Below are 1,153,433 nucleotides of genomic sequence, written 5' to 3' on the forward strand. Positions count from 1 at the left end.
AACCCCCACTATTATTTTGTTAACATATACCCCTGGGACCTATTTCCATTACCTACTGTACCCCCCTCTCAACATAACTGAAGCCCCAGGACTGCGGATGCCCAAGCGAGCCCCCGCTATTATTTTTATTATATTTTCCACTGACTTCTTCAACCTTGCTTCTACCGATGCACCAAATGGCTGCCAACACGTCCTAGTTTCGTATGTTGACAACCACTAGCCAGCCAATTAGCATTCAGCGCGTGACCAGGACAGTGCACTTACAGTGCGCGCAATATGCGCGGATCCACAGAGGCCATAGATATATTTGTACTTTTAATTGTAATTTTCTGAGGAAATACTGAACAGATTTACACCATTCAAGCAAAAGGCATGAGTCTGTAGCAAGGACAACTGGTTGAGCACGGTCGCTCCCTCCTGCCCTCGCTGACTCAGCTACCTGGTATCGTTTTCATTGTGCTGCTAGCCTTGCTAACGCTGCTCTCCTCACTTGAAACTCAGCCCACATAGCGCTGCTGCCCACGCTTAGCGCTCGAACGTGCCTGCCGGGTTGTGCGCAATTGTATCTGCCAAGACTCATGTTTTTTAACCCTGTGCATGAAAGCTGCTTTACTCACTGCTGAGATAGTGTTTTATTCTATTACGCTTCAAGTTGCCTGTAAGTCGGTCAGCTCGCCTGTTATTACCGCCGCCATTTGCTCTGTTGTTGTTGTTGCCCTGAGACCGCCCCCTCCACCACGCAACCGCCTCCCATAGGATCCTCCCTCGCCCCTCCCCCTCCCGCTACCCATATATGACAGCTGATTTTGCGCGCAGCGTTCACGCGCAGCGACCGCGCCCAATTCGCGCCGAAGGCGCGCCAAAGGTAAGCCCGTCTACGCCCGTCCGGGCCTGGACCGCGCCCAGCGCCAGAGCCCCTGGTCCTCACATTATCCACCCCTCCCGCATTACTTACGATGCCACCACCCTCCTAGCCCTTAACCCTGGCCGCTCCCCCATCTGCGTCCAAGCCGCTCCTGGACACACCCATGGACCCTTTTCCTGCTACTCCTGCAAGTTCGACGGCACCAAGAACAACTCCTCTTCTACGAACACAAAACAGATACCCGATCCCAACCACCTACACTGCATCCTGCTCAACACCCGCTCGGTCCACAGACACGCCATTGACCTATGGAATCTACTAGACACCTTCTCTCCGGACGTCGCCTTCCTAACAGAAACATGGATGAACGCCACATCAGCCCCAGACATCACCATTGCCATTCCGGAAGGCTATAAGATCATTCGCAAGGACCGTACAGGCCACACAGGAGGAGGCATTGCTATCGTCCATAAGAAATCCCTCCGTATCTCAACCAGCTCAGACGTCAATCTCGCCAACTCTGAACACCTACACTTCCAGATCCACATCGACCCCAAGACCACACTGAGAGGCACCCTCCTTTACAGGCCACCAGGACCCCGCGCACAATTTAGTGAAGACATCACAGACTTCATCACTCCACACGCGCTCCCCTCCGAGGACTACATCCTTTTGGGAGACCTCAACTTTCACCTTGAAAAGAACAACGACCGCAACACCACCACCCTTTTGGACAACCTCGCAAACCTCGGACTTAAACAACTTGTCACTACCTCCACCCACATCGCAGGTCACACACTCGACCCTATCTTCACCTCCAGCAAACATGTTTCCTTCAGCCACACCACAGCTCTCCTTTGGACTGACCACAGCTGCGTTCACTTCACCTACAACAAGCCCACATCCAACAACCACCCCCAACCCACTCTGCAAAGAAACTGGAACAAAATCACCATCGACCAGATCTCCTCATCGCTTCTTCAAAAGCCCCCCGCCCACTCCTCAAACCCAGACCAAGCAGCCACCACCCTCACCCAATGGTTATCCAACAGCGCCGACATCCTAGCACCACTGAAAAAACGACAAACCAAACTAGGCAGCAAGAAGGCCTCCTGGTTCAACGATGACCTTAAGAAATCCAAGAAGTTCTGTCGCTCCCTCGAGAAGGCCTGGAAAAAAGACCCAACCTCCAGCACCAAGGAGGCCTTCAAAAACGCCACCCGCATACACCACCAACTAATCCGAAACGCCAAGAAAGCAGCCTTCAAGGACCGTCTAGATAACAACGCCCACAACAGCAAGGAATTATTCAACATCGTCAAGGAATTTACCAACCCCTCAGCCAACTCCAACGACATCACCCCCTCTCAAGCTCTCTGCGACTCCCTAGCCTCATTCTTCCACAACAAAATTGCAGACATCCACAACAGCTTCGACAACCAACCCGGAGACCAACCCACCCAATCTCCTGCAGGACCCCCACCCCCCCTGAACATCCTCAATGACTGGAAGCCAATCTCCACTGAGGACACCATCCGTCTGATGAACTCTATCCACTCAGGATCCCCCACAGACCCTTGCCCTCACCACATCTTTAACAAAGCAGACTCCATTATAGCACCGCACCTCCGAGACGTCATCAACTGCTCCCTCAACTCCGCAACCTTCCCGGAAAGCTGGAAACATGCCGAACTCAGTGCCCTCCTGAAGAAACCCACAGCTGACCCCACCGAACTCAAAAACTATCGCCCTATCTCACTCCTTCCATTCCCGGCCAAAGTCATCGAGAAAGCTGTCAACAACCAGCTCGCCGCATTCCTCGAAACCAACAAATCCCTCGACTCCTCACAGTCCGGCTTCCGAGCCAAGCACAGCACCGAAACCGCCCTCATTGCAGCAACAGACGACATTCGGACTCTACTGGACAATGGAGACACAGTCGCCCTCATCCTCCTCGACCTCTCCGCAGCCTTCGACACAGTCTGCCATAGCACCCTTCTACAGCGCCTCAAAAACATCGGAATCCAAGGAAAAGCACTGGAATGGATCACCTCGTTCCTCTCCGGAAGAACCCAGAGAGTCCGCCTTCCACCATTCAAATCAGAGGCCACTGAAGTCATCTGCGGCGTACCTCAAGGGTCCTCACTGAGTCCCACCCTCTTCAACGTTTACATGAGCCCCCTCGCTGCCATCGCACGCCAACATAACCTCAACATCATCTCCTACGCCGACGACACTCAACTGATCCTATCACTCACCAGAGACCCTAACACGGCCAAAACCAACCTACACGAAGGAATGAAATAAGTAGCCGAATGGATGAAGCACAGCCGTCTGAAACTGAACTCAGACAAAACAGAAGTCCTCATCTTAGGTACCTCCCCCTCCGCCTGGGACGACTCTTGGTGGCCAGAGGCCCTTGGAAAAGCACCCATCCCGACGGACCACGCACGGAACCTGGGCGTCATCCTGGATTACTCACTCTCGATGAACAGACAAGCCAACGCCGTCTCTTCATCTTGCTTCAACATTCTTCGCATGCTCAAAAAAACATTTCGCTGGATCCCTACCGAAACTAGAAAAACAGTCACCCACGCTCTGGTCACGAGCCGACTGGACTACGGAAACACCCTCTACGCCGGCACCACCGCAAAACTCCAGAAAAACTACAACGCATCCAGAACGCCTCAGCCAGGCTCATATTAGACATCCCACGTAAAGAACACATCTCTGATCACCTGAAAAACCTCCACTGGCTCCCCGTCAATAAGAGGATCACTTTCCGTCTCCTAACCCACGCACACAAAGCACTCTATGAAATCGGACCCGAATGCCTCAACACACGACTATCCTTCTACACCCCCTCCCGCCAGCTACGATCCTCCAACCAAGCCCTTGCCACTGTACCTCGCATCAACAAAACCACCATGGGAGGTAGATCCTTCTCCTACCTAGCAGCTAAAACTTGGAACTCACTTCCCACTCACCTTCGCCTTACTCAGAACCACCTAGCATTCAGAAAGCAACTCAAAACGTGGATATTCGACAAGTAACTCCCCACCCTTCTTCAAGCGCCTTGAGACCCTCTGGGTATGTAGCGCGCTATATAAATCTTTTGACTTGACTTGACTTGACTTCGCCTAATTTGGTGTTCTTCTGTTCAGCCATTCGGACTGTAGCCGCGATGAACGATTCCTATGGAAAATTGCATGGTAAATAAACGTTTTGGAACCCCCTGTTTTCACAGCCCCCGCTTCAAATACAATATTTTACACCCCGGGATTTTTCCTTCCCAGGTAGCTAATTTTTAAACAAGCACAGGAGCTCGTGCTTCCTTTTTATTTTTTTTACGGCGAATCCATGCACCCAGCACATCTTTCTCAGTTTTCTCAAAAGAGAGAAAAATCTTTTTTTGGGCCCTAGGGGTTCTTGTGGGACCCTCTAAGCAGGTCTAGAGGGTCAAAATATTGCTTACCTTCCCCCTTTATACGTTTTGAGCACTTGTTCCACTAATTTCTAGATCCTTGCTTCTACCGAGGCACAAAATGGCTGACAACACTTCCTGGTTTTAAATGTTGACAACCACTTGACAGCCAATCAGCATTCTGGGCGTGATCGGGATGGAACGCTTACAATACGTGCTTCCACTGAGGCCATAGATATATATGTAATTTTAATTGTAATTTTCTCAGAAACAACTGAACAGATTTATACCATACAAGCAAAAGGCACGAGTCTGAACCAAGGACTAAAACTTGCATGGTAAATAAACGTTTTGGAACCCCCTGTTTTCACAGCCCCCGCTTCAAATACAATATTTTACACCCCGGGATTTTTCCTTCCCAGGTAGCTAATTTTTAAACAAGCACAGGAGCTCGTGCTTCCTTTTTATTTTTTTTACGGCGAATCCATGCACCCAGCACATCTTTCTCAGTTTTCTCAAAAGAGAGAAAAATCTTTTTTTGGGCCCTAGGGGTTCTTGTGGGACCCTCTAAGCAGGTCTAGAGGGTCAAAATATTGCTTACCTTCCCCCTTTATACGTTTTGAGCACTTGTTCCACTAATTACTAGATCCTTGCTTCTACCGAGGCACAAAATGGCTGACAACACTTCCTGGTTTTAAATGTTGACAACCACTTGACAGCCAATCAGCATTCTGGGCGTGATCGGGATGGAACGCTTACAATACGTGCTTCCACTGAGGCCATAGATATATATGTAATTTTAATTGTAATTTTCTCAGAAACAACTGAACAGATTTATACCATACAAGCAAAAGGCACGAGTCTGAACCAAGGACTAAAACTTTGCCAAATTTGGTGTAATTCCGTTCAGCCGTTCTGGCTGTAGCCGCGATGAACGGTACCTATGGAAAATTGCATGGGGAAAACACGTTTTGGGAACCCCTTTTTTCTCGGCCCCCACTTCACGAATCAACCCAAAACTGTCAGGATAGGAGCGGACTGGAGCACCCCACTAGTTTCGAAAATTTTGCAGAGATTCGTCTACCGGCGCCAAAGTTATTCCAAATAGAATGTTGCGGATTTCCTATGGAAAATAGGTCCTAACTATAACTACCTACTGGCAACTGTCAGTAGGTAATATATATACATATATATTCACTAAAAAAACTATAGATTTCACACATGTTATAGATTGCTGGACATTTCACTCATACAAAAAACATCACTCATGACATGGTCAGTGACATCACTGATGACATCTCAAATGACATCACTGATGACATCATCTGTGTGTACATTTCAAAAATAGACACTTAGAAACTTTTCTGGTGAAAACCACACAATAGATTCCTATGGAAGGAAATACAAGTTACTGGTAAATACGCTTATATTTACTTTTCAGGGTCCGTCCTGGGCTCAAAGATGCAGCTCTGACATCTCTCATGATAACAGGTGAGTAAATCGGAATTCGTACTTCGGTGTATTTTAGAGGAATTTATTGCTCAATAGTGAAGGAAGGGGGTGGGGCCTGAGGTGACATGTGTGCAAACATGCCCTGTGGTGCTTTTTAACTTGGGGAATTAATTCCTCTTCAGTCCTGAGGTCCCCTCTGGGCCAACTAGCCCACCAGGTATACCTCGAGTATGCACCAGGGAGCTGTGTTGTAGAGAGGTTTTCAGAGACCACGCCCCCTTTTTACAACACTCTGCAACGCAGCTTCGTGGCACATACTGGAAGTACCTGGTGGGCTAGTTGGCACAGAGGGGACCTCAGGATTGAAGAGGAATTAATTACCCGACTTAAAACGCGCCACGGTTGGGGACTGTTGGCGGGTACCCAAGCCCCCAACGGTCCCTGCCGGCTCTCCGCATCCTGCGGGAGCCAGCATTACTTTTCTGCATGGGGAGCAGCTAACATGCTGCTCCCCACGCAGAAAAGCAATCAGCTTTGGTTTTTGAAAGAGAGAGCAGGTTTCCAGAACCATAGCAAACAAACAGCAGTGTCCTGGGCGTGGGCACCCTGGGACACTGCTGGAGCTGGCCCTGGGGGGTGGCGGTCCCCAGGGCCACCACAAGGCTCCAGCAGGGGGGCTGCATGGCCCCCCTCGCAACAGTTAAAAGCCCCAATGGGTGGTGGTCCCCAGGGCTGGGGGGTCTAGCATGGACCCCTCTATTTTGAATACTAGAGCCCCGGGGAGGTGGCGGTCCCTGGAGCGTGTGGGGAGCTTAAGCCCCCACACAGGTTCTAAAACATTGTTTTTTAAAAGAAGCCTGGGGGTGGCAGTCCCTGGGGCTGCAGGGGGGCTTGAGCCCCCCACATACTTCATAATAAAGCCCCGGGGGTGGCAGTCCCCAAGGCTTTGGGGGGCTTAAGCCCCCACACAGGTTTTTTCTTTTTTTTAAAAAGAAGCCCGGGGGTGGCGGTCCCTGGGGCTGCGGGGGGGCCATGAGCCCCAACATACTTCATAATAAAGCCCTGGGGGGTGGCAGTCCCCAGGGCTTGGGGGGCCTTAGAGACCCCCATCATTATACAATTAAGCCCCAGTAGGGTGAAAGTCCCTGCGGCTACGGGGGGCTGTGAGCCCCCGGTATAATACATACTTTGCCCAGGGGGGTGGTGGTCCCCAGGGCAGTGTGGGGGGGATTGGGCCCCCCACATTTTATTTGTATAAAGCCCCTCTGATTTTCCCTGCCGAGGGGTAATTTACAATAAAGCATGGGAGCCGCGCTTCATTTTTTGGGAGGGATTGGCAGGGTCCGCGTACACTAGGCGTATCCCGTGATTGAAAAACAAAAATTGGGGCCTTTGGGGTCCTTGTGGGACCCCCTAACCAGGCCTAGGGAGTCAGGGTGTTTCTACCCTTCCCCCTTTTCGCATTTTTCACGTTTCTTTTTCTGTTTTCTTGTGCCTCGTTCTAACGAGGCACAAGATGGCTGCCAATACTTCCTGGTTTGGAATGTTGACAGCCAATTAGCATGCAGCTTGTGCTCATAATGGTAAGCGTATACACCTCAGATGGTACGCGTTCAGTATTTCGTCTGTAGCGATATCTATGATTTTACTTTTGATTTTCTCAGGAACTACTGAACGGATTTACACCATTTAACTAAAAGCGTAATCTGCGAAACAAACTCTACCTTTTTGCTAAATTTGGTGTAATTCCGTTCAGCAGTTCTGGCTGTAGCTGTGTCTAATGGTCCCTATGGAAAATTGTATATGGGAAAACACATTTTGGGACCCCCCTTTTTTCTCGGCCCCCGCTTGACGAATCACCATGAAACTTTCAGGGAAGGAGCGGGGTGGAGCAGGCCATGTTCTTGGAGAATTTTGCGATGCCACTGATGACATCATCCAGTGACTGTATGTTTCTGTAAAGTTTAAATATGTTTAATATATATAGGGAAAGGCATAATAAAGAATGAGTGGGTGTATAAATGTCTGAAGGAATGATTTAGTAGGTGTGCGACTGTTAGTGACTAAACTGTGTGAATGTCTGTCTGTTGGTGTGTAACCGGCTACATGGGTTTGTGAATAGCTACATGATTGTCTATATTAATTAATTAATTAATTGTGGGTTTGTAATGCGCTAGAATCGACTCCCGAAGGAGTATCTCTGCGCAGTAGACCGCAGGGGAACCCCTCCTGGATTTCCCTGTGAGATGGTCCCTACTGGGTATCTCCAAGGTGAAACCAGGCATCCCCGGCCTATGTGGGGGGCCGTTGTGGAGATGAGGCAAGCTAATGCCCAGAGTTGCCGAGTGTGATCCCTGGTTAGAGTAGACACCGAGATGAGAATTATCGAGTCCGCTCACCCTGGTCCACGACCCTGCCGCGTCGGGAATTGAACCCTGGTCCCGGGCCGTCCTCTGCTCTCGGGTCTGCCGGCTCTAACCAGTGAGCCACACCACTCCACTATATCTGTTATTGATTGGATGTCTTAATATCTGTATGGGTGCCTGAGTGTTTATGTTGGTGGGGTGTGTGTGACTCTGTACATAGATGTGAGCGGGTGATTCAGTGGGTGCATGGTTTCAAGAGTGCATCTCTGATGGACTGTATGTGTTTATGGCCACGTTAGTGACTGAATGTATATCTCAGTGGTACATGTGTGAGTAAATACATATGTGAAAGCCAGTATATATGTGTGTTGGAGTATGTAAATGGCTATAAGTGAGAGTGTGTGATTCTAAGAGTGGCTGTATGGATGGGTGTGTGCTTGTATCAGTGATTGTATAAGAGCGTGCACATTTGCTGGTATTTGTATGGGTATTTGAGCTGGTGTGTGTATAATTGTATAGGTGAGTAAATGGTAGTGTGATTAAATATTTTCATGACTGACTAGGTGTGTGAGTACCTCTATAGATGAGTGGTGGTGTGTGAGTGTTTATATAGGTGTATGAGTGCATATGATAGTCCTGTTCTGAGTGACCATAAGTACGAGTGACTGTACAGGTGAGTGAGTGGATGTGTGTGTAAACCTACAAATCAATGAGTGTGTATGTAGTTATTGCTGTTGGAGTGTATATGGTTTAGACAATGGCAGTCTGTAATTTAGAGTGGGTGTATCAAAGGTTATATCAGGGTTTGAGAAGATGCATCAATTTATCAGATGGATGATGTTATCAGTGATGTCATCATTGATGTCATTTGAGATGTCATCAGTGATGTCATTTGAGATATCATCAGTGATGTCATCGGGAATTTCCCTGACTACGTCATGAGTGATGTATTATGCGACGTCATCAGCAGTGCATTGCAGGGGCGCAAGGTATAGTTAGCAGATCTAACTATATATAATACGGAATTTCTATGGGTTTGTATGAAAGAAACACCTTATTGAATTACAGTAGTCACCACCTCCGTACCCTTAGAGACTCATTGCCCTACTCGCAGTTTTTACGGATCCGCAGAAACTGCTACATCAAACAAGACTACTTTACAGAAGCAAAAACACTGAGCTTAAAACTTAGACAAAGGGGGTATCCACGTAAATTGGTGCGCCGCTCGCTAAAGAGGGCATGGTATTGCCCTAGAGAGACGTTACTAGAACCTCGAACCAAGAATAACCAAGACAGAATTACCTGTGTGACCACATTTTCCCCGGCATCAAATGCTATTAAGAAAAGTCTCCTAAAACATTGGCCAGTATTAAATGCTGGTATCCTTAACCTAGAACGACCAATGTTTGCTTTTAAAAGAGCTAAAAATATAAAAGATCACTTGGTCTGTGCTTCACTCCCACAACCTGATACCAGAACTACTCTTAATGATGTGTGGAATTTACCTGCTCTCAAAGGTCACGTGAAATGCGGCCAGTGTGTCTCTTGTAACTCAACCATCAAAGGGAAGACCTTCTCCTTTGGCACAATCAAATATGACAGACATCACTTCACCAATTGTAACTCTTCTAATGTAATTTATGCAATCCTATGTCCATGTATGTTGATATATATAGGACAAACAAGCCAGAAGATTAAACTGCGGATAGGATAAACACAGAAGCAGGATTCGATGTCAAACTGCCAATGCGCCCCTTGTAGAACACTTCATGGAAAAAGGCCATACAGAAACTGACTTTACTTGGACTGTGATTACACAGATTAAAGCCCCTCCTCGGGGAGCAGACATTTCCCAAATTCTGAACAAAGAAGAGCTGCACTGGATCCTGAGAACGGACAGTATACGCAAAGGGCTAAAAAGGGTTGAGGATTGGACATCTTTGTTATAAACACCACCTACACAAGGGATTTCCCCTGAGTTCTAGCCTTTCTGATTAATTGTTTAATTAATTCACAATGTAAATATTGGTCAAATGTTTTTGTTGTACATAGACATATGTCACTAATTTTAATCATTCACTGGGCACTATTTCCTGACCTCTCGGTGGTCCATATCCCCACTCTAAGATGGCCGCTCCTACCACATGTTGCTTCCCTCGCCCGTCCGAGTCCTTTCTTTAGTGCAATGGCCTTAAGTACCTTGCCCCTCCCACTCCCCGGCAGCGATCACCGCCAGAACCCCATCCGCCCTGCCTTCGAGCAAGACGTTAATTAGTAAGTAACTGCTGGTGAAGGACCCCTCCCTTGCCAATGCGCTTGGGACCAAATCATGTCATCCCTTCTTTCTCCCCCCAGAACCTTGTAAACCGGAACTTTGAGCCACCGCGCTAACGACCCAGGAACCATTTTTCTGAAGTAAGTCCGGGCAGGTTCACAAGTGAATGGCTCAACCACCCTCAAACCCAGCTCATTATTTTCCTTATTTTCCCCAACAGTCAATTGAATCCTCCAACAAACCGTGCCATCGACCTTGGCCGGTGAATGTGAGTATATTATTTCCACCAACCACGGGCACAGACTCCCACTCAGTACGAGTAGTACGCCTAATGCCCCTATCTCTCCCGATTTTTTATAGACCCATTGCAATGTCCACACGGGCGAACTAAAAACATACCTCAAGGAAATCTGCATAATTACCACGCAGGTATACCAAATAAACCTCCCCCCTCCAACTCTCCATGCACTTAGTTCACTGTGCCGTTTTTTCACTGCGCCGTGTAATTCTTCCTTTTTAAATGACAAAATGTCACGGGTTCGAGCACGTGTATTATTTAGAAATGATTGCCTCACTGCACCGTATAATCCTTTTTAATGTGAATAACTGTCATGGCATGGAACTTCGGAGTTCCTCAATAATTCTATTCTGTTGACTAGCGTAAATTACAATCACAAAGGACACTTGGCTTCACTCAGCCGGTAATAAGCACTAAGTCACTTCTATTTTCCGCAATAGCACAACTTAGTGTGTCAGTCACTTGCGGGTTTGTGAATATGAAATGAATTCATGCCTAGTTTTCTCAAATTCTAATGGAACCTCTCTGTTTATGTTTTCTTTCCCCCCAAAAAATGTCTTTCTTCCCTTTTATATTTCTTTCGTCATTATGTAACGTACCATAGAGGCTACGTTATTTTAGAAATGCTCTCAAGACAAACATGAATTAATAGTTTTTGTCCTGATGATGATGCTTGTATTCCTAAGTTGCATCGAAACGTCGTCGACCTTAAAGCACCACATGTTGTTTATAAAGTCATAAAACGTCTTTAACAATGGTTTGCTAAGAAAATGAATCCAAGTCTGTAAAACTGAAAACTAGTACAGACCGCCTTGTGCGCTTTTACATAATTTGCTTTCACTTGTTTTGTCTTGTCCTTTGTGGGTCACAGGCTGTGCCCACTTGTGTATAAAATGTTTACTATATGAACCAGTGAAAAATATTTAATTATTAAATTCCTGTCCGGCTGGACAAAGGTCATACATACTATTTAGTATATGTCTATTATTTGCATGATCCTAATATACTAGGGTCCTCTGTCTTGTGTAATAGATCACTGCCCAAGGACCCTAGTGTTATTCCTTTTGGGTTTTCCCTTGTTTTGTTTGAACAGTATTATGCGACGTCATCAGCAGTGCATTACAGGGGCGCGAGTTATAGTTAGCAGATCTAACTATATATAATACGGAATTTCTATGGTTTTGTATGAGTGAAATGTCCAGCTAACTATAACACCCCTGAAACCTATGGTTTTTTCAGTAAATTTCTAAGGTTTTTTAAATGCTAATTTCTAACTATAAAGTGCCTGAAACCTATGTTTTTTCAGTGAATTTCAAAGGTTTTTTAAATGCTAAGCTCTAACTATAACATGCCTGAAACCTATGGTTTTTTCAGTGAATTTCAAAGGTTTTTCAAATGCTAGTTTCTAGCGATGCCTACAGAGGTAGGACATGAGAAGAAAGAAGAAAAAACGCACAGAAAGAAGCAAACGAAAGGCATAAAGAAGCAACAGAAGTCCACAGAGACGAAGAAAAGTGCAGGAAGAAGCAAGACATGTGCAGAAAGAACCGACAGAGAAGCAGAAAGAGGCCTTGTTACAAAATCATCCTGTGCCCACAAATTTTTCAGACGGGTACTGGTGGTAACTGACTCTGACTAACCATGCCTAGAGCCAGTGGTATGCTAAAATACACTTAGAATACAGTGAAAACCCCTTAATTATACTAGGGACACAATGAATTGGGGTACCCATGTGATTAGCATAGCCCTAATCTCCTCAAGGCTAGATTACTGTAACTCGTTGTACCTGGGAATCAACAAATCCCAGATACAGCGTTTGCAAACAGTTCAAAATGCAGCAGCTCAGTTTGTTACTGATGCCCCGATACTCGCCTCAGCCACCTCTATCAGGAAGGACCTTCATTGGCTTCCTATCCAGGCCAGAATAGAGTTCAAGGTTCTATGTCTCACCCGTCGTGCTTTGCACGGGCTAGGCTCTGAAGACATCAAACCCTTGGTGACCCCGTATGTCCCCGGCACGGCACTTCGTTCAGACAATAAACATCTTTTGTCTGTTCCTAAAACCAGCAAAGCCAGATGGGGCGACAGAGCTTTCCTCTCCTGTGCTCCTAAAATTTGGAATACTCTTCTGGCTGAGATTAAGGAACTCACCTCTCACCCCCTCTTCCGAAATGCTCTGAAGACCTGGCTCTTCAGGGAGGCTTACCTCTGACCTTCCCCCCGCCTCTCCACCACACAGCTTTTCATTCCACCTTTAGCGCCTTGACGCCCTTGGGCAAAGTAGCGCTATACAAATTCTCCCTCAACTCAACTCAACTCAACTCAACCTCCTCTGTAAGGCCCTAGTACATAATAGGGCAGGGGGATTAAAACTGCCTCTAAATACGCGCTACAGGGCGCGTTTGTACAGTGGTGAAGGGAAGGGGGGCTAAGGTGACGTGTGCAAACACGCCCTGTGTCCATTTTATGTTGGGCGATTGAATCCTGACAGTTCCTGGGGTTCCAACTAGCCAACCAGGTACCTCCAGTAAGCGCCACAGAGCTGCATCGCAGAGGTGTAAAAAGGGGCATGGTCTGGACCACCTCTATGCAAATGCAGGCCTCTGGCACTTACTGGAGGTACCTGGTGCGCTAGTTGGCCCCCAGGGGCCCTCAGGATTGATGGGGAATTAATTCCCGAACGTATAAGGCGCCACAGGGCATGTTTGCACATATCACCTTAGGCCTGCCCCTCCCTTCACCACTGTGGAAACACGCCGTGGCACATTTTAAGTTGAGTGATTAAGTCCCTTTGAATCCTGAAGGTCCCTGTGGTCCAACTAGCCCACCAGGTACTTTCAGTAAGCGCCACAGAGCTGCGTTGCATAGAGGTGTAAATAGGGCATTGGCTGGACCACCTCTCTGCAACAAAGGCCTCTGGTGCTTACTGGAGGTACTTGGTGGGCGAGTTGGCCCCCAGGGGCCCTCAGGATTGAAGGGGAATTAATTTCCCAACTTAAAAAGTGCCACAGGGCGTGTTTGCACACACGTCACTTCAGGCCCAGCCCCCTTCCTTCACCACTGTGCAAATGCGCCTGTGGCTCGTTTTAAGTTGGGGGATTAAGTCCCCTTGAATCTTCAGGGTCCCTGGGGTCCAACTAGCGCACCAGGTACCTCCAGTAAGTGCCACAGAGCTGCGTTGCAAAGAGGTGGTCCGAGGCCATGCCCCCTTTTATTCCTGCCTTACCGTTTAAGTGGCGAGCGATCTATCAGAGTTCACCTGTGCTACTGCTTAGCATGTTCTGAATAATTTCTACATTTGCACAAACTGCCTGCAGAAATATCTGTGACAAACATTTGAAAAAAGGACTGAGGCACTTACATAGGTCTGAATGGAGGGCTCAAGTATGTCACATCGCTCTAGTAAAATACTTTTCCTCAGTCTAGAGGCACGGAAACAAACTATGCTAAAATAGAAACAGTGAAACTGGAAATAGATATGTTTGTAAAGGAGGATACGAAACGAGGCACTGCATAAATTCCTCATCTTGTAGGGGGTCGTGCTGGGGTAGTGTTTTAGGGTTTAGGGTAGTGCAGTGGTATTTATGTAGTGTAGGGGGTCATGCTGGGGTAGTGTTTTAGGGTTTAGGGTAGCACAGTGGTGTTTGGTAGTGTAGGGGGTCGTGCTGGGGTAGTGTTTTAAGGTTTAGGGTAGCGCAGTGGTATTTGGGTAGTGTAGAGGGTCATGTTGGGGGTAGTGTTTTAGGGTTTAGGGTAGTACAGTGGTGTTTGTGTAGTGTAGGGGGTAGTGTTTTACGGTTTAGGGTAGTGCTGGCGTGTTTGGGTAGTACAAGGGGGTCATGCTGGGGTAGATTTAAGGTTTAGGGTGGTGCAATGGTGTTTGTGTAGTGTAGGGGGTCGTGCTGGGGGTAGAGTTTTAGGGTTTAGGGTAGTGCAGTGGTGTTTGTGTAGAGTAGAGGGTAGTGTTTTAGGGTTTAGGGTAGTGCAGTGGTGTTTATGTAGTATAGGGAGTCGTGCTAGGGTAGTGTTTCAGGGTTTAGGGTAGTGCAGCGGCGTTTGGGTAGTGTAGGGTTTCGTGCTGGGGGTAGTGTTTTGGGGTTTATGGTAGTGTAGTGGTGTTTGTGTAGTGAATGGGTCATGCTGGGGGTAGTGTTTTAGGGTTTAGGGTAGTGCAGTGTTGTATGTGTAGTGTAGGGGTTCTGCTGTGGGTAGATTTGGGGTTTAAGGTAGTGCAGTGGTGTTTGTGTAGATTAGGGGGTCATGTTGAAAGTGAGGCAGAAAATGATTTGGTGCAGACTTGCACCAGTGGTAATCTCCCAAAGCCTTCACCAGCATAAGAGCTGGATTTTTTAGCAGAGGAACGGAGACAGTCACTCCGCCCGAGAACTCAAAAGAAACAAATAGGAAGAGGAGAAACCACCGCGCCGGCTGAGGAGACAAGCCGGGCCCAACCAAAAAATGGGGCAGTGGCTGGTAGAACCGCAAATAATCAACGAAGATGCTATAGAAAGAACTGTGATAAATCTTACTGATGTTACTCTAAATATGGCAGAAAAACAGATTTTGGCCTTGGGCTTATAGTATTGACCTGAATCTAATTTTGATTACCCCAATACAAGAATGGACATATACAGATGTATTCACAAGCTCAAGTTAAAGAAACATTTTGCTTTATCACAAACTGCAGAATCCGGTAAAAACACCACAGCAGGGGCATATAACATGACGACAAAAGACAAAAGCACTGAATCTGCGCTCATTGAAACACTGGTTGGATTACATAATTAAATAGAGGGAACGGAAAGTACTAGTCCTACAATGGAAGCAAAACCAAGGGAAGAACTTTCACTCCAGTCATGATTAGAGATGGGATTCGACATTTTTTTAATGATCATGTGGTACAAAACATCAAGAAACTAAACATCAGGATACAAAATCAAAAAAACAAGATGAAGAATAAAAACACACAATATCGCCAACTGATTTCTAAATTACAACGACATGATAACATCATATTTCGTTATTCAGATAAAGGGGGAAATGTGGTCTTATGGAAAAGACATGACTACATGGATGAAGCATTGTCACAGCTAAATGACAGGGCATGTTATTGCCCCAGTAACATTTCAGCACTCAAGGGAATATATGGAGAATACTATGGTAAACGTGTGGCCTGGAAGAGTGCAGGGTTGATAACAACTGATGAATACAAGTTCATTAGGAATGACAACCCAAAGGTACCAAATATTTACTTCATCCCTAAAATACATAAGAGTGCAAACAAACCCCCAGGTAGGCCAACTATTTCAGCTCAGAACAGCTTGCTGGAAAATATCTCGATGTATGTTGACTATTTTTTACAAGACTATGTAAAAGAGTTACCATTCTATATAAGAGATACAAGTGATTTTATTCTAAAAATCAAAGATTTTAGATGGAAAAAGAATTATCTCTTAATGACTCTTGATGTAATATCATTATATACTTGTATCAATCACATTGATGGCTTGCGTGCACTGGAATATTATCTGAGGTCAAATGAGAATGTTTTAACCCCCCCTGACGTTATGTTGATAAATATGATTAGTTTTTGCCTAAATAATATGTATTCTTGTTTGACAAAACATATTATCAACAGATGCGTGGAGTCATAATGGGAGCCAGCTTCTCCCCCAGTTATGCCTGTTTGTTTATGGGCTGGTGGGAGAAGCTGGTTTTGGGAGTAAAACATAAGGACTACGTGATGAGCAATGCAAAAGCATATTTTTGGTATATTGATGACCTGTTTGTTGTTTGGGAAGGAATAAAGGAAGAGGCAAATGACTTTTTAGCGGCTATTAACATGAATATTATACATTTATGATTCACTGCAACTATAAGTGAAAGGAACATCAGTTTTTTGGATGTGGAAATTTATATAGCGAATAACACCTTGGAAACCAGAATGTTTAGAAAAGAGACAGCTGGCAACTCGGTGTTGCATTCCAGTAGTTTTCATCCACAACATTTAATCAAAAGTATACCCTACGGGGAAATGATTAGAATAAAAAGAATATGCAGTAACACTACAGATCTCCAACTTGCTCAACAGGAAAGTAAAAAGAGATCCCTTGAAATGGGATTTTCCAGACAAACAGTAGAGGCCACAATCATCAAATCCAATGATAAAGATAGATCCCTACTGTTACAAACCAAGAACGAAAGTCAATTGAAACAGGATCAATCACCTCCAGAGGTAAGATTAATTTTTACCTATAATGCCCAACAGTGAGAAATCCAAAAAATAATGCAACACAACTGGTCAATAGTTAAAAGCGACCCAATAATTGATGAGAGTATGCCAAAGAGGTAAGGAGTAACCAATAAAAGAGCCCCATCTATGCATAATAGTTTGGTAAGCATCAACCCAGACGTCAGTGAATCAAAAAAATGGTGGCTGCAAAATGGCTTTACTAAATGCAAAAGTTGTAACGCATACCAATATGGGGTTAGTACGAAATCTTTTCAGTCAGCTTTCAGCGAACAAGTCCAAATGATCAACAAGCATTTAAATTGCAAGACTGAGTATGTAATCTATGTCTTAGATTGTACTTGCAATCTGAAATATGTGGGCAGCACAAAGCTCCCTGCCCACAAAAAAAGTTTGCAACATATCAGAGCTGTTAATAATAATGATTATACTTACCCAGTTGCAAGGCAATTTAAGTAAAAACACAATAATAACCTCAATGATTTTTCATAATATTTAATTGACACCATCTCCCCAAACAGAAGAGGAGGTGATAGGGAGGGTCAGTTACGAAAACTGGAAACTAGATACATTCTGAACCTCGACAGCAAGATCTCAGGGGGTCTAAATACAGAGGATCTTTACACATGCCTATAATAGTAATATGAGAAGCAAAATAAACTTTGAATTTTTATTAAAACGAATTTGAAGGGTTAAACAAATCAAAATACTGAACAGGAAAAGGGCCGCTGGAGCAACCCCAACCACGGAGATAGTGGTTTTTTAAAAAAGTAACTGTAAAAAATAAAAGTTTATGACATGATAATATGAAATAAATACGTTTTTAATTGTAGTATTTGCACTATTTAGGATGTAGGAGTTGCACATTGTAACTTATCTATTTTTTTGTGATATGTATGCACTGGTGTTAGAGGATACAAACTTTAGACAAACAATGCAGTAGACTTTGGTAATTTTTGGTAAAAGAAAAAGGAGTTGTTATGGATTTTAATAAGTGAATGTTTACCTTTGGTGAAAACAATGCATTTATGATATTATTATGATTTTGAATAAAATCTTGCCTACGAAAATTTATGGACAGCATATATAAGTATGTGTCTAGAATTTTAAAACTGAATATTTATATATGTATATTTATTTATATATTTATACATGTATTTTTTTTCCAATGTTCTCGAACAATGAAGTGTTTTTTTAATATAAATTACCTTTATTAACATCAGGTTTTTAGACAAAAAACCAGCACAACTCATTTTAGGCTTTATTTATGGACTCATTATCTAGGTATAAAGTCTGTTTGTGTATTATATGTAAGGCAGCTATTGTAAACATAAAAACATACTTTATCCTATTTATTTGCCAAGATAGTATGAACTAATGAAAAAGTACTTCTTAGGGTATTTCTTTCAAATCTATATGCCGATTTCGAAGTAATTGTTGCACTTGTCACTTTAAAAGAGGTGTCAAAATGGTTGAGCATTGTCATGTGATCAAGGTCTTCGGACTGAAACGCGTTATGGCTGACTTCTGAAATAAAGAAGAAATTTGAGCACTTATTTTGTGGTCCGTTTCTGCTTTTCCCCGATAGAAGGGGCTTTGGAGGAGGCAGGTTCTTGGGATATATATATATATATATATATATATATATATATATATATATATATATATATATATATATATATATATATATATATATATATATATATTTATATTACCTACTGGCGGTCGCCAGTAGGTAGTTATAGTTAGGATTGTTTTCCATAGGAAATCCGCAACATTCTATTGGGAATAACTTTGGCGCTGATTTAGGGATCTGCCTGTAATTTACCTTAAATTTGCCTCCCTGCGCTCCGCTCCTTCCCTGAAAGTTTAGGGGGGATTCGTCAAGCGGGGGCTGAGATAAAAGGGGGGTCCCAGAATGTGTTTTCCCCATGTTAATTTCCCTAGGGCGGTTGGACTCACTTTTAGCCCGAACGGCTGAATGGATGTCCACCAAACTTGGCAAAATTGTAGGGACTGGTAGCCCAATTTGCCTTTGCTATGTCTCACGATATGTGCTCCAGTGGATTTTGAGTAATTTAGGTTCCAAAAAATATATATATCTATAAGCGCGCCCCGGTACGCGCACCGGGGCGCGCTCCAGCGCGCTACGCGAGTTCGCGAGCGGAAAGCTGATTGGCTCTTGGGTGTCTGTCAACATTCCAAACAGTCCGGAGCGGCTGCCATCTTGTGTCTCGGTATGATGGAGACACAAGAGGTGGCAAAAAAAAAGTGGGAAATTACCAAAAGGGGGCAGGATAGACCCCCCCTGGCCCCCTAGTTTTGATGTGGGGGCCATTGAAGGGCCACGCGGGGCAAACAATTTTTTTTTTCGATTTTTGCGGGGGGAGCGCCCGGTACGCGCATCGGGGAGCGTACCATGGGGAAAACCCAGTGAAAGAGAAAAATAATAATTTAAAGTGCTTAGAGGTAGGGTAGCTCTGAATAGAGTTGTTGTGTTGTGTGGGTGATTTAAGTACCAACATGTAGGTATCAATGCAGAGTCTTAAATTCAATGTACACCGTCTCCTCTGTAGATATCTTTCATGTTGTTACAGAAGTTATTGTGGTATATGGAATCCATACCATAGTCTGTCAGGAAAGCAGAAAAAGATCCTTTAAGCACTCCCTGAGAAGGCCTAGGGGATCATGGGTAGTCTACCCTGCTTCCTTATGATGTTTTCAAGTATTACATTTTACTTTCTTCTGAATCTACACAAAATTGGCGGTGATATGGTGCATTAGAGATAGACAGTGAGAGAAAGGAGGCAGGAGATGAAAAAAGAGATGTCAAATACACATTGGAGATAATATAGTGGGAGAAAGGAAGTAACTATGAGTTAACTTACTATGTAACACAAAAAAGTTGCACAGTATACTATAAGTCCCACTTTATATTATAATCATTTTGGTACTACTTCATGAATTACATATAAAAATGAATATTGTCTCAAACAATTTTTTATTATTAAATATAAATTTATTCTTCAGAATTTTCAAAATTTAATAGAACTTCCAACATCAGACTGTCTGGATTCTCCTCAAAATTTTCATTGCATGATTCTATGGTTTCCAAACAGTCAATTAATTCTTGATCCAGAGACTCATCCATGAAATCCAAGTCAACTATATTTTCTTCAGGATTGTTCTCAACCATAATTTCAAAAGAAATATTATTGGATTCTTCTTTCTCTTCCATTTTCTTGCTGTAAATTGCATAAAAAATAACTATATCAGTAGAGTTAGGGTACTGTCGTGTTTAAGTTCAGACAGGTACTTCTGAGTTTTTAACAGTGAAGTTATCTTTGGGCAGTGTATGGTTTCAGGCAGGAAGTAGAAATATAAAAAAGTGCATCTGATGAAGCCTAAGTAAATTCATAATTATACCAAGAAGCCTAACTCAATCCATAACTATAACAGAGAAGCCTATCTCAAGCTATAACTATAACAGAAGGACAGTAAATAACTATCAGAAAACGTTTTTCCAAATTAACTTAAAGTGCACAACATAGTTCCCCTTACAAATTAACAACTTACCTTTCAGAAAGCAGTTGATGTTTTGAGAGAAAATCCTTTACAAATTTATCTCAGGTAGTACTAGTCAAAATGGCTGTGTTTCCCTCTCATTTTTCATATATATTCATGTGCATAACCAATCAAATGTCAGCACATAAAAGTACAAAACGAAAGTAATATTTTAATTGATTGTAAATTCTAACACTTTCATATGTGTTTTTGTCATGTAATTTACCTCAGGATATTTAGACAGGGCTACAGCCCAGATGGCTCAATGGCATTCCACCAAATTTGGGAAAACGGTAGGGACTGGTATGTAGTAGGGCCTATTCTATATTTGGCGAAAGTGTCTCCAGTGGTTTTTATGTAAATTAACTTCCAAAATTTTTGGGGAGCGCTTACCGGTGCACGCACCGGTAGCGCTACGGGAGTCCGCCATTTTGTGTTTCTGTAGAATTGGGACACAAGATGGAGTGCAAACAACGCTGGGAATGGGTAAAAGGGGGCACGGTAGACACGCCCTGACCCTCTAGGTTTTCTGAGGGGGGTTTAGGAGGCCCATATAGGCCCCAAAAATTATATATTTTTTTAATTTAATTTTTATTGAACCCATTCCATAGTCTCTCATGTAAGCAGAAACAGATTTATTCACATGTTTCTGTGATTTCTCAAATTGTGGACAAAATTGGTTGGACCACTTCCATTTCTGTCTTTGACATATATATTGGAATATACCAATATATATTTCCAGACCTACCCCAGTCAAAATGCCCAAGTCATTTCCACCACAGTGCACAATTATGAGGCCAGGGTGTGGCAGATGCAAGAAGGTTTTCACCAATGGTATCAATTGGTGACATCTCAATCCTCTCTGGCCAATCCACTTGATGTCCACATTTGGTAAATCAAAGTTGTGAAAATTTCTGATAGCTGTGTACCTTTGAGCCCAGTGGATGTAGCTATGTCCAATAATCCAGACAGAATACATGGTGAGAGGAGGTTCTAGTGCAGTCAGATGAAGTGTGGGAATGAAATGGCAGTTGGAACAGTAGGAGTTTACAAAAAATAACTGTGGAGTTTCAGTGCTCTTGAATCACAAGCAATGATTGGGGGATTCAGATAGTTGAAAACTGAAAGTTAGGGTGCATGGTTCTGTTCTGTGAAAGAAGTAATTTGAATGGTTAAGAAAAATTCATTAAAGAAACATTGCACCGGATAAGCTGGTGTATTGAGAGGTCAAACATCCTTGCTGAGTTCATTTGCAACATTGTAGAATAAACTTTTAAACCTGAGAGTTCAGTGAGGAGGGAGTTGCTACGGTAACAGGTTGAAAGGGCTGAGGGGGAAGGGTGTTGGTTTGAAAATAGTGAGGGAAGAGTTTTAAGTGGTTGACATGAGGCATATGTGTGTAGAATTAGAGGTTTTCTGTGCCAGTCATCGTTCTAGTGTCTGGAGTGCATACCTTTTGCTCTGCTAAAGAAAAATTGGTGTGTGTGTCTGACACTGTTCTCAATCTCCCAAAGCATTTGTAAAGGTAAGTAATGATTCATTGAATATAGATATAGACTTGTATGCTCTATGGAGAAGATTTGGAAGCAGATTGTGGATTTTTAATGTTGCTTTGTGTCATGTTTTTTGATAATCCTTGGCAAAAATGTTTTGCTGCATAGAGGAATTGTATTTTGTAAAATTGAGAAGTTTCAGTAGTGACATGGAATGCTTGTACATAGGACCTGTGCTGTGTTTCTTAAATGTGATGTGAAAAACGATGTCGGAGAAAATGAATGGCTTTTACATTTTTGAGAAGGAATAAATAGTGTCTGCACTATTAAATAAATATATTTGAACCTTTCACAATGATGTCACCTGTGTTACCTCAGATTAGGAAGCAGATTGAGCTTCTTTCTTGTTGGTTTGTGTCATGTTTTTTGATAATGCTTGATATCAACATATGCAAGATAGAGGAATTGTATTTTGTGAAATAGTGAGGTTTCAGTAGTGAAAATGAATGCTTGTACATAGGACCTGCGCTCTGTTCCTAAAATGTTATTTAAAAAACGATTTTGGGGTAAATGAATGGCTTTTACATTTTTGAGAAGGAATAAATAGTGTCTGCATGATTAAGTAAATATATTTGAACCTTTCACAATGATGTCACCTGTGTTACCTCAGATTAGGAAGCAGATTGAGCTTCCTTCTTGTTAGTTTGTGTCATGTTTTTTGATAATACTTGATATCAATATATGCAAGATAGAAGAATTGTATTTTGTGAAATAGTGAGGTTTCAGTAGTGAAATTGAATGCTTGTACATAGAACCTGCGCTCTGTTCCTAAAATGTTATTTAAAAACGATTTTGGGGTAAATGAATGGCTTTTACATTTTTGAGAAGGAATAAATAGTGTCTGCATGATTAAATAAATATATTTGAACCTTTCACAATGATGTCACCTGCGTTACATCAGATTAGGAAGCAGATGGAGCTTCTTTCTTGTTGGTTTGTGTCATGTTTTTTGATAATGTTTGATATCAACATATGCAAGACAGACGAATTGTATTTTGTGAAATAGTGAGGTTTCAGTAGTGAAATGGAATGCTTGTACATAGGACCTGCGCTCTGTTCCTAAAATGTTATTTAAAAAACGATTTTGGGGTAAATGAATGGCTTTTACATTTTTGAGAAGGAATAAATAGTGTCTGAATGATTAAATAAATATATTTGAACCTTTCACAATGATGTCACCTGTGTTACCTCAGATTAGGAAGCAGATTGAGCTTCTTTCTTGTTGGTTTGTGTCATGTTTGTTGATAATGCTTGATATCAACATATGCAAGAAGAGGAATTGTATTTTGTGAAATAGTGAGGTTTCAGTAGTGAAATTGAATGCTTGTACATAGGACCTGCGCTCTGTTTCTAAAATGTTATTTAAAAAATGATTTTGGGGTAAATGAATGGCTTTTACATTTTGAGAAAGAATAAATAGTGTCTGCGTGATTAAATAAATATATTTGAACCTTTCACAATGATGTCACTTGCGCTACCTCAGATTAGGAAACAGATTAAGCTTCTTTCTTGTTGGTTTGTGTCATGTTTTTTGATAATGCTTGGTATCAATGTTTGCAAGAGAGAGGAATTGTATTTTGTGAAATAGTGAGGTTTCAGTAGTGAAAATGAATGCTTGTACATAGGACCTGTGCACTGTTTCTTAAATGTTATTTAAAAAACGATTTTGGGGTAAATGAATGGCTTTTACATTTTTGAGAAGGAATAAATAGTGTCTGCAAGATTAAATAAATATATTTGAACCTTTCACAATCATGTCGCCTGTGTTTCCTCAGATTAGGAAGTAAGGGCCCGATGTAGGTACCAAATACCGGTCGGAAATGGCCGATTTCGGCCGTTTCCGACCGGTATTTGGCCTACTGAGATGTAGGGGACCTTTTTTTGTCCAATTCGGTATTTTACCAATTCGGTAAAATTACCGAATCGCAAAAATACCGAATCGGTAATTTTACCGATTTTTTAAATTTGGGATGTTGGTGGGACTACTTTCAGTCCCACAGGCCCTTCAGATTCGGTATTTTAACACCTAATCCAATTGGGTGTTAAAATACCGAATCCAGGTGTGCATGCACATGTGTGCATGCACACCTATGCCATGTGACAGACAGACATGCCCTTAGGGCATGTCTGTGTGCCACATGGCTCACATGCCTTTTTTTGGGGTGCTGGAGGGTGTCAAAGTGACACCCCCTGCACCCTTGCACAAATCGGTAATTACCGAATCGGTAATTACCGATTCGGTAATGCCCATTGATTCCTATGGGCTTCAAGGCCCATAGGAAGCAATGGGGGATACCGAATCGGCATTTACAGAATCGGTAAATACCGAATCTTACAGATTCGGTATTTACCGAATCTGAAATACCTACATCTCCCCCCCTCTAATTTACCACTTCATAAATACCGATTCGGTATGATTCGGTATTTATGAAGTGGTAAATGTAGATTTACCTACATCGGGCCCTTGATTGTGCAGATGAGGTGAGGCCCGTCCAGGGGTGTAGATGAGGTGAGGCCTGTCCAGGGGTGCAGATGAGGTGAGGCCTGTTCAGGGTTGCAGATGAGGTGAGGCTTGTACAGGGGTGTAGAGGAGATGAGGCCTGTGTTCAAGAGTGTAGTGGGAGAGAGGCCTGTCCAGGGGTGCAAAGAAGGTGAGGCCTGTGTCTAAGAGTGCAGTGGCGGAGAGGCTTCATGAAATCCAGTCCACTGCACTCTTAGACACAGGCCTCACCACCTCTGCTCCCCAGGACAGGCCTCACCTCATCTGCAGCTCTGGTTAAGTCTCACCTCATCTGCTTCCTGTTACCATCTATTATATCCAATACTTTGAGGCTTGTCCAGGGTGCACGGAGGAGGTGAGGCTTGTCTAGGGGTCAGAGGAGGTGAGTCCTGTCCATTGCACTATTGGACACAGGCCTCACCTCCTCTGTACCCCTGGACAGGACTCACCTCATCTGCACAATCTACTTTCTTATCTGAGAAAACACAGGTGACATGATTGTGAAATGTGCTAATATATTTTTTAAATCATGCAGATACTATCTAATCCTTGTCCATAATGTAAAATCAATTCAGGTGCCCGAAATCTTTTTTTAAATGACATTTAAAAAACAGAGCACAGGTCATATGTACAAGCATTTCATTACACTACTGAAACCTCACTCATATGCAAAATACAATTCCTTTATGCACCAACATTTCTTTACCAAGCATAGTCTATTTTTCCACCTGTCCCCTTCTAACACCCTCTCTCTGACGTATTCCTTTTTACATCCTGACTCTGTGTTACAGTCTCTTACACTCTCTCTTTGACTTACTTTCTCTTACACCGTGTCTCTGATTTATTCCCTCTCTCTCTATTTTACAGCAATTTCTAAGTCATACTCTCTCTTACATCCTCTTCCTGATTTACTCCGTCTTACAACCTTTCTCTTTGTAACATTCTCTCCCTGACTTACTCCCTATTACACTTTTGTCTGTTTTACACCCTCTCTCCCTCTTTCTGACTTTTTTATTCTCTTCCTCTCTTCCTGTTACACCCTCTGTCTGATGTACTCCTTGTTACATCCTCTCTCTGATTTAGTTTCTCTTACACCCTCTCTCAAACTTACTCTCTCTCTCTCCCTTTTACAGGCTCTCTCTGTTTTAGTCTCTTTTACATCCTCTCCCCTTCTAACACCCTCTCTCTGTCTTACATCCTCTTACACCCTCTCTCTGTCTTACACCCTGTTACACCCTTTTTCTGACTTACTCCCTTTCTCCCTTTCTTTGACTTACTCCCTCTCCCTATTACATCCTTTCTCTGTCTTACAACATATTATACACTCTCTCTGTCTTACTTCTTCTCTATGTTTTACTCCCTCTACCTGTTTCTTTGTCTGACTCTCTCTGTCTCTTTGTGTTACTCCCTCTAGCTCTTTTTCTCTGTCTTACTCCTAGTTACATAGTTGCTGTGGTATAAACTTAGATATGTTGTAAACTAGTGTTTATATCATTTGCTTATTGTCATTGCTTTGTTGTTTGGTAATAGTGGTCTATAATGTGTTATTTTTTTCTTTACCACAGATTGAAATCAAGATTTCAATAGTAAGGAAATATCCCTCAAGGCAGAGGAGAAGGAAAGATGCCAAGCGGAAAAAATCAAAAACAGCAACGGAATTAAAGCACTCCCCTACAACAAATACTTCAAAAAACACAAAAAAAGCTTCTGGTAAGACAACTAAGTCTTTTTTTCGGAACATATGTAGATAAAAAAAAATGTTAATGGGAATGTGAATAAACAGAAGGAGAGAGCAAATTTGAAAAGGAAGGAGAGGCCCCCCAAAAATGTTACTACTGGAGCAGGAGAGAACAGTATGTATAGGAATAGAAGGCAATACCAATTTAGGGACATTCGTAGACGAATGTTTTGCAATAGGGTAGTTTTAAATTTGTTAAAAAATGTTAAGAAAGGTAAACAGAGCTGCTTTTTACAAGAAAAAGAAAAGTGTAGATAAGATTGTTGATCAGGCTTTTGAAGTTAAGAAAATGTTTTTTATTTTCGTAATCAATAGAATTAGGATACTTAACAAGGAAATTGATGTTTTCAAATTGAATAGTAGATGGAAAAGAATAATTAATCGGACTAATTTTTGTGAAGTTTTTTCTGGCGAATGGATTTATAGTTCAAGTTGTGAGCCATTTTTTAATGAGGAGAGTTACTTCCAGGAGAATGTTTTGGTGCATGCTGTTGACACCAGTGGTCAAGCATATGAGGTGAAAGATGGTTGTCCGATTGAAAAAGAGAAACTTGTGTCTAGAGATGCAGAAGAGGTGTTAGCTGATGAAGTTTTAGGGAGACGTACTAGTCTGTCAGGAAAGCAGAAAAAGATCCTTTAAGCACTCCCTGAGAAGGCCTAGGGGATCATGGGCAGTCTACCCTGCTTCCTTATGATGTTTTCAAGTATTACATTTTACTTTCTTCTGAATCTACACAAAATTGGCGGTGATATGGTGCATTAGAGATAGACAGTGAGAGAAAGGAGGCAGGAGATGAAAAAAGAGATGTCAAATACACATTGGAGATAATATAGTGGGAGAAAGGAAGTAACTATGAGTTAACTTACTATGTAACACAAAAAAGTTGCACAGTATACTATAAGTCCCACTTTATATTATAATCATTTTGGTACTACTTCATGAATTACATATAAAAATGAATATTGTCTCAAACAATTTTTTATTATTAAATATAAATTTATTCTTCAGAATTTTCAAAATTTAATAGAACTTCCAACATCAGACTGTCTGGATTCTCCTCAAAATTTTCATTGCATGATTCTATGGTTTCCAAACAGTCAATTAATTCTTGATCCAGAGACTCATCCATGAAATCCAAGTCAACTATATTTTCTTCAGGATTGTTCTCAACCATAATTTCAAAAGAAATATTATTGGATTCTTCTTTCTCTTCCATTTTCTTGCTGTAAATTGCATAAAAAATAACTATATCAGTAGAGTTAGGGTACTGTCGTGTTTAAGTTCAGACAGGTACTTCTGAGTTTTTAACAGTGAAGTTATCTTTGGGCAGTGTATGGTTTCAGGCAGGAAGTAGAAATATTAAAAAGTGCATCTGATGAAGCCTAAGTAAATTCATAATTATACCAAGAAGCCTAACTCAATCCATAACTATAACAGAGAAGCCTATCTCAAGCTATAACTATAACAGAAGGACAGTAAATAACTATCAGAAAACGTTTTTCCAAATTAACTTAAAGTGCACAACATAGTTCCCCTTACAAATTAACAACTTACCTTTCAGAAAGCAGTTGATGTTTTGAGAGAAAATCCTTTACAAATTTACCTCAGGTAGTACTAGTCAAAATGGCTGTGTTTCCCTCTCATTTTTCATATATATTCATGTGCATAACCAATCAAATGTCAGCACATAAAAGTACAAAACGAAAGTAATATTTTAATTGATTGTAAATTCTAACACTTTCATATGTGTTTTTGTCATGTAATTTACCTCAGGATATTTAGACAGGGCTACAGCCCAGATGGCTCAATGGCATTCCACCAAATTTGGGAAAACGGTAGGGACTGGTATGTAGTAGGGCCTATTCTATATTTGGCGAAAGTGTCTCCAGTGGTTTTTATGTAAATTAACTTCCAAAATTTTTGGGGAGCGCTTACCGGTGCACGCACCGGTAGCGCTACGGGAGTCCGCCATTTTGTGTTTCGGTAGAATTGGGACACAAGATGGAGTGCAAACAACGCTGGGAATGGATAAAAGGGGGCACGGTAGACACGCCCTGACCCTCTAGGTTTTCTGAGGGGGGTTTAGGAGGCCCATATAGGCCCCAAAAATTATATATTTTTTTAATTTAATTTTTATTGAACCCATTCCATAGTCTCTCATGTAAGCAGAAACAGATTTATTCACATGTTTCTGTGCTTTCTCAAATTGTGGACAAAATTGGTTGGACCACTTCCATTTCTGTCTTTGACATATATATTGGAATATACCAAGGCAGTTTGTGGAAAAAGTGCCATCAATTGCCCAAAGGTGTCCTTTAAAAGCATTTCCAGACCTACCCCAGTCAAAGTGCCCAAGTCATTTCCACCACAGTGCACAATTATGAGGCCAGGGTGTGGCAGATGCAAGAAGGTTTTCACCAATGGTATCAATTGGTGACATCTCAATCCTCTCTGGCCAATCCACTTGATGTCCACATTTGGTAAATCAAAGTTGTGAAAATTTCTGATAGCTGTGTACCTTTGAGCCCAGTGGATGTAGCTATGTCCAATAATCCAGACAGAATACATGGTGAGAGGAGGTTCTAGTGCAGTCAGATGAAGTGTGGGAATGAAATGGCAGTTGGAACAGTAGGAGTTTACAAAAAATAACTGTGGAGTTTCAGTGCTCTTGAATCACAAGCAATGATTGGGGGATTCAGATAGTTGAAAACTGAAAGTTAGGGTGCATGGTTCTGTTCTGTGAAAGAAGTAATTTGAATGGTTAAGAAAAATTCATTAAAGAAACATTGCACCGGATAAGCTGGTGTATTGAGAGGTCAAACATCCTTGCTGAGTTCATTTGCAACATTGTAGAATAAACTTTTAAACCTGAGAGTTCAGTGAGGAGGGAGTTGCTACGGTAACAGGTTGAAAGGGCTGAGGGGGAAGGGTGTTGGTTTGAAAATAGTGAGGGAAGAGTTTTAAGTGGTTGACATGAGGCATATGTGTGTAGAATTAGAGGTTTTCTGTGCCAGTCATCGTTCTAGTGTCTGGAGTGCATACCTTTTGCTCTGCTAAAGAAAAATTGGTGTGTGTGTCTGACACTGTTCTCAATCTCCCAAAGCATTTGTAAAGGTAAGTAATGATTCATTGAATATAGATATAGACTTGTATGCTCTATGGAGAAGATTTGGAAGCAGATTGTGGATTTTTAATGTTGCTTTGTGTCATGTTTTTTGATAATCCTTGGCAAAAATGTTTTGCTGCATAGAGGAATTGTATTTTGTAAAATTGAGAAGTTTCAGTAGTGACATGGAATGCTTGTACATAGGACCTGTGCTGTGTTTCTTAAATGTGATGTGAAAAACGATGTCGGAGAAAATGAATGGCTTTTACATTTTTGAGAAGGAATAAATAGTGTCTGCACTATTAAATAAATATATTTGAACCTTTCACAATGATGTCACCTGTGTTACCTCAGATTAGGAAGCAGATTGAGCTTCTTTCTTGTTGGTTTGTGTCATGTTTTTTGATAATGCTTGATATCAACATATGCAAGATAGAGGAATTGTATTTTGTGAAATAGTGAGGTTTCAGTAGTGAAAATGAATGCTTGTACATAGGACCTGCGCTCTGTTCCTAAAATGTTATTCAAAAAACGATTTTGGGGTAAATGAATGGCTTTTACATTTTTGAGAAGGAATAAATAGTGTCTGCATGATTAAGTAAATATATTTGAACCTTTCACAATGATGTCACCTGTGTTACCTCAGATTAGGAAGCAGATTGAGCTTCCTTCTTGTTAGTTTGTGTCATGTTTTTTGATAATACTTGATATCAATATATGCAAGATAGAAGAATTGTATTTTGTGAAATAGTGAGGTTTCAGTAGTGAAATTGAATGCTTGTACATAGAACCTGCGCTCTGTTCCTAAAATGTTATTTAAAAACGATTTTGGGGTAAATGAATGGCTTTTACATTTTTGAGAAGGAATAAATAGTGTCTGCATGACTAAATAAATATATTTGAACCTTTCACAATGATGTCACCTGCGTTACATCAGATTAGGAAGCAGATTGAGCTTCTTTCTTGTTGGTTTGTGTCATGTTTTTTGATAATGTTTGATATCAACATATGCAAGACAGACGAATTGTATTTTGTGAAATAGTGAGGTTTCAGTAGTGAAATGGAATGCTTGTACATAGGACCTGCGCTCTGTTCCTAAAATGTTATTTAAAAAACGATTTTGGGGTAAATGAATGGCTTTTACATTTTTGAGAAGGAATAAATAGTGTCTGAATGATTAAATAAATATATTTGAACCTTTCACAATGATGTCACCTGTGTTACCTCAGATTAGGAAGCAGATTGAGCTTCTTTCTTGTTGGTTTGTGTCATGTTTGTTGATAATGCTTGATATCAACATATGCAAGAAGAGGAATTGTATTTTGTGAAATAGTGAGGTTTCAGTAGTGAAATTGAATGCTTGTACATAGGACCTGCGCTCTGTTTCTAAAATGTTATTTAAAAAATGATTTTGGGGTAAATGAATGGCTTTTACATTTTGAGAAAGAATAAATAGTGTCTGCGTGATTAAATAAATATATTTGAACCTTTCACAATGATGTCACTTGCGCTACCTCAGATTAGGAAGCAGATTAAGCTTCTTTCTTGTTGGTTTGTGTCATGTTTTTTGATAATGCTTGGTATCAATGTTTGCAAGAGAGAGGAATTGTATTTTTTGAAATAGTGAGGTTTCAGTAGTGAAAATGAATGCTTGTACATAGGACCTGTGCACTGTTTCTTAAATGTTATTTAAAAAACGATTTTGGGGTAAATGAATGGCTTTTACATTTTTGAGAAGGAATAAATAGTGTCTGCAAGATTAAATAAATATATTTGAACCTTTCACAATCATGTCGCCTGTGTTTCCTCAGATTAGGAAGTAAGGGCCCGATGTAGGTACCAAATACCGGTCGGAAATGGCCGATTTCGGCCGTTTCCGACCGGTATTTGGCCTACTGAGATGTAGGGGACCTTTTTTTGTCCAATTCGGTATTTTACCAATTCGGTAAAATTACCGAATCGCAAAAATACCGAATCGGTAATTTTACCGATTTTTTAAATTTGGGATGTTGGTGGGACTACTTTCAGTCCCACAGGCCCTTCAGATTCGGTATTTTAACACCTAATCCAATTGGGTGTTAAAATACCGAATCCAGGTGTGCATGCACATGTGTGCATGCACACCTATGCCATGTGACAGACAGACATGCCCTTAGGGCATGTCTGTGTGCCACATGGCTCACATGCCTTTTTTTGGGGTGCTGGAGGGTGTCAAAGTGACACCCCCTGCACCCTTGCACAAATCGGTAATTACCGAATCGGTAATTACCGATTCGGTAATGCCCATTGATTCCTATGGGCTTCAAGGCCCATAGGAAGCAATGGGGGATACCGAATCGGCATTTACAGAATCGGTAAATACCGAATCTTACAGATTCGGTATTTACCGAATCTGAAATACCTACATCTCCCCCCCTCTAATTTACCACTTCATAAATACCGATACGGTATGATTCGGTATTTATGAAGTGGTAAATGTAGATTTACCTACATCGGGCCCTTGATTGTGCAGATGAGGTGAGGACCGTCCAGGGGTGTAGATGAGGTGAGGCCTGTCCAGGGGTGCAGATGAGGTGAGGCCTGTTCAGGGTTGCAGATGAGGTGAGGCTTGTACAGGGGTGTAGAGGAGATGAGGCCTGTGTTCAAGAGTGTAGTGGGAGAGAGGCCTGTCCAGGGGTGCAAAGAAGGTGAGGCCTGTGTCTAAGAGTGCAGTGGGGGAGAGGCTTCATGAAATCCAGTCCACTGCACTCTTAGACACAGGCCTCACCACCTCTGCTCCCCAGGACAGGCCTCACCTCATCTGCAGCTCTGGTTAAGTCTCACCTCATCTGCTTCCTGTTACGATCTATTATATCCAATACTTTGAGGCTTGTCCAGGGTGCACGGAGGAGGTGAGGCTTGTCTAGGGGTCAGAGGAGGTGAGTCCTGTCCATTGCACTATTGGACACAGGCCTCACCTCCTCTGTACCCCTGGACAGGACTCACCTCATCTGCACAATCTACTTTCTTATCTGAGAAAACACAGGTGACATGATTGTGAAATGTGCTAATATATTTTTTAAATCATGCAGATACTATCTAATCCTTGTCCATAATGTAAAATCAATTCAGGTGCCCGAAATCTTTTTTTAAATGACATTTAAAAAACAGAGCACAGGTCATATGTACAAGCATTTCATTACACTACTGAAACCTCACTCATATGCAAAATACAATTCCTTTATGCACCAACATTTCTTTACCAAGCATAGTCTATTTTTCCACCTGTCCCCTTCTGACACCCTCTCTCTGACGTATTCCTTTTTACATCCTGACTCTGTGTTACAGTCTCTTACACTCTCTCTTTGACTTACTTTCTCTTACACCGTGTCTCTGATTTATTCCCTCTCTCTCTATTTTACAGCAATTTCTAAGTCATACTCTCTCTTACATCCTCTTCCTGATTTACTCCGTCTTACAACCTTTCTCTTTGTAACATTCTCTCCCTGACTTACTCCCTATTACACTTTTGTCTGTTTTACACCCTCTCTCCCTCTTTCTGACTTTTTTATTCTCTTCCTCTCTTCCTGTTACACCCTCTGTCTGACGTACTCCTTGTTACATCCTCTCTCTGATTTAGTTTCTCTTACACCCTCTCTCAAACTTACTCTCTCTCTCTCCCTTTTACAGGCTCTCTCTGTTTTAGTCTCTTTTACAACCTCTCCCCTTCTAACACCCTCTCTCTGTCTTACATCCTCTTACACCCTCTCTCTGTCTTACACCCTGTTACACCCTTTTTCTGACTTACTCCCTTTCTCCCTTTCTTTGACTTACTCCCTCTCCCTATTACATCCTTTCTCTGTCTTACAACATATTATACACTCTCTCTGTCTTACTTCTTCTCTATGTTTTACTCCCTCTACCTGTTTCTTTGTCTGACTCTCTCTGTCTCTTTGTGTTACTCCCTCTAGCTCTTTTTCTCTGTCTTACTCCTAGTTACATAGTTGCTGTGGTATAAACTTAGATATGTTGTAAACTAGTGTTTATATCATTTGCTTATTGTCATTGCTTTGTTGTTTGGTAATAGTGGTCTATAATGTGTTATTTTTTTCTTTACCACAGATTGAAATCAAGATTTCAATAGTAAGGAAATATCCCTCAAGGCAGAGGAGAAGGAAAGATGCCAAGCGGAAAAAATCAAAAACAGCAACGGAATTAAAGCACTCCCCTACAACAAATACTTCAAAAAACACAAAAAAAGCTTCTGGTAAGACAACTAAGTCTTTTTTTCGGAACATATGTAGATAAAAAAAAATGTTAATGGGAATGTGAATAAACAGAATGAGAGAGCAAATTTGAAAAGGAAGGAGAGGCCCCCCAAAAATGTTACTACTGGAGCAGGAGAGAACAGTATGTATAGGAATAGAAGGCAATACCAATTTAGGGACATTCGTAGACGAATGTTTTGCAATAGGGTAGTTTTAAATTTGTTAAAAAATGTTAAGAAAGGTAAACAGAGCTGCTTTTTACAAGAAAAAGAAAAGTGTAGATAAGATTGTTGATCAGGCTTTTGAAGTTAAGAAAATGTTTTTTATTTTCGTAATCAATAGAATTAGGATACTTAACAAGGAAATTGATGTTTTCAAATTGAATAGTAGATGGTAAAGAATAATTAATCGGACTAATTTTTGTGAAGTTTTTTCTGTCGAATGGATTTATAGTTCAAGTTGTGAGCCATTTTTTAATGAGGAGAGTTACTTCCAGGAGAATGTTTTGGTGCATGCTGTTGACACCAGTGGTCAAGCATATGAGGTGAAAGATGGTTGTCCGATTGAAAAAGAGAAACTTGTGTCTAGAGATGCAGAAGAGGTGTTAGCTGATGAAGTTTTAGGGAGACGTACTAAGGGTCCAGTGTACACTTGGAAGTGTAGTAGTATTTGTAGTGTGCGACAGAATTCAATCGATTTGCTTCGTAATTTCTTATGTACATATAGTAAGAAAAGTCTAAAACAGAAAATGAAGATGTGGCAAGACTTAGATCCTTGCAGAGTGAGAGAAAACACAAGTTTGCATGGGCATTCACTGGCTTGTCTTTCTAGAAAAGTATGTCAGAGTGTTTTTCATCATTTTAGGATGTTAGCAGTGCATCATAATAAAATGAGGAAATTAGTGAGAAGGTTGTATTATGCAAAAAGTCCAGCACTTAAGCTTAAACAGTTAAACAGTGCTCGTTTGCATGGATCTGAATTAGATGTGAACATTTGTGAAGAAATTGAGTTTTGTTATTTTGGTGAAAAAGAGGACAGTGTAGAAATTGACACAGTAATAGAGGTAATGTGGAAGACAATGTACAGATTTCAAGTACAGAAAAGTTTGACCAGGAAATTACCAAGTTTAAGGTGAAATCAAGTGAAAGGCCTAATTTTACTTGTGTGCGTTGTCGACGAACTCATTATAAGATTCAGACTAGGTTAGTTGATTTATATGCAAAAAGTGAAATGGAAAATAATAGTGAATGGAAGGATTTTGCAACTTATTTGTTGGTGGAGAATTCTTTTGATTTGAGTTCTGATCAGCGTATTTGTAATTATTATTTAAAAAAATTAAATGAAAACAGAATGCCTGCTAGAGCTGTTCATAATGATATTGAGTTGGTAGACATTCCTTCTGAATTGATGGATTTAAATACCTATGAATCTATTTTGATTCAATGCGTCCATCCTTTTCAGGATATTGTTCGCATGGATCCTAAGATAGGGAAATTGCCTCCTTCAGATTTACAGAGAGGATTAAAGGGAAGAGTTGTTTATTTGCCTCTAGATTTCAAGAAAAACTATTGATACAATTGGTATAGAAAAAGTGGAAGAGGAACCTCTGGTTATTCTAGTTAATGGGGTTCTGACAAAGAGTAAGAAAATCTGGCAAGATTTAGTGGATGTTAGGAAAGTCGAAAAGGCAACGTTGTATTTGGTCAAAAACAATGAGTACTACAAACATGTATGTGTTGGAGCAGAGGAAACAGCTGCAGAAGAAGACAGTGATTGTTCAGCCGGCCAAATTGAAAAAGTCGATGTGTCTAGAAGTGAACAAATATATGAACATTATACTGTCCCTCCTTTGCATTCCAAAGAAGTAATGGGGAATGCAATTGACTTGTTTCAAATGAAAACAGCAAAAGGAAGTCCCATTAGTGTATGGGAAGAAAGTTTGGAAGCTCGTTGTTTTCCACAGTTATTTCCAAAAGGTCGAGGTGGACGATATGACGATCAACCAGTTCAAATTCCTGCATCTGAATACCGGACTCTAAGATTATATGCTGAAGATCCAAGGTTTCGTCAATGCATTCCGTATTTGTTTCATCTACTGTATGAAAGTGACTTGTCTGGGCTTTCTTATGCAGTGAACCATATACTGAAAAGTGGAGCACATCTGCAAAATGTTTCGGCGAGGGACTTCATGGAGAAAGTCAATCTGCAAAACAGTATTTTGTAATCTCAACTAATCAATCTCATGGCATGTCAGCGTGGTACAAACGAGTATTGGTTCTGTCGTCATGGGGAATTGAAATGCATGCTAAGAAACTTAGAAACTCCTACATGGTTCCTCACTCTTAGCTGTGCGGGGTATGCATGGGACGACTTACTTCTATTTCTACGAGAGGCAAATGCAAACATACAAAATATGTTGTTATGGATTAAAGATGCACCCACATTTGGAACTGATTTGGATGACACATTGATGAGTTTCATTGAAGAGTATTCAACATGTGCTGTTCCGAAAACTGTTGAATACTCTTCCGAAAACTACCGAAGAAAACAGTTTAAGGCAACAAGTTTTATGCTTTCAATCCCATCGTTGTGGAAAGTACTGTCGTCGAAAATTCAGAAACAAGGACAAGTTCTACACAAAATGTCGTTTCGGGTTTCCACGACCAGTGATTTCTAAAGGAAGAGTAAATAATTTGATGTCTTCTCTGCGACATACTGTGACGAGGGAATCACCAAAAAATACATACAATTTAAAAAGAAACGAAGAGTCCTAGTACATCAACGACTACAACCCAGTGATTTTGTCCATGTGGAATGCTAACATGGATATTCAGTTCGTTGCTGACAACTATTGCTGTGGCTCGATATGTGATGTCTTACATCACAAAAAAAGAAAAGACAGAACTGAAGGAAATGTGGGAGGACATTTCACATGAAAAGAGTATAAGTAAAAAATTATACAGTTTCAGTCTGAAGATGTTGTCGCATCGAGAAATTGGAGCATATGAATGTTCTGATCGGTTATCATCAGCAAGTCTCTATGCCAAATCTAGAACAATCATTTGGTCTTGCTGCAACAGGAAACCGAGTTTTGAAATCTGTACAAGAAATTGAGTATTTGGCGGAGAAAGAACCAAACAGTACAGATATTGTTGGATACATACTATCCAAATAGAAGTAGTCATCTTGAGAACACTTGCTTGTATGAAGTTCTGCAAAACTATAGTTATAAGAGGAACATCACAGAAGATATCAATAATAGAATATATGCTGTCATTGGGTGTGAAGGATGTCTAGTGAAGCAAAGAAAAGGCCATTTGATTAATCATCGAAAATTGAGTTGCGAATCTCCAGACAAAAGGGAATTTTACTATTTAGCTCTTTTGCAACTCTTTAAGCCATGGCGTACAGGAGGGACTACTTGGAGATTTTCTCTTTTACAAAGATTATTTTAATGCAACCAAGGATACCATAGAATGTCCTGTTTTCCCAAATTATCTGCAAATGTTGAATGAAGAAATAGAGCAAGAAGCCACAATTGCTTTAGAGATTGCTAGAGACAGTTCTCAAGACAGTCAGAGTTCTACTTCATTGAGTCAGGATCCACTGGGAGGACGAATTATCCAAAATGAAGCTGCCACTGCCATGGATGAGGTGGAAAGAGCTATGGAACAAGCTCAAGAGGATGTAGTTAACTTAGAAGATGTGGTGAAACAACTAAACGTTGAGCAGAAACAGATATATGACGAAGTCACAGAACCGATTGAACATGGATTCAGTCATGAGAAAAAAGAGTGCTCATGTACATCATTTAAGCCTGTCCGACTGTACGTGAGGGGAGAAGCGGGAACTGGAAAAAGTTTTCTGATTAAAGCAATTGCAACTTATCTGCAGAAAAGGACTGAATCACCGCTGTCTTGTGGTGTAACTGCTCCAAATAGGCTGGCAGCACATAACATTAAAGGGATTACTCTACATTGTTTACTGATGCTGCCAGTTGAGCATGATAATAAATTGCAATACCACAAGCTATCTGGAGATGCGTGTTCTGAAGTTTCCAGAGTCCTGAAGAAAATGAAACTTCTTATCATTGATGAAGTAAGCATGGTCTCAAATCTAATGCTTGCTTTTGTGCATTTGAGAATGCAAGAAATTCTTAGAACAGAGTATGATGTGTTATTTGGAGGGAAACACATTATTGTTTTTGGAGATCTACTGCAGTTGACTCCAGTTAAAGGAGAACCAGTGTTTAAAATGCTCACGCATGACGATACCAGGAAGTCCCTAGGAAGCATTGGAAACGTTAATATATGGTTAAATTTCAAATATGCAGAACTGCTTCAAAGATGCGACAGGCAAAGGATGAAGATTAAAAAAACATTCTACAAGATGTAAGAATCAGAAAAGTAAGTGAGCATGGGAAAGAAGCTTTACATGCACGATTAATTTCAAATTTGTATCCAAATGAAAACATTCTTTCAGAGAATATTTTTAAGAAAATTACTGAGAACAAATCTGGGATATGTTTGATGCCAACTCTGCAAGAATGTTCCATTTTCAACAACAAAATGTTAAAGTTAGAAAATGAAGAGATTGTGAAACTGGAAGTTATAGATAAAATAAAGCATATGGGAGCAACAATTATATTGTCAGAACATTTGAAATCAAAATTGGATTCATTAGAGAATAGTATATCTAAAACTGCTGGTTTTGAAAAGACTCTGAATGTGTGTTTAAATTGTCGTATCATTTTGAGAAGGAATTTAAATGTTGAAAGAGGTCTGGTAAATTGAGCAATGGGTCATGTTGTTGATTTTGTGAATTATAGAAATAAAGATGGAATAGAATTTTTAAAAATTAAATTTGATGGCATTAAGCAAGTACAACAAATCAGTCAGTGTTCTGCTAGATTTTTGCTTGTAAAAGACGTATATGTTCGCCGAAAACAGTTTCCTGTTTGTTTTGAATATGCGGTGACAATTCATAAATCTCAAGGTTTAAGTGTAGATAGTGCTTTGGTGAATATTGGAAGTTCTATGTTTAAAGAGGGTATGGCATATGTGGCATTATCACGAGTCAGAACTTTATCTGGATTGTACTTGATTAAGTGTGATGAGACAAAGATTTGTGCAGATCTAGATTGTGTTAAAGAATACAATAGGTTAAGAAGAGAGTATGCTCCACATTTGCCTCAATATCCTCTGTTTGAAAAAAGTGTGGTAGGCCGAAAAAGAAGAAATGAGAATAATTGCAGTGAGGTAATAGCAAAAAGACAAAAAGTAGATGAAACTGTAATTGTAAGCAGAAAGAAAAAGGATTCTGTTGAAGATATTGTTGGATTTCAGTTTGAAAACAGTTCTTGTGTCAACTGCTATGCTAATGTGGTGGTTAATGTTGTTTTTTTTCTTCAAACTTTACAAGAACAGATTGTTGAAAATCGGGATCAAAGATTCTGCTGTTTATTGAGTTCTGTGTTTGAGAAATGTAGCAGTGATAGAGCAAAAATAGAAAGTGTTTCAGAAATTCGAAATCTTTTAGACATATGTTATGGTCAAAAAAAAGTTTTCACAGAATATTCAGCAGGATTGTCAGGAATGTTTAATGTATATGTTTGGTGTATTGGAAGATGAAGGTGTAGATGTAGAAAATCTTTTTAGCCTTTCTTATCTATGGCAGCATGACTGCGACAATTGTAGTTTATCAAGTAGTACTAGAATAGACACTGAAAGATTTATATATTTGACTTTACCAGACTGCAAATCAGTGTCTTTTAATAATCTAGTTAAAGCAGCTGATCATAATATGGTGTGTACCCAATGTAAGTGTGCAATGCTGTCCACATTATTTATACAAACTTATGATCAGTATGTCATTTTAATGTTCCAACGATGTAGACCTGATGGACCTAAATTGACAACTTCTATTAAAAATTTCATGGCTTCTCAGTTATCAATTTCAAGAAGAACCTTTTGCAACTGTAGCTATTATTTATCATGACGGTCCTTCGACAACATCAGGGCATTATACAGCTTATTTAAAATGTCGAAAGGCTGGACTTACTGTAATGATACTCATTTGACTTTCAAACAACGTTTGCCTTTTGACTTAAAAAATTCTTACCTAGTGTTTTTAGAACCGAAATTTAAGTAAAGGTAATTGGCCTATGAAGATGGGAGCAGTTAATAAAAGTTAGTCTGCTGTTTAAAATTATATTGTGAGTAAAAGTGATCAAGATAATATAAAAATACTAGTTCTCATATAGGTACTGTAAGTGGATCTCATAGTAAGTGATATCAGTATTATAGGAAATGTTGAACATGAGTGATCCAGAGATGGAAATATGAATATTTAAACATTGTGAAAATGTTGTATGAGCTTTTCTTTCAGAACGTCGGGAAAACAGTAATTTCAGAGTTTGTTTTGAGTAATTTGAAAACGTACTGATACATCTGACACTATTTAGCCTTAAGGAAAGGTGAAGGAATGAGCAAAGAGTCATGACTGAACACAAGGAGGAAATGAAAACATTGAAACATATTTCAGATGTTCTTGGAGATTTTCTTATAGAAAGTTGATGAAATGGAAGCAGAGTGATGTCACTGACCATGTCATGAGTGATGTAATATGTGATGTCATCAGCAGTGCATTGCAGGCGCGCAAGTGATAGTGAGTTCCACTAACTATAACGTGGGAATTTCAATGGCTTTATGTCAGTAAAATTTCCAACTAACTATAACTGGTGTCAAACCTATGCTTTTATTAGTGAATATATATATATTTAGGATTTTTTCTCTATGGAACTTTTGAAAATTCTATGTCTAATAACTTTAGCGTTTGTGGACAGAATCGGCTGAAATTTTCAGGAAAATGGCACATTTCGTTTCTGAGCAGCCCCTGAAAATTTGGGGGGGTTTCGTCAAGGGGCGGCCGAGAAAAAAGGGGGGTCCCAAAACGCGTTTTTCCCATTCATTTTTCCATAGGGCGTTTGGCCTCACTTTTAGCTTGAACGGCTGAATGGATTTGCACGAAACTTGGCAAAATTGTAGGGACTGTTAGCTCGATGTGCCTTTGCTGGGTCTCAATATATGTGCTCCAGTGGATTTTGAGAAATTAACGTTTAAAAAAACAGATATATCTGTGACAGCGTCCCGGATAGCGAACCGGTTCACGTACTTTTCGCGTAACGGAGCTTTGCGAAGTGAAGCTGATTGGCTCTCCGGTGTCTGTCAACATTCTAAACAGTCCGGAGCGGCCGCCATCTTGTCTCTTGGTAGGATCAAGAGACAAGAGGAGGCCAAAACGAAGGGGGAAATGAAGGAAAGGGGGCAAGGTAGACCCCTTCTGACCCCCTAGGATTGATGAGGGGGATATTAAAGTGCCCCGCGGGGCCAAAAAAAAAAAAAAAAAAAATTGCAATTTTTTGTCGTAGAGGCGCAAATCGGTACGTGAACCGGGCAGCTAACCGGCAGCGTAACAGGAGTCTGAGGAGAAGCTGATTGGCTGTCAACATTGTAAACAGTCCAGAGCGGCCGCCATCTTGTCTCTCGGTAGGATCGAGAGACAAGAGGTGGTGAAAAACGAAGGGGGAAATGAAGGAAAGGGGGCAAGGTAGACCCCTCCTGACCCCCTAGGATTGATGAGGGGGATATTAAAGTGCCCCGCGGGGCAAAAAAAAAATAAAAAAAAAATATTGCGATTTTTCGCCGTAGAGGCGCGTCCCGGTACGCGAACCGGGCAGCTAACTGGGCAGCTAACCGGCAGCGTAACGGGAGTCTGAGGAGAAGCTGATTGGATGTCAACTTTGTAAACAGTCCGGAGCGGCCGCCATCTTGTCTCTCGGTAGGATCGAGAGACAAGAAGTGGTGAAAAACGAAGGGGGAAATGTAGGAAAGGGGGCAAGGTAGACCCCTCCTGACCCCCTAGGATTGATGAGGGGGATATTAAAGTGCCCCGCGGGGCAAAAAAAAAATAAAAAAAAAACATTGCGATTTTTCGCCGTAGAGGCGCGTCCCGGTACGCGAACCGGGCAGCTAACTGGGCAGCTAACCGGCAGCGTAACGGGAGTCTGAGGAGAAGCTGATTGGATGTCAACTTTGTAAACAGTCCGGAGCGGCCGCCATCTTGTCTCTCGGTAGGATCGAGAGACAAGAGGTGGTGAAAAACGAAGGGGGTAATGAAGGAAAGGGGGCAGGGTAGACCCCTCCTGACCCCCTAGGATTGATGAGGGGGATATTAAAGTGCCCCGCAGGGCAAAAGGAAAAAAGAAAAAAAAATGCAATTTTTCGCGGTAGAGGCGCTTCCCGGTTCGCGAACCGGGCAGCTAAACGGTAGCGTAACGGGAGTCCGACATCTTGTGTTTTTGGAGCGTCCGGTTTGCGTACCGGGTAGCGTTCCGGTAAGCGTCATTTAAGATGTCATCAGTGATGTCATTTGAGATGTCATCAGTGATGTCATCAGTGATGTCACTGACCGTGTCATGAATGATGTAATATGTGACATCATCAGCAGTGGATTGCGGGTGCGCGATATATAGTTATTGCAACTAACTATATATGCGAATTTCTATGGTTTTGTGCGAGTAAATTAAGGTTTTGAAAATGCTAATCCCTAACTATATATGGTCTATAACCAATGGTTTTTTCAGTGAATTTTCAAGGTTTTGTAAATGCAAATTCCTAACTATATATGGTCTATAACCTATGTTTTTTTCAGTGAATATATATATATATATATATATATATATATATATATATATATATATATATATATATATATATATATATATATATATATATATATATATATATATATATATATGGGTGCATGTATGTTCAAGATGTCTGCGCTCAACTGTACACTCCTTTGTATGGTGAAGGACTTCACAGCACCACGATGGAAAAAATCTGTTTCAAAAAGGGTTTTATTTTCACACCATAGTGCAATATCAAATGGTAGAGGATGGTCCATGTGTTTTGGCTCCCAGCCTTCTACTGGACCATGGAGTCCTCGTGTCTAGACTGTCAATAAAATGCTCAGTGCTTGATCCCTTGTTACTTTTTACTGCTGTTGGGTGACTAGACTTTTAATCCTCACATATGAACAATGGACATTTTTGTCAGCCATTTTGGCATTACATTTGTAAAGTACAATCATTTGCAGGGCATAAAGTACACATGCCTCATGAATCATCCCAGCTAAGGTTATTGCATGGAAGCAACCCGAATTTGACGGGGGAGCGCGGACACTTGCCTGCTGTTCCGTGACCCTGCTGGAGTTAGTATTTGGAGGCGGAGTGTCAGGGGACTTTAGGGAAACTGACTTTTAAAATTAGACATTATTTTGGCAGCACTGCTCACCTTCACAATGGCACTTACAGCGCGAACTTGACAATGAGCTCCACACAAGACAGCTTTACACCTGGTGTCTTGTGGGATTGGTAGTCCGTGATATCCGACTACGCAACCAAAACTTTGTTGTTAATTGGGGCCAGCTGCACTCCGATGTTTGGGGTGGAGCCAGGATGGTTTTAAATCGAAGGGCTGCCTCATTTTCATCTGCGAAGGCATCCGAAGAAGACTCACGTCGAAATGCATTATGCCGCAGTTTTGAGCAATAAAGCAACTTTCCCTACAATCCTCGCTGTGTCCTTCCTGGTTTCTTGTAAAGGAGTTACCTGTGGATATAATTTCAACGCACAAGCCAGTCATGCGTGGAAGGACCCGCTCACAAAAGTCCGAGGTATGCCTGGCAGCTTTGTGTTTTTTCAATGAACTTGGATTTAACCTCGGGCTGCCTCATGAATCATCCCAGCTAAGGTTATTGCATGGAAGCAACCCGAATTTGACGGGGGAGCGTGGACACTTACCTGCTGTTCCGTGACCCTGCTGGAGTTAGTATTTGGAGGCGGAGTGTCAGGGGACTTTAGGGAAACTGACTTTTAAAATTAGACATTATTTTGGCAGCACTGCTCACCTTCACAATGGCACTTACAGCGCGAACTTGACAATGAGCTCCACACAAGACAGCTTTACACCTGGTGTCTTGTGGGATTGGTAGTCCGTGATATCCGACTACGCAACCAAAACTTTGTTGTTAATTGGGGCCAGCTGCACTCCGATGTTTGGGGTGGAGCCAGGATGGTTTTAAATCGAAGGGCTGCCTCATTTTCATCTGAGAAGGCATCCGAAGAAGACTCACGTCGAAATGCATTATGCCGCAGTTTTGAGCAATAAAGCAACCTTCCCTACAATCCTCGCTGTGTCCTTCCTGGTTTCTTGTAAAGGAGTTACCTGTGGATATAATATATATATATATATATATATATATATATATATATATATATATATATATATATATATATATATATATATATATATATATATATATATATATAGGTGCATGTATGTTCAAGATGTCTGCGCTCAACTGTACACTCCTTTGTATGGTGAAGGACTTCACAGCACCACGACGGAAAAAATCTGTTTCAAAAAGGGTTTTATTTTCACACCATAGTGCAATATCAAATGGTAGAGGATGGTCCATGTGTTTTGGCTCCCAGCCTTCTACTGGACCATGGAGTCCTCGTGTCTAGACTGTCAATAAAATGCTCAGTGCTTGATCCCTTGTTACTTTTTACTGCTGTTGGGTGACTAGACTTTTAATCCTCACATATGAACAATGGACATTTTTGTCAGCCATTTTGGCATTACATTTGTAAAGTACAATCATTTGCAGGGCATAAAGTACACATGTAAGAAATAGATTTCTCATACGTTTAAAAACAGAGTTGATTCAACCACATAACTGGGAATGGTCTTTTCTTTTTACAGTTTTATTTATATAACGTATCACTGTAAAGTCCCTATAATTATGTCGTGATTTTAGCAAAACATCCTATTATCAAAACTACATGTACACATAAAGTGCTGTAGGAACTGGTAATTGGATAAAGTGACTAATGCATTTTGACAAATCTCAAGTAATTATTTATATTTGCATTTATATTATTGTAAAGTACATTTTAAATTAGTTCCAATGTTTTCCTACTCCTCAGATTACTTTTGTATCCACACGATATGTATGAAATCCTACATTTAATTATCAATACCAGCTACCTAATACACCTTTTTTTAATATTTCATGAGCGCACCTAAGATGGTTATCAATTGTTAAAGTGACTAGTGCATCTGTTAAGATATTGGTTAAAAAGTTCTTTAAAAATGATTCAATGTTGAGTACAAAATGAATTAAGTGAACCAATAAGTATGTTTTTCTAGCCTTTCATCAATTTTCAGATAAAGTGCATTCTATATGCATTTCACATATTTTAAGTAATTTATTAAGGTGTAATCATGCCCTGCTGCAAATAAAAATATTGATGAAATAGATATATGGAGGACTATTGAATACTTATACTCTATCCATAAAAATCACGTCCCAATCCCTTATATTCAGTTTGACTACTATTTTTAAGGATTTGGCGAGGTTTTTATCAAGTTAATGAAGAATCATGAAAACTTGGTTAAAAAGTCGTAAAAAAGTCAGCACAACATTGTTCTTATCTTAGCTTGTCCCATGTAGGTGACTTTTCCACTCTCTGATTTTGTGTATGTTATCCGTGCCATCTCTTATTAGGGATCATTAATGTCGGCAGGAATAAACTTTCAATCCTTGTCTGTAGTTCTTCTCACTGATTTCAATGTGACTTTTTACAGATAGGTGTGTAATTCTGAATCCAGATTATGTCCATATGGGTGTTCACTGTTCAGTGCCAATTGCTAAGATGAGTTGTGTCAAAGTCAAAGGGATCTTTATTTGGACATAAAAAACATCCATAAAAGTACATATTAATCATAACAATTCCATTATAAACAATTTAAAACATTTTAAAAGCAATTTAAAAACACAGCCGATCAGTACAATAGTAGCCTAACAGTCTATATTAGATGGGGGCAGTCCGTTAAAAAAACATGTATAAAAATACATTATTCTTTATAATCTAGGCTGGCGTTCATTAGATGTAGGCACAGAGTAAACTAATTAACTTTAGTGCAAACCTTATATAACGAAAACATTTATAATACGTATCATCAGATCAACAGTGGGAGCTGCTGCATAGTGTAAATATAAAAAAAAAAACGAGCAAGCTCTTATTTAAAACCGCAGTAATGTGCAAATGATCCAAATTTATCAGGGCATTTCCATAGTTGCTCGAGAACGTATGGCAGATTGGAGAAAGAAACTTACTCTAAAATGATTTCATCACAGTTCAACTACAGTAATTCATCAAATGCTAGATTAAAGTCCACCACAGCATGCTCTTTAAAGTAGGGAATTAGATAATGTTTTGTGTATCTAGCATAAAAACCGCAAAAGAACAAAAAGTGTAACACGGTTTGTTTACTCCCTAGGTTTACAGGGGCATTGCAAATTTCCCAGGTTTTTATTAAAGCCCAATGGGAATGATAAGGAATATTTAATACTCCCATCCGTAAGACGAAAGAGCAAACTTCGGTTCCACCTCCCCAGGTTTTTTTGGAGGTATCCCTGCGGCATGTTGTTATGCCTGCCACACTGTGCCAAAAGGGGGATATATCTTATAATGGACGGTTTTTGAAACTCAGACCTTTCTCTTTCTTTCTGGTATAAGTTATACAATGCCCCTCTTACTAACTTATGTTGTGATTGATCAGTATCTATGGCAGGGGAAAATAAATACTCCATGTCCACACTTGCCAGGCTTCTTTTTACTGCCCCTAGCCAAGGTATGTGGTTTGCCCTTTAGCACCTTAAACAATCCGTAATTGTTTCTTGGGTCAAATGAGCTGCCGGATTCCGCCATATTTTTAACCAAAAAAATGCCGGCCTTGACATAATGAAATCCTCCACGTAAAAAAGATTCAGCTACCTATGACAAACGTACGTGGGTGCTGAGATGCACGCCCCCAAGGTCTTTCTACAAAATCTATTCTCTTCAATCTGTATATTGGCGCTATTTGAATACCCCCACACCTCTGCGCCATAGGTTGCCGTAGGTAGGCATTAAGTTCTATAGATTTGTAGTAGCGGAATTACTACCTCAGCACGTTTAGGCTGTCGAAGGCTGATTATAGAATTTATTGCCTTACCCAGTTTATTCCTCCCATGCGCCACATGGGGCTGCCAAGATCCTGTATTTGAAAACATCAGGCCTAGGTAGGGGAAAGTGCTGGTGCTTTTTAGGTTATCGCTCCCTGACACAATGTGCTGGATGCTATGTTTCTTGGGCCCACACAACATTATGTATGATTTATTAAAATTGGTCCACAGGCCAAGATCCGCCATATGCGAGACAAAGCCCGTTATTTAAGTGCGCAGTGTATTGGGTGTGCGGCCCATAAGGACCGCGTCATCCGCGTATAAAAGGACGGGGAGTAGTGTACCATTGATGTTGGGGACATCACTTGTTAATTTGGACAGTGAGTTACTTAATTCATTTACATACAAGATAAAAAGCAGGGGGGCCAAGACACAACCCTGCCTAACCCCCCTGCCTATTAAAATGTCCCTGAAACCTCCCCTTCATTGCTTGTCCTAACGCGGGCTTTCAAGCCACTGTGCAAATGGGCCAGGAAATATATAAGTGCTTTATCCAATCCATAATTTAAAAGAATTACCCATAATCGAGAACGGTTAACAAAATCAAAAGCAGAACTTAAATCCATAAAACCCAGATACAATGGAACTTTTATAGCTATAGTGTATTTGCCGATTATTAGGTTTAAGTTCAAACAATGCTCCACAGTCCCAACATTGCTTCTAAAACCCAACTGACATGAATGTAAAATCTTATTGTCCTCCCCCCAAGCCCTAATCTTGTTAAAAATGACTCTTCCTAGAATCTTTAAGGTATTGTCAATTAAGGATATTGGACAATAGCAACTAGGACTGAGTCTGTCACCCTACTTAAAGATGGGGACAATGATGCTATTAGACCAGGTTTCCGGGGCAGGGGTGTGGGACAGGTTATTAAAAACGTTGCACAGTAGAGGTGACCAGAATGCAGGCTCTGATTTGATTTGATTGATGGATAGTCCTTCAGGACCGGGTGCTTTGTTGCCTGCGCTTTGATTTATGGCATCTTCTACCTCCGTTATCATAATATTGGGTGCCATGACTGGGTAAATGATGTTAGCTAATGCGCAAGGGGCAGTATAGATGTTTGTGAAATGATCTTCCCACATTTTGCCTGTTATGTTACAATTAATGGGGGTGATATTTGATCCTATGGACCTCAGAGATTTAACCTCACCCCAAAACCCGGCAACATCTTTCAGTGCAGCTGGCGGGCAAGGGATTCCCACTGGTCCTTCAATAGCTCTTCAGCCCGAGTTTTTGTGGCACGCTTATAGTGTATCCTCAGTAGTCTTACGGGCTGATCCCGTGGTTTTGCTGAGAGTGCTGCTTGTAATTCCCGGTTTGCTTCAGAGCAGGAGCTATCAAACCACCTAGGATCTTGTTTAGGACGTATAACTGGTTTGGAAATTTCCTTTTTGAAAGCTACACATAGCCGTGCAAAAGCCTCGATAATTTCAGGACCTTGGTGTTCACTGGATAAACAGATTTTAACTAATTGAGGGTACTTATTATTAATGCACGCTAAAAGCCCCTTATTGTCTATCCCCTTCCAGATTACCCTGAGTTTGCCAGTTGATGCCGCCAGGTTAGTTCCCCCTATTTCCAGATGCCTATCCGACCTTTTAATGGATTTGAAGGTGGTCAAAATGGGATTATGGTCGCTATATGCAGTACTAAGAACGTCAGCCTTTATTAAACAGTCCACAAGTAGGGAGGATATAAATGCATAATCAATTATGGAAAAACAGCCACGCCCTATATAAGTGGCCAAAGGGCCTTCGCCTGTAACGCGACTAGCTATCTCCATAACATTGATTAAATTACGAGTGGCTAGGTGATTAAGTAGTTCCTCCCCTCTTTCACAGGGTAACACCCGGCCAAGAGGAGCAACTGGGTTGGCGTAACCCTTGTGAATATGGGCATTACAGTCCCCTCCCAAGATTATTCCATCTAATTTACCGTAGCTTTGTCCAACCACTATATTGTCTATAAAATTGAACAGCCTTATAAAATTATTATTCGGTTGTGATATAAAATCATTTTTATAAAAATTAATTAGACACAACCTTATCCTGCTTGAATAGATTAAGTCCTGGACATTCTCATCATTAGTCTCCAGGATTTTAGTGTGACATCCTGCTGTGATCTTTACCCATATTGATAGACCTCCACTAGGTCGTCCCACAGCCGGACATGGTACAATGGAATTATGGCAAATGTAGTCTTCAAGAAGCAGACTACTGGTGCACCATCTTTCCTGGAGCATTAGGATGTCGAAATTATTAATCCATTCAGTCCAGTCTATAGATTCCATTTTTGCTTTTAGACCGGCAATGTTCCAGCTTATTATAGTTAGCCAATCGGTAGGGGTGGCCACAACAGTGACAGAATCAATTAAATGTAATTCCCGTAGTGATGCTGCCCCCGCACAGGCCATGGGAGCAATAGTAGTAGTGCTTGGTTTATTAATATTAAGTGGGCCATTGTCGTTGATCATACACGTTTCTATAGCATCAAGGACCCCCGTTGATGGTCAACTCTGACTCTCTAGGTCGGATAGGGCACTAAACCTGTTAGATAATGGGTAAATTGGTGTGACTGGGTTATATAATCTCTGTGGAGGTCTATAAAAATAACCCAAAGGTAATGGAGTCACGACAGTTGAAGGACTAAAGTGGGTATTGTTGCTATTTAATATATGTTTTACAGGTAAGGGTTTCCTAAAGTTCATGACTATACAGTCACCAATAATATTCTTAGGTGTGGGACCAACCCAACCTACCCTTCGTACTGTCAGAATTTCCAGAGAGATCTGCATCCCAACACCTTTGTGCCTGGACAGCCAATCAATGCACTTATTCTTTAGCTGAACCCAAGACTCACTTTGATCATCTTTCAGTGGGGGGAAACCTGCTAGGATTAGGACATACGGGCAAGCTTCGGAGGGCAAATGGAGGACTGGCCGTAGTTGTTTTTTGGGCTGTGTAGCGTCTGTAGAACCGTTTTTGGAAGCTACTTTTTCCGGTTTTCCCAGTCTCACAGAGGCCGATTGGGAGTCCCCCATTGGAGCTCCCATCACCCCACCATCTCTTACCTGCAACACAATCTGGGATGGTGTAGCTGCAGTAAGACCGTGTGAGGGCAGAAGCTGATTATTGCCTGTATCATTATCCCTGGTTGCACTCTTAGTGCCTAATGCGCCGCAGGTAGGCCTTCCCCCTTTAATGCCCCTATTGACAGCCTCCATGTCTTTCAGGAATCGATCTCCCCTTAGCTGATCAATACTAATGGACCTTTCCTTTTCACATCTTCCTTGTTTACCAGGATTTCTAATCTATCCAATCTTTTAAAAATCATATTAAACTGTTTGTCCATTTGACTTTTCATTTGCTTAAAAACTGAGTCAACTATGGTCTCAATAAAGTTCCCATTTCATTTGTCCTGTACAACACTCCCCAAAGTAGGCTCAGTCTGTGTACAGGCAAAGTTTATCTCTCTTCCTGTAGAGGCAGCGACAGTGTCGCTCTCACATGACTGTACAATCTCTATGTCAGGTCCCCCGCTGGATGTGGTTTTCCTTCGGGACCACATACTCTGTGGAGTTGGTTGCCCTTTGTTACAAGGTGGTTGTTTTCTTTTATTTAATTTTGGTTTAATGGGACCTCTCTTCCTTTTCCCTCCAGCAGTGTTATTACTAGGAGTCGGGGTGGGAATAACAGTTAGAGCTGTGAGGTCTTGCTGTGAGTCTATGATGGTGATTGTATTACAGTCCACTGATGAAACAGCGGATAGTATGGCCGGCAAAACTGTTTTTAAAATTGTAACCACTGGGGAGAGCGGCAAGACATCATTCGTACAAATAGACTGAGGTTCTGGTAGTTCTCGATGCGAGTTTGACAATCCCATAGACATTCTTCTTTCAGTGTTAGCTATCTCTGTAGAGACTAAGTTAAAGGCATCTTCCAGCATGCTTTCGAATGAGGCAGGTATAACAGAGGGGGCTTTAGTAGGCTGGGAAGTGGGATTAATGTTACGTTTTCCCATAATCAATGATAGGCTCACCTTTGCAGCAGCTTAGGGGGGTGGCCCTGCCCGGCCTCTTCTGGCCCCTAATGGCCACAGATGGCCACGCCCTTGTCCCGGGCTTCTACCGCGTGCGTCTTGCGGGCGAGAGGCGTTCCCCTCCTGGCGCGTGTGCTGTGTCAGTCCTGCCGCGTTGACCCCCGGGGCAGCTGGGTGATGTAGTTCCCCAGGTGCGTGTGGCACCGGGTGATTTGCGGCAGGTACTGGAGCCGTTTCCCTCACGGCAGGTGTCAGGAGGGAGGAGAGCTGATTTTCGAAGCCGTTTCACTCACGGCTGGCGTGTAAGTAGCTGGACGTGCCCCCGAGCGCTTCAGCGCTCCCTGAGGATAAGGCGCCTCCTGGTGCGTGCCCTGTGTCAGTCCTGCCGCGTGGACCCCCGGGGCAGCTGGGTGATGTTGTTCCCCAGCTGCGTGTGGCACCGGGTGATTTGCGGCAGGTACTGGAGCTGTTTCCCTCACGGCAGGTGTCAGGAGGGAGGAGAGCTGATTTTCGAAGCCGTTTCCCTCACGGCTGGCGTGAAGTAGCTGGACGTGCCCCCCTGTTGTACGTAAGTGTAGTGTTCTATCCCAGCCCTGTTCTATTGATTTCACAATTTTTATACCCAAATGTTTCAGTTATTGACAATCACTTAAGTGGAAATCATGGAAATGCTTGGCCATCGGATAAGTAAAATCCTTGTTCTTGATGGCTTGTAGATGTTGTAGAATTGTTAGTTTTAGCCTATTTATTGTGCTTCCTACATATTGTTTTCTACACGATCATTCCAGTATGTACACCGCATATTTTGATTTACGTCTGATGTGATCATGGATGTGTTATATTTTCCCATTTTGGAGTCAATAAGTCACAGATTTCTGTCCATGGTCGCAGGCCCTACATTTGGAGCATTTACAGAAGACCAGGGTATTTAGCCAGGAAGATGTTTTTTTTTTTTAGTTCCAGGTGACTTTGTGTTAGAAAATCCCCAAAGGAGGCTGTCTTCCTGTACGTGACGTTTGGATATGGCACCAAAGTTCTTTTCAAGGTTTTGTCCAGCATCATTATGTCCCAATTCTTCTGAACAATACGTTTTAGCTCTCTGCTCTGGTTATTTAAATCTAGAATGAGTTGAAACATATCTTCTTTGTTCCTTTCTTCTTAATTTTCTCTGCGTGGTCTTGTCAGGGACTGTCCGTGACTAAGGGGGGACACAGTCAGGGACTTGGGCAAGGACTGGGAACTGGGTAGAAAACTTACACAGGAAGAGAAGTACAGCGCTGCCCAGGATCATACAGGGAGTCATAGGAGAAAAAGGGATCCAAAGCCAAAGCCTGAACAAGTGAATAAGATGGGTAAGACTCAGAAAGGAAGTGCACTCAGAAGGCAATTTAGCATTCTGAATAACTACACCCAGGACGAATGCGCAAGACATATATATGAAATAACATTGATAATAAAAGGGGGTGTGGAGTAAAGCACTCAGGAGCTCCACACGGTAAGACTGAAGTTCAGTAAGTTTCTTACCCACAATTGCTGTTACAGATACTGACTGCAAATACCCACATGTAGGATGTGCATGCAAAGGCAGGGTCTGTGGAGCTTATACCTATGGTGATGTTATAAATGTAACTCAAAGACAATACACTGAACAAGAAACACCACCTAGGTAGTCAGCTGTGCCCACAGATCCTGGCAATCAAACAGGAACACACAAGGCAGTAACAGCAAGGGGGTAGAACTAAACACAAGCACAATAGACAATGAGCCAGCCAGGATGAGTGCTCAACAGGAAAGGAAGGAAATCACAGGGCACACGTGGCAGAAAGCAGGTAACAAACATACAAGGTAACAGAAGTAAGACAGCAGAATAGAAAGACAGCAAACTAGAACTAGCACCAAGGAAATGAGAAGAAAGGCAGGGACTGGAAAGGGATACACCGAAGGGGAGGCTACAAGGGTATACTAGAATAGTGCAGGTTAAGGAATCAAGAAAACAAAGTAGCATAGAAGGCAGTGCTGGGTCAGGAACAAGAATTGAGCTAAAGCTCAGGAGTCAAGGTAGCACTGCAGACAATGCTGGTTCAGGAACAGGGAATTACTAAAGCTTCAAGGAGTCAAGGAAGCACTGAGGACAGTGCTGGTTTAGGAACAGGGAATTCCTAAAGCTTCAAGGAGTCAAGGTAGCACTGCAGAGCACTCAGGCAGTACTGGTTCAATGAAACAGAACATAGCTACAGCTCAGGAAACAAGGAGTCAAGAGAGCACTGCAAGCAGTGCAAAGCAAGAACAAGAAAATATCTGAAGCCCAGGAACACAGAATAACTATAGCTCAGGAACTCAGGAAACAAGAGCACTGTAGGCAGTGCTAATTCAGGTACAGGGAATAGCTATAGCTTAGGAACTCAAGAAACAAGGTAGCACTGCAGGAAGAGATAATACAAGTAAAAGGAATAGCTATAGCTCAGGAACTCAGGAAACAAGGTAGCAGCTAATTCAGGTGAAGAGAAACTGCTGCAGTTCAGGAACAAGGAAAACAAAGCCTCGGGATCAAGGTAGCACTGCAGGCAGTGCTAATTCAGAGACAAGGAAAACAGCAGGAGGTCAGTAACAAGGCGTAACTAAAGCTCCGGAAACAAGAATAGCAAAAGTTCAGGGAGCACTAGAAACAAAGATTGTCTCACTGGTAAACAGCTACAATTACCAACTTTGGCCTGAAGGGAGCTGGGGCTTATAAGAGCTCACAGTACTTACATGCAGCAGGTGTGAGCAGGCTAGCAGCAGCCAGCTACAGGTGAGCTGAATTCCTTCACCCATCCTTGGCCTGCAGGGAGGGAGACAAAGCAGTGAGCAGGGAATTCTGGGTAATGGAGTTTCAGGCATGAGTAGGCTTTCTTCAAGTATAAGCAGGCTGGCTTTCATAAAAGCTGGCATGGATTGGGAATGGATGTCAGTTCTCAATAAGTGTCCAAATGGCTGGAAGTCAGGATATGCATACAGGGGAGTGTCTGGGAGCATATTAGAAGACTGGAAAGTCCCACTACGTGGCCCCCTGGTGGTGGGTACGAGAGCAGAGGGAGCGAATCGTGACAGGTCTTAAGAGGTCTCTTCTTATCTTCAATTTCACTCTAGCTTTTGCAGTTTCAATGACTCCCTATGGATAGCCTCTTTCTAAGAACCAACTGCTCATTTAATCTATTTGAGAGTTCATGTCAGAAACCTCTGAGCAGTTTCTTTTTTCCTGTAACATCTCTCCAAAAGGTATGCTCCATTTCAAGTTCTGTGGATGCCCACTGTTGGCATGCAGGATACTGTTGCATGAGGTGGGTTTTATATGCATTTTGGTGCATAACCTTTTGACTTTGATGAAAATTTCCACATCTAATAAAAAATGCTTGATTCACTTGAGGTAATATACATTTTTATGCTCAATTGTGTCCCCTACTACGTACCCCAACGGCTCCATGTACGTGCTTAAAGTGCATGTAAGTTCCCTCCACAACCCGCTATGAAGACGCAAATACATTTGCATCCAACGTTAACATGTCCTCTTTCAGATCCGCCATGAATGGATCAATAATTCAGTTCCTAAGTATGCCGTGCCACCGACTTTACATGGTGCACTTCCATGTTTTCATGGCTCTGGCGAAGGCCCTGATTTCTGCCATCGAGCCTTTTCCTGACTTCTGCCTCTGAAAGCTGCAGCCTGGACCTGCATCTGCATCCCTGAACTTTGACTTACTCCCTGCGCGGCAAGTGGTGCCCGGCTCTGCCTGACTGCCGGCCAAAACTGTATTCAGCCTTCAAGTTATCTGCTCCGCTCCTCGAAAATACATTCTTGTCCAGTAGTTTAGGTAAACATCCCCCCAGCTGCAGAGTAAAGGGCCCGGCCTTTCTGTCTCCATGTAAATAATTCATAGCTCCTGTTACCATGGTAGGCCCATGGCCCCTCGCATTACACGTAGACACATATGCACGCATTAGCAGTCAGTATAGAATAGCCTCTGCCCGAGAGACCTTTCCTTCTAGATAATACAGTTCTCCAAACACAAAATACCAGATATGATTTAGGAACAAGTCGATCTAACCCACCAGACTTCTGTCTCTAATCCTGGCGCTAAATGTCAAGTCCCCTTCACCCTCCAGTTCCACGTCAGTCACACGTCATGCTGCTGCGCGCACATCTCTGCCATATATTTCTGCTGACACTGCAGGATTCTTCTAGGGATCCACCCACTTGCGTCACTTCTATGACTGAAATGCTGAAATGTTTTTTCTTCTATGTGACGTTTCTGGCACCCACCTCCGTGTACACCCTTGTGCACGCCTTCTGATTACATATTGTTACGCACATGTTTCTTATCTTGTTTCTTTCAGCTGTTACGCCTTCTGAACCCATCACCACTGTAATGATACTATATATACTGTGTACTGTTAATAAATCATTGTACATGTCCATGATTCCCTTCCTGAACCCTCGTGGTGATGGATCATGCTACCTGGTTCGAACCAATTCCATTTTATGGAATAAAACCCCTTAAACCTCAGATGCCACTGTGTCTCTTATTTTGATTGAGCTATTTTATTGAACTTTACCACATAGAAATTAAGTACCAGGTAATTTTATTTACCACATAAATTGGCACCCCAGATGGGACCCTCCCCCACCTTACGCGCCGGCGGTGCGTTGCAGGCCTAGTCCCCTGCCGCAGCCGGACGGACACTCATGCGCATCCGCAGGATTTCCTGTATCTCCCTCAGGCCAACGGAGGTGACTGAGACTGCGATCGACACCCAGACGAGGTGGTGAGGAGTGCGGAGGATCCCGACCCGAGTCCAGCCGAGAGTGCAAGGTCCGAGGTGTCTTGAGGCCCACCAGTTCCGAAGTTCCGAAGTACCTACGTCACGAGTCGAGTCGAGTCCGGTCCAGGGTCCAGCCCAGTGTCGAGTTTTCCGAGGCCTTCTGTTCCGTGCTTCCCGGTGAGTACCGTTGCTGGGGACGCATCTAGACGGGTGCATTAGTTTGCCCCGGTCGAGACGGGTTTGGGTACACAGACCCGGTCTGCACTGTTTAGCAGTGTATCTGTGCTGTTTAGCAGTACATCAAGTAAATGTTACTAGTTAATATGTGGTTTTCTGTTCGAAATGTTTAAATGTGTTTTAATGTCGTGGTATGAGTGATTGTTTGATCTGCATTACTGTGTATATTGTATTTATGGTGTTCGAGTTCGAGTAAGTATCAAGTATCAAGGTTCAAAAATGCAGCTGTTCAGTAAGTTACGACAGATAGGAACTAGAAAGGGGATTCTAGAAGAAGCAGTGCCTGTTCCACCTAGGGACACTCCAGGGCACTTTATGTACCACAAGCATGGCTTAGATGCCATACTGTACTTAGACTTGTGGGTCGATTATACCAAACACTTAGAAGAGAAATATAGATGGCCTGTTTCAGGAACATGGGATGCCGAGTGCATCATGAGAGTAGAGGAAGCATTAGTGAAAAAGAAAGCCCGACAGTCACAGAAAGACGCCATAGAATTATTTGCAATCTCAGCCTGCAAACAGAAACCCGATGAAGACACTAGTGATTTTTATTCTAGATTTGAGAAATGTTTTATTATTAATAGTGGCCTGAAACCAAGTAGCGAGTCATACCCACATCTTTTTGTAACGAAACTAGTTGAGAATTCCTTGCCTCAAGTTAAGAATCGTGTATTAAAAGTCGAGAGCACATGGCAAGCAAACACGCCTTCCCAGATGTTACAAATGTTACAGTACCACCAGAACAGAATTAGGGAAGAACATGATCACGAACAAAGACGCATGAAAGACACGAAAATGAAAATGTTAGTTGCTCAGTCAGTTCCAGCTGACAGTCAGAAAAAGGGCATGACACAGTCCAATAATTCAGCAGTTCCCGTTAAAGGGACATGCAACTACTGCAAACAGCCAGGTCATTATATAAATGAATGCACTGTTTTAAAATACAATATAGCAACAGGTAAAACTAAGGAGAGACCGCGTCCTCCTAGACAGGATCAGGTCCAGCAACACGTACCACAGAATGTACAGCCTATGCATGCTCCACAACAGACAGTACAGACCGTAGCGGTACCCCAGCAACAGCCAATTGCCTCAACACAACATGCAACTCAGCAGATGTACCAGTATGCACAAACTGACAATCCCGAGTATCAGCGATACACATGAAACAGCCTAGAGGGGGAAGTTGGCTTGCCTCTCATTGAGATTCCTGTAGATCAAGAGGGTCCTTATGTACATAGTCAGGTATTAGGGAAAGATAGAAAGTTTTTGATTGATACAGGGGCAAGCAGAACAACGATAAGTCACCACGAGGGTTCAGGGGCACCCCTCTCAGGCTCACAGAATGTTTCCCTTGGTTTTTCAGGAAAACTTATTGTTAATGAAGTATCGAAACCAGTTCCTCTAGCAGTTGGTCCGTTATCACGAACTACAGACTTATTGCTTACGAAATCATGTCCAGAAAACTTGTTAGGTATCAAGACACTGAAGGCTCTAGGAGCAGTCATATGTTGTTCTCCGGAAGGAGTTAGATTATTTTTACGTGACTTTAAAGGTCACTATGTGTTGAGAGATATTGATCCCAGGTTACAGAATGTTCCTGCACAGTTATGGGCACAAGGCCCAACTGATGTAGGTTGTATGCACATTACACCATATCGAGTTACACTCAAGCCAGGAGTTGTTTTACCCCGAATTCGACAATACAAGTTACCCCCAGATGCTGTAGTGGCTTTACTGAAAATTATTGACGAGCTCATTGCCCAAGGAGTGGTTGTAGAGACCGACTCCAATATCTGTAACTCCCCTATCATTCCGATTCTTAAACGCACTGATCCGAGTGCACCTCCAGTTTATCGATTAGTTATCGATTTACGCGAATTGAATAAATGTATTGTACCACAGTATCCTGTGGTCCCAGACATATCGTCTTTATTGACTGCAATTGATTCTGAAGCCACGTTCTTTACTGTAATTGATCTGAAGAACGCCTTCTTTAGTGTCCCCATTGATCCGGATAGCCAATACCTTTTCGGATTCTGTTTAAATGGTCGAAGCTTCAAATTTGCACGCGCACCTCAAGGATTCACAGAAAGCCCCAGCATCTATAGCCAAGCATTGAAAAGACAACTTAACAGTATCCACATGCCTGACAACACTGCCCTACTCCAGTACGTCGATGATCTGTTGATCACCGCTCGAAGTGAACACGAATGTGAACATGCATCACTGACAGTCTTACATTTCCTGGCTGATAAGGGACACAAGGTGTCCCCTTCGAAGTTACAATTCTGTGTTCAGCAAGTGGTATACCTTGGGCACTTGCTGTCCAAATGGGGGAGACAGCTAACACCCGACCGTATCCAGTTAATTGTAAATATGTCACAGCCCAGAACACAAAAGGAGGTACGGGCCTTTATAGGCCTCACTTCTTATTGCAGACAATGGATCCCTCAGTATGCATTTCTAGCCAAGCCACTTATACAGTTGACAACACAGGAGGCAGCGTCATCGACTGTCCTCCCTTGGACTCAGGAACATACACAGGCTTTTGACGAATTAAAGAAAGCTTTATGTCAAGTACCTGTTTTAGCGACACCATGTTACAGCAAACCTTTTACACTTTTTGTCACAGAACGTGAAGGTACTGCATTGTCGGTCCTCACTCAAGACCAAGCAGGTTCACACAAACCGTGTGCCTATTTTTCTAGTATTTTAGATCCAGTAGCCCAGGCTTTGCCTGCGTGCTTGAAATCAGTAGCAGCAACAGCTCTAGCAATCAGACAAAGTGATTCTATAGTGTTAGGACACCAATTGACAGTACAAGTTCCACATTCCGTGGAAGTTCTTTTAAACCGAACACAAACTCAACATTTGACTATAGCATGACTGACAGGATATGAATTGACATTGTTTCAGCCACACATAGAAATCAGACGCTGTAACACATTGAATCCAGCTACACTTTTGCCATTAAATATGACAGACCCTTTGGCACATGATTGTGTTGAAGTTGTTACCATTACGACGAAACCCAGACAAGACTTGACAGACACCGCATTACCAGATCCAGACCTGACACTTTATGTGGATGGTTCATGTATGAGAACAAGTATAGGAGAGTTAGTGGCTGCATATGCAGTAACAACAGAAACTGATGTCATAGAAACACATCGTATTGACACCCTGTCAGCCCAAGCGGCAGAGCTCATTGCTCTGACCCAAGCCTGTATTCTAGCCAAGAATAAGAAAGTTAACATATACACAGATTCCCGTTATGCATTCGGAGTTGTACACGACTTCGGAGTCCTCTGGCAAGAACGAGGTTTTTTAACTTCACACGGTGCCAAGATCCAGCACGGTCCCCTCATTCAAGCTCTGTTAGAAGCAATACATTTGCCTACAGCAATAGCCATCATGAAGTGTAAAGCACATATTAAAGTCACTGACAACATTTCCCAGGGCAACGACCTGGCAGACCGAACAGCCAAGCTTACAGCACAGACTCACACACCTGACTTGACAAAGACAATAGTCCCAACGCCAACTCATTGCTTGACAGTTAAGGATCCCGCCCTAGATGTAATTGACATACAGACACATGCTACACCAGACGAAATCAGGAAATGGACTGAACTAGGAGGGATCCAGACAGAACAGGGATGGATGACGAAGGGAAAAGCCACATGGTTTCTCCCCGACTCTATGGTTCAAGTTATCATTAACACAGCACATAGTCCTGCACACCTAGGAGAAAAAGCCATGTTGGACAGCATTCAAAATCTCTGGTTCAATAAACATTTACGAGCAGCAGCAAAACAGAAAGTGCGTACTTGCATGATCTGTTGTCAGTTCAACCCAGGTAAAGGCATTCCCGTAGAGCAAGGTGGATTTCATCCTCCCGATCACCCTTTTGAAGTCCTCCAGATGGATTATATCCAGATGGAACGTTGTCGAGGATTTAAATATGTCCTCGTAGTTGTCTGTGCACTTTCCCGTTGGACAGAAGCATATCCAGTCCCAGATTACACTGCTCCGACCACTGCCAAGCAGCTGGTACGTGAATTTTTCCCACGGTACGGTTTGCCCCGTGTCGTGTACTCAGATAATGGACAGCCATTCTCGTCCGAGTTAATGAAACAGGTATCACTCCTGCTCGGCTATCAATGGAAGTTTCACTGTGTCCGACATCCCGAGGCAGCAGGTCTCGTGGAACGTCACAATCAGACTCTGAAAATTCGTCTCGCCAAGATTTGTAAAGAAAAGGGCGTAGACTGGATAGTTGCATTACCCGTTGCCCTCTTCTACATGAGGATGGTAGCGCACTGGAGAACAGGGCTATCCCCGTATGAGGTGGTCTTTGGCAGGCCACCGAATATGTGGGGGACGCCTCTGCCTAGAAAAATCACAGATGTTGACTGTAATATGCTGACAGATTACCTTGCCTCCTTGATGTCTGCACTACAATCATGTCGTTCACAGGTTGCTGCAGCCTTTCCCGACAACACCGATGTAAAGCCACATGGGATCATTCCGGGGGACCTTGTTCTCGTCAGGAACTTTGATCGGAGGAGTCCGCTGGAGCCCCGTTGGCAGGAGCCGAAACTTGTCCTGCTAACCACGAGGACTGCAATCAAGGTCGAGGGCCGCAAAGGGTGGCTCCACTCCAGCCACGTCAAGATATTTCATGGACTGCTTCCAGTTACAGACTCTCAGCCCTCCCCCTCTAAGGACTGCCCAGATTTCAGTGACTCTAAACTTCCCCTGATAGAGAAAACTCCGTCCGAGGAGTATAAATCCAAACTAAGGTCTAGCAAGTCAGACAGTTTAATTGTTTAAGTCCTCCCCTAGGTGAATCGGTTAAACCTGATTCTGACATGTACCCGTTAGACCCCGACAGAGAGAGAGATAGACAGAAACAGCTCAAGAAACATGAATATTGTAAAACTCTCCGCAGTCACTGTATAGTGGCATTATTGATTATGTTTTTTCTGAGCTTTATGATTATTACTGCAAGTATACTGTTAAACTTATACTACCCTATATTCAAGCGTACACATTCTTCTTCAAATGTCACTGTCGAGCACACTTTCAGTGAACTGCCCCCGCATGAATTGTCATACAGACTTGCGCTGCGCAACAATACATTCATTAGTATGTTACACCATTCCCATCAGACCAGCAATGCTACCAATTGTTGGATATGTGGCCGACTCCCCCCCTATCAGAAATACAAGGGAGTTCTGCCCCTCTTTCCGTACCCGTTCACACACAATGGTTCCTGTGGTGCATGGTTTAGTTTAATAAATTCCTTAGATTCTGATTCCGTAGTTTACCAAGGCAATTGGGTATGGGGAAATCTGAACACTGTTCTGCACAAAGTATGTTTCCCTGACAAGGAGGGTCTTCCCAAAAGGACAGGGACCGATCTAGAAAACGAAGTATATGGATTAGGTAACTTTACACTTAACCTCATGATTCTGAATGTCGAGTCCGAAACCAAGCCAGACTTACCTTCTATGTCAGTATTACCTGTTAAAGGTGAATTATGTGTCAGAAAGAATGGTTCAGTACACCTAGGTCATAGCGAATGTACTACTGTAGTCGAATTTAGTGATAAAGGCAAGTCTACATTCAAAGCTTCCCGTCATTCCTATTTTGTTTGTGGCCATACAGCATACATACGTTTACCTCTAGATTGGGATGGCACTTGTTACATTGCATTCCTTCAGCCACCTGTTTTTCTAGCCCCACCTGACTATCATAGGAACTCCCACCTAGTACATACTAGACACAAGAGAGATCTCCCGATTGTAGACTATACTGAAACAGCATGGGAGCAATATACAGATTTCAATAAAGGTTTCTTTCCCTACTTAGGTACTGTCTCGAATAGTAAACTGATACGTAGATTGACCAGAACCCTTGAAGCAGTAGTGAATGAAGCTACTTCCGCCCTAGGCAACTTAACAGAGGAACAGTCTGCTATGAGACTTGTTGTCCTTCAGAATCGTCTTGTTCTTGACGTCATCTTGGCCGATAGGGGCGGAGCTTGTAGAGTCATCGGATCGAGTTGCTGTATTTTCATTCCACAAAACGCACCATCAGTATATAAAGCCATTACCCGTCTTCACAAAATTGCTAGTCAGATACACCAGAATCCAGGCACCTGGACTTGGTCCGGTTGGTTCTGGAGCGTGTTATCCACCTGGGGATGGAAAGTCCTATCCTTCCTAGGAATAGCCCTTCTCATAGTATTCAGTTGTTGCCTATGTCTACAATGTGGGCCGGCGATATGCGGCTTGTGCGCCACATCATGTATTCCCCATTCAAGTTCAAGTTCAAATTCCCGTCAGAAAAAGGAAGAGCAAATGATGTTATATGAACAAATAGATGGATTAATGAAGATTGATATATCATGAAGGGTCCGTAGGGGACAAGGAGGGAATGAGGTAATATAAATTTTTATGCTCAATTGTGTCCCCTACTACGTACCCCAACGGCTCCATGTACGTGCTTAAAGTGCATGTAAGTTCCCTCCACAACCCGCTATGAAGACGCAAATACATTTGCGTCCAACGTTAACATGTCCTCTTTCAGATCCGCCATGAATGGATCAATAATTCAGTTCCTAAGTATGCCGTGCCACCGTCTTTACATGGTGCACTTCCATGTTTTCATGGCTCTGGCGAAGGCCCTGATTTCTGCCATCGAGCCTTTTCCTGACTTCTGCCTCTGAAAGCTGCAGCCTGGACCTGCATCTGCATCCCTGAACTTTGACTTACTCCCTGCGCGGCAAGTGGTGCCCGGCTCTGCCTGACTGCCTGCCAAAACTGTATTCAGCCTTCAAGTTATCTGCTCCGCTCCTCGAAAATACATTCTTGTCCAGTAGTTTAGGTAAACATCCCCCCAGCTGCAGAGTAAAGGGCCCGGCCTTTCTGTCTCCATGTAAATAATTCATAGCTCCTGTTACCATGGTAGGCCCATGGCCCCTCGCATTACACGTAGACACATATGCACGCATTAGCAGTCAGTATAGAATAGCCTCTGCCCGAGAGACCTTTCCTTCTAGATAATACAGTTCTCCAAACACAAAATACCAGATATGATTTAGGAACAAGTCGATCTAACCCACCAGACTTCTGTCTCTAATCCTGGCGCTAAATGTCAAGTCCCCTTCACCCTCCAGTTCCACGTCAGTCACACGTCATGCTGCTGCGCGCGCATCTCTGCCATATATTTCTGCTGACACTGCAGGATTCTTCTAGGGATCCACCCACTTGCGTCACTTCTATGACTGAAATGCTGAAATGTTTTTTCTTCTATGTGACGTTTCTGGCACCCACCTCCGTGTACACCCTTGTGCACGCCTTCTGATTACATATTGTTACGCACATGTTTCTTATCTTGTTTCTTTCAGCTGTTACACCTTCTGAACCCATCAACACTGTAATGATACTATATATACTGTGTACTGTTAATAAATCATTGTACATGTCCATGATTCCCTTCCTGAACCCTCGTGGTGATGGATCATGCTACCTGGTTCGAACCAATTCCATTTATGGAATAAAACCCCTTAAACCTCAGATGCCACGGACTCTGTGTCTCTTATTTTGATTGAGCTATTTTATTGAACTTTACCACATAGAAATTAAGTACCAGGTAATTTTATTTACCACACACTGATCGTAGATGTAATAGAGAAGTTGTATTTATTCTTGTTGAGTAAGTTGATGAAGTTTTGAAGGTTAGCACAATCCCCCTCCCTTATTATGAAGAGGTTGTCAAATAATCTAGTCCATATTTTGATGTTCCATTGTTTTTGAGTCTTCAGAACTTCAGCTTCCCATACTCCCATAAGCAGGTTGGCATAGTTGGGTACCAAAGATTTCCCCATTGCGGTTCCCTGTCTCTGCCGGAAGAGTTCACCTTTAAAGTGGAAGATGTTATGATGTAAACAGTACGTCAACATTTCTACTAACATCTCTGAATGTTCCAAATACCTTATAGGTCTCTTTTGTAAGAATTGTCTGACAGCGGCTATTCCATCAGTGTGGAGAATCGATGTATATAAAGATGAAACATCTATTGTTGCCATTATGAAGCCATCTTTCCATCACATTTTTTTTAATTCTGTTAAGAAAGTCCATTGTATCTCTCAGATATGATGGTAGAGATGTTACATATTTTATTGCCTTGACACCCTCACGGGTGAGGAGTACGCTTACAATTCCCTTCCTGATTGATTGATTAGAAAAATGTTGATGAATGTGTAGGAGAGTAGGATCTGCTTACTATGGTTACCCCCCACTTTTTGCTGGTGTTTCACTGTTTTTCGACTTTAGTCTGGCTAGGGCCCTGCTATCCAGGACCCTAACCTAGCTGCTTCCTCTCTAAATTGATTGCATGTACTTTAGGCACACTCGAATTTGGTTACTGGGGTACCCTTGTGAGTCTCTGGTATATGGTACACCAGGTACTCAGGGCATAGGTACCCCAGAAGCCGACCAGGGGCTGAAGCGTGTTTTATGCCACCCCTGGGAAGACTTCCAAAATTGCACTATAGGACTGCTACTGCAGCCTGGGTAAGGTGGTGCATGCACCACTTACTATGATATTAATTACCTATATCTACCTTTAATCACTGACACATGTAAGCCTATCAGTCACTCATTGTGTGAGAGGGTGCCCATGCATTAGCTGGGCCCTACTTCAGCTTTTGGGGCCTATTCTCTGAGGCTGTTCTGTGATGCAGCCAGACGATATACTCTTAATGCATTATAACCTCACAGTAAATGCTAACTTTGGAATGGCTGTATGGAAACATGTTCTGTTTGGTGTCAAACACTTCGGAATCCTACCCCCCGCCAGTCCTGGCGGTGGGTTAGAATTCCACCCTTCTAGAGGGAGAGACATGTACACACTGGTCTAACCGGTAATAGTTTAGAGGAGCACTGGCATCACAAAATGGATGCTACAGACACAAGTCTGGCCTCCTACTGCCGGACGAAACTCTGGCAGGGTAGGCATGGACAATATGGTTCCTGTCACAGGAACCATATTGTCATTTCCCAGACAGGCTTTTGTGTATTGGGGCTGGGGGGGGGGTGCACTCTGAGAGTGCTTTGAAGTCAGCACTGGGGGCACATTTGGTGTCCCTGTGCATAGTCCAGTACAGACTGGTTGCAGGGGCTACCAGCCCCTGCTCTGGCATGAAACTGGACAAAGGAAATGGGTGTAATAAATTGGTTTCCAGCTTAAACCAAATGGGCGTTTTCCAAAAGGTGGATGGTCCTACACACCTGGAAGGCCACACTCTGGACCTTATTTTCACCAACATGGAAGGTCTGAGCTACCTTTCCATTACTCCTCTCACCTGGACTGATCACTCTATGATTGTTTTCTCGGCCAAATCTCAGCCTGCCCCCTCCCCCCTGATTACTCACATCAGGAGAAGAAACGGCGAGGTAGACCATGGCATAAACTCACCCTGGAGCCATTCAACATGGCTATGTTGAATAACAAGGAAGAACACAATAATAAAAACAACGAAGACAGTATGCATGAAAGTGTAACAGACAATTTGCCCAACTTTAACGAAAAACTGACGACCTCATTTGACCTAGTGATCCCTCAATCAAATCTCAGCTCAACTCAGAAACGACTATCTGCCCCCTGGTATTCGGGTGAACTAAAAATAGATAAAGCCAGGTGCAAGCACCTTGAGAGAGGTTGGAGAAACACTAAAAATCACCAAGATCGATTAGTATACAAAGCTGTTTTTGCCAATTTTCATCAAAACATTAAGACAGCGAGACAGTCTTATATTTTAAATCAAATTGAACTTGCAACCAACTCCTCCAAAGCTCTATTCAACATAGTTAAAGACTTTTTGGCCCCTCAGGCATGTAAGGAGACACCAGTGGAGTCACAGACACTCTGCAATTCAACAGCAGATTTTTTTCATAATAACTTCGAATTAATCTATGCTAACTTCCCTCCCTTGCGGCTAGACCCTACAGTTACCATCTCCAGCCTAGAGGCTGAGAGGGCAACATCTCCCACTGTCTGTCTTGACCAGTTCAACCTCATCTCACCGGATGAGATAGAGAGGTAAGGTAAATTTTATTGCACAGTTAATTAAAACTCACAATTTAAAATACAGAGCATTAAAAGAGGCATTTGTCAAAGAAAAATATTAATTATTAAAGGTTAAAGTTTTTGTAGGTTCATGTTAATTATTAGAGGTTAAAATTTTGTAAGTTCGTGTTAACAGTTTAGTCTTTTGTTATTGTTCATTAGAGCTACGGACCCGAGATTATACTCAGAGGCACTGTCTTTCTGTTACTCAGTTTCTTCGTTTTGTATTTCTTTGATTCTCTCCATCACTGCGTCAAGGAAGTTTGTAAATCGGCAGTTTAGTTGGATCTCCTGCGGGTTGAAACAAAGTTTAACTGCCTGTCTGCAGGATCTAGTGCCTTTCTGGTTCCATATTGCATGTAGTAAGGATCTCCTTATGTCTGTTAAGCTTCAGGTCCTGCCCCGCAGTGGCGGCAAGTTTGATCTTCCTGATTCCTTTTCCATGGGGCCAGATGAGGGAGAATTGGTAGTATGTCGAGTCGCAGCTTTAGAAATTTTTCCTTGATCTTCTGTTTGAATCCGTGATCTAGGTATGCTTAAGGCTTTAGTGATTTGTAGTCGTTTAGGACTGTCCATCCGTGAGCCCTTTTTGATAGAGTTTCCTTATCTTCTAGTAGTGATATTATTTTTGTTACTTTCGTTACAAGCTTTTTCAAACTTTTATGATCTACCGGGGTGTCCCAGAGGTCAGTCAGTTCGAGTCTTTCTAGTGATTCCGTCAGATACATTCTCGCATGTGATCGTTCTTGACTCTGCAACTCAATCCAAAGGTGGGCATTTAAGGTACCTTGCTCTGCATTTCTAATCTTGTGGCAACATTTTATGAGGCTGCCCCTTCTTTCCATAGTCTGTTTTTGGAGATACATAGCTGCGTAGCTGGAAGATGGATCTATAGGTTTTACTGATCACTTTGTCAAGCGTCAGTGCGTCTTTTCCAAGAGTTGTTTCGCTCCCATATGTCAGCGTCGGTTGAAGATGAGCTCTCAGTACTTGTAGAAACGTTTCAAGCGTTCAGTCTGGCTGTATTTTCTTCAGAGTCTTCATCGCAAGATAATTCATGATGCCTTTTTGATGTAGCGACTCTAATTGGGGTTTGAACGAGCCTCTGCTGTATAATAAGACCCCCAGGTACTTGTAACACGTTACATGGTCCAGTTTGTGTCCGTCCAAGTACCAGTTATTTTTTCTGGCCTTCTTGTAGTTCACCGCCATAGTTCTTGTTTTCTTTAGGTTAATAATTAGTCCATTGCGCTGTGAAAATGAGCTGGTAGTGTTTAGAAGGTGCTGGATGCCAGTTGAAGTACAACTTATTAGGACAAGGTCATCGGCATAGACGAGATTGGACAGCGTGATGTCTCCAAGCCGCGGGGCAAGCGATTTAATGCTATCCAGTTCTCTTGGAAGGTCTGCGAGGAAAAGATTAAACAAGGTAGGGGATAGGACGCACCCCTGTTTCAGGCCTTTAAAGGTGTTAATTGGCCTGGAGAGGTGCCTCCCGTCGCCCACTCTATCTTGACCCATGTGTTGGTGTGGAGTTGAATCAGCTGTTTCAAGAGGGGTTGTGGAATCCCCCATTTTTCAAGCTTACGCTATAGCTTGCCCCGGTCCACATGGTCGAAGGCTGAGCTGTAATCTATAAAACATAAAAACAGCGAGTTCTTTCCTATTTTGGCCGCGCCAGTCAGCAAGGTTAGGGCCATGACGTTGGTGGTGGTTCCTTGTCCTCTGGAGAATCCTGTTTGATTTGCCGGGATTATATGGTTTCATGCTGCCCAAGATGTCAGTTTGTCTAATAAAATACCAGTGTAATACTTTGCCTCTATATTTAATAGGGCAATCAGCCGGTAATTGCAAGGGTTGCTCTTGTCTCCCTGCTTGTAAATTGGGCTTATAATCAATACTTTCCAGGATTCCAGACAGGTTTCTGATTCCTGTATGCACCTAAAGAGTGTTACTAACGTGTTGCTCCAGAAATCGGTATCATATTCAAATATTATCGGTGGTATCCGGTTTGTGACTGGAGCTCCTTCTGTTTTCCCCTTCTTTATTTGAGTTTTTATCCGATCCGCTGTTATGTTGATTTTATTTTCCTTGCTTGTTGTTATTTTGTTATTGGTCGTTGCCCCATCAGTCTTCCTTTGGTTGTGTTTTTCCATTGTGCTTTTCATGAGAATTCTGGAACCTTTTCCTTCTTTTCCTGTTTCGTTGTCCTTTTTGTTGTTCTCTGTATCCTGAGTTGTCTGGTCTGTGGGGACACTTTCGTCAGGTTAGTTAAAATGATTATGCAAGTAGTCAGCCCAAGCTGCCTCTGATATGTTTGAGCTTATTCGGTGGTGCCTGGCCGTTGTAAGCTGTGAAATGTTTGCCAAAATTTGGCACTGTTTTTTAATCTCAAATCATGCTTTATTTTTGCCCAGAGTTTGTCATTTGCGTGTCTTTTGGTTTCCCAGATTGCCTTTTTTAATCTTGCTTTTAAACCGCGTAGGGCATCTTGCTGAGGCTCTTTTTTAGGCTGTGTGCGGAGTTGGTTCAAGAGCTGCTTTATGTTCCGTTTAAGTCTTTTTATCTCCAGTGAGCTTGTCTTATTTGGTTTAGACTTCAGAAGTTTGCTTTAAACGCCCTTGGTTTTGTTGCGTGTTTGATCCCGAGGGTCTTTCTTTTACCACTCCCAAGCCTCTATAAGGTTTGCAGCCAAGTTGCCCTGATGAAATAACTCCTTCGCGTTTGTAGACAGTTCTTCGATCTTATCTTGTTTATATCTTATACGTTTGAAGTCTGTTGTATATTCTGACCCAACGCTAGCCCTGACTTCCGTGGGACTCTCTCTGGTTGTCCTTTAAACGATTTCTTGTGGCAGATGGTCACTTTGATCGCTAACACCCATTTTAAATGATTTGATTTGATGATGTCAAATAGTGGGAGGGTTGCAAATTTATAGTTTAGCTTATTGCAGAGTGGTAAGTTGATGCTGGGGGGGTGTCTTCTATAAACCGGCCATTCAGCACCCTTAGATTTAATTGCTCTAATTCTTTTAACAATTGTTTTGAGCACTTAGTTTGCTTAATTGGAAGTGCTTGTGCTTGGGTTGGGATTCCCCAGGCTCTGTTGAGGTCATGTGCTAGTTCGTCGTCTGTTGCGGTTCCAAAAAGAAAGAGGTTAAAGTCGCCTGCCAGGATTAAATTCTCAGCTTCCACTCTCATCCAAGATTCTTGCTGTCTCCTTTACCAATTCTCTTGCACCTTTCCGACTGTGCTTCGGGTGTATATAGGAGTTGATTATAATGAGGGTGTCGCCCTGCTTTCTAGTGTTAATTGTTATGGTAGACGCCTGTATGACGTTAGGGGCTACGGTATTAATCTTTATTACCTTCATTGATCCTATTGTAAGGATTGAGGCAAGAATCATCAGTCCACCTGATCTGTGGCCAAAGAGTGAGGTCCTGGTACCTGGGACGATTTGCGTCATAGGACTATCTTGGTTTCTTCCCAGGTTTCTTGTAGCAATATCAGGTCAAATGATCTTAAGTATTTTAATGTTTCATGATTGTCCAATTTGTCAGTCAAGCCATTTATGGTTCAGATGCATACTCTGAGGTTATTCAATGTTGTATGTGTTGAGGGCTGCGCAGGGGACCCTTGTCATTGCCCACCTCTGTTGGTTATTGTTCACTGTATTATGTCCGGATTAAGAGTTGAGGGTTTCGTTGTTACCGTTTTGATATATAAGGGCCTTCCTTGGTGGCCTGGAGACTGGCTGAGAGCTCCTTTTAAAATTGATGTAGCTTTATGCAGGTGTTCTTTTTCACTCTCCTCTAAAACGGTGTTGGGTAGGCTGGCCTTCTACCTGGTTCCAGCTTTATTCCCCACTGAGCGAATTTGTTGAGTTCTCCTAAGATACGATCGACCAGGTCGTTAGATGACCATGTTGTCTTTGTCGTTTCAGGCTTGTTCTGTTCGAGTGCGGTTTGGAATACAATTTCAAGTAAGTCAGTTGAAGTGATGCCTTCCAAACCCTGGATCGATTTAATCCATTTTAGTATGTTTCCTCTGTTCAAGGTGTTCATTCTGCCTCTAGATTTATACTCTGGAACAAATGTTAATATATCTGTCTTGTTTGATGGAATAGCTCTGGTTGCTTGGGGTGCGGTTTGGTCAAGAAAGTTGACCCAGTCGGAGAGTTGGTCATTATTATTGTCCGTTATGGCTAAAGTTGCCCTTGTTTTAGGTTGTTCCAATTCATGGTCCAGAGTCGGCTGTTTCACGTTTTGTAGCGTGGCCCTTGGCCGACTGTCGGTGTGGCTCCTTGCTGGGCTTCGTAGGTCAGTCTCTTGCTCGAATCTTTCCCGCTGTTTTAGGCATTGTGCCTTTGTGACCTCCTTGTGCCCAGAATATTCAATTGCTGACTCTAGTGCTTCCTTAGATCTTGAAATTTTAAAGTTGTTTGGGGTCCTTGTAGTTGCCATTTTTTTGCCCGGGGCGGGGACTGCTCGACCTGGATTGAAAGTGCCACCTTCACTTCTTGTTCTGCTTGATGTTGTGGTTCCGCCGGCTGCCCCTCTTGTTCTTGGGCAGCGACTGTCATTTTCCTGTTCCTACCCTTCTTTTTTTGTTTCCGACGAATTCGTGAGTTTATAGGCATCTCTGTTTTGGCTCTTTCTTGGGGGGAAAGGTTTGGAAGTGAGTTTATTGGTGATTGTCTGGCTTTAGGGGAACAGGTCTTCTCGTTTTGGGACAGTTTATTCTCTGCTTTTTTTGCAGTTCCATGTGTTTGGGAGTCCCTAGTGACGTTTCCCTTGTTGGCTGTGTCTTTCAAGTCCGATGATGCAGTTGGTCTCAAATTATCTAGGAGATTCTCCAGCATTGTTGGTAATGTTGATAGTTTGTTTATTATTGGAGAGCAATCACATTCTGTTCTAGCTAGGACAGAAAGTTCTGCTGCTTCCTGACCCCTTTTTATGAGACCGTTTAAGTCTCCTAGTTTCCTCTCGATCCCTGAAGTGAACTCAGCTAGTGTTTGCAGTACTGTTAGCTGCATGTCTAATTTCCCTGATTGATATAGTAAGGCTGTTGCTGATAGTTGAATTGTATTTAATAGGTTTGCCAAGAAGGTGATGAACAAGCTTTTGCTCTCGCTCTCTGGTCTGCTAGTGCTGGGAGTTGTGGTGGGTTTTAGATTGTAAGCCGCCTCTAGGTCTTGCCATTTCTGTTTTGCAAGGAAGGTCATATCACTATCTATAGTGTATGTGTTCATCCTTTGGTGATTTCTTGGTGTATTAAGACGTCCCGTATCACTCTGCTCTTTTGGGGCTGTTTGGGGACCGTCTTGTACGCTCTTCTGCGTCGGTGAAGGACTACTGTTTGATCAAGATGTTGCTGCCCTTTCATCCCATGCGTTCTGGAATTTTTGGCACGCGATCGGGTTAGTTGCGCGCCCCAGACCTGTGGGTCGTGATGTTCTAGAATGATGGAGGCGTCTAATGCTTCTAGTGCTCTGTCTGTGCTTGACCCCATAGGAAATTCCTTGTCTGGGGAGCTCACCGGATGAGATAGAGACTCTTCTGAAATCAGCAAAATCAGATTCGCCAGGGGACCTCTGCCCTCCTAAAATATGGCCCTCCTTTCCCCTTGCTGTGCCCAGGACATTACAGAAATATTTAACTGCTCAATTCAATCGGATTATATCCCCACTATCGGGAAAGAAGCATTTGTTTGCCCGATCCTAAAGAAAGCAACCGCAGACCCCCAGGTGCTCACTAACTACAGACCTATATCACTGCTTCCCCTTCTCAGTAAACTCCTAGACACCTCAGCAAATAGACAACTCAGTCTTTATCTGGAAACAAATGGGATTCTTCATCCATCTCAATCTGGGTTTCGCCCGGGGTTTACCACATAGACAGTAATCCTTGCTGTAACAGATTCTCTGAGATGGTCTCTTGATGCAGGTGGTTCTGTGGTCTTGATCCGCCTCGATCTCTCCGCAGCATTTGATACTTTTTCCCACAGTATGCTTGGGCAGAGATTATATGCCTGCGGGATACGAGGAAAGGCCTTAAAATGGCTCAACGACTTTCTGACTGACCTCTGGCTAACCATCATGTTAGGGCCCTACCAGTCAAAAAAATATCGGTTGGACAAGGGGGTACCCCAGGGCTCTTGCCTAAGCCCCACCTTGTTCAATTTTTATATGGCCCCACTGGCTTCCATCATCAAACCTTTCAGGTTTGAAATTATCTCATATGCTGATGACACGCAGCTACTGTTCCCAATCGGTTCCAAACCAGAAGAGGAGAAAATGCGGTTCTCAGAGGGTATGCTGGCCATCTCCCAATGGATGACCGAAAATCGCTTACAGCTGAACCCTGACAAAACGGAGCTAATGCTCATGGGCAAAGCAGCGTCCTTCTGGAATGAGAAATGGTGGCCAGACCTTTTAGGAAAGTCCTCTGTTCCTTCATCTTCAGTAAAAAACCTGGGCCTAAAATTAGACCAAGCCCTCACAATGAAGGACCACATCTCAGCCATAGTAAGCTCCTGTTACTACAGCTTACGTCTTCTGCGCAGAATTATTCCTTTTCTACCAGATAGCCATCGCAGAACGGTGGAACAGGCACTAATTATCAGCTGCCTTGACTACGCTAACGCCTTATTGGCGGAAGTGGGTGAGACCTCACTAGCTAGACTTCAAGTCATTCAGAACACGGCCGCCAGAATGACTTTAAACTGCCCCCCTGGCTCTCCATCACTACCCCAACTGAAGAAACTCCATTGGCTGCCAATAAAGAAACGCGCATTTTTTAAAATCTGCTGTTTGACGTTCAAAGCCTTGGAAGGCAGGGGTCCTAAATACCTTTAAAAGCTGCTTGTCCATCAGATCTCGGGTCGAAATCTGAGATCTAATTCCCTAGCACTACCAAAAATCCCACGTATTCGTCTGGCCCGCACTGGTGGCAGAGCTTTCTCTTATGTTGCTCCTAAATATTGGAATCAGCTCCCCTTACCCTTGCGAAAATGTACCTCCTATCTGATTTTCAGAAAACTCGTAAAACTTTCCTGTTTTAACTGCTCCCGACTCCATGACTTCATAATCGCTTTCCTGCCTCACTATACCTGCTAGGTTAAAGCGCCGAGATGCCCCGGGTGATTCATGCGCTATATAAGAACTCTTAACAATAACAATAACAATATTAATAATAATAATAATAATAATAATAATAATAAATAATAATAATAATAATAATACTAACAACAATATAATAATAATAATAATAATAATAATAATAATAATAATAATAATAATAATAATAATAATAATAATAATAATAATAATAATTATAATAATATACATTTGTAAAGCGCCCAATCACCCGTAAGGGTCTCTAGGCGCTGGGGGCCGTCGGGAAGATTAAGTAAGCTATTACCCAGAGTCACATGGTGCTGGGCTAATCTGTTGCCGGTGCCAGGGATTGAACCGTGATCCCCAGATTCTGGAGTCAGTCGCCCTAGCCGCGACGCAACACCTCTTCCAACAATAACCCCTCTTCCCAGACACTCCCATAGGTGGGTCACTAGAGTATGTCCAATCCATTTCCTTAGTATAAGTAAGGGAACCCTGGCAACAGGACTTTGGATTATACCTGGATGAAACTCTGAAACTAAATCCTGGAAATTCGATGCTCTACTAAAGACTAGTGGATGGAAGAATCTCCCTTGTGGTCAAGGAGTGACAACCCTGCTCAAGCAGGCACCAACAAAGCATTTGCCAGTCTGCATCTCTGAAGCTCCTGCCATACTCCAAAGTATTTGCAGCCCAGGAAGAGGATTTCCAGATTTCTTGAAGGTTGATCTTAGTCCCCAGCAAAGCTGAAACCCACAGCCGTCATGAGTGATGTAGAACCAGAACTCCTGGATACAGTGCACATTTGCTAGTGCATTGACTTCCTGAACTTTCCTGAAGTTGTGCTTTGGGTTACTTATAGCCCAAGCCCCGAGCACCCTCTGCACCAAAGATTGTGGGCCTACACTCCACGAGTGTTCCATGAGCCCGCTTCTTGCATTTCTGCTTGTGGCTCCTTTGTGATCCATTGTCCTTGGGATTTTCTGATTGCCCCTGAAGTGCCCTGACTTCCTACCAAGTGGTGAGTCCCTCATACCTTGCTGGTCTACACTGAAGCATTTCTTTGAATCCTGCAAGGGTTGCTGTTACCAAGGCATGATGGGTCCAATCCGGAAATCGACACTGCAGCGCTAGATATCCTTTGTAGGACAGTTCAACTCCAGAGCCTGGTCATCGTCGATGCCTCCTGTTCCTCATAGCTGAAGAGTCAAGCTTCACCTTCTTCACCTAAAATCACCTGACATCGGTGGGCATCCGATTATCGTGCCCCTGGTCACTGGCAAGTGACCCAGACTCTGTTCCTTTCACTTTCAGGTTCTTCTCATCTTTGATCCAGGCTTGGATCACACGGACACTTTTCTCTATGACGGCAGCAGCACTTTGCAGCATATCACCATTGAAAACGACAATGAAACCCGACACCAAAAGACACCCATGCACCCGGCTTCCCTGGGTGAGGTAACTCGAGTACTCCGGTGCTCCCGTGGGTGTTGCCTCTAGAACCCCTTAAGTCTAAAGGGGTTTTCTCAAAGTCCTCTTCTTAGAGTCCTTTATCGTTAAAATTCTAACTGCGACTTTCCCCATAGAAGTTAATGGTGATTCGCGGCTGTGTTCACACACTGCACGCGTCCCCCATGGGTCCCCTGTGTCACTACCTTGGGTGGTTCCTGGTGGCCCCAGCAGTTCTAAACGCTCTAGGCCTTGTGTCGTGGTTCTTATACCACTTTCTTAATATATGGTTTGGTACGCCCCTAGGGCCAGTTTTCAGATACATAAATGCCTTGAAATCGATTAGGCCATGTTTTTTCCATCTCTGTAACATTAGATGGTACTCTTTGGTCCAGGTTTCAATTGGGTTTTCCACAAGTTTTTCATAATGATCTTCATTTCCCAAATGTCTGTTTGCTTAATTTATATAATCATTAAGATTTTGGACCACAATGTTTCCACCTTTGTCTGAGGTTTTGATGACAATCTGGGAGTTATCTCTCAGTTCTTTAAGGCCTTTATACTCTCCAAATGTTAGCTTCCATGATTTTTATTATTGTTCTTTTTATTATTGGTTTTGGAGTTGTTCAATGCTGTTTTGTTGATTTCCTCATCCATGATTTCTTGGACTAAGTCGATCTAATTGCCCGGTAGGAGTTATGGGCAAAAAGTGGATTGAGTATATATATATATGCAGCTTTTCTCTATGTTTATATAGATATATTTTATGGATATACATTTATATGTTTATGGATATATGCTAAACTGTTACCTACCATCCTCTAGGTTAATTTCACCTATCTAGATATATTTAACTACAAAACTGCTTGCTATTCACCAGTTATAGTTATCTCTCGAGTCTATAACTCGCGCTCTCAGGATGCATAGTGTTGTCATCAACAATGTAATTTCAGATGTCATAAGTCATGTTATCAATGATGTCATAGAACATATCATGAGGGATGTAATTAGTTAGGTCATAAGTAGCCACCATTTCAAAACAATTTTAGACTTCACATGAATCTTGAGAAATGTAGTTTGTTTTTTGGGTGCAGATGCATAGTACTTTCTTCAAGTTGTTCACTGTGTCCTTACTAGGCAATTCATATATTATGTTGATGTAACATAGAAACTGACTCCAGTTCTTGTGAAATCTCAAAGACTGTATTTTTACCTTGAAATGTGTTTTTGGAAGCAAGTGGAACATTAGTACAGAGAAGTATTCTAAGGCCATTTTTGTACCTGGAAAATTAAACTTCCGAATCAGAACTCTCTATGAAGGAGTAGAGAACTATTTATTTGTTGAGTATTATTGGGTCCTGATACATGAAGCAATTGTAAAGGACTTTTCTATTTTTCAAAACATCCATTTCTTCATAATGCACGTAATTCTTGAAGGTAGTGATGATGGTGTTGTTAGGGAAGGGACTAGTTGCTATTTTATGACAACAACAAAATAGTGATGAATGTTTATTGCTTTGAGGATTGCCAAAAATATAAATAACAGCAAAATGAAGCATATCATCACAATAAGAAGGTAGATGACTTATCGTTATACAGAGAGTAAGGGTAGGGATAAGACTGTATGCCATTGTTTACATACATGTTATTTATGTTCCTTGTTTCTAAGGGTTACTTGTAACTCACATCATCATAGAGCCGCTGAAAACAAAAGATTCTGAGATTATACTACTTTTATAGAAAGAGAGATAGGTAATTTTCTGTAATACTCAGATATAGAAATTATTTTATGTCTTTAGACATCAAGTGTGACCAACAGATGTAAATGCCTAGCAATAGGATGAGTAAAAGTGATGATATCCAGTGTATCAGTTTTCTATATTTTTTTCCATTTCCATTACCCTTTCCCAGTGCTGCTGGATTTTGAACTACAAGGTGCATGATTTTTTACAGACATCTTATAAAAATAACTCTGACTATTTGGGACTATATGATGTTTTCAAGAATCTGTTATCACTGCTTCCTGCAGGTATGGGAATCATTTATACAGAGATCCTTTCCTATCTGCGAGCAAATAAATATACAAATACCCATTACGTAAGTCTATACAGAGGAGTATTTAAATTGAGGGGCAGATTTGCTAGCATTTTGTGTAATGGGTATACCATTTTTGTGGCGCAGCCACGATGCAAAATGCCAGTGGATATTTACAAAGCCATGCAAGGGACAATTTGCGTCACCTCGTGTAGCCTGGTAAAGAAATGTAACTCAACACATCAGCTTGTGCTGCCTTGCATTACATTTTGTTCTGGGAGGTGTTCTGTGAGTTGTGCACAAGCATTCATGTGCATGCACATGGATTTGACATAATCTCATATCTACAAAGGTTTGTAAACCTGGGATTTCAGGAAAACCTAGAACAGAGGATGTGGTAATGAAGAGAAAATTCGTTTTTTCTCCTTGTTATTTCCGTTTCCAGAGAATCACTCATAGAGGGAGAAAAACGCCTTCAGGGATTGTTTTTGTGCCAGAAGGTGTCTCTTACTGCATAAAAGCAAATCTCTTTGTAACTGCAGGTGCAAGGGATCCTGCACTGGTGCTAGTCTTCCTGAAGCGCACCAGAACTACAAGAGAGGTGAAGTGTGCCATATCATTATGGATATGGTACATTCGTGCTTTCTACTCACCTCAGCAAGTTGCCTTGTTGCCTTGCTGGTCTAAATCCATCGTTTTTATGCACTCCACACCACCCCAGTTCAGACATGGCCATATGCAAATCAGCCTTGACACTGTGCCTCATGGGAACAGTCAAGCTCCGGTCTAGGAAAGACATGGCTTGGCAGTTCGGGCTGGACTGTTCCCATGAGGCACAGGGTCAAGGCTGATTTGCATATGGCCATGTCTTAACTGGGGTGATGTGGAGTGCAAAAAAACAATGGATTTAGGCCCAGATCTCTGTACTGGGGTGAATGTATGACATTGTTCTGCAATCTGTCCATCAATTGTTGTTTTTGCATTTGTCACCCCGAGTGGGATGGGTAAGCTCAGACGTGAGCCCCATAGCTCTCCACACCACTGGAGTCAAGCTATCCTGGCTGAAGACGGCTGAAAGCCAGAAACCGGTCCTGGGATGCTTGATTCCGGTCCAGGAAAGACATGGCTTGCAGTTCGGGCTGGACTGTTCCCATGAGGCACAGGGTCAAGGCTGATTTGCATATGGCCATGTCTGAACTGGGGGGGGGTGTGGAGTGCAAAAAAATGATGGATTTAGGCCCAGATCTCTGTACTGGGGTGAAAGTATGACATTGTTCTGCATTCTGTCAATCAATTGTTGTTTTTGCATTTGTCACCACGAGTGGGATGGGTATGCTCAGACGTGAGTCCTATGCTCTCCACACCACTGGAGTCAAGCTATCCTGGCTGAAGACGGCTGATAGCCAGAAACCGGTTCTAGGATGCTTGATTCGGTCCAGGAAAGACATGGCTTGGCAGTTCGGGCTGGACTGTTCCCATGAGGCACAGGGTCAAGGCTGATTTGCATAGGGCCATGTCTGAACTGGGGTGGTGTGAAGTGCAAAAAAACGATGGATTCAGGCCCAGATCTCCGTACTGGGGTGAATGTATGACATTGTTCTGCATTCTGTTAATCAACTTTTGTTTTTGCGTTTGTCACCCCGAGTGGGATGGGTATGCTCAGACGTGAGTCCCATGCTCTCCACACCACTGGAGTCAAGCTATCCTGGCTGAAGACGGCTGATAGCCAGAAACCGGTCATAGGATGCTTGATTCCGGTCTAGTAAAGACATGGCTTGGCAGTTCGGGCTGGACTGTTCCCATGAGGCACAGGGTCAAGGCTGATTTGCATATGGCCATGTCTGAACTGGGGTATGTGGAGTGCAAAAAACCGATGCATTTAGGCCCATATCTCTGTACTGGGGTGAATGTATGACATTGTTCTGCATTCTGTCCATCAACTGTTGTTTTTGCATTTGTCACCCCGAGTGGGATGGGTATGCTCAGACGTGAGTCCCATGCTCTCCACACCACTGGAGTCAAGCTAGTATGGCTGAAAACGGCTTATAGCCAGAAACCGGTCCTAGGATGCTTGATTCCGGTCCAGAAAAGACATGGCTTGGCAGTTCGGGCTGGACTGTTCCCTTGAGGCACAGGGTCAAGGCTGATTTGAAATGGCCATGTCTGAATTGGGCTGGTGTGGAGTGCAAAAAAACGATGGATTTAGGCCCAGATCTCTGTACTGGGGTGAATGTATGACATTGTTCTGCATTCTGTCCATCAACTGTTGTTTTTGCATTTGTCACCCCAAGTGGGATGGGTATGCTCAGACGTGAGTCCCATGCTCTCCAAACCACTGGAGTCAAGCTATCCTGGCTGAAGAAGGCTGATAGCCAGAAACCGGTCCTAGGATGCTTGATTCCGGTCCAGGAAAGACATGGCTTGGCAGTTCGAGCTGGACTGTTCCCATGAGGCACAGGGCCAAGGCTGATTTGCCTATGGCCATGTCTGAACTGGGGTGGTGCGGAGTGCAAAACAACGATGGATTTAGGCCCAGATCTCTCGACTGGGGTGAATGTATGACATTGTTCTGCATTCTGTCCATCAAGGTGCTGAATAAAGATCCACAACCAGGAGGTGAGAGCCCCTATTGACACTGGGGCCCCGATTAAACTAATGGCTGCCAATGGATATAATAAACTAAGTCCACGCCCACCCCTACGCGAGGCAAGGATCAGAGTATTTGCGTAAGGCCAGAAGACACCCATCCCGCTCCTGGGATTCTTCAAGACTGAACTGCAACACCAGGACCTCAAGACGCGGGGTAGCGATGCAGTCTTCCCGCGTCGGAGATGTTATGTTAGCGCTGGGGCGTGACGACACATGCCACCTATAAATAAAGAAGGTGTGGCCCGGGAGGCAGTCGGGGGGGCTATGCATAAACCACACCAAAGTGGTTATTGAGGCCGCAGCGCTAGCAGCACGTGCGCGAGTGGGCCCTCCCCCACTACAAGATCCAGCAGCATGAGCAAGCAGGCACGTCCCCCATCAGCAACTCGGAGTACCTCGTCAACTGCTTACACAGTGTGATGTTGACCAAAGCCAGTCGAATACGATCTGAGCATTTTCAAGCATTTTTTGAGGAGTAAATTAACTTCAACAATGTTCTCTATGAAGCAGAGACCATTTTTCAACTGGGTATACTTCCTGAATGTTCTGCATGGTTTTATGCAAGGAAATTTTACTAAACAACAGAAGAGTGTCAAAAATGGAAAAAGGTGTGTATAAGCACTGGACACAGAGAAGGAAAAATCCACCTAGATAAGACACATTGGAAATCAGTAGGGATTTTTAAGAATTTCTCAGCCTCAGAGTACAAGGCTCTCGAGGATCTCAAAAATGACAAGGAAATCACCATTACACACAGGATTATGATAAGGTATACTGGGACCTCCTGAACAACAGGATCAATTACATTCCGCTTGCAATAGACCCTACCCCGGAACTGAAGGAAAGCATCCATAACCTAGTCAAGGATGCGGAAGAAAATGAACAGGTTTCCAGACACGAGCCAGCATTCCTCACGGCAGCTGGTAGCACCACTCCGTATTTTTATACCCCAAAACGCATAAGAACAACATCTCTCCTCCAGGCAGGCCTATTGTGTCAGGCATCGGTTCTTTCCTTGAACCCCTTTCAATTTTCTGTGACCACTACTTGAAACCACTCATACAAAATACGTCTACGTATCTTAAAGATACAAAAAATCTCTTGCAACTACTGGAACAAGTCACTTTCGAAGAACACTCTATTATCTTAGCCACTCTTGACATCGAGAGTCTTTACACCAGCATCCCGCAGGACGAAACTCTTAGAGTCCTGGGATCAGCTTTAGACTCCATTCCATGGGAATACCAGACCCCCAAAGAATTTATATTGCAATGTGCTACCATGGCCCTGAAAGAAAACTATTTTGAGTATCAAGGGCAGCTATATCTTCAATGCACTGGAACTTCCATGGGCAGCACTTTTGCTCCGAGCGTGGCAGGGCTCTATGTCTACGATTTTGAGACCAAATATATCCTACCTACCAGTAACCCTTTTGCCTCCTCCATAGGATTATGGAGGAGGTATATTTATGACATCCTCCTTATCTGGAAAGGGGGAGAGAATGATCTAGAAAAATTCTTCAGGTGGATTAACACTCTTGATCTTTACCTAAAATTCACACACTGCTCTAGTAAGCAGTCAGTAGTATTTTTGGACGTGGTCATTACCATACAAGGCACGCTCTTGACAACCAAAACCCACTACAAACCATCAGCAAAGAACAATCTGCTTGAATTCTCTAGCCACCATCCCAGACTGCTTAGGGAAAATCTACCCTATGGCCAGTACCTTCAGATACGCAGGAATTGTAGTGACATTAAAGACTACAAAACCCAAGCGGGTGAGCTCACAGACAGACTACCCGATCAATATTCTTGAGAAAAGGAACAAACGTGCGAGGAACCAACCACGTGAAGCCCTTCTTGAGGACACTGTTAGAGAACCCACAGAGATGCCTCTTACATGTGTTACTACCTACAGCTGCTTATCTGACGCCATGAAAAAATCCATTAATAAACATTGGAAAATTGTAACAAGTAACAAAAGGACCTGGGACAAACCTCTTTTCTCTTTTAAAAAAGCCTTAAAGACTCCTTGGTATACACGCGCCCGAAAGCAGTGATGTCCAACTCTCTTACCGAGAGGTCCATCACCAGCGCATGGGGTTTACCACCCATCATCGGGCATTATCCATGCTCGAATTGCAGTGTGTGAAATTTGACAACTCACACAAAAAAACTCTTTTTGGAACCTGGAAAAACCTGGTCACAGAGGACACACACCAACTGCAACTCCACCAATGTGGTCTACTTGATCACGTGTCCCTGCCAAAAAAGATATGTTGGAATGACCACTCGCAAAATCAAACAACGCATCTGTGAGCATCGCAGCAACATCAGATGTCGCAAGGTAACAACTAAGATGAGTGAACATTTCCTCCAGCATAATCACACCCCGAATGACCTTCGCTGGACCATCATAGAGGAAATCACCAATGGAAAAAACACTACTAACATCCTATTTGAGAAAGAACAACGCTGGGTCTATAGGTTGGGCACCCATCTCAATGGCCTTAATGACCAGATTCCTTGGGCCAACGTACTCAAGCGTTAACTATTCTTTAATTACTGTGAACCATCCGTGTCTGATCTGACCTCTGTTGCATTACTTTACCTTACCACTCTGTACCCCCAGACTCCATTTGCTTAAAAGCAGCCTGGATGTTGCAACCCTGATGTTTCAGGTATGAATTTATCAAGAGTCATCCCTGATGGAACAATCGTTTCTCTGTCCATTTCCCTCTGAACATTGGTCTATATAGTAACTAAAGAGGACTGTTCATAGACGTCTTGCCAAACTTTTGAAGACAACTTACATTCTGACTACTTGGTTGCGTGTACAAATATTTCTGTGGCTTCCTAATACTACCAATCAAGAGATCCATTGAAACGTACAGTTACAAAGAAACTACCTACCAATTACGACGACTATTTATATTCAAAAGAATTCGTCCTGAAGAAGTCCCTTGAGGACGAAATGTGTTGGCTGCAAACACCCGTGTTTTTTAGTGTACACCTTGTTTGGAATAAAGAAAATCACAACTAAGAAAACCTACGTCATTGTTTATTGGCATTATAGTACTGTAATTGTGTGGTGCACCTTTGCATTTATGTGTTGATTACTTGAGTTCTTGGATGAACTATCACCGTGACAGTGGGTGTTAACCAGTGTGCACACACTTCGCCCACATAAAGTACCAGGGGCGACTTAAAAATTTGGGGCTGATTTGGGTTAGGTGCTACTATTAGGAAGTTTCCACTGTCTCTTCTTTCTTTTGAAATAAGACCAGGAAATACCTGGTCCTAGACGGGCAATACGAGAATACATGTTTTATTTCTCCACCTATTGTGCTCTTTCCATGTGTGCTGCATTCTTCAGGCACACAAAGAAACAGCAAATCGATTACAAAGATTATTTATGTGCAGTGCAGGTACCCGTGCAACATTACAGTAGGGTGCCTGCGCTGGTGCTACACAGCTTCTTTAGTGCCAGGGCTAGGGAAAATGCAGGGGTGCGCCATGTTTTTGTAAATACAGAGAATTCCTGCATTAAACAAAATGTCATTGCATGATGTTATCAATTTTGTTGTAACGCCATGCTACAATATTTATTTGTAAATATCCCCCAACAGGGGGCACATAGACACACCTTGAGTGGCTCAATCAAATGCATTACTGCTGCATTACTAAACATATCAAGTTGGTATTTTGATGAAGAGATCCTCTTTGTGTGACAGGTTAAACTGGAATTGGAAGGGAATACATCTGAATGATTTGCTTCATGGAACGAGAAGCAGTTACATATTTTCTTTAAATGTACTTCGTTGCACACCTCTGGCCAGAGCATGTTACTTTACAAAACATAATAACAAACAAAAACATCCAGACCCACACGCAGCCGCTGATTGTAGCAACACTACCCTGCTGGAAAAATGAAAGCTGGTCCAAGTATGAAAGATAATCACTTTTAGGAATCAGCGGTGCTTGCACTTGAAAACATCAATAATTGCAACCGTACCTGGCACTGATGATAGCTACTCCTAGCAGTACTAATGCACTATGATGACTGCAGCCTCATGCATTAGAAGGTACTTTGCATGTCTGCTCGCTCTGTGTTAGACTAGGACATTTGCAGTGGTTTTGCCAGTAGACCGTTTGACCTTCTGTTTTTGACCTATTTGTAGTTGGTTTTAGGACTCTGGGAACAATGCCACTGCTATTCCGTGTTAAAGTGTAAATGTCTCCATGTAAATTGTGTTATAATTGACTCTCCTTGATTGGTATTTTCGATTTACTAGTAAGTCTCAAGTAAAGTGCACTGTGTTTTCCCTGGGCCTGTAAATCAAGTGCTACTGTTGGTCCTGCAGCACTGATTGCGCCACTCACACAAGTAACCTTTCAAATGTGTCTCAGACCTGCCACTGCAGTGTCTGCATGCAGTTTTAACTGCCATGTTGACCTGGCAAGTGCCCCCACTTACCAGGATCTAATTGTCCCTTTTTCTACATGTAAGGCACTCCTGAGGTATGGCAAAGTACTCCCATGCAATGTAAGTGGCCTCACCCCAAAATGGTGGTAGGGACTACAACCTGCACTACTTAATCAAATTTAAACACTGTACAAATTATTCATTTTCTTCAATTTGTAAAGTGTTTAAATTTGATTAAGTAGTGCAGGTTGTAGTCCCTACCACCATTTTGGGGTAAGGCCACTTACATTGTATTTGATCAATGCTTAGCAGGCATTAATACAACTGTGCACACACAGCGAGGTACACTGATTCGCTTGGGGTACAGAGTGCAACACCCACCCACACCATTTAAAGTACTCCCATGGGCAGGGTGCAGTGTATTTGAAAGGTAGGGCATGCACTGGTGAGTTTTACATGACCTGACAGTGAAATACTGCCAAATTTGTTTTTTTACCATTGCAATGACTAGCTGTCCCATAGTCTAACATTGGAGCTGCCTTGAAAACATTTTACAAGTGTAACTTTCAATTGAGAACAGTTAGAGGTTTGGAGTTTGGGAATCTCTGAACTCAGTATTTGATATCACACCTTTTAGTGACAGCGGTTGTTAAAATGAGTGTTTTAAAATGCCACATTTAGAAAGTGGGCATGTTAGACTTGGCTTTTACCGCAGGTTTATCCCCAGACTTTTTGCTTTTTGGCTCCTGTATTTGACCCTGTTTTTGTTGGTTTTAGGACTCTGGGCACTTTACCTCCTCTATTCAGTGCTAAAGTGTACATGATCTCCCCCTGTAAATTGTGTTTATGGATTGGTGATTCCATGATTGACAGATTTGATTTACTGGTAAGTCCCTAGTACCACGCACTGTGTGTGCCTGTAAATCAAATGCTGCTTGTGGGCTTGCAGCACTGATTGTGCCACCCACATTAGCAGCCTCTAAATGTAACTCAGACCAGCCACTGCAGTGTCTGTGCCATGTGGATCTGGCAAGTGCACCCACTTGCCTCTCCTTAAACTTCCATTTTCTCATCTATAAGTCACCCCTAAGGTAGGCCCAAGGTAGCCAAGTTGGCAGGTTGCTGTGCATTTTAAAGGAAGGAAATGCAATGGTGTGTGTGACATGTCCTCGTAGTGAATTACAGTGTATTTTTTTTTTCACGATTGAAAGGTTATCTGTCCCATAGGATAGATTGGGAGTTTATTTATAACATCCTATAAATATAACTTCAAATTAGGACAAGATGGTAAGTGGAGTTTTTCTGAATATAAAAATGCATCTTTTAGTCAAGTAAAGATTTTATATTGTGTGTTTGAAAATACCCCTTTAGGCAAGTGGGTATTTTCTTGCTTAGCCATTATGTGTGCCTCTGCTGGTTTGTGGACTGACTGTCTGTCTGTGGAGTGACAGGGGCTAGAGATGTCCAATCTCTCGGACAGCCACTGAAGGGGTTTGATGTGTGTCCTAACTCTCCTGAATGAGTCTGAGCTGGGCTGAAAAGACCTGGGCTGCATTCAGAGTAGTGGGAGGAGTTTTCACTAGCACCTGAATAGGCCTGAGTGGTGGGAGTCAATTTCCCTTGCAGCTTAATAGGCCTTGTCTGCCTTGGACAATGCTGTCTCCACCTACTGCCGGGAAGCTGGTCCAGAGAGGAGAGAACTGGTTTGGGACGACTACAGATACTCTCTGCCCAAAAGAGAAATGGAGTATAAATATTTGGGCCCAGACCCTCGAACTTTAGATTACTGCTGAACTAAGGAACCTGCCAGAAGAGCTAGAAGAGCTGTCAGGAGGAACTGCCACTTTGCTGCTTCCTCTGCTGTGCTTTCCTGCTGCTTGCAGCTTTTGTATTGGGCAGGGAAAGGACTGGAGTGTACTTTCATAATCCTGAGGTTACAGTTTTCTCCAAGCACTTGAAGTAGAGCTTGCCTCCTGTTGGAAGTCTCAGGGAGATAAGATACTTCAGAGAACTTGCTGAAATCAAGGAAACCTGCCAGGAAGAAGAGCTGGAAGAGCTGCCAGGAGGTGTACTGCTACTTTTCTGTAGTGTTGCTTTGTTTGGTTGGCCTGCAGTTGCAGTTTCTGCCTTGGGCAGTGAAAGGACTGGACTGAATTTTCTTAAACTTGTTGATGATTATCTCCAAGGGCTCGAAGTAAAGCTTACCTCCTGTTATGAAGTCCCAGGGAGCATAAAGACTTCACCGACCTCTAGGAACCCCTTCTGGAACCGTGGTTGCAGTTGCCACAGAAGGGGAAGAGCAACCAACTCCATCAGCGACTACGTCACTGGCTCTGTGTCCTGAAGGCACCACTGAGGGCACCACCGCATCTCACATCACAAACCTGGTTTCACAGACTATGACGACTGCCACCGCCACCACTAAGCCGCTCCTTGCACCATGACCTGTGGGCACCACACTCCACACTGCCTCGCTTCACTTCTCAGCCCTGGTCTCACCGACGTAATTGTTGCCTGCTGACTTCAACACCTGTGACCGCATCATGGGTGGGGGCACCACACTTAAGTCTCACTGCGCACCTCCTCGTCCCACACCGCAGTCCGTGCTGACCAAAGCCAGCTCCCACCAACTGGCTTTGTCACTTGCGCAGTGATCTGTCAGCACCACAACAAGCACCGCCCCAATCTGCATCACAGCCGCGGTCTCACCAATGCCGCTGGAAGACCATCACTGCAGCTGCTGCCTGCACTGTGCTTCAAGGGCACCACACGCTGCACCACTTAACTTCACATTGCAAACTACGATGGTTGCCATGACCAACCTGTCCCAACGTGATCAGTTGCAACAAAAAGGTACTTTTTACGAGTCTGCTGTCACCCCGACCGACAAGGTCAGACAGAAGTGTTGGATTCTGTTGTTTTCAGTATCGTGGTAGCACCGGACTGAGCTACCGACTTCAAGGAACTCCATTTCTAAGGTTATTCTTGCAAAGTGCATATTTTTAAGTTTTGTATATTGGATTCTTATCATATTGGTCTTGTTTTGAATATATACACTGGTGTGGTGTTGTTTTGTAGTGTTTTCACCATGTTACTGTTGGTTATGTGCAAATATTTTACCCACTGCCTCTGAGATAAGCCTGACTGCTCGTGCCAAGCTACCAAGGGGGTGAGCAGGGGTTATTTCAGTAGTGTATCCCCCTTATCCTGACTAGGAGGAGGGGTCCCCAATTGGATAAAGGTGCAAACCATTGCCAATTAGGGACCACCCCCATTTCCAACAAAGCATTTTCTTGCTTGACCATCCTGTGTGCCTCTGCCTGCTTGTGGATTCTCAGTCTGGTTTTAGACTGACAGGGGCTGCTTGTGCATTCACTCCAGAGACTCACACATAGGGAGCTGAGATGTGCCCTGAATATGGGATGTATGTCATTACTACCCATGGTTTTACAACGCATGCCTTTACCACGCAGGTTTTACAACACAAGTCGTTACAACGACTTACGTTGGGGGCGCTGGATAGTGAATAGTTTAATTTACTATTCCAACTCCAGTCCCCGTGGATAGTAGGGAAGGTTTTGGATAGTAAATTAAATTATTCCCTATCCTACAGTGCCCCCCGCGCAAGTCGTTGTAACGACTTGCGTTGTAAAAGTTGCGTGGTAAAGGTACTGCGTGGTAAAAGTTGCGTTGTAAACGCTGTTCCCCCTTAATATGCCATCCTGAGCTAGATGGTGGGAGGAGATTGTCTTGTAGATCCTAAGATCCCCCCCCCAGGTCCTGCAAGTTTTGGATGACCTAAACTGAGGGCTTGGCGTGCAGATAGACTCTGGACACCCCCACAGGATGAGTCAGTCCGTTAGACCTGTAGCTCTTCTGTGCCACTACCACCCCTCTGTACTATACATTGTGGTAGGTAGTTTTTTAGCAACCACTGAACCTGACAACCCTGATTCCTCAGGTATTGTGGGAACAATCCAGTATCTTTCATTCTGTCACTCATGCTTGATTTTCTCAGAATACATAGAATGACAATTGGAGCGGTTTCAATAATTATTTATTGGTCAAGCGTCAGTCTAGTGTGAAACATGATAGCTGCGACAATCAAAAGACAGGAGGAGACAAATGTACCAATATCGTAAAAAATAGATACATTTTTACCATAGTGCTAATAAGATGAATAAAAGCATATTACATAAAACAATATCATTGGCGTACTCCTATGTTACGTATAATACCTAACCGTGCCAGGCCTAGAGGTGTAGGTGTGGGTGAAGCATGTATGTGTAAGTGCTAGGATATATCCTAATGGAACCTAATGGAGCCAAGAATTCCCCGGTGAAGTGCTAACCCCTCACCTGAAGGTTCTGAATGAAGGACCCCATCTCTGCGTCTAAGATGGCACCCTGCAAGGGAGGTCGGATCTCTGCTTGTCAAAGGATCAGCAGGCAGAGCCTTGTCTAAGCTTGCAAGGAATTTCTCCTCTGTCTTTCTAACGGGGATTGAGGGTCTTTTATACTAAAGTGGTCACTTGGGGGTTTTCTAGAATCAATATGTTTTAAAAACATTACCTAAAATCCCCTGCTGATCCTTTTCTAAAAAAACATGATCATATACAGCTGGCTGGAGGCCATGAATGAAAAAAGTGGTGGCCATTGTACAAAATAAATCTACGGTGCCTGGGGACATGTTTGTGTATGTCAGGTGTAGGGTTTAAGATATGGTACCAAGAACCTGATGTCAGAGAGACAGAAGTAAGCTACTAGGTAAAAAGTCACCTGTGTAAGACTGTTATGTCGTGTGGATGGGACACATTGTATGTAATCGGTATGTTCATAAGGGCCTAACCTAAACGCCATGAAACCCAATAGTTCAAGATGGTTAGCTAGGTAATGATAGTAAACGCTAAAAAAGGCATACAAATCATTCATATTAAAAGCAGAAAAGCATATTTAAAAAGCGCTTAACCTGTCCATAAGAAGTAATAGACTATAGTGAAAGTATTATTCCCTACAAAGCGTTAAAAAAAAGTCCATTAATAATTTGGATATATTGTCATTAGTATTTCTGAGCACAGTGAAAGCCACTTCATTCAGAAGGAGCGGAGAAGAATAAAACAAAGTCTGTTCGACCTTCAATTTGGTACATGTTGAAAAATTGCCCAAATGGTTCCCAGCACAGGACAGGACAGATTGTTTAAGAATCCTGCGCTGAAGACTGAACATCACTGTGAAGACAAGCATGTCTAAGTCAGGCAGCGCAATTGATAGAAGTGTCAGACAGAGGTCCAACACGCGTGCAAATCCGAAAACGAGGCAGAGGAATACTGCTAGGATACAGTCAAGCCAGGCCTGTCTGAAAGACAGAAACTAATGCTCACTCAGCTCTTGAAGCCGAGGAAACTCCATTAAGAACACCAATCGCTCACACTAAAATTGCTCCAGCAGTACTCTCTCCATGTCTTGAGTGATACTGAAATCTATTGCGAAGCAATAGAAGTAAAATCAGGATCCCCCTGACCAAAAACAGGACCAAAGGAAGCCCTCCAAAAATGCTTCAAAGTACGGAGTGTATAAATAATGGAATAATTCAGAAAATGGTTGGAAATGTGGTTAACAGACCTGATCCAATGCTCTTAAATAAGTGTACAATACCACTTGTATCAGACATGTTAAAGGTACGATGGACCATTTCCCCGCAATGGAGAGGGAAGTTCATACGGACCAATGCCTGTATCTGTGCCAAAGACCTTGCCATAAGTCTCTCGGACTGAAGTTAATGCTGAAACAGTATGGCTTTCAGTCTGCTCATTAAATTAAACCCAATGTTGGATAAATTCAGTGAAGGCCACAGTGGTGCCTCACTAACTGTGCGAGAAGCAGGAACCAATACTTGCTTACAACAAACAACCCTGGAGTTGACGATCACTAGATAAGCAATACCGGGTAACAGCAGCCTTGGTCATTCAGCATCAAGTAACTCCCATTTGAATGTAACTAAAAAACCCGGAAGAATTACAGCAGTTGCAGAACCCTTAAGGTAGCAGGACAAGTTCATTATTGACGGATTACATGCACTGTGCAGCAATATTTCTTTACACACTAAATACCCACTTAAGGCCTTTTAGCAGTTTGTACCACTCAGAAAAAATTCCTTGTCTTTGTTCCTGCACCTATATGTGTATGGTAACTCCCAGGTTTCTCGTATGTGCCCTTTGCCCAATGCTTCATGCCTGCCTACTGGGTAATATTTCAGGCAGTGCTGGAATTGGAATGTTGTGATTGGCAGTGTGATATTGCCATGGATTACTCATTCCGAAAATGGCGATTCTGCTACAGTAAAAGGTAACCTCTCGAGTTTTTCAATGAGCAGCATGGTGTACTTCGCATCTCTGCGTGCCATGGTCAATTGTCTGTTGGTCAGGTTGTAAGCCAAAAACAGATTTGTGTCTTCAATGTATCGCCATGGAACGTGGCCAGAACGCAATAATTGAAGCATCCAGTTTAGGAGCATAATAGCGCACAGCTGTGATTGTCCACGTTGTAAAATAGACAAATCTTGTTCCATTATATTGATAGCTGAATACACAAAGCTGCCCAGTGAATAAATACGAGACAAGAGTGTGGTCATGCCATTGTCAACCATAGCTAGGGCCTTTTCTATTTTAATTCTATTGATTTAATGAATTCTCTCAGCAGTTTCCTGTTGGCAGATGTTCATAGTTCATTGGAGATGGTATACACAAAGCAAATACTTTGTTGTTACTAGGGACCTAACAAGAAATCCCTAAGATCCATATTGTCTGACAAAAGGGACAAGTGTTGTTTCACCTGTGATATTGTCGAGGTCTTTAGCAAATGTAGGCACAACTTCCCAACACTATATGAAGGTACTACCCCTGGGTCGTCTATGTATACATAGCATGGGTCAGGCCTATGGATACTAAACCCTTTGGTTGTACCCCGGAATCTTGAGTAAAACCTATTTGTGTCTACTGGCCAAACCAAGAAACCATTCCAATTGGGAAATGATGTTGAATTGTATGTACTTGTACCATGTGTCCCCTCATTTGTTAGTGTATTATTTGTGATACCTTTAATAGGAATGGGTGAAGGGCTACCTGCTTTTTTCAGGTCTTTAATTTTTGCAAACCCATAACATGTGGTCTGTTGCACTGTTCTGTTCAGGAAAATCATTTGTAATGGTATCTGGCATGCTCTAAATAATGCCTACGTTCCCTGAACCTGCCAGACTCTTGTCCCCCCAATTGATTTTGTGTCTATGGTGTCTCTCCAGTAGTCGAAACCCTGCATAGACAGTTGGAAGATAAAAGGTGCTGAATATATCAGCATAGTATTAGTCAGCATAATTTTTTTCATTGTTGTATTTGTCATTGCAAGTTTGTAATAAAACGATTCTGAGTCTGATGTGTTGAACCCTGAAAAGCATGCAAATTTCTGTGTGACTGTGAAAGAACTACCCTTTGGTGGTGTTGGGCAATGGTCACATTGATGGTACACATTAGCAGTGCGTGGTACACGTGCTCCATGCAAAAAATGATGACCATAATGCTGGTAACAAAACATGCTATTGTAGTTAGTTGTACCTTCATACAATTTCCTGTAAGAAAATGCAGCAGATTGTTCTAAATCTGTAAGCATGGTATTCACACCCTCAATTTCACAATCAGCAGATAGTGTACTGGGGGTAATTAAATCATTTAAAGATATTTTAAACAAATGTGGACTTTTCAAATGTTCAGCGGGGCCATATACATCATAAGAAACTTAATCCCAAACTATGCCATACAGTATTGGAATTGCTGTAATGTTCACCAGAGACAAGTGTCTTTGTTCACGGTGTGATGATGCATGTGCTTTCAGCACCAAGTTCATGGAATGTACTGCAGAGCGTTCTGGGAGATAATATCCGTTCAGAAGCAGAAAAAAGACTGTCACTTTACCAATCCAAATTGACAGATATACTACCCATATTGCGATCCAAATATGCAACGAAGGTGGCACTACGTAAGTCTTTTTGAGCAAAAAATAGAATTGGTTAAATGTTTCTCTCTTTAAAATGAGTGGCATTTGATCAGGGTCACTTGGATCTGAAGAGTAATCATCAAAGTTGATGAAGTAGACAGACGCAGTTCAATCTATCTTTGGTAGCTCCGCAGGTTTTGTAGAACTGGCAAATGTGTAATTTGAAGGCACATCCTTGTTAGGCTGGATTGCAACTTGCATTGTTGTTTCTTCTTCATTTTTTACAATTTCAACTGGTGTGATTTGTACTCCATTATGTGTTGCTCCATCACTCTGTGTTGCGGAGTCTTGAAAGGTTATCAGTCTTTCTATCTGAACTTCCTGTATAGTAGCAAGAGGAGATCTGTGGCTACTCAGGACCCCACGCGGCCTACTGTTGAGAATCGGCCACATGCTGCGGTTTGATCTGATCAATGGAGACAAATCTTTTTTCTTTTTTTCTGGCAAGAGGCGGAAGAAGTACTGCTCTTGTTCCCACTACCGCTAAGTCAGGTACAGCTGTTCTGTAAGATGGCCCAAACTCTCTTCTGTCCATGATCTTTTCTCTAACAAGGTCCCCAATCTGCGGGACCCAGGCAGGTCTTGCCTGAACTGGTTTCACTTTCATAGTGGTGGTGCGTTTCTCTTGCTCGTTGCTTTGTAGGGCTCAGAATTCATTGAGTTCCTGTAAAACAACCAAACGGCCATTCAGTTCAAATGGTTTTGCATCCACCACTGTGCTGGCACAATAAATATCAAGTACCCACATTCTTTTCCAAAACAGGATTTCATGAGGGGTACAGCCTCCAAAGAACTTTCTTGGCATGTTGTTAAGTGCCCTCTGGATCCCATTTAGGTGATTGACAATGTACCACCTGCGCCTAATACCCTTGCTGTTAAGGATTGCTTTAGGTCTGGGTTTTTCCTCTCCACCAGCTATTTTCCCTTGCGATGGTAGGGGTAGGAGTACCATAAGCCACACCCATACTTTCCATGGCTTCCTTGTAAGCCCTAGAGCTAAACGCAGGACCACGGTCAGAATGTAACGTTCCAATTGTGTATATCCCAAGGAAGACTTGCAAATCCTTTATAACAGGTCAAGTGTCAGCTGAGGATTGGGGACAATCCTATAGGAGTCTAGAGCATGACTCCACTGCCACCAAGATGTAATTGTAAGCCCCCTCTGAATTTAAGGGGCTGCAGTGGTCCAAAAAGGCACTTTCGTGGTCTGTCTGTAATCAGCAATGGTGTTTGTGGTGGCTTGTGAATGGTGAGTAATCATCAAAGTTGATGAAGTAGACAGACGCAGTTCAATCTATCTTTGGTAGCTCCGCAGGTTTTGTAGAACTGGCAAATGTGTAATTTGAAGGCACATCCTTGTTAGGCTGGATTGCAACTTGCATTGTTGTTTCTTCTTGATTTTTTACAATTTCAACTGGTGTGATTTGTACTCCATTATGTCTTGCTCCATCACTCTGTGTTGCGGAGTCTTGAAAGGTTATCAGTCTTTCTATTTGAACTTCCTGTATAGTAGCAAGAGGAGATCTGTGGCTACTCAGGACCCCACGCGGCCTACTGTTGAGAATCGGCCACATGCTGCGGTTTGATCTGATCAATGGAGACAAATCTTTTTTCTTTTTTTCTGGCAAGAGGCAGAAGAAGTACTGCTCTTGTTCCCACTACTGCTAAGTCAGGTACAGCTGTTCTGTAAGATGGCCCAAACTCTCTTCTGTCCATGATCTTTTCTCTAACAAGGTCCCCAATCTGCAGGACCCAGGCAGGTCTTGCCTGAACTGGTTTCACTTCCATAGTGGTGGTGCGTTTCTCTTGCTCGTTGCTTTGTAGGGCTCAGAATTCATTGAGTTCCTGTAAAACAACCAAACGGTCATTCAGTTCAAATGGTTTTGCATCCGCCACTGTGCTGGCACAATCAATATCAAGTACCCACATTCTTTTCCAAAACAGGATTTCATGAGGGGTACAGCCTCCAAAGAACTTTCTTGGCATGTTGTTAAGTGCCCTCTGGATCCCATTTAGGTGATTGACAATGTACCACCTGCACCTAATACCCTTGCTGTTAAGGATTGCTTTAGGTCTGGGTTTTTCCTCTCCACCAGCTAATTTCCCTTGCGATGGTAGGGGTAGGAGTACCACAAGCCACACCCATACTTTCCATGGCTTCCTTGTAAGCCCTAGAGCTAAACGCAGGACCACGGTCAGAATGTAACGTTCCAATTGTGTATATCCCAAGGAAGACTTGCAAATCCTTTATAACAGGTCAAGTGTCAGCTGAGGATTGGGGACAATCCTATAGGAGTCTAGAGCATGACTCCACTGCCACCAAGATGTAATTGTAAGCCCCCTCTGAATTTAAGGGGCTGCAGTGGTCCGAAAAGGCACTTGCGTGGTCTGTCTGAAATCAGCAATGGTGTTTGTGGTGGCTTGTGAATGGTGAAACTCTTCATCTGCTGGCAAATATCGCACCTCAGGACATAGTCCTTAGTGTGTTGTGTCAACACCGACCACCAGTAACGCTGCTACAATAGTTATATTGTTGCAGTGACTCCTACGTGTGCTCATTCCAGACCCTCGTGCGCAGCTAGGATTAAACCTAATCTGCGATCTTTGTTTGGTATTACTCTATCCTCCACTCCTGGAATTTAAGCATACGGTGTACTGTGCGCATCTAACTTGTAGGAGTACTTGAGTGGAAAGGCTTTTGGCAGGACGGGTGAGCTGTTCTTTGAGGCATTAATAGCTACTAGTATATATCTGTTTATTTTTTTGTGTGAACGAGTGATTGCGGCAATGGCAGCAGTTCGCACTGTTGCCTTGGCGGCTTCATCAGCCAGTGAATTCCTTTCAATGTGTACGCCAACTTGAGCCTGTAGCAGTGCTGCTTTCAGCTTAGCCTCTTATTCCCATAACAATTTGTGTTTTATCGTGCCACCCTCTGCGTCGTTAAACCCATTCTGGTCCAGTTGTGAAGATATTCATTGTAAGATTGCGCACATTAAAACAAATCACAGACACTCAGTGTGGGGAATTCCCGATCTGTACTCTGTTGTGCTAGTATCAGGGCTTTTAGTTCTGCCAGCTGCGCTGTACAATCTCCTAGAGATTGTGTAGTCCTACTGCCGGGGTGAAACTTACCATCCTGCATTTGATCTTTCACTATAGCGCATGCAGCGTTTTACTGCTGTTTACTGCCTATGACAGGTTGCGCTGAACCGTCAGTATAAATGAGTATTCGTACTGATCTAGAGGCAAGATTTCATTTGGGAGAGGATATTCTTGTTTGTATTGCAGGAATGCTTGTGTTCTAAGTCTTGGATTATATCTATATTCTACATCTGCGGCAGTGAGAGAATTAGCCCATTGTATCCATTGTGGATGCAGTGCTTTTGCATTTGGAATGCTTGTTTCAGTTACCGCTTCTAAGTTGGTATTGGAGTTACAACAATGATGTGTTTCCCCTGTACTAGTGCCCTTTCTCTCATTATAGCAGTCTGTACTGCTGGCAGATTTTTTTCTGTTGCTGCAAATTGATTTTCAGCATCTGTGTACAGATGAGATTTGTATGCGATTGGAACTGTCTCGCCTTCATTGAATGTGATATAAGTGTGCTCGGATAACCCTGGGACAACCCTTATTACCTGGATGGAGACGTTTACTGGTGTCTGCAAGTGTTTTGAAGCTATCATGTCAGTTTGAACTGAACGTAGAGTGTCTGTATGTCGTTGGGTCTACTTGTTTGCTGTGAAATCAGGTTTGATTAAGTTGTAGAAAGGTTTGACTCTTTATGTGCAGTCTGGAATGTATGTTCTGACAACATTTAGAAATCCTAATATGGATTGTAAACCTTTCAGAGTTTAAAGAGGCTGGATCAGCACTCACTTTTCTAGAAAGTTTGATGCAAGGCTTTTGCCTTCACTTGACAGCTCATATCCTAAAAATAGGATGATGAGAAGGGCAATTTTTGATTTTTTGAAGGTAAAATTGTAGCCCAAATTGGCAAAAACAACAATTATGTTGTTCACCCTGCACAGGTGACCAGGTAATTTATTGTCCATCAGATAAATGTCATCTGCTTAGGACACTGCCTCTTCATTGTTTGTAATAGCTCTGGCACTCTTGCCGAGAATAACCCAGGGCTGTTCCTATAGCCTTGGGGCAGGTGACAAAACTGACGCTTAGTGCCGATGCCAGAAAATCCTATCAAGTATCAGCTTTCAGGAGCTATATTTTGGTAGAAGAATCCATTTGAGATATCTAGTGTTGTTTTTTATTTTTTCCATACTGTGTTATTCATCAATGTGGCACTGTACGCATTCTGAACTGCAAATAATTTTGTGCATATGTTCAAGTGCCTGTAATCTAAAACTAAAGGATATGTGTTGTCTGGTTTCAATACGGGAACAAAGGGTTGTTCATTGAAAAGGTACAATTTTCAAACACACCTTGGTGTTCAAGTTGGTCTAATATCTCTTTGACATGTTTCTTCGCTTCATTTTTTTAAATTATCTTTTTATTGAACTTGACAATAATCATATACATTGTTCCTTTGTTTTCAATACAGTTGTCAGACACAGTATGCATAAGTAGAGGAAGAGGTGTGGCGCCGCGGCCAGGGCAACTGACTCCGGAATCTGGGGATCACTGTTCGATCCCAGGCTCTGGCCGCAGCCCAGCCCAGCACCATGCGACTCTGGGCAATAGCTTGCTTAATCTTCCCGACGGCCCCCAGCGCCTAGAGACCCTGACGGGTGATTGTGCGCTTTACAAATGTGGATTATTATTATATTATAAGTATGGGATAATAAATTGCAGTTACAATTGTGGCACATCTCTGAGTTCATTTCTTCGCATTTCTAATTCTACCATTGGCGATATACATACATTTTCCCGATATACATTCCATGCCTTGCATTTCTTATCCCACTTTTTGGAGCAGCCACGTGTTGTGAATACTTCCTTTTCGAGCTCTTTCACCATACCTGGATGGATGGTGCATCTGCAGCCCCCAATTTTGTGCTATTTCTCGCTTAACTAAGGTATGCCCTAGTGATGTCATCTGTTGCTCAATTTCTGTGAGGTCTGTGGCTACCCATATATTAAGTAAGCCCAGCTGTGGGGTAAGAACTAACTTCTTCCCCAGTGCAGTCTGAATTCTGGTTGTGGATCCCTCCCATATAGGCTTAACAGCAGTGCAGTCCCAGATCGTGTGATAAAATGTGGTCACCTGTTTGCACCCCCTAAGACAGAGCTCGTCCACCTAGCACCTTTTTTGGCCAGGACGACCTCCGTCACATAGGACTGATGTAGGATCTTGAGTTGAATCAGTCGGAAGCAGAGGGTGATAGCTGCCTCTCTAGGGGACATCAGGGCCTCTTGCCAGTCCTCTTCATCAATGGGTCCTGTGTCTCTAACTTTCTCGAAAGTGTTGGGCAAGTTATTACATACATTTTTTATAGGTAAGGTGTATGGCCTTTGAGGGCAGTGGCCCGTCTAACAACCGGTTCTCCAATAGTGACGAGTCTGGTATGGCTTTGATGTCTGTGAAAACCACCTGAAGAGCATGTCTGATCTGCAAATAGCGGAACAGTTCTCCTTGTGTCATGTGGTAACGCCCCTTAAGTTCCTCGAAACTAAGGATGGAACCCTTTTTGATCAAATCCCCCCACTACTGAGATTCCGATCATGTCCCACTTGTCGAACCCTGGTTGGTTGGTGGAGCTCTGGGCTTGCCACACTGGTGTCTCTTTTGTAAGTGTGTTTGTTATGTTATGTTATAGAAATCTTATATAGCGCACGGCTACTCCAAGGAGTGTCCCGGGGCTTTATTGTAAACGTGTAGTAGAAAACATAACAAAGCAAATAAACAGAAACGGAGAACAGAAGAAAAGAGCGTATCTAAAGAGCAAAGCCCAGATGGGAATTTGCTTGGTGCCAGATACTTATTGTGGGAAGTGGGCCCAATATATCTATGTTTCTTGACTTTGGAATACAGTGCACCCAAGTAGCCGGTTCGCCCAGTTTGGTAGCTGTCCAGCACATATGCCGGATTGTTAGGAGGCTGGTATATCCAGTGGTTCACCACTACCAGCTGCAATGCCCAGTAGTATAGTTTAAGGTCTGGAAGGGCTATGCCTCTATCATACCACCCTTTCATTAACTTTTCCAGTGACACACAAGGGGTCCTGCCGTCCCACAGCAATGTACAGACCTCACTCTCCACCGCTGCGAAATATGTATCTGGAACACGGTTCGGACATTTTTGAAGAGTATATAAAAACGGCAGGAGAGCCAGCATCTTAAAGAGGGCTGCACGGCCCACAAGAAATAGAGGTAGGGACTGTTGGTGCTTTACATCAGCTCGCAACCCGGCCAGTGGAGGGGCCAGGTTATGACTATGAAACAGAGCTGGATCTGACGTGACATAAATTCCTAAATATCGGAAACCATCCCTAGCCACCTCTATCATACAGTTTGCCGGAAGACGAGGAACCTGCCCCAGAAGCACAAACAGTACAGATTGGCTCCAGTTAAATGCATAGCTGTAATACTTCCCAAAATCTGTGAATATGTTCAGGACAGCATGGATGGATTTATAGGGGAGGCAAGATATAGCATTATATCTTTAGCTTATAATGATATTCTATCCTCCTGGTCCATTGTCCATTTCAGCCCTCTTACCATTACATCCCGTCGTATCCATGCCATGAGTGGTTCCATCATGAGGGAAAATATCAGTGGCGATACTGGACAGCCCTGTCGGGTACCCCTTCGCAGCGCAAAGGCATGGGACGTGTAATTGTTAACTCTAATTTGTCCCTGTATATCTTTATAGAGCAGTTGCACCCAGCCTAGAAACTTCCGATCAAATCTCAACCTCGCTAGTGCCGCAAATGGGTATGGCCATTCTATAGAATTGAATGCCATAGACCCATCCAATAAAAGGACCACTGCACCCTCCTCCAAATAATCTCTACGTGCAAGTACGTTATGGAGACGACCGACATTAAGTGCTGTATTTTTACCATGCATAAAGCCTGATAGGTCCGGGTGTACCAAGGAGGAGATAACTGCAACTAGCCTAGTGGTAAGAACCTTTGCCAATACCTTAGCCTCCATGTTAATAAATGAGATCGGTCTGTATGAGCCGCAATTATCCCCGGGCTTTCCCGGTTCATGGATTACTACTATGGTAGCAAGATGTAACGGCGAGTCACATTGTAGATATTAAAGGCACGCGGTGACGAAATGGGGAAGAGCTAGGGGCACTTACTTCCGGAAGTTTTCCGGTCGGTGAGTACGGGGTTTTCCCAGGGTGGGAGTTGGGGAGGGAACGGGGGGTAGGGGGGGGACAACCACACTTCTAAAAAAGAGCTCCAATCTTTTTGTGTAAATAACTTTTTCAACACAATGTTTTCTTTTCATCTTAAGCCAAATAGTAACAATCTGCTTGAATTGTCCAATTTCTTCTTTTTACAGTCAGCTCTAACGAATGACTTAATTTCACAACTTAATGAGTAAACTAAAAATATTATCCTGGAATGTTAATGGTCTCCGCACCAAACCACGTGCTAACAAAATCATGCAGTATCTTCCAGATATCGATGCGGGAATCATTATCCTCCAGGAGACTCACTTAATCGAGAGTGAGATACTCGAGTTGGTTCGAAGGAATAGATGGATAGAATCATCGATCTCAACAACACAAGGTTCTAATACACGGGGGGTCTCGATTTTTTTCAAAAAATCCGTCATATTTAAAATAAAACAGCAGAAAGTAGACTCTGGAGGGAGATGGGCTATCGCAGCAATAGAATTAGGAGACACCAAGTTAACACTCGTGGGATACTATGGCCCCAATATAGATGACCCCTTAATATTGGAAACCCTTTTTAGCCATTTGCTTAGCTTCCCAGACCCGGTGATTATAGCGGGAGATTTCAACATAACTTTGAATCCACTTCTGGATAAATCCCCTAATAGTAGGCAGAAAATCATCTCTAGATCCAGAAACTGTCTGCTAGGTTTAATGAACCAATACGATTACATGGATATTTGGCGGTTCAAAGAGGGTCAAAGGCAAGAATTCTCATTCAGGAATTGGAAATATAGACATAGATCCAGAATTGATTTCATTCTCACAAGTAGAGCTCTAGCTGAAAACATTACCTCAATACAATACACTCCAATGCATCTCTCCGACCATTCTGCAGTTGAGTTAGAACTAAAACTGGCTACGACACCTCTCACTAGAATATGGTCCTTTGACAGATCTCTTCTCTCTTCAACAGAGGATATTGAATTTTTACAATCAGAAACAAGATACTTCTTTAGTACCAATAAAGATACAGCCCCCATAGGAATAATTTGGGACGCGTTTAAGAGTACATTAAGAGGTCTTATTAAAAATAAAGTAGCCTACCGTAGTAGACAATATACAGACGAAGTTACCTCCATTGAAAGGAACATTTTGACAGTACAGAACGATATAGATAACACTGCTCCTATAGAAAATCACATCCTTGCCGCAAAACACGTAGAATTGAATAGGCTGAAGCTTTCATTGTCAGCAGGTCTGGAGAAGCGGGTCATACAGAGATGGGAGGCAAGTAAACTCTCGCATTTCCAATATGGGGAGGGGGCAGGAAAGTTACTTGCCTGGAAAACAAAATCTGATCGGGTCCGTAACAACATATCTTCAGTCACATCAGCGGAGGGCACCGTTTCCAGGGATGAGGAAATTAGAGCAGTTTTCAGAATTTTTTTTCAATCTATATATCAAGACGATCTTAAGCCCAATCAGAATGACATAATTAATTGGCTCGAGGGCATATCTCTTCCGTCCTTAACAACAGAACAGTCCTGCTCCTTGGACGGGGAAATAACCATATTAGAGGTTGAGGAGGCCATAAAGAAAGCAAAGAGTGGAAAGGCGGTAGGTACTGATGGTATGCCTTGCGAGATTTACAAAAAACGTATCTCAGAGGTTTCACCAGTACTGGCCACTTTGTTTAATCAAATTCTTAGAGAGGGCGAGTTACCACCGGAGTCATGGAATAATGCCTCTATAACCCTCATCCTGAAGCCTGGTAAACCCGCCTCTGACTGTGGCTCATATAGGCCCATTTCTATACTAAACGCCGATTATAAAATTTTTACATCTATATTAGCTAATCGGCTGGGTCGGGTAGCTCCTGATTCATAGCTCCGAACCAAAAGGGGTTTATAAAAGGGAGACAGCTTTGTGAGCTTACATATGAATTGATTGGTTCAATGGATATTGCTATAAAGGAGGAAATTCCACTGGTTGTTCTTACTCTGGACGCTACCAAGGCCTTCGATAGGGTGAATTGGTTGTACCTGTCGGAGGCCTTGAGGAGGTTCAACGTTGGGGACAGATTTCGGAGGACGATAGAGCTTCTATATCGTAATCCATTTGCTTCACTGCTAATTAATGGAGGCTTGACAGAGCCCTTCAATGTCATGAGAGGAACCAGACAGGGTTGTCCCCTGTCCCCCCTTCTTTTTGACGTATATATAGAACCATTCGCTCAGACTCTCAGGGACAACATACTCATTAAACCTTTTATTTATGGTAGCTGGGATAAGAAGGTGGCACTTTATGCAGACGATATTATGATTTTTTCCACAAGTTATGAAGAGGCATACCCAGAGATAATTGAACAGGCCCTTACATTTGGGAAAGTGTCAGGGTATGAAATTAATGCCCTCAAGACAATGTCCTGGAATTGTAATATAACTAATAACAATGGGACATCCAAAAGCCAAATTCGCTATCTGGGGGTGAACATAGTTAAGGACATCAACGCGATTGCTTCTCTTAACTTTAACAAAGTAGCTGCAGAGTGCCGGAAACTTATGAGAGATTGGTCTCATCTTCCGCTTTCTGTTCTGGGTAAGCTTAATTTGGTGAAGATGAGTATTTTACCGAAAGTTTCTTTTTTATTTAATTCAATACCACTTTATTTTGATCCAAAATTAATCTCTAAATTACAGAGTGCGATTACCAGCTTTATTTGGAATAGTAAAAGTGCCAGAATTTCGTGGAAAAAAATTAGGCGTCGTAGGGAGAAGGGTGGGTGGCTGGCCCAGACCTTCAAATATACGCATGGGCGTTCCAGCTATCGCACATGCGTATGTTGCTTAAAACCCCTATATCTACAGGGATGGGCCCTCTTTTTTCTATATTATTGGAATGCAAAGGAGTTAATCATGCCGGTTTCTTGTTTAAGTTTGGTGACCCCAAATTCTTTAAGAAGATAAAATTGAAAGTTCTAAAAGGGATTGTATCTACTTGGTACAAAGTTAGGCAAGCGATAAAGATTGGCTACTATTCAGCTAAGGCTCCGATATGGAACCTACCCGCTCCTCCCTTATGGACAATAGATGCCCTTAATAATCCGCTAATAGAAGCTGGTATTTATAGTTGGGATGACCTGTTTATGGACGGGGCCTTACTCCCATGGGATTATCTTATTAACAAAGTAGGCCCAGGGTTGTCGAGATTTAAATATATCCAGATTTCCAGCTGGGCTCAGTCATATAAAGATCAGCCCATGCGACGTAACAAGCAGCCTATAGGCGGCTTTAGTGACTTGGTAACTTGTTTATTAGACAGCCCATTGGCAAAAAAAGAAATCTCGCGTTGGTACAACAAAATAATAGATGAAATAGATGTCAGTTTTCAGTTACCGACTACATTGTGGGCAGAACTAATGCCAGGCTTAGATGTGGAAGAGCTTTGGACTGCTTCTTGTTCATTGCTTTGGGATTTAGTTAAACCTTCGTGGCTTCGTAGGAACCACCTTTTTACCATACATAGGGCATATTATTCTCCCTACAGGTTAACTAAATTCTCATTAACAGGTCCAGTTCTATGTCCTAGATGCGGGTTAATTGCAGCCACGGATACACATATGTTTTTAGAATGTCCAAGTCTAGTAGAATATTGGGAAGCTATTAAGAATAAGCTATCACAATCTTTGGGTGAACATGTCTCTATAGACTTCGCTCTTGTTATCTTTGGTCTGAGAAATAAAACCTGCAACGCAGCAACCAGATTGATATTTTATTCCATTCTTGCGGCACGTAGGGAGATATGCAGACATTGGAAAGATGTTCAACCACCTACAGTACATGAATGGCGAACATCACTCCTTCAAATTTCCAAACTTGATCTAGCCAGGGTAGGAAATCTGAATAGTAGAGCGTTCTGGGCAATGCTTGGATAGTCGTGATCACGCCTGGGGTTTTTTTTTTTTTTTTTTTCCCCAGGTCCTATGATTAATGTGCGCATTGCCTATCCTGGCAAACAAGACTAACAGTCTTGGTACCAAAGGGGTCTCGATAATTCGGGCACTATCAACTGAGGTACCACCCTAAGCGGGTTTAAGATTGGTCACTGTATATAGTGCTGATGGGAACTGGCCTCGCTTCTCGTCATATAAATTCGTCATATAAATTCCCCTACCAGCTATAAGCTGAGTTAGCACAGTACACGACCAGTCGGCTTATTGCTCTGTGGTGGTTTTCTTCTTGGTTTTGATAGATTGGAGCTATGCACACAAATGAGGACAAAAAAAAAAAAAAAAAAAAGAAATAGAGTTAGGGACTGTTGGTGCTTTACATCAGCTCGCAACCCGGCCAGTGGAGGGGCCAGGTTATGACTATGAAACAGAGCTGAATCTAACGTGACATAAATTCCTAAATATCGGAAACCATCCCTAGCCACCTCTATCATACAGTTTGCCGGAAGACGAGGAACCTGCCCCAGAAGCACAAACAGTACAGATTGGCTCCAGTTAATTGCATAGCTGGAATACTTCCCAAAATCCGTGAATATGTTCAGGACAGCATGGATGGATTTATAGGGGAGGCAAGATATAGCATTATATCTTTAGCTTATAATGATATTCTATCCTCCTGGTCCATTGTCCATTTCAGCCCTCTTACCATTACATCTCGTCGTATCCATGCCATGAGTGGTTCCATCATGAGGGAAAATATCAGTGGCGATACTGGACAGCCCTGTCGGGTACCCCTTCGCAGCGTAAAGGCATGGGACGTGTAATTGTTAACTCTAATTTGTCCCTGTATATCTTTATAGAGCAGTTGCACCCAGCCTAGAAACTTCGGATCAAATCTCAACCTCGCTAGTGCCGCAAATGGGCATGGCCATTCTATAGAATTGAATGCCATAGACGCATCCAATAAAAGGACCACTGCACCCTCCTCCAAATAATCTCTACGTGCAAGTACGTTATGGAGACGACCGACATTAAGTGCTGTATTTTTACCAGGCATAAAGCCTGATAGGTCCGGGTGTACCAAGGAGGAGATAACTGCAACTAGCCTAGTGGTAAGAACCTTTGCCAATACCTTAGCCTCCATGTTAATAAATGAGATCGGTCTGTATGAGCCGCAATTATACCCGGGCTTCCCCGGTTCATGGATTACTACTATGGTAGCAAGATGCTGGTCTTTTGGCAATTATCCAGTCTCATGACTCTCGTTATACATAGCCCGTAGATGTGGGGCTAACCTGGGAGGCCGTTACTTTCAAGAACTCGATAAGTGTGCTGTTAAGCCCCATCGCTTTTCCAGATCGGATTTGACAAATGGCTTTCTGAATTTCATCCTCTGATAAGTCACTATCAAGAGTGTCTCTCTCTGAGTCGGAGAGTGTAGGTAGGACAATGTCAGTGAGGAGTTGGCGGGAATCTTCTGCAGTGTAGGTGGTAGAGGGGGAATACATTTCCTCAAAGTGATCTGCGAATGCCTCAGCTATATCTCTGGGGTGTGTAATCGTAGCGCCATTAGGTAGTCTTAGCTTCGACAGCCATCGATCCCCTTGTTCTCTTTTCCCTAACCACACCAATGTTTTCCCGGCTCTATCACCCAATTCATATAGTCTGTGTTGTGTATTTAGATGCTTGGCCATCATATGCTCCCTAGCTTTAAGTTTGTATTCCTCCTGTTTGAGTGTGAGACGATGTTGCGTGGCTTCCGTTGGCCCATTTGTGTGATCTAATTCAAGTTTTTTTAGCTCATCTTCTAGCTGAAGTTGTAGGCGACATTTGTTCTGTATGTAGCCAGTTTTTAGAGACAGGGCCTGCCCCTTCAAAACCAATTTGAATGCCTCCCATATAGTGAGCGCCGAACTAACCGTCCCCAAATTGTCTTTGAAGTAGTTCCCGGTTTGTGTGCATAATTCCTATTTATTGTCAGGTATTTTCAGCAACCATGGGTTGAGAACAATAGTAGTACGCGGCTGCTGCTCCCAATGTGTGAATTCAATCCGGACCGGGAAATGAACCGAGATCCCTCTCGGCGGAACCTGGGGGGTGCCTAAAATTACCCATCAAAGCCGTATGTGTCAGGAAATAATCAATGCGGGATGAACTCTTATGTGCGTCGGAGAAGTAGGTGAAGTGCATGTCCTACATCCATTAGGCCCATAGCCATTATAAATTCCGCCATAAGAACATTTGGCCTCTCCCCAGGCCGTTGTGGGTCTCTATTAATTGTGTCATCTATGGTTAGGTTATAATCTCCCCCATGATTAATGTGCTCACAGGAAGGTCAGTTAATATTTTGCTGAAGTCTGCTAGGCCTTCTTTACAGAGTGCCGGTGGCAAGTATAGTGAGATTATGTTGAGCACTCTTCCCTCCCATTGGGCCTCCAAAACGACAAATCGTCTACCGGGGTCTGCTTAAGTAGATGAGCAATAAGGGCAAAGTTTTTCTTAACTGAAATACTGGTTCCCCCTGAGCCTGTGGTGTAGTCTGCATGCACTAGGAGTTTATATCCCCATCGTGTGAGGGCTTCACATGTGTTTCCAACTAGATGTGTGTCCTTTAGCAGCACTAGGTCTGGAGACTGGCGTTTCAAGTACTGCTTAACAATTCCATGTTTGATTTTATCTCCCACCCCATTCACATTCCAGGTAAGGATAGGGAGTGACACATCCCTTTCATCCCCCATCATCCAGCAAGCGGAGAAGCATAGCTTGACAGGTCAAAAGTGGTGCGTGAGATACAATTGGTACTAGCTGCTCTAATGCAATACTGCTCTTCACATCTCCCTCATAACTTAGGTCAGCAAAGAAATCGGTACATGACAATATACAATTATAACTGCGTAAATCAACCAAACTTTGCGGAAATGAACCAACATCCCTCCCCTCTTATCTGCCCCCTCCCTGCCCTCCTGCCCGTGGATTTAAAACTACCCACTCCCCAACTAGGCAGAGTGCCTCTCTCCCTCCCACAAATGTTGAAAGGTTTGGGTTTAGCACGGCCCCAGCCCTGCTGACTGCATTGTACGTCTTGTCTATCACAGTCATCCTGCCATTCCTAGAAAAAGTGACTAGGAGGGTGGCTAGGATGCACACCTCTCGGTTATGTGTGTTCATGGCTGGCAGTGATATAAGTAAAACCCAGGCAACCCACAGTTTAAAGCAGTTCATAGGAACAGTCTCACCATCGCTGTGATACTCGCATTGTCTCTGCACAGCATGCCATTTTGATCTTGGGTTTAAGCACTACTTGTGCGATACCTCTTTCCCCATCAGGGCAGCATGATTCTCTGCAAGCGGAGCCCCGGTGTCTTTTCTGTGTGGCCGGGGTCCACCATTGTTGTTGCGACGCTGGCTCCCCATTCTACACCATCCCTCCAGCAAGTCCTACACCTCCTCCGGCCAAGCATAGAACCACGTCTTGCCATCTGATTCCACTCTAAGCCTCGCCGGAAAGAGCAAGGCATATTTTACATCGCAGTTTTGAAGTTCTTTTTTCACCGCCTGATAGCTCCGTCGTTGGGCCTTTAAGTCTGGGAAGAAAGTGACGTCGCTATTTTCAACCTTAAGTGGAGGACTAGATCTTGCTGTCTGTAATATGATATCTCTGTCTCTATAATTGAAGACTCAGGCTATGATGGGTCTCGGGGGGCCCCAGGCTTTGGCCTACCCCCCTGGTACCCGATGTGCTCGTTCGATTGAAATATACCATGACAAACTCTTAATTTTCAGGTAGTTTGTTATTAAATCTTCAACATAGAGATAAGCCGCTGGCCCCTCAGCCCACTCCAGAACTCCCAATATTCGCATGTTATTGCGCTGGAGCCACCCCTCATACTCGTCCAGCTGTTGGGCCATCCTCTCCTGTCTGTTCTGCAACTCAGTCACCTGTGCTCGATGTTGGGACGTGTCAATTTGCAGCGACGTAGTAACAATTTTAAGTTCCTTCACCCTTCCATCCATTTTGCGAAAATCCGCTATAATAAGGGACACTTCCACAAGGACTGAATCGAGGGAGGTGCGTACTCTGCTTATGGCTTCCATGACGTCAAGAAGTGTGGGCTCTAGCCCCTGCTTGGGATCTCCCTGCGTTTCTAGCATCTCCGTGTGCTGTTCTTCACGGTCTTCCTCGGACTTGCCCCATGCATATTTAGCTAGTTTGTTCTGTGCATTTGCCTTCGGACCTCTTCCCGTTGCCATATTTGCGCCTTAGTGTGTGAACCATATATAGCAAACAATTTCCCACTAGGTAACAATAGCAAAGACAGTTAGAAAATTGCATACAATACGTATTACAAAGAAGGAATACAAGGAGTCTCAGTACATTTGTGAAAAGGTTATTAATCACCAGTTTTCATGGAAATGGGAAGCACAGTTAGATAGCAGCACTGTGCATGAAAGACATTCATGGAGCAACCCAAATGGCACTTGGTGACAACGTGATAACAAAGTGAAGGTGACGACGCAAGTGAACGTGGTGAACAGCGTGGTCGGCGCAAAGTGATAAAAAGCAATCACACATAGGCTTTACATTGAGTGTACAGAATTAAAATGTTCAAGTTCGGCACAGTTATGAGCCTATTGATAGTGCGCTGTAAAATCGCGCTGTGTTGGTCGACGGCGTTTTGATCCTCTATGATTCGGGATCCTCTTCAGGACAGGGTTGTCGTTGAATTGGAGTGCTGAAGTCAGGGAGCGCTGACAAGAAGGGGAAGTCAGTAGTCCAATGGTGGTGGGCCCAGGCAATCAGGGATGAAGCAGTGATCTTTGGCTGGGGGGTCCAGGTCTCGGCTAGTCGAGCCCGCAAGGCACCTGAGTCAATCTGGCGCTGGAGCCGAATAAATCCGTGGCGATGGTTTCCCGCGAAGGGTTGTGGGTTGAAATGGTGTGTTAGCCAGCAGTGAAGCAGGAGCAACCCCGGTAATTCCTGCCGCCTACCCAGCAAGCAACTCACTCTCGCTGTCGGCCTGTCAGATTTCCCTAGATCTCCTCTCCCACCACCAACCGTGTGCAGGTGAGTTCTCCAACTGAAGGCCCCTATATGATCCGAGCGTCTCTCGTCTTTCGGGGCCACACTCACTGCGCACTGGTGGCCCTGTGCCCTTATGCTCCTAGCTGATCAGAGATGAACCTGCAGAAGGACCAAGTCAGTCTGTGGGTGCCTTCCACTCCCTTTCAGAGGATATGATGGCTCTATTTGTATGTGGGGAGGTCTGTTTGCGCCGTCTTTACCACCCGTCCCCTTGGGTAGGTGCATCCTCCAGCCACAACCCTCAGGCAGTGTTGCAGTGAGTAGTCCCACTGTCCTACTTCAGGTGCAAGCTATGCACCCAAGGGGTTACTGAAAGCACGTTGAGGTGGGGGCACCGGTCTTCCCTAGTCGCATGTACTCCCGCCTAGGCCATCTCCAGCTGTGAGAATCGGATTTCCACCCCAATCAGCAGGAGGGGGCCCCAACAGGACAGTCCGGTTGTATTCCTCCTGTGCCCATTCCACCCCCAGGCTGTGCTATTTGTCTGGCCTTAGTGTCTTTGGTGGCAGGGTACACGCTTGAAATCAGGCCAGGGCATAGCAGGCCGCCGAAGACGGGGCCTAAATTTGTGAACTCTGCCCCACGGCACTCGCCCCATTACCTCCAGTCAGGCGCTCTTGACTCCACGATGCCCAACAGCTCTTCCACCGGAGCTACGGAGGTCTTCACCCAGCACTATTGAGCATTATTGATGTGTCACCTGTAGAGTCTCTGGTGTTCCGATCCTATGTGGATCGTGGTTCTGTGATCGAGCGTCTCCACGCCTCCATATGGATATATACACTGCAGTTTGGCTGCGTTTTGCTATCTACACGCCGCAGAGGAGTCCAGCCTTTCTGTTCTCAGTAGCAGTGGATCGCTGGGCTATTGGGTTGTCCTCAAAGTGAGTTTACTGTGTTGAATGACTAGGGATAATTTAGGATTCATGGCGGGGATGCGGGAGCCCCACTAACTTGCTGCCATTCTCCTTGGCTAATAGCAATGTCCCTTTCAGCTTCATTTTTAATAGTGTGCTCTCTCTGTAGAGTTAGAGTATTTCTTAATGGGATTTCATGGTGTTTGGCCTCCATGTCCAACCTACATGGTTGTGGTACATTGCCGGAGCTTGTGCTTGCGCCCACTCCTGTGCGTATGAGGTCGGAAAAAGCAAGCAAAATTACACTTTCCCCCTTTGGGCAATCCATTATAAATTCAGGCGGCCAATTTTTTTCTGATAATAGGATGTCATATCCAAATGTCAAATTTTCCCAAAAGAGACTAGTCCCCCTCTATTTGGAGATTAATTTCATGTAAACTGTGTGGGACACTCACTTTTGAATCAGGTGTTTCCACTGTGATGTTTTGATTCAATATTGCTGTCACCAGAAATTCCTTCAGGTTCTGGCGAGCCATTGTTACTTTTGCTGTGTTGTCTAGCATCGTCAAAGGCCATTCCCCTTTCAGAAGGTGAATACACAGTAAATTAAGCATGTCTTGTTTTTAAGCCACCTTCTTTCTTCTTTTTGAACTGAGTATTTGTTTTAGGTTGCTCTTCTTGTTTGATAATGAAATCTTAAGTGTGATGTGTCTCCCTTTTTCCCTTAGGTCGAACTTCACTTTTTTGTTCTGACCGCCCTTGCCTCTCTGAGCTTTTTGATGAACCCTGAAAGGAACATGTATCAGGATCCTCCTGATGCGTGTCAGGTTTCCTAATGTTATCACAATTCCTCAGGTTTACCTCTTTTCAGAGGATTCCCGTAGAGGAGACCGACGCCGTGGCCATGAAGTGTTTCTGTTATCATTATTTTTATATTGACTAATATCCCATTTCTTTTTAGAAGAGGTCGGTGTTTGCTTTGGGTTCTCTTTTTCAGAACTACTCACCACTAGTGGTTTCCGAAGTTTGGCTCCGAACCTATCTTTGCCTAGTGAAGCATAGGTGTCTTCTATAATTTTTGGTAATGCCCGCTCCTGATTTGAAGGAGTTTGTTTCCCTTAACCCCCTCCAGTGCTCCGGTGCTCATGACGAGCTGAGTTCGTCATGGACATTAGAACGCTCGCACGCTGGGATAATTCTTCTGCTGTGCTGAACGTTCCATTAAAACGGGTGTGGCCGTGATGAGCTTAGCTCGTCATGAGCACATGAGCACTGTAGCTCATGACGAGCTGAGCTCGTCATGAGCACCGGGGCGCTCTGCACCCCCCCTCCTATCCCCCAGCACAGCAGGAAAATTACCCCAGCAGCCAAGGGGTTCAGCGTTGGTGTATGGCCACTGCTTCTGCTTCCTCCTTGATGTTGCTCAGCATAATCACTAAGTCTTTGTCAAATGTACCCATCAGTTTCATCCCAAAGTCCGGGGCAGGTCCTGCCCCGTACTCATTCTGTATCTGTTTCAATACTTCAGGAATAACTGATATGGTTGGGGTTCTGTATATTCTAATGTATATTGCAGCAAAGATTGTTCCCTATATGGTACAATCCTCAATTGAGGGAACCATTCCCATTGACAAGCACATTGTTAACATTCTGTGTTTTTCCTGTGGACCCGTACGGCGTAATACTGTTTCCAGCTGTCCTATTTTATTTAGCAATCCAGAATGGTACTTGATCCTTTCTTGATTGGAACACACCCATTATTGCTTTCATTGTTTGTAGACTAATTATTGGTGTGTTTTGGAACTGGACTGTACCATGTGGAGCAGATCTTGCAGGTTGTAATGTGAGTGTTTGCATGATGAACTGGACAATATGTCTGTATAGCCTGACTACTTCCTTCTAAAGTGTACGTACTTCCTCTACTGGGAGTGTGTCTATCTCAGGATGAGGAGTGTAAGCCGCAAAGACCGGCCATCTCACTCCTCCTATGCTGAGTGGACCTAGTCTTACGACTGAAGTTGTGTGTTTTAGGGCACCTTTAAACCAGTTTTTATGTTGCTGGTAAGTTAATGGGACTTCTATGTCCTCGTATAGGTCGTATTCTTCGAGTGGATCGGCTTCAATGTATTCATGGAATATGTGTCTCTGTGGATCTGCTGGTGGTATTTTCACCTAGGAATTGAATACCTCTGATCTTCAGTGCCACTACCACCCCTCTGTACTATACATTATTGTAGGAAGTTTTCTGACAACCACTGAACATGACAACCCTGATTCCTCAGGTATTGTGTAAACAATATGGTATCTTTTGTTCTGTCACTCGTGCTTGCTTTTCTCAGAATACATAGAATGACGATTGGAACGGTTTCAATAAATATTTATTGGTCAAGCGTCAGTCTAGTATGAAACATGTTAGATGCGACAATCAAAAGACTGGAGCAGACAAATGTAATCGCTGCTCATTGAAGGATATCTGCTCCTTGAAGCCTCATCTCAGCTTGGAAGGAATTTGTCTATCTAACGGGGAGTGAGGGGCTTTTATACCAAAGTGGTCACTCTCCGGTTTTTCGAGAATCAACATGTTTTGAAAACATTCGCTAATCCTTTTCTAAACAAACATGATCATATACAGATGGCAGTTAGCCTTAAATACAAAAAAGTGGTGCCCTTGTACAGAATACAACTACAGTGCCTGGGGACATGTTTTTGTATGTCAGGTACAGGCATTAAGATATGATACCAAGAGCCTGATGTCGGAGAGACAGAAGTAAGCTACTAGGTAAAAGGTCACCTGTGTAAGACTGTTATGTCATGTGGATGGGACACAGTGTATGTAATCAGTATGTACATGATGGAACTAACCTAAAGGACATGGCAAGTTGTCACTGACACCTGAATAGGCTGTGGCTGCTGTGCACAATGCTGTCTCCACCTCCTGTAGTGAAGCTGGACAGGGAGGACATAACTGGTTTTACTGAGCTGAGAGACTTCCTCAACAAAGACGTCAAAGGGAAAAAAGGGTTATAAGTATTAGACCCAAAACCCCACAACTTTAGAACACCTTTGAACTAAGGACCTTGCCAAGAAGAAAAGCTGGAAGGGCTGCCAAGAGAAGTACTTCCGCTTTGCTGTTTGTCACTTTGTTGGGTTGGCCTGCAGTTGCTGTTGCTGTCTCGGGTAGTTGAAGGACTGGAATTAACTTTCCTAAATCCTGCTGTTAAAGTTTCTCCAAGGGCCTAAAGTAGAGCTTGCCTCCTGTAGGAAATCTAAGGTGCACCAAAGACTTACCCATCCTCTGGGTACCTGCACCTGGAACTGCAGGTTTCAGCTGCCACAAAGGGAAAAATCAACCCTATGCTGTCAAGGACACCATTGCCGACTCCGTGACCTGTTGGTACCGCTGCACTTTGCACCTTAACCCTGTTCTCAGACACACCATATGACACTGTCACTGAGCCGCTGCTTGCAACGTAACCTGTTTGCACGCCCACACTGCCTTGCTTCACATTGCTACCCTGTCTCACCACCCCTTCTACAACTGCACCCTTTGTCCACCAATGCCAGCGCCATCAATTCCAGATCGTCACCCAGTGCTGATGCCTGCACCACGTGCTGTGGAACCAGCACACCACATTAACCCACTTTGCACCACAGCCTTGGGTCTACTGATGACATTGCTTCAGAAACACTGACTTGTCAGCACAGCAACGAGCACTGCCCCACCTTGCACCGCAGCCGTGGTCTCACCAACACTACTGGATGCTTTCACTGAGCCACTGCCTGCACCGTGACCGGAGGGAACCGCAGGCTGAAACACTCCCCTTCGCATCACATCCCCGATTCCTGCTGATGTCAGCGCTCCAAACTTTAACCTCATGGAGTTCGATCTGCAATGCGTGTAACTTCGAGGGCCTGATGACTAATGCACTGAATCCTGGAACCGACACCTGCTGATGCTGGTGACATCTCCTCTTTGGAGCTCATTGCAAAGTTCACAACACCCAACATTTCCTAGGTACTGTTTGTAGATCTCCCCGACACCATAGCCTACCCATGACCTTGCAGTCGGCCTGAACTGTTTAATTTATTTGTTCATGACGCTGTGATAGCCAGAGACAGAGCTATTGACTTCAAGGAACTGTCTTTTACGTTTATTCTTGCAACATTCATACATTTTTACTTTATGTTGAATTTTTATCATTTTAGACTTATTTTGCACAGATACATATTGGTTTTTTTCTAAAATGTGTGTACTGTCCTTTTGTAGTGTTTTATTTTAATTTTATTTTTATTGAGATGGATCAGAATATGAAAAACATATTTACAGATATCAGCTGGATAAGAAAATGGTAAAATCAGACATTACTAATAAAATATACATATACATCTTCTACATCTTCCAGATCTTAGCAATCAACCAAAACTTGTCACATGACTAGCCTCATAGGAAAAAGTTACATTCCAAAACGGTAAAGGAGAATCAATCCGATCCTGATCGGCCCAAGGACTGTTCAGATTATTCATCTCATTTTTCTCCAATTACTAAGAGGAGCCCATATCTTTTTACCATAATCTTTCCTCCTTTTACCTTTAAAGCTATATAGGCATTCCTCAATATTATGAGTCCCCAGCAATCTCGTAAGCCACATCTGAAAAGTGGGAGCTATCGGATCTTTCCAGGCCGCCGCAATTAAGATTCTAAAAACAGCCACCGACAGAAAGATAAAAGCTTCGGCTTCTCGTTCGATTATAAGGTTTTCATCCCTGCCAATCAAAACAGTAGTAGGGGATAGAGGAATTTGACGCTCTAGCAGCCCCGATAAAAACTTTTCCATTTCTGTTAAAACTGGCGTAAGATTCTGACAAGAATAAAACATATGCAATAAATCCGCCGGGCCTTGATTACACCTTGGACACCTATCAGTATCTCTTTTACCCCATTGAAACAGCTTAGCGGGAGTATAGTAAAGGTTAAACACCATCGTGTAATGCTGCGCTTTTAAATTAGTTGCTCTTAGTACTTTTCTATTCAATGCAAGAGCGTAATCTACATCTATATCTGGGTCCCCAATTCTTTGCGCCCAGGCAGTTTCTATTTGTCCAATGTCATCTCCCAAGCCCTGTAGAAGATAGCTATACCCTATTTTAATCTTCTTGCCCCCATTCATTATGTATTTCATAATCGGGTTTAGCTCCTGAATAGAAACCCTAGGTCTAAGTGACTTCACTGTTTGTTCTAATTGTTTATATAAAAGCCAGTGGTTCGTAGGGATACCATATTTTTGTTGCAAAACATCAAACCCTAATAATTCATCCTTACACATGACATCCCCCAGACATCTAATGCCCAACCTCTTCCATGTGCCGCTATTTCTGTTCTGTCCTAGATGAGAGAATGGGCTTGAGCTCCAAAGATCTACTGTACCATTGATCTTAGGGATCTTGAGAAATTTCAGTATCGCCTTCCATGCACCCCACGCACTTAACATCACTTTGCTTTTGCTCCTTTTAAAATACAAGACATTGATTTCTCGTGTTAAAATCCCCATAGCCCTTTCTCCAATTAATAATTCATATATTGTGGGGATTCTGTGGGATCCAAGCGGCATCTCTAGAACATCATAATTCAATAAATAATTCATATGCAGCATTAAACAGACCCAGTGATATAACCTTAAATTAGGTGCAGATAACCCTCCTCCCTCCAGTGGTGCAGAAAGTCGAGCTAATGATCTCCGGATTTTTCCATATTGCCATAGAAATTGTGAAAACACTGCTTCCATTTTTTTCATCAAGCCCTCTTCAACAAGTAGCGGTATGGCACGGAATAAATACAGTAATTTTGGAAACATTGACATTTTCAATACATTCACCCTTCCGATCAAAGACAGATGTAGTACATCAATTCTTCTCAATTCTTTGTCTATTAAGGTAAGTAAGGGCAAGTAATTTTCCTGTACGATTTTACCTACATTTGCATTGATTTTCACTCCAAGATAGACCGCGGAATCCACATACCTTTGATCCCTTTTATGGATGTTCTTTGTACAAATTATTATTGTTTTTTCCGTGTTGAGCTTATAACCAGAGTACAACCCGAACTCCTGAGCCAACTGGATTAATTACAGTATTGCCGTTTGTGGATTAGTGGTAACAATTGCCAAATCATCCGCATACGCCAATAACTTGGTAGTATGTCCGTAAGTTATAACAGGGGTTATTTTATCAGAAGCAAGAATCTTCCTAATTAACGGGTCTATATAGAGTGAAAAGAGTATAGGGGAACAGGGGCATCCTTGACGGGTGCCTCTTCTAATCACCACCTCTTCCGATTGTAGACCCATTGAGGTGATTCTGGCTACAGGATCCATATACATAGCTTTAATTGCTTTCCTGCATTTCTCTCCAAAGCCCCTTCTGGCCAATACATCCCACATAAAATCCCAGACCACATGGTCGAAAGCCTTTTCGGCATCTAAAAGGATCATGGCCATATCTCCACCCGCAGCAGCCATTGCATCAAATAACGAGATTGCCCGCGCTGTGTGTTCTGTAGTACCTCTCCCTGGGACAAACCAATGCTGCCAGGGTGAAACAAGTTGACCAATAATCCTTCCTAGCCTTTTCGCCCATACTTTGGAATAAAGTTTGGCATCCGCATTTATCAGCGAATATTATGGAATATTACGATATTAGTCTGTTTCCATGTATCCGGGACCTTACCAGAACAGATTATTCCATTAAATAGATCTTCGAGCAAAGGAAGAATTTCCTCTCCTAAAACCCTATACACCTCTATTGGTAAGCCATCTGGGCCTGCCGCTTTACCCGCTGCCAGTTCATTCAGTGCAATCTTTATCTCCTCTGCTGTTATATCCAAATCCAATTGCTCCTTGTCCTCCTCCTCCACCCTTGGGCATGGGGGTCCCTGATCTTGCAAGGGTGGTACAACCCCTGGCTCCTGATCGTACAGTTTCTGATAAAATTTCTGAAATACATCCATTATTGCTTTTGGGTCTGTATATTCTACACCGTTATACTTGATCTTACCAATTTTATTACGATTTGTTTCTTGCCTAATGCGCAGCGTTAATGCTCTTCCAGCTTGTTCGCCTGTCTCATACCTCTTCGCTCTATGTGTTTGATATTCACAGATCTCCTTCTGCGTGATTATTTTTAAGATCTCGCCCTTAATCCGAGCCATGTTTCTAACAGTTTCCCTACTATCCTTGCCTGAGACTATTTCCTCTATATGACATCTCTCAACCTCTGCTAAGTCTGATATGAGTTTTTCCGCTTTACTTTTATCCTCTTTCCTTAATTTGGCTGCACAGCTAATCGTCTCACCCCTTAATGCAGCCTTAAAGGATTCCCAAACTCCATTTGTGGAAGCACTATATCTATTAAACTCAAAAAATTCCCTCGCCCACTTTTTAATATGATTTACGAACCTTTCATCATTTAATAGTTTCCTTTCAAAGGTCCATCTTGTTGTTTTCCTCTGCATATTAGGGACCTTATACGTCAATATCAAGGGGTTGTGGTCAGAGACTATTCTTGGTAATTTGACTATTTTAACCTTGCCAATTTCCCCCATTGTCACAAAAAAATAATCCAATTTAGAATATTTCTGTGCCGGGTGGGAAAAATATGTATACCCTAGATCCCCAGGCACTTTTTCTCCCCATACCTCCACCAAGCCATGAGACTGAATTAAGGAGCCGAGAGCTCTATTTACTTTACGTTTACGACCTGTATATCTACTTCCCTGTTGCCAGTCCGATGAAATATTCATATCCCCACACACTATCATCGGGGTGGTCCAATTAGCCAACTCTTCTTCCAGTTTATCATAAACCATTGGGTCGTCTTCATTTGGGCCATATATCACACACAATGTAAATCCCAAGTTCAATTCCACTAGGACCCACCTACCAGACCCATCAGTTTTACTACGTTTCACTCCACCCAGATTACTTTTTGCTAAAATAGCCACACCTCTAATCATAGATGATTGCGATGAACATCCAATCATGGTATACCCATGCATCTCCAGCAACTTCCTTTTAGCCCAGGGTATATGGGTTTCCTGAATGCACAATATGTCTATATTATTTGATTTGACCAAGTGACTCAATCTTTGCCGTTTCTTCCAGTCGTTTAGACCACCTACATTAATAGTGCAAATACTAATGTCTGACATTATTGACACGTTTACATTTCCTACATTGTCTGTTATCCATGACTCTAATACCAGCCCAAGTCATATTCATTTCCATCTCATAGTTTTTCTTTTTTTTAATCCACCCTTTTCCCCCCTTTTCCCCCTCCACCTCCCCCTGCTCCCTTTCCCTCCCCTTGCCAAGCTCACAGCCGGAGCTCCCCCTCACCCACCCCCCTTTTTCTGAGGCGCTCAGACCGATGGTCTGTGCACGTGATGGTTCGCAGCCCTGATTGAGGAGATTTAATCCTGTATCCCATCTTTAGTTCCTATGACCCCCCACCATATACAATACACTTCAACCCACACTCTGTGTTCCTGCTTTGTACTTTGCCTAAACTTAACAGGGCTTCACTTTTGTCTAGATACTGCCGATATGATAATCCCAATTATTATTACCAGACACTAATATCAATCATTGCTTAACAATTCAGGCCATTTTCTAGACCCCCTGCGACATCAAGAATTCTTTGGCCTTAACCTCGGAGGAAAAATATAATGTTCTTCCGTCTTTGATTATTTTCAGCTGGGCAGGGTTTATCAGGTATGCCTGCATACCCTTATCCTGAAACGGTTTAATCATCTGCCGTAATCTCCAGCGTCTCTCCACCGTGATATGACAAAAGTCAGGGCGAACAAAGAAAGAGTAACCATCAACCGTCTTTTTTTTGTCAGGTCTCGCCCTCTCAGAAATTGCTTGCCTCAGATTAAAGTTGCTCAGATAGTATCAAAAACGGTTATTCCTGGCTGATCGTCCATGTAAATCCATGTAAATCGTTGCGGAAAGGACCGTGAGGGGAGCAGGGAGGCCGGTTACAAGCAAAAAGGTTGGATTGAGGAACAACCGTTTTTGATACTATCTGACGCTGCGGGCAGAATTGAAGGCATCCAGTGGCGCGGAAATAAGGGACATAATATCCCATACATAGTGTTTTCTATACACAACACGGTGGCCCCCCTCCGGTATCCTCACCAACATAGAGCTCCTGATATAATAAGGGACTGCTAACTGGAATTTAAGATACCAGAAGCTCTACATGTCTGATTGAGTTCGACCCAAAACATTCCTCTAAATTGAATGAGAGAGGAATTCGAAAAAATAACACACAGAATTGTTTGTCCTGAAGAAGGTGGTATCACTTACTCACCGAAACGCTGCGTCGACAACAACAACAACTGTGATTCCTGGACTAATTGTTTTAATTAAATTGTGATTTTTTACTGTTTTCATATTACATGTGCTTTTGGGCACTATTACTGTATAAATTGTTTTAATTGATTTGCAATAAATTGTATATTTTTATAACAAACACACTATTTAGGGTTCTTGTTTTATTTAGCATTTGTTTTTTAAATGATCAACATGGTACATATTTTAAGTTAGGTCTGGCATTTTGAGGTATATGTGAAATACACCAAGGGTTCTCATGAGTTGAGTGGTCCTGGGACTTTCCTTGTTCTTTCTACTCTTCTTCAGAACCTTCACTCTAGCCTATAACTTGGTAGCCAATGAAGTCCATAAACGTACAATAACATTCTATACTTGTCCCTGTTTTCTTTCATTTCTCTCTCGCGAGCTGAGGCTTCCCTACCTCAAAAATGTCCATATTTTCCGGTTTCCAAGCTGGTGGCATGCACTAATAATAATAAGTCATATTAGCTGTCTGGCTGTCTGGCTATTTGGACCGATTTTTATTGTGCAGTCCTGAAGTTACTGACAAATGCGATTTGCACTTTTACATATATTTCCTGCAATTAATTAGCTAAAGCTAAGATAAAAAAAAAATGGTTTGACAAGTAACAGTTAGGCCTGCATTCTGACAAAGACGTTTATTGTGGAATTTGAAATCTGAATAAAGTAAAGCAACCGCGGCTATAAACATTTAAGATTGCTGGAAAAGATTATGCAGTTTAGCGACCGGTTTTGAGAACTCTGGGCCCTTTTATTGCTTCATTTCTCTTTAACCAACTTCAGTATTTTCTCCCTAATCGTAGCGGAGCAGATCTCGATGTTCTTTCTTGCATATCCCCTTAGTGCATCGATTTCTCCTTTCAAATACTGGGTACGCAAAATAAAATACTGGACCGTGAGTGCCTTAATACCACCTGCGAAAAGGAAATGAAATAAAAAGTTGTAAGTATCAACATACTCATATGTCCTGTACTCAAACAGCTGTGCCATGTCAAATTATATAAACGCCAGTACAAAAAAAACAGTGTTACCTGAATTGATGTTAATGAAATTGGTGAAAATTAGATGCTTGCAATGAAATCCCGGAGGTAGCTAGTACAGCCAGGTCAATTTATAGGAATATCATGTTTGAAGGGTGTTCCTTGTACAGAGTAAACCTCGATGCTATGCAATGCATGTCTCACGCCCTCTTCCTTCACTCCCTGCTCCAGTCTTAACCAATTGATGGGGATCTACATCCCATGTTGTAAATAAAACGGCGATAATGTTAAGCATTAGCTAAAGACATACTTCGTCATCCATTTGTTGCGTTTTCCCGCCCTAACTTTAGTGATGATTAGACTCCATTTTGTTTTCATGTCCTCCATCTTGTATGCTACATCTTACCATGTGCCCGCCATGTAACGAGTCCCACCTCTTCACTAGTCACCCTTGAAATCTGCCCGGCAACAGTCTATAAATAAACCTCTTTGTGCGTCTAGCGCATGCTCAGTAAGAGTCACCAGTGGCGTCACTAGGGCTGGTGTCACCCGGTGCGGGTAACTCATGGTGTCACCTCCTCACAACTTACCAGATGGACCATCTCACCCTCTGCCTGCACCATGTCCGCTCTGCCTGCACCATCTCCCGTCCGCCTGCCCCATCTCACCCCCTGCCTGCACCATCTCCCCTCTGCCTGCACTATCTCTCCCTTTGTCCGCACCATCTCTACCTTCGCCTGCACCATCTCTACCTTCGCCTGCACCATCTCTCCCTCTGCCTACACCATCTCCCCTCAACCTGCTCCATCTCTCCCTCCGCCTGCACCATCTCTCCATCTGCATCTGCCATCTCTCCCTCCGCCTGCACCATCTCCCCCTCTGCCTGCGCCATCTCCCCCTCTGCCTGCACCATCTCCCCTCTGCCTGCATCCTCTCCCCCTCTGCCTGCACCATCTCCCTTCTGCCTGCACCATTTCCCCTCCGCCTGCACCCTCTCTCCCCACTGCATCCATCATCTCTCCCTCTGCCTGCACCATCTCCCCTCTGCCTGCACCATCTCTCCCTCTGCCTGCACCATCTCTCCCTCTGCATCCGCCATCTCTCCCTCCGCCTGCGCCATCTCTCCCTCTGCCTGCACCATCCCCCCCTGCCTGCACCATCTCCCCTATGCCTGCATCATCTCACCCTCTGCCTGCACCATCTCCCCTCTGCCTGCATCTTCTCCCCCTCTGCCTGCACCATCTCCCTTCTGCCTGCACCATCTCCCCTCCGCCTGCACCATCTGATGTTATGACACTGGTGAATATAGTGGGCTTCGGACTATGTGTACAAATTTGGGACTCTATATGAGCCCATAGATCTATCCCACCTAGGCAGATCTCTCGTCTGTCTTAAGTGTTTTTTATTTCCCTGCTACTCTGCCTAGTTATAGTTTCCTCAGGGGTTCCCTTTTGCTTTATTAGTATGCTAGAGGTCTTCCCAGTACACCATCCTTTGTAGCAAGCATGAAGTGAACTGTCTCAACTGTGGGGGGGGGGGGGCTAAGAAAACATTGGGGGGGGTGGCTGATTCTTCAAGCAAAAAGCAGAGTGGAGCTGCAGGGGTCCTAAGCACCTGCCATGCTAGAGATCTTCCCGCTCGGAGGAGCAGGGTAGTGGTGAGGATCTCCCTGTAGTGCATCACTCTACTCTTTACCGTGGTAGTGCCTGTCTCTAAAGTAGTCAGTGAGGGCCTCAATAGCTACAGGAAAGGCCTGCTACTCCGTCCCAGACTTGCATCTGGATGGAAGCCCCCTGCACACTGCAGTGCAACAAGACAACCTTTGGTGGACACAAACTGCACCTTTACAGATAATCTGCCTACGACCCTGTTGCCCATTTCATACTGAACACCATGAGGCTCAGTTCTTCACTATTACTCACTTGCTCTGTACCAGCCATTCTGTGTAAAAGATGTTGGGTCACTTGTTCTAGTCTAATATGCAAGGAAACAATTGTGCCTAGTACTAGAAAAGGAATAGAAAACAAATCTATATATTTAAAGTTTTGACCATCACTTGCTACTACTAGTTAGAAGGAAAAGCACGAATATTGACCAATGACAAGGTTTCCACTTTTCATCAAACCCAGGATGAGCCAAACCACATTCCGAGACCCAGGGCCATACAATCTAGCACCCTGACAAAGAATCTTCTTCCACCTAGATGCACCAGGACTGAATGACAAGGGTCACGAATGGGCACAAATACCTGCTGCACACCTTGGTAAGGAGGGCACTCGGTTATCTGTCTGTGGGGCCATACCCCACAGAAGACATGGAGTCTCTGAGGCATCATTCTGAGAAGTGTGCTGGAAGGAGAAGGCGGCAGCAAGTCAGCTCCCACTGCACTATCGCTGGAAGCTGCACAAAGTGCAGTGAGGTTGTCATAGTGCAGGCTGTCACTGTTTTCAAGTAAACACCCACGACCATCAAGCAAGACCCCCTAAACGCATGGAAGGCTGTGTTGTAAGGTAATGGCCTTCACGTCTGATACAATGCACTGGGGGTCACGTACAAAAAGCACCAGTGTGACCCTGCCCAGTCCATTTTAAATCGTTTAACCCTCAACAGAAACATCCTGTCCCTGCCCAGTTGGTGCATGCTAACACCATATCTTTGCAACCCAGTCAGTCCAAGCCAATCTGGCCCCAGATACAGCAAGCAGAACCAGCCTATAGAGTTGGCACGTGGCTGTTTTTTAATCTGCTTGACTACTATTTTAAATGTCTCAGCACAAAAATCACCCAAAGCTGGCACTGTTTCCCTCTTATCAGCACACATTTAAAACAGCAAACATAAGAGCATATGCTCTTTAACAAGTGTGGAGGGGCTGCCTCGATGGTCCATGACTGATAACGTAATAAAAGTCTGAAAGTCGGTGTTAAAAAGGAATAAGGACTATTTGTATAAAGTCCTGTTTATCATGTCTCGGCTTTTGGAGAATCTTCAAACATGAGAAAGTGCCGGTATTATTCCCTGGGTAAGGTGACAGCCGCACTGGCCTATCCCTCACCATCTTATCTCATTCACATCACACCTCACCTGTGACAAGTGCTGCCTCAGTAACTCACTGCCAGAACGAGCGCCAGCGTGTCTTCATTGGGTTGGGCTTATGCTAATTGGAAAAAAGTATATGAACAGAGCGTGTAATAGTCAGTTTTCTGTTCCAAAGGTATGTTTTGAAAAGACTCTACTGCAGCTTTAAGCTAGCGACGCAGTTTTTGTCAACTCTCTTCCAACAAATTAAGCGCCACCCAAATGCATATATAACTCAGCCTAACCTGGACATGTGCAGGGGAGGTGGGTTGGAGCAGGGCGAAGGTCTCAGTTGTTGTGAAGACCTGTAGAGACCGCGCGTACGCTGCCCCCCAAACCGTGAATTAAAGGCATGTTTTTTTCTTAAATGTTACATGATGCGTGCTGGGCAATTGTGAAGAAAATCAGTGTGGCATAGTAAAAGAGACAATGAGAGTGTTTAGGCCAGCTGGGACCCAAACTGCTGCTGCTGGGGTCGTACTGACTGTTTAGAATAGCGGTAGCCGGCAGTGCGTGCAATAATTCACACTGCACTAAATTCAGTTCTTCTGCCCACTCCTTCTGCCAGACAGTGACTGCCAGTGCCAGCTTGTCCAGTGGGTATGCCACGCGCATCCGCAGGCATCGCACCACCACACCAGACACCAGTGATGACGATCATCACCCACGCATACACAGTATGATCGGGGAGGTGGTCTGGTGGTGCGGTGCGGTGCGGTGCGTGAGTGGCGCGCTGTCTAAAGCTGCTGCAGCAGGTAACTAAGATTGGTGTCACCCCCAGATGGGGTGACACCTGGTGCGGTCCGCACCCCCCGCACCCCCCTAGTGACGCCACTGAGAGTCACATCTGTCTTTGATCACTATAGATAGGAATGTGCTTTCTCGCGGGCCTCAAGAACCGTTAACTCCGCCCATGTATTGATCATGTTCAGAAATGTCCATATATGGTCGTAAATCATGCTTTCTGTTGTACCCGCCTACTTATGAACCCCTTCTTTGTGTATAAAAGGGGGCTATGTGCTGAGTTCGGTGTGCTACCTTGTGCAATGCTGTAGAGTGTTCTGTGGGCTGTAGTACCACCTTTAAAGGTTTATTAAACTATGTCTTAGTATTTTCAGTGTCCGTGCCAACTTCTTTCCTTAGTTTGAGAACCTCGTGCACAGAAGGGCGAACCCTGTGCACTAACGGGCCTTGCTAAGGCCTGTACTCATCAATTGGCGCCCGACACGTGGGGCTCATCGGCGACTCGGATGCTCGAAGGATTGGTCGTGACGAAGGATTGGAACCTTGCTGGGGACGTGATCACTGCCAGTGGCGTCTTTAGTCCTGGCATCCCGAGGTTTTCTTCCTTCCCTTCCGATCTGACCATCTGGGTGGCGCCGGTCCTCGACTGAGACCTCTTCTGTCGGTTTGCCGTGCAGTGGCCGTTTGGGCGAATTTGGAACTTGGCAGTTGGAATCTGGACGCTCTGGATTGGTAAGAACCGTTGTACGGTACTTGCTGTGAGCTTTTGGTAGTCTGGGTTGGCAAGGCAGTTTTAGGATACGCTTCCTGTGACTAATTTGTTTGGTGTGACTAGTCATATTTAGTTTTGGATTTGGGATATATGCGTTGCAACACATATAGGCAGGTAATGTGCAGATATTTCTCCTGAACTTTGGATTTGAGCGGCGCAACGTGTTAAGTGCTATTTTTGACTATAATATTGCATATTTTGCATTATTTCTGACATGCCTGCTTTTAGCGCACTCCGTAAGTGGTGCTGCTGTTTTGGAAGTGACCGGTTAAGACTTGAGGAATCGGAGCCGGCTCCCCCAGAAGGGACGCCTAGTAGGGACGTGTATGTGAAGTTTGTTCTTTCCCCTATAATGTACAGCACATTGTGGAGGAAAAACACGAAAAAGGATCCTGAGTTACATTGGCCTTTGTATGGATCGTTTGATTTGCGTAAAATTGAGTATGTGGAGCAGTGTACGTGTAAGGGACGAGCGAGGCCAGATATGTTTGAATGTGTGCGTTTGTGGGTGAAAGAAGTGCGTCAGTGCGAGAAACGAGAAAAAGCGCTGATTGAGAAGGAGCAACGAAAGAGTGAGCGTGAGAAAGCGCAAGAATCGAGAAAGCGTGAAGCAAAGGAATTGGAAGAAAAACTGGAAAAGGAATGCAGAATACAGATATCGGGCCAGTATGCTGTTCGACAGCCTCTTTATCCTGTCCTTAATAAACCTGACGATGATTTTTTGTTATTAGATCGTTCCCCACCTCCGTACGCTGGTCCGTCCGCTCCGAGAGGGGGAGGTAAGGATTCTGGATCGCCCCCAGGGAAGACGGATACACGGTCTATGTTGTCGACCGATCGTATGGCCGGCCTTCGAAAGATCGTTCATCGAGTACTCAAGGCTACGGTTTCTCTTTCTGAGTTAATGCAGTCTCTTGAAGGGTGGCAGGATAGGGAGAAAGTATATTTTACTGAATCTCTCTCTGATGAAGTGATTGCATCTTTTCGGAAATATTCTGATATTCTTGAATCTGATGATGTGGTGTAAGACTCTAAAGAATTGCGTAAAGGTCTTTTTCCTCCTTCCCAGGGGCCTGATGCGGTACGACAGCTGTTTGCGTTGCGGGACGAGATGTTTCAACTACGAGAAAAAGCGCGCCAAAAGAAAGCGGAGGAGGAACAAATGAATCCGAGTGGCGGCGGGAAGCAGTCGTCTATCTTTCATTCAGATAAGATTGAGCCAGTGCATGTTAAGCCTATGCGAGAGACAGCGCCTTTGTATGTTCCTCCTAAAGGAGCGGGTACTAGTTCGGTAAATCCTCCCCCCAATGCTAGATGGTATTTTATTTATAATTGGGTTTACACTCCTTGGAATAGAGCAGATGTGATGGCATTAAAAGCTGCATTACCCGATCCACGAAAGAATCCTGCTGCCTTTTATGAGGAAGTTGAGGGGGCTCTAAATTCTTGTACTATGACATTAGCCGATATTGATTTAATTTTTGGACTTATATTACCCCCTGATATGTGGAGATCTGTGCGAAAGGTAGATGATCTTACAACCTTTAAAGCAAAATGGGCGGATCTTGAGGATGAGAATAGAGAAAGGAAACCTGCGCAGAAGCCACCCCAGTTGATTTTAGAACTTCCTGCTGCCATTTTGACTAAATTAAAAACGGTTATCCCCCCTAAAAAGATTGATTGGACTATGTTATCCTCTTGCAAGCAAAAGGTAGATGAATCAGTTTCAGATTTCTTTACACGGTTTGAGGAAACCTTTCACGATTTTTGCGGCCAGTCGCTTACGGACGACACGGGCTGACATCTTTTTGTTCATAAGTATGTTTCGAATTTATTACCGGGAGTGGCAGCTTGGTTAAATGCGAGTGAAACCTCTTGGACGACTCCGTCTCCGGCATCCCTCCTGACGATGGCTCAGTATTATGAGCGTCAGGAATTAGAAGCTAAGGGTAATGAAGAAAAGAAGTCTAAAGATTTGAAAACGAAGGTTATGTTAGCACAAGTGTATGGACCGCCCCATAGAGGTACTGATAGGGGTGGTCAGGGATTTTCTTGTTCTTCCTTTGTTCGTTCGGACCTGGCTAGGGATAAATGTGCGTATTGTAAACAGATGGGCCACTGGGCTCGGGAGTGCCCCTTGTTGCGTGTGCAGCGGCAAGGACGTGGTCAAGGTCCAATGAGAAATCGTGGGGGCTCTTCAGGCCCTAGGGGAAATTTGAATGATCGTGCTAGGTTTGATTCCAATAGGCGACCACAAGATGGGTCTAATGTTTTTGATCAACTAAATCAATGCCAAATATCTGATTACGAACGCTCTGCATATCATGATTCGCAGTATGCATAGGATTGCGTAGGATGGGGTAATGAATCAGTTGAAGTGCCAGTAGATCAGAGGGGTCGTTATGTTACAGCACATGTTTTGGGTTCTACTGATCGGTTTTTGGTTGATACTGGAGCTACTCGTAGCACTGTGTCTAAACAATTGGTTCCGAGGGCTCCCCCGTCTGGCTTAACGATTACATCGATAGGGTTCGATGGAACACCTTCCCTTAGCCCATTGTCACAGTCTCTTGCACTTCATCTAGATAAGTTTGTTGCACCATGGTCATTTTTGCTCTCCCCAAACACGCCCGATAACATTGTGGGTTTGGATTTGCTCAAGCATTTCAGGGTTACCATACGTTGCTCCCCTGAAGGAGTATGCGTTATCCTGAATGATAACTATCCGACAAGGGAGAGAGTGCTTATGGTTTAAGAGGATACTGCATTGGCCTCTTTACCCTGTACCTTGTGGGCTACTTCAGATACTGATGTGGGACAGATGGTTATCCCCCCGGTGCACATTAGTGTAAAGGAGGGAGCTGTGTTGCCATGCCTACCTCAATATCGTATTCCACAGGAGGGGGAGGAGGCGCTTACACAGATTGTGCAGGATCTCATTAAAGTGGGGGTGGTGGAAGAGGTTCCATACAATGTCTGTAACAGTCCTTTTTGAAGAAAGACACTGACACTAGGATTTATCGATTTATTATCGATCTGAGGGAGGTGAATAAGATAGTGATACCTCAATACCCAGTTGTTTCTGATATTAGGACACTACTTACTCTGGTTCCACCAACTGCGACCACGTTCTCTGTTATAGACTTGAAGAACGCCTTCTTTTCGATCCCTATTCATCCTGATAGCCGATATCTTTTCGGCTTCACTTTGAATAATCAATCGTATAGATTTTGCAGAGTCCCTCAAGGCTATACTGAGAGTCCCAGCATTTATAGTCAAGCGTTAAAATGACAGTTGGATTCTTTTGTTTTGCCTGAAGGTGTGGTGCTTATACAATATGTCTATGACATCTTGTTAGCGAACGACACCCCTGAGCAATGTGAGAAGTGCACATTGTCTCTGCTTTCCTTTCTGGCATCACACAATCACAAAGTATCGACGAAGAAACTGCAATATTGTAGACCAAAGGTGACCTACTTAGGTCACCTTTTGTCTAAGGAGGGGCGTGCACTAACCAGATCGTATCCAAGCAATTTTGGACACACCAGCACCTTCTACACAGAAGGATGTTCGAGCATTTTTGGGTCTTACTTCTTTTTGTAGGCAGTGGATACTGGGTTTTTCACACATAGTTAAACCACTGTTGGCATTTTTGACGAAAGACACTCCAATTCCCCTTCCCTGGACAGATGAGTGTGAGAATGATTTCCAGCAATTACGACAGTCTCTTTTTTCAGCACCAGTGTTAGGCACCCCTAATTACACGAAGCCTTTTACATTGTACGTACTTGAAAGAGATGGATGCGCATTATCAGTGTTAGTGCAGATGCACGGTGATAGGCAGCGCCCTTGCGCATACTTCTCGCCAGTACTTGATCCTGTTGCTCGAGCGCTGCCTGGTTGTTTTTGCTCGGTTGCAGTGGCAGCTATATCAATACGCCAGAGTGAGGGGATCGTGTCATCTCATAAATTGTTGGTGTTGGTCCCCCATGCTGTTGATGCTCTTTTGAATCAGACAAAAAACGCAGCATTTAACTAGCGCTCGTCTAACAGGATATGAGCTGACGCTCTTGGCTCCTCATATTACATTGTAGAGATGTACAACACTAAACCCAGCCACGTTGTTGACATTTCTGGTGACTCAGCCTGAGGTGCAGGAAACATATGATTGCATTTTTGTGACTGAGGAACAGACAAAGGGTCGTATTGATTTGCAGGACACGCACTCTAAACGGATGTAGATGGAGAGCTGTGGGTGGATGGGTCTTGTCTAAAGTTACCAGATGGTACTTTGAAGCTTAAAATAGCAAAGATACAAGCTTCTACTACTCTGACTTGGCCAGATGACTTGCCTTTGGCATTATTGTCTATCAGATCAGTACCGCATTCTTGAACAGGCCTCACCCCCTATGAGGTCGTATTCGGGCGTCCTATGAATATATGGGGAGTGCCGAAGCCAAGCTCAGTGTATGATGTACCTTGTGTTTTAATGAATGACTATTTGGCACAATTGACTGACAGTTTGGTTTCTATTCCTCAACAGGTTCGAGAAGCACTCCCTGACCGGTCCACAGGTGAAGGCCATCATTTCCGGCCTGGAGATTTCGTCCTCATAAAATCAATCGAGAGGTCGAGCAGTCTGGAGCCGAGGTAGTGTGGTCCCGAGCATGTTCTTCTTACGACGAGAACAGCTGTCCTAGTCACCAACCGGAAGAACTGGATTCATTCCGTACATTGTCGGAAGGTGCAACCCGGACTGGTGGAGCCTGCTGTATTGACCGAGCAGCGAGAAATCCTGACTGCAGAGAGAGGCCGTGCTGTGGTACTTGACGAATCTGAGGAGTTCTTCCCGGACCCGACAGTGCCTGGAGCGAAAAGATATAATCTACGACCGAGAAAAGAGCCAGCAGTTGTGTGATAAGTTGTCAGAACAGCCCCTAGGTCAGTGAAACGGAGAGCCGATGAGGCAAGGGGGGGATCAGCCCTGCATTAGTGTAGTGACACCTGTCTTGGACCGCTGGTGAAGAAAACAACGGCTGCCTAGGGGGAAGAGTTCTGACAACCCTTTTAGTTTTAGAAAGATATTGCTTGTACATTTGTTTAAATGGAAAAGAAGATTTTTTGTGCTGTAGGGTTTATTGCTGCTGTAGCAGTTGTTGCTACAATCACGTGGTTTGTTGAGGATGTAATTCCTGCCCGTGAGTTGTATGTTGTTTCCACTCTGGTGCCAGACGAGCATTTCTTTTATACGCTTCCATATCAAGAGTTGAAGCATCGACAGTCATATTTGAATAACACTTTCATCCAGTTGCTACACCATACTCACGTAGCTACTAATGCCAAAAACTGTTGGATATGTGGTATGATGCCAGTACATCAGAAGAAAGGGGGAACACCGTTCATACCTCTCCCTTTCTCTCATAATGGCTCTTGTCGAGCATGGTACACTTTGCTTTTTGCAACAAGAAAGCCTACAGTGGGCAGACTGCTTTTCAGACTGAATAAAGAATGCCATCAGGATAAAGAAGGGTATCCACAAGCCAACTGAACTATATGGGAGTGGGAAGAGTATCGACCGGACAATGATTCAACGCCCTATATTTTCACGAACACTAGAGACATTGTTGGAAGCGAAAAGTTTGTAATTTCGGTGGCCCAAGCTCAAGCAGATTTATGTGTTCAAAGTGTAGGTTATATTCCTGTAGGTCACAGCATTCCAAACTGTGTGGCGCGACACATTACTGTGTCGCGCCCCATGCGTAGGTGTGTCGCGCTATCAGATTTATGAGGGCAGATTTATGAGGAGAATGAGCGATATTTGCACTGCAGACAGCCTCCCACATTCCTAGTCACCAACAGATACCTCTCTGCCCCCTCCCCGCTGCATTCGTAAAGAGATTCATTTGACAGGCAAGGGAAGCATTGCTCACCTCCCGAGAAGAGATTGCACAGACCTAATCGCAACTCAAGCCCATTGGCTGTGCTGGTGAGCCGGAGTGGAATGTGCGTCTGCCAGACAAGGCGCCGCTTCTGCAGCCCTGATCTGAGCCCCAGCTGAGCCATTCAGCCGGGCTCATTGGAATAATTGCCGGGTGCTCACACCACGCTGTGCTTGACAGAGGAGGGTCCTGCCAGGCCCTGTGGTGTCATCACAGTCACACTATCCTGCGCATTTGTGCCAACAAGTGTCAGATGACAGAGGTTTCCGAGGGAGTAGTCAAAAAAAGGGCATGATACGAGTCACAACTTTCATGTAGAACCTGATGAGGCAGTGAAAGTTGTATTGATAGTGTAAGTTATGGATGGATGAGTGAACAAGGGTGTATGGATGAATGAATAGATGGATGGATGAGTGAAAGCATGGATGGCTGGGTGAAAGGGGGTGGATGATTGGATAAAAGGGCTGATGATGGGTGGATAAGTGAAACATTGGATGGATGAATGAAAGGGAGGGAGGGTGGATGAAAGGGTGGATGATGGATGAGTGAAAAGGTGGATAGAATGAAAGGGTGGATGGAATAAAGGAGTGAAAGGGTTGATGGATAGATGAGCAAAAGAGTGGATAAAGAGATGGATGAGTGAAAGGATGAATGGATAGGTTTGGAGATGGATGGATGGTTTGGATATGAAGGATAGACAGACGGAATGGTGAAAACTGAATGATGGATGAAAGACTGAGCAGATGACACAATGTAAAGGTTAAATGGCGGCCATCAGCAGGTAAATGGTAGGATGAAAGAATGAATGGGTAGATCTATGGAAGACACAAGCTATCTTCTGGGTAGGGTCATGATGATTTGCTTAATTTACATTGCGCCATAAGAGCTTTGGGTCGAAGTGGGGGTATTTTCAGTGGGTGAGTGTGTGGATGGATGAGTGAGCAAGGGTGGATGTATAGATGGATGGATGGGTGAAAGCATGGATTGCTGGGTGAAAGAGGGTGGATGATTGGATAAAAGGGCGGATGATGGGTGGATACATGAAAGATTGGATGGATGAATAAAAGGAAGGGAGGATGAATGAAAGGGATGGAGGATGAATGAGTGAAAGGAGGGATTGAGTGAAAGGGTGATGTAATGAAAGGGCGGATGGAATAAAGGAGTGAAAGGGTTGATGAACAGATGAGCGAAAGGATTGATGAATGAGCAAAAGGGTGGATAAAGAGATGGATGAGTGAAAGGATAAATGGATAGGTTTTGAGTTGGATGGATAGGTCTGTATATGAAAGGTGGACAGACGGAATGGTGAAATACAGAATAGGCGACAGAATGTAAAGATTAAATGGTGGACATCAGCAGGTTAATGGTAGGATGAAAGGATGAATGGATAGATCTGTGGAAGAGACACGAGATATCTTCTAAGGAGGGTCATGGTGATTTGCTTCATTTGCTTGGTGCCATAAGAGTTTTGGTGTGACGTGGTTTTTTTTAAAGTTTCTTCCTACTCATGTGCTGAAAAATAAATGGTTTTGTGCCAAACAACAGCAATCTATCTTGATTGAATGCCATTGAAACAAGCATTGACAAACTCAGTAGGCTAGGCCTTTGCAAGCTCCTTGGGTGGTTCTGGCTCGCTCGCTCGCGTTACCGTTTCCCGAAATTTTATTTTCCAGAATGGGGTGTCACCAACATGAAAAGTTTGGAAAGCTGTGCTGTAGGTGTTAGTGATTGTATTATTGTGCTGAATATTGACGGTTTGAATAACAGCACATTCCTGGCTTCTCATAATACATATTTTGTGTGCGGCAATAGAGGTTATTACCGATTACCAGCCGGATGGTCTGGAGTATGTTATGTAGCGTTTTTACTGCTGCCTGTATTCCTAGCCCCTGCGTCATATCATAAAGATTTGAAATTATTGAATAATGTAACTGTAAATAGATACAAACGAACTTTGTCTATTGACGATGTAGACCAAACTGACACTAGTTTTCAACAATACATAGACTTTAATTTAGGTTTATTTTTCTTTGTTGGAGCTGCTCTGAATATTAGAAAAATACGGCGATTAACCAGAGTAGTGGAAGCCGTAACGAATCAAACTGCTGCAGCCCTTGGGAACCTTACTGAAGAGTTGCAAATTACTAGAATCGTAGCGTTACAAAACCGCATGGTTTTGGACATTATGTTAGCAGATAGAGGTGGTTCCTTGTAGAATTATCAGAAGTAGCTGCCGTGTATTTATTTCTGACCATACTCCTTCTGTGTTCAAAGCCATCAATAAATTACATAAGATCGCTGCTGATATACATGTTGAAAATGGAACCTGGACATTTTCAGGTTGGTTCTGGACTCTGATCTCCACATGGGGATGGAAAGTTCTTACTGGCCTTTGGATGATTGTTGCCATTATTTTTACGTGTTGCATATGTATCCAATGTAGTCCAATGATATGTTCCCTATGTGTGTCATTTTGCGTGCCTAATAAAAGAGCTGTGACTGAGGCTGTCCACCAGAAAAGTATGACTAGAGAGATAGCTGAAATGATGAGCATCGATATTAACGATGAGTACTTAGATTATCCTAGAAAACCGAATGTCTTCAGCTAATGCTGAAAGGATCGTCTGTTGTAAATAAAACAGCGATAATGTTAAGCATTAGATAAATACATACTTCTTCATCCATTTGTTGCGTTTTCCCGCCCTAACTTTCGTGATGATGAGACTCCATTTTGTTTTCATGTCCTCCATCTTGTATGCTACATCTTACCATGTGCCCGCCATGTGACGAGTCCTACCTCTTCACTAGTCACCCTTGAAATCTGCCCGGCAACAGTCTATAAATAAACCTCTTTGTGCGTCTGGCGCATGCTCAGTAAGAGTCACATCTGTCTTTGATCAGTATAGATAGGAATGTGCTTTCTCGCGGGCCTCAAGAACCGTTAACTCCGCCCATGTATTGATCATGTTCAGAAATGTCCATATATGGTCGTAAATCATGCTTTGTGTTGTACCCGCCTACTTATGAACCCCTTCTTTGTGTATAAAAGGGGGCTGTGTGCTGAGTTCGGTGTGCTACCTTGTACAATGCTGTAGAGTGTTGTGTGGGCTGTAGTACCACCTTTAAAGGTTTATTAAACTATGTCTTTGTATTTTCAGTTTCCGTGCCAACTTCTTTTCTTAGTTTGAGAACCTCGTGCACAGAAGGGCACACCCTTTGCACTAACCGGCCTTGCTGAGGCCTGTACTCATCACCCAGACTTGCCTCCATAACTTTAAACTCTCCCCTAAAGAATTTAAAATCCTCCCAAGCCTCACAGTTATCAACTTCCAGATGATATTCTTGGCAGACATTCCTGGTCCTGATAGTCAGGACTCGACTTCACCCATCTCTCTGTTCATACATTTATAATACATTTTGTGCTATTTTCGACCGAACCCAATATTCAGTGCATGTTCCATCATCAATGGTTACATCTCCTGGTTCCTCGGGTCATGGGTCTGGAGACCAGCTTTCAGAGGGTCATGTGGTACATAAAACAAGTCCCTGCATTTTATGTGGAGTTTGTGCCCCCTGGTCGTGATGCGGCAGTGGGACTAATGGTGCCAGACCACTGGCAGATTCAATGTCAGTAGCCGTGGACACATGTGCCAGGGTCAACAGGTGGCACGTGTGGATCTGTGGTCATGTGCAGTAAACTCACTCAGATGCAGGCAGTGAAGGAGACGCTTCAATATGAAAAGGTTCCCGATAACTGCAAACTGGTTAACCTACCAGAGAACCTCTGGTGAACATTGAATGGTTTCTCCTTTAGATGAAGGTGCACGTAGGTGAAAACCATTTAACAAAAAGGGAAGGCTAAAAAAAAAAGAAGTGAATAGAAGTAAGAACAATGGGCCAGATGAACGTAGCCTTTTTGTGGTTGCAAAGGGTCCGATTCGCACTATAGGGCCGGTAGAAAACACAAAAGTTCTTTTTTTATGTAGTATAGATTGCAATTTGGTAACACATTACCGAATCACAATTTTGGTTTGTAACCAAATACCAATCTGATGTTTGGAAGGGTCATCTTTAAGGCGTCCTGCCCAAACACCAGATGGGACTGGCATGTACTAATGTTTTGCATCTGACATCCAGTCATAAATCTTTAATACTTACCCAACTGCAAACATGTAGTGGTAAGCCATTTCCATCCCTTAGGAACCAATGCCTTACTCTTGTAAAATATTTTTAACATGCTTATTTTTCCATTTTTTTATGCAGACTGTTTTCCTTAAAGGAAAATGGCTGCATTTGAAAGCAAATTGTGTTATTTAAAAGCAATCACAGACAAGATGATTTGCTGATATAAGGAGGCCACCATCTCCCTGCTGGCGTCTATTCCAATTGGGTCGTAATTCATGTCCTACCTCATTAATTTTCATGGGTAAGATCAAAATGCAACCCACTAGGAATCGGTATTTTGCAAACTGGCTATTAGTACATAGGCTGGTTCACAAAATACCACACTAAACACACACTAAACAAAATAAATCAGCAAATTGTGACCGGTATTTTCCGACCAGTGCTTTGTTCAATTGGCTCAAGTCTCTTATTTTTGAGTAGATTAACCCCTCTTTTTTCTCATATTTATAAAATGTGATGACATTTAAGGTCTATTTACTTGAAGAGTCAATTTGTACCTTGATGAAAGGCAAACACACATCTAAGCAAAACATTTCCTCTCTGATTCTTTATTTGAGGAGGGAAGAGCAGGTAAGAGCAAATGTACCGTAAGTGCTTTGCTTTTCTAGCCCACCCCCCTGGAAATGTTTCTGGGCACAGGTGAAGTTGATAGGCTGTAGCTAAGGACCTGGCTTCTGTACTTTGGTATTCATGTAAAGTGCTCCAATGCTCTTGGGTCAAATGTGGGCTACGTAAACCTGCGAAAACAACACACTACTTGGGGGGGGGGGTAAGAGAAAGAGAACTCTCAACACTATGAAAGAAAAGTAAAAGAATCAAAGTACTCTTCTTCCATTTCCCTAGCCTCTAATGAAATAGGCCTTCAAAACAAGGCCAATATGTTTGACATGAGGATTGGGGACTATCCTGGAGCATCTACACGAGTACTTCATTTTCACCTTGACAGGATTCTTCTCAGGCCATTTTCACATGCCTTTTGGTTAGTCCTTTTATTCTTCAGGAATGGAGGGATTTGGATTTTCTCTTCATTCACAGGTTCTGTACAAAAATATACTTGATGAAAAATGAACAATGGTTCAACCTCTTGATTGAGCAATGTTGTCTTTGATTAACCCAGGGGATTGTACCACTACAGATGCTATACGCAACCACATAAAAGTGTTTAAAATCTCATCAAGGGAATAATTGGGCATTGAGACCTGAGTCATTGTCTTTGACTAAAGACTGATCAGAAGACAGCAGTAGAAACTTCCTAGTCTTTAGGCAAATACTTTGAATACCTGACATGAGCCATTAAGGGGGATTAGAATGCTCAGAGATGCTGGATCAGTTGGAACATCAGGCCATGTAGCTATCATATATCTCCTGTGACATGATGAGAGTGTCTTCGTTGGCATCAAGAGCTTCAATATTTGAATGGACTAGCGATTCAACAGATGAGGGTGTGAAGGTGAACTTACTGAAGATTTCTGTGCCGGGGGTTAAGCATTGCAGAGGTTATTGGGAAGAGATAAGAAGGGATATTAATCAGGTTTCGGTTGTGCTGCAGAACCACAGGCTCTTGATCAACTGGAAACACATCTGTGAGTTCTGGCTCAAGATATGGAGTTCATTGGGTGGTGTTTTTTCTTAGACTCATCTGTAGATATTGCTTCTCATAAACTGCAGAATCAGGAGCGGGAGGATCCTGTTTCTTCCTTACGAAAGAGACCTCTCAGAGCCTATGCGTAGTTATTGGTGCCAGGAGACATGGCATGGGCTTAGTTTTAGTATCATGAGCCAGGTTCCATCTGGGTTTGGTGCTATGTCATTTGCTTTCATAATAGAGACTGCCATCCAGGATTTCAAAATCAGGATTCCACTGCCTCAATCCATTAGACAAAAGTTTCTGTGGTCGGTGTACTTTCATCATCTTATTCAAGGAAATCAGTAAGGGTGCCCTGGAACCCAGTGCAAGTAATAAAATGCCCCCTAACTATAGGTTTGGTAGTAAAACAAAACATTATTCAGGGCTCAATGAGCCGATCAGGCCTCTAGACCCTGGTACCATACACTGGCCCGAGCACACCAGCGACTTGCTGAAAACCGTCCGCAACCTTTTCAGACTGATAACCACATGTGGCAACATCCCAGCTCCCCTGGTAACATCCCAGCTCCCCTCAAGGATATCCCAACTGCAACGGCCCACCCAAAAGCCAGCATACACAGAGGAACTCAGGTTGACAAAACACCACTGCAAACAAGTGGAGAGTAAATTGAAAAAAAATCAAGACACCATTAATAAAGACATCTTTAAATCAGCCTTAAGAAGACGCTATCACCAACACCAACCTCACAGATCTTGCAAAAATTAATTGGTGCCATCACTAATAAGAGGGAAAAAAAATTGTGAATCATCAAAGATTTCACTGTGACTCCTGTTGCCTCTATCAACATCAACCCATCATAAGTCCATTAGAACAAGCTCTCTGAATTCTTGTGTGACAAAATTACCTATATATGCAGCAACTTTGAGCCTCAACCGGAACCTGTCACTGTAACAATTCCACTTTACAGCAGAGCGGATGAATGAACGCTGACCTCTTCGACTGCCATCACCACCACTGATATCGCTCCTGCCACACAGTCTATCCTCTCAAGGTTCCATCTGACCATTGCTCGAAACACTCCTTCTCCAACGGACACCTATCAATAAGTGAACAACTAACACTCTTCCTCAATGCTTCCATCAACTCAGCCACATTCCTGGACACCTGGAAACATGCCACCTTCATGCCCCTGCTCAAGAAACCATCTGATGGCCCAGCCACGGTTTCCATATACAGATTCATCTAGCTCCTATCACACCCGGCAACGGTCTTAGAGAATGGAATCAACTGATACCTCACCAACCACTTCACCAACCACAAGCTCCTTAACGCAGCCCGGATTCAGGCCAAACCACAGTACAGAAACAGCACTCATCACCGCAGATAAAATCTGCATGATCCATGACAGAGACAGAGGAAACGTGGCAATTCTTATTCTCCTGGCCCTCTATGCAGCATTTGACACGGTCTCACACCCCATGCTCAACAGGTGCTTGCATGAGATTGGCATTCAGGGAGCCACTCTCTACTGGATCTAATATTTTGTAACAGAATACAAGCAGTAAGCCTGGCAACTTACTCCTCAGAACCACACAAACCTGTCTGTGGAGTGCCTCAAGGTTCATCGCTCAGGCCCATTCTCTTCAAGGCATTCATGATCCTCTGGCCAACGTCTTCTCTGCAAATGACATTAACATTCTCTCTTACACAGATGACACAAAACTCATACTCTCCCTTTCGTACAAGACCCTCAACATATGGAACATGTTCACCACATGCATGACTGAAGTCACTAACTAGATGAAAGCCAACTGTCCCAAGCGTAACAGCAACAAGACAGAAGTAGTGATCTTCAGCAACATCTCACCATGCGACTTCGACTGGTGGCCACCCGAACTCAGACTTACACCCACACCCAGAACTCATGCCAGGAACCTCATAATAATCAACAGCAAAAAGGACATGACCGCACAGGTCAACACCATGACTGCATACTACTTTCACATCCTGAAGATGCTGAGGTAGATCTTCAAAATGCTCCTGAGCAACAATAGAAAGAATATCTCTCACACCCTTGTTACTAGCAAATTGGCCTACTATGGAAACACCCTCTACAATGGGAATTCCAAGCAAATCACTAGAAGACTAGAAACAATCCCACTCATCACTCAATTAAGATTCCTCAAACACACATTCAGGGCACTACACAACTCAGGCCCCTGGTACCTGAACAGTTGTATCTCCTCCCAAAAACCACATAGACATGTCCACTCCACAGCACTCCACAGGACACCTACTCGCACACAACTCATACATATAAAAAATCAGATCAGGAGCACAGGTGTTCTCTTACATCACCCCTAAAGCATGGAACACCCTCCTACAACATATCAGAGTCTTGCTTTTCAAATCAGCAACCTACCATAGGCAAGGCCAGGCGCATGTACCTGATCAGTACCAGGATACCCTCACGGATGATTGTGCGCTTTACAAATCCGCATAATACAACACCTGCTGCACACCGGAAGCTACACCCCTGTATCGTTAATTCCCTATGTATCATTCCTCGAAGTGGAAAGACACATAAGCAGGTCGACTGGCCCTGTTTGGGTTTTCTTAAAGGGCATAAGGGACTGCAGTGTCTGTTCATATGGACACTATGACATTGAAGCTCTACATAAACCATTAAGGAGGACATTGGTTGAAGATATTTATGAAAATAGGTCACTCCATTTTTTAACTGGGGCTGTCTTTCAAGCAATGAACAACGTGGAAGCAGAAAGACTCAGTATATATATTATAGTAGGCTAACTGAGTCCAAATGTGTTCAGGACAAATAAATAGAGATGGGGTGATCCAGGTCTTTTTACAGAACAGGAGAATAAACAAGACCATCTTTTATGTGAAAGGGCGCAGTTAAAAGAAGCTAAAGCAAATCATTCCATATCCTGCCACTGGCCAAAGGATCTTCGTTGATGCCTTTCCCTTTACCTACTAACTTCAAATAGCTTATATTAGATAAGAGGAAAGGTACTTCAGACATACTGATTGTGCCAGGCTCTCACCTTGATCGCCTCTGGTATTACTTTATGATGATAACTTCCGAGTGATTAATTCCATCAAAGCCCTCTCCTCTAATGTTCCTTACTCTATCTTCAGTAGTTCTAAGTCATCTTCTCACTCACCCGCACCTAGAGATTGAGCGGATTAGCCTTCAAAAAAGGGGTTTGCCACAGGTTGTAGCCGTTGCAGGCTTTATACAGAGCTTTTACTTTGTGTTACTGTTTCCAACACTAGGCATCCTTGAGCAAGTTGTGTCTCTTGACAAGGGAAACATTATAGTCTCCTTTCTTCTCCTTATCTGCAAGACAGTGTTAAATACAAGACATTCTTCCTCTGCCCTCCATCTCCAATGGGCCACCATCAAAACCCTTTGAGAGCTATGGCAGGAGATTTATGTTTGAAACATTTGCTCTTAGAACAATATAGGGGACTATTGGGATCATAACCTCGAGTACCTCACTTTAGAGGTGATCTTTTTAGTAGCTATCATTTCTACAACATGGTTGATTGAGCTAGGAGTTTATCTCGTAAACATTTCCTTTGCATTTTGAATGATAGAATTTGTAAAATGGCTTTTCTGTTCCATTTTGAACAGGAATATTCCATCCGGAATTAACTTCAGAACCTTCTTCCCTTGGGAGTATCCTCCCTATACTTTGGGTGAGTAATCTGGGTTAGAAATTCTTTTGTCTTTGGTGATTGTAGATACTTTTCAACTGTCTGATTCTTTTTTTCTAAATTTTGCGTCTGCTCGACAGGGGTTATAAGTACCTCCCGTTCCTTCCCAGAGTCACTCAGGGGCATATTATCAAGGGGGTTTATCTCTGCTTTTTTGGCTTTAAAAGCCAAGAAAGCGGAGATAAAATTATCTCCCTATTACCTAGCTGTCGCTAACACCAGTTAGCGACAGCTAGTAGGAGATAGCGACCATCTTGGGCCCCACTTTGCATGTCAGTGATATTTATCACTAATGACATGCAAAGTGAGCGTGCCAAGATGTTAGTGACTGGAAATATTGGAGATATTCGCGCTAAGCGCAAATATCTCCAAAAGCTAACACCTGCCCTGAGCAGTTCTTAGCCATGTTATCCAATGGGAGGTGGATAACATGCCGCAGCTTAGCGGTAATTTTTTGTCTCTAACCAAGCAATAGCGATAATTATCGCTATTGCTTGGTAATATGCCCCAAAGTTCCTTCTCTAATTTCTCTTACTCATGATACTTGAGAGGCGCATGTCCTATGGGCGACAGGGAATGTGGATGTTGGTACTAGAGAACTACCAGATTCATAGCTGATTGAAAGAGTTAATAAAGATCTGTGCAACTGATGCATCTAGGTAGTTCAATGAAAACGGCTGAGTTGTGTGTTAGAATGTCATTGCAGAAAGCAGAACTATCGAGTCTGACTCAATCATCTTGTCCTAAATATTGTTGGAAAAATAAAATAGCCAACTGGGTGTAGAATGTCTACTATTAACTCTAATGGGGAGATATCTTGCCAACGCTACTTAGGACAAGTTATGTATTTCAAAAGACATTTTGACAACAATTAGTGTTCAATTCCCTTCCGTTTTTCCAGTGTGTCTCTGAGTCAAACCGTTGGGGATATCTGGGATGACACAGAATATCTTTTGGGTAGGTGAATGATGATATATGCCAACTTAGATGAGAGAGATGGGTTAAAAATAATGTGGGTAAGCAGATTAAACTTATTTATGCCTATCTGTGAGGTGTGTAAAAAGGTGGAGCTTTACGCAGTGAGACTAGTTAGGCATCACTATACAATACTCCCTCAATGCCCCAAAATAGGTCCTTTGAATTCACACTAATACATCCTTAGCTCAGTCCTGGTAGAGTGGCAGAGGGCAGTAAGGCTTTTCTAGAGGAATGTGTTAAGCATTTAAGGGTACAAAAAGGCTGATAGATAATTGACATGACTCAAAAGAAATACAACACCTATTTAGGGAAGTGTATTATTTTTAGGATAAATGTAGAGACCGAAATGAACACAATCAGATAAGTATAATATCAGTTATGGATTTTAGAAGGCAAAATAAATCAGTGCAATTCACTACTGTAAAACATCAACATTGTGGCCAAAAAGAACACACACTAGTGACAGGCCAGGACTATGTTTCCGAGAATGCAATGACCCTTTACGTTTGAGTGATCCCTCAGCTGGCTCGATAGCCAGTGATTCTTTGGTTCCAGGAGCGTGCTATACCTGCTTACTGCAGGGGAATATTGTCACTAGTCCAAAGACGGTTTGGAGTTCCCTTTGGTGGGGGTGTGGCCTGACGCCGATGGAGAGGGGAGCTAGACTCGGAGCTCCCGCTGGTGATCCCCTCTCCAGCATCATCCTGCCTGATAAAGGAGGCCCCAAGCCCAGAAACCGGCCCAGGGGGTGTCAGAAACACCGGGGCGCTGAGAAAACACGTTGCTGAGGGTTGAAAGCCCTATCCCGGAGATACACTGCGGACGGACTTGTGAAGCTGCGGGACCGACAAAATGGCGACGAGCTGCGGTAGTGTCCCCGGGGCAGACGTTGTGCAGAATGACCGCTGTCATTCTGAAGGCCATAGAAAGATTGCAGACGGCACTGGAGACCAAGATTGACACAATCCGGGAAGACCTGGTCCTCCTAAGAGCAGACCACAGGAAGCTGGCTGATCGGGTCACGGTCGCAGAAGAGGAGATAGAAAGACTGAGGCCACCGGTAGCTGCGACTGCACGCAAAGCCACGGACATAGAAAAAAGAGTCCTGATCCTTGAATATTACACAGAGGATGCAGAAAACAGGGCCTGCAGAAACAATATCAGGGTCAAGGGCCTACCTGAAAAAGTTGTGGGAAATGACATAGTGGCATACCTTGAGCCCTGGCTGCGCACAACTGTGGCAGAAGAGGGCTTGTCAACATTCTTGCTTTAGAACGGGCACACAGAGTCCACGCCCCGTCACAGCAGCCTGGCAGGCTACCATGGCCGGTGGTGACCCGCCTACTATTCTATAAAGATAAAGATCATGTGCTGAGCCAGGTGTGCCTCAAAGGGCAACTCAAGGTGGACAATAGCATTGTACGGATCTTCCCAGATTTCTCCAGGGAGGTGCACCAACATAGAGCCTCCTTCATCACGGTCAAAAGGAAAGTGCGCCAAATGGGGGTGTCCTTCTCTATGGTCTTCCGAGCCAAACTCTGTATAGTGCGCTCAGGGGGGACTACATTCTTTACTACCCCCCAGGACGTTTGGGACTGGATTGAGGAGCAGGATCCCCGAGGCCTGCAGCGGGAAGACAAAAACCCAGTTGAAAAAGACTAAGCACGCTCTCCTGACAGAGGGATGACCTCAAAGAACCACCCATCGACGGAGGAAGCGAACCAGGCAAGAGCCAGTGGGATTGCAGTGGTGGCCTTGTTGAGCACAATATGCACCTGGGACCCAATGTTGCATTCGGGGAGGAGCAGAGGGACTCAGACTCTAACCAGCTCGAGCTCACCAGATGTGCACACCCAACTACACAAAGCGGAATAACTTCACCGGAAAGGTGTCAGACCACAATCCTTTGTTAGCCCGACTACAATGGGGACACAAATTTCAGCCCATTCCCACCTGGTGCCTCAAGCCGGAGGCACTTGAGGACTAAGTGTTCCATCACGAGATTAAGGAGCAAATCATCACATACTTCATGGACAATGCACACTCTACGGACTCTAGGGTGACTGAATGGGAGGCCTTTAAGGCTGTGATTAGGGGGTGCTGCATGGCATTATCCATAGGGGTGCGATGTACATTACTGATGGACGTGGAAAGGGCAGATCGAGTGTTGAGGGAGGTGGAGTGCAGACGCCTGAATAGTCCAGACCTACGGCAGGAATTGCTCAAAGCGAAAGAGGAGGTGGTATACAGGAGGAGAGATTGAGGTGTTTCGATTACCGGGCATACATGGACAGAACACACGCGGAGAGAGATAAGGCGGGTAGATTGCTGGCGTGGCTCGCTAACCCTACTTGTAGGGAGCACGCAATACTAGAACTGGCGGAACTGGGAGGGCGACATCTGTAATGACAGTGTCCGTGGGTACTATGAGAAACTTTATACGAGCGCTGGGCCCTGTGGGGAGGGGGACGTGGAGGAATACCTGGCGGACCTTCCGATACACACCCTGATAGACGAAGAAGCGGAGCTTCTGGGAGAAGCAATCTTGGACCATGAAGTCCAAGTAGCTATTAAGACACTGGTGAGAGGGAAAACGGCGGGCACAGATGGGCTCCCTAAGGAAAGTTATGCTGCATATGCGGACGTACTGACCCCCAGGCTGGTTGAGATGTACGAGGAGGCATGGAGAAGGGCATTGCCGGGCACGACTAGGGAGGTGGAAGTAATTCTGCTTCTGAAGCCCGACAAATCTCCCCTAGAGTGCGAATCATACTAGTGAATTATCGATGCTCAATCTCGATTTTTAAATTCTAAGTAAAATACTGGCGATGCGCCTACTTCCCTATATGGTGCCTCTGGTACATCAGGACCAGGCAGGTGTCATACCTCGTCGGAACACAACCCTTAATATTCGCCGACTATTGTCCATTATTGAACTAGGAACAACGGCGAAGCAGAGAAGGGCAGTGTTCGCCATCCACATGGAGAAGGCATTTGATAGCCTGGAATGGGGGTTCTTATATGCAGTACTGAACACAATGAGCCTAGGAATGTACTTTAGAATTTGGGTACGGTTACTATATGCTGACCCGGTGGCGAGGGTTTGCACTGGTCGCACAATATTGGCACAATATCGGGTAGAGAGGGGGACATGCCAGGGGTGTCCACTGTCCCCACTGCTATTTGCCTTAGCAGTGGAGCCATTGGCCTGTATAGCGAGGTTCGGAAGGGCGTATTGGGGAATCCAGATGGTAGAGATACAACACTAAGTGGCGTTATATGCAGATGACCTCCTACTATTCCTAAATGATGCAGAGGGTGACCTGCCGGGGGCTAAGGCTATGATGGAGTGATATGGCTCCTTTTCAGGGTTACGAGTGAACTGGCTCACTGGTTAGAGTAGGCAGTCCCTGAAGCAGAGGTCAGACCCGGGACCAGGGTTCAAGTCCCGACGCGGCAGGGTCTTGAGCTCAAATGTCCACGGACTCGATAATTCTCACTTCGGTGCCTGACCTAATCATGGGTTCACACTCTGCAACTCTGGGCATTAAGCTTGCTTAATCTCCACAACGGCCCACCGTGGCGGGATGCCTGGCTTTCACCTTGGGGATGCCCTTTAGGGTCTATCTCACAGGGAAAAGCCAGGACGGGTTCCAAAGGCAAGCGCTTAGAGACCCCTGGGTGATAAGCGCTATACAAATCCAATATACAGTACAATACAATACAATACAATACAAACTCTTCTCCCTGCTGAGGGATGCGAGGCCCCATCTGAGCCTCAGGAACCTGAGATGGGAGCCCCGCTGCTTCCGTTACCTAAGGGTCCACATGTTCCACACTGTGGAGGACGTGTAGGAGGGCAATATAGGGAGGGTGCTCCGCTCGCTTAAAGACACTATGACTTTCTGGGGGAAATTTCCTCTTTCAGTGATGGGTCAAATCTTACTACTTAAAATGGTGGCACTTCCCCGGCTGCTCTACTTTTTTGTAACACTACCAATTTGGATATCAGCGGCCTGGTTCTGGGAGCTGAATTCCTGCATGTCGGCTTCTATATGGGGGTCGGGATGCAGAAGGGTAGCCCTTAATACATTAAAGTGGCCTATATTGGGGGGCTGCATGGCAATGCCGGACATGGAGGCTTACTATTTAGCAGGACAACTGCAGAGGTTAACACAATGGGTTGCAGGAAGCAGGGACACAGACAGGGGGGTGCCCTGTTTATGGAGGGGTCTGCTGTGTTCCGAACCCATTCTAAGGACGATTAGGCCCCAACAAATCAGCATTAACGAACACAAGGTGATACATCGTTGCTGGGGCAGATGCCTGCAGAAAGCCAAAACAAAGCGCCCATATTTCCCAGAGATGGCGCTGCAGCTACTAGAAGCCCTTCCCCATGGAGGACAGTGGTGAGGCCTGGACGAATGGGTGGGAGCAGGGGTGACAAAAGTCAGGGTTCTTTTCCGGGATGGGGAGCTCCTCTCCTTTGAGGACTTCAGGGCGGACTGAGACATACCACCAGGGCACTTTCTCCTACTGGGGCGGTCACAGGAGTGATAAGGCGACATTGGGGTACGGGGACGGTGGAATCCCCGCGACACTACACATGCGAATATATGAGCTTGGCGGGTGGAACCATCAAGCATGTGGCCTGCTTCTACAGAGCTATAGGACGGGACTTCACGCAACCACTAGATAGATTAGGCCACAAATTGGAGGACGACATTGGCAGGCCATGGGTGGACAAAGACTGGGAGAATGTCTTAGAGCGAATTGCCAAAGAATCTCAAAATGTCTGGTTTAGCCTGATCAGCTTTTATGTACTCCATCAAGCCTATTTAACCCGAGAACGTATCCACGGATATTTCGATTGCACTGATGCAAGATGCCCATGATTTCAGGAACAGGGGGCGACGTTAATACATATGATGTGGAGCTGTGGCTCCTTAACCCATTTTTGGCAGGAAGTGATACAAGTGACAACAAAAGTGACAGAAAGGGTGGTCCCCTGCACACCTGCCCACGTACTGCTCCATTTATTTCCACACTCTGCTAAAACCATGACCACATCCAGACTCCAGGACATGGCATTCATTCTAGCAAAGCGAGAAATCACTAGTAGCTGGAAGAAACCTGGGAGGCCCGACGTCCTCAGATGGAAACGCAAGATGGTGAAGTGGGTGGGTTGCGAGAGCAGGGTCCTACTTTGGAATGCACAGCAGGGAGTGGGCAAACCGGAGAGAGCCCAGGCATGAGGAGGACTGGTGGTGGACTTAATGAGAATGGGCAGGGACTTGGAGGCTTCCACACCAGAGAGACTCCAACACGTAGAGCATCCCTAGGGACCAGATTAAGGCGGAATACCCCAGTAGAGACACGAGAATGGGAGCGATTCATAGCATCGACACACACTGGTGCGGAAGAGGGTCACAACGGAAGGCTCTGGCGCGGCATCACTATCCATGCCTGGAGTACCAGAGAGCATATTAATCAAAGCGAACAATACTCAAGGGAAACAGCAGTGTGGGGAGGAAGGGTGGGGGCAGTTGTGGTTGATGCCTTACTGTTGGGGGTGAGGGAGGGTATATCCAATATACTTGGTACATAGCTAAGGGGAAATACTGTGCTCATCTAAGTTGTCATGAACAGATGGGGTACGGCGAGGATACAGACAGATTCAGTATGTTATTTGTGTCGTATTGCCCACTCCCGTCTATTATATACTGCTACCTTAAAGGAGTTTGATGTAAGCTAAATAAAAGGCAATACATTTTGTTCCCCCAAAAAAATTGGAGTTCCTTTTGGCTCTAAATGGGGATCCTCTGTCTGGAGGAACTAGTATTTGGTCCTAGACGAGTCGTAGTCGTGAAGTTGCAGGGTGATTACCACAGGTACAGAGTATTGCGCATTTGGTTAGTGCAGGTTTTGAAGTCGCAGACTCAGGTCTCTTCCTTGTCCTTTGTTGCAAGTCAAATCAGATCTGAGGCTCTGGTTTTAAGATTTAGGGTTTTAGGAGTGTGGGTGCAAGTAACCAATGGGCTACTAGCTCCAGCGGCTAATCTGCACCTAAGGAGACCACATCTGCCGATTTGTGTGTGCCACCTCTGTTACCCAAAACCCTCTATTTTGCTACTTTTAAAAATGACTGAAACCTACCATGTCTGTGCAGACAAGGTAGCCCTCCCTAGGGATGTGGCTGGCCTTCTGGGGTGTACTCCTCCTGAAGACCTAATTCTTCCACCTTCCTGGGTGCAAATAGGGGTTGGCAGTATTCTCCTTTAGGAGGCCGCCTGGATGTATATCAGAGATGGGGCAAGCTTTGAAGCTCATCGCCTTGATGTGCCACTTCACTAGCCATCCTGTCAGGGAAGGAGGTGTCACCTCCTTCCCAGGCCGGCCTTTATTTCTGACGCCTGGGAATTTTCACACCTCCTAGCAGCATATTAGATTCCTGTTTTGGCAGCAGCAGCTTCAAGCTGACATCCAGGACATAGGAAATGCAGGAACAACCAGATGGGCAATATCAAAGAGAGCCACCTCCCATCAAACCCAACATGGGCATCATGTCAGGGGTGATGAGCAATTTGTTTGATACCAAACATGACCATTTTCTGAACAGTACTAAATGAATAAATTCCCTAATTTGAATTCTACTTTTATATATGTGTGTTTGTTTGTATATTGTTTTGGCCTGCTCCCGAATTTGCTTTCCCTAATCATGTTCCTTGTGTGTACAATCTTCTTTTAAGGTCTGTATTCCGACCGATTTTGCTGCTTTGCAAAACTGATTTTATCACACACACATTCTTCATAACACCATATAACACACAATGCAATATACAGAAACATAAATGTACATTGATATATGGAAAGGGGCTTTTGGATAGTCCCTTTAGCTACTGGCGATTTTCTGCAAGCATTCTTCAGACATTGACTCTATGGGCTATGTGCCATGTTTGTTTTCAGCCCACGGTTCCAAGGATGACTCCATTGTTTCATGTAAGTTCACTTGCTAATAGTTATAGTGCAAAGAAACACTGCACCCGAAATCCCAATAACTCTTCCCAACTGCCTTTGTCATGTATTAGAACTGACCAGTATTTTTACTATTCACCGATCTTACTGCCATCCAATATGTTTCTTTCATAGTGGGTGGAAACCAAGGGTTCCAACATGATGACACTGGGAGAGCATCCATATTGTCTTTTCAAATGGCTCTATGGAAAGTTTAAACATGGTGCACATATACCTGTGCCAGGACTATTGTTATGTCTGGAAATCATGAAATGCAGTTGGTGAAGCAGCAGCTTCAAAGGCCTGTGTTTCCCCACAAAAGTGTCTGTGTTGTAATGGTAATGTCAACTGCATGGTAAACGGTTATGTCTCCTGCTTTGAGTGTCCAACAGTAAGTATCTTGTATCCTGAATTCAGTTTTTTTGACCCATTTTCATACTCATCTAGTATGTTCATGTAGGCCCAGGCCTTGTCCCTTGACACGAGTGCAGTGTTGGACCAGAAGGCTGCACCAAGCATGCTCTATTTGATTGACTGCTGACTACAGTACTAACATGAAGAGCACTGGTGGCATCTTACTGTATTTCAGTGATCATATAGTTGTGATCAGACCTTTTTAAACATGTGTTGGCATTGATGGCCTACTGGCTCAAGTGTAAAGCTAGACCCATATCCTTGCGCTCTAACATCTCAGTGCATGTGTACCTTTATGTTTGAGTAGAGCCCACGTGATACAAGTATAAAGTGTATCTAAGTGAACCTGTGGTTCTATTTTAGTGGCCTATGACCTGTTCACATGTCCAAGATGGGGGTGAGGTTACTTTCCCAGGCAGTGGAAGTGTATTGCTGATATTCTTGAAACTGAAGAGAAAAAATTTAGGGGCAGATGTATCAAGCCTTTTGCGACTCGCAAAGGCAGAAATTCGCAGAATTTCGGCCTTTGCGAATCGCAAACGGCCTGTTTGCATGTTTTGGAATGTATTAAAAAATCGCAGTTTAAGGAATCGCAAAAAATTGCGATTCCTTATTTTGCCATAGCATTTACGGAATCGCAATTTTTGAGATTCCTTAAATGCTATGTATGTAGCAATTTCAATTTGCGAATTTTGGTTAAGAAATCGCAAATTACAACCAACTTATTGTTGATGGTAATTTGCGAATTCTATTAAAAAAGCAAAACTTGTCATTTTTTAATGTGGCATGTGACGCACACACATGCCCATAGGGCATGTATGTGCGCCATATGCACACACATGTACATTTCAGGGGTGCAGCAGGGTGTCTTTGAGACACCCCTGCACCCTTGAAATAATTCTCAAATTGCGATTAGCAAATTGCGAATTCACAATTTGAGAATTACTTCACAATCATACCTATGGGCCTCCATTATTCCTTATTTGCGAATTCGCAAAATGTGAATTCGCAAATAAAGAATATTAAGGAATAGCTAAAAAATAGCGAATTTTTACATACATTCCATTTCCATTCGCAAAAAATCGCTATTTAGGATTCGCAAAATGAAATCTTGATACATCTGCCCCTTAGACACCAAAGTGACAAATGATTAGACAGGTTACTCCTCAGTAATTTATTGAGGTTAGTTTGCTGAAAAATGCTGTTACTAGACTTCCTGAAGACATGCATTTGGGGGAGAGTGGGACTTTAGTGTCTATTGCTTAGAGTATGAGGGGTCCTATAGAAGAAGCCATCCTTTCAACTTTCTTCCTGACAATTGTCAGTGTGGCTGTTAATAACAAGGTGCAAAATACTCACACATCTTTGTGCCTATGTTGTGGGCGCTCCAACCTGGAGATGGCCCTGATGTGTGAAGCATCACTATAGACAAACGCTGAGACTGGAGGTCAGCCTGATAAGGACACATGAAAAGAGAACATGCCCAAACCAGTTATAAATGTGCAGACTAAAAATACACATCTCTTGTCTGCTGTACCTGAGTGGAAGCTGTTGACCCACTTGTTGCTCCAGTTCCAAGTTCTCGCTAACATATTGAGGGGTGATTCACAAAGCACCCAGAGGATAACTGAGCAATCAGTGCTGGTGTCTACCTGGTAGTCATGTTTCTAGAGGTGAATGATCATCAAGGGGACGCTGATCTGAAGGGCAATATGCCTGCCTATACTGGAATGACTGTGTTTCGCTGGCCTCCCACCCGATGGCTACTCCCAAGTTGAGGAGGATGCATTGTTTTACAACAGTGTTTTGATCAGTTTGCTGCCAGGGGTTGCCTCACGTGGCTGTTAGACTTACCTCATGCAGGCAAACGTGCCTGTTTAATTTTCTGCACTCTCGCTTTTCTCCCTGGGAGTTATGGTGGAAGATGCCATTGCCGTCTCCATACTGTGTTACCTTCTCTTTCCAGAATCCTCTAGCGAGGTATTTCCTATCTTTTGGGTATAAAAGACAGATGATCTGTTTCGCCTTCCGTCCCAACACCTCCTCCTACATTTTGATGTGCTTTGTTGCTCCTAATCAGTTTTAGGATTTCCTGGTTCCTCACCAATATGGATTCCAGCCTACTGCTCTTGAGTTTCCACTGTTACCTAGAGCTTTGCCATCAACTGGGAGTTTTTTTTTTGCCTCTGGTGTTTTACCTCTATTCAGGACTTCTTCTGAAAGGCACCATCTACTTAGTCAAGCTCATATGTCATGACTGGAAGTTACTTGCTTGGGAGAAAAGAGACAGAATGGGTCAGCCCTGGTTGAGGGTCTCTTGTTCTCTTGCTTGGATATTCTAATGAATTGAAGAGCAGCTGCATTGATGCTGATATGTACTCATGGTACCCCCCTACTTTTTCATGCACAAGGTAGAAGGCACTGCGTGGTGCCTGACACTTTGTGCATTGAAATGCACATCGTGGCATTTTAACATGGCAAACGGTGCTGCAGCCAGCAGCACCGTCCAGAATGTTAAAAGGCCAGGATGCGCCCGCCAGTATGGCGGGTGCATCCTAATTGGGCTGGTAAGACTGCCGCACGTCTGGTGGGCGCTCCCAGCATGGCAATGATGGTGGCCGGACTGATGTCCACCCGCCATCATAATGAGCCCCAAAGTTTTTGTGAGAATGTACAAAAACTTGGGCAAGACGATCATCTTGAACATTGCTGTGCGGCCGAGCAGTGTCAAGGGAAGTCTACTCCATTGCTCTATATTGGGCTGAAGCTCTGGAATAATCCTTTGGTTATATATTGGGGGCGGTACATAGATGCCATTTTTATGATTTGGACCAGCGATGCCTTACAGAATAATCATTTTCTCTACCACTTGAATAACAATACGTACAACTTACATTTTACTCATCACATTAGTAACAAATCAATAGAATTTTCTGGATGTGACCATTTATACTGATGTCAATTAAATTGCCTCACAGCTGAATCACAAACCAACAGCATGTAACTCTATCTTACACGCCATGAGTGCTAACCCTAACACCTAGACAAACACCAACCACCTGGGCGATATGAAATGCTAAAGACGCACCTTTAATGATGATAAAATCAATTTACAAGATTTAGACTCACTAGAGGCCCACTTCATGATACGAGGATACACTTCTTAGCTCCTGGACCAGGCTGGGAACAAGATATTGAACAAAAGACTTCAGTCTCTTTTAGCAGGCAAAGGGAATAAGAGAAAGGGTGATCACAAACTAGCATCAAATGCAAGATGTGTACAAAATTATTCACAGACATTGGCATCTTCTCCCTCTTGACCTGGCATTGTCCAGGATTACACACAGTAGGGCCACCACCTTAAAAAACTTCTTGTGTCCTAGCTACAACAAACCCAGGCCATTACATCAAGGGAGATTATGGTTACCAGACAAACCAAGAGCTTTTTCAAATGCACACAATGCAATGTATGCCAAAATACTGCAAACAGAACCACTAACCTCGATATAACTCTAAATATGTGCATCATATAAGACGGTTCATTAACTGCAATACCAAATTTGCTGTATACTGTATTATATATCAATGTGGTCTAATATAGACAGGCAGCACCAGCAGACCACTTAAGGAGTGCGTACAAGAACATATAAGAGCTATAAGAAACAACAATCTCAATTATCATCTTGCTTTACACTAAAAATCTGCCCATTCCACTTCAGAACTTATCCATATTAAGTGTCAGGGCATAGCTCAGGCTGTGTGCAGCCCGTGAGGAGGTGGCAGAGCACTCATCCTTAGGAGGTTGTAAATCAAGTGAATTACCAAACTGGGGGCAGTAAATAGGGGACTGAATACAGACAGGGAATTACATGTGTTTATCACGGACTGATGTAAGGTGGTCAAACGTCTAGATGCTTGTTATGAAATACTTCTCATATACCTATACTGTATATTTGGTCTATATTACTGTATGAGATATATGTTTGTAACTGACATGTGATTGCATCAAGTTTCTGCCTCTAGAAAGATAGTACACTGTTAACAACACAGCACTGATTGGCTATGAACAACATATGCAATTTGTCACGAAGAATTTCTCTTACTTTTCATAGAAATTTTCTTACTAGATATATTGTTTGTAAAACCATATTACTGAACTTAATAAATATTTCTTGTGAGATTTCCTCTTTTTGCCCCTGGTAGATTATGGTCAGCTGATTTTTGTTGAATAATAATATTCCCAACAAGTCTTGGAGAATGCATCTATGATTACCAGTAACCTGTGATGATTTGATGACCACTGTCAGTTTTTCCAAGATTCAGAATTATCTATACATACTGATCGGCCTATGTAAATCATAACTACGCCACTTCTATATTCAGCTGTACTTATTCTAACTCACCTGCATGTATTAGCTATTTTGTTACAGGGTCTATTTCTTTACTTACTCATTTATTGCTTTTTACTACATAATTGTCTCTGTATTTACACTTACAGTTCATAGTAGGTACACGCTCTGTTTGACTTTTGTTGCATACTCAAGTTATCATTGTTTTTACTTTTTCTATCACTTATTTTCTTTTTTACTGTCATCTGTAATTTTATTTGGCACTCTGATCTCGCCTGTCTTCTCTCCTCTCTTTCTTTTTTTAGAATCAGTTCTTTTCTTTGACTGGCTCTATAGTACTATTAGAAATAGGGCTACTGAGACCGGTTCCAAAGGCCACCACCGTGGAAGTACTTCGACACTGACCAGCATCGTTTTCTTTACCATCCTTTTATTGCATTGGACACTGATTTAAGACACTCCTGCTGCCGCCACTCATACTCTGAGAATTGTAAAAGGAAGAGTCAAGCAGCACGGACACACGGCATTGCTCTTGTTTAGGTAAAACTTGTCAATTCCATGGTTTCATAGCATTGTAGGTCACACGGGTTCTGCTTCACTGAAGACTCCAGTCTGATTGTTTTTCTTTGTAATACAGGGTGTTTCCCAGCCCAACCATCCATTTTGTCACGTTTCTGGCCATGAATTGAAATTTACCATTATGCTCACATTGTCTGACATAGCATTGCTACCTTTGTATTAGTACAATATTGATACCGGGCACGGCTTACCATATCTATTAGGTTTCTGACTAGACAACAGGCCGGTGTCTTTTCATGAAATGTATGTTTTTGCTTAAACTTACTTTATCATCTTTCCATGTCCCAGATTGGAGCTTATCATGGACTCATGGCCTTACTAGATTTTCGTGCATCTTGTGATACCAGACCTGTCTCCATAGGTTATTGGTAAAATGTGTGGGCCTTATCTACATATACGTATACATATACTTCATACTTAGCCATTACTAAACCCAACACATGTTACATCTGTTACAGTCTGAAATTGTACACAATCTCGCTTGATATGTGATCTTGGAATCTGGCAACTTGTTTCCTTGATTGGAAAGACTTTATTAGGCAGCGTGCAACTGTAGGATTGTGCTGTTTAACAATAAAGTGGATTTCAACATAAACTTTTTCTCAAGGTGGGTTGTCGCTTACACCTTGAATCATGCTAGAAACCATTAATGGCTTGCTCTTTGTTGGGTCACATCTTTTCTTTGGTCTTTTTTTTTAAAAGCCTTAGACAATATATACCTACAAATGTTGGCACCGGATCTCTTTTTGGACATTTCCAAATCTCTTATCATGGATACACTTCCTAGATATGTTATCTTTTCACTAATTTCTCTCTCTCTTGTAACACTATGGTGCTGCTTTTTTATTTGGGGCCATCTTTTTCTTTGCTACTACTATTATAATTTTTGCCCCAGCTCTGTATTTTACAAACTTGTATTTAAATATTTTTTTCATTTATAAATGTTACACAGCCTAGAAAAAGTCACAAAACACCTGTTCATCTTTGAAGATTACAAGCCTGACTATTGTCTGTATCTAAAGAGTATTTTGTCTTTGCATTGTAAGACATCCTAATTTGGCGGTGGGTAAAATGCTCAGTGATGGCGGAAGGACCTGCCGCCATCCTAATGAGCCCCTAAGTTATTTATATTAGCGGGCCTTTAATATTGTTGATTTAATTGTTTGTCAGTTTTAATGTTGTTTATACATTGATTTTATTGGTTGGTGTTGGACTTGGCCCTTTTTGCAGGGTCATCCCTGAACTTTTTGCCTTCCTCCTATATTTTGTCTGACCTGCTGTTGGCTATTTTATGGCTCTGGGCACTTTACCACTGCTGATCAGTGCTAAAGTGCATATGCTCTCCCTACTGTAAATTGATGTTGATTAGTGGTTCTCTGAAAGGATATTTGGTTTACTTGTCAGGCCCTAGTACAGTTCACTGAGTGTGCCCAGGGTGTGTAAATCCAAATGCCGCTAGTGGGCTTGCAGCACTGGTTGTGTCACCCACAGAAGCGGCCTTGTAAAATGTGTTTAAGGTCTGCCATTGCAGAGCCTGCGTGCATTCTGGTACTGTCATGCTGACTGGGCAAATGCGCCCACTTGCCAGTCCCTAAACCTTCCCTTGTCTTCATATTAGTCACCCCTATGGTAGGCCCAAGGGCAGGGTGCATTGTAAGTATAAGGTAGGACAAGCCCTGATGTGTGTGGCATGTTCTAATAGTGAATTACAGCCATTTTCATTTTTCACTATTGCAAGGCTACCTGTTCTCCATAGGCCAGAATGGGCTGCTAGATTATTACATGTTTATAATCCTAGTAGTCTCAGAGAACATGGTAGAAATTCGAGTTTAGTATGCCTGGACTCAGAATAATAAAAATCTTTTAGTGAAGTTTATTTTAATATTCTGTGTTTGCAAATACCACTTTTAGAAAGTAGGTATTTGCTTGCCTAACCATTTAAGCCTGCCTCTGCGAGGTTGTGTATTCCTTCGTCTGGTTTTGTGAGTGACCGGGCTGGGGGATTCTAAGAGACAGGCTGGGGCAGCCCGGTAGTGAATAGGGAAATCTGCATCTAGATGGGAGGAAGGAGTTGCACCTGGGACCTGAATAGGGCTGGGCCTTCCCTCTACAATGCTGGCTCCACCTCCTGTGGTGCGTCTGATGTCTCTGCCCTGTACACTGAAAGAAGAGAAGAAAGACTGTCAACAAAGTGCTCCAGGACTGTACTTGCCTTCCACAATGCCGGCTCCAGCTCCTGTGGGGAGTCTGATGTGCCTGCCCTGCGCTGTGAAAGGAAAGGAGAAGTCTGGTAAACAGAGTGCTTCAGAACTGGCTTGAACTGAGCAAAGGCCCCTGTCCCCTCAGAGAACAAAGGTTTTAGGGGTATAAGTATTGGGACCCTGATCCTATGCAAATATCATTTCTGGACTTACAAGGCGAAACCTCTGCTGATGAGAAGGAACCTGAAGAAACTGAGGAGAGACTATTCCCAAGCTGAAGTGCTGCTTGGGGGATTGGTCTGCAGTGGTTGCCTGACTGCCAAAGAGAGGAGAAAGAACTTTGTGAACTTAACTTTCAACTTGTGCAAAAGATCTCCAAGGGCTTGGAAGAGAGCTTGCCCCCTGACCCAAAGTCCCAGGACCAGTGGACTTCACCAGCCTTTGTGGATTGCTGTTGGAAACGCTGTTTCAGTGGCTACAGAGGCAGGGAGCTGTGACCGACTCTCACGACCGGCCTGGTGTCCTGTAAGCACTGCATCAAGCAACGTTTCCCTTGAACAATGCAAACTCTGCGCTCACTGTCTCCATCCTGACGCCGTCACCGAGCCGTAGCCTGCACCACGACTGGTGGACACCGCAACGTGCAACGCCTCGCTACGCCGACTTGTACTGGTTTGAGTGACGCGGTCACTGCTGCTGACTTCGAGTCCTGTGAACGCACTGGAGTTGGGCACCGCCTCGCACACTTCGCTACGCACCGCCCGACTCACACCGCTGTCTGGACTGATCGACGCCAGCTCCTGAACGCCGGCTCTGTCGCCTCACCGCAAGCTGCAAGCACCATTTTGGATCCACCAACTCTGTCAACGTTCCGCTGCCTGCACCACATCGAGGGACAACGCGTCCTGCTACACTTCCTTTCTGCACCGCGACGAACACCGGAACCGGCTCGCACATCCTTGCCGACCGCCCCAAGTTCAAGGTACTGTGACTGAGTCTGTTGACATTTGAGTGGGCCCGTACCAACGCGGTCCGCTGAATTTGCTAAACTCTGTGTTATTTTCAAAGATGCTGTAGCCGGACCAGGCTACGGACTCACACAGAACTTTTATTTTATAATTTTTTTTATTTTCAAAAACTTTTATTGAAAGATTGGTATGGCATATGAGGTACATCAGTGCAATAAGACAGTCAGCAAAGCACACAATACGATATACATTGAGTGTATGGCACCTTCCCGCATCAAAGTGTCTCCTAAATTAGTAAACCCCCAACTATCCCACCCAGTCCATCCATGCCAATGGAAACACAAACGAAAACATCGAAGCTGCAGAGTCCAATTGACAGTCTATGCATTATGCCTGTAGGGCACATGGTTAGCAGTGACATCACACATTGCGCCCGGGCTTCAACGATACAAAGGGCATTGCTACACAGTCCCTCCCCTGAATTCCCACCCCGCGCCCCACACGAACCGAGCATAGAATAATGACAATTCCACCATATAGGGATTCAGCAGTTGCTGCAGCCGCTGTCTGCGAACCTCTCCAGCTAATTTCCAGCTCTGTCTGATATCTCAGTACCCACCCCCCTTTGAGGAGACGTGTTCTCTATGGTATTTGTAGTATTCCCTTCCTCCTCAATTTCGGGATCTGTTTCTCGCTGAGATCGATATGCAGTACGTGGGCCCCATGTATCCTTCGGACGCGACTTACTGGTTAGCGTCCCAGCATAGTTGTTTAATTTATCTTGCCATGTGGCCATTGTGTGTATCCAGCACTTAAATTTCGGGGCTCTACCCCAACCCCATCGGCATGCTACATGTCGCCTCGCCAGGAGCAGAGCCATGGCCAGGAATTTTTTTTGTGGCGTGTTAACAGTGCGCGTCAGTCCTAAGAGGGCCATTAATGGAGAGGGGTCTATTTGTAACCCGAGCATCTGTGACAGACCTTCAAAGACGTGCGCCCAAAAATCAGCTACTTGGGGACAAGTCCATGCTAAATGAAAAAAATCCGCCCCTATGCAGCCTCACCTGCTGCATCTATCATCTTCCCTAAGGTGCAGCCTATGGAGTTGCGCCGGGGTGTGGTATATCCTATGTAAAACTTAAGATGGATGAGGCGTAGCCTGCTGTTTCCAGTAATGGCTTCCGTGTTGGAGCAGCTTCTCTCCCATTGCTCCTCTGTTAGGAGTAGCCCAAGGTCCCGGTACCACTCCTGCCTGGCCGTTACCATGTGAGATGGCTCAGCAGCCTGTGAATGACGGTACAGAAGAGACACCGCATGACAAGGGGGGGTCTGTCTCAGAAATGCATGCAAGTGGGGGCCAGCATTTCCGGTTCTGCAGGAAACTCAGGGGTGGCAGCCCTCACACTCTGACGTAGTCGGGTGTAGAGGAAAACATCCATTGTTGACGGTTCACGTGGGGCGTAGAACTGTTCCAACGCTATAAACTTTCCTCCCTGGTACAGATCTCCCCAGGTTTGATACTTCAATTCTTTAAGCAGTTTACGGCATATTGCCTCACACGAGACCTTCAACAAGGGGTTATTCAGTACAGTCATGTTGGGAGAGAAAAAGCATCGGGGAACCTACCTTGTGGGCTATTTCTTGCCACGCCACGATCGTACAGTCCACTGTAGAGGGGTCCCTGCCACGCTCTGCCACAGGAGTGAACAAATAGGCCTCCGGAGGTGTCGGGGACATATAGCGGTCTTCAACTGCCAGATGAGGCATGAAGGGTGGCGGGTGGAACCAATACAGCGAGAAGTGCGCCTGTGCACATTAATAATAAAATTAGGCACCTCATATCCCCCTTGATGATAAGATAGCATCAACGTTCACAAACTAAGACGGGCTTGCTTTTCACCCCATATTAGTCTCGTGAGCTGTGATCGGAGAGTGCGAAAAAAAAAAACCTGCCAGGGTAATAGGGAATGTTAATAAAAAGATATAGCAGTTTGGGTAGTAGTACCATCTTGATCAGTGAGATCCGGCCTGCCATAGACAATGGCCGCCTCAATCATTTTGTGATATTATCCGTAATTTTAGTCATAGCAGTCCCATAGTTTCCTCGCATGAGAGCATCTTTATCCCGGGTAATGTGTATCCCTAAGTATGTGAGGTCTTCCATCTCCTAAACCAAAGGTAATTGAGTTGATGTGAGGGAGTGTTATCAGTTAGTGGGCAGACTTGGACCAGTTAATTTGGATACCTGAAATGGCTCCGAATTTAGTGATTTCCCACAGTATCGGGTTCAGATTTTCCCGCGGTTTATGAAATGATAAGGTCATATCATCCGCATATAGCGAGATGAGTAGTTGCCTTGTAGGGTATATTAAGGCCTTGTCATTATGGTGTTGGTGTAACTTAGCGGCAAGGGGCTCTATGGCAATAGCAAATAGGATAGGGGATAGGGGGCAGCCTTGGCGGGTGCCTCTAGAAATGGGGAAGGGGGTGGATCTGGCCCCATTAAGCAGGACGGACGCTGATGGCTGGCAAAAAAGCAATTGTATCCATTGAAGGAAGGATAACGGCATGTCCCAATACACCCATCAGGTAGTCCCATTCTAGGGAATCGAACGCCTTAGCGGCGTCTAGAAAGACGGCCACCGCAGCACAGTTAGGGTCCATATCCTGCGGGACCGCAGCAAGAGTGCGAAGATTATGCGCCGTGGCATGGCTAGGGACGAATCCAGCCTGGTCTTACCAAGCATTGTAGTAGGAGATTAAGCAGCGTTGCCAGGACATTAGCTAGTATTTTCATGTTGCAGTTTAGGAGCGACAAGCGCCGATATGAATCGATACTTTGTGGGGATTTCCCTGGCTTAAGGAAAGATGTAAGTAGGGCTTCTCGCATTGTCTCCGGTAATCATCCCTCCTCCTGCGCCGTGTAATAGACTTCCCTGAGAATGGGGGCTAGTATCGAGGCGTATGTCTTATAAAGTTCGATTGGCAGTCCGTCCGACCCCGGGGCTTGCCCCGATCGCATTTGCATGATTGTTTCCGTAATTTCATTGAGTTCCAAATTGTGATTTAAGAATTTTTGTTGGGTATCCCCTAACCAGTCTAGTGCCATATCGTCCAGATAGGTGGCAAGATCAAGATTCTCCCTTCTCTGGGAGCAGTAAAGGTTGCTAGAGAAATCTTTAAATATAGAGAGGTCAGGCAGGTTCCTATGGGCTACACCATGGCCGTCCTGTAGAACCGTCACATAATTAGCAAATTTGGGGGGTCTAGTTGCATTGGCTAGGGCCCTCCCCGGGCGGTCCCCTTCGCCATATACCCAAGCCAGATGTGGTTTACCGCGAAATCTACTCTCATCATCATCGGGGTTCGCAATGATGGCCATCTCCTGCAGTTTGAGTTTCTTTTCTTGCCTATTAAGATCTCCCCCTTTTGCAATGCTCCAGCCGCAGACTGTAACTTTAAAAGCTTTCCACACTGTGGTGATACTGGAAACTGAACCTATATTCTGCTCAAAGAAGGTAGTATTATCTTGCTCCAGCTCTGCCTGGAAGGCAGCATCCTGCAAATGTAGAGGATTAAGGCGCCAGCTCCTATAGAGAGAATGCTGTATTGGGTGTACCAGGGCTAGGTGAGTCACTTGGTGCAGCCAAGTAGACATTCCAGTAGAAATAAATATGTAATCAAGTCTCGCCCATGTAGTGTGGAAGGCAGAGTAGTGAGTGCCCTCCCTGTTTGTGGGATGCATATGCCGCTAGGAGTCTTTCAGAGAATTATCGGCTATAATGGACTGCAGTGTTCTACAAAAATTGGTGTAATGTGCTGGGAATGCGTTGGATCTATCATAGTGGGGTTGCATAGCAGTGTTAAAATCTCCCCCCCATATCACATATGTAGTGCCTAGGTCCTGAATTCTATCCCATAATAGTAGAAGATCGCGGGAGTCATCAGTGTTGGGTCCGTAATAATTAGCAAAGGTGATGTCATGGGAGTGTAATCTACCCCAGAGTATACAATACCGCCCTCCAGCATCCATTTCCATACCACCCGGTACAACTGCAACCCCTAGCTTGACCAAAATTGTAACTCCACGTGCGTATGTAGAGTAGGATGCGAAGCTTCGGTGCGAGGCCAAGCGTCAGGCAAAAAGGGGCATAGACGTGGGCATAACGGTGTCTCTTGTAGCATGGCCACCTCAATGTTTTGCCGTTCTAAGTATGCTACAACCTGCCTCTTTTTCCGAGGGTCATTGAGCCCGCGCACATTCCATGACAGTATTCTCAGCCCCTGCTGGTCACCCGTACCCTCCATTAGTTGTACAACAACAATGTATAACAATCCAGTACTCTGCTAAATGCAGTATACGATAACTTAGCGACCATCTGGCATCTACAGCAGCCCCTCCCCAACTCGCCGGGTACACAAGGCCCAACCCACCAAAAAAAACCAACATGAAACCAATATAAGGGGAATGCCCGTAAACGGGGACCGCTAGGGGGCTTCCACTGCACCGACTCAGACTCACTATCTCACCCATCCACAACCCCAATCATCCGGGGGGGGCGTTCTGACGGGGTGGAGGCGAGTGCCCGGGCGGCCTTGTGAGTTAAGCACAAAATAATGTTTGTAGAGATACATCACCAGTCTGCAGTGGGACCATATTCCACGGGGGGAAGTTCTGCCAATGTCCCCGACCCAGAATGCCCCATAGTGTTAGCCAGGCTCCAACAACGGCGAGTGGGAACGGGAATGCTGCCGGGCTGAGTCTTCCCGGGATGTTGATCTGCGGTCCTGCTTGAGGTACTCCTCGACCTACAGCGGAGAGTTAAAGAGGTATTGTTTCCCTCGGTGGTGAATTCAGAGCCTCGCAGGGTACAGCATTGCATACTTTATTTCCTGAGCTTGCAGCCTCTTCTTTACCGCCGTGAATTTTCGCTGTGCTTTCTGCACAGCTTATGTGAAATCGGGGTAAAAGGCCAAGACAGTATTTTCGTAGAGCACAGGGTTCCCGGCAGGGGGCGCACCAATAGTGACCTATGTGCTCTTTCAATTACTAAGCGCGCTGAGCCGGCGTCCTTGCCAAAAAGTTCCACTAACAGCCCCTCCATAAAGTCTTCTAGGCGCCCTGTGTTGGTTGTTTCCGCAAGGCCTAGCGTTAGTACGTTGTTCCTTTGGGAACACGCCTCCAACTCCTCATTCTTGTCTGCGATGATCTTTAGGAGTTTGTCCATTTGTAGCACATGTTGTTTAGAGGCCGCCGCTCCGTCTTCCAGCCCTGACACTCTTTGCTCTGCTTCTTTGATTCGCTCCTCGTGTTGATCCAGTTTTGCGGCGACTGACTCAAGTCTATAGCTCATCGCGTCCATTTTCGCGTCAATCGAGGTGAGGCTCTATAGCATCCTAACCAGAAGCGCCTTCCACCCCTCGTCTCTTGTCTCTGGCGGATCTCCTGCCTCACGTGGTCGTGAACTGGAGCTAGGGGCCATGCGTGCATCAAAAAATAGCTTTGCCTGTTTTGGTTCCCTTCTCCCCATCGCTATGCACCAGGGCTTGCCTTTTAAGGGCTGGGTGCAGACACGTAGTGGACCAGGGCAACTGGGAACTTCTCTTGACCCAAGGTGAAGCGAGAACAATCCTAGTGCATTAATGGCGGGCAGTAGGCACCGACATGGTCTATCAGCCCGAGGCGGTAGTATGGGGACAATCATGTGACGCCGGCAATATCCAGCAGAGGGTTGTAGTTTCCTAACACCACCTCAGTGTCGATCGGCCACCCTGGTGGCCTAAGCTACTGGTATGGGCACCCGAGGGCCTATATAATGTCCGGCCGCTCCGCCGGGTTGAGCAGGCCCCTGCGCTTAAGGGAATCAATAGCGCGGGGGGCTCAGTAAACACTGCCGCCACTGTCCAGTATAGATCCACCCGCCTTTGTAAGTAATGGCCGGCTGCCTCCGATAGCAGGTCTCCCGCGGCCAGGAGCAGCCCGTGCGCCTCACCTCCCCCCCCGGGCTTCAGGCCTTCAGGTGCTTCGGCAGTCTTCGCCTGCGCGGCTGTTATGAGGGGGTCCCCGGCCTTCTTTGCTCCCTCCAGGTCTTGCAGGCATTCTCTGTGCCAAGGCTGTATACCGTGTGGGGGGGGACGGGCCTCAAAGACCATTCTACTGCACCTCCGCCGCTATTCTAGGCCACAATCCACCTCGCGGTGCGGCCAATTCCGCCTCAGGCTCACGTAGTTGAGTCTGCCGGGTCACCGCTCCAGTTCGCCTGCCCTCTGTGCCGCCGCCAATCTTCACAGCTCCTCACGTCGTCACGGTGCGGTTCCACGGCTCCAGGTTCGGTACACAGCTGCCGGACCTCTTCAACGACGCAGTGGCGATGTCGGATGGCTATTTTGCTTAACCAGGATGAGGATTATGTTGAAAGAACCGCCCGTAGCAGCGGGAGCCTCACATTACAGTGCAGAACCACCTGGCTCCCTCTGACTCGCACAGAACCTTGATTTAAGCTTTTTAACAAGAACTCTTGAAATCCAATAGTACTGTGGATTATTTTTGTTGTTTATTGGTCTTTTGGTAATAAACAAAAGAATACTTATTTTTCATATAAAACCTGATGTGGTGTCCATTTGGCGTGTTGTCACTGGGTTACTGTATGTGGTCACAACTGCTTAACTTACAACGCCTCTGAGATAAAGCCTTGCTGCTTGTGCCAAGCTACCAAGGCGGTGAGCAGAGGTTATTTTAGGAGTGTAATCCCTAAATCCTGACTAGAGGAGAGGGTCCGTATTTGTCACAAGTACCTACCTGTGCCAACTAGAGACCCCCAATTCTAACAGTTTGTTTAGTTTTTGTTTGAATTTTGAAACTGCTAAGTTAGGTTTAATTTCTAATGTGTATATATAGTTTGAGTGTTTGTGATATAATTTTTTTTAATATAAATAAATGCATTCATATTTAGGTTGTTGTCTAAGCGTTTGGAGTTAATGCTAATTGGTTTGTGGGTTGTATTGTTATAATTTTAGTTATATCATTTCATGGGGTGAATGATACATATTTTAGTGATGTAATATATTTATATTTTACTCAAACATGTTTCAGGTTTAATTTGGCTAAATTATTTTCACAAACAGTGTTTGTTTCCTATTTATTAATGACAATGTAATTATTTTGGTAATATTGGAGTTAAGATTTTGTGGAAAGATATTTTTGACATATATGTTTATTTAAAGGTGACAATATAGTTGTGCTTTCAATATAAATACAAATCAATATTTTTAGCAGCAGGATGTGTGTTCTTGGGTATACACCTGTTACAACGCATTTGTTACAACGCACTACTGTTACAACGCGACTTTTACAACGCATACCATTACAACGCATTGCGCTGGGGGGCGCTCTAGGATAGGGAATAAGTATAATTTACTATCCAACACCTTCCCTAGGGTCCACGGGGACTGGAGTTAGAATAGTAAATTATACTTACCACTATCCAGCACCTCAAAGCGCTATGCGTTGTAATGGTATGCGTTGTAATGGTCGCGTTGTAACAGTAGGTAGTTGTAATGGTATGCGTTGTAACATGGTACATCCGTGTTCTTGCTGTTCGTTGTTTTACTAGTTAAGTTTAGGAAGTTGACATTTTTGTTATGATATTTATTTTCTGATATTTTTGTGTTTGGATATTGTATGCATTGATGTTATGTCAGTGATCTGTTTTAATGGCAGTACATATGTGCAACAATCCTACTTAAGGACAAGACTGGCTAAACTGATGTAATATTATCACTGTGTTTGGATACTACCCTGATAAACCATGTTAACAAATCATTCATATTCATTCATGTACTTTATTACTGGATTACATTTAATTAGATATTGGTTCTATATACAATAATTAGAAACAATATGTACCACCATTAACATTCTGGTTTTCGGATTTTAGCATGTGTGCATCATAACAATACTTTTGGTATGCTCCAGACAAATGTTCTTAGGGTCTAAAAGCAGGCTAGCGTTTGCGTGTTGACATCTGCAGGGGCCCTGACCCAGCAGGTCAGGCTGGACTGTTGCTATTGGAGTTTGACTCTCTCTGGAGGGGCATAGTTGGTAAAAAAACTTGAATGCCACCCAATCTATTGTCTGTGGCTGAGACTAATTTAAGCATTTCATCAGCTAGTTGTTTGATGTCCTTCATTCCTAATGTGCATTGATTAGTTCAAGACAGAAGTCCTGTTCTCACTGTGTCAAATGACTCAAGGTATAAACAAAACCTAAGTGAAAAATGATGGATTGGAATGCAGCTCTAAGCAATCACCATCATCTTTCTGTTTGTTGTGTTTTACAATAATGCTCACTACACACTGGTGACTGCTGTTATCAGGCAGATTATGGATATCTGTGTTGTAAAGCAGATGACATGAATTACAGAGATATCAAAATGTTCACACAATATTGGTGGGATATCTTATATACTGATTAGAATTTTTTTAAGTGACCTGCCACCAAATAGGGTAATCCAGGTCATAGAAATACCTGTAAATGGGATGGTAAAACTTTAGTTGGGAGAAACCAAGAGTAAAGGGATAGCTTATTGAAAAGCTATATAATTATCTATCAAACAGAGGTTATGGGGTAGGTCATTCCAGGCCCTGACTGCCAAAAAGTAAAGGAGTGACTATTTGAGCAAGGCTCTGTGGGGATAGCAAGAAACCCATGACAAGTTGATTGTAGAGAGTGCGGTGAAAGAATCTCTGGTGAAGATATATGGTATCTGTGTGAAGTAAGGCGTGATGAACCACGCATAGTACCTTACATTTTAAATAAAAAGAATGTGGAAGCCAATGGAGGGATGCAAAATAATTAGAGATATGTGTGGCAAATCACTCGAACCACAAGATTTGGGCGGGATAAAGTCAAGCATGTAAGAGGAAAGGTAGGCCCCATTTCAGTGAATTACAGTAGTCCAAGTGGGGCTGAGAGAGGCAAGTCAGATGCAACTGGAAAGGGAGAGGGATACAGACTAGTCTGTGGCCTATCATTTTGACATCCAAACATGTGAAGATTGTCTATTCTCAGGTACTCAGTTTTATCGGTATTATTTTACAAAAACTGAGACGCATCTAATAGACCAGAGCAGAGAGGCAAGAAACAGCAATTACTCTTTACTATATTTCAATAGGGTCAAGGCAAGCAAGATCTGTGTGTTCTCTGCACGTCCCATAAACATGAAGTGAAATGAATGCATAGGTTTAATGAAGCAAGCAACATAAATGTTAACTAGTGTGGTACTGAAAGAGGAACCCGGTATGTCTCAATAGAGATTGAGCATAAACACAAATATGAACATAGGGGTCTAGACAGTTTGAGACCTGCCAATAAACAGAAGGCAGCAAGAGTCAGCAAACAGCAGACAACAACCACATGGTAATGAACACCAAATAAAAAGAGACAAGTTAGCAACGTTTGCAGGAGTGTAACTTCAGGGAGGGGGTCTTGGGGGTGTACAGACCCCCAAATAAATGCATTCCAGGCTTGGTAGTTGGGTCTGGTCATGATGACACAAAATGACACAGAAATAGCAGAACCAACTAGGGGTTGGGTCTGCTATTTCGGTGTCATTTTGTGTCATCATGCACCAAGAATAAAATACAAAACAGTGACTTTTGATGTAAAGCAGGAGAGAGAGAGAGAGACATCTGTTGGCTGAATTTCATTTTGTAAACAGAAATACCTGAAAATCAATACTGGCTTTCTTGCTAGTCCAAACTAAGCGCTCCTAGGCAAATATTTTATTTTACAGAGGCTCCTTTTTCTTTATTATTACATATCAGAGCACGTTTAAATATTGTACTTCAGGATGTATGCTTACAAGCACCTCTTATGTTTGATTTATTATATTATATTGTTCTTTAATCGCTAAATTGAGCTCCTTCATCATCCGGTAGTATACCTGATGCACAAGATCCACAATAGTAGCACTAACCCACCAGGGAGACCTATTGTGCCGCCCTGTGGTAGTGATTTGGAAAATACATCCAGATATGTAGACTCTGTGTTCAGGGGTTCTGCGGTCAGGCTCCCTTTAAATGTACATGACACCAAGAACTGTTTAAGCACAATAGATTGCATTGAGTGGCCGGATGTGTACATTTTGATGATGTGAATTCCTTGTACACCAACACTGGGCATAAAGCAGGGCTTCAGGCCTGAAGAATTTTTTTTAGATCAAGACCAATATGGTATTTTGCACACACTGAGATGATCATGAAAATGATTGACTATTGTTTGAAGAATAATATATTTCTATTCAATTGTACACCATTTAGGCAACTGGTGGGGACTGTGATGGGCCTTTGTTTCAACCCTAGCTATGCAAACCTCCTTATGGGCAAGGAGTAGGAGCAGGTGTCTACCGCAGATGAAGCAGGCAGTTCTCTGTTTGTGTTACATTGATGATATTTTCAATATCTGGAAAGAAACTTAGAAGTGGATTCCGTAGAAAAGTTGCGGAACGATGGCCTCCATCTAGATTTTACGTGTACCATCAGCAATGATAGAATTGAGATTTGGGATGTGGAGTTTGTGATCAAGGAGAATAAGATCATGACAAGCCTATTTGAGAAACCAAATGCAGGTAACATTCCCTAAGGTGAGCTATTTCAGGCTTAGAGAAATTGTAATACTGTAGGGGATTATGGGAGCACTGGCTGCAGGGATTGCTTCCTCTGCTGCAGGTGAGGGCGGATCTAGAGTAACTTCCATCCTTTTACGGCAACATAGGAACATCAGTGGGGAAAGGAATTCTGTTGTACAAATAATAAACAAGGGCTCCTGCAAGAGCGGTTTTAATTGCTGCACAATGTGGATTCAAAAAAATTACAGATTCATACAGCCCTATGTATGGAAGACAGAACTCGTTTCAATGAGCTAAATGCGCTGAGGGTCTTGGAAGTGGTGTCAAAGAACCTTATAAAGTTTGGGTTGCAGGAAAGCACACAGCAACCTTAATGCTGGAGTACAAGCGTGAATTGCAGTTCATTTAAGCTTCTGGTGCGGCGTTGCCACCTGCTTTATCTTAAATACAAAACTTTTTGTTCTAGGCCCATGTCAAAGTTGGTGTGGATTTGGATTACCAGCCAATCTTTGGCAAAGTAGGTTGCCAGACAAGCAAAGAAGTGGCCTTTCGGAAATAAAATCAAGGGCTGAAAGCAGATGATGAGTTTTCTCTTAAAATAATTTGAGCCAGAAAAACCTTTACAAGAATCTCAAAGAGGAAAAGCAATCATGATTATACATGAAGGAAGTTGGTAGAAAATATACAATTTGGAAATATGTTTTTTACTGGCATCGGGGCTGAGGGGTTGAAACTCAAAACACTGTCTATGCTGAGCTGAAGAGGCAGTGAGTAGGTATTTGATCAACTGATGAAGGGGAAGCTTGGCATGCTGGCTACTTTGCCCTTGGACGGGGGACTACAAACCTCAGGCTGCTGCTGTTGGTCCTACAAGAGGGGCCACCAGAGAGGAAGCACTTATACACATGTTACTAATACGTCCCACTGGGTGCCCGAACTGCTGTCTACATTGCTGCTGGAGAGGGGACTACAACTCCCTGGCTGCTATTGGTCCTGTGGGAGGGGCCTTCACTCTAGTCCCTATTTGAAAGGGTACTGTTTCCATTGCAAATTGATGAACCCTTCACTTGGCGACAGCCCCTAAGCATTTGAGGTCTTAATTGCTTTGCCTCATGGGTCCGTTGAAACTATATTGGTCAAACCTTGTACCACAGTAGCATTCTTCCCATAGTTTGTTTTGAATAAATCAAATGATTTTGCTCCTGTTTGAGAACACAAGCACAAAGCCTTCAGCACACATTTTGAAACCCTTGATAATGGTTTGACCAGTAGGGTTTGCCTAGGGATCAATTGTCAAGTGTACACAAAGCCCCCACTGAAGTAAAATCTACACTATAATCTGTTTGGCTATCGAGTGATAGTCTGTTTGCTTTGTGTTCATTTCTAATATTTGTGTGAGGTGAACCAAGCACACCCATAAATGTTCTGTTATTTATTTAGAAGTCACTTGTGGTGCCTTCTCGAAACAAAGAGATAATGGGGAAACGTATGGCCGTGGACAAAGCTGGTGAAACTGGGAAAGCTCAACAACAAGCAAAGCATGCCATGGAAAATTGTACCCTTGATGACATCAAGGTTCTAATTGAGGAAGTTGTGGGCCTTGTTTCTGAGAAGGATTAAGGGGATCCATCACAAATTACTAAATCTAAGCGCACTGACATAACCTCTTATTTAACTAAGCCACGCTCAAAATCGAGTAAGACACCAGCACCTAGGTTGCATGTCCATAAATTGATTCTGGGGCAACATCAAGTGTTTGTTGGCAAGGTAGATGAGGGGTGGGGAGGGTCAAAATCAAACCAACCCCATTTATGGTGAATGTTGAGTGCACAAATAGATGTACAGCTCTACATCTACAAGAAGATCCCACCACCATAGGGGACCCAATTCTAAGTGCTCTGAGATCTTGTTCAAATCAGCCCCCAATGGGTATTACAAATGAGAACAAGTTCATATACCTGAGGGAAGAGATAGATGAGCTAAGGAAAGAGGTTACCTTCTTCACACAGACCCTAACAGAGAAGGTGGACAAACTGACAGCACTACTGGATATTTTAAACACGGAGGGGATGTCTGGTTTATTTAGGCACATCAATCCATTGGCATTCGACCCATATGTGCCTTATGTCTGGCATGTCCCATGTGGAACAAGCAGTGTTGACCACCCCTTGGCACCGTATACTAATCCCAATACCTCAAGGGTTTTCAATTTGAGTTGCAAAGCAATGCTTCATTACATGGGTCATGAACAGTACTCACCAAAACAGGCATTTACATACCACATGCTCCTGAGTCCCTTGTTTGATGACCCATTTAAACCAGACAAACTAGTCACTGGTTTTCAAATATTGAGGAGAAGGGGGGTAGCCTTGCATCACTATGTGCAGTAATGCTAGTGCAATTATTTTTGGGGAATAATGTACCTAAATTGGATCCAGGGTCTATAGCAATTGAAGACTCATTAATCAATAAGACCATTCACTGGCTGCACAATGTTTGTAACTGAAAATTAGGGCTGAGATTGCAGTAGGCTGGAATTACAGTAGCAAGCATGATAGCTTTGATGATATCGGCATAAGATTTGTTAATAGTAAAATGAATGAAGGTCTAATTGCCCTGGAACACAGAGCACCACTACTTAAAGCATCAAAGACACATATTAAAATGAAAGCACTTCAGACCACTTCCCTGAGAATAGCATGGGTCTCGCTCCTTTGTCAAAAATAGCATGTGAATTGAGTGTGGTTAGTACATGCTCCCTGGCATCGTCGGACATAGACTGACTCTCTCAGGAGTCCATCCAGATTAGCAATGGTACTTATGTTACATTGCCTGCCAATGATGAGAAGATTGGGCTAGGTTACCTCTGGCCCAAAATTCCGTTGATTAAAGGCCCAAGTGCTTGTGAATGACCAAGTAAAACCTGCTTCCCTTTCCCAGACAGTTCCATTGGACCCTCCTTCACCTTTAATTTCACTAGTTTCTGCTGATGGGCATTGTGCTGTTGTCAAGTTTGTGTCATGGAACGTGGTAGGTATACAAGCTAAACAAAATCACCTTGCATGGGGCAAATTTATAGACAGCTATAACATGATTTTATTGCAGGAAACAAAGCTAAGTTACAGGACGAGTTCTCTCATATTTTTTGTTAATGCTATTCTAGCTAGATCTGGGAGAGCTTCAGTTGGCTTATTAATTTGGCTAAAAAACTCTAATAACCTTGGAGTGAAAGCTCTAGACTAAGGATCCAAAGATATCCTCAAAATTGTTTGATATTTTATGGAACGTCTGCTATAAAGCATATTGCTGTAATAAACATCTATATATGGTCAGATCAGGACAACAGGGAATCTTCAATCATGCATGATATATAAGATGTATTAGAGGGTAGCTTGTACCATTCCTCACCTTTGATCATATCCAGTGAATGCACAACTAAATTTGAACCTCTCTCTGCCTTAATGGCTAAGGAGAATGAGGAGTGGAGTATTCCTGATCTTACAAGCAAACCATCCAGGAACTTGCCAAAATTGGCCAGTCAAATCTTTCACCTCTGCTTAGATCATGGATCATGGATTGAGAGCTACAAATAGATGCACTAGAAAAACTATCACCAACTCCATTCCACTTTCAAAGGAGGATTGTACACTGACCATATAGATCCATTTTACTCGACTTAAGGCTGTGGAGCTACAAGGCCAATATGAATGTTGTTATTCAAGCTGATAGCAAGCATAACATTCTTATTGCTGATTTTAGACTGCAGTTAATTTGTAAGTCCCCTGAGCAAATCAATGACACTTTTCTAACGGCGTTAGCCCTTGCAAATCATTGCAGGAATATAAAATGGGCCAATATCGAGAATGACATTCATGTCAACGTAAAAATCCATTAATCCTTGGTAGACCATTTTTTATCCTATGAAATTCAACCACTATCCAATTTAGCTGCAATAACTGAGCTCTTTGAAAACCTTTAATATTACTTTAGGAAGCAATGAAAGAAGACACAATTTAGCTCCAACAGGCTCCCTTGGTTTACTGAAGAGTGCAAGGATGTAAAAGGGGGTTTGATTAAAGCTATCAAAGATGGTATTAAATTAGATATAGTAGGGGCTAGGAAGTCCTATGAGACAATCTTGAATAAATCAAAGGGAAGCTGAGAGCAGCATGCCAAGTTGCTAGAGGCCCTTAGGAAATAAGATTTTAGAGTCTGTATTTGTATTTGTTTATTGTTTCAATTAATTAAAAATGTTACAAAATGAAACTGGTTGGGTTCAATCTTAAATAAGCATGGTCATTTCATTTAACAAGACTGTTAAACATAATAATTTCTAAGCCATTACCATAATTACAGGAGTAAGACGCGGGTTAAAAGTACTGTTTGTCTCTAGTCTTTGATTGAGTCATTGTGTAGTAGTTCTTTCACCTTGTGTGCAAATTACGCTACTCTTGCTAATTCCATTGGGATCTCCATCTTAAAGAGAAATTTCATAGCGTCTGGACAGGTGCATATCCCATATTTTAAAAAGAGCAGTTTCAGTAAAGTGCGACGTGCACAATTCAAATGATGGCATAGCAGACCATGTGGGTCATGGATTCCTCGTGCTGCTGGCACAATCTACAAGTAGTGACCGACTCTAGTGTTTTCCGACTGTTGATGTCTTTTGTCCGTACTACCATCAATCTCACAGACAGAATTTGCTTTAAAATAGACTTGTTCAGGGCAGAGTCAAGGTATGGCTGACTCAGTTTATCATGGAAGGAACTGGCTAGTAGACTGATGTTGCTACTAGAGGACTCTAGATCCTTCATGTCCTCTTCCTTGGATAGTAGTCTAACTTGTGTCTTTAAAATGTTTTTTTAAATTCCAGGTTAGTAAATAAAATCCTGCCAGTTGGACAAGTCAAGGTGCAATTCAGTGCAAGCAGTTGAAAGGTGTTGCCCAGGAGTTGTTACTTTTCATAAAAATTTCCTTCAAGATTGCCTTCATTGTGTTTGAGGGGGAAGCGCAGACCCCTCGATAATACCGAACAATCAACGCCCAGTGTTCATAGCGCTGTTTGTTTAGCCCAAATTCAAGCCGTACCAAGGTGTTACGAGCATGAGTGGTATATGGAAGATCTGTTTAAATGCCAGGCAGTTGGCACGTTCCATGATGTTGATGGATGCAGCGGGGAATGCTAGTTGGCCATATGTAATTGAAGGGAGAAACTTAGCTCTTAGAACCTTTCTAATGGGTCCAGTTGTAGGGCTACTTAGTTTGGAGTTCAATTTGCCAAGGACGTACGTCACTGCCTTAGCTTTTGATTCCATGAATGCAGTGTATGCTGCTGATTTCCCACTGCTCATAATCCAAACCCCTAAGTAGTTGTATTTGGTCGTTGCAAAGAGTGGACGCTGGTTTTCCTGAGTGGTCTGTTCTACCAGGTAGGCAAGGGCCATGATGTTATCTAGTGTCGAAACTGCTGGCCTGAAACCGGACTGGTATGCTGAAAGAATTTAATTCTCATTAGCCCAATTTTGCAGGTCTTGCAGGAGTAGGCTTGCTTATCCTTTTGCCTCAATATCCAAGAGGGCTATCAACCTATAATTAGTTGGGTCCCCAGTGTCACCCCTTTTGTGTATCGGCTGAAGCAGGGAGCCTTTCCAGGCTTCAGGCACCATTGAGTTATTCAGGCAGAACTGATAAAGTGGAGTAAGTAAAGTTCTCCAAAAATCTCTATCTTCTTTGAAGAGGCATCCAGGCAGACCATTGGGCCCCTGGGCCCCAATCATGTCTGATATTTTTGAATATTAGTATCACCCGAGGTCCTGCGTCAAGAGTTTCAGGTGATTCTTCTGGGTCATTTTACAAGGGTTAATTGAGCTGGTGTTAGTAGAAGCTCTTTGATGGATTGCTGGTCTGTTGTCCGGAACTTTACAGTACAGTGTAGTCAAATGGGAGATCCATGTTTGGCTGGCGACCCCATTACGCCGGTCGTGGCCAGACAACCTATTGATATATGACCAAAATTCAGCCTGTCTGTTTGGTATCAACAGGCTAAAATTATGCAACCATTGCGAGTCTTGCAATTGCCTTTTATGAACCCATAGGTTTTTCTTGTGGGCTTTTCTTGCTAACAACCGGTTTTGAAGTGTTTTATCGTTGCCCTCTCTCGTATGTTCACGGTTGCTATGTGCACTTTTTTCACATCTTGGCTGAATTTTGCAGCACTCCTTTTCTACACAGTCTTGCTGCTGGTGTGGTCTTTTGCCTGACAAAAGACAATACAGTGCTGGCGCCTAGATGGTCCAATTCTCACATATATTGCCAGCTGCAAAGTCTTTAGCGAGTGCGGGCCAATTGCTTTTCCACTTTGACAGGCTATTTGTATCTATTTTATTACATTTTAGCCTTCTCAGGAGTACATTTATTTCCTCTCCTTTAGAGTGGCCTAAGAGGGGAATATGCAAAAGACTGGCTGTTTGCAGCAAGATGGCTATGGCTAATGGAAAATGGTCACAGATCTGTAGCTCTGGATTTCGAAGTTCTGCAGCTTGATCATACAGGCAATTGCACATGAAGATATACTCAATTGAGGGTTTGGTCTTCCCCTGTGAAGCGTTATTCGTGGCATAGTTGGGAAGTTGTGGGTAATGCATTTACCTTAATCTGTACGGGTTTATAATGTGTTTAATAAGGTCCTAGCCCGATCCATGTGCAGTGATGCATCTTTTACTTTATCCAGGTTCTGGGTATTGAAGTCCCCGGCCAATATGATCCCACTATTTGAGTGGTTACTAAGTCTTCAAGTGTGTCTACCATGGCCCTCATCTCGGAATATCTTGGTTTATCTTTCCAATTAAAACAAACATTCAAAACGAGAATTGTAAGTAGACGGACTTCCAATTTTAATCTCTGAAGGTAGATAGCTTGAACATTGTGCGTGATTAGCTCCGTTTTAGCTTTCATATTACGGCCAATTCGTATGTATATGGATAAGCCCCCAGATGCCCTACCAAATATATTGTACTTTTTCGCTGGCTGTTGGATTTTTACAAAGCCTGGGATGACTACTGGAGAGTGTAACCAGGTTTCTTGAAGACACAACAGATCCCCATCCTGTGGGAATTTGAATGCAGCTCTGTTTTGCAACGTAGATTTTAATCCAGACACGTTCCATGAAATGACTTTCATAGTGGTGATCATTAGACTCCCCAAGCGATTGTTCCTTATTTTGCTAGGAACAATTCGGCTTTATGCATGTACGGGTCATTATAGTTCTATTTTGGGGCTTTCTAGATTGATAAATTTGTCATCTTTCTGTTTGGTTGAGGTTTGGTGAGAGATGTATTCTTAAGTTAAGAAACACTGACGTGCGGGGAACTGGTTTTGTCCCTCTTAAGATGATCTTTCTTGGGGTTATTGTCTTTTTGTCATTTAAACCGCCTCCTAACATGTGTGGGTACTTTTCCTCTTTTGGTATGTAGATACGGATCCCCCATTTCATAAATTGATCTCTTTCTTGCATGATTTTGTAGGCTGTTGAATTATTTCTCCATTTTTATATTGTTGACTTATATTGTTGTATTACTCCCTAGAACCTTGAATTGGACTTGAATGAGGTCTACAGTCTCAATAAAGGAGAGCTCTGGGATGTGTGGGAGGATTTGTAAAATATTAGATTTGTTTAATGTGTCGGAACTTCCACAGGATATATATTCATGTGTGAAAATTGTGATGTTATTCTCCGATTCCCTTTGCAATGGAACCCTTTGGCCGCCGGCGGGGGGTTGTATTTCCAAACTTTGAACCGTTGTTGTGGTTCTTCTGTTGTTGTCTAGTCCGGCCTTTTTCCCCCATAACCCGACGTTTTCAACTAAAGGAAAGGATGCCCCTAGCCTGTGGTGATGCAACCAGTTCTTGATTTTCTAAGCGCTGTTCTATAAGGTGACCCTCCCCGCTATCTATATTTAGTGAAGGTTCGGGCTGAATTGGGGCTCCAATAGGCTGCTCATTGTTCTCAAAAGTATGACCAGCATCGAAATTTGTGCTTGTGGTTAATTTGATTGCTAATAATTTATTTAGCTGATTATCGTCACAATTTGAATTTGTAATTGATTTGAATGGCGGTATTTTGTTTAGCTGATCTTTTCTTGGTTTATACTTTTGAAATATATAGGATAACATTTCTGAGACTCCGGAAGGTTTTCTGCGCGGGCCTTCTTTGGGTTCGTTTTTTTACTCTGGCTGCCGTGTAAAGTGGACAGGCCCAGCTGTAATTCCTTTGCACGCCCACGTTGTTTATTATTCGTTGCTTGCTTCTTCTAGCGTTTTATTGCTCTCCTTGATAATGCTTTGGCAGGTTCCGTGGCTTCTTGCGAGTTAACTGAATGATTAGTGTTGCTACGGAGGGTCTTGCTCATCACTGGTTCCTCATTATTGGATGTATTTTGGCATGTTACTGATGCCAACTGTGTCGATGTCGGAGGTGTGTCCGGCCCTAAAGTAGGTTTGCTATCTTGAATATTATTGTCCATAAAAGACTTGACTTCTGATCTTAGGATGTGGCTCACGCTTTTCATTGTTGTTTGATGTAACAAAATGAGGGGGCTGTCAGCCCCTGTTGTGGCGTTGATACCATTATGTTTTGCATGATTTGGTGCTCTTTCAGCTATGTTTTGATTTGGTTGGTCTGTAAACTTGTATTGTCTTTGCTTTAGCTCTGATATTATTGATGTTAAAACTTCTGGAAGAGAGCTAAGCTCCTCAACCATTGGCAAACAAGAACACCCAGCAGTTGTCTGCAGCTTCAACAACTCCAAATTTCCTGCTAATGTATCGATTCTACCTTCTGTGTTGATCATAGCTGTTGCAATTGCTTGCATTGTGTCCATTTGAATTTCAAGTCTTTGTGTTTGCTAGGTAAAAGCCTTGATGGCCGTCGTCAATGTGGAGTTTATTGAGAATACCAAATTCTTTTGTTGGTAAGAGCCGCTTTGGGTTGTGCTCTTTGTTTCTACAGTTAGTTGATGGAGATTTTGTTCCCCCAGGTAGCTATCCTCTCTCAGCTCAGTTCCCTGTGAAATTAAGCTTTGATTGAAGGTAAGGAGTTTGATCGCTGATAGATATGGTGACTGGGACAGTTCGTAATGAGATCCTCTTCCAGGAGCCTGTGGGGTCACCAGGCACTCCCTGTGCATCTTCTGTTTAACCTTGTTTGGGGACCCCAAAGCTGATGATATTTCCAGGACTTCTGGGTTTCCCGGCCACGGTGCATCTTGCTACCTATCAAATAGCTCAGATGCTGAAGATATTTCCAACATTTCCAGATGATCTTGCCCTAATACGTCTTGTCTCCTTTCCGGGGATTTACAGGGGTCTGCTCCATTACTCCGGGAGGAAGAATAGTTCCCATCGTCCAATATGTCAATGCTCTGTATTTTTGGTTCCTGTCGCATGGCGTCTTTGGCTTGTTCTTACTCCTGTTTTGGTATATTGCCGTTGGCCTCTCCATTCCCCAAGATTCTTTGTCCAGTCAGTTTTGGCATAAAGAATTGGCAGATTCCCTTGCTATTTAAGTTGGAATTTGAATTTGAGGTTAAATGCACAATACGGGTAGACTCTAATTGCGCTCAGGCCTCCTTAAGCGACTTTTTCTTGATGCTGGTGCCAGAACCATCCCTGGTTTTACTCATTTTGATGCCTGGTCTGTTCTTTGTCATTTCCCTCCCCTGTTGTGCATGAGCTTGTCTTTGATTTCCTCATGCGATCCTATCCCCAAGTTTATATGGTAATTTGTATATCGATTTCCAGCTGTATACCCCGTATCTATGTTCTTTAAATTGCAAGGTATTACACGCTTTGTGAATGGTAGCACTTTGCTTGATCACTCCTTCTTTTCTAATTTTCCAAATGTCCAGAGTTTTGTTTGATGTCATTTGGGATAGATGGGTCAATTTGTTTGCTGAGTTTTTTCGAGGCTGTGCTGGGCAGGAATCCAGTGTTCACCGCCTCCTGTGCCTTGCTCGCTGCTCACATGACTAGCGGTTAGGGTGAGCACAAAGCACAGATTAGACCGGCTAGTCAAGAGCAGTATTAGGAGCTGGAGCAGTGCCACTTTGTTTCAGTCAGAGCAAGCAGGGTGAGCGGGCGGGGGCAGGAGCAAGCCGGGCACACTGGTGAGCTGCGGGCTGCACCCAACCTAGTCGCACTCCCTGGCCACAGCTAATTGCATCAGCACTCGCTCCTTGGTGCACACTCCTTTGTGCACGGGACTCACCGTATGCTCTCTGTGCACCGTTGCACTCTATGCACCCGTACTGCTGTGGCAGGTCTGAGGTAAGCAATGAGGCCCCAGATCTCCCTGGTGGTGCCGCTGTTCCCGGCTCCTCTCTGCTCCCCTCTGTTCACTGCTGCATGCTGGCACTTGAGTGCGTGGCTTTGACCCCTGCTCCCCCTCGGCCACTCCGCTCTCCTCCGAGGCCAAAGGGAAGCTTTGGGGCTGTAACGGCTGTCAGGGGCCAAGAGCCAGGAATAGAGAGCAACAGTCTCTGCGTCCTCGCTCGGTTTCCTCCTTGTTCACTACAGGCTCAGTCGGACGGCTCAGTCGGGCGGCGTGAAAACACGGTGTGGATGCTCCAACAGACTGAGGAGTGAGATAGAATGTGCAGGAGAAGGCAGCCATTCTTCTGTCAGTCTTTTGGAAAATTACTGCTGCTGAAAATAATTGCAGACTCACTACCTCTGATGTACCTGTCCCTGTTGATCTATGAGTGGATCACTTTACAGATTTATACAGTGAGAGGTATAACTTTAGCCCAGGCCCCGGCCCCCTAGAGGTTGATATTATGGACAGTATTCTGGCTGCTTCCTATTCACTCAGTGCTTCCCCAATAGTATTCACACTGAAGGAAACTAAGGCCGTTCTCTTAAGCATAAAGAAAGAAAAACCCCTATGCCCAAAAAGCATACCAGTGTATTTATTCCACTCAGAGCAAGATATTTGGGCTCTTTACATGAATACATTAAGTAATGTCATAACAAACACGGGGGAAATTGCTGCATCATGGCGTGGTTCTGACATTCCAATCCATAAGAAGGGAGAAAACTGCAAGTTTTAACCCACCCCTAGAAGTGGATGGAGGAATGGCAGGTCCTGTCACATCAACAGACAGATTTCGGTGAGAATATAGAAATTATTAATCAGATATTTTGCTTCATGACCAACTGCTGGAATTACATTGTTATCAATAAGGATCATCTGTATGTAGCCTACATGGATATGTGGGCTGCATTTGATCTAGTGCTGAGACATATTCCATGGCAGATACTGGTCCAAATGGGAATCCCTAAAATCTCCTCAATCAGCTTCTCAGATTATACACAGACACATATGTTCAGTTCAGGTGAACTTATCAAGTGATGTGTGTCTTAAGATTCCTATTAAACAAGGAATGAGGCAGGGATGTATTTTGGCCCCCAAACTGTTCTTTCGGTTTATGGTGGTGGAATCACTGAAAATTTGTCATTAACACCCCTAATATAGCCTGTCAAACTGTATTGGTTTTTACTGATAAGACTCTCTCATACACCTATGGTTCTGAGGAATTGCTAAAGCATTTTGTGAGGTTTAGCAGGTGCAGGGCCCGGAGATCAACACAAGCAAATCAAAGGTTATAGCCATTAAACCCCATCACAAACTTAGGAACAAAATGACTGTGGATGGCTCATGCATTGATCAAGTCAGGAGTTTTGGTTACCTGTGTGTTAGGCGCATGAACAAGCTTTCTTTGGACCTACGGTTGTCAGAAAGTAATGCCATGCTATCCCATAGATCATTGCCATTGGGAGGAAATACAAAGCATCGACCATTAGGGCCGTATCTCCAGCCCTTGAGGTAAACAAAGGAGTGACCATAGGAGGTGCACTGTATGGAGCAGAAATCCAGAGTTTGGGAGACATTTTACAATTAAACATCATGGAAAATAAAGTTGCTAGATCAATTTTGAATGTCCCCAGTGAGCACACCACTCATACCATTAATCTCAAAAGGATCGACTATTTCCTGCCTCAAACTTTTGACCTATTGGTTAGAATTTGGACAACCCACGAGTTGCCCCCCTTATAAAACTGTGTTGCAGGAATTAATCCTGCAAGACAGGTGTTGCAATACACCCTGGCTTAAAGCTATGACAAATCCTTGCAGCAAGCTAAAACCTGAGGGCATATGGAAAGACCCCCGGTAAGTTGAGGTGTAACTCAGCCAGTTGGCTTAAAGAAATGTACTGGAAGTAGATCATTTGCAAGGTATGGCATGAGGTGAGGCCCAATGGCCTGATAAAGTCATATATGTACCCTGCGATTCAAATGATGTCTGGACAGAATCACCCCTTCTCTGACAAAGACCTTGTACATTTGTTTCCGAGTTGGTACACAGTCCCTTAGTTTTTTTTCTCCAAGTGTAACAATGAGGGGGGTGTCTGAAGGGACTGCACTTCTTGCAGTAAGCATGTATGAAAGTGAAGTATACTTTTTATAAATTTGCCACCAGTCTAAAATCCCGAGATCTAGGTGGATCCTTCCTTTATGTCATAATCTAGGTGTGAAGCAGTGTTTGGTGGCTTTGTGCCTTTTAAAATCTGACACATCAAAGCCTATTGTATTTGGACTTTGAAGATTTGGGTCTGGTCTGTTAGCATCGCTGTGTTGTAGAGACAGCATTGGTCATATAGTTCATTCTAGAACTCTTATCTCACCTAGCTTGTAATTGGTAATTATAATGGCCTGGTTTGGCAGTTCAGCTGTGATCCGGGCTGGGCATGAAATGACACTGTTAGTTGCAAAATTCAGTTAAGATCCATTGTTCATCCAGGTAAGTGTGGAGTTGAAATTATATTTGATCTTGTAAAATTTTCTGATCATCATATCAAGATATGGCTGTATTTGTAATTTCCACCCTTTGAATATTTTTTTTTCTAGATCTGCCATACTCTTTATTTGTATTTGTAATGGGAGTGTGTATTATATTTGTAAATTATGCATTTTTGCTGCCAATTGTTAGGCCTTTGCTTGGGATTCTATTTGGTAGAAATTGTACTCGCTGTCATGAAATATCTTGATTTCATGCATGATGCTATTATCATTGCTCTGTTCTTCCTAAAAATCATTACATACTTGACATTTGTTTTTATTGCTATTATACTCTATTTACTAGAAATTGCACCTGATACTATGACATTTCTTGATTTTATGCATGCTATTATCATTCCCCTGCACTTTCCTTCTAAAAATCACTGCCCATTGGAATTTGTTTTTATTATTATATTTATTCCTATAGTGTAAAATCCATTTTTATCTGATGTTATATGACTCTGTTTTTATCTATGTTGTACTGTACTTTTTAAGGTTGTTCATGACCCAAACAAAGTAATTCAGCGATGATGGTACATTGTAATACTGATGTTGCATTTCTAATTGAGCTGAAGAACATGATAAAGAGATTCAGCGAGAGAGGTTATCCCCAGTGTGTCCTTAACAGTGCTGGGGAGAAGGTTATGGTGACTGACAGAGATAAGATCCTCTTTCAGAATAAAGTTCTTGACTCCAATACTGTACCTGGGACACACATATCATAACAACATATAATGACGGCTTGAGAGAAGTACAGAAGGAGATCAATAGGAACTGAAATATTCTGAAGTGGGATCCTTGCATTGGTGAACTCCTAGGTGAGGCACCCAGTATTGAGTACAGGAGAGTATGTTCTTATTAAGACCTTCAAGTTCACAATGACTTCACAATGAATACCACTATCAGGTGTCAGGGTCTCAAAGGCTTTTTCACCTGGGGAAAGTAGAAAGCATGTAGATGCCATGGTACTAAGAACATTGTAGAGTTTCATACATGCAGCCCTCAATATATGATTAGCATTTTGGAAGGCCCCTGCTACAAATGCTACATGAGCACCACAATACATGATGTTAAGAAAAGAATCTTAGAGCACATGCAAGCCAGTGACAGAGGGAACCAAATTACCCAATGGCAAGACACTTCATTGAGGGACATTATTAGTACATATCCAAGTTGTCATTCTTTGCAGTAGAAAAGGTGCAACACTACAACAAGGATGGTAGTAAACAGAAACATTGAGAGGGAGAGCTCCTGGAACCTAACCATCTGGCCATAGAAATATTTTTGGTCCCTAGTTTCTCAAAAACTACTGAATGGATTTACGCCAAATCCCTTAAAGATACGCTTTCTTTACTAAGATGTAGTCCCTACCAATTTAAGTGTAATTCCGTTCAGCAGTTTTTGTGAAAGTGCTGTTTGAAAAAGACTACCGGAAATGTATTAGGAATTTGCGTTTTACCCAACCTTGCTTGATGGAGGATCAACCTGAAACTTTCCATGCACAAACTAGGTTAAACAAATCAGCATTTTGGAGATTTTTGTGAAGATTTGTTAAACTACTGCAAAGTGATTAGCAAAACAAAAAAGCTGTTTCCTACAGAATGCTGACCTAACTATAACTTCTCAGTAGTGGCCACCTCTGGGTAATCAACACACACACACACACACACCCCATGCATTCCAAAGAAGGGCACAACGTCATATGCTCTTAGAGCCATGCTTACAATGCCATGTATAAAATAATCCGCCACTAAATCGGGCACCCCTACAGTCTACACTATCTAATAATCTGCAATGCCTCAAAATCTTCAGTGAAATTCTTTAAATAATCACACACAGATTTTTGAATGTATCTATAGCACTGTATTACTACTATATGACACAGGCACATGGCCAGATATAAACTGGTAACTAATGTATTTGCAACAGCAGCTTTGTCTTTTTCTCAGATTTTTTAGAACAAATTCTGGATATAACTTTTAAACATGCCTCTGCAACTCACATCAGGTGCATTCAGCCTGTACCTTGTTTAACATGAAGGATTTCTTCAACTGTAAACTTAAGTGTTTTGTAAAAGGGGAACCATAATACTTGTGAAATGTACAATTACACTTGTCTACAGGGCTTAAATTTTTTCCATGCTATCGACCTACAAGTGCACACTCAGTATCTTCATGCCGTATGAGACTATGGTGTTATCACTGATGTCATCAATTATTTCATTTAAGATGCCATTGGTGAAGTCATCAGTGATGTCATATAACATGTCAGGAGTGATCTAATATGTGAGATTATATGCAGTGTACACACTGGGCGCAAGTTATAGTCCCTGTGCCCTGCAATGGTTGCCACAACATATTTTTCAGGTGGTAGCCAACCAATCGGGATTATCTAGTACCCATAAATAAGAGCATATATGGACACTAGCAACCCAGATATCACTAACGTTTTAACCCTTTGATGGCAATCCTGAGCTCCTCTTTAAATGAAAATTTCTCGAAAAGTCAAATTGGATTTACAGCAAATGAACAAAACGCATGCACTCTCAGATTAAATGTTTTACCAAAAGTGGTGTAATTCTGTTCAGCCATTTTTTATCTGCATTGCTGCCTAAAATTCCAAATGGGAATTAACATAGTAATACAGGGGCATATTATCAGGGGGGTTTATCTCCGCTTTTTTGGCTTTAAAAGCCAAGAAAGTGGAGATAAAATTATCTCCCTATTAGCTAGCTGTCGCTAACACCAGTTAGCGACAGCTAGTAGGAGATAGCGACCATCTTGGGCCCCGCTTTTCATGTCAGTGATATTTATCACTAATGACATGCAAAGTGGGCGTGCCAAGATGTTAGCGACTGGAAACAGTCACTAACATAATACGCTAGTTAACCAATCATTTTTTTTAAAAAAAACATCCATTTAGACACTTATTTAAACATTTATTCTTCCATTGACCTTTACATATACATATATAAAAAATATTTATTTATTTTTCAGAAAGGCACACATTCACTGGATGGTGTCATCAGTGATGTCATGAGTGATGTCACTGACCATGTCATGAGTGATGTAATATGTGATGTCATCAGCAGTGCATTACACGCGCAAGTTATAGTGAGTTCAACTAACTATAACGTGGGAATTTCAATGGTTTTATGTCAGTAAAATTTCGAGGTAACTATAACTGGTGTGAAACCTATGGTTTTTTCAGTGAATTTGATAGGTTTTTTAAATGCTAATTCCGAACTATAACTGGTGTGAAACCTATGTTTTTTTCAGTGAATTTCAAAGGTTTTTTAAATGCTAATTCCTTTCTATTTCGAGTTTCTAACCTTTTTATTTTTTTTACAATTTGCTGTTTTGTGTAAGTATTCTTTTTTTTTTTAATATAATTTTTTTCTTTTGCGCTCTGGGTACGCGCTCCGGTAAGCTCTCCGGTATGCTCTCCGGTAAGCTTTCCGGTAAGCTAACCAGTAAGCTCACCGGAAAGCGCACCAAGAGCACTACTTTCGTTCGTGAAAAAAAATATGATTGAAAAGTTAATAATAATGCAAAACATTTCGTACCATACAAATAAAATCAGTTTTTTTATATAAGGAAAATGATTATGCATTTCCGTAAAAGTTTGATGACGTCACTTCGGCGCGCAACGTAAGCGCCCTCGGAAGCGCCTACGTTCGCGCCGCGTAAACGCACCCAGAAGTGCTCCAGAGTGCGCAGCGTAAGCGCGTCGGGTCATGTGACCCTAAAATAACACTTTTCATTGGTTGCTAACAGTTTTTTTTACAAAGAATGAAATCCCCACCCATTTCCTTCACTTCTTCTTTCACTTTTGTGACTGAAAGACCTGCCTTTTTGCTCAAGGATTTTTCTTGGTTTTACAATGGCAGCCAGACAATCCAGCAGTGAGGATGACCCAGAATTCATTAATGAAGAGCCTCCTCAACGAAAAGTTAAGGAACATTTCATTTGGAAATTTTTTGAAATCCCACCTGGACAAAAAAAGGTAAATGCTCCAAAAGTGCAGTGCAGGATCTGCAAAGAAGAGCTGTCACGAGGTAACCCTTTGAAAAAGTACTCTTTTGGGCACTTCACAATGATCCACCATGTCCAGAGGAAGCACCCACAGAATTTTGCCCGGGAAAGTGTCAGGGCTCTGGCACAAGAGGTTCCCAGTGATGGGGCCTCTACATCCACCGGAGGAGCAACTTATTCTGGGAGTGGGCAATCACAGGAGCAGGTGCCAAATATTCAACCTGCATTTAACCATGGTATCGTCAGATGCAGATACTGCAATCAACTCCTCACCTATGGGGAGCAAAGTGTCCAGCTCATGGTTCGAGCATTGGAGAACCATCACTGCCCTTCCCACCCCGAATTTTTTTTGTTTTTTTTGCTCCTGTTGAGCAATTTCCATTCCCTGTTTTTGTTCCTGTTTTGAAAAAAGAAGAAAACCAAAAGTTCTTTTCAGAACTACCTCCAATTCTCATCAAAGAGCTATATTCTTAAAAAAATGAAAAAAGAGTAAGTGAAATAGAGTGCATTGATAATTGAAAGGAGAATGAGTAAGAAAGAACAGAAAGGTATGAGAGGAAAAAAGAAGTGAAGTAGGAGGATGGAAAGAAGGTGAGTGTTAGGAAAGAAAGTTATGAGAAGAAGAGTGAATATGGGGAATGTTGATATTCAATGAAAATGTTGAAAAAGAACAGGAGTGTTGAAGGATAAGAAAAGATGCATTGCTGGAGTTGAAGGTAGAAGGCCTCATTTATGAAGCCATGCGTCACTTTAACGCCACCAAAGCATCACTTTTTGTGACACAACATTCCAATAAAAAATGCACCTTATTTATTCATATTTACAAAGTGGCGTTTCTAGGTAAATACATCACTTTGTAAACCCCTGTGCCACATTATTCCTACGTCAGGTGTAATGTATGCAAAAGGGACATATTGACGCAAGAAAGGATCGTAGAGGTGACACAGTGAATAAACTGGAGGCCTCATTTCTGAAAAGTGACGCATCGCTACGTGAAAACAGCGATGCATCACTTTTCTGGGCGCACTCCTTATGACATTCCAGATATGTCATATTTAATTTATGACTAATCAATTCGCAAGGAGTTACAGATACGTCAGTATTTCTGACGTATCTGTAAACACAAAATTGACACATTACTGGAGTGCGTCACAAAAGTGACGCAACTCCAGTAATGCGTCCTTTCACATGGGAAAAGCACCATGTGAAAGGTCTTGCGTCAGTCTTACACCTGCTGTGAGGCAGGCGCAAGATTTTGACGCAACAGCATCCTAAAAGTGACGCAGTGAAATCTCATAGATTTCACTGCGTCACTATTACAAAGCTTTTTGCGGGGGAACACCCCCTCTGCATACATTATACCTGACGCAGATATAATGTGGCGCAGGGTTTTAAAAAGTGACCCATCTACCTAGATGCGTCACTTTTTAAATATAGCGCAACGAGGCGCATTTTTTCACACCGCTGGTGCGATGCGTCACTTTTCTGTGCGCACTCCTTACGACATTCCAGATGTGTCATATTTAATGTATGACCAATCATGTCGCAAGGAGTTACAGTACGTCAGTATTTCTGACGTATCTGTAAACACAAAAGTGACGCATTGCTGGAGTGCGTCACAAAAGTGACGCAACTCCAGTAATGCGTCCCTTCACATGGGGAAAGCACCATGTGAAAGGTCTTGCGTCAGTCTTACACCTGCTGTGAGGCAGGCGCAAGATTTTGACGCAACAGCATCCTAAAAGTGATGCAGTGAAATCTCATAGATTTTACTGCGTCGCTATTACCAAGCTACCAAGCTTTTTGCGGGGGAACGCCCCCTCTGCATACATTATACCTGACGCAGATATAATGTGGGGCAGGGTTTTAAAAAGTGACCCATCTACCTAGATTCGTCACTTTTTAAATATAGCGCAACGAGGCGCATTTTTTTACACCGCTGGTGCGATGGTGCTTTCCCCTTGTGAAAGGACGCATTACTGGAGTTGCGTCACTTTTGTGACGCACTCCAGCAATGCGTCACTTTTATGTTTACAGATATGTCATAAATACTGACGTATCTGTAACTCCTTGCGACATGATTCGTCATACATTAAATATGACACATCTGGAATGTCGTAAGGAGTGCGCACAGAAAAGTGACGCATCGCACCAGCGGTGTAAAAAAATGCGCCTCGTTGCGCTATATTTAAGAAGTGACGCATCTAGGTACATGGGTCACTTTTTAAAACCACATTATATCTGCGTCAGGTATAATGTATGCAGAGGGGATGTTCCCCCGCAAAAAGCTTGGTAATAACGACGCAGTGAAATCTATGAGATTTCACTGCGTCACTTTTAGGATGCTGTTGCGTCAAAATCTTGCGCCTGCCTCACAGCAGGTGTAAGACTGACGCAAGACCTTTCACATGGTGCTTTCCCCATGTGAAAGGACGCATTACTAAAGTTGCGTCACTTTTGTGACGCACTCCAGCAATGCGTCACTTTTATGTTTACAGATATGTCTGAAATACTGACGTATCTGTAACTCCTTGCGACATGATTAGTCATACATTAAATATGACACATCTGGAATGTCGTAAGGAGTGCACACAGAAAAGTGACGCATCGCACCAGCGGTGTAAAAAAATGCGCCTCGTTGCGCTATATTTAAAAAGTGACGCACAGGCGGCGCAAAACTGGCAGCGCAAGGCCTTCATAAATATGGTCCTGGATTTTCCCCGTGCTTCGCTCCCCGGTGCGTTTCCCGGTGCGCGTAGCGGGCGCTCCCCCCGCGCAAATAGAATTTATTTTTTTTATATGCCCCGCAGGACCCTATTTTAGCCCCCACATTAAACCTAGGGGGTCAGGAGGGGGTCTACCCTGCCCCCTTATGGTCAATTCCCCCCTTTGTTTTTGCCACCTCTTGTGTCTCGATTTTACCGAGACACAAGATGGCGACCGCTCCAGACTGTTTAGAATGTTTACAGACACCCAAGAGCCAATCAGCTTTCTGCGCGCAAGTCCCGTGGCGTGCCCGGAGCGCGTACCGGGGCGTGCCTATCGATATATATATTTTTTTTAACCTAAATTACTCAAAATCCACTGGAGCACATATCTTGAGACATAGCAAAGGCACATCGGGCTACTAGTCCCTACAATTTTGCCAAGTTTGGTGTAAATCCATTCAGCCGTTCGAGCTAAAAGTGAAATCGACCGCCCTATGGAAATTAACATGGGGAAAACGTGTTTTGGGACCCCCCTTTTATCTCGGCCCCCTCTTGACAAATCCCCCCCAAACTTTCAGGGAAAGACCGAAACTCTTTCAGGCAGATTCGTCAACTGGTGCCAAAGTTATTCCAAATAGAATTTTGAGATTTAACATTGAAAAAAATCCTAACTATAACTACCTACTGGCGACTGCTAGTAGGTAATATATATCTACACATTTATATATACATATATATGCACATATATAGCTATATATATATTTACTTGTAAATGTTTATATAATGTTAAAATTATAAAATAAACACACATTTATAGATTTTATTATGTATTTGTGTTTGACTTTTTTAATTAACTTTCTTTGTTATATTTGTCAAGATGTATGTTTAATCATTTTTTTATTAATTTGATTACTTAATATATGTATTATTTATTATTTTAATAAATATATATAAAAACTGAAATTTACTATATTTCTGACAACAATATTTTTTTCCAATATTTTTGTACTTAGCTGTTTAAGTACAGGGCTCAATATTTTTGCATTCTATATTTTTACCCCGATGTTATTTACATCTATATTTTTGAGGGCGATATTCTGTCATTAAATCGTTTTTGAAGATGAAAATCTCCTCAAATGTAGTTGGAAAGTGTTGACTGATGATGCTATTTTTTTTATCTCACCTTTCCTTTTGGGCAATCACTTTTTGAACTTACTTCCATGCTCACATTTTTTGCTAAGCTTAGTAGTCTGTAGAGCGTATGGAAACTCTACACAGCAGCCAGTATCATGGTTTGGTCACCTAAAGGTAATATTTTGGTAAAGTGGCATCCTTTCCAGGAAGTATAAATATTTCAGATTTGGTTCTCAAGCCCCCTGATCCAGAGCGCTCACATGTTGTCAGATTAGGGCATGAAGAGAGTGTTATTTGGCAATCGACGGACTGTCATGCCTTTGAAGAGAGAGAGTCAGGCCCAATGCCTTTTTTATTTTTCCATCCCTTTTGTCTAGTGCCTAGTGGGACTCTGTCTAACCATTTGAGAGGATGAGCACACAGCCTGATGCCAGTGCAGGTTGCAAGCACTCAATTTCCTTCTTTTTTGACTAATGGTCTTTCTGTTCCATGGAAGTCAGACTTCCCCCAGGAGGAGCATAAAGACTTAGGGTTGGCGATATATTTCGCCTTGCTTAAGTTAGCAGAGTTTTGCCATTCTGCATTATGCATGTAACAACGAGTTCTGGCCAAATTGTGCCAAACCCCACATAGCGGAGTTTTTTCTTGTACCCAGCTCCCCAACAATAGGTTGGCAAGCATGAGTGAGATTGGCGTCCCAAGCGTGATTTTCAGTTGCTAGGAGGGCACCCGGCAACCTTTCCCCAATGTTGGTGGTTGCTGCCGCTTCAGTAGAAAATATACTAATGCAGCAGCAAAATCAACTCTAGAATCAGTGTCCTCTGGCATGCCATGTGTTGCTATTCGCACTGATTTTTCAGTAAACAACGAGCTTCAGGTGGGGAAAATCTCTGTGACTAGCCTAATTCCGCCAGTCCACGGACTCTCGCCAGGTTTTCATGTAACTCCACAGAATTCTGGAGATACGCCCAACCCTAATAAAGACACTCAAGCGCTTAACGGAGGGGAGCAAGGGCCGGTGCCTAGTAGAGCACCCACACCCTTTCCTTTTTATTGTACTTTTCCCTGATATATAGTTGATTTTATGCCTTCTTGGGGGAGAGGTTCTCATCCCACTTTTCTTTTTATTGCCTTCTTTAACATCTTCTGTGCTTTCTGTCCCTTCAGGGGGCAGACTGGGGGAAGACATTCCTAATCTCTTTCTGGTATGCATGATGGAATCTGGACTGATGCTTGTGCTGGCCACCCACCCATCCTTTATGTATAAATATAGCTACTTAGGTGTTTCATGAGGTACTGTATAGCCCGTAGGGAGAGAGTGGACATGGGACATTGCCTGGGCAGGGCGCCTTCACCTCATTATAAAAAAAAGAGAAAGTGATTTTTTTTTATTTGTTTAGTTAGTTAAAACCAAAACAATGACCCAAAACACCAGATACATTGTACTGTTAAAAACACACAGACATATAAACATTTTAATACTTATAATTACATCTGTTTCTTTAAACATTCCACTTGAAAGTTGTGAATTGATATGAACGGGTGATACACCACCATACATTAAAATTAATTGATTATTTCTTTTGACAGTATTATTGTTTTTAAAAGGCAGACAGTGGCCACAAGCCACTCTGTGACCAATTACATTGTGTCATTACTTTCTTGTAACTGATTACAATTTTTATTAAGTGGCAAATGAGTTGGGGATCATTCGAGTCAAAGCATTTTAATATGGCAGTTCTGCAGGAGCAGATGGCTCTTTCGTTGAAAGTCTCCTCAGCAGATAACGGCACTGAAAACCTTGGGCTGGGCAAATGCATATTAGATGTATAAAATCCTGTGTAGGTGACCCGCAGTGAAAGCATGCTTTTGAGACCTGGTAATTCGAGCTGTGCAGGTCTGCATTGGAGGGAAACTTCCCCATAAGTAGCTCTAAAAACTTGGGGGCATATTATCAAGGGGGTTTATCTCCGCTTTTTTGGCTTTAAAAGCGGAGATACAATTATCTCCCTATTACCTAGCTGTCGCTAACACCAGTTAGCGACAGCAAGTAGGAGATAGCGACCATCTTGGGCCCCACTTTGCATGTCAGTGATATTTATCACTAATGACATGCAAAGTGGGCGTGCCAAGATGTTAGCTACTGGAAACAGTCCCTAACATCGCTATTTCCTATTATCAACTTTTGTAGATATTCGTACTAAGCGCAAATTTCTCCAAAAGCTAACACCTGCCCTGAGCAGTTCTTAGCCATGTTATCCAATGCTGTCCAGAATCACAGCATTATTTCCATGCTGAGCAACTCTTCTGTATGCAATTCTTGGTAGCAGTTTTGCTTTGATGAATGCTAGTAATAGGGTGAACAGTGGACCTTTTAGGGTGTTTGATAAACAACAGAACTCGAATATTAGGGTGTGACCCTTTTTTGTGTGGCCTTCTTCTGCTTTAAAAAGGAAAGCATTCAATCCAACTATGTCCCGAGATATTTATAACTGCTCACCACTTCCTTTTTTTTTTTTTTTTGAATATTTTTATTGAAAGCTTTTTCCCCTTTTCTCCCCAAAGACATGAGCAGGGCACAATAGCATTCAATATAGTACAGCACAGAATCATATATACATATATACACTAGAAATTTATACAAAGAAAAGTGGAAGGGAAAAGATATATATCATGTCAAGTCATACATAAATTAACCGAAAACGAATCATATATAAAATAGAAATATACACTTCAATGCGCTATGTACTCAATTACCCCCCCCCAGAAAAAGAAAAAAGATTAAGATCAATAATCAATCAATAATCAGGACCTTGCTTCCAACGAATGAGGGGCTCCCATATTTGCAGACCAAGTTTCTTGCCTTTTCTCCCCTTCCTCGCATAGATTGCTGATTCTAACTTTTGTGTAGATAATAACTTGCCCAGCCATTGATGGTATGTAGGAGGGTTAGGCTCTAACCACTCCGTGGCCACTAGTAATCTAAAAATGGCCATAGCTACAAATACGAAGTTTTCATTATTCACGTGGGCCTCAGGGTCGACTCCTAATAGTATCACCGCTGGATTTAATTCTATTGTGATTGACAATGCGTTCTGAAAAAATCTCTCAATCTCCCTTTTTGTACTATCTAAGTGTGGGCAAAGTGAAAAGATATGTATTAGGTCCGCCCCCGGGCTACCACATCTAAAGCAAGTGGTTCCCGAGATACCCCCCCATTGAGCAATTTTCCCAGGCGTGTAATACAGATGGAATAAGATCTTATAATGTTGAGCCTGTAAAGATGAAGCACACAATAATTTTCTTCCCATCTCTAATGACTCTGAAAAGATATCACTATTTATATCCAGATCTGCAGCCCACCTATTGACCCATTTCTCCATATCGTCTTTCTTTAATTTTGTCATCTCAGAATAGAATCTCTTTATAGTGCAGTCGGAGCCTATTTCTGTAATATCCATTAATACATTTCTATCGAACCCCGAAGTCCCTCCTCTCTTATTTATTAAACAACTCCTAATTTGGAGATATTTAAAGAAATGTTTTGTATCTAAGGCGTATCGAGCCTGTAGTTCTACAAATTGCAAAATACCTTGGGGACCCTGAATGTCTCCAATCTTTCTTATCCCCCGCCTCTCCCAATCTTGGAATACAGCTCCCGAAAAGACCACGCTAGATAGGGAGGGATTATTTTTGAGCCTAGTATAGAAGTTATATTTTCCAATTCCTATCTTTTTCGAAATTCCCTTCCAAACGTTATACGCAGCCATTATAGTCTTAAACCTTGTTCTCTTGTAATAACTTTCCTCATTAAATCTCAAAAAAATATTTTCCACGTTTTGACCCAAAACCAAACCATAAATAGCAAGTGAACCAACAGTATCCCATCCATCAACCTCAGCCCCCCCAACCAATCCCAACATGTTTTGGAATGCAGCAGCCCAGTAGTATACTTTTAAATCTGGCAAAGACCAACCCCTGCGCTCCCGCGGAAGCGACATATATCTCAGTGCCCTCCGAGTCTTTCCTTTAGCCCATATAAAGCGATTGATCATTTGTTCGATTATCTTAAACCACTTATTTTCAAATAAGAGTGGGATTGCCCTAAATATGTACAAAAATTTTGGCAGTATCATCATTTTAATAATATTAACCCGCCCTACTAATGATAGATGTAGATTTTCATAACGGTCCAAATCCTTCTTCGTTTTTCGTATTATTGGAGCAATATTATTTTCTACCAAATTATTTAAGTCGGCTGTTATATTTATTCCGAGATAGGTCCCTGCCTGAACCACACGATTATCGTCACATATAGTCACTGGATTTTTAATAATCTGGGTCTTGGATGCATTTAAAGCGTACCCCGATATCCGTCCAAATCTACGGGCCTCTTCTTCTATAAAGACAGTTGCCTCCGTGGGGTTTGGTGTTATCACCGCCACGTCATCAGCATAAGCCAATATTTTACAAGGTCCCAGCAATGTTGGCATCGGAACTATCTCTAGACAGAGATCTAACTTACGGATCAGGGGGTCCATATACATAGCAAATAATAGTGGGGAGCATGGGCACCCCTGCCGTGTACCCCTTTTAATTGAAAATTGCCCTGTAGTGCCCCCGTTGACTCTTAAAGCCGCAACCGGTTCATTATATAAAGTTTGTAATGCTTTTATAAACCCGCCCCTGAGTCCAGATCTTGCTAAAGTATACCACAGATAGTCCCAGGAGACCCGGTCGAACGCTTTCTCTGCGTCCAAGAGCATTACTGCCATTGGGTCTCCTGTGACCTCGGCGGCATCCAACAGTGTGACTACTTTCCTAGTATGGTGGGTCGTACCTCTACCGGGAATGAAGCCATGCTGATTAGGGCAAACTAAGGCACTTATTACCTCTGCGAATCTCATTGCCAGCGTTTTTGAGTATATTTTAGTGTCGTTATTCATTAGTGTAATGGGGCGGTATGACCCGGGCTCGTCGTGCGGCTTGCCTTTTTTCAAAATTAAAACAATGTCGGCCCCCCCCCACGATTTTGGTATAGAATGACCGGCCTGGGCAGATTGAATCACTCTTGTTAGTTCTTGAGACAGCACTCCCCAGAAAGTTTTATAGAATTCTAGAGGTATCAAAGTCATGATCCAGTCCCCTCGGAGGAGGAGGAAACGTCGGCAGATGGACTCGGAGCCTCAGCCTCCAGCTTGAGAGCAAAATCAAGGACTAAAGCACAGATGAGGCGTGAGGCAGCAAAAGAAGCAAAAGAAGCCAAAGCACGGAAGCTGCGGGAAAGGGCCACAACCAGAGCGGGAAAAGCGGAAAGCACACGAACCCGCAAAGGATATCCTGACTTAAAGCCGGTTGAGACGTGCGGAAAGGAAACGGTTTACCGGCAAACCACTATAGTGGAGTCTTTCATACCTGCGGGAGCCGTGGTGGGTGTGCAGACGGTGGAGGAGCATGCTGTCGTTCCCACGTTGGCTGCTCTATGCGGAAGGAGGCTGGGTCGTGTAGATGTGGAAATTGCCGGACCCGCCACTGTGGGTCCCGCCGCTGCCACTGGAGCCTTGGAGGTCGCTACTGATGGTGCAGGGAGCACCGGGATCACAGCCAGCTTCCTAGTGCCTCTCACTGGGCAAAATGATGTTACAGATCCCGTGGGAGAGGACGCCCTTTCAGCGGCAGTAGCAGGGGGCGTGGCCATAGATTTAAAGGGCCAGGAGCTCCGTGTGGATGTAACAGAAGGGGGAAATAGGCTTAAAGCTGTGCCTACAGACTCCACTACGATTGGGCAGTGCGATCCTGATGCTGTGAGTAATGATGTGATCAATCTTGTGGACAATCCTCCCTCTGGAGGCAACGGCGGGACGCAGGTTATGGAAATGGGGATGGGGATTATAACAGGGCGGCAGATACAGGTACAGGACACGATGGAAGTAAACAACCACAGCCCGGGGGACATAAGCATATGCAATGTGAAAGTTATGCAATGTGTTCCTGAACAAATGTTGGCATCACCTGGTGAAGAGATCTTTTTCACTGGGAATGATGAGGCAGATGATGAAGAGGATGAAGAAGGTAAGCTAGATGGAAGCGAAGTCAGCGGTTCGGGCCCTTCTTTGACGGATTCGGAATCAGGTACCTCAGATTCAGTGGTATATTCAGGCTCAGGCTCAGAAACTAACATATTTGGATCTGACAATGATTCAAGTAGCTCAGAAACTGATACAGAATCAATGGAGCATGAGACTGTACAAAAAGTGTTAAGACCAAAAGTAAAAAAAGACTTAAGAGAGGCGCCAAAGACCACAAAGACCACAAAAACCAGAAATTCCAAATATAAGGGCAAGGCGAAAAATGAGAACCAAAGACGTTTGAATCAATCTAAAGAACCTCATAGAAGGCAGGCGAAACCAGTTGTTAAAAGGCTAATCTGGGATAGCTCAGCTGAGTGTGGTACAACTCAGACTGGGGCAACTATAACTACGGAAACAGGTGTTCAGGAACCTACCTCTCAGGGAGCTGAGGGGGGCTTCGATAGAGGTGCCTCAAACTTTGAAGTTCTCTTCTCAACTTTAAAACAGATCCAAACTGAGGCGCGTGTTGAGAGTCAGCGAGCCAGCAGGAGGGCCAGACATGCAAATAAAAAGATACAATCCTCACTTCATAAAGTTAATAAATTGTATGAGGAAATGGTTGGGAGAGTATCTGAGATTGAGGCCAGAACAAGTAAATTGGAAGATGACTTTGTTAAATTGAAAGACGCTGGTGATGATAAGGACAAGACAACTGCTGACATGCTCTGGAAACTAGAGGATTTTGAAAACAGGCAACGACGGAACAATGTCAGACTTATTGGAATTCAAGAGGGAAAAGAGGGTGGGGATGTGCGAGCCTTCGTAATTGAATTGCTGAAAGGTGCGTTCCCCGACTTGGCTTCATGGGACTGGGAACACGAGATACAAAGAGCGCACCGATTCCCGTTGGTACGAAAGGAAAACCAGGGCAAGCCCCGCGCAATATTGATGTATGTCGGTAATTTTCTTCTGCGTGAGGAAATTATTAACAAGGCAAAACCTCATTCTAAACGTTCCCATAAGGAAATTGAGTTTTTTGCCCGCCCTGATTTCTGCCACGCCACCGTAAAAAGAAGGTGGCGGATGAGGCAGCTCATTACCCCATTCCAAAATATAGGCTATCAGGCTTTCCTTTTGTTCCCTGCACGTCTGAAAGTTGGCCTAGAGGGTAACTTTAGAGTGTTTCATTCAGAAATAATGGCGCAAGAATATCTTAGCTTCTTGAGAGAGAATAGAGGTCGTCAAAAATCCCAACGCAATGTTTTGGAGATCGAAGACACACAATCTGGATATGTCAGAACCATACCCCATAAAAAGTAAAGGAGGAAAAAAAGGGGGGGGGGAAAAAAAAAAAAAAAAAAAAAGGGGGGAAAAAAAAGGGAACGGAGAGGACAGGGTAAGAGCGGTATGGAAAAGGAAAGTAAGGTAGCAGTATAGCTAGCAATAACTAGATCTTCACCTTTGAAATGTTAAATGAAGATTATCTATACATGCTAATTGTTCTAGTTACCCTCTCCTTTTCCGTTTAAGGTATATTTTTTCTAAGTTGTATATCTATTTTCTGAGACTCTATGTTGGTGTTCTTTAACTCTGCTATGAATTTTCTAATACTGTCAAATCTGTGGAAATGTGGGTGTGTTGTCTGATGGTTTAAGCACAATGCTTAATGCAATGCTATCGCTTAAATGGGTAGTAGCTGTAGATGAAATCTTGAGAGATAGCATATATGATTAGTTCCTTTTTTCTTTTTTGTTTTGTGGGTGAGCTTTGGTGAGCATTCCGAATGATGTATATAATTAAGGAAAGTCAGGGAGGGGGGTGGGTGAGACAACCCGGTGGTATGCTCCGGCCACACATGGGTCTTATGGACCTATTTGCCCGTAGGGGGGGAGGGATTCTGAGGGAGGGCTCTCTGGGGGGTGGGAGGGTGAATACAAGGACAGGGCACAATGGTATCGAAATCTGTAGGGGATATGTAGGGCGCATGTTGGAAAAAGTGATAAAGCAGCATAGTTGTAAGGAAGGGAGTATTGAAACCAATATTCTTACATTGTATATATCAGACCTATTGAAGATGATTTTTGTTAAATTAATGAGTACAAGTGAACAGACAGTTGATGGTTCTGGAAAAATCAGAGATGACACTTAGGTTAGTAACCTGGAATGTGTGCGGCTTAAATGATGTCCATAAAAGGTGTAAGATAGGAATTCGATTACGCCAGATGAATGTGGATTTTATTTTTTTACAAGAGACACACATAATGAGTACGCAGGAGTATTGTCTGAATCAGCTGGGTTTTCATCTAATAGTCAGCTCTAAACAAGGTGCGAAAAATAGAGGAGTTGCTATCTTGTCAAGGAGTAAGAACTTGATAATAGGGAGAAAACTGGAGGACAAATGGGGAAGATGGGCCATGGTAGAGATAGAGATAGACGGTGTTTGGACAACAATGGTGTCAGTTTACGGATCTACGCAGGATGATCCGGAGGTATTACAGTTCCTAGACTCTGAGCTGGCTGCCTGGCCCCCGCAGGTTATTATAGGGGGAGATTTGAATATCAATGGGGCAGACGGCTTAGGAATTGGGCAAAATAGGGGTTATAAAGGCCGTAAGAAAAGAGTATATAAGGCCCTCGCAGATCTCATGCTTAATAATAACCTGAACGATGTTTGGGGGACACTTAGATCAGAACAGAAAGGATACACATACTACTCGGCGCCACATCAAGTCTGTGTTAGGCTCGATTACTTTTTGATTTCTAATAGCTTGATACCACTAGTCAATATCGATAGGCCCCCAAGAATTTTAAGTGACCACAACCCAGTAATTTTGACAATAAAGTTAAAGGGAAGAATAAGACCTAACCGGGTATGGACCTTTGAAAGAAGACTTCTTATAGAAGAGGACTATGTTTCACATATGTCAAAATGGATCACCGAGTTTTTTGAGCATAATAAAGGAAGTGCATCGGTGGGGGTTATTTGGGACGCCTTTAAGGCGGGTGTCCGGGGAGAAACATGTAGTTATGGTATCTACAAACGTAAAATGGAAGGGCTTCGGCAAAGAGAGTTAGAGAGAGCCGTCTTAGAATTAGAAGAACAACTTAATAACGGTGTTATTAGAGGGGAACCAGTTGAGCAGCATATATTAGATCTAATAAAAGCTAAAAGCGAAGCTGAGGATGATCTGGCAAAAAAAGCGGCAGTAATTTATACAACTCGAAGGGAGAAGTGCTATGAATATAATGAAAAAGTTGGGCATGTACTCGCTATGCGTACCAGGCAGATAGCGGCCGCAGGGACTGTTAGGGAGATTAGAGATGGAAATGGTAATTTGCAAAAAGACCCGGAAAAGATTAGGGAAGTATTTAGGAAATTCTATCAAACCCTTTATGATTTTCAATACCCCTGCAGTAAGGAAGAGATTAGGGATTATCTGGAGAATATACCAACCGAGAGGATCTCGGATGAGGAAGCAGATAGACTAGAAACTCAGATGGATGCGGAAGAGATCAAGGAAGCTATGGGTAAACTTCCTTCAGGAAAGGCTGCTGGTCCCGAACTGCTCACCACTTCCAACCTTGATTATTGATTGTTAGCATTGTTTGATTATAAGGACTCTGGGTTATGTTCATTACTTTTGTTTTTGTAGTATTTATTTTTATCAAGTTTGTTTTGGCAAAGTTAGCTAGCTTGTTGATTGCTCTTTGTAAGTCGATTTTGTGTGGCTTAGGATCACAACGTCATCAGTGTAGGACAGGTGTGTTAATGGCAGTGCACCCAGACACAGAGGATGTGAGTTAACCACGTCTTGCCTCAGTGTCAAGTCGGACATAAATAGGTTGAACAAGTGAGGGGCCAAGACACAACCTTGCTGTAATCCCTCACTAGTGTAGATCTTCCTGGTGAGCTTCTGGATATCTTCAATTTTTACCTGCATCCAGGTGTCGGTATATAGATCTATTATTGGTTTCAGGATTGATTCTGGTAGACTGTAATGCTTCAATTTGCCCCGCAAAATGCGTCTACTGACACGGTGGAATGCCGCCTTAAAATCCACAAAGCATAGATGTCGTTTTTTTGCTTCCATAGGCTTTTATCAGCAATTAGCCCTAATGCAAGGGCATTTGTGATTGTATCTGTGCCCCAGCAGAAGCCCGACTGGTTGATGGCAATTATTTTATTTGCGTCAGACTAACTTGTCAAGTCTTCTAAAATCAAGGATGGATAGTATTTGGCCTTGGCATCTATAAACTTGATCAGACGATAATTGGCGGGATCTGTGCACTCTCCTCATTTAAACACTGGATTAACTTTTGAGCCTTTCCAGCTTTCCAGGAGGCAGCTGGTTGTGCCTATCAAATGAAACAGGCGGTACATCTATGTTGCCCAAAAATTGGGATCTCGTTTATAAATTGCTTGGTGTACTTAATTCGGGCCAAGGGCCCATTGAGCCTACTTTTTACTATAACTATTGAGATTTTTTCTTCGGAATAGGGTAGGTATGGCTGTTGTGTTACCCCATTATACATTATACTCTTTTCTTTTCTTTTTGTGGTTTTGGTTGTCTTATCCACCTTATTACCAAAGCTGCGTGATCTACCTTTAAAATGGTTTCAAGGGAGTTTGCCCTGCCCTTTTTTAATAATGAGAACATGGTGATTAGATGTTGTACCCAAGCAAATTCTGTGACACAGGTCGCGTTTATGACTTTCGACGTTTTGGACAGAGAATTTACTTGGTTCCAGAATGCTCTGGCTTTGGATTACTTTGCATTAAATAGTAATTTCATCCAAAAGTTATGATGTTGTGTTTTTTTGTCTTTCCAAACTTGCTTATTATTTTTTTTTGTTAAATTGGCCTACTTGCTCCCATGTAATAGTGGATGCACTTTGTTGCCGTGTCAACCTAACTGCTCTACTTAATTGCTTCCTCAGGATTCTGGCAGTTTGACTTAGGTGTCTGTTGTAATTTGTCCTCTTTTTACTTGGCAGTTTTGTCGATGCCCCTGACTGTGAAAGGCTTGCCAGGAAGGTGATCCATGTTTCAATCACAAGGCTTTTTTGTGACTCAAGAGTCACCCTTTCACCCTCAAATCTATGTGCGGTAGTGAGCTATTTGTCATTATCAGTCATTTCAGGTTTATTGTAGATATGGACCCCTTCACCTTGGGGGCCTCTGTATATCTTAGAAATGTTGTTTATAATTCAAAATGCTGACCCTAGTGATCACTCTCAGTGGTGTATATGATCAAGAACCTTTCAGTGTGGGCTTCCACTGGAGCTGTCAGCCATGTTTCTTGGAGGGCTATGATTTTGTAAACATCCCAGTTCTTCGGCGGCCCATTGTCCTACAAGCATCTCTTTGCTCCTGCTATGTTCCATGACAAGATTTTAATTGGGGAGAACTCCGATGTACATTGCGTCATTGAGCATCATTCTCCATGCAGGTCTAGTCTTTGAAGACCTTGGTATGTTAATTTTTGCAACTTCTGTTGTTGAATTTTTTCCATCCACGTCTATTGCACCTCGTAGGACAGAGGGAACAAGGTTTGTACTTGGATTATTGTTTAAGGGTTTATTTGATAATAGTAGAGGTGATAGGTAACGCTGTTTCAAAGGAGTAGAACGAGATATACCCCACTCTTCAAAATTTAAGGCCTCTTTTAAGTTGACTGAGACCATTTCTTCCATCTTCCAAATTGCTAGGGTTTTTTCCCTTCCAGTGTTATTTGATGGCTGATGAATTCTATTGCCAACAAGTTTGTAGATGTCAAGTGTTTTAAAGTTGATATAACTGCCACGAGATGCAAGATGTTCCCTTTATTTAAGTAATCTTGTGAGGAATAGTTTGGTGTTAAAAGGATCCTATTGTTTAAGTTCAGTTTAAGCTCCTTTTTTTGTGACTGAATTGTTGGTGCCTGTATGAAACTTTGATTTCTTACCATTTCTTCTGGTTCATTGCAGTTCACTTTTTCGCATTGCAAGTTTATTTTTTATCAATGTCTGGTCTCTCTTCACTCTGCCGGATTGCTGGCCTTTCTTTGAGATGGCTTCCCTATTTCCTCTTTTTTACCCGGTGTGAATCTGTAAGGTAGGACCTAAGCTCCCATAGGAGTAGCATCTTTCCTGTGTGTGGTCGTGCTCGGTTGGGAGTTTATGAGTCTTTTAGGCTTTTTTGTTTTATTTGCATTGTCCCCTGGGCACACAGCTCCATGCATACTAGACTTGGTGTCTTCTATTTTATTACTTTTTGATGAAAGGCCGCTTTTTTCAAAGCTCAAGTTTGCCGAACCTAGACTGTTTAGCCCTGGCGACGCTCTTTGCAGTGAGACTAATTACTCTGTTGTCCAATTGATCTGTGCTGTGTGCATCCTCTTCCTCTTTGACTTTTGATTCTGCCCAGTGGTTGCTTATAACCAGACTTTGCCATCATTCAAATTGAACATTGTGTAATGTCCTTTACCTGCAATTTTATTACTTTACTTTTTTTTAGGGCGGTTTCACGCTTTCCTGGCACGTTTCTTCTGTCTTTTCGTCAAAAAGAGGGAGTGGTTAATTGTTTGGTTGTTGGGCCACTTGGGTTGGTGAGGCATTGATCTGGGTAACAGGATGTATGTGGGTGATTCTGCGGTCGTTAACTCGTCGTTTAATTCCTTAGCCTTCATCCTTTTTCCAGTTGCCAAAAGAGTTGTCTGTTGGGTATTTGTTAAAGCAATATGTTGTGAGCTTCTTTCCCCACTCTGTGGCTACTCTATTTGATTCTAGGAGATGATTTGCCTGCTTGCACTCGCAAAGAATGCTTGTTAGTATTGTGGGGAGGTTCCTTAATTTTTCCAGAAATGGGCAGCAAGCACAGATAGAAACTTGTGCCCGTGTATATGTAGTATTTGTATTAGTAAATAATAAGTGGCCCATCATGGAGTCAAGTTTGGTGTTCATACCAGAGATATATTCTGCTATGACATTCATTAGATTGATTTGGATGTCAAGTTTGTCTGACTGCATGTTGAGGGCACTAATTGAAGTTTGCAGTGCCTTCATTAGGGAAGTATGCAGATTTGAAGGGGCTTTCAGTTTTTTTTCCGACTCTTGGTTCTGCTCCATTAGGTGTTTAGTAAAGTTATGATTCTCCTGCTGGTTATGCTCCGGTATTTTACTGGGTAGGTAGTGCATACTATTTTCCGTGTAGGTGCGCTGTTCGCTGGTGGGTTTATTTTTGTCATGGACTTTGGTAGCTAAATGAAAGGCCTCTTTTGCTGACTGCTCAAGTAAGCTGGATATGTCGATTATTGTTTGCTGTTCGTCCATTAGTCGCTATGTCAGTTTTTTCCTTATTTGACTCTCGTCAATGTGTCCCATTTCTAGTGCTAAGTTGGTATGTTTGGACGCTGTGGACTGGGCCTTTCTGTCTTCCTCTAGTGTCCTCTTGTGGTTACTAGGCTTACTGTTGTTTGTTTGTACTGTAGCTTTTACCTGTTCCAGGGAGCTTAATATTTCTACTTTCATTATTGTACTTCCGGTTGGTGTGTTGGTGTCTTTCAAAGTTCTACTGGAGGTTTGGATGTGGTGCTTATTGCCTGCAATATGTCTTTATTGTTCTGTATTGATTGAGACTCCATCCAGGAGTCACTGAATTCGTCTGCATTATAGAAACCCTCATTCTTTTTGTTTTGCTTTAACTGTTGTCTCGGAGTGGAGTGATTTTGGGGGTTTTCTACGTCGCTGATACTGACCGATCTATTGTCAGACCGGACATTGGGTCCAGGTCTATGTGCGGGTAAACATGTGCCTGCGTAGGTTTCACCAAGCTACTCTGGTAGTTTGGTGCTATAACCTCTTGGGCAGCATCTGCTTTCCCCGGGATAGCATCTGTGATGTTACTATTCATAAAAACTTCATCCTTGAAATGCACTTCAGTTTCTGTGTGTACTTGCGCTTGAATAACTTGCACATTATTGCTACAACCGTACGATTTTTTAACCTCCTGTTCATGCCTTATGTCACTTGGAGGGCTTCTGTGCGCCCGCTAGTGTTTGGAGCTACATGCGTTGCAGTCACTGTCGCCTTATTCATTATCTTTTTTGTCCTAATTCTGTATCAAGGATAGTTTATATGGTATCAGTGGTTTAAGGAGGCCATTAACCTTTGCCAGCGTAGGAAATATGGCTGCAGTAGGATCTTTTAGGAAGGTAAATTTCCCAGTTGAATTCATTGAGCCAAAGATTGAATAGGTTGGTCATATTAGTGCTGCTCCTTGATTCCGCAATGACTTTGGTGAACCACCCAGGGCGGATGCTGCTCCCTTGAGGATTGGTTTTGACTTACATTTTTGCTTTTTTGGTTGTGGTGGTTGCTTCCTTGTCCTTCCTGATCTCATTGCTCTGTCTAGTTGGTGGTGTCAGGGCGGAGCTGGCCTAGACTAATAAACAGAGTGAACAAGATGATGAGATAATTATTTTTTTCTGATTGTGTGACCCGCTAGGTGCTTTACTGGCTGCAAAGTTTGATTTTATCGTTCAGTTAGCCTTTGCCGCGGTGAGTTTGCCACAGTGATTTATTTCTTCTTGTTCTGTAGCAGTTGCCTTCTGCCTTTTTATTTATATTTTGCCTCAGCAGATTTATTATACTTGTGGTATACTCTTGCTGCAGGTGCTGTTAGTGCACCAGTGTGGGCCGCCTATGCTCTGGAGGGGAGCAATAGGTGTTTTTACCCGTACTGCTTCATCCAGTTAAACAGTCTAAGCCTATGGCTCTCTCCTTCTTTGGGGGAGGGTTATCACATTGTAGCTGGGAGAGAGAGGTATGACTGGCTAAGGGTGCTCTGGGGAGTGGGGGGGAGACACTGTCAAACAGGGCACGCTCATCGAGGCAGCAAGCCGCACCCAGACCTAGCTGGGCCGCGTTTGCCACCCCGCCTGGGCACACTCTCAGCCACTGCCTGCTAATGGCAGCAGTGTTCACAGCCCTCTCCCAGCCAACCACCCACTGCTTCCTTTGTCACACCTTACCTCACTCCGGCCACTGCCACTGGGATGTTGATTGTAACCTCAGTGGATGCTGTAACCCCTGAAGGGAGGAAATGGGGGGGGGGGGGGTCTGACTTTAAACAGTGGATCTGAGAGGCCAAGTGAGCAGGGCACTCTGGGTGGAGCAGCAAGCTGCACCCAACTTAGTTGGGCTGCTTCTGCAGCTTCACCCTGGGCTCACTCTTAGCGGCCGCCAACTAATGGCGGCTGTGCTCAGTGCTCACAAGCCACACCAGCCACCTACTGCTGAGCTCACCATCCACCGCTGCCGCCAAGGTTTCCAGCTGGGCTCAAGGCTCACAGCTTCTCCTCCTGCACTGGTTGGATGCGTCTTCTCTCCAGCTGCAGCACGGTGTGGGATGGGAGAAGTGCAGCAATGTAAGGTGATGTAAGGCCAGCACTATGGGAGGGCCGAGGCTCGCCCACACTCAGTCGCGCTTAGCGCTTGGCTGCCTGCGGCCTGACGGCAGTTCATTCATTGAACCCCCGGTAGAGAAGCTGAAGTCAGAGGGGAGCCGAGAGCAGCGAGCCTTGACCGCCTCAACCAGAGCAGTTCAGCGTTCTCACTCGCTCGCACACGGATGTCGGTGTGAAGACATGGCAACTGGATTTCGCTGTTCAAAGGCAGGAAGAGTAAAAGGCTCCAGCGAGTAATGGCAAGTTGTTTTTTAGCTTTTGGGTTTAAAGAAACACTGATTTGCCTGTTATGAGGGTGGGGGCGTCATGCGATGCCAGAATGGGCCACCCACACCCCATTTTTTAAAATTTACCTCCCATGAGGACTAAGGTTTTCTTTCCCCTCCCCCCTGGAGAAAATTTGGAGTCAACATCCCCGGTCTACACTCAATGGGGGCTGAAAGACTCTTGTTCCCTTTCAGGGGGTGTTTGGACATTGCCCGATGCTTAGGTGAGCCACTTACATCCCTTCTTATTTTTTTTATGCAATTCTTGTATCTAGTGGACTTTTTGCCACGGGGATAGAAGGATTGTTGTGCCTTTGAAAGATTTGGGGGTGTTTCCCGATGACAGGCAGGGCCAACCCTATGCCATTTTTTCAGTTGACTATCCCTTGTGTGCAATGGGCTTTCTGCCCCTAGGGGGATATACAAACTACCATGTCCTATGGGGGTGTAGATGCACTGCCCAATGCCAGGGTGGGCAGCCAAACACCTTCATTTTTTCTATACACTTTTTGCGGTGTTTATTGGGTTTTCTGCCCCTAAAATGGCAGATTGGAATTAAACATCCCCGATCTACTTAAATCTACTTTCAGTGGAGCAGAAAAATTGTAGCGGCCTCAGGGGGAGGATGGTAGCGTGGCCCAATTCCATGGTAGACCACCCACACTCCATGTGTAAAAAAATAAACTTCCCTCTGGGCTGATTCCGAGTGGTCTTTTCGACCCCTAGGGAGGCAGTTGAAGCAAGCCCTGAAATTGCCACCCTTCAGGGGAGTAGAAACATTTTTTTTCTATGGGGAAACTAGCACGTGCTGGGGGCTAGTACCCCCTAAACGAATCTCTGGTATACAGGTGGTAGATGCTGTTTGGGTGATCCACTTTGAAGAGGTACAGCTGGAAAGAGGACACAGGTCCCCTTTCTAGTAGTTGCTGCCTCGCTTTTGATTGGTGGTTCGAGTAGGGTGAGTTATATTCCACCGAGCATCAATCCAACTGAAAATAGGTGAGCCTAATGGTGCCGACTGCTTTCAGTTTCAGTTGTGTGACATCACCAGGCTGACCCTCAAAGACCAAAAGAAAAAAAGTGGGCAATTCACAGAGTGTAAATAGCTTTCATTTTTATCCAGCTTTCCAACTGCCATGTTTAAAAATGTAGTTAAGCGACAGTTTAGTTTACAGTCTGTACCCTACAGACATTCAAAGAGTGCACCGTTGACTGTACAAACACCTTATCTGAGAAGACAAGAAAGTAAGAGGACTCTACGGTGCAGGAGCAAGCATGGGCATTAACATTTTAGGTGTTTCAGAGTCTCATTTGGGTAACCACAACCTCTACATCACTTACAAATCCAATTCTCTAAATTTGATTGGTTGTACTTCAGGGATGTCAGAGGAACCGTAAAATCCTCAGCCTCATATAATTAGTTCCTGTTACTTGTTTTAACCTAATACCCATGTAACTGTGGGGTGAGGGGTATAATGGAAGTAGCAGGTCACCAAATGAGAGCTTACTAACCTCGATTGCATTGCATTTGCAAGTGAGTTTCTATCGGTGCTGCTTGTTTTGCAATGATTTTAAACTCTCCTAAGTTCCCTCTTGACACAGTGTCCTCAGGTTCCAACTACTAAATATTCTTTGCACAATTAACAAGCCAATTTGAGGATGTTTTTTAGTATTAAATCTTTTATTGAGCAGTAAACAAGTGCAATGCACCTCATAAAGTCATCTACGCTGATCTAAATAGGAGGCGGCCTAAGATAGAGCCACCGTGTGCCCGTGACCCACGGACCCCACGGGCAGCATAGTTAACACATCAAGCCGCCTACAACCCATTCGGGCCGGCCGCGTCATAAGAGGTGCCTTAGAGGTGCAAGCAGAGCCAGTGATATTGCAAGAACAACAAGAAAACCCAACATAACCCAAACAACACCAGTGGCCCCTTTCCCGTCCCGCTCCCTCCCCTCTCCTTGTCCATTAGGCGCGCGTAAGGTAGCGGGCCATCGGTGACTCACCATGAGCCAGTCGGTTCCCTGTGTGCTGGGCCCCTGCGTCTGTGCGGGTGTGTTTTAGGTTCCGGGAGTGGGGTATCTGCAAGCCGTAGCAGCCGCAGATAACGGGGACAGCTCAGTTCCCTGAATTCCCCAGTTAGTAAGGTTAGGAAGGGCTGCCAGAGCGCTGCAAAATCTGCCCCTTTCCCCGCCGAGGCCAGTGACAGCTTCTCCATCCCCAAAATCGCCCAGAGACGGTGCAGCCATCCCAGTTGTTGTGGGGCCTGCACAGCTCTCCAGTGAGCCACAATGTTCTGAACTGCCCCCCCCAGGGCCAGTGCGATCAGTTTCCCTCTCCAGGATTTCAAGGGGTACATGAGAGTGTTAGGAAGGCCCAGTAAAATGTATGATGGGAATCGAGGTAGTTGCGTATCAAGGTGGTAGTCTATTAAATCAAGAATGAGGGTCCAGCAGGGACGGAGTCTATGGCAGCTCCATAGCAAATGCTCTAACGTCCCCAGTTCCCCACACCCCCTCCAGCAGCGATCGCTAACCCGGGGACCCCACCGGTGTAACCTCTCGGATGTATGATACCAATATGTGGCCACTTTGGTCATTGTCTCAATGAGTCCTGTATGGTGTGCTGAGTGTCTGGCCCTGTAGTAAACTCCCTCCCATTCCTTCAACGTGAGTTGGCGTCCCAGGTCCCGCTCTCATCTAGCCCTCCCTGCGTTGTAAGTGTGCGTATTAGTGAGGAGTGACTGTTGGTAGAGATCAGAGATTAGTTTTTTGTCCGATGTGCGGGTCAGCAGCCACCGTTCATAGGGCGTGAGATGCCGTCGGGCCCCAGGCTGTATCGAGGGGTGGAGAACCCAGTGTCGTACCTGTAGGTACTGCAGGCGGTCCGCCTCGGCAATGCTATAGTCCTCTTTCACTTTACGGAACGGGAGGATGCCCTTGAGGTCAAACATGTGTCCCACATCTCTGCAGGGAGTCGCCTTCCATGCTGCGTATGCCCTAGCGTCCAGGCCCGGCATGAAGTCTGGGTTGTCGAATATCGGGGTCATCTGCGAGGGGAAGGTGGTCAGTCCTCTCGTTACTGCTACTCTGTCCCACACCTCGAGGACCGTGCTCATGATCTTCGAGGCATACAGGTTGGGGGGTCTATGACACCGTGGTAGGAATGGGACACCCTGCAGAGGGTGGCCGGCCACTGCCTGATCTTGAAAGAGCCAGTGTTTGCCGGACTCTAGTTGATGCCATTCCACGAGCGTGCGCAGTTGAGTTGCCTGGAAGTAGAACGTGAGGTCGGGGACGCCATCACCACCATGATCCGGGGACAGAGTAGCAACCGTGTGCTTGAACCGCGGCGGCGGCCATTCCAGATATAACGCGTTAATTCCAATTGCGTTTTCTGAAGCCACCCGGTCGGCGGCCGCAGGGGAAGTGTCTGGAACAAGTATAGAATATTGGGTAACAGAGTCATTTTGACAGCCGCAATCCGGCCGAGCCAGGACAGGGTGAGGGGTTTCCACTGCCGTAATTGGTCTCGGAGTTTCTTGCTGAGTTTCGTGTAGTTGGCTTCCGCGGTGTCCTGCACCATCGGGGCCAAAAGTACACCCAGGTAGGGGATGGAGGTGTCGGACCACTGCACATTAAACTCTGCTTTGAACTCTTCCAGCGTCTCCGGCGGCAACAAAATGTTCAGGGCCTCCGATCTCGCCACGTTTATCTTAAAGCCCGACGCCATTGTGAAGGTGTGTAGTTCCGCAAAAAGCGCCCGCAGAGACTGCATCGGATTGGTGAGAGACAACAGGATATCGTCCGCATACAAACTAATCTTGTGCGTGTCCCCGCTAAAGGGAATGCCAGAGATGCGTTTGTGGTGTCGTACCCTCTGCGCCATCGGCTCCATATAGAGCGCGAACAGAAGGGGGGAGAGGGGACAGCCCTGCCGAGTTCCTCTGCTAATGTCAAATCGCGGGGAAGTGTGCCCATTAACTCGCACCGCCGCGTTGGGTCGGCGATAGCAATTAAATATGCGGTGGCGAAGGACTTCTCCAAACCCGAAGTGCCAAAGCACCTGGTCAAGGTATGGCCAGTGCACCCTATCGAATGCCTTTTCTGCATCGATAGTGAGGAGCATACAGCTCGGCCTCGTGCGTGATCCGGCCTCGATGAGATGGAGGACTCGCCGGGTATTGTCGCTAGTCTGCCTTTGTGGGATGAAGCCCGACTGGTCAGGCTCCACTAATTGCTGCATATAGGGTGCTAGGCGACTCGCAAGGATGCCCGTGTAGAGCTTCAGATCTACGTTAAGCAATGAGATAGGCCTGTATGAGCCGCATTTGGTTGGGTCGCGCTGAGGTTTGGGGATCACCGAGATGGCCGCTTCAAGCAAGTCAGGAGATATAGCGCTGGGCTGGTCAAACGTGTTGAAAAGGTCACGTAGTATAGGGGCAACCTGCGGCCTGAACGTCTTGTAAAAGGCTGCTGTAAAGGCATCCCGCCCCGGGGATTTCCCAATTTTAAGGCGGGATATCGCCGAGATGACCTCCTCAAGGCCAATAGGCCGATCCAGGAAGTCCGCTTGCGCTTGTGTCAGGGAAGGGAGTGCCGCGCCTCGCAGATAGTCCAGGCCGGTTTGTGGGTCGAGGTAGTCCGCATCATAAAGGGCGGCGTAGTAGTTACCGAAGGCCGCAGCTATGGCCGCGTCCTCTGTGACTAGGGTGCCTTGAGCGGATTGGAGGGCCCGTACTTGCTGCCTCTGAGTCTGTTCCCGTAGTCTGCTCGCTAAAAGTTTCCCGCAGCGGTCACCCCCTGTATAGTATGCTTGCTTGAGACGCATGGCAGCGTATTCGGCCACATCCTGATCTAGGGCCGCCAGCATCTTCCTTTCGGTGCACAGCTGGCGCCACGCCCGCGCGGCCCCGGTGCGCTGGTGCATCTGCTCCAGCTTGGCTACTCGCTGAGTGAGCTCAGCTCGTTTTAGCGCTCTCTCCCTGTTGTTAGCGGCGGCGATCAATATTATCTCCCCGCGAAGGACCGCCTTGAGAGCTGCCCATTGTGTGGTCCTAGTCGTGTCCCCATTTGCATTGTGTGTTAAAAATGGATCAATCGCAGCTCTGAGGCGTTCCTGCGTGGCTTGGGTCTGTAGCAGCCTGTCCCGCAACCTCCAGTGTCGTTGGGGTCTCGGCGCGGACCCCACTTGAAAGGTCGCCACTACCGGTAAATGGCCAGATAATGAGGCTGGGGGTATCTCTACGTCTGTAGCCTGCGCAGTCAGTTGGGAGGAGCACAAGAAATAGTCCAGTCTTGCGTATGTCTTGTGGGCCGCCGAATAGTAAGTGTAGGCCGTCCCCTGTGGGTGGGAATGTCTCCAAAGATCTGTAAGGCCTAGATCTGCAATGTGTGTATGTCCTGATGGCGAGAGCGCCCCCACTTGGCCTGACCTCTGGCCGGAGCGGTCCGCTACATTATGGAACACTAAATTGAGATCCCCACCTAGCAGCAGGTGTGGGTGTGTGGTGGCTGTGGCTGTCTCCAAGGCCGTGTGTAAGAATTTCTCCTGACCTTCGTTCGGTGCGTACACAGTGCCCACTAGTAACGTTTGGTCTGCGATCTGAAAGCTGTGGACAAGGAGCCGCCCCTTGATCTCAGCCTCCTTCCGCAGGACCCTCCCCACAAAGTATTTAGCTACCAATATCGCTACCCCTGCTACCTTCATGTGGGAGGATGAGAAGAACTGCCAAGGGAAGGAGCGAGACTTAAGTCTATGAAGGTCTTTGGATACCAGGTGTGTCTCCTGCAGGAGGCAAATGTCAGCCTTCGAGTGTTCCAGAAAAGATAGCATTGCCTTGCGCTTGACCGGGTTGTTAAGTCCCCACACATTAAGGGAAAGCACAGTCAGGCAGCGTGTCATGGTGGGCACGTTGCAGTGTCAGCTAAGGTCAGTACCTGTGCAATGGGCGTTAGTGGTGGGACACCCCTGTGCTCTGTGCGGGCCCGTCTGCAGAACCAAATTGTGAGACCAGAATCCCCTGGACTAGGAGAGCTCCCTCCCCCCTCCCTCCCCCTTCCCAACTCCCTCCCCACCCGAACACCCACAACACCCCCCTCCCCGCCCTCCCCCCATCCTAAAGCCCCAACCATGAAAAAGTCTTGGTCAAACATAGTCCCGGGTCCAGTAAGCAGTCCACCTGGACCCGTGGGGAAGTGTATCCCTGATGAGCAGGCAATGGCAACGGCAACCCGTCGGCTCCCTGCCCCCGCCCCCGCCCCCGCCCCCGCCATCTAGTGGCCATGCTCCACAAAGCTGTTATCATCAGGTCTCAAGGCCCGCTGGCTGTGTCTCTGGACACCTCTCGGATGGCGGCCGCATGTTCCAGGGGGTGTGTTACTCTTACAACGCAACTATTACAACGTAATGCTGTTACAACGCAGCTATTACAACGGAAATACCATTACAATGCATGCCATTACAACGCATGGCATTACATAGCAGATGCTATTACAACGCATACCATTACATCGTAAGTATTGGTAAGTATTTTTTTTATTTTTATTTTATTTAATATTTTATTCTTGATTTAATTATTATTAATTTAAAAAAAAAATTTATTTCGTTTTTAAATATTATAAATTAAATATATTAATTTAAGTAATTTTTTAAATAAGTATGAGTATAGGAGTATATGTTTTGGGGTACTGATGTATATGTTTTGGGGTGTTTGGGTATTTTTAGGTTTTAGGGCTGGGTTTGGGTTTTGGGGTACAGGGGTGTTTTTAGGTTTTAGGGCAGGGTTTGGGTTTTGGGGTACAGGGGTGTTTTTAGGTTTTAGGGCAGGGTTTGGGTTTTGGGGTACAGGGGTGTTTTTAGGTTTTAGGGCAGGGTTTGGGTTTTGGGGTACAGGGGTGTTTTTAGGTTTTAGGGCAGGGTTTGGGTTTTGGGGTACAGGGGTGTTTTTAGGTTTTAGGGCAGGGTTTGGGTTTTGGGGTACAGGGGTGTTTTTAGGTTTTATGGCAGGGTTTTGGGTTTTGGGGTACAGGGGTGTTTTTAGGTTTTAGGGCAGTGTTTTGGGTTTTGGGGTACAGGGGTGTTTTTAGGTTTCAGGGTAGGGTTTTGGGTTTTGGGGTACAGGGGTGTTTTTAGGTTTCAGGGTAGGGTTTGGGTTTTGGGGTACAGGGGTGTTTTTAGGTTTTAGGGCAGGGTTTGGGTTTTGGGGTACAGGGGTGTTTTTAGGTTTTAGGGCAGGGTTTTGGGTTTTGGGGTACAGGGGTGTTTTTAGGTTTTAGGGCAGTGTTTTGGGATTTGGGGTACAGGGGTGTTTTTAGGTTTTAGGGTAGGGTTTGGGTTTTGGGGTACAGGGGTGTTTTTAGGTTTTAGGGCAGGGTTTTGGGTTTTGGGGTACAGGGGTGTTTTTAGGTTTTAGGGAAGGGTTTTGGGTTTTGGGGTACAGGGGTGTTTTTAGATTTCAGGGTAGGGTTTGGGTTTTGGGGTACAGGGGTGTTTTTAGGTTTTAGGGCAGGGTTTGGGTTTTGGGGTACAGGGGTGTTTTTAGGTTTTAGGGCAGGGTGTTTTTAAGTTTTAGGGTAGGGTTTGGGTTTTGGGGTACCGGGGGGTTTTAGGTTTTAGGGCAGGGTTTGGGTTTAGGGATAATTAAATTATATTTACCATTTTAAAATTAATTAAAATATATTTAATAAATTAAATTAATTATTTTACATTAATTACATTTTTTAATTAAATTTATTAAATTAAATAAATTATTATTATTAATTTAATTTAATTTCATTATAAAAAATATGTACATTAAACTAATTATTTTTTTATTAAATTAAATTAATTACAATTTTTAATAAAATTACATTTATTAAATAGATATTATTTTATTAAATTAAATTAATGACAATTTTTAAATGTCTTTTAATTAAATTATTTAAAAAAAATTAATTACAATAAACTAAATAACATTTTTAAAAAAAGGTATACTTACCTATACTTACGATGTAATGCCATGCGTTGTAATAGCATCTGCGATGTAATGCCATGCATTGTAATGACATCCATTGTAAAGGATCCCGCGTTGTAAAATCTGCGTTGTAACGGAATGCGTTGTAACACAACGCGTTGTACTGACACCAATCCGTTCCAGGGCCACCGTCTCGGGGTCCGGCCTGTTGACCTTCTTTTTCTGGCGCCTATGACGCACTTTTTGCCAGCCGTGTCGGTCGCCCGGTAGAGGCAGTGACAATGAAGGGGCCTTCCCGGAGTCGTCCCCCGATTCCTCTTCCTCGTGCGGGATGCCCAGGAGATCGCAGGTGTCTCTCAGGGACCTAAGCTGCTGTAGGGATCCATTCCACTTAAAAATGATCCGGAAGGGGTGCCCCCAGGAATATGGGACTCCCTTCTCCCGCAAGAAGGTCGTGACTGTCTTAAAGGCTCGCCTCTTTTGAAGGGTGATGGCAGACAGGTCCTGGAAAAGTTCCACCGTCTGTCCACGGTAGACAATGGGCTGGTGTTGACGGGCCGCTTTCAGGATGCGTTCCTTGAGGGGGAAGTCTGGGAGGTAGGCGAGGATGTCCGGTGGGTGGTTGGGTGACCGTCGAGGGAGGCCCACTCTGTTAGCCCTGGCAATCCTGACCTCGAAGTCTTCTGACTCCCCCAGTATGTCTCTGAATAGGCCTTGTAGGTAGGCTGTCACATCCTCCCCCTCCACCTTCGAGGGGACGTTCCGGCCGTGGATGTTATTGCGTCTCGAGCGGTTCTCGAGGTCTTCAGTGTGGGACTGCAGGTCTTTTTGTTGCTCCTGAAGTCTGAGTATCTCCTGTTGCAGGATATGTACCTCCTCGACCCTGGCGGCGTCCGTTGCTTACACCCAGGCCACTCGTTCCCCGAGGTCATCCACGTCTTTCCTCAGCTCTTTGTACCCGCCCGCCATTTCTTGCTTCAGCGCTTGGATGTCATCTCGTAGCAAAGCGAAGAGTGATTCCATGAATGATTTCGTGGCCGGAGCCTCGCCGTCTCCCTGGTTGCCCAGCTTGGGTTGCGCGGGCTGCGCAGGTTTGTCAGGGCTCTTCTCCCCCTTGGTCGAACCCTTCGCTAGCATATCTGGGATGGTGCGGCCCGCGCGACGGTTGGCGGTGGACATGGCTAAGGCGCCGCTCAGGGTCCGGGGCCTCACGTTCTAGAGCGGTCCGGGCGTCCCCCCGGGATTAGCAGGGGTGTGGTCCGATCCCTATGTACCACCGCAGTGGGAGACAGGTTGGGTCTGTCTTGGCCGCCGCTGTGCCCGGGCGGGTCGGTGGGGTGGGCGGCTGCGCCAAGGTGGCCCAGGTGGTGCAGGACACAATCACTGCTCTTCTCTCTCTGTTCGGGGCTCAGCAGCTGCGGCACCGGGCTGCCCACGGTCCTATAGACCGGGCGCGGGAATGCTGTAGGGTGCTCTGCGTAGTATGGCGGGCCCTGTCAGGGCCTCGTGGTCAGTGCCTCCGTGTAGTGCCAGATGCCCCCTCTTGTGCCTTCAGACTCGGCAGTCTATTGGTCAAACCCCCCCAGCCTAATCACAGGGCTCCCGATGCAGTAGGCCGAAGAGCCGGGCCCTTGAGTTGTCAGTCTGGGGCTCCCACCCCTCCTCCCAGAGCACCCACGCGGTAGCTGCCTGAGCCGCTGAATGACTGTCTCCCAGCACACCGAGGGCTCGATGGTGCCCCCCGAGATCTCTGCCGCTCTCCCCCGACAAAACTCCTCACCTCTCTTACTCTGGGTCAGCCACCCGGTCCCCGCTGTCGCCGACCGCCGCTCCGCCGTGGGTGTCCACCCGGCAGAACCTCAGCTGAGCAGGTGGCATCCAAGGGGCCAAGGAGCTTCACTTATTTCCCGCCGTGTCTGGCGCCGCACTGCGCCGCGTCCAGCCCCCAGGGCTGTGGGTCCACCGCGTCGTAGGCCCGAGGAGCCGGGGCCTGGATTTGTTACCGCCGGGCTGGCAGCGGGCGGCGGGACAGGCTCGGCGCCCAGATCCTGGCCGGCAGGCGGGTGATCCGGGTCCCGGCACAGCTCTCAGCCCAGGGCGGGTCGCTCACTCCACAGGCCGATGTCTGCCACTGACCAGTCTGCCCAGGTCCAGGGTGCTCCGTGGGGTCGTCTCAGTGCAGCGCCGGGCCACGCGTGGGGCTGGCTCGGCGCCCAGGTCCTGGCCGGCAGGCGGGTGATCCGGGTCCCGGGCACAGCTCTCAGCCCAGGGCGGGTCGCTCACTCCACAGGCCGATGTCTGCCACTGACCAGTCTGCCCACGTCCAGGGTGCTCCGTGGGGTCGTCTCAGTGCAGCGCCGGGCCACGCGTCGCGGAGCCCGCCATTTCTTCGCGCCACAGTCTGGGTCCGCCGCTTCGCCGTCGCCGTGCCCTTGGTCGGATTGGCTCCGGACGTGCTCCGCAGGAAAGGGCTGCGCTCGCGGCCACCTGGAAGTTAGTGTCCTGTTGCAGGGTCCACGTCTGCCGCTAATTAAGGCCAATGGCCGGAGCCGGGGCAGGGAGCCTCAAAGACCTGCGTCTGGTCAGGTCGCCATCTTGGCCATGCCCCCTTGAGGATGTTTTTTGGGGTAATAACCACATGTAGCTCTTCAAGGTACCTATCTTTGAGACCTTCACTCTGTAATAATACTTCAAAAACAGCAGATCAGCTATTGCACTCAAGTTCACAACAATAAATTCTAAAAGGAGTTGTGAAGAGGGAGTTCTGCTTGGGAGACCAAAGATTACTCAAATAGCAGCAGACATGATCTTGTCTAAACCAAGATGTAGCTTCACCCCCCTAGCTTGGAGATACATACGTTATTGCGGTATGGATTTCACTCTGATAATCTCTAAAATCATAGTGTCCCAAGGGTTATAAAGGTTGGCATATAGTTTCCGCAAGTTTATTTGTAGGTGTCTTCCACAGTCTCTCATTGCGGCTAGAAGCAGTTTATTAATGAACTTCTTATCTTGCTAAACACCCAGATATTGCTAAGCTTTACACTAGTCCACCCTTCCTTCACCTATTCTCTGAGTAAATTCTCTCCGTTTTCCCTACTGAACTAACTTAGTTTTGCCAAGATTTAATGTGAAGTCATTGTTAATGTTATAGCCATGAACACAATATAGAACTCTTTAAAGACCATTGGAGGACGATCCTCTAGCACAGTAGCATTTGGATATTGCAATGCAGAAATAAATATGGAGTTTAACTTCGGGGGGAAATGATTTCTATAAATAGAGTTGAGACCATATCTGCTGTATGGAGATTTCATTATAGGGGGGAAGAACACATCCATGCCTTAGCCCCTGATTCGTATAAACTTTCTTCATCACTGTTCTTCCTGACTCTATCTTAATGCTCACCTATGAGTCAGCATGAAGCATTTCTATAGCCTTTAACAGCAGACTGGGAATTCCCCAGGATGATAACTTTTTTCATGCCATACCTGAATACAATTAGTTAGAGATAACGCAAGAACAAACAGCAAAAGAAAGCCGGAAACAACAGACAACGAGTGAATGTTGCAACTGTGAAAGGTGCTGTGGTGCAAGAGTGGATAAAGAATACACGGAGTGTGTTATCTGCATGCTCTTGTGATCAATGTAAAAGTAGAAGAGTTAGTAGAGAGCCGTGCCATAATTTGATGAAACCATGATTTTCATGGTGTAATGTTGATGGATTTACTGAGTATAATATTTTGACAGGAAGGCACTAATTATAGGATTAGGGTCGACTTGATTGTATCATTTACCAATGTCGATAAAGGACTTTATAGTGAGAAATTCTCACAGACATACAAGACGTACGACCTAGTGATATTGATACAAAAAGGTCTTTGTCCACTGTAAAAGTGCAAGGGATCTAAGTCACATGGTGTGTCACCAAAAAATGCAGAGCCTTAGATGCCAGGAGCAGGATGCAATAAAGGAGACTTTAAGTCCCTAAGGTGTTGTGCTTGTCAGCAGGGACAGTGGACACTAAGCCAACATAGGAAGACTGTCGGGCTTTTTTTCATACGAGCTCGCTAGACTAGCAAATTACATCAGATGGAGACGTCTGTGCGGCGGGGGCGAGGGAGTATCCAGAAGGACGGATCTGGAGATACCTAAATGAGAGGGTTCATTTAAGCAATTTTTGAGGCGCCCGTTGTTTGAATCAGGGTGTGTGTCTACATAGGTGGAAATACTTCATGACAGACTAAAGCAAACTTTCTTTTAATTCGTTACACAAATAGAATATCATAATGAGAAATATGACAGTTTCCACAAATTCGTTCCTGTGCTGGCCAAACCAGTTTGAATTTCCTTAAATAAATAGTCCAACTTCCTAATTTGCTATAACGCACTGTGCATGCAACAGAAAACTTTTGTTTACATTAAATCTTAGTATGGCAAAACTACAGTACAATTCTCTGAAAATCAAAAGGGTGCGGTAATTTGAGCTTTCGAGAGCTTGGTGAAAGTCTACTTGAGGGGATAAATGGGAAAACACTGGTCGACAGACCCCTATTAATGGCGAACTAATGACATATCTGTAACAAGTATACTGTATCCCTCTCTTTAGCTGGAACTATTCAGAAGGTTGTGTAGATGGTTCATACAGGAATGTTTAACTAACTGCGCCTTTGGCTTATGCAGATACATTGGTTTGATGTTTGTTATAGTATGTTTTATACCAAACTCAACTTGAAGAATGTTCTTTAAAAAACTGGCTTCAGTTCAATGGAAGAACTATCTATAACAAAACATGACTCCGCTCAATGCTGTAAGGAATTCTGGGGCATACTACCAAGCATAAGCGATAATTATCGCTATGCTTGGTTAGCGGCAATAATTTTATCACCGTGCTTCACCTATTTTTATCGCTTAGGAGCCTTGCTATTATCAAGGTTTATCTCCTAAGCGATAAAAATCGGCTGAAAAGCATGAATATCGCTGAAAAGTCAGCGATATTCATGCATTACCGAGCTAATGCTCTTAGCCATGTTATCCACCTACCATTGGATAACATGGCTAAGAACTGCTCAGGGCAGGCGTTAGCTTTTGGAGGTATTCGTGCTTAGCGAAAATATTTCCTAAAGTTGGTAATCGGAGATAGCGATGTTAGTGACTGTTTTCAGTCGCTAACATCTTGGCACGCCCACTTTGCATGTCATTAGCGATAATTATTGCTGAGATGCAAAGTGGGCCCCTAAATGCCCGCTATCACCTACAAGCTGTCGCTAACTGGTGTTAGCGACAGCTTGGTAATAGGGCGAAGAAATTATCGCTGCATTAGCGGGAAAAAATCCCGCTAATGCGGTGATAAAGGCCCTTGGTAATATGCCCCTCTGCTCCCCTTCTTTTAGTGTCGTCACACACGAGTAAACATCGGGAGTTGGTGGCACTTTATAGGTTATTTGACTGCACAGGTGTACGATTTAAGCATTGCTGTCAAACACTTACCGCCGCTATTCTGCTTGTTAAAAAGTGATACGTGAATCACTGTCGGAGTATCCACCCCCTCAAATACGTAGCAGGCTTGTGAAGGGTTAAATTCGTCTCCTGGTGGAATGACGATAGGGGGAAAGGAGATGTTGTTTGCAGAGCAATAGGCTGCAGCTCTGATGGATGACTAAATCAGAGAGAGAAAACAGCTGGTTAGCAATTTCTGTAACTCGGAAAAGCGAATATCTTGAAACGTTTCAGCTGTTTGGATACATGGGTAAAATTCAGTAGAACAAGTGAGGGTGCTCTTAGGAGTACCATAAGCGCTGGGTGAACTGACCTTTCCGTTCTTGCAATAAAATTCAAATATGAATCTAAACTGCATTTATTTTTGGAAAGATTTAAATGAACAGTTCAGTTAACAGTATCTTTTTCCCCAGGTCCTGTCTTGGTAAATATGTGGGTTTTTATTGTTTGTTTTTACAAAACTATCGATGTATAAGGTTTTATATTTTGTTACAGTTTTGTTTTTGGGAGAAAATATTTTATTTACAAATCGAAATATGATACTGTTTTATAACAGTAACATTCAATCGATTATTTTTGTGCGCGTTTATTGGGGATTGGGTGGGTAGTGTTTCATTTAAATACAGTATGTATTAATAATGTTTTTAAATCTTTATTTATTGTTAATAATTTAGAGATGTAATCAGTTTTTTTAGGTTTATTTATTGAGGGACAGGTTGGGTGTTTTGTTTCATTATTTATCTGTTTCACACTTATTTATTTTCTTTCATATTTTGTGTTTTAATTGAGGCTTCGTGAAAAGTGCTCGTGTAAAAATGTATCACAAGTAATAATTGATTATGTATTTTTTGTATTAATGAGTTCATTTATTTATTCATTATTTTAATGTGTGAGAATTTTCGATTATATTTTTTGGTTATTCTTTGTGGGGATTGTTTATTTTAAGTGGCTGCTTTTCAATTCTAACCTTTTATTTTACATCTAGTGGCCCTCATGTACAAACATTCCATTCAAGGAATCGTAAATGACAAATTGCGAATCACAATTTGCTATTCCTTAAATGGAATGCACAGCATTGGTTTGTTATACGTGGTCGCATTTTGAGCACCAACTTCTAATGATTTCAAAGTTATTTTCAGAACCCACCCATCTATTGATAGGTTGGTCCTCAAAATACTGATTAGTAGTTGGTCACAATTCATCCTACCTTATTAATCTGCATGAGGGAGGTCGTATATTGAGACCTACAATGATCGGCAGCAATGGCAGGTATGATGGCCTCCTGGGGTCAGCAGAGCGCCATGTCTGCGATTTTTCTTTTAAAAAGCAACTATTTTTTCCAATGTAGTCCATTTTCTTAATGGAAACCAAGATGCATTAAAAAAAATTATATAAACCCATTTTTATGAGCAGGCAGTAAACCACTGCCTGCTCATAAAAAAACGTGTCTGTGAACATTCACTGTCTCTTGAAGACTCTTGAAGACCCCTTTCCATTTAAGGATGACTTACCTGCTCCTTTAGGGAGGTGGTAAAGCATTAATGTTTTATGAGTGGATTCCGGTTGCAAAAACATGAATACATCCCTAAGGAACAGAGAATTTGGAAGGTATGGCCTTAATACGCCCCTTCCAAATACTGATTCTGTATCTATTCCCAAACCTAATAATCTCTTCAGTAATATTTGGTAACATATTACTGAATCGCTAATTGGGTTTGGTGAACCTAAAAATGACATTTTGTTGTCAGAACGACTCTAAATGTACGAATCGGACCCTTACATACCGTTAAATGGCATGATAAATGAGGACTTATATTTTGTTGGGAATATTTTGGTAGGAGATATTTTAGGAATCAATATTTTGGACATTTCCTTTTACCGTCTGTCATTAGCCAAGACCTTTGATTGTCCTAAATGTATATGAATAATATGTTTAAAGGGGTGGTCTGGCAGCTTCTCTTCATTCATTGGTTGTTATTGTGTCATTCACTTTTTTCTTCACCACACTGCAGCATGCAGCATAGGACAGTGGGTCAGCTCACTTCACCCCCTTGCTAACTTGACTGTGAGTGACATCATGTTGCCCTTTCACAAGGACCACGTCCCTACAAAAAGTACTCCCCTTAATTGCAGGGGCCAGAGCGGCAATGTGTGCTTTTTCAGACCAAATATATGTTTGCTCTTAACAAATATTTGTTTTCCTTCTGATTGGCGATGGTCAGGCAACTTCTACAAACAATGTTTTGCAAAACTTGACAAAGAAAACAAGCAAAGACAAAGCCAAAAGGCTGGCAGCCTTCTCCAGACACCTTGACTTTGAAAACCCTTGCTGTCTATTGAAACACGGTATTTTAGTTATGGATTTTTTGACCTCGATGTTATTGTAGTTTGCTGTTTTTGTGGTTGATTTAGGAATACACGGATTGTTTGATTGATGGTTTCAGCTAGGGTTCTAGATTGCCTACAACAAAGAAAGCTGCAAAATCCATTCTTCGACTGGGGGGGGGGGGGGGGAGCTGGATTACCAAAATAAAAGAAATAAGGGTGCGGGCTGGGGTAACCTGAGATTCTGGCACGTGTAGGGTGGACAAAGACACCACCCAGGCTCAAATTAAATAGCTTTTTTAACCTGTGCTGTGGTACATAGGTACTACCATTTAATGTCGCCGTAGTACTGCAGTTCCTCATAACCACCCAATGTGGAGTGCTTATATATATTCATTGCTCTTAACTGATTGTCAATATTCCTACACCCAGCATGGTTAATACTCAATGCTGTTGCATAGTCTTAAACTATGGCTTTAGTTATCATGCCCAAAAAATGTAAATTACAACACACAGAATAATACAAAGATGAGAAGTCAGAAGGGCTGTTAATTTTACCTCTCACTAGACCCCTCAATGTAAATAATAACCTTGCTACTACTTCTGAAGGCATGAACAAGTGGGAGAAAATGAAGGCTTTTTGAGCAGGTGGAATTGGGCTAAGGAAGCATACCAGATAAGCTGAAAAAACAAGACAAACTATATGTTAAATGCCAGATTAATCCTATTATAACATTCATATTTACCGCCAAAGGATCCAAGGGCATGTAATCAAAGTTGAGGATTAATTTTGTATTGCGTAGACTTCGTAATGCCAGTGGGAAAGGCGTTGCCATGCTTACTCCAGAGTCCATTAGGTGAATTTTTGAAGGCTCTTTAATTGCTTTGGAATGAGAACATCATAAAACAAGAAATCAACATATGACATTCATAATACTGGTAATACGTATCTATCAATCTGGGAATTCAGAACGTACAATAAAATATAGCCATTATTAACCCGTTCTGTGCTCCCGTCGGCCAACGACCGTCGCAGCCCCGCCCACCTTTTAGAACGCCCACATCGCTGCGGAATTACTGCCGCGGTTAAGGCGTTAAGGAGCATATTATAGGACACAAAATATGTAACTGGTATGTCATCTATTCTCATTTCTATGTATTTAAAACTGAAGAACAAGCTACTTACCTTTGCTAACTCTCTTTTTGATGGATACTTCATATAACTGATGATTCCTTATGTTAAGATTATTACATAGGCACTGGCTACAGACTTGATACAAAAAACCTTTCATAGAAATACTCCGGCAAGCCACTAGGTGGTGCAGTTCATCTTTCTGTTGGATTTTTTCCACCCCAGAAGTGACTGAGTGGAACAGCATATTAGCACCATACCTGCTCCTAAACGTTTCTTGCTTGAATTTCTCTACATCCACCAATTAGTGAAGGCAGGTAACTTGTTGTTCTGATTAATTCTTCGTACCATAGATTCCTCACCTTCAGAATCAATACTAAAGCAGTATCTCCCAAAGGGGGAGGGTCTGTGGAGTGGGCTCAGACCAAAATGTCCTGAAGAACAGAATAGGCAAAATCACCATCGGGAAAACCCGGTCTTAAAGAGTAGAAACAACGAGAAATGCTTTAATTCTCCTAGTTTTTGCGTTGTGCAGCACACATAGAAACAGCAAAAGGCCATTGATTGCTTATGTGCAGGAAGGGAGACTTTCCTGCACATAAACAATCTATGCCTCGACAAAGACACCCTTGCACCGTGGTGCAAGGGTGCCTGCATTTGGTGCTAGGCTGCTAAGTTTAGCACCAGTGCAGGGGAAAGCACAGAGCTGCACCATAGTGTTGTACATATGGTGCAGCCCTGCCTTTCTGAAGTGGTGGAGCTTTGCATTAAGCCAAGAAGGCTAACACTGCGCTACACCACTTCGTTGGAAATATACCCCACAGTATCATTTTTCACAGAAATATTTTATCATAAAAGCCCTGCGACACAGTACAGGCAGAGAGCTGCACCTTGGAATCCCCGAAGCTTGTTTCTCTACAACCAAGGAATCTAGTTGATAGCAAGCTGACTCTCCCTCATAGAGCCTAGCCTTGCAGGCACAGGGCAATCTCTCTGTACTAAACATGTATGTAATGATACACTGCATTTACCTTAAGTTAACGGAAGATGTTTATGTTCTAGTGTTTGTTTACAAAAACTTTACTGGAAGGGGAATTCTCTGGAATAGCATATTATATTAGTGCATATCATTTACATTCTGTTCAATCTTTAGCACCACAATTATTGTGATAGTTTCTATAGCTGTTTTGCTTTTATTCTGCACTAGTTTGGCTTCTCATAAAAACTCTGATGCTACTAATCTAGTCCTCTTTTGTGTGTGTTTAATTTTGGAAAGTGTGTGGAGCACTTTAGGAAATATCTGTAGCTTCTAGTATGCAATGTTTGTTTCATTTTTCAACTCCAGCTGCTATACCTGAGCTGCTTGGGGTCTAAGGGAAATCTATTTGTTATGACCAGGACCAGCCTGGTACACAACAAGGACCACCCAATCTGCCATTCCTACCTGGCACGGTCAATATCTATTCCACCATTTTTGCAGCTACACGACTTGAAACTAATTAGCCTACCTGACTTTTGACAGTCTCTTTTCCTCCGACGTCGCTGCTCTCGGGCTCGTGACCACCTGTTCGATGACTGTGTCTCTCACTGCAAATCCAACACTGACTGCCATTGTGCCACAGATCTCCTGGTTTTGTTCCTGAGCTCGAAACGTGGGTGCTTCTACTCCTCTGCACGGCCTGTGTACTCTTCAGAGAACTCTGCTGCACCAGGGATGCTGACCAACACCGCTGGTCCTCTGCTGGCTCACCGCTACTGCATCCAGCTCCCTTGGGGAGAGTGGAGTTAGGCGTGAGGTGGGGCAGGCCTGTCAGTGGTTGGGATTGACGGGGTGCACATTAGTTCATGGAGCTGAAGAGAGAATATTTTAGCCTGGTTAGGAGAAAGCTTCTCTGCTTCTACTTAAGTAAGGTGACCGCTCTTCTTGTGAGTGAGCATTCTCCTAGGGCCAGATGTAGAGGCCTATTTTGCATGTGCACCTAGTATGCAACCCGTTTGCGCATGCAATCTAATAGGGCCTTGTACAATCACTACTTCGCGAGTCACTTTTTTTTTCGACTCGCTAAATAGGAATTGCAAGTCGCTATTAGCGAGTCTGAGGCCTATGTAAGAATGTTTTGTGATTGCAATTGCGGTCACAAAACACTCACAATTTCCAGCCCTCTTCAGGAGGGTGGTAAAGCACTCACAAATGCAGGGGAAAATATTTTTTTAGGGGCAGGCAGTGGTCCTAGGGAACTCTACCTGCTCCTAAAAAATAAAACAAAAAAAACAAAATGTATTTAAAAGCAGTCCCAGGCATGGAGGTTTGCTGAGCCCAGCAGGGCACCATACCTGGAGAGCCAGCCTTTCCTAATGGGGTTGCAAATTCTGATTGCCTCATTAATATGCATGAAGCATGCAATTTGCGACCCCATTAGGAATCGCAAACATTGTCTCAGACACTGGTGTACATCCCAGTTTGCGACTCGCAAATAGTGAGTCGCAAATTGCTTGGTCATACATCCGGCCCGTAATCCATCTAGAGACACATGAAGGCTTCATGGTTTGTGGAGGAGGAGGTAGCAGCAGCGTGGAGGAGGTACATTTTGAGTGCTGTGAATCTTCTCAGCATTTTAATGAGCATTTCCAGTCTCATTGTACTTTTTGGTCTAACTTGGACTATTTTGGGACCATTTGGATTCGCACGGTGCACTTGAGACATCTTTATCATTCAATTCGAGAACTTTGCCTGGCAATATAGTGAGAAGCAGAAAAAGGAACAAAAAAAAGTATTAGGGGGGCATTAGTGGGCATGCAAGCAACGTAACCGCGCTGGCGTGAGGCTCCTGCGGCCCTGGACAAAAATCAGCAGTAATCTTGTCCACGCGGGCTGCATCGATTGCCTAAACTAAGGGGCAATGAATCGTACAACCGGCGGCGATCCCGAGAAACTCCTTAATCCCTGATGGCAGAGAATTAATGAGTGCAAAACCCTGAGGCAGCACTGCAGTTCAATAACCGACAAGATGGCAGTCTCTTGAGAAGCAGAACGCATAGGCAACGGTGCTCGCTGCGTAGGACTGCTTACCCCGAGACTGCTGCACCTGAGGGTCTCGCAGAGGCCGCCCCTCTCCCCATAAGGGGGGGGGGCCACGCCGAGCCCCAGTAGGAGAACCAGTTCTGGGTGCCCAAAAGCGGCCAGAAGCAGCAAGTGAAGCACACCACCCCTTGCAGGAGCACCATGGTGGCCCCCCCAGGCGGATGGGGGGCCCTGCTAGGTAGTAGGTACAAACCTCCCAATGGGGGTGCAGCACCTGAGTGGTGGGAAGAGCGAGGGGGAATATAAGCCTCCAGGTAGCTCCTAACTTCGTGGAGCGGGGGAGCGGGGGAGCGGGGGAGCAGGGGAACGGCGCACCGTTGATTTTCCGGAGGACTGTACCTTTGTTAGCACGAGGTGAAGCTCTGCCGGAGGAGACTGAAGAGAAGCCCGAATTTCTTGCCAAAGAAACTAAGCGGTGTATTACCCGTCTAGGGAGAAGGCGAAGTCCTACTAGTCTGGTTGGGGTCCAGGAAGACAACTAAAGCTATGCAGCTGCCCGAGGCCACCCGGTGGCCATCAAGAGGGCGGCACCTTAGTCGCCGGGGGGCTCCCCCCCGCCCCCTTGCATGCAGGTTCTCCCTCCTCCCTCGGGCAGGAGGGGTCCAGCAAGGAACGGGGCGGGCCCAGTGACGTGCTTCGGGGGGCGGCAGGCCGGGCGAGGGGTACTTAAGTCCCCCTCGCCAGATTCAGGCCTCTTTGCCGCCCCTCGCCGCCACGTACAGCATCCAACTTGGACGCACTTCACGAGCCAAGACCGTCGTGTGTGACGGTGAGTCAGGCCTAGCTGGCCGGTACCCCTCCTCCGCCCACTCCCTCCTAGCGGAGGTCGATCGGGGTCAGGCGGCCTGCTTAGGAAGCGGGCTGCTGAGGAGTGGGGGGTGCCACCTACTGAGCACAGCTCTGGGGGTTTAGCATGGGGGGTTGTGGTCGGGGGTTATGGTGGGTCCCGTGGCGACGCCTTCCTTGGGCGGACACGGGCACGATGTGGTGGACCGGCAGTGGCTTGCCCGCAAATTCGCGCCGCGTGGCGTGACCCGCATTTCTAGGTAAGCCCCCACCACGCGGGGGGCGGGGTGGCGGGCGCCACACCCGCTCTCCTCCACCACCCCATTTTCCCTCCCTCCTCGGGCCACTCACGGGGTCGAGCAACAGGCGCGGTGTCCCGGGCCCATATCGGTCGCCGTTTCAACGGACCGTTGGGTCCCGGTTGGGGTAACAAAAGGGCGGCCTCGTTACCTGTCCCGGCGTAAGGGGTCCCTCTATGTGCTGATTCCAATTGTACACTGGGCTTTGGGACTGGGGAAGCCCGACAGTGGGTCGCCCGCAAGCTCTCGCCCACGTGGCTTGGCCCGCGCATCCTGGTAGGCCCCCACCACGCGGAGGGCAGGGCGGTGGCCCTCCACACCGGCTCTCCACCACCACCCCAATATCCCCTCCCTCCACGGGGGGAGCGACCGGCGTTTTGCCCTGCCTCCCTCGCCGTCGATTTTGCACAGGATCACTGGTCCCGAAGGGGGTCCACAGGCCGCAGTGTCCGGCGAGTCCCAGGCCATGCGGGCGGCTGACCTCAGAGCACGCTAGGTGTATGCAACGGGCAGGGAGGGCGGCGGCCGCGGGATGCCTCGGCTGCCACACAGACACTAAGTGCGGTCTGACGGGCAGTGGGGGCGCGACTACGGGAGGGTCTGGGCCCCCCGATCCCGCCCCCCCCACCTCTAGTGCCGGTCAAAAAAGATAAGCAGGGCCTCCGGAGCAGCGCCCCTTTGCTGCATCTTCTGGTCGGGGGTCGCCGAGCCAGGGGCCCTGGTGCAGCCTCGTGCAAGACACAGGCGCATTAGTGGGGCATGGGGCAGTGGACACGCGCGGCGGCCATCTCTGTGAGGGGGGGCTTGGGTCACGGACCAGCCATAAAAGGCGGTAGGGTGGGCGGCACTGCACGGAGGAATAGATTAGTACTACATCAAAGGAAAAAATGTATTCCTTTTTCGTGTGCGGGAAGCTGTAATGACGTTGGGAATCCCTGTTCGGGTCCTACTCTACATAGCGCCGTGAGCCGACCTGGAGCTGAGCGCAGCGCATCGAAGCTGCCTTGAACCCGGAGCACGCCAGTATACATGGCCACAGGCATGTTTAGGATTTAATTCACATCTGGCAAAGCGTGCACATTTCCCCTCACAAAAGATTACGTTGGATGCTGTAATCTTTCATTACATACCAATGCTTCATGGGAAAGCATGCGAGCTGCTCAATACACTCTGGCTTTCTCTGATGCATGGAGGCGTTCCTGGCAGCAGGCAGGGCTCATTTTCGGTTGATTTTTGAAGCGCAGACTTTGCTATACTCGGCAGACACTCGAGCAAGGGCGCGGACGTGGCTTGGGCAGTGGTGGCTCTTGTGCAGGGGTCTGGTGAAAACAAGAAGGTGGTAGCTAACTGTGTGTTAACTAATGGTTTTACAAAGTCGGGCACTGAACTGGCCCGCAACCATGTTTCTCAATACTTTGATGTTCCCACCACAGCGCTACCTGGGGACCCTGCACTGCCTCACATGGTGCCCCACCTTCCCTTCCCTCGTTGGAACACGGTGATGCCCTTAAGGGTAGCTTGCTAAATCTTTGGGTAGTGCGGGTCATTACTGTTCCCTGTGCGACCGCAACCCCACCCCAGGCACCTATTCGGCGGCCTCCCCCTCCCCCGGGGGACTAGGCCTCGCTTGCTGGGCGGTGGAAGGAGACTCTCCGTTGAACGGCCCCCTCCCGCGGCGTTAGGACCGCATAATCTCCTAAACACCCTGCTACGCGGTGCGGTAGCTCATATGCCGGTGTTTCTGCCTCTGGGGTCACGTTCCTCTCGGAGGCAAAAGTCCAAGTCCTAGCGGTGGGGGCAAGGTTGTTTTCCACACACGCCCGAGGGGACAGGAGGTGCCTCATCACGCGAACATCATGGTTAGCATGTGCACTGCTCCGGAAGTCAGGTGACTGCTTCCCGCGCGGTTTGGAACTTCCCTCCCTCACAACGTTGGCACCAAGTTCATGGGGTTACATGTGGTTCACAATGGTAGGGAGATGTGCATGTCCTATCACAGTTAGGCGTTGGGCACCTCTACTGTTGATGGGAGTTTAAGGCAACATTGGAAATTGCGGTACCCACACACGGGAGGCGGGAACGCGGCGTAAGAAAGGTGCATTGCTGCATTCCGAAAAGAGGCACACGGTTTGGGCGTTAGCTCACACATTCAGTCTCTCCCCGTGGGCAGCACCCCTCACCTCAATAGGAGGCCGCTTGCACTTTCAGACCAACAATGATTATCGCTTGTGGGTGTTCCCTGCCTGCATTGAATGCCCTGCTACCACGCACAAGCCACGAAAATATAAAACATCGTTGAGGCCATTGCGGGTGCAAATTAACCTAATAAGGAGCAGTAAACGTCTGAGGAGCAGTGTGCGGTTTTGGCCCCCCCCCTTGCCGTTGTACTTGTGTATCCATCCCTGATAGGGTGACCAGGCGTCATCCCATTCACCAGCATCCATCAATGCCTAGTTGCGGTCGAGCAGGATTTGGGTGGTACGTGCATGCTCTTTCCACGTGCACGGACGAGCCGGGTTCGATCCCCGGGTGGGCCGTGAGCACACACAAGAGCATCTGAAAAATAATCCATGGATCAGTGGTAGTAGGGGTGGAATGTGGTCTGGTATGCTGCGTGTCTGCGCCCCTCACTCTCCCCTGGAGAGAGGCAGCCATGGCAAAGAATTGAAGCGGCAGACCGTTAATTTCCTCGATTTCCTCGATGCACGGAGCGTCTTATCAGTAGGGGCTTTGCTCGGCTTGGGTGCAGACCACTCCCGCCCTGGCATCGCCGGGCCCTTCCGTAAGGATCCCACCTTATCCTCGCGCCTGCCGATTTACGCAGGTATCCTTTCTTTTGCTGCGGTTTTCGCCCAAGCCAATCGGGTCGAGTTCGCGCCATGTAAACTGCTTACAGTGCTCGGGACCGCCCCCGCCCGCAATTCTGGTTCTAGGGCAATGCACGCTGGTGCCTCTTTCTGCCGATGCGCCGGCCGGGGGGGACAGGGAGGACAGTGCTTGGGCGAAGCACTGGGGAGCAACCATCCTTGGAGATTGCTCTTTACGCTCGGGCAGATTGCTTTATTTGGATTTATTCATTTATTTTATGGTGGCGCTCGGGTCGCGCGCTCTCGGCCCGCAGTTATAGATAACTTTGCCTGGTTACTGTTCCCATGGACCTGTGTTTTGGAAATGACAAGCAAGTTTAAAGAAAGGCACAATAAGATTTTGAATGAGGGATGACAGAGCACTACTGATCTCATCGGGAGGGTCCGCTGCGACGGTGCTAATCTTTATACCTGTTACTTCTTCAAAGTCTCACCCCATACGGTTGTGCCTCCCTTTCAAGGCTCCAGCAACAGGTGTGAGTGCGCAAGCCTTAAAAGGTTACCAGTATTGTTCATTGTGTAGGAGGCGTCGTTATGAATGTTATCGAAATTCATTCTTTCATGAACGCCAATTTGTTGCGGTGTTGGGAGCACGGCATAGTGGGATTTTGACGTTAATGTGCAACATCCTGTCCCACTGGTATCGTGCTATAAGTTGTCCAACCATTACACGGTAAGATCAGCCATTTAGGTAGCAAATGACATGCTCACGATCAACTAACCAAGATAAATATTGACTTCCTTCAGCATTATCAGGAGGTTTAGCAGAACAGTTACACTGTCTGTGATGGAGGGTGCGAGTGGTTCATTATAGACATATATATTGAAAGCGATCCTTTCTTCGATCCCTGCTTTTATTTCTAATTTATTTATTTATTTATTTAAATTCTTATATCGTGCCTGAATCAGCCCAGAAGGGGTATCTCCGCGCGTAGCTTCTGTAAGGGAGAAGAAACATGCTAGGGCATGACAGTGTAGGAGAGCTGGAGGGAATTAGCCTTGGGTGAAGAGATATGTTTTTAATTTCTTTCTGAAGGAAAGAAGATTTGGGATTTGTCTCAGCTGAGGAGGCAGAGAGTTCCATAGCATGGGGCCTTTGAGGGAGAGGGCCCGTCCTCCCTGTCTTGCTCTCATCACTCTGGGCACCTGCATCAGCATGGTGTTGCTGGAACGCAAGGTGCGTCTAGGTGAGTAAGGGACAAATATGTCTCTTAGGTATTTGGGGCCAGACCCATAAATACACTTATGCATTATACAGCATAATTTGAAGTTGACTCGTTGTCTCACCGGGAGCCAATGAAGATGAGAGAGGAGTGGGCGTGAGGGAGTTCGGGGGAGGGCATTCAAGATGAGTCTTGCTGCAGTATTCTGCACCACCTGCAATCTGCACAGTTGTTCTTGATTGGCAGAGATAAGTAGTCTATTACAATAATCTATCCGTCCTATGACCAGTGCTTGAACCAACGTCTTCCTGTGGATGTCGGGCAGGAAGGGGAAGATGCGACGTAGAAGTCCGATTACTCGGAAGCAAGTTCCTGTAACTTGATTGATATGATCTTTTAGTATCAATGCTTGGTCTAGGCGCACTCCCAGATTTTTGATGGTCTGTTTTGGCACGGGGACAGGTCCTAGCTCAAGTGGCCACCAGTCGGGGGACCAAAGCAGGGTGGCCCCTCCAAACAACATGACTTCGGTTTTGGTAACATTGCATTGGAGGAAGTTCTGGGCTAATCTAATACTTTAAGTCTCAATGACCTATCCTGTACCATGAATATTTGGTATACCCTCCAGTTTTACAGAGCATTACTTTGATCCTCTTATTCACGAGCCCTCGAGTTAAGGGGCGCACTAGCATGGCTCACTTGCAAACCATTGATAATAGTCTTCCAATTTTGTACCACATATAGGTTTGTCGATGGCATCATAATATTTCGGAAAGTATAAGCGGGAAGCCACCAAATCTTCTTGTACCCGCATAAGTAAGATTTTGCGCTTATCTTAAGCTTCTTGCTTGTCAGGGAATGAGCGTTCACTCTGGCTTTTGTCCTAACGTTCACCGGCCTCCGTGGCCACAGGCCCCATTCTTGCGCGGTGATTGTCGCGATCGGGACTATATTAATACCGGCCACGGAGAAGTTGTACGACCGCTGGGAAAGTGCCAGGTGTACAACAGATACAATTAAAAGCTAGTCGGGGGAATTCACTGTCATCAAAGACTACGTCTGCTCCATAGGTTGGGCTTGAAAGCTTAGCGGCCTAAGTACTGCAGGCAGGCGGCCTAAGCATCTGTAGTGCCTACATAGGAAATAGTTACATCACTATGGGGCCTACACAGTTTTACTTTCTGCCTTCAGCGCAACGAGCATCTAAGTTGGCCCATAGTAGAACTGTAACACTGGCATAAAGTGTTTGCATTAAATTCCGGGTAAACCTAAAGTCCCTAGCTGGTGTATAGTGCCACGAGGTGGTGATTAGTAGAAGTAGTCACAACCGTGGAGCCTACTTTTGCTTGGGCTCATGTTACATAACAGATCCAAATCGCACGATAGGGACCTCGACAGGGCCCAGGTAATTTCAGGCAATGTCTGGTGGTTAGGTCAAAGCCCCCTCCCCCGCAGCTAGTGTTGGTCGGCCCAGCTTTGTAGTCTAGACCGCTGTTGCCACCCCATTCATGTGTAAGCCTGAGAGTCGGCTGGCTGACGGATTACCGACGGTTACAGATTGTCATCTTGTAAAGTTTGCTTTGAGCTTGAGTACTAAAGTTCTCCGACAACATAAGTGTAAATAAAGCAGCAAAACCGTGGGATGCAAGTAGAGCGCTGGGACCTTTGGCCCTGGCAATTACAATGGAGATTAAGTCAATTTCTGTATGGAATGTGTTTACCAGGTTTTATGTGGTGCCATTCCGGTTGATCGCTTGTATAGGGTTCTAAGAGTCAATTTAGGTATGAAGGAATATTCAAATGACAAATCATAGGAATATGCAGAAGCAAAGTTGAGTGAATTTCATCTAAATCACCAAGGGGCAGATATACCATCCATTTGAGTGCCATGCGTAGAACTATTATCAGAACTGACACCACTATTTCATAGTAAGTGAGTGGTAAAGCAGCAATGGGATATTGGTATCATTCCCAAAAACAGGTTAGTTCGACTGTTTGAACAGAGGTAAATGGAACACAACAGTGCAATCAGTGTGCCAAAGGTGTTAATATTCAGTCACGTTTTACGCATTTGGCGTCTTTGAGGTCGGTCCTAATACGTGAGAACAGGCACCCCACAGAATGTCTCGGCCTTGTGTGCTAGGGGGGCCCAGAGCCGCGTTGTGACTCTATATGGCGGTGTGGAACTTTTCTTGGCCCCTGCAGTAGTAGTAGTAGGTCCGGTATGCAGTCGGCAGCGTTTCTCATTCCACATTTAGTGGAGTATATTTGCATCCACTGCCTGAGCCCGAACTGCCAATAATACCTATAGACGTGGGCCCCTAGTAGACTCTCAATAAAGAGTGCTCCAGAAGTGAAGGTACAGCTGCTTTGAAACTCGGAATGTCTCCGGCAAATGATACTAATTATATATTGCGCACTGAAATACCCCTCTGTACTTGGCCGAAGTCTAGTTGCACAAGCGTTCATAAGCGCAATTTAACAGTTGAAGTTGTTAACTGCGCTTCAGCAGGAGTTTGACTAGACTGGGTGTAGTCTGCTGAGGCTTTGTGTGTAAGTGTGTGGCTGATTTCAGTGGCTGCGCTGGTTCTCCCCTCCTATAGTTAGGAGCGCTAGCAGCAGGGGAGGTCGCTGTATCCCACGGCCTCTTCTCTGGGTATGATCCGCGTACCTGGTAGAGCCTGCACTATTGCTGTAGAGGGATTTGTCCTGGGGGTATATGCTGATTAGTGGCTAAGGGGCTTTAGTTTAGGCAGGCGTGCCTGCCTACAGATAAACTATCTTAGAGGTAGCATGGCCAAGCGTCATGATGCAGGGCGGGATCTTAAGGGTGCACTTAGTCTTAGTCCCAGCATTCCCTTGTTGGTGGTCCTAAGTTTTCCTCTCTGACCAAGCTATCTGGGAGGTAGCATGTCCGAGCTGCCTCCAGTCCTCATCTCAAGAGGGCAGGTGTGGCACGCCTTTAAGTCCTGTCAATCCTGTATTGACATATGTAGGTATCACCCAAGCTGTAGTATAATGTGTATTGTCCCCCTTGTCCCTGCGCTTTCTCGAAGTTTAGCAGCTCTAGCGTTCGCCGTGAGCGCACTTTCGCCATGTTGGGCGATGAACGGCGTTTCACCAGTAGTGGCAACTTAGCTGGGTATACCGGAGGGGGCCTGTGGTGAAGGACGGGGTTGAGTTTCAGGGCATGTGCTGTAATGCCTATGGTTCAGTAGCTTAAGTTGCCTTCAGTCTACAGCCCACGGTTGGGGTTGAGTTTCGGGGCATGGGCGGCAATGCCTATTGTTCTATAGCCTAAATTGCCTTCTGTCAACAACCCGTGTGGGCATGTGTTGCCAGCTGTTACGCCAATCCTGTATTGTCATAGGTATGACATCACCCGAGTTGTATAGGATACGTGGTACTGACCCCTTCATTGTCCCGGTGCTCTTGAGCATTGCAGCACAGGCGTTTATCGTAAGCACACTTTCTCCATGTTTGGAGGAGGATGGCATTTCACCAGTAGTGGTAACCTAGCGGGGTTTGCCTGCTGCGCTTGTTGTGAAGGGTTCGTTGGAGTTCGGGGCATATGCTGTTACGTCTAGGGTGCGATACGAAGCACCTTCAGCAGTCAGGGGCCCCTGCTCTTCTCGTCATTTCCTGTTAGTATGTCCTCCCGATCCGGGGATGGCTACACTATGGTTGTAAGGACTAAAAGACCTAGGGGTATCCGCAGATAGGGGCAGGAGGCCTGGGTGTCTCGTTAGGCATGTAGGGTTCATGCCAGCATCAGTTATCTGCGAGGTGGTAAGGGTCCACCGCTCTGCCGTTGTCCTGGTCTTGTACAGTTTGACTGACTAGATGCTCTGCAGAGCAAGGATTGCAGCTTTTGTGTTGACAGGTTCGAGATTTTGGGTTCTGGGCCATTCAACAGTCTCCAGGTTAGGTCGATGGGCAGCCACCAGGAACTGGATGCGGGGTTTCTCCAGCACGGAGTGTGTATGGTTAGGTTTCCCGGGCATGCGCTGGAGTGGCCTCTTGTCCAGACTCAGACACTCCCTGGTGACAGGGGGCGCTCCGTCGCATCACTTAGTCATTCACCTGGGGGGCAACGATATCACCAACATGGGAAGGTCCGCGTTGCTGCATAAAATGAAGGCGGACCTGGTGGAGGTTGCAGAATGGTGGGGAGCTGTGAGGTCTGGTGGTCCGAATTGCTCCTCACGCAGAGTCGGGCGAGGCGCAAAGTCATGCGAAGCCATCGAAAGGTCTCAACATAGTGGGCTTAGACCTTTTTCTCCTAGATTGGTACGATGCTTTGCAGGAGAGAGGCTGCAGGTAGGAAGGAGCATAGGGGATGGGGGGCCCGGGCGGCGGCGGTAGCCACCGGTCGGGCTGTGGCGGAGTTACAGGGTGATCCGGAAGCTGAGAGGTTCAGCGGTGTACCTCAGCAGGCACATAGGGGTGCCAGAGCCTAACACCTGGACTTCATGGGAGGTCCGGGTACACGTGTCGGCACCTCAGTAGTCCTTCGGGCGGTTGTGGGCCTGTACAACCGGGGGTTGCCTAGTTGCGCTCCGCCCCTCGGGCGTGAGTCTACTTAATTAAAATATGGGGCAGCACACAGGTGGTCACACACTGTGCTGCCCGGCTCATCAGGCGGGCAGGTGGCGAGAATGCGGCCTGCCCTTGGATTACCCATAAGATAACCCATCTATTACATATGTTGTATGTAATAAAATCCTGCAGCATTTTCTTTCCAAACAAACACTGTGTCCTGTGTATTATTCATGTTTGTAGGGTATCCATGTGTGGGGCGGGGGGTCCTGTTGCCATGAGGGGACTATGCAGCTGCCCGAGGCCACCCGGTGGCCATCAAGAGGGCGGCACCTTAGTCGCCGGGGGGCTCCCCCCCGCCCCCTTGCATGCAGGTTCTCCCTCCTCCCTCGGGCAGGAGGGGTCCAGCAAGGAACGGGGCGGGCCCAGTGACGTGCTTCGGGGGGCGGCAGGCCGGGCGAGGGGTACTTAAGTCCCCCTCGCCAGATTCAGGCCTCTTTGCCGCCCCTCGCCGCCACGTACAGCATCCAACTTGGACGCACTTCCCCTCCCTACCTCTTACCCGTGCGCCAACTGTGGGTGGGGTGGTGTGAACTTTATAATATTGTCATTTTTCGTTGCAGCGGAGTTACAGGGTGATCCGGAAGCTGAGAGGTTCAGCGGTGTACCTCAGCAGGCACATAGGGGTGCCAGAGCCTAACACCTGGACTTCATGGGAGGTCCGGGTACACGTGTCGGCACCTCAGTAGTCCTTCGGGCGGTTGTGGGCCTGTACAACCGGGGGTTGCCTAGTTGCGCTCCGCCCCTCGGGGCGTGAGTCTACTTAATTAAAATATGGGGCAGCACACAGGTGGTCACACACTGTGCTGCCCGGCTCATCAGGCGGGCAGGTGGCGAGAATGCGGCCTGCCCTTGGATTACCCATAAGATAACCCATCTATTACATATGTTGTATGTAATAAAATCCTGCAGCATTTTCTTTCCAAACAAACACTGTGTCCTGTGTATTATTCATGTTTGTAGGGTATCCATGTGTGGGGCGGGGGGTCCTGTTGCCATGAGGGGACTATGGAGGTGCACTGGCTCACAGCCCGTGCAATACATTTTTCCAGCGGGAACCCTCGAGACGCTGCTTGTGGCTGCAGCGAAAATATGATGCAGTAGCCCTTTCTGTCTGGTGGCGGCAAGGGGATGGGTGGCTAGAGCCCACTGAACGGCCCCGGGCGGGAGTTGGCGGAGGCCTCCACCCGCAAACAGGAGTTTGGTGGGCCAGGTAGATCATCTTGGGTCGCATACCGCATATGCGGCGCAGCCTTTGTTGTGGTCTGGCAGTCTGTTCGGGTCCATGTGGGCGCCAAGAGAGCATGAAGCAGAAGCTGCCTGGCTCCACCGTAGTTCGGCCTGCGGATGGAGCCCTCAAGACGCCTTTGGAGCCTCCAGCAAATCGGCTGAGTGTACTGGTCATACAGCAGCCCACCCCCTTTTTTTAGGTGGGGGGTAGGCTACAGTAGAACATTGCGGGAGTTCCACCTGGGAGCGGCGCAGAAATCTTCATTTTCCTCCTTCTGCAATCTTACCCAGCGGCTACCATGAAAGGTGACCAACTTCAAGAATTCAAGCAGCCAGCTAAAGGAATGGACGATGCCCGTGTCCACCGCCTGAGCAAAAGACTGCAGAGGGAAGAGGAGGCCTGGAATGAGTGATGCAGTTTAAGACCCCCCCTCGCAGCTCCCCTGGCAACGGGGAAAGAGGAAGCGCCGGGCGGTACAAGACACCAGCAGGGACAAGGTAAGGGCTTAAACAAAGAGGAGCGTGCAAGAGTTACCAAATGTAAATTATACCCTGTTTATTTTACCGGATGAAAGGTGCTTTCTGCAGTCGGCACACTGAGGTGGGGGTCGAGAATTCACTACAGCGGGGTGGTGACAGGGCTAATCCAGGTTATTGGTAATTTTCCCCCAATGTTCCGAAAGATCCATGAGCTCCGATGGTCTGCGAGGCAATTTCTCCCTTCCAAGACCTCAAGTTCAAATGGTTAGAGCTGATGTGGCGTAGGGAAATTACAATGGTTTCGGGCTAACCCATCAGCTCTAATATTCCGGGGTGCCAGGTCTGGTTTCCTGCTGCCCGCCCCCTTCTTTAACCCTCCAGCACCCCAGGGTAAATGAAATTGAAATGGCACATCACAGAGGATGTAGATTATGAGATCTCCATCTCTCGAGATCTGGGTTTCTGGCTCACAATCAAACGATTATTCCCACATTTAGTGGCTCTTTCTGAAGCACACCACAGTGCGAGCATAGGTGACCAGTGCATCCCTGCAGTGTTTTTAAACTTTATTAAAATTGGTTCCTATATGGTGTCATTGTCTGTCTAATTTAGAAATGAGCAACTGTAGTTTCCTATGCTTGGCACCAGCAGTTCATTGTCAATACAGACACTTAGGAAAGTCTGCCACATGTTGTCATTGTCTGTCTAAATTAGAAATGAGCAACACAACACTTGTTTATTAATTCAATATATAATAAAAATGACTAATACCTGCCACCAAGCATTCCTTGTAGTGTTGAGTGCCTGGAATAATCTGAATTATCACACTTGTAGGAGTGTGATTGTTATTAGTTGCGTTGATTCCGTCATTGTCAACACTAGCAGGGGCAATCGGTGGTGAAAGCTGCAGTGGCCCCCCGAAGAAGGCCCTGGCATCTATTATTTTATTTTATTGTTTACAAATTAAGCACTGGAAATTTACTGTACAATGGATGGGCCTATTTCACTCAAAATTTGGGTCGAAGCACATATGGTTGTCATTGGGTAATATTAAAGGTCAGCCTATTTTTTCAGCTGAAGGGAAAGGGTGAATGCCCTTGGCTATTGGGGTAGATCTAATTTGGCAGGCATCCTGACTTACACCACACATGTGGGGTTGTGCTTTTCAGGAACGACCAACATCTCTGTATGGAAGCTGCAGATTCATCAACAGCCTCCTCAGCCCCCACCCTGGCTTGCTGATAACATTTGATGACCAGTCACTAGTGCCAGAGCTCTGTGTGTTATTAGGGGTGTGAAGCAAGAGGTGAGGGATGGGGGAGGTCACTTCAGGTTCCCACCAAGAAGATCATTCTTGGCCTGTCAACAGAGAGCCACAATCAGTGCAGAATTTCATTAAGCAACGAAAGATGGAGGGAAGGGAAGTGACGGATTTAAAAATTAACTTACCAACTTCCCATCAATATTATGACAATTCCCCACATCAGTTCACCGACCTGACGCTCACACTGTCAGTATTAACATAACTTTGTCAGAGCGTCCGCTCCGCCGGCAGGCACTCGCACACCAGCGGCAGGCGACATTATGGGGAGATCAAGATGTCTCTCCGCCCCATTTACTGGGAGCCCTCCCACCCGGTGCCCACACAGCCCTGAGGCGCAGAGCCTAGGGAGACAGATCCAAGGGAGCAGCGAAGGGAGAGGTGAATATTGTTAATTTCTTCACAGTAGATTATTCTGGGCACAGTGAGTGCTTGTAGCCTGGATTCTACCTCGGGCACAATCTGACCCTGAGGCTTATATGGGATGTGGCTGGCAGTGGCACCACGTAACAGAACCTCAGGGGGCCCACCGCATCGTGTTATCCTGCCCACGGCCCCTGCAGGGGGACACCTCAGAGGGCGCCCCCCCCCCTTAGTTCCATTTGGGCACTTCCCCATCCCTACTCTCTACTTCGAGACTCCCCTTACAGGGCGCACCGGACACGTCATGTCCGGCGCGCCGCACATGGCAAACAGTTAGGAATGCGTTAGGAAAACTCTTTCTAATTCTGTAGCACGACAATAATACATACTTTATTTGGGGTGCTGTCAGCATGTGCACTCGAGAGACAAAGGAAATGAACACCAGGTCCAGGTTTTTTTTTAGGCAGAACCACACGAGGGCCCAGCAGCGAAGGCTGCACAACTTAATACGCCCAAGTCCTACCTAGAAATGCAGTCGGTTAGTATGCTTCACTTGAGCCTCTAAGCCAAGCCAAAGATCCTAAGGAAACCATGTAAGCAATAGGCCCTTGTTTATTTTCCGACACCGACAATGATTAAGTCTCATGCAGCCCGTCCGGCAAGCTGTGTCCTAACAAATTGATCTGAGTGAGTGGCCAACCCTACCATGTGAAATGGCTAGCATACAAACATGTATATATTCCACAGGGTATGGACCACAGCGTTAAGCAGCTTGATGTGTTAACTGAGACTATATCTCCTAAGAATGCTTCTGTATTAAATGTAACCCCATATTGCCTAGAGTGCTGGTGCACTAAATGTGACCTCATACAAGAAATATGCAGCAACAGTAATGAAGAGAGGGGGCATTTGTGCACTGGCTGACAGGGATGGGACACAAAGAGCAGTGGAGCAATTCACACAAGGGGCATTCACGTGCAAGAAGTCAAGGTCATGGGCACAGGCCCATTTGGCAGCCATAACCCATTTTACAAAAGTTCGCACAGGGGAAGATCCCACAGCATCCCTCTACATCAAGCACTGAAAGGGTGGAAAAGAGCAGGGGTGGCAAAGGTGGATGGTAATGTAGAAACTGTAAGAGAGGGCAAGGCGCACTGCGTTGGAGGTTCTTCAAAGGTTGGTATGTGGTTGTTTAAGTTTTTTTGGTGAGTTTTTGTGGGATTTTTGGGGTGCTCCAACAAGTGGCGTAACCGTCCCAATACGCCGTAGATTGATGGCTGGTTGAGTGCGTTACGCGGTGTGTAAACGCATCCTTGTGATTGGGCACACCGTCAGGTTCGTCGAAAATACGACAGACTCCTTTGAATTTCAAAATGAGTTGCTTTTATTTTGATTCAAGTTTTTTATAGTTCATTTGGTTGCGTTTTGCAAGTTCATTTTAACCATATTGATGCATATGGTGAAGTAGATTAAACACTGTTATGCTTCACATAAAACAAATGCTCCAATGCATTTCGGGCAAGAAAAGCCCTTTTTCGAGGAGCGCTGAAAACGTAATAGTAAACACTTTTAGAATGTAGAACTAACTCAAAAAACACACATGTATGCTTAAACGTTACAACAATATTCTTCTAATGTACAACCCATGCTAAGAGTCAAAGAATTGTATCAAATCCAGATGTGTGCATCAGCCAAAGGAGTCTGTCGTATTTTCGACGAACCTGACGGTGTGCCCAATCACAAGGATGCGTTCACACACCCCGTAACGCACTCAACCAGCCAAAGGTGGATGGTAGATGTCCTATTGATTTTCAAAAAGTTGGGCCAGCTAATGGAGGCGCTGGCGTTGTGTACAAAGGACATATGTGAGCTCCAACTTTGCCAAGCAGCACTTTCCACTGCATTCTTTGGAGCTTTCCACATCAGCGAGTTGGTGACACCTAGGAAGCAGGGACCGGGGGGCAGTGCCTACAAGCCACAGACATCAGACCCAGGGCAGAGTCAGTGGAGATAACTCTGGGAAGGTCAAAAAACAGAACAGGCAGGAAAAGGTGCAGTGATAAAACTGCATTGCATCAGAGGGAGCAAGTATTGCGCAGTGTGCTGCTTGTTCAGATACATGGGAGTACGCCCAGTGGGTGAAGGGCCATTTTGCAAACATCAAGATGGGGACAACCCAAACAAGTTCCAAGTGACAACTGTAATGCGCCAGGCCTTAGCAACAGCCGGGCTGCTCAAAAAGGCCATTGCACCCCCCCCACTCTTTCAGGATCGGTGCATCTACCTCGGCATCGCAGCACGACATGCCAGAGGAAAGAATCCAGGTGGTGGGCAGGATGTGGTCCCGGGCATACAAAACCTACATATGGCCACAGCTACTTTAGACCACACCGCCGAGGGTCAGGACCACTCCCTTTGGGACGCCGCATGGCAGGTTGAGTGGTGGAGCGTGTCACCTTGGGATGCCGCACGGCAAGGTGTCTTGAGCCCCCCCAAAGAAAAGGGGCGAAGTTTGAGAACTTGGGACGCTTTCAGTGCTGCAACCATCGCCTGACTTTGCAATTCTTTTCCAGCAAGCAAATGCCCACGGCTGGTGTGGGTAGTGGGCCATTCCTTTGTGTCCAGGATGCAGACATGGTGGCGCTGGCCGGCCCCGGGAGGGAAAGCAAACCCAGAGGCACGTGCATCCGCAGGTTGGGGCAGCCAGGAATGAGTTGGAGCCAGCTGCCGGTAACACTCGAAAACCTGCTGTCAGATGCAGCATGGCACCCGGACACTCCTATCATTCATGTAGGGGGCAATGACCTGTCCCTAATGGGGAGAAAGGCATTGGGGCAGGCCATTCAGGCTGACCTCACAAAGGCGTCTGCATGGTACGGCGGCAAGACCATCATATGGTCAGAGATGATCAGCAGGAGACAGTGGATGGGCGCCGAGTCGAACAAGGCAGTGGACAACGGCAGAAGGAAATTGAACAAAGCAGTGCTCAATTTCTGCAAGACCAATGGTATGGAATCCATCAAACAGGGTTTGATCCACCTCGGTCGCCTGGAACTGTATGACCAGGACAGAGTCCATCTGTCAGAAGAAGGGTTGAGAGTCTTTTTTGGAATAACCTAACAATGGTTCTTGAAGGTTGTAGATATATAAAAAAAAAAGGCAAAATCACAATAGCTGGGGGGATCCGCAGGAAGACGTTAGTCTCCCTGCGGCTTGGCGGAAATTGGTACAATGGTTGGCTAAGGAGACACACCAACAGGGCGGTGTGTAGGAAGTAGGCCACTCATTTTGGGATGCTGCACGGCAGGGTGAGGTGGCCGGGCCAAGGAGGGGAGTAGCAAAAGGAGACGACATTCGCGGCCCAGACTCGGCCGGACGGCAGGGCACAAAAAGGTAGTGAGTTGGGGGCCTAACTCCGTGGAGAAGCTACTCCTCCCTACACTCAGAGGGCGTGGGTGACCAACCAAATGGTGGTCCCAGAAGTAACACGACAAAGAGGACTACCAAGGACTAACAAAAGAACTGGTTTTGGCGTGCCATTTACAAACTGAATGTACCACAATATGATCTGCACAGTATTATGATGATATGTATGATTTATGACCCAGATATGGCAGTTCCCAAATGACACAATGTGACCAGGGTTCATGCTAACGATGACCGGATAACCAGTCTGTGTATAATCCTAATAAAACTGCTGCCAACAATGACCACAACAACTACAACTCCCTGTTGGCTAATTTTATTGGGATACCAGGGCGGTGGGTTTGGGGAAGATATTTCCCACGGTATGGGTGCAGTGCAGGGGTTATCGCAGAGGCCGCCGCCCCCCCCCCCCCCAAAGGGGGGAAGGCTCAGAGGCCAGCGCCATAACCCAGGCCAAGCCCCAGTGGGAGAACCAGTTCTGGGTGCCAAAAAGTGTCCTGAAGCAGCAAGCGAGGCACACCACCCCTCGCGGGAGCACCACGGTGGCGCCAAAAAAACTCTGGCCAATGGGGGGGGCCCCGCTAGGTACAAACCTCCAAATGGGGGTGCAGCACCTGAGTGGCAGGAAGAGCAAGGGGGATATAAGCCTCCGCTCCACCATGTAGCTCCTAACTTCGTTGAGCGGGGGAGCGGCGCACCGTTCATTTTCTGGACCCACCCACCCACACCTAGGGAACCAGCAAATGTCGCAGTACTGGACAGCAACACGAGCGTTGGCGGAAATTGGTACAAAGGTTAGCTAAGGAGACACACCAACAGGGGTGTGTGTAGGAAGTAGGCTACTCATTTTGGGATGCCGCATGGCAGGGTGTGGTGGCCGGGCCAAGGAGGGGAGTAGCAAACAGAGACGGCGCTCGGGGCCCAGACCCAGTCGGAAGGCAGGGCACAAAAAGGTAGGGAGTTGGGGCCTAACTCCATGGAGAAGCTACCCCTCCCTCCACGCAGAGGGCGTGGGTGACCAACCACATGGTGGTCCCAGAAGTAACACGACAAAGAAGACTATCAAGGACTAACAAAAGAACTGGTTTTGGCGTGCCATTTACGAACTGAATGTACCACAATATGATCTGCACAGTATGATGAGGACATGTATGATTTTTAATCCAGATATGGCAGTTCGCAAATGACACAATGTGACCAGGCTTCATGCTAACGATGACTGGATAACCAGTCTGTGTATAATCATAATAAAACTGTGGCCAACAACAACCACAACAACTACAACTCCCTGTTGGCTAATTTTATTGGGATACCAGGGCGGTGAGTTTGGGGAAGCTATTTCCCACAATATGGGCGCAGTGCGGGGTTATCCCTCGTTGCTGCCTCCAAGACGACTCCTGATCGCTGCGGCTGCAGTAAGTGAGGAGAACTACAACTGCAGACCTTGCCGCACATCCTTGGCTCCGTGAGAGTGATGCCCACCAGTGCGAGGGTAAACCAGAGCCAGAGCAGAGAGCGTGAACAGCCAAGCAGATACCCAAGAAGCGGTGGTGGGAGGCCGAAGGTGAGAGGCAACACAACGAGGGGGGGATTGGAAAGGACGCTTCATCTGCCAAGTGGGCACAGTGGTAATCCCCGACCTGCAAGACTGCCAGTGCCTGGGGGACGGAATGCTTCCCGACTCCATGCTGCTCCGCACGAGAGTGAGGGGCTCTGCCTAAGCGGGGAGGAGAAGCAGAATCTGTGGCTCACTACCCGGTTCCCAATATTGGTACTCTTCACTGCCTGAGGTCTTCATCTTTAGAAAGAGAGGTTGAACTTGTGGTCAAAGTTAGTGGAGTCAAGTGTCCTTGCAGTTGTCAATTTTAAAATGCTGCAATTCAAGATGTCATGCATGTGCTGTTCTTCAATCCAAGTCTATAAATTTTGAGAACTACATTTTTTTCTTGAGATATGGGAGAAATTGTCTTGTGAGACTTGTAATGAGGCATCATTTTTATGTTAGGCCCTCCATCTCGAAATTCTTTCGATAATTTAAAATACTTTTTTATGTAATTGTTTAGATTTTAAGTAGGCAATTTGATTAGTATAAGATGGTTTTAGAATATTGTACCTCACTTTAGGACACATCATGATAGGCTGTTGTTATGCTACTTGATGACTGTGTTTTACTTAATTGTAATTATGTTTTTAGAAACGTTTTTGAAGTATATTTAAAATATGTTTATGAGGTCTGTCTAGTTGTTCCCAAGCCTTTGTATTAATGTGGGGGACGGAAGCATCTCTGTGGATTCACTGCTGTATATGATGTTAAAAAATAACTTGTCCTACTTTAGCTCACTTAGCAAGAAGGTCATAGAGGAGTGCCCACGGTTTCACATTTTCCATTCAGCATTTCCATCCATTCCTCCTCCAACCTGATGTGGTTAATCATGGCTTTACTTATCCTTCCCCATATTGGAGGGACATTCAAGTAGGCCAGCTTGTGTTCCTTAGTCCACTAAGGAGCTCCCCAGACTACAACACACATTCACTGCTGCAATCCCTCACCATCTCCTGTCTGCCTCACACAATCACAGCCCGATGCTTTGACTCTCTATCCTTTACGTTTTTTGCTCTACATACCCACTGCTGAAGGTATACACTACTAATGCATGCATGCTTGGGCTCGATCAGCCCAGAAAAGACCAAGGGCAAAAATCCCTGTACACAAACACACACACACTCACAGACACTTTGCAACACTACAATTTGGGTTTGCCAAATAGGCATTTGGAAGAGGCACATTTAGAGTGTTTCTGCCGAATACAGAATCAGATTGGTATGTATTAATATTTTTAGACCAAATTCCTGTTCCAAAACATTTACCACTGCTTAAAGAAGGTGATAAGTCATTTACAAACGAAAGGGTGTTCAAAAGAGACCCCTCCCCCTTTGTAAACAATTTTATGTGTAAGCAGTCATCCCATGAACCACTGCCTACTCCTAAAAAATAAAATATTTGCACTTACTGACCAGGGCAAAACCGAATCAACCCACTTGCTCATTCCTACATCACAGAACAGTATTCTCTCTAAATGATGGCCTTATTTCCAACAAGTCATAATATGGGGTATCTTTTGATTGATGGCATATGACATTGAAAAAGACTTTTCGTATTCTCTTAAACTTCCGTTTTAAATTAACTACTGGGTTGAGAAATATGTATAAACAGTATGTCTAATATAAGCATGAATGCTCATGATAAGAAAAACACATTGCAATGGAATTACATTTGAATACATTAGGTTTTTGTTTCCTTGTGTCACTTAACCCTTTCGCTGCAGCGGCAATTTCGCCGCAGCGCTAAGGGGCGGGGGGGGCCGCGCGGCGCTCCGACGCTGGTGATGGAACCGCTCCGTCACGCCCCTCGGGTGGGCTGTGCTTGTGACAGAGCGGTTCCGTCACGGCCCCGCCCACTCAATAGAACGCGGCACGCAGGCGCAAAATCAGCGCCGCCTAGGCGAGGCGACCGGGCCGTAACGGAACCTCTCCGTCACCAGCACAGCCCACCCGAGGGGCGTGACGAAGCGGTTCCGTCATCAGCATGGGAGAGGTTAAAGCTTTCCACCTATTTCTCAACAGGAGACAACTAACAGTATATCGGCAAAATTAACACCTACTTCAATGCCTGAAATAAAAACCTTCAACAACTAAAATTGACCCGTTACCTATTGTAAAATGTCCGGCTTAGGGTTTGCAATAAATGTGCAGCATTTTAAAAACTTTTGATCATTTACAAGTGGAAAGATTTTTTTAAAATAAATTAGGAAAATTGTGCTGAATAAATGGGGCAAGGGAGACAAGTACATATATAGCAAACAATGATTATAATTCCACTGGTGCTGATTTCAGCAAGGCTCTAAAACTTAGTATATAATAAAGACATTTTTTTTTTAAGGAATAAGGTGAATTAAGGCAATCCTACCTAACTGTAGAAGTACTACTTCAGGAATGCTAAGCCAGTAGGAAGAACATGCTGTATTCACTTTGGAAGAACTAGGTGCTGCCAGTCACAAACTAAAGGCCTGGTTTAGATCTCGGTGGATGGGTACCTCCGTCACAAAGGTAATGGATATTTCATTCATCGAAATATAAAACCCATACGATATAATGGGATTTATATTCAGCAGATGGGACATCTACCACCATTGTGATGGAGTAACCAGCCCACCAAGATCTAACTCAGGCCCAATGTGTAGGAGGCTAAGCCTGATAATAATAGCAGTAGATACTGTAGGAAAATGGCATGCGACTTCTATCATGGGATCCAACTACCAACTGAGATACAGCAATGTGAAGCTAGCACCTCATAAGCACTGACACCATATGTCGGAAGGGACACCATTGCTATTACAATTAACCAAGGTCACCTCAAGCAAAGTAGTTTGGAACTGGTTTATAAGGCATGCTGGCACACAGCTGAACCCTCAGTCGTGATAGCATGCAATTGGTTTTGCATAATTAGTGGCATATAACAGATTAGGCATTGCACATAATACAGCCTTATGGGCTAGCAAATAATTGACGTCTCTTTTATGATGACATAAAGCTGCTGTCCCTAGGAATATCCAGTCAGTGAAGAGCAACTTTATTTCAGTTTGAAAGAACAATAAAAGTTTAAAGTAAAATTATCACAAAATCTAGGAGTATGCAAAGTAGCTTCCACCCAAAAGTGCTGACATTGCATGGTTGGAACACATCGGGGAGCAGGTTTACCAGCAAGTCACACAACAAAATGCAGGAAGACAACTTGCTGGCTGCGTGACAGGGCGAGAGCACGAGTGTCCCATATCTACTAAGATATGACACATTCTTCTTCTATCACTGTGCTGGCTCACTGAGTGCAGCCTAGTGCTAATGCAGGTCCTCTGGCATCATGTACAAGGGTGACTTCATTAATTGTTGGCAGAATTGTTTTTGTGCTGGAAGGGACGGCTTTCTGCACAAACACAATCTTCTGAGGCATGTTACTCTTTCTATGCATGTGTCGAAAGAGGGAAAAATTATGAGAAATATTCTCCTCGTTACACCTCAGCTGGAAAGTGTAGCATTTTGATTTATTCCCAGGTTTACGAGTGTTAATAAATCCGGGAATGTGCCAAAAACCATGGGTGGATGCATAGGAACACATTCGCCCCACTGAAGAAAAACACCTTCTCAGGGCACAGAAACACAAGGCAATGACGTATGCTATCTTGTGTTACTGCAGATTTGACAAGCCACACAGAGACACACAAGCTGCTTTGTGTTACTTAGTAAATCTGAGGGAAATGCTTGTGTTTCCCTAGGCCGCCTTGTTTGATTCAATGACAATGCAAAGGCTTCGTACATTTGGGCCTTGGTAATAAGGGAAAAATGGCAGCAACTGCTGCTCCAGGGTAACAACTATTTACGACTACAAGGGATGAGATTATGAGACTGTATTCTCAAAGAGGATGGAGTAGGACAACCGGTTGGATGATGAATTTAAAATGTTGACTCAGGGAGGGTGGCAATAAATATAGACATTGCGACTAGGGCTTTGGCCACAGGTTTGGAGCACTGCTTTACAAGGTGTTGCTGCCATGTGCACACATTGTTTACCACCATCCTAAAAGTGTTTCATTGAGCAAGAGCAGTGCTTAATTTGAGACAATGGTGGCAGGTGGTGCCTACCAGAACTGATAAAATAGAGGATGCCTTAATAAAATAATGAAAACTTACTCGAAACTTTTTTTAGGGGCAGGCAGTAATCTTATGGACCACTGGATGCTCCTAAAGACATTTAGGACATTCAGATGTATTACTTGCAAATGTATAGTTATCGCATTACTGCTTGCTTATAGAAGTTTTCAATTTGCAGTAGTTCTGAAATACAGTTAGACCTCATAATAAATGGCATCTTAAGTGTGCAAAGCATAAAGGGGAAGATTTACTAACAGCTGATGTAGCACAACACACCAAGACAACTTTCTGTTCTGTGCTGCATTGTTTCAAATAGAGATAACAGGAATGAGCTATATCCACTAAGTAATGGCTAATTTCTGCTCTCTATCTGCACTGGCGCACTGAGTGGAGCGTAGGGCCAGTAACTGAGTGTGTTACATGTAGGATTGCTTTTGTGCAAGAATGGACACAAAACAATCCCCTGATGCTTTTTCCTCTTTCAATGTGTGCTGCGCAATGCAGCACACTTAGAAAGAGGTAAAAACGAGGAGAAATATTTTCCTCATTTCCCCTCATTTCCCCATGGGAAGGTGTACCATTTTGACACATTCGTAGGTTTACTTGTCTTAGTATATTTGGGAATGCACCAAAAACCATATACGGATGTGGCGAAACACCCAAGCTCCATCCATGGAACATCTTTCCAGGAAAGACTTATGCTACCTAGCTCGGCATTGCACAGTAAATCTCACTTAAGGGCTTGCATTGCCTTTGCATCACCTTGCGTACGGCCCACAGTTTTTAGCAAATACTTTGGCAACCCACAACCGGTGAAAGGTAAAAGACCTGAATTAGTAAAGTTCTGTTGAACTTTTGTTTTATTCTTGGAGGGATAGGAAAGACACATTTCTGTGGGGAATGTGGAGGTGTGCCTACCAATGCTAAGAACGATAACGCAATGTTAAAGACAAATTACAAAAAAATTAAAATTTGAAATGACTCATATTTTACTTACTCATTTTATTTGCAAAGTTATTGGTTGTCCCCCATTCATAGGTCACCAGACATTTTATGATTTTCAGAAGCAACTTTACCACTTTTGGCAGAGGCAGAGGTACAGGAAGGGCTGTAAGGAGAAAACTATATTAGATACAGTGATAATGCTAATGTCCCTGCCAAACCTACCTAAAAATCTTTGCTGAAACATATTAGCAGATATTTACAAGCTCATAGCACTCATGCTCTTTTGGGAAAAAAATGTATTTCAATTTTTCAAAAGTAACAGTACCTCTTAGGACGTCAATCTATATGTTAGGTCAATTAAATTTGCAGGCTAAAGAAAGTTCCATCATTCTCAATATAGAAAATCTGGCACAGATTGGCATGAATATAAAGGCAACTGAACACATTACAATTATGCACCTTTCCAGTCACATGATGACCAGTACCCTTGATAGGAAAAAACATAAAAGGCATGATCATAAGAAATGATCCAAGTTGATAAAACAATTACAACAGAACCTGTATGTTCAGAGTTAACAGCTACCATTGGATTGGGTTACATTCACAGAGGACACTTCTGGATTACATTGAGGAGCAGGCGAACAAGGTCTACTCTGACTAAGTCTGGAAAAGGTAGAGGGCTTTCAGTCTGGGCTGACAGGAGTACCGTGGAAATCCCTCACAGAGATGTCCTACTAAGGGTCCCCATATATAGACAAAGTTCTTCCATGTATCGGCTACAATATCTGTCATACGTTGACTGCTATGGCCTGCCACAGCCTAGTATACCATTGAGAAAGTGTAGGGGGCTTTAGCTTCTTCAAGGCTGGGCCAGGGCTGTCTTGGTGGCTCCCAGACAGAGGCACATAATAGAGCAATCACCCATTGTTTGTCGTTTCAGAGCAGGGTCTCGTAGGCCTAGCAGCACGTGTTCCGGGCTCTCAGATGTCGGATAGCCCAAGATCCCCCTAATCCGCAAGCAAATCACCTTCAGAAAAGGTCGAATGGAGGGGCAAACCCATCAGATGTGCCAAAAACTTCCAAACAACACACAGCCTCTCCAGCATCTATCGGTGGGTACAGGGACTATTGTATAGAGTTTTAGGGATAGAGGTACCAATTGTTTAAAATATTACAATGCTTTGGTCATAGAGCGATTATACCTAGTGATATCTCTAAACATGTTCTAATGACTTGCGATGTAAAGGTATCGCGTTCTAACAACATGGTCGTTGTAACGACTGTGATGTAGTAGAACGCGAAGTAAAAGCATGCGTTGTAAAATGCTATATTCGTTAATAGATTGTAAGAGAGTCTTGCTCTGTGCCCCTGCCATATGAACCTTGTGATCAGTGTAAGCAATTCGATAAAAAATCCCCTACCTCCTTCGATGGGAAGACCCGAAACAGGTACAAGACACGGGTAAGTACTGTAATTTTAATCCCATTTATATGGCTCATCCAGGAAACGTAGACCACTATCCACTTTTTTAGATCTAGCTTAAGGTGTCGTAGTAGAAGAAAATTCGCTATGGTCTGGCTTAATCTTAATATCTAGGTAAATTATCTCCTTTTTGGCCTGTTTGAATGGTGAGGACTTCATTATCTCACCCAGTCCAGTCTGGTTGATGAAAAAAAGATTTTGAAAGATTGCACTTAAAGCCTGCCACTTGTTTATGAAGCTCTAATTGTAAGGTCAGTAGAGAGGTTCGTGGAGAGGTTATGGGGAAGAAGACATCGTCCATGAATAAAGATATTTTGAGTTCCTCTAGCCCAAATCGGATTACACCGATGTCACGATTAGCTTGTATTCTCACCGCCAGGGTTTCTATACAGAGGGCAAAAAGCAGAGGGGATAGAGGACAGCCCTGCCTAGTCCCTCTAGTCAAGTCAAAGGGATCAGAGATCGTACGATTGACTGGCACCTGACATCTGGTTCTTTGGTAATTAGCTGTACCATCCTCAGAAAGTGGTCCCTGAAGCCAAACAAGTGTAGTGTATGCATTCAAAAAGACCAGTCTAAGCAGTCAAAGGCCTTCTCGCCTTCTAGTGCCAAAAGACTAACAGGATTATTTTCCTATGTTTCTTTTCTATGAGGTGGATAACCCGGCATGAATTGTCATGGGTTTAGCATCCCTTAATGAACACTGATTTGTCAGGGGGGATCAGGACGGGTAATAGCTTTTCCAGTCTATTGGCTTGAATCTTAGAGTAAATGTTTGTCTCTAAGTTAAGTAGCACTATAGGTCTATATGAGGAGCGGATCACTGACACAATATCGATGTCAAAAATATTGATATACAAAAATATCGAGTAAAATATCGAGTAAAAAAGTATAGAATGACAAAATATCGACTTCCTATCTCCAAACAGGTAAGTACAAAAATATCGAATCAAAAATATCGATGTAAAAAATATAGATAGTCAAAATATCGACTTTTTTAAATAGTTAAAAGTAATTTTAAATTAATGAAATAATAAATGTAACTAACTTAAAAATACTTAAATAACATTAAAAATAATAGATAATTAATATAATTAAAAAATATATATATATATATTAATACATATATATATATATATATATATATAATTATATATATATATATATATATATATATATATATATATATATATATATATATATATATATATATATATATATATTCCGTTTCGTCTCCCTCCTTTTGAGAGCACACCCAATGACAAGGAAGGACCCGACCACTCTAGGAAGAGTCCTTTATTAAAGCAAAACAAACACGCATCATGGAATATTTCTTCTTGCCTTCCCAACGCGTTTCGCAGCTCTCTGCCGCTTGTTCACGGGACAGCATGCATGCGTGCAGATGCGAAGGTAACTAGTCCGATATTTAGCCATTTCCTCGCCGTCAGCTGGGCTTGATTTAACACCAGGGCATTCTGGGACCAGTAGTGCCTCCGCTGCCATATGAACCAAGGCTGGGTTCTGCCTCGCATACAGTCTTATAAAACTCAAAACGAGCCTCCCACAGTGCGGTTAGTCGATTTCCATGCCGCCTTGTCATTCCGTTAGACTCCATCGCTTTTTGAAATCCACAGCCCACATTTGTTAACGTGGTGGTGCAACTCTCCCGACCTGGGCAGGCCGGTAAATATGTTCCGTTTCGTCTCCCTCCTTTTGAGAGCACACCCAATGACAAGGAAGGACCCGACCACTCTAGGAAGAGTCCTTTATTAAAGCAAAACAAACACGCATCATGGAATATTTCTTCTTGCCTTCCCAACGCGTTTCGCAGCTCTCTGCCGCTTGTTCACGGGATAGCATGCATGCGTGCAGATGCGAAGGTAACTAGTCCGATATTTAGCCATTTCCTCGCCGTCAGCTGGGCTTGATTTAACACCAGGGCATTCTGGGACCAGTAGTGCCTCCGCTGCCATATGAACCAAGGCTGGGTTCTGCCTCGCATACAGTCTTATAAAACTCAAAACGAGCCTCCCACAGTGCGGTTAGTCATATTTCCATGCCGCCTTGTCATTCCGTTAGACTCCATCGCTTTTTGAAATCCACAGCCCACATTTGTTAACGTGGTGGTGCAACTCTCCCGACCTGGGCAGGCCGGTAAATATGTTCCGTTTCGTCTCCCTCCTTTTGAGAGCACACCCAATGACAAGGAAGGACCCGACCACTCTAGGAAGAGTCCTTTATTAAAGCAAAACAAACACGCATCATGGAATATTTCTTCTTGCCTTCCCAACGCGTTTCGCAGCTCTCTGCCGCTTGTTCACGGGACAGCATGCATGCGTGCAGATGCGAAGGTAACTAGTCCGATATTTAGCCATTTCCTCGCCGTCAGCTGGGCTTGATTTAACACCAGGGCATTCTGGGACCAGTAGTGCCTTCGCTGCCATATGACCCAAGGCTGGGTTCTGCCTCGCATACAGTCTTATAAAACTCAAAACGAGCCTCCCACAGTGCGGTTAGTCATATTTCCATGCCGCCTTGTCATTCCATTAGACTCCATCGCTTTTTGAAATCCACAGCCCACATTTGTTAACGTGGTGGTGCAACTCTCCCGACCTGGGCAGGCCGGTAAATATGTTCCGTTTCGTCTCCCTCCTTTTGAGAGCACACCCAATGACAAGGAAGGACCCGACCACTCTAGGAAGAGTCCTTTATTAAAGCAAAACAAACACGCATCATGGAATATTTCTTCTTGCCTTCCCAACGCGTTTCGCAGCTCTCTGCCGCTTGTTCACGGGACAGCATGCATGCGTGCAGATGCGAAGGTAACTAGTCCGATATTTAGCCATTTCCTCGCCGTCAGCTGGGCTTGATTTAACACCAGGGCATTCTGGGACCAGTAGTGCCTTCGCTGCCATATGACCCAAGGCTGGGTTCTGCCTCACATACAGTCTTATAAAACTCAAAACGAGCCTCCCACAGTGCGGTTAGTCATATTTCCATGCCGCCTTGTCATTCCGTTAGACTCCATCGCTTTTTGAAATCCACAGCCCACATTTGTTAACGTGGTGGTGCAACTCTCCCGACCTGGGCAGGCCGGTAAATATGTTCCGTTTCGTCTCCCTCCTTTTGAGAGCACACCCAATGACAAGGAAGGACCCGACCACTCTAGGAAGAGTCCTTTATTAAAGCAAAACAAACACGCATCATGGAATATTTCTTCTTGCCTTCCCAACGCGTTTCGCAGCTCTCTGCCGCTTGTTCACGGGACAGCATGCATGCGTGCAGATGCGAAGGTAACTAGTCCGATATTTAGCCATTTCCTCGCCGTCAGCTGGGCTTGATTTAACACCAGGGCATACTGGGACCAGTAGTGCCTTCGCTGCCATATGACCCAAGGCTGGGTTCTGCCTCGCATACAGTCTTATAAAACTCAAAATGAGCCTCCCACAGTGCGGTTAGTCATATTTCCATGCCGCCTTGTCATTCCGTTAGACTCCATCGCTTTTTGAAATCCACAGCCCACATTTGTTAACGTGGTGGTGCAACTCTCCCGACCTGGGCAGGCCGGTAAATATGTTCCGTTTCGTCTCCCTCCTTTTGAGAGCACACCCAATGACAAGGAAGGACCCGACCACTCTAGGAAGAGTCCTTTATTAAAGCAAAACAAACACGCATCATGGAATATTTCTTCTTGCCTTCCCAATGCGTTTCGCAGCTCTCTACCGCTTGTTCACGGGACAGCATGCATGCGTGCAGATGCGAAGGTAACTAGTCCGATATTTAGCCATTTCCTCGCCGTCAGCTGGGCTTGATTTAACACCAGGGCATTCTGGGACCAGTAGTGCCTTCGCTGCCATATGACCCAAGGCTGGGTTCTGCCTCGCATACAGTCTTATAAAACTCAAAACGAGCCTCCCACAGTGCGGTTAGTCATATTTCCATGCCGCCTTGTCATTCCGTTAGACTCCATCGCTTTTTGAAATCCACAGCCCACATTTGTTAACGTGGTGGTGCAACTCTCCCGACCTGGGCAGGCCGGTAAATATGTTCCGTTTCGTCTCCCTCCTTTTGAGAGCACACCCAATGACAAGGAAGGACCCGACCACTCTAGGAAGAGTCCTTTATTAAAGCAAAACAAACACGCATCATGGAATATTTCTTCTTGCCTTCCCAACGCATTTCGCAGCTCTCTGCCGCTTGTTCACGGGACAGCATGCATGCGTGCAGATGCGAAGGTAACTAGTCCGATATTTAGCCATTTCCTTGCCGTCAGCTGGGCTTGATTTAACACCAGGGCATTCTGGGACCAGTAGTGCCTTCGCTGCCATATGACCCAAGGCTGGGTTCTGCCTCGCATACAGTCTTATAAAACTCAAAACGAGCCTCCCACAGTGCGGTTAGTCATATTTCCATGCCGCCTTGTCATTCCGTTAGACTCCATCGCTTTTTGAAATCCACAGCCCACATTTGTTAACGTGGTGGTGCAACTCTCCCGACCTGGGCAGGCCGGTAAATATGTTCCGTTTCGTCTCCCTCCTTTTGAGAGCACACCCAATGACAAGGAAGGACCCGACCACTCTAGGAAGAGTCCTTTATTAAAGCAAAACAAACACGCATCATGGAATATTTCTTCTTGCCTTCCCAACGCGTTTCGCAGCTCTCTGCCGCTTGTTCACGGGACAGCATGCATGCGTGCAGATGCGAAGGTAACTAGTCCGATATTTAGCCATTTCCTCGCCGTCCGCTGGGCTTGATTTAACACCAGGGCATTCTGGGACCAGTAGTGCCTTCGCTGCCATATGACCCAAGGCTGGGTTCTGCCTCGCATACAGTCTTATAAAACTCAAAACGAGCCTCCCACAGTGCGGTTAGTCATATTTCCATGCCGCCTTGTCATTCCGTTAGACTCCATCGCTTTTTGAAATCCACAGCCCACATTTGTTAACGTGGTGGTGCAACTCTCCCGACCTGGGCAGGCCGGTAAATATGTTCCGTTTCGTCTCCCTCCTTTTGAGAGCACACCCAATGACAAGGAAGGACCCGACACCTCTAGGAAGAGTCCTTTATTAAAGCAAAACAAACACGCATCATGGAATATTTCTTCTTGCCTTCCCAACGCGTTTCGCAGCTCTCTGCCGCTTGTTCACGGGACAGCATGCATGCGTGCAGATGCGAAGGTAACTAGTCCGATATTTAGCCATTTCCTCGCCGTCAGCTGGGCTTGAAACGCGTTGGGTGTGCTCTCAAAAGGAGGGAGACGAAACGGAACATATTTACCGGCCTGCCCAGGTCGGGAGAGTTGCACCACCACGTTATCAAATGTGGGCTGTGGATTTCAAAAAACGATGGAGTCTAACGGAATGACAAGGCGGCATGGAAATATGACTAACCGCACTGTGGGAGGCTCGTTTTGAGTTTCATAAGACTGTATGCGAGGCAGAACCCAGCCTTGGGTCATATGGCAGCGAAGGCACTACTGGTCCCAGAATGCCCTGGTGTTAAATCAAGCCCAGCTGACGGCGAGGAAATGGCTAAATATCGGACTAGTTACCTTCGCATCTGCACGCATGCATGCTGTCCCGTGAACAAGCGGCAGAGATCTGCGAAACGCGTTGGGAAGGCAAGAAGAAATATTCCATGATGCGTGTTTGTTTTGCTTTAATAAAGGACTCTTCCTAGAGTGGTCGGGTCCTTCCTTGTCATTGGGTGTGCTCTCAAAAGGAGGGAGACGAAACGGAACATATTTACCGGCCTGCCCAGGTCGGGAGAGTTGCACCACCACGTTAACAAATGTGGGCTGTGGATTTCAAAAAGCAATGGAGTCTAACGGAATGACAAGGCGGCATGGAAATATGACTAACCGCACTGTGGGAGGCTCGTTTCGAGTTTTATAAGACTGTATGCGAGGCAGAACCCAGCCTTGGTTCATATGGCAGCGAAGGCACTACTGGTCCCAGAATGCCCTGGTGTTAAATCAAGCCCAGCTGACGGCGAGGAAATGGCTAAATATCGGACTAGTTACCTTCGCATCTGCACGCATGCATGCTGTCCCGTGAACAAGCGGCAGAGAGCTGCGAAACGCGTTGGGAAGGCAAGAAGAAATATTCCATGATGCGTGTTTGTTTTGCTTTAATAAAGGACTCTTCCTAGAGTGGTCGGGTCCTTCCTTGTCATTGGGTGTGCTCTCAAAAGGAGGGAGACGAAACGGAACATATTTACCGGCCTGCCCAGGTCGGGAGAGTTGCACCACCACGTTAACAAATGTGGGCTGTGGATTTCAAAAAGCGATGGAGTCTAACGGAATGACAAGGCGGCATGGAAATATGACTAACCGCACTGTGGGAGGCTCGTTTTGAGTTTTATAAGACTGTATGCGAGGCAGAACCCAGCCTTGGGTCATATGGCAGCGAAGGCACTACTGGTCCCAGAATGCCCTGGTGTTAAATCAAGCCCAGCTGACGGCGAGGAAATGGCTAAATATCGGACTAGTTACCTTCGCATCTGCACGCATGCATGCTGTCCCGTGAACAAGCGGCAGAGAGCTGCGAAACGCGTTGGGAAGGCAAGAAGAAATATTCCATGATGCGTGTTTGTTTTGCTTTAATAAAGGACTCTTCCTAGAGTGGTCGGGTCCTTCCTTGTCATTGGGTGTGCTCTCAAAAGGAGGGAGACGAAACGGAACATATTTACCGGCCTGCCCAGGTCGGGAGAGTTGCACCACCATGTTAACAAATGTGGGCTGTGGATTTCAAAAAGCGATGGAGTCTAACGGAATGACAAGGCGGCATGGAAATATGACTAACCACACTGTGGGAGGCTCGTTTTGAGTTTTATAAGACTGTATGCGAGGCAGAACCCAGCCTTGGGTCATATGGCAGCGAAGGCACTACTGGTCCCAGAATGCCCTGGTGTTAAATCAAGCCCAGCTGACGGCGAGGAAATGGCTAAATATCGGACTAGTTACCTTCGCATCTGCACGCATGCATGCTGTCCCGTGAACAAGCGGCAGAGAGCTGCGAAACGCGTTGGGAAGGCAAGAAGAAATATTCCATGATGCGTGTTTGTTTTGCTTTAATAAAGGACTCTTCCTAGAGTGGTCGGGTCCTTCCTTGTCATTGGGTGTGCTCTCAAAAGGAGGGAGACGAAACGGAATATATATATATATACATAATAATAATAAAATATACAATATATTTACCATAGGATAGCGAGAGGGTTAAATTTACTATTACCACTCCAGTGAGTGCAACAGTAGAAAAAACATTGGATAGCGTAGCAGTAAACATTACTATTCCCACTCCAGTGAGTGCAACAGTAGGTAAAGCGTTGGATAGCGGGAGGGTAAGAATTACTATTCCCACTCCAGAGAGTGCAACAGTAGGGAAAGCGTTGGATAGTGTAGGGGTAAAAATTACTATTCCTACTCCAGAGAGTGCAATAGTAGGGAAAGCATTGGATAGCGTATGGGTAAAATTTACTATTCCCACTCCAGAGAGTGCAACAGTAGGGAAAGCGTTGGATAGCGTAGGGATAACAATTACTATTCCCACTCCACAGAGTGCAACAGTAGGGAAAATGTTGGATAGCGTAGGCATAAAAATTAGTATTCCCACTCCAGTGAGTGCAACAGTAGGGAAAGCGTTGGATAGCAGCAGGGTAAAAATTACCATTCCCAATCCAGAGAGTACAACAGTAGGGAAAGGGTTGGATAGCGGGAGGATAAAAATTACTATTCCCACTCCAGTGAGTGCAACAGTAGAGAAAGCGTTGGATAGCGTAGAGGTTAAAATTACTATTCCCACTCCAGAGAGTGCAACAGTAGGGAAAGCGTTGGATAGCGTAGGGGTAAAAAATACTATTCCCACTCCAGAGAGTGCAACAGTAGGGAAAGCGTTGGATAGCGTAGGGGTAAAAAATAGTATTCCCACTCCAGAGAGTGCAACAGTAGGGAAAGCATTGGATAGCGTAGGGATAACAATTACTATTCCCACTCCACAGAGTGCAGCAGTAGGGAAAACATTGGATAGCGTAGGCATAAAAATTACTATTCCTATTCCAGTGAGTGCAACAGTAGGGAAACCGTTGGATAGCGGGAGGGTAAAATGTATTATTCCCACTCCAGAGAGTACAACAGTAGGGAAAGAGTTGGATAGGAGGAGGGTAAAAATTACTATTCCCACTCCAGTGAGTGCAACAGTAGGGAAAGCGTTGGATAGCGTAGAGGTTAAAATTACTATTTCCACTCCAGAGAGTGCAACAGTAGGGAAAGCGTTGGATAGCGGGAGGGTAACAATTACTATTCCTTTTCCAGTGAGTGCAACAGTAGTGAAAGCGTTGGATAGCATAGAGGTTAAAATTACTATTCCCACTCCAGAGAGTGCAACAGTAGGGAAAACGTTGTATAGCGTAGGGGTAAAAATTACTATTCCCACTCCAGTGAGTGCAACAGTAGGGAAAGCGCTGGATAGCGTAGGGGTTAAAATCACTATTCCCACTCCAGAGAGTGCAACAGTAGCGAAAGCATTAGATAGCGTAGGGGTAAAAATTACTATTCCCACTCCAATGAGTCCAACAGTAGGGAAAGGGTTGGATAGCATAGGGGTAAAAATTACTAGTAGAGAATATAAATACTTCATATATGAATGAAAATTAATTAAATATGAATACCAGTTATTTAAAAAAATATATATTATTAGTTTTTTTATAATGAATTGATTAATTTCAACAAAAATAACCAATAAATAAGTAAAAAAAATTAATTATTTATAATTAAAGTACTTCCCACCCTTTTCCCCTATAAACCCACAACCCACTACTGAAAAGAAAATAATACAAATAACATGATTAACATTAATCAATTAATTAAAAATAATTACCAATTATATTTTAATTACTTACCAATTATTATATATTTAACAATGATTTACCAATTTTATTTTACTTAATTACCAATTAATCAATTCATTAAAATTAATTACTAATTACATTAAAGAAATTACCAATCAATAATTAATTCAAAATTAATTCAAAATAAAAACCAATAAATAAATTAACCTATTTAATTAATTTTAATTAAATTACTTACCACCCTATTCCCCTATAAACTCACAACCATCGACAGAAAATAAATTAATATAATTAACATAATTATCAAGTAACTAATTAATTAAAATAATTACCAATTTAATTTTAATTATTTACCAAGTAATAATTAATTAACAATTAATTAAAAATTAATACCAATAAATAAATGAACATATTTAACTAATTATAATTAGGGCTCCCGGTTTTCCGTTTAAACGGATTTTTACATATAAATACAGACGCAAAACAATTTTTCCTTTGTCTGTATTTATATGTAAAAACGAGAAAATACTAGTAAATGTCCGTGCTTCAGCCCAGAGTTGCCATGCCCCTGTTCCTTTTGTTGCTGCCCGAGCCCTTCTTTTGAACTCCGCATCTGTTGACAAGTCTCTTTCTGTGGCCTCAGGGGACAGATTAATGGCACGCAGCGCCACGGGGCTCAAAGAGCTTCAGACCTGTGACCCCAGCTGCCCCCCCCCGTGTTTGTCAGCCCGGCTTCCCCAGGTCACACACAGCTACACAAGTACTTCAGAGGTCTTTAAAAGACCATTTATTTAATAACGAGGCTTTGTTGTGTTTTCTCCCCCCTTCACTTTATAGCGTCCTTGCATCTCTGCTCTGCAAATTGCTGGGAGAATCAGCCCCCCCTGTAATTTGGCTCTACATCCCAGCCCAGGTAGAAGGGAGCAGGGCATTAGCAAAACAAAGGATTCCTGGCAGGGCACATTAGCGAGCAATCACTGAGGTGTTACTCATGCAGCACCAAAGAAAGGCAACCTATGTCTTCAATCTCCATTAAACAGGGAATAGGCCACTCGAAAATCAAACACTGACACTCACACAGAAGCCTGCTTTATCTCACTGTTGTGGTTTATGCTCGCTATTTACAGAGCTATAAAACAATTTGCGTAAACTCAAGTGTAAAGGTTTAAAATGCCTTTCATACTTTACTGGGTGCTATTACGCTGGACGGTGTATTTAATGGCCAAGGGTTGTTTCATGAAAATAAAGGGCCTTCTTTGCCAATGTTCTTCTTCCTCACAGACACTGCTAGAGTGGACGGGTCTCGACTCCACCAACGAACGGCCCACAAGCACACATTGCACCGAGAGCACCTGGAAATCGCATTTCATGATTATTGATCATTGATGAGTCACAGAAATTCTGTCATGAAATGTGAGAGAATGTCACAAGCAGCGTTGTGCAAATTGTTACCTTTACTAAAATTAGGAGAAATTAGAAACGTTTTCAGAACCATTTACCGCCTCCATCTTGCAGTCCCATGAACCAAGTGTCTGCCAGCCCAGAGTGGCAGTGGGCAAACACACTAACTCATCAACTGAAAAGGCATCAGTTATTTCATGTCAGGATCCATTACATAGTCTATATCTGCACTTTAAATTCTGCAACCATGCTGTGATGACACTGAACAGCACTGTGTTTTTATAATGCCAAATAATACACTGCAAGATGAATAGGTTTTGGCTAAGCAGCATTTGTTTTACATCAAGAGCTGGTATTCTACATGTACACATTTCGTTAAAAAAAATGTTAATAAACGTTAGTGCGCAAACGCAGTTACACAGAGGAAAACAGAAATTCTCAAATTGAGAGTACTCGATAGTTAAGTAGACAGGTGCAGAGAGGTGATAGGGTTTGAATTGCCCCAGTCACTGTTTCCACTCCTATATTTGATGACAATATTCCCCAGCATAAAACTTTATTTCTCATTACCCCGAGATCACCTTTTACTGCAAATACTTAGAGTTCAGCGCAGCGATCTCTCAATAGGCCCTTTCTCTGCTGCATGTGCCTGTACAGTGTTCAGTGCTGAGGGCTGTCCGAAATAATGTGGTCAGAACCAGAATGTTGGGAAAACATTAGCCTATGTTATCTCATGTTTTCGATCTGCAACAACTAGTCCTAGATCCAACTTTTGTAGCTGGACGCACACTTAACCCCATGTCTGTCTGCAGCCTGGTGGCTTGTGGTGTCCCTTTTGCATTGTGGTCGTTGTGTGTTGAGTTTGTTGCCATGTAATTTGTTGTTCCCTCGGCTCTTGTGTCCGTGTTTTTTGGGGACTGAAATAAATGTGGAAAAATACTATCTGTAGCTTCATTTTTTGCTTGTGGCAAAAATAAATGCGGATAAATACAGAAAAAATGCCCAAAAAATAAATATGGATAAATACAGACGGAAATGGCAAAAAAATAAATACCATAAAACCGGGAGCCCTAATTATAATTAAATGACTTCCCACCCTATTCCCCTATAAACCCACAACCCGCTACAGAAAATAAATTAATATAATAAACATAATTATCAATTAATCAATTAATTAAATGGAATTACCAATTAAATGTTAAATAATTACCAATTAATAAATAATTAACAATTAATTCAAAATAAATACCAATAAATAAATTAACATATTTAATTAATTATAATTAAATTACTTCCCACCCTATTCCCCTATAAACCCCAAACCCACTACTGAATCATATTACGCAAAAATAAAATATCATACAATTAATTAATTAAAATAAATTATACATTAAATGTACACATTTAGTAACATAAAAAACACTTTAAAAAATTGATATTAACTTACCTCTAATTTGATATTTTTGTTGTCTATATTCCGTCCATTCGATATTTTGCCCATTCTATATTTTGGAATCGATATTATTGCTATTCTAGTCGATATTTTTGTAGTCTATATTCTGTCCAGTCGATATTCTGTCCATTCTATATTTTTGAATCGATATTAATGTAATTCGATATAAAAAACTCAATATTTTGACAGTACACCATGAGGAGCAAAGTTGGGGAGTTTTCCCTACTTTAGGGATGATCGTAATCAGTGCTTCCCTCACTGAGGGGACACTTCCTAGGCGGAGGCTATGACGTTGAAGAGGTCTGTTAAGTATGGAACTAGGTCTGTGCTAAACATTTTTAAAGAACTGCACATTAAGACCATCTTATACGGCAGACTTCTGGAGTTTCAGAGAGCCCAATGCCTTTTACACTTCTTCTCTGTCAATGGGGTGAATACGTTTTTCAGAAGTGTCAGGGGGGGTCCCCCTGTAGGTTCAGTAACACCAGTATTGGAGCTCTGCACTTGAATCTAGTGAGACAGTGGAATACAGTCTACTGTAGTAATTCCGGAATATACAGGCCTTCCCCTCCTCACTGTGATGACTGTGTCCTGTATCGTCCCTGATCTGCCTAACATACTTTTTCTCTTGTTTAACCCATAATTGTTTCACCAGTAGGGACCCAGTATTGTTCCCATGCTGATTGCCGAATGCGCTGAGGTGCAGAAGGGTTTTCTCCACCCTGTTAGTAAAGATTGCGTGTAGTTCCCCTTTTAATTCCACTATCTTCCTCTGTAGAAGAAGAGAAGGAGATGATTTATTTACCATCTCAGCTTGTGACAGCTCCTCTTCCAATTCTTGCCTCTCCTTTTTCCTTTGCTGTTGTAGTGTAGTGGCAAGCGAGATACATTTGCTTTGTATGACCACATTTATTGCATCCTATGCAGTCAGATATGAGGTCTCTTTGGGATCGTTCATTTGAAAAAATTCCCAGATCGTTCATCACGGAAGAGCCAGGCTCGGCTAAGCATGTTGGAAAAATACCATCTACAAGAGCCTGGCTGTGGAGTGGACCAATCGAAGATCTTTTCTAAAGAAGCATGGCCAGATATGACAATTGAGTGTATCTTCGCCTTTTGTACTGTGTGGTGTAATTGTTGGCTAAGGAAGGTGTAATCTATTTTGGAGTATGTCCTATGAGAAAGAGCGAACACTACTACTAAAACCATCTTGGAACCAAAGACGGATTCAAACATGAAGACAAGTATTAAAAGCCTGTTTTGAAGGAGGCGACATTCAATTAGCATGCAGACTGGTTTGCTTTATAAAAATAGCAAAAAATCATGCTAAACCTATCTACTAGTACATGAATCGATTACAAATGCTTCCACCCAAAACTTATATCCAGTTGCACAATCCTTACCTGCCAAGTATTCTGCAAATTTTAGAAACTTTTCATTACTAAGATTATTACACTAGCTTTCACTGTTAGATTGCTACGAACTTCAGGGTGAACAGAGTAGGAAAAAGTATAAGTCTAACCCTTGCTAATTTAAAATCAAAGGCCTTCTAAATGTATCTTAATATTTGCACAAGTTTAAGTGATTTTATTCTTTTACTCCTTTTATAACAGTATAAACATAATAGTTCAAACACGTTGTTAATTTTAAATGGTCTTAAATTAAACTCACAGAAATTAAATTGTTTTATAAGCTTTTGTATAGGTGTTTTTGAATGTATTTTTCTCATTGCAAAGATTTTTATTAATGATGCAATAAAGATTATTTCTATTTCAATAACTGTGGGAATGCAAGAAAGAGGTATAATCATGTGCAGTGGTGTTCACTGCCCTCCATTTATCAAGCAGCACTAAGTGATGGAGCGCTGATTTAGAATTTTTCATAAAGATCACAGCAAGAGACCTGTGTGGGTGGGTCGTATCTAGCCCAGGGTCCCATATCTGATTAAAGTCTTCCAAGTGTATTATGTCTCCTATAGGAAATCTATCCAAAATAAAAGCACCGAAAGGCATAAATCGTAGCCACCATGCACGTCCGGCCTCTTAGGGATCCCTTTACCATCAGGAACCTTCCCTCTTTATTGGTTGGGTGTGCTGTACACAAAAGTGGGCAGAGGATCGAAACAGTAAGGCCACTCCATTATGTCTGGTTGTGGTGAAAGATTTTTAAATAAGGGGTTATCACTTGTGTTTCAAGTGGTAATCATCAGCCCTCCTTAGGTGTGTCACCTGTAACGCAACCAGGTCCAAAGGATGATCCCCATGATATTTCCGAAGGTGTTGCTTCTTGTTAGGGAAGTTTAAGCTCCGAACATTCCAAGTCAAGGAGGTGAAAGCCATCAATTAAAAATTGTTGGACAAATATATTTCTCAAGATACCCTCCCTGCTCCAAGCTGCCCTCCACCGGAACCTCCCCGCAGCCATCCTCGCCTCCAATCACTCACCCCACCAGATCCGACACTATGGGGTGCAAACCATGGAAATAACAAGGAAAGCAAGGAAAACATATTATAGTGATAGTAAAAGATTAAAGCTTACCCAAAAGGTGTGATGACTCATCCATCCTGGAAACCTCAGGATGTGGAAACAATCCCACCTTATCATCTGTGATTATGGCTAAGATACAGCCTCTGCTGTTACAGAGAAGAAAGCCCAACAGCAGAGAGCTGGGGCGAAGCAGACCTGTCTCCAAACGTAGTTATTTAACTATATAAATATGTGCAGACTGTGTACTGTTGTGTTGCCTGCTGTCATTTTAAAGGCAGTCCTGCTTGGCAAACTGTCTTTAAAATTAAAATATATTAAAATTTGTCTTTGGAATTAAAGGTGCTTCCAAAGTCTTAATCAACCTTATTTTCACAACCCTAAAGTCTCCCCTAGGTGCCCCATTGGTAGGGTGCATTGTAAGTATAGGCAGGTACATTATAAAATATGTTTTATATGCCCTGGTGAGGGCCAAACTGCCAATTACGTTTTTCTCAATTGTAGTCAATGCTCCATAGGCTAACATTGTAATATTTTATCTATGTAATAATATATAGGAAAGGAGCCACATACAAGTATACTTCAAGGTATCATAGTAACAGTTAAGATAATCCAGCAAATTGCCACTTTTAGATCTGTATTAACTATGACAGAAATAGCTTATTAAACGTTCTGTTCTGTGAGCCATAGTCCAGCATTTCAGCTGCTCGCTCCTGATTTGCTGGCCAGGCTGGTCTAATGAGATGTGAAAAGCCCTGCTAGAGAGACAAAGGGTTTCCTGTAGGTGGAGAAGTACAAGCTGTAAAGCAGATGGCAGGAAGGGCGTGAGGGATAGTCTATAACAATATTTAGCATACAGCTTGCAAAACAGGTTAAATATGTTCAGCGATGCTGAACGGTCAGAAGCTGCCGATTCTCTTTTTGGAAGTGCAGCACCCTGTTGTAGAGTGCACAGCCGTGCTTGCAGAGCGGAAGCCAAACAGTTTGAAAGGATATTTATTGAATCTGAAAACAACATATTAAAAAGAAATTAGAAAACAGTGGGAAACAGCGTCATTGCAGTGATACCTGGATGTAAATAGGATCCCTAGGGGATTACAAATCCATACCATTCCATCATATGAAATTCCTGACCCTAACCTTAGGTATTACTGGTTACATGTTTGTCTAATGTCAAATAATGTCATATTATTCAGGATCTAGATTCGTTTATTCTTCTTGTTTGCCATAATTCCATGATGGATAGTCGATCCTTTTATACTACTCACTAAATATCTATTATTAGACTATTCACGTTAGCCTACTGAATCTCGATGCCCGTCCCCTTTGCTCCCCGTAACTTTTAGATACTGGCATAAGCAATCCCTTTAGCATTAGTTCTCCTGACTTTTATCGTAGTTGTATGAAAGACTCAGTAGCGTCTTATATTATCGCTTATTTGATTGTTTATTGATCTTTTATTAGAACATGACTGCCATCCGATCATGCTACCGAATTTTATATTGCACCCAATATTATGTTGCGTCTATATATATATATATGTTGAGTAATATTATGTTGTATTATGACTGCCATCCGATCATGCTACTGAATTTTATATTGCACCCAATATTATGTTGCGTCACCTTCATGCTATCCCCACCGCTGTTTCTGTGAAGCGCTCTGATATCTGTAAAGATCTTGTTCGCGCTATATAAAACTCTGAATAAATAAATAAATAAATAAACCTCCTGAGGGAATGGGTGGACTACACAATCAGCGAAAGGTCTGGTGGAAGTTTTTCTGAAATATGCTAAAAGTGACAGAAGCAAATTGTTGGAGGAAATTCAAAACATTGAAAACATCATAACACGAGGCAGATAAAGAATTAGCAGAACGCTTGAGACAGCACATGAAGACACGCCTGATAACATATGAGAATAAAATAAAGCAACGCAAGCTAAGCAAATGTGTAAGTGACCAGAGAGATTATGAATCAGGAAGAGTTTTAACTTTTGCGATAAAATAAGACACCCCACAAAAGATATTGCAGGAAACAAAAAATCTGAGGTCAAAAAATGTGATGGTTACTTTGGAATCAGAAGTCGATACTGACCTCTCAGAAGCAGAAATAACTAGGGCAACATCAAATATCGAAATATTAGTGGAGAAGTACATTTTCCACAGGAGTAACGACTAAACAAAGTATCATGGCAAAGGTTTCCCCAGCGATCAAGCCCTCCATAACAGGGATGCGCAGGATCAGACGATGCTCAAAAGGAAAAAAATCACACAGTGCAACTCCAAGTAACCAGGAGCAAGAGTGGGTACCACAAGTGATTTCCGAAAACCTGACGGTAGTCAATCTATCGCATTGGGCATTGTCAAAGACGAAAACTCAGGTATTACAAAAAAGATTAACATTCTGCCCCACTACTAGGTGGGACTACACTTAAACTCGCATTGATCTATATCGATTCACCATAAAATTGATACCGAGGAAGATGTTTACACAAAAGCCTAAAAATAAAGAAAGGGAAGAAATCTTTGCAGAACCTTCCACAGACCTTTTGACTGGGAAATACCTAGAAACCCTAGCAACATTACGTGAGCTGCAGGAACTGCCTGCAGTAATAACTGAGAAAAAGGAGGAGAGAGCACTCAAACTCTTGGCTCAAGCCGGAATACAGCATCAGGGCAGTAAATGTGCATCCAAAATGAAATCTTATTTTATACTTAAAATGCCATTCAATGCCATTGACTGTTTTTATGAGACTATAAATATAGAACTGAATAAATTTAGGATGAAGACAAATCCTAAAAAAAATGTAAAACTAAATAGAATCTTACGAAAGAACAGTAGTCAGCTATCACAACTTTAAAGAATGACGTCACTAGTGATTAATTCTTCAGATAAAGGTGGTAACGTGGCGATATTGGCCAAGTCATCCTACCATGAAGAAGTCCTACGACTTCTGCGCGAGTCAGACAGTTACACACCTATAAAAAGAGAGCAATACAACACTAGTGTAGAAGCTTTTTTATAAAATGATAATGAGTTGGAGAGACAAAGGGGTTATGGGTGGAGATGAATATTATTTCTTGAAAGTGGATCATCCTTTCTTACTAACCTTCTGCCACATTCCGAAAATCCACAAGGACTGTGAGAAACACCTGGATAAACCTTTAGCGTCCTCAAAAGCGAGTCTCCTGGAACAGACATCGGTAAATGTGGATTCTTTTCTGTTCCCAATTGTAAGAGATTCAAGTTCCTATATTCAGGATGGGAGAAGCACATGGCTTGGGCAGAGCCCAATGAACAATGTGTTTAAAAGATGGCCCTATGGGCCGGGTATATCGATGATCTTTTCATTATTTGGCAGGAAACACAGGAGAAAGCTGAAAAATATATTAGTACAGGGGAGAACAACTATGAAACTTGACAGTCCTGTGCAATATAGGACGTTAATTATCAAGTTAACATCATAAATTCGCCTTCCTGTAAAATGTCTCCCACCTCCGTCAATTGGTTCTGTCCTTGATCAATAAAAAAACATACACAACAAAAACACTGAAAAAGGCTGTAGCAATATCCCCCTCCTTGGGAAATTGTATTCAATATATCTGAATGTATATATATCTACTTGTATGGTAATATTTTGTCCAGGGGGGGCGACAATGAATTGTTATGTATACATATCTGTTTGGCCATAGACAGCCCATTAAGGGCCTAATGTAGGGTAATGCACAAGTCATGAGAAAGTGAATTGTAGCAATGATATAAACAAGATTTTAATATTTGGAATGACAGATATGAAAAGATGCTACGGAGATACAAACCACGTGCAGCCCATTCAGGGCTAAATGTAACGCAATGTACAGGTTTGGGTTAGTCAGTCAAACCACTTTATTTGGTTAAGTTAAAACCATAAAAGTACAAGCACAAAATACATACATACATGTGCAAAAATATAATGTAAAGTGTCCACAATATGATACAATTTGGCAATGGGCATTCTATGTGCAAGGAACGCAATACAGTACTGGTCAGGTAAAGTGCATTTACAGGGAAAAAATGACAATACATCCAAGATATTTCATATAAAACTCATTAAGAATACCAATGCTAAAAACCAAGTTTAAAAAGATAAAATCAAAATTTAAACCTCATTAATTATGGGCTCGCCTCACGGCTATTTCTCAACCGTACAGCTGCCATAAGGAAGCTGATTCAGAAAAGGGGTTGGTGATGAACAGAGTGTCTGAATTAAGCAGACCACTCTTACCCAGTCCAAAGATCAGGGCTTGATCCATCACCGTTTTTTAGCTCACTGCACCATCCCAGCTCAGAACTTGGCTATATGCAAATTAGTCTGACTCTGGCCCAGTGCATCATGGGAACAGGGCAGACCAAACCTCCAAGCCAATTCTTATACTGGGAAGGAAACAAGCTTCCGGGGACCGATTTCTGGCATTTCAGCCGTCTTCGGCCCGGCTTGCTTGAATCCTGATGGTGCAATGAGCAAGGGACTCACATCTGAGTATACCCTTCCACGCTTATGGTGGACTAAAATGATTCAGAAAAATGGGTGGTGATGAACAGAGTGTCTGAATTAAGCAGACCACTCTTACCCAGTCCAAAGACCAGGGCTTGATCCATCACCATTTTTTAGCTCACTGCACCATCCCAGCTCAGAACTTGGCTATATTCAAATTAGTCTGACCCTGGCCCAGTGCATCATGGGAACAGGGCAGACCAAACTACCAAGCCAATTCTTCACCGGAAAGGAGACAAGCTTCAGGGGACCGGTTTCTGGCATTTCAGCCGTCGTCGGCCCGGCTTGCTTGAATCCTGATGGTGCAGTAGACAAGGGACTCATGTCTGAGTATACTGAGTATAAATTAAGACAATGATCTTGAGTCCCCCCTGCCACTTCTAAAACCATATTGACAATTTGATATGATATTATTCTCATCTAGCCATACTTTCATTTTACCTAGGACCGCCCTCCCCAGGACCTTTACGGCCGAATTGATTAGAGAGATTGGTCTATAACATTGGGCATATTCTCTATTGCCCTTTTTATAAATGGGAATTATAATAGACGTGGCCCAGGAGGGTGGATAATTCCCCTTTGCTGCAGTGTTAAACGTTTTTGTCAAAACTTATGCCCAAAAAAATGGATCTCTTTTATATAAATCAGCTAGGACACCATCTGGGCCTGGGGCCTTGATACTAGACATGGCCTTAATGGCCAAGACTACTTCCCCCTCATTAAAATTTAAAGTGTGGTTTGAATCTCTTGAAACAGCCCAAAGGGCATGATCAGACAATTTGGGGGTATCATATATAGCCTCAAAATGTTCTAACCATTGTGCCTCAGTGATATTACGTTCTACCACATTACTGCCGTTTTCAGCAAAAAAAGGTTTATTAACAATTTCCCAGAAACTACGGCTATTCTTTAAGACATCAACCGACATCAATACCTCCCAAGCTTCTGTTCTAATGTCCTTTTTCCTAGCCCTTACAGCTAACTTGTAATCCTTTCTAAGTATGGCCACATTAGTCCTATTTTGTGGGGTCTCTTTAATGGCTCTCATTAAAAGACTATGTGCCAGCGAACAAGTGGTATCAAACCATTTCTCGGCCATTTGCTGCCCCCTTTTGACCGGGCCATTAAATTCGAGGATATTTGATTGCAAATGGCAGTGAAGGCCTCAATAACCATCACATCCCCAGATTTCGAATCCAGACATATATTCAACATGGCCTTTATCGACAAAAAAGGGTGTCTAAAAAAATCTCCGGGATTATCTTTGTCCATTTAAACCTTCTTCCCTGATCAGATGGTTTAACACTGACCACTGCCCTCATATGTCTCCCGGAATGCACCAGACCACAATAATTTTTTTAATCCAAAATAACCGGTTTGTGATCACTAAAGTGTGAGTATCTTGCCCCATAAAAAATAACACTAGACAATAATAAGGGTGACAAAAAAATATAATCCATAACAGGGCTACTACCCCTGCCAATAAACGTCGGAGTCCTGTTAATTTGTTCTGAATTGGTTCATAGAGATCCACTGCCGCTGATACTCCCTCCAAGCATTCCCCCTGTCTATTATGCTCAAAATGGGGTGTAGGATAGGCTGTGGACTCCCCAATATTCAGATCCCCCTGACAATCCTGCTCACACAGGTGTATATTAAAATCCCCTAAAAGAATAATCGGGTGATACGTGGTTTGCTTTTCTCTGTAATCCTCTAAAAATGATTTTAAAATCAGAAAATGTTTATTTCCATTCACACAATCTGGGGAATTATAGAAATTTACTACCAGAAGTTTTGTAGAGTTACATTCCACAGGTTTGGGTTAATGCATGGCACACAACAAGTACACAATGATTTTCGAAATTTGATAATGTGCCACATTTAGTACATACATAACGTAGTGCAACATAATATATAGGTTGCTGCTAATGATAAATAATCACTCTATGAGGATAAAAGTGCAACAGAGACATGACAAAATAACCGCCACATTAATCAAGGTTTTTGTGTACAGCCTGATCTGTAGTCCATCATTAATGTGGTTGCCCAATGAACTTTGTTTTTGTTCATGATATAGTGTTACTGACCAAATGGGTTAATAGATACTGAGGAATAGGCTGAAACGCCTTTGTCGTTGTTTGTTTGTAAGCTAAGAATAAAATTGTTAAACAGCTTTCTAGTGCACAACATCTCCTTTGGAGTTGCGATAACCACACAAGACCATTCTCGTGAGACGTGGCACCCACTATGAGGCAAGCAGTGGCTTTGGCACAAAAGTGAAACGTACCTATATATAAACATATATATATATATGTATATATATATATAAATATATATTATCTACTGGCGGTCGCCAGTAGGTAGTTATAGTTAGGACCTATTTTCCATAGGAAATCTGCAACATTCTATTCTCAATAACTTTAGCGCCGATTAAAGAATCTACGCAAAATGTTTAAAACTTATGGCCAGCTGCGGTCCACTCCTATCCTGAAAGTTTCACGGTGATTCGTCATGCGGGGGACGAGAAATAAGGGGGGTCCCAAAACGTGTTTTCGATATGCAATTTTCCATAGGAAATTTTAGCCGCGGCTACAGCCCGAACTGCTGAACGGAATTATCCTGAATTTCGCAAAGAGGCAGCCCTTGGTTCAGAAAGGTGCCCTTTTGTTAAATGGTGTAAATCCGTTCTTTAGTTGCTGAGAAATTCAAGAGTAAAAACACATATATATCTATGGCCGTGGAGGATCCGTGCACCCTCCTGATCACTAGCTGTATGCTAATTGGCTGTCAACACTCCAAATCAGGAAGTGTTGGCGGCCATCTTGTGCCTCGGTAGAACCGAGGCACAAGAAAGCAGTGAAAAAACACGAAAACACGAAAAGGGGGCAGGGTAGAAACACCCTGACCCCCTAGGCCTGCTTAGGGGGTCCCCCCCCAATTTTTTTTTTTTTAAATCGGCACAGTCCGTGCAGGGTGCTCGGATCCTGCTGTGAAAAAAAAATGAAGCGAAGCGTTGCTATTTAGCCCCCAGGTTGGCCAAGTCCCGGGGGCAATATGTAAATTGTAATCGGGGGCCCAGAAAACCTGCTCTCTCTCCCAAAAACCAAAGACGGTTGATTTTCCACACGGGGAGCTGCATCTTAGCACCTCCCCATGTGGAAAAGCAATGCCGGCTCCCGAAGGATGCGGGGAGCAAGCGGGAACATGGGGGGATTGGGGACCCCCCACGGTCCCCAATGATGAGGGCCAGCCCCAGGGGACGGTGTTCCCGGGGCTAGAAGTGCCCCAGGAGTGGGGCCACGGGGCCCCCTCCTCATACATTTTTTTTTTTAAAGGGCCAGCCCCGGGGATGGAGTCACCAGGGTCATAAGTGGCCTGAGGAGGGTTGCAACGGCCATTTGCTGGAGGATGAGGTCCAGGGGCCGATTAAGACTTCTGGAGGGGGGCCAGGCGGCCCCCTTCCAAATTAAAAAGGGACCCTCAGGATTGAGGAGGAATTAATTCTCCAATTTCTCTGCAATTTGATTGTAGTGATTATTTGCATCAATGCATTTTCACATTAAAATTACTACGAAATTCAACCTTATGACAACCAGATAATAGTCAATCCACATATATAAATATATAAATACTTAACCAGATAAATAAATATATAAATATAAATATATACGGAGTGAACTAGATGATGTATAAATATATAATATAAATAGATAAATATATATTAGATAATAAATACATAATTCTACACATATTTAAAATTAATAATATGAAAATAAATAAATATATATTTTATTTGACACCGTCCGTCCACATAGGTATACATCTAAATTTCGTCTGTTAGGAATTGTCCAATTGTGAGAACTGATGTTGTTGTGCAAAAATTGGCTTGTAAATGGTTTTACTGTGTATAAATACACTACCCTCGCTAGTTTCTGTTGGACTACTGCTATTAGATTTTAGGGTAAATGTGGGGAAAATCCCTATCATTTAACGTCGGAGCCTTAAATCTAAATCATAAAGGTATATTACATTACTCAAGATGCTGTTATAAATACTGGATGTATCTGTGCAAATAAGTGCAAGTGTAAAAAACATTTTTCTAAAAAGATAAAGAAAACTATAAAGTGCACATTGTGTCTTATAGAAAAGTTTAAGATAGCTAAAAAGAAAAGAAAAGAGGAATGTGGGGGAAGCTTGATTTATATAAAAGTTATGAATATATCTGGGCGGTTTTGGATCAGTGTTAAATTCTTAAATTTCTAATTACATTATTTGGTGCCATGGTTGGCCCGAGAAACCTAGTACTAAAAGTCAGTCCAATCTTCATACAAAAAGAGTTGTAAAAAAGTTAAGAAGGTTGGTAACGGGCTTCGGTCATTATCTGCAGATCTTGTACCTTTTAAGGTAAGGGCCCCAATATTTATAGGCTCGCATGAAGTTCCTCCTTGTGCAGCCGGTGCATCACTTTAAACATGGGAAATAAGCGACGCTCTTGTGGCGCAAGGCCTTCATAAATAAGGCCCTGATTTTTTTTGTTGTTGGTTTGTGTCTTGCTTTTTGATAATACTTGCTATGAACATTTGCAAAATAGAGGATTTGTATTTTGGGTAACAGTGAGGTTTCAAAAGTGATAATCAGTGGTTGTACATAGGTTCTGCGCAGTGTTTCTTTAATGTTATTCAAAAAACGATTTTGGTGGGAAAACAATGGTATTTATATTTAGCCCATATTTATGATTGCCTTGTGGCACCAGTGCGTCTCTTTTAACATTTGACGCACTCGTGGCGCAGGGCCTTTATAAATAAGGTCCTGAGGTTTTTGTTGTTGGTTTGTGTCTTGCTTTTTGATAATGCTTGATATCAACATTTGCAAGATAGAGGATATGTATTTTGTGAAATAGCGAGGGTTCATTAGTGAAAATGAGTGCTTGTACATAGGATCTTTGCTGTGTTTCTAAGATGTTATTCCAAAAACGATTTTGGGTGCAAATCAATGGTATTTTCATTTGGCCTTTATTTATGATTGCCATGTGCAGCCGGTGCATCACTTTAAACATGGGAAATAAGTGACGCTCTTGTGGCGCAAGTTCTTCATAAATAAGGACCTGAGTTTGTTGGCTGTTGATTTGTTTTTTGCTTTTTGATAATACTTATTATGAACATTTGCAAGATAGAGGATTTCTATTTTGTGAAATAGTGAGGGTTCAGTAGTGAAATTGAGTGCTTGTACATAGGATCTTTGCTGTGTTTCTAAAATGTTATTCAAAAAATGATTTTGGACAAATCAATGGTATTTTCATTTGGCCTTTATTTATGATTGCCTTGTGCAGCCGGTGCATCACTTTAAACATGGGAAATAAGTGCCGCTCTTGTGGCGCAAGGCCTTCATAAATAAGGCCCTGAGTTTGTTTGCTGTTGGTTTGTTTTTTGCTTTTTCATAATACTTGCTATCAACATTTGCAAGATAAAGGATTTGTATTTTGGGAAACAGTGAGGTTCCCAACGTGATATTGAGTGGTTGTACATAGGTTCTGCGCAGTGTTTCTTAAATGTTATTCAAAAAACGATTTTTGGGGAAAATTATTGGTATTTACATTTGGTCCTTATTTATGACTGCCTTGCGGCACCGGTGCGTCTCTTTTAACATGGGATGCACTGGTGGCGCAAGGCCCTCATAAATAAGGCCCTGAATTGCTGTGGTATAAACTTTAATATGTTGCAAATTAGTGTTTATATTGTTTTCTTTTTGTCATTACTTTGTTGTTTGCTAATAGGGTCTTTAATGTGTTATTTTTTTCAGAACCACAGATTGAAATCAACATTTTAAAAGCAAGCAAAAATGCCATCAAGGCAAAGGAATAGAAAAAATACCATAAGTAAAAAATCAAAATCATCAAAGGAAATACAAGAATCTTCTACAACAAGTACTTCAAAAAACACCAGAAAAGCTCCTGGTAAGACAATTAAGTCTTTTCTTCACAATTTATGTAAATCAAAAAGTAATGTTAATGGTCATAAGAAGATCCAGAAGCAGAGAACAAATTTAAAAAGGAAGGAGAGGCCCTCAAAAAATGTCTCTATTGGAGCAGGAGATAAGACTATGGATAGCAATAGACGGTTAAATCAATTTAGGGACATTCGTAGACGAATGTTTCGCAATAGGGTAGTTTTAAATTTGCTAAAAAAATGAAAAGAAAGGTAAACAGAGAGCTGCTTTTTACAAGAAAAAGAAAAGTGTAGAGAAGATTGTTGATCAGGCTTTTGAAGTTAAGAAAAAATTATTTATTTTAGTAATCAATAGAATTAGAATACTTAATAAGGCAATTGATGTTTTCAAATCGAACAGTAGATGGAAAAGAATTATTAATCGGACTAATTTTTGTAAAGTATTTTCTGGAGAATGGATGCATAGTTCAAGTTCTGAGCCATTTTTTAATGAGGAGAGTTACTTTCAGGAAAATGATTTGGTGCATGCAGTTGACACCAGTGGTCGAGCATATGAGGTGAAAGATGGTTGTGTGATGGAAAAAGAGAAACTTGTGTCTAGAGTTGCAGAAGAGGTGGTAAGTGATGAAGTTTTAGGGAGATGTACGAAGGGTCCAGTGTACACATGGAAGTGCAGTAGTATTTGTAGTGTGCGACAGGATTCAATCGATTTGCTTCGAAATTTCGTACGTACATATAGTAAGAAAAGTCTAAAACAAAAAATGAAGCTCTTGCAAGAGTTAGATCCTTGCAGAGTGAGAGAAAGCACAGGTTTGCATGGGCATTCACTGGCTTGTCTTTCTAGAAAAGTATGTCAGAGTGTTTTTCATCATTTTAGGATGTTAGCAGTGCATCATAATAAGGTGAAGAAATTAGTGAGAAGGTGTTATTATGCAAAAAGTCCAGCACTTAAGCTTATGTTATGTTATGTTATGTTACGACTATTTATTGTGCACACAGATACTCCAGCCAAGGAGCGTCCTGGCGCAGAGACAAGGTAGCACGTAACACAACGGGAGACTAAAAACAGAAACTAGGAAACAGCTAAAACAAGAAGGTTTTTATAGCCCTCCAAAAGGTCAGAAGGTCCTCCAGCATGCGGATTTCAACAGGCAAGGAGTTCCATGCTGACGCAGCCATTACCCTAAACGAGCGGCCTCCCATGCGGCTAAGCCTGAATCTGGGAACCACCGCAAGGGCCAGACCCTGAGAGCGGAGGCTACGGGCAGGAACATAAAAGGACAGACAACTCGACAGGATTTCCGGGCCAGTACCTCTCAAGATTTTAAAAGCAAGGCACAAAACCTTGAAGAGGATGCGCTTCCTAACCGGAAGCCAGTGTAGGGAGCGAAGGACACCTGTCACTGAGCAGAATCTGGGCAAGCCAACAATCGTCCTAGCCGCAGCATTCTGAACCCGTTGTAAGCGGGTTAGTTCAGCCTGGTTAGCCCCAGCCAGGAGAGAGCTGGCGTAATCCAGGCGGGAGATGATAGTAGCCTGGATCACCAGCTGCCTGGTCGGGGCATCAAAGAACTTGAGAACAGGTCTCAAGCCCCTCAGGAGACCAAAACAACAGGCCGTGGTTCTTTTAGTATGGCCTACAAAGGAGAGGCCCGCATCCAGCCATACCCCCAGATTTTTCACTTCCGATACCGGGATCGGAGTAGGTCCCAACTCTGAGGGCCACCAGTGGTCACCCCACAGCTCCACTCCCTTCCCAACGACCATCACCTCTGTTTTAGTGGCGTTTAGCTGAAGGCAGTTGCCTGTCAGCCAGCTAGCCACCGCCTTCAGTCCGGACTGAAACCTGGGGGCCTCAATCTCCGCATCCCCGCTGAGAGTAACCGCCAGCTGAGTGTCGTCGGCATATGAGACCAAAGTAAGGCCCCACTGCCTAGCGACATCAGCCAGCGGTCTCACGTAAAGATTGAACAACGTGGGACTCAGCGAGGACCCTTGCGGAACCCCCATGGCCAGCGGTTGGTAGTTGGACTTGAAGGGAGGGATGGCAACACAGAAGGAGCGGTCATCTAAAAAGGAGCGGAACCATTGCAGCACCTGACCGCCAATGCCAGTCTCCTCGAGCCGACGCAGGAGGATGCTGTGGTCTACCGTATCAAAGGCGGCGCTAAGATCTAACAAAATAAGCGCCGCCGTTTGACCAGCATCCAACCTTGCCCGGAGATGTTCCACCATCACAAGTAACGCAGTTTCCGTACTGTGACCAGCACGGAATCCGTTTTGTGTGGGGTCGAGGGCATTGGTCCGTAATGCTCTTTTGCATGGATCTGAAGTGGATGTGAAGACTATTTGTGAAGAAATTGAGTTTTGTTATTTTGGGAACAAAGAGGACAGTGTAGAAATGGATATAGTAATGGATGGTAATGTGGAAGACAATGTACAGATTTGAAGTACAGAAAAGTTTGACGAGGACATTACCAAGTTTAAGGTGAAATCAAGTGAAAGGCCTAATTTAACTTGTGTGTGTTTTCGACGGACTCATTATAAGATTCAGACTAGGTTAGTTGATTTATATGCAAAATGTGAACTGGAAAATAATAGTGAATGGCAGGATTTTGTAAGCTATTTCTTGGTGGAGAATTCTTTTGATTTGAGTTTTGATCAGTGTGTTTGTAATTATTGTTTGAAAAAATTAAATGAAAATAGAATGCCTGCTAGAGCTGCTCATAATAATCTTCAGTTGATAGATATTCCTTCTGAATTGATGGATTTAAATACTTATGAATCAATTTTGATTCAATGTGTCCATCCTTTTCAAGCTATTGTTCGCATGGAGCCTAAGATAGGGAAATTACCTCCTACAGATTTACAAAGAGGATTAAAGGGAAGAGTTGTTTATTTGCCTCTAGATATCAAGAAACATATTGATACAATTGGTGTAGAAAGAGTAGAAGAGGATCCTCTGGTTATTCTAGTTAATGGGGTTCCGACAAAGAGTAAGAAAATCTGGCAAGATTTAGTGGATGTTAGGAAAGTCAAAAAGGCAACGTTGTCTTTGGTCAAAAACAATGAGTACTATAAAGATGTAAGTGTTGGAGCAGAGGAAACAGCTACAGAAGAAGACAGTGATTGTTCAGTTGGCCAAATTGAAAAAGTTGATGTGTCTAGAAGTGAAGAAATATATGAACATTAGACTGTTCATCCTTTGCATTCCAAAGAAGTAATGGGGAATGCAATTGACTTGTTTCAAATGAAAGCAGCAAAAGGAAGTCCCATTAGTGTATGGGAAGAAAGTTTGGAAGCTTGTTGTTTTCCACAGTTATTTCCAACAGGTCGTGGTGGACGATATGACGATTGACCAGTGTAAAATTCCTGCAGCTGAATACCGGACTTTAAGATTATATGCTGAAGATCCAAGGTTTCGGCAATGCATTCCGTATTTGTTTCATCTACTGTATGAAAGTGAATTGTCTGGGCTTTCTTATGCAGTTAATCATATATTGAAAAGTGGAGCTCATCTGCAAAATGTTTCAGCAAGGGACTTTATGGAGAAAGTCAATCTGCAAGACAGTATTTTGGAATCTCAGCTAATCAATCTCATGGCATGTCAGCGTGGAACAAATGAGTATTGGTTCCGTCGTCATGGGGAATTGAAATGTATGCTAAGAAACTTAGGAACTCCTACATGGTTCCTTACTCTTAGCTGTGCTGAGTATGCATGGGACGACTTACTTCAATTTCTACAAAATATAGAATTGAAAACACCTGGAGAACTGTGTTCTTTGGATCCAGTGAATGTTTGCAGATATTTTAATCATAGATTTGAAGCTATGATGTCTTTTATTACCAACAAAAAAAATCCTCCCCTTGGAGAGGTTTTGGATTTCTTTTGGAGGAAGGAATATCAAGCTAGAGGTGGTCCTCATATACATATGCTGTTATGGATTAAAGATGCACCCTAATTTGGATTAGATTCGGATGAAACAGTGATGAGTTTCATTGAACAGTATTCAACATGTGCTGTTCCAAAAACTACTGAAGAAAACAGTTTAAGGCAGCAAGTTTTCAATCTCATCATTGTGGAAAGTACTGTCGTCGAAAATTTAAAAACAAGGAAAAGTACTACACGAAATGTCGTTTTGCGTTTCCACAACCAGTGATTTCTAAGGGAAGAGTAAATAATTTGATGTCATCTCTACGATATACTGTGACGAGGAAATCTCCCAAAAATACATATAATTTAAAAAGAAACGAAGAGTCCAAGTACATCAACGACTACAACCCAGTGATTTTGTCCATGTGGAATGCTAACATGGATATTCAGTTCGTTGCTGACAACTCTATTGCTGTGGCTCGATATGTGACATCTTACATCACAAAAAAATATAAGACAGAACTGAAGGAAATGTGGGAGGACATTTCACATGAAAAGAGTCTAAGCAAGAAATTATACAGTTTCAGTCTGAAGATGTTGTCGCATAGAGAAATTGGAGCATATGAATGTTCAGATCGGTTATCATCAGCAAGTCTCTATGCCAAATCAAGAACAATCATTTGGGTGAGTCTAGGTCTTGCTGCAACACGAAACCGAGTTTTGAAATCTGTACAAGAAATTGAATATTTGGCAGAGAAAGAACCAAACAGTACAGATATTTTGAAGACAAATATGTTGGATACCTACTAGCCAAATAGAAGTACTCACCTTGGGAACACTTGTTTATATGAAGTTCTGCAAAACTACAGTTATAAGAGGAACATCACAGAAGATATCAATAATGGAAAATATGCTGTCATTGGGTATGAAGGATGTCTAGTGAAGCAGAGAAAAGGCCATTTGATTAATCATCGAAAATTGAGTTGCGAAGCTCCAGACAAAAGAGAATTTTACTATTTAGATCTTTTGCAACTCTTTAAGCCATGGCGTACAGAAGAGGAACTACTTGGAGATTTTCTGTGTTATGAAGAATCTTTTAATGCAACTAAGGATACCATAGAATGTCCTGTTTTTCCAAATTATCTGCAACTGTTGAACAAAGAAATAGAGCAAGAAACCACAATTGCTGAAGTGATTGCTAGAGACAGTTCTCAAGACAGTCAGAGTTCTACTTCATTGAGCCAGGATCCACTAGGAGGACCAATTATCCAAAATGAAGCTGCAACTGCCATGGATGAGGTGGAAAGAGCTATGGAACAAGCTCAAGAGGATGGAGTTAACTTAGAAGATTTTATAAAGCAACTAAACATTGAGCAGAAAAAGATATATGACGAAGTAACAGAACAGATTGAACATGGATTCAGACATGAGAAAAAAGAGTGCTCATGTACATCATTTGAGCCTGTCCGACTTTACGTAAGTGGAGAAGCGGGAACAGGAAAAAGTTTTCTGATTAAAGCCATTTCAACTTATCTGCAGAAAAGGACTGATTCATCGCTGTCTTGTGTTGTAACTGCTCCAACTGGTCTGGCAGCACATAACATTAAAGGGATTACTCTACATCGTTTACTGATGCTGCCAGTTGAGCATGATAATAAATTGCATTACAAAAAGTTATCTGGAGATGCGTGTTCTGAAGTTTCAAGAGTCTTGAAGAAAATGAAACTTCTTATCATTGATGAAGTAAGCATGGTCTCAAATCTAATGCTTGCTTTTGTGTATTTGAGAATGCAAGAAATTCTTAGAACAGAGTATGATGTGTTATTTGGAGGAAAACACATTATTGTTTTTGGAGATCTATTGCAGTTGACTCCAGTAAAAGGACAACCAGTGTTTAAAATGCTCACACATGAAGATACTAGGAATTCCCTTGGAAGCATTGGAAACGTTAATATATGGTTAAATTTGAAATATGCTGAACTGCTTCAAAATATGCGACAGGCAAAGGATGAAGATTATAAAAATATTCTACAAGATGTAAGAATTGGAAAAGTAAGTGAGCTTGGGAAAGAAGCTTTACATTGGAGTTCTGGACTTTTTGGTTCCGTCCAGAGGTGTCAGGGAACAACACCCAAAGACCCCGGAGTTCCACCTGCCTTGGTGCACAAATGAACAGAAACACGGGCTTCTCGATGGTGGCGTCAAAGACCAAAGGTTTATTACTGCAGGGACACAGAAGTCACAGATACTACACACGGGCAGTAACTAGGAGCCTGTTCGATTTGTACAAGAGGGGTTGCTCCTTATATACACAATATTAGCCTTCAGGCTAATTCTTCACAATGCTAGTACATTCCCAAACCTTTGTGTCCTAAACAATAAATATTTGGCGTTGCACAGGAATCGTCGATAATATTTGATGTCAAACATTACGAAGAGGGGTTCCCACTATTCCATCACAATTCCATGTCAACATTTCATTCAAGAGCCGGACCGCCTCATCGTAAATTTCGTTACCTCCCCCTAATAAAGATTCAGAAAGAAAGAAACAGAGCCAGGTGTGGAAGATAGAAAAGTGGGATAAGGGATGTTTGTGGGTTGTAAATGGGCAAGGCTCCCGGCTTCGGCCGCCTAATCATGATCAGGACAATGGACACGAAGACCAGTTTGGCAGGACTGGCCTCGGGCAGAGGAGGCAGCCTTTGTCGAGTCATGCAGCTACAGCGTGATCTGGTTTAAGGTGCACGTGTCATGAAAGAGGTGAATCTCCGGCTAAGACTATGTGTCCTTAATCGAAATGAAATGATCAGAGGTTATTGCGTATGTGAGGGCAAGAAACACAAAATGGCGGCCATGATCTAAGATGGATGCCGTGGGTAGATCAGAAATGTGTTTATAAAAGGAGTGCTCTTGCTCGTAGCGTAGCGAAAACACCAGGATATACTAAATGGATCATTTGCGGTTCGCTGATACCAATATTGTGTATTTCCGACAAACTTCAAAACACGGGTTCAAATCGTCACGGAACCTCAGACCCTCCTTTTGCCCTTACATAGGCAATTACTTAGTCTATGTCAGAATCTAATTCTATGCTCATCAGGTCAGTGACATGCTGTTGTATCATCATCCTTTCTCGTGTCTTTTCTCCAAACGCAGGTGGTTTCCTAAAACAAGTTGCAGCACAAAGACTACACAGAGCAGGACCACACTGGATAATCAGACAACATGAGAATAGGAATACTAGGATGACACCAATGACCATCAGAACCTTCCATCCCCACGCTGATATCAGAGTCCAAAACCACTCCATGAAGGACCAGTTTCCCTTGTCTACATGTATGGAGTCGGAAATCTTGTGTAGCTTAGAGATCGCCTCATAGACTGTTGGAGCATTATTAGGAATAAAGACACAGCAGCTCGATTGAATCATTCTGCATACCCCACCTCGATCTGCAAGTATAACGTCTAGAACCATACGATTCTGCAACGTCATGAGTCTATCCGCCTGAAGCTCAGCTGTCAAATTGCTAAGGGCACCAGCAGTTTCGGTAATAGTAGATTCAACTACCCGTGTTAGCTGACGTATGTTTCTACTATTGGCCATAGGCCCCCAGAACGGAAGGAAGCCTTTGAAGAAGTCTCCAGCTTCCTGACCAGCGGTATCCTCCTTGCTGAAGACACCTCTTGTTATTCTGGTTCTGTGGTAATCAGATGAAGCAGTGTATGTCGGAGGCAACAATCGAGCAATATAACATGATCCTGAAAAGTCGGCAGGCAACCATGTATAAGCTCTGTCTCGACAAATGAAGTAGGTACCCCTAGCAGTAAGAAAGGCAGGGGAAGAGTTAGCCGGAAACACATAAGTCTCTACGCACTCACTCCTCCCTAGCTGAGCTTTCGGATTTCTCCCATTACCTTGCAAACAGACCTGACCTCGGTGAGGTACGACCCAGATTGGAGTTGAGCTTTTACGCTTGCTTTCTCCTAAACTAAGGCGATACTCTGAAGTATTCCAACTTAAATATACTCGCAATTCGTCCCTAGGGTAAGATGGAGTATTATTGACGTCCTTGACCATGTCAATAATTCCCTGGACTAAGGCTTTGTTGGCAGAGTTATATTTAGTGGAACGTGGTGGACGTGGAGGATAGGTTTCAAGGGCATAAGCAAAGATGGTTTGGAGGGCCTGAAATGATCCATTGTAGCTGAAAGGCAAAACCAGATAGGGAATACCTTTATCCATAGTGTGGGGTATCAAGCCACACACCCAGCAGTTTGTAGTGTTAACTACCAGTTGGTGTTGGTGCAAGAGCTGTACAAAAGTGTTGTTGGTGAATTCTGAGCGTCTGGCTTGCTCATGTTCAGGAAACGAATGGAAAGAGTGTATAGAAGAAACAGTAGAAATGGCAGGATCAAGGGGAGGTACTGTAGTAACTGGCACAAAAATCAAATTTATACTAAAGACGATTCCACCCACCAATGTTGCTAAAATAATCAAGAATGTAATGGCACATTGCATCAAAAAGCATTTGCTATGAAGAATTCTATTAAGTCTGTTTCTGCGAACATAAATCACATTTTCTCGTTGCAGCGCAGGAAGCTCCATCTTCTACAATCCGCTCGCGACCACTGATGATGTGTACGTAGATGAAAATGCCTCTATCAGCCCTGGGAGTTCCCAGAACCAACAGAAAGATCGACCTTGTGTCAGACCCCTGCAGATTCAAACTAGGTACACAGCCACGACCCTACGGCTACCCAGACGGCAAGGCAATTTTAAAAACAATAAACAATAGCAAACTTCCTGGCTGAAAGGCAAAAGTTCAATATATCAAAATCACAATATGCAGTTGCCTGCTTTATTTGTCCATTTTACGGCTTCTTAAGTTATATTTCTGCTTCGCTGGTACTGTCTGATCGGAAAATAGTGTATCACTAGCAGCTGTTTCAGTGTTTAAGTTCGCAGGTAGCAAAGTTTCTTCTGATGCTGGAGACAAATGTTCAGTGTTCAAAGGAGTCTTTTCAGGAGGAGAGTCAGGTTTTGAAGCGTCAGTAATCAATTCGGCATCGCTGAAAGAGATGAACTTCGGTGTGCTTTCAGATTCGGAGGCACCAATTCCCTTCTTCACCCAGTCGTCGTAAGGGAGCGGCAAAGGGACACGCTTAACATGTGATGCGTGTACCCAGTGCTTGCGGCCAGCTACACGAACTGCTGTCCTCGTTGCCAGTAAGATTTGGAAAGGCCCCACAAATCTCGGCTGAAGGTTCTTCGTCCTCGCGAAGTTCTTGATGACAACGAAGTCTCCCGGTTTCAGCTGATGCCCTGGACTCTCCGGAGGTTTTGGCAAAGCATCGAAAACCTGTTGATGAATAAGACTCAATTTAGCAGTCAAGTCGTAAAGGTAGTCTATCAACATAGGGTATTCTATGGAGCAAAATTCTTTAGGCCTTGGCACACCCCAGATATTTGCCGGGCGACCAAAGACTATTTCGTACGGACTAAGCCCTATTCTAGAATGTACCGTTGCTCTCGTTGATAACAAGGCCAAAGGAAGTGCGTCTGGCCAGGCTAAACCTGTGGATGCTTGTATTTTAGCTATTTTCAGCTTGAGGGTGCCATTGTAACCCTCGACTAAACCAGCAGACTGGGGATGGTTTGCACTGTGAAATTTCTGTTTCAGTCCTAGGCCAGCACACACACTCTGCATAACTTTCCCTATAAACTCACTTCCGTTATCTGACCATACAATCCGTGGCATTCCAAATCTAGGGAAATATTCTTTGAGAAGAATTTTGGCAGTCGATAGGGCAGTGTTGTCCTTTAGTGGATATGCTTCGATCCACCTGGAAAAAGCACAAACTACCACCAGGACATACTTCAAATTATTGCAGCGCTCCATGTGAATGAAGTCTAACTGAATCACTTCAAAGGGGCAGGAAGGAGGAGCGAAATGACCAGCTGGAGTTGGAGTTCCCTTGCCAGGATTATGCATCAAGCACACCATGCAATTTTTCACCACTCTCTCTGCACATTTACTGATTCCCTCATTTTTCCAGACCGGAGCTAACATCTTACATATCCCTTTAGAACTTATATGTGCTACTCCATGCGCCATCGTCACTACTGCAAGCACATACGCATCAGGCAACATCCAACGCTGCTGTTCTGTCAAATCAATCCAACATCCATTCGAGTCCAACTTGCCCGTACTTTCTCTCCATACACGTTTCTCTTCCTCAGTTGCTTCTTTCTGAATCTCTTTCACACTTTCCATAGTATCCTCACACATTCCAGACTCAGCAATCCATCTTGCAGACGTAGCAACATACATTCTGCTCATCGTGTCTCTAGCTGTCTGTTTAGCAATTTCATCAGCAAAAGCATTCCCACGACCAACATCATCCATGATTGCTTTATGAGCACTGCACTTCACAATCGCAACTTCAGTCGGCAAGGTTAGAGATTCCAACAAGTCATTAACTAGCTGACCATGTTGGATCTTAGTCCCATGGGACGTAATGAAACCTCTTTCTCTCCACAACCGGCCAAAACTATGGGCCACGCCAAATGCGTACTGACTGTCTGTAAACACATTCACTCTCTTTCCCTCAGCTAAAACACACGCTCTCGTTAGGGCTATTAATTCTGCAGCTTGGGCAGAATTCTGACTCACTCTTGCAGTCTCCACAATCGTCTTCAAAGTCGTTACTGCATAAGCAGCAGTCACATCACCATTCTCCAATTTAAAACATGACCCATCCACATACAGCGTACCATCTGGATCAGATAACGGAGTATCTTTCAAGTCAATGCGTCCTTTTGTCTCTTCCTCCGTTTTGAAACAGCAATCATGTGGCTCGGAATCACTCGACTCTTGATCAGTCGGCAACAGTGTTGCTGGATTCAATACATTACATCTTTTGATCTGAATATGACTCGCTAGTAATGTCAGCTCGTAACCAGATAATCTCGCACTAGTAAGGTGTTGTGTCTTCGTTCGGTTCATGAGTGTATCCACTGCATGAGGAACCATAACCACTAGCATGTTGTTCATCACCAAACCAGCAGATTGTCGAATGGAAGCCGCAGCTGCCGCTGTAGCTCTCAAACAACTAGGCAACGCTCTGGCTACCGGATCTAATGTTGATGAAAAATACGCACAAGGGCGTTGTTTATCACCAAACTTCTGTGTCAGAACACTCAACGCGCAACCTTCTCTCTCGTGAACGTAGAGCGTGAATGGCTTACTGTAATCAGGTGTACCCAATACAGGAGCTGAACACAAAGCTTTTCGTAATTCAGAAAAACTCTCTTGACATTCATCAGACCATGGCACCGGACTCGGAACATTTTTCCCAGTCAAAGCTACCAATGGTTTCGCTAAAAGAGAAAAATTTGGGATCCACTGCCTACAGTAAGAGGTAATACCTAGAAAGGCACGTACCTCTCTCTGTGTGCGTGGAACACTCATCTGTGTAATTGCTTTTATTCTTTCTGGGGTCAACTTCCTTCCCTCCTTTGACAAGAGATGACCTAGGTAGGTCACTTCTTGGCAGCAATATTGCATTTTGGAAGGAGATACCTTGTGATTCAAATTAGACAAATGATGTAATAGGGAAATTGTAGCTGCTTTGCAAGTTTCCTTGTCATCGGCAGCCACTAAAAGATCGTCTACGTACTGTACTAGGGCAGAACCTGGAGGAAGGACAAAAGAATCTAACTGGCTTTTTAATGCTTGGCTATAAATGGATGGACTCTCACAATAGCCTTGTGGAGCGCGTTTAAATCTGAAACTGCGACCTCCTAGACAGAAGCCGAAAATATCCCTGCTTTCTTCTGCTATCGGAATGCCGAAAAAGGCATTCTTTAAGTCAATAACTGAGAACCATGTGGCTGTAGCAGGAATCAATGTTAACAAGGCAGTAATGTCTGGCACTACAGGAAACTACGGGACTACAATCTTATTAACTTCTCTAAGGTCTATGACAAACCTATAAACTGGAGGTTTTGTAGGATCAGTTCTTTTCAGAATCGGCAATACAGGACTGTTACAGACATTTCCTCTAGTTTCCTCAACCACACCTTTCTTAATCAAATCTTGCACAATCAATAAAAGTGCACGCTCTCCTTCACTAGATATTTTATATTGAGGAATTCTTGGAAATTTTACATTCGCTTTCAAAGTCACTACATACGGTGGTATTTCTAGGAGACCTACATCATTAGGACCAGTCGCCCAAAGAGAATCAGGGAGTGAGCGTAGCTCTGGCGGGAGTGCGTCCATTGACAAGTACATTGGAGAGGTGATATTTTTACCCAATGTAAGCTGTACTCCTTCCGGAGAACAGTACAATGTCGCATATAGTCGTTTTAACAAATCTAAACCAAGCAGATTTTCATTACAACCTGTCGTCAAAATCAGGGGTGCTTTCAATTGGCACGGTCCAACAGAAATAGACAAAGGACCAGATATCGGGTTGTAAACAGGGGCGCCTGAAAAACCTACAGAAACATTTGTTGAGCCGGACAAAGGTGCGCCAGGGAGTTTCGCATGAATGATAGAACTTTTTGCGGCACCAGTATCCAACAGAAACGGTTCGACTACACCTGATGTTGCTACTGCGACATAAGGCCCACTCTGATCCAGTGGAACTGATACTACTCCCTCTCTCTGTCCATGGCTGTCCTAGTACCCATTTTGTTGAAATCCCTCATCCACTTCATTATAGTCTTCAACAAGATATTGTTGAGATCTATTCTGCTGAGTAGATTGTCCATTTCGTTGATCAAAGTGATTGGAGGGACGATCATTCGTTTGTGGAGGCATAGCACCTCGTCCTCGACCTCTAGAATTCTGCACAAAACCACCACGACCTCTCTGAGCTGCTGCTGCATTATTTTGCGCTAAGATCGGACATTCATTTTTATAGTGACCCTCTTTCTTACAGTATGCACACTGGTTCCACTGGTATTGAGGTATTGATGAGCTATAATCTGTCCTTTGGTACGAACTTTGCTGCGTATTAGATTGATTCGTGCGAGGCGGATACGCCTGTTGCAAAAGAACTTTAGTTTTTAAATCTTTAGTTTTCTTCTCTGATTTTTCCTTTTCCTCTTTATCCCTATTTTCGTAGTACTGTGCAGTCGCAAGTATTTGCGCTGTTGTGGACACAGCCCATGCACTCTCTGAGTCTTTCAGTTTATTACATAATTCAGGTAACAAATTATGCACAAATTTATCGACAAACAGTCTTTGCCCTCCTTCTGTACTCATGTCCTGACCACTATGATCTACAAAAGTCTCTTCAAACCTCGTGAAGAAGTCGGAGACACTTTCGTCTTTCTTCTGCCTGCATGCTGACAGCTTGTCCCAATTTACACGCAATGCTGGCATCAGAGTCTTCATTAGATCAATTATTCTACCTGGAAGATTAGCAATTAAGGGTTCAGGTTTTGCACCACCTATTTGCTGACCATCTGCTGCAGTGATAGCTGCCCAATCACCACCTAAAGCAGCCTGATGATCCTCTCTACGAATTTTAGCCCACACTGGTTGTGGAACTACATTACCAAACAACATATCGATGTCGGCTAGGTTCATTATACAAGCCTCAACTGTCTGTGTTAACTCCTTGTAATATCCAGCAGGATTCTTACGTGGATCTGGCAAGGCCTGTTTCACCGCTAACACTTCAGCTCGCTTCCATGGAATGTGTATCCACACTCGTTGGAACTGTGCTGGAGCAGCTGCAACACCAGCATTATCATCACGTTGTATTGCTTCGCGCCAGATTGGAGGAACCTCCCTCATAGGATATTGGCGACTTAGCTTCATTTTACCTTTTTCTAAGTCTCTCGGTGAACGAAGAGATGGATCATTCCTAAAACTTAAAATAAGTTCCATCGCTTCTTTTATATTATCACCCACTATCATTCCAGCAGCAAATTCTTTTTGAATCTTAATTAAATCTTCCAAATCTGATTCAACATCATCTTCTTCTATTTCTTCACGCAACAACGAGCACATCTCATCAAAGACGTACCGTTGTGTTGGTTCCCCCCACTGCATAAATGTGTCTAACACATCTCTCGTACTATATCTTCTACTCTTCGAAATCCATCTGAGAGCTGTGGAATCTAAAATTCCCCGTTCCTCAGTACTTGGAAGCTGACTACGTCTCTGAACTGAATCAGGAGTAGGAGTCTTAATTAAAGTTTTATATAAAGGAGACAGTATATTAGTAACAGAATCAGTGATTCTTCGACGAACAGAAAGTGGAGTTAGTACACTTGCAGACGTAGAGAACGCAGTAGAGGTAGGAATAGATAACGGAACAGTAGGAGTATCGAGAAAAATAGTTTGTGGAATAGTAGGTACAGATGTAGGTATAGAGGCTGGCAGTGTAGGAAAAGGAGGAGCTGTAGGAACATTCACACATCACAGGAGGTACGGGAGCTTGATTCTGGGGGACAGGAGCAGGAACACCAGGTTGACCAGCAACCGGCAATTGAACATTCGGGACAAGTGGAGCCGTAGCAGCTTGTGCGTACGGTGGAGGTGACCGTAACAGATAAGATAACAGAGGATCGTTTTCGGAATCCTCCAGTATCTTAGCCATTTTCGATGGCAAGGCAGGATAGCACTTGTCAATCGCTAAGTTATGCTCTCTAATGGCTACATCTATGGCCTTCTTACACTCGTTAGCCTGCAACTGTTTAGCCGCTTGCTCTAGAGTCAACTCTTCTTGTTCTTTCTGTTCTTTCTTCAACCTTTTCATTTCTCTCTGTTTGGATTCTTTTCGCCAGTAACGGAAAGAATCAAACATTGCCGGCCGGGCTTTCTTCCTAAACAATTTCGCTTCTAAGTTGTCGAGAATCTCGGGTTCAAAACTACCATGCAGTGGCCAACTAAGGACACCATCCTTCTTACAGTAACGGACCCATACCTCATTATAAGATATAGGACCCACGCCATGCTTACAATATAAATCATATAGGGGAGTCCCAATCGGAGGAACCAGACATGAGTCCTCCAATCGTGAATCACTGTTGCAACTAAAACAAGACAACATTTTCCGACTTACCATTTTCAGTCCGGAACACAAAACAAACAAAACACGGAACAAATATGTGCACTCGAACTAAGAACTTAGGCCTACCAAAGCAAACTGATGTATCGATACCCAAACTAAACCAAGTAGATTATCGTAACTAGAACAACCAGTGATAATCTTACAAAACCAAACCAAACCAAGAACCGATCAAGGATTTTAACAATCCTCACAAAGTAACCAGCTAGCTATCACTAAATACTTAACTGAGTCACTGAAGACGTCACCAAGGAGAAACCCGTCACGTTTCGCCGTACTAAGGACTGCACCTCGGGTCCAAGACAGGGCGACGGTCAAGGCAACGGCCCACTGCAGCCGTCCTGAACGGGAAACCCTCGTGGAAGAGAACTTCGGGCCACTTTTGCGATATGCCGGGATCGATGAAGTGGGGCGCCTCCCTCAGGAATCTTCACACGAAGCTTCTCGAACTCTTCAGGCTTTTGGACCGGTACCGAATGACGTCGCCCCACGTTGGGCGCCAATTGGAGTTCTGGACTTTTTGGTTCCGTCCAGAGGTGTCAGGGAACAACACCCAAAGACCCCGGAGTTCCACCTGCCTTGGTGCACAAATGAACAGAAACACGGGCTTCTCGATGGTGGCGTCAAAGACCAAAGGTTTATTACTGCAGGGACACAGAAGTCACAGATACTACACACGGGCAGTAACTAGGAGCCTGTTCGATTTGTACAAGAGGGGTTGCTCCTTATATACACAATATTAGCCTTCAGGCTAATTCTTCACAATGCTAGTACATTCCCAAACCTTTGTGTCCTAAACAATAAATATTTGGCGTTGCACAGGAATCGTCGATAATATTTGATGTCAAACATTACGAAGAGGGGTTCCCACTATTCCATCACAATTCCATGTCAACATTTCATTCAAGAGCCGGACCGCCTCATCGTAAATTTCGTTACCTCCCCCTAATAAAGATTCAGAAAGAAAGAAACAGAGCCAGGTGTGGAAGATAGAAAAGTGGGATAAGGGATGTTTGTGGGTTGTAAATGGGCAAGGCTCCCGGCTTCGGCCGCCTAATCATGATCAGGACAATGGACACGAAGACCAGTTTGGCAGGACTGGCCTCGGGCAGAGGAGGCAGCCTTTGTCGAGTCATGCAGCTACAGCGTGATCTGGTTTAAGGTGCACGTGTCATGAAAGAGGTGAATCTCCGGCTAAGACTATGTGTCCTTAATCGAAATGAAATGATCAGAGGTTATTGCGTATGTGAGGGCAAGAAACACAAAATGGCGGCCATGATCTAAGATGGATGCCGTGGGTAGATCAGAAATGTGTTTATAAAAGGAGTGCTCTTGCTCGTAGCGTAGCGAAAACACCAGGATATACTAAATGGATCATTTGCGGTTCGCTGATACCAATATTGTGTATTTCCGACAAACTTCAAAACACGGGTTCAAATCGTCACGGAACCTCAACATGCTCGATTAATTTCAAATGTGTATCCAAATGAAAACATTCTGCCAGAGAATATTTTTTAAAAAATGACTGAGAAGAAATCTGGGATATGTTTGATGCCAACTCTGCAAGAATGTTCCATCTTCAACAACAAAATGTTAAAGTTAGAAAATGAAGAGATTGTGAAACTGGAAACAATAGATAAAATTGAGCATATGGGTACAACAATTGTTTTGTCAGAAAATTTGAAAACAAAATTGGATTCATTAGAGAAAAGTATTTCTAAAACAGCTGGTTTTGAAAAAACTCTGAATGTGTGTTTAAATTGTCGTATCATTTTAAGAAGGAATTTAAATGTTGAAAGAGGTCTGGTAAATGGAGCAATGGGTATGTTGTTGATTTTGTGAATTATAGAAATAGAGATGGAATTGAATTTTTAAAAATAAAATTTGATGGTATTGAGCAAGTACAACAAATCAGTTGTTGTTCTGCTAGATTTTTACTTGTAAAAGACTTATATGTTCGCCGAAAACAGTTTCCTGTTTGTTTGGCATATGCAGTAACAATTCATAAATCTCAAGGTTTACGTGTAGATATTGCTTTGGTGAACATTGGAAGATCTGTGTTTAAAGAGGGTATGGCATACGTGGCATTATCCCGAGTCAGAACTTTATCAGGATTGTACTTGATTGAGTGTGATGAGACAAAGATTTGTGCAGATCTAGATTGTGTTAAAGAATACAATAGGTTAAGAAGAGAGTATGCTCCACATTTGCCACAATATCCTCTGTTTGAAAAACGTGTGGTAGGCCGAAAAAGAAGAAATGAGGATAATTGCAGTGAGGTAGTAGCAAAAAGACAAAAAGTAGATGAAACTGTAATTCAAAACAGAAAGAAAAAGGATTGTGATGAAAATGTTGTTGGATTTCATTTTGAAAATAGTTCTGGTGTCAACTGCTATGCTAATGTTGTGGTTAATGTTGTTTTTTTTCTTAAAACTTTACAAGAACAGATTGTTTAAAATCGGGATCAAAGATTATGTGGTTTATTGAATTCTGTGTTTGAGAAATGTAGCAGGGATAGAGCAAAAATAGAAAGTGTAACAGAAATTTGAAATATTTTAGATGTGTGTTCTGGTCAAGATACATTTTCACAGAACATTCAGCAGGATTGTCAGGAATTTTTAATGTATATGTTTTGTGTTTTGGAAGATGAAGGTGTAGATGTAGATAATCTTTTCAGCCTTTCTTATCAATGGCAGCATGACTGCCACAATTGTAGTTCATCAAGTAATACTAGAATAGACACTGAAAGATTTATATATTTGACTTTACCAGACTGTAAATCAGTGTCATTTAAAAATCTAGTTAAAGCAGCAGATCATAATATGGTGTGTACTCAATGTAAATGTCCAATGCTATCCACATTATTTACACAAAGTTATGGTCAGTATATCATTTTAGTTTTCCAACGATGTAGACCTGATGGAACTAAATTGACTACTTGTATCAAAATTTTTGTGGCTTCTCAGTTATCAATTTCAGGAAGAACCTTTACAACTGAAGCTATTATGTATCATGATGGTCCTTCAACAACATCAGGACATTATACATGCTACTTAAAATGTAAAAAAGGTGGGACTTACTGCAATGATTCTCATTTGACTTATAAACAACGTTTGCCTTATGATTTTAAAAATTCTTACCTAGTGTTCTTAAAACCAAAGTTTTAGTAAAGGGAATTGGCCTTTGAAGACGGGAGTAGTTAATAAAAGTTAGTTAGTTAGTTAGTCTAATGTTTAAAATTATTTATCTCATATAGGTACTGTAAGTGGATCTCATAGTAAAAAATACTCATATATCTGACACAATTTGGCCATAAGGAAAGTGTAAGGTATGATGTTCTTAGATCTTTTTTCGTAGGAAGTCGATGAAATGGAAGTTATAGAGAACAGCAGACTTTTTTTCCACCAAAAGGACCTTCACTATCTTCTATTTGGCCTCACGGAAAAGTAAGTGAATCAAAGATTAGTGTACATATATGAGTTGTAAGTTTCTATGTTTTTTTTTAAACACAATCTTTTAGATTGTGTTTTTTTTTCCCGCTGTTATATGATGAAGAGTTTGAACTCACTAATTTAAGTGAAATTCAATATATTCTGAGAACAGCAAAAATAAACAATGTAACATATTGTAGACGTTATTCTATAGTTTGCATTGTGTAATTTATATTGTATTCACATTGTCTCACACTCGTTTTCCTTTTTCACCCTTATTTAGCTCTCTTTACTCATTTACACTTCCTTTTTTTAACTTTGTTTCATCGCTGTTCCTTTATTCCACTTCATTCACAACTCCTCAATCCAATTTGAACTGTCTGCATTTCCTCTATCCTTTCCACCAGTTTTTATCTTTCTCACATTCTCTCAGTACCACTGCTTTAGTTTTCTTCCTCTCTCTTTCTTTCTTTTTCTCCTTTACTCTTTTTCCTTTCGCACTCATTATACTGCAGTTCACTCAGTCCTTCCCTTTGTTTTTCTGTGTACTTACTCTCTCACTCCTTTTTCATCCATCATTCTATATTAACCTCACTCCCTTCATCCCTTCACTCTGTAACTCCCCTTCACTCTCTCTCAGTCATCTTCTATTCCTCTTTCTTATTAATAGTTCCTCATTTAGACTCCTCTCCTTTTCACTCATTTTCCTTTTACTTTCTTATCTTTCCTGATTTTGTTTTGGTATCTCACATTCTTTTAGTATCTTACTTACCTTCAGAAATTTGTTCTCTTTCTATTTCTTTTTTCTATATCTTTTTCCCTCTTTTTTCTCTTTATACATTACTTTATTTCTGTTTTTGTATCCTTCACTATTGCTTTATTTTTTAGTAAACTTTTTTTAGATTTTTTACCTCTTGAACTGTTTCTTCTATTTTTAAATATATATTTTACTAATTATAACTTGTTTTTTCTTTTGTCTTTCACAGATACAAGTAAGTTTTCATTAATTTTATGGTAAGTGTGTCTACAAAATGTAGTTTGTCATCACCCTTTGCTTTAACCTCACTACTTTTCTCTCACCCTACCTCACCCCTGTTTCCTTACTCTGCTTCCCTCACTTATTCTTATCCTCCATGTTTACTTCTCTTTACCTTACTTTCCTACCACATTCAACTTCTTTCAGTGCCCCTGCTCATCCACACTCCTTCACTTACCTTTTTTACTGGTTCACTTAGTCCCTTTCTGACACTCCTTCCTTTACTCTCTCTCTTCTTTCTCTCTGTCACTCCCCATGTCTTACCCTTATTCACTTATATCCACCCTCTTTCACTCCTCTTTACTTATACTCACTGCTATTTTCTTCCCCTCCGTCACTACTGTTTCTTTTCTCTGGTTCCGTCACTACCTGTCATTCCCCATACTTAACTCTCCTTCCTTTTACTTTCATCACCTATTCACATTCTCCCAGAACCACTGCTTTAGTTTTCTTCCTCTTTCTTCTCTTCTTTTGCTCCCTTATTCATTTTCCTTTTCTCAGTTACTTCCTCTTACACCTTTTCTCTGTTTTACTATCTCTTACACAGTACCTCTGTGTTTCTCCCTCTAGCTCTCTTTCTCTTTACACCACTCTCTTTGTCCCCATTCCTCATGCTCACTCCTTCATTAATTTTTTTTATTTTTTTTTTAAGTGCGCTGACGGAACGCACCCCGGTACGTGCACTGGGGCGCTCACCGGTACGCGCACCGGGAGTGCACCAAAGTGAAATTTAAAAAAAAAATGAATATACTTTAAAAAAAATATATTATATTAATATACAATATAGGGTTCATTTTTAGAAAAACATACCTTTCTCAGCTATAGACATTTGCGAAAAAATAACCTTAGAAATTCACTAAAAAGTACATAGGTATGAAGCCCTATAAAAAGTTAAGAATTAGCTGTTAACCTATGAAATTCACGGAAAAAAGCAAAGGTTTCACACCAGTTATAGTTAGGAATTAGCATTTAAAAAAACCTATCAAATTCACTGAAAAAAACATAGGTTTCACACCAGTTATAGTTACCTGGAAATTTTACTGACATAAAACCATTGAAATTCCCACGTTATAGTTAGTTGGACTCACTATAACTTGTGCGTGTAATGCACTGCTGATGACATCACATATTACATCACTCATGACATGGTCAGTGACATCACTCATGACATCACTGATGACACCATCCAGTGAATGTGTGTCTTTCTGAAAAATAAATATGTTTTATATATGTATATGTAAAGGTCGATGGAAGAATAAATGTTTAAATAAGTGTCTTAATGGATGTTTTTTTTAAAAAAGTTGATTGGTTAACTGGCTTATTAAGTGTATTTTAGTGAATACATATATTAGCGAGTATTGTTTAAATATTTAAATGTTTGTATCAGTGTTTCACTTTGTGTATAAGTGGCTGCATGGGTTGGTGAGTAGCTACATGTGTATGTATATGGGTTATTAGATGTTTTTTTTAGTATCAGTATGAGTGTCTGTATGGTTTGGTGGGGGTATTACTTAGTAAATAGATGCATCAATGACTGATTCACTGTTTATGTGTTCGGAAGACGGCATATGTCCAGGACTGTATGGATGGATGAGTGTGTATATGTGTGTGTTAGTAAGTGAATGACTGTCTCACTAGTGTCTTTATCAGTAACTACATATGTTTTAATCTAGTATATGTGAGTATTGATGTATATAAGTGAGTATATGTATTGTATTGTATTGTAAGGGGAACTTGTAAAGCGCACTGACACCGTGGGTTTCCTGGCGCTGGTTGGATGCAGAAGGACCAGAGGGACTTAGCTGGATTGAGGGAAAAGCCATGTTTTTAGGGATTTACGGAAAAGAATGAGAGAATTAGAGGTTTTGAGAGAGAGGGGAAAGGAGTTCCAAAGTTTAGGGGCCAAGAATGCAAATCTCCGGCCTCCAGATGGGGCAGGACATATAAACTCTGGGATACTCACCTGCTTCTTGAACGCTACACCCACGGCGCTGAGAAGGCACATAACGCCGAAATGCATTCGTCACAGCGGGTGTTTTGAACTCCATTTTGCCATCTGTTCCTGAATAAAGGTGTCTCCAACGTCTCCCCTGCTGTGGTCTTTCTTTTCTTTTTGGAGGAAAGTGGATGGACATTCAATAACGCATCATCAAGAGGCTTTGTTTTTCACTGGTCCCACTTCGGTGTTTCTTCTAGCCTGGTTACAGGAAAAAGCAAAGCCCACCCCCCAAGCCCGGGACGAGAAGGAGCGGTGTTGGTGTCATCCGGCATCACACTGGGCGAGGTGACATCGTAGCCTTGCCCCCGCTGTAAGAAATCCTGCGGCGAGGTGGGTGATGCGGTTGGGGGCACCTGACTTTGGGACAGCTGGACATTGGGGCTCCATGCGGCGCTGCTCCACCCAACGCATTTCCGACCAGCATTATGAAGTGCATGCTGGGACCTGTAGGCGCTTTTCATCTGGTGTCTGCATGGAGGTCAAGGCGTTTGGTATCCACCTTAAGGGGGTGGAGCAGTCTTTTCAGAAGCAGGATGGGGCAGGACATATAAACTCTGGGATACTCACCTGCTTCTTGAACGCTACACCCACGGCGCTGAAGAAGGCACATAACGCCGAACGTCTCCCCTGCTGTGGTCTTTCTTTTCTTTTTGGAGGAAAGTGGATGGACATATATATATATATATATATTCAGTGAAAAAACCATAGGTTTCAGGCCTGAAATAGTTAGGAATTTGCATTTAAAAAACCTTAGAAATTCACAGAAACAACCATAGGTTTCAGGCCTGATATAGTTAGGAATTAGCATTTAAAAAACCTTTGAAATTCACTGAAAAAACCATAGGTTTCAGGCCTGATATAGTTAGGAATTAGCATTTAAAAACCTTAGAAATTCATTGAAAAAAACTATAGGTTTTAGGGGTGTTATAGTTATATGGACATTTCACTTGTACAAAACCATTGGAATTCCTCCGATATAGTTGGTTGTACTAACTATATCGCGCGCACCCAAAATCCACTGCTGATGATGTCACATATTACATCATTCATGACATGGTCAGTGACATCACTGATGACATCTCAAATTACATCACTGATGACATCACTGATGACATCATCTAGTGAATGTGGTTTGCTTCGTTATTTAAATATGTATTAAATATATATAGCAATTTGCATTGAAGAATGAGTTGATATATAAATATAAATATTTGGATGGAGGATTTAGTAGAGGGTAATTGACTGTTTACTTGACTAATTTATAGTGTCTCACTAAATATAGTGGGTAGTAATGAAACTGTGTGAATATCTGTATCACTTTGTCAGTTGTTGTGTAAACTGCTTCTCCAGTTGCTTACTAGCAACGTGAAAGTCTATATTAGTTTTGATTAGTTAACTGGGTATTTGTATGGGAGAGTGAATGTGTGTGTGGTTCGGTGGGGGGTGTATGACTGCCCAAAGATGTGTGAATAGTTGATTCAGTAGGTATATGAAGTTGAAACTACATGTTCTAACAGTTGTTTGGGTGAGTAAATATATTTATGGGTGTGGTGATGAGCAAATATATCTGTCTATGGTACATGTCCAACAAACTAGAAAAATAAAACACAGTGTATGTGTCAGTTGTTGTATATAAATAAGTATACATAAGACTCAGTGATTGTATGAGTGACTGTATGGATAACTGTATACTTGTAATAGTGATTTTATACTACACTAAGTATGAGTTGCTATCTATATGAATAGATGAAGTGGTGTTTGTATAAGTGTGTAGCTAAGTAATTATGTAAGTATGATCCATTGTTTGCATAAGTGAGTAGGATGACTTCATAAGTGAATAGGATGTGTGCTGGTGTGTAATGTTGATATAGGTGTATAAGTATGTTTGATAGTGTTCTATTATTCATTGACAGCATGTATGAGTGAATCTATAGGTAAGTGATAAGATATGTGTATACATCTAGGACTCACTGAGTGGGTTTTTAGAAACTTGTATTGGTGTGTCAATGGATTCAAACATGGTACTCTGTATTTTACAGTGAGTGATGAAAGGTTATATTAGTGTACGATGAGGTGTATCTGATTATCACGTTGATGATGTCATTATTATTATTATTATTATTATTTGCTGTTTTATAACGCGCTCCATTACTCCAGAGTATCCTGGCGCGAAAAAGGAAAACAAGCAAGTGGCCATCTAGCGGAAAAATAACACTAATAGGCTGTTCTAAAAAGATGAGTTTTTAGTGCTTTCTTAAATGAAACAAAATTAAACATCATCAGTGATGTAATTTGAGATGTCATCAGTGATGACACTGACCATGTCATGAATGATGTAATATGTGACATCATCAGCAGTGGATTGCGGGTGCGCGAGATAGGAATTTCAATGGTTTTGTACGAATGAAATGTCCAGCTGACTATAACACCCTTAAATCCTATAGTTTTTTTAGAGAATTTCTAAGGTTTTTTTTAAATGCAAATTCCTAACTATATCAAGCCTGAAACCTGTGGTTTTTTCAGTGAATTTGAAAGGTTTTCTAAATGCTAATTCCTATTTATATCAGGCCTTAACCCTATGGTCTTTTCAGTGAATTTCAAAGGTTTTTTAAATGCTAATTCCTAACTATATCAGGCCTGAAACCTATGGTTTATTTAGTGAATTTCAAAGATTTTGTAAATGACAATTTTTAAATGTATTAATTGTTATTTTTTTCTGATGCTGATTTACTACATTTTTTAAACTATTTATTTTTAGATATTTTTTTTAAATTACATGACATATTTTTAATATTAATTTTAAAAAAGGTTTTTGAAAATATTGAAACTGTAATATGTTTTTTTATTTTATATTTTTTTAAATTTATATATATTTTATATAGCAGGCAATGATATCCTATGGAAGGAAATTCAAGTTACTGGTAAGTACGGTTAAAATTACCTTTCAGGATCAGTAGTGGGCTGAAAGATGCAGCACTGATGTCTCTACTGATAACTGGTGAGTAAATCGGAATTTGTAGTTCGGCTGATTTTAGAGGAATTTTTTAAAGTTCCAAAACTCCTCACTTAGAAGAATTTCCAAGTGAAACCAGTCAATGTTAGCCTATGGAAGGAAATTCAAGTTACTGTAAGTATGGTTGGAATTACTTTTCAGGATCAGTAGTGGGCTGAAAGACGCAGCACCGAGGTCTCTCCCGATAACAGGTGAGTAAATTGGAATTCGTAGTTCGGCTGATTTTAGAGGAATGTTTGTCTGTTTCAAAAATAGACACTTCGAAACTTTTCTGGTGAAAACCACACAATGGATTCCTATGGAAGGAAATACAAGTTACCAGTAAGTACGCTTAGATTTACTTTTCAGGGTCCGTGCTGGGCTCAAAGATGCAGCACTGACGTCTCTCATGATAGCAGGTGAGTAAATCTGAATTTGTAGTTCTGCTGATTTTAGAGGATTTTTTTGCTCAATAGTGAAGGAAGGGGGCGGGCCTGAGGTGACATGTGTGCAAACATGCCCTGTGGCAAGTTTTAAGTTGGGGAATTAATTCCTCTTTAACCCTGATGTCTCCTGTGGGCCAACTAGCCAACCAGGTACCTCAGGTATGCGTCAGGGAGCTGCGATGTGGATAAGTGTTAAGAGGCCACGCCCCCTTTTTACAACACTCTGCAACAAAGCTCCGTGGCGCTTACTAGAGGTACCTGTTGGGCTAGTTGTCCCCTAGGGGACCTCTGGATTGAAGAGGAATTAATTCCTCAACTTAAAACGCGGCACAGGACATGTTTGCACACATATCACCTCAAGCCCCGACCCCTACCATCACCACTGTGCAAACACACCCCGTAGCGCTTTCTAAGTTGGGGGTTTAAGTCCCCTTGCATACTGGGGGTCAACTAGCCCACCAGGAACCTCCAGTATGCGCCGGGGGCTGTGTTGCATAGAGGTGTAAAAAGGGGCGTGGCCTCATTACACCTCTCTGCAATGCAGCCCCCTGGCGCATTTCCAGAGGGGGAACTAAATCCACTTGGATACTGGGTGACCCTGGGGGTTAACTAGCCCACCAGGAACCTCTGCCGCGTTTCCAGAGGGGGAACTAAATCCCCTTGCATACTGGGTGTCCCTGGGGCCAACTAGCCCACCAGGAACCTCCAGTGTGCACCAGGGGGCTGCGTTGCAGAGAGGTGTAATGAGGCCACGCTCCTTTTTACACCTCTCTGCAACTCAGACCCCTGGCGCATACTGGAGGTTCCTGGTGGGCTACTTGGCCCCCAGGGGCCTCCAGCATTCAAGGGGAATTACTTACCCCTCTGCAAACGCACCAGGGGGCGCGTTTGCAGAGTGGTGCAGGTAGGGGGGCGTGGCCTCCTCCACAATCCAGTTTTTTTGTATTTTTTTTGTTTTTAGGAAGGGAGGATCTGTTGCCCCCTTCTTTCTTTTTCTTTTTTTGGGTCCTGGGGACCCCATCCCCCAGGGCCTGACCCCCCAATTTCTTTTTTTTGTTGTTTTACGGGAACTGGACCGCTTTGCCCCCCTACTGTGGCTAATCCAGGTCCCAGGGACCCCACCCCCCGGGTCATGCCATATTTAGAAAAAAAAATTAAAAAGGGGCTGCATAACTCCCCTCCTCAGGCCACTTAAGGCCCCAGGGACCCCATCCCCTGGGGCAGGCCAGCGTACTTTTTTTAATTTATTTGATTATTTGGGGAGGGGGACCGCGTGGTCCCCCTCCCAGGTCACTTCTGACCCCAAGGACCCTATACCCCGGGGCCTGGTCCTCTCTGTTGGGGACCATGGGGGCTGTCCCCAAGCCCTTCAGGTCACTGCTGGCTCCCCACATCCTGCGGGAGCCGGCATTACTTTTCTGCATGGGGAGCAGCTAACATGCTGCTCCCATGCAGAAAAGCAGTCTGCTTTGGTTTTTGAAAGAGAGAGCAACCAAAGCAGTTTGCTATGGTAGTACGGGAGCCGCAAGACTCCCGCTTTACCATAGCAAACAGCAGTGTCCAGGGGGTGGGCACAACAGGACAGTGCAGGAGCCGGACCTGGGGGTGGCGGTCCCCAGGCCACCACAAGGCGGCCCCCCTCCCAACAGTTAAACGCCCCTGGGGGTGGTGGTCCCTGGGGCTGGGGGGTCCGTCACGGACCCCCCTATTTTGGAATATTAGAGCCCAGGGGAGGTGGCGGTCCCTATCCTGAAAGTCTCAGGGTGATTCATCAAGCGAGGGGCGAAAAAAAATTGGGGTCATAACACATGTTTTCCCCATGCAATTTCCTATAAGAACCTCTAATCGAAGCTACAGCCCGAACTGCTGAACGGAATTACACCAAATTTGGCAAAGAGGTAGTCCTTGGTTCACACTCATGCCTTTTGCTTAAATGGTATAAATCTGTTTAGTAGTTTTTTAGATATTAAAGGAAAAAAATTTCATATATAGCTGGGCGGAGCCTAACAACACATCTCATCGTGAGATCTGATTGGCTGTCAGCAGTTCATCAAAGAAGTGTTGACAGCCATCTTGGGACTAATAAACATGATAGCACCTCTTTAAAAAGCATTGCAGTTAATAGAAGGTTTTAAGACTTTAGTTACATTATAAATCATTTGTTGATGGGAACATACTCATTTTAGGAATTGTGGTGTGTTCTAAGCTGATTGAACCATGTGAAAAAGCCTTCTGCTGGGATATCATGAAACATGTTTGAGAGAAAACTATGTTCTCATGCTTTTCCCACAGAGGTTTGGAAGATGATCTATAAGCTAAACTGAGAGCATGTTTTCTGTAAATTCACATTATCTTTCTCATTCATGTGAGAATGAAGTCTGACATTCTCAGTAAAACGTTAACATCCAACAAGGGCAGAGACTGCCAGTTGATTCCTTTGTGTTCTACTGCAGCTTCCCAGACTCTTCTAAAGAACAACTAGAGCACTAACAGCCTTACTTGTGACAAAAATATAGCACACCTGAAGTCAACTTGACTCGAATATACTGGTAACATTTAAACATTTAATTTAAAAAGGAAAAAAATGAGGGGGTTCTTTTTGCCATAGAAAGTATTATTAGTGCTACAGAAAGAAAAAATAGCGCACATTTTGAGTGACTTTTCAAATCCTCTCTATTTCTTTAACCTCATGCGCGCTAGCGGAATTCCGCTCGTACGCTGAGATTTTTAAAAGCGCATGTTACGTGACGAGCTGGGCTCGTCATCAGCGTGCGAGGAGGCTACGCCATGACGAGCTCAGCTCATCATCAGCGTGGAAGGGGTTAAAAAGAATTCTGACATGCAGACTGAAACATGTACTTTCAATACAAGCAGCATACATCCTTGATGAGCAGTAGCTTTACTACAGTGATGTAATAAGCAACTAGAGTACTAACATTCAACATTTATGGCAAATGTGTGACACATCTGAATGCCTTCCTGATGGAACCACAGTAAAAAACTGAAAGTATTTCCTATTGAGGAGACTGCATATATATTTGTGCATATGTGTGCGTGTAGAGAGAGGTAGAGAGAGGTAGAGAGGCTAGAGGTGTTGAGGTAGAAGTGTAGCGGTAGAGGTGTAGAGGTATAGAGTTAGAGGTAGATAGAGGTAGAGAGGTAGAGGTACAGAGGTAGAGAGTAGTAGACAGAGAAAGGTAGAGAGTAGAGAGTGAGTAATATAGAGTAGGGTAGAGAGTGAATAGTTGAGAGTAGTAGAGAGAGTAGCAGAGAGTGAGTAGTAGAGTAGTAGGGTGAGTAGTAGAGAGTGAGTATTAGAGAGTGAGTAGTAGAGAGTAGTAACAAGTGGTAGAGAGCGAGTAGTAGAGTGAGTATAAGTGAGTGAGTTGTAGAGAGTAGCAGAGAGTGAGTAGTAGAGTAGTAGAGTGAGTAGTAGAGAGTGAGTAGTAGAGAGTAGTAGATAGTAGTAGAAAGTGAGTAGTAGAGAGTAGTAGAGTGAGTAGTAGAGAGTAGTAGAGAGTGAGTAGTAGAGTGAGTAGATAAGAGTAAGTAGTAGAGAGTAGTAGAGAGCGAGTAGTAGAGAGAAGTAGAGTGAGTAGTAGAGAGTGAGTAGTAGAGCGTGAGTAGTAGATAGTGAGTAGCAGAGAGAGAATAGTAGAGAGTGAGTAGTAGAGTGAGTAGTAGAGAGTAGTAGAGCGAGAGTAGAGCGAGAGTAGTACAGAGTGAGTAGTAGAGAGTAGTAGAGAGTGAGTAGCAGTGAGTGAGTAGTAGAGTGAGTAGTAGAGTGAGTAGAAGAGTGAGTAGTAGAGTGAGTAGTAGAGTGACTAGTAGAGTGAGTAGTAGAGCATGAGCAGAATAGTGTAGTAGAGAGAGAGTAGTAGAGAGTGAGTAGTTGAGAGTTAGTAGAGGGTAAGTAGTAGAAAGTAGTAGAGGGTGAGTAGTAGAGAGAGAGTATTAGAGAGTACTAAAGTAGTATTGTGTGAGTAGTAGAGAGTGAGTAGTAGAGAGTAGTGAAGTAGTAGAGACTGAGTAGTAGAGAGTGAGTAGTAGAGTGAGTAGTAGAGAGTGAGTATTAGAGAGTGAGTAGTAGAGAGTAGTAGTTAGTGAGTAGTAGAGAGAGTAGCACAGAGTGATTAGTAGAGTAGTAGAGAGTGAGTGGTAGAGAGTGGTAGAGAGTAGTAGAGAGAGAGTAGTAGAGAGAGAATAGTAGAGAGTGAGTAGTAGAGAGTGAATAGTGGAGAGTGAGTAGTAGAGAGATAGTAGTAGAGAGTAGTAGTAGATAGTGAGTAGTAGAGAGTAGTAGAGAAGTAGAGAGTGATTAGAAGAAAGTGAGTAGTAGAGAGTAGTAGAATAGCCGAGAGTGAGTAGTAGAGAGTAGAAGAGAATGAGTAATAGAGAGTGGTAGAGAGTGCGTATTAGAGTAGGAGAGTGTAGTCAGTCAGTGTCAGTCAGTGTGACTCAGTGTTAGTCAGTGTCAGTCATTGTCAGTCAGTGTCAGTCAGTCAGTGGCAGTCAGTCAGTCAATGTCAGTGAATCAGTGTCAGTCAGTCACTGTCAGTCAATCAGTGTCAGTCAGTGTCAGTCAGTCAGTGTCAGTCAATCAGTATCAGTCAGTGTCAGTCGGTCAGTGTCAGTAAATCAGGGTCAGTCAATGTCAGTCAATCTGTGTCAATCAGTGAGTGTCAGTCAGTCAGTGTCAGCTAGAGCAGCTCTGCTGACCTGGTTCTCTGGCTCTAAAGTAGCTCTGCTGACCTTGTTCTCTGGCTCTAAAGCAGCTCTGCTGATCTGGTTGCCTGGCTCTACAACAGCTCTGCTGACCTGGTTCTCTGGCCGTCAGCAGCTCTGCTGACGTGGTTCTCTGGCTCTAGAGCAGCTCTGCTGACCTAGTTCCTAGGCTATAGAGCAGCTCTGCTGATCTGGTTCTCTGGCTCTACAACAACTCTGCTGACCTGGTTCTCCGGCTCTAAAGCAGCTCTGCTGACCTGGTTCTCTGGTTCGAAAGCAGCTCTGCTGACCCAGTTCTATGGCACTAAAGCAGTTCCACTGACATGGTTCTCTGGTGCTAGAGCAGCTCTGCTGACCTAGTTCTTTCCATCTAGAGCAGCTCCGCTGACCTGATTCCCTGGCTCTACAGCAGCTCTGCTGACCTGGTTTTCTGGCTCTAGAGAAGCTCTGCTGACATGATTCTTAGGCTCTAGAGCAGCTCTGCTGACCTGGATCTCTGGCTTTAAAGCAGCTCTGATGATCTAGTTCTATGGCTCTAAAGCAGCTCTGCTGACTTGGTTCTCTGGCTCTAGAGCAGCTCTGCTGACCTGGTTCTCTGGGTCTAAAGCAGCTCTGCTGACTTGGCTCTATGCCTCTAAAGCAGCTCGGCTCACCTGATTTCTCTGGCTCTACAGCACCTCTGCTGGCCTAGTTATTAGGCTGGATTGCAGCTCTGCCTACCTGGTTCTATGGCTCTAAAGCAGCTCTTCTGACTTGGTTCTCTGGCTCTAAAGCAGCTCTGCTGCCCTGGTTCTCTGGATCAAAATCAGCTCCGCTGACCTGGTTCTGTGGCTCTAAAGTAAATGTAAATGTAAATGTAAATGTATAGGCATTTATATAGCGCACTACTTACCCGTAGGGTCCCAAGGCGCTTCGACCGCTGCGAAACCCTTCCTGGCTTCCCTGAGAGATGGTCCCTTAATGGGTATCTCCAGGGTGAGACCAGGCATCCCCGGCAGTCTGGTGGGGCCGTTAGTGAAGATGAGGCAAGCTAATGCCCAGAGTTGCCGAGTGTGATCGCTGATCAGAGTGGGCACCGAGGCGAGAGAATTATCGAGTCCGCTGACCCTGGTCCAGAAACCTGCCGCGCCGGGATTCGAACCCTGGTCCCGGGCCGTCCTCTGCTCTCGGGTCTGCCGCCTCTAACCAGTGAGCCACACTACTTCACTATTTCTGCTGGCCTGATTCGCTGGCTCTAAAGCATCTCTGCTGACCTGGTTCTCCCCCTCTAAAGCTGCTCGCTGACCTGTTTTCTCTGGCTCTACAGTAGTTCTGCTGACCAGGTTCTCTGGCTATTGAGCAGCTCTGCTGACCCAGTTCGTAGGCTCTAGAGCAGCTCTGCTGACCTGGTTCTCTGGCTCTACAACAGCTCTGCTGACCTGGTTCTCAGGCTCTAGTGCAGCTCTGCTGTCCTGGTTCTCTCCCTCTAAAGCAGCTCTGCTGAACTGGTTTCTCTGGCTCTACAGCAGCTATTCTGACCTGGTTCTCGGCCTCTAGAGCAGCTCTGCTGACCTGGGTCTCTGGCTCAAGAGCACTCTGCTGGCCTGGGTCTCTGGTTCTAGAGCAGCTCTGCTGACCTGATTCTTAGGCTCTAGATCAGCTCTGCTGACCTGGTTCTCCGGCTCTAAATCAGCTCTGCTGACCTGGTTCCCTGGATCTAGAGCAGCTCTAGTGACCTGGTTCTCTCCCTCTGAAACAGCTCTGCTGATCTGGTTCTCTGGCTCTACAACAGCTGTGCTGGCCTGGTTCTCTGGCTCTAAAGCAGCTCTTCTGACCCTGTTATATGGCTCTAGAGCAGTTCTGCTGGCATGGTTCTCTGGCTCTAGAGCAGTTCTGCTGACCTGTTTCCTAGGCTCTAGAGCAGCTCTGCTGACCTGGTTCTCTGGCTCTAAAGCAGCTCTGCTGATGACCTGTTTCTATGGCTCTAGAGCAGCTCTACTGACCTGGTTCTCTGGCTCTAGAGCAGCTCTGCTGACCAGGCTCTCTGGCTCTAAAGCAGCTCTGCTAACCAAGTTCTCCAGCTCTAAAGCAGCTCTGCTGACCTGGTTCTCTCCCTCTAAAGAGCTCTGCTGACCTAGTTCTCTGGCTCTAAAGCAGTTCTGCTGATCTGGTTCTCTCCCTCTAAAGCAGCACTGCTAACCCTGGTTTCTCTGGCTCTACAGCAGCTCTGCTGACCTGGTTCTCTGGCAATAGAGCAGCTCTGCTGACCCAGTTCGTAGGCTCTAGAGCAGCTCTGCTGGCCTGGTTCTCTGGCTCTACAACAGCTCTGCTGACCTGGTTCTCTGGCTCTAGAGCGGCTCTGAAACCTGGATCTCTCCCTCTAAAGTAGCTCTGCTGACCTGGTTTCTCTTGCTCTTCCGCAGCTCTTTCCAGACAATGAACCAGGTACTTAGCTGAAGGGAAACTTTGCGCACCACCGGGTATTTGGTATGTTCTAAGCGATGGTTATACTAGAGTGGTGCTGCTAGGAAAAGGGGTGACCTGTACAACCCCTTGACAATGTAATGTGCGAAGCACTTACATATAATTTAGTGAGGAGAAAAACCTGCGCACACACAAATTAATACAGAACTATAATAAATTCTTTGGTCTTGGTTTCACAGCAACAACGAAGGACAGTTGGTAAGTGCAGCAATAATGTTTATTGCGCCAGCCGACACGTGTTTCATTGGAGTGAAATGCACTCCAAATCTTCAGGGCCAAATCCAAATGGAAAGGAAGGATAATCCCCCATGACTGGTGATAATTCCAACCCAGTCCGGGTACAAAGGATCTTCAGGTCAGGTGCGCCAGTTGAGCGTAGCATATACTTTTTTATCAGTTCCTGAGGATTGAACTTGTGCTCTAGGCGTCAAGGACTGCCAGGGTAGTGCTGTAGTAAGCAGCTGTAAAGGAGTAGCCTTCCGGGAAGCCTCAATAGGCGAAAGTAGCCGGCACCACCCTTAGACGTCGTTCAGTCTCACTTGCACTGGTGTTGTTGCTCTCTCCGGGTCTGGACCTGTTTCTTAGGCTCTAGAGCAGCTCTGCTAACCTGGTTCCTTGGCTCTACATTGGCTCTGCTTACTTTGTTCTCTGGCTCTAAAGCAGCACTGCTGACATGGTTTCACAGGCTTTACAGCAGCTCTGCTGACCTGGTTCTATGGCTCTAAAGCAGCTCTGCTGACCTGTTCTATGGCTCTAAAGCAGCGCTGTCCACTCCTGCAATCATCCTGACAGAAGAATGTCCTTATCTAATCACTCTGCTGAAACATAAGTGCTTATAAACGTATCCTGCTGTCAACTACTAGCATTCTAGGAACCCAATCACTGTCTATGCATTTGCAGAATGACTCAGGCATTGAGACAAGTAGTGGTACAGTCAAATGTGCACAATTTATGCGGTGCCTTAACCCCTTGCAGACTACTGAGTCAGTCCAGCAAAAGTCCAGGTACTAGTCATGCTTGTCTTGAATCGCACTGTGAGTTTGTGTCCACTCCTACAATCATCCTGACAGAAGTATGTCCTTATCTAATCCCTCTGCTGAAACATAAGTCCTTATAAACTTATCCTGCTGTCAACAACTAGCACTCTAGGAATCTGGTCACTGTCTATGCACTTGCAGAATGACTCAGGCATTAAGACAAGCAGTGTTACAGTCAAATGTGCACAATGTATGCGGCCCCTTAACCCCTTGCAGACTACTAAGTCAGTCCTGCAAAAGTCCCGGTAATAGTCATGCTTTTCTGGAATCACACTGTGAGTCTGTGTCCACTCCTACAATCATCCTGACAGAGGCATGTCCTTATCTAATCACTCTGCTGAAACAGAAGTCCTTATAAACTATTCACTGCCTATGCACTTGCAGAATGAATCAGGCATTGAGACAAGCAGTTTTACAGTTAAAAGTGAGTGCACAATGTATGTGGTCCCTTAAACCCTCGCAGACTACTGAGGCAGTCCTGCAAAAGTCCAGGTAATAGTCATGCTTGTCTGGAATCACACTGTTAGTCTGTGTCCACTCCTACAATCATCCTGACAGAAGCATGTCTTATCTAATCACTCTGCTGAAACATGAGTACTTATAAACTTATCCTGCTGTCAACTACTAACACTCTAGGAACCCAGTCACTGTCTATGCACTTGCAGAATGACTCATGCATTGAGACAAGCAGTGGTAAGTCAAAATGTGCACAATGTATGCAGAACCTTAACCCCTTGCATACTACTGAGTCAGTCCTGCAAAAGTCCAGGTTATTTTCATGCTTGTCTGGAATCACACTGTGAGGCTGTGTCCACTCCTATAATCATCCTGTCAGAAGCATGTCCTTTTCTAATCACTCTGCTCAAACATAAGTGCTTTTAAACGTATCCTGCTGTCAACTACTAGCACCCTATGAATCCAGTCACTGTCTATGCACTTGCAGAATGACTCAGGCATTGAGACAATACCTAAGCACTTTTAAATTAACTGAGCATTCTGTTTGCAGCACTGTCATCATTATAGTTACTAGTGATGTTCTTATAGAATGACCTAGGCACCAACACAAGTACACTTACAATATTCTGTGCACAATCCCTACAAACATCAAAGCAGATACATACTGTTGGTACACTCCACTAAATACTGAAGTAGTACTCATGCAGCATAGGATACCTCCCGTCAGTCTCACGCAGTTCGTCAATCAGCCATCCAGCACTATGTTCTTATTGTATCACTCTGCCAATACCTATGCACTTATGGAGCAGATTTACGAGCCCCCTGCGCCACCAGTACGTCACTTTTTGTAATGTAGTGATGGCGCTGGGGACTCCTCCATGTTTACAAGGAGAGGAAAAGCCACCCTGCTTGGCTTTTCCTTTTCTTGAAAATACGACCCATTCAAACACAGCACTTTGCGTTGAAGGGGCGTTCCATGGGTGTTGCTGTGTCTGTTCCCACACAACACCTATGAAATAACACATCTCAAGACTTACGAGAAAGTGTAAATCAGTAGATACGTGTGAATGGTGCGCCACCCTAGAGGTGGTATAGTGAGGCACAACAAGGAGAAATGTTTTCATTTCTCCTCATTTTTTCCTCTTTCACTGCATGCTGCATTCCACAGCACACACTGAAGGAGGAAAATGCCTTTAGTAAATGTTTTTCGTGCAGGAAGTAGTCCCTTCCTGCACAAAAACCATCTCCCCATGACACAGATATCCTTGCACCATGGTGCAAGGGTGCCTGCGTCACTGCATGGCTGCAGTTTGTGTGCTAGTGCATAGGGACCATGGAATTGCGACATATTCATGTAAATATGTCACATCCCGTGCTTCAGAAGTGCATCAGCGCGGTGCAGCTAAACGGCTTGCAGTGTCACGCTGCGGCACTTCCTCATAGATCTGCCCCAATAAATTCACCATACATTACTAATGCATTCTTTCAGTCTATCATGCTCAAAACATACATTCAACCAAACTTTCAGATATTACCATGCAATTATAGTTTTTTTTTTTAAACCAGATGAGATAGTTTTTTTCTGGTTTTTTTTTTCTATTTTTTATGTCGATTTTTAACAATGTTGTATTTTTTTGGTGTTTTTTAAAAAATTGAGCAAAAAAGGAACTAAGTAAACAGTTAGCTTTTTTTAAATTCAACATTATTCTAAAAACAAAAAAATAAAAAAATAATTGCATTTGTGGTTTCGTTGAGCTGCACAAATAGCGTCCACTGACTGTTCACCATAACAGATGATGGTTTTGCACTTAGTGCAGTGCTGCTGCAGAAAAGCCAATTCTGGGTGAATGTCTACTGGTGGTGCTGAAGTGGATGCTCCGGATGTGCTCGCAATGTCTGGTGGTGGATTTTTTGCTGTACGCCTCATTTCTTCTCATGCCAGATTCTTTGGATGAATGGTCCGCAGATGTTTATACATACTCGCTGTTCCATAGGTGTATTTCTTGTCATTGCCTAGCGACAGGACCCTGTCACACAGCAAGCATGTGAATTTTCTTGCGTAGACTTTTTTTCTCCGGCAGGAAAGGGGAAAAATGTCCATACCACTGATTCGGGCCTCTGCTTGGGTGGATCTTCCTCCAAAATATCTTCATCTGAAGAATGATGAGGAGCTTGCGAACCAGATGACATTTCTCCAATGCAATTTTTTAAAAACATCAAAAAAAATCCAAAAGCAGCTCTGGAAGAAGAGGAAATGTCTCTCATCAACTGCTGCAAACAGAATAATTAAAATGGTTGGGGTCCTTCAATAGTTACAGTGGGAAATGTTATGAAACAATCAAATCTTTTTTTTTAGGTCACATGGGATCCGCGCACTGTGAGCTCGCGAAGTGCGCACCCAATGCGACTTCACGAAAATATATTTAAAAATAATATACGTTTATTACAAGTAGAAATATATTATTTTTATGAATACCTTAGATAAACATTTGCCCTAATATGTACAATAAAGACACGTACATATCATTTTAGAACATAAAAAATTTCACGGGAGCCATGCACCCAGTGCACCACAGCACGTATATGACGTCACGTGGGGCCCGCCACCGCGCAAGCTTTGCGTACCGTAATACGCATGTGTCGAATGCACAGGAGCAGGAGTCGTGGACCGTTTGCATACCGGTCGCACACCACTTAACATTGTACGTATATGATGAAACAGAAACCATATGCGGATCCTTCACGACTTTTCCAAAATGGCAGCTAGAATATCCGGACCTGCTGCGGTAGGTACGCTTTGGGTGTGCAACTCCCCAAAACATTTTTGAAATTTTTTTTTTTCAAAAGAAAATTATATAAATATATTAAAATACAAACAAAACTAAATAATTAAAAATATTTCAGTTTTAATTTTTTTTGTTGTTGCAATTTTCAGAAAAATATATAATGTTGTTTAATAAATAAATATAAAAGGAAGAAATGCACAAATGCATGTTGAAAGTCACAGCTGAAAGGTGCTTGTAATGCGACCTTCCGTTGCAGACGAATAAGTAAATAACAGGAAGGGATGATATGTGAAATATTGTACCAGGCCAAGAATCAAGAGTGACAAGACGATACACATCAACACAGTGAATATAGGAATTGAAGCTCACATTGACAGCATTATAACAATGACAGACACCTATACAGATAGCCTTAGGACAATGCAAGATCGAATGATCAAAGGCTAGATGATAACTGATCATAGAGTTCTATAGGAAATTGTGTAGGTCCTCACTAGTATTAAGGCTTGACAGTGCTTTAGTGTTGAACTCAAGAAAGTACTGGGTTTATAGCTGCCAGAGTTGTTTCAACCGGTTACCTCCCCGTCTCAGTGGGGGTATGCAGTTGATTACAGAATATTTCAAGTATTTAAGGTTGTTGTTGTAAATGTAAATGTACAGGAATTTATATAGCGCAAATCACCACTGGTTTCTAAGCGCTTGCTTAGGGAACCCGTCCTGGTATTCCCCTGTGAGATAGCCCCGGCAGGGTATCCACGAGGTGAAAGCCAGGCATCCCGCCGCGAGGGGCCGTTGTGGAGATTAAGCAAGCTATTGCCCAGAGTCGCAGAGTGTGAACCCATGAATCGAGTAGGCACCGGAGCGAGAATTGTCGAGTCCATGGACATTTTAGGACTCAAGACCCCGCCGAGCCGGGAATTGAACCCTGGTCCCGGGCTGACCTCCGCTTCCAGGTCTGCCTCCTCTAACCAGTGAGCCACACTTCTCTACTCCTTAAAATGTCTGGGTACTGGACAATTTGGATCACTTTCCTAAGGTGTTGGAGGATGCAGAAATGAGCTTGCAGTTTAGTGCTGCCAATGTACCTTAACCCACACTTGCATTCTAGTAGGTAGATCTCATACTCTGTTCTGCAGGTGAGTCTGTGGTTCATGGTGAGCGGCTCCCTCCTGAAATTGGAATCAATTTGTGTGATTTTACTCCCAAATTTACAAGCTCTAAAGCTGCTGCTTTTGTAGAAACCTTTAACATCAGACAGCCAGTTGGATTTTGTGAGGACTTCTAGGCTACTTCTTACTAAGGCATCATGGATAGAGCAAGGCATGCCTGTGAGTAATATCAGGCCATTTAGCAACCAGGGGCCCCAGGGAAGGATTGGATTTATAAATCTTCCAGTGTGTGTTGATGATGGATTTGATGGCACATTCCTCTGTGTTATATGTCATGATGAGATGGGTGTTAACAGTACCTGGACTGTCTGTCTCATCCTGTATGTCAGTATTGGTGTTTGTCGTGGGCCTTCCTATTAGGAGTTCCTCTCTAGGTATGGAGTTGGCCCTGTTGGTTGCCATGATGATGTTGTGTTTAGAATAACCACGGGCCCTGGATCCCTGATGTGTCTCTCTCTGACATGTATCTAGGTCTTCAATGGAACTACAAATTATACGCAAGCGCAGCATTTCACCATAGGGAATGCTGGCAATCAAATGTCTAGGGTGAAAGCTCACGGCATGTAAGGTAGAGTTGCCTGCGGTGGATTTTCTGTGCAGCTTGGAGTGTAGTGTGCCATTGGAGATATATAGCTCCTCCAACCAACCCACATGGAGACATGCGTAGCAGGGCACGAAGCAGGCCCCCATGGCAACACCCCTGAGCTGTTGGTAAACAGTTTTACCAAACATGAATATATTGTGAATGAATGAATATAAAACTTTTAAAGCGCGAACTTAGCCCGAAGGCATCAAGGCGCAAGCACCATTAAATGAGAAACAGGATAAATGCATGGTGCTTGTAACAGTGAATTGATCTTTTACTGAGGAAATGTTTGCAGGCTGATAGACCATCAAAATGTTGAATGCTGATGTAGAGCGAGGTGATTCCTAAGAACATCAAAATGTAATCATCAGACCATAGGATGTCCTTAACCTTGAGAAGAAATTCGCTGGTATCCTTAAGGTATGTAGGCAGGCGCATCACCAGTTCCTGCAGGGAAAGTCTTCATACTTGGATATGTTTTTACTTTTGCGAGCCGATATGATAGGACGACCCGGGATAGGTGATACACTCTTTTGTACCTTGGGAAGGAAATATAGAACTGGGAGCACCGGAGAATCATTGTTCAAGAATGAGAACATCCTTGTTGCTTGAGGCCACCTTCTTATGGTTGGAGATTCTGTAACAAGTAGAGTGCTTCGGATCCTTCATTGCTTCCTCAAGGTACATATTTCTCGGTCAAAGTACGATGTTACCACCTTTGTCCGATTTGTTGATGATGACCTTGTTGTTTTTTTGCAATTCTTTCATTAGGTCAAAATATTGTTTGTTGTGATAGTTGAGCCTTGGTTGTTTGTGTATCCTCTTTAGATGTAGAGCTTTAAGTTCATCAATGATGACGTAATTAAAGATATCAATTGCGACCCTCAGCATCTTGGGGGTAAATGTAGAGCGTGGCCTAAATGAACTGGCAACGTTGGTCAAGATGTCAATTCCTTTATTACGGAGGATCTACTATGTTAAGGTGTTTTTGGGGCACGGATTCTAATTCCACCAAAGTGCGGATAATGGGTATATCAGAGACCAACAAGTTACAAGTTACAATATAAATATATTCGTGTACATACAAACAAACACATCCTCGGTGTAGTGACTTTCTGAAATATTTAATTGAAATACACGCAGGCTAAAGCAGTGAGATTTTATCTATCATTCGTTGACCTCACAGCCACATTTGACTGTGTTATTCACAGTAAACTATGGGATATTTTAAGTGACATAGGGTGGATCCCCTGTTGGTCCAGTTTTTGAGACAGTTTTACAGCAGGGCGACTGCTAAGGTACAATATGAAATCAAGGGGCAATGTACTGCACCGTTCATAGTGGAGAGGTGGGTTATGTTATGTTATGTTAAAATCAATTTGTAAAGCGCTCGTACGCCCGTGGGCTTCATGGCGCTATAGGAAGTATGAAGAGTCCGAACAACATAACACTAAGCTGACAGAGGTTAATGGTAGGCTTGAGAGAATAACCAGGTTTTTAGTCCCTTGCGGAAGGTGAGCAAATCCTTACTCTGCCTAATCTGCAAGGGGATGGAGTTCCAAAATGAAGCTGCTAGATGGCGAAAGCAGCAGCCGCCCTGTCGCTTCCTTTTGAAGCGAGGCACCTCCAATAAGGATTTTTGAGCGGAGCGCAGGCTTCTAGTGGGAGTATATTTAGAAACCAGGCTGCAAATAAAGGCAGGGCCTTTATCTTGTGTGGCCTTGAAGGTGATACAGCCAGCTTTAAAGGCAATGCGTTGGGAAATCGGAAGCCAGTGTAGCATTTCTAGTCCTGGTTTGATAGAAGACCATTTTGGCTGTTTTAGGATGAGTCTAGCCGCCTGGTTCTGGACTAGTTGAAGTCTCTTTGATAGGCCCACTGGGAGTCCCAGGTAGACGCTATTGGAATAGTCCAAGCGGGACATAACCAGGGCAATAGTGACCTGGATTAAGGCAGACTGGGTAAGTAAGTGAGCAATTTTTTTTATTTTCCTCATTTGGAAAAAGCTTGCGGAAACCACGGCACCCACCTGGGTTTTTAAGGACAGGTCCGTATGGAGCGTGATCCCTAGGCTCTTTACAGCAGTAGACTTTACAGGAGGGGTGCCCAGGTCTGCTGGCCAGTAGTTGACACTCCAGCCGGCTAAACTATTCCCGGGCAAAAGTAGTTCTGTTTTGCCCGGGTTAAGTTTTAGATGGTTTTCATTCATCCAGCATTGAATGTGTCTCATGGTGTTCTGAAATTCGGACACGGCATCAGGGATGTTCAGTTGGAATAATAGCTGTAAATCATCCGCATAATTGAACACCGTGACTTTGAATTTCTTAAGGGAGTGAAGAAGAGGGCGGAGGTAAAGATTAAATAGTAAGGGGGATAATGACGACCCCTGCGGGACTCCACAGGTGGATGTGTGCCTAGTGCCTGTAAAACTGCCCAGTTGAATTGCCTGAGTCCGGTCCTCAATAAAGGAAGTAATCCAGCTCAACGCTGATCCTCTCAGGCCAGCCTGTTCGACACGGTTGAGCAAGATGTCATAGTCAACCGTGTCGAAAGCAGCCGAGAGGTCAAGCAACACCAAAGCTTGGTGTATGTCGGCGTCCGCGTTGGCTCTAAGGTTGTCTTGGAGCGCCAGGATCACCGCCTCTGTTGAGTGACCTGGGCGGAACCCAGCTTGATTAGGCTCCAAATAGTTGGTGGTCTCGATGAAATTAGAGACACTCTTAGAGACATGGGCCTCCAATACCTTTGATAGGTAGGGCAACAGGGAGATAGGTCGATAGTTTGTAAGATCCGAGGGATCCTTCCCTTGGTTTTTTACTAACGGTATAAGGAGGGCTTTTTTAAAATCTGTGGGGACTCTGCCTTGTCTGAGGGATTCATTGAGAATAGGCAGGAGTGCATGTGGAAGGAATAAGCCTAATTCTCTAAAGATGGAGGGGGGGCAAATGTCATTGGGTGACCCAGATTTGATCCGTTGAAGGAGTTCCGACAATTGTTTGGGGTCAATCGGAGGAATGTGGTCTAAAATCTCTGGATTCTTGTGGCCATCTTCAATGGTGTTGCTGGCAGGGTGTAGTGGTATACTTTGTTTGATTGTGATAATTTTATTAATAAAGTAGTTGTTCAGGTCATCGCATAAAGCTTGAGAGTGTGCGATAGGTAGTGACGTACGCTCGTCGTTACAGAGGTCGTTCACTATTCTAAAGATGTCTTTAGTTTGATTGTGAGAGTGCAGAATTATGCCTGAAAAATAATCAGTCTTCCTCTTAAGAATAGTTTTTTGATAGAGACGACGACTAAGGCAATAGACCTCTTTATCTTGTGGAAGATAATTTCTGCGCCAAATTCTCTCTTTTTGCCTGACCTCAAGTTTAAGTTGTTTGAGGTCCACAGAGAACCATTTATGAGCCTCTTTGTCGTGTGAGCGTGAGAATTTTACACTAGGGGCATGAGTATTGGCAGCGTTTTGGATCCACAGGAAGAGCGCTTCATAGATAGCATCTACGTCTCCCAGGTTGTTAAGTGGTGGCAAAGTAGAGGCCAAAGTGTCCAGAAAGGCAGGAAGATCTATCGACCCCCATTTGCGAGTTTCCCCTCCAGGCTGTGGAGGAGTCTGATGTTGTCTCGTTACTTGAAGGGAGAAGTAAACAAAATAGTGATCAGACCAGATGCAGGGCTGAATCAAGATAGACGTTAGTGGGAGATTATGCGACCATAGTTGGTCAAGATGATGGCCTTTGTCATGGGTGGTAGACTGTGTGAACTGGATCATATTGATGTCAATGAGTGAGTCGAACAGTTCTCTGGCTTGGGTGTCAGAATCCAGGTTGTCGAACCACAGATTAAAGTCTCCAATAAGGATGGTATGAGGGTAATTTGTGGTAATAGATGCTAATTGTTCAGCAAGACTTGAGGGAAAAGTGGGCATAGGTTGTGGGGGGCGGTAAAGTAAAACCAGAGCTATAGCGCCTTTCTCAGTGTCGGTTTTTATGACTAGGTTTTCAGTACCAGGTAGCAGCAGGGACGGGCGACTAATGAAGTTATGTTTTTTATTGATAATTGCCGCCACTCCCCCTCCAGCTTTACCTGGGGCGCGATTTACTGCCAGTATATAGTAGTCCGATGGAAGTGAGGCCAGGATATCAGGCTGCGAATACTCAGTGAGCCAAGTCTCTGTGAGTAGTAACAGATCGGGTTTCTGAGAGGTAAGTAGCAAAAAGATGTCTAATTGGTGCTTCACCAACGATCTAGTGTTAAGGTAGATGCAGTCCAGCTTGAGCAGAGGTAGGTTAGAGCAGGTGGGAAGTTTGATAGATGCCATAGTGCGTTTGTACTTAGGTCCAGGAGGTGACATGACCTGAGATATACCTAGATCGCTCAGACGTTTGAGCGTGTGACAGGGGAGTGAGGGGCAAAGAGGTACAGGAGGTCTAAGGTCTAAGAGTTCCTGGGCGGTGTATGTGTGGATGGGTAAACGGGCAGAGTGACATGGCCCTAGTCCCGTGCGGTCACGGACGGGCACAGACGGGCTTACCATAGGCGCACCTTCGGCGCGCCACCGTCGCGCCCGCTGCGCCCGTCCGCTGCGCTCCCGGAGGCACATTGCCTCTTATGCTCTCCCTCGGGAAGCACTAGAACGCTGACTGCGTCCAGACTCCCGGGAGACACCACCCAAGAGGGCGCCTCGCACTCCCCTCTCCAGACCCTGATGGCCGGGTAGAGTGTGCCACGAGAGGCAACAATAGCCTGCACAACAAAAAACGTTAATCACACAAGAAAACGCAATTTAAAATGCGCGCAGGTAATTTTACACAATTTTACTAAACGTATTAAAAAGCGCTTTAAAATTGGTGCAAGATAACAGTGAGCTCTCCGCTCGTGTCAGGCTTTCAGAATTACACCGACAGACTCAAAAGCAAAGCAGGGTGCTGCCACCAACCCTTAGCTTCACCGCGAGCCTCGTCGTCTTGGCCCTCTTATGCTCTCCCTCGGGAAGCACTAGAACGCTGACTGCGTCCAGGCTCCCGGGAGACACCCACCCAAGATGGCGCCTCGCACTCCCCTCTCCAGACCCTGATGGCCGGGTAGAGTGTGCCACGAGAGGCAACAATAGCCTGCACAACAAAAAACGTTAATCACACAAGAAAACGCAATTTAAAATGCGCGCAGGTAATTTTACACAATTTTACTAAACGTATTAAAAAACGCTTTAAAATTGGTGCAAGGTAACAGTGAGCTCTCCGCTCGTGTCAGGCTAGACAGGGTTGCATCCTGGCACCGTTCTTGTTCACACTATATACGAACGCCCTAGAACAAGTGATGTGGAAAAGGTAAAGGATACAAAATATATCTACAAATGCCCAATTGTTTCCCTTCTCTATGCAGATGATGCAGCATTGATGGCCCACACACAGAAAGGTCTACAAAAAGTACTTAGGTATATTGTTTGATTCTATCGGTTCATGGAGACAGGCTGTTAAAAGTAGGAGTCTTGTTTTTATTAAATCGACGGCAGCCATGGCCAATTTTGCATAACAATTGGGTAGAAGGTCTCCAGCCCTGCTCCACCAGATTCATCAGGCAAAATGTGTGAAGATGGTTATCTATGGTGCAGGCGTGCAGGGTTTTCAAGATGCCCAGCCCATCCAGAATGTTGAAAACACCTTCTTAAAGTTTCTTCTAGTGGTCCCAGCTAGCACGTCTGTTTATAATTGCCACAGTGAGCTGGGCGCCCCATATATTGCAGACATCATTAAAGCCTGTACTACTATGGCACAGAATCTGGACATCTACCAGAACTGGTCTTAATCAAGATATCATTAAGGACTCCATGAAGCCGGACCAGGCCACCAAGATCGCCTGGTTGAAATATATCAAAAACTTCATGTCAGAACTTGAGCACCGTGATTATTACAATTCCCCTGAATCTATTAATACTGTATCCAGGAAGGAGTTTAAAATAATCTGCATGACCCTCCAGGAGGCAAATAGATACATTCTGGAAGCAAATAAGCCGACAGTACAACAGCTCCAATTTTAACAACTCATGACATCCAGGCGTATTTACTCTATGCAGGTATGATAGATATGTTTTAACCCAACTCAGACTTGGGATCTTTTATCGTCTGATTAGTTTCCCCGAAATAAACATCTGGTCTAAAGAGCTATGCCGCTGCCATTGCGATGATCTATCTGTGCAATCGTCAATGCATGCTGTCCTATTTTGCAAATTTAATAAAAAACAGAGAATGAGGTGGATCCTGCCAATTGTAAGGCTAGGTGGCTGGACTCTATGGCTGAGATACCCGCCACCCCCTCTCAACACAATCCCCAAAGGAGGGAAACCGGAAACAGTTCTTGAAGTTTTTGGAAGAGGGAGGGAGTGACCCTCCCGGAGGGCCAACGGCAAGGTCGTAACCGGTGTCAAGATCCCTAACCAGAAATACCCCCCCCCACTTGGGAGGGGCGACAGGACTGAGGCGTACCTCCAGTGCAACTACCAATTTCCCTTGACTTGACGGGGGCACCAATAAACTCGACGCCATTTAAAGGTCGTTCGAGGACTCGTGTGAGGTTATCTAGAAGGTAGCGTAGACCTCCCCCCAAACCCCACACAACTTACCACATCTGCCGTCGCAGACGTCACTGGCCCCGGGAAATTCCCCAGGAGGGGGCTGTAACCCCTCCTACCCAGGAAGGGGCCTTGACCGCCTTTCCTTTTCTTTCGGCGACCCATCCTTAGAAGGGACCGCCTCCCCGTTGAGGGGCCAATGGCCACCTCTCCCGAGCGCTCCCATCCGTGTTGGGTGACGCCCACTCATAGGGATCTTCCAATTAGTGCTCACCGATCATGACCTTACCGCCACAGGCCGGATAGTTGACCGGCTATCCGGACCCCCCACAAAGCTCCTACCTAAAGGTCATGTTTTAACGTTTTTAACCATGCTAAGAAGTCTCCTATGAGTAACTCATTCCCCACCCGAGACAAATGCACACCATCCCCCACATACATACTGTCATCACTAATACAGCCATGCGAAATAGAATGCAATGTCCTGGAACGGAACAACCTACTCACTTTGTTATTAAGCTTTCTAACAGAATGATTCAAAGCATGAATAGAAATAGCCCCTCGCCACACCTTTCGTGGGATCATATGGGACCACGCAATTATGCACCCCGGAACTCTCCTCGCCAACCAACTTACAGTGGAAAGCATTGCCTCCAGGAGAAGTCGTCTACCGGTGGTGACCAAATCATTGCCCCCTAGATGTACTATGACTATAGACGGCGGTGACCTCGTCCGCCCTAACAAACCCTCGAAAAATGTTTGAAACTGGTCAATACAGAGACCGCCTCTTCCGTAGAAGGACACCCTGTACCCGTATTCCCCAGCTACGTGAATCATGTCACCTGCTTTGAATACGTCCGCGGCACGCCTCACGTGTGAGTGGCCCACGACCCACACCTCCTTTTTCACAGCCGGTGATGTCTGACCGCTGGCCCGGTGTTGGGTCGACTGCATAGTCCGCCCCGCCTCGCAGGCTTGCGCAACTGAAAACCAAACAAAAACAAGAGGCGTGAGTACATCATTACAGCTTCACAACATGTGTAACCGCACATACCTCTTATAACAATTGGAGGACCAACGCCCCACTCGTTTCACTTGTTCAACAGTAAGACCCCTAGCTGTAGCTTCCGTAGCAGCCCCTATCCGAAAGGAATGGGTCCCAAACTCGCCCGGGTTCAAGCCCGCAGCGGCAATTGACATCGCAAGCACCCGCTGAAACTGAAATTTCGTCAGTGGGGTGGCGTCCACGTGTCTCAACAAGGTCCCCCCCCCATGATGCCACCCTTCGTGCTAGGTATTCTTCTAAACACTTTACCGGACACATGGAGGACCCGGGAATCCTGCGTATGATTATGCAGTCACCCATCCCACCTTGATCGGTCTTGGACCTGACAAAGGAGACCGTCATTGTCTCACCTCTGATCTGAACATGTTCCTGGCACAAACCCCCTGTCACATCCTGTTTGTTCCTTGCCACCAGTTCGCTTACCCGCATCGCCCCATGAAATGCCAGCGTAAAAGCGGCTCGGAACAACACTGTCTCAAACTGAGATGAACATGTGGAAGGGAGTGTGGCCAACAACCGGGCCAACCTATCCAAACCTATCGGGCGCCTCTCATCTACTCTGCGACCTTCAAGGCGTTGCCACCCACGCAGCGCTTTCTGTACAACGAAAGACGCTGTCGGGTCTTGGATACCATGAGCCCTGGCAACAAAGGAAATGGCAGCACGATGCCTCTGGGCCGTAGCCACCGATTTCCCAGCCCTACGTAAGGACATCAGAAAATTCACTACCCATTCCTCGTGGCCCCACAGCCCCTCTCTATCGGGCCCCAAAAAGGCTAAATAGGACCGAAACGCCCCTTCATATGCCTTCCTCGTCCTTGGTGCTAGACTCTCTCCCACGAGGTGACGAAGTTCGGGGCACCGAGAGACCAGAGAGCTTCGGGAAAGGGTGCCGGCTCTGGGTCCGCTGTGGGAAGGAAACCCGAGAAGGCCTGCATATGAAAACGAGACAGTGCATCAGCCGCCTGATTCATTACCCCCGGGACATGATTTGCTCTGAATAGCACATTCAGTTGCATACACAGTAAAACAATTTCTTTGAGCAGTCTTAAAATCATTTTACATCGTGCAGCCTGGCTATTGATGCACTCAACCACGGTCATATTGTCCGACCAAAAGATCACAGAGTGATTTTTGAACCCTTCGGGCCAGGTTCTCAGGGCCACCAAAATGGGGAAAAGTTCAAGGAAAGCAATATTACTTGTCAGACCATTGTCATGCCACCATGTCGGCCACCTTTGTGCCGACCATTTTGTGCCGAAGATGGCACCAAAACCTATGCTACCTGCTGAATCGGTCCATAGCCCCAGCTCTTCCGAGGACACGGCTGGTTTGTTCCAGACGACTCGACCATTAAAGTCCGCCAGGAACGCTAACCAAATGCGCATGTCCTGGCGGACCTCAGCCGATAGTCTCGTGCGATGATGGCCCTCCTTTAGGCCGACCATAGCTTGGGCAATTGAACGGGAGAAGGGGCGGGCCATTGGTATTACCCTCAGGGCAAAATTCAACTCTCCCACCAACTGCTGTAATTGATGCAGCGTAACTTTAGATCCATTTATACACACTCGGAGGGCTGCCCTGAACTTTAATACTTTGTCAGCTGGCAAACGAAAACAACCCTCACTGGAGTCTAACTCGATCCCCAGAAACTCAAGGCAAGTCGTAGGACCCACCGTCTTACCTGGTGCCAATGGCACACCAAACTGCTTCATTAACATACAAAATTCGGCCAAGGCCCGGCCACATTCGAGATCCCCGGCTGCCCCAAGGAACAGAAAATCATCAAGGTAATGCATTACATGGTGGAAACCCGTCTTCTTTGTGAAGACCCATTGTAGAAAACTACTGAATTTCTCGAAATAGGCACAAGATATAGAGCACCCCATCGGCATACACTTATCCATGTAATAACAACCCTGAAACATGAAACCCAGGAGACGCTGGTCGTCTGGGTGTACCGGGAGCAATCGGAACGCTGACTCGATATCCGACTTCGCCATCAGCGCCCCGGGCCCCAGGCGATTCAAAATGGCTACGGCCTCATCGAAGGATGCGTACCGCACCGAACATACTTCCGGATCTATTGCATCGTTAACAGAAAGACCACGTGGAGCTGATAAATTATGAATCAATCGGAACTCCCCCGGGTCCTTCTTGGGGACCACCCCTAAAGGAGAACAAACAAAATCATGCACCGGGGGTACACTAAACGGGCCGGCGACCCGACCTCGAGTAACCTCTTTCCGGATCTTATCCTGTACCACGGCCGTATGCTGCAGGACCGAAAGTTGATTTTTACACTTCTCCACACCCTGAAAGTCCCCTACCGGGATGCGGAAACCATACGAAAATCCGTTCCGCAGCACCCCAGCAGAAGTACGATCCGGGTATTCACTGAGCCAGGGAATCATCGCCAAGGTATCAATCGGGGTAGGTAAAGGCGCCCCTCGGACTATGTTAGACCTGTTTGGCGCCTCCTCTTCCCCCGTTATCACCCGTTTTGGCTCTGCACGTGGACTCAGGATGGGGCGACCCGCACCCACTACATTCATGTTTAAATTTACACGATCCCTGGGGTCTAGTACATTTACCTCTGTTGAAATTAAAGCACAACCCCCTTTTTCCTGTATTGCCGGCAGGTCTCGACTGATCGTCGGTACCCGTACCTGAACGAAAGGGCGTCCCCCCATATTGGCGGGAGGATTCGCCAATATTACTTCCTACTAATGGCATTTTCAACATACCTGTCTCCTTCATTTTATCCCATGTCAAAGAATCATAACAATCCCAGGTCAAGCTTTTATTATGCTCTTTAGCCTTTCGAAAAAGATTATCATAGCAAAACCAATGGTTACCCTGGTATGATGTCGAGTACCCCATGATTCGCGACTGATAGGTCGGCAACTCGGAAAGCAACTCGGGCCTACGTTCCCCCAATATCGACGTAAAGATTCCCCATGCATTGCCCCAATTGCCAATAGTCTCATTCACTTTAAAGGCGGCCATTTTTGCACGCCAAACACTCGGATGCATGAGGTCTTTCTGACCCTTAACATGCTCCACTTCATAATGATCAACAAGCAACGAGAAGATGTTCACATATTCCCCTGCCCAAATCTTTTCCTTAATTGCCAGAGGCACATGTTGACCCAACCTTTCTCTACGAGAGGGTGCTGACTCATCCCTCGCAATCGGCAATGGCCGCTTACCTGCACCGGACGCTGCCTCTGCGGTCGCAATCGTCCCTTGTGGCTTGTCAACTACTGCAACCGGCGCGGACCCCTTGGCTGCTTCCCGTTTCTCGCGCAATTGCTTCATAAGCGCCTGCGCCTCGGCAGCCGTGGCGCCCTCACTACTTTCGCCCAACCACGCTGCAAGTTGTGCTGCCAGCTCGGGCGGCATATCTTCATTGGACACCGGGGTGACCACCACGGGAATCGGATTCCCCTCCGCCGGTACTGGGGTTGGCGCTTCGAGCGGGGTACAGGGAACCGGGACGTCCCCCCCAGCTGGTCCCCTCCTTGGCCTCTTGGCTCTCCCTCCTGGAGCTGCTCCAGCCGACGGACGTTCAGGCCCCCCTTCCCCGTCTCTCTCCGCCACCCGCTTCTTTAGTTCGGTCATCTCCTTCATGAGGACCCGTACCATCTGTTCGGTCGTCATTCTCTTCCCGCCTTTTTTGGGCATTTCTCCGACAGAGTATCTGTAAGACAAAAGAAAGATTACAACGCTCAAAATTGGCTCTTCGTTCCGTCTCGAGCTCACGTGCAGCGAGGAGGTGCAGCTTCAGAGCACAGGAACAAGAGGATGCCTTCGGGTCTTGCGTCCCCTTTTATCCGTCTTCAGGGCGGGCGTAAACCCGCCCCTGCCTGCCCCGAGGGCGTGGCCAGCCGCTTCGGGCATACCAGCCGGGACACGCCACCCGCCCAAGATGGCTTCCCGGGGGGATCGTGGTACTCTGCCATACGTGCGGGGGGACCGAGTGGTCGCCCCTTTCCAAATGTCGACCAGCTTTTTTATATTACAAATTTTAGACAATGAATGTTTTACTTTAGCCTTTGCCTGTTTTTTAAAAGGCATATTGAGACCCCTTCATGCTTGCAAATGGGTTACCACACACTTGAAACTGAGAATGGTCACCCTAATCCCTATGGTTCCTAACACTAAATCGCAAACCCTATTTGCAATTCGGTAATAGATTTCCAATTTGCAAATAGGGTTTGGTGCATCAGAAAGTGCTTTTTTCTTGTCACGATTCGGGCCATTTGTGAGCAAAAAAAAACGCTTTGTACATCTGGCTCTTTGTGATTTCTGCTGTAAGAAACTTAAAGGCTTATGTATGAGATGCTAGTGCCACCAAAGCACACTTTTTCTGGCTCTACGGTGGTGCGCATCTCTCAACCATATCTGCGACACCACGCAAAGCCACTTTGCGTGGTTTTTCATGGTCTCATAGATATGGACTAAGGCAAAGTAGCACAAGTGGCTGCGTTGCCTTACTCCGCATCAGGGAGGCGTTCCATAGGTGCTGCAGTGGGTTTTCCCACGCAACACCCATGGATTTTGATGCTGCCCAAGATTTATTTAAGTACGTACACCAGGGGCAGCGACAAAACCTAATGCTTCCCCAGAGCAGGCATATGAGAAGAAATCTTTTTTTCCTCATTTCTTTCCTTCTACACAAAACAAGGGTGCCTGCATTTAATGCAGGCACCCTTGCACCATGGTGCAAGAGACCTTTTTGGATCTAGGCAGCACATTTTGCACCAGCGTATGTGGAAATAACAGGAATGCACCATATTTCATAGTTCATTACTGCCCTTTCACATTGACATATGGCAGCACAGCAAGAAGACTTGTGGCGCTGCCCTACACCAATTTCACATAAATGAGGCCCAAAGTGCCTAATTGACATCTTTAATGGTTTGTTGAAGAACAGCTTCTACTCCACAAAACTCTAGGTCAGGGCAACAATCACAGATTTCAAAGGTTTCAATGGAAGTCTAAAGTTTTCCTATGAGAAAAAATGGTGATGCCACATGAACAAAAAGAATGCAACAACTGTTACTTCTACCCATGCAGTACCGCAAAAAAACACAAGCTCTTGCAAAATGAATTTGAATTTCACAATCATTTGGTTCACAATAACAATGTCTTCCAGGTTTGAGGAAACTCCAAGTTATTAATTTACTGATATGTGTGGTGTAATCTCCTGAAAATACTCTCAACTCTAGACTATAGTATATGGTGTTGATATAGTATTCACACTTTGTCTATACCCACCTCAAAAGTTTAGACTTTTTCAGAGGTGAGAACTACAATAGCTGTTTTTGAATGTTTTTATTAGTGCTGTATTGCTCTGTTTCTAGGAAGAAAACTGCCCACAAATCCTGGCTTGATATTCGTAACTTCCACAAAAAGCAAGAGCCCTATGAGAACCATTAGACAGTGCATTAAAATGTATTGAATTTGCTACTTACAAACAAGTTCAGCCGCCATTGTCATGGAGAGAACTGTGGCCGCATTGTGTTTTGCTTGATCGCTTATTGTATCCCAATAATCAAACATCTTGTTAGCCATTTGATAGGATGTAGTATCTTTATTTTCTGTGCAATCAAAAAAGTATTATTTCATTAGGTAAAATAAGATATTTTCTAAGTAATACAAAATAATGGAAATAGCAGAGTTACCAATGCAATTAACACAACACTGAACATACGAGACAGCCAATGGATAATGACTGTAGGGGACATTTTAGTAGAAGTTCATCAAAACAATTTTGATGATGCAGGTCCACCCTTACGAAAAGCCAGGTTAATGCATTTACTAGGTCACTGGATTCAATGGCATAAGAGATGTGGTCCCCATTGGTAACAATCTTGATGTGTATTGTTAGGGAGATAGCTGCAGTGTAGATCAAGATGAGTTCTGCTATTGTTGGGCAAAACAGGACCTGGTCTCCCACATTGACCCTTCAGAGCACAATAGTTAAGTACCGTCATATACCCTACCCTTTATATGCACTCTTTATTATACAGCTTCTTTTGATTACCATCATGTACACCCTCTAAAGCTCCAATGATGATGGCCTGTTCCACTTTTGATCACAGTATCTATTCAGCCTAGGGGTGGTACACATATTTTGGCCTTTCTCAATACATCTATGCTCGCATGTGGCATCCCCTCATCCATGATTGCTGACCCCTGCTCAAAAACACCACCTCACTCGTTTATGTTCTGTTTCTGGATATATTTCTTAAGGGAGCAGTTTATATCTTAATAGTCACAACCACTTGATCCCTCTGTAGTACACAGAGTGCCACCATCCAGGAAGTAGTGACATGACCACACCCTCAAAAGGACTGGGGCAGCTGTTGTACAACCAGGAGAGACAGATAGCACTGGCTGAAAAAAAGCCCTCTACAGTAAACCATGAATTTCCTTAAATGGTCAAGAAATTGTTTTGCAGATCTCAATTTTCCCAGAGTTCTGGCAGTAGCATCATTTTTTTGAATCGTTCTATCACTAAATCAACATTTTCTCTGAAGAGCCTGGACCTATCAAAGTGCCTACCCACTGGTGGATGCCTGCACACAACCATAAAATCAGGTGGCAGATGAGTCTTCTGGTCAATGTGAGCAGTAATGTTCATGCTATCCCATAGTATGCATTTTTCCACATCCTGGCCATCAATGTACCATCTGGGTCAAATGAAACCCTTAGGTCCTCGGAAGCCACTGGCAAGATAGTGCTGGTCATATTGCATAATGAATGTGTGTGCTTGCCCAATAGGCAAAATGCATTGATGGATCTGAAAACCACGATAGCCAAAGAAACCATTTTCTTTCCAAAAGCATAAATTGTCATAGATTCCACATCTGGAGGAACGGTTTTAACAGAAGTTTGATTGACTTTACTTGCTAAAGACTATTCAATCAAGTTCTATGTGGTGTAGTAATGTACGGTGCCTAGTAGAAACGTCCACATCACCCGGAGAAGGACTATGACCTAGATACAGATTGACTGACCAGCAGACATGCACATTGTTTAGCCCTCGTAGCCATCAGGGCTCCCATAAGGGCATTGTACGTGTAAATGTGTTGGGTATTTGTATATTACGAACATAGCCAATAAAGCAATGGGGTGTTGTATAGCATTAAAGGAATGGATACAGCCAACAAGAGAAACAACATTAGCTGGTTATGGGATTTAACTACATTGTGATGTACTGTTCTTTAAAGAGGTGTACCTTCAACTGCCCAATGGCTCACAGGAAGAGTGCCCTGCCTGTAAAATCTCAGTTAGGATGTTAATTTTTGTCTCAGTGGTGGACAACTACAGTTCCAGCATCTGAGCTTGTTTTCAAACTACCACCAGGAAAGAGGCACTTTGCCCTGTGGGTGGGACACGTGATCAGTCCAGATCTATTTCCAGAGAGGCATCTAGCCCACTGGCATTTAGTAGGTCTTGCTACAAAACATCATCCTGGTAAACAGGGGGAAGAAATCTATCCCCATCCCCCACATCATTCATTTCCAGAGAGATCATATGTGCTTCCTGTCTTGATTAGAATAAGATTCAAAAAGACAATGTAGTCATTGCGAATAGGGGTGTCGAGGCAGAGGTCTCGGCTTACAGTCAGGCTGTTTGAGAATAAGTTGACCTTTAGCCATTTTTTAGTATGACATAGGTCTAGATCATGTGGTTGTCAACCCAGGTCCAATATTGTAGTCAACAAAACTTCATCCAGAAAAAACTATGCTGGGACCAGTGCAGCAGGAACCACATGGATGATGGCACCAGGACTGAAGTGTGTATCCGAGGCGGTACTGGGTCAGAAGGGGAATATGACATGTAGTTGTGCAGATGACATGTACATGTATTCTGGAGACAACTGCAGCTCTATGGGGCCTGAAGGTGCACCAGAGGGAGCTGGAAGTGCACCAAAACATATGCAGCATGTCCTCCTTGAGGACTGCCATATGCAGTGGAGTTGGTGATAGCCTAGGAAACCCAAGGTGCGCGGGGAAGAATTGTGAAATCCTGTTGGATTTTGGGGACTCAGAAGGAGTGTAATTGTTATCTTGATAACTGCGTGCCTTCTTGCGGGATCTTCAGTGTCAAAATGGTGTTGCCTTTTTATGTACGCATTGGACTATGATTTTGACTTACAAGAAAACTTTGAACATGGAGTGGACTTCTCACTGGAACAGCCTTTTGACTGAGATGGAGACCCTGACATGGAGTGGGAGTGGGACCTATGTTTTGACCATGACGACTTTTTACGTTCAGCGACATAACGTTTTGTCTCCAGGTCTCAAATCACTTTCAGATGCATGAGGACACCTTTGTTGCACATTTTGGAGTCATGCCCCAAGCCTAATCACCAAGTCACAGTCCATGTAGATCTGGGGCCTACCTCTGCTTCCTTCAGGCACTGAACTGTTTGAAGCCTGCCATTTTACGGGGGACTCATCGGTTTTGGAAACTTTTTGACTGATCGGAAGTCTGGAAATGATGGGAGCAGAAAGAAAGAAGCTCACATCAGCATGTTGTGCTTACTTTTGTCTTTGCTCGCTCATTTCCAGGACTATGCAGTGTACTCAGAGCCGCACAATATCAGCTAGGCACATAGGAGCACTACTAAAGTAAATCCCCGGGTGCAGTCTAGCGGTTGGGAATATTCTAAAGGCGGGGAGTCTGTGGTTAGAAGTGTTCACCAGAAATAAAGTATTTTCTTTAAAAATCAAATGCCTTTTCTATGCTACAGAAACATAATCTCTTTGATTTTCTTTTACTTCCCTGAAAAGTTTGCATTCTGATTCTCAATTGCTGTTTCCAATTTCTTGTGTCAAATAAATCAAATAAATATTTATTCGATTATACAAATATAATAATAAAATGATAAAATAAACAACACAATATATGCGTTATGTCCAAGTCAGACATTGAAAACTTTCCCACATGTTGATCATGTATCAACAATACCCTGTTTAAAAATACTTATCATATTATAAACCGTATGCAATACCATGAGCTAAAATTGATTAAAGATACATCCTCTAGAAAACATATGATCATCCAGTATCTTCCTAAAGTCAAAAATATCCACTAACTAAATCATATGTTTGAGAGAAATTGCAAGTGAGACGATAGAGTGCATAGGCACATTAGGAAGCATCTTTGAATAGTAATTAATGTTCTATTGCGCAGTGCCATTTTCAAGAAATCTCCCACTTAGTAACACACATGTGGATCAAGCAACAGACAGAGAAAATAAAAAGCAGGTAGTTATTGGTAAAATTCATAAAATCAGATGCCAGGTATTTACAACTGGGTATCTGATAAAATCTGCAGAAGTGAACCAAAGATTGGATACGGGGAGAGCAAGATCGATTTTATATCAAACTGACCTAGTAGACAGCATAGGTGGCATCTTTTGGAACATGGCCCTCTCCGAAGTGTCACCCCTCAACATTTTGCCTTCCTCCTCCTCTTTTTGTGACCTTGCTTTTGTTGACTTTAGGACTTTAGCACTGCTTACTGCTTATGAGTGCTATGAGTGCTAAAGTTCATATGCTCTCTCCACTAAACATGGTAATATTGACGCATATCTACTTGACATATTTAATGTATCTTGTCAGAATCCGCCGTAATTGCGCCTACCCAAACATTTAAACGACATCTCCCATGATCCTTACCTGCTCACCTCCGGAAGTACTTAGGAGGTGGAGACACGCTTCTGAGTGCGTGTTATTATGATTCTGTTCTCCTGGCGTGAGAGCGGACGCTCTGCACGCCAGTTCCTGCTTGCTTGCTTTCTCCGGTTAGAGTATCGGTGAGTCATTGCGAGGAGATTTCACCTGGGAGTTCCTTGGTTCATTGCGCTGTTGCTCCTACAGCGGTAAGACTATCTGCTCTTTAATTTGCTGGTGACTGTTCACTGAGTTCATTTCTAAACCGCGGATGCGGTGCCTTGTTGCTTTGTTTGGCCTATTTCTTAACACGCTGATACGAAGATAGTATCAGTACTATTGTTGTCCATTGAGCCTCAAAGGAGTTGGAGGCGGTGTTCTTTGAGTTGCGGAGCACAGTGGCGGTCGAAACCACGCGTTACCGTGACACTCTGGCAATGTACTGTTTGAATATATAATTGAAACTCTGAACGCAGTAGCGGAGCGCTGTAGTGAATTAACTAAGCGTTACCGTGTTTCACATAAAGGAAAAGTGTTTTGGTAATAACAGAACGCGGTGGTGGACGTAACTACGCGTTACTGTTTCAGTTCTTGTGGATATTCTGCGTTGACCACAAGAGTAGTGAGGGGCGGAGTGTTGTGGTTCTTGCCTCCCACACACTTCCGTGCCCTTGGCTCATTGACTACATCTTTATTGATTTGTTTAAGGTTCCATAGAACCCCCCGTATACCACATGTCCTCGGAGCTACCCTGTGGTACGTAGGTGGTGGATTGCTCAGAGTCACAGCATTGTTTGAAGTGTGAGAAGGCCATATTCTTATTTTGCTTATATTTCCATAGGGAATCATAAAGTGGGAGCTGGAGTGACTATATTGGTTCCTTATCAAAGGTCTTGTCTTCCTTTATGAACAGGTACACTTATGCATGTTTAGTGAGACTTTATGAGAGTAGCTATATGTTTAGATCGTAGCAATCATTGAATGTGTCTTCCTTTATTTTTCAGGTATCCTTTTCCCTGCTGGCCCTGTTCTTGTTTGTTGTTTTTGTTTATTATTTTAGTTTATTATTTTCTCCCGCGCCTAATGGCTCGAACACTCTGTGTATCCAATTCAGGGTGTTGGTGACATTTGGAGGTGGAACCATTATTGCATCAGCTGGATCCAGTGGAGGTATACCTGACATATCTAGTACCTATTAAAGGGCACTACATGTTCCCATGGCTTGCACATTGAATGCTACTGGTAGACCGGCAGCACTGATTGAGCCACCCACTTAGGTAGTCCCATAACTATGTCTGAGGTCTGCAACTGCATAGCCTGTGCATGAAGATTTAAACTGTTTTGCCGACCTGGCAAGTTAAACTTATTACCAGGCCAAAAACTTCCATTTTAATACAAATATGTCACCCATAAGGTATGCCCCAGACAGCCCAAGGGAAGGGTGCAAAGTATTTGAAAAGTAGGACATATACTTTCAAGTCTCAACATCGTTTTTCTGCTTTGTGGGAGAAATCTCTCCCATAGGATAACATTGGGATTACCTAATAACATTTTATAAGTGTAATTTCAAATTGGGAAGAAATAGAACCTTCAAGTCTGGTGTCTCTGGTATCACAATTTAAAATCCGAACTCATGGCTAAATTGGATTATAAATTACAATTCTGAAAATGCCACTTTTAGAAAGTTGGACAGATGAGTCATTATTGAGCGACTGCACTCCTTCCCTTTAATCATTGCATTTGTAATCCAACTCACTGAATGAAATGTGTGCGAACAGAAGCCATGAAAACGCCCCTAATCACAGCTCAATTTGAAAAAAATGCTCCAAAAGGGCACATTACTCCTGCGCTCAACTGTCGCACTGCTGAAAAGGAGATCCTTCCTGAATGAAACACTTCATCGAAAGTTACATCATTTTTATCACTTCATCAATCCTAATCCAGAACCTTATATCATACGTCTTTCTTAAAATTTCACCATCACGGAGACAGCATGATGGCCCTTTGATTCTTTATTCAACATTTTCAAGTGCCAAACGTTGCCAATCCAGGCTTTAACAAAGAAATGTGAGGTCAAACATGTTTTGAAAAGTGGTCTTTTTACAACCACGTTCTCCCAATGCATTTCGAATCTTTACAATTCTTCATCAGGGGTTAACTTCTCAGCGCCACAATCAGCAGATTACCTCATTTCACTTCCTCTTCACAAAACTCTTATTACAAATTATTATTAGAAAGTTGACATTTTCTTAATTTAGCTGTTTGGGGGCCTGGTGCTTGTCTCTGATCACTGTCTGGGATGGGTGACAGCTGGACTTTGTGTATTCCCTTTAGACCGACAGCCACAAAGGGAACTAAGGTGTGACTTAATGAAAGGATGGGAGGGAGGAGCTAGGCACATCCTCACAATTACAACTAAATAGGCTGTGTCCTGTCCAAACACAAAAGGGATGAATACCCCCTGTAATGAGTCTGGAACCAGGACACAAAAGAAGGAGCTCTGTGTACTTTAAAGAACCTTCTTTGAAGTCTCCCCACTTCAAAGGCAGAACTGGGTACAATTACTGGGCCTATGACACCACACACTAAGTACACTTCCAGATCTGAAACCAATCTGCCAAGAAGAAGAATGACTGTGCTCAAGCACTGCCATTCTACTGGATAGGTGTTGTGGAAGACTGGAAGACTGCTGCCTTGCTTTGTTGCCCTGCTGCTCTGTCTGACTGGGTAAAGATTGGACCCCCATTACTTGAACCCAGAGTGACTCCAAGGGCAGGCTGACTAGCCCCCTGACCTGAAGTTTGGGGACAGAAAAAGCTTTCACTTCTGCTCCTGCACCAGGACTATTGGAAATGTTTTTAATAATTCTTCTGACCCGTTGTTCCCTATTGTCACCCTTATCAACTATGCTTCGGCCAACCTTAAGTTTTCCTGAAGTACCTTCATAGATTCCCTAGCCAGTTTATTGGCATTTAGCGAGTATCGCAGCGTCTCTCCTCATGCCCCTGCTTTTAGGGTATCTCACACCATTTCAATTGAAGTGCTCCCAAGATTATCTGCTAGAAAGTTTGAGCTCCACTTTCTCATGTGAGCACAATAGTTGTCGTCTAAAAGCAGGGACTGCTCAAAAGTCCAGGATCTAGGTGTTGTATTTCCTATTCCTAGTTCTACGGTACAGATTAAAGGCTTATGGTCCGATAGGACTCATGGCAGCTTCTCCATTCAGCAATTAGATTTGAGTGAAATAGACATCAGTGTATATAGTCTATTCTTACATGGGTAAGGTGCAGGTTGGAAAAAGAGGTATACCCAGGATCATTGGGTTTTAAAGTCTGCCAGCAATCCACTAATCCATGCGAATAACACATATGTTTCAACGCCTTGAACACTTTAGGTTTACGGCCAACATATTGCCAGTCATCTTTCATACAGCAATCATTAGGAAGATTAATGTTAAAATCCTCGCAAATCATTAAAGGTAGTGGCCAATGCGTGAGTTCATTTGAGCTCTCATCAAAAACCGACGGATCATCACTATTGCATCCATATAGAGCGCAGAGTGTTATCTTTTGCCCATTTCCATATTGGCATTCTATGACCGTCCAGCGGCCAAATTTGTCCACTTTAGAGTGACTAAAAACATGCCTGCTGCCTTTGGCTAGAATAGCAACCCGCCGCACCCTAGCACCCTGTGTCATTGCACAAATCAGCCTACACCCAAGTGTTTTTTAAAATGTATGTTTGTTAACCCTCTATGTGTGTTTCTTGTAAACAGATAATATTAGTGCCCAATGCCTGTAATCCTACCGCAACTGTTTGCCTTTTTTAATGTTGTTTAGACCACAGATATTCATAGGTAAAACTCTTAGCACTCCCATCTCGTTAAAGTGTAGGTTCCGGATGTTTGCTCGAAGTTTTACATGGCCCATTTATTGCCCTGTATCCTGAAATTAACATCATACCAGTTTTCCCTAATAAAGTTTCTCATACTCTTTTTAGCAACCTATCTGACCCTCCACACTCCCCTCCCTCTCCCACACCTCCACCCTCCACCACTTTTGGAGGTTACCTGGCCACGTCCGGGCCAGGGGTTTGACATCTGAAAAGCAGAGCCCCACGCGCCCGCTGAGCCTCCCCCGAAATGTAACCTTCTGTAGCAACTAAACAAAAAAATGCAATAATAAGCACCAAGAAGAGAAAAAGACGGAAGAAAACTCTAAGATAATTAAAATCTGTTTCCTGAAACAATGCAGCTGCCTAGTTCTCTTTATCGGGCCAGAGCAAAGGGAAATAACAAAAGTATATGCATTATATTATTGCGCTCGCTACTGATGTCTCAAAACTTCCTCTAAATACTTTTTGGCCTGTATTTCTGAAACGAAACTACGTGTGGTCAATTTATATACAATTTTTAGTCTGGCCGGATTCTAAAGGTACACCTCGGTTCCAAGTTTCTGAAACATGTTAAAGATCTGCCTGACTTTCCACCTGCATTCGACTGTGGCGTGCACAAAATAAGGTCTGGTGAAAAAGGTTATTCCGTCAAAGGACCGCTTATTTGAGGGTCTGGCCAAGTCGTAGAGAGTTTGACGGAGTAGAAAGTTACCAAAAAACAAAAGCATGGCACGAGGATGTTGTTGTGTTGCTGGGGTGCGTTTAGCGGGAGACAGAGGCAATCTATGAGCTCACTGAATTTCTTTATCCCAGTCCCAGGAGTGTAGCTCTGGGAAAGCCCCTTTGAGAAGAGTAATCATGCATTTTCTGGGGTCATCTTTTTCGACACCTTCCGGGATCCCAAGGAAATGGAGATTGTTGCGCCTCTGCCAATTTTACTGCTCCTCCATCTTCCACATAAGATCTTTGACCACCCCCTCATGTTCATCATTCTGTGTTTTAAGCATGGCAACATCTTTTTCTAGTTGCTCCGTCCTTTCCTCCACCGAAGCCTTCCGATCTGTGAAGTTGACAGAGGTTTTGCCGACTTTCCTGACTGCCCCTTGCAGTTTCTTTGCCGCCAGGCATGATCTACGACTATCTGCTTTGACTTCCTCCTGGAAGCTCTTGATAGATTGCAGAATAGCTGCCAGAGCTGGTTAGATCTCCGTGGTCTCCCCTTTTGTCACTACCAATGATTGTTTGATTACCACCAGAGGCTGCCGTGGAGTTGGAAAACATCGTGAGCGGGGTATCAATGTAGTCTCACTTCAGGTCTGTGGCATATTCTTTGTTGGATATATCATAATTCTTTTTTGGGCGAACCCTACTTTTCTTCTTTTGTAGTTTTTTAAGACATGATTGTTTTTCTGAGAGTTCGTATTAGAGCTGCTATACCACTTAATTCCTTCCTCCCCGCTTGAAAATGAGATGCTTATGTCTGATAGCTCCGATTCGTCTGTTAGGGAGTAAAACTTGTCTTGATTATCAGGTGTTTTGAGTATGTGACCTTGAAGCACAATGCTAGCAGCTTGCAATGTTAGTGAAGACTTTGCAGTTCCTTCAGTGGTATTTGTGCTGCCACTTGGATTCCTGATGTTGTTGCTGAGACTGGCAGTATTGTCCATAAAGCCACCCTCCATCGGATGAATGGAAGGTATTAAGATTTTTGCTTTATCCCCCTGATCAGCGGGGGAGGGGGTGTCTGAAAGCCGTGATTCACACAGTACCTCTGGTGAGGTATGAACAGTCAATCCTCCTTCAACCTGACCCGCAATCTCGGTTACCACACCAGAAATCTCTACTGGAGACATGGGAACATTTTCTATCCCTCTCGTAGTGCCAAAACTGCTGGTGATTAGAGGCTGAGAGTAGCCGTTTCTTTGTGTGATCGAGCGGGACCTTTTTCGACAGTTCTTATCAAAGCTCTCCCCTTCCCCCCTTTTTCTCCCCCGCCTTTACCTTTCACACCCAGGGTGTCCAGCCTTTTCTGCCAAGTAATCATTAGCGTTGTGCTGTCCTGTGAGGATGCAAGCATTTGGGAAATACTCGTGGGCGCATTCTTCACTTTGCTGGCTCTTGCCCCTTTGCCTGTCATCCTTACTTGTTTGTTGCAGCTGCTGAAACAAAGTAGCACTGAGGTTATGCCGGTCTTCGAGAGATCTCCGTATCATCTACAGCGCTTTATGATCTGGAAAATATTTCTTTTGACAAGGTGAGTGTTGTGGCTCCTAGAAGCACATCCTGTGATTCTGTTGCGCTGGTGAAAGCTGACGCAGGTCGGGATGAATCCGGGAAACCCGAGCCGTGCTGGCGTCCTCGAGGCAGGGGAGAAGTGAGAGCTTGAATCTTTGTGTACAGATGAGAATTACTTGAAAACCCCGGGGAAGGTTTTTATGCTGCATTCCTCTCGATTTAGTGCATTCTTAGTAGCTCCTAAAATTTTATGCTTGGTTCAGAAGGCATTTAAAGTGATTAAGCAGTGATTAGGGGGATGCTTAGCAGAGCATTGCAGCGGAGATGTCAGTCGGACGCCATCTTGCCTCCCCGCAAAGAATCATTAAAAACGCAAAGCTAAGTGGCAATTGCTAAGGCCGCAATCACAAATATTTTTACCGATAAAGCTGTAAAAATAGCGCTATCACAAAAAGAAATGATTTATGAGGTGAACGAGCAAATTGGCCACCAGCTTGCCATACGTACAAGGCAACAGACCTCATCAAACCTGATACATGAGATATGTGATCCTGTGGTAGGCCAAATAACTGACCCAGAACATATAAGAGATGCCTTCTGGCGATTTTATCGGGACTTGTTTACGGATCAGGCCATCTTAGAGGAGGCCCCTAATATTGAAGAAATTTTAACTAAAATCAAAAGCCTGTCAATAGGGAAAGCAACCGGACTGGGTAGGATTCCTTCGGAATTCTATGTAACCTTTCTAGATCAAATCAAAAGTATTTTAATTGACCTTATTATACATATTTTTAAAGGTGGCCAATCTCCAAACTCCTGGTCTAAGGCGAAGATAATCATTTCGCCCCCACCCCCCCAAAATCCCTCCAGAACAGCTAGGTTCATACCGACCTATTACTCTCATTAACGCAGACTCAAAGATATATTCGAAAGTCCTGGCTAATAGAATCGCTCCTATTATTTATAAAGTGATTGCTAAATGTCAACATGGTTTTGTGCCAGGGAGATCCACTATTAATGACATCCAGTGAGTGATCACTCTATTTGATAGTATGGACGTTACAGGAGTTACAGGGTCTCCTGGCAATTTCTGTTCGCTTCTACGTCCACGGTTGAAATAAAAGTTGAGTATATCCAGGCAGTGCAAAAATTGTATGTTAACCCCAGGGCGGCAGTAATGGAGAATAGCAGCTTAACTAAAGAATTAACAATATCCAGTGGAACACGTCAGGGCTGCCCTTGTTCACCATTGCTTTTTTCAATATACATCGACCCCTTCATTCGTAGATTAGAAGGAAATAGAGAAATAAAACCTATTTGGTCACAGGATTATCCCACCAAATCCTTGGCATATGCAGACGACATAGCTATTGTAGCAGCCGATCCTAATGCAGCCATGATCGCTATTGAAAGTGAGGCTAACAACTTCGGACTAGTATCCGGATACGCACTGAACCAAGGGAAAACTCAGATTGCATTGAATAATTAAAGTAAGATGAGCGATTCCCGAGTAATAGAAAAGGCAAAATACTGAGGAGTCTGTATATCATCTAAACTTGAAAATATGGTTAATTTCAATATAAAGTCAATGATGGACCCAAGGCAGAAAGATCTCCAACGCCTAGACAATCTACACCATTCTATCATTGGTAGAGTTAATGCTGTGAAAATTTTTTTTTCCCTAAAATTCTATATCTATTCAGAGCAATATGCCTAGAATCTTCAATTCATTGGTTTAAATCAATAGAACATATGTTTTCCAGTTTTATTTGGGCTTACTCGCAACCCCGCCAGGCTTAAAAATTCCATACCCTCCCTAAGGATAGAGGTAGATTAGCTCTGTCAAACTTAAAAGCATATTACTGGGCATCCGTGTTAATATATAGTAGAGAGCTATTACAGAACATCGGGGATGTGGAGGCGCTCGGGGAGAGCATACCATCTATCTTTCAACTAGTTCTCAGCAGTAAGAGTAGAGGATACTTCTATCAGCTATCTATCTATCTACAGCTATCATAAAAAGGTTACATTTAAAACGCTCTATGGTGGGTTTAAGGTATGGAAGGCTGTAAGAAGAATGCTCGGTATAGGGCGAATCTTGTTCTACACCCCCCTAAGGGATAACCCAGTTCTTCTGGAAATCTTTAGAGACAGCTATATACATAAATGGAATGAGGCAGGAGTTGTCCAGATAGGCTGCCTCCTCTCCTGTACAGGATGCAATCCTTTGAAGAACTTAAACACGATTTCCAACTGGACTGGCAGGACTTTTTTAAATTACTCCTAATTAGAGAATTTCTGTCACAAAAGGTGGGGGGAAGGGTATTATTTGAAAATCTTGCCATAGTGGAAAAACGAATTCATATTAAAAAAGCACTATTGGGGAAATATATTCCCTTATTAATGCGCTGTTTCTGGATTATATGGAGAAAACCTCACAGAAATGGTAGGAAAAAGTTTAAATTATATTATACGCCGGATAAAATTGCCAAGTGGGGGAGCGGCAAGGGGACATGCTGCCCAAAATGTATGCTATATAATGCTGATAGTATACACATCTTCTCTACATGTGAAGGATTAACATCATTAAAGCAAGAGATAGAGAAATTCTTGACCGCAGTACTCCAAAGCGATATAGCACTGTCTGGCGATGTTATTTTAGGGGCGGCTGATCCTAGTAATGGAAGAGTAGGCCATGAACTTGATTTTATTGCTATGGCAGTTTTAAGAATGTGCATAGCCTCAGCATGGCTGGACCCTATTGCACCGTCCTTCCAACAGTGGCTTCCTAGGCTATTAGCAATCTCTAATATGGAGGCTGCCATTTATAAACAGAAGGATAGGAAACGGCGTAAAAGAGGATTGAAGATCTGGACCCCTCTAGTAGAATGGTGTCAATACCAAGGTCGTATGTAGTTAAATACCAATGAGTAGTAGTCCTGATAGTTCTATGCTTAACGGGATTTGTTGTGTGTGTTTTTTCTATATAATTATTGTATTATGGAACAAACTGTTACTGAAGGTTACAATGCAAAGCGAATAATGAATTTGTATGTATACTTGCCAGACCGGGGATGGTGGGGTATAGGTCTGAGGGCGGTTGATAATTGTTGGCAAAAACTGAATAAAGAATAAAAAATGTTAAAAAAGCACTATTGGAAGTGGGCTCAAGGTGCTTGCTCCAGTGGAACCTAAGTATTCTCTGCTGTGAGGGCAGAACTGATGGATCGCTGATGTTGCAGGAACAGGAGCACTGCATCGCACTCGGAACCAGCGCACCACCATTGGAACTGCAGCCTCAGAGCCACTGCATTACCGCTACTGCAGAGAGACACAACAGATCCCCCCGACTGCGAGAAGAAACCCAGCGCATCGGCATTGGATCTGGTGTATCTCAAAACCTGCGCATCATCTTAGGAACTGGCGCATTGCCATTGTTATGAGGAGAAAACTGACACATCATCCTGACTGCTGGAGTGACATAGACGTATTGCTCGGCTACACCCCACATCTTCACTGCTGCGACCAGGATCAAGGTACTTTTGTTCAGCAGGCCTTGCAGGTTCCTTGTATCTGTCCCATGCTCCAACGCATTTGGCCTGAGCTTCTGACTTTGTCAGATATCCCAAATAGGCACGTATTGCTTCTAAGCACTAATGTTTCAGGGATTCTGTACATACACAGAACTATGCGCAGGAAAACAGGACCTCGGTGTATAGGGGTTGTACCTTCCTACCACCTCAGTACTCAAAATGCAAACACCGACTAGCTATAGTGTTTCATGTGTCCTCCTGCATAATCACCAAGCTACAAATGATTAGACAGCCCAGAACACAACACTCCCGACTCTCTCAGGAATCGCGGTAGCCAGACATACCCATTCGCTCACTCACTCGTACTTTTTGCCAATAAGAATTGTCAAAGTCGCTGTAAAATTCTAAATGTTTATTTTAACTATTGTTCTCTATAATACCAGCAGCGAAATGCATAAATTCAGAACAATTAGCATTGTTACAATTCCATAGAAAATAAAGGGGGATGACATCATATACAGACGGTGGAAAAAGGACTTTAAGGCCTAACCACCCTCCCCTTGACTAGAAGAAGTTTTATTATATAAAAGACGACCTCTGGGCTTTGTCAGCAGACCCCATACCTTAGATTTTAGATGGAGGGTTTATATCATAGGAACAGCATAGATCTTCTCCATGGAAGTGTCTCTCTCCAAGTGTGTGTTTGAACAACACGCATCCTCGTAATGTCAAAGCAGGATTTTCCAGCAGTGCAGCTGTGTTTAGCATGTTTTGGCTAGGTGCTAGGCACTGATCAGAACAGAATAACAAGGGGCATTGTTTATCTACCTTGCACATCGTATTCAGACTAAACTCCAGGAATTAGAAGAGAACGCGAAAGGCAGGCTGTTTATACCTTTCACATGAGAACTGAGTCTTGCAAAATAAAGGCATTTAGTAACGTGCATAAAAGCAGCATCAAGGCAGCAGAGCTCAGGCTCACTTAGCAATGTCGACAAGGACCCTAATGACCATATAACACTACATTCACATTAATGTCTCTACATTTACTTACTTGATTTTTGTCATTTTGGTCATGATTTATTCATTAAATTATTAGCTATTTTTCTAACTTAGTATGGTATGTTTTATCATGCTGGAAAGGCCCTTTTTGCAGGATTACCCAAAACCTTCCTTCTCCTCTTTTTCTGACCTCGTTTTTGTAGGCTTCAGCACCTTTTCACTGCTAACAAGTGCTTATGCTCTCTGCTTAAAATGTGGTAACATTGGTTTATCCACAATTGCATAGTTGATTTACTTATAAGTCCATAGTAAAGTGCACTACATATAACCTACTTGCCAGGCCCAAACCTTCTTTTTAAATACATCAAGGTTACCCCTACGGTAGCCTCGGGACAGCCCAGTTTATTTAAAAAATAGGATATGTACTTTTAAGTTTGATATGTCCCCGTAGTGAAATACTCCTAAATTGGTTTTTCACTACTGCAATGCCATGTCTCCCATAGGATAGTATTGGGATTGCCTTATTACATTTTATAAGTGTAATTTCCAATTGGGAAGAGATAAGGCCTCCAAGTCTGTTGTCTCTGGAATCACAATTTAAAAACACAACTTACAGTGAAGCTGGTTTTTAAAATGCAGTTCTGAAAATGCCACTTTTAATAAATTGGCACTTTCTTTTACTTTAACCATTTGGTGCATTCTGCCTATCTCTAGAAAACATGTCTGGGGTGGGTGATAGCTAGCTTCATGCTTTTCCTCTAGACAGCCACACACAAAAGAAGGGTAGGTGTGCCTAAGTAGCCTTCTGCATGTTGATGAGTCATCTAGAGCATGATTGGAAGGAGGAGATGACACTTTACACCTGAAAGGGCTGTGTCCTGATCCCACACAAAGGACTGCATTCCCTCCTAGAGGGAGTCGCAGCCAGGAGAGGATAGGAATGGTTGTGTGTATTTCAAAGCATCTCTGTGAGGTCTCCCTAATTCAAAGGCACACCTGAGTATTAAATACTAGGCCTCTGACCCCATCAATTCAGAACACTGCTGGAACTGAAGACATTCTGCCAGGAGGAAGGACTGCTGTGATGTAGCGGGACTGCCCTTTGCTGAATTGCTTTGCTGTGTTGGCTTGCTGCTTTTTGCCTGTGAGTCAGAAGGACTGGAACCTGATCTCTACATCCCAGGACTTAAGTACTCTCCAAGTGCTTGCTGGCTTCCTGTTTCTGAAGTCTCACGGATATCAAAGACTTCACCACTTTTCTTAAACACAGCCCCTGGACTTTGCTTGATGTATGTTTGATGCCAATCAAGTCGAGGGCCCTTGAAAAGGAGTTTAAACTGCTTTATCTTGCAAGAACCTGAGCTTTGACACAGGTGTGCTAATCGGAACCGACGCATCTCCTGCAGCAAGATGGACATTGATGCATCATCGCCGCTACGGAAGCTGGGACCGACACATAGTACTCAGAACCACTACATCGCCTCCGGAATCATCACTTTGGAACCAATGCATCGAAGCCACCGAGTGGAGAAGATAAACGCATCACCCCTCCAGTGTGGATTAACCCGGCGCATCGCACTTTGAACAACCACACTCCAGAATCTGCTCCTTGTCTACCTAAATGATACATCAACACTACTGTGTGGAGAAATCTGGCGCAATGTCTCAACTGCGTGGGGACCGTCAATGCATCGCTAGACTGCACCCCGCATTTCCTGCTGCAACAGGGATTTTGGCACTTTGAATAGTGAGCCCTGCATAGGTCCTGTAGATGGCCTGCACTGCATCGCGGGGGCCTGAACTCCTGACTTTGTTCTACTCCAGTGTGACCCTTTTACCCCTTTAAACAGTATTTGCTTATAAGTGCTATTTTGACAAATATTCTTTAAACATTTATATCTTTACATCCTATTTGATTTTTGTCATTTTAGTCTTATTTTATTTAGAATAATATAATGTATTTTTCTAAACTGGTGTGGTGTTTTCACTGTGTTAATGTTTGATGCATTGCACAAATACTTTACACATTGCCTCTTAAGTTAAGCCTGTCTACTCTGTCCCAAGTTACCAGAGGGTGAGCACAGGTTAATGATGCATATCTGACTTACTGTAAGAAATCAGTACCTATTCGGAGTGTCCCCCCACATTTTGCCCCATTTTAATTACTAGGTGCCTGTTTTCTGACTTTGACTGTGCCCTGGGCTCTGCTAAACAGACCTAAGGCCTGTGCTGTGTAAACGTATATGGTAATTTAGTATAATTTTAATTGGTACTGAGAACCTACCTGTGAATCCCAAGTATATGGTAGGGTATGTAGGTCTGGAGGCCTAGTAGATGTAATTCACTTAAATGTGCACTACTGTGGTGCCTGCTATGATTTTAAAAGCCAGCCCTGCAGGTTGATTTTAAATTGAAATTATATGCAAATTCGACTTTTGATGTAAAGGTGCTTCCAAAGTCTCACCACCACATTCTGCACCCCCAGCAACACAGGGGCTCCTGTAGATAAGTGAAGGGGATGGAATTGGAGTGTTAGACAATCTTAGCCACACCAGTGGGTTGGCCTAGCATCATCTAACTCTTCGGTGGAGACTTTCAACTTTTTGGATTTTGGAAAAATAGGGCTTTTTGGGACAAATGGAGGAAGTTGACATACATCTGGGTGGCACCCTGCATGCCATTGATCATGGGTGCCCCCCTGCTTCACGCTGAGGAACAATACATAAACATGGAAGAGTTGCCAAGCAACTCAGATCTGCTGCTTGAAAATTCAAGTAGAAGAAGGGCTGCCCTGCTGGAAACCTGTCTGCACCCCAAAGGTCTGCACCCTGAAGGACTGCACCCACCTGCCGCACATTCTGGGAGTAGAGCCCTAAAGACTTTGCCTTGGTTCAAGAAGAATTAATGAGTGGACTCCCTGCAAGCTACAAGTTAACCGAGCCCACCTGCATAATGTGCACCAAGAATTCCCCATCCTGGAGTGCATCCAGTGGACTTCAAGGATTTGATCAAGTGCATTATGGGAATTGTAGTCACAAAATCCCAAGGACCATCTCAAAGATTCTAGCCCCTGGGTTGGTGCTGTGGACACTTTGAACCCTCAAGGAGACCTCCTGGAAGAAGATCCAGAGGTTTGGGAAATTTTTGGTGAGAATGTCCATAAGGTGACCAACTCAACATCGAGAGTCAAGCCGGCGACCTTCCACCACGACACGGCCTGGATTTCAAATTTGTCCTGCTGAAAGCTCCAGAACTCCTGACTTCTAGGATTTCAGCAGGGCCTCGTAGAAAACCAAGCTAACGACATCGACGTGAATCCAGCCCAAAGGGGAGCCTTGCTGGACTGTGAGAGATAAAGCTCCAGAAAAATGATTAAGTGCAAAGTTACAATTTTGACGGAGGCCTCCTGCTTGGTATATCCGACCAGGGCTCCATCGCTGTGGGACTCAAAACTTTGAATTTGTCTCGGCCAAGCGCGACAAGATGTCTCAATTTGGCGCTATTGGTTTTTAAACCCTACAATGTGTTTATTCCTTCAAACTTCCTATCCTCAGTTCCCTACATTGTTTTTTCCATTTTGGTGCCTATTTCTTCATAAAAATATAATCAGTTTTTATAAATTGGTTTTGAATTTTTTATTGTGTGTTGTGTTCTACCTTTTTAATGTATTGGAGTTTTTAAATGCTTTACACAGCTATCTCCTTAGTTAAGCCAGCCTGCTTGGTGCCAGCTACCAAGGGTTTAGCAAGGGAATAAAGTATTGAGACCTTAACTGAACCTTTTATTGTGTGTGAGGCCCTATTACTAGCGGTAAATTGCTACTAATAAACCACTTTACAAAAACTTTCCCTGACTAGGCTTGAGGTTCCTGCTTGGACAGAGTGCATACTATGCCAACCAGAACCCATGACCTCATTTATGAGTTTTTGCCGAAGGGCAGCGCTGCACGCTTTCTTGCTGGGCTGTCCTACAGCAAAAGAAAAGGGCACGTGCGCCTTATCTATTAGATACAGTGCATTTCTATCCTTTTCTCATATGCTAGAGTGCAATGGGCTGACCTGCGCCAAAGCAGGCACCTTAGCACCATGGCGCAAGGGGGCCTGTGTTGCACCATTCCTGCACAAAACAATCTCAAGAAAAGGGAAGAAATTGCGAACCACTGCTGCCATTAATGGAGGAGAAGCCCTGCTGACGAATGCCCTGGTGGGGCTCAGTGTCCCAGGGCAGAACAGTGTCACTGTTGCTGAGGGGTGAGGCGTGACCAGCAAGCTATTAAGCTCAGCCACGACCCGAGGTGCAGGATGCGCCTTGGCCATGCCAGAGCCGCTCCGGGCCGATCCTGTGCCCGTCTGGCAACAGGAATAGGCGGGATAGGGCTACCCTCCTTGTGGTTTCCAAACAGCTAAAACTCCTAATAAGACAAGAGTCTGGCCAGGATCTACAACAGGAATACGTAGCGGTCAAGGCTGATAGAACCTTAGTTCTGATACGGACCAGTTGCCTCATGAAAGGAGCTCTTAGCCTCGCTTGGAGTTGACGGCTACAACTACAAACAGGATTAGAGGGCATACATCAATGGCAGTAATCACAAACAGACTAACAACAGACATTACAAGCTGAGGTACTGTCCTGAGACTTCGCTATCCGTTTACTTCCCTCTACCTGTGACTTTGTTTTTTTAATATATGTTTCATTGAGGTTCCAAACGGAGGTTTAGTCCTGTCTTGTTGTAATTTGCCATTGGAATAACAAATTGTGGACCTTGATATATATATATATCAAAAGAATCTTTAAATTGTTAAACTCATAATGTCCTATTGTATTGATTTTTATGGGACATGAGTCACTTTTGTTAATCCAAAATCTTAATTGAGCGTCTAAGTAGTAAAAAGTAACATTTGCGACTGTTACTGGTGACACCTCTTGGTAGTTTTTAGCAATATCTGTTAGGCATGGGCAAGAGGAAGCACCCCATCACTGCTGGCGTTACTAGCAAGAATCAGTCCCCTGACAAATCCCAACATACACTACCAAAATGCATTACTGGAGCTAAAGGGGTTATTAAAAAACAATATTAATCGTTGAAGAATCACTGCATTGAAAACAGTGATTGTCCACATACTACGACAATAGTATCTCATGTACCCGAAGCCCCTAGATATGGCCCAGAGATCTCTTCTAGTTGCCCTGTAAGTACCAATGAAGAATAGGGATTAAGAAGGGAGCATGATAAAAGTGGACAAATGGGTTAACGGCTGTATTCAAAATATTACCGAAACCATCTCTCCATCAAAATCAAACTCTCCGCCACCTAAACGGGTTAGAAAACCACGTATTCTCTCCAAAGGGATCCCCCACCAGAGAAATAGCACGAATTAGGCGAAAAACTAATAAAATGCAGGACCTTGAACAACCTGTGTTTACCTCGGTACAGCCAATTGCAGATCCTAATTTGATATTATTGCAAACTAAATTCCTAGGCAGATGTGCTGTTCTGGCCCCCCAAATCAGGCAAGCAGCCGGAGCTTCGGTGTAACACGGCTTTATTCTACTTTGCCGTTCCCCGAACTGACTTCCTTCTCTCCCGCTCCTCCCCATCCACTTCCGCTGCCTGGTATGCAGACAGTCAGGCGGACGATATGACACCTCCCCCTTTTATACAATGATGCTTAATGTCTCTCAGAGTTCTTCAATGAGTCGAACAGGCCGCTTGATGACTCTTTGTGGGCGACTTCGCCGTACTCGTTCGGGAGTGAGACAGTCTTGTGTGTCTTCTAGCCTCACTGGTCTAGGCTGCGCTCTCTCACTGGTTCCTTCTTGGCTAGATGAATCCGTGTTAGACTCGCTGTCTTGGAGTCGAGTATGGGCTGAGGGGTTACATCTCTTAAAGTGGGATATGTTCCGAGTTATCCATTTTCCTTCTGTCTCAGCGGTGATCATAGTTCCCTTTTGACTGGAGACTCGCAGCGGGTGAGCTGAGTAGAGACTGTCTGCCTTGGTCTTGCGGTCTTGCTTTACCAGCACCCAGTCTCCTACATGAATGTCTCTCTGTCACGCATGCCTGCGTTGATCAACATAGTTTTTCGTCTTTGCTTTCTTTGCCTGATCTAACTCTACCAGGGTGTCATGATCGGTGGTCACGATTCGGAATTGCGTGACAGCATTTGACGTGAGCAATCACATGCGAGGAACTCGCCCGAGCATCAGGGTGGCAGGGCATTGATTCGTGGTACTGTGTGGCGTGGTCCTGTATGTTTGCAACACTTCGTTTAGCGCTTGCTGAATGTCACAGTGAGTGAGTTCCGCGTGCTGAACTGTCTTCTTAAGTGTCCCCATGAATCGCTCGACCATGCCGTTGGCTTGGGGCCATAAGGGAGTGATTTTCCGATGTTTAAAGTTGAGGTGCTTCGCGAACTCAGCGAATTCATGGCTGTTGAACGGTGGTCCGTTGTCTGTTTTCACTCCTAAGGGGATTCCCCATGCTGCAAATGTTTCGTCAATGACGGGAATGACAGCCGATGCTTTTGTGGAGGCCACTAGATGCGCGATGGGGAAGTGAGAGTATTCGTCCATGATGACGATGATGTACTTGCCTGATTTTAATGGCCCGAAGAAATCAATAGCCACTTGTTGCCATACCCCATAAGGTAGTTCAGACATCTGCAAAGGGGCTGGTGGTTCATCTCGACCGACTAGCTGACATGTGGCACAGTCTTTGAGTGTGGCCACCATCATTTGATTGAGGGCTGGGAACCAGATGCGTTCTCAGAGTTCTTTCTTGGTGGCTTGGTTTCCTCTGTGCCCTTCATGAGCCAAGTTTATGATCCCTTGGCGAAGTCGTTGAGGAATGACTATCCTCCCTTCTCTCAGCAGTAATCCATCTGTGCTGATTGATAGTTCTGCTTGGAAATGTTTAAATGCTCCCAGTTCTTGGGCATCCGCAGTCGTATCTTGGTGGCTGATGTCCAGATGTCTCCAGGAGTTGGCGCATATCCGGGCCATGATGGCCTGAACCGCGGGATCTTGGGCCGATGCTTTGCGGATGGCTTCAAGGGGCACAGCTGGGGGACATGCAGTGTCTATGATGAAATGAGTATATTCCTCTTTTACAGAGCATCGTTCACGCATGTGAGATTGTGGGTGCCTTGACATGTAGTCTGCTGGATTTTCTGCTTTGCCAGGCTTATGAACAATGGTGTAGATGTAGTCTTACAAACGGAGGCCCCATCTTTCCATTCATGGAGGCATCTTTGCCCGCGGGTTGCCAAAGATGGTGGTGAGTGCTTGGTGGTCTGTGATGAGCGTGAAATGCTTGCCATATACAAACAAATGAAAATGTTCACAGGCCCAGACAACCGCAAGACTTTCCTTCTCAGGCTGTGAGTAAGCCTTCTCCGTGTCTGTGAGGCTACAGCTGGCATAGGCAACCACATGGCGTTGGTCTGCGTCATTGTTGTATTGTGCCAGGATGGCACCCAGGCCCACCGGACTGGCGTCTACAGTGATTTTGGTCTTTCTTTTGGTGTCAAAATATGCCAAGTTAATGGCAGTACTCACAGCCTTCTTGATTGTATTGAACGCGTGCTCACATGCAGGTGACCACAGGAACTGTTGGCCTTGTTGGGTGAGTTCTCTGAGCGGGTACCTGATGGTGGCATAGTCTTTAATGTAGCAGGCACAGTAGCTCGCCGTTCCCAGGAAGGAGTGGAGATCACTGACGTCCTGTAGTTGTGGGGTGTCCGCAAGGGCAGATACTTTCTCAGGGTCTGGTTTCATGCCATCTTTGGAGAAGACGTGTCCATAACATTTTAGCCTGGATTTGTGGAACTCACACTTATCTGGGTTAAGGGTGAGGTTGACGTTGAGTAGGGCATGGCAGACCCGGTCCAAGGCTTTGTCATGCTCCACTTGGTTTTACCCCAAACATTAGGATATCGTCGCTGTAGTTGAAAGCATTTGGGATACCTTGGATGACCCGCAGAAAGGCTTCCTGAAAGATCTCTGTTGTGGAAGATATTCTGAAATTTAAACATTTGTACCGGAATAGACCTTGATGGGTGGTGAAAGTGGTGATGTAGGGGAATTGTTCATGCAATTCCAGTTGGTGGTATCTCTTGTTGAGGTCCAGTTTCGAGAACACAGTTGCTCCGTTGAGGCGAGCGATCATATCACTGATATGAGGTCCAGGATGTCTTTCCCTCTCGATGGCTGTGTTCGGGGCACGCATGTCAATGCATAGGCGTACTTTTTTGTCTTGTCCTTTCTTAGGCACTACCACCAGAGGTGATACCCATGGAGTGGGTCCTGTGGATCTTTCGATGATGTCTGTCCGCAGTAAGGGCCAGATGTAGGTAAAATAGATTTACCGATTTTTAATTACCGAATTTTACCGATTCGGTAATTAGAAATCGGTAAATTTAAGGGGTGGATATGTAGGTATTCCAGATGTGATCGGAAAAATTCGGTAAATACCGGATCGGTAATGCCCATTCATTCCTATGGGCTTACATCTGCATGCACACCGGAATCGGTATTTTACCATAAAATTGGATTTGATGGTAAAATACCTATTCGATAAGGCCTATGGGACTCTGAAGAGTCCCACCTACATCTGGGTGCCTCAGAATCGGTAAAATTACCGAATTTTTATTTTACCGAATCGGTAAAATTACTGAATCTGTAATTTTACGGATTCGGTAAAATAATGCCCCCTACATACCTGTCACCCATTTACCGATCGGTAACGGCCGAAATCGGCCATTACCGCTCGGTAAGTGGCCTCAAACGGCCACCTACATCTGGCCCTAAGTCTTGTAGCTCGTCATCCACTGCCTGTTGTAGATGAAACAGCGCCTTTCTGTGGTGTTGCGCTATTGGTGACACCTGTTCATTAATGTGTAGCTTGACTTTGAATTGATTGAGCTTCCTGAGGCCCTTGAAAACGGCAGACTGAGGAGGCAAACCGCTGCGTCAGGACCTTCAATCACGTGTGCTTGGATCTGTCGGTCCTTGTAGGTCAGAGTCGTGCAGAACTGTCCCAGGCAGGGTAGGGGCTTCCTGGACATCCAGGTGTAGACTCGGACTGCGCCTGGCTCTAGTTTTGGTTGAGGTTTCATGCTGTGATATTCCATGGCACATATGTAGTTCAGGGATGCTCCTAAGTCCAATACAAACTTGGCCGGATGACTTCCTATTTGAATATTCAGCCGTGGGTATTTTTTCAGTCTGTCGGGGTCCGACATAATACACGTATTGTCACTGTCTTGTGACACAGGTGTGGGGGAGGACGATTCACGCAATGTTGACCTCTGAGATCTGTATGAGTTGGTTGAGTGAATACTTGACCTTGATGAGCTGGAGTAGCGACTTTTCCTTCCTCTTACTGAGCTTGCATGGTGACGGGTTTCTGAACTTGCCTTGGCTGACTTCGTTTCTGACCGTCGCGTTTGACAGGTTGCTTCAAAGTGATTTTCTCTCCCAAATCGGTGGCACTGTTGTCCCATGGCAGGACATTGTCCCGAATGCGGATAATCTTGTCCACATCTGTAGCATTTTGAGGCTGGCCTGCCCGTCCGATAACTTCTAGCTCCATGGCGCGATGAGGTCGCTCCGGGTGTCTGGGTCGGTCTTCCTGATTTGCAGAGGTCAGGGTAGTGATTTGAGTCCATGTGCGACTGCATTCGGAAAGCTTGCTCCTTCTTTTCAGACTTACTGGTTTCCGTTTTCTTAGCATGGTCTTCAGCTTGATCGTTAATGCAAGTGAGTTCTTCGATTTCTTCAAGCGTGTAGTGTTTCTTCAGCAGTCGGCGGCGCAGTGATTCTGACTGGCACCCCTCAATAATGTGCAGTCGTAAGGCGTCTTCGGTGTTAAACACGTCAAACTCACAGTACCTGGCTAGGCGCCGAATGCGAGCGATGGAATCGCACATCGGTTCATCCTTTTCTTGGGAAGCGAGGTTGAACGTGTTTCGCTCGTAGTTTACGTTTCGCTTGTGGAGGAACTTCCGATCCAGAGCTCCTTTTACATCTTCATATGAGGTGGTGTTGGCCGCCGGCAATTCTTTGATGATCTGTGAGACGTCCTTTCCTATCAGATTTCTCAGAGTTATTAGCTTTTGTTTGGAATCTTGCACCTGAGACCCTGTCATAAAGTCCTCAAGATCTTCTGCCCAACTCTTCCATTTGGGCCCCATACTGTTCCCAGACGTCAATTCTAGAGGCTCTGGCGGGCTCAAGTATGACAGCCCTATCAGCATTGGACGTGGTTGTGGGGCTTGCGGGGTGGACCCTGTGGCTGCTGGGCGTGAGGTGTCAGCTTCGACTGACATCTTGACCATGAATACAGGCTCACCCGGCCATGTAAATCTTTATCCGGTAGAAATTTGCTGGTTTTATGAGGTTTCCAACACTTGCCTGACTTCAAGATGGCCGCCATGTTAGGAGCTGCTGGAATCCTATACACGGTGCCTGACATCAAGATGGCCACCGAGGGGGACACCGGTCTTATCATGCAGGTATGGCAATTTCAGCTTCACTTTTTTTATTTCTTTTATGAAGGCAGCCACTCACCCTTGACCACGAAGCTCTAGTCCCCTGATGTGGCGCTCGATTAGCACGCTCTTCACTGCGCGATTTTAATCGCGTTTTTGCGCTCTATTCTTCAGCGTTCCACGAAGACCGGTCTTCAGCTGCCCGTTCCGCGTCCATGCGCCAGCAAGAGGGGGCAGAAAAGGCGGGTTGTGGGTATCCCACCCTCGTCACCAGTGTGCTGTTTTGGCCCCCCAAATAAGGCGCGCAGCCGGAGCTTCGGTGTAATACGGCTTTATTCTACTTTGCCATTCCCTGAACTGACTTCCTTCTCTCTTGCTCCTCCCCATCGCTTATGCCTACCCTGTATGCAGACACGGTCAGGTGGACGATATGACAGCAGAGTTACTCAAAGCCCTTGATTCTAAAATTAATAATATCTGGGATTCCTTCAAAACCGTTTAACAAAGGTAGAGGCAAGAACCACCTCGTGCTTGGAACTTCTGAACATTGTTGCAACTGTTCAAGCACCTAAAGCACAAGGTAGTGTGACTAGCTTACAAGTACAAAAGGTTCCAACTAAGACTGTAATGAAAAATGTCACATTAGCAAAACCAAACATAGATGCCCCTAAGCGTGTAGGTAAACAAAGTGATAAGACGATGGGTGAAGAGCATTTAAAAACTTGTATATTGAGATTAGATTAAACAGAAGGAGCAATTAGAGGTACTGCTGTATCTATCCTACCCATAGATGGGCTTTATAGAGACCGTCAAGAGCATAAAACCGACCGCTTAGACTTGCCACCAGCAGCAACTCCATATGTGGTAGTCCTAAAGAATGTTCCTCCACTACCTATACATAGCAGGTAGAATAGGATATCATTGAGAAACAAGTACCTAAGCTGGGTGGGTGTGAGAAGAAGACTATCTGAGCGTCTTTTTAATGAATTCGAAATGGTAAAAAGAGTAAAATGGGTGGGCAAAGGGGAAAAACACAGTGGTGATTGTGTTGTTTTAACTTTTAAAGCACCACTGTTAGTAGAAACAATAATGAATAAAACAAGAGGTAATAATATTTATACAGAAGCCATTGCCTCCGTTCCTTTTGGTTATTTCTATCAACCTAGAAATGTTATCAAGGATACCAGACCAAAGTCAATATTTGATCAGAGATCAATGATGGATCATAGGTAATTGGTCCCAACTTCAAACCGTTACCAGAGTCTATAGACCCTGAAAGGTCCTAATTGACTCAATGATTGCTCATGCTCCCGCAGCAACAAACATACCATAGAAACTCATCCCACTGAAATGATCGAAGAGGGAAAAAACTCACATACAATGTTAAATAATGGCACATTGATAAGTAACATAATGCCCTAAATGGGTGACGGTAATAAAGTAGACGGTTGATAGATAATACTAACTCAAAACTCTCATACGATAATTGTAAATCAATAGGTTACGTGAGCTGGAATATCGCCAGCTTGAGAAATGAAATCCGGAACCGAGAATGGCAAGAATTTGTGTCTGACTTCCAACTTTCCTGTCTGAAAGAGACATGGCTCACAATGCCCACTCATATGAATGGGTATAGGACTTACATCACTACAGCTATCAACTCTAGCCACGGACCGGCAAAAGGAGGCTTGTGCAACTATGTTTCTAATTGTGTTGGTTTTTATTTGTATTAACATTGTCAAACAAAATCCATTCTACCAACTTCTATTATTCGAGTCGCAAGGTGCGTTCAAGGTTGGCCCTAATTAATTTTTATAATAGCGGTACGACAAACAAAATGACAGAAATTTTAAATATTTGAGCACTGATTTGGAGCGCATTATGTTTAGCAGTAAACATCAAACTATAATTCTTTGGGAAGAAGATTTTAATTTGCAACAATGCAACACTCAAGTAGACAAGATCTGAGGCATGCTAGATGTAGAGGAGGGAATTCAATCCCATTTTATCCACAGTCATTATGGATATACAATCAATGATTTAGTAACCAAATTGGATTTGGCATTTGCAAATGAAATTGCATTACCCTTTGCTGTACGTAAGCAAACATTTAACAGCAGAAGCAGCAATAGTAGCATTGATCATATCTTACTTTCGGAGAGGTGTTCCAGTTACGTCTCCAATTTTTCTACTCACAGGATATTAATTAGCGACCACTTACTCTTGAGTATGCTCTTAAACACAGTCTTATTTTTTAAACAGAGTTTCCTGCACAAGTCAAATTAGTCATAATATTCAGAACAAATTCCAATACGCTGGTTTCATGGTGATAATTCTTTATATATAGGTGTTGTAACTCATTTAAAATTCTGAGTTGGCTTGCAAAGAGGTAATAAACAGTCAACACGTGTTTCACCCCTTTACATGGCCATCCAGCCTGGGGCTCACTCAGGGCGTCGTGGTTCTCATAAGGGCTTGTGTCAGAGAACTCTATACCGAAGACTTGACGGTGAGAATTATGCCCAAAACTCAATAGACCGACCTATGACCAATAAGGATATCCATTTTCTCAAGGGTGACACAATGTGTTCTAAAGCCCTTAAAAGATTAAAGGAGTAATTACATACGACACTAAGGAGTTTAACAGAGGTTCAACAATGTAGGACTGAGTATAAGCAAGCAGTGAACCGGAGAAAACAACGTCTATCGGAAGTGGCTTGGGAGCATTTACAGAAAGCAAGCATGAGTAATGACAATAGAGCCTTTTGGTGAGTAATCAACTCCCCTCCCTTGGCAACGGATGGATCGCCTAGAGTGGAGCTTTCTATTCTAGAGGAAGAATGGTTAAGTCCTTTCGCTAACATTTATTTGCGGTCAGGCGCAACACCGATATCCGAGCCATGTCATAGGGATAATGATATCACCGTTATATCGCACACTACTTCCATTATACCTTTCACACTGGAAGAAGTCAACATCGCATTGTTTGAAACCAAGAGTGAAAAAGCGCTGGGACCTGATGCAATACCTATTGACTTATATAAAACTATTACCACTCTCTTGGGGTCTGTGTTAAAACTAGTATTGAGGGCATGCTGTATTCAAGGTATTTTGCCAACCTGGACGAGTCCACTGTTGTACCAATTTTTAAAAAAGGAGACCTCCTTTAATCAGCATGTTATAGATCTATATCATTGCTGGACTCACTTGTTAAGGTAGTTGGCCGTATTATCCTAAAAGACTTCAGGATTGGGCAGAATCGCAAAACATCCTATCTGATTTACAATATGGTTTCTGCCATAGGATGATAGAGCAGAGCCTCAATTTGAACATGATAATTGGAAAATATGTGAGCATCATAAAGGAAAACCTATACTTGGCATTTATCGATCTGTCAACAACTTTTGATTGTGTGATACATGTGAAAGTCTGGTTAAAAATGTGATATATGGGGGTGGATGCACTGATTATCAGTTTATTGAAGGACCTTTATATGGGATGTAAATCTAGGGTCAGATTTGGTAGCAAGTGAGAATGTAATGAGCCGTTCAGATAGAGAGGGGGTGAGACAGGGATGCATTATGGCCCCCTTTCTGTTCTCATTATATATACACAGTATAGGAGAGGCACTTGCAGCATCTACTAGAGATCTACCTCAAATAGGAAAACGCACCCTGTCCTAGCCCTCCTCTTCACAGATGACACTGTTCTTATGGCTCGTACGCCGCTAGCCCTTCAGTCTCTCCAATCAAATTTTGTAGATTACATACATAAACTTGGCCTCTTAGTTAAACAAAGTAAAACCTTCATTATGAAATGTGGAAGGACCAGTCAAAAGTGTAGAGACATGAAAATAGATGGTACAACAATTGGTGTCATGAATAATTTTAGTTACCTTGGGATTTTATTTGACAGAGACGGATTACGGAATAAGGTTATAGCCAAAAGAAAGCAACTATTCAGCAAATCCTGTATGGCCCTCAGGAGCTTTCCTAAATGCCTGGGTACAAATCCTCCTGATGTGATGATTAATATTTACAAAGCCAAGGGGGATATTATCAAGAAGTGGGAATAAATATTGCTAACCGCCGTTAGCTTGACTTTTTTTATCGCCGTCTACCGCAGGAAATTATCACCGTGTTAGCGGTGTATTAACAACACGCCGCTAACAGGCGACATTTTCTCTTACCAGCTGAAATGTCAGGCGAGAAAATTAGCCAGACAGCGATAAAAATCCACGCGCTAAAGTGGTGATAAGCCCATTACCGATAAAAAAACCCACTCAAGTGCGCAATGACTGTTTGGTCGGCCCACTCAGGCAAAACAGTCATGTGCACTTCCCGGTTCGCAATGCAGGCTGCATTACAGCCTGTATGGCAAACATGGCCACCCCTCCGGCCCCTGGCTGCATGACATGTCCCGTTGCCAATTACCAATCCCACTGCTGCATCGCCGCGTTCTGTTTGACTCAGGGAAGGGAGCCTGGCTGCCTACTTCCCTTTCCTGGAAGCAGACACAGGAGAGCAGGAGCTACAAAGACACGGGACACAGCTTTGAAGTAAGACTTCCCTCAATAAATTAAACACAACACACGCTCACACACACATCCCTGCGTCTACGCACCATCCAGTGTTATTTCCAGCGTTTACCACCTCACAGTTGTCCAGCACACCCCTCACTTCTCAATGGTGGCCGCTGTGCGCCCATGCACAGGGGGCGTACCACTCGTCCGGCTCTAATTGCAGTTAGAGACAGTTTTTTGGCTCTTCAGAATTTGAAGGAGCCCCTTGATAATATGTAGTAGTGGTGTTTGCTTGACTTTTTGCACAGGAATGACTACTTTGAATGTAATTAGTGATAAATATTGCTAACGTGCTTTGAGATTTAAAAAAAATGGCCCCCCACTATAGCCAAAAAACTTGCGCTAAGGCCCGTTAACTGCAGCTTGCTAATAGGGCGATGATATTATCGCTGCATTAGCAGCAAAAAAGTGCTGCTAAAGTGGCTATAGGCCCTTGATAATATTCCCCTAAGTGTCTTAGCATAGCCACATATGTGGCAGGTTTGTGAGGATATAGAAAATGCACAGATATCCAAACTTTAGAAAATGAATTTCTTAAATGTCTATTTGTCATACCAAGAAGCACATCAGTTTACGTATGTCATGCTGAATAGGGGATACAACACATTACAGACAAAATTAAACTGCAACCAATTCTTCTTTGGTACAAGATCTGGACCTCGGAATATTCAGTGCTTAACCAAGCCATTATTGAGGATTGTCTCAAACTAAGTTCACATCTAAAAATGTCATGGTTATCTTATGTGCTACGTTTCTTTATTGATTTAGGATTCCCTGAATACTTTGAAAGTCCAGAAACACTGTCCAAAATCAGTAGAAAGATATTAAAAGAGGAAGGGATGACACATCTAGAAAACCTCTGATTGCTAATTGAAACCCACAAACCTAGTGTATTAAAACACAGCTTATTTTACCCACTTTTAGTATGCAACCCTACCTCAAAACAGCATTAAATGGTAGACATAGATTTCTTTTGACCCGCCTAAGATTAGATATATTCCATAGAGTAGTTAGCTTTCCAAAAATTAATGACTGGTCAACAAATCCAATCAGTTGCCCCTGCCATAACATGATACCCCAGGATACAATGCATGTGGTTCTTTTTTGTAGGTTTTATAGTGATTCAAGGAATAGATATATTCTACCAGTTATTAAACCTCTACGTTTTATACAATGCCGTCCGGCCTATTTATATCTGCAATCATTGCCCACATTATAGATTTGTTGTAGATTGTCATCCTTTTTATGGGCAGTGTTTTACACTAGAAAGTCTATTTTATTAATTTCATCAGAATAGGACATATGTTCCATGTTCTACTTCGAGGGAATACAATATACACAAATGAAGGAATCTAGTCAAGGACTTGTAAAGTTCATTGCACTGTATGGATCTATTTTGTGAAACAGCCATCACAACGCGGGCACACCAACGCACTACCATTACAACAAAACTTTTACAACGCAAGATCCATTACAACGCATGCTATTACAACGCATGCCAATACAATGCAGATGCTATCACAACGCATGCCATTATAACGTAAGTATGGGTACGTATTTAATGTAATTTATATTATTGTAATTTTTATTTAATTTACTTACAATTTCTTTAGTCATTTTATTAAATTTAATTTTTTTTAAATTTAATTTAATTTAATTTTAATATAGTTTATTTTAATTAAACCCCTACACTATCCAAGACTTGCCCTGCTATTACACCCCCCTAGAGTTAGAATAGTAATTTTAACCCCTACACTATCCAACACTTACCCTAATATTACACTCCCCCCCCTGGAGTTAGAATAGTAATTTTAACCCCTACACTATCCAACACTCACCCTACTATTACACCCCACCTGGAGTTAGAATAGTAATTTTAACCACTACACTATCCAACACTTACACTACTATTACATTCCCATTGATTAAAATAAAATAAATACCTACCCATACTTACGTTGTAATCGCATGCATTCTAATAGCACCTGCGTTGTAATGGCATGCGTTTTAATAGCATGTGTTGCAATGGATCTTGCGTTGTAAAAGTTTTGTTGTAATGGTATGCGTTGTGAATGTATGCATTGTAACGTCATACATTCTCTATTTTTTATTGAGAATGTGTAATAATATTTATTTATAGATTTTTTCTTTCGATCATTTTAGTGTATGGTTGGATATTATTTACGTACTCATATTTCTGACTAGTCCACTGCCCGTCCGGACTTTATTAGGTGGATGGACATGAGGGCAAGGTCCTTTAGCTTGTATTGTTTTTTCTCATTTTTGCATTGGCTGCAATGTAGAATAAGTCCACTTATGTGATTGTGGAATGATAAGGTACTGTAAAAATTTGTTATATGATGAAATCTGTACAAATGTATATGTCACTTATATAACATAACATATACATTTGTAAAGCGCACGTATCACCCGAAGGTCTCAAGGCGCTGAATAACAGATGTATATTGTTACCCAACTCAATGGAACTTGTTTTATCGACCTCAGATAGATGAAAGGCTGAGTGGCCCCGCCAGGATTAAAACCTGTGACCATGAGGTCTAACACAGGCCCCTACAGTGGACACATTAATCCACTGCGCCACCAGATACAGAGACTTCTTAGGTACCTTACAAATTGCTTCTAGGGAATCTTTGATTCCTATGGTGCTTTTGCAAAATGGGTATCTAGTTATATTTTACTAGGATACTCATACATGTATAAATACCTGCTGATAACTGATTATCAAATGACATAAGAATCCCATTCTATCCTTTTTTAACCAACAGCAGCTGTTTTATATTAATATTTGATAAGTACTGTACAATCCTGTTTGTTTTTAAATGTTGCGTTTATGGATATTTTTTATGCTTTTGAATAAAGTATATCAATGAATAACAATCTCAAGAGGCTTTTTACTTTTTCTATGTGTGCTGCAAAACAGAGCACACATAGAAAAAGGAATAACGAGGAGAAATAAAGATATTTCTTCTTGTGGTGCTCCCATACACCCTCCCCCCCTCCCCCCCCTGGAAGGTGTACGTTTTTGGCTCTTCCTCAGAGTTAAGATTTCTCGTAAATCTGGGGCAGTGTCAAAAATCCTTGGATGTTGATGGGGATACCCAAGCAACACCCATTGCATGTCCCTTTAATGCAGAAAAATGCGTTAAAGGGAACAATATTTACAGCAGCATTCAACCAAAAAAGTGGCTTAATGCTGCCTGGTAAATATGGAGCAGGCTCTTGCGACACCAGAGCGTAACAAAAACTGACGCACCTGCAGCGCAAGGGACTTATAAATATGCCCCCCAATTTCTAACACGGGGTAAAAAACTATTTCTAGAGTCAAAGGTCATTCCAAGGTAGGGAAATTCAGTTATCCATGTAATAAAATTTCCTGTGATGGATATGGATCTGACCTTGATACTTTGTTGCCCACACACTATATACTGGGCTTAAGATATATTGATTTCAATGTCTACGTTGTTCATAAGCAGGACAAAGGGGCATATAACCAAGGACCTTATCGCCGCTTTAGCGGGAATTTTTCCCGCTAAAGCTGCGATAATTTTTTTATCTCCCTATTACCTAGCTGTCGCTAACACCAGTTAGTGACAGCTTTAAGGAGATAGCGATCATATTGGGGCCCACTTTGCATGTCAGCGATAATTATCGCTAATGACATGCAAAGTGGGCGTGCCAAGATGTTAGCGACTGGAAACAGTCGCTAACATCGGTATCTCCTATTATCTACTTTTGGAAATATTCGCGATAAGCGTGAATATCTCCAAAAGCTAACACCTGCCAAAAGCAGTTCTTAGCTATGTTATCCAATGGAAGGTGGATAACATGGCTAAGAGCATTGTCACGATAATGCATGAATATCACTGATTTTTCAGCGAAATTCATGCATTTCGCAGGATTTTTACCACTTTTGAGATAAACATTGATAATATCAAGGTATCTCAGCGGTAAAAATCGATGCCAAGCAACAACCACATCTGATGCCACGACACAACCCAAAGGTATTCGTGCACTCTCCCTCTGTATTATACCTATCTTTAACTGACACCACCAATGTAGCGCAAGTAAGAAATCGATCAAAGGCTGGGTCAAACCAATCTCAGCAAAAATATGCACAATTTAGAGCAATTTACATGATCAAAAGCACTACATGGATCCATGAATCGAAGAGCGACCACTTTTTGCTATTGTATACTTTTCGATCAGTAACCTCAAATTTAGTACCTAGTGTTGTGGTCTCAAAATAGAGGTGGGTGGTGAACTTTGCTCCGCCACCAGAGTTCGTAGAGTTTTGACACTCGATGCCCTGCGGAGTTTAGCAAAAGCACCGCCAGCCGCCAGAGAAGTAAAATTTACCTGCGTGCTCGCCTGTCATCCATATATACTGCGCTTTGGTATTTAGTTTGCGATTCTATTGGGGCATTTTTGCAAGCGATTATGCTTGTTCTTTAGCTTAAACATGACGTGACGGAAGTCCAGTGAGTTGCTTACAGCGGCCTCAGTTCCCCTGCCACCACACATTGAGCTCCCAGGTCCACAGCATTTGGACAGAACCAGTTGCTTCACAGGACCCACGTGCCACCAACTGAGCCCGCCAGCGCTGAGGTCACCATGAGCTCCCTTGCCACCATGTCATAACAGAACGTGTATTGGTAAAGCACACATTCACCCCCAAAGGGACGTCTTGGCACTAATTAACTGATGGTTATTGTTACCCAACTCAATGGTACTACACCAGGCAAGTGAGGCCAACATCAACTGCATTGTCAACCAGCAGCAGCGGCTGCTGCAGGTAAGAGCAGTGTGGCCGACTGGGGGGCGATTTTGAGAGATGGCCACAAGAGAAAATTATTTATTTATTTAATTTTTACTTGTGGTTCTCTCGAACTCCCCCCAGCCTGAACCTCCGCCTCAGTGCTCCTATCTGCAGTGGCCACAGCTGGCTGCAGGCCTCCTACATCTACTACGTCTACTTGTACGTATTAGGCCTGGGGTTGAATCTGTTCCATAGAGCCAAACTGCAGCCTGCAGTCTACTTTCTGTAGGTATTTTATAGGTCTGGACGGAGTTCGCAGTGTTCCACGCTGTAAAATCAGAACGAATGGCGCCACGTGCTGAGCAAAAAGGTAGTGCTTCTTTCTACAGCTGGAGTAGATGTTCTACTCAAGTGGCAGCTTCTTCATTGTGAATGGAAAGTTTCTCAACGTGAGTGGTAGTGACCATCCCCAGCCGCCCCATTGAGAAATCCCCCTGGGAGGTGGTCTGGATTTAAATTTTCCTTGCTTGCTCTCCCCAACTTAGCATTGGCGAGCGAGGGAAAAACTCTCTGTGTGATGCGCAGAGTGGGAAAAGCGGACAGGAATTTCATGCCCAGACCTAGAATTTCATACTACGATAGAGTCACTAACAACACCAGTATACTCCACACACTCGTGGAACAACCGGAATCTCTCGGAGTTGCTTGGCAACTCTGCAGAATTCTGTGGAGTGAAACTCCACAAGTTCTCCACAGGCTTACCTCAAACCTTCTCTAAATCCATATTTCACCATATTGATGTCCCCAGACTCAGTAGCGGCTCCTGGAGGAAGTGCTGTGGGGGGGGTGGGGGGGGGGGGCAGGGGAGGGGCAGGGTGGGGGGTAGTAAACTCCGGATCAAGGCCGAATGGAGTTCAGTAACTAAATAAATAAATAAAACAAATCACATTGCGCGTGCTGCAAAGCCAAACCGCGATACAGCACGCAATGTAATTCGTTTTATTTATTTATTTTTTACTGAACTCTGTTCAGCCTTAATCCGGAGTTTATTACCCCCTTCCCCGCCTTACCACCCCACAGCACTCCCTCCAGGAGCCGCTACTTCCCAAACTGATGAACCCAGGAATTACTACTGAATCCAACAGAGATATTGGCCATTAGCAGGAGCATTCATGTCTATTGCCTTTCTTAAATATGGGAACTATACCAGTGAGCTATCAAGAAGTAGGAATCTTGTGAATAGTCACAGTGTTCCAAAACTTGTTGATCATGGGGGCCTACAAAGTGATGTTTTCCTTATATAACTCCATTGGGAATCCATCAGAAGCCAGGGCCTTTCTACAGGGGCTGGAAGAGATTAAACAGTAAAACATATGTCAATGGGAGGCATATGGGGATCATCTTCCTGAGCATTGTACTGGTCATGCTGAAAGGAATATATATATTTTAAATGATTGGTCCAACTATCTACGCTGTCATTGCTCCCAAACCATTACTCGTAACATCCACTTTCCACCTCTATTTAATAATATACCTAAAACCCTTGACGTCCCTCTCTACAAGTTTTAATCAGGCTTTTCCAAGTTTCCTCTTTGAGGATATGCTTTCTTTTTTTTAAAAGATAATTTATACTTGTTCCTTGCTAGAGCTATGGTGGCACTATCCCTAGGTTCATGTTTTCTTGTGTCAAATACTCCAGGGGCCAAATTTACTAACCTCTTGCGCTGCCCTTTTGTCTTACAGGGTGACGCAAGGACTTAAGTGAGATTTACTAAGCTACGGAAAGCCACCTTGAGTACCTTTGCATGGCTTAGTTAATCCAGAATAAAGCTAGACAGCGCACATGGCTGCCTTGTATCACTCTGTGTGGAAAATGCATTCCATGGATGGAGCATGGGCATTCCCATGCATCCACCCATGGATTTTGGGCATTCCCAGATTTACAAAGACTTGTAAACCTGGGAATATGTCAGAATGGTGTGCCTTCCCAACGGAGGTGTAATGAAGTCAAATATCTTAATTTCTCCTAGTTATTTCCTCTTTCTATGAGTGCTGCATTCTGCAGCACATGTAGAAGAGGAGAATGCCTCAAAGGCCAACAAAACACACCCTTGCACAATTGTTCAATGGTGCCTGCCTTGCTGGCAGGATTGTTGTGATGCAGGAAGGTACACCTTGCACAATCCAGAAGAGTGCCTGCATTGGCACTAGGCAGCACTCAGTGTGCAGGGAGAGAGCCTGAGTGGGTCATATCTTAGTGAATTTGGCACATTCCTGCAATCTCAGTTGTCTTGCCACGCTGCTTTGTGTGACATTTAGATAAATCTGGCCCTAGGTCTTTTGGATATGCCTGTGCTCCATCCACACAATCCCCCCTTTATATCAAGAGCATTCCATCTTTTTTAGTCTTCTGAAAAGCTACAAAAGCCTACCTTTTTGTTGACCTAATTAATCCCTTCTTGTTTCTTTTCCTTATTTTTTATAATTATGTGAATGTTCAGAATGCAGTTCAATTAAATTCCGTTAATATACGCTTTGACCTAATCAACTACTGTTATCCATAACTTTCGGTTGCACAACTTTGGGTATTACATCCTGCATGGGTCTTATTGAATTCATGGCGATCGAGAAGTAACGAGTGGTGTCACACACCAGTCAATTGTAGAAACACAGGAATTATAGAAATAAACAGCATTAAGTTGAATTTCTACTCAGCAGTTGAGAAAGTGATAAGTGGAAGAGGTTTGAGAAAGCATTGGGAAAGGCAAAAACTCAGGAAAAACATCAGAACAACCTTGATAAAACAAGCATTTGCAATGCAATTGGTCTCGCCTTTGGGACCTAATATGTATTTGGCTATGCAGGACATTAGCCTGGGTGCTGAAACATCTAATGTTCTTTAACATGGAGTGAAAATAAGCACCAAACTCCATGACACGCCAGGTATGGTAACACCTAGAGAAAAATATTGTCTTTCAGCGGGAAATTGTATAGTCCAAAGCTCGGTTTGTAATATAAAATCAGGGCCTTAGGTGGTCATATCACTGAGACTACAAGATTTGAAAAAAAAATTATTGTCTATGGGTGCTCATGGAAGACAATTTCTATGGACTGAAATCTAGAGAATTCTAAAGTAATTCTAGTATTTGACTGACCTCTACTGGTCGTTCTCTATCAAAGACAGTTGAATAGAGGCAGTTGAACAAGCAGAACGCAATTCTGGAATTTTGCTGACCTCTACTGGTTGTTTTCCCTCAAGACAGTTGAATAGAGGCAGTTGAACAGAAAGAAAAGTCCCTAAGCAGAAGCAGACAAGTCCTAGGGCTGATCTCAAGAGCCCACAAAGTGCATACACATATAAATATATACTAAGGTATAACAAGAGGTCTTGAATACTCGACCTAAAAAGAGACACAAAGAAACAATGAAGCTGAAATCTGTGAAACGGAATATTAAGTGGGTGGGTGAATGTCAAAAGGCTCACCCTATTTAGAGTGGGCTTTTTAACATGCAAATTTCTCGTCAAGGTTAGCCATGCAAGGCAAAACAGATTTTAGGCAGGAAAACAAAAAACATTGTCCCAGTCGTAGAGGGATAATACTTACTGCACATGAGGTGCATCTGGTATTTTATTTAACAAGGACACTTCTGTATTTTAGGGCCTCATTTAAGAAAAGTGACGCATCGCTGCATCAAAAAAGGGATGCATCACTTTTCATTGCGCCCTCCTTGCGACACCAATGATGCGTCATATTTACAGTATGACGCATCATTGTGCAAGGAGTTACAGATACGTCAGTATTTCTGACGTATCTGCATGGAGCAAAAGTGACGCATTGCTGGAGTGAGTCACAAAAATTACGCAACTCCAGCAATGTGCCCAATCACATGGGGCAAGCCTCATGTGAAAGGGCCTGCGTCAGACTTACGCCAGGTGTGAGGCAGGAGTAAGAAATTGACGCATTTGCGTCCTAGAAGTGGCGCAGTGAAATCTTATAGATTTCACTGCGTCACTTCTATGACCTTTTTATTGCGTCAGAACACCCCCCTGCATACATTATACCTGGTGCAGGTATAATGTAGCGCTGGGATTTACAAAGTGACGCATCTACCTAGATGCGTCACTTTGTAAATTTGGTGCAACAAGGCACATTTTTTACGCTGCTGGTGCTTCACAAAAAGTAAACCAGCGGCGTAAAAGTGACGCACGGCCTCATAAATGAGGCCCTTCGTTTTTAAACCAAAAAAACACATTTCAAGCAGGCCGCCATGACACAGTGGCCTACCAAGTATTTTTGATTACTGAAAGTACTCCACTCTTGTTGGCGGGGGCGGGAGCCATTTCTGAAATAAAAGGCACGCCAAACCACCAGGCATCTCAAAATACAGCATGTGTTCTGCAACAAGACTGACAGCCGGAGACTCTGCCACAGCAGCAAACGCGAGTGAATACAAAGATGAGCCATGACGTTAAATACTATTCACTTGCCTGCCAGGCTGCTCACTAAGTCCAGTAAGGGTTGCTTCGAGTCGCCTCCTCCAATGCTGCCAGTCACTCGTTTCAGGATCCCACTCAAGTCAGTAAGGGCGGCCAAGTTAAGAAGCGTGTCCGTACCTAGAGGTAAAACTGAAAAGAAACAGGTTTGGCGCACAGTTGCTCCTTAAAAGAAAAATAATTATTCTGGAATCTCTCAGTGATTTTGTCACAGAATGGTGCAAATTAATTACAGAAAAACAGTAACATGATTATAATCTACTTGGAATTGATGTTCCAATAAGGCGATCTAACCTGAAAAAGAGATTTTTGAAAGTCACATAACGCATAATAGAAGGCAGTATATGACACTGAAGTAAAAGTGCATACAAATGTAGACGTTTAATTATATACCAAGTTCTTGTTTTTTGGTTTATGAAGGTTACTTCCACTGACGTACAAACAGAATAGGTGGGGTTATTCAATATGGCTCTTTAAATGAAGTTTACAACATTCACATGACAAATCGTTTTAAAAATTTAAACTGATAACAAGTGCATGAAGAGGAATTTCAGTCATTTTAAATAGGCAGCTGCCCAAGCGTCTTAAATGATTTTTGTCTTTCAGATTCCAGGACACACAATATGCAAGCATGCATTAAATAAGAAAAGGAAATCGAGTCAAATTTCTAACCTCGCATTTAGACCTCTTTTGGGTCTATGTCTGGAAAGAATACACAGGGCAAGAAAGCAAAAGAAACACAATTGATGGACGGAATGCAGAAAAAATCAAAACATTCACCCCCAGTCAAGAGATCTGGGTTAAATTCATCATTCTTTTGCTCACCATGCCACCCAAGTTTAGACCTGGCCATATGCAAGTCAGTCTTGACCCTGTGCCTCATGGGAACAGTCCAGCCCAAACTGCCAAGCCAGGTCCTCCCACGACTGGAAACAAGCAGCCTAGGACTGGTTTTGGGGTTTCACCCCTCTTCAACCAGGATAGCTTGATTCCTGAGGCACACTATGCCCAGGACCCACGTCTGGGCATTCTGGCACACTTAGGGCGAGAAAGCAAAAGACAGACAATTGATGGACGGAACGCAGAACAAATCAAAACATTCACCCCTATACAAGAGATCAGGGTTAAATCCATCATTCCTTTGCTCACCATGCCATCCCAGTGTAGACCTGGCCATCTGCAAATCAGTCTTGACCCTGTGCCCCATGGGAACAGTCCAGTCCGAACTGCCTAGCCAGGTCCTCCCTGGACCAGAAACAAACATCCTGGGACAGGTTTCGGGGTTTCACCCCCCTTCAGCCAGGATAGTTTGATTCCAGAGGCACAGTGAGCCCAGGACTCATGTATGGGCATACCTGGCGCACTTAGGGCGAGAAATCAAAAGACACACAATTGATGGACGGAATGCAGAACAAATCAAAACACTCTCCCCCAGTCAAGAGATCTGGGTTCAATAAATCATTCTTTTGCTCACCATGCCACCCCAGTTTAGACCTGGCCATATGCAAATCAGTTTTGACCCTGTGCCTCATGGAGCTGTCGAGCTCGAACTGCCAAGCCAGGTCCTCCCTGGACGGGAAACAAGCATCTTAGGACCGGTTTCAAGGTTTCACCCCTCTTCAGCCAGAATAGCTTGATTCCAGTGGCATGGAGAGCACGGGATGCACGTCTGGGCATACCCGTCCCACTCGGGGTGACAAATGCAAAAACAACAATTGATGGACAGAATGTAGAACAATGTCATACATTCACCCCAGTACAGAGATCTGGGCCTAAATCCATTGTTCTTTTGCTCACCATGGCATTCCAGTTTGAACCCAGCCGTATGCAAATCAGGTCCTCCCTGAACCGGAAATTCAATTCAATTCAATTCAATAATTTATATAGCGCGCTACATACCCAGAGGGTCTCAAGGCGCTTGAAGAAGGGGGGATTACATGTCGAATATCCATGTTTTAAGTTGCTTTCTGAATGCTAGGTGGTGTTGAGTGAGGCGAAGGTGAATGGGAAGTGAGTTCCAGGTTTTGGCCGCTAGGTAGGAGAAGGATCTTCCTCCCGTGGTGGTTTTGTTGATGCGAGGAACAGCAGCCAGGGCTTGGTTGGTTGAGCGTAACTAGCGGGAGTGGGTGTAGAAGGAAAGTCGTGTGTTGAGGCATTCGGGTTCAAGTTCGTAGAGTGCTTTGTGTGCGTGGGTTAGGAGGCAGAATGTTATCCTCTTATTGATGGGGAGCCAGTGGAGGTCTTTCAGGTGACCAGAAATGTGGTCTTTACGCGGGATGTCTAGTATGAGTCTAGCTGATGCGTTCTGGATGCGTTGGAGTTTTTTCGGAAGTTTTGCGGTGGTACCGGCGTATAGGGTGTTTCCGTAGTCCAGGCGGCTTGTAACCAGTGCGTGGGTGACTGTTTTTCTAGTTTCGGTGGGGATCCAGTGAAATGTCTTTTTGAGCATGCGAAGAATGTTGAAGCAAGATGATGAGACGGCATTGACTTGTTTGGTCATCGAGAGTGATGAGTCCAGGATGACGCCCAGGTTCCGTGCGTGGTCTGTCGGGATGGGTGCTTTTCCAAGGCCACCAAGAGTCGTCCCAGGCGGAGGGGGAGGTGCCTAAGATAAGGACTTCTGTTTTGTCTGAATTCAGTTTCAGACGGCTGTGCTTCATCCACTCGGCAAATTCTTTCATTCCTTCATGTAGGTTGGTTTTGGCGGTGTCAGGGTCGTTGGTGAGTGAGAGGATCAGTTGAGTGTCATCGGCGTAGGAGATGATGTTGAGGTTGTGTTGGCGTGCGATGGTCGCGAGGGGGCTCATGTATACGTTGAAGAGGGTGGGGCTGAGTGAATATCCTTGTGGCATGCCGCAAATGACTTCAGTGGCCTCTGACGTGAATGGTGGGAGGCGGACTCTCTGAGTTCTTCCGGTAAGGAACGAGGTGATCCATTCCAGTGCTTTTCCTTGGATTCCGATGTTTCTGAGGCGTTGTAACAGGGTGCTATGACAGACTGTGTCGAAGGCTGCGGAGAGGACGAGGAGGATGAGGGCTACTGTGTCTCCATTGTCCAGTAGAGTTCGAATGTCGTCTGTTGCTGCGATGAGTGCGGTCTCAGTGCTGTGTTTGGCTCGGAAGCCGGACTGTGAAGAGTCGTGGGATTTGTTGGTTTCGAGGAAGGCGGGGAGCTGGTTGTTGATAGCTTTCTCAATGACTTTGGCCGGGAAAGGAAGGAGCGAGATGGGGCGGTAGTTTTTGAGTTTGGTGGGGTCAGTTGTAGGTTTTTTCAGAAGGGCGCTGAGTTCGGCGTGTTTCCAGCTTTCCGGGAAGGTGGCGGAGTTGAGGGAGCAGTTGATGACGTCTCGGAGGTGTGGTGCTATGATGGAGTCTGCTTTGTTGAAGATATGGTGAGGGCAAGGGTCTGTTGGGGATCCTGAGTGGATGGAGTTCATCAGGCGGATGGTTAACTCAGTGGATATAGGGTTCCAATTATTAAGGATGTTCAAGGGGGGTGAAGGTACGGCAGAAGGTTGGGTGGGTTGGTCTCCGGGTTGGTTGTCAAAGCTGTTGTGGATGTCTGCGATTTTGTCGTGGAAAAACGAAGCTAGGGAGTCGCAAAGTGTTTGAGAGGGAGTGATGTCGTTGGAGTTGGCAGTAGGGTTGGTAAACTCTTTGACGATGTTGAATAATTCCTTGTTGTTGTGGGCGTTGTTGTCTAGTCGGTCTTTGAATGCGGCTTTCTTGGCAGTCCGGATCAGTTGGTGGTGTATGCGGGTGGCGTTTTTGAAGGCGTCCCTGGTGCTGGTGTTTGGGTCTTTTTTCCAGGCCTTCTCAAGTGAGCGACAGAGTTTCTTGGATTTCTTAAGATCATCGTTGAACCAGGGGGCGTTTTTGCTGCCTAGTTTGATTTGACGTTTTTTCAGAGGTGCTAGGTTGTCGGCGCTGTTTGTTAGCCATTGAGTGAGGTTAATGGCTGCTTGGTTGGGGTTCGTAGAGTGGGCAGGGGGGTTTTGAAGAAGCGATGAGGAGATCTGGTCAATGGGGATTTTGTTCCAGTTTCTTCGCAGAGTAGGTTGAGGATGGTTGTGGGTTGTGGCCTTTTTGTTGACAAAGTGAACGCATCTGTGGTCCGTCCAATGGAGAACTGTGGTGTGACTGAAGGAAATATGTTTGCTGGAGGTGAAGATAGGGTCGAGTGTGTGACCTGCGTGGTGAGTGGGGGTATTAACAAGTTGTTTGAGTCCGAGGTTGGCGAGATTGTCCAGAAGGGTGGTGGCGTTGCTGTCGTTGCTCTTTTCCAGGTGGAAGTTGAGGTCTCCCAATAGAATGTAGTCCTCGGAGGGGAGGGCGTGTGGGGTGATAAAGTCAGTGATGTCTTCACTGAATTGTGCACGGGGTCCTGGTGGCCTGTAGAGGAGGGTGCCTCTGAGTGTGGTCTTGGGGTCGGTGTGGATCTGGAAGTGAAGGTGTTCGGCGTTAGCAAGGTTGACGTCTGAGCTGGTTGAGATGCGGATGGAATTCTTATGGACGATGGCGATGCCTCCTCCTGTTTGCTGGGTGTGGTCCTTACGGATGATCTTGTAGCCTTCTGGGATGGCAATGGTGATGTCTGGGGCTGAGGAGGCGTTCATCCATGTTTCTGTTAGGAAGGCGACGTCCGGAGAGATGGTGTCTAGTAGATTCCAAAGGTCGATGGCGTGTCTGTGGACCGAGCGGGTGTTGAGCAGGATGCATTTTAGGTGGTTGGGGTCAGATCTCTGTTTGGTGTTAGTGGAAGAGGAGTTGGTCTTGGTGCTGTCATACGTGCAGGAGTGGCATGTGAGGGGTCCATGGGTGTGTCCAGGAGCGGCTTGGGTGCAGTTGGGGAGTCGACCGGGGTTTAGGGCTGAGAGGGTAGAGGCGTCGTATGTAATGCGGGTGGGGTGGGTGGGATGGGGGCCAGGGGGTCTGGCGCTGGGCGAGGTCCAGGCGCGGACGGGCGTAGACGGGCTTACCTTTGGCGCACCTTCGGCACGAATGGGGCGCGACTGCTGCGCGTGGACGCTGCGGGCAATAGCATGTGACATAAATGGATAGTGGAAGGGGAGGGGCGAGGGAGGATCAGCTGGGAGGCGGGTGCGTGGTGTAGGGGGCGGGCTCCGGGCACAACAACAACAACTGTAGTAATGGCGGCTAAGAGGGAAGTGCAAACCGGGTTGGGGAGGCAGACTTATATATTTATATATTGTGGTGGGTAGCGGGGCGCAGAAGCAATGGTGTGCCCACAGTAACAAGCAGACAAATGAAGCGCAAATGCAATCTAAACACAGGTCTTCTAAATTAGTGAATCAATGCAGGCACTGTCGAGCAGAAACAAACATCCTGGGACTGGTTTCGGGGTTTCACCCCTCTTCAACCAGGATAGCTTGCTTCCATGCCACTGGAATCAAGTTTTCCTGGTTGAAGTGGGGTGAAACTTCGAAACTGGTCCTAGGATGCTTGTTTCCAGTCTAGGGAGGACCTGGCTTGGCATTTCCGTGAGGAAAATCACCTGAATCTGCTGGGATCCACAAATTTCCTCCTAGCCAGCTTTCCCCCACTTCCCCTAATAAAAACGGTATCCCAGTTATGTGACTCCCCCAGTCGTCCCACCAACTGGAAGATATAAATGTAAATTGTAAATGTAAATTGATACTTGTATAGCGCACTACTCACCCGCAAGGGTCTCAAGGCACTTGTACGAATACCGCTGTGGAACCCATCCTGGCTTTCCTAAATAGCCAGCTTTTGCCTTGAAAGTCTGCCTGGGTATATGCCTCTACATAAAAATTGTTGTCCCTGACCCAGGAGTACTATCCATATCAGGGGGTCCTTGATACTGACAAGAAATTTCCCTGTGAGGCGTCCACTCCTGGGCTCCCACAAGGTGGAGGCCAGGTATCCTTAGCGTTGTGGGGGCCTTTGTGGAGATTAAGCAAGCTATTGAATAGAGTTGCAGAGTGGGACTCCATGATTGGAATAGGCACCAAGGCGAGAATTATCAGGTCCGTGGAATTTTGAGCCCAAGACCCGCCGAGGCGGGGAATTGAACCCTGGTCCCGGGCTAGACCTCTGCATCAGGGTCTGCCGCTCTAATCATTGAGCACATACAGTTGTGTTTAAAGTGGGAGGACACTTGCTCATCTCTGTGGGGCTCTGGCTTCAAGTGGATGAATCCTGCAGTGCTCCTGCAGCAATACTAAAGTAGGGATCTACTAGGGAGAGGTGCCACTGGAAAGTGAAGATTGCCCCAGAGAACTGAAAAAAGTGAAAGACGTGGGCTCAAATGCCACAAACGTTCAGTCAATGTGAAGTGACGTGCTATGTTTGCTGCATGTTACAATGATGAAAAGAATAATCTCAGGAAATGAGGGATGCTCTTTCCTAATCACCCAACATTATTTATTAAAAGGAAGTCTAGTCTAGTCTAGTCTAGTCTGGAAATTTGTATTGCGCAGAACATATCACATCCCGTGAGGGAGTCTCATGGCGCATGCGGACAATCGCAGAGTAAAAGGAGAGAGATCCTGCGAAAGGCAAGACCTAGCTGAAAAGCCATGTTTTCAACAGTTTTCGGAACCTCATGTGCTCGATCGTTGCGCGGATATTCAGAGGAAGTTTGTTCCATAGGAGAGGTGCCATATGGGAAAAAGCACGTCCCCCATTCCTGACTGTTTGTACTCTAGATGGCGTGAGTTGGAACTTATAGCTAGATCTCAGTTCTCGTCCGGGCTGGTACCAAGTCAATTTTTGGTTCCAGTATTTAGGTCCAGTGCCATGCATATGTTTGTGTACCAGACACATGGTTTTAAAAATGACTCTCTTTTTTATGGGGAGCCAGTGTAGATTTTTTAGGCTAGGAAGGGAAGGGGATCGTTTTGGGAGTCCCAAAATCAGACGAGCAGCAGTATTTTGAACAACTTGCAGTCTCTTTATGTGGCACTCATTTATGGCAAGCAGGATGGAATTGCAGTAATCTAGCCTATTTATAATGAGGCCCTGAACTAGAACTTTGCGTGCTTCTTTTGGTATTTATTTGAAAGCTCTGCGGAGGCTTCGCATGATTCCAAAGCAGGTTCCAACAGTGTGGTTCACATGGTCCTTCATGGATAACTCATAATCCATGTAGATTCCAAGATTGCGGACGGATTCTTTTGGGACCGGACATTCCCCCATTTCCGGGGGCCACCAGTCCTGGGACCAGTGTACACTGGCTTGACCGAAAGTCATTATTTCAGATTTTGCGCCATTTAGTTGTAGGTGGTTCAGACTCATCCAGTTTTTAACCTCTATCAACCTATCAACACCTTCTGTGTTTGCATCAGAGTAATTTTTTCTCACACTATGGTGAAAAAATAATTCCCATCTGCAGCAGAGTTTTACATTCAGCCAGTCATGGCTTCGTAGTTTGATTTTTTAATGGTCTAAGTGTATGGCTCCATTCAGCCACCATGATATATAATTAAGTCTCTCAGTTTAATGTATTTTTGTATCTTTACATTTCCACCTATATTTATCCATATTTATTGTTTGGCCATCTTAATTGGTATTTACCTATATTTATTTTCTGTTGTCTGCATAAATAGAGTAGTAAAATGTTATATTTCCACATTTATTTCACTGATAAACATGCACTCATACTTTGCTGCCTTACGCGTTTTAGCAAGTTAGGCAGCCAAATATAGCAAAACACTACACCCATAGGTAAATATCAGTATTATAATAGAAATATATTTTATCATATGACCTGTGTTAGGGAACCCTAAACCTGTTTTATAACTTCCCTTGCTGTCTATCTGCTCAGCAGTTGTTCTGGAAATCATGAAAAACAGCATAGAGTCACCCACTGAGGCACATTTTTTCATATTTTTCTGCTTAAAAAAAAAGAAACAGGAAACAGTGTTTTCAGTCTGCATTTATCTGTAAAAAATCAGTAAAAACAGAAAACTGGGATCCCTATATATAATATACTTTTATACAACATTCTGTTACCTTTGAACAGAGATGATTAAATGAAACGCCCCATTAGGGAACTGTGACCTATCTATTAGTGATCAGTCACCAGGGTTGTTTCACCCTTGTATATCAAAGCTATGACCGAGCTTTCTCTGGTGCAGCACCTAGAATTTGGAATGCTCTCGCCCCTAACATTAGAAGAACTTCGTCCATCTCTGCATTCAAAAAGGAAACCAAATCTTTTTACATGTGTAAATACCTACCATAATCGCAACAGACTCGTCATTATCATTGATCCACCATGATCATATGCATGCTATCTCTCACCGAACATTAACCTCTTTGGGGTACTGTATATATGTTTTTGGTATTTTATGTTGGTTTTTTTGTAAGCATAATAGTTTTCGCAAATAGTGTTTAACTACTGATGACTTGGTAACATAATTGTTGATAGATATACCAATGTAAAGCGCTCTGATACCCCACTCAGGGTCATGTCTGCGCTATTTAAAACACTCAATAAATAAATAAACCAGATCCTTCCCAGCCAATAGGCTCCTATTTACCCAGACAGCATACTTTGGGGTAGGTGAAGGTGGGAAAACCATTAAAGAAGAAAGAATCTTCATAACTTATCTACTGCCATTCCATCCCTGAACATCTTCAATAATTTCTTTTATTAGCATTTTCAGTCATAAACACAACACAGTTTGCATATTGTGCACATTTTGTATAAAAAGGCACAGTTCAGATTTATCAAGAATACGTAGTCGCCGGTTGATACCCAATGAAGCTGTGCGCTTCCATCAGTTGTGTCTACATCTGTGTACCTTATTTTTAAAAATATCAACAGGGATTAAACAATATCCAACAACTATGCCCCCCTTTATCTTCCTTCCTTTTCATAAAATGTCACTCGTGCGTGTTACTACCTTTGGTCCAGTGTAAGGTTCCCTGAACATCTTACAAACCTGCACACTTCTTGTTTTGAGCAACTCCAGCACCCATTGTATGAAAGGATATTCTCTCTTCTGGACCATCAATGTTAGGGAGTCCACCACGGTGTTCCAGGTTTTGTCCAATTGTGTGCTCCTGCCCTCCATGTTGTGTGTGATTCTCCTTAGCACTATAAACAGCCATAGAAAGGAGAACCATTGTGTTCAAGTTGAGGCTTCTTTCTTTTTCCAGTATGCTGCAATAAGTCTCTAGGTAAAAGCACAGGAGGTTGTACACAAGGGTTTTCTAAAATCTCGCCCTTCCTGGTTCTTCTGCCTACAGCAAGATCTTTTCTGGGTCTCTATGAATTGAATTCTCTTGCACTTTCTTCTACATGACTGAGGACCTTGTTTCCCAAAAGTCTGAATCGAATCACAGTCCTACCATATGCACATAATTGCGGCTTCCTTTTTTCTTCATCTTTAGCAGTGGTCTGAAGCTTCTGAATAGGTTTGCCTTAGTATACTGGGGGTAAGGTACCAGTGCATCAGAATTCTGTATTCAGACTTACAGTGGTGAATTTTTCAGAAATAAATGAGTATACTGCCCATCATCCGCTCCCACATCTTTTAAAATATCAATTTTCCCAGATTGTGTTCGGTATCTCCGCTTTATTAGATTTCAAGTTTCATTTGCTATGGTATATAGCCTTGAAATGATCCCTTTCATGATATCATAAATTGCTAGTTGTTTTTCACAGGAATTTAGTGAGCTTATCGCTGATTATTTATGGTGGGTCTACATTGTCCAATGCCTAGTTTGTGCATATTGTAGACTATCAAATTCGTTCAATGTTTTCTTATAAACGTAATTTGACCTTTGTCAAACATATTTCTTACAATTAAGTACTCCCTTGAAATTGAAATTGTGTGTGTCTTGTAAAGCGCACTTCTACCCGCACTGCAGGCCTCGTAGCGCTATAGACCGCTGGGGAACCCGTCCTGGCTTTCCATGTGAGATAGTCCCTCCTGGGAGTCTCCAAGGTGAAACCAGGCATCCCCAGCGTTTGTGAGGGGCCGGTGTGGAGATGAGGCAAGCTAATGCCCAGAGTTGCCGAGTGTGATCTCTGGTTGGAGTAGGCACCAAGACCCTGCCGCGTCGGGAATCGAACCCTGGTCCCGGGCCGTTCTCTGCTCTCGGGTCTGCCGCCTCTAACCAGTGAGCCACACCACTCCACTCCCTTGGCCTCAACTTTTTAAACCAGTAGGCCTCCTGGTGAGAATTATGGATTGTAATGAATCCGTGTAATGGGAGAGAGGGGTGTAGTGAGACCAGCTCCCACTGCTAATTAGGTCTATACTGCATGTGGGGGTCTGGTGATTACAGCGATATAAAGGTTTCATGGATATGATTCTCTCTGTAGCCAAGAGGTGTCCCAGAGAGACCAGCCTGCTAACACCTGCTCTATGTGGAGTCATTGTTTTCTCTTTCTCTTGATGATCATTCGATTCTAACCCATAACTTTGCTGTGTAATAGTACTTCAGAATGTCTAGGCATGCAAACCCTCCTCTTTATATAAAGGCCATTCGAATATTCTTGTTAGTTATAGCTCCCCTTTCTGCCTAGATATAGTTCACCACCAACTTTTGCTGTACCTCGACCTCTGTGACAAGGAACATGTCGGAATAGCCTGGAAAATGTCCAGCAGGCATGTTAAAATATTATTTATTAAATTAATCAATCAGATCTATACAATAGTGTCCTTGATATCTAGCCAGATCAGTTGAGATCTGGACGTTTAAGCTGGGCAATTGGCCCAACTTCAATCACTGACAGAGTTTGTAAGGTTAAACCCCAAGAATTTCCAAGTTCTCTTCAGGGTTGCTTATCTTTCCTTTTGCAGTTCTACATTCAAGACTTTTGACATCTTTGTTTACTTTGATGTAGGAGTGGGTGAAGAATTCCGCTCCACTGGCGGAGTTTGCGGAGTTTCGCCCACTCTGACCTCCATGCGGAGCCCAGAGTTCCATGTGAAGTGATGCGGAGCAGAGATTTTTCTCTCAAGTGACTCACCAACGTTAAGTTGGTGAGCGCTTGTAAGAAAAAATAACTCGCAAGACCTCCTCGCAGTGAGATTTCTCAACATGGGCGGTCACGGCAGGTCATGACCGCTCACGTTGAGAAATGTGCTGTTCGCATTGAGGAAGCTGCTGCTCATGTTGAGCAAGCTGCAGCTCTAGTAGAATGTCTACTCAAACAGCAGAAAGCAGCAGCGCCCTCTGGTGTGATGTGTACTGCTGTTGGCACTGATTTTGTAGCATGGGACAAACTCTCACCGCTAAAAATCTGTGCCAGCAGTGTGACTTAACAGGCTCTGTCGCTGGCAGAATTTCACAGAGCGCAGCAGAATTTTTAAAGCACTTTGCAGAATTCCGTGGGGTAAAACTCTCTGAACTCCTCCAAGGCCTAATCTAAAGCCCAAAACCCTTTCAAATGTTTTGGAAGATTGCAGGAGTCCTGGTCAATAGTCATCATGTTGAGTCTTGAAAATGAATATGTTATTCCCAAATAAGGTTACATTATGTTCCAAGGGCCAATAACAGACCAAAATGGGCAAGAATTCAAAGGGCATGTCCTATTTGGAGACTTTTGTTGTGATGAAAAAGGCATCAGCGGGACTTTGAGGTGAACTTATCCAGCCTCATTGAGTAATGTGAATCACTACTTTCAGCTTTGCCCAGCTGAAGGATTTTGAGAACAAAAAAACTGCTTAATTTGAAAGGTAAATACTTGGATTGAGATAAGGTGACACTTCACCCACTGGTGAACTGAACTCAGTGACTTTAAAATCCTGATTTATCGCATTGAGAGATTTTGGCATCACAAATGAAGGTTTTTGTTAGAACTGGTCAATGATACATCTAACTTGAAGAGGCCCCCGTCGGGAAGTAGAAAGGCCTTTCTCTTCTGGAGGACTTTGAGAATCAGAAATATATTTAAGTTTCAATGTAAAAACTTTGATGGGTATGATCTGCATAATTTAGCCTTCCTCCACTTGTTTGCTGCTAGATAGTTTAAAATTGCACCTAGGTCTCAGTCAAACTAAAACCGTCACTTGCATTTTGAGATTGTTTTCATGGTGTGTTTTCCCTTATCAATCAATCTATCAATCTGGATTTATAAAGCACTTCTAATCACCCAATAGGGTATCCAGGCACTTGTAGACCCCGGAGGCTTATTCGAACAGCCAGGTCTTGAGGGCCATTTGGAATTCCAGAAGTGAGGTGATGGTCTGGAGGTGCATGGGGAGGCTGTTCCAGGTCTTTGCTGTGATGTGGGAGAAGGAGCATCCTCCATTTCTGCTTTGGTAAATGTGGGAAGTATGGGTGAGTGAAAGGGAGGCGTAGCATAGTCTTCTTGATGGTTGGTAGGAGTTCTGATGGTGGTTAACGTAGACGGGTCTTTGGTTCTGTAGAGCCTTGTGTGCGTGGGTCAGCAGCTGGAATTGGCATCTCCTTTGTATGGGGAGCCAGTGGAGTTTCCTAAGGTGGGGTGTGATTTGGGTTCATCGGGGAAGGCCAAAGATGAGTCTGGCTGTGGCATTATGTGTGGTCTGAAGTCTCTGTAGAAGGTGTGTGGCAATTCCTACATAGAGGGCATTGCCATAGTCCAGTCAGGTGGTGATTAGGGCTTGTGCCAGAGTACATCTCATTTGTAGGGGTAGCCATTTGAAGATCTTAGGAAGCATGCGGAAAAGATGGTGTTGATCTGTAATTTCATGAAGAGCTTGTTATCAATGATGATTCCGAGGATTCTGGCATCGTCGTAGGAAGTGGGTGAGGGTCCTAGGTCTGATGGCAACCAGAAGTCGTTACATCTGTTGCTGCTGTTGCCAAACATCAGTACTTCCATCTTGTCTGTGTCCAGCTGAAAACGGTTGTTCTTCATCCAGTTGGCGATGTTTGTTATGCATCTGTGGAAGTTGGTTGTGGTGTTGGTGGGATCATCAGTAAGTGAGAGGATGAGTTGGGTGATGTCTGCGCAGGAAATTATGTTTAGACTGAGGGATCTGATGATGTTGGCCAGCAGGGTCATATATGTGTTGGAGATCATGGGGCTAAGGGATTAGCCCTGGGGGACACCGCAGGTGATCTCCTTGGGTTCAGAGGTGAAAGGTGAGAGGTGGATTCTCTGGGTTCTTCCGGTGAGGATAGAAGCGATCCATCTAAGTGCGTCTCCTTAGATGCCGATGTGGTGAAGTGTTTTGATCAGTGTGTGGTGGGATACTGTGTTGAAGGCTGCCAAGAGGTCACGGAGGATTATAGGTGCTGGTTCTCCAGACTCAAGGAGGATATTGGATGTCGTTGGTGGCTACCATCAGGGCAGTTTCTGTGCTGTGATTGCTGGGGTACCTGGATTTGGAGGAGTCGAGTAGCTGGTTCTGCTCCAGGTGTGTCATGAGTGGATTGTTAATGTTTTCTTCTTGTACCTTGGCTGGTAGTTGGAGGGTTCACTTGGGTCAGTTGAGTTTTTTTTAATAGTTGTCTGTCTACGGCGTGTTTCCAGGTGCTGAGAAATGTTGCAGGGTTGATAGAGGTGTTGAGTAGGATGGTGAGTTCCTGGCCAATCATTTGGTTTCTGACGTTGAAGATGTGGTGCCGGCTTAAAATTCATCTTCTTCAAATTTTAATCATCTTTGTGATTTTTTTGCTCACTACATTTTTCTTTCTGTGCCTAAGCTGGTTTTGGAAGTGTTCTTGCCTCTAATGTTGTTTGATACCACTTGAAACTAATACTAATTGTACCCTAAACAGATTACTTGTATTAATTTGGTTTGGCTACTCTCTCAAAGATAAAACCCAATACTGACATCAAATCTAAATGGATACTAACCAAAGACAGTAAATTGCCTTGTTCCTGCTCCGTTGGACCAGTTCAGCCTGAACTGCCACTGATACACATATGGGTTTCATTCTAGCCCTTTGATTTTTGCCCACAAGACCACTTTAGAGAAAGAGCAGCTATATGTAAATCTGCTTGTGTGGTTGCACACTGCTGACTTTGCATCAACAGACCCATTACTGGATGCTGTATGACCCATACTGGAATGTACCCCACATGCTTAGACACTGTAAACCCATCTTAAGGCACTTATGCTCAAATATGCTGGTCACCATATAGAATACAGATTTACTCACATAGTGTTCACCTACCACAACTCACTCATTGTTGCATATTTCATGACCCTGTAATTGCAATACAGGTTTTTTTCTCAGAGACTGCTGACCTGGAACAAGACACCAATTACAGCATCCACATGCTTCTGACCTGGCATCAAAACACTCAGAGCCAAATTCTGGATTTTGTGGTGCATGGCAGCCAAGCAAGTCACCTTGTTCCACTCCCTGCATCACAGGGAAAGGGCAGGTATGTCCAGTATTTATCCAATACAGTGCATTCTTCTCCTTTTCCTTTTCACTGGTGCCATTTTGGCAGCCTAGCGCCAACACAAAGCATCCTTCCACCATGGTGCAAGGCTGCCCGTGTGGTAGGCAGGATTGTTTTTGTGCAGGAGGGGACGCCTTTCTGCACAAAAACAATCCTGAGAGGATTTGTCCTCTTACTGTGTGTGCTGAAGAAGGCAGAATAAATAGAAAGAGGAAGTAACAAGGAGGAATACAAATATTTATCCTTGTTATGCCTCTTCTCGGGAGATGTATCTTTTTGTCGCATTCCCAGGTTCATAAGGTCTTGTAATTCTGGGAATGCATCAAACAGCCACTGGATTTGTGTCAGAACACCCACACAATGCCAATGTAACATTTACCCAAGACAGAGTAACCCAAGGCAGCAATTTGCACTGCTTTACATTACTCCAGATTTATGGAGCCACTCAATGCCACTTAGAGTGGCTTTGCATGGCTTCAAAATCTGACTTAAGATTTGTGTTGCTCTTGCTCGATAATATGTGCTGCAAGTCCGACACAAACCGGGTTACATTTGTGGCTCTCACTCTTTTATGCTACCGCCGGCTCCTCTGCAACTCAGTACAAAAAACTAGTTTTGTCAGATGGAAAATGCCTAAGGGAGACAGCACCTATACTTCTTTGTGAGGTGGAGGAGACTGCAGGAGCTAGACCATTTGTAAACCAGGCAACAAATCTAAACTATGCCCTTTATGCAAGATAGAAAGAGAGAGAGGTCTAGATCTAGCCAGTGTGCAAAGTAGAAAACATGGCAAGCCTGCAGGACCCAGCTCCTTGTCAGACCAATGTACATGCCAAGACTGACCCAGTTGTATGAGACAGAAGAGCTATTGGGGTTAACTCCTCTGCAGATCATCACACCTGGAAAAACTGAATCTGTTGATAAGATAGGGGAGACCACAGGAACCAGTGCCAATACACCTGCTTAGACTATACTTTTGTTTAAAGTAAAGAGCTCTGCCACCATCTGCGAGGCAGACTATTTTACTTAGGTGGACTGACCATTTGAGTATTGCAGAAAGAGCTCCCGAGTCAGCCCCTCTACAGATCAGCACACATGGCTGGGTTGACCCACTATGTTAGTTGGAGAATACTGCAGGAGTTCCCCACCTTTAGAGCAGTGCATTTGGTAGCAGTGAACCATTATCTGAATCAGAGACAGCTTGAAGCCAGCCTTTCTGCCCATCAGCACACACAGCTAAATTGGCACTTTTTTTGTGGGATGAAAGAGATTGTGCAGACCAGTCCATTGGGCCAGAATACCCCTTAGTTCAAGACAACAAGAGCTGTGGAGCAACCTCCTCTGCAATTATCATAAAATGCTTAACCATCCCTTTTTGTTGGAAGGAGGTGACCTCATGAACCAGTGTCTCTATAGGAAGTGAGGATGACTAGACTGATCTCTGGTGGGAGACTGAAAGAGCTTTACAGTCAGGTCCTCGGCACATAAGTGCACATGGCTAGGCTGACACCATTTCTGAGGTGTCAAAGAACTCAAGAAAAAGGCCATATGTTTTTATACCTCAATTTAAGTGATCATGATTCTGTTTTCTTAAATTAGATTGTTCCTCAGTATGTAGACATTTGCATTACTGGGTGAAGCTTAAGTCAAACACTTTATTAGATAACTTAACAAATAATCCTTACTAAATTGACGTCTATGTGAGGTATTGAGATTTTGTGAGGTAGCTCCTATCCAAATTAGCACACATGGCAAGCATACCACTTTTTGTGAGATCAAGGACACAGCTGGAGCTAGCTGCTATGCAGACCAGTGTACAAGCCAAGACTGACCATTTGTATGTAGCAGAATGAGCTCTGGCACCAGCTTATTTGCCGACCAGCAGGCATGGCAAATATTGACCGTTTGGGTGAAACACAGTAAAGCCAGGAGCAAGCGCCTCTGTAGGCCAGTACATCTTTCTAGACTAAATATTTGTGCAAAGTAGACGTCTCTGAAGCCAGGTGACCCACAGACCTGAGCACCAGCTCAATTAGCCTTTTTGTATGGGATGCGGAGACCACCTAAGCCAGTCCATCTGCATACCGTGTACATGGCTAGATATATCCTTGGTGTGAGACAGAAAGAAGCATTGTGAATGGCTCTGGCTATTCTGGTATTCCCTTTCTTGCTGAAGGCAGAAGTCAGTTATCGATTTAATTCTTCACTCATAGGCTTCTCATTAGTGAAGTATATTTAATGATCAATGTAAGAGAGAACTATCTACACTCATTAATTTGAATCTACAGCAAAGTATTTGATTTTCCAGTGGGGTTATTCTTGTATCTCTGCTTAAATCATATTGGTTCTGAGAATGGCCTCGCGGATTGATGCCACTTGAGACCGAAACGTCAATGATAAACCCATATCTCTGTTCAATTTTTTATTTCACCCTCAACGTTAACTTTGTTCTCTATGGAAGATGAACAGTAAAATTGACCCTCTGAAGAGTAGGTTTCTTGTACATTGATAGATGGAATCATGGAACGTGTAGTACAATTTATATAGTGCATGGCCAATGTATGTTTGGATAATGTTTTCCTTTGAACCCTTGCCTTATTTGTGAGTAAAGTTTATATATGATTTAATCAATTTATGGCCTGTCCTATATATTTGAATTTTGTGATGGTTCCACTCCATTCACAATACCTCTGAAAATTACAGATTTTGAATGTAGATGCCGCTGATTGGGCATCCAAAGCATTTTTATGTCTTGTATCATTACTTATGTGTTCCTATTGTCAGAAGTTTACCTTCCTAGTGTTAGCCACCCTAGCACAGGATCACCACAATGGCAACGAGGAAAAGCCGGGCCCACTGCACTCACCTCACAGGTTCCTTCTGTTAACATGAGGAACATACAAGTACCCCCCATTGAACAGTATTGCTGGAACAGTTCACTGTCCCTTCACCTTCTCTGGGCAGTTCACCCATCTTCTCGTAGCACCTGCCTCTCAGCTGCCTCTGCAAGGGATGTCCGCTGCCTTTCCCTGCCCTCATAACTGACCACAAGCCACTCATACCACTATTTGCAGGCTTGCAGGCACTCGGCATTTCTCTCCCCACATTGAAAAGTGGGCCCTTCAGCTTCAATAGCTGACAGTGAGCGTCAAACCTGGATGGGGCAATCCTGCAGACTACCTCTATAAGCTTCGAAGGCAGGCAGCCAGTGATTCTAAAAATCCTCTAGCTGATGCAGACTAATTTGTCTGCTCACGAGCGGTGGGCGTGCCAGAAAACGCCGATGCAACTGCCTGAAATCCATGCCTCCAAATGACTTCGGAAGTGACCAAGTCTGGCAGCGGAAAGGATTTTCTCTGAGATGTAGGGAACTATGATGATTTCCTACAATGAGACCTCTTCGCTCTGTGGGACATCTTGCATGAACTTGGTGCCACTTGGAAATAAATCCTCCTGAGGTTTCTCAATTTTCATTTACCATCTGATGCTAACAGTCACAATTACTCTCGCCCACAGAGCCCCAGGGGTTGCCCACCACAAAAGTACACCTGTGGCAGAAAGTCTGGTTTAACGCCCTGGATTTAGAGGTTGATAGCATGGTTGCCCTGTGCCATTGGTGCCATGTGTGTAAGACCATGATTGGCCTCCTACAGTCACCACTGGCATCCCCAGCGATAGTCCCTGGTGCCTCATTGTGGAAGTGCTGTCAAGTACGACTTTCAACCACATGCTAAAGTGATTCGATAACATCTTGGCGATGTCTAGAGTCCTAACTACCCTCAAGAGCAACATTGGCCCACGGTTTAGAGCCAAGATTTTAAATAGTACATGCGGTCTATCGCCATAGCTTACAAGAAAATCACCCCACTGACCCAGACCAAAGGGGAGGTTGGGAGACTTTATGCGCACACTTAACAAGGCGATCCACATTGAGTGAGAACAATAAGGCGAAGTGGAGGACTTCACCCACAATGGCCTGTGTGTGTATAAATACACCCCACACAGCACCACACAGACGGCAATTGATGACGTTCTATTTGGAAGAGCTGTAAGAGACCCAGAACAGCTAAAATGCAAGCTCAGTCTGAAAAGTTCGACGTGCAGAAATCTGCATATGAGACTGGGAACTTGTGTGCAATCGGCATCCACAGGAGGGGTCTCAACCCCCTTTTAAAGCATGCCCTCTACAAGCTGTAGACAGGAAAGGCACAGTAGTCGGCAAAGAGCAATCATGACTGTATCACAAAAAAGATATAAGCATTCACCAAGTGGCACGAGCAGTCACAAGGCATGTCAGGAATGCAGCCTCCAAACACCTCTCTGGGAGAGTGGGAGAAGGAGCATGAGACTGGCCAACAGTGTGGCACTGAAGTACCTTAAATCCCACAATCAAAGATAACTCAGCGTTGCCTGGAGGGAACAATGCTGCACCAAGCACTGGTACTCCACATCACACTGAGTAACAAGTCAAGGGTACCCACACAAACTAAGACCTCACATCAAGAAACCCAAGAGACTGGAAGAATCTGTCTGTAAGTGAGTACAGATGGTCTGCAAGCTGCTGCAACAGAACTCTCAGTATGTTGTTATAACTTGTTATGCAATCTGTTATTTTTTTAAGGTTTTGGAGAAATGTAGTATGCCAAAGAGTCACATCCTGGGGCGTCACACCGACATGCATGCATGCCCTCACCTAGCACTGGAGGTCAAGTGTCACACAATAAAAAGAGGCCTCATCTGTGCACTCAAGTCCTCATTTACGAGGTTTTGGAGCAGGCAGCACCACTAGAAATGTTGCTGTGCTGCCCTGAGACAACAGAAAAGGGCAGGAATGCACTGCATCTATGATATAAGGCCCATTCCTGGCCTTTTCCTCTGAGCTGGTGCACAATAGGCTGCAATGCACCATCGCAGACAGCCTTGCACCATGGTGGGTGCAAGGGTGCCTGCGTTATTGGAGTAATCGTGTTATTGCAGAAAGGGACACCTTCCTATACAAAAATAATCTTGAAGGATGTTATTGGCTCCTTCTATGTGTACTGTAGAATTAATTTGCAAGAAAAATTTAATTTGGATGGGTGCACAGCTGTTTTGGAATGATTTTGTCTTTTTTGGGGTTCACCGCAGGTGGCGTAATTACCCCTAAAAATGCCTTTTTGTAACTGATATGAACGTGATGCCAGTGGGTCACTGGGACCATCCATGTGGGATGGTCCCAGTGACCCACTGGCATCACGTTCTTATCAGTTACTGTAGAATTAAGCCTGCTTAGAAAGAGCATAAAGTGAGGAGAACTAAAAGTATTTCTCCTTGTTGCACCACCCTTATGCCTCCCCTGGGAGGCATGCGTTTGTGACGTTGCCTCAGATTTACGATTCCTCGTAAACCTGGGGCCAGGGACGGCTTTAGTGCAGTGCAACTGGTGAGGCCGCACTGGGCACTGACCTAAAGGGGACGCTGTGTTGAGCAGTAACTTATGATTTGAGAGATGAGGGGCACTTTTGCCTGGTGGTAGTGACAGAATTTGAGTAGGCAGTCATATGGTGTTGGGGCGTCAAAAATGATTGTCGCACCGGGCGCCACCAATGCTAAAGCTGGCCCTGCCCGGGGCAGTGTCAAAAAACCATGGGTGTTGCTGGAAACACCCAAAGCAACAACTATTGCATGCCCCTTAAATGGGGAAAACTGCGTAAAAGGGAACGCTAGAGACAAGGCCACATTAAGCCACACAAAGTTGTGCTACCTTATAAATATGGAGCAATACACAGTGCCACTGAAGCGTCACGAAAAGTAACACACCGGTGGCAAGGGGCTTTGTAAATATGCCCCTCAGTGCACAAAGACTACCAAAAGCCTGTGGGTTTTATTTACAAGCTCCTTGCACCATCGGTACGTCACTTTTTCCCATATTAAAAGTGACGCACCAGCGGTGCAAGAGGGTTGTACATAAGACCCTATGTCTTCTTATGCTGCCGCCTTTGCAGCCCTAGTGCAGCATCAAGATAGGGGCCATATGAAGCTTGATGGAGCAATCTGGCAAGGGTGTGCTGATGAGGAACTCTTGAAGCTACATCAGCTCCCCTCACTGTAACATTTACGTTCCACGTTTATTTTTTCTAACGCCTCACATTTTAGCCCTGTAGGCTTCTTAGAGTTTATACCATTGGCGTTCACCTCTAGCAAAGCAGTAATCAAAGTTGTAATGAAAATGAATGGTAGGGACATACATACCTCTTGGAAGAAGGAGCGTTTCCAGTCCTGGAACTAGCACATTTCCAACTGGGTCTTTCAGCATCTTAAGAACAATATCTTCAATTTAAAAAAAAAATACGTTAAATAATTAGTTGAAACATATTAGCATATTTATTACAACCACATTAAACTTCAATAGCCAATTCTACCCTGGATGAGAAAGAAAGAGAAGAGAACAAAACAGATTGAGCATGAAAATAGAATTAGACAAAAAGATACAGAAAAATGTAAATGTGGAGGCTGTCAAAAGAATGAAAAGATGGAAAAGTGAAAAAAGAAACCAATCTGCACGTTTGACATGTAGTGTATGTTTTTTTGGGGTAAACTAGTTGTTATAGCTTGCTAGTTATCTCCTCTCACTTCTGGATCAATGTCGAAATATGTGTGTGCATTTAATTTGTTTATTTCTTATCTCATACCCTACAGTTCCTATCGTTGCCTCCTTGGCATGTTGCTGTTTTCAGGGTATTCTGCCCATTTTTGCAGCGATTATGCTGGTTTCTGATTATGATCTAACAAAATAGTGAAAGTAGCATAGCATGATATGAAGTTATCATCATTAAATAATCTATCCTCTTCACTGCATTGCCTAACTCAAGATTTGTGAGGCCACTCGAAGCCACGCAATGTGGCTTTGCATGTCTTCATAAATCTGACCGGTTTGTGTGGTGCAAACGTAACGCAAGGCACTCATAAATATGTCCGTAGCAGTGACATTGAAACCCGAAGCTGACACACTATAGCCAATGAGTTGCGTGCATCATTTCTGTCTGGCCTCTTGTTCTATTGGGCATCAACGGGCCCTTGTAAGCTATAGGGCCAGTGAAATGAAAAATATAATAACTATAAAACATTCAGGGTTATATATGGTTCTCAAAGGTTACTCTAGTTGGTATACTTATTGTAACATATTTGGATGTTTTTATCTTACCTGTAACTAAAACCCTCATCCTTCTTGGAATGTATGCCACTGTATGGACATTCAGTTTATTGAGTGTTATTTACTGGGTCCTTGTTAATACGTTGTGTAAATATTTTAGCGTCTTTTTAGGGAAGAGAAGGGTTGAGCTGACAGGGATGGAGAAAGCGATCAATGTGGATAATGATTCTGGGCAGGTGAATCAGGTGCACCTTTGGGTCTAGGGTGCAGTCAATCCTATCATAGGAGTGCAGATGGGATCAGTAGAATTGCTTTCAGCCTGGGCTACACTCCTCTCTGGTCAGTGAGCAGAGCGGGACCAGGTTAGGAACTGCTGCAATGTAAAGACAGGTAGTGTGGGCCACTAATGAAGAGATGGCCGCCAAGAGTGCCAATGTCCAAGGCAGTCAGTAGTGTGGAAGAGAATGATGGCAAGCGAGATGAAGTAGAATGATCAGGAGTCACTTTTGATAGTTCCAGAAGAAGCTTGCTCCAGATTTTTCCGGGAGACCAGTGCCATGGTGTTTAATTAAACTTAAACTGTTGCGATATCAAAAAGGAGAGTGATGGGGCACAAACAGCTGGTGGGTACTCAGAATTATTCTTCATGGATGCCTGCTGCAGCACAGGAGTCAGGAAGGACATGGCTGCACGAGTCAGGAGGCAGTTGGCCTAGATGGTGATGAAGATCTGAAACCATGCTGGCTGTCTGGAGCATGGAGAATGTCTTCTCCTACCCCGGAGCGCCCACGTCTGGCAGCATGTGTCAACCCGTCCTGAGGGGACCGGGGCGATATTTGGGACACTTGGCTCTGACGTGTCAATAGGGGTGTCTTTGAGTGTGTGAGCCTTATTTCAATGGTTGTCCGTGAACGTTAGGGACTGTTCATCCCCGTAATTTGGGCTTTTGCTAAAACTAAGTGAGGAATAATTTGATGTTGCACCAGCTCGTTGGCAGCGGGCTCATGAGACGATACGGGCATGGGCACCAGAAACAAGGATAAGGGCAATGTGTGCATAAAACACGGTGCGTGGCATCGATTGTGTGCCTAAAAGCAGGTGCATTTTGCAGACAGTGGAAACCCTGTCGATAAGTCACTATGGGCCAGATGTAGGTAAATCACATTTACCGATTTTGAAATACCGAATATTACCGAATTTTACCGATTCGGTATTTCAAAATCGGTAAATGGGATGTAGGTACCAACATCTGGATTTATTACTGATTCCTTAAAAATTCGGTATTTACCGATTTGGTAAATACCGAATCGGTATTTGCTATTGAATCCTATGGGCCTTAAAGCCCATAGGATTCAATTCAAATACCGATTCGGTATTTACCGAATCGGTAAATACCAAATTTGTCAAGGGTGCAGGGGGTGTCACTTTGACACCCTCTAGCACCCCCAAAACGGGCATGTGTGCAATGTGGCACACAGACATGCCCTAAGGGCACGTCTGTCTGTCACATGGCACATGTGTACATGCACAGATGTGCATGTACACAGGAATCGGTATTTTACCATGGATTTGTATTCCATGGTAAAATACCGATTCTGAAAGCCATGTGCCAATGGAAAATTGGCTACCCACATTTCAATCTTGCATTTTCGGTAAAATTACCGAATTGGTAAAATTACCGATTCGGTAAAATTACCGAAAATGCAACATTTAAGGGCCCCTACATGTCAACGGCTGCTACCGATCGGTAAATGGCTATTTTCGGCCACCTACATCTGGCCCTAAATTATGTACTGGATACCAGAATGCTTTGAATACTGAAATAGCAGCAGAAGTGGCATTTATTTCCAATATAAATAAAGCAATGTAAAAGAAATACCTAGAAAAAACTCAAAAAGTTCTGGAATGCTTGCAATTGCACTTCCCCACAGCGCTGAAAGACATAAAGAAAATACAATTTCAGGGCAAAATTTACAGTGACATAGTGAAATAGGTAGAGCGGTGTACACAATGTTTTAAAATGGATATGAACATATGAGTGAAGAGTGGCATACAGACAAAATATTTGAACAAATCTGGATACTTGCTGTCTCTACTCTAGTCAAAGTCTTGTGGTTTTTAATGTTCTGGTTTTAGGCTTGATTGGCACATAGGGCTATCATAAAAATGCCACATAAGGCTAAAATAAGAGCCTTGATGAAGCGATGAGAAGGAAGCACAGTTTTGTAAGAAATAGCATTTCCTATGATTAGTAACTGATAAAGCTAGATATTAAGTATTCGCATTGGGTGAACTTGGTTTCACAGCGTTTCCTGATCTCTGGCGCCTGTTCACTCAGCTGAAAGAGCACACAGTCCAACATTCACTGACGCTCCCTGGGGCCATCCAACCCGGGTCGAGCCGTGACGCAGTTGCTCCATCACAGACATACTGCCCACATGCTTAAACCCCTGTACCGTCTCACCCTTTTAGAAAAAGACACGGAGCCAGAAGTTCATGTAAGCACGTCTTTTTTCTCGAGCATTTGCTTTCAATCTAACTTGCTGTCCTCATTTCCTGTCCTTCCTCCACCCCTTCCCATCCTGCCTGCCCTGCCTCAATACAAAGTCAGGCAAGCACAATACGATACCTCCCCCTTTTGTACAAACAGTCTTACGGTCTCTTAGAGTTCTTCAATGAGACGGACCGGTCGTTTGATGTGTCTTCGTGGAGAGGCTCGGCTGTTCTAGTCTTGGTGTCTGGTGATCTCCAGCATCTTCATGAGTGGCCGAGCTGAAATGATCTCGATCACTGTTCTCACTCTGACTCAGGGAGTCAGCACTGAAGTCATGAGTTTGAGTTATGTTACACCCGGTGGGTGTGCACCTTTTGAAATGCGAGATATTCTGAGTTATTCGTTTGTGGTCCGCTGCTGCCGTGTCCATGGTCCCTTTTGGACTGGAAACTCACAAGGGGTGGTCAAGGAATCGACTGTCGGCCTTTGTTGTGCGGTCCCGTATGACCATTACCCAGTCGCCTTCTTGAATGTCTGCATGTTTTGCATGTCTCCTTTTGTCAGCGTAGGTTTTCATTTTTAGCTTCTAGTCGTGATCTAGTTTGACCAACGTGGCATGATCCGTGGTCACTGTTCAAAATAGTGAGATGTTGTTCAGAGCTGGTAGCCAGTACTTCATTTAAGACTTGTTGTATGTCGCGATGAGTTAGTTCAGCCTGTTGGATTGCCTTCTTAAGTGTCCCCATGCCATTGGTTTGGGGCCATAGCGGTGCTATCTTCCTGTGTTTGAAATCTAAATGCTTTGCGAATTTGGCAAACTCGTGGCCATTGAATGGTGGCCCATTGTCTGATTTCACTCCTAAGGGGATGCCCCGGGCTGCAAAGGTCTCATCCAGAATGGGGATTACTGCCGTTGCTTTGGTGGAGGATACTTGGTGCGCGATGGGGAACCGCGAATATTCGTCCATGATGACGACAATGTACTTGCCCGATTTTAGAGGGCCAAAGAAGTCAACGGCTACCTGTTGCCATACACCGTCCGGTAGTTCTGACATCTGCAGTGGGGCTGGCGGTTCATCACGACCCACTAGTTGGCACGAGGTGCAGTCCTTGAGTGTAGTTTCACCATCTGGTCCAGTAATGGGAACCAGACACGTTCCCTGAGTGCTTTCTTGGTGGCACTTATGCCTCTGTGGCCTTCGTGAGCTAGGTTAATGATTCCTTGTCGTAATTTCTGTGGAATTACTATCCTCCCCCCTCACAGCAATAGACCATCAGTGCTGATCAATAACTCCTCCTGAATGTGTTTGAATGCCACGAGTTCTTGGTTATTATAGCAGTTGTTTCGAGAGGCGTCCTGTAGGTGTCTCCATGAGTTGGTCCGTATGTGATCCATGACATCTTGAAAGATGGGGTCTTGTACGGATGCCTCTCGGATGGCCTCTAGTGGAACGGTCGGGGGACACGCATTATCGATGACAAAGTGGATATACTCTTCCGCCAGGGATGTCTTCTCCTTGGTGTGTGGACGGGGGTGCCGGGACATGTAGTCTGCCTGATTCTCCAACTTTCCAGGCTTGTGAATGATGGTGTAAACATAGTTTTGGAGGCGCAGCCCCCACCTCTCAATGCACGGGGGCATTTTGGCTCTAGGATTTCCAAATATAGTAACGAGGGCTTGGTGGTCTGTAATGAGGGTAAAATGTTTTCCGTATACAAAGAGGTGAAAATGTTCGCAGGCCCATACGACAGCGAGACTCTCCTTCTCAGGCTGCGAATATGCTCTCTCAGTGTCTGTGAGATTGCGGCTGGCATAGGCAACTGTATGTCGTTGATCAGAGTCCTCATGGTATTGTGCGAGGATAGCACCCAGTCCAACTGGGCTGACATCAACAGTCACTTCAGTCTTTCACCTGGTGTCAAAGTATGCGAGGTTGGTGGCCGAACTTACTGCCTTCTTGATCTTGTTGAATGCTTGCTCATAGGTCGGTGTCCACAGGAAGGGTTGGCCTTAACGGGTGAGCTCTCTGAGTGGGTAACTAATAGTGGCATAGTATTTGATGTATCGTGCACAATAACTTGCCATTCCTAGGAATGATCGGAGGTCACTGACATCTTGTGGTTGTGGAGTATCTGCAAGGGCCAACACCTTTTCTGGGTCAGGTTTCATGCCGTCCTTGGAGAAAACACGACCATAGAATTTTAGGGTTGATTTGTGGAATTCGCATTTGTCGGGATTGAGGGTAAGGTTGGCATTTAGCAGCGCGTGACAAACTCTGTCCAGGGCTGTGTCATGTTCAGTCTGATCGTTCCCAAATACCAAGATATCATTGCTGTAGTTGAAAGCATTCGGGATGCCTTGAATGACTTGCCAGATGGCTTCTTGGAATATCTCGGCGGCCGAGGATACCCCAGAATTAAGGCGTTTGTAACGGAACAGTCCTTGATGAGTCATGAAGGTCGTGATGTAACGTGACTTCTCATGTAGTTCTAATTGATGGTATCCCTTGTTGAGATCCAGTTTTGAGAAGACAGTCGCCCCATTGAGGCGGGCGATCATATCACTAATGTGAGGTCCTGGATGCCTCTCTCTCTCAATGGCTGTGTTGGGTGCGCGCATGTCCACACACAAACGCACCTTGTTGTCTTGCCCCTTTTTGGGCACTACCACCACTGGCGATACCCAGGTGTGGGGCCTGAGGAACGCTCGATGATATCAGTCCTCAACATATCCTGTAGTTCATCATCTACCGCCTGTTGCAAGTGAAATGGTACTTTCCTGTGGTGTTGCGCCACGGGTGTTACTTGCTCATCAATGTGTAGCTTGACTTTAAATTGGTTGAGCTTCCCTAAGCCTTTGAAGAGGTTCAGAAACTTATTGACGATATCAGGGGTGTCTTCTATCATATAGAGAAGGTCTACAAGTTTGAGTCGTTCTGCTGTTGGCAGACTGAGGAGGCACTCTGCTGCGTTGGGACCTTCAACTACATGAACATATGCTTCAATTTATCTATCTTTGTAGGTCAGCGTCGTGCTAAACCGGCCCAGACATGGCAGTGGTTTTCTGGACATCCATGTGTAGACTCGGACTGCTGATGGTTCTAGTTTTGGTTTGGGTTTCATGCTTTGATATTCAAGAGTACATATGTAGTTCCAGGACGCCCCCGAGTCTAGCAAAAAATGTTGCTGGGTGGTTTCCAATTTTGATGTCTAGTTTGGGGTACTTCTTTAGTCGGTCCGGGTCTGACTCCATGCATATATATTTGTCACTGTCTTGTGACACAGGTGAGCATGGCGATGACTCTCTGTACGTCGATCTTCTGGACTTGTACGAGCTGGCGGTGCGATCACTTGATCTTGATGTGCTGTCGGATAGTCCTTCTCTCCCTTTTATCGCTCGAGCATGGTGCGTGTGGTCGATCGTGCCAAGGTTGTCCTTCGCTCCGCCTGTCATGTTTGACAGGCCACTTCAAAATTATTATCCCTTCCACAGCGGTGGCATTGCTGACCAATGGCGGGGCACTACCCCGAGTGAGGGTATTCTTGACCACACCGGTAACATCTAGATGCAGGTCTGCTACTTCTGTTATGTCGCGTCTCATGACGTGACAACGTTCCATGGCGCGATGACGTCCCTTTGGAGGTTTGCGTGAATTTTCATGACTTGTGGTGGTCTGAGCGACATTTGGTGTCGGTGCGGGCTTGCATCCTGAAAACCTGTTCCTTCTTTTCAGGCTTGGTGGCTTCCATCTTTTTCGCGTGGTCCTACGCTTGGTCGTTTATTCGTGTCATCTCTTCTGTTTCTTCCAATGTATAGTGTTTCTTTAGCAGGCGCCGACGTAGAGATTCGGATTGGCAGCCTTCAATTATCCGTAGTCGCAACGCGTCTTCCGTGTTGAAGGTGTCAAATTCACAGTGTCGGGCTAGGCGCCTGATGCGCACAATGAAATCACCCATGGATTCATCCTTTTCTTGTGTTGCCAAGTTGAACGCGTAGCGCTCATAGTCCAAATTGTGTTTATGTAGGAACTTCCGGTCCAGGGCTCCTTCTACGTCATCATATGAGGTGGCATTGGCAGCGGGCAGTTCCTTGATAATCTGCGCAATGTCTTTTCCAACTAAATTTCACAGCGCTATTAGTTTCTGTTTGGGATCTTGCACTTGGGACCCAGTCCTAAAGTCTTCGAAATCCTCCGCCCATCTTTTCCATTTAGGTCCCATGCTATTTCCGGAGGTCAGCTCCAGTGGGTCTGGTGGGCGTAGGTAGGATATCCCCATGAACACTTGAGGCAACTGTGGGGGATGAGCTGCTGCACCAGCACTCGAGGTCCCGGAGGTATCAGGCTGAGTGGTCATCTTGAGCACGTTTGCCAAACTGCTCTAATCAATCGTTACTTAAATCCGGAGTTTCTCTCACTTATTGAGTCTTGCCTGACTTCAAAATGGCCGCAGCCGAAAAACCAATGGAGGTCTATGGCCAATGCCTGACTTCAGGATGGCCGCCGTTCAGGACAGATTAGATTCTCCATTCACACTGCCTCTCAGATTAGACTTTACTCTCTTTTATAGAATTTCAGGGCTCAAGGCTCTCGGTCGCGTGATATTTAGAAGCACCCTCGCTCACTCAGTGTCACTTACGAGGGGCGGAGAGACTCCTGAACTCTTCTGGTCACTTTCGCGCCTTCCGCGCGTGTCGTTGAGGCTCATTCGCTTCAGGATGCCGTCTGGACTCTCACGCTGGTCTTGTGAACTTGGGCTGCACTCAGTTGGCAGCGCTCCTGCTGGACAGCATTTTGGGCGACGCGCGGGCTTCCTCCGCGATTTTCACGCTTCTTCGCGCTTTACGTTGCGGCGCTGTCAGTTCCTCCGTCTTTGGCCGTGTTTTCATGGCAGGGCGTGGGTGATGTGGGTTGTGGACAATCCCACCCTCGTCGCCAGTGTACCGTCTCGCCCTTTTAGAAAAAGACATGGAGCCAGGAGTTCATGTAAGCACGTCTTTATTCTTGTGCATCTGCTATCAATCTAACTTGTGTCCTCATTTCCTGTCCTTCCTCCGCCCCTTCCCATCCTGCCTGCCCTGTCTCAATACAAAGTCAGGCAAGCACGATACGACACCCCCCAGGAGTGCCAAACCTGCGGTTTGGACCGTGGCAGCCATTGCAGTGGAGGGAGCAGAGAATGGTGGCAGCCTGAGTGCTGACAGGACAGACTGTCTGTGTTTGAAATCTAAATGCTTTGCGAATTTGGCAAACTCGTGGCCATTGAATGGTGGCCCATTGTCTGATTTCACTCCTAAGGGGATGCCCCGGGCTGCAAAGGTCTCATCCAGAATGGGGATTACTGCTGTTGCTTTGGTGGAGGATACTTGGTGCGCGATGGGGAACCGCGAATATTCGTCCATGATGACGACAATGTACTTGCCCGATTTTAGAGGGCCAAAGAAGTCAATGGCTACCTGTTGCCATACACCGTCCGGTAGTTCTGACATCTGCAGTGGGGCTGGCGGTTCATCACGACCCACTAGTTGGCACGAGGTGCAGTCCTTGAGTGTAGTTTCACCATCTGGTCCAGTAATGGGAACCAGACACGTTCCCTGAGTGCTTTCTTGGTGGCACTTATGCCTCTGTGGCCTTCGTGAGCTAGGTTAATGATTCCTTGTCGTAATTTCTGTGGAATTACTATCCTCCCCCCTCACAGCAATAGACCATCAGTGCTGATCAATAACTCCTCCTGAATGTGTTTGAATGCCACGAGTTCTTGGTTATTATAGCTGTTGTTTCGAGAGGCGTCCTGTAGGTGTCTCCATGAGTTGGTCCGTATGTGATCCATGACATCTTGAAAGATGGGGTCTTGTACGGATGCCTCTCGGATGGCCTCTAGTGGAACGGTCGGGGGACTCGCGTTATCGATGACAAAGTGGATATACTCCTCCGCCAGGGATGTCTTCTCCTTGGTGTGTGGACGGGGGTGCCGGGACATGTAGTCTGCCTGATTCTCCAACTTTCCAGGCTTGTGAATGATGGTGTAAACATAGTCTTGGAGGCGCAGCCCCCACCTCTCAATGCGCGGGGGCATTTTGGCTCTAGGATTTCCAAATATAGTAACGAGGGCTTGGTGGTCTGTAATGAGGGTAAAATGTTTTTTGTATACAAAGAGGTGAAAATGTTCGCAGGCCCATACGACAGCGAGACTCTCCTTCTCAGGCTGCGAATATGCTCTCTCAGTGTCTGTGAGACTGCGGCTGGCATAGGCAACTGTATGTCGTTGATCAGAGTCCTCATGGTATTGTGCGAGGATAGCACCCAGTCCAACTGGGCTGACATCAACAGTCACTTCAGTCTTTCACCTGGTGTCAAAGTATGCGAGGTTGGTGGCCGAACTTACTGCCTTCTTGATCTTGTTGAATGCTTGCTCATAGGTCGGTGTCCACAGGAAGGGTTGGCCTTAACGGGTGAGCTCTCTGAGTGGGTAACTAATAGTGGCATAGTATTTGATGTATCGTGCACAATAACTTGCCATTCCTAGGAATGATCGGAGGTCACTGACATCTTGTGGTTGTGGAGTATCTGCAAGGGCCAACACCTTTTCTGGGTCAGGTTTCATGCCGTCCTTGGAGAAAACACGACCATAGAATTTTAGGGTTGATTTGTGGAATTCGCATTTGTCGGGATTGAGGGTAAGGTTGGCATTTAGCAACGCGTGACAAACTCTGTCCAGGGCTGTGTCATGTTCAGTCTGATCGTTCCCAAATACCAAGATATCATTGCTGTAGTTGAAAGCATTCAGGATGCCTTGAATCACTTGCCAGATGGCTTCTTGGAATATCTCGGCGGCCGAGGATACCCCAGAATTAAGGCGTTTGTAACGGAACAGTCCTTGATGAGTCATGAAGGTCGTGATGTAACGTGACTTCTCATGTAGTTCTAATTGATGGTATCCCTTGTTGAGATCCAGTTTTGAGAAGACAGTCGCCCCATTGAGGCGGGCGATCATATCACTAATGTGAGGTCCTGGATGCCTCTCTCTCTCAATGGCTGTGTTGGGTGCGCGCATGTCCACAACAAACGCACCTTGTTGTCTTGCCCCTTTTTGGGCACTACCACCACTGGCGATACCCAGGTGTGGGGCCTGAGGAACGCTCGATGATATCAGTCCTCAACATATCCTGTAGTTCGTCATCTACCGCCTGTTGCAAGTGAAATGGTACTTTCCTGTGGTGTTGCGCCACGGGTGTTACCTGCTCATCAATGTGTAGCTTGACTTTAAATTGGTTGAGCTTCCCTAAGCCTTTGAAGAGGTTCAGAAACTTATTGACGATATCAGGGGTGTCTTCTATCATATAGAGAAGGTCTACAAGTTTGAGTCGTTCTGCTGTTGGCAGACTGAGGAGGCACTCTGCTGCGTCGGGACCTTCAACTACATGAACATATGCTTCAATTTATCGATCTTTGTAGGTCAGCGTCGTGCTAAACCGGCCCAGACATGGCAGTGGTTTTCTGGACATCCATGTGTAGACTCGGACTGCTGATGGTTCTAGTTTTGGTTTGGGTTTCATGCTTTGATATTCAAGAGTACATATGTAGGTCCAGGACGCCCCCGAGTCTAGCAAAAAATGTTGCTGGGTGGTTTCCAATTTTGATGTCTAGTTTGGGGTACTTCTTTAGTCGGTCCGGGTCTGACTCCATGCATATATATTTGTCACTGTCTTGTGACACAGGTGAGCATGGCGATGACTCTCTGGACATCGATCTTCTGGACTTGTACGAGCTGGCGGAGCGATCGCTTGATCTTGATGTGCTGTCGGATAGTCCTTCTCTCCCTTTTATCGCTCGAGCATGGTGCGTGTGGTCGATCGCGCCAAGGTTGTCCTTCGCTCCGCCTGTCGTGTTTGACAGGCCACTTCAAAATTATTATCCCTTCCACAGCGGTGGCATTGCTGACCAATGGCGGGGCACTGCCCCGAGTGAGGGTATTCTTGACCACACCGGTAACATCTAGATGCAGGTCTGCTACTTCTGTTATGTCGCGTCTCATGACGTGACAATGTTCCATGGCGCGATGACGTCCCTTTGGAGGTTTGCGTGAATTTTCTTGACTTGTGGTGGTCTGAGCAACATTTGGTGTCGGTGCGGGCTTGCATCCTGAAAACCTGTTCCTTCTTTTCAGGCTTGGTGGCTTCCATTTTTTTCGCGTGGTCCTACGCTTGGTCGTTTATTCGTGTCATCTCTTCTATTTCTTCCAATGTATAGTGTTTCTTTAGCAGGCGCCGACGTAGAGATTCGGATTGGCAGCCTTCAATTATCCGTAGTCGCAACGTGTCTTCCGTGTTGAAGGTGTCAAATTCACAGTGTCGGGCTAGGCGACTGATGCGCACAATGAAATCACCCATGGATTCATCCTTTTCTTGTGTTGCCAAGTTGAACGTGTAGCGCTCATAGTCCAAATTGTGATTATGTAGGAACTTCCGGTCCAGGGCTCCTTTTACATCATCATATGAGGTGGCATTGGCAGCGGGCAGTTCCTTGATAATCTGCGCAATGTCTTTTCCAACTAAATTTCACAGCGCTATTAGTTTCTGTTTGGGATCTTGCACTTGGGACCCAGTCATAAAGTCTTCGAAATCCTCCGCCCATCTTTTCCATTTAGGTCCCATGCTATTTCCGGAGGTCAGCTCCAGTGGGTCTGGTGGGCGTAGGTAGGATATCCCCATGAACACTTGAGGCAACTGTGGGGGATGAGCTGCTGCACCAGCGCTCGAGGTCCCAGAGGTATCAGGCTGAGTGGTCATCTTGAGCACGTTTGCCAAACTGCTCTAATCAATCGTTACTTAAATCCGGAGTTTCTCTCACTTATTGAGTCTTGCCTGACTTCAAAATGGCCGCAGCCGAAAAACCAATGAAGGTCTATGGCCAATGCCTGACTTCAAGATGGCCGCCGTTCAGGACAGATTAGATTCTCCATTCACACTCCCTCTCAGATTAGACTTTACTCTCTTTTATAGAATTTCAGGGCTCAAGGCTCTCGGTCGCGTGATATTTAGACGCACCCTCGCTCACTCAGTGTCACTTACGAGGGGCGGAGAGACTCCTGAACTCTTCTGGTCACTTTCGCGCCTTCCGCGCGCGTCGTTGAGGCTCATTCGCTTCAGGATGCCGTCTGGACTCTCACGCTGGTCTTGTGAACTTGGGCTGCACTCAGTTGGCAGCGCTCCTGCTGGACAGCATTTTGGGCGACGCGCGGGCTTCCTCCGCGATTTTCACGCTTCTTCGCGCTTTACGTTGCGGCGCTGTCAGTTCCTCCGTCTTTGGCCGTGTTTTCATGGCAGGGCGTGGGTGATGTGGGTTGTGGACAATCCCACCCTCGTCGCCAGTGTACCGTCTCGCCCTTTTAGAAAAAGACACGGAGCCAGGAGTTCATGTAAGCACGTCTTTATTCTTGTGCATCTGCTATCAATCTAACTTGCTGTCCTCATTTCCTGTCCTTCCTCCGCCCCTTCCCATCCTGCCTGCCCTGTCTCAATACAAAGTCAGGCAAGCACGATACGACACCCCCCAGGAGTGCCAAACCTGCGGTTTGGACCGTGGCAGCCATTGCAGTGGAGGGAGCAGAGAATGGTGGCAGCCTGAGTGCTGACAGGACAGACTGACGGGCGCACCCGGCGCCACCCAGAGACAGCATGAGGACACCACTGGCTGCTTGGTGCTGCAGACTCGCAGCATGATCCTGTAGTGTAGGGCATGCGGAGCCAGTGCAGATCCCGAGAGGCTGCTGCAGAGACACAGCGAGGCCCGCAAGTTACCACGGCGGTTGGCCCTGGGCCTAGGGCACTGCTGGGGATGCAGGCGTTCAACTGGATCCTGCTGAGCTGGAGCAGCGGACAAGCGGGAAAGGGTTTGGTGGGGGACCACCCAATAGCTGGACTGTGAGGAGTCGACTTCCCTGGACTGCCTCCCCCCCCCCCAAGATGATCCGGGGCCATCACTCTGGGCTATGAGGGGGAGATGTACCATGTATCGTCTTGGCAAAATGTCAACAATCGGTGGATGGGGACTGACCACCCCGACATACCACTATACTATTAGGCGGTGCGTCTGATTGTTGGGAATGAGTGGTGGTTTTGTGCGACCCTAGGTATGCAGCGGAGTAATGTCTGTTGAATGGCTTCCCTGCCTGCTCTTTAGGGGGAGGGACTCTGCAGCGTTCCCTTCTGCCACTAGTGTTGTGAAAGAGATATGGAATGCAGCAAAAAAGGCCATGGGATGGGCTCATCATCTCACTTTGGAAACCCCATTTTGACAAGGCACCAGGTGGCAGCCCTGAGGGGTTTGTTGTCCTGGGACATTATAGGTATTTCAACATTGGGTGATGCGTTGCATGGGGGGACAATCAAGTCCTTTCAGGACCCGCGGGAGGAATTTGACATGTGCAGTTCTTTAGGTACTTGCAGCTCCATCCCTTTTCTTTTTTTTTTTTACCATTTTCTTCCCTTTTTTCTTGTGACTCGGTTTTACAGAGTCACAAGATGATGGGCCAATACTTCTTGGTTTGGTGTGTTGACAGCCAATCCAAATGAAGCTTATGAACGGGAGGGTTCACAGATCCACCGCGGTCACCAGTTATGTTTTTATTTTTTTTTAATTTCGCAGGAACTTCTGAACGGATTTACACCATTTAAAAAAAGAAAGTTTTTCTGAACCAAGATCTACCTTTTTGCCAAATTTGGTGTAATTCTGTTTAGCAGTTCGGGTGTAGCTTTGTCTAAAGTTTCCTCTGAAAATTAACATGTAAAAAAAGCGTTTGAGGACACCCCCTCAAGGCGACAAAGCATGCCCCCTAAAAGTGGGCCTGCCCCAAGCAATGCCAGAACATGTGAGGTAAATCCCCCTAAGGTCATCACACCATAGACAGTTCCACGTGGGAATCAGGCCCAGGCTCCTTCTTATACAGCCTATGGAGGATATGCCCGAGTTTTCCCTAATGAAAGCCGAAATCCTACTCACAGACCTTAAAGAGCATAAACTATCGGAAACATATAAAATGCTATTGCGTAATGTGCCGGACCCAATGGCTGGAGTGCGGCACGCGGTGGGAGGGTGAACTGAGCTGTCTGGCATATGACGACTGGAAGGAGGTGGTGGAGGTACCTGGGGAGGTGGTGATACCTGCTCAGTTTCGATTGATCCAACTTGAGATACTTAGAGTGTATTGTACTAGGACCAGGCTCTGCTGCATGGGCCTGATTCCCACGTGGAACTGTCTATGGTGTGATGACCTTAGGGGGATTTACCTCACATGTTCTGGCATTGCTTGGGGCAGGCCCACTGTTATGGGGCATGCTTTGTCGCCTTGAGGGGGTGTCCTCAAACGCTTTTTTTACATGTTAATTTTCAGAGGAAACTTTAGACAAAGCTACACCCGAACTGCTAAACAGAATTACACCAAATTTGGCAAAAAGGTAGATCTTGGTTCAGAAAAACTTTCTTTTTTTAAATGGTGTAAATCCGTTCAGAAGTTCCTGCGAAATTAAAAAAAAATAAAAACATAACTGGTGACCGCGGTGGATCTGTGAACCCTCCCGTTCACAAGCTTCATTTGGATTGGCTGTCAACACACCAAACCAAGAAGTGTTGGCCCATCATCTTGTGACTCTGTAAAACCGAGTCACAAGAAAAAAGGGAAGAAAATGGTAAAATAAAAAACAAAAGGGGCAGGGTAGCAACACCCTGAACCCCTAGGCCTGGTAAGGGGGTCCCACAGGAACCTCCAAGGTCAAAAAAGCATTTGCAATGCAATAGGTCTCGCATTATTAAAGTTTGAGCTATTGGCATTGCTAAATAATGCAACACCAATAGCTCAAACTCTAATATTGCAAGACCTATTGCATTGCAAATGCTTGTCCTATCAGTCAAGCCCTAATAGGAGCCTGATTAGATTATCGTAAAGTTCTCTTTCTGGGCCTGACATTTTATTCACTCCACAAAGTTGCACAGCTCGTCGTCTTGGATTTCTGCGCCAAACACAAATCTGGCCAGCTGAGATCTCTACACTGACTTCCAGTGGACAAGCGCATTGTCTTCAAAACCATTGAATTTGCAGCAAAGCACTATACGGCCATAGTCCTGTTTTTAATAAATGCAAGTTCTCATAGTGTAAACCCACCAGAACGCTGTGATGTTTATCAGCTAATTTATCACAAATATGTAAATTAAGGAAAGTTCGTCAAGGAGGGCACATCTTTGGCTTTCCCTATTGCTACCTTCTGGAATTCATCAAATCCAACACAAAAAAAAAAGCAAAAAGCTATTTACTTCGTTTTAACTAGTTATTTAGGAATAGATTTAAAAAAAAACTAAACTTGTTTAAGAACTGCAAGGGAATATGAGGGTAGAAGCATCTACATATGGCACTTCTAGGTGTAGCATAAGGACCACAGCACACCTGTTGTTACCCAATGACATCACAGGATTGGCCCTTTGTCACAAGGGCTTAGCAAGGATGTCATGGGCCATATAATAAGCAAGGATGTAGATCCCTCTCACGAAGTAAAATGCAGTGATAACCGGGGTCAGTGCCCCTGCAGGCGTCTGGGGCCTGGTGCCAAGCCCCAGCTGCATCATTGATAAATACATCCATATTTGTCCAACGGTTCACCTCTCATGCTGCTCCTGGGAGCCCAGAGGAAAGGTCAGCAATGGAAACCAGAGAAAGTAAACACACCTTTCAGAGCCCGGTTTGCTTTCTATCCCTGGCGTTGTCTTCAGGGCGCATCAGCTCGTGCCCTTGTCTGCCCAGACAGGAGCCATGCGCTCGCTGCTGATTGACTGCCCAGCCATTTTAAACTGGGTGATGTGACTCCGTGGACTGTGGCACCTGCACCCGGGCATCTTGATTTTACATAACGGGTATTTGTAAAGCATACATTCATCCAAGGAGGCTGAACAGATTTTTACTGTACGCCAACTCAAGCTATACATTTTATCGACCGCAGGAGGATGAAAGGCTGTGTGGTCTCGCCGGGGTTTGAACCTGTGACCATGAAGTGGAACACATGCATTTGTCCACTAGGCCACCCGACCCGGCTGGAATCCGATGGTCACAGGTTTGAGTCTGACAGGCCCTCTCACTCAGCCTTTCATCTCTCAAAGGCTGGTAAAGCACAGGAGGTTTGGTAACAAAAATATGTCTTTTCTCAAGGGAGCCAACAGGCTGTTTGGGTTGAGCAGGCGCTTTGGTAGGGCACGTGTCATGCTACACCAGAGGCGCTACAGACGCGGTTTGAGCCTTGAAAAGATGCCCATCAGTTAGGAAGTGCAACTTAATGCCCATGAGTTAGAATGAATGACCAAATGCATAACATGTCTCGTGTTGAAATGTTTTCTCCCTAATTCCATAGTTCTTTGTATGAAAATATAGTTTGGTTATGTTATGGTCCCTTGTGTAAAAGAGAAAAGCTGTGCTTGTTTTCACTGTTCCTACTGTCATTATGTGCAAGAGGGAAACATACTACAGTGCACAGCACCAGCAAGATGGAAAAAATGGAGGAATCTGGCTTTTAAACATTACAAAAAATATCAAATATATGTTGTTAATGAATCATGTTCATGTGTAATGTCATTATTATCAAAGATAAGGCATAATGGGTGAACAGCCCTTCTTACAAAAAATGAATAAACTGCTCTGTTTCATTTCCTTCACGTACGTTTATGTTGTTGTTATAATAAAAAAGCAACTTCATATTGCCTCAGGTTTGGTTTCAACTAATACATATTACAACTTGGAAAACCTCTATTTGTTCACTGTCTTATTGACTAAAGACAGCAAAAACAGAGCAAATTGAGGTGGCTGCCCTGATGTAACAATCCCTCCATGATACAGGCTGCAGCAACCTAGGGTCCACATTCCATCGCACTGGTGACAGAGCACTTTTGTACTGGTGAGGCTGCAATTTACACAGATCTTTACTGACCAGTTCAAAAGTGTGTTTGCAGGGACCTATCTGTGCGAGCACTGCACCAAGTTAAGTTATATTTTTGACTCGTTGTCAGTCCAAACCCTGTTGCAAAATTGCCCGCCACTGGTGCAAAATTGTTCAGTCATGGGGCAATTCTTGCAACCCAGCCCCGTATCTGGTCTGCTCCTAAAGATGCAAGAAGAAAACAAGCATTTGCAATGCAATAGGTCTCGCATTAGGAAAGTTTGAGCTATTGGTATTGTAAATGACACATTTTTTAATTATGTGTTGGTTTTGAAAATAGCAAAATTAATAGCTTTGTCATTTACAATGCCAATAGTTATAACTTTTGCAAATGTTACACCTATAGTATTTGTAATGCAATATATGTTGTATTTATGTGACTTAGATGTATTGATGTTACAAATAACAATGGTTTTAAATTTGTTTTAATACTTAAATAAAAGTTATTGGAATTTATAATGGCAATAGCTTAAACTTTTGTAAATAACTTTTGTGAAGATTATGTTCAGTGTATTTTATTGTGACGAAAATCCAAGAACAGAAGTGAAATATTAACATCTTTTTGTGATATTTGTAATAAAGCTTGAAACATTGAGAGAACATATTTGAACCAGTTGTTGAATGGTTGCACAGATTGATGCTGTGGTGGCGCTGAGTGATGTTGTGGTGGCGACGAGTGATGCTGTGGTAGCGCATAGTGATGTTGTGGTGCCCCTGAGTGATGCTGTGGTGGTGCTGAGTGATGCTGTGGTGATGCGATAGATAGATAGAGTGAGTGCGATAGATAGATAGAGGGAGGGCGACAGATAGATAGATAGAGGGAGGGCGATAGATAGATAGAGTGAGGGCAATAGATAGATAGATAGAGGGTGATAGATAGATAGATAGATAGATAGATAGATAGATAGATAGATAGATAGATAGATAGATAGAGTGAGGGCGATCAATAGATAGACAGAGTCATGGCGATAGAGTGAGTGCAATAGATAGACAGATAGAGTGAGGGCGATAGACAGAGTGAGGGCGATAGGTAGATAGAGTGAGTGAGGGCGATAGATAGATAGAGGGCGATAGATAGAGTGAGGGCGATAGATAGAGTGAGGGTGATAGAGTGAGGGCGATAGATAGAGTGAGTGCGATAGATAGATAGATAGATAGATAGATAGATAGATAGATAGATAGATAGGGTGAGGGCGATAGATAGAGTGAGAGAGACAGAGTGAGGGGCGATAGAGAGATAGAGAGATAGATAGCGTGAGGGTAATAGATAGATAGGATAGATAGATAGATAGAGTGAGGGCAATAGATAGATAGATAGATAGATAGATAGATAGATAGATAGATAGATAGATAGACAGAGGGCGATAGATAGAGTGAGGGCAATAGATAGAGTGAGGGTGCTAGATAGATACCCCGTAGCAGGCCTTTTATTAAGGCTAGCCCCCACTGCAGTACAGATGCAGCATAGGGGCATGCTGTTGCAGTGTAATCACAGTTATTGCGGGTATAGAGCCAAGGGGCCTAATCTTGTAATATAATAGCAGTAATGTGACGGATAGAGCTAAGGGGTACGATGGTGCAATATGATAGCATCGATAGCAGGGATAGAGCAGAGGAGCACAGTGTTTTGTTATGTGGTAATAGTACTGGCGAGGATACAGCTAAAGAGCACGATGTGGTAGGGTGATAGCAGTAATGACGGAGATACTGCAGAGGGCACAGTGTTTCGTTTTGTAATTGTAGTAATGTTAAGGATATAGCGAAGGGCTACAGTGTTGTAGTGTGAGTACAGTGATGGCGGGGATAGACAGGAGCATGGTGTTTTGTGGTGTGATAATAGTAATAGCGAGAAAACAGCTGAGGGGCACGGTGTTGTACTTTGATGGCAGTGTTGGTGGAGATGAAGCAGTAGACCAATGTGTTGCAATATCCGCAGTGATGGCAGACATAGAGCGAATGAGCACAGAGTTGTACTGTGATATTAGTGATGGCAAAGATGCAGCACAGGGCACATTGTGGTAGTGCGATAGCAGCTATTGCGAGGGTAGAGCAATATTTCCAAACATAATACAACATGAATATATAAGCATTTACACAATTTCACAATAAGTTTGTGCAGTTTTTATTTGGTTCACGCTATTGTCACACAAGTCTGTTGGCAGTACCTTTTACATCATTCTTTGCAATATGAGCTGAGTATCTCTGGCAAAAGGGGGCTTTGGAAGATGGGGGGAGCCGCTAGTGTCTTTGGTTTGCTTACGCAACGCGGTGGGGTTAGCCATGGCGCTAGTGGGCGGTGGTTTCCATGGGGACGATGTGCAGGAGAGAGATGGATATTGTGCGGGCAGCTGCAGAGTTTGTTAATGTTCTCAATGCACAGAGAGGGTGCGCCTTAAATCATAGTGCAGTTTGAGGGACACCAAAAGCAGTAGCAATACCGACAACACTGGAAATGTGCTAAATGTATTCATAAAGTACACAAAATGAAGCTTTAACATATTACATGTCTATTATTGAAAGCTGCAAAGACCACAATTGATAAACAATAGCAGAGTGAATTTGCACGAAGTCCTACTGTGATAGCAGTAATTCAAAAAATACAGCTGAGGGGTAAGGCGTTGTGATGTATTAGCAGCGACGGCGACAGTAGAGCAGAGGGGCACGGTGTAATAATGTGATAGTAGTGGTAGTGAGAATACAGAAAAGGAGTACGGTATAGTACTGCGATACTAGTGATGTTAGGGATAGAGTTGAATGAAGCTATAACATACATTGACAGCAGGCACCGCAAAAGGAATACTTTTAGCAAAAAAATAACCGCAATATTTTCAAACATAATGCAGACAAAATACATGTACAGTAACACAATTTCACTATAAGCCTGAGCATGTTTTTATTTGGTACACACTGTTGCCACACAAGTTTGTTAGCAGTAGCTTATACGCAACTCCTTGCAATATCCTGAGTATTTGTAACACAAGAGGGCTTTGTAAGATGGTGGGAGCCGTTAATGTACTTACTTTACTCGCGCAACATAGTGAGGTTAAGCATAACTGTATTCGGGAATCCGTTCTGGGCGGACGAAGTGCAAAAGCAAGATAGATATTGTTTGAGTATCTGCAAATGTTGTTGCTGAGTTATGTGGCAGTTTATAAATGCTTACACAATTTCACTATAAGCCTGTGTAGTTTGTATTTACCACTTCTTGCAATATTAGCTGAGTATCAGTGGCAGAAAGGGGCTTTGGAACATGACGCCAGTGAGACAGCCGCTCATTCCTTCACAACAAAGCGGGAAAGCAAGAAGCTAATTAACGCGACATGCCGCCAGCTAATCACGTGCTGTGTAACACTGGATGCTACCCCGTGTTTATGAGTGCGTTCACAAGTTAACCAAGAAGAGTGGCGAGGTGAGATGCAGTTGTGCTGCCTGTGCCCTTAAAGTGCGCACATACTGTACATAACACTCCGAATAAGGGCACGTGGCAGATGAAAACTCCACCAGTCCTGGGAGGTGTGCCTTCTGTGGGTAAAATAACATATCAGCCACATGCTGGAATAATTACAGTTGAAGTTCTTGGTGCACAGGGGTTTTTTGTAGTAGGCTTTCGGGAATGGTTATGATCACAAGGGAGGGGTTGGGAACAATAGGTATTAAATGCCTCCAGGGGCAGGGCTGACATTGCAGCAAGATATTGCAATTTGGAAGCATGAAGGGCAGTTCTATACCGAGTTGTGGAGCGTGCGCCCCTTAGAAGCAGTTGAGGATGTGTAGACAGGAGGAGGGGCAGGAAAAGAGGGCTGCTAGGAGCCATCTGCACTGCTGGCTGGGGCTCATGGAATCTGATAGCTGTGGGCAGGAAGCCCAGGCAGCAAACAGATTGAAACTCCAGGCAGGATATGTTGCGTGGGCACCCCTGATAGGGTGAGGGTCTTTACCCGCAGTAACATGAGTTGGGAAGGGTGCATGCCTGGAAGGCTTTAGCGATGTTGCTGCGTGTATAAATAACGCATAGTAAGCAGGCAGCCTGTATTCATATTAGCGGTAAAAAGCTGCGCCTGCTTTGTGTAGATATCGCAAGTCATCCTGTGCATTTAAACTAGAAAAAGCTAAACGGGCACGGACGCTGGCGGCTTTAATTTAAAAAGCGCCACTTTAATGTACTTTGAGCTGCCACGCCTATGGGCTACCCTGCATTGGTTTAGTCCCGACCCATATGTAAGAAACGTATAAGGATTTTGCATTACTCAGCATCCTGCTTTGGTAATTTAACTATGTTCATTACAACTCCAGATAGAGACAGGGAGAACAAATTAACAACAAGTTCTCGGCATTGCGTGGTGGGGGCAGGGGAGCGCATTGCGTGGCAGAGGCAGTGCTGCAGAGATCAAAGGAAGGGTGGGAGGCACAGTGTACTGTTGTGATAGCAGTGATGGCAAGGATACAGTAGAGGGGCACAATGTGATACTAGGATAGCAGTAACTGTGAGAATACAGCTCAATGTTACTGTTTTGGAATAATAAGGTATAAGACATGCACGTACTAAATATCTGTATTTAGCATATTTATAAATAAATATTTAAACGCATATGTAGTATAAGCTATACTGTGCAGCAGTATTTAAATGATGCACTGTAAAAGCTAGTACTTATATGCTAACTAACATGTTTTGTGCAGGAACAAAATGAAATGTTATGAATAAGCAGGTAAAAATATTGTGCGTGCAAGGTAAACAAAGTGCGTCTAAACAAAGTATACAAAACTGCTAAATAGATACAAACCACAAATACATCTTGTGAAGGTATAAAAAAGTAAACTGGTTTGCATCGGCCTAAAAAACTGTATTAAAAGTATTGTAAGGACAAAAAAGCATTACATGTGTGAATAGCAAAGCAACAACAACGAAAGCAATGCATATATAGTTTGTCCCTCACCTTAGTTTGTTTGTGTAAATTAGCATAAAGTCTATCTGATAGCCCGAGCGGGAGCGCATTCCTTTGAAGTCTGATGTGGCGGGCGGGGGAGCGGCAGCCTTTGAAGTCTGATGCGAGGCAGACAAATGGTGGTGTGTCACGTGGCTGGTTTGTGCACGCGCCTGTCTCACATGAACGTGTCTAATCTGCAGTTTTGGTAGAGTTATCGTACTGCTTACTAGAATCTCGACAAACAAGAATTGCTAAAGCAATGCTTTAGGTCGAGACCTAAAAAAGCAACACCTATTGCATTGCATAGGGCGGTGTCTGTGAAGACGGCGCCGCGCTCATTAAAGTAAAAACAAAAAAAAAAAAGAAAAGAGTGAGGGGTGTAAACAAAACACTCACTCTACACATACACTGAATATTAACACTACATTCTGGGCATATAAATAATAGCAGAATACATTGTGTTTATACGAGTAGTTATGGGGTGCAAACCTCGTATAGCACCAAAGCAAATGGCACTAAGCATGTATGCATGGCACGGAGTTGGTGGCACTCTCTCAAGGCCCACAATAATTCATGTAGGAAATATGGGGGTTTCAGGGACTCCCTCGCACATTCTGCAGCCCACCCCCTCCAGTCATTTTGCTTCACACCACTGAACGCATGTGTAGGCGTTACAATTGGCCATTTAAAGCAAGCCTTCAGAAAAATAAAAGTAAAAGTCACAAATACATGAAGCACAAAGAAAGGGGCTGACAGGGACAAAAAACCTGCCAAACGGAAACCGAAATTTATAGGTAAGGAGGACAGTAGGTCAGAAAGTGAGGGACGGATTTAGGAGATTGTTTATGCCTAGTCTAGAAAAGTGAAACCAGCTCAGAGTCCCGCAATAATCAATAGGGGCAAAGGCTAGAACATATTCTACAGGCACTGACTGCAAAGCTGTCTGGGGAGGGGGGTAATAGGTTCCCTGAAAAAGAGTTGACAAACATTTTGTGCCCAGCGTGGTACAACGCTAGGCAGAGCCTGAGCAGAATTTACTACCATGTACTCAATGTACTAAACTTCGCATGGAAGGCCGAATCTATTTTCCCAGAAGTAGAACCCCGGATTAGGATAAAAAACTAGTGTTCAACCCACTGCACTACGCTATGGACTCCTGCTATACGTGAGGTTGGAAGGGTGGTCTTTGTGTGAGCCGGCATATGAGCTCTAGACTCGGGACAAAAAGGCTCGGTCCTAGGCACGAAGCAGGGAGACCCCGGGCATGCGCCAAGAGGGGGGTTGTGCAGCGCCCCACAACTTTCCCTATGCCCACAGGCTGCGAGTTCAGTCATTGGATGTTACAGGAGTAGTAATGGAGAACCACGCACCCTGCTGCGGACTGCAGAGGGGATCACAGGATCGCAGGAGCGCAGTGTTGTTGAGGCAGGCAATGGTAGGCAGTGGCGGGGTCCCAGGGGGAGGCGACAGACATTTGGGGTGGACCGATTGACTTGGGGCACTGGGTGTGTTGTTTGGATGCAGTGTGGAGCGATGTCCGGGGATCCTGGGCAAAGCGTTTGGACTCTTTGGAATAGCAGTGACTGAGGAGGAGACTTTGCCCGGGTATGACACAGGGGGGCTCATGAGGGAAGACGCATCCACACTGATTGGAGTTTGGGAAGAGACAGGTGGGGAGGCAAGGGGGCACTGGTTTGGGTAGCTGGAGAAGAGGCAGTGACGGGTCTGATTACAGGTTTAATGGGGGAAGGGCCATTGGTCCATTGGGCGGTCTCTCACATCTGGTCGGCACAGGGGAGTTGATTTGCCAGGCATGACAGGGTGCGAAGCCCAGAGATTGGGGGTTTGGCGTCATTCCAACAATGGACAGAGTCCGTTGTTTTTACAGTCAATAGCAGGGTAGAATTCTGGGACAAGTGCTAGGCCACAGCATTGGTGCTCTCCGACAGGGCGTATTTGACTGGTTTTCTGGGGAGCACAGTTTTGCAGCGGCCTTGATTTCACGACTGGGCCGGCCCTGCTCTCGAACCTATTCATGAGCCCATGGTAGGCCAACCACTGGTGCGTGCATGCTAGTAAGCGCCTCATCGGCCAATTCATGGCACATGGTTTGGGTCAGCTGAAATGAAGAGCCCCTGCCGACCGCCGGGACAAGGCGCATACTCTGGGAACTGCACGTGAGGTGTGGCTTGTCCCCTTTGAAAGAAGTGAGGTCGGATTCTGCCTGGGTGTCCACCCCGCCTAGAGCCGCTTAGGAGTTTAAGCGCATGCGCCAATTACGCAGTTATATAAAATCACGAGGGTCTTATAGTTTCTTATATACTTTATGGGACAACTAAGTCGAACGCTTCCGATTAGCAAAGGTTGTATTATTATTATAATTTCTTTAGAAAATAACAGTCAGAAAATAAGGTAGCCCATGGGCTTAACAACGACTTGGAGATAACAGGTTTGAAACGCCAACTCAGCCTTTTATCCTTCCAAGTTTATTACAGGCTACCATTAAATAACTAACCAGAACACGTGTTATTCAATGACAGTTGCGTCCGCAGTGCCAGGAGCATCTGTATGGACAGAGTAGCATGCCGAAGAGGTCACAGGTGTCTGTTTTCTCAAGAGGGGCTGCTGGGCAGTGTTCAGAAAATAAGGTAACCCAGCAGACTTAACGCCTACTTAGAGTCGGGGAGATAACAGGTTCGAAACTCCAACTCAGCCTTTCATCCTTCCAAGTCGATTACAGGCTACCATTAAATAACTAACCAGAACACGTGTCATTCAATAACAGTTTCGTCTGCGGTGCCCGGAGTGTAATTATGTGACTAGTGACGACACCGTCACGTCGTGACGTAAGGGTCATGTGACCCAGAAGTAATAAAAGTAAGTGGCGTACCAGTTGGCAACGATGATGAGGAGGAAGAGCGGGTAGTGCAGAAGGTACACATGATTTGCACTGCCACCCGCAAAGCGCGACGCCTGCCGCAGTGCAACATCCGGGTGGGGGATCAAGAAGTCATGGCGGTAGTAGACACCAGGGCCACCATCAACTTTATGGCCGCAGCCCTTCATCGAACATTGCAACCTGCACCGCCGCTACAGCCATCAGCCATCAGCCATCAGCCATCAGCCATCATAGTGTTTGGATATGGTCAGGACACCCCTCTGAAAAACCTGGGGCATTTCAAAACGTCAGTGACTCACGGAGAACGGACCGTCCACACGAACATATTTGCCACTGAAGACGGCCAAGGCATGCTCCTGATGTGTCGGGCTGCAGAAGACCTGGGGGTAGTAACATTTGCCTTCCGCGTACATCAGGAGTCCACACAACATATACTCGAGGAATCCTCTGAAGTATTCAAGGGCATCGGAAGGTTCAAGGGAAAAGAAGGTCATCTACATGTTGACCCCACAGTTCAACCCGTCTCTTTGCGGCATCGAAGAATAGCCTTCCACTTAAGACCACAGGTCGAACAGGAACTGAAGAAACTGGAGGCCGCTGGGATCATTGAGAAGGTCACCGGTCCCACGCCGTGGGTATTCCCCATAGTAGTCATCCAGAAGCCTAAGCAGCCTGGCACGGTACGCATCTGTGTCGACATGCGCCTACCTAATGTCGCAATCAAACGCGAGTGCCATATTACCCCAACAATTGATAACCTCATCGGAGAAATGGCGGGAGCCTGCTGGTTGTCCAAACTCAACTTACGATCTGGATACCACCAACTAGTCCTAGATAAGGGGTCACGGAACATAACCACATTTTTAACTCATGTGGGGTTACGAAGTTACACTCGGTTGAGTTTCGGAGTATCCAGCGCCGCGGAGGTGTTCCAGAAATTCATACAAGAGTTAATTAAGGACATCCCAGGGGTAATTAATGTAAGCGACGACATCATGGTCCACGCTAAATCGCTGCCTGAACACAACGCCCGTGTCATGCAAATATTGCGACGGCTGCAAGATGCTGGTCTCACGTTGCATAGAGAGAAATGCTAATTCTTAAAGAAGAAGCTCCAATTTTTTGGTTACACCTTCTCCAAGGAGGGAGTTAATCCGGATCCTGAAAAGGTGCGGGACATCAAAAATGCTGTCCCCCCTGCCAGTGTGACGGAAGTTCGTAGCTTCCTAGGTATGACAAATTACTGCGGTAGGTTCATCAAAGACCTTACCACCCTCACACTGCCATTACGAGAACTGACCAAGGACTCTGTCCCGTGGAAGTGGGGTCCGATCCAAGAGAAGGCATTCAAGGACATTAAAAACGCCGCCTCAGAAGCGACCACACTGGCTTTCTTCGACCCGGAGAGAATTACCCAAATTGCCGTTGATGCAGGCCCAATGGGCCTAGGAGCTGTACTCTTGCAGAGACAACGTCCGGAGGAAGACTGGGCCCCTGTGGCATTTGCAAGCAGATCCCTCACAGAGACTGAGCAGTGGTATTCTCAAATAGAGAAAGAGGCTATTGCCATCCATTGGGGGTGTCGCCACTTCCACTTATACGTATATGGAAAACCGTTCAAAGTCACGACAGATCACAAGCCTCCGGTGGCCTTATTTGCAGGGACATCCACAAAGCCTCCACCAAGAATCGAAAAGTGGATGCTACAAATCCAAGACTACAATTGTCGATTGGAGTACCAACCCGGATCCCGCAACCTGGCGGATTACTTATCACGACATCCCCGAGCAGCCACAGACAAAGAGATGGAGGACGCTGCTGACACTGAAGAATACATCAAATGCATCACAGCCCGGTCCTGTCCCTGTCCATGCAGGATTTATCCGAAGCCACCGCCAGAGATGAGTGTCTCCAAAGGGCCAAGCGGATCTTGCAACATGGAAACTTGCACAAGGCCATAGAAGAATGGAAAATTCTGACAATTCCTGATCAAAGGATTATGGAAAGTTTATACCATGTGAAAGATGAACTCACTGAAGGTTATCTGTTAAGAGGGCCTCGTTTGGTCATTCCCACGGCGCTAACAGATCGATGTGTACAATTGGCCCATGTGGGGCATCAAGGCATGGTAAAAACAAAGTCACGACTCCGCACCAAGGTGTGGTTTCCCCTCATGGACGAACTGGTGGAGAATGCGGTTCGATCATGTCCGGCATGTCACGTCACTGGAGACCTGCCTCATACTGCTCCCATCCTAACAGAACCTAGACCGCAATCACTGTGGTCCTGTGTAAGCATGGACTTTGGCAGCCTACCTGATAGCCATCACAGACTGGTGACAATTGATGACTATTCCAAATATCCGGAGGTGGAAATTGTGGCGTCTCCCAATGCTGCTGAGGTAATACCTAAAATAGTGAAAATCATGGCCACCCATGGCTTGATACAGGAATTACGCACGGACAATGGGCCTCCATTTCAAGAGTTAGCCGCTTACCTCACCGCCCTGGGTATATGACACCACAGAATCACACCACGTTGGCCTCAAGCCAATGGCGAGGTGAAACGGTTTATGAGGACCCTCAACAAGGTCATTCGAATTGCCCATGACAAGAAACAATCCATCGAGCTGGCTATCTTCACTTTACTTCATAGCTACCGGCAGACACATCACACCACTACTGGGGTGGCCCCTGCTCACTTGCTGATGGGTCGAGTAGTCACTGATTCCATACCCCATCACCCCCGATGGCAGCCAGAGGACCCTCATGACCCTCGGATTAATGCTCGACAGAGAAAGGCTCATGCCCACGTAAGACATTGACTTAATGCGCAGGAGAGCCGGATCAAGGAAGGGGACTTAGTCTTGCTGAAAAATCACTGTCATGCTGGTAAATTCCAACTCCCATATGAAAAATCACCCTGGACTGTGGTGAACATTAAAAGAACCAGAATTATTTTTACTAGAGGACGGGAGACCGTGACATGCAACGTGTCTCATTTCAAAAGGTTTCACCCGGAACTGCTGACATTCCCTGCTGCCACATCAGGAACTGAGGATGGTGGCCATGAGTCCATGGAACATGCTCCTGCGGAAGATGCCTGTGGTAATGATGACCTGGATGACTCCTGGGTTGGTGACACTGGCGGTAAGGAGAGTGCCAGCTCTTCGGAGCTGCTGGATGATCGCCGTTGTGAGATGGTGCCGGAAACTGACGTCCCTTCATCCTTTGGTTGAGGTCAGTCTCAATACCAGCTGCGGAGAAATCCTGAACCGTTGTCTAGACTGCGGGACTACATCATGTAGGACTGTTCTATGTATGTTATAGTGTCTGCTGAATACCAGTGCCCTGGGGGTGGACTTAAGTTGCACTATGAAAAGTTTGGTTGGTTGCCAATGCAGTTTCTTTTGTTGTGCTGTTTTTTAACCTTGTTGGGGAGGAATGTAATGTTGTGACTAGTGACAACACCATCACGTTGCGACGTAAGGGTCATGTGACCCAGAAGTAATAAAAGTACGGGGCGTGCTCACATCGGCCAGTTGGCGATGGAGACGACCCCATTAAGTCAACCACTACACCAGTCTCCTGTGGTTATTGAATATAAGGCCCCCAGCCCCAGAACACCTTTGAGCCCTACGAGTGTCGGCGCTGCCCAGTGCGCCCAACACAACAAGGAGCATCTGCATGGTCAGAGTAGCACGCCGGAGAGGTCACAGGTGTCTGTTTTCTCAAGAGGGGCTGCTGGGCAGTGGTCAGAAAATAAGGTAGCCTAGCGGACTTAACGCCTGCTTAAAGACATGGAGATAACAGGTTCGAAACTCCAACTCAGCCTTCCATCCTTCCAAGTCGATTACAGGCTACCAATAAAAAACTAACCAGAACACGTGTCATTCAATGACAGTTGGTCCGTGGTGCCAGGAGGATCTGCATGGACAGAGTAGCATGCCGGAGAGGTCACAGGTGTCTGTTTTCTCAAGAGGGGCTGCTGGGTAATGGGCCATCCCGGAAAACAAACATGTACTGGCGTGTTTGTAGTGCATGCTGGTGTGCAATGCGAACTGGCCCTTGGGTGCACTCTGAACTAAGTAGAAACCTATAGCAAGTGCTCTTCACCCTACTAACATCGCCCCCTGTTCCCCACGGCGTGGGATGGTTATGAAAAATACACCATTTCCACGAACAATGACACCAGGCTGGCTGGGGTCATTGGGTCAAACTAGAGCGAGGGCATGACACTGGGCGGACATATTTTTCTCTGGACATATTTTTCTTGCTGCGTCCCCCCTCAATAGGATTTGCATCGGTAGGAAAGATGGCTGAGCACCTTGCAGCCAAGAGGCAATTCAGCAAATAAATGTATTTCTTAGTTCTATTTATAGCGCCTACCTAGTCCAGGTGCAAGTTGCGGGAGGGCTTAATGGGAAGTTCCGGTTATTTTTCCCCGCATAATGCACACCCAAGAGCCAACTCTCACTCACGGGCTCCGGAGAGGAGCACAGGAGGAAGAGCAAATTAAGTTGTGCGAGCTGCCCTGAAAAAACAAACGGCCAGCGGAACGAGGGAGAGGAGGGAGGCCACGCCCCCAACCAGATGGAATTTAGAATTTAGAATTTAGAATTTGTTTATTGTACAGTTAATAAAAACTCACAATATTACACAAAAGATAAAAACCAACCAGATGGCACACTGCAGGCAATTAAGTACGAGCGGAGCAAACTGTAGTTAGGCGCCGCTGCCTCTGGACTACACAAAAGGTGACCATAGGGCCAACAGCCAACAGAAATCAAGATAACCTCAATGCCAAACCTAAACCAATCACAAGGGGCAGGAGAAATTACACGGAGGTGAAGCCAATATACAGATTACTTAAGTCTCGCTGAGACAGTGCATGCAGCGCATTCGCTGCCAAACAAAAGACATAAAAAGCCATTTTTTTTTTCGGCCTGAGTCGCATTGGGTGCACGAATCCTGCCAAGAATTTTTTTTTAAATGAAGCACGGTGACCCGCACTTTGTTTAATAAGCCCCTGGGTGGGCCAGGTCCCAGGGGCAATAAGTAAAATGTATGCGGGGGCCAGCAGTGCTCCCGCAGCCCCAAGGACCGCCACCTCCACAAGGCATGATTAATATTATGCTTGGAGCACGTGGTCCCCTCACAGCCCGGAGACCGCCACCTCCCAGAGGCATTTGTATAATTATGTGCGGGAGGCCTCGCGGGCCCCCAAGCTCCAGAGTCTGCCACCTTGCCACCGGGGGACACCACCTCCCGGGGCATTAACTAAACTAAATACTGGGGTCCGTAGCAGGACCCCGGCCCTGAGGACCACCACCTCCCCAAGGAGGTACTGGAGCCCTAGATGGCACTGGTGACCGCCACCCCTCAGGGCTGGCTCCAGCAATGTCCCAAGGTGCCCACTCCCGTGACATTGCAGTTTGCAATGACATGGCCAGAGCACGGCATCAGCCCTGTCATTGCAAACACTGCTTTGCTTTGTGGAAGTGAGATCAGGAAATCTGGTCTCGCTTCCACGAAGCAAAGCAGATTGCTTTTGGACAAGGGGAGGTGCATGTCAGCATCTCCCCTTGTCCAAAAGCAATGCCGGGGAGCCGGCAGGGACCGTGGGGGCACTGGGGCTCCCTCCAAGGTCCCCAACATAAGGGCTGGCACCAGGGGATGGGGTTGCCAGTTCCAGAAGTTGTCCGGGAGGGGGGGCCACGCGGCCTCCCTCTGAAATTAAAAATCAAAATAAAGGCTGTCCAAGCCCCGCGGGATGGGGTCTCAGGGGCCAGAAGTGGCCCAGGGAAGGGGGACCATGTCGCCCCCTTCCCGTAATAAAAAAAACAAGACAAGGCCAGGCTCAGGGGATGTGGTCCCCGGGGACAAATGTGGCCCAGGGAAGGGGCGCCACAAGGCCCCCCTCCTGTATTTATAAAAAAAACTAAACAAGGCCATGCTCTGGGATGGGGTCCCTGGGGCTGAAATCGGCCTCAGGAGGGGGGCCTCTCACCGGAATCCCCTCCCCTTTCTTGCACCACTCTGCAAACACGCCTCCTGGTGCATTCTGGGTTGGGGAATTAAAGCCCCTAGATCCTTAAGGGTCCTTAGGTGCCAACTAGCCCACCAGGTACCTCCAGTAATCCCCAAAGTAGGGATTACCTGTGGTACTCTGAGGCAATGCTCCTTTTCAAACCACTCTGCAAATGCTGGTAGGACGATGAAGTCCTCTTGGGTCCTGAGGAGTTCAGGACTAAAGTGGAGTTCATCCCCCGAGCAGCAGTGCCCCAGGAGGCATGTTTGCAGAGTGGAGTAAAGAGGGTGTGTGGCCTCTGGCCACTCTCAGCAGTACAGCTGTGTGGGGCTTACTAGAGATAACAGGATGGCTACTTGGCCCTTAGGAGGCAAGAGGACTTCATACCCCAACCAACAGAGCACCAGGAGGCTCATTTGCAGAGTGGTGGATGGCATGTGCTCACGTCTCAGCAATCCAACTATCTGGGGCTTACTGGAGGTGTCAGGTAGTCTATTTGGCCTCTAAGGACCCCCAGCATCGAAGGGGACTTTAATCTCCATCCAAGAGCACATTGGGGAGCGAGTTTGCAGACTGGTGGGCAAAGGGGGCGTGGCCTAATTTGTGAACATAACACTGCTGCTTTGTAGGACTTACTTGAGGTAATAGGAGGGGTAGTTGGCCCCCAAGAATGTCCTTGGGGGCCAACTACCGCTCCTGTTACCTTCAGTAAGTCCCACACAGTGGTATTGTCAAGAGGTCTTCGAGGGCACATCCCCTTTCTCCACCACTCTGCAAATGCATCTCCTGGCACACTACAAGTTGGGGAGGAAGTCCACTTTACTCCTTAGGGACTTTGGGGGCTAAAAAGCCTTCCTGGTACCTCCTGTAAATCCTACTCAGTGGAATTCCTGAGTACTGGTTGGAGGCCCAGGCCCATTTCTGCACCACTCTGCATATGTAACTACTACATTATAGTTTTAAATTAGCATATAAAAACCTTAGAAATTCACTGCAGAAACAATGGGTTTCAGGGACATTATAGTTAGAAATTAGCATTTAAAAAAACACTGAAATTCACTGAAAAAAACCACAGGTTTCAGGGACTCTTCGCTGCCTGCCCCAGCCGACACAACCAGGGGACTCCAGCCCCCAAAATTCTTAGCGCCAGGAAGCGCCGACATTTGGACAGAGAGCCAGGAGGTACAGAAATTCACTGCGAGGGCACTGAGTGCGTGAGAGCGCCCTCACCTTCTACACTGCCTGCCCTTGCCGCCACAACCAGGGGACTCCAGCCTCCACGATTCTTAGCGCCAGGAGGGGCCGACATTTGGACAGAGAGCCCGGAGGTGCATAAATTCACTGTGGGCTTCATGGGGGCACCCGAGCCGTGCCGGGCAAAGCCCGGTCCAAGGGTGGACCTGTCTACACCCATTTGTGGCAGGAAGAGGCGGGTTGGGCCACCCCCCTTGGCTTTGCAGTAAGCTGGTTCCTCTTTGGTATAGCGGGTTGAATTGTTCTCCATTGGTATTCATCTCCTTAGCTTGTATTTAAAGTTTATGCTGTAAAGTAGATCCAAACCACTGTTAGGTGACCATTCTCCCTTTGTGCTTGGGGGTTTGGTTACAGCTGCAGAGTATTACTCCCCAGAGCGCAGAGGTTGTATATAATTAATCGAGGGGACCCTAGAAAGATGGGTAAAAGAAAAGGTCACGATAGGGCCCAGGGCATGGATAATCCTAAAAGGAAAAAGAAATCCCTTGGTGAAGTCTGCCGCAAGGCTATTGACCGGATTGAGTCAATCTTCATTGAGTGTCAGGAAATAGCTGATGCTGGCCCACCAAGCTCTCCTACTCAGGCAGGTACCTCTGTCTGAATAGCCACAAGTACCAACGCAAACTCTGTAGCCCCACCAATTATTTCACCAAAGACATAGCCAGGGAAAAAAATCAGTAACGTTAATACCACAAAGGTTTAATCAAAGTAGTAAAGGGAGGAACAATGGTCTGGTAAAAAGGCCTTCTGATCCAGAATTGGATTTTGCCAAATCTTTACTATGCATTGAGTCGAGTGGGCCCTCTAGTGTGGTACATGTCACTCAAGTTAAGTGCCACAACAGATTTGATGTACTTGTTCATGAGGAGATAGGGGGGCCAAGAGCCGGACTAGTTGATCCTGAGGAGCTTTGCAAAGTCCATGTTTGCAAGGTGCATGTTTTGAAGTCATTAATTGAGTCACTGAGAGAGGAGGTTGCTCCCCTTAGAATGGAAGTTGCTACCCTAACTGAGAGAACAGTCTGTAGGAAGAGGGTGCACCAAGGGTCCTTGGCAGCCCCCTAATCAGTGGCACAATTAATAACAGAGGATTGTTGCATAGGATCTCAACCTTGTGGAGACGCTGAGGCCTCTCACAAAGTAGCTTCTGAAAATATGTCTACATTAGCTCTAAGAAATATGCTGAGAATTGGGAATGCTAGACCCGACCTGGGCCCCAGACAGAGGTGAGGTGATCCTATAGAAAAGGTTCACATCCAGGCTGGGGTGTGGGGCGGACACAGGGGATGGGGTCAGTAAGGGATGGAGTCTACACTAGACCTAGGGTGCTCAAGATATGGGCTATTTCACTGAAGTCCCTAAACTCTCTTGGGCTGGGCATGAAAATCAGGATTCGTTAAAGAACAACTCAGTGGTTGAGATCCATCCTTCAGAGTTATTGCAATATTAGAGATCAAACATCAAATCTGTAGAAAGATACAGTTCACCTGGGGCCGCTAGGGACACGATTGAAGTTATATTTTTTGATAAGGAAATGGTCACTGGCCTATTGGCAATTGATTCTTGCACTATTCCTCCCGCAAATACATTTAATTTCCATTAGGTATAGACGCCCATCAAGACTGGAGCCAGTGTCTTATAGATCTATTAAGGTCAAACCATTCCCCTGCCCTCGTGGAGTAGGGAATGGACAAAGATGATTGCAGCCTGGAGACAGAATAATTCTCAATAGAAACACAGGGAATTCAGGGCCTCCATTGACTCCTCCTCTACCAGTAGTTCTACACTCAGAGGTTTAGTATATAATACTGAGACTTGTTGTGAGCCCTCCACTGTTAATGCAACTAGGGTATAGTTATTAGATACAGCACTGTAGAAGGAGGGGTCCCTGTCCACTCTTCTTTAGGGTCCTAGTCTGGAATGTGGCGGGGATTTCAAAATTGCTTTCTGATCCAGATTAGTGTATTTTTGGGGACTCCTATGATGTAATCCTATTTCAGGAAACGTGGAGCATGTCCACTCCTTTTAGAAGTGGATTTTAGGCCTACCCCATTTATGCCACTAGGAAAGAGCAGGGTAGACCCTCTGGAGGTCTAGCAATTTGCATTAAAAATGCTATGGGGTTTAAAGTCAAGCTCCTCCATGGTGATTCACAGGACATTTTAGCTTTTGAGCTGATTCACCACAGTGGTTGGAAGATTAGAATTTGTAATGTCTATAATAGAGTGGCCCGTGCCCTAGAGGAAGCAAACACAATTCACATATTAGATCATGCGTTGGCCTAGTACTCAGATGGTGTTCCTATATTAGTGGTAGGCGATTTTAATTGTACTTTCGAACCCTTTGCCCTTACTCCTCTAGACGTGTTATGTTATGTTATGTTATGTTAAGATGAATTTATAAAGCGCACGGTCACCAAAGGTTTCATGGCGCTAATCTGATGAATGTTAATGCGAGGGGCCAGATTAATAGGGTTGCCCGAAAAAGCCTGTTTTCAGACCCTTGAAGCCCAGTAAGTTGTCACAATTCCTGACTGAGATTGGAAATGAGTTCCAAAGCCTGGGTGCAAGATAGGAGAACCTACGTCCACCTTGCCTTTTTAGTTTGATGGTGGGAGTAGTGAGAAGATGGAGGTGAGCAGATCGAAGGTTGCGCATAGGGACATATTTGGTGATCCGGCTATTAAGAAATTTTGGGCTCATACAGTACTGTGTTTTGAAAACTATGCAGCTTGTCTTAAAGGCGGTGTGTTGTGCTATGCGCAGCCAATGTAGGTTAGACAGTAGGGGCCTGGCCGATTGCCATCTCGGCTGTTTGTAGATCAATCTCGCTGCCTGATTCTGAATCATTTGTAGGCGGTTGAGCAGGCCCTTGAGGGAGGCCAATATAAAGAGAATGAGAAAAATCAAGGCGTGAGAGCACCAGAGCTATAGGCACCTGAACCAGAGTTGGATGGGACAGCAGGTGTGCAATTTTCCTGATTTTACGCAACTGGAAGAGGCTGGTGGAGACCACGGCGCCCACGTGTCCTCTAGGTGAAAGATATGAGTCCATAGTCACCCCAAGACTTTTTACTGATATGGAAGGGATTGGGGATGGGCCTAATTCGCCTGGCCAAAACTGAGATCCCCAACACGTGGAGCTCTTCCCAGGCAAAACCAGTTCTGTCTTGCCTGGGTTGAGCTTCAATTGATTCAGATCCATCCAGCGCTGGATGAGAAGCTTTGTGAATTGGAATTCAGTGGCAGCATTGGGGGACTCCAGAGAGAAAACAAGCTGAAGATTGTCAGCATAATTGAAGACAGTGGTTCTCATGGATTAAAGTGAGTGAATCAAAGGCCTGATGTAAAGGTTGAACAATAGTGGAGAGAGGGAGGAGCCCTGTGGAACCTCGCAAGAAGTGGACAGATTGGGGGCAGTATAGTTCCCAAGACGCACTGCTTGGGTTCTGTCCGTAAGAAAGGACTTTATCCACTTATAGGCAGAGCCCCAGATGCCAGCTTGTTCGACACGGTTCAACAAGATGTCACGGTCGACCGTGTCGAACGCTGCCGACAAATCCAGAAGCACAAGTGCTTGCGGGATCCCCAAGTCAGCATTGGCCCTCAAGGTATCCATCACCGCCAGGATAACTGCCTCCGTGGAATGTGCCTGCCGGAATCCGGCTTGGTTAGGCTCAAGGTAATCGGTTTTCTCAATGAAATTAGAAAAGCACCTAGCCACATGGGCCTCCAAGATCTTTGCAAAAAAAGGGAGGAGGGAAATAGGGCAATAATTTGATGAATTAGAGGGATCTGCTCCTGATTTCTTGAGAAGAGGGACTAATGTGGCGTTTTTGAAGGCTCTAGGTACTTCTCCCTTACTGAGAGTTTCATTAAGGAAAGGAAGAATACTGTGGGGTAGGGCTGCAAACGTATCCCTCAAAACAGAGGTAGGACAGCAGTCCTTAGGAGAGCCCTACTTGACTGGGACATTAACTCCAGAAAGGTGTCCGGACATATAGTTGTAAATTGGTTCATAGTTGAGGAGTTGAAAAAATTGTCATCTAGAGGCTTCACCTGAACAGTAATGGGAATACTGGCCCTGATGGTTTACATTTTTCCACAAAGAAGTTGTTCAGCGAATTACACTACTTTTGAGTGGGGGCCTGACAGGGGGAAATTCTGTCATCGCTGCTGAGTTCATTTACAATCCTAAAAATGTCTCTGGATTTATTAGCGGCAGCGAGAATCCTAGTAGGAAAATACGAGGCCTTAGCAGTCAATAGGACTTTCTTATAGTCCCTACGAGGGTTTTAGTTTGCGCGGTACAAGATGCAAAATAAATAAAATAAATAAATACGAGCTGACAGATAGAGCTGTCTATCCTTGCTGGCATAACAGTGCCTCCATTTCCTCTCTAACTGACAAAGCAGTCATTTTTGAGTTTTCAGTTCACTGGTGAACCATTTATGGGCTTCAGAGTGTCTGGCCCGAGAGAATTTAATGAGCGGAGCATGAGTATCGCTGGCCGCCAATAGCCAGTCAGCGATATCTTTCTCCATAGAGTCAACATTAGAGTTGGAATTAACGATAGGGAGGGAACTAGCTAGTGTGTTGATGAATTCCTGGGTGTCAAGTGTTCTCCACTTTCTGGTCAGGCCTTCCTCCACCTTGAGAGTCTTTTCCCTGCCACTAAAGGAGGCTGTGAATTGGATCAGATGATGGTCCGACCATATACAGGGAGAGATAAGAGGTGGCGAGAGTTCTATGTTGTAAGACCAAATTTGGTCAAGGATGTGGCCCTTGATATGGGTTGGGGCAGTGAGTTGTTGGACCAGATTGATGTTAGAAAGAAGTTCAGAGAGTTCTGCCGACTGAGGCCCCCCACATACATCATTGAACCAGTAATTCAGGTCCCCAATAAGTAGGACTCTGGCATGGTTCATGATAAGATTCGCTATCTGTTCACTGAGGGAGAGGGGAAAGGAAGGCATGTAATGGGGGGACGGTAGATAAGCACTAGAGCCAAAGATCCCAAGTTGGTAACGAGATTGATAACGATGTTCTCCGCTTCTGGCAAAGCCAGCAAGGTCAATGTGGTAAACCTGTGGCTTTTATGTATAGTAGCATCCACTCCCCCTCCCATCTTCCCTGCAGGATGGTTAGCTCATAAGAGCTAGTAGTCAGAGGGGAGTGCTGCTAAGATATCCGGCATAGAGTCCAGCTTGAGCCAAGTCTCAGAAAGCAGAAGAACATCCAGTTCATCAGATAGTAGCAACAAGAAGATGTCCAGTTGGTGCTTCACCAAAGAGAGGGTAGTAAGATACAAGACCTGGAAAGAGGTTGAGTTGCCTATAGTTGGACAATTAGTGGGGGAAGCAGCAGGCGTCACGGACAAGGGGATGAGATGGCCCACTTGCTCATGGAGAATACCATGAGCTTTAATGCAATCGAGAACTTCAAGGGTTATTGAGGCTTGTGATTGCTCTAGCGATCTAAGTCCCGCCTTGGAGTAGGTAATAAATTAACCAGGGTTCGTGGCCCCTGGACCATGTCAGGTGCAGACGGGCTTGCCTTTGGCGTGCCTTCAGCGCGCACAATGCGCGCGCCCGCTACGCTTCCGCATGCTGGTGTACATATATACCCCAGCCCCGCCACCAATCTCCACCCCGTACCGGCCGATTGGCTGAGGCCGCTGGGAGGGGATCAGCTCAAGGACAAAGAACAATTCCCACTTGAAACATGTTCGGGTGAGTTTTAAGAACAGTGATTTTAAAAACGAATAGTCAGATTTTAACAGGCAGCGCTATCAGAGATGGTCCGCGCGGCAGCAAACAACAAACAAACAATTGCTCGCTCCCGGCGCTACACTCCAATTTAACTGAGGATTGGGATCGTGTGTGGTCAATCCCATCTCTAGACCTACCGAAAGTGAGATGGATAAAGAGAGGAGGCCAGGTGCTAGCCCTTACCCTACAACACTATTTAAGAGCAACAAATGGGAGGACTAGGTCTGATCCCAATGGGGAGTGCACTTTTAACAGACCTGGCCACACAAGTAAAATTGACTATTACCTAGTTATTCCCAATCTTTGGCCCCTATTGGATGACATGGTGGTGGTTAAAATATTTGAGAGGGATAATAACGCTCTTACCCTTATTAAATCTGACAATCCACAACCCGGTATCAGTGGGTGTCCGGATTTGGGTGTGATCTCTGTTACAAACAATCAAAGATCAATCAAGTGGGATTGAATGGAGGGGCATTCGGTAGTCCTTGAAGCAGTTAAAAGCAATGTGCGGTGGGTGATAGAGAAGCTAGTAAAACTCCCCTCTAAGGACACAGTGAAGAGTCTTGGACCTGGTGTGTAAAGTTGGGGCTTGAGTGCTGCTGAAAGGCTGTTACTCGGGCTGTGAGTGAGCCCACTGTGCTAAGTTTTTAATTGTGTATTGTTTTTAATAAAACTGTGCGTGTTTTAGGTTGTGGGTTTACATTTGGTTGACACACTCTCTTGGGTAAAGATCACGTAACGCTATAACCCGCGGTGTCCATCTGTAAGAGCGGGCCCGCCTCCACTGGGTTAGTGTTCTAGCTGTTCACCTTCCAAACTCCTTAAAAACCACGCTGGCGCAAGTGCGCAGGGGCATGTCGAAGGCGCATCGAAGGCGCCCTGAACGTACCTAATGCTAGGACCCCTGGTCATTTTGGGCCCGTAAGCTACTCTAGAGAGATACTGCTGAAGCTCCAGGGAGAGCGCTGCAGGGACTACACCTTACTGAACTAGGACGGTGAGAAGGGAACGTCTCTCTGCACATACTGTGACTATCGAGTTGATGAGAACACTGATAAGAGCAGTAGGAAGAAGTGCGGGGAAGCTTGCCGTATGGAAGTGGGAAACGCAGAGGGTCTCCGGCCTTATGATAATATATCCCCCAGCCTCAATGATCAAGGGCCGCGATAAGGCCGGCGGTTACCCCAGCAATGAGGCTTTTGTGCATTCTCCTGAATACACATTCTGTAGTAAAACACAAACATGAGTTGGGAATACTATTGAAAGCACATAATCCTGACATGGTTTTTTTAACGGAAACCTGGACGAATGTAACCTCAATCCCTGACTGGAACGTGGCCTTGCCATCAGGTTACTCTTTACTGAACCAAGATAGACCAGGCAGTAGAGGGGGCAGCATAGCCATTATATACAAGGATGCCCTGAAGGTTCCAGTGGAAGCAGTGGCTGATCCCCAGGCTGAAGCGATGCAATTCTGTGTCAGGCTCAAGGATGTGACTGTATTTTATGGCCTGCTGATCTATTGACCACCTGGCCCTTGAGCCGCTTTTCCACGGGCCCTCATGTCTTATATGGAATCCTGCACTGATTCCGAATTTTTACCATATCAGGTGATTTTAATTACCATCTGGAGCTGGGTACTAACCCGGAGACGGGCAGACTCTTAGACATCATGGAAGTGCACGGCTTGCGTCGGTTAGTGTCTGAACCCACACACATAGGGGGCCATGTTTTAGCCGGATTATTTTCCAACCATCCTGATATTTCTCTGGGCTGAGTAGAGGCACTCCCTTGGACGGACCATAAGGCGGTATTCTTCGAGGTTAGGGCCAAGGCGACCAGGAGGTATTCTCCGCACATAGCCACTACGGTGACGTTCCAGCGATAGAATAAGGTAACAAGTAAAGGCTTAGAGGCTGCTCTTGACCACTCCCCTCCAACTTTAGATAATGATAATGAGGTGGCTGCCACCTAGTTCAACGAGTGACTCCAAAGAGTGGTCAATTGTGTTGCTCCTGAGCACACAGCCACAGCTAACAGGCGCCCTTCGAGGACACCGTGGTGTGGTCCTGAACTGAAAGGACTAAAAGTTGAATGTGGAAGGTTTGAGCAGCTTTGGAGAGTGAACTACATTAGGAATAGCAAAGATGCCTACAACGGGGCCTTGAATATATATAAAGAGGCCATTCTGGCTACTAAGAGAGCGTATTTTACAGCAAAAATCCAGGAGGCTGGAAATTCTGCAAAATAATTATTTTAATCTGTGTCTTTTTTAGCTAAACCCCAGCAGGGCAGCTTGTTTAAACCCAACCTGGTTTCAGAACAAAGTGCAAAAAATATATGATGACCTGGCCAAATCATCAAACTCTTTGTTAGGTACACATCAACCTCCCCAGGGGGAGGAGATAGTGCCCTGCAAATTGACATGTTTTGATCCCCTATCAGAAGAGGTGGTAATAGACATTTTAAAATCTATTAAATCTGGCTCATCCTGTAACCTCTGTCCCACGGCTATCATGCACCTGGCTCAGAGAACCCTCACCTCTTTGATTAATCAAGTCCTGGTATCTGGGACTTACTCTTTAGCTTGGAAGACAGCCAGTATCAGGCCGATCCTGAAGAAAGACAACTTGGACCCTACTGAATTTAAAAACTATCGGCCAATCTCGGGTCTACCATTAGTAGTCATGGTCCTTGAAAATCGATCAATAAAACATTAACTGAATACCTGGATAGTAACAGGCTATTGGATCCATCCCAGCATGGCTTTAGTCCAAGAAACTCTACTGAATCTGCCCTGATCGCTGCAGCTGAAGGGATCCGAACAGTAGCAGATGGGAGGGGGAGGAGGGGAGGGCAATCCTTGTTCTCCTAGATTTGACGGCCGCATTCGACACCATGAATCACATGGTGTTGGTGCGGCGACTACAGGAGATAGAAATTAGTGAGCTGGCTCTGGCTATGGTCCTTCTCTCCTCGTTTCTAGATAACAGGAAACAAAGTCTGAACTGGGAGGGTCTACAATCAGACAACATTAATCTGCCTTGCGGTGTTCTGCAAGGTTAAGCTCTGTCCCCAGCACTGTTTATGTGTATGTGAAGCCGCTGGCCAGTCTTGTGAGGAAACATGGCTTTACCCTTGTGTCGGACGCAGACAACTTGCACTTGGTGATCTTTGTCTCAGACATGCCGGAGTTAACTGAGGCAAGATTCCACGCCTGTCTGAAGGATGTCATGGAGTGGACGAGTATGAGCTTCCTGAAAATTAATACATAGAAAACAGAAGTGATTGAATTTGGGAAAGGTTCACCAATTTGGAGCAACCTGTGGTGGCCGCAGGAGGTGGGGGAATGTCCTTTACCAGTAAAGACGGTGAGGAACCATGGGGTCATTTTTGACAGCAAATTGAACATGTCAGCTCAGGTGAATACCAATTAATCAATAGGGGGGGACTAGGGATTTGAATGTCTGTTTCATTCCCCAGGGTAAGTAGGTAATTTATCAAAGAAGAAACAGACACTTGTAACACTTAGGCCATTGGTCATGTAAGTTTTAGAGTAACCTCAAAAACACTATGCCAATGTGGTAGATGCGGTATATTTGGTTCATCCGCCCCGCATATGGGTTGTTGGCCGTTATCATTGGTTACTCCAAATTAGTGGTGTTGCCAGCCTCAACCCGAGGCACCTCTGGCCTGTAGTGCAGTGTCCAGAGAAAGGGAAAAGAAGTGTGTCAAATTAGAATCTCAAAAAAAGGAAAGAAGGTTTAAAAACTGAAAAATCACCCTGAATGATTTTAATTATTGGTGTGATTTTCAGGTTGTTAAAATAATTTGTTACTACTGAATTGATCGAGTTACTAGATCATAGTAGTTAGGTACACTCATTACACAAACGTCGACATGTTTCAGCTCTGTCGGCCCACAGGGGTCTATAGAGCATTCGTCAGGACTCACAATTAAACAGACAATGTACGTGTTACTCACACCATTTGTGTTGTATTTTTGTTAATAACCTGTGTAAATTTCCAGGGATATTGACTCCTCCGGTTTCTGAAAAGGAATAGGGAGAGTACATAGAGAAATACACACTTATTGCAAACATCCTAATTTAGGCTTGTGCATTGGGTAGAATAAAATTATTATTCATTCATTCCAGAGTCTCATCTCTGAGGGAAGAGGGGAGGGGAAGGTTTGGTGACAGGGTAGAGTTTTTTTACGCTATAAACATAGTTGTGGAAATTGTCATTTGAAGCAGGAGCACACTCTGCGGGGGTAAGTCTTTAACTTTTACGCGCTGGCCTGTTGGGGCGCAAGCGTAAAGGAACCTCTTAAGTAAGGCAAGCGGGTTGTTTAAAAACGCAGCGCGTTATCATACCTTGTAACCGGAGAGTACTCGCTTGCGTCGGGGGGCCCTCAGGACACAGAGCTGTATTTAAAACGTATCGCGTTGATAAATGTTACTCGTGGTCACCTTACCGGGATTCAGTTGTTAGTGCAGCATCGCTCCGCCATTACCCGCGTGTGCTTGCAACCTCGTCTTGTGCTGACTCTGCCCCCGGAAGTTCGTGACTCCGGCTAGGCAGACGTTTTTAAAAACGGCCTGAATGATTCCATTCCGTGGCACCAATTTGCTAAATGACCCAATTTCTAAAGAACACAAGAAACTGCCTATTTCATGAAACAAATAATACTCGATTGGAATTTAAAGAGCCATATCTACTTCATGTACCAATAAAGTTCGTTCACAATAAAACAAGTGATTTCGACACGCCCATAACACGTAAGCTCGGAGTGCCTGCACCTTTAAAAACGTCTGCCTAGCCGGAGTCACGAACTTCCGGGGGCAGAGTCAGCACAAGACGAGGTTGCAAGCACACGCGGGTAATGGCGGAGCGATGCTGCACTAACAACTGAATCCCTGTAAGGTGACCACGAGTAACATTTATTAACGCGATACGTTTTAAATACAGCTCTGTGTCCTGAGGGCCCCCCGACGCAAGCGAGTACTCTCCGGTTACAAGGTATGATAACGCGCTGCGTTTTTAAACAACCCGCTTGCCTTACTTAAGAGGTTCCTTTACGCTTGCGCCCCAACAGGCCAGCGCGTAAAAGTTAAAGACTTACCCCCGCAGAGTGTGCTCCTCCTTCAAATGACAATTTCCACAACTATGTTTATAGCGTAAAAAAACTCTACCCTGTCACCAAACCTTCCCCTCCCCTCTTCCCTCAGAGATGAGACTCTGGAATGAATGAATAATAATTTTATTCTACCCAATGCACAAGCCTAAATTAGGATGTTTGCAATAAGTGTGTATTTCTCTATGTACTCTCCCTATTCCTTTTCAGAAACCGGAGGAGTCAATATCCCTGGAAATTTACACAGGTTATTAACAAAAATACAACACAAATGGTGTGAGTAACACGTACATTGTCTGTTTAATTGTGAGTCCTGACGAATGCTCTATAGACCCCTGTGGGCCGACAGAGCTGAAACATGTCGACGTTTGTGTAATGAGTGTACCTAACTACTATGATCTAGTAACTCGATCAATTCAGTAGTAACAAATTATTTTAACAACCTGAAAATCACACCAATAATTAAAATCATTCAGGGTGATTTTTCAGTTTTTAAACCTTCTTTCCTTTTTTTGAGATTCTAATTTGACACACTTCTTTTCCCTTTCTCTGGACACTGCACTACAGGCCAGAGGTGCCTCGGGTTGAGGCTGGCAACACCACTAATTTGGAGTAACCAATGATAACGGCCAACAACCCATATGCGGGGCGGATGAACCAAATATACCGCATCTACCACATTGGCATAGGGTTTTTGAGGTTACTCTAAAACTTACATGACCAATGGCCTAAGTGTTACAAGTGTCTGTTTCTTCTTTGATAAATTACCAGCTCAGGTGAATAGCCTAACATCAGCTAGCTTTTTCTTGTATAAAATCTTCCCTTTTATTCCCCTGGCACTTCAGAAGATGGTAATGGCTGCTCTTTTTATGTCCAGATTGGATTATTGCAATGCAAAGTTCCTGGGCATCGATAAGCAACAGATTACCAACAGATTAGCAAACTTCAATCCCAATCCCAAAGGTGCCAATCCCAAAGGGCCAACCCACCACCCAGGGTGGAAGGGCACTACACTGGCTCCCTGTCCAGCAGAGAATCGAGTTTAAGACACTCTGCCTGGTGCATAAGGCACAATATGGTGGTGGCTCTGAGGACTCTCAGCATAGGTGGAGAAGTGTGGCTCAGGGGTTAGAGGCGGCAGACCCGGAAGCTGAGATCGGCCCTGGACCAGGGTTCAATTCCCCGCCTAGGCGGGTCTTGGGCTCAAAAATTCCACGGACTCGATAATTCCTGCTCCGGTGCCTTCTTGACTCACGGGTTCACACTCTGCGACTCTGGGCAATAACTTGCTTAATCTCCACAACGGCCCCTCGCGGCGGGATGCCTGGCTTTCACCTTGTGGATACCCTGCCGGGGTTATCTCACAGGTGAATACCAGGACGGGTTCCCTAAGCAAGCGCCGGGAAGCCCTTTGTGGGTAGCTGTGCGCTATATAAGCTCATTTACATTTACATAGGTTCAGGCTCTACATCCCCTCTCGAGACCTACTGTCGGCCAATCTTGGCTTGATCTGTATCCCAAGGTATAGACAGGCCTGATGTGGAACAAACTGCTGGTGGCCTTGAGACTTCAGCCGAATCTCCCATCGTTCAGGAAGATCCTGAACTCCTGGCTGTTTAATTCCGAGTAGTTATCAGTTTATCATTCCGCTCCACTTACGCACACCAACTTCAAGACACCTCGGAATTTGAGCGCTTAATAAGCATTTTATAACATAACATAACCTTGCCATGAGATATTCTTTATTGAGTTAAGGTATGTGCTTAGCCAGCCTCCTAAAGTGCAGAAAAGGAGGTGACACTGCACAGACTCAATGCAGGACTCTAAGAGCGCCTGGTACAATCAGGACTGCAGAAAAGCTAAGGGGGCGCTTATTTGTTCAGTAAAACAGAAGGCTCGTCCTGAGATAGTGACTTTCAGAGCCGAGTACAGCCAGCCCATTTACAAAGCTAAGCAGGAATGGGAGGGGTTCTCTCTGGTTTTCCCTACACACCGCACTGACAGAGAAAGACCCCAAGACTTTTTGGAGAAAAGCAGCATATCGGCTTAAGGGAAACAGGACAGCCTTGGAATACACTGTCCAGTCGGAAGAGTGGGTTGCTCACTTTGGCTCTCTCCATGGTAATGGTACTCCTGCAAGCAATGAGGCTAGTGAGATGTGGGTTGAGACCCTTCGTCGAGTAGGTGAAACTGGTTTTCTCTATTTAGAAAACCCAAATGGCGATTTCATCTCGTTGGCCCATTCAAGCCCCCTGACTGGATAGAATCCCCAATGATCTGTATAGAGAGGATACGTCTCTCTGGGGTTCCTATATAAGTCTGGTAACAAACTTTATCATGTCTGGTGCTCCCATACCATCATTGTGGCAAATTGCATTTACAATAAATGGGACAGATCAAAGCTGGTGCGTTATAGACTGATAAGACTCATTCACTCTCTTCAGAAAATCTTTTGTGAGCAGGTTTTAGGAAGTATACAGGGTTGGATGACTGACTGAGTTTCAAATCTTGAGTGATTTCCAGGCAGGTTTCCGTACAAACGTCAGTACTTAGACAAGGCCTTCCGTCTTCTCCCTATTTATTGGAAGGAAGTGGTTGTCAAGGGGGCAGAATTATTGATTATTGATATTGATTTGTGCACAGTGTTTGACCTTGTCCCCCGGGGTATTGAAAGAGATGGGCTTGCCGGCTAACCTTTTAGACATTTTAATTAGACTACACTCATCTAATGAAGCACAGGTTGGGGGGTAAATTACCAAGTAACAGGAACCTTCCCAGTCCAACATGGAGTGAGACAGGGATGTGGTTAGCCCCCATTTTTTAACTCTTTTCATCAATGGAGTGGTTGATTTTTAGATAGAGATGGCTGTGATGCCCCCAAAATTGGCATAAGAAGAGTGCCTGCACTACATCAGCCAACATCACTCTTTTAATTTCTAAATCTCTGCAGGGTTTACAACAACTTTGGAATGATTTGTGAGTGTGTGTATGGGTGAGTGAGTGGCTATGTTTAGAGGCTCATTGAGTGAGTGAGTGAGTGGGTGTGTGAGTAACTTTGTAGGTGAGTAGTGGGTATGTGAGTAGCTATATGGGCCAGTGTATTGTTATATGAGTGGCTGTATGGGTGAGTGACTGGTTGTGTGAGTGCTTGCATGGGTGAGTGAATGGTTGTGTAAGCCGCTGTTCAAGTGAGTGTGTGTAGAGTGAGTGGGTGTGTGGGTACTGGTATGGGTGTGTGAATCAGTAACCAAGTGGTTGTGCAGGTGTGTGAGTGGTTCTGTGAATGATGTAATCAGTGATGTTATTTGAGATGTCATCAGTGATGCCACTGACCATGTCATGAGTGACGTAATGAGTGAGGTCATAAGCAGTGCATAGCAGGGGTGTAAGTTATACAAAAAAAAACACACTTGGATCCTGCGGACCTGGGCAACTACCGTCCCATCTCGCTGCTCCCAGGAATCAGGAAAATTGCGGGGAAACACAGCAATCAAACACTCTCCTCATTCCTTGAGTCTCACAACCTGCTCCACCCTTCACAAATGGGCTATCCCCCTGTCAGGGTACAGAGACCACCTTATTAGCAGTTGTGGAAGAATCAAGAAAGATCCTGGAACCAGGAGCCTCCGCTGCCATATTTTTCCTAGACCTGAGCGCAGCCTTTGACACGGTGAACCATCAAACTCTGATTCACCGTCTCAGGAGCGTTGGTGTGTCCGGCACCGCCTTACTATGGCTATAATCTTTTTTAGAAGATAGACTTGTCCAGGTGTTTGTAGGTGACACCTGCTCAAACCCATCCCCCTCCAGTGTGGAGTCCACCAGGGCTCCTCCTTGAACCCTACTCTTTTTAATGTTCATATGTCTCTATTGGCAGATATTACCTCCCCCATTGGGATTCATGTAGTAACATATGCCAACGACACTCAGCTTGTTGTCGCACTGAACCAGATCGACAAGACGCCTACTGATCTCCATTCCTGCCTTGAAGAAGTGGCCAAATGGATGAGCTTATCCCATTTGAAACTCAATGGTGACAAAACCGAATTGTTGCTGTTAGGCAATCACTTAAGCTTCAAATCAAACACCATGTGGCCAACCTGTATGGGGCCACCACCGTCCCCCAAAACAGAGATCAAACGTCTAGACATCTGGTTAGACCAAGACCTTTCATTTAAAACACAAGCTAGGAAGACGGCAGCAACTTGTTATAGGCTGCTAAGAATGATACGTAAAGTGCTTCCCCTCCTACCCAGTCAAGCCAGAAAACTGCTGGTCCAAGCTCTAATTCTGTCTCTGATAGATTATAGCAACGCCCTTTACTTAGGCACCCCAAGCTCAGCTGTCATGAAACTACAGATCAGGCAGAACTCCGCTGCAAGGCTACTTACTGGGACCCCCAACCGGTGCTCAGTAAGGCCTGCCGGTACGCTCTCCAATGGCTCCCGGTGCAAGAAAAAAATTCATTTTAAAGCCATGTGTGTGGTCCACAAGTCTCTGGGAGGAAGTGGACCACCTATCATCAAAAATCTGATCTACCCTTACAAAGGCAACAGAAGACTACGCTCAGATGAGCTCCACCTAGCAGTAAACCCCAGATCAAGAAGGCCAGCAGCGGGGACAGCTCTTTTCTTACAACACCGCTAAACTCTGGAATGCCCTCCCACTGAACCTCCGTAAAGAATCCAAACACCTCACATTCCGAAACCATCCGAACACCTGGCTCTTCCCGTAGAGGTTCACTCCTTCTCTAGTTACTGTCACAGCGCTGGGATCCCTCGGGGTAGCCATGCGCTTTATACCCCCTCCCCCCAAAAAAAGAATGTACTTTGCTCAGATAACTATTACTGCCGGATTTTACTGGTTTTGTATGAGTGAAATCTGAGCCTAACTATAATGCCCCTGTAACCTTTGGTATTTTCAGTGAATTTCTATGTTTTTTTTTAACTGGAAGATATGTTAGCAGACTGGTGGAGAGAGGGGGCGCGGCCTCCAACCAGCTCTCCGGAATCCTGCTGTATCGGACTTACTGCAGGCATCATTTGGGCTTCATGGCCCCCAAAGGGGCGGTGGCCTTGAAAGGCCCTCAGAAATCCCGCTCCTTGGGACTTACTGGAGGTAACAGAAAATCTTTGCAGCTAAGGGGAATTCATCCCACATCCAGGAGTGTGCCAGAAGGCCTATTTGCAGAGTGGTGGACAAAGGGGTTGTGGCCTATGGCGACTTGCCCGTCATTGTTTTTATACTTTAAAAAAATATTATTACAGGAGGGGCACCCCTTCCGTCCGCCGTTTGACCCTGGGGACCCTATCCCCCAGGGCTAGGCCTTTTTTCAATCAGTCAAACCCAAAATGGCACACCCTGGACCACTAGACTGGTGGTCCACCTGCTGTATTATGAATACAGCAGTGAGACCACCACAGGACTGCCGGCCGTAACCGCCGGGAATCATGGATCCCGCATTGCTGGCATGGCAGTCAGAGGCAATGATATGCTTGGAGGGACTGCTGCAGCACCGCCAAGCATAAAAGGGTTTTCCTCAATTTTAATGGTGGTGATCGTGCCATTGAAAGTATAGCTGTGAGGAAACATAGGTGCCTCTGAGCCATTAGATGCATGCAGGGGGGCACATGGTGTGCCATCCTGTCTGCATGCGCCCCTTCTGCTGCTCGGCATGGACTTTACAGTCCATGCAGTACAGAAAAGGGATTTGCCGTTCCCATTGCAGTGTCTTTTTAATAGGCACAGCCATGGGAACTCCAAAACGTCAACCCACCAGACCAGAAGATTCCTGGTAATCTGGCGGGCGGCCCACGGTCCAGTTTTTCGGTTCTGGTGCGGGCACTGTCATGACGGCCCGTTCCAGGACTGCCAAAATGCAATCAGGCCCTAATTCCCCAAGTTCTGTAATGTCTGCTAGCAGAATCTTTCACATGATGCTGGCATCCCATCAGAGCGCTCCATTACTCCCATGGGAGCAAACTGGTCAAAGGGAAAAAAACCTCACTGGGCAAATCAGTATGCTCTATTTTTAAACTGGTGCTCTCACAAGCCTCTCCCAGGTCGATTGGCCCAGAGATACAAATATTTTTAAACCCTAAATGTTTTCAAAACTACTGACTGGATCTACTCCAAATTACAATAAGCAGAGTCCGCGGACCATTTTATAGCTCCCTGAAAAGTAAGGTGTGTTTCTGATCAGCAGTTCTTACTATAGCGCTGCTTAAAGAAGTCTACAGAAAATTGAAATGATTTTGCATTTTGGGACCTCCCTTTTTACTCGGCGCCCACTTGACAGATCATTCCAAAACTTTCAATGCACATACTAGACAAAAACAAGCACTTTTTTGGAAAGTTTTGTGGAGATTTGTCAAACAGTACCAAAGTTATTAACAAAATAAAAAAAAGTATTACCTATGGAAATGCCTACCTTACTGAAAAACAAACTACCAAGTGGTGACTGCCACTGGGTAAAATATATATACGTACATTAATCACCTGCAAAATTAAAACACATTCTCATAAACTCCTTTCACCGAGGTAATATATATTTTGCTTTATTAATCCTTGAATTGCATTACAACCATAATGAGGGACCTACGTTGTATTTTACATGGATCATGCTATAGATGGAAATACATGCACTAGCGTACCAAAATATTATTTTACATTAACATTATCTATGAGTCTTATGGCCTAGGGAAAGTCATCAAAAGCCAACAAACAACTTCCTGCGAGTCTGATTACCGATATTTCTCAGCAACAGGCCCCTCTTCCCACTTAGTGGTTTAATACTGTAGGAGAATGTTTACTAGTTAGAAAATAATGGCTAATGTAGATATGGTTTAGTTAGCATGATCGGGCCTGAAACACCTTGCATTCAAATGTGTTCATACTTGCAGAAATAAAGGTGGACTTGTATTTCACAAGTACAAGTTTTCCACGTGCATGTATGCGGTAGGCTCTTCCATCAGCAAAATATAAGCCTAATCCATGGTCTCTATATTCATAAATTGCAGTAATTTGTATTCTTCTCAAAGAAGCCACATTCAGGATGTTACTATCTTTGTAACTTTTCAGGTCATTTACACAATCATTTACAAGGGACCTTTCATTAGTTGAGCTGTCTATTCTATATCTGTATTACATAAAGTTCATGTCATTCCCTTCATTTCCTATGTGCACCTCATTCATTAGTATGCAGTAAAACTGACGTTCTTAGATGTATCTTATTTGAAGTACCTTTTGAAATAAAATAGTGATTTCCTCATTAGAATGTAAAATTGCTTGCACAACCCAATTTTGTCATCTCTCACCACAAATTGTGTGTGGCTTTTCTGTCTAAGTTGATATATTTGGATGATGTGTCAGAGCTTTTTGTGCAGTCTCTGGCAGTCTTCTTGCTTAGCTACTTTTAGATGTGGCTGATTTCTTGCTTTCGAAATAAATCTTTTTTTAAGTTACAACTGAAAAATGTATTGCCAATTCTCTAACTGCTAAATACTTTGGCTTTCCTTAATGTTCCCAATGTTGAATAAACTTATAAGATTTAATTTGAATTCCTGTCTTGTGTAAGTCTGGATGATTTTTCTTGGACTTAGTTTTATGAAGACTCAGGTAGTCCTGATCCTTTTTTCTTGACCCTCTTAATTATTTTATTAGAGTGTCAACATTGCGTAAAAATAAAATAAACACGAGGCTACAGCAATCCATGTTGTCATAGCTCTCCAAAATAATATAAAAAATGAATATAGATTTAAACAAATAATATTATTGCATATATTTAACCAATATTTAAAAAGTAGCAACATTTCTAAAAAAATAGATTTCTATTTCTACTGCAATGTATGCAACAGTAGGAAAAGACTCCAGTTTATACAACAGTAAGGAAACTGTTGGATACCAAAGGAGTACAATTTAATATTCCTGGTACAATCTGTGCAACAGTAGGGAAAACATTGGACTCCGAAGTTGTGTAAAATTTACTATGCCCACTCCAGTATGTGCAACAGTAGGGAAAGCGTTGGACACCGAAGGGGTCAAATTTACTTTTCTCACTCCAGTCTGTGCAATAGTAGGAAAAGTGTTACACACCAGAGTAGTAACATTTACTATTGCCACTCAAGTCTATGCAACAGTGAGAAAAGTGTTGGACACAGAAGGGGTAAAATGTACTACTTTTCCCACTCACATCTGTGTAATAGTATGGAAAGTGTTGCACTCCGAACGGTTAAAATTTACCGTTTCCACTCCAGTCTATGCAGCAGTAGAGGAAGCATTGGACTCCGTAGTGGTAACATTTGCTATTCCCACTCCATTGTCTGTGACAAAAAACACATGCGGCAACAGACTGACAATAGTGTACATTTAGTGACTTGTGGTGATAAGTGAGTAGATGGGTGACATAGGATGACGTGAATAGACAATTATTTTAGTTTAGCAAGTCTAAAATGAATTGCATAAATCCCAGCAGTAGTTTATGATTCAGTTGTTCAAGTTTGGGAAATTGTGTGGACTACTTTGAGATAACAACCTCGACGTTTCGACCCTTGACAGATGTGCAATAGTTTATGCGTCAGAGCCGGGTCTTCTACAGGACAGGGGGGACAGAGAAAGCCTGTGGGATGATAGTTATATAAGTGAGTGTTGTGTGTGCTTGGCATGGACTAAGAACTGCATGTGGAATTTGAATTTTGAATTTTAACATATTTATTGAGCGCACTTATACCAGGACGGTTTCATGGCGCTAAGCGGCGGTGAACCAGTGGAGGCAGAGAGGAAGGCTAGACTGCTAGGGATCTGGAAAACAGGAAGGTCTTGAGATGTTTACGGAATTCCGGATAGGAAGTAGAAGCTCTGAGGGCAAAAGGGAGCGAGTTCCAAAAAGATGGAGCTAGAACCGCAAATCTCGTCCCCCCGGACCTCTGCTTCCTGAAGCGGGGAACTGACAAGAGGGCCTGGTGAGAGGAGCGGAGCTCTCTGGCCGGAAGATAGGAAGATATAGCTTCACAAAGGAAAGCGGGGGCAGTCCCTGACCTAGCCTGATAGGTAATGCAGCCCAACTTGAAGAGAGCCCTCTCCTTCACCGGTAACCAGTGCAGAGATTGCAACAGAGGGGTGGCATGGTGAAATTTGGGAAGACCATAAATCAGGCGGGCGGCCTGATTTTGTATCAGTTGAAGCCAGCGAATTAGATAATCTGGGGCGCCATTATAGACCACATTTCCATAATCAAGGCGCGATAGCACCATGGCCATGAGAATGAGCTTAAGGGCGGGAACAGAAAAAAAACGGGAAATCCTACGAATGGTGCGAAGGGAAAAGAAACAGGAGGACACCACTGAGTGAACCTGCGTGTGAAGAGAGAGCTGGGAATTGATAAAGATGCCCAGGGTTTTGACCTTAGGAACCGGGAGGGGAGGGGGACCAAGAGAGTGGGGCCAGAAGGAAGGGGACCAAGGACTGCAACCACTCCCGGTCAAAACCAGTTCGGTTTTGTCGGGATTCAGTTTGAGGTGGTTGAAGTTCATCCAATCTTGGATGAAGAGCCTCACCCTCTGGAAATTCTGGGCAGAAGTGGGGGAGTGGGAAAGGTTAAAGATAAGTTGGAGGTCGTCAGCGTAGTTGAACACCGAGACGTCCATCTGCTGTAAAGAAAAAATGAGGGGTGAGATGTATAAATTAAATAACAAGGGGGACAAAGAGGAGCCCTGGGGAACGCCGCAAGTCACTCTGCGAGGAGGGGCAGCAAAGTCTGCCAGTTGGACGGCCTGCTCCCTGTCCGTTAAAAAGGACTGGAGCCAGGCATGGGCCGTGCCCCCAATGCCCGCCGCCTCGACACGGGTCAACAGAATGTCATGGTCCACCGTGTCGAACGCGGCGGACAGGTCTAAGAGGACCAGGGCCTGGGGTAGGCAGATGTCAATGCCCTCCCTCAATTTGTCCATCACCGAAACTACCACCTTCTCGGTAGAGTGCAGCGGGCGAAAACCTGCCTGACTAGAGGAAAGGCGGCCAGTGGACTCCACAAAGGAGCTCAGAGTCCCGGTAACATGAGCCTCTGAGACCTTCGCCAGGTAAGAGAGAAGGGAAATGGGAAGGTAGTTAGCCGGCAGAGTTGGATCGGCACCTGCCTTTTTTAGGATCGGAATAATGACTGCTGATTTGTGGGCATTAGGGACGATGCCAGTTTTAAGGGAGTGATTGATTAATGTGAGTGGAGGGGAGTAACAGCTAGAAAAGATCTCTTTCAGGGCAAATGCCGGGCCGATGTCCTGGGGTGAACCTGATTTTACCCGGGCCAGTAAGGGAAGGAGGGTTTCTCGTGTCAAAGGGGGAAGCTGAGTGAGGAGGGGAACAGCGGGGGGCAGGTGAACAGTGATCGGTGTCGGGAGAGCGGGAGGGATGTTGGCCTTGATGAGAGCTACCTTATCAATAAAGAAGGAGTTAAGGGAGTTACAGAGTGATTGAGACAGGGGAATTTTAGAAATCACCATGTCAGAGGCAGCGAGCTCGTGTACATGTGGAGCATTCGCAACATCATACTTACCAATAACTGTGGGTCCTACTGTATGGACGATCACATTGCATCAATATTCAGAGAGGTGTCAGCCGACACCTTCCGATTTAAATCTGGGGATAGAATAATTGTCTATTCACGTCATCCTATGTCACCCATGTACAGCCCCTTGTCACTTATCACCACAAGTCACTAAATGTACACTATTGTCAGTCTGCACCACATGTGTTTTTTGTCACAGACAGCCATTTTATTGATCTCACACTTTTACTAATACTTAGTTAAAACATTTGTTAAGCATAAAAAGTTGTTTTTCTTGTGTGTTGCTTGGACATTTAAAATAGATTTTCCTTTAAGGTATAGTATACCTAGTACAAGTTATTATTTCTACCCAACAGAAGCACTGTTCTCTTTAGGCCAGTATGCGCAATAGTAGGGAAAACGTTGAACAACAAAGGGGTAAAATTACTATTCACACTACAATCTATGCCATAGTAGTTAAAGCACAGAACACTGGAGGGCTGAACTTTACTATTCCTTCTCCATTCTGTGCAGAAGTAGAGACTGCGTTGGATATAGTAGGGGTAAGAGTTACTATTTCAACTCCAGTTTGTGCAACAGTAGGGAAAGCGTTAGACACCAGAGGGGTAAAATTTACTGTTACCACTGCAGTCTCTGCAACAGTAGGGAAAGCATTGGATACCAACGGGGTAAAATGTAACTATTCCCACTCCAATCTGTGCAACAGTAGGGAAACCATTGGACTATGAAGGGGTAACATTTGCTATTTGTTGGAATTGGCCCTTTTTGCAGGTTCAGCCCGAAACTTTTTGCATTTTCCTAGCCTGTTTCTGTAACCTGGTGTTGGGGATTTTAGGCCACTGTGGTCCAATGTAAAGTACGTGCGCTCTCTGTGTATGTGGGGTGAGAGTGGCCTGCCCTCCCATAGGAATGCATGGGGAATATGTGTGTCCATGGTAGTTCCTGATGTGTGGGGAGTGCAGGAGCGAGTTTGGTACGTTCAAACTCGTGAGATTAAATGCTGCGCAATGACACGCGCAGATTTAATGTGTCTAGTGTAGAAGTGCCACTTTTGGTAGTTTGGTTTGCCCTGTTCCCATCATGCACTGGGACAGGAACAGACTAATTTGCATATAGCCAGAATCTGAACTGGGATGGTGCAGTGAGCTAAAAAACGGTGTTGGATCTAGCCCTGATCTCTTGACTGGGTGAGAGTATTCTGCTTAATTCAGAAACTCTGTCCATCACCACCCCTTGTTGTTAAATATTTTGTCCACCCTAAGCGTGGAAGGGTATACTCAGATGTGAGTCCCTTGCTCATTGCACTATCAGGATTCAAGCAAGCCGGGCCAACGACGGCTGAAATGCCAGAAACCGGTCCCCGGAAGCTTGTTTCCTTCCCAGTGTAAGAATTGGCTTGGTAGTTTGGTTTGCCCTGTTCCCATCATGCACTGGGACAGGAACAGACTAATTTGCATATAGCCAGGTTCTGAACTGGGATGGTGCAGTGAGCTAAAAAAACGGTGTTGGATCTAGCCCTGATCTCTTGACTGGGTGAGAGTATTCTGCTTAATTCAGAAACTCTGTCCATCACCACCCCTTGTTGTTAAATATTTTGTCCACCCTAAGCGTGGAAGGGTATACTCAGATGTGAGTCCCTTGCTCATTGCACCATCAGGATTCAAGCAAGCCGGGCCGACGACGGCTGAAATGCCAGAAACCAGTCCCCAGAAGCTTGTTTCCTTCCCAGTGTAAGAATTGGCTTGGTAGTTTGGTTTGCCCTGTTCCCATCATGCACTGGGACAGGAACAGACTAATTTGCATATAGCCAGGTTCTGAACTGGGATGGTGCAGTGAGCTAAAAAACGGTGTTGGATCTAGCCCTGATCTCTTGACTGGGTGAGAGTATTCTGCTTAATTCAGAAACTCTGTCCATCACCACCCCTTGTTGTTAAATATTTTGTCCACCCTAAGCGTGGAAGGGTATACTCAGATGTGAGTCCCTTGCTCATTGCACCATCAGGATTCAAGCAAGCCGGGCTGACGACGGCTGAAATGCCAGAAACCGGTCCCTGGAAGCTTGTTTCCTTCCCAGTGTAAGAATTGGCTTGGTAGTTTGGTTTGCCCTGTTCCCATCATGCACTGGGACAGGAACAGACTAATTTGCATATAGCCAGGTTCTGAACTGGGATGGTGCAGTGAGCTAAAAAACGGTGTTGGATCTAGCCCTGATCTCTTGACTGGGTGAGAGTATTCTGCCTAATTCAGAAACTCTGTCCATCACCACCCCTTGTTGTTAAATATTTTGTCCACCCTAAGCGTGGAAGGGTATACTCAGATGTGAGTCCCTTGCTCATTGCACCATCAGGATTCAAGCAAGCCGGGCCGACGACGGCTGAAATGCCAGAAACCGGTCCCCGGAAGCTTGTTTCCTTCCCAGTGTAAGAATTGGCTTGGTAGTTTGGTTTGCCCTGTTCCCATCATGCACTGGGACAGGAACAAACTAATATGCATATAGCCAGGTTCTGAACTGGGATGGTGCAGTGAGCTAAAAAAACGGTGTTGGATCTAGCCCTGATCTTTTGACTGGGTGAGAGTATTCTGCTTAATTCAGAAACTCTGTCCATCACCACCCCTTGTTGTTAAATATTTTGTCCACCCTAAGCGTGGAAGGGTATACTCAGATGTGAGTCCCTTGCTCATTGCACCATCAGGATTCAAGCAAGCCGGGCCGAGGACGGCTGAAATGCCAGAAACCGGTCCCCGGAAGCTCGTTTCCTTCCCAGTGTAAGAATTGGCTTGGTAGTTTGGTTTGCCCTGTTCCCATCATGCACTGGGACAGGAACAGACTAATTTGCATATAGCCAGGTTTCGAACTGGGATGGTGCAGTGAGCTAAAAAACAGTGTTGGATCTAGCCCTGATCTCTTGACTGGGTGAGAGTATTCTGCTTAATTCAGAAACTCTGTCCATCACCACCCCTTGTTGTTAAATATTTTGTCCACCCTAAGCGTGGAAGGGTATACTCAGATGTGAGTCCCTTGCTCATTGCACCATCAGGATTCAAGCAAGCCGGGCCGACGACGGCTGAAATGCCAGAAACCGGTCCCCGGAAGCTTGTTTCCTTCCCAGTGTAAGAATTGGCTTGGTAGTTTGGTTTGCCCTGTTCCCATCATGCACTGGGACAGGAACAAACTAATTTGCATATAGCCAGGTTCTGAACTGGGATGGTGCAGTGAGCTAAAAAACGGTGTTGGATCTAGCCCTGATCTTTTGACTGGGTGAGAGTATTCTGCTTAATTCAGAAACTCTGTCCATCACCACCCCTTGTTGTTAAATATTTTGTCCACCCTAAGCGTGGAAGGGTATACTCAGATGTGAGTCCCTTGCTCATTGCACCATCAGGATTCAAGCAAGCCGGGCCGACGACGGCTGAAATGCCAGAAACCGGTCCCCGGAAGCTTGTTTCCTTCCCAGTGTAAGAATTGGCTTGGTAGTTTGGTTTGCCCTGTTCCCATCATGCACTGGGACAGGAACAGACTAATTTGCATATAGCCAGGTTCTGATCTGGGATGGTGCAGTGAGCTAAAAAACGGTGTTGGATCTAGCCCTGATCTCTTGACTGGGTGAGCGTATTCTGCCTAATTCAGAAACTCTGTCCATCACCACCCCTTGTTGTTAAATATTTTGTCTACCCTAAGCGTGGAAGGGTATACTCAGATGTGAGTCCCTTGCTCATTGCACCATCAGGATTCAAGCAAGCCGGGCCGAAGACGGCTGAAATGCCAGAAACTGGTCCCCGGAAGCTTGTTTCCTTCCCAGTGTAAGAATTGGCTTGGTAGTTTGGTTTGCCCTGTTCCCATCATGCACTGGGACAGGAACAGACTAATTTGCATATAGCCAGGTTCTGAACTGGGATGGTGCAGTGAGCTAAAAAATGGTGTTGAATCTAGCCCTGATCTCTTGACTGGGTGAGAGTATTCTGCTTAATTCAGAAACTCTGTCCATCTCCACCCCTTGTTGTTAAATATTTTGTCCACCCTAAGCGTGGAAGGGTATACTCAGATGTGAGTCCCTTGCTCATTGCACCATCAGGATTCAAGCAAGCCGGGCCGATGACGGCTGAAATGCCAGAAACTGGTCCCCGGAAGCTTGTTTCCCTCCCAGTGTAAGAATTGGCTTGGTAGTTTGGTTTGCCCTGTTCCCATCATGCACTGGGACAGGAACAGACTAATTTGCATATAGCCAGGTTCTGAACTGGGATGGTGCAGTGAGCAAAAAAACGGTGTTGGATCTAGCCCTGATCTCTTGACTGGGTGAGAGTATTCTGCTTAATTCAGAAACTCTGTCCATCACCACCCCTTGTTGTTAAATATTTTGTCCACCCTAAGCGTGGAAGGGTATACTCAGATGTGAGTCCCTTGCTCATTGCACCATCAGGATTCAAGCAAGCCGGGCCGACGACGGCTGAAATGCCAGAAACCGGTCCCCGGAAGCTTGTTTCCTTCCCAGTGTAAGAATTGGCTTGGTAGTTTGGTTTGCCCAGTTTCCATCATGCACTTGGACAGGAACAAACTAATATGCATATAGCCAGGTTCTGAACTGGGATGGTGCAGTAAGCTAAAAAACGGTGTTGGTTCTAGCCCTGATCTTTTGACTGGGTGAGAGTATTCTGCTTAATTCAGAAACTCTGTCCATCACCACCCCTTGTTGTTAAATATTTTGTCCACCCTAAGCGTGGAAGGGTATACTCAGATGTGAGTCCCTTGCTCATTGCACCATCAGGATTCAAGCAAGCTGGGCCGACGACGGCTGAAATGCCAGAAACCGGTCCCCGGAAGCTTGTTTCCTTCCCAGTGTAAGAATTGGCTTGGTAGTTTGGTTTGCCCTGTTCCCATCATGCACTGGGACAGGAACAAACTAATTTGCATATAGCCAGGTTCTGAACTGGGATGGTGCAGTGAGCTAAAAAACGGTGTTGGATCTAGCCCTGATCTTTTGACTGGGTGAGAGTATTCTGCTTAATTCAGAAACTCTGTCCATCACCACCCCTTGTTGTTAAATATTTTGTCCACCCTAAGCGTGGAAGGGTATACTCAGATGTGAGTCCCTTGCTCATTGCACCATCAGGATTCAAGCAAGCCGGGCCGACGACGGCTGAAATGCCAGAAACCGGTCCCCGGAAGCTTGTTTCCTTCCCAGTGTAAGAATTGGCTTGGTAGTTTGGTTTGCCCTGTTCCCATCATGCACTGGGACAGGAACAGACTAATTTGCATATAGCCAGGTTCTGATCTGGGATGGTGCAGTGAGCTAAAAAACGGTGTTGGATCTAGCCCTGATCTCTTGACTGGGTGAGAGTATTCTGCTTAATTCAGAAACTCGGTCCATCACCACCCCTTGTTGTTAAATATTTTGTCTACCCTAAGCGTGGAAGGGTATACTCAGATGTGAGTCCCTTGCTCATTGCACCATCAGGACCAAGCAAGCCGGGCCGACGACGGCTGAAATGCCAGAAACCGGTCCCCGGAAGCTTGTTTCCTTCCCAGTGTAAGAATTGGCTTGGTAGTTTGGTTTGCCCTGTTCCCATCATGCACTGGGACAGGAACAGACTAATTTGCATATAGCCAGGTTCTGAACTGGGATGGTGCAGTGAGCTAAAAAACGGTGTTGGATCTAGCCCTGATCTTTTGACTGGGTGAGAGTATTCTGCTTAATTCAGAAACTCTGTCCATCACCACCCCTTGTTGTTAAATATTTTGTCCACCCTAAGCGTGGAAGGGTATACTCAGATTTGAGTCCCTTGCTCATTGCACCATCAGGATTCAAGCAAGCCGGGCCGACGACGGCTGAAATGCCAGAAACCGGTCCCCGGAAGCTTGTTTCCTTCCCAGTGTAAGAATTGGCTTGGTAGTTTGGTTTGCCCTGTTCCCATCATGCACTGGGACAGGAACAAACTAATTTGCATATAGCCAGGTTCTGAACTGGGATGGTGCAGTGAGCTAAAAAACGGTGTTGGATCTAGCCCTGATCTTTTGACTGGGTGAGAGTATTCTGCTTAATTCAGAAACTCTGTCCATCACCACCCCTTGTTGTTAAATATTTTGTCCACCCTAAGCGTGGAAGGGTATACTCAGATGTGAGTCCCTTGCTCATTGCACCATCAGGATTCAAGCAAGCCGGGCCGACGATGGCTGAAATGCCAGAAACCGGTCCCCGGAAGCTTGTTTCCTTCCCAGTGTAAGAATTGGCTTGGTAGTTTGGTTTGCCCTGTTCCCATCATGCACTGGGACAGGAACAGACTAATTTGCATATAGCCAGGTTCTGATCTGGGATGGTGCAGTGAGCTAAAAAACGGTGTTGGATCTAGCCCTGATCTCTTGACTGGGTGAGAGTATTCTGCTTAATTCAGAAACTCTGTCCATCACCACCCCTTGTTGTTAAATATTTTGTCTACCCTAAGCGTGGAAGGGTATACTCAGATGTGAGTCCCTTGCTCATTGCACCATCAGGATTCAAGCAAGCCAGGCCGACGATGGTTGAAATGCCAGAAACCGGTCCCCGGAAGCTTGTTTCCTTCCCAGTGTAAGAATTGGCTTGGTAGTTTGGTTTGCCCTGTTCCCATCATGCACTGGGACAGGAACAGACTAATTTGCATATAGCCAGGTTCTGAACTGGGATGGTGCAGTGAGCTAAAAAACGGTGTTGGATCTAGCCCTGATCTCTTGACTGGGTGAGAGTATTCTGCTTAATTCAGAAACTCTGTCCATCTCCACCCCTTGTTGTTAAATATTTTGTCCACCCTAAGCGTGGAAGGGTATACTCAGATGTGAGTCCCTTGCTCATTGCACCATCAGGATTCAAGCAAGCCGGGCCGACGACGGCTGAAATGCCAGAAACTGGTCCCCGGAAGCTTGTTTCCCTCCCAGTGTAAGAATTGGCTTGGTAGTTTGGTTTGCCCTGTTCCCATCATGCACTGGGACAGGAACAGACTAATTTGCATATAGCCAGGTTCTGAACTGGGATGGTGCAGTGAGCTAAAAAACGGTGTTGGATCTAGCCCTGATCTCTTGACTGGGTGAGAGTATTCTGCTTAATTCAGAAACTCTGTCCATCACCACCCCTTGTTGTTAAACTTTTAGAAGTTGGCATGTGTGTGCAGTAAATGTGAATTGATTGTCTGGCTTGTGATTGGCTGGAGCTGGATGGTGTGCCTGGCTCCAGGAGTCAGGATGGGTCTGCCCGGTGGTAAATGGGGAGATCTGCATGTTGATGGCAGGGAGGAGTTGCACCTGGGACCTGAATAGGGATGGGCCTTCCCTCCACAGTGCTGGCTCCACCCCCGGGGTGCGTCTGTTGTCCCTGGCCTGTCCTGTGAATAGGGAGAGGGGCTGAGCCAAACAAAGTGCTTAAGAAACAGTCTGTTTCGCCCCTTGCCTGCACCTTTGGAAACAAAGGAAATGTGAATATAAAAGAGGGGCTGTGACCCCATGAAAATGTTCTTGTTCCTGACTTGAATCTCCCAGGGGCGTGCTGCTGCTGGGGCCCAGGGCCCTGCCCTGCCCCTGGATGCTGGAGGACTTCTTTGGGACCCTTTTTCTACTTTTGGAATTCTAACAGGGGGACCTGCAGCTGGTGGGGCCCAGGAGGGACCACCATGGGGGCTGCCTCCTTGCTGGAGTGCCCTGTGTGCTGGCCCCTGGGCCCTACATTGCCCCCCCTTTCATTGGACCTTTTACTTGTGGCTTTCCCTTTGTTAAGGTTTAAGGCAGCATCCCAGCGCCCTGGGAGCGCTGTGCCCGGTGTCCTCTGGATTTCCCCAGGACAAGGATCTGGAGCTGCTGCTGAAAGCGCCGCCGAAGGAGAGAGAGGGAAACCCCAGCTTAGGGATTCCCCCGAGATGACGGGGACTTTGCAGGTCCCCACCCTGCATTATGGCCAATATTTGTATATTTTACCTAGCAGGAGCGCATCCTGCTTGATTAGCTCGAGTTGGAGGGAGCCTACCCCTCATTTCGCAGTTGTAAACTTAATTAAATCTAGAGCGGGTGCCCACCCCGCATTTTAACCGCTGCGGCCAGAGCTGACAAAGGATTTCCCCCGGGCCCCGCTCAGCGCGACCCGGAAGTCTGGCAAGCCCTGGTTGGGACATGGGCAGGGCTTCCCGGATGGAAGGGAAGTCCAGCGAGAGAGGAAGCTGCCTGGAATTGAAGCGGTGGTGGTGCTGGGCTCCTGTGAGCTGGGAGAGCCCGAAAGGTATGCTGACTGCGGCGGAGAGGGCCCGAGGCACATTGCCAGTGCCTGCTCCGAGGCAGAGGGGGCCCGAGATGGGGGACCGGGTGAAAACATTGCACCGATGAGGAAGGCAGCGTGGTAAGCAGGGCTCCCATGATCAGGAGGGAGCCCTGCTGGAAGCCGAGTACCGGCACAAGGAAGAGTTCCCCTGCGCCGGAGCCCGCTAAGTGAGGGCTGGGCAGGGGGTATGGCAGTCTCATTCTCCGAGCGGCCCCAGATGGCAGAGGGCCACTCTATCCCTAGGGAACGGTCTCTTCTGGAGGAGCCCCATGTGGCCCTAACCTGGCCATAATTGTTAAAGGGCCCCAAGGCACAGGATAGTGGTGGCATTTAGAGAGGCCCTGGATGGCAGCGGGCCGCTCCAATCTTTTGCACAGTGGCTTTCAGAGCCCCCGGGGATTCACCGTGGGGGCCTGTTTTGTTTCAGGAGCCAGTGCGCTCCCTGGGGCCTAGATTTTTTACAGCCTGCGGTCTCCAATGATGGGCATGTTTATTTACAGAGCCTAGGTGGTCCCAACGTGTTGCCTGTGTATTTACAGAGCCAGGGGGCTCCCAGGGGTGCATTAGTAGTTACTGAGCCCCAGGTGGCTCCAACGTTTTGCCAGTCGATTGAGAGGGACAGAAGTGGCACAGTGATGCCAGGCCTTCCCCAGCTGCACACTACTTAGTGCCAGCTGCAGCATTTAGGCCCTGGTATTGTTCTCAGCTGCCCAGCAATTAGTGGGCAGCTGCAACGTTTAGGTTTGCGCAGATGGCGCACCCCTGACTGGCGCTGCATTGGCAGCGCGCCATGACATTCTGGGCATTTGAGCCACTTTGGAGATGGGCAGTTGCCCAGGGGGCTGATCGATGGATAGAGCTCACGGCCCTAATGTGATTGATGTGCCTGAGCAATGTGGTGCTAGGAAATGTAATGCATTTAGTATGTTTTGCGCACCCTGTGTTTTATACCTCTAGACTGCGGTTTATGATTATGAGGTTGTGTAGCATATTATTGTTTATGCTAGTGAGATTATGTTTCACTCTGTGATTTACGCCCCCTAATGTGAGTTATGCTTAGGAGGTAGGGTCTAATGTGTTTAGACTAGTGAGAGATTGCATAATGTGTTTATGCTGGTGAGGTTGGCGCAGGATGTAATTTGCACCTGATGTGACTGTGCATAATGTAGGTTATGTTACAGGTTGAGGTGGAGTACAGTGATTACCAGTAGTTACTGGTCGTATGTTTATGATCTTTTTTTACTTTTACCAATATCTGCCAAGTGGTGATTCTGACAGTGGCCCACGTGGCCCTGTTCTGTGTAAATAATCTCTTGTGAATATTGTCCATGCCAGTTGACACAGTGTATGTTATGTGTTTACTATTCTAATGTGTTATGAGAATACAAAAGCTATTTTTACATAACCTTGTGTGGAGTTCCTTTTGTCGTGTGCCTGGGATGTTGTTGCTGTGTGTGTGCTCAAATGCTTTACACATTGCCTCCAGGATAAGCCTGACTGCTTGTGCCAAACTACCAAGGGGGTGAGAAGGGTTATCTTTGGTGTGTAACTCCCTTGCCCTGACTAGAGTGGTGGTTTCTGCCTGGCTTTGGTGCAAGCCTTAGCCAACCAGAAATGCCAGTTCTAACACTATTCATACTCCAATCTGTACTACAGTAGGGAATGCATTGGACTCCGAAGTCTGTTCAACAGTAGAGAAATCATTGGACTTCGGAGGTGTAGCTCTTGCTATTCTCACTCCACTCTGTGCAACAGTAGAGAGAAGAATTCACTTCAAACAAATAACATATTTTAACATCTCTAATAATGAACCAAAAATATAAAATTTCTAATATATATGTAATGTGTCTTAATTATTAACAATAAATAACATCATTACAATGTTTAATAATTATTATCAATTTAAGCAAACATTATTAATTTAATTAAAATGGCACACTATATTCCCACAAAAATAATAGCCAACAAGTTCAATGGAATTGGAATATCAAAAGTGTATAAATGATTTAGTAATAAATAAACAATCATTAATAAATGAATTAATAATGTTCGATCTATTATTACTTAAATAAAGCCCTACTCTATTCCCCTACAAACAAAACAAAACACAACTAATATATAACATAAAAATATAATTATTTACAAATGTACAAAATTATCGATAGATTAAATATTTCAATAATTCCTTCACAACCTAAACAACCCACATCTAAAATGCCACTTAAACTATCAATACAAAATATAATAATAAATTAACAATAAATTATCAACAAATTATTTCTTAACTAACATCACACGCTGTACCTCTAAAAACCCAACAACCTTCACCTAAATTATAACTTAAAAAATACAATATTTACACAATTTATACATTTTGTAATGAATAAAAAAACAGATAATACAGTAATAATCAAGTTTATACTTCATTAACTCCCAACCCTTTAACCTTACACACCTAACAACCACACCTCAAATATATATTTAAATAAAATATTTACATAATTAATTATACAATGAATAAATCAATAATTAACTAATCATTAATTATACTTAGTTAACCTCCAACCCTTTGCCCATATAAAAACACAACAACCTACTCCTAAGATTTAACTTATAAAATATATTACACAATTTAGATAATTAAGTATCAATTAAATAGCTACTATAAATTTGAAATAAAATATGAATTCATTATAATTAATTAACTTCCTACCCTGTACCCCTACAAATCTTACAAGCGGCAACCTCACTATATATTACAATTACCAATTACATTAATTCAAAAATCAATTAAACATTACAAACTATATTTCAAAACATTATTAAAATATAGAAACAATTTATAAAATATAGAATTAAAATGTAAAATAAAATACATAAAGATAATTGAAAAACAGTATATTTTACAACTATATCATTGTAAACGATATCAGCAGAGATATATTTTACAACAATATTACCCTAAAAATTGATATTTTTGTAAACAATAATACTGCATTACGATATTTATGCATCACTGTGATAAAAAAATATATATTTTCTGTAAGTCGATATTTTTGACTCAGTATTCTGTCCGAATACCTGTGTCATTAGGACAGGGTTAGGTCAGGAGAAATATAAATATTACACTTACCTTGTAAATAGCTGAGATGTGGCTCTCGCAGTTTCTGAATTAACTTTTTATTTTCAAACATGCTTCCAAAGTGTGTTGTTTCCACATATTTTCTGTTGGCAGGATATCCACTCCAGTGAGATGTGAATTCAAAGTTAATGTCTGTTAAAAAAGATTGACAGAAAATGGTCAGTTGGATTCGAGATATACACCAGAAATATGGAATCACAAGGATTTTAGGATTGTAAATACTAAACATAGATTGTGGCATTATGTAAAAAAGGTTTTATGCAATATTTAATAAAAAACACACATAAAATTAAAATCTTCAAATTCATAAATATCGAACCTGTAATGGCAGAATACAAATGATGATTCTGAAGATTCCGAGTTGTTTTTTAATACAATTGCATATGGCATATCAATCAATCCTATTGCTTGACAAAAGCGGGAACATTTGTATAAAATTCATTTTGGGGTGATGGTTGGCAGAAAACAACCTGATTTGTTGTAACCACGAAGAAAAGGGCATATCGACTTGTAGTTAGAGTTGGGCTGCTCATCATCTTTCGATGGCGGTGTACCCACTGTCACCACTGTCGGAAAGCTTACTCCAATGGGTCGACAGATTAATCACATAGCCCTAATTAGAGCACACAATTTGTCTGTCTGTCACCACCAAGCAAAACCTAGAGGGACCAGACAGGGAAAAAACAAACATGTCACACACACCCTGGGAGAAATCTCCTAGGGTGTCTGGGACATTAGTTTGAGAGTTTATTGTTGAAAAACTAAAAAGTTTTATGTGTGTCAGGTTTCTTTCTGCCATCCATGCAAGTAAGTAATATTTTATTGTACAGTTAATAAAAACCATTACAAAAAACCAGCAGCGATAAAAAACTGTTAAAAATGGAAGATTTCTGTAGCAGCCTAAGTGATAGTTCTTGTGATGAGTTAAAAAAACAGATAAAAGAAAGATAGCTTCTCTTAGACAGTACTGAGACTTAAAGTTTAAAAGAAAGGAAGGAAAGGTTTTTGGGATGAGTGATTGTTCGTCACTGAGGCATTGCTGCAGTTCCATTAAACTTGCAGTGTCACCTGTTCTTCCGAATGCCAGAGATCACTGCTGGGCTGTGTGTAATTTTTAAATATGAAAGGTGGAAGTCCATCAGGGTGGTGGATGACAAATAGCACATTTAGGGCCTGATTGCAATGTTGGGCGGATGTTGCTGCGGTCTCGGGATCAACTGAACTCCAGTTATTGGTCCAGACACCGCCATTACAATGCAACTGCACATGGTGGGGTCACAAACTCCCATTTCAGTATGGGAGCTTGTGCTGCGGAAGTAAATTGGTGGTAGCCCCAGCTCCCATGGAGAAATGAGAAATTCTGTTAATCTCTGCACCCCATGGCAGGTACCTCGAGGTGCCTGCCATGCTGTGCAGGGATTAACAGGGGGCATCATAGGTACCCCCTCAGCCCCCAGCCGGAGCCTCTGGAGGAATGAGGGCCCTGCCACATGCCACCAAAGTTGCTTTCTGACAGGCTTTCCATGTCCAAAAGCACAACATGGAAAGCCTGTTGAAAACCGACATTGTTATCCAGACTGTGGCAATGCCGGCCTCAGTGACTACACTGGGGCCTCCAACTGGCCTTGAACCCATTGGCATCCAGCCAGAAAAACAGGCCAGTTTCAATTCCGACCACCTACATTGTTATTAGGTGGTCGGAATTGAAACCGGAGATATCGGTCGGTAAGCTTCCAACCTGAGGGCCGAGGCATTCCGACGCACATCATGATCCGCCCCAGATTTTTTTTAGAGGATTCAGGAGCTTTTAGATCCTCAAGAGATAGGGCACCCCAAACAGGAGGTAAACTATGTCTGGAGTTAAGAATGAAGTACTTCAAAGAGAATAAAAGAACCATTTGAGCAATGGAAGCAAAGATTACATCCTGAAAACTGGTTTATAGTGCATGAATACACCTATGTAAAACAGCCATCCCCATTTAAAAAGAAATTACGGGAGAGAGAGGGCCCCTGAGATAAAGATTGCCAGGCAGGCTAATCAGGGGAAAATATCACAATGAGTTTTATGAAAACTATGCTTCCTGTAAGATATTTAAATAGGCGGAATCTCTCGCCGTCATAACAGCGCTCAATGGGAGTCTAAAATGAGCCAATAATACGTCAATAACTGAAAAAACTGCTGATTTAAACAGCGATCAAGCAATGAACTGCACATGTATTAAGCATTTAAGAAAACAATATATTGTCATTTTTATTATATATTTGAAATATCAAAGACTTGAATATTGTGTGATCACATCTGTAAATATTTATTTATACAAAAAAGAAAAAATATAAGAAATATTTACAGATGTGATCACACAATATTCAAGTCTTTGATATTTCATATTTATATTAAAAATGTCAATATATTTTTGTGTTCAGTATTTTACTAACTGGATAGTTTTCATATACCTCATTGTCTCATTTTGAATGAAGACTTTTTGTGGATTCAAGATGAATTGCTCAAAGTGTTCGTAGCACTTCACACTGACGCGTGGGTGAGAGTTAAGTGGGGGAAAGTTAAGTGATGCTGGAAGGCACCAGATCTAAAGCCAAAAGAGCCTCTCTTCTCTTAGGGCTTCATTATAACTTTGAAGGTGCAGCGCTGGGTCCGCCCAGCTGCCGCACTACCAAAGCTGTGGTAGGGCTGCCTGCCAGATTAGGAGTTTCCTCATGTCTGGCAGTCTTTTTTGGGCATTCCCACTAAAAATTGGTACCGCAATGGATACGCGCCAAAAAATGGTTCCTGCACGGCATGGGCTGAGAATTCCATGCTGTGTAGGGGCTGGGGTGGGTTCATTCAAGGGGGGCACATATTGTGCCACCCTGCATGCACACCAGGGCACAGAGGCACCTTTGCTTCCTCCCCACCAAGATTTTCATGGTGGAGAAACTGCCATGTAAACCTTGGTTGAGAGAAAACACCTAATATGCTTAGCGGGGCCACCACGGTCCTGACAAGCATATTGATGCCTCCCGGTGATTCCGTGGTGGCTGCCGTATAGCAATGGCGGTCTTACCACCCTACCATAATAGGGCACTTGGGAGACATCTGTCGCCAGGCCGTGATGAGTCTGGCGGTGTGTGTTCTGCCAGACTCGTAATTAAGACCTTAATGTTTGAATTACACATGTTTTGAGTTGCTTAAAGATCTAGGGAAGCTAATCCCCTATCTATAATGGTCAATGATTATGTGCCTACATGACCTGACCCTTATTAATATGAGCCGACAATGTCTGCAGCAACACAAGAAAGGCTTCATAGTATCATTAACCTCATCAGCGCGGCGCAGATTCCGGCGCAGTGCTGAACGTTCTAATGAGCCAACGGGCTCATGACAGAACGGTTCCGTCATGAGCACAGGCCAACCGACGCTCATGACGGAACCGTTCCGTCAATAGCATCTCAGGGGTTAAGTTATAAAACCCTAGTTATCTCATTTAGGAGCAAGACACTGCTGTGCTTTTAAGGATCATTTCTGCTAACAACCTACAATATATTCTACATGCTCAAAATAATAATTCATGGTCTCACATGGCAAGATAGGTTTGGTCCATCATCAAGTATGAAACTCAGTCAGTGGAACTGATGCAGCACAGATTAATTGCTAACAGAAGACTAATTTTAATTAACTGTGTGAAGTATGGCAAGAAAAAACTTCAATTCCACAACATTTTAATTAGTGGCGTTTGATTGCAAGTCAAACTTCACACATACACATTATTATGTAATGTTGAAACAGTGTCATCTTGAATCAGTCTGTGATTTCAGTTGGATAGATGCTGGAGACTAAAGACACATGCTGTTGCTTGGTGTGCAGCTGTACTCAATCTATCTCATGCATGTTTGCATAATGCACTAGATTATGGTGACATGAACGATTTATCTACATTACATATCTATTGACTGACTGTCATACTTAAATATATGTGTAATCTACCTGATGATTGATCTAAGTGACGTACTTGTATTAATTTATCTAATCTCTTCTGCACAAAAGTCATTCCCCATATGCTGTTTCTCTTCATTTCTTGACTTATTCATATCGTCCTTTGCTGTACCGCATCCGAGATTCAACAGAGCATGGAGAGAAACATGAGGCCTTGATACAGCGTAAACACTGATATATATCCCGGATGTGACAATGAAAATATACATAAACCTCACGTGCACTTTGCAAGAGATTGAAAAGAGGTAATGTAGACACAAAGAAATTGGATTACAAGCACTGTACTTTAGAAATAGAAGTAAATGGCGTGTGCCAAACTTCCTAACAGTTCATATTCATAATGATATGAATTTATTAAAACATATAACTCATCAAAATGTATTTTGTCCACTTATAAATGCAATGAATTGGTAATGTATTAATGTATTATAAAGCATGCTTTTGATTATTGTGTTAAAACATATGACACACATGTAATACTGAAATCATATTCTTTTACTCTCATTTTAAGGCACCATTGATCGTTTGAAATATCGGTGTAATTCTGTCAAATTATGAGATAAGAATGTAAAAGTTCATACGTGCTCTTTATAAACCTGGTGACTTAAATTTCGAAAACAAGTTTCTTATCTATATGTTTACTTATAGTTGGCACATTTAGAATTTGAATTTGGTAATAGGCCACAATTAGCAATGAACATTTACATGACTCATGTGCAATATGTGACTATTTGACTAATGTATTAATTGGATTATATCACGCTTATATATTTGTAACTTGAAATCGGATTTAAAAGCTTTGGCTTTAAAATGCAAAGCTTACACCTGCTTCTCAGACTCATAGAGAAGATGACAATGCTGCTTCCCTCATGTAACACTTTTGTTTCTTTCTCTTGGACATTCTTGTGATAACTGTTATTTGTGTTTACTTAGGAAGGACATTTCTCTGGGACTACAACTTTCACATTTTTCCTATGAGAAAGTTGATGGATCAATAGGCTATTATACAATGACCTGTGTTTCATGGACAGACAGCTGGTTCCCATCCATTCTTGCATAAAACGATATACTTTACTTGATATTTTACACCTCGTGAGAGGATGATCATCATTTGAAATGTCGTCCCATAATGAGGTGATTATTGACAATATCTCTGGAATTGCGAAAATATATTGACAGCGCTTTCGGAGGAATTAGTTCTTACTCCTTAACTCTTTGGCTTGCTTCTTGTTGTCCCGTCTCTCTGCCGTTCTGAGAGAACTTACACAGACTGATTTTTGGCAACACTTCTGACACAGAGCAGGTGAGGAGAGTGATAGCGCGAGGTGGAAAAACAAAATTTTGTATACCCTTTGGGAAGGCACTTTCTCATAACAGTAACCTGAATTAATCGTGTGGTTTTGAAAACTAATCAACATAGAATAGAATGCACACCCAAATACATGCGGGAAACTAATTTGCTTATGTTGCAACTATAATCGACTAACTAAGTGATGTTGTTACATTAAAAACGAATGCAGCAGCTATAAATTAACCAAAAGCGGCATGTATGTGTTTTCTGTTTGATTATTTGTGGCAAAACATGAAGACTGGTGAGTAAATCACGCATATATGTTGCCTTATTTACTAGGTAATAACTAACAGGGATACCTTAGTAAGGGGGAGGGGGTAAACAGAAGGGTTATAATTCAACAATTATAGTTTAATTGTATTTGTTTCTCTAATAGTTCCTGTTCCGGCCTGTGAGTCCTAGAACAAAACGGATATTTCTGTGACTCCGAGATTGAAGCGTAGTACGCATGTGCTGCGAGAAAAGATCTGCAGACAAGTATGAGCTGCCTGTGTCTGTGCAGAATGGGTCAAGGACAGCGTTCCCTGAAATTCCAGCTGAGTGCCAACAAAATGGACGTTCGTATAGAAAAACGTGGGAATGAACGCAAGAATATCAAATTAAGGACACGAGTGAGACGGATATGCGAGAGGACAAAGGGACATTTTTCATAGCGCTGATCATGCAGAAATTAAACAATAAGATGATGAGGTTATGCTCATCCACCCCTTTGAGTGACCAATCAGAACTGTTAAAGACACTAATAGTTACTTTTGTAGATAGATTAGGTAGAGAAAAAAGGTATAAAAGAGTATGTCCGGACTTAAGAAAAAACTCTCTTCTACGATTTCCATCTGTGTATCCTGACATGCTGCCGGAATGCTGAATCTTTCCTGAGGCGTAAGAACTTTGAATTTTTCTGAACTTAAACTTTATTTGAATGAGTATTGAGTCTTTAGGTGAGGTTAATAGCTAGAGAGAATAGAGAGATGAACTTTGGGAACTATTATGTCCTGTGCTAATATTCGTGTCCTATAATCTCAATAATAATGTGTTAATTTTCTGAGCTTTGAATTAAATGAACTATAAATGTATGAGTTAAAATTCTTTATTTTCCTTAAATCTAGTTTGCATTGAACGAAGTAATAAATGAATAAATATCGATCACGCTAGGAGATTTACTTTAAATAAAAATTAGATAAATGAAGAATTAAGCTGGTCTTGTTCATCCTTAGCCTAATTTTTCACTAGCAGATCCATTGAAAAATAATGGTGGTATGTCTGAATAGATTGTCTTTTTGAATAAACCATGGTAAAAATATTTTAAACTTCAGATGGGCATATTATATACATTTAGTTTAATTTAGACACCTTGCTATCATCCAGCAGCTCTCCTTTGATTGACACTAATCCATGAAGTAGAAAGAAAGTGTGCACTAGTGACTCACGGTTTTATGGGTCCCACTGATGAGTAGGTAATATGGTTCAATACTTCAGGGAAAGGTGATGAGGTTCATGAAGACATTTCCGGAGTAGCACTGCATCAAGAGCATCTCCTTATGGACTATCGGGACTTGCTAAACCTGACAGCTTAGCTACTGCTCTTCTTGCCCAAGCGGTTGCTGCCCCTTGCCTCTGCTGTCTTTTGAACTTACACTAGCAGGCTTGCTAGAACCCTCATTTCCTCTTGCCATTTAACTAGATCCCATGGCCTTTGCTCAGAGAACTGTCTTCTGCCCTTGCTCGTGGCTGAAACTCTAGCTATAAACTTTCTAGCTTCCCTAAATTCCTTTCTGACAGAGTTTGCTTATAATTTGTCTTTTCAAAATGATTGTATTGATTATGAAGTATTTCTCTAAATATGTAATTGAAATTTCGTTTTATGCTACCACGATGTCAAATTCTGACAACATTTCCTAAACTCTGGTGTTTAATTGATGTGTCTGAATTTTATACAATACTTACATAAATCATAATTGACTGAGTCACTAATTTAATTATTGTTTTTCTTTCAGAGACATTGTACTTATTTTACTGATATTGATGTATAAGAGGGATAATCATAGGTTATTTTCAGTACAAGAGGTTTTGTTTTTGTTATTTAGCACCATGGTTGCAGAATTTCTGGTCTATATGATTTGGGCCCACTTAAGCTTCTTCAGGAGAATTGGATTACCTGAAGTTATTTTTATAGAACTACAGCCTTGTTCTGAGAATAGTGTACACACATTTTATCTCTAATTTATAGATTAGTTACCAATTCCTGGTCCTCATTGCTTAACCAGTAGTGAGACTCCAGAGTCCATACCCCTTAATGCGATGAGTGAGGCCCATTGGAGGGCCAATTCTGGTTGCACGATTTATAGAGCATGTGAAGACAAATCATATGTAGGCCTAGTACAGATAAAGTAAGATCTTAGCAGCAGATACTACCTTCAATGCCATTAGCATCATACATCATCAATCTCTGTAATGTGCACTTTTGATATCCGTATCAAACCACTAGAGCCCACAGAAGTGGTACACATGGATATTACTGCCTGCTGCACATTGTTTCTTTGCACAAGGCCACACATATTACCCTCAACCCTGGACTATGTCCCAGATGAGGTTCTAAACCTACAGAAGGTCATATGGGTCAGGTTTGCTTGTCTGAAAAGAACTAGTGGACTTGTAAGTTGTTGAGAAGGACAGAGGTCCCCTGCATGCCTCTGTGAAGCATGTGGCCATGCTCACAATTTATTGTAGTAAGATGTAGTTTTATGTATCCACCTCTGCACATGCAGCAAACATACCTGTGCAATTGAGATGCCTTGTGGGAGAAGGATTGAGGCCCAGAGTGTAGTTCCCTGGTAGGAGAGGCACACCATGTGCAGACTCCTTTGTAAAGGAATTCCTACTGTCAGCTCACTAGGCAGCAGAGGGCTGACAGTGGTTGCAGTAATATATTTTGAGTGTCAGGACAGACCTTCTTACATGTTGCCTGCTTGGGAGAGCTGCCTATCAGCCTCACCTTTATTTCTAAATTGGTCTGCCCCTCTACTGCAATAGGATCTTTGCCCTATTCAAGTCAGACATGACTGTTGCATGGAAGTGAATGTTGATGTTTGTAGAGTATGTGTATGGGGAAATTTGTATTTTCCACATTCTAGTGCTCCCTAAGCTAGAGAGTTGGAATAAGCGCTCCAGACAACATATATGAATTGACTGGCTCCCCCAGCACATTCCAGGGTTCCTTTGAAGAGGGTCATACTGAGAATATTAAAGGAAAGAAAGCAGATGTTTCTTTCGAAACCTGTTTTTAATATCCCATTTTTCTCTACAAGGGCTATCCCCACACTTTAACATGTAGTTAAGTCGGTCAACCTCAATTGCCTGTGTGCCCTTGTAGATAGATTTCTCTTGAACTAAGACTCCTAGATTCATCCCACAATCCTACTCACACCTTGTGACGGTTTAGTGTCAGTTTAGTGGCATATGCAAAGGCGAACTGCTGAGAACTAATCCCACAACTGCCTCACAACTGATGTCTGCAACTTTAGTATAAAGATGGAGCAGAAATGCCTAGACAGTGTGCCACAATTTTTTTTACCAGAATCTGGAGTCCCATGACAGTGCCAAAAGGGAAACTATTATGTGTTTCAGTCTATGGAGATCCATTGCCAGCTCCCCTTGCCAGGTTCAGGATCAGAATATGGAGAACGTTGACAGCCTGCCAGAAGAAGCTGCATTGGAGTCTACTTTAAAGGAAGGAGCTGATGAATTACTGTATGAAGAAGCTGTCTAGAGGAGGACAGCAAAGAAGCTAAGGAGGTCACTACCTATGACAGCTGCCATGTCCTGCGAAAGATCTGTACTGCTCAAGACGATGAGTCTCACTGCAGCATGTTCTGTCTTGTAGAAGAGGCAAAAAGCCTTTAGAGTGAAGGCTAACCAGCAGGATGCCTTTAAAACAAAGTCTAAACAACGGAATGCCTTTACAATGAAAAATCCTTTACAATTACAGTCTTTTACAGATTTTGTTTTTACAATGAATGTGCCTGTACCATTGATGCCTTTTACCACGAAAATAGTGGTAAATGTAAGTATTTTGCAGGTGAGTAGAAAGTATTTAAATATATATTAATATATATTTATATACTTTATACTAATATATATCCACCATCCTTGGTCGCTCGTGAACAAGGAGCTGTGAGCTCCGAAACCTGTAGAGGAACGTTGTTGCATCAATAAGGAATCACGCTTTGAATAGCAATTAAGCTGCGGTGTGTCTTTGTTCCAATGAACTGGGCATGTTTCTGTAGATACTTATATATGTATATATATTACCTACAGAAGGTAGATATATTTAGGAGGCAGTTTCCATAGGAAGAGCATTTTTTTATTTGCCAATAACTTTGTTGTTGACAAATCTTCATTAAGTTTTCAAAACTATGTGGGCACCCCGGGACAGTGCAGTTTGCTATGGCTTAGCAGGAGAAAGCCATGAAGGATTGAAAATGCTCTCCTTTCCATGAAGGGGAGCAGGATTGCTTTGGGACAGAGCTTTAGGACATGTTTGCAGCCCCCTCTGTCCAAAAGCATTGCCAGCTCCCGCAGGAAGTGAGAATCCGGCAGAGAACGCGGGGGCCTTGAGGTTCCCCCTGCGGTCTCCAACATGGTTGCCGTGCCCCAGGACTGGGGTCCCGAGGCAATATCGACCTGAGGAGGGAGGGCCGTGCTGGCTCTACTCCCCATTATGAAAAAAAATTATGAAGGCCAGCCCCTGGGATTGGGTTACCAGAGCCAAAATACGCCTCGGGTGGGGGGTTGTGCAGCCATCCTCCCTTTTAAAAAAACAACATAAATAAAGACCATTCCCCAGGGGTGAAATTGGACTCAGGAGGTGGGCCACATGGCTTACCTCCCATTTGAAAAACTAAAGGGCAGGCCCGAGGGGATGGGGTACCTGGAGCTAAAATTGGCCAAGGGAAGTGGCAACAGTGGGGTTGTTGGTGAATGAAATCCCTTTGAATGCTGAGGGTCTTTGGGGGCCAACAAGTCCTCTCCTTAACTCCAGTAAATCCCAAACAGCTGGATTGCTGAGAGGACTTAGAGGCCACGCACCCTTTCTCTACCAGTCTGCAAACGCGCCCCCTGGTGCACTTCTGGTTGGGGAATGAATTACACTGTCCTCCTGGGGACCTCAGGAATAAAGTGGATTATTTCCTCCAACCAGTAGTGTGTCAGGAGGTGTTTTTGCAGAGAGGTGGAGAAAGGGGATGTGGCCTCTAACTACCTCTCAGCAATCCAGCTGTGTGGGTCTCACTGGAGGAAACAGTAGGGCTAGTTGGCCCCCCAAGGACCCTCAAAAGGGAAAGGGACTTCATCCCCCTAACTAGACGTGCACAAGGTGTTGTGTTTGGAGAGTGGTGGAAAAAGGTGGTGTGGCCACCAAAAACCTCTCAGCAAACCCACTGTGTGGTACTTGCTGGAGGTGACAGGAGGGGTAGTTGACCCCCAAGGATCCTCAATAGCCAAGTGACTTCATACCCCTACTAGTTGTGCGCCACAAGACACGTTTGCAAAGTTGTGGAGAAAGGGGGAGTGGCCTTCTATGATGTCTCAGGAATCCCGCTGTGTGGGACTTAATGGAGGTAACTGGAGGGGTAGTTGGGTCCCAAGGACATCCCTGAAGGCCAGCTACCCCTCCTGTTATCTTCAGTAAGTCCCACACAGCAGGATTTGGTAAGAGGTGTTAGGAGGACATGCCCCTTTCTCTACTACTCTGCAAACATGTTTTGTGGTGCACCACTTATTGTGGGATGAAGTCCATTTTACTCCTGAGGGACCTTGGAGGCCAAGAAGCTCTTTTTGTACCTCCTGTTAGCCCTACACAACAGGATTCCTATGAGCTGGTTCACGATCAGTCCCCTTTCTTTACCACTCTGCAAATGCGATTACTAGTAAAATAACCATAGAAATTCACTGAAAAAACCAAAGGTTACTGGTAAGTTATAGCTAGAAATTATTTTTTAAACAACTTTAGAAATTCACCGATAAGTCTAAAGGTTACAGAGACATTTTAGTTAGGAAATAGAATTTAAAAAACCTTAGAAATTCACAGAAGAAAAGAAAGGTTACAGGGACATTATAGGTAGGGTCAGATTTCACTTGTACAAAACCAGTGAAATACAGTAGTTATAACTACCTGAGCTAACTATAACTTAGGCCCCTGCAATGCACTGCCTTTGACCTCACATATTACATCACTCATGACATAGTCCTTGACATCACTGATGACATCACTAATGACAGCATCACTGACTGTTAAACATATATTCTAATGTATTTTAAAACATAAAGTAGTATACTAGCTGTACTTCTAATGAGTGAACTACTTTTAATATATATCCTGCAACTGGCTGTGCAACTGTATGTATCCTTGTGCATATGGGTGAGCGAGTGGCTATATGAGTGGTTGTGCAAGGAGCTGTGTAGGTGAGTGAGATGCTGTGTGAGATGTTGTATGAGTGGCTGTATTGTTGGGTGAGTATATGACTGTTTGATTGGATCTGTGAGTGGATACATAAGTGTCTGAGTGCATGTCTCAGTGAGTGTGTAAGTGGGTGCATGAGTCGGTCTGTGACTGAGTGCATGAGTCTCTCAGTGGGTCTATGACTGGGAGTGAGAGTGTCTAAGTGATTCTGTGAAGGGGTTTGAGGTGTGTGAGTCTCTGATTGTATGAGTGACTGGATCCATAAGTCTCTGAGTGGGTAGTGAGTGAGTGAGTGAGTGAGTGAGTGAGTGAGTGAATGGGTACATGCATTTGTGTCTGAGAGGGTCTCTGATTGGGAGGGTAAGTTCCTGAGTGAGTCTGTGAGTGGATGTGAAAGTCTCTGAGTGGGTGAGTGAGTGGAGGATTATACATCTGAGTGAGACCATGAGTGGGTGTGTAAGTCTCTGAGTGTATGAGTGAGTAACTGAGTGCATAGCTCACTGATAAGATCTGTGACTGATTGTGTGAGTTACGGTATGGGTATATGAGTGTCTGACTCTATGAGTGGGTGTATGAGGGTCTCAATGGGCCTGTCAGTGGGTGTATGAGTGTTTCATTGGGTCTGAATACATATGTGTGAGTGGTTTTGTAAGTGGTGAGTGAGTTTCTGAGTGGGTCTGTACATGGGCGCAGCCAGAGATATCACTACATTGTTCGGTTTTAATTTCACAAAAACTACTGAACAGGTTAGTACCAATCTGCTGAACAACATCTATCTTTCTGCCAAATGTAATGTAATTCCGTCTAGCGGTTCGGGCTGTAGGTTCCTACGGGAATTAACATTACAAACACACCCTTAATTCAAACCTCTATTTCTCAGGCCCCACTGTACAGATCACCCCCGACCTTTCCATGACACACAGAACCTACTGTGACACTTATTTGGCAAATGTATTGCATATTAAACAAACAACGCAAAAGAAAAGTCAAATAATTATTTTCCTATGGAAACTAGGTCCTAACAATGTGGGTCAGCAACTGTTCTGTAAGGTACGCAGGGTGCGTGGCCTTGCTATATTCAAATGCCCTCACATACCTGGATATGTGTCATGCTTCATCATAGGACGTTTGCTCCTCATCGGGCCGCCACTGCAATGCCCGATGGACACCCTCAATGGGGGTTCTTTGCCAGAAATCTTCTTGTCCACAATTTGGTGAAGTGCTGGTGTGGGGGCTTAAGGAGTAGATTGGTGTTGAGGTGTGAAAGTGTGAAGTTAAAACTAGGAAAAGAGACACTTCTTGGGAAAAACGTTAATGAGCAAGTTCTCTTATCTAAATTAAAAATGTGTGGTGCTGTCTAATAGACTTTAGTTATCTTAGACAGCTATAAGTCAACATGTTTCTAGCTTCCATGTATTCATAACATTGATCTAGTAGTTATCCATCAGGACCAATAACAACCTATTCTATTTTGTGCTTGGAGTTTTAATGTATGGGTTCATTGATTCTCTCCCAATCCCACATACGTTGGTTTCGGTATAGATTTGTGATTTATTTAGCCATGACCTGTAGTTCAAAGACACATAGTACACAGAAAAAAATGCAATTCAATTTTTCCAAATTATTATTTCCAATGTTGTTTATGATTCGCAAATCGTGAAACACAGGCCTATTTTGTTACACAAAATCCATGCTTATTTGTTTGTATCAATCATATGCTTTGTGCCAAAGTATGTCGTTTGTACATATAAAAACACCACAAGCTGAACAAAACATATATAACTAGGCCCCATTGGTCCATCTCAAGGATCATGGCTTTCACAGTAGCATCCCCTCTTTGCATGACTTATTCATTGATTGGTCTGTACTTCTAAAACAGACGTTCAAACGTAATAAGTAGAGTTCTACTGTGTTGGCACCTCCTGAATGAGTGCTTTAACTGGCATTCTACTATCACGTTGAATGATCCCCAGCTGCTGCAGGGCTTTAAAAGAATGACTGAAATGTGTGCAGATCCTTCTGCAGGTGGTCAGTAAGTTGCTGACTTGCTCTGCTTTTTTCAGAAAGTCTTGAACAATGATGTTAATGCAGTGTGCCAAACACAGGACCCTGAAATAGCCACCATCGGCCATGGCCTTAACTATAATACTGCATTTGTCCATGGCAAAAAAACCAATGTTAAGCCCTCTTGGTCACAGCCATTCAAAAACCTTAGTGTTAAAGTCTTCCAAAATGTCTGCAGCAGTATGGGATTTCTCCATGGCGAACATTGCTACAGTAGAATGCTTCCAAGCGCCAATAAAAATGTCAGCAGTGTCAACACCTGCATAAGATATGTTTTATCTAAGCCCCAAAAAAGAGATCCAGTGTGCAGTGATGCACATGTAATCAGTGGCTTGGCAGTAGGCCTGGGCGCTAAATTCCGTTCCGGTCGCAGAATTTGAGGAATTTCATATTCCGCGGAGAAAGCAAAATTGCCCAAAATTCGGCGTTCCACGACTTCACAAAATGTTGTGCTTGTTCGCGTTCTAAAAATGCGTGTTCGCGAGATATTCCCCCGAGCCCGCAAACAGCGATTGCAAACAGTAAAAAAGCATTGCGAACAAGCAATTCCACGTTTTCGCGGAATTTCTGCGTGTTCGCAGAGATCTTTTACCGTTTCGCGGAGATTTGCGTAATGCGATTACGCAAATTCCGCCCACCCCTACTTGGCAACTAGTCCACATGTCTGTTGTCAGGTGGATAGTGTGAACAGCACTCTTCTGCAAAGCTTGTCCAAGCAATTCCAGAACGTTGTGATGTTGTGCAGGAACAGCAGCTCTGGCAATATAGGACTGGCTGGGAACCTTCCATTTTGGGCAGATGGCTACCACAAATTCAAGAAAACCTACCCCTTCCACAAAAGAAAAAGGGAGGAGGTCCAGCACTAACATTTTAGCCAGTTTTGCGTTGTAAAAATGTGTTATTGGGTGGTTGCTTCCGTACTGCTCCTCTGACCTAAACAGGCTGAGAATTGTAGCCTGGATTTTTTCTTTTCTGGTGCCACTGATAGAGGTGATTTCTTGAGACCAGATATTGTTAGGCTCAGTGCGCAGTTTTTCGTTGCGGTACTCTCTTGCCTTGGACCACTTGGTGTCTTGGCCTGACTCTTGTGCCATTGTGATGTTACTGATGATGATATGGGTGCTACTACTGCACTGCTGGGTACACAGCTGATTTCTTTACCGGAGAAAATGTCTGCCTCTTGTTCACCTTCCAACGTGACCAGATCTTCTTCATCCCCTCCACCAACAACACTTGCAGTTTTTTGCCTGCAGAGATGCACCTGCCACTGGATCAAGTTGTGTTTTCTAAGATGGGTTGTTTGGCCTCCGGTACCGTAGTTTGTACCAGCTTACCCCAACTAACACCTACTCCACAAATGTAGCATATAGCAATGTTCACCTCCTTTTTTCTAACTATAAAGAAGTCCCAAACTAGGGAGGTCAACTTTCTGACACTGCTGGTGCCACTTGCAATGCCATATGAACTGGTAGGTGGGTATGACTTTTGACTCTGTGCAGTACCTACTTCTACTGAGGTGGTTGTTGTTGTGGTGGATGTATGTCTCTGTCTGGACTTTGTAAATATGGCAGCTGGAGGTGGTGTTGGTGGTATCTGTGTTGGTGGTATCTGTGACACATCCCTCACAGCAATTTGGGATAGGGTAATGCCGGACTCTATTTGCCCGGGGCTAATGTCAATGGTTCGTCATCATCATCATCCTCTTCTACATCTACTTCCATAACGCTAAGGCTTTCTGGAACCTTCCTTTTCTCTAGCTTTGTCTCGTGGCCTGAGTCACACTCAGATTGAGGTGGGATCAAAGTGGAGTCTAGATCATCAGAAGGGGTTGATGGACTAACCCTACTTTTCCTTGCTGGGAATCTGGAAGACAATGGATCTTCTGAAAGAGTGGCTTGCTCTTCTTCTTCCTCAGCAGGAAGCTCGATCCCCTGAACTGTCCCTACTCCGGGAGGAACAACTACTATTGGGGTGGATGCGACTGTTGTTGCCTACTTATCTGAGTTTCCAGCATTGATTGATTTGTGATAACGATAAGTCAATTCCAACATCACTGCTTGTCGGCGTTGTCGTGATTAGACTCGCTGCCTCAGCGAAAGACATGCGTTTGGGCCTTGGATGGTGGGATGGGTCCAGTGATGCAGGGGTGCTGCTCCCAGCTTGTTCCCCGGACATCAGCTGCAGGTGCAATTTTTGGTTCGCCAAAAAAGGTCTTGGGCGACATACGGGTAGTAGTAAGTGGCTGTGCCTTCTTCTTCTTCTCACTGGCAACTTTCTTGGTACTGGACCTGGTACTTTTCTTAGGGGCCATCTAGAAGATGTTAGCACAAGTTGAACAGATGTCTGTAGTCACACATCACGTGACGTTCTGTGCAGGCCTTCTGTCTGGCAGTACTATGGGTGATGTTGTCTCCTCCTCTTTTGTACACCTAAAAGAAAATAATTAAGAAGAACATCAGTGAAATGTGGTTCAATTAGTAGTACAAACAAATATAATATAATTTAGCGTGTGGTCACACGTGCTAGTGTTATTAATATTATTACCTCAGTAATTAAAACAATTAACAATATAGTGTAACCATTTGTGAGACTTTGACAACCACAAGGGCTTCCATGTCACACTCTGTACACTAAAGTAGTACAGTCAGGAAGGATGGGAATGAAGAGCAACAACAATCCAAATGCAACTGATTGGCATTGTGCATCAAGTGGGATGCAGCACTTAGGAAGCTGAAGCTGACAAATCACAATGGAAGCAATAAGTCAAGGGGAACAAAGGGAAGATAGACATGCAGGCCTATATGGCAAAAGCACACTAACTGCCTCCACAAAAAGGCCGCCAGCCATATGGTCACACATAACACAACAACAACAACAAGCAGGAGGCTTGGAAAACAATGTGGGCAAGCAGGTCTATATGTGTGGACACAGACTTTACAAAATGGCCCCAGGCCACATGGGGAGCCTCAGCCAAGGCAAATGATAGCCCACTATTACAAACACACTCACCCACTGTCCAGACAATGGAGGCATGCTAGACAACACATCTTAAATGCAACAATGTCAAAAACGAAAATCCAGAGGGTTAAAAAAAGGTATGCAAGTTACAACCACACACATCCAACCATGGAAAATATTTATTTAACACACACAAAAAAAGTGAAATACCAAAAAAAAACCACACATTTTATATTTCAATCCAATGCCATCCATGCTCCAAATTATGTTTAAAATTTAACAGACACCACAGATACAGTTGTTTCATGCACCCATGAGTAGCTCTGGACCTATTGGTTGGAAAACACATTGGCAGCCTAGGCCACAAGGTGAATCAATTCAAATCAATATTGCAAATTCAATAAAAACATGGAGAAAATGTAGTGAACTATGCTACATTTTTTGGGGGATAAAAGCGGAAAAAACTTCATGCAAAATAACAACCAGCAAGAAGACATGGCCCCCTCAAAGAAGGCATGAAGGTCTAATGGAGAAGCACAGTTGTTGTCCCTTCACAAAATGTCAGCCAGCCACATGGCCAGGCCACAACAACAAGCAATAAGACAGAGAATGCAGGCCTATAGCAAAAGCACACTGACTACCTTCACAAAAATGTCCGCCAGCCAAATGGTCACAACACACCAAAAACAAGCAGGAGGCCTGTAAAACAATGAACTCAAGCAGGCCTATATGAACACAGACTTTACAAAATGGCCCCAGGCCACATGGGGAGGCTCAGCCAAGGCAAATGATGGCCCACTATTACAAACACACTCACACACTGGCCAAACAAAGAAGGCATGCTAAACAATAGATCTTTAATGCAACAATGCCAAAAACTAAAATCCACAGGGCTTACAACACACATCCAACAAAGACATTTAACACACATGAAAAAAAGTAAAATACCCCCCAAAAAATATTTTGTGTTTTAATCCATTGCTATCCATGCCCTAAGTGATGTTTAAATTCAACCGACACCACAGAAACAGTTGTTTTATGCACCCATGAGTAACTCTGGGTCTACTGACTGAAAGGCCAATTGGCAGACTACTGGGTTACATAGTGAATTAAATAAATATTGCCTATTGATTTCAAACGTTGGAGAAAATGTAGTGAACTGTGCAACATGTTTCCTTTATAAAAGACGAAAGAATACTTACAATCAGATGCATCTGCCATACCAAATAGTTTACATTCTACGAATCCCTTTTTGACTGATGAGCCAACACCAAGAGGAGCAGGGTCAAAGAACTTCATAATACCTAATGCTTGAGAGTCCTTTCTGAAACTGTAACTATAGGACCTGTAGTTCCTTTATATCAGACAGTCATGGGAGGATAGCACATACATACATTAACCATTCTTACTGGTGTGGGAAGAGCTCACAAGTCTACTAAGGGACAAATTAAGCCTAACTTAGCATATCCCAATGAAGGTACTTCTCAACAATGGGATGAATCAGGAGTTAGTGGAGGGAACCTCCGAATCAAGAAAGACTGAATTTATTAACTAGTACTGCAGAAAGGATTATGGAAACTCCCATTAAAGGACCACAGGTTCAGACAACTAGAGCCTTACAAATGGGATCTTGAGGTTCTGAAACCCATGTCACTCCACAAATGGAGAGAGCTAGGGGGGGATCACAAGAGGGTACGTTAAATGAAAGAGTAGGGCCAACCCCACAGGAACTATATGATTTGATTAAGGAGATAGCCCCTTCTGCCTTTGTTAGGAATGTGTCAGAAAAGGGCATTTTAGATGTAGGATATTACTGAACAATTGAGAGATAACATCTTCACGGACAGTAAATATAGATTTGGAGTTGTCCATGATTTTGAGCAGTTGTGGTCTCAGCATGGATTCATTACCTCTTCGAGTTCACCTAACCGAAATGTACAGGGCGTCAAAAACCTATTGCTGTCATTACAATCCCCAGCTCAAATTGCAATAAAACACAGTTACTTACATTTCCATACAAACACAACTCAACACAGAAGTTTTTCAGAGAAAAACAGTCAATGCAATCCTATGGAGGAAAATGTAGTTTTTGGTTTGCAGATAAGTAAACAGTCTTATGGGTTGCATTTCTGGGGTTAGATGAGGGTTCCCCCAGGGTCAAGGATGCACTCTAAGAGCACCTGCACCAGCACTAGGGCTGCTGGGTAAAGAGTACTGAGGCGCAATGTTAATCTATAGGGCTAGGTTCCCACCGGTTGGTGGCTGCTCTTGGGCAAGCCAAGAGGTTGAGGGAGTAAAGCTCTTAGGGTTAAGCTCAGGGCAAAGGGGGATCCAAGTTAGCACACAAGGTGCACCCACAGCAGCACAGGGGCAGCTGGGTACTGCTTTGGCGTCGGGTGCCCTGTTGTTTCCAACAGGAGATCTATGGTCCGAACAAAGACTGCAAGCTTGGACACAGAGACTTTCTGGAGGTGACCACTGGTTGGAGAGGTAAGTTGAGATGAAGGAGGATACATGGACACTGTCAGTTGGGCCACCTAAGGTTGTGGGATGCCAGGTGCAGGGGTGTCTATAGGCGTTGGGTTTCCTTACCAGCTCTAATCGCAGTCGGGGGGACCCTCCAAATAGAGGCTGCAGGCATCAAAGGGAGGCTTGTGGTAGGTCAGGGATCACCAGATCCCATGTCGAAATCACTGGGGGGACCTCTTGGTGGTGTTGAGCCACTCGAACTCTGGCCATGGGCGTCGGGTGTAGAGTAGATTTGGCAAGAGTCTTGTTCTTGAGCAACTCCGGTGCTCATGGAAGACACAGTCTTGGTAGGGAAAGTGGGGGAGGTTCTCTAGGTTCTGGGGGCTGCTGGCTACCGGACACCCTGGGATTCCACTGGATCAGGTTGAAGTCAGGACAGACAAGTAGGGCTGGGGTCAAGGCAGTTGGTATCCTCCTCTTCTTCCTTCAGCATGGCTATGCCATCCTTCTTCTTCTTGCTTGTCTGCAGAGGCAAGGTTAGGTGTTGCCACTAAATGCTAAATTTAGAGGTGTTTCAGGTAGGTACAGATTGTGCCAATGGGTCCCTTCCTTGGGATCGGAACACCTCTATTGTACACCAAAAACCTCTAAACTGACCTATATCACTTTAATAGCTGGACATTAAGGCTCATGCATAGAAGATGTCCCCACAATATTCACTTAACCAGAATGTTTTCATAAAACAATATTTATTATTTATTAAAAATTTTTTGATTGTTTTTCCTTTTTCAAGGAGTTCATTAATGTAAATTAGCACAAAACATAAAAACAAAATTGATATAATGGAACAACTCTACATGTTTGTTTTTATGTTTTGTGCTAATTTAAATAAATATTGTTTTATGAAAACATTCTGGTTGAGTGAATATTGTCGGGACATGTTCTATGCATGAGCCTTAATGGCCAGCTATAAAAGTGATATTGGTCAGTTTAGAGGTTTTTGCAGTATTTTCTGTTGTTTTCCCCTCCTCTAGGACCTTACATGATATAGGGGGTACCTTTCTACTTATCAGTGCACCCCCTATTATGCCAACATCCAGTGGGAGGGGGGCTTTAGTCTCACTCTGGTGTTTGAGGTCCCCCATCTTCAAGATGGCAGGGTCTAACAGTTGTGCTTTGCCTCTCCTTCCCCCCTCAGGGGTGGGGTTGGTAAAGGTGGGCACACCTCTCCTACTATCTTGGTTTTTTCCGGCTGATTCTCCCACCCAATGTGGGGGTTAGAACCGGTGGGGGCCACTTGCTGGAAGCAGCAAATGGCTGGGTCAGCTCACAAAGGCAGAAACCCATTGAAGCTTCCATTTTGTGTACCCTGCCTATCCTGGGGGAGGAGGCTTGGCACCTCTGCCCAGGATGTGCTTTGTTTCAGGACCCCGAGTACGGGATGCTCTCGACCCAGGGGTCTAGAATCATGTCTGGGGGTGACAGCTGGTGAGCAGAGTTAGCCCGTTTTTTTCAGGGGGCATCTCGGAGATGCCCTCTGAGTGCATTAGGCATTAAATCCCACACTGGCATCAGTGTGGGTTTAATGGGCTGCAAAGTTTGATACCAAACTTCTAAGAATTCAGTAAAGCCATAATGGTGCTGGGGAGTTCATAATGATAAACTCCTAGACCATATACTCTTTATGGCTTTACTGCATTTACCATGTCTAAGAATGGACTTAGACACTGTAGGGTTACAGTGCGCATGTAACTGTACCCTCAACACTGTGCACCCAACTAGAGGGGTGTCTTACCTATACCATAGGCAGTGGGTTGCAGGCAAGGCCCATAGGTATGTGTGCCATGTCGACTGTTCAATTTTCTCTGCACCAAAACATGCAACCTGAAATGGCAGTGTGTGTGTGTTGATGTACAAGGCCCCTAAGGGTGGCACAATATGTGCTGCAGCCCTTAGATGCCTTCCCTGGTCACAGTGCCCTTGGCACCCATGGTACCTTTTACAAGGGACTTACATGTGGTCAGAGAGGTGTGAATTGGGAGTACAAAGGTACAGTTTTAGGGAAAAAACATAGGCCCTGGGTACCTTGTAAGCAGGAACCCAGAGCACACTTAGTCAAGGAGCTTCAACATCGGGCAAAAAGTAGGGGGCAACCATGCAAAAAGGGGCACTCTCCTACACCTATCCAATCAGGCATAATGATAGCCTAACTGTAGCACAACTACTCCTTAGAGAGTTTATAACATGTTTTGGATTTTTGACTTCTTTGGAATCAGCTACAGAAACACATTTTAATAATGTGATCATATGAATGCTTTGCGTGATATTACAAATTGAACAGAAGTTACACTGAGTATTTCAAACAGAGGCATCTAGAGTGGTCTAACAAGTGAATGGAACACTAAAGTCCCATTTGGCAAAGGTCTGTGCCTCCTCATCTCATGGTGAGATGCTTTGCATTTAGTGTTGATGAGTTAGAGAACTGTCCCCACACTAATTCATAATGGAGTGGTCTATGACACAGCCTACAGTCCCGGAAAATCAGCAAGTGAACATAACTAATGATTTGGTACTCAATTACTGTAAAGGATTGGCTGATATTGTCCATTCTGTGTCTCACCAGGTTGGCGAAGATACCAATTCACCACAACAGGAGCAGTGCCAAGACTTGTGCCCTGGAGACTGCCTGATATTCAAGAAACACATGCACAAAATGTGTTTGGAGCCTCATTGGCATGGGCTGTATCAAGTGATTCTTGTTATCACAACTGCTGTCAAATGTGGTGGTCTGCCTGATTGGGTGCATGCTGCCCATACTCTCTGAGTCACATGTACCCTTGAAAATGATGTGCTTGCAGTGGATGTGACGGTGGTCACAGTGAGATGTCCAACTAAGGTCAGTAACAAAGCAGAGAGGGTGCAAGCTGCTGGATCTTGAAACACTTGTTCCAATAAGGGTGCAAAAGAGTCAGTCCTTCTAGGTAACGAGGGCCAGTTGGAAGATTGTCCTGATCCCATGGTTGTGAACAGTACCAGCGTAAAGCGAATGATAAGTGTAGACCAATCACCCAAGAGAACTTGCAGATTGAGGCAAGTTTTGGGAGAAGGTAAAATACCTCCAACTTTAAATGAAGTTTCAATCCATACTGAACAAAGTGACACAGACAATTATGAGACTACTGTGAGAAAATCAAAAAGAGCAAGGGTACCAAGTCAGAGATACACTGCACCAGAGTGGACTTATTTAGAAGCGGCAAATCCCTGGGAGAAAGCGTATCATACTTTTTGTTTCAAGGACCTGAACTCAAAAACCACCTTGAGGAACAGAAATGATAACTGAAATGATAACAGACATTTTTGCAAAGCAGAAGGATACACGGAAAGTGACTTATGAATAATTGAAGAGGCAAAATACACCAGATAATGCCAAACCATTGAAAAGTGTGCGTTGTGAAAGTTGGAAAGCAAAGAAAATTTTGTTTCCTGAGCTGGAGAAAATATAGTTGCGACAAAGTCCTACGTTATAAGGTATTCCTAAATTTTGCCAAAGATGATAATTTCCGTTTCCGGACAGATGGAAAATCCAAACCTGGTATTACTAAAACTTAAATATAAATGTGCTTGCCTTCTAGCTGCTTTTTCTATAATTCTCATATTAATACTAATTAGTCTAAACCTGCCTCATCATGTCTATGTGAAGCATGATATTTACGCTACCCCTGTTACTGAACCAATAAAGAAAAAGAATGGTGGAGTTGTAACTAACAATCTAACTGATAAGATTTTACATCATGATCAATCTATCAATGATTTTTCTTTAAATGTTTAACTAAACTCCTCTATGAGTATGTGGACACTATGGATGCAAGGGATTGTCATGTATGTATGCAACTACCTACCTCAGTATCAAAGGGAGTGACTTACCATCACTTACCCTTCACATACGGCATTTCTTGTAGTGTACTAACTAGTTTATTTTATCGCAAAGCTCAATTTCAATATCATTATGATGTTATCTTTTCAGAAATTACTATCAAGAAGAATCAGAATATTGTGCCTGATTCACGGATGGCTGAAATAATGGGTGAATTTTTCCAACCTACGCAAAATATAGATACAGTATATGAGCATAGACATATTTAACTTGCATTTTACAAAATGTAGAAAGGGATTTCATAATTTCAGTCAAGGATCGACGTGGGGATATTAAGAAAAAGGCTGAAACCCAATCAAAAATACCACCTTGGGCACATCGGGAGGGGGTAATTAAAAAGGGGGAAGCACACTCTACTATGGACTGGCAATATAAGAGAAAGCTATGCATATTAATGAAACTGAAGGAGCTTACTCTCAAATATAAAAGTGAGATTAAAATAGCCAAATCTGCATATTTCTCCCTCAGGATAAGGTCAGCCATCAATTTCCAAAGAGAACTTTTTAATATTGTATGCCTCTTGATGTCACCCTCCATGTACCAGAGGGTGGAAAATTCCCAGGTCTTCTGCAATAAGGTAGCAGAACTCTACAAGGTTAAGGTCACAAAGATTTATGCTGACTTTCCATTCATCACCAATAGCCCTGTAGATTCGGGATATCGCCGCCTCTTAGTGAGGAAGGTGGAGCCACTAAGCTTTAAACCCTAAAGGTTAGCCAGATTCTCCCCACTTACAGTGCCTACAATTAAAATCTTTACAGGCGGCACTACCTTGGGTTCTTCCAATTACCTCTGTCACTTCACGGTCCTGCAATTAGTTCCTGATCTGATGGCAGAGGCCTTGGAGCTAATTTACCAGGATGGCTTGAACTCAGGGGTGTACCGCCAGGGCTAGAAGGAGGCTCTTGAAGTTCCCTAAAAGAAAAAGACTGAGGGACACTCAAGGAATTTAAAACACTTGTGCCCTAGTCCTTACTGCCTGCTCCTGCTAAGATCTTGACAAACATTTAAACCAGGAGCTAGCTAAGTAGTAAATACTATTAGATCAAGAACTCCTGGACTCTTCTCAGAATGGATTCAGGAGAAATTATAGCACTGAATCAGCACTTTTAGATACCTCTGATAGTATTCGGTGAGAAGTAGATCAGGGAGGCACAGCAATCCTGGTTTTATTTCACCTGTCAGCAGCCTTTGACACCATAACTCAATCACAGTTGGTGTACATGCTGCAACAGGCAGTGCTGAAGGATGCGGCTATCAGATTGTTGGAATCCTTCCTATGGAAGAGAACAATCACAGTCAGTTGTGGAGAATTTAGAGCACCCCTTTCAGCTTCCCTGTGGGGTTACCCAAGGGTCATCCCTGAGCCCCACTTTATTTAACTTGCATATATCCCCTCTAGCAAAACTAGAACGTTCTTTTTGTTTCCTGATCCTCCTATGAGGAAGATACCTAAATCATCATCTTAACCTTTGATGACTAGGATGAGGTAGTGGACTGATTCAGGGCTTGTGTGCGAGAGATCAGAAGCCGGATGAGGGAGAACTGGCTAACCCTGGTCGAAGCACTACGCTACGCTCGCAGAGTTTGCGAAGTTTGCGCAACTTCGCACTACACGAGCTGCACGTAGCACAGTGCGAACACGCGCAGTGCAACGTAGCGTAGTGCAGCGCTCATTTTTTGCTTGTTTGCAGTCCTGAACGTCATGTTTGCGACCGCAAGCAAGCAAAATGACATCCCCGCGAGATTCTCAAGTAAGTAAGGTTTCTCATTGTGAGTGGTTTTGATATTTTGATATTTTGAGGGGGTATTTATAAAGCGCAGCGTTCGCTCCGGAGGGAGCATCATGGCGCTGAAAATCCTGAATGCCCGGTCAAGCGGAGGCGCGGGGGAGGCTATATGGCGGTTCTGGTCCAGTCATCAGGGAGGTTGAAAATCCAAGTTTTAAGAAGTTTTCTGAAAGGCTTCTCTAAGGTCTGCTGTCTCAGGTGTTTGGGCATGCTGTTCCAAGCCTTGATGGCCAAGGAACTTAAAGTTTTTCCGCCTTTTGACTTTAAGTTGTACCTGGCGGAGGACATGAGATTGTCTTGGGCAGAATGAAGGGAGCGACTCGGGCAGTAGTGTGGGAAGCGTCTGGTTAAGTATTTAGGACCAGTGTTGTTAAACGCCCGAAAGGCCACAGTAAGTATTTTGAAAAGTATTTTTTTATGTAGGGGTAGCCAATGCAGGGTTTTTAGGGCAGCAGAGATTGAGGATTTGCAGGGTAATTTTAGGACCAGGGGGGCAGCAGTATGGAGGACGCTTTGTAGTTTGGTCAGAGTGGATTTTTTAGTCCCAGCCAGGAGGGCGTTACAGTAGTCAACGCGCAAGATTATGAGGGCTGCTGTTACAGTTTTCCTGGCCTCAAGAGGGAGAAAGTCGAAGAACTTTCTGAGAGATTTAATTATGCCGAAGCATCTGCCGGCAACAGTCCTGGCATGCTGGTCGAATGATAGATCAGAGTCAAAAAGTACACCGAGGTTTCTAGCGGTAGTGACGGTCTGGGGAGGGGCAACAGAGTTATCCGGCCACCAGAGGGCTGGGCAGAAGGAGGTGTTCTTTCCGATGGGGAGGATCTCTGTTTTGCTGGAGTTGCAGCAGAGATGGTTAGAGTCCATCCACTGGAAGACTGCAGTTAAGCAGTTTTTAAGATTGAGCTCAGCTTTGTTTGAGTTGTCCTCTAGTGGTACTATCAACTGAGTATCATCGGCATACGATGTGACTGGTATGCCGAATGATTCAATCAAGGCGAGCAGTGGAATGAGGTAGACATTAAAAAGGAGGGTACTCAGGATGGACCCTTGGGGGACTCCAGAGGAGACCTTTTTCTCCTTAGATAAAAAAGGGCCAAGGGCGACAGTTTGCGACATGTCGCTGAGGAATGATCTTATCCATGATAGGGCTGTGTCTGAGATCCCTATATCCACCAATCTGTGGATCAAGATAGAGTGGGATATGGTGTCGAACGCTGCCGTGAGGTCGAGGAGTATCAGAATTTTTATTTTATTTATTTCTTTCGATTTGTATAGTGCTCTATAACCCAGGGGTCTCTAAGCGCTTTGTTTCCTTTCTTCCTCTGGTCTTGCAGCGTTTTGATTGTGTCAGTCAGTTCAATCAGAGCTGTTTCAGTTGAGTGTTTAGGGCGGAAGCCAGATTGTTGAGGGTGAAGTATGTTATGGGTTTCCAGGTAGGTTTTGAGCTCTTTATAAACTAACTGTTCAGTTATTTTTCCCAAAGCAGGGAGAAGGGTGATTGGGCGGAGATTGGTCAAGTCCACTGGGGATTTGTTAATCTTCTTCATGAGTGGTTTGAGAACACCCTTTTTCCATATGCGAGGGACAGATCCGGAGCTGAGAGACAAGTTGACTATGTCATTGATGGTAGGGTTTATCACATCTATGATTTGATGGAGAATCTTGGGGGGGCAGGGGTCGGAAGGGGAACCGGATTTGCACAATAGAATGGCTTCTCTGGTTTGAGCCAGGGAGACAGGGGTGAAGTTTTTGAGACTACCAACTGGAGAATCAGGTTGGTCCGGAGTAGGAGGCCCTTGAGGGGTAAGTGGAGGGGGGAAATTCCTCTGGATGGAAGCGATTTTTTCGTCGAAGTAATCTGAGATCTTGTCGCATAGATCTTGGGATGGGGGGATTTCGGGTTGGAGAGCCTTGGGCTGAGTAAAAGTTTTTACTATAGAGAACAAGGCTTTTTGTTTCTGACTAGCTTCATTGATGGCTTTTACATAGAAGATCCTTTTGGCCGATTTGATGTTAGAGAGGTAGTTTTTCCTCTGTTAGATATAGGCAAGAGGGTCATCATTGTCATAAGTTCGGCGCCATTTGCGCTCCGCTTTCCTGCATAGTAGGTGAGCGGTAGCTAAGTCAGGGGTAAACCAGGGGGCGTTGTTTTTTGTTTTCTTATGGGTTCTGCCGGGACGATTAATGGGGTTCCGGCTCTTAATTTCTTGTGTAATCCAATTGTGGAAGATGTCAGCATCCCTTTCTATGTTCCCAGATAGAGCAGGGAACTGGGGTTGAAGGATGGGATTGAGAGTAAAGTTTTCCTGGATGGTTTTCCAATTGACCGAGTTGTCACGATGAGGATTGGTTTTATTGATAGTTTGAGGGCGGCTGTTTGTGATGTGGAATGGGATCAGGCTGTGATCAGTCCATATCTGAGGGAGAGGGGGCAGGGTAGTGAGAGAAGGAAAATTAGTGCAGACACCATCGAGAGTGTGTCCAGGTAAATGGGTGGGAGAATTGACACTTTGTTGAAGATGGAAGATTTCAAGTGTCTGTAGAAAGTTATTAGTTTGTGAGTCAGATGAGGACTCAAGGTGCAGGTTGAAGTCTCCTAGAAGAGTGAAATGTGGATAACGAAGTAGGAAGTGTCCCAGAGAGTCGCTGAGGGAGTCAAAAAATTTGGAAGCATTACCGAGTGGGCGATAAATCAGACCGCCTGAGAAGGAGAGGGATTGGCTGAGTTTGATGGAGAAACCCATACCTTCTGTGTCAGTTAGGGGGTCTAAACTGAACGTATGACAGTTGAAGGAGCTTTTCAGAATAATTCCAACGCCTCCGCCTCTTCCTTTCGGTCTGTCTTGTCTATGAATGGAATAGCCCTGTGGGAGGGCAATGGCTATATCTGGGTTGCTGTCTTCTGTGAGCCAGGTTTCTGTAATCAGGAGACAGTCCAGATCGGAGTCTATGATGAGGTCGTGAATATCTTGGCTATGTTTACACATAGACCGAGCGTTAATCAAACCACCTTTGAAGGGTGAAGGGGAGGGAGGGGGAGGGAGGGGGATTGAAGGGCTGGAACGATGGTGAGTGACCAGCGGCATTGAATGCAACAAGCCGAGCCTGATACCTTTGATAGGTCAAGTTTGCAGGGGCAGTCAAGGTTACCTCGTTACCTGGTTGCGCATGCTCGCGACCGCTCTCAATGAGAAACTACCAGTTCGCGTTGAGAAAGCTGCAGCTCGAGTAATAATCTACTCGAGCAGCAGAAAACTACAGCTCGCACTGTGCAAGATGCCGTTTTCAATGATTGCACAGTGCCAGATGCTTGTCCGCACTGTGCAATCATTGAAAACACATCTTGCACAGTGCGAACATGCTACTACGCAGCTCGCGTAGTGCTACGTGAAGTTTGCGTAGTGCGAAGTGCACTTCGCGTAGCTTCGCGTAGCACTACTTCGCGAACTACGCCCACCCCTAGGACTGGCCAAAAATAAATGGAGAACAAACTGAGATCTTGGTGTTTGTAGCCAATAGCTTCATCTAGACAAACCTTTGGTGGCCAAAAACAGCTCTACCACTCCAATGGTTGCTGTTCGACACCCAGGTATTCCCAAATTCTCCTCGGTTAGATAAGGACAGAGATCTCTTCATTTATGCCAGAAAAGTAACGATTGTGCTTTAAAGCACTCTGCTTGACTCACAAAACCATCCACACTCAAACTCTCACGGTTTGAATTATTTCCATATATGATGGTGGTTCCTCTGTGTAAGAAAGCTAGGTGGGGGGAACTATCCTTCACTGTTGCAGCTACCAGGCTCTGGAAATCCCTTCCAGCACATATCAGGATCCTTAGTTAGCTTCAGTTAAGTTAAAGCTTGTTTTTTTGCAGATTAACCCTTGTTCTTTTTCGGGTGTTTTGTGCAGCTTTCTTTCTTTCATTTCTCTGTCCTGCATAATGCGTTGATGCCTTGATTGGTCTAATGCACTCTAACAGTGCTACAAATACAATACAATACAATACTGTGATTTCTAGTTCAGAAATCTGACCCTCCATTTCCATGACCCTGTTCCTCATTCCTTTAGATCCTGGAGCAAGAAGGAGACCTCCACCTCCACCTCCTCAATCTTGAATTCCAGTGCAGAGCAGGAGGCTTGGATGGCCTGTAAAATGACATCAATGTTATCTGGGGTCAGAGGCAGGGCAGGCCCGTCTGGTAGATCCAAAGGCCCCTGGGTGGCCGTGGTGGGAGCCATGTATCTGCCAACTTTGGTCTGTGTATGGGTAGTTGAGGGTTTGTCATGGTCCATGGTGTCCGTTTAGCAGCAGAGGGCTGAATCCAACCGTCAAGTGGATCTTGGGCTCACCCAAGGGTAGGTGAGACAGGAGAAGAGGTCAGGTAGGCAGGCCTCGCCAATGGGAGGAAAGGAGGCTCCATCCTCACAAGAAAGATGACAGGCCTCAGGAAGTCCAGAACTCGCGCACAATGGCATCCCACATCTCAGGGCCAAGGTGGTGCTGCAAAGTGTGGAGGAGCAACAACTATGTTCAATAGGCAGGAAGGGCAAGGGCCTCCTGGTCTGATTGCTCCTCCACAAACTGTGGCGGGGCAGCACAAGCAGCAAAGTGACAGGACATGATGGGTAGAAGGCGAGGTGAAACAGCATCCCCTCAGGAACCCGCACCTCAGGTCTCAATGAAGCATGATATCACATGAGACCTCTTCACCTCTGGGTGGCAGGCATCACAGGATTAGGTTGTCCAGGTTCCCTGGCAACAATTCTTTAACCACTCAACCGAAGTAGCAGAAGACAAGTCATGGAGGCTGCGGTTGCCACAGCCCACAGGGCCAAAGAAATGCAAAAGCCTTAAGGGCGGATGTGCAGCCCCCAGCTGTTCAGTGGACAAGGAGGCCAGTCTGAGGAGCACCCACTGCAGCTCCAGGGGCACTCTTCTCCCCTAAAGGGCTTGGGTGCTCCATTGTAGCACCACCGGGGTCTGCCTCTGGTGTCTCCTTCACATGGCCCCACGTGATTCAATGTAGCTGCCCTGGGGCCCAGCTCTGGGCAAAAGAAGCCAGGGCATGAGGGCCGCAGCAGCCTGTGGTGCCAAAGGAAGATGCAGGTTTGAGAATCTCCGAGTAGCAACGCAGCTTGTGGCAGTTCAGTGGACAGGGTGTCTTGGTCCAAGTATCACTCACCCTCCTCCACACTGCCCCAGGCATTCAGATGGAGTTCCCCTGGGGCCCGGTTCTGGCGCTTACTTGTAGCCTTGGGGGTCCGGCTAGGGAGAGGTGTGGGGGAGCAGTAGTAACAGTGGGCAGCCTTAGCTCCCCGCCAGCACCACAGATTAAGGATGATCCAGCACAGTGGTTGGGAACTCACAAAAGAGTGTCTCAGTCTATTTGGCAACATTCCCGCCTCTGCTGAAGATAGATCCACTGCTACAGAAAAAAGCCTTACTGCAGCGCAGACAGCCATACTGAAAGAGTGCCCTTTGGCAAAGGGGAAACTAAACATTATAGTCTCTCCTTTACCTACCCTAGAGGCAGCGATTAAAGCAAATATATCAAATGCCTGCAACTTACACTTTCTTTGGGTGCAGTGGGCTTCTTTTTTAAATGCACAATTTTAATATGACCCTACAGTCTGCACACAATATGTTTTATAATACACTGTATATTTCCCACAAACTCCTACTACTTACCCATTCGAGTACATAGTAGACTGTTCTACACAGATGGCTCTGCACAGCTTGCGGTTGAAACCAAAAAAAAAATGCGTTGCTCCTTGTCCTGCAGCGCAGGGAAATTATGAAGATGGCAACATCATGTTTTTTCACGTAAACAGGGGTATTAGGAGATTTCAGTAGCACAGCTAGCAGAAATACATGCTTTCGAAAATTGCACTACAGAAAGAACATACAGCACCTCCCACAATAAGAGTGTTGAATTCAGGATTTTGTCTGCAAAGACACAATGTAGATTAGTGTTGAAACTGATTCAGGGATTGAAAAGGAGAGGCAATCAAAAAATAAGTAACTCTGGTGAAATATGACTGTCTTTCAGGAGAAGCATTATGTGCTAAAGGGAACGGTGCTGACGATATGGCTGAAAAAACATCAGTGCAAACCTCTAAGTTGCCTTTGAGTTTGACCCATGAAACCCCCAGAGGATTCTTCCTATAACCCATAACCCATACAGTTTCACCCACGCAAGCAGGCATCTTTTCTTTCACCTTCTACCCATCCTTCAACCACCCATTCATCTGATTCCTATCGGCCACCTATACATCCCACGCATCCTTCTCTGCCAGTCATATATTACATCTCGCCCATCCTTCCTCCTTCCATCCTTCTTTCCATTTTCTTTCAACCTATCCATCAAGGTCGTATGACTCTTAGTCTTCTCCATAAAACTTTTCCAGCAGAGTTGAAGTCAGATAGAAGAGGCCATTAGTTACTCAACTCCCACCACTAATGCTATTGCTCTAAGGGTAAGTAAAGGGTGTCTTCTTCTTCAATCGCTGTTCACAACTACTTTCTCTCTTTCAACATACAGTGTATACCCTTGCAGCAAGTGTGTAACTATTGTCAATAAGTGAGGAATATATGTTTAACTTACCAGCGACCATCACTTATGCTGGCTCACCCACCCCTGTGGCATCTGCCACATCTGCTGCTCCCTCCTGGCTGGCGTCACCTGCCCCACCGTTGGCCCCAGCACTGGTGGTCTATACGCCTAGAAAATACATTGCACATTTTGTAGATGCATATAAACCTCCCTCTATTTATTCTTTTTTACTAGCAAGATTGAAAAAAATAGTTAAAATACATACATACACCACTAGTATAAATTGGGTACTAAAGTAGAGTAGACAGTAGTAGTATGTCCTATCCTATCAAAAATAGTAAAATATCTGGTTGGAAGTTTTGTTGGTGGAAATTGTCGAAAAGCCTCTTAAGAAGACTAGAAAATGGCAACCCAAAGGCCTGGACACAGTGGCTAGAGCTATTGGTGAATCTGAGTTGTAAAACTTTTTGAAAATAAAGAGTGGCCAACTAGGCAAGCTTAGCTGCAGGCATACTAATAGTAGTAGTACAGAGTCAGAGCAGAGGCAGTTAGAGGCAGGGATAACAAGAATTTAGAAACAGATAGATTGAAGAAGATTTGGTAAAAAATAAAATTAGGAAACGGAAATATTAGTTCGGAAAAAATAAGTTGCAGTAAAACTTAGGGAAATATAATTAGTAATATTAACAACAAGAGCACTTACTACGACCAGCAGCAGAGCCCTCGGTAGAGGAGAGGTCCTGGCCCTAGGCGGCATCTTCTCCAGCTCTCGCCGACTCCAACCCCATCTTTTTGCACCTGGGTGCTGATTATGTAACCAATAATTAAAAAAAGAGACAAACATGATGATTGGTGTAAAGCAAAAAAAATATTTTAAAAACGTTAAAAAAAACATTTTTAGAAACAACAATTGCAATAAAATTGACCTATCTAATCTGATCGACTAGTAGTATCGCGGGATTTACGGTCCGTCTAGTTATTATTTATTGACTAATCCAGTGTTCCATTCTGATTCCAGAATCCTAAACCTAAGTACCACCTGACCTAGCCCACCTATTCCAGACGGGCCCATTGTTCACTAAGTTTGCTTTTCCATTTATTTTACTCCTCAAACATACATAGATGGAGGACGCATGCATACATTTGCAAACACCAAATTATTGGTTGGTTGCTGCTGATGTTCTGCTGATGATGACTTAGTTGCTAGATAACTCACTCACTAACAAACTACAAAAGGTTCTACTAAGGACTGGAGTCCGCACTCAGCAGCACGTGACGTGGCGGAGGATGTGTCACGCAGACCGCTAAAAAATTACCAACTAATACTAAGTAACTAAACTACCTATCAATACACCAAGGTCATAGTTCCAGGAGGACAAAAGAAAGGACTAGAGTATCTCTAGCATTACCTAACTAAGTTCTCTAAACTCTCTTACATAATCAGCCCAAGCGAGCGCAATGTTGCAAACAAGTAAGATTAGTAGCACTGTGCACCTGTCTAGTGTCTAGAAAAATAACAATCACAGAAGATTTTTAAACATAACTAACCTGCAATGTAAGCATCAGCATTCTTGCTAATTGGGAAAAAATGTGTTTTCGCAATAACAGCAACACAGAACACTCAATACTACTATAATTAGCTACTCACCAAGTCCACTGCCCGGTGCACCCTCGCCCACCAGCAGTGACCCTCCTGGGTAGGGTAACCGGAGCCGGGTCTAACGCCTGCTGCCAAGGTCAAGGGGAGATGGCGGTGAATAAAAAACAAGGGCGGCCACCTTCGCCTATGTAAAAAGGGCTCTGGCTGCATCCCTTCCAGGTGCCATCTGCCGCATGGAAGGTAGCGCTTCTTCGCAGCAGGCACCTTCCCCTTGCTAGTGGAGAAGATAGCGGTACCCTTAGCCATGTTTCTGGGTGAACAGGTCAGAAAAGAAAATGTAGGAGTAAATAATAAAGGCAGGAGAAGAAGTAGGAGAATAGAAAATGAAAGTAATTTAAAACAGTAGAAAAAAGTTTAAAAAAACACAGTAAAAGTAGAAATAAAATGCAAAATATACACATTCAGGGAGAGAGAGGGATAGATAATAAATGAAAAAGATCAAAAAAACTGTGTAAAAAACAAAGGATTGGAAAGATTAGAGCATGATTAGAAGCAGGCCCCAGAACCATGCAAAGAGTAGTAAAACAAGATGGGCACGCCCCCTGGCGACTGCGTGGTGAAGTTTGCATGATATTTCCCCCCAAACACAATCCGCATTGCCAATCATCAAAAACATCTCGCGAGCATACGCAAGCATGCGGAACAAGCAACCCGCATAGTGTTGCAAAGCTTTTTGCCGCCCAGGGTTAACTTCAACCCCAATAACAAAAAAAGGGGAGGAAAGGAGGGTCCAAGGGAAAGTTTTAGGACCTAAAGCACAGTTATAATCCCCTAATCAAGACACTATACTACCAAAGAATAACTTTGGGTCTATGAAAAACACAACCTCTGTTTGTTTAAAGTGTCTATACCTGTTCTGTGTATCCCATAGTATGTATATGGCATACAGCGGGACTTGTCTCGGTGTGATAAGTTCCCATCAGTTACGCACACTGTACCGCCCTTTTCTCATCATTTGGGCCACTTCACAGAGTGGTGAGTCCAAGTTGTAGGCACTATACACAGTTCTTAATGTGTGGTGTCTATCTAGTTGTAATAAGGGACTCTAAGGGTGGTCAGCTAAGGTGTGTGGTAACTCAAAGCAGTGCTGAACACAGAAGAATTGTGAGTGATAGGAAAAAAGTGCTCTATTAAAATTTGGATAGTGGGCGCAAAACAACTTTATTCATGAGCCGTCCACTCCCAAAAATTAAAAACTGTTAGTGCAAAGGATCAGTAGTTTAAACAAATATCTACTGGATGGATTATAAGGTCGACATGTTTCTGCAGTTTCTGTGATCCTATTGGTATCTACTGCTTCCTCAGGACCATAAATAACTTTGCTGCTGCTTCAAAAAAAGGTGTGCAATTAAAGAAAACAAATAAATGATAATAATATTACCTCAATTTGTCCTCTCACTCCTTGGGTATGAGAGGCATGCTCATCTCCTCACCTGGCTACAGCTCAGGATAAAGGGGCACCGCTCTGTCCGTCGGTACTCCAAACAGTCAGATGACTGTGCATGCCTCTCATACTAGTCTAAAGCTCCGGCCTCCAAACTGGAAGTACAGAAGTATCCTCAAAAATTGTATGCAAAGCTATGAAACAAGCAAAAAGCAACCACAGGGAGGCATTACGTGTTGATCCCTCCACTGAAAGAGAAGGAAGACCAACCTATATGCATCACGATCTACAACAGTGCATCCAACCAAGTGAGCAATATGTTCAACAAGCACTGGCGCATGCTGAACAGCTGGAACACACACTTCCCAAAACCAATGTTCTTGCACAAAAAGAGACGCAGCCTTAGAGACATGCTGGTACACACACAACCACACACGACAAGGGATAAGAGATCAGGTCAGAATTGAATTGCTCCATTGAAAGGACACCACACCTGTGGAAATTTCAGTGTGTGCCATTTTTAGTAATCTTTGAGTGTGTTATTCATTCATGAAAGTGGATTTGTTGTCCCACTAAGTGTCCTTTAATAATGATTGTGGGACTGAGCAATAACTAAAACACATCTTAAGCAAATAGTGTTCAGTAGGTAGTATATTGATTGCACGTTAACTAGTTTTCTGATTTGGGTTGGCACATTGACTGAGGCTTTAATGCTAAGGGGTTTAGAAAACTGAATCCTGCAAACTCTAAAAAAAATTCTAGGAAATGTACCAAAGTAGTAAACTACATAAAAGATACCGTCATAATAGTGTATGCAGTATTTTATAGTTCTAGTAATTGGTTGGCGATGGCTATGGAGCAAGGGGAAGCATAAGGCAATGGGTGGTTGGCATCCAACTGTTGAGAGTAGCATTTGACAGTAGCCATCCTTGGATGTGGGAAACCCTTAAATGTGGGATACTGCTGGAGGATATAAAGCTCCCACTGAGTTCATTCATTTTTGGAATTTGGAAAATGGGAGCACAGTGCAAATATGTCCATATTCCTTTAGGTAGACAGAAAGGGTAATAGAGCACCCGCATTGGTGTAGGCATGGACGTAACAAACTAATCTCGATGTCCAGAATTCAAAATGCGTTGTGAAATAAAGAAAACGTTTGCAGAGGTTTTCTCCAATACAGATGGTATATTCTAAATACGGTAGACCAAGAGAGTCGGGACACAGGAATACCAGTGGTATACAAACCATTGCAGTGTCATTCCTTATGCTCCATATTGATTACATCTTTTTCTGTTACTTGCCTGGGTTTGTAAAATTTGTTTTTTCAATGGTATCCTTGTCAATTGCAGAACAGATACCATATGGCACAGATCCATTTTCAAGAAATGGTTTCCAACTGGACATGTGGTGCTTATTATACTAAAAAAAAACAGAAAGATGTGTTTTCAAGCTTCAAACAATTATATAATTAAATTCATGCGTGCAAAAAAGGTTCCAAGGGAAATAGAAACATACATCAATTCATTTATGAGCAGGAATAGGGTCACAAATAATTTTGTTACATTTGCCAAATATTTTTTACATTCATGTACACCATCAGCCATCCACAGAGACTCTTAGCAATGCAAAGAATATGACTCCAGGCATGAAGCCAATTCTAGCAACCCATGGCTATTAGTTAATAATATCGCATAGCTGTTTCTCTCAACTCCAAAAGCTAAAGTACCTGTTTATTTATACATTTTGTTTAGCATTTTAACATAGCACAACACACAGAGCTCCTTACAAGCAACTGCTGGAGTTAAGACAGGACTCCTCAACAGTTAAATTTCAGAGTCGATCGAATCCAGGGCTCCTGATCCATCATCATCTCATGGATTGACCACAAATACTTTTTTGCTCTGTTGCAGGATGTGTGGCATAACCTTGCATGCTTATTGAACGGCAGCAGGTCTGTGGAGTGGCCTCACTTTCTCCTGCCTATCTTCCACCCCCATGAGTCTCCATTCCCAGCCTGCTCCCGTGCCTCATTCTCCAGGGGGACCATCAGCCTTTTAAGTTCATCCAGTACCATGTTTCACCAAGCGACTGAAAAATGTGTGTCTTGTCCCCCTCAATCACCCTGAATCTCACAGGGATCAATAGGATATACGTCAAGCTAATAAGGCGCAATTGTTGTTTAACTGCATGTAAGAGCTAAGCGTACTTTGTAACTAAGTGGTGTAATAAGGATACATATAGATGTGGTTGCATTTACCCAAAAATGCGAGAAAGCTGCAGGAGGAGGTCACAATCTTTGTAATTGAGAAGATGAGCAACAATGAAACAAGGTGCTATTCCTGGCAGAGAAGACTGCCCTAGAACCCAGTTTGCCGGCTAAATTGAAAAGAATTTTGGAATTTTACTGGCCAGAACTCAGGACTGAGAATGTCTTCTGCAGTCTTCAGCAATAAACTTGAGATCTCTTAACTTGGCATTTAAGGGTTTTAATTGTGTTTGCACATCCTTCAATGTTGGGTCATAGAGGTCAGCACAGATTCCTTACTGTCCACATACGCTGTGAGCTTCTATGATCCCCCTAAGCAAATTGACTATGTCAATCTTTGATGCTAGGGTACATTTAGTGTCTAGGGTCACTTGCAAAATCATATACAATTTCCCTGTATATTCTTCAAATGTATACGCCACTTGCTGAAGGGGTTAGCTACTGTGAGTGCTGATGACAGTGACTCCATCATGCCCTTGAGAGGGGATGCTTAGTGGTCTTGGGCTTGAAATCATCCAGAACAGGCCGCTTCACAAAAGAAGAAAACAGCAACCTTGGGAGCATGGTATATTACCTGGAACTAACTCCATATTCATTGAAGAATGTCTCTACAGACTAGATAGGATACCCCAGAGTCCAGAGCAACAGTGCATTCATACCCAGCTCTCTAGGCTGCAAAAGGAGTGTCATTTGATTGGGACTCCTCACAATACCTGACATTTCAAAGGGGAAAGGAAGTCTTTTCGGCATCTGTGGCTAATCCAAATCAGCCCAGTTGCCACTGGTAAAGGGCTAAGCCTGAATACAAAAACATACATTTTTTCCCCAGGTAGTGCCACAGTTACAGGATAGTCAAGTTGTGCGGTGTATCCACTGTAGCTGGGGCACCTCCACAGACCTAGGACAGCCTCAGGAAGGGCCAGACAGGTAGTCAGGGACAGATATCATGCAAAAGGCCCAACATGAAGTAAACCCCCAAAAAGGAAGGGGATATTGCAGTCTTGAGGCACTGAGCAGAACCAGGTGCTCAAACACAAGATATGCCCAGAACAACACGTATCTGGCACCTGGGCAATTGGTGGCCGTAGAGTCCCACAAAGTCAGTAAAGCACCCCAGGGGCAAATGCCTCCCAATTGTGCACAGCGGTGACCCATCACAGCAAAATGGGATCAGTAAAATACTCACGCGGCCCATGTGCCTCTAGGATCTATTAAGGACAGCTGTGTAGGTTGGGGCTACCGCACTCCCTCATCTACGGCCTTTTAACCTCCTTCTTTTCTCTGGGTCCACTTATTCCAACAGGATTTCAACTTGAACTTTGCCGGGAGGTGCAGGAACCAGCAGATGCCCATTGCCGGCCACACAGCAGATCCTAGTATGCCCTCCAACCTCATCCGGAGGTTTGCAGCCACAACAGACCAGTTGGGGCAGCCAGCCACAAATCCAACACCGCTAGGCCTCACCAATCATACAAGGTCCACCGCCGGCTGTGAATAGCCACCAACAGTCCCTTATGTTACAATGCCACACCAGGGGGCACAGATGATTGACTGCAGCATTCCATTGCCACCATGCACTCAGGATAAAAGAAAGATTAAGCAGGCCTCACATTGAGCTTAAAGAAGTGTGTACAGTGTCGTTTCCATCGTAACAATGCCCCAAAATGTTCAACGGGTGTCCGAAAGACCATATTCCACTTTAACAGGAGCAGTTAGTAAGCCCCACGGAGATCTAATTTGGTGAAATATTTGACACCATGGACCGACTCAGGAATGTCCCTGATTAGAGAAAGTGTGTAACAGTCCTTTATGGTGGCCTCATTAAACCCACAATAGTCAATAGGAGCTCTTAGCTTCTTGACTTTTTTGAGGGAAGAATAGAGGAGCTCCATTAGGCAAAGACCGGAAAATATGATGTTTACTAAGATTTATATATGAGATTCTGGCTCTGGCGTTGGTTGATATGGCCCTACTAGAAGAAAGTCCATGTCCCTAGGAGGAGGAAGTGACACAAAGGTAGGCTTTTTAAAAACATCACAGAATTCTTGGTATATCCGAGGGTGGACCAGGTTTGTACAATAGTTTAGTGGGACTGAACTTCAGAAAGTACTTGCAGAACTGAAGCCCAATAGCTTCTGTCAGAACAAAAATTGTTGCTACAGAATTGAAAGGAAAGAGACAAAATCCGAGATTACTTGCTGATGTAGGGATTGTGTCACTCCAGTCAAGGTATCCCAGGCACAATGCCATAATTTGGTGATATGATCAGATCAAACGCAATCATCTCCTTATGATCACCTAGCGACACTAAGAGACAAACAGTTATAGAGGTCACAAGCTTTGACTTATCCTGTAGATGGAGACCTATTGATGGTTTGTACATGATCTGGTGAAGACTTCATCATGACAGGAATTTGTAGTTTCAGGGCACAGCTTACACCGACATATATTCCAGAGGCATCCGAATCTAACAGAGCATGAGAACGATGAACTGGATAGGATGGATTCGCAGAATTAAATTAAATTTGAGCAAGCCTGAAGCGGACCCATCGGAGGAACTGAAACCCCAAGGGAAGGCAGAATCTTCCACCACTTTATCCCTTATAAAGGATTAGATCTGGTGTTTCCTTGATGTCTAAAAAGTCACACAGGATAGTCTTGCAGCAGATAACTTGGGCTTGCGCAATTGAGACACAGCCTATACATTATCAATTATTTTCAATGAGGGACAATGGGCCTCTAGAGGACCCAACCTACATTGGTTCATCTGGTGAAGGATCAGTAGACTAAGTTGGAGTCTCAGTCCGTTGTAAGATTCAAGGAAAAGTAGTAGAAGAGAACCTCTGATTCATCCAGCTTTCCATTCTCCTCTCCTTAAGTCTGTGTTATATCAGGAGAATTTGATCTAGGAGTTCAGAAAATAGAGAGGCCTGCAGAACTCCTGCCACTTCATCCTTAACTCAACCCTTAACCCTCTTCGGAATAAGGTCATTGTGATGTGTTCCACCCAAGTAGTTTTAACAGTCATCTCAGAAAACTGAGCACAATAGGATAGTATGTTGGAATTTCTATCGGTCATTTTACCAGTAGCGGCTGCTACCAAACACAAGTGGTGGGATAGGAGGGGAGAAGGAGGGAGGGGGTGGGAAATACAAATTTTATAAAGCACTTAGCTATACCACCGACTACCGGCCGCCTCTTCTTCTTCCTCTATCCTCTGTTCTCCTTCCGCAGGAAACACACAGCCACGCAGAATTCTCTGATCAATCACAATGCTGCCTTAGCAGTGAAGTGATTGGTCTGAGCGCTTTGGCTCAGCGCTAATACAGTTGCTAGTATGCTGTGCATTTTCTCCAAGCATGCAGAGTGTGGATGATGCTTTGGCCGTCCGAGGCGGCTGGCCAAACCACCATGCACACTTTAGGTGCAGCCACCACTCATCCCCCTGTGAAGCGGGGGGCCCAACGCGGCCGCCCTGGCTTCAGCTGCAAGCTGAATACAGAAAACTAAACGACAATAACAATCGATATTATCATTTTTTTAACTCATTTGTTTTTGTATTCAAAGCTGAATAGAGAAAACAAAATTATAATAACGAGTGTTATTATCATTTTAATTTTTGTATTCAGCTTACAGTTCCAGCAGTGGGGGAACGCTCCTTTGCCTTAAAGGAGGGGCCGCGACTAAATTTTACGCAAGGCATCTTTGGCAGAAGGTTCACAATCTGGTCTCTCAAACATCTTGTAGAGATTCTCCCAAAAATGGCATTATTGCGCAGGCAAGGGTCTTTGGCCATAACCAAATAAACTGCCCAGGCCAGGGCTGCATTGTTTAGAGAACCAATTGAATACCCCACCTTGGACTTGTCCAAAGAAAACTGACTTGCCTTAGGAATACATCCTTTTTGACATTTGACAAAAAAGATATGGGCACAAATAGCAGGACTTCTATGCAACAGATAAAGATTATCACAGTTTGACGTGGTCCTCTCTGCTGGGTCATGCCCACATATTTTGCTTTCATACGTCCTATTTTTCTGAATTAGTTTTTGTTGCCCTTTTTTACCATGGCTAACCAATTTTTATTTTTTATTTTTTTTATTTTGAAAGTTTTATATAGCGCTGGCTAGACCCAGAGGTATCAGAGCGCTTTACATGATCAGGATAGTAGAAGGCAACCATGGTATGAAAAGCATAATAACAAAGTAGAAAACAACATACATTTCGAAATCAAGGAGGAATGAAACAGGAGTTGGATCAATACAATACAGGTTATATAGGTAGAGTGGAGTACATGAAAAAGGCCATATATTACTGAGACAAATATGGTATAGTCAAAAGAGATCAGGAGTCGGGCACAGGTTAGGATCCCCAGTAGTAATTAAGGAGGTGGGTTTGAGGTCTTTTTTGAAGATGGCGTAAGAGGGGTTACAGCGCAGGTTTTTCGGAAGGGTATTCCAGATAGTAGGGGCATTGCCAGAGAAGGAGCGAGATTGTGTGGTTTTCTTTTTATGCAGAGGTGGGATTAGGAGGAGGGCGTTGGTGCCTCATAGAGGACGAGTGGTACCAGGATTAGGAGTTTCTTGGATAGGTACTGTGGAGTGTTTTGATGCAGGCCGTTTTGTAAGTTGATCTCCCTTCGATAGTGAGCCATTTAAGAGATTTGAGAACTTGGGAGATATGTTCAAAGCGTTTGCAGTCTGTGATGAGCCTGGCTGCAAGGTTGAGCACAGCTTTAAATGTAGCAAGGTAGACCTTGGGATTCCGTTGATTTGATTTCATTTTTTTGGGGTTTAGTTTGAGATGATTTGACTGGAACCAGGATTGAATCTTGTGAAGGGAGTTGTTAAGGTATAAGATGTCGTGAGTTTTAATCTTGTAATAGATTTGGGTGTCATCATCGTATAGGTGGTAGTTGATGCCTGCTTGTTTAAGAATGAGAGTGAGGGGTTCCATAAAGAGGTTAAAGAGGGAAGGGGAGAGAATAGATCCTTGGGGGACTCCAAAGGGAGACAGGAGAGGGGTTAGAGAGACAAGTTTGAATTAGTATTTTCTGAGTTCGGAGTTGAAGGTATGAGATGAACCATTTGAGGGCGGTGTCGTTAAGGCCGAAACGGGTCCTAAGAACATTGAGTAAGGCTGAATGGTTGACTGTATCGAACGCTGCGGAGAGATCAAGGAGGATAAGAAGGCAGGTCTCGCCATTATCAAGTGATTGATGGATGTCATCAATGACATTGAGCATTGCCGTTTCGGTGCTGCAGGCTTTCCTGAAGCCAGACTGAAGGGGGTGGAGTAGTTTGAAGTTTTCGATGGGTTTGTCAAGTTGTAGTAGGACACATTTTTCAAGGACCTTTGAGAGAAGGGGGAAGTTGGTGATAGGGCAGAAATTGTTTAGGTCATTTGGGTCAGCATTAGGATTTTTAATTATGGGCAAGACTTGTCCAAGTTGAAGGGAGGTGGGGACACAGCCCGTGGAGAGAGGTGTTGATAATTTTTGTCCAGAATGGGGCTATGATGTGTTTAAGGGTGGGGATAAGATTGGAGGGTACAGGGTCTTTTGTGTGGGAGAACAGTTTAAGATTGCTAATTATTTTGAGGACTTCTAGCTCTGTGACGGGAAGGAAGTTGAGCAAGGATGCATTGTTCTTAAGTTGTGAGTTGGGGGAGTTGGTAGCCATTGAAGTGGTAGCAAGGAAGCCAGTGGAGTGGTTGGGGGGTGTAGAGAAGTGGGAGGGTGAAAGGGGTCGTAAGGGAGCGGGTTGGAGGGTGGTTGTGTGGGAAGGAAGGATTGATCAATTTTGGCAATTTTTTCCGAGAAGAAATGGGCAATTCCGGTTTGTCTTATTAGGAGGCGGTGGGGAATTTTGATTACGAATTATACTGAAGAGTTCCCTGGGTCTGTTTTTGGCACAATCTAGTTGAGTGCGGAAGAAGGATGCCTTTTGCTTGAAGATGTGTTTTTGTACGTCTAAGTTGAGCCAAATGGGAGGGAGAGGGCTGGTGTCTCCAGGTTCTTTCCTCTAGTCTGAGTGCCGTCTTTCATTATTTAACTCAGTATTAAACCAAGAGTTGGATGGGGTGTTTCTTGGTTTTTGAGTTCAGGCGGCGCCAGTTCATCAAGATTACCAGTGACAATATTATTGAAGAGTTCAGTGAGCTCATTTGCATTTTCTGAGTTGGGAATGAGAAGGATTTGAGCTTAGAGTTTAGATTGGAGAGCCTCTCGGGGATACCTTTTAGGTTCCTTGTTAATTTCTTCAGTCTGTTAACTTTAGCGGCCGGGAGGCTTGCCAAGGTATCTATGGTGAACAGCATAAGGTGATGGTCATACCAGTCAATGGGGATGATATTGGTCACGGGTGTCAGATCTTCATTAGACAGAATGACGTCAAGTATGGAACCTTTGGAGTGTGCTGGGGATAAGCAAAGTTCTTTGAGTTCACCGATCTCAAGGAGAGTAGTGAGGAGGGAGATAGTGGGGTCATTGGTAGCGTTCCAATGGAGGTTAAGATCCCCAAGAAAGATTTTTTTTGAGTTGGATAATGCAGATTTTGTCAGGAGCTCAGATAAGTCCTCAATGAAGGGCTGTGGTTGACCCGAGGGGTGATAGATGTTGTGTGGGCGAATTGGGAGGGAGTTTTGAGTTGATAGTTCTGCTTCCAGGTATTTGCAGGAGGAGTAGCCTGGGTTAGTGACAAGGGAAAATCATTTTTGGAGATAATGGTGAGACCACCCCCCCACTCTGATTGGTCTGTCTTTTCTAAGAATAGAGTAACCAGGAGGGGAGAGTCGGTAGTGTATGCTCGCCGAGTGGTCATTTAGCCAGGCTTCTGTGAGGAATGCGATATCAATGGATTCACTCAGGATTGTTTCCGGAATTTCCGTGGCGTGTAAAACAGCGGATCGGCAGTTGACGAGCATGCACTTCAGTGGTGTGGGTTTGTATGTGGAGGGTGGGCACGAGGGGATCAACGTGAGTTGGGGTGGTGGTCTGGGGGAAGTGGGGGAGGAAGGGGTTCTATTTGTACCTATAATAACAGGGATGGTGGGGTGGGGGAGCGGAGGGTTTGTGGTTGGTACATTAGGAAGGTAGGAGTTGCCTAGGTCGGGAAGGTCAGACGGGGAGAAATGGTTAGAGGTGCGGTGAGGTCTGTGTGTATGGCAGCAGAGAGGGAGTGATCTCCAACAGTTGTGTGTGGTGCGAGGGATTTTTGAGGGAGGGTCAGAGGGGTTTTATGGTGGGGGATGGTTTTGGCACTGAGGAGGATGAAATCTTTCCTGAGTCGGGTCAGTTCAGTAGTTATGCTATGAAGGTCACGTTCAATGTTTTGTAGGCTATGAGCAATTAAGGTGAGGTGAGGTGTCGAGAAGGCGCAGTCTGTGTTATTTGCGGAGGGTGGATTAATGTGTGAAGGAGGAGATGGGGTAGGAAATGTGTGGTGGAAGGTGATGGGGTTGGGAGTTTTGAGGGGTACGGTAGTCAAATTAGATCGGTCAAGTTTGGTGTTGTGTAGGTTCGGAGGCATACGGTTCCAGGGAGGGATAGCAGGGGCGTAGGAGAAAAGAGGAATATGGCCTGGGGAAAGGGGGTGGTCTTGAATGGTTGCAGAAGGTGGCAAGTTGTGTGGGTGGTGAAATTGGGTGGTAGGTGAGGAGTGAGGGGTGATGGAGCTGTTAAGTGTCAGTGGAGGGGTTAGGTTGTTTGGGGGCATAGAGTTTCCAGTGAAGTGGGTGATTGAGGGGAGAGGGCGGTGGAGCATGTGAGTGGTTGGGCCAGGGGGAAGGGATTTGGGGGTCAAGGGGAGGTGGGGTCATGTGAGGGGAGTGGTAAGTGGGTGATTGGGAGTGGGGGCCATCATTACTCAAGGAGGAGTCCAAAGAGAGGGAGTTCATGGGGGTTGGGGAGAGAGGGAGATAAGAGGGGGATGTGAGGTATGTGATTGGAGATGGGGGATGTCATTAGCAGCAGAGATGTCCAAGGAGGGAGATAGTGAAGTCCATTGTTGGACGACGGTGTTAGTTGGGTGGTTAAGAGTGGAGGTGGAGCAGGGGGGGAGGTGTGAGGGGTGCTATTCGTTTGGGGAGGTGGAGTGTTAGGCGCAGAGTGGTCGAGGAGGAGGGATATAGTGCTGAAGTGGAGTTCAAAGATGGGAAGATGGGATGCCATGGCTATTATGAGGATGCTACCTGTTTTGAAGATGGAGATATTAACATCACCATGAAAGGCTGGGGAGGGAGTGGTGGATATTCTGGATCATATGGTATTTTGGTTATTTTAGAGATTGAGAGATGTTAAAGGAACCCAGAAGCCCTGTTTCACCATTTACGAACTCATCCGCCGGCATTACAGAGTTCTCTGCCACCTCATCCCAATTAAGTTTTTTTACCACTGTTTTCATATTGCCTCTGCACTGCTTTGACACTCTCTGTTGTCTGGATTTGCCTTTTCGTTTACTTGACTTCTTTTTTTTACTCTTAGTTTTAGTTTTTTCCACAACTCTAATACTGCCCTCAGTATTTGTTTTCGATCTTGAAGAGGCGTCTTTTTGCGCTGTTTCTTGGACTGAGTCCTTATATTCTTTATCCATAAATTCTGTCTCACTACTAATAGAAATTGAGGTAGTGTCAGAGTCAATCCCTGATACAGTCTCTTTACTTTCCGTGTCAGTATTCACTGTTTCATCACCTGAACTTTCCGTTTCTGATTCTGTGTCTGTCGTAGATCCCAGACTTCCATTCACACTTTCCTCATCATCCGCCTCATCATTACCAGTGAAAAAGACCTCATCACTGGGAGAGGCAGGGAGTGCATCAGGTAATTTGCATGTGCTTGCATCCCTCTTGTTAATTAAATCTAAATTAGTATCTTTATCAGTCCTTGACTCTATATCAATTAAATTAGTTGCAGCCTCAAAGTTACTTTTTCCCAAAACAGTATCCTCCACCAGGCTTTGGCATGCGCCTGTTCCTTTAATTCCAGGTTTAACTGGAGCTGAATGAATTGTAGCCTTCTCCTTTAAGAGCTTAGACCCGCCCTCTTCTACAGCTGTAGAAAGGTCTTCGGCTTCTACTGCTTCTGTAATTTCAGTTTGAGGCTGTGCCTCCAGCGCGCAGATACCGTCCCCATCAGCTCCTGCCTGCTCGAGCGGCTCCCTCACCAATACAGACTGCAGCATCCTGCACATGCTCGCCAACGTGGGGACTATCGCTACTTGTGGCAGATCCATCTGCAAAGTTGTTTGGATAGTCTGTGCCGGTGTCACTGCGGGTAAAAACGTCTCGACTATGGTCATCTGCCGAAGTGCAGTTTCCTTTCCGGATAACTCCCCAGCGGTGAGCTTTGCCTCCTCTCTTCTCCTCGCAGTAGCTGACGGTGGGGCAGTCACCTTCTTTTTTTTCGCTCCTTCTTCTTTTTCCCGTATTTTTTTCAGTTTGTTTTCCTATGCTGCTTCTCGCCTTTGCTGCGCTTTAGATCGCGCTTTCCCTCTTAGATTTAATGCTGGGGCACCGAGGTTATCCATATCCTCCTCCGCCTCATAACCGCAGCTCCAGTCGTCTCGGTCCCGATTCTTCCTCGAGTAGAGTGCAGGTTTTGAAGCCATATATTTTGGAGCAGCTTTCCAGTAATAACTTCCAGAAAGGGGCGGACGAGCAATCAGAACTGAACAGTGTTTGTGCAGATATTTATGCAAAGCCCACTTTTTCTCTTGAGGAAAGTCACATATCAGGAAGAGCAAACCGGTGAGCTCTCTCAGCATCGCTTTTATCAGTAAATTGCGCTTCCCAGTTAATTCACTAAAGCCTGCTCTGTCTCTCGTCCCGTCGGTGATCAGCTCAGATCCGCTCTCCACCACTGTTACTGATCTCTCTTATCGAACGCACCTTTCTCCCAACAGGAGGGCTGATTTCGCTGATTTCGCAGCAAATTAAGTTAACTTAGCTTAGTAGTAGATCTGTGAATCTGCAAATCTGAAGTACATTGAGCACGTAGTTCACCACATCTTTTTCAGTCAGGAGGGTGTCAGGATACGACCTTCCACTACGGCGTCTCGGTGGCCATCTTGACTCTACAGCCCGGGGGGCGGAAGGTGGTGCATCCAATTTTGAAGTTTTACTTACAACTCTAAAACAAATGCAGAGTGAGGCTCGTATTGAGAGTCAAAAGGCAAAGCGCAGGGCTAAACATGCGAATAGGAAAATGCAATCTTCCTTGCGTAAGGTCAGCAAATTGTATGAGGAGATGGCTGAGAGAGTCTCTGAAGTAGAGACTAGAACTGGGAAATTAGAAGACGATATGGTTAAAGTGAAGGATGACAGGAAAGAACAAGATAAGACTACGGCTGACATGTTATGGAAACTCGAGGAATTTGAGAACAGACAAAGACGCAACAATGTACGCCTGATTGGAATACAGGAAGGGAAAGAGGGGAGTGATGTTCAGTGGTATGTTGTTGACTTACTAAAGGGTGCCCTTCCAGAGCTGTCTACATGGGATCTGGATCATGAAGTACAAAGGGCACACCGTTTTCCTCTGATCCAGAAAGCAGCGCAGGGTAAGCCTCGCGCAATACTTCTGTACGTTGGGAATTTCCTTCTGCGAGAAGCGATAATTAACAAAGCGAAGCCCCAAGCTAAATGCAAGTACAATGGCGTAGAGTTTTTTGCACGCCCTGACTTTTGCCACACTACTGTGGAAAGAAGGTGGAGAATGAGGCAGCTCATTACTCCATTTCAGAACATAGGTTGTGAGGCTTACCTTCTGTTTCCTGCTCGTTTGAAGATTGGAGTAAATGGGAATTTTAAAATCTTCTACTCTGAGATACTTGCACAAGAATATCTCAAATTTTTGCAGGATCAACGGAAAACAAGACACAAGGAGAATGTTGATAATAACGATCATGCAGTAGCTCTTAGGGACATTCGCCAAAAGAAACGAAGATAAATATAATATGGTAAAGAGAGACTGCATATACTAATTTTGGGGATGAAAAGTTATATCTGAGGACTGCTTAAAATAATAGTTGAAAATGTTTTCTCAAGGTTTATGAAAAATGTATTTATTTATTTATTTATTTTTTTCTCACTCCTCTGTGATGGTTTCTGTTTTGTAGCTTTGCCAGTTTTTCCAATAGGTAAAGATTGGTATTAATACAATAAGTATATTAATACAATAAGTATAGTGGTAGAGGTTGAGCACAAATAGGGGTGGAATTTGCCGGACATACACTGAGCACACTAAGTCGAAGGGAAAGTCAAGGGGGTTGATGGGTTCGGCATCCAGGAGGCAAAAGTCGGCCAGACATAGGTCCGTTGGACCTATTTGCCTGTAGGGGGGGGTGGGAGTCTGAGGGTGGGCAGTCTGGGGTGGGGATGGGGATGGGCAGGGAAATGGACAGGGCACAAAGGTACAAGATACTTAAGAGGATTTAATAAAAGTAATTTGTATCAACTGTATGATATGAGTAGTGATATGGAAGATATGGAAGATAACATAGTAATTAATAGGGAAGTCTATTCATTCAGTGTGCTAGACCTAGTATTGTATAACGTTTTCAGAACAATAAATAAAAGCAAGCAGATAGGGGGTGAAGAGAATAGGTGGGAAAAAATTAAAATGAAAAATGTCTATTAGATTAGTGACATGGAATGTATGCGGCCTAAATGATGCACTGAAAAGGCAGAAGATAGGAATGCGGTTACGGCAAATGAATGTAGATTTTGTGTTTCTTCAGGAGACACATGTAATGAGTACCCAGGAGATCTATCTTAATCAGTTGGGGTTTCAATTAATAGTCACTACTAAACAAGGAGTAAAACAGAGAGGGGTAGCCATTTTATCGAGGGATAAAAGTGTAGTAACAAGGAGAAAGTTAAGAGATAATTGGGGGAGACGGGCTATGGCCGAGGTTCTACTAGGGGGGGTCTGGACAACATTAGTTGCAGTATACGGTTCTACACAGGACGATCCAGAAATTTTACAATTTTTAGATTCTGAGTTGGTAGATTGGGCCCCTCGAGTCATTATAGGTGGAGACTTAAATATTAACGGAGCGGAGGGTATAGGATCGGGCTCAATAAGGCAGTATAAGGGTAGGAAGAAAAAGGTCTATAAGGCCCTTACTGATCTTCTAGAAAATAACACACTGCGAGATGTTTGGGGGTCAATTAGATCAAAACAACTCGGCTATACATATTATTCAGCACCGCATCAGATAAGCGTTAGGTTGGATTATTTCCTGGTATCCAATGATTTAATTAGTATAGTGGAAATTGATAGACTCCCCCGGATACTTAGTGACCACAACCCCCTAATCCTAACGATAAAGCAGATTGGGAAAACAATAACAAGGAGGGAGTGGACATTTGAAAGGGGACTGCTTCTAGACGATGATTATATAAAACATATGTCTAAATGGATCACTGAATTCTTTGAACATAATAGAGGGAGTGCAGCAGTTGGCATAGTATGGGATGCCTTTAAGGCAGGAGCACGCGGTGAAACATGTAGTTATAGTGCCTTCAAGAGGAAAACAGAAAGATTGCGATATAAGGAGAGAGAGGAAAAAGTACTGGAGGCAGAAGAACAACTTAATAAATGTGTAATAAGGGGGGAGCCGACTGAACAATTTGTAATAGAATTATTGAAGGTGAAAAGTGAAGCAGAGGAAGAATTTGCTAATAGAGCCGCAAAACAATATACAATCAGAAGGGAGAGATGTTATGAGTTCAGTGAGAAAATAGGGCGAGTCCTCGCTATACGAACTAGGCAGATAGCGGCGGTAGGGACGATTAAGGAAATAAAGGATGAAAAGGGACAATTACACTCAGATCCAGAAGAAATTCGGGAGGTTTTTAGGAAGTTTTATCAGTCTCTATATGATGAGAAAAATCCCAGCAGTATTGAAAGAATAAATGAATATCTCCAGAATATTGAGGTTAAAACTATCTCCCCTGAAGATGCAGATGAATTAGAGAACGTGTTGGATGAAATTGAGATTAAAGAAGCAATGACTGCTCTACCTTCGGGGAAAGCTGCTGGACCTGATCAGCTGCCGATTGAGTTCTATAAAACTTTCTGGGGATGTTTAGGTAATAATTTAATTCAAACATTTCAAGCTGCACAAAGCGGGGTGTCCGTTCCCAAATCCTGGAGCGGGGCAGATATAGTGCTAATTTTAAAGAAAGAGAAACCTCCGAGTGAACCAGGGTCGTACCGCCCAATAACATTGATGAATAATGATACCAAAATTTATTCAAAGGCACTGGCTGCAAGATTTGCTAGAATTATAAGCACCCTGGTTAGCGATAACCAACATGGTTTTATCCCTGGTAGAGGGACAACTCACCATATCAGAAAAATTATAACTCTATTTGATGTGGCGGAGGTAGCAGGAGACCCGATGGCAGTCATGCTTTTGGATGCGGAAAAAGCATTCGATCGGGTCTCCTGGCACTGTTTTTGGCAGACCCTAGTCAGAGTTGGGATTAGAGGAGGGTATTTGAAAGCAATTCAGACTCTATATAAGGACCCAGGTGCGGCATTAAGGATAAACGGGGTATAACAGGTCAATTTAAAATTAAGAGAGGAACTCGCCAGGGTTGTCCATTTTCTCCCCTGCTATTCGCCATGTATATGGACCCCTTAATACGTAAGATAGAATCAGCACCAGAGATTACCCCATTCAGTACAGCTCTTGGGCCATGCAAGATATTAGCCTATGCTGATGACGTTGCGGTGATAACACCTTGCCCTACGGAAGCAACTACGTTTGTAGAGGCTGAGGCCTTGAGATTTGGTCAAGTCTCAGGGTACTCATTGAACGCGTCAAAAACTCAGATTATTAAAAACTCATTGACACCTTGTGATGATAGAAGAGTAGTGCCGGCAGGGAAATACTTGGGAATTAATATTATGTCTAATTTAGATAGTTTGGTGGATAATAATATTGCCCCAGTAATTGAAAAAGCAAGAAAAGACCTGGATCGTTACAAGAACTTACATCTGTCATTAGTTGGGCGAGTCAATATTATTAAAATGCTGATTTTACCCAAAATGCTGTATCTTTTTAGGGCAATACCCCTTCTAATTGAAAATAAGTGGTTTAAAACTTGCGAAAGTATGGTGAATCGGTTTATTTGGGCTAGAGGTAAAACCCGGAGGGCATTGAGGTATATGTCTCTTCCTAGGGATAAAGGGGGTGGTCATTGCCGGACCTAAAGGTATATTATTGGGCTGCAGCAATGCAAGGAATGGTTGGATTAATTGGGGGGGCTGAGAAGGATGGATGGGATAAGACAGGTTCGCTTGCTATATATGGTTTAGCTTTGGGTACAAATGCCGAAAATATTTTTTTGAGATTTACTGATGGAAGTTACTTTAAAAGAACACGTTTTAAGATAATTATGGCGGCCTATAATATATGGAAAGGATTTTCCAAAAAGGTTGGAATAGGGAAATATAGTGCATACACTAGAGTCAAAAATAATCCTTCACTACCTAGGGCAGTATTCTCAGGAATGGTATATGAAGAATGGGAGAGCCGAGGTATAGGTATGATTGGTGATATGTGGGATGATAATGGTATGCTACAATTTATAGATCTGAAAAATAAGTATATGTTAAACACAAATCATTTCTTTAAATACCTTCAAATAAGGAGTTGTATACTAAATAAAAAAGGGGGAGCTTTAGGCTTTGGGAGGAGTATAATGATGGATCTCATACAAAAAGGTAATGATTGTACTATAAAAAGATTTTATTTAGAAATGACAAAGTTAAAAAAGGACGATCTTGAGAAATGGATAGTTAAATGGTCCTCATATTTAGATATAGCTAGAGAACGAGATATTTTTTCTGAATCACTTGAGATGGGATGTAAACTATTATGCTCATCGTCCCTCCAGGCCCAGCACTACAAGAGTTTGTTTCACTTGTATTATACGCCATGGAAAATTGCTCAATGGGGGGCTGTGTCGGGCACCACGTGTTTTAGATGTGGTAGTATGGAGGCCAATTTGTTACATATTTTCTCTATTTGTCCACATTTAGATAAGATAAAAAATGATATTGGGAATTTTTTCCGGAGTGCCTTAGACACAACAATAGAGCTGGATTCAGCAACTATTTTGTTGGGAGTCTCCCCAAACGGGCAAATAAATTGTAAATACTTTTTGTTTGTAGCAATGGCGATTTTTAGATTGCTTGTGGCCTCAACTTGGTTAGATACAAATCCTCCCACGTATCATCAATGGCTTGGAAAAACCTTGTCAATACAAAAACTGGAAACAGCTATTTACTCTAGGAAAGGGAGAAAGGGCAAAAGGCTGGGTATACAAATTTGGGGTCCTCTGATTCAATGGAAGTTTGGAACTGAATAAGGTATTGTGAGGAATATATGTATTATTGAAAGTTAACATATATGATTTTGTATGTGTATATATTATGATAGGATCTGTATCTAGTATGTATATTGTAATATTTTTTTTCCCTTTTCTCTTGAGTATGTGGCTGCCTTATGAATTTTAATGTGCCTTGTCCATGTAATGGGGGAGGGGGGGAAAATAAAATGTGGGGAAAAATTTATCAATAAAAATATTAAAAAAAAAAAAAAGAGAGATGTTAAAGGAAGATGTTCTTCCATTTGGAGGGGCGTTTGGTGTAAAAGATGTAGTTTGTGATAATGGGGGAGGTGAGGCTGATGTATTTGTCAACAATTCGTTTTTCCGGGTTACGGATAAGGAGTTTATGTTTGAAGTTTTTTCTAGCATGTTTGGAGAGACTGGGGGGGGTAAAGAATGATCCAGGAGTTAGGGCCATGTTTGGCGAGAGTAGGGTCCAGGGGTTGATGGACGGTGCTGTGAGGAGGCATGGTGAGAGAACGAGGGAGGAGGACAGAGTGAAGACAGGGAAGTTAAGAAGATGAGGGAAGAGGGGGAGCAGGGGAGAGGGGGATTGGAAATCCAAAGAGTAAGGGGGGGTCGCTGGGAGAGTAAAGGTAGAGTGGGATCAGGAAGTAGAGTAAGCAAGCGAGGAATTAGAAACCAAAAACTTTGGGGAGGGGGGATGCTGGGAGACAGAAAATAGGGGCAGGAACGGAAAGTGGTGTCAGCAAGCGAGGAGTTAAAGAAATCAGGCGCAAATTAGAGAGCAAAACAGATTACATCGCTAAAAATTGAGCAAATAACATAGTTAAAATAACACACTCAATATGCTGATAGTAATAGTGGCGAAATATAGGGAATTAGATGTAAACAAATGAGGAAAATTGAAATCAGAGGTAGATTGGACCGCAATAACAGGTTAATATTGGTAATTTGGAGTAAATTAAATAGGTAACATAAACACGATAACTATGATGATTAAAAATAGGGGCACGATAAGAAGGTGGGGTAAACAAAGGAGGAATAAAGGCCAGTAGTAGATTGGGTAATAAAACAGGTTAACATCGTGAGCATGGAGCAAATGAAATAGGTAAATAAGTAAATAAACATGTAGTGGAGTCATTCTGCCTCCTTTGGAAAAGAGCCATTATAGAGATTAATGCAGTCCTATGTCTATCACAATGGACAATGAATAGCCTGGTGAAGTCTTGTTTCCCTTTATCTTGCTCTTTTGATGTTTTTTAGTCCTCTTTCTGTTGTTTTGCCTAGGTTCCCCAAGGGTTGTTGTTAGTCCCTGGACAAGAGTGACCCATGGCCGTCGGAGGACCCTTTGCCCTTGTAGATTAAGTGGTCGGCCATTTTGTTAGCATATGACCCAAGGATAATGCCAGCCAAGCTAGTGCACGGTGACAAATAAAGATACAAGTTATAATACAAATAGAGTGATTGAAAAAGTACTGTTAAAGGATCTTGGAAAAGTCCTATGTCTCGATCTGATTAAATCGTTGCCTGGTTAGTCCATTCTCCCTGTTTATAGCTATTTCTGCCATTTTGAGTTGTGAGTCAAGGCAGCTGGTAATCTTCACCCAACCTACGTGAATGCAATGCCAAAATGGGTTCCCAGCCTTTGCAAACCGGACTGCGGCCAGCCAGCAATTCCAACAAAGTCATGTCGACCTCGGTGTGCTCCTCTTAATGTGCCCCGGTGATTGTAGTATACCGCATGGCTTGTGTGCACAAAGTGAGAGCCGTGCAAGTCGTAGATTGTGATTCTCAATCATAGCAAGTATAGGGTCCGCCTGAGATTAGGAGTCTTGCATGAGCACTGTGTGCAATCGCAGCCTGCAGATGAACAAAGTAGAATGTGCACTGCCTGCAGTCCTGTCTGCATTATCAACGGGTGCATTGACCGACCTGAGTATCGTGTCCCGCCGTACCACCTGGAGATTGGATGTTCACCTTATCTCTCCTGAGCGTGAGTTAGCCTCTGCCTCCACCACAGTCCTTTTGTGCAGTTGCTCCAAACTCGCGCGATGCCCAAATTCTAGCATGCCGGTCCTGAGCACGTCCGCGAGTCAGGTGGCCCCGTACCGTCTCGATCCCTGAAGATCTGTGTGCGAGTTCTTGCCAGTTGTGAGCCCTCTGCTGATGCGGGAAGACTCAGCGACCCGGGAGGCGGTCACGCTCCCTGTCAAGGTCTTGAGGGAGGGGGCATTGCGGTATGGAGCTTGCAGGGAGAGACCGCTATGAGACAGCACCCAGTGCCCAGTGCCAATGGTAAAGTGCTTGAGCTCCCTCCCTAAAACATGGTTAAATTGGAATACACCAGATGGGGGCGCTAGAGGGCGCACTGCGGAATGGCCGCACTGTCGTGAGGCTCCCGCTGCCCGGAGCTATTATCCGCCTAGGGATCCTGATTACCATCGCTGCACCCTGATCTGACCCCACAGATCTACTGGGATATCGACTGACCACCCACGGTCCAACTCCTGGGCCATTCGGAGGTTGCTGGCCGAAGTTACGAGGATCCCAAGTTTCCCCGACTTGCGCTCTGGAGGTCTGATGCCCCTTGGCCTGGTATCATCGTTCATGCCAGTCCGGGGCTCTGCACGTGGGGTGTAGGCCTTGCTCCGCCCCTCTCCACCGGGCCTGCTCGCTAGCCGGGCAGACCGTTTGGTTTTCCCTTGCTGTCGGACTGCTCCCTTGGATCCTACATCTGCCAGCCCGGGTACCATTGCCCGCGGAGCCGCAGCGGATCCTCTTCTTGCCTGCTGGGGGCTCGCCCCTTTGATCTGGAAGCGGAGACGGCCTTTTTCTCGTCGTTGGGAGTGGCGGGGCGCGCTGGCCTGCTCGTGCCCCCACGATTCGGGCTTTTTTGGCCGTACCCTTTGTCCGAACTATATCCTGACTCCTATTTGCCTTGGTCCCCCGTTGCTTCGCTAGCGCACCACTATGGGGAAGCCGGACACTAAACAATCCAAATTGTCCTTTGACTCTGGAGGGGCTAGGCGGGGGACGCGTTTGCTCCAGGAAGCCGGGACTTCGCGATCCCCCCCCCGAATGCCGCTGATAGTGTCCCGCAACCACCGCCACCGGACTTTACCCAAATGATGCAGGAGATGAGGCAGGGGTTTGCCACGATAGTGGACAAGGTGGACAAAATATCGTCGCGCATGGATGCGGTCGTCCAGAAGCTGGACGTGCATGAGGAGCGATTGACTGCGGCGGAACAGCGCATTTCGGACCACGACGACACGGCGGCCACCCACACCACCCTACTGGCGAGAATGGACAATATCTTGCGCGTCATTGCCGCTAAGAATGAGGAGTTGGCGGCGAGGAGTAGGCGCAACAACGTCCGCATCGTAGGTGTGCCGGAGTCCACAAATGTGGGCAAAATGGAGACTTATGTGGAGAGGCTACTGGTGGGCGCCATTGGGGCGGCAGCGTTCTCATCTCAGTTCATCGTTGAGAGAGCGCATCGGACGCTGGGACCTCGGCCGGCCTCTGGGGCTGCACCGCGCCCCATCATTGCGCGCCTTTTGAACTATCGTGACCGCGACGCCGCCCTGCAGGCTGCCCGCACTAATAGGGCCCTCTCCTTCGAAGGGGTGTCTTTCACCATGTACCCCGACTTCACGCCGATGGTACAGGACCAGCGTCAAAAGTTCCTGGGGGTGAAAAAGAAACTTCGGGATCTACAAGTGGACTACGCCTTGCTGTATCCTGCCAAACTTAGGGTGACGCACCAGGCTAAACAATATTTTTTCACCAACCCACAGCATGCTGAGGACTTTGCGAAGCGCCTCCAGCGCGAGCGAGCAGCTGCGGGTCGTGGAGGCGATCGAGATCCTGAGGATGAGCATTCGGCGGCCTGATTGTGGTGACCTAGGTCTTTGTCTCTCCTATTATTATTTTTGGAATATTCTGGACGGTTTCCTTTTATATTGACTTCTACTGCCTTCTTTCTCCGCATTTGCGGCCTACCTATTGCCCGCTTTTACTTTTGTTGGGGCTGGGGTCATGTCCTTATTGAGATGAGTGAGTGCGTTTTTTTGTTTTTTGGGGTCGGTGTGGCGCTGCAGGTTGGTACTATCTGGTGTCGCGCTCTGGGCACCCACCCCCCCGCGCTGCGCCTGGGGCCGTTTGACGCTCGTTGGCTCGGACACTGGCGTGGCGTGAGGGAGTGGTATCGTGCACCTCTGGAAGGTTCCCCGGAGGGTGTGCCCCATTTGTACCTTTGGTTTGGATTCTGGTCCTTTGTTGTTTGACTGGATGTGTGTTGGGGAACGGGGGGGGGGCGGGGGTGCGTATGGCCTGATAGTTGGGGTGGTATCAGGTGGGTGGGTGGGGCGGGAATGAAGCTGTCCATGTTTTGTTTGCCCGGGACTCGTGGGTCGGTATGAGAGGTGCTACTGTTGTCTGTGTGCGCAGGTGTGGTTTCGTGCCCGCTGTTTAGGCTGGTCCATTTCTTTATCTGGCGGAACTGATCCTGGGGCCTGTGCTCCCGTCCGCTGTGGGCCTGAGTGCACCGGCCGCCATCTTAGGCTGCCACGAGACGTAGAGCGCTTTGCAAGAGTAGCGCGTGTGCGAGGTGTGGGTCGCGTACGCTGGATTGGCAGCGTGCGGCGCGCAGTGTGTTTTGAGTGCTTGTTGCATGGATGGTTTGGCTGGGGGGGGGTTGTTGAGGTTTTGGTTGATCGGTTCGGAGATGGTTGGGGAATGTGTGGAGTGTATGTGGTGGGGTGTCCGCGCCCTGGTGTGTGGACCTGTCGCTGGCTGTTGCTGGTAGCTGGATGTCCTGTGTTTGCTTATTGGGTCCCGTGGGGCCCTGACACTGGGTAATGTCAACTGCTGTTATAGATCAGATATCGATTCTGTCCTGGAATGTACGGGGACTTAATGACGCCAGGAAATGTCGCAGTGTGATCCAGTATCTGGACAGGCATGCTATTCATGTTGCTCTCCTCCAGGAGACACATCTGCGTCCCGCTCCTTCCCCCAACTTTGGCGGGCGGTGGGCTTCGGCCAGGAGGTTTGCTTCCTATTCTTCCTATGCTCGAGGGGTTGTCATCCTTGTTAAAAGATCGCTCGCATTTCAGGAACTGGGATTTGTGGGGGACCCTGAGGGGCGCTATGTGCTATTGTGGGGGCGGCTTGGGCAGAACACTGTACTGTTTGTTAATTGCTATGCTCCTAATGTCGATACGCCAATCTTTTTTGTCACTTTGTGGGGTCATGTTCTTGCCGTGGATGCCACTTACATTGTGTGGGGGGGGGGATTTCAATTTTGCATTCCATGCCCAGTCGGACAGATCGGAGGGGAGTCCTCAGTATAATGTACAGGCTAGAGAAGTGTTGCGTGGAATTGTGGAGGAGGCTGGGTTGGTCAACAGCTGGAGGTACACCCACCCTGCCACCAAGGAGGGCACTCATTATACCACACACGCTCGTTCATGGGCGAGACTGGACTATGTGTTTCTCTCTAGAGGGTTGGTAGCTGGCCTACGGGAGGCTACACATCTGGCTCGGACGTACTCTGATCACTGTCCGGTGAAGGTTGTTTTGTCCGTCCCCGGGCTGCATAGGCCGCGCCCACCTTGGCGTCTATTTCCAACTGCTTTGCTTGATCCGGTGTTCAAGGAGGAGCTTGGTGTGGAGGTAGAGGCGTTCTTCCCTAGAAACAAGGGCTCTGTGGACAGCGTCGAGGTTATATGGGAGGCGTTCAAGGTTACGATCCGGGGTGTCACTATTTCTAAGAGCTGTGGAGTACTTCGACTGATTGTTCGGACCCTCGAGACCTTGGAAGCTGACTTGCGGGATTTAGAACGCAGGATGCAGGTTGACTCTGATCCCGATCTTCTGGTGCAGTTCCGCACTAAACTCTCCGAGTACGAGGAGGAAGCTGCTAGAGAGGCTAAGCATAGGGGGAAATACTGGACGGCGAGGCGATACTGTGAAGGGGAGAGGCCCGGTAAGGTCCTCGCTGCCCTTACTAGACATCCAAGGCATGGGTCGGACGTGTTGGAATTGGTGTCACCGGATGGCACTCGCTGTCGGGACACTTCGGAGATTCAGCGTACTTTTATTGACCATTATGCGCGCCTTTACACGACACAGCAGACGGGTGAGACTCGGTATGGTGGCTTTCTTGACGAGCTGGCACTTTGTTGGTTATCGGATGGCCATCGAGAGTTCTTAGGTAGGCCCCTGGAGGTGGAGGAGGTCAGGAATGCCATCATGTCTTTGTCTAATGGGAAGGCCGCCGGTCTGGATGGCCTTCCTGCTGAATTTTACAAGTGTTACGTGGACACCATGGCCCCTGTTCTCCGTGAGGTTTTTGAGGAGTCCCTGGAGGAGGGACGTCTGCCGGGCTCCATGCGTGAGGTCGCCATTACGTCGCTGCTCAAGCCGGGTAAGGATCCGCTGGATGTGGGTTCCTATAGGCCCCTCTCGTTGCTCAATTGTGATGTTAAAATTCTCGCGAAGGTCTTGGCAGTCAGACTGGCCGAGCTCATGCCTGTTATTGTCTTGCCCGATCAGTCGGGATTTGTGCCCGGCCGTGCTACCTCCCACAATCTTCGCACCTTATTTTCGCTTGTGTCGACCATTGCTCCTACTGTCCCGGTTGCCGCTATCTTTCTTGATGCCACTAAGGCGTTTGACTCTGTTGAGTGGGGCTATCTTATTGATGTGCTCTGTCGGATGGGCTTCCCCAGGATCTTCATCTCATGGGTTAAGCTCTTATATACTGATCCGATGGCGAGGGTAGTGGTGAATGGGGTGTTGTCCCCCTCGTTCCCTCTCACGAGAGGGACCCGACAGGGATGCCCCCTCTCGCCCCTCTTGTTTGCGATAGCCATTGAGCCGCTGGCCTGCAGGATTCGTCAATTTCACCAGCAGAGCGCCTTCAATTGTCTTCAGCGGCAGGTCGGTATTTCTTTATACGCCGACGATGTAACGCTCTATGTCAAAGACCCTGAGAACAACCTTAATTCGCTCTTGCGGGAGCTGGTCGCTTTTGGAGGTGTCTCCGGTGTCCATATCAACTGGCGGAAGTCTCAGCTTTTCCCCCTCACTGCTGCTGTAGCTAGGTTTCCCCTTGACTACCCTCTGGAATGGTGTGATTCGGAGTTGCGATATCTCGGCATTGTCGTGTCCTTGGATAGAGAGGAATCGGTTCGGCTTAATTATGGAGTGGCTATTACTAAGCTTGCAGATGACGTCACTAGGTGGATGTCCTTGCCTCTCTCCATGGCCGGTAGGGCGTCCCTTATCAAGATGGTAGTTTTGCCCCGCTTTCTTTACCTCTTTCAAAACCTTCCGTATCATCCTGGTGTTTATTTTTTTCGCAGACTTCGCTCCGAGCTCATACGATTGTTCTGGGGGGGCAAGCAGCCGCGGGTGGCTTGGGCTACCCTTACGTTGCCCTATGCTGATGGCGGTTTCGACGTCCCTGACTTCGAGCTTTATTATTTAAGCGCTCAGGCGCATTACGCTTATCACTGGATGCGCCCCACGCCGTTTATGCCCCAAATTGCTGCTGAACATTGGGTTGCCCACCCGCTCCCTCTGGAGGGGATGGTTTTGGGCAAGGTGTCAGATGTGGAGACGCCTCGCACGACGGTGACGTGCACGGTGGATGCTTGGAAACGGGTGGCTCAATTGCTGGGCGTTTCCTTTCTATATTCACCGTCCTTGCCTCTGTCTTATCATCCTGATTTGTCGCTGTTGTTGGAAACGGGGTTTCAACGAATGTGTCGACGGCTCGGTGTCCTCACGTGGGGCGACTTGTTTCATGAAGGTGCCTTCCGTACGCAGGCTCATTTCTTCGGAGTGGCTGCTTGCTCCCCTCTGGAGCTGTTCTACTTTATCCGCTTACGGCAGGGCATGCGTGCTCTGCTACCGGATTTCCCTTCGGAGCCTGGGGTTACCCTCCCCCTCCACGTGCTTTTGGTTTCAGATGGGCGACACCTGGTATCGAAATTATACGGGGCTATTCGTAGACAGCGTTCGGTCCCAGCCAATCGGGTGCGCGAACAATGGGTTGCTGAGTTGGGAGCCCCTATTACCGATGAGCAATGGAAGTACTGCTGTGGGCTCACGGCCAATGTTTCCTCTAGTTGTCGCCTTAAAATTATCCATTACAAGTTTGTTCAGAGGTACTATTACACCCCGGCGAGGAAACTACGGTTTCATTTAGCGGAGGATGACAGGTGTGCTAGGTGTCGAGCGGAAGGCGCTGACTTCCTGCACTTGGCTTGGAGCTGCGCGGGGGTGCTGGAATATTGGACTCAGGTTCATGAAGCCCTGCAGATTATGGCGGAGGATGGGGTGGCATTTGGCCCCTTAGTGATGTTGCTGGGCTACTCTAAGGACGTGCCTGCCTCTCACCGTAGATTTGTTGATGTGGCCTTGCTGCTGGCTAAGCGTAGGGTTGCTTGTTGCTGGGGTCGTGGTAGAGTGCCGCGCTTTCAGGATTGGGTGACTGACCTCATATACTGTCAGGATCAATACTATGTCTACGCTGATTTGATGCCTGTCCGATGCAGACCGAAGGACTTTTGGAGTCCGCTCCAGGTGTACCTCCTGACCAGAGCTGTGCAGGATTCTGATTCTGAACTTGGGGACCGTGAAGGGATTGGTTAATGGCAGCATTGTGGGCTGGGTTTTTTATGTTCCACCTGCTGATCTCCTAGTGTCGGGGGAGAGGCTGGGTTGTCTCCTCTACATGCGAGCTCTTGGGGGTTGGGGTTCCCTTTACGACAAGTGTGTGGCTAGGAAATGAGATCGTATCTTTATTATATGTGTCCCTTTTGTCTGAGTCTCCTTTGTTTTATATGCTATATGCTAACAGAATGTGTCCATACTGTATTGTTTAATTGGCTTGCCTGTCCATGCTGGATCATTGCTCTCTAATTTGCACTGTACATTCCGATTTTGCTCCGTGTATTGGCTGGTCTGCGATCCTGCCCTTGCTTGTATCTCATTTTTTGGTTCTGACGTGCCTCTGTAATGGCCATATGTGACTGTATGTATTGTGTATGCACTTCCCTTTTCCCTGCTTGTCTCCAAATAAAGGTTTAAAAAAAAAAAAAATTGGAATACACCTGATTGGCATATTTAAATTACTTCCATAGTAATTTGGTATACCATACACTCAGGGTTGGTAGATACAATTATACTAGATTCTGTAACATTTAAAGTACCCCTTAACACATGCCTCATGCTGCCAGTATATTTTGTTAGTAGTTTTACACTGCCTATTTGACTTGGCAAGATAAACCCTTGCCAAGCTTTAAACTCCCTTTTTTATTACATATGCATCACCTGTAAGGTAGGCGCTAGACACCCATCGAGTAGGGTGCATTTGTAGTTAAAAGGTTGGACATGTACTTTCAATTTTTACATGTCTTGGTAGAGAAAACTCACAGATTTGTTTTTGTGGGCAGAGCTCGCAGAGGTTCACTATGTTGAGTTGTTGAAAACTCTGCCAAATTCTGCAGAGTTCAGCGAGCAGGCGGAGTATTTTGTTAACAATTACTATGTCACCGTAAAGAAATTAACAAACACCTATTCTATCTGTACTTCATAACACTTCACACTAGATGTCTCTTTTGCACGAAATACATATGATTTGAGCTACAGGTTTGAGGTTGGTGCCCAGGAGACATGTATAATCTTCTACACGCAGATGAATTAAAGTAACTTCACATTCTGCATATTCTGAAAATAGCACAAAAGTAGAGCCTAAATTCGACAGTCACCTATTTGTAAACCACTCCCTTTACTTGTGGTGTTATTAGTCAAAGTCAGATGACAAATAAACGCCCATCTGAATTTCGTTACATTAATGTATTAATGAGCCCAGCTGCTCTAGTCATTTGTTTCCCTCGATAAATTCAAGTAAACACACAGACAATATTTCAGTTTACAAAAGAACAAGCACAGACTGGAGAAAATTTCTAGCTGATTTTGGTGTTTGGTCATTTGGTGCAATAACTGGTTCAATGTCAGCTGTTAGAGAACAACGTCCAAAGGCACAAGAAGTCATAGTAGGCAATTGCGACCTGTAACTCTGTGAGTTAATGCTTGCAGTGCACAGCATTTACCTCTGAAGCGCAGACTCAGGAGAAATTATGTCCTCAAGATGGCCACCACCCTTGTGTTTTAACCTTGACACAAAGTCCTCTATGTGATCTGGTGTTGGAGGCGGAATCAACTTAGAGCACACAATCAAATAACCTTCCCCCATGAGGATGGAATCTTCCGATTGCCCTCTGACTTTGCCCCATAGGCGGATTCTAAAACTGTTTTACCAAGCAATACACTATTATCCCCAAAGTTACCACCATGGTGTGTGCCCTTTACCAAAGCACTCCTTCTCCCCTTGTTGGGGAGGGATCCAGTATTTATATCCTGGAGTCTCAGAGACCTCCCTGAGAGAGTCGACAGCGTCAAGGAAACCATGCACAGCAGAGGTGTGGGAATGGCTCCCTTTGCCAAAGCACTCCCTATCCCCTTGTTGGGAGGGGTACAGTATTTATTCCCTGGAGTCTAAGAGACCCTCTGAGAGAATCCACAGCGTAAAGGGAGCCACACACAGCAGAGGTGTGTGAATGACACCATTTCCATGTTTTTTCCTCACCTCCCGGTTATGTTTCCTTCAACCTCCCCCACCTCTTTCTCTCTTTCATTCTTTGTCTACCTCCCCTGCTCCGATCCTGTCCCCTGATTCTCTCCCCTTGCCTGCTTTTTCCCTTACGTATATGTTTTTAACGCATGTAACTACGCTCCAGCAATTTGTAACTATGCTCTGAAACTGTGTAACTTGTAATATGTAACTGGTAACTATGCTCTGAAACAATGCTCTTCCTCATGTAAAGCGCTCTGATACCTCTGGGTCTAGCCAGCGCTATATAAAACTTTTCAAATAAATAAGTAAACAAAATAAAGACTGCAAACTGCATGTCACTGAGGACTGCTCAAAACAACAATCTATCCTTGTGTGCCCTAGCGCTGTTGACCTCTGGGAGTCTGTAGAGCACACAGCGCTAGCACTTCTTCGAAAGCAAAAAAAAGGGTAACACACACACCTACACACCCATGTATGTCGGGAAAGGATATTTTATATAGCATGTCAGGAAGCAGAATATAAAGAAATAAAGTCATATTAAAGCTGTTCTGAACTTGAGACTGGGAGGGAAAGGCAAGCTAAAAGAAACTCTACTCACCCACTATTAAGTCTCATGGCTTATAACAGAACACTGGCCGGAATCAAGTGTTCTTGGCTCACAGAGCAAACATTCTCAATTTCTTAGCAAGTCGCAGCTCAGATGTGCCTAGATGCACTGCAGATGTGGTAGAAGGCTCAGCATCCTTTCCAGCATTGGCGAGAGAAGGTGGGCAAGAAGACAAATGATTTAGCAGCCCTGCAGCGGAGAATGAAGGGCACAGGGCAGGCCACTGGATCCCAGTTGCATTGCATGCAGTAGATGGTAGTTTCAAAGGAGAAGAAATTATGTTGTTCGCTATAGTACTTCAGCACTACACTAACGGGAAGCATTAATGCTGTGTGGTGCAGAGCAGACACAGAGACTCTTAGGCTGATGGAGGCTGCTTGTGATGCTCCACAGCTGTAAGGGGATGAAAGTAGTCACCAGGGATTGGAAACATCCGCACAGGGTAGGCATTCCTACTGTGATGGTGACAAACACCTGTGCTTCATGACTTCAAGCTGTCTGTTCACTGTTCAATCAGTGTTTCATAGGAGCGTTCTCTTTCAAAACGGGCCTGAAACAGTTGGGCAAGTGACGTTCAATTGTATCTAAAAAGAGACTTTAGAAGCAGGATTGAAATAGCCAGAATGTTTCAAGCCTCGTTCTGAATCGTGACATGTTTAATTATTTGAATCCTGTTTCTCAATCCTCTCTTTGATAGCATGCAAGCTGCTTGTCTGGGTGATGTAGCTGTAAACTCTGCTATGCAGTGGTTTGCAGAGTTTTTGTAGGACTCTGCTCTTCAAGCCGAGCGTAGATTGGCAAAACTCTGCAAACTCCACCTGCGGAGCAGAGTTTGCTGCCCAGCCCTATCTACTATAGGATAAGACTGGGTTATTTATAGTGCTAATGTTTGTTTGGGAGCAGGTAGGAAAGTCATGTTTGGTATCCAAGAAAGTTTAATTTAAAAACCTCTTCAATGGTTAAGACAAATTTTAAGTCACAATTTTAAAAATGTTGGCATTTTCTTGTCACACCCATTTGTCAGCCTGCAACATGTCCTAGGTCACATGGCGTGGTGTCAGTGTTAGTTGGGCTTTGTATATTCCTCCCAGACTGCCACACAATAAAGGGATTAGATGCTCCTGAATCACTGGCAGGATGGGGGAGGAGCTGTGCACAGCCCCACTCACACATCAATAGGCAGTGCTCAATACAAATAACTTCAAACTAGCATTTTGTTCATATAGCTAGGATGGAGCCAGGGCACAGAGGCAGGAAATTCCAAGCATTCTTAAAAAGGAAACCTCTAGAAAGATCTTCTACTTCAAAGGAAACAACAAGTAGAAAAATAGGACACTTAGACCTACTCTTTAGTTCACTTTCTGGATCTACAGAAGGACTCTCAGAGGACTGCCTACTGCTGTGGCCAGCTGTGTACATCAGAAGACTGCCTTTCTGCACCAAGATAGACTGCTTTGCTGCCTGAAGTGTGCCCCGAGCACCAGAGCTCTGTCCTGTTGCTTGTGTCCAGCACTTCTCCCCAGGACTTCCAGGGGGACTCCAAGGGCTAATTGGCTGGCCTCCTGATCAGAGTCCCAGAGATAAAAATAAAAGTCTCCAAACATCTGGAACCCACACCTTGACAGAGCCTGAGTGATTTTTAACTCCTTCAAGTGTTGCTCCTCTAGTGATTGATCCTTGAAAGTGGTGCTTGAGGTGCTCATGTTTATTCTAAAAAGTGCTTTGAAAACGGAGAGCATAACAGCACCATCGCCAGTCCGCCTGACTTTGTGGCAGCTGCAACTAAATTCTTCTACACAACAGATAATCCTCTTCAGTGGCTCCTTGCAGAAGGTATATCTAGCCTCAAGCAGCCCTCATCAGCAACAGCGTGCGCCTAGTTCTGCTGGGGATCTTCGACTACCAAAGAAAGAGAATAAGTCGGAATGACGGATTCTTCACCACAACTTCAACCAGCGGCTCTCCAAACACAGCACCTCCTACTCAGACACTGCCAGCTGCCTTGTCCTGCTAAACTTTACCTCCACATTAATTTTTCAGAAAAAATGTCATCTAAGCACAAAAACAACAAAAGGAGGATGCCAGTGCTGATAATAATAACTTAGAATTAAATTAATTCTCCATACACTGAAAACAAATTCAGAAAAGGGAATGCTTCTTAGTCGCAATTTTATTAAATTATTCAATAGTGTTTTATAAAAATCATTTCTACATTTGAAAGAAAGACAAAAATGCAAAACGGACACAAGAGAATGCAATTGATGAGGAATGAACCACCATTCGATACGCAATCATATCACTTTCACCAGACATTCAAAACATACAACCTACTCTCACACATACCATATGTACATTATCTACAATAGGAACACATAAAACTGGTACTGCCTCTATATGAACAAAATATTTTCAATTTGTGCTGAAGAAATAGAGCACCATCAAAAGTTTTTTTCGTTTCAAGTAATCTTGATGAATTACGTGAAGATCAATAGTGTGCAACAAATGACAAAAAATCTGTGCAATGATGTACTCTTATATCAATTGGCAGACCAGTGGGAGGAAGGGCCTACGCGTTTCGAATCTCTATTAGTCCTTTAGAGATTCTCATCAGGGCCTCGGTTAGCTGAGTAAAAGAAAAGAAAGAAAAAAGCAAGTGAATTTTTTGGGCAGGGGAGATTTAAAAGGTGACGATGACAGGTAGACACATTTCTAAATATCTTTAAGCTAATATCACATCATGAATCTCAAAAACTCAGTGGGGACCCAGGGCTCTTAAAGAAAAAGAGGTCGAAGTAAAACAATGAACAGGAGTACCTCAAGTGGAGCTCTTTTACGTTAATGCAGCGGGGCGCTGTCAGTAATCAGGGGTTAGCACTCCGCGGTTTACAGTGTAGCCGTACATCGTAGGGCTGAAAAGGGGAAGATGGAAGAAAACTTACCACCTACGTTGCTGTCGGCGGTCCAGAGCAGGGGAAAGAGGGGGGTGGAGACTAGTCAGTCTGTGGGTAAGTGGAACATGGTTAGTCTCAAAGGGAGGTGTGGTAAGGAGATCTAATTTTAGCAGGGGGTCGGCCTGGTCTGACTTTCTTACCGCTCTAAGGAGAGTGTCCTTGCGCAGGGGGGACCAACGAAGGCTGGCGTGGATGTCAAGTTTATTGGGTTACACAGGAGCCGGGAAGGTGAAACGTGGTGTCTTTCAGGTGGGGTGGGCACAAGGTCCTGTATGGAAAAAAGGACAGAGCTTAATTGGAGGCTAAAAAACCTAGGGGTCGCATAGCAACAATGGCCAAGACGAGGGGTAAACATTCACCTTCGAGATCACTAGGGTGAAAAACCTGGTTTGAACGTTCTGATTCGGCGTGGGCGACAGCGTCAGCACAAGCAGGAAAGAATCGGGTGTGCTGCCTATCTCATGGAAGGAGAACCAAACTCCTGCATAAACAAATAGCACGGATACATTAAGGGCACCTCGCATTAGGGGTTAGCACTGTAACAATGGCAAGGACACGAAGTGCCGCCTCACCTTAAAGACGCAGAGATGAAGAGTTAGTTTGGAATCACACTCGGTGCCGGTGGCAGTATCAGCACATGCAGGTAGAAGTCCGGTGTGCTGTATCAACCAAAGAACAAGGCGGCCGTAGTTAAAGAGGACAGCGGTTTTAGCATAACTCGAGCCTATGGCTCCACATAACTAGATTCCCGAAAGCTTAGCAAGCGCTCTTACCGGGTTATGAAGACGGAGGAATCGGATGTCTGCAGCCGGTCAGCGTCGCGGAGTGCACTAGTCACTCGCGCATGCGCGTTACCCTGACGTGGGTAGCTGACTGTTTTATGGTGGGTCTCGTCTCAGTGGGTGGATCGCTTGGAGGCGGTCTTGGGCAGGCTAGTAACCTTCCACCAATGGGACACGCTTCGAGGCTATAACGGGGAAATGATACTAAAAAGGATAGAAAGGAGGGTTGGAACAGCAGACTAGAGTGGTGCTAACAAAAGCCACGGGAGGTTATAATTTGAAGATCTCTGACAGCTCATTTAAACCTGACACGGCCGTGTCAAATTTTACAATTAGCATGGCTTCCCTCTTGGATAGAAGGAGGCTCATATCGCCTCCTCGGGGGTTCTTTTCAATCCTGGATATTACTGTCCACTTGAAGTCATTGAGTCCATGTTGTCTCCTGTTCCAATGATTCACTAGTGGAGCGTTTTCGACCTTTCTCTTCAGCCTAGATTTATGTTGCGTTATGCGTTGTCGCACTTCTTGTTCTGTCTTACCTATATACAGACGGTCGCAAGGGCAGATGACTCCATATATTACAAATTTAGATTTGCAATTGCTAAAAACCTCATGTTTCCATGAGATGCCTCTATGTTGAAAAACGGTACCTTGTATGGTGGTTTCGCAACAGAGGCAGGTGCCACATTTATGATGACCTAGTATGGGTGCAAGACCCATCATTTGGCGAAGAGAAGGTTGGCTCTGGGTATGCATTGCGGCTCTTACCACATGGTTAGCCACACTGTTTTCTCGTTTGAAAGCAAACAACGGGGGTTCTTTTAGGCTCTCGTCAAGGTTACGCACTAGATGCCAATTTTGACCGATGATGCGTTTGAGCTGGTTAGCATTCGGGCAGAAGGTTGTCACACAGACCTGTCGTTTCTGTTCAGGTTTCTTTTTGCGTTCTAACAGAGTTTCACGGGGGGTCCACCTTGCTCGTTTCATGCAGTCTCTCACCAATCTTTTGGGATACCCCCTATCGCAAAGTTTGGACACCAATTTCTCTGCATGGTGTGAGAAATCCTTCTCATAGGTGCAGTTTCTGCGGACGTGCAAAAATTGCCCGTATGGCAAGTTTTCCCTTAGACTTCTCGGATGATTACTCTGAAATAGTAACGCTTTATTCCGGTCTGTGGGCTTGGTAAATAACGTAGTTGCCAACCTCCCTGCTCTTGGGAATACCTCAACGTCCAGGAAGGCGATTTTAGCTTCCGAATGAGAGAGACTGAATTGAATATCTGGTGTCCTGTTATTGAGCCATTGGTGGAATTGGATCAGATTGTCCGTTCCTCCTGTCCATATCATAAAGACGTCGTCTATAAAACGGTACCATTTATGGATGTATGGTCCATACGGGTTGTTGTTGTGTATGTGGGTGTCTTCATACATCGACATGAACAAAACCGCCAGCTCCGGGGCGAAAGGACACCCCATTGCCACCCCCTTGATTTGATAGAAAAACTCTTTGTTAAAGCAAAAGTAGTTCTTCTTCAGAGCAAATGAAGCCAAGTCTACCAAAAATTTCGTAGGGACTTGCATCGGTCTGGGGCGCGAGTCTAGGAAGAAAGACAGAACTGCCAATGCCTCATCTTGAGGGATTTGTGTATATAACGATGTCACATCTAGGGTGACGAGGAGGTCCGTACCTTCATTGAAAGTGACAGCTTCCATCTTGTTTATGAAGTCAGTTGTGTCTTGTAAATATGACACAACTCGCGTCATAAATTGTTTGAGGAAACAGTCCACATACTTCGCAATGGGTTCGAGCAGAGAACCACATCCTGCCACGATGGGTCTCCCTGGGGGTTTATTCTGATTCTTATGTACTTTAGGAAGTACGTAAAATACTGGTACCTTAGGGTGTTTTATTTGTAGGTACTCGCATTCTTTTTTACCCACGAAACCTTGATCGAAGCCTTCTTGTATGATATTGAAAAGTTGGTTTTGCAATTCTGTTGTAGGGTCTTTTTCGATTTTGCGGTAGCAGGTGGGATCGTCAAGCTGCCTTTTGATCTCATGGGTGTATTCTACAAGTTTTCTCTTCAGTCTCCCTTAGTGTGTCTGCCACTTCGCAGAACGAATCTGAAAGACTTTTACGCCTCAAACAAAAGCAGATCAGGATTGATTTGCACGGTCACTTCCTCTTACAACATCTGAGGGAAGGGACCATCCCAAGTGGCCTCCAAATAAAAAACATCCCTGTAATCTTCACAGAAGATCCTATTTTCAAAAAAGGCTTTTCCTTCATTGAAACAAAATGTAGTAGGGACCTGATGGTCCTTACGATTGAAACAGCTGTTAGACTCTCTAAAATTGAATTGGAAGAGATAGCAAAGCTAGAGGCTGAAATTAGCTCTAACCCCACAATAGCGGACGCCAAATCACTCCTGGAGAAGGTGGAAAAGGAAGTCCAAGAGTTCAAGGACTACACGGTCACGCAAAAAACCAATCAATTTGAGAAGGACAAGAAAAATTTTTCTTTAGAAAACATATACCCATATTTACAGCCTGACTTCTACACCAAACAGGAATCTAGAAGATACCTATCAGACAATCAGGGGAGGTCTAGGAAACAATTTATCTCCTTTGGTGAGACTTCTTCGTCTTCAGATAACGATAGTGAAACCAGTGGTAATTCCAATCAATCAAACAGAAATAGAAACTGGAACCCCAACCAACAAAATCGAAATCAGGGCCAGAATTCTTTTTTAGGCAGAGGCCAAACGAGACCCAGAGCTCGAGTCAGATACACAACACCATGGGAAATGAAGACCCGCAGACAGCACTACAAGAACTGAGAGTATCACCCATCTTCAACCTTTCACAAAGACCTTTATCGAAAGCTGAAGAGGGAATCCTGTCTAAAGGACTTTCCTTCGTCCCATCAAAAAAGAACAGATTTTGTGCGTATGAAAACAGAATTTATTGAATTCTGCAGAAAACTCAGACTCGCTATGTTTTTTCTCGAAAACCCGTCCCCACAGATTAGGGAGGTCACCGGCCTACGCAATAAATCCACTTTCTGTCCCACTGGCAATACAGTTCCTAAAGAACTCATAATCTTCGAAAAGAGTGTACTCTCCGCCATCTCTAATATGGAAAAAGAAAAGAAGTTTGTCAAACATAACACCACAAGAGAAGAGATGTCAGCACTTACAGCCTTAAAAAATGACCCAACAATCGTTATAAAGCAAGCCGATAAAGGTGGCTCTATAGTAGTATGGGATACTGTAGAATACACCCATGAGATCAAAAGGCAGCTTGACGATCCCACCTGCTACCGCAAAATCGAAAAAGACCCTACAACAGAATTGCAAAACCAACTTTTCAATATCATACAAGAAGGCTTCGATCAAGGTTTCGTGGGTAAAAAAGAATGCGAGTACCTACAAATAAAACATCCTAAGGTACCAGTATTTTACGTACTTCCTAAAGTACATAAGAATCAGAATAAACCCCCAGGGAGACCCATCGTGGCAGGATGTGGTTCTCTGCTCGAACCCATTGCGAAGTATGTGGACTGTTTCCTCAAACAATTTATGACGCGAGTTGTGTCATATTTACAAGACACAACTGACTTCATAAACAAGATGGAAGCTGTCACTTTCAATGAAGGTACGGACCTCCTCGTCACCCTAGATGTGACATCGTTATATACACAAATCCCTCAAGATGAGGCATTGGCAGTTCTGTCTTTCTTCCTAGACTCGCGCCCCAGACCGATGCAAGTCCCTACGAAATTTTTGGTAGACTTGGCTTCATTTGCTCTGAAGAAGAACTACTTTTGCTTTAACAAAGAGTTTTTCTATCAAATCAAGGGGGTGGCAATGGGGTGTCCTTTCGCCCCGGAGCTGGCGGTTTTGTTCATGTCGATGTATGAAGACACCCACATACACAACAACAACCCGTATGGACCATACATCCATAAATGGTACCGTTTTATAGACGACGTCTTTATGATATGGACAGGAGGAACCGACAATCTGATCCAATTCCACCAATGGCTCAATAACAGGACACCAGATATTCAATTCAGTCTCTCTCATTCGGAAGCTAAAATCGCCTTCCTGGACGTTGAGGTATTCCCAAGAGCAGGGAGGTTGGCAACTACGTTATTTACCAAGCCCACATACCGGAATAAAGCGTTACTATTTCAGAGTAATCATCCGAGAAGTCTAAGGGAAAACTTGCCATACGGGCAATTTTTGCGCGTCCGCAGAAACTGCACCTATGAGAAGGATTTCTCACACCATGCAGAGAAATTGGTGTCCAAACTTTGCGATAGGGGGTATCCCAAAAGATTGGTGAGAGACTGCATGAAACGAGCAAGGTGGACCCCCCGTGAAACTCTGTTAGAACGCAAAAAGAAACCTGAACAGAAACGACAGGTCTGTGTGACAACCTTCTGCCCGAATGCTAACCAGCTCAAACGCATCATCGGTCAAAATTGGCATCTAGTGCGTAACCTTGACGAGAGCCTAAAAGAACACCCGTTGTTTGCTTTCAAACGAGAAAACAGTGTGGCTAACCATGTGGTAAGAGCCGCAATGCATACCCAGAGCCAACCTTCTCTTCGCCAAATGATGGGTCTTGCACCCATACTAGGTCATCATAAATGTGGCACCTGCCTCTGTTGCGAAACCACCATACAAGGTACCGTTTTTCAACATAGAGGCATCTCATGGAAACATGAGGTTTTTAGCAATTGCAAATCTAAATTTGTAATATATGGAGTCATCTGCCCTTGCGACCGTCTGTATATAGGTAAGACAGAACAAGAAGTGCGACAACGCATAACGCAACATAAATCTAGGCTGAAGAGAAAGGTCGAAAACGCTCCACTAGTGAATCATTGGAACAGGAGACAACATGGACTCAATGACTTCAAGTGGACAGTAATATCCAGGATTGAAAAGAACCCCCGAGGAGGCGATATGAGCCTCCTTCTATCCAAGAGGGAAGCCATGCTAATTGTAAAATTTGACACGGCCGTGTCAGGTTTAAATGAGCTGTCAGAGATCTTCAAATTATAACCTCCCGTGGCTTTTGTTAGCACCACTCTAGTCTGCTGTTCCAACCCTCCTTTCTATCCTTTTTAGTATCATTTCCCCGTTATAGCCTCGAAGCGTGTCCCATTGGTGGAAGGTTACTAGCCTGCCCAAGACCGCCTCCAAGCGATCCACCCACTGAGACGAGACCCACCATAAAACAGTCAGCTACCCACGTCAGGGTAACGCGCATGCGCGAGTGACTAGTGCACTCCGCGACGCTGACCGGCTGCAGACATCCGATTCCTCCGTCTTCATAACCCGGTAAGAGCGCTTGCTAAGCTTTCGGGAATCTAGTTATGTGGAGCCATAGGCTCGAGTTATGCTAAAACCGCTGTCCTCTTTAACTACGGCCGCCTTGTTCTTTGGTTGATACAGCACACCTGACTTCTACCTGCATGTGCTGATACTGCCACCGGCGCCGAGTGTGATTCCAAACTAACTCTTCATCTCTGCGTCTTTAAGGTGAGGCGGCACTTCGTGTCCTTGCCATTGTTACAGTGCTAACCCCTAATGCGAGGTGCCCTTAATGTATCCGTGCTATTTGTTTATGCAGGAGTTTGGTTCTCCTTCCATGAGATAGGCAGCACACCCGATTCTTTCCTGCTTGTGCTGACGCTGCCGCCCACGCCGAATCAGAACGTTCAAACCAGGTTTTTCACCCTAGTGATCTCGAAGGTGAATGTTTACCCCTCGTCTTGGCCATTGTTGCTATGCGACCCCTAGGTTTTTTAGCCTCCAATTAAGCTCTGTCCTTTTTTCCATACAGGACCTTGTGCCCACCCCACCTGAAAGACACCACGTTTCACCTTCCCGGCTCCTGTGTAACCCAATAAACTTGACATCCACGCCAGCCTTCGTTGGTCCCCCCTGCGCAAGGACACTCTCCTTAGAGCGGTAAGAAAGTCAGACCAGGCCGACCCCCTGCTAAAATTAGATCTCCTTACCACACCTCCCTTTGAGACTAACCATGTTCCACTTACCCACAGACTGACTAGTCTCCACCCCCCTCTTTCCCCTGCTCTGGACCGCCGACAGCAACGTAGGTGGTAAGTTTTCTTCCATCTTCCCCTTTTCAGCCCTACGATGTACGGCTACACTGTAAACCGCGGAGTGCTAACCCCTGATTACTGACAGCGCCCCGCTGCATTAACGTAAAAGAGCTCCACTTGAGGTACTCCTGTTCATTGTTTTACTTCGACCTCTTTTTCTTTAAGAGCCCTGGGTCCCCACTGAGTTTTTGAGATTCATGATGTGATATTAGCTTAAAGATATTTAGAAATGTGTCTACCTGTCATCGTCACCTTTTAAATCTCCCCTGCCCAAAAAATTCACTTGCTTTTTTCTTTCTTTTCTTTTACTCAGCTAACCGAGGCCCTGATGAGAATCTCTAAAGGACTAATAGAGATTCGAAACGCGTAGGCCCTTCCTCCCACTGGTCTGCCAATTGATATAAGAGTACATCATTGCACAGATTTTTTGTCATTTGTTGCACACTATTGATCTTCACGTAATTCATCAAGATTACTTGAAACGAAAAAAACTTTTGATGGTGCTCTATTTCTTCAGCACAAATTGAAAATATTTTGTTCATATAGAGGCAGTACCAGTTTTATGTGTTCCTATTGTAGATAATGTACATATGGTATGTGTGAGAGTAGGTTGTATGTTTTGAATGTCTGGTGAAAGTGATATGATTGCGTATCGAATGGTGGTTCATTCCTCATCAATTGCATTCTCTTGTGTCCGTTTTGCATTTTTGTCTTTCTTTCAAATGTAGAAATGATTTTTATAAAACACTATTGAATAATTTAATAAAATTGCGACTAAGAAGCATTCCCTTTTCTGAATTTGTTTTCAGTGTATGGAGAATTAATTTAATTCTAAGTTATTATTATCAGCACTGGCATCCTCCTTTTGTTGTTTATGTTATAGGCTCGGCCTTGCTGATTAGAGCCAGCCCCCTTTGTTCTCTTGATCTAAGCACAAAGGCATGCAGAGACCAGGTCCAATCCCCTTCTTGTATCCGATCTGTGCTCCATCATGGTTGGCGATAACTTTTAACTCTGCCTCTGTCTCACCTGACTGGTGCCATGTTATCAAGAAAAGGCAATATATTATCGCCGCTTTTATCAGCAGGAAACTGCCGCTAAAGCAACGATAATGGGCTTGATGCTATGGCCTTGTGAATTCCCATAGAAGCCCAGGTTAACACCGGAACCTGGGCTTCTATGGGAATTCACAAGGCCATATTATCACGCCCATTATCGTCGCTTTAGCTGCAGTTTCCTGCCGATAAAAGCGGTGATCATGTATGGCCCTTTCTTGATAATATGGCCCCAGGTGTCTACAATTGGTGCTTTTTTCTTTAAGGCACTAGATTTCACTTTAAATTTAAAACATTCAGAACTCAGATTCTATTGATTGGAGTTTTGTCAATTTGGTGTCAAATAATTTATTAAAATGTACTCTATTTTTCTAAATTAGTTCGGGACTTTTCTTGTATGTTTTCATTTATAAGTGCTTGTGTGCTGCATAAATACTTTACACATTGCCTCTAAGTTAAGCCTAACTGCTTTTGTGCCAAGCTCTCACACCATACCTTGGCAAACTTAAGGATTTTCACTGTTACTTCAGCAGTAGTAAGCTCTTATGCCAGCCAAGGGTCCAGGACCTTGGTAGTCATATCTAAGGGATGCAGGACTCACCCCAGAAGAGGCCATCAGGGCTCAGGCAGGTCCGTGTGCAGGTACAGACAGGTCCATAGCCGGAGGTCAGCTGGTTAGGTGCAGGGAGGCTCTGAAGTTAGTTGTGTCGCTGTAGTTCACACATGAGGTCAACCAACGGACCTTTGGAGTCGCTCTAAGTCGCCTTGGATAAAAGCAAGCAGGTTCAGTCTTACTTCTCAGACAGCAAGGTAGTCTTTCAAGCAGCAGTACAGTGCTCTGGTAGCCTGTCAGCCCTTTTTCTGTAACATCCACAGGTCCAGAAGTGTTCTTTTTAGTGATTCTGGAAGTCCAATATTTATACCTGGTGCCATATGTGTGTGTGTCAGGGGAGCACCGCTCTGCCCGTCGGTGTCTCTCGACCGGCTTCTGTGCTGTCTGGGGTGGTTCCCCAGACAGCACAGAAGCCGCTCCTCTATACCTGAGCTGCAGCCAGGTGGGGTGAAGCGCCATCACCACAACTAATGGTCTGTGGTGGATCTATTTGACCTGGATTTTGCAGGTGACACTTTTTAACTTCACTTTATATTAGCAGTAGCTAACATCAGGTCCTGAAGAAAGCATTGGTACTATACCATCATAATGCTGGGATATGTCGACCATTATTGCTCACAGATATTATGTTAAATCTGTTTTTGCACTTTACCTTTTAGATTTGGAAAACTGAGAAGAAAATTAAAGTCTCATATCTACTCAGTATTATCCAATTTTAATTGATTTTTCACTTACACCTATTATTTTTGCACTGCTTTTTTCAGTCGCCACTTATATTTAAAATATCATCTACAAGACCTAGCACTGACACAACATCACATTGAGTGTTTTGGAGCAGCCTTAATAACATTAATAGGCTGTTTTTCTTTGTCTCCTGGGCAAGGAGAACCGAAATGATGTCAACAAGGGCGGTACAGAGGCGAGGCTACTGATGGGAAAATTTACCCATGCCCTCGAGCTTTAGCTCACATATACATTTTTGTCACACTTGGGTGCATACTTGGGTCTCCACTTTTAGCCAACACACTTATTGTTTTTCCATGTTGAGGCCTTCTTTTCACAGTGAGTCTCTTTTTCCTTTTGACTCCTAGATATAACTGTTGTCTTGATGTTTAAGTTGGGGCATATATCTAGTTTGGGTCGTTAAACCTGCCCTTGGACCCTCTTTTCTAACTTAGGTTGTTGATAACACTTAATACTACAGAGAGTATACTGAGCAGGCTGTCAATTCCTTAAAAGAGCTCTTAAAAACTTTTCATGCATTCATGAGCTCTAATTCTCTGATTGGCTCCCCCCCTTCCCCTCCCCCCGTCATGATTTCTGTGAAAAAACGTGTAATCTACTTTAAAGATAAAGTAGAAGCAGTTAACAGTGAATTTGACCTTCTCAGATCTTCGGAAGCACAAAGGGCCGACTATTCTATTCAAAGACCAGAAAATGTTGTACTCTGCAGCTATCCCCCCTCACAATCAATCAAGCAGGAGTGGCCCCTACAGGTAGGTGTGGTGGAATGACGAGGCAGGGTGGGGATGGAGTTGACAGATGACAACGAGGGAAAATAAAATAAAAAATGTAAAAAAGAATTTCCAGGGGCCAACTCGGTGATGCGGCGAGCTCAAGGTAAGTGGTTTTCTTTATTTTCATTTTATTTTCCCTTGTCATCTGTCGACTCCCTCCTCACCCCGCCCCACTGCTCTTACCTACATGGGCCGCTCCTGCAATCAAGTGGCCGAGCTTATCTTGCAAACCAAGTCTCTTGCCCCTTCAGATCCTGTTCCGCCCAAGGTGATGCATGATGTGGCTTATTGGATACCTTAGGTTACCCCAATGATTTTTAAAAATATCATTAAGGAAGACTATATTCCTGGTGGATGGAAAAATGCCTTGAACCTGCCCCTACTGAAAAAGCCTCCCATCTGTCCTCCAATAGAGAGCAATTACCGACCTATGGGGAATATTATCAACAAATAGCGATATTTATCGCTAAATGGGGTTAGCAATATTTTTTTAATCGCCGCGCATCGCCGGATTTTATTGCAGAGATAACGTGCTATTAGCAACGTTTATCTCTAAAGCGATAAAATATCTGGCGATAGCGGCGAAATGCCTGAATATCGCTGGGAATTCAGGGATATTCAAGCGTTAACGCCAATAGGGTCTTAGCCTGAATATCCACCTCCCATTGGATATACAGGCTAAGAAGTGGTCTGAGCAGGCGTTAGGTTTTGGAGATATTCGCGCTTAGCGCGAATATTTCCATCGCTACTGTATTGTATTGTATAGTATATTGGATTTATATAGCGTTTATCACCCAGGGGTCTCTAAGCACTTGCCTTGGGAACCCGTCCAGGCTTTTCCCTGTGAGATAGCCCCTACAGGGCATCCCTAAGGTGAACGCCAGGCATCCCGCCGCGGGGGCCGTTGTGGAGATTAAGCAAGCTTAATGCCCAGAGTTGCAGAGTGTGAACCCATGATTAGGTCAGGCACCGAAGCGAGAATTATCGAGTCCGTGGACATTTGAGCTCAAGACCCTGCCGCGTCGGGAATTGAACCCTGGTCTCGGGTCTGACCTCTGCTTCAGGGTCTGCCTGCTCTAACCAGTGAGCCACACTTCTCCACTCCTGCGTTGATAATAGGCAATAGCGATGTTAGCAACTGCTTTCAGTCGCTAACAGGTTGGGTACGCCCACTGTGCATGTCATTAGCGATAAATATCGCTGACATGCAAAGCGGGCCCAAACCGCTCGCTATCACCTAAAAGCTGTCGCTAACTGATGTTAGCGACAGCTTGCTAATAGGGCGATTAAATTATCGCCGCTTTGCGGCCCAAAACGGCCGCAAAAGCGGCGATAATTTCATTTCGCCTGCCTTGGTAGTATGCCCCGCTATCTCTTTTACCTTTCCCTGCTAAGGTCCTCCAGAAACCCCTCAATAAAATGCTGTCAGAATTCTTGGAGAATAACACAATTTGGATTCAGGTCTGGCTACAGTACTGAGGCAGCCTTGTTTGCACTCTCAGAAGAAATCAGGTCCATCATAAATAACAATGGGAGGGCTGCAGTGGTCCTTTTGGATCTTTCTGCAGCCTTTGATACTGAGAGCCATTCAGTCCTCATGGAGCAGCTAACAGAAATTGGGATTACAGGATCTGCCTTTGATCTTCTGGCTTTATTCTTGGAGATCATGAACAAAGGGTGTCCCTTGGGGAGTTACATTCAAAATCTTTTACTCTGTCTTACAGAGTACCTCAAGGGACATACCTCAGTCCTACGTTAATTAATATGTATGTGGCTCCTTTGGTCAAACGTATCCACTTTTTGGTTTTTGCCACTATTTCGTATTTCGACGATACCCAGATTAGTGTTGATCTCAAGCAATGCTGAAGAAGTTGCACTTCAGTTCAACAACTGTATGCAGGCCATTGTAAAGGAGATGGGAAGCAACTGCCCAAAGTTAAATTCCCTAAAAACTTAAGTTCTTCTTTTTGGGAAAGACATGAAGTTTTGGAATCAGTTTAACCCCCATGTCAGTTTCGAAAGTAAATATTATAGAGGTCATATTTGATGACAAATTGACATTTGCGAAACAAGCTAACAAATAGGAGTCTTTATTTTTTTTTCATTATAAAAATGCTAAAGAAGGTATTACCCTTTATTTCGTCTGACCTGCAAAAATCTCCTTAGTCTTATCTAGGTAAGATTATTGTAATGCCCTATATCTGGGTATTAAACAGAAACAACTAAGCAAGCTTCAGATGCTGCAGAACGCAGCCTGTCACCTGCTCAATAAAATGATTAAATATTAGTCCTTAAAGGGTGCTTTAGTGGAGCTCCATTGGCTTCCAGTCAAGAAGAGAATTGCCTTCAAAGCACTATGCATGTCTTACAAAGCTCTGCAAGGAACCGGACCAGAGTATTTCAAAAGTAAATTCAATTGGCACTTGCCAAAAAGACTGCTACAATCTTCCACATCAAGTTCTGCAATCATTCCCAGAATTTGGAAAGCTACTTGGGGTGGCTGGAGTTTTATCCATACTACCTGCAAACTCTGGAACAAACTTCCCTTGGGACTTGAAAGTCAAGCCAAAGTTTTCTGCTTCTGAAAGCAGCTAAAACCTGGCTGTTCTCAGCATCCATATAGCCATCTACTAGTTACTGTCATTGATCTGGTGGAACATACAGGGAGGACATAGCATCATGTCAGCTCCAAGATGCCTGCTGGCATTCGCGTACTTTAGAAAAATTCAAATCAAACCAACCCAACCCAACCCAACCAATGTCAAACAGTTGGCTCACTGTGAGCCCACTGTAAGATAACAACATGTCCTGCAACAGACAGCTCATGCGTTGTCTTAGGCAAGATCTACAAATGTCTTGTCCTAATGTGTCTGGTACTCATGACACACACAGAATGAACAGCATCAGAAGGCTTCTTGGCAGATAGCCTATTTAAAATCACTGACTGAAAGATCTGGCATGCACCAAGTAGCGCAAAATAACATCACATCGCTCTGCTTCCTGAAGTCAGCCGGGGTCAATGAAGAAATTATTCTCTGGGCATCTGCAGTATTGTCTTGTTACAGTGTTTTAAAAAGCACTGATAAAGCCAACAGGTCTTGCCCATAATAGGTACAGTTGTTACCCATGCAGTACAGCTACTGGGAAAAATGCCCCAAAAATTGGCACAGCGAAAAGGTCTTGCCCAACAGGCCTATATATTGTAGCTCTGTTTAACATCATTACAGCTGCTGTGCAGAATGCCAAAACAAATGTGATGACATGGCCGTAGCATCATTTTGTAGGCATGTGCATGTTTTCAATACATCTTAACGTATCTACAAAAAGGCACATGATTTTTTTATTTACTGATACAACAGGATTGGTAAATAAAAAAAGTAGTGCTTCAGTCCATGCAAATTTCAAATTTGTCACGTGATTTCCAATGTCACAGCTCAGCACTTATATATGGTGACTGTCGCTCCCTGGCCTTTCCTTCTGACTAAGATATGGCTGCAAGATAGCTCTGCTCCCGACGTGGTTCAAGCACTGTCCCCTGGCTACTCTACCGCCATGCTAGACAGGTCTGGAAAGAGAGGGGGTGGGTACGCTACTATATATAAGAATACTGTAATGGGCACGTTTTCTCCTCTCTCAACTGCAAATTGTGAAAGCCTCCTTTTTACTCTTGCACTAAGCCCTACTTTTACTTCTGCTGGTATTTTACTTTATAGACCACCCTGTCCATATGCCCAGTTTTTGAAAGCTCTTCTGAATCTGGTTGCAGATCTTGCGGTTAACTGGGCCAATTTCATGCTGCTAGGTGGTTTTAATCTTCACATAGACGATATTGATAATGTGACTGCTAAAAAATTGTCCCTAAACCTTGCCTCTCTGCAACTACTGCAATTGGTAGAAGGACACACTATTTATTTAGTGTTTAGGAACATCCTCGACCTTCAGGTGCAAAGCCCCATTCCTCTTACTTGGTCACACCAATTCATACTTCCAATTTTTCTATCTGTGCCTTCTCCTTCTTCTGTCCCCCTCACCGTCAACGCTTGGAGCATCGTTGGTCCAAGTTTAATGTAGACGACTGGTTGGCCACTATTCAGGCTACCAGACCCAACATGACAGAGAGATTCACTTCCTCCACTTCCAAATTCAGTGATATGATTGCCAATACAATGGACCTGTTTTTTCTGTAAGATGGTGTAAGACCATTCAACAGGGTCAAAAGTCCCTCTGGTTTAATGCTAGTCTATTTGCCCTAAAATAAGACTGTTAGAGTCTGGAAAGACTTAGGAGAAAGTCTTATGATAATATCAGTAAGGATAATTTTAGAAAGGCAATCAGGAACTACTATGTGGAAATAAAAGCCTCTCAATCAGCTTATTTTGCATCCAACATTGAGGGATCAGCTTATTCTCCAAATGAGATCCTTCGGATTCTTAAGAACATTGCGGAACCCAAATCTGTTGGATCTGCCTAATAACAATCGGTTTAATGCAGTAATGATCTGGCTTATTTTTTCATGAAAATATTCTGTTCATCTACTCCTCTTTTCCTGCTGTCTCTATGACTGAGAAACCTTTAGGCAGTGAGCTTCCTCTGGTGCAATTAGAAGGGACTCCTAAGACATTCCATAGACTTATGGAAGGCCTTCTCACTGGCCTTTTAAAGGCATTAAAATAAGGCTCCCTGCTTGATACATATCTTGTGTCAACGGTCGTAAAGCATTGTTCCTTCACTACTGGAGGTACTGAGCTCTTCCCTTTCCAGGAGGTGGGTTCCCCCTCAAAGGAAGCATGCAGTGGGAATGCCTCTCTTTAAAAAACCTGGACTTGATCCTCCTTGGCCTTGCAATTTTAGGCCAATATCGATGTTACCTGGTCCCTCAAAGCTCCTGAACAAAACATGTAAACAAAAAGCTTTCTGACCACCTGGAGTCCATTTAAATTTTCCATCCCACTCAAATGGGATTCAGACATCAGAACAGTACAGAAACAACTTTGCTGGCTGTGGTCAAGGAACTTAAATGCCTGTTGGACAAAGGAGGTTCAGCAGCCATCATTTTATTAGACCATAGCGCTACCTTCAACCTGGTAGACCATGCAATACTTATCCATAGGATACCCAGAGAAGATGTCGTTAGCCGTGTCTTAAACTGGTCTTCCTCCTTCTTGAAGGACATAACCTTTCAGGTGCTAATCTCTATATGTATCCCGTTGCTGAAACCGGACCCTCATTTGGGTTGTTGTTGGTTTCTTATGCCGATGACACCCAGATGGTGATCTCTATCCCCCCCGATTCCCAGTTCTACTCACCTCAGTCTGGTCCAGTGCCTTCAGGGAGAGGCCAGATGGATGGCCAACTGCAACCTGAAGTCTAATGAAGACAAGACTGAGGTCATGTTTCTGGTTAACAACTTTACCAAAGATTCCCATCACCTGTGCCTGAATGCTTAGACTGGCTGCCCAGTCCACAAATAGTGATAAAGAGCTTTGGAATGTGGCTAGACTCCAGTTTTACGATGGAGCATAAAACCAAATACTTGCAGCCAACTGCTTTGGAGTTTTGAAACTAAAAAGGAAGGTTTAAAATGTCCTTCCTTTTGTAGCTAGGAGACTAATTGTTCTGGCACTCAACATCTACTGCTTTGATTATGGCAACGTCCTTTATCTGGGCTTTCACCAGTATGCAACTAAAGGGCTCCAGATAACCCAGAACGCTGCTGCTCAGCTCCTGCGGAATCTTTCCCGACATCAATCTGCCAAAGTGGCCCTGAGGAACCTCCATTGGGTCCCGGTCGAGCAGCGGGTTCAATTCAAAGTCTTATGCATTCTGCAAATGCCTCTTCACAAGAAATGCCGCACCCTTTTGAGACCTCTTGTTACTCCATACACCCATGGAAGGACTTTGAGATCTTCCTCAGCCCTTCAGCTACAGGTCCCCAAATGCAGTGAATCCCGTTTGGATGGCCGCCTCTTTTCCCACCTGGCTCCCAGACTGTGGAACTCTCTCCCTCTCTCCCTCTTGACCTTCACCAGTTATCATGCAAGCTTTTGCTTTGCAAGTCATTGAAAAATTGGCTCTATGGTAACTAACTTCTGATTATCGCGTCCATATGATAACTGTTCCAGCATTGGGAGTCCTTCTGGTAGCCAAGCGCTTTAAAAGACAAACAGAATAGAATAGAATGTGATAAAATATAGAGTTAGCCCTTAAAAAATAAAATTAACAGATGAGAAGTTTGGGCCGGTGTTGCTAATGAAGAAACACTTGGGGTTAAGCAACATGATGGGCCTGGGACACACAAGAGAGAGAAGACAGGCATAAGAGAGCAATGTAGAGAAGAGGGTGGAGAAGAAAACAGAGAGAGCATCATGAGTGTAGGTGGGGGAAATTGGTACATGAGCAAGAGAGAGTATAGTTAGTGGTAGAAAAGCAATGAGGATTAGAGCTAGAAGCACATGCACTCTCCTGAAATACTTGAACAGAAAGAAAAAAAGTATTTCCCTAAAAGCGGGCGGAGAAAGCATAGAAGCAAGCCAATCAAAGAGATGACGAAGAGGCTATACTTCCGGGAGGGAGAAACACAGTATGGACAGGCTAAACTAAGGAAAGACATCCAATAGAAAGCAGGCAAATAGGAGTGGCAGTAGAGTAAACCAATGGTTTAAAATGGGCAGTCTGCAAACTCCCCTATGTATTTGGCAAGTCCAAAATATGTTGCTCACAATCAGACAGCTTGCACTATGAGGTAGGCTTGAACTAAAAAGAACTATACTTGTTGGATCCTGTTGCTGTACAAAATCGCTTTTCTAGTTAATTTACTGCAATGAAACTAATATGAAACCAGATTTTATGTATGTAGACTATCTTGTTTTCAGTCAAGTTTCTATGATTCCTTTTTAAGTTTCCCTTTTATTTGCTGAGCTGTAAGCAAAACATGTTTAAGAATACAAGAATTCTCTATAAAACGTGTTCTGCCTTCCACAATTGTTAAATAATCACAATCACCTTACCAGGCCTCAATATAGGTGTTTTTGCTTATTTTTGTGTATCTATAGTTTCTCCAGTATAGACAGCAGTTTACTTGTTGGATTCCTGAGCTCGGAGAGTTTTCATAAACGAAAGCTAATGGGGCTTGGTAAGCATCAGTCATATTTTTTTGGTAACAAGGAATAATCACTCCTACCTGTGCAACAAGCAAGAGTGTAGCAACCAGTAGCAGGTGCAGTAGCACCAGGGCTCAGGGCTATTCGGAGCAAGATATACCACAATTAAGGATTTTTTCTTACAACTCGGCAGGGTTTTTAATAATTGGGCCTCCGTGAACCTCCTTACTGCCAGCCCTTTTTCTGACCACCCCTCCCCCCTTCAATCTCACCGAGGCCTCAGTCAGGCTCGCTGTTCATTCTAAATTACCACACATGCCTTAACCACGCACATTTGTGGTAAAGGCATGAAAGGACCGACAACTCATTCCCCTCCCACCCTGAGGACCAAAGCCTTCCCTGAAAACTACCCATTCCCCTCCTCTGTCCTTAGGCCTAAAACCCTGCCATTTAACATATACTACCCTGTCCCTCTCACCCTGCGCTGTCCCTAAAACGACCCCAACCCCTTTCAATGCCCTGAGGGCTAAACCCCTAACCCCTAATTAAAAAAAGTACGCCAAACCCCCAGCCCTGTAAACTATCCCAATTCCCTAGCACTAAAAACTACCCCCAACCCTTGCAAACTTACCCCCCAACCCATATAAACTAACCCCCAAACCCTGGACCCAGGCTAACTTACCTCACTGTACAGGGGCTGATTCACAGAACTAACTTAAGACAAAATCCTAAACTTACTACTTTTGGTATTCACAGAAGTTAGGATTTTGTCTTAAGACAGACTTAAGACAGAATCCTAACTTAAGTCTGTCTTAAGTCTGCCTTAAGACAAAATCCTAACTTCTGTGAATACCAAAAGTAGTAAGTTTAGGATTTTGTCCTAAGTTAGTTCTGTGAATAGGGCCCTGTGTGTTCTCCAGATCCTTCCTGCTTCCATCCAGCAGCAGATAGATCGCGCACTGCCTTCACCATGCTTATGCGTGGTTAAGGCATATGCGTGTTTAAGGCAAGCGTGGTATCGCTTGTGTTGTTGGAACACGCATGGCTCTGCCCCCGTTGTTCCGACTGTTTCCCTCTCCGTTACACCCCAGCACCAGTTGTTTTACCTATCCCCTGCTATGGAGAATGGAGTGGAAGCAGGTGGAAGCCGTGCAAGAATGTGAGATCGTTATGCTTTTTTACTGTTGCCATCAAATCCTGTCCCTAAGCCATTAGCTGCGGAGACCTTGCTTGCAAAAGGAAGGCACTGACACATACCAACTTAGTTCAGGATCTATCAAAATGACCAATCAGGATAGAAGGAAAAGCCGAATAGGAAAAGAATCCAGTTCTTTTAGGAGATTTTCCCAGGGAGAGGGACCAAATACATAACATTCTCGACATAATGGACCCGTACCTTCACTCCTCTGGAAGCGGAGAACATGACTGATTATGAATCATTATGTATTTCAAGACAGAAGGCTCTAGGGAGTCTGGGACTCAACCTTTTAAATGAAGCAAGACGATATTTGCTCATTTTAACCTTTTTCGCCAGGATTTATGAAAACCTTTTGGTATATTTATGCTTGAGATGGACGAAATGAAGGAAGGGTTCTCTTTCATCAAGACTGTGAAGAAGTGAAGGATAAATAATACTGCAGGTCAGCAGAGATGGTGGTATACTGTTCTGGCCTGAGCGTGCACAGCATGGTTTTAGTGCTGAATATGTGTGACATAAAGGGTAACGCCAGGGTGTCTTTGGATATTGCCTGCAAAGAGCGATTTAGCTGAATGTGCAGTGACAGGTCATTTCAAGCCCCAGAAGTGATGAAGTACTGGGTTTTTAAGAACCCAGCGGTGCCAGGGAGAACACCCAAAGACTTCGAGTCCTTCCTGTTTCAGACTACAGAAACACAGAGTCTTCTTGATGAAGTCAAAGATCGTATTTATTGGCTGCAGCCAGTAACAGGTGTCCTAGAAGTACAACAGCATGTATGTTCTCAGGAGACTGCTCAAAATGACAAAGCCAGACTTCTCCTTTTATACAAAATAATATGCTTCAGGCAAACATTCCTTATTTTACAGTTGACCATTCACATATTTTCACTACAAAGAAAAAGCAGAGTCATGATGACAAGCCCACATTTCAGTTTGTCCAGTCCATAATCAATTACCCGGCAAGGCCCAGAACTTTCATCAGATATCGATGGACCCCCAATAAAAACGGGCACCTCCTCCTCATAAAGCAGGTCATAAAGAAGAAACAGGGACAGGTGTGAGTGAGATTAGACATGGTTTGCGTGTGATGAACGGTTTATGACATGTTGTGCCTTGATACTAATCTCATTCGGCCACTGGGAAAGAAACTGGCCGAACAGGTTTGGCTTCAGGCAGTGGAGTCAGCTTGTGTAAATAGAAAGAGAGAACACCCTGCCTTAGGATATAAAGGCCCTAGCCAAAGGGTCCAAAAGATATATGTAGAGGGGTGATTCGCCTAGGGGTTGACAATACACATAACAGTAACCTGGTCAAATCAAAGATAGACTGTACAATTCATGTTTAGGAATATATATATATTTTTTATTTATTTTTACGGGGTGTTTATTCCAGGAAAACGGCTATTGTCCTCATTACATCAGGACCCGTAGTCTAAACCATCCCCCTGGAATAAACACCCCGAATTATACAACACGTTTAACCACCCTAGTGTTGTCATCGCCAGGACTAGCAGAACGAATGTAGTATGAATGGTGAATGATACTAGATGAGTAAGAGTGAGTAGAGATTGAAGTGAAAGAGATAGAGTGTGTGAAGTGTGGCCGTTACTGGGTAGGAAAAAATTCCCCTAATCATGTTGTTCTTTTATCTATGTCTGTCTTATTTATGATCTATATATACATGTGATACCTAAAAACTCTATATTTATATCTTTGTTATCCTTAAAAAAAAATAAAAAATATATATATATTCCTAAACATGAATTGTACAGTCTATCTTTGATTTGACCAGGTTACTGTTATGTGTATTGTCAACCCCTAGGCGAATCACCCCTCTACATATATCTTTTGGACCCTTTGGCTACGGCCTTTATATCCTAAGGCAGGGTGTTCTCTCTTTCTATTTACATTGGTTTCTCCCCCCCACTACCTGCCTATATCCTGAAGTTACCCACGGGGAACCCCCTTCTTTGTCTATTTGATTCCCAGCCTTGAGCTGTGGGGGTTGTTTTGGGTTCTTTTGACTGAATGGACCTGGAGAGAGTGTAAGGATAGTTTGATTGTTGTTTAAGAGTGTCAAAAAAGTATGATTGGTTGTTTTTGTAAGTGATACACACATGACCTATACCGAAACCTTCTTGAGGCCCACTGAATAAGAAACTACTCTGTATTTACATCATTTGCCCTCTATATCTCATAGTCAATAACCCCACCCGCAAAAAGATCTGGAATGGACACCATAAAAACATTTGGTTTTACGGACGATGATTTTGCTAAAATGCTTGGCCTCCCAGTGGACGGTAATCAAGACTTTACGGTACCAAAAGGACTAAATGGAGATTAGAACAAATTACTAAATCTCCGAAAAAAATCAAAAAGAACAGAAATTCATGTTAGACTATTTGGCCTGTGTCTCCAGGAAAACGGCTATTGTCCTCATTACATCAGGACCCGTAGTCTAAACCATCCCCCTGGAATAAACACCCCGAATTATACAACACGTTTAACCACCCTAGTGTTGTCATCGCCAGGACTAGCAGAACGAATGTAGTATGAATGGTGAATGATACTAGATGAGTAAGAGTGAGTAGAGATTGAAGTGAAAGAGATAGAGTGTGTGAAGTGTGGCCGTTACTGGGTAGGAAAAAATTCCCCTAATCATGTTGTTCTTTTATCTATGTCTGTCTTATTTATGATCTATATATACATGTGATACCTAAAAACTCTATATTTATATCTTTGTTATCCTTAAAAAAAAATAAAAAAATATATATATATTCCTAAACATGAATTGTACAGTCTATCTTTGATTTAACCAGATTACTGTTATGTGTATTGTCAACCCCTAGGCGAATCACCCCTCTACATATATCTTTTGGACCCTTTGGCTAGGGCCTTTATATCCTAAGGCAGGGTGTTCTCTCTTTCTATTTACATTGGTTTCTCCCCCCCACTACCTGCCTATATCCTGAAGTTACCCACGGGGAACCCCCTTCTTTGTCTAGTGGAGTCAGCTTGCCCAGGTCACAGAGGAGTCAGCAAAGGTGTACGTGTCCTTTCAGATCGAATTTAGCCTTAGTTATTTGGCTATGTGAGGGCAATCACAAAATGGCTGCCATTCACAAAAAGGGAACCCGAGGGTTCAGGACGAAAACTTTGATTTCAGGGTGATTTCGTCACTCGAACATGACGGAAATGCTTGTGCATAGTATTCGAACCATTACCGGTCTGCTGATACCAAAATCGTCATGATACGATAATGTTTATGACACGGGTCCAGAATTTTCAGTACCACAGACCCTCTTTTTGCCCTTACATAGGCAATAACCTATACTCATGCTAATCTGAGTCCAGGTCTGTATTCATAAAGTCATTGAGATGTTGCTGTAGCATCATCCTATTACTTAGCTCGTTTCTTGATACAGGTTTCCTTACATACGATGTAGCACAGAGGCCACATATTGCAGGAGCACACTGTACACACAGACAGAACAGGAAAAGGATGGCTAAGACCATCCCAATGACAATCAGAATTTTCCATCCCCAGGCAGATATCAGTTCCCAGAACCACCCCATCAATGACCAGTCTCCTTCATCCATGTGAATGGATTCAGAGATTTTATGCAGTTTGGAAATGGCCTGGTATACTGTCGGAGCGTTGTCTGGGATAAAAATGCAGCAACTTGATTGGATAACTTTACATACCCCACCTCGGTCTGCAAGTATGACATCTAACGCAACCCTGTTCTGAAGGGTCATAAGGCGATCCGACTGGAGCTCAGCAGTCAAATTACTAAGGGCACCGGCAGTTTCAACTACAGAGGATTCAACCACCCTTGTCAATTGCCTTATGTTCCTGCTGTTCACCATAGGCCCTCAAAACGGCAGAAAACCCTTTACAAAATCTTCGAATTCTTGTCCTGCAGTGTCTTCCTTACTGATGACACCTCTAACTATCCTTGTCCTGTGGTAATCTGCCGTGGCCGTGTAGGTGGGAGGCAACAGGAACGAGACAAAACATGTGCCCGAGAAGTCAGGGGGCAAACATGTATAGGCTCTATCATGGCAGATGAAATAGGTACCCTTAGCTGCTAGGAACGGAGGGGAAGTCTGAGACGCAAAAACGTATGTCTCAGTACAAATGCTCTTCCCTAACTGAGCTCCAGGATTCTTGCCATTACCTTGCAGACATAGGTGACCCTGATGGGGTACAATCCAAATCGGGGAGGATCTTTTTGCTTGCTGGTTCTCACCCAGGGTAATTCCATATTCTGTTATATTCCATTGAACGTAAGCTTGCAACTCATCTCCAGGAATCGATCTGTATGAGTCAATTGTTCTGCTCATATTTGCAATTCCTACTACCAGTGCTTTGTTGCTTGAGTTACTTTTCGTGGAACGTGGGGGATATGGTTCGATGGCAAATATGAACATCGTCTGAAATGCCCACAAAGAACCATTGTAGGTAAATGGTAAGACCAAGTATGGGATACCCTTATCTGTCGTATGCGGCATAAGACCACACACCCAGCAGTTAGTTGTGTTTACTACTAATTGGTGTTGGTGCAAAAGTTGAACGAAAGAGTTATTAATAAACTCTAATCTTCTAGAGGACTCATGTTCAGGCAGAGGGTGAAAAGAGTGCGAGGAAACAGTAGGCGGAGGTATGGGCTGTGTAGTGGGTGCAAATGTCATTCGAAAAGTGAATAAAACATCCTATTAAAAACGTCATTACGCAAAGCAACATGAAAATACATAATATCAAAAATATTTTCTTTGTCATAAGTATACACATTCTGGCTTTAAAGTTCATTTGTTTGGCAGGTCTCTCCATCTTGAAAAACTCCATCCTCTCTAATTGCTGCCCGTGGCGGTAGGGTGTTCTATGCTAAAGAGTGCTTCTGTCAGTCCAGGGCAACTCCCTTAGACCGACCAGAACTGTCGACCTAACGTCTTCAGCTGCACTCCAAAGACTTGGGCAACCGCGACCCTAGCAGCAGAACCGGGTGGCGGTTCCAAAAACAAAAATGAGCAAGTTTCTCAGATGAGAGAGCTGCACAATCAAAAAGTAAAAAGAAATATTTTATTTGTCCATAGTCATAGTTCTTGGCCTCAAATTGTAACGGTTTCTTCCAGGTGTTGTCTGGTCTTGGAATAAGAGTTCAGGCTCTGTAGTGTTCAATCGAATTGACGGAGGCACAGCCTCTTGCAAAATATCGTCGCTTTCCTGTTCAGAAATTGTTCCTTTTACACGTGCGTCACTAAAAGGTAGGAAACGAGGCACAGTCTCAGTTTCAGAGTCAGAGATCCCCTCCTGGACCCTACGGTCGTACGGAAGAGGCAGTGGGACCCTTTTACAATGAATGCCGTGGATCCAGTGTTTCTTCCCTTCCACTCGAACAGATGATCTTGTTGAGAGAAGGACTAGATGAGGGCCGGTCCACCGGGGCTGGTCATTCTTTGTTCGCTGAACATTTTTAATCAGCACCCAGGATCCAGGGTCGATTGGATGTCCTGGAGCTTCAGAGGCCTGAGGCAGAGTGTCGTGGACCTGCTGGTGTAAAACACGCAATTTAGCCGTCAATTCATACAAATAATCAAGCAGTACAGGGTGTTCGATCTCGCTAAACCTGGTTGGCCTTGGCACTCCCCATATGTTGGCCATGCGGCCAAACACAATTTCATAAGGACTAAGTCCCACTCGCGAGTGTATAGTCATGATAGGAGTGCCAAGGGCAGAGCGTCAGGCCATTTAAGACTAGTGCTCGCTTAAATCTTGGCCAGTTTCAGTTTTAGCATGCCATTATAGCACTCGACTAGTCCAGCTGATTGGGGGTGATTGGCAGCGTGGAACTTTTGTTGAATGCCGAGCCCTTCACACACTTTCTTCATCACTCGACCCACAAATTCACTCCCATTATCACTCCAAACCATTCTCGGCATTCCAAATCTGGGGAAGAATTCTTTGACAAGGGCTTTAGCTGTGGATAAGGCAGTATTGTCCTTTAGGGGATATGCTTCTACCCATCTTAAAAAAAGGCACAAACAACAACGAGTACGTATTTCAAATTGTTGCACCTTTCCATGTGGATGAAATCTAGCTGCAAAACCTCGAACGGATACGTTGGAGGCGCAAAATGACCAGCTGGAGTTGGGGTTCCCCTACCAGGATTGTATTTCACACACACCATACAATTCTTGACCACATTCTCTGCACACTTAGGAATTCCAGCATTTTGCCATACTGGAGCTAACAACTTACAAATCCCTTTCACACTGATATGAGCCATTCCATGTGCCATTGTCACCACTGCAAGCACATACGCATCGGGTAACAACCATCGCTGATGCTCTGACAATTCAACCCAACAACCAATTGCATCCAATTTACCCGTACTTTCTCTCCACACACTCAATTCTTTCTCTGTAGCTTCAGCTTGAATGGATTTCACACGCTCAATCGTATCTTCACGCATACCAACGTCACCAACCCATCGTGCAGGGCCTGCAGCATACATTCGACTCATTACATTCCTTGCAGTCACTTTCGCAACTTCATCCGCAAACGCATTTCCGCGACCAACATCATCAGTAACCTTTTTGTGTGCACTGCATTTCACAATCGCGACTTGTAACGGCAAGGTCAGTGACTCGAGACGCTCATTCACCATCTGACCATGCTGGATCTTAGCACCATGCGAAGTCAGGAAGCCACATTCTTTCCACAATCGTCCAAAACTGTGAGCCACACCAAATGCATACTGGCTGTCCGTGTACACATTCACTCGTTTTCTTTTTGCCAACACACATGCTCTTGTAAGTGCAATCAACTCTGCTGCTTGCGCTGAATTGTGTGGGATACGTGCAGCTTTAACAATCGTATGCAAGGTCATCACAGGATACGCCGCAGTCGTATCACCATTCGGTAACTTGAAACATGAACCATCAACCCACAAGGTACCATCACACTCTGGGAGAGGAGTATCTTTGAGGTCTATCCTCCCTTTCGTTTCTTCTTCTGTCCTGAGACAGCAATCATGCTTTTGACCTCATCTGTCTCTACTGAAATCGGCAATAACGTGGCTGGGTTTAACGTATTGCACCTCTTTATGTGTACATGACTCGCTAACAGTGTCAGCTCATAACCTGACAATCGAGCACTAGTTAAGTGCTGTGTCTTGGTTCTGTTCAACAAGGTGTCTACTGCATGCGGGACCATCACTATTAACATGTTATTCATCACTAACCCAGCAGACTGTCGAATAGAAACAGCTGCTGCCGCAGTGGCTCTCAAGCAACTCGGCAACGCCTTAGCTACCGGATCTAAAGTCGATGAAAAATACGCGCATGGACGCTCTTTGTCCCCAAAAGACTGTGTCAGAACTGACAATGCACAACCTTCTTTCTCATGGACGTACAATGTAAAGGGCTTACTGTAGTCAGGGGGTACCCAACACGGGAGCTCAACACAATGCATCACGCAATTCGGAAAAACTTTTCTGACACTCTTCAGACCACGGAATGGGATTCGGTGTATCTTTACAAGTTAATGCCACCAAAGGTTTTGCGAATAAGGAAAAATTTGGTATCCATTGTCTACAATATGATGTAATGCCCAAGAAAGCACGCACTTCTCTCTGTGTCCTTGGCACACTCAATTTTGCAATTGCCTGAATTCTTTCTGGGGTCAGTTTCCTTCCCTCCTTCGATAAGAGATGACCTAAGTAGGTCACTTCTTGTCGACAATATTGTAATTTCGAAAGAGACACTTTATGATGCAAATGACACAAATGACGCAACAATGACAAGGTGGCTTCTTTACAAATCTCCTCAGTATCTACAGCAATTAGCAAATCGTCGACGTACTGAATAAGGGTAGCGCCGTCAGGTAAAACAATAATATCAAGCTGTGTTTTTAAAGCCTGACTGTATATTGATGGACTTTCACAGTAGCCTTGAGGAGCGCGTTTGAAGCGGAAACTTCGACCTCCTAAACTGAAGCCAAAAATATCTCTGCTCTCCTCGGCAATCAGGATGCTGAAGAAAGCATTCTTCAAGTTAATTACCGAGAACCAAGTGGCTGAAGCTGGAATCATAGTCAGTAAGGCAGTGATATCAGGGACAACTGGAAACTGTGGCACAACTATTTTATTGACCTCCCTAAGATCAACACAAATCTGTAAACAGGTGGCTGAGAAGGATCAGTACGTTTCAAAACAGGCAGAACAGGACTATTACAAACGTTGCCTCTTGTCTCTTCAATTACATCTTTTTCAATCAGATCATAAATGATCGCTAACAACGCCTTTTCACCTTCGCTAGAGATCTTGTGTTGGGGAATGCGCGGCATTCTAACATTGGCTTTCAATGTTACAACATATGGTGATATTTCCAAGAGACCCACATCATTAGGACCAGTAGCCCAAAGAATATCCGGAAGAGAAGACAATTCTGTCGGAAGTTTATCTTTTGACAAATACATCGGAGAAACCACTTTCTTACCCAGTGTAAGTTGTACTCCTGAAGCAGAACAGTACAAAGTTGTATATAATCTTTTCAACAGATCCAATTACAACAAGTTTTCACCACAACCTGTTGTAAGAATAAGGGATGCTTCGAATTCACAAGGTCCAACAGAAAGAGACATAGGACTAGAAATCGGGTTCCTAACCGGGGCGCCAGAAAAACCTACTGAAACGTTCATTTCGCCAGACAAAGGTGCGCCAGGGAGTTTTGAGTGCATAATAGAACTCTTTGTAGCACCAGTATCCAACAGAAAAAGCTCTGACACACCTGATGTAATCACCTCAACATAAGGTCCACTCTGATCTACTGGAACTGAAACAACTCCCTCTCCTTGTCCTTGGCTGTCCTAGCAATCATTACTCGCCATATTCTCATCTTCTGCATAGTAGTCATCAGCATAGTACTGAGTCGTCCTAGCAAACGCGTTATTCTGCTGGTCAAAACTATTCATCGAATTCTGAGGCGGGAAAGAACGAGCGTTCTGGGGGAAATTTCCACGTCCCCTACCTCTAGGAGCTTGTTGAACACCTCGACCTCTTTGCACCAGAAGCACCATTCGTACGCTGTAACAAAACCCGACAACTACACTTGAAATGACCCTCTTCTTTGCAATACGCACACTGATTAGGACCATACGGGAAACGCTGCTGAGAAAACTCGTTTCTTTGCGAGTTTCCCGAATACTGCTGAGGTTGCTGATAGTCGTGCTTGTAGGAAGGTGGATATCTGACTATGGTTACCCCCAAACTTTTTGCCAGGTGTTTGGCTGGTTTTTGACATAGTTGGCCTGGGATCCTGCTATTCAGGGCCCCAGGCTGATTGCTCTCTCCTTAAAATGGACTCCATGTACCCTAGGTGCATAACATAATTGGAACTGGTTCACCTTATAGGCCCCTGTAACAGTGTACCCTAGGTACCCAGGGCATAGGTGCATCCAAGGCCTACCAGGGGCTGCAGCACGTATTGTGCCACCCCTGGCCTGGCCTCCAGTTTTGACAAAACTGGCTGATCACTCAGCTGGGGTAAGTTGGTGTAATCACCTCTTACTTAGATATAGTATCCCTATATCTAACCTTAAACTGGACACATGTTAACCTGTAAGCCATTCCTAAGGAAGGCCCCTGCAATCCTGGGGGCAGAGTGCGTGGTTACATGTGAGATGGTGCTCTAGCATGAGCTGAGCCTGTCTGCAGCTGTCGGGAACCACTCCCTAAGCTGTTCTGGGATTTTGCCATACCATATACTCTTAAGTGCATTATAATCCTCGCAGTTATATGCTATCTTTGGTTTGGCTTTATCAAAACATGTCGAGTAAGGTGTCATACGAATTGGAATACTATCCCCTCGACAGTTCTGTCGACGGGGATAGCATTCCACCCTTCTAGAGGGACACGACATGTGTGTAGCCTTAACCCCGGTTAAAGTTAACCAGAGCCTCAGCATCACAAAATGGATGCTGCCACCACAGACACGAGTCTGACCTCCTGCTGCTGACCGAAACTCAGCAGATGGTGGCCTGGACAAAGGGTTTCCTGCCTTGGGAGGTGCGAGCATCACCCCAGACAGGGTTTTGTGTATTGGGTAGGACAGGGCTGAATAGAATCAGACATGCCCGGGGCACACAAGGTGTCCCCGTGCATAGGCCAGTCCAAATCGGTCCTGGGACTTTCCAGACCCAGGCTTGGCGCGGAACTGGACAAAGGAAAGGGGTGTACCCGCCCCCCTTCCTGGTTCCTCCCAGAGGAGGGACCTAGTAGGTGATCCACCCCTCAGATTGGGAATAAGATTGGGAGCAGTGCCATTGCACAGCAGATTATCCTGAATCAACTTGAAACTAAGAAGACGACTGGACTTTGACATTCTGCTGCACAGAAGACTGAAGAGAATCTCCCTTGTGGCCTAGGAGTGGCCACCCTGTGAACACAGGTACCAACCAGCAACTCGACGTCTGCTTTGCCGCCGCCTCCCGCCAGAGCCCGAGCCCAGAGCCCAACAAGAACCAGACTCCCAGACTTCTCAGAGCCCGATCCACAGTCCCTGCAAAGAAGGGACCCGTGGAGGCACCGAGTGACGTGGGACCAGACCTCTTGGAAGACACTCGAAAAGCTGACCGCGCAGCTTCTGAGGCATCCTTGACGTTTTGCTTTGGGGACTGAGAACCCCCACCACCGAGCAGCCCTTGCACCGAAGATCAGCCCCCAGCATCTCCACGATCTGCGTGGGGCCCTTTTGCATTGTGCCACTTGATGCGCCATCCCGGCCACTAGCCACGTGGTCAGCGGCCATCTTGGCGACGAAACTGACAATTTACACAGCAGGTCTAGTTGCTCCAGACCTACCCAAGCTCCTGTGAAAAGGAGCACCCGCTCTGACCTTGCTGGTCCGAGTGTTAAGCATCTTTCGATTCCTGCATGGCTTGCATTAGCCAAGGCCTGTTTGCTCCGATCAGGTCGCCGACACCGCCAACAGCGAGAAGCTTGCGTGGGACAGCTCGTGACCGACTCCTGGACGTCCTCGACCCCGGGTATCCATGTGGCTGCAGAGAGAAGCTACCCAACAGCGCCTGTTTGCACCCAACATCGCCTGGTTCCAATCTGGTTCCACGGTAGTCACTGGCTAGTGACTTTGAACATTGTCCCCTCTGCTTTCAGGTCTTCACAACTTCAGATCCACCTTTGGATCCACCGGAACTCTTCACATCGAGCCGCCTGCAGCATCTTCAGCTTCAAGCACCATCGACCAGCGTGACGAAACCCGACACTACTTCGACCCTGTGCACCCGCTTCCTGTGGGTGAGGTAACTCAGCTCCGCCAGTGTTCCTACACTGGTACACATCTCAAGGGCCTGTGTCTTAAGTTTCAGCTCCATAGGTCACTCGGAAGGTTCCTAACTTTCTAACTTTGTACTTTTTACGCACCATAGACTTTACATTGGAAAGTGGGTGCACTTTGAACACTGCACCCGAGTCCCGCGGGCCTTTCCCGACTTAGTCACTGCTAGTCTCGAATAGCTCCAGCTATTCCCAAGGCCCTAGGCCTGTTCCCTTTCCTATTGGTATCTCTTATACCACTTTCTTAGTATATGGTTTAGGTGGCCCCTAGGGCTCATCCATATTGTGCAACTTTTGTGTATTTTAAACTGTCTTGTGATTTAACGCTTGTGCTTCTGTGCTCATAAAGAGTCCAGGGGATTTTATAGTTAATAAATCAATATATATTTTCAATATATATCTGTGTGGTGTCCCTTTCATTTGGTATTCAAGGGGGTTGTGTATGGTAATACAGCTGGCTTCACATACCTTTCAGAGTTTAGCCTAAGACTGCTTTGTCCACGTTACCACTAGGATAACTGGTCTACAAGGTTGAATTACAACCATCATCATAAGGGTTGCTTGGCATTGTACAAAGTGATCACTAAGAATTAGTGAGCATTATATACCAGGCCAACTTCTCACATTGGTGAGCAGCGGATTGGGATCTGAGCTTGCTGTTGTTTTACCATTACAATCTTTGAGATTATCATTTGAAAGATCACACAGGTACCTGCTAGGTACATATAAAACAAGACTAGTATACTTAAGTTCTACTGAACTTAGTTGTTGTAGAGCAAAGGGAGTAGCACACCCTGACTACAACTACTAGATAGGTTTAGTAGGTAAACACCAGTGTAGGTAGATTGCAACACATCCACCCACACTAGAGCAATGTCTGGAGCAGAGGGGTCCAGTGGACTTACTCCTGTTGAGAGTGACCCTCCAAGGGCACCATTCAAATTAGCTATTTTTTCCTTTAAGGAATTAAGACAGCTTTGTGTCTTAAGGGGTCTGAAGACAGGGCCTTCCCCTACCACAGACCACCTCAGAGAGATCTTGGACCAGTCTGAGACTCTAAAGACCTCTAAGGCAGACCCCACAGGGGAGGCTGAAGGAGGCCATCCTTCAGAGGATGACACTGTAGAAAACCCTGTCCCTATCATCCTGGTAGATGAGGAAGCCCCCATCACTGGAGCTCCTCAAGTAGATGAGGAGGAAGAGGATGAGGAAGAAGAGGAGGAGGAGGGAAGCAGTGAGTCAGAACCCTCTGGGTATGTAGTGCGCTATACAAATTTTATGACTTGACTATGACTTGACTTAAAAGTAGTTAGGGACCTCCCCCAGATGGATATTGTTGGGCACAGCCAAACCTGGGACCAAAAGGCCCCAAACCTGACCTGTCCCTCCAGTAAGCCAAACAGAGGGACCCAGCCTCCAGCTTTAGGTAGCCAGAGGTTGACCCTGAGAGCACAGTGCAACTCAGTCAAAGAAAGAAAGGCACACATGGTGGAGAGTGATTGGAGGAAGCTGAGTCCTACAGAGGAATCTCACTTCAGTACTCCATCTCAACACCAGCCTTTGACTTTGCAAAGACACACCACAGGTAGAGATTCCCTATGGTGGAGACCCTCAGATACCCTTAGGGTGAGGGATTGCTTAGTGGACCATGAAACAGGGGGTTACCAAGCCAGAGCTGGTACTTCCTTATATGGCCACTTAGGCAATATAGGCTTACCTGGTCAAGGATAGCCTTATCTCCTTTCGTTTGGGGGGGGGTTATGTAGGAAGGTGGATATCTGACTATGGTTACCCCCAAACTTTTTGCCTGGTGTTTAGCTGGTTTTTGACATAGTTGGCCTGGGATCCTGCTATTTAGGGCCCCAAGCTGATTGCTCTCTCCTTAAAATGGACTCCATGTACCCTAGGTGCATAACATAATTGGAACTGGTTCACCTTATAGGCCGCTGTAACAGTGTACCCTAGGTACCCAGGGCATAGGTGCATCCAAGGCCTACCAGGGGCTGCAGCACGTATTGTGCCACCCCTGGCCTGGCCTCCAGATTTGACACAACTGGCTGATCACTCAGCTGGGGTAAGTTGGTGTAATCACCTCTTACTTAGATATAGTATCCCTATATCTAACCTTAAACTGGACACATGCTAACCTGTAAGCCAATCCTATGGAAGGCCCCTGCAATCCTGGGGGCAGAGTGCGTGGTTACATGTGAGATGGTGCTCTAGCATGAGCTGAGCCTGTCTGCAGCTGTCGGGAACCACTCCCTAAGCTGTTCTGGGATATTGCCATACCATATACTCTTAAGTGCATTATAATCCTCGCGGTTATATGCTATCTTTGGTTTGGCTTTATCAAAACATGTCGAGTAAGGTGTCACACGAATTGGAATACTATCCCCTCGACAGTTCTGTCGACGGGGATAGCATTCCACCCTTCTAGAGGGACACGACATGTGTGTAGCCTTAACCCCGGTTAAAGTTAACCAGAGCCTCAGCATCACAAAATGGATGCTGCCACCACAGACACGAGTCTGACCTCCTGCTGCTGACCGAAACTCGGCAGATGGTAGCCTGGACAAAGGGTTTCCTGCCTTGGGAGGTGGGAGCACCACCCCAGACAGGGTTTTGTGTATTGGGTAGGACAGGGCTGAATAGAATCAGACATGCCCGGGGCACACAAGGTGTCCCCGTGCATAGGCCAGTCCAAACCGGTCCTGGGACTTTCCAGACCCAGGCTTGGCGCGGAACTGGACAAAGGAAAGGGGGTGTACCCACCCCCCTTCCTGGTTCCTCCCAGAGGAGGGACCTAGTAGGTGATCCACCCCTCAGATTGGGAATAAGAGTGGGAGCAGTGCCATTGCACAGCAGATCATCCTGAATCAACTTGAAACTAAGAAGACGACTGGACTTCGACATTCTGCTGCACAGAAGACTGAAGAGAATCTCCCTTGTGGCCTAGGAGTGGCCACCCTGTGAACACAGGTACCAACCAGCAACTCGACGTCTGCTTTGCCGCCGCCTCCCGCCGGAGCCCGAGCCCAGAGCCCGACAAGAACCAGACTCCCAGACTTCTTCGAGCCCGATCCACAGTCACTGCAAAGAAGGGACCCGTGAAGGCACCGAGTGACGTGGGACCGGACCTCTTGGAAGACACTCAAAAAGCTGACTGCGCAGCTTCTGAGGCATCCTCGACGTTGTGCTTTGGGGACTGAGAACCCCTACCACCGAGCAGCCCTTGCACCGAAGATCAGCCCCCCAGCATCTCCACGATCTGCGTGGGGCCCTTTTGCATTGTGCCACTCGGCGCGCCATCCCGGCCACTAGCCACGTGGTCAGCGGCCATCTTGGCGACGAAACCGACAATTTACACAGCAGGTCTGATTGTTCCAGACCTACCCAAGCTCCTGTGAAAAGGAACACCCGCTCTGACCTTGCTGGTCAGAGTGTTAAGCATCTTTCGATTCCTGCATGGCTTGCATTAGCCAAGGCCTGTTTGCTCCGATCAGGTCGCCGACACCGCCAACAGCGAGAAGCCTGCGTGGGACAGCTTGTGACCGACTCCTGGACGTCCTCGACCCCGGGTATCCACGTGGCTGCAGAGAGAAGCTACCCGACAATGCCTGTTTGCACCCGACATCGCCTGGTTCCAATCTGGTTCCACGGTAGTCACTGGCTAGTGACTTTGAACATTGTCCCCTCTGCTTTCAGGTTTTCACAACTTCAGATCCACCCTTGGATCCACCGTAACTCTTCACATCGAGCCGCCTGCAGCATCTTCATCTCCAAGCACCATCGACCAGCGTGACGAAACCCGACACTACTTCGACCCTGTGCACCCGCTTCCTGTGGGTGAGGTAACTCAGCTCCGCCAGTGTTCCTACACTGGTACACATCTCAAGGGCCTGTGTCTTAAGTTTCAGCTCCATAGGTCACTCGGAAGGTTCCTAACTTTCTAACTTTGTACTTTTTACGCACCATAGACTTTACATTGGAAAGTGCGTGCACTTTGAACACTGCACCCGAGTCCCGCGGGCCTTTCCCGACTTAGTCACTGCTAGTCTCGAATAGCTCCAGCGATTCCCAAGGCCCTAGGCCTGTTCCCTTTCCTATTGGTATCTCTTATACCACTTTCTTAGTATATGGTTTAGGTGGCCCCTAGGGCTCATCCATATTGTGCAACTTTTGTGTATTTTAAACTGTCTTGTGATTTAACGCTTGTGCTTCTGTGCTCATAAAGAGTCCAGGGGATTTTATAGTTAATAAATCAATATATATTTTCAATATATATCTGTGTGGTGTCCCTTTCAATTGGTACTCAAGGGGGTTGTGTATGGTAATACAGCTGGCTTCACATGCCTTTCAGAGTTTAGCCTAAGACTGCTTTGTCCACGTTACCACTAGGATAACTGGTCTACAAGGTTGAATTACAACCATCATCATAAGGGTTGCTTGGCATGGTACAAAGTGATCACTAAGAATTAGTGAGCATTATATACCAGGCCAATTTCTCACAGTGCTGACTATTACTACGGGGTGGATAAGCTTGCTGTAGGAGAACTTTAGTTTTCAATTCCTTAGTCTTTTTATCTGCTTTCTCTAATTCATCTTTGCGCCTATTTTCATAGTACTGGGCCGTAGCTAAAATCTGTGCTGACGTGGAAACGGCCCAAGCACTCTAAGAATCCTTCAACTTATTACACAGTTCAGGAAGCAAATTATGTACAAATTTGTCAACAAACAATCTCTGGCCCCCCTCAGTAGCCATATCCTGACCACTATGATCTACAACTACAAAAGTCTCTTCAAACCGCGTGAAAAAGTCAGACACAGTCTCATCTTTCTTTTGTTTGCACGCAGACAACTTGTCCCAATTAACACGCAATTCGGGCATTAAAGTCTTCATATACGTGATAATCCCACCAGGAAGTTCTGCTATTAAAGGCTCGGGCTTAGCACCACCAACTTGTCTGCCATCAGCAGCAGCAATATTAACCCACGTATCACCTAACTCTTGATCATGATCCGCATGACGAATCTTTCCCCATAAAGGCTGTGGAACAACATTTCCAAATAACATGTCTATATCAGCTAAATTCATAATGCATGAGCCTGCAGTCTGTGATAATTCCTTGTAATATCCTGCAGGATTTTTATGAGGATCGGGCAATGTCTGTTTAAGGGCCAAAACTTCAGCTCACTTCCATGGAACATGTACCCACACACGCTGAAAATGTGGCAGAATGGCGGGATTAGTATTAGCGTCCCCTTCCCTCCAAACTGGGGGAACCTCTCTCATGGGATATTGTCTTGCCTTCTACTTAACCTCGGACTCAAACAACGACTGAGAAACACTCTCACTCCTAAACGACAACAATGACGCAACTGCTTTCTTAACATCCGAACCTACAATTGTGCCTTTTGCAAACTCGAACCGTACACGATACAACTCAGACATATTGGATTCCAAATTGTTTTCCTCCAATTCCTCACAAAGGAAAACACACATCTTCTCAAAAACGTATCTCTGTTTCAAAGCTTCACACTGATGGAAGACATCCATAACGGATTCTGGTTCGTATCTTATCGGGTCTGTAACCCATTTATGTGCCAAACGATCCAATAACTCTCTCTCTCTCGAATCAGGCAATTGACTGCGTGACTGTCTACGCTCAGTAGCAGGGGACATACCCAATTGTCCCAACAAAGGAGAAAAGAAACCAGAAACAGCAGCAGTCATTCGCTGTCTAGTAGAAGGAGAAGATGGAAAAGCAAAAGAAGACGGAACGACAGTAGAAGAATCCAGAGTCGGAGCAGGGGGGGCATTAAGAACAAGTGTAGAAGTAGCAGACAAAGGCAAAGTTGGCGGCCCCTGAGGTGGCTGCGCCAAAAGAACAGTAGCCAACAGAAGAGGAGCTGGCTGTGGAGGAATCACAGGTGGCACAATAACCGGAGGTTGCACGGCCACAACTGGTGGCGGTGGCGCCGTAGCATTTTGTGCATAAGGGGGTGGCGAACTCAAGAGATGTGACATTAAAGGATCTTTCTCAAGATCGTTCCTTCCTTCCTGTTCTTTAGTTGGCAAAACTGGGTAGCATCTATCTACCGCTAACTTCCTTACTCTTTTCATCTGTTCGCTGTCTTGCTCTTCTTCGTTATCCCTAAATGCAACAGCAGCTTGTACCATTGACATACCTCGTTTGGCTTCTTTGCGCCATAGGCGAAAAGAGTCAAACATCACCGGCCGGGCTTTCTTCTTAAAAAGTTTAACCTCTAGATTATCCAAAATCTCTGTATCAAAACTACCATATTGGGGCCATTTTAAAACGCCATCCTTTCTGGTGTATCGGATCCATACTTCGTTATATGCAATAGGGCCTACGCCATGATTCACATAAAATTCGTAGGTCGGAGTTCCAATCGGAGGAACCGGACACGAGACCTCCAATCGGGAATCCCTATTACAACCAAGACAAAACAAATTTCCAAGTCTGCTAAGACCAGGCATCTTCGCTCTCTAGTCTAGCTTCAAACTTCAAAGGATTATCGAATACGATAGTCTCGTGAATACACGAGTCCTTTAGCTTTGGCACTTGCAAGTTCCAAATCAAAGCGATACCAAGGGGATACCAAACTAAGAACCAAACTAAGGACTAGGAGACGCTCCACTTATACTTAACTGAGGTATCGATGACGTCACCAGAAGACTCGTCTATCGTTTCGCTCTACCAATCATCAAGGGTCCAAAACAGGGAGATAGTCAGGGCAGCAGTCCTTCGTAGCCGTCGGGACGCGGGGAACCTCGCAGCAAAGACTTTTGGACCACGTCAACATACAGGGGTCGATGAAGTGGCGGCCTTCCTCCAGAATTTTCACACGAAGCTCCTCACGAACCTCTGGCTTGGACCGGTACCGCTGATACCGCCCCACGCAGGGCGCCAACTGAAGTACCGGGTTTTTAAGAACCCAGCGGTGCCAGGGAGAACACCCAAAGACTTCGAGTCCTTCCTGTTTCAGACTACAGAAACACAGAGTCTTCTTGATGAAGTCAAAGATCGTATTTATTGGCTGCAGCCAGTAACAGGTATCCTAGAAGTACAACAGCATGTATGTTCTCAGGAGACTGCTCAAAATTACAAAGCCAGACTTCTCCTTTTATACAAAATAATATGCTTCAGGCAAACATTCCTTATTTTACAGTTGACCATTCACATATTTTCACTACAAAGAAAAAGCAGAGTCATGATGACAAGCCCACATTTCAGTTTGTCCAGTCCATAATCAATTACCCGGCAAGGCCCAGAACTTTCATCAGATATCGATGGACCCCCAATAAAAACGGGCACCTCCTCCTCGTAAAGCAGGTCATAAAGAAGAAACAGGGACAGGTGTGAGTGAGATTAGACATGGTTTGCGTGCGATGAACAGTTTATGACATGTTGTACCTTGATACTAATCTCATTCGGCCACTGGGAAAGAAACTGGCTGAATAGGTTTGGCTTCAGGCAGTGGAGTCAGCTTGCCCAGGTCACAGAGGAGTCAGCAAAGGTGTACGTGTCCTTTCAGATCGAATTTAGCCTTAGTTATTTGGCTATGTGAGGGCAATCACAAAATGGCTGCCATTCACAAAATAAAACCCGAGGGTTCAGGACGAAAACTTCGATTTCAGGGTGATTTCGTCACTCGAACATGACGGAAATGCTTGTGCATAGTATTCGAACCATTACCGGTCTGCTGATACCAAAATTGTCATGATACGATAATGTTTATGACACGGGTCCAGAATTTTCAGTACCAAAGTGATACACACGTGCATGCAAAACACAGGAACTATATACCGGTCTCTGGAATCTATTCTTCCCAGACCAGGTATTGCATGATTGTGATTACATTGTGATTACATTTTGGAGCAGGTTTTTCATGGAACGCAGTGCAGCAACTCACTTGCTGATCCACCGTGTGCAAGGTGGAAAAGCAGTGCAGAGCCATATCTACTAATAATGGCCTGCTGCTGCTATCATCCTCCGTAATGCAGTTGTAATCATGTTGCTGTGTGTGACACACAGCTTCACATAATGATGCAGAAGTAGCTGTGCGCTGTCTAGGATAGGATTTATACTGGAAGCATAACCTTAAAGTAAAATTCCTGTGCCTAGAGAAACTCAGAAGGATCTCATGCAGTGGAGGAATACTGTGCACTTTAGCACAGAAGCGACACGTGGGTTTTTTTTTTCCCTTGTTATTGCCTACTTTGCGGAGTTATTAATTTGTTGATAAAGTCCTGGTCTGGCTCTCCTAGTAGATCAGGATTTGTGTCAAAACCGATGGGTGTTTGTACTGGTTTGACCACATATATCTCCAGTAACATCCTCTTGAAGCAAAGGAGAACAAAGCAATGTTCAATGTTTTTTGCACTGAGAAAAGGGGGCCTTCTAGTGCAAAATATCTTTGGCACTGGCAAGTAAATTTCAATGCTTTTAGTCACTTTGCGTCACTTTTCAACAGTGCACAGCCTCAGAAAATCTGGGCTACTGCCTGGTATCCTCATTACAAAGGGCTTCAGCATTGGCACTTGTATAGGATTGGTTGGGTGGTTGTCCATACACTGCAATGATAGTCATTAGCCTGTTTCTGAGCACCAACAGTTTCTATAAATAGTTTTTGCATTGGGAGGCTGCAGACTAATATTCTGGAAAATGCCTTTACACTAAGGGGGTGATTAGGATGCCTCCATCCCTGCGGTGTTGCGACCGGCTGCCAGCCATGCGGCGGCCCCGCACTGCGAATTAGGATGCGACTGCCTCCCTGCTTACAGCAGTACATGCCGCAATGCCAAATTGCCATGTTGTGCATTTCCATGCACAACGTGGCAAGCACCGCGCAGTGCACCCCCCACCCACCCACCTGGGGGCCCGCAACCAGCCCCCAAAGCAAATCCCGGCAAGACTTTCCATGGCGGCATTGCGATGTGTGCGATGTTATGTTACATCTCACACATCCTAATATGGATTACGGTGCCTGCTAGGCACTGCCACCATATTAGTGGCCCAAGTCCGCCCGGCCGGCAATCGGAACCATTGCCGACCGGCGGAAAAGTGGCAGACGGACTTTCCATCCGCCGCGTTACCGACCACTATTGTAATCTGGTGGTGGGTAAATCAGGTTACGATGGCGGGCAGATCGCCACCGCCGGGCCGGGAGTGGTGATCTGCCCACAATCGTAATCAGCCCCAAAGTACTTAAACATTGTCTTTAGGGTTCTGACTTTTCATGCTGCTCACACTGTGAAAAAGTGTATTATCAGTTGAAGTGGATGGCAGTCCACCACAAGCAATAATGGCACTATCCTCGTTAGGTCCAATGAAGGTTTCAGTAATTGAAGCCTGAGCTCAACCCCAAGTAGTCATGGCAAATAACAGACAGGATTTCCTTAAGAAAATGTGTAAACCATTAGAAGTAGCAAAAGAGTTACAAAGTCAAGAACACAACACAACAAAGATCCCACTCCAATTGATAGAAATAGAGAACATGTTAATGACCAAAATGACACAAAACAACAAAAATCCAATATGGGAAGCCAAAAAGCACAATTTGCCAATCACTGGCTATTGACTGCACTAGAATGGGACAAGTGTATAAGGTTTGAGGCTGACGCAATAGAGCATGGGTGGCGGAAAAAGTGGTCATCAATGGGGCAAGCTGCATGCTGGATCTGATTTGAGGTTTGCGTCAGCGGGTTGCTGTAGAATGGGATCCCACTGTTTTCATCACTGATGAAGGCAAGGCAGCTCTGAGGGTGCAAAGTTTGGTGTCTGTGGCAAGGAATGTTTTGATATTGATAGGCTTTGGCTCGGTGTAACTCTCTGTGAAGTTCTCTATTATTTCCCTCTTTGGCACAATGGCAGTCCCAGTCTCCTGCCAGTTTTTCAGAAAAAAAGGTGACAACATTTTCTAAATACAGCTTTTGCAGTTTGGGCAGGAGGAATACACACTGACACTTATCTAAGGGCCCAAGGACCTTAGGGATACCACTTAGGGATCAGGACTCATTCCCGTAGAAGCCACCAGCTCGGTCCAGAGAAGGTCCCTTTGGAACAGGTCAGCTAGGCTCTTTACGATTGGGGGATTTTCACAGCTTTTGCATCCTTGTAGCTTAAAAGGAGACCAGTCAACTGACAAGAAGTGTACACTGATTGGTCATAGGTACAAGCGTGAACAGGTCCATCCCTATGGATTCTCCTCACACGTCACAACAGCGGGTGTAGTCCTTCTTCAGCCTTTCACAGATCTAGCATTGTTCTGAAGAGGGTACTGTGGGGTGCTACATTTAAGCTCAGGGCCAGCCTGGGGGTGGGGGAAGCTCCTGGCCGATCCCTAATGGAATAAATGTTCCCAAGGGTAACCATACCCACTTTGCAACACCTATACATTTTAGTGTATACTCTCCCACAGTGCCCCTCTCTACCTCAAACCAAGAATGCAGAACCTTTATTCTCCTGTGCATAGCTCTCTGAGCCCACCCAAAAGTGTGGGTATGATAATAGGAACCCCTCCATTGTGATAATTCAAACCCCGTTCTTGGGGCAGCTCCTCTACACTGAGAGTAGTGGATAGCAGGACAATAGAGGGGGAAGGCCTAGGTGTGGTGCAAACTGAAGTTAAGAATTATAAAATGGTATAATGTAATCCAGTTCTCTCCAATGGAGAAACTGCCTTAACAGAGTAAAAAAGACTTTGGGGGCTTTTGACTGCCAGGAAATATAAAACATAAAATATGCCTGTTATACTTTTCAAATACCATGCAGGGCCCACCTTAGGGGTGAATCATAAGACTAAAAAAAGAAGGTTTAGGCCAGGCAAAGGGTTTATTTTGCCAGGTCCAACCGGAAGTTTTAAAACTGCGAACCCAGTCTGCAGGGGCAGGCCTGGTGACACGCTTGGCGTTGTTACTTTAGTGTTTTCACAATATGTGCTACAGCCCACAAGTGACATTTAACTTAAAGGTCCTGGGTACACTTCTGCACCATATACTAAGGACTTACAAGTCAATTAAATATTCCAATTTTAACATGCATCATTGGTCAGAGAAAGTGAAATGAGGTCTGGGTAGCATTGTTCCAATGCGGAAAGTCAAAAAAACAGCATCAGTCTAGAAAATGTGGAGGTGATCATAACAAAAGAGGCATTTTCTTACATAAGTACAATACTATTTACTAATCAATAATACTTTACAGTTCAGAACCTGTTTTACCATGTGTTAGATGTGTCATCCTAGGTTGATCTATGCCCAAATGGTTTGCCTGCTCACCTCCTCTTTTTACTCATTCTTTTTATTGGCTTTAGGACTGTGAACACTTTACCACTGTGGACAGGTGCTAAAGTTCATGTGCTTCTCCACTAAACATGATAACTTTTGAGTGTACCCAATTGGCATATTTAGCTTAATTGTAAGCCCTTTATAAATTGGTATACCATATATCCCGGGCCTATAACCAAAATGCTACTAGTGAGCCTGCGGCACGGATTGTGCCACACACACAAGTAGCTTTTCAAACCTGTCTCAAGCCTGCCATTGCAGGGCCTGTGTGTGCAGACTAATGCTACTTCGACTTGGCATTCAAAACTACTTGCAAAGCCTTAAACTCTACTTTGATTACACATACGTCACCCCTAACATGGGCCGTGGGTAGCCCATTGGGCAGGGTGCTATGTAAGCAAATGATAGGGCATGTACTACCAAGGTTTGCATGTTCTAGTAGTGACAAACACCCCAATTTATTTGTTACTACTATAAGACCTACTACTTTCATAGGTTAGCATTATGAATTTCTTAATAGACTTTTAAGATGTTATTCTTGATTAGAAAGGAGTAGCTACATCATGTGTTGAACCTTTGGAATGGGAATGATAAATCCTCTTTACTGGTAAAGTTGCATTTAACATTACTATTATATAAGTGGCACTTTTAGAAAGTGGGCATTTATCTGCACTTATTGCACTTATTACTCTGTGTGCCTGCAGCCTGTCTCCAATGCACATTGGTGATGGGGAACAACTACACTTTGTGTATTCCCACTAGACAGCCACTAATGCAGGTCTGCATACTCATCTGCAATCTGATGGCTCTTCCTGACCCGGGCGGGAGAGGGAGCTGACACACACCTGAATAGACAATGCCCTGTTTCTCACACAAAGGGCAGCTGATTACACCCTACAGGTAGGCTGGAGCCAGGGCTGGGAAGAAAGGGCCTATGTGCACTTCAAAGACCTTTCTTTAAAGTCACCTTCCTGTTCAAAGACACAAATGGGTATAAGTACTGGGGCTCTGACCGTACCAAGACAGTACGCTACTGGACCTATGAAGAACTGCCAGGAGTAAAGACTGCTGTGCTACAAGTATTGCTAATCTGCTTGACTGCTGCTTCAGAAAAACTGTGTTTCTGCTTTCCTATGCTGCCCTGCTGTCTGCTGATCTCTGTCATGCTGAGGACAAGGACTGGGCCCATCTCACTTAGCCCAGAGTGACTCCAAGAGCTTGCTGACTTGCCCCCTGTTCTGAAGTCTTAGAGCCATCAAAGACTTCCTGTAACAGCACCTGGACTCTGCCATCTGTGAGTACTGCCCTGCCAAGTGGAGCCAATCCAGTCTTGGGCCCTTGAAAGGGAGATTCTGCTGTCCAGAATGATCAACATTGATGCAGTGATAACTTTGTGGCAATCAGAACAAAGGCAATGCCTTTTGATGCCCATGTAGGAGACGATCTACGACAACACTTCGACAAACTGCGAGACTCAGCTATGACAAGCAGAGCAGCTCAACAACTATGCATTGCCTGTTTCGTGAAGGGGTTTGTCGACAATGTCTTAATTGTCTGCGCTGATTGGAACCGGCGTATCAAGTCTTTGACGTTGTTACTTCCTCCATCCAAGGGACAGTTTCAGCGTGAGTACTGTGGGCGGGCTGCCCTCCATCGCCGTTGGCCTGCACTTTGGATTTATCCTGGTCCAGCATGACCACAAATAACCCCTAAGCGTTATTTGTTTCTAAGCATTACATTTTGATTTAATCTTTAAAAATTCATAACTTCAGTTCTACTTATTGGAGTTTTGTTGTTTTGGTTGTGTTTTAATTATAAAAATATACTCTATTTTTCTAACCCCATGTGGAGTATCTTTGTGATGTTTTCATTGTGCTATCACTTTAGATAAGCTTGATCATATCCTTGTCCGGCTAATGCTCGCACTGAGACCATGATTTTAATTTTTAGTATAGTGTGGGCATCCTTAGCATGATGATGTCCACCCTTCACATAACTCTGACCTTGACATGCTTAGCATCCTGGTACCCACTTATTTCTGACTACTTGCACCTTTCCAGACAGCAGCTTACTCATGCCGGAGTTGTTGGAGCCCTGTTGCACCCAAAGTCCCTTAGTCACTGTTTGTTTTTCGCGCTGTGAGCGTGTGGTGACCGTGACTGTTGTTCCCCCCCCGCCAGTCTCCATCAAGCAGCCGCAGAGCGGGGGGGACTACAGATCCCAGAATTCCAAGTGACTCGGCCCCGCCCACCCACACCCACTTTCGCACCCGGAGGCGCTAAAATCATCGTAGCTCCCTCCGCGGTGCGGGACCAGCCGGGCTAAGCCTGGGCAAAGGGCGGGCCCTCTGTGGCCAGAAGAGGGTGGGCTGGGAAACATCCCTATCTCCCTTTACAAGCAACTTGGGACTTTGTATTTAAAGGTATCGCAAATTTTAGTTCTATAACTATTTGACCTATTGCCCCATTGCTTCTTGTGTTGTCCTATTTATTATTCCATTCAAGGCCACATTGTAATTGAGCACATAGATTTGTGGAGCATGTCATCAAGGGCTGCCAAGGGTAGGAAATCCATAGTGGGCGGGTCAGTGAGGGGGGCCCTTGATCAGTTCATCCTCAGGGCTGCCTCTATGCTGGAGCACGAGATTGCCGTCACTGAGCGCCGCCTTTGAACTGAATTTCAGAACAAACGCTCATCATTGGGACCCCTCCAACTAGCGACCACCCCGACACTGATTCCTGGTAACGAATTATCCCCACACAGTGATATTAGTACCCCCTCCCTGTTTAAAAACGCTACAACGCGATCTGAGTCTAGCAGGTCATATAGCAACAAGGATTCCAGCATAGATTCTGTATTTGAAATAATTTCGGAAGAATCCTTCTTACAGGATTCGTCAAAGTCCAATGTAATAAATAAACAGCGTGCCCCAACACAACCTAAAGGGTATACTTTAAAGAGAAAAAGGGGGGGAACAGACACAGGGGTATGCAGGCTAAACCATCTAAGACTTCCCCGTACCCACCAACAAATCACATTACAGGGACGGGGAAAACACCCTCAGTTCAGACTCCTGCACCCTTTCCCCAAACCCAAGAGCTAATGGGAAATATCGAAGTGCTAGTGAAGTCATTACTCCTTCCATTGGTCGAAAGAGCTAAAAGGATAGCCGACCATCTGGGGACAATAGAAGCCACTCTCAAATCAAATATAGATTTACTAACGGACTTAACAGTCGATAAAAGTATAAAATTCCCAACAGTTGATCCTTTGACGAATAATGCAAGCATGGCCAATAAAACACTAGACCCCACACATATACTATCCGATAAAACATCGATTCCTTTGAAGATAAGCAGTGGCCCAAAAACATCTAGGACAGATGGACCCGAGGGATACGAAAATAGACTAGAGGCAACGCAGGGAAACTCAAATATCAGGATAAATAATGGCCCCAATCTACAAATAGACCTGTCACCAGAAGCGGTCCCTTATTTCGCGGTATTGACTAGGGTCCCTGAACTAAAATCAGGGAAAACAGAAGGATACCTTGAACTCTAAAACAAAGTTATTTACTGGTTAAGGAACAACAGACCACTACCCCCTAACATCAATGGGGAAATCCTGCATGTGAGAAGGCTTAGATGGGTAGGAAAGAGGCCCAAAGACACTGAGGGCGATGTTATAATAATCAATTTTAGGGACCGCAGGGTTATTCTATATCTAAATGACTGGTACCATGAAAGCGGAGGGGTGGGGATTCAGATACATGATCTGAGCTATTTCTATCCTAGGTCTTTATTACCCCAACAACCCAGGCAAATGAATCCTTATCAGAATCCCATGGGGGCTCACTTTTTAACATCCCCACTTCAAATCGATTTGCTGCATTCACAGGATTGGAGGGGGTAGATTAACTTAATAGTTAAATCCAGACGGCCCCGTGTGTACCTAACTATGTCGAACTGCCCAATGCCTTCAAAGGCCATCCACCCATCACCTCACACTCAAGGGTGGGTATTAGTAATCGTACCACTAATATAAAGCCCCCAACACAGGATAATCTTAGAAGCGAGCGTGTGGGGACGATGGGGGAGGCAAACTAAGTAGCCAATCTCGCCCAGTTCACCACTATGGTGTCTCTTGCTGATGGAAGCTCAGACAATAGCATTCCAAAACTTCCATCTAATGTGAATAACAAGCCTATAAGCACCTAAAACAGGCTAGTAGTCTTTCAAACAATTTCCCTATAATTAATGATGTGGGCCCTATATATCCTGGGTTGACACATATGGATTCAAACAACCCTGTTGAAACCGCCAGTTCTGCAGTGGGATCTAACCCACTCTTACTAAATCAATCACCAAACATCCCCTTAGCTAATTCGGAGGGGCGCAAATTGTTCATCTGCACTGCGCCCCCGAGGGAAGTGTAGAAATTCCCACTCTCTGGGCTACAAACCATGGCTCCATCATAGAGCCCGCACCAACCAACAAAATAATAAGCTGGAATGTGGCGGGTTTGTTTGATAAAATCAACAACCCAATGTGGCGATCCGTGGCATTAAACAATGGCATTATATGCGCTCAAGAAACCTGGGCTACCACGGAACTTCACATCATGGGTTATAAAACATTTTCCACCCCAGCTGCCCCCAGCCAACGGGGCAGACAGAAGGGGGGTTTGTGCACTTACATTTCTAACACTATGGGACTCCTAAATGTCAAGTTCTCTACTGATGAATATTATCAAATCATAGTCACATCATGGGGACATTTACAAAATATGGGGCTGGTGAACTTTTATAATATTATTCCTTCTGCATTAATAGAATATGCTATCAACAATTTATTGACTGATCTTACTAGAATTGAGGATCATAAGCCAGGAGATACGGCTTTGCTATGGGTAGGGCACTTTAATTGCCCTCTATGTCCCCAAGGAGTGGCGGGTGTGTGCGGGATGGGGGATGAAAATGAAGGGACCCGAGCAATTTCTTCCACTCAAAACTAGGGGACCTGCTTAACTCTATATTAGCTCATTTTTCTTTGTCATTCATCAATGAACTCTGCACCCCCGCCAAATCATTTAGACCAACTTTTAACGGGAGGGGATGCAATTCGATCATTGACTTTACACTTTTATCATCTAGATACGCAGGGGTTGTGCTCAGCTGGGATACCATTGACATTTCCCTCAGCGATCATTATCCCATTTCTTTAACCTTGAAGGCTAGGGATTGTGCTCTGAACCAAAAGAACAACATTATATATAATCCAATTCCAACATTAGCAAGTAGAAATGGGTTTCGCATTAAATGGGACAAGGTGGTCCCTACAAATTTTATTCAGACACTCGTAAGGAGCACCTATAAGGATTTTATAATCTGCCTGTCCAATGAAGGGGATTCTCAAAATATTGTTGGTTCATTTGTAAAAATCTGCTCAGAAATAAAACACTCATTGACCAGAGTACCCCGCAACCCCCCAAAGGAGACCAAGGGATGGTTTAATTGGAGTTGTACCAAGGCACTTGTTGCTTTAAAGAAAGCACTTCATTCCTCCAAGGGAAGGGAAGGGAAGGGAAGGGAAGGGAAGTGAAGGGAAGGGAAGGGAAGGGAAGGAAAGGTCAAGGGAAAATATCCAGACAGCCAGGCGTACCTATCGGGCTGCCATAATAAATAGGAAAAAAGAGCTAAAAAAGCTGGCGTGGTCAGCTCTCCATGAAGCTTGTGAACTGAAGGACAATACTGCCTTCTGGAAGGCAGTCAATGCTCCGTTCCTGAAAGAGTGCCAGGGTCGCCAAATAGATCAGGCCATCTCAGCAGAATCATGGGTTATACATTTTGAAGGCCTGTACAACAAAAAAGACCTCATAGGAACAACGCCCAAAGAGCCGGAGGGCCTGGTGGCCCAGAACTTGAGAAGTTCCTTTCCTCTGGGCATCCAGTTCCACCTTGACGAAGTGATTAAGGCACTCATAGAAAGCCCGGCGGGGAAGGCGCCAGGGCCGGATTGCGTCCCAATAGACGTTTTTGAGAACATGCCTGACCTTTGGGCCCCCCTGCTGACCAATATGCTCAATTGCTTAAATAAAGTAGGGTTCATCACAACCTGGCCGGAGGCCATTGTAGTTCCGATCTTCAAAAAAGGGGATAGGAATGATCCTGCATGCTACCGACCAATTTCATTACTTGATGGTCTAATGAAGGTCGCAGGCAGGATCATTCTAAACAGAATGCAGGATTGGCTGGAAGAGCAAGAGGTTGTCTCCAACTTGCAATATGGGTTCAGGGCCGGCAAAGGAACCATTGAACAGGGACTCAACCTAGCAATAATAACAGCTAAGTATATCCATGCCAAAAAAATGAATCTTTATGTAACCTACGTGGACCTAAGCTCTGCATTTGATTGTGTTGACCATGAGATGCTTTGGCAAACACTATCCGATATTGGTCTAGACAATCAAATGCTTGTATTTATTAAAGAACTCTATAACGGGGCAGGTGCACGTGTCTGATTTGGCAGGATGGGTGAGTGCTCTGACATGTTTCAGATCCACAGAGGAGTAAGACAGGGGTGCATTCTAGCACCCCGGCTCTTTACACTATACATTAATAAGGTAGGATCCGTTCTGTCTGAAGTTTACCATGACTACCCCACAGTATATGGGACACCCATTCCAATACTCCTTTACGCGGATGACGCGGCAATAATGTCCCAGACTAGGGTTGACCTACCAAAGGCGGTGTCAAAATTTTCAGAGTTCATGAAAAATAGAGGCCTTTGTGTGAATGTCTCTAAAACGTACACCATGCCATGCAGAACTAAAAATAGAAGGCCACCCGGCCCAATTTCTCTGGATAGCAAACAGGTTGAGCTTACGGATAGATTCTGCTATCTTGGCATGAACTTTGAAAGAAAGGGCTCCTGGAAACCTGCTGTAATTGCTAGGGGCATTGCGTTTACTAGAGCCACTGGCGCCTTGGTTAACTTTGCTAAAAAGCTAGGCGGAAGACCAGTCAGAGAACTTCTCCAGATTTTTAAGGCCAAATGCATCCCTACAGGCACATATGGGACTGGCCTCTGGGGAATTGAGTCGGTGGATATTATCCAACGCGTTGAAAATCGCTTTCTACGCTATCTACTGGCCATCCCAAAGAGCACCGCAACATATGTGGCTCACATGGAAGTAGCTTTGCCATATATCACAGACATTATTAAATCCTCCTCAGTCTTGTTATGGCATAACATGTGGGCAAATCCAGAGACCTCCCTGAAAAGAGATGTAATAAAGGATTGTCTGGCATTAGATGGAGTTGGTAACGTCAAATCGTTTAACTACGTTGAAGACCTATTGAAGGAAATCGGGCACCCTGAATACTTTGCCAAACCAGACAGCAAGGTGAATGTGCCTAGAAGCGCCCTTAAAAAACTCCTCTTACAGCATCTGGTGAGAAAAAGATGGTGGGTAGAAAATCGTAAGAGGACGGTCATGGATTATCACCTAACTACTGTTACCGAGGGGGTTCAGCTGTATCTTTTGATTGAACAACCCCCTTTTAACCGTATGCTCCTGACTCGCTTTCGCTTCGATACCTTTAATAGATTAACAAGTTTCCCTCAGTGCAATGACTGGTCGAGAGAGAAAAGAATCTGCCCTTGTGACGATGTTTCTTACCAGTCTAACCTCCATTGTATATTTTTCTGCACTTTTTATAGTAATCCGAGGAAAAAAACGGTTAAAACCCTTACTTGTATCATGGGGCCTGCGTACTTGTAGAGGAGCATATTACAGATTAAAATCCTTAGAAAATGAACGCACCATCGGAATTGTATCTTCCTTTTTGAAGGCAATCGTAAGATTTAGGAATACAATGTAATAAAATTTGGATTGGAATGTTCCTAGCTCGCGAAATGTGAAACAACCAAAATGAATTTTCCTGCTGTTTTGTTGCCTAATACTATGATATCCCTTGTGTTCTTAACGTTGTTATAAGTTTTAAGCATTTTTAACAATGTTTTGTAATTGTAGTCAATCAACATGCATTGGTATTAATTATCTTTTTTTACTGTGTAATTTCTTGTATGCTTTTATGAATCTGTTTATACAATTCGAATAAAGCTTATTATTGATTGATTGATTGATTGATTGACTAGTTGCACCATTGACAATAATTGGAAAAGCATAAGTATTCTCATGCACCTAATAGAACTTGCATGGAGGTAAAGCTAAGGATGTAACCATATTTATTGGGTTGAAGATGACAGGAGCCTTGCATCCTACTTGATTGAAAGCTTTGAACTAACCCTGGGCGTAGTGGGGTTTCGTGGAGTATCACGAAGTGGGGGGGATCTACGCACACTCCGCGTAGCCCCACTATGTGCCACCCGCCTCCCCCCCACCCTCTATTAAATGCCCTTACAATCATTAAACGCATTGGAAAAGGAATAAAAAAGACTTACCTGAGATGGGGGTCCCGGGGCTCCTTCTTCCTGCTTTATCGCCAACACTTCCTCACAAATGCGCATGCGCGACCCGCGCATGCGACTTTGTGAGGAAGAAGTCAGCCAGTTCACTATGCACACTCCACGGACGGAGCGGAGAACTACGCCCATGGTTACTTTGAACTATGAGCCTGATTTAGATCTTGGTGGATGGGTTACTCCATCACAATGGTGACAGATATCCCGTCCTCTGAAATTTAAATCCCAAAGGATGTAATATGATCTATATTTCAGTAGCTGGGATATCCGTCACCATTCCAGAAAGATCTAATTCAGGGCTTAAGCCTTTGTAGGCATTTCTAACAAGTCCTATTAATGCTTCTATCAATGCATTCACTCATCCATCCACTCATCCACCCATCCATCATCCTACCATGCTTTCACTCATTCGTCCAACCCTTGACTCATTCTCGCATTTACCCCCTCACCAAGCAATAAAACAAAAACATAAATACTCATCAATCTAAGCAGAAGCAGGTTCACCTTGAAAATAGCCAGAAATGTTGGCATTAATAAAAAAAGGAATAAAAGCCATAGAGAACAAAGGTTACCGTTCTTCAGTCTTGGCGTGCAGATCATGCTTGATACTGGCAGTCACACTTGGTTGTTTACCCAAGAGCATTGTATAGGCTAAGATGTTTGAAACTACAATTTCCAGAATGCAAGAGAACAGAAGATGAAAGTGGTGGACTGAAGTTGTTGCACATTGCATGCAACCACTTGTCATCTTCACTGGTTTGGAGGAATTTAGCATGCTTTGAGTGGTGTTGGCTTTCATTGAGCCTACACAAATAGTACACGTGTACAGTTTGCCTCCATGCTTTTGAAATTAAAACAGTGTACACTCGTTGCACCCTTGGCGTACATAATGTGTAAACCACCCGAAGAAGGGCTTGCACTGCATTGTGCGCGTGAGTAAATATTCGCTTTATAACTCTGCAGCTATCTATGCCAGTTTCTTATTTTGAACGATGGTTGTGTTGTTTCATAGGTAAACTCGGTATTGTTGCAGAATAGGATCACCGGAGTCCGACATTTGACTACTTTTTTCCTAAATATTGCAGCACTCAGGATGCCTTACACAGTCTTTGACTTCGTCCTGCCTCGTCTCATCTCATACTTTTCTTTGTGAGTAATGTGTCATTTGTAACTCTGCCCCTTTGCTGCTCTTTGCATTTACGTGAGTTGGTGGACCCTGGAAATTGTGGACCGATTTCCTTTCACACTGGCTCATGCTCGAGCAAGCATATTACTAGCAAGACTTTGTCAGAAGCATTGATTAGCACCACTGTGAACACGGAATGCCTGTTGATACACATCCCACTGGTTTGCTCAAACGGGTGTCCAAACTGCATTAATCCCTGAGAGTTTCATTGTCCCTTCATTGTGGAAAAACTGTTGTTGCAGAAAGTATGAGGTCAATATTTTCTGGGCATGAAATTCCTATTTCCAACACATGTGTAAAAATCAAAGTGTACATTGGCCATCGCCAAATAATAATAAAATACTTAATACAGCTTAGAAGACACTTTCAAATCCTCTGACCTAATTGTAACTAATTAAAAACAACATTTGCATCCTTCCAGGCTTACTTTTTTTAAAGCAATGTTAACAAAGGTTACTTCCCACACATGTGTCAGTGAGAAATTCTCATCGTCTGCTGCCTCCAGGAGCTCCTCTAGGGCTTGGGAAAGATCCAATGATAGAACAGATATTCTGTCAAAGAATTCAGCATTCACTTTCTCCAGGTTCTTTACCCAGTCGCCTGAACCATAGAGGGTTGAAAGGGCCCTGAAATGAAAGAAATAGAAAGCATCTGAAGTGAGGGTCATGTGCCATCTCTAGGTCTCTATATCCCCTCTCCCGATTCCTATGGGGTGACTGTGAGGTGCTGAGAAGCTGGTTCTCTTGTTGGCCATGATCATTCCTTACCAACCTTCCTTCCTTGCTGTCAACCAGAGAAACTGAGTCTACCTCCTCAGTGCTAAATGTAGATGCCAAACCCATACCCTGAAGATGTAACTCTGAATGTACACTGACAATGTATACTACTGCAACTACCTACTATAGAATGTAAACTGACCTGGTAGCACTCAAAAAACGGGCACCAGAGACACAAACAAAAAATGAGGCAATTGAGTAGATGCCCATAAATAAAGGAAAATAAAGTTAAAAGAATATTTGCTCTTTAAAAATCATATTTTTATGTTATGCTTTTTATTTTTCGCTGTGTCAATTGCAAATATTTAAATATGCTGAAAAATATGAATAAGGTGTACAAACACATTAAATATATTTATACATAAAGTAGACAATGCGGTAGGCCCGAAAAATAAACTTGTCACATCATAAAAACTTAGGAAACACCTCTGCAAAATATGGGGCTTCATTTCAGTACTGAATTAATGGAAATAATGTCATGGCAGTTCATGCCTAGCGTGGTAGGTCGTTGCGGTAATGGTTTCTTAATCGCAAACTTCATGGCTGATGTCAGCACTTTCATCACAGCATCTCCGACATATCATCAGGTATTTTGTATTTGTGACTACTTTGTTATTTAATAGATGTGATTTAATTCCAAAGATTCTACCTTCATAGTATGTCAATTGATTTGTAATTTAGAACGTGATCTTCATAGTAGTTTCTGTCCCCTGCAGTATGTTCGAACACCTGGAGCCAGACAGCCACGGCCGGTAGTAGGTGTAACTGCAGGGCGGTGACGTAGGGAGGGGTAGGGGCAGGGTGGTGGGTTGCAATGTATGGATTACGGGGGCATATTATCAAGGGGGTTTATCTCCGCTTTTTTGGCTTTAAAAGCCAAGAAAGCGGAGATAACACCAGTTAGCGATAGCTAGTAGGAGATAGCGACCATCTTGGGCCCCGCTTTGCATTTCAGTGATATTTATCACTAATGACATGCAAAGTGGGCGTGCCAAGATGTTAGCGACTGGAAACAGTCGCTAACATCGCTATCTCCTATTACCAACTTTTGGAGATATTCGCGCTAAGCGCGAATATCTCCAAAAGCTAACACCTGCCCTGAGCAGTTCTTAGCCATGTTTTCCAATGGGAGGTGGATAACATGGCTAAGAGCATTAGCTCGGTAATGCATGAATATCGCTGACTTTTCAGCGATATTCATGCATTGCGGCCGATTTTTATCGCATTTGCGATAAACCTTGGTAATACCAAGGTTTTTTTGCGATAAAAATCGCCGCAGCGGTAAATTTTTGTCTCTAACCAAGCAATAGCGATAATTATCGCTATTGCTTGGTAATATGCCCCACGGACTTTAACAGGTAAATAAACATATAAATAAATGAAACAAATTTTGTTGTGCACACTGCATCGCATTTGATGATGCAGTGCACACAACGAAATTCGTTTTATTTATTTATATGTTTACTTACCTGTTAAAGTCTGTAATCCATACATTACTACCCCCCACCTTGCCCCACCCCTCCCCACGTCACCGCCCTGCAGTTACACCTACTACCGGCCGTGGCTGGAGCCAGATGTAGGAAAGTCTTTACATTTACACAGTAAGTGCATATATTTAGCATCTGCAAAGCCTCATTTCTCAATGTACAAAGGTGGGAAAATCAGTCGAGGAATCAATCATGGGTTTGAGGAGCGCAAATACTGAACCGTAGGGGTCTCAAGGCCCTGGGGGCGGGAGGCGCAGGGTCCTGTCCATCAAGGAGGAGGTCTATCGACGAGCCTTGTCTTGAGGTCCCTCGTGATGTTGGGGAGTGATGTCATCTGTCTGAGGTGGAGCGGGAGGGTGTTCAAGGCTCTGGCCACAAGGAAGGAGAAGGAGCGGCCTCCCGATCTGGACTTCCTGATGCAAGGAACCACGGCATGGGAGAGCTGGGCTGATCGTAGGTTCCTATGGGGTGCGTGGAATGTGAGTCAGCTATTCAGGTATGCTGGTTCGGTGTTGTGGAGGGCTTTGTGTTTGTGGGTGGGAATCTTGAACTTGAAGGTGATTCTTGCCTCGATGGGGAGCCACTGTAGTGTGTGCAGGTGCTGGGTGATGTGGCAGTTTGAGGATTAGTCTGGAGGCGGCCTTCTGAATGTTTTGAAGTTTGCAGGTGAGGGTTTTGTTGATTCCGGCATAGAGTGAGTTGCCATAGTCAAGTCTACTGGTGACGAGGGAGTGTGTGACGGTCTTTCTGTGTTCGAGGGGGATCCATTTGTAGGTCTTGCGTAAGAGGCGGAGGGTGTTGAAGCAGAAGGATGCAACAGAGTTGATCTGGCAGTCCATTTTGAGTTCAGAGTCCAGGATGATTCTGATGTTGCGTGCGTGGTCCGTGGGGGTGGGCGGGCTTCCGAGTGCGGGGGTCCACCAGGTGTTGTTCCAGGCTTCGGGGTGTGGGCCCATGATGAGTACTTCTGCTTTGTCCATATTGAGTTGCAGACAGCTGCTCTTCATCCATTTGGCGGCTGCTGCCATGCCTTCTTGAAAGTTGTGTTTGGCTGCGTTGGGTTTGTTGGATAGTGAGAAGATGATTTGGGTGTCGTCTGCATATGAAAAAATGTTGAGTCCGTGGGTTCTGATGATGGGGGCGAGCGGAGCCATGTAGATGTTGAACAACATGGAGCTGAGGGAGGATCCTTGGGGGACTCCGCAGGTGGTTGGTGTGGGGTCAGAGAGGATGGGAGGGAGTCTGACCTGCTGCATTCTGCAAGGGATGAATGAGCGAATCCCTTCAAGGGCCTTGTCCCGGATCCCTGTGTCGTTAAGTCTGCGTGTTAGGGTGCGGTGAGAGACTGTGTCGAAAGCCGCTGAAAGGTCAAGGAGGATGAGGGCTACTGTCTCTCCTCTGTCCAGGAGGGAGCGGATGTTGTCTGTCGTGGCGAGAAAGGCAGTTTACGTGTTGTGGTTCTTTCGGAAGCCGGATTGGGAGGAGTCAAGGATGTTGTGCTCTTCGATGAAGGTGGCGTGTTGGTTGTTGATGGCTTCTCAATTACTTTTGCTGGGAACGGGAGCAGGGAGATGGGTCTATAGTTCTTGGGGTTGGTGGAGTCTGCCGATGGTTTCTTCAGGAGGGGGTTGATTTCAGTGTGTTTCCAGTCGTAGGGGAAGGAGGCGTTCATGAGGGAGCAGTTGATGGACTGGTGAAGCTTGTAGGGGATGGCTTTAGCGGCTCAGTTGAAGATGTGGTGGGGGCAGGGGTCCGTTGGGACCCAGCAGTGGATTGAATTCATTGTCTTAAGTGTGGACTTCGGTGGTGAGAGCTTGGGAAGGGTTCTGTGTGTTGGCTGTCTTCGTCAAAATTGTTGTAAATGTTCTTGATTTTGTGGTGTAAGAAGGTGCTGAATTTGTCGCAGAGGTCTTGTAAGGGAGAGAGGTCTGTAGACTCGCTGAGGGGTTGGGCAAACTCCTTGATGATGCTGAAGAGTTCTTTGCTGTTGTGCACGTGTGTGGAGATTCTGTCTTGGATCCCTTTCTTTCTTGTATTTCTGATGAGTTGTTGGCGGGCGCTGTTGGTGGCTCTGAAGTTGTTATGGGCTTCTGTAGATTTGGAGTTCCTCCAGGCCTTTTCGAGGCAATGGGATGTGCTCTCGGAGTTCGGTGGTAAACCAGCTGGCTTTCCTGGCGTGTGTGTTGTTGTTCTTTTTGAGGGGGGCTATGGTGTTAGCACAGTCGGAGATCCATCTGTGCATGGTTCGGGCTACGGTTTTGGGGTTCTTGTTGTCTGCGATGTTTCGGATGGAGTTGCTGCGTGAGGTAGTGAGCTGGTCGTCGGTGACCTTAGTCCAATTTCTGCATGGCAGCAGGTGCTGGGTTCTGTGGATGGTGGGTGTTCTGAAGGTGAAACGGATGCAGCGATGTTCTGTCCACGGGAGTTTGGTGGTGTGGCTCAAAGTGATAGAGTTTCCTGTGGTGAAGATGGGGTCGGGGTGTGTCCTGCTGAGTGTGTGGGCTCAATCATGATCGGGTGGAAGTTGTCCAGGAAGTATGTGGTGTTGAGGTCTTGTTGGTTGTCGAGGTAAAAGTTGAGGTCTCCCAGCAAGGTGAAGTTGTTGGACGCGATGGCCTGCAGGGTGATGCTGTCCATGATGGAGTTGGTGAATGGTCCCTATGGTCCGGGGGTCAGTAGAGGAGGGTTCCCTGGAAGGTGGGGGTAGGGCTGTATCCTAAAGTGTAGGTGTTCCTTCAGGTCTGTGGGGTCTTCAGAAAATTTGCTCAGTCGGATGGTGGATTTGTGGACGATGGCGATCCCCCCGCCCAGGGCGGGTCGAGTGGTCCTTCCGGGAGATCTTGTATCCTTGGGGAATGGTGATGTCAGGTCCCGAGGTGGTGTTCGTCCAGGTTTCAGTGATGCGATGTCAAGGGTTGTGCTGTCAAGGAAGTCCCAGATTTCGGTGGCCTGTTTGTGGAGGGATCGAACGTTGAGGATGATGCATTGCAGGGTCTTTGGTGTGGTTGTGTTGTTGCTGGCGGGTTGTGCTGTATCCGTGGACTTGGAGGTGATGCAGGAGTGGCGGCAGCGGCAACAGCTGAAGGGTCTGTGGGTGTCTGCTGGTCATGCTAGCCTGCATTTGTTGTTGTGACCAGGATTGAGTGCATAGAGCGCCGCTGGATTGTAGCATTGGCAGTTTGGAGGTCCATGGTTCCTGGCGCTGGTCGCGGTTGGGTTGAGATGGGCACAGACGGGTGCAGAGGAGCTTGCCTTTGACGCACGTTCGGCTGCCGCCATTAAGTAGGGGTCGGGGATGGCTGGACAGCTGGGAGGGAGGAGCGGGGAGGGGAAACTGTCTTGGGCTTGTTGTGCTGGGGGAGGAGCCGCGGTGCCAGCAATGGTGGGGTAAAGTGGGAGAAAGGTGCACACAATAAAGAGTAGAGTGAAAACAGATTAAAAGTGAAAAGGAGGATGGAAAGTGATAGAAAGAGAGTGACAGTAAAAGGGTGAAAAACTAAGGTGAAAGGAAAGAGGTGAAAGGAAAAGGCAAGAAGAAAAATGGAGCAAGAGAAAGAGTGGAGGAGGGCCTCAAACACAAACACTCGAGAGTGCAGGGGGTTCAGGAGGGCCTCACTTGATGGTGGAGCTGCAATGGTGCCGATCTACGGGCGCCATCTTTGTTGGGGGACTAGTTGTTTCCCTTGCACGGTTATTTAAGATGGATAGTCAATCAGTACGCAGCGATGGCGCGCAGCGGGTGCGCGCCGGAGGTGCGCCAGAGGTAAGCCCGTTTGCGCCCGTTCGCGCACAGGATGCGCCGGGCGCCGGTAATGCTGCCTCTTTGTTTCGAGCTGCTCTTACTTACTCCCGTGACGACCTTTTAAGCCTGAACTCTGGCACTATTCCCAGTCACCAGCCTTTTACCATCAGCAGGCATCAAGAATCTCTGTCTTGTGGTATGCTGAATGTGAGATCTCTCAGCAAGCATTCTGAAGAAATTGCGCTACTCATTGAGTTTCATGAGTTAGACGTACCCTGCCCTCCTGGCTATAAAATCAGACATAATCCCCGGGTGGGGGCAAGAGGAGGAGGAGTGTGGCTGATTTTTAGGGAGACATTAGATCTTTCCCAGCTTGATATTAAGGCAATTCCAGGTTGTGAACTGCTAGGCTTCTCCCTAAATGGTCAGGGGGGTGCTTTATATACTGGGCTGCTGTGCTATAGACCCCTGGCCAGCGCTTTGTCTGTTGTAACGGAGCTTATTGATCTTATGTATGATTTATCTAACTCCCACACAAGGCTCATGGTGCTGGGGGATTTTAATCTGTGGCCGGATGGACCGACTGACTCAGCCTTTAAAGATTTGGTCGAGGCCAGTCACAATATTCAGCTGCAGCAGCTGGTGCTCTCTCAGACCCACTTAAAGGGTCACGCTTTAGACTTGATTTTTGCTGACGTATGCCAAGTGACCATACAGAACATCCTACCTCAGTGCCAGACGGATCATGCACTCGTCTATTTCTCTCTTTCACTCTCTGCCGCATTAACGAAGAAAGGCAGCTTATGAACCACTAAGGTTGTAGACAATGGTCTAAGCTCCTTAAACAATCTACCCTGCCGACTCTGCTTTTAGATGGCTTTACCTTGGGAGATAATGTGGACGTGAGCTATGAGATCCTCAGCCAGCGAATTTTAGCCTCACTGGACTCATTGGCTCCGCTGCGAAAAACTAGAATTAGGACAAAACATGCAATGCCGTGGTTTTCAGGGGAACTTCTTCAGCTAAAACTCCAGTGCAAATGGGCTGAGCGTGCCTGGAGAAAGCAGTACCTTGAGTCAGATAGATCTCTTTTTAAACAGGCACTGGCGACCTATAAAGCCCAGATTAGACGTGCCAAGGCTAGCTTCCTAGAGGAATCATTACTGTCAGCCGTGAATAAGTCTCAGGCCCTATTTAAGATCGTTAAAGACTTCCCGCCTGTACTGTAAATGATATTCCTGCCTCCCAATCTTTCAATCAATCAATCAATCAAAGCATTTATATAGCGCACTACTCACCCAGAGGGTCTCAAGGGGCTGGGGGGGGGGGGCGCTACTGCTCGAACAGCCAGGTCTTGAGTTGCTTCCAGAAGGCGAGGAGGTCCTGGGTCAGGCGAAGGTGGGTTGGGAGGGAGTTCCATGTCTTGGCGGCGAGGTAGGAGAAGGACCGTCCCCCTGTGGTGGCTCTTCGGATGCGGGGGACGGCGGCGAGGGCGTGGCTGGTCGATCGAAGCTGGCGTTTGGGAGCGTAGAAGTTGAGGCGGCTGTTGAGGTATCCTGGGCCTTGGTTGTGTAGGGCTTTGTGTGCGTGGGTGAGGAGTCGGAAGGTGATTCTCTTGTTGACCGGGAGACAGTGCAGGTCTCTCAGGTGTCCGGAGATGTGGCTGCGACGGGGGATGTCCAGGATGAGTCGTGCTGAGGCGTTCTGGATCCGCTGGAGTCTCTTCTGGAGTTTGGCGGTGGTTCCGGCGTAGAGGGAGTTGCCGTAGTCCAGACGGCTGGTGACGAGGGCCTGGGTGACCGTCTTCCTGGTCTCGGTGGGGATCCACCGGAAGATCTTACGTAGCATGCGCAGGATGTTGAAGCACGACGAGGAGACGGCGTTGAATTGTCTGGTCATGGAGAGGGAGGAGTCCAGGATGAAGCCCAGGTTGCGTGCGTGGTCTGTTGGTTTGGGTGCGCTGCCTAGGGCGGGGGGCCACCAGGAGTCGTCCCAGGTGGAGGGTGAGGATCCCAGGATGAGGACTTCTGTCTTGTCCGAGTTCAGTTTCAGGCGGCTGTTCTTCATCCATTCGGCTACCTCTTTCATCCCTTCATGAAGGTTGGCTCTGGCGGTGGCGGGGTCGTTGGTGAGGGAGAGAATCAGCTGGGTGTCGTCGGCGTAGGAGATGATGTTGAGGTTGTGCTGGCGTGCGATGTCTGCGAGGGGGCTCATGTAGACTTTGAAGAGGGTTGGACTGAGCGAGGAGCCTTGAGGAACCTTTATGTGACTCTTTGGCACAGGCCTTTGAGGACAACATTGCAACTATTCCGAACAATCTTGCTATACCGCCAGGCCCTGACCCTCAGACCTTGCCTAATCTAATTCAACTTCCATCACGGAGAAAGATGCTAGGTCAGTTCAGCTGAACAATTTTCCCCTACCGTCCTTTGAGGATTTTTGTGTACTGGCAAACGGTGTTTCTTCAGGCTCGCCGCTTGATCCTCTTCCACATACATTTTGGAAACTGTTCCATGAAGAGCTTTTTCCCCCTCTTTTTTCCATCTGTTGTCAGTCCCTCAGGTCTGCACAGGTCCCAGACTGCTGGAAGCTGGCAGTGGTCTCCCTACTCCTGAAGAAGCACACTTTGGATCCCACCTGTCCAGCAAATTATAGGCCTATTTCTTTACTCCCATTTTCAATTAAAATTCTGGAGAAATTGGCCACAAAACATCTTTCCAGCTTCTTAGAGACCAATGCTTGCTTGGACGTGGCCCAATTCGGCTTTAGACCAGCCCACGGAACGGAGTCTGCACTGGTGACTGTTTTGGATGATCTTCGGACGCGTGCCGACCAAGGTCGAGCAGCCTTTTTAGTACTGCTCGACATGTCGGCTGCGTTCGATACGGTCAGCCACATGATCTTGATTGGGAGACTAGAGGAAGTGGGGGTGTCTGGCTTGGCCCTTGACTGGTTGGTGTCTTACCTTGGTAATAGGCACCAGATGGTGGCCCTGCCACCCTTCAAATCTAACATCAGAAGGGTTGGTCAGGGCGTGCCTCAAGGATCGGCCATCAGCCCGATTTTATTCAATCTCTACCTCCTCCCCGTGATCAAATTGATAAAATCTTTTGGTATAGGAGTCACCAATTACGCTGACGACACCCAACTTATCTTCTCATTTGAGGGTAAGGAGGCTGGGTCACAAGAGATCTTTCACCGTTGTATGTCCACTACGGCGGAATGGTTGAGCCACAACTCCTTGCAATTTAACAGCTCCAAAACCGAGGTGCTACACTGTTCAATGGATCGCACCCCTAGGCCTCTTCCATCGAATTTCTGGCCTCCTTCTTTTCAGGGCACTAGTTTGCCGGCTGAATCAGTTCGTAACCTGGGGGTGATGTTCGGCTCCAGCCTGCAGCTAGACGTGTCCGTGAATAAAACGGTGGCCACTTGTATGGCACTGCTGCGGATGGTGCGGAAGATATTACCCATGCTCCCTGTGCAGGCCAGGCCAGAGGTAGTGCGGAGTATCATCCTAAGTAGGCTCGACTACTGTAACGCACTACTCCTGGGGCGCCTACGACCTTGGTGGGAAAACTGCAGCGTGTACAGAACTTTGCCGCCAAATTGGCCCTTTCGCACCGACGTTCTAATTAATCTACTATGGCACTCAGGGATTTCACTGGTTGCCAATCCTTCAGCGGATTGATTTCAAAGCCCTTTGTCTGGTATTTAGGGCCCTTCAGGGACAGGGCCCATCTCCTTTGTAGTACTTGTTTTCTTGGTATATTCCGTCCAGATCTCTCCGCTCAGCCTCAGCTTGTTTGGTGGTAGTTCCCAGGATTTTGAGGACCCGGATGGGAGGTCGGTATTTTAGGTTCACCGCAGCAAGACTGTGGAACTCCCTACCGTTGTGCTTGAGAAGCATGGGAGATCTTTCTTCCTTCAAGAAAGCTCTGAAAACACATCTTTTTCCTAGAACAATGTAAGATGGGCAGCTGCTGAAAACGCAGTGTATGGATCACCTAAAGTCTAAGCGCCAGGATACCCGTTGGGTGACAGCCATTGCGCTATAAAAATATGCCAATACATACATACATACATACATACATACATGCCAATACATGGTGGGAGAGCAATTCCAAACAATGGGGTTTAGTCCCATAAGTACGATGGCTGAGGTGACAGGACTCATGATGATACCCAACTTCGCTGGATGTTCAAGAATAACTTCATATAAGAACAATACTAAATTCCATCTAACAAAATACAGAAATGATTTGACCTACAAGTGACTTACAGTTACAAGTGACTATATATATAAGGTTATAGAGTATGGTGTATGTTAACTGTTTACTACCATACTTCATTAATTGGCCCAACTTTGTTAAACTGTAAGCAAGGAGCTTCATTTTGTGGCCACATAATTAATAGTTACATCACAAACGTGTCCATAATAAATACAAGAACACTTCTGTGATCAGAAAAGGGTTGCACACCCATAAAGAACCATATCACATACACTGTTCTGCAAATTGCCTGCTGTCTCCCAATAGTGCTTTCCCTTTACTTCATGAGACAAGACATGTTCATGAGTAGGTGTATATGCTTAAGTCACCCCATCAAAATAGAAACAAAGCCCAAACTTTCATCTGGGCACTTTTTATAAAAGTAAGGCACCACTGTTCAAAACAAGCACAGTTGCAATGAGTTCCTCTTCCAATTTCAATAACAAATACAACACTCCATCAAAAGTAACCAAAAACAAGCTGTCTTACTTCCAAAAACGAGCCCATCTAAAAACTAACTTAATCCTCAAACTCATAGATGCTCAACCCGGCTTCTTATGCCCCTAATCAAACACAGGGCATCTACAGAAGAAAAATACAACCCTTTAACTAATGAAACCCTATACATACATTCCACATTCCCTTGGAAAAAAACCTGACAGCAACGTCTGTCAAAGAGGGTCAGAAAACAACACAGGTTACAAAAACGTCTTGATCGTCTGCCCCAACATAACACCCAGAACAGCAACAGTTGATGAAGCGGAGATTTCATATTCGCATACCCTTAATTGTAGGGATGCATCATAATCATCCAAGATCGCGCCGGCATATAATCCTGTTAGTGTAAATGTGAAGTGTTAGAATTGTGAAATGTATTACCATAACTACATGACATATTTTAGGCTATTGACAAGTGCCATGGAGAATTAGGGGCCGATTATGATGGTGGACGGACCTGAGTCCGTCCGCCACCATAGAGTAGGAGGGACCGTCCGCAGGGGCTGTGGCGGTCCCTCCGTGCAGATTAGGATGTGACCGCCAGGGTGGCGGTCACATCCTCAATCTTTAACATTGCGGCGGGTGCAGCTTCAAGCTGCACCCGCCGCAATGTTAAAAATGCATGCACAGCATTTGCCTGCACAAAGCAGCAGGCACCGCAACGGGCCCCCGAAGTGAAGGTCCGTATGCTTTTCCACGGCGGAAAAGCCGCCGTGGTAAAGCATACTTTTTACTCCATCCTAATGTGGCTGGCGGTGTCTGATAGACACCACCAGCCATGTTAATGCTTTTCCGCCGCGGTCGGAAGGCGACCGCGGCGGAAAAGCAGAGGACAGATTCTCAGACCCACCAGCCATCCTAATTTGGCGGTGGGTCTTTGTAGCCTCCGCGGCGGATTTCCCGCATCCTCCGGGCCGGCGGTGGCTTCCGCCGGCCCGGTGGATGCGGGAAATCCGCCATCATAATCAGCCCCTTAATGTAGGAAATGTATGTAACTAGCAGAAAACTTTAACATGAAGAACTTGTGTTGTGAAATCTGACAATACTCATGCACTAAATGTGTTTATTAATGGTGATATTTTTATAAGTAGGTAAATGCATTAGTTGAAATGTAATAATGATTCAGTAAATCCATAATGCTTAGATGATGCATTCTTATGTTAGCTAAAGTCGTAGGCCTGAATGTGAGCCCCTCACAACTCTTGCTTTAGAATTAATCTTCTGAATTTCATGTGCACTGTGTAAGCTGTTCTTTCTCACGTTTGCACTGCAGGTGAAGAAGCATTCTTTTGGGCAGGATAATGTTTTTGATTTAGCAGCTAGGCAAGGCGAGAAGACTTTGGTCGATAAAGAAAAGACATTGGGTCCACACGGGAGAAGGCCTGGGAGCCAAGGAAAACATGTTGCAAAGGACGTACATGGAGAACACTGTGGAAAAGCACGCACAGGACTGTACCTAGAGTGGACAGCGTGTGCAAGGTGCACTATGGGAATTTCACCTGTCGATAACTGAATGCTGGAACTAGGAAAAGTGCCCACATCTCTCTTACCTTTGTGGTGGTGTCTTATGCTACCCGACCCATTTTGAATTTTGAGGAAGACTCAACGACTTACACCTTGTTTTCCTCTTGTCTTAAATTACTTACCCAGTAATGCTGAGTTGTCATTTTAGCAATACTGTTGGGATAGATTTGATGCTTTTCATTCATCAACCCTTGATGCAGGGAAATCTAGAATCTTGCTTCCTAATCATCTGTATACTCTTTCTTGAATTAATTGTTTTACTCATGCTGCATCCTTTGAATTGGATATTTAGATTGGGCTTTATGCTGATTCTTTTGTACTTTAATACTCTCGTATTGAGATGTGTCTTTGCTCAATTATGTTTGGCTTGATAATAAAACTTAACTAACCTTCCTTAACTGTCCTTTGTTTATTAAGTAACAAGAATTGGTGGGAAAGTCTATTTTACTTAATGATTACTGCTTTACACTTCCATGCTGCTAAAAAGTTTCATCATAGTGTGTCTCTAGAAAAGTTCCAGAACAAAGAGAAGGGCCCCTTTCACTGAATTTTCACTGCATTATAGTTACCTCAATAGCTTTCACAGCAAGGAGAGCATCAGTAGCAATTAGGGCTGCTCGTCTACTTATTGAAACTAACCTACTGCATCCCTCCCACCTCGGGCTGACTCTTTTCCTAGAGAAAAATATAACATTTTGTTCTTGTTTTTACATTCTGCTAGTGCCGGGTCATGATTCTTAAACAGTACTTTTTATGAAATTATTTGCATTCATTTTCCACATGACCTTTCTGTGTTTACCTTAACTACCATGCTGGGGTCATTAAGGCAGTTATAGTTCACATTGCTCCTTTTCTCTCCCCTTCCAATCCACACCCTGCATAATCATAGCAATGACAACGCCCAACACCGCACTACCCTCAAACAACTTTTCTTAATCAGGATTCAACACTTTCAAGATTACATACCCTCCAAACATCTCTAAATGCTCAAAGAAAATGATAAACACAAAATCTCGAGAGACTTCTCTAAACCCCTTTTTGTAGACCAATATAATAACATGCAGAAAGGAGCCCTTAAAATAGACCCCTTCCTCTTCACACACACCACTGACCTGTGGAATATCTCCCTGAAAAATAAGTCTTGATTTTCCTCACTGGCAAACATCTGCTTTAGAAGAAAAATTAAAATTACCTCTCCTATTGGACTACCCCAGTAACCTTGCCATATCCATCTTAGATAACTGGTAAATCATGTTCCAAGTGAACAATTTGATCCTGGCCTTGGCTGATAATATCTTTCCCACTCTCAAGCTCGTTCCAGCTAACTCACATCCCAACCCATTGGATCTCTCACGCTGTTACCCTACTCTCCCTTCTTGCACTACCCCTTTTTCAACTCTCCCCAACATTTAATGATTTGCCCCCCCCCAGACTTTTCCTTCACTCAATACACATCCATCCGACCATAACACTGTCCTCAATTTCCCTTGCCCTCAAACTCCCTTCTACCCGCAAGCCTCATTCATCTATCCACCAAACACTTCAGCAGGACCCAGACACCGACCCCTATACCAACAACTTTCAACATGAGTCCGCCCACCTTCCTACCCCTCAAGCAAAAAACAACCTCCTTCCTTCAACTATCTCTCCACACCGCTCACAATTCACTCACCAAAAACTCCCAGCCATTAATTCATCCCCTACCACCACCACATCCAGCAGAAGCAATCACCTTCAGAAATCCTCTTACCTTAACTAACCACCTTTTTCCACCCCATCCCACCAGCATCCAATTCCTCTGTACTACAAACCCATCTCACCCCCTACCACGAAAGAATAACACAAGACTCAGCTCTCCCCTGTACACCACTGGTCCTTTTTCTCTTCACTCCTGTCCTCTATAGCTAATCTCACAAAGAAAATAGAAATTCTTACCCAGGCATTTTCTCACTTCACTTTGCCTCTCACATATACTACCAACCACAATGCTCAAGAGCTTCTTTCCAAAGTCAATACCTGGGAATACTGTTCCCCCAGACCCTACCAAACACATGTAATCAATCTATCAATCAGGGGGATTATAAGTGCACTACTCACCTGTGAGGGTCTCAGGACGCGGGGGGGGGGTCAGCAGGTCCGATTCAGTCGAAGAGCCAAGTCTTCAGAGCCTTCCTGAAGGTGTTCAGGGAGAGGGCGCATCTGATGTTAGTGGGGAGCTTGTTCCAAGTTTTGGCCACAATGTTGGAGAAGGATCTTCCCCCTGCTCTGGCTCTGAAGATGCGCAGGGTTTCGGTGAGGTGGAGGTTGGTGGAGCGGAGGTTTCATTTGGATACAAAGAGGGTGACTCTGTCTTTGAGGTATTGGGGTCTGGTGTTATGTAGGCATTTGTAGGTGTAGGTTAGTATCTTGAATGTGACTCTTTTCTCAACAGCGAGCCAATGGAGCTTAAGTAGGTGTTGGCTGATGTGTTTGTGTCGAGGGATCCCGAGGATGAGTCTGGAGGCGGTGTTCTGAATGGTCTGGCGCTTGCGTAGTAGAGACTTGTTAATGCCGGCGTAGAGGACGTTTCCGTAGTCCAGTCTGCTGATGATGCATGCGTGGGTGACTGTCTTCCTTGCCTCAGGGGGATACATTTGAAGATATTAGGGAGGATGCGGAGGCTGTTGAAGCAGCTGGAGGTGACAGTGTTGACCAGGTGATTCATGGAGAGGCAGGAGTTGAGTACGATGCTGAGGTTCTTGGTGTGGTCTGTGGGTCTAGGAGGGGTGAAAAGCGCGGTGGGCCACAAAGAGTTATTCCTTGCTGAGGGGGTGGTTCCAAGGATGAGGTTTTCTGTCTTATCTGAGTTGAGTTCAAGGCAGCTGATGCTCATCCATGCTGCAACATCCTGCATTCCTTCCTCTAAGTGGAGTCTGGTGGTGGAGGGGTCCTTGGTGAGGGAGAGGATGAGCTGGGTGTTGTCGGTGTAGGAGATTAGTCTGAGGCTGTGCTGTCAGAATATGGCGGTGAGGGAAGCCATGTAGATATTGAAGAGGGTTCCCCACTCAAAGAGAATAAAGTGCACTATCTTATTAAAAGCTAATACAATTCCAATGTTTCTTACATCCAGATCCCAAACTAAATACAAAACAAACCTTCCTATCCCCACCATTATTTCGAAAAGTACTCAGATTCATTCCTCTAGGCCACCAAGAACCACAACTCATCCTTTAACCTGATCCAGGCTACCACTCGTCCTCTCAGTCAAACTGAGCACAAACTTGCCAGTTTCTCCCTTACTTGCATGTTGCACAACACAACTATTAACCGCCGCTTCAACTACCTGGTCCTCATAGAAACCTGGTTCTCCAGCTCTTGCTACCTCAAAACAAGTTGGGGGCCTAAGGGTCATATACATAAACTCTATAAGCTTTGGTTTCCTCCCTAATACCCGCTTTGAATCCTTCAAGCATTAATCACTGAAAATCATCACACAAGCCACCCCAATGAATATGATCTACTACCCCCACCCCAAGTCAAACCTTTACCTTCATCGACAAATGGATTGAATTCTAGATTGCACAATTAATCAGCTCTGACAACATTATGTTTCTCAGCGACTACAACCACCACTGGGGTTTTAAAGAAAATTAACCACTGGACAACTTTGCTGCTTTTCTTGAAGACAACAACCTCCACCAACAATGACAGAAGTCCACACACTGCAAAAGCACCACTCTTGACCTGTTTATCTCACAATCACCTCACCTGTCGACCAGTGACCCCATTCCAGTTGATTTGCCTGATCATCTGCAGATTCACTTCACAGTATATTTCTCAAACAAGAGAACACTTGAGCAATTAAAGCAAGAAAAAAACACTTCAGAGACACCAGTAACATCAAGATTAAGGCCATCACCAAACTAGCCCTTTCAAACATCTCCCTGATAGCTCTTCAACTCAACATCAAGGAGGGCCTGGAAAATTTCAACTCCTGCATGGACTCCCAGATCAGGAAATTAGCACCCATGGAGAGCAAATACAGTAGACCCAAACACTCTTGCTCTTGGTACTCAAAAGGCCTGTACAAAGAAATAAAAAATATCTGAAAGTAAGAAAAAAGACTGGAGACAATCACTCTCACCATTAAGCATAGCAAAATGATGCGAAACAAAATAACATATACCACATCTTTAAATCCAAGGAATCACATGTCAGATCTCTCCAGGATCCAGCCAAGAATAGACCAAAAAACTTTTGAGGTAATTGAGCAAGCTAATATCCCTCTCTCCAATCCCCCATTTAAGACATCTAAGACCATATGAAATAACTTTGCAGAGTTGTTCGATAAAAAGTCAAAAACATTAACATCTCCCTTCTGGTTAAACTCACCACTGTCCAGAAAAAACTGTATTGCAAGGCACTGCAGCCATAGTCGTCTTACTCCCGAATATCAGAGGCAGACCTACTACTAACTGTTTCTGAGGTGAAACCCTCTACCCATCTATGCAACGTCTTTCTATGCTCCATCAGCAAATTTCTAGCTAAACTATTCCTCCCATTTGGATCCCCTAGTTAATTCATCTCTGGATTAGGGCTCGTTGTCAGACTGTCTAAAAAAGAGTTGAATTCCTCCCCACTTAAACAAACGATCGATCCTGGACCCTGACGACTTTAGGAACTTCCATCTGGCATTACCGCTCCCTTTCCTGGGAAAGGTCAATAAAAGTGGCAAAGTGCCATAACTGTGATACCACATCCAGGTCAACACCATCCTTGACTCCCTTCAACCTGGCATCCATCAGAGCCAAAGCCCTGAGACTGCAATTCTGCAGATTGTGAATGACACCCTCTGCATCCTCGACTCTGGTAAGCCCTGTCTACTTGTGCTCCTTGACCTCTCTGGTGCATTTAATACACTCTACCAGCAGGCATTGTTAGACAACCTGAAGCATCAAATGGGTATTGATGGTGTCGTTCTTAAATGGCATATGTCATATCTACCAAACCACTCTCAAATTGAGAACCTCATCTGAGATCAAGTCAGTCTGCAACAAGGGAGCCCCCACGACTCTATTCTCTACACAACCCTGTTCAACCTCCACCTCAGACCCCTCTGAACAATCACATTGACAGCCTGGCTACACCATTCAGAATGCCAAATCTCTTGGCTTGACCCTTGACAGATAGCTTAACCTCCAGGCCATATGTCTTCCATGGCTAAGAGTTCCCGGTCCCAGCTACGGCTGCTTGGGGGATTCGGGAACCTCATCTCAGCACCAGACCATAAATGTGTTGTCCAGGTTCTCATTCTCTCCAGACAGGACTACAAAATTGCACTCCTTTCTAGCCATCCCAAAGTCCACCCAAGTCCACTCAGGGCATTTCTACATGTGGCAGCCCACTTCATTACAGGACACAAGAAATTCAATCACATCTCACCCATTCTTTTCTCCCTTTAGCGGCTGCCCATGGAGGCAATTCCTCAATTTAAAACTGCCAGCACCACTTGCAAAACTGAACGTTTTAGGCATGGGCAAGACTCAAGTAATGCTCATTTGCTCCTCCACAACCCCCACCTTCAAGCACAAGCGATTCATGAACCAATCCTTCTCTGGAAGCACAACAAGAATCTGAAACTCCCTTCCGCCGAGCCACTGCCTGACAACATAGCATGATTCAGAAAAGGGGGTGGTGATGAACAGAGTGTCTGAATTAAGCAGACCACTCTTACCCAGTCCAAACATCAGGCTTGATCCATCACCGTTATTTATCTCACTGCACCATCCCAGCTCAGAACCTGGCTATATGCAAATCAGTCTGTCCCTGGCCCAGTGCATCATGGGAAAAGGGCAGACTAAACTACCAAGCCAATTCTTCACCAGAAAGGAGACAAGCTACCGGGGACCGGTTTCTGGCATTTCAGCCATCTTCGGACCGGCTTGCTTGAATCCTGATGGTGCATTGAGAAAGGGACTCATGTCTGAGTATACCCTGCCACACCTATAGTGGCCAAAAACGATTCAGAAAAGGGGGTGGTGATAAACAGAGTGTCTGAATTAAGCAGACCACTCTTACCCAGTCCAAAGATCAGGGCTTGATCCATCACCGTTATTTATCTCACTGCACCATCCCAGCTCAGAACCTGGCTATATGCAAATCAGTCTGTCCCTGGCCCAGTGCATTGTGGGAACAGGGCAGACTAAACTACCAAGCCAATTCTTCACCAGAAAGGAGACAAGCTACGGGGGACCGGTTTCTGGCATTTCAGCCATCATCGGCCCGGCTTGCTTGAATCCTGATGGTGCAGTGAGAAAGGGACTCATGTCTGAGTATACCCTGCCACACCTATAGTGGCCAAAAACGATTCAAAAAAGGGGGTGGTGATGAACAGAGTGTCTAAATTAAGCAGACCACTCTTACCCAGTCCAAAGATCAGGGCTTGATCCATCACCGTTATTTATCTCACTGCACCATCCCAGCTCAGAACCTGGCTATATGCAAATCAGTCTGTCCCTGGCCCAGTGCATCATGGGAACAGGGCAGACTAAACTACCAAGCCAATTCTTCACCAGAAAGGAGACAAGCTACCGGGGACCGGTTTCTGGCATTTCAGCCGTCTTCGGCCCGGCTTGCTTGAATCCTGATGGTGCAGTGAGAAAGGGACTCATGTCTGAGTATACCCTGCCACACCTATAGTGGCCAAAAACGATTCAGAAAAGGGGGTGGTGATGAACAGAGTGTCTGAATTAAGCGGACCACTCTTACCCAGTCCAAAGATCAGGGCTTGATCCATCACCGTTATTTATCTCACTGCACCATCCCAGCTCAGAACCTGGCTATATGCAAATCAGTCTGTCCATGGCCCAGTGCATCATGGGAACAGGGCAGACTAAACTACCGAGCCAATTCTTCACCAGAAAGGAGACAAGCTACCGGGGACCGGTTTCTGGCATTTCAGCCGTCTTTGGCCCGGCTTGCTTGAATCCTGATGGTGCAGTGAGAAAGGGACTCATGTCTGAGTATACCCTGCCACACCTATAGTGGCCAAAAACGATTCAGAAAAGGGGGTGGTGATGAACAGAGTGTCTGAATTAAGCAGACCACTCTTACCCAGTCCAAAGATCAGGGCTTGATCCATCACCGTTATTTCTCTCACTGCACCATCCCAGCTCAGAACCTGGCTATATGCAAATCAGTTTGTCTCTGGCCCAGTGCATCATGGGAACAGGGCAGACTAAACTACCAAGCCAATTCTTCACCAGAAAGGAGACAAGCTACCGGGGACCGGTTTCTGGCATTTCAGCCGTCTTCGGCCCGGCTTGCTTGAATCCTGATGGTGCAGTGAGAAAGGGACTCATGTCTGAGTATACCCTGCCACACCTATAGTGGCCAAAAACGATTCAGAAAAGGGGGTGGTGATGAACAGAGTGTCTGAATTAAGCAGACCACTCTTACCCCGTCCAAAGATCAGGGCTTGATCCATCACCGTTATTTATCTCACTGCACCATCCCAGCTCAGATCCTGACTATATGCAAATCAGTCTGTCCGTGGCCCAGTGCATCATGGGAACAGGGCAGACTAAACCACCAAGCCAATTCTTCACCAGAAAGGAGACAAGCTACCGGGGACCGGTTTCTGGCATTTCAGCCGTCTTCGGCCCGGCTTGCTTGAATCCTGATGGTGCAGTGAGAAAGAGACTCATGTCTGAGTATACCCTGCCACACCTATAGTGGCCAAAAACGATTCAGAAAAGGGGGTGGTGATGAACAGAGTGTCTGAATTAAGCAGACCACTCTTAGCCAGTCCAAAGATCAGGGCTTGATCCATCACCGTTATTTATCTCACTGCACCATCCCAGCTCAGAACCTGGCTATATGCAAATCAGCCTGTCTCTGGCCCAGTGCATCATGGGAACAGGGCAGACTAAACTACCAAGCCAATTCTTCACCAGAAAGGAGACAAGCTACCGGGGACCGGTTTCTGGCATTTCAGCCATCTTCGGCCCGGCTTGCTTGAATTCTGATGGTGCAGTGAGAAAGAGACTCATGTCTGAGTATACCCTGCCACACCTATAGTGGCCAAAAACGATTCAGAAAAGGGGGTGTTGATGAACAGAGTGTCTGAATTAAGCAGACCACTCTTACCCAGTCCAAAGATCAGGGCTTGATCCATCACCGTTATTTATCTCACTGCACCATCCCAGCTCAGAACCTGGCTATATGCAAATCAGTCTGTCCCCGGCCCAGTGCATCATGGGAACAGGGCAGACTAAACTACCAAGCCAATTCTTCACCAGAAAGGAGACAAGCTACCGGGGACCGGTTTCTGGCTTTTCAGCCGTCTTCGGCCCGGCTTGCTTGAATCCTGATAATGCAGTGAGAAAGGGACTCAAGTCTGAGTATACCCTGCCACACCTATAGTGGCCAAAAAAGATTCAGAAAAGGGGGTGGTGATGAACAGAGTGTCTGAATTAAGCAGACCACTCTTACCCAGTCCAAAGATAAGGGCTTGATCCATCACCATTATTTATCTCACTGCACCATCCCAGCTCAGAACCTGGCTATATGCAAATCAGTCTGTCTCTGGCCCAGTGCATAATGGGAACAGGGCAGACTAAACTACCAAGCCAATTCTTCACCAGAAAGCAGACAAGCTACCGGGGACCGGTTACTGGCATTTCAACCGTCTTCGGCCCAGCTTGCTTGAATCCTGATGGTGCAGTGAGAAAGGGACTCATGTCTGAGTATACCCTGCCACACCTATAGTGGCCAAAAACGATTCAGAAAACGGGGTGGTGATGAACAGAGTGTCTGAATTAAGTCAAGTCAAGTCAAGTCATAAAATTTGTATAGCGCACTACATACCCAGAGGGTTTCAAGGCGCTTAGGAAGGGGAGGGGGATTATTTGTCAAATATCCACGTTTTAAGCTGTTTTCTGAACGCTAGGTGATTCTGGGTGAGGCGAAGGTAGGCGGGGAGTGAGTTCCATGTTTTGGCCGCCAGGTATGAAAAGGATCTGCCTCCCATGGTGGTCTTGTTGATGCGAGGTACAGTGGCGAAGGCTTGGCTGGAAGAGCGAAGTTGGCGGGAGGGGGTGTAGAAGGACAGTCGAGAGTTGAGGCAATCTGGTCCGATATCGTAGAGTGATTTGTGTGCGTGGGTAAGCAGTCTGAACGTGATCCTCTTATTGACGGGTAGCCAGTGGAGGTCTTTAAGGTGACCAGATATGTGTTCGTTGCGTGGGATGTCTAATATGAGCCTGGCTGAGGCGTTTTGGATTCGTTGTAGCTTCTTTTGGAGTTTAGCGGTGGAGCCTGCGTAGAGAGTGTTTCCGTAGTCCAGTCGGCTCGTGACTAGAGCGTGGGTGACTGTTTTCCTTGTTTCGGAGGGAATCCAGCGAAATGTTTTTCTGAGCATGCGAAGAATGTTAAAGCAGGAGGAGGATACGGCGTTGACTTGTCTGTTCATTGAGAGTGAAGAGTCCAGGATCACGCCAAGGTTCCGTGCGTGGTTTGTCGGGATGGGTGCTTTTCCAAGGGCTTCTGGCCACCAGGAGTCGTCCCATGCAGAGGGGGATGTGCCTAAGATGAGGACTTCTGTTTTGTCTGAGTTCAGTTTCAGACGGCTTTGTTTCATCCATTCGGCGACTTCTTTCATTCCTTCGTGTAGGTTAGTTTTGGCTGTGCTGGGGTCCTTGGTGAGAGAGAGGATCAGTTGAGTGTCGTCCGCGTAAGAGATGATGTTGAGGTTGTGTTGGCGGGCGATGGCCGCAAGGGGGCTCATATATACGTTGAAGAGGGTGGGACTAAGAGAGGATCCTTGTGGTACGCCGCAGATGATTTCAAAGGCCTCGGACTTGTATGGTGGGAGGCGGACTCTCTGGGTTCTTCCGGTGAGGAACGAGGTGATCCATTCCAGTGCTTTTCCTTGGATTCCGATATCTCTGAGGCGTTGTAAAAGGGTGCTGTGGCAGACCGTATCGAAGGCTGCGGAGAGGTCGAGGAGGATGAGGGCGACTGTGTCTCCATTGTCCAGTAGAGTTCGAATGTCGTCTGTTGCTGCGATGAGGGCGGTCTCAGTGCTGTGTTTAGCTCGGAATCCAGATTGTGAGGGGTCCAGTGATTTGTTGGCTTCGAGGAAGGCGGCGAGTTGGTTGTTGACGGCTTTCTCGATGACTTTGGCCGGGAATGGAAGAAGTGAGATGGGGCGGTAGTTTTTGAGTTCGGTGGGGTCCGCTGTAGGTTTTTTCAGAAGGGCGGTGAGTTCAGCGTGTTTCCAGTCATCTGGAAAGGTAGCGGAGTTGAAGGAGCAGTTGATGACGTCTCGGAGGTGCGGAGCTATGACGGAGTCTGCTTTGTTGAAGATGTGGTGAGGGCATGGGTCTGTGGGGGATCCGGAGTGGATGGACTTCATCAGGCGGATGGTGTCTTCAGTGGAGATTGGTTTCCAGTCGTTAAGGGTGTTAACGGGGGGAAGATGGTCGGCAGATGGTAGGGTGGGTTGGCTTCCGGGTTGGTTGTCAAAGCTGTTGTGGATGTCAGCAATCTTGTTGTGGAAGAATGAGGCTAGGGAGTCGCAGAGGGATTGAGAGGGGGTGATGTCGTTGGAGTTGGCCGAGGGGTTGGAAAATTCCTTGACGATGTTGAAAAGTTCCTTGCTGTTGTGGGCGTTGTTGTCAAGTCGATCCTTGAATGCTGTTTTCTTGGCCTTTCGGATTAGTTGGTGGTGGATGCGGGTGGCGCTTTTGAAGGTGTCCTTGTTGCTGGTGGATGGATCTTTTTTCCAGGCCTTTTCAAGGGAGCGGCACAGTTTCTTGGACTTCTTGAGGTCATCGTTGAACCAAGAGGCCTTTTTGTTGCCAAGTTTGTGTTGACGTTTTTTCAGTGGTGCTAAGGTGTCGGCGGTGTTGGATAACCAAACGGTGAGGTTGGAGGCGGCTTCGTTGGCGTTAGAAGAGAGGGCCGGGGAGGTTCGAAGGAGCGATGTGGAGATCTGATCCGAGGTGATTTTGTTCCAGTTTCTTTGTAGGGTTGGTTGGAGGTGGATGATGGGTTTCGGCTTGTTGTAGACCACTCTTACCCAGTCCAAAGATCAGGGCTTGATCCATCACCGTTATTTATCTCACCGCACCATCCCAGCTCAGAACCTGGCTATATGCAAATCAGTCTGTCCCCGGCCCAGTGCATCATGGGAGCAGGGCAGACTAAACTACCAAGCCAATTCTTCACCAGAAAGGAGACAAGCTACCGGGGACCGGTTTCTGGCTTTTCAGCCGTCTTCGGCCCGGCTTGCTTGAATCCTGATAATGCAGTGAGAAAGGGACTCAAGTCTGAGTATACCCTGCCACACCTATAGTGGCCAAAAAAGATTCAGAAAAGGGGGTGGTGATGAACAGAGTGTCTGAATTAAGCAGACCACTCTTACCCAGTCCAAAGATCAGGGCTTGATCCATCACCGTTATTTATCTCACTGCACCATCCCAGCTCAGAACCTGGCTATATGCAAATCAGTCTGTCCCCGGCCCAGTGCATCATGGGAACAGGGCAGACTAAACTACCAAGCCAATTCTTCACCAGAAAGGAGACAAGCTACCGGGGACCGGTTTCTGGCTTTTCAGCCGTCTTCGGCCCGGCTTGCTTGAATCCTGATAATGCAGTGAGAAAGGGACTCAAGTCTGAGTATACCCTGCCACACCTATAGTGGCCAAAAAAGATTCAGAAAAGGGGGTGGTGATGAACAGAGTGTCTGAATTAAGCAGACCACTCTTACCCAGTCCAAAGATAAGGGCTTGATCCATCACCATTATTTATCTCACTGCACCATCCCAGCTCAGAACCTGGCTATATGCAAATCAGTCTGTCTCTGGCCCAGTGCATAATGGGAACAGGGCAGACTAAACTACCAAGCCAATTCTTCACCAGAAAGGAGACAAGCTACCGGGGACCGGTTACTGGCATTTCAACCGTCTTCGGCCCAGCTTGCTTGAATCCTGATGGTGCAGTGAGAAAGGGACTCATGTCTGAGTATACCCTGCCACACCTATAGTGGCCAAAAACGATTCAGAAAACGGGGTGGTGATGAACAGAGTGTCTGAATTAAGTCAAGTCAAGTCAAGTCATAAAATTTGTATAGCGCACTACATACCCAGAGGGTTTCAAGGCGCTTAGGAAGGGGAGGGGGATTATTTGTCAAATATCCACGTTTTAAGCTGTTTTCTGAACGCTAGGTGATTCTGGGTGAGGCGAAGGTAGGCGGGGAGTGAGTTCCATGTTTTGGCCGCCAGGTATGAAAAGGATCTGCCTCCCATGGTGGTCTTGTTGATGCGAGGTACAGTGGCGAAGGCTTGGCTGGAAGAGCGAAGTTGGCGGGAGGGGGTGTAGAAGGACAGTCGAGAGTTGAGGCAATCTGGTCCGATATCGTAGAGTGATTTGTGTGCGTGGGTAAGCAGTCTGAACGTGATCCTCTTATTGACGGGTAGCCAGTGGAGGTCTTTAAGGTGACCAGATATGTGTTCGTTGCGTGGGATGTCTAATATGAGCCTGGCTGAGGCGTTTTGGATTCGTTGTAGCTTCTTTTGGAGTTTAGCGGTGGAGCCTGCGTAGAGAGTGTTTCCGTAGTCCAGTCGGCTCGTGACTAGAGCGTGGGTGACTGTTTTCCTTGTTTCGGAGGGAATCCAGCGAAATGTTTTTCTGAGCATGCGAAGAATGTTAAAGCAGGAGGAGGATACGGCGTTGACTTGTCTGTTCATTGAGAGTGAAGAGTCCAGGATCACGCCAAGGTTCCGTGCGTGGTTTGTCGGGATGGGTGCTTTTCCAAGGGCTTCTGGCCACCAGGAGTCGTCCCATGCAGAGGGGGATGTGCCTAAGATGAGGACTTCTGTTTTGTCTGAGTTCAGTTTCAGACGGCTTTGTTTCATCCATTCGGCGACTTCTTTCATTCCTTCGTGTAGGTTAGTTTTGGCTGTGCTGGGGTCCTTGGTGAGAGAGAGGATCAGTTGAGTGTCGTCCGCGTAAGAGATGATGTTGAGGTTGTGTTGGCGGGCGATGGCCGCAAGGGGGCTCATATATACGTTGAAGAGGGTGGGACTAAGAGAGGATCCTTGTGGTACGCCGCAGATGATTTCAAAGGCCTCGGACTTGTATGGTGGGAGGCGGACTCTCTGGGTTCTTCCGGTGAGGAACGAGGTGATCCATTCCAGTGCTTTTCCTTGGATTCCGATATCTCTGAGGCGTTGTAAAAGGGTGCTGTGGCAGACCGTATCGAAGGCTGCGGAGAGGTCGAGGAGGATGAGGGCGACTGTGTCTCCATTGTCCAGTAGAGTTCGAATGTCGTCTGTTGCTGCGATGAGGGCGGTCTCAGTGCTGTGTTTAGCTCGGAATCCAGATTGTGAGGGGTCCAGTGATTTGTTGGCTTCGAGGAAGGCGGCGAGTTGGTTGTTGACGGCTTTCTCGATGACTTTGGCCGGGAATGGAAGAAGTGAGATGGGGCGGTAGTTTTTGAGTTCGGTGGGGTCCGCTGTAGGTTTTTTCAGAAGGGCGGTGAGTTCAGCGTGTTTCCAGTCATCTGGAAAGGTAGCGAAGTTGAAGGAGCAGTTGATGACGTCTCGGAGGTGCGGAGCTATGACGGAGTCTGCTTTGTTGAAGATGTGGTGAGGGCATGGGTCTGTGGGGGATCCGGAGTGGATGGACTTCATCAGGCGGATGGTGTCTTCAGTGGAGATTGGTTTCCAGTTGTTAAGGGTGTTAACGGGGGGAAGATGGTCGGCAGATGGTAGGGTGGGTTGGCTTCCGGGTTGGTTGTCAAAGCTGTTGTGGATGTCAGCAATCTTGTTGTGGAAGAATGAGGCTAGGGAGTCGCAGAGGGATTGAGAGGGGGTGATGTCGTTGGAGTTGGCCGAGGGGTTGGAAAATTCCTTGACGATGTTGAAAAGTTCCTTGCTGTTGTGGGCGTTGTTGTCAAGTCGATCCTTGAATGCTGTTTTCTTGGCCTTTCGGATTAGTTGGTGGTGGATGCGGGTGGCGCTTTTGAAGGTGTCCTTGTTGCTGGTGGATGGATCTTTTTTCCAGGCCTTTTCAAGGGAGCGGCACAGTTTCTTGGACTTCTTGAGGTCATCGTTGAACCAAGAGGCCTTTTTGTTGCCAAGTTTGTGTTGACGTTTTTTCAGTGGTGCTAAGGTGTCGGCGGTGTTGGATAACCAAACGGTGAGGTTGGAGGCGGCTTCGTTGGCGTTAGAAGAGAGGGCCGGGGAGGTTCGAAGGAGCGATGTGGAGATCTGATCCGAGGTGATTTTGTTCCAGTTTCTTTGTAGGGTTGGTTGGAGGTGGATGATGGGTTTCGGCTTGTTGTAGACCACTCTTACCCAGTCCAAAGATCAGGGCTTGATCCATCACCGTTATTTATCTCACCGCACCATCCCAGCTCAGAACCTGGCTATATGCAAATCAGTCTATCCCTGGCCCAGTGCATCATGGGAACAGGGCAGACTTAACTACCAAGCCAATTCTTCACCAGAAAGGAGACAAGCTACTGGGGACCGGTTTCTGGCATTTCAGCCGTCTTTGGCCCGGCTTGCTTGAATCCTGATGGTGCAGTGAGAAAGGGACTCATGTCTGAGTATACCCTGCCACACCTATAGTGGCCAAAAACGATCCAGAAAAGGGGGTGGTGATGAACAGAGTGTCTGAATTAAGCAGACCACTCTTACCCAGTCCAAAGATCAGGGCTTGATCCATCACCGTTATTTATCTCACTGCACCATCCCAGCTCAGAACCTGGCTATATGCAAATCAGTCTGTCCCTGGCCCAGTGCATCATGGGAACAGGGCAGACTAAACTACCAAGCCAATTCTTCACCAGAAAGGAGACAAGCTACCGGGGACCGGTTTCTGGCATTTCAGCCATCTTCGGCCCGGCTTGCTTGAATCCTGATGGTGCAGTGAGAAAGGGACTCATGTCTAAGTATACCCTGCCACACCTATAGTGGCCAAAAACGATTCAGAAAAGGGGGTGGTGATGAACAGAGTGTCTGAATTAAGCAGACCACTCTTACCCAGTCCAAAGATCAGGGCTTGATCCATCACCGTTATTTATCTCACTGCACCATCCCAGCTCAGAACCTGGCTATATGCAAATCAGTCTGTCCCTGGCCCAGTGCATCATGGGAACAGGGCAGACTAAACTACCAAGCCAATTCTTCACCAGAAAGGAGACAAGCTACCGGGGACCGGTTTCTGGCATTTCAGCCGTCTTCGGCCCGGCTTGCTTGAATCCTGATGGTGCAGTGAGAAAGGGACTCATGTCTGAGTATACCCTGCCACACCTATAGTGGCCAAAAACGATTCAGAAAAGGGGGTGGTGATGAACAGAGTGTCTGAATTAAGCAGACCACTCTTACCCAGTCCAAAGATCAGGGCTTGATCCATCACCGTTATTTATCTCACTGCACCATCCCAGCTTAGAACCTGGCTATATGCAAATCAGTCTGTCCCTGGCCCAGTGCATCATGGGAACAGGGCAGACTGAGGTTCCGTGACAATTGTCAGTGGTGTTTTCGACTCGTACGAATATGGTCGAGTCTGGTATCTATGAACCGCAAATGACGAGTTTGGTGGATGTACGCGTTTTCGCTGTGCTAGCCTAAACCGTTCGTTTGTTTCGTGGGTTTCTTCATCTGAACCCACGAGTTCCATCTTAGATACGGCATCCATTTTGTTTCTTGCCCTCAAGTAGCCAGCGAACGGACGCTGTCCGCTTCGCGACCCTGGGATTCCCAAGCTTTTGCGGAAGACACGTTTCCTTTGAAGGTGTCTTTATGATGAGGAGGATGACACTATAAGGCAGATGGCCCCGCTCGAGGCTCATCTTGCCGTGCCGCTCTATTGTCTTAGTTGTGCATGTCATTAGGCGCACCCCTTTGATGCCTGCAAACTCGTGTTTCCTGGTACCACCCATTTTACACCCTTTCGTTCTGTTCACTGTCTTCGTCTTCCTCTGCACCTGTTTCTGTCCTTTCATCGATTCGTTTACTGCCGAATGGAATGTACTAATGGTGGGAAGATGTACTTTTACAATTGGGAACTGCCAAATGTTACTGTGATTATGTTCCGGGCTCTGAACACATGAAAGCGACCCCTCATGATCTTTACGATGGGAACCAAGTTGTAATCTTTTGTACACCATGTTACCCTATGAGAGAAAACTGTACAAAAGGAGCGATCCACAGATACAATTCGAATCAGACTCCTCGAACCTACACGTGTTGTACTTCCTGTGACTTCTGTGTTCCCTGCAGTAATAAACCTCGAATCTTTGACGCCGAAGGAAGTGTCCCGTGTCTCTGTCATTTGTACGCCGGAACAGGTTACCCACGAAGGTTTTAGGTGTTATCCCTGGCACTGCTGGGTCTTAGAAAAACCCAGTCCTTCAGTTGGCGCCCAACGTTGGGCTGCATCAGCGGTACCGGTCCAAAGCCCGACGATCGTGAGGAACTTCGTGTGAAATCTCCGAGGGAAGGTGCACCCCGCTTCATCGATCCTGTTGTCGAAACAAGTGGCCCGACGACTTTTCCCGTGAAGATTCCCGCCTCCTGACGGCTGCGACGGACTGCTGCCCTGACTGTAGACCTGTTTTGGCGCCTGGCGTAGACCTTGGTACAGCGAGACGATTGACGGGCCTTCCTGGTGACGCCACTGATCTTTGAGTTAAGTATTTGTGGGTCGCTCCCAGAGTCCTTTGTTGTGGGTGCTTAGTTGTTGCATGGTTCCATTGCATTTGTGGTTCTTGGTATTTTGTTCTTTGTTGTGATATTTGACGTCTGCAGTCGCCAAAAACCGAGGGTTTTTGCTCTTTGCAGGGACATTGTAAGCCTATAACCCTTGAAGTTTGTGAAACTCGGTTAGTGTGCATGATGCCTGGCCGTAGTACTTTGTTTAGTTGCTTTAGAGGTTGTGGTGCGGATTCCCGACTAGAGGACTCGTGTCCGATACCTCCAGTTGGAACTCCAACTTACGAATTGTACAGTCGACACGGATTAGTTCCAATTACATTCAATGAGTGTTGGGTTCGTTACACTAAAAAAGACGGTGTCCTTAGTTGGCCACCTCATGGTAGTTTTGAGGCTCCGATTTTAGATAATCTTGAAGCTAAATTGTTCCAAAGAAAAGCAAGGCCAGCCATGTTTGATTCCTTTCCGCTGTGGCGTAAAGAAGCCAAGCAGAGAGAAATCAAGCAGCTTAAACTTAATAAGAGAGAAGGTATTGTTACAACGGTAAGAAACGCAGAGCAGTTTCAGCGAGATAAGGAGGAAAAGGAAAAGGAAGTCTTTGATAGATTGCAGTGCATGAATGTCGATAAGTGTTACCCCGTTTTACCGACGGGTACGGATAAGAAGGAGGATGTACTAGAGGACCCCTTGTTGTCCTATCTCATGAAGTCACCACCTCCGTATGCACAGGGTACCGCAGTTCCTGTGGTTCCCCCTGTCCCTGTTCCTCCACCTGTTCCTTTTCCTGCTCCTGCTCCCATTCCCCAACCTGTACCCGTTCCTCAACCTGTTCCTGCTCCCTTGCCTGCTTCCGTCCCTACTGCTCCTCATACTCCTGCTCCCGCTGCTCCTACTGTTCTGATTACTCCTGCTGTCTCCTCTGTTCCTGACACTTCTCTTGTTACCCCGGTGTGTTACTCTACTACCCCATCTGCTCGACGTCGTGTTCCTTCTGTTGCTGCTAACTTTTTCGAATCTCTTGGACCAGTTCTTGAGTCCGCTGGTTCCGAAGGTCCCCAAAGACGAAGTCAGCTTCCCGGTGGTAGGGAACGTGATTCGCTATATAATATGGCGATGGGTTGGATTAGATACCCCCTTAGGAATCCTCCTCGTGTGGTGCTCAATACGTTTTCTCAATTCAACGTACCGACACAGAGGTTCGTGTTTGAGGAAATGTGCAAGCTTTTACGCGATCAAATATCGGCTGATGCATCTGATGATGTATTGACTGCTTTAACTAATTTCCAGCTCCAGTTTGCGAGCGGAATAATGGTGGGTAGCAATGTTCGACGTGCTGTCGAGCAGTTGCTATCTTTTCGACCTTCTATAATGCCTCGAGCATTGTTTCTAGAAGACATTGAGGGACCGCTAGCAGTGCCTGGTCAGTATCCTATGCGCGAAGTTCCACCAGTGTGGATGCCGGGTGATGCTACTCAAGCTCCACCGATCTTGCCACATTTCCAGAGAGTGTGGATACATCTTCCATGGAAACGGTCAGAAGTTTTGCAAGTAAAACAATCGCTACCTGACCCTCGCAAAAATCCTGCAGGGTACTATAAAGAATTGTCGCAGCTAGTGGATGCTACGATAATGAATCTTGCCGATATTGATATGTTGTTCGGTAACGTAGTCCCGCAACCGGTTTGGGCGAAAATTTCTTCAAGAAACGACTATATGCGACTTTGTATTGTTCTCCTGCGGGAGTGAAGCTTACTTTGGGTGAGAGAGTTATCTCTCCTATGTACTTGTCTCTCGATAAGCTTCCACCGGAATTGAGTTCTCTTCCTGCATCTTTGTGGGCAACAGGTCCCAATGACGTGGGCCTGCTTGATATCTCATCTTATGTTGTTCACTTGAAATCTAATGTGCATTTGCCATGTATTCCCCAGTATCGTATCTCCCTTGATGGTGAGCGAGCACTGTTAGCAATCATCTACGATTTGATTGAGAAAGATGTTATTGAGGAGACTCGGGGAAACGTGTGCAATAGTCCTGTGCTGCCCATCTTGAAACGCACTGATCCATCTAAGCCTCCTGTTTATCGTTTTGTTATCGATTTACGGGATGTAAATAAAATTGTGATTCCTCAGTTCCCTGTGGTGCCTGACATTACGGCTCTACTGACTCTGATTCCAGCTTCTGCATCTTGGTTCTCAGTGATCGATCTGAAGAATGCGTTCTTCAGCATTCCGATTGCTGAGGAGAGTAGAGATCTTTTCGGTTTCTCTCTTGGTGGTCGCAGCTTTAGGTTTAAACGTGCTCCTCAGGGCTACTGTGAGAGTCCATCGATATACAGTCAAGCCTTGAAAGGCCAACTTGATGCGTTTGTGTTGCCACCTGGTACGGCCTTGATCCAATACGTCGACGACTTATTGGTGGCTGCAGATACTCAGGACATTTGCAAAATTGCTACGGTATCGTTGTTGCAACATCTCTGTGACCTACATCACAAGGTGTCACCTTCTAAACTGCAATATTGTTGTCAAGAAGTAACCTATCTAGGTCACTTATTGTCAAAGGAGGGAAGAAGGTTGACCCCAGAGAGAATTGCAGCGATTGCTCGAATGACTGTGCCAACAACTCAGAGAGATGTGCGTGCCTTTTTAGGTATCACGTCATACTGCAGGCAATGGATTCCAAATTTTTCATTGCTAGCGAAACCATTGGTGGCTCTTACGTGCAAGGATGTTCCGACTCCTTTACCATGGACGGACGACTGTCAGAAAAGTTTTTCTGAACTGCGTGATGCGTTGTGTTCGGCTCCTGTGTTAGGTACCCCTGACTACAGTAAGCCGTTTACACTATACGTTCACGAGAGGGAAGGTTGTGTGTTGAGTGTCTTGACACAACAGTTCGGTGGTAAACAGCGTCCATGTGCATATTTTTCCTCGACCTTGGACCCGGTAGCTAGAGCATTGCCGAGTTGTTTGAGAGCAACAGCGGCAGCTGCGGTGTCCATCCGACAATCTGCAGGATTGGTCATGGATAATATGCTTACAGTGATGGTTCCGCATGCAGTTGACACTCTCTTGAATCGTACTAAAACCCAACACCTGACGAGTGCAAGGTTGTCTGGGTATGAGTTGACGCTTCTGGCAAGTCACATTCAAATAAAACGTTGTAATGTCCTGAACCCGGCGACTTTGTTGCCAATTAGTATGGAATCAGACGATGTAGCACCCCATGACTGCTACTTACGGACTGAGGAGGAAACAAAAGGTCGTGTTGACCTAAAAAACACTCCTTTGGAAAACCCTGAAGGGACCCTGTATGTGGATGGTTCGTGTTTTAAGTTACCGAATGGTGATGTGACGACTGCGTATGCTGTGGTAACATTGCGTACGGTTGTAGAGACTGCGAGATTGAATCAGAATTCTGCACAGGCGGCAGAGCTGATTGCCTTGACAAGAGCGTGTGTTTTGTCGAAAGGGAAGCGGGTGAATGTGTTCACTGACAGCCAGTATGCTTTTGGTGTTGCGCACAGTTTTGGACGATTGTGGAGAGAGAGAGGTTTCATGACGTCGCATGGTACGAAGATCCAGCATGGACAGCTTGTGAATGATCTTTTGGATGCACTTACATTGCCCGAGCAGGTGGCGATTGTTAAATGTAGTGCGCACCGTACGGTGACGGATGATGTTGGTCGTGGCAATGCGTTTGCGGATGAAGTTGCTAAGGAGACTGCCCGAAACCTTAGCACTAGAATGTATGTGACGAGTTCGGTAAGGTGGCCTGTGGAAACTGGTATGTGTGAAGACACCATCGAGAGCGTGAAAGCGATTCAGAATGAGGCCACCGAGACTGAAAAGACGAAGTGGAAAGAGAGTACGGGAAAGTTGGATGCGGATGGTTGCTGGATTGATTTGACGGAACATAAGAGGTGGATGTTGCCGGACGCATATGTGCTGGCTGTTGTGACGATGGCACACGGCTTGGCACATATTAGTGCGAAAGGTATTTGTAAGTTGTTGTCCCCTGTATGGAAGAATGATGGTATCACTAAGTGTGCTGAGAGATTGGTGAAGAATTGCATGATATGTATGATGTACAATCCTGGTAAGGGAACCCCCACACCTCCTGGCCATTTTGCTCCCCCTTCATGTCCCTTTGAGGTGATTCAGTTAGACTTCATCCATATGGAGCGATGCAATAACCTGAAGTACGTTTTAGTTGTGGTTTGCGCATTCTCCCGATGGATTGAAGCCTACCCTCTTAAAGACAATACTGCTCTGTCCACTGCAAAAATCCTACTGAAGGAATACTTTCCTCGGTATGGAATGCCACGGATTGTATGGTCTGATAACGGAAGTGAGTTTGTAGGGAGTGTGATGAAGAGTGTATGTAAGGGCCTTGGAATTACACAGAAATTCCATAGCGCCAATTATCCCCAGTCAGCAGGTTTGGTTGAAGGGTATAATGGCACCCTTAAACTAAAACTAGCGAAGATTCAGGCTACGACTGGTCTCTCGTGGCCTGACGCTTTGCCTTTAGCTCTTCTGTCAACAAGGGCGACGGTACACTCCCGAGGCGGGCTCAGTCCCTACGAGATAGTGTTCGGTCGTCCTGCCAATGTTTGGGGGGTCCCTAGACCCAGTGTGTTCTCTGATCTTGAGTATTCAATGTTGATCGATTATCTTCATGATCTGACTGCTAAACTGAGGTTAATTCACCAACAGGTCTTTGAAGCACTGCCGACGCAGACGGAGGGTCCAGGCCACCAGCTCCAGCCCGGAGACTGGGTGGTGACGAGGAATTTTGCCCGGAAGCACAACCTTGAGCCTCGTTTTACCGGACCCTACCAAGTGCTCCTTGCCACGAGGACTGCTGTTCGTTTGGAAGGGCGCAAGAACTGGGTGCATGCCACCCATACCAAAAAGGTACCTATACCTTTACCAGCAGACTCGTGGGTGAGGAAGGGCATTGCTTCGTCTGAAGTCGAAACTGTACCGACCTTCGTTCCTTTTAGCGACGCTCAGCCTGTCGGAGAAACCTCAGTGCAGCAGAACGACATTGTTGAACATTTGTCATCACAGAACTCAACATCTGAACAATTGACTGATCAACAGAACTCTGTTTCATCGTCGGATCAGCTGTTTGACGAACAGACACGTCCTGGGAGAAGCCGATATTTTCTTCGATCTAGTACTAAAGACTAATAAAAGCATTTTTGCTCTCTCCCCGGACATCTACGTTACCCCATTATCACTGACCAGTTGAACACACTTGTATTATTGTGATTTTTGTAAATTTGAGTCTTTTCCACATGTGCTTTGCTTCCACAGCTAGGAGATTTTTGTACATATTGTTGATTAAAGATACCTTACATCCGGGTGGACCGTAGGGCCGCGCGGGTACTTCCTTCTGGTTAGTAGGTCTTAACACTAGGTTAAAGACCGTCGATTCCTAGGAACTCCTGGGGATTGACTATTGCTACACAGAACTAAGTGCGTCAAGAACGTTGCGGACGGTTTTAGAGGATGGCTTTCTCAAAGCTGTCGGACTTGAAAAGGCTCAGGCCCATAGATTCGAGTTACGCAGAATTGCACATACAAAATGTTTCATGTTTCAGATGTTCCTCTTATTCCTAACTGTTTCCTCGTTACTGGTGGGTGGGGTGTATTACATGATACAGTCCTCGTTGCCTACTGCCTCACCTACCCCTTCTTCTGAACCTAAAACTACCTCCACTGTTTCTCCTCATTCCTTCCACATCTTACCCCAACACGAGCAGGTTAGACGTGCAGAATTCATGAACAATTCCTTCATTCAGCTCCTCCATCAGCATCAGTTAGTGGTAAACACTACCAATTGTTGGGTGTGTGGGTTAATGCCACATACCACCGATAAGGGAATTCCGTACTTGGTCCTTCCTTACAGTTTCCAGGGTTCAGCTCGAGCATTTCAATCAATGTTTCGAAGCGCACTAGATTCTTACCCCAATCGAGAGCCATGTCCTCCGCACTTTGGTCCCGGTCCGTACCATAAGTCTTTGGTGATAGCGATTGCTGATTTAGATAGGGATATCTATGAGCCGTCGCTCATCCCAGAGGAAGAGGTGCGAGCTTATAGGGATCTGAGTGAGGTTGAGTATAGTGCGCTCGTAGGCGAAAGACAGCTTAGAAGCTCGTCTCCAATATGGATCGTACCCCACCTTGGTAATTTTTGTCTGAAAGGCCGTGGCCGAAGCCCGAGAGCTCACCTCGGGGAGAGTGCTTGCTCTGAGACGTATGTCTTACCAATGCTCTCTTCCCCTGTTCTCCTGACTGCCAAGGGTACGTACTTTGTCTGTTACGACCGTGCATATACATGGTTGCCCCTTGACTGTGCGGGCACCTGTTATATTGTAAACTTGTTGCCACCGACTTTTACGGTTGCCTCTGATTACCACAAGACTAGAGTTGTGAGGGGCGTGATTAGCAAGGAGGACACTGCCGGTCAAGAGGCAGGAGACTTTTTCAAAGGTTTCTTTCCATTTTGGGGGCCTATGGTCAATAGTAGGAACCTGAGACAGTTGACTCGAGTGGTGGAATCGACTGCTAATATCACTGCCAGTGCCCTTGGCAACATTACAGCAGAGCTTCAGGTGGATAGGCTTATGACGTTACAAAACCGTATGGTTTTAGATGTTGTCATAGCAGATCGAGGTGGAGTATGTAAGGTGATCCATTCGAGTTGTTGTATATTCATTCCAGACAACGCTCCGACTGTCTATCAAGCCTTCTCGAAGTTGCATAAAATCTCTGAGTCCATACACGTGGACGTAGGGGATTGGACGCTTCTCGGGTGGTTTTGGGGCCTAATGTCGACTTGGGGTTGGAAGATTCTGATGATCATTGGGGTTGTTGTAGCATTCCTGTTCACGTGTTGTCTTTGTGTGCAGTGTGGTCCTGCCTTATGTGGCCTCTGTGATACAACGTGTATAAGGCAGCCGCCTGTTACCAAAGGAACTCTGATGGATAGAGCTATGGTGCAACAGCATCTAGATGGTCTGATGAATATCGAGATCGATTATGATTCCGACTAGTGCTTGCCTACATGAGGGCAAAAGGAGCGTCTGAGGTTGCGTGACAATTGTCAGTGGTGTTTTCGACTCGTACGAATATGGTCGAGTCTGGTATCTATGAACCGCAAATGACGAGTTTGGTGGATGTACGCGTTTTCGCTGTGCTAGCCTAAACCGTTCGTTTGTTTCGTGGGTTTCTTCATCTGAACCCACGAGTTCCATCTTAGATACGGCATCCATTTTGTTTCTTGCCCTCAAGTAGCCAGCGAACGGACGCTGTCCGCTTCGCGACCCTGGGATTCCCAAGCTTTTGCGGAAGACACGTTTCCTTTGAAGGTGTCTTTATGATGAGGAGGATGACACTATAAGGCAGATGGCCCCGCTCGAGGCTCATCTTGCCGTGCCGCTCTATTGTCTTAGTTGTGCATGCCATTAGGCGCACCCCTTTGATGCCTGCAAACTCGTGTTTCCTGGTACCACCCCTTTTACACCCTTTCGTTCTGTTCACTGTCTTCGTCTTCCTCTGCACCTGTTTCTGTCCTTTCCTCGATTCGTTTACTGCCGAATGGAATGTACTAATGGTGGGAAGATGTACTTTTACAATTGGGAACTGCCAAATGTTACTGTGATTATGTTCCGGGCTCTGAACACATGAAAGCGACCCCTCATGATCTTTACGATGGGAACCAAGTTGTAATCTTTTGTACACCATGTTACCCTATGAGAGAAAACTGTATAAAAGGAGCGATCCACAGATACAATTCGAATCAGACTCCTCGAAACTACACGTGTTGTACTTCCTGTGACTTCTGTGTTCCCTGCAGTAATAAACCTCGAATCTTTGACGCCGAAGGAAGTGTCCCGTGTCTCTGTCATTTGTACGCCGGAACAGGTTACCCACGAAGGTTTTAGGTGTTATCCCTGGCACCGCTGGGTCTTAGAAAAACCCAGTCCTTCAAGACTAAACTACCAAGCCAATTCTTCACCAGAAAGGAGACAAGCTACCGGGGATCGGTTTCTGGCATTTCAGCCGTCTTTGGCCCGGATTGCTTGAATCCTGATGGTGCAGTGAGAAAGGGACTCATGTGTGAGTATACCCTGCCACACCTATAGTGGCCAAAAACGATTCAGAAAAGGGGGTGGTGATGAACAGAGTGTCTGAATTAAGCAGACCACTCTTACCCAGTCCAAAGATCAGGGCTTGATCCATCACCGTTATTTATCTCACTGCACCATCCCAGCTCAGAACCTGGCTATATGCAAATCAGTCTGTCCCTGGCCCAGTGCATCATGGGAACAGGGTATTTCTCAAGAATAGAACCAGTCTTAGTAGAGCTGCTCTTGTTATCCACAGAGCAGCTCTACTAAGACTGGTTCTAAAAAAATAAAATACAGAATCATCTTGTATCTGGAGAAATACCACGTTTCTATAATATTCTCAAAGCAGCAAGTATGACCAATGACCTATACTAAGTTTTAAAGAGACCACCATATGTTGATCTCCACCTTGTGACTGGTGATATAAGTTAGCCTGTGACCGCCTCTCAAGTCAAGAAAACGCCCTGAATAAGAGTTCAGGCTATACATATATATATACTTTAAGATACTACTAGACAATTGAGGCCTTATAGAACACCGGTCACATCCATCGGGAGGTCAGCTTTAATTATAACAAGCCCTGAAGAAGTCCCCTGCTTGGGACAAAACGCGTCTTCTGTGTGGTGCTCCATTTTTGATGAATAAGGATTGAAAATCCATAAAATGAAAATCATCGTTTGCAACTTATTGTAATATTCATTTGTACATTATTGCTTGTGGTGCACCTTAGCTGTTGTTGAAACCAAGTTTGAATTCCTTAGGGAATAGGCACCGGGACGGTGGGTGCTACTCAGTGTGCACACGATTCCCTCTCTTTATTTTAGGGACAAACTAGAAATCTAAAAGGGTGATTGGAGATTAGGTGCTTCAAGAGGTAGGGACCACCATTAGATCTGTTTTGTCATGGGACCTGAGAGCATTTGAGAGCACAGATTGTGTTGATTGATTCTGATGCTGTCATTCACTGCAACATGCACAACTTTCTAGGAAATTCTTTTTGCGACAATACAGTAGTCCAATACAATCACATTCCTTAAACTCCTTTGAATAAAACCTTGTCAAGCAGTGCACAGGCCAAACTTTGTAGTCTGTATTAACGCTATGAGTCTGCTGATTCAAGCTACAAGAAGGTATTTGGTCCTAACCCAGTACCCCAGAAACCTTGTCCAATATATCAATACTAGTGAAAGATTGATGGTTGTGTAAACCGCCCTAGACTTTAGGGGGATACAGCTTCCTGGTCAAAGAGAAGGGGACAATGTCCTTTGTAGTCACACTTACTCAAATAGGTGCATCATGCCTTTCAACCTGAACGTGCCCGCTCTTTGCCACTGGGCATGTTCAGGTTCAAAGGCCCAATGTACCTCATGGAGTATGTGTGACTACAAAAGACATTGTCCCCCTCTTTGACCTGAAAGTTGGTATCCCCTAACGTATAGGGTTACTAGTTTAACTTCTACCTCTTATTTATAATGTTACAAAATTTTATAAAGTGGCAGCTAGGAGAAATTTAGAAATCCTTGACCCTGAGGAATGCCGCAGACCTGTTAGGGATATTTACTAGGGCTGAAACATGTTGTCATATATTTGGAGATGGTGTGAGTCATTGATCTCAATAACCATCTTCCATTAATTTTTTAATCATACCTGCATTCCTCATTTAATAAAGATGCCTCACCGGAGAACTGCAAGATATTCCTAACTCACTTATCTGGATCCTCCCTTTATCCAGTAGCTTTATATCTAAGAACTCCTTCCTGACCTGAGCCCATAGTAGGTCGAGTCTGCCCTGGTGGCAAACTTCTACCGGAGTGGAGCGAGGTTGTTGATGATGAAGCATGACACAATCACTTGGGTGAGCCTTCCTCTTTCATAAGAAGGATCTTCCACTCCCCATGCACTTGTTCCAAGGCAGAAATATGTGACTCATATTCTGCCTCTTACTGTTTCACCTGTTCGTGATAGCTTGGTGTGTCAGGAGGACATGCGGTTGTGTGACCTCCTCTCCCTTGTGTGTTAAGACATGTTGGTGATTAGCTGTTACTACATAGGAGATGTTTTTTTGCCACTTCTTAAGACAAAGTGTTTTTAGTGGGCACTGAAGTACATCACAATTCTTGAGGAGAAATACCGAACAAACCTCTAATGTCATTGATATCACTCAGTATGAGGAGTTTGCTTGTGAATGATCACAAAGAATGATATTTAAATTCACCTACCAGGATGATCCCGAGCATCCATACGTGTACATACAGGCATCTAAGAGATCCTGATGTTTCATCTCCTCTAGCATTGTCATGAAAGATATTGTGGCAGTCAGGCCTCCACCAGACCCCATGCAAGCAATAACAGGCACATCTTCCTGCATATGGAGAACAAAAACATGAGAGATCAGAACAAATATATTTTATAAGCAATGACTTGTGCAATAGAACTATATCAGAGAATGAAGCTTTAGCTACAAATGTATATTGAACCATGAGGGTGAACTGAACCCAAATCTTTCTGTTCAAAGATTTTCAATGAGGATTACCAAAATGATATGCCATCCGTTAACAGAAACATGACTGGAAAGATTTTGGGGTACCGCTGTGGGGCACAGACCACAAGAGGATTCTAGGTTCCCACCATACCAACTCGGCCACGATGTGAAATGATACATTGAAGGCCCTCCAAACAGTCTGAGAAGGCCGGGCGGTCCCAGGCATTCTAACTACATTTTCAGCAGATGCTAAGCTTTCTGCATTGTATCGAACAATTGCCCCTATTATCATGACAGATAAACCATTCGATCTAAATAGTTTACTACTTCAAAAGAACATACGTTATCTCAAAGATCATGTTTTGAACTAACATTCATACTTTGTACACAAAGCTCGATACATTGAATATAGAGCTATATGTATCATTTCGGGTTTTTGCCAAAATTATACAATTTGCACCCGAGGGTATTAAAAGACATACACTGCATTGTAAACTAACAAATCTATAATGATAATGTGATACAATTAACAGCATACTGAGCTGCATACATCATATAATGAGCAATTGGTCATCGTAAATACTGGCGACAGGTAATATTAATAAAAATAATCTTGTCACTTAAATATATGCCCTTTTCTGAGCTCTCCCTAGCGAGAGACACTAGGGCTGCGAGCACTTTTAGCTGGACTCTCTTGCTGGCACATTTACGAACTAAAACTGCATTTTTAAACTTGGAAATATAGCGTTTTTTATCTTCTGTACCTGGGGGCTCTAAATAGTATGTTTTAATTGGGGAATTCGTTAGGCACACTGACACCTGTTTACACGCTGTACTGTACCCTCCCTGCCTCGCCCAGTCGTTTTATTTGAATAGTTGCTAGCGCCGGCGGGCGCCATCTTAGGTAGGGCTGGGGGTGCGCTCTAGTCGCGCCGCCCTCCCACCCTCCTAACACTCTATAAAATGTGTATCCCGGCCAGACGGCGCAGCGGGCGCGCCGGATGCGCGCCGAAGCCGCGCCTAAGCCAAGCCCGTCTGCGCCCGTCCGCGACCAGACATGGCCCAGGGCCCGAACCCCTGCCCCGACCAGCAGAATCTCTTGGAGCAGAAATTAACTTGTAAGTTACTCGCTCAATGTGTGCACTCCAGGACTCCACAGTATGAGAGCAGGGTTGAATGAAGGGTGCCGTCACTGCCAATTTCGTTTCCACACAGGGAAAGCAGATAGCAAGACTAGTAATTCTTCCTTGTCCTGCGGTCTCATTAACGTGAGATCGTTGAGCTGTCATAAATATGATGTCCATGAACTCCTCACTGATAAAAATCTTGACCTACTGTTCATGACAGAAACATGGCTTGATCCCGGCTGTGACCCTGATATTGTACAGGCCTTGCCAGAGAACTATCAGATGGTCCGCCTGGACAGACCGAAAGGTAGAGGAGGTGGAATTGCGATCGCCTTTGTCTAGATTCAAAGGCAATCTGCTAGAGTGTATCACTGAAACAGCGCTAAGAAGCGATAAGTTTTTGCTGTTAGGTGACTTAAATACACATCTAGAAGATCCACTAGACAAAGGAGCGATGGAGCTCTGTGAGGAATTGAATACCCTACATCTAGAACTCAAGGGTCAGCTTCCCACACACAACCGTGGGCATCTGTTAGATCCCATATTTGCTAACTGGGAGGATGTCCGGGCTGCACCCCCAGAGCCCCTGCCCTGGACAGATCACTTCCTTGTCCCGTTTGTCATTCACCTGCTTAAATACAAAGCTCATGCCTCCGCCCCTCTCAATTACCCTCGTCGAAGGTGGGCAACATTCTCCTTGCCAGAGTTTAATAGGGCTCTCATGGCGGAAGGGCCCCCAGGAGGCCAGGATGTGACAACAGCAAACAAATTGCTTAATGACCGCATCACAGCCGCTCTGGACTGTACAGCCCCATTGGGTCGGCCAAAAAAAGGTGCCCACAGACAGACAACTGCTCCCTGGTTTGGGGAGGCACTGCGTCTCGCCAAAAGGGACTGTAAGCGGGCAGAGAGACAATGGAGAGTGGCATATGATGACTCGATGAAAGAGGTCTATCATATCAAGAGACGCATCTATCATAATAGAATCCGTATTGAAAAAGCTACATACTATCCAGACAGAATCCAGAGGGCAGAGAATTCCGCCAAGGAACTGTTTAGTATATATAAGTCTCTAGCCACCCCTAAAACTGCGAGTCTAGATAAAGATCTCTCAGTAGCAGCATGCAACCGCATCGCTACTTATTTCGGAGATAAAGTGTCTAAAATCTATGCTGCTTTCCCCGAAATACCTCATGCAGCGGAAGAGCCAATAGACCTAGCAGCAGAGGAAGATGATCGTAATCGGTTACTTAACTTTATCACCCCTTCACCGGAAGAGCTAATTAAAATCTGTAGGTCTGTTAAATCTGGCTCTCCTCGAGATCCCGCACCCCCTAAAAGATATAGTGACAGTTTGGAAACCTTGGAACCCTACATTAGGCATGTGCTAGATGTCTCCTTCCGATCCAGTTCAATACCTGAGGATTGGAAACAGGCTGTGGTGCTTCCCCTCCGCAAGAAGCCCAACATTAGCTTCGAGAATTTGGACAATTTGCGCCCCATCTCCTTGCTGCCTTATCTCTCCAAGGTAGCGGAGAAGGTGGCAAATAAACAGCTAATGACATATGTGGAGGAAGGCAACCATCTTCATCCTACCCAATTTGGGTTTCGGCCCCGTCATTCGACGGAGTCCGCCCTTCTGAGGGCTACCGAAGCCCTCAGGCAGGGTGCTGACGAGGGACAAACAATGGCGCTAATTTTATTAGACCTTAGCGCCGCGTTCGACACTGTGGCACATTCCATCTTGCTACAGTGTCTGGACAAGGTCGGGGTGAAAGGGGCAGCGTTGAAATGGATTTATTCATTTCTCACCGGCCGGGGTTTCCAAGTGAGGCAGGGTGAACACTACTCGGAGCGAATTCCTTTGGACCAGGGGGTGCCGCAGGGCTCGTCCCTGAGTCCAACACTCTTTAATCTTTATGTCGCTTCGATTGCCACCTTAGTAGAGAGTCACGGCCTCAGCTTGGTGTCGTATGCCGACGACACGCAGTTGGTCATCTCCCTATCGCGCGCACCCGGTCTTTCGGCGGACATCTTCAGAGCATGCATGCAAGACCTGGCTGCCTGGATGTCCGCCAATTGCCTCAAGCTTAATGGGGGCAAGACCGAGGTGCTGGTCGTGGGGGGCTGCCAGTCTGCGTGGACGTCGGCATGGTGGCCATCTTCCCTGGGCCCAACACCCATTCCTTGCCAAAAAGCGAGGAATCTGGGCATTTGGTTTGATGCCGCCCTCACCTTTGGCCCTCAGATCAATCAGGTGGTAGGACAATGCTTTGGGACCCTCAAAAGCCTCAGGAAGACGCTGAAGTTCTTGCCTGTGAGAGCCCGACAGACCTTGGTACATGCACTAGTCACATCGAGGACGGACTATGGCAACCTTCTCTATTTAGGAACCCTGGAGAAGAATCTCAGCCGCTTACAGGTCCTACAGAACGCTGCTGCACGATTGGTGCTTAGATTACCCAGAAGAGCTGCTTCTGCAGCGGCTCTCCGGTCCTTGCACTGGCTCCCGGTCAGAAGCAGGGTAGAATTTAAAGCACTTTGCACGTGCCATCGGATCATTCATGGGAAATCCCCTCTTCCTCTACAAGGACTCTTAACACCTTATGAGCCTCCCCGCACTCTAAGATCTTCTGGCTCTGGACTCCTGGTTGTCCCTAAGGTATCCAGAGCTCGGATGGGGGGTAGATCTTTCAGATGCCTTGCAGCCGCCAGATGGAACAAGCTGCCCATGGCGTTACGACTAGAGCCATCTGAGTCAATTTTTAGAGCTAAGCTCAAAACTGCTCTATTCGCTTAGTAGGTGTGCCGTTTTGTATGGTCCAATAATAAAGTAGCTCCTCAGCGCGGGGACACGCTGTTGTTGCGTCACCATGCGCTTTACAAAACCCCCCAAAATAGAAAATAGAAAAATATTATCTGAATGTAAATTCTAATTGAGTCAATATTAAAATTCATATACTATCTAGTAGCATGTATTGACAATTTGTTACAAGTCATATGTATATGCAAGATCTGTTTGCATGCAGTGTGCCCAAAGGTGCTCTTATTCCTTGGTAAGACAGTTATCTTGCCTGCTTAATCTTATATAAAAGCCAAAACGGCATGTTGCTTGCAGTCCCACCAATTGAGGTTAGTGCCCTGCCATTCTCTCGTGGTGTCATTTTGATGATGAATTTTATGAGTTTAAGCTGATCATCAGATGGAGAGCAGATAATGTATAGAAAAGTGTTGCAAAGAGGAGACGTACATGTAATTTGCCAGGAGTCTTCTTTATTAGGTCTCCACACCATCACAGGTACCAGTCAGCTGGAGTCAGCTGTGGAATGTTCGCACATTCTTGCCAGGCACATACCATTGGGGTTGAGGGCAGAGGGATGGCGTGGCATATCAAGTGTGGATTATAACACACCTCCTTACATAGAGAAGGAAGAGGAAAGGAAGGGAAAGGGATGCGGAGGGGGTACAGGGCAGTGGCAGTGCTACCTACAAGCTAGAACAAGAGATGCATACAATAGGGTCATTCGACCCAGTAGGTAACCAATGGAATAAAGAACACAATATAATGCAATACAAAACGTTAGAGGTATTCATGTGAAACAATAATCTTTTATCCTCCTAGGCGCAGCCGTAGGGCTTGAGGATCTCCTAAGAGCAACGTTTGTAGTCACACCCCTTGGAGCCTCAAGTTGAGGGACACCACCTCCTTTTGAGAAACAATCCTGTCCATTCTCCAAGTTTGACCATTTGCAAACTGAACAACATTTCTACCCACTTTAATTACCTTAATGGGTTCTGCGAACCTTGTTGCCTCCCTTCTTCGTGGCTTGGGAAGGTCCACTCTGACACAATCACCTTCTCTCACAGTGCGAGATTTGACATGTTCCATTATATCATACCTGACCTTATACTTGGCTTGGTGATCAGCCACTCATTTGCTGATCTCTTCCTGGTTCACAGTACAGGTGTTCGGCCTTTTTAGAGGAGGTGAGAGTCTGGTTTGGGAACCCTTCTCTTCAAGAAACTAAAGGGGGATACTCCTGTGACTAAGTTAGGAGTGGTACGATAGGCCCAAAGTGTGTCCTGCAAGTTGGCTTCCACCGAGATACCTAAGATCTCTGCACGCTGTATGCATTCTTTTACTAGGCGGTTCATGCGTTCCACCAACCCGTTGGCAAGAGGACAATATAGGGCTGTTTTGTGATGGGTGATGCCCATTTCCGCTAGGAATTCCCTCATGTTTTCTGAAGTAAACTGCACCCCGTTGTCAGTTACCAGGGTGTCTGGGATCCCTTCCTCAAAGAATACACGCCTCAGGAAGCTTATCAGTACCTTCGTGTCAATCTGGTGCACACAATTATAAACCACCCACCAAGTGTAGTAATCCACCATGACCAGTATGAACCTTACCTTCAAGCTCTTGAGGTTGAGTGGACCAATTATGTCAAGGGCCAGTTTGGACCATGCACTATCTGGCACCGTATTTCCGTGCCTGCTGTATTTTATCCGAACAGCTGCACTTAAGACAGGTCCAGAAGCTGTTGGGGAGCCTTTTATGTCTCTGAGGCTCAGATCAGTAAGCCAGCAGGCTAGCCCTTTGAGCAACTCTGGGGTGCTGGATTCAAGATCAAGTTGGATGTCTGGTTCATCTTCCCCAGGCAAGAAGACAGCAGGCTGAATATCAGTGCAGCAGGGCTGCAGTTCCTTTAGAGCAGCAGTCCAGCAGAGTGGCAGGGCTTGTAACAGCACAGCAGTCCTTTTTTTCTGGCAGAGTATCCACACGTCATAAAGTGTACTGAAGAGTTGGTGTCTGTGATGCTTCTTTTATACACCGGTGCCTTAGTTCTGAAAGGTGGGAGAAACTTCTAAACAGTGGCTTTGAAGTGCAAGGAATTTCCTGCCTCCACTGTCCTGGCTCCAATGTGGCTGCAGGGACAATGCAGGGTCGTTTGGCCCTTTATGTGAAGGCAGACCACAGGGTATTCATGTGTATATAGGGCCCTGCACAGCTGCGCCCCCCATCCTGCCAGGAGATGGCCCACCAAGGCACACCTAATGCATCTATTGTGTGACTGTCTGAGAGAAATTCACAAAGTCTAACTATTAGTTAGACCCAGTGATGTGACCTAGGATAGTCTATAGGCCCAAAAGGGCTAAGAGCAGAAAAATGCCAACCTTTCTAATAGTGTTTTTTTTTAAATTGTGATAAAAATCTGACTGCACCATGGAATACAGCTTTCCACCCTAATTCCAAAGGTACCATCATGAACTGGATATCTCTTCCCATTCTGAAATTACATTCATAAAATGTAATAAGGCAAATCCAATTGTAGTAGGGAAAAACAAATGTAAGAGTTTTTCACTACAAGGTCATGTAAAACTTAAAAGTACATGTCCATTTTTTTTAAATACACTGCACCCTGCCTTTAGGGCTGTTCAGAGTCTATCTTAGGGGTGTCTTGTATTTATTAAAAAGGACGGTTTGGGCCTGGCAAAAGGTTTACTTTGCCAGGTCGGCATGAGAGTTTAAAACTATATACACACCTGCTACAGTGGCACACCTGAGACATGTTTAAAGGGCTACTCAAGTGGGTGGCACAATCAGTGCTTCAGGCCCTCGAGAAGCATTCAATTTGTAGACCCTGGGTACACATAGTACCATTTTAGTGGGGACTTACAAGTAAATTAAATTGGCCAGTTGGATATAAGCAAATCTGACATGTTTTAGGGAGAGAGCACAAACACATTAGCACTGGTTAGCAGTGATAAAGTACACAGGCCAATAAAAATAGTGTAAGAAAAATGGACGAGGAGTGATAAAACGTTTCGTAGAAAACCGACAGGTCCCCCTCACCTGAAAGTGGGCAGAACTACCCAACCCCTTGGGAGTTCTCTTGAAGCAGAACAACCTGGAGAGAACATAAGCATTGGCATGGTCAGATCCAGGGTGGTTTTCCACTTTAAAGTCGAGTCCCTGTAGGGAAATTGACCACCTCTACAATTTGGGGATTTTCACCCCTCCTTTGCATTAGCCACCTGAGCAACATGTGGTCTGTCTAAACCCGGAAGTGAATCCAGAATAAGTACAGCTTCCTCATGTCTAGACCACAGCAAATGCTTCTCTCTCAATAGCACTCCACCTATGTTCCTTGGGAAGTAACCTCCTAGATATAAATGTTGCATTTTGATCCAGGCATTCCTTATTTAGCTGTGATAGGACTGCCTCAATAAGTGCTCCGAGGCTTCCATTTGGACAATAAACACTTCAGAAAAGTCAGGGAACTTGAGCACAAAGGCTATGCTATTACGGGGACGCATGTTGTTTTAACACACACTTGGAGAAAGCCTTTCCATGGAGAAGAGCTATACTGTTCCTATGATGTAAACCTTACATCCAGCTCTAAGGTATGGGGTCTGCTGTCAAAGCCCAGTGATCTTCTTTTATATAAATACACTTCTTCCAGTCAAGACGAGGGTGGTTAGGCCTTATAATCTTTTTTCCACTGTCTTTATATAATGACTTCCTCCTTCGTACTCTATGGAATTGTAACAATGCTAATTGTTTTGAGTTTATGCATTCTGCTTCTGGTAGTGGCTTGTATACTGTATATAGCACACAGTAGTTAAAATAAACATTTTGAACTATTACAGTGATTCTGCTAATTCCTTTTGTGGACAAGTATGCGTGAGCGAGCGAAAGGATATGTCTTGTTACCGCGATGTCTGAGAGAGTCAGGAGTGTTCTGGGTTGTCTAATCATTTGTAGCTTTGTGATTTTTGGAGGAGAACAAATGAGACACTATAGCTCGTCCGTTTTGTGATTTTGGGTACAAAGGTGATAAGGTGATAGGTTGGTAGACCCCTTTCCACTGAGTTCCTGTTTTCCTGCGCATAGTTCTGTGTAGGTGCAAAATTCCTGCAACAGCACATGGCCTGTTTTAGAGAATCAAAGGCTTTCTGACAGGCCTCTGTCCAGATTACATCCCTGGGCTGCTTCCTGAAAGTCAGCTCAGTCAAGAAAGCAACAATGGTTCCATATACTTTGGCAAACGTCCTGTAGTACCCAGTGAGGCCCAGGAAAGCCCTCACCGGTGCTTGAATTTTTGGGCGCTTCCAGACCATAATAGTCTCTATTTTGGCCTGGAGGGGCTGCACTGTACCCCCTCCCACTAAGTGGCCAAATTACACCACAGACTCTTCCCTGTCTGGCCCTTACAGGCTTTAATAGACAGGCCTACTTATTGCAGTGCCTGAAGCCCTTCCTGCGGGTAAAATAAGTGGTCCTGCAAAGTGCTGCTGAAGACAGCTATGTTATCTAAACAAGCAGCACTAAGGAACTGTATCCCAGCCAAGATCTAGTTCACTAGCTTCTAGAAGGTGAGTCTAAAGGGCATCCAAAGGACATCACCTTTAACTGAAAGTGCTCCTCTGGAGTGTAGAAGGCTGACCTCTCTTCAGCCACCTCTGTCAGGTCAATCTGCCTGTACCCTGAAGTCAAATCAAAAGTGCTCAGAAACTTGACAGCCCATTGTCTATCAATGATCTCAGGGGATGGTCAGCGCATCTGTCTTGATGTCTGAGTTGAGTCCTCGGTAGTTAACACAAAATCTGAGTTCCGGGACGATGTCCCATGGGGCCACCTTTGGTACTAGCACCGTTGGGCTGGACCAGGAGCCACAGGAGGGCCCATTGGCCCCCAGTTCCAGTATTTTTGTGACTTCTGCTTTGATGCTGGTCTTCACTTTGTCAGACAGCGTGTACATTTTGTTTTTGACAGGCAGGCTGTCCCCAGTACCTATTCCATTGGCGAAGGAGTGAGGAAAAACAGCGAGGAAAACTGTTGCCATGACTGGCAACAGTCCTTTTGCTGCTCTGAGGTTCGGTGAGGGTAGAGGTTGATACTTTCCACTGACCCATCTTTCTCTTTAGGGAGAGGTTCACTCTCCTAATCCTCCTCATTATACGTCACCAGAAAAATGAGGACCTCAGATCTCTTATAATGGTGTTTGAGGCTGTTGAGATGAAGTGCTATTAGGGGGTCTTGAGATCCATCAGGTAGATGGACTCCCCCTTCTTCTCCGCCACCTCATATGGCCCAGTCAAGCAATCCTGGAGAGCCCTGGGCTCTACTGGCTCCATCAATCACAGTTTCTACTCAAGATGAAAATTCGCAGGGGTGTTCATCTGGTCATACCACTATTTTATAACCCCCTGGCTAGCCTCCAAGTTCTTAAAAGCTTTCTTCTAGCATTTGTCCATCTAGTTCTGGAGGGTTAGCATGAGGCTAATCACATCCTGGGGGGGGGGGGGACAGGGAGTGTTGGGAGCTTGCTCCCACCCCACCTTGGACGGACTGAGAGGTTCTCTTATAAGGGTGGCCATACAAAAGTTCAAATAGGCTAAAGCCCACTCCCTTCTGTGGCACCACTCAATAAGCAAAGAGCAGGGATGGCAGGAGGACATCCCACGTCTGCCTCAAGGTCTCAAGAAGGTCCATAATCATGCCCTTAAGGGTATTGTTGAATTTTTCAACAAGCCCATTTCTTTGTGGATGGTAGGCATGTGCAGAACTTATAGGTAACTCCAAACTCCTTGCACATAAACGTCATGTACACGGACATGAAGTTGATGCCCCTGTCACACCACTTCTTTGGTGAGTATCTCCATTAGAACCCTAGCCACTACGGGTGCAGTAATGAACCTCAATAGGATGGCCTCTGGGTACCGTGTGGCAAATCCTGTACCTAAGACTGTCTGTGGATTCAAGGCTGCTATAATATCAATTCCCACTCTCTCAAAATGTGTGCCAAGAACATGCATGGAAATGAAGGGAGCTTTTAGCTTTTTCCAGTATTCCCACTAGCCTGGTAGGTGAGAAAAGTTCTGCAAAAGGCAGCAGTGGATGTCCTCATCCGGGGCCAAAAAAGAGTGTGACAATCCTGTCAAAGGTCTGTCCTGCTCCAAATGCCCAGCCTGGGGTGTCTCAAGAGCTGGTCCCAGTAGGAAGGAACTGTAACATTGGATAACTACCGAGACACAAGTTACCTCATGCTCAGAAACCTTAGGCTCACTAAACAAGAGGTCATTCTACCAATATATAAGGAGATCTCGAGGATTGTGTCACACGTCTGCAAGAAAAAGCTGAAGGGAAAAAGGGAAAAAGTCAGAAGGATAAAAAAAAAGGTATGAACAATTACGCTTTGAACCTAACGCTATCCACACTACGTCACCAAAGCTAGCTTTAACTGTTACAAATACAGAAAATGGACAGACTGAACTTAAACATTTGGGTTCCAGCTCCTTCATTTTGAACTCAGATGGACCTTGTAATCGCCCCAAAGTAGTTGAGACGTCGGATAAATGTGGATGGATGTGGATGGAAGTTCCTGGAAACGTACTTAGTGATCATATGTTGATCCATTTTAAATTTGATTTTACCTGTGCCAGGGTAGGCACTTTTAAAGGTGACACAGTAGAGTTTAATGTAACAAATGGCAGATTCCATTGGAACACTCAAGCCACCGTTAAATTAAAAATACATTTATTACCAATAAGTGAGCAGCTGCGCTCAATAATGGTTGAGGGCGATCTCTTACAAACTGATCTACTTGCCTCCTTCTCTGTTAATATAGGTCTCCTGGCTAAATCTTGTAAATCAATTCATGCTCCTGTCAAACAGAGACCATATTTTAATCCACTACTCACCTTAAATAGGGAAATAAATAAATTAGTGAGGGCCCAGTTTTTGAATTTCTCAAGTGATAGAAGTAACCTAATAAACCTATTAAAGAGGAAAAGACAGAGTAAGAAATGCAAGTTCAGACAAATAAAGGAGGATGGTGTTTGGATGCAGCTAAAGGAGGCAGCCTCTTAAAATAATTTTAAAAGGTATTGGGAAGTAATTGCAGATTGTTGTGGTACTAGAATGAAAGCTCTCCCTATACCTATAAAAAAAACTGAGATGGAAATCCCATCTGTTAGATTTGTATTCCGCGAATCCTAATTCACTAAAATCATACATCGTGGCACCCGATCAATCTAATTCTTTTGTATCCGACTATGCACCCTCAGTTAATGAAGTGACCGGAATCATAAGAAAAATTAGATCTCCGGGAGCAATGGGCCCTGACGAAATCCCAATGACAGTTATTAAAAAGGAACCACTCTTGTGGGCTACCTACCTTGCTCCTTTATTCAACTCTTGCTACTCACAGGGGAAGACTCCACCCTCTTGGTCCGGAAGCATGTTAATCCATCTGCACAAAAACGGCCCCAGAACACACCCAGGTAATTATTGGCAAATCGTCTTATAGGACGCAGTAGGAAAATATTTGCGCAAAGTATCTTGATTGACCTTAGAGAATCGGTGACGGAGATGAAAGTCCTTACCTTAGAACAAACAGGTTTTCGCAAAAGTCATTCCACTCTAGACAATATATTTATGTTGAAACTAATTGAGGAAAAATATACAATTACTCGTATATCTAATATGTACAAGGCTTTCATAGATTTTTCTACAGCCTTCGATAAGGTAGATCGTCCGCTTTTATGGAGAAAGTTGCAAAAAATGGGCTTGCCTCCACCCTTGTTATCTCTAATTATTGCTCTTCACTTCCAAACTTGGTGCCAGATAATAATGGTTGGAAACCAAGGTCTATCTGATATAATCCCCGCAGAAAATGACCTGAAACAGGGAACCCTGCAAACTGTGCTCAATTCTCTATATATAGCGGATTTACCCCACTGCTTTGCGCAAACTATTGGAGATACACCTAAGATAGGCTCGCATCCTATAGCATGTCTTTTATACGCAAACAACATTATAGTAATGGACCTAACCCCTTTTGGGCTAAATAGAAAGCTAATTTCACTACAGAAATACACAGTAGATCACTTCTTGCAAATAAATGTTTCTAAAAGTAAAATTTTAATTATGAAAAGCTCTAAGAGTAGGAAGGCATGTAACTTCAAATGGCAAACCGGTCCTGACAAGTTGGAGGTGGTAGACTCATACCTCTATTTAGGGAACTCTTAACAGGTAGTATGAAGAACAAGACCCATATTGATCATAGCATTTGTAAAGCTACGTCCCATGCTAATGGCTTGCATATTTTCTATCGTGCTATGGGCAGAAGACACTTTTTATACCTTTTGATGGTTTTTAAGGCAAAAATTCCGCCAACTCTGCTCTATGCGAATGAATCAATCCCCGTTAAGGACTGGAGTTTTTTAGATAAGACTGAAGGTCAATATTACGTCAAATTTGTGATTTTAGCCCTCTACTTTTCAACATCTATGTTAGCCCCCTGGCAACTATAGCTGAAGAGGCTGGACTAACTATATATTCATATGCGGATAACACCCAGCTTATCTTCTCCTTGTCGACCAAAGAGACTTCCAATGTGTCCTCTCTCCAAATAGGTCTACAAAAGATAGCTGGCTGGATGCATAATAACAGGTTGAAACTTAATGGAGGAAAAACTGAACTCCTAATACTCTGTAGAAACAAAGCTCTCTGGAGCCCCCAACATTGGCCACCTCAAATGGGTGACCTCCTCCAACCGTCACAATCTGTCCGTAACCCCGGCATAATTACAGATGATCAACTATCTATGCAACAGCAAGCGGTAAAGGTCGCCTCAACCTGCTTTACAATTCTGAAATGGCTCAAAAAAATTCTTTGAATGCTGCCACCTTCGACACAAAAAACTGTGGTCCAGGCTTTGATCGTGTCCAGCCTGGACTATGGCAATGTCCTGTATTTATGCGCAAATAAGGAGGTGCTTCGGAAGCTGTAAGTAGTCCAAAACTCTGCGGCCAGACTTCAATGCCAGTTACCTCGAATGGCCTCCATCACAGGCCCTCGCCGTGACCTCCACTGGCTCAGGATAGAAAATTGCTCCAAATGTAAAGCCCTTTGCTACATGCATAGGATTAATGCCGGTACAGCACCACATTATCTCATGACCCTGGTATACCCGTACCTCCCTACGTGTCTTCTCCGATCATCAAATCAGGGTAAGTTTGAAGTTCCCAGGATCAAACGTGCACGTATGGGCAGAGGGTCCTTTGCTTACTTGACCCTTTTATTATGGAATTCTCTCCCACTGCTACTCTGCCACAAACATATTTACCACAAGTTTCATAAAGGCCTCAAAACGTGGTTGCTTAACCACTAGAGTCCGTCCTTTCTTCTTTTCTTTCTTCAGCACCGGTCCGTAGGCGTCGGGAAGCCTCCGGGTAGCTGATGCGCCATATACATTTAACAAATAAATAAATAAATAAATAATTCCAACAGCAGCAATTAGATTATAATTTGGGCTGATAAACTCTTATATTTAAGGCCTATCTAGGGTTCTTCCTTGGCGATATTACCTAAAAAATAGTGAACCGGATACACTAAGAGGCCTTTTATCTCATGAAATTTTTAACGTAAAGGCAGGTAAATACTCCTTTTGTCAGGATTTTTTATTGGCACAAAAAACCTTTGGTATACAAGAAAAATCAGTGCTTTCACTTCCACCCTTAGGCTTTAAATCTCTCCTAAAAACTTTATGTGGCAAAATTAACTTTAATAAAGATAGCAAATCTTGTAATTCTAAGGAAAGACTAAAGCTAGTAGCCATGACTAGTGCATTGAGAATTCCCGAAAAATACGACTTCCGGAATTTAGAACATGGAATTCGATGCCTGCTAATTTCATGCCGCATGAATCTCCTACTTCTAAATGACTTAGCTGCAAACTGGTCTCGGAATACGATTAATGGAAGAATTTTTTATTTTTGTAAACTGAGTAACCGGACTTTAGATTATGTTTTTTTTGCTTGTCCGGCATTGATCTCGAGTCATTATTGTTGGCTTCGGTCGATGTTCTTGCTAAACAATGTAAACAATGTAGCATCAGCCCGAGACTATCTTTTTTGATTAAAAAATGAAACCGCATGTGTAAAACTTTTTAATTACTTTAAAGAATTTATGTATATATTTTAAATTTGTCATATATATATATATATATACATATTTATTTCTAATTGGGTAATTAACTTACTTAAGAAAATCTTTTGAAGTACTAGTATCTTGTTCTTCAAATTGTATTTTGCACATTACTAGCTGCTATTTATTGCTATTTTGCATATTAGGGATATGTCAAATATATGTCCGACTCTGGCCTTTCGGTTATTCCTTAAAATTAATTGAAGTGGTATTTTGCATACATTTTGCACATAACTTATCTGCTAGTGCATGGCTTTTTGCATAGATCGGGCGAAGCTTAGTTACTCTGCTACCATGCTGCTATTCACCATATTGTACTTGAATAGGTTGATATCTACTCTCTTTTGTACATTTGCATATTTAGGAGATGCTTTGTTTCCTTTCTCGCCTGGTAATTAATTTAAATAATTTTTTATTCAAAATAGAATTTTGAGTGTTATATAACATAAGAATGGGTAGCTATCTGATGTTTATGCACGTATTAGGATATTGTTTGTAATCTCATCCCTTAGGCCGCAAACTTTAAACTCCATTTATAGTTGAATTGTCTACGTGTTGCTGTGCTAAATTTTATAATGGCATGTAGAGTAAGTCTTGTTATGGTTTGTTATCTATAATATTATGCACGTGATCTTATGTGGACCTCCTTGGAGTTCCAAATCTTGAATAAAATATTGAATTGAATTGAATTAAATAGAGGTGTCACAAGCCGCTTGGGTTTCCGCTGGCTGCCAGGACTTTGCAGAACTTCTCCCTGGTGAGACCTCTTTCTACTTGTCATCCAGCAAATTAGAAGGGTACAAGGGGAGGCAATGTCCTCTTGAGGTGGCTCCTGCGGCAACCTCCAGCACCCAATTCACCTGTTCTTGGGAGAATTCAGGGGGTGGCTTTCCACACCACTTACCCTCCCCTTTCCTGATGGTTGACTGGGCATTTCTTTCAGGCTCCAGATCTTCCTGACTCCTTTCCTGGGAAGCCATGCACTCAGACAACCCTGGCACTTCCAGGTGTCCAGGTGTGACTTGAGCTCCACTTCCTTCCAGGCAGTGTTCTTCAAGTCATTCTCTAACAGACAGTCCACTAGCACAGCAGGGCTCACAGCAAATTTAAGAAGACTTTAGACCCCCCTCCCATTCAAAGGGAACACGAGTTATGGGGTAGTGACTCTCCTGGTTGTCTGCTACCACAACTCAGTGAAATGTATTGAGTATCCCATGCTCTGAGGCCACTAGATGACACCTGAAAGAAGTCATACTGGCAACTGTGTCTCTCAGAGCCTCCACCATTGATGGTGGCTAACTGCATACACTTTGAAGTATTGGAAGGCGTATGGGATTTGGGCACCATTTCCACATCACCCAGAGATACTAAGGTAACCTTACTAATCTCCCTCACACTAACGGGGGCCACGCGCTACACTGGCTATGCCCTGTGAGTGCCCACCAGTGTGGGCTGTGTCCTCTTGGAGCAATTGATTAATTCAAAATAGGTAGAATGCACACCATATTTAAATGTCCTTTAAAATTCTATGCTGTTCGAAGCCCTACTTGGTGCATGCAATCTTGGAACACTGTCTGTCCTTGTGTATAATTAACTCTTAAACAGTTGAATCCTCGTCAGGTTCTCCATACCAGGTTGCACTGCGTAACCAATGTATACAGACCATCCAATTACGTTGAATCATTATTAATCATTCATTCTCCAGCTGATCAGAGGAAATCCAAATCTTTCAAACAAATGTTTTTCGTGCTTGACATTATTACAAAAGTTCAACGTGTGCCAATATTGGCTTTGCTCATAGACACTGCGGGGTTCAAAATTCCTCATAATCCAACGTGGAAGATTATCATCCCGACACATTTCAAGCATGAATTTGCCTTTCCTCAGGGGTAACTACAAAATTCAAATGAGAACCACATGGTACTCGTCAATCCTAAAACGGTCATCTGTATGTGCATATATCGGCCCAAGTGTAAAGAAATACCATCCCCATCAAAGTGTTCTCTACTCGTGATTAAAACATCCTCCCTCAAAGGAAAAACATTTTGTAAATATATTGACTCTTCAGCACAGAATTGTGATATTCAAGGTGTATTGTTTAGTGCATGTTTGGTGTAATTTGTATTTATAAGCAACATTGAGCACTTTCATTGAGTATCAGTGGAAAGAGAGGGGGCACATCTAATATGGCTTGTATCCATGTAATAGTTTCTCTCTGCAAGCGTAAGGAGCATGTCCTTCCCCACTGTGGCCCTCCGAGACATTATGTACTCTGAGTGCAACTTCATAAGCAGCACTTGTCTATATCATCTCCCACTACATAGTTAGGCACCAGTTCCTGGGGTATATGGACCCTAAACTCTCAAGCAGACACTGTTGGTACACTGTCACCATAATTATTTGATCCTGAGGGTTTTCTCTCCTTTAACTCCAGCTACCTCCTGCTCTTTTCATGCTCCAACATTAGCTTTTTCTCATCCCTTTTCTCCAGTTTTATGTTGACTACCTGTAGCTTAAGCTACCTTTCCTTTCTCCTGTTCTCCTACTCTTCTGGGATCAGGCCCCTGGAAGACACACTATGGCATGCACGGTGAATGATTTCCAATTCTGGGAGTAGGTTACCCCTTCCTCAACAGGCTGCAATCCAAGATCCTTCTGCTGGTCTTGCTCCAATCCTTTCTCATCATCCTCTCCCTTCTCATCGTCTCTTGGCTCTTGCTGTGACTTTACCCATGCTCTTGAGGCCTTTATGAGCTCTGCCTTCCTGGTGCTCCTTCTGGTGGGCAGCAACTACAACTAGTCAAGGTAAGGCACAAGCAAACTTCAAATGAACCCATGATTACCACCTGATAGTTTGGCACGGTCAGTTAACTTAGAGGCAATGTGTAAAGTATTTGTGCAACTCTTGAAACAGTTAGAAAGTGGAAACAGGTCAGAACAATAGATTGAAATAAATAAATGAAACAAGACCAAAACAACAAACATCTAATCAGTAGAACTGGAGTTATGAACGTTTTAAGAATAAAATATAAAATTGTGCTTAAAAGCTTAAAGCGCCAATCAGGCCTATCTGGTTGCACTGGCCCTGGTCAAAGTCAAAAGTTCAGGCAGACCACAATGGCGGGAGGGTTTGATACAGTCAGTTTGAAGAAGACCACCATAAGGCTGACGGGTCTAGTAATAAACTACCAGGTCTCGCTCTTAAAGATGCTTCAAGCAATTGAGGATGTCCTCAATTTAAACTCCAAAAACGATGACCCAAGTGGAACTTCTAAAGATGCTAGCTGTTTTACGTGACCAGTATGGACACCAAATTAGAGACCTTAACTACTCAAATGAACAGCGCTTTTCTTCAACTCAAGCCTGACTTGATTTCATGTATGAGTGCTCATTTGATTAACAAACTAAGCTCCCTTCTGAACATTTTACAACTTAAAAACATTGATAAAAACATATTCCAAAGCCCCCTCACCCAATGAGACTGATGCAGATGGGGGCCCTAATACCAAGACTAGTCAATTAAGCACACAGGGTCAGTCCCTGTGGGCTCTCCAGCACTCATTCATGTGAATTATACTCGGGCAGTCCAGGAGGTAGTTGGTGTTTTTGCGAACAAGATTTAGATGATAAGCCCTCGCTCAAGACCCCAATATCCTCGGCCAGCAGGAACAGCTGTACTCTTTTGGGGGTGCTGGATAGGTGACAGTCATAACCTGCAAGCATAGATTACAGTATCTAAGGTGAACCAAGGAACAGAACTCACCAGACGATAAAAACAAGGGGGTCTATTTACAAGTGCCTTGCGCCACATTTGCATTTTTTTTAAACATGGTAAAAGTAACATACAGGTGATACTCCTTCTCCAAAAAATAAAGCGCAAAAGACTACTCAAGGGCAGAAATAAACTCACAATGAACAAAGTGCCTTTGGTTGATGACCCACCTTACAAAATTGTATCCAAACTTCACTGAGGATAACTCAACTTTTAAAGAACAGACAGACTCTAAACATATACCACAATCAGAAATACACAACTCCCTCAGGGTAAATGATTCTTCTCTGAGCAAGATGAATATTATATCTCTGCTGTTGAGCAAGGCCCCAATAAGATATGAGCATTGGGATACTAGAACTCACCATGCACAAACAATTAGTTTGCTAGGGGTAGTTTACCGGAATACAAAATGGAAAATATGGGGCCATAACAGCACCTTAAAACATCAAAAAGAACCGTAGACGGACTCTTCTGGACTAACTGCAAACTGTGGAACTCATACTGATGCCCCACAAGTACTCACATTTGAACTAACATCGTACCACACTCAGTCCACTTCCGGTGATGATTATATCATTTGTATTTCATCCCGATTACTCATAAGGGCTGAAAAGCCTGGTTCTGGAGGGCTTGCACATGAATCTCCGAGGTCAACCAGGGATGCCTCCCAGTCCAAAGGGACAGACAGAACTGCCTACCTACCATTTAAAGTAAAGAGCCTATCAAATGCTCCCATATTAAAGTCACAGACCCTCTTCATCCTCAACTACAGTCCCAGAGGACCCCACATTGTCCTCAACCAGGCAAACATCATTAGATTCCTAAAAACTAAAAAACACAAATGAGATTTAATTCATTTAGTCAGCTCATGTCAAAAACATAAACCTCCTACTGCTAGGAGGCCCTAGGGATATAGAACCTACTTTGGCAAATCGGAGCTCTACTGAACCAGCAGCTCTTGTCTTAGCGAATAATGAGGTCTTCTAGTCTTGGGGCATAACCCCTGCTACTCCAATGGAAGCATATCCATCTGTCTTTTCTAATGACCCCAAGTCGTCAACTGGCAGTCCCACACCTAAAGCGATTAGTGCCACTTTTTCCATTTCAAAGAACGGGAATGGCAAACCCATCACACAAAGTAATAAGCATTGGCATAGCCAATAGGTCTCGCCTTAGGGACCTTATAAGTGTTTAGTTATGGAGCACAATATCCTCGGTGCAACAACATCAACTGTTGCATGGCTAAGCACTTATAAGGTCACAAAGGCGAGACCTATTGGCTATGCCAATGCTTGTTAATACTACGTGCTGAAAACTTGGTCTTCATGCATAGTGAGGAGTGATTGATAACAGACCAACTACTAAAACTAGCCACGTAAAAAGGCTAGTTACTTGACTTCTAATCCGAATATTTCATCCTCAAGCATTGTTAAGAAGTTCCCAGTTTTCAGCATCTGTCACATAGGGATGACGATTATTATCCAAAACTAAAGTAAGAGAGAAATATGAACTATCCAGAGCAAAGAAAAACAAAGTAGCCAGTAAAAATACAAAGGCAAAAAATCGTAGTGGTCACGGATAAAGTGCTACTCGCCGCAAAGCAATTTAACGCCTCATTAGAGGTAATAAGTGCTACTTAAATACAATTTACATTTATAACCTACAGTAGACAAAGTCTAACTTGCTAGTATGTGCAATGGCAAAATAACCAGAGATGACGGAAGGAAAGTTTGACAGGTAAACCATCATAGATAAGCCAAGGAACCTGAGAAACACAAATAAACCATAGTGTGCAAAAGTAAACTACCATTTAATTACACTGTGTGCAAAGCAATCTCCTTGCGCACTCGCAAGTACCTGTGACAGGGACATTATAACTATTAATACAAAACATGCACCAGGACAGTGGTTCGGCATCTCAAGGCATATATGAATATTTCTGTGCCACTAAGGAGACCAATGAGTCAAAAAATTATCTAAGACATAATTTAAAAGGTACGATACCTTGAGCGAACACTCCAGGGCCACAGACGTTCTAAAAGCACGCGAGTGGTGTGCGCGTGCTCCACAGCGAACGATCTGTTTTTAATTACCGCGCCCGTGTCTGGGCACGATAATTCAAAACAGATGCCGCCTGTGCCGGTAACCGCAAGCATTAGGCCATGGGCAGAGCAAAGGCGTGACATGCACCCGCCTTTGCCCAATTGCGTGCTGTCTTACCTAGAAAGACACGCACAAAGGCCAATAGCCTTTGACAAAAACACACGCACAAGCCTGTGGTCAGATTTTGAAGTTCCTTACAAAAGTCTCGCAGAGCAGCGAATGTGCGCTGGGTCAGGCGAGACCGAAAAAGTAGTTCACTAAAAGTAAACAGTGGAAGAAAACAACTCATTAGATTATGCTCCAAGTGAGGAGGAGACAGAAAATGGCCAAGATAAGCCATTAATTCAAAAGCAAGCAAATTGTGACCTGGCTTTTAAACCCCCAGTAAGAACTGGTAAGCTGACACAGGTCTTTTGGAACCAGGCAGCTTGTGCTGTCTGGTAGTGTCCACCTAAAAAAGAGCTGGAGAAGTTCATACATGTGCAATGCATGGCTGTTGACTACTTTAGTCTTTACAGTTAAGTTCTAATTATATTCAGAAATAAGTATTGCTTTATATGCAACACACACAAATCATACTCCAAACTCTAATGAGTTTGTTGATTCACCAAAATGACATCAAGCACACTTCAAGATTTGATGACATCACATAGTTGGCTCCTTGTCCCATCACTGGACAATGGACAAAGACAACCTCACCTTTGCACCTGAGTGGCTATCAGGAAATGACAGGTTGAGAAATATAGAGCTAAACATGGCTCAAATGCTCTTTCTGTCCTCTTTGTCCTCTCGTATCCTTCCTCATCCTTAGACCAGGGGTAGCAGCTGACCTCGCCTAGTGGGCGTCCATGTCTATGCAATTGAAACTGAACATGGCAATGCTGATATGTATACTGACCGGCTAGCTGGGTTGCTAAACATGGTGGGGTTGTAGGTGAAAGTAAAAAAGTGTCAGAGCGCTCTTATATGCCCTGTGTTAAGTCTACAACAACCTACATCCCACCCATATACACTAATTTAAATAGATCTTAAATGTATATATATATATATATATATTCACTGAAAAAAACATAGGTTTCAGGCCTTATATAGTTAGGAATTAAAATATAAAAAAAAACACTGAAATTGCTCCTATATAGTTAGATGAACTAAGTATATATGGCGCACCCGCAATCCACTGCTGATGATGTCACATATTATATCATTCATGACATGGTCAGTGACATCACTGATGAAATCACTGATGACATCTCAAATGACATCACTGATGACATCACTGATTACATCTCATTTGACATCACTGATGACATCACTGATTACATCATTCATGTGATAATACGATTCACCTCCTCACACTCTAATATAACCTTTGATACACCCAGTGTTAAATACAGACTACCATTCTTGAAACTATTGACACACAAATACCAGTTACTACATAGGCACTCACTGATTCCTAGGTCTACACACACATCCACTCATTCACCCATACAATCACTCATACATACAGTCACTCATCAATGCAACACTATCATATGCACTCATACACCTATGCAGACACTCACACACTGCCACTCATCCATTGAGTTAATCACACACCTAGTCAGTCATGTAAAGAATCAATCACACTTCCATTTCCTCATCTACATAGTTATACACACAACACCTTACTTATTCAAACATATACTAACACATAGTTACTCTCTTATACAATCACTGATACAAGTACACATTGATCTGCACTGATTCACACACCTCCCAGCCAGCCACACACACACTCAGTCTCCCATACAAATACTTGGGCAACCAATCAATAACCCATAAAGCCACTCATATAGCTACTGAACAACACATGTAGCAGCTTACACAACAACAGACATACTGATGCACACATTCACACAGTTTAGTCACTAACCTATGCATTCAGTAAGACACATTTAATCACTCCTACAGTCAGTCACGCACCTACTAAATCCTTCATCCAGACACTTATACATGCACTCATTCTTCAATATGAAAAACATATTTAAACCTTCCAGAAAAACAGTCAATGGATGATGTCATCAGTGATGTCATCAGTGATGTCATCAGTGATGTCATCAGTGATGTCAAATGAGATTGCATCAGTGATGTCATCAGTGATGTCATTTGAGATGTCATCAGTGATTTCATCAGTGATGTCACTGACCATGTCATGAATGATGTAATATGTGACATCCTCAGCAGTGGATTGCGGGTGCGCCATATATAGTTAGTTCATCTAACTATATAGGAGCAATTTCAGTGGTTTTTTATATGTTAATTCCTAACTATATAAGGACTGAAACCTATGGTTTTTTCAGTGAATTTTCAAGGTTTTTTAAATGCTAATTACTAACTATATAAGGCCTAAAACCTATGGTTTTTTCAGTGAATTTCAAAGGTTTTTTAAATGTTAATTCCTAACTATATAAGGCCTAAAACCTATCGTTTTTTCAGTGAATTTCAAAGGTTTTTTAAATGCTAATCCCTAACTAAATAACGCCTGAAACCTATGTTTTTTTCAGTGAATTTTCACTCTCTGCAGCTGCATAAAGTGATTGACCCTTTGAGGCTCATGGTTTATGGCAGCAGAAGCCCTTGAGTGAAATATAGCCATGTCTTGCATGACAGATCTCGCATTATCCCCTATTTGGGTATGGATGGACGGATACTAAAACCTGTTTATTCACGCAAGCACAATGTATTTCATCCTCTGCCTCTTAATATTCAGATCCTGTGTTTCGTTTCTTGATCTGACACACTTACGCATGGCTCTTTTTTGTGGCGAAAAACCATGCTCCCAGCATTTTCTAAATCCTAATGGGCCCTCATGAGGGAGATTATTTGACTATTATTGTACCCTACTGGTATGACCTGAGGCTCTTCATACTTCACCACTGAACTTCAACCTTAAGCTACGTTTGAAGCGAATTTTAACAGCGTTTACATTGCTTTGAAATGACACGTCCAAAAACATAATTCGGGGACAAAACAAATAGCTTTTGTGCTTTCCCTAATTGCTGTTCTGAGAGATATGTTTCACGTGAGAAACACCCACTTCATTTTCCCATATGTGCACTACGCCAATAAGCAATTTAGGCCTGGCGTTTCTGAAGTTGCAAACAATAAATAACTCACGTTCTCTTGACTAAATGTAAGCTCTTGAAATGTTGCCTAACTCATTCACTTGTAATACGTGCACTGGGATTTGTATTTTGAACCCTCGCCTAGCTTTCTTTGTGCTTCCTTGGAAATGGGCACAGGCCCGACCTGTTAGTGTGTTGATGTCAGATTTTAGAGTATGGTTTGATGTGTGAATTTCAGTCTATTATATAGCTTTTATATAGCGATTGGAATGAAAAAAATCGAAATGGTGAGACTAGCAGATCCTTCCTGTTACCTTTAGTGGTTCACTGGGATAAAATGGTGGGATTGTACCTACTGCTTTAAAAAGGATTGTGATGTGATATGAGAGGCGATTTATAATGCGCGTAGAACTCCCAGGAGTGTCCCCGCACAGATGGATGACAGTTAGATTTGTGCAAAGAGACAGGTTTTCAGTTTCTTCCTCAATAACAATGAGTTACCAACAGAGCGTAGCTCCATCGGGAGCTAGTTCCGTGCTGAGCCGCCCACTAAACTTACAATAAATACAAAAACACTTAAAGAGCTGCAATAATGGTGGCATATTACTCTTTCAATACAACTCAGATATTGCAGTTAGCATTTCAATGCTTCATCTGAAAGTTCAATCTATTCAAATATTGTTGTCATAGTTCACACTTCTAGTAGCAGCCATTTTGTCCGCCCTGGCAGTGTAACACTAAATGATGCTCCCTCTACAAATTATAGGAGGGAACCTCTGATAATCTCGTTTCCAACAGCCAGCACTCAGTGAAACCACACTAATTAAATACCAAGGCATTGAGCAAGAGCACCATCTCTCTCTTCCTTGGCGAACATTGTCCTGCACCGCAAGGGACCACGAAGACCCCTGTTTCTGAGGCCATCAAACCATGAACTTCTCAATCTATACATGAAGATAATGCAGAAACAAAAAGGCATCACCTATCTGCAACACAAGCAGTCCCCCTTGTGGGTGTGCACACACGCATGTTGGCTATCAAAGGGGCAGATATTCAATTCCAAATCCGTGTTGTCGCTTATTTTTTATGTTGCCTAATTTGAAGGAATTTTCCAATCGTTAATGGAACTCACCTAATTATCATTTACAATGAATCGCCTTTCTCTCATGACCACAATACGTCAACAAAATGTGCAAACCCAAACAACATAGAAACAGTATGGTGCCTCTGAACGAACTATTTCACATTAGAGGCTGACTTTAACATTATACTTTATGGAAACCCAATGCAGCACTACTTTGCAGTAAAGTTCGTGAAATATGGTGTAAACCGGCCTAAAACTGTCTTGATTGCAACGTGATTAGACATTGCTGTAATCGTGACTGAACGCTCCTAATTCGTGATTGCAACGTGATTAGACATTGCTGTAATCGTGACATGACTTTCAATTCACAGAAGCATACCCTTAGTGGGACCGAAGAGCTTACATTTTTTTTTAAAACACAAGAAACCTGTAGTGATAAGATTTAAGGGGAAGGTGAAGATTTCATTTCTTATATCTCAGGGGCTCTTTGGGTCGCGGGATGTGGGTTGCGGTTTACAGGTGCAGGTACACGCTGCGGGTTGCTTGGCTGCTTGGGGGAGTGGGGGGGGAGTGAGGGGGAGTGGGGGGGAGCGAGGGCAAGTGGGGGGAGCGAGGGCAAGGAAGGGGAGCCGTACCAACCTACTCAACCCTGTCCAAAACGCCGCCGCCTCCACTCGTCCTCCACTCGACCCCTGGGTCTTTTCCTCGCCGACTCTTGTCTCGTCTTTTCCGCCGTGGCTTGCTCGCTTTCGAACCCCGTAGCCCTGTAGCTCCACTCCGCTCCGCACCTCCTCTGGTCACCTGGTCGGCCTGGTCAGGAACAATGAGCTTCTACTAGCACAGGTGTGCAGACGATCCCTCTCTCACACAATGTCTCCTCTTCTCCCGGGGCTCCCGTGTGCTTAGGGAGCCTCAGGCCAGCATCACCCGGTCTCCCCCTCAGGACGGGAGACCGGATATCGAAGGCTTCCCCCAGGCAGGGTGAAGCGGAAACCACGTCCTCCCGGCCCCGCCCAGAACCAGGTGGCGGCCATCTTGAGGCGGCTCGGGCCGCGGCGGTGATCTCGGGGGGCAAAACGAGGGGTGGGCACCCTCAATATTAAAATAAAAAGATTAAAATAAGAGAGAAGCCCCCCAAGGCCCCCCCCCCAATTTTTCTGAAAAACTGTGCGCGCTTACAGATATATAATTGATTTCTCTTCAAATTTTCTCAGAAACTACTGGAGGGATTTACACTATTTAACCAAAAGCGTGATCTGCGTACCAGACACTACCATTTTGACAAGTTTGGTGTAATTCCCTTCAGTGGTTCAAGCTGTAGCCGTGTCTAAAGGTCCTGGAAAACACGTTTTGGGACCCCCCTTTTTTCTCAGCCCCCACTTGACTAATCCCCCCCAAACTTTCAGGGAAGGAGAGGAGCGGAGCGAGCCATCTTCTTCGAGAAATTTGCGAAGATTCATCAACCAGCGCCAAAGTTATTTCCAATAGAATGTTGGGGATTTCCTATGGAAACTAGGTCCTAACTATATATACCTACTGGCTACCGCCAGCAGGCCAGCAGGTAATGTATATATTTATATATATATATATATATATATATATATATATATATATATATATATATATATATATATATATTCACTGAAAAAAACATAGGTTTCACACATGTTATAGTTAGCTGGACATTTCACTCATACAAACCCATTGAAATTCCTCCGTTACAGTTATTTCAGCTAACTATAACTCGCGTGCTCGCAATACAATGCTGATGAAATCACATATTACATCACTCATGACTTGGTCAGTGACATCACTCATGACATCACTGATGGCATCTCAAATGACATCACTGATGACATCATCCAATAAATGTGTGCCTTTCTGAAAAATAATTATTTTTTATATATGTATATCTAAAGGTTGACTGAAGAATAAATGGGTAAATAAGTGTCTAAATGGATGGTTTTTTGTAAAAATGATTATATAACTGACTTATTAAGTGTATCTTAGTGTATACATGTATTAGCAAGTAATGTTTAAATATACGTAAATATCTGTATCAGTGTCTCACTTTGTGTATAAGTGGCTGGATGGGTTGGGGAGTAGCTACATGAGTGTCTATATGGATTTTATTAGTTGGTTTTTTGAGTATCAGTATGAGTGTCCGTATAGTTTGGTGGGGGGGTATTACTTAGCGCATAGATGCATGCATGAGTGACTCACTGTTTGTATGTGTTTTGAAGACAGCATGTGTGCAGGACTGTATGGGTTAATAAGTGTGTATGGGTGTGTTAGTGAGTGAATGACTGTCTCAATAGTATCTTTATGAGTAACTACATATGTTTTAAACTAGTCTATGTGAGTATTGATGTATATAAGTGAGTAGTTGTAAGAGTGAGAGATTGGAAGAGTTCCTGTATAAATAAGTATGTGTTTCTATAAGTGATTGTTTAAGAGAGTAAGTATGTGTACGTTTCTGTAGAAGTAAGTGTAGTGGTGTGTGTATAGTTGTATATGCAAGTAAATGGATGTTTGATAGTTTATTTGCATGTGTGAGTATGTGTATGAGTAACTCATCATCAGTGATGTCATTTGAGATGTCATCAGTGATGGCATGAGTGATGTCACTGACCATGTCATGAGTGATGTAATATGAACTAACTATAACGGGGGAATTTCAATGGTTTTTTATGAGTGAAATGTCCAGCTAACTATAACATGTGTGAAACCTATGGTTTTTTCTGTGAATTTCTAAGGTTTTTTAAATGCTAATTCCTAACTAAAACGTGGCTGAAACCTATAGTTTTTTCAGGGAATTTCTAAGATTTTTTAAATGCTAATTCCTACCTTTAACTTGTCTGAAACCTTTGGTATTTTCAGTGAATTTCAAAGGTTTTGTAAATGATAATTTTTAAATGTATTAATTGATATATTGTATTTATACTGATTTTCTACATTGTTCTAAACTATTTATTTTTAGATATTTTATTTTTTAAATTCCATTACATATTTTTAATCTAAATTGATTTTTTTTTTTTTAATATTGAAATTGTAGTATTTGTTTTTTTATTTTATATCTTCTTTCATTTATATATATATATATATATATATATATATATATATATATATATATATATATATATATATATATATATATATATATATATATATATATATATATATATATATATATATATATATTCACTGAAAAAAAACATAGGTTTCACACATGTTATAGTTAGCTGGACATTTCACTCATACAAAACCATTGAAATTCCCCCGTTACAGTTAGTTCAGCTAACTATAACTCGCGTGCTCGCAATACAATGCTGATGAAATCACATATTACATCACTCATGACATGGTCAGTGACATCACTGATGACATCACTGATGACATCTCAAATGACATCACTGATGACATCATCCAATAAATGTGTGCCTTTCTGAAAAATACATATTTTTTATATATGTATATCTAAAGGTTGACGGAAGAATAAATGGGTAAATACGTGTCTAAATGGATGGTTTTTTTTGTAAAAATGATTATATAACTGACTTATTAAGTGTATCTTAGTGTATACATGTATTAGCAAGTAATGTTTAAATATATGTAAATATCTGTATCAGTGTCTCACTTTGTGTATAAGTGGCTGCATGGGTTGGGGAGTAGCTACATCAGTGTCTATATGGATTATTAGTTGGTTTTTTGAGTATCAGTATGAGTGTCTGTATAGTTTGGTGGGGGGTATTACTTAGCGCATAGATGCATGCATGAGTGACTCACTGTTTGTATGTGTTTTGAAGACAGCATGTGTGCAGGACTGTATGGGTTAATAAGTGTGTATGGGTGTGTTAGTGAGTGAATGACTGTCTCAATAGTATCTTTATGAGTAACTACATATGTTTTAAACTAGTCTATGTGAGTATTGATGTATATAAGTGAGTAGTTGTAAGAGTGAGCGATTAGAAGAGTTCCTGTATAAATAAGTATGTGTTTCTATAAGTGATTGTTTAAAAGAGTAAGTATGTGTACGTTTCTGTAGAAGTAAGCGTAGTGGTGTGTGTATAGTTGTATATGCAAGTAAATGGATGTTTGATAGTTTATGTGCCTGTGTGAGTATGTGTATGAGTAACTCATCATCAGTGATGTCATTTGAGATGTTATCAGTGATGGCATGAGTGATGTCACTGACCATGTCATGAGTGATGTAATATGAACTACCTATAACGGGGGAATTTCAATGGTTTTTTATGAGTGAAATGTCCAGCTAACTCTAACATGTGTGAAACGTATGGTTTTTACTATGAATGTATACGTTTTTTAAATGCTAATAACGTGGCTGAAACCTATAGTTTTTTCAGGGAATTTCTAAGATTTTTTAAATGCTAATTCCTACCTTTAACTTGTCTGAAACCTTTGGTATTTTCAGTGAATTTCAAAGGTTTTGTAAATGATAATTTTTAAATGTATTAATTGTTATATTTTATTTATACGGATTTACTACATTGTTCTAAACTATTTATTTTTAGATATTTTATTTTTTAAATTTCATTACATATTTTTAATATAAATTGGAAAAAAATGTATTTAAAAATATTGAAATTGTAATATTTGTTTTTTTTATTTTATATGTTTTTTAATTTATATATATATATATATATATATATATATATATATATATATATATATATATATATATATATATATATATATATATATATATATATATATATATATATATATATATATATATATATATATATATTATATAGCAGGCAATGATATCCTATGGAAGGAAATTCAAGTTACTGGTAAGTATGGTTAAAATTAATTTTCAGGATCAGTACTGGGCTGAAAGATGCAGCACTGAGGTCTCTCCAGATAACAAGTGAGTAAATCGGAATTCGTAGCTCGGCTGATTTTAGAGGTATATTTTAAAGTTCCAAAACTCCACATTCAGAAGAATTTCCAAGTGAAACCACTCAATGTTAGACTTTGGAAGAAAATTCAAGTTACTGTAAGTATGGTGGTTAGAATTAGTTATCAGGATCAGTAGTGGGCTGAAAGATGCAGTATTGAGGTCTCTTCTGATAACAGGTGAGTAAATGGGAATTTATAGTTCGGCTGATTTTAGAGGACTTTTTAAAGTTCCAAAAAATTTACTCTTAGAAGGATTTCCAAGTGAAACCAGTCAATGTTAGCCTATGGAAGGAAATTCAAGTTACTGTAAGTACGGTTATAATTATTTTTCAGGATCAGTAGTAGGCTGAAAGATGCAGCGCTGACGTCTCTCCTGATAACAGGTGAGTAAATCGGAATTCGTAGTTCGGCTGATTTAAGAGGAATTTTTTAAAGTTCCAAAACTCCACACACAGAAGAATTTCCAAGTAAAACCACTCAATGTTACCCTATGGAAGGAAATTCACTTAGCAGGTAAGTAGTGTTATTATTACTTTTTCTTACTCATTGGTGGATCCTAGATCCAGCACTGATGCGTCTCCTGTAAACAGTTGAAAGAATGTGTTCAAGTCATACAGGCGATATTTAAGAAATATTTTTAGTTTGCGAAAATAGACACTTAGAAACATTTCTGATGAAAACCAGACAGTGTATTCCTATGGAAGGAAATACAAGTTACTGGTAAGTACGATTAGAATTACTTTTCAGGGTCAGTTCTTGGCTAAAAGATGCAGCACTGGGTTCTATCCTGATAACAGGTGAGTAAATCCAAAGTCGTTGTTCGGATGATTTTAGGTAAATATTTTAAAGTTCCAAAACTCCACACAGAAGAATTTCTAAGTGAAACCAGTCAATGTTAGCCTATGGAAGGACATTCAAGTTACTGGTAAGTATGGTTAGAATTACTTTTGAGGATCAGTAGTGGGCTAAAAGATGCAGCACTGAGGTCTCACCTGATAACAGGTGAGTAAATTGGAATTCGTAGTTCGGCTGATTTTAGAGGACTTTTTAAAGTTCCAAAACCCCACACTTAGAAGAATTTCCAAGTGAAACCAGTCAATGTTAGCCTGTTGAAAGAAATTCAAGTTACTGTAAGTACGGTTATAATTACTTTTCAGGATCAGTAGTGGGCTGAAAGATGCAGCACTGAAGTCTCTCCTGATAACAGGTGAGTAAATCAAAATTCGTAGTTCGGCTGATTTTAGAGGATTTTTTTAAAGTTCCAAAACTCCACACTTTTCAAGTAAAACCACTCAATGTTACCCTTTGGAAGGAAATTTACTTAGCAGGTAAGTAGTGTTATCATTACTTTTTCTTACTCATTGGTGGATACTGGATCCAGCATTGGTGCATCTCCTGTAAACAGTTGAAATAATGCAATCAAGTCATACAGGCGATTTTTAAGGAATATTTTTAGTTTGCGAAAATAGACTCTTTGGCCCCCATTAGGATGGCGGGCGAACTTTGTCCACCCGCCATCCCATTGGTAAAACGGACGGCCCGCCTTAAGGGCGGGGGTCCCGATGTATGCATTAGGATGCACCCGCCACAGTGGCGGGTGCATCCCTCATTTTTAATATTGTGGCGAGCGGTGCTCACCGCACCGCCCGTCACAATGTTAAAAATGTATGAATGCATTTGCACACACGAAGCGGCAGGCACAGCGCGGTGCCGCCACGGGAAGGCATCTCGTTTGGCCCATACTAATATGGCTGGCGGTGTCTATTAGACACAGCCATCATATTACTCCTTTTCCGCCCCGGCCACAAGGCAACCGGGGTGGAAAAGCGGCGGGTGGTCTTTCTGTCCGCTGCGGTCCACCCAGTCATACTAATATGGAGGGGGAATTCAGTTGCGGATGTCGGGCGGATTGCCCCCGCCTGGCCGGCGGTGGCTAACGCCAGCCTTGTCGGGGCAATCCGCACGACATCCTAATGGGCCTCATAGAAACTTTTCTGATGAAAACCAGACAATGGATTCCTATGGAAGGAAATACAAGTTACTGGTAAGTACGGTTAGAATTACTTTTCATGGTCAGTACTTGGCTAAAAGATGCAGCACTGGGTTCTCTCCTGATAACAGGTGAGTAAATCGGAATTCGTTGTTCGGATGATTTTAGGTAAATATTTTAAAGTTCCAAAACTCCGCACTTAAAAGAATTTCCAAGTGAAACCAGTCAAAGTTAGCCTATGGAAGGAAATTCAAGTTCCTGGTAAGTATGGTTAGAATTACTTTTGAGGATCAGGACAGGTGAGTAAATCAGAATTTGTACTACATCCAGTAAGCGCCACAGAGCTGCGTAGCAGAGAGATGTAAAAAGGGGCACGGCATGCACCACCTCTCTGCAACACAGCGCAGTGGCACTTCCTAGAAGCACCTGGTGGACTACTTGGCCGCCATGGTCCCTCAGGTTTGAAGTTTAATTTTTTCCCCAGCTTAAAACGCGCCCCAGGGCGTGTTTACACACATCACGTTCCTGCCCCCTCCCTTCACCACCGTTCAAAGTTGAGAGATTAAGTCCCCTTCAATCCTAAGGATCCCTAGGGTCAAACTAGCCCACTAAGTACCTCCAGTAGGCACCACAGAGCTGCGTTGCAGAGGTGTGTAAAAAGGGGCGTTGCCTTTGAACACCTGTCTGCAACGCAAATCCCTGGAGATACCTGTTGGGCTATTTGGCCCTCAGGGACCCTCAGTATTGAAAGAGAATTAATTCCCCAACTTAAAACGCACCACAGGGCGTTTTTTCACACTGATGAAGGAAGGGGGCGTGGCCTGAGGTGACATGTCTGCTAACACGCCCTGTGGCATGTTCTAAGTTAAAGATTTAATTCCTTCTCAATCCTGTGGGTCCCTGGGGGCCACCTAGCCCACCAGATACCTCCAGTAGGCGCCAGGGGGCTGCGTTGCCGAGAGGTGTTCAGAGGCCACACCCCTTTTTACAACACTCTGCAATGCAGCTCCGTGGCGCTTACTGAAGATACCTGGTGGGCTAGTTGGCCCCCAGGGACACTCAGGATTGACAAGGAATAAATTCCCCAACTTAAACCATGCCACAGGGCGTGTTTGCACACATGTGAACTCAGGCTCAGCCCTCTCCCTTCACCACTGTGCAAACGCGTGACGCGTTTTAAGTTGGTGGCCCCCCTCCCAACATTTAAAAGTCCAGGGGGGTGGTGGTCCCCGGGGCTGGGTGGTCCGTCGCGGACCCCCCAATTTAAAAATGTAGTGCTCCGGGAGGTGGCGGTCCCCGGGGCGTGTGGGGGGGACTTGCGGCACCTTGTATGGGAGAAAAAGGAAGAGTATAAGAGAGTGAATGGTGAAGAGGGCGCGCCCGCATCAAAGGAATGATTGAAAACTTATAAAACTTGTGATATCATTGTTAACATGCCTTGTTTTAGTAAAATATGTTTTGGGTGCTGCTGTCGGAGAAGGGCTCGGCTGAAAGAAAGACAGCCCGCCCCTCCCAAAGAAAGCCCCAGTTTTGATATGTATGTTAAGCATGGTCTTACACCAATTTTATTTAATACATTATGGCACAAATACACAAAAGACAATACTGAATTGCAATGGCCTCTAACAGGGTCGTTTGATGAAAAAAATATAACGTACTTACAGAATAAAATGTTTATGAAGAAAAGTCGCCAGTCCATGATTGACTCCTTGAACCTATGGTTGAAGGAGGCTAAACGACGGCGAATAAGGGAAGAGAAACTGGGAAGGATTAAATCTGGACAGACCATAACTCTAAAGGCTATAGCTTATGATGAAGGAAAAATGGAGGAGAATATTGCCCAAATGGACAGACAGTTTCGTTTAGAGACAGACAAAAGTTATGTGGCTCGACCCGATACTGGAGATGAATTAGAAGAGTTGTTAGAAGCTGGTCCACCTCCTCCTTACGCTCCACAGGGTTTATACCCAGCGGTGCCATTGGCCCGTTTAGATCGCCCAGGGCCTGCGCCTGCCACTCAGGATCTTACGGGAGCAACGGCTACAGCCCCGCTAGACGGGTCTGTACGGAGTGCGCTGCTTCCCTCTCCCTCGCTCCGACCATCTACCTCACCCCTGGTTTCATTACAACTGGATTCGGTTGTTCCTTCTATATTAAGCCCAGTATTTCTCTCCCCATCCGTCTCGAAGCGTTATAGATACTCGAGCTTTGGCTACTCTAAACACAACCCCTAAACGTTTGTGGTCGGATTTGAGTGACCAACAGGTTTATACCAGATCTTCGTTGGGTATGGAAGAACGGAAAACTATAGTAAATCAGGCGTCCCAATGGATGCGGAATGCTATTTATACAATGGAAGATATTTGGAGTACTATGAAAGATTACGAGCCTGTTGCGCAACAACTAGCTTTAGAAAATATGGCGATCCGTTTGATTTCGCTATGGGAACAGTGTTTTGAGGAGGGGTTAGCCCCACAGATATTGAAAGATATAAGGGAACGAGCCCACAAATTCCACCTGCAGGCTGATGAAGTATATCAGAATGTGGCAAATCTCTTGCAGTATTGAGAGCGAATGCATCGGAGATGTGCCGATTGGGGATCACAGAATCCTATGAGAGAAGTAAATCCTCTTTTCTTTCCAGAATTACCTGAAATTAGGGATAACGGGGGCAATGTAACTAGACCTAGGGAGGACGCAAGGCTTCAGGAACAATGGGTTTATACCCCTTGGAAACGAAGCGAGGTCCTTACATTAAAAGCCCAGCTCCCCGACCCTCGCAAGAATCCCACTGCTTATTACAAAGAATTGGGCGAGGCTGCCAATTCTGCGATCATGACCATACCCGATATTGAGTTATTTTTTGGCCTTTTGATCCCGGTCGATATCTGGAGACAGATACATGATACGGATCATACTCCCGAGTTAGGGGGAACGTGGGATCAACTGAAAAACTGGGATAAGTAACGGGAGCCTGGGGAGAAACCACGAGATTAAATATTAGCAGTACCAGATAAAATAATTACATACATGCAAACCCTCCTGCCTCCTAAGAAAATAGATTGGGATAAGTTAGCTGCTTGTAAACAGAAGAAGGATGAGAGTGTCTCGGATTTCTTCACCAAATTTGAGAAAACATTTATAGATTTTAGTGGGCAGGATTTATCCACGGATGGGGGAATACGATTGTTTGTAAATAGATTTGTGACAAATTTGTTACCAGAGATGATGTCACGCCTTCAGGCGGCCAAGAGTACATGGACTACGGCCACCCCATCCGTGATCCTCAGTATGGCTCAGTATTATGAGCACTGAGAGAATGAAAGTAAGGAAAGGACTGAGAAGAAAACTAAAGACTTAAAGACTAGAGTCTTGTTGCAACAAGTTAGTAAAGGACAGAATGCAAGACGAGGTGGGCGCGGTTCCTTCCAAATAAGGGCCGGCAGAGGACTAGGAGGTCCCCCAAATGTTGGTCTGAATCAATGCTCGTATTGTAAACAAGAGGGGCATTGGAGAGCAGACTGCCCGTTGTTAATAGCAAGAAATGGCCCCAGTGGGGGACGAGGCCGGGGCCAGGGAAATTTTGATCGAAATAGCATGCGGAGGGAAGATGAGGATTCCCGGAAGAATTATTTTGATAATCCACAGAACAGGCAGTACTATAATGAGAATTTCAGGGATGATGAATACGATGAACAAGATTATGCATGAGACAGCCAAGGACAGAGAGGGGGCCACATTACAGTCCCAATTGACCAGGAGGGACCTTATGTACAAGGGGAACTGTTGGGTGCATCAGGAAAATTCCTAGTGGATACTGGAGCAATGAATAGTTCAGTTGCTCATACAATGGTCCCAGGGGCTGCTCTGTCTGGCCACAATAATGTATCAGTAGGATTCTCTGGGATACCAGTGGTAAGCCCCATTTCCAAGCCTCTGCCTTTAACTATAGGTCCTATTTCTATACAGTCGCCTTTTTTGTTAACATCTAACTGTGGTGAGAACCTTTTGGGTTTAGATATCTTAAAAAAATTACATGCTCGGATCTACTGTTCACCAGATGGTGTATATTTGACAATGCAGAAACCTTCTTTGCAGGACGCTCAATATTTTGTGAAAAACGAGCATCTCCCCCCTGAATTCTCTACAATTCCTCAGACTTTGTGAGCGACAGGAGACACTGATGCCAGTCTGTTAAAGATAGCCCCGTATCCATTAGCCTGAAACCTAATGCACAGCTGCCTCTCATTCCACAGTATAAAATTTCACCGGAAGGTGAACGGGCTATGTTAAACATTATTCGGGACCTTATTAAAAAGGGGGTGGTAGAAGAAACAACAGCTAATATTTGTAACAGCCCGATTTTGCCAATTTTAAAGAAAACACCAGTTGATGGTGCTCCAGATTATAAGAACACCTATCGTTTTGTGATTGACCTTCGAGCAGTTAATAAAATAGTGGTTCCACAGTATCCAGTGGTACCTGATATAACTGCTATTTTAACCATGATTCCTCCACAGCCCAGTATTTTTCGGTAATCGATCTGAAGAATGCCTTCTTTAGCATCCCGATTCAACCAGATAGCAGGCATATCTTCGGATTCTCATTGGCTGGCCGAAATTTCAGATTTACACGCGCTCCTTAAGGCTATACTGAAAGTCCCAGTATTTATAGTCAGGCGTTAAAAGCAGTCCTTGATGAATTGATACTGCCAGCCGGAAATTCCGTTATCCAGTATGTAGATGATATACTAGTGGCCTCTGATACTAAAGAGGGATGCAAGGAGGCTACGGTAAAATTGTTACACCATTTGGATAAGAAAGGAAATAAAGTGTCCCTTTCTAAATTTCAAAATTGTCGACAGGAAGTGACATACTTAGGCCATTTTCTGTCGAAAGCGGAGAGACGATTGACTCCAGAGCGAATATCCATAATAACTAACACGTCTGTCCCTCGTACACAATGTGATGTTCGTGCTTTTCTTGGCATAACCTCTAACTGTCGCCAGTGGATTCCTAACTATTCACTTCTCTCTAAACCCTTGTTGCAATTGACAACCAAAGATGTGCATGAACCCCTACCCTGGACGGATGAATGTCAAGAAGCCTTTGAATCTTTAAAGTCTGCTCTTTGTTCTGCACCTGTATTGGGAACTCCAGATTACCGGAAACCTTTTTCACTTTATGTGCATGAGGTAGACGGGTGTTTATTATCAGTGTTAACACAGAATTTTGGTGAGAAACAGAGACCCTGTGCATTTTTCTCTTCGGTTTTGGATATTGTAGCACGAGCCCTCCCAAGCTGTCTGAGGGCCACTGCTGCAGTAGCATTGGCCATCCGACAGTCAGAAGGAATAGTCCTTAACACTGATCTCACAGTCATGGTACCGCATGCTGTGGATATTCTTTTGAACAGGATAAAACGCAACATCTCACGAGTGCTAGATTGACAGGATATGAATTGACATTGTTTGCCCCTCACATTACTATTAAGAGATGCACTACTTTGAATCCCGCCAGGTTATTGCCTCTCCCTGAGAAAGATGAAAGAGTTGATGTCCATGATTGTGTGTTTAGAACAGAAGAAGAAACAAAAGGACGTGTGGATTTAACTGACACCCCTCTACTTGAACCAGATGGGGAATTATATGTGGATGGCTCTTGCTTTAAGTTACCAGATGGCACTGCGACAGCTGCGTATGCCATTACCACTTTAAAGACTGCAGTGGACACCACAAGGATTTCACATCACTCAGCCCAGGCACCTGAACTAATAGCCTTTTTTGAGAGCCTGTGAAATGAGTGAAGGTCTAAGGGAAAATATTTTTACAGACAGCCAGTACGCCTTTGGCGTTGCCCATAGTTTTGGAAGGCTGTGAGGGAGCGGGGTTTCTTTACTACTCATGGCCAGAAAATTTAGCATGGTCCCTTGATTGATCGATTGTTTTTTGCCCTAACCTTACCAAAGAAGTTAGCCATCATTAAGTGCAGTGCACACAAGAAGGTTGTAGACTCTATTGGAAAGGGGAATGCCTTTGCTGATTCAGTAGCAAAAGAGACGGCTCAAGCTAAAGGAAGTCCCATGTTCTCTAGTACATCTGCCTGATGGCCCACCAAAGCATCTCTTTTTGATAATACCCTTGAAAGTGTAAAACAATTACAGAAAGAAGCGACTACTGAAGAAGTACAGAAATGGGAATGGGAGATTGAGAGATTAGATGAGAATGGGTGCTGGATAGACCGATCTGAGAAACAGCGATGGTTGCTCCCTAATGCAATGGTATATGCAGTAGTTACAATGGCGCATGGACCGGCCCATATCAGTGCTAATGGAATTAGCGCAGTACTAGATCCGGTGTGGAATAACCCCAATATTTCTAAAACAGCAGCCCACATTGGAAAATATTGTCCGGTGTGTTTACGACATAATCCTGGAGGAAGAGAATCTGTTTTGAGTGGCAATTTTGCCCCGCCATCCTTACCCTATGAAGTTCTACAGATAGATTTCATACAAATGGAACTTGTAAATAATTTGAAATATGTATTGGTGGTGGTGTGCGCTTTTATTAAATGGGTTGAGGCCTACCCCACCAAAGATGCTACTGCAATTACTACTGCCAAAGTTCTGATCAAAGAGTTTTTCCCTAGATTCTGTTTGCCCTGAATTATCTGGTCGGACAATGGCCTCCATTTTAATGCCACACTTAGACAATGTGTTTGTGATGGGCTGCAAATCAGAAAAAAATTTCATGCCGCTAGGCATCCACAATCTGCAGGACTGGTTGAAAAATATAATGGTGTATTAAAACTTTAGATGGCCAAAATCTGTGCAGACACTAGACTAAAGTGGCCTGATGCCCTTCCAATAGCTTTGCTATCTCTTAGAACGACTCCTCATTCATGGACTGGCCTGTCCCCCTATGAAATTATATTTGGCCGTCCTGCAAATGTGTGGGGAGTCCCTAGACCTAGATCCTTTAGAGATATTGATTATCCATTGATGACAGATTACCTTTATGCGTTGACTAAAGATCTGCGTTCTATTCATCAACAGGTATCGGACACATTGCAGCCACTACCGGAGGGTCCTGGACATCTGTTGGAACCTGGCCAGTGGATACTGGTGAAGAATTATCAACGAACATCGAGTTTGGAGACCAGATGGTCTGATCCCTATCAGCCGCAAACACCGGATTCATGCGAGCCACGTCAAGCGCCACCTGCTACCACTGCCCTCTGACGGACAGGACAAAGACGGTGTGCCGAGTCAGGAAGGAGAACTGATTGGGAGCTTTGTGACCTTTTCGGATGCTCGAGAAAAAGAATGATCGAGTGCAGTGTTGCCTAAAGGGGAAGGTGAAATAGCTCAATCAGAAGCAACTGTCAGTCCCGAGGCTGCATGAGAGATGACCGAGTCTGTTACCCATGCCACTGAATTCTTTTCTGACCAAGAGCAACCTGGTCATCGTCGATACGATCTGCGGCCCCGAAAACAGCGCGGCACCTCACTCACTCATGGAAGAAATTAGATCGAGACTTTGTGTTGAAAAAAAACGTCGAGCAGAGTGATTGGGGGTGCTGAGCGAGACACTGGACTGAACTCGCAGAGAGCTTGGAACATTGTGTAAAAAGCTCTGTTCAGAAAGAAAGACTGAAAGAAGGGCCGCGATCGTACCTTTGGAATCTGAAAAGTTTGCTTTTTCCGTGGATGAGAGATAAGGGTCTGCCTGTGAGGCTCTAAAAACGGACACAGGGAGAAGATCCCTTGGTGGGAAGAAGAAATCCTCTGGTGGTTGGCGTGCTTTCTGGATACAATGATTAGTTGTGGACTTTTAGCAAGGGACCGAGATAGATTTGGACTTTTAGAGAGTATGTTTCCCTTTGGTCGATTTATGATGGAGGATGAAAGACCACTGGACCCTCAGCGCCAGGTTCATGATATGCAATTGTTTTCCGGATGGCCCACCAGAGTGAAGGTGGCATTCATTGTTTTAATTGCCCTAATTACTGTAATAATGATGTGTGTGTTTGTATACTTAGAATTTCAATATCCAGTCCGAAAATTGTTGAGAACTACTCCTGCCCCAGAGGAACACCATTTTTATTTTCTGCCCCTGCATAAGGCTAGGCATAGGGAGACTTATTCAAAGAATGTATTCATAGAGATGTTACACGAGACCCACAGTACCACAAACAAAACAAACTGCTGGGTTTGTGGTTTGTTGCCGTCAGTTCTGCATCAACATGAGTTATTTATCTCTCTCCCTTTATCGTATTTAGCCAGTTGTGAGGCATGGTGGCAACTGTTATCGTTGATGTACTCCCACTATGTTGTAAATCCCAAAATATATTCTGAAAGAGATTATGAAGCCATTTTAAAATATAGAGAGAGACACCAAGGATTTGACGCTGAAGTAGATGAAGGTCAGGGTTCTTTAGATCCAAATGCTTGCATGAATGTTTATACTGACTCAAAAAATGATACCTTGTTGCAAGAAGAGATGCAGGACTTTGAGCTTTTTAATTCCACTTTGTATTTTCAGCATTTCAGAGAACGTAATGTTATGAATGATAGAGCCCTGCCAAACCCAATCATAAATTCCACTTCTTGGTTTTGTATTAGGCGGCGAGGTCACATTAAGGTAGGGAGTAGTACTTGTAATTACACTTACAGGTTGCAAACCCGACAGTACTCCCCCGATGATCACTCCCCCTAATGTATTTTTTGTTTGCGGGGAAAATGCATATACTTGGCTCCCACGAGGATGGGCAGGACGGTGTTATCTGTCTTTTCTTTACCCTCCTGTTTATGTTGCCCCTTCCGATTACCATAGGACTCATCAGCTGATGAAGAGAGACATAGAAACTAATAGGACTATTAGAAGTTATGATACTGATAGTACGGACCAGACAGATACCTCGCTAAAGCAGTTCGAAGACATTTCTAAGGGCCTGTTCCCATTCTGGGGTCCGATTTTTAACACTCGGAATATAAGGCGCTTGTCTAGAATTGTGGAAAATGTAGTCCAAACAACGACTGAAATTTTAGCCAACCTCACTGTAGAGCTCAGGCTACGAGGCTGCGTTTGACACCGTCTCCCATGACATCCTCCTCTCCACCCTAAAGGCTGCTGGTATCCACGGCACGGCTTTAGCCTGGATCGCTAGTTTTCTGTCCGCACGCACCTTTCAGATCTTTTCCTCCACTTCTGCCTCCACTGCCCTCCCGTCCCCACACGGTGTACCCCAAGGCTCTATCTTAAGCCCCCTTTTCTTTAATATTTATGTCAGTCCTCTCGCCTCTTTGGCAGAACAATCTGGTCTCTCTATATTTTCATACGCGGACGACACCCAAATCATTTTTTCTCTCTCCTCTAATAAACACACATCCACTTCATCTCTCCGATCTGGGCTCACTAATATTGCCAACTGGATGCAGACCAACAAATTAAAACTAAACGGCGACAAAACCAAACTCCTTTTATTCGGTCCTGACACCTCTCTCTGGGGCCCTAAGCACTGGCCTCAGCAAATGGGTCCCCTGCCGATTCCATCCACCTAGGCTCGCAACCTGGGAGTTACATTTGATAACCAACTGTCCATGAAGCAGCATGTTGTGAAAGTCTCAGCCACCTGTACTAATATCATGCGGTGGCCGAGAAAAATAGCATGGATGCTTCCGCCAGACACCCAAAGAACTGTGGTCCAGGCTTTAGTAACCTCCAGGTTAGATTACGGCAACGTACTCCTCCTTGGGGCTAGCAAGGAGGTTATACGTAAACTACAGGTGGTGCAAAACATGGCAGCTCGCCTGCTCTGCAACCTGCCTAGAACTGCCTCTGCCACTGTTTCCCTGCGCAGCCTTCACTGGCTACGCATCGAATCAAGAGCAAAATTCAAAGCCCTCTGCTATATGCACCGGATTAAAACAGGCAACTCCCCCCCCTACCTCTCCAGTCTAGTTCACCCGTACTGTCCAGTTCGTACCCTCAGATCCTCCTCTCTTGGCACCTTCTCCGTGCCCCGTTTCAAACGCACCAGAGCTGGTGGTCGCTCCTTTTCTTATCTGGCGCCATCACTCTGGAACACACTCCCCATCTCTTTGCGCTTTGAATCTTGCTACCTGAAATTCAGGAAAGGCCTGAAAACCTGGCTTTTCTCTGTCTAATTGTCTCCCACCTTTGTCTCCCTGCCTCTTTTTCTCTGTTAGCGCCGGGAAACCCTAGGGTATCTGTGCGCTCTACAAACTCAAATATAATAATTTCTCTTCAAAATCGGATGGTGTTAGATGTCATCCTGGCAGATAGGGGTGAAGCTTGTCGTGTGATCGGCAGCTCTTGTTGCGTTTTCATACCTGACTCGGCCGCTACCATACATCTCGCTATTAAAAAATTACATCGATTAGCTAGCGAACTACATGAAGAAAACGGTACTTGCTCCCTCAGTGGGTAGTTCTGTGGCCTCTTATTTACGTGGGGCTGGAAGATATTCATGATCTTGGCAGGAGTATTTGGAACAATTTTTACCTGCTGCTTATGCCTCCACTGTGGCCCGGCATGCTGTACCTTCTGTGCTACTAAAATAACGTCCTCTCTGACCCTTGTCCGACAAAAGAAGGTAGAGAAACAAATGATTCAAAAGGAAGTAGCAGACCTTATGCCGATTGATGAAGGGGTATTTGTGGAATAGAGTAGTTATATTGGCCATGGTAGGCCAAAAGGGCCGTCTGTTGAGATATAAAATAATAAATAATCATGATTGGCCCACTATGCACCATATACCCGCATACACGCATTCATAATCGTAAAGAAATAAACACTGTATGTTAACTTAATGGTAGGTTTATGAAGGTCCGTTCAGACCTATTGGTATAGTCAGAGCCGCTTTGTTTTGTTTCCCTTCATTCATGTATTATTTCCCAGAAGTCAGATGGTATAGCTCAGGGCACGAAACCAGGATACATTGCCCAGTCTGCTTCACTTCTTCTTTTGTGTGTGGCTCAGGGAAACCCAAGGTCACACCTGCCCTTCTTGTGGGATGCGCATATTCTAGCAGGGCCCGTTCCTGTACTCCCCGGGTCTAAGATAGGCGAAAGGGCACCTCACTGACCTACCCCCGGAATAGCTTTTTTCTTAGCCACTGACAATTAGCAAGTACCTTAAATGGGTTTTCCTGTTGGCTAACTGACAACTTGTGTTCTTCCTTGTAGGGTGTTAACCTGAATATGTAAAACGTATATATGCATTATATCATGTGTGTTTTGTCAGTCTTCTCTGCGCACCTCCATGGGTCGTGTAGACCGAGGCTCCCCTGTCAGGGCTTGTATTTGATCCAATAAACGATTCGACCTTCTCCATTGCCGACTGCCTTATCATTCCGTGAATATTTATATATATATATATATATCCCTGGACTATTGGTAAGTATAGTCCGGCCTTGTAAAATTTGGATCCTTCAACGCAACATACAGATGCAGTGAGACTGCAACTCCCCACATATAAATATAGCCTGACAGACACAACCGCCAGAGCCCTGTACACAACAACAAAACAAGCATTTCCTCTTCATTTGTTCTCCGTTATTTGTTTCCCTGCCATTTTTTTTTTACGATGACATCATTTGCAAGTGCAACTTCATAAGTTATAAAAAAAAGTGGAGTTGCACTCGTAGTGGATGTAAAAACATTTAGAACTTCTGTAGGACCGGACTCCAAAGCAAAATGCGCTAATGCTAACTCTTTTCAACAGGTAGTAAAAGTGCAATAATAATTAGAATTATTACTAGTACAGACAGCATGTTATATCCCCTTCACTAGCTTCTTTGATGCCACGTGGCTGAAGAACACATAAAAAGAGTTTGTAATCAGAAGCCAGAGCTGGCACCACATGGTGCCAGAGAGTGACATACCATATCGGCTCCCTTCACTCGGTCTCCAATGAAGAGCCGATATCACACGGTGGAATAAAACATGAGCTGGAAACCTCACAACCAGTGTTGTAGATAGTGTCTGCAGTCTCTGCACAGCTGATGCCGACTATGGGGTGTGAAACCTCCAGAGGAACTACAGATGGCACCCTTCCTTAGAAGCTGTTTGTGTTTTTCTTTTGGTGGAGTAGTTTGGGTCCGATCGGAGTGCTTCAGGCTGTGCTAGACAAACAGAAAGACATGAATTCCCAGACCCGCCACGCAAATGTTGTTAGACCTTGGCAGGTCTGAGCAGCACAAGGACCTAATCGCAGCTCGCCCTAAATACGGCTCGGCAAACAACGCTTGGGGAGATAATCAGAATCTTATTGTTAGCTGCAATCAAATATTACTTCCAAGACAGGACGTGGACTCATGGCTAAAGTTGCCGACCTTGGTGCTGGGGAAGAAGGTTCGAGCCTCGGCTCAGCATCCCGCGATTCTGAGCAAATCACTTAATCTCCCCGCACCTACCTGTGTCCTTGTGTAGAGTAACTGATGTTCAAGTAAAGCGCTCTGATTCCTTCGGGTCCAGTTCGCGCTACATAAAACTCCTAAAAGTAAAACAACAAACACGAGTGAGGGAGAGAGGAGGGGTGCGGGCAATTCACTCACGGAGCGATAATTACGACCAGATGGGCCGCGCGCTCCCGCAAGGGAATCGCCTGACGTGCACGCGTTCCATTGAAGGCAATGGAACGCCTGCACGTGCTTGGCTGGAAAGCCTAAGTGCTAGGAAAAGGTTGTTTTCCTTTGCGAACCAAACTCTACCTTTTTGCCAAAATTGGTGTAATTCCGTTCAGCAGTTCGGGCTGTAGCCGCGCTTAAAGGTCCCTATGGAAAATTGCATGGGAAAAACACGCTTTGGGACCCCCCTTTTTTCTCGGCTCTCGCTTCACGAATCCCCCCAAAACTTTCAGGGAAGGAGCAGAGCAGGGTGGGGCGGGCCATCTTCTTGGAAAGTTTTGCGAAGATTCTTCGACCGTTGCCAAAGGTATTCCAAATAGAATGTTGCGGATTTCCTATGGAAACTAGGTCCTAACTATAACTACCTACTGGCGACTGCCAGTAGGTCATATAATATATATATATATATATATATATATATATATATATATATATATATATATATATATATATATATATATATATATACCTGACCTGACCTGACCTGACCTGGTCGGCCCGGTCGCTCCTCCTGCCGCGTGGCAACCCCGAGTGTGCCTGCTCTCCTCCCGCTGATGCCGCCTCTGCCAAGCTCAAGACTGCCCCTGTTTTGGCTGGCCCCTGCTCAGTTAGTTTCTGTGCTTGTGATTTCGTGATTCTGTAATTGTATTTCTTGCTGCCTGCTGTTTTCGTTGCGTTACTGTTTCGTGATTCTGTAATTGTATTTCTTGCTGCCTGTTGTTTTTTGTTGCGTTACTGTCCTTCTTGCCGCCGTTATCGTGTATGTCCTTTAGCTTCCCCTCGTTGCTGCCCGCCCCACCCCGCTCCCTGCTGCTGCTCCCCCGTGGCACCACATCCGCTCCCTCCGGCATCCCCGCATGCTCCCCCCCACTCGCCACCCCGCTCCCACCTCGCAGCTGCTCCTCCCTCGCCCCTCCCCTCCCCACTCTCCATTTATGGCAGAGTGCACGCGTACGCGCAGCGGGCGCGCCGATTGTGCGCCGAAGGCGCGCCAAAGGTAAGCCCGTCTGCACCCATCCGCACCTGGACCGTGCCCAGTGCCAGACCCCCTGGCCCCCGAAGATGCCAGCCCACCCGCCAGACTTACAATGCCGCCACACTCAACGCACTCAACACCGGCCAAACCCCCGGCTGCTACAGAGCCACCCCGAGGCGCACCCACGGACCCTTCACCTGCCATTCCTGCAAGTTCTCCTGCATCCGGACCTGCACTGCACCCGCCAAGCCGACCCCCAGCAGCAACCACCTCAAGTGCATCCTGCTCAACACCCGCTCCGTCCACAGGCACGCCGTAGAGCTCTGGAACCTCCTCGACTCGACATCTCCAGACGTCGCCTTCCTCACGGAAACCTGGATAAACGCCTCCTCAGTGCCCGACATTGCCATTGCCATCCCGGACGGTTACAAGATCACCTGGGGGGACTGCGTCAACCAAACAGGAGGAGGCATCGCCATCGTCCAGAAGAGCACCATCTGCATCTCAACCAACTCCGACGACACCCTCACAGCCCCGAACACCTGCACTTCCAGATCCACACCGACCCCAAGACCACCCTCAGAGGCACCCTCATCTACAGACCACCGGGACCACGCACACAATTCAGCGAAGACATCGCCGACTTCATCAGCCCGCATGCCTTCCCCTCCGCTGACTACATCCTCCTCGGGGACCTCAACTTCCACCTGGAGAATAACAACGACCGCAACACCACCACCCTGCTGGACAACCTCGCCAACTTCGGACTCAAGCAGCTGGTGACCACCCCCACCCACTATGCCAGCCACACACTTGACCCCGTCTTCTCCTCCAGCAAGGACATCTCCTTCAGCCACGCCACCGGACTCCACTGGACGGACCAAAGCTACGTCCACTTCTGCTTCAGAAGGAACACGATCCACCACCACCGGAAACAGGCTTCACGCAGAAGCTGGAAAAAGATCACAGCCGACAGGCTCGCTGCATCCCTGAGCCGGAACCCTCCCGCCAGCGCAGCGAACCACAACCACGCCGCAAACAACCTCGCGAGGTGGATCAGCAACTGCGCAGACGACCTCGCCCCACTGAGGACCCCTCCCAGCAGACCCGGCAGCAAGAAAGCATCCTGGTTCACCGAAAAACTCAAGAGCTCCAAGAAGAACTGCCGAGCCCTCGAGAAAGCCTGGCGCAGAGACCCGACACCAGACAACATGTCCACCCTCAAGCTCACCACCCGAAAACACCACCAACTGATCCACGCCACCAAGAAAAACGCATTCAAGGAATGACTGGACAACAACACCCACAACAGCAAGGAACTCTTCATCATCATCAAAGAGCTCTCCAACACCAACGCCGGAAACAACGACATCACCCCATCGCAAGACCTCTGCAACTCACTCGCCTCGTACTTCCACAACAAGATCGCGGACATACACAACAGCTTCAGCACACAGCCGACGCACCCTACGACCACACCAACGCCCCCCACCACCACCATCCGCGCCTGGACCCCGGTCAACACCAAAGACACCATCCGCACGATGAACTCCATCCACTCCGGATCACCATCCGACCCCTGCCCTCACCACGTCTTCAACAAGGCCGACTCCATCATTGCACCCCTCCTGCGGGACATAATCAATGCCTCCTTCGACACCGCCACCTTCCCAGAGAGCTGGAAGCATGCCAAACTCAGCGCCCTACTAAAGAAACCATCAGCGGACCCCACCAAACTCAAAAACTACCGACCCATCTCGCTCCTCCCTTTTCCTGCCAAAGTCATTGAGAAGACCATCAACAGACAGCTGGCAGCCTTCCTCGAGACAAATGGATCCCTCGACCACTCACAGTCTGGCTTCCGGGCCAACCACAGCACCGAGAACGCCCTCATCCCAGCCACTGATGACATCAGAACCCTGCTCGACAACGGAGAAACAGCGGCCCTCATCCTCCGGGACCACTTCGCGGCGTTCGAGACGGCCTGCCACCGCACCCTAGTACAACGCCTCAGCAACATCGGAGTCCAAGAGAAGGCACTGGAGTGGATCAGCTCCTTCCTGGCCGGAAAAACCCAGAGAGTCCGCCTCCCCCCGTTCAGATCCGAGGCCACCATAGTCTCTCTGCGGCGTACCCCAAGGGTCATAACTCAGCCCCACGTTGTTCAACATCTACATGAGCCCCCTTGCGGCCATCGCACGCCAACACAACCTCAACATCATCTCCTACGCCGACGACACCCAGCTTATCCTCTCCCTCACCAACGACCCCGCCACCGCCAGAACCAACCTACACGAAGGGATGAAAGATGTAGCCGAGTGGATGATGAACAGCCACCTGAAACTGAACTCAGATAAGACGGAAGTCCTCATCCTGGGATCTTCGCCTTCCGCCTGGGACGACTCCTGGTGGCCCCCTGCCCTGGGCAGCGCACCCAAACCAACAGACCACGCACGCAACCTGGGCTTCATCCTGGACTCCTCCCTCTCCATGACCAGACAAGTCAACGCTGTCTCCTCGTCACGCTTCAACATCCTATGCATGCTACGTAAGATCTTCCGGTGGATCCCCACCGAAACCAGGAAGACGGTCACCCAGGCCCTCGTCACCAGCCGACTGTACTATGGCAACTCCCTCTACGCCGGAACCACAGCAAAACTTCAGAAAAGACTCCAGCACATTCAGAACGCCTCCTCACGACTCATCCTGGACATCCCCCGACGCAGCCACATCTCCGCACACCTGAGAGACCTGCACTGGCTCCCCGTCAACAAGAGAATCACGTTCCGACTCCTCACCCACGCACACAAGGCTCTCCACAACCAAGGCCCAAGATACCTCAACGACCGCCTCAACTTCTACACTCCCACTCGCCAGCTTCGATCGACCAGCCACGCCCTCGCCGCCGTCCCCCGCATCCGAAGAACCATAACGGAAGGAAGATCCTTCTCCTACCTGGCCGCCAAGACGTGGAACTCCCTCCCCACCCACCTCCGCCTGACCCAAGACCACCTCGCCTTCAGGAAGCAACTCAAGACCTGGCTGTTCGAGCAGTAGCGGACCCCTCCCCAAGCGCCTTGAGACCCTGCGGGTGAGTAGCGCGCTATACAAATGCCGTGATTTATTAATTGATTTTATATCGGGGCACTCTTGCACTAAATAAAATTTGCACCTGAAATTCCTGGGTCCGCTGTCGTCCTTCTGCACGCTGTAAGGCTGACGTCCTGAGTAATATATATATATATATATATATATATATATATATTACCTACTGGCGATAGCCAGTAGGTATATATAGTTAGGATTTTTTCTCTATGGGACTTTTGAAAATTCTATGCCTAATAACTTTGGCGTTTGTGGACGGAATCGGCTGAAATTTTCAGGAAAATGGCACATTTTGTTTCTGAGCAGCTCCTGGAAATTTGGGGGGGGTTCGTCAAGGGGGGGCTGAGAAAAAAGGGGGGTCCCAAAACGCGATTTTCCCATGTTAATTTCCATAGGGCGGTTGGACTCACTTTTAGCCCGAACGGCTGAATGGATTTACACGAAACTTGGCAAAATTGTAGGGACTGTTAGCCCGATGTGCCTTTGCTAGGTCTCAATATATGTGCTTCAGTGGATTTTGAGAAATTAACGTTTAAATCAAGATATATATCTGTAACAGCGCTCCGGGCAGCGATCCGGTTCGCGAACTTTTCGCGTATCGGAACTTTGCGATGCGAAGCTGATTGGCTCTCCGGTGTCTGTCAACATTCTAAACAGTCCGTAGCGGCCGCCATCTTGTCTCTCGGTAGGATCGAGAGACAAGAGGAGGCCAAAACAAAGGGGGAAATGTAGGAAAGGGGGCAATGTAGACCCCTTCTGACCCCCTAGGATTGATGAGGGGGATATTATAGAGCCACGCGGGGCAAAAAAAAAAAATCCGATTTTTTCGCCGTAAAGACGCGTCTTGGTTCGCGAACCGGGCAGCTAACCGGGCAGCTAACCGGGCAGCTAACCGGCAGCGTAACGTGAGTCGGAGGAGTAGCTGATTGGCTGTCAACATTGTAAACAGTCCGGAGCGGCTGCCATCTTGTCTCTCGAGAGACAAGATGTGGTGAAAAACGAAGGGGGAAATGAAGGAAAGGGGGCAAGGTAGACCCCTCCTGACCCCCTAGGATTGATGAGGGGGATATTATAGAGCCACGCGGGGCAAAAAAAAAAAATCCGATTTTTTCGCCGTAAAGACGCGTCTTGGTTCGCGAACCGGGCAGCTAACCGGGCAGCTAACCGGGCAGCTAACCGGCAGCGTAACGTGAGTCGGAGGAGTAGCTGATTGGCTGTCAACATTGTAAACAGTCCGGAGCGGCTGCCATCTTGTCTCTCGAGAGACAAGATGTGGTGAAAAACGAAGGGGGAAATGAAGGAAAGGGGGCAAGGTAGACCCCTCCTGACCCCCTAGGATTGATGAGGGGGATATTATAGAGCCACGCGGGGCAAAAAAAAAAAAATCGATTTTTTTTCGCCGTAGAGACGCGTCTTGGTACGCGAACCGGGCAGCTAACCGGGCAGCTAACCGGGCAGCTAACCGGGCAGCTAACCAGGCAGCTAACCGGCAGCTAAGCTAAAAAAAAAAAAAAAAAAGATTCGATTTTTTCGCCGTAGAGACGCGTCTTGGTACGCGAACCGGGCAGCTAACCGGGCAGCTAACCAGGCAGCTAACCGGCAGCTAACCGGGCAGCTATATCTGTAACAGCGCTCCGGGTAGCGCTCCGGTTCGCGAACTTTTCGCGTATCGGAACTTTGCGAAGCGGAGCTGATTGGCTCTCCGGTGTCTGTCAACATTCTAAACAGTCCAGAGCGGTAGGGATTGTTTGTTTGATGTGCCTTTGCAAGGCCTCAAGATATGTGCATGTGTGGATTTTGTCTAATTAAGGTTAAAAAAATATATATATCTGTAAGCGTGCTCCGGCGCGCTTACGTTACGGGTTTGGTTTGCGCTGCAGAGGCGACGCGTCATGAGGCGTCTCACGTGGCTACGTGATACGTCACGTAATAAAGAGTATATTTTACAGCTACAGATATTAGCTTTTAAAAAACCAATGAAATTCAATGAAAAAACCACAGGTTATAGACTATATATAGTTAGGAATTAGCATTTACAAAACCTTGAAAATTCACTGAAAAAACCATAGGTTATAGACCATATATAGTTAGGAATTAGCATTTACAAAACCTTATTTTACTCGCACAAAACCATTGAAATTCCATATATAGTTAGTTGCACTAACTATATATCGCGCACCCGCAATCCACTGCTGATGATGTCACATATTACATCATTCATGACATGGTCAGTGACATCACTGATGACATCACTGATGACATCTCAAATGACATCACTGATGACATCACTGAAAACATCTCATTTGACATGACTGATAACATCACTGATGATATCATTCATGTGATAATACCATGAACCTCTTCAGACTCTAATATAACCTTAGATACAATCAGTGTAAACAGACAGTCACAGACTGTCACTCATCCATGGAGTTACTCACACACCTAGTCAGTTATGCCAAAAATCAATCACACCTCCATTTTCTCAACTATACAGTTATACACACCTTACTTATTCAAACATATACTAACACATATTTACTTTACTCTCTTATACAATCTCTGATACATGTTCACAATGATCCATACAGCCACTCACACATTCACTGGCTCTTATGCACAGTTATTTATAGATGTCAACTCTCACATGTACTGTGTTTTACATATGTACTTATTTTGACATGTAGCACTGAGATATCCATTCACTCACTAATACACTCATGCACAGTCAACCGCCCATACAGCTGTTTGCACATGCACTTTTGAATCTATACATATAGTGAATCAACTACTCACACATCTATGTACAGAGTCACACACCTTCCAGCCACCCATACACACACACTCAGTTTCCCATACAAATACTTGGACAACCAATCAACCCATACAGTTACTCATATAGCTACTGATCAACATATGCAGCAGTTTGTAGAACAACAGATATAATGATGCACAAATTAAAACAGTTTAGTCACTAACCCATGCACTCAGTGAGACACATTTAATCACTCACTCAATCAGTCAGTCATGCACCTACTAAATCCTTCATCCAGACACTTATACATCCACTCATTCTTCAAAATATAAGACATATTTTAACTTTACAGAAACATACAGTCACTGGATGTTGTCATCAGTGATGTCATCAGTGATGTCATTTGAGATGTCATCAGTGATGTCATCAGTGATGTCACTGACCATGTCATGAATGATGTAATATGTGACATCATCAGCAGTGGATTGCGGGTGCGCGATATATAGTTAGTGCAACTAACTATATATGGAATTTCAATGGTTTTGTGCGAGTAAAATAAGGTTTTGTAAATGCTAATTCCTAACTATATATGGTCTATAACCTATGGTTTTTTCAGTGAATATATATATATATATAAACGAAATCACGCTATTTAACATGTGGTGTTGGTGAGAGTATACAATTCCCCATATAAAAAAGAAAAAAATAGCTGTGACCGTTGTGTGATCAAGGGCATTCGTGCCTGAAACGCGTCACCTGATTCTGATTTGGTAATAAAGAAATCTGTTTGCCGATGAGAGTGGTCTGTTCTCCTACTTCGCCGGTTTCATTGGGACTGGAGGTTGCTCGGAGAATCGTTTCTGATTTCAAGACGGAAGTTGGTTTGCTTCCGACAACAGACCCCCTTTTCAGAAGCGGCGGCCGCCTTCAATCTGACTGTTTTGAAATCCGTGGTGGAAATTGCGGTGGCTGGCCCCTACAGGCGGCGAAAAAATCTCAGAACACCGGAAACACCGAAGCGAGCATCCAGGGAATGAGTGAGTCTGACGACGACCGGATCCTTTGGGCTCGCTAAGCAGTGAGTGCTGCAGGCGTTAGTGCAGGTGAAGAGGTCCATTTCGGCAGTTAGTCGTTGTAGCGGACTACACCCTAAACCAGTGTTTCCCAAACTGTGGTCCGCGGACCCCCAGGGGTCCGTGACACATTCCCAGGGGGTCCGTAGGCAACAGTTTTAAAAGCACAGAAACGTTTCTTGTATAATTAGCAGCTTTCCAGCAACAATAAAAGTGTCAAGAGAATGCCAGTGATTAATGTACCTGCTGGAGAGTGAAGAGAGTTTTGTTCAGTGGCAGCTTTGATTTAACTAATGTAGCACAGAGGGTTAATGTGCCTACTGCAAAGAATGTGTGATGCATCTTAAAAAGCAGTATTTTATGTGCCTAGGTTCGTGGTTACTGCTTTTGTCAGAGATTCTTTTGTTACTGTGCACTTTATATGTGACAATCGTAATCTAGCAGAGGGACCGATAAACTGTCAAACAGCTGCTTGCAAACTGCATGGTACCAGTTAGTAACTTATATTTTGGCCCAGGTATTAATTATCCTGATGCTGCTAAAAAGATATATTTGGGTGGAAATAAATTTTTAATGTAAAAGTCAATGCTACCAATTGAGTTATGTTCTGAATCCTGAGTTTGTGCTTTTCGAGACCAAGCACTCTTTAAAAATTTTATATACACACTGATTTACATGTATGATTCAATGTCTCTATATGTGTGTTATGTAAAGTGCTCTGACATCCTAAAATGGTATGAGAGATGCTATAAAACAAATACAATACATGTTCAAGTTCAAGTTCAAGTTTAACATTTGTATAGTCCACTACTCACCCAGGGGGTCTCAAGGCACTTGAGGGAGGGGGGTAGTTTACTTATCGAATATCCAAGTTTTTAGTTGCTTTCTGAAGGAGAGGTGGTTCTGTGTAAGGCGGAGGTGGGTGGGGAGAGAGTTCCAGGTTTTGGCCGCTAAGTAGGAGAAGGATCTTCCCCCCATGGTGGATCTATGGATGCGCGGATTTGTGGCGAGGGCTTGATTGGACGATCGAAGTTGGCGGGTGGGGGTGTAAAAGGACAGGCGCGTGTTGAGGCATTCGGGTCCTAGGTCGTAGAGGGCTTTGTGCGCGTGGGTGAGGAGCCAGTGGAGGTCTTTCAGGTGACCCGAAATGTGAGCTTGGCGGGGGAGTTCTAGTATGAGTCTAGCTGAGGCGTTTTGGATGCAATGGAGTTTTTTCTGTATTTTGGCTGTGGTTCCGGCGTAGAGGGTGTTTCCGTAATCCAGTCGGCTTGTGACCAGTGCGTGGGTGACCGTTTTTCTTGTTTCGGCGGGGATCCAACGGAAGATTTTTTTGAGCATGCGTAGGATGTTGAAGCATGATGAAGAGACAGCGTTGACTTGTCTGGTCATCGAGAGGGAGGAGTCTAGGATGAAGCCTAGGTTGCGCGTGTGGTCCGTAGGTATGGGTGCGGTTCCCAGGGCCGGTGGCCACCATGAGTCATCCCAAGCAGAGGGGGATGAGCCTAAGATGAGGACTTCCATTTTGCCCAAGTTCAGTTTTAAACGGCTGTTCTTCATGCACTCGGCTACATCTTTCATTCCTTCGTGTAAGTTGGTTTTGGCGGTGTTTGGGTCTTTTTTGAGGGAGAGGATCAGCAGGGTGTCCTCTGCGTAGGAGATGATGTTGAGGTTGTGCTGGCGCGCGATGGATACGAGGGGACTCATGTATACGTTGAAGAGGGTGGGACTGAGAGATGATCCTAGTGGTACGCCGCAGATAACTTCGGTGGCCACTGATCTAAAAGGTGGAAGGCGGACTCTCTGGGTTCTTCCGGCGAGGAACGAGATGATCCAGTCCAATGCTTTTCCTTGTATTCCGATGTTGCTGAGGTGTTGTATGAGGGTGTTATGGCAGACTGTGTCGAAGGCTGCGGAGAGGTCAAGTAGGATGAGGGCAACTGTTTCTCCGTTGTCCAGTAGTGTTCGAATGTCGTCTGTTGCTGCGATGAGGGCAGTCTCGGTGCTGTGTTTGTCTCGGAAGCCGGACTGAGATGGGTCGAGGGAGCCGTTAGATTCGAGGAAGGCGGCGAGCTGACTGTTGACGGCTTTCTCAATGACTTTGGCAGGGAATGGGAGGAGCGAGATGGGGCGGTAGTTCTTAAGCTCAGTGGGGTCTGCTGTGGGTTTCTTCAGGAGGGCGCTGAGTTTGGCATGTTTCCAGCTTTCCGGGAAGATGGGGGAGTTGAGGGAGCAGTTGATGACGTCTCGGAGATGGGGAGCGATGATGGAGTCTGCTTTGTTGAAAATGTGGTGCGGGCATGGGTCGGTTGGCGATCCTGAGTGGATGGAGTTCATCAGGCGGATGGTGTCTTCAGTAGTGATTGGGTTCCAGGTGCAAAGGTTGTTAGAGGGGGGGTTTGGTTCCTAGGTGGGTGGAGTGGACTGGTCTTCGGACTGGTTTTCAAAGCTGTTATGTATGTCGGCGATTTTGTTGTGGAAGAATGAGGCTAGGGAGTTGCAGAGGTCTTGGGAGGGAGTGATATTGTTGGTGCCGGCGGTGGGATTGGTAAATTCTTTGACGATGTTGAATAGTTCCTTGCTGTTGTGGACGTTGTTGTCAAGTCGATCCTTGAATACTGCTTTCTTGGTGGATCGGATCAGTTGGTGGTGTTTGCGGGTGGCGTTCTTGAAGGTGGTCAGGTTGTCAGTGGTTGGGTTTTTTTGCCAGGTTTTCTTGAGGGTGCGACAGAACTTTTTGGATTTCTTAAGGTCATCGTTGAACCAGGGGGCTTTTTTGCTACCTTGCATGATTTGATGGTTTTTCAGGGGTGCTAGTTCTTTGGCGCTGTGGGTGATTCATTGTGTGAGGTTGGTGGCTGCTTAGTTTGGGTCCGATGACTTGGCGGGAGGGTTTTGGTGAAGCGATGTGAAGAGCTGGTCGGTGGTAATTTTGTTCCAGTTTCTTCGGGGAATTGGTTGTGGGAGGTTGTGGGTCGAGGTTTTTTTGTAGTTGAAGTGAACGCAGCTGTGGTCCGTCCAATGGAGAGCTGTGGTGTGGTTGAAGGAGATGTGCTAGCTAGAGGTGAAGATTGGGTCGAGCGTGTGCCCGGCATAGTGGGTGGGGGTATCAACAAGTTGTTCGAGTCCGAGATTGGCCAGGTTGTCCAGAAGGGTGGTGGTGTTGCGGTCGTTTTTCTTTTCCAGGTGGAAGTTGAGGTCTCCCTGTAGAATGTAGTCCTCGGAGGGGAGGGCGTGTGGGCTGATGAAGTCAGTGATGTCTTCACTGAATTGTGTGCGGGGTCCAGGTGGCCTGCAGATGAGGGTGCCTCTGAGTGTGGTCTTGGGGTTGGTGTGGATCTGGAAGTGAAGGTGTTCGGCGGTAGTGAGGTCATTGTCTGAACTGGTAGTGATGCGGATGGTGTTTTTATGGACGATGGCGATGCCTCCTCCTGTTTGGTTGGTGCGGTCCTTTCGGATGATCTTGTAGCCGTCCGGGATGGCTATGGCGATGTCGGCCGCTGATGAGGCGTTGATCCAGGTTTCTGTAAGAAAGGCCACATCCGGCGATGTAGTGTCGAGTAGGTTCCAAAGGTCAATGGCGTGTCTGTGGACCGAGCGGGTGTTGAGCAGGATGCATTTCAGGTGGTTAGTGTTGGAGTTCTGTTTGGAGTTAGTGGATTTGGTGTGGGTCCTGATGCAGTCAAACTTGCAGGAGTGGCAGGTGAAGGGTGTGTCCTGGGATGGCTTCGTAGCAGTTTTGGAGTCGGCCGGGGTTAAGTGCTGAGAGGGTAGCGGAGTCGTAAGTAATGCGGGCGGAGAGGGGTTTGCGGGGGACAGGGGGTCTGTCACTGGGCACGGTCCAGGCACGGACGGGCGCAGACGGGCTTACCTTTGGTGCACCTTCGGCGCGCATGGGGCACAACCGCTGCACGTGAACGCTGCGCGCAAAAGCATCTGTCATATGTGGATAGTGGAGCGGGGTGGGGCGAGGGAGGAGCAGCTGGGAGGCGGGAACGGGGTGGAAAGCCGGGCTGGGAGGCACAACAACAAACAGCAAAATGGCAGCAAACCCAAAAGCGATACAGGACGAGATTGGGGCACAACCTGGAATCGCTATTAAATGGGCAGTGGCGCCGGTACAATCAGGCACAAATAGTTGAAGCAGGCAAAGCGAGCAGTGCACAGTTTTACAGTTAATGCAGAGCAGTCTAACAGTATAGCGCTACGATGTCTATATCATCAGGCACAATAAATAATTACAGTGAGCAGAGCGAGCAGTGCGCAATTCCAATAAGGCAATGATTAGTCAGACAGAAGCGCTACAATACCACTTCTAACAACAGGGAGCAGCGTGAGGAGCGACCGCTTCTGAGCTAGGCAGGACGGTCACAGCGGGGCTATTACTTCAATATAAAATACTAAGGGCCAGATGTACTATCTGTTTTTATATGCGCGAACGGGTTCGCGACCCCGTTTGCCCGTGCAAAAACCTATTGGGCCATGCACATATCCCATTTCGCGAGTCGCAATTTGTTTGCGACTCTCTACATAGGTTTTGTAACTTGCTATTTGGAAAGGGCATTCCCTTCCAAATAGCGAGTCTCAAAACCATGTACAAATGTACCCCTTCCCCTTTGCAAATGCATGCAAAATTATTTTTTAAGGGCAGGCAGTCGTCCCAGGGACCTCTACCTGCCCTTAGAAAATGAAAACAAAACGTTTCATTTTCGGTTTTTTTAAATGCATGGTAAACAGGCTGAATTTGTTTTTTAAACTGCTTTATTTAAAAGCAGTCCGAGACATGGTGGCCTGCAGCGCCCAGCAGGCCACCATCGCTCGGAGGGCTGGCATTCCCAATGGGCTTGCAAATTGCGAGAGGCTCATTAATATTAATGAACCTCGCAATTTGCGACCCCATTTGGACTCCCAAACAGTGTTAATCACACTGTTGTACATTTCATTTAGCGACTCACAATTTGCCACTCGCAATTTGTCGCTAATTGCGAGGCGCTGAATGAAATGGTCGTACATCTGGCCCCAAAATCCTTAGGGGCAGATTTATGATGCCCTTGCGCCACGTTTACGCCGCTGTTGCGTCACGCAAGGCGGCGTAAACGTGGCGCATCCCTACGAACGATTTACAACGTGACGCATCTAGGCAGATGCGCCACGTTGTAAAGCCCTGCGCTGCTTGTGGGCGTTCCGGCGCAGGGTGGGCGTTCCGGGGCAGGTGCGCCTCGCAAAAGTGGCTGAGTGAAATCTATGCGATTTCACTCAGTCACTTTTAAGCCCATGCTGCGTCAAAAGCCTGCGCCTGCTTGAAGCAGGCGTAGGTCTTGACGCAGCATTGTTAAAATGGGGCACCCCAAAGCCTTGCTGGAGCTGCGTCGCGCTTGCGACGCAACTCCAGCAATGCGCCACATTTGCGGCACAGATGCGTCACGCATCTGTGCCGTTTTTGCACCATGGCTGGCGAAGCTGTGGCGCACTGTGGCGCATGTTAACTGGCGCATCCCTGGGGATGCGCCAGTTAACATAAATCTGACCCCTTAGTACTTTGAGAATTTGTTTTGTGTGCACACGTGTGTATTTTTTTAGAATTACTGTTTTAATGTTTGAAATTTAACTCATACAAATTGCTTGGGGGTCCCCGGCTTCCAGTGGTAACTCAATGGGGGTCCTCAGGAGTCAAAAGTTTGGGAACCACTGCCCTAAACTACATTTAAAAATATACCAAGAATCAGCATGTAGGATGAAACTGTCCGCAAACGCGAGGGGGCAGCCGACGAGCTGTTTGGAAATGTGCCGGCAAATGCAAACTATGACAATACGGCACCAATACAAACATCAATGAACCGGATTTAAAGAGATTGCTTCGGGATTTGGAAAAAAATAAGAAATTTGAGATTACCAAGTGATGGGAGCATCGCTCCCTAAAAAAATATGCGGAAGTGGGCAGAGTCCCACTGGGACCACGCATCCTTTTGGCTCCAAGCTTCGACAAACCGAATCCGGTAATGTCAAAGGAGTGGGGCAAGAGCAACTTAACTGCGTCCATGAATCTTGTGTACATTCTTATCAAGTATGCTGCAATAGATCGAACTGGGATTTTAGAAGAGATTGAGAAAATTAATGCGGAAATTGCAAAAAAGAAAGATGCTGGTTCTGCAGGCACAAAGAAATTGCTTGAGGCTATGATTGAAAGATTAAATAAACATGAAGAAAAAATTTAAACTAGAAAGGCACATAAGTTCGCTAGGGATGAGGCGGACTACAATAACGGCCAAATCTTAACTTTTGCCGGAAAATACAGTGGAGTAAAGCGGCAAGAATTCAGCAAGAAAGTAAAACAACAGCAGTGCAACAACGTGCTACTTACTACCTCTAATGAAATGGCCATCATAGCCAATAACGAAAGCAATGATGAGGGTGCGAGTGCTGACACCATCTCTTTGACAAGCGATTCAAGCTGTGATTCTGTTTTTTTACGGCAACTGTTTGTAACCAAGTTCAATCTGCAGCAAGAAATGGATTTTGTGATTGAAGAGAGGTTACAAACGCTAAGACCGAGGCAGCAAAAGAAGCAAAGAGAAAGAGGATAAACCAGCGGAGACGAGAAAGGAAACGCAGATCCAAACAGAAATCAACAACAAAAAAAGAAAAAGAGCACATGGGTAAGAAAATAAAAGTAGCGGAAAACAGCATTGTTAATTTATCTTTAGTTGTTATTACTAAAGCGGAAGAGCAACTGTTGTTTTTGGGCTTGAATTTCTGTCCAGGGCAAACTTTTAATTATGCCAATACTCATATTGATGTTTTCTGTTTTATCAGGAAATTAAAATTACAGATGTTCTTCTCTTTGAAAACAGAGAAAGAGAATGGGGACAGGGAAAAAGATACTGTTCCCACCAATAGTGAAAATGTGTTATCCTCAGATGTGTCTACTCTCCTATTGCTACATGACCTCAATGCAGCCACTGCATCTCAACCATTGGGACCAGATGTAGATTTAGCTACACAAGTACGTTTGAATAAAATCAACATTACACAGAAGGGCGCAGGGCTAAGCGCCTACAAACCGAAATCAAGTTTTATTCCTTTGATGCCAAAGGACGCATTGGATACTTTTCATGACTGTGTCATTAATGATATCAAACAACTTTATCAACATACTAGGAGCAAGAAATATAGGAAAATCCACACAAAAAAGATGGAATATGCAAACCTGATTAAAAAACTCAGCAACAATAATGAAATTGTAATTAAAAAATCCGACAAAGGAGGAAATTTGGTGATCTGGCCGGAGAAGGATTATACCGATGAGGCCAAGAGACAATTAAGTGATGGGGATTGTTATATCAAACCAACATACAAGGAATATTCAAAGGAGACTCTTTTTAAGCAATTGTCTGCATGGCGCAGGGAGGGGCTAATTTCATATGATGAGTTTAGATTCATGAACAATGAGTTCCCAGTCCTCCCTGTCCTATATTTAATATCTAAAATCCACAAGGAGATCATGCCTGTCCCCGGCAGACCAATAATATCTGCAATCAAAAGTGCTGGGGAACAAGTGAGCCGCTATGTGGATTTCTTCCTCCAAGATCTAGTTAAGGAATTACCTAGTTATGTGAAAAACACCAGTGATTTTTTAACTAAGATTAATGATTTAAGTTGGAGTGAGGATATGTTGCTAATAACATTAGACGTTGAGTCTTTGTATACCAGTATCAACCATGTACAAGGTTTGGCTGCTGTGGAATATTTTTTATCCAAGAGACCTGGTGAGCTTTACGAACACAATAAGGCTTTGATCAAACTCATTGAATAGTGTTTGTTCAATAACTTTTTTTATTTGGTAAGGACTTGTACAAACAACTAAGGGGAGTGGCAATGGGATCCTGTTACTCCCCCAGCTACGTGTGTTTACATGTGGGCTGGTGGGCGGAACAGGTCCTTAAGACTCAGCACAAGGCATGGGTACGAGAAAAAATATTATGTTACCTCCGATATATTGATGATATTTTCATGGTATGGCAAGGAGATGAATGTGAAGCTCGGTCTTTTGTGGATGAAATTAATTAAAACTCTCTTACTTTGAAATTCACTTCCCACATAGATCAAAACAGTGTGGAATTCTTAGATGTGAAACTCTACATCAAGAATGAAAGAATAGAGACCACTCTATTTAGAAAACCCATGGCCGGGAATGCCACCCTTCATGCCACGAGTCTGCACCCAAAGCACTTGACAGCCAGTATACCTTACGGAGAAATTTTGAGGCTAAAAAGAAAATGTAGCACCAAAACTGATTTTAACAACTGGCTCAGAGAAATGCTAGTACGACTTAAAGCACAGCGTTATTCTGAAGTTATTTTGCAAAAAGCATTAGAAAAGGCAGAGTTAAGACCCAGGGAGAGCCTTTTTGAAAACAATGAAGTAGCTGCATTTGTGGAATCGAACAACACCCCACATCATGCTAGCATCAATATCAATTCTAAGAGTCCCAGGTTAATAACATCTTTCAGCAATGAAGAGAGAAAGATTAGGGCCATTGTGAAGAAAAATTGGCCGATCTTGCTGACTGACAATATACTGGGTTCAAGTCTAACTAGTGGTCCCACGATAACCTTTAGAAGGGCAAGGAGTATGGGGACTACTTTAGAGAAAACCAGTCCTGATACAGTTTCAAGTAGCATGTGGCTGAGAGCGCCGTCAGGTTTCCGTAAGTGTTCCAGCTGCAGAGAATGCAAGTTTGGAGTAAATACTACACATTATCAAACACCCTTTAGTACTCGAGAAATAGCAATTTCAGGAAGTTATGACTTTAAGACAGAATTTGCTGTGTATGTCCTGACGTGCACCAGTGGATTGAAATATGTTGGGAGTACCAAGCTACAGGTGCACGTCAGGATTTTGCAGCCTTTACGTGCCATTTTGCATACTGACCCGGCCTACCCAGTGGCACGCCACTTTAAAAGACATCATAATAATGATGTGGCGTGCCTTCAATATTTTGTGGTAGGCGCCGTCCCCAAATTACGGAGGGTTGGAAACCGTGAGCGCAGCTTGCGTCAGCTAGAAACAAGGATGATCCTAGAGTTTGACAGCAAGTGGCCGAATGGTTTGAATAACACTGAAGAGATGCACAACTTTTTGTAGATGATCCACAGATATTGAGATTCCCTGGTATCTGTAATGACCAAAGTAATGAAATAATATGTTTTATCTGTGAAATGTTGATATATATCATTGATGTTTGGCACTATTTGGGTGTTGTTAGTAACTATGATTTGCCTGATATATAGGTTCCCTAATATCATAGCAGTGTACATATTGACCAGGAAATTAGTAATTTGCATGTACTGTACTCGGTCATTATTTACAATTGTAGCAGCTAGGCTGTTGTAAATATATGAAATCATTCTTTTTCTCTTTAATTCACCTCCTGTTTTGCACACATTTTACTGAATTGATGAATTTTAAAACACCAGTTTATTTATACTTTTAACCATTTTTATCCAATGTTATGGGTTCATAATTGTTGATGATATGATGGATGGCATTCATCATACGGTTTGCACTTTCTGATAAGCTAGTTTGCACAGTCTTTTGCACAGTTTTGCACTGCAATTCTTCGCACATATAATCCACAAGCATTTAAATAGACAGATGAAAGCAGTATTTTCAATGGTATGGATCTTATGACCTTATTGACTGTTAGGTATTGATACAGAAATAATCTTTAGGGTGTCTATGTTCATCCTTTGGTTTCATAGAAGTGAAATATGTGAAATATTCAAGTATGGTCAATTTATGTATTTATACAGTGATAAATCCAATTGCAATCAGTACTATAGTCTAATATATTGGACAAGGATTTTGAATTTAGAAAGAATATATATTATAGGCAAAATGATCCGTTTTTTTATATTGAATTGTATTTAAACATCTAATTGAAATAATATTGCTGCCTTGCTTCTTCTAATGTATTAAACTGTTATTTAATATTTATTAACTAAATCACACTATTATGTACTTGATTTGTTTTAAATGCGCAAAAGTGGATTCTACGTAGGATGTTTTCACTGTTTATGGTCATGTGACCAAACATGTGGTGTTGGTGGGAGTATACAATTCACTATATAAAAAAGAAAAAATTGCTGTGACTGTTGTGTGATCAAGGGCATTCGTGCCTGTAACCCGTCACCTGATGCTGATTTGGTAATAAAGAAATCTGTTTGCCGATGAGAGTGGTCTGTTCTCCTACTTCGCCGGTTTCATTGGGACTGGAGGTGGCTCGGAGAATCATTTCTGATATATGTATATATATATATATATATATATATATAGAAGCAACACTCGTCCCAAAAGCTCCAACACTGCCAGATAGCACGCAGTCTCAAAAAGACGAAGAGAGGAACCCAAGACTGGTGCCAAACAAAGTGCGTATTTATTTAAGCTCAATTTTGCTCAGCATGCCCGCCATTACGCGTTTCGACAGTATCCACTGTCTTGATCACTTGATGTGATCGCAAAGCCACAAGGGAATTTATTTACAGCATCAGTGACACAAAAGGTGGACTAAAGTTAACCACCAACTCAAACACATAATGTTTTCAAGGGTTCAAAGAAACAGACAGGGGACTATACAAATAATACATAGTCCTTCCTGGTCTTGAATACAGCCCAAATGGGTGAATAAATGAAGTATATACATTTGTGCAATATCAAGCAAATAAATAAATATATACATATAAATTCATGAATATATACATATAAATATGTAAGTCATAAAAACATGGTGTTAATTTCATCTCTTCAAAGACTACGTCTCAAGACCCTTAATAAACATTTTGAAAATGTATCCCAAGTGGGAATTTCCACTAAAGTGTCAAGTGCTTAATGTAAACAAGATCTATTGTAAACATACACAATTTTAGCTGTTAATTCCCTTTGTGTGGCAAAGAGCAGCCATCTTCGCAAAGTGCAAATAAAAATAATAAAAGTGCTAGGTGCAAGTAAATTATAACAAAATTTTGAAAAGGGAGGAGCCCCTCCCTTTGCAATTCAATTTACTGACTGATGTTAATACACAGCTCTAACCTGTAATGCCAAGAATTTTATGAGAATCCCTTTGTTTAACATACAGTGGCTCACAACTGTAATGGAATATGTCATGCATTCATAATAGGACGAATCTAAAAGAGATAAGGAATCAAGAATCATAAACAGGTGTACAGATCCTCACTGGCGTTAAGACCTCCAGCAGTACGGCTGTTTAGTTCCAAAATATATCGAGTCTCAAGGACCCTCACTAATCAATCCCTATTCCCCCCTCTTTTGAGGGGTAGAACGCAATCAATGACATAATAAGTGAGATGTTTAGGATCACTCTCATGAACAGCCTGAAAGTGGCGCGTCACCGGATAGGATTGTTCATTGTTGGAGATTGCTCTTATGTGCTGCAGTATTCTCCTGTGAACCGTAAGCCCGGGGCTCCCTACATACCGGAGGTCACAGGGGCACTGCAGCACATAAACAGCAAATTCTGTCTTGCAGGACAGCTGTTTTGTTATAAGTACAGGATCATCCTTGAATGGCGTATTGTATCGTGTTTTGTTACACCCATTCTTGCAGGCCTTGCAAATGGAACACTTCAAAAAACCTTTTCTCAAATTCATAAAAGTTTTAGATATAGGGGTTCCAAATGGTTTTTAACCAGCCTGTCTTACATGGAGGTGGATTTTCTAAAGGAACATTCTGGCCTTTTGCTCACTGAACCGCCGATGACAGGGTCCCCTGTCACCAGGTTCCAATTACGGATGAAGATCCGCCGGATCTCCTTGTGCTGTTGGTTATATGTCACCACTACCCTAGAGCATTCTATGGAAGTTTCAGAATAAATGGCTTCAGACTTTGGCTTAGGTGCCAAAATCTGTGCTCTCGACATGTTATTCGTGCGCTCAATGGCCCTGGAGATTGTTTTCGCAGAGTATCCGCGTGCCAGGAAGCGCAATTTACTTTCTTCCATAGCTTTAGCACACTCTCTTTCATCACTACATTGATACGAAGCATCTCCCCACACTCACCACTACCATCTGCACTCTATGTATTAAACCATATCGGTATATATATATCTGAATGTCTACGTATCACGGTGAGAGACATGTATATATATCAAAATGATAAATGATGAAGTGGTCCATCTTAATAACAATTTCATTGTTCCACGTCGTTACTTTTAATTCATGTTGAGCTGTGTGTCTCTGCACCTGCTGCACGTGGGGTACACATCACATTTATGTGAAAGGGGCGCTGCTCAGGCAGCGCAACCTTCGTTGAAGAGAATGGGACAGGGTCTATGAATATATATGAAAAGGGACTGCTCTTTACGTTGGTGCTCTCCATGTCAGAGGGATATCTGTTTTTGTCTATGTGACCACAGCTTCGCACTGTATTGTAGCTGTCTCTACAAAATATGTTAGAATATGTGCATTATGCACCGTCTCGATAAAGGGAGCTGCGTGTGTCACGTCATGCATCCACACATGTTTGGCATCTGCCCTCAATAGAGGTAGAAATTGCATCACCTGACCTACCCAGGGGCGGTAGTAGTTTGGTCAGTAAGCAGAGGCGGAGGGGGAGAGGGAGAGGATGTTTAGCTTCAGGTTTTCCTTCAATCACACTGGCATATCATGTTATTCAACATATGAGAAGAGGCGTATGAGGCGGGCTTAAGGGTCAGTGGAAAGGGAAAGGGGTGCAAATTGTGAGGGGTCCCTAAAACACAGTATTTTGTGAAATAACCATGTTTTATAACCTTCAATAAAGGGACAAGAGTGTGTGTGAGTTTTTGTCTGAGTACTTAAACATTGAATGCGACCTTACCATACCCAACTGAAAGCTCCTGTACCCGACTATTTCTCAAAATAATACATTTATTAGGGGAATGTAACACCCCTGGCCCTCCTACCATTTGCAGTAATCTTTCACTATTGCTCTTCTAACCGCACAGCCTTGGGGAAGACCTCTCTCTGCAGGCAGGACCTAACACCCTGCCTAGGGCTTGCAATGACTTTTGAAAAACATGTGACAAAATAAGATTTAAAAGAACCCGCTGAAAGTCCACGCAACTGGTCCAGTTCGATCTGTATGCTAAGAATGAAGTCTGCAGGCATGGATTAATGTATTTGAGCAAGTAAGAATGCATGAATTAATAATGCATGATTCTATACATTAATGAACACATGAATGGACAGAAAAAACTGTCGCGTGAATGGGTCGCAAGACATATGAATGAGCCGGTACTTAAGTGAATTCATGGATTCATGACTGGGACCAGGAGCATGCTGCGATGATTGCATGAACCAAAGTAATAACTACATGTCTGTACTTGCGAATGAATAACTAGATGAACGAGAGAGTGTGTGAATGACGGAGCCGTTTTAGCATGCAAAGGTGTGGCATACCGTATCACAAATAACTCGCAGCTCCAAACCTCTTCCGCACCCCATCCCCGGGCCACCCTCACATAAATCTACCTTCAGGTCCGGGATGACGAATCTCGAGTTGGTGGACAGGTTGGACTTGAAGGCGACTGTGTTAATCAGCTCAAGCGGCTGCAGATTCACATTGTCCCTAGGAGTGGATATCAGCCCGAACTACGGCATGTTGATGGGCGGCGGCACCCACAATACTGAAATCACTGAAACCCCAAAAAGAGAACGTGAGAATGAGTTAGAGACACCCACGGCAGAAAAGACTCCGCCCCTTGTGAGCGGGTTCTCACAGTACTCCGGGTGGGCAGCTCAGAAATCATGGCTTCTCTGATCAGGGGTAGTCCTACCCAGCAGCACCCCTTAATACACTGATGCCATCCACTGAGCACAGGAGAGGCGAGTCTTTCAGAAGAATAGAAACTAGCGCGCGCACCTCACTCTAAAAGTGGGAACAAACACGCATGCATGAGTCGTGCTAAAGAAGAAGGCAGCAGGGGGAGGGAAGACAGGAGGGGGCCTGCGCCTGTTTCCCTTGTGGGAACGAGCAGGGGCACCATATGTTTGCAAGTTAATTACAAACATATGGTGTCAAAGCTCGCTCCCGCAAGGGAATCATCACACGTGCACGTGTTGCCATTGAAGGCAATGGAACTCGTGCACGTTTTTGCCTGAAATGGTGTAACAATGGCTAAAGGTCTTTCTCCTATGCAGCATATGTACGCTGCGTAGGCGAGACCTAAAAAGGGCAACATTGAATGCTATTGTAAACTCCGAAGCCTTTTAAACTCAGAGAAATGTACAAGACGCACTTGTTGGTCATTCAAGAAGGTGACAGACATCGCTTATGAATTCCATAATCCTTCAAGAAGAATGAAAGACGAGGACGACCAAAGGGTAGATTGTTGATTTACATTTCAACAGAAATTAAGGACACTGCAACTTAAATTTTTCATGGATTTTAGGCGTTAAACTTGACAATTGGTTTTGCTATAGAGTCACCCCTTGATTTACAAAAATCTTGAGGCTGAGGTGGTGCGGGCATGGGTCGGTTGGCGATCCTGAGTGGATGGAGTTCATCAGGCGGATGGTGTCTTCAGTGGTGATTGGGTTCCAGGTGCAAAGGTTGTTAGAGGGGGGTTTTGGTTCCTAAGTGGGTGGAGTGGACTGGTCTTCGGACTGGTTTTCAAAGCTGTTATGTATGTCGGCGATTTTGTTGTGGAAGAATGAGGCTAGGGAGTTGCAGAGGTCTTGGGAGGGAGTGATATTGTTGGTGCCGGCGGTGGGATTGGTAAATTCTTTGACGATGTTGAATAGTTCCTTGCTGTTGTGGACGTTGTTAAGTCGATCCTTGAATACTGCTTTCTTGGTGGATCGGATCAGTTGGTGGTGTTTGCGGGTGGCGTTCTTGAAGGTGGTCAGGTTGTCAGTGGTTGGGTTTTTTTGCCAGGCTTTCTTGAGGGTGCGACAGAACTTTTTGGATTTCTTAAGGTCATCGTTGAACCAGGGAGCTTTTTTGCTACCTTGCATGATTTGATGGTTTTTCAGGGGTGCTAGTTCTTTGGCGCTGTGGGTGATTCATTGTGTGAGGTTGGTGGCTGCTTAGTTTGGGTCCGATGACTTGGCGGGAGGGTTTTGGTGAAGCGATGTGAAGAGCTGGTCGGTGGTAATTTTGTTCCAGTTTCTTCGGGGAATTGGTTGTGGGAGGTTGTGGGTCGAGGTTTTTTTGTAGTTGAAGTGAACGCAGCTGTGGTCCGTCCAATAGAGAGCTGTGGTGTGGTTGAAGGAGATGTGCTAGCTGGAGGTGAAGATTGGGTCGAGCGTGTGCCCGGCATAGTGGGTGGGGGTATCAACAAGTTGTTCGAGTCCGAGATTGGCCAGGTTGTCCAGAAGGGTGGTGGTGTTGCGGTCGTTTTTCTTTTCCAGGTGGAAGTTGAGGTCTCCCAGTAGAATGTAGTCCTCGGAGGGGAGGGCGTGTGGGCTGATGAAGTCAGTGATGTCTTCACTGAATTGTGTGCGGGGTCCAGGTGGCCTGCAGATGAGGGTGCCTCTGAGTGTGGTCTTGGGGTTGGTGTGGATCTGGAATTGAAGGTGTTCGGCGGTAGTGAGGTCATTGTCTGAACTGGTAGTGATGCGGATGGTGTTTTTATGGACGATGGCGATGCCTCCTCCTGTTTGGTTGGTGCGGTCCTTTCGGATGATCTTGTAGCCGTCCGGGATGGCTATGGCGATGTCGGGCGCTGATGAGGCGTTGATCCAGGTTTCTGTAAGAAAGGCCACGTCCGGCGATGTAGTGTCGAGTAGGTTCCAAAGGTCAATGGCGTGTCTGTGGACCGAGCGGGTGTTGAGCAGGATGCATTTCAGGTGGTTAGTGTTGGAGTTCTGTTTGGAGTTAGTGGATTTGGTGTGGGTCCTGATGCAGTCGAACTTGCAGGAGTGGCAGGTGAAGGGTGTGTCCTGGGATGGCTTCGTAGCAGTTTTGGAGTCGGCCGGGGTTAAGTGCTGAGAGGGTAGCGGAGTCGTAAGTAATGCGGGTGGAGAGGGGTTTGCGGGGGCCAGGGGGTCTGGCACTGGGCACGGTCCAGGCACGGACGGGCGCAGACGGGCTTACCTTTGGCGCACCTTCGGCGCGCATGGGGCACAACCGCTGCACGTGAACGCTGCGCGCAAAAGCATCTGTCATATGTGGATAGTGGAGCGGGGAGGGGCGAGGGAGGAGCAGCTGGGAGGCGGGAACGGGGTGGAAAGCCGGGCTGGGAGGCACAACAACAAACAGCAAAATGGCAGCAAACCCAAAAGCGATACAGGACGAGATTGGGGCACAACCTGGAATCGCTATTAAATGGGCAGTGGCGCCGGTACAATCAGGCACAAATAGTTGAAGCAGGCAAAGCGAGCAGTGCACAGTTTTACAGTTAATGCAGAGCAGTCTAACAGTATAGCGCTACGATGTCTATATCATCAGGCACAATAAATAATTACAGTGAGCCGAGCGAGCAGTGCGCAATTCCAATAAGGCAATGATTAGTCAGACAGAAGCGCTACGATACCACTTCTAACAACAGGGAGCAGCGTGAGGAGTGACCGCTTCTGAGCTAGGCAGGAGGGTCACAGCGGGGCTATTACTTCAATATAAAATACTAAGGGCCAGATGTACGATCTGTTTTTATATGCGCGAACGGGTTCGGGACCCCGTTTGCCCGTGCAAAAACCTATTGGGCCATGCACATATCCCATTTCGCGAGTCGCAATTTGTTTGCGACTCTCTACATAGGTTTTGTAACTTGCTATTTGTAAAGGGCATTCCCTTCCAAATAGCGAGTCTCAAAACCATGTACAAATGTACCCCTTCCCCTTTGCAAATGCATGCAAAATTATTTTTAAGGGCAGGCAGGCGTCCCAGGGACCTCTACCTGCCCTTAGAAAATGAAAACAAAACGTTTCATTTTCGATTTTTTTAAATGCATGGTAAACAGGCTGAATTTGTTTTTTAAACTGCTTTATTTAAAAGCAGTCCGAGACATGGTGGCCTGCAGAGCCCAGCAGGCCACCATCGCTCGGAGGGCTGGCATTCCCAATGGGCTTGCAAATTGCGAGAGGCTCATTAATATTAATGAACCTCGCAATTTGCGACCCCATTTGGAATCCCAAACAGTGTTAATCACACTGTTGTACATTTCATTTAGCGACTCACAATTTGCCACTCGCAATTTGTCGCTAATTGCGAGGCGCTGAATGAAATGGTCGTACATCTGGCCCCAAAATCCTTAGGGGCAGATTTATGATGCCCTTGCGCCACGTTTACGCTGCTGTTGCGTCACGCAAGGCGGCGTAAACGTGGTGCATCCCTACGAACGATTTACAACGTGACGCATCTAGGCAGATGCGCCACGTTGTAAAGCCCTGCGCCGCTTGTGGGCGTTCCGGCACAGGGTGGGCGTTCCGGGGCAGGTGCGCCTCGCAAAAGTGGCTGAGTGAAATCTATGAGATTTCACTGAGTCACTTTTAAGCCAATGCTGCGTCAAAAGCCTGCGCCTGCTTGAAGCAGGCGTAGGTCTTGACGCAGCATTGTTAAAATGGGGCACCCCCGAGCCTTGCTGGAGCTGCGTCGCGCTTGCGACGCAACTCCAGCAATGCGCCACATTTGCGGCACAGATGCGTCACGCATCTGTGCCGTTTTTGCACCATGGTGCGCCGCATTATAAATGCGGCGCACCATGGCTGGCGAAGCTGTGGCGCACTGTGGCGCATGTTAACTGGCGCATCCCTGGGGATGCGCCAGTTAACATAAATCTGCCCCCTTAGTACTTTGAGAATTTGTTTTGTGTGCACACGTGTGTATTTTTTTAGAATTACTGTTTTAATGTTTGAAATTTAACTCATACAAATTGCTTGGGGGTCCCCGGCTTCCAGTGATAACTCAATGGGGGTTCTCAGGAGTCAAAAGTTTGGGAACCACTGCCCTAAACTACATTTAAAAATATACCAAGAATCAGCATGTAGGATGAAACTGTCCGCAAACGCGAGGGGGCAGCCGACGAGCTGTTTGGAAATGTGCCGGCAAATGCAAACTATGACAATACGGCACCAATACAAACATCAATGAACCGGATTTAAAGAGATTGCTTCGGGATTTGGAAAAAAATAAGAAACTTGAGATTACCAAGTGATGGGAGCATCGCTCCCTAAAAAAATATGCGGAAGTGGGCAGAGTCCCACGGGGACCACGCATCCTTTTGGCTCCAAGCTTCGACAAACCGAATCCGGTAATGTCAAAGGAGTGGGGCAAGAGCAACTTAACTGCGTCCATGAATCTTGTGTACATTCTTATCAAGTATGCTGCAATAGATCGAACTGGGATTTTAGAAGAGATTGAGAAAATTAATGCGGAAATTGCAAAAAAGAAAGATGCTGGTTCTGCAGGCACAAAGAAATTGCTTGAGGCTATGATTGAAAGATTAAATAAACATGAAGAAAAAATTTAAACTAGAAAGGCACATAAGTTCGCTAGGGATGAGGCGGACTACAATAACGGCCAAATCTTAACTTTTGCCGGAAAATACAGTGGAGTAAAGCGGCAAGAATTCAGCAAGAAAGTAAAACAACAGCAGTGCAACAACGTGCTACTTACTACCTCTAATGAAATGGCCATCATAGCCAATAACGAAAGCAATGATGAGGGTGCGAGTGCTGACACCATCTCTTTGACAAGCGATTCAAGCTGTGATTCTGTTTTTTTACGGCAACTGTTTGTAACCAAGTTCAATCTGCAGCAAGAAATGGATTTTGTGATTGAAGAGAGGTTACAAACGCTAAGACCGAGGCAGCAAAAGAAGCAAAGAGAAAGAGGATAAACCAGCGGAGACGAGAAAGGAAACGCAGATCCAAACAGAAATCAACAACAAAAAAAGAAAAAGAGCACATGGGTAAGAAAATAAAAGTAGCGGAAAACAGCATTGTTAATTTATCTTTAGTTGTTATTACTAAAGCGGAAGAGCAACTGTTGTTTTTGGGCTTGAATTTCTGTCCAGGGCAAACTTTTAATTATGCCAATACTCATATTGATGTTTTCTGTTTTATCAGGAAATTAAAATTACAGATGTTCTTCTCTTTGAAAACAGAGAAAGAGAATGGGGACAGGGAAAAAGATACTGTTCCCACCAATAGTGAAAATGTGTTATCCTCAGATGTGTCTACTCTCCTATTGCTACATGACCTCAATGCAGCCACTGCATCTCAACCATTGGGACCAGATGTAGATTTAGCTACACAAGTACGTTTGAATAAAATCAACATTACACAGAAGGGCGCAGGGCTAAGCGCCTACAAACCGAAATCAAGTTTTATTCCTTTGATGCCAAAGGACGCATTGGATACTTTTCATGACTGTGTCATTAATGATATCAAACAACTTTATCAACATACTAGGAGCAAGAAATATAGGAAAATCCACAAAAAAAGATGGAATATGCAAACCTGATTAAAAAACTCAGCAACAATAATGAAATTGTAATTAAAAAATCCGACAAAGGAGGAAATTTTGTGATCTGGCCGTAGAAGGATTATACCGATGAGGCCAAGAGACAATTAAGTGATGGGGATTGTTATATCAAAACAACATACAAGGAATATTCAAAGGAGACTCTTTTTAAGCAATTGTCTGCATGGCGCAGGGAGGGGCTAATTTCATATGATGAGTTTAGATTCATGAACAATGAGTTCCCAGTCCTCCCTGTCCTATATTTAATATCTAAAATCCACAAGGAGATCATACCTGTCCCCGGCAGACCAATAATATCTGCAATCAAAAGTGCTGGGGAACAAGTGAGCCGCTATGTGGATTTCTTCCTCCAAGATCTAGTTAAGGAATTACCTAGTTATGTGAAAAACACCAGTGATTTTTTAACTAAGATTAATGATTTAAGTTGGAGTGAGGATATGTTGCTATAACATTAGACGTTGAGTCTTTGTATACCAGTATCAACCATGTACAAGGTTTGGCTGCTGTGGAATATTTTTTATCCAAGAGACCTGGTGAGCTTTACGAACACAATAAGGCTTTGATCAAACTCATTGAATAGTGTTTGTTCAATAACTTTTTTTTATTTGGTAAGGACTTGTACAAACAACTAAGGGGAGTGGCAATGGGATCCTGTTACTCCCCCAGCTACGTGTGTTTACATGTGGGCTGGTGGGCGAAACAGGTCCTTAAGACTCAGCACAAGGCATGGGTACGAGAAAAAATATTATGTTACCTCCGATATATTGATGATATTTTCATCGTATGGCAAGGAGATGAATGTGAAGCTCGGTCTTTTGTGGATGAAATTAATTAAAACTCTCTTACTTTGAAATTCACTTCCCACATAGATCAAAACAGTGTGGAATTCTTAGATGTGAAACTCTACATCAAGAATGAAAGAATAGAGACCACTCTATTTAGAAAACCCATGCGAAAACCCAAACTTCATGCCACGAGTCTGCACCCAAAGCACTTGACAGCCAGTATACCTTACGGAGAAATTTTGAGGCTAAAAAGAAAATGTAGCACCAAAACTGATTTTAACAACTGGCTCAGAGAAATGCTAGTACGACTTAAAGCACAGGGTTTTTCTGAAGTTATTTTGCAAAATGCATTAGAAAAGGCAGAGTTAAGACCCAGGGAGAGCCTTTTTGAAAACAATGACGTAGCTGCATTTGTGGAATCTAACAACACCCCACATCATGCTAGCATCAATATCAATTCTAAGAGTCCCAGGTTAATAACATCGTTCAGCAATGAAGAGAGAAAGATTAGGGCCATTGTGAAGAAAAATTGGCCGATCTTGCTGACTGACAATATACTGGGTTCAAGTCTAACTAGTGGTCCCACGATAACCTTTAGAAGGGCAAGGAGTATGGGGACTACTTTAGAGAAAACCAGTCCTGATACAGTTTCAAGTAGCATGTGGCTGAGAGCGCCGTCAGGTTTCCGTAAGTGTTCCAGCTGCCTAGAATGCAAGTTTGGAGTAAATACTACACATTATCAAACACCCTTTAGTACTCGAGAAATAGCAATTTCAGGAAGTTATGACTGTAAGACAGAATTTGCTGTGTATGTCCTGACATGCACCAGTGGATTGAAATATGTTGGGAGTACCAAGCTACAGGTGCACGTCAGGATTTTGCAGCCTTTACGTGCCATTTTGCATACTGACCCGGCCTACCCAGTGGCACGCCACTTTAAAAGACATCATAATAATGATGTGGCGTGCCTTCAATATTTTGTGGTAGGCGCCGTCCCCAAATTACGGAGGGTTGGAAACCGTGAGCGCAGCTTGCGTCAGCTAGAAACAAGGATGATCTTAGAGTTTGACAGCAAGTGGCCGAATGGTTTGAATAACACTGAAGAGATGCACAACTTTTTGTAGATGATCCACAGATATTGAGGTTCCCTGGTATCTGTAATGACCAAAGTAATGAAATAATATGTTTTATCTGTGAAATGTTGCTATATATCATTGATGTTTGGCACTATTTGGGTGTTGTTAGTAACTATGATTTGCCTGATATATAGGTTCCCTAATATCATAGCAGTGTACATATTGACCAGGAAATTAGTAATTTGCATGTACTGTACTCGGTCATTATTTACAATTGTAGCAGCTAGGCTGTTGTAAATATATGAAATCATTCTTTTTCTCTTTAATTCACCTCCTGTTTTGCACACATTTTACTGAATTGATGAATTTTAAAACACCAGTTTATTTATACTTTTAACCATTTTTATCCAATGTTATGGGTTCATAATTGTTGATGATATGGATGGATGGCATTCATCATACGGTTTGCACTTTCTGATAAGCTAGTTTGCACAGTCTTTTGCACAGTTTTGCACTGCAATTTTTTGCACATATAATCCACAAGCATTTAAATAGACAGGTGAAAGCAGTATTTTCAATGGTATGGATCTTATGACCTTATTGACTGTTAGGTATTGATACAGAAATAATCTTTAGGGTGTCTATGTTCATCCTTTGGTTTCATAGAAGTGAAATATGTGAAATATTCAAGTATGGTCAATTTATGTATTTATACAGTGATAAATCCAATTGCAATCAGTACTATAGTCTAATATTGGACAAGGATTTTGAATTTAGAAAGAATATATATTATAGGCAAAATGATCCGTTTTTTTATATTGAATTGTATTTAAACATCTAATTGAAATAATATTGCTGCCTTGCTTCTTCTAATGTATTAAACTGTTATTTAATATTTATTACCTAAATCACACTATTATGTAGTTGATTTGTTTTAAATGCGCAAAAGTGGATTCTACGTAGGATGTTTTTACTGTTTATGGTCATGTGACCAAACATGTGGTGTTGGTGGGAGTATACAATTCACTATATAAAAAAGAAAAAATTGCTGTGACTGTTGTGTGATCAAGGGCATTCGTGCCTGTAACCCGTCACCTGATGCTGATTTGGTAATAAAGAAATCTGTTTGCCGATGAGAGTGGTCTATTCTCCTACTTCGCCGGTTTCATTGGGACTGGAGGTGGCTCGGAGAATCATTTCTGATATATGTATATATATATATATATATATATATATATATATATATATATATATATATATATATATATATATATATATATATATAGAAGCAAAACTCGTCCCAAAAGCTCCAACACTGCCAGATAGCACGCAGTCTCGAAAAGACGAAGAGAGGAACCCAAGAGTGGTGCCAAACAAAGTGCGTATTTATTTAAGCTCAATTTTGCTCAGCATGCCCGCCATTATGCGTTTCGACAGTATCCACTGTCTTGATCACATGATGTGATCGCAAAGCCACAAGGGAATTTATTTACAGCATCAGTGACACAAAAGTGGACTAAAGGTAACCACCAACTCAAACACATAATGTTTTCAAGGGTTCAAAGAAACAGACAGGGGACTATACAAATAATACATAGTCCTTCCTGGTCTTGAATACAGCCCAAGTGGGTGAATAAATGAAGTATATACATTTGTGCAATATCAAGCAAATAAATAAATATATACATATAAATTCATGAATATATACATATAAATATGTAAGTCATAAAAACATGGTGTTAATTTCATCTCTTCAAAGACTACGTCTCAAGACCCTTAATAAACATTTTGAAAATGTATCCCAAGTGGGAATTTCCACTAAAGTGTCAAGTGCTTAATGTAAACAAGTTCTATTGTAAACATACACAATTTTAGCTGTTAATTCCCTTTGTGTGGCAAAGAGCAGCCATCTTCGCAAAGTGCAAATAAAAATAATAAAAGTGCTAGGTGCAAGTAAATTATAACAAAATTTTGAAAAGGGAGGAGCCCCTCCCTTTGCAATTCAATTTACTGACTGATGTTAATACACAGCTCTAACCTGTAATGCCAAGAATTTTATGAGAATCCCTTTGTTTAACATACAGTGGCTCACAACTGCTATGGAATATGTCATGCATTCATAATAGGACGAATCTAAAAGAGATAAGGAATCAAGAATCATAAACAGGTGTACAGATCCTCACTGGCGTTAAGACCTCCAGGAGTACGGCTGTTTAGTTCCAAAATATAGGACCCTCACTAATCCATCCCTATTCCCCCCTCTTTTGAGGGGTAGAACGCAAACAATGACATAATAAGTGAGATGTTTAGGATCACTCTCATGAACAGCCTGAAAGTGGCGCGTCACCGGATAGGATTGTTCATTGTTGGAGATTGCTCCTATGTGCTGCAGTATTCTCCTGTGAACCGTAAGCCCGGGGCTCCCTACATACCGGAGGTCACAGGGGCACTGCAGCACATAAACAGCAAATTCTGTCTTGCAGGACAGCTGTTTTGTTATAAGTACAGGATCATCCTCGAATGGCGTATTGTATCGTGTTTTGTTACACCCATTCTTGCAGGCCTTGCAAATGGAACACTTCAAAAAACCTTTTCTCAAATTCATAAAAGTTTTAGATATAGGGGTTCCAAATGGTTTTTAACCAGCCTGTCTTACATGGAGGTGGATTTTCTAAAGGAAAATTCTGGCCTTTTGCTCACTGAACCGCCGATGACAGGGTCCCCTGTCACCAGGTTCCAATTACGGCTGAAGATCCGCCGGATCTCCTTGTGCTGTTGGTTATATGTCACTACTACCCTAGAGCATTCTATGGAAGTTTCAGAATAAATGGCTTCAGACTTTGGCTTAGGTGCCAAAATCTGTGCTCTCGACATGTTATTCGTGCGCTCAATGGCCCTGGAGATTGTTTTCGCAGAGTATCTGCGTGCCAGGAAGCACAATTTACTTTCTTCCATAGCTTTAGCACACTCTCTTTCATCACTACATTGATACGAAGCATCTCCCCACACTCACCACTACCATCTGCACTCTATGTATTAAACCATATCGGTATATATATATCTGAATGTCTACGTATCACGGTGAGAGACATGTATATATATCAAAATGATAAATGATGAAGTGGTCCATCTTAATAACAATTTCATTGTTCCACGTCGTTACTTTTAATTCATGTTGAGCTGTGTGTCTCTGCACCTGCTGCACGTGGGGTACACATCACATTTATGTGAAAGGGGCGCTGCTCAGGCAGCGCAACCTTCGTTGAAGAGAATGGGACAGGGTCTATGAATATATATGAAAAGGGACTGCTCTTTACGTTGGTGCTCTCCATGTCAGAGGGATATCTGTTTTTGTCTATGTGACCACAGCTTCGCACTGTATTGTAGCTGTCTCTATAAAATATGTTAGAATATGTGCATTATGCACCGTCTCGATAAAGGGAGCTGCGTGTGTCACGTCATGCATCCACACATGTTTGGCATCTGCCCTCAATAGAGGTAGAAATTGCATCACCTGACCTACCCAGGGGCGGTAGTAGTTTGGTCAGTAAGCAGAGGCGGAGGGGGAGAGGGAGAGGATGTTTAGCTTCAGGTTTTCCTTCAATCACACTGGCATATCATGTTATTCAACATATGAGAAGAGGCGTATGAGGCGGGCTTAAGGGTCAGTGGAAAGGGAAAGGGGTGCAAATTGTGAGGGGTCCCTAAAACACAGTATTTTGTGAAATAACCATGTTTTATAACCTTCAATAAAGGGACAAGAGTGTGTGTGAGTTTTTGTCTGAGTACTTAAACATTGAATGCGACCTTACCATACCCAACTGAAAGCTCCTGTACCCGACTATTTCTCAAAATAATACATTTATTAGGGGAATGTAACACCCCTGGCCCTCCTACCATTTGCAGTAATCTTTCACTATTGCTCTTCTAACCGCACAGCCTTGGGGAAGACCTCTCTCTGCAGGCAGGACCTAACACCCTGCCTAGGGCTTGTAATGACTTTTGAAAAACATGTGACAAAATAAGATTTAAAAGAACCCGCTGAAAGTCCACGCAACTGGTCCAGTTCGATCTGTATGCTAAGAATGAAGTCTGCAGGCATGGATTAATGTATTTGAGCAAGTAAGAATGCATGAATTAATAATGCATGATTCTATACATTAATGAACACATGAATGGACAGAAAAAACAGTCGCGTGAATGGGTCGCAAGACATATGAATGAGCCGGTACTTAAGTGAATTTATGGATTCATGACTGGGACCAGGAGCATGCTGCGATGATTGCATGAACCAAAGTAATAACTACATGTCTGTACTTGCGAATGAATAACTAGATGAACGAGAGAGTGTGTGAATGACGGAGCCGTTTTAGCATGCAAAGGTGTGGCATACCGTATCACAAATAACTCGCAGCTCCAAACCTCTCCCGCACCCCATCCCCGGGCCACCCTCACATAAATCTACCTTCAGGTCCGGGATGACGAATCTCGAGTTGGTGGACAGGTTGGACTTGAAGGCGACTGTGTTAATCAGCTCAAGCGGCTGCAGATTCACATTGTCCCTAGGAGTGGATATCAGCCCAAACTACGGCATGTTGATGGGCGGCGGCACCCACAATACTGAAATCACTGAAACCCCAAAAAGAGAACGTGAGAATGAGTTAGAGACACCCACGGCAGAAAAGACTCCGCCCCTTGTGAGCGGATTCTCACGGCACTCCGGGTGGGCAGCTCAGAAATCATGGCTTCTCTGATCAGGGGTAGTCCTACCCAGCAGCACCCCTTAATACACTGATGCCATCCACTGAGCACAGGAGAGGCGAGTCTTTCAGAAGAATAGAAACTAGCGCGCGCACCTCACTCTAAAAGTGGGAACAAACACGCATGCATGAGTCGTGCTAAAGAAGAAGGCAGCAGGGGGAGGGAAGACAGGAGGGGGCCTGCGCCTGTTTCCCTTGTGGGAACGAGCAGGGGCACCATATGTTTGCAAGTTAATTACAAACATATGGTGTCAAAGCTCGCTCCCGCAAGGGAATCGTCACACGTGCACGTGTTGCCATTGAAGGCAATGGAACTCGTGCACGTTTTTGCCTGAAATGGTGTAACAATGGCTAAAGGTCTTTCTCCTATGCAGCATATGTACGCTGCGTAGGCGAGACCTAAAAAGGGCAACATTGAATGTTATTGTAAACTCCGAAGCCTTTTAAACTCAGAGAAATGTACAAGACGCACTTGTTGGTCATTCAAGAAGGTGACAGACATCGCTTATGAATTCCATAATCCTTCAAGAAGAATGAAAGACGAGGACGACCAAAGGGTAGATTGTTGATTTACATTTCAACAGAAATTAAGGACACTGCAACTTAAATTTTTCATGGATTTTATGCGTTAAACTTGACAATTGGTTTTGCTATAGAGTCACCCCTTGATTTACAAAAATCTTGCAAACAGCAAGGAACTAGAAGTTGCAATCTAGCTCCAGCCACTTTTTGCCAATTTGAAGGCCAGTTATAACCATCCCAAATTAATTTATTCGTTTGACTTTAACTCAAATCTCTTTCTGCAGATCTAGACCAGTTTGACTCGCAACACCACCTGCTATGGCTGGTCTTCTCAAAGAGGTCACAAAAAGAAACTGGGTAACAGGGTCCTGATGGCATGTGTGGCTATTGGTGTAAGGATCTTAGACTGTTGCTTCACCACTGATGCCCCTGTGGCGAACACTCACATCACAGCTAACACATGCTTGACTGTCGATTTTACCTTGGTCACTTTCGGTCTTCTAAAATGCATAAACTGCATCAAACTAAACCTGCACCCTGAAAGTGACCACTGTCCTCCCGTGACATTGCTGCCCGCCAGTTCAAAGCTTCATCAGAAGGTTAGTTCCCATCTAAAATCAGCCACTTCTGAAAATATGAAAAAAATAAAATGAAAATGCCACTAGTCAACAGAAATAAAATGCATGTTATTAGAGACAGTGGTCCCTATCACGGAAAACATGAATTAATTCACACAAAACTACAATCAGAGTTGTGTATGTCTATATCCAAATGGATTTTTTTTTAATAAAGTTAAAGTTAAAAGTTTTATAAAGCGCTCGTACACCAGATGGTTTCTTGGCGCTGAGGATGGGAGTACGTGGTGAGCAGGGGGGCAGCCTACTCGGCAAAAGCTTGCTAGAAGAGCCGGGTCTTCAGAGCCCTACGGAAGTCCATGGAAGAAGCAGTGGCCCTAATTGTAAGGGGTAGGGAATTCCAAAAGGAGGGGGCTAAGAAGGAGAAACTCATTCCACCATGTTTCTTCCTTCTACAACGGGGAATGCACAAAAGGTGTTTAGAAGAAGACCAAAGGTCACGGGTGGGAACGTAAACCTTAAGTTTGGCAGCTGTAAAGGCAGGAGCTGTGCCGGCTAGAGCTTTAAAGATCAAACAGCCGAGTTTAATAAAGGAGCATTCAGAAAGAGGTAACCAATGTAAAGCTTTTAAAAGTGGGGTAACATGGTAGTGTCTGGGGAGTTTGTAGACCAACCTGGCAGCCTGGTTCTGGATTAGTTGGCGACGGCGAAGCTCGTATGCCGGAATACCGACGTACAGAGCATTTCCGTAATCCAGACGTGATATGACCATGGCTAGCAAGATAAGTTTGAGTGCCGCATTAGAAACGAAACAGGAGATTTTATATATGATACGCAAATTAAGAAAGCACGATGAAACTACCGCACTGATTTGGGAGTGCCTGGAAAGATCACTACTAACACTAATACCAAGACTTTTAACAGAAGCTGAGGGAGAGGGAGGGGGACCAAGAGAAGAGGGCCAGAAAGAAGAATACCAAGGACTTGAGGCACCACCAGTAAGCACTAGCTCGGTCTTGTCAGGACTGAGCTTAAGGTGGTTAAAATTCATTCAGTCGCTGATGAAAGTCATAACTGATTGGAAGTTGAGGACTGAAGAAGAAGAGATGTTAAAAATATAAAAATAAGTTGGAGGTCATCGGCGTAATTAAACACTGTGACGTCTAATTAGCAGAGATAAGAGGGATAATGTAGAGATTGAAAAGAAGAGGAGAAAGAGAAGAACCTTGGGGGACACCACAGGTGATATGGCAGGCAGCAGCAGAGAAGCCGGCCAGCTGAACGGCCTGCGGGCGATTCTCCAAGAACGAGGAGATCCAAGCCAGAGAGGATCCCCGAAGACCAGCGCCTTTGACAGGATCGATCCTTTGTCTTCTGACCACGGGAGGACCCCCACTCTAAAGAATTCACTGACCTGCTCTGTAATTTAAATCTTTCCCAGCACCTACACTCCACGACTCATATTCATGGTCACATCCTGCACCAGGTTTGGTCAATTAATTTGCACATTCTTACTCCTACCATCAGCCCATCTCCTTTATTTCATTTTCCTTCAACCTTGTGGAGGCTAGTAAACCCCTGCTTCCTTCTAACACCTGGGCTCGAAATTGGGGATGAGTGGACATACCCCTCCACAGCTTTTCCCTCTCATCCTCACGCCCTAACCTACTTGACATCTCCCCTCATTCCCAGGCCATCACAATTAATAACTGGCTTTCTTCCCCGGACGCATGCAGTACTGATGGGTACTGATCGCGTGCGTAGCGCATGCGCATGAGCAGGAAATTAAATAGGTCACGGTGCGCATAGGCTAGAGCACCGACCCAACAGGAAGTAAGGCTGAACTCCCAGAAGCCCTCCGAACAATCGGCACTCATCGGCACGCGTCGAACCGGGGCAAGGAGGTAAAGCAGGTAAGCGCAAATGAAAGAAATGAGTTTTAAAATGTCAATTCCTCACATGCAAAGTGATAAAAACAGTCATGAACAGCCGCACGAGCTACTAGCATCAGCCCTCTGCCACCGGGTACTGATCACGTCCGCTGAGCGTGCGCATGTATTGTATTTACACATTCAATAAACACGAAAAGCATATAGTATAATGCAGTGAGCAGAAATTGAGGGCGTTTTGGAAATCAACAGATCTCCAGACCTCAGGCATTTATTTCCAAATTGGCTTTTAGTGATATATAATTTACAGCAGTCACAAGGAGGAAAACATCTTAGGCTCCACATTAATCATAAGGGAATCATAATGAAGGTTGGAGTCAAGATGTGGTTGTCGACGACATTTCGATCCCCAACTGCTGTCAGGGGATCATCTTAAGGACAGAAAAATCTGAATGCCTGAGAGGTAACCTGTGTAAGGCAGGAGGAGAGGGGAGGGGGTAGGGGGAAGGGAAGGAAAAGAAAAGAAAAGAAAAGGGAAGATAGAGGGGGGTGAGTATGCGGAATTGAAGGGGAAAGGGAGGGTGGTGAAAAAGGGGAAGAGAAAAAGAGGAGTAGGGTGGGTCTTAAAACAGCTCAAACCATGTGATCAGTTAAAAAGGGTGGTGTGGGAGGTTGGACGGGGGTTATTAGTGGCAGTGGGTGATATTGCAGTGAACTACATGCAATTATGACTATCCTATTGTGAAACACACTAAAGTTGAGTTGTTCTATTTTGCAGGAGGTTGTATAAGTGGGATGGTGTAGGGATGCTATGGTCATGCTTAGCGAAGGTAATAAATACGATATGTAACCAGGGTGGGGTATGGGTCTGGAGGTGAAGCGCAGTGGGTGAGAGGCCTCTAATTGTGAGTGAAGTAAAATTGATGGAGTGCTGATAGTGAGGTAGATAAACAGCATGAGACTCCTAGTCAAAGATGTGGATCGTGAGGTCAGGGGGTAATAAGGATCAATATCCTACCAGTGGTGTCCCGGTACCTGGGTTAAAGATAGTGCAGTAGATGCTAAAAATTCCAATTAAAAGGTACGACGAGCCTCAATACCACACACTCATGACTCATTGAGTCCTATTTAACTGTCAGGATTCCCTTCCCACTCCGCTCGATCTCGACATACACCAGCAGGACACCAGGGGTGAGACACTGATCTCCAACCCTTCTGACCCTGCTTAACCCTCGATATTTTTAGGTAAGCGATCCTGTTGTATGAAATATATGTGTCCCTGTTGCATGTCATATATGTGTCCCATGTATACCCGACCTGTCGTACCTTTTTATTGTTCATTTTCAGCTTCTACCGCACTACCTCGAACCTACGTACAGGGATGCTACTGGTAGGATATTACCCCCTTGACCTCGCGGTCCAATTCTTGGACTAGCTAAGTTTGTGGTGTCTCCCGCGTTTTACCTACCTCACTATCAGCACTCCATCAATTTTACTTCACTTACAATTAGAGGCCTCTTACCTGCCGCGTTTCACCCACAGACCCATACCCCACCCTGGTTACATATTCGTATCCATGACCTTCGCTAAGCAATCTAACTTCCCCTTTCTTTTCTTTTCCTTCCCCTCCCCCTCCTCCGGGCTTATACAGGCTACCTCTCAGGCATTTCGATTTTTAAGTCCTGATGATCATCCCCTGACTGCAGTTGGGGTTCGAAATGTCATCGACAACTACATCTTGACTCCAACCTTCTGCTTATGATTAATGTGGAGCATAAGATGTCTTCCTCATTGTGACTGCTGTGAATTATATATCACTAAAAGTCACTTTGAAAATAAATCCTTGAGGTCTGAAAATCTGTTGATTTCCAAAACCCTGTCACTTTCTGCTTACTGCATTATACTATATGCTTTTAGTGTTTATTGAATGTGTAAATAAATATAATTGTTTCCATTTGGATATAGACACACACAACGCTGATTGTAGTATTTTGTGTATGACTTCAAGTTTCCTGTGATAAGGACCATTGTATCTAATAACAACTGCTCACTCATGGTCCCTTCTGACTTACAGGGTTCTTTTGTTCTTTATTCACTTGTCAGAGATCAAACAGCAGTGCAAAAGTCCAGTCCAACCAACTCAGTAGCCGCTCAGGAACGTTACACCAAAAACCTTGTAATTCTTTATTCAAACACTCCAAGCTACAAAGGGTTCTCAACTAATAAATTGGAGCTTGGCACTCTTAATCATTCAATCAGGGTTTTGTAAAGCCCACAACTCACCCATGAGGGTCTCATGGCACTGGGGGTGGGTGTGAGCAGCTACGTGGGAATCATTCAAAGAGTCAGGTCTTGAGGTCCTTCATGAATTGGTGCAGTGTCGGGCTTCGTTGGGGGTGAAGGGGGAGTTCGTTCCATGTCTTGGTTGCAAGGTAGAAGGATCTTCCACCTGCTCTGGTCCTGTAAAGAAGTTGGATGGTAGCTAGGGAGAGGTTGACTAAGTGTAGGTTTCCCTTGCGGGCGTGGAACGAGATTCGGTCGTTGAGGCACTGGGGTCAGGTGTTGTGAAGGGCCTTGTAGGCGTGTGTGAGCAGCTTGAAAGTTGTTCTTCTTTCGATGGCGAGCCAGTGTAGTAAAGACAGGGTTTTGCTTGCACACATTGCTATATTAGCATAAGCGTATTAGAAGTTTAAACGCCATTTAGCCATTTTGCCACTTTGCACACAACACTACATGTAACTGCTATTGTAAGTTAGACTGCTCGCTTTCTTCACATGAGAACGGTCTGTTTTTCACAACCCTAGACTTACACCGTGACCTTAGTCTGTACACTGTGTTCAGAAGTCTTCAAGGTCATAACAACAATGTATGCTGTGATTCAAGTTGATCGGCCCACGCTCTGGACACAACATGCACACTGGTGCAAATAACTGAAATTCAAGTGCCTTTAATATTGCAAAATTAGAAGAAATGGGGGGTCTTGTCCTTACGGGACCGAGTAGGACAACGTATCAATATTAACAACAAAAAGACTCGGTCTCGGTTTTGTTAGTGCTGCTCTTTATTCAAAGCAGACCCTATTAAATTACTTCTTGGGTACCGATGTATTTATCATCAATTATTTTAGTTGAATCACTTTGTACAGTTTAAATCATTGAAAATTGTCTAAGTTTGACACATTGTCATACATTTATAACTAACAAACCTTTATACAAAACTAATACAAACAACAATTATATACAACACCAATTGTGTGTAGTTGACAACATTTAAAACACAAATTACAAATGTACCCTAGTACTTTTTTTCTAACAGTCCTACGTCCTTTCTTTACTAAATATAGGACTGATCTCACAAGGGATGTTTTTTTGGCATAACTTTATTGCATGTGTACACCACACGAGTGTACACAAAAAGAATTAAGACCCTTTGTGGATTTGAAAAGTATGAAACAGTCAAAGCGTTTCCAAATCCGCTATTAGTTCGCAGGGTTTTTCATCAGGGCTTGACTGGGTGCCTCTGTCTTGCTCATGTCTTTTCCAATACTCATGACGTTTTCATTCAACTCCTATTTATTTTTGTGGAAATTTGACTAGTCCTGTATAGATTTCTCATGTGTCTTTCGTCATGATTTTGGTAGCAGTGGCACGGTTTTGTTCGTAGTTTACTTGTTCACTATGCTTTCAACTTTTCACTTATGGTTTCTAACGCCGGTCACAGCGTGCTCCGTTCTGCAACGTGCGGCATCTTTTCTATCAATTCTCGCTGAGTTCATCCATCGCTCTGGTAGACTCGCACTCTGCCGGGTTCTGGTATTGCGAAGGCGCCTCAAGCAGAAATGTTAGAAGCGGGCCCACAGAACACTCGTAGAGTGTAGGCTCGTGGTCTTCGTTGCAAAAGATGCTCAGGGCTTGGACTACAAGTAGCCCATTGCACAACCTCGGAAAAGCTAGGGAAGTTGATGCACTAGTATATGTGCTGGATGTCCAGGAGTTCTGGTCCAACGTCGTGATGGCTAGATGTCTCAGCTTTGCTGGGGACTCGTGTCGGCCTCAGAGATGTCTGTAAGTCCATGTCCTGTGTCACAGATTCTTCAGGGTCCAGCGGGAGCCTAGAAAAATGCAGATCGGCAAGAGCTTCTTTGGTGTCTGTTTGAAAAGGGGAGTCACTCTGTGATCCCAAGGGAGATTTTTTCCGTCTTCCAAGTCGATATGGAATGTCGAACATCCAAGATTTCTTCTTCAGAGTTTCGTCCAGGGTAATCTAAAGTCTCAGTGACTGGGTTCTTATACTTATACTAAGTTAAGTGGATGGACTACTTCTAGGGTCCCACCGTTGGGAGGACCTGGGGAGGGGGTTGTTACACCCTTTCCCCTTTGTCCAGTTTCGCGCCAGAGCTAGGGCTTAGTGCCCCAGCAACCGGTTTAAACTGGAAAATGCATGGGACGCCTTGTGTGCTCCAGGCAGTGTCTGAAAAGCATTCACTGAATGCAACCCACCCTGCCCCATTACACTAAAGCCAGTCTGGGGAGGTGCTAGCACCTCTTGGCAGGAAACCTATTGTCCAGGCCTCATCTGCCGGAGTTTAGTCCAGCAGCAGGAGGTCAGACTCGTGTCTGTGGCAGCAGCATCCATTTTGTGATGCCGGGGCTCTTTTAAACTATTACCGGGAAAGTAAGTGTGTACATGTCTTCTCCCTCTAGAATGGTGGAATGCTACCCCTGCCCCCAGAACTGGTGGGGGGTAGTATTCCAAAGTGTTTGATAACAAACACAACATGTTTTGATAAAGCCAAACCAAAGGTAGCATTAATCCCGAGGATTGTAATGCACTTAAGAGTATATGGTATGGTCATATCACAGAACAGCTATAAGGAAGGGATTACGAAAGCTGCAGAGGGGCTCAGCTCATGCTAGGGCACCCTCTCACACAGAGCCAAGCACTCTGACTTCAGGATTGTCAAGGTCTGCCATAGGAGGGACTTATAGGTTAATATGTGTCTGTTTTAAATGGTGAATATAGGTATACCATATCCCAGTAAGGAGTGCTTACACCACCTTACCCGGGCTGCAAGTGCAGACCCGTGGTGCCATTTTGGAAGGCTTCCCAGGGGTGGCATAATACATGCTTCAGCCCCTGGTAGGCCTCTGGGGTACCTATATCCTTCGTACCTAAGGTACAATATACTAGGGAATCACAAGGGTAATATCAACCAAAAGAGGGGAAACCAGGGTGGGCGATTTTTAATGGGATCCAGTGTACAGGCCCTGACTATATCTCAAACAAAAGAGAGGTACCAGGTTCCCCAAGGCAAAGGGAGGTTTAAGAAAACCAAGCAAGGGAAAGAAAGGGGGGAATTCCCCTTTCGGAACTCATTTTCATTCATTTTCAATCTTTATTTCGATCGATAAGATCATAAAAGATGTACAAGGCAGTTAAAAAACAGTTTTGATAAATACAAATCCATAAGTAAAATAGAAACTAAAATAGGAACTAAAACCCTCACACACCCAGCAAGCTAGGTGTCATGCTTCATCATCTGGGTTTTGCTCCTCGTCAGACTGGCGCTGCAATGTCTGACGGGCACCCTTGAAGGGGCACTTTATCGGAGATCTTTTGTTCCTGCCATTTGTTGCATGCGGGTGTGAGGGTCCTAAGAGTGGTGTAGACTTGCAAAGTGTGTGAAAGTTAAAAAAGGTTAGTTAATGTACAAATTTTTTAATTATGTGGTTACCCACCATAATAAAAACAGTGAGGGAGGGATACACACTGGTACTATGGTCCAGTAGCGTATCTACTGCCTGATGGTCGACATGTTTCATGCCATTCTTGCAATTCGTCAGGACCTAATTAAAAAGAACTGTGCTACACATGAAAGGGGCTATACTACCTTCACCCAAGAGAGAAGGCCAGCCGGTCCTGCTCTCTTTGGTGTGACCCTATAGAGGTTGCTAGCTCGCTTCAACGGTCTGCTCCCATGTAGTGGCACCTTAGAGTAGGTACCTGTCCGACGCACAGACAAGTCCTTCCACACCTACCCACACTTACGGCCAGATTCATGAAGCCTAATTGCGCTCGCAAAGGGCCAGATTCTCAGAATCTGGCCCTTTGCGAGCGCAATTTTTGCTTTTAGGATTCATCATCCCAAATGCAAAAATCGGTAATAGCGAATTCGCTAATTTGCGAAGATTTACATTTAAGGAATCTCTATTTGAGATTCCTTAAATGCAATTCATCATCCATTTTTAAATTGTGAAATCGCAATTTCGGGCGGCTATTTACCGCGAGGTCAAACTTCGTGGTAAATAGCGAAAACTTAGAAAAATGCTTTTAAAAGCATTTTTCTAAGTTGCATGTTGCACACACACACATCTCCTTTGGACATGTGTGTGCGCAACACCAATGTAGATTACCTTTCAGGGGTGCTACAGGGTGTCCATTGGACACCCCTAGCACCCTTGAAATCGCATCCTTATTTGCGATTAGCAAATTGCTAATCGCAAATAAGGAATAACTCCCCATTCACTCCCCATTCATTCCTATGGGCCTTTAGGCCCATAGGAATGAATGGGGAGTTATTCCTTATTTGCGATTAGCAATTTGCTAATCGCAAATAAAGATGCGATTTCAAGGGTGCTAGGGGCGTTTAGGCCCATAGGAATGAATGGGGAGTTATTCCTTATTTGCGATTAGCAATTTGCTAATCGCAAATAAGGAATGCGTAGGAATCGCTATTTATTTTGCGATTCCTACATGAATCCAGTTTTGCGAGTCTGTAATAGCGATTCCTTATAAATCGCTATTACAGACTCGCAAAACGTGTCTTTGATGAATCTGGCAGAGAGTCCCAATGTGGACAATGAGAGACCTCCCTTTGCCTTGGGGAACCGTGTATCTCTCTTTTGTTTGAGACTCACAAGGGTAACCCAGTAACCAATATCGGGTGTACCTAATGTGCAGGATATCAATTTAGAGAGAGAACAGCTAAGCTGTGGTCCTGATTAGCAGGGCCACAGCCAGACTAAGGTCGATAAACCAGTGAAAAACAGCAAAAAGTGGGGGTAACCGTAGGAAGCAGATCCTACTCTCCTACACAATTATTATTATTATTAAGTCGCTTGTGCTGGTTTGTCTAATCATTGGTAGAGTTGTTGTAGTATAGAGAACAAATGAGACATTGATGCTTGTTGGAGAAGGGTTCTGGCTACTGAGGTGAGTTTTCTGGTGTACCACAGTTCACTGAGGTCCTGGTTTCACAACACCCTCACTCCTGTTTCTGGTTGACAGTAGTGATGGATTTACCTACCTATATGCATAGATTATAGGTTCATTCAAGCTTGAAATGTAAAAAGGTTCGCATTTTGAATTACTACCCTTTTTGTGCTACAATTCATATAGGCTGTTTTTATTCTCTGTGTCCTTATGGGTGATATTGATATAGCTCTGCATAGTTGTGCAGCACTCCGGCGTTAACTGACGCAGTTTAGAGTGCCTGACGATGGTATGTCACTAATCTTTGTGGTGAGTGCAGATGCTGCATACCCCTTTGAGGTTTTCTGTTCTTGGGTTATGTTTCGCCACAATAAATGCGGATTGTTAGAAATGGGGGTCTCAAGTTGGCAATGAATGGCACCACTGTCCAAATAGGGACCCTTTTTCCTAAGTCAGGGCAAGTGGGCCACCCCCTTTGACAACCCCTGCTCAACCCTGTGGTAACGTAGCACAAGCAGTTACGCCTATCTTAGAGGCAGTGTGTGAAGCATTTATGACCAGATACAATAAGGCAGTAATGACACTACAAAAGCACACAACTCAGGTAGGTATAGAAAAATAATATCTTTATCTAACAGTTTAACTCAAAACTCTCAAAGCGGTTCAACAACTACAATTCATGTCAACCCGTAGGGACTCAAAAAGACAACAACGTATTCACCAAAGCATGACACTGAGTTCGGGGTATAGGCCTACGCGACCCGTTTCACACCAGATACGTGTCGTTGAAAGGGTATACAGCACGCAGCTTCTTAAAGAAGCTGAGGCATTGACAGGTGGAGTCCCAGCGACCACACGTCTGCAAAGGTCTGCAGCAAGCACCCACAATGATTCGGGCACTCGGGGACAGGCGGGCGCTCAGCGGCAGCAGCACGCAGCTGCTGCGGCCCGGGCTAGTGGTGGCGATGACTCTCATCGTGCAGCTCTGTGGTAGGTTCACAGCGGCAGAAGTTCTCTCTTAGCTGTGGCGGCCCACAGGACAAATCCCAAGGATGCAAAGTTGCCAACTGTGCAGGCGCACAGTGGCCACAGAACTCTCTTATCTGCGGGGGCCCACGGGACAAATCACGATGATGCAAAGTAGCAAAGGGAGTGGGCACTCAACGGCTACAGCTCTCTCTTGGCTGCGGTGGCCCATGCGACAAATCACGAGGATGCAAAAAGCAAAGGGTGCGGGCACTCAGCGGCTACAGCTCTCTCTTGGCTGCGGCGGCCCACAGGACAAATCACGATGATGCCAAAAAGTGCCAAAGGTGTTGGCGCTCGGCGGCCACAGCTGTCTCTTAGTTGGGGTGGTCAATTCACGATGATGCAAAGTGGCACAGGGTGTGGGCACTCAGTGGCAGCAGCTCTCTCTTAGCTGCGGTGGCTCAGGACGATCCACAATGATACACAGTGGCCAAGGGTGCGGTCACTCAGCAGCAGAAGCTCTCCCTTAGCTGCGGCGGCCCACAGGACGTGCCACAATGATGCAGGAGTTGGCAAGGGTACGGGCACTCAGTGGTAGCAGCACTCTCTCAGCTGCGGTGGCCTACACAACAGAGGATAGTCTCGGCCAGGCTGGCCCAATGGGGGACTCTCAGCAGCTACAGCTCTCTCTTAGTTGCAGCAGTCCACCCAGATTCAGCAAAGGGCTCAAAGGTGCAGATTCTGGTGGGCTCAGCAGCGTCAGCTCTCTCTCAGCGGCAGCGGCCCACACGGATCCAGTGGAAGAGTTGAGGGTGCAGATTTAGGCGGGCTCTCAGCGGCGGCAGCTCTCTCTCAGTGGTAGCGCCCCACACGGATCCAGCAGAAGAGTTGAGGGTGCAGATTTAGGCTGTCTCTCAGCGGTGGCAGCTCTCTCTTAGCTGCAGTGGCCTACAAAGGTTTAGCAAAGAGTTCATAAGGTTCAGACTTAGGTGTGCTCTCAGCGGCTGCCGCTCTTGCTCAGCTGCAGCGGCCCTCGCAGGTTTAGCAAAAGAAGCAAAGGTTCAGGTTCAGGCGGGCTCTCAGCAGCAGCAGCTCTCTCTTAGCTGCAGTGGCCCACACAGGTTTAGCGAAAGATGTAAGTGTTCAGATTCAGGCGGGCTCTTAGTGGCAGCAGCTCTCTTTTAGCTGCAGCGGCCCACACATGAAAGTGTCGAAGGTCCCCAGTCCGCAGTCCTCGCAGTAGAACTAGAGGCTCCGGATTACTCGACGGAGGTGAGAGAGCGCAATTTGAATGGAACGTATATCGTAGCCACATTTAGACGTATATATTATAAACGTAGGAATGAAATGCATATCGTGATGTGAAGTTGACGACTATAGCATAAAAGTCAACTATAGTGATAACATGGTATAGGAAATGTAAATGTATTTACTGTTAAACATGCATTAGATTTAGAAGGCCCGTATACATAATGGGTAAATGTAGAAATGTGTAGAAATGCTTACGAAATGTAGAACGTGCAAAGCAGAATTCATGTACGCGTGTAACTTTTAAACGGAGTAACGTGGAGAAAATAACGTGGAGAAGTGTATGGAGAAACATATGACGATGTGACGAAAAAGCATATAATCTCGTATTCTATGTATTATATATTCTATGCGAATTGTATTCAGTTACTAATGCGGTTACATATAAATGTATGCTAAAGGTTATACTGTGTAGAAGAAGTTTGTAGGAATGCTGGAAGAGTTTAGGTCATTTGTGATTATAACCTGACTCACCAAGAGTTCGCAGGAGCGTAGTCCGATGTATGTAATTTAGTGGGCTTACAGGAGTCGTAAATAGCTTGATGTGAACGTGAGAGCCAAGAAGTCTAGCACTTGTTAGATTTAAGGTGACAACGCCGGACGGAGCTTATTGCTCGAACGTGAGGTGAAGACACTTAGAATTTGAATTGTGTTTTGAAAAGACCATTCACAGGACCTAGAAGGGTCAAGCTCAGCTATGTGAAGTTAAAGTCTTGTTTAAGGTCATTTGACTTTTGATCTAAAAGTGTCAATAGAGTTCGCCAACAAGATGATGAAGATGACATCTAAGGAGAAGGGTCAACTTAACGAACGATGCAAAGAAGTGAAGCAATGGAAGAAGCCAGAAGCTGACATCATCGGGGAAAGTCCGTGGTGGGCGTCAAGGGGCGTTTCACCCACACTGTGATTGTGTATTTTAGGGACAGCACCCCGGGGAGGAGAGAGCAATTAGCATTAGGCGAAGGCGAGGGCGAAGGCAAGGGTAGATGCCTTGAGCAGATGCTCTGAGAGAGATCAGAGCGCAAGGGAGCAGTAGGCCGAGGACCCTTAGAGACCGGATGGGTAGGCAGAGAGGGTACTGCGTCTGAAACTTAAGATTCCTTTAGAGGCAAAGAGAGTTTGAACTTCTTTGGAAGTCAAACTGCTGACACCTTTTTAGGGAAGAAGCTGGCGAAGTAGGGATGTCACACAGCATAGAGTAGGGACAGTTTTAACTTGATTATTTTTTTCTTACTGCAGATGACGCAGAAGAACTACTTCATATCGATTCTTCTTAATTTGCTGATTTTGGAACTGACTTTAATTGTATTTGTTTGTCGATTGAGGTTCTTTAGGGAATACATGTTCCTTTTGGTTCCGATATATTTGATGAATTTGATTCTGAGAGGATTGTACTTACAACTTTTATCAATTTTATATTAAACCTTTTAAACTTTAACAGTTGTAAGTGATTCTTTAGAGTGGTGTCCGTATTTGGGGTTTATGGTACCTATATATGGGTTGTCTTTTACTCAATGACAGATACTATCGGTCCAAAAATTGTCGAATGAGATAAGTGATCAGATTAATCATAAAAGATATCAAAATCTCATTCCCCGCAGTTGGTAGCAGAGTAATGATGGTTATCTTCTTGAGGAAGACGACCTAGGCCAGGTTAGTTTACCCCAAGGTCCCTAGTCATCGTCGACCAGAAGAAGAATTGCAGCCGAAGACGGTGCTGACGGAGCGTCGAGAGAAAAGCAGCAGAGTCGGTCGAGAGTGAGTATAAGGGTCATGCGTTGTAAGATTGCGGTGTTTTATGTTGTTCCTGTGTTGTAATGTCAAGCGGAGTTGAATGCCTGTAGTGTGATTGAGGGAAGGTTGTGAGCGCGCGCAACCGGATGAAATCTTATGTCCAGAGGACTTAAGTGGTTCGGGTGTATCGAACACCCAGAGTAATTTGTCTACCATTGAAAGGGGGTCATGAGGTACCATTGATTTCCCGACAGACCGATGATAGGGGGAGCGTATGAGTGAGTGTATGAGTAACGGACGCTGGTCGTACGTTTACTGTGTGTAAGTAACCTATCAGTGAGGCGATCGTCTGACCGTAAGAGGGAAGACGTTTCGCCAGTTGAGGTAGCAATTACAGTTAGACTGTGGCCGTACAGTCAGAGAAAAGTGATCGCTTGGACGGAAGTAGTCATTTTTCAGTGTATGAATGAAACGCATGTAAGATCGTGAGACGAGTTGAGAAACAAGGGAAACTGCTGAAGAAGAGACGAGTGACGTCAGAATAGAGCCGCGCAGAGATTGGTGGTTGTCAATAAGACGTTATCGACAATGAAGTGTTTCAAGGGTTTAGGAAAAATCTTTAAGAGAAAAAGGAGAAATTTATATGCAGGAGAAGAAGCTCCACCAGAAGGCACACCAGCTTATCATATGGCAGTAAATGTAGGCTTACACTCGATACTATGGATCTCCGAGTGGAATAGGCTAACTGAAGGGGAAAAGGAACTGACGTTTCCGAGATTCGGAACGTTTAAACTAGACGTGTTGAACCAACTGAAAGCGACGATGCTTTCAACGAGACCTCTACCGAGGCCAACACAATTTGAAGCCCTTGGTGCATGGTTTAGAACAGCACACGAAAAGAGCGTAAAGAGGCTCCAAGAGAGGGTGAGACGATCAGTAAAGGCAGTGCAGGATGCCAAAAGGGATGAAGAAGCTAAGAAGTGGAGGGTACAAAAAATAGAAGCAGACAAACTGTTTACCATGATAGAGGCCACGGGAGAAAGGAAACCTCTAGAACAGGAAGATGAGGAAAGCGAGTCGGAGGAGGATCTAATAGAGAGACTATTGACAGATAGACCACCTCCATACAGCGGTGAACTTGCGAGTCCCATATTACCGCAAGAGGACGGAGCTAGGTGGGGGGGAATATAAATCGATCCCAGTAACAGAGTGGGATGCTAACAAGAGTGAGGAAATACCCCAAACTAGTTCAGAACAGAGAGTAGTGGGAAGATTCGTGGTCCAGAAGGTTCCAGAGACGCAATGCGCAAGGTCGTACCAAATGCCAGACGCTTTACAAGTTCCTGTTACCATAGGCCCTATTGTGTCAATCTATAACCCAGAAGGGGTCCAGCAGGAGGAACAGGCACGATGGAACCGGGAAAGAGCAGAAGGGGAGAATAGGAATGCCGTAATGAATCCCCAAAGGCAGATACTAGCACCGATGAGTCGGAGTACCCCATTAGATTCCGCAACGGGTCCCAGGATAGAACAGGGAGGTCAAAGAGGACCTATGGATTTGAGGGGTCCTAAACCGAAGTCCTTTAAGGAATTAAGAGAATACTTGAAGGATTGGGACACTGCCGAAGAGGCTCGGAATAGAAGTTTAGAGACGGGAGCTGAGTGGAGAGAACAGGATAACAGGATTCTCTCTCATTGTGGAGCTGGCGAAAGCAGCCCCGAGTGGGAGAGAGGGAGTCAAGAAAGCAGAAGAGATACTTGTCCTACCATTAGCGGCAATAGGCAAATGTGCGACGACAGAAGTGCAGGGTGTGGCGAAGTGCCTCGTGTCACCTTCAGTGAAGGGGAACGTAGGACACAGGAGTACCGGAATACTTTTAGGTGCACACACCATCCCCCAGGTGAGGATGTGAGACATTGGAATCACGGAAACATGGAGAGTCGCGAAGCGTCTCGACATGCATCCGGGGATAGTGGACGGAGTCATGAGAACATAGGGAGTCGCGAAACGTCTCGCCATTCATCCGGTGATCACGAAAGAGATCACGGGAACATGGAGGGTCATGAAGGACCTTATCGTTTATTAAGCGACACCAGACAGCAAGCGAGTTACAGTGGTTTAGAACAAAACGGTGGATCCTATCTCGTATCTGGAGACGCCGAGCCGAAAAGACGGAATGTAGGGTTGGGGGACGGAGCATTATTCCACCATACCCCACGTGAAGATGGAAAGGCTTGGGATCTAGAGAGGTGGGAACAAAGAGACGGAAGGAAGACTCCTCATAACTCACCTGTGCTCAGGCGTAGGGCGCATAGTGGAGGTGAGAGAGATATGAGAGAACAACCTAGGACTGATGTACTGAAAGCTGAAATAAAGGCAAAACGGCTCGATGTAATGAGTTTGAAGTCAGACTTGGATGAAATAATTGATGGCACAGTGGCAATAGAGAGATTAGAGTTGTACACACCAGATGAAATATTGTTCTTATCCAAGGATATTACTCGAAGAGCGAGGTCAGCTCATGAAAATTTATCTAATTTGGCAAATAGATACATGGTAGACTTGACACGAACTAAGGCTTTACAGGGTAACCATAGGCTAACTTGCACGGATCAGGATTTGGATGAGCGTAGAACGATCGTGCTGAAGGTACACATAAGAAAATTGATCATATGTATCAGAATATGGAAAGATCTGGATAGATGGGAGGAAAGATGGTCCAAGAAGGGCTCTGTCAGACGGAGTGCACTTGGGAAGTCCCAGGATGCAGATTTAATGCGAATGGAGGCCTTCCCTTTGCGGGAAATCGCGAATGGAAGCTACGTTCATGTACCCTGGAGTAGGGGGGATTTGGCAGCATTTACCAATTCCTTTCCAAAGCTTAGAGAAAATCCCGTCGAGTGGTACAAACAGGTAGAAAGATTTGTGAAGATCTCGAAGGTACTGTGGATCGATTTGAACACATTGTTCGTTATCGTAGTACCCGGAGATTTGTGGACGGCATGCAAGCTTAGTGTTGAATGGCCTACTTGTGAGCCTCCGAGAGATACCCGGACGAATGGTCCATCAGTTAGAGTCATGGAAAAATACGAGAGAGTAATAACATGGCTAAAAGAGAAAGTGCCGGTGCAAGATATAGACTGGGTTAAGATAGATCGAACTACTCAGGAGCCGAAAGAGACAGTTCATGAGTTCTATGAGCGATTGCTGAAAGCATTCAAGCAGTACAGCGGGTTAGATGTAATGGATCCTAAGGACATAGGACAGTTTGTGTCAAAGTTTGTTCTCGGATTGAGACCAGACATAAGCCTAATGATTCAACAGCATTTGATCTGTTGGCAGAACAAACCTTTAGATGAAATTCTGAGGTATGCAAGGTATTGTAGCGATGAAATAGATTCTAAGGCAAAGAAGCTCAAGGAAAAGCTAATGCTAGTGCAAATGCAAGCTGCTGGAAAGGGTGGACAGTGGCAACAGGGAACAGGAACGCAAGCAAAGAAACAGAATAGCCAGAGCAGAGATGAGGAAGAAAGACCGAGACCAAGAATGGATATCGCGACACTGAAAAAGACAACGAGATGCCATCAGTGTAACGAGGTGGGACACTGGCGACGCGAGTGTCCTTACAACGTTGAGACAGGGGAATTAGAACAGGAGGAGGAAGAGGTTCAGAACAACGTGGTTAAGGGAGCCACAGTCCCGAAGGGCAAGGTTGTCAAAGGGGGGACTCAAACTCCTCGAGCCCCGTTTCCTCAACCACCTCGAATTTCAAATGGAGGGAAAACCTACAGACAGATGCCATTGTTTGTAGGAGGAGAGGAATGCTACTACGTTGATCCACTTACAGGGCAGCGGGCGAATAGGGAGGAAGATTGTACTCTAGGAGCCGCCTTGGAAGTAGACCAGAGAGGACCATACGTAGAGGCTGAAATAGCTGGATGTCCTACAACCTTTTTGGTGGATACGGGGGCCACTCGATCCACGTTGAGATCTGCGGTAGTCCCAGGTCTGCCAATATCGGGAGAGATGGTTCAGGTGGTAGGAGTTGCAAATAAAAGGATGACGAATCCTCTGACCGAACCAGTGTCAGTAAAAATAGGGAATTACAGTGACGAACATCAGTTTGTGATCTGTGATTCTAGTCCTGTGTGTTTACTAGGGAGAGATTTGCTGTGTAAACTGAATTGCACGATACATTGCACACCGGAAGGGGTAGAAGTGCAGACCAATGATGAGGACGCTGATTTTAAAGTTGTGAACTCGCAGGAATGTGTGGAACTATATCCTACCTTAACAGTGGAGGAGCTTCCACAGGACTTGAGGGAGAAAGTCTCAGCTGAGGTGTGGGATTTTACTGGGGAAGAAATAGGATTGATCAAGGGAGTAGAACCGGTAAAGATCTTGGTAAGGCCCCATGCTGAGTATCCAAGAACACCACAGTATAGGCTAACGCCGGAGACGGTTGCAGGAATAAAGCCTGTGATCGAATCCATGATTAAACAGGGAATACTGAAGGAGATCGTGGGTAGTCCATGTAACTCCCCGATCATGGGTTTGCAGAAGCCTAGTGGAAAATACAGAATAGTGCAGGATCTTCGGAAGATTAATAATATTGTTGTCTCATGTTGTCCAGTGGTACCGAATCCATCAGTGATATTATTTCAGATACCGTTCCGAGCTGAATGGTTTACCGTGATAGATTTGTGCCAGGCTTTCTTTTCGATACCGTTAGACGAAGAGAGTCAGTATCTTTTCGCTTTTAAGCTGGAAGATCGCGTTTTAACATGGTGTCGTATCCCTCAGGGGTATACAGAAAGCCCATCGATTTTTAACCAGCTATTGAAGAAAAATCTTGAAAGTCTAGTACTGCCCAAGAATTCAGTTCTGGTCCAGTACATAGACGACCTCCTAGTTGCGTCAGAAACTGAGGAAGCTTGCAGAGAAGACACCATAACCTTGTTAAATCACTTGGCCGAAAACGGGCACAAGGTGTCTCCGAGTAAATTGCAATATTGTAAGACTGAAGTGCAATACTTGGGCCATAGGATTGAAAAGGGAAAGCGGAAGGTGTCTCCAGACAGAATAGAGGCGATTATGAAGATGAACGCGCCTACAACACAAAGAGAAGTCAGGATGTTTCTAGGCATGGTCGGTTATTGTCGTCAGTGGATAGCCAACTTTTCACTGAAGGCAAAGCCGTTATTACAACTGACGCACAAAGGAGTAAGTGATCCGGTACCATGGGACAAAGAGTGTTTGATGGCCTCTTTGCAGCTGAGGGAGGACTTATGTCGCGCCCCGGCTTTGGGAATGCCAGATTACAGCAAACCTTTTTTGCTTTACTGCTGCGAGAGAGAGGGATGCGCTTTAGCGGTTTTAGCTCAGATCCATGGAGATGCGCGCAGGCCAGTGGCGTACTTCTCGGCTACATTAGATCCAGTAGCCGCAGCGTTGCCCGGATGTCTCAAATCCGTAGCTGCAACGGGTGTCAGCATTGAAAGATCGGAAAGCGTAGTAATGGGACATCAATTGGTGGTGTATGTACCGCATTCTGTGGAATTGTTAATGACCAGGACGAAGACTCAGCATCTGACGAATAGCAGGCTCACACGCTACAAGCAGGTCATACTGGCTGCCGAGAATGTGACCCTAAAAAGATGCTCTGTCTTGAATCCTGCGACTTTGATGCCACTTCCGAATGAGGTGGATGATGAAAATTGTACAGATCATGACTGCCTCGATGTGACTGAACTATGTACCAAACCAAGACCTGATATCGTAGATGAGCCATTGACAGACCCAGACGAAATTTTCTTCGTTGATGGTTCATGCATAAGAGACGATGTCAGTCAGCTGAGAGCAGCTTATGCAGTTTGCACGATTACCAGAGTTATAGAAGGCGCTTGCCTGGAAGGAGTACACTCCGCACAGGTAGCTGAAATTGTTGCTTTGACTCGTGCTTGCTTAGCAGGCGACAAACTTCGAGTCACCATATACACCGATAGCCAGTATGGTTTCGGGGTAGTTCACGATTACGGGCAGTTATGGTCTCAAAGAGGTTACATGACCTCCTCGGGTTCTCCCATTAGGAATGGAGAATTCGTGAGACTTTTGTTAGAGGCATTGCAAAGACCGATAGCCATAGCGGTGGTCAAATGTGCTGCGCATACGAAGAACATTGACTTTGTGTCACAAGGCAACCGCTATGCGGATGAAGTAGCGCGCTATTGCGCAGAGCAGGGATATTCTCACAGTGATGTAAAAGTGGGGGGGGGGTCCAGGAAAGAACTGAATTGACAATGTTGCTAGATACTGTAGACACGTGGGATGAATTGAGATGTGTACAGGAGAATGCACCAGATGATGAGAAAAAGAGTTGGGAAACAGCGGGTTGTATAAAAGGCCAGATGAATTTTTGGGTCTCTGCCGACGGAAGGGCAGTGTTACCAAATGAACTTGTTAGTCCAATGGCAAGGAAATTGCATGGATCAGCACACATAGGAAGAGATGCGATGGTGAGAGTATTCAGACAGACATGGTTTAATCCCAAATTTAGAGTAGCGGCAGAAGCAGTGTGTCAGCGATGTGCGATCTGTCAGCAACTTAACGTGGGAAAGAGAACACCAGTTACCTTGAGTCACATAGGAAGGTCTGGGGGGCCTTTCAATAGGATGCAGCTTGATTTTATAGAAATGCCTCCATGCAACAGACTTAGATACGTTTTAGTGATTGTCTGCATATTCTCTAGATGGGTTGAGGCTTACCCTACATGTAGGTGCGATACACTTACAGTAGCAAAATTATTACTTAGAGAGTTAATACCGAGGTTTGGGGTGCCATCCTCTTTGGAATCGGACAGAGGAACTCATTTTAACAGCGAAGTGGTGAAGATGCTATGTTCAGCTTTGAATATTGATCAGAAGTTACACTGCAGCTATCGACCAGAAGCTTCAGGGATTGTAGAACAAATTAACAGTACAATCAAGTCCAGACTGGCTAAAGTTTGTTCATCGACATCCCTGAATTGGCCAGACGCACTTCCAGTGGTTCTTATGAGCATACGTAGCACACCTGATAGAAGAACAGGCCTCTCTCCACACGAAGTGCTAATGGGGAGAGCTATGAGATTGCCATCGGTTCCGACTGCAGCGCTAGTGAACATCACAGACGATTTGATCTTGGACTACTGCAAGGGACTGTCTGATGCTGTTAATTCTGTGTCCCTCCAGGTCCAGGCTGCAGAGGTTCCATCAGCACAAGACTTGTGCCATGACCTGAGTCCGGGGGACTGGGTCCTGGTGAAGAAGCATGTCAGGAAGAACTGCTTAGACGTGCGCTGGAGAGGACCGTTTCAGGTCATACTTGTGACGAATACTGCGGTAAAGTGTGGAGGCCTGCCAAACTGGATACACGCCTCGCACACCCGAAGAGTGCCAACACCTCTAGAAGAAACAGCTCCTCTCTCGGATGAGAATCCGGCGGAAAGCGGAGAAGCCATAGAGGGGGAAAGTCAAGCTGTGGAGGTGATCGAAGAAACTGAAACTGTGTTGGAACAGGACGACGAAGGTCAGGACACTAGTGGGACCGAAGTCGCCTCAGGAGAGGAAAGTAATTGGGAGTCCGACACAGATATCGAGCAAACTGAAAGTGACCAAGAGACAGGTCCTAGAACAAGGAACGGAAGGACAAGGAGTGACGAAGCCAGTTGGCCGGAAAGAAGGAAAAGGCCAAGCTCGGAAGGAAAGAAAGAAAGAACTCTTGTCCCGATCGCTGAAGAATCGGATCAGGAAGAAGAAACGACAGACTCAGGAACTGAGAGTCCACGAAGATCGAGAAGGGTACGTGTGCCCTGCAGAAGGTACGCCACCCCGGAGTGGACTTATCTAGCAGATGTCTTGGGGACAGAAATCTGGGAGAGTGAAGAGCGTGAAAGTAATCGATCTCGATCCATATGTGGCAGTGGAGATATGGATGTTGACGCCGGGACTCGAGACTGAGGGGTTACTGACTTTCACACTTCCCATACCCCCATACTTGAGTCGGATTAAAGATTTAGTGTTGAACAGATTACAATTTCCAACATTTGGTCATCAAATATCAGAAGAAGAAGATAAAGTCATTCGTTTCGAATTGTTGGAACTTGTTGCAAGAGCTGCAGGTACGAGAATAATTGTTGATACTTAAAGACTTTTGTATATAAGTTATAAAGAAGAAGATAACCTAGCGCCGAGTGGAAAGAAGAATAAATTTAGGGATTACATTTAGAGGACGGAGAAGGGTTAGGGTTGTCTGCTGCTAAAAAGAGAAATGACATTGTGAAAAAAAAAAAAGACTTTGATGATAAAAAGCACTTTAAAAGACTGAGAAGTAAATAAGCAACCAAAGATTGGAAAAGAAAATTTTCGCTAGAGAACGAGCTACGCTGTTTTGATAACATGGAGAACGGCAACCCAAACCGAAAAGCCAGATGTATAGTAGGTACACTTATAGCAATAGTAATATTTCTCATAATTACAGTAGTGACAATATCTTACATAATAGGACATGAGAACGATAAAGAAATAGCAAATGTAAAAACTGTAACGACTTTGAAACCTGCTCTTGTGGGAAGGAAGGAGGAGAGCAATGTTATACGTGAAAAGGCGTTACTTGCAGATGAAGCTCGTAGATTACACGTAGACGAATCACAGGGAAATTTTAGGTCAAACGCATACGCTAAACTGTTATTCGAATATATCGATGCCATGGAGGCCAAAGATTGCTACGTTTGTATGCAATTGCCGGCTTCTGTAGACAAAGGCATTAGATATCATCATCTCCCATTGACTTATGGGATAACATGTAGTTTACTGCTTAGTATATTTTATGGTAGGGAAGGGTTTGAGTACTACTTTTCAAATTATGATTCGGTACTGCCTGAGGTTCCGAATTATAAGCAAATGAATAAGTGGGACTATTACAAAAAGGAGGATAGACTAGCCAAATTCTTTCTTCCTTGGGATACACTAGATACATCATATGCACGTAGAAATAATCTGACTTGCAAAGTATCAGAGGTAGAGAAAAAGTTTATTGGACAAGTAGATGACCGATACAGAAGGCAGAAGATTCTAAAAATGTCAGGACAATGGAAAACAGATTGGACGGAAGAAGAGAAGGCACATAAAAAGAATGGTAGCAATGGTCCAATAGCATTGGATAGAACGCAGAAGGGAAAGTTATGTTTAGCTCGAAGCAAGACATATTATGAGAGTGAATTTGTAGGTGAAGTTAGTTGCGAGCATGCTTTTAAGTTAGAGTACTACACGAAAGATTTTATGAAAGGGATGCAAGCTATTCCGACTGTGTATTTTGTATGCGGGAGAAATGCCTATGTAAAACTGCCTGACAATTGGTATGGTTCGTGTTACTTGGCAATTGTCTTCCCCAAAATATATCATGCAAAGGATTTAGCGATCATAGAAGGAAAGGCTTCGACGAGAACGAAAAGGGAAGTAGGAGATGCAGAGGTAGTAGGAGATGTATTTGGAGCGATGTTTCCATTGTTAGGTTTGATTCTTAACGATGTTAAGATTAGGAGGTTAGCGACAGTAGTGGATAGATTGTCTGCCAGTACTGCAAGGTCATTAATGCTAGTAGAAGGCGAGATGCAGTCGATTAGAGCAATGGTTCTTCAGAACAGACTTGCTCTAGATGTAATATTAGCAAAAGAAGGCGGAGTTTGCAAGGCTTTGAAGGTTCAGGAATGTTGTACTTATATTCCTGATAATTCAAAACCACTTGAGAAGGTCATAAGCAACATTACACAGATTCATCAAGAAATCGAAGATTTATCAAAAATAAATGTTTGGGAAAAAGTAGGAAATGGAGTGGGAAAGGTTGGAAGTTGGTTTGCTAATCTTGGCAAAAGTATAGTCTGGTATATATTAAAGCCTGTATTAATAGTCTTAATTTGCATAATTACATTATTAGGGTTAGTAAAATTGTATAAATGGTATAGGTCGAACCAGTTACAAAGGTCGATGAGAGATCAAGAAAGGAGACTAGCTGTTTTACAAGATCAACAGTATAAAAGTCTGAGAGCACTCGAATCGATAAAAAGAGGAAATGATGTAACTATTTCTGTGTAAAGGATTGTATCCAAATTGCTTTTAGTGATGACTCCTAAAAGTCATCAAAGGGGGGAACTGAGAGAGCGCAATTTGAATGGAACGTATATCGTAGCCACATTTAGACGTATATATTATAAACGTAGGAATGAAATGCATATCGTGATGTGAAGTTGACGACTATAGCATAAAAGTCAACTATAGTGATAACATGGTATAGGAAATGTAAATGTATTTACTGTTAAACATGCATTAGATTTAGAAGGCCCGTATACATAATGGGTAAATGTAGAAATGTGTAGAAATGCTTACGAAATGTAGAACGTGCAAAGCAGAATTCATGTACGCGTGTAACTTTTAAACGGAGTAACGTGGAGAAAATAACGTGGAGAAGTGTATGGAGAAACATATGACGATGTGACGAAAAAGCATATAATCTCGTATTCTATGTATTATATATTCTATGCGAATTGTATTCAGTTACTAATGCGGTTACATATAAATGTATGCTAAAGGTTATACTGTGTAGAAGAAGTTTGTAGGAATGCTGGAAGAGTTTAGGTCATTTGTGATTATAACCTGACTGACCAAGAGTTCGCAGGAGCGTAGTCCGATGTATGTAATTTAGTGGGCTTACAGGAGTCGTAAATAGCTTGATGTGAACGTGAGAGCCAAGAAGTCTAGCACTTGTTAGATTTAAGGTGACAACACCGGACGGAGCTTATTGCTCGAACGTGAGGTGAAGACACTTAGAATTTGAATTGTGTTTTGAAAAGACCATTCACAGGACCTAGAAGGGTCAAGCTCAGCTATGTGAAGTTAAAGTCTTGTTTAAGGTCATTTGACTTTTGATCTAAAAGTGTCAATAGAGTTCGCCAACAAGATGATGAAGATGACATCTAAGGAGAAGGGTCAACTTAACGAACGACGCAAAGAAGTGAAGCAATGGAAGAAGCCAGAAGCTGACATCATCGGGGAAAGTCCGTGGTGGGCGTCAAGGGGCGTTTCACCCACACTGTGATTGTGTATTTTAGGGACAGCACCCCGGGGAGGAGAGAGCAATTAGCATTAGGCGAAGGCGAGGGCGAAGGCAAGGGTAGATGCCTTGAGCAGATGCGCTGAGAGAGATCAGAGCGCAAGGGAGCAGTAGGCCGAGGACCCTTAGAGACCGGATGGGTAGGCAGAGAGGGTACTGCGTCTGAAACTTAAGATTCCTTTAGAGGCAAAGAGAGTTTGAACTTCTTTGGAAGTCAAACTGCTGACACCTTTTTAGGGAAGAAGCTGGCGAAGTAGGGATGTCACACAGCATAGAGTAGGGACAGTTTTAACTTGATTATTTTTTTCTTACTGCAGATGACGCAGAAGAACTACTTCATATCGATTCTTCTTAATTTGCTGATTTTGGAACTGACTTTAATTGTATTCGTTTGTCGATTGAGGTTCTTTAGGGAATACATGTTCCTTTTGGTTCCGATATATTTGATGAATTTGATTCTGAGAGGATTGTACTTACAACTTTTATCAATTTTATATTAAACCTTTTAAACTTTAACAGTTGTAAGTGATTCTTTAGAGTGGTGTCCGTATTTGGGGTTTATGGTACCTATATATGGGTTGTCTTTTACTCAATGACAGATACTATCGGTCCAAAAATTGTCGAATGCGATAAGTGATCAGATTAATCATAAAAGATATCAAAATCTCATTCCCCGCAGAGGCATCACCTGCAAGTAGAATTCCTCGCACAGGAATTCCGACGGCATGAAGTCTAATGTCCCTGAGACTTCTGCAGGAGGCGCTCTCGATTTAGGCCCTCAGGTAGTTTGTTTGGCAAGCTTGGTGAAAGTTTCAAAGTCCTTTCCTCTGTTAACTCGGACAGAGTTTCGTCCTGACATCCAGAAGGAACACACTTGGCCAAAGTTCCAGCACAGCATTTTTATATCTAAAATGTCTTTGTTCTCTAAGGTTGCAAATCACTGACTCCAGTCAGAACCAGTTCATTGGGGTCTGGGAGCACTTGGTTTATGAGGCGACATCCTACCCTTTCAGAATGAGGGGGTCTGCTATCAGTCACCCAGTGAGAGGAGGAGTCATCATGCACCTTGCCAGGCACGGCCCTGCTAGGATCAAAGAGTCCACCCTCCCCACGCCCGGAATACCAATCTCTCTCTCCAACCAGGTATGACCCAGCTGGCCCTGCTGCTCTAAAACCAGAAGGCCAATACACATACTCCCTGCCGTAAAGCTTAAGGCAATAAACTACCACGTTTTCAGGAAAGGCATTTCAAAGCATGTGATATATAAACAATTCTTACTGAAAGGTGGTCCTCACAGTCCTGAGCATAAACATATCAAAGTTGAAGTTCGTATTGGGTTCCTGTGGCCTGATAAGGTGATAGAAAGTAATCCTTAACAAACAGGCTACACATATGTTAACTTAGGGTTATCCTTATTCAAACAGTCATTTATATACAGTGAGCATTCGCACTGTGGCACTGAATAGCAGTCGCACGGCGCCTAGAACATCTACATCCAGCCAACATACAAGACAGGAAGAGTAGAGGGGAAGGGAGACACACGCCAATGATGTCAGGTCTAACACGGATGATGAAACATTTCATTCCTACACTCCCACTGCGACGCCTGTGAATTATACTCCATTTAGGACACAAGAGATTCCGCTTTTGGCATGGCAGCATCACATTTGGTTTAATGGCGCCCTCCCCCTCCCCGTAACTCTGGTTCGGTTAGGCCCTTTGTCTATACCAAGGGGCCACTTGGCCAGTCTTGGCCGGGTTCAAACCACGTCCATGTTATCGAACTGTCCCTGAAGACGAATTGCGACAACTGTATACCTCCATTATTGGGGTACACATGGCTTTAGTACAATACGTTTCTCACAACCTCCAGGTGGGGCACCTGGGGCTGCTGTACAACCATTTGGACTGGCCAGGATGTCTTTTAGTTCCGTCATGGTTAATTCAATAAAGGCCAAGCGCTCCCAGAATAAGGACGATTTGCCTTATTGGCTTGCTGAGAAATTTGACCAGCTGGAAGCAGTATTTCCTAGTAAGACCCCTGTGGAATAACACAGTATTCTGATGATTAGCTTGCAGAAAGACTTAGTACCAGAGGTGGCTGATTGTGAAAACTGGGGTAAGGTGGTTGGAGCAGTCGATGCAAAGTGCTTCGGGACACCGTCTATGACTGTACTGCCCTCGGTGATCAAGTGTGTTCAGGATGAGCACCGTCCGGAGGCAGCTGTTGAGATGGAAATGAGGCTTGTCGGAGTGTTTGACGTAGTTGCTGATCTCATCCTTGCTAAGGTCAAGGGAGATGCGGTTTAATTTCAGGTGTCTAATGCTTTGCGCTTCATCGCCAAAGCCGATAAATCCCGGCAGTTGCTGAAAATTATTGTGGAGGCTTATAAGACCATTGGCCTCAATAGTTTGGGTGTTAAGCCTTTTGCTAAAATAGTAGCTCAACTGCAAACTCAGACGGCTAAGTCTGCTAATGACGACCGTCAAGTTTCTCCTAAACATAATTGAAAAAATAAAAAGCAGGGAAAGCAGCAACAGAAACAAGGGTTGCGTCCTGAGTCACCGATACCAGTGTCAACTGAGCACACATATGTTTTGCGGGACAGCGCAAGAATTAGGTCTCCTGATAGATTTCAGGTTCCTGATCAACATTCTCCTCATTCTTCACAGGAAACATCGGTCTCACAAGCCAGTGGAGGAGAAAGCGGCAGAGGTCGGGATGCCCCACAAGGACGTGAGTAGCCCCGCCCGGCTTATGGTAAAGGCAAGCAGGACAACTTTCCACATCAACGCCCTCAGTTTCCGAAAAAAAATTGCTGCTTTAACCACAAGGTATGCCACAGATAGCGAGAACACAGCTTTGGAACCAGGCATGGGCGCTAACGCTGCTAGACAGCGCAGCGGAGGTTACAGTAGTGCCGCAAGCACTGCGTCCGTATCTGAAGGCGACAGCAACTGACATGTTCATCACCATAGAGACTGCTGACACTAGAGTGCCTCCCCCTGACAGACTATATGAAAGAGTCCTTCTAATAGAAGGTGACCTAAAACGTAAAATAAAAGGGATTTTTTTCGGAAAATCTGACCTCTACATATGAAATTTTGTTAGCGTAGGCAGATGGACCTCCACCTTACGTTTTGGCTGCTCCGAGAGGGGAGGAGGTAATTCTCACTAGTTTTGCACACACTGTGCCCAAGGAGCAGGCACAGAACTTTGCAGAAGAGTGGGCTCAGGTGCTTGCACCAGCTTTGTACCATACTCCGGTCGGTTGGGATAAACTTTCGTCCAGACATAAGATTCCATTGAGGTCAATGCCACAGCCACAACCCCAATATCCCATGCAGCGAGAAGCAAAGGCTCCTGTTGCAGAAATCCTTGAACAATTGGAATATCGAGGTGTAATTGAAACATGTGTGTCCCCATGAATAATCCTCTTTTCACTGTAACCAAACCTAATGGGTCGTATCGCCTGGTTTTGGATTATCGGCATTTGAACTCTCATTGTCGGACATGCACGCCACAGAATACCCACATTTCTGCCCTGGTAGGAAAAAGCTTTAAAACCACACTTGACATTTCAAATGGCTTTTTTACTCATAATCTGTCCTCTATTAGTAGTCAATGGACAGCCTTTACTTCTGGGGCCAAACAAAAACAGTTCAAAGATTAGCCATGGGCTATAAAAACAGTCCAGGCGTCTTTGCCGCATGTGTTGTCTCTCTGTTAGAGAGCATCAACCCTGATGCGTACTTGTATGTTGATGATATTTATCTCATAAATGAATTATAGCTGCATCTGTGTCACGTTGCCCTCATCATTGTCATGTTTGCGGACTTTGGTTACAAATTTAACTTTGCAAAATCACACATTGCAGAGTACACAGTGTTGTTTTTGGGCTGTGAGATCAACAACGAAGGACGAGGTTTAGCACCTCACTTCCTGGAGAAGTGTGAACGTTTGCGTGCTCCTACAAGTCGGAAAAAAGCTACAATCTTTGCTGGTTCTTTTTAACTTCAGGCGTACTTACATTCCCGATTATGCCCAGCGTATCAAGCCGCTATATGCCTTGACACAACCTACTTTTACCAAATCTTGCTGGCTTCCAGAACATTCAGCTATACTGCAATCTTTGCAGTCTCATCTTCTTGAATCTAAATACTTACTGAAACGTGACAATCACACAAACCTGGTAATATGAATTGTGCTTGGCGCAGTGGGTTTCACATACTTGATGTTTATCGAAGGAGATACAGTCTCTATTGCTTACAAGTTACACTTGTACATTTTGGATGAAATGTGCTTTTCTTCTGTCGAAAAAGTTTTGATGGCTGTGCAGATGGCAATTCTAAAGGAAAGCGCGCTGTCGCAGACCACATTACTGTTGGCGCGGATTGTACAAACAAACTTGTGATTATGGCTTTACTTGTGACATTTGCCAGCAGATTAAATCTTCAACTGCTGCGTGTCCACCACAAACTCAGTTGTACATATCTGATAAACTACTTGGGTGTGTTTATTTAGATCACTGCAGTCGTTTCTCCTTTGATACTGCATATAGGTTCATCTTAGTTGTAGTAGATTTGTGCACAAGCTTTTTATGAGTTTGGCCACAACGCAGAGCTGATGCTCGAACTGTCATCAGGGATTTGCGTGTCTTTGCGGGAATTTTTGCATGTGGCACCCTCCATTCTGACCATGGCCTAGCATTCGTCTCTAAGGCGTACAAGGAAGCCATGAGGTCTTTGGGGGTGCAGGTCAAATTTTCGTCTCCATGCCGGCCTGGGGGGAATTCTGTTGTGGAGCGTGTGGACCTTGACAGCTAGGGTTTTAGGTACTGGCAGATGCTGGTTGGCCCATTTGTGTAGCGTATAAATTGCACTTAATAATCTCCCTAGAAGGTCTCTGGGTGGGGGGACCCCATACGAAATGCTCTTTGGCATAAAAATGTTTGTCCTGGACCTTGATGGTCTAGACATGGCGGCGTCAGCCGTACCCTTTGACGTAGATGATCATTCTGCTGTGCTACAGACCCTACAAGAGAATCAAGACAGTCTTGCACAGGTACATTTGCCCTCCACAACTGATGCTGCACTTCGGATTCCGGTATTTGGCTGGCTACCTTGAGTCGGAGATCTGGTACGTGAGAAGGTGGAAAATAAGAAGGAGTTTGGCTCCTCTTATCGTGCACCTGTTCCAGTGCTAGGTGTGCAGGGTACATGAACAGTCATTTTACCTCCACTTCCTGGTTGCAAGGATAACAGGTACATCTCCATCAACAATGTCAAATTACAAGAGGCCGATTCTTTTTAGTATGACTCTAGCTTAGAAATTCTGTTTTGGCCTTGGCAAATACGAACAGGCCTGACATTTACATCGAGATTCATACAGTTACTAATCCATTATTGAATCCACCAGCTGGTGATCCCCATAAAGATACTGAGTAAACGTATCCCACAGATGTGTTGTTGCCCGGTGTACAGACAAGTGCAGTTGACCAGTCACGTTTTTCATTTGACACTAACTTTACAACATCGAGAGTCCCTTCGAAATTTCTATTTTTACTGTTTGGTTTAAGAGAAATTTTTTGATTCCACCTTGGACTTACATTTGGTTGGTGCTCATATCGATTTTTTTGTTCATGTCGATTGGATTTGTAGTTGTATTTTTTTGTCTAGTAAATGGACATTATCTTACCGAAATATCTGCAATTAGATTAATTGATGGAACTTTGGCAGCCCACTCTTCATCGCACATCATGAAGAGGGAAAAGACTTTTGTCAATATCACTGCCTGGCCAGTGTTAGATGGGATTGTGTGGGGTGCTGTAAAATTTCAAATTCATGGCCCAACAGAGGTGATAAATGTCCCCAATGTACTTTTTGTTTCTATGGGGGGTGTTGTGAAACAAAACATACGCTCTGATGATTGGGATGTCCAGGCCGTAGAGGCTCTTTTTCTGATTTGAAATATTGTGTTGCATTTGATGCTGGAGATTTGTACTTAGACTCTGCGAAGTATGCGGAGTTATTCTGTTACCAACACTATGGCAAACCTTTTCTGCATAAAGCAAATACATTTAGAAATGTTGTTAATTATACGCAATAGGAACATTGCCCATCTCCCATTGAAGGAAGTTCGAAAACTCTATTGAAAAAATGTACATATATGTAACTGATTTTAATCAATCCAATCCTGAAGCCTTTTATTTCAAAATGACTGCTAGGTCTAATTCCAAAGTTAGACTCACCCACACTAAATTGATGTATTCAAAGTCCTTTATGGTTCAATTAGCTAGAGGGGGCTATGAACTGTGGAAAGATACAATTGATCTTAAATCTGTTTGGGGTTCCAAAAGCTGGAAATTGCACGGCACAGAAGCTTTGCATTGTGCATGTCTCATCCCTAAACACATGTTGTTTTTCAATTCTACTATTTCACAGACTATTTGCTTTGGATTGGCTACTTCTAAAAAAATGAATGCTTCTACCATTCCTGATTTGGGTGCTTATCCTGCATGGGACAATCCCACAGACATGTGCCTTGATGAATTACAGTCCCTAATTACTAATACCTCCTTTAATATTTCTGGCTTGGATCCCCAAGGTTGGTTATCATGGCAAAACATTTCGGATTCATGCCAACATAATTTTCTGGGTCTGGCCCAGGCTATACACAGGTTAGGGTGGACCCCCGTTTTGAAAGCTCCCATTCTGTTACTACCTACTCAGTAGACAAATTATGTCAAAACTGGCTTAAACATTCCACCTTAGCATCAATTAAACTTCATTTGTCCTAATTGACCGATGATGTTGATTTGAATGACTTAGTTAAAGGCCCTGTAGGAGGAAGATCCAAAAGATGGGTATATGCTATTTACAACGAAGTTTGGAAATTGTCTCAAATTGATGCTGCTTCTAAATTGAGGGCTATCGATCAAGCTAATTTCAAAAAAGTGCTTGCTGTTGTTGATAATAGCATTAATACTCTTTGTTCAAGAATTTACATTCTAGATAATATTAATTCATCTGTTGTGGATATTGTACAGGAGGAAGTGTCTGTTTTCTACCATGGTCAAAATCAATTGCGTTCTATAATGCAGTTTGCTTGGACTTTACAAACATTAACTTCTGGGAAAGTTCCTTGGGACTACATGAATACCTCATCTCTGTTTTTAACCATTTAATCTGATTGAAAAACAACAGTTCATTTCCATGAAGGATGCAACATATTCACTTTTGCATATTGAAAAATTGGAACCTTTACCATTTTTAGTCGATGAATCTAATTCTGCTGTTAGGCTAATCCATGGGTTGATAACACTGCCCTTCCCCTTGTTTAAATTCAATTCATGTATGAAACACTATGCCCTAGGTAGATATAAACCATTGGGCAGCGCCTACATCCATTACATCCATGAAGTTTGGTCTCTACCATTCACATACATGTGCCTGAGAGATGGTAATGAAGTTTATTTGAAGGGAGAGGAGTGCACTTCCACACCTGATCACTCGCTAGTGTGCTAACATATACAATTGCCAACGCGTGTAACACCCAAAGTCGAATTTAGCTTGCATTTTAAAGGGAAATCCAGTGCCATCTATAACACCCACTTACTAACTAGCAGTAGTTATTTACTTTTAAATAATGAAGCTTATTGCGGTATGCTGGCAGGGATTCCGTACATTGTAACTGTCTCCCGACGTGTAGTTTGCTGTAAAAATGTGCTTTTCCCGCCCTCGCACGGGAGACTCGACATATCCATCTCGCCTTCTATTCTGACCTGAAATCAGAGTTCAACAAGATGAGCAGAATAAGGGCTCTATTGTACCAAAAAGAAGTCGCCCTAACTTCTACTTGTGAAACATTTGTCCTACAAGTAGTTAACACCCGCACCTAGGTGCATGCGCTTTTGAATACTGATCTCTAACTTCATTTCGCCGCACTGATTCACACTATATTCAATGCCTCGTCAACAACAGGCTTGGCACATTTTTACAAAGTTTTGGGCTCCGTCCTTGTGACCTTGTTCTAAACAATATTTGGTGTGATACCAGCATTTTTTCATTCTATTTTTTCCAGCATCTTCGGCGGGTTACCACTAATTCTCGCCTTGGCTGCCGGTTTGCTGCTATTGATTTGTTTGCACCAAAATGGCTGCACTGTCTGTGTCACGAGACAGCCTACCCTGGCTGTTCCAGCTTCACAACTGGATGCTTGAATACTATGGAACGCTACCTCTGGCCACTTTGAGTGTAGCATTTGGATTATCCTTCCTGTTCTCACACTTTACATGCATGCAGCCTGTTTTCCATTGCCTGGTTTGTTCTTTTGAATGGGCTTTGGATTTGTGTCTCTCCAATAGGGTATCTCCTGCCCTGGATTATGATTGACGGAAGACTCCCTTAATGGTTAATGAGTTGGACTGTTCTGGTGTCGGGATTATGGCCTGCGTAGCAGCGCATGGAGGTTTAGGAAATTGGTATATATGTGCAGCAGCACATGTCTTCCTGGCCCAAAGGTATCTAGAAGAACATGCAAGTTGTCCTCTAATGGTGATAGAGGCTCCAGTTAGCGAAGAACATGTATGTTCGCTCACTTTATTACGTTGGATAGTTGAATTCTTCACTGATGATAACAATGACTTCCTCTTGGAGGCTGTTGCAACATACTGTGCCTCTACGCTGATGGATTAAATTGGCACTTGTCCATCTTCAAAGCATACTGTACTCAAAACATTTTTTTACAATTTGCTTCTTCATGATGGGCAGTATACTGCCACTTCTTGGTCTTTTTATTTTTACCTTACAACTTCGAACTTATCACTTCCAATTATCCGGTTTGGCAAAATATAAACTTGATTCTTTCTCACTTGAACTTGAACTCTGCATTCTTAAATTGCTTCCCTTTTGTTCTTGGTCCGATCAGGGGAGGGTGTCGTGAAGACAGGGTTCTGCTTGCATACATTGCTATATTAGCGTAAGCGTATTAGAAGTTTAAACGCCATTTTGCCACTTTGCCGCTTTTGCACCCAACACTACATGTAACTGGTACTATAAGTTAAACTGCTTGCTTTTCTTTGCATGAGAACGGTTTGTTTTTCACCTCCCTAGACTTACACCGTGACCTTAGTCTGTACACTGGTGCAGAAGTCTTCAACGTAATAATAACAATGTATGCTGTGATTCAGGTTGATCGGCCCATGCTCTAGACACAACATGCACACAGCTGCAAATAACTGAACTTCGAGTGCCTTTAATATTGCATTACATGCATGATTCGGGCACTTGGAGAAAAAACCCTTCCAGACAGCGAGCGTTGCTGATCCTGTGATGTGTTTCACCTCAGCTGATCTTAGAGGTATGGGGTTCCCCGTTTAAACCTAGACACCTTCTATGTGGAAGAGGTGTGGCGCCGTGGCTAGGGCGACTGACTTCAGAATATGGGGAACACAGTTCAATCCCCCGCACTGGCGGCAGATTAGCCCAGCACCATGTGACTCTGGGCAATAGCTTACTTAATCTTCCCAACGGCCCCCAGCACCTAGAGTCCCTTACGGGTGATTGTGCCCTTTATAAATGTGGATTATTATTATTATTATTATTATTATAAAACCTAGCTCCTAGCCAGGGGAGGGTGGTACACAAGACGCTATACAACCTGTTTCCACTATCATTGTGACATGATTTCTCCCTTTGTGTTTTATGGAATTGTAACAATGCTGATTGTTTTATTTCTAATCAAACGACAGCTTATGTTAGCCAAAATACTGCATCTTAGAGCACGTAGTTAAAAATAAACATTTTAAACTTTTCTGTGTCTCTGATTACTCACGTTGTGGACTGGTATGAGAATAAAAATGAAAAAGTGTTCTTGATTCCCACCATTCCTGGGAGTACCCTATGTCACTTGTTCTGGGTGGTCTAATCATTGGTAGCTTTCCTGTAGTACGGAGAACAAATGAGACCCCGATGCTAGTTGGATAAGGGCTCTGGGTACTGAGGTGAGCTTTCTGGTACACCACAATTCACTGAGATCCTGGTTTCCTGTGCATAGTTCTGTGCATGAGCTGAATCCCTGCAATACCAGTGTAGGTTTCAAAGGTGCTGGGTGATGTGGTTGTGCCATGGGATATCGAGGATAAGTCTGTCTGTGGCATTCTGGATGGTATGAAATTTGCTGGTTCTTATTTTTATTCTGATGTAGGGGGCGCTGCCATAGTCCAGTCTGCTGGTGATGAGTGCATGAGTGACAGTTTTCCTGGAGTCAGGGGGATCCACTTGAATGTCTTGCAAAGTATGTAGAGGATGTTGAAGCATGCGGAGGATACAGTGTTGATATGGCGATTCGTGGTGAGTAATGAGTCGAGTATGATGCAGAGGTTGCATGTATGGTCTGTTGGGATGGGTGGGTTTCCAAGGGTGGGGGTACCAGGTATCGTCCCATCCAGAGGGGGTGGAGCCGAGGATAATGATTTCTGTTTTCTTTGAGCTGAGCTTCAGGCAGCTGTTCCCCATCCTGGTTGCAACAGCTTTCATCCCTTCTTGGAAGTTGTGCCTGGTGATGTCAGGTTCCTTGTTGATAGAACAGAAGAGATGGGTGTCATTGGCGTAGGAGACGATGTTGAGCCAGTGGTTTCTGACGATGGTTGCGAGGATGGCCATGTAGACATTGAAGAGTGTGGGGCTGAGGAAGGACCCTTTGGCTACTCCACATCTGATCTCTGTCGGTTCTGAGAGGAAGGCTGGGAGTCTTATTCTCTGTGTTCTGCCCGAGAGGAATTATTGTACCCAGTCTAAGGCCTTTTCTTGGACGCCAGTGTTGTGGAGCCTGGTGGCTAGTGTGTAGTGGGAAACTGTGTTGAAGGCTGCTGATCGGTCCAAGAGGATAGGGCTGCCATATGGCCTTTGCAGAGGAGGGTGCAGATGTCATTGGTGGCGGCAAGGAAGGCTGTCTCTGTGCTGTGGTTGCTGCGGAATTCGGATTGACAGGTGTCTAGGATGTTGTTGATTTCTATGAAGTGTGTTAGATCGGTGTTGACCGCATTTTTTATGACTTTGGTTGCAAAAGCAATCAGTGAGATGGGCCTGAAGTTCTTGAGGTCCGTCAGGTCTGTGGAGGGCTTCTTTGGGAGGGGGTTGACTTTGGCATGCTTCCAGGTATTGGGGAATATGGCTGTCTGGAGGGAACAGTTGATAGTTTGTTTTAGCTCGGGTGTGATGGCAGTGGCGGCCCTGTGGAATATGTGCAGCGGCCAGGGGTCAGAAGATGCTCTGGAGTGGATGCTCTTTATAGTCTTTAAGGTGTCTTCGTCTTCCGTGATGAGAGGGCTCCAGGTGAGAAGGGTCTGTTGGGTGGCATTATTGGAGGTTGGGCCGATGCAGTGGTCTTGGTCGTCGAAGTTGTCATGGTCATATTCTTCATCTTGAGGTGAAAGAAGGAGCTGAGTTTGTCGCAGAGGTCTTGGGAGGGAGGGAAGGCGATTGTTTCGCTGTTGGGTTTGGCAAATTCCTGTATAATGGCAAAAAGTTCCTTGAAGTTGTGGGTGTTGGAGAGGATTCTGTCCTGGATGAAGTTTTTCTTTGTTGATTTGATGAATTGGTGGTTGCTGTGAGGGTTGCTTTGTAGGTGGATCGTGCTTCTAGGGTTTTGCTGTTTCTCCGCGTCTTCTCCAGCCACCGGCAGGAGCGCTTGGATTCTTGGGGATCGGCAGTGAACCAGTTGACTATCTTGTTGTGTCATCTCGTGGTGTTCTGGAGGGGGCGGAAGTGTTGGTGCAGTTGACGATCCATTATTGGAGGTTGCTTGCCGCTGTGTTGTCATCTGTTATGACTGGTGGTGTAGTACAGGGGAGGGCGGAGGTGAGGTGTTCTTCGGAGATGTTGTTCCTGCTTCTACGTGGGAGGCTGCACGTGGGCTTGTGTACAGTGGGTTTCATAAAGGGGAAATGGATGCAATGGTGGTTGGTCCAGGGCAGTTCCATGGTGTGACTGAAGCGAATGTGGTTTCCTCCTGTAAAGGTGGGTTAGAGTGTGTGTCCTGCTGTGTGAGTGGGTGAAGATACGTTGCTTGAGTCCTATGTTGGTGAGGTTCTCTGGGAGGGCAGTGGTGTTGGGGTTGCTGTGGTTGTCCAGGTGGAAGTTCAGGTCTCTGAGTAGTATGTAGTCTGTGTGGGGTGCAATGTGATCAGCGATGATGTTGGTGAATGGGCTGTGGGGTCCAGGAGGTCTGTAGGTGAGTATTCTGCAGAGAGTTTTTCTGGGGTTGGTCTGGATCTGGAAATGGATGTTGTCCATGGGGGGCAAGGCTTCGTCCGAGTTGGTGGTTGTCAATCCGAGGGAGCTTTTGTGGAGGATGATGATGCCTCCTCCTGGGCGGTTGGGGTGGTCTTTTCTCATGATCTTGTATCCGGCTGGGAAGGCGGTTGCGATGTCGGATGCTGAGATGGTGTTTGTCCAGGTCTCTGTGAGGAAGGCGACGTCGGGCATGTGAGTGCTGAGGAGGTCCCACATTTCTATGGCATGTCTGTGCAGGGAGTGTACGTTGAGGAGGATGCAGCTCATTGTTTGTATGTGGTGGCATCCTGTGGGTTGCTGATGAGGTCCGGAGGTGGGGAAAGGTGCAGCGGCAGTGTAGGCAGGATATTGGGCCATGGTGTTGCTTGGCATCAAGAACTGGCAATTGTTGCTGCATTGGGGTTGAGTCAAAGGAGAGTGCTGGGTCATAGCGGCAGGGAGTCTGGGGACCACGGTGCCTGGTGCTGGTCACGTTCGGGTCATGGACAGGCGCAGACAGGCCTGCCTTTAGTGCACCGGTGTCATGGCCGCATGGTTCCCGCCATCAAGTAGCAGTTGGGGGAGGGCGGTCAGCTGGGAGGCGGGAGCAACATTCTGGGGGGAGGGGCCAGAGGGCAGCAGCGGCTAGGAGCATGGGAAGAGGGAGCAGGGAGGCGAGGAGAGAGAGATGCAAAAAAAGAAACAAATAGAAGGAAAAAAGAAATGAAAATGAGGAAAAACAGAAAGAGATAAAAAAAGAGGCAAAGAAACAAAAGATAAAAGAGGCAGAGAGACAAAAGACACAGAACAGAGCGGAATAGAAAAAGAGCAGGGTTCTCTTCCACTAGACCACCAGGGATGAGGCGCAGGCAGGAGCCTGTGGGTGGAGGAGGGCCTTGAACATCTACCTGGCAATGAGCTCAAGCTGGCACTAAGGGCAGAGCCTTAACAGTGGAGTTGCGCGGGGGAGAACAGGGACCCCAATCAGGATCTAAAAAGAGAAATCGTCACCAAAGATCTATGAGAAAAAAATCTGGCAAATGGCTGCTTGAAGTAAAGTTTATGTTCATTACAAGCAAATAGAAGTAACATAACTGGACCACAAAGCATGAAGCATACAATGATTAATGGGCAAAATTGATCCACGTAGTAGGGCATAAAACTCCAAGGATTTCTGGATTTCCAAGGATTTCTGGAAGATAATAACTTGGAAAGGGGTGATATTACCACATGAATGCCTGTACCAGTGAACAAGCATGGACATTAAATTTTGAGGAGCATCTCAGAACGCTAGAAAAGCCAGCGAGCTGTAAATAAATGCATCCCATCTTCTCCAGCTGAAAAAGTTGTGAATTCTGAACTGCAACTTAAAACAAATTATCAAAAAGAGCAAACTCGAAGGTGCTCTGGGCCCAAACTGGCTGTCATAAAGTTACTTCAAGTTGGACACAATCTTACTGGGTGGCCACCCTTATTTCAATGTTCAACTTCATTACAACCCAAAATATGATTCCTCATTCATGGGGAGGGGTGATCCTGCTTCTCATCTTCAAGGGCACTTGCAAATCCGAGCCATCAAACTGTAGACTCATTGCCCTATTGGATAATGATGCAAAATACTATGCCGGCCTCCTATTTCAAGATTTATGCACTTGGGCAGAAGCCTGGAAAATGATTCTTTTTAATGAGACCAGCTTCCGCCCTAGCATGACCACATTAACAAATCTAGGTGTGCTTTTCATGAAGGCAAACAAGGCTCAGGAAACAAAATCAACTCTGCACGCCTGGTTTGTCGACCTAAAAGCAGCCTTTGATCATGTGGACAGGTATCTACTCTGGCAGAAGTTTGCAAGTTGGGGGTATCCATACAAATTATTGACCGCAATCAAAATGCTCTACACTGACGCATGAATTAGGATCAAACTTGGCAATGGCAACAGCATATCCAAGAAGGTGGACATGAATATTAGCTTTAAACAAGGATGCATGCGTGCCACAACCTTGTTTAATATCTTCATATCTGATCTTACAGCAGAATTAGATCTGGTAAAAGTTCATGCCCCAAAACGTATAAGGATGTGCTTAGCCAGGTGACTTTATACTTGTACAAATTTATATTTTAAATGAATTCTGTTATTTAACAAAACCTTATCTTTTCTTTGTCCTTAACCAAAGATTTAGATCAAGCCATCAGTTGGAACGGGAAGCCAGACACATCAGGGAAAAATTGTTCCAGACACAGCTTTTCTAGGTTTGGTTTAGGTAGGAGAAGCTTGCTCGTGATGTTTTCAGCTATGCAGAAAGCATTTCTAAAAGATCATCATCACTTCTCTCCTCCTTTCTTAGGTCCCGCATTAACCAAAATTGTTTGACTTTTACAAAGATATATATACAATACACTTAATAATAGGGCCTTTCAGTCATCTTTCTTCATTGATTAGTCTATTGGAGTGCCATTCACACTTTGCTTCTTCTCACTACAGCATACAGCATGGGGCAGAGGGGTAAGCCCACTGCATCCACTGCATAACTTTCCAATTTGAGTGATTGCATTTAGCTATTTTACAAGGACCACATCTTCACAAAAACGAGTTCAATTTTGTTCCAATGTTTTTTTATGTATTACTTTGATATTCCCTTTGTGTTTATTGTCTGATGTGACGGTAGGATGTTATATCGAATGAGAGCACATTCCACATTCCAGCTTTATCAGTTCCTGTCTCATGCCAATGCTTCTTTACAATCTTGTTGCTTTTTCCTTTATCTGACTGCTAGTATTTCACATAGTGTGTCCATTTGAAACTGTTCTGTATTACTATTGAAGCTGTGGATAACTTAATACTATCAAGTTATCAAAACCGTCAATAGCAGACACATGAATTCAAAAGCAGACAATTCTTCAGAACATGTTTATTATGGACTTATTTTCAGCAATGGTGCATTGAAGAACTCTGCCCAGGAAGAAAATCAGCCTTTATCATTTTGATTTGCAGCACTTGCAAAACTTTTTTTATTTTCTTCTTTCCTTCTCTCTTTTTTAAAAATTTTTTTAAAACCTTTATTTTCCGATTGCACAGTACACAGCGTCTGCCTACAACCCAAGCAGGCCGGCCGCTATGACAAACATCTGGACGCCAGACAACACTATGTAGCAGTAAAGCCATAGATCGCAACACATCGGTGCACTGGCGTCAAACATCATACAGAAAGGATCAATCAGGTTTTGTTTTATAATTTTGATGAAAATAGAACAAACAACACAAACACTCACATGGTAGGAGCAATATCTGGGGTATGAGGTGGGGAGGAGGGGGAAGTCAATTTCTAAGAATTTAATGACTACTATCGAGGGGCGGGGGGATGGCGAAAAGGATCCCTAGGAAATTTTATTGGTCAGTCTTCAGGAACGTCCATTACGGGGATGAAGGAATATCAGCAGTGTATTCGAGTGGAGGGGTACAGATATCTCCACGGTACACATTCCACTGTGACCAAATCCTACCCCACTTCCTGGGACGGCCCCAAGCCTCATAGACCGTCTTCTCCCGAAACATGCACCAGTCCATGTTTTCTTTCCAGGCAATTATCCCAGGCGGTCTATGAGAACCCCAGGGTTGCGCTATGTCCCTCTTGGCAACCATGTTGCCAAGAGTAACCCAAAAGGTCTGAGCGGCCGTACAATCCGAGGCTCCCAGACATTAAGCAGGCAACGACGCGCATCAGGTAGAAGAGAGACCCCGGTGACCCGCCCCATTATATCATGCACTCTGGACCAGAAAGCGGAGACCACCGGACATTCCCAAATGATGTGGAGAAAGGTGCCATCCATGCCACAACCACGCTTACACAGCCCGTCAGTCGAAAACCCCATACGAACCAGACGCTTACCAGTCATGCAAACTCGATGGAGGATCTTCAATTGCACAAAACGAAGGCGAGCTGGAATAGCCACTTCTTTAGGGGAGGAGATCGCTATCTGCCAATCCTCGTCGTCTAGTCGAGGCCGTCCGCAGTCCAAGAGGCCCGAAGCTGCACCAGAAGATCAGCCCTGGTGTTGATAAGCTTTTTGTAAATCAAGGAAATCATACTGTCCGGCACATGGCCGTCCAGAATCCGATCCTCAAGCGGAGACGACTGGGGGATCTCCGTTCCAGGAGGGAACATGGAGAGCAGGGCATGGCGCACCTGAAGGTATCGAAAGTACTCCCTGTCGTCCAGCTGATACTCCACCTTAAGGGCCTCAAAGGACTTAACTTTGCCTTTGGACCAAAGATCCTCCACCTTGCTAATACCGATCATATCCCATCTGTCAAACCCTTTCGTTCGCCACAGGCTGCCCGACCGCTCAGAGTCATACAATGGAGTCAGCCGTGTCATCCTATCACCCCAGCCCGTAGACACAGTCGCATCTCTCCACGCACGCACAGCGCATTTTGTGGGTCCAGTCAGGAGTCGGAATGGCTCCTTCGAATACAAAGCCCTGTTGAAGTTGCCGCCCGGCAACAGTAATTTGTCCATAGCGAAGGCAGGAACAGGGCCCGGGGAATACGTCACGTGGTTGATCGCACTCAACTGTGAGGCCCAATAGTAACGCTTGATGTCCGGGAGGGCTATGCCACCATCATACCATGGCAGCGTGAGTTTAGATAAGGAGATACGAGCCTGCCCATCTCAAATCAATTGTCTCTGAAGTCCCTCAACCTCGAGGAAGTAGCGAGTGGGAACAGGGTCAAAGAAATTCTGCAAGGCGTACAAAAATCTAGGAAGGGACATCATTTTGAAAAGGGCCGCACATCCCAATGGGGACAAAGGCAAGCCACGCCACCGTTGAACGTTTCGTTTAAGGCGCCGGAGAGGAACATAGAGATTACGGTCATATCATACAGAGGGATCCAGGGAGATGAAAATTCCCAAATGCTTTGAACCCAGTCTCTGCCACTTGGATCGGAAATCTACTGGGTAGCGGAGGCAGCTCCCCCGCTATAACGTATACACACGATTTAGTCCAGTTAATAACGAGCCCCGAGTTCTTCCCAAAGTAGGTAAGGTCATCAAAGAGCATGTTAAGGTACATGTTAAAGTACCCTAAGTCACTTGTTCTGGGTGGTCTAATCATTGGTAGCTTTGCTGTAGTACGGAGAACAAATGAGACCCCGATGCTAGTTGGATAAGGGCTCTGGGTACTGAGGTGAGCTTTCTGGTACACCACAATTCACTGAGATCCTGGTTTCCTGTGCATAGTTCTGTGCATGAGCTGAATCCCTGCAATACCAGTGTAGGTTTCAAAGGTGCTGGGTGATGTGGTTGTGCCATGGGATATCGAGGATAAGTCTGGCTGTGGCATTCTGGATGGTATGACATTTGCTGGTTCTTATTTTTATTCTGATGTAGGGGGCGTTGCCATAGTCCAGTCTGCTGGTGATGAGTGCATGAGTGACAGTTTTCCTGGAGTCAGGGGGATCCACTTGAATGTCTTGCAAAGTATGCAGAGGATGTTGAAGCATGCGGAGGATACAGTGTTGATATGGCGATTCGTGGTGAGTAATGAGTCGAGTATGATGCAGAGGTTGCATGTATGGTCTGTTGGGATGGGTGGGTTTCCAAGGGTGGGGGTACCAGGTATCGTCCCATCCAGAAGGGGTGGAGCCGAGGATAATGATTTCTGTTTTCTTTGAGCTGAGCTTCAGGCAGCTGTTCCCCATCCTGGTTGCAACAGCTTTCATCCCTTCTTGGAAGTTGTGCCTGGTGATGTCAGGTTCCTTGTTGATAGAACAGAAGAGATGGGTGTCATTGGCGTAGGAGACGATGTTGAGCCAGTGGTTTCTGACGATGGTTGCGAGGATGGCCATGTAGACATTGAAGAGTGTGGGGCTGAGGAAGGACCCTTTGGCTACTCCACATCTGATCTCTGTCGGTTCTGAGAGGAAGGCTGGGAGTCTTATTCTCTGTGTTCTGCCCGAGAGGAATTATTGTACCCAGTCTAAGGCCTTTTCTTGGACGCCAGTGTTGTGGAGCCTGGTGGCTAGTGTGTAGTGGGAAACTGTGTTGAAGGCTGCTGATCGGTCCAAGAGGATAGGGCTGCCATTAAGCATGGGCGAATTTTGCGAATCTCGCGTTCGCGAATTTTGCGGATTTGCGAACTCGCAATCCTCAAAATCCGCGAATTCCCGCGAATTCTTATTTTTTTTGTGTTCGCGCGTGTTTCTGCCAGTTCACGAGGGTTTTTACAATTTCGCAATTTGCAAACTTACCTGTCGGGTCGCAAGTTTTGCGAACTTGTTGTTTCTACGTGTCCAGCCTGTTTGGGACACTCTTCTTCATCACTGCCACTCTCTGTCACCACTGCCACTCTCTGACTACTCATGCCACCCTCTGGCCCACCCATGCCACCCTCTGTTTCATCACCACACCCTCTGGTTGTCCAGTGTACATTATTTTCGGCAAAGCAAAGCACACCTTCCCTGCCTCAAGTGACCTGAATTAATTTGGGGCTGATTAATGTGTCACAGAATATTTTTTTAGCTGGCACCTGCTTCCTTAGTGCTTCCTGATTAGTGATCTTTTGCACTTGCTAAGTGCTTTCATTGTTGCAAAATTAGTTACAACACCTGCCCTGCCCCAACTGACAATAATGAATTAGGGGCTGATTAATGGATTTTAACTTCCAGCCTGGCTCCTGCTTGTCTCCCTTAGCTGTAATTCAGGACCTTTGTGGCATATGTGTAACTATTCTGAGGTTCAGAGCAGGGTCACATAATAGTTGCAACTGGCAACTGAACTCTGGAGGGGCCCCTCAGGAAGCACTACAGGAAATGGCTACTAATGATGAGCCTGAACTTTTGAACCTGGTAAGTAGTTTCAGTTTTGCTAAGATCGTATTTCTGCAATTTAGCACTTACTCGCGGGGTGCGAAGTTGTACTGGCAAGCCGCGAACTCACGCGAACAGTGCGAGCAAGCCATAAAATCCGCTGCTCGCGGATTTGCGGATTTTGCGGGAGATTCGCGGATCTTGCGGATTGCGAATTTTTCCGAAAATCCGCAAAATCCGCGAGCGAAATGGATTTTCCGCCCATGCTTAGCTGCCATATGGCCTTTGCAGAGGAGGGTGCAGATGTCATTGGTGGCGGCAAGGAAGGCTGTCTCTGTGCTGTGGTTGCTGCGGAATTCGGATTGAGAGGTGTCTAGGATGTTGTTGATTTCTATGAAGTGTGTTAGATCGGTGTTGACAGCATTTTTTATGACTTTGGTTGCAAAAGCAATCAGTGAGATGGGCCTGAAGTTCTTGAGGTCCGTCAGGTCTGTGGAGGGCTTCTTTGGGAGGGGGTTGACTTTGGCATGCTTCCAGGTATTGGGGAATATGGCTGTCTGGAAGGAACAGTTGATAGTTTGTTTTAGCTCGGGTGTGATGGCAGTGGCGGCCCTGTGGAATATGTGCAGCGGCCAGGGGTCAGAAGATGCTCTGGAGTGGATGCTCTTCATAGTCTTTAAGGTGTCTTCGTCTTCCGTGATGAGAGGGCTCCAGGTGAGAAGGGTCTGTTGGGTGGCATCATTGGAGGTTGGGCCGATGCAGTGGTCTTGGTCGTCGAAGTTGTCATGGTCATATTCTTCATCGTGAGGTGAAAGAAGGAGCTGAGTTTGTCGCAGAGGTCTTGGGAGGGAGGGAAGGCGATTGTTTCGCCGTTGGGTTTGGCAAATTCCTGTATAATGGCAAAAATTTCCTTGAAGTTGTGGGTGTTGGAGAGGATTCTGTCCTGGATGAAGTTTTTCTTTGTTGATTTGATGAATTGGTGGTTGCTGTGAGGGTTGCTTTGTAGGTGGATCGTGCTTCTAGGGTTTTGCTGTTTCTCCGCGTCTTCTCCAGCCACCGGCAGGAGCGCTTGGATTCTTGGGGATCGGCAGTGAACCAGTTGACTATCTTGTTGCGTCATCTCGTGGTGTTCTGGAGGGGGCGGAAGTGTTGGTGCAGTTGACGATCCATTATTGGAGGTTGCTTGCCGCTGTGTTGTCATCTGTTATGACTGGTGGTGTAGTACAGGGGAGGGCGGAGGTGAGGTGTTCTTCGGAGATGTTGTTCCTGCTTCTACATGGGAGGCTGCACGTGGGCTTGTGTACAGTATGTTTCATAAAGGGGAAATGGATGCAATGGTGGTTGGTCCAGGGCAGTTCCATGGTGTGACTGAAGCGAATGTGGTTTCCTCCTGTAAAGGTGGGTTACAGTGTGTGTCCTGCTGTGTGAGTGGGTGAAGATACGTTGCTTGAGTCCTATGTTGGTGAGGTTCTCTGGGAGGGCAGTGGTGTTGGGGTTGCTGTGGTTGTCCAGGTGGAAGTTCAGGTCTCTGAGTAGTATGTAGTCTGTGTGGGGTGCAATGTGGTCAGCGATGATGTTGGTGAATGGGCTGTGGGGTCCAGGAGGTCTGTAGGTGAGTATTCTGCAGAGAGTTTTTCTGGGGTTGGTCTGGATCTGGAAATGGATGTTGTCCATGGGGGGCAAGGCTTCGTCCGAGTTGGTGGTTGTCAATCCGAGGGAGCTTTTGTGGAGGATGACGATGCCTCCTCCTGGGCGGTTGGGGTGGTCTTTTCTCATGATCTTGTATCCGGCTGGGAAGGCGGTTGCGATGTCGGATGCTGAGATGGTGTTTGTCCAGGTCTCTGTGAGGAAGGCGACGTCGGGCATGTGAGTGCTGAGGAGGTCCCACATTTCTATGGCATGTCTGTGCAGGGAGTGTACGTTGAGGAGGATGCAGCTCATTGTTTGTGTGTGGTGGCATCCTGTGGGTTGCTGATGAGGTCCGGAGGTGGGGGAAGGTGCAGCAGCAGTGTAGGCAGGATATTGGGCCATGGTGTTGCTTGGCATCAAGAACTGGCAATTGTTGCTGCATTGGGGTTGAGTCAAAGGAGAGTGCTGGGTCATAGCGGCAGGGAGTCTGGGGACCACGGTGCCTGGTGCTGGTCACGTTCGGGTCATGGACGGGCGCAGACAGGCCTGCCTTTAGTGCACCGGTGTCATGGCCGCATGGTTCACGCCATCAAGTAGCAGTTGGGGGAGGGCGGTCAGCTGGGAGGCGGGAGCAACATTCTGGGGGAGGGGCCAGAGGGCAGCAGCGGCTAGGAGCATGGGAAGAGGGAGCAGGGAGGCGAGGAGAGAGAGATGCAAAAAAAAGAGACAAATAGAAGGAAAAAAGAAATGAAAATGAGGAAAAACAGAAGGAGATAAAAAAAGAGGCAAAGAAACAAAAGATAAAAGAGGCAGAGAGACAAAAGACACAGAACAGAGCGGAATAGAAAAAGAGCAGGGTTCTCTTCCACTAGACCACCAGGGATGAGGCGCAGGCAGGAGCCTGTGGATGGAGGAGGGCCTTGAACATCTACCTGGAAATGAGCTCAAGCTGGCACTAAGGGCAGAGCCTTAACAGTGGAGTTGCGCGGGGGAGAACAGGGACCCCAATCAGGATCTAAAAAGAGAAATCGTCACCAAAGATCTATGAGAAAAAAAATCTGGCAAATGGCTGCTTGAAGTAAAGTTTATGTTCATTACAAGCAAATAGAAGTAACATAACTGGACCACAAAGCATGAAGCATACAATGATTAATGGGCAAAATTGATCCACGTAGTAGGGCATAAAACTCCAAGGATTTCTGGATTTCCAAGGATTTCTGGAAGATAATAACTTGGAAAGGGGTGATATTACCATATGAATGCCTGTACCAGTGAACAAGCATGGATATTAAATTTTGAGGAGCATCTCAGAACGCTAGAAAAGCCAGCGAGCTGTAAATAAATGCACCCCATCTTCTCCAGCTGAAAAAATTGTGAATTCTGAACTGCAACTTAAAACAAATTATCAAAAAGAGCAAACTCGAAGGTGCTCTGGGCCCAAACTGGCTGTCACAAAGTTACTTCAAGTTGGACACAATCTTACTGGGTGGCCACCCTTATTCCAATGTTCAACTTCATTACAACCCAAAATATGATTCCTCATTCATGGGGAGGGGTGATCCTGCTTCTCATCTTCAAGGGCACTTGCAAATCCGAGCCATCAAACTGTAGACTCATTTATCTATTGGATAATGATGCAAAATACTATGCCGGCCTCCTATTTCAAGATTTATGCACTTGGGTAGAAGCCTGGAAAATGATTCTTTTTAATGAGACCAGCTTCCGCCCTAGCATGACCACATTAACAAATCTAGGTGCGCTTTTCATAAAGGCAAACAAGGCTCAGGAAACAAAATCAACTCTGCACGCCTGGTTTGTCGACCTAAAAGCAGCCTTTGATCATGTGGACAGGTATCTACTCTGGCAGAAGTTTGCAAGTTGGGGGTATCCATACAAATTATTGACCGCAATCAAAATGCTCTACACTGACGCATGAATTAGGATCAAACTTGGCAATGGCAACAGCATATCCAAGAAGGTGAACATGAATATTAGCTTTAAACAAGGATGCATGCGTGCCACAACCTTGTTTAATATCTTCATATCTGATCTTACAGCAGAATTAGATCTGGGAAAAGTTCATGCCCCAAAACGTATAAGGATGTGCTTAGCCAGGTGACATTATACTTGTACAAATTTATATTTTAAATGAATTCTATTATTTAACAAAACCTTATCTTTTCTTTGTCCTTAACCAAAGATTTAGATCAAGCCATCAGTTGTAACGGGAAGCCAGACACATCAGGGAAAAATTGTTCCAGACACAGCTTTTCTAGGTTTGGTTTAGGTAGGAGAAGCTTGCTCGTGATGTTTTCAGCTATGCAGAAAGCATTTCTAAAAGATCATCATCACTCTCTCCTCCTTTCTTAGGTCTCGCATTAACCAAAATTGTTTGTCTTTTACAAAGATATATATACAATACACTTAATAATAGGGCCTTTCAGTCATCTTTCTTCATTGATTAGTCTATTGGAGTGCCATTCACACTTTGCTTCTTCTCACTACAGCATACAGCATGGGGCAGAGGGGTAAGCCCACTGCATCCACTGCATAACTTTCCAATTTGAGTGATTGCATTTAGCTATTTTACAAGGACCACATCTTCACAAAAACGAGTTCAATTTTGTTCCAATGTTTTTTTATGTATTACTTTGATATTCCCTTTGTGTTTATTGTCTGATGTGACGGTAGGATGTTATATCGAATGAGAGCACATTCCACATTCCAGCTTTATCAGTTCCTGTCTCATGCCAATGCTTCTTTACAATCTTGTTGCTTTTTCCTTTATCTGACTGCTAGTATTTCACATAGTGTGTCCATTTGAAACTGTTCTGTATTACTATTGAAGCTGTGGATAACTTAATACTATCAAGTTATCAAAACCGTCAATAGCAGACACATGAATTCAAAAGCAGACAATTCTTCAGAACATGTTTATTATGGACTTATTTTCAGCAATGGTGCATTGAAGAACTCTGCCCAGGAAGAAAATCAGCCTTTATCATTTTGATTTGCAGCACTTGCAAAACTTTTTTTATTTTCTTCTTTCCTTCTCTCTTTTTTTAAATTTTTTTTAAAACCTTTATTTTCCGATTGCACAGTACACAGCGTCTGCCTACAACCCAAGCGGGCCGGCTGCTATGACAAACATCTGGACGCCAGACAACACTATGTAGCAGTAAAGCCATAGATCGCAACACATCGGTGCACTGGCGTCAAACATCGTACAGAAAGGATCAATCAGGTTTTGTTTTATAATTTTGATGAAAATAGAACAAACAACACAAACACTCACATGGTAGGAGCAATATCTGGGGTATGAGGTGGGGAGGAGGGGGAAGTCAATTTCTAAGAATTTAATGACTACTATCGAGGGGCGGGGGGATGGCGAAAAGGATCCCTAGGAAATTTTATTGGTCAGTCTCCAGGAACGTCCATTACGGGGATGAAGGAATATCAGCAATGTATTCGAGTGGAGGGGTACAGATATCTCCACGGTACACATTCCACTGTGACCAAATCCTACCCCACTTCCTGGGACGGCCCCAAGCCTCATAGACCGTCTTCTCCCGAAACATGCACCAGTCCATGTTTTCTTTCCAGGCAATTATCCCAGGCGGTCTATGAGAACCCCAGAGTTGCGCTATGTCCCTCTTGGCAACCATGTTGCCAAGAGTAACCCAAAAGGTCTGAGCGGCCGTACTATCCGAGGCTCCCAGACATTAAGCAGGCAACGACGCACATCAGGTAGAAGAGAGACCCCGGTGACCCGCCCCATTATATCATGCACTCTGGACCAGAAAGCGGAGACCACCGGACATTCCCAAATGATGTGGAGAAAGGTGCCATCCATGCCACAACCACGCTTACACAGCCCGTCAGTCGAAAACCCCATACGAACCAGACGCTTACCAGTCATGCAAACTCGATGGAGGATCTTCAATTGCACAAAACGAAGGCGAGCTGGAATAGCCACTTCTTTAGGGGAGGAGATCGCTATCTGCCAATCCTCGTCGTCTAGTCGAGGCCGTCCGCAGTCCAAGAGGCCCGAAGCTGCACCAGAAGATCAGCCCTGGTGTTGATAAGCTTTTTGTAAATCAAGGAAATCATACTGTCCGGCACATGGCCGTCCAGAATCCGATCCTCAAGCGGAGACGACTGGGGGATCTCCGTTCCAGGAGGGAACACGGAGAGCAGGGCATGGCGCACCTGAAGGTATCGAAAGTACTCCCTGTCGTCCAGCTGATACTCCACCTTAAGGGCCTCAAAGGACTTAACTTTGCCTTTGGACCAAAGATCCTCCACCTTGCTAATACCGATCATATCCCATCTGTCAAACCCTTTCGTTCGCCACAGGCTGCCCAACCGCTCAGAGTCATACAATGGAGTCAGCCGTGTCATCCTATCACCCCAGCCCGTAGACACAGTCGCATCTCTCCACGCATGCACAGCGCATTTTGTGGGTCCAGTCAGGAGTCGGAATGGCTCCTTCGAATACAAAGCCCTGTTGAAGTTGCCGCCCGGCAACAGTAATTTGTCCATAGCGAAGGCAGGAACAGGGCCCGGGGAATACGTCACGTGGTTGATCGCACTCAACTGTGAGGCCCAATAGTAACGCTTGATGTCCGGGAGGGCTATGCCACCATCATACCATGGCAGCGTGAGTTTAGATAAGGAGATACGAGCCTGCCCATCCCTAATCAATTGTCTCTGAAGTCCCTCAACCTCGAGGAAGTAGCGAGTGGGAACAGGGTCAAAGAAATTCTGCAAGGCGTACAAAAATCTAGGAAGGGACATCATTTTGAAAAGGGCCGCACATCCCAATGGGGACAAAGGCAAGCCACGCCACCGTTGAACGTTTCGTTTAAGGCGCCGGAGAGGAACATAGAGATTACGGTCATATCATACAGAGGGATCCAGGGAGATGAAAATTCCCAAATGCTTGAACCCAGTCTCTGCCACTTGGATCGGAAATCTACTGGGTAGCGGAGGCAGCTCCCCCGCTATAACGTATACACACGATTTAGTCCAGTTAATAACGAGCCCCGAGTTCTTCCCAAATTAGGTAAGGACATCAAAGAGCATGTTAAGGGACTTCTGAGGGGAAGTAAAGTAAAGAAGAATATCGTCCGCGTGGAGAGAGACGCGATCCTCAAGGTCCGGGGCCCACCGGATCCCCTTAATCGAAGCCTCCCATCGAAGCCACGCCGCCAACGGTTCCAATGCCAAGGCAAAAAGGAGAGGAGAGAGCGGGCATCCCTGGCGGGTGCCGCGCCCCAACGTGAACGATCCAGAGACTCTGCCGTTAACAACTACCTGGGCCAACGGTCGTTCATACAGAAGCTGTACCCACGCGATAAAGTTAGGGCCAAAACCAAACTTCGAGAGGACCGCACACAAATAAGGCCACTCAAAAGTGTAAAAGGCCATCGTGGCATCCAGTGAGGCCAAGATGGCGGGTTCATTAAGGGTCCCACCTCTCGCGAGAACGCCGTGAAGTCTACGGAGATTGAGCGCAGTATTCCGATAAGGAATGAAACCGGACTGATCCGGATGGATCAAGTCGCAAATAACTGTTAGTAAGCGATTCGCAAGGACTTTAGCCAGGATCTTAGGCTCGGCGTTGAGCAACGAAATGGGGCGATAAGAAGTGCAACGATCACGAGGCTTACCATCCTTGTAAATGACAACTATAGTGGACAAGCGCTGATCAAGGGGAAGGAGGCCAGCCTCAAAGGCATCAATGAACATATTGCGCAGATGGGTCGTCATCTTATGAGGCTGAAGCTTATAGAGCTCGATGGTTAGACGATTAGGCCCCATAGCCTTACCCGAACGCAAGGATCGTATGGCGATGCAACCTCATCCACCGTAATGGGCTCGTCCAGAGCGGACCTATCCTCCTCCGACACACAGGACAGTGCAAAATCACGCAGAAGCAAGTGGGAGTCAGCTTCGTCTCTATCACTCACCGATTGGTATACTGTTTGGAAATGGTCCACAAAGCATTCGACAATCTCCCCCGGATCAGACACGCATTCCCCAGTCTCACGGGTGATCACGGGCACCACACGATTCATTCTCTCAGATTTATCCAACCATGCCAACAGCTTACCAGCCTTATCACCCACATCATAGAGCCTGCCCCGTTGATTCGTGTGCATTACCTTAGCAGCATCGGTCACCAGGGCCCTATAATCAGCCTGTTTCAGCGCTAAGGAGTGCAAACTTGCAGGGGTACCATCACCACCCAATTCACTTTCAAGCGAGGCAATTTCGGCCTCAAGGGCTAACAAGTTTTCCCTCTTGGCCTTCTTGTCAGCGGCAATGAAGGACAGTGCAGAACCCCGTATTACAGTCTTGAAGGCCTCCCACAAGGAAATAGGCGAAGAGACGAACCCCTCATTCTCATCAAAGTAACAATCAATAGCCTTGACAAGTTCCGAACGGAGCCGAGGATTCCTAAAATGCCAAGGATGGAGGAGGGGGACCCTACTCCCACAAAAGCATCCCACTGAAACCTCAAGCATCAAGGGAGAATGGTCAGAGATACCCCTAGGAAGATGACGAACCCCACGCACCAAGGAGGTATGGGCAGTTAACAACAGAAAGTAATCAATCCTCGAGAGGCTGCCGTGTGCACCAGAGTGGAAAGTGTATTGGGTTTGCGTGGGGTTCAACATCCGCCAGACATCCACAAACCCAAAAGTCGCAAGCAACTCAGTCAGCCACAACTGAGACGTCGGCAAAATCCCGGGGGGCAGCCGGTCACACTCGCCCGAAACCACCAAACTGAAATCTCCACCCAATATAAGGATACCATCCGGGAGCCCTAGGAGAGTCTTACCAAGATCGGCATAGATGGTGGCCTGGAGCCCCGGGGGAACATAGACAGTGACAATTATAATCAGTTTCCCCTCCCATCGCCCAGAGACAGCAGCATACCGGCCCGATCGTAAAGGGCGACCTCATCGATTTCAAGGGGCAGGGAGGATTTAACCATTATGCCGACCCCCCGAGAGCCGGATGTGAAGCCAGCATGCGCCACCAGTCGGTAGCCTCGTCGATCGAGAGCCTTACAAGCATTCCCTATCAAATGGGTCTTCTGTAGCAGAACTATATCAGGGGAATGACGTCTAGCAAATTGAAGCACAATACCACGCTTGATCCTGTCACTCAGACCATTAACGTTCCAAGACAGCAATTTCAAATCACCCCCCGTCCCAGCAGAGCCCCCGATCCACCCTCTCTCGAAACCCCAGAACAGAAGGATAAAGGTAGATAAGATGGTACCACGTGAAAAGAACATACACGAAAACAAAAACAACCCCTCCCTCCACCCCAACCAACAACCTGTTACAACACCCCCCACCCTGCACCCCTGCTGACTAAAAAGCCACCCCAAACTGCAGTGTGCCTGTCGCCCCTTCATAAAACTCTACCCAAAGAACCCCTGAGGAGGAAGGGAGAGACAGTCCCACCCCGCCCCACCCCCAGGCCTAAGCAATAAGAAAATATAAACAATACTCTGTCGATAAATGCAACCCAGAACCGGACCTCCGGAACCAAAATGTCACTCCTGTGCCGATGCACCTACGTCCGCACCTCCGGGGCCTCCACTCCCAGCGTCCTCCTTGGGCAATGAGTCTAACCAGTCGCCAACACTGTCCGGTTGGTCAAAAAAGAAAGTACGTTCCTGGTACTCGATGCGAAGGCGGGCTGGAAACAGCATCGCATACTTAAGTCCCAAGTCCCGCAATCGACGTTTCACTCCCTGGAATCCCGTCCGTTGCCGCTGCACTTGAGGAGTAAAATCAGGGTAAATAGAAATGGAGCTGTTCTCGTATTTCAGTGGGCAATGTCTACGAGAGGCCTGGAGGATAGCGTCCCTATCCCGAAAGTGGAATAGCCTAGCGATAATAGGCCTCGGGGGAGCCCCCGGCTTGGTCTGTCCACCCGGGAAGCGGTATGCACCCTCGACCGCAAAAAACTTACTAAGGCCTGCGGGAGCAAGATGAGTCACAATTAAGTCCTCGACCAATAGATCCACAGAAGTAGCACCACTGTCCTCAGGTACCCCGACCAAGCAAATGTTGTTCCGTCGGGCCCTATTTTCGTACTCCTCCAGACTTCTGGCCATTAGATCATGCGATGACCGCAGGTTGCCGATCTCCGACTGCGCGTCCGCCATGTCGATGACAAGACTGGAGGCCTTAAGGTCCAAGGCTTTGACCCTCTCATTGGTCTTAGCCAAGTCCACTCTAATGAGGGTGACATCAACCGCCACAGTGTCTATCTTCGATACGATGGCCTCGTACTGGTGCCCCATGTCCGTCTTGATCCCAGCCATGGCGGCCATGAGATCCTGGATGGATACCTCCGACGTCGCCGCCAGGTCCGTCCTCGGGTCATCAAGACTACGGCCAGCAGCACTGGGGGAGCCTTTCGGTTGTGTGTAGCGGTCCATGACATTGGACTGGACCGAGCCCCCACGAGTCGGCACCTTTGTCTTGCGCTTCTCAGTATTGAGTTTAGTCGCCATATTGGAAGCAGCGCCCCTAAGAGTCTTTCTGGACCTGGTGTAAATGGCCGCGATCTGTAGGTCACCAAAGCAGCACTTCTGCCAAAAATTGTAGCCTGCAAGACCAGGATTATGGTCAGAAAGCACAGCGGGTCAGGCTACCGTGGTCCGAGATGAGGAGTACTTCCTAGGCAGTCAGCTAAAAGGTAGAAGGGAAACCGAAAGTGGAAGTGACAGTGACACCGGTGGAGCAGATGTCCGGCGACCATTGTTGTTGAGTGGTGCAGCAGAATCAGCAGAAGTAGAACTTCAAGAGCCCATCGAAATAATCAGGATATCGAAAGGATAGATGCATGAGGGCGGCGCGGGTCTCGGGAGCCCTCTGCCTACGCGACCATCTTGGATGCCCGCGTAGCTCCTCCTCTTTCCTTCTCTCTTTGTTTCATTATTTGTTTGTTTCTTACTCTCTATATTCTTATTATCTCTTTCATTGTTTGGCTCTTTCTTTCTTTCATCTTTTTTCTTTCTTTGTTCTTTCTTTTATTTTTTTTCTGTTTCTCTCTCACTCTTTCATTCCTTTTTTTCTTGTTTTCTTTCAATAATTATTTCCTTCTTTCTTGAGTTTATGTTTCATTCCTTCTTTCCTTTTGATTGGCTTTTTTCCCTCTCTCTTTCTATATTGTTTTCATTCATTATTTCTTCTTTCTGTCTGTGTTTCTATCGCTCAGTCTTTCTTTCCTACCTTCATTTTTTTCCTAATTTCAAGTTTTCATTTTCTTCTTTCTTTCCTTTTTTCTTTTTTCTTGCCACCTTTCTTTCTTTCTTGCCTTTTCTTTCCTTTTTGCCGTGTTTCATTCATTCTTGCCATCATTCTTTCTTTCTTTCTTTCCTTCTTTCTATCCATTCTTGTTATTTTGTTCTTTCCTGCTTCCTTTCCTACTTTTGCTCTTTATTTATTTCTCCCAAAAAAGAAGCTGGCAGCCAATACACAATGATTTGCTTTTTTAGGTCTATGTAGACCTTTCGATTTTATAAACATTATGTGTATGACTTAGTTACTTATAAGGGGTTTCAGCAGCACTTCATCCATTTGTCTCTGATTATTCCATTTATATTTTTCTCTAACCTACTTGAGAATTAAACAAGGGGCGGCACATCATCTCACTTTACCCACTGGTTGACTTCACTATGAGTTACGGCATGCTCCCCCTTCGCAAGTAGCACATCCAAACAAAAAATAGTTCCCTTCAGTTCCTGGAAGTACTATGGTAAAATAATATTTTTTGAGATGCAAGATTTTGCGAGGTTCTGCAGAGGTGATACGTCAGTTTCGATGATCGGTGAAGCTGCAATGCTAAGTTCAATTTCATCATCGAGGTTGCCGGTGATGAGGGATGCAAGGAGTTTGCACCAGGAAAAGTATTGCACATTGGCAATTCGGAAGACGATGCATCGGTCCCAAGATGCAGAAAGTGGTAGCCATGCAAGTCTTTTGTGACAAATCTAATCCACGCAGCAGCGGTGATGTGTATGTTCTGCTTGGGGAGGCATTGCTCAGCTGAGAAAATGAGTTGGTCTGCTGGCAAGAACTTTACGCCCACTTCCTATGATCCATTGGCAACATTTGGCAGGGTTGACTCATGATGGCAGATTATAGGAGGAGGAGTTGGAAGCCTGATATTAGGCCTGGGTGGTGCTCATGGAGTTTCACTCCACAGAATTCCGTGGAGACTGAAAAACTCTGCCAAAATCCGGGGTCTTCTGCCTGTGGGCAGAGTACTATTGTCGGCCATGATTTATCTATCAAATGCTTGCTTTCCCACTACTGGATATATACACAAGTATTTTTGCACCACCTTTTGGGCGAAAGATAGAACAGTAACATTGCTGTTATCAAAAATCTTGTACTGTAAATGTTTTCTTTTCTGACAATAGTTTTTTGCAGAATGTTTAAACTGAACAGAAACAAACAAGTCCGGAAATCGTAAAGCACAGTTCTGTAAAAAGCCTCCTTTCTTTACTATGGCAGAAAGAAAAAAAGAAGGATTACTTCTTCATAATTCGAATTAGTGGGCATGAGAAACACAAAATTAGTGGATGAGCCCGCATGCGCTGATTACCTTCACAGCTCTGGGAACACTGTATCCACACGCAGCACGATGTTACATTACTGACAATGAAACGACAATAATTGTAACCCTTCGTGCATGGGCACACCTGTCATGGAGACCAGGAACGAAGTACTCACAGTGACTAAGTGCATGCACTGCTGTACTCAGGAGCCCACAGTCCCGCGTCCTAATTGAATTTTAATGAGGGGGTAATCTCAATTAACCCCTTCAATGCGGTGGACGCACGGGAGCCGTCCGAAGCATGAGTGCTCATCTGCGATGGACGGCTCCCGGGCCTCTGATGCCATGGCACAGGGCATTCCTCTGGTGCGGGTACCAGAGGGATTCCGTTTTCCCCCAACAGCCTCTGGAGTTAGGGAAGAGCTTTCCCAGCTCCCGAGGCTATATTTTAGGTTTCCCATAAATGACGATCAGGACGCAGGTTACACTGACGTCATTTCAGTGAAACCAAAACCAAAATGAGCCAAGAGGCTTGTTTTGTTTTCACTTTCTATGTGGTCAGGGAGCTAACTCAGCCCCCTGAGCACGTAGAAAGTCAGGAGATGTATCGTTGGAAAGGGGAGAGTTTCCAATGGAACCCCTCCCAGGTGGATTCCTGCTTGGGGATAGCTCCAGGAGGGCAATCCATAAGCAGGGATCCATCCATTAGGCACAAGGGAGGGGGAGTGGCCCCCTGGGCAACAGCATTTGCTCCACCCATTTTACATTGGGTACATTCTGTCATTCTGCCCCCCCCCAGGAGGACAGATGGGACAGTAGCCCCCAATCTGCCCCCTTAGGGGCAGAAAGCCCACTAGATACCAGGGAATTTTTCCCTACTTTAATTAGGGGTGGGGGCTGCCCTATATGGGCCTGCCAATGCCCCCACTCCCTGCATAATTACAGTCTTTCTGACCCCCCAGGTGGTATATGGGGGCAGTAGTCCCCAATCTGACCACCCAGGGGGTAGAAAGCTCACTGGACACCATGGCTTTTTCCCCGATGAATTTAGGGGTGGAGGCTGCCCAAGATGGGCCTGCCAATGCCCCCACCCCTCCCCTCAATCAAATTCCAGTGTTTCTGCCCCCTGGGGGGCAGGTGGGCGCATTAGGCTCCAATCTGCCCCCTTGGGGGCAGAAAGCATCCTAGATGCCATGGATTCTTTTATTTATAGACCTATGGTGGGGGCTTCCCCTATGGGCATGCAAATGCCCCTGCTGTACCCCCCAAAGAAAACAGAAGACGTTCTGCCCCACCAGGAGGCAGATGGGGCAATAGCCCCTTATCAGCCCCATGGGGATGCTAAAAGCCCACTAAGCGACATGGATTTTTTTTTATATACATGAGTTGGGGGCCACCCAGAATGGGCTTGTCAATGCACCAACCCCAAAAGAAATGCTACAATCTTTCTGCACCCCCCTTGGGTGGCAGATGGGGCAACAGCCCTTTATCTGCCCCCAGGGGCAGAAAGGCCACTAGCCACTAGGGATTTGTTTTTTCAAACTTCGGGGTGAGGGCTACCCAAAATGGGCATTCCAATGCCCCCAGCCACCCCAAAAAGATGCCACAGTCTTGCTGCCCTCCCCAGGAGGCAGATGGGGGCAGTAACCCCCTATCTGCTCCTTGGGGAGGGCAGAGAGTCCACTAGGTGCCAACGATGATATGATAAATGGAATTTGTAGAGCGCACGTTCACCTGCGGTTTCTTGGCGCTGAAGTGGGAGGGCTGAGCGGTGCAAAGCAGGGTGAAACTAGTTGTGAGCCAACGAGAAGAGACAAGTTTTAAGTGACTTTCTAAAGCGGGTGTAAGAGGGGATAAGGCGGAGTGCAGGCGGAAAAGAATTCCAGATAAGCGGAGCCTCAGTGGAAAATCTCAGGCCTCCATGTTTCTTACGTCTGAAGGAACAGGGAGTAAGAAGATTGGAATCGGAGGAGCGAAGAGCACGTTGAGGAACATATCGGCGTAGAAGAGAGAAATGAAAGAGGGTCCTTGAGAGGAAAGGGCTGAGTTTGAAGAGGCTGCGCTGGGCAACTGGGAGCCAATGAAGGTTCTTAAGAAGAGTTATGGTGTGGTTACATTTTGGCAGACCATAGATCATCCTGGCTGCCTGATTCTGAATGAGTTGGAGACGTTGTAGTTGGTATGCTGGTATGCCCACATATAGGGAATTCGCATAATCGATGCGAGATATAACTAGTCCCAGGGTGACCTGCACAAGGGCTTCTTGGGGGAGAAGTCTGCAGATTTTGCGGAGGCGGCGCAGATGGTAGAAGCAGACGGATGTTACTGAGTTGATTTGGGCCCTCATGGAAAGGTCCTTACATATCGTGACGCCTAAACTCTTGACAGAGTCAACCGGAGAAGGGGAAGGGCCGAGTGCGGGTGGCCAGAAAGAGGAGTTCCAGGGATTGTCGTGGGGGCCTGTGAGAACCAACTCAGTCTCAGCAGGATTCAATTTGAGCTGATTCCGGTTCATCCAGGAGCTGACGAAGTTCATGACAGAGTGGACATTATGAATGGAGGATGGGGAGAAGTCGATATTGAAAATAAGCTGCAAGTCATCAGTGTAGTTGAAGATGGTCACAGATTTTTGTTGAAGCTCCCAGATGAGGGGACAGATGTAAAGATTAAAAAGAAGTGGAGAAAGCGAGAAGCCCTGCGGGACTCCACAAGCGAGGCACTTTCCTGCTGAGGAAAAAGGTGGGCGAGAAACAGCCTGAACGCGATCTTGGAGAAAGGAGGAAACCCATTTCAGTGGTTGCCCCCGGATGCCGGCGTGCTCGACACGTTCAAGTAAGATGGAGTGGTCAACAGTGTCGAACACCGCCGACAAATCCAGGAGCACCAAAGCCTGGAAGATGTTCTGGTCCGCCCCCTTTCTTAGCTCCTCATGAACAGCCAGGGCGATGGATTCGGTGGAATGCTGAGGCCTAAACCCAGCTTGATGGGGGTCAAGAAAGTGGGTGGATTCGATGAAGGTGCTCAGACAATTGACCACTAAGGCTTCCAGAACTTTACCCAGATAAGGAAGAAGGGGTATTGGACGGAAATTTGTTAGAATACCAGGGTCTGCTCCCGGTTTTTTAAGAGTGGGTGAGACCATAGCTGTTTTGAAAGAGAGGGGAACCACCCTGAAGAGAGAAAGTTGTTTAAGAGATAAAGAGAGGGCATGGGGATGTTAAGGTAAATCCCACGACTGATGTGAGCTGGGCAGCTGTCCTGGGGGTAACAAGACTTGATTTTTCCAAGAAGAGAAAAAAAGATAAGTGTAGGGAACTTGAGGTAGTGAGCGGGGTTGAGGGGGGCAGTTATGGAGTGCAGTGAAGTAGCGGCAGAGGCGATGCTGGCTTTAATCGTGAGATCTTCTCAATAAAATAGCTATTGAGGGAGTCACAAAGCAATTGCGATGGGGGGGATTTAGCGGTGACACGATCATGTTTGACCAGTTCATCCACAATGGAAAAATAGTTTCTGATTTACAGCTGGAGCTAAGTGCTTTCGTGGATTTGGTCACAACAATGGCTGCTTTGTAGTCCTGTAAGGCCTGTAAGAACAGAGTTTTTTTGAGGGGCCAGTAATGGAGCCTCCACTTGCGCTCCAATTGACGCAAAGCGAGCTTCATGTTCCTAAGATTTTCAATAAACCAAAGTTGTGCATCATGGGGTCTTTTCATTTTGAGGGCCTTCAGAGGGGCAACAATCATCAGGGCTTTTTTATACGTAGGGGTGGGGGTTGCCCAGAATAGGTATCCCAATAACCCCACACCCTAAAAGAATAGTCAGAGTCTTTCTGCCCCCTTGGTGGCACATTGTGGCAATAGAGCCCAATTTCCCCCTTCCCAGGGTGGTAGAAAACCCACTAAGCGCTGACTTTTTTTAGAATGTGCATACCTGTCGATATGGGTCCTAACGCAGCCGGCACCTAGGGAAACATAGCAAACCTGTGTATTTTTGAAAATGAGACACCAAGGGGAATCCAGGATGGGGTGACTTGTGTGGGTCTCACTAGGTTATGTTACCCAGAATTATTTGCAAACCTAAACCCTAAAAGCACATTTTCCTCACATTTCAGTGATGGAAAGTTCTGGAATCTGAGCAGATCCACAATCATCCACCCACCCAGCATTCCCTTATGTTTCCCAATAAAAATGGTACATCACTTGTTATGTTATGTTAAAATTGCTTGTATAGCGCAACGTTCACCGGGTTGGTTTCTCGGCGCTTAGGGACGTGAGATATCTGAGCTAATCCCATAGATTGTTAGAAGTTAATTTTAAGCTTTAAGAAAGAGTCAAGTCTTCAGTTGTTTCCTAAACTGGAGATAGGCATGAATAGTGCGTATAGACGGGGGAATAGAATTCCAAAATTGAGGAGCCAACGTTGAAAACCTGAGTCCACCATGTTTAATACGATTAAATCTGGGGGTGATCAAAAGATTATGGCTAGATGATGGAAGAGTGCGGGAAGGGATGTATTTCTGAATTCTTTCAGCAATGAATTTCGGGCCTTTGTTGGGCAATGCATTGTATACTATACATCCCAGTTTAAAGGCACTACGCTGGACCACTGGGAGCCAATGCAGTTGTTTCAGCAGAAGCTTCACCTACTGTCGAGCAGGGAGTTGGAAAATTAATCTGGCGGCGTGGTTCTGAATTAGTTGCAAGCGTTGTGCTTGATACTCAGGGATGCCAACATAAAGCGCATTGGCATAATCTAAACGTGAGATAATAAGTGCCAGGACCACCAACGTAAGTGCTTCAGCTGATAAGAATCTTCAGATTTTTTTGATTTTACGTAGAAGGAAAAAGCTGACTGAGACCACCGAGTTAATATGGGTTTTCATTGCTAGGTCACTGCGTATCATGATCCCTAGGCTTTTTACTGAAGATGTTGGAAGGGGAGGGGAGCCCAGAGAAGAGGGTCAAAAATTTGAATTCCACGGATTTAAAGAGCATCCCGTCAGAACTATATATATACTTTTATCAGGGTTTAACTTTAGTTGATTGGCGTTCATCCAATTGCTGATAAAATCATGACTGATTGAAGATTTAACTCAGACGTTCTCGTAGATTGAATGTTAAATATTAATTGCAGGTCATCTGCATAATTAAACGTCGAGACTTCCATTTCTTTCAAGGCAAGAATCAGGGGCTGTATGTACAAATTGAATAGAAGGGGGGATAAAGAGGACCCCTGTGGAACTCCACATTGTAATTTCCCTTTTTTTGAGCAGAAATTTCCTAGGCGGACCGATTGGTATCTATTCTTGAGAAAGGACTGTATCCATCTCAAGATAGAGCCCTGGATGCCTGCACTTCGGACACGGTCGATCAAAATATTATGATCGACTGTGTCTAAAGCCGCAGACAAGTCTAGGAGAATCAGAGCCTGTAGGGAATCATGGTCGGCTCCCTTTCTCAATTCATCCGTAACTGTTAGAATGGCAGCCTCTGTTGAATGAGCTGGCCTAAAAGCTGCCTGCTGTGGATCAAGGAAAAATGACTCCTCTACAAAGGAGCTAATGCAAGAAGCCACATGTGCCTCCAAGATCTTACTCAGGTATGGCAGGAGGGATATGGGGTGATAATTGCTCAAACCTGAGAATCGGCCCCAGGTTTCTTCAAGATGGCTAGAATTTCTGCACTTTTAATGGAATCAGGGACAGTTCCACTTCTAAGAGATGTATTGAGAAGGTGGGTCAGGGCAGACCCAAAAAGCTTCACGTAGAATGTGGGGAGGACAGCAATCCAGAGGGGAACTGGACTTGATTTTTGTGATTAAAGTTGGAAAGGAATCATTGGTAATAAGTGGAATTTGATCCAATGATGCCGAGTTTTGACAGGATAATGTGGACGTGTTAGAAACACTATGGCCTGGGTTACTAGCTTTGATACTAGCAATTTTATCAAGAAAGTAGTTGTTGAGAGCGTCACATAAGGACTGCTAATGGACTGGTTTAGCAGAGACTCTTAGTTGAGCAAGAAAAAGTACATGTTTCTAGTGGGACACTAGAAACATCCCTGCGGGCACACCTCACACTCCTCACTGTGAAATGAGGATTCTTATCAAAATATTTATTCAATGTTTTTCAAACTTTTATTCAGTAATTTTTAGTTCAAAAGTATAATGTTGGTTCTGCCGCTAGGGAGAGGTTTGGAAAACTTGGTTTCTACACTCGAGTAAGCTCCATACGAGCGAGCGGAATACAGTTTGTTACTCACTAGACGTAGATATACAGATGCTGCAGAACCGACATTATTGTTCCCTGATGAAGGGCATGTTGTAATGCCCGAAATGCATTGGATGGATTAAAAATAATGTTGCATATTGTGAAATGAAATGAATGGATTACAAATGAACTATAACAGAACTTTATTTTGACTAAAAATACAAAAGACTTCTGAACTAAAATTTACTGAATAAAAGTTTGAAAAGCATTGAATAAATATTTTGATAAGAATCCTCATTTCACAGTGAGGAGTGTGAGGTGTGCTCGCAGGGATGTTTCTAGTGTCCCACTAGAAACACATACTTTTTCTTGCTCATCTAAGCGCCTTGGACGTCAGACGCCTCCTACGGAGCACCCAAATAAACAACAAAACATTCTCATGAGATTTATATAAGACTCAAGCAGTGCATGTGCCACAAATAGTTTCATTTAGCAGAGACTCTCTCAGGATTAACTAATTCATCGACAATTGAGAAAATGTCTTAGGTTTTATTTTCGGATTTCAAGATCTTTGATGAAAAATAGTTAGCCTTACACGAAAGGATAGCGATTTTGTAATGTTTAAGAAGAGACATATAGACAATTTTATTTTCGGGCAAGTAATTCCTTCTCCATTTTCACTCTGCTTGTCTGAGTCTGAGTTTTTGTTCCTTAAGGGCTGGAGAGAACCATTGTTGGGCATCGTGGGCTCTTATAGTTTTTATGGTTTTCAAGGGGGCTATTGTGTCACTGCCCGACTCATGCCAGGAGGTAAGATTTTCTGATTGGATGGATAGGGAACAGTTATGAGCCGAAGGCGCCGTGGTTGAAAGAATTGTGTGAAACAACTCCATATTGGCATTATTCAAATTTCTAGCTTTCATACTACTTGGGCGTAAGACAGTAGGAGTGTGAATATTGGTGACTGTAAAAGTTAACAGATAGTGATCCGACCAGGGGCAGGAGAGATTAGAAAATGAGACATATCTAGATTTTGTGACCACACTTGGTCTGGTATATGCCCCTTGATGTGGGTGGCTGCTAGTACATGCTGCATACAATTTAGACTCATCAGGAGGTCTGTAAGTTCTTGTGAGATTAAGCTTTCTTTTGGATCTCCTGGCCAGTAGTTGAAATCTCCTACGATTAGGATCCTAGTGTGATTAATCACTAAATGGGCAATCAAGTCGCCGAACTGCTGAGAGAATAGGGGCATGTGTTGAGGTGGTTTGGGTGTTTGGGCAGGCTTACTACCCTCAACGGCCCAAAACATCACATGGACACTTTTGCAAAGTGCCTAGCTGTAGAATTTGAACCCAAGCTCTGCCAGTATCCAGGGACTCTAGCAAACCTATACATTTTTGATAACTAGACACCCAGGGAAACCCAGGATGGGGTGACTTGTCTGGCTTCCACCAGGTTCAGGTACGTAGATTCTCTTGCAAACCTCAAACTTTGTAAAAGAAAACATATTTTTCTCACATTTCTGTGATGGAAAGTTCTTAAATATGCATGGATCCACAAATTCCACCCATCGGGCCTTCTCCAAAGTCTTACGATAAAAAGTACCTCACTTGAGTTGGTTGGCCTAGTGCCCACAACAGGAAACAGCCCAAAATGTGATGTGGACACACCACATTTTTACAGTGAACCCTTACACCTATACATTTTTTAAGCTAGGCACCCAGGGGAATCTAGGATGGGGTGACTTGTGTGACTCCCTCCATGTTTTGTTATCTAGAATCCCTTGCAAACTTCAAACCTTGTAAAAAAACACATTTTCCCTACATTTCTGTGATGGAAAGAACTGGACTCTGAGTGGGACCACAAACTCCCTCCCACCCAGCATTCTCCAAAGGGTCCAGATAAAAATGGTACCTTACTCGTGTGGGTGGGTCAAGTACCCGCACTAGACAAGGACCCAAAACATTTTGTGGAGACATCAAAATTACCTTTCACAAAACAAGCTGGTTTTGCAAGGGGGGCACCTGGGTTTTTGACCCGGGCTCAGCAGCCACCTAGGGAAACCTACCAAACCCACACATTTACACATTTCTGAAACATAAACACCTTGGCAAGTCTGGTGAGGTATGGCTTGCATGGATCCCCAAAAGATTTCCTACCCAGAATCCTGTGCAAACCTCAAATTTAGCTGAAAAAAATTACATTTTCCTCACTTTTCTGAGTGGGAAAGTTGTGGGATCACGGGGCTGACACCAATTTCCTACCACCTAGGGCTTCCCCAGGTTTCGTGATAAAAATGGTACCTCACTTGTGTGGATAGGCATAGTGGCTGCTACAGGAAATGGCCCAAATCATACTGTGGAGTCTTCAAAATTACCTATTATAAAACTATCTGGTTTTTTAGGGGGGGGCTGTTTTTTTGGCCTGGGGCTCGTGGCCATCTTGGGAAACCTACCAAACCAACACATTTCTGAAAACTAGACGACCAGTGTTCCCCCATGTTCTCCCGAGTAAAATGATACTTCACTTGTGTGGGTGGGACAAAGGCGTGTGACTGGGAAGAGCCAAAAACATAGGGATTAAAGGTATAGCACCACAAATTCTAAGAGCTAAATTTTTAAAATAAATACATTTGAAGCGGTTTCTGCATTAGACATCCACACTAGTGAGGTACCATTTTACTCTGGAGAACAAGGGAAATGCCAGGTGGTGGAACATTTGTGCTGGCACAGCGATCCCATTCACAAATGTGAGGAAAAGGTTATTTTTGTAGCTAAATTTACGGTTTGCAGGTGATTCTGGGTAAGAAAACTTTGAATGATCCACGCAAGCTATACCTTCCTTGTCTCCCCACGTTCCCTACTTTTAAGAAATGTGTAGATTTGGTAGGTTTCCCCAGATGACCTCTGAGCCAGGGGGCAAAAACCCAGGTGCCACCCTTGCAAAACCAGGTGGTTTTGTCATAGGTGATTTTGATGTCTCCACAATACGTTTTGGGCTCTTGCCTGTTGCGGGTACTTGACCCACCCACACCAGTAAGGTATCATTTTTATCAGAAGACTTTGGGGAATGCGGGGTGGGTGGAATTTTGTAGAATCACGCAGATTCCAGAACGTTCCGCCACAGAAATGTGAGGAAAAGGTGATTTTTTTTTACAAAGTTTGAGGTTTGCAAGGGATTCTGGGTAAAGGAACCTGATGAGAGCCACACAAGTCACCCCATCCTAGATTCATCCGGGTGCCTAGTTTTAAAAATGTGTAGGTTTGCGAGTTTTCCCTAGGTGCTAGCAGAGTTGGGGTTCAGAATCTACAGCTAGGTGCTTTGCAAAGAAATGGTCATTTTTCACTGTAAAAATGTGGTGTGTCCACGTTGCGTTTTGGGCATTTAAAAGTGAGGTATCATTTACATCAAAAGACTTTGGGGAATGTGGGGTGGGTGGAATTTTGTGGATCCACGCAGATTCTAGAACTTTCCATCACAGAAATGTAAGGGAAATGTGTTTTTTTTTTACAATGTTTGAGGTATGCAAAGGATTCTGGGTAAGAGAACCTGGTGAGAGCCACACAAGTCACCCCATCCTGTATTTCCCTGGGTGTCTAGTTTTCAAAAACTGTATAGGTTTGCCAGGTTTCCCTAAGTGCCTGCAGAGCTAGGGTTCAAAATCTACAGCTAGGCACTTTGCAAAATAGGGTCAATTTTCACTGTAAAAATGTGGCATGTCCATGTTGCGTTTTAGGCCATTTCCTGTTGCGGACATTAGGCCTACTTGCACAAGTGAGGTATCATTTTTATCGGAAAACTTTTGGGAAGACATGGCGGGTGAAATTTTGTGGAGCCACACAGATTCCAGAACTTTCCATCACAGAAATGTGAGGAAAATGTGTTTTCTCTGACAAAGTTTGAGGTTTGCAAGGTATTCTGGGTAGGAGAACCTGGTGAGAGCCACACAAGTCAGCCCATCCTGTATTTTTCTGGGTGTCTAGTTTTCAAAAATGTATAGGTTAGCTAGGTTTCCCTAGGTGCCGGTAGAGCCAGGGTTAAAAATCTACAGATAGGCACTTTACAAAAAAAGGGTCTTTTTTCACAGTAAAAATGTGGTGTATCCATGTTGCGTTTTGCGCTGTTTCCAGTTGCATGTACTAGGCCTACCCACACTAGTGAGGTGTAATTTTTATCTGAAGACTTTGGGATATGCAGGGTGGGTGGAATTTTGTGGATCCACACAGATTCCAGAACTTTCTATCACAGATATAAGAGGAAATGTGTTTTTTAGACAAAGTTTGTGGTTTGCAACGGATTCAGGGTTGGAGAAGATGGTGAAATCCATACAGTTCACAGCATCCTAGAGTCCCTGGGTGTCTAGTTTAAAAAAATGTTTAGGTTTTCTAGGTTTCCCTAGGTGTCGGCAGAGCTAGGGTTCATAATCTATCGCTAGACACTTTGCAAAAAAGGGTCAGTTTTCACTGTAAAAATGTGGTGTGTCTATGTTGCATTTTGCACCATTTCCTGTCGTGGGCACCAGGCCTACCCACACAAGTGAGGGATCATTTTTTATCAAAATACTTTGGGGAATGCAGGGTGGGTGGAATTGTGTGGATCCACGCAGATCCCATAACTTTCCATCACAGAAATGTAAGGAAAATTTGAGTTTTTTGACAAAGTTTGAGGTTTGCAACAGATTCTGGGTAAGAGAACATGGTGAGAGCCTCACAAGTCTCCCAATCCTAAACTTAGCTGGGTGTCTAGTTTTCAAAAATGCATAGGTTTTATAGATTTCTCTAGGTGCCGGCAGAGCTAGGGTTCAAAAGCTGCAGCTTTTGGGTCGTTTCCTGTCGTGGTCACGAGGCCTGCCCATACTATTGGGGTATGATTTTTCTCAGCTGACTTTGGGGAATGCGGGGTGTGTGGAAATATGTAGATCCATGCAGATTCCAGAACTTTGCATCACATGTGAGGAAAATGGTTTTTTTTTACAAAGTTTGAGGTTTGGAAGGGATTCTTGGTAGCAGAACCTGGTTCTGTTCAGTACTAATGTGCAAGTGCTCCCCTTGTAAATTGTTATTATGGATTGGTGATTCCATGATTGGCATATTTGATTTACTGGTGAGTCCCTAGTACAGTGCACTCTGTGTGCCCAGGGCCTGTAAATCAAATGTACTAGTGGTCCTGCAGCGCTGATTGTGCCACCCCCATGAGCATCCTGTAAATGTAACTCAAACCTGCCACTGCAGTGTCTGTGTGCAGTTTGGTACTGCCATGTTGACCTGGCAAGGGCACCCATTTACCTGGCCCTAGCCTTTCTTTTCTTACATGCGATTCATCCCTAAGGTAGACCCAAGGTGCCCCTGTGGGCAGGGTGCAGAGCATGTGAAAGGTAGGACATGCCCTGATGTGGGTGGTAGATCCTGAAAGTGAATTACTGCCTAGTTAGTTTTTCACTATCGAAAGGCTACTAGTCCCATAGGATAGAATAGGGACATTACTGACAACATTTTATTATTACAACTGCCCATGGAAACAGGGTGGCAAAATATAGATTAGAATGCCTAACCTCAGATCCTAAAGATGCAACTTTTAGTAAGGATGATTTTTACAGTCTGGGTTTGACAATACCACTTTTAGACAGTAGTTATTTTCATGCTTTGCCATTTAGTATGCATCTACTAGCTTTGTGTATTAACTGTCTGGCTTTGGAGTGATAGAGGCTGGGCATGTGCATTCTGTTCAGTTGGGCACTTGGGGGGAGGGGGTAAGAGCTGCCTGCCTTTCCAGGGTGAGTCATGCTGGACTAAATAGACCTGGGCTGCATTCAGAGTAGGAGGGAGGAGATTTGTTTCACACCTGAATGGGCCTGGTCTGCCTTGGACAATGCTGTCTCCACCACCTGCCGGGCAGCTGCACCAGAGAGGACAGAACTGGTTTTGGCTGGGCAAAGAGCTTCTCTGGCACCACAGAACACAGTATTTTGTACTATAAAAAGTGGGGACTGTCCCCATACTTTTAGATCACTTTTGGACTTCAAGAAGGAACCTCTGCCAAGGAGAAGAGCTGGAAGAAACTGGAAGAGGAGTACTGCTGCTTTGATGTGTGATGTCTGGGGTTGGCCTGCAGAAGCTGTTTTTGCCAAGGAGAGGAACTGTTTGCGTATCCTGCTTGAGAAAGTATCTCCAAGGGCTTGGAAGTGGAGCTTGCTCCCTGTTCAGGAGACCTCAGGAATAGAAAAGACCTCACCATCTTTCGGTGCACGCGCTTACCTGAGGTCTTCACATTTGTTACTCGCCATGAGGGGAACGGCTCTATTGTGGTGATTGGGCAGCAGCAGGCTCACGGACACACGAGCAGGGCATTTCCTATCAGCAGCGCCGCTGTGAGGGAATCGGCTCCTAAGGACTACAGCCCCCAGAGTTCCCTGCCAGGGCAGGCGTGCTGATGCCACAACTGTGACACCTTCCTGCGTGAAAGCTCTCCCGCACCACGCAAAGCTGAAGGAGGCTGGGCTGGGTCACCCCACTAAACTCCCCTGGAAGTGACTGCTTGAGGCTCGAATTTTTAATTGATGTGGTAACTACTATAATCTTTTTAATCAGTCAAAGCTTGGCCAGAAAGTGTCTTGTCTCTATTAGACAGTTTTTGCTGTAGGGCCCTACTTTCTATTAGCATTTACTGTTGTTCATAAACTTTCAAATTTAATTTGCTTCCTAAAATTTTAAATATTGGAAAAATATAATTGCTAAGTACCCACGTTGAGCAGTATGGGTAAACCTAACCCCACAACTTCTCGCCCCATGACTACGCAAAAAGCGGCAATGACCCAACCACTGCCGAGCCTAATAGCTATCGACAAAATTCTCCAAAAAACAATAGGGGTGGTTGCAACTGCTATAGAGAATACTGAAAGGCGACTCTCTCTTACTCCTGCTAAACCCCCCCCCTGCTCACGGGGGATCTCTCCGTAGCCACAGTTAACCTCCCTGAATCAACGTCATTTTTTATACCCTCTTTTGCCGAGGTACCATGTGCTCAGATTGTGCCTGACGTGACTGTCTCTATAGAGGTTGTACCTTCCCCTCCTCCCGGCAAGCATAAAAGCTCACAAACCCCGTGGTAGAAGTAAGAGGTCAAAACCTGCTAAAAAATCAGCTAAGAGAGTAGTATCCACACCTGACCCTCTACAGTCTGACCCTGGCCCTCCTTTCTCCACCATAGGACTTCCCGTTTGGGCTACTCATTTACTAATCGATCTTCAGGCCCACACGGAACAGCTTATCAACTCTCATTTCAAAATCTTGTCCAGTAGGATTGATAAACTAGTTTAATTGATAAATAACAAAGGCTCAGGTGGAGCACAGCCAGCCAACACAATGGGGTATCCTGTTCTAAAGTGGCTCCAGTTACAACTAGGTCGGCCACTAAAGGCTCAAATCCAGCCGATAACATCTACCTTGATAACCCTACACACGTTCTGGCCCCTCCAAACACGCAGAAATCTACCTATGCTTCGACTGGTCCTGGCCTAGTAAATCGACCTAATATGCCCTCAGCTGCATCTGGCTCGATACCTTGTGTTCCACTCCCTAGCCCAAAAACTCCTGGCAAACAGTGCCCAGATTCGGGGAGGTCTCAAAATAACTCCGCTTTGAAATTTCATGAAAATGGACCCCTAAAACCTCCTCCTTGCCCCCAGCTACCTCCTGAAGCATCTCCGTATTTGGTGGTGCTCACAGGAGTAAGTATGGACGAATTTTGCGAATCAGCGGTTCGCAAATTCGCTTGAAATCGCAAAAAAATACTCAAATTCGCGCATTTCCCTGCGAAATCGCTGATTTATTTGCGATTTTGCACCATACTTAACTGGAGTACTTTCTACTGGCTAATCAGTAAGTGCTGCTTCGTTGGGTAAATATATAGTTCTTTTCCTGCACTACAGCTGCGTAGGGCCAGAAGATTTGCCTCCAGTGACCATGTGTGTGTAACTTTGCCATCGCACCGAAGGGCGCCGGGTTCCCTCGAGTGAGCTGTCCATCATAGTGTGTAAAGGGCGGGAAGACGGTGCACACTGCTAGTGTGTGGGGGTGGGGCGAACCGGGGGGGGCTTCTTTGCGAGTTCACATGCCTCTTGTGTGTATAAAAGGTCAGGCACCGATCAGAGCAGCAGATGGGGATAAAGAAGCTACTGGTTACAGGAACTGCACGGGGATTGCACTCGTGAAAGTCAAGGATACAAAGGCCTCCATCAAGCATCATTGCTAATTTTGGACTGTAGATATGGGGAGAAAGCACACCTGCCCAGCCTCGACAAAGCGCACGATTTTTTTGGGGCTGATTAAGGAGTTACTGAATTTGACCTTCAACTCGGGTACCAGCTTTGTATATATCTGTAAGTGCTTCCTGTTCACGCAGCCTTGTTGTCTACTTGTAACTATTCTCTGACCCTGGTTAGAGTAGGGTCAGAGAATAGTTGCAAGTAGGCACTGAGGCGCCGCTCAGGAAGCACTTACAGGGTTACAGCTAGTGCCCAAGTTGAAGTTAATTTCTTTGTAACCATTTTGTAAATGGTTACAAAGAAATTAGCTTCAACTTGGGCACCTGCTGTAACCCTGTAAGTGCTTCCTGAGCAAAATTTGTCCCGCTCGCAAATTCGCAGATTTTGCAGCGATTTCGCATGCTTCAAGGGTCACAAAATCGCAGAAAATCTGCAAATTCCAAGAGCGGAACGAATTTTCCGCCCATGCTTACACAGGAGTACCCTTATTGGTCAGTGAACGAGGTGAAAAATTTCCAGAGCTGAAGAATAAAATCATCTCCTGGCTAAATAGACAGAGACCCTTAATAGGACCTGGCCAGGGGGAGATTTTATTCGCTCGAAGAGTAAGCTGGATAGGGACTAGAACTAAAGATATCTGTGGTTACTGTGTAATTGTCAATTTCAGGGATCCTGGAGTGGTCAAACATATACTAGGTAATGGAGGGCCTTGTAATGCGGGCTCAATCAATACTTGCCACCTGGGGTATTTTTATCCCCGAGTTCTAGCCCCGGCTAGGCCTGTACCAACTTATTTCCACCACGGCGGACAAGAATTAGATTATAACATACCCCTGGCTAAAAGATATAGTGCCTTAAGCAATGTGGATTGACTAACACTTCCCCCAGGCCCAGACCAAACGGTTTCGAATCTACCCAGGAGCCATGTTGAGGTGTGCTTGAGTGTTGAGGTGGGGCCCCCGGAGTTGGCCACTAGTTACAAGGTGGACAGCTTAACAACACTTCCATCATCCCAAAATATCAGCCCCATAGAAGGTGAAAGGGAGTTGGATATACATACACATATAGTATCTCCACCCTCTAACGTGTCCCAACCTGCCGAAGTTTCCCCAGCTCGAGTGGTGACTCATAGACCACTATTTGGGTCATGGAATGTAGCAGGTCTAGGGTCTAAGCTGCGTAACCCGGAGTGGGGAGAGTTGATGGACAGCTATGACTTGTGTCTGTTTCAAGAGACTTGGCTCCTCTCTGCTTCTGCTAGTGTAGGCTTTGCGACATTCTATTCACCGGCTGTGCAGGGACCCAGGGGAAAACCCACGGGGGGTTGTTTATCTGGGTCGCTGCACACTTGGGTGCTCAGTTAAGGTAATAGATACCCATTACCCGGACATTCTTTGTACTGTTCTTAACCTTCTGGATGGTTTGACGCTGGCAGTGATCAACATGTACTTACACCCCTCATCACACCAGTTGGGCTTATCTATCTTAGAGGTCCTCCTTTTCTCATTTCCCTTGTCGTATCATAAAATTATCGGCGTTGATTTTAATTGCCATTTTGAACCGCTCCTTGGGATCCCCTCTGTAACTTTGGATGAGGACGACATCTGGCTTATCCCAGAATGTACCATGTACCCGGCAAAGCGCTTATCGCCTTTGGCTCTTATGATTAACCAGCTGGTTGCAATATACTCACTTAGGGCCTGCAACGGCAGGCTCCTTCCAGACGTCCCGGGTACAAGCACCTTTAATAGACCAGGGAAAAGCACGACTATTGATTACATCCTGGTTAATGTAGAATTCTGGGCCCAACTGAGAGCTTTTTCTGTCATCCCAAGGGTCAATAGTGACCACAATCTATTGTCACTAGAATTAATTAGCAAACTAGAAAACTGGGATACAAGCAATCTCAGGGCACTCCTCACTTAATATCAGGGATAAGTGTGTTCTTTGTACTCAATCTAATTTAGGTGCATCTAGAGGAAGGGCATGTATCCAACACCCCAATTTTTCTGTTGTACACAGAAATGAACAGTACTGTATACCCCTGAGCACTCAATTAAATAATATAAACTAGTGTATCCAAATATACTTGTACTCCAAAATATTCAGCAGACCACAAAATACATAATTCAAAATAACATTTTAGTCAGCCATTGTCTCTTGATCGTCCTTCAAAGTTTATTCCAAAGTTCCAGGTAAGTTCCAAATTCCGGAAAATAATCTTCAATACATCAATTCAATGAGGATAATAATGTTGCCAACACGTGTTTCGTCTTGTGTAAATTCCACACATAGACTTCCTCAGGGCTGGAAAAATTACTTTCAATCCTCTCTTATATATCTGACCTCCTCTCCAGTGTTAGCTCGGCACAATGTCTACATATGTCGTGAAATATATCTTCACGTGTAATATAATGCTCTCTAAATCAAAATCGTTCCACTCCAATCCTGCGTATCTGTATGTAGGGGCGCCTCGTATCAGAATTATTCAGCCAGGTCCCCAATCGAATCTGTTATATGTAAATAGTAGTCAAAATAATGACATGCGGCAAGTGTCCTCGCTGCACGTCGCCGACGTGCAGCGAGGACACTTGCCACTGGTACACGGGTTGGGACGTTTGGAGGTTGGATAGAACCGAAACCGATTACCCCTCGGTCCCATGTCATTATTTTGACTACGGCTGATAACAGAGACGACATTTACATATAACGGATTCAATTGGGGACCTGGCTGAATAATTCAGATACGCCCCTACATACAGATACGCAGGATTGGAGTGGAACGATTTTGATTTAGAGAGCATTATATTACACGTGAAGATATATTTCACGACATATGTAGACATTGTGCCGAGCTAACACTGGAGAGGAGGTCAGATATATAAGAGAGGATTGAAAGCAATTTTTCCAGCCCTGAGGAAGTCTATGTGTGGAATTTACACACAACGAAACACGTGTTGGCAACATTATTATCCTCATTGAATTGATGTATTGAAGATTATTTTCCGGAATTTGGAACTTACCTGGAACTTTGGAATAAACTTTGAAGGACGATCAAGAGACAATGGCTGACTAAAATGTTATTTTGAATTATGTATTTTGTGGTCTGCTGAATATTTTGGAGTACAAGTATATTTGGATACACTAGTTTATATTATTTAATTGAGTGCTCAGGGGTATACAGAATTAATTAGCACATTGGGTCACCGAAATGAATTGGGACCAGCGGAGACCATTACTAATTCGAACCTCGTTACAGCGGCGGGTAGCAGACGCATTAGGTGGGTGAAGGTCGCGCTAGCTCCTGATAAGCTAGCTGAGATATACAATAATGTTGCATGCTCCTTAGCAGAGGTTTGCGATCTCTTGAGCCCCAATTGTGCTCTGCCCCATCTCCAGGTTTTACAGCGCATTCATAACAAGCTTCTCTTTACTTTGGCCGCCTATTTTATTATTACTGATACCAAGAGGCCAAGGGTAAAAAAGGCACCACCATTGGTTTAATAAAAACTGTAGGGTGGCTAAAAACAACCTTATAAATGAGGTATAATCAGGGTCTCAGTCAAGCATCAGAAACGCTAGGCAAATATATAAAAGTATGATCATGGAGGCCAGGTCGGAGTGGGAGGTTGCAAGGTGGGAAAGCATCAAAGTAGCTCTGGACGATCGAGACTACAGGTCTTTTTGGAATCTAGTTCGAGTAGGGTCGGCAGAGGGGTCATCTGCTATTATTCCTAATCTTAGTGAAGAGGTCTGGCTAGCCCATTTTAAACCACTCTACTCACTCATTGACCCTGCGTCTCCAGTAGATCTAGCTGCCCAAAAGAGTACACTGGAACGAGCTCTCCCGGAGGGCTCGGGTCTTAATTGCCCACCCTGCACCCTGCTTGAAATCCAGACGGCGTCAGAAGTCTGACCACGGGGAAAGCACCGGGCCTAGATAGCTGGTGACCTTTACCTGAGTGAACAGAAGGTTCGGGCCCCCTATATCTGGGTATATTTTAATGCCATCCTACAGGGCATGGAGATCCCCCCAACATGGCTGGGTGCAGAAATCATACTTATCCACAAAAAGGCTTCCCCTGTTGACCCGACCAACTACCGCCCTATTAGTTTGATCGACGTCCTCCAGAAATTATTTGCCTGCTTCCTACTAGCAAGGTTGCAGAGTTGGATGGACGAACATCACATCCTAACCTCCCTTCAAGTGGGCTTTCGTGCAAAGGTCTCCACTGTCAACCAACTGTTTAGACTACAGTTGGTCTATTGAAAGACGGTTTCCCTGGGGGCGGGTAGCATGTATTTGATCTTTGTCGACCTTCGGTCCGCATTCAACCTGGTCCAGAGGGATAAGCTTTGGGCAATACTACTAGAGATGGGTGCCCGGCCTACCTGTGCCATCTATTTAAACATATGCACCAAGGTACATATGCAAGGGTGAGGTATGGGAGGAATGGGGAGTTGTCGGCTCCGTTCCCGGTGGAAAAGAGAGTGAGGCAGGGGTGCGTGCTGGCCCCAAATGCTCTTCTCCCTCTTTCTCAACGAGCTGATTAAACACTTACTGGAAGCGAGAGACCTAGACACTCCAAGCTTAGCAGGTAGCAAGATACCTGCCCTAATGTTCGCTGATGACACTGTTTTACTATCAAAATCGTCTATGGGTATACATCGAACATTAGAGGCATTCTGCCCCTTCTGTAGACTGAGGAACTTGGAGATTAACCTCTCCAAGTTCATGGTCTATAATACCAAACTATCTAATTGTCCTCCCCCCCACTTGGATGGAACAGTGTTGGATCGAGTGTCTACCTTCCACTATTTGGGGGTTACACTAAACGACAGAATGGATTGGGGGTCTCACATGGCTAAGGCTAACATGAAGTTGGCCCAATCATCTGGCAGCATCCTAAAGGTCTTTAACGAGACGTCTCTTAAACTGTTGCGTCCGCCCATGGAAATCTACAAAGCGCAGGCGAGAGGGGGTGCGCTCTATGGTACAGACCTTTGGGGTCATGTCGGCGCCGCCCCTCTATCCCTTACTGAGAACAGTTTTATCAGGCATCTCCTGAGACTTCCACCGAGCACCCCCCTGATTCCCTTATGGTTGGATCTAGGTTTGGTACCTATACAGGTGATTGTTTCAAATCGTCCCCTGCTGTACTGGAGATGACTTTGGTCCACCCCGGAGCTCACAAGCTATAGGGAGGACCTAAGGGATCTTCTGTCCAGAAGGGGTGTGGGGAAAATCTCCTGGCTAAACTATATTAAGCACCTTTGCCAGGTTCTTGGAATGGGGGACATGTGGTCTTCCCCTGAGAAGACCTGCGCCCTGATTACCAAGAAATCGTTGAGCCTGGTACTCAAGCGTTACCGAATGGATTTCACACTAACAGACTCCTCTATGGGTAGGTTGACCAACACCTTTCTGGATATCAAGGTTTATCCCTACTTTGAGAAATTTCTGGATGATATCCAGCCCCCTCTGGCCATGAAACTATACATCCAGTTTAGACATAGTTCATTGCCTCTCAGGGCTGTAACACTCAAGTGGTCAAAAGTCTCACGCACAACGAGTTCTTGCTCATGGTGTGAGGGCAGCAGTAAGACAGATCTGCACGTTCTGCTCTTCTGTCCCTCCTATTCTAAGGCAAGAGCCCAATGGATCATCCAATTTTGTAAGTCCAGGGGTTTCAGGGATTACAGGGAGGTATTCCGAATTCTCAAATATGACACCACCCCATTGACAGTGTTCGTAACTGCTAGATTACTTCTGTCGATGTGGTACTCAAGGTGCGCAAAATTAAAAATCGGAAGCTCTCAAACTATCGATCCTGTAGTACCATAAACATTGTAATATATGAGGTTTCCTACAAATAAAATGCCTAGGGATTGTTCAGTGTGAGCGCTATTTTAAATTATGTAGATCTCTCTTATGCCTTTATTTTCTCAACCTTTTTAACCATTGTTATGAATATAGTATGTTTTAGGACTACAATGTTTTATTGCCCAAATCTCTTCATTTGTATCTGTAAATGTGTATATATATGTCTTTTTATGGTTTTTAACCGATAATAAAAGCTTTTGACTGACTGACTGACTGACTTTCGGGGCACTGTTTCAGGAACTGCTGGTTTCAGCTGTTGCAGAAGAAAGGAGCAGACAACTCTGTCACCGAGTCCGTCACAGGTTTACGTGTACTGAAGGCACCACATCCTTGGTCTCGCCGGAGCCGCCTGGACAATCAGCACTGAGCCATTGCTTGCACCAGGTCCTGTTGGCACCACACTCTGCACTGCCTCGCCCTGCCTGGAAGACACAGACACCATCACTGCATGACCCAAACATCTACTGGCTCTATCGCCTGCACCGCAACCTGCCGGCACAGCATAGAGCACCACCTCACCCCACACCTTATGCCACCAACGGCTTCTGGATGATTGTCACCAAGCCGCTTCCTGCACAGCATCGTGGGGGCATCTCACCCTGTTCTGCTCCCATTTTGTAAAGCAACCGAGACAGTTGTCCCAACCGACTCGTACCGTGTCGGCAGCAACTAGAAAGGTATTGTTCACGAATCTGTCAGTGCAGTTTTAGCTTTAGCTGCCCCGTAACTAATCCTGTATAAACAAGAAACAGTGGTCCTTAATTTAATACAATGTTTAAGAAAAAATGCATTATAGACAGCAATCTGTACTACAAGTAAGCATATGTCCAACCAGACACGAATTTAATCAATGCTGAGGTATACATAAAATAAGGTGAACAAATTTACAGTGGGATACAGTCCTGTATCTAGTACATATAACACAAAAGAGACAAAACTTAGGGTAAAGAAATTGCAGGCAATTAGGAGAAAGGGGAGGCGCTAGTGTCAGTACAAAATTAGTCCAGATGAAAGCGTTAATCCTGCATCCACAGCAGGATGCAGGGTTTACAGGGATGGTCTTCCTGGCTCGATGGCTCATAGGGGCCCCTATGCGCCATCGAGCCGGAAAGAACTCTAGGATGTCCCATTCTGGACACTAAGATAAAAAACGGAATATCGCATTTTTTGTAATCTCCCTTCCTACGACCGCCTGCAATTCATTTTGATTGTAATCCCGCCAGGAATCCTATTGGCGTCCTGACGCAAGACCATCCTGTTAACCCTGCATCCTGCTGTGGATGAACTTAAATCCAAGATGCAGGATTAACGCTTCCATCTGTTGTCACCAACTTACCTCACAACCTGCAGTGAATTGATTGTTAATTACCAGACGCAGGTACATCGCCCCCTGGACCTCCTTATCAAAGTGTCTTCCTCCCTACATTTGCTTTCCAGCCTTCATTAGGCTTGTACATTCAGGCAATTCATTGTTAGTCCTGATGATGATCCCTTATTGTTTGTAGGATCGAAACGCCGACGACAGTTTATGTAGTGACACAACCATTCCCATTTTTGTTATTTGAAATGTGTAAACTACATGAGGTCAGCTAGACTAATTTTGTACTGATACTAGCACCTCCCCTTTCTCCTAATTGCCTGCAATTTCTTTACCCTAAGTTTTGTCTCTTTTGTGTTATATGTACTGGATACGGGATTGTATCCCACTGTAAATGTGTTCACCTTATTTTATGTATACCTCGACATTGATTAAATTAGTGTCCGTCTGGACACATGCTTACTTGTAGTGCAGATTGCTGTCTATAATGCATTTTTTCTTAAACATTGTATTAAATTAAGGACCACTGTTTCTTGTTTATACTAATACCCCAAGTCCTTGATTACCTTAAGGGTTCCCTTGTTCTTTTGAAACCGTAACTAATCCTGGGCATAATGCTACACTACGCTAACGGAGCAGGCAAAGTTTGTACTATTTCACACGGAGCATGCAAAGTTTCTACTATTTCACACTTCGCAAATTGCACAGAGTACAGTACCAACACTGTACTTAATCACGTAGCGTAGCTAAATCAACAACATCCTCAGATGCTCTGAAAAAGCAATTTTACATGCTTACAAGCATATAACCAATTCACAAAAGTGAACTTTTACAATGAAAACATTAGGCAATGAGAGAGCTGATGATTTTGGGGTCCCCCCTAACCTAGGGGGAGGACCAAGCAGATGCCTTGAACACAATGGGCATAAACAAAAAGCACATTTTGTTGAACTTCAGTGGTGGTCCCATCCTCTTAGGACCACCCCTAGCACACTTATTGGCAAAAAACAATGCCAACCAAAGGCCCTGCAAAGCATTATGGGATGAGATTAGCAGTGGGCAGTGAATATTATAGTATCCAATATCAAAATAATTCTACAAAAAGCTGCAGTTCCCCTAGTCGTTACTAGATGTCTCTCACGAGTCAAATGCAAAGCATTGAAATTATTCTTACATCAAGCTGCAGTTCCACTAGTCGTCACTAGATGTCCCTCACGAGTCAAATGCAAAACCATTGAAACCCTTTCATCAAGCATTTGCATTTGACTTGTGAGGGACATCTAGTAACCACCAGTTGAACTGCAGCTCTTTGTAGAATTATTTTGATATTGGATACTATATAATATTCACTGCTTACTACTAATCTCATCCTATAATGCTTTGTAGGGCCTTTGGTTGGAAATGTTTTTTTGCCAATAACTGTGCTTGGGGTGGTCCGAAGAGGATTGGACCACCACCAAATCGTCCAATAAGATGTGCTTTTTTGTTTTCAAGGCATCTGTTTGGTACTCCCCCTAGGTTAGGGTGGATCCTAAAATCATCACCACTCTCACTGCTTGCTATTTTTTCTGTATCACTTTTGTGAAAGTACTATATCCACTTTAGCATAAAAAGCTAGAGATACTTATTTTATCATAACTGACACTGTGCAGGATGCCATTTGCAATTTTTTTTACAATTTTTTCACAGTGCTGACAAGTACACTGTGTCATCAGCTACGTTACGCACACTACATGTACCACGTGAAGTTCAAAGTATACAACGTGAAGCTACGTACAGTGCTGCTACGCAAACTATGCCCAGGCCTACCCGTAACGCTGTAGTCAGCTGGAACTGATAGACTCTTTTGTTTTCAGCATCGTGGTAGCCCCAGACAGAGCAACAGACTCGGATCAACTGTGTTTTTCAGCTATTTCTGCAATTTGGAAGGTTATCTTACAAAGTAACTATTTTTACAGTATTCTATGTCAAAAGTTTGTCATATTTGGTCTTGTTGGTTTACATAAAGTTTTGCTTAGTTTTCCAAATTGGTGTGGTGTCCAGTTGTGGTGTTTTCACTGTGTTACTGTATGCATGCATGCACACATCCTGTATACCCTGCCTCTGGAAAATGCCTGTCTCTCATGCCAAGCTACCAAAGGGGTGAGCAGGGCTTATTTTGCGAAGTGTAGCCCCCTTACCCTGACTTGGAAGAAGGGTCCCTACTTGGACAAAGTTGCAAACCGTTGCCAATTAGAGACCCCCATTTCTAACAGAGAGATTCAGCCCAGGTGGCCGCAGTTTGTTATACAGCATGCACAGGGAAAATAGTACAGATTATGCAGCCCATGGGAGTTTTCTTTGTGGGAGGAAGAGAAGTCAAAGCTGGCACACACTAGGGATAGACCCATTTAATGCAGGGACCAAAGGACGCAGAATGCAAACAGCCTTCTGGACCGTATTAAGAGTGAAGCCGTCCTGGGGTTTGTGAAGAGACACCGGAAAGATGTCCTGCTGTTATAGGAGACCCATCTCTGGTCAGGTATGGGTGATCCATGCTAGTTACACCCGGGACCGAAAAGTAGTGGCCATCCTCATGCACAAAAGTGTACCCAGGGTGGTCTCTTGGACAGAGTCCGACCAGATGGTAAGCTTTGTATTAGTAGAGGGGCATGTTTAAAATCTCTTGAATGTTTACATACCCCCAACACTGATCGGAGATACACTCGACATGCTCAGGGCCAGATTGTTGCAGCCCCCATATGGGCAAACAATTATAGTGGAGGATTTTAACATGGTAACAGTCCTGCAGATAGATAGCTCAACGGCCTCTTGAAAGGCCTGAGAAAGGAATTCCCACTAGCATCCTGCACAACAAGTTTGGGGCTTTGTGACTTATGTTGAATCTGGCACCCACCCAAGTACATGGACACTTCAGCCACCCAGAAAACACAGTTGAGTATAGACTATTTCTTCAGGCTGGCCACAGGTGCACTTCGTACAGTGGATGCATACATATTGCAGTGGGTGATTTCAGACCACTCACCCTTATTAGTACACTTGGGAGGCCACATCCCCGAATGTAAACAAATGTGGCGCTTTGAGGTCTGAATCCTTGCAAACAGGGACATGTTACAACACCTAGTCAATGAGTTAAACACCTCCTTAGAAATGAATAAGGATACAGTAGTGTACCCTGGCACCCAGTGAGGGGCATCCAAGGCATACATGCAGGGGGTGGCTAGGTCTCGCTTAAGGGTAAATGATCGACAATTGACACAACGGGTGCTGACTTGGAGATACAAATCCTCCAGTTAGAGAAACAGAGGAGTAGAGACGAGATAGAGAGGTGAGATCAACAAGGTTGTCCTATGACAACTATGCCTTCATGAGGCTCAGCAATGCTGGGTCACTACATAGCACAAAATATATATGATTTGGAGGACAAGTCTAGTAAACTGCTCCTTTGGTTGGCCATGCACAGGGTAGAGATGAAAGTCATCCCAGGCTAACCAACCATAGAGCTGTGGAAGCAAACCACATTGCAAATACCTTTGCAGATTTTCTTTTTTTCTTTTTTTATTCTTTATTCGGATAAAAAGATACCATAAAAGTACAGAATAAAATACCAGCACAAATATTCATTAAAAAATCGATACATACATAAATAGAAGGTTAAAACAATAAATGTATAACTTAAAGCATTAATCACACAACAACATATACATAATGCAAGAATCAGCGTGGCAAGTTCATTATAGAATTATCATTTAGTCAATAACGAAGATGTTCCTAAAATGAAGCAGCATAATATGATAAAGATCTGATAGTATAACAAATAGCAGCAAAGTAATGTAAAAACACACATAGGTCAAAAATAATAACAATGTGATTCATAAAATGTAGCAGCGTAATATAATAAAGTGCAGACAATTTAACAGATAGCAGCAGAATAGTAAAAAAAAAACAATCCGATACAAGTAACATGGTGCAATAAAATGAATGCAATTACATTATTCGATCCACGTGGAGGTCAGGAATATAAAAGGGTACAAACAGAACTACTTATACAGTATTCATAGAGGCGCGGGAGCGAACAGCCATTCTCAGAAAAGTGCTAAGACGGAGGGTTCGATTTCACCCGTTAAGCTTAACAGTAACCCTATAGTCGACCTTAAAATCAGTAATAGCCAAAGCCTTAAAAGGGAATCAATAGCTGATTCCTATATACTGGGTAGAAGTTACAAAAGAATGAAAAGTGTAACATGGATTGGCTACAGCCATTACCAAAGGGACAGGGCATTTGCTCAAGCTTGGTGTTAAAGCCTAAGGGGAAGCACATTAGGTATTTTAAAGTGCCAGCCATAAGGCAAAAGAGCAAGCTTCGTTCCCAGCGGTTAGTCACTTTAAGAGACACTTACTGGAAGTTTTGTGCGGGGGCAATCGGCATTCACCACAGTTATATACAGACTTACTGAAGATTTCAAAATTTCTTCCTTATATCTCAAGTTGCCATAATGTTCATACAAGACCTCCTGGATAATCTTTTTGTTAATGCCTACCATATGGCTTGGGTTTGTGAAGATATGCAACAGATTTACAGTAGTCAGGCTAGCCTTGACAGCTGCCAACCATGGTATGTTACTGCCCTTATCACATTTAACGCAGTCAAATATGATTTCTCTAAGTTAACATGGCTGCTGGATTTTTATCCAAAAAATGGTCGGGCGGGACCTGATGTAGTCCTCTATATAGGACAATTTTAACTCATGGTGGCAGACAAAGGATGAGGAACAGATCGGTTCCCCCAAAACTCTCCGACAGAATCTATTTTCTTCTACCTGAATTCGGTTGCAATTCACGTAGCTCCATACTTCAGCTCCATATGTTGCGGTAGGTATACACTGAGTTTTATATATTTTTAATAGGGATAACACTACCTCAGTTCTTCTGGGTTGAGGGAGGCACAAGATCGAAGTGCCAGCCTTTAAAAATTTGTGCCGACTAGCGGGTCGATTATGATGGCTGACGGACCTGCGTCCGTCCGCCACCCCGAGGTGGAGGGACCGTCCGCAGGGGCAGCGGCGTTCCCTCCATTGCAATTAGGATGTGACCGCCACCCATGCGGTCACATCCCGTATATTTAACATTGCGGCGGGTGCTGCTTGACGTAGCACCCGCCGAAAGTTAAAAGTGCATGCTGTGCATTTGCATGCACAAAGTGGCAGTCACCGCGCGGCGCCTGCCGCATTGTGCATGCAACTGCATAGGTACCCCCCTGCAGTTGCATGCATGTGCACCCCCAACCCCCAACACCCTGGGGGCCCACAAGGGGCCCCCAGAAGCAAAGATCCACATGCTTTTCGAAGGCAGAAAAGCCGCCGCGGAAATGCATGTTCCCTCACCCATCGTAATGTGGCTAGCGGTGTCTTGCAGACACCGCCACCACATTGCGGTCCACACCCTGCAGATCAGCGGTGGACGGACCTGCTGTCCGCCGCTGATCCCACCGCCATCATAATCTGGCAGTGAGTGTTTTCTTTGCCGCAGCAGTGAATCTGCATCCTCCGGGCCGACAGTGGCTTCCACCGGCCCGCAGGATGCGGATTCACCGCCATCATAATCGACCCCTAAGTGCCAAATGAGCAGCCCAAGATCCATTACCTGAGAATACTAAGCCCAAATATGATAAAGTGCGTGTGAATAACAATTTTTCAGAACCAGAGGTACTTTCATTACCAGAGTGTTTTTTGGGGCCACAACTCATTAAAAATGTTTTTTTCAATTTGTGCCACAGTCCAACTTGTTCATAATAACAACAAAGCCCCCAACTAAAATGCGCAATGCATTAGGTATGTGGCCCATTAGGACCGCATAGTCCATAAATAATTAGGCAGTTAGTTTGTTACCATTGATCATCAGGAAGTCCACAGTCAGTTTAGACAACTCATTATGCAGCTCATTAATATATAGAATAAAGAGCAGAGGGGCCAGCACACATCCCTGCCTTACCCCTCTGTCAATGACAATGTTCCCAGAGACTGCCCCATCGCTACTAATCCTCACCTTTGCCCCCAGGTACTATGTAAATAAGCCAACAAATGCACTGAGGCCTCGTCCAGCCCATATTTGAAAAGACATAACCATAGTCGCGATCTGTTTACAAAATCTAAGGCTGAGGTGAGGTCCATGAAAGCTAGGTATGGGAGACTGCCTAGCTATCGTGTATTTACCAGTGAATGAAATGAAATGAAATGAAATTGTATTTGTATAGCGCATTCTACCCTAAGGCCTTGTAGCGCTTGTGGATGGCTTGAGATTCGCCGAGTGATTTAAGGGACATTTATGGAAAAGGTGAGTCTTCAGGAGCCTGCGAAAAGCCAGAATGTTGGGTTCGCTGCGCAGAAGGGGGGTTGAGGGAATTCCATAGATTTGATGCGTTCAGAGAGAAGGGGCGGCCACCCCACTTGCCCCGGCAGATTTTCCTGGTGATAGCGAGAAAGGCTGAGCTAGACCGGAGGTTTCTTGAGGGTTGGTACGGTTTAATAAGAGACCGTGTGATGGCCGGACCGGTTTTCCACATGGCTCTATGGACCAGACACAGGGATTTGAACTCGATTCTGACCCGGATGAATACATTTAGATTGAGGCATTGTTCTACGGTTCCCAATTTGCTTCTGAAACCTAACTGACATTTGTTTAAAATACTTTCATCCTCAGCCCAACTCCTAATTTTATTAAATAACACATGTCCAAGTATCTTAAATGTGTTATCGATCAAAGAGATCGGTCTATTGTACCTAGGGTTGGACCTGACCCCTTTTTAAAAATCGGGACTATGATACTAGTTGACCATGTCCTGGGGATTTGGGAGTTTGTTAGGTTGTTAAAAACATTTAGTAAAAGTGATGTCCAAAACTCCAGTTTAAGCTTAGTAAGGTAGATGGAAAGCCCAACGGGCTAGGGGCCTTGTTACCTAGACTTTGGTCAATAGCATCCTCAACTTCAGATAACGATATCTGGACTTGTGTAGCAACATGAAGGTCTATGTGGACCTCGTTCTTGGAAGAGGCTTTATATATTTTTGAAAAATGGGCTACCCAAGCTTCACTGGTTACATTACAGCTTAGGGAGGTTAGTGTCTGGCCCATAGTTCTCATATGTTTAACTGCTGCCCAAAAGCCGTTTGTGTTGTTAAATCTTGAGGTACAGACCAAGTTATCCCATTGTTCTTTTAGGATCACCTCTTTCCTCTGCTTAACCACTTTGATATTGGTTCTTAAGTAATCTGATAAGGATTGCATCCCTAGGTGTAGCTGACAAAGCAGCGGGAAGCTCTCTATTTGCCCGTGAGCAAAAGCTATTGAACCACTTGTGATTGTGGTTTTGAGATCATTTGTTTAATGCCTTGCCATAAATGGGTGAAAGCAACAACTACCTCAGGGTTGGGGTCAGTAGGCGACAGACAGGTATCGACAAACGATCAATAAGATGCTAACATGTTCGAGAACACATTGCTATTGTCAATACCTTTCCAGATAATTCTTAGGTTGTCAGTTGAGGATAATAGATTACAGGCCCCTAGTTCTACAATAAGATTATTTCTAAGGGCGACCCTAAGCATACCTGAAGTTGGATTGTGGTCCCCATACCCAGTAGGTATGGCCTTGGTTCTGACTAAAATATCTTCAAGCGTGACTGATATAAAAAATAATCAATTATTGAGGCACAGCTGCGACCTCTGTAGGTGGGTATTGGGTGACTGTCATTATGGTTTATGGCTGCAATGTCCATCGCATTTAATAGGTTGTGATTTGACAAATAGTCCAGTAATTCAGTCTCCCTTTTGCACGGATTTACATATGGTTCCTGAGCAATGACCGATTTATTTGCCGCGGAGATCTTAACATTAAAGTCGCCACCCAGACAAATTCCAGCTAAATTGCAATTCCCCATTGCAGTTTGTATATCTGAAACAAAATTAAAAAGATTTGCAAAATTCATGTTAGGTTCGGTTAAAAAGTTGTTATTTTAAAAGTTAATAAACCAAATAGAGACCCTCGTGTATAAGTTAGGGCTTGAAAGTTGGGACTATTTGTAGGGATAGTTTTGGCACTGCCACCAGACGAGATGTTAATCCAAATAGTAAGGCCTAACCTCGACACATCCATCCCTAACGGAGGATTTTATCTTGGTTTTCAGACATCCCCTGAACTTTAGATAACAGACACGGAAGGGGTAACAAATCAGTCTTGATTGAGGTAAGATGAAGACGCAGTGGCGTCGAATATGTTAAGTGTTTTAGTGTAAGTCTTTGAACAGAATTGAACGTGAATAATAGGTCCCTCATTATCACCATTACTTACAGTGTTGGGAGAGGTTTATCTTCACGTCGAATTGCTGCCTTGGATCAGATAACGAACCAACATTGTGAGTAACGAGCTTCAGGCTATCATGGAACCCTTGATAAATAAGAATAGGCAAAGTGTATAACCTTACCTATTTTCAACAGGAAAAACGGCAATTTTTTAAACTATAGAGGAATATCATTGTCAGCATCCCAGCAAGATACTGAAGGTACAATACATAAGGGTTTAGGTAAATCACCATGATGGAGACAGGCTTTTTATTGCACTGGTGTTGAATAGATAGAGCATGTGATCGGAGCCCTTTTAATGAATTTTGGTGTTAGGATTTTGGTGTCAGACCACTTTTGGGCTTTTGTCTTTCGTGATGTAGGCACTTTTTGGTTTTGGTTTAAAATTAAAATCTTTTGGCTTTTCACCACTTGGAACCTTTCTCTAAATTAATTCCAGTACTAGTGTCATTGTTTTAGCATGTAAAAACCCACAGAAATATGAAACATGTTGACTGATAGTTGATTTTCACTGTTACTATCCTTTTCTGACTGCAACTTAGGTTACCATATGTCTTTTTGTAGATTCGCAACCTGACTGACTCCGAGGAGTTAAACTACGCATACTCGTGGATATATTGATAAACTAGACTCCCTTGATGAAGGGTTCGGGAGGAACCCGAAATGCATTGGGCTGTCAATTAACTGTTTATGCACATTGTTTTTGCTGTTTAAACACATTAATCAAAGTTATATATATACCAAAGAATAGTTCTGATTTTTTGACATGTACTAAACTTGGATTTTGCTTTATGGATTACTTTGAATATTGTTTGAGAATACTTGAATAAGTTGAAAATATAAGCATTTGCTAAATAAATTGCAAAATGTTGATTACTAAACTTAGGCCTTAGTGCCCTTAAGCTGTGCATTGCTTGTTAGTCATGGGTTTTCCCTAGACTCACATAAAAAGAATAACGGGGAAATGACAGGTATGTTGTGACTAATGTTGGGTTGGTAAAACTAGCCAAGAGGCAATGACCAGATGTCAGTGGGTGAGGAGCTATTGTGCTCTCCTATCATTTATATTGATTTACAAGAGCCGGTCGGCTAAAGTTAATAACAACACAATCTCCCTCTCTGGATTTGTCTGAGGGACCGACCCAGGCATTCCTGCGCACAATCAAGATATCATTGATGTTAGACACCCTGAACCCTTTATGTTTAGTCAGCCAGTTAGTACTCTTATTGCGTAATTGATCCCAAGACTTTGACAGATTTTTCCCTAAAGGGGGCACCCCTGCTAAAACCAAGGCATAAGGACAGGCTTCGGGTGGTAGGCTTAGAACATCTTTTCTTGCCTCAGAGGGCCTGCAAACATTGGTCTTGGTGGCAGGGGCCATACTCTGGGGATTACATGCGGGGCTGGCGTTATTTATGAGGGCTGTACAGGGTGCATGGTCAGCTGGTTGGCTAAATGAATGTAGTGTGTTGGGGTTGCCTGGCTTTAAAAGTTTTTCCAAGTGAATAGGAATCTTGGGAAAATGCATTCTTTAACTTTGCGACAGGTATCACAAGAGCCAATTAGCAGAGGCAGCGCAACAGTTAAAATTTGCTGTGGCATGCTGGAAACTGGTCCTCTCTGGGCCTTCGGTTTATGTAACTCTCCCTGTTGTGATGACGTCTTGTGTACGTTACCATGCGATCTAGACTTATTAATTAGTGATTCTAGACGATCCAAGCACTTCCAAAGTGAAGCAAAATTCTTATGAACAAGTTCCTTAACGCGCTCAAACATGTTATCTACAATAATGTCAATTGCAGTGTCTCCCAATTTAAAATGATTAAAATGTGCTTATGTGTACTCAGTCTGAGTCTGGGTATGAATTGAATGATTAGACATATCAATGGGCATTAAAACAGCAGGGGCGCTAACAGTTACTGTGTCAGCTGAGACCGCTGGTCCTTGAATCCATGTGCTTAAAGCGGTGTGCTGTGGTTTTAAACATGGTGGTCGCTTCCTCTTTGGGCAGGCAGGCTTGGTTGCTTTCCTTTTTCTTTTTGCCACTGTAATTTCTGGGTTGGGGGAACATTCACATTAGTGCGAGTAGCCTTGCTGCTAGTCAATGACAACAAATTCACAGCCTCCTTAAGACCTCCAGTGACCTTGTTACCCTCATCTCCCAGTCCGCTTGCCGGGGCTGATGAATGTATATCATGCTCGACTGGCGTGTCCAGCATCAAGGGAGGGCTGATATGATCACTGTTCATGTTTAAGGGGGTGAAATGAGCGGTTGTTAGTCCCAGAGACATACGCCTCTCAGTTAACTCAATTTCAGTGCTAACGATATTAACAGCTCTCTCAAGCATACTGTTTATAAAGGTGGACGCATGTGAACTAGGAATAGCAGACCGTTTTGCCATAAAAAATGATATCCACAAGAGCTCGCCTTTCTTCACTGACCACACAGATGTCAGGGATGATGGGGGATGTCAGAGGGTTCGCTGCGGGAGCCCTGTGCTCTACTTAAGCGCCTCCCAGTGCTCAGATACGGCGGTGGCCGGCGTGTGCACCGCTGGGGCTGCAGGGGCTTGTGATCCCTGGCCGGCATCCTCTCATGCGGCCGGGACCTTGTGGTGCCCATATGCCTAAATTATTCTCTTGGCAGTGGAGGCAGCAACAACAACAGGGCACCAGGTAAGTTTCAGCTCTCGCGCTGCACGAGCCTGTTGTGTTCCAGCTTATGCACACCTGTGATGTAACAGGCATGCAGCGTAAGTCCCACGTGACCCTTCTAAATAAAGAGGGGCTCCGCACATACGTACGCCAGTTGGCGACAGTGCGCAGAGCCAGAACCATCATCCAGTGTCCGAGTGATTCTTTACGAGCTGGCCACGTGTTAGGCCTAGGCCAACCCAGGTGCCCCACGCGAGTAGGCCCCCAGCTCAAATCATCAGGTGTCACCTTTCCCTCAATGACACAACAACTGGTGACGAGGGTGGGCGTGCCCTCGCTGTGTGTGTGTGGCGTGCGAACAGTTGATCGGGGCGGGCCGGGCGAGGTCTGCCGAACCTCACGCGTTGTGCGGGCGTGGCACCACGTGCTGGAGGACACAGCCGGAAACGGCAAGGGAGGTGCAGGCACGCATTAGCGCTCCAGTCCAGGCAAGAAGAGGGAACCACAGGCCTGTGGGCACAGTTGGGCAGAAGACGGAAAGGCCTGCCCCAAGGACTGCACACACAAGCAGTGACTGCTGCCACTCACCAGCACCAAACAAGCACTGGCCACAGCTCACTCGTCACACCAGGAGTAGCGGTCAAGAGAGCCTAATAAACATCACCTGGTACACCGCGCCCTGTGCCCCAACACCACAGTCATGGCCACAATACCCCCCATTGAGCCCTTCGTGGTGGAAGGCTCGCCGTTGTCGCTAGCCCCTAAATGGAAGAACTAGGTAGACCGATTGTTAATCTTCTTCGAGGCTACCAAGGTTCATAAAGAACAAAAGAGAGCCATGGTGCTCCACTTAGGAGGCAAGGACGTCCACAATATTGCCAAGACTCTAGTTGAGGCCACGCCAAAGACTCATCACTCACTCATAAACGCCCTGAATGCCTACTTTGAGCCAATGGCTAATCAGGATTAAGAGAGGTTTATCTTCAGGCAAGCCAGGCAACTGCCGGGGGAGTCGCTGGACACGTATCACGCTAGACTGAAACACTTGGCATCGACATGTGGGTTCGCGGACGCTACCGAGGAGATAAGGGGACAAATAATCCAGGGCGGTGCCTCCGCCAAGCTAAGGGAACGAATCCTGGAGGAGTCTGGAAAGCCCTTAGCCGATATCCTGACTCTGGTTTGCACTAAAGAACTGTCCAAGGCCAGAGCAGCCCACATGGAGTCAGCCCTCCAAGCGCCGTTAAAAGCCGAACCGGTCAACAATATTCAGGTAAAATCACTGACGAAGTGGAACACGAAGGCCCCTGGGAACACCGCGGGAGCAACAGGAAAGTCCTGTGGATACTGTGGAGGCCCACCACATCAAGCATCGGAATGCCCAGCCCGAGGGAAGCGGTGTTCAGGATGTGGTCGATTTAATCATTTCGAAAAAATATGTCGATCAAAGAAATTCCGCAAGCCACGGCAAGTGGTGAATGCCTTACCAGAGGGTGACCCAAGCCAGAGCGACATGGACGACGACGAAGAAGAGGAGAGGACGGTGCATAAAGTGCACATGATTGGCACGGCCACTCGACGCACCAGAAAGCTCCCCCAGTGTAGCATCAGAGTAGCGGAGCAAGAGCTCATGGCTGTGGTCGACACAGGAGCGACCATCAACCTTATGAGTGCCACCCTCCATCAGACAATGGATCCGCCGCCAACCCTGAGTCCGTCTCCCATCACCGTATTTGCATACGGCCAGGACACCCCTCTCAAGATTAGAGGTAAATTCAAGACCGTGATCAACCATGGAGACAGGACTGTCACCGCCAACATTTTTGTGTCGGAGGATGGGCAGGGCATGCTACTTGGATGCAGGGCAGCGGAAGACCTTGGAGTCGTCACATTCGCATTCGGAGTTCACCAAGAATCTGTACAGCAGCTCATAGTTGACTTTTCGAACATCTTCAAGGCCATTGGAAAATTCACAGGCCTCAAAATACACCTTCACATTGACCATGCTGTTCAGCCGGTAGCTCTGAGACATCGCCGCATCGCTTTCCACCTTAGACCCCTTGTGGAAGAAGAACTTAAGAAGCTAGAGGCGGCAGTCATAATAGAGAAGGTGACGGGCCCCACGCCGTGGGTGTCGCCCATTGTAGTCACCCGGAAGCTGAAACAACCGGGAGCGGTCCGGATTTGTGTAGACATGCGTCTTCCCAACGCTGCCATCAAAAGGGAGCGCCACATCACGCCCACAATTGATGACCTAATCGGAGAGATGGCAGGAGCGTGCTGGTTTTCGAAGCTAGACCTGCGATCCGGATACCACCAACTGGTGCTCGAGGATGAGTCACGGAATATAACAACATTCTCGACCCACGTGGGACTCCGGAGGTACACCCAACTCAGGTTCGGTGTGTCCAGCGCAGCGGAGGTCTTCCAGAATGTGATCCAAGAACTGATTACTGATATACCTGGTGTAATCAATGTCAGTGACGATATCATGATACACGCTCGCACCATACCAGAGCACAACCAGCGGCTGGCACAGGAATTCCGAAAGTTGAGGGAAGCTGGTCTCACCCTACACAGGGAAAAATGTGAATTCCTGAAGCAGAAGTTACAATTCTTTGGGTACACATTCTCCACCGAGGGGGTTATCCCCGATCCAGAGAAAGTAAAGGACGTCAAAGAAGCTGCTCCTCCCACCACCGTCACAGAAGTCCGCAGCTTCCTGGGAAAGGTTAATTATTGTGGGAGATTCATCCGAGATCTTGCTAATCTCACACTCCCGTTGAGAGAGCTCACGAAAGACTCCACGCCCTGGAAATGGGGGCCAGAGCAAGAAAAGGCGTTTAATGACAACAAAGGCAGCCCTCTCAGACACCACCACCTTGGCATTCTTTGACCCCCGGAAACTAACCCTCGTGGCAGTCGACGCTGGTCCAGCCGGACTAGGTGCCATCCTGATGCAAAAACAGCAGGATGAGGAAGACTGGGCCCCGGTTGCATTTTCCAGCCGTTCACTCACAGACACTGAACACCGCTATTCCCAGATTGAAAAAGAGACAATAGCAATACACTGGGGGTGCCGGCACTTTCATCTATATCTGTACGGAAAGCCATTCACCGTAGCCACGGATCACAAACCATTAGTTGCCCTTTTCTCAGGGACCTCGACAAAACCCCCACCTGGAATTGAAAAATTGATGCTACAGCTCCAGGACTACAACTGCCGGTGGCATACCAACCAGGATCGAAAAATCCGGCGGACTACCTCTCACGACATCCGAGGGCAGCCACTCAGGTGGAAATGGAGGATGCCGTGGATACGGAAGCCTATGTCAGGTGTGTTACCGCCCGATCCTGTCCACGGCCACTATCCATGAGCAACATCGCAGAGGCTACTCAGAAGGATGACTGCCTACAACGGGCGCGGAAAGCCCTTCAAAGTGGAAATTGGCACCGGGCCAAGGAAGAGTGGAAAATACTCACACCGGAAGCTAAACGGGGGAGAACTGAATGAGGATGATACAGGATGCCTGCTACGGGGTCACCGGCTGGTGATACCCTCCGCCCTGACGGATCAGGTTGTGCGATTGGCCCACGTCAGCCATCAAGGGATGGTCAAAACTAAGGCAAGGTTGAGGACCAAGGTATGGTTTCCACTCATGGATGACCTTGTTGAAAATACTGTGAGGTCGTGTGCAGCCTGCCAAGTCACAGGAGATGTCCCGCGAGAGGCACCTGTTATAGTCGAGCCTCGACCCCAACAACCATGGGAATGTGTCAGCATGGACTTTGGCAGCCTCCCCGATGGGCGACACACCATGGTTGTGACCGACGACCACTCGAAGTACCCAGAAGTAGAGATAATATCTACCCCAGTGCCACTGAAGTAATACCTAAACTGGAGAAAATCCTAGCAGCTCACGGAGTGATACGAGAGTTAAGAACGGACAATGGCCCTCCCTTTCAAGGCCAGGAATTAGCCAGCTACCTGAGTGCACTAGGAATCCAGCATCGCCGTGTGACTCCTCGATGGCCGCAAGCCAATGGTGAAGCTGAGCGCTTCATGCGGACCCTCAACAAGGTAATCCGGATCGCGCACGACAAAGGACAGTCACTGGAAATGGCGATATTTACATTTCTGCTGAGCTACCGACAGACACCCCACACCACCATGGGGGTAGCTCCGGCACATGTCCTAATGGGACGGGTAGTGGCAGATTCCATTCCTCATCACCCTCAGTGGGCACCAGCATCAGCCAACGAAAGTAAAATCGTGGCGAAGCGACAAAAGTCATTTGCCCAGACAAGCCGGAGGAGGAAAGCTACCATAACCCGGATTGACCGAGCAGATCTTGTGCTGCTGAAGAACAGATTAACCAGTGGAAAATTCAGACTGACGTATGAAAAGAAACCATGGCGAGTCATCAGTGTGAAGGGCACTCGCATCATTGCCGCCAGAAGTCGATAAGTAGTGACCAGGAACGTGTCCCACTTTAAACTATTTCACCCGGAAGCAGAGACAGTAGTTCATCCGGAGTCTACCGAAGCTCCGGCGGCAGCGAGTCCGGCAGCCGATGACTCCCCGGAATCTCGAAATGGCTATCCGAGAGACACCTCTCCTGAAGTGACAAGTGAAGGCCCAGATGACGCAGAGAGCTCCAGCATGGAACAAGAGGAGCCCGGCTGTGATCCTGCCAGCCCATGTCCAACGCCCCTGGCCGGGGGTGATGTCACCAAGACTCGTGGGACATCCAACTACAGGCTGAAAAGTAATCCAGAACCTTCCTGCCGTCTTCGTGACCATCTCATGTAAGACTGTTCCACACCTGTTTACTGTGTGTGTTAATCATGAACTAGAACTTTGCAGTCTGATCCGAAAAACATTTAATTCAATGACTGCCCTGAAGTGACTTTCTGTGGTCCTATGCAATTTTGTTTTTTTATATTTTAGGAGGAATGTTGTGTTCAAGCTTATGCACACCTGTGATGTAACAGGCGTGCAGCGTAAGTCCCACGTGACCCTTCTAAAAAAAGAGGGGCTCCGCACGTACGTACGCCAGTTGCGACAGTGCGCAGAGCCAGAACCATCATCCAGTGTCCGAGTGATTCTTTACGAGCTGGCCACGTGTTAGGCCTAGGCCATCCCAGGTGCCCCACAAGAGTAGGCCCCCAGCTCAAACCCCGAGGTGTCACCTTTCCCTCAACGACACAACAGAGCCCTGTGCTCTACTTAAGCGTCTCCCGGTGCTCCGATTCAGCATGGGTGGCATGTGCACCGGTGTGGCTAGTGGTCCACGGCCGGTGTCCTCTCTCACGGCCATGACCGGGACCTTGACTCTCTTGGCGGTGGCAACAGCTACAACAACAGGTAAGTTTTGGCTCCCACGCTGCGGGAGCCCTGTGATCTACTGAAGCGCCTCCCGGCACTCCGATTCAGCGTGGGCGGTGTGTGCGCCACTGGGGCTGCTGGGGATTGTGGTCCCCGGTGGGCGTCCTCTCCCACGGCTGGGACCGGGACCTTGTGATGCCCAAATGCCCAAATGCCCAAATGACTCACTTGGCGGTGGTGGCAGCTACAACAGCAGGGCACCAGGTAAGTTTCGGCTCCGATAATTGATACAGCAGGTGCTGACTTGGAGAAGCAAATCCTCCAGTTAGAGATAAAGAGGAGTAGAGACGAGATAGAGGGGCGAGCTCGACAAGGTTGTCCTATGACAACTATGCCTTCATGAGGCTCAGCAATGCTGGGTCACTACATAGCACTACATAGCACAAAATATACGATTTGGAAGACAAATCTAGTAAATTGATCCTCTGGATGGCCATGCACGGGGCAGAGATGAAAGTCATCCCTGTGGTAATCAGCCTAATCATCTATAGAGCTGTGGAAGCACGCCAGATCGCAAATACCTTTGCAGATTATTATAAATTGCACACTGGGAGGAGGATGCGGACCTCCATGGAGTTCATACATCCCTTTATTGGAGATCAGCTCATGCTGTGCCTATCTGAGTTTGATAGTTGGGACCTTGACCAGTCCCTTATTGCAGAGGAGCTTTGCATGCCACTCTCAGATATGCAGCAGGTAAGACCCCAGGTCCAGACGGAATCCTCACGGAGTATTACCAAAAGTTAAGAACTTCCCTGTTGACTCACTAAGCAGTGACTACCAGATGTGCTTGACTTGGCAACTATAGTTGTGTTGCACAAGGAAAGAAGGAGACCTGAAATGTGCACATCTTCGTCCATTCTCGTTATTAATAGTGAGCTCAAATGCTATTCTAAATTGTCGGCAAACAGTCTCCTTAGAGTCACTGCAAAGTAGGTGTCCATTGACGAATGTGTCTTCATGCCCCACCGAAGCAACAGTCATTGCATCTGCAAGGCAGAAATGCAGTGGTTCTAAGGGAGCACCTACAGGGAGATAAAGTGCCCCTCCTCATATTCTTTCCACTAGCCTTTAAAACCTTAGTTTGGGACTTTCGTGGGACTTTATGAGCTGCATGGGCTTTATGCCTAGATTCATCTTGATGGTGCAGCTACTCTATAGGATTCCCAAAGCACACGTTGGCGCAAATGGATGTCCTGGCCATATGAATCACTGGTAATATGAATCAGATGTGAGTCAGATGTGATGTACAAATAGAAGGGTTCTGTTAGTGGGGAGGGGCAGAAGGACCATATGTAGATCTATGTAGATAACATATTGTTGTTTATTTTTCATACAGAGACTTCTGGCCAACTTATATTACACATGCTTGACATCCATAGGTAGGCATCCAGACGACACATGAATTGGTCTAAATAACCGAGGGCACCTAGTATGAAAGGGATGCTTCAGCTGTGGGCATTAGACCATCAAGACATGTATTTGATTCTGGACACTGTGCACATTTCTGTTAATGTTAATTATCAAATCAATTACATTTTGATTATCAGAAAAAACTCAAGACCATTTTCCAGTGGATCCTATTCCTTTCAAAACATTTTGGGTGTAGTCCTTCAAGAATGGCAAAGTCTCCTAGAGGAGGTAGTTTGTGTTTCTAAGTAAAATATGTCAGGTTTCTCAAGTCAGGTCACCAGGAGTTCCACAGTTGTGCTCTCAGCATCCATTTCTATTTCCCATGTGCCTAATATGATTGAATCGGAGTTGAGTATATGAGGTGGAAATAGAGTCATTGATTATGGAGCAAAGTAAATTGAAATAAACCCTTTTTATCGCAGGGTGTCAGTGCAATTCTTTCAGTGGTTACATTAGTTTAGATTAAAATAGAGCCTGGCTGTTTGAGTGTGTAATTTATACAATTTTGCAATCTCTACATAGAGACTCCAGCAGTGTCAACGTTAAGGAAGAGCTTTCATCATCTGTAGAAGCTTCGGTAAAGAATTCTATTCACATTCACATCAGGAAGTTTGAACTGCACTTAGGGGCACATGCATCAAGATATGCTTTTGCGAGTCCTTAATAGCGATTATTAAGGAATCGCAATTAAGGACTCACAAAAGCCTATGCATCTAGAAATCGCTATTAATATAGCTATTCCTAAACATTCCTTAATTGCGACTCGCAAATTGCGACTCCCAATTAAGGAATGGCTTCCCATTTATTCCTCTCGGCCTGCAGGTCCATAGGAATGAACGGGAAATTACATGAGTAATTTGCGAGTACCAATAGGTACTTGCATATTGCGCATGCAATTTCAAGGGTGCAAAGGTGTCAAAAGGACACTCTGTTGCACCCCTGAAATAGTGATGTGCACCCATGTTGCGCACACACATTCCCTAAGGGCATGCGTGTGTGTAACCTGAAACTTTGAAAAATGCACTTTAGTGCATTTTCCAGAGTTTTTGCTATATACCATCAGGTTGAAATAACCAGTATTTAGCGGTCCATAACAGCAAAATCACTATTATAAATGCAAGCGAAAAATTCGATTTTTGCATTTGGGATGATGCATTCCAAATGCAAAAATTGCAGTCGCAATGGGGCAGATTTGCAGAATCTGCCCCTTTGCTACCGCAATTTCCAATGATGCATGTGCCCCTTAGATACTACTGTAGTGAAAGTTTGGATGTTCTCCCAGGATGGACTTATACATTGTTGTCACAGAGGAGTGATATCCATAAAAGAAATAAGACTTGGTCCGTATCTTTTTTTCCAAAAAAGTAGGGAGCATTGCTGAGAGGGTGAGTTTATTCTAGTGGCTAAAACTACCTATAGATTTCTCACCTCATAATCTGCCTAGCCTTTAGAATGGATCTGAAAAACATAAAGCAGCGCTTCAGTAGGCAGAGCTGGTGGGTGTTTTCCGCTCAACCCCTGGGCCTCCCCGATGTGATGACAAGGAGCCTTATATGTCACCAACCAAGAGCACTGACGCCAGTTCCCTTCAGTTACATTTTTCATGCCGTGCTTTAGGAACTATATCACAGAGAAGAGGTTGGGTTTCCATAGGTTTCGCTCCTGCAATTTCCAAGATTCCTCTTTGAGTTTCCTTACACATGTCTATCAGCTTTGGAATCCATATGCCTCTCCAGCCCATTGTCTTCACCGTCCGTCGATGAAAAAGTGTGAAGTCCTAAACATCTGGACACCACAATAGGTGTTGTTGCATCTTCAGATCCCACTTCTGGCTAGAGGTCTCATCTTCATCTTAACCCCGGTCCTAATGGCGAGACAGATCTTCTAGTTGGCGGGTCCATTTCCTGACTTTGAACTGAACATTTTCTTTGGAACAGTGTCCTACCTTGGCGAATATGCACCTGGCTTTAGTGTTTGTTTTCGTTCTGGCTCTGTGATCAGCACACCAGGCTCTGCTCCTGCCTTTGCTGACCCTTCGTGCAGCCCCTGGTGCTGATCCTGATGCAGTGGAGCTGTCACTAAGTCTTTGCTGACAAAACTCAGCAAATTACCCAAGACCACACACCTCCATTAAATACAGAAGCCAGCATTTAGATAGAGGTATCGCGTTTCTTTGCAATTTAGTCACTAAACCACATCTCCCCGCTGCCATAGTCTCCTAACATTCATTTTCTTGGTAAAGTCAAAAGGATTAACAACCTGCCAGCTGTTGATACAGTAGTGTGGAAGTGACAATACACTCGATCAGGTCTTCTCCACCATACCAGTCATGAATGTAACACTCTCACCAATCGTCTGGTCTGACCACTTCCTGGCCCATTTTGAAATACCTTCCACCTTGGCCTCTCCTGCCAGCGCTACAAGACAGCAGGGCAGCAGCTATAGGGCACTTCATCGGGTGACCACAGATATGCTCACACATGCTCTGATTGATCACCCTGTGGCCTGTACTGGTGACCTGGAGAAAGATCTGGAGAACCTGCAATCCTGGCTTCTTGCCAGACTAAATGAGTTCGCTCCCTTACAGCCACCCAGGTCCGCAGCCCGGCGGGTTTCTGCCCCCTGGTTCACGGAGGAATTAGCCAATGCCCGTAGGCAATGTAAAGTGATGGAGCGGGCCTGGAGAGTCCAGTATGAACTTGAGGCTAAACAACAGTATAAAACCACGCTAAAGTCATACCACGAACTTGTCCTTCAGAGCAAGAAACGTTATCTTGCCAAAAGGATTGATGATGCTGCTAACTCCTGTAAGGAGATTTTTTCCATCGTGCGCGAATTCACTAGCCCTCGGTCCATCTCTACCCAGGATGCTCCTGCAGAGACCTGGGCTAACACTATTGCCAATTTCTTTACTTCCAAAATCAGGCAAATCCAGGTTTCCTTTCCACTGAGAGCCCCAGAGGATGTGTCTGCAATGCCGATCGAGACAACGTCTCTGTCTCCTTCAGGCCCAGTTCTGCTTGACTTTCCTCCTCTCACGGTTGCTACATCTTTAGCCTTGATGAGGAACCTCAAGTCGGGCTCACCTCTAGACCCGTGCCCGGCAAAATTCCTGGCAAAAATGGCAGATGTCATTAACCCTATTGCCAACCCCATTCTTAATCTCTCCCTGAGCGAGGGCTTTTTGCCTCAGACTTGGAAGCAAGCTATGGTCATCCCTCTGATTAAGAAGCCCAATCTTGACCCAGAGGTGCCTTCCAACTACAGGCCAATCTCGCTCCTTCCAGCACTCACCAAGATCTTGGAGAAACACGTGCACAGCGCACTTTCCAACTTTCTGGAGTCTAATGATCTACTCCATGAATCCCAATCGGGATTCCGCTCCAACTTAAGCACCGAGACGGCGCTTTTGGAAGTCTCGGAGATCGTAAAAGAGGTGCTGGACAGGGGAGGCAGGGTGTTGTTAGTAATGCTTGATCTGTCGGCGGCATTTGACACCGTCCCCCATGAGGATCTCCTCACCAGGCTCCGTGACATCGGGCTAGGGGGGACGGTGCTCAACTGGTTTTCTTCCTTTCTGGCCAACCGCCGCCAGACGGTCTGGGTCCCACCCGGATCCGCCGAGATGCCGCCACTGGGAGTTGGAGTGCCTCAGGGCTCGATTTTGAGCCCCACTCTTTTTAACATCCTGATGACCCCTTTGGCGACATTAGCGGAGTCCTATGGGGCCCGGATCGTCTCCTATGCTGATGACACTCAGCTCCTCTTCACCTGTCGCAAGGGTGAAGAGTTTGATGGTGAAGGGATTCGCGAGTGCCTTGGGGCTGTTTTTAGCTGGTTTTCACAAAACAGTCTTAAGTGCAACTCGGACAAGTCCGAAATACTATTCTTCGGATGTCCATCAGAACCAGATTGGCGAGGATGGTGGCCGGCTGACATGTTCCCTCCCACACAGTCTTCTGTGTGGGCGAAAAACCTGGGAATTAAAATCGACAATGAGCTCTCGCTCAAATCCCAGGTCTCCACTCTCACGGGAACATGTTTTGGGATACTTAGAATGTTGCGCAAGTTCTTTCCCCTTCTATCGGAGCAACATCGGAGGATCACTGTTCAGGCCCTTATAGGGTCCAGATTGGACTACGCCAATGTTTTATATCTTGGCTTGCCTGAATATCTCCTCCAGCGTCTGCAGATTACCCAGAACGCCGCTGCGCGTGCCATCTTTGGCCTTCATCGTCGCACCAGCGCCTCTAACCTTCTTGCATCCCTCCACTGGCTTCCGGTGCGGAAGAGGATACTGTTCAAGGCCATGACTCTTGCCCATAAGGCCTTACATGGCAATGGTGCCAAATATCTTCAGAGAAGGCTGGACTTCTATCGACCTGCACGATCCCTCAGGTCAGAAGCCTTGGCTTTGGCGCGGGTACCACGTATTAAAAAGGCTCGGCTAGGCGGCCGATCTTTTAGCTTCCTCGCCCCCAGCTATGGAACTCGCTACCGCTGTCCCTACGAAACACCTCAAACCTGCTTGTTTTCAGGAAAGACCTGAAGACCTGGTTGTTTGCTGGATAATTTCTTTCTTTCTAGGCACCTTCTGTTACTGTTATGTTTCTTGCTCTCCTCTGTGATTGGAGCTCAAAGCGCCGGGACACTCCCTTGGAGTAGCCGTTGCGCTATAAAAGTCCCATTTTAACATAACATAACATAACATAACATAACATAACAAGATCTAAAAGCATTGTTCTGTAAGTAGTGTTCTGTGAGCCAATGCCTCTCCTATCACAGTGGGATGTTTACTGACACTTTAGCAACAGAAGAGTGATGCAAACTTGGTGCAAAGTGTTGTTTGGGGATATCCTTTCCAAAGCAAATCCTAATTTGTGTTGAAAAGTTTCCTAAAGTAAGACAAAGTAGCACTATGGGCAACTTTGACTCATGGGGGCATTCCGTGAGAGGTACATGGTTGTTCCTATATAGCTACTCATGGATTTTGATGCAAAGCCGTATCTACCAAAAAAGGTAGACAGAACTGTGTGACAAGATGGAATGCTTCCTCAAGGCAGGCGTAAGGTCTATCACAGTTTTTCTTTTCCCAAACCTTTTACAAATTTGCACGTGTGTTGCACTCTAGAGCACACATTCAAAGTGTGAAAAGTATTACACTTTGTAAAAGCACCGTTTTTGTACCAGAGGAGCAGTCTTCCCTACATAAGCTATGCTTGAGATCACACACACATGTACACACACATTGCAGTGTGTGTGTTGGCGCATGGCTAGCCACAAGTGCGCCAGCATAGAGGGAGGGGGGAAACAGCTCCACATTTACTATGACATCATAAATTCAGTAAATGTAATTGTCAATTTTTACATATGTAAGTATTTTTTAAAAAAATACATATGCATGATTTTTATGTTTCTCAGTTGATTGCTCTTACATGAATGTGCCCGCTGTGAGCCCATACGTTAACGGAATAAGTGATCAGGTGAACTCTTTTGATGGCATGGCTTTAGAGGCCCCATTCTTTTAAAATAAAAATATGGCTACTTTTTGCAAATGATGTTACTTACCGGAGCCACGTCCATCCCATGCCGTTTAAAAAATGCAGACACCACCTTACTTCTCTCTCGAATGGATATTTTTTCTCCCTCCGAGAGATCTGATGAAATGTGCACTAATGGGATGCTGAGAGAGGAAAAAAAAAACAAAGACAAAGGCACATGAGTGAGGGCAACAGAGAGGAACATTTCTATTACAGTCACACACCATAAATGAATCCAGTATGAAAAAGCAGTCCTTACTTATCGCCAGAAGGTAGAGTCTTTTCGGGTGCATTTGCGGGTGGTGCTCCAAACAGCTATAAAGGTAAAGATAGAGGATTGTCGTTGTTTGTATGACTCCTTTTTAGTAAACAGTTGTTCTACAATTCATAAAACCCAGCTATTAATCAAGAAATGCCTCAAAATGTCTTGCAAGACCTGCAAACACAAACACCGAGGGGCATATTATCAATGCTGGCGATATGCTATTTTCGCCGATTTAGCGGCCGTTTTTGGCCGGTAAGCAGCGATAATACTATCGCCCAATTAGCAACTGATGTTAGCGACAGCTTTGAGGCAATGGCGAGCGTTTTGGGGCCCGCTTTGCATGTTAGCGATAATTATCGCTAATGACATGCAAAGTGGGCGTTCACAACCCGTTAGCGACTGAAAGCAGTTGCTAACGTCGCTAAGGCCTATTAGCAAGGCAGGCTTAGCGGTGGAAATATTCGCGCTAAGCGCGAATATCGCCAAAAACTAACTCCTGCCCAGACCAGTTCTTAGCCATGTTATTTAATGGGAGGTGGATAACATGGCTAAGAGCATTTAGTCGCTAATGCGTGAATATCGCTGTATTCTCAGCGATATTCACGCTATCGCCAGCAAAATTATCGCTTTGGAGATAAACGTAGCTAATAGCACGTTATCTCAGCGATAATTTCCGGCAATGCTTAGCGATTAAAAAATCGTTGCTAAGCCTAGTTAGCGATAAATATCGCTAATCGTTGGTAATATGCCCCCGAGTTTCCTATCAAACAAATTAAATGTTTCAAATAACAGACCTCTTACTACAATCATGTAGTTAAGAAATTGCATCAGTAATCAGGGCAGAACAACTGAGGATTAAAATATTAATTAAGTTATGCAAACGTATTTCTGCGCTAGGTCAAAAGGTGCACTTAATGAGTTATCCCTCATACTGAGTTTAAAAATTCGGACTGGTGCACTATCCATGGACCCTCTTACTACCTTGCCTCACTCTTTTACACACTGCGAGTGTGTAAATACAAATTTGTATCCGACATTCTTACTCACATTAGCTTTTTTGGGGAATTTAAGAAAAAATGGAGACTCCTATAGATTTTTCATGAGATGAGCTCACCAATCAGGAAATAGAGGCTGAAACTTGACAACTGAATAAGAAGACCGAAAATTCGCGTCCTCAAAAATCCCGTAGTTTCTTTCACTCTTGGGAGTAATAGGGGTGAAAATAAAAAATAACAAGGCTTTGTTGCAGACAGCGCCCAAAGGATGGATCTGGCCCTACAGGAGGGATAACTGTTGCCGCATTCTGACTAAGAGAATCCAGCTGTGAGGACAGCCAGAGAGATGGAGCCAGATGCAGTGGGTAACATTGCTACAGTCAACCACTAGAGAAGACAAGCAGGTGCTGACGGCATTAGCACTACAGCTGCTGTAAGAACCAAGTGGTGGAAGAAGTGAGGAGTTTTTCAGACGTGAAAGAGACTGGAGGTAGCTGCGCATCAGATAACTCGCATCTAAGTGCACCAAGGGGAGCCATCTGCAGCAGGGACCTTATAAGCAGGCAATCAAGGGGAAGGTGGAGTAAGCAGTCCATAAGTATGCTGCCAAGAGTATCCAAAGACACTGTCACACAAACAGTTGTGGCAAGCTTGCAAAGCGAAGTCACTTCCATCAACATATCTCTGTAGGATGCAGCAAGAGGTGGGTGTTGGTGACTAGAAGGCAGAACAACAGACATGGCACCTATAAGCCCTGGGCCCACATCACATGAGAGCAGGCCAGATATCCGCATTCATCTTGGGTGAATCAATGTAATCACTCTGGGTCAACAATGAAAGGAATGAAAGCCAAACTGATAGATCAAGATGAATCTAAAACAGGAAATTCAAATTATTGAGCATGTGAATCACTGTTATGATAACTGATGCTTTCAGGATGTGTGTATAATAATGCAATAACTATAGGTCTATGAGACTCGATAAGCGGTTTGTCGCTGCATTCTGTACAATTCATAAAGAAAGGGAGGCCATACTGAGCAGACAGCACAAGTTTAATGTGATCATTCATTTTTCCATGACAAGTTCTCTATTGCACAGTTTTGTTTATGTGCATTCTGTACTTTTCAGGTTCACAACCTGTTGCAAACTGCCTTACAGGTCTGCTCTAGTACTATTTTCTCCTATGACCTATCGTTGCTTTTTTATTATGAACACAAGAACGACACTGTAATACAATAATATTTAACTTTTTCTGGGAGACTAAGGAATATAAATTTCTGGAACCCAATTAATTTTCATAATCATAATTTCTAGAACCATAAAGATTGAAACATTGCACAAGACCATGCTTTTTGTTAGGTTTACTAAAGTTCTTAATACTGGAGCAATAAAACTAAAAATGTTGCCCGACTTATCAATAGTTGAATCTACATTTCTTCGGAAACACATCCATTCTTTCAACTATCTACCCACATTTTTATCCCATGTTTTTATGCCTCTATCGATCTCGTATACCACATGCATATCCAAGACTAAGAACAGTACATGCCAGAGGCTCCATGCAGCATTTAATCCTATGGCTGTAATTTGTGATACCCTTTATGTGTGGACTTGTGACAGTCATTCCGTAGGCAAAGGAGGTCTTGCTAGTCTCATACACTGATATAGGAATGTTTTCTCTAACATGGCATGTGTGGTGTACCTCAATGGCTTAGATTCTGTGAAACCAAGGAGATAAAATGTGGACGGTTCAGTATTAAATAAGAGCATGGCAGAAGTCCAGCTGCAGATTACAAGTAACAATCCGCCTGATTCATCAAACAAAATTGCGCTCGCAAAGGGCCAGATTCTGAGAATCTGGCCCTTTGCGAGGAATATGTAGGAATCGCATTTCTTCATGCAATTTCTACATGAATCCCATTTTGCGAGTCCTTAATAGCGATTCGCTATGAATCGCTATTAGGGGCTTGCAAAACGGGAGAATGATGAATCAGGCTGAATGACCGGTAACATGCAATGGTCTAGCCGAAAAACACTCTCTTGACTTTGTTTCCTCGTACTGTCAGATTTTCAAGCCACCAACTAAACCTACTGGTCTGCGTTAGTTACACATATTTGTTTGCTCGGATTTGGAGGATGTGGCATATTGAACACTAATGCTCACTGCTATATATATGAGTACACAATATCATACCTAAATATCCCTGACATTATGTTTCACATTTGTAGAGTTTTCAGATGAATTCTTCTCACTGGAGCACAACTTTTCAAACTCCAGTTAGTGGAGTCAGACCCATGAGGGTCAGGAGTAAAGTAATTAAATAAATAAATAAAACTATTTACCATGCATCCACTGCATCACCGAGTTGGCGATGCAGCGAGTGCAAGGTAAATACCTTTCATCACAGCCCATCTATTAGCTTTTTGAGTAGAGCTGCTCATATATTCTTCTCCCGGGCACCCATGGTAGTACGCCGACACCGCTCATGCCCTTTAACACCAGCAGACTCTGTTCACCTGGTAAAATAAAATTATATGGGAGCACTGGAGATAGGAGATTCCATTACTGAAGAAAGGGGTGTTCCCAGATTAAATTGATTAAGATCTGAAAAATTGTTAGGAGAATGACCTAAATCTAACCATCTGGAAAAACCTAGTTGATAAAAAGACAAGTTTTAAGGGGTTTCTTGAACTTTGTAAAAATATGCTCAACACATATTAATGGTGGAGCAGGTGCAACTCTATTATGACAACCACAACACTATCTTCAAAGGTGACTACTCTATTTGCAGGTACCTGAAATATGGCATGAGGTGTAGAATCCAAGTTATAACTTGAAACATGACACTTAAACTTAGCAGCCCAGAACTATTAAGTATTTGAATGAACTACCTTCTGCACATGGCTTTCAAAGTGATTTCCAAATTGGTAGCTAATGCAAGAACATCTTTTATCTATGATCCTGTGGACATGCTAGAAACTTGCCCGACTGTGGCATAGTGATTTACTGCAATTCATGTAAGACTTTAACTAGCACAGCCAGATATATAACGTTTTTATAGTCAAGTCAAGATGGAACTAATAAAAGATAGATCATGCAGTAATGTATTTAGCACTTTCTAAAGGGTAGCACATATGCTCAGGCATCATGGAAATAGTACAAGAAGACAGAGAATCAAAACCTGAGAATGGGGAGGAAACGCAGGAAATGAAAGACAAAAATCAAAGGGTTTCGTTTTTAAAATAAGATGTAATAAAGTTGGTGGTCTCTATCAGTTCCAAAGGAAGTTTGATACACAGTTTAGATTGAAGGACCTCAATGGCCATAACCCTACTGCTTTCTTTCTTGTACCACAGAACTGGCAGAAACAAGCAAGAGGAAACTATGAGAAATCTGGAGAAGGCATCCGCCATGAGAACATGGAAAGCATCTTGTGGCAATAAATGTACATTAGAGCGTTGAAATGTAAGTTATGCATGAAATGTACCTTCGAATATTTTTGTCTCACAGATTTTTTTTGTTGTTGGGGATATGTATATGGAAAAGTATGCCATGCACTATGTTATTTTTAATATATGAAAGGTGCAATATTATCTTGCAATTACTGATGCTATGTGAATGGATCTTATCTTTTTGATAAGTTTTAATATTGTATATATCGGATAGTTTTTATAATATCTGCTGGGAATATATCTTTGTAAAGGAATTTTTTAATAAATAATCTAGTTATTATGATTGCAATGTGAAGTCATTGTGATTGCAATGATTCTAAGTAAACCAGCAATAAAGTTTTATTTCTAAAGCATCTTGTGTCATGTGTGATAAAAGACATAGTGAACCAAGCTCAGTGCAGTAAAATGAAATCACTCTTTGACACAAAGCCAGAAGGAAGCAGACACAGGATTACACTTGTGCAAACATGCTACCAGCTAAACTTCCATGCTCTGCATCCAGCAGCCTGTGAACTTGGGTCCAAGTAACACGAAGACTGACAGCATTGTCATGGTGCAATCAAAATATGTTTAGTGACTCAACCACATTGGCATGATCCTCTGATGGAAGAATGGGCAAGATCTTGTTAAAGATTTGGAGAAGCTGGAAACAAAATGTCTGAAGCTTGTACATTTGATAGATTTCAAATTTCAGCAGCAGTTGGGGATCCTTTCCACAGGAAAGCGCTTGCAATTCCAACTTCCTGACCAGTTTGATTATTGTCAAAAAAGACAAGGAAGAGGGCAGAACTTTGAGGGGCTGCACAACCTAAAATCAATTATTTCAAGTGAGAAGGAGGAAGTAACCTATAAGTGAAGATCCAAAGCAATTTAGGACTGGGCCAGTCAGCCTTAGATTTACTTGGTGATGAACAAGAATGTTTAGATCCAGAGGCTTAGATTTACCAAACTGTAACTCAACTCAACGCAGAGCATGTGACAAGGAGTGAGCGTGAAAGCATCATATCTACACAGATATGGCACTATCCTGCTCTCTCCCTAGCGCTGATGCAGAATCAGCCTGCTGACCACTACAATCACACCTCTGCAGCATTGTGGAAAAGGGTCTGTGTAAGTCTAGCATAGGTTTTGTATTGGAAGGGTACCATTGAAGTAAAAAATGGAAGGCTTAGACTAACTTTAAGATGTTTTCCACTTCAGATATGTGCTGTACATTGCAGCAGACATGCATTGTGGAAAAAGCTAGAATAAATAAAAGCATTTCTCCTTTCAAATGTCTGTTTCGAAGTGGCATTACTTTTTGGTGAAAAACTCTGTCTACTATTGATAGGATTGTACATCAAAAACTTGAGTGGTTGTATGGCAACGCCCATGTACAACCCACGGAATGCCCCCTTGACACAGAGGGGCCCATTAGGATGGCGGGCAGATCCCCCCCACCAGGACGGCGGTAGCCACCGCTGGCCTGGCGGGGCGATCTGCCCGCCATCCTTGCCGGAATGACCCCCCACCATATTAGTATGGCTGGAGGGTCCGCGGTAGACGGAAAGACCGTCTGCCACTTTTCCGCCCCGGTCGCCTTAAGACCGGGGCGGAAAAGGGTTTGTATGGTGGCGTTGTCTATCAGACACCACCAGCCATATTACCATGGGCATTTTCCAATGCCTTGCCGCCATGGAAAGGCATGCAGAGTCTACTTTGGGGGCCCATGGTGGGCCCCCAACAACTCTGGGGGAGTGGGGGTGCTCATGGGGGGTACCTATGGTACCCCCCTGCATTTCAAAGGACAATATGGTAGGCACTGCACGGTGCCTGTCACGTTGTGCTTTGAAATGCACATGTATTTTTGACATTGCCGCGGGTGGTGCATTCAGCACCACCTGCCGCAATGTTAAAAATACAGGATGCGCCCGCCACTGTGGCGGGCGCATCCTAATTCTCTACATGGGACCCCCGCCCTAAAGGCGGGGGGTCTTGTTATCCGATAGGATGGCGGGAGGACAAAGTCCGCCAGTCACCCTAATGACCCCCAGAGTGTCAGGAAACTTTCCAGCACAAAATAAGTTTTGCACTGGACAGTAAATCCAACAAAAAAACATTTTGCTCAGGTTTGCATCCCTTTTAAGACTGTCTGATTTTGGTCTCTCATGATCCAGAGATAATCAAGTAAATAATAATTTTTCTAGATAATGTTCTACAATTTTGACTTGTGCTACGAGAAATGCTACATCACCTGAAACATGTAAATGTTTCATTATTACAGGGTATAATTGTCATCACCCCACACTGCACAGTATTGAGCTGAAAGGCCACTTGGTGTTTGTTCTTTAATTCATTGTTGGAGTTTAGTGCAGGACAATAAATAGATCTACATTTTAATACAAGTTTTAAATGTAATTCACAATAAACCTATGTGTACAACTAAATATTAATTACATATTGGATTTACTTTTTTGTTTCCACATAGTTTCCACAATTATTGTCAGGTCATTAGTCATAAGATCTTTTGAAAGACTTCTCACAAGAATTTGGCCTTTCATCTTAATCCTCTATATGGAGAGCAAACGTTTTGGTGATTTGTAATGCCTTATTTATGAAATAGTTTAAACATGACAGTACACCTCCAACAGTGTCAAGCAAGTTCTATAGGATTGACTTGTTGACAGCAGTACAACCAAGTATCATTGTCTACTGGAGAACACAAATAATGATTCCACTCCCTTCCACCACACATCAGAAAAATCTCCTCTATCCCTCTCTTCAAAAAGGAAACAAAATTATTCCTGATGAGCAAATTCCTACCTTAAAGCAATACAACCTCGTCTCAAGATCGACAAACCCCAAACTACCATACGCCCTGGTCCGCTTAATTAAGACCCTTGTGAACTTATATTGTTTTTGGGGTCCAGAACATTCTTCTCATTGCGGACACGAGAACTGTTGACCTACACGAACATGAATGGTCTTTTATTGTTTTTCAGAACAAGTTTTCTCAATGTTGTTACTCCATGTTACTTGCAAACTATGTTTCTCTGTATACAAAGTTCCCCTTTGAATGTCTCACCTTATGCTTGATGTAAAGCGCTCTGATACCCTAGCTTGGGTCTGGTTTGTGCTCTATAAAACTCTAAAAATAAAATAAATTGCTTACATGCAGGGTGAACCCGAAGGTGCTGGTTTCTCAAAACAATTGATGAAGTTTAGATACCCTACCCCTCAACCTGATCGATGCAATCCACATATTTTAATGGCATGGAAATTGGTGATTAACTTAGGAAGATGGCAAATACTGATTTTGGGTTCCACGTTGTCTTCAATATATTAAATTAGTTGACAGACTTATTTTTATCTAACAATTTTTCTAGCAAATACATTTTTCTAGCATCATTAAAGATTACTATTGCATAACAACAGTTTGGCTACAAGTGTCCATTCAATGGCTCATTTCTGAGTTAAGAGTCATATAGAGTTGCTTGTATTTGGATTGCTTTTCTACTCCTGTCCCATAACCAAGGGGTGGATCGTACTGTATGGATTTGGTTAGTGTGTCTAGGGAGAAGAATTGGAAAGTAAGCCCCTTTCCAGAGCTTCATAGTACACTCACGGCAAGTGGTGCAAGTAGGTCTTAGTAGATTTTATCAAATTCAGTCAATAGGTCATCAGTACATGAAGCTTAACCACCAAAGAGGGTGTCAAATCAAAAGTAATTTCTTATATTAATGAAATGCTATTGTCATCATCAGACCAACGTACAGTAATTTCAGTAATTTCATCTCAGTATATTTCCAAACAGTTTATTATAGGGGACCACTAAGAAGTATATAGTTTGGTATAAACTTAACAAAGATTACCAGGATTTAATTCTATGTATCAGAATATTTTGTGGTGATCGAATGGTAGTTACGTAATGAGAGAAAACCCTGTGCATGCAATTGCTTTGCTAGGTCTTTTTCTTTTCCCATAAGAGTGTATTTGCTAAAAAAGGCAACTCATGTGCAGTGAAGTCTTAGTGAGCATCCAATAGTGTTCTAATTTCGGCACGTGTCCTGGAATGTGAGGGGGGAATAACAGCTATATTTAATAAAACAGATAGTTTTACCTAAATATAAAAATATTGTCAATTCAAAAATATTATGGAAAGGATATAGAAGATAAGTTTATAATTGTTTTAAATGTTTTGAAAAAATATGGTGTTTGTGCTATAGTTTTCCTTAATATAGTTTTACTAATGGTTTTAAAAATAATTTCTTATATATTAGTAATTATATTTACTGTATATGCCAATGTTAATAATGTAATAGCGTTATTTGTAAAGCATTGTTTAGAATTTTTAATGTTTACTTAGTACTGATTGATAATCTAGTTATTATGATTGGAATGTGAGGTTATTGTGATTGCAATGATTTTACGTAAACCAGCAATAAAGATTTATTTCTAAAGCATCTTGTGTCATGTGTGATAAAAGACATAGTGAACCAAGCTCAGTGCAGTAAAATGAAATCACTCTTTGACACATAGCCAGCAGGAAGCAGACACAGTATCACATTTTTTCAAATATACTACCAGCTAAACTGCCATGCTCTGCATCCAGCAGCCTGTGAACCTGGGTCCAAGTAACACGAAGACTGACAGCATTGTCATGGTGCAATCAAAATATGTTTAGTGACTCAACCACATTGGCATGATCCTCTGATGGAAGAATGGGCAAGATCTTGTTAAAGATTTGGAGAAGCTGGAAACAAAATGTCTGAAGCTTGTACATTTGATAGTTTACAAATTTCAGCAGCAGTTGGGGATCCTTTCCACAGGAAAGCGCTTGCAATTCCAACTTCCTGACCAGTTTGTTTAATGTCAAAAAAGACAAGGAAGAGGGCAGAACTTTGAGGGGCTGCACAACCTAAAATCAATTCTTTCAAGTGAGAAGGAGGAAGTAACCTATAAGTGAAGATCAAAAGAAATTTAGGATTGGGCCAGTCAGCCTTAGATTTACTTGGTGATGAACAAGAATGTTTAGGTCCAGAGGCTTAGATTTACCAAACTGTCACTCAACTCAACGCAGAGCACGTGACAAGGAGTGAGCATGAAAGCATCATATCTACACAGATATGGCACTATCCTGCTCTCTCCCTAGCGCTGATGCAGAATCAGCCTGCTGACCACTACAATCACACCTCTGCAGCATTGTGTAAAAGGGTCTGTGTAAGTCTAGCATAGGTTTTGTATTGGAAGGGTACCATTGAAGTAAAAAATGGAATGCGCAGACTAACTTTAAGATGTATTCCACTTCAGATATGTGCTGTACAGTGCAGCAGACATGCATTGTGGAAAAAGCTAGAATAAATAAAAGCATTTCTCCTTTCAAATGTCTGTTTCAAAGTGGCATTACTTTTTGGTGAAAAACTCTGTCTACTATTGATAGGATTGTACATCAAAAACTTGAGTGGTTGTATGGCAACGCCCATGTACAACCCACGGAATGCCCCCTTGACACAGAGGGTCCCATTAGTATGGCGGGCGGATCCTTTCCACCAGGACGGCAGTAGCCACCGCTGGCCTGGCGGGGTGATCTGCCAGCCGTCCTTGCCGGTATGGCCCCCCCACCATATTTGTATGGCTGGAGGGTCCGCGGTAGACGGAAAGACCGTCTGCCACTTTCCCGTCCCGGTCACCTTAAGACCGGGGCGGAAAAGGGTTTACATGGTGGCGTTGTCTATGAGACACCACCAGCCATATTACCATGGGCATTGTCCAATGTCTTGCCGCCACAGAAAGCCATGCGGAGTCTACTTTGGGGGCCCGCGCCGGGCCCCCAAGAACTCTGTCAGAGTGGGGGGTGCTCATGGGGGGTACCTATGGTACCCCCCTGCATTTTAAAGGACAACGTGGTAGTGCTTGTCACGTTGTGCTTTGAAATGCACAACATGTATTATTGACATTGCGGCGGGTGGTGCATTCAGCACCACCTGCCGCAATGTTAAAAATACAGGATGCGCCCGCCACTGTGGCGGGCGCATCCTAATTCTCTCCATGGGTCCCCCGCCCTAAAGGCGGGCAGTCTTGTTATCCGATAGGATGGCGGGCGGACAAAGTCCGCCAGTCATCCTAATGACCCCATACAGTGTCAGGAAACTTTCCAGCAAAAAATAAGTTTTACACTGGACAGTAAATTCAACAAAAAACTTTTTGCTCAGGTTTGCATCCCTTTTAAGACTGTCTGATTTTGGTCTCTCATGATCCAGAGATTATCAAGTAAAAGCTAATCAGTTTTCTAGATGATGTTCAGCAATTTTGACTAGTGCTACGAGAAATGATACATCACCTGAAACATGTAAATGTTTCATTATTACAGGGTAGAATTGTCATCACCCCACACTGCACAGTGTTCAGCTGAAAGGGCCACTTGGTGTTTGTTCTTTAATTCATTGTTGGAGTTTAGTGCAGGACAATAAATAGATCTAAATTTTAATACAAGTTTTAAATGTAATTCACAATAAACGTATGTGTACAAGTAAATATTGATTACATATTGGATTTATTTTTTTGTTACCACATAGTTTCCACAATTATTGTCAGGTCATTAGTCATAAGATATTTTGAAAGACTTCTCGCAAGAATTTGGCCTTTCATCTTAATCCTCTATATGGAAAGCAAACGTTTTGGTGATTTGTAATGCCTTATTTATGAAATAGTTTAAACATGACAGTACACCTCCAACATTGTCAAGCAAGTTCTATAGGATTGACTTGTTGACTGCAGTACGACCAAGTATCATTGTCTATTGGAGAATACAAATAATGATACCACTCCCTTCCACCACACATCAGAACAATCTCCTCTATCCCTCCCTTCAAAAAGGAAACAAAATTATTCCTGATGAGCAAATTCCTACCTTAAACCAATGCAACCTCGTCTCAAGATCGACACACCCCAAACTATCTTACGCTCTGGTCCGCTTAATTAAGACCCTTGTGAACTTATATTGTTTTTTGGGTCCAGAACATTCTTCTCATTGCGGACACGAGAACTGTTGACCTACACGATCGTGAATGGTCTTTTATTGTTTTTCAGATCAAGTTTTCTCAATGTTGTTACTCCTTGTTACTTGCAAACTAAGTTTCTTTGTATACAATGTTCCCCATTGAATGTCTCACTGTATGCTTGATGTAAAGCACTCTGATACCCTAGCTTGGGTCTGGTTCGTGCTCTATAAAACTCTAAAAATAAAATGAAATAAAATAAATTGCTTACATGCAGGGTGAACCCGAAGGTGCTGGTTTCTCAAAACAATTGATGCAGTTTAGATACCCTACCCCTCAACCTGATAGATGCAATCCACATATTTTAATGTCATGGAAATTGGTGATTAACTTGGGAAGATGGCAAATACTGATTTTGGGTTCCACTTTGTCTTTAATATAGTAAATTAGTTGACAGACTTATTTTTATCTAACAATTTTTCTAGCAAATACATTTTTCTAGCATCATTAAAGATTACAATTGCATACAACAGTTTGGCTACTAGTGTCCATTCAATGGCTTATTCTGGAGTTAAGAGTCATATGGAGTTGCTTGTATTTGGACTGCTTTTCTACTCATGTCCCATAACCAATGGGTGGATCGTACTGTATGGATTTGATTAGTGTGTCTAGGGAGAAGAATTGGAAAGGAAGCCCCTTTCCAGAGCTTCATAGTACACTCACGGCAAGTGTGGTGCAAGTAGGTCTTAGTACATTTTATAAAATTCAGTCAATAGGTCATCAGTACATAGAGCTTAACCACCAAAGAGGGTGTCAAATCAATCGTAATTTCTTATATTAATGAAATGCTATTGTCATCATCAGACCAACGTACTGTAATTTCAGTAATTTCATCTAGGTATATTTTCAAACAGTTTATTATAGGGGGCCAGTAATAAGTATATAGTTTGGTATAAACTTAACAAAGATTACCAAGATTAAATTCTATGTAACAGAATATTTTGTGTTGTGCGAATGGTAGTTTCGTAATGAGAGGAAACCCTGTGCATGCAAGTGCTTTTCTAGGTCTTTTGCTTTTCCCATAAGAGTGTATTTGCTAAAAAAGGCAACTCATGTGCAGTGAAGTCTTAGTGAGCATCCAATAGTGTGCTAATTTCGGCACGTGTCCTGGAATTTGAGGGGTGAATAACAGCTATATTTAATAAAACAGATAGTTTTACCTAAATATAAAAATATTGTCACTTCAAAAATATTATGGAAAGGATATAGAAGATAAGTTTATAATTCTTTTAAATGTTTTGAAAAAATATAGTGTTTGTGCTATTGTTTTCCTTAATATAGTTTTACTAATGGTTTTAAAATAATTTACTGAGATACAGCTGTCAAATATCAAGCGAATCCACCAACCACTGAATTACCTAAGTGCCCCTGCAAGTCTCTCAAGAATCGTATATCAATGAGAAAAAGAAATATGATAACAAGGTGAAGTGAGCGTTGTCCCCTCGCTGGAAAATTTCCTGAATAAAATCACGAAAAAATCTTAATAAGTTTGCTACCATATCACTACTGTTGTGTTTTATGTCCTATTGCAAATGACGACTCCTGAAGAAGGCAATAGCCGAAACGCGCGTAGAGTTTCCATCCACCACTTTGCTAACTCCACTAGCCCAACCTAACAACTTAGTCATTTGTGTTTATTCTTTTTTCCTTTTTTTGTCTTCCAATATGTCTCTACAATCTAATTGAATTATAAAATGTATGACATTGACCTTTTTACTGAATATGTGTATTTTAATAAAAGAAATTTTTCAACAAAAATGAAGAAAATAATATAAGTAAACTAAAAAGACTAATTTGTATACAAACAACATGGTTTGTTTCAATTAATTTTGTCTACATGTTACAATATTTATTTAAATAATTTGTATGTGTTTTCCTGGGGTTTTTTGGCTTATGAATTGAGTTCACTACTGTCCTGCTTTTCAAAAAATATTTCAAAATATTCCCTACTAGTAGTGAATACATTAAGAGTAGGGGTCCCCATTTTTTCCAAATTGAACAACTTCCAGAGGCCCCACAAATGGATCAAGCACTCATGGAAGGGCAGAACTCACACAGCAGAGTTCAGGGGGGAAACTGGGGGTGAAGTCCTTTTGTTCCTGGGACTGCTTAACAGGAGGCCTGCTCTCCTCAGGCCCTTGGAGATCTTTTCAAGCAAGGGAACACAGCAATATCAAAGTCCTTCCCCTCTCCTTGGCAGAAAAGCAACTGCAGATCAGCCCAAAAACACACAGCAAGACAGTACTTCCTCTTCAGTCTTCCAGCTTTCTCCTTGGCAGAGGTTCCTTCTTAATTCCAGGATGATCTAATTTTCTGTAGTCTGGGTAGCCATTTTTACACCACTTTTCTCTTTGATCTCTGAGGGCAGAGTGGCCTTGGCTTAGTCAGAACCATTTCCGGTCAGTACTGGAGCACTTTGTTTACTTGACTTCTTCTTTTCTTTGAGAGAGAGGGGCAGGGTCGTCAGCCAGCCAGCAGGAAGTGGAGCCAGCATTGTGGAAGGCAGGCACTGCCCAATTCAGGCCCAGGTGCTATCCCCTCCTGTTGTAATTTGGCAGCAATTAGGTTAAGCATTATCAGAAGACATCCTGTATTTAGAGACTATCTTGGCCGTTTTGTGGAATCCATTTTGTATTTCTGTCTGCCATTTTGTTTGCCATGTGCTACCATGTGCTCTGTCCTATTTTCCTGTTAACTGCTCTTGAAATCTGCCTGGAGACGAGATATATTTAACCTTTTCTGCTTCGCACATGCTCAGTTGAGCTTGCAGCTGTTAGTAGTATGTAATTGTCAGGATGTGTTTACTAGACTTGGCAATCTGCTAAACTCCTCTTACTTGTCGACTGTGCATTTCTCTATGACCTTAAATGTACATAAAACATTCTTCTCTACTTGTACCACCTTCTTTAGAGCCCCTTTGTGGGTATAAAAGGACCATGCTCCATCCATTCAGTGTGCTAGTTCATACATTACCGAAGGGTGATGGGTGAAAGTAGTTCCACCTCATGAGGTTTAATAAACTCTGTCTTTTCGATTCCAGTTTCTGTGCTAACTTCTTCCTATTGGTCTGAGGACTCTGTGCAGAGAAGGGAGAACCCCTAGCACTGGGAGGCCTTGCTGAGGCTCATCACTACACTCCCACCACTCAAGATGCAGATGGAGCTATTCAGCCGAGGGATGACTCACTCAGCCTCTTGGAGCCACCCCAGGCCCTGTCACTCACAAACCAGACAGTCAATTCACAAACAGGCCAAGGCACACAGAAGGTCAGACAAGAAAACAGCCACTTTCTAAAAGTGCTGTTTTCAAACACAGGATTTAAAAACCATCGCTCCTAAAAGATGTGTTATTCAATTCTGAGTTCAGGGATACCAAACTTTAATTTTCCATCTTGCTCCTATGGGAAGATATGCAGGTAAACAGTATACACAGCATTCCCCATTATAGCCTATGGACAAGATACCTTTCAATAGTGAAAAACAAAATTGGCAGTATATTACTATCAGAGCATGTCACCTACATTAGTACATGCTCTACCTTTCACATACACTGCACCCTGCCCAGCGGGGTACCTTGGGCCTTCCATAGGGGTGTCCAATGTGCACAGAAAGGGAAGGGTTAGGCCTAGCCAGTGGGGACACTGGTCAGGTCAGCATGGCAGTTAGAGCCTGCACACAGGCACTGCGGTGAAAGGCATGAGACACCATTTTAGCACTACTCATGTGGGTGGCACAATCAGTGCGGCAGGCCCACTAGTAGCATTTGAATCACCAGCCCTGGCACACTCAGTGTACTTTACTAGGGACCTACTGGTAAAACAAATACGCCAATCATAGATAACCAATCATAATAGTAATTTATACAGAGAGCATATGCACTTTAGCACTGATCAGCAGTGGTAAAGTGCCAGAGTCCTATTGTCAACCACCACAGGTCAGGAAATACAAGGGAGGAAGAAGGTAAATGTTTTGGGAAAACCCTTTAAAAAGGGCCATTTCCAACAGTCTCTGATAAGATCAGTAACTAACGCACCCCAATTCTAAATAACAACATGAGTTTAGGAATCTTTCCCACTTCTTGGCAGAAGGCATATGTTAGGCCGATTTTAAAGAAACCATCCTTGGAACCCATGTGGTTGAAAACTCTCGGCCCATATCTTTTCTAATATTAGCAGCAACAATATTGGAAAAATCGATTAATCAAGATTCATTTGGCTATCTGGAGCTTAATAAAATCTTAGACCACTCTCAACATGGCTTCAAAAAAACCACCACTGGGGGGCGTGGCCAAATGGCGGCGAGAGCAGACGTGTAAATTCGCTGCTCCCGCCAACGGCCTTACTATAGCATCGGTTCCGGAGCCCTCCTTGCCGGATCCGTGAGTGGCCGGGACAGCAGAAAAAGAAGAGCGAGGCCCGAGATCGTGCTGGGAGGAGAGACTCGCATCCACCCGGCTGCCTGGCGCTCGTGAGCTGCGGAGGACCCCTCCCCCACTGAGCCTGCAGCGAGGCCTTCCCCGAGCCGGTGAGAGGAGCCGTGCGGCGGAGCCCGGGCGTGGTGAACACGGGACTGCAGCTGAAGCTCCCTGGATGACGCCGGCAGAGTAAAGACACCGGAGCTGTGAGCGCCCCAGGGGAGGAGCATGACGAGGTCCCGGGGCAGCTGAGTGGAGCGGCAGAGCTGTGGAGCCGCGAGGGGACCCAAGGAGCCGGAATAAAGGCCCCAGGTGAGGCGGAAGCAGCCGGTAACACGGCCAGTGTGTGGCGGCCGCTGAGTGGGGTAGAAGAGTGCCTAGCTGGGGAAGAGGCGCCCTTAAACAGGAGTACTTGTGTGTGACAGATGAGGCGGACCGGGGGTGCAGAGTGAGCCCTGGCTGTATCACCCGAGGTCAGTGGGGAGTCTTCGGGGTGTGTTCATGCCATTAGGTGGTGTTGGCCGGTATCGGGGGCCGCAGCTGTGGAGTGGACAGTGCTGGTAGCCCAATGAAATGAGAGACTGAGCAGGAGAGGAGGCCTGCTGACCCGTGGTCTGCAACACAGTGAGGAAGACGCTGCGGGGACTGAGGGCGGCAGTGGTGTAGAGGCCCGGAGGAGTGGGCGGCCATCTTGAGAGTGTGAGGAGGCACCCGGCTGCCCCTGAACTTGCGAAGCCAGTGGGGAGGAGACGAACGGAGTGTCCCAGCAGCAAGCGGGGGAGAAAACAGCGCCAGCTGCGACAGAAGTGACAGGGTAGCAGCGCGGACGTCGCGACGGTCTGGAATCGCCCTGCAGGAGCGGCAGGGGGAAAGGCCTAGACCTACAGCCCGAGGGGCCTTGAGATGTTGGCTAACAGAGGCAACCGCGGCAAGACGGTGAAAGACCAATTTGTGAAACCACTGATCCGCCACAAAAAGACGCCGCGATTCCAGGCCCGAGGAAAATGGAGCAAGGTGCAGACTGCGGGTCGGAACCCATCACAAAAGCGTTTTTGGAATCCCTCTTTACGTCTCTGCGGGACGACATCCAAACTTTCAAAACTGAATTTACTAGCGAAATAAAGAAGTCCGGCGCGAAGTGGATGGACTCGGTGAAAGGGTGACGGACCTTGAAACCAAAAGCGACAACAAGGACACGGAATTGGCGGCTCTACAGCAAGAAATCATCCGCCTACATGACCAGCAGGTGGATCTTCAGCTCCACATGGAGGATTTGGAGAACCGTTCGAGGCGACATAACATCCGCATTCGCAATGTGGCCGTATCCGAGGCCACCCAGGACGTGTTCCCCTATGCCCGGGAACTTTTCAACCATGTGCTGGGGCGCTCATTGGCCTCGGCCCTCCCACTCGATAGGGCACACAGAACGGGTCCTCCCAGAGCAACGACGGCGCTCCCCCCACAGATATACTGGTGTGCTTATAGGATTTTCGTACCAAGGAAGAGATACTGCAGAGGGCACGACAGAAGCACCCGCTCTCATTCCAAGGCACGTCGCCCTTGCTCTTCCAGTATTTGGCGGCCCTCACACTACACAAGCGTCGTCTGCTCAGGCCCCTCACTTCCTATTTACAGCAAAAGAAGATTCCATACAGCTGGGGCCACCCCTTCCGTCTAGTCTTTAGGCTGGAGAACAAGCAATACCAGCTACAGTCGGTCTCGGAGGCATGCCGGCTGTTGGGAATTGAGCAACCGGAGGACGAGGACGAGACTCAGAGAACCACCTCAGAGACAGGGGACCACAGGCCCCAATGGCGCCAACAACGGCGATGGAAAAGAGTGACGAAACCTCCAGCGACAGAAATTGCAGAAGGCCAGCGTGCAGCATTGGAGGCAGTAGCTATTGATGGGGGTGAAAGACCTACGGTGATCTGGTGGCATTACTACCCATTCAATATATGTTGCCGTTGGTGGGAGAGTGATCCCGAACGCCCTAGTAAAATTACCCTGTGTTGAGAGACTTTTCCTATTCATCTCTGGAAGAAGGACTATCAAAGTTTGCATCTTGGGTTTGTGGGGTGTGGGGGGTTGTCAAGGGTTTTGTTCATGGTGGGGAGGGAGATGTTGTTAGTAAGGGGGGGAAACTCCGGATCCGAGTGAGTGCTGGGATGAAAGGGTGCGGCGAGGTGCGAAGACCTGAGGGTCCCGGGTGGCCGGGGCAACTACGACGGGCCATGGCTGACGTATCGGCCGCCGGAGGGTGTCTCAGAGCACGTATGGGGAGTGACTCTTTATGCCTGCGACTGAGTTGTGGGACACCCCCGCGCCGCACGGCCACCAGCTGCTGCGTGTGCCCCTTGCCCTGCCGATACTGCTTCACTGTTGCCTCGCTGCCGCTGACCACGCCCCCTCCTCCGAGCGGGGTGGTCCGAGCTTCTGACTGCTTTTGTACTGCTTTGTATTGTTTTGCCCTAAATTTGTGCTTGTTTCCTTATACTTTTGTGGTGTTTTGCTGACGTTTCCTTCCTGTTTGCCCGCCTACCTCGCCGCCCTCCGCTCTCCCTCCCCCCTCCCCGCTTCCCGCCACCGCCGATTACCCCGCCCCTTTTCTCTTCTGTACCCTCCCCGCTCCCGCCTCCCAGCTGCTCCGCCCACCCGCGCACTTGGCCTTATATGGAGACCGTGCGACGCAGGTGAGTGTGACCCACTTGTGGGACACCCCCGCGCCGCACGGCCACCAGCTGCTGCGTGTGCCCCTTGCCCTGCCGATACTGCTTCGCTGTTGCCTCGCTGCCGCTGACCACGCCCCCTCCTCCGAGCGGCGTGGTCCGCGCTTCTGACTGCTTTTGTACTGCTTTGTATTGTTTTGCCCTAAATTTGTGCTTGTTTCCTTATACTTTTGTGGTGTTTTGCTGACGTTTCATTCCTGTTTGCCCGCCTACCTCGCCGCCCTCCGCTCTCCCTCCCCCCTCCCCGCTTCCCGCCACCGCCGATTACCCCGCCCCTTTTCTCTTCTGTACCCTCCCCGCTCCCGCCTCCCAGCTGCTCCGCCCACCCACGCACTTCGCCTTATATGGAGACCGTGCGAACGCGCAGCAGTCACGCGCAGCGGGCGCGCCGATTGTGCGCCGAAGGCGTGCCAAAGGTAAGCCCGTCTGCGCCCGTCCGCGACCGGATCGCGACTAGCGCCAGGACCCCTGGCCCACGAAGACCCCGACCTACCCGCCTGACGTACTCTGCCGCCACCCTCATCGCACTCAACACCGGCCGACTCCCAGAATGCCACCAAGCCACACCACGACGCACCCACGGACCTTTCAGCTGCCACGCCTGCAAATTCACCTGCATCCGGACCTGCCTCGCACCAGCACCCGCCAAGTCAAACACCAGCAGCACCCACCTCAAGTGCATCCTGCTCAACACCCGCTCCGTCCACAGACACGCCATCGAACTCTGGAACCTCCTAGACGCCACAGCCCCGGACGTTGCCTTCCTCACAGAGACCTGGATGAACGCCTCTTCAGCTCCCGACATCGCCATCGCCATCCCAGAGGGCTACAAGATCGTCCGGACGGACCGCAACGCCAACCAGATGGGAGGAGGCATCGCCATCATCCACAGGAACACCATCCGTCTCACGACCAGCACCGACAACACCCTGACCAGCGCCGAACACCTGCATTTCCAGATCCACACCAACCCGAACACCACCCTCAGAGGCACCCTGATCTACCGACCCCCGGGACCACGCACACAATTCAGCGAGGACATCGCCGACTTCGTCACCCCGCTGCCCTCCCCTCCGCTGACTACATCCTCCTGGGGGACCTCAACTTCCATCTGGAGAACAACAACGACCGCAACACCAGCACCCTGCTCGACAACCTCGCCAATCTTGGACTCAAGCAACTGGTGTCCACCCCCACCCACCTCGCCGGACACACACTCGACGCAGTCTTCTCTTCCAGCACAGACATCGACTTCAGCCACGCCACAGAGCTTCAATGGACGGACCACAGCTGCGTCCACTTCACCTTCAAGAGAACGACGACCCACCACCACCAGCAACAGGCCGCCCGCAGAAGCTGGAACAAGATCACAGCAGACCAGCTCGCCACCTCCCTGAGCCAGCACCCTCCTGCCAGCTCAGCGAACCCCAGCCAGGCCGCCGACAACCTCACGAAGTGGATCAGCATCTGCGCAGACGAGCTCGCCCCGCTGAGGACCCCGCCCAGCAGACCCGGCAGCAAGAAAGCCCCGTGGTTCACCAACGAACTCAAGAGCTCCAAGAAGAACTGCCGAGCCCTCGAGAAAGTCTGGAGAAGGGAACCTACACCGGACAACAGGACCACCCTCAAGCTGGCCACCCGGAAGCACCACCAGCTGATCCGCGCCGCCAAGAAAACTGCATTCAAGGACCGGCTGGACAACAACGCACACAACAGCAAGGAACTCTTCAACATCGTGAAAGAGCTTTCCAACCCCAGCGCAGGAAACAACAACATCACCCCATCGCAAGACCTCTGCAACTCCCTCGCTTCATACTTCCACAACAAGATCGCGGACATACACAACAGCTTCAACAACCAACCAACGCACACCATGACCGAACAACCACCCCCCACCACCACCCTCCACGCATGGACCCCGATCAGCACCGAAGACACCATCCGCACGATGAACTCCATCCACTCCGGATCACCGACCGACCCCTGCCCTCACCACGTCTTCAACAAGGCTGACGCCGTCATCGCACCCCACCTGCGAGACATCATCAACACATCCTTCGACACCGCCACCTTCCCTGAGAGCTGGAAGCACGCCGAACTCAGCGCTCTACTCAAGAAACCTACAGCGGACCCCACCGAACTCAAGAACTACCGCCCCATCTCGCTCCTCCCGTTTCCAGCCAAAGTCATCGAGAAGACCGTCAACAAGCAGATGGCCGCCTTCCTCGAGACAAATGGATCCCTCGACCCCTCACAGTCCGGCTTCCGAGCCAATCACAGCACCGAGACCGCCCTCATCGCCGCCACCGATGACATCCGAGCCCTGATGGACAACGGCGAAACAGCGGCCCTCATCCTCCTAGACCTCTCCGCGGCATTCGACACTGTCTGCCACCGCACCCTAGTACAGCGCCTCAGCAACGTCGGAATCCAGGACAAGGCGCTGGAATGGATCATCTCCTTCCTCGACGGAAGAACACAGAGAGTCCGCCTACCACCGTACAAGTCAGAGGCCTCCGAAGTCATCTGCGGCGTCCCTCAAGGATCCTCTCTGAGCCCCACCCTCTTCAACGTCTACATGAGCCCCCTCGCGGCCATCGCACGCCAACACAACCTCAGCATAATCTCCTACGCTGACGACACCCAGCTGATCCTCTCCCTGACCAACGACCCCGCCTCCGCCAGAGCCAACCTGCACGAAGGGATGAAAGAGGTAGCCGAGTGGATGACGACCAGCCGCCTGAAACTGAACTCTGACAAGACGGAGGTCCTCATCCTGGGCTCTTCACCCTCCGCCTGGGACGACTCCTGGTGGCCTCCCGCCCTGGGCACCGCACCCAAACCGACAGACCATGCACGCAACCTGGGCTTCATCCTGGACTCCTCCCTCTCTATGACCAGGCAAGTCAACAACGTCTCCTCGGCGTGCTTCAACATCCTACGCATGCTACGGAAGATCTTCTGGTGGATCCCCACCGAGACCAGGAAGACCATCACCCAGGCCCTCGTCACCAGCCGACTGGACTACGGCAACGCCCTCTACGCCGGTACCACCGCCAAGCTCCAGAAGAGACTCCAGCGGATCCAGAACGCCTCAGCCAGACTCATCCTCGACATCCCACGAACCAGCCACATCTCCGGACATCTGAGAGACCTTCACTGGCTCCCCGTCAACAAAAGAATCACCTTCCGCCTCCACACCCACGCACACAAAGCCCTACACGACCAAGGCCCGAGCTACCTCAACAGCCGGATCAACTTCTACGCTCCCAAACGCCACCTCCGATCAGCCAACCACGCCCTCGCCGCCGTCCCCCGCATCCGAAGAGCGACTACAGGAGGAAGGTCCTTCTCCTACCTAACCGCCAAGACCTGGAACTCCCTCCCGACCGACCTGCGCCTGACCCAAGACCACCTCTCCTTCATGAAGAAGCTGAAGACCTGGCTGTTCGAGCAGTAGCGGCACCCCCCCTCCCCCAGCGCCTTGAGACCCTATGGGTATGTAGCGCGCTCTATAAGTGTCTTTGATTGATTGATTCTCACGTTGAATGTGCGTGGACTTAACAATCCCGTTAAGAGGCGGGCTGTACTGTCCCTGCTAGAGAATTAGAAAGCAGATATCTGTCTCCTCCACGAAACGCATTTGCTAACTAAAGATTGTCATAGGCTTAAGTCCCGCCACTTTCCAACGCAAATTTTTTCCACCCCAACCACAAAGACTGCTGGGGTGGCAATCCTGGTATCAAGGCGATTTAAGGGGAAGATGCTACACCGGGGGACAGAGATTAAGGGGCGACTCCTATCCTGCAGGTTCTCACTGGGAGATCACACCTTCACGGTGATTGCGGTTTATACGCCAAATGAGGGGCAGGAGAGGTTCTTCAACCAAGTGATTAATGAAGCGGCGGCTGCACCTGATAGACACGTTCTGGTTGGGGGAGACCTCAATTTAGTTTTCGACAACCTACTTGACAGATCAGCGCAGCGATCCACACAGGCAGGCACTCTATCGGAGTGGGGGACGGAAGAGATTGACAGAGCTGGGCATGACGGACTTGTGGTGCTCCTTCCACCCGGGTGACCGGGACTACACGTATTACTCCAACGCCCACAAAACCTATGTGCGCCTAGATTACTTTCTAACATCTACTTATGTTATGTTATGTTTAGGTCTCTTTTATAGTGCACGGCTACCCCAATCAATCAATCAATCAATCAGTGGCACTTATAAAGCGCGCTACATACCCGTAGGGTCTCAAGGCGCTGGGGGGGGGGGGGAGGGGGGGTGCCGCTACTGCTCGAACAGCCAGGGGGTGTCCCGGCGCTTTGGTAAAGAGAACTGTAGAGGAGAACACAACGCAGCAGCTCACAGAGGCCCAACAAGAAGATCATACTGAATAGAGCCAGGTTTTCAGCTCCTTTCTGAAAGCAAGAAGACTATTTGACTTTCTTAAGGAGACGAGTAGCTCATTCCAGCTGCGCGAGGCCAAGTATCGGAAGGAACGCCCTCCGATCCGGGCAAGTTTAACCGGGGGAACGACAGCTTTGACCAACAAGGCCGACCGGAGCGTCCTCATCGGAACATAGAAAGCCAAGCGCTTCTCCATATACTTGCGGCCAATTAAATGGAGGGCCTTAAAAGCCAAGGTCAACACCTTAAAGGTGATTCTTTTAGCAATAGGCAGCCAATGCAATCTCTTTAGTAGTTCCGAGGCTTTTGCCCTGCGTGGGAGACCAAAAATGGCTCTTGCAGCCGAGTTCTGCACAATCTGCAAACGGGCCAGCAGGTATTTAGGCAGCCTGATATACAGGGCATTCGCGTAATCCAGTCGCGAGCCAATTAGAGACTGCACTATGATTTTTTTGTGCTGCAGAGACAGCAAAGAAAGAAACTTGCGAAGCATTTTCAAAATGCCAACGCATTTCCCAGACAGACCGATGATCTGGGGTCCGAAAGAGAGGCTGTCATCACATTGCACACCAAGGTTTTTGGCCTTCACAGAGGCCACATCAGGCGGAAACATGTCCTGGGGCCACCAGGTCTTCCAACTGGGATCCGGCGGACAGCCAAAAAAAAGCAGCTCCGACTTATCGGAGTTGCACTTCAGACTGTGCCGCCGGAACCAGTCGAAGACTGCACCCAGGCATTCCCTGATCCGACCACCATCAAAAGCCTCTCCCTTTTTAAATGTAAAGAGGAGCTGGGTGTCATCAGCATAGGATATGATCCGGGCACCAAAGGACTCCGCTACCACCGCCAGAGGGGCCAGATAGATATTAAAAAGGGTGGGGCTCAGGATAGAACCCTGAGGGACCCCCACCTCTAGCGGCGGCATTTCCGCGGAGAACGGAGGTGCCCAGACCACTTGTCGCCGGCCGGTCAGAAAAGATTTAAACCAGTTCCACACCGTCCCCCAAAAACCGATCTCCAGAGTCTAGAAAGGAGACCGGCGTGGGGGACAGTGTCAAACGCCGCCGACAAGTCCAGCATAACCAGAATAGCCTTCCCCCCTAGATCAAGCGTCTCTCTGATGGCATCGGTGATCTCGAGCAAAGCTGTCTCCGTGCTATAGTTAGCACGGAAGCCTGATTGAGAATCATGTAAGATGTTATTGCTCTCTATATAGTTGGAGATAGATAGCTGTACATGTTTCTCGATCACCTTTGCCAGAGCAGGGAGAAGGGAGATCGGCCTGTAGTTAGCATGGGCTAGAGGATCCAAAGTGAGCTTTTTGAGTAGTGGCAGGATCAGAGCATGTTTCCAGGCCAAGGGAACTTCGCCCGTAGTCAAGGAGAGATTGAGCAGCGGATTAAGCAAGCTGTTAATTGCAGGTGCTATTTTTCCTTGACATTTCGCTGGGCAAGGATCCAACGGCGAGCCAGATTGCAGCCGGGAGAGAAGATCAAGGGAGGAAGTTACGGATAGGGGAGGGAAATCCGAAAGGACTGTACTCCTCTCATTAAATGATGAGGGGAGGGTGGCCCCTTGACTAGCAGATGAGCCAATGCCGGCGCCTGGGAAAGTGTCCTGAATGGACTTGATTTTATTTATGAAAAAGTCCCCCAGCTGTCTAATCCAGACCTCGGAGTGAGAATGGGAGGGCGAGCTCGAGGGAGGGGAAATTAACTCCTTTACAATCCCAAAGAGTTCTTTACTCCTATTTTCCGCCTCATCAATTCTGCGCTCCAGGTAAACTTTTTTACCCTCGGAGATATGCTTATGATAGCTCCTAATTACTTCCCGATATTTAGATTTATCATCCGGGTCATACTTGCGCCGCCACATTCTCTCTGCTTTCTTGCAGTCCTAACGCATTTTTCCCAGAGAAGGAGTAAACCACGGGGCCGAGACATGTCTGGCCGCCGATTTATCTGGTTTCCCCGGGGCAAGCTCATCAAATCCAGCTGCCAACCACTTTTGGACAGATTCTAGATTTTCCTCCAGATTGCCCAAGAGTCGAGAGGGATGGCAGCGCAAAGCATCGGACAACATTTCCACAGTAACTTTATGGAAAGGCCGCCTCGTCTGCGTCACCTCTTTCAACACTCTAGAACCAGTCATGGCGGAAGAAAGAATCCAAAAATCAATTCAAAAATGGCCAGTCCAAGGCACAGGACGCGGCAAGGACACTTCAATCATCCTGGTCGACAAAATCTGGTCAATAGTATGGCCTTTGATATGCGTGGGGCTACTTCATTCAGAGCGCTGGCGTCAAGCGTTGAGATAGGAGCGGCAGCACTTTCTGATCATGCACCTCTCACGGCGGTGTTCACCTTTCCGCCGGTGGGGCGCAACGCCCGTTGCTGGGGACTGAGGGACACGTTACTGCACAGACAGGAGGTTGTGGCCAAGATCAAGGGAGCTATAGCTGAACACCTGGTGCACAACCAGCCAACAGACACTTCACATGCGACCCATTGGGCAGCACTCAAAGCAGTCACACGGGGAATCATGTAAGGTGTTATTGCTCTCTATATAGTTGGAGATAGATAGCTGTACATGTTTCTCGATCACCTTTGCCAGAGCAGGGAGAAGGGAGATCGGCCTGTAGTTAGCATGGGCAAGAGGATCCAAAGTGAGCTTTTTGAGTAGTGGCAGGATCAGAGCATGTTTCCAGGCCAAGGGAACTTCGCCCGTAGTCAAGGAGAGATTGAGCAGCGGATTAAGCAAGCTGTTAATTGCAGGTGCTATTTTTCCTAGACATAGACATTTCGCTGGGCAAGGATCCAACGGCGAGCCAGATTGCAGCCGGGAGAGAAGATCAAGGGAGGAAGTTACGGATAGGGGAGGGAAATCCGAAAGGACTGTACTCCTCTCATTAAATGATGAGGGGAGGGTGGCCCCTTGACTAGCAGATGAACCAATGCCGGCGCCTGGGAAAGTGTCCTGAATGGACTTGATTTTATTTATGAAAAAAAGTCCCCCAGCTGTCTAATCCAGACCTCGGAGTGAGAATGGGAGGGCGAGCTCGAGGGAGGGGAAATGAACTCCTTTACAATCCTAAAGAGTTCTTTACTCCTATTTTCCGCCTCATCAATTCTGCGCTCCAGGTAAACTTTTTTACCCTCGGAGATATGCTTATGATAGCTCCTAATTACTTCCCGATATTTAGATTTATCATCCGGGTCATACTTGCGCCGCCACATTCTCTCTGCTTTCTTGCAGTCCTAACGCATTTTTCCCAGAGAAGGAGTAAACCACGGGGCCGAGACATGTCTGGCCGCCGATTTATCTGGTTTCCCCGGGGCAAGCTCATCAAATCCAGCTGCCAACCACTTCTGGACAGAATCTAGATTTTCCTCCAGATTGCCCGAGAGTCGACAGGGAAGGCAGCGCAAAGCATCGGACAACATTTGCACAGTAACTTTATGGAAAGGCTGCCTCGTCTGCGTCACCTCTTTCAACACTCTAGAACCAGTCATGGCGGAAGAAAGAATCCAAAAATCAATTCAAAAATGGCCAGTCCAAGGCACAGGACGCGGCAAGGACACTTCAATCATCCTGGTCGAGAAAATCTGGTCAATAGTATGGCCTTTGATATGCGTGGGGCTACTTCATTCAGAGCGCTGGCGTCAAGCGTTGAGATAGGAGCGGCAGCACTTTCTGATCATGCACCTCTCACGGCGGTGTTCACCTTTCCGCCGGTGGGGCGCAGCGCCCGTTGCTGGAGACTGAGGGACACGTTACTGCACAGACAGGAGGTTGTGGCCAAGATCAAGGGAGCTATAGCTGAACACCTGGTGCACAACCAGCCAACAGACACTTCACATGCGACCCATTGGGTAGCACTCAAAGCAGTCATACGGGGCGAATTCATTGCAATCGCGGCGGCGGAAAATGCGGAGAGGGCCCGTAAGAGGGAAGAGCTCTCTTCCCGTACGAAGGAACTGGAACAGGTACACCAAAGGATAGGGGCGCCGCGGGTGTGGAAACAGTTGGCGTAGCGCGTCAACAGTTAGCAGCACTAGACCAGGATAGAGCAGAGTATGCGGCACTACGGGTACGACATGCATACTACACAGGGGGTGACAGGTGTGTGAGGTTGCTAGGCCGGGCGCTCCGCGAGCAGCAACAGCAACACTCGGTGCAGGAGATACACACGCAGGGAGGGGTAACAGTAACCGAGGATGGAGCCATAGCGCAAGCATTCAGTGACTTTTATACTGCATTATATGAGGGTGCTACTCTAGATCCAGCGGAAGGGGCGGCCTTCCTGGACTCGGTGTCCCTACCGACCTTATCGACAGAACAATCGGAATTCCTTGACAGGGAGATCCGCCCTGAAGAAGTCATTGCCGCGATTGCCCACCTCAAACTAGCCAAGGCGCCAGGACGGATGGCTTCACCGTCGCCTTTTACAAAACTTTTTGCCCCCAGGTTGCTCCGTTGCTGACTGCCCTCTTTAATTCCTCCTCTGATTCCGGCGCCATCCCAAGAGACTTGATGAGTGCCATGATTTTGGTCATTCCCAAACCGGGGATGGACCGAACACAGTGTGGGGCCTACCTCCCTATATCATTACTTAATGTAGATCTAAAGCTCTACACCAGTATACTGTCGAAACGGCTGGGTCCACTCATGCAAGGTCTGATTTACCCGGACCAAGCCGGATTTATCCCGGAGCGACAAACGGTCGATACTACAAAAAGGGTGCTCCACTTGGTGGAATGGGCCTCCAGGCTACCGGGAGAGTTCATGCTGTTGGCGATTGATGCAGAGAAGGCCTTCGACCGTGTCCACTGGCCGTACCTGGAACAGGTGCTCATCAGGGCAGGGTTAGGAACGAAATTTCGTATGTGGATTCTAAATTGCTATACCTTCCCCACAGCGTTGGTTCGGGTAAATGGCTGCTCATCGCCCACATTCCCCATCGAACGCGGTACTCGGCAGGGGTGCCCGCTCTCATCCCCGCTCTTCGCGCTGTATATGGAACCCCTGGCGCAGGCCATGCAAACGCATCCGACCATTAGAGGGATTACATTCGGAGCTTATATTCACACGATCAGCTTATATGCTGATGATGTCTTGCTTTCCTTTGCTACCCTGCGGCATCTTTGGCGACCGGTGTGGCCATCCTGGATGTGTTTGCAAAGGCTTCTGGCTTTACGGTTACCATGACGAAGTTAGTAGCCCTTGATCTTTCCCTGGAGGCGCAAACGCGGGCCTCACTAGAAGCGCAATTCCCCTTTCGATGGGCGGATGGTGCTGTCCCCTACCTGGGCATACGATTGGCGGCCACGCTGCCGGAAATGGTGCAAATCAATTACGCTAACCTTAGTCGCACTATCCACATGGAGGGCGGGCGGTGGCGGCATCTCCCACTCTCTTGGCTGGGCCGAGTGGCAGCGGTAAAGATGACGATCCTCCCGCAAGTTCTATACGTTTTTTGGGCTATCCCGCTTCGTCCCCCGGAGGGATGGATCTGCCGCACACAATCAGAGTTGGCTCAGTTTGTGTGGAACGGGAAATGGCCCAGGCTCAAGCTGAGGCTGGCGATGCTTCCTCCGGAGGGCGGTGGTCTGGGCCTGCCGGATTTACGACTCTATTACCAGGCGACCCAACTCCGGACCCTGGTGGAATGGAGCAAATCGGAATCGGAGCAACATTGGTTGGTCCAGGACCAGGCGGTAGCAGGGCACCCACTACAGGAGGTGCCTTTCTTGCGTCGTCAACACCGGCCCCCAAATCTATATGCCTCCTTCATTACGAGGGTACCGCTAGAGGTCTGGGATCGAACCTGCATCCTGCACGACTTGACGACCTTCCCGTCTCCCCTCACACCCCTGTTGGAGAATCCTGACTTTGGACCGGGCAGGGACGTCCATGCTTTTGCACGGTGGCGCACAGCAGGATGCCGGTGCCTCTTAGATATGTACCCAGATGAGGGATTGATGCCTTTTGAGGAATTCCGGATGACCTATGATCTTCCGGAGGCCGAACGCCTTAGGTATCTACAGGTCCGACACTGGGCGCTTCACCCCCTGACCTGTGGGGACGCAACGCGTAAGCTCAGTAAATATGAATACTGGCTTATTTCGCGCACCACAGATAAGCGGCTCATCTCAGACATATACCGACTCCTCCTGGACAGATACTCGCGCGTTTATAATGCAGGACGGGCAAGATGGAAAAGGGAACTAGGGCGGACCCTGCGCAACAAGGAATGGGAGGATATTTACCACCGCGCCTGACACTCGGCCTACCACATGGGGCTGACTGACCCATTTACCAAACTAGTAACCTATTGGTATTACACACCAGAGCCCTTGCACGAGATGGGCCAAATGGGGAATGTACTCTGCTGGAGGGGCTGCGGGAAAAGAGGCACTCTGACACACCTTTTGTGGTATTGCAGTCATATACAGGGTTATTGGAAATTGATTCTGGATGAGGTCGATGCCAACTTTGAGACGGAGATCCCGCGATTTCTGGCCTATGTCCTATTCGGGCTCCCTAATGTGCTAACCTATCCTCTGAGAGCCCGTAGGGGTCGGTTGATAGCAATAGCGCTGGGCTCCGCAGTGTAGACCCAGTTAGCCCTGTGGCGAACCATGTAAGTCCCCACCATTCAGAACTGGTTGTGGTGACTCTGGTCTGTCCTTGGTATGGAAAAACTCTCCTTGGTGAAAGCGGGGGAAGGGACGAGATATGCGGAGCTGTGGCAGCCCTTTCTATCCCTGCTAGCCACCGAATTTCGAAAAGTGACCTGTCCTAGGTATTTAAGGTTGCTTCGCTTGTCACAGGTGAATGACAAACCTGTGTGAATGTATGGGGGGTAAGTATGGTGTTGGAAGATGGATCCGGAGGGTGGGAGTGAGGTGGGGGATTGGGGAATAGGTTAAGGGGATGGGTTGAAGTTATGTGTTTTTTCCTTTTGTGGCTCTATGAGCGCTGGACAAACTCTGCTGGTTGAGCTCGCAGCTCCCAAGGCTTACGAGACATTGTGACTTTTTCGTAGGGTGGAGCTCTGCGGATAATGCTATACATTGGACGCATTGTTATCTGTATGATACTTTGATATTTCCCAGCTGTCTATAAGAGCCTTTTTTTTGTTTTGGTTTCTTTTTTTCGCAAATAAAAATATTTAATACTAAAAACACCACTCCACTGAATCAGCCCTAATTGTAGTCAACGAGGTAATACGTAGGCAGCTGGATGGAAGGGGAAAGGCCATTTTAACTCTACTGGATCTTTCAGCCGCTGTTGATACCTTGAACTATCAGGCATCAATTCAAAGGCTGAAGGCAAGAGGTATACGGTGGTTCTAAGCCTTTTGGCCCTGTTCCTCATGGCTAGGGAACAAAGGGTGTGCTGGAGCAACTGCCAATCAGAGAGATGTTCCCTCCCTTGTGGAGTTCCCCAGGGGTCAGCTTTGTCCCCAACGCTTTCCAACATCTATGTGACACCTCTGGCTGAGCAAACCAGAAGACATGGGTTCTCTTTGATGTCGTACGCTCATGACACTGAACTTTTCATTTTCATCTCTTCAAATGTAGGCACCGTCTCTGGGAAATTCCATGGCTGTCTAAAACATATTACGGATTGGATGCACAGGGAAAATTAATCAGCTTACTTCAGTCTGCTTCTTTCAACTATAAGTCCTATGGAAAAATGTTCCCTTTATCCCCCAGGAACTACAGATATCGGTTGTTGTAGCTTTAATCCTCACGGATTGACTACTGCAATGTCCTTTTTATGGTCATAAACAAGCGCCAACTGTCTAAACTGCAATCCTTACACAATTCTGCAGCCTTAATGCTGCTAAATATTCCAAAGTTCCATCACATTTTTGGCACCATTAAAATACATTACTGGCTGCAGGTGCAACACAATGCCAAGTTTGGCGGAGGAAAAGCAGATCTACAGAAACTATTTCTCCAATATTCTCCTCGGCGTAATCATAGATCGGCGAACAAAGGTCCAGTCCAGGTACTCAGAATACAAAGAGCTAGATGGGGAGGTAGAAGCCTGACATATTGTGCGTCCAGGCTATTTAATAAATTACCAGACAACATCGGACTCCAACTCTCAAGTCCTTGGTTCATGAAATAGCTGAAGACATGGTTATTTACCAGGCACCAGTAAGCCATTCCTCCTGTGCTAAACCATTGTCCTGCTATAGCGCTAAGACGCCTGGGCATTCGTGCGCTCTATAATCTTAGCACTTACTTACTTACATAATGACATTACAATCATAGCTTTTTGTAGGAAGACAATCTCACATAGTGTTTAACAATACAGACCAGAGAACTCAAAAACAATTATCACAAATCCTGTCTTGTACTGTCCATGGTTCTGTTCCCTGAAGTGGCCTCATATCAATATGCAGTGCAAACCATAGCACACAATATTTATATTTAGAATGTAAACAGTGAATAGCAGAACAAGTAAGGAATAGTACGAGAAATCAACGCCATGCAAATATTACAGGAATAAGAAACCATGTGAGAAATCACAGTTTTGTAAAGACAGGATGAATACAGATGTATAACTTGGCTACATATTACACATTATTTCTGCAAAATTGCAAATATTGAAATATACTTCAGAAAATATTTTGGAAAATAATCATACCTGAGAAACTAAGGATGTAACTTTGTTTGTATTGAGAATACTCAGTGCACATATCTGTAAATGAAAATACAACATTTCATGAGACTCTGACTTTACTTTGTGCACACTGAAGACAAAAATTGCAACATTCTTCAGATGTAACGTTAGCATAACAAAATCATATATGCACAAGCCGCTTTCTGCAACAGATGACTCACACTCCAGAAGTTTGACATTTCCTATGTGATTATTTAATGCTGAATAATTTATTTGTATATGGACAAACTGTCAATTTCAACCACACACAAAGAAATGAAGGAGCACCAAAACCTCAGGAGTGAGTCATCTGTTGCAGGAAGCAAAATTGTGGATTTTATTTATGGGTGGCCCAATCCGGTGAAAACCACTCGGGAAAGACCAAGGCAAATGCAGTGAGTGTGAGCACACATACAGATGCATGTAAACTAGGTAGCTATAGATAGGTACACTGAGGGGCATATTAACAAGGGCTTCATCTCTGCAAAGATAAAACTGGTGCCCTATCAACAATAGGGTGCTAACACACAAATTTGCATGTTAGCACCCTTTTACTCTACGCTTCCCCTTGCATCTCTAATGATATGCAAAGGAGGCGTTCTAGAGTAAAATAATAGGAGAAATGTCGTTAAGCGACATTTCTCCTATTATCAAGGATGTCGCTAACGCTGTTAGCGATCAAAAAGAAGCGCTAACCGCGGTTAACGCTGCTTTTTAACATCTGGTATTTTTCTGACTTAGCCATGATATCCTATGTAAGGTGGATATCATGGCTAAGTAAGTCTATCCCTATCAGCAAGCTATTACCAAACCTTGTGGGATTATCGCTGTATTTCTGGCAACAACCTCACATTTGGCAGCTTGCGCTCTGAATTTTATCGCTTTGGAGATAAGTGTTGCTGATAGCACGCTATCAATCCAATAAAATTCAGAGTTGGCCGTCGATAATTATCCTAGCGCTAAGTGGGCTTAGCGATAATTATCGCCTGGCCTTGTTAATATGCCCCTGAATTCATAAAGCAATACTAATGAAAGGTCCCATGTTTTTTTGTTAGTATTTAGTTCAACGGTATCAATTTCTTAGAACAATAATCATAAAAGACTAACCCAGATTTTATAGTATTTCTGATCCTGAAATTTCATACAATCCTTTAGTTAAAATGTTCCAATAGAAGATTCTATTTTAGTTGTCTTTTGGGCCCTCATGCATCAAAGCAAAAACCTGTTGCAAACGGGCAGATTCTCAGAATCTGCCCCTTTTGGGACCTGTATTTTTGCATTTGGATGCATCATCCCAAAAGCAAAAATCGCAATTTAAGTAATCGCAAAATTGCTATTACTTTAATTTCAATTGCATTTAAGGATTCGCAATTTGCGATTCCTTAAATGCAATGCAATAAAGTAAAGAACAATTGTGATTTTGCAATTAAGAATCGCAATTTACCATCAAATGAAAGGTGATGGTAAATTACGATCTCTGTGAAAAATGCACCGAAGTATATTTTTCAAAGTCCCATGTTACCACACACACATGTCCTTTGGACATGTATGTGAGCAGCATGGGTGCACATCACAATTTCAGGGGTGCAACAGGATGTCCTTTTGGCACCCTTGCAGCCCTAAAATTGCATGCGCAATTTGCGAGTACCTAATGGATACTCACAAATTGCGCATGCAATTCGCATTCATTCCTATGGGCCCATTGGCTCATAGGAATGAATGGGAAGCCAATCCTAAATGCCGATTTGCAATTTGCAAGTCACAATTAAGACATTTCTAGGAATCACAATTTGTTTTGCGATTCCTACATGCATAGGCTTTTACGATTCCTTATTTTTCGCTAATAAGGAATCACATATGGCATTTCTGATGCATGTGCCAGTACGTCTTTATCAATGCATGAAATTTAAAACATGGAACAATCAATCATAGCAGAACCTCTTTCTCTGGAGAGCGTTCCCAGGAGTTCTATTGTGTCAGGTGGGAGATTGAAGGTGCGCTGTTAAGAGGCTTCAATAGGAGTTGTCATTTAAGAACATTTCGATTTCAAGACTGACCGCCTGTTTGATTTATTACAACTGAAAAGTGGCTAATGTCCAGTCTGTCAAACTCCCAGGGCCCCAGCTCTATATAGTCTTAGATAGGCTTCTGATGACAGTGCCGGCTCTACCTTCTAAATCTTATAGCAATACCCTGTTAATCAAACTAAACCCCCGCCATTTATAATGGTCATATTCATACTCAGGACCACCAGGTTAAGCCTTGCAGTTTCAAACAGGAAATAGGGACAATTATCCCCTCATGCTAGGAGAAATCTCCCAGCACAAGAGGAATGTTATATGTTTGCTTTTCAATAATAAAAATCTTCTTTTGAAGTACTGTATTGAAAAATAAGGCTTTTTGGAGTTAATGAATATTAGACCTGTCAGGATTAGGGTGGTCTTCTTCAAAACATTTTGCCTCTCTCATCCCTTTTGACGGGTTTCGTTTTAGCTGCTCATTGACTCGGTGCACTTTTCCACTGCTAGCCAGTGCTAAAGTACATGTGCTCACTCCTTAAAAAAATGTTGCATTAGTTGACCCATCGGTAGCATATTTAATTTACTTGTTAGTCTCCTTAGTAGAATTGCGCCACATGTGCCCAGGGCCTGTAAATTAAAGGCTACTAGTAAGCTTGAGGCACTGATTGTGCCACTTATTTAAGTAGCCCTTTAACATGTCTCAGGCCATTGCAGCCTGTGTGTGCAGTGTCGTTAACTGCTATTTTGACCTGACCCAATCCTTAATTTTTGATACACTGAAATCACCTGTAGGGTTGGCCCTGTACAGCCCAGAGGGCAATGAGCAGTTTGTTTTAAAAAGTAGGGCATGTAACTTTGAGTTTCAAATGTCCTTGCGTGAGTAAAAAGCTTCTACATACATTTTTTACTACTGCAAGGCCTACCTCTCCCTTAGGATAATAGTTGAAATACCTTATATTTCATAAGCTGTTCATGTATGCTGTCTTTGGAATAGTTATGAAAAATCCTAACTTGGTAAAGTCGGATTTAAAATTACAATTTTGTAAATGGCACTTTTGTAAAGTTGGAATTTTTCTGCCTTAGCAATTTATTCTTTGTAGCCTGTTCCTTGTCAGATGACTTGGTGTAGCTGATAGTTGGGCTTTGTGTATTCCTGTTAGACAGGAACAGATAATAGAGAGCTTAGGTTTGGCAGGATAGGAGGGCGGAGTACACTTGAATAGGCTGTGTCCTGCCTCCACACCAAGGTCTGTGTCCCCCTCTGTAGTTAGCCTGGAGCAACAGCATGGAAGGAAGGATGCCTTGTGATATCAAAGGGAAACCTCTGGAAGTTCCTCCCCCACTTCACCTATGAGTATAAATAGTGGACCTTAGGCAGCACCACTCACTACACTATCCTGTGGATACAAGGACTGCTGAGCTGCTGAAATTCTGCTAGTCTGACAGACTACAGCCCTGCTGGACTACTCCCTTGCTGTGCCGACTTGCAGTCTGATGCCCTTTTGCCTGGGTGAGGAGGACTGGACCTGCATCTCTTGTACCCAGTACCCTGATGACTTCAAGTGCTAGTTGGGTGGCCTCCTTACATGAGACTCAGGAACAGAAAGCTCCAAAAATCTTGACCCTTAGAAGTAGGTCTAGCGTTCTCTGCAAACCACTGTGCTTCCAGAGGAACTGCGGCATCTCCTCTGCTGTGAGCGGGGCAACCCAGAGCAGAAATGTTGCATTGCTGTTAATGCTTGGATTGAAACTGCCATGAAGATCTGCAGCTTATCACAGCCTGTCACTCTGTCAGAACTGCAAATGCATCATTAAAGGAGGCTCTCGCAACCCTCTCATCCCTCATTGACGGCAGCCTCGATGACGACATCGGACACACTGCATCAAAGCCTTGCAGTTCCTCAGAACCAAGCTTTGCCCCGACTGAGCAGCACATCCTTAACTCCGGGCTTTGGATTCTAAGCCTTTGGGAAGGATCCTTGATGATGATGCAGGACCTTGCACTAAAGCCTCCCCGCATCTCAGAACAGATGCATCGCTTTGGCTGTGTGACTCATTTTCGACACGTATCCTTCGAATGCCCCGCAAACCCGGATTTAAGGTATGATGTTTAGCTGGCCTAACTGGGTCCCTGTAGACAGCTCGCACTCAATCACAGTTGGACGGGACTTGTGACTTTATCCTGATCCAGTGTGAGCAGCTATCCACAGTTGGCCTTTACGCCTTTTGGCGCTATTTTCACAAAAATCTTTACAAGTGAATATTTCCAGTTGTACTATTTGGAGTTTTGTTGTTTAGGTCTTGATTTATTTATTAAACATTACTTTGTTTTTCTAAGTCTATTGCGTACTTGCATATGTTTTCGCTGTAATACTGTTTGAAGTTTTGAACAAATACTTCGCACATTACCTCTGAGTTAAGTCTGACTGCTTGTGCTAAGCTACCCGAGGACTGAGAGCAGTTTAATTTAGGGATCATGTTTTCGCAATTTTAGAAATCGCATTCACGTTGCGATTTCAAAAATTTCGATTGCATTTAAGAAATCGCAATTTGAGATTTCTTAAATGCAATGCATGAACATTTTAAATTTGCGAATTCGCAAATAGGGAGAGGTAAATTACCATGAAGTTGACATTCATGGTAAGTTGCAAAAACTTTTCAAAAATGCACAAAAGTGCATTTTTGAAAGTTTCATTTTACACACAAACATGCCTTTGGGGCATGTGTGTGTGAAAAATGCACTTAAAATTATATTTCAGGGGTACAGAAGGGGGGTCCTTAGGACCCCCCCCCTGCACCCTTGAAATTGCATTTTCAATTTGCAATTCGCAAATTGCTAATCGCAAACTGAAAATGACTTCCCATTGGAATCAAGGGGAAGAGATTCCTTAATTGCGATTAGCAAATTGTGAATCGCAATTAAGGAAAATTAAGAGTTGTTGAGTTGTTGGGATAGTTTCCAATTAGATAGACATAGTAGAATGTAGAGGATCACTGGATTGATTCTGAAAGGTCATCAATGCTCCGAGCTGAAGGTGGAAAGCTGCCCAGCACAACTAAATCTAATGAAATGACTCTTTCGCAGAAGAGGACATCTACTTTAAGTATCAACACTGACTCTTGTACTAGCGATGATCCATTGTCCCCCGGTTGCACCAGCAGCAAAGAGAAAAAGAACCATTGGTAAAAAAGTTATTTGCATGATTACTTAAAACCATTGCACAAAGAATCAGCCATGTTAAAATCGCTTCAAATTCATAGAACCGTAATTTGACTCTAAATGAAGCCGTAATATATATATATTAAAAAAAGAAAACAGCAATGTATGAGTTGTCATATTAAAACATTTAGTCATATGCCAGAGACTGCAGTTTGATGTAACCTTTGATTGAATGAACCAGCAATATCCCTATTGTCCATGGTAAAACCTTTAGTTATAAGTCCACAGTTGTAGTTCGTTTTGACAGGAGCTGAGGCCACAGATGTATGTCCAGTAAGTGATGTTTAACTTTATTCCTACAGTGCCCATGAGACAAATCAGTGAAACGGCCATTTTGAATTTTTGTTAAATTCATAAAACCAAAAATTAGCTCTAAATAAGTCCGCTATGTCCAAAACCAGCAATGTGCAAAAATGTTTATGATAAAACCTTTAATCATGTACCGGTAGTTGCAGTTCACTGCATACTTTGATTTTAAAATCCTTTAGTCCTATGCCAGCACTTATAGTTCCTTTTAAAAGGAGCAGAGACCAAAGATTTGTGTCCGATGAGTCAGCGAAGTGCTGGTATTTAGCTTTCTTCCAACTGCAACCATGAAACTAACCAGGCGTCAGGCTAGCTGGATATCCCCTTATTCGAAGCATGCTTTCACTACCTGTCTGCATGTTCTTATCTTTTTTCCATTCATTCTTTATCTAATCTCTTACATATGTGCAATAAGTGTAGCACATTTTCTTTTGCCTCACCGCATAATCTGCACGATGTTGTTGACTGTGTCCATCCTCAGATCCAGGTATTTTTCCTCTTTCCATAGTAAAGGCTGCACTTAAATAAGGTTGGGGGAGCATCTAGAATAGCCCTTTATAACAAACCAGCTGTGAGCCCTCTCTTTTAATGCAGCTGTGTCCTCCACAAGGGACATTATTTTTATTGTTATGTTTACCAGCCCCTGGTAAGCCAATACCAACAAAAAGGAAGAAGCGCAGTTGAGCCGCCAGCACCAACAATTGTCTTCTTACCTGGGTACACCCAGCACAGTCTTCACCAGCCCCTACCCTACAACCTCAACATCTACCTCACGTGCTGACCTCCGGCAGTGAGACTACTGCTGGCTTAGACGTGGATCTCCCATTTCTTGAACTGTACTGCTCTAGACTGAATACCAATATAGATGATAAACTTAAGCCACTGATGGAACATCTGGCCGCTATAGAGGGACACAATCTGGAAACACCTAATGGAATGGAATGAGGTTAGGGGTAGGGGCAGAGCATCTCACAACCATTCAAAGAAATCTACCTCTAATAAGGCATCCACCTCCCAGACCCCAAATTTATGTTGTGGGGGGTCAATCACTTTAGCCCCCTTTAAGCACAGCGGACTAGCCCAGCAAGCTCAGCAAAATATTGCAGGGGATGGTGTAGCCGCAACTCCTAAGAGCATTACCCAAACGGAACTTACACCCTGCACTGATAAAAGGGCAATTCCAGTATCCCCCACTGCTTACAACCGTACATATACTCATTCTGATGCAGTAAATCACTCACCTAATAAGGATCCACAGGACCTACCACCTGCAGCACATCCATATGTAATTGTTCTATCGTGGATTGGCGCCACTCAAAAATTCCGCCCACCCCTAATATAAATGATTGCCATCCATTTTTGCTCAGTGCTACTCCTGACGTGTCTAAAGTTGAAGGTTTCTTCCCGCCATCCATGCTAAACGCTGATGCAGCAGTACTAATGACAAGTATCCCAAGGGCTTTAATACAGTCAGTGTACTGTTTTGTAAATTTTATGAAATCCTTAAATTAAGGCACTAATCTTTAAAATCGTACATAATGACTTGTGACCCGAAGAAACTGAATTTGGAATCACTTAAAGGGGTACGTCCTCTTTAATATGCATCCCCACGTTTTCGTATTTGGGATAAATTTTTGCAGATGGTTTATGGACAGAACATGTTTCTCAAAGTTTAGCAATAAGCTATTAAGAACAGTTAATTCACTCTCTACTTTACCACAACCAAGAAGGGGAGTTGCCAATCTCCCACTCCTGGAGATTTTTTAAAAGCAGTTTAGATCGATAGCTACATAGGCGGAAGAGATATGGGGCATTAATAAGTGTAATTCAATCCAAGTGGAAAAAAATAGGTTTTGCAGAAGAGTTCTAAGGATCGCTATTTCATCCTCCAATTGTATCTCCCTGTGTGAATTGAATATTCCCTTTATCACAGACTATGGTCATTGTAGCTGTATACCGGTTTACTGCTATTTTGAAAAACATAAACTGAAAATTGAAGTGTTTAAGTTGAAGAATTCAAAGGAATTCAGTACATACACCAGTACAACATCGTTTTTTAAGCACCACTGTTTCTAAAGCACATTACCATTTCAGAGGAGGCCCGAGATTGTCTTTTGGCCCAACCCTCTGAACCATAATTTCAGTCTCTTGGATGTAGTTCCCTGAACAGAAATAAAATTATGTGCCTGAAGTGAGTCCTGATTAGAGCGAGCAATGAATGGATGGTGTTGTCGAACAAGCAGTCGGAAGCGGAAGTTACTGATAGAGGTGGGCGGAGCAGTAAGCAAGTGAGTGCAGTGGCATTGTTTGTCCGCCTAAACCTCCACCTAACCTAACCTCCAAATAACCTGACCCCTTACTGTCTTACCGCTGTCTCTCAACAGAACCGACACAGGTCCAGGCAGGAGTACGATCATGCGGCAGCAGTGGGGTGGTCTCTGAAGGTCACAGGAGGACACAGGAGCCAAGGATGTGAGCTGGCTGGAGCTGCAGGCTGGCTAGCGGCGGCTGGGCCTGTCTGATTTAGTGGCATCAACGCCAGTGAGGTATTTTGTTTGGCTTCTCTCTGTATCCTTTGTTGCTGGATACCCCCCATTCTTTTTTGGGAACTGCGCTGGTGGTGACTTTTCTTCGAATATCACAAATATTGGCATACTAGGAGCCTGCTGGGGACCTTCTGGAGTGCGCCTGGAGGTGGCCAGTGCCGCACTGCTAAATGAATTTCCGTGGCACCAGTGGGGTTCATTGCTTTTCCTGCAGGGAGCTTGCAGTGGGCCATTGTCACAGAGCTTTGATTGCTGCTGGTGGTTCGTTGAACTTGCTGACGTAGGAGTAGTGGCTTTGTGGCGTGGGAAGAGTGTCGACATCTGAACCCCTGACTCTGTGGATTACCTAGGGGGCTGTGCACGATGGGCAAGCCAGAAAAAAATCAGCCGCGCCCCACCTTTGAGCTTTGTGGCCTCTGACTCTGAACTTGAGGCGGCTTCCCAGGGCCTCAAGGCACTGGAGAAGTCACTTTCCGCCATCCAGGCCAGTTTGCAAGCAATAGATTTCAAGATAGAGGCCCTTAATGGGCGAATGGATGACTTCTCGGTGAAGCTTGATAAGCAGGCAGCACGTCTGGGGGAGGCCGAACAACGAATATCGGATGCGGAAGGCGGCCTACAGCAAGTGGCGGCGAAAACAGCAGACATCACCGAAGTCCTTGCAGTTATACAGGCGAAGAATGAGGACATTGAGGCACGGTCGCGATGCAACAACATTCGCGTCTTAGGCCTTCCAGAATCGACGAATGTGGGGCACCTAGAGGACTATATGGAAACAATGTTGCATGAAATCTGTGGACCCGATGAGCTGTCGCCTATGTTTGCTGTTGAATGCGCCCACAGATCCTTGGCAGCGTGTCCCCCTCCAGGAGCAGCACCACACCCTATCATTGACCGGTTATTGAATTTTAAGGATCGTGATACAGTCCAGAGTGTTAAAAAAGTGCTGTAGAAAGAAAAGATTCCCTACGCCATGCTCTACCCGCATTGGTGAACCAGATGGCGAGAACATCTTCACTAATCCCAAGCGGCGATGGAGCATGCCAGATCTTTGCAACGGAGACGCAGATCGCCTGCACACATGTCTGATGTTGATTATTGAAGAGTAAGGGGGGATAGCCTTTGTAACATTGTGTGCTCTGGGTTGTTTGATGCCCTGGTTTGGTTTCTCTTGCTTTCTTTATGGGTTTGCACCTATTTTCTATGGGGTCAGTTGTATATCTAGCAGTTTTGAACTTTCCTCTGCTTCACGTGGATAGATGAATCGCACTATGTGCTTGAAATGATGGGAGTTGTTGATGCATGATGAATGCTAAAGAACGTGATGTAAATGATGGAGCTTATTTAATTCTTGTTCCCTAGAGAAGTGGTTGCCTAGACATTCATGCGGAGTGGATTACGAGGTGGGCGCTTAACTACTTGAACGGCGGCCCCCTCCCTTTTAATGTAGGAAGTGGGTTTGGGCCGCTATGTCCCCTGATGGGCACTACCCGACAGTTGATTGTATTTCAGTGTTGTTGTGGGGGGACGTAGGAGGGATTGTGTCTTTGGCGGGTTGGGGTTGCCAAAGTGGGTGGTGGGTAGGGGGGTTGTCTCTTTTTTCCTGTAGGCTGGGTTTGATGAAGGGGGTGGGGGGGTAGGGGTGGTTGCTCCTTCCTGTATGCTAGACCTCTTAATTGTGAATGGTGCACATGGAGAGTTTGGGACACATGTGGAAATGTACAATGTTTTGTGGTTTGTTGCATGCCTTGGAATGCATCAAAGTACTAGCAATGGCAGGTGAACAATACAATTGCATTACGCGGAATGTTCGTGGCTTCAACACACCCAGGAAAACGAGGCAATTATTGGCGCACTTAGATAGACATAACATCCACCTTGCTCTACTACAGGAGACTCATTTGAGCACTTACACGGAAGGCTCGGTGGTCCGTAGGTGGGTGTCATATCGCTTGCCTCCTCCTATTCCACGTATGCGAGAGGAGTAATCATTCTTATTAAGAAGGGGATTCTATTTCAACCTATCCACACATGCACTCAACCGGCAGTTGGATAAATCCATTTCCACAGGTGCTCCTATGGTGAAAATGGCGCAGTGTGTCCGGGAGTTTATGGAAGAGATGGGGTTGGTGGATGCCTGGTGTTTGCATAATGAGGGGGTCCTAGAGGGCACGAACGTCACTCCCGCTTTTAACTCTTGGTCTCGACTGGTTACTGAATGAAGAGGCCAATGGGTGGGTGGATAAAACAGGTACATACATTACCAAGGACCCGATCGGATCACAACCCTGTTGTACTTAAAATAGCCCTCCCACTTAATCTACATTGCCCCTTCACTTGGCGATTTCGGGCGGACGCCCTTCTAGACCCTGTTTATGCCAAGACTATTTGCGCTGCCATTGAACAATACTTTGAATTGAATGTGGGCACGGTTGACAGTCCTTCTACCCTTTGGGAAGCCCTCGAGGTCACGATTTGGGGGGAGTGCATAAGTACCTCAGCGGAAATTCTGCGTGACTTGAGGGTCCAACTGCACCCACTGGAGGACTGTTCGCGGGAAATGGAAGTTCAATATGTTGCTTCTCCCTCCCCTGAAACGCTGGCACACATTCGGGAATACCTAGAGGAGTATAATTTGTTAGCGGCCACGGAAATAAAATACCTCTCTAAGCGATATGTAGCAAGAGCATATGGCGAGGGTGGCAGGCCTGGCAGGGTCTTGGCAAGTCTGTTGTGAGATAGAACGGATGCCCCACCGATTGACCATATACTAGATGATGCTGGTAATACTCATTACTCTCATGGGGACATTCTGCCCCAATTTTGTACATTTTTTGAATCTTTGTAAAGGTCTCGAGGGGACATGTCTGATTCCGCGTTGCAGGACTATTTAGCAGACACAGCTTTTGTCTGGTTATCGGATGTGCACAGAAAATACCTCTGGCGATTAGATCCTTGCCCAATTAAAAGGCCCCGGGGCAGGACGGCTTGACGGCTGAGTTTTATAAACAGTACGTATCTCTCCTCAAACCACATCTATTGGCGATGTATGCAGAAGCCTACGAGTTGGGTTACCTCCCGCCATCTCTGAGACAAGCCCTAATCATTACTTTATTGAAAAAGGATAAACCTTCGGAGCGATGTGAATCCTATCGCCCATTGTCCTTGATCTGGATGCGAAGATACTCGCCAAAGTGCTGGCCACAAAATTACAGCCTTTGATGCACCTCCTGGTATTACCAGATCAATCTGTATTTATTCCGGACCGGTCTACCTCCTGGAATTTGCGTACAATATTCACCATGTTCCATGTGCTTTACCCGAAGTTGCCTGCCATGGCCGTTCTGTTAGCCAAGGCGTTTGATTCGATAGAATGGAAATGCATGATATCTATCGTCTTTAGAATGGGCTTTCCTCCTGTATTTGTGCGCTGGATATAGGTTCTTTATACTGGTGCATCGGCGAGGGTGAGGGTGGGTGGGCTTACCTCTGACTCGTTTCTTATTCAGCGAGGCACCAGGCAGGGCTGCCCCCTATGTCCTTTTCGTTTTGCTATTATTTTAGAACCTTTAGCATGTAAAATCTGTCAATCCCACAGGGCGGCTGCACTGAATTTTAATAATAGGCCAGTGGGAATCTCTTTATACGCAGACGACATGGTTCTTTATGTCAGGGAACCACAAACGTATCTGTCCCCAGTTGTCCGGGAATACATTAGATTCAGTCTTTTTTCGGGCTTACGCCTCAATTGGGAGAAATATGTTCTGATCCCACTTACACCTGCCACGGTGTCGCCTCCAGTGGAGTATCCACTGGTCTGGATGGAAGAGCCAGTCAGATACCTGGGTGTTTGGATACATCTGGATCCTGAAATTGTGATTCGCGAAAACTATAGGTGGGCATACACGGATCTAATGCAACGGGTTGATCGCAGGGTTGGATTGCCTCTTTCACTGGCGGATCAAATAGCTGTGATCAAAATGGTGATTCTTCCTATGTTTTTGTATCTATTTAGTAATATTCCTGTTCCCTTAACTAAGCAATTGCTCCGCATGGTGTGGGGGGGCGAAACCTTCGAGAATCAGCTGGGCTATTCTGATACTGCCCTTCGAGAGGGGAGGGTTTAATGCCCTGGATCTTTTTGTATATTGCCTATGTGAGCAGGCTCAGTATGCATATTATTGGTTCAGGCCGCATGGTTTCATTCCTCATGTGGTGGTGGAGAAGGGAGACGCAGACCCTGTGCACCTCAAGAGCATCATTACGTACACCAATAGGCAAACGCCCAGATCGGGGATCAATTCAATTGACATCACGGTTTCAGCTTGACAGGAGACTGGGAGGCGGACAAATAGATTGCCCCTTTATGCTCCGGCTTTAGGCATTGAAGGCCATGCTGCTCTATCAGTGGCTGGTGAGCAAGGGCCGATTAAATCTCTTAGGGAGGCAGGCTTTGTTGCTATGGGAGACTTATACCATGAGGGGAGATACATCAGGAGTACAGATCTGAACTATATAGTAAATCCCACTCCATTACTTCAATACACTAGTTATAGGCAGCGCAGGGCTGTCCGAGATCACTATACCTGTTTTCCAGAGGAACCAATAGTGTTGAAGGCGTTACAGCTGGTTATAATATCTTCATCAAAAAAAAAATTGCTGACTAGGCTGTACAGGGTGGTGCAGGAAGAGATGGTACGCGCAGAGGATAAAAGTATACCACACTCCCAAGAAACTTCACAGGATGGGGCTCAGAGATACTGATTGCTGTAGACGATGTGGGCAGGAGGGGGCTGACTTCCTTCATCTAGCATGGCAATGCAGGGTGGTACACCAATATTGGGAGGAGGTGGTGGAACTTCTATTCGCCATGACTGGTTGGATGTTAGATTGTACGCCCCTGGAATGTTTGCTGGGGCACGTATCGGGCTTCAAAAGTGTGTTGGGTCGATTTGTGCGAGTGGCGTTGTTATTGGCTAAAAGGAGGGTGTTATTCACATGGGATGGACGTCAGCGGCCAACATCAGCCAGTTGGCTAACAGATATGGTATATTGCCACGAACAATTAGAATGGTATGCTGAAGACTTACAGAGGTCCTCGCGACCTAGAGACATATGGGCTCCCCTGAGAGAATACTTACTGGCACGGAGTGAACAACACAGGGGACTTGTTGATCTATAGAGACTCACCGGGCCACTTTATGTCACAATGAATATCCGTAGTACACATGTGGGTAGATGGAATTGTACATGTTTGTAGTCCGAACTAGGACACCAAACTGTGTATACCATGTAATACAGAAGGGGCTTTTTTTTGGGGGGGGGGGGGGGGGTTTGTTCATTCGGGGAAACACTTGTATTGTATTGTGTACTTGAGAAATGGAAATGAGTTAAAACTTCAATAAAAAAATATTAAAAAAGGATATCTGACTTAACGTTAAAAAAAACTAGAAATTAGCTGAAACAACAAAGATAACAGTGATGGTATAGTTAGTCTCAGATTTCTCTCATACTCAACTAATTAAATTCAGCAGTCATAGTTACCTGAGCTATCTATAACTTACGCCCCCGCAATGTACTGCTAATGACCTCAGACATTACATCATTCATGACATGGTCAGTTACATCACTCATGACATCACTCATGACATCTCAAATGAGTTGTGAATGGAATGGAACTATAATCACTAGAACTTTATTTAGGGATAGTGTGTGTATATTAACACCCCTTTTTTTCTGTTTCTTTCGTGTAAGAACCATTATAATGCACAACGTTCCCAGATTAATATGGCTGATAGCCTTTCACTTTAAAGTAATGTGCAGTCCATTGTTTTTGCTGATGTTTGCAATCCTAAGTGTGCTTATTATAAATAAGTCACGTTGACGAACATACAGGTATGGTGGTCACCGGGCAAGATATGCTGAAATGACATTGTGTGCAGTATTAACACTTGTTTTCTTTTCTTTATTGCATCAATTCCTGAATTTTCACATCGTGACCAGGTCAGCTTTTTGGATTAAAGTAATATGTAGTACATTGTTAATGTTGGCACCTTTAGGCATTTGTACATTTAAATAAGGATGCTACAATGACGTCTTGTATCATTACCAAGGTTCGGACGAGCCGAAACGCGCGGATCACATCCCTAGCAGATTGAGTACTTCCAAACTACAACCTGAGTGCTGATTCTTTCCTTGTAAGAGTGAGAGGAGATAAAATAAATATATATATATATTCACTGAAAAAACCATAGGTTTCACACACGTTATAGTTAGGAATTAGCATTTAAAAAACCTTAGAAATTCACTGAAAAAACCATAGGTTTTACACCAGTTATAGTTAGCTGGACATTTTACTCATACAAAACCATTGAAATTCCCCCGTTATAGTTAGTTGTACCCACTATAACTCGCGCGCCCGCAATTCACTGCTGATGATGTCACATATTCATTCATGACATGGTCAGTGACATCACTGATGACATCTAAAATTACATCACTGATGACATCACTGATGACATCAATCATGTGTGGAGAAGTGTGGCTCAATGGTTAGAGCGGCAGACCTTGATGCAGAGCTCTGGCCCGGGACCAGGGTTCAATTCCCACCTCGGCGGGTCTCGGGCTCAAATTCTTTTGACCGGATATTCTCACCTCAGTGCCTATTCTAATCATGGGTCCCATACTGCAACTCTGGGCAATAGGTTGCTTAATCTCCACAACGGCCCCAACAGCGCCAGGATGCCTGGTTTCACCATGGGGTTGCCCAGGAGTGGACACATCACAAGGAAAACCAGGAAGGGTTCCTTAGCGGTATGAGTACAAGCGCCGGGAGACCCGGTCCGGGTAGCTGTGCGCTATACAAGTAAAAAAAAAAAAAATGTGACAATGAAATACACCTCATCTCACAGTAGTATAATATTTTTTACTCACTGTAAAATAGACGTCTGGAGTGGGTGAATGGTTACTATCCGCCGAAACTTATTAGGAAGAGATTCCTATGTATTAGTTTTCGGTATAGTCAACGTTGAAGGATACAGTGTTCCAAAATATTGTGCACCTAATCTTTGTTTCCTCAAAACCTGCTCTGCAAACTTTCTGTCAGTAAAAATGTCAGACAGTGAGGACGAAAGGGACAGAGCTAGACTAGCAGCTCAACTCGTAGCGGATGACACACTTGTCCGAGATAATGACCCGGATGCAATACTCATCCCGGTCAATATAAGAAAAACCATAACTATGAAAATTATAGAAAGTGGAGTAACATCAAGAGGTGGTACGGTCGTATTTGTGGTAGAGGCACATGAATTTTGGCAGACAGAGGTATTCTATTCCTGGATACATTTTCCAGCAGCACATGCTGTAACACATGAGTTCCACTACTACAAAATAGCGGAAGCTCCAGCGGAACTCTCCTTTCGAGGAAGTTGAAATTCCACTTACATACCAAGAGCACCTGCTCTGGTTTCATGGCGCCCTAAAACATAAAAATCACATTACCAGGCTCGGTCCACTAGGTAGACCAGGAGCCACATGGCCGGTTCTAGCCAGCTACACACCACATCCCGACATTGAAACAATGTCAGACAGAGAACTTTTAGTTCAGTTAAAACAACTAATTAAAATACATAGACAATTGGTCTAATATGTCATGCAAACTTCAATAGTCCTACCTGCTATTAGAATTCCACAAAACATCCCTCAACAGGGGAACACAAACAAAATTATACCACAGAATATACAATCATGTCTTGTTAAAACACCCGCAAAACGGGAACAAATTCCATTTTGGTTAGCTCAAAAAATTACTCAGATAGAGGCAGTATTTCCTGATAATACCCTTCACGAAAAACACAGAATTCTGACTATCTGTCTCCCAATAGGGATCACACCACATGTGGAGGACTGTGACACTTGGGGCACAGTCTTTGCTTCTATATACACAAAAACACATGGTGTTCCGTCTATGGCGGTTATACCAGATGTACTAAGACAAATTCAAAATGAATACAGTCCAGAACCTGCTTTAACTCTGGGTATGAAATTACTGAAAGAGTTTAAGCAGGTATCGGCTATATTATTAGCCAACATAAAAGGGGAAGCAGCATGTGTGGCAATCTGCCAAAAATTGAAAGAGACAGATATAGCAGACCAACCTTTTAAACTTGCTAAAATAATTCAAAAAATCCTATGAAGAATTAGGCAGAGATAGTTTGGGTGGTAAACCAGTAAAACCCCAACTAATTGAAAATCCTGAAAAGACTTTCATTAAAAATAATCTCAATTCTCAAAAGAAGAAATGGGAGGGTAATAAACAAACCACTCCCAGAGAAAAACAGTTTCACTCCAGAGGAAGGTCTCCCCAACGAAGAAATAGATCTCCAGAAGGGGGGGGCAAGTCTCCACAATGGGAGCCCTCTGAAAAAAGATACAACCTTAGAAATAGGGACAATTTGAAAAAACCTGACAGATATCAAGATATTGATACACGTCACTCTCGATCTTTTCAGACTTCATCAAAGAAATCGGAAAGAAGAGGACGGTCAGAGCATAAAGAAGAGCATCTCAAGTCCAAAGACAAGGAACCTGCTCATCAAAGTAAAAAATTACAATTTCCTAGAAAGAAGGTAGCCATTATTAAAATAAAATATGCAGAGAATCCTGAGGACACAACTGAAAAACAGTGAGTGGGCCCAGAGAATGCTAGATAGCGCAGCGGAAGTGACCATAGACCGCAAGATCCTGATGAATCTTCTGGAGACAGTGGACACGAATGAATACATTCAAGTGGAAACTGCAGACACCTGAGTTAGCGTGCCCCATAAACTATATGAAATAACATTACGTATAGAGGGAGATAAAACTAGGAAAATAAAGGTCTCTTTTGGGAGAATCTATCTAAAGGCTATGATATCCTTCTAGCAGAGAAAGACTGACCACCAGAGTTTGTCAGGGAGTGCCCACATGGCGAAGAAATGATTATGCCTGCCTTCTCAAATCACATTCCAATTCATAAAAAATACACACTTGCTAGAAAATGGGCAGTGGCCCAAGCCCCTGCATTATATAAAAATCATGTAGGATGGGATGAGGATTCTCCTCACCATAAAATTCAGTAAAAAATCAACCTACTGCACAGAGGCAGTATCCTGTTAAGAAAGAAGCTAAAAAACAAGTAAAAGAAATTTTAGATCAACTTGAATATCAGGGGGTGATTGAAACATGCACCTCACAAATGAACAATCCTTTGTTTCCTGTCTCCAAGCCAGACGATTCATGTTGTCTAGTTTTGGACTACAGACACCTAAACTCCTGCTGTTAAACATTTTCAGTACAAAACTCATACAGTGCAGCACTAATGAATAACATCATGCGCAAGAAATATAAAACAACATTAGATATTTCAAATAGTTTCTTCTGTCAAAACATAGCACCTGAAAGCAGATATTTGACCGCTTTCTCCAGCATAGGGACTCAAAAACAATTTTGTCGTCTCCCACAGGGATTCAAGAATAGCCCAGGATTATTTTCAGCCAGGCTAACAGAGTTACTACAAAAATTATGATGATGAGGCATTATCTTATGTCGATGACATCTATCTTAGAGACAATGACCTGGAGACTCACTTGAAAAGAGTGAACACCATAATACTTGGGTTCGCATCTGAAGGGTACAAATTTAACTTTAAAAAATCACAAATTGGCCATCTAACTGTCCTATTTTTAGGATATGAATTATCAAGTGAAGGCAAAAGCCTAGCAGACAACTTCTTAGAGAAGTGTGCAGTACTCCATGCTCCAAAAACACTGAAAAACTAAATAACAATTAATACTAGATTTCCAGAATTTCGGAAGAACATACATTCTAAATTATGCAGAGAGGGGTAAACTTCTTTACGAACGGATACAACCTGATTTTAAACCAATTAATTGGACTCAAAAACACACAGAGATTTTAAGATCATTACAGACAGACATGTTAACTAAAACAAAACTGCAAACACGCGCAAACGAACGCAACCTTGTAATCCGAGTCATCCCAGGAAGATGCAGATTCACATACCTGACCTCTAATGAGGGATAAACGGTACCAAATGCTTACAAATCAGACTTGTACACACAAGCTGAAATGAAATTCAGTTCTACTGAAAAAATTCGAACTACGGTTCAAACTGCTGTAGCAAAAGAAAGAGCCCTAGTCCAAGGGAAGAGGATATCTGTTCTGACAGCAGTATCAGCCCTTGAGGCAGTAACAAGACCAGGCATTCCAAATGCTATAGCTCTTGATCCAAAATGGATACAATGGGAAAATTCTATTGCTACAGAAGACGTGAAACACGCTTTTGATCCGAAAATGAAAAACTAAAAAATCTGGAATACAAATACGAATGCCCACTGTCAGTAGAAATTCTGCCTCTCGAACAGTACACTTGTATAATCTACACGGACAGATTTGCACAACACTACGTCGTGGAAAAACAAATTTACAGTGCTGCGTGCGCGTTTGTTAAAGGTCGCTGGCGCTTAGGTAAATTCAGACCTATGGTCCTTAAAACAGAATCACTCAGAAACTGTACAGCTCAGTGAGCTGAAATAAGATCTCTAAAGATGGCGCTTGAAAATGCCGATCGTGAATTCCCGACACTAATAGTGTGTGATTCGCATTACTGCATCCAGTCTTACAATAATTCCATGCAGACCTGGATAAAAAACGGTTACAAAGATGAGACAGGTGCCACAATAAAGCATAAAAAATGATGGGAACAAGTAGTTCTTTTTCAGAAATAACTACAAAAGACTCACGTGATACATACGCAGAGTCTTCAAAGTGATGGCGTTCACGTTGCAGGGAATTCATTGGCTGACAGAGCCACAGCCATAGCTGATCACTCGGCTTCCATAGCTACAAAAAAGCGTACAAAAAAACAAATAGACGGTGAAACGCTGCTTGCAGTAAAAGCCTCAATGGAAGGCAATTATGCGGCGTTACCTCTAAACTATCCACTCGGCAATACATACATAATTGATGCAAATTACATTCCGTTTGCTCAAATCCCTGGAGTGGAGGAGAGAGTAATTCCAAACACGAACCAGAGAGTCTTCTTGATACAAGAAGCACACATAGGATTGGGTCTGAGGCATCAAGAGATCCTGAAATCTCTAATAGAATTACAATCACAATACTAGTAGCCGGGGATGAGCATGCAAATTTATAAATTTGCAATACATTGTCAGAACTGCAACAGAGATCGCAGTTGTGAACCGGACCAGGCACCAGCCAAGACACCACTATTAGACAGCATCAGGCTATTTATGCGCTGACATCCAGACGGAAAAATACGATCCCATATTTATTAAGACATGATTCATTTAGATGAGACCCCCAGCGCTCGGCTGACGCCAGGACTGTTATAAAAGATTTGCGAGTCTTTATCGGCACATACACAATTGGCATGCTACATTCTGACCAGGGTCCTGCGTTTAGCTCTCGGGCTTACAAGGAGGCCATGGCCAGCATGGGCATTGCATTGCGGTATTCTAGTCCATTCCATCCCGAGGGAAATGCGGTACTGGAGAGAAAAAAAGTGACATAAAGCAATCTATAACAGCGAGGGTATTAGGTTCGGGTGACGGGTGGGTCAAACATCTAATCAGTGTCCAATGTAGTCTTAATAACATGCCAAGAAATTCTCTAGGAGGTATCAGCCCGTATGAACTTTTATTGGGTACAAGAATGATCATCCAGGACTTGGATTGTCAGACTTCAGTGGTGAAACAAAAAACCTTTGATATCAAAGATCGTTTGGCTGTTTTACAGGACTTAAATGAAACAAGAAAAAGTATGAGTAACGAAAAGCTAAAGCCAACAACCACTGAAGAAAAAACACCTGTCCCAGCAAGACCTGTCTGGATTCCAAAGATTGGGGATCTGGTCAGTGAAAAGATCGCAGTGAAGAAGGAATTTGGGCCTTCTTACAGAAAAGCAGTACCTGTCTTAGCTGTCAGCGGAACAAGATCAGTTGTACTACCGACCCTTGCTGGTAAAAAGGAGAATAGAGTTGTATCAATTGACCTGGTGAAACTACAACCATGTGGCCGATAATAAGTAGTAGGCCCAGTGGACTCCCAAGAAATAGCAGAAGACCAAATCTTGCTACAATCCAAGAGGTTCAAACTGAGAGACTAATCACATTTGATAAACCTGCAGTGATGAAAAAAGGACTATGCAACAAAGCCATGGAACTTGTGCCTCTTGAAACCCAAATTGCAACAGTTCATCAAGAAACACCAGTCTACAACGATGTAGCCTCGGACTATACAAATGTAACAAAAGAAAATGCAAAGATCAATGGAAATCCGGAAGCAATCCCACCAATTGACAGAACTGCATCTGGCTACTTTATCAACTTTGATGACTTTTCCGATGATAGAAGTAAACATGGAGACAAGCCAGCAACAAAAACGTTTAAAAAGGAAATCACAGAGCTCTTTCATCAACTTAGAGAAACATATCTAACGTCACCATGGATTAACTTATGGATTGTGTTAGGTGTACTTTTCCTCCTTCTGTGGCTCATCTTCGTTTTAAGTTTGGGTAGATTTATTGATGGAAAATATAGTACAATGGACACAGCAAGTCAGAACATCAACTTAGTCCTGAAACCACACAGATCCTCTCACATCGAAAAAAGAGAACTATCATGTACATGTATTTATATAGCGCAAATCACCGACCCGGTATCTAAGCGCTTGCTTAGGGAACCCGTCCTGGTATTCCCCTGTGAGATAACCCCGGCAGGGTATCCACAAGGTGAAAGCCAGGCATCCCACCGCGAGGGGCCATTGTGGCGATTAAGCAAGCTATTGCCCAGAGTCGCAGAGTGTGAACCCGTGAATCGAGTAGGCACCAGAGCGAGAATTGTCGAGTCCATGGACATTTTAGGACTCAAGACCCCGCTGAGCCGGGAATTGAACCCTGGTTTCGGGCTGACCTCTGCTTCCAGGTCTGCCTCCTCTAACCAGTGAGCCACACTTCTCCACTTTAAATTATGAGGAAATGTATTTTTACAATCATCAGTGAACATCACAGCCATCCCTATACCTGGTGGTATAGCATGGGACGGAACTGACTATGAAATCTATGGCCCGGTTCAGCTCTTGAAATATCCACACCAATTTAAGATTTCCTTAAGTGACTTTGTATCACCTAGTACCTTCTCTGATGATTGGGACTTTGAAAATATTAATAATATGATGTCAGATTTAGAAATGTCAGCAAAATTTACAGAACATGAATATTTACAGGGTTCGTCGAATTATGAGGAAATGTATTTTTACAATCACTTTGGGCATCTTTATCTGCATAAGTCTGCAAATCCTAGACATGTTTTCAGTTATAATCAATAGGAACATTGTCCAACTCCGCCAAAAGGCAGTTCGAAAATATTTTATGAGAAATTTTCATACTTCTCAGGGTTTAATTACACTAATCCAGAAACGTTTTATTTCAAAATGTTAAGTAAGACAGGAGTGAAAAACATGTTGACAAATACTAAACTGATTTATTCAGAAAAATGTTATGAAAAAATGTCTACATTTGGTTTTGAATTTTGGAAAAACAACATTGAGACAAATCCATCTGGGGTACAAAAGAATGGCAGGTACAGGGTATAGAATTATTGTTTAGAGCCTGCATGATCCCAGAACAAATAATGTTCCTGAATGACACAATTTAACAAACAACCTGTCTTGGTTTAGCCAAGATAAAAGATTTAAACAACCCGTCTATACCAAAGCCTATGCCTGATAGAAACACCACTACAGATGAGAGGTTAGACGTGTACTATATTTTAAAACAAAACAGAACACTTCAGATTGGAACAAATGGTTGATCTGGCCCACAGAAACTAATAACTGTCAAGATAGATTCCTGAACAAAATACAGGGGTTCAAACAGAACAGGCCAGACCCAAGATATTCCCAGAGACAACATCCAGGGATAGTTACAACATACAGTGTAGGAAAACTATGCCTCGACTGGCTACAGAAATCCACACTTCCCGAAATTAAGCAACACTTAACTTTACTTAAACAAGGAGCTGACTTGCGAGATTTCTTACTGGGACCTCCCAAACAGCATCAAAAACGTTTCATATACGCCGGTATATACACAGCTTAGAATGAAGCTTGGAAGGTAACACAAATTGAAACTGCAGAAAAAATACGAGAAATGGATCGGATTAATTTGGAAAAATCCCTTTCTGTAGTGGACAATGGGTTAACGACTCTGTCCTCCAGAATATATTCACTGGACAGCATTGTGTCATCTGCTATTGATATAGAACAGGATATGATAATGTTACAATATGGTCAATCCCAATTGCGTTCTATTGTACAGCTAGGCTGGACGTTACAAAACCTCCGTTCAGGTCAAGTGCCATGGCGTCTAATCAACATAACGTCATTATTTTCTATCTTTAAGCTTACTGATAGACAAATCTCGTTGGCACAAAAAGGAGCAGATTATACGGTGCTGAGTATTAAAAAACTAGAAATATTACCATTGACAATGTCAGAAAGACCTGTCATTGAATGGATAATACATGGCACCATTACAATCCCAATAACAACTTTTCAGTTTCAATACTGCCAAAAATATATACCAGCAGGCCTGTATGAAAGGTTGGGTAAAGGATACATCAAATCAACCTGGAATTTACCTTTTACACATAAATGTTATAGTGAAGGGGTATTTCTTAGTGGTAACAATTGTAAAAAATCACTAAGCGGTACACTTCTGTGTCAAGGTATAAACTTGCATGGAGCCTGCGAAGGTTCATCAAACAAACTTTCATGTCATCTGCACGGCACCCCTGCTACACAGATAGAGCCCTTTTTCAGGCAACTTTTCAACGGTAGCTACGTTATATTAGGTGACCACAGCTGTTGTGGCATGATGCCAGGAAAACCCTATCTCGTGAGCGTCAATTCCATGGTCATTTGTTGTATGCAAGTATTGTATCCAAACAGCAATCAGATATGGAGGCAGCATTATGGCCTTCTGTGAATATCTCTTCTATTCGAATTGATGCTTTAAGCAGAATGAAGTCTATTCTTTTACAAACAACTGTGCCTTTAACCTCGTCCAAAGGAACGTATGACCTGCAAGTTGCAAGGACAGCGGCAGAGATACATACCCTATTATCGACAAATTGCCCCGTGAATTTCGTAGAAATGTTAAACCAAATCTTAAATATGTCAGATACCAGTGGCATTGCACATGTATTTAAGACAATTTTTTCGGGACTGTTAGCACCCTTTGAACAGATCTGGGCATCTTCCCGAATTTTGTGGATTCTCTTTTCAGTGGCCTGCCTCTTATTTTGGGACTCGTAGCAGGAATTTTATTTTTGTTCTTCTGCTCCGATATGGCAAGCCACGTCACAGACAAAACTCAGGCTACGATGGAAGAAACAATCCTAGCAATACGATACCGAGACCGTATCAATAAGATCCTTGGATTGGCCCGGCTAAGAGATCGAAATACTACCTGGTTTCTTTCATTCAAACCGATCTGGCAAAATTGCATCTTACCTTTGCTTCGATATCTGCTATGCGGAGAAGAATGCGTGTTGGACGTCTGTCTTACACTACCATCAGCCGTACCAATGGATATCAACGCTTTACTTTGTCCGGTAATGACTCATGCAACCTGTTGTCCCCAGGGGCTACCGTTTCTGATGACGGCATTCATTGAGACTTCACCATTACGATTAGGTGGCGGTGAAGTACGAGATGAAAGCGGCACCACACAGGTACAACCTTATCCGATATCCTACGCTGATGACACCCAGCTGATGTTCCCCTTTAAGACTTTCACTTCTGCCCTGCAAAAATCTTTTGCTCAAGGCATGAGAGCCGTCGCAAATTGGATGGCTGAGAATTGCCTTCAATGCAATGTGGGCAAAACGGAAGTCTTACTGTTTGGAGAGGCGGCAACATTATGGCCAGGGGAGTGGTGGCCCACAGAACTAGGACCAGTCCCTGTCCCAAAGCAGACTGTCAAAAACTTGGGGGTGCTGTTCGATCAAGCCCTGACTTTCAAACAACATGTCAACCAAGTTGCAGGCACATGCTTTAGGGCCATCGGACTATTGAAAAGGGTGTTCCCTTATATTCCTGAAAGTCACAGGAAAACCCTAGTCCAGGCACTTCTGATCAGTAGACTGGACTACTGTAATGGCCTTCTATTGTCAACTAATTAAGGCCAACTAAACAAATTACAAGTAGTCCAGAATACGGCGGCAAGGCTAGTTCTCAATGTTCCATCGAGAACTCCCTCCCGTCCTCTACTAGCTAAGCTCCATTGGTTGCCAGTGCGGCAACGCACGAAGTTCAAAATTCTCTGTACCATTCATAGATGCCTGGCAGGAAAGGGCCCCAAATATCTGACCAAAGCTTTTCAACCCTATGTGCCAGGTCGATCACTTTGATCGAGTAACCTTCATTTACTTCAGGTCCCCAAAATAAAAAAATCTCGCCTGTGCTCTTGCACATACAGGTCCCGCTCTCTGGAACTCCCTTCCCCTTAAACTTAAACTCATTACCAACCACTTATCCTTTCGCAAAACACTTAAGACCCATTTATTCACCACTAATTAATTTCAGTTTATGATTCTCATCTCTGTAGTGTTCAGGTACAGGTCTTATCTTCCCTTCCAGCATGAGCGCGGATATATCCCTTCGGGGATCTATTCAGGCACTATAGAAGCATATAAAAAAAAAAAAAAAAAAAAAACCTTCTGTGAACATTGCTGATCTGAACACCGATGATGGCAATGCATCGCATATATGCACTATTTCAGATTTTTCAGCGTTGGCCCAACTTTCACCTACTGTTGTAGACACATTTTTTGCCGGTCTAGCTGAGGTAATGTTCTCTCCTAACAACGAGAATAACAATTGAAATAGCGAGCACACAGCGTTCCCTGAACTCTGAATTCGTCCTTCAGTTCTTATAAATTGCACTGCTGAAAACATTTGGAACTATTTTTTCCCATGAAAGCGAAAGTACTTTTTGGCACATGATACTCTGCTTAAAGTAGAACTATTGTTAGAGAACAGAACTTCTATTCTTAGAGACTCTAGAGACAATATTTTTTAAATCAGCCTGTGGAAAATTAATACGGTTTGGTGAACATTATCTGCGCCATCTTCCCTTTGCCCCGATGCCACACTCTTTGTTGCACACACCCACCACTTTAGCTGCCTTGACCAGAACCACCCTCTGCACACCCCTGACCCCCAGCACGGCTCTTCACCCACACAAGCACCCCCACGCACTGATCACTCCCGCTTTCACATGCCTTGCGCGTAAGCGGCAGCCATTTTGAGCACCATGGCCCCTCTGCCCCTCGCTGATAGCCAGCGCGTCTCTCACGCTCTCTTAGCCCCGCAAGCATCCCCCGCATGCTGACAACCCCCTCGCTCTCATACGCCACGGGTCATAAACCCCTCTTCAGCGCAGCTCTGCCTCGGAATCCCATCCTGTTCCCAGCGCGACACCTCCCTTCATCCCTTTCATGGTCCCAAGTCCTTTGATACAAACCCCCTTTTCCTGTGTGCCCGTTTGTCTCCCTTTTTTCCCAGGCCGCCACCTGGCCCTGCGGATACTGTTTATTACCCCCCGTACAGTAGGAAGCTTCCCCCTATCAAAAGACCCTCGAGCCGATCGAACACCCTTCACCCCATGAGATCCGATCAACTCCACACATTCTGTAAATCGGCGGAATGTCCAGCTGCGCGATAATCATCACCTGTTGTGACCGGGGTGGGGACTTCAACTGTAAATGTGTGGGAACGGACTTGAAGCGGGGATTCCTAGGATGCTTTTCCGTACATCAAAGTATTGACAAATATGTGTTTCATGTAATAAAGCAATAAACCTGAGTATAAGAGGCCAGGCCTCAGAGATGCGGTTAGAGCACCTCGTGACGATACTTTCTGTCCGAATTGATGTGTTCTCCTCCGGAGAGAATAAACCCTCGTTTCCTGCCTTTCAGTCTCCAGCGCCTGCTTCTTCATTGATTAATATTTTGTGGGTAATAGAGGCGACACCGCCGGGCAACACAAAAGGGTCTTTGGTCACTGGTTGTCTAGCCACCCTGTCGTAATTGGCCCGTCCGTATTAGCGATTAGCTGAACCTACACGTTGTCCTCCTTAACTTGGCTATATACGATAACGCCATTTTGAATACTGCGGCGGCCATCTTAGATCATGAGCGGCCTCGTGGCCGACGTGCCCTTTAGTCCGTTGTCCGTTCTACTGACCACTCTTGTCTGCCCAGCAACAGGCTATTTTTAGTACTGGTCAAACCGCACATGCGCAGCTCCCACTGACCCGTAAACCTTCAGGAATGTGCACCAAACTGACCAGCGGAGTTGTGCCCCCTCCAATGAGCTGGCAGTATTCCAAAACATGACCATATATGTCTCGAAACTATGTCTTAACTTGTGCCGCCTATCTTTTATTACCCCAAAACTGTATATAAACGGGGTCACACCAATGTTCGGTGTGATACCTCTTGCATTGCCGTAGGGTGCTGTTTGAGTGTACCACCACCCCATGGGGTCTTAATAAACTTGTTCTTTGCCTTTTACAGTTTCCGTGCCAACAGTTCTTGAGTGTGAGTGGGTTATCTCCGGAGCGTGTAGGCCTTGGGAACCCCTAAATACTTCAATTGGCGACTCTGGTGGGACTCATCGGCGACTCGGATGCCCGAAGGAGAGGTCGTGACGAAGGCTTGGAAACCCGCCATGGGCGCGCGCTGCCACGAGTGACCCGAGTCTTGGCTGCCACGGTGTTTTTTCCTTTCCTTCCGATCTGACCTTCCAGGTGGCGCCGGTCTCCGACTGAGTCCTCGACGTGTCTGCATCGCTGAGAAAGTGCCGTTTGGCTGATTTGGCTTACAAGACCTTGGCAGTTGGAACCTGGCCATTTGAGAATTTGATAAGCTTTGTGTTCGGTAAGGTAGTCTTTGGACGCTTACTGAAGTCCTACGATTTGTGTTCGGTAAGGTAGTCTTCGGACGCTTACTGAAAATCTGTGCTTTGTGATCGGCGAGGTAGTCTTCGGACGCTTGCCGAGTCCTATGAACTTTGATTTGAGTTAGCTAACATTTTGAATTTGTGATCTTTGAACTTATATGTGTAGTGCACTTCACATAGGCAGGCATGTAGAGATGTTTCTCTAACTTTGTTTTTTTTTTCCTTTGAGCGGCACAATTGTGTGAAGAACTAAGTGCCATTTTGTCTGGTGTCACGCTTTCGTGATACTTTTCGAACATGCCTGTTTTCAGCACACTCCGAGGAATGTGTTGTCTTGGAGAAGGTACCTCAATTAGGTTAGCGGAATCACAGCCGGCTCCCCCAGAGGGAACTCCAAATAGGGACATGTACGTAAAATTCGGCCTTCCCCCTATTATGTACAGTAAATTATGGCATAAGTACACCAAGACCGATCCTGAATTACAATGGCCTCTACACGGGTCGTATGATTTGAGTAAAATACAGTTTGTAGAACAATGTATGTTTCAACGCAGGTCTAGACAAAACATGTTTGATTGTGTGCGAATGTGGGAGAAAGCGGCGCGTGAGCGAATGAAGCGTGAGGTTGCCTTGGCGGACAAAGAGCAGCGCAAGGCTGCTCGGGATAAAGCTTTACAGCTTGAGGAAAAGGAGGCTCAGGAGAAGAAAGAGAGGGAGGAACGGGAACGTAATTTGCAAACGACTGGTCAATTTCCAATTCGCCGACCGCTTTATCCTGTCCTTAATAATGAAATTGATGATTTTTCTTTGTTAGATCGGTCACCGCCTCCGTACGTTACGCCGACGGCTCCAGCTGTGGATTCTGATGATGGCGGACAGGATAAGTCGGACAAGAAGAGTGTGTCTGCCCTCAGGTTTACTGCGGAGAGGTCCGCTCATCTACGTAGTTGGGCTCGAAAAGTGAATAAGCGTAGTGTTACTCAGGAGCAATTGATATCAGAAAAGACAGGGTGGACGGATCTTGAATTGATGTATTTTTTGTCTACTTTGGCTGATGAGGTTGTAGGCGCATATTGTGAGCTTTCTGATACGTTCGAGCCCAAAGCGTTGTCAGTATACCGTGAAAATTTGACTAAAGGTGATTTTGATCTTTCAGATGTCGATGACCTGTTTGCGCAATTGATCAAGCTGCGGGATGAGACAACCCGATTGCGGGAGGAGCGGAAAAGGAGGCAAAAGGAGTCCGAATTGGAGAATAATGGGCAGGCCAGAGAGTGTTCTCTCCGTGGTTCAGATAAGAGTTCTGCGTTGCATGTTATGCCTATGCGTGAAGCTGCGCCTTTGTATGTTCCACCAAAAGGGGAAGGTACGGATGATGATAAATTGTCGAAGGATGCGAAAGGGTACTTTGTGTATAATTGGGTTTACACTCCATGAAATAGAGCAGATGTCATGGCATTGAAAAATTCTTTACCTGATCTCCGGAAAAATCCAGCGGCATTTTATGAAGGGGTGGAGGGGGCTATATCGTCTTGTGTGATGACTCTTGTAGATATAGATTTGTTTTTTGGGTTGATATTACCACCTGATATGTGGCGGCAGATTCGTAAAAATAATGATGAGACAATATTGGGAGGGACATGGAAAGAAATAAATGCTGCAGATTTAGATAGGGCACCAGCATGCAAGCCCTGTCAGCTAATCCTAGAACTTCCGGCAGCTATTTTGCGTAAATTAAAAACGCTTGTTCCCGCCAAAAAGATTGATTGGACTATGTTAACGTCGTGCAAGCAGAAACTCGATGAAACGGTTTCAGATTTCTTTACGCGCTTCGAGGAGGCCTTTCATGATTACAGTGGTCAATCTTTAACAGACGATACGGGTCGGCATTTGTTTGTAGATAAGTATGTAGCCAATCTCCTACCAGAGATTGCTAAGCGATTGAAGTCGAGTGAAAGTTCCTGGGCCACGGCGACCCCTGCGTCCTTGCTAACTATGGCTCAGTACTATGAGCGGCAGGAAGTGGAGGCTAAAGAAAGTGCAGAGAAAAAGACGAAGGAATTGAAAACGAAGGTGATGTTGGCGCAGGTTCGGGGAACACAGGGTAGAGGGAATGATAGAGGTAGACGAGGTGGAGGAAATGTGTTGTATGGTCGTACGGACATTGCGGAGGATCAGTGTGCTTATTGTAAGGAGTTTGGGCATTGGGCCGAAGATTGTCCGGTACTTCGCGAACAGCGTAGTCAGCGTGGTCGAGGAAGTGGAAGGTCGAGAGGAGGTTATACTGGAGCGAGAGGTGGCGGAGGTGATCGTGGAAAGGTTGAGGAGAGGGGCCGTGGCCAGGGCGAACGAAACACGTTTGATAGACGGAATCAATATCAGATTTCGGAAGGAGAGAATGTGGAACACCAGGATTATGTGCATGCATAGGACTGCGTAGGATGGGGTAAGGAATCAGTTGAAGTGCCGGTAGATCAGCAAGGTCCATATGTAACAGTGGGTATTTTGGGTTCTACTGATCAATTTCTAGTCGACACAGGAGCTACTCGTAGCGCTTTGTCGAAAAACTTGGTTCCGAGGGCTCCCCTGTCCGGCGAAATGATTACGTGTGTAGGGTTTGATGGCACACCCTCCCCCAGCCCATTGTCCAAGCCCCTTGCACTATGCATTGACAAATACTTTAGTTTTGGCCAATTTTTGTTATCACCTCATACCCCAGACAATATCCTGGGCATTGACTTGCTTAAATATTTTCGAGCAACGATACGCTGCGCTCCAGAGGGAGTGCGGGTTATTCTGAACGACAACTACCCTGACCCTGATGATTGCCCTGATCCTGACAGATTTTATGCCATTTTAGACATCCCTGCTTTGGCCTCCCTGCCGCACACGTTGTGGGCGACATCAGATACGGATGTGGGAGAGATGCGCATTCCACCAATACACATAACTGTTAAGGAGGGGGCCCCCCTACCACGAGTGCCACAGTATAAGATCTCGAAGGAAGGTGAAATTGCACTGACACATATTGTTCAGGACTTGATTTCTGCAGGGGTGGTGGAGGAGGTCCCTTATAATGTTTGTAACAGCCCTATTCTGCCGATTCTTAAAAGAGACTCAGATGGCAAGATCTACCAATTAATTATTGATTTGCGTGAAATAAACAAAATTGTCATTCCCCAATACCCAGTGGTGTCCGATATTACGACTCTGCTTACTCTGGTTCCACCGACGGCCACCACTTTTAGCGTTATTGACTTAAAGAATGCGTTCTTTTCCATCCCCGTTCACCCAGATAGTAGATATCTGTTCGGTTTCACGCTCAATAATAAATCGTATAGATTTTGTCGTGTTCCCCAAGGATATACTGAAAGCCCTAGCATTTACAGCCAGGCTTTGAAACGACAACTAGATTCCTTTACATTGCAGTCTGGCGTTGCGCTCATCCAGTACGTGGATGACCTCCTGCTTGCCGCCGACTCCTATGCACAATGTGAACAGAGTACGCTTGCATTGCTTTCCTTTTTGGCACAACACAATCACAAGGTTTCTAAGAAAAAGCTTCAATATTGTAGACCCCAGGTGACCTACCTCGGTCATCTGTTGTCTAAGGAGGGGCGTGCATTAACATCTGATCGAATTCAAGCAATTTTAGACACACCAGTACCCCGCACGCAGAGAGATGTGCGTGCCTTCATAGGGTTGACGTCCTTTTGTAGGCAATGGATCATGGGTTTTTCACATATCATAAAACCTCTGCTAGCATTACTGTCCAAAGCCACACCGATGCCTCTTGAGTGGACAGAGGAATGCCAGAAAGCTTTTGAACAGTTGAGGCAGGCCCTTTGTTCCGCACCCGTGTTAGGAACACCAGACTACACAAAACTTTTCACATTGTACGTACACGAGAATGATGGGTGTGCATTGTCAGTGTTAGTGCAGTTACACGGGGATAAGCAGAGACCATGTGCATACTTCTCTGCCATTTTGGATCCTGTAGCACGAGGGCTGCCTGGGTGTTTTCGAGCAGTAGCGGCAACAGCAGTAGCCATACGACAGAGTGAGGGCATAGTGTTATCACACAAATTGTTGGTGTTAGTCCCCCACGCAGTAGATGCCCTGTTAAACCAAACGAAGACTCAATACCTCACGAGTGCACGACTTACAGGATATGAGCTGACACTCCTAGCGCCACACATAACATTGAAAAGATGCGCTACTTTGAACCCTGCCACCTTGTTGCCTTATCCGGCTGAGGAGGGTCAGGAAGAAAAACATCATGACTGTGTTTTCCTGACTGAGGAACAGACAAAGGGTCGTGTTGACCTACAGGATGTGCCACTTCCTGATGTGGATGGGGAACTGTGGGTTGATGGATCGTGTTTAAGGCTGCCAGATGGTACGACTTCCGCAGCATATGCGATCACGACTCTTAAGACGGTGGTAGAAACAGCTAGAATACCACAAAAATCGGCTCAGGCAGCAGAGCTGATAGCTTTAACAAGAGCCTGCGAATTGAGTGCCGGATTATGTGTGAATATATACACGGACAGCCGGTATGCCTTTGGAGTGGCCCATGACTTCGGGCTTCTTTGGAGGGAACGCGGGTTTCTGACGTCACACGGGGAGCACATTATGCACGGAGAGTTAGTGCGTGATCTCCTAAACGCGTTGCTTAGCCCTAAAAAAGTAGCGATAGTGAAGTGCAGTGCCCATAAGAAGATTACGGATAAAGTGGGTCAAGGAAATGCCTTTGCAGACAGCATAGCAAGGCAAACAGCTATGTCCCGAACTAGCTCCCCCATGTACGTGGTACAATCGCAAGCTGAGCGATGGAGTGATGCTAGAGCAGAGATACGGGATAATCAAAATTCAGCTACAGAATCTGAACTTGCGGCTTGGACAGCAGATGGGGTACTAGATGACGAGGGTTGTTGGAGAAGCAAAGACATGGAGAAGTGGAAACTGCCTGCGGCTTACCTACAGGCGATGGTCCAGATGACACATGGACTGGCTCATGTCGGAGCTCTTGCAATCACTCGGCTTTTAACACGAGTTTGGGAGCGTCCCGAGATTGCGAACACTGCAAAGAGAGTAGTGCAGACCTGCCTGGTATGCTTGCAACACAATCCTGGAAAGGGGACCCATACTCCCAAAGGAGGGTTCGTTCCACCTTCTGCACCGTTTGAAGTGCTTCAAATGGATTACATCCAACTCGAGCGCTGCAATAACCTGAAGTACGTCCTAGTGGTGGTGTGTGCTTTTAGCAAATGGGTTGAGGCCTACCCCACGAAAGACAATACGGCTTTGACAACAGCCAAGGTGTTGCTTAAGGAATTCTTTCCTCGCTTTGGAGTCTGCAAATTTTTGTGGAGCGATAATGGGCCCCATTTTGTTGGAAAGATTGTGGAATATGTACTGAAGGGGTTAGGAATTCAGCAAAAGTTCCACGCTGTATTCCACCCTCAGTCAGCAGGTTTGGTCGAGCGGTACAATGCCACGTTGAAGCTTAAGCTGGCCAAAATTGTGGCGTCTACATCGTTGAAGTGGCCAGATGCGTTGCCGCTAGCACTACTATCTCTTAGATCAGTACCCCACTCACGAACTGGCCTTACGCCCTATGAGGTGGTGTTTGGCCGCCCTATGAATATCTGGGGGGTGCCCAAGCCGCGATTAATACATGATGTGCCTTGTGTTATGATGAATGATTATTTGGCACGATTAACAAATGATTTGCTCTCCATTCATCAACAGGTTCGAGAAGCGCTCCCTGACAACTCTACTGGAGAGGGCCACGATCTTCGTCCTGGGGACCATGTGATGATCCGCTCGTTTGAGAGAGCAAGCAGTTTGGAGCCCAGGTGGAAGGGCCCCGAGCAGGTCCTCCTGGCGACCCGCACCGCAGTACGAGTGACCAACAGGAAGCGGTGGGTGCATTCGACACATTGTCGCCGAGTCTCTCCGGATCTGGTGACTCCTGCTGTGCTGACTGATTACAAGGAGATCTTGGAGAAAGAAAAGAGCCCAGCTGTGACGTCGACCGAAGTGGAGGGAGCCTTCCCGGACCAATCTGCTACTGGAAGAGAGCGCTACAATCTACGACCGCGATAAGAAGATTTTTGTTCCTTTTTAAGACTGGTTGGTTACCGCTCCAGGTTTGTGAAACGGAAACCGGGAATTCCAAGGGGGGGGATCAGTTCTGCCAGAGTAGCGACACCCGTCTTGGCCCGGAGAAGAAAACAACGGCTACCTCGGAGTTCAGCACCGCATTTTTCTTTTTTTTTTTAGGTATACACGTACGTGTATCTGAGACAATTTGTGAAAAACTTGTGAACAATTTGTGCCACTTGAGACTTTGCACAGACTTTCTTGAACTATGGCATCAACGGCATCGCGTGATAAGAAAATATTGGGTGCCTTTCTCTTTGTTTTGACTATTGTGGTGATAGCTGTTATAGCCTGGGTAGTCGAACTTGTGGTGCCTGTACGTGAACATTTGCTGCCGACTACCCCGGCACCGTCTGAACATTTTCATTTTACATTGCCTTTCCATGAAGAGCGCCATCGCCAAACGTATTTAAACAAAAGCTTCATTCAGATTCTTCACCACACGCATAATATGACCAACACCTCTAATTGCTGGGTGTGTGGAATGTTGCCTGGGCACCAGAAGAGAGGGGGCACCCCACTTATCCCACTCCCGTTTTCGCACAATGGGTCATGCAACGCCTGGTACACCCTCCTCTTTACTCTGAGATGGCCAACCAAAGGGGGGGTGCTTTTTTGTCTAAATAAAGTATGTTCCCATGACAAGGATGGGTTTCCCCGGGCTGAGGGTACACGTTTTGAATGGGAAGAGTATAGGCCCGACAATGTATCTGCCCCACGTATATACAGCAATCAGCGAAATGTGAATGTATCGAGTGCTCATGTCATAAATGTCATTGCCACAAAAGCCGATTTATGTATCCGGAACAAGGGCACGATTGCAGTGGGGAAAAGTGAATGTAACATTACTCTCACGTTTGATAGCCCGAATGGCATTTCATTTGTTGCATCGCGAAACACATACTTTATCTGTGGAACGAAGGGGTACCATCAGCTTCCAGTGGGGTGGTTGGGTACGTGCTACGTATCGTTTGTGCTGCCACCTGTATTCATTGCCCCTCCGATGTACCACAACGATTACACATTGTACCACGATTTCGTTTTGAACAGGGTTAAACGAACTGTTGCCCTAGAGGACATTGATCAAACGGACATTGCATTACAACAGTATGTGGATTTCAATCTGGCATTATTCTCCTTTGTGGGGGCTGCATTGAACAGTCGGAAAATCAGACGACTGACACGCGTTGTCGAGGCCGTTGCGAATGACACTGCCATTGCCCTGGGGAATATTACTGAGGAACTACAGATTTCCAGAATTGTCACCCTCCAAAACAGGATGGTGTTGGACGTTGTGTTGGCTGATCGTGGGGGGGCATGTAGAATTATCGGAAGTAGCTGTTGCGTATACGTCCCAGACAATTCTCCATCTGTATATGACGCTATTTCCAAGCTTCATAAAATAGCTGCTGAAATACACCCGGACAATGGAACATGGACATTTTCAGGATGGTTCTGGTCTATGATTGCAACTTGGGGCTGGAAACTTTTGACAATTCTCTGTATACTTGTGGGAGCCATGTTTTTTATATGCTTATGTATTCAATGTGGCCCAGCCTTGTGTTCAATGTGTCTATCAGCTTGTTTACCATCGAGACGAGCTCTTGCCCACGACAAAATGATGATACACAAAGAGGTGACACAAATTATGTTAATAGACATCGAGGACGAACATCCAGACTATGTTCATTATGAGGTAGATTCAGCTAAACGCTAAAAGGGTCGTCTGTCGTAATTGGCCCGTCCGTATTAGCGATTAGCTGAACCTACACGTTGTCCTCCTTAACTTGGCTATATACGATAACGCCATTTTGAATACTGCGGCGGCCATCTTAGATCATGAGCGGCCTCGTGGCCGACGTGCCCTTTAGTCCGTTGTCCGTTCTACTGACCACTCTTGTCTGCCCAGCAACAGGCTATTTTTAGTACTGGTCAAACCGCACATGCGCAGCTCCCACTGACCCGTAAACCTTCAGGAATGTGCACCAAACTGACCAGCGGAGTTGTGCCCCCTCCAATGAGCTGGCAGTATTCCAAAACATGACCATATATGTCTCGAAACTATGTCTTAACTTGTGCCGCCTATCTTTTATTACCCCAAAACTGTATATAAACGGGGTCACACCAATGTTCGGTGTGATGCCTCTTGCATTGCCGTAGGGTGCTGTTTGAGTGTACCACCACCCCATGGGGTCTTAATAAACTTGTTCTTTGCCTTTTACAGTTTCCGTGCCAACAGTTCTTGAGTGTGAGTGGGTTATCTCCGGAGCGTGTAGGCCTTGGGAACCCCTAAATACTTCAACCCTTTTACAAGCCTCTAGCACATGTACGATCTTCTATGAGTATGTGAATTTTTTTCTGTATTAAGAGCCATTTCATAAATGCAAATTTCGTGATTCATTCAGTCAAGATTCTAAATGTACAAAATCTTATCTGAATGATAGGACTGCCTAAAGCGTACAGTATAATACTCATTTTCGTGTATCTATACCATTTCAAATGCATTTGATGTATTTTGGGGTGGGCTGGAAAACACATGCATACTTATATGTTTATATATTGCTTAGTATTTAGTAATGATGGACATTATACGTGGAGTGGGTGTTGTGACTGTACTTGCCTTCCACAATTCTGGCTCCCCCTCCTGTGGGGCGTCTGATGTGCATGCCCTGCACTGTGAAAGGAAAGAGGAAGTCTGGTAAACAGAGTGCTTCAGAACTGGTTTGGACTGGGCAAAGGCCCCTCTCCCCTCAGAGAACAAAGGATTTTGGGGTATAAATATTGGGATCCTGATCCCATGAAATTAGATCACTTTGGACTACAAGAAGAAACCTTTACTGAGGAGAGGAATCTGAAGAAACTGAGGAGAGACTATTCCCAAGCTGAAGTGCTGCTTGGGGGATTGGCCTGCAGTGGTTGCATTACTGCCAATGGAAGGAGAAAGGAACTTTGTGTACTTCGCTTTCAACTTGTGAAGGATCTCCAAGGGCTTGGAAATGAGCTTGTCTCCTGCTGAAGTCTCAGGGACAACAGACTTCACGCCCAGCTCCCCAGAGTTCTTTTGGAAGTGCCTGCTCGTATTTTGTGCCTTCTGAAGAACTGCGTGTCACAAGGAGCTGGAAGCACGAATCATCGAGAAGAAGCCTCCGTGCCTTGGCCCTACACCCATCCCTGGAAGGGAAGCAAAAAATCTGGGGGTTTGGGTGGATCCCAAACTCTCTTTTGAGAGCCACGTCAACAAAGTAGCAGGGAAATGCTTTGGGATAATGAAGACCTTAAACCGCACGCTGGACCTTCTGCCCTTGGAGGCTAGGCGTACTATGACCCAAGCGTTAGTCACCTCCCGCATAGATTATGCGAACGTACTGCTACTAGGAACAACTGAGAAAAACATAAGGCGACTCCAGGTGTTACAAAACACGGCAGCACGATTAGTTCTCAGACTTCCCAAAAGAACGGCATCCAAACCCACTTTACTGGCCCTTCACTGGCTTCCTATAAAGAAAAGAATCCTATTTAAAGCTCTTCTTATTTGCTATAGGATAACCACTCAGAAAGCCCCTGATTATCTGAAGGACCTAGCCATCCCTTATATGCCCAATAGAGCACTTCGCTCCTTGGGCATGGGTCTTTTGAAAGTACCTCGTATAAAGAGGGCCAGAATGGGAGGACGCTCCTTCCGAGTGTTAGCAGCCAATCAATGGAATGCCCTTCCCATGGCAATTAGACTGGCCAGGACCGAAACTATATTCAGGAAGCTGTTAAAAACACATTTGTTCACTCTGTAGATCTGTCTCTGCCTCTCTCTGCCTCTCTCTCCTCAGCGCGGGGACACGCTGGGATGGCGTCACCAAGCGCTTTATAAGCCCCTTTATTATTATTATTATTATTATTATAGAAGCGTGTCGCCGTCGCTGTGCCTGCTGTCGCAATTACGAAGGAGGGGGTCGCCGCTGGAACTGTTGCACTTCTCCGCATCGGAGAGAAGCTTGCCGCAACGAAGAGGAATCGTGTCGCCATCGCTGCTGCTGCTGTCGCAACTCCAAAGGAGGGTGTCGCCGCTGTAGTTGTCACACTGCACCGCATCAGGAGAAGAATCTCGCAACGAGGTTTTAGTGTGTCGCCGTCGCTGTGCCTGCCATCGCAAGTCCGAAGGCGGGTGTCGCCGCTGGAACTGTCGCATTGCACCACATTGACCAAGAGCACCGTGCATCCCCGAGAAGCGCGCCACCGTCGGAGCTGCTGCCATAGCATCTTGAATCTCGCTGCTGTAGTTGTCGTATCGAGCGGAAGCTTCACGCATCGTGGGAGAAGAACGTTGCTGCTGGAGATGTTGTCTCCGCATCGTAAGGGTGTTGCCTCTGCAGTCCACGCATCGAACCGAGAACTTCTTGCATCCCTGGGAAGCGCGCCACATTTGTAAGATCTTCACGTCTTTATTTCTTTGTACCTGAACTTTGCCGCATTTCCCATCACTGCAACATTGCTTGTCGTGGAAGAGCAACGCAACCTAAGGTAAACTGACGCAGAGTGTCGCATCTAAGAACTGAACTGAACCAGGCTTAAATCTACCATCTTAAAGTAATCATAGTGTGTATTTTGTTGTTTATGGTCTTGTGGTAACTGTATATAAAGTCTACTTATTTTTTATATAAAGCCTGTGTGGTGTCCATTTGTAGTGTTGTCACTGGGTTACTGTTTGTGGTCACAACTACTTAACTTACAACACCTCTGAAGTAAAGCCCTTCTGCTCATGCCAAGCTACAAGAGGGTGAGCAGGGGTTATTTTAGGAGTGGTACCCCCTTACCCTGACTAGAGGAGAGGGTCCCTATTTGTCACAAGTACCTACCTGTGCCAACTAGAGACCCCCAGATCTAACAGTAAAGATCACACTTCTGCCTGCCTGCCCTAAGCCCCAAAATTCAGGCCCTTCTGCAGTCTATTCTACCTGCCCCGCTCTATATACTATCCCAACCCCCTATCTTGATCCTTAAAAATGGACCCCTTAGCCCCAAAACCCCCCCTCCTTGAGCCCTAAAACCAGCCCCCATGCCCTAAAACCTCCCCCACCTCCCCCTGCCCCAGCCAAACTGCCCTCTCTGCCTGAAAACTGCCTCTTTCTTGTCCTCTGCCCTGAGCCCTAAAACTCTCGACCCCCAGCCCTAAAAACTACCCCGACCCTCCACGCCTGAAAACTACTCCCCAACCTATACAAACTACCCCCACCCCACTAAAATCCCTCTTACCTCACTGTGATGCATCCTTTACCGATCCTTCGCCTTCCTACTTCCGCCAGCAAGCCAGAAACTAAACCGCACATATGCCTCAAACACACATATGCATGGTTAAGGCTAGCATGGTTACGCTTGCAATGTCAGAACAGGCGTAACAACTGTGTTCCGACTGCATCCCGGTGTGGTTTATTATCCAACTCGACAATCTATATTTCATTGTTTTAAGATGTATGAAAGGGTGAATAAACACCAAGAATTCAAACCTATATAACCTTCGGGTTATGCACATATCTCGACAAAGGATGCTTGAGTTACTACGTGAGTTGAGCTTTATTATTCGAGATTATCTTTGACAAGACCTGTCGTAGAGGGTACAATTTTACTTCTGACTACTTAGCCATTCAACGTATGCCTTGGCTGCTGAGACGACCATCACGCGTGACTACCTTCTTTGCGTACCCGCTATTACTATACATAACATATAATAATTTCCCAAATAAAAAGATGTCGACATTAAAAAACCGAACTGTTCGTTTAGATTTTACTAAGCAAAGAATGTCACTTTTGTTTTGCATGTTTTTTTTTACATATTATTTGTTTTGCAGTCAGCCTTGTGATACCCCGGGTGCGGGGAGGGCACTCGTAGCCTAGGGGAGGACCAAGGGCAATCCCTGGGACGTGTGGTCGGAGCTGCAACTGTCTTCCTGGGGCTAGAGGCAAGGTAGGCCTAACTCCTGACAGCGGAGCTGCAATAAGGGACATCTACTCAGTTGCTCCATACGTGCCTTCAGCCACGTGTGCACCCTTTATTATATACTCCCCAGTCTGCGCCCGGCCCAGGGAGCTGAGTCCACTGTATTGCAGTGGCCGGGTGGCTCACTACAAGCCTCAAAGTGACGAAAAAACGACCAAAGGATGCCTCAATAAATTGTCTTTGATTTAGGATCCTACTCCCGCCAAATTACCTAAAATGATAAGGTCAGACGAGCTAGGAGAGAGACAAGATTTAAATTGTAGTTCCCTCTGTAGAAGCCGACCGCCTGTGGACGATTTAAGAGATTTAAGAGCAATCAGGTTTCTGGGAAGTTCCAGTTGCTTGAGGCAGAATAGGTCATGTGTCGCCACCTCTGAAAGGCAGGGAGGTTCAGGAGAGCCTCTGACAGCCAACAGGATGAGGCAGAGTCGGTCACATGATGTCAGCCTTTGAAAGGCTGGCAGGACTGGGGAAGTGCGTTTCTCATATTATCATCTTCAAATATTGTCAGTTTCTGGAAATTCACTAGGGCAAATGACAGAGTAAGTTATAAACTGTCAGCTTATGACAGGCTAGTAGGTATAGGGTAATGCCTTTTAGCAAAAAAGATCACCTGATATGTCTTAACCCCTTCACTGCTAGGCCTTTCCCCCCGTGCTAAGCCTTTTTTTTTATTTTTGGGGTAGTGCGTGCTTAGGCCCTTGTAACTTTCTGACCACATAAGGTATCCACGCCAATGGTGCATCTTTTTCTTCCAACATCATGGGGACCTAGGTACCTACGGTTTATGGATTCCCCTGGAGGGGTTTCAGAAATTAGCCAAAATATATCAAACAGTTGTTTTTTTGAGGAAAAATGGGAAAAAGGGCTGCAAATGAAAGCGTCTAGGTTTTTCCCCGCAAGTGGTATCAAAAAAAGTTTTGTGGGGCTGAATTCACCATTTTCTCACCTTTTAGGCAATGACAGACGTTTGTCAGAAAACCAACATTGTTTACATAGTTTTGGCATTTTTCTGGGATATAGCCTATTTTTGCTATCTTTTGTGCTTTCAACCTCCTTCCAGTTAATGGTAGAAATGGGTATAAAAGCAATAATGGATCCTGGAAAGCTATACATTTTAGAAAAGTAGATAACTTTCTGAATTCATCAAGGGGTCAATTGTGTAGATCCATCAAGGTTTCTTTATAGAAACTAACAGTTAAATATAGGAAAAATTAAAAATTAGTTAAAAAAATCCTTTTGTGTCAATCTTTTCACCTGTAAATTCTTCTACTTATGACAACTCTTTGAAAGCAATATACCGTTACATCCGCAGGACCTTAGTGGTTGTGGGGATATATAGGACTTATAGGTTCACCAAGAACCTGACGATGCCAGAGTAAAAAACTGAGCAGCAATTTGCAATGGCTTTTTATTATATACCGGGTATATAGCAATAATTGAATGTATACATGGAAAAATCGGTATGAAAGACACCTATGTATTTCTGAAATGGGAACAAAATATAGAATTTAGAAACAGTAGATATTTGTACATTTTCAGAATTGGGAATACTCATACTGGCATGAGAATTATCAGTCATTTTTCAAAATAACGTCTTTTTCCACAATGTCTTTCATTTGGAAGGCAGAAATGCATTAAACGTCAATAGGTAATAACAGTTGCTTTACAAATCTGAAATACCCTAAGTCTCCCAATAAAAATGGCACCTCACTTGTGTGGGTAGGCATAGTGCCCATGACAGGAAACGGCACAAAACGCAATGTGAACCCACCCCAATTTCACAGTGAAAAATGACCCTTTTTTGGCATAGTGCCTAGATGTAGTTTTCAAACCCTAGCTTTGCCGGTACCTAGGGAAACCTAGCAAACCTATACATTTTTTAAAACTAGACACGCAGGGGAATCCAGTATGTGGTGACTTGACTGCCTTCCACCAGGTTCTGTTACCCAGAATCCCATGCAAAACCTAAATAATTGTCCAAAAAAAACAAATTTTCCCCACATTTCTGTAATGGAAAGTTCTGGAATCTGTGTGGATCCCCAAATTTCCACCAACCCCGTGTTTCCAGAAGTCTTCCAAGTAAAATAGTACCTCACTTGTGTGGGTCGGCCTAGTGCCTGCGACAGGAAGCGGCACAAAAGGCAACATGGACACATCTCAATTTCGCAGTGAAAAATAACCTTTTTTTGGAAAAGTGCCTAGCTGTAGTTTTTGAACCATAGCTCTGCCGGCACCTAGGGAAACCTAGCAAACCTATACATTTTTTAAAACTAAGTACCATGGGGAATCCAGGATGGGGTGACTTGATTGCCTTCCACCAGGTTCTGTTATCCAGAATCCCATGCAAAACTTAAAAAATTGTCAAAAAAACACATTTTCCCCACATTTCTGTGCTGGAAAGTTCTGGAATCTGTGTGGATCCACAAATTTCTACCCACACCGCATTCCCCAAAGTCTTCTGAGAAAAATGGTTCCTCACTTGTGTGGGTCACCCTAGTGCCCGCAACAGGAAACAGCGCAAAATGCAACGTGGACACACCTCAATTTCGCAGTGAAAAATGACCCTTTTTTTGGCAAAGTGCCTTGCTGTAGTTTTTAAACCATAGGTCTGCCGGCACCTAGGGAAACCTAGCAAACCTATACATTTTTTAAAACTAGACACCCAGGGGAATCCAGGATGGGGTAACATAGCTGCCTCGCACCAAGTTCTGTTGTCCAGAATCCCTTGCAAATCTAAAAGATTGTCTAAAAAACACATTTCCCCCACCTTTCTGTGGTGGAAAGTTCTAGAATTTGCGTGGATCCACACATTTTTTCCCACCAACCATTCTCCCAGGTCTCCCAATAAAAATGGTAACTCACTTTCATGGGTGGATCAAGGACCTGCGATAGGAAAGGGCCCTAAAACCTATTGAGGCGACATCAAAATTATCTATCACAAACCACCCTGGTTTTGCATGGGGGGTCCTATGAGTTTTTGGCCCGGGGCTCGGCAACCATGCGGGGAAACCTACCTAACCCACACATTTCTGGAAACTAAACACCCGGAGTCCAGCGGTATGGCTTGTGTGAGTCCCCCATCATTCTCCTACCCAGAATCCCCTTCAAACCTGAAATTTTGCCAAAAAATCCACTTTTTTCTTAAATTTCTCTGCGGGAAAGTTCTGTAATCGTCGTGTATCCACAAATTTCCTCCCACTCAGCATTTCCCCAGGTCTCCCGATAAAAATGGTACCTCACTTGCATGGGTGGGTCAAGGACCCGCGACATGCAAGCGCCCAAAACCTATTGAGGGGACATCAAAATTACCTATCACAAACCAACCTGGTTTTGCAAGGGGGCTCCCATGAGTTTTTGGCCCGGGGCTTGGCAGCCATCTAGGAAAACCTAACAACCTACACATTTCTGGAAACTAGACACCCGGGGGAGTTTAGTGAGGTATAGTTTGCCTGGGTCACCCATCATTCTCTTACCCAGAATCCCCAGTAAACCTCAAATGTAGCCGAAAAATTAACTTTTTTCTCAAATTTTGGTGTGGGAAAGTTCTGAAATCTGCGTGGATCTACAAATTTTCTCCAACCCGGCGTTCCCAAAGTATCCCAATGAAAATGGCACCTCACTTGTGTGGGTAGGCATAGTGGCTGCAACAGGAAATGACCCAAATTTTACTGTGGAGACTTCAAAATTACCTATTGCAAAACTACCTGGTTTAGAGGGTACCTGAGATTTTAGCCACGACCTCGGCGTCCATCTTAAGAAAGTACTAAACCCAAACATTTATGAAAACTAGACACCCGAGGGAGTCCAATGAGGTATGGCTTGCGTGAATCCCCCATTTTCCTACCCGGAATGCCATGCAAACCTCAAATTTAGCTGAAAAAAACACATTTTCCACACATTTTTGTGTGATATTACCATGCCAGCACAAATGTCCTACCACCCAGCGTTCCCCTGGTTCTCCCGAGTAAAATGATACCTCACTTGTGTGGGTGGGCCAAAGGCCTGTGGCTAGGAAGAGCCCAAAATATAGGGATTTTGAGTATAGCACGGAAAATTCTAAGCGCTATATTTTTTGACAAATACGTTTTTAGTCAATTCTGCTTTTTGGCACCCAAACACATGAGGTATCATTTTACTTGGGACACTAAGGGAAACGCTGTGGGGTTGGTGCGGGGGTGGGGCATTTGCGTGCCCGTTTCAGGCAACCCCCATCCAAAACAAAATTGTGCAAAAAAAAATCCCTGGCGTCAAGTGGGCTTTCTGCCCCCATCTTCCACCGGGGGGGGGCAGAAAGGCTTTAATTGTTCCGGGTGGGGCATTGTCATGCCCATTTTGGGCAGCACCCACCCAAATAAAAATTTGCCCCAAAAAATCTCTGGTGTCTAGTGAGCTTTTTGCCCCCCGGGGGGCAGATTGGGGCTACGGGCCCATCTGCCCCCCCCAGGTGGGGCAGGAAGGCCGTAATGTTTGCAGGGGAGGGGGTGGTGGCATGGGCATGCCCGTTTTGGGCAGCCCCACCCTAATTAAAATTTGCCCCAAAAAATCCCTGGTGACTAGCGGGCTTTTTGCCCCCCCGGGGGTGCAGAATGGGGGATAATGCCCCCATCTGCCCCCCAGGGGGGCTGAAAGTTCACTAGACAGCAGGGATTTTTTTGAGCAAATTTTAATTAGGGTGGGGTGGTTGCCAAAAACGGGCATGCCAATTCCCCCACCCTAACAAAAATCTGCACAAAAAATCCCTGGTGTCTAGTGGGCTTTTTGCCCCCCTGGGGGGCAGATTAGGGGTACCGCCCCATCTGCCCCCCAGGGGGGGCAGGTAGGCTGTAATTTTTGCGGGGTAGAGGGTAGGTGCATGGTCATGCCTGTTTTGGGCAGCCCCACCCTAATTCAAATTTTCCCCCAAAAAACCCTGGCCTCTAGTGTGCTTTTTGCCCCACCCCAATAGGGCAGATTGGGGGCAAATGCACCCATCAGCCCCCAGGGGGGCTGAAAGTCAACTAGACGCCAGGGAGTTTTATGGGCACATTTTAATTAGGGTGGGGGCTGCCCAAAATGGGTATGCCAATGCCCCCACCCTAATTAAAAGTTGCTAAAAAAATCCCTGGCGTCTACTGGGCTTTTAGCCCCCCCTGGGGGCTAATGCCCCATTCTGCTCCCCAGGGGAGCAGAAAGGCTGTGGATTTTTGTGTGGGAGGGGTGTGGTCATTGGCATATCCCTGGGGTCTAGTGGACTTTTTGCCCCCCCCGGGGGCACATTGGGGGCTACCACCCAGGGGTTGCAAAAAGGCTGTAATGTGGGCAGGGGCATTGGCGTGCCCATTTCAGGCTGCGCCACCGTTAACAAAATTGCGTGAAAAAATTCCCTGTTGTGTAGTGGGCTTTCTGCCCTTCCGGTGGGGGTGACTGGTGGCTACTGCCCCATCTTCCCCAGGGGCAGCAGAAAGATTGAATTTAGCCCATTTCCACTATGGGGGAGTGTGGGCCCTTGCCCAAGGGGCCGCCCCCCCCTCCCTGGTGTGTACTGGGTGGATCCCTACTTGGGGATCACCCTCCTGCAGTAATCCCCAAGCAGGGATCCACTGGGGAGGGGTTTTATTGGAAAGGGGAGATTCTCTCCTTTCAAATGATACCTCTCCCATCTTTCTACGTGCCCAGGGGACTGAGAAAGCCCCCTGAGCACATAGATGGTGAAACTGAAATGAGCCTAAAGGCCGATTTCAGTTCCGGTTTCTGTGCAATGACGACAGCGTGACATTGGGGCTGATCTTCATGGTAAGGAAACCAGGGGGCCTCCGAAGCTGGCGAAGCTCTTACCCAGCTCCCAAGGTCACAGTGGTGAAATAGAAATCCCTCTGCTGTCCGCAGCAGAGGGATTTCGTGCCGCTGGCCTCATGACAGAATAGTTCCGTCATGAGCACAAGGGCACTGATGCTCATGACGGAACCATTCCGTCATGAGCATAGAAGGGGTTAAAGACTTCCCAATCACAAGTGTCATATGCAAAGGCTTGCCTGGCATTGGCTAACCCTGCACCAAACCTATACGGCCTGTGAGAGGTGAAGCTTAATCTGACCATTTGCAATGACCGTATCCACCTTTTCTGGCTCACAACGCCTCTTAATTTGTGACTGAACTTTTCCATCCTAGGCAAACTTTCAGAAATTCAAAATCACCTGATGTGGTGATATGTCCAAATCCTACTGATTTATAGTCCGAACTGCATTCCGTAGACCAGCTTTGCATTTAATACTTGGATAGTATATGCATTCGTATGTAGTGTTACAACCCCTAACAAGGCATCCCAAAAGGATTATTGGTGGATTAATATAGTTAAATATGAGTATAATATTAGTATAGGGAGGAACTTGTTAATTTGAGTGGAGGACATGTAGGTAATAACTGGATTGGTTAGAGTAATGAAAGGTTGTAAGAGGGGAAGAAGGAATAAAACCAAAGTGTTAATTGAGAGATCAGAGTGGTCAGTTTAGGTCTGGGACAAGTTAAGGAGATATGGATGAGGTAGGAGCCTGTAGAAATGTATTAGGGCGAAAGAATCAGTAGAAACATTAGGTGTGGGATGTGTCAAAGGAGAGATGACATGATGGAGAATTTAGTAGGGTTGTTTGGGAGATCATAGTAGTAAACTGATATTTGGGGTGAGCCAGGAGATGTAGAGGAGGAAGCAGTCTAGGAAGGATTATTTTGGAGAACATAGTAGAAGAAAGGTTTTGGCCCAGGAGATAGTGGAGATAGAGGATTCATTGATAGAGGTGTAGGGTGATGGTAGGACAATGTAAAGCTTTCGAGAGAGTCATTGTTTTGTATGCAATAGGACTAAAATAATAAATATATAGATACATGATTACATGGTAAGAGAATATATGTGTAAGGAAAAGGAATATAATATATTGAGATATGAATATTTTGTTTTTGTGGAGTAGTGGGGGAAAATATTGACGTAGTGGTTTTCTGTGAATGTTTTGTATATGCAGAACTGCTAGTGAATAGTATTTAAATGGTACAGGAGTGGTGATGTGTTTTGATGAAGTGTATGTGGTGTGTAAGAGGGGCTGGAAAAGTTATGAGTGTTTGTGTTAGATTTTATCACTGGAATAGGTGAGTGTTTTGTGTGACAATGTAGGTGACATAGTGTTGTAGTTGTGGTTGAGTTGTGTGTAGGTGTGGTTTGTGAGGTTTTAAAGGGGGTCAATACACATTGAAATATGTATGAGATGTGTTTGTGGTACATCAGTAGAATGTCTTTGCTAATATTGCGTTTGGAGGTTTGGTGGATGTGGAGGTGTTGCAAAGTCATTCTGTGCCCTGGGCACCCCCAACTCTTTTGCTGACTGGTACTGTGGTAACTGACTCTGACTGAGCCTGGGCACTGCCTAACCAGGGCCAGAGCAATGCTAAAACCACACTTCATTTTCCCCATTGCAGATCCCCAGCCACATAGGTTAAGATGGCTAGAAGTTATTATCTAATAATTACTGCTATATGAAACATAAAAATACCACTAAAGGACTTCCCATAATGGTATTAAGACATCCACTGATATGCTATTTTTGAATTTCCCCTAAAATGTACAGACAAGAAGTTATAAGGCGTTCTTGTCTGTAAGCCAAAATTCCGCCTTCCAGTAAGCTTTCCTGATTGTTCAGAGTTATGTGAACGAGCCAGGCTGCTTTCATGAGGTGATTAGGAACCCCTGGGGTTAGACTGCCATTCTGGGAGGGCAGAGTTCGACTACATAGGAATATCAGAGCCAGGGGGTGGGGTTAAGGTGGGGGGTGTAAACAGCAATCTTCAATAGAAGAGGGAGACAGACAAGAGAAGACAGTTTCATTTACACTGCTCTTTGAACCTAGCCGGATGGCATGATTAAGGAAGGAATGAGCAGATGTAAGGGGGCGGGACAGTATTGAAATTAAATATCCTGATGGAGGGCTTAGCCAGCTCTAGTCTTCATCCTGGAAAATCCGCCATGATGAATTTTGGAGAAAAAGGTGCTCTCTGATAAAAAATCTAGTGCCACACTTTGGAGGATGTGGTTATACCCTGGGGTGTTGCCCTGCACTTCATTGGACAGAAGTGCCCTCCTGCATGACCCAGAAATCTCGTAATAGGAATCTGAGAGGTGCAGAATCTCTCAGATCTGCTGCTTGACACTCAAGGAAATAGAAGAGTCCATGCTGAGAGGTTTGATTTGCTCCAATCAAGCCCTGCACTATGAAGAATGTGCCTAATGCACAATCTAGAACTACAGCTCTATGGACCTACCTTGCTTCAAAAGGACTAAAGAGTGGACTCCCTGTAAGCTATAGGTTAACAGAGTTCACCTGGAACATCACTACTAAAACTCCTCAGACTGGAGCACTACCAATGGATTTGTAAGGGTTATGTCCACGTGGATTGTAGGCACTGAAGTCCCATACTTTCAAGGACCACCTTGGAGCTTGCACACCCTTGGAGTACATTTTGGACACATTGGGACCCGTTGGGGAACTTCAGGATGCAAGAAGTTTGGAAAAAAGCTTCATAAGTGGACCAACTCAACCTGGCCAGCCAAGCCGGTGAGACTCAACTGCAAGCCGTCCAGGTCTGTCCTGCTGAAAAGCTCCAGAGGTCCGACTTACAGAGTCTGACTCGGAGTATGCTGAAACCCAAGCCAGCAAACCCTCATGAAGCCGGCCTGGTGAAGAGCTTTAAGGGATCTCCGAAGCAAAAGTTCTGTAAAAGTTTCTAAGTCCGTGCATAGGAGGAGTGACCGGGACCAACTGCGAGAGTCAAGCCGCCCACCTTCAACAACGTGCTGGCCTGGATCTCTGGTTCATCCAGCTGGAAAGCTCCAGAGGACTGACTTCCATATGTTGGACTGGGAGCTCGTGGCAAGGTAAGCTGGCGAACCCTCACAGAATCTGGACTGGCTGAGAGCTTCGAGGGACGTCGGGAAGAAAAGCTCCAGAAAAGTTCCCAAGTCAGATGGTGAAAACTTTAACAGAGACTTACCGTGAGGGGTAGCTGTGCTGGGCTCCATCGCGGTTGGCGTGAAACTTTAACTTTGTCCGGTCAGGCGATATAGGTTTCTATGTGCTATATAATGCTAAATCTTTGAAAGTTCATATCTCCTGTTCCCTATATTAGATTCTTTCCATTTTGGGGTCATTTCAAAGATAACAATATTTCCTAATTGTATAAATTGGTGTTGGCATTTTATTGTGTGTTGTGTCTTAACTATTTACTGAATTGGTGCTTTTAAGTGCTTGATATACCTGTCTTTCAAGTTAAGCCTGCCTGCTTGCAGCCAAGCTATCAAGGACTGAGCATGGGAATAATTTTCTAAGACCTATTGTGAGCTCTAGACTGTGTTAGTTGCCTTATTTCCAGTGACAGATGTACATTTGGCACTACTAATAACCCATTTTCCAACTAAAGGGCTTAAGGTGGTAGCTTGCAAGTGGAAATTAGGAGCATCTCTGGCCCTGGTCCCGACCCAAAAATGCAGCTGCCTTAGTCCTCTCCACACAGCCCAAACAGGCAAGGGCCCTTGTCATCTGCACCCAGCCCAAACAGGCAACTGCCTTTGTCTTCTAAGCCCTTAGCCTTGAAGCATGGACTGAGACGCCCTGAGCCCTATGCTTAAAATTGCCCTATCGGCCAATGGAACCCTAACCAATTAGAATCCTAACCCTAAACCCTAGAGTCAATGGGAGACCGACCTTTTTAACCAATCACAGGCCTAGCAGCATTCAAAGCCAAAGCCCTCTTCCCCAAGTCCAATAGGAAACCCTATAGTAGCCAATCAAACCCCTAGCCCAAACACTATGCAGAAACCCCTTTTACAACAAGAACCACATACAACAGTACTTAGCACTTGTAGACCACACAGCACCAAGCTTTCAGTTGACATCTATAAAAATATTACACCACATCCATGCCATCTGTGCACACTCATAAGCATGATTCACATCAGACTGGAAGTTGAATAGTAGTACAGTATTTACACTACTAGGATTTTGGGACCTCCTCTGCAACTTAAGCAAAAGCGTGAAAGGTAAACCTGACATAATACTGACTATATCCGAGGATGTTAGTAAACTTTGTCCAGGGATACTGGCCTTTCACAGACATATTTGCTTGACAGGTTATTCACTGTACTCAAACCCTAATGGCCTTCTGCCAGAGAAGCCCGGAGAAACAACATTCAACAAGAGTTTTGATATGGGGGCATATGCACAAGGAGTTAACGCCACCAGAATGTCACTTTTTCCGATGTTCTGGTGGGATTACATCCTTTGCCTTATTTGCAAGGCAGCATTAATCCACCTAATGTGGTTTAAAGCCGCCTTGTAAATAATGCTTATTCATGCAGCACTTAGCGTTAAAGGGGCGTGCAATGGTTGTTGCTGTGAGCATTCTGCTGAAACACCCATTGCTTTTTTTTACACTGCCCTATATTTACAATGTGTGGGGCAGCGCAAAAAATATCACCATGGAATACTTGCTCTTTCCATGTGTGCTGTATTCTGTAGCACACACAGAAACAGCAAATCGCTTATAAAGATTGCTTATGTGCAGGAATGTTTCCCTTCCTGCACATAAACAATCACCCCTGCAGCAAAGGTACCTTTCAGCATGGGGTAATGGAGCCTGCACTGGTGCTAGGAAGCTGATATAGTGCCATTGCTAGGGGAAATGCAGGGATGCGCCGCATTTTTATGAATATGGTGCATCCTTGCATTTTGAAACTGATGGAGTGCAGCATTACCAATTTTGGCGTAACAACGCACTCCGCCAGTTTCTAGTAAATATGCCCCAATGACTTCAGGCCAGGGCATTACAATCTAACAGAAAGGCTATGTAGACCGGAAAAACTGTCAGGCACAGTCAATTGACCTTGAAAACGTAAATAGCAGGCCGAATTAACTAAAGGACGATACTCAACTCAGAAAAATGTAGCAAGTCAAACGATTGGTAGAAAGATGTTGCTGGTTTTCACTGGCAACAAAAGTGACAGTGTAAGATTCTTGTAATTGTTCGTTTTGTAGTGTGCGTCCTTGTGCAGCCATAACAGTACAGTCAGTGCTTCATTTGAGTCGGTGCTTGCCAGTGGGGGCCAGCAGCACTTATGTTTGGGAACTTATTTTACCCCATCAGATATTTACAGATAGCAAGAAAGAAAAACACAGAAAGTGGAAAGACGGAGGAAAAGAAAGACAGAGAAGACATTACATATGAAGAATATAAACTTACATGAGTGAACGAAAGAGGAAAGGAATTTCTGAGGCTAGATGAAAGAAGCCTGAGGTGAATTCAAACTCCACCGCTTTCGTACTGACATTTAATTGCACCAACCTCGGGCTTCTGTGGAGGATTTTGGGCACAGGCACTCATTTATTTGCAAATTAGGCACTGGCAACAGTCCTGTTCCCCCACTGTTTGGAAGACTGAAGTAGGAACGATCAGATTGCTGATGGACTGAGCTCACATCTACTCTACTTACTCGATTGAGTCTATACTGCGCAACTCACATATGCACCAATAGAACAGGAAATCCAGCGCACAATGGAAAAGCAGCTACGGAATCCACCACAACACTACAATGTAGAAACAGTGCAGATTTGGGAAGCCATGTATAGGTATATTTTTTCAAAAAAGGTGAAAGCCAAGCATGTAAAAGCCACAACCTTCTTCTTTACTCCATCATACCACACAATTAAGTACTCTTACCACACATATCATATTTCTTTTTTTATATATAAATATCAGCAGGTCAAACATTGATTTTTATAATAAGAAACATGCATGGTATTTATCAGAACATGCAGATTTTGGTGAGGTGAGTACCACAATTGGCATGTTACTTTTCAAAAAGTCACCAGATACATTTCTGCACAGCGAGTCAGACTTTCTCAGATGCGATGAATTTCAAACCATCATCCAGGCTGGTAAACATCACATCAATTACTGGTTTGGATATCTGGCAAGCTACACCAGGATATACTAATATTAAAATGAGCTATGAAAATAATATCTACATTTGTAATATTTATTAGAAAGCATAAAGGTATAGTGGCACATTGTAAGCTACATCCACATGCTGAAATAAAGACTTTGGATAAAATATTTTACCTGATCAGTCTGCAGCCAAAAGAATGCAACAAAAAGAAGAAAACCACTTGTGAGCCAATGCATTTCGACCTGACTGTGAATCTTCCTCCTATGAATTCCTCTCCAGCCTGTTCAGCTGGGAATTTATAAATCAGCAGCTTTTGAAGAACAAGCCTAACTGCCTGGAAAAGAAACAAAAACAGGTACATCCCACAAAAGAATACTAACAGTGTTCAAAGTGAATCACTGAACAAATCAGCAAGGTTCGTTTTGTTGAAGGGTGATTTGTATTTCAGTGATGCTAGTCAGTCTTGGATAAAACAGGACAGTGACACTGTCCCACTATGCGCTAGAGGAACAAAGCTTGAAGTCCCCCATGCAGACTATATGAAGGGAGCCCCTTCCAGACTCAGTCTGGAGCTCTAAGGTCAGGGTACTCTGCTGAGGGGGCCCCTCTGCACTGAAGTGACAGTGGGGGCCTTTGTTACCCCACTGTCAGAATACACAATCCTAGTCTGTGTACAAACTGAATAAAATAGAGATCAACGTCAGAGGTCAAATTAGGCAGGACATGTGGGCAACAACATGCCCATCATTCTTTTATGTAACAAAAACAGTTACCATACTTTTTTATTAAAAAGACAACCATCCTGCAACTGCTAATTGTGGTAGTTGAAATGTCTCAGCTGAAATGGAAGACAGGGATTATCCTGGTCTGTGAAACCGAGGGAAAGACCGACAGCTAAATCACAGACAAGCCTTCCTGCCAGGGTGCTTGCTGCCTCAAAGAAGCTTGGAAGCCAACATTCACTCTAATTTATGGATTGAACTGAAGCTTCAAGAAGACAAAAATGTCTTCTTTTGTAGAGGTATAGTGAGGATTTTACCAGGCAAGTGCTGAAGTACAAGTTTTTATTGGATGGAAGCAGGTCAGTGCCATCTCTCTTTGCTGTCAGCCTCCCTTTGGGACCACCCGGCAGCTCCTACCTCAATAGCAGGCAAACTCATCAGCAGGCAGGCTCTGCCTGCCTCAACTCCTTTTGCCCCTGCACTCCAGGCCCACATTCCAGTGCCCCAGGCACCACCTTTCCCTCCTCGCTGTTGCCCACCTGTGCTGTTTTTTCCATATTTCCTGTCTCCCCAGTGCCCCTTCGTTCTCCTGACCGATTTAGTAAAAGCCACCTTTTAACTACTGGTTCAATGACCCCTCGGAAGGTCCTCAATCCTGTGAGCTCACTGAGCTCCTCACAAACCTGAATCTTTCCCAACAAGTTCTCTCGCCTACTCACTGTAAAGGACATATCCTCGACCACATTTGGTCCAACTTTCCCCTTACCACAGCCCCAGTCACCATTCCTTGCCTATGGTCAGACCATTTTCTCCTCAAATTTGAACTTACTTGGGCTACTACCAAGTTACCCACTGCTCTGACTTGTTGCAGAGCAAGGAAATGGAAAACACTTGACAAAACAGAATTCATAAAAACACTAAATAATACGATTCCTCTCCCACACTCGGATATTAATTCTGCCGAATCCAACCTGCCTGGCTGGCTTCAAAATGCAAGCGATATCCACGCACCTTATTTATTTATTTTTTTATTTATTTATTTATTTATTTATTTGTTTAGTTTGTATAGTGCAAACAGCTACCCAACAAAGGGTTTCCCGGCGCTTGTGATTCAGTGAAGGGAGTTTGGACAGCTGACTTAGATGTTGAACAGCCAGGTTTTTATGGCTTTTCTGAATCTGGTGTAGTTAACCTCTGAGCGCAGAACTTGTGGCATGGAGTTCCACAGGGAGGGGCCAGGTAGGCAAAGGATCTGCCTCCCATGCGTGATAGTCTTATTTTAGGCACAGCAAATTTGTTCGCTGTTGCAGATCTCAGCGTCCTGGATGGGTGGTAACGTTGCACCAGATTTAGCAGATATTTAGGAGCTTTGTTTGCTGAGATTTTATGCATGAAGCATAATGATTTGAATTTAATTCTGCTCTCAATTTTTAACCAGTGTAATTCTCGTATGAGTTTGGTGGTGGGTGCATGGATAGGAATTTTACCCAACAGTCTTGCAGCAGCATTCTGCACAGTTTGTAGTTTGCGGACTGTGGCTTTGTTGGCCCCTAAGTATAGTACATTGGCATAGTCCAATCTAGATGTTATAAGGGCGTTGATGACAGTTCTTTTAGTGTGAACTGGTAGCATCCAGCATATTTTCTTTAGCCACTTCAAGATGACAAAGCAGGTGGCTGATGTTTTGATGGCCTGCTGGTGCATACTAAGAGTGTCATCAACCACAAAGCCAAGGTTACGGGCCTGGTTAGTTGGAGTAGGAGGAGAGCCCATTTCTGGGGGCCAGTGTTGGGGTCCCCAGAGTTCTTTATTTTTTCCTAGGATTATGAGTTCGGTTTGTTCACCGTTTAATTTTAAGAAATTATTTTTCATCCATCCAGCAATTTTTGTAAGCCCTGTTCTCAAGATAGAAGGATCATTATTGTCTGTTGGTGGAAGGGAAAAGAGAAGCTGAGAATCATCAGCATATGAGAACATTATCAACCCAGAGTCCTTGGCTATTTGTGCAAGAGGGCTCATATATAGATTAAAAAGTAGTGGGCTTAAAATTGAACCCATGTTTAAAGGTATAGGTATCAGAGTACGTGGAGTTTGAGAAGATTTGAAAAGTTCTATTTTCAAGTAGGGATGTGATCCAATTTAACCCCTTCGCTGCTGGGCCTTTTCCCCTCCTGTGCTGAGCCCTTTTTTGGCTATTTGGGGTAGTGCGTGCTTAGGCCCCTGTAACTTTTTGACCACATAAGCTATCCACGTCAAATTTGCGTCCTTTCCTTCCAACATCATGTGGATTCCAAAGGCGCCCAGGGTTTGTGGATTCCCTTGGAGGGGTCCCAGAAATTAACCAGAATATAGTGATTTTTTTTGTTTTTTTCAGAAAAATGGGAAAAACGGGCTGCAAATGAAAGCCTCTGGGTTTTTCCCTGAAAATGGTATCAAAAAAGAGTTTGTGGGGCTGAAATCTCCGTTTTCTCAGCTTTCAGGGAATGACAGTCTTTTGTCAGGGAACCAACATTTTTCACACAGTTTTGGCATTTTTCTGGGACATAGCCTATTTTTGCTATTTTTAGAGCTTTCCACCTCCTTCCAATTAATGGTAGAAAAGAGTTTGAAAGCAATAATGGATCCTAGAAAGCTGTACATTTTCCAAAAGTAAACAAAATTCTGAATTCAGAAAGGGGTCATTTGTCTAAATCCATGAAGGATTCTTTATCGAAACTAACAGTTAAATCTTGGAATAATAGAAAATTTGTTGAAAAAAACAGCCTTTTGTCTCAACGTTTTCACCTATAACTTTTTCTAATCTTGACAGCTCTTAGAAAGCAATAAACTGTTACATCCGTTAGACCTTCCTGGTTGTGGGGATATATAGGACTTGTAGTTTCACCAAGAACCCAACGAACCCAGATCCAAAAACTGAGCAGCAACTTGCAATGGTTTTTTTTCTTTTACTGGGTATAGAGCACTTTGTCTTAGAAAATGTATACATGGAAAAATCTGTATGAAAGACACCTATGTATTTCTGAATTGGGTACAAAATATAGAGTTCAGAAACAGTATATAATTGCACATTTTCAAAATTGGGAATACCCATACTAGCTTGAGAATTATTGGTCATTTTTCAAAAACATTTTTTTTTACACAATGTCTGTCATTGAAAGGGAGAAATGCTAGAAAGCTCATTTGGTAATAACAGTAGATTTAGAAATCTGAATTACCCGAAGTCTCCCGATAAAAACGGTACCTCACTTGTGTGGGTCGGCCTTGTGCCTGCGATAGGAAACGGCGAAAAATGCAACGTGGTCACACCTCAATTTTGCAGTTACAAATTGACCCTTTTATGGCAAAGTGCCTACCTGTAGTTTTTGCACCCTAGCTCTGCCGGCACCTAGGGAAACCTAGCAAACCTATACATTTTTGGAAAGTAGACACTCTGGGGAATTCAGAATGGGGTGACTCGACTGCCTACCACCAGGCTTTGTTACCCAGAATCCCTTGCAAAGTTTAGAATTTGACAAAAGAAACACATTTTCCTCACATTTCTGTAGTGTAAAGTTCTGGAATCTGCGTGGATCAACAAATTTCCACCCACCCAGCGTTCCCCCAGGTCTCCCAAGAAAAATGGTACCTCACTTGCGTGGGTAGGCATAGTGGCTGCGAAACGAAACAACTCAAAATGCAACGTGGTTGCACTTCAATTTCCCAGTAAAATCTTGTGCTATTTGGACAAAGAGATTACCTTTAGTTTTTTAGTCCTAGCTCTGCCAGCACCTAGGGAAACCTAGCAAACCTATACATTTTTGAAAACTAGACACCCAGGGAAATTCAGGATGGGGTGACTCGTCTGCCTACCCCCAGGTTCTCTTACCCAGAATCCCTTGCAAAGCTAAGAAATTGGGAAAAAAACGCATTTTCCTCACATTTCTGTGGTGGAAAGTTCCGGAATCTGCGTGGATCAACAAATTTCCACCCACCCAGCGTTCCCCCAGGTCTCCCGAGAAAAATGGCATCTCACTTGCGTGGGTAGGCATAGTGGCTGCGACAGGATACAGCGCAAAACGCAATGTGGTCACAACTCAATTTTTCTGTGAAATTGTGGCCTTTTTGGGCAAAGAGACTACCTTTCGTTTTTGAACCCTAGCTCTGCCGGCACCTAGGGAAACCTAGCAAACCTATATATTTTTGAAAAGTAGACACCCACGGGAATTCAGGATGGGGTGACTCGACTGCCTACCCCCAGGTTCTCTTACCCAGAATCCCTTGCAAAGCTAAGAAATTGGGAAAGAAAACGCATTTTCCTCACATTTCTGTGGTGGAAAGTTCCGGAATCTGCGTGGATCAACAAATTTCCACCCACCCAGTGTTCCCCCAGGTCTCCCGAGAAAAATGGTATCTCACTTGCGTGGGTAGGCATAGTGGCTGCGACAGGAAACAGCGCAAAACGCAACGTGGTCACAACTCAATTTTTCTGTGAAATTGTGGCCTTTTTGGGCAAAGAGACTACCTTTTGTTTTTGAACCCTAGCTCTGCCGGCACCTAGGGAAACCCAGCAAACCTATATATTTTTGAAAAGTAGACACCCAGGGGAATTCAGGATGGGGTGACTCGACTGCCTACCCCCAGGTTCCCTTACCCAGAATCCCTTGCAAAACTAAGAAATTGGGAAAAAAACGCATTTTCCTCACATTTCTGTGGTGGAAATTTCCGGAATCTGCGTGGATCAACAAATTTCCACCCACCCAGCGTTCCCCCAGGTCTCCCGAGAAAAATGGTATCTCACTTGCGTGGGTAGGCATAGTGGCTGCGACAGGAAACAGCGCAAAACGCAACGTGGTCACAACTCAATTTTTCTGTGAAATTGTGGCCTTTTTGGGCAAAGAGACTACCTTTTGTTTTTGAACCCTAGCTCTGCTGGCACCTAGGGAAACCTAGCAAACCTATATATTTTTGAAAAGTAGACACCCAGGGGAATTCAGGATGGGGTGACTCGACTGCCTACCCTCAGGTTCCCTTACCCAGAATCCCTTGCAAAACTAAGAAATTGGGAAAAAAAACGCATTTTCCTCACATTTCTGTGGTGGAAAGTTCCGGAATCTGCGTGGATCAACAAATTTCCACCCACCCAGCGTTCCCCCAGGTCTCCCGAGAAAAATGGTATCTCACTTGCGTGGGTAGGCATAGTGGCTGCGACAGGAAACAGCGCAAAACGCAACGTGGTCACAACTCAATTTTTCTGTGAAATTGTGGCCTTTTTGGGCAAAGAGACTACCTTTTGTTTTTGAAACCTAGCTCTGCCGGCACCTAGGGAAACCTAGCAAACCTATATATTTTTGAAAAGTAGACACCCAGGGGAATTTAGGATGGGGTGACTCGACTGCCTACCCCCAGGTTCCCTTACCCAGAATCCCTTGCAAAGCTAAGAAATTGGGAAAAAAACGCATTTTCCTCACATTTCTGTGGTGGAAAGTTCCGGAATCTGCATGGATCAACAAATTTCCACCCACCCAAAGTTCCCCCAGGTCTTCCGAGAAAAATGGTATCTCACTTGCGTGGGTAGGCATAGTGGCTGCGACAGGAAACAGCGCAAAACGCAACGTGGTCACAACTCAATTTTTCTGTGAAATTGTGGCCTTTTTGGGCAAAGAGACTACCTTTTGTTTTTGAACCCTAGCTCTGCCGGCACCTAGGGAAACCTAGCAAACCTATATATTTTTGAAAAGTAGACACCCAGGGAAATTTAGGATGGGGTGACTCGACTGCCTACCCCCAGGTTCCCTTACCCAGAATCCCTTGCAAAGCTAAGAAATTGGGAAAAAAAAACGCATTTTCCTCACATTTCTGTGGTGGAAAGTTCCGGAATCTGCGTGGATCAACAAATTTCCACCCACCCAGCATTCCCCCAGGTCTCCCGAGAAAAATGGTATCTCACTTGCGTGGGTAGGCATAGTGGCTGCGACAGGAAACAGCGCAAAACGCAACGTGGTCACAACTCAATTTTTCTGTGAAATTGTGGCCTTTTTGGGCAAAGAGACTACCTTTTGTTTTTGAACCCTAGCTCTGCCGGCACCTAGGGAAACCTAGCAAACCTATATATTTTTGAAAAGTAGACACCCAGGGGAATTCAGGAAGGGGTGACTCGACTGCCTACCCCCAGGTTCCCTTACCCAGAATCCCTTGCAAAGCTAATAAATTGGGAAAAAAAACGCATTTTCCTCACATTTCTGTGGTGGAAAGTTCCGGAATCTGCGTGGATCAACAAATTTCCACCCACCCAGCGTTCCCCCAGGTCTCCCGAGAAAAATGGTATCTCACTTGCGTGGGTAGGCATAGTGGCTGCGACAGGAAACAGCGCAAAACGCAACGTGGTCATAACTCAATTTTTCTGTGAAATTGTGGCCTTTTTGGGCAAAGAGACTACCTTTTGTTTTTGAACCCTAGCTCTGCCGGCACCTAGGGAAACCTAGCAAATCTATATATTTTTGAAAAGTAGACACCCAGGGAAATTCAGGATGGGGTGACTCGACTGCCTACCCCCAGGTTCTCTTACCCAGAATCCCTTGCAAATCTAAGAAATTGGGAAAAAAAACGCATTTTCCTCACATTTCTGTAGTGGAAAGTTCCGGAATCTGCATGGATTAACAAATTTCTACCCACCCAGCGTTCCCCCAGGTCTTCCGAGAAAAATGGTATCTCACTTGCGTGGGTAGGCATAGTGGCTGCGACAGGAAACAGCGCAAAACGCAACGTGGTCACAACTCAATTTTTCTGTGAAATTGTGGCCTTTTTGGGCAAAGAGACTACCTTTTGTTTTTGAACCCTACCTCTGCCGGCACCTAGGGAAACCTAGCAAACCTATATATTTTTGAAAAGTAGACACCCAGGGGAATTCAGGATGGGGTGACTTGACTGCCTACCCCCAGGTTCTCTTACCCAGAATCCCTTGCAAAGCTAAGAAATTGGGAAAAAAACGCATTTTCCTCACATTTCTGTGGTGGAAAGTTCCGGAATCTGCGTGGATCAACAAATTTCCACCCACCCAGCGTTCCCCCAGGTCTTCCGAGAAAAATGGTATCTCACTTGCGTGGGTAGGCATAGTGGCTGCGACAGGAAACAGCGCAAAACGCAATGTGGTCACAACTCAATTTTTCTGTGAAATTGTGGCCTTTTTGGGCAAAGAGACTACCTTTTGTTTTTGAACCCTAGCTCTGCCGGCACCTAGGGAAACCTAGCAAACCTATATATTTTTGAAAAAAGTAGACACCCAGGGGAATTCAGGATGGGGTGACTCGACTGCCTACCCCCAGGTTCTCTTACCCAGAATCCCTTGCAAAGCTAAGAAATTGGGAGAAAAAAATGCATTTTCCTCACATTTCTGTGGTGGAAAGTTCCGGAATCTGCGTGGATCAACAAATTTCCACACACCCAGCGTTCCCCCAGGTCTTCCGAGAAAAATGGTATCTCACTTGCGTGGGTAGGCATAGTGGCTGCGACAGGAAACAGCGCAAAACGCAACGTGGTCACAACTCAATTTTTCTGTGAAATTGTGGCCTTTTTGGGCAAAGAGACTACCTTTTGTTTTTGAACCCTAGCTCTGCCGGCACCTAGGGAAACCTAGCAAACCTATATATTTTTGAAAAGTAGACACCCAGGGGAATTCAGGATGGGGTGACTCGACTGCCTACCCCCAGGTTCCCTTACCCAGAATCCCTTGCAAAGCTAAGAAATCGGGAAAAAAACGCATTTTCCTCACATTTCTGTGGTGGAAAGTTCCGGAATCTGCATGGATCAACAAATTTCCACCCACCCAAAGTTCCCCCAGGTCTTCCGAGAAAAATGGTATCTCACTTGCGTGGGTAGGCATAGTGGCTGCGACAGGAAACAGCGCAAAACGCAACGTGGTCACAACTCAATTTTTCTGTGAAATTGTGGCCTTTTTGGGCAAAGAGACTACCTTTTGTTTTTGAACCCTAGCTCTGCCGGCACCTAGGGAAACCTAGCAAACCTATATATTTTTGAAAAGTAGACACCCAGGGAAATTTAGGATGGGGTGACTCGACTGCCTACCCCCAGGTTCCCTTACCCAGAATCCCTTGCAAAGCTAAGAAATTGGGAAAAAAAAACGCATTTTCCTCACATTTCTGTGGTGGAAAGTTCCGGAATCTGCGTGGATCAACAAATTTCCACTTACCCAGCGTTCCCCCAGGTCTCCCGAGAAAAATGGTATCTCACTTGCGTGGGTAGGCATAGTGGCTGCGACAGGAAACAGCGCAAAACGCAACGTGGTCACAACTCAATTTTTCTGTGAAATTGTGGCCTTTTTGGGCAAAGAGACTACCTTTTGTTTTTGAACCCTAGCTCTGCCGGAACCTAGGGAAACCTAGCAAACCTATATATTTTTGAAAAGTAGACACCCAGGGGAATTCAGGAAGGGGTGACTCGACTGCCTACCCCCAGGTTCCCTTACCCAGAATCCCTTGCAAAGCTAATAAATTGGGAAAAAAAACGCATTTTCCTCACATTTCTGTGGTGGAAAGTTCCGGAATCTGCGTGGATCAACAAATTTCCACCCACCCAGCGTTCCCCCAGGTCTCCCGAGAAAAATGGTATCTCACTTGCGTGGGTAGGCATAGTGGCTGCGACAGGAAACAGCGCAAAACGCAACGTGGTCATAACTCAATTTTTCTGTGAAATTGTGGCCTTTTTGGGCAAAGAGACTACCTTTTGTTTTTGAACCCTAGCTCTGCCGGCACCTAGGGAAACCTAGCAAATCTATATATTTTTGAAAAGTAGACACCCAGGGAAATTCAGGATGGGGTGACTCGACTGCCTACCCCCAGGTTCTCTTACCCAGAATCCCTTGCAAATCTAAGAAATTGGGAAAAAAAACGCATTTTCCTCACATTTCTGTAGTGGAAAGTTCCGGAATCTGCATGGATCAACAAATTTCTACCCACCCAGCGTTCCCCCAGGTCTTCCGAGAAAAATGGTATCTCACTTGCGTGGGTAGGCATAGTGGCTGCGACAGGAAACAGCGCAAAACGCAACGTGGTCACAACTCAATTTTTCTGTGAAATTGTGGCCTTTTTGGGCAAAGAGACTACCTTTTGTTTTTGAACCCTACCTCTGCCGGCACCTAGGGAAACCTAGCAAACCTATATATTTTTGAAAAGTAGACACCCAGGGAATTCAGGATGGGGTGACTTGACTGCCTACCCCCAGGTTCTCTTACCCAGAATCCCTTGCAAAGCTAAGAAATTGGGAAAAAAACGCATTTTCCTCACATTTCTGTGGTGGAAAGTTCCGGAATCTGCGTGGATCAACAAATTTCCACCCACCCAGCGTTCCCCCAGGTCTTCCGAGAAAAATGGTATCTCACTTGCGTGGGTAGGCATAGTGGCTGCGACACGGAAACAGCGCAAAACGCAATGTGGTCACAACTCAATTTTTCTGTGAAATTGTGGCCTTTTTGGGCAAAGAGACTAACTTTTGTTTTTGAACCCTAGCTCTGCCGGCACCTAGGGAAACCTAGCAAACCTATATATTTTTGAAAAGTAGACACCCAGGGGAATTCAGGATGGGGTGACTCGACTGCCTACCCCCAGGTTCTCTTACCCAGAATCCCTTGCAAAGCTAAGAAATTGGGAGAAAAAAACGCATTTTCCTCACATTTCTGTGGTGGAAAGTTCCGGAATCTGCGTGGATCAACAAATTTCCACACACCCAGCGTTCCCCCAGGTCTTCCGAGAAAAATGGTATCTCACTTGCGTGGGTAGGCATAGTGGCTGCGACAGGAAACAGCGCAAAACGCAACGTGGTCACAACTCAATTTTTCTGTGAAATTGTGGCCTTTTTGGGCAAAGAGACTACCTTTTGTTTTTGAACCCTAGCTCTGCCGGCACCTAGGGAAACCTAGCAAACCTATATATTTTTGAAAAGTAGACACCCAGGGGAATTCAGGATGGGGTGACTCGACTGCCTACCCCCAGGTTCTCTTACCCAGAATCCCTTGCAAAGCTAAGAAATTGGGGAAAAAAACGCATTTTCCTCACATTTCTGTGGTGGAAAGTTCCGGAATCTGCATGGATCAACAAATTTCCACCCACCCAGCGTTCCCCCAGGTCTTCCAAGAAAAATGGTATCTCACTTGCGTGGGTAGGCATAGTGGCTGCGACAGGAAACAGCGCAAAACGCAACATGGTCACAACTCAATTTTTCTGTGAAATTGTGGCCTTTTTTGGCAAAGAGACTACCTTTTGTTTTTGAACCCTAGCTCTGCCGGCACCTAGGGAAACCTAGCAAACCTATATATTTTTGAAAAGTAGACACCCAGGGGAATTCAGGATGGGGTGACTCGACTGCCTACCCCCAGGTTCCCTTACCCAGAATCCCTTGCAAAGCTAAGAAATCGGGAAAAAAACGCATTTTCCTCACATTTCTGTGGTGGAAAATTCCGGAATCTGCATGGATCAACAAATTTCCACCTACCCAAAGTTCCCCCAGGTCTTCCGAGAAAAATGGTATCTCACTTGCGTGGGTAGGCATAGTGGCTGCGACAGGAAACAGCGCAAAACGCAACGTGGTCACAACTCAATTTTTCTGTGAAATTGTGGCCTTTTTGGGCAAAGAGACTACCTTTTGTTTTTGAACCCTAGCTCTGCCGGCACCTAGGGAAACCTAGCAAACCTATATATTTTTGAAAAGTAGACACCCAGGGAAATTTAGGATGGGGTGACTCGACTGCCTACCCCCAGGTTCCCTTACCCAGAATCCCTTGCAAAGCTAAGAAATTGGGAAAAAAAAACGCATTTTCCTCACATTTCTGTGGTGGAAAGTTCCGGAATCTGCGTGGATCAACAAATTTCCACCCACCCAGCGTTCCCCCAGGTCTCCCGAGAAAAATGGTATCTCACTTGCGTGGGTAGGCATAGTGGCTGCGACAGGAAACAGCGCAAAACGCAACGTGGTCACAACTCAATTTTTCTGTGAAATTGTGGCCTTTTTGGGCAAAGAGACTACCTTTTGTTTTTGAACCCTAGCTCTGCCGGCACCTAGGGAAACCTAGCAAACCTATATATTTTTGAAAAGTAGACACCCAGGGGAATTCAGGAAGGGGTGACTCGACTGCCTACCCCCAGGTTCCCTTACCCAGAATCCCTTGCAAAGCTAATAAATTGGGAAAAAAAACGCATTTTCCTCACATTTCTGTGGTGGAAAGTTCCGGAATCTGCGTGGATCAACAAATTTCCACCCACCCAGCGTTCCCCCAGGTCTCCCGAGAAAAATGGTATCTCACTTGCGTGGGTAGGCATAGTGGCTGCGACAGGAAACAGCGCAAAACGCAACGTGGTCATAACTCAATTTTTCTGTGAAATTGTGGCCTTTTTGGGCAAAGAGACTACCTTTTGTTTTTGAACCCTAGCTCTGCCGGCACCTAGGGAAACCTAGCAAATCTATATATTTTTGAAAAGTAGACACCCAGGGAAATTCAGGATGGGGTGACTCGACTGCCTACCCCCAGGTTCTCTTACCCAGAATCCCTTGCAAATCTAAGAAATTGGGAAAAAAAACGCATTTTCCTCACATTTCTGTAGTGGAAAGTTCCGGAATCTGCATGGATCAACAAATTTCTACGCACCCAGCGTTCCCCCAGGTCTTCCGAGAAAAATGGTATCTCACTTGCGTGGGTAGGCATAGTGGCTGCGACAGGAAACAGCGCAAAACGCAACGTGGTCACAACTCAATTTTTCTGTGAAATTGTGGCCTTTTTGGGCAAAGAGACTACCTTTTGTTTTTGAACCCTACCTCTGCCGGCACCTAGGGAAACCTAGCAAACCTATATATTTTTGAAAAGTAGACACCCAGGGGAATTCAGGATGGGGTGACTTGACTGCCTACCCCCAGGTTCTCTTACCCAGAATCCCTTGCAAAGCTAAGAAATTGGGAAAAAAACGCATTTTCCTCACATTTCTGTGGTGGAAAGTTCCGGAATCTGCGTGGATCAACAAATTTCCACCCACCCAGCGTTCCCCCAGGTCTTCCGAGAAAAATGGTATCTCACTTGCGTGGGTAGGCATAGTGGCTGCGACAGGAAACAGCGCAAAACGCAATGTGGTCACAACTCAATTTTTCTGTGAAATTGTGGCCTTTTTGGGCAAAGAGACTACCTTTTGTTTTTGAACCCTAGCTCTGCCGGCACCTAGGGAAACCTAGCAAACCTATATATTTTTGAAAAGTAGACACCCAGGGGAATTCAGGATGGGGTGACTCGACTGCCTACCCCCAGGTTCTCTTACCCAGAATCCCTTGCAAAGCTAAGAAATTGGGAGAAAAAAACGCATTTTCCTCACATTTCTGTGGTGGAAAGTTCCGGAATCTGCGTGGATCAACAAATTTCCACACACCCAGCGTTCCCCCAGGTCTTCCGAGAAAAATGGTATCTCACTTGCGTGGGTAGGCATAGTGGCTGCGACAGGAAACAGCGCAAAACGCAACGTGGTCACAACTCAATTTTTCTGTGAAATTGTGGCCTTTTTGGGCAAAGAGACTACCTTTTGTTTTTGAACCCTAGCTCTGCCGGCACCTAGGGAAACCTAGCAAACCTATATATTTTTGAAAAGTAGACACCCAGGGGATTTCAGGATGGGGTGACTCGACTGCCTACCCCCAGGTTCCCTTACCCAGAATCCCTTGCAAAGCTAATAAATTGGGAAAAAAAATGCATTTTCCTCATATTTCTGTGGTGGAAAGTTCCGGAATCTGCGTGGATCAACAAATTTCCACCCACCCAGCGTTCCCCCAGGTCTTCCGAGAAAAATAGTATCTCACTTGCATGGGTAGGCATAGTGGCTGCGACAGGAAACAGCCCAAAACGCAACGTGGTCACAACTCAATTTTTCTGTGAAATTGTGGCATTTTTGGGCAAAGAGACTACCTTTTGTTTTTGAACCCTAGCTCTGCCGGCACCTAGGGAAACCTAGCAAACCTATATATTTTTAAAAAGTAGACACCCAGGGAAATTCAGGATGGGGTGACTCGACTGCCTACCCCCAGGTTCTCTTACCCAGAATCCCTTGCAAAGCTAAGAAATTGGGGAAAAAAACGCATTTTCCTCACATTTCTGTGGTGGAAAGTTCCGGAATCTGCATGGATCAACAAATTTCCACCCACCCAAAGTTCCCCCAGGTCTTCCGAGAAAAATGGTATCTCACTTGCGTGGGTAGGCATAGTGGCTGCGACAGGAAACAGCGCAAAACGCAACGTGGTCACAACTCAATTTTTCTGTGAAATTGTGGCCTTTTTGGGCAAAGAGACTACCTTTTGTTTTTGAACCCTAGCTCTGCCGGCACCTAAGGAAACCTAGCAAACCTATATATTTTTGAAAAGTAGACACCCAGGGAAGTTCAGGATGGGGTGACTCGACTGCCTACCCCCAGGTTCCCTTACCCAGAATCCCTTGCAAAGCTAAGAAATTGGGAAAAAAAACGCATTTTCCTCACATTTCTGTGGTGGAAAGTTCCGGAATCTGCGTGGATCAACAAATTTCCACCCACCCAGCGTTCCCCCAGGTTTCCCGAGAAAAATGGTATCTCACTTGCGTGGGTAGGCATAGTGGCTGCGACAGGAAACAGCGCAAAACGCAACGTGGTCACAACTCAATTTTTCTGTGAAATTGTGGCCTTTTTGGGCAAAGAGACTACCTTTTGTTTTTGAACCCTAGCTCTGCCGGCACCTAGGGAAACCTAGCAAACCTATATATGTTTGAAAAGTAAACACCCAGGGGAATTCAGGATGGGGTGACTCGACTGCCTACCCCCAGGTTCCCTTACCCAGAATCCCTTGCAAAGCTAATAAATTGGGAAAAAAACGCATTTTCCTCACATTTCTGTGGTGGAAAGTTCCGGAATCTGCGTGGATCAACAAATTTCCACCCACCCAGCGTTCCCCCAGGTCTCCCGAGAAAAATGGTATCTCACTTGCCTGGGTAGGCATAGTGGCTGCGACAGGAAACAGCGCAAAACGCAACGTGGTCACAACTCAATTTTTCTGTGAAATTGTGGCCTTTTTGGGCAAAGAGACTACCTTTTGTTTTTGAACCCTAGCTCTGCCGGCACCTAGGGAAACCTAGCAAATCTATATATTTTTGAAAAGTAGACACCCAGGGGAATTCAGGATGGGGTGACTCGACTGCCTACCCCCAGGTTCTCTTACCCAGAATCCCTTGCAAATCTAAGAAATTGGGGAAAAAACGCGATTTCCTCACATTTCTGTGGTGGAAAGTTCCGGAATCTGCGTGGATCAACAAATTTCCACCCACCAAGCGTTCCCCCAGGTCTTCCGAGAAAAATGGTATCTCACTTGCGTGGGTAGGCATAGTGGCTGCGACAGGAAACAGCGCAAAACGCAACGTGGTCACAACTCAATTTTTCTGTGAAATTGTGGCCTTTTTGGGCAAAGAGACTACCTTTTGTTTTTGAACCCTAGCTCTGCCGGCACCTAGGGAAACCTAGCAAACCTATATATTTTTGAAAAGTAGACACTCAGGGGAATTCAGGATGGGGTGACTTGACTGCCTACCCCCAGGTTCTCTTACCCAGAATCCCTTGCAAAGCTAAGAAATTGGGAAAAAAACGCATTTTCCTCACATTTCTGTGGTGGAAAGTTCCGGAATCTGCGTGGATCAACAAATTTCCACCCACCCAGCGTTCCCCCAGGTCTTCCGAGAAAAATGGTATCTCACTTGCGTGGGTAGGCATAGTGGCTGCGACAGGAAACAGCGCAAAACGCAACGTGGTCATAACTCAATTTTTCTGTGAAATTGTGGCCTTTTTGGGCAAAGAGACTACCTTTTGTTTTTGAACCCTAGCTCTGCCGGCACCTAGGGAAACCTAGCAAATCTATATATTTTTGAAAAGTAGACACCCAGGGAAATTCAGGATGGGGTGACTCGACTGCCTACCCCCAGGTTCTCTTACCCAGAATCCCTTGCAAATCTAAGAAATTGAGAAAAAAAACGCATTTTCCTCACATTTCTGTAGTGGAAAGTTCCGGAATCTGCATGGATCAACAAATTTCTACCCACCCAGCGTTCCCCCAGGTCTTCCGAGAAAAATGGTATTTCACTTGCGTGGGTAGGCATAGTGGCTGCGACAGGAAACAGCGCAAAACGCAACGTGGTCACAACTCAATTTTTCTGTGAAATTGTGGCCTTTTTGGGCAAAGAGACTACCTTTTGTTTTTGAACCCTAGCTCTGCCGGCACCTAGGGAAACCTAGCAAACCTATATATTTTTGAAAAGTAGACACCCAGGGGAATTCAGGAAGGGGTGACTCGACTGCCTACCCCCAGGTTCCCTTACCCAGAATCCCTTGCAAAGCTAATAAATTGGGAAAAAAAACGCATTTTCCTCACATTTCTGTGGTGGAAAGTTCCGGAATCTGCGTGGATCAACAAATTTCCACCCACCCAGCGTTCCCCCAGGTCTCCCGAGAAAAATGGTATCTCACTTGCGTGGGTAGGCATAGTGGCTGCGACAGGAAACAGCGCAAAACGCAACGTGGTCATAACTCAATTTTTCTGTGAAATTGTGGCCTTTTTGGGCAAAGAGACTACCTTTTGTTTTTGAACCCTAGCTCTGCCGGCACCTAGGGAAACCTAGCAAATCTATATATTTTTGAAAAGTAGACACCCAGGGAAATTCAGGATGGGGTGACTCGACTGCCTACCCCCAGGTTCTCTTACCCAGAATCCCTTGCAAATCTAAGAAATTGGGAAAAAAAACGCATTTTCCTCACATTTCTGTAGTGGAAAGTTCCGGAATCTGCATGGATCAACAAATTTCTACGCACCCAGCGTTCCCCCAGGTCTTCCGAGAAAAATGGTATCTCACTTGCGTGGGTAGGCATAGTGGCTGCGACAGGAAACAGCGCAAAACGCAACGTGGTCACAACTCAATTTTTCTGTGAAATTGTGGCCTTTTTGGGCAAAGAGACTACCTTTTGTTTTTGAACCCTACCTCTGCCGGCACCTAGGGAAACCTAGCAAACCTATATATTTTTGAAAAGTAGACACCCAGGGGAATTCAGGATGGGGTGACTTGACTGCCTACCCCCAGGTTCTCTTACCCAGAATCCCTTGCAAAGCTAAGAAATTGGGAAAAAAACGCATTTTCCTCACATTTCTGTGGTGGAAAGTTCCGGAATCTGCGTGGATCAACAAATTTCCACCCACCCAGCGTTCCCCCAGGTCTTCCGAGAAAAATGGTATCTCACTTGCGTGGGTAGGCATAGTGGCTGCGACAGGAAACAGCGCAAAACGCAATGTGGTCACAACTCAATTTTTCTGTGAAATTGTGGCCTTTTTGGGCAAAGAGACTACCTTTTGTTTTTGAACCCTAGCTCTGCCGGCACCTAGGGAAACCTAGCAAACCTATATATTTTTGAAAAGTAGACACCCAGGGGAATTCAGGATGGGGTGACTCGACTGCCTACCCCCAGGTTCTCTTACCCAGAATCCCTTGCAAAGCTAAGAAATTGGGAGAAAAAAACGCATTTTCCTCACATTTCTGTGGTGGAAAGTTCCGGAATCTGCGTGGATCAACAAATTTCCACACACCCAGCGTTCCCCCAGGTCTTCCGAGAAAAATGGTATCTCACTTGCGTGGGTAGGCATAGTGGCTGCGACAGGAAACAGCGCAAAACGCAACGTGGTCACAACTCAATTTTTCTGTGAAATTGTGGCCTTTTTGGGCAAAGAGACTACCTTTTGTTTTTGAACCCTAGCTCTGCCGGCACCTAGGGAAACCTAGCAAACCTATATATTTTTGAAAAGTAGACACCCAGGGGATTTCAGGATGGGGTGACTCGACTGCCTACCCCCAGGTTCCCTTACCCAGAATCCCTTGCAAAGCTAATAAATTGGGAAAAAAAATGCATTTTCCTCACATTTCTGTGGTGGAAAGTTCCGGAATCTGCGTGGATCAACAAATTTCCACCCACCCAGCGTTCCCCCAGGTCTTCCGAGAAAAATAGTATCTCACTTGCATGGGTAGGCATAGTGGCTGCGACAGGAAACAGCCCAAAACGCAACGTGGTCACAACTCAATTTTTCTGTGAAATTGTGGCATTTTTGGGCAAAGAGACTACCTTTTGTTTTTGAACCCTAGCTCTGCCGGCACCTAGGGAAACCTAGCAAACCTATATATTTTTAAAAAGTAGACACCCAGGGAAATTCAGGATGGGGTGACTCGACTGCCTACCCCCAGGTTCTCTTACCCAGAATCCCTTGCAAAGCTAAGAAATTGGGGAAAAAAACGCATTTTCCTCACATTTCTGTGGTGGAAAGTTCCGGAATCTGCATGGATCAACAAATTTCCACCCACCCAAAGTTCCCCCAGGTCTTCCGAGAAAAATGGTATCTCACTTGCGTGGGTAGGCATAGTGGCTGCGACAGGAAACAGCGCAAAACGCAACGTGGTCACAACTCAATTTTTCTGTGAAATTGTGGCCTTTTTGGGCAAAGAGACTACCTTTTGTTTTTGAACCCTAGCTCTGCCGGCACCTAAGGAAACCTAGCAAACCTATATATTTTTGAAAAGTAGACACCCAGGGAAGTTCAGGATGGGGTGACTCGACTGCCTACCCCCAGGTTCCCTTACCCAGAATCCCTTGCAAAGCTAAGAAATTGGGAAAAAAAACGCATTTTCCTCACATTTCTGTGGTGGAAAGTTCCGGAATCTGCGTGGATCAACAAATTTCCACCCACCCAGCGTTCCCCCAGGTTTCCCGAGAAAAATGGTATCTCACTTGCGTGGGTAGGCATAGTGGCTGCGACAGGAAACAGCGCAAAACGCAACGTGGTCACAACTCAATTTTTCTGTGAAATTGTGGCCTTTTTGGGCAAAGAGACTACCTTTTGTTTTTGAACCCTAGCTCTGCCGGCACCTAGGGAAACCTAGCAAACCTATATATGTTTGAAAAGTAAACACCCAGGGGAATTCAGGATGGGGTGACTCGACTGCCTACCCCCAGGTTCCCTTACCCAGAATCCCTTGCAAAGCTAATAAATTGGGAAAAAAACGCATTTTCCTCACATTTCTGTGGTGGAAAGTTCCGGAATCTGCGTGGATCAACAAATTTCCACCCACCCAGCGTTCCCCCAGGTCTCCCGAGAAAAATGGTATCTCACTTGCCTGGGTAGGCATAGTGGCTGCGACAGGAAACAGCGCAAAACGCAACGTGGTCACAACTCAATTTTTCTGTGAAATTGTGGCCTTTTTGGGCAAAGAGACTACCTTTTGTTTTTGAACCCTAGCTCTGCCGGCACCTAGGGAAACCTAGCAAATCTATATATTTTTGAAAAGTAGACACCCAGGGGAATTCAGGATGGGGTGACTCGACTGCCTACCCCCAGGTTCTCTTACCCAGAATCCCTTGCAAATCTAAGAAATTGGGGAAAAAACGCGATTTCCTCACATTTCTGTGGTGGAAAGTTCCGGAATCTGCGTGGATCAACAAATTTCCACCCACCAAGCGTTCCCCCAGGTCTTCCGAGAAAAATGGTATCTCACTTGCGTGGGTAGGCATAGTGGCTGCGACAGGAAACAGCGCAAAACGCAACGTGGTCACAACTCAATTTTTCTGTGAAATTGTGGCCTTTTTGGGCAAAGAGACTACCTTTTGTTTTTGAACCCTAGCTCTGCCGGCACCTAGGGAAACCTAGCAAACCTATATATTTTTGAAAAGTAGACACTCAGGGGAATTCAGGATGGGGTGACTTGACTGCCTACCCCCAGGTTCTCTTACCCAGAATCCCTTGCAAAGCTAAGAAATTGGGAAAAAAACGCATTTTCCTCACATTTCTGTGGTGGAAAGTTCCGGAATCTGCGTGGATCAACAAATTTCCACCCACCCAGCGTTCCCCCAGGTCTTCCGAGAAAAATGGTATCTCACTTGCGTGGGTAGGCATAGTGGCTGCGACAGGAAACAGCGCAAAACGCAACGTGGTCATAACTCAATTTTTCTGTGAAATTGTGGCCTTTTTGGGCAAAGAGACTACCTTTTGTTTTTGAACCCTAGCTCTGCCGGCACCTAGGGAAACCTAGCAAATCTATATATTTTTGAAAAGTAGACACCCAGGGAAATTCAGGATGGGGTGACTCGACTGCCTACCCCCAGGTTCTCTTACCCAGAATCCCTTGCAAATCTAAGAAATTGAGAAAAAAAACGCATTTTCCTCACATTTCTGTAGTGGAAAGTTCCGGAATCTGCATGGATCAACAAATTTCTACCCACCCAGCGTTCCCCCAGGTCTTCCGAGAAAAATGGTATTTCACTTGCGTGGGTAGGCATAGTGGCTGCGACAGGAAACAGCGCAAAACGCAACGTGGTCACAACTCAATTTTTCTGTGAAATTGTGGCCTTTTTGGGCAAAGAGACTACCTTTTGTTTTTGAACCCTACCTCTGCCGGCACCTAGGGAAACCTAGCAAACCTATATATTTTTGAAAAGTAGACACCCAGGGGAATTCAGGATGGGGTGACTTGACTGCCTACCCCCAGGTTCTCTTACCCAGAATCCCTTGCAAAGCTAAGAAATTGGGAAAAAAACGCATTTTCCTCACATTTCTGTGGTGGAAAGTTCCGGAATCTGCGTGGATCAACAAATTTCCACCCACCCAGCGTTCCCCCAGGTCTTCCGAGAAAAATGGTATCTCACTTGCGTGGGTAGGCATAGTGGCTGCGACAGGAAACAGCGCAAAACGCAATGTGGTCACAACTCAATTTTTCTGTGAAATTGTGGCCTTTTTGGGCAAAGAGACTACCTTTTGTTTTTGAACCCTAGCTCTGCCGGCACCTAGGGAAACCTAGCAAACCTATATATTTTTGAAAAGTAGACACCCAGGGGAATTCAGGATGGGGTGACTCGACTGCCTACCCCCAGGTTCTCTTACCCAGAATCCCTTGCAAAGCTAAGAAATTGGGAGAAAAAAACGCATTTTCCTCACATTTCTGTGGTGGAAAGTTCCGGAATCTGCGTGGATCAACAAATTTCCACACACCCAGCGTTCCCCCAGGTCTTCCGAGAAAAATGGTATCTCACTTGCGTGGGTAGGCATAGTGGCTGCGACAGGAAACAGCGCAAAACGCAACGTGGTCACAACTCAATTTTTCTGTGAAATTGTGGCCTTTTTGGGCAAAGAGACTACCTTTTGTTTTTGAACCCTAGCTCTGCCGGCACCTAGGGAAACCTAGCAAACCTATATATTTTTGAAAAGTAGACACCCAGGGGAATTCAGGATGGGGTGACTCGACTGCCTACCCCCAGGTTCCCTTACCCAGAATCCCTTGCAAAGCTAAGAAATCGGGAAAAAAACGCATTTTCCTCACATTTCTGTGGTGGAAAGTTCCGGAATCTGCATGGATCAACAAATTTCCACCCACCCAAAGTTCCCCCAGGTCTTCCGAGAAAAATGGTATCTCACTTGCGTGGGTAGGCATAGTGGCTGCGACAGGAAACAGCGCAAAACGCAACGTGGTCACAACTCAATTTTTCTGTGAAATTGTGGCCTTTTTGGGCAAAGAGACTACCTTTTGTTTTTGAACCCTAGCTCTGCCGGCACCTAGGGAAACCTAGCAAACCTATATATTTTTGAAAAGTAGACACCCAGGGAAATTTAGGATGGGGTGACTCGACTGCCTACCCCCAGGTTCCCTTACCCAGAATCCCTTGCAAAGCTAAGAAATTGGGAAAAAAAAACGCATTTTCCTCACATTTCTGTGGTGGAAAGTTCCGGAATCTGCGTGGATCAACAAATTTCCACCCACCCAGCGTTCCCCCAGGTCTCCCGACAAAAATGGTATCTCACTTGCGTGGGTAGGCATAGTGGCTGCGACAGGAAACAGCGCAAAACGCAACGTGGTCACAACTCAATTTTTCTGTGAAATTGTGGCCTTTTTGGGCAAAGAGACTACCTTTTGTTTTTGAACCCTAGCTCTGCCGGCACCTAGGGAAACCTAGCAAACCTATATATTTTTGAAAAGTAGACACCCAGGGGAATTCAGGAAGGGGTGACTCGACTGCCTACCCCCAGGTTCCCTTACCCAGAATCCCTTGCAAAGCTAATAAATTGGGAAAAAAAACGCATTTTCCTCACATTTCTGTGGTGGAAAGTTCCGGAATCTGCGTGGATCAACAAATTTCCACCCACCCAGCGTTCCCCCAGGTCTCCCGAGAAAAATGGTATCTCACTTGCGTGGGTAGGCATAGTGGCTGCGACAGGAAACAGCGCAAAACGCAACGTGGTCATAACTCAATTTTTCTGTGAAATTGTGGCCTTTTTGGGCAAAGAGACTACCTTTTGTTTTTGAACCCTAGCTCTGCCGGCACCTAGGGAAACCTAGCAAATCTATATATTTTTGAAAAGTAGACACCCAGGGAAATTCAGGATGGGGTGACTCGACTGCCTACCCCCAGGTTCTCTTACCCAGAATCCCTTGCAAATCTAAGAAATTGGGAAAAAAAACGCATTTTCCTCACATTTCTGTAGTGGAAAGTTCCGGAATCTGCATGGATCAACAAATTTCTACCCACCCAGCGTTCCCCCAGGTCTTCCGAGAAAAATGGTATCTCACTTGCGTGGGTAGGCATAGTGGCTGCGACAGGAAACAGCGCAAAACGCAACGTGGTCACAACTCAATTTTTCTGTGAAATTGTGGCCTTTTTGGGCAAAGAGACTACCTTTTGTTTTTGAACCCTACCTCTGCCGGCACCTAGGGAAACCTAGCAAACCTATATATTTTTGAAAAGTAGACACCCAGGGAATTCAGGATGGGGTGACTTGACTGCCTACCCCCAGGTTCTCTTACCCAGAATCCCTTGCAAAGCTAAGAAATTGGGAAAAAAACGCATTTTCCTCACATTTCTGTGGTGGAAAGTTCCGGAATCTGCGTGGATCAACAAATTTCCACCCACCCAGCGTTCCCCCAGGTCTTCCGAGAAAAATGGTATCTCACTTGCGTGGGTAGGCATAGTGGCTGCGACACGGAAACAGCGCAAAACGCAATGTGGTCACAACTCAATTTTTCTGTGAAATTGTGGCCTTTTTGGGCAAAGAGACTACCTTTTGTTTTTGAACCCTAGCTCTGCCGGCACCTAGGGAAACCTAGCAAACCTATATATTTTTGAAAAGTAGACACCCAGGGGAATTCAGGATGGGGTGACTCGACTGCCTACCCCCAGGTTCTCTTACCCAGAATCCCTTGCAAAGCTAAGAAATTGGGAGAAAAAAACGCATTTTCCTCACATTTCTGTGGTGGAAAGTTCCGGAATCTGCGTGGATCAACAAATTTCCACACACCCAGCGTTCCCCCAGGTCTTCCGAGAAAAATGGTATCTCACTTGCGTGGGTAGGCATAGTGGCTGCGACAGGAAACAGCGCAAAACGCAACGTGGTCACAACTCAATTTTTCTGTGAAATTGTGGCCTTTTTGGGCAAAGAGACTACCTTTTGTTTTTGAACCCTAGCTCTGCCGGCACCTAGGGAAACCTAGCAAACCTATATATTTTTGAAAAGTAGACACCCAGGGGAATTCAGGATGGGGTGACTCGACTGCCTACCCCCAGGTTCTCTTACCCAGAATCCCTTGCAAAGCTAAGAAATTGGGGAAAAAAACGCATTTTCCTCACATTTCTGTGGTGGAAAGTTCCGGAATCTGCATGGATCAACAAATTTCCACCCACCCAGCGTTCCCCCAGGTCTTCCAAGAAAAATGGTATCTCACTTGCGTGGGTAGGCATAGTGGCTGCGACAGGAAACAGCGCAAAACGCAACATGGTCACAACTCAATTTTTCTGTGAAATTGTGGCCTTTTTTGGCAAAGAGACTACCTTTTGTTTTTGAACCCTAGCTCTGCCGGCACCTAGGGAAACCTAGCAAACCTATATATTTTTGAAAAGTAGACACCCAGGGGAATTCAGGATGGGGTGACTCGACTGCCTACCCCCAGGTTCCCTTACCCAGAATCCCTTGCAAAGCTAAGAAATCGGGAAAAAAACGCATTTTCCTCACATTTCTGTGGTGGAAAATTCCGGAATCTGCATGGATCAACAAATTTCCACCTACCCAAAGTTCCCCCAGGTCTTCCGAGAAAAATGGTATCTCACTTGCGTGGGTAGGCATAGTGGCTGCGACAGGAAACAGCGCAAAACGCAACGTGGTCACAACTCAATTTTTCTGTGAAATTGTGGCCTTTTTGGGCAAAGAGACTACCTTTTGTTTTTGAACCCTAGCTCTGCCGGCACCTAGGGAAACCTAGCAAACCTATATATTTTTGAAAAGTAGACACCCAGGGGAATTCAGGAAGGGGTGACTCGACTGCCTACCCCCAGGTTCCCTTACCCAGAATCCCTTGCAAAGCTAATAAATTGGGAAAAAAAACGCATTTTCCTCACATTTCTGTGGTGGAAAGTTCCGGAATCTGCGTGGATCAACAAATTTCCACCCACCCAGCGTTCCCCCAGGTCTCCCGAGAAAAATGGTATCTCACTTGCGTGGGTAGGCATAGTGGCTGCGACAGGAAACAGCGCAAAACGCAACGTGGTCATAACTCAATTTTTCTGTGAAATTGTGGCCTTTTTGGGCAAAGAGACTACCTTTTGTTTTTGAACCCTAGCTCTGCCGGCACCTAGGGAAACCTAGCAAATCTATATATTTTTGAAAAGTAGACACCCAGGGAAATTCAGGATGGGGTGACTCGACTGCCTACCCCCAGGTTCTCTTACCCAGAATCCCTTGCAAATCTAAGAAATTGGGAAAAAAAACGCATTTTCCTCACATTTCTGTAGTGGAAAGTTCCGGAATCTGCATGGATCAACAAATTTCTACGCACCCAGCGTTCCCCCAGGTCTTCCGAGAAAAATGGTATCTCACTTGCGTGGGTAGGCATAGTGGCTGCGACAGGAAACAGCGCAAAACGCAACGTGGTCACAACTCAATTTTTCTGTGAAATTGTGGCCTTTTTGGGCAAAGAGACTACCTTTTGTTTTTGAACCCTACCTCTGCCGGCACCTAGGGAAACCTAGCAAACCTATATATTTTTGAAAAGTAGACACCCAGGGGAATTCAGGATGGGGTGACTTGACTGCCTACCCCCAGGTTCTCTTACCCAGAATCCCTTGCAAAGCTAAGAAATTGGGAAAAAAACGCATTTTCCTCACATTTCTGTGGTGGAAAGTTCCGGAATCTGCGTGGATCAACAAATTTCCACCCACCCAGCGTTCCCCCAGGTCTTCCGAGAAAAATGGTATCTCACTTGCGTGGGTAGGCATAGTGGCTGCGACAGGAAACAGCGCAAAACGCAATGTGGTCACAACTCAATTTTTCTGTGAAATTGTGGCCTTTTTGGGCAAAGAGACTACCTTTTGTTTTTGAACCCTAGCTCTGCCGGCACCTAGGGAAACCTAGCAAACCTATATATTTTTGAAAATTAGACACCCAGGGGAATTCAGGATGGGGTGACTCGACTGCCTACCCCCAGGTTCTCTTACCCAGAATCCCTTGCAAAGCTAAGAAATTGGGAAAAAAAAACGCATTTTCCTCACATTTCTGTGGTGGAAAGTTCCGGAATCTGCGTGGATCAACAAATTTCCACACACCCAGCGTTCCCCCAGGTCTTCCGAGAAAAATGGTATCTCACTTGCGTGGGTAGGCATAGTGGCTGCGACAGGAAACAGCGCAAAACGCAACGTGGTCACAACTCAATTTTTCTGTGAAATTGTGGCCTTTTTGGGCAAAGAGACTACCTTTTGTTTTTGAACCCTAGCTCTGCCGGCACCTAGGGAAACCTAGCAAACCTATATATTTTTGAAAAGTAGACACCCAGGGGATTTCAGGATGGGGTGACTCGACTGCCTACCCCCAGGTTCCCTTACCCAGAATCCCTTGCAAAGCTAATAAATTGGGAAAAAAAACGCATTTTCCTCACATTTCTGTGGTGGAAAGTTCCGGAACCTGCGTGGATCAACAAATTTCCACCCACCCAGCGTTCCCCCAGGTCTTCCGAGAAAAATAGTATCTCACTTGCATGGGTAGGCATAGTGGCTGCGACAGGAAACAGCCCAAAACGCAACGTGGTCACAACTCAATTTTTCTGTGAAATTGTGGCATTTTTGGGCAAAGAGACTACCTTTTGTTTTTGAACCCTAGCTCTGCCGGCACCTAGGGAAACCTAGCAAACCTATATATTTTTAAAAAGTAGACACCCAGGGAAATTCAGGATGGGGTGACTCGACTGCCTACCCCCAGGTTCTCTTACCCAGAATCCCTTGCAAAGCTAAGAAATTGGGGAAAAAAACGCATTTTCCTCACATTTCTGTGGTGGAAAGTTCCGGAATCTGCATGGATCAACAAATTTCCACCCACCCAAAGTTCCCCCAGGTCTTCCGAGAAAAATGGTATCTCACTTGCGTGGGTAGGCATAGTGGCTGCGACAGGAAACAGCGCAAAACGCAACGTGGTCACAACTCAATTTTTCTGTGAAATTGTGGCCTTTTTGGGCAAAGAGACTACCTTTTGTTTTTGAACCCTAGCTCTGCCGGCACCTAAGGAAACCTAGCAAACCTATATATTTTTGAAAAGTAGACACCCAGGGAAGTTCAGGATGGGGTGACTCGACTGCCTACCCCCAGGTTCCCTTACCCAGAATCCCTTGCAAAGCTAAGAAATTGGGAAAAAAAACGCATTTTCCTCACATTTCTGTGGTGGAAAGTTCCGGAATCTGCGTGGATCAACAAATTTCCACCCACCCAGCGTTCCCCCAGGTTTCCCGAGAAAAATGGTATCTCACTTGCGTGGGTAGGCATAGTGGCTGCGACAGGAAACAGCGCAAAACGCAACGTGGTCACAACTCAATTTTTCTGTGAAATTGTGGCCTTTTTGGGCAAAGAGACTACCTTTTGTTTTTGAACCCTAGCTCTGCCGGCACCTAGGGAAACCTAGCAAACCTATATATTTTTGAAAAGTAGACACTCAGGGGAATTCAGGATGGGGTGACTTGACTGCCTACCCCCAGGTTCTCTTACCCAGAATCCCTTGCAAAGCTAAGAAATTGGGAAAAAAACGCATTTTCCTCACATTTCTGTGGTGGAAAGTTCCGGAATCTGCGTGGATCAACAAATTTCCACCCACCCAGCGTTCCCCCAGGTCTTCCGAGAAAAATGGTATCTCACTTGCGTGGGTAGGCATAGTGGCTGCGACAGGAAACAGCGCAAAACGCAATGTGGTCACAACTCAATTTTTCTGTGAAATTGTGGCCTTTTTGGGCAAAGAGACTACCTTTTGTTTTTGAACCCTAGCTCTGCCGGCACCTAGGGAAACCTAGCAAACCTATATATTTTTGAAAATTAGACACCCAGGGGAATTCAGGATGGGGTGACTCGACTGCCTACCCCCAGGTTCTCTTACCCAGAATCCCTTGCAAAGCTAAGAAATTGGGAAAAAAAAACGCATTTTCCTCACATTTCTGTGGTGGAAAGTTCCGGAATCTGCGTGGATCAACAAATTTCCACACACCCAGCGTTCCCCCAGGTCTTCCGAGAAAAATGGTATCTCACTTGCGTGGGTAGGCATAGTGGCTGCGACAGGAAACAGCGCAAAACGCAACGTGGTCACAACTCAATTTTTCTGTGAAATTGTGGCCTTTTTGGGCAAAGAGACTACCTTTTGTTTTTGAACCCTAGCTCTGCCGGCACCTAGGGAAACCTAGCAAACCTATATATTTTTGAAAAGTAGACACCCAGGGGATTTCAGGATGGGGTGACTCGACTGCCTACCCCCAGGTTCCCTTACCCAGAATCCCTTGCAAAGCTAATAAATTGGGAAAAAAAACGCATTTTCCTCACATTTCTGTGGTGGAAAGTTCCGGAACCTGCGTGGATCAACAAATTTCCACCCACCCAGCGTTCCCCCAGGTCTTCCGAGAAAAATAGTATCTCACTTGCATGGGTAGGCATAGTGGCTGCGACAGGAAACAGCCCAAAACGCAACGTGGTCACAACTCAATTTTTCTGTGAAATTGTGGCATTTTTGGGCAAAGAGACTACCTTTTGTTTTTGAACCCTAGCTCTGCCGGCACCTAGGGAAACCTAGCAAACCTATATATTTTTAAAAAGTAGACACCCAGGGAAATTCAGGATGGGGTGACTCGACTGCCTACCCCCAGGTTCTCTTACCCAGAATCCCTTGCAAAGCTAAGAAATTGGGGAAAAAAACGCATTTTCCTCACATTTCTGTGGTGGAAAGTTCCGGAATCTGCATGGATCAACAAATTTCCACCCACCCAAAGTTCCCCCAGGTCTTCCGAGAAAAATGGTATCTCACTTGCGTGGGTAGGCATAGTGGCTGCGACAGGAAACAGCGCAAAACGCAACGTGGTCACAACTCAATTTTTCTGTGAAATTGTGGCCTTTTTGGGCAAAGAGACTACCTTTTGTTTTTGAACCCTAGCTCTGCCGGCACCTAAGGAAACCTAGCAAACCTATATATTTTTGAAAAGTAGACACCCAGGGAAGTTCAGGATGGGGTGACTCGACTGCCTACCCCCAGGTTCCCTTACCCAGAATCCCTTGCAAAGCTAAGAAATTGGGAAAAAAAACGCATTTTCCTCACATTTCTGTGGTGGAAAGTTCCGGAATCTGCGTGGATCAACAAATTTCCACCCACCCAGCGTTCCCCCAGGTTTCCCGAGAAAAATGGTATCTCACTTGCGTGGGTAGGCATAGTGGCTGCGACAGGAAACAGCGCAAAACGCAACGTGGTCACAACTCAATTTTTCTGTGAAATTGTGGCCTTTTTGGGCAAAGAGACTACCTTTTGTTTTTGAACCCTAGCTCTGCCGGCACCTAGGGAAACCTAGCAAACCTATATATTTTTGAAAAGTAGACACTCAGGGGAATTCAGGATGGGGTGACTTGACTGCCTACCCCCAGGTTCTCTTACCCAGAATCCCTTGCAAAGCTAAGAAATTGGGAAAAAAACGCATTTTCCTCACATTTCTGTGGTGGAAAGTTCCGGAATCTGCGTGGATCAACAAATTTCCACCCACCCAGCGTTCCCCCAGGTCTTCCGAGAAAAATGGTATCTCACTTGCGTGGGTAGGCATAGTGGCTGCGACAGGAAACAGCGCAAAAGGCAACGTGGTCACAACTCAATTTTTCTGTGAAATTGTGGCCTTTTTGGGCAAAGAGACTACCTTTTGTTTTTGAACCCTAGCTCTGCCGGCACCTAGGGAAACCTAGCAAACCTATATATTTTTGAAAAGTAGACACCCAGGGGAATTCAGGATGGGGTGACTCGACTGCCTACCCCCAGGTTCTCTTACCCAGAAACCCTTGCAAAGCTGAGAAATTGGGAAAAAAAACGCATTTTCCTCACATTTCTGTGGTGGAAAGTTCCGGAATCTGCGTGGATCAACAAATTTCCACCCACCCAGCGTTCCCCCAGGTCTCCCGAGAAAAATGGTATCTCACTTGCGTGGGTAGGCATAGTGGCTGCGACAGGAAACAGCGCAAAACGCAACGTGGTCACAACTCAATTTTTCTGTGAAATTGTGGCCTTTTTGGGCAAAGAGACTACCTTTTGTTTTTGAACCCTAGCTCTGCCGGCACCTAGGGAAACCTAGCAAACCTATATATTTTTGAAAAGTAGACACCCAGGGAAATTCAGGATGGGGTGACTCGACTGCCTACCCCCAGGTTCTCTTACCCAGAATCCCTTGCAAATCTAAGAAATTGGGAAAAAAAACACGATTTCCTCACATTTCAGTGGTGGAAAGTTCCGGAATCTGCATGGATCAACAATTTTCCACCCATCCAGCGTTCCCCCAGGTCTCCCGAGAAAAATGGTATCTCACTTGCGTGGGTAGGCATAGTGGCTGCGACAGGAAACAGCGCAAAACGCAACGTGGTCACAACTCAATTTTTCTGTGAAATTGTGGCCTTTTTGGGCAAAGAGACTACCTTTTGTTTTTGAACCCTAGCTTTGCCGGCACCTAGGGAAACCTAGCAAACCTATATATTTTTGAAAAGAAGACACCCAGGGGAATTCAGGATGGGGTGACTCAACTGCCTACCCCCAGGTTCCCTTACCCAGAATCCCTTGCAAAGCTAAGAAATTGGGAAAAAAAAGCATTTTCCTCACATTTCTGTGGTGGAAAGTTCCGGAATCTGCGTGGATCAACAAATTTCCACCCACTCAGCGTTCCCCCAGGTCTCCCGAGAAAAATGGTATCTCACTTGCATGGGTAGGCATAGTGGCTGCGACAGGAAACAGCGCAAAACGCAACGTGGTCACAACTCAATTTTTCCGTGAAATTGTGGCCTTTTTGGGCAAAGAGACTACCTTTTGTTGTTGAACCCTAGCTCTGCTGGCACCTAGGGAAACCTAGCAAACCTATATATTTTTCAAAAGTAGACACCCAGGGAAATTCAGGATGGGGTGACTCGACTGCCTACCCCCAGGTTCCCTTACCCAGAATCCCTTACAAAGCTAAGAAATTGGGAAAAAAACGCATTTTCCTCACATTTCTGTGGTGGAAAGTTCCGGAATCTGCGTGGATCAACAAATTTCCACACACCCAGCGTTCCCCCAGGTCTCCCGAGAAAAATGGTATCTCACTTGCGTGGGTAGGCATAGTGGCTGCGACAGGAAACAGCGCAAAACGCAACGTGGTCACAACTCAATTTTTCTGTGCAATTGTGGCCTTTACACCACAGAACATACAGTCATGTCTTGGTAAAACACCCGTAAAACGGGAACAAATTCCTTTCTGGTTAGCACAGAAAATCACTCAAATAGAGGCAGTATTTCCTGATACTACCCCTATTGAGAAACACAGAATCTTGACCATCTGCCTTCCTATGGGAATCGCACCACACGTGGAGGACTGCGACACTTGGGGTACAGTCTTTGCTTCCATTTACACAAAAACACACGGTGTTCCGTCTATGGCGGTAATACCAGAAGTGCTAAAACAGATTCAAAATGAATTCGGTCCAGAGCCCGCTTTAAATCTAGGTATGAAATTACTGAAAGACTTCAAGCAGGTCACGGCTATATTATTAGCCAACATTAAAGGAGAAGCAGCATCTGTGGCGATTCGCCAGAAGTTGAGGGAAACAGATATAAAAGATCCTGTTGAGCTAGCAAAAATCATAGAAAAATGCTATGAAGAATTAGGTAGAGACAGCTTGGGTGGGAAACCAGTTAAGCCCCAACTGCTCGAAAATCCTGAAAAATTATTTATTAAAAATAATTTAAACACTCCTAAAAAGAGCTGGGATGGAAATAAACAATCCACTCCCAAGGAAAAAGTTTTCCAGTCCAGAGGAAGGTCTCCTCGACGGAGGGAAAGAACTCCGACTCGAGAACGCCAGTCTCCCCAGCGGGAGCCCTCTGAGAAAAGATATAACCTTAGAAATAGGGATAATCTAAAAAAACCTGATAGATATCAAAGTATTGATACACGTCCCTCTCGATCTCTTCCACAGAATTCGGAAAGAAGAGGACGGTCAGACCCAGGAGAGCACACCAAGTCCAAAGACAAGGAACCTGCTCAAAATAAGAAATCTCAATTTCCTAAAAAGAAGGTAGCCAGTATTAGAGTAATCAACCATGCCGAGAATACTGAGGACACAGTTGAAAAACGGGGAGTGGGCATTGACAATGTTGGACAGTGCAGCAGAGATCAGTATAGCGCGCAAGATCTTGATGAGTCATCTGGAGACAGTGGACACGAATGAATTCATTCAGGTTGAAACTGCCGACACCAGACTTAGCGAGCCCCATAAAATATACGAAATAACATTGCGTATAGAGGGTGATAAGACTAGGAAAATTAAGGGTCTATTTTGGGATAAGCTCTCAAAAGGCTATGATATTCTGTTAGCTGAAAAAGATTGGCCCCCGGAGTTTGTCAGGGAGTGCCCTCGTGGCAAAGAAGTGATTATGCCTGCCTTCTCGAATCACATACCGATTCACAAAAAATACGCATATGCAAGGAAATGGGCAGTAGCCCAGGCACCTGCATTGTATAAAAATCACGTAGGATGGGATGAGGATTCACCGCCTCACAAAATCCAATTAAAAAGTGAACCAACTGCCCAACGGCAGTATCCCATAAAGCAAGAAGCTAAAAAACAGGTCAGGTAGATCTTAGATCAACTTGAGTACCAGGGGGTGATTGAAACATGCACCTCTCAAATGAACAATCCTTTGTTTCCTGTCTCCAAGCCAGACAATTCATATCGTCTAGTTTTGGACTACAGACATCTTAATACATGTTGCAAAACTTTTGCAGTACAAAACTCGCATAGTGCAGCCCTAATGAATAATATAGTTAGGAAAAAATACAAAACGACATTAGACATTTCTAATGGTTTCTTTTGTCAAAACATTCAACCGGAAAGCAGATATTTGACCGCTTTCTCCGCATTTGGGTCGCAGAAAAAATTCTGTCGACTCCCACAGGGGTTCAAGAACAGCCCAGGACTATTCTCAGCTAGGGTAACAGAGTTACTACAAATCTATGATGATGAAGCATTATCTTACGTAGATGATATTTATCTCACAGACGACGACTTGGATACTCACTTGAAAAGAGTGAACACCATAATACTTGGGTTCGCAGCAGAGGGTTACAAATTCAACTTTAAAAAGTCCCGAATTGCCCATCTGACAGTACTGTTTTTAGGGTACGAATTATCAAGTGAAGGGAAAAGCCTAGCGGACAACTTCTTAGAGAAGTGCGCTGTACTCCAAGCTCCAAAAACGCTGAAGAATTTACAATCAATACTAGGTTTTCTGAATTTCGGAAGAACTTACATTCTAAATTACGCAGAGAGGGTTAAACCTCTCTACGAACTAATTAAACCTGATTTAAAACAAATCAATTGGACTCAAAAACACACAGAAATTTTGAGATCACTGCAAACAGACATGTTAGCAAAAACAAAATTAGATACACGTGACAACACGATCGATCTTGTAATCCGAGTCATCCCAGGAAGATGCGGATTCACGTACCTGACCTCTAATGAGGGAGAAAAGGTACCTATTTCAATTAAATCTCACTTGTACACACAAGCAGAAAAAACATTCAGTCACACAGAAAGAACTGTGAACGCAGTGCAAATCGCATTAGCAAATGAACGAGAACTAGCACACGGCAAACGGATTAATATCCTTACAGCGGAATCCGCCTTCGAAGCGCTATTCAGCCCAGTAAACCTGCCTACAGTGTCACTGGATCCGAAATGGATACAGTGCATAGATTCTCTAGGAGCGGAAGATGTGAAATACTATTTCGCCCCGCAATACGAAGAACTGAATGATTTAGGATATGAAGAAGAATATCCTCTGCCAATCGAAATTCTACCTCTCCCACAATATGCCTGTATAATCTATACAGATAGCTTTGTACAGCATTTTAATGTAGAGAGTAAATCCTACAATGCAGCATGTGCGATCATTAAAGGTCGTTGGCTGTGCGGTAAATTCAGACCGAAAGTAACAAAAACTGAATCTGTAAGAAACTGTTCGGTTCAGAGAACTGAAATCAGATCTTTAAAGATGGCGCTCGAAAATGCAGAACGCGAATTCCCCACACTTATCGTGTGCGATTCTCATTTTTGCGTCAATTCTTACAATAACAAACTGCAGAGTTGGATCGAAAACGACTACATAGATGACACAGGTGCCACAATAAAGCATAAAAAGCTCTGGAACGAGGTAGCTCTTTTACACAAAGAACTACAAAAGACTCACGTGATTCACGCACAGAGTCTTCAACGTGATGGCGTTCACGTTGCAGGGAATTCATTGGCTAATACAGCCAAAGCGGAAGCAACTAACCCGGCTTCCGTAGCCACAAAAAAGCGTACAGATAAGTACATAGACGGGGAAACCATGCTGGCAGTAAAAACGACCGTAAAAGGCGACTGTGCAGCACTACAAGTAAACTATCCACTCAATTATGCATACATAATCGATGCAAACTCCGTTCCTTTTGCTCGAATCCCTGGAGTGGGGGATAGAGTAATTCCAAACACGAACAGGAGAATATTTTTAATAGCAGACGCACATATGGGTTTGGGTCTTAGGCACAGAAAGATCAAGGAATCACTGACTGAATTACAATCAGTATTCTGGTGGCCGGGAATGAGTGTAGAACACCAAATATATGCAAACAACTGTGAAAACTGCAATAGGGATCGCAGTAGCGAACCTTGCTACCGGCTACCAATCAGAAAGAGCGTAACGCTGCCTACACCCCATCCTGCGTCCTATTAATAGTTAAGACGAAATGCACTTAAATAATGAGGCCTCCAGCGCTCGGCTGACGCTAGAACGGTTATAAAAGATTCGCGAGTCCATATCGGCATATACGCAATTACCACGTTCCATTCTGACCAGGGTCCTGCTTTCAGCTCTCGAGCCTATAAGGAGGCCATGGCTAGCATGGGAATTGGGTTGTGGTATTCTTGTCAGTCATACCCCGGAAGGGAATAGTGTGATAGAAAGAAAAAACCGGGACATAAAGCAATCTATAAAAGCGAAGGTATTAGGTTCAGGCGCTGGGTGGGTCAAACATTTAATAAGTGTCCAGACTAGTCTTAACAACATGCCAAGAAATTCTCTAAAAGGTTTCAGCCCATACGAACTATTGTTCGGAATTAGAATGAACGTTCAGGACCTCGATAGTCAGATGTCAGTGGTACAAGAAGAAAGAAAGCACTTTGATGTAAAGGATCGTTTGGCTGTTTTACAGGAACTGAATGAAACAAGAAAATCATTAAGCAACATAAAGTTAAAGCAACAGCCAAGTACCACTGACGAGGCACCACCCGCAACAGCCCCAGCAAGGCCTGTCTGGATTCCAAAGATTGGGGATCTAGTCAGAGAAAAGATCGCGGTTAGGAAGGAATTTGGGCCTTCTTACAGAAAAGCAGTACCTGTCTTGGAAGTCACCGGAACAAGATCAGTTGTGCTACCGCCCCTTGCTGGTAAAAAGGAGAACAGAATCGTGTCCATCGATCTGGTAAAACCACAAGCATGTGGCCTATAATCAACAGTAGGCCCAGTGGACTCCCAAGAAACAACAGAATACCCAAACTTGCAACAATCCAAGAGGTTCAAACTGAAAGACTCATCACATTCGATCAGCCTGCAGTGCACAATGAAGGACTATGCAATAATGCCATGGAACTCGTGCCTCTTGAAACACAGATTGAAACAGTTCGTCAAGAAACAACACCAGTCTACAATGATGTGGCATCAGAAAGTGCTACTGAGAGACAGATTGAAAGAACAATCCCATCAATTGACAGAACTGCCTCTGGTTATTTCATCAACTTCGACAACTTCTCTGAAGATTTAAATGACCCCGAAGTGATGCCAGAAACAAAAAAGTATTTTAAAGAAAAAGCAACGGAACTCTTTCATCAACTGAAGGAAATCTACCTCATTTCCCCTTGGCTAGAGTTCTGGTTCGGTCTAGGTGTATTTTTCCTCCTGCTTTGGCTCATCATGGTACTATGTTTGGGAAAATTCATTGAAGGAAAATATATTACAATGGACACAGCAAGTCAGAACATCAACCTAGTCCTGAAACCACACAGATCATCCCACGTGAAGAAAAGAGAACTGTCAACAGTAAATGTCACAGCAATTCCAATACCTGGTGGGGTAGTATGGGAGAAAACAGACTATGAGATCTATGGTCCGGTCGAAATTCTGAAGTATCCTCATCAACTAAAGGTTTCCTTAAGTGACTTTGTGACACCAAGTACATTCTCTGATGATTGGGACTTTAACAGTATTAATGACATGATGTCTGATTTAGTAATGTCAGCTAGATTCACAGATCATGATTATTTACAAGGTTCATCTAGTTATGAGCAGTTATTCTGTTACACCCACTATGGGGATCATTACTTGCATAAATCTGCACAGCCTAGAAATGTTTTTATGTATAACCAATGGGAACATTGTTCTACACCACCTAAAAGCAGTTCTAAAGCATTCTTTGAGAAATTCAAATACTTCTCAGGGTTTAACACCAGTGATGCAGAAACGTTTTATTATAAACTGTTAGATAAAACAGGAATGAAAACAATGCTGACAAATTCTAAATTGATATATTCAGAAGCATTTTATGACAAAATGATGACATTTGGTTTTGATTATTGAAAAAATAATATTGAAACGAAAACAATTTGGGGTACAAAAGATTGGCAGGTGCAAGGCATTAAAGCACTATTTAGAACCTGCATGATACCAGAACAAATGTTATTTTTAAATGACACTGTACACCAAACATCTTGTCTTGGCCTAGCTAAGAACAAAGACCTTAAAACACCGTCTATACCAAAGCCAATAGCTCAGAATGCAACAACAGATATTGATTTAGACGTGTCACAAATTTTACATTTCAACAGAACACATCCTGATTGGAAAAAATGGTTAATCTGGCCTACAGACACAAATAGCTGTCAAGATAGATTCCTGAACAAAACACAGGGTTTAAAAATGACCAGATTAGACCCAAGATACTCCCAGAGACAGCATCCAGGGATTATAACAACATACAGTGTAGGGAAACTCTGCCTAGAATGGTTAAAAACATCCACACTGGCTGAAATTAAGCAACACTTGTCTTTATTAAAAGATGGTGCTGATTTGCGCGATTTCATTCTTGGACCACGCAAACAGCGTCAAAAGCGTTTCATAGCGACCAGCATCTATCCTGCTTACAACGAGGCTTGGAAAGTAAAGCAAATTGAAACTGCTGAAAAAATACGAGAAATTGATCGTATTCATTTGGAAAAATCACTTTCTGTGGTAGACAATGGGTTAATGACTCTGTCTTCCAGAATATATTCTTTGGACAATATTGTATCCTCTGCCTTTGATGTGATAGACAGAGATTTGCTAATGTTACAACATGGCCAGTCTCAATTACGCTCTATTATAGAATTAGGCTGGACGCTGCAAAATCTTCGTTCAGGCTATGTGCCTTGGCGTTTAATCAACACAACGTCATTGTTTTCCAGTTTTAACCTTACTGATAAACAGATCAGTTTGGCACAGAAAGGAGCAGACTATACAATCCTGAGCATCGAAAAACTCGAGAGATTACCATTGACAATGTCAGAGAGTCCTGTCATTGAATGGATAATACACGGAATTATCACAATTCCGATAACAACTTTCCGATTTAAAAAGTGCCTTGAATACATACCTGCTGGCCAGTATGAACAATTGGGTAAAGGATTTGTAAAATCTATATGGAAATTACCATACACTCATTCTTGCTATAGTGACAGCGACAAAAATATATTTCTTAGTGGTGAGAATTGTAAACATTCACTAAGCGGTATACTTTTGTGTCAGGGTATTAATTTACACGGAGCATGTGATGGAAATTCAAACAACCTTTCATGCCACCAGCTAGTTACACCTGCAACTCAGATAGAGCCCTTCTTTATGCAACTCGCAAACGGGAGTTACGTTCTAAGAACGGATCACAGGTGTTGTGGCCTCGCGCCAGTGACAAGTTATCTAGTACAAGTAACGTCCATGGTCAAATGTTGTATGCAAGCATTGTTTCCGAGCGGGCCTCCAGACATAGTGACTCCCATCTGGCCTCGTCTGAATCTCTATTCTATACGAATTGATACATTAAGCAAAATGAAATCTGTACTTTTACAGACAACAGTGCCTATAACGTCATCTAAAGAGACGTATGATCTTCTAGTCGCAAGGACGGCTACTGAAGTTCATGACCTTTTATCAACAAATTGCCCCGTGCATTTCGTAGAACTGTTCAGCCAACTCCTTAACATGTCTAGTGCAACAAGCATCCCAGGCATATTTAAGACAGTCTTTACGGGACTGCTAACACCCTTCCAGGCAATTTTGGGAATCTTTCCTAGTTTTGTGCACTCCATTTTTGGTGGTATACCACTATTTTTGGGACTCATCGCAGGGATTCTATTTTTGACCCTCCTGCTTCGTTATGGCAAGCCTCGGCTCAGACATAGCTCCCATGGGAATGGAAGAAACAATCCTAGCAATGCGCTACCGGGACAGGATAACTAACGTCCTCGGATTGGCCAGGCTGAGAGATCTAAACATGACCTGGTTCCTTTCATTCAGACCGATATGGCAAAATTGCATTTTACCTGTGCTACGGTGTATGCTTTGCGGCGATGAATGCGTGTTGGACATCTGTCTTTCACTTCCATCAGCAGTACCAAAGGACGTCGATACTTTGCTCAGTCCAATAACGGCTCACGCATTGTGTTGTCCCCAGCGGCTACCAATCCTGATGACGGCATTCGTGGAGACTCCTGTACTACAGCCAAGTGGTAACAGTGGAGCGAGTGACAAAAGCAACATCATCCAGGTACAACGTTCTGTGAGCATTGCTGGTCCTGCCTTCGATGACAGCAATCATTCTCACACCTGCCAAGTTACAGCGCTATCTAATTTGGTTGAACTATCACCTGATTTTGTAGACCAATTCTTTGCGAGCCTGTCTGATACGATGTTCTCACCCACAGAGAAACAATAACTTTTTGAGAAGCTTTCCGACACACAGCGTTCCCATGAACTCTGAATTCGGCCTTCAGTTTTGATCAACAAAAACTGCCAGGAGCTTTGGAAATCTATTTTCTTTGAATTGGACAATTTTTTCCAATATTGACCCTTTTTGGCACGAACAATTCTTTGCTTAACGTAAAAACTATTCTTAGAGAACAGAAGCTTCACACTTCTATTTCTAAAACACATCTAGAGACATAACAACATAACACCAGCCTCTAGCACACATGTTATTACAATGCATTTTTATGTGATGATTTATCTCGCATTTCTTCTGTCAGAGATACTTCATGTGTAATTCTTTTTGCATAATCGTTCATTGATTTCATATGCATTATTTTTTGAATGATTTCTATGCTTTAAAAAACGTACAGTACCTAAATTCCATGTATTACAAGTACGCCTATTTCGAATGCATTTCTGTATTTTGGGGTGGGCAATGTTACACATGCATCTAATTGCTTAGTTTTAGTAATTTTGATGGACATTAACCCGTGGAGTGGGTGTTGCGTGCTTGTCTAGGTTCCTGATCGATACTGTGACCTTATGCCCCTATTCGGCTATAAATCCATTTATTCCCTATATTGGCATAACCGTTTAAGTGCGATTTTCTGTAAAGTCATCTCTGGCCTCACACGAACAGAGCCACATTCCAGCATGACTCTCTGCTACTTCCTTTGCGACCAATTAGTGCAATGACAGAGCAGCAGTCACTATCTGATATTCCTAGATAACACTCCGAGTTCTTCAACAAGATAAAAACTTAGCAAACCTGGAAATCCCCGCTTGCTATGTTTTGATTAGTAATGGAACTCTAATGAGCAACTGATAACTGCCACTTCCTAGTGACATCTTTAATTGACGTCTTATGTCCAGCAAACTTGCGTCAAACCCGGCACCTGTCAGGTATAAATATTACCAACGTTGCCTTAAGCAATGAGCGAACCTGTTGCTGATGCCAGCTGCCTGCATGACCCCGTGTTGGTAAAAACTAGCACTCTGTCGCTGCAGCCTGCTATCCTGTGGTGGTGAAGCTGCTGATTACCATTATCGCCGCTACAGCGCGAACTATGGTGCAGTACGCTTAAGGAGCTGAAACAGCCGTCCTCTGCGAAGACATCCAGCCCAGCTGCCCGCGGACGCTGTCACCCCTCCTTCCTCGACGCGCTGAGAGAAGCCGCTGCATTTCTCGTGCAGAGAAATCCAGTCCCGGCGCTTCCAGTTTACCCTCGCAGGTGACTGGGATATCGAGAGAGACCCCTGAAGGAGATACCAATCCTCCATCATTCTATTCAGAGGTATGGTGTTGACTAAACCCTTAGACGAGAATTCTTGAAACAAACCTTGGCAAAACCAACTTAACTTAAGCTACTTCCTTACTCCCCTTCTCACGTGTTAGGCTTAGGTCAGGCACACTGGGGTAGGCTTAGTTAGAAGCACCAGTTGAGTATGTTAGCCTAATGTATATATGACTGTATATATGTTTTATTACTTTTAAACCATTGTATGGCTAAGAAACCATATCAATGCTTTTACAGTTCTATTTCGCAATTCTTATCTTACTGTACGTACTTTTTATAATAACAGTTATTGCAATTGTGGCAATACATTTCTCTTGTACGAGAAGAAAGACTGTTCAATAAATGTTAACCTTTATTGATACACGCCCGTCTCTCTATTCTCTACATACTGTGAAAGTAAACTGCACTAGACTGACTGAGTGAAATCTGTGTCTATTGTTTCACACGACCCTAGAGATCGACTCTTGATCTGAGGAGCAAAGTTGTCATGTTGCACGGTTGTTGGAAAACTGAATCCCTTCTTGTCTGTGCCAAGGAAGCTGATCACTTCCTATGCAGAGAAGAAAGTTTCCAGTGACCTCTGAGCTAGTTGGTAACACAACCTAATTAAGTTTAGCATAGTCAGTGGAGGCCTGGAATATAAGCAGTTCCACGTCGATACTACTGTTTATGTTATTCCAATGCGCAGGGCCTAGTGGGAAACTAGGAACTACACTACAGTATGGCATGCGTGGGTCCCCGAACGTTTTCCTACCCAGAACACCTTGCAAACCTTAAAATTAGGTAAAATAATCACTTTTCCAAACTTTTTTGCGTGGGATCACCGTGCCGGCAAAAATGTCCTACCACCCAGCGCTCGACCTATTCTCCCGAGTAAAAGGATACCTCACTTGTGTGGGTGCCCCGAAGCAGAACAGGCCAAAAATGAATGTTGAAAAAAGTAGTATTTCAGTGTTACAAATTAAGCCCCCCTGCCTTAGTCACAGGCCTTTGGCCCACCCACACAAGTGAGGTATCATTTTACTCGGGAGAACAAGGGGAACGCAGGGTGGTAGGACATTTGTGCCGACACGGCGATCCCACGCAAAAATGTATGGAAAACAGTTTTTTTAACCTAAATTTATGGTTTGCAGGGATTTCTGGGTAGGAAAACATTGGGGGACCCTTGCATGCCATACCTCCCCAGACTCCCCCGGGTGTCTAGTTCTCAGAAATGTTTGGGTTTGGTAGTTACCAAAGATGCCCGCCGAGCCCCGGTCCAATAACTCAGTCCCCCCCCCTAAAAAAAGAAGGTAATCTTGCTATTGGTTATTGTAATGTCTCCACCGTACGATTTGGACCTTTTCCTGTTGCAGCCACTATGCCTACCCACGCAAGTGAGGTACCATTTTTATTGGGAGACCTGGGGGAACGCAGGCTGGGAGGAAATTTGTGTGAGCCTAGTGACGCCACGCTTTCCCACGCAAAAAAAGTGTGTAAAAAATGATTTTTCCAGCAAAAATTGAGGTTTGCAAGGGATTCTGGGTAAAGGAATGTTGGAGGATCCACGCAAGCCATACCTCCTTGGAAGCCCCCGGGTGTCTACTTGTCAGAAATGTGTGGGTTTGGTAGGTTTCCCTACATGGCCGTCTCGCACAGGGCCAAAAACCCAGGTAACCTCTCTTGCAAAAGCTGGGGCTATTGAATGTCAATAGCACCAGCTTTTGAAAGAGGGGTTACCTGGGTTTTTGGCCCCGTGCGAGACGGCCATGTAGGGAAACCTACTAAACCCACACATTTATGAAAAGTAGACACCCAGGGGCTTCCAAGGAGGTATGGCTTGCGTGGATCCTCCAACGTTCCTTTACCCAGAATCCCTTGCAAACCTCAATTTTTGCTGGAAAAATCAGTGTTTACACACTTTTTTTGCGTGGGAAAGCGTGGCGTCACTGGGCTCACACAAATTTCCTCCCACCCAGCGTTCCCTCAGGTCTCCCGATAAAAATGGTACCTCACTTGCGTGGGTAGGCATAGTGGCTGCAAAAGGAAATGGTCCAAATTGTACGGTGGCGAATTAAGTTTTCAATTTGAGAGCGTGTGATTCAAGGAAATTTTGACCGACAATTTCAAGTTTGCAGGAGATTGTGGAAAAAAATCAATAAAATTCACCAGAAAGACATGACCATATACTTCCATGGTTTGACAATAAAATCTAAATTTAGTAAGTTATTTATAGCTATAATGTACACCGTAACAGAGTTACTCAAAAGTCAAACATTCAAGCACGGCTAACTATTCCTCAAAGACACACACATACAGGTTGGATTTGGCACGAGGGCGAGTGATGGTTCAGTACATAAAATTTTATTAACAAGATATTTCAAAAAATGAAATGCTCTGTCAATAAATAAATGCATAAAAACCAAACCAGTGACTCCCAACTCGTGAGCTGTAAAGCCACGACAAGGCACCAACCGTTTTACAGGCCATTCACGCACCTTTCATACCTGTTACACACCAGACCATTGACACCATCCGGAAGGAAAAGCAACACATTACAACATTCACAAAAAGGGACAAGATACACCCTACTTCTAAAAGGGAAAACAAAAACAAATATTACTGGACATCCATCTAAACCGCAAACACACACACATACTGGTTGGATTTGGCACGAGGATGAGTGATGATTCAGTACATACAATTTTATTTGCAAGTAATTTCACAAAAATGAAATACACTGCGTATAATTTAAAGTATGATAAACTGAACCACTGACTCACAGCTCGTGAGCTGTAAAGCCACGTCAAGGCACCAACCTCTTTACAGGCCATTCATACACCTTTCGTACGTGTGACACACACAAAACATTCACGCCGCCAGCCGCGGACCCATCACATTACAACACTCACACCAGCAGACAGCGCCATTCAAGGGCCCATCACTTTCACACGCCCGTATATCTGCCACAGCAACTACACAAAATGATGGACTTCGTAGAGTGTCACTCAACTAGCAGTGTATGTAGTGACCAACAGAAAGTTAGTACTCACACACCGCCAGCCGAGCGCCAGACCACCCACACCACCATGCAAGCGCCAAACCATGCACACAGCCAGCCAAACATCACTCAGCGCACACAGACAGCCAAGTACCACACCACGCACACCGCCAGCCAAGTACCACTCCACGCACACCGCCAGCCAAGAACCACTCCAAGCACACCGCAAGCAAAGCGCCACTCCACGCACACAGCCAGCCAAACACCACTCCGTGCACAGACAGCCAAGTACCACTCCACGCTCACCATCCAGCCAAGCGCCACTCCACACACACCGCCAGCCAAACACCACTCGACACACACCGCCAGCCAAGCAGTACTCCATGCACAGACAGCCAAGTTCCACTCCATGCACACCATCCAGCCATGCGCCACTCCACACACACCGCCAGCCAAGCACCACACCGCAAGCCAAGCACCACTCCGCGCACACCGCAAGCCAAGCACCACTCCACGCACACCATCCAGCCAAGCGCCACTCCACGCACACCATCCAGCCAAGCGCCACTCCACACACACCGCCAACCAAACACCATTCCTTGCACTCCACCAGCCAAGCACCATACACTCACACTGCCAGCCAAGCACCTAACCATGCACTCCGCCTGCCAAACAAAAATCCACACACACCACCCGCAAAACACCAAACCATGCACTCTGCCAGGGAGGCACCAATCCACACACACCTCCAGCCAATCGCCAGTCCACGCACACCGCCATCCAAGCGCCAGCCTGCACACACCACAATCACATTTAGAATTATTCTTTTCAAAAAAACACTAAACAAATGGAAATACCTACAAATCAACTTACACAAATTCTAAAACTAAACACATTGCACTAAAGCCAAACCTTGAAACAAACCAAATTTTTTTACAGAATACAGACCAGGCAATTCACTTCACAGCTCATTACAACTCCCAATACTTCTTTTTCGTGTGGTATGATTTAAAACAAGCTGACAGACACAATCCAGGCTTAGAAGGACAGTCAGGGCAGTACATACGAGACTCCTTCCGCACGCCTCTACGCCAACAGACTCTGCATCTTCTAGTCGGAAAGTCTTTTGTGGTAGTGGAAGGAATGAATTCAGCAAAGTGGCGATCTTTCAATCTAGCCACCTCCTCCACCACTCCAAATCTAGGAACACGTGCCTGCTCCACTAGTACAAGGCTGGCTATTACAGACTCCTGAAACTTAACAAAAGGCATCTTCGACTCAGGACAAGACTTCTGGAACACAACAAAAGCATTGAAGGATGCCAAATGGAAAAGATGAATAGCCAATTTCTTGTACCAAACGTAAGCCTTTCGAATAGCATCATAAGGTTCCAACCTCTGATCTACTCGGTCAACACCACCCATGTACTTATTGTAATCTAGAATGCACACAGGTTTGCGCACTTCAGCAACCTGACCCCAAACAGGCAGAGGTACAGTACTTTCGTCATGGATAGTAGTCAGCATGTACACATCTCTCTTGTCTGAAAACTTCACAGCCAGAAGCTCCCCACATCGCAATGCAGTAGACTGTCCCCTCACAAGCCTTTTGCAAACAAGTTCCTTTGGGAAACCTTTCCGGTTACTGCGCATTGTGCCACAAGCAACAGTGCCCCCTTTGGCCAACTCCTTGAACAACCGCACACCAGTGTAGAAGTTATCTACATACAAATGGTGGCCTTTGTGAAATAATCCTCTACCTAGTTCCCATACAATCTTCTCAGTCACTCCAAAAGTGGAAGGACAACCAGGAGGGTTAATGCTGGACTCCTTACCAGTGTACACCCTGAAATTGTAGACATATCCAGTCTCACTGTCACACAACATATACAGTTTGATTCCATAGCGTGCCCTCTTACTAGGAATGTACTGCCTAAAAACCAAGCGGCCCTTGAACAATAGCAAAGACTCATCCACTGCAATTTCTTTTCCAGGAGCAAAGATCTCAGAAAAACGATCAACAAAGTGATCAAGGACAGGCCGAATTTTAAACAGACGGTCACAATCAGGGTGATCGCGTGCCAAGGCTAAACCATTATCAACAAAATGCATCATCCGAAGAAGAAGCAAAAACCGATCACGACTTATGACTGCTGGATATATAGCTGTTGTCATCAAGGGACTAGTGGACCAATATGAAGACATTGATGGCTTCCTTAGCAAGCCCATCAAAAAAGTTAATCCCAAAAACTTCTTCATCTCTTCAACATTTGTGGGAGTCCACAGAGTAGCTCTAGAATGGGGCTTAAGCCTGGCACTATTGTCCCTCAAAAACTGTTCTGCATACAAATTGGTTTGGTCAACAATATTTTGCAAAAACACATCGTCCATAAACAACTGAAAAAAACTTTATTGGCTGAAAATTCTCAGTATTCACTCTACACCCAGGAACACCAGTGAACTCTGGCAATGCCGGCTGCACCATGCCAGGGGGAACCCAGAGGCCATCCCCATGAACGGGGGGAGCAGCCACCTCAGCCTGCAGACCAGAAGCCACTTGTTGCTGTACACGTACGGGAAGCCTAACATCCACAGATACTTCTGGCTGCACATCACCAACAGAAAACATAGCATCCCCAGAAGACTCTTGCCGCACTACACCACTGGGAAACAAATCAGGCCCAGATGCATCTTGCTGCTCTACAACAATGGGAAGCCTACCAGCCCCAGATGCCTCTGTCAGCACTTCACCAACGGGAAGCCCAGCAGCCTGAGAAGCTTCTTGCTGCACTACACCACCGGAAAACAAATCAGACCCTGATGCACCTTGCCGCTCTACAACAATAGGAGGCCTAACAGCACCAGATGCCGCTTGGCGCACCACAGCAATGTGAAGCCTTTTGGGCGCAGGCTGCAGCCCACCTGCCTCATGCCGACGTAAAAAGAAAGGATACCTTGCAGCCCTAGGAAGTAGCACAGCTGCCTCTTGGTCCACTACCGGCGCAACAATGTCCTCCGCTACCATAGACACTTCATCAGCACTAGAAGAAGATTCTTCATCCGATGATGATGAATGCAGGCAAAGAGAAAACTCACTGCCTGAATCTTCTCCACCAACCTCCAAATCCGAATCAGAGTCAGTGTCTGAACCATGGTCAGAGGAAGACTCAAAAAGCAAACTAAGAACCTGCTGAGCAGTAATCCTGCGACTAGCCATTATCCTTACAAAGAAAGACAGCACACACAAGTGAACAACAACCTACACTGTGCAAAGTAAGAAGTAAACAAGGTAAGGCTTTCACACAAAGATCAATACAATCCAAAACAATTTCACTCTTACCAAATACAGCTACACTCACCAGCACCTACTCTGCTGAGACACAGCAAAAAGAAATGATGTCCCACTAGAAAGAAAAGAAAAAAAAACAAATTAGAAATCAAAGTGCACATAAAACACTAATGCTGAAGAAAAAAAGAAACAGAGCCACACAAAGTGATATAAGTACAACCTTTTTCAAAAAGACAAAAAACAAGGGAAAGTAGTACAAAATACATTCACTTACCAAGCACAAGCAACTACACAAGCTGCAAAACCAACAGTAACAGACCCGCAACCTACAACAATCCAAACAGCAAAAGCCTGGAACAAGGCAAAAATGGAGAAGATAAAAAAATTACTACCACATTTCACAAACAATATAACAATTGAAAAAAACACACACAAATTTGCCCCCCAAATTTACATTTGCACAGAGGGGCCATCAAATAGGGCAAAGACCAATTGGGATTAGATGAGGTTTAACATCAAGACACTGGTTAATTTTTTGAATTTTTTTTACTGCCTAACCCCTTTGGTGCCTGTCGGTCTTCTGCTCCTACCAGTACCCCCATCACACGGGGGCAGTAAGGACATTCATACACCTTTCGTACGTGTGACACATACAAAACATTCACACCACCAGCCGCAGACCCATCACATTACAACACTCACACCAGCAGACAGCGCCATTCAAGGGCCCATCACTTTCACACACCCAAATATCTGCCACAGCAACTACACAAAATGATGGACTGAGTAGAGTGTCACTCAACTAGCAGTGTGTGTAGTGACCAACAGAAAGTAGGTACTCACACACCGCCAGCCGAGCGCCAGTCCACCCACACCACCATCCAAGCGACAGACCATGCACACTGCCAGCCAAACACCACTCCACGAACACCGCAAGCCAAGCACCACTCCACGCACACCGCAAGCAAAGCGCCACTCCACGCACACCGCAAGCCAAGCGCCACTCCACGCACACCATCCAGCCAAGCGCCACTCCACGCACACCATCCAGCCAAGCGCCACTCCACGCACACCATCCAGCCAAGCACCACTCCGTGCACAGACAGCCAAGTACTACTCCACGCACACCATCCAGCCATGCGCCACTCCACACACACCGCCAGCCAAGCACCACACCGCAAGCCAAGCGCCACTCCATGCACACCGCAAGCCAAGCACCACTCCACGCACACCGCAAGCCAAGCGCCACTCCACGCACACCGCAAGCCAAGCGCCACTCCACGCACACCGCAAGCCAAGCACCACTCCACGCACACCATCCAGCCAAGCGCCACTCCACACACACCACCAGCCAAGCACCACTCCGTGCACAGACAGCCAAGTACTACTCCACGCACACCATCCAGCCATGCGCCACTCCACACACACCGCCAGCCAAGCACCACACCGCAAGCCAAGCGCCACTCCACGCACACCATCCAGCCAAGCGCCACTCCACACACACCGCCAGCCAAACACCACTCCATGCACAGACAGCCAAGTACCACTCCATGCACAGACAGCCAAGTACCACTCCACGCACACCATCCAGCCAAGCGCCACTCCACACACACCGCAAGCCAAGTGCCACTCCACGAACACCGCAAGCCAAGCGCCACTCCACGCACACCGCAAGCCAAGCACCACTCCACGCACACCGCAAGCCAAGCACCACTCCACGCACACCGCAAGCCAAGCACCACTCCACGCACACCGCAAGCCAAGCGCCACTCCACGCACACCGCAAGCCAAGCACCACTCCACGCACACCATCCAGCCAAGCGCCACTCCACGCACACCATCCAGCCAAGCGCCACTCCACACACACTGCCAGCCAAGCACCACTCCGTGCACAGACAGCCAAGTACTACTCCACGCACACCATCCAGCCATGCGCCACTCCACACACACCGCCAGCCAAGCACCACACCGCTAGCCAAGCGCCACTCCACGCACACCGCAAGCCAAGCGCCACTCCATGCACACCGCAAGCCAAGCACCACTCCACGCACACCGCAAGCCAAGCACCACTCCACGCACACCGCAAGCACAGCGCCACTCCACGCACACCGCAAGCCAAGCGCCACTCCACGCACACCGCAAGCCAAGCACCACTCCACGCACACCGCTAGCGAAGCACCACTCCACGCACACTGCAAGCCAAGCACCACTCCACGCACACCGCAAGCCAAGCGCCACTCCACGCACACCGCAAGCCAAGCACCACTCCACGCACACCATCCAGCCAAGCGCCACTCCACGCACACCATCCAGCCAAGCGCCACTCCACACACACTGCCAGCCAAGCACCACTCCGTGCACAGACAGCCAAGTACTACTCCACGCACACCATCCAGCCATGCGCCACTCCACACACACCGCCAGCCAAGCACCACACCGCTAGCCAAGCGCCACTCCACGCACACCGCAAGCCAAGCGCCACTCTATGCACACCGCAAGCCAAGCACCACTCCACGCACACCGCAAGCCAAGCACCACTCCACGCACACCGCAAGCACAGCGCCACTCCACGCACACCGCAAGCCAAGCGCCACTCCACGCACACCGCAAGCCAAGCACCACTCCACGCACACCATCCAGCCAAGCGCCACTCCACGCACACCATCCAGCCAAGCGCCACTCCACGCACACCATCCAGCCAAGCGCCACTCCACACACACCACCAGCCAAGCACCACTCCGTGCACAGACAGCCAAGTACTACTCCACGCACACCATCCAGCCATGCGCCACTCCACACACACCGCCAGCCAAGCACCACACCGCCAGCCAAGCGCCACTCCACGCACACCGCAAGCCAAGCGCCACTCCATGCACACCGCAAGCCAAGCACCACTCCACGCATACCGCAAGCCAAGCACCACTCCACGCACACCGCAAGCCAAGTGCCACTCCACGCACACCGCAAGCCAAGCGCCACTCCACGCACACCGCAAGCCAAGCACCACTCCACGCACACCGCAAGCCAAGCGCCACTCCACGCACACCATCCAGCCAAGCGCCACTCCACGCACACCATCCAGCCAAGCGCCACTCCACGCACACCATTCAGCCAAGCACCACTCCGTGCACAGACAGCCAAGTACTACTCCACGCACACCATCCAGCCATGCGCCACTCCACACACACTGCCAGCCAAGCACCACACCGCAAGCCAAGCGCCACTCCATGCACACCGCAAGCCAAGCACCACTCCACGCACACCGCAAGCCAAGCGCCACTCCACGCACACCGCAAGCCAAGCGCCACTCCACGCACACCGCAAGCCAAGCACCACTCCACGCACACCATCCAGCCAAGCGCCACTCCACACACACCACCAGCCAAGCACCACTCCGTGCACAGACAGCCAAGTACTACTCCACGCACACCATCCAGCCATGCGCCACTCCACACACACCGCCAGCCAAGACCACACCGCAAGCCAAGCGCCACTCCACGCACACCGCTAGCCAAGCACCACTCCACGCACACCATCCAGCCAAGCGCCACTCCACACACACCGCCAGCCAAACACCACTCCATGCACAGACAGCCAAGTACCACTCCATGCACAGACAGCCAAGTACCACTCCATGCACACCATCCAGCCAAGCGCCTCTCCACACACACCGCAAGCCAAGTGCCACTCCACGAACACTGCAAGCCAAGCGCCACTCCACGCACACCGCAAGCCAAGCACCACTCCACGCACACCGCAAGCCAAGCACCACTCCACGCACACCGCAAGCCAAGCGCCACTCCACGCACACCGCAAGCCAAGCACCACTCCACGCACACCATCCAGCCAAGCGCCACTCCACGCACACCATCCAGCCAAGCGCCACTCCACACACACTGCCAGCCAAGCACCACTCCGTGCACAGACAGCCAAGTACTACTCCACGCACACCATCCAGCCATGCGCCACTTCACACACACCGCCAGCCAAGCACCACACCGCTAGCCAAGCGCCACTCCACGCACACCGCAAGCCAAGCGCCACTCCATGCACACCGCAAGCCAAGCACCACTCCACGCACACCGCAAGCCAAGCACCACTCCACGCACACCGCAAGCACAGCGCCACTCCACGCACACCGCAAGCCAAGCGCCACTCCACGCACACCGCAAGCCAAGCACCACTCCACGCACACCGCAAGCCAAGCACCACTCCACGCACACCGCAAGCCAAGCGCCACTCCACGCACACCATCCAGCCAAGCGCCACTCCACGCACACCATCCAGCCAAGCGCCACTCCACGCACACCATCCAGCCAAGCACCACTCCGTGCACAGACAGCCAAGTACTACTCCACGCACACCATCCAGCCATGCGCCACTCCACACACACCGCCAGCCAAGCACCACACCGCAAGCCAAGCGCCACTCCATGCACACCGCAAGCCAAGCACCACTCCACGCACACCGCAAGCCAAGCGCCACTCCACGCACACCGCAAGCCAAGCGCCACTCCACGCACACCGCAAGCCAAGCACCACTCCACGCACACCATCCAGCCAAGCGCCACTCCACACACACCACCAGCCAAGCACCACTCTGTGCACAGACAGCCAAGTACTACTCCACGCACACCATCCAGCCATGCGCCACTCCACACACACCGCCAGCCAAGCACCACACCGCAAGCCCAGCGCCACTCCACGCACACCGCTAGCCAAGCACCACTCCACGCACACCATCCAGCCAAGCGCCACTCCACACACACCGCCAGCCAAACACCACTCCATGCACAGACAGCCAAGTACCACTCCATGCACAGACAGCCAAGTACCACTCCATGCACACCATCCAGCCAAGCGCCACTCCACACACACCGCAAGCCAAGTGCCACTCCACGAACACTGCAAGCCAAGCGCCACTCCACGCACACCGCAAGCCAAGCACCACTCCACGCACACCGCAAGCCAAGCGCCACTCCACGCACACCGCAAGCCAAGCACCACTCCACGCACACCGCAAGCCAAGCGCCACTCCACGCACACCGCAAGCCAAGCACCACTCCACGCACACCATCCAGCCAAGCGCCACTCCACGCACACCATCCAGCCAAGCGCCACTCCACACACACTGCCAGCCAAGCACCACTCCGTGCACAGACAGCCAAGTACTACTCCACGCACACCATCCAGCCATGCGCCACTCCACACACACCGCCAGCCAAGCACCACACCGCTAGCCAAGCGCCACTCCACGCACACCGCAAGCCAAGCGCCACTCCATGCACACCGCAAGCCAAGCACCACTCCACGCACACCGCAAGCCAAGCACCACTCCACGCACACCGCAAGCACAGCGCCACTCCACGCACACCGCAAGCCAAGCGCCACTCCACGCACACCGCAAGCCAAGCACCACTCCACGCACACCGCAAGCCAAGCACCACTCCACGCACACTGCAAGCCAAGCACCACTCCACGCACACCGCAAGCCAAGCGCCACTCCACGCACACCGCAAGCCAAGCACCACTCCACGCACACCATCCAGCCAAGCGCCACTCCACGCACACCATCCAGTCAAGCGCCACTCCACACACACTGCCAGCCAAGCACCACTCCGTGCACAGACAGCCAAGTACTACTCCACGCACACCATCCAGCCATGCGCCACTCCACACACACCGCCAGCCAAGCACCACACCGCTAGCCAAGCGCCACTCCACGCACACCGCAAGCCAAGCGCCACTCTATGCACACCGCAAGCCAAGCACCACTCCACGCACACCGCAAGCCAAGCACCACTCCACGCACACCGCAAGCACAGCGCCACTCCACGCACACCGCAAGCCAAGCGCCACTCCACGCACACCGCAAGCCAAGCACCACTCCACGCACACCATCCAGCCAAGCGCCACTCCACGCACACCATCCAGCCAAGCGCCACTCCACACACACCACCAGCCAAGCACCACTCCGTGCACAGACAGCCAAGTACTACTCCACGCACACCATCCAGCCATGCGCCACTCCACACACACCGCCAGCCAAGCACCACACCGCCAGCCAAGCACCACACCGCCAGCCAAGCGCCACTCCACGCACACCGCAAGCCAAGCGCCACTCCATGCACACCGCAAGCCAAGCACCACTCCACGCACACCGCAAGCCAAGCACCACGCCACGCACACCGCAAGCCAAGCGCCACTCCACACACACCGCAAGCCAAGCGCCACTCCACGCACACCGCAAGCCAAGCACCACTCCACGCACACCATCCAGCCAAGCGCCACTCCACGCACACCATCCAGCCAAGCGCCACTCCACGCACACCATCCAGCCAAGCGCCACTCCACACACACCACCAGCCAAGCACCACTCCGTGCACAGACAGCCAATTACTACTCCACGCACACCATCCAGCCATGCGCCACTCCACACACACCGCCAGCCAAGCACCACACCGCCAGCCAAGCACCACACCGCCAGGCAAGCGCCACTCCACGCACACCGCAAGCCAAGCGCCACTCCACGCACACCGCAAGCCAAGCACCACTCCACGCACACCATCCAGCCAAGCGCCACTCCACGCACACCATCCAGCCAAGCGCCACTCCACGCACACCATCCAGCCAAGCGCCACTCCACACACACCACCAGCCAAGCACCACTCCGTGCACAGACAGCCAAGTACTACTCCACGCACACCATCCAGCCATGCGCCACTCCACACACAGCGCCAGCCAAGCACCACACCGCCAGCCAAGCACCACACCGCCAGGCAAGCGCCACTCCACGCACACCGCAAGCCAAGCGCCACTCCACGCACACCGCAAGCCAAGCACCACTCCACGCACACCGCAAGCCAAGCGCCACTCCACGCACACCGCAAGCCAAGCGCCACTCCACGCACACTGCAAGCCAAGCACCACTCCACGCACACCGCAAGCCAAGCACCACTCCACGCACACCATCCAGCCAAGCGCCACTCCACGCACACCATCCAGCCAAGCGCCACTCCACGCACACCATCCAGCCAAGCACCACTCCACGCACACCGCAAGCCAAGCACCACTCCACGCACACCATCCAGCCAAGCGCCACTCCACGCACACCATCCAGCCAAGCGCCACTCCAAGCACACCATCCAGCCAAGCGCCACTCCACACACACCGCCAGCCAAGCACCACACCGCAAGCCAAGCACCACTCCAAGCACACCGCCAGCCAAGCACCAGTCCACACACACCGCCAGCCAAGCACCACTCCACGCACAGACAGCCAAGTACAAATCCACGCACACCACCAGCCAAGCACCACTCCACGCACACCGCAAGCGCCACTCCACGCACACCGCCAGCCAAGCACCACTCCACGCACACCGCAAGCAAAGCGCCACTCCACGCACACCGCAAGCAAAGCACCACTCCGTGCACAGACAGCCAAGTACCACTCCACGCACACCATCCAGCCAAGCACCACTACACACACCGCCAGGCAAACACCACTCCGATTTGCCCCAAGGGGGGGCAGAAATTCAAAAACAATTACTTGCCACCAGGAAGAGACCCTTGCCCAAGGGGTCGCCTCCAAAACATATACATTGCCTCAAAACAGATCCCTGGTGCCAGTGGGGAATTTCTGCCCCCACCTGGGGGCAAAGCAACTAAAAAAACGGGCTGATTGCCCCCAGGGGGGGCAGAAAAACAAAAATATTATCACAGCCCACCTGGAAGCGACCCTTGCCCAAGGGGTCGCTTCCTAAAAGCTAATTTCAAGATCCCTGGTGCTAGTGGGCATTTTCTGCCCCCCCCCCGGGGGCAAAACGGCAAAAAAAAGGCCCTATTTGCCCCAAGGGAGGGGGACAGAAAATAAACAACAAAATCAAGGCCCCCTGTAGGTGACCCTTACCCAAGGGGTCGCTTCCCAAAACAAACATGCACTAATAAAAAATCCCTGGTGCCAGTGGTTTATTTCTGCCCCCCCGGGGGCAAAACGGCCGAAATAACAGCCCGATTTGCCCCCAGGGTCAGCAGAAAATCGAAAATAAAATGGCTGCCCACCTGGAAGCGACCCTTGCCCAAGGGGTCGCTTCCTAAAAGCTAATTTCACGATCCCTGGTGCTAGTGGGCATTTTCGGACCCCCCCGGGGGCAAAACGGCAAAAAAAACGGGCCGATTTGCCCCCAGGGGGGACAGAAAATAAACGACAAAATAAAGGCCCCCAGGAAGCGACCCTTACCCAAGGGGTCGCTTCCAAAAACAAACATTGCCAAAACAAATAATCCCTGGTGACAGTGGTTTATTTCTGCCCCCCCTGGGGGCAAAACGGCCGAAATAACGGGCCGATTTGCCCCCAGGGGGGGCAGAAAATCGTCAAGAAAATGTCTGCCCACCTGGAAGCGACCCTTGCCCAAGGGGTCGCTTCCGAAAAGCTAAATTTACAATCCCTGGTGCTAGTGGGGGCATTTCCGCCGCACGATCGCGACGCTGTGCGCGATCGTGAGGCAGAAATGCCCTGCAAAGAGACTTCAGGGGAAAGGAAAATCTCTTTCCTCTCCCCTGATGCCTCTTTGCGGCCCCAAACCCCCGCCGGACACGAGAAACTCACCTTCTGTCCAGACGCGCAGGAAGCAAATGGCTTCCCGAGCGCAGGGAATCCCTGATGATGTCAGCGCGCGCCACTCCACGCACACCGCAAGCCAAGCACCACTCCACGCACACCATCCAGCCAAGCACCACTCCGTGCACAGACAGCCAAGTACTACTCCACGCACACCATCCAGCCATGCGCCACTCCACACACACCGCCAGCCAAGCACCACACCGCTAGCCAAGCGCCACTCCACGCACACCGCAAGCCAAGCGCCACTCCATGCACACCGCAAGCCAAGCACCACTCCACGCACACCGCAAGCCAAGCACCACTCCACGCACACCGCAAGCACAGCGCCACTCCACGCACACCGCAAGCCAAGCGCCACTCCACGCACACCGCAAGCCAAGCACCACTCCACGCACACCGCAAGCCAAGCACCACTCCACGCACACTGCAAGCCAAGCACCACTCCACGCACACCGCAAGCCAAGCGCCACTCCACGCACACCGCAAGCCAAGCACCACTCCACGCACACCATCCAGCCAAGCGCCACTCCACGCACACCATCCAGCCAAGCGCCACTCCACACACACTGCCAGCCAAGCACCACTCCGTGCACAGACAGCCAAGTACTACTCCACGCACACCATCCAGCCATGCGCCACTCCACACACACTGCCAGCCAAGCACCACACCGCTAGCCAAGCGCCACTCCACGCACACCGCAAGCCAAGCGCCACTCTATGCACACCGCAAGCCAAGCACCACTCCACGCACACCGCAAGCCAAGCACCACTCCACGCACACCGCAAGCACAGCGCCACTCCACGCACACCGCAAGCCAAGCGCCACTCCACGCACACCGCAAGCCAAGCACCACTCCACGCACACCATCCAGCCAAGCGCCACTCCACGCACACCATCCAGCCAAGCGCCACTCCACACACACCACCAGCCAAGCACCACTCCGTGCACAGACAGCCAAGTACTACTCCACTCACACCATCCAGCCATGCGCCACTCCACACACACCGCCAGCCAAGCACCACACCGCCAGCCAAGCACCACACCGCCAGCCAAGCGCCACTCCACGCACACCGCAAGCCAAGCGCCACTCCATGCACACCGCAAGCCAAGCACCACTCCACGCACACCGCAAGCCAAGCACCACGCCACGCACACCGCAAGCCAAGCGCCACTCCACGCACACCGCAAGCCAAGCGCCACTCCACGCACACCGCAAGCCAAGCACCACTCCACGCACACCGCAAGCCAAGCACCACTCCACGCACACCATCCAGCCAAGCGCCACTCCACGCACACCATCCAGCCAAGCGCCACTCCACGCACACCATCCAGCCAAGCGCCACTCCACACACACCACCAGCCAAGCACCACTCCGTGCACAGACAGCCAAGTACTACTCCACGCACACCATCCAGCCATGCGCCACTCCACACACACCGCCAGCCAAGCACCACACCGCCAGCCAAGCACCACACCGCCAGGCAAGCGCCACTCCACGCACACCGCAATCCAAGCGCCACTCCACGCACACCGCAAGCCAAGCACCACTCCACGCACACCGCAAGCCAAGCGCCACTCCACGCACACCGCAAGCCAAGCGCCACTCCACGCACACTGCAAGCCAAGCACCACTCCACGCACACCGCAAGCCAAGCACCACTCCACGCACACCATCCAGCCAAGCGCCACTCCACGCACACCATCCAGCCAAGCGCCACTCCACGCACACCATCCAGCCAAGCACCACTCCACGCACACCGCAAGCCAAGCACCACTCCACGCACACCATCCAGCCAAGCGCCACTCCACGCACACCATCCAGCCAAGCGCCACTCCAAGCACACCATCCAGCCAAGCGCCACTCCACACACACCGCCAGCCAAGCACCACACCGCAAGCCAAGCACCACTCCAAGCACACCGCCAGCCAAGCACCAGTCCACACACACCGCCAGCCAAGCACCACTCCACGCACAGACAGCCAAGTACCACTCCACGCACACCACCAGCCAAGCACCACTCCACGCACACCGCAAGCGCCACTCCACGCACACCGCTAGCCAAGCACCACTCCACGCACACCGCAAGCAAAGCGCCACTCCACGCACACCGCAAGCAAAGCACCACTCCGTGCACAGACAGCCAAGTACCACTCCACGCACACCATCCAGCCAAGCACCACTACACACACCGCCAGGCAAACACCACTCCGATTTGCCCCAAGGGGGGGCAGAAATTCAAAAACAATTACTTGCCACCAGGAAGAGACCCTTGCCCAAGGGGTCGCCTCCAAAACATATACATTGCCTCAAAACAGATCCCTGGTGCCAGTGGGGAATTTCTGCCCCCACCTGGGGGCAAAGCAACTAAAAAAACGGGCTGATTGCCCCCCGGGGGGGCAGAAAAACAAAAATATTATCACAGCCCACCTGGAAGCGACCCTTGCCCAAGGGGTCGCTTCCTAAAAGCTAATTTCAAGATCCCTGGTGCTAGTGGGCATTTTCTGCCCCCCCCCGGGGGCAAAACGGCAAAAAAAAGGCCCTATTTGCCCCAAGAGAGGGGGACAGAAAATAAACAACAAAATCAAGGCCCCCTGGAGGTGACCCTTACCCAAGGGGTCGCTTCCCAAAACAAACATGCACTAATAAAAAATCCCTGGTGCCAGTGGTTTATTTCTGCCCCCCCGGGGGCAAAACGGCCGAAATAACAGCCCGATTTGCCCCCAGGGTCAGCAGAAAATCGAAAATAAAATGGCTGCCCACCTGGAAGCGACCCTTGCCCCGTGCTAGTGGGCATTTTCGGACCCCCCTAGGGGAAAAACGGCAAAAAAAACGGGCCGATTTGCCCCCAGGGGGGGCAGAAAATCGTCAAGAAAATGTCTGCCCACCTGGAAGCGACCCTTGCCCAAGGGGTCGCTTCCGAAAAGCTAAATTTACAATCCCTGGTGCTTCGCGACGCTGTGCGCGATCGTGAGGCAGAAATGCCCTGCAAAGAGACTTCAGGGGAAAGGAAAATCTCTTTCCTCTCCCCTGATGCCTCTTTGCGGCCCCAAACCCCCGCCGGACACGAGAAACTCACCTTCTGTCCAGACGCGCAGGAAGCAAATGGCTTCCCGAGCGCAGCGAATCCCTGATGATGTCAGCGCGCGCTGTGCGCACTGACGTCATCAGGGATTCCCAGAGGGGGGGGCGGGGGCGGCAGCGGAAGCTCTTCCGCTGCCGCCCCGAGCAAAACAACGAAGATCAGAGAACCTCGGGGGGAGCGCCAGCGCTTCCCCCGAGGGTGGGGCTCATGACGAGCTGGGCTCGTCATCAGCACACGACCACCGTGACCATGACGAGCCCAGCTCATCATCAGCATCGAAAGGGTTAAAGCAGGGCCACAAATACCCATTAGATGAAGGGTTTTTATTAGTACCGCATGTGAAACAGTGTCAAATGTGGCACTGAGGTCTAAAAGCACCAGTGCCACTGTTTCACCCTTGTCTATCATTTGACGAATATTTTCAGTTACACCTAGGAGAGTGGTTTCTGTTGAAAAACCTGCTCGAAAGCCAGATTGATGGGGAGGTAACAAGTCATGTGTCGTTATATAATTTGAGAGACAGCGGTGGACGTGTTTCTCTAGAATTTTAGCAAAAATAGGCAGGAGAGATATTGGTCGGAAGTTTGCGGGTACCTTCGGGTCAGCATTAGCTTTTTTTAGAAGGGGATGGATCATGGCATGCTTCCATTCCTGTGGAACACATTCTTCTTGCAAGGATTTATTTAGAAGGTCTGCGATGGTAGATAAGGCTTTCCTGCTAAGTAGTTTTAAGATGGAGCAGGGTAGAGGGTCTTTTGGCGAACCTGATTTAATCATGCTTAGAAGTTCGATGACAGTGTCAACGTTGAGTGTAGGCAAAGCACTCAAAGAAGGCGTGGAGGTAGTATCAGAAGGGGTGGCAGTATTGGTCCCTTCACTGTCTGATCTATTAACATCACTACCGTCAAAGTGATTTTCCTCATGATTGTCCTGATTAGGTTGGAAGGCTTGATAGATTCTATCAACTTTGTCGACAAAAAATGCGGCAAGTTCATTGCATTGAGTTTTATTTAGATCAGGTGGGGAAGGTGAGGTGTTAGAGCCAGCTAGCTCTTTGACTGTTTTGAAGAGTGTTTTAGCTTGATTTAAAGCTGCAGTAATTTTCGAGCAGACAAAGTTGGCTTTTGCTCTGCTGCATAGCTTTTGATATTGATTTAGTTGATTTTTGTATTCATTTTTGGCTTCAATGGAGTAGGACTTTCTCCATTGACGCTCAGCGTTCTTACATTTGGTTTTTTCATGTTTTAAAGAGTCATTGAACCACGGAGCGGGGGGACGTTGATAAATGCCTTTTAACTTAGTCTGAGGAAGACAGGAGTCGATGGCTGTTAAGAGCCATGATTGGACAGAGATGGATAGATTTTGTACTCCTGAGATGGTGCATGGTATCGTATCTTCTAGCAGGGTATTAAGAATGTTAATATCTAGCTTTTTCCATTTTCTCACCATGGCGGGCAGTGCCATAGGAGGGATATTGGTTGTTGGCGTTTGAAAACAAAATTTGATGGGAAAGTGGTCGGACCAGGGAATAGGTAAAGCTGGGAAGGTGCTTAAATTCAGAATATTAGAAAAGATTGGGTCTAGTAAATGACCTGCAGTATGGGTAGGGCCAGAATTTTTGAGAATCAAATTGAGGGATAAGAAGTCATCAATAAGTTCCGTGGCTTTAGAGCAATGCTCGTTATCCAGGTGAAGATTCAGATCACCGATCACTGTAAAATTGGTAGTATTCATAATGAACGGGCCTAGAAGTTCTGAAATATTATTTAGCCAATTTGAAGCAGCACCAGGTGGACGGTAGATAAGTGCGCCGGAAAAGGTAAAGTTGGGTGAGAGTATGATTTTGAAGGTGGCGCCTTCACATCCTGGACATGGGAGGTTTATAAACTCACAGGTATATACTTTTTTTAAAATAACAGCTATGCCTCCTCCAGTTTTATTAATTCTGTCAAGGCGTATAATTGTGTATGAGTCAGGGAGGGCCATGGCCACATCTGGTCCAGAGCTTGCATGAAGCCAGGTTTCAGTGATGAACAATGCATCAGGGGCTTCATCCAGTAGAAAATTAAAAATTTCTGTTTTATGTCTTGGCAGAGAACGACATTTCAGACTGAAGAAGGTGAATACTTTAGAGTTAAATGTAGCACATGTAGCATTGGTTTGGGTCTCAAGCCTTTTGATTTTAGTGGCATTCGTTGTTAGTGAACAGCAGTAACAAATGTTATGGTGTCTGTTTAAGTCTAAAAGACAGCAGTCAGGTTGTCTAAACGTTCTTAACGCTAAAAGTTGTTTTGAATTATATTTTATATAAGGGGTGGTAGTAGTGTCACTAATTGTCTGGTTACTGTCACATACCGGTAAAATCGGTTGGGGAGTAGGTATCATGGCCGCTGGGCGCGTCCAAGGCGCGGACGGGCGCAGACGGGCTGTCTCAGGTGGGACTCCGGCGCTGATGCAGGCGCGTCCACAATTCGCGTCCGCTATCGCGGAGAGTGTACGTTTCCTTATGTAGTGGTGGCTAGAGCGCTGTTAGGCTCACGCTCCTACCCAAGATGTCCGCCGTATTTTAAGAGCTTGCAGGTGAGAGATCGGTATTCAGCCCAAAAATCGGCTGTCACCGACTAAGTGCAGGCTCACGCTATATTTTGTGCTAATATTAGGCTAGTGCAAGTGAGGTAGGTAAATTAAAACATGCCGGTTTTAAAATGCTCGTTTTCAGCAATCAATCACAATTAAATGTGCAGTCCAACTACCTCCCGGCTATTATAAAGACATTAAACTGGCCCGGCGAGCTGACGCTCAACGTTGGTTCTCCCAAGACCTAAAAGCTAAGAAACTATCCTTGTGCCAACTTGAGCGAAAGTGGCGCCGCTGTTATTCCCCTGACTTAAAATCTGAGTTCATCATGGCAAGGAAGGAGTACATGAAGGCCATTCTTGTCACTAAATTTGCCTGTTTTTCCTCCCGTATTCTAAACTCCGCAGACAAACCTAAGGACACCTTCTCTATCTTAAATGAGCTGACTGACTTAGACAGCGTCCACCCTAAGGTAGCTCCAACCCAGACCTTTTGTGATGCCCTCAACACATATTTCATTGATAAAATCGTGGACATCAAAAAAAGCATTCCTAGTTCCTCTAGCGTTGCTCCCTCTGTTTACCATACCTCCACCAATGAGGTCACACTTAACAGGTTTACGACTATGACCTCTGAGCAAGTCTTAGAGTTACTGGCAAGAGTCAAGTCTGGGGCACCCTCTGACAAATGCCCCCCTTACATCCTCAAAGAGTGTCTGTCCTCCGTCCCGACGCCGGCATATACCGTATTGAACGCCTCTCTTACATCCGGCATTGTACCCCTTGCATTTAAGGAGGCAACAGCCATCCCACTGCTGAAGAAACCTGGGGCGGACCCCTCCTGCATGGCCAACTATCGGCCAATCTCTCTGTTCCCTTTTTTGGCTAAAGTTTTGGAAGCCCATGTTGCAAAACACCTGTCCAACTTTTTGGAGAGCTCAAACTGTCTAGATTCCCACCAGGCAGGCTTTCGCCCTGCCCACTCAACAGCGGCAGTGGTAGTTGCGGTCCTAGACTCTCTCCATGACTGCGCTGACAGACACTCTCCTCAGGCCCTGGTGCTCCTAGATCTGTCGGCCGCTTTTGACACGGTCGACCATGACATATTGATCGACCGTGTCAACCAGGCTGGCTTGGGGGGCCTAGCTGTCTGTTGGCTGAAGTCCTTTTTGGAGAATCGTTCCCAGTCGGTTCGCCTTGGCACCCTGGTCGGCCCTAAACGGTCCATTACCTGTGGAGTCCCTCAGGGCTCATCATTGTCACCCCACTTGTTCAATATCTACGTTCTCCCTCTAATCCAGGCCTTAAGGGACATGCAGGTGTCAGTGTTCAACTACGCGGACGACCTGCAATTGCTCTTTACTGTTGACAACTCTACTCTCTCCATCTCTCATTTCCAGTCTACCATGCTGTTCATCCAAACTTGGATGAACCAAAACCACTTAAAATTAAACCCTGGAAAAACCGAGCTGGTGCTCACAGAGGATAGTGCCTAATTTTAGTGCTCTCATTACTGGCCATCTGACATGGGCAAAGCCCCTGCTCCTACTCCTGCTGCAAAGACACTCGGAGTGACCCTGAACAGTGACCTCTCTTTAAAAACTCAGGTGGGTCAAGAGGTCTCCAGGGCCCAGATGTAGGTAAAATAGATTTAGCGATTTTTAATTACCGAATTCTACCGATTCGGTAATTAAAAATCGGTAAATCTAAGCGGTGATATGTAGGAACATCCAGATGTTCCTTTTACCGAATCGGTAAATATCTGTAAGCCCATAGGAATGAATGGGGCATTACCGGTCGGTATTTACCGAATCAGTAAATACCGATTTTGACAAGGGTGCAGGGGGTGTCACTTTGACACCCTCTAGCACCCCCAAAAAAGATTTGGGGGCCATTTGGCAGGCATACCTGCCCTAAGGGCAGGACTGCCTGTCATATGGCACAGGTGTGCATGCACACATGTGCATGCACACCGGAATCGGTATTTTACCATGAAGTTTGATTTCATGGTAAAATACCGATTCTGTAAGGCTTGTGGGACTCAGAAGAGTCCCACCTACATCTCATTGTTACCGAATTGGTTAAAATACTGATTCGGTATTTTACAGAATTGGTAAATTTACCGATCGGTAAATTTACCGAATCTGTAAAATATGTGGCCCTACATACCATTTTGTGAATCTCAGTCGGTAACGGCCGAAAATACTGATTTTCGGCCGTTACCGACCGACCTACATCCGGCCCCAAGTGTTTTTTCCAGCTCAGGAAAATCCGGAAGGTGCAACGCTTTTTTACTCCAGAGGCCATGATCCAGGTGGTGATTACCACGGTATTGTCCCACCTGGATTATGCAAACTCTATATACCTAGGCCTACCCCTATATCTATTGAAGCGCCTCCAGATGGTCCAGCACTACGCAGCCAGACTGATCACTGCGCAACCCAGATGGCACTCAGCATCTCCTCAGCTCAGGGACCTTCATTGGCTCCCTCTGGCCCAACGTGGTTCCTTCAAAACTGGCTGCATGATCTTTAAATCTCTCCATTGCAAAAGCCCCAAATTCATAGACAATCTCATCATCAGGCACACCCCCTCCCGCAATCTGCGTTCTGCTCACCAAGCTCTCCTCCAGACACCTGCCTTCAAACGCAAACGCTCTGATGGCTGCAGATTTGCTGTTCTTGCATCTCGCCTTTGGAACACCTTCCCCTTTGAGATCAGGTCCTGCTCCGATCTCATGTCATTTAGGAAAGCTTTAAAAACATGATTCTCCTTCTCCTCACGCTTTCAGGCTCCGTTCCCTGTCTATTCTAGCGCCAGGAAACCAACCGGTGGCAGTGCGCTCAATAAATACTTTTTAACATTAACATTAACACAGCGCAGCTCCAATCAGCAGGTCAGTGCCGGCTCTCCTTGCTGCCAGCCTCCCTCTGCAAGACCACCAGACTGCTCCTAGGTTAAGAGCCAGTTCCACCTCAGCTCTATGCTCCTCTGCACACCGGGCCCAGGTTCCAGTGCCCCGGAAGCTACCTTTCCCGCCTTGCTGTTGTTCCCCTGTGCAATTTTCCAACTTTTCCCGCATACCGCCTACCACCTCACCTCACCAGCATCTTTCCCCTCTCCTCTGCTGTTTGCTCCACTACACTCCAGGCCCAGGTTCCAGTGCCCCAGGCGCCACCTCTCCCACCTCCCCTTTGCTCTCCCTTGCCATTTTCCCACTTCTCCCGCCTCCCACCTCCCCAGCATCTCTCCCCTCTCCAGACCTACTAATGGAAGCCACAGTGCAGTATGAAGCCAGCGCTACGAAGGTGCACCAAAGTCAAGCCTGTCTGTGCCTGTTCAAGCCTGGACCGCTCCCAGTTCCAGGAACACTGGCCCCCCAGACTCCATCATGCACTCCACCGCAGATCTCTACTCTCTGGACACCGAACGCAACAACAACTGCTGCCAGCACATCTCCCTGCTTCACTGCAGGACCATTCACCTGCCTCCACTTCCATTTCAGCTCCCTTCCAGGACCGACTGCCCTTGTAGAAACCTGTACCACTCCAGCTGCTACCACCCCAGAACCACTCAGATACCTCTTGATCAATGCCATATCACTCTACAAAAACGCCAATGAGATTTGTGACAGTATCTCCACCCTCCGCCAATGTGACTTTGATCACATAGACCTGACTCACCCTCGCATTGGCCTCTGACATCGCCACAGCAACACCAAATGGCTACAAGATGGAACACCAGGACTGTGCCAACAGACGCAGAGGTGGCATTTTGATCATACACAAGGAATAAATCAACTGCACCACCACCGAAGGAGAAACCACACCGCTCATGGAACACATGTACTTCCAACTACACACCAACAAGAAAACCACCATCAAAGGCAACCTCACATACAGACCCCCAGGATCATTATCCAGCCTCAGCGACACGTTCACAGAATGTATCACCCAGCTTGCAACAGAATCTGAACACTACATCTTCCTGGGAGATCTCAACTTCCACCTGGACACCTGGATAGACACCAACTGCACCGCCCTTCTAGAATGAATAGACAACATCGGCCTCACACATCTGGTCTTAGAGCCCATACACAGAGCAGGACACATGCTAGACCCCATCTTCACCCACGCAACAAAATCAGATATAGCCACACCACAGACATCAGCTGGTCTGACCATTTCATTGTCCACTTCACCATCCACCTCGCACCACCCCAACTGCCACAGTGCCCCCTTCCACAGCTAGACTAAAGTCACTCAACGCCAGTGGACGATGCCCTCAGCAGAACCCTGCCCAATGTCTCTACCAACCTGACTTATGCAGTAGAGAACTTCAACACCTTGATCAACAGCACTGCTGAACGAGTTGTCCCAATCAAACCACTGAGATCCACCAAATAAGGCAGCTGGTACACCCCAGAAATCAGCACAATGAAATGCAGATTAAAACAACTAGGAAGGAAGTGGTGCACCAGTGGAAACAACACTGATTAAGCCACCTTAAAGTCTGCCCTCAACAATTACAACCACCACTCAAAGTCATGTAGAAGGAGGCCTTGACAGATAGCCATCTTATACAGAAAATTCAGCCCCCAACCCACTAATCTACTCAGCCTCCTGCCTCCCAGGAAGACTACCACCTGCTCACCACAGGGGAACAGCTCAGCACACCAAACACCACCGCCTCAATGAACTCCATCCACTCAGGAATACACCCACTGTCCCATTCCCCCACCGACTCTTTAATCTCAAAGGCCATGAGATCAGCCACCAACCCATTACCGTCCTCAATGCCTCCATCTCCACAGCCACCTACTCTGACACCTGGAAACACACAGAGATCAGACCCCTCCTAAGAAACCCTCCGCAGACCCCAGCGGTCCCCAGAACTAGAGTCCCATCATGCTACTCCCATTCCCCACCAGAGTCCTCGAAAAGGTCATCAACCTCCAACTCACTGATCACCTGAAAAGAAACACCCTGCTAAACCCCTCCCAAACAGGTTTCAGAGTCAACCACAGCACAGAGACGTCCCTGATCACCGCAACCAAAAACATCTGCACCCTACTCGACAAAGAGGAATCAGCCACCCTGATCCTTCTTAATCTCTCCGCTGCTTTCAACACCATCTCCCACCACACACTCGTCAGACGACTACACCGGATCATAATCAAAGACAAGGGTTTCAGATGGATGCATCATTCCTCTTGGGCACACCCAGAGAATCTACCTCCCTCCCTTCATTTCACATACCAAGCACACCATCAGCAGCATTTCTCAGTCCAAACCTCTACAACATCTGCATATCGCCACTAGCAGACATCGTCAGAACCCACAAAATCCACATCATCATCTATGCTGATGACACCCAACTTGTCCTATTGCTCTCAACCGACCTCACACCTTTGAAGACCAACTTCCACAAGTGCATGAACAACGTCTCAGCCTGGATGAAGGACAACTGCCTAAAGCTCAACACTGACAAAACTGAAGTGATGGTCTTCAGCAGCCACACGTTTCTCTGGAATGACACCTGGTGGCCATCGAACCTCAGGGCTTATCCTAGAGTGGTGGGTTCTGCCTAGCTTAGGTGCATACCCTAGTCAACCAGAAACCCGATTTCTAACACACCTCCAATAATTTCTGAGCTCAGTTATTCTAATTTTTCAGTACATATACCCACCACATTTACAAAGTCTGTTTCCGTTCTTTGAAATGACATACACTGCCTGCCTAGAATTCTGCATTATTAGAATTGCTTAAAAAATATATCTATATTTTCAATGTCAACAAAAATTGCTGGCTCTATTCCATGAGGTAAATATGCCCACTCCCAGTGTCCAGGATCATCCATTTGGCAAGCCCTGACTGGACATAGAATATTGAATCTGCCCCCTCTGAGTGTCCAGCACTTTCCCTGAGGTAAGTCCTGTCTGGAGTTAGAATAGAAAATCTGTACCCAAACTCAGTATCTCGCACCTTCCCTGAAGTAAACCCTAATGGGAGTTTGCATGATTTAGTAAACACAAAGTAACGCTGGGCAGTGCAAAGTGCCGTCTTGCATTAGTTTGCATCTGAGATGTGTTCTGTGGGTGGAGCGTGGGCAACCAAATGTATCCACTCATGGATTTTGGCACATTCCCAGTTTTAAAAGACTTCTAAACCTGGGAATGCATCAAAAGACTACGTCTAGCCGAACCAGGTGTAACAAGGAGAAATATCTATTTCTTCTTCTTACTTTTTCTTTCAATGCATTCTGCATTCTGTGCACATAGAAAGAGGACAATGCCTTTGAGGATTGTTTTTGTGTTTTGTGTTATTTTCTTGCGCAAAAACAATCCTGCCTTTATTGCAGGCAACCTAGCACCATGGTGCAAGGGGGCCTGCATTGGCGCTAGGCAGTCGCAAGTGCGCTAGCGCAATAAGAGAGGTAAAGAGCGCCTTATCTTAGTTGATGCAGCACTTTTCAGCTCTCTCCCATTCACGCGACACAGCACAGCAACTTGCCTTGCTGCGCTGTGTTGCATGACTTACATGTAAATACCCCCCCCCCCGTAAGCACTGACTAGTTAGAATAGAAAATGTGCACCCTAACTCAATCTGCAGCACTTTCTGTGAATTAAGATGTGACTGGAGTTAGAATAGCAAATCTGTCTCCTAGCCAATGTCCAGCACCTTCCATGAGATAAACCCTGACTGGAGTTAGAAGAGTAAATATGCATGCCTCCCAGCGTCCAGGATCGTCCCTGAGGCAAATACTGACTGGTGTTAGTAGTAAATCTGCCCCTCTTCCAGTGTGTATGTTTAATGAACTTTGAAAATGAATTTGTAAATAATTTCTAACTCTAGAGACAGAGTAAACTTATGTTAGTAATTTAATATTTTTTCTAAATGATTTAAATTATAAATTCTTCACATGAATAATACAAACTCCAATAGCAATTTTTTTAGTATGCTACTACGTGGAACTAATTTTCTTTCTTTCCTGTTTTTGAAAAAGTAATCTGTGAATTGCTAAGAAATGTGATGTGAAATCTAAATATTTCTCAATAGATATACCACTGTTAGTTACATTGATAATGTATCACAAGTTCTGTAGCAGTAATTACTTTAAAGCAAGGTGGTAGTGTTTACCAGGGGAACAGAAATCCTCTTCTATCAAACACATCTGATCACTTCAAAAGAGTGTGTTTCACTGTACACAAGATGATGGATGACCGAATTTATTGTATTTAGGAGTTACAATTATATTTACTAACAAAATATGCTTCAGATTCCTTGTTTTTCTAACATGACTGAACCAATAATTTTAGTGCAATGTGATTTTTAGAGATGTAATTGGGACTATCTCTCTACTTGACATCCATCATGCTGTTGGAGACATTTAAAAAATATTTGCAACAGGTCCCTTTTTATAGGTAAGAAGTAAGCAAATATATAGTGATATTGAAAGCAGCTGTTTTATTATGCTTTTTCCATGTTATTAGTATTTTGTTTATAATTAAAAAACGTGTGTGGTAAATGTATGGATGCTAAAGACTGCAAACTAACATTGTTGGTGTTAAAAGGAATTCAAATAATAGCCTATGCAAATCAGTGGTAAAGGCGTGCATGTTAAATATTGTGTGGAAAAGATATGTGAGACGAAGGTTTGTAGTTGTCCAGAAGTGTTTTCTTTGACATAGATTGATATAAAACAAAGTCAGTATTGTGCAAAATACAGACACAGTAAGTTTTCAGCACTATTTTCTGTGGTCCCCGATGGAAGATGTGCATGACACGTTATTTTTTAATCACAAAAGAAGAAAACCAACGACCAAATACTCAATTCTGTTATGCCTTGTAGGAGAATAAATGCACAACTTCACCTTTCCTTTCCCAAAATTGGTTTTGCAAATCCTGTTTGTGAACCTTTCATTTAAAGTCAAGCTAAGCCAGGCCCCCCAGAACAATGATAGATGCATCCTACGACAACCTTGGCAAGCTATCCAGCATGTATGAACTAGCAGACACAGAGGAAATAAGTGCTCAAAATATACAAGGCTGCATTTCAGTAAAACTAAGGAGGCACATGCAGTAATGACTTTGAAGACAACTTTAAAACAATGCATATGCTGACGTAGGCCCACTCCTCATGATTTGAGCTGCCCAGCTAAAGGAATGATATGCTCAGCTTGTGGCAGAGCCAACCACTTTGTATAGGTGTATCAATCATCCCCAGTGCCTCATTCTCTTAAAAAAGTCCTCGAATTTGCCCCAAGAGGGATCACTGAAACAATATCGATGTCAAAAATATCGAGATACCAAAATATCGAGTAAAAAACTATAGAATGCCAAAATATCAACTTCCTATCTCCAAACAGGTAAGTACAAAAATATCAAATCAAAAATATCGATATTAAAAAAATAGACAGTAAAAATATCGACTTTTTTAAATAGTTAAAAGTAATTTAAAATGAATAAAATAATAAATATAACTAACTTAAAAATACTTAAAATACTTAAATAACATGAAAACGAATAAATAATTATTATAATTGAAAAAAAATTTAAACATATTTATATATATATATATATATATACATATATATATATATATAAACATAGTATTAACCCCTTGTATGCTGATGACGGAATCGCTCCGTCATCAGCTGCGGTGGCGCTGTGCTGATGACGTGGCGGTTCCGTCATGGCCCGCCCGCCGCTCATGCACGGCGCGAATTCCGCGCCTGCGCTGAGCGTTCTATTAAGCGGGCGGGGACCATGACGGAACCGCTCCGTCACAAGCACAGCGCAACCGACGCTGGTGACGGAGCGGTTCCGTCACCAGCATGGGCCCGCCGCTCTTCCGCTCCGCCCCCTTAGCACTGCGGCGGAATAGCCGCCGCAGTGAAGGGGTTAATAAAAAAAATACAATATATTTACCATAGGATAGCAAGAGGGTTAAATTTACTATTCCCACTCCAGTGAGTGCAACAGTAGGGAAAGCATTGGATAGCGTAGGGGTAACAATTACTATACCCACTCCAGAGAGTGCAACAGTAGGGAAAGCGCTGGATAGCGTAGGGGTAAAAATTACTATTCCCACTCCAGTGAGTGCAACAGTAGGGAAAGCGTTGGATAGTGGGAGGGTAGAAATTACTATTCCCACTTCAGAGAGTGCAACAGTAGGGAAAGTGTTGGATAGCGTAGGGGTAAAAATTACTATTTCCAATCCAGTGAGTGCAATAGTAGGGAAAGTGTTGGATAGCGTAGGGGTGTAAATTACTATTCCCACTCCAGTGAGTGCAACAGTAGGGAAAGCGTTGGATAGTGTAGGGATAAAAATTACTATTCCCACTCCAGAGAGTGCAACAGTAGGGAAAGCGTTGGTTAGCGTAGGGGTAAAAATTACTATTCCCACTCCAGTGAGTGCAGTATTAGGGAAAGCGTTGGATAGCGGGAGGGTAGAAATTACCATTCCCACACCAGAGAGTACAACAGTAGGGAAATCGTTGACTAGCGTAGGGGTAAAATTTACTATTTCCACTCCTGTGAGTGCAACAGTAGGGAAAGCGTTGGATAGCGTAGAGGTTTAAATTACTATTCCCACTCCAGTGAGTGCAACAGTAGGAAAAGCGATGATGGCAGGAGGGTTAAAATTACTATTCCCACTCCACTGAGTGCAATAGTAGGGAAAGCGTTGGATAGGGTAGGGGTAAAAATTACTATTCCCACTCCAAAGAGTGCAATAGTAGGGAAAGTGTTGGATAGCGTAGGGGTAAAAATTACTATTCTCACTCCAGTAAGTGCAACAGTAGGAAAAGCATTGGATAGTGGGAGGGTAAAAATTACTATTCCCACTCCAGTGAGTGCAACAGTAGGGAAACTAAATACTTCATATATAAATAAAAATAACATAAATATTAATACCATTTGCAAATTAATTTAAATAATTAACAATTTTATATAACATATTAATTAATCAATTAAAAAAACTAATACAAATTAATTATTATTATTATTATTAATTACCTACTGATACAAATTATTTACCAATTAACAAAAAATAATTAACAATTTAAAATTAATAAAAAATTTGATCAAAAAATAAAAAATTTAAAAATGTAATTACTTACAATTATATTACTTCCCACCCTATTCCCCTATAAACCCACAACCCACTACAAAAAATATATTAATAAAAGTAACATAATTATCAATTAATCAATTATTTAAAATTAATTATGAATTATATTTTAATTAATTACCAATTAATAATTAATTAACAATTAATTCAAAATAAATACCAATAAATAAATTAAAATATTTAACTAATTATAAGTAACTTACTTCCCACCCTATTCCCCTCTAAACCCACAACCCGCTATAGAAATAAATGACTACAATTAACATATTTATCAAATAAGCAATCAAAATGTATTACCAATTATATTTTAATTAATTACCAATTAATAATTAATTAACAATTAATTCAAAATAAATACCAATAAATAAATTTACATATTTAATTAATTATAATTAAATTACTTCCCACCCTATTCCCCTATAAACCCACAACCCACTACAGAAAATAAATTACAAAATTTAACATATTTATTTATGGAGAAGCGTGGCTCAATGGTTAGAGCGGCAGACCCTGATGCAGAGGTCTGGCCTGGGACAAGGGTTCAATTCCCGCCTTGGCCGCTCTTGGACTCAATTTCCCCGGACCTGATAATTCTCGCCTCGGTGCCTAGTCTACTCATGGATCCCACTCTGTGACTCTGGGCAATAGCTTGCTTAATCTCCACAACGGCCCCAGCAGCGCTGTGGATGCCTGGTTTCACCTTGGGGGTGCCCAGGAGTGGACATTTCACAGGAAAGCCAGGATGGGTTCCACAACGGTATGAATAGAGCGCTACGAGGCCTCCGGGTAGAAGTGCGCTATATAAAATACACTACATTTACATTTACAATTAATCAATTGAAATTAATTACCAAATATTTTTTATTTAATCACCAATCAATTACCAATTAATTCAAAATAAATACCAATAAATAAATAACATATTTAATTAATTATAATTAAATTACTTCCCACCCTATTCCCCTATAAACCCACAACCCGCTACAGAATATAAATTACTAAAATAAACATATTCATCTATTAATCAATTAAAAATAATTACCAATTATATTTTGATTAATTAACAATTAATAATTAATTAACAATTAATTCAAAATAAATACCAATAAATAAAATAACATATTTAATTAATTATAATTAAATTACTTCCCACCCTATTCCCCTATAACCCACAACCCGCTACAGAATTATATTACGCAAATATTAAAAATAATATTAACTTACTTACCTCAAATTCGATATTTTTGTTGTCTATATTCTGTCCATTCGATATTTTTGTATTCTATATTCTGTCCATTCGATATTTTGTCCATTCCATATTTTTGATTCGATTTTAATGCTATTCTATTCGATATTAATACTATTCTATTCGATATTTTGGTAGTCTATAGTCTGTCTATTCGATATTATGTCTATTCTATATTTTTTACTCAATATTATTGCTACTCGATATTAAAAACTCGATATTTTGACTGTACACCAAAGAACATACCCATAGGAAATTTATCCAGGGTTCTGAGCTGGCAATAAGGGGGTACTCCTGACCAATGGGGTGTAGAGTGCCACTCTCTGTGATGACCACTACCCCTGAATCCCTAGAAACCCGCTCCTGAAGCTTCAGGTCTGGCTAACCCAGTCTACAGATTTTGGCTATCATTCCCTACCAGTCCCCTTCCAGCCCTTCTGCAACTTTAATTACAGGGTCTCCCATCTGGCTGGGGGTCCAGGAAGTGGGGGTGGGCCTAGTTCCTGTCCTTTATGTCTTTAAAGACCAGTTTGGCTACCCAGCCCCCTTCCTGACTTTTGCTCTGCAGATCTCCTCCCACCAGATGTCTCTTTGTTTCCTTGTAGGCCACTTCACACCTCAACAGAGAAGTTTGGCTCAGCCTGTCAAAGGTTAGAAAGTTGGAGAGGCTGCTGCAAAGCTGGATTCAGTTATAAAACAAAGGGGGTTGTCCTAATACTCCACAACGACCTGAACAATATGCACAGCAAGAAAACAAATAAGATGCTGCAGAATAAATCAAGGATAATTGTTTTGTACAATAAAGGAAACCTTAATTAATCCCTCATCTGAGACAATTTCTCCAAGCAAAACATATGTTTTTGGTATGTATGGATACACGCCAGTCAATACACTAGGTTTAGGTCATGTTATATATATTTGTCAAGAACCAATTGTCTAAATATTCAGATAATAACATGATACACATCAATACTTTTTGTTATACATACTTCCATTTGACATACATAAATACACAAATAAACAAACAAAAAGAATCCTCGATGTCCTAATTTTTTTAAGGGATTGCGAAGAAACACTTTCTTATCTTTGATTATGGTTCATAATAAAGACATAACCCTAAATACAGCAACAAATGGCGCAAGGTTGGTCTTCCACCCTATACACTGTTACGGGGTGCTGCGTATTTTCTTTACTGTCACATATTATTTGTGAAGGCTTCTCTTTTATATCAGGTCAACGCGTTTCAGCCCTTTTCTTTTGGGCCTCATCAGGACTTGGGGCAGAAAGGAAACCTCCACAAATCACTTGTGGTGTTGTACAGATATGGAAATGTTCCACGGTTTGAGGACACAACACTGCTAGGAAGGGGCTGTTTTATTGTCACACAGGGCAGAGCTCCTTCGCTAGTTCCAAGTTAACACAATTTACTCAGTACTGGCTGGCAGTGACGAATGACGCTCGGGAGGCCACGGAGTTTCAACATGAATTGTCCGACTCCCTCGGTTGGAATTATTTACACAGGGAGGTTTCTCCAATGGCGTAAGCGCAGCAATCTATGACTGCCGGCCTGTAAATTGCCACACAACAAAACATTTGCAAGAGAAAGTACCAAAGCAGCGCCTGCGATGGACACGATCACAGCATTATAACTCTTCCCATTCGTCATGGCGAGTAACGCATTATGTGAATACAGCAGTGGCTTTTAAATGGCCTCACCTCATGCATTCATGCTGCAAAAATTGTAATCTCAAATGTGAATCGAATCTGGTAGGTGCCACATCTGCCACAAATCATCTCAATACTCGAATCGATGGCTTCCAGAGGGATTGATTCCCACCTTTAACTAACCATGGTATATGCGGTAAACAACGCAGAACTGGTGACACTCTGCTGTATTTTTATAGCTTCAACTGATCTCCACTTTTGCTTTCAAATATTCCATTCAGCATTTTAGTGGCCATAAACAAAAAGAACTGAACTATGCAGCAAAAGCCATCAAACCTTCCAGACGGTTACAGGATTCCATATTTGGGTTTCATAGCAATCACATTGTAAATCTGGAAGGCTCGTGCACATAAGCAGCTTGTGGTTACAATAAAAAACCCTGTAACTTTCCCAAAGAGTTTGAATGTAAATAACAACGCTGCTAGTTAATGTTATTGTCTATCTTCCATTTCAATACACTGGGGCAGATTTATGTTAACTGGCGCATCCCGAGGGATGCGCCAGTTAACAAGCGCCACAGTGCGCCACAGCTACGCCACCCATGGTGCGCCGCATTTATGATGCGGCGCACCATGGGGCAAAAACGGCACAGATGCGTCACGCATCTGTGCCGTAAAAGTGACGCATTGCTGGAGTTGCATCGCAAGCGCGACGCAGCTCCAGCAATGCTCTGGGGGGGCCTATTCTTTCAATGCTGCCTCAAGCCTTACGCCTGCTTCAAGCAGGCGCAGGGTTTTGACGCAGCATTGCCCTGAAAGTGACTGAGTGAAATCTCATAGATTTCACTCAGCCACTTTCAGGAGGCGTTCCTGCGCAGGAACGCCCCCCCCTGCGCAGGAACGCCTCCTCATGGCGCAGTGCTGTACAACGTGACGCATCTCCTAGATGCGTCACGTTGTAAATAGGGCGCAGGCATGCGCCACGTTTCCGCGCCGTTGCGTCATGCAACGGCGGCGGAAACGTGGCGCAAGCCCTTCATAAATCTGCCCCACTATATTTAGATGTTGCTTTGAAAGACACAGGCCCACTCCTCACTCTCTACTGTTTGGCTGGTCTGCCTTTGATGCTAGCTAGCCCAAGGACAACGTGACTCATGTCTGCTAGCCTCAAGCCAAGTCTAAGCTAGTTTAAAAGCTTGAGGTTTAGGTTTAGGTTAAATGTCACGGTTGTGGCTGCCTTCTCACTCTGAAGTAACAGGCTTTGTCGTTCTGAGCAAATAAATCACATTGCCACCAAGGGAAGCCACGCCTTTATTTGAGGAGTCAGTCTGCTGCTTGTGTAGATACTTTAATATCAGCCCACACTCCCCTCCCCTCCTGCCTCCTGGCTGTCCCAGTGCATTCACTCTCTCAGAGACTCCATTTCGTAATGCAGAACGTGAAAGTCGGCAAAGCACCAGATCTATTAAGAATTAGTCATGTACATTTTTGCGTCTGCTGCAATTAGTGCTATCATTTCAAAAGAATATTTGTCAATGCATGGATATTAAAAATAACTTGCATATTAATAATGAACAGCTTGGATACTGTTTTAAGAACAGGATTAACAGAAGTGCAAATATTTGTGGATTGGTTTCACGTTGCGACTTTCCGTTCCATTAAACACATCTAAGGAGCTCAAAGGAGGATAAAGGAGGTGACAGGCAGGCTCCGTAGCTCCAACTTTACCTGCTGATCCTCCGTGCGAAGGGGCAGTGCTCTGCCATGGCTGCTGGCCTGGATTATGCACCTGCACCCCGGAGAGCAGGAAGGGAGGGCAGCCTCTTTGCTCCAATGTTGATGCTTCCACTGGAGCAAAGGGAAGTGCGTGGCCCAGTCAGCTACCATAACAAAGTGTACAAAATTACACTCCATTTCAAACAGCAATACTGAAAAAAGTGCATACAAAACTCTGATGAACTCTGCCGGTGAAGCAGAGTTTACTGCCCACCCGTACTCTAAATGTACATGCCCTACCATATACTAGGGGCTTACAGGTAGGGTATCATTTCAATTGTAATTACACCTAATTACCATATAAGTTTTAAACAGGCGACTGGCCTACAGCCTGGTTAGCAGGCTGTAGGCCAGGCAGGGCACAATCATAGTCAGTAACCACCAGTATCAGTCCAAAAAGTGGGGTGATCAGGGCAAAAAGGAATATTTTCTCTCAAAGATATATGCTGATCGACGTCCGTGAACTCAGGAGACCATCTTCGATGAAAGTGACTGGGTTCTTGTCAAACAAAAACGGAAGCGGAAAACAGATCCTTCATTTGCTGCTGAGATGCTTAGAGATGTGACGTGCAAGGTAAACATGAGAACAGTGCAAAAATTCCACTGTGGGTGTGTTCTTGTCTAACCGTGAAATGTACACAATGTATCACTATGCTTACTCTTCCTTAGTCCCCTGTGTAGCACTCTCTTGAGACTGTGCAGCTGGGGCCCACTCTGAGCGTATATGAATAAAAAGTTATTGGTAAATATTCTACACTGTTTCTTTGACTCTTCATTTGGTACGGAAGGCTGAGAGGTGGTCAGTGGTGAGCCGGGTGGCCCCAAGTGGGTCACTTCCTTCACCTAGATTAAACATCAGCTCCTGTGTCCACTCAGGTTGCATCACATCTATCTCCTACCACGTGATCTGGTTGAACAGTGCAAGCATCTAGGCAACTTATCGAAGAAATATAATGCTGCTGTTGTTTGCACATTTTTATGAGGGTCGTTTCTCAGAGAGCATGCACTAGCATATGCATCTCGCTTGCCCAACACTGTTGTTCACATAAAATAGCTTGGAATGTGCCAGTTGCTTACCATTTGTCGCTTTCATGGCACTCTTCTTTTGTGACCACACTCAAATCCACCCAACTCCAGTCTAATCCACTCAATTCAATCCAATCCACCGCTCTCATTTCCTCCCAACTCCAATCCACTCCACTTCAATACACCTCCTTCAGTCCAGTCAAATCCACACCCTCCACTCCACTCTAATGCATCCAAATCCAAACCACCTTACTCAAATCCAATGCATACCAATCCAATCCACCCTACAAAACCCCAAATCAAACTAAACCACCTTCTCCAATCCTCCTTAAGCAGCAGCCAGAGTGGGTGACTCTGGAACGCGAGGCTTACAGTTTGATCCCCGACAGCAGCTCAGCTCAGCATCATGTGACTCTGGGTAATAGCTCACTTAATCTCCCAGACGGCCCCCTAGCTCCTGGATACCCTTATGTGTGATCAATTTGAACTTTACAAATGTGGAATTATTATTATTTCCTTTTATTAAAGAGTTTTATGTAGCACGAACTTGACCCAAATCGGGTATCAGTGTGCTTTACATAGCACCAGTTGCATTACATGAGGACACAGTACAGTACCGCAAGCCATTTGGCTGCACAGGGATGCATCATATTTACAACAATGTAGTGCATCCCTGTACGTTCCCCTGCAATGGCGCACAATCAGTTGCCATGCGCCATGCAGGCACCTATAGTGCCATGGTGCAAGGGTACCTGCGTTGCAGGGAGATAATTTTTCTGCAGGTAAAAATCTTCCTGCACATAAAAAATCTGAAATTTTGTTTTTCAATGATTGTTTATGTTCAGGAAGGGACAACTTCCTGCACATAAACAATCACAAAAGGTGATTTCCTCATCCTATGTGTGCTGCAGGATGCAGGTATAGAAAGAGGAAAAAAACTCCTGGGGTGGCGCAGCATTATTAGAAATATTGATGGAGAGCAAAGATACCTGAAGGCATCCCAGTGCTAGCAACGGCAACGGATTGCCAAGCGTATAGTCAATGGGTGGGGTTTTGGAAAAGCCAGGTTTCAAGAAGCTTCCGGAAAAAAACAAGCATTTGCAATGCAAACAAGTCTTGCTTTGTGAGTTAGAGCTATTGACATTGTAAATGACAATGTTTTTTACCTCTACTTTTTATTTTTGGAGTGAATGTACGTAGTGTGCAAAATTCCTTGGCAAGGTCCTGCACTTCGTAATAAATATATTGAAAGATGCAAAGTGTGCATTGTGTCAACAAGTGCTTGGCACGTACCTCATGGCTGAAGTTTCGCCACACATGCACAAAGAACAGATGGACAGAATGCATAACAATGTCATACATTCACCCCAGTACAGAGATCTGGGCCTAAATCCATCGTTATTTTGCTCACCATGCCATTCCAGTTTGGACCCAACCATATGCAAATCAGTGTTGACCCTGTGCCCAATAGGAACAGTCCAGCCGGAACTGCCAGGCCAGGTCCATCCTGGACTGTAAACAGCATCCTAAAACCGATTTCGGGCTTTCAGCCCTCATCAGCCAGGATAGCTTGACTCCACACATGCACACGTTAGGTGCTTTACTAATTCGAAACTCATTAATAAAAGTAGTGCTTACAGACTAAACAACGCCTATTATGTTACAAATGACGACATGGCCGTTCTAAGAAGGGACTAACAAGCCTAATACGAAATCAGACGCCAGCATTTACGAAGGACAAAGGCACAAGTCGATGAAAAATAGGGGTGGGGCTACTCCTCCTTACTCTACTTTCAACAGATAGCCTGAGCAGCACTTGCACTCAGGCTCAGGCTCAACCTAAAAAAGGAGATATGTGTGGTAGTGGAGTATAGTATTACAGAAGTGTAAACATTGCTTCTAAAATCAAAATCTTCAAATTGAAGGGAACCTGGTTTCACGGCTGATTATAAAAAAAAATCACTTTAAAGTAAACACTCTTCCCATTCAATGCACAGCATTAGTACTGCTGTAGCAATTAAATATGAGCAAATAAAATATTGTGCATAATAACTGTGTCAGCATATCTTGTACATACTTAAAGGAGTTTTTAGCACCCTCTAAACAAAACAAAAAAATCTATCAGAGGACATACTGCATTTATGGTTGTAATACTTGGCATCTTTGGAGTTGTTTCCCCTGACATTTTGCCTCTATCTCCTGTATGTCTGATGCTGCGCTGGGTTTCGTTTTTTCTCGCTTAGATGCTTTGGGCACTTTGCCACTGCTGATCAGTGTCAAAGTGCAACTGCTCCCTGTGTGTAAGTTGTTACTATGATTGGTTCTTCCTGATTAGCATATTTGATTTACTGGTCAGTCTCCAGTCAAGTGCCCTGAGTGTGCCGGGACTGGTAAATTAAATACTACTAGTGGGCTTGCAGCACTGAATGTGCCATCCACTGTGTGCAGCTGTTAATTTCCATGTCAATTTCAATCAATCAATCAGAGCACTTGTAAAGCGCGCTACTTACCCGTGAGGGTCTCAAGGCGCTGAGGGGAGGGGGGCCGCTACTGCTCGAAGATCCAGGTCTTGAGGAGTCTTCTGAAAGCGAGTAGGTCTTTGGTCTGCCATAGGTGGGTAGGGAGGGTGTTTCAGGTATTGGTGGTGAGGTAGGAGAAGGATCTGCTGCCAGAGGTTGTTCGTTGGATGCGGGGGACAGCGGCGAGGGCGAGGCTGGCGGAGTGGAGCTGGCTGGTGGGTGTTTAGAAGCTGAGTCTGCTGTTCAGGTAGGCTGGTCCGGCGTTGTGGAGTGCTTTGTATGCATGGGTGAGGAGCTTGAAGGTGATCCTCTTGTCGACGGGGGGCCAGTGTAGGTGTCTCAGGTGGGGGGTGATTTGGTTGCGGCGGGGGACGTAGACAATCAGTCGGGCGGAGGCGTTTTGGATGCATTGTAGTTGTTGTAGGGGTTTGGCTGGGATTCCTGTGTAGAGTGGGTAGCCGTAGTCCAGTGTCCTGCTGACGAGGGCCTGTGTCACACTGTTCTTCTTGTTTCGGACGGGATTCACTTGTAGATCCTGTAGAGCATGTGGAGGGTATTGTAGCAGGAGGAGGAGACAGCGTTGACCTGTTTAGACATGGAGAGGGAGGAGTCGAGGATGAATCCTAGGTTGGGTGCATGGTCGGTGGGTGTCGATGCTGTTCCCAGTGTGGTCGGCCACCAGGAGTTGTCCCAGTCTGAGGGGGTTGGTCCGAGGATGAGTGCCTCCAAGATGTTGTCTTCCAGGTGGCGGGCCAGTTGCATGTTGACGATTTTCTCGATGACCTTTGCCGGGAACCGGAGCAGAGAGATGGGCTGTAAGTTCTTGAGGTCCTTGGGGTCCGCCTTGGGCTTCCTGAGGAGGGCGTTGATTTCGGTGTGTTTCCAGCTTTCCGGGAATGTCACTGTTTCGAAGGAGATGTTGATAACCTTCCGTAGTTGGGGTGCGATGGCAGCGTCTGCTTTGTTGAATACGTGGTGTGGGCACAGGTCTGACGTAGCTCCTGAGTGGATGGAGTTCATGACCTTGTGTGTCTCGTGGTCATTGACGTTGGACCAGGAGGTCAGGCGGTTGGCGTTGGTGGTGTTAACAGGGGAGGTGAGGTCTGGCATAGTCGGGCGGTCATGGTGTTGAAGCTGTCATGGATGTCAGCGATCTTGCGGCGGAAGAAGATGGCTAGTGAGTTTCACAGTTCTTGTGAGGGCGGTATGTCATTGGCGTTTGCGCTGAGGTTGGAGAGTTCCTTTACAATGCTGAAGAGCTCTTTGCTGTTGTGTGCGCTGTTATCCAGGCAGTCTTTGAAGGAGGATCTCTTGGCTATTCTGATGAGGTGGTGATGTCTGCGAATGGCGTCCTCGTGGTCTGCAGCTCGTCGGTGTACCAGGTGGATCTCTTGCTGGCGTGGGTGTTGGATGGTTTCTTGAGTGGGGCAAGGGTGTTGACGCAGTCGTAGATCCACTGTCTGAGGTTGCGGGCAGCGGCGTCTGGGTTGGTGGGGTCGGTGGGTGGGTTCTGGGCGAGGGTGGTGATCAGCTGGTCTTTGGTGACTTTGCACCACCCACGGCGAGGCAGCTGTTGGATGTGGTGGTGCGTGGTTGGTTTGTTGAAGGTGAAATGGATGCAGCGGTGGTCGGTCCAGTGGAGTTCGGTGGTGTGGTCGAAGGCGACATGGGTGCCTGTGGAGAAGATGTGGTCCAGGGTGTGGCCAGCGGCGTGGGTGGGTGCAGTGATGAGTTGTCTGAGGCCGAGGTTGGCGAGGTTGTTGGTCAGGGTGGTGGAGTTGGCGTTGTTGTTGTTCTCAAGGTGAAAATTCAGGTCTCCGAGGACGATATAGTCCGTGGAGGCAAGTGCGTGGGTGCTGGCGAGGTTGGCGATGGAGTTGCTGAATTGAGCTCGGGTCCGGGTGGTCTGTAGATGAGTTTTCCTCTGAGGGTGGTGTTGGGGTCGGTGTGAATCCGGAAGTGCAGGTGTTCAGTGGTGTTGCGGGTGTCGTCTGCGTGGGTGGCGACCTTGAGGGTGGCGATTCCGTTGGCGCGATCCCTGCGGGTGATCTTGTAGCCGTCCGGGATGGCTATGGTGATGTCAGGCACCAAGGAGTCGTTTGACCAGGTCTCGGTCAGGAAGGCCACGTCTGGGGCGGAGGTGTCAAGCAGATCCCAGAGCTTGAAGGTGTGTTTGCGTGCAGAGAGGGTGTTGAGGAGTATGCAGTGGAGATGGTTAGGTCCAGTCCTTGGAGGTTTGGTGGTTCTGTCGCAGGTGAAGCTGCAGGTGTGGCAGGAGAAAGGTCCGTGAGTCCGTTTTGGGGTGCCTTGGAAGCAGGTGTGGTTTCGACCGGCGTTGAGTGCGTAGAGGGTGCTGGCGTCATAGCGGAGTCTGGTGTTGTGGCGTTCGCGATGTGCATGGTCCAGGCGCAGACGGGAGCAGACACGATTGCCTTTGGCGCGCCCGCTGCGCGCGCCCACTGCGCACCGGCTGCGCGGCCTCCATAAGAGGTGGAAAGGGAGGGAGGAGCAGCTAGGAGGCGGGAGCGGGGTGGCCAATGGGGATCAGGGGGGTGGGGCCGCAGGGACGCAGCAGCGGGACGGAAGGAGCAGGAGACGGCGGCAGGCAGCAGGAGGACACGAGGCAGCTGGCCGCAGTGTGGTGGCGTGGGGAGCAACCTGCCTGCGAGCAGGGTCAAAGGTGCAAGTGCACCCAGTTGCCAGGGCCCAACTTTGCCTTTTCTTACATATTACTCACCCCTAAGGTAGACCCAAGGTACCCCTGTCGGAAGGGTGCAGTGTATGTGAAAGGTAGGCCATGCCCTGATGTGTGTGGCATGTCCTGATAGTGAGTTACTGGCAATTACGATTTTCACTATTGCAAGGCTACCTGTTCCCATAGGACGGAATGGGGAGTTTGTTTACAATATAACATCTTATGACCATAACTGCCCCTGGGAACAAGATGGGAATATAAAGTTTAGTATGCCTGGCCTCAGAATTTTAAAATGCATCTTTTAGTGAGTGTGATTTTTCCATTCTGTTTTTGAAAATACCACTTTTGGAAAGTAGGTATTTTCGTATTTAACCATCCAGAGTGCCTCTGCTAGGATGTGGAGTGACTGTCTGGGTTTGGAGTGTCAGGGGCTGCGGTGGAGCTGTGGCTCTAGAGAGCCTGATGAATCAGGGCTGGGCTGCATTTAGAGTAGGGTAGGAGATTCCCTGTCACCTGAACGGGTGTGGTCCACTTTCCACAATGCTGTCTCCACCTCCTGATAGGAAGCTGCACCAGAGAGGACAGAACTTGTTTTGACTGGGTACAGGGCTTTTTTGCCCAAAGAGAACAAAGACAGTTTGTGGGTATAAATATTAGACCTAAAACCCCTGAACTTTAGACTACTTCTGGAATCAAGAGGAACCTTTACCAAGGAGAAGAGCTGGAAAAACTTAGGAAAAGTACTGCCCTTGCTTTGTGTTTTGGGTTGGCCTGCAGACGCTGCTTCTGCCAAGGAAAGGAGAAGGAATTTGCTGTGTGCTGTGTCCCCTGCTTGATGAAAGTCTCCAAGGACTTGAGTAGAGCTTTCCTCCTGTATTGAAGTCTCAGGAACACAAAGACTTCACCCTCAGCTCCTCTGAACTTCCTTGATGTGTGTTCTAACCTGCCAGGAGTGCCGAGCTGGAAAGCAATGCAACAACAAGAGAATTGACGTATCGCAGTGGTGCAAGAGGAATTTCCATACACTGCACTGCTGCTGCAGAAACCGATACTGCTACCTGTCGGCGCTGCAAGAATCAACACATCGCGGCTAAAGAAACTGATGCAGCGCACGTGACACAGCTGCTTTGTTCGCCGGCACATCCCGGATTTCCATGCATCGTCCCTCTGCAGCATGTTCTCCCCAACGAATCACCTGCGGATCAGAGTTGTCTCAAAATCGATGCATTACTTCCCCTTACAGACCGGCCCCAATGCACTGCTCCCATGTGACCAGTGGAGCTGCTGTATCCACGAGGGTCTCAGGAATCGACAAATCTCTTTGTTTTTCAATGATTCTCATCGCTGCGGCTGTTTTGCTTGTCGCAACAACAGGTAATTTGCAAGAAATCACGCATACTTCATTTTCTATAGACTCAAGTGCTAAAATCTTTTGAAAGTCATTTTTCTTAACACTTGTATGTTGGATTTTTGTTGTTTTTGGTCCTGATAACTTTAGATAAAGATACTTTGTTTTTCTAAACTGGTATGATGCCCCTTTGTGGTGTTAACACTGTGTTACTCTAAGTGTTGGTACATATACTTTACACATTGCCTTAGCAGTAAGCCTGTCTGGTCGTGCCAAGCTACCAAGTGTGAGAAGTTGGCCTGATATGCAGTGCTCAATAATCTAGTGATCACTATGTATCAGTCCAAACAACCCTTATTGATGATTGGTTGTAAGTCAACCTGATAGACCGGCTATCCTAGTAGCATGGACAAGAGCAGTCTTTAGGCTAAACTCTAGTGGGCGTGTTAAGCCAGCTGTTATACCATCACATATACCCCTTGAACACCAAGTGAAAGGACACCACACAAGTTGTTATGAAAATAAAAGGATATTTATTTAGAACACAACAGCCCTGGACTCTTTATGAGGACAGGGCGCCAAACACAATACAAAGCTCTTAAAGAATTTCTGAAAGTCGCACAATTTACACAAATGCCCGAGGGGGACGAAAAACCATATACTCTACAAGTGGAATGCGAAATTACTAGCAGGTAAGTACTACTCTCAAAGACTTTAGAAACGCTAGGCCTACGATACTGAACCCTTGGATTAGAAGCAGGAGGCCTAGGGGCGTCGTGTGCAGAGTGGGAACTCTCACACGTGATGCGGGACAAAGTCTATGGATACTAGTAAATGCAAAAGTTAGTGTTCTCGGGCGAACCCGACCAGGTAGGTCAAAAACGAAAGTAGATCTAGACACTTAGAGAGTTGGACTACGCTGGAGCACTGTGGTACTCGGTTTACTTAGCCCAGGGGCTGCGGCTGCATAGGGTTCAAGTGTTGTCGGGTTTCTTCGTTGACGAACCAAGAGCCTGAAGTGGAAGTTGCTGGCAGGCGACCAGTGAAGATGTTTCGGGCCGATCCAAGGACTGGATCAGCTGAAGAGAGTACCTGTAAGCAGAGGGGACCAAGTTCTGAATCACTAGCCAGTGATTAGATGGGCACCAGGATGGCACCGGATGAAGTCACCTCGACCAGGTGAGTGGGCGACGCTGGGCTCTGCAGTCTCTCGGACCAGGAGGCGTTGTCGGCGACCAGGATGGAGGTGCGAGCTGTCCCACGAACGTATCTGCTGTCGGCGATGCTGGACCCAGGATTGGGGCAACAACTCTTGGCAAATGCAAGCCCACGCGGTGGACTCAAAATGGCGTCTGGAGTGGACCAGGAGGGTCCGGGGTGCTCCTCTGTTGGAGGGGAGCAAGGGCCAGCCTGGAGCAACCAGACCAGCGATGGAAGTGCCGTTGTTCGTCGTCAAGAGGGCTACAAGCCAGCAGGCAAGTGGCCGGACAACGCAGTGAGCAGCAAAGAGCAGAAGGGCCCCACGCAGATCTCGTGGATGCTGGGGGGCTGGACTTCGGTGCTGGAGCTGCTCAGGGTTAGGGCTTCTCAAACCCCAAAGCACTCACTGGAGGATCCCTCGGTGGTCGTGCTGGATAAGCGTAGTGCAGTTCTGAAGATGGCCGGTCCCTCGAGGTCTCGTCACACCCACGAATCTCAGCTGGGCTGATGATGTAGGTAGAGGTCAGAGGTGCCAGGGAAGCTGGGTCTCGTCGTGCTGGTCGGTCTGGTTCCGGAGGAAGGATGTGCAGCAAACCGCAGGTTACTTATTGGTGCCCGCAGATGCAGGGTGACTACTCCTTAGTCACAAGGGAGAAATCTTAGAAAGAAGTCTTGAGTTCCTTTCGTAGAAAGTAGTTTCAGGATTCAAAGATGATCTAATCTGGAAGGGTCCCCGCTCCCACCTTTATACTAAAGAAAGGGGCTGGTACGGGACTAGGTCCTGCCCATGGGTGGGACCAGGAAGGGGGTGGTTACACCCCTCTCCCATGCCGAACTTTCCCCAGCTCAGGGGCTGGTGTGCCCCTGGAACTGGTTCTAGCCGGCCTATGCATAGTGAGCACCGGGGTGCCACTTGCAGTCACCTTCCTATTCAGCCCTGCCTACCCAGGATACACAAAACCCTGTCTGGGATGGTGCTAGCACCGCCCCTGACAGAAAACCCTTTGTCGAAGCTCTCCTTGCTGGAAGGACTCCCAGCAGCAGGAGGTCAGACTTGTGTCTGTGGTGGCAGCATCCATTTTGTGATGCTGAGGCTCGAGTTAACTTTAACTGGGGTTCACAGTTACATACATGTCGTGTCCCTCTAGAAGGGTGGAATGCTAACCCCATCGCCAGAATTGGCGAGGGGTTAGTATTCCAATTCGTATGACACCTTACTCGACATGTTTTGATAAAGCGATACCAGAGTTGGCATATAACCGCGAGGATTATAATGCACTTAAGAGTATATGGTATGCGTTATCATGGAACAGCTATTAGGACTTGGTTCCGCAAGATGCAAATGGGCTCAGCTCATGCCAGAGCACCATCTCACCTGATTCCAAGCACTCTGCCTTCAGGATTGTTAAGGCCTGCCATAGGAGTGACTTGTAGGAATACAAGTGTCCATTTTAGGGTTAGATATAGGTATACTATATCTAAAGCAAAGGGTGATTACACCACCTTGCCCCAGCTGTCATGCAGCCAGTTGTGTCAGATTTAGATGGCCAGCCAGGGGTGGCATAATACATGCTGCAGCCCCTGGTAGGCCCTGGGTACACCTATGCCCTGAGTTACAGGGTCTGATAAGGTGACTCAGTATCCAATTAGATATGTACCTAAGGTACATGGAATCCATTTTACAGAGAGAGCAGTAGGCCTGGGGCCCTGAATAGCAGGGTCCCAGGTCAACTAAGTCGGAAAACCAGCAAAACACCAGGCAAAAAGTTGGGGGCAACCATAGTCAGGTATCCACCCTCCTACACCAAGGAGGTTAGCAGTGTCTATCTAGAGTGTGTATCCTCCTTACCATGACCAAAAGCAAGGGTCCCTATATTGACATAGGTACCTACCTCTGCCAACTAGAGATCCCCATTTCTAACAATGGCGAACTGGCTTTTAAAAACTTTTAAAACAACACTATCTGCATTTAAGCAATAGGCACTTTTGAGCTTTTATAGCATGTAGTGTAGTTCAATACAACATGATCATGAATCAATTATCAAAGCTATATTTAGTTTTATTATTTTATTTATTGAGCAGCAAACATGCTCGCTCCCCTATTACCAAAGAAATAAACACTTTTAAATGGATAGTGCAACACAAAAATGCTAGTATAACAGCAGCAGGGGAAAAAACATTTATAGAGCTTACACGTTGCCTTTATCCTACTATCCTAGAGATGCTGTACAAAGAGTGTGTCTGCTACAGCTACTCGGTGGGTTAAGCACCTGCTGCTCAGCTAAGTTTGTAACATAAACTAAAGTACGAGCAAGTAAAAGATGTTTTACGAAAAGCATGTGCACTACACTGGCTCAGCGCGTTGAATGACTGCTGCGCAAGTCCGTGTACAATTGTTAAAGCACAGAATGATGATCCAGCAAAGCAGGACTACCACCTTCATTCATCATTCTAATAATTAAAACAACAAAGAAATTACACAACCAATTGTTTCTTCAAAAAACGAATAACACATCACCACTTGGTGAACTATTAGCGAGTGTCTGCTACAGCAGAATAGTGGGTTGAGCACCTGATGCACAGCTCTCAGTGCAACATGAGCCAAACTGGAAGCAAGTCCAAGGTGCTTTACGAAGAGTTTGTCTGCTAAGGCAGGTTGGTGCATTGAGTGCAAGTGCAATGTGAACCAATGGACTGGCACAGTCATTCTTCTTAGTTGGAAGGCAAAGCTTGTTAACCTAAAACATATTTCACTGACTAAAGGTTCTACCTTTTGGGCAGAGACAAACCGGTTGGCCCACTGTTAGTCGGGACAGTTAATTTCATATACCTCTACCTTTCCTCTGTAGTAGCAAAATATTATCTGACAGCTTGCAGATTCTAAGCACTCTTTCTCTCCAAGTAGAGAAAGTGGTGAGCAAACAGCAATCAGCTTTCCTCCTCTCCGCATAGGTTGCATTTTCCTTTGGGGACTAGGGAAATTTACACTGTCAGCCCCACCCCTGAGAAATGTGGGTTATAACCCTGGGCAAAGCACTACGCTACGCTCGCGTAGTTTGTGAAGTTTTTGCTACTTTACACTAAGCGAACTGCACGTAGCACAGTGCAAACACGCGTAGCAGTCATTTTTTGCTTGCTCGTGGTTCTCAACATCAAGTTGGCGACTTCGAGCAGGCAAAATGGCATGCCGGCGAGACTTTTTCCTCGTTCGCGATCAGCAACATCAAGTTGCCCATCGCGAGCGTGGTAAATAAACCTCCCTCGATGAGAAACTATCAGTCCACGTTGAGAAAGTTGCAGCTCGAGTAAAAATCTTCTCAGGCGGCAGAAAACGACAGCTCGTATTGTGCAAGATGCCGATTTCAATGATTGCACAGTGCCAGATGCTTGTCCGCACTGTGCAATCATTGAAAACAGCATCTTGCACAGTGCGATCAGGGTACTGAGCAGTTCGCGTAGTGCTACGCGTAGTGCAAAGTGCACCTCTCGTAGCTACACGTAGCGCTACTTCGCGAACTACGCCCAGGGTTAGTGGGTTATTCACGACATGATGACCAAGGCAGAAGACTCAAAGGACTCAGGACCCTAAGGTTCTTCGGACTCTTCTATATGAGAAACACTGCTTGATGCCAATGCTTTGAATATCAAGTGTTACATCAAGGGCGGGTGCCATTCTGCCAGGAGTGCCTATAATATGAACATCATTATGCAAGCTCAATCTTTATGCACAAATGATCAGCAAGGTGCCACGAATGTCCACAAGATTTCAAGTATTATCACCATTTGGCATGTTCAGATTTGCCTTATCATTAAGTGATCTGAAGAATAGGAGTGATTTACAAATGGAGAGAGCTCGCACCGATCACATATAGTGAATTTAGTTACGCTGATGTGTGCTCTGATCAGGAAGAAAAGTCTCTTAATCTTCCTTACAGGTTTATTCTCATTTATAGAATTAAACAAGAGTGACCAACACACATAATTTTTCTTCCATGTCCATATAGTAAGAAACGTATTACGACGTGGGTTGCACAAAAGTCATCCTCAAACACCTTGTTTCTTTAGAAAACTTCTTTATTCAAATCTGCATAGAATTAAAATTATTCAAATATTTTAATTCTATGAAGATTTGAATATAGAAATATTTTATACGTAAAAGCCAAATAGTGTATTTCATTAACATGCACAACTGTTTCACCTTAGTACATCAGATTAAATCAGTGCATTGAGAAGTGTTTTTTTTAAGTGATAGTTTTCAAACATGAATTCAGATTCATTCATTCTTCCCTCCACCATCACATCAATGGTGGCCTTGGTTTCTATTATTCATGAACAACATTATAGATTGATAAATCCAACACAGGAAAAGGTGTTGTACAGCACCCATCCCGAAGTATAATGGATTTTGAGGTCCATATATGTGATAAAGAAAAAAAGGAGGAAGAGTGAAATAAAACAATTGCCCCGTATCACACTTTGGTTAAGTGGAGAAGTCAGGATTAACCCCAAATTTTTGGTGCCACATTGTGCAGCTCAGACACTTAATATATATGCTTTTCTTCCTTCCTCCTAACTTACCACCAACCCCTGACCCAAACCCTGCTGGTATCAATGAAGCCTTCGGTCACATTACAGACCAAATGTTGTGACCCCTGGAAAAATGTTTGCCAGTACTCATGCCTTAAGTGCTTGGTCAGACCTGCATCATCGCTCACCAATGTTGAATGCATGTTCAGATTTTCAACCACAAATATTGAGTACTTGCCACATTTGCGCCATCGCCCAATAATCCATCCAAGTTCAGAATTCCACCATCACTATGCTAGTGTGCATTCAGATTTGTTCCATCACTCGTGAATCGCTACCCATTTTAGGCACCAATCCTCATTATGTTCCCCGATTTGCACCATCAATAAAGTCAAATTGACACATCTTACATGTGACATTCAGGCAGTCCTGTCTTTCTCCCTGACACCACTAAGCTTCTGGGACTGGTAGTGTTCGGTTTATCATAACAAGACCCGACTTACTTAGCAAAAAAACCCAGGCCTGAGTGAGGCAGTCACACAATAGGAGACCAATGGGTCTAAATAGCAACTGTTGACATACATTGTAGTGCCTTGTTTTGTTCGTGGTTCCAAAGGTTTGCCACAGTGCTCTGTGAACCAGTAGCACCCAGCACTCCTGCCACGAGGGACAAGGTTGAGCCTCCTTTCCACTGGTGGGAGATGTAGGAGTCCAGAGTGCCAAGTGAGTGACCTCCTACCCGTCAGCCTCCGCCACCCCCTCTCCTGTCCCTGAGCAGCAGGATCTGCCCGTCCCACTTCAGGCCTGCTGTGTACAGTCAGCAGGCAGAATACAACATCCACACAGACATTGCATGTGATTGCCCCAGGCAGTACATACATGGCTCCAGTCTGTAGAGAGCATCAGTGGCCATGTTAGCAGGTACACTAATCAACAGTCGCACACTCCCCCCCCTCGTGTCTACCTTTCATCCCTAATGGGATGCCTGCTATCCTGTGGCCGCAGCGCTTGAGGTGAAGACATTCCTACCCACAAAGGATGCATATTGTGAAGTCAGTTCAGTTCAGTAAATCTTTATTTCGAAGAATAAAAATTCCTCATAAAAGCACATTACATAAAATTTCATTAGATTTCATTACATTTCATTCCTGAACTTTTCATGTTAAAAACAACAATAGAGAAGAGAGGTATAATTTTACAACACTAATTCATTTCTTGTATTCCTCAATCTTAGTGCTACTTTTAAAAAGCTTAAAATGGCACATAGGGTGTGGGGATCAGTGGCTTTCTGTAAAAACAACAATGCAGTTCTTGCTTGGCGGAATTTCTGTTTCTTTAAAATGTCTACCAAAAACAATCGTCTGGGGTTACTATAAAATGGACATAAAAGTACAAAATGAAGGGTGTCCTGCGGAGACCTATTGTCGCAGCCGCAGGCACCCTTCTGCTCAATTGTTACGGTAAAACCAGCAGGGTAAGCTAAAATATTTGGTAACCAATTGAGCCTAAAACGGCACATTAAAAACTGATCATTTTGGCTATAAATAAGAAACAGATATGATTCCATTCCCCCTCCATTTCTTACAAGGTCATAGGCTGCTAGTGATTTCTTTGCCAGGCCACAACTTCTTCTGTCAGCGACAAATTTTTCTAAAAGCAATTTTTTTACCTTCATTTTACAACTATTTACAATCAAGGAAGGATCATTAAAAAGCTGGCCCTGGTCAATACTTGTTAAAGAATCTTTCACACATTTCAACCAAGGGATTTGTAGGGCCTTGTCTCTTTGTAAGCAGTCTGTAATTATTTCCCTGGTCAGAGCTGCCTCCGGGTTAGTCCAAGTTCTCATCCATGCCATAATTGGCCTTAGTTTCACAATATCAGAAATATATGGCATCCCCAATTCATCGTGGGCAATTTCAGCAGGGATGGCTTGCGGGACTTTTAATTTTCTTCGAAAGAATTTATCTTCATGCTGTTGAAGTTGCTTACAGTCCCTAAAGCCCCATATCTCAGCACCATACAAGGCCTTAGCTGTACTGATTGAGGCATATAATGCCATTATCTGTTCTGGGCACCAGCGTCCCAATCTACGGGCAAAGCTCAAAATAGCCCCATTTGAGGACACAAGCTTGGTGCAATGAGCCTCAAGCAGGTGATTAAATAGCTTGTCCCCATCCATTAGCAGCCCTAAATAGGGGAAGGTCTTTACTTTGCCCAGAGTCTGTGACCCAATTTTGAACACGCTCTTGTTAGTAGGTTTTTTACCGGCCACCATGACAAAGGATTTTGGTAGGTTGACAGACAAGTCCAAGTCCCCCATGAACTTAACGAATCCATCCACAAGGAGTTGCAAAGCCCTTGGGGTCCTGGCCAGCAGGACTGCGTCATCCGCGTACAATAGTACTGGGACATGACGCAGTCCTACTTTGGGGGAATCAACTTCTAGGGCGATAAGGGCACTCTCTAGGGCATTAATGTAAAGGGAGAAAAGAAAAGGGGCTAATATGCACCCTTGTCTTACTCCCCCTGAACATAAAAATTGATCAGTTCGCCCCCCCTCTGGACTGAAACAAACCTTGGCCGTGGTGTTCCAGTGCAGCTCTTTCAGGATATTGATCAGCCCCTCTTCTATCCCTAGGTTATGCATCATGGACCATAGTTTAGACCTATTGACATTGTCAAAGGCCGCGGCTAGGTCCATGAATGTCATATAGACCGTGCCCCTACCTGCTTTCATGTACTTGGCTGTCAAAAGATACAAATTTAGGCACTGGTCACTTGTCGATCTGCCCTCCCTAAACCCATATTGTATTTCTGCCAAGATATGATGTTCCACCGTCCACTCCATAAGCCTGTTTAAAATCACTTGCCCCATAATTTTGGCAGAAACATCAATGAGCGAGATCGGCCTATAGCACTTAGGGTCATCCCTGGACCCTTTTTTGAATATGGGTACAATCAGTGCCGTGGACCAAGAGCGTGGTAGGCCAGATTTGATGGCTACATTTAACACCCTTGTTAAAATTGGTGCCCATAGATCCATATTACTTATATATAGATTCGGTGGGGTACCATCCAGACCAGAGGCCTTGTTTGGGGTCAACCCACTAATTGCATTTGTTATCTCCCCTAGCGAGAAGGTTATTTTATCACTCCGCGTACCCGCCCTCCTGAATTGCTAGGTGTGATTTGTTGTATAACCCTTGGAAGTGGTTGACCCATTGTTCTGGGAGGAGGTTATTACTAATCACCAGGGCAGAATTCTCGTTAAAACAGGGTCGATTTACAATTTTCCAGAATTCTGCAAAATCCCTGTTTTCTCCCGCCTCTCTAAGGTCTGCCCACGCTTCTGCTTGAAGCAGCTTCTTCCGCTCCTTTACTTTGGTTCTGTATTTTAATCTACAAGTGGCCACATCTGTCTTATTCCTTGGTTTAACTTTAAGACAGGCTTTTAGATCCCTTAATGCTTTGGAGCAGCTCTCATCGAACCAATGTGGGATCTTCTGCTCTTTCCTCAGGCCTTTGACTTTCAGCATTTTATCCACTATGCTTGTAAGGGTTATGAAGGATTCCATTAATTCTGGACCTTCTTTTAGGGGGTCCAGACAGTCTCCTATCTCTTTTCTTCCATTTTGGACAAGAGATTTATAAAACTCTTGAGAGTCTACCCTTGCCCACTTAAGTCGCCTTCCCTGATCTGTTGGTTGGAGGCTAATTTCCCCCCCCTTTGGGTTTGCCCACCCCACAGGTGTGTCTTATTTCCAGAACGAGAGGGTTATGGTCACTAAAGGGGCTCCATTTAGTTTTAGCCATCACAATTCTATTTTTAGCAAAGGAGGATATTAGTATATAGTCTATTATGGTAGAACTCCCTCTGCCTTTGAAGGTTGGTACGTATGTCCTCTCTACCTCTGGGGTTATTAGGTCCATCGTATGTGCTAATGAATGGGCTTCTATCATTGCATTTAATTGTGTGCCCTCCTGATTATGTTCCCAATGAGGCCCCTCATTAAAGGGGCAAGCGTCCCAATATGGATGGTCCTGAAGCAGAACTGGGCAGAGGTGACAATTAAAGTCGCCCAGTACTATTGTCATTGGAACGCCCCCCCCCCCCTTCTTTACCTCAGCCTCATGTGTAAGTTTTTCTTCTAATTCACTGAGGGCGCCATTTTTTCCATCTATGGGTCCAGGGTTGTAAAAGTTGAAAAACTGCACCCTCAACTCTCTACTCTGGAATATAGCGGATTGCAGGGTTAGTGATGTCCAGGATGGTACAGTTCATTTACCTTCTAATGTTAGATCAACATAGAGCGCCAACCCTCCTCTCGCTCTACCCGGCCTGTCTTTTTGTGCGGGCACAAAAAAGCACTTATAGCCCTCTATTTGGTATGAAGCCGCACTGACTGCCCATGTCTCCTCAAATGCCAGGATATGGAATCCCTGGATCTCATTCCTCCATTCAGGGTTATTACATTTACCTGCTTAACCCGCTACATTCCATGTCAGAATATTCACTTTTCGTGTCTGTGCTTCCCCACTATTCGCTTTCTCTATGACATAATTTGGATCAATTATCGTTTCGTTGCCAGCCCTCCCTGTTTCTATTGCTTCATTGTTTGGGGTTTCTGCCATGTTTAGGGTGGCTTCATTTTCCTCCACCCCCTCCCCTCTAACCAGTGTTACAATCTTTTCTCCCTTAACCTTCTCTACTTCCCTCAGTCATTCAGTTTCATCCATGTATTGTAAGGGGCTGTATCTATTTGTCCATTGGGGACCTCCCTGGTATGCTATATTTTGCATGCCGTACTCCATGGGCCTAGGATCATATCCCTCTATAAATCTATTTCTCCCCATGAAGTGAAAGTTTGGTTGGCGTGTCATCAATTTCCACGGGTAAAAATATGCTAAAGGCATGGTCCTTATAGTGCTAGTGGTGTTTCTTTTGTCATTAGTTAATATATACTCCACAAGATTCGGGTCCCTGAAGTTGGCGATGACACAATTCCCCTCTATTTCTTTCTTTCTGGTTCCCACCCACTGTGCTCTCCTTAAGTTTAAAATCTCTCCCCCTCTTCCTCCCTTTAAAGGTCTATGAATATTTAACCAGGTTGAAATCTTTTGTTTTAATTCTGTGAAAGTTTCTCTCTGCCCTCGTCCTAGCACTAGGACCCCTGTGAAGATAACGACAAAAGGGCTTGCTTCCGGGGGTAGGTTTACACATGGGAGTGGGCCTTGTGCTCTAGTATTTTGCTCGGTAAAATGGTGTTGATTTTTTGCCTGATATGAGGTGCCGATGTTGTCTGTCTGCCTTGGCCCTCCCACACAATGTCTTTGAATGTTATTTCTGTCCGAGTTTCCCTGTGTATTAGCATTCCCACCCCGTTCTGCTATTGCCCCATCAGTCGCAACATGCACCTGAGCAATGGTGCATTGATCATAGCTAACACAGTTATTGGATGGTGCTGGTCGTTGGGCTGGAATGTTATTTGTTGAAGTCCCTTTACCATTTTGTGTTGTTGTTGGGGCTTCCCTTGCCTTGCCCTGTCTTTGCAGTTCGCTAGCTATTTTGTCTATCTTACTCACTAGTGGTTTGATTAAGCTAGTTATAAATGTCTCCAGATGCTTTTGTAGCTCTAGAATTATAGGGTCAAGCCACCTCGGAGGAAGTGGAGCGGCTTTAGATTCTATTATTAGGACTTCCTCCTCTATATCTTTCGACTTGTTGCATGTGTTGTTCTTTTTCTTAGCCCTTGTTTGTCTGATTTTATGTTGCCGTTTTTTGGAGGGTGGTTTAGGTGTTATGCTTGTGTCTGTATTTATAGGTGCTTGGTCCTCCGCTACTAGTTGTGCACATGGGATAGTGTCTAATGAGTTTTCACGGGTCCCTTCAGGTGATCTATCACCTTGGATTACTTCCTCAGTTTGAGTTGGTGTCAATGGCAGGGAAGTTAAAGTCATCGATATACGTCTCTCCGCGTGCTCAATATCCCCTGCGACCTTTCGTAGCATTAGATCAATGACCGTTGGAGTGGCTTTATGGGTGGATGCTTCACCAGGCCCTAGGTCGGGATTTTTTGGTTTAAGAGGTGTTCCAGCTTTGCTCTTCGCCGAGTGAGTTTTGGGTTTAGTAGCCATAGTTTTACAAATAGTTATATTAGTGATTTAAGCCCTCTTACTATTTTGTGTTGTACAGTTCGAAGCAGGGTAATTAGAACAATTACAATGTTCTGTCCGTTTTCCCCGAATGCAATTATTAGAATTCCATATCCAGTCTGTTACGGTACCTTTCAGCAAAGCCACTGGGGATGGCCCGTCAAGTCCCTGGATGGCCACAGACATCCCGCTCTCTGCCCGGGCTCAGCCCGCGCGCGTCCCGCGACGCAGGGGTTTTGCAGTGTTTTTATCTCGCCTCCTGGCGCGAGATTGGCGGCTGCTGATGATGCCGCTAGGGATTCTGAGGAGTGTGGTTTGTCCCCTCCACTCGGCGGCCGCTCTGGTGGTGTGGCGGCAGCGGGTGGGGGAGCCGGTCGGACCCTGTAGTCGATCCCAAGCAGGTGGGGCAGCAACAATCCCCAAACAGCGCAGGAGAGCCTTGTGTGAAGTTAACTAATTCTGCATCCATCGAATGCATAGACAAAAGGGCCGGCATGGTGAAGCTGGTGCCTGCAAAGGTACAAAAGGAACAGGGCTTTCCAGTGCACAAGGAGCTGGGATATTTGGGAGTGTGCTTTGGTTTGGGGTGTTTAATGTGAAGGTAGGGTGGAACCCGTGGGAAAAGTACAGCTCCGCTGGTGGCCGGGTAAAGTCTCCGGCTCACTCCAATGGCGCATGCCACCGTGCATAGCAGTCACAGCCTCTTCTACAACATGCCATTACGAGCTAACATTCTAGCTACACTGGGGACCGCGGACAAATCACAGCAGGCCTATGCTAGGCATATATTGTTTTGGGCACAGTTTATTAAAATGTGACATGGCTATTCATTTGTCAGGTCCGATATATGTGAAAACTTCCAGTAAACAAGCCTGAATGTACCATTCTTTCAAGCCAGGCCAACACAGCTGTGACAAACGCATCCAACTCTTCTCATTCCTTCCTCATCTTCAGTTCTGCTTCTTGCCCACCAAAGACACTGGCTTATATGTAGGGTGACCAGATATTGAAACAAACATTTGCAATGCAATAGGATTCGCATTTACGTGAGACCTATTGCATTGTATTGCATCACAGAGAAGGCACGGACAAAGGGAATGTAGGTGGGGAGACGGTGGAGAAGGGTTCGAGAAGGCATGGACAACAGGAGTGCTGGCGGGGGAGGGGAGAGGGGCCGAGAAGGCACGGACAACAGGAGTGCAAGCAGGGGTGAGGCAACATGGAAAAAAGAGTGCTCACAGTCTAAATAACACAAACAGAACTGTGTAACACTCGAAGTAAAGGGGCCAGTAGCCATGGGTGGGTACAAATGTAAATGTAAATGTAAATTGATACTTGTATAGCGCACTACTCACCCGCAAGGGTCTCAAGGCGCTTGTACGTATTCCGCTGTGGAACCCATCCTGGCTTTCCCTGTGAGGCGTCCACTCCTGGGCACCCCCAAGGTGGAGGCCAGGCATCCTTAGCGTTGTGGGGGCCGTTGTGGAGATTAATCAAGATGACTACATGGCCATAATAAGGAGAGACTAACAAGTCTCATAATTAATCAGAAGACAGCATTTACAAAAGAAAAAGACACAAGTCAATGAAAAATGGTTGGCATAATGGGCGGAGCTTCTCTCACAGTGAGAACTACCACAGATCTTTCCTAGAGCAGCGTTTGCGTGCTGACTCTAGGCTCCACGTAACAATTGGACTCTGAATGAAGAAGAGCATTCCACGCTTTAGCAACATTATAAGAAAAAGAGCGACCGCCACCTCTCACCCTTTTAATTCTAAGGACTGAGGCTAGGCAGAGGTTGGTTGATCGTAGGCATCTATTCGGACGTTAAGGGGAAAGGATGGTATGGCTGATTGAAGGTACTCTCCCCCAAAAAGACTTGTCAGCTATGCATAGAGATATGAATGTTATTCTCTCCATGACTGACAGCCAATGTAAGACATTCAGTGCGGGCTTGGCAGATTGGTTGTTGGGGGTCTTAAGCAGCATTCCTGCTGTGCAATTCTGAATGACTTGCAACTTCTTTGTGGTTGACAAAGGAGCCCGTAAGTACCGGGCATTTCTATAGGCCAAGCGAGATAGAATTAGAGCCTGGACCATGAGTCTCCTTGCCAAAAAGGGAAGAGGAGGAAGAACTTTGCGGAGCATCGTGAGAATGCCATAAAAGGTGGCAACCAGTTGAATTGCCTGGTAGTCAAATTTGAGGGACCTGTCCAGCCACATACCCAGACTTTTATTCTGGGTTTTAGGGACTGGTGCAAGGTAAAGACAATCTGCCATGCGGATCCAAGGTCAGAGATGGGAGGGTTACCCAAGAGCATAAGCTCCGTCTTCTCTCTATTGAGTTTAAGACAGGAGAGTTCCATCCACTTTGTAGAATTCTGAACAGGATGACGAGTTCCCGGAGTGATTTAAAGCCACAACTAGTTGATTGTCATTGGCGTACGTGACTATATTAATATACGTGACTATATTAATACAATATGGAAGAACAATATCGGCAAGGGGTATCATACATACATTAAACAATGTAGGACTCAACAACTCAGCGACTCAGGGACTCAGCGACTCAGGAACGAGTCCTAAGCAGCTGAGTGACATACTCTTGGAGGTATTACCTCCTTCAAAGACCTTAAAAGTCCTACCCGCCTAGGACTGCAGCCAGGTGATAACATCACCTGAAACTTAGACATTCCTAGGTCTGTTAATAAGGATGTCATAATTAACAGTATGTACCAAAAAAGATGGACGGGGCTGTTCCTGGTAAGGGTGAGTATAAGAATGAGTGTGTTGGTCACAAGGAAGTGGGAACGTGGCGGTTAAAGTGTGTAAGCCTACCAATGGGTATCCATTGTGTTGGATATAGTTGCCTCACACACCTTTGCAGGTGTCATGCTTCATCATAGGCAGTGCTCCTCGACGGATGGGCGGTGGAATTCCCGACGGGCACACCTCAAAGAGGGGCTCTTTTGCGGAGATCTTTTAATCCAACTACCTATGGGTGAAGTGCGGGTGTGGGGCCAGGAGGTTGTAGACAAAACAGTGAATTGAAATGAAGCAAAGGGTACTAGAAACAACTTTATTCGGGCGGTCCCTTGCTTCAATTAAAAGTGGAAGCTAGTCTGGGTCTACTGGAAAATAATGTTTCCTGGCTCTAGACTAGAAAAGGAAGTGTAAAAATCGGTCAACATGTTTCTCGCTATGGTACATTGACACGTGATTCATCAGGACCTATATGGTGGAGTCTACAAACAGTTAAACCTATGTCAGCATCGTATGCTCATTACCGGTTATGGGAATGTAGGACCTCTGTTGCACTGTTCCTTGCCTAGAGTGAGGAACAAAAGAGGCTTGTTAAAGGGCATATGTGGCGTAGTGCCCACATTTCTAGTGACCAAGTGCACACAACGTGACATGCTAAAATTGTGACTTACATTAGCATGTGTGAGGAAATAGGTGAGTGCTCAGTACAATGAGTAACACGAGTGACATGCTCTTGTGGAATTGCACACGTACACTCAAAGCGAGCAGTGTATATATATTTAAAACAATGATTAAAAAGAATGATTAAAACAAATGTAGCAGCATTCCGGTTATTCCCAGAGGGAGACCCCAACTCACCTAAAGGTCAAGATTTATATGCAACATCCGACCTGTGATTCTTTGTTTTTAACTGTGTTTATTCAAATGTATTTAATGATGTTTTTTGAAAATTTTTATACTGTGTAGTAATGAAATTTTAACAATGTATATATACAATAAATGTTTGACAGAGTAACTCATGGTGTGAAAATTTTTATTTTATCTTTGACATTGTTGACAATGTGTCTTATTTACACTCTTTATTTAAAAATATTGTGTTCACGGTGGGGAATACTAAATAACTGCAGTTCTGAACAAGGGGGTATAATAGTCATCTCCTTGTGAACCTGGCATCTTTAGGGATATAAGCAAGTAATTGGTCTCACCATACACTGATAGAAGTTGAGTACAAATCCTTGTAACTTTACCTCTCCCGCCATACTAATGGCATGCTTCATAAATATGTCTCTTTGAGAATGAAATGTTCACCCTAGAACTTAAGAACCAGGTGTGAAATCCAGTCTAAGACTGTTCTCCCGTGGGGACACCCCTGTCTTTTAAGATTCACTATCCCCCCAGTCCCCTATTAGCCTGTGCGGGGTCCTCCTTTACTTTTTAACTTCAAGATTTATATGCAACATCAATGCCCGGTGGTCGTACATCAGGGATGAGGACTCTGTATATAAGGATAAACATGTGGGAGGTAAATTGAGGTTGAAACAACGAGTACATGAGAGAACGTAATATCCTCCCTTGTGTGGTAAGGCAAAACTCAAGTTCTGGTAGGGTGCGGTGTGGGTTTAATCAGTGTCAATATCGGTTGTTGCATGTATTATAAACCTGCTCCCCTTGTTAAAGTATTCCATCTATGAGGGGGTGGCCCCACAACTGGTACCCAAGTATAACACGCATTAACGGGAGTCTAAATTATTCATAATGAATGGTCAGTATCGACCGGGGTGAGCTTCATCTATGACATCCATTATTGGCATTTGTCTGGTAGTTATCAACCCGGATGTGTTCAAGAAGTACCAACCAGTTGTGCCTAGACCTTGTGGGCCTAAGACAGAGTGTCAATCCGGTTTCCCTTGCAACATGTATCTCACTGTGTCAACGCCTCAGCCTTTTTAAAGGGGGAAGAATAGAGTGGGAGAGGGAGATTGAGACTAGTCGGACTCTTGGTTAACAAGCGCAGCGAACGCCGTGCCTAACCTCGTTCAGGGTGTGAGCACTCACCTTAAGTCTCCTGTGTCCGTGGCATTTGTCCTACCCCTCTCCGCCGGGATCGGGTAGATGCGTTTGGACGTGCTCAGTCTCCATTATATTGTGTCCCAGGCGTGGCCATGACGTGTGGAGGCAGGGGGCCTGCATGTCACGTGGTAACGGTTGTAATCATGGCTGCCATCTTGTGATGGTCTGTTAAAGTTCCCAGGACCTTGCATCACACATATGGAGGGTTGTACGGTATCATCCTAATGATGTCACATTGTGAGGGATGAGTTATTAATCATAAAGAGCGAAACCAAGCAACATGGGTATTTCATGCCAGTGTATTATATTGCTTGATTGATGCTTAAACAAATGCCTTATTCTTGACAACACCTCTTTATAAAATAACCGCCCTCCCCACGTCAATGATATGTAAGTCCAAACTCGAGTCTAGGTAGGTAGGGGGGTGCTACTGTCATCATGAACACCAATGACTATGAGACAGAGTGCCTCAGACAACTGGGGGATGGACTGTACTACACACCTATTCCCTCCGACCCCACTGAGCGCCTGAAACGCAATATCGCAGGCCTGATTGAATCTGCAGAATGCGAGGAGTGGATCAGTAGAAAAGAAGCAGACTTTTTGTTAAAGAAGGACCCCAGGGTGCTTTATTTCTACATACTCCCTAAGATCCACAAGGAGATCACTCCAGTACCCGGACGCCCGATAGTGTCGGGTATAGATTCAGTACTTGAACCTCTCTCACAATACTGTGACCACTTTCTCCAACCATTGGTCAAACGTATACCCTCCTATGTACAGGACACAACTGATGTCCTACGCCTTCTTGACACCTTCCAGGACGGTACCCAAATCGACTTTCTCATCACCCTGGATGTGGAGGACCTCTACACCAACATCCCACAGAGGGCCACACTAGGGGTGATAGAAGAAACTCTCAATAACGAGGTCTGGGGGTCAAATACACCACCCGCGTTCATAATGGAATGTGCTACCCTAGCACTAACAGAGAATTACTTTGAGTTCAAGGGGAGATATTACCATCAAACACAGGGCACCTCGATGGGCAGTACCTTTTCCCCTTCGGTGGCCTGTTTATATATGGCTGATTTCTAGGGAAAATTTATATACCATCAGATGAACCCTTACCACAACAACATCAAATTGTGGAAGAGGTTCATCGACGACATCCTGATCTTCTGAACAGGTACCACCGACTCCTATAAGGCTTTCTTTGATTGGGTTAATACACTCAACTGCTACCTGCATTTCACAATGACAGTTTCTGATACACAGATCGCCTTCCTGGACCTTACTATCAAGCTAATGGAAGGTCAACTCAGTACAACCATGTTCAGAAAACCCACTGACCGCAATAGCCTGCTCCACTTTACCAGCCACCACCCTAAAACCCTACGAACAAACCTTCCATTTGGGCAATTCCTGAGAGTGAGGCGTAATTGTAGTAGCCTTTCTGAGTACAGGAACCAATCTGCTATATTATCTTGGAACCTATCTGACAGGGGTATCCATGCAGGGATATAGCAAAGGCCCACAAAAGAGCTGAAAACAACCATAGAGAGGCACTACTGGAACACAGGGTGAAAACCCCGTAGGAAAACGAACCCATGACGTATGTAACTACTTTCACACCAGCATCATCGAAAGTTAAAAGCATTATCAAACGCCATTGGCAAATTTTAAACACCAGTGATCTCTCCCTTGCAGTTCCTAGGTTCACTTTCAAGAGACCTAGAAATGTGAAAGACATTCTGATCAAGACAAGACCAAGAACACTGAACAAAACCTCCCAATCTACCCTATGGCAACTACCACCGGTGAAAGGGCACTACCCCTGTGGCTCGTGCAACACATGCCAATACACTACTATACACAAGACAATACAGATAACAGAGTCCTTTAAGTGGGAGTTAAGGGGGCATACTAATTGCAACACATCCCACTGCATATATCTATTTCTATGCCCATGCGGACTCCAATATGTGGGCATGACCTCACGTCCCATTAAAATACGCATTACTGAACATCGTAGCAACTTTTGCTGCAAAAAGAGTAACACCAAAATGTGCAGGCATTTTATTGACAATAACCACACTGCTGACTCACTCAAGTGGTTAGTACTGGAGGCCAGCCCGAATTGTTCCAAACAGAATCTCTTCTTGAAGGAACAACGATGGATACACCGATTGGCCACAATCCATGGATAATATTCCTTGGAGTTCCTTATAACCGCCTACACAGCTTTATTCCTCCAAACACACACATCGCCCAACAGTGAACCCCTGAATGGTGGGACATAGGCAACCACTAGTCACAGCACAACCCAATCAGGGCCTTATGTATAAAGCACCCTACGACGTGGACACTGTGTTCTTGACCACTACAAAATGGCCACCACCCGAACCGCCTAAATCACGTGACCTGCCTGAACGTGACTGGCAACACCAGCGAGAATATGGCTCACCCCCAAACCTACCTAGACTCGAGTTGGGACTTACATATCATTGACGTGGGTAGGGCGGTGATTTTATAAAGAGGTGTTGTCAAGAATAAGGCATTTGTTTAAGCACCAATCGAGCAATATTATACACTGGCTAGAAATACCCATGTTGCTTGGTTTCGCTCTTTATGATTAATAACTAATCCCTCACGATGTGACATCATTAGGATGATACCGTACAATCTCCATATGTGTGATGCAAGGTCCTGGGAACTTTAACAGACCATCACAAGATGGCCGCCACGATTACAACCGTAACCACGTGACATGCAGGCCCCCTGTCTCCACACGCCATGGCCACGCCTGGGACACGATATAATGGAGACTGAGCACGTCCAAACGCATCTACCCGATCCCGGTGGAGAGGGGTAGGACAAATGCCACGGACACAGGAGACTTGAGGTGAGTGCTCACACCCTGAACGAGGTTAGGCACGGCGTTCGCCGCGCTTGTTAACCAAGAGTCCAACTAGTCTCAATCTCCCTCTCCCACTCTATTCCTCCCCCTTTAAAAAGGCTGAGACGTTCACACAGTGAGATACATGTTACAAGGGAAAGCGGATTGACACTCTGTCTTAGGCCCAGAAGGTCTAGGCACAACTGGTTGGTACTTTTTGAACACATCCGGGTTGATAACTACCGGACAAATGCCATCAATGGCTGTCATAGAGGAAGCTCACCCTGGTCGATGCTGACCATTCATTATGAATAATTTAGGCTCCCGTTAGTGTGCGTTATACTTGGGTACAAGTTGTGGGGCCACCCCCTCATAGATGGAATACTTTAACAAGGGGAGCAGGTTTCTAATACATGCAACAACCGATATTGACACTGATTAAACCCACACCGCACCCTACCAGAACATGAGTTTTGCCTTACCACACGGGGAGGATATGACATTCTCTCATGTTCTCGTTGTTTCAACCTCAATTTATCTGCCACATGTTTAGCCTTATATACAGAGGCCTCATCCCTGATGTACGACCCGCCGGGCATTGATGTTGCATATAAATCTTGATCTTTAGGTGAGTTGGGGTCTCCCTCTGGGAATTACCGGAATGCTGCTACATTTGTTTTAATCATTGTTTTTAATCATTGTTTTAAATATATATCCACTGCTCGCTTTGAGTGTATGCATGCAATTCCACAAGAGCATGTCACTCGTGTTACTCATTGTACTGAGCACTCACCTATTTGCTCACACATACTAATGTAAGTCACAATTTTAGCATGTCACGTTGTGTGCACTTGGTCACTAGAAATGTGGGCACTACGCCACATATGCCCTTTAACAAGCCTCTTTTGTTTCCCACTCTAGGCAAGGAACAGTGCAACAGAGGTACTACATTCCCATAACCGGTAATGAGCATATGATGCTGACATAGGTTTAACTGTTTGTAGACTCCACCATATAGGTCCTGATGAATCGTGTGTCAATGTACCATAGCGATAAACATGTTGACTGATTTTTACACTTCCTAGTGGAGTCTAGAGCCAGAAAACATTATTTTCCAGTAGACCCAGACTAGCTTCCACTTTTAATTGAAGCAAGGGACCGCCCGAATAAAGTTGTTTCTGGTACCCTTTGCTTCATTTTAATTCACTGTTTTGTCTACAACCTCCTGGCTCCACACCCGCACTTCACTCATAGGCAGTTGCATTAAAAGATCTCCGCAAAAGAGCCCCTCTTTGAGGTGTGCCCGTCGGGAATTCCACCGCCCACCCGGCGAGGAGCACTGCCTATGATGAAGCATGACACCTGCAAAGGTGTGTGAGGCAAGTATATCCAACACAATGGATACCCAGTGGTAGGCTTACACACTTTAACCGCCACGTTCCCACTTCCTTGTGACCAGAACACTCATTCTTATACTCACCCTTACCAGGAGCAGCCCCGTCCATCTTTTTGGGTACATACTCTCTTAGGGCACGGACTGTGGCTGGACCTTCCACTCCCTTTGAGTGATACTTCTGCCCTTCCGATCCAATTGGATCACCCTCCCTCATTTTGTATACATAATTAACAGTATCAAATGTGGGATTAAGGTCCAGGAGGATAATTGCGCTGTACCTCCTTGGTCAAGAATTTTCTTTGACTCTTTGACCACAGCAAGAAGAGCAGTTTCTGTCGTAAGTTGGGGTCAGAATGCAGTTTGGGAGGAATGCAAAAGGTTGTGGGACTCTAAAAACGTAGAGAGATCTTACTTATCCCAGGAAGAAGTGAGACAGGGTGATATTTTCACAAAAAATCAGGGTTTAAATTAGGCCTCTTAAGAAATGCCTTCACCCTAGCATGTATTCAAGGTTGTGGCACTCTGCTAGTACAGATAGATGAATTAATCAACTCGAGAATAAATGGAAGGACTAGTTCTGCAGCCTGACTCACAAAGTGAGGGGTTGCTGGGTCATCCACTGAGATGCATTTCCAGGTTTACAAATTCTCGTAAATCTGAAAATGTGGCAGAATACACAGGTGTTTTGTGGGATCACCCACAGCAACACCTTTGTCACGCCCCTTTCATGCAAAGTGTTGCGTGAAAAGTGACCATGTTTACAAGGACACGGAAAGCCATGAAGGGTGGCTTTATTTGTCCTTGTAAATATGGGGCAGCAGGTTGCACTTCCGGTGTGTCACAAAGTGATGCACCCATGGTGCAAGGGGTTTGCAAATCAGGCCCCTCTATTTTTACAGCCAATAATGGAACTTGCGCTCAGAGAAAGGCCCACCAATGAATGTACCAAGCTTTCGCAAAGCAACTGAAAAAGCAAAGATCTTTTTCAGTGTTGGCAGCAAGAAGATGTGATGCAGAACGTGCATATTGGAACCGTCTTTCTCTCGAAGCTTGCCTTGGAAATGTTATGCTAAAATTAAAAATATGAAAGACCTGGCTCTTACCCTAGTGAACCTATATTTCCCTTTCTATCTCGTAGATGCCTTCACTGTCATTTAGGAGCGTGAAACTTAGTGCCAGATATCCAGGGGGATACGACTGGTCTCCATAAATGATAAAATGTGTAAAAAGTATATTAAGTGAGTTTGGAATGTGCCCTCAGAGCATATAAGTTAAAAAGCATACGCACATGTTTTAATAATGAACAAAATCAAATTCCAAAGCCTTTTTCACATAATCCGTTTTTAAAATAGTTTGAAGTTGAGCCAATGACCGAGTTTACTGTTCTTTGTATTATTCTACACATCCTAAAAGTCAGCCCAAAATGTACAATTTAGCGTTTTTACAACGATATCAGCAATTTAGTATGAAAAGAGACTGCAGTACTAACTGTTTGATTAGGCAAATTCCAACAGGATCTGGGCGTGTGATGTAGAAGATGGAAGCTTAAACAGCTGGCGAAAAACGTTGCACTGGACCCGGTCCAACCTCTTTATTGCATTGGCAGGAAATACATCAGTGACGTGCATTAATAATGGCATACGTTTCACTCTGAGGACATCCAAAGCAGCATTACACACAGGTGGGTTAGTTTCCTTACAAGGTGGCCCAGAGCAAATACCCAGAGTTTGCTTTAGGTGCCAATGAAGCAATGTGCAATACTCAGCTTGCTCTATTCTGAAACCACAACCCCAAATACTTATGTCGTGAGGCTTTTATGATCACTTCTTCCTCCAAAAATCCTTTAATCTTCTTTCAAGTTTCCCTGCTAAAACTTAGGACTCTCCACTAAGTAGTATTCTCTGTAAATTCGGTATCACAGAAATATTTTTACAAGTCCCTACCGTACCCATGTACGTTTTCTACCCAGAATGACTTTCGGGTCAGCATATAAAAGTACAGAGATGTCCAAGCTCCTCAGTTTTGGTAGGCAGTCCCTGGTGTCGGACAAGCATTGCCAAATGTGAGAAGCAAAAAGGTTGAATAAGGGGAGAACCCATACCGTCTCTAACGCCTACTGGTGTATACCCTGCATAAATGTATCAATGATAATGCTTGGGCCGCCCTTAACATAACTTAAGTAAACAAGAGCTACCCTTAAACCCCAGGAGAAGACGGGACATTTGTGATCATTGAAAACAACGTTCTCAAGGTATCATTTAGTGGATGGGTACTCACAAATTTTCTCTCTGGGGACAAATTTACTGTGTGGTTTGTGTCCGAGGGCCGCACCGTTAGGGGCGGGGTCAGTGGGGGAGTGGGCGGGAGTAGAGAAAGAAACCTCTGACCAAGAGGTTAAACACAGGTCCCTGCAGCGGACGCCTTCGTCCACTGAGCCACCAGACCCGGCATACACACATCTCTCTCTCTCTTTCTCTCTCTCTCTTTCTCTCTCTCTCTGTCTCCCTCCCTCTCTCTCTCCTTCTCTTACTCCCTGTCTCCCTCTTTCTCACTCACTCTGACTGTTTCACTTCCTCTCTCGGTCTCCCTCTCTCCCTCAATCTCCCTCTCTCTCTCAGTCTCCCTCTCTCTCCTTCCCTCTCCCTCACTCTGTCTCCCTCTCTCTCCTCCACCCTGTCTCCCTCACTCTGTCTCCCTCCCTCAGTCTCCCTCTATCTGTCGCCCTCCTCCCTCTGTCGCACTCCTCCTTCGTTCGCCCTCCTCCCTCAATTGGTCTCCCTCCCTCTGTCTGTTTCCTTCTGTCTCACTCTGTCTCCACCCCTGTGTCTCCCTCCCTCTGTCTCCCTCCCTCTGTCTTCCTCTGTCTGTCACCCTCTTTCTCCCTCCCTCTGTCTCCCTCCCTCTGTCTCCCTCCCTATGTCACCCTGCCTCTGTCACCCTCCCTCTTTCTGTCTCCTCCCTCCCTCAGTCTCCTTTTGTCTGTCTCCCTCTGTCTGTCACCCACTGTTTGCCACCCTCTGTCTCAATCCCTCTCCCATTCTCCATATCCCTCCCTCTTTCTCTGCCTCCCTCCTTCTCCCTTTCTCTGTCTCCCTCCCTCTGTCTCCCTCTGTCTGTCTCCCTTTGTCTCCCTGTGTCTGTCTCCCTCTCTCTGTGTCCTTCTGTCTCCCTCTCCCTTCCTCTGTCTCCCTCCCTCTGTCTACCTCCTCCCTCTGTCTCCCTCCTGCCTCTGTCTGTCTCCCTCTGTCTATCTCCCTTCCTCTGTCTCCCTCCCTCCCTCTGTCTGTCTCACTCCCTCCCTCTCCCTCATTCTCCCTCGTCTTCTGTCTTCCTCCCTCGGTCTCCATCTGTCTGTCTCCCTCCCTCTGTCTCCCTCTGTCATCCTGTCCCTCCCTCTGTCTCCCTCCTGCCTCTGTCTCCCTCCTCCCTGTGTCTCCCTTCTCCCTCTTTCTGTCTCCTTCTCTCTGTCTCCCTCTCCCTCCCTTTCCCGCCCTCCCTCTCCCTCTCTCCATTTTCCCTCCCTTCCTCTCCCTCAATCTCCCTCTGTCTCCCTCCCCCACTCTGTCTCCCTCCCTCTCTCACCCTCTGTCACCCTCTGTCATCTCACACTGCCTGTGTTTGCCTGGGCTGAGACAACTTCCCGGGCACACACAAACACACACAGCTGCACCGGAGCACTTCACAGGTCTTTAAAAGACCATTTGCATGTTAATGAGGTTTGTGTTGTATTTCACCTCTTCTTAACGCCCCTGCAGCTCCACTCTGACTATCACTGGCATCGGCCCGCCCCCACAGAGCAGCAAAGTCTCTCAGAGTTGCGCTGCTGCAACCAGCAGTGTTTGCAGACACTCTTTATATATATTTATTTTTAAACACTGGTGCAAACTTTTTCAAATAGACAGTTCGGCAGTAGCTGCAGGGACTGAATGCAATACACAGGAAATGCAACACAAAGCCAACATATTTTTTATTTCACAATCAAATATATTTAAAACTTAGATTTAGTTCATGCAAATTATTAACAAGCGTTTACAATGCAATAGGTCTCGCATTAGGAAAGTGTGAGCTATTGGTATTGTGAATAACACATTTTTTTAATATGTGTTGGCTTTGAAAATATATAAATTTTTAGCATTGGTATTCACAAAGCCAATTGCTTACACTTTCCTAATGCGAGTTCTATTAACTATGGAAATGTTTGTTGGTAGAAAGCAAGGACAGTGCTGTTGTGGTGCTGAGTGATGATGTGGTTGGGCTGAGTGATGTGGTGGTGTATTAGAGTGATGTGGTGGTGTTCCAGAGTGATGTGTTGGTGTTCCAGAGTGATAATGTGGTGTCCCCAAGTGATGTGGTGGTGTCCCCGAGTGATCTGGTGGTGTCCCTGAGTGATGTGGTGGTGTCCCCGAGTGATGTGTTGGTATCCCCGAGTGATGTGGGGGTGTCCCAGAGTGATGTGGTGGTGTCCCTGAGTGATATGGTGGTGTCTCTGAATGATGTGGTGGTGCCCCGAGAGTGATGTGGTGGTGCCCCCGAGTGATGAGGTGGTGTCCCCGAGTGATGTGGTGGTGTCCCAGAGTGATGTGGTGGTGTCCCCGAATGATGTGGTTGTGTCTCTGAGTGATGTGGTGGTGTTCCTGAGTGATGTGTTGCTGTCACTGAGTGATGTGGTGGTTCCCCTGAGTGATGTGGTGGTGTTCCTGAGTAATGTAGTGGGGTCCCCGAGTGATATGGTGGTGTCCCCGAGTGATATGGTGTTGTCCCCGAGTGATGTGGTGGTGTCCGTGAGTGATGTGATGGTGTCTCCGAGTGATGTGGTGGTGTCCCTGAGTGATGTGGTGGTGTCCCTGAGTGATGTGGTGGTGTTCTTGAGTGATGTGGTGGTGTCCTTCAGTGATGTGTTGGTGTCTCTGAGTGATGTGGTGGTGCCCCTGAGTGGTACCCCTGAGTGATGTGGTGGTGTCCCCGAGTGATAAGGTGGTGTCCCCGAGTGATATGGTGTTGTCCCCGAGTGATGTGGTGGTGTCCGTGAGTGATGTGATGGTGTCCCCAAGTGAAGTTGTGGTGTCCCTGAGATATGTGGTGGTGTCCCTGAGTGATGTGGTGGTGTTCCTGAGTGATGTGGTGGTGTCCTTCAGTGATGTGTTGGTGTCTCTGAGTTATGTGGTGGTGCCCCTGAGTGGTGCCCCTGAGTGGTGCCCCTGAGTGATGTGGTGGTATTCCCGAGTGATGTGGTGGTGTCCCCAAGTGATGTGGTGGTGTCCCCAAGTGATGTGGTGTTGTCCCCGAGTGATGTGGTGGTGTTCCTGAGTGATGTGATGGTATCCCTGAGTGATGCGATGGTGCCCCAGAGTGATGTGGTGGTGTTACTGAGTGATGTGGTGGTGTCCCCGAGTGATATGGTGGTGTCCCCGAGTGATATGGTGATGTCTCTGAGTGATGTGGTGGTGTCCCCGAGTGATGTGGTGGTGTCCCCGAGTGATGTGGTGGTGTCCCGAGTGATGTGGTGGTGTCCCTAAATGATGAGGTGGTGTCCCTGAGTGATGTGGTGGTGCCCCGAGTGATGTGATGGTGTCCCGAGTGATGTGGTGGTGTTCCTGAGTGATGTGGTGGTGTCCCTGAGTGATGTGGTGGTGTCCCCGAGTGATGTGGTGGTGTTCCTGAATGATGTGGTGGTGTCCCGGAGTGATGTGGTGTTGTCCCTGAGTGATGTGGTGGTGCCCCTGAGTGATGTGGTGGTGTCCCTGAGTGATGTGGTGGTGTTCCTGAGTGATGTGTTGGTGTCCCTGAGTGATGTGTCGATGTCCCTGAGTGATGTGGTGGTGCCCCTGAGTGATGTGGTGGTGTCCCCGAGTGATGTGGTTGTGTCCCCGAGTGATGTGGTGGTGTCCCCGAGTGATGTGGTGGTGTTCCTGAGTGATGTGATGGTGTCCCTGAGTGATGTGGTGGTGTCCCCGATTGATATGGTGGTGTCCCAGAGTGATATGGTGATGTCCTCGAGTGATGTGGTGTTGTCCCTGAGTGATGTGGTGGTGTCCCCGAGTGATGTGGTGGTGTCCCGAGTGATGTGGTGGTGTCCCTAAGTGATGAGGTGGTGTCGCTGAGTGATGTAGTGGTGTTCCCGAGTGATCTGGTGGTGTCCCGAGTGATGTGGTGGTGTTCCAGAGTGATGTGGTGGTGTCCCTGAGTGATGTGGCGGTGTCCCCGAGTGATGTGGTGGTGTTCCTGAGTGATGTGGTGGTGTCCCTGAGTGATGTGGTGTTGCCCCTGAGTGATGTGGTGGTGTTCCTGAGTGATGTGGTGGTGTCCCAGAGTGATCAGTGTCCTCGAGTGATTTGGTGGTGTCCCTGAGTGATGTGGTGGTGTTCCTGAGTGATGTGGTGGTGTCCCCGAGTGATATGGTGTTGTCCCCGAGTGATGTGGTGGTGTCCGTGAGTGATGTGATGGTATCTCCGAGTGATGTGGTGGTGTCCCTGAGTGATGTGGTGGGGTCCCTGAGTGATGTGGTGGTGTTCCTGAGTGATGTGGTGGTGTCCTTCAGTGATGTGTTGGTTCTCTGGGTGATGTGGTGGTGCCCCTGAGTTGTACCCCTGAGTGATGTGGTGGTGTCCCCGAGTGATAAGGTGGTGTCCCCGAGTGATATGGTGTTGTCCCCGAGTGATGTGGTGGTGTCCGTGAGTGATGTGATGGTGTCCCCAAGTGATGTGGTGGTGTCCCTGAGATATGTGGTGGTGTCCCTGAGTGATGTGGTGGTGTTCCTGAGTGATGTGGTGGTGTCCTTCAGTGATGTGTTTGTGTCTCTGAGTTATGTGGTGGTGCCCCTGAGTGGTGCCCCTGAGTGATGTGGTGGTGTTCCCGAGTGATGTGGGGGTGTCCCCAAGTGATGTGGTGGTGTCCCCAAGTGATGTGGTGTTGTCCCCGAGTGATGTGGTGGTGTTCCTGAGTGATGTGATGGTATCCCTGAGTGATGCGATGGTGCCCCAGAGTGATGTGGTGGTGTTCCTGAGTGATGTGGTGGTGTCCCCGAGTGATATGGTGGTGTCCCCGAGTGATATGGTGATGTCTCTGAGTGATGTGGTGGTGTCCCCGAGTGATGTGATGGTGTCCCCGAGTGATGTGGTGGTGTCCCGAGTGATGTGGTGGTGTCCCTAAATGATGAGGTGGTGTCCCTGAGTGATGTGGTGGTGCCCCGAGTGATGTGGTGGTGTCCCGAGTGATGTGGTGGTGTTCCTGAGTGATGTGGTGGTGTCCCTGAGTGATGTGGTGGTGTCCCCGAGTGATGTGGTGGTGTTCCTGAATGATGTGGAGGTGTCCCTGAGTGATGTGGTGTTGTCCCTGAGTGATGTGGTGGTGCCCCTGAGCGATGTGGTGGTGTCCCTGAGTGATGTGGTGGTGTTCCTGAGTGATGTGTTGGTGTCCCTGAAGTGATGTGTCGATGTCCCTGAGTGATGTGGTGGTGCCCCTGAGTGATGTGGTGGTGTCCCTGAGTGATGTGGTTGTGTCCCCGAGTGATGTGGTGGTGTCCCCGAGTGATGTGGTGGTGTTCCTGAGTGATGTGATGGTGTCCCTGAGTGATGTGGTGGTGTCCCTGATTGATATGGTGGTGTCCCCGAGTGATATGGTGATGTCCTCGAGTGATGTGGTGGTGTCCCCGAGTGATGTGGTGGTGTCCCCGAGTGATGTGGTGGTGTCCCAAGTGATGTGGTGGTGTCCCTAAGTGATGAGGTGGTGTCACTGAGTGATGTAGTGGTGTTCCCGAGTGATGTGGTGGTGTCCCGAGTGATGTGGTGGTGTTCCAGAGTGATGTGGTGGTGTCCCTGAGTGATGTGGTGGTGTCCCCGAGTGATGTGGTGGTGTTCCTGAGTGATGTGGTGGTGTCCCTGAGTGGTGTGGTGTTGTCCCTGAGTGATGTGGTGTTGCCCCTGAGTGATGTGGTGGTGTTCCTGAGTGATGTGGTGGTGTCCCAGAGTGATCAGTGTCCTCGAGTGATGTGGTGGTGTCCCTGAGTGATGTGGTGGTGTTTCTGAGTGATGTGGTGGTGTTCCTGAGTGATGTGGTGGTGTCCCAGAGTGATGTGATAATGTCCCCGAGTGATGTGGTGGTGTCCCCGAGTGATGTGGTGGTGTCCCTGAGTGATGTGGTGGTGTCCTTGAGTTTTGTGGTGATGTTCCTGAGTGATGTGGTGGTGTCCCAGAGTGATGTGGTGGTGTCACTGAGTGATGTGGTGGTGTCCCCGAGTGATGTGGTGGTGTCCCTGAGTGATGTGGTAGTGTCCCTGAGTTATGTGGTGGTGTCCCTGAGTGATGTGGTGTTGTCCCCGAGTGATATGGTGGTGTCCCAGAGTGATGTGGTGGTGTCCCCGAGTGATGTGGTGGTGTTCCTGAGTGATGTGGTGGTGTCCCTGAGTGATGTGGTGTTGTCCCTGAGTGATGTGGTGTTGCCCCTGAGTGATGTTTTGGTGTTCCTGAGTGATGTGGTGGTGTCCCAGAGTGATCAGTGTCCTCGAGTGATGTGGTGGTGTCCCTGAGTGATGTGGTGGTGTTCCTGAGTGATGTGGTGGTGTCCCCGACTGATATGGTGTTGTCCCCGAATGATGTGGTGGTGTCCGTGAGTGATGTGATGGTGTCTCCGAGTGATGTGGTGGTGTCCCTGAGTGATGTGGTGGTGTCCGTGAGTGATGTGGTGGTGTTCCTGAGTGATGTGGTGGTGTCCTTCAGTGATGTGTTGGTGTCTCTGAGTGATGTGGTCGTGCCCCTGAGTGGTACCCCTGAGGGATGTGGTGGTGTCCCCGAGTGAAAAGGTGGTGTCTCCGAGTGATATGGTGTTGTCCCCGAGTGATGTGGTGGTGCCCCTGAGTGATGTGGTGGTGTCCCTGAGTGATGTGGTGGTGTTCCTGAGTGATGTGTTGGTGTCCCTGAGTGATGTGTCGATGTCCCTGAGTGATGTGGTGGTGCCCCTGAGTGATGTGGTGGTGTCCCCGAGTGATGTGGTTGTGTCCCCGAGTGATGTGGTGGTGTCCCCGAGTGATGTGGTGGTGTTCCTGAGTGATGTGATGGTGTCCCTGAGTGATGTGGTGGTGTCCCCGATTGATATGGTGGTGTCCCAGAGTGATATGGTGATGTCCTCGAGTGATGTGGTGTTGTCCCTGAGTGATGTGGTGGTGTCCCCGAGTGATGTGGTGGTGTCCCGAGTGATGTGGTGGTGTCCCTAAGTGATGAGGTGGTGTCGCTGAGTGATGTAGTGGTGTTCCCGAGTGATCTGGTGGTGTCCCGAGTGATGTGGTGGTGTTCCAGAGTGATGTGGTGGTGTCCCTGAGTGATGTGGCGGTGTCCCCGAGTGATGTGGTGGTGTTCCTGAGTGATGTGGTGGTGTCCCTGAGTGATGTGGTGTTGCCCCTGAGTGATGTGGTGGTGTTCCTGAGTGATGTGGTGGTGTCCCAGAGTGATCAGTGTCCTCGAGTGATTTGGTGGTGTCCCTGAGTGATGTGGTGGTGTTCCTGAGTGATGTGGTGGTGTCCCCGAGTGATATGGTGTTGTCCCCGAGTGATGTGGTGGTGTCCGTGAGTGATGTGATGGTATCTCCGAGTGATGTGGTGGTGTCCCTGAGTGATGTGGTGGGGTCCCTGAGTGATGTGGTGGTGTTCCTGAGTGATGTGGTGGTGTCCTTCAGTGATGTGTTGGTTCTCTGGGTGATGTGGTGGTGCCCCTGAGTTGTACCCCTGAGTGATGTGGTGGTGTCCCCGAGTGATAAGGTGGTGTCCCCGAGTGATATGGTGTTGTCCCCGAGTGATGTGGTGGTGTCCGTGAGTGATGTGATGGTGTCCCCAAGTGATGTGGTGGTGTCCCTGAGATATGTGGTGGTGTCCCTGAGTGATGTGGTGGTGTTCCTGAGTGATGTGGTGGTGTCCTTCAGTGATGTGTTTGTGTCTCTGAGTTATGTGGTGGTGCCCCTGAGTGGTGCCCCTGAGTGATGTGGTGGTGTTCCCGAGTGATGTGGGGGTGTCCCCAAGTGATGTGGTGGTGTCCCCAAGTGATGTGGTGTTGTCCCCGAGTGATGTGGTGGTGTTCCTGAGTGATGTGATGGTATCCCTGAGTGATGCGATGGTGCCCCAGAGTGATGTGGTGGTGTTCCTGAGTGATGTGGTGGTGTCCCCGAGTGATATGGTGGTGTCCCCGAGTGATATGGTGATGTCTCTGAGTGATGTGGTGGTGTCCCCGAGTGATGTGATGGTGTCCCCGAGTGATGTGGTGGTGTCCCGAGTGATGTGGTGGTGTCCCTAAATGATGAGGTGGTGTCCCTGAGTGATGTGGTGGTGCCCCGAGTGATGTGGTGGTGTCCCGAGTGATGTGGTGGTGTTCCTGAGTGATGTGGTGGTGTCCCTGAGTGATGTGGTGGTGTCCCCGAGTGATGTGGTGGTGTTCCTGAATGATGTGGAGGTGTCCCTGAGTGATGTGGTGTTGTCCCTGAGTGATGTGGTGGTGCCCCTGAGCGATGTGGTGGTGTCCCTGAGTGATGTGGTGGTGTTCCTGAGTGATGTGTTGGTGTCCCTGAAGTGATGTGTCGATGTCCCTGAGTGATGTGGTGGTGCCCCTGAGTGATGTGGTGGTGTCCCTGAGTGATGTGGTTGTGTCCCCGAGTGATGTGGTGGTGTCCCCGAGTGATGTGGTGGTGTTCCTGAGTGATGTGATGGTGTCCCTGAGTGATGTGGTGGTGTCCCTGATTGATATGGTGGTGTCCCCGAGTGATATGGTGATGTCCTCGAGTGATGTGGTGGTGTCCCCGAGTGATGTGGTGGTGTCCCCGAGTGATGTGGTGGTGTCCCAAGTGATGTGGTGGTGTCCCTAAGTGATGAGGTGGTGTCACTGAGTGATGTAGTGGTGTTCCCGAGTGATGTGGTGGTGTCCCGAGTGATGTGGTGGTGTTCCAGAGTGATGTGGTGGTGTCCCTGAGTGATGTGGTGGTGTCCCAAGTGATGTGGTGGTGTCCCTAAGTGATGAGGTGGTGTCACTGAGTGATGTAGTGGTGTTCCCGAGTGATGTGGTGGTGTCCCGAGTGATGTGGTGGTGTTCCAGAGTGATGTGGTGGTGTCCCTGAGTGATGTGGTGGTGTCCCCGAGTGATGTGGTGGTGTTCCTGAGTGATGTGGTGGTGTCCCTGAGTGGTGTGGTGTTGTCCCTGAGTGATGTGGTGTTGCCCCTGAGTGATGTGGTGGTGTTCCTGAGTGATGTGGTGGTGTCCTAGAGTGATCAGTGTCCTCGAGTGATGTGGTGGTGTCCCTGAGTGATGTGGTGGTGTTTCTGAGTGATGTGGTGGTGTTCCTGAGTGATGTGGTGGTGTCCCAGAGTGATGTGATAATGTCCCCGAGTGATGTGGTGGTGTCCCCGAGTGATGTGGTGGTGTCCCTGAGTGATGTGGTGGTGTCCTTGAGTTTTGTGGTGATGTTCCTGAGTGATGTGGTGGTGTCCCAGAGTGATGTGGTGGTGTCACTGAGTGATGTGGTGGTGTCCCCGAGTGATGTGGTGGTGTCCCTGAGTGATGTGGTAGTGTCCCTGAGTTATGTGGTGGTGTCCCTGAGTGATGTGGTGTTGTCCCCGAGTGATATGGTGGTGTCCCAGAGTGATGTGGTGGTGTCCCCGAGTGATGTGGTGGTGTTCCTGAGTGATGTGGTGGTGTCCCTGAGTGATGTGGTGTTGTCCCTGAGTGATGTGGTGTTGCCCCTGAGTGATGTTTTGGTGTTCCTGAGTGATGTGGTGGTGTCCCAGAGTGATCAGTGTCCTCGAGTGATGTGGTGGTGTCCCTGAGTGATGTGGTGGTGTTCCTGAGTGATGTGGTGGTGTCCCCGACTGATATGGTGTTGTCCCCGAATGATGTGGTGGTGTCCGTGAGTGATGTGATGGTGTCTCCGAGTGATGTGGTGGTGTCCCTGAGTGATGTGGTGGTGTCCGTGAGTGATGTGGTGGTGTTCCTGAGTGATGTGGTGGTGTCCTTCAGTGATGTGTTGGTGTCTCTGAGTGATGTGGTCGTGCCCCTGAGTGGTACCCCTGAGGGATGTGGTGGTGTCCCCGAGTGAAAAGGTGGTGTCTCCGAGTGATATGGTGTTGTCCCCGAGTGATGTGGTGGTGTCCGTGAGTGATGTGATGGTGTCCCCAAGTGATGTGGTGGTGTCCCTGAGATATGTGGTGGTGTCCCTGAGTGATGTGGTGGTGTTCCTGAGTGATGTGGTGGTGTCCTTCAGTGATGTGTTGGTGTCTCTGAGTTATGTGGTGGTGCCCCTGAGTGGTGCCCCTGAGTGATGTGGTGGTGTTCCCGAGTGATGTGGTGGTGTCCCCAAGTGATGTGGTGGTGTCCCCAAGTGATGTGGTATTGTCCCCGAGTGATGTGGTGGTGTTCCTGAGTGATGTGATGGTATCCCTGAGTGATGCGATGGTGCCCCAGAGTGATGTGGTGGTGTTCCTGAGTGATGTGGTGGTGTCCCCGAGTGATATGGTGGTGTCCCCGAGTGATATGGTGATGTCTCTGAGTGATGTAGTGGTGTCCCCGAGTGATGTGGTGGTGTCCCCGAGTGATGTGGTGGTGTCCCGAGTGATGTGGTGGTGTCCCTAAATGATGAGGTGGTGTCCCTGAGTGATGTGGTGGTGCCCCGAGTGATGTGGTGGTGTCCCGAGTGATGTGGTGGTGTTCCTGAGTGATGTGGTGGTGTCCCTGAGTGATGTGGTGGTGTCCCCGAGTGATGTGGTGGTGTTCCTGAATGATGTGGGGGTGTCCGTGAGTGATGTGGTGTTGTCCCTGAGTGATGTAGTGGTGCCCCTGAGTGATGTGGTGGTGTCCCTGAGTGATGTGGTGGTGTTCCTGAGTGATGTGTTGGTGTCCCTGAGTGATGTGTCGATGTCCCTGAGTGATGTGGTGGTGCCCCATGAGTGATGTGGTGGTGTCCCCGAGTGATGTGGTTGTGTCCCCGAGTGATGTGGTGGTGTCCCCGAGTGATATGGTGGTGTTCCTGAGTGATGTGATGGTGTCCCTGAGTGATGTGGTGGTGTCCCCGATTGATATGGTGGTGTCCCCGAGTGATATGGTGATGTCCTCGAGTGATGTGGTGATATCCCCGAGTGATGTGGTGGTGTCCCCGAGTGATGTGGTGGTGTCCCGAGTGATGTGGTGGTGTTCCAGAGTGATGTGGTGGTGTCCCTGAGTGATGTGGTGGTGTCCCCAAGTGATGTGGTGGTGTTCCTGAGTGATGTGGTGGTGTCCCTGAGTGGTGTGGTGTTGTCCCTGAGTGATGTGGTGTTGCCCCTGAGTGATGTGGTGGTGTTCCTGAGTGATGTGGTGGTGTCCCAGAGTGATCAGTGTCCTCGAGTGATGTGGTGGTGTCCCTGAGTGACGTGGTGGTGTTCCTGAGTGATGTGGTGGTGTTCCTGAGTGATATGGTGGTGTCCCAGAGTGATGTGATAATGTCCCCGAGTGATGTGGTGGTGTCCCCGAGTGATGTGGTGGTGTCCCTGAGTGATGTGGTGGTGTCCTTGAGTGATGTGGTGATGTTCCTGAGTGATGTGGTGGTGTCCCAGAGTGATGTGGTGGTGTCACTGAGTGATGTGGTGGTGTCCCCAAGTGATGTGGTGGTGTCCCTGAGTGATGTGGTAGTGTCCCTGAGTTATGTGGTGGGGTCCCTGAGTGATGTGGTGTTGTCCCCGAGTGATATGGTGGTGTCCCAGAGTGATGTGGTGGTGTCCCCGAGTGATGTGGTGGTGTTCCTGAGTGATGTGGTGGTGTCCCTGAGTGATGTGGTGTTGTCCCTGAGTGATGTGGTGTTGCCCCTGAGTGATGTGGTGGTGTTCCTGAGTGATGTGGTGGTGTCCCGGAGTGATCAGTGTCCTCGAGTGATGTGATGGTGTCCCTGAGTGATGTGGTGGTGTTCCTGAGTGATGTGGTGTCCCCGAGTGATATGGTGTTGTCCCCGAATGATGTGGTGGTGTCCGTGAGTGATGTGATGGTGTCTCCGAGTGATGTGGTGGTGTCCCTGAGTGATGTGGTGGTGTCCCTGAGTGATGTGGTGGTGTTCCTGAGTGATGTGGTGGTGTCTTTCAGTGATGTGTTGGTGTCTCTGAGTGATGTGGTGGTGCCCCTGAGTGGTGCCCCTGAGTGATGTGGTGGTGTTCCCAAGTGATGTGGTGGTGTCCCCAAGTGATGTGGTGGTGTCCCCAAGTGATGTGGTATTGTCCCCGAGTGATGTGGTGGTGTTCCTGAGTGATGTGATGGTATCCCTGAGTGATGCGATGGTGCCCCAGAGTGATGTGGTGGTGTTCCTGAGTGATGTGGTGGTGTCCCCGAGTGATATGGTGGTGTCCCCGAGTGATATGGTGATGTCTCTGAGTGATGTGGTGGTGTCCCCGAGTGATGTGGTGGTGTCCCCGAGTGATGTGGTGGTGCCCCGAGTGATGTGGTGGTGTCCCGAGTGATGTGGTGGTGTTCCTGAGTGATGTGGTGGTGTCCCTGAGTGATGTGGTGGTGTCCCCGAGTGATGTGGTGGTGTTCCTGAATGATGTGGGGGTGCCCCTGAGTGATGAGGTGTTGTCCTGAGTGATGTGGTGGTGCCCCTGAGTGATGTGGTGGTGTCCCTGAGTGATGTGGTGGTGTTCCTGAGTGATGTGTTGGTGTCCCTGAGTGATGTGTCGATGTCCCTGAGTGATGTGGTGGTGCCCCATGAGTGATGTGGTGGTGCCACGAGTGATGTGGTTGTGTCCCCGAGTGATGTGGTGGTGTCCCCGAGAGATATGGTGGTGTTCCTGAGTGATGTGATGGTGTCCCTGAGTGATGTGGTGGTGTCCCCGATTGATATGGTGGTGTCCCCGAGTGATATGGTGATGTCCTCGAGTGATGTGGTGGTATCCCCGAGTGATGTGGTGGTGTCCCCGAGTGATGTGGTGGTGTTCCAGAGTGATGTGGTGGTGTCCCTGAGTGATGTGGTGGTGTCCCCGAGTGATGTGGTGGTGTTCCTGAGTGATGTGGTGGTGTCCCTGAGTGGTGTGGTGTTGTCCCTGAGTGATGTGGTGTTGCCCCTGAGTGATGTGGTGGTGTTCCTGAGTGATGTGGTGGTGTCCCAGAGTGATCAGTGTCCTCGAGTGATGTGGTGGTGTCCCTGAGTGTCGTGGTGGTGTTCCTGAGTGATGTGGTGGTGTTCCTGAGTGATGTGGTGGTGTCCCAGAGTGATGTGATAATGTCCCCGAGTGATGTGGTGGTGTCCCCGAGTGATGTGGTGGTGTCACTGAGTGATGTGGTGGTGTCCCCAAGTGATGTGGTGGTGTCCCTGAGTGATTTGGTAGTGTCCCTGAGTTATGTGGTGGGGTCCCTGAGTGATGTGGTGTTGGCCCAGAGTGATATGGTGGTGTCCCAGAGTGATGTGGTGGTGTCCCCGAGTGATGTGGTGGTGTTCCTGAGTGATGTGGTGGTGTCCCTAAGTGATGTGGTGTTGTCCCTGAGTGATGTGGTGTTGCCCCTGAGTGATGTGGTGGTGTTCCTGAGTGATGTGGTGGTGTCCCAGAGTGATCAGTGTCCTCGAGTGATGTGGTGGTGTCCCTGAGTGATGTGGTGGTGTTCCTGAGTGATGTGGTGGTGTCCCCGAGTGATATGGTGTTGTCCCCGAATGATGTGGTGGTGTCCGTGAGTGATGTGATGGTGTCCCCGAGTGATGTGGTGGTGTCCCTGAGTGATGTGATGGTGTCCCCGAGTGATGTGGTGGTGTCCCTGAGTGATGTGGTGGTGTCCCTGAGTGATGTGGTGTTGTCCCTGAGTGATGTGGTGTTGCCCCTGAGTGATGTGGTGGTGTTCCTGAGTGATGTGGTGGTGTCCCAGAGTGATCAGTGTCCTCGAGTGATGTGATGGTGTCCCTGAGTGATGTGGTGGTGTTCCTGAGTGATGTGGTGTCCCCGAGTGATATGGTGTTGTCCCCGAATGATGTGGTGGTGTCCGTGAGTGATGTGATGGTGTCTCCGAGTGATGTGGTGGTGTCCCTGAGTGATGTGGTGGTGTCCCCGAGTGATGTGGTGGTGTTCCTGAGTGATGTGGTGGTGTCTTTCAGTGATGTGTTGGTGTCTCTGAGTGATGTGGTGGTGCCCCTGAGTGGTGCCCCTGAGTGATGTGGTGGTGTTCCCGAGTGATGTGGTGGTGTCCCCAAGTGATGTGGTGGTGTCCCCAAGTGATGTGGTATTGTCCCCGAGTGATGTGGTGGTGTTCCTGAGTGATGTGATGGTATCCCTGAGTGATGCGATGGTGCCCCAGAGTGATGTGGTGGTGTTCCTGAGTGATGTGGTGGTGTCCCCGAGTGATATGGTGGTGTCCCCGAGTGATATGGTGATGTCTCTGAGTGATGTGGTGGTGTCCCCGAGTGATGTGGTGGTGTCCCCGAGTGATGTGGTGGTGCCCCGAGTGATGTGGTGGTGTCCCGAGTGATGTGGTGGTGTTCCTGAGTGATGTGGTGGTGTCCCAGAGTGATGTGGTGGTGTCCCCGAGTGATGTGGTGGTGTTCCTGAATGATGTGGGGGTGTCCCTGAGTGATGAGGTGTTGTCCTGAGTGATGTGGTGGTGCCCCTGAGTGATGTGGTGGTGTCCCTGAGTGATGTGGTGGTGTTCCTGAGTGATGTGTTGGTGTCCCTGAGTGATGTGTCGATGTCCCTGAGTGATGTGGTGGTGCCCCATGAGTGATGTGGTGGTGCCACGAGTGATGTGGTTGTGTCCCCGAGTGATGTGGTGGTGTCCCCGAGAGATATGGTGGTGTTCCTGAGTGATGTGATGGTGTCCCTGAGTGATGTGGTGGTGTCCCCGATTGATATGGTGGTGTCCCCGAGTGATATGGTGATGTCCTCGAGTGATGTGGTGGTATCCCCGAGTGATGTGGTGGTGTCCCCGAGTGATGTGGTGGTGTCCCGAGTGATGTGGTGGGGTTCCAGAGTGATGTGGTGGTGTCCCTGAGTGATGTGGTGGTGTCCCCGAGTGATGTGGTGGTGTTCCTGAGTGATGTGGTGGTGTCCCTGAGTGGTGTGGTGTTGTCCCTGAGTGATGTGGTGTTGCCCCTGAGTGATGTGGTGGTGTTCCTGAGTGATGTGGTGGTGTCCCAGAGTGATCAGTGTCCTCGAGTGATGTGGTGGTGTCCCTGAGTGACGTGGTGGTGTTCCTGAGTGATGTGGTGGTGTTCCTGAGTGATGTGGTGGTGTCCCAGAGTGATGTGATAATGTCCCCGAGTGATGTGGTGGTGTCCCCGAGTGATGTGGTGGTGTCACTGAGTGATGTGGTGGTGTCCCCAAGTGATGTGGTGGTGTCCCTGAGTGATTTGGTAGTGTCCCTGAGTTATGTGGTGGGGTCCCTGAGTGATGTGGTGTTGGCCCAGAGTGATATGGTGGTGTCCCAGAGTGATGTGGTGGTGTCCCCGAGTGATGTGGTGGTGTTCCTGAGTGATGTGGTGGTGTCCCTAAGTGATGTGGTGTTGTCCCTGAGTGATGTGGTGTTGCCCCTGAGTGATGTGGTGGTGTTCCTGAGTGATGTGGTGGTGTCCCAGAGTGATCAGTGTCCTCGAGTGATGTGGTGGTGTCCCTGAGTGATGTGGTGGTGTTCCTGAGTGATGTGGTGGTGTCCCCGAGTGATATGGTGTTGTCCCCGAATGATGTGGTGGTGTCCGTGAGTGATGTGATGGTGTCCCCGAGTGATGTGGTGGTGTCCCTGAGTGATGTGGTGGTGTCCCTGAGTGATGTGGTGGTGTTCCTGAGTGATGTGGTGGTGTCCTTCAGTGATGTGTTGGTGTCTCTGAGTGATGTGGTGGTGCCCCTGAGTGGTGCCCCTGAGTGATGTGGTGGTGTTCCCGAGTGATGTGGTGGTGTCCCCAAGTGATGTGGTGGTGTCCCCAAGTGATGTGGTATTGTCCCCGAGTGATGTGGTGGTGTTCCTGAGTGATGTGATGGTATCCCTGAGTGATGCGATGGTGCCCCAGAGTGATGTGGTGGTGTTCCTGAGTGATGTGGTGGTGTCCCCGAGTGATATGGTGGTGTCCCCGAGTGATATGGTGATGTCTCTGAGTGATGTGGTGGTGTCCCCGAGTGATGTGGTGGTGTCCCCGAGTGATGTGGTGGTGTCCCGAGTGATGTGGTGGTGTCCCTAAATGATGAGGTGGTGTCCCTGAGTGATGTGGTGGTGCCCCGAGTGATGTGGTGGTGTCCCGAGTGATGTGGTGGTGTCCCCGAGTGATGTGGTGGTGTTCCTGAATGATGTGGGGGTGTCCCTGAGTGATGTGGTGTTGTCCCTGAGTGATGTGGTGGTGCCCCTGAGTGATGTGGTGGTGTCCCTGAGTGATGTGGTGGTGCCCCTTTGTGATGTGGTGGTGTCCCCGAGTGATGCGGTTGTGTCCCCGAGTGATGTGGTGGTGTCCCCGAGAGATATGGTGGTGTTCCTGAGTGATGTGATGGTGTCCCTGAGTGATGTGGTGGTGTCCCCGATTGATATGGTGGTGTCCCCGAGTGATATGGTGATGTCCTCGAGTGATGTGGCGGTATCCCCGAGTGATGTGGTGGTATCCCCGAGTGATGTGGTGGTGTCCCGAGTGATGTGGTGGTGTTCCAGAGTGATGTGGTGGTGTCCCTGAGTGATGTGGTGGTGTCCCCGAGTGATGTGGTGGTGTTCCTGAGTGATGTGGCGGTGTCCCTGAGTGGTGTGGTGTTGTCCCTGAGTGATGTGGTGTTGCCCCTGACTGATGTGGTGGTGTTCCTGAGTGATGTGGTGGTGTCCCAGAGTGATCAGTGTCCTCTAGTGATGTGGTGGTGTCCCTGAGTGATTTGGTGGTGTTCCTGAGTGATGTGGTGGTGTTCCTGAGTGATGTGGTGGTGTCCCAGAGTGATGTGATAATGTCCCTGAGTGATGTGGTGGTGTCCCCGAGTGATGTGGTGGTGTCCCTGAGTGATGTGGTGGTGTCCTTGAGTGATGTGGTGATGTTCCTGAGTGATGTGGTGGTGTCCCAGAGTGATGTGGTGGTGTCACTGAGTGATGTTGTGGTGTCCCCAAGTGATGTGGTGGTGTCCCTGAGTGATGTGATGGTGTCCCCGAGTGATGTGGTGGTGTCCCTGAGTGATGTGGTGGTGTCCCTGAGTGATGTGGTGGTGTTCCTGAGTGATGTGGTGGTGTCCTTCAGTGATGTGTTGGTGTCTCTGAGTGATGTGGTGGTGCCCCTGAGTGGTGCCCCTGAGTGATGTGGTGGTGTTCCCGAGTGATGTGGTGGTGTCCCCAAGTGATGTGGTGGTGTCCCCAAGTGATGTGGTATTGTCCCCGAGTGATGTGGTGGTGTTCCTGAGTGATGTGATGGTATCCCTGAGTGATGCGATGGTGCCCCAGAGTGATGTGGTGGTGTTCCTGAGTGATGTGGTGGTGTCCCCGAGTGATATGGTGGTGTCCCCGAGTGATATGGTGATGTCTCTGAGTGATGTGGTGGTGTCCCCGAGTGATGTGGTGGTGTCCCCGAGTGATGTGGTGGTGTCCCGAGTGATGTGGTGGTGTCCCTAAATGATGAGGTGGTGTCCCTGAGTGATGTGGTGGTGCCCCGAGTGATGTGGTGGTGTCCCGAGTGATGTGGTGGTGTCCCCGAGTGATGTGGTGGTGTTCCTGAATGATGTGGGGGTGTCCCTGAGTGATGTGGTGTTGTCCCTGAGTGATGTGGTGGTGCCCCTGAGTGATGTGGTGGTGTCCCTGAGTGATGTGGTGGTGCCCCTTTGTGATGTGGTGGTGTCCCCGAGTGATGCGGTTGTGTCCCCGAGTGATGTGGTGGTGTCCCCGAGAGATATGGTGGTGTTCCTGAGTGATGTGATGGTGTCCCTGAGTGATGTGGTGGTGTCCCCGATTGATATGGTGGTGTCCCCGAGTGATATGGTGATGTCCTCGAGTGATGTGGCGGTATCCCCGAGTGATGTGGTGGTATCCCCGAGTGATGTGGTGGTGTCCCGAGTGATGTGGTGGTGTTCCAGAGTGATGTGGTGGTGTCCCTGAGTGATGTGGTGGTGTCCCCGAGTGATGTGGTGGTGTTCCTGAGTGATGTGGCGGTGTCCCTGAGTGGTGTGGTGTTGTCCCTGAGTGATGTGGTGTTGCCCCTGACTGATGTGGTGGTGTTCCTGAGTGATGTGGTGGTGTCCCAGAGTGATCAGTGTCCTCTAGTGATGTGGTGGTGTCCCTGAGTGATTTGGTGGTGTTCCTGAGTGATGTGGTGGTGTTCCTGAGTGATGTGGTGGTGTCCCAGAGTGATGTGATAATGTCCCTGAGTGATGTGGTGGTGTCCCCGAGTGATGTGGTGGTGTCCCTGAGTGATGTGGTGGTGTCCTTGAGTGATGTGGTGATGTTCCTGAGTGATGTGGTGGTGTCCCAGAGTGATGTGGTGGTGTCACTGAGTGATGTTGTGGTGTCCCCAAGTGATGTGGTGGTGTCCCTGAGTGATGTGGTAGTGTCCCTGAGTTATGTGGTGGTGTCCCTGAGTGATGTGGTGTTGTCCCCGAGTGATATGGTGGTGTCCCAGAGTGATATGGTGGTGTCCACGAGTGATGTGGGGGTGTTCCTGAGTGATGTGGTGGTGTCCCTGAGTGATGTGGTGCTGTCCCTGAGTGATGTGGTGTTGCCCCTGAGTGATGTGGTGGTGTCCCCGAGTGATGTGGTGGTGTTCCTGAATGATGTGCGGGTGTCCGTGAGTGATGTGGTGTTGTCCCTGAGTGATGTGGTGGTGCCCCTGAGTGATGTGGTGGTGTCCCTGAGTGATGTGGTGGTGTTCCTGAGTGATGTGTTGGTGTCCCTGAGTGATGTGTCGATGTCCCTGAGTGATGTGGTGGTGCCCCATGAGTGATGTGGTGGTGTCCCCGAGTGATGTGGTTGTGTCCCCGAGTGATGTGGTGGTGTCCCCGAGTGATATGGTGGTGTTCCTGAGTGATGTGATGGTGTCCCTGAGTGATGTGGTGGTGTCCCCGATTGATATGGTGGTGTCCCCGAGTGATATGGTGATGTCCTCGAGTGATGTGGTGGTATCCCCGAGTGATGTGGTGGTGTCCCCGAGTGATGTGGTGGTGTCCCGAGTGATGTGGTGGTGTTCCAGAGTGATGTGGTGGTGTCCCTGAGTGATGTGGTGGTGTCCCCGAGTGATGTGGTGGTGTTCCTGAGTGATGTGGTGGTGTCCCTGAGTGGTGTGGTGTTGTCCCTGAGTGATGTGGTGTTGCCCCTGAGTGATGTGGTGGTGTTCCTGAGTGATGTGGTGGTGTCCCAGAGTGATCAGTGTCCTCGAGTGATGTGGTGGTGTCCCTGAGTGACGTGGTGGTGTTCCTGAGTGATGTGGTGGTGTTCCTGAGTGATGTGGTGGTGTCCCAGAGTGATGTGATAATGTCCCCGAGTGATGTGGTGGTGTCCCCGAGTGATGTGGTGGTGTCCCTGAGTGATGTGGTGGTGTCCTTGAGTGATGTGGTGATGTTCCTGAGTGATGTGGTGGTGTCCCAGAGTGATGTGGTGGTGTCACTGAGTGATGTGGTGGTGTCCCCAAGTGATGTGGTGGTGTCCCTGAGTGATGTGGTAGTGTCCCTGAGTTATGTGGTGGGGTCCCTGAGTGATGTGGTGTTGTCCCCGAGTGATATGGTGGTGTCCCAGAGTGATGTGGTGGTGTCCCCGAGTGATGTGGTGGTGTTCCTGAGTGATGTGGTGGTGTCCCTGAGTGATGTGGTGTTGTCCCTGAGTGATGTGGTGTTGCCCCTGAGTGATGTGGTGGTGTTCCTGAGTGATGTGGTGGTGTCCCAGAGTGATCAGTGTCCTCGAGTGATGTGATGGTGTCCCTGAGTGATGTGGTGGTGTTCCTGAGTGATGTGGTGTCCCCGAGTGATATGGTGTTGTCCCCGAATGATGTGGTGGTGTCCGTGAGTGATGTGATGGTGTCTCCGAGTGATGTGGTGGTGTCCCTGAGTGATGTGGTTGTGTCCCTGAGTGATGTGGTGGTGTTCCTGAGTGATGTGGTGGTGTCTTTCAGTGATGTGTTGGTGTCTCTGAGTGATGTGGTGGTGCCCCTGAGTGGTGCCCCTGAGTGATGTGGTGGTGTTCCCGAGTGATGTGGTGGTGTCCCCAAGTGATGTGGTGGTGTCCCCAAGTGATGTGGTATTGTCCCCGAGTGATGTGGTGGTGTTCCTGAGTGATGTGATGGTATTCCTGAGTGATGCGATGGTGCCCCAGAGTGATGTGGTGGTGTTCCTGAGTGATGTGGTGGTGTCCCCGAGTGATGCGGTGGTGCCCCGAGTGATGTGGTGGTGTCCCGAGTGATGTGGTGGTGTTCCTGAGTGATGTGGTGGTGTCCCTGAGTGATGTGGTGGTGTCCCCGAGTGATGTGGTGGTGTTCCTGAATGATGTGGGGGTGTCCCTGAGTGATGAGGTGTTGTCCTGAGTGATGTGGTGGTGCCCCTGAGTGATGTGGTGGTGTCCCTGAGTGATGTGGTGGTGTTCCTGAGTGATGTGTTGGTGTCCCTGAGTGATGTGTCGATGTCCCTGAGTGATGTGGTGGTGCCCCATGAGTGATGTGGTGGTGCCACGAGTGATGTGGTTGTGTCCCCGAGTGATGTGGTGGTGTCCCCGAGAGATATGGTGGTGTTCCTGAGTGATGTGATGGTGTCCCTGAGTGATGTGGTGGTGTCCCCGATTGATATGGTGGTGTCCCCGAGTGATATGGTGATGTCCTCGAGTGATGTGGTGGTATCCCCGAGTGATGTGGTGGTGTCCCCGAGTGATGTGGTGGTGTCCCGAGTGATGTGGTGGTGTTCCAGAGTGATGTGGTGGTGTTCCTGAGTGATGTGGTGGTGTCCCCGAGTGATGTGGTGGTGTTCCTGAGTGATGTGGTGGTGTCCCTGAGTGGTGTGGTGTTGTCCCTGAGTGATGTGGTGTTGCCCCTGAGTGATGTGGTGGTGTTCCTGAGTGATGTGGTGGTGTCCCAGAGTGATCAGTGTCCTCGAGTGATGTGGTGGTGTCCCTGAGTGACGTGGTGGTGGAGTTCTGGACTTTTTGGTTCCGTCCAGAGGTGTCAGGGTACAACACCCAAAGACCCCGGAGTTCCACCTGCCTTGGTGCACAAATGAACAGAAACACGGGCTTCTCGATGGTGGCGTCAAAGACCAAAGGTTTATTACTGCAGGGACACAGAAGTCACAGAATCTACACACGGGCAGAGACTAGGAGCCTGTTCGATTTGTACAAAGTGGGTTGCTCCTTATATACGAAATTTTAAGCTGGGGGCGAATTCTTTACATGTAATACATTCCCAAAACCTTTGTGTCTAAAACAATAAATATTTGGTGTTACACAGGAACCGTCGATAATATCTGAGGCCAAACATTGCGAAAAGAGGGGTTCCCACTAGTTTGTCACAATTCCCTGTCAATATTGCATTCAGGACCCGGACCGCCTCATCGTAAAGTTCGTTACCTCCCCCTAATAAAGATTCAGAAAGAAAGAAACAGAGCCAGGTGTGGAAGATAGAAAAGCGGGATAAGGGATGTTTGTGGGTTGTAAATGGGCAAGGCTACCGGCTTCGGCCGCCTAATCATGATCAGGTACAATGGACACGAAGACCAGTTTGGCAGGACTGGCCTCGGGCAGAGGAGGCAGCCTTTGTCGAGTCATGCAGCTACAGCGTGATCTGGTTTAAGGTGCACGTGTCATGTAAGAGGTGAATCTCCGGCTAAGGCTACGTGTCCTTAATCAAAGTGAAGTGAATGAAGTGATCAGAGGCTATTGCATATGTGAGGGCAAGGAAACACAAAATGGCGGCCATGATCTAAGATGGATGCCGTGGGTAGATCAGAAATGTGTCAGTGGAAGGAGTGCTCTTGCTCGTAGCGTAGCGAAAACACTAGGATATACTAAATGGATCATTTGCGGTTCACTGATACCAATATTATGTATTTCCGACAAACTTGAAAACACGGGTTCAAGTCGTCACGGAACCGTCACGGAACCTCAGACCCTCCTTTTGCCCTTACATAGGCAATTACTCAGTCTATGTCAGAATCTAGTTCTATGCTCATCAGGTCAGTGACATGTTGTTGTATCATCATCCTTTCTCGTGTCTTTTCTCCAAACGCAGGTGGTTTTCTGAGACAAGTCGCAGCACAAAGACTACACAGAGCAGGACCACACTGGATAATCAGACAACATGAGAATAGGAATACTAGGATGACACCAATGACCATTAGAACCTTCCATCCCCACGCTGATATCAGAGTCCAAAACCACTCCATGAAGGACCAGTTTCCTTTGTCTACATGTATGGAGTCTGAAATCTTGTGCAACTTAGAGATCGCCTCATAGACTGTTGGAGCATTATTAGGAATAAAGACACAGCAGCTCGATTGGATCATTCTGCATACCCCACCTCGATCTGCAAGTATAACGTCTAGAACCATACGGTTCTGCAACGTCATGAGCCTATCCGCCTGAAGCTCAGCTGTCAGATTGCTAAGGGCACCAGCAGTTTCGGTAATAGTAGATTCAACTACCCGTGTTAGCTGACGTATGTTTCTACTATTGGCCATAGGTCCCCAGAACGGAAGGAAGCCTTTGAAGAAGTCTCCAGCTTCCTGACCAGCGGTATCTTCCTTGCTGAAGACACCTCTTGCTACTCTTGTTCTGTGGTAATCAGATGAAGCAGTGTATGTCGGAGGTAACAGTCGAGCAATATAACATGATCCTGAGAAGTCGGCAGGCAACCATGTATAAGCTCTGTCTCGACAAATGAAATAAGTACCCCTAGCAGTGAGAAAGGCAGGGGAAGAGTTAGCCGGAAACACATAAGTCTCTACGCACTCACTCCTCCCTAGCTGAGCTCTCGGATTTCTCCCATTACCTTGCAAACAGACCTGACCTCGGTGAGGTACGACCCAGATTGGAGTTGAGCTTTTACGCTTGCTTTCTCCTAAACTAAGGCGATACTCTGAAGTATTCCAACTTAAATATACTCGCAATTCGTCTCTAGGGTAAGATGGAGTATTATTGACGTCCTTGACCATGTCAATAATTCCCTGGACTAAAGCTTTGTTAGCAGAGTTATATTTAGTGGAACGCGGTGGACGTGGAGGATAGGTTTCAAGGGCATAAGCAAAGATCGTTTGGAAGGCCTGAAATGATCCATTATAGCTGTAAGGCAAAACCAGATAGGGAATACCTTTATCCATAGTGTGAGGTATCAAACCACACACCCAGCAGTCTGTAGTGTTAACTACCAGTTGGTGTTGGTGCAAGAGCTGTACAAATGTGTTGTTGGTGAATTCTGAGCGTCGGGCTTGCTCATGTTCTGGAAACAAGTGAAAGGAGTGTATAGAAGAAACAGTAGAAATAGCAGGATCAAGGGGAGGTACTGTAGTAACTGGCACAAAAATCAAATTTATGCTAAAAACGATTCCACCCACCAATGTTGCTAAAACAATCAAAAATGTAATGGCACATTGCATCAGAAAACATTTGCTGTGAAGAATTCTATTAAGTCTGTTTCTGCGAACGTAAATCACATTTTCTCGTTGCAGCGCAGGAAGCTCCATCTTCTACAATCCGCTCGCGACCACTGATGATGTGTACGTAGATGAAAATGCCTCTATCAGCCCTGGGAGTTCCCAGAACTAACAGAAAGATCGACCTTGTGTCAGACCCCTGCAAATTCAAACTAGGCACACAGCCACGACCCTACGGCTACCCAGACGGCAAGGCAATTTTAAAAACAATAAACAATAGCAAACTTCCTGGCTGAAGGCAAAAGTTCAAAATATCAAAAAAATCACAATATGCAGTTGCCTGCTTTATTTGTCCTTTTTATGGCTTCTAAGGTTGTATCTCTTCTTCGCTGGTACTGTTTGATCGGAAAATAGTGTTTCACTAGCAGCTGTTGCAGAGTTTAAGTTCGCAGATAACAAAGTTTCTTCTGATGCTGGAGACAAATGTTCAGTGTTCAAAGGAGTCTTTTCAGGAGGAGAGTCAAGTTTCAAAGTGTCAGTAATCAAATCGGCATCGCTGATTGTGGTGTCTCTGAGTGATGTGGTCGTGCCCCTGAGTGGTACCCCTGAGTGATGTGGTGGTGTCCCCGAGTGATAAGGTGGTGTCTCCGAGTGATATGGTGTTGTCCCCGAGTGATTTGGTGTTGTGCCCTAGAGTGATGTGATGGTGTCCCCAAGTGATGTGGTGGTGTCCCTGAGATATGTGGTGGTGTCCCTGAGTAATGTGGTGGTGTTCCTGAGTGATGTGGTGGTGTCCTTCAGTGATGTGTTGGTGTCTCTGAGTTATGTGGTGGTGCCCCTGAGTGGTGCCCCTGAGTGATGTGGTGGTGTTCCCGAGTGATGTGGTGGTGTCCCCAAGTGATGTGGTGGTGTCCCCAAGTGATGTGGTATAGTCCCCGAGTGATGTGGTGGTGTTCCTGAGTGATGTGATGGTATCCCTGAGTGATGCGATGGTGCCCCAGAGTGATGTGGTGGTGTTCCTGAGTGATGTGGTGGTGTCCCCGAGTGATATGGTGGTGTCCCCGAGTGATATGCTGATGTCTCTGAGTGATGTGGTGGTGTCCCCGAGTGATGTGGTGGTGTCCCCGAGTGATGTGGTGGTGTCCCGAGTGATGTGGTGGTGTCCCTAAATGATGAGGTGGTGTCCCTGAGTGATGTGGTGGTGCCCCGAGTGATGTGGTGGTGTCCCGAGTGATGTGGTGGTGTCCCTGAGTGATGTGGTGGTGTCCCCGAGTGATGTGGTGGTGTTCCTGAATGATGTGGGGGTGTCCCTGAGTGATGTGGTGTTGTCCCTGAGTGATGTGGTGGTGCCCCTGAGTGATGTGGTGGTGTCCCTGAGTGATGTGGTGGTGTTCCTGAGTGATGTGTTGGTGTCCCTGAGTGATGTGTCGATGTCCCTGAGTGATGTGATGGTGCCCCTGAGTGATGTGGTGGTGTCCCCGAGTGATGTGGTTGTGTCCCCGAGTGATGTGGTGGTGTCCCCGAGAGATATGGTGGTGTTCCTGAGTGATGTGATGGTGTCACTGAGTGATGTGGTGGTGTCCCGAGTGATGTGGTGGTGTTCCAGAGTGATGTGGTGGGTTCCCTGAGTGATGTGGTGGTGTCCCCGAGTGATGTGGTGGTGTTCCTGAGTGATGTGGTGGTGTCCCTGAGTGTGTGGTGTTGTCCCTGAGTGATGTGGTGTTGCCCCTGAGTGATGTGGTGGTGTTCCTGAGTGATGTGGTGGTGTCCCAGAGTGATCCGTGTCCTCGAGTGATGTGGTGGTGTCCCTGAGTGATGTGGTGGTGTTCCTGAGTAATGTGGTGGTGTTCCTGAGTGATGTGGTGGTGTCCCAGAGTGATGTGGTGGTGTCCCTGAGTGATGTGGTGGTGTCCTTGAGTGATGTGGTGATGTTCCTGAGTGATGTGGTGGTGTCCCAGAGTGATGTGGTGGTGTCACTGAGTGATGTGGTGGTGTCCCCAAGTGATGTGGTGGTGTCCCTGAGTGATGTGGTAGTGTCCCTGAGTTATGTGGTGGGGTCCCTGAGGGATGTGGTGTTGTCCCCGAGTGATATGGTGGTGTCCCAGTGTGATGTTTTGGTGTCCCTGAGTGATGTGGTGGTGTTCCTCAGTGATGTGGTGGTGTCCCTGAGTGATGTGGTGTTGTCCCTGAGTGATGTGGTGTTGCCCCTGAGTGATATGGTGGTGTTCCTGAGTGATGTGGTGGTGTCCCAGAGTGATCAGTGTCCTCGAGTGATGTGGTGGTGTCCCTGAGTGATGTGGTGGTGTTCCTGAGTGATGTGGTGGTGTCCCGAGTGATATGGTGTTGTCCCCGAATGATGTGGTGGTGTCCGTGAGTGATGTGGTGGTGTCCCTGAGTGATATGGTGGTGTTCCTGAGTGATGTGGTGGTGTCCCAGAGTGATCAGTGTCCTCGAGTGATGTGGTGGTGTCCCTGAGTGATGTGGTGGTGTTCCTGAGTGATGTGGTGGTGTCTCCGAGTGATATGGTGTTGTCCCCGAATGATGTGGTGGTGTCCCTGAGTGATGTGGTGGTGTTCCTGAGTGATGTGGTGGTGTCCTTCAGTGATGTGTTGGTGTCTCTGAGTGATGTGGTGGTGCCCCTGAGTGGTGCCCCCGAGTGATGTGGTGGTGTTCCCGAGTGATGTGGTGGTGTCCCCAAGTGATGTGGTGGTGTCCCTAAGTGATGTGGTATTGTCCCCGAGTGATGTGGTGGTGTTCCTGAGTGATGTGATGGTATCCCTGAGTGATGCGATGGTGTCCCAGAGTGATGTGGTGGTGTTCCTGAGTGATGTGGTGGTGTCCCCGAGTGATATGGTGGTGTCCCCGAGTGATATGTTGATGTCTCTGAGTGATGTGGTGGTGTCCCCGAGTGATGTGGTGGTGTCCCGAGTGATGTGGTGGTGTCCGTAAATGATGAGGTGGTGTCCCTGAGTGATGTGGTGGTGCCCCGAGTGATGTGGTGGTGTCCCGAGTGATGTGGTGGTGTTCCTGAGTGATGTGGTGGTGTTCCTGAGTGATGTGGTGGTGTCCCCGAGTGATGTGGTGGTGTTCCTGAATGATGTGGGGGTGTCCCTGAGTGATGTGGTGTTGTCCCTGAGTGATGTGGTGGTGCCCCTGAGTGATGTGGTGGTGTCCCTGAGTGATGTGGTGGTGTTCCTGAGTGATGTGTTGGTGTCCCTGAATGATGTGTCGATGTCCCTGAGTGATGTGGTGGTGCCCCTGAGTGATGTGGTGGTGTCCCCGAGTGATGTGGTTGTGTCCCCGAGTGATGTGGTGGTGTCCCCGAGAGATATGGTGGTGTTCCTGAGTGATGTGATGGTGTCCCTGAGTGATGTGGCTGTGTCCCCGATTGATATGGTGGTGTCCCCGAGTGATATGGTGATGTCCTCGAGTGATGTGGTGGTATCCCCGAGTGATGTGGTGGTGTCCCCGAGTGATGTGGTGGTGTCCCGAGTGATGTGGTGGTGTTCCAGAGTGATGTGGTGGTGTCCCTGAGTGATGTGGTGGTGTCCCCGAGTGATGTGGTGGTGTCCCCGAGTGATGTGGTGGTGTTCCTGAGTGATGTGGTGGTGTCCCTGAGTGATGTGATGTTGTCCCTGAGTGATGTGGTGTTGCCCCTGAGTGATGTGGTGGTGTTCCTGAGTGATGTGGTGGTGTCCCAGAGTGATCAGTGTCCTCGAGTGATGTGGTGGTGTCCCTGAGTGATGTGGTGGTGTTCCTGAGTGATGTGGTGGTGTCCCCGAGTGATATGGTGTTGTCCCCGAATGATGTGGTGGTGTCCCTGAGTGATGTGATGGTGTCTCCGAGTGATGTGGTGGTGTCCCTGAGTGATGTGGTGGTGTCCCTGAGTGATGTGGTGGTGTTCCTGAGTGATGTGGTGGTGTCCTTCAGTGATGTGTTGGTGTCTCTGAGTGATGTGGTGGTGCCCCTGAGTGGTACCCCTGAGTGATGTGGTGGTGTCCCCGAGTGATAAGGTGGTGTCTCCGAGTGATATGGTGTTGTCCCCGAGTGATGTGGTGGTGTCCGTGAGTGATGTGATGGTGTCCCCTAGTGATGTGGTGGTGTCCCTGAGATATGTGGTGGTGTCCCTGAGTGATGTGGTGGTGTTCCTGAGTGATGTGGTGGTGTCCTTCAGTGATGTGTTGGTGTCTCTGAGTTATGTGGTGGTGCCCCTGAGTGGTGCCCCTGAGTGATGTGGTGGTGTTCCTGAGTGATGTGGTGGTGTCCCCAAGTGATGTGGTGGGGTCCCCAAGTGATGTGGTATTGTCCCCGAGTGATGTGGTGGTGTTCCTGAGTGATGTGATGGTATCCCTGAGTGATGCGATGGTGCCCCAGAGTGATGTGGTGGTGTTCCTGAGTGATGTGGTGGTGTCCCCGAGTGATATGGTGGTGTCCCCGAGTGATATGGTGATGTCTCTGAGTGATGTGGTGGTGTCCCCGAGTGATGTGGTGGTGTCCCCGAGTGATGTGGTGGTGTCCTGAGTGATGTGGTGGTGTCCCTAAATGATGAGGTTGTGTCCCTGAGTGATGTGGTGGTGCCCCGAGTGATGTGGTGGTGTCCCGAGTGATGTGGTGGTGTTCCTGAGTGATGTGGTGGTGTCCCTGAGTGATGTGGTGGTGTCCCCGAGTGATGTGGTGGTGTTCCTGAATGATGTGTTGGTGTCCCTGAGTGATGTGGTGTTGTCCCTGAGTGATGTGGTGGTGCCCCTGAGTGATGTGGTGGTGTCCCTGAGTGATGTGGTGGTGTTCCTGAGTGATGTGTTGGTGTTCCTGAGTGATGTGTTGATGTCCCTGAGTGATGTGGTGGTGCCCTTGAGTGATGTGGTGGTGTCCCCGAGTGATGTGGTTGTGTCCCCGAGTGATGTGGTGGTGTCCCCAAGAGATATGGTGGTGTTCCTGAGTGATGTGATGGTGTCCCTGAGTGATGTGGTGGTGTCCCCGATTGATATGGTGGTGTCCCCGAGTGATATGGTGATGTCCTCGAGTGATGTGGTGGTATCCCCGAGTGATGTGGTGGTGTCCCCGAGTGATGTGGTGGTGTCCCGAGTGATGTGGTGGTGTCCCTGAGTGATGTGGTGTTGTCCCTGAGTGATGTGGTGTTGCCCCTGAGTGATATGGTGGTGTTCCTGAGTGATGTGGTGGTGTCCCAGAGTGATCAGTGTCCTCGAGTGATGTGGTGGTGTCCCTGAGTGATGTGGTGGTGTTCCTGAGTGATGTGGTGGTGTCCCGAGTGATATGGTGTTGTCCCCAAATGATGTGGTGGTGTCCGTGAGTGATGTGGTGGTGTCCCTGAGTGATATGGTGGTGTTCCTGAGTGATGTGGTGGTGTCCCAGAGTGATCAGTGTCCTCGAGTGATGTGGTGGTGTCCCTGAGTGATGTGGTGGTGTTCCTGAGTGATGTGGTGGTGTCTCTGAGTGATATGGTGTTGTCCCCGAATGATGTGGTGGTGTCCCTGAGTGATGTGGTGGTGTTCCTGAGTGATGTGGTGGTGTCCCGAGTGATGTGGTGGTGTTCCTGAGTGATGTGGTGGTGTTCCTGAGTGATGTGGTGGTGTCCCCGAGTGATGTGGTGGTGTTCCTGAATGATGTGGGGGTGTCCCTGAGTGATGTGGTGTTGTCCCTGAGTGATGTGGTGGTGCCCCTGAGTGATATGGTGGTGTCCCTGAGTGATGTGGTGGTGTTCCTGAGTGATGTGTTGGTGTCCCTGAGTGATGTGTCGATGTCCCTGAGTGATGTGGTGGTGCCCCTGAGTGATGTGGTGGTGTCCCCGAGTGATGTGGTTGTGTCCCCAAGTGATGTGGTGGTGTCCCCGAGAGATATGGTGGTGTTCCTAAGTGATGTGATGGTGTCCCTGAGTGATGTGGCTGTGTCCCCGATTGAAATGGTGGTGTCCCCGAGTGATATGGTGATGTCCTCGAGTGATGTGGTGGTATCCCCGAGTGATGTGGTGGTGTCCCCGAGTGATGTGGTGGTGTCCCGAGTGATGTGGTGGTGTTCCAGAGTGATGTGGTGGTGTCCCTGAGTGATGTGGTGGTGTCCCCGAGTGATGTGGTGGTGTCCCCGAGTGATGTGGTGGTGTTCCTGAGTGATGTGGTGGTGTCCCTGAGTGATGTGATGTTGTCCCTGAGTGATGTGGTGTTGCCCCTGAGTGATGTGGTGGTGTTCCTGAGTGATGTGGTGGTGTCCCAGAGTGATCAGTGTCCTCGAGTGATGTGGTGGTGTCCCTGAGTGATGTGGTGGTGTTCCTGAGTGATGTGGTGGTGTCCCCGAGTGATATGGTGTTGTCCCCGAATGATGTGGTGGTGTCCGTGAGTGATGTGATGGTGTCTCCGAGTGATGTGGTGGTGTCCCTGAGTGATGTGGTGGTGTCCCTGAGTGATGTGGTGGTGTTCCTGAGTGATGTGGTGGTGTCCTTCAGTGATGTGTTGGTGTCTCTGAGTGATGTGGTGGTGCCCCTGAGTGGTACCCCTGAGTGATGTGGTGGTGTCCCCGAGTGATAAGGTGGTGTCTCCGAGTGATATGGTGTTGTCCCCGAGTGATGTGGTGATGTCCGTGAGTGATGTGATGGTGTCCCCAAGTGATGTGGTGGTGTCCCTGAGATATGTGGTGGTGTCCCTGAGTGATGTGGTGGTGTTCCTGAGTGATGTGGTGGTGTCCTTCAGTGATGTGTTGGTGTCTCTGAGTTATGTGGTGGTGCCCCTGAGTGGTGCCCCTGAGTGATGTGGTGGTGTTCCCGAGTGATGTGGTGGTGTCCCCAAGTGATGTGGTGGTGTCCCCAAGTGATGTGGTATTGTCCCCGAGTGATGTGGTGGTGTTCCTGAGTGATGTGATGGTATCCCTGAGTGATGCGATGGTGCCCCAGAGTGATGTGGTGGTGTTCCTGAGTGATGTGGTGGTGTCCCCGAGTGATATGGTGGTGTCCCCGAGTGATATGGTGATGTCTCTGAGTGATGTGGTGGTGTCCCCGAGTGATGTGGTGGTGTCCCCGAGTGATGTGGTGGTGTCCTGAGTGATGTGGTGGTGTCCCTAAATGATGAGGTTGTGTCCCTGAGTGATGTGGTGGTGCCCCGAGTGATGTGGTGGTGTCCCGAGTGATGTGGTGGTGTTCCTGAGTGATGTGGTGATGTCCCTGAGTGATGTGGTGGTGTCCCCGAGTGATGTGGTGGTGTTCCTGAATGATGTGGTGGTGTCCCTGAGTGATGTGGTGTTGTCCCTGAGTGATGTGGTGTTGCCCCTGAGTGATGTGGTGGTGTCCCTGAGTGATGTGGTGGTGTTCCTGAGTGATGTGGTGGTGTCCCCGAGTGATGTGGTGGTGTCCCGAGTGATGTGGTGGTGTCCCTAAATGATGAGGTGGTGTCCCTGAGTGATGTGGTGGTGCCCCGAGTGATGTGGTGGTGTCCCGAGTGATGTGGTGGTGTCCTTCAGTGATGTGTTGGTGTCTCTGAGTGATGTGGTGGTGCCCCTGAGTGGTACCCCTGAGTGATGTGGTGGTGTCCCCGAGTGATAAGGTGGTGTCTCCGAGTGATATGGTGTTGTCCCCGAGTGATGTGGTGGTGTCTGTGAGTGATGTGATGGTGTCCCCAAGTGATGTGGTGGTGTCCCTGAGATATGTGGTGGTGTCCCTGAGTGATGTGGTGGTGTTCCTGAGTGATGTGGTGGTGTCCTTCAGTGATGTGTTGGTGTCTCTGAGTTATGTGGTGGTGCCCCTGAGTGGTGCCCCTGAGTGATGTGGTGGTGTTCCCGAGTGATGTGGTGGTGTCCCCAAGTGATGTGGTGGTGTCCCCAAGTGATGTGGTATTGTCCCCGAGTGATGTGGTGGTGTTCCTGAGTGATGTGATGGTATCCCTGAGTGATGCGATGGTGCCCCAGAGTGATGTGGTGGTGTTCCTGAGTGATGTGGTGGTGTCCCCGAGTGATATGGTGGTGTCCCCGAGTGATATGGTGATGTCTCTGAGTGACGTGGTGGTGTCCCCGAGTGATGTGGTGGTGTCCCCGAGTGATGTGGTGGTGTCCTGAGTGATGTGGTGGTGTCCCTAAATGATGAGGTTGTGTCCCTGAGTGATGTGGTGGTGCCCCGAGTGATGTGGTGGTGTCCCGAGTGATGTGGTGGTGTTCCTGAGTGATGTGGTGGTGTCCCTGAGTGATGTGGTGGTGTCCCCGAGTGATGTGGTGGTGTTCCTGAATGATGTGGTGGTGTCCCTGAGTGATGTGGTGTTGTCCCTGAGTGATGTGGTGGTGCCCCTGAGTGATGTGGTGGTGTCCCTGAGTGATGTGGTGGTGTTCCTGAGTGATGTGTTGGTGTCCCTGAGTGATGTGTTGATGTCCCTGAGTGATGTGGTGGTGCCCTTGAGTGATGTGGTGGTGTCCCCGAGTGATGTGGTTGTGTCCCCGAGTGATGTGGTGGTGTCCCCGAGAGATATGGTGGTGTTCCTGAGTGATGTGATGGTGTCCCTGAGTGATGTGGTGGTGTCCCCGATTGATATGGTGGTGTCCCCGAGTGATATGGTGATGTCCTTGAGTGATGTGGTGGTATCCCCGAGTGATGTGGTGGTGTCCCCGAGTGATGTGGTGGTGTCCCGAGTGATGTGGTGGTGTCCCTAAGTGATGAGGTGGTGTCGCTGAGTGATGTAGTGGTGTTCCCGAGTGATGTGGTGGTGTCCCAAGTGATGTGGTGGTGTTCCAGAGTGATGTGGTGGTGTCCCTGAGTGATGTGGTGGTGTCCCCGAGTGATGTAGTGGTGTTCCTGAGTGATGTGGTGGTGTCCCTGAGTGATGTGGTGGTGTTCCTGAGTGATGTGGTGGTGTTCCTGAGTGATGTGGTGGTGTCCCAAAGTGATGTGGTGATGTCCCCGAGTGATGTGGTGGTGTCCCTGAGTGATGTGGTGGTGTTACTGAGTGATGTGTTGGCGTCCCTGAGTGATGTGTTGATATCCCTGAGTGCTGTGGTGGTGTCCCCGAGTGATATGGTGGTGTCCTTCAGTGATGTGTTGTTGGTGTCTCTGGGTGATGTGGTGGTGCCCCTGAGTGGTACCCCTGAGTGATGTGGTGGTGTCCCCAAGTGATAAGGTGGTGTCCACGAGTGATATGGTGTTGTCCCCGAGTGATGTGGTGGTGTCCGTGAGTGATGTGATGGTGTCCCCAAGTGATGTGGTGGTGTCCCTGAGATATGTGGTGGTGTCCCTGAGTGATGTGGTGGTGTTCCTGAGTGATGTGGTGGTGTCCTTCAGTGATGTGTTGGTGTCTCTGAGTTATGTGGTGGTGCCCCTGAGTGGTGCCCCTGAGTGATGTGGTGGTGTTCCCGAGTGATGTGGTGGTGTCCCCAAGTGATGTGGTGGTGTCCCCAAGTGATGTGGTGTTGTCCCCGAGTTATGTGGTGGTGTTCCTGAGTGATGTGATGGTATCCCTGAGTGATGCGATGGTGCCCCAGAGTGATGTGGTGGTGTTCCTGAGTGATGTGGTGGTGTCCCTGAGTGATGTGGTGGTGCCCCTGAGTGATGTGGTGGTGTCCCTGAGTGATGTGGTGGTGTTCCTGAGTGATGTGTTGGTGTCCCTGAGTGATGTGTCGATGTCCCTGAGTGATGTGGTGGTGCCCCTGAGTGATGTGGTGGTGTCCCCGAGTGATGTGGTTGTGTCCCCGAGTGATGTGGTGGTGTCCCCGAGTGATGTGGTGGTGTTCCTGAGTGATGTGATGGTGTCCCTGAGTGATGTGGTGGTGTCCCTGATTGATATGGTGGTGTCCCCGAGTGATATGGTGATGTCCTCGAGTGATGTGGTGGTGTCCCCGAGTGATGTGGTGGTGTCCCCGAGTGATGTGGTGGTGTCCCGAGTGATGTGGTGGTGTCCCTAAGTGATGAGGTGGTGTCGCTGAGTGATGTAGTGGTGTTCCCGAGTGATGTGGTGGTGTCCCGAGTGATGTGGTGGTGTTCCAGAGTGATGTGGTGGTGTCCCTGAGTGATGTGGCGGTGTCCCCGAGTGTTGTGGTGGTGTTCCTGAGTGATGTGGTGGTGTCCCTGAGTGGTGTGGTGTTATCCCTGAGTGATGTGGTGTTGCCCCTGAGTGATGTGGTGGTGTTCCTGAGTGATGTGGTGGTGTCCCAGAGTGATCAGTGTCCTCGAGTGATGTGGTGGTGTCCCTGAGTGATGTGGTGGTGTTTCTGAGTGATGTGGTGTTGTTCCTGAGTGATGTGGTGGTGTCCCAGAGTGATGTGATAATGTCCCCGAGTGATGTGGTGGTGTCCCCGAGTGATGTGGTGGTGTCCCTGAGTGATGTGGTGGTGTCCTTGAGTGATGTGGTGATGTTCCTGAGTGATGTGGTGGTGTCCCAGAGTGATGTGGTGGTGTCACTGAGTGATGTGGTGGTGTCCCCGAGTGATGTGGTGGTGTCCCTGAGTGATGTGGTAGTGTCCCTGAGTTATGTGGTGGTGTCCCTGAGTGATGTGGTGTTGTCCCCGAGTGATATGGTGGTGTCCCAGAGTGATGTGGTGGTGTCCCCGAGTGATTTGGTGGTGTTCCTGAGTGATGTGTTGGTGTTCCTGAGTGATGTGTTGATGTCCCTGAGTGATGTGGTGGTGCCCTTGAGTGATGTGGTGGTGTCCCCGAGTGATGTGGTTGTGTCCCCGAGTGATGTGGTGGTGTCCCCAAGAGATATGGTGGTGTTCCTGAGTGATGTGATGGTGTCCCTGAGTGATGTGGTGGTGTCCCCGATTGATATGGTGGTGTCCCCGAGTGATATGGTGATGTCCTCGAGTGATGTGGTGGTATCCCCGAGTGATGTGGTGGTGTCCCCGAGTGATGTGGTGGTGTCCCGAGTGATGTGGTGGTGTCCCTGAGTGATGTGGTGTTGTCCCTGAGTGATGTGGTGTTGCCCCTGAGTGATATGGTGGTGTTCCTGAGTGATGTGGTGGTGTCCCAGAGTGATCAGTGTCCTCGAGTGATGTGGTGGTGTCCCTGAGTGATGTGGTGGTGTTCCTGAGTGATGTGGTGGTGTCCCGAGTGATATGGTGTTGTCCCCAAATGATGTGGTGGTGTCCGTGAGTGATGTGGTGGTGTCCCTGAGTGATATGGTGGTGTTCCTGAGTGATGTGGTGGTGTCCCAGAGTGATCAGTGTCCTCGAGTGATGTGGTGGTGTCCCTGAGTGATGTGGTGGTGTTCCTGAGTGATGTGGTGGTGTCTCTGAGTGATATGGTGTTGTCCCCGAATGATGTGGTGGTGTCCCTGAGTGATGTGGTGGTGTTCCTGAGTGATGTGGTGGTGTCCCGAGTGATGTGGTGGTGTTCCTGAGTGATGTGGTGGTGTTCCTGAGTGATGTGGTGGTGTCCCCGAGTGATGTGGTGGTGTTCCTGAATGATGTGGGGGTGTCCCTGAGTGATGTGGTGTTGTCCCTGAGTGATGTGGTGGTGCCCCTGAGTGATATGGTGGTGTCCCTGAGTGATGTGGTGGTGTTCCTGAGTGATGTGTTGGTGTCCCTGAGTGATGTGTCGATGTCCCTGAGTGATGTGGTGGTGCCCCTGAGTGATGTGGTGGTGTCCCCGAGTGATGTGGTTGTGTCCCCAAGTGATGTGGTGGTGTCCCCGAGAGATATGGTGGTGTTCCTAAGTGATGTGATGGTGTCCCTGAGTGATGTGGCTGTGTCCCCGATTGAAATGGTGGTGTCCCCGAGTGATATGGTGATGTCCTCGAGTGATGTGGTGGTATCCCCGAGTGATGTGGTGGTGTCCCCGAGTGATGTGGTGGTGTCCCGAGTGATGTGGTGGTGTTCCAGAGTGATGTGGTGGTGTCCCTGAGTGATGTGGTGGTGTCCCCGAGTGATGTGGTGGTGTCCCCGAGTGATGTGGTGGTGTTCCTGAGTGATGTGGTGGTGTCCCTGAGTGATGTGATGTTGTCCCTGAGTGATGTGGTGTTGCCCCTGAGTGATGTGGTGGTGTTCCTGAGTGATGTGGTGGTGTCCCAGAGTGATCAGTGTCCTCGAGTGATGTGGTGGTGTCCCTGAGTGATGTGGTGGTGTTCCTGAGTGATGTGGTGGTGTCCCCGAGTGATATGGTGTTGTCCCCGAATGATGTGGTGGTGTCCGTGAGTGATGTGATGGTGTCTCCGAGTGATGTGGTGGTGTCCCTGAGTGATGTGGTGGTGTCCCTGAGTGATGTGGTGGTGTTCCTGAGTGATGTGGTGGTGTCCTTCAGTGATGTGTTGGTGTCTCTGAGTGATGTGGTGGTGCCCCTGAGTGGTACCCCTGAGTGATGTGGTGGTGTCCCCGAGTGATAAGGTGGTGTCTCCGAGTGATATGGTGTTGTCCCCGAGTGATGTGGTGGTGTCCGTGAGTGATGTGATGGTGTCCCCAAGTGATGTGGTGGTGTCCCTGAGATATGTGGTGGTGTCCCTGAGTGATGTGGTGGTGTTCCTGAGTGATGTGGTGGTGTCCTTCAGTGATGTGTTGGTGTCTCTGAGTTATGTGGTGGTGCCCCTGAGTGGTGCCCCTGAGTGATGTGGTGGTGTTCCCGAGTGATGTGGTGGTGTCCCCAAGTGATGTGGTGGTGTCCCCAAGTGATGTGGTATTGTCCCCGAGTGATGTGGTGGTGTTCCTGAGTGATGTGATGGTATCCCTGAGTGATGCGATGGTGCCCCAGAGTGATGTGGTGGTGTTCCTGAGTGATGTGGTGGTGTCCCCGAGTGATATGGTGGTGTCCCCGAGTGATATGGTGATGTCTCTGAGTGATGTGGTGGTGTCCCCGAGTGATGTGGTGGTGTCCCCGAGTGATGTGGTGGTGTCCTGAGTGATGTGGTGGTGTCCCTAAATGATGAGGTTGTGTCCCTGAGTGATGTGGTGGTGCCCCGAGTGATGTGGTGGTGTCCCGAGTGATGTGGTGGTGTTCCTGAGTGATGTGGTGATGTCCCTGAGTGATGTGGTGGTGTCCCCGAGTGATGTGGTGGTGTTCCTGAATGATGTGGTGGTGTCCCTGAGTGATGTGGTGTTGTCCCTGAGTGATGTGGTGTTGCCCCTGAGTGATGTGGTGGTGTCCCTGAGTGATGTGGTGGTGTTCCTGAGTGATGTGGTGGTGTCCCCGAGTGATGTGGTGGTGTCCCGAGTGATGTGGTGGTGTCCCTAAATGATGAGGTGGTGTCCCTGAGTGATGTGGTGGTGCCCCGAGTGATGTGGTGGTGTCCCGAGTGATGTGGTGGTGTCCTTCAGTGATGTGTTGGTGTCTCTGAGTGATGTGGTGGTGCCCCTGAGTGGTACCCCTGAGTGATGTGGTGGTGTCCCCGAGTGATAAGGTGGTGTCTCCGAGTGATATGGTGTTGTCCCCGAGTGATGTGGTGGTGTCTGTGAGTGATGTGATGGTGTCCCCAAGTGATGTGGTGGTGTCCCTGAGATATGTGGTGGTGTCCCTGAGTGATGTGGTGGTGTTCCTGAGTGATGTGGTGGTGTCCTTCAGTGATGTGTTGGTGTCTCTGAGTTATGTGGTGGTGCCCCTGAGTGGTGCCCCTGAGTGATGTGGTGGTGTTCCCGAGTGATGTGGTGGTGTCCCCAAGTGATGTGGTGGTGTCCCCAAGTGATGTGGTATTGTCCCCGAGTGATGTGGTGGTGTTCCTGAGTGATGTGATGGTATCCCTGAGTGATGCGATGGTGCCCCAGAGTGATGTGGTGGTGTTCCTGAGTGATGTGGTGGTGTCCCCGAGTGATATGGTGGTGTCCCCGAGTGATATGGTGATGTCTCTGAGTGACGTGGTGGTGTCCCCGAGTGATGTGGTGGTGTCCCCGAGTGATGTGGTGGTGTCCTGAGTGATGTGGTGGTGTCCCTAAATGATGAGGTTGTGTCCCTGAGTGATGTGGTGGTGCCCCGAGTGATGTGGTGGTGTCCCGAGTGATGTGGTGGTGTTCCTGAGTGATGTGGTGGTGTCCCTGAGTGATGTGGTGGTGTCCCCGAGTGATGTGGTGGTGTTCCTGAATGATGTGGTGGTGTCCCTGAGTGATGTGGTGTTGTCCCTGAGTGATGTGGTGGTGCCCCTGAGTGATGTGGTGGTGTCCCTGAGTGATGTGGTGGTGTTCCTGAGTGATGTGTTGGTGTCCCTGAGTGATGTGTTGATGTCCCTGAGTGATGTGGTGGTGCCCTTGAGTGATGTGGTGGTGTCCCCGAGTGATGTGGTTGTGTCCCCGAGTGATGTGGTGGTGTCCCCGAGAGATATGGTGGTGTTCCTGAGTGATGTGATGGTGTCCCTGAGTGATGTGGTGGTGTCCCCGATTGATATGGTGGTGTCCCCGAGTGATATGGTGATGTCCTTGAGTGATGTGGTGGTATCCCCGAGTGATGTGGTGGTGTCCCCGAGTGATGTGGTGGTGTCCCGAGTGATGTGGTGGTGTCCCTAAGTGATGAGGTGGTGTCGCTGAGTGATGTAGTGGTGTTCCCGAGTGATGTGGTGGTGTCCCAAGTGATGTGGTGGTGTTCCAGAGTGATGTGGTGGTGTCCCTGAGTGATGTGGTGGTGTCCCCGAGTGATGTAGTGGTGTTCCTGAGTGATGTGGTGGTGTCCCTGAGTGATGTGGTGGTGTTCCTGAGTGATGTGGTGGTGTTCCTGAGTGATGTGGTGGTGTCCCAAAGTGATGTGGTGATGTCCCCGAGTGATGTGGTGGTGTCCCTGAGTGATGTGGTGGTGTTACTGAGTGATGTGTTGGCGTCCCTGAGTGATGTGTTGATATCCCTGAGTGCTGTGGTGGTGTCCCCGAGTGATATGGTGGTGTCCTTCAGTGATGTGTTGTTGGTGTCTCTGGGTGATGTGGTGGTGCCCCTGAGTGGTACCCCTGAGTGATGTGGTGGTGTCCCCAAGTGATAAGGTGGTGTCCACGAGTGATATGGTGTTGTCCCCGAGTGATGTGGTGGTGTCCGTGAGTGATGTGATGGTGTCCCCAAGTGATGTGGTGGTGTCCCTGAGATATGTGGTGGTGTCCCTGAGTGATGTGGTGGTGTTCCTGAGTGATGTGGTGGTGTCCTTCAGTGATGTGTTGGTGTCTCTGAGTTATGTGGTGGTGCCCCTGAGTGGTGCCCCTGAGTGATGTGGTGGTGTTCCCGAGTGATGTGGTGGTGTCCCCAAGTGATGTGGTGGTGTCCCCAAGTGATGTGGTGTTGTCCCCGAGTTATGTGGTGGTGTTCCTGAGTGATGTGATGGTATCCCTGAGTGATGCGATGGTGCCCCAGAGTGATGTGGTGGTGTTCCTGAGTGATGTGGTGGTGTCCCTGAGTGATGTGGTGGTGCCCCTGAGTGATGTGGTGGTGTCCCTGAGTGATGTGGTGGTGTTCCTGAGTGATGTGTTGGTGTCCCTGAGTGATGTGTCGATGTCCCTGAGTGATGTGGTGGTGCCCCTGAGTGATGTGGTGGTGTCCCCGAGTGATGTGGTTGTGTCCCCGAGTGATGTGGTGGTGTCCCCGAGTGATGTGGTGGTGTTCCTGAGTGATGTGATGGTGTCCCTGAGTGATGTGGTGGTGTCCCTGATTGATATGGTGGTGTCCCCGAGTGATATGGTGATGTCCTCGAGTGATGTGGTGGTGTCCCCGAGTGATGTGGTGGTGTCCCCGAGTGATGTGGTGGTGTCCCGAGTGATGTGGTGGTGTCCCTAAGTGATGAGGTGGTGTCGCTGAGTGATGTAGTGGTGTTCCCGAGTGATGTGGTGGTGTCCCGAGTGATGTGGTGGTGTTCCAGAGTGATGTGGTGGTGTCCCTGAGTGATGTGGCGGTGTCCCCGAGTGTTGTGGTGGTGTTCCTGAGTGATGTGGTGGTGTCCCTGAGTGGTGTGGTGTTATCCCTGAGTGATGTGGTGTTGCCCCTGAGTGATGTGGTGGTGTTCCTGAGTGATGTGGTGGTGTCCCAGAGTGATCAGTGTCCTCGAGTGATGTGGTGGTGTCCCTGAGTGATGTGGTGGTGTTTCTGAGTGATGTGGTGTTGTTCCTGAGTGATGTGGTGGTGTCCCAGAGTGATGTGATAATGTCCCCGAGTGATGTGGTGGTGTCCCCGAGTGATGTGGTGGTGTCCCTGAGTGATGTGGTGGTGTCCTTGAGTGATGTGGTGATGTTCCTGAGTGATGTGGTGGTGTCCCAGAGTGATGTGGTGGTGTCACTGAGTGATGTGGTGGTGTCCCCGAGTGATGTGGTGGTGTCCCTGAGTGATGTGGTAGTGTCCCTGAGTTATGTGGTGGTGTCCCTGAGTGATGTGGTGTTGTCCCCGAGTGATATGGTGGTGTCCCAGAGTGATGTGGTGGTGTCCCCGAGTGATTTGGTGGTGTTCCTGAGTGATGTGGTGGTGCCCCTGAGTGATGTGGTGTTGTCCCTGAGTGATGTGGTGTTGCCCCTGAGTGATGTGGTGGTGTTCCTGAGTGATGTGGTGGTGTCCCAGAGTGATCAGTGTCCTCGAGTGATGTGGTGGTGTCCCTGTGTGATGTGGTGGTGTTCCTGAGTGATGTGGTGGTGTCCCCGAGTGATATGGTGTTGTCCCCGAATGATGTGGTGGTGTCCGTGAGTGATGTGGTGGTGTCCTTGAGTGATGTGGTGGTGTTCCTGAGTGATGTGGTGGTGTCCTTCAGTGATGTGTTGGTGTCTCTGAGTGATGTGGTCGTGCCCCTGAGTGGTACCCCTGAGTGATGTGTTGGTGTCCCCGAGTGATAAGGTGGTGTCTCCGAGTGATATGGTGTTGTCCCCGAGTGATGTGGTGGTGTCTGTGAGTGATGTGATGGTGTCCCCAAGTGATGTGGTGGTGTCCCTGAGATATGTGGTGGTGTCCCTGAGTGATGTGGTGGTGTTCCTGAGTGATGTGGTGGTGTCCTTCAGTGATGTGTTGGTGTCTCTGAGTTATGTGGTGGTGCCCCTGAGTGGTGCCCCTGAGTGATGTGGTGGTGTTCCCGAGTGATGTGGTGGTGTCCCCAAGTGATGTGTTGGTGTCCCCAAGTGATGTGGTATTGTCCCCGAGTGATGTGGTGGTGTTCCTGAGTGATGTGATGGTATCCCTGAGTGATGCGATGGTGCCCCAGAGTGATGTGGTGGTGTTCCTGAGTGATGTGGTGGTGTCCCCGAGTGATATGGTGGTGTCCCCGAGTGATTTTGGGATGTCCCTGCGTGATGTGGTGGTGTCCCCGAGTGATGTGGTGGTGTCCCCGACTGATGTGGTGGTGTCCCGAGTGATGTGGTGGTGTCCCTAAATGATGAGGTGGTGTCCCTGAGTGATGTGGTGGTGCCCCGAGTGATGTGTTGGTGTCCCGAGTAATGTGGTGGTGTTCCTGAGTGATGTGGTGGTGTCCCTGAGTGATGTGGTGGTGTCCCCGAGTGATGTGGTGGTGTTCCTGAATGATGTGGGGGTGTCCCTGAGTGATGTGGTGTTGTCCCTGAGTGATGTGGTGGTGCCCCTGAGTGATGTGGTGGTGTCCCTGAGTGATGTGGTGGTGTTCCTGAGTGATGTGTTGGTGTCCCTGAGTGATGTGTCGATGTCCCTGAGTGATGTGGTGGTGCCCCTGAGTGATGTGGTGGTGTCCCTGAGTGATGTGGTTGTGTCCCCGAGTGATGTGGTGGTGTCCCCGAGAGATATGGTGGTGTTCCTGAGTGATGTGATGGTGTCACTGAGTGATGTGGTGGTGTCCCCGATTGATATGGTGGTGTCCCTGAGTGATATGGTGATGTCCTCGAGTGATGTGGTGGTATCCCCGAGTGATGTGGTGGTGTCCCCGAGTGATGTGGTGGTGTCCCGAGTGATGTAGTGGTGTTCCAGAGTGATGTGGTGGTGTCCCTGAGTGATGTGGTGGTGTCCCCGAGTGATGTGGTGGTGTTCCTGAGTGATGTGGTGGTGTCCCTGAGTGGTGTGGTGTTGTCCCTGAGTGATGTGGTGTTGCCCCTGAGTGATATGGTGGTGTTCCTGAGTGATGTGGTGGTGTCCCAGAGTGATCAGTGTCCTCGAGTGATGTGTTGGTGTCCCTGAGTGATGTGTCGATGTCCCTGAGTGATGTGGTGGTGCCCCTGAGTGATGTGGTGGTGTCCCTGAGTGATGTGGTTGTGTCCCCGAGTGATGTGGTGGTGTCCCCGAGAGATATGGTGGTGTTCCTGAGTGATGTGATGGTGTCACTGAGTGATGTGGTGGTGTCCCCGATTGATATGGTGGTGTCCCCGAGTGATATGGTGATGTCCTCGAGTGATGTGGTGGTATCCCCGAGTGATGTGGTGGTGTCCCTGAGTGATGTGGTGGTGTTCCTGGGTGATGTGGTGGTGTCCCAGAGTGATGTGATAATGTCCCCGAGTGATGTGGTGGTGTCCCCGAGTGATGTGGTGGTGTCCCTGAGTGATGTGGTGGTGTCCTTGAGTGATGTGGTGATGTTCCTGAGTGATGTGGTGGTGTCCCAGAGTGATGTGGTGGTGTCACTGAGTGATGTGGTGGTGTCCCCAAGTGATGTGGTGGTGTCCCTGAGTGATGTGGTAGTGTCCCTGAGTTATGTGGTGGGGTCCCTGAGTGATGTGGTGTTGTCCCCGAGTGATATGGTGGTGTCCCAGAGTGATGTGGTGGTGTCCCCGAGTGATGTGGTGGTGTTCCTGAGTGATGTGGTGGTGTCCCTGAGTGATGTGGTGTTGTCCCTGAGTGATGTGGTGTTGCCCCTGAGTGATGTGGTGGTGTTCCTGAGTGATGTGGTGGTGTCCCAGAGTGATCAGTGTCCTCGAGTGATGTGGTGGTGTCCCTGAGTGATGTGGTGGTGTTCCTGAGTGATGTGGTGGTGTCCCCGAGTGATATGGTGTTGTCCCCGAATGATGTGGTGGTGTCCGTGAATGATGTGATGGTGTCTCCGAGTGATGTGGTGGTGTCCCTGAGTGATGTGGTGGTGTCCCTGAGTGATGTGGTGGTGTTCCTGAGTGATGTGGTGGTGTCCTTCAGTGATGTGTTGGTGTCTCTGAGTGACCTTGACTTAGTGCTTAGTGCTAACGCTGCTCTAGCGCTGCGCGCATATCGCTCTTTGTCTGTAGAATTTTAAAGCTTCACTTGCCTTGTTTTATGTAAATTGCGCCGAGCGCTTCGCGCTTTTAATTAGTATTCTTCTACCGCTTAGGGGGAAATAAGGGAGTCTTACCCGCACCATAATCGCCACATACCCACATTTGTGGGCTAGAAGGGACTCGGGGGCTCTGCAGCATCATCGCGCCGGTTGTGAGCGCCATCTTGGAGTGGGGAGAAGTCCTTCTACTCTCAGCGCCATCTTGGTGAGGGAGAGACACTCGCCCTGCCAGGACCCACGCATTGGAGGAGGAGGTATTATCAGTAGGACCTCCTACCTCGTTCAGGCAGACCTTGACTTAGTGCTTAGTGCTAACGCTGCTCTAGCGCTGCGCGCATATCGCTCCTTGTCTGTAGAATTTTAAAGCTTCACTTGCCTTGTTTTATGTAAATTGCGCCGAGCGCTTCGCGCTTTTAATTAGTATTCTTCTACCGCTTAGGGGGAAATAAGGGAGTCTTACCCGCACCATAATCGCCACATACCCACATTTGTGGGCTAGAAGGGACTCGGGGGCTCTGCAGCATCATCGCGCCGGTTGTGAGCGCCATCTTGGAGTGGGGAGAAGTCCTTCCACTCTCAGCGCCATCTTGGTGAGGGAGAGACACTCGCTCTGCCAGGACCCACGCATTGGAGGAGGAGGTATTATCAGTAGGACCTCCTACCTCGTTCAGGCAGACCTTGACTTAGTGCTTAGTGCTAACGCTGCTCTAGCGCTGCGCGCATATCGCTCCTTGTCTGTAGAATTTTAAAGCTTCACTTGCCTTGTTTTATGTAAATTGCGCCGAGCGCTTCGCGCTTTTAATTAGTATTCTTCTACCGCTTAGGGGGAAATAAGGGAGTCTTACCCGCACCATAATCGCCACATACCCACATTTGTGGGCTAGAAGGGACTCGGGGGCTCTGCAGCATCATCGCGCCGGTTGTGAGCGCCATCTTGGAGTGGGGAGAAGTCCTTCCACTCTCAGCGCCATCTTGGTGAGGGAGAGACACTCGCCCTGCCAGGACCCACGTGACATCCAGTCGGCCATTTAAGATGGCCGCTAGACAAGTGCGCAGCGACGGTGCGCAGCGGGGGCGCCGTAGGGGCGCCGGAGGTGCGCCAGAGGTAAGCCCGTTTGCGCCTGTTCGCGCAACGGACGCGCTTAGGGCCGCTACCTCTGGCCCCTCCGGTCCAAACCGCATAGCTTACACTCGGAGTGAGCTCTTCGAACTCAGACCTGGTCAGGACCCGGTCAGACCTTCTACCTCCAAGCCAATCACCTGTGGTTTGCTTAATGTCAGATCCCTCTGTAAGCACCACACGGAAATAGCCTTCCTCATTGAGTCTGAACAGCTCGATGTCCTCTTTCTCACAGAAACGTGGACTCGGGAGGACTGTGAGGTCGAGCTGGGCTTAGCCTGCCCTTCAGGATATAAAATTAGCCACTCACCGCGCCCACTTAACCGAGGAGGGGGAATCGGATACATTCATAGAGATTCGCTTACCCTCTCCCAGTTAAAGATTCGAGAGGTACCGGGATTTGAACTGATGGGTTTCTCAGTCAAACAGCAGGAGTCGATCTGCTGCTCGGGTGTTCTTTGTTACCGTCCCCCGGGACCAGCACCATCCATTCCTCTTCTCATTGACCTGATCTATGAACTTGCCAGCTCCCACTCCAGGTTATTAGTTCTTGGAGATTTCAATCTGTGGGCAGGCAGCTCGCTGGACAATGCATTTTTCTCTCTTAGCCAAGCTTGTACAGATATCAACTTAGTACGGCTGGTGAACGCCTCCACGCATCGGAAAGGCCACACATTGGACCTGGTGTTTGCGGATCCTCAATGGGCATCATTCGTGGACATCAAGTGCCAATATTGGACGGACCACTTTCTGATTAGGTTTTCCCTTTGGTCGGAGGACCCTACTTCGCGTAAGGCTGGACTACCTCTAGCTAAGCTAGAGAGACCTTGGTCCCGCATCCTAAACACTGTTCCATTGCCGAACATCTTAGATGAGGACTTCAAACTTGGCAATACAGTCGAAGAAAGTTATACCCTCTTCTGTCAGTCCATAGCTAGCTCGCTGGATAAGTTAGCGCCCCTTCGGAAGTCGCGAGGGAGAGTGAACCGAGCTAGTCCTTGGTACACGAGCGAACTTCGCCAGCTCAAACTCGACTGTAAACGCGCGGAAAGGGTCTGGAGGAAACAGTACCTAGACTCTGAGAAAATTGCATTTAGGTCTGCTATGCATAAATATAAAGCTCAAATTAAGATGGCGAAAGCGACCTTTCTTGAACTCACTCTGAATCAGGCCCCAAACAAGGCTCAGGCCCTTTTTAAAATCGTTAAGGACCTGGCTCACCCTACGTGTGTGGCTAGTGCTGTTCCCTCGTCGCAAGCCCTTTGTGACTCTCTTGCGGATGCCTTTGAGGAAAAAATCCGTAAAATCCTAGCAGGTCTGCAGGACCCACGGAATTCCATCACTGAGGAGGGAGCTCCGGAGGAGATGGCCAGTTGACCCCTGCAGAGGGCTACTAATCTCTGTCAGGAAGCTCCGGTCACGCCCTCCAGTCGACCCCGACCAGATGAGCAGCCCCCCAGCTCGGGAGCTCCGGCGGCGGAAGCCAGTCGACCCCAGCTGAGTAGCCCTCCTTTCTTTCTTTTGGATCAGGCCCTCAGCTTGGGAGCTCCGGCGACTGCGGCCAGTCGACCCCAGCTGAACTGTTCTTCCCTCGCAGCCCCTGATTCGGCTCCCTGCTTGGGAGCTCCGGCAATTGTAGCCAGTCGACCTGAGGAAATATAAATTTTGGTCATGTTGTGTTCCCTATCGTGTACCCCACCGACTCCATGTACCAGCTTAAAGTACATGTAACTTCCCTCCTGTGTCAGCTATGAAGACGCGAACACATTTGCGTCCAACGTTAACATGTCCTCTTTCAGACCCACCCTGAATGGGTTGAATAGTCCGTTCCTAAGTATGCCATGCCAACGTCTTTTTGTGGTGTACTTTCACGTTTTTCAGCTCTGGCTGAGTAGGCCCTGAATTTCTGACATCAAGCCTTTCCTGGCTTCTGACTCCGAAAGCCTCAGCCCAGGCTGCCTCTGTACCCGTGAACTCTGACTTACTTCCAGCGCGGCCCCTCGCGCTCAGCTCAGCCTGCTTCCTGCCAAGACTGACTTCAACCTTCGAATTATCTGATCTGCTCCTCGAAGATGCATTCCTGCCTACTAGCTTAAGTAAACATTCCCCAGCTGCAGAGCCAAAGGGCCGGCCACGCTGTCTTTATGCAAGTAATTCATAGCTCCCGTTACCATGCTACCATGGAAGGCCCATGCCCCCACGCTTCTCGTGCAGACACTTAGGCACTTACACGCGCTCTCAGTCAGTATAGAATAGCTTCTGCCCCAGAGACCTTTCCGCCCAGATAACTCAGTTCCTAAAACATCAAGATATCAGATATGATAGAAACACAAGTTGATCTGACATGCCAGACTTCTGTCTCTTTCCGTCAGTTCAAATGTCAAGTCCCCAGCACCCTCCAGCTTCACGTCATTCACACGTCATACAGCTGTGCGCGCATCCAAGCTTCCAAATTTCTGCTGACATTGCAACATCTCTGTTTAGTGCCACCCACCTGTGACACCTATCTGTGACGTTTCTAGCACACACCTCCAGTTCACGCCTAGTCCACGCCTCTTGATTACATACTAGTAACACGTGGATGCTGTTATTTTGTCTCCTCTCAGCTGTTACGCCTACTGTATTGCTTTCTATGGTGTAAATTAAGTATATAAGCTATGTATTGTCAATAAAATGTTGCTCTATCCCTTCTGACACCCTTGTGGTGGTCAGAATAAGATATCCTGGTCATGACCATTCCTCTTTAAGGAATAAAACCCCTAAGAACTCTAACACCACGGACTCTGTCTTCTTTCTTCCGATCTGAGTTATTATTGATTAAGTACTTACCTGCATAGAAATTAAGATGGTAAATTAATTATTTACGTCATTCTGGCGCCCGAATAGGGACCCCTCCCCCACTTCACGCGCCGGTTGGTGCGTTGCAAGCTCTGTCCCCTGCCATCAGTTAGAAGGAAACTACGCGTACCGGCAGGATTTCCTGTATCTCCCTCTGGCCCACGGAGGTGACGAAGATTGCGATCAGCACCCAGACGAGGCGGTGAGGAGTGCGGAGGATCCCGACCAGAGCCTAGCCGAAAGAAGCAAGGTCCGAGGTGTCAAGAGGCCCACCAGGTTTCCGAAGTACCTACGTATCGAGTCGAGCCACCGAGGGTTCCGAGTCCGGTCTAGTCCAGTCGAGTTTTCCGAGGCCTTCTGTTTTCCGTGCTTCCCGGTGAGTACCATTGCTGGGACGTATCTAGACGGGTTTGGGTACACAAGTCCGGTCTGCACTGTTTTAGACAGTGTATCTGTACTGTTTAGCAGTATATCCGATGGTTACAGTTCTTGCACTGTGCTCAGCAGTGTATCTGTGCTGTTTAGCAGTACATCTAGTATAGGGGGGTAGTTATATGTGCCTTTAAATGTTTTTCCATGTGATTAATGTCGTTGTATGAGTGACTGTTTTAATATGTATTATTGTGTTCTTGTATAAACTAGCTGTACTCAGTAGTAAGTAAGCAAGGATTGAGCATTCAGTACTAAGTAAGCAAAATGCCGTTTTTTAACAAGTTAAAGCAGATAGGAACTAGGAAAGGGATATTAGAGGAAGAAATTCCCATCCCCCCTAGGGACACTCCTGGAAACTTTATGTATCATAAACATGGCATAGATGCCATATTGTATCTAGACTTATGGGCCGACTATACTAAACATCTAGACGAAAGACACAGATGGCCCGCTACCGGAACATGGGATGCCGAGTGCATCATGAAGGTAGAAGAAGCACTATGGAAAAAGAAAGCCAGGCAATCTCAGAAAGACGCCATAGAATTTTGGCTTAAGGAATCACATAAGCGTGCTGAAAAAGCACTCCGTAAAGAAGACAGACTTAAAGAATCAGAAAAAGCCCAAGAAAACGAATTAGTTACTGAAGGGATCCGAGTAAAAACAGAACAAATAGACCGTGCACGAAACAATCTCGTAAACGGTATGTATCTCGCGGCCGAGGGTTCACCTGAGGCCATTTCAGAAATACCGAAAAATCTACCGTCACCATTGATCCCAACTAAAGTAATGCACAGGACCACTAAAGATATATTCCTGAATTCTTATCTAGAGGATGTAGCACCCGCTTACACCAATCTGCCTGTTCGTGCCCTGCCTACAGACGGGGACGGGGGTGGTAACCCGCCCCAAGATCATATTCCGCCAGTACCACGACAGATTCCCCCTGTTCCACCAGCCCCACCACTTCCCGCACCTAAGATTGACCTACCGAAACCACGTCTACCTGACCCTACTAAAAGACAAATTCAAGTTCAGATACAGACTCCACAGAGAGATAATGCCCAAGCCTCCGCCTCAGGAGGTGCGACTGGGGGTTATCGGACCCCGCCATTAACGCACAGAGTAAATCTCAGGGATATGCAGAGTCCTTTCACGTTCAAATTACCCCGCCTTGACATACTCAAAGAAAACCTTTCAGTTTGCAGATATGATCCAGTACCCGGCAAAGATGATAGAATGATGATGGCATCACTACGGTTACGATCTGCTACTGATTTCCTGCTGTTATTTGCAGGAATGAAGGAGCGCCTAGATAGGATATATCAGTTTGTTCAGACTGGGGTAGACCCTGACAGTATTAAGGATGCCATGGAGCATCAGAAAGTTGACGTTCAAGCACAGATACTACGATTTTTCATAAATTGTCTAATAAGAGAACGAGACCGGCCTGGGACAGAACAGAGTGAATTAGATGCACTAAACAAGTGGGGCCAAAATATATCTGAAGGAAAACACGACAAAGGGACCTGCATAGCCAGTATGTACAAGAAAATAAGGAAAGCAGTGATAGACATACACAAAGAAGAGAAAGAAAAGGCTTCCTCCGAGGGGGAAGAAGAACCTGAAGAACCAGAAAAGACTACAGACACGATAGCGTATGTAGGTAAGGGAACTTACCTTAGGAAGGGCATTCGTCCAGAAAGCAAGAGAGTTTTCTTCTCTTCCTTAACGAACCCGAATTCTGTCGAACATCAGTTCCAGGAGACTGATAAAAGGCTTCGAGACCGAATGGGGTATCATGTACTAAATTCTATGGATGAACAAGAACTAGCCCGGTCCGCCATATTATGGACGGAAAATCCGGATATATATAATGATGACACAGTAGCACAGACATTTCTGAACCTTTCCCCAGACGAGCAGAAATTAGCAGGTGTATACATGATTCAGCACCTCCTCACGAAATATAGAAACGAACATTCCGATCCCGGTCCCTTACACGAAACATTAGAAGCACTACTCATGGATAGATGGAGAGGTCTAAGTACCAAGTTAATACAAATAATTCTAGAACAACGACATAAATATAACACTTTTGTAAGCTCTGAATATGTTCCCGCTCCGCCCCCAGAAAGGAAAATGTATCACATGCAACGCCTGAGTGGCATTGAAAGTCAGAACCCCTTACGAGAAGTACATCCAGTTATGGGTACCGATCATACTCTGAAACGTGTGTATGTACACACACCTCTGACCAAGTTAGAACTGTTAGAAATGAAGAAACTAGTCCTGTGTCATGATAAAGACCCTGCAGGTTTTCACCGAGAGCTTAAAGACATGTTACTGATGGGGGATTATACATATGAGGATATCATGAAAATGTTGAAGGTACTGCTGCCCACGGGCATCTACAAGAAATTAAAGGAAAAGGAATGGGAGGTGGGGGACAAAAAGATTGCATGGGCAGAAATAGAAGACGAAGAGAGTAAGCGTGTCCCAGGGGTAGGCCTTGGGGAGAAAACTAAAGCATTACCCAGTTTGATAGTACAGGTCCTGCCAAGATTATTGACAACTAGAAAGGAAGATTGGGACGCCATCTCGTCCTGTAAACAGAAACATGATGAAGACACTAGTGACTTCTATTCAAGATTCGAGAAATGTTTCATTATTAATAGTGGCCTCAAACCAAGTAGCGAGTCATATACGCATCTTTTTGTATCAAAATTAGTCGAGAATTCCCTACCATTAGTTAAGAACCGCGTGTACAAAGTTGAAAGTACTTGGCAGGCAAATACGCCATCCCAGATGTTACAGATGCTCCAATACCATCAGAACAGAATTAGAGAAGAACAAGATCAGGAACAGAAACGCATGAAAGACACGAAGATGAAAATGTTAGTAGCCCAGACGGTCCCAGCCGACGGTCAGAGAAAGGGTGGGACCCAGACAAGTCACGCTACAGCTCCCGTTAAAGGGACATGCAATTACTGCAAGCAGCCAGGTCATTACGTACATGAATGCCCAGTCCTGAAACATAATATAGCAACAGGTAAAACTAAAGAAAGACCGCATCCGCCTAGACATGACCATGTTCATCAACAGACCTCACAGAACGAACAGCCCATGCAGAATACACAGCCTATGCATGCTTCATCACACGCAGCGCAGACAGTAGCAGTACCACAGCCACAGCCCATTGCCGCGACTCAGCAGGTTTCGCAACAGATGTACCAGTATGCCCAGTCTGCATACCCGGATTACCCCCGATATACATGAAACAGCCTAGAGAGGGAAGGTGGCTTGCCTCTTATTGAAATTCCTGTAGATCAAGAAGGTCCTTATGTACACAGTCACATATTGGGAAAAGACAGAAAGTTTTTAATTGACCCAGGGGCAAGTCGCACCACAATCAGCCATGATGAAGTCCCAGGGGCACCCCTCTCAGGCTCACAGAATGTTTCCCTTGGTTTTTCAGGACAGCCTATTGTAAATGAGGTATCGCAACCCGTTCCCCTGGCTGTGGGTCCATTATCACGTATTACAGACTTGTTGCTTACGAAATCATGCCCAGAAAATCTGTTAGGAATAAAAACTCTGAAGGCTCTAGGAGCTATAATATGCTGTTCCCCGGAGGGAGTTAGACTCTTTCTGCGGGATTTCAAGGGTCATTATGTCCTGCGAGAATTTGATGTCAGATTGAAAAATGTGCCAGATCACTTGTGGGCAAAAGGCCCAACAGATGTAGGTTGCATGCATATCACCCCATACCGTGTTACGCTCAAGGCAGGTGTTGTTTTACCCAGAATCAGACAATACAAGTTACCACCCGATGCTGTAGTGGCTTTACTGGAAATCATTGAGGAGCTCATTGCCCAAGGAGTGGTCGTAGAGACCGACTCCAATGTCTGTAATTCACCAATCATTCCGATTCTTAAACGTACTGATCCCAATGCACCGCCAGTATATCGACTGGTGATTGATCTAAGAGAGCTGAATAAATGCATTGTACCACAGTACCCTGTGGTCCCTGATATCTCTTCCCTATTGACTGCTATTGATTCTGAAGCAACGTTCTTTACTGTAATTGACCTCAAGAACGCCTTCTTTAGTGTACCTATTGACCCAGAAAGCCAATATCTCTTCGGATTCAGTTTAAATGGACGAAGTTTCAAATTTTCCCGCGCACCTCAAGGATTCACAGAAAGCCCCAGCATCTACAGTCAAGCACTGAAAAGACAACTCGATTGTATTCAAATGCCAGTTAACACCGCTTTACTGCAATACGTCGATGATCTGCTGATCACCGCACAAAGTGAGCCCGAATGCGAACAAGCATCACTGACAGTTTTACACTTTCTGGCTGACAAGGGACACAAGGTGTCTCCTTCGAAGCTACAATTCTGTGTTCAGCAAGTTGTGTACTTGGGTCACTTGCTGTCCAAAGTGGGGAGACAGCTCACTCCCGATCGCATTCAGTTAATTGTAAATATGCCGCAACCCCAGACACAAAAGGAGGTGCGGGCCTTCATAGGCCTCACCTCGTACTGCAGACAATGGATTCCTCAATATGCATTTCTGGCTAAACCACTCATTCAGTTAACGACACAGGAGGCAGCGACTTCGACTGTCCTCCCTTGGACTCAGGAACACACACAAGCTTTTGAAGAATTAAAGAAAGCCTTATGCCAAGCACCAGTTTTAGCGACACCATGTTACAGCAAACCGTTTACACTTTTTGTTACAGAACGTGATGGTACAGCATTGTCTGTCCTCACTCAAGATCAAGCAGGTTCACATAAGCCTTGCGCTTATTTTTCAAGTACATTGGATTCAGTAGCCCAGGCACTCCCTGCGTGCTTGAAGTCAGTAGCAGCAACAGCATTAGCCATCAGACAGAGCGATTCAATTGTTTTAGGCCATCAATTAACAGTACAAGTTCCACACTCTGTAGAGGTTCTGTTAAACAGAACCCAGACTCAGCACTTGACCATAGCACGACTGACAGGTTACGAATTGACGCTATTCCAGCCACACATAGAAATCAGACGCTGCAGCATTCTGAACCCCGCAACATTGTTACCCTCAATTATGACAGATCCAGCCCCGCATGATTGTATAGAGATCATTAATGCAGTAACAAAGCCCAGACGAGATTTAACAGATGTTCCACTGACAAATCCAGACCTGACACTTTATGTGGACGGTTCATGCATGAGAACAAATACAGGAGAATTAGTGGCCGCGTATGCAGTGACCACTGAAACTGAAGTTAAAGAAACACATCATATTGACACACTGTCCGCTCAAGCGGCAGAGCTTATTGCTCTGACCCGAGCCTGTATACTAGCCAAGAACAGAAATGTCAACATATATACTGATTCCCGTTATGCGTTCGGAGTCGTACACGACTTCGGCATGTTATGGCAAGAAAGAGGTTTCTTGACCTCTCACGGTGCCAAGATCCAACACGGTCCCCTCATTCAAGCACTGTTAGAAGCAATACATTTGCCCTCGGGCATATCAGTCATGAAGTGTAAAGCCCATACTAAAGTTACAGATTCTGTTTCAGTAATACAATAATGTTGGTGGTAGCGTTTCTCAGTGAGAGAAAGCGTCCGCACCTTCTGTCAAAGACTATTTCCTCTGGGCAAGTCGTGTGTACAGTGTCAAGGGAAGAGGTGCACTAAGAACCTGGTAAGACACCCACCACCCGGGGTGTTACACAGAGCAACTTAATGCTCGTATCAATAATAACAAGGAAGACCAAGTTACACTAAGCACCCTCTTTACAGTTCAAAGTCAAGAAACAGACATTCTTTTTTGTTTCCAAATGCGAAAATAAAGTTATGGTTCTTTTTCACCAATTTCAACAGTCAGTCCATTGGTAGTAAGGCTTCAAAGCATGGATCCAAAACCGTGTGTAATACTTTCAAAGTCTTTATTTTGAACACATTAAAACGTTTTTTTCCAGCTTGGCTCTGCCGACACGTGTTTCGCCCTCAGGGGGCTTTTTCAAGGCTGGAAGCAATAAAAATTACAGTAAATAAATGGGCCAAATATAATCTAAATATATACAGTTTCCCTAAGTATATACACTGTGCCTGAAACAAGCTCTTGCTTGTTGCATAACATTAGTAAAAACATAGGCATTGAGAAAAACCACAAAACACCGAGACAATATTCCACACTATGTACAAATTCTACAATTGATGCGCTGACAATACTACACATTTCATATGTAAGTCAAATATCACACTTAGTAGTTCATGTGTTCCTGTTATCCACAGACAGGTTTTCTAACATCAATATAATTCTATAGTTTCAAAGCTCTGTTTACATTTGACAAAGGAAGATGAAATTTATACATTTCAATAGAGGGGTATGGGATCCATGTCCCTATTCCTGACCCCTATTTTCTAGTTGAAAAAGGGGATTCCTGAAACATTCCAATTCAATGCATCATTTTGTTACGTGGTCAATGAACCTGGACCTACCAATCTAGATAAAGAAGCACTTATTTTCAAACAGTTCTTGTTGGTTGGGCGTAGCCGGTACGATGTAATAAGAGTCCTAATGCAGTAAGGATGGTAAAAAGAAAAAGTGCATATTCACAGACATGATCGTCCCAAATATCCACACAGGATCAAGGTTTAAAAGAAATTCCACTGCTCATACCTATTGATTCCAATGCTGACAGCTAAGTAGATACAGGTGCAAGTTCCAGTTATATTGCTGTAAAGGATGTGAGAACCAGTTGTTACAATATATCGTACACATATAAGTACATATAGACTGAGTCCCCAAACGAAAGGGGAGATCCTGCTATCATCCCCATCACAGTGGCACAAAAAGAGGGTTGATAAATTCTCAGTTTACTCACTCAAAAAAGTCGCGTAAATCACTGTGTGGAGATCAATTCTTTATGTCCATGTAGTTAGCAATCCCGTAGACCATGATAAGTCTGGAGGAAAATATAGAAACTATTGTAATGCATACTCTATCATTAGATAAATTCTTAAAGAGACTATACTCTTATAGTGCCTACTGTAGCATTAAGTAAAGTCTAAAATAGACTTGGACTATGTATTAATGTGGGGTGTCGCTGTATGGTTAACATGCTAGATACAGTAATTAAGATTAGCTCATGATACCTGTTAAGGGTCTCCACTTGAGTTCTTAAGTCTACTAGTCATAGCTCTTATGGTAATATTTATTTTATACATGATGTCAAACTATTACCAATCGCATAAGTTGCAGGGTATGATGTAGACAATACTCTACTGAATAAGATACATAGTGGTTGCCAACCCCTTCTAATCGCTCTCCAAGTAAGCATAGAGAAAGTGTTTTGTGCAGCAAGAGTAAGAGCTATGTACGTTTTCAATCACACCAAACAATAGATATATGTGTGTCACCTGCTTTACAATCGTTAAGGATCTAAACACACATAGCGTGTGAACCTACGGTAATGACCTAAAAAGTATTTGCATCATAATATAGGCTATGGAAACGTGCAAACTGGCACTGAATACGTGGTGGTTGTTGACATAATCCAATCAAAATTGCAGGCAAATGGTGCAATGACCATTAATTGTAACCGGCAAAACAGTTATTCCCCCGCATCCCCCGTGTCACGGAGAATGAGAAGGACGCAGATGACGCCAAATACGAGGAGAATATCCAAGACAAAGGGGCCATTATTGCAAACAAAGTTGGACGCAACTACGCCCAGTACGAGGCGAGTATCCCAGAAAATGGGGCCATTACTGTAAACAAATTAAGTTTCCTGCCGTGCGAAGAAACTCATAGTTCGGGTTCCCCCCCTAAATTACCTTGCCAGTTCAGCTCGTGTCTCCCCGATCTCCACTGCTGGACGCTACCCGAACGGACGTCCCGCCGGATATTTAAATATGCGCATAGAGGGAAGAGGCGCGAGATGTTGCGTCATGAGATTCCCTCCCACTTTCATTAGGAAATGGGTGCAACTATGGCGGCCATATTGTAGTGTACCGGCATAATGCAAGCCCAAGTGTTATCAATCGCCTAAAAAAAGTTCGGAGTAAAGATAATGGTAGACAATACATGTCAGAGCCGGATAACTAAACACTTTCACACTTAAAGCGACATGAGTATAAACATCCGGTGTATAATTTGAAATGTGCTACAAACAATTATTGAGTTTGTCCTTTCTTTACTAGGTATACCCCGTCGTAATGTGCATGGTTCCAATGTAGAGTTACATTTCCCTTATTTTGTTCCGCATAATAATGGTGTGTCCACCAATTGCTGGTGGGCGACTAAGTCATTGACGATTCCAGACCAGTTTCATATCTGAGTTGGTGACATTTTGTGTATAAATAAGCATGGGACATGTATAGTTCGCGTGCAAACTGTCCACATGCATGACCACAACTAATAAGCAGGCATTGACAGGAGGAAAAGAAAGTCATGTGCGAAAGTAAGGCAATACATACAAAAATTACACAGTTGTCATTTCATCAAATCGATATGTATGTAGAACCCATTCACAGAATATCCTGATAGTCTCCCTGGAGTCCATGCACACATAGTGATTGGAAACCCCTAATTGCTGGAAGGACCAGTTAGTCTTTCAGAAACACATGTAGTTCCCTATCAATATTAAGGCCTAGATCTACTGCACGCAGTTTAATCAGCCATTGGGCTTCCAATTTACGTAGTGCCAGAGTGTTATTTCCTCCTCTGGGATCAGGTTTAATTATATCAATGCCATGAAAGCGGATACCCATTAGTTCCAGTTCCGAGTGTTCTTTGTTATAGTGTGCCGCTAGTGGGTATCTGGTGTCATTATTGCGGATGGCTCTGATATGCTCTTGTAATCTTTCCTTAAGTGGACGGATGGTGCTACCTATGTAAATTAATCCACAGTGACATACAATGCAGTACACCACCAGCTTAGAATTGCAATTGATAAAGTGTCTGATATGGTAGGTTTGTTTAGTGTTGTATGAGAAAGTTTTTTTCTTGTCTAGGGCAAATTGACAAATATTGCACATAGTGCATTTGTAAAAGCCACAGGGTTTGATGGGCATCCAATTGTTGGTGCTGGTTGACACAAGTTTGTTAGCCACAGGGTTCCTAAGAATTGAGGGACTGAGCCAGTTTCTCAGTGTTTTGCCCTTCTTGTAGACAACACGGGGTTTTTTACCCACATATTTCTCCAAATCTTTATCCAACTGTAATAGATGCCAGTGTTTTTTGAATACATTAAAGATTTTGGAACTGTTAGCATTATATTGCATTATTATGGCAGGTTTGTTTCTAGTGTCATGATCTGATCTTTTTGGTTTCCGTTTTAAAGTCGATTCCCTTGGGATTTTATCAATTCTTTCATGTGCTTTATTAAGCACTTGATTGTCATATCCTCTTATCAGAAACCTTTTTTTGAGGATTTCAATCTCTGCAGCAAACACGTCATCTGTGCTACAATTACGTCGGAGTCTGGTCATTTCGCCATATGGGATGGCACCAATCTGTGAAGCAGGATGAGCGCTGCTGGCGTGTAGCACAGAATTGCAGGAGGTGTTTTTCCTATATAATTTGGACTCTACTCTGTTGTTGGAAATAAACAAGGTAACATCTAAGAAAGAGATGCTATTGTAGTCCGATTCGTGAGTAAATTTCAGATTGTATTCATTGTCATTGAGGTAAATTATGAACTCATTTAGTAAGTCGTCCCCTCCTCCCCATATCATGAACACATCGTCGATGAAACGTCCCCAATAGACAATGTGCTCAGTCAGATTAGGGGGGCCTTTTTTCCAAAGATGGTGCTCCTCATAGAACCCCATATATATATTTGCAAAAGATGGTGAGAATTTAGCTCCCATGGCTACCCCAGAGTGTTGTTGGTACCAGTCATCTTGATGTTTAAAAAAGTTATTATTGAGAGCAAATCTCGTAAAGTCTAAGACCATGGTGGTATGTTCATATAGTGTGGCATCTCTTTTTGATAAAAAATATGTGAGGGCAGCCATGCCTTTTTCCAGAGGTATACTAGTATAAAGTGCACACACATCTAGTGTCACTAATTTAAATGATTGGCTCCAATCTAGATCTTCCAATTTGCATAAGAGGTCTTTGGTGTCCTCTATGAAAGAGGGAATGTTTCTTACAATTGGCTGCAGGGTTATGTCAATATACTCAGATATTTTTTCTATGGGTCCCCCAATGCCCGAGATAATGGGTCTCCCAGGGGGGGAGGTGAGACTCTTATGTATTTTGGGTAATACATATATATAGGAGGCTTTGGGTTCAGAAACAGTGAGCTATTTGAGTTCCAAGTCTGATAAAAGACCAGAATTGTGCCAGTATCTTAAGATTCTATTTAGATTGTCCGATGTTGAGTTCATGGGATTAGTTGTTAATTTGATATAAGATCCAGTATCAGCCAATTGTCGGTTGATCTCCTCAATATAGTCATCTCTGTCTAGCATGACAATATTCCCTCCCTTGTCAGCTTCCTTTATTACTAGATCAGTTCTATCTTTAAGTTGTTTTAGTGCCTTTCTCTCATTGCTGTTGAGATTGTCTCTCTTACCCAATGGCTGATTACGTATCTTGTCTTCCAATTTGTACAGTTCACTCGTAACTGTTTTGTAGAAACACTCTATTAAAGTGTCTGCTGTGGTAGTAGGGGAGAAAGTGGATTTGTTTTTAAGTCCACTGTCCGTGTATATATTGCTCTCAATTCCCAAATGAGACATGATTGAGCTCACAGTAGGAGTTTCTGATAAATCATCATCCATTTCTAGCAGCATTTGTACCTCCATGATATCTTGTATACTTTTCCCACTCTCACATACGTCAAACACTTTAATTTCTTTGGGTTTTTTATTTTGGTCAAAGAATTTTTTTAGTTTTAGTTTTCTTACAAATTTATATAAATTTGTAAGAAAACTAAAACTAAAAAAATTCTTTGCAAATTCTTTACAAATTTATATAAATTTGTAAGAAAACTAAAACTAAAAAAATTCTTTGACCAAAATAAAAAACCCAAAGAAATTAAAGTGTTTGACGTATGTGAGAGTGGGAAAAGTATACAAGATATCATGGAGGTACAAATGCTGCTAGAAATGGATGATGATTTATCAGAAACTCCTACTGTGAGCTCAATCATGTCTCATTTGGGAATTGAGAGCAATATATACACGGACAGTGGACTTAAAAACAAATCCACTTTCTCCCCTACTACCACAGCAGACACTTTAATAGAGTGTTTCTACAAAACAGTTACGAGTGAACTGTACAAATTGGAAGACAAGATACGTAATCAGCCATTGGGTAAGAGAGACAATCTCAACAGCAATGAGAGAAAGGCACTAAAACAACTTAAAGATAGAACTGATCTAGTAATAAAGGAAGCTGACAAGGGAGGGAATATTGTCATGCTAGACAGAGATGACTATATTGAGGAGATCAACCGACAATTGGCTGATACTGGATCTTATATCAAATTAACAACTAATCCCATGAACTCAACATCGGACAATCTAAATAGAATCTTAAGATACTGGCACAATTCTGGTCTTTTATCAGACTTGGAACTCAAATATCTCACTGTTTCTGAACCCAAAGCCTCCTATATATATGTATTACCCAAAATACATAAGAGTCTCACCTCCCCCCCTGGGAGACCCATTATCTCGGGCATTGGGGGACCCATAGAAAAAATATCTGAGTATATTGACATAACCCTGCAGCCAATTGTAAGAAACATTCCCTCTTTCATAGAGGACACCAAAGACCTCTTAAGCAAATTGGAAGATCTAGATTGGAGCCAATCATTTAAATTAGTGACACTAGATGTGTGTGCACTTTATACTAGTATACCTCTGGAAAAAGGCATGGCTGCCCTCACATATTTTTTATCAAAAAGAGATGCCACACTATATGAACATACCACCATGGTCTTAGACTTTACGAGATTTGCTCTCAATAATAACTTTTTTAAACATCAAGATGACTGGTACCAACAACACTCTGGGGTAGCCATGGGAGCTAAATTCTCACCATCTTTTGCAAATATATATATGGGGTTCTATGAGGAGCACCATCTTTGGAAAAAAGGCCCCCCTAATCTGACTGAGCACATTGTCTATTGGGGACGTTTCATCGACGATGTGTTCATGATATGGGGAGGAGGGGACGACTTACTAAATGAGTTCATAATTTACCTCAATGACAATGAATACAATCTGAAATTTACTCACGAATCGGACTACAATAGCATCTCTTTCTTAGATGTTACCTTGTTTATTTCCAACAACAGAGTAGAGTCCAAATTATATAGGAAAAACACCTCCTGCAATTCTGTGCTACACGCCAGCAGCGCTCATCCTGCTTCACAGATTGGTGCCATCCCATATGGCGAAATGACCAGACTCCGACGTAATTGTAGCACAGATGACGTGTTTGCTGCAGAGATTGAAATCCTCAAAAAAAGGTTTCTGATAAGAGGATATGACAATCAAGTGCTTAATAAAGCACATGAAAGAATTGATAAAATCCCAAGGGAATCGACTTTAAAACGCAAACCAAAAAGATCAGATCATGACACTAGAAACAAACCTGCCATAATAACGCAATATAATGCTAACAGTTCCAAAATCTTTAATGTATTCAAAAAACACTGGCATCTATTACAGTTGGATAAAGATTTGGAGAAATATGTGGGTAAAAAACCCCGTGTTGTCTACAAGAAGGGCAAAACACTGAGAAACTGGCTCAGTCCCTCAATTCTTAGGAACCCTGTGGCTAACAAACTTGTGTCAACCAGCACCAACAATTGGATGCCCATCAAACCCTGTGGCTTTTACAAATGCACTATGTGCAATATTTGTCAATTTGCCCTAGACAAGAAAAAAACTTTCTCATACAACACTAAACAAACCTACCATATCAGACACTTTATCAATTGCAATTCTAAGCTGGTGGTGTACTGCATTGTATGTCACTGTGGATTAATTTACATAGGTAGCACCATCCGTCCACTTAAGGAAAGATTACAAGAGCATATCAGAGCCATCCGCAATAATGACACCAGATACCCACTAGCGGCACACTATAACAAAGAACACTCGGAACTGGAACTAATGGGTATCCGCTTTCATGGCATTGATATAATTAAACCTGATCCCAGAGGAGGAAATAACACTCTGGCACTACGTAAATTGGAAGCCCAATGGCTGATTAAACTGCGTGCAGTAGATCTAGGCCTTAATATTGATAGGGAACTACATGTGTTTCTGAAAGACTAACTGGTCCTTCCAGCAATTAGGGGTTTCCAATCACTATGTGTGCATGGACTCCAGGGAGACTATCAGGATATTCTGTGAATGGGTTCTACATACATATCGATTTGATGAAATGACAACTGTGTAATTTTTGTATGTATTGCCTTACTTTCGCACATGACTTTCTTTTCCTCCTGTCAATGCCTGCTTATTAGTTGTGGTCATGCATGTGGACAGTTTGCACGCGAACTATACATGTCCCATGCTTATTTATACACAAAATGTCACCAACTCAGATATGAAACTGGTCTGGAATCGTCAATGACTTAGTCGCCCACCAGCAATTGGTGGACACACCATTATTATGCGGAACATGTCTGGAAATAAGGGAAATGTAACTCTACATTGGAACCATGCACATTACGACGGGGTATACCTAGTAAAGAAAGGACAAACTCAATAATTGTTTGTAGCACATTTCAAATTATACACCGGATGTTTATACTCATGTCGCTTTAAGTGTGAAAGTGTTTAGTTATCCGGCTCTGACATGTATTGTCTACCATTATCTTTACTCCGAACTTTTTTTAGGCGATTGATAACACTTGGGCTTGCATTATGCCGGTACACTACAATATGGCCGCCATAGTAGCACCCATTTCCTAATGAAAGTGGGAGGGAATCTCATGACGCAACATCTCGCGCCTCTTCCCTCTATGCGCATATTTAAATATCCGGCGGGACGTCCGTTCGGGTAGCGTCCAGCAGTGGAGATCGGGGAGACACGAGCTGAACTGGCAAGGTAATTTAGGGGGGGAACCCGAACTATGAGTTTCTTCGCACGGCAGGAAACTTAATTTGTTTACAGTAATGGCCCCATTTTCTGGGATACTCGCCTCGTACTGGGCGTAGTTGCGTCCAACTTTGTTTGCAATAATGGCCCCTTTGTCTTGGATATTCTCCTCGTATTTGGCGTCATCTGCGTCCTTCTCATTCTCCGTGACACGGGGGATGCGGGGGAATAACTGTTTTGCCGGTTACAATTAATGGTCATTGCACCATTTGCCTGCAATTTTGATTGGATTATGTCAACAACCACCACGTATTCAGTGCCAGTTTGCACGTTTCCATAGCCTATATTATGATGCAAATACTTTTTAGGTCATTACCGTAGGTTCACACGCTATGTGTGTTTAGATCCTTAACGATTGTAAAGCAGGTGACACACATATATCTATTGTTTGGTGTGATTGAAAACGTACATAGCTCTTACTCTTGCTGCACAAAACACTTTCTCTATGCTTACTTGGAGAGCGATTAGAAGGGGTTGGCAACCACTATGTATCTTATTCAGTAGAGTATTGTCTACATCATACCCTGCAACTTATGCGATTGGTAATAGTTTGACATCATGTATAAAATAAATATTACCATAAGAGCTATGACTAGTAGACTTAAGAACTCAAGTGGAGACCCTTAACAGGTATCATGAGCTAATCTTAATTACTGTATCTAGCATGTTAACCATACAGCGACACCCCACATTAATACATAGTCCAAGTCTATTTTAGACTTTACTTAATGCTACAGTAGGCACTATAAGAGTATAGTCTCTTTAAGAATTTATCTAATGATAGAGTATGCATTACAATAGTTTCTATATTTTCCTCCAGACTTATCATGGTCTACGGGATTGCTAACTACATGGACATAAAGAATTGATCTCCACACAGTGATTTACGCGACTTTTTTGAGTGAGTAAACTGAGAATTTATCAACCCTCTTTTTGTGCCACTGTGATGGGGATGATAGCAGGATCTCCCCTTTCGTTTGGGGACTCAGTCTATATGTACTTATATGTGTACGATATATTGTAACAACTGGTTCTCACATCCTTTACAGCAATATAACTGGAACTTGCACCTGTATCTACTTAGCTGTCAGCATTGGAATCAATAGGTATGAGCAGTGGAATTTCTTTTAAACCTTGATCCTGTGTGGATATTTGGGACGATCATGTCTGTGAATATGCACTTTTTCTTTTTACCATCCTTACTGCATTAGGACTCTTATTACATCGTACCGGCTACGCCCAACCAACAAGAACTGTTTGAAAATAAGTGCTTCTTTATCTAGATTGGTAGGTCCAGGTTCATTGACCACGTAACAAAATGATGCATTGAATTGGAATGTTTCAGGAATCCCCTTTTTCAACTAGAAAATAGGGGTCAGGAATAGGGACATGGATCCCATACCCCTCTATTGAAATGTATAAATTTCATCTTCCTTTGTCAAATGTAAACAGAGCTTTGAAACTATAGAATTATATTGATGTTAGAAAACCTGTCTGTGGATAACAGGAACACATGAACTACTAAGTGTGATATTTGACTTACATATGAAATGTGTAGTATTGTCAGCGCATCAATTGTAGAATTTGTACATAGTGTGGAATATTGTCTCGGTGTTTTGTGGTTTTTCTCAATGCCTATGTTTTTACTAATGTTATGCAACAAGCAAGAGCTTGTTTCAGGCACAGTGTATATACTTAGGGAAACTGTATATATTTAGATTATATTTGGCCCATTTATTTACTGTAATTTTTATTGCTTCCAGCCTTGAAAAAGCCCCCTGAGGGCGAAACACGTGTCGGCAGAGCCAAGCTGGAAAAAAACGTTTTAATGTGTTCAAAATAAAGACTTTGAAAGTAATACACACGGTTTTGGATCCATGCTTTGAAGCCTTACTACCAATGGACTGACTGTTGAAATTGGTGAAAAAGAACCATAACTTTATTTTCGCATTTGGAAACAAAAAAGAATGTCTGTTTCTTGACTTTGAACTGTAAAGAGGGTGCTTAGTGTAACTTGGTCTTCCTTGTTATTACAGATTCTGTTTCCCAGGGTAATGACCTGGCCGACCAGACAGCAAAACATACAGCACTGACTCACACCCAGACAACTGATGTGACAAAGACAATAGTACCGACAAAGTGTATGGCAGTTAAGGATCCCGCTCTAGATGTAATCGATATTCAGACACATGCTACCCCAGATGAAATAAAGAAGTGGATTGAACTAGGAGGGATCCAGACAGATCAATGTTGGATGACGAAGGGAAAATCTACATGGTTTCTCCCTGACTCTATGGTTCAAGTCATAATAAATACAGCACATAGTCCAGCACATCTAGGAGAAAAGGCGATGTTAGACAGTTTACAAAATCTCTGGAGCAATAAACACTTACGAGCAGCCGCAAAACAGAAAGTGCGTACTTGCATGATCTGTTGTCAGTTCAACCCAGGTAAAAGCGTCCCTGTAGAGCAAGGTGGATTTCATCCTCCCGATCACCCTTTTGAAGTCCTCCAGATGGATTATATCCAGATGGACCGTTGTCGGGGATTCAAATATGTCCTCGTAGTTGTTTGTGCACTTTCCCGTTGGACCGAAGCATACCCAGTCTCAGATTATACTGCTCCGACCACTGCCAAGCAGCTGGTTCGTGAATTCTTCCCACGGTACGGTTTGCCTCGTGTCGTGTACTCAGATAACGGACAACCCTTCTCGTCCGAGCTAATGAAGCAAGTTTCTTTACTGCTAGGATACCAGTGGAAATTCCATTGTGTCCGACATCCCGAAGCCGCAGGCCTTGTAGAAAGGCATAACCAGACACTAAAGATCCGCCTTGCAAAAATATGTCAGGAGAAAGGGGTCGACTGGATAGTCGCCCTGCCAGTGGCACTGTTCTATATGAGGATGGTTGCCCACTCGAGATCAGGGCTATCCCCGTACGAAGTGGTTTTTGGCAGACCACCGAATATGTGGGGGACGCCCATTCCTAAGAAAATTACTGATGTTGATTGTAATATGTTGACAGATTACCTTGCCTCCTTGATGTCTGCACTCCAATCATGTCGTTCACAGGTTGCCGCAGCCTTCCCTGACAACACTTATGTAAAGCCGCACGATGTCCGTCCTGGGGACCTAGTGTTAGTACGAAATTTTGATAGGAAAAGTCCACTGGAGCCCCGCTGGAAATCGCCGAAGACCGTCCTTCTCACCACGAGGACCGCCGTGAAGATTGAAGGGAGAAAGGGGTGGGTCCACACGAGTCATGTGAAAAAATTCCATGAACTGAAACCAGACCGAGACTCGTCCACCCCCACCAAAGACTGTGTTGAGCCAAAAGACTTTACAGTTTCTGAACGAGAAAAAACTCCCCAAGAAGAGTACAGGTCGAAACTCCGATCTAGCAAGTCAGACAGTTTAATTGTTTAAGTCCTCCCCTAGGTGAATCGGTTAAATAGTTTCTGACATGTATCCCCTAGATCGAGATAGAGAGAGAGAGAGACGATTCAAGAAACGTGCATATTGCAAATCACTCCGTAGTCACTGTATAGTGACACTATTAATCATGTTTCTTCTGAGTATTCTGATTATTATTGCCAGTATACTTCTTCCTATCTATTATCCTATTTTCAAGCGTGAACAATCTGCTTATAATGTATCTGCTGAACATTCTTTTAGTGAATTACCTCCACATGAACTTTCTTACAGACTTGCGCTGCGCAACAACACATTCATTAATATGTTACATCACTCTCATCAGACCAGCAATGCTACCAATTGCTGGGTATGTGGCCGACTCCCTCCCCATCAGAAATACCAGGGAGCTCTGCCTCTTTTTCCGTATCCATTCTCTCACAATGGCTCCTGCGGTGCATGGAGTAGACTGATAAATTCTATAGATTCTGATATTGCCGTTACCCTCGAAGGGGGCTGGATTTGGGGAAACCTGAATTTAGTCCTATTCTACGCCTGTTACCCTAATAGTGAAGGTCAATCTGTTACCGTAGGAACTGATCTAGAAAATGAAGTATATGGGTTAGGCAATTACACAGTTAACCTTATGATTCTTACTATTGAATGCGAAGCTGCACCCGCCCTTCCCGCCATGTCAGTATTACCAGTCACCGGTCATCTCTGTGTTAGAACGAAGGGTTCAGTACACTTAGGTCATAGTAAATGCACTACTGTAGTCGAATTCACTGATGAGGGTAGGTCCTCATTTCGAGCTAGACGACATTCTTATTTTGTTTGTGGCCATACCGCATACATAAGTCTACCTCCAGATTGGGATGGTACCTGTTACCTTGCTTTCCTTCTGCCCCCTGTTTTCTTAGCTCCTCCTGATTATCATCGAAATCCAAATCTAGTAAGTAATAGATTCCGAAGAGACCTCCCGCTTGTCGATTATACTGAAACGGCATGGGAGCAATACACAGATTTTAATAAAGGATTCTTTTTCTTCGTAGGCCCCGTCCAAAATAGTAAAGTAATACGTAGATTAACTAGAACACTTGAAGCAGTAGTACATGAAACTGCTTCCGCCTTAGGTAACTTAACAGAGGAACAGTCTGCTATGCGGATTGTTGTCCTTCAAAATCGTCTTGTAATTGACGTCATCTTGGCAGATCGAGGTGGAGCTTGTAAGGTCATCGGGTCAAGTTGCTGTGTTTTCATTCCAGAAAACGCGCCATCTGTGAACAAAGCTATTAACCGTCTTCATAAAATTGCAAATCTGATACATCAGAATCCAGGCACCTGGACTTGGTCCGGTTGGTTCTGGACAACGTTAACTGCTTGGGGATGGAAGATCCTATCCTTTCTAGGCATTGGCCTAGTCATAGTATTCAGTTGCTGCCTGTGCCTACAGTGTGGGCCAGCGATTTGTGGACTATGTGCCACATCATGCATTGAACATTCCAGTTTCCTCTCAAACCGTCAAAGAAAGAAAGATGAGCAAATGATGTTGCAAGAACAAACTGATCGATTCATGAGGATCGAGATTTCATGAAGGGTCCGTAGGGAACAAGGAGGGAATGAGGAAATATAAATTTTGGTCATGTTGTGTTCCCTATCGTGTACCCCACCGACTCCATGTACCAGCTTAAAGTACATGTAACTTCCCTCCTGTGTCAGCTATGAAGACGCAAACACATTTGCGTCCAACGTTAACATGTCCTCTTTCAGACCCACCCTGAATGGGTTGAATAGTCCGTTCCTAAGTATGCCATGCCAACGTCTTTTTGTGGTGTACTTTCACGTTTTTCAGCTCTGGCTGAGTAGGCCCTGAATTTCTGACATCAAGCCTTTCCTGGCTTCTGACTCCGAAAGCCTCAGCCCAGGCTGCCTCTGTACCCGTGAACTCTGACTTACTTCCAGCGCGGCCCCTCGCGCTCAGCTCAGCCTGCTTCCTGCCAAGACTGACTTCAACCTTCGAATTATCTGATCTGCTCCTCGAAGATGCATTCCTGCCTACTAGCTTAAGTAAACATTCCCCAGCTGCAGAGCCAAAGGGCCGGCCACGCTGTCTGTATGCAAGTAATTCATAGCTCCCGTTACCATGCTACCATGGAAGGCCCATGCCCCCACGCTTCTCGTGCAGACACTTAGGCGCTTACACGCGCTCTCAGTCAGTATAGAATAGCTTCTGCCCCAGAGACCTTTCCGCCCAGATAACTCAGTTCCTAAAACATCAAGATATCAGATATGATAGAAACACAAGTTGATCTGACATGCCAGACTTCTGTCTCTTTCCGTCAGTTCAAATGTCAAGTCCCCAGCACCCTCCAGCTTCACGTCATTCACACGTCATACAGCTGCGCGCGCATTCAAGCTTCCAAATTTCTGCTGACATTGCAACATCTCTGTTTAGTGCCACCCACCTGTGACACCTATCTGTGACGTTTCTAGCACACACCTCCAGTTCACGCCTAGTCCATGCCTCTTGATTACGTACTAGTAACACGTGGATGCTGTTATCTTGTCTCCTCTCAGCTGTTACGCCTACTGTATTGCTTTCTATGGTGTAAATTAAGTATATAAGCTATGTATTGTCAATAAAATGTTGCTCTATCCCTTCTGACACCCTTGTGGTGGTCAGAATAAGATATCCTGGTCATGACCATTCCTCTTTAAGGAATAAAACCCCTAAGAACTCTAACACCACGGACTCTGTCTTCTTTCTTCCGATCTGAGTTATTATTGATTAAGTACTTACCTGCATAGAAATTAAGATGGTAAATTAATTATTTACGTCAGACCTCAGCAGGGTAGCCTTCTTCTTCTTCCTGTGGAGCCAGCTCTCAGTCTGGGAACTCCGGCGAGCGAGGCCAGTCGACCCCAGCTGAGTGGCCCCTCCGTCCCCACTTTGGATCAGGCTCTCTGCTTGGGAGCTCCGGAGACCGTAGCCAGTCGACCCCAGCAGAGGAGTCCCTTTTCTCCTTCCTTGGAGCCGGCTCTCAGTTTGGGAGCTCCGGCGAGCGAGGCCAGTCGACCCCAGCTGAGTAGTTTCCCCCTTCCATCCCTGAAGGAGTTCGGCGACTTAGCCCTGACGATTTCTTCTGGTTCGCCTTTGGATCCTCTCCCTCCAAGACTATGGAAGGTGTTTCAAGAGGACCTCTTCCAGCCCCTGCATGCCATCTGCTGTCAGTCATTCGAGACAGCTACTGTTCCAAGCTGCTGGAAGAAGGCAGTGGTATCCCCGCTTTTAAAAAAACCTACGCTCGACCCTGCTTGCCTCTCTAACTACCGGCCAATTTCCCTGCTCCCTTTTCCGGTTAAAATTATGGAAAAGCTGGTCACCCGCGCTCTGTCCAGTTTCCTAGAAGGGAACAGTTGGTTGGATGAGACGCTATTCGGCTTTCGCCCAGCGCATGGGACGGAATCCGCGTTGGTGACCGTGCTAGACAATCTGCGGGCGCGAGTCGACAGCGGTCGGGCAGCATTCTTGGTGCTGCTCGACATGTCGGCCGCGTTCGACACGGTCAGCCATCCCACCCTGATCTCTAGGCAGGAGGAATGCGGGGTCAGTGACAAGGCCAGGGATTGGTTAATCTCCTATTTAGACTGCCATCAGCAACGGGTTTCGTTACCCCCCTTCAGTTCAGAGGAGCGGAGAGTGGGACAAGGAGTACCTCAGGGCTCGGCCATCAGCCCCATACTCTTTAATGTCTACCTCCGCCCCCTAGTCCAGCTCATTAAAACCTTCGGTATCTCCGCATTTAATTATGCGGATGATACCCAGCTGGTCTTTTCTCTGGAGGGACAGGATGCAGTCACACTGGAGACCTTTCACCGGTGCATGCAGGCGACAGCGGAATGGCTCCGGTTGAACTCGCTACAGTTCAACGGAACAAAGACGGAGGTCTTACACTGTTCCACTGATCGAGTTCCTCGCGATCTCCCAGTAGACTTCTGGCCTCCGTCCTTCTCAGAGACGGTGTCTGCGGCACAATCAGCGCGCAATTTAGGCGTCACCTTTGGGCCTAACCTGCAGTTGGATCTACATGTGAATAAGATCTCTTCAACATGTATGATGCTGATTCGCATGCTGCGCAAGGTCCTTCCTCTCCTCCCTGCGCAAGCCAGACCAGAAGTAGTGCGTTGTACCATCCTAAGTCGACTTGACTATTGTAACGCACTACTTCTGGAGGCCCCGGTAACACTCCTGGGCAAGTTGCAAAGGGTGCAAAATATTGCTGCTAAACTCGCCCTTTCTCGCCCCTACCACAGTTCTTCTACGGCAGCACTGCGAGAACTTCATTGGCTGCCAGTTCATCTACGGGTGCGCTACAAAGCAGCGTGTATTGTGTTCAGGGCTATTCATGGCCTGGGCCCCATTCCTTTGCGGCGAATGTTTGCCTGGTATTGTCCATCTAGAGCTTTACGCTCCTCGTCATCCAGGCTACTGGTAGTTCCACGATTCCAGAGAGTGAGGATGGGGGGCCGCTCTTTCAGAGTAGCGGCAGCCAAACTCTGGAACTCTCTGCCTATATCCTTGAGAAGCCTTGGAGATCTCTTATCTTTTAGAAAGGCTCTAAATACTCATCTTTTTCCCAGGATAGGCTGAGCTACTGTTTTCATTGAGTACGGGTCAAAGCGCCAGGATGCCCTTGGTGGTGATAGGTTGTGCTATACAAGTATGCCACAATACAATACAATGTGGTGGTGCCCCTGAGTGGTGCCCCTGAGTGATGTGGTGGTGTTCCCGAGTGATGTGGTGGTGTCCCCAAGTGATGTGGTGGTGTCCCCAAGTGATGTGGTATTGTCCCCGAGTGATGTGGTGGTGTTCCTGAGTGATGTGATGGTATCCCTGAGTGATGCGATGGTGCCCCAGAGTGATGTGGTGGTGTTCCTGAGTGATGTGGTGGTGTCCCCGAGTGATATGGTGGTGTCCCCGAGTGATATGGTGATGTCTCTGAGTGATGTGGTGGTGTCCCCGAGTGATGTGGTGGTGTCCCCGAGTGATGTGGTGGTGTCCCGAGTGATGTGGTGGTGTCCCTAAATGATGAGGTGGTGTCCCTGAGTGATGTGGTGGTGCCCCGAGTGATGTGGTGGTGTCCCGAGTGATGTGGTGGTGTTCCTGAGTGATGTGGTGGTGTTCCTGAGTGATGTGGTGGTGTCCCCGAGTGATGTGGTGGTGTTCCTGAATGATGTGGGGGTGTCCCTGAGTGATGTGGTGTTGTCCCTGAGTGATGTGGTGGTGCCCCTGAGTGATGTGGTGGAGTCCCTGAGTGATGTGGTGGTGTTCCTGAGTGATGTGTTGGTGTCCCTGAGTGATGTGTCGATGTCCCTGAGTGATGTGGTGGTGCCCCTGAGTGATGTGGTGGTGTTCCCGAGTGATGTGGTTGTGTCCCCGAGTGATGTGGTGGTGTCCCCGAGAGATATGGTGGTGTTCCTGAGTGATGTGATGGTGTCCCTGAGTGATGTGGTGGTGTCCCCGATTGATATGGTGGTGTCCCCGAGTGATATGGTGATGTCCTCGAGTGATGTGGTGGTATCCCCGAGTGATGTGGTGGTGTCCCCGAGTGATGTGGTGGTGTCCCGAGTGATGTGGTGGTGTTCCAGAGTGATGTGGTGGTGTCCCTGAGTGTTGTGGTGGTGTCCCCGAGTGATGTGGTGGTGTTCCTGAGTGATGTGGTGGTGTCCCTGAGTGGTGTGGTGTTGTCCCTGAGTGATGTGGTGTTGCCCCTGAGTGATGTGGTGGTGTTCCTGAGTGATGTGGTGGTGTCCCAGAGTGATCAGTGTCCTCGAGTGATGTGGTGGTGTCCCTGAGTGATGTGGTGGTGTTCCTGAGTGATGTGGTGGTGTTCCTGAGTGATGTGGTGGTGTCCCAGAGTGATGTGATAATGTCCCCGAGTGATGTGGTGGTGTCCACGAGTGATGTGGTGGTGTCCCTGAGTGATGTGGTGGTGTCCTTGAGTGATGTGGTGATGTTCCTGAATGATGTGGTGGTGTCCCAGAGTGATGTGGTGGAGTCACTGAGTGTTGTGGTGGTGTCCCCAAGTGATGTGGTGGTGTCCCTGAGTGATGTGGTAGTGTCCCTGAGTTATGTGGTGGTGTCCCTGAGTGATGTGGTGTTGTCCCCGAGTGATATGGTGGTGTCCCAGAGTGATGTGGTGGTGTCCCCGAGTGATGTGGTGGTGTTCCTGAGTGATGTGGTGGTGTCCCTGAGTGATGTGGTGTTGTCCCTGAGTGATGTGGTGTTGCCCCTGAGTGATGTGGTGGTGTTCCTGAGTGATGTGGTGGTGTCCCAGAGTGATCAGTGTCCTCGAGTGATGTGGTGGTGTCCCTGAGTGATGTGGTGGTGTTCCTGAGTGATGTGGTGGTGTCCCCGAGTGATATGGTGTTGTCCCCGAATGATGTGGTGTGTCCGTGAGTGATGTGATGGTGTCTCCGAGTGATGTAGTGGTGTCCCTGAGTGATGTGGTGGTGTCCCTGAGTGATGTGGTGGTGTTCCTGAGTGATGTGGTGGTGTCCTTCAGTGATGTGTTGGTGTCTCTGAGTGATGTGGTGGTGCCCCTGAGTGGTACTCCTGAGTGATGTGGTGGTGTCCCCGAGTGATAAGGTGGTGTCTCCGAGTGATATGGTGTTGTCCCCGAGTGATGTGGTGGTGTCCGTGAGTGATGTGATGGTGTCCCCAAGTGATGTGGTGGTGTCCCTGAGATATGTGGTGGTGTCCCTGAGTGATGTGGTGGTGTTCCTGAGTGATGTGGTGGTGTCCTTCAGTGATGTGTTGGTGTCTCTGAGTTATGTGGTGGTGCCCCTGAGTGGTGCCCCTGAGTGATGTGGTGGTGTTCCCGAGTGATGTGGTGGTGTCCCCAAGTGATGTGGTGGTGTCCCCAAGTGATGTGGTATTGTCCCCGAGTGATGTGGTGGTGTTCCTGAGTGATGTGATGGTATCCCTGAGTGATGCGATGGTGCCCCAGAGTGATGTGGTGGTGTTCCTGAGTGATGTGGTGGTGTCCCCGAGTGATATGGTGGTGTCCCCGAGTGATATGGTGATGTCTCTGAGTGATGTGGTGGTGTCCCCGAGTGATGTGGTGGTGTCCCCGAGTGATGTGGTGGTGTCCTGAGTGATGTGGTGGTGTCCCTAAATGATGAGGTTGTGTCCCTGAGTGATGTGGTGGTGCCCCGAGTGATGTGGTGGTGTCCCGAGTGATGTGGTGGTGTTCCTGAGTGATGTGGTGGTGTCCCTGAGTGATGTGGTGGTGTCCCGAAGTGATGTGGTGGTGTTCCTGAATGATGTGGTGGTGTCCCTGAGTGATGTGGTGTTGTCCCTGAGTGATGTGGTGGTGCCCCTGAGTGATGTGGTGGTGTTCCTGAGTGATGTGGTGGTGTTCCTGAGTGATGTGTTGGTGTCCCTGAGTGATGTGTCGATGTCCCTGAGTGATGTGGTGGTGCCCTTGAGTGATGTGGTGGTGTCCTCGAATAATGTGGTTGTGTCCCCGAGTGATGTGGTGGTGTCCCCGAGAGATATGGTGGTGTTCCTGAGTGATGTGATGGTGTCCCTGAGTGATGTGGTGGTGTCCCCGATTGATATGGTGGTGTCCCCGAGTGATATGGTGATGTCCTCGAGTGATGTGGTGGTATCCCCGAGTGATGTGGTGGTGTCCCCGAGTGATGTGGTGGTGTCCCGTGTGATGTGGTGGTGTCCCTAAGTGATGAGGTGGTGTCGCTGAGTGATGTAGTGGTGTTCCCGAGTGATGTGGTGGTGTCCCAATTGATGTGGTGGTGTTCCAGAGTGATGTGGTGGTGTCCCTGAGTGATGTGGTGGTGTCCCCGAGTGATGTAGTGGTGTTCCTGAGTGATGTGGTGGTGTCCCTGAGTGGTGTGGTGTTGTCCCTGAGTGATGTGGTGTTGCCCCTGAGTGATGTGGTGGTGTTCCTGAGTGATGTGGTGGTGTCCCAGAGTGATGTGATAATGTCCTCGAGTGATGTGGTGGTGTCCCCGAGTGATGTGGTGGTGTCACTGAGTGATGTGGTGGTGTCCCCGAGTGATGTGGTGGTGTCCCTGAGTGATGTGGTAGTGTCCCTGAGTTATGTGGTGGTGTCCCTGAGTGATGTGATGTTGTCCCCGAGTGATATGGTGGTGTCCCAGAGTGATGTGGTGGTGTCCCCGAGTGATGAGGTGGTGTCCCTGAGTGATGTGGTGGTGTCCCTGAGTGATGTGGTGGTGTTCCTGAGTGTTGTGGTGGTGTTCCTGAGTGATGTGGTGGTGTCCCAAAGTGATGTGGTGATGTCCCCGAGTGATGTGGTGGTGTCCCTGAGTGATGTGGTGGTGTTCCTGAGTGATGTGTTGGTGTCCCTGAGTGATGTGTTGATGTCCCTGAGTGAGGTGGTGGTGCCCCTGAGTGCTGTGGTGGTGTCCCCGAGTGATGTGGTGGTGTCCCTGAGTGATGTGGTAGTGTCCCTGAGTTATGTGGTGGTGTCCCTGAGTGATGTGATGTTGTCCCCGAGTGATATGGTGGTGTCCCAGAGTGATGTGGTGGTGTCCCCGAGTGATGAGGTGGTGTCCCTGAGTGATGTGGTGGTGTCCCTGAGTGATGTGGTGGTGTTCCTGAGCGATGTGGTGGTGTTCCTGAGTGATGTGGTGGTGTCCCAAAGTGATGTGGTGATGTCCCCGAGTGATGTGGTGGTGTCCCTGAGTGATGTGGTGGTGTTCCTGAGTGATGTGTTGGTGTCCCTGAGTGATGTGTTGATGTCCCTGAGTGAGGTGGTGGTGCCCCTGAGTGCTGTGGTGGTGTCCCCGAGTGATATGGTGGTGTCCTTCAGTGATGTGTTGTTGGTGTCTCTGAGTGATGTGGTGGTGCCCCTGAGTGGTGCCCCTGAGTGATGTGGTGGTGTTCCCGAATGATGTTGTGGTGTCCCCAAGTGATGTGGTAAATGTAAATGTAAATGTAAATGTATACGCATTTATATAGCGCACTACTTACCCGGAGGGTCCCAAGGCGCTTCGACCGCTGCAAAACCCTTCCTGGCTTCCCTGAGAGATGGTCCCTTAATGGGTATCTCCAGGGTGAGACCAGGCATCCCCGGCGGTCTGGTGGGGCCGTTAGTGAAGATGAGGCAAGCAAATGCCCAGAGTTGCCGAGTGTGAACGCTGATCAGAGTGGGCACCGAGGCGAGAGAATTATCGAGTCCGCTGACCCTGGTCCAGAAACCTGCCGCGCTGGGAATCGAACCCTGGTCCCGGGCCGTCCTCTGCTCTCGGGTCTGCCGCCTCTAACCAGTGAGCCACACTACACTACACTACAAGTGATGTGGTGTTGTCCCCGAGTGATGTGGCGGTGTTCCTGAGTGATGTGATGGTGTCCCTGAGTGATGTGATGGTGCCCCAGAGTGATGTGGTGGTGTTCCTGAGTGATGTGGTGGTGTCCCCGAGTGATATGGTGGTGTCTCTGAGTGATATGGTGATGTCCCCGAATGATGTGGTGGTGTTCCTGAGTGATGTGGTGATGTCCCTGATTGATGTGGTGTTGTCCCTGAGTGATGTGGTGGTGCCCCTGAGTGATGTGGTGGTGTTCCTGAGTGATGTGGTGGTGTTCCTGAGTGATGTGGTGGTGTTCCTGAGTGATGTGGTGGTGTCCCTTAGTGATGTGGTGGTGTCCTTGAGTGATGTGGTGGTGTTCCTGAGTGATGTGGTTGTGTCCCAGAGTGATGTGGTGGTGTCACTGAGTGATGTGGTGGTGTCCCAGAGTGATATGATAGTGTCCCCGAGTGATGTGGTGGTGTCCCCGAGTGATGTGGTGGTGTCCCTTAGTGATGTGGTGGTGTCCTTGAGTGATGTGGTGGTGTTCCTGAGTGATGTGGTTGTGTCCCAGAGTGATGTGGTGGTGTCACTGAGTGATGTGGTGGTGTCCCCGAGTGATGTGGTGGTGTCCCCGAGTGATGTGGTAGTGTCTCTGAGTTATGTGGTGGTGTCCCTGAGTGATGTAGTGGTGTCCCCGAGTGATATGGTGGTGTCCCAGAGTGATGTTGTGGTGTCCCCGAGTGATGTGGTGGTGTCCCTGAGTGATGTGGTGGTGTCCCTGAGTGATGTGGTGGTGTTCCTGAGTGATGTGGTGGTGTCCCAAAGTGATGTGGTGATGTCCCCGAGTGATGTGGTGGTGTCCCTGAGTGATGTGGTGGTGTTCCTGAGTGATGTGTCGGTGTGTCCCTGAGTGATGTGTCGATGTCCCTGAGTGATGTGGTGGTGCCCCTGAGTGCTGTGGTGGTGTCCCCGAGTGATGTGGTGGTGCCCCTGAGTGCTGTGGTGGTGTCCCCGAGTGATGTGGTGGTGTCCCTGAGTGATATGGTGGTGTCCCCGAGTGATATGGTGGTGTCCCCGAGTGATGTGGTGGTGTTCCTGAGTGATGTGGTGGTGTCCCTGAGTGATGTGGTGGTATCCCTGAGTGATGTGGTGGTCCCCCTGAGTGATGTGGTAGTGCCCCTGAGTGGTGCCCCTGAGCGATGTGGTGGTGCCCCTGAGTGATGCCCCTGAGTGATGTGCTGGTGTTCCTGAGTGATGTGGTGGTGTCCCAGAGTGATTTGGTGGTGTCCCCGAGTGATGTGGTGGTGTTCCTGAGTGATGTAGTGGTGTTCATGAGGAATGCCTGACATAATATCGACAGACAAAATATCTACATACAAAAATATCGACACAAAAATATCGACATCAAAAATATCGGAGTTATACCTTCATAAAGGTAAGTACAAACATATCGGAAAAAAAATATTGTAGTACAAAAATATCGAAATTAAAAATATCGTTTTTTTAAATGTATTAATAATAATGTAAAAATAATTTAAAAATACATATCATTTTACAAATATTAAATAAAAACATTAAAACATATTTAAACAATAATAACTAATACATATACATTTAAAATAAATTAAAAAGTCTACATATAAATTAATATATATACTTACTCTACATATTGCAACAGTAGGAAAAGCATTGGATAGCGTAGGGGTTTAAATTACTATTCCCACTCCAGAGGGTGCAACAGTAGGGAAACCGTTGGATAGCGTAGGGGTTTAAATAAGTATTCCCACTCCAGAGGGTGCAACAGTAGGGAAAGCGTTGGATAGCGTAGGGGTAATAATTACTATTCCCACTCCAGAGGGTGCAACAGTAGGGAAAATGTTGGATAGCGTAGGGGTAAAAATTACTATTCCCACTGCAGAGGGTGCAAAAGTAGGGAAAGCGTTGGATAGCGTAGGGGTAAAAATTACTATTCCCACTCCAGAGGTTGCAACAGTAGGGAAAGGGTTGGATAGCGTAGGGGTAAAAATTTCTATTCCACTCCAGAGAGTGCTACAGTAGGGAAAGCGTTGGATAGCGTAGGGGTTTAAATTACTATTGCCACTCCAGAGGGTGCAACTGTAGGGAAAGCGTTGGATAGCGTAGGGGTAAAAATTACTATTCCCACTCCAGAGGGTGCAACTGTAGGGAAAGCGTTGGATAGCGTAGGGTTTTAACTTACTATTCCCACTCCAGAGGGTGCAACAGTAGGGAAAGCGTTGGATAGCGTAGGGGTAAAAATTACTATTCCCACTCCAGAGGGTGCAACAGTAGGGAAAACGTTGGATAGTGTAAGGGTTTACATTACTATTCCCACGCCAGAGGGTGCAACAGTAGGGAAAAGGTTGGATAGCGTAGGGGTAAAAATTACTATTCCCACTCCAGAGGGTGCAACAGTAGGGAAAGCGTTGGATAGCGTAGGGGTAAAAATTACTATTCCTACTCCAGAGGGTGCAACAGTAGGGAAAATGTTGGATAGCGTAGGGGTGAAAATTACTATTCCCACTCCAGAGGGTGCAACAGTAGGGAAAGCGTAGGGGTTAAAAATTTCAATTCCCACTCCAGAGAGTACAACAGTAGGGAAAGTGCTGGATAGCGTAGGGGTTTAAATAACCATTCCCACTCCAGAGAGAGCAACAGTAGGGAAAGCGTTGGATAGCGTAGGGGTAAAAAATAATATTCCCACTCCAGAGGGTGCAACAGTAGGGAAAACGTTGGATAACGTAGGGGTAAAAATTACTATTACCACTCCAGAGGGTGCAACAGTAGGGAAAACATTGGATAGCATGGGGGTAAAAATTACTTCACACACTACTCCCCCTTTAACACACAACACAGTACACATACAAAAAAACACAATTAATATGAATATCAATTAATCAATTAATTACAATTAATATTATTAAATTGATGTAATTTTAATTGAACTAATTAACACATATTAATTACCAATTAATTAACAATAATTACCAATAAAGAAATACAATCTCTTTAATTAATTACATTTAATCATATGCCACCCTATTACCCTATAAACACACAACCCACTACACATAAATAAATCATATCATTTAATCACTTACTAATTATTAATTACCAATTATTAATTACAATAACAATACATTAAATATATTAGTACATCAACTCTAATTAATTTATTTAAATAATTAATATTATTTTATTACTAATTCATTATTAATTAACAATAACAAAAAATACATATATTAGCACATTAACTCTAATTATTGTAATTAACTAATTAATATTAATTAAGTCCCAATTAATTATTAATTACCAATAACAAAAAATTCAATATATTTGCACAATAACTCTAATTAATGTAATTAACTAATTAATATTAATTAATCACCAATTAATTATTTATTAACAATAACAAAGAATTTAATGTATTAGCACATTAACTCTAATTAATTAAAATAATTAATTAATATTAATTAATTACCAATTAATTATTATACAAAAATATTTAAAAATATATATTAATTAATTAATTATTATTAAATTACTTCCCACCCTATTCCCCTTTAAAACCACAACCCGCTCTGATACTAAAACGCAAAATGTAAACTAAATTACTAATTTTCAAACATACATTTAATAACATATTTAACAGACATATAAACAACATAATAAAATACATAACACTAAACATAATTTCGATATTATTAAATTTCGATATTAGTAACATACATACCATAAAAACGATATTCTGTCTGTCGATATTTTGGACATCGATATTCTATACTATCGAAATTAAAACATCAATATTATTGTATATCGATATTTAAATTTCGCTATTTTGTCTCCCTACCGTTCATGAGTGATGTGATGGTGTCCCTGAGTGATGTGGTGGTGCCCCTGAGTGGTTTGGTAGTGCCCCTGAGTGATGTGGTGGTGCCCCTGAGAGGTGCCCCTGAGTGATGTGGTGGTGTCCCTGAGTGATGTGGTGGTCTCCCTGAGTGATGTAGTGGTGTCCCCGAGTGATGTGGTGGTGTCCCTGAGTGATGTGGTGGTGTCCAGGAGTACTGTGGTGGTGCCCCTGAGTTATGTGGTAGTACCCTTGAGTGATGTGGCGGTGCCCCTGAGTGGTGCCCTTGAGTGATGTGGTGGTGTCCCTGAGTGATGTGGTGATGTCCCTGAGTGATGTGGTGGTGTCCCTGAGTGATGTGGTGGTGTCCCTGAGTGATGTGGCAGTGTCCCTGAGTGATGTGGTAGTACCCTTGAGTGATGTGGGTGTGTGAGGGTGTGTGAGGGTGAGAGGGAGTGAGGGTGTGTGAGGGTTAGAGGGTTGGGAGGGTGAGGGAGTGAGGGTGAGTGAGGGTGATAGGGTTGTGAGGGTGAGTGAGGGTGTATGAGGGTGTGAGTGTGATTGAGCGTGTGTGATGGTGAGAGGGTGTGAGGGTGTCTGAGGGTGAGGAGGTGTGAGGGTGAGGGTCCGAAGTAAATGGTGGCAGAGCAGACATCATAAGACAGAGAGAAGAGACTGCGTTGTTACTGTGTTGGTTAGTTTCAGAATCAGGAGGGGCGGAGTCAGTACAGTCTTCGAGGGATCAACGTGTCTGGAGGCAAAGCATAGCAGATGTAGCATTGCAGCTAGCAAGTCAAGTGTTTTCAAGCGGAGTGTCCCTAGAGGGATGGCAGCACAGCAACAGCATCTGAGGAGCAAGGCTACTGTAAACAAGCAAGGTAGGCTTTCATTTTCATCCAGAAAAAAAACAGAGAAAGGTGCAGAGAACGCCGAACAAAACACGGCTTCCCCACAAAATGGAAGCAAGAAACAAGCTCTCTGCATTGCTGTGGCAGGGGGCGGGGGAGGGGGAGCACTTTCTTTTGAAATCTGATGTTGGGGGCGGGGAGCGGTAGCCTTTAAAGTCAGAAGATGAGGCACAGACAAATGGTGGTGTGTGACGTGGCTGGCGATGGTGTGCACGCGCATAGATCCCATGAACTGTATGCGATCCGCAGCTGTTTTGGTAGACTTTTCTTTTCCGCTCACTATAATCTCGCTGGAGCAATGCGCAAGCGCATTGGCTCAGGCAAGACCTAACAAATCCTCAGTATTCTGTGATAAATGACCCCAATGCAGTGTTTATCCACAAACAACAATCTCTGATTTTCAATTAATGTTGTATAATTTGTTTGTTCTGTTGTTGTCGATGATGTTTCAAATTGATATGGATGTGTGGGTCTCGTCAGGATAAAAGAAGAACCACGTATCTGTCATGATCTCAAGGCTGCAATGGGCAACAGCACTGGGCTGCCACAAGTTTGCACTAAATGAAACATTGAGAATGGTTGTTTTAAAAAATCTTGACAGTACTGGATCGATTCTTAAGTGGACCAATTTTGTCCAGTGTCTGCTTCTATCAATTCCATCAAAAGTCATCCTGAAATCAATGAAAGAGAAATACAGTTTGTAGTGTAGTTCCTATATTCCCAATAGTCTCTGCGCATTGGAATAACATATCCTATAGATTTGACGTAGGACTTATGTCGACTAGGTCTCTATCGAATATATTAGACTTAATTGTGAGTGCCAGCTAGCTCAGAGGTCACTAGAAACTTTCTCGAATAAACAAGAAGGGATTAGTTCCTGACAACCACATAAACATGACAACTTTGTTTCCCCAAGAATAAAACTGAATTCAGAGTCATGGAAACAATAGATAGATATTTTACTCAGTAAATCGTGCATGCTTCGATTCATCAGAGTTGCCGAGGAATAGAGAGATGGGCGTTTTCAATAAAAAGGTTTATTGAACAGTCTTCTTTCTTTTTTAAAATGCTACAATCATAATACTGGTTGCAAAGTATAATGCGTACAGTGAGAAGAGTATTATAAAATAATACTGTAAAAGCATTGTATGGTTTCTAAACCATTTATAAATACATACATAAATAACAAAGCTAAAAGTACTCAACAGGTGCTTCTAAAATGCGCCTACCCCGATGTCCTAACCTAAGTCTAGTACGAGGGAAGAAGTCAGTGGTTTGTAGCATAGGTTTCGTTTTTCTTTGCCAAGAATCTATCCAAGATTTCTCTTAGGGTCTAATCAGCTCCATACCTTGGTTTTAGAATGAAGGAGGTCTGGTATCTCTGTCTCGGACTCGATTTCCCAACACCCCAGAAAGGGAAGATGGAAACACTGGAGCTGGATTCTAAGCGAGAGAAAGGACAGCTTCTCTGTCAGTGCATCAGCTGGAGGGTTGGCTTCCTTTGGCACTTGCTGTAGCGAGCTGCGTCAGGCAAGTAGATAGTCGAGCTGCTCCTGAACCATGGTGTGTTCGCTAGGGCAAGTGTAGGCATATTTCTACCTTGAAGGTGCCTAGTTTGACGTAAGGTCGTACATAATAACGTCACCAAAGAACCCCAAGGGAATGGTAGTTCTTGGAAAACTCCATGATTTCTAGGACAAATCAATATTCAAGCAAAGGGATGTCTCTCACTGCTGAAGCTGAGTTTTCCAAGAAATCGTTGTGGCTTTTTGGAACTAGTGGAAGTAGCCATGCCTGTATTTGGACTGGATGGGTTATGTCTAAATATGGGTATGACTTCTATGTCTATATAAGGGCAATGTGAATTGTATCTATAAAAGGGCATGAAATCGGTTAATTACGCTTGGATCCTAAAATGCTACACAAGTTCTGCTCTACACTCTAGAAAATGGTGATTTGCCAGCAATAAAAAAGGCAATCTCTGTAGTGTAAATGGCTTCTCTGATCCCTGTTTGATACTAGATGTAAGGACATGCCCCTGTCTGTATGGTCACACCCAAGATTTTTGGCTGATGATGCTAGTTCTTTGACTCAGAGTGTACTGAGGGCTGCTAACCAGAACTCATTGCCAGTGCCCTGACTCCAAAAGTGTATGTCCAATTCACGATACCCAATTGTAAATGGCTAACTTACTTGTCAGTCCCTAGTAAATGATACCCTGTTACCTAGGGAATGTATGTTAGAGGGGTACCCCAAGCTCATTGTGCCACCCTGAGGGTGCCCCAAGTAAAACAAGTCCCACAGTCTGACACTGGTAGCTCAGTGGTGCACTGCTATCCTGTCTTTGCCATTAAAAGCAATGGCAAAAGCCACACGTCCCCTGGACATGGGTGTAAGTCATCCCACTGGCAAGTCTTATGAGCCCTAAAAACAGGGTACAATATATGAAACAGGCAGAACAATGTTTTCAATTGGTTAATCTGCATATGTAAAGGATGCTCGTTAGTCAGCATTGGCTTTAATTTATGGGGTCAGCTGAAGCTTTGTGATGGCAAAGATTTCTTCTTTTGGAAAGTTATTGCTAGGGTTTTACCAGATGAGTACTGAAGTGCAAACTTTTATTGGACATTTATAAAAAAGGTACAGTAAAAGGTACAGTCTGATTGCATATTACCAAAAATCTATATTTTGAAAACTTTTTGCATGTTCAAACTAATTCTTTTTTCACATTTAGAGGCAGCATATTCTTAACTGAGTATACTTCCCATTTTTAAAAATTACTTAACAATTCACAGTACTTTCTGGCACATGTTGGGACCTCACAGCATTAAAAATTCACAGCACGATAAACCACAGGAGCCATCCATGGACTAAAAAGGGCCTGATTATGAAGTATGTATTCAAATGCAACATTGCCCTATTAGGTATTATTGGAGATCATCATTCATAATTTATACAATGTCAAATAATGTATTGCACGATGCCACAAGTCTAAAGAAAAAGTATATGACCAAAATAATTTAACTTATACAACGGTTATATTCATATCACTTGTTACTTACTGCAGTTTAAGTATGTTTTAAAAGAACAAGTGAAATGAGTGCTCAGTTTTAAATAACCACTGTCTAAAGTCTGTATAATACTTACAAGACGCCAATGATACCAGAATAGATCACTCCCTGCAGAATCGTAAATCAACAATTAATTACGGGGCATATCAGCAAGGAGGTTTATCTCCGCTTTTTTGGCTTTAAAAGCCAAGAAAGTGGAGATAAAATCATCTCCCTATTACCTAGCTGTCGCTAACACCAGTTATAGCGACCATCTTGGGCCCCACTTTGCATGTCAGTGATATTTATGACTAATGACATGCAAAGTGGGCGTGCCAAGATGTTAGCGACTGGAAACAGTTGCTAACATCGCTATCTCCTATTACCAACTTATGGAGATATTCGTGCTAAGCGCGAATATCTCCAAAAGCTAACACCTGCCCTGAGCAGTTCTTAGCCATGTTATCCAATGGGAGGTGGATAACATGGCTAAGAGCATTAGCTCGGTAATGCATTAATATCGCTGACTTTTCAGCGATATTCGTGCATTGCGGACGATTTTATCGCATTTGCGATAAACCTTGGCAATACCAAGGTTTATCTGTGATAAAAATCGCTGCAGCTTAGCGGTAAATTTTTGTCTCTAACCAAGCAATAGCGATAATTATTGCTATTGCTTGGTAATATGCCCCTAGGTTTTTATGAGCACTGGCCTCTACGAACATGTAACCGAGTTCTCAAAGGCAGAGCAGCGGCCGACTAGTGCCCATCTTCCTCTGTTTACAGCAATCTCCCTGCAAGCATGCAATACCAAGCGCATGTACATACTGGGTTCATCTGACAGGGAAGAGATACACGTTATTGAAACGATTGAAGTGGGATAAAATAGACTAATCTGGTTTAGCATCTAGGAAACAAAATTGGCTGGCGACTAACAGTTAACACATAGAGGGAAACATACTTTCAAAATGACCTAACATGGTGTCAGAGTTGTACTGTTCACTGTAGGACAAGGCAGCAAACTCCAGGCATTGGTAAAACAAAAGTACGAGATTCAAACCCCAGCTATACTCTACTAAGAACCCACAAAGTAAGAGAGCTCTGAGATGTGAGAAGTTGGCCTGGTATATAATGCTCACTAGTTCTAGTGATCACTTTGTACCATGCCAAGCAACCCTTATAATGATCGGTTGTAAGTCAACCTTATAGACCAGTTATCCTAGTGGTAACGTGGACAAAGCAGTCTTAGGCTAAACTCTGAAAGGCATGTGAAGCAATCTGCTTTACCATATACAACCCCCTTGAATACCAAATGAAAGGACACCACACAGATATTTATTGAAAATATATATAGCTTTATTAACTACAAATATCCCCTGGACTCTTTATGAGCACAGAAGCACAAGCGTTAAACACAAGACAGTTTAAAATACACAAAAGTTGCACAATATGGATGAGCCCTAGGGGCCACCTAAACCATATACTAAGAAAGTGCTATAAGAGATACCAATCGAAAAGGAAACAGGCCTAGGGCCTTGGGAATCGCTGGAGCTGATCTGGACTAGCAGTGACTAAGTCGGGAAAGGCCCGCTGGACTCGGGTGCAGTGTTTAAAGTGCACCACTCACCAATGCAATGTCTATGGTGCGTAAAAGTTATAAATTTAGTTAGTTAGGAACCTTCCGAGTGACCTAGAAAGCTGAAACTTAAGACACAGACACTAGAGGTGTGTACCAGTGTGGGAACACCGGCGTTGCTGATTTACCCACCCACAGGACGCAGGTGCATAGGGTCGAAGTAGTGTCGGGTTTCGTCACGCTGGTCGATGGTGCTTGGAGCTGAAGATGCTGCAGGCTGCTCGATGTGAAGAGTTCCGGTGGATCCAAGGGTGGATCTGAAGTTGTGAGGTCCTGAAAGCAGAGGGGACAATGTTCAAAGTCACTAGCCAGTGACTACCGTGGAACCAGATTGGAACCAGGCGATGTCGGGTGCAAACAGGCGATGAGGTGTAGCTTCTCTCTGCAGCCACGTGGACACGAGGGGTTGAGGACGTCCAGGAGTCGATCACGAGCTGTCCCACGCAGGCTTCTCGCTGTTGGCGGTGTCGGCAACTTCATTGGAGCAAACAGGCCTTGGCTAATGCAAGCCATGCAGGAATCAAAAAAGGCTTATCACTCGGACCAGCAAGGTCAGAGCGGGCGCTCTGTTTTACAGGAGCGAGGGCAAGTCTGGAGCAACCAGACCCGCAGTGTAGTTTGTAGGTTTCATCGCCAAGATGGCCGCTGACCACGTGGCTAATGGCCGGGATGGCGCGTCAAGTGGCACAATGCAAAAGGGCCCAACGCAGATCGTGGAGATGTTGGGGGGCTGATCTTCGGTGCAAGGGCTGCTCGGTGGTGGGGCTTCTCAGTCCCCAAAGCACAACGTCGAGGATGCCTCAGATGCTTCTCGGGGGTCTTTCAAGAGGTCCGGTCCCACGTGTCTCGGTGCCTCCACCGGTCCCTTCTTTGCAGGGACTGTGGATCGGGCTCTGAGAAGTCTGGGAGTCTGGGTCTTGTCAGGCTCTGGCTCAGGCGGGAGGCGGCGGCAAAGCAGACATTGAGTTGCTGGTTGGTACCTGTGTTCACAGGGTGGCCACTCCTAGGCCACAAGGGAGATGCTCTTCAGTCTTCTGTGCAGCAGAATGTCGAAGTCCAGTCGTCTTCTTAGTTTCAAGTTGATTCAGGATGATCTGAGCTGCTATGGCACTGCTCCCACTCTTATTTCCAATCTGAGGGGTGGATCACCTGCTAGGTCCCTCCTCTGGGTGGGACCAGGAAGGGGGCGGTTACACCCCCTCTCCTTTGTCTAGCTCCTCGCCAGGCCTGGGTGTGGAAAGTCCCAGGACCGGTTTGGACTGCCTTATGCACGGGAACACCTTGTGTGCCCCGGGCATGTCTCAATCTATTCAGCCCTGTCCTACCCAATACACAAAAATCCTGTCGGGGTGGTGCTCGCACCTCCCAAGGCAGGAAACCCTTTGACCAAGCCTCCCTCGCTGGAAGGACTCCCAGCAGGAGGAGGTCAGACTTGTGTCTGTGGTGGCAGCATCCATTTTGTGATGCTGAGGCTCTGGTTAACTTTAACCGGGGTTAAGACTACACACATGTCGTGTCCCTCTAGAAGGGTGGAATGCTATGCCCGTCGACAGAACTGTCGAGGGGATAGTATTCCAAATCGTATGACACCTTACTCGACATGTTTTGATAAAGCCAAACCAAAGTTAGCATATAACCGCGAGGATTATAATGCACTTAAGAGTATATGGTATGGCAATATCCCGGAACAGCTAAGGGAGTGGTTCCCGACAGCTGCAGACAGGCTCAGCTCATGCTAGAGCACCCTCTCACATATTTCCAAGCACTCTGCCTCCAGGATTGATGAGGCCTTCATAGGAGTGGCTGATAGGAACATATGTGTCCAGTTTAGGTTAGGTATAGGGATACTACACCTAAGGAAGAGGTGATTACACCAACTTGCCCCAGCTAAGTGATCAGCCAGTTGTGTCAAATATGGAGGCCAGTCCAGGGGTGGCACAATACATTCTGCAGCCCCTGGTAGGCCTTGGAAACACCTATGCCCTGGGTACCTAGGGTACACTGTTACAGGGGCCAATAAGGTGAACCAGTTCCAATTTGTATGCACCTAAGGTACATGGAGTCCATTTTAAGAAGAGAGCAATCAGCCTGGGTCCCTGAATAGCAGAATCCCAGGCCAACTATGTCAAAAACCAGCTAAACAGCAGGCAAAATGTTTGGGGGTAACCATAGTCAGATGCCACCATCCTACATGAGACGTGCCAAATGTAATCATTAACGGATGGGAAACGAAGATTCATATTACAAGTGGATGTCAACCAGGAACACGTATAGGAGAAATACATGGAATTCTAAAAAACAACATGAAGAATACCAATGGCTACATTCCACAGCCTTCTAGCTCTAAGCAGACATGCAGAATTCTGGCAATAATATATCAATGTATTAGCAGGGCAAAGCCACGACCGATGAAATGGAGTTTTAAGCCGCTCATGGATCAAATATGTGAAAACACTCTACTGTATGCCGATTACTCGAACCCTTTCAGACAGTCAACCACTCTCATTGAGTCTTAGTCAGCAGGACGTCAACAGAACAAACATTTTGGCAAGGCAAATAGTCAGTGAAGAAGCAAGCAAACTCTCTGTAGTAGACAATTGTGTGCTAACAATTTTAAAGAATATCAGAAGCAATGGAGCCCCGGGCATACCAGATTGTTTTCGATGCAATACACAGACGACATGGTATTACTGGATCACACAAATACGGAGTTCCAAAGACCAATGGACGCACTAAGCACATGTATCAACACCAATGATCAATTAGCTAAAGCAAAGAAAACAAAAGTTGTGATCTTTGGGAAATATGCAAACAAACTTAAACAACATTGGAGATTGGGCACTCTGAAAATTTCCACTACATCTAAATGCAATTACCTGGGGGTTTGGCTTATGAGTAATGGCAAGCCCACTTCATACATTATATCTGTAGAAGCAACAGCCAAGGAAGTGATGTATGCCTTGTGCAATCTCAACTCTAAGTTGCACAGTCCATCCACGGAGCCAATCCGAAAGGTCATGAAAGCCAAGCTACGCCCCTGATGGAGCAAGGTTTCAGGCATACAGAAAATTGCTCGTACTCAGCCCTCTCTAATTAACCTATACCTATTTAATCAACATGTTTTGTCCATTAATATTTGCATTACACAACATACTTAGGGGGTCATTACGATGGCGGGCGTAAAACCACCCCGACCGCCATGGATGCGGAAACCAACCGCCCGCCTGCACCGCGGATACACCGGCAGCCACATTAAGATCAACCACCACTAAAGACCGACCACAATGGTAGCGGGCCAAGCAAAGCCATCCGACGCAGGCGGTGATGGCCAGAAACCGACCACGGCGGTCGGAAAAGCTGCGGAAAAGCAACAACCTGCCGCGAGGACATCGGACAATCCGCACGGGAAATTAACATAAACCCAAGGGTATCACGGTCGGAACCGCTGTTACTGACCACCGCGGTCTCACACAGGAGTAGCGGAAGAGCTGCAGCATAGACACCGCAGCGGACGGGACATGAAAAACATGGTGGACGATGCCAAAACACCGCAGTGATGCCAAACAGTGCACAAATAAAATCAGCCATGCCCCCCAAATACATGACACACATACAAATAAAACAAATAAAGCAAAAAATAAAAAATAAAAAACACGACAACTCCCACAACACACCTGACACCCAAAATCCACTTGGACACACCCACACAGCTGAGTGTAAAGCCACCCCTTCACTAACCACAATCTTTTGCAACACTCCAGAATAGAAGGCCATACCCCACATCTAACAGGAGAGGCAAAAGAGCACAGCACACACACACATCCACCACCACCATCACCACCACCTTTCACACCAGCACAAATAATCCCCCAGCACAAGACACACCTCACACCTCAACACCAAACCCCTGCACCCACAAACACCTCAACCACCACACACCATGACAACACAAAAAATGTCCAAATTCACCGAGAGTGAGTTGACAGTTATGGTCAATGAGATTGTGAGAGTAGAGCCACAACTGTTTGGTAGCCTGGTCCAACAGACACCATTAGCCACGAGGACACAAATGTGGGAAAGGATAGTCCAAAGGGTGAATGCAGTAGGGACCACCCCAAGATCCAGGAAGGAGATCATGAAGCGGTGGCATGATCTCAAGAGGGTTGGCAAGGAGAGGAGGAGTAAGAACTGTACGCTGGTGAACGTGACTGGCAGTGGCCCTCCCATCCAACCGAAAACATTCACACCATGGGAGGAGAAGGTGCTTGCCCTACTGCTTCCTGAGAGTCTCACAGGAGTAGCCGGGGGAGCGGAGGCTGGTAAGTACAAACAAATTCCAAACAACACACTGAGAAGTACTTCCTTGCAATACCAAAACACCATTACACTGTCCACCCTCACACAACAGGTAGGTAGCCATCTTGCTTAGGAGGCCTGTATGGGGGAGGGAGGCCTGCACTACCACTACCACCATGCCCCCTGTCCCACAGCTGAGCAGGATACAGGCCTCCTCCACCCAGGAGCATGTGTCAGCCATTGCACTCTACACCCTCACCAAACTGGTAGGTAGCTATCTTTTTCTTTTTGTCCTCATCACACCCTAGAGCGACTGCAAATAGACGCGAGAAGCCATTAATCCGACTGGGGCGCCCCAGGCTTCTGCAATTGCATTTGCTGTAGGCCTAAACAGGCCAGCTTCTTTGGATAAAGCTTAGGTGCAATCATTGGACTTAGGAGTTTCGGATAAGTCTAATTTCTCTGGCCCATACCAGGAACTCCGACCATATGTTACAGCCATCGTCAACCCAGTTACCCAAGTCCAAACGTGCCATACCCAATACAGCCATCAGCCAATTTTCATACAACGGGGGCGTGGATCTTTCCAGAGCTTACAAATCTCCCTCCTAGCGATTAGGATCAGATACATAATCAGACCTTTTTGTACAGCCAACAGGGAATTAATCAAGATGTTATCGGTGCCAAATATCACAATTGGAAGATTCAAATTAAACTTAAATTTAAAAATAGCTCCGAGAGTAGATTCCACATTCTGCCAAAATTGTTTTAACTCTTCACATTGAAAGAATATATGGACTTCATCTACCGGAGAGAAATCGCATCTTGGGCATTTGTGGAGGAAAATGGGCAAATTTGTCTATCTTCTTTGGTGTATAATATAGTCTATTTAAAACAAAGAAATTATTCTTTTTCGAGGCGGGTTTAATTGATTTATACAAAATCTGGAGAGAAGGCTTGTAGAGTTCAATGGCGTCGGCTTGCAGGTCTGACATATTCCAGATTAAATGCTGTGGGGAACATTTTATATCCTCGGCCTCAACGAGCTTCATATACCAAAACCCCACCTCCTTCTTGATGGTATTTGTATTCTGGCACTGTGACTCAATTTCCCAATTTCCTCCTATAGAATCTTTCTCTGCTATAGACCAAGAGCTTAATTGTAAATACTTAACTCTTGAGAAATAGACCCCGATTTTTGATTTTAGCACTTCCCAGGGGTGAATGTCATTGGTGGATAGAAGGTCGGACCAGATTGTAATGCCCGCATTCTTGATGGGTGAGGCGAGACTATCCTTTAAACATGCAGGTAGGCCAGGGGAGTCCCATATTGGGGCAAAATCAGAATAGTATCTAATCCCCCATTGTTTCCTGACTCTATACCATAGATTTAAAGCGGACTTTAAAACTTCCAACCGAACCCTTTTAAAAAACTTTGGAGCACCAAATTTATAAAGAAAACCTACTCGCCCGCCCTCTAAGAAAGTCATCTCAGTTAACGACTTCCCCCAATTAGAACAACAGGTAGGTAGCTATCTTGCTTGTGATGTCTGTCTGTTGGAGGGAGGCCTCCCCCACCCAGGAGCATGTGTCAGCCATTGTACTGTTCAACAAACAGACTCACAGGTAGGTAGCCATCTTGTATTGGATCACTGTTTGGGTTTGGGAGGCCTGTATCACTACTTCCAGCATACCCCCTGGCCCACACTCCAGCAGCATGGAGGCCTCCCCCATCCAGGAGCCTGTGTCAGCCATTGCACTCTTCACCCTCACCTAACAGATAGGTAGCTATCTTAACTCTTCCTGATGTGTGTGGGAGACCTGCATTCCTAAATGCAGCAGCAATTGCATGCATTGCATTGAGATCCAACAGGTATGAGTAAATGATGTTCCTCTGCACTATGAAAGTACGCACAGTGTAGCCATGACTACTGGTTACTTTATATTTGTGTAGTGTACAGACAGTCGTGTATACGCAGCTGACACAATACTTGCACAGTGCACAACACTGACCATTCCCCATCTACTCCACAGGTGATGAAGAACTCACTGCTGAGGAGCACACCAACGACCAGCAGAGCCAGTCTCCACCCCAGCACATGGACTCTCAGATGTGGACTCCCAGGCCGGCCCATCTGGTGTGCCACAGACCCAGAGGTCCCAGGCCCCCATCCTCCCCAACACCACGTCTGCTGCAACAACAGCGCAGCAGACCCCTGCTGTCACGGCCTCTGCCTCCACCGCAGCCACCGCCACTACCACTACCACTAGTACCACCAGTACCACCTGCAGCACCCTCCCTGTCCCAGGGGACGACCAGGCCACAGCAACAACTGTTGAGGGCAGGGAGAGAGTGCGTAGACCCACAGTGGTGAGAGAAGAGGTCTGTGGCAGCAGAGCAGGTGGGAGGCCCAGGGTCACCACCAGACCTCGGGAGGAGTGGACACCATCCCTGGACCACTTAACCAGAGTGGTGGAGGCATACCAAGAGGTCCAGGGACAAAGTGGCCGGTCGGATGAACTTTTAAGGGAGCTCATCCTGCTGATGAGGTCCATCGACAACCGCCATGGACAGATGGTGGACCTCATGGGCCAGCAAGTGGCATTGCAGAGGGACAGGCCTGTGTCCCAACCACCACCTCCATCCCCTCCTGTTGTGCCGGAAGGATGACAGTGCACCATCCTCTCCTGCGCCAACAGAGAGGGGCAAGTCCCTTCAGGCTGGTGGCCATTCAGCAGGCCCCCCCGCCAAAAAGATCTAGGGGGCGTCCAAAGAAGAACCTGGGAATCTCCGGATGCAAAGCACCTGCCACACGCCAGTCACGGAGCCAGCCGTGATGACAACCCTCTTCCCTACTGCATTGAATGTTGGACTGTCTTTCACCACATTTCCTTGGCAATGGCACCTGTCTGTTGGACTGGGTCACCACATCCATGTGGACTCTACTCTTGCATCTCATCGAACAGGACTGTCAACTCACTGCTCCTTCCCCACTGTCATGTAAATATTCCCGCACAAATCACATGTCAATGTCAAAATAAAATACCTGACGCACCAGATTTTGTGCAGTATCGTTTTAACCACAATATTTACAATGTTGACAAGGTCCATGGTGTGTCCAAATGCTGTACAGTTTGTAGTGCATGATTCGTCTGTAGCACATAGGGAGACACAACAGAACAACAGTCACTGGTCTCATTGTGGCATCACAAGCAGTACACTACACAAAACATACACAAGACACAACAGGCATAGTAGACAATGGGCTGCAGGTGTGAACAAAGAGGGTCCCCTATACGTCTCCATATGGAACTTCAATGTCACATTTACCACACACAGGTGACTGAACGTGTGCCTGTCAGTTACATCCGCGCATAGCCCTTCACAACAACAGCAACCACACCAGACAATGTGCACATTGTACCTCGTCACCCACCTTCAACTGAAGTAGCAGTCGATGAGTTGCTGGCGCAGGTCTACTCCTTCCTCCTCTCCACTGTCCTCATCACTGGACTCAGGTCCTTGAGCAGGTGGTGGCCTTGGTTCCTCACCATCGTCCAGGAGCAGGGGGACCCTCTTGTGGATGGCCAGGTTGTGCAGCATACAGCATGCCACAACCATCTTGCACACCTTCCCAGGTGAGTATGCCAGTGCACCTCTGGTCCTGTCAAACGGGTGTCCAAGGCACAGGTGAGAGCACGACACCGCAGAGCAACAGGGCCAATGTCCATGGCAGGGGAGAGGCCAACACAGTGGGGCAACAGGGCCAGTGTCCAAGGCACAGATGAGAGCACAACACAGCAGAGCAACAGGGCCAGTGTCCAAGGCACAGGTGAGAGCGCGATACAGCAAGGCAATAAGGCCAGTGTCCATGGCAGGGGAGAGGCCAACACAGCAGAGCAACAGGGCCAGTGTCCATGGCAGGGGAAAGTACAGCACAGCAGAGCAACAGGGCCAGTGTCCATGTCAGGGGAGAGTACAGCACAGCAGAGCAACAGGGCCAGTGTCCATGGTAGGGGAGAGGCCAACACAGCAGAGCAACAGGGCCAGTGTCCATGGCAGGGGAGAGGCCAAGACAGCAGAGAAACAGGGCCAGTGTCCATGGGAGGGGAGAGTACAGCACAGCAGAGCAACAGGGCCAGTGTCCAAGCTTGTATACAATGGTCAGGACTAGCACACCTGTATGAGGCACAGGTGCATGAGGGGGATGTCAACTCACTCCTGGAAGTCATGCAGACTTAGACCTGGCTGTGTGCCGGTGACAGCAGGCCCACTTAACTGGGGTGACAGAGCCCCAGGTGATGTGGGGCTAACAGTGGCTTGGCAAGCTGGAGGGTTGTGTGGACCAGGTGGAATAGTGGCACTTGTAGGTGGAGTCATGCAGACTTCTGACACAGTGTGGGTGGGAGAGGTTGGAGGGGTGCCCTTCCACTTTTTGGGAATATGAATTGGCTTCCCAGTCTTGGGGTTGATGGGAAGTGTTGATGAGCCAACAGGCGCACACACCAACTGTCCCACACCAGGTGCAGACACTGGCACTACCTCTGGTGATGTGCTTCATCCTGCGGAACGCCTGGTCTGGCTACGCCTTAGGACCTCCTTCCCCTCTTTGCCACCCCCTACAGTGCCCTGCTTTGCATTTTTGCCAGGGGTGGTCTCCACAGTGCCCTGCTTTGCCTTTGTGCCAGGGGAGGTGTCTACAGTGCCATCCTTTGCCTTTTTTTCCAGGTGTTCCCCCTACAGTGCCCTCCTTTGACTTGTTGGCAGGGGAGGTGTCTACAGTGCCCTCCTTTGCCTTTTTGCCAGGTGTTCCCCTACGGTGCCCTCCTTTGACTTCTTGGCAGGGGTGGTGTCTACAGTGCCCTCCTTTGCCTTTTTGCCAGATGTTCCCCCTACTGTGCCCTCCTTTGACTTCTTGGCAGGGGTGGTCTCTACACTGCCCTCCTCCACACCTGTTTGTGTTTCATCTGTGCATTGTATATAGCATTTTAGCATCATTTTGAGCCTTGCTGTTGTCTACTATTGTTTGTCCTGCTGCATATGTACAATATGTGAATAAATACAGTTACTACTGGTGTGTGTTTTGTTGGTGCCCTTGCTGATTGAAGTTCTGTTTCTGTTCGCATTCGATTGCCTGTGCACCATGCTCCATGTATCACTTCAACATTGCAAGGCTCTTTGCAGCCTACATAATTTTGGGCAGGGGTGACAGGGTCTTAAGTCCATTATGAGCCTCCAAATTGTGTGATCTGTGATGATTATTTTACCTGGCATGCAGTCATCTTGTTTGTGATTTGCAGTTGTTGCCTACACTGTTCACATGTCTGGTTGGGGGACACTGCCAGCACAGGGTGTGATGCTGTGCAAATGTAACGAAGCTGGCTGGGATATGTAATGAAGTATGTGTGGATTTATTTCTGTGGGCCCAGCATTGTATGTGTATGGTCATCTTGTGTTTGGCCTTGGTCCTGGTGCCATGGCCTACATGAGATGCGTGGTGTCGGGTGTAGCAGAGGTGTGCAGTGTGAAGGGTGTCAGTTTGTAGTCGATGTGTTTGTGCCCCTGTATTGTGTGAGACACACATGTGTCACCCAGGAGTTGTATGCCTGTTGTTTGTTTTATCTTGCCCTGGGTAGGGGATTGTATGCACTTGTGTGAGCTGTTTGTTGGGCACTGTGCTGTGTGTTGGTGTTGATGTTACCGCGGATGCTCTTATCGTTATAGGTAAGCGAGGCGCTATAGGCTAATTACCTATCTTTTTTCTACCCTTCGCGCCCCTTTCCTTTCCCCCTCCCTCCCCCCTAGCCGCCGTTTATGTTTCACTATTTCGTGACAAATCTTTGTTGCGATCACGGCTTGATCATAGAATGGCACACTTATTTTTGATCTGCCACTCACGTTACAGAGATACATCCGTGACCCCTGCGCCACTCGAAATTGAACAGTTCCATCGAAGTCGGCCTAGGAGGATTCTACTTTTTTAATATGTAAGCATATGCCTTCTCCTCCGATATGTATTTGCCGTCAGTTTAACCAGCCTTAACTTACTCTATTATTTTTTTCTCTGTTTATTTTCGATCGCTAGAGAAGCGTGTAATACAACACACTAAAACGTCAGCTTTATCCAGCTACATAATAATCAAGTAAGTCTGCTATTGAATCTTGACATGTTTTTGTATTCTTTTTTTAAAAAAAACTTCCTAAGAAAACGGACATGTTGAGAAACGCTCGGTCCTGATTTAGACATGTAAGGCCATTCTCCTTTGATAGCTTTGCGCGAATTTGCGCTCTGACCTTAATTATGAGAATTTGAAAACAGCCACACTCACGAACACCCTCAAACTGTGGCACAGTTTTGATTACTGAGGCTTATTTCCCTTTTAATACCCACAGTGTGCAGCTCAACATCAGGAATAACGAGCGCCATTTTCTCAAAAAACAGTAATAAAATACGTGGACCTGTAACTACCGGGCTCAAAACACATCAGCACCTGGACAATATATGACGGTGCCTACAAGAGAATACATCGCACCTGTCATTAAATAGATCATTAGGTAAAAGTTAAATTGATGTATCCACAGACCTAGATTTTTCTTTATAATAAATTAAAGTAGAGTAACCAATTTAAAGCTAATCCATCCAATTTATGTTTAGTACTCTGAACCATCGATAGACTTCTATCAGAAGAACTCAAGCAATCGCAGTTATCTCCACAGAGGACAATCCTTCTCCTGCTTGTTTCAGGTATCACTTAAAATGATTTTGCTTACTTAGATAATTGGTAAGGATGGTAACACTGCATTTTATAAAACAGTGTAATTATTAAAATATTCAATAGGAATGTTGGTCCCCCCTTTTTTCCAGCCAGTTAAGGATGGTGGGTCCATTAATCCCTTTGGGGCCCCTAAATTCCATTACTACAACACTGCTCAATGGTAAATAAATTGTAGTTTGTACCTTGTGTAGTCTTATATTTTAAGCTACCCAAGCAGGGAGTCATGCTGGTATGTGAAGCCTTTATTTTACAGATATGTGACATGTACCGAAAATAGTGTTTAGAATAAACGGTTGTATATTGAGTCACCTAGGACGATTTACTTTAATTTAATATGTATGTCTTCCAGATTGTACATGTGGCTCCTGAAGAAGGCGTTCTTGTGAAAACGCCGAAACGCGCGTCGAGAAGAGGACGATTATTGTCCACCACTGTTTTTATGAATTAATGATGTTGTTGTGTATATCTGATTAGATGTTGTATTTTCTTTCATTTTATGTGATGAATTTTAATGTTTTTTAACTTGAGCATATATACATAATAAATATAACATTTTGTTATTTTTTTATAAAAAATATTTTGTGTGCTTCATATTTACCGTTGTCTCCCTAGCGATATTATATTTGAATGAAAGGTATTTTTTTCACACTGTTGTTTTTCCCTGTCAAACATATTCTGTTACCTTAGCAGGGGGTCCTTGTTGTTTACGCCAATTTTCCCACAGCTTGTCTGTGCAGGGCCAAATTCGCTATTCCTGTATACATGATTGTGAATTGTATCTGAATTGAGCAGTGTTTAGTAATTTCCCTCTCACCTTACTTTTCCATCTAACCCCCTTAGTCATGGCCAACATGAAAACGTTCGGATTCACCGATGAAGAATTCGAAACCTTGGTAGGTACTACAATCCCAACCACCAATGTCAATACATCTAGTAGAGGCCAAGACGAAGGTAAGAAACTATCAGATCTTAAAAAGAAACTTATCCGCATGGAAGCCCATGGGGAATTCATGTTAGCATATTTGAAAACAGGAATTATCCCCAATGGACTGCGTGTACGGAACATACCAGGCCTCTTCGTACACCATAGACCCTTCCTAGAGAAATGGAGTCAAATAGCGAATCGTTGTTCCCGAGATCTGATGATCTTAATTGTAGCAACATCAAAAGAATTAGCACTAGAGATAAAAAAAGAAATAGACGAGTTAGAGGAAAAATTAAAACAGATGACTGGAGTTGATGATGCCATCAAAAAAATAGAGGAATACAATAAAGATCTTGAATCATTCAGTAACTATCTTAACAAACGTAAAACGGATAAATTAAACAAAGATAAAAGATTTTATTCTGACGAAGTTGCCTATCCCTTTCTGCATAAAGACTTTTATCAACAAAATCATTACACTGATGAGTCTAGGAATGTGCAACAAAGAATTAATAACTTCACTGACTCCTCAGATTCTGAGGGGGAAGGTAATAGTAATAAGTATTACGAATCAGATGGTGGCTTTAATACCTATTCCAACTCCAGACCGCAACGTCGTCCTTTTTTATCGAACAGGGGGCCTCGCCGGGGCCGCCCCAGGGTAAGATTTCAAAATCAAGGACAGACCCGAGGGAATTTCCATTCGAACCAACACCAGCAACAAATAACTCACCAACAAATCCAACACCAACAACATCAACAGCAGGAACCACAGTTCATAAGGGAGACACGCAACAGACAATATTGGGGACAGGGGATATAATCCCTATTTTCAACCTGTCCTCCAATCAATTAGATGGGTACAGTGAAACCCTGTTATCAAAGGGACTATCCTTTGTCCCCCATTCTTTTGTCAACACTTTTGAATTGTATAGAGATATAGTCTCGTTTTTCAGGAAAATTAGGCTCCAAAATTTTTTTTCTGATAAAGAGGATGATGTGAATAATCTTGCAACTCAGAGACAATCTGCTATTTCCCTCCCTTCCACGTTCACACCAGGATTAGATCAGCTGGGACCAGAAGTTGCAGCTTTCGAGCTGGTTGTAATGAAACGATTAGAACAGATGTTAAAGTATATTCCCAAACCGATATATAACCTAACGGTAAATGAATACCGTGCCCTTAAAGACCTCTCAGAGAACACAGAACTAACTATCAAGAGTGCCGATAAGGGAGGAGGTATTGTGGTACTGAATTCCATCGATTATGAACAGAATATGAAAACTATGCTCAGTGACAGTTCCACCTATTTACAAATTAAAAATAATCCTATTAACACAACCATCAAGAAGATTTTGACTCTGACCAACGATGCCTTATCAGTTGGTGAGATTAATGTCAAAGACCACGAATTTCTAAATACGCACAAATTTAAAACTGCCTGCATTTATGGTCTACCTAAGATCCATAAAAGCTTAACAAGTCCACCATACAGACCAATAGTGTCTACCATAGGTACCCCCACAGAGCCTCTGTCGAAATTTATAGATCATTTCTTACGACCCCATATTCCAAATATCAAATCCTATGTTAAGGATACATGCCACATGATTAATACTGTGGAAAATCTTTTGATTGTTCCAGGGAGGGACATCCTTGTAACCCTGGATATAGAATCCCTTTACAGTAATATCCCCATCGATGAGGCCATTAGGGCCACGGACTGGTTTATTGACAAACACAATATTGCATGCCCCAAGAAATTTTTGATAGATTGTCTCTTTATTGTACTAACCGACAACTTCTTTGAGTTTGGCGATAATATTTATCGCCAACTACGAGGGGTAAGTATGGGTGCCTCTGTTGCCCCATCGATAGCAAACATTTACATGTCGAGATTTGAAGAACGCTTTATAGACAATGAAGTGGCGCCCTTCTTTGAGTCTATTTCCCATTGGTCCAGATACATTGATGATATCTTTTTTATCTGGACCAATGGGAAAGAAACTCTAGCAGAGTTCTTGGAATGGATTAATTTGACAGACCAGAATCTAAAATTCACTGCTCATTATGATGAGAAGCAGGTTGAATTTTTGGATCTCCTTATTAAAGTTAACGTGGATAAAATAGAGGTGGACCTATTTGTGAAAAAGACAGCACGGAACACCTTATTACATTTTAATAGTTTTCATCCAAAATGCCAAAGAGAAAGCATCCCGTTCTCACAATTCCTTAGAGTTCGCAGGAATTGTACTAATCTGCAGGATTATGACAGACAAGCCGCCATAATGCGCACGAAATTCTGTGAACGCGGATACCCGCATAGACTGATAAGGAACTCCTACAAGCGAGCAAGATTCTTTGACCGTGACGCCCTGCTTACCCCCAGGGATAAACAAGATAATGATCGGATCGTGTGTGTCACCACGCATTCAACGATGAATGAAAGAATCAGGCAAGTTGTCAATGCCAATTGGCATATCCTAAATTGCAATCCCTCCTCTTCTTCCACCCTGAGCAAACCCCTGTTCGCGCACAGGAGAAATAAGAACCTGAAGGACAAAATAGTCCATTCGAAATTTGATGTTAAATAAAGGAATGGTGAGAATTTACAGAGATCACTACTAACAAACTTACCAATACGAGGAACAGTCCCTTGTTCCTCCTGCAAGTCTTGCAAAAACATCCTAGGTGGCGAGAACTTTGCTCATAACGGAGCCACATTTAGAGCTCTTGATCTGTGGAACTGTAAAACCACCAATGTGGTTTACTTTATCAGTTGCCCCTGTAATATGGGCTATGTCGGTGAGACGTGTAGAGCCATCCAAACACGTCTAACCGAACACAGATCGGCCATCAAGACCAAGAAACTGAATGCACCTCTAGTTAAACATTTTTTGGATTTCAACCACAAACCAGAGGACATACACTGGCGCATTCTAGAAAAAATCAAAGTTCCAGACAGCAAGGGTGGGTGTGCCATCCGCAAAAAACGAGAAGTGTATTGGATTTTCATTTTGGACACACATAGAAAGGGATTAAATAATGAAATCCCTTGGGAGAATGCTATCTGTCCCTAAACACTACATGTGTTTATCTCTGTTACCGGTTCCCATAAGATAATTACACCAGAATCAGTAAAATGATCGCTCCCTTATAATTTGGGTTGCTAGGTCACATCTGCTTCCCTTAAAACATGTTCGTCCCTGTATTCTTCGGGGTTTTCAATCAAACACTACATGTGTTTATCTCTGTTACCGGTTCCCATAAGATAATCACACCAGAATCAGTAAAATGATCGTTCCCTTATAATTTGGGTTGCTAGGTTACATCTGCTTCCCTTAAAACATGTTCGTCCCTGTATTCTTCGGGGTTTTCAATCACGACCGTTTGCTTTACATTTTATAAACAGTATGAATTGGTTTGACTTAAAAGTCCCATTCACGTGTAAACATCCCATCTTGCAACAATGTTGCACGCTTACACAGTCGACCTCTGATGTAAATTGTGAAAGCGACGGGCTCATAGAAATGCAAAATAGTGTAAGCGACGGGTTCAAAAAATGCAAGATAGACTCTTGACACCCACGTAATATAGCTGCCCGTAATTTGTTATCTTTCCTGGACCTATTTTGCAATAATATACTTGTTTCTCCCCACGCAATATGGCGGCGAGTAAGGCATAGTCCATTTGCTATGCTTCTTACTAGTGACCGGGCTGACTAGCAGTCCGTTGTCAATTACCCTTAAGCGCCAATTAACACAGAGACGCACCGCCTTTAAAAGAAGGGAGGTACCCCTCGTATCCTGACTATCCTTTCCAACGGCTGCGGGACGCCATTTGACACATCGGTCGTGACGCCCGCAGGTTGATGTTACCGCGGATGCTCTTATCGTTATAGGTAAGCGAGGCGCTATAGGCTAATTACCTATCTTTTTTCTACCCTTCGCGCCCCTTTCCTTTCCCCCTCCCTCCCCCCTAGCCGCCGTTTATGTTTCACTATTTCGTGACAAATCTTTGTTGCGATCACGGCTTGATCATAGAATGGCACACTTATTTTTGATCTGCCACTCACGTTACAGAGATACATCCGTGACCCCTGCGCCACTCGAAATTGAACAGTTCCATCGAAGTCGGCCTAGGAGGATTCTACTTTTTTAATATGTAAGCATATGCCTTCTCCTCCGATATGTATTTGCCGTCAGTTTAACCAGCCTTAACTTACTCTATTATTTTTTTCTCTGTTTATTTTCGATCGCTAGAGAAGCGTGTAATACAACACACTAAAACGTCAGCTTTATCCAGCTACATAATAATCAAGTAAGTCTGCTATTGAATCTTGACATGTTTTTGTATTCTTTTTTTTAAAAAAACTTCCTAAGAAAACGGACATGTTGAGAAACTTTCGGTCCTGATTTAGACATGTAAGGCCATTCTCCTTTGATAGCTTTGCGCGAATTTGCGCTCTGACCTTAATTATGAGAATTTGAAAACAGCCACACTCACGAACACCCTCAAACTGTGGCACAGTTTTGATTACTGAGGCTTATTTCCCTTTTAATACCCACAGTGTGCAGCTCAACATCAGGAATAACGAGCGCCATTTTCTCAAAAAACAGTAATAAAATACGTGGACCTGTAACTACCGGGCTCAAAACACATCAGCACCTGGACAATATATGACGGTGCCTACAAGAGAATACATCGCACCTGTCATTAAATAGATCATTAGGTAAAAGTTAAATTGATGTATCCACAGACCTAGATTTTTCTTTATAATAAATTAAAGTAGAGTAACCAATTTAAAGCTAATCCATCCAATTTATGTTTAGTACTCTGAACCATCGATAGACTTCTATCAGAAGAACTCAAGCAATCGCAGTTATCTCCACAGAGGACAATCCTTCTCCTGCTTGTTTCAGGTATCACTTAAAATGATTTTGCTTACTTAGATAATTGGTAAGGATGGTAACACTGCATTTTATAAAACAGTGTAATTATTAAAATATTCAATAGGAATGTTGGTCCCCCCTTTTTTCCAGCCAGTTAAGGATGGTGGGTCCATTAATCCCTTTGGGGCCCCTAAATTCCATTACTACAACACTGCTCAATGGTAAATAAATTGTAGTTTGTACCTTGTGTAGTCTTATATTTTAAGCTACCCAAGCAGGGAGTCATGCTGGTATGTGAAGCCTTTATTTTACAGATATGTGACATGTACCGAAAATAGTGTTTAGAATAAACGGTTGTATATTGAGTCACCTAGGACGATTTACTTTAATTTAATATGTATGTCTTCCAGATTGTACATGTGGCTCCTGAAGAAGGCGTTCTTGTGAAAACGCCGAAACGCGCGTCGAGAAGAGGACGATTATTGTCCACCACTGTTTTTATGAATTAATGATGTCGTTGTGTATATCTGATTAGATGTTGTATTTTCTTTCATTTTATGTGATGAATTTTAATGTTTTTTAACTTGAGCATATATACATAATAAATATAACATTTTGTTATAAAAAATATTTTGTGTGCTTCATATTTACCGTTGTCTCCCTAGAGATATTATATTTGAATGAAAGGTATTTTTTTCACACTGTTGTTTTTCCCTGTCAAACATTTTCTGTTACCTTAGCAGGGGGTCCTTGTTGTTTACGCCAATTTTCCCACAGCTTGTCTGTGCAGGGCCAAATTCGCTATTCCTGTATACATGATTGTGAATTGTATCTGAATTGAGCAGTGTTTAGTAATTTCCCTCTCACCTTACTTTTCCATCTAACCCCCTTAGTCATGGCCAACATGAAAACGTTCGGATTCACCGATGAAGAATTCGAAACCTTGGTAGGTACTACAATCCCAACCACCAATGTCAATACATCTAGTAGAGGCCAAGACGAAGGTAAGAAACTATCAGATCTTAAAAAGAAACTTATCCGCATGGAAGCCCATGGGGAATTCATGTTAGCATATTTGAAAACAGGAATTATCCCCAATGGACTGCGTGTACGGAACATACCAGGCCTCTTCGTACACCATAGACCCTTCCTAGAGAAATGGAGTCAAATAGCGAATCGTTGTTCCCGAGATCTGATGATCTTAATTGTAGCAACATCAAAAGAATTAGCACTAGAGATAAAAAAAGAAATAGACGAGTTAGAGGAAAAATTAAAACAGATGACTGGAGTTGATGATGCCATCAAAAAAATAGAGGAATACAATAAAGATCTTGAATCATTCAGTAACTATCTTAACAAACGTAAAACGGATAAATTAAACAAAGATAAAAGATTTTATTCTGACGAAGTTGCCTATCCCTTTCTGCATAAAGACTTTTATCAACAAAATCATTACACTGATGAGTCTAGGAATGTGCAACAAAGAATTAATAACTTCACTGACTCCTCAGATTCTGAGGGGGAAGGTAATAGTAATAAGTATTACGAATCAGATGGTGGCTTTAATACCTATTCCAACTCCAGACCGCAACGTCGTCCTTTTTTATCGAACAGGGGGCCTCGCCGGGGCCGCCCCAGGGTAAGATTTCAAAATCAAGGACAGACCCGAGGGAATTTCCATTCGAACCAACACCAGCAACAAATAACTCACCAACAAATCCAACACCAACAACATCAACAGCAGGAACCACAGTTCATAAGGGAGACACGCAACAGACAATATTGGGGACAGGGGATATAATCCCTATTTTCAACCTGTCCTCCAATCAATTAGATGGGTACAGTGAAACCCTGTTATCAAAGGGACTATCCTTTGTCCCCCATTCTTTTGTCAACACTTTTGAATTGTATAGAGATATAGTCTCGTTTTTCAGGAAAATTAGGCTCCAAAATTTTTTTTCTGATAAAGAGGATGATGTGAATAATCTTGCAACTCAGAGACAATCTGCTATTTCCCTCCCTTCCACGTTCACACCAGGATTAGATCAGCTGGGACCAGAAGTTGCAGCTTTCGAGCTGGTTGTAATGAAACGATTAGAACAGATGTTAAAGTATATTCCCAAACCGATATATAACCTAACGGTAAATGAATACCGTGCCCTTAAAGACCTCTCAGAGAACACAGAACTAACTATCAAGAGTGCCGATAAGGGAGGAGGTATTGTGGTACTGAATTCCATCGATTATGAACAGAATATGAAAACTATGCTCAGTGACAGTTCCACCTATTTACAAATTAAAAATAATCCTATTAACACAACCATCAAGAAGATTTTGACTCTGACCAACGATGCCTTATCAGTTGGTGAGATTAATGTCAAAGACCACGAATTTCTAAATACGCACAAATTTAAAACTGCCTGCATTTATGGTCTACCTAAGATCCATAAAAGCTTAACAAGTCCACCATACAGACCAATAGTGTCTACCATAGGTACCCCCACAGAGCCTCTGTCGAAATTTATAGATCATTTCTTACGACCCCATATTCCAAATATCAAATCCTATGTTAAGGATACATGCCACATGATTAATACTGTGGAAAATCTTTTGATTGTTCCAGGGAGGGACATCCTTGTAACCCTGGATATAGAATCCCTTTACAGTAATATCCCCATCGATGAGGCCATTAGGGCCACGGACTGGTTTATTGACAAACACAATATTGCATGCCCCAAGAAATTTTTGATAGATTGTCTCTTTATTGTACTAACCGACAACTTCTTTGAGTTTGGCGATAATATTTATCGCCAACTACGAGGGGTAAGTATGGGTGCCTCTGTTGCCCCATCGATAGCAAACATTTACATGTCGAGATTTGAAGAACGCTTTATAGACAATGAAGTGGCGCCCTTCTTTGAGTCTATTTCCCATTGGTCCAGATACATTGATGATATCTTTTTTATCTGGACCAATGGGAAAGAAACTCTAGCAGAGTTCTTGGAATGGATTAATTTGACAGACCAGAATCTAAAATTCACTGCTCATTATGATGAGAAGCAGGTTGAATTTTTGGATCTCCTTATTAAAGTTAACGTGGATAAAATAGAGGTGGACCTATTTGTGAAAAAGACAGCACGGAACACCTTATTACATTTTAATAGTTTTCATCCAAAATGCCAAAGAGAAAGCATCCCGTTCTCACAATTCCTTAGAGTTCGCAGGAATTGTACTAATCTGCAGGATTATGACAGACAAGCCGCCATAATGCGCACGAAATTCTGTGAACGCGGATACCCGCATAGACTGATAAGGAACTCCTACAAGCGAGCAAGATTCTTTGACCGTGACGCCCTGCTTACCCCCAGGGATAAACAAGATAATGATCGGATCGTGTGTGTCACCACGCATTCAACGATGAATGAAAGAATCAGGCAAGTTGTCAATGCCAATTGGCATATCCTAAATTGCAATCCCTCCTCTTCTTCCACCCTGAGCAAACCCCTGTTCGCGCACAGGAGAAATAAGAACCTGAAGGACAAAATAGTCCATTCGAAATTTGATGTTAAATAAAGGAATGGTGAGAATTTACAGAGATCACTACTAACAAACTTACCAATACGAGGAACAGTCCCTTGTTCCTCCTGCAAGTCTTGCAAAAACATCCTAGGTGGCGAGAACTTTGCTCATAACGGAGCCACATTTAGAGCTCTTGATCTGTGGAACTGTAAAACCACCAATGTGGTTTACTTTATCAGTTGCCCCTGTAATATGGGCTATGTCGGTGAGACGTGTAGAGCCATCCAAACACGTCTAACCGAACACAGATCGGCCATCAAGACCAAGAAACTGAATGCACCTCTAGTTAAACATTTTTTGGATTTCAACCACAAACCAGAGGACATACACTGGCGCATTCTAGAAAAAATCAAAGTTCCAGACAGCAAGGGTGGGTGTGCCATCCGCAAAAAACGAGAAGTGTATTGGATTTTCATTTTGGACACACATAGAAAGGGATTAAATAATGAAATCCCTTGGGAGAATGCTATCTGTCCCTAAACACTACATGTGTTTATCTCTGTTACCGGTTCCCATAAGATAATTACACCAGAATCAGTAAAATGATCGCTCCCTTATAATTTGGGTTGCTAGGTCACATCTGCTTCCCTTAAAACATGTTCGTCCCTGTATTCTTCGGGGTTTTCAATCAAACACTACATGTGTTTATCTCTGTTACCGGTTCCCATAAGATAATCACACCAGAATCAGTAAAATGATCGTTCCCTTATAATTTGGGTTGCTAGGTTACATCTGCTTCCCTTAAAACATGTTCGTCCCTGTATTCTTCGGGGTTTTCAATCACGACCGTTTGCTTTACATTTTATAAACAGTATGAATTGGTTTGACTTAAAAGTCCCATTCACGTGTAAACATCCCATCTTGCAACAATGTTGCACGCTTACACAGTCGACCTCTGATGTAAATTGTGAAAGCGACGGGCTCATAGAAATGCAAAATAGTGTAAGCGACGGGTTCAAAAAATGCAAGATAGACTCTTGACACCCACGTAATATAGCTGCCCGTAATTTGTTATCTTTCCTGGACCTATTTTGCAATAATATACTTGTTTCTCCCCACGCAATATGGCGGCGAGTAAGGCATAGTCCATTTGCTATGCTTCTTACTAGTGACCGGGCTGACTAGCAGTCCGTTGTCAATTACCCTTAAGCGCCAATTAACACAGAGACGCACCGCCTTTAAAAGAAGGGAGGTACCCCTCGTATCCTGACTATCCTTTCCAACGGCTGCGGGACGCCATTTGACACATCGGTCGTGACGCCCGCAGGTTGATGTTACCGCGGATGCTCTTATCGTTATAGGTAAGCGAGGCGCTATAGGCTAATTACCTATCTTTTTTCTACCCTTCGCGCCCCTTTCCTTTCCCCCTCCCTCCCCCCTAGCCGCCGTTTATGTTTCACTATTTCGTGACAAATCTTTGTTGCGATCACGGCTTGATCATAGAATGGCACACTTATTTTTGATCTGCCACTCACGTTACAGAGATACATCCGTGACCCCTGCGCCACTCGAAATTGAACAGTTCCATCGAAGTCGGCCTAGGAGGATTCTACTTTTTTAATATGTAAGCATATGCCTTCTCCTCCGATATGTATTTGCCGTCAGTTTAACCAGCCTTAACTTACTCTATTATTTTTTTCTCTGTTTATTTTCGATCGCTAGAGAAGCGTGTAATACAACACACTAAAACGTCAGCTTTATCCAGCTACATAATAATCAAGTAAGTCTGCTATTGAATCTTGACATGTTTTTGTATTCTTTTTTTTAAAAAAACTTCCTAAGAAAACGGACATGTTGAGAAACTTTCGGTCCTGATTTAGACATGTAAGGCCATTCTCCTTTGATAGCTTTGCGCGAATTTGCGCTCTGACCTTAATTATGAGAATTTGAAAACAGCCACACTCACGAACACCCTCAAACTGTGGCACAGTTTTGATTACTGAGGCTTATTTCCCTTTTAATACCCACAGTGTGCAGCTCAACATCAGGAATAACGAGCGCCATTTTCTCAAAAAACAGTAATAAAATACGTGGACCTGTAACTACCGGGCTCAAAACACATCAGCACCTGGACAATATATGACGGTGCCTACAAGAGAATACATCGCACCTGTCATTAAATAGATCATTAGGTAAAAGTTAAATTGATGTATCCACAGACCTAGATTTTTCTTTATAATAAATTAAAGTAGAGTAACCAATTTAAAGCTAATCCATCCAATTTATGTTTAGTACTCTGAACCATCGATAGACTTCTATCAGAAGAACTCAAGCAATCGCAGTTATCTCCACAGAGGACAATCCTTCTCCTGCTTGTTTCAGGTATCACTTAAAATGATTTTGCTTACTTAGATAATTGGTAAGGATGGTAACACTGCATTTTATAAAACAGTGTAATTATTAAAATATTCAATAGGAATGTTGGTCCCCCCTTTTTTCCAGCCAGTTAAGGATGGTGGGTCCATTAATCCCTTTGGGGCCCCTAAATTCCATTACTACAACACTGCTCAATGGTAAATAAATTGTAGTTTGTACCTTGTGTAGTCTTATATTTTAAGCTACCCAAGCAGGGAGTCATGCTGGTATGTGAAGCCTTTATTTTACAGATATGTGACATGTACCGAAAATAGTGTTTAGAATAAACGGTTGTATATTGAGTCACCTAGGACGATTTACTTTAATTTAATATGTATGTCTTCCAGATTGTACATGTGGCTCCTGAAGAAGGCGTTCTTGTGAAAACGCCGAAACGCGCGTCGAGAAGAGGACGATTATTGTCCACCACTGTTTTTATGAATTAATGATGTCGTTGTGTATATCTGATTAGATGTTGTATTTTCTTTCATTTTATGTGATGAATTTTAATGTTTTTTAACTTGAGCATATATACATAATAAATATAACATTTTGTTATTTTTTTATAAAAAATATTTTGTGTGCTTCATATTTACCGTTGTCTCCCTAGCGATATTATATTTGAATGAAAGGTATTTTTTTCACACTGTTGTTTTTCCCTGTCAAACATTTTCTGTTACCTTAGCAGGGGGTCCTTGTTGTTTACGCCAATTTTCCCACAGCTTGTCTGTGCAGGGCCAAATTCGCTATTCCTGTATACATGATTGTGAATTGTATCTGAATTGAGCAGTGTTTAGTAATTTCCCTCTCACCTTACTTTTCCATCTAACCCCCTTAGTCATGGCCAACATGAAAACGTTCGGATTCACCGATGAAGAATTCGAAACCTTGGTAGGTACTACAATCCCAACCACCAATGTCAATACATCTAGTAGAGGCCAAGACGAAGGTAAGAAACTATCAGATCTTAAAAAGAAACTTATCCGCATGGAAGCCCATGGGGAATTCATGTTAGCATATTTGAAAACAGGAATTATCCCCAATGGACTGCGTGTACGGAACATACCAGGCCTCTTCGTACACCATAGACCCTTCCTAGAGAAATGGAGTCAAATAGCGAATCGTTGTTCCCGAGATCTGATGATCTTAATTGTAGCAACATCAAAAGAATTAGCACTAGAGATAAAAAAAGAAATAGACGAGTTAGAGGAAAAATTAAAACAGATGACTGGAGTTGATGATGCCATCAAAAAAATAGAGGAATACAATAAAGATCTTGAATCATTCAGTAACTATCTTAACAAACGTAAAACGGATAAATTAAACAAAGATAAAAGATTTTATTCTGACGAAGTTGCCTATCCCTTTCTGCATAAAGACTTTTATCAACAAAATCATTACACTGATGAGTCTAGGAATGTGCAACAAAGAATTAATAACTTCACTGACTCCTCAGATTCTGAGGGGGAAGGTAATAGTAATACGTATTACGAATCAGATGGTGGCTTTAATACCTATTCCAACTCCAGACCGCAACGTCGTCCTTTTTTATCGAACAGGGGGCCTCGCCGGGGCCGCCCCAGGGTAAGATTTCAAAATCAAGGACAGACCCGAGGGAATTTCCATTCGAACCAACACCAGCAACAAATAACTCACCAACAAATCCAACACCAACAACATCAACAGCAGGAACCACAGTTCATAAGGGAGACACGCAACAGACAATATTGGGGACAGGGGATATAATCCCTATTTTCAACCTGTCCTCCAATCAATTAGATGGTTACAGTGAAACCCTGTTATCAAAGGGACTATCCTTTGTCCCCCATTCTTTTGTCAACACTTTTGAATTGTATAGAGATATAGTCTCGTTTTTCAGGAAAATTAGGCTCAAAATTTTTTTTTCTGATAAAGAGGATGATGTGAATAATCTTGCAACTCAGAGACAATCTGCTATTTCCCTCCCTTCCACGTTCACACCAGGATTAGATCAGCTGGGGCCAGAAGTTGCAGCTTTCGAGCTGGTTGTAATGAAACGATTAGAACAGATGTTAAAGTATATTCCCAAACCGATATATAACCTAACGGTAAATGAATACCGTGCCCTTAAAGACCTCTCAGAGAACACAGAACTAACTATCAAGAGTGCCGATAAGGGAGGAGGTATTGTGCTACTGAATTCCATCGATTATGAACAGAATATGAAAACTATGCTCAGTGACAGTTCCACCTATTTACAAATTAAAAATAATCCTATTAACACAACCATCAAGAAGATTTTGACTCTGACCAACGATGCCTTATCAGTTGGTGAGATTAATGTCAAAGACCACGAATTTCTAAATACGCACAAATTTAAAACTGCCTGCATTTATGGTCTACCTAAGATCCATAAAAGCTTAACAAGTCCACCATACAGACCAATAGTGTCTACCATAGGTACCCCCACAGAGCCTCTGTCGAAATTTATAGATCATTTCTTACGACCCCATATTCCAAATATCAAATCCTATGTTAAGGATACATGCCACATGATTAATACTGTGGAAAATCTGTTGATTGTTCCAGGGAGGGACATCCTTGTAACCCTGGATATAGAATCCCTTTACAGTAATATCCCCATCGATGAGGCCATTAGGGCCACGGACTGGTTTATTGACAAACACAATATTGCATGCCCCAAGAAATTTTTGATAGATTGTCTCTTTATTGTACTAACCGACAACTTCTTTGAGTTTGGCGATAATATTTATCGCCAACTACGAGGGGTAAGTATGGGTGCCTCTGTTGCCCCATCGATAGCAAACATTTACATGTCGAGATTTGAAGAACGCTTTATAGACAATGAAGTGGCGCCCTTCTTTGAGTCTATTTCCCATTGGTCCAGATACATTGATGATATCTTTTTTATCTGGACCAATGGGAAAGAAACTCTAGCAGAGTTCTTGGAATGGATTAATTTGACAGACCAGAATCTAAAATTCACTGCTCATTATGATGAGAAGCAGGTTGAATTTTTGGATCTCCTTATTAAAGTTAACGTGGATAAAATAGAGGTGGACCTATTTGTGAAAAAGACAGCACGGAACACCTTATTACATTTTAATAGTTTTCATCCAAAATGCCAAAGAGAAAGCATCCCGTTCTCACAATTCCTTAGAGTTCGCAGGAATTGTACTAATCTGCAGGATTATGACAGACAAGCCGCCATAATGCGCACGAAATTCTGTGAACGCGGATACCCGCATAGACTGATAAGGAACTCCTACAAGCGAGCAAGATTCTTTGACCGTGACGCCCTGCTTACCCCCAGGGATAAACAAGATAATGATCGGATCGTGTGTGTCACCATGCATTCAACGATGAATGAAAGAATCAGGCAAGTTGTCAATGCCAATTGGCATATCCTAAATTGCAATCCCTCCTCTTCTTCCACCCTGAGCAAACCCCTGTTCACGCACAGGAGAAATAAGAACCTGAAGGACAAAATAGTCCATTCGAAATTTGATGTTAAACAAAGGAATGGTGAGAATTTACAGAGATCACTACTAACAAACTTACCAATACGAGGAACAGTCCCTTGTTCCTCCTGCAAGTCTTGCAAAAACATCCTAGGTGGCGAGAACTTTGCTCATAACGGAGCCACATTTAGAGCTCTTGATCTGTGGAACTGTAAAACCACCAATGTGGTTTACTTTATCAGTTGCCCCTGTAATATGGGCTATGTCGGTGAGACGTGTAGAGCCATCCAAACACGTCTAACCGAACACAGATCGGCCATCAAGACCAAGAAACTGAATGCACCTCTAGTTAAACATTTTTTGGATTTCAACCACAAACCAGAGGACATACACTGGCGCATTCTAGAAAAAATCAAAGTTCCAGACAGCAAGGGTGGGTGTGCCATCCGCAAAAAACGAGAAGTGTATTGGATTTTCATTTTGGACACACATAGAAAGGGATTAAATAATGAAATCCCTTGGGAGAATGCTATCTGTCCCTAAACACTACATGTGTTTATCTCTGTTACCGGTTCCCATAAGATAATTACACCAGAATCAGTAAAATGATCGCTCCCTTATAATTTGGGTTGCTAGGTCACATCTGCTTCCCTTAAAACATGTTCGTCCCTGTATTCTTCGGGGTTTTCAATCAAACACTACATGTGTTTATCTCTGTTACCGGTTCCCATAAGATAATCACACCAGAATCAGTAAAATGATCGTTCCCTTATAATTTGGGTTGCTAGGTTACATCTGCTTCCCTTAAAACATGTTCGTCCCTGTATTCTTCGGGGTTTTCAATCACGACCGTTTGCTTTACATTTTATAAACAGTATGAATTGGTTTGACTTAAAAGTCCCATTCACGTGTAAACATCCCATCTTGCAACAATGTTGCACGCTTACACAGTCGACCTCTGATGTAAATTGTGAAAGCGACGGGCTCATAGAAATGCAAAATAGTGTAAGCGACGGGTTCAAAAAATGCAAGATAGACTCTTGACACCCACGTAATATAGCTGCCCGTAATTTGTTATCTTTCCTGGACCTATTTTGCAATAATATACTTGTTTCTCCCCACGCAATATGGCGGCGAGTAAGGCATAGTCCATTTGCTATGCTTCTTACTAGTGACCGGGCTGACTAGCAGTCCGTTGTCAATTACCCTTAAGCGCCAATTAACACAGAGACGCACCGCCTTTAAAAGAAGGGAGGTACCCCTCGTATCCTGACTATCCTTTCCAACGGCTGCGGGACGCCATTTGACACATCGGTCGTGACGCCCGCAGGTTGATGTTACCGCGGATGCTCTTATCGTTATAGGTAAGCGAGGCGCTATAGGCTAATTACCTATCTTTTTTCTACCCTTCGCGCCCCTTTCCTTTCCCCCTCCCTCCCCCCTAGCCGCCGTTTATGTTTCACTATTTCGTGACAAATCTTTGTTGCGATCACGGCTTGATCATAGAATGTCACACTTATTTTTGATCTGCCACTCACGTTACAGAGATACATCCGTGACCCCTGCGCCACTCGAAATTGAACAGTTCCATCGAAGTCGGCCTAGGAGGATTCTACTTTTTTAATATGTAAGCATATGCCTTCTCCTCCGATATGTATTTGCCGTCAGTTTAACCAGCCTTAACTTACTCTATTATTTTTTTCTCTGTTTATTTTCGATCGCTAGAGAAGCGTGTAATACAACACACTAAAACGTCAGCTTTATCCAGCTACATAATAATCAAGTAAGTCTGCTATTGAATCTTGACATGTTTTTGTATTCTTTTTTTTAAAAAAACTTCCTAAGAAAACTGACATGTTGAGAAACGTTCGGTCCTGATTTAAACATGTAAGGCCATTCTCCTTTGATAGCTTTGCGCGAATTTGCGCTCTGACCTTAATTATGAGAATTTGAAAACAGCCACACTCACGAACACCCTCAAACTGTGGCACAGTTTTGATTACTGAGGCTTATTTCCCTTTTAATACCCACAGTGTGCAGCTCAACATCAGGAATAACGAGCGCCATTTTCTCAAAAAACAGTAATAAAATACGTGGACCTGTAACTACCGGGCTCAAAACACATCAGCACCTGGACAATATATGACGGTGCCTACAAGAGAATACATCGCACCTGTCATTAAATAGATCATTAGGTAAAAGTTAAATTGATGTATCCACAGACCTAGATTTTTCTTTATAATAAATTAAAGTAGAGTAACCAATTTAAAGCTAATCCATCCAATTTATGTTTAGTACTCTGAACCATCGATAGACTTCTATCAGAAGAACTCAAGCAATCGCAGTTATCTCCACAGAGGACAATCCTTCTCCTGCTTGTTTCAGGTATCACTTAAAATGATTTTGCTTACTTAGATAATTGGTAAGGATGGTAACACTGCATTTTATAAAACAGTGTAATTATTAAAATATTCAATAGGAATGTTGGTCCCCCCTTTTTTCCAGACAGTTAAGGATGGTGGGTCCATTAATCCCTTTGGGGCCCCTAAATTCCATTACTACAACACTGCTCAATGGTAAATAAATTGTAGTTTGTACCTTGTGTAGTCTTATATTTTAAGCTACCCAAGCAGGGAGTCATGCTGGTATGTGAAGCCTTTATTTTACAGATATGTGACATGTACCGAAAATAGTGTTTAGAATAAACGGTTGTATATTGAGTCACCTAGGACGATTTACTTTAATTTAATATGTATGTCTTCCAGATTGTACATGTGGCTCCTGAAGAAGGCGTTCTTGTGAAAACGCCGAAACGCGCGTCGAGAAGAGGACGATTATTGTCCACCACTGTTTTTATGAATTAATGATGTCGTTGTGTATATCTGATTAGATGTTGTATTTTCTTTCATTTTATGTGATGAATTTTAATGTTTTTTAACTTGAGCATATATACATAATAAATATAACATTTTGTTATTTTTTTATAAAAAATATTTTGTGTGCTTCATATTTACCGTTGTCTCCCTAGCGATATTATATTTGAATGAAAGGTATTTTTTTCACACTGTTGTTTTTCCCTGTCACACATATTCTGTTACCTTAGCAGGGGGTCCTTGTTGTTTACGCCAATTTTCCCACAGCTTGTCTGTGCAGGGCCAAATTCGCTATTCCTGTATACATGATTGTGAATTGTATCTGAATTGAGCAGTGTTTAGTAATTTCCCTCTCACCTTACTTTTCCATCTAACCCCCTTAGTCATGGCCAACATGAAAACGTTCGGATTCACGGATGAAGAATTCGAAACCTTGGTAGGTACTACAATCCCAACCACCAATGTCAATACATCTAGTAGAGGCCAAGACGAAGGTAAGAAACTATCAGATCTTAAAAAGAAACTTATCCGCATGGAAGCCCATGGGGAATTCATGTTAGCATATTTGAAAACAGGAATTATCCCCAATGGACTGCGTGTACGGAACATACCAGGCCTCTTCGTACACCATAGACCCTTCCTAGAGAAATGGAGTCAAATAGCGAATCGTTGTTCCCGAGATCTGATGATCTTAATTGTAGCAACATCAAAAGAATTAGCACTAGAGATAAAAAAAGAAATAGACGAGTTAGAGGAAAAATTAAAACAGATGACTGGAGTTGATGATGCCATCAAAAAAATAGAGGAATACAATAAAGATCTTGAATCATTCAGTAACTATCTTAACAAACATAAAACGGATAAATTAAACAAAGATAAAAGATTTTATTCTGACGAAGTTGCCTATCCCTTTCTGCATAAAGACTTTTATCAACAAAATCATTACACTGATGAGTCTAGGAATGTGCAACAAAGAATTAATAACTTCACTGACTCCTCAGATTCTGAGGGGGAAGGTAATAGTAATACGTATTACGAATCAGATGGTGGCTTTAATACCTATTCCAACTCCAGACCGCAACGTCGTCCTTTTTTATCGAACAGGGGGCCTCGCCGGGGCCGCCCCAGGGTAAGATTTCAAAATCAAGGACAGACCCGAGGGAATTTCCATTCGAACCAACACCAGCAACAAATAACTCACCAACAAATCCAACACCAACAACATCAACAGCAGGAACCACAGTTCATAAGGGAGACACGCAACAGACAATATTGGGGACAGGGGATATAATCCCTATTTTCAACCTGTCCTCCAATCAATTAGATGGTTACAGTGAAACCCTGTTATCAAAGGGACTATCCTTTGTCCCCCATTCTTTTGTCAACACTTTTGAATTGTATAGAGATATAGTCTCGTTTTTCAGGAAAATTAGGCTCAAAATTTTTTTTTCTGATAAAGAGGATGATGTGAATAATCTTGCAACTCAGAGACAATCTGCTATTTCCCTCCCTTCCACGTTCACACCAGGATTAGATCAGCTGGGACCAGAAGTTGCAGCTTTCGAGCTGGTTGTAATGAAACGATTAGAACAGATGTTAAAGTATATTCCCAAACCGATATATAACCTAACGGTAAATGAATACCGTGCCCTTAAAGACCTCTCAGAGAACACAGAACTAACTATCAAGAGTGCCGATAAGGGAGGAGGTATTGTGGTACTGAATTCCATCGATTATGAACAGAATATGAAAACTATGCTCAGTGACAGTTCCACCTATTTACAAATTAAAAATAATCCTATTAACACAACCATCAAGAAGATTTTGACTCTGACCAACGATGCCTTATCAGTTGGTGAGATTAATGTCAAAGACCACGAATTTCTAAATACGCACAAATTTAAAACTGTCTGCATTTATGGTCTACCTAAGATCCATAAAAGCTTAACAAGTCCACCATACAGACCAATAGTGTCTACCATAGGTACCCCCACAGAGCCTCTGTCGAAATTTATAGATCATTTCTTATGACCCCATATTCCAAATATCAAATCCTATGTTAAGGATACATGCCACATGATTAATACTGTGGAAAATCTGTTGATTGTTCCAGGGAGGGACATCCTTCTAACCCTGGATATAGAATCCCTTTACAGTAATATCCCCATCGATGAGGCCATTAGGGCCACGGACTGGTTTATTGACAAACACAATATTGCATGCCCCAAGAAATTTTTGATAGATTGTCTCTTTATTGTACTAACCGACAACTTCTTTGAGTTTGGCGATAATATTTATCGCCAACTACGAGGGGTAAGTATGGGTGCCTCTGTTGCCCCATCGATAGCAAACATTTACATGTCGAGATTTGAAGAACGCTTTATAGACAATGAAGTGGCGCCCTTCTTTGAGTCTATTTCCCATTGGTCCAGATACATTGATGATATCTTTTTTATCTGGACCAATGGGAAAGAAACTCTAGCAGAGTTCTTGGAATGGATTAATTTGACAGACCAGAATCTAAAATTCACTGCTCATTATGATGAGAAGCAGGTTGAATTTTTGGATCTCCTTATTAAAGTTAACGTGGATAAAACAGAGGTGGACCTATTTGTGAAAAAGACAGCACGGAACACCTTATTACATTTTAATAGTTTTCATCCAAAATGCCAAAGAGAAAGCATCCCGTTCTCACAATTCCTTAGAGTTCGCAGGAATTGTACTAATCTGCAGGATTATGACAGACAAGCCGCCATAATGCGCACGAAATTCTGTGAACGCGGATACCCGCATAGACTGATAAGGAACTCCTACAAGCGAGCAAGATTCTTTGACCGTGACGCCCTGCTTACCCCCAGGGATAAACAAGATAATGATCGGATCGTGTGTGTCACCACGCATTCAACGATGAATGAAAGAATCAGGCAAGTTGTCAATGCCAATTGGCATATCCTAAATTGCAATCCCTCCTCTTCTTCCACCCTGAGCAAACCCCTGTTCGCGCACAGGAGAAATAAGAACCTGAAGGACAAAATAGTCCATTCGAAATTTGATGTTAAACAAAGGAATGGTGAGAATTTACAGAGATCACTACTAACAAACTTACCAATACGAGGAACAGTCCCTTGTTCCTCCTGCAAGTCTTGCAAAAACATCCTAGGTGGCGAGAACTTTGCTCATAACGGAGCCACATTTAGAGCTCTTGATCTGTGGAACTGTAAAACCACCAATGTGGTTTACTTTATCAGTTGCCCCTGTAATATGGGCTATGTCGGTGAGACGTGTAGAGCCATCCAAACACGTCTAACCGAACACAGATCGGCCATCAAGACCAAGAAACTGAATGCACCTCTAGTTAAACATTTTTTGGATTTCAACCACAAACCAGAGGACATACACTGGCGCATTCTAGAAAAAATCAAAGTTCCAGACAGCAAGGGTGGGTGTGCCATCCGCAAAAAACGAGAAGTGTATTGGATTTTCATTTTGGACACACATAGAAAGGAATTAAATAATGAAATCCCTTGGGAGAATGCTATCTGTCCCTAAACACTACATGTGTTTATCTCTGTTACCGGTTCCCATAAGATAATTACACCAGAATCAGTAAAATGATCGCTCCCTTATAATTTGGGTTGCTAGGTCACATCTGCTTCCCTTAAAACATGTTCGTCCCTGTATTCTTCGGGGTTTTCAATCAAACACTACATGTGTTTATCTCTGTTACCGGTTCCCATAAGATAATCAAACCAGAATCAGTAAAATGATCGTTCCCTTATAATTTGGGTTGCTAGGTTACATCTGCTTCCCTTAAAACATGTTCGTCCCTGTATTCTTCGGGGTTTTCAATCACAACCGTTTGCTTTACATTTTATAAACAGTATGAATTGGTTTGACTTAAAAGTCCCATTCACGTGTAAACATCCCATCTTGCAACAATGTTGCACGCTTACACAGTCGACCTCTGATGTAAATAGTGAAAGCGACGGGCTCATAGAAATGCAAAATAGTGTAAGCGACGGGTTCAAAAAATGCAAGATAGACTCTTGACACCCACGTAATATAGCTGCCCGTAATTTGTTATCTTTCCTGGACCTATTTTGCAATAATATACTTGTTTCTCCCCACGCAATATGGCGGCGAGTAAGGCATAGTCCATTTGCTATGCTTCTTACTAGTGACCGGGCTGACTAGCAGTCCGTTGTCAATTACCCTTAAGCGCCAATTAACACAGAGACGCACCGCCTTTAAAAGAAGGGAGGTACCCCTCGTATCCTGACTATCCTTTCCAACGGCTGCGGGACGCCATTTGACACATCGGTCGTGACGCCCGCAGGTTGATGTTACCGCGGATGCTCTTATCGTTATAGGTAAGCGAGGCGCTATAGGCTAATTACCTATCTTTTTTCTACCCTTCGCGCCCCTTTCCTTTCCCCCTCCCTCCCCCCTAGCCGCCGTTTATGTTTCACTATTTCGTGACAAATCTTTGTTGCGATCACGGCTTGATCATAGAATGGCACACTTATTTTTGATCTGCCACTCACGTTACAGAGATACATCCGTGACCCCTGCGCCACTCGAAATTGAACAGTTCCATCGAAGTCGGCCTAGGAGGATTCTACTTTTTTAATATGTAAGCATATGCCTTCTCCTCCGATATGTATTTGCCGTCAGTTTAACCAGCCTTAACTTACTCTATTATTTTTTTCTCTGTTTATTTTCGATCGCTAGAGAAGCGTGTAATACAACACACTAAAACGTCAGCTTTATCCAGCTACATAATAATCAAGTAAGTCTGCTATTGAATCTTGACATGTTTTTGTATTCTTTTTTTAAAAAAAACTTCCTAAGAAAACGGACATGTTGAGAAACGTTCGGTCCTGATTTAGACATGTAAGGCCATTCTCCTTTGATAGCTTTGCGCGAATTTGCGCTCTGACCTTAATTATGAGAATTTGAAAACAGCCACACTCACGAACACCCTCAAACTGTGGCACAGTTTTGATTACTGAGGCTTATTTCCCTTTTAATACCCACAGTGTGCAGCTCAACATCAGGAATAACGAGCGCCATTTTCTCAAAAAACAGTAATAAAATACGTGGACCTGTAACTACCGGGCTCAAAACACATCAGCACCTGGACAATATATGACGGTGCCTACAAGAGAATACATCGCACCTGTCATTAAATAGATCATTAGGTAAAAGTTAAATTGATGTATCCACAGACCTAGATTTTTCTTTATAATAAATTAAAGTAGAGTAACCAATTTAAAGCTAATCCATCCAATTTATGTTTAGTACTCTGAACCATCGATAGACTTCTATCAGAAGAACTCAAGCAATCGCAGTTATCTCCACAGAGGACAATCCTTCTCCTGCTTGTTTCAGGTATCACTTAAAATGATTTTGCTTACTTAGATAATTGGTAAGGATGGTAACACTGCATTTTATAAAACAGTGTAATTATTAAAATATTCAATAGGAATGTTGGTCCCCCCTTTTTTCCAGCCAGTTAAGGATGGTGAGTCCATTAATCCCTTTGGGGCCCCTAAATTCCATTACTACAACACTGCTCAATGGTAAATAAATTGTAGTTTGTACCTTGTGTAGTCTTATATTTTAAGCTACCCAAGCAGGGAGTCATGCTGGTATGTGAAGCCTTTATTTTACAGATATGTGACATGTACCGAAAATAGTGTTTAGAATAAACGGTTGTATATTGAGTCACCTAGGACGATTTACTTTAATTTAATATGTATGTCTTCCAGATTGTACATGTGGCTCCTGAAGAAGGCGTTCTTGTGAAAACGCCGAAACGCGCGTCGAGAAGAGGACGATTATTGTCCACCACTGTTTTTATGAATTAATGATGTCGTTGTGTATATCTGATTAGATGTTGTATTTTCTTTCATTTTATGTGATGAATTTTAATGTTTTTTAACTTGAGCATATATACATAATAAATATAACATTTTGTTATTTTTTTATAAAAAATATTTTGTGTGCTTCATATTTACCGTTGTCTCCCTAGCGATATTATATTTGAATGAAAGGTATTTTTTTCACACTGTTGTTTTTCCCTGTCAAACATATTCTGTTACCTTAGCAGGGGGTCCTTGTTGTTTACGCCAATTTTCCCACAGCTTGTCTGTGCAGGGCCAAATTCGCTATTCCTGTATACATGATTGTGAATTGTATCTGAATTGAGCAGTGTTTAGTAATTTCCCTCTCACCTTACTTTTCCATCTAACCCCCTTAGTCATGGCCAACATGAAAACGTTCGGATTCACCGATGAAGAATTCGAAACCTTGGTAGGTACTACAATCCCAACCACCAATGTCAATACATCTAGTAGAGGCCAAGACGAAGGTAAGAAACTATCAGATCTTAAAAAGAAACTTATCCGCATGGAAGCCCATGGGGAATTCATGTTAGCATATTTGAAAACAGGAATTATCCCCAATGGACTGCGTGTACGGAACATACCAGGCCTCTTCGTACACCATAGACCCTTCCTAGAGAAATGGAGTCAAATAGCGAATCGTTGTTCCCGAGATCTGATGATCTTAATTGTAGCAACATCAAAAGAATTAGCACTAGAGATAAAAAAAGAAATAGACGAGTTAGAGGAAAAATTAAAACAGATGACTGGAGTTGATGATGCCATCAAAAAAATAGAGGAATACAATAAAGATCTTGAATCATTCAGTAACTATCTTAACAAACGTAAAACGGATAAATTAAACAAAGATAAAAGATTTTATTCTGACGAAGTTGCCTATCCCTTTCTGCATAAAGACTTTTATCAACAAAATCATTACACTGATGAGTCTAGGAATGTGCAACAAAGAATTAATAACTTCACTGACTCCTCAGATTCTGAGGGGGAAGGTAATAGTAATACGTATTACGAATCAGATGGTGGCTTTAATACCTATTCCAACTCCAGACCGCAACGTCGTCCTTTTTTATCGAACAGGGGGCCTCGCCGGGGCCGCCCCAGGGTAAGATTTCAAAATCAAGGACAGACCCGAGGGAATTTCCATTCGAACCAACACCAGCAACAAATAACTCACCAACAAATCCAACACCAACAACATCAACAGCAGGAACCACAGTTCATAAGGGAGACACGCAACAGACAATATTGGGGACAGGGGATATAATCCCTATTTTCAACCTGTCCTCCAATCAATTAGATGGTTACAGTGAAACCCTGTTATCAAAGGGACTATCCTTTGTCCCCCATTCTTTTGTCAACACTTTTGAATTGTATAGAGATATAGTCTCGTTTTTCAGGAAAATTAGGCTCCAAAAATTTTTTTCTGATAAAGAGGATGATGTGAATAATCTTGCAACTCAGAGACAATCTGCTATTTCCCTCCCTTCCACGTTCACACCAGGATTAGATCAGCTGGGACCAGAAGTTGCAGCTTTCGAGCTGGTTGTAATGAAACGATTAGAACAGATGTTAAAGTATATTCCCAAACCGATATATAACCTAACGGTAAATGAATACCGTGCCCTTAAAGACCTCTCAGAGAACACAGAACTAACTATCAAGAGTGCCGATAAGGGAGGAGGTATTGTGGTACTGAATTCCATCGATTATGAACAGAATATGAAAACTATGCTCAGTGACAGTTCCACCTATTTACAAATTAAAAATAATCCTATTAACACAACCATCAAGAAGATTTTGACTCTGACCAACGATGCCTTATCAGTTGGTGAGATTAATGTCAAAGACCACGAATTTCTAAATACGCACAAATTTAAAACTGCCTGCATTTATGGTCTACCTAAGATCCATAAAAGCTTAACAAGTCCACCATACAGACCAATAGTGTCTACCGTAGGTACCCCCACAGAGCCTCTGTCGAAATTTATAGATCATTTCTTACGACCCCATATTCCAAATATCAAATCCTATGTTAAGGATACATGCCACATGATTAATACTGTGGAAAATCTGTTGATTGTTCCAGGGAGGGACATCCTTCTAACCCTGGATATAGAATCCCTTTACAGTAATATCCCCATCGATGAGGCCATTAGGGCCACGGACTGGTTTATTGACAAACACAATATTGCATGCCCCAAGAAATTTTTGATAGATTGTCTCTTTATTGTACTAACCGACAACTTCTTTGAGTTTGGCGATAATATTTATCGCCAACTACGAGGGGTAAGTATGGGTGCCTCTGTTGCCCCATCGATAGCAAACATTTACATGTCGAGATTTGAAGAACGCTTTATAGACAATGAAGTGGCGCCCTTCTTTGAGTCTATTTCCCATTGGTCCAGATACATTGATGATATCTTTTTTATCTGGACCAATGGGAAAGAAACTCTAGCAGAGTTCTTGGAATGGATTAATTTGACAGACCAGAATCTAAAATTCACTGCTCATTATGATGAGAAGCAGGTTGAATTTTTGGATCTCCTTATTAAAGTTAACGTGGATAAAATAGAGGTGGACCTATTTGTGAAAAAGACAGCACGGAACACCTTATTACATTTTAATAGTTTTCATCCAAAATGCCAAAGAGAAAGCATCCCGTTCTCACAATTCCTTAGAGTTCGCAGGAATTGTACTAATCTGCAGGATTATGACAGACAAGCCGCCATAATGCGCACGAAATTCTGTGAACGCGGATACCCGCATAGACTGATAAGGAACTCCTACAAGCGAGCAAGATTCTTTGACCGTGACGCCCTGCTTACCCCCAGGGATAAACAAGATAATGATCGGATCGTGTGTGTCACCACGCATTCAACGATGAATGAAAGAATCAGGCAAGTTGTCAATGCTAATTGGCATATCCTAAATTGCAATCCCTCCTCTTCTTCCACCCTGAGCAAACCCCTGTTCGCGCACAGGAGAAATAAGAACCTGAAGGACAAAATAGTCCATTCGAAATTTGATGTTAAACAAAGGAATGGTGAGAATTTACAGAGATCACTACTAACAAACTTACCAATACGAGGAACAGTCCCTTGTTCCTCCTGCAAGTCTTGCAAAAACATCCTAGGTGGCGAGAACTTTGCTCATAACGGAGCCACATTTAGAGCTCTTGATCTGTGGAACTGTAAAACCACCAATGTGGTTTACTTTATCAGTTGCCCCTGTAATATGGGCTATGTCGGTGAGACGTGTAGAGCCATCCAAACACGTCTAACCGAACACAGATCGGCCATCAAGACCAAGAAACTGAATGCACCTCTAGTTAAACATTTTTTGGATTTCAACCACAAACCAGAGGACATACACTGGCGCATTCTAGAAAAAATCAAAGTTCCAGACAGCAAGGGTGGGTGTGCCATCCGCAAAAAACGAGAAGTGTATTGGATTTTCATTTTGGACACACATAGAAAGGGATTAAATAATGAAATCCCTTGGGAGAATGCTATCTGTCCCTAAACACTACATGTGTTTATCTCTGTTACCGGTTCCCATAAGATAATTACACCAGAATCAGTAAAATGATCGCTCCCTTATAATTTGGGTTGCTAGGTCACATCTGCTTCCCTTAAAACATGTTCGTCCCTGTATTCTTCGGGGTTTTCAATCAAACACTACATGTGTTTATCTCTGTTACCGGTTCCCATAAGATAATCACACCAGAATCAGTAAAATGATCGTTCCCTTATAATTTGGGTTGCTAGGTTACATCTGCTTCCCTTAAAACATGTTCGTCCCGGTATTCTTCGGGGTTTTCAATCACGACCGTTTGCTTTACATTTTATAAACAGTATGAATTGGTTTGACTTAAAAGTCCCATTCACGTGTAAACATCCCATCTTGCAACAATGTTGCACGTTTACACAGTCGACCTCTGATGTAAATAGTGAAAGCGACGGGCTCATAGAAATGCAAAATAGTGTAAGCGACGGGTTCAAAAAATGCAAGATAGACTCTTGACACCCACGTAATATAGCTGCCCGTAATTTGTTATCTTTCCTGGACCTATTTTGCAATAATATACTTGTTTCTCCCCACGCAATATGGCGGCGAGTAAGGCATAGTCCATTTGCTATGCTTCTTACTAGTGACCGGGCTGACTAGCAGTCCGTTGTCAATTACCCTTAAGCGCCAATTAACACAGAGACGCACCGCCTTTAAAAGAAGGGAGGTACCCCTCGTATCCTGACTATCCTTTCCAACGGCTGCGGGACGCCATTTGACACATCGGTCGTGACGCCCGCAGGTTGATGTTACCGCGGATGCTCTTATCGTTATAGGTAAGCGAGGCGCTATAGGCTAATTACCTATCTTTTTTCTACCCTTCGCGCCCCTTTCCTTTCCCCCTCCCTCCCCCCTAGCCGCCGTTTATGTTTCACTATTTCGTGACAAATCTTTGTTGCGATCACGGCTTGATCATAGAATGGCACACTTATTTTTGATCTGCCACTCACGTTACAGAGATACATCCGTGACCCCTGCGCCACTCGAAATTGAAAAGTTCCATCGAAGTCGGCCTAGGAGGATTCTACTTTTTTAATATGTAAGCATATGCCTTCTCCTCCGATATGTATTTGCCGTCAGTTTAACCAGCCTTAACTTACTCTATTATTTTTTTCTCTGTTTATTTTCGATCGCTAGAGAAGCGTGTAATACAACACACTAAAACGTCAGCTTCATCCAGCTACATAATAATCAAGTAAGTCTGCTATTGAATCTTGACATGTTTTTGTATTCTTTTTTTAAAAAAAACTTCCTAAGAAAACGGACATGTTGAGAAACGTTCGGTCCTGATTTAGACATGTAAGGCCATTCTCCTTTGATAGCTTTGCGCGAATTTGCGCTCTGACCTTAATTATGAGAATTTGAAAACAGCCACACTCACGAACACCCTCAAACTGTGGCACAGTTTTGATTACTGAGGCTTATTTCCCTTTTAATACCCACAGTGTGCAGCTCAACATCAGGAATAACGAGCGCCATTTTCTCAAAAAACAGTAATAAAATACGTGGACCTGTAACTACCGGGCTCAAAACACATCAGCACCTGGACAATATATGACGGTGCCTACAAGAGAATACATCGCACCTGTCATTAAATAGATCATTAGGTAAAAGTTAAATTGATGTATCCACAGACCTAGATTTTTCTTTATAATAAATTAAAGTAGAGTAACCAATTTAAAGCTAATCCATCCAATTTATGTTTAGTACTCTGAACCATCGATAGACTTCTATCAGAAGAACTCAAGCAATCGCAGTTATCTCCACAGAGGACAATCCTTCTCCTGCTTGTTTCAGGTATCACTTAAAATGAATTTTGCTTACTTAGATAATTGGTAAGGATGGTAACACTGCATTTTATAAAACAGTGTAATTATTAAAATATTCAATAGGAATGTTGGTCCCCCCTTTTTTCCAGCCAGTTAAGGATGGTGGGTCCATTAATCCCTTTGGGGCCCCTAAATTCCATTACTACAACACTGCTCAATGGTAAATAAATTGTAGTTTGTACCTTGTGTAGTCTTATATTTTAAGCTACCCAAGCAGGGAGTCATGCTGGTATGTGAAGCCTTTATTTTACAGATATGTGACATGTACCGAAAATAGTGTTTAGAATAAACGGTTGTATATTGAGTCACCTAGGACGATTTACTTTAATTTAATATGTATGTCTTCCAGATTGTACATGTGGCTCCTGAAGAAGGCGTTCTTGTGAAAACGCCGAAACGCGCGTCGAGAAGAGGACGATTATTGTCCACCAATGTTTTTATGAATTAATGATGTCGTTGTGTATATCTGATTAGATGTTGTATTTTCTTTCATTTTATGTGATGAATTTTAATGTTTTTTAACTTGAGCATATATACATAATAAATATAACATTTTGTTATTTTTTTATAAAAAATATTTTGTGTGCTTCATATTTACCGTTGTCTCCCTAGCGATATTATATTTGAATGAAAGGTATTTTTTTCACACTGTGTGTTGGTGTGTCCATGGTGTTATGTGTGACTCCTCCTTGTTGTGGTTGTCAGTTTGGAGTGTACAAAGTGTGTAAGTGGCACATCAGTGTTGTGTTTGATTTATCCTCAATGTGTCCACTCCACACTGCCATTGTGTTTGTGTTTGTCATGCATTGCAGGCACATGGTGGTTTTTGCACTCCTTTATGGCATGGTGTGTGTGGTTTTAGGCCATCCCCTTTGTGTGCCACTTGTGCCTGCCCATTGTGGGTGTTCCGACCCACTATTTGTGTGTGGTACACCCCTTACATGTCTGCTACTGACATGCAGGCTGTTTAACTTAGATGTCAGCTTTCCCCTTGGTTTCCATGTGTGTGTGCCTCCCCATCACTTCATATGTGGGCTTGTGCTTTGTGGTGCAGTTCTTGGCCAAAAGTGTTGTTCCACTCATGACATTGCCCCAATGGTTTATGTGTGCTGTCCTTGTGCTATTGGTGATTCAGCTGTGTGTGCTGGCCAGTGCTCTGGTGGAGGTGGCTGTTCTCTTGTATCCCAGATTGGTGCATGCGTAGTTGTGTTGGATGTGTGGATGTAGGGTGTGGTTTTGCTTCAGTTCCTGGGTGTGGTGTTGCATTTGTGAAGGGCTGCTTTGTGGTGTGTGATGCAGTTGTGTCAATCATGCCTGTTATGCAGACAATGCTTGTCGTGCATGCGGTGCTGTGTGTATGTGGCCTTGGCATTGCCTGATGTGCATCCCCTGATGTCTTGTGGTGTTTGTTGATTGGGGTTTCATGTACAACTGTGATGGGTTTGATGTGGCTGTGTGTGTTGGTCCAGATGCACTTCTTGTGTGATTTGTGTTATGGTGTGTGTGTTTTGTTCCTGAGTGATATTGTTGTGTACTCCTGTTGTGTCTGTTCTCCCATTGATTTTCCCCAGTTTGGCAGACAGGGTATGTGTGTTTCTGTTGGAGTTCAGTATGTGTTCCTGTATTGTTTGTGTGTTGTTTTTGTGCAGGCAAGGATTGTGAGCCTTGAGTGAGTGTGGCAGTGGTGTTCCTTGTCCACCACTCCTGCAGTGGCTGTCTCTCTGGTTGTGTGTTGTGTGGTGCAAAGAATGTGTATTTTGCTTGTTGTTGCAGTGCTTATTGGTGCGCATGGGAGTGCACAGCATTGGCACCTGGCCTGTGGGTTGATAGGGTGTGTTGCCTTGTGGTTGGGGGCTGTGTGTCCCTGTGGTGTTTGTGCCCTGCCCATGCCTTGGGGTAGCCCTGCCTTCTGCATAGTGCGCATGTGTTGACCACGGCGGTGACGTGACCGGGACCGGGCCGTTACTGCTGGTTGGCGGTCGATATGTGTCCCGGATGCTGAGGGGTGCCTTGTTGTGAGGTGGGTGATGTGTGGGTGCCTGTGTGGATGTGTTGTGTCCCCCAGCAGAGTGTCTGTGTGGTGATTGGACCCTGTGTCAGCCTGTGTGTTGTGTGTTGCATATGTGTATTTGCGTAGCTGCGGCGGCATCCGCGGCGGCCCATCTGAAGATAGTGTTGTAGGAGGAACATTACCGGATGCATATGGATGGCTGAGTTCATGGCGTCATTCAGGACCGGGTCTCAGCTATTTTGCTCCGCTGTCGAGTTTCTGCCTGCTCAGGCTTGGCGGTGTCTCCGCTGCGGTGCGTCTGCTTGTTTGGGGCATCCTAATTTGTCGAGCTGGGTGGACGTCATTTGGCACGGCGGAGAGTCACGATTGGGTCTCGCCGCTGCGGTGGCGGGTGCACCTTGATGGCGGTGCGAGTCGCTCCGCAGCAGACGGGAAATTACCTATTTTTACCTATCCTAATGTGGCGGACATGAGTTCCGCTGCACGCAGGCGGTAAAAGCTGTTTTTCCCCCCCCGCCACCACCGCGGTGGTGCCATCGCCCGACATCCTAATGGACCCCTTAGTATCTAGCTTGACAATGTGCTTTTACTAACAGTAATCCGAGTGTCTTAAAATGGCTGCCGAAAACACCGGAACTCTTCCGCCATGCGCCTGCCACATCTATGTGGTGTGATGTCTTTCGCTTTTGGTGGGAACTTCTTGCTTCTCCGCACTAGTGCCAAGATGGCTGCTTCATGCTTATTCATACTAACGCATAGGCTGCTGCTTGTACTAAACTTTGTTCTGTCTGCTTAACCATTAATGCTGTAGTATGAATAAAGTAATGGGGATAGAATAGAATTAAGTGGTGTACAGTGCATTAATTTATTTTTGTATTTTAATATGTTTTTCTTTGACTTTATTATCAGCTTTTATTTGGGCCTGAAAGTGACATGAACAACTATATTGAAAACAGAACTGCACATGTGTACCGAACTCTGAGAGACCTCGAAAAGTGGCATTGAACTGATGCCAGAGGCAGTCTTTCTCCCAGTGCGCCTGGTAAAACTTCAACTCCAACCTGGGAAAAGGAAGAAGAGTTGCAACTGTATGATTTTTGTATAATAAAATGAAATAATATTGGTGGGCGGAATAAAGTCATGGGAAAATAAATTGTGGGCGGAAACTTTGATCAATATATTTCAATGAGAAATGATCTTAGTATGGTGTGATGACATCTCCTAGTCTTTCTGATCAATCACTGAAGGAGAACACATTGATTCGCAGCATTTAGGGGTGGTACATTGCCCTGAGAATGGTATAACTAAGGGAGGCTTAGATAGAGAAATTGTCCGACTTGTCCAAGAGGCTGACCTGTCACTGACCCAACGCATTCTATAGGAGATCGAGAGCAGAGGTGCTGGTGGAGCACTCTGTCAGAAGAATCGAGATTTGCTGAGGGAGATTTATCGATTACCCAAATCGGGGTATTTAAATTGGCTTAGGAGAAAGGGGTGCAACGCTGGCGTTGCACTTAGCTGAGGTTACCTGTCCTGATCTGCACCTATCCCATCCCGTGGGCACCTGATTCGTTTTTGATCCACGGGCCATGACCAATCCTGTCCCGCGGCCAGGATTGGTTGTTACAACTTTCTAGGTAAATATAAACCATGTGGTATGACCTTGTGCTATATCCCTTTTTCACCCTACCCAGGTACCAATGTTTAAAGGTGTTACTGTGATTTCTTGCAAACTTTATATTCGAATAGTCATTTTCTTACTTGTGAATTTATACTTTGGCTCGCGACTCACCAAAACTTGCATAGATAAAGTATTTAAATCTTCTCCCGAGTCTGTGGGTATTATAGGAAAGATAAATTGTTAACTAACTACTCATTATGCTAACACTCTTTTCGATCCCTAGCACTTATAGCATAAGTGACAAGGAGTAAAGGGAAGGTTGTTTTACTCGTAGTAGGCATTTAGATCCAGCAATTATAGGAAATTGTCCAGAAGGGAGATATTTAGGTTTTGCCCGAGAACAGAGTAGACCATACAAAATGTACGGAGAAAAACAAAACATTTCTTTTATGCAGAAAATCATAAATTATTTTAGGAATGATAAACCAGCAAAATTTGGAAAAGGAATCATTATTCCACCACCAAAAAAGCCTGCATCATACATGATGGTAGAAAGGGGCTACCACACGGTGCACAGTCTAACTATCGAATCCGAAATATCGACCTACAGAAATATTGAGTTGGTAATATCGAAGGTATAGAATATCTAGGTCAAGAATATCGTTGGACAGAAAATCAACCCTAAGGAAAGTAATATCGAATTTTTTAATATCGATGTAAGTAATATCAAGGTTAGTAATTTCGATATCAAATATATCGATGTTACTAATCTCATTGTTACTAATATCGATATTTATATTATTGTTATGTATTTTATTATATATTTAATATGTATGTGTTATATGTTTTTTGTTAGGTATTCTACTGGTTTTAAATTATATGTATACTATTTTTATATGTTTATAATGTTTTTTATAGTCAATTTAGGGTTATAGTACCGGAGCGGGTTGTGGGTTGAAAGGGGAATAGGATGGGAAGTAATGTAATTATACTAAATAATAATACATTTGCAGGAATTATAAATACATTTTAACAAATTTTTGCATTTAAGTTCTGTAGTGGGTTGTGGGTTTCTAGTGGAATTGGGTGGGAAGTAATTTAATTGTAATTAAGTAATGATTTTTTTGTATTTATTGGTATTGATAATTGTTTTATTTTTGATGAATTATTAATTGGTAATTACGTTATTTAATTGGTAATTAGTTTTTTTAATTGGTAATTATTTTAAATTAGTAATTAATTTTTATTAATTGGAAATTAACTTTTAATAATTGATTAATTGAAAATTATGTTAAGTGTATTATGGTAATATTGGATTGTGTTGTGCGTTTATAGGGGAATAGTGTTGGAAGTAATTGAAATCTAATTAATTAAGTAAATATTAAATTTATTGTTGGGTATTGATAATGAATTTATTGGACCTTAATTATGAATTGGCAAATATTTAGATTATAATTTTTTTTAATGTAAATTATTATTGTTGATTAATCATTAATTGGTAAATACATTTTATCAAATATTATTAATTGATATTTGTAATTAGTATATTAAAAAGTAATTATTAATTGGTATTTGTAAATCATTTAGAGTGATTTAAAAATTAAATTATTAATTATTTTAAATACAAAAATTATTTATAAGTATGTTATATTTAACTTCTACGCTATCCAAAACTTTCCCTACTGTTGCACTCTCTGGAGTTGGAATAGTAATTTTGACCCCTACGCTATCCAACACTTTCCCTCCTGTTGCACTATCTGGAGTTGGAATAGTAATTTTTACCCCTAAGCTATCCAAAACTTTCCCTACTGTTGCACTCTCTGGAGTTGGAATAGTGATTTTTAACCCTAAGCTATCCAACACTTTCCCTACTGTTGCACTCTCTAGAGTTGAAATAGCAATTTTGACCACTATGGTATCCAACACTTTCCCTAATGTTGCACTCTCTGGAGTTGGAATAGTAATTTTAAGCCCTACGCTATCCAGAATTTTACTTACTGTAGTTTTTTGGGGAGTTTGAATAGTAGTTTTATTTTTTTAGCAATTTAATATTTTGTGTCCTATTTTAGATAATGTAGTATATAATTAATTTTAAAATTATTGAAAGTAAATTTAATTTTTTAATTTATTAAATATAATTATTTAGTTTGTATTCATGTTATTGTTTTATATGTTTTATATGCATAGATGGATTTGTATAAGGTATCAAAATAAGTATTTTAACTGATTATTAAGTAAGTATATATATTATATATGTTATGTGTATGTTTAATAATATTTTATTATTATATACATCATTTATTATTATTAAACATTATAACATATTTGTATCTATGTTTATTTTATTCATAAGTATTATTTAGTTTATTTTACATATTTTTTAAAACAAAAAACCCGATATTTTTAATAACGATATTTTTAACATTGATATTTTATTTTCAATATTTTTGTACTTATCATGTTGTAAATAGGATGTCAATATTCTTGCCTTCGATATTCTTGTGACGATACATCTGTAGGTCGATTTTCTGTCCGTCGATAGTCTGTCAGGCATTTCTACCACACTTATGTGTGATTAGAGAATTGGATAGAATATACCAAAGATGACGGCATATTGGCTTTTCCAGAACATAATACATTTAATGGTAGAATATTGCACAATTTACGAACTCACATCAATTAGTTAGACCCCAGACCAAGATTAACACAATATGAAGCCCTAGAAGAGTGGGAGACAGAGGCATTTGAGAGAGAAACATCTCGAGGTGACAGATGTTTTAGCAGGTTTTAGCACAGATTTCCAAAAGATACTTAAGATAAACAAATGAAACAATGGAGACAGTCCATGCTAGTGGAAGGATTATATACTGCTTTTACCACAGAAGAACCGACGGGAAGTAAATGTACTGACAAAACAAAATGTTTAATGACTAGTGGTGGTGAATTGGATGATGAATATTTAGATGATTTGTTAATGAAAAATCCGCCACTTTACAAAGAAGAAACCAGTAGAGCTATTCCTAGTGCTTCAGTTTTACAACCACCCTTGGTTCTGCAGATTATACATGAAACCTCATTGGGAAAAGTATTAAAAGAAAGAGAGAAAGAAGCATTAAACGGACAGCATAGTGAGTTATTTCAGAAAATCACTTAATTAAATACAAGTCCTGAAGCCCGGACTAAAACCAGAAATCTCCCAAACGATTAAAGAGCATAAACTGTGTTGGCAAGCAAAGCCTGTGACGAAATTCTCAAGTATGCAAAATACTGTGAGGGTGAAATTGATAATAAGCGAATGAAATTAGAAGAAAAAGTAATGTGGGCTCAAGTAAAAATGGCAGAACAGGGGGCGTGGCCTAGCGGGCGAAGATGGTGAACGCAGCTTGCTAGAGCTCCCACCGGCCCGACATTGATTTGCGCATTTATCCTGGCTCCTGGACCTACACTGCAGCATACCGGTTCCGATTTGGTGGCGGACGGTGAGAGGTGCCCTCCGGTGTAACGAGCAGTGTTTCCGAGCTCCCTGAGGTGGAGAAAGCAGCGGTGGCGATTTGAGGCCTGGTCCCGCGTGCACAGCCGGGGCCTTGATTTTGGTGGAGCCCGGACGGGCGACTCTGGTACTGGCCCGCGGCCCTAGCTACTGGAGCTGCCCCGGGCCTTCGGATTGGCATCGGAGCGAAGTGTGGGCGTCCCGCTGTGCCCCCGGTATCTGCATGGCTGCCCGGGTGGTGTGGACGCCAGAGGACGGCTGCGGCCTGCGCGGCGGCCTGGAGACCGGGGCCTCGATTTTCGCGATCCCTGGCTGCGATTGGTGGAGCCTGGAGCCAACCCGGACGGCGAGGTGGGCGGCCCTGCCCGCAGTCTTGGTCACAACGCTGGTGCACAGACTTGGATCCCTGACCGGTGGCCAACTGGGAGCTCCTGTTGGTGTGGTGCCTGGGTCCCGGGGGTGCCTGGGGACAGTGGCAGGGGTGCCGCAGCACAATCCGTGAGTACATCCAGCCCTCGTGTGAGTGGACAATGGTTTGAAGGGCCACAGAGGCCGGCAGACGTGGAACCTGGGCTGTGGCGTGCGGGGACCCCCGCGGTGTGAAGACTACCCTGATGTCAAGACTTCCAGAACCATAGCCAGCATTAGATCAGTGCCAGCAAAAACTCAACGGTCATTAAAGCAGGGCTCCAAATATCCTCGTTGGAGAAGGCAGCATAGAGTCACCACGTTGTTTCTGCGGCACTATGTGCAGAACCTGAAGAAGCGAGTATCCCAACATGGCCGCCGAAGGGGATTTCATACAGCGAGGAGTGAGCGCTCTAGTCTTCGAGAGCGCGCGAGCAGCTGTGGAGATGAAGCGCACAGCCGCTCTGGAATCTGCGCACTTCAACTGACCTCTTCACCGGAGTCACAGCGCGGCTCTGAGTGAAGTTCTTGTTCTGAGGGAATTCCTGTCAGCGTTTCTGTTTTGGTTGTTCTTATCGCATGCGCAACGTGGGATTCTGGCAAGTGACTTTTGACGTAAATAATTAATTTACTCTCTTAATTTCTATGCAGGTAAGTACTTAATCAATAATAACTCAGATCGGAAGAAAAAAGACAGAGTCCGTGGTGTTAGAGTTCTTAGGGGTTTTATTCCTTAAAAGGAATGGTCATGACCAAGATATCTGATTCTGACCACCACAGGGGTGTCAGAAGGGATAGAGCGCTACATTTTATTAACAGTACATAGCTTATATACTTAATTCATGTCATAAGCAACAATGCAGGAGGCGTAACAGCTGAGAGAAGACAAGATAACAGTATACACGTGGTACTAGTACGTAATCAAGAGGCGTGAACTAGAGGTGTGTGCTAGAAACGTCACAAGTAGGTGTCACAAAAGGGGTGGCACTAACAGAAATGTTGCAATGTCAGCAGAAATTGGAAGCTTGGATGCGCACGCAGCTGCATGACGTGTGACTGACGTGAAGCTGGAGGGTGCAGGGGACTTGACATTCAAACTGACGGAAAGAGACAGAAGTCTGGCATGTCAGATCAACTTGTACTTTTATCATATCTGATATCTGGTGTTGTAGGAACTAAGCTATCTGGGCGGAAAGGTCCCTGGGGCAGAAGTTATTCTATACTGACTGAGCGTGCGTGTATAAGCGCCTGAGTGTCTGCAGGAGAAGCGTGGGGGCATGGGCCTTCCATGGGAGCATGGCAACAGAGGCTATGAATTACTTGAATTAATTGTACAGAGACAGGCCGGCCCTTTGGCTCTGCAGCTGGGAGGATGTTTACTTAAACTAGTAGGCAGGAATGCATTTTCGAGGAGCAGATCAGATAATTCGAAGGTTGAAGTCAGTCTTGGCAGAAAACAGGCTGAGCTGAGCGCGAGGGGCCGCGCTGGAAGTAAGTCAGAGTTCACAGGTACAGAGGCAGCCTGGGCTGAGGCCCTCGGAGTCAGAAGCCAAAAAAAAGAGGCTCGGTGGCAGAAATTCAGGGCCTACTTAACTAAAGCTGAAAAACGTCGAAGTACACCACAAAAAGACGTTGGCATGGCATACTTAGGAACGGACTATTCAACCCATTCAGGGTGGGTCTGAAAGAGGACATATTAACGTTGGACGCAAATGTATTTGCGTCTTTATAGCTGGTACAGGAGGGAAGTTACATGTACTTTAAGCTTGATACATGGAGTCGGTGGGGTACACGATAGGGAACATAACATGACCAAAAATTTATATTTCCTCATTCCCTCCTTGTTCCCTACGGACCCTTCATGAAATCTCGATCCTCATAATTCTATCAGTTTGTTCTTGCAGCATCATTTGCTCATCTTTCTTTCTTTGGCGTTTTGAGAGGAAACTAGAGTGTTCGATACAGGAGGTGGCACACAGTCCACAAATCGCTGGCCCACACTGCAGGCACAGGCAGCAACTGAATACTATGACTAGGCCAATGCCTAGGAAGGATAGGATCTTCCATCCCCAAGCAGTTAACGTTGTCCAGAACCAACCGGACCAAGTCCAGGTGCCTGGATTCTGATGTATCAGATTTGCAATTTTATGGAGACGAGTAATAGCTTGATATACTGATGGTGCGTTTTGTGGGATGAAAACGCAGCAACTTGACCCGATGACCTTACAAGCTCCACCTCAATCTGCCAAGATGACGTCAATCACGAGACGATTTTGAAGGACAACAATCCGCATAGCAGACTGTTCCTCTGTTATGTTTCCTAAGGCGGAAGCCGTTTCATGTACTACTGCTTCAAGTGTTCTAGTTAATCTACGTATTATTTTACTATTCTGGACGGGGCCTACAAAGAAAAAGAATCCTTTATTAAAATCTGTGTATTGCTCCCATGCCGTTTCAGTATAATCAACAAGCGGGAGGTCTCTTCAGACTCTATTGTTTACTAGATTTGGATTACGGTGGTAATCAGGGGGAGCTAAGAAAACAGGGGGCAGAAGGAAAGCAAGATAACAGGTACCATCCCAATCTGGTGGTAGACTTATGTATGCGGTATGGCCACAAACAAAATATGTATGTCGTCTAGCTCGAAATGAGGACCTACCCTCATCAGTGAATTCGATTACAGTAGTACATTTACTATGACCTAAGTGTTCTGAACCCTTCTTTCTAACACAGAGGTGACCGGTGACTGGTAATACTGACATGGCAGGAAGGACGGGTGCAGCTTCGGATTCAAATACAAGAATCATAAGGGTTTCTGTGTAGTTGCCTAACCCATATACTTCATTTTCTAGATCAGTTCCTACTCTAACAGATTGACTTTCACTATCAGGGTAACAGGCGTAGAATAGGACTGAATTCAGGTTTCCCCAAATCCAGCCCCCTTCGGGGGTAACAGCAATCTCGGGATCTAAGTCATTAATTATTTTAAACCATGCACCGCAAGAGCCATTATGCGAGAATGGATACGGAAAAAGAGGCAGGGCTCCCTGATATTTCTGATGGGGAGGGAGTCGGCCACATACCCAGCAATTTGTAGCATTGCTGGTCTGGTGAGAGTGATGTAACATGCTAATGAATGTATTGTTGCGCAGCGCAAGTCTGTAAGAAAGCTCGTGTGGAGGTAATTCGCTAAAAGAATGTTCAGCAGATACATTGTAAGCAGATTGTTCACGCCTGAAAATAGGCCAATAGATAGGTAGCAAAATGCTGGCAATAATGATAAAAACACTCAGAATAAACATGATTATTAGTGTCACTATACAGTGACTACGAAGTGATTTACAATAGGCACTTTTTTTGAATCTTCTCTCTCTCTCTCTATCTCGATCTAGGGGATACATGTCAGAAACTATTTAACCGATTCACCTAGGGGAGGACTTAAACAATTAAACTGTCTGACTTGCTAGATCGGAGTTTCATACGATACTCCTCTTGGGGAGTTTTTTCTCTTTCAGTTACTGTAAAGTCTTTTGGCTCGACACAGTCTCTGGTGGGGGTGGACGAGTCTCGATCAGGTTTCAGTTCAAAGAATTTTTTCACATGACTCGTGTGAACCCACCCCTTTCTCCCCTCAATCTTTACGGCAGTCCTTGTGGTGAGAAGAACGGTCTTCGGGGATTTCCAACGGGGCTCCAGCGGACTTTTCCTGTCGAAATTGCGTACCAGGACTAAATCGCCAGGACGGACATCGTGCGGCTTTACATCGGTGTTGTCGGGGAAAGCTGCGGCAACCTGTGAACGACATGATTGGAGTGCAGACATCAAGGAGGCAAGGTAATCTGTCAACATATTACAATCGACATCAGTTATTTTCTTCGGAATGGGCGTCCCCCACATATTCGGTGGTCTGCCAAAGACCACTTCGTACGGGGATAGCCCTGATCTCGAATGGGCAACCATTCTCATGTAGAATAGTGCCACGGGCAGGGCCACTATCCAGTCGACCCCTTTCTCCTGACATATCTTTGCAAGGCGTATTTTCAGTGTCTGGTTATGCCTTTCTACCAGGCCTGCGGCTTCGGGATGTCGGACACAATGGAATTTCCACTGGTATCCTAGCAGTAAAGAAACTTCCTTCATTAATGCAGATGAGAATGGCTGACCATTATCTGAGTACACGACACGGGGCAAGCCGTATCGTGGGAAGAATTCACGAACCAGCTGCTTGGCAGTGGTCGGAGCAGTGTAATCTGGGACTGGGTATGCTTCGGTCCAGCGGGACAGAGCACAGACAACTACGAGAACATATTTAAATCCTCGACAACGGTCCATCTGGATATAATCCATCTGGAGGACTTCAAAAGGGTGATCGGGAGGATGAAATCCACCTTGCTCTACAGGGACGCTTTTTCCTGGATTGAACTGACAACAGATCATGCAAGTACGCACTTTCTGTTTCGCTGCTGCTCGTAAGTGTTTATTGTTCCAGAGATTTTGTAAACTGTCTAACATCGCTTTCTCTCCTAGATGTGCTGGACTATGTGCTGTATTTATCATGACTTGAACCATAGAGTCAGGGAGAAACCATGTAGATTTTCCCTTTGTCATCCAACCTTGATCTGTCTGGATCCCTCCTAGTTCAATCCATTTCTTTATTTCATCTGGGGTAGCATGTGCCTGGATGTCGATAACATCTAGTGTGGGATCCCTGACTGTCATACACTTGGTCGGTACTATTGTCTTTGTCATATCAGTTGTCTGAGTGTGAGTCAGTGCTGTATGCTTTGCTGTCTGGTCTGCCAGGTCGTTACCCTGGGAAACAGAATCTGTGACTTTAGTATGTGCTTTGCACTTCATGACTGATATTCCTGAAGGCAGATGTATTGCATCTAACAGTGCTTGAATGAGGGGACCGTGTTGGATCTTGGCACCATGAGAGGTCAGGAAACCTCGTTCTTGCCATAACATGCCGAAGTCGTGTACAACTCCGAACGCATAACGGGAATCAGTGTATATGTTGACATTTCTGTTCTTGGCTAGTATACAGGCTCGGGTCAGAGCAATAAGCTCTGCTGCTTGAGCAGACAGTGTGTCAATACGATGTGTTTCTTTAACTTCAGTTTCAGTGGTCACAGCATACGCGGCCACTAATTCTCCTGTACTGTTTCTCATGCATGAACCGTCCACATAAAGTGTCAGGTCTGGGTTTGTCAGTGGGACATCTGTTAAATCTCGTCTAGGCTTGGTTACTGCATTAATGATCTCTATGCAATCATGCGGAGCTGGATCTGTCACAACTGAAGGTAACAATGTTGCGGGGTTCAATATACTGCAGCGCCTGATTTCTATGTGTGGCTGGAATAGCGTTAATTCGTAACCTGTCAGTCGTGCTATAGTCAAGTGCTGAGTCTGGGTTCTGTTTAACAAAACCTCTACAGAGTGTGGAACTTGTACTGTTAACTGATGTCCTAAAACAATTGAATCGCTCTGTCTGATGGCTAATGCTGTTGCTGCTACTGACTTCAAGCACGCAGGGAGTGCCTGGGCTACCGAATCCAATGTACTTGAAAAATAAGCACAAGGCTTATGTGAGCCTGCTTGATCTTGAGTGAGGACAGACAATGCTGTACCATCACGTTCTGTAACAAAGAGTGTAAACGGTTTGCTGTAACATGGTGTCGCTAAAACTGGTGCTTGGCATAAGGCTTTCTTTAATTCTTCAAAAGCTTGTGTGTGTTCCTGAGTTCAAGGGAGGGCAATCGAAGTTGCTGCCTCCTGCGTCGTTAACTGGATGAGTGGTTTAGCTAGAAATGCATATTGAGGAATCCATTGTCTGCAGTACGAGGTGAGGCCTATAAAGGCCCGCACTTCCTTTTGTGTCTGGGGTTGTGGCATATTTACAATTAACTGAATGCGATCGGGAGTGAGCTGTCTCCCCACTTTGGACAGCAAGTGACCCAAGTACACAACTTGCTGAACACAGAATTGTAGCTTCGAAGGGGACACCTTGTGTCCCTTGTCAGCCAGGAAATGTAAAACTGTCAGTGATGCTTGTTCACATTCGGGCTCACTTCGTGCGGTGATCAGCAGATCATCGACGTATTGCAGTAAAGCGGTGTTAACTGGCATTTGAATACAATCTAGTTGTCTTTTCAGTGCTTGACTATAGATGCTGGGGCTTTCTGTGAATCCTTGAGGTGCGCGGGAAAATTTGAAACTTCGTCCATTTAAACTGAATCCGAATAGATATTGGCTGTCGGGGTCAATAGGTACACTAAAGAAGGCGTTCTTGAGATCAATTACAGTAAAGAACGTTGCTTCAGAATCAATAGCAGTCAATAAAGAAGAGATGTCGGGGACCACAGGGTATTGTGGTACGATACATTTATTCAATTCTCTTAAATCAATCACCAGCCGATATACTGGTGGTGCATTGGGGTCAGTACGTTTAAGAATCGGAATGATGGGTGAATTACAGACATTGGAGTCGGTCTCTACGACCACTCCTTGGGCAATGAGCTCTTCAATGATTTTCAGTAAAGCCACTACAGCATCGGGTGGTAACTTGTATTGTCTGATTCTGGGTAAAACAACACCTGTCTTGAGTGTAACACGGTATGGAGTGATATGCATGCAACCTACATCAGTTGGGCCTTTTGCCCACAAGTAATCTGGCACATTTTTCAATCTGACATCAAATTCTCTCAAAACATAGTGACCCTTGAAATCCCGTAGAAAGAGTCTAACTCCCTCCGGGGAACAGCATATTATAGCTCCTAGAGCTTTCAGAGTTTTAATTCCTAACAGATTTTCTGGACATGATTTCGTCAGTAACAGGTCTGTAATACGTGATAATGGACCCACAGCCAGGGGAACGGGTTGCGATACTTCATTTACAATAGGCTGTCCTGAAAAACCAAGGGAAACATTCTGTGAGCCTGAGAGGGGTGCCCCTGGGACTTCATCATGACTGATTGTGGTGCGACTTGCCCCTGTGTCAATTAAAAACTTTCTATCTTTTCCCAATACCTGACTGTGTACATAAGGACCTTCTTGATCTACAGGAATTTCAATAAGAGGCAGGCCACCTTCCCTCTCTAGGCTGTTTCATGTATATCGGGGATAATCTGGATATGCAGACTGGGCATACTGGTACATCTGTTGTGAAACTTGCTGAGTCGCGGCAATGGGCTGTGGCTGTGGTACTGCTACCGTCTGCGCTGTGTGGGATGGAGCATGCATAGACTGTGTGTTCTGCATTGGCTGTTCGCTCTGTGAGGTCTGTTGATGCCCATGTTCATGTCTAGGCGGATGCGGTCTTTCTTTAGTTTTACCTGTTGATATATTATGTTTCAGGACTGGACATTCATGTACGTAGTGACCTGGCTGCTTGCAGTAATTACATGTCCCTTTAACGGGAGCTGTAGGGTGGCTTGTCTGGGTCCCACCTTTTCTCTGACCGTCGGCTGGGACCGTCTGTGCTACTAACATTTTCATCTTCGTGTCTTTCATACGTTTCTGTTCCTGATCTTGTTCTTCTCTAATTCTGTTCTGGTGATATTGTAACATTTGTAACATCTGGGATGGCGTATTTGCCTGCCAAGTACTTTCAACCTTGTACACTCGGTTTTTAACTAATGGTAGGGAGTTCTCGACTAGTTTTGATACAAAAAGGTGTGGATATCACTCGCTACTTGGTTGGAGGCCACTATTAATAATGAAACATTTCTCGAATCTTGAATAGAAGTCACTAGTATCTTCATCTTGTTTCTGTTTACAGGACGAGATGGCGTCCCAATCTTCCTTTCTAGTTGTCAATAATCTTGGCAGGACCTGTACTATTAAACCGGGTAATGCTTTAGTCTTATCCCCAAGGCCTAACCCTGGGACCCGTTTACTTTCTTCGTCTTCTATTTCTGCCCATGCAATCTTTGTGTCCCCCACCTCCCATTCCTTTTCCTTCAATTTCTCGTAAATGCCCGTGGGCAACAGCACCTTCAACATTTTCATGATATCATCATACGTGTAATCCCCCATTAGTAACATGTCTTTAAGCTCTCTGTGAAAACCTGCAGGGTCTTTATCGTGACACGGAACTAGTTTCTTCATTTCTAACAGTTCTAACTTAGTCAGTGGCGTGTGTACATATACACGTTTCAAGACTTGATCCGTACCCATAACTGGATGTACTTCTCGTAAGGGGTTCTGACTTTCAATGCCACCCCCGCATTGCATGTGGTACGTTTTCCTTTCTGGAGGCGGGGCCGGGACATATTCAGAGCTGATGAAGGTGTTATATTTATGTCGTTGTTCTAGAAATATTTGTATTAACTTGGTACTGAAACCTCTCCATCTGTCCATAAGTAGGGCTTCTAATGTTTCGTGTAAGGGACCTGGATCGGAATGATGGTTTCTGTACTTGATGAGGAGGTGCTGAATCATGTATACACCTGCTAATTTCTGCTCGTCTGGGGAGAGGTTCAAGAATGTCTGTGCTAATGTATCATCATTATATATGTCTGGATTTTCGGCCCATAACACGGCCGACCGGGCTAGTTCTTGTTCATCCATAGAATTGAGTACATGGTACCCCATTCGGTCTCGAAGCCTTTTATCAGTTTCTTGGAACTGATGTTCAGAAGAATTCGGATTTGTTAAAGCAGAGAGAAAAACTCTCTTGTTTTCCGGACGGATGCCCTTCCTAAGGTAAGTTCCTTTACCTACATACGCTATAGTATCCGTAGTCCTTTCTGGTTCTTCAAGTACTTCTTCCTCCTCGGAGGAAGCTTGTTCTTTCTCTTTTTGGTGTGCCGCTATTACTGCCTTTCTAATTTTCTTATACATACTGGCTATGCAAGTCCCCCTGTCATGTTTTCCATCGGCTATATTTTGGCCCCACTTGTTCAGTGCATCCATTTCACTCTGATCTGTTCCCGGTCTATCTCGTTCTCTTATTAGACAATTTATGAAAAATCTTAGTATCTGTGCTTGAATGTCAACCTTCTGTTTCTCCATGGCATCCTTGATACTGTCAGGGTCTTTCCCTGTCTGAACGAACTCATATATTCTATCTAGACGGTCCTTCATTCCTACGTAGCATAGCAAGATATCAGTAGCAGATCTTAACCGTAGTGATGCCAATATCATTAGGTCGTCTTTACCGGGTACTGGATCATATCTACAAACGGAAATATTTTCTCTGAATGCATCAAAACGAGGAGACTTGAACGTGAGGGGACTCTGCGTATCCCTGATATTGAGTCTGCGTGTTAATGGCGGGGTCCGAGGACCCGCGGTCGCACCTCCTGAAGCGGAGGCTTGGGCATTATCTCTCTGTGGAATCTGTATCTGGACTTGAATTTGTCGTTTAGTAGGATCAGGTAAACCTTATTTCGGTAGGTCAATCTTAGGTGTGGGAAGTGGCGGAGCTGGCGGAACGGGGGAGGTCTGTCGCGGTATCGGCGGGACATGATCTGGGGGCGCAGTGCCACCCCCGTCCCTGTCAGTAGGCAGGGCACGAACAGGCAGATTGGTGTAAGCTGGTACTACATCCTCTAAATATGAATTTAGGAATATGTCTTTAGTAGTCTTATGCATTACTTTAGTTGGCACTAATGGTGGCGGTAAGTTTTTCGGTATTTCGGATAGGGCCTCAGGTGTACCCTCGGCCGCAAGATACATACCGTTTACAAGATTGTTTCGGGCACGGTCTATTTGTTCTGTTTTTACTCGGATTCCTTCAGTAACTAATTCGTTTTCTTGGGCCTTCTCTGATTCTTTAAGTCTGTCTTCTCTACGGAGTGCTTTCTCAGCACGCTTATGTGATTCCTTATGCCAAAATTCTATGGCGTCTTTCTGAGATTGTCTAGCTTTCTTTTTCCATAATGCTTCTTCTACCTTCATGATGCACTCGGCATCCCATGTTCAGGTAGTGGGCCATCTGTGTCTTTCGTCTAGATGCTTGGTATAGTCGGCCCATAGGTCTAGATACAATATGGCATCTATGCCATGCTTGTGGTACATAAAATTACCTGGAGTGTCCCTAGGGGGAATAGGAATTTCTTCCTCCAGTATCCCTTTCCTAGTTCCTATCTGTTTTAACTTGTTGAAAAACAGCATCTTGTTTACTTATTACTGAACACCCAATCCTTACTGCTTAATACTGGTTACAGCTAGGTTATACGAGAAACACAATAATTCACATTAAAACGATCACATTCATACCACGATATTAATCACATAAAAAGACATTTGAAAACATAGATGACTACCCCCTATACTGGATGTACTGCTCAACAGTACAGATACACTGGTGTAACAGTGCAGAAATTCGGAATACTAGATATACTGCTAAACAGTACAGATACACTGCCTAAAAACAGTGCAGACCGGACTTGTGTACCCAAACCCGTCTAGATACGTCCCAGCAATGGTACTCACCGGGAAGCACGGAACAGAAGGCCTCGGAAAACTCGACTGGACTCGACTCGACACTTCGGAAAACTTCGGAAAAACTTCGGAAAACTTCGGAAACCTGGTGGGCCTCTTGACACCTCGGACCTTGCTTCTTTCGGCTAGGCTCTGGTCGGGATCCTCCGCACTCCTCACCGCCTCGTCTGGGCACTGATCGCAGTCTTCGTCACCTCCGTGGGTCAGAGGGAGATGCAGGAAATCCTGCCAGTACGCGTAGGTTCCATCTAACTGATGGCAGGGGACAGAGCTTGCAATGCGCCAACCGGCACGTGAGGTGGGGGAGGGGTCCCTATTCGGGCGCCAAAATGACGTAAATAATTAATTTACTCTCTTAATTTCTATGCAGGTAAGTACTTAATCAATAATAACTCAGATCGGAAGAAAAAAGACAGAGTCCGTGGTGTTAGAGTTCTTAGGGGTTTTATTCCTTAAAAAGGAATGGTCATGACCAAGATATCTGATTCTGACCACCACAGGGGTGTCAGAAGGGATAGAGCGCTACATTTTATTAACAGTACATAGCTTATATACTTAATTCATGTCATAAGCAACAATGCAGGAGGCGTAACAGCTGAGAGAAGACAAGATAACAGTATACACGTGGTACTAGTACGTAATCAAGAGGCGTGAACTAGAGGTGTGTGCTAGAAACGTCACAAGTAGGTGTCACAAAAGGGGTGGCACTAACAGAAATGTTGCAATGTCAGCAGAAATTGGAAGCTTGGATGCGCGCGCAGCTGCATGACGTGTGACTGACGTGAAGCTGGAGGGTGCAGGGGACATGACATTCAAACTGACGGAAAGAGACAGAAGTCTGGCATGTCAGATCAACTTGTACTTTTATCATATCTGATATCTGGTGTTGTAGGAACTAAGCTATCTGGGCGGAAAGGTCCCTGGGGCAGAAGTTATTCTATACTGACTGAGCGTGCGTGTATAAGCGCCTGAGTGTCTGCAGGAGAAGCGTGGGGGCATGGGCCTTCCATGGGAGCATGGCAACAGAGGCTATGAATTACTTGAATTAATTGTACAGAGACAGGCCGGCCCTTTGGCTCTGCAGCTGGGAGGATGTTTACTTAAACTAGTAGGCAGGAATGCATTTTCGAGGAGCAGATCAGATAATTCGAAGGTTGAAGTCAGTCTTGGCAGAAAACAGGCTGAGCTGAGCGCGAGGGGCCGCGCTGGAAGTAAGTCAGAGTTCACAGGTACAGAGGCAGCCTGGGCTGAGGCCCTCGGAGTCAGAAGCCAAAAAAAAGAGGCTCGGTGGCAGAAATTCAGGGCCTACTTAACTAAAGCTGAAAAACGTAGAAGTACACCACAAAAAGACGTTGGCATGGCATACTTAGGAACGGACTATTCAACCCATTCAGGGTGGGTCTGAAAGAGGACATATTAACGTTGGACGCAAATGTATTTGCGTCTTTATAGCTGGTACAGGAGGGAAGTTACATGTACTTTAAGCTTGATACATGGAGTCGGTGGGGTACACGATAGGGAACATAACATGACCAAAAATTTATATTTCCTCATTCCCTCCTTGTTCCCTACGGACCCTTCATGAAATCTCGATCCTCATAATTCTATCAGTTTGTTCTTGCAGCATCATTTGCTCATCTTTCTTTCTTTGGCGTTTTGAGAGGAAACTAGAGTGTTCGATACAGGAGGTGGCACACAGTCCACAAATCGCTGGCCCACACTGCAGGCACAGGCAGCAACTGAATACTATGACTAGGCCAATGCCTAGGAAGGATAGGATCTTCCATCCCCAAGCAGTTAACGTTGTCCAGAACCAACCGGACCAAGTCCAGGTGCCTGGATTCTGATGTATCAGATTTGCAATTTTATGGAGACGAGTAATAGCTTGATATACTGATGGTGCGTTTTGTGGGATGAAAACGCAGCAACTTGACCCGATGACCTTACAAGCTCCACCTCGATCTGCCAAGATGACGTCAATCACGAGACGATTTTGAAGGACAACAATCCGCATAGCAGACTGTTCCTCTGTTATGTTTCCTAAGGCGGAAGCTGTTTCATGTACTACTGCTTCAAGTGTTCTAGTTAATCTACGTATTATTTTACTATTCTGGACGGGGCCTACAAAGAAAAAGAATCCTTTATTAAAATCTGTGTATTGCTCCCATGCCGTTTCAGTATAATCAACAAGCGGGAGGTCTCTTCAGACTCTATTGTTTACTAGATTTGGATTACGGTGGTAATCAGGGGGAGCTAAGAAAACAGGGGGCAGAAGGAAAGCAAGATAACAGGTACCATCCCAATCTGGTGGTAGACTTATGTATGCGGTATGGCCACAAACAAAATATGTATGTCGTCTAGCTCGAAATGAGGACCTACCCTCATCAGTGAATTCGATTACAGTAGTACATTTACTATGACCTAAGTGTACTGAACCCTTCTTTCTAACACAGAGGTGACCGGTGACTGGTAATACTGACATGGCAGGAAGGACGGGTGCAGCTTCGGATTCAACAACAAGAATCATAAGGGTTTCTGTGTAGTTGCCTAACCCATATACTTCATTTTCTAGATCAGTTCCTACTCTAACAGATTGACCTTCACTATCAGGGTAACAGGCGTAGAATAGGACTGAATTCAGGTTTCCCCAAATCCAGCCCCCTTCGGGGGTAACAGCAATCTCGGGATCTAAGTCATTAATTATTTTAAACCATGCACCGCAAGAGCCATTATGCGAGAATGGATACGGAAAAAGAGGCAGGGCTCCCTGATATTTCTGATGGGGAGGGAGTCGGCCACATACCCAGCAATTTGTAGCATTGCTGGTCTGGTGAGAGTGATGTAACATGCTAATGAATGTATTGTTGCGCAGCGCAAGTCTGTAAGAAAGCTCGTGTGGAGGTAATTCGCTAAAAGAATGTTCAGCAGATACATTGTAAGCAGATTGTTCACGCCTGAAAATAGGCCAATAGATAGGTAGCAAAATGCTGGCAATAATGATAAAAACACTCAGAATAAACATGATTATTAGTGTCACTATACAGTGACTACGAAGTGATTTACAATAGGCACTTTTTTTGAATCTTCTCTCTCTCTCTCTATCTCGATCTAGGGGATACATGTCAGAAACTATTTAACCGATTCACCTAGGGGAGGACTTAAACAATTAAACTGTCTGACTTGCTAGATCGGAGTTTCATACGATACTCCTCTTGGGGAGTTTTTTCTCTTTCAGTTACTGTAAAGTCTTTTGGCTCGACACAGTCTCTGGTGGGGGTGGACGAGTCTCGATCAGGTTTCAGTTCAAAGAATTTTTTCACATGACTCGTGTGAACCCACCCCTTTCTCCCCTCAATCTTTACGGCAGTCCTTGTGGTGAGAAGAACGGTCTTCGGGGATTTCCAACGGGGCTCCAGCGGACTTTTCCTGTCGAAATTGCGTACCAGGACTAAATCGCCAGGACGGACATCGTGCGGCTTTACATCGGTGTTGTCGGGGAAAGCTGCGGCAACCTGTGAACGACATGATTGGAGTGCAGACATCAAGGAGGCAAGGTAATCTGTCAACATATTACAATCGACATCAGTTATTTTCTTCGGAATGGGCGTCCCCCACATATTCGGTGGTCTGCCAAAGACCACTTCGTACGGGGATAGCCCTGATCTCGAATGGGCAACCATTCTCATGTAGAATAGTGCCACGGGCAGGGCCACTATCCAGTCGACCCCTTTCTCCTGACATATCTTTGCAAGGCGTATTTTCAGTGTCTGGTTATGCCTTTCTACCAGGCCTGCGGCTTCGGGATGTCGGACACAATGGAATTTCCACTGGTATCCTAGCAGTAAAGAAACTTCCTTCATTAATGCAGATGAGAATGGCTGACCATTATCTGAGTACACGACACGGGGCAAGCCGTATCGTGGGAAGAATTCACGAACCAGCTGCTTGGCAGTGGTCGGAGCAGTGTAATCTGGGACTGGGTATGCTTCGGTCCAGCGGGACAGAGCACAGACAACTACGAGAACATATTTAAATCCTCGACAACGGTCCATCTGGATATAATCCATCTGGAGGACTTCAAAAGGGTGATCGGGAGGATGAAATCCACCTTGCTCTACAGGGACGCTTTTTCCTGGATTGAACTGACAACAGATCATGCAAGTACGCACTTTCTGTTTCGCTGCTGCTCGTAAGTGTTTATTGTTCCAGAGATTTTGTAAACTGTCTAACATCGCTTTCTCTCCTAGATGTGCTGGACTATGTGCTGTATTTATCATGACTTGAACCATAGAGTCAGGGAGAAACCATGTAGATTTTCCCTTTGTCATCCAACCTTGATCTGTCTGGATCCCTCCTAGTTCAATCCATTTCTTTATTTCATCTGGGGTAGCATGTGCCTGGATGTCGATAACATCTAGTGTGGGATCCCTGACTGTCATACACTTGGTCGGTACTATTGTCTTTGTCATATCAGTTGTCTGAGTGTGAGTCAGTGCTGTATGCTTTGCTGTCTGGTCTGCCAGGTCGTTACCCTGGGAAACAGAATCTGTGACTTTAGTATGTGCTTTGCACTTCATGACCGATATTCCTGAAGGCAGATGTATTGCATCTAACAGTGCTTGAATGAGGGGACCGTGTTGGATCTTGGCACCATGAGAGGTCAGGAAACCTCGTTCTTGCCATAACATGCCGAAGTCGTGTACAACTCCGAACGCATAACGGGAATCAGTGTATATGTTGACATTTCTGTTCTTGGCTAGTATACAGGCTCGGGTCAGAGCAATAAGCTCTGCTGCTTGAGCAGACAGTGTGTCAATACGATGTGTTTCTTTAACTTCAGTTTCAGTGGTCACAGCATACGCGGCCACTAATTCTCCTGTACTGTTTCTCATGCATGAACCGTCCACATAAAGTGTCAGGTCTGGGTTTGTCAGTGGGACATCTGTTAAATCTCGTCTAGGCTTGGTTACTGCATTAATGATCTCTATACAATCATGCGGAGCTGGATCTGTCACAACTGAAGGTAATAATGTTGCGGGGTTCAATATACTGCAGCGCCTGATTTCTATGTGTGGCTGGAATAGCGTTAATTTGTAACCTGTTAGTCGTGCTATAGTCAAGTGCTGAGTCTGGGTTCTGTTTAACAAAACCTCTACAGAGTGTGGAACTTGTACTGTTAACTGATGTCCTAAAACAATTGAATCGCTCTGTCTGATGGCTAATGCTGTTGCTGCTACTGACTTCAAGCACGCAGGGAGTGCCTGGGCTACCGAATCCAATGTACTTGAAAAATAAGCACAAGGCTTATGTGAGCCTGCTTGATCTTGAGTGAGGACAGACAATGCTGTACCATCACGTTCTGTAACAAAGAGTGTAAACGGTTTGCTGTAACATGGTGTCGCTAAAACTGGTGCTTGGCATAAGGCTTTCTTTAATTCTTCAAAAGCTTGTGTGTGTTCCTGAGTCCAAGGGAGGGCAATCGAAGTTGCTGCCTCCTGCGTCGTTAACTGGATGAGTGGTTTAGCTAGAAATGCATATTGAGGAATCCATTGTCTGCAGTACGAGGTGAGGCCTATAAAGGCCCGCACTTCCTTTTGTGTCTGGGGTTGTGGCATATTTACAATTAACTGAATGCGATCGGGAGTGAGCTGTCTCCCCACTTTGGACAGCAAGTGACCCAAGTACACAACTTGCTGAACACAGAATTGTAGCTTCGAAGGGGACACCTTGTGTCCCTTGTCAGCCAGGAAATGTAAAACTGTCAGTGATGCTTGTTCACATTCGGGCTCACTTCGTGCGGTGATCAGCAGATCATCGACGTATTGCAGTAAAGCGGTGTTAACTGGCATTTGAATACAATCTAGTTGTCTTTTCAGTGCTTGACTATAGATGCTGGGGCTTTCTGTGAATCCTTGAGGTGCGCGGGAAAATTTGAAACTTCGTCCATTTAAACTGAATCCGAATAGATATTGGCTGTCGGGGTCAATAGGTACACTAAAGAAGGCGTTCTTGAGATCAATTACAGTAAAGAACGTTGCTTCAGAATCAATAGCAGTCAATAAAGAAGAGATGTCGGGGACCACAGGGTATTGTGGTACGATACATTTATTCAATTCTCTTAAATCAATCACCAGCCGATATACTGGCGGTGCATTGGGGTCAGTACGTTTAAGAATCGGAATGATGGGTGAATTACAGACATTGGAGTCGGTCTCTACGACCACTCCTTGGGCAATGAGCTCTTCAATGATTTTCAGTAAAGCCACTACAGCATCGGGTGGTAACTTGTATTGTCTGATTCTGGGTAAAACAACACCTGTCTTGAGTGTAACACGGTATGGAGTGATATGCATGCAACCTACATCAGTTGGGCCTTTTGCCCACAAGTAATCTGGCACATTTTTCAATCTGACATCAAATTCTCTCAAAACATAGTGACCCTTGAAATCCCGTAGAAAGAGTCTAACTCCCTCCGGGGAACAGCATATTATAGCTCCTAGAGCTTTCAGAGTTTTAATTCCTAACAGATTTTCTGGACATGATTTCGTCAGTAACAGGTCTGTAATACGTGATAATGGACCCACAGCCAGGGGAACGGGTTGCGATACTTCATTTACAATAGGCTGTCCTGAAAAACCAAGGGAAACATTCTGTGAGCCTGAGAGGGGTGCCCCTGGGACTTCATCATGACTGATTGTGGTGCGACTTGCCCCTGTGTCAATTAAAAACTTTCTATCTTTTCCCAATACCTGACTGTGTACATAAGGACCTTCTTGATCTACAGGAATTTCAATAAGAGGCAGGCCACCTTCCCTCTCTAGGCTGTTTCATGTATATCGGGGATAATCTGGATATGCAGACTGGGCATACTGGTACATCTGTTGTGAAACTTGCTGAGTCGCGGCAATGGGCTGTGGCTGTGGTACTGCTACCGTCTGCGCTGTGTGGGATGGAGCATGCATAGACTGTGTGTTCTGCATTGGCTGTTCGCTCTGTGAGGTCTGTTGATGCCCATGTTCATGTCTAGGCGGATGCGGTCTTTCTTTAGTTTTACCTGTTGATATATTATGTTTCAGGACTGGACATTCATGTACGTAGTGACCTGGCTGCTTGCAGTAATTACATGTCCCTTTAACGGGAGCTGTAGGGTGGCTTGTCTGGGTCCCACCTTTTCTCTGACCGTCGGCTGGGACCGTCTGTGCTACTAACATTTTCATCTTCGTGTCTTTCATACGTTTCTGTTCCTGATCTTGTTCTTCTCTAATTCTGTTCTGGTGATATTGTAACATTTGTAACATCTGGGATGGCGTATTTGCCTGCCAAGTACTTTCAACCTTGTACACTCGGTTTTTAACTAATGGTAGGGAGTTCTCGACTAGTTTTGATACAAAAAGGTGTGGATATGACTCGCTACTTGGTTGGAGGCCACTATTAATAATGAAACATTTCTCGAATCTTGAATAGAAGTCACTAGTATCTTCATCTTGTTTCTGTTTACAGGACGAGATGGCGTCCCAATCTTCCTTTCTAGTTGTCAATAATCTTGGCAGGACCTGTACTATTAAACCGGGTAATGCTTTAGTCTTATCCCCAAGGCCTAACCCTGGGACCCGTTTACTTTCTTCGTCTTCTATTTCTGCCCATGCAATCTTTGTGTCCCCCACCTCCCATTCCTTTTCCTTCAATTTCTCGTAAATGCCCGTGGGCAACAGCACCTTCAACATTTTCATGATATCATCATACGTGTAATCCCCCATTAGTAACATGTCTTTAAGCTCTCTGTGAAAACCTGCAGGGTCTTTATCGTGACACGGAACTAGTTTCTTCATTTCTAACAGTTCTAACTTAGTCAGTGGCGTGTGTACATATACACGTTTCAAGACTTGATCCGTACCCATAACTGGATGTACTTCTCGTAAGGGGTTCTGACTTTCAATGCCACCCCCGCATTGCATGTGGTACGTTTTCCTTTCTGGAGGCGGGGCCGGGACATATTCAGAGCTGATGAAGGTGTTATATTTATGTCGTTGTTCTAGAATTATTTGTATTAACTTGGTACTGAAACCTCTCCATCTGTCCATAAGTAGGGCTTCTAATGTTTCGTGTAAGGGACCTGGATCGGAATGATGGTTTCTGTACTTGATGAGGAGGTGCTGAATCATGTATACACCTGCTAATTTCTGCTCGTCTGGGGAGAGGTTCAAGAATGTCTGTGCTAATGTATCATCATTATATATGTCTGGATTTTCGGCCCATAACACGGCCGACCGGGCTAGTTCTTGTTCATCCATAGAATTGAGTACATGGTACCCCATTCGGTCTCGAAGCCTTTTATCAGTTTCTTGGAACTGATGTTCAGAAGAATTCGGATTTGTTAAAGCAGAGAGAAAAACTCTCTTGTTTTCCGGACGGATGCCCTTCCTAAGGTAAGTTCCTTTACCTACATACGCTATAGTATCCGTAGTCCTTTCTGGTTCTTCAAGTACTTCTTCCTCCTCGGAGGAAGCTTGTTCTTTCTCTTTTTGGTGTGCCGCTATTACTGCCTTTCTAATTTTCTTATACATACTGGCTATGCAAGTCCCCCTCTCATGTTTTCCATCGGCTATATTTTGGCCCCACTTGTTCAGTGCATCCATTTCACTCTGATCTGTTCCCGGTCTATCTCGTTCTCTTATTAGACAATTTATGAAAAATCTTAGTATCTGTGCTTGAATGTCAACCTTCTGTTTCTCCATGGCATCCTTGATACTGTCAGGGTCTTTCCCTGTCTGAACGAACTCATATATTCTATCTAGACGGTCCTTCATTCCTACGTAGCATAGCAAGATATCAGTAGCAGATCTTAACCGTAGTGATGCCAATATCATTAGGTCGTCTTTACCGGGTACTGGATCATATCTACAAACGGAAATATTTTCTCTGAATGCATCAAAACGAGGAGACTTGAACGTGAGGGTACTCTGCGTATCCCTGATATTGAGTCTGCGTGTTAATGGCGGGGTCCGAGGACCCGCGGTCGCACCTCCTGAAGCGGAGGCTTGGGCATTATCTCTCTGTGGAATCTGTATCTGGACTTGAATTTGTCGTTTAGTAGGATCAGGTAAACCTTATTTCGGTAGGTCAATCTTAGGTGTGGGAAGTGGCGGAGCTGGCGGAACGGGGGAGGTCTGTCGCGGTATCAGCGGGACATGATCTGGGGGCGCAGTGCCACCCCCGTCCCTGTCAGTAGGCAGGGCACGAACAGGCAGATTGGTGTAAGCTGGTACTACATCCTCTAAATATGAATTTAGGAATATGTCTTTAGTAGTCTTATGCATTACTTTAGTTGGCACTAATGGTGGCGGTAAGTTTTTCGGTATTTCGGATAGGGCCTCAGGTGTACCCTCGGCCGCAAGATACATACCGTTTACAAGATTGTTTCGGGCACGGTCTATTTGTTCTGTTTTTACTCGGATTCCTTCAGTAACTAATTCGTTTTCTTGGGCCTTCTCTGATTCTTTAAGTCTGTCTTCTCTACGGAGTGCTTTCTCAGCACGCTTATGTGATTCCTTACGCCAAAATTCTATGGCGTCTTTCTGAGATTGTCTAGCTTTCTTTTTCCATAATGCTTCTTCTACCTTCATGATGCACTCGGCATCCCATGTTCCGGTAGTGGGCCATCTGTGTCTTTCGTCTAGATGCTTGGTATAGTCGGCCCATAGGTCTAGATACAATATGGCATCTATGCCATGCTTGTGGTACATAAAATTACCTGGAGTGTCCCTAGGGGGAATAGGAATTTCTTCCTCCAGTATCCCTTTCCTAGTTCCTATCTGTTTTAACTTGTTGAAAAACGGCATCTTGTTTACTTATTACTGAACACCCAATCCTTACTGCTTAATACTGGTTACAGCTAGGTTATACGAGAAACACAATAATTCACATTAAAACGATCACATTCATACCATGATATTAATCACATAAAAAGACATTTGAAAACATAGATGACTACCCCCTATACTGGATGTACTGCTCAACAGTACAGATACACTGGTGTAACAGTGCAGAAATTCGGAATACTAGATATACTGCTAAACAGTACAGATACACTGCCTAAAAACAGTGCAGACCGGACTTGTGTACCCAAACCCGTCTAGATACGTCCCAGCAATGGTACTCACCGGGAAGCACGGAACAGAAGGCCTCGGAAAACTCGACTGGACTCGACTCGACACTTCGGAAAACTTCGGAAAAACTTCGGAAAACTTCGGAAACCTGGTGGGCCTCTTGACACCTCGGACCTTGCTTCTTTCGGCTAGGCTCTGGTCGGGATCCTCCGCACTCCTCACCGCCTCGTCTGGGCACTGATCGCAGTCTTCGTCACCTCCGTGGGTCAGAGGGAGATGCAGGAAATCCTGCCAGTACGCGTAGGTTCCATCTAACTGATGGCAGGGGACAGAGCTTGCAATGCGCCAACCGGCGCGTGAGGTGGGGGAGGGGTCCCTATTCGGGCGCCAAAATGACGTAAATAATTAATTTACTCTCTTAATTTCTATGCAGGTAAGTACTTAATCAATAATAACTCAGATCGGAAGAAAAAAGACAGAGTCCATGGTGTTAGAGTTCTTAGGGGTTTTATTCCTTAAAAAGGAATGGTCATGACCAAGATATCTGATTCTGACCACCACAGGGGTGTCAGAAGGGATAGAGCGCTACATTTTATTAACAGTACATAGCTTATATACTTAATTCATGTCATAAGCAACAATGCAGGAGGCGTAACAGCTGAGAGAAGACAAGATAACAGTATACACGTGGTACTAGTACGTAATCAAGAGGCGTGAACTAGAGGTGTGTGCTAGAAACGTCACAAGTAGGTGTCACAAAAGGGGTGGCACTAACAGAAATGTTGCAATGTCAGCAGAAATTGGAAGCTTGGATGCGCACGCAGCTGCATGACGTGTGACTGACGTGAAGCTGGAGGGTGCAGGGGACTTGACATTCAAACTGACGGAAAGAGACAGAAGTCTGGCATGTCAGATCAACTTGTACTTTTATCATATCTGATATCTGGTGTTGTAGGAACTAAGCTATCTGGGCGGAAAGGTCCCTGGGGCAGAAGTTATTCTATACTGACTGAGAGTGCGTGTATAAGCGCCTGAGTGTCTGCAGGAGAAGCGTGGGGGCATGGGCCTTCCATGGGAGCATGGCAACAGAGGCTATGAATTACTTGAATTAATTGTACAGAGACAGGCCGGCCCTTTGGCTCTGCAGCTGGGAGGATGTTTACTTAAACTAGTAGGCAGGAATGCATTTTCGAGGAGCAGATCAGATAATTTGAAGGTTGAAGTCAGTCTTGGCAGAAAACAGGCTGAGCTGAGCGCGAGGGGCCGCGCTGGAAGTAAGTCAGAGTTCACGGGTACAGAGGCAGCCTGGGCTGAGGCCCTCGGAGTCAGAAGCCAAAAAAAAGAGGCTCGGTGGCAGAAATTCAGGGCCTACTTAACTAAAGCTGAAAAACGTAGAAGTACACCACAAAAAGATGTTGGCATGGCATACTTAGGAACGGACTATTCAACCCATTCAGGGTGGGTCTGAAAGAGGACATATTAACGTTGGACGCAAATGTATTTGCGTCTTTATAGCTGGTACAGGAGGGAAGTTACATGTACTTTAAGCTTGATACATGGAGTCGGTGGGGTACACGATAGGGAACATAACATGACCAAAAATTTATATTTCCTCACTTTAATTGAAGAATTCGTAGTATGTATTTAGTTGGTGCCACTTCACGAAATTCTAGTTAGTTATCTTTGGTATCAGAATTGGGGGTCAGTACTCCTTCACAGTTCAGTCAGTTCTATAGGACTATATTAGTTTACTCATAGCTAGGTTCTAAGTCATTCAGTGTCTACTTCAAAGTTCATTCCTTGAGTCGGGACTTCTCCATTCCTATTCCTCAAGAGTGTTGTCAGACCATTCTCCATTTATCCCTTCGCCTTGACTACTTGTGAGGATAACAGAACATTGCCTGTCATCATTCACCTCCTGGGGCTTGTACAGATCATACTGAGGGTAAGAGACTTCGTCTGTTATTTTCCAATTAATTCACAGCAATTGTCCAGAGTGTTTCTTGAGTTCTTTTTCAGAGGTAGTGGGCATAGGAATCAGTGTCGACTCCAGTGTTACTTGAAGCTTCTGACAGATTGAAGTGCCAACCTTTCACTCGAGTCGACATGGCTGAGGGATTTGATATGAACTCCTTGGCGGGAATCCTAGAAGGGTTACAGGCCCAACTTACACGTTCCACAGAAGAGAATAGAGTCCTGAGGGATGAGGTAAAAAGGTCCCAACAAGAAACTCATCACGTTCAACAGAAATTAGAGGAACTCTTAGCGGGAACAACTCCTTTACCTAGCTTCAACTCCTCTCAGAACTCTGGTGCAGAAGTGGCCACGCAAGTAATTCATTCAGTGGCACCTATTGTCCCCTTAGCCAACCCAGAACGCTTTAGCGGGGACCCTCATAAGGCCCAGATTTTCCTGACCCAATGTTCTCTACATTTCTTGTGCAGATCAGTAGTGTTCAAAGAGGATCAAGCCAAGGTCGCATTCATGTTGTCTTACTTGAGCGGCGACGCCGCAGCCTGGTCTATGCCGTTGGTCTCTCGAAACGACGCAGCTTTGTATGATTTTAATCGTTTCAAGAAAGAATTTCTACAAATATTCGACAGAAGAACGGCCAATCAAGCCACCGACAATGAACTCCTAGACCTTAAGCAAGGCAATCGAGAATTGGTAGCATATATAGCTCAGTTCAACAAATTAATCGTCGAGACAGATTGGCCCGACAGTAAACGTGCGGCGATATTCTATCGTGGTCTCAAAGATGAAATAAAAGATGCATTGGCGCAGATTCCGAAACGTCCTCAGGAAATCTCAGAACTTATTGATTTAGTTCTTCAAATCGAGCATCGATTGTTTGAAAGAAGGTCAGAAAAGAAGTGAGACTACAAGTCGTTTGTGCCGCGCCTAGACCGTATGAGACCCGAACCCTCAAAACCTGATGCGGGTACCGGAGAGGAACCAATGCAAATAGGTTCCATCAGGGGCCCTCTCTCTCAAGAAGAAAAAGACAAAAGGCGAGCAAATCAGTTGTGTTTGTATTGTGGTACCTCGGGACATTTTGTGAGGGAGTGTCCGAAGAGAAACAAGAGTAACCAGGGGTTAAAAGATCGATCCCACCAGTAACAGGAGTTGCCCTGGTGGGACGTTCCGAACAGTCAACTCATGAACCTCCGCAACTGATTAACACATTGCAGTCAGCGGCCCCTCATCTTACAGTATTTTTTACAGTCAAATTCGGAACCCAGAAATTGGAAGAAGTCTCAGTCATGATTGATTCGGGGGCCACTGGGAACTTCTGTGACCTGAAATATGCGCAAGAAATGGGCATAAAGGCGATCAAGAAGAAGAATCTCGAAGTCGTAAAGGCAGTCGACGGCTCCAATTTGACTTCAGGACCCATAGTAGAAGAAACAGAGACCTTAGAATTGGAAGGGTTGCAGGGTCATCGAGAATTTATTAGATTTAACCTCATAGACGCACCCCAGTTCCAGCTGATTTTAGGGTTGCCATGGTTGACCACGCATAACCCGATTATTGATTAGGAGAGGAGAACGGTCAAGATGAACTCGGAATTTTGTCGGGTGAATTGTTTTACTAAGAATTCAGAAGAGTGCGAGGGATCGCCGGCTACGGAGTTGGCCAAGTTGTCGCTCCACATCTGCACTGTTAGCGCAGTGGAAATACCAAAAGAATACCAAGATTTGGCGAGTGTGTTCGACAAAAGGAATGCTGAGAAATTGCCACCACACAGAAGCTATGATTGCAAGATCGAATTGGAAGCCGGTGCCAACCTGCCCTGCAGTCGAGTTTACGCACTCACTGAAAAGGAGAACATCTACCTCAAAGAGTATTTGGAAGAGTATACCAGGATGGGATTCATAAGGCCATCACAGTCTCCAGTTTCGTCTCCGCTTTTCTTCCGGCCAAAGAAGGATGGGACTCTCCGCATGTGTATCGATTACAGAGCCTTGAACCAAGTTACAGTGAAAAATCGATACCCATTGCCACTAATCAATCAGCTATTGGATCAAGTCAAAGGAGCAAAGATTTACACCAAGCTTGACCTGCGTGGAGCTTACCATTTGGTGAGAGTGGCCGAGGGTGATGAATGGAAAACAGCCTTTCGGACCAAATATGGGTTGTTTTAGTATCAAGTGATGCCTTATGGGTTGAGCAATGCCCCAGCAGCATTTCAAAACTTCGTTAATGATGTTCTGAGAGAATTCTTGGACCGAGTGGCTGTCGTCTATATTGATGACATATTGATTTTTTCCGACAACATGGAAGATCATGTCAAACATGTGCGAGCTATACTCCAGAAGCTTTTGGATAACCACTTGTACGTGAAATTGGAGAAGTGTTCCTTTCATGCCGAGAAGGTGGAGTTCTTGGGATTCATGTTGTCCGCAGCTGGGGTCGAGATGGATAATTCAAAGGTCCGTACCATTCAGGAGTGGTCATCGCCAGGAAGTGTGAAGGAAATCCAAAGTTTTATTGGTTTTGCCAATTTTTACCGGAGGTTCATTCCTAATTTCTCGTCTAAGGTCACTCCCATCACTCACCTGCTAAAGAAGGGACAAAAATTTGTGTGGACTGCAACTGCAGAACAAGCCTTCCAGGACTTGAAGACGGCCTTCATTAGCGCCCCCATTCTAATGCACCCTGATCCGGAACAAGCCTTTTTTGTTGAAACTGATGCATCAGACTTCGCAACCGGAGGAATTTTGTCACAGAGGAACAAAACCACGGGGCAACTGCATCCGGTGGCCTACCGGTCCAGGAAGCTGTCGGACACGGAGCGCACTTACTCCATCGCCGACAAGGAATTACTGGCTGTTCGAGAAGCATTCCAAGATTGGCGACACTACATATTGGGGGCAAAGCATACTGTCACAGTGTTTACAGACCCTCGAAACCTCCAATTCCTTAAGTCTGCTAAAACCCTTTCGCCACGTCAATTGAGATGGTCCTTGTACTTCTCAGAATTTGACTTCGTGATCACGTACAAACCAGGTGTGAAAAACGGGAAGGCCGATGCTCTTTCACGCATGAACCCAACAGCCGAAGAGAAACCTCCAGTCGAAGAACCCATAGTTCCATTGAAACAAATAATCGGAGCCATGCAAATGAAAGAATTCGATGAACAAATTCAGCAAGTCTGCTCAGAAGAGGATCTTCGTAAGTGGGCTGAGGCAGATGGTAAAAGAAACCTTGTCGAAGGACTCCCATATCATGAAGGCAAGCTATATCTTCCAACCAGAAAACTCCAAGAAGAGGCTTTGAGAGGTTGTCACGATGATCGGATGGCAGGCCACAAAGGGGTCAAGAAGACCGAAGAACTGGTCCGGCGACACTTTTGGTGGCCAGATCTGGCAGCCCAAATAAGACAATATGTTTCGACCTGTGAAATCTGCATCAAAGGGAAGCCCAGTCGTCAGGCCCCGCAAGGGTTATTGCAACCCTTACCTAACGCACCCTACCCCTGGCACACCGTGACATTAGATTTAATAGTGGATCTGCCCTCTAGTCAAGGTAACACAGTGATTTTGGTGGTGGTGGACTCATTTTCCAAAATGGGACATTTCATTCCTTTCAAGACTGTACCCACAGCTTCGCAATTAGTGCAGACATTCAACCAACACATCATTCGGGCACACCGAATTCCCCAAGTTTCAGATAGGGGGTCACAGTTCATGTCAAAATTTTGGAAGACCTTTATGCACAACTTAGGCATAGATGCACGTTATTCAACTAGTTATCACCCCGAAACAGACGGTCAGACCGAGAGGTTGAACCAGGAGCTAGAACAATATTTACGCCTCTATCTGTTAGAGCAGGATGTTGAATGGTCCGAATTACTGTGGACTGCAGAATTCGCATACAATAACGCAACTCATGATTCCACAGGGTTTACTCCATTTTACTTGAACACAGGCAGGCATCCAGCTATCACACTGGGGAAACAGATTGGGGAGGTCCCTGCCGTGGCTAGAGTAATGGAAGAGCTACAGAGCTCTTACAAAAGAGCTTTGAGCAACTTAATCAAGGCCAAGCAATCCTATAAAAAGCAGGCAGACAAAAAGAGAAGACAAGGCCCACAGTTTAAAAAAGGTGACCAGGTGTGGCTATCCACAAGACATTTGAGATTAAAGGGTAATCGAAAGTTTCAGCCTAGATTCATAGGGCCATTTAAAATTCAGAAGATCATAAATCCTGTAGTGGCGAAGTTACAATTACCAAAGTCATTGAAAATTCATCCGACCTTCCATGTTTCCCTTCTGAAGAAAAGTCCAGACATGGTTAGGTTAAAAACCTCTCCACCCGCCATAGTGGTAGAATCGAGCGAAGAATACGAAGTCAGCAGAATCTTAGATTCCAAGGTGGCGAGGAACAAACTGTATTACTTGATAGAGTGGAAGGGGTACGGACCTGAGGAGAGGTCGTGGGAACCAGCAGTCCATGTAAATGCCCCACGTCTAGTTGAAGCCTTTCATCAGGCATACCCCAATAAGCCCGCTGTGGAAGGACCATTCTTGAAAGGGGGTACTGTCAAGACTTCCAGAACCATAGCCAGCATTAGATCAGTGCCAGCAAAAACTCAACGGTCATTAAAGCAGGGCTCCAAATATCCTCGTTGGAGAAGGCAGCATAGAGTCACCACGTTGTTTCTGCGGCGCTATGTGCAGAACCTGAAGAAGCGAGTATCCCAACATGGCCGCCGAAGGGGATTTCATACAGCGAGGAGTGAGCGCTCTAGTCTTCGAGAGCGCGCGAGCAGCTGTGGAGATGAAGCGCACAGCCGCTCTGGAATCTGCGCACTTCAACTGACCTCTTCACCGGAGTCACAGCGCGGCTCTGAGTGAAGTTCTTGTTCTGAGGGAATTCCTGTCAGCGTTTCTGTTTTGGTTGTTCTTATCGCATGCGCAACGTGGGATTCTGGCAAGTGACTTTAATTGAAGAATTCGTAGTATGTATTTAGTTGGTGCCACTTCACGAAATTCTAGTTAGTTATCTTTGGTATCAGAATTGGGGGTCAGTACTCCTTCACAGTTCAGTCAGTTCTATAGGACTATATTAGTTTACTCATAGCTAGGTTCTAAGTCATTCAGTGTCTACTTCAAAGTTCATTCCTTGAGTCGGGTCTTCTCCATTCCTATTCCTCAAGAGTGTTGTCAGACCATTCTCCATTTATCCCTTCGCCTTGACTACTTGTGAGGATAACAGAACATTGCCTGTCATCATTCACCTCCTGGGGCTTGTACAGATCATACTGAGGGTAAGAGACTTCGTCTGTTATTTTCCAATTAATTCACAGCAATTGTCCAGAGTGTTTCTTGAGTTCTTTTTCAGAGGTAGTGGGCATAGGAATCAGTGTCGACTCCAGTGTTACTTGAAGCTTCTGACACCTGAGGCCCATTGCAGAGCCTGGACGCGGCCAGACACATAAAGCCTTGGACATGACCAGGGGCGGAGGGGGCAGTGGGTCCGCCAAACAGGGGCCAATCGATAAATTCACTGGGCCGGGTGGAGGTGCCGGTGCGCCGGGGGGGGGAGGGTGCAGGACCGGACAAAGCAGCACTTATGGCAGCGATCACCCAATCCAGGGATATGCTTGACGCCAAGATAGGAGCGGTTGGGGCAGATGTGACCTTGCTGCGCCAAGACCTTCGCAACGCGGTGACCCGCATCACGGAGGCAGAATCCAGGCTCTCGACTGTGGAGGATGATGTGGGGACCTTGAAGCAGAAAGTGATCGCAATGGAGAAGATTTAGAGGGGCCTTGCGCTCCGTGTTGAGGATGCCGAAGGGCGGGCATGCAGGAATAATCTCCGCTTCGTGGGATTTCCAGAGGGCTGCGAGAAGGGTAATATGGAACGCTTCCTGTCCCAGTGGTTGGAGGACTGGTTACCCCCGGACGTGCTGTCGCGGTGCTTTGTGATAGAGCGCGCCCATAGAGCCCTGATGCAGAAACCGCCGGCTGGAGAGCGACCCAGACCGGTGATTGCTAGCATTTTGAACTTTCACGACAGGGACACCATCCTAAGGGAGGCGAGGGCAAAAGACGCTGTTATGTTCGAAAATCAGAAAATCATGATTTTTCTGGATTATACGAAGATGGTGCAGCAGCAACGACATTCTTTCATGGCGGCCAAGGCGAAGCTGCGTGGCTTGAAGCTCCAATATTCTTTACTTTATCAGGCCCGCCTTTGGGTGATTTTCCAATCACGGACCCACTTCTTTGACACCCCAGAGGAGGTCTTCAAGTGGACGGATGAGACAGTGAGGGTCTGGCCACATGCTCAACCGGGCCTGAACCCAGGTTCCTCTAGGAGTTCCTCTCAGGAGTGGGCCGACCAGCGTGTCCGGGGAAAGAGACACAGGAGCTCTAGGTCACGGCAGCACTCCTCTTCTCACAATGGGGCGCGAGATGGAGCACCGACGGATTCGGACCAATCCAGCAAGGAACATTGAAGGACATTGGAGTGCGAGGTGACCTATTGATGTCATTGATTCTGGCAGTGAGTGGTCGGTTAATATGCCCTGCTGCCCAGATGGCTTGGGACTGGGTACCTTGACACTGTTCGCTTTACATATTAGTGGTGGTATGGGGCTGCGGCGTGGAGTTCGGGTGCCTGTTTATAGAGGCTACTTCCCTCCTTCATAGGCGGGTGTTGGTAAGGGGGGGGTTCTTAGTGGTTGAGTGGGCAGTTGGGATCCATTGGTATGGTTGGCCTTGGGCGCTCTGTTTTGGGCCCGAGGTTGCCCATGCTGGGACAGATACTTCTGTGTTCTATGAGGTATAGGGGTGGGGGGCGGGGGATGAGGGATGGGAAGTTCAGGGGGGTGGTCTGGGGGGGTGCGGGTGGGGGGGTGGAGGGTGGCCGGTTAGTTGTGCACGTGCATGCCTTGCTAGTGCTGGTGTTATGTATTCAGGCCTGCTTTTGAGTGCTCTTGCTTTGTGTTCCCTGGGATCATGGCTGATGCATTACATCCGGGGCCCCAGGGGGCGTCTATGCACATATTGAGCTGGAATGTCAGGGGAATGTTGGATAAAATTAAGAGGGGTGCCATCCTGAGATGGGCAAAGAGGGAGGGGGCGGATGTACTGCTCTTACAAGAAAAGCATATGATGGGGTCGAAAGCCCTTAGTCTGCAGCTATTTGGCTACCACCAGGTTCTTCATGCCGGATTTTCGAGGGGCACTTATGTTCATGAGAGACAATGGCTGGACCCACAAGGCCGATATATCATTGTGAAAGGGATGGTGGGTGATGAACCTGTTGTGTTTGGGAGTGTCTATGCCCCTCCCCCATTGCAGTGGTCCTTGGCTGAAAGGCTGTTTGCGGTGTGGGCGGAGGTCCCGGAGTCCCTGGCAGTGCTGGGTGGAGATTGGAACGATGTGCTGAATGCGAATGTGGACCGCCGAACGCTGCAGGAGACGCTAGCGGTTGCCGCCCCCTCCCGGTTGCGTGCGATGGTGGACGGATTGGGCTTGGCTACACTTGCATGCTGCGGCCAGAGAGTATACAAATGTTTCAGCGGTACATGGCTCCTTTTCACGGCTGGATTGTGTGTTTGTGCCCTGTGCGTATCTGAGCAGAGTGCGAGGGGGGGCTATCCTGCCCCCGGGGGTTGTCCGACCACTCCCCAGTGGCTGTAGATGTTGAATTGTGCAGGAGGAGGCAGCCGTTTCGGTGGCGAATGTCCCCATGGCATCTTCAGCAGGCTGACTATATCCATCATATGAGGGGGGTGATAGCCCACTATTGGCAGGAGAACCTTGGCGAGGAGACAGAGGTGACAATAGCCTGGGAAGCTATGAAGCTCACATTGCGTGGAATAGACATAGCATGGTGTGCAGCGGCTCGCCGCCGACACAAGGAGGCCATAGTTGCAGCAGCGGCGCGAGTGGGGGTCCTCAAACGGCGGTGCCAGGGGGAGGGTGATGGTGAGGCTGTGCGATTACTCCTGCAGGCGCAGCAGTCCTATGCATCCGTACTGCTTGATGAGGCCCGACAGGCATGGCTAGCTACACGCAGTAGGATTTACCAATGGGGGGGACAAGTCATGCACTATGCTTCATAGACTGTGTCAGAAAACCATGCAGCCGATTACGCTGCCTGGACTCACGGATGATGCTGGAGTTATGGTGACGGATCCAGTGGAACTAGCGGCTAGCTTCGCGCGATATTACGCAGAACAATATGCGCCGCAGGATTGCCTCCCGGCTGAAGCGGTGGACAAGTTTATTGCTGACCTGCCCCCGAGGGCCGTCTCCGACGAGACACGGGCTGTATTGGACCTCCCCATTATGGTGGAGGAGCTTGGGGATGCGCTGGCACAGCTCAACATCGGAAAGGCGCCCTGGCCGAGTGGCTTCCCATGCGAAATCTACAAGAAATTGCAGCTCCAGTTGGGGACTCACTACAGGGTGGTCCTAGAGGCTGTGCGGGGGTTGGGTCGGTTGCCAGCAGACTGGCGCCATGCTGAGGTGGTGGTGTTCCAGAAACCGGGTAGGCCACCTGCTAGACATGAGTCGTATCGCCCCATATCATTGCTTAACATAGAGGCTAAGCTACTAGCGAAAGCGCTGGCGAACCGGCTTCTCCCGTACGTGGCCGATCTAGTTCATCCGGACCAGGCTGGCTTCATGCCGAATAGAGCAACACGACACAACGTTAGATGGGCACAAACGGCCATAGATCCGATGGGGGCCACGGGTGAGCGGGCTGCCCTGTTCCTGGCGGATATAGATAGGGCGTTCGACTCCGTGAGTTGGGCTTACTTGTTTGCGCTCCTGCCTCGACTTAATCTGGGCCCGGTCTTTGTCTCATATGTTCGGCTGCTATACACCGACATCACAGCAGCCGTGCGAGTCTCAGGGGCGGTCTCCGCACGGTTCCCAATCGGTCGCGGGACCCGTCAGGGCTGCCCACTGTCCCCGTACCTATTTGTGCTGGCTATGGAACCCCTAGCCTCCTGTGTGCAAATTGATGCGCAGTTGCGGGGCTTCAGATGGGGCGGGGGACTTACTGACAGGATCGCACTATATGCGGATGACGTCCTCTTCTTCCTTACGGACCTAGGCAGATCGGGCCTGCTGATGTTAGAAATTATGCGCGTATTCGGAGAGGTCTCGGGTCTGTACCTTAACCCGCGTAAGTCCACCTTGTGGGTACTGGGTGATGGAGCGTATGCGGGCTCCTGGGCGTCGGCCTTAAAAGTGGCGGTTGGAGGACTGTTGTACCTAGGTGTGTTCTTGTCTGAGTCTGCGTCGATCTCTTGGGAGCGTAATGTGGTACCGGTCTGGGACAAAGTTCAGTCGGACCTTAAAACGTGGGCCCGGATGCCCATTACTGTATTTGGTAGGTCTGCGATTTTCAAGATGGTTGCGCTTCCATGCCTTTTGTATCAGCTGCAGAATCACCCAAATCCGATTGCACCCCAGTGGTTTTGGCAGGTTAATTCGGCGTTGGGACGCTTCTTGTGGGCTGGAGGTGCCGCCAGGGTGGCGTTACGTACATGTTTCCTGTCCACGTACTATGGTGTTCTTGCGAAATCAGACGTGCTGTCATACTACCAGGCCTCCCACTTGTTAGTCCTAAATGAATGGTGGTACGGAGATAGAGGGGACCCGGCATACGCCTTGGAGCGCTCGCTGATCAAACCTTGCATACAATTCTATACTCGGCTAGACTGCGGCGGCGGCTGCCCCGAGCCACGCAGGTGGTATTTACGATATGACGACAAGGGCTACGCCGCATGGGTTGGTGGGCCAGACTGATGGCTGAGACTCCTCTGTGGGATAATGGACGACTCCCCGCATTAGCCTCGCTGTCGGGGTTTGGCGGATGGGATTCAATTGGGATTTCGTCGCTAGGTGATGTCGTATCCGGCGCGGCTCTCAAATCGTTTCAGGAGCTTAAAGTCGAGTTTTTTTAATACCTCCAGCTCCGCCACGTGCTTGGACCCAGTTTAGTGGGCTTGGAGTCGCTGCCAGAGTTCAGTCCTCTGGAAGCAAAGGTCTTCATGGGAGATCTTGGCGATAAGAAAGTATCCTGTATCTATCAAACCCTGGTTACTCATTGCTCCTCCTCCCTCCTTAAGTTGAAGGAAGCCTGAGAGCGGGATATTGGCCCACTGGATGAAGATGATTGTAGAGAGGCTTTAGAGTCCCCGCGAGGGACCGCAATCGCGGTGCGCCTAAGACTGGTTCAATTCAAATATCTACATAGGGCCTACTATACGCGAGAGCGATTGTGGAAGGCGGGCTTGATTGGGTCCCCGGAGTGTTTGCGATGTGGTGCTGAAATGGGTACTCTGCTGCATACTGTGTGGTCCTGTACTGGCCTGACCCGGTTCTGGCGGGGTATATGGGGCTGTTTATCAGAGGTGCTGGGATGGGATCTTCCCCAAACCCATCGTCTGGCCCTTCTCCACATACTAGAGGGTGTTGGGGGAAACATTTAGAAGCGTCACCTGTTGTTGCTGGGCCTTGTCGTGGCTAAGCGAGACTTGGCACAGGTGTGGAAGAGTTAAACCCCCCCCCGCTGAGTGTTTGGAAGGCAGGGATGGATTATTGTATGGGGTTGGAGCGCCCGGTGTTTGAAGCAAGAGGGTGCCCCCGAAAACATTTCAAGATTTGGAAGAGGTGGGTGGAATATAGGGGTTTGATATTGGATCCCCCAGTGGAACCGGATGAGGAGGTGGTATCGATGGATGGACTGCAGGCCTGAAGAGATGCTAGCTCTCCTACTGGATACAAACGAACACTGGTGATCGGCTATTATTACGTGCACAGGGTTAGGGATGGTTAAGGGGTGGGCAGCGGGTTCGTTGGGGTGTTCTGGGTGGTGGAGGGGAAGGGTGGGGTTGTTTCCGATTGGGTTTGCATCGTGCTCCTATATGCTTTGATGTTGTGGCAGGGCCCTCCTGACTGTGGAGGACTGCACATGTGCTTTACCTGATCAATAAAATAAAAATTTTGTTGTGAAAAAAAAATGGCAGAACAACAGGAACTTCAGTTAAGTCAGCAAGCAAATAATCAGAAAAGAGGAGAAGGTCAAGGTGAAGGAAGTGGAGGTAAACCAAGAGGGAAAATTAGTAAAGAGGAGGCACAGAAAAAGTTTCCCTGTCATGGGTGCGTACATTTGGGGCATTGGAGAAACAATTGTAAGTTAATACAGAATAATAATGTCCAAAATCTAAATTTAAATCCACAGACCCAGATTGAGGTGTCAATGAGACAGCCGCAACGGGTAATACAGAATCAGTTACCTCAAGCCCCTATGTCAGATTTTGTGAGTCACAATACAGTGTGGGCACCGTATTTCGGGAGGGAAGTGGTAAGAAAAATACAGTAACATCACAGTTTCTTTTGCAGGACACATTTTTCGAATCAGAAGACTACTGACGGTGCCTGAGAGGGGGAGGAAGAGGAATGCATACTTGGCACATCCTTACCGGTAGATCAATCAGGTCCTTACATTGGGGGAAAAGTGGAGGGAAATGATGTTACCTTTTTGTTGGACACTGGTGCTACCCGTTCTACTGTGAGAACAGTAGACATTCCAAACCTACCCCTCTCGGGAGAAGCGATCCAAGTGTGGGTGTTTCTTATAAACAAATTTCGACCCCTGTCACAGAACCAATGGAAGTCTGTATCAGTAATTTTAGAGAAATGCACACATTTGTAGTGTGTGATTCTAGCCCTGTAAACTTGCTAGGAAGGGATCTATTATGCAAAATGAATTGCACAATCTTTTGCACACCAAATGGTGTTAACATTCAGACTCCAGATGAAGATGGAGTTTATACAATTTTGCTAGCCAGATAAGAAACAGGGGTCAAAAAGATGTGCCTAGAAGATTTACCTGTAGAACTAAAAACTTTTGTAAATCCTGAGCTGTGGGATTTTTTTGGAAAAGAAGTAGGTCTAATGGCAGAAGTTGATCCCATAAAAGTGACAGTAAAAGAAGGTGCAGTTTACCCAAATATTCGACAGTCCAAAATGAATCCAGAAATAAAAGCAGGTGTCACAAAAGAAGTAGAGCGTCTGGTTAAACAAGGCATTCTAGAAGAATAATGAGCAGTCCTTGCAATTCACCTATGATTGGCATAAAGAAACCAAACGGAAAGTACAGGTTGGTCCAAGACCCCGGAAATTTAATAAAATTGTCTTCCCATGTTGTACCGAAACCAGCAGTGATTCGGTATCAAATACCATGGGGAGCAAGATGGTTTACTTTAGTTGATTTATGACATGCCTTCGTTTCCATTCCATTACATCCAGACAGCAAGTTTTTACTTTCGTTCAAATTTGACGAGCATGTTTATGTTTAGAATCATGTTCCACAAGGGTACACAGATAGCCCATCCAACTTTAATCAGATTTTGAAAGATGTTTTGAATCATTGGTGCTGCACGGACAATCTGCAGTATATTGATGACATATTACTAGCATCGAGAACCAGAAATGACTGTAAGATTGATTCCATTGCACTATTGAACCATTTAGCAGAGGGTGGACATATAGGGGTTGATTCCGATTCGGGAGAAAAAACATCCGTACGATTCGCATCCGGAGCCCTCTCCGTACGAATCGTACCCGTCCGTCCGAGTCACGTAGTACGATCCGTATTCCATGAATCTGTCCGAATCATCACTATCCGTACGTATTGCAAGGCTGAAACCGTGAACCGTACGACTCGTAGACATGCCGTATGACCCGGCGAGTACGAGTCGGAATGTATTATGAGGATGCGATTCGTACGGTCCTCGTCATGTAAGGGCGAATCGTACGGAAAAGCACACAATCACATACACACCGTACGGTCTGTATGCCCCATGATCACGGGGTATGGTGTGTACCCCTGTGATCATGGGGTGTATGCATCGTACCCTGCGATCGCAGTGTCTACACACAGTACACCCTGCGAACATGGGGTACGGTCCGTACAACCCACGATTGCGTGGTACGGTGCGTACCCCCCATGATCGCAGGGGTACGCACCGTACTCCTGTGATCATGGGGGGTAGGCACCGTACCCGGGGGGGGGCTTTCCATACCTGTTTCGAGGCAAACTCTGCTTTTAGGGCTGTTTTCGGCTGTCGTAGGAAAAGGGTCGTACAGTGCGTACCCAACAGGAATCGTACTTGCGGTGTCAGAAAAACCAGCCGCGAACCGTCCGGATGTCACGTACAGCGGGTTCCGAGGGAGAATCTTGCGGAGATTTGAATCATACAGTCTTTGTACGATTCATATGGAGTCCTGCTCCCGGTACGAATTGTACTTCGTCGTACATGCGGGGGACTTGGCAGGCTATGAATCGTACGGGAAAAGCGCTCCGAACAGCTATTCGGAGCGGTTTTTCCCGAATCGGAATTGACCCCAAAGTGTTCCCAGAGAAATTGCAATACTGTATAAACTCACTTAAATATCTGGGACACCAGATACAAAGAGGGGTCAGGAGAGTAACATCTGAAAGAATCAAAATAATTGAGAACATGAAGCTACCCCAAACTCAGAAATATATCAGAATGTTTCTTAGAGTTGTAGGATACTGCAGGAAGTGGATAATGGGATTTGCAGTACTAGCTAAGCCATTAATTCAGCTAACAAATAAATGAGCAAAAGATCTAGTCAAGTGGGATGATGAAAGCATGACTGCTTTCTTAAAACTACGTAACTGTGTGAAGCTACAGAATTAGGGATGCCTGATTATTCAAAAGAATTTGCACTATTCTCAATCAATCAATCAATCATATAATTTGTAAAGCGCACTACATACCCGCAAGGGTTTCAAGGCGCTGAGGGGTGGGGAGGAAGGGGGTGCTGTTGCTACTGGTCGAACAGTCAGGTCTTGAGTTTTCTCCTGAAGGTTAGAAGGTCTTCGGTTTGTCATAGGATTCTGTGACACAAGAGACAATTGTGTTCTCACAGTTCGAACCCAGATCCATGCGTTAATGCGATGTCCTGTGGCATATTCTTCTGCCACATTGGACCCAGTGGCATCAGCACTGCCAGGTTGTATAAAAGCAGTAGCTGCAACCTGCATGAGTCTTGAGCAAAGTGAATCTATTGTCATGGGACACCCTGTAACAGTGCATGTCCCACATTCAGTCGTGATTCTGTTAACCAGAACACGTACTCAGTATTTAACACCTAGTCGAATGACTAAATAAGAAAGGATTATGGTTGGTTCAGAAAACGTTACAATAGTCAGGTGTACTGTTTTAAATCCAGCAACTCTGTTACCAGATTTGAGGAAGTAAGGGATGAAGTTGAACATGATTGTATCGACCTCACGGAATTCAGTACTAAACCTCGTGCAGACATAAAAGAAGAACCTTTAAAATATTCAGAACATGAGTTATTTGTAGATGGCTTGTGTATGCGCCATGAGGAAGGAGGACTAAGCACTGCTTATGCTGTGTGCACATTATCTGGTATAGTCGAAGCATCCTATTTAGCAGGAGTCAAGTCTGCACAAGGAGCCACATTTATTGCAATAATAAAAGCGTGCAAATGGGGAGAAATTGGAGAGTAACCATTTACACTGATAGTCAGTACTATGCTTACAGGGTTGTGCATGACTTTGGCCAGCAATTGATGCAAAGGGAGTTCATGACTTCCTCAAGAACCCCTATTAAAAATGGACAATTTGTAAAAGAATTACATGAAGCAATTCAATTGCCAAAAGAATTGGCCGTGGTCAAGTGTGCTGCTTACAAATCTGGAAATGACAAAGTGACAGCTGGTAATCGATATGCTGACCAAGTGGCCCAACATTGTGCCAGATATAAAATGGCAGTAAACAAGAAAATCTAAGCATGCGGAATCAGATGCCAACTTATTCTGTTGAGAGGAGTGAATACGTGGGAAGAAGTGAAAGATTTTCAAAGTGAATCTGAGCCAAAAGAAAAGGAAGATTGGCAGAAAATAGAGTGTCAGATGAGACCTGAAGATGGGGTGATAGTTTACCTGGATGGAAGACTAGTGTTGCCTGACTGTAAGCTTGCACCTATGGCCAGAATGTACCATCAGGACACACACGTAGGTAGAGATGCCATGATTAGATTGTTCAAACAGGATTGGTTTAATGCAAAATTCAGGAACATAGCAGAAAGTCTTTGCCAGTGATGCTTAACCTGTCAGCGAATGAACCCTGGTAAGAAAACTGTGGTTTGTCCCGGGAAAATTGGGAAGGCAGAAGGCCCATTTATCAGACTACAAATTGATTTAATTCAATTACCTGCAAGTCGAGGATTAAAATATGTTTTAGTCATAGTTTGTTTATTTTCCAAATGGGTGGAAGCATACACTACCCGGAGGAATAACAGCTTAACTCTGGCCAAGGTCTTCTTAAGAGAGCTCATTTCTTGGTTCGGGTTTCCAGTGATAATTGAATCAGACCGAGGAAAACAATTTAATAATGAAATGATTGGACTCATTTTTGAAGCATTCAAAATTGAGCAAAAGTTGCACTGTGCATACCGCCCAGAGGCTTCTGGAGTGGTAGAACTTTTGAATGGCAGCATAGAAGTAATACTGGGTAAGATGTGTGAATCTACCCAATTGGAATGGCCTGATGCTTTACTCTCTTGTCCTGATGGGACTCAGAAGCATTGCAGACAAGAAAACAGGCTTGAGTTCCCATGAAATACTCATTGGAGGGGCAATGAGGCAAGCATGTGTGCCAGGATACCAGCTGTTAACTATATCTGATGATTTAGTGTTGGAGTACTGCAAAGAGTTGGCTGATCAAGTGCGTTCTATCTCTCACCAGGTTGGGGAAGACGTCCAAGCCAGACATCAAACTCCAGCACATGACTTGAACCCTGGAGATTGGGTAGCGATAAAAAAATTACACCCGGGAATCTTGTCTAGCACCAAGGTGGGGAGAGCCATATCAAGTGATACTGGTCACCACCACAGCTGTAAAGTGCAGGGGAATTCCAAACTGGATCCACGCCAGCCATACCAAATGGTAACAGGACCTGACGAAGTTGAGGCTGAAGGTTACGCAGCTGAAGGGTCTCATGAAGTTGATCCTGAAGTAGTTGATGAAGGACAACTGAGCATCAGTCAGGATGAATGGATTCCAGTAGTCGACATACCTGAAATAAGAATAAGAGCAAGAAGTCAAACGTATATAGATAGTCAGACTGATAGTGAGGATGAGACAGGAATAGTAGAACGTACTCAGATTACAGAAATCAAAGCCAATGGTAATCATGAGGAGGAACACTTAAGGAAAGAGCAATATACCCAGACCAACGAAACGCCAACCAGAGCATCTCTCGCTGAGGAGGGACAGATAGGTACTAGACAAAACGCAGAGACAGAAGACAATCAAGAACCTGCAAGACCTGTGCAAGACCAGACAAGATTAGCAAAATGGGTTCAGGAAGAAGAACAAAGTCCAAACCCAAAAAGCCCATATCCTGAACCAGGTCAGATTAGTCTAGAAGAATCCATCCAGGCAGAAATGTCAACGATAAGAAGCACTGGACAAGGTCAGATAGAGAGGATACCCGAAGTTGACGAAAATCAAATTGTGCCCAAACTCAAAGAGAATAAAAGAACATTTGAAGAAATTTAAAGCAGAGTGCCAGCTAAAAGACTTAGAAAAGGTGATAAATGGCCTGGTTTCATTAAAAGACTGAAATATCACCTAGTCACAATAAATGAAGAACCTGAACAAGTAGACAAAGTGTCAAGCCCAACTAAACAGTCAACAAGCACTCAAAGAAGGAGAAGTCCACGTCTGAAAAGACTGAATAATAAATTCAAAGGTCCTGAATGGACTTATGTCATTCTTGAAGATTTCGAGAATCTGGAAATCAGCGATGAAAGTGATGAATTGATTGTCGATCAGTCTTTCGAAGAAGTGAGACCAAATTGAGAAAATTCACAGATATATTCCGTGTAAAGTTTACAAAGAGGAGATAAGTCTCCTTAGACAAAAATGGCTGATGCAAGAGTTACTGGAAACTCGAAAAGAAATTGAATAAATACATGCTGTATCATATGCATATGTAGTGCATTGATAGTACTTATAGTATGGCTAGGACTGACAATAGCAATACCTAACTTGATGGCTGCTAAACAGAATGACACTAGTATACACGGAAAGATAGCGCACCACAAACAAGATAGAGTAGACTCAGAAGCACCAGATGAGATAGAATTACATCACTCTAGAAATAAAAATGAAACAGATATGAATGTATTCGCTAACCTATTAGTACACTATGTAGAGACAATGCAAATTAGTGATTGTTATGTTTGTATGAAATTACCGACATCAGTAGCTGAAGGCATCACTTACCATCATTTGAAATTGACCTATGGTATTTCCTGTGGTTTATTAACTAGTTTGTTTTATAGAACCAGAAGATTACAGTATTTCTATTCTAACTCAGATGTCATTTTTTCTAAAATTTCTATACGTAGAACACTGAACCCTGTTTTTAGCAGTAGAGACTCACAATTAATGGGTGAATATTTTCTAACGAAGAAAACAATAGATATAGTTGATGCACACCAAAAAATTTAACATGTAATTTACACGAAGAAGAAAATAGATTTTTGAATTTAGTGGAGAAAAGGAGACATGATTTTCATAGAAAGGCCACTGAACCCAAGCCCTAGATACCCAAATGGGCTGAAAGGGAGGAATGTATGGCAATGGCAGGACTCATGCTGCTATGTCTCTGGATTTTGAAAAGAAGGGAAACATCTGTCTCCATAGGTTGAAAACAGAATATAACAATATATTCATCAGTTCCAGTGAATGTGAATACAATTTCCTCATAATTGGGGGTTGCGAACTAAAAGGGGGAACTGATCCAGTATTTCCTGGAGTCTATTATATTGGTGGGAACAAAGGTTACTTTAAGCTGCCTGATCATTGGTATGGGAGTTTCTATTACGGAATAGTATTCCCAACGGCATACCATGTAAAGAGAATCACTGGAAGCAATGAACACGAAAATGAACTAGCACGATATAAAAGAGCTAGTTTTGCAGAAATTGTAGGTGATATATTTAGTGCATTGATACCTTCAGTGGGAGTAGTTCTGAATACTCAAAGGATTTGTAAATTGTCTACAGTGGTGGATCGCTTATCAACTGACACTGCTGGAGGATTCTTATTGATCAATACCAAATTGGTTGCGAGCAGATCAATGGTTTTACAAAATCGACTTGCTCTTGATATATTATTGGCAAAAGAGGTCGGAGTCTGTAGAATGTTGAAGGCGCAACATTGTTGCAGTTACATACCTGTTAAAATTGTTTAAATTGGAAGGTATGTAAGAAACATTACTCATTTGGAAAATTATTTGAAATCCCTGGAGGTTGATAGTGCATGGAAGAGACTGATGGTCTCTCCTCTGTTGGTAACTGGATTTATAATGTAGGTAGAAGTATTGTAGGTAAAGTACTGATGCCAATAATGTGAATATCACTAATAATATTAGTGATAATGATTTGGTGCAAATGCTGCAGAAACAAAAAAAGATGTACAGTGAATGAGAACAAGAAGAAACGAAAGATAGATTAAATTCAAATCGAAGAGTTAAAGGAGGTTATATAAAAGAAATTGAACTGGGAGAAAGCTAAAGTTGGCATCTGGTTCTATAATTAGTGATGATATAAAATATCATCTAAGAGGGGGTAGATGGAGCAATGTTTCATGTATACAGAAACTTGCTCATATTCAGCCGTCTTACAATAACCTATAATTAATTAATCAACATGTTTTGTCTAATACTATTTGCATTACACAACATATTTAGTATCTAGGGGAAACTTGACAATGTGCTTTTACTAACAGTAATCCGAGTGTCCTAAAAGGCAGCCGAAAACTCTTCTGTGCATGCGTCTGCCACATCTACGTGGTGTGATGTCTTTGCTTTTGGTGGAAACTTCTTGCTTCTGCGCACTAGTGCCAAGATGGCCGCTTCATGCTCACTCATACAAACGCATATGCTGCTGCTTGTACTACTCTTTGTTCGTTCTGCTTAACCATTAATGCTGTAGTATAAATAAAGTAATGGGGATAGAATAGAAACAGAAATACGTGGAATGCAGTGCATTCATTTATTTTTGTATTCTAATCTGTTTTTCTTTTACTTTATTATCAGCTCGTATTTGGGCTTGAAAGTGACATGAACAAACATATTGAAAACTGGACTGTGCATGTGTACCGAACTCTGAGAGAACTTGAACATTGGCATTGTACTGATGCCAGAGGCAGTCTTTCCGCCAATATGCCTGGGAAAACTTCAACCCCAACCTCGGAAAGGGAAGAAGATTTGCACCGGTATTCATTTTGTATAATAAAATGAAATAATATTGGTGGGTGGAATAAAGTCATGGGAAAATAAATTGTGGGCGAAAACCTTGGTCAATATATTTCAATGAGAAATGATCTCATCTTAATATGGTGTGATGACATCTTCTCATCTTTCTGACCAATCACTGAAGGGAAACACATAGATTAGCAACATTTAGGGGTGGTACATTGCCCTGAGAATGGTATAACTAAGGTAGGTTTTGACAGAGAAATTGTCCGACTTGTCTGAGTGTCTGACCTGTCACTGACCCAACGCATGCTATAGGAGAAAGAGAGCAAAGGTGCTGGTGGAGCACTCTGTCAGAAGAATTGAGATTTGCTGAGGGAGAGTTATTGATTACCCAAATTGGGGTATTTGAATTGGCTTAAGAGAAAGGTGTGCAACGCTGGCGTTGCACTTAGCTGAGGTTACCTGTCCTGATCTGCACTTGTCCCATGGGCACCTGATTAGTCGGAGTCCTGTTTTGCCCCAGCCCGTGTCCAGGATTGGTCCTTACACCATTCTAGGTAAATATAATCCATGTGGTATGTCCTTGTGCTATTTCACTTTTCACCCTACCCTTTCCAGGTACCAATGTTTAAAGCTGTTACTGTGATTTCATGCAAACTTTATATTCCAATAATAATTTTCTTACATGTGAAATTAATGGTCACTGTAATTTGGTCTGAAACTCACCAAAACTTGCATAATAAAGTGTTTGAAATCTTATCCCAAGCCTGTGGTTATTACAGGAAAGATAAATTGTTAACTAACTACTCATTATGCTCACACTCTTTTCGATCCCTAGGACTTATAGCATCAGTGAGAAGAATAGGTAAGAAATGGTTTACAGGTATAAGTCCTAAAAGGACTCAAAGTACTGATAGGCTGTCAGTAGAAATAAAAGCAGGACTACTAGTTCAAAGTGGGAATGTGTATGGGCTGAGGTGAAGAAGGTAAAATTGAGCTAGTGGTCCTGCGCTCTCTATCAACCCTATGGGTCAATTCGTTTTCCCCGGGGCACTAGTCAATACCATGGAGTCTGTGCACTGTCAAGCAATTAAACAGATCTTCCAATTTCCAGCCTACGCACGGAACGTTCTTGTACGGTTGGAGTTCAGCTTAAGCAAATTAACTTATGAACACAATACAAGCAATTTTGAAGGAACTTTTTATAAAAGGGAAAGAATCCATGGCAGACTTTATATCGAACGCCTGTATTAAACAGAATCTTTACATGTCAAACCAGGGTCATTTTATTCATTAACCGGACATTTTAAAATCTATATTAAAGAAAAAGCAAGGCTTTTACCTAGACAAGAAGATCTGGGGCTTATAGAAAATATCTGGAAGCAGCGTTCGTGTCCTAGCTAGCTCCTACAAAGACAAACAAAGCCAGCCATATTTAAACACTGTACTGAACAAACCAATCCTGAAACAAATTTTGTCAGTCAGACTTATGGTTCTGCCAATAAAAGATATGAAAGCCATCTGGAAATCTCTTGAGAAGGTCTCCTCTTGCAGACTGTGCCACCAGTACAACGAAACTTTGGCTCACCTAGTCTATATCTGTCCAAAACTGATGCATTCACGTTGCACTTTAAAAAAAACACAGTTTTTAAGATATGGCACCAGCACTTGAGGAGAAGCAATCAAACTTTTTTTTAAATCTGAAAACACCAATGGAACTGGGAAGGCTAGCAAAATTTGCACAACAACTGCAAGAACTCATAAGACATTTATCTTAAAGTTTTTATATTTATAATTTTGCCCTTTGATCGCAGTGCTAGGAAGTCAACCTGATTACATGATATGTCCATGTTTTAACAAAGAATAAAAAAAGCTTTTGAAAGGCTATAATGAGCACAACTTTTTAACAATTTATATTAATTGAAAAAAAACTCATTCATCCATTCGAGTGCCCAGTGTATTGAGAACACCTAGGACCAGATGTAGGTAATCCAGATTTACCGATTCTAAAATACCGAATTTTACTGATTCGGTATTTCAGAATAGGTAAATGGGAAGTTGGTATTTTTTCTGTAAATTTTACAGAATCGGTAAGATTAGGTAAATACTGAATCGGTATTTACTGATTCGGTAATTCCCATTCATTCCTATGTGCCTGGAGGCCCATAGGAATACTGGTACGGTAAAAGGGGGAACACATTCAAGGGTGGCAGGTTGTCACTTTGACACCCTGTTGCACCCCTGAATCGTGCATGTGTGCACATGTGGCACACATGCATGAGTGCCACATGGCACAGTTAAAAAAGCACAAAATTGCTTTTTTTAAGGTTTTCGATATTTACCATCAAATTGTAGTTGGCGGTAAATAACAAATCCTTAAATGAGCAATCACTCACTTGAGTTCTCCCTACATTCAGGATTCGGTAAATTACTGATTCGGTATCTTAAGGATTCAGTAATTTACCGATTCCTTAAATTACCGATTCGGTAAATTACCGAATCCTTCAATTTGTCCTCCTACATCTCACAAGCCTAATACCGGTCGGTAACGGCCGAAATTCATTAATTTTGGCCGTTACCGACGGTATTAGGCTACCTACATCTGGCCCTAAGTGCTCAAATAGTTTGTCAAAACAGCAAAAAATAATACATTACCAAAAAATGACAGAAAGTATCCAGTAAGATGTGCAGATTCTGAGGTAAAAAAATAAATCAACGACCTCATTTGATACAAATGGATTACTGAACATGTAGGCCATTAAATGAAAGACTCTCTCAGACAGAAGGTTGTTGATTCCATTTTGATCCATATTAATGAGGGATCATCATCAGGACAAAGGTGAAAAGGACTGAGCACAATCAATCAAAGAAGCTGCAGCTGTACCTTGGGTATGACCTCTGAGCCTTATCATGTCATCTATTTGATGATTGATTGACCTATGGAATCCTTGGGTTTAATAGTATTCTCCCTTTGATATGACTTCTTTGATTAACTGTGCTTAGTCACCTCCAATGATTCCTGAGCTCAGTTAGTCTCTCTTTGCAGTACATTTTCCTAACCATATTTCAAAATTCTGTTTCCTCTCTTTAAATGCACATACTCTGCTTGCCTGTATTCTGCATTATTAGAAGAGCTGAAAAAAATATTTATTTTCAATGTCAATAAAAACCCCTACCTATATTCCGTGAGGTAAATCTGCCCACTTTAAAATGTCCTGCACCATCTCTTTGGCAAGCCCTGACTAGACTTAAATAGTAAACTTGCCCCCTTCCAGTATCCATCACTTTCCCTGAAGTAAGCCCTGCCTGGAGTTACATTTGAAAATCTGTACCGAAATCAGTGCCCAGCATCTACAATGAAGAAACCCCTGACTGGAGTTATAATACAACATCTACACCCACTCTCAGAGACCAGTATCTTCCATTACATTTTATGTTTTAAAACAAACTCATTATTCGATCAAGCTGATTAAATTGCTTACTTGGAAGTAATGTTTCATTTTAGTTCCTCTCTGTGATGTAGTGAAGAGATGATTTTATGGTTTTGGCTGATGGTCTGGTTGATGCTTTTGAGCAATTTGAAAACTTTGAAGATGAAGAAAATAAGAGAAATGCTGACATGTTTACTGTTGACTTCATATGTTTGCCTTGTTTGAGATTCTCGAACAATGATATTTTGTTAAATACTTATGTTTTTTTACAATTGGTTGTCTATTTACTGTTCAGATCCTTACCTTAGGTAAGCCCTGACTAGAGTTATAATATTAAGTCTGCCACTTCCAGTGTCCAGACCTTGTTCCTTTCCCTGAGGTACGTCCTGTCTGGAGTTAGAACTGTAAATCTGCACCCAAATGTAGGGGCACATTCACTAAGGTTATGCATCAGGTTGTTCCACTTTTATGGCACAGCCCTGATGCAAAGCCCTTTAAGGCATGTACAGAGCTATGCAAAGCCAGCTTGTGTTGCTTTGCGTGCTTTCGTAAATACAAAGTAAAGCAAGGAAGTGCAAAGTGATGTCTTGCATTACTGTGCATCTGAGAAATGTTCCATGGGTTGAGCATGAACATCCCATGCATCCCTCCATCGATTTTGGAACATTCCCAGATTTAAAAAGAATTCTATACCTGGGAATGCATCAAAATGCTACACCTCCCTGAAGCAGGCCTAACAAGGGGAAATATCTTTATTTCTTCTTGTTACTTTTCTTTCTATGAGTGCTGCATTATGCGCACATAGAAATAGTATTTGTCTTTTTCCCTGCACACAAACAATCCTTTCTTTATTGCAAGCACACATGCATCATTATGCAAGGGTGCCAGCATTGATGTATGGTAGCCCGACGAGCGTCATATCCTTATAAATATGACTCTTTTCAGCTCTCTCAAATTTACACAATGCTGCTTGGCAACTTACCTTGCTGCACTGTGTTGGGTGAATTGTAAGTAAATATTCACCTCAGTGAAAATCCTAACTTTACTTTCGGTATTCACAACAGACATTTAGGAGTAGCAAAGTTAGGAATCCTAACTTTACTACTCATACATGCCTTTTGTGAATACCAAACATCGTAAAGTTAGAATTTTGTCTCATATTTGTTTTGTGAATCAGGCCCTGTAGCCTTCCTTTCTGAGTAAGTACTGCTACAGAAAATGCAACACTTTAGCACTATAACATTGATATATTTTGTAATAAATATATTTTATATACAATTTCGAAGTAGTTCACAGATTATTTCTTGAGAAGAAAAGAACAGAAAAACAGTGTGTTTCTAAGGAGAATTCCCTAACAGAAACTTCTCTTCTAACAAATATGCCTAGTCACTTCAAAGGACAGAATTTCACTGTACACAGGAGAGTGGATGGCCGATTTTATAGTATTTATGAGTTGCAACAAAATGTATTGACAAAATATGCTTACGTTTCCTTGTTTTTCTAGTTTCTAAACATGACTGGAAAATTAGTTTTATCGGTATGCGATTTTTTGATAAGTAATTGTGACCTTCTCTGTATTTGTGTTTGCCATTCTGGTGGAGGCATTTAAAGAAATGCAAATCTGGCACCTTTTTAATGATAATAATGAAGTAAATATATAGTGAAACTGTAGGTGTCTGTTTCATTATGTTGTTCCCAAGTTGGTATTACTTTATTTATAATCAAAAAAACTTGTGTGGTAAAGGTATGCATGCTAAAGATGTGCGTGGTAATAGTTTGAGTGTTAAGGGAATTTTAGTATCCAACCTAATTGAGTGGCAAAGGCATGTATGTTAAATACTATCTGGAAAAGGAATGCGTGATAAAGGTTTGTGTTTGTCCTGCTGTGTTTTCTTTGACATTGGTTGGTTTCAAAAAGCCACTATGCCTCAAAATGCAGAAAAAGCAGTATTACTTTTTAACATTATGGGGGTCATTAGGATCCGTCATCCTAGCGGTGAAAGGGACAGGCCACCATAAGGGCGGGGGTCCAGTGGCCAGAATTAGAATGTGCCCGCCACAGTGGCGGGCGCATCCAGCATTCCTACCATTGTGGCGGGCGGTGCACTCAGCATCGCCCGCCACATTGGCAGGAAGGTATGCTGTGCACTTTCATACACAGCATGGCAGGCACCGCGCGGTGCCTGCCATGCTGTACATGGAACTGCTGGAGGGTACCATAGTTCCCCCCATGTGCTCCCCCCAACCCCCCGGAGTCCATGGGGCCTGCATCTGGTTCCCAAAGCAGACTCCGCATGCTTTTCCGTGGCAGCATTGCCACCACGGACAGGCACCTGAAGAAGCCCATACTAATATGGCTGGTGGTGTCTGATAGAAACCGCCACCATGTAAACCCTTTTCCGCCCGGGTCATAAGGCGACCGGGGCGGAAAAGCGGCGGACGGTCTTTCCATCTGCCGCGGACCCCCCAGAGATGGTAATATGGCAGGGGGGTCTATGCAGCAAGTATGGCGGGCGGATTGCCCCCGCCAGGCCAGCGGTGGCTACCGCCAGCCTGGCGGGGGCAATCCGCCCTCCATCCTAATGGTGCCCTATGTTTGCACTATCTACTCTGGTACCCCAATCAAATAATCAATTCTGCTATGCCCTATAGTAGAATAAATACAGAACTCCTTTTCACATTTCCCAAAATTGGTCTTGCAATTAAACCCTGATTATGAACCCTTGATTTAAAGACAAGATAAGCAGGGCCTTCCAGAGTAATGGTAGATGTATCCTATTCCCACCTTTGCAAGCCAGCCAGCACTATGGTTTGTAGACACAGATGAAGCAATGAGGGCACAAAATAAATAAGGCTGCATCTCATCAAAAATGAGGGACTGCACTGTGCAGAAAATTACTTTGAAGACAACTATGAAACAATATATATGCTGATGTGGGCTTAATCACTATAATTTGAGTTGCACTATGGAAAGCCGTTCATGTCAAAATTACTGCTCTTTATATAG

General features: G+C 45.3%; 1 protein-coding gene across 1 annotated transcript; it reads right to left on the reverse strand.

The window, feature by feature from the left end:
• Positions 1-118,954: 118,954 nt before the first annotated feature.
• Positions 118,955-868,533, reverse strand: LOC147701910 (cytosolic phospholipase A2 gamma-like). Its single transcript, XM_086928722.1, has 16 exons — positions 868,435-868,533; positions 816,986-817,039; positions 785,278-785,333; positions 785,047-785,161; positions 605,303-605,445; positions 566,367-566,565; positions 484,653-484,770; positions 448,727-448,867; positions 386,157-386,210; positions 383,377-383,454; positions 362,796-362,933; positions 323,579-323,704; positions 246,276-246,386; positions 219,571-219,707; positions 216,491-216,659; positions 118,955-119,248 (listed from the first exon to the last, which is right to left on the reverse strand). The coding sequence occupies exons 1-16, from the start codon at positions 868,495-868,497 to the stop codon at positions 119,094-119,096; spliced, it is 1,857 nt and encodes a 618-aa protein (XP_086784848.1). The 5' UTR covers positions 868,498-868,533; the 3' UTR covers positions 118,955-119,093.
• Between the last annotated feature and the right edge of the window lie 284,900 nt (positions 868,534-1,153,433).

This window comes from Lissotriton vulgaris, chromosome 7, assembly GCF_964263255.1.
Source record: "Lissotriton vulgaris chromosome 7, aLisVul1.2, whole genome shotgun sequence".
Lineage (NCBI taxonomy): Eukaryota > Metazoa > Chordata > Amphibia > Caudata > Salamandridae > Lissotriton > Lissotriton vulgaris.

Excerpts from the sequence above, each read along its gene's own strand:
- LOC147701910 (XM_086928722.1), bottom strand. The coding sequence starts at position 868,497 with ATGCATTGGCTCACAAGTGGTTTTCTTCTTTTTGTTGCATTCTTTTGG. Across the intron at positions 566,566-605,302 it reads GGATGCTCGGGATCATCCTG|GGCCCTTTCAACCCTCTATG; the intron begins GTAGGTGAATTT and ends CTTTCATTTCAG. Across the intron at positions 448,868-484,652 it reads AACAAATTTTACAAACCCAG|ACATTAACTTTGAATTCACA; the intron begins GCAAGTAACAGA and ends CTTTTTTAACAG.